The 1,103,571-nt window shown below is 41.5% G+C and overlaps 2 protein-coding genes across 11 annotated transcripts; one reads left to right on the forward strand and one right to left on the reverse strand.

The window, feature by feature from the left end:
• Positions 1-222,021: 222,021 nt before the first annotated feature.
• PPFIA2 (PPFI scaffold protein A2) lies at positions 222,022-841,910 on the forward strand. 6 transcript variants are annotated; one of them, XM_073327633.2, is made up of 34 exons: positions 390,753-391,184; positions 393,064-393,141; positions 393,867-393,970; positions 511,903-511,965; positions 576,347-576,448; positions 599,912-600,076; positions 620,149-620,223; positions 676,273-676,389; positions 711,632-711,853; positions 718,682-718,828; positions 721,916-722,050; positions 732,655-732,741; positions 733,162-733,245; positions 733,642-733,773; positions 736,833-736,895; positions 739,987-740,078; positions 746,804-746,939; positions 747,593-747,813; positions 759,938-760,175; positions 764,409-764,438; positions 766,978-767,108; positions 770,341-770,495; positions 779,725-779,818; positions 805,292-805,373; positions 810,410-810,610; positions 813,983-814,045; positions 815,899-815,928; positions 825,610-825,785; positions 826,553-826,650; positions 832,165-832,340; positions 832,427-832,495; positions 834,819-834,978; positions 836,263-836,354; positions 840,215-841,910. In XM_073327633.2, exons 4-33 carry the CDS (start codon positions 511,903-511,905, stop codon positions 836,319-836,321), a joined length of 3,603 nt encoding a protein of 1,200 aa, XP_073183734.1. In that variant the 5' UTR covers positions 390,753-391,184; positions 393,064-393,141; positions 393,867-393,970; the 3' UTR covers positions 836,322-836,354; positions 840,215-841,910. The 6 variants fall into 6 exon arrangements, with proteins under 6 accessions (XP_073183726.1, XP_073183727.1, XP_073183729.1 ...); XM_073327625.1 differs by lacking the exons at positions 390,753-391,184; positions 393,064-393,141; positions 393,867-393,970 and adding exons at positions 222,022-222,263; positions 229,387-229,637; XM_073327632.2 differs by lacking the exon at positions 393,064-393,141.
• Positions 841,911-843,520: 1,610 nt separating this feature from the next.
• Positions 843,521-973,164, reverse strand: ACSS3 (acyl-CoA synthetase short chain family member 3). Of its 5 annotated transcripts, XM_073327637.1 has the most exons (16): positions 972,804-973,164; positions 957,810-957,954; positions 945,496-945,684; positions 937,040-937,174; positions 936,616-936,756; positions 933,269-933,349; positions 933,087-933,182; positions 920,991-921,142; positions 906,000-906,103; positions 878,961-879,056; positions 871,412-871,475; positions 858,266-858,347; positions 857,129-857,251; positions 848,926-849,025; positions 848,655-848,830; positions 843,521-848,371 (listed from the first exon to the last, which is right to left on the reverse strand). In XM_073327637.1, the coding sequence occupies exons 1-16, from the start codon at positions 973,079-973,081 to the stop codon at positions 848,297-848,299; spliced, it is 2,037 nt and encodes a 678-aa protein (XP_073183738.1). In that variant the 5' UTR covers positions 973,082-973,164; the 3' UTR covers positions 843,521-848,296. The 5 variants fall into 5 exon arrangements, 4 of the variants coding, with proteins under 4 accessions (XP_073183738.1, XP_073183739.1, XP_073183741.1 ...); XM_073327638.1 differs by lacking the exon at positions 933,087-933,182; XM_073327639.1 differs by lacking the exons at positions 843,521-848,371; positions 848,926-849,025 and having other exon boundaries at positions 848,759-848,830.
• Between the last annotated feature and the right edge of the window lie 130,407 nt (positions 973,165-1,103,571).

The following is a 1,103,571-nucleotide window of genomic DNA, read 5'->3' on the forward strand; positions in this document are numbered from 1 at the left end:
AAATTTTTTGTAGCTTTCATTTGAAAAAAAAATCGCTGTTCTTTCCTATAAGATCGCCATGGTTTGTTTCAAAATGGCATCTTAATTTTGTTGGCTTCAGGCTGTTGTTTGCTAACGTTACTGCACACACTACGCATTGAAGCCTACTTTCTTCATTAACTGCAGTGGAAGTGAAACCACAATCCAAATATGCTTCATCATATTTTCTTATTTTTGCAGATTTTTTCTCTGTATCAGCTTTAGCCATTTTAGCTTCTGGCTTTCTTTTTGGAACACTCCTACCTTTTGGCAATAAGTATGAATCAATGTTCCTTCTAATTTTTTATATCCATGTGCAGAATGAATTTTATTATGTGCACCAATATGGAGGTGATATATGTCAGGGGTGAGGCCAAGGGGTTCGGAGTGTGGGAGGGGGCTCAGGTCTGGGGCAGAGGGTTGGGGTGTCAGGATGTGAGGGCTCGGGCTGGGGGGTGTGGGCTTTGGGGTGGGCCTGGGGATGAGGGGGTCAGAGTGTGGGAGGGGGCTTAAGGGTTGGGACAGAGCATTGGGTGCTGGGGAGGAGGGTGGTGAGGACTTCAGCTGGGGGTAAGGCCAGGAATGAGGAGTTTGGGGTGCAGGCTGCCCTGGGGCTGGGGCCAGAGGACTCCCCCCAGACCTCTCCCTGCTGGCAGCAGCAAGCTCCGGGGGAGGTGTAGAGGCCTGCGGCAGCCCTGCATGCCCCAACTTGCTCCCCGTCCCAGTCCCCGCCCACCCCCTACCTCTCTCCTCCCAGGCCCCTGTGGCTGCGTGGCCCTTTATAGCCTGCGGCCGAACACCTTAGAGGGAACTTAGGTACCAATCCATTTTTCACCACAGAATGATATGAAAAAATATCAAAGTCACCAGCAGAATAAACACTGCACAACTGCTTGTGGTAAGGACGGCATATGATACTAAACTGGAAGGCGCAGGGGCGGATTAGGGTTTTTGGGGACCCCTACCCATCCCTTCTGCCTCAAGTCCCCCCTGATCCCCTCCAGTGCTCTTGCCGGGAAGCAGAATTGGGTCATGGGGGCTTGCTCCATCCACCCAGAGCTCCAGCTGGGTTGTGGGGTCAGGGGCTCATCCTGCTCCACCTCCCTGGAACATTCCTCCATGCCCCCCAGGGGGGCACACCTCATCGTTTGAAAACCCCTGGTCTAGGGCACAGGTGAGACTGATACTAGAATACACAGTTTTGGTGTTCACATTAAAAAAAATGTTTGAAAACTGGAGAGCGTGCAGAAAAGAGTCATGACAACGATTCAAGGGCTGGAAGAAATGGCTTATAGTAGGAGAATTCAGAGTTCAATCTGTTTAGCTTATCAAAAAATGAGTGAGGGGTGACTTGATTACAGCGCATAAGTGTACTCTCATTCATGGGCAGAAAATACTGAGCAGCAAATGACTCTTGAAGCTAGCAGAGAAAGGAACAACAAGAACCAGTGGGCTGGAAGCTGTAACTAGATAAATTCAAATTAGAAATGAGGCAAACATTTTTTACATTCTGGGTGATTAACAATTGGAACAAATCATCAAGGGAAGTGATGGATTCTCTGTCTCTTGAAGTCTTCAGATCAAGACTGGATGCCTTTCTGGATGATAAACGTTAGCCAAACACAAGTTATTGGGCTCAGTACATGGGTAATTGAATGAAATGTAATGGCTTGTGATATACAGGAAGCCAGGGCTTGGCTACACTTGCAAGTTAGAGCGCATTAAAGCAGCCCCAGGAGCCCTAACTCACAACCCAGCCACACTGGCAAGGCACGTAGAGTGCCTGGATTCTGCAGCTGGAGCGCTCCTGGTAATCCACCTCCCCGAGAAACATAAAGCTTGCTGCTCCCCACCTGAAACGCCTGGGTGTCAGTGTGGACGACGTGTTGCATTACTGTGCTGTGATTGGCCTCCGGAAATGTCCCATAATCCCCTGAAGTCAAGTGGCCACTCTTGTCATTGTTTTGAACTCGGCTGCAGGCATGCAGATATCCCCTTTCAAAGCTCAGTTTCTGACAGCCGGCTGCTTATCTGCTCCATGACAAAGCAACCCATTACTGTGGAATGTTGCTGTTGTGAGTGTGTGAGAGAGAGGCGGTGGGAGGAGGGGGGTCTGCTGCTGTCTGAACTTACAAGACAGCCTGCTGACAAACTCTCTGCCCCCCCAAAAACACTCTCTCTCCCCCCACATACACCCAACACACTCTTGTCACACTCCACCCCCCCATTTGAAAAGCACGTTGCAGCCACTTGCACACTGGGGTAGCTACCACAATGCACTGCTCTCTGTGGCCTTACAAGAGCTGCTAATATGGCCACGCCTGTGCGCTTGCAGCTGACAGTGTAAACACACAGCAGCGTTTTCCCTGCTGCCGTCTCCGAAGGCGGGTTTAACTCCCAGTGCTCTACATCTGCAAGAGTAGCCAAGCCCTTAGATGAGATGATTTAATGGCTCCTTCTGGACTTAAACTTTGTGAATCTTAAACTCTATAACGTTTTTCTAATTGCTACATCTATTACATGGCATCACTCTTGCAATGCCACTTGTGGCTATTCTGCCACTCTTACTGCTGTGCAGTGAGAAGGTTTCTGCACACTGATCCCTAACAGAGAAGCACCATGTAAATCACCCCAGCCCTGTACCAGCATCTTTATGGATGGATCAGAACATAAAGGAATTGCTGGATGGGATCAGATCAGTGGTCCATCTAGTCTAGTATCCTGCCTCTGTCAGTGGCCAGGAACTTCTGCCTCAGAAAAAAAAAATGTGTTCACTGAAGTAGGACAATGCCAAAAAAATCTTCAAGTTCATCACTGTCTGAGGTAAAGTTTCCTTCTAACTTCCATAAATGAGAGATTTGTTTGTGCCCTGGATCATGAGGAATCTTCAGACTCGTGGCTACTAAGGCAGGAGAAAAGACTGGGAAGGAAGGAATGAAACAGAATGATTAAGGCAGGGGGAGGGCAAATGGCAATACTGTAGAGTTAGGGCATAGGGAAATAGGTTGAAGGGAAAAGAGAAGGGGTCCAGGTGGTGACTGAGCCAGTGGAAACCCAATAACTGTAATAGGTGAAAGGGACAGATCATTTTGGGGCCAAAGAATCATAGTTGGAGCTGAGGTGGGGGTGGGGAGCGGAGAGTCAAAGCAGAGTAAAGGTGGGAAACAGAGCCAGAAGAGAAGAAATAAAAGGGAATGAGCAAATAAATGCACAGAAAGGGGAGAGAGAATGAACAGGGCTGAAAAGTGGGAAATGGAAGCAGAGAGAAGATTTTGAAAGAATGGGGAGGAAAAGAAAAGAGAATACACGCAAAACCATTCACTTCTAAAAGTTAGTAAATTCTCAATATTTATTTTTATGAACAATGCATTTTAGGGTATGTAGGACCTTGAAAACAAGTTTGAATTTTGAAGCATGGCACAATGAAAAGTCAGTGAAATGCCTTGAAAAGGGAGGAATAACAAGGTCAAGCCAATAGGTGGGGAATAATTTTGACAGCAATATTTAGACCATATTAATTTTGAGATCCTTATAGACATATATATTGAGATCAGTATAGACATCCATCTAATAGTGCCAAGGATAGTCAAGCAATGGTGGCTACTCCCCACCATCACAAACTATGTCTGCTGAGAAGGGGGGAATGCTGTTAAATGCAGTAAATTTATGCATGAATATTCCCAGGATCAAACTCTTGGCATGCTTTAAGTGCTTTTATAGCTGTCTGTGGCTGATCAGATTTTTCACCAGTGTGCATATTCCAGTACTAGAAAATCTGTGAAATCATTGCTGCATATAAAACAGAAGGCACTGCTGGTTCTAGTCAGCAGCCAAATGGACTTGAGGGATTTATTTAATATTCTGTGTGCATATTCTTAAAACATCAGTGCATATTTTAGACACTTCACTACACTTCTGTGCGTCACTTCATATTTTTAGTTTTTGTTCTGAAGTGCAAATACATGAGACACCACTGAAAAAACCTGTGGTTGCCACTGTACTAGTTCTCTAGCTTCTTTTGATTCATCATAATAGCTCATCATGGCAATTGTTTCTCTATATGCGTATGCATTCACTTTGTGGTGAAGGTTGCTGAGTGAGGCTTGCATACTTGGTCTCATTGTATGTCTGTATACACATAGAACTTGAAAGGCAGTATGAAACCATTAGCATGAATGGCAGTATGAAACCATTAGCTATAGGAGACACCCATACAGTGTTCTACCATCTTAGTTAACCACAAAAAGAACGGGAGTACTTGTGGCACATTAGAGACTAACAAATTTATTTGAGCATAAGCTTTCGTGGGCTACAGTCCACTTCATCGGATGCATAGAATAGAACATATAGTAAGAATATATATACAAACACACACACACACACACAGAGAACAGCAACTTTTTCCATTTCAAAGCAACTTTAGAACAACCTCTATTGGAACTTGTTACAAAACAAGGACACACCCTGTAACTCTGACAATCTCTAAAACACATACACAAGCAGGTATACTTCCTTACATTGGTACTTAATTTCAGAAAGTGGTCAATTGACCGATCTGGGTCATCACCCAAGAGGAAGTCTGTATGTTACTTGTCACCAAATCTTTTCTCAGCAATCAGCTTTCTGCTTAATTAGCACTGACCACAGGAGTTGACCCTGCAAATGTAACCCTGGTGCCTAATAGGGAGATATCTCTTTCAGAGATCTATCTGAGGGGTGATGGGTAGGAGTGAGTTGTGTCTGGGTCATTGTTGCTAGGCAGATGCATCACCTGAACCTATTCTCTTTTTCCTTAGCACACCACATCCAGAAGTTTCTGGAATTGGCTGTGGTAATTTTGGGTATGCTCAATAGGTTTCCTGTAGCTGGACTCAGACTCCATGAAGACAAGCAGTCAGGGCAGCTGCTTTACAAAAGCCACTTGCACTGTGTGAGTTGGGAGAAGCTGAGCCCAAGAGCAGAAAGCAGGCTTTTTCCCTAACTCTGAAACATTTTGCAGCAGGTTAGTGATATTGTTAACCCTCCAGCAGGGAAGCCCTGGCAGTCTTAATTATAGAAAGGGGAAATTGGGAGGGAAAAATAATTTCTTTTAATTGTATACTTCAAATGTTTGATTTTAGCCAGACTGTTTTAATTAAATTGCCTCAACTAGTCTGATTCACCAACTGTTCTTTAAATGTGATAATGGGGAAAGAATAATTTATTTTGCTATTCTCAATTTTGTATTTTTTTTGTAACAGATTTACACACACACACACATATATATATATATATATATATATATATATATATATATATATATATATATATATATATATATATATATATGCAACCTTTACTAGAGGGGCCTCTGAACTTTATTGGGACTGTTCCAGGGAAAAGCTTATGTGTTGCAATCTAGCCTTAGAGACTACAACTCCCATGATGCCTTGGGGAAAGAGGTTCACAATCTGCAACTACAACAACTTGCTACTCAGGGAATGGAGCCATCCCAATGCACTGGACTTGAACAGATGAAATGTTAAAGTTTGGGACACTTTCTTGATGGGGGGAAGAAGGGGAGGAAATGACACAGTCCAGGAGAAACTCATAAAATATATGCATACCTATCTGTCATTATCTTGCATGTTGAAAAATCCAATAGGGCTTGAACTCTTTAGCCTTGTTAATTTGACATGCCACTTGATCATTTTTGTAAGAACTTACTATATAGAGCATTAGTTCAAATAATCTGTACTCTTATACTGCTCCCTATCTTTCACAATGTACCTTGAACATATCCACTTGTTTTGGTTAACCCTTGCATCTGCAATAAACAGATTATTTAAAAATAAATCTGCAAAAGGTCTATATATTCATCTACTGTGAATTCCTGTGAAACTCTATTCTTATTTTTATTCTTATTTTAATTAAGAATGAATTATCATACATATTGGAGATGGAAAAAAGCCTATTAGGTTATATGGTCTCTGATCCTACAGAGCTGAAGTCAGTGGCAGTTTTGTCACTGAATCGAACGCTTTCGACAATAGTGAGTACATATTCACATAGTGCTCCATTGGGGGTACTGATGTGAGTGAGTTCTCACTAGTGTGTGAAAGGGTTGCACAATCTAGTCCAATATGAACAAGATCAAGGCTCCTATCCAGTTCCCTGCTGATGCAAGTGTGTTTTGTACTATACATTTAGTTCATGCTGAACGTTTGTTTGTTTTTTTTAAGGCACCACAAGAAAATTAGAATGGAATGTTGCTAATACACCAGAGGGTGAAATTCACCGCTGTGCAGAGGGCTAGCATGAAGTCACTTACATGGTGCATAGGCTTTGTGCCACCCCTCTCCATAGGGTTGAAATTCATCATCTAGTGACTAGGTGACGTATTTTAAATGATTGAAGTTTGTGACTTAGCAGACTGTGACAGCATGTTGAAAGCTGGCAGGTGAGCCATCTGATCACTTGGGCACCAGTCAGTTCCTGAAGAAGGCTGACTGGGGATATGCCCCTCATTAGCTGATCAGAGTGGGAGGGCTGATGAATCAATTGGTCATCAGCTGAAGGTATAAAAGAAGACACAGGAAGGAAATACAGGGGAGGATTTAGGTAAAGTAACCTTAGTATGCACCCAGTTTGTAAAGAGGGGGAGACAACTGTTTCTCCCTAGCCCTGTGGGAAAGGGCTAAAAGGCAAGAAACACTATACATATTTTGCTACACAAGACTCTATTGATGCTGGTAATGGGCCTATAAATAACTCATATGAAGTTTCAGAGTAATAGTCGTGTTAGTCTGTATTCGCAAAAAGAAAAGGAGTAACTTGTGGCACCTTAGAGACTTGGTTAGTCTCTAAGGTGCCACAAGTACTCCTTTTCTTCATATAAAGTTACTACTTACTGGACAGAGTCTGAATTGTTTCTGGGGCATCAGAGCATGGGGATGAAGTGTACCCTGTTACACAAACCAACCTAAGGACAACACAGTACTATCTGTGCTGCAATCATTACTCCAGTAAGTGAAGTTTAGTGTCTATTGTAATAATTTGCAACGTATTAGTAAATACCTGAAATATTAGGGTTCTGACTTATCTTACGCTATTTGCATCAATACATTTCCCAGTGGTTTGATATGTAAATTGTGGTTTTGCTCCATGGTTACATATACCAAAAGCCCCTAAAATGTTCCTATTTTAAACCCATAAACTACAAAACAAGTTTATCACAGATGCATATTATGAAATCTTATAACACTAGGTCAAGCATTAAGGCCTCATGCTAACCGATTGGAAGCCTTATATCTTACAAAGCCTACTTCAACTAATTTTATATTTGTTTCCCTTATTTACATTACAGCCTTAATTATATCTACTGTCAGTGTGTTAGCTTTCCCCATCATATAGATTATAGTTTGGTTTTAGATGTCTCCCGAGACCTGATCAGGGATGAAGAGTCCACAGCTCTTAGTTTGCATTCTAACTTGTTAACTGGGGAGAGGGCACCCTTTCTGAATGCACGTTATTGAGTGTTTGGATTAGAAAAGGGTCTGTGACTAAGGTTCAGGTATTATGGGTCCTGCAAAACCTGAACATCTCTTATGTGGTGCAGCATGTGCACCTTCAATTCAAAGTGAGAACAAATAGCACTTTATGGGATCAGCAAATTTGACTCAGGCCTGACTATGCAAACCCTTACTCATGCAACTAGCCCATTTAATAGAAGGGAACTGCATTATTTGTATGAATAAGGGTTTGGATCAAGCCCTTAAATCCTAGTTTATTTAAAAAACAAACAAAATAACTGTGTACCCAGGATGCCCAATTTTTATAAGCAATCTTCACACCAATGGAAAAATAAAAGAGGCAAGCAATAAACCATTTTTGATAAATGGGGTATCTAATGGAAATGGCAGAAGACTGTTAGGTATGCTATTATCACCCATTGAAATCTAGTCTAAAAAGTCTGTTAGGGTTGCCAACTTTCTAATCTCACAAAGCTGAACACTGTTGCCCCGCCCCTTCCCTGAGTCCTCACCTCCACTCACTCCATCCTCTCCTTCCCTTCATCGCTTGTTCTCTCCCACCCTCACTCACTTTCACTGGGCTGGGGAAGGGGGAGGGAGTTGGGGGCAGGTGGGAGTTCTGACCCAGGGCAGGGGGTTGGGGTGCAGGAGGGGATTTGGGGTGCCTACTCCAGGCAGCTCCCGGAAGTGGACAGCACATCTGGCTCCTAGGCAGAGGGGCCAAGGACTCTGTGCTGCCCAAAGGTGCTGGCCCTGCAGATCCCATTGGCTGTGGCTCCCAGCCAATGGGAGCTGTGGAGCTGGCACTCAGGGCTGCCCCCTGCGCTTAGGAGCCGGACATGCCGGCACTACAAGGAGCCATGCGGAGCCAGGGAAGGCAGGGAGCCCGCCTTAGCCCTGATGTGCTGCCAACCAGACTTGAGCCGCCAGAGTCCCTTTTCGACCGGGCGTTCTGGTCAAAAACCAACCTTAAGTCCAGTGCCAAGTCTTTTTACACAATAGCTTTCCATGACAGCAACAATTGCTTAAGGCAATGAAAGCATGTTACTGTGAGATGGTGAAGCAGGTCCTGCGCTTATCCTGAGGCCATTAACTCTAGGGAACTGTTAACAGACAAAGGAGCAATACATCTGGTATGTGGTTTAGAAGCTCTGTGTGCTACAGTAGAAGAGTATACCTTTATAGTACTTTCCCCCCCTTTCTTTTCTTCTGCTTGGTATGCTTGTATATTTCAAGAATTTAACCTCATGTTTACATGCATAATTTTGGGATTGGATACATATATCTGACAGGGGCTCTCAACCTTTAGAATTTTGCCCCACCTTTGGAATTTTTTTTTTATTGGAGTCCCTCCCAAAATTTTTGAGTGAGTTTGGCATTGCAACCTGATGCTTGGCCTGGAATACTTTTACCATAATTACTGAATTATTTTAGCCTCACTGCAATGCCCCCCTCCCCTGAAAGTTTGACAACGCTCCCTCCCACCACCCGGGTTGAGAACTTCTGATTTATGAAGTCCAGGGTTTATGGCTCAAAGTTTCACTGAGCCTTGACCTGACTTCTAAAACTATAGGCAAAATTTTGTGTTTCCACATCCCAACTGCATTTATTATGCAAAAATTCACTTTTATTGTGTGAATTTCACTTATGTGTACAAATTGGATAGTTATACAATTAGTTTACCTTATTTGTTTGTTGAAAATTTGGCCCTATTTTTGTACACTTCTGCTGCTTTTAACCTACATATGGGAATCTGGGAGGCACTGTGGTTTAGTAAATGGGGAACTGGGCTGCAAGTAGGATTTCTGGGTTATTCTCCTGGCTCAGCACTGACCAACTTGCTCAAGATCACAACAAGCATATTCCACAAGTGCCAGCACAGAGAGTGTATATGCATGTAACATTAGGGCCCAATCCTGCAATGCACTGAGCCTTTTCTAAGAGATGCACTTAGCAACTTGCAGGATTGAGCCCATACGTATACATGAATTCCAACACACACAATTTTACTGAATTATAACTTTCTAGTAGTTTTACTACACTTATTCACATTCTGATGTATTGAAAGGATCCTTTCATAATAATTAACTTTGCTTTTCATCCAGAGATTTCAAAACACGTTACAAAGAAAAGTAAGTATTGTCACCCCCCCGTTTACACATATGTGCTGGCATTTGTGGAATATGCTGGCAATCTGATTTCTGATAAACACTGTTATTTCAAATTAAAATACGTTACATTAAATAGACATTGCTAATGAATTTTCCATGTAAAATATTCCAAAGCTCTGAACAGTGTAATCCTGACTATCATATATCCTGAAATATTCAATTGCATTCAGAACATATTTTAATATGACATACTCAGAACCACAGTTTTACAAGATTTTTAAAAAACAGGCTTTTGCCTTTGCTGTAAAGAAAATTTTTCAGAACCTGAAATTTGTTTGAAGGTCAATAGTTTCACAGTCTAGGAGGAGGCTTGTTGTCCATTGTTAAACAACCTAATACATGATTCAGGTCTCGCTCTTCAGAAGTAGAATAGAGAATGGGCTGGGGTTTACAAATCTCCAGTAGTTCTCAACTAAATAACAAGGGTGTCTGTCAAATAGACAATCAAAATTGAATAACATAAAATTTCAGAACCAATCCATTGTGTGGCAGAATATTGTGAGAATAAAGTATGAATATTAGCAAGGTTATGTGATGTTTCAGCCAACAAGATGCACTGCAGTGTTTCTGAACTGCTTGATGTTGTGTTATAATTACTTTTGGCCAACCCATAAGGACTGAATTATAATGTAATAATTTAAACAAAAGTAAAGCCAGAATTAAACAACAACAACAACAAAACAGATTACCAAACCAGTGATGCATTTGTCAGATACACAAATATAGAGCTAAACCAAGCAGAAATGGCAAAGGACAGACTGCACTGTAAATCTTCTTGTAAATCTGAAAGGCTTTTCTTCTCTGCTTGATTTTTCTTCTAATTCAAAAGTGTCTAGATTCCCACTTAGATGTAGGAGGGCAACTGATGAAGTGGTCTGCCTGAATAGCTGCGAATCAGTGAGAACCTTACTGTGAAATCACTTTACAGCAATGAAAATCTTTCCTATGTAATCACAAAATACTAAAAAAAGTAAAATCTTTTTGTCTCTGCCTCATCAACTCAATTTTCAATTCTCATCTGCAAATTTATTCCTTTTCCTTTGCTGTCATGCCCCCATCCACCCAATGTTTTATTTCTCTGGGGTAAATAGCTACAAACTTCCAATATTAATTCTATAAACCATTTTGGGATCTGTTTTGCATGAAAGGTGCAACAAAAAGAGTTTTTGTTAAGTAAAAACCACAGGGCAAAAGAAATGAGGAACTTCTAAACCCATGATGGATTAGAAGAGTTTTACTAATGTTGGGATTGGTACAATTATCTGACAGTGCAGAGTCCCTTTTAAAATACTCCTTTAGGATTGACTTTTGTAGCAGAAATTCAGAGAACTTTAAGATTGACATTGGCAAATACTTGGAGCTGCTTTTGAAACACTGCAATGCCATTTTCCTTCTCTTCCTTGTCCCTTGTAACAAAGGAAGAGCAGAGGATTCCTAATAACAGAAAATGATTGCCAGGAGAGAATAACCGTGTTAATTCTCGAGGAAGAAAGCAGGGGAATTGGACTACTGCAGTGTGTGATTGAACAGTAGCACAGTCAAATGACTTCAGCAGGTAATTCCCAATTACATTGAGTGTATTCACTGATTTACAAAGTCCAGAGTGCAATGGTAGTGGGGAAACCAAAGATTCATACTTAGAGCCAAAATAAGGAGAGGGAAATGAAACACTGGAGATCTCTTTTAAAACAAAGTTTGATGTCAATTTGCCTCTGGTCCATCATATCTGACCTTAAAAAATGTTGTTTATCAGAGAGTGGTTCAGCTGCTTTTGGAAGTTGAGGCCTTGCTGACTGAGAAATTAGAAAGGCTGTACTCTAATCTATTTTGCTGTTGGAGGCCAGCACTGAGCTGTTTGTCAGGTTAAGTATTTTCCATGCCAGGATGCAGCTGACTAGGGAAAAACTGTAAAATTCTCCCACACTTTTCTACAGGCGGGGGTCATTGTAGCAGATCTCTTACTACTGAGGATAAGCAGGGAAGTGAGGGTACGTCTACTACATGCTTGTGGCTTCTGCCCTGCTCCCTATGCTGCTTGCCTATGTGCTGCTTTGGTCCCTGCAGAAGTGATTGCTGAATGGGCGTGGGAAAGTTCCCTACAATGCGGGAAGAAACAAAGCAGCTCTGCCAAGGAACTTTCAGCAGAGGATTGCTGACTACCTCCAGGAAACTTTCCTAAAGATCTCTCTGGAGGATTCCCATGAGATCTCCGTGTGCATCAACACCCTGTTCCAATGCACTGATTAGCTGCACAGGGAAATGTCCAGCCTTGTACATTTTTATAGCCTGAATCCACCTCCGCACTATACAAACCACAGCCACTTACCACGCATCTCCTCTCCTGCTTCTTGCTCACCAGAAAGCAACTGCTGAGACTGGCTAGACACCTGCGGAGTGATGAACAGTTCTTGGCTGCCTGCCCCACTGTGCAACCCCGCCAGGAGCTCCACATAATTGTCTAACTCTACTTCTTTATCAATGACTTCATCCTCCAACTTAGGTCATCTTTCTGCTGTCTCCAGCCTGCCAAAGTATCCACAGGTTTCTTGGCAGTGTAGGTGGGGTTGCCACAGAGGATAGCATCCAGCTCCTTATAGAACTGGCAGGTCTTAGGTGCAATGCCGGAACAACGGTTTGTCTCCCTCGCCTTATGGTACTCCTGCCTCAGCTCCTTTATCTTCACTCTGCACTGCAGTGTGTCCCGATCATAGCCCTTTTCGCACAAGCCTCGAGAAATCTGCCCATAGGTATCAAAATTCCTATGGCTCATGCACAGCTGGGACTGCACAGTCTCCTCTCCTTATATACTGAGCAAATCCAGCAGTTGTGCAGTGGACCAAGAGGGAGAGTATTTGCTGCGATAAGCCACCATGGTCACCTGGGAAGATACAATGAGACCTCTCAACAGAAAATGGAATTTCAAAAATTTCCAGGGCTTCTAAGGGGGAGGAGTAGATGGTTGTTTACCTGGCTGCAGGGCAGTGGAGTTCAAACTGCTGACCAGAGTGGTCAGGATGGGCATTGTGGGACACCTCCCGGTAGCCAATTAAAGCAATAAAATCAAGCATGGTGTCTACACTGGCACTTTGTTGACAAAAAATGTGCACAAAAAGTCTTATGTGTCTTGTCAGGGTGGTTTTATTTTGTCACCAAAACTGGACATTTTTGCTGCCAAAAATCACATTGCAAGGTGTACACATTCACTGTTTGTTTTGTGGACAAAAGCTGCCTTTTGTTGACAAAACTCTGTAATGTAGACAAGGCCTTACTGGCTAAATCTTTCAGTTAGGATCCCTTCGCCAGTCTAATGCTGCTTCCTTTGTTCTTCAAGTGTTGTGGATGCCATGGGTAGAGAGAAAAAGAGAGCTCATTTGGGGCATCTCCTCTCCCTTCGTGTCTTTGAGAATCATCTCCAGGTGAGGTTCAGGAGACAAAGTCCCTGTCAAGGTTCCTCCCCCACTCTGAACTCTAGGGTACAGATGTGGGGACCTGCATGAAAAACCTCCTAAGCTTATCTTTACCAGCTTAGGTCAAAACTTCCCCAAGGTACAAAATATTCCACCCGTTGTCCTTGGACTGGCCGCTACCACCACCAAACTAATACTGGTTACTGGGGAAGAGCTGTTTGGACGCGTCCTTCCCCCCAAAATACTTCCCAAAACCTTGCACCCCACTTCCTGGACAAGGTTTGGTAAAAAGCCTCACCAATTTGCCTAGGTGACTACAGACCCAGACCCTTGGATCTTAAGAACAATGAACAATCCTCCCAACACTTGCACCCCACCGTTCCTGGGAAATGTTGGATAAAAAGCCTCACCAATTTGCATAGGTGACCACAGACCCAAACCCTTGGATCTGAGAACAATGAAAAAGCATTCAGTTTCTTACAAGAAGACTTTTAATAAAAATAGAAGTAAATAGAAATGAAGAAATCCCCCCTGTAAAATCAGGATGGTAGATATCTTACAGGGTAATTAGATTCAAAAACATAGAGAACCCCTCTAGGCAAAACCTTAAGTGACAAAAAAGATACACAGACAGAAATAGTTATTCTATTCAGCACAATTCTTTTCTCAGCCATTTAAAGAAATCATAATCTAACACATACCTAGCTAGATTACTTACTAAAAGTTCTAAGACTCCATTCCTGGTCTATCCCCGGCAGAAACCAGCATAGAGACAGACACACAGACCCTTTGTTTCTCTCCCTCCTCCCAGCTTTTGAAAGTATCTTGTCTCCTCATTGGTCATTTTGGTCAGGTGCCAGCGAGGTTACCTTTAGCTTCTTAACCCTTTACAGGTGAGAGGAGCTTTCCCCTGGCCAGGAGGGATTTCAAAGGGGTTTACCCTTCCCTTTATATTTATGACAGTCCCCCTGCTGTCTTTGTCAAGATACAGATTTTCTCCCACATCCTCTTTCCTGCCAAAGAATGGCCAGTTAACCAGATGATAGTCCATTTAATTTTGTTGACACCTAGCTGAGGTGTTGGCTAGCCTTTTGTCTCGTGGGAACTGGTTTGTGACTGTGCTCCAGACTTGGAACATGGCTCAGTAATATCATACAGTATAATCTTATATCTTTACATACAGTGTGGCCACACACTTTACCAGGACCATAATGATCAGCAAATTGAGTTTTCAAATGATACCTCATAAGGCATACTTTGTATGAAATTTATCATAGTCCTGTAAAAGGGGATACGGACGCTCACACACAGCTCAAAGCTCTTACCCACAGCATTAGCTGTTAGGCCTTGGGAAAGAATAGCACCAGACCTGTGTACGGAACAGGGACATACTGTATACTGTAGCCACTATTTCCTATGACTAACATCTACAAATCTAGGACTTTTCTTGTTCTGGCATTCCAGGACAAGTCTTTTCTTGTTCTGGCATTCCAGAAGAAATGTTTATTGACAATCGACTAAAGTTTGCCATCTCTGAAATCTAAGTTTCTAAGGGCATGACTTTTCAGAAGTATTGAGTACCCCCAACTCGAAAAAGAGTCAGTAAGAGCACCCTTTATAATCAAGCCATTGGTATCTAAAGATGGGCATCCAAAACTAAGGCATGTAAAATTCAAGGCTACTTTTAGAAATCTAACCCTTAGAAAGGTTAAGGGTCAAATTTCCTCCTGTAATATGGGACTGCTTATGTTTACTGACTTATTAACTAAATGTTTGTAAAGTACTACGTAAGTGCAAATATAAGGTTTAAGATTCAGTCAGAGGCACAAATGAAACTAGCACTCAAGGTCTCCTTGCTTTCAGCGTGGAGCTTATTTCACTACAATGGGGTCTTAGTCCATAACGAGAGATCATAGATATTACAGTAATACAAATAGACTGACTTTTGAAGGGCCACCACTTTCGTCTCTTCCTGGAGTAGCTTTTTCAAAATTCTTATGTGTGCTTTGTCACATGATAATGACACTAATTTTTATGTGTGCGAAACTTCATATGAAAAGGATCTCTCAAATTTTCAGATGGCTTGTTGATGCTCTATTCTTTTAGGAGTAATCAGTTGTTTTGTGTAAATCATGCAAAAACTGGTGGGGGGAAAATCATTTTGTTTTTCAAAAAAAAGTCCCATTACCACTCTTTCAGGGATTGAGGAGCCACAAAATCTTGCTGGGGTTCTACAGGGCCGCCACCAGTGATGGCTGCAGCAGGGATTATTAGCATAAAATAGTTAACTAGCTCGGTGCTAAGTAGTTATGTATTCTGCTGACCTTTAATTAATTGACCCTGGTTATCTGACTCACTTTGTATTTAACCCCAATAGCTAACAAATTGGCACCCCAGATGGGATATGAATAGCCCATATCAATCAAGCCCCTTAACAGAGACTGCAGCTTGGTTAGCAGTAATAGGTGATAGCAGTATAGAGACAAGACTCTGATGGCTAACAGTCTAGGGTGTACAGCATATGCTAGCAGCAAGGCTGTGTAATTGTTTAAAGACCGATTGTAGCAGAACACTTTTATAGGTGAAACCTCTACAATGCTGATAGAAAATAAAGAACCACTCAAGCATTTTTTAAATGTAATATATAATGGAATATGGATGTGCTTCATTTTTGCTGGACACCACACAAAAAGGATCTATGGAGTTATATTTATAAGGGGTATAGGCAAGATAAGACAAAGGTAAGAAAGGAAAGGAGAATCAAAAGCAGTTCAGGGGCTTCCATATGGCCTGCATGGCCCTTAATAATAAGGTAGTACAGATGAGTAAGTAAATAAAATAATTAAAGGAAAGATTAAAACTAGAAGAACAAAATAAATAATTTTTTAAAAGTATTAAGTGTAAGTACCCTCAAATCTCTTGCTCATAATTTGGAAGAAATAAAAGAGATACTAGGAAGATATCAAAATAGATGTAAACAGGAGAAAGGTGAAAAGTAAGGAAGGCAAAGACAGGCTGAGGTCCTATCTTTGCCTGCCTCCCCATCCTCACTACCTCAGTTTTTCCAGCCTTGACCTCCCTCCTCTAATACATTCAATTTTTACAGACCGTTCCAGTCCTTTCTCTGTTTGACCCATCTCTCTTCCTCTCTCTCTCCTGTACCCCCTCACTTGGCTCAATATGCTGAACTTGCTGCTGTGGCTTGTGCATTGTAATGGTTCACTCCTTCTACACTCCCCTTTCTTTTTATCTGTGATTCTGCACGGGTTTGTAATGCCCTTATGGAATTCCTTCCTTTCTGGCATTCTCATAATTTTACTTCTGCAGGCTCCCCACTAGCTTATGCATCCCTACTATTTTATTGTCTTTTTTACCTGTGCCCTCCACTTCCTTCATTTTGAAGGTTAAAAATCATAGTGAAATGGAGCACATTTAGAATGAAAAGTCTGTAGCTCACTCTCTTACTAAACAGGTGCCCAATGGGAGGTGGGGAGGCGGCATGATAGACTGTCCTCACATAAGATTCTGAGCACTGCAGAGACCATACCTGATTTGCAAGCACTGCAGAAGCAGAATGCAGTGTTGTCAGAAGCAATAAAACAGGTGCAGGCAGGGAAGGAATTGTCACAGGACTTGCTGTCACAGGACTTGCCCTTAAAAACCTTGTAAACCAAAATTAACCTTAGCAAGGGAGAGTTGCTTAGTCACGGATAGAGGGAATAAGGAAGCAGTATGGGTGGTGCCAGAGCAAATTTTGTAAAGATCTGATTTATATTTGGTAAATGGTATTCTCTCAGGAGGATATCAAGGGGAACTGATAAAACCATGCAAAAATTGAAAACTAGGCTGGTGGCCGGGTCTAAGAAATGTGAAAGGTACTGTGACAATTGCTTAATCTGTGCAACAAACTAAGTTTCAAAAGGTGAATAAAACGCTTCTGTTAATTCAAAGTGCACAGACTGAAGACACTCCCTTTGCTGTATCTCTACAGATATTGGACCGTGGCACCACCATATTTGATAATTGGGCAGTTGTCCATTCTCTGGGTTATTTGGAAGGAGACCTCTACCAGAACCATCTGGAGCTACCATAACTATTGGTATTTCATCTAGCAATCAGATCTGGAGGACACCACATGTGGCCTGCTGCTCTACAAACGAATATTGGCATTTGTGTCAGTGTGACATCCTTGGGCACCACAATTTGTGTCTGGCCATCCTAGCCTGCAATGTGTTGGCACGAGGGGGCTGCAAGCCCCGAATGGATCTTTAATGGCTTCCAGTGGAGCAGATTACTGTCATACCAGTGAAAAAGGTCCACAGTAATTAACTTGCATACACTGCAGTTTATTCAAGAAGGAATTACACAAGTGGTAAAGGGTTACATTAAGCACATAACTCCCATGTTAGACATTAAAGAACTATAAATTAAGAGCTATACATTCCTCTTAGTGAGTCTCTCTTTCACAAACATACACAAACAGGTCCTGTGCTAGCCTCACACAGTTCCTGCTTGGCAAACAGAGAAGGTGGTTACCAATTCTATGGATGATTTTTTCTCTCCAGGTCTAGTCTCCTCAACCGTCTGGTCTGTCTCTGATTCCCTTGCGGCAAGGCCTTGACTGCCTGGAAACCCCTCTGGCTCACAGTCCTACTTGAGCAGAGTTTTGGCTACTCTGTCTAGTTGCGATACTTATTTAAGTGTTAATTAAGGAATCTCCCCAACAGTAATTGAATTTGCTTGATTTTTATACTCTTTTTCCTCAAAGGAGTCACATGTTTGAAAAGCATGCCCAGTGGGCGTGTGGCTACTAACTTTTACTTAATTAATACTTTAGGAGGAGACTGCAGAGTGGTGCCAACTGAACATTACCCTACATTCACTCCCTTATCAATCTTTCACTTCAGCCGCCTGTGTGATGTCCTTCAACAGGGTCGAGATGCCTTGGTCAGCCCATGCTCCACTCGCGATGTTCTACACATGTTGTTTGCTTTCAAGTGGACATATTTGCTGACTCAAAGATCAGTATTGATCATACATGCAGCATGGAGCCAGTCAGTTTCACCTCTGCTATCTACCTGATGCTAAGAGAAGGATTTTGCTCCCAGAATCCTCTTTTGCAGTTCAGTCATGTCAAGTCATGTTCTCACCATTCATTCAGTATGGCCACACCAATTCGGCACCATCCCAACAAGATGGCTCAACAAGAAAAGTGAAATAGCTGCTACTGCCTGGTGAAGCTTAGCAAGTGGCGATGCCCAGCAGTAAGGGTGACCTGCAAAATAAATGGATAGTAAAATATAGTAACTAATTATAAAAAAGTCACTACTCCAGATTTGTTTCCTCATACATGCAGCATTATGGGTTTAAACCATGATTATGCCCATTCCAATTTACCGCAATTCATTCATTATTCAAAGTAAGCTCAGTCACCAGGATGAAGTTGACAAATGCATACCAGTTTTTAACTTACACAGTGATCCACTAGCCTTTACATTTTTAAAAAAATTATTAGATCTAAAGAACACCCATTCAGATTAGCAATGACCCACACAAAACAAAACAAAAAGTTCTCGATGGCATCAGGCATGACGGTGACTTAGAAATACTTATTTCTAATACATGAATGGAGGTTACTTTTAAGCGTGTGATTGTTTTACACATAGTATTGATTTTGCTTGTGTTGTCACTTATGCATTTTGCTCAAACAGATGTTGCACTTTGGATGCTTGCATAGAGCTACGTACAGTAGATTCTGTTTCATAGCCATACTGATACTAGCAAATTTCACTTAATGGCAACATTTTGCTGGGAACCAGTCCCATCCCATTAACATCAATGGAATGTGCCTTGTGGGGCTGCAGCCAGAAAAGCCTGCCTGCAGCCAATGCTCAGTCCATCCTAAATGCTTCAGTCTGGGGTGCACCCTAGCAAACCTGCCTGCATATTGGAGATAAGGGGCGGGACTGGGAGGGGAGGCTGTGGGCAAGGCAGCAGCAGGGAAGAGGGCTGCAGTCCAGATGTTGGGGCTGCATGGTATCTCTCCCTGCACTCTCCTCGCTGTGCCCTGGTGGAGAACTACACACAAGGAAGGAAACACTGGGACATGAGCCCCAAACTCCCCAGAGCAGGGAGAGGTAAGGTGCAACCCCATAGGCTCACAGCACCCTTGCTTTCCATAGAAAGCCCTGGCATCCAGGCTGCAGTCCCCCTTCCCACCGCTGCCCTGGTTGCAGGCAGGTTTGCAGGGCTGCAGCCAGTGAAGGCATGTCCCAGCACTTCCTTCCCTGGCTGCTGCCTTGCAAACCTGTTTTCTACTTATTAGTAACTGCTAGATAATGACAACTTTTTGCTGGCAACTGAGGGATTGCTAATAAGCTTAATCTGCTGTATATGCATTTTTCACAGGTGCCACCCTGATGCTGTGATCAAGGTGAAAAAGGGGGAACTAGTAGTTAAATTGTCTGTTCTTTGAATATGCAGAATTTGTCAGAAGCAAGATGTATGTTTTGTTTAAATCAACTCACTAGGACAGGGATTCTCAAACTGGGGGTCGGGACCTCTCAGGGGGTCGTGAGGTTATTCCATAGGGGGTTGCAAGCTGTCAGCCTCCACCCCAAACCCTGCTTTGCCACCAGCATTTATAATGGAGTTAAATATATAAAAACATGTTTTTAATTTATGAGGGGGGTTGCACTCAGAGGCTTGCTGCGTGAACGGGGTCACCAGTAAAAAAAAGTTTGAGAACCACTGCACTAGTACATCAGAGCAAACGGAGCTGATGCGGGAAGTGACCACAATTTGTGTGGCAAGACAGAAGATCAAACTCCAGAAACACTGCCCAAAAAGCATCAAGAAAATTGACAACAAAAGGCTAGCAGACAAAATATTACAGCAGTGATTTTTCAAAATGAATTGATTCCAGGGCTTACATCCACAACAAGAAGTCAACATTAACATGACCTGGCCCTTCCTGTGTCTCAGTATCACAGATGCGGCAATAACTGCAGTTTGGTTTCCAGAGTAACAAATCTATAGTCTGGGTGAGTGAGGATATGTGAAAGAATGGAAACCTGTGACCTCAGAATGGAAAAAGATGTGTGAAAGAAAGGAAAGGATGTGTGAAAGAAAGGAAACCTGTGACCTCAGAGCACCCAAATGCAAAATGGTAAGGGTTTTCCTGGTATGTAACAGTAAAACTCAGCTAGCCTGATTAGCTCATTACACCTCACACACTTTTATTTAAAAGGTGTCATGTAATATATCATTTGAAAACTAATAACGCACTGGTCATTAATCACTGTGAAATGTCTGTAACAACACTAATGGTGAAGCTATGGATACTCTGCTATATTTTGGAGACTAAACAAAGGAGGCAACATTTTTCCCCAGAGAAAAGGGAAGACAAACACCAGTGTCAATGGTGAACTGAGTCAGGTGTGACCAGAGACATGGACAATGGACTATTCATTTGCAGGAGATTGCAGGAAGGGCATTTGCATTGTAAAATCACAGGAGACTGTGAAATCAATATGGCTTCAGCTCTCTGGGGTACTCAGCAAGAAGAGTGAAGCTGAGCCCCCAGGAGGGCTTCCTGACTCTGAAGTCCAAGATAAACTTTGGGGAATATAAGGAACTGTTTAAAGACTTTGAGGGTATCCATCTCTTAAGTGAACAAAGAAACCAGCATTTTGATGTTGTAAGGGTGGATCCTGGCTGGAACAGCCAGTCAAGCTGGAGAAATTGTTGTGAATAGGGAAACCATGCTGAACAAGAATAATAGCTGATTAAGTTTTAGTCTTAGGAGAGTGTTTTGCTTTTGTTTAACCATTTCTATCTTTATTCCTTCTTCTTGGTATCACTTAGCCTATGTTTTCCTGTTAATAAACTTGTTTTTACTATAAACTAGTTCAGTGCTGTGCTTTAAATAAGTGTTAAATTGAGCTGAAATGTATTGACTTGTTAAAAGGCGCAGTGAATGTAAATTGATAGGGGCTGTGTACTGCTGAGACACAACTCTGAGGAGCTCGGGGGCTGGAGTTCATTGTTACCTGCAAGGCAAGGTTATGACTTGTAGATTCAAGGAGTTTGCTGGTAAGGAAGACAGACTGGTATATCAGGAAGCTGACAGTCTAATCACCAGCATAGCTCACTCTTGCTGAGGCAGAGAGGTAACACCCAGAGCTGTGAGCCATTGTCCTGAGTAGCATGTGACACCAGCCAAGGCCAATATTTTTCTCAAAAACACCTACAGAAAAAGCAATAGCAAAAAATCTGTATAAAACACAGGACAAAGCAGTAAAAAGCAGTGCAAGAAGAGATGAGGAGAAAAATGGATAAGATCACCAAAGGAGCTGAAGCAGCTGCTGCAAGAGGTAATAGAACTTTGTTGAGTAAATAGCTTTTTATTAACTGGCACGTTTACATCAGCTGGCAAGCCTGTTACAGATAAACAAGGAAAGGCCTTAGTAACAGAATGAGTAATGATCCGCAGAGTATTTTCAACACTCCTAGAAACTACTGACTAAATTAGACACACACTACTAGATGTGACATCTCTTATCACAAACAAAAGTGAGAGACACAATAAAGCTAACCTATGAAAGCTGCAGTTGCAAGCCGCTAGGAAAATGATTAAGGTTGTGATGAGACCATTGATGTAATCCCCAAACTTTTCAGATTATGGGACCAGGAAGAGCCTCTCGAACAATGAAAAAATGGCATATATCAAAATACCAGAGATGTGACCTAAGCAACTGCAATGAGCTGGGGAGCTGTTACACTCCTTTCAGTACTTGTGGCACCTTAGAGACTAACCAATTTATTTGAGCATAAGCTTTCGTGAGCTACAGCTCACTTCATCAAAGTGAGCTGTAGCTCACAAAAGCTTATGCTCAAATAAATTGGTTAGTCTCTAAGGTGCCACAAGTCCTCCTTTTCTTTTTCTGAATACAGACTAACACGGCTGTTACTCTGGAACTCTTTTCAGTGTTAGGCAAAATCTTCTGCAGTATCATCTTAGCTTTACCTTAAAAGCTTTCTTTATTCTACCTAAGTGAAGAGCAGGCTGAATTTCAACCTGGAAGATCATGTCGAAGAGGTTTTCAACCTAAGCATAATAATCAAAGACAGCATCAAATGCATAAGCGCCGATTCTGTCAGTGTGCCAGGGCTCGAGAACCCACAGAAAAAAATTAGTGGGTACTTAGCACCTAACCATAACCAGCTCCCTCCCTCCTTTCCAGTGCCCGCTCCTGCAATCAGCTGTTCTGTGGCATGTAGGAGGTGCTGCGAGGAGGGGGAGGAGCACAGATATTCAGGGAGGGGGTGGAACTGAGTAGGAAGAAGTAGAGTAGGGGGCAGGAAGAGGCGGGGTGGGGTGGGGCTTTGGGGAAAGGGGTGGAATGGGGGCAGGGCGTGGGGCTGAGCTGGGGTTGAGCAACCCCAAGGAAAGAAGGAAGCCGACACCTGTGATGAAAGGGCAAAATCTACTCTTCATAATCTTAGTAGATTTTTAAGAAAGCATTTGACAGCCTCCATGATTTATTCTTGAACATCTTGAAGTGTTACGGAATACCAACAAAAATAATCCTCAAGGCTTTATATCTAGGTGCAGCTTGACAATTAAAGTAATGCCTACCTGGGCAAATGGTTTAACAAACACTGGTGTCCAAGAAGGATATATTCGCTCACCTCTCCTGTTTGGCATTGCCATTGATTTATGTTAGGAGTATAGATGGCTATAACAGGCATCACAGGGTTTAACAGTATACAAAATTTTTAGATTTGCTGATGACATAGCTCTTCTAAGTGATAGTTCAACGTGCAAGCAAAGACCAAAAAAAAAGATTGTCCAGCATTGCAAAAAAGGGGTTAATAATTAGTTATGAAAAAAACAAATCTAATGAGAACCCAAGCAACTCCTAACTTGAGCATTATGTTAGAAGCAGAGGAATAAAAGAGGTGAGACAATTCACATACTTTAGAAGTAATATGCAAGCTAATGGGGGTTATCTGGAGGGAATAATTTCATGACTTAGAAAGAGACAGGTGCATCCACCACTTAAACAAGATTTAGTAATTGAAAATCTACAACTGAAAGACTAAACAACAAATCTTTTCACTCACTGTTGTTTCCACTTTAATATAGGGATGTGAAAGCTGGAAATCCACCAAATGTATAGACATTTAAATGCCTTCCAAGTATTTAATACAATGAATTTATAATAAATGCCAAGATTCATCAGAGTTCAACAACCCTTGTCTCCAAAGTTATGCAGAAGAGAAAATGGATGTTTCTGGTGTCACACCGACAGACCCCGGCCGTCAGTGGGCAAGATTGAATGGGGGCCCTCTGGAGCTTAGTGCATGAGCCTCTACCACATGAGCTAAAAGCCAACTGGCTTCTAGCTAAGGCTGTAGAGCAGACTCATATTCTCTCTCTCTCTCTCTCTCTCTCTGCGCCACTAGATGGGACAGAACACCACACCCAGGAGTGTGTAGGTTACACTGGGACATAATAACGAAGCCAGAATGTCTGCCTTGGCAGGCATGCCATTAGGCAGCTGGAGGAACACTGTAAAAGAGGCCAACCAAAAGAATCCTTCAGTTGGACAGTACTTAGAGAAGGAAAACTTATGGGACTTAACAACAGAGAACATGCAAAGAGTGGCCCAGGACAGATAGGGATGGTGAAGCCTTATTCATGCCCTAAGGGACAATTGGTATAGAAAGGATTCAAATACCATACAAAATGTAACTGGGAAGATCATGAACTTACCCTGTCAATCTGACCATTTCTCTCTCTTCTTTGAATCCTACCACTGGCTCTTTCTTCCCCACTGCATCAAGTTCAAACGTTGTCTCCACCTTGAAGGCATTGGATAAATCTACCCCTCCCTATTGATGCAGCCTTTTATAGCATTGTTCCCTTGCACAATCAGTTCTGTCACAACCATCTCCATGATTTCTTCCATATGACTCCTGCAACTGCTTGCACTCTCTCAACCCTCCTAACAGCCTCTCCCAGCTATTTTTATATCCTTCAATTCCTGTCCTTCCTTACTGCCCCTTGGCTTCAGAAGATTTTCTTCTGTTCATTGAGGGCTCCAATTCAGCATAATCTTTAAGGATATTCTTAGATTTAATCACATGCTTAAGGTCCGCTGAAGTCAGTGCCCATGTTTCAAAGAGAGTTTAAAATTAAGCATGTGCTTAAGGGTTTTGCTTAATCATGGCCACACACCCTTTCTTATAACACACTTATAGAATGCAGGCCTTCATCTGTGATTTCTCCCAGAATATCTGTACTGCTTCAGAATTGTTCCAGAGTATCGTATCTGAACTACATAGCTTGGAACTACATAGCTACATATGTATCTGAACTACGTAGCTGATTGGATCCTGATGCTGCAAACATGCATGTGTGAACTCAACTCAGGTCAATGAAGTTACTGATGTGGATGGGTATTTGGAGGATTGGGTCCTTAGATTGTAAAATCAGAGGGGTAGGAACCAGGCCTTTTTTGTTGTTGTTTTTTTTAACAGAGGTGAGTACACTATGAACTTTCAGTAAGTATAGGACTTCTTGTATTGGCAAAAAGAACATAACATTAGGACAGTTTCCTGGATGCAGCTGTCAAGGCAAAGCAGTATGCAGTTGTCCATCTTGATTAACTCAGTTGCTTCTTAAAGCTTGAGGAAAAGGATGTTTTTGAGATTTTGATATAGTCTGTGGAATTCATCACCTGACGTGTGGTTTTGTGAGGGACCAGTAGGAAGCAGAAGTCTTTATAGATCTTGGCAACTACAGAAGCTAGTTTTCCCCGCTTTGGTAAAAACGATATTTCCCCCTGCCAATTTATAATAGTAATAATGACATGACATCCATCTGGTGTCAGCACAATTTAAATTGGACTCCACATTTGGCCTGGCTGACTTGAGTTCCGCGGACACCAGCAGTGATAAGTGGCATGTTAGGGTTACTGGTTTCCCGGTGATATCTGTACTACTGATTTGTGTCCAACAGCAGAGCTGTGTGATGAAACCAGATGAGGGTCACAATCTTAAAAGTAAGGTTCTCAAAACTGAGTCTGGGCTGGTTTATAGTGAGGAATGTAAGCCATGTGACAGTCAGTGGGTTTTCCTAAATTTGATAAATTCTGTCTGGTTTCATGTCAGTTTTTGTTGAATTTCCTTTGAATTTTTAGTCCCTGAAAAACAAAGTTGGAAAATAAGTTGACATTAAACATGGGCCTCTGCTGTTTGTACAATTCTACTCAATAGTCTAAGACCTGAGGAAATGTGTAGGAAATAACTTTAGTTCCTGTGGTGAGGGCCCATGTTCATTAAATGGATCCCATAGCTTCGTATATGAGCCTGAGATAATCTTGTTTTTTTCCACAGTAGGCTGAGATCCCTTCCACAATCTTTAGGGAGTCAGGAATTAACTCCAGAAATGGTTGCTTTGCTCAGCAATAAACGCTTTTATCTGGGCAGAGGCAAAATTTCAGTGTAAGGGACTGTTTAGGCGCACCTAGGAGGACTCTCAAATACCTTTCTCCATTTCAATGTACTGAGTCTCTCGACTGTCTAGACATACAGATTAATACTCTCTAGCCCCATTAAGAGTCCAAACAGCCTGCAATTCCAGTCTCTTAGGCCCAGATCCACAATGGAATTTAGCAGGACTGTAGCATAGCTATAGTGGTGCAGTTGTACCATGGCCCAAGAAGCTATGGGTGCCCAATCAGGAGAGGCCACTCTACCATAGGCACCATTGTAATTATGTTCTAATTTTCCAAGATGGTAAAGATAAGCGAAATTTCCAATTTTTGGGGAAAGGAGCCCCAATCTATTCTTGCTCCAAGGCCCTCTAGGGCCTTGCTAGGTCCTTGGTATTTAAGCTCCTAATTTCCATTGACTTCAACTGAAGTCAGTGGAAGTTAGGAGCCTACATACCTAGTATGAGTTTGGGCCTTAGTCCTGAAACAGGATACCTTCTGCCCTATGTGGTGCAAGCTTGAACAGGTGAGTATCAGTCTCTGCTGGGTTGCCTGGTGTCCACATCTGCGGTTGCCATGCTGGTCAGGGCTCCTCTGCTGCATCTGGGTTGCTCTTCCAAAGAGGCTGCAAATGTGCCGCAACCTGCTCCCTCTGGCTATTCCCCTAACCCCGGTGATATTCAGGCCTCCTCCAAATGATGGTCTTAAGCACATATCCTTGCGTAAGCTGGATGGCTCCTCTCTCCAGCCTCATTGCCGTGCCAGCCAATTGGCTGAGAACCAACCAGGTGACCTGTAACCACCCTGTCTCCAAGAGCTCTGCAGGGCAGAGTTCTTGCACTGAAGTGGCATTCCAATCCTCTCATGATAAGTGAGCTGGCAGAAAAAAAATTCTTCCCAGTTCATTAGCCATCTGTGGATCTGGGGTCAGCTCCCCGCTCTGCCTGCTTCCTAATCAATCCAAGGCTTGTGGGGATAGGGCTGGTCCTTTGATACTGAGGCCCTGTGCATGCAGGACTCCACAGTTCTGACATCTTACAACTTAGACACTAACACTCCACTTCATTTCGGCTCCAGAAAAACTACCCCCAATAGACAGAATTTCATGGACTGATAGTGAGAGAGAGAGAGACACCCCCTCACACCCACATCTGTGGGCAAAGTTGCTTTCAAATACCATGAAGAAAATATTGACAAATCTCCTAACACTTCTCCCATAAGAATTGTTTCTTGCTTGTATGAATATATTGTAATAGTTTGGCTGCATGTTGCTATTCCCAGAAGACTGCCCAAATATCTGCCCATTTAACCTCTTCTCCATCATATCCTGTTCCTTGCACATTCTTTGGGTCACAGTTTCCTTGAGCTGCTTCTCATGTTTGTTGCATGTCTCCTTTTCACTGTTTGTCTTTCCTCCAAAGCAGCAGCAGCAGCAGCTCTTCTGCTGCCGTTTCCTTGGCTTAGAACCAATTCCCATTTCCTGCCAAGTGCCATAGATCCTCCAAAGTGCTTGTTCTGCACTTGTAATTTTGCTACTTAATATAAAAGAGCAGAATTTGCTCTGGAGCTCTTCTATAAATAGAATAGAATTTTTCCAAGGTCTCACACTAATTTGCCAAACTGATTGTATCCCTGTTAATTGACTTGAATCATAAAATGACACTGTCTCCTCTTCTACTAGAACTATAATCTATTAGTTTTTGTATAGTTATTTATATTCTGAAGGGGGAACATATTTTCTTTTTATACACTAACACCCAATATTCTGTTCCCTTCCTCTTATGTTCAAACCTAATTAAAGATGTGAAATAAACCAACAAAAAGTCTGGATACTGGAACTTTAAGCCTGATAGAGCTGACCTTAAATCCTTTTTTAAAAAGGGGAAAAAATCTGTTTGTCAGATACCCTCAGAATACCTTAATAAAAACAGAGGTGTGTGTGAACTCTGAACTGTCTAAACAAAATAACTTGCTCACTTCTACACTGCTCCCAACACAAATATCCCAAAGAAAGTAATTTAAATTACGGATTAGCGTCCTGAACAATTTTAATCTAACAACAGATCCATTTTAGATATATAAGTGTGGGAAAATGATAAAGCTTCACATTTAGCAGTAAGGCTTTTAAAAATAATGTAATTTAAGATCTCAACTCACAATACTATAGGGCTAGTAACTGATATGGTAATTTTGCTATTCTGGGAGAAGGTGAGTGGGGAGAGAAAATGTATAAAATATTTGTTGCAAAAATAGTTGATTGCCATTGTGCTTTAAATAAACGTACTGAAAACTGTGCAGACACCTAGGGTCAGATTTTCAAAAGGCTTAGTCTCCCTCTTGAAAAATGGTACTTCTGCTTGTAATATTTGCAATTGCATAATTGAATTCTAACTGAAATTTGCACCCCAGACTAAATACATGTACAAATCAGAGTAACTATTTTTAATGACCTATTTTTGTTTGCAGATCTGGTAGATCCTCATTGCTTCAACAACTGCCCTGGATGGTTAAGGCACTAGTCTGTGAGTCAGGAGCCCTGGGTTTGATATGTAGCACTGGCATAGACTTCCTTTGGAACATTAGGTAAGACACTTAGGCTGGAATTTTCAAATGATTAGACATGCTTAAGACAACTGGTGTGCTCTCCAGCTGGGACTTGGCACATGTTTAGGTGCTTAGGTGATTTTTGGAATCTGTCTGCAGTTGTGCTGGTGTCTCACTTGTTTGGGTGCTTGTTTGAGTGAACCGAGAAGACAGGGACAAAAGCTATGCAGGAACTCTGGAGTTAGCATACTTTCCATCAGTGCTTCGCATGCCACAGTGCATTCAATACCTTGGAGAGCTCCTAGGAGAGACAATGTTGCCTTCTGGAGTAGGAAACCCACCCAGGGAGGATGACCGACCCACCCAGGGAGGACGACCGACCAACCTGAGGTTAGTTTAATGGTGTTTGTAGCAAGATTCCCTTGGTTTTGCAATGACTCCTTTGTCCTCTGTAGATCAGCCATACCAATACTGTTCCAAAAAGTAGTCTGGTTTAATATGGAGTGAATAGAAAAGACCATTAATATCCAGACCGTACAGATTTGCACAAGACCACATGTATTCATGACAATGGTAGAAGGCATATCCTAGCTAGTATTTTGCACCTCTCTCAGGAGACATATCTTCTAAAGAACTTGGTTCTTCACTCATCATAAATCTTCTAGCAAGTCTGAGAGCATCCTTATGCAGTGCTTGAACAGTCAGAGAGCATTTGGTCTTCTCAAAAAGAGCTTCAGGAGTCTCTGCATCAGAGTGGGGGCAATATGCCCCCAAAATGTTTAACAAGCTGTTCCTGGTAAGTTGCATGGTTCAATATCTTTTGCTTAGGGAGGCTGGTACTAATGATGATATGAACCCAACAAATCAGAGCGCTCAGGAAAAAGGGAATGAAGGGCCTCAATAGCGAAACACAATGAACAGGATTTAGGAGGTGGTAGTAGACCTGGGGTGAAAAAGTCAGTCACTTTTACTGAGCCTAAGAGAATAGGGTGATAGCAAATGCTTTTTCAGGTAATGATGGGGAAGAAATGAACAGGAAAAATAGTCATATTCTGATAGATAAGATGTTTTAAATGTGCATATGTATTACAATAATAAACTCACAGCAATAGGTGCTGGTATTTTCAAGATGATAATGTTATTTAGAAAATATTGCTGGGAGGGAAGAAGGAGAGTAGGAGGGGGAAGGTATCAAGCCCCCTGATTTGAAAAGGGCTCACTACAGATAAGTAGATATTAAGCATTTTTATACAATTTACACACATGATAAATGCAGAGAAGTCTGGTGGCTTGTCTAAGGTAACACAGCAAGTTAGTAGGACAGCAAGGAGCAGAGCCTCTTCTAAGATTTGGACCACAAAAACTGGGTTCCACCACTGCACAATCTAAACCATAAGGGAAGACGGCTAGCATTATAAAATACTGTAGTTACAGCATTATGAACAATGTCTGTAATACTGGTTTAAAAATGTAACCAAATAAACCATGAAAAAATTAAACATATCAGGCCAAACTTTAGGTAGTGTAAATTAGAGCATCAGGGGGTAGCCATGTTAGTCTGTATCCACAAAAACAATAAGGAGTCCAGTGGCACCTTAAAGACTAACAGATTTATTTGAGCATAAGCTTTTGTGGGTAAAAACCCCATTTCTTCAGACTCCATGCATCTGAAGAAGTGGGATTTTTACCCATGAAAGCTTATGCTCAAATAAATCTGTTAGTCTTTAACGTGCCATCGGACTCCTTGTTGTTTAAATTAGAGTAGTGTCGTTACCAACAAACATAAATTGAAGTACCGGACTTCAGAGCAAGTAACTGAGGCTTTGAACATTGGAATGAAGTCATTAGAAATCCCATGCTGGAATGCAATTTACAATGCCGCTTTTGCAATGTAAGCTGGATAATGTATTAAATGACTAAAGATTTCCATGGCTTATAGAATGGAGATTAATTTTCACTTATAATTATGCATCAAATATGGGCATGAAGAAACATCCCTGATTATTAAACTATTATAAAAAGAATAAACGTTATTGGTGAGTGAGGTTTATGTTAAGAGACTATAGTAGCACCCAGTAACATTTCTCCCTCATCTTCTATGCCCTGGAGATAGAGGTGCCAAAAAGCATATCACCTGCCTCCTGGTGGAGAATATCACCCCTCTTACAGATCCAGTGGAGATCCAGCCCCTTCTCCCTGGATCCAATCAATGCTGACAGCTGCAGGGTCCTGTTGGATGAACTCCCTTTGGTCAGTGCAGGTGACTGGGACTGGTTAGAGCAACCTCTGACTCTGGCGGAATTTTCAGAAGCCCTCCATCTGATGCTTACTAACAAATCTCTGGTCATATGCGAGATGGCTGTGATGTTCTACCGCACATTCTGGGACATGCTTGACCCAGACCTTGCCACTGTCTGGGCCAAGACATTTGTGGGGGCGGGAGGGGGGGAGCAATGTGCTCCTCCTCTGCTTTCCCTGATGCCTAAAAAGGGAAAATCTCTGTCCTAAGGAATCGGTACCCACTTTCACTCCTCAGCACAGACTACAACATTATAGCAAAAGCCATCATGCTGCAGCTGAAGTCATTGCTTGTGGACATGATCCATCCTGACCAGACCTATACCATCCTGGGCCTGACCATCTTTGATAACCTCTATTTGGTCCAAGATCTACTCCGTCTAGTGTGTAGGAATGCTTTTTCACTCATCCTTCTGTCCCTGGACCAGAAAAAGGCATTTTACAGAATGGATTGTGGGTCTCTCATGGGCACTCTGTAGGCGTTTGACTTCAGGCCTGGCTTCATGGGGTTTCTCTAGGTTCTGTATACCTCTGTGAAGTGTCTGGTCAAGCTCAGCTGGGCCTTGACTGAACCTGTCACCTTCGGTTGAGGGGAACATAAAAGCTGCCTGCTGTCCAGCCAGTTCTATACCATCGCTATCAAGCCCTTTGTCCATCTCCTTGGCAAGAGGAAGACAGGGTTGTTGCTTTGGGAGCTGGACTTGCGGGTGGTCCTGTTGGCATATGCCAATGACATGCTTCTCGTGGGCCAGGTCCTGGGAGACCTGGCATGGGTGGAGGCTTACAAGCCATCTATTTGGCAATCTCCTCTATGCAGGTCAACTGGGTCAAGAGTTCTGGCCTGATGGTTAGGGATAGGTGACAGGCAAGCTCCGTCCCACCTGCATTCTGTGCCAACCAGTAGGGCACAGATTCACTGCTCTATCTGGGTGTGTACCTTTCTGCCACTGATTCCTCCCACTGCAGAATTCGATTTATGTAGAGGTCAGGGTGTCTGACTGGCTGCAGAGGTGGATGGGAGAACTCCTGTGCCTTTTCCCTCAGGGTAGGGGGTAGTACTCAACCAGCTGGTCCTGTTTGTGCTCTGTCACTGATTCAACACCCCGAACCCACACCTGGGAATTCTGGTCAGCCTCCAGAAGATGATCCTGGACTTTTTCTGGCCAGGACTTCAGTGTGTTTCTATGGGTGTCCTGAGCCTCCTCTGCAGGGTGGACAGGGCCTGGCTTAAATCTACAGTCAGGTCCATGCCTTTGGTCTTTAGCCCTGCATAGACTCCTTTACAGTGAAGTATGCTGGTACACACCTTCCTCTGCTACCTCTGAGGGCTCCAATATGACTGGCAGCTCTTTTGTCTCCACCTGAGAGCCCCCCCCAGAGCTCTTTCTGAGTTGCTGGTCTTTTACCAGGACCTCCTCAGTACCCTGGAAGCTAGTTTCAGTGACGAGGTCCTTAGCGGCTGCTGAGGGGAGGACATCCTTACAGAACCCTTGCTACACAATGCACACTTTAGTGTGCAGGTCGTGTACACTGCCTTGGTGATCCAGAGGATGATTCTGGCTGGTGCCACCAGAATTGGAGACCTCCTGGACTATGATCAGGGGGACTGAGTGAAGTCTGTGGTGCTCCTGTGTGTCCCCTGTTGTGTGATCCAGGAAGTGTGGGCAGCTTTGCCTCCTGTTTCTCTCACTTTTCTCAAACAAGTCCTGCAGAAGGTGCTCCCTGTCCACTCCTCACTCCAGCCCTCCAGAACTCGTCACTGGGCCTCTGTACTGGGAGCCTCCATCTCCAAACAGCATCCAGAGAACATCTGTACATGCTCATATTTCATACCATGCTCTTCCTCACCCTCATGTCCCACCCCTACATCAAGTAGCAGGACCTGTTGCCATCTAAGGAGGGTGAGAAACTGCAGCAGGCCAATCTGTACTCTACTGTGTTTCCACAGCCTGCCAGGGATATTAGTTGGTGGCTCCTCAATGGAGCCATAAATACAGGCACATGCTTGGCACAGTTCATGAAGTCCCCTGACACCTGTTCCTTTTGTGACAAGAGGGACTCTGTGCATGTCTATGTGGGGTGTGTCAGGTTGAAGCCCCTCTGCTGCCTCCTCCAGAACTTGTTAATAGGGTTCTGACTGTGCTTCTCCCCACACTTCTTCATTGATGCATACCCCAACTGTGGCTTCACAAAGACCTCCTTCTCAACCTCCTCCTGGTGCTGGCCAAGATGGCCATTCATCATACCTGGAGGAGGAAGATGGAAAGTGGAGGGGTTGCTCTGTGACCGTGGATCCTATTTCCAGTCTTTCATCACACCTCAGGACAGAGTTCCACTAGGTAGAAGCCACCGACTTCTTAGATGAGCAATGGCAACTGTTGGGGGTTTTCTGCTCAGTGTCCCCCGCTGGATCCCTGGATTAACTTTCACTCCTATCTGTTTTTCATTTGTTGTCCCCAGTATTCACTTGTGGCCTAGGTTCAATGGCTCCTCCCCCTTGGTGGAGGGAGATGAGCCTCTAGCATTGGGTAGGCCTCACTCCCCTTGTCTCAATACCCACAAAGAATACACACCTTCCAACTTTTGCAACAAATGAGGCATGGAGCCTATAGAAAAGAGCTTCCTTCACTACACAACTCTGATTCATCCCCAGAGCAGGTTCATTCTGTGCACTGAATAAGACAAGATTCCTGTGGGAAAATGAGTTTGTGATCATGTAATTAAGGACTGTATCATACTGCATAAACACAAGAAAACTGAACTAAAGTTGCAATAGCAACCGTTTGAGTGCTCATCTTTGCTATCTTAACATTCTTTTAAGGTATTTTTAAATGTAATATCCTATGTTTTTAAAAAAACTTTAAAACTGAAAAAATAGATATTTCATCATGTGGAACCATATCGACCTCTGACATATGATCCAGCTGCAGGTTTGGGACCTTTAGAACCCCAGTACAGTCCTCTACCACTTGAGCTAACAAAGCAACTGGTAGCAATAGAAGGCTGTTATTTTCTATGTGGCCCTGTTGCTAGAGGCATTTGCTAGTGGGTTTCACATCTATTGTTAGACAGCTCAGGAATGTTGAGAATCAGGAATTATGGGTTCAATTCCAGGTTCTGTAGCAAGTACTTACAGATTTGCTCTAGTACTTACAGATTTTCTGCCCCAGTTTCTCCTCTTATTCTTCAGCTCCTGCCCCTTTCGTCTACCTGAACCCTGCCCATACCCCTAGCCTTACTCCTACCCCAACTCTTATCCTGTTCCCTCCATCCCCCTTCCCCTGCCTATGTTTTGCCACCATTCTTTGGCTCCTGTCCTCCCCTGTTCCCAACTCCTGCCCCTCTCTCCTACCTAGATCTTATCCTCCACATCTTCTGTCCCAGTGCTCTGGTTATGTAAGAACATAAAGGTGGCCATACTGGGTCAGACCAGTGGTCTACCTAACCCAGTATCCTATTTTCTGACAGTGGCCAATGCCAGATGCTTCTAATGGATTGAACAGAAATGGGGAATCATCAAATGATCCAGTACCAGCATTTGGCAGTCATCGGCATAGGGACACCCAAAGCAAGGGATTGCATCCCTTACTTTGTTGGATGATACCCATTGATGGATCTATCCTCTAGGAATTTATATAATTTTTTTTTTAATCCAGTTATAGTTTCAGCCTTCACAACATTCCCTGGCAATGAGTTCCACAGGTTGACTAGGCATTGGGTGAAGAAATACTTCCTTTTGTTTGTTTTAATCCTGCCACCTATTAATTTCACTGGGTGACCCCAGGTTCTTGTGTTATATGAAGGAGTAAATATTACTTCCTTATTCACTTTCTGCACACCATTCATGATTGAGGGATGGAAGAAATGCAGCTGGCCCGATGTTCAGCTCCTGTTGGTTTAAATAAGAGAGGCAAGTGTTCAATGTCTCTGAGAATGAGGCCCCATATGTGTAACAACCTGATGAGTTTCATTGCATTAGTGAAGGGTTCATGTAGAGTTCATACACCTGAAAACATTCAGGGCACACCCTGACTGTTGTGTAGGAGCGGTGCACACAGTGCTCCGTCCAAGGACATGGACCATGGGAAGTCGCTCAGAGGACATGAACTGTGGGAAGCTTCCTTGGACTGGGCTCAAGGCCTGAGAACAAGGATTGTAGTAGATAGAGGCTGGTAAATAAGAATATTAATCAAAGTCATATTATTTCCTTTGTTGATGCCTTTTGCGGTCGGAGTATGTAATGCGCAGGGGGGAGAGAAATAAAAGAGAGGTGGAAAAGCTGACAGGGGCAATCCCGTCAGCAAACCAGCCTGCTTGCTTGCCTAAAGCCGTGTCCTGTCTTGTATTGAACCGCAACAACTGGCGCCCAAACGTGGGGCCCTCAGCACTCACCTCGCCCGGCAAGGGTTTCAGACGTGTCACTCATCCGCTTCGCGGATCCCGGTGAGTATTTTTCATTGTGGTAAGTATGGGAAGCTCCCTCTCTGCTTTGCAAGTGCAACACCACAGTGAGCTACAGTATTTGCTGCATAAGGCTCAGCATGACTGCCCCACTCGAGAACTCACTCTCCTGCTACAGGAGGTGAGTGCCCAATGCCCGTGGTACCCTGAAGCTGGAACCCTTAAGCTAGCGGACTGGGAGCGGTTGGGCCAGACATTGCACAAAGAGCCTCGGGCGCCCGTGCAGGCTCTACATGCCTGGCACCTCTGCCGCGACGCGATACAGCGTGTCGCCTCGGACAGGCCCTCCCTCGCGAGGCTGGTGCTCTCGCCACTCCCGTCCGCTCCTGCAGCCATCCCCCCTCCTGGCGATGCGACACAGCGTGTCGCCTCGGAAAGGCCCTCTCCCGCGCCAACAGAGGGGCTGCCGATCCCGCCACCCCTGTCCACTCCTGCAGCCATCCCTCCCCCTGCTTCGCCCCCAGTGCCTCTATTACCACCGCCTCCTGGCCTTCCCCACCGGAGCCAGTGTGTGATCACCATCCCCCCGTGGGGCCCCATGCTCCGGGGCACCCCGGGGAGTCGTCCGCGTCTGCTCAGGGGCTTTCGCTGGTGCAACAAATGGTTCACGCAGCGAAAACTCGCTCAGATATTACAGCGGAGGAGCTGGCTGATCTGGTCTCAGTTTGTCCGGTGACCTGGCAGGATGATGGCCAGGGCAACCAGGTTGCAAACTGAGTCAGTTTGCCTTACTCGGTGATCAGAGAGGTAAAGAAAGTGATTCGTGAGTTCGGCCTGACTAGCACGTATGTACGTGGTCTTATTGAAGGGCTAGGTACTGGGTACACCCTGGTCCCTGAAGACCCAGGAAAGCGCTATTGCGCATGATGCTGACACCCAGTCAGTATGTTATTTGGCTTAGTGAGTATCGGCAGATGGCGGAACGCCAAGCCCAGGTATATAGAGAGCAAGGTAGCATTTATGAGCACTTGGCAGGGGAGGGCCAGTTTGCTACCGTTCAGATGCAGTCTCAACTCCCTCCGGCCGTCTTCCCCATTATTTCCACCTGCGCCCAGCATGCTTTCCGGAAGCAGATTCAGGCAAGCCTACCAAAAGCTTTGCCAGTATCCGTCAGGGTGCATCAGAGTCCTTTATGGATTTTACCAACAGATTGCAGGAGGCTATCCTCCGACAGGTGGATAGCCCTGCAGCAGCTCAGGAGATCCTGTTAAAGATGGCGGTTGAAAATGCGAACGAGGACTGCCGCTGTGCTCTCCAGGTGGCACAAGCCTCTGGAATTCTAGAGCTGTCAGACATGCTGCGGGCGTGCCAAAACATCAGAACCCAAGCACATATAGTTGGAGTTCTGGCTGCCGCCCTGCGGGAAAGCGGGAAGGAGGGGAAGCGTGGTTACTGCTGTGGTAAGGAGGGTCACTTTCAGCGGGAGTGCCGCTCCTCGGCGGCGCCCGCTCGCCCCTCAAAGAAGTGCCCCAAGTGTCGGAAGGGTTATCACTGGGCTAATCAGTGTCGTAGCGGGTCGGGAAACCGCACAACGGGTTCCCCCCGAACCCAGGGCCAAACGGGAGTGTTTCCCGCTCAGACAACTGTTCCTCTGCTTTAAAATCCGTAGACTCCATGAGGGCGGCGACTGCCGGAAGTGCAGGGCTTGATTTCATTATGCAGGAGGACGCTGATTTTCGGTTGCCAGGGGAGGTTTGCGCCATACCTACCCAGGTGACGGGACTTCTCCCTGACAGATTTGTGGGTCTGGTTCTCCCTCGCTCACACGCTGGGAAACAGGGTTTTTTTGTCAACCCAGGGGTCATTGACGCCGATTACACCGGCGTTATTAAGGTCCAGGTGTGGACCCATCTTCCGCAGTCGCTCCCGCGTGGACGGTCAATTGCACAATTGATTTTAGTCCCTTATCAGGTGCCTGCCGCAGAGGATCGAGCCCGGGGCGGGAACGGCTTTGGATCAACGCTGTCTCAGTTGCCGTCTCACAACATGTCCTCTCCACTTGTTGCTCTAACAATGTCGGTCCGCCCCTCGAAACCTCAGTTAACACTTCTCTTAAATAATGTTCCTTTTACAGGACTGGTGGACACTGGAGCTGACGTTACGGTGATTCGTGATCCGGAGTGGCCGGTCAGTTGGCCAACAGTTCCTTCTAAAGAGTTGTGGGGGATCGGGGGTAGCAAACCCGGGCGCCAAAGTTTGTCTTGGGTCACGGTCTCTAAACCGGGAGGCCGTGCCCTTGCTACGATCCGTCCTTTTGTGCTCCCTGTCCACCTCAATATTTGGGGCCGTGACTTACTTACAAAGCTGGACACCACCCTCGATATTAATATCTAATGGCCCAAAGCCCTCCCGCACACACCTTGCCGTCCGCATTACCCTTGGTGTGGCAATCCTTAGAGCCCGTATGGATTGACCAGTGGCCCCTCCCTCTAGAGAAGCTAAGAGCACTTCAGTCACTTGTGCAGCAACATTTGCAAGCACAGCGCTTGGAACGCTCCACTAGTCCCTGGAACACCCCGGTGTTCGTTATTAAGAAAAAATCGGGTGCATGGCGGCTGTTACATGATTTAAGGGAAATAAATAAACGCATCCAACCCATGGGCCCCTTGCAGTTTGGGTTGCCGAACCCGAATTTAATTCCTCAAACCGATCAGCTTTTTGTGTTAGATTTAAAAGATTGTTTCTTCACCATCCCCCTCTGCCCACAAGATTGCGAAAAATTTGCGTTTACGGTGCCAGAATATAATAATCTGTGACCCTCTCACAGGTATCAGTGGAAGGTCTTGCCCCAGGGAATGCAAAATAGTCCAACCTTGTGTCAACTTTTTGTGGATCGGGCCCTCACCCCTTTTCGTGCCCGATACCCCACACTAAAAGTCTACCATTATATGGATGACATTTTGCTTAGTGGTCCCCAGGTCACGGCACAACAGCTTGAATATTTGTCCCAGATTCTCGGCCAAAATGGCCTGTTAGTGGCACCAGAAAAAATCCAACGCTCTTATCCCTACCAAGACCTCGGGCATAAGGTTTTACAAACCTATGCTGCCCCTGTTAAATTACAACAGATTTTGGGTCATTTAAATTGGATTCGACCCTACTTCTGTCTCCCCACATCAATGCTACAGCCGTTGTTCGAGCTCCTACGTGGAGCTTGGGCACCGGGCGCAGTTATTGCCATCACTGAGAAGCACATTGCCTGCATTCGACAGATCAATGCAGTGTTGAGTCAGCAGTTTGTGGATAGACTCACGGAGGTCCGTCCCCTGCGGTTGGTTCTCCTTGCCACCCCCATACGCCCACGGCGTACAGACACAGCCGTCTCTATCATAGAGTGGATGTATTTGTCTTCCACTCCTCCTCGGAACATTTATCCTCATTTAGACACCCTGTCCGACCTTGTTCGTAAAGCCCGCCACCGTGCAGTGCAACTCACGGGCACTGATCTAGTTGCCATTGTGTTCCCCTTATCACGTAGTGAATCTGATTCCTTGTACCACACCTCCTTAGCCTGGCAGGTTGCTCTTTGTGATTATGTGGGAGAGATCTCTTATAATCCCCCAAAAGATCCCCGATTGGTGATTATCCAACAGGTGTCCCTAATTGTGCATCGTCTTAGCCGCTCTCGACCTATTGTTTCAGCTATCACTCTTTTTACTGATGGCTCTCCACGTCGAGGTGTTGTCACCTATCAATTTGGTGATCCCCCCTCGTTGGCATTCTCGTTTTACGCTGCCTCAGCGTTCCGCGCAGCACTCAGAACTGGCTGCTGTTATTTTGGCCTTTCAACTTTTCGCTGATTGTCCCTTTAATTTGATCATGGACACGCATTATGTTTATCAGGTAATTGATCATTTACCCCTTGCCCTTATTACCCCTCAGGTCGATGCGGACCTTCTTCGCCTGTTTTTGTCCTTACAGTATCTCATCACCACTCGTAATTTCCCTTATTTTGTTGCTCATATTCGCAGTCATACCCCTCTGCCTGGGCTACAAACTGAAGGCAATGCGCGCGCCGACCGCGCGTTACGTGGTCAGGTAAATTCCCTTTTTTCTGACCCCATTGAAAGCCATTCCTTTTTTCATCAGTCTGCCTCTGTTTTGGCCCAACAGTTTCACATTCCTGCTGATCATGCACGTTCTATTGTTCGTTCCTGCCCACACTGTGCTGCTGCTGCCCCTACCTTTTCTTATGCCATTAACCCCAGAGGTACCGCAGCGAATCAGCTGTGGCAAATGGATGTCACTCACGTGCCACAATTCCGCCCCTATTTGTTTTTACATGTTTCCATTGATACCTATTCAGGATTCCTCTGGGCTACCCCACAGCGTGGGGAAGCCACTCCCAAAGTTATTCAACATTTGCTAGCCTGTTTTGCTGTTATGGGTCGCCCGAGCCAGATAAAAATAGATAATGCCCCAGCCTATTGCTCCACAGCCCTCTTCATCTTTTGTGCCCAATGGGACGTCTGTCTCAAACACGGGATCCCTTATAATTCCACAGGCCAAGCTATTGTTGAATGTGCAAATTGCACACTAAAAACCTTGCTCGACAAACAATTAAAACAAGGGGAGCTGCGTCTCTGAACCTTAGGAGACATTCAGCAACAATTGTGTATCCTTTTGTTTATTTTAAATAATTTAATGCTGAACGCAGATCAGCAGACCCCCGCGGATCGGCATTTTCACAAATCCGAGGTACTGGAAAGACCGCGTGTCTATTACCATCAGCTGCCCGATCCGCAATGGCTGGGCCCAGTACCTCTAATCACTTGGGGTCGGGGATATGCTGCTGTGTCTCTCCCTGCAGGACCATTGTGGGTTCTGGCCCGGTGTGTGCGACCGGCACTGAAACAGCATGGCGTGGCACCAGGGGCTATCGAACCCCATACCGGAGTTTCAGCTGACCCTGGAGGAGAGCGCGATGCCTCCCGGGTTGACAACGGCGGGATGGAAACGGAGGAGGCGTAGCGTCCCAAGCCAGCCCGTGACATGGGGAGCAGTAAAAGCATTGGTCGCCGCGGCTCAACGAAGACTGGCAGCAAACCAACAGCCAGAGACTCCTGAGACTCTGTTTGTGGCAATTCTTGCCCAAATTACTGCTAATTCTGTATTGATTGTATGCCTTTTGTGCCTGCTATTTCCTGTAGGAGTTGGTTCAGGAGCGCTTTCTCCGTTACAGGCCCGAATGACATATAACCTATGGGAAAGATTGGCTTCAATAGCAAATGTTACCCACTTTTGTTTATCTGATTTTGTAGCAGCTGAAGAATTGTTAGGTACGTGCCTTATTCCAGTATGTCATCACCCTGAGGAAATTGGGAATGAGATGATGCTTGCTGCTTACGCGAACCTCTCTTCCCAGGACTCTAGCATGGCTAATTGGGGCCCAGCCAATTACACTTTACCTTCTTAAGCTCATTTTTTGCTGTTGCTGTGTGCAATGTATTTCCTTTTTGTTAAGGCTTTGTCGAGAACCGCCCTGGCATGCTCCACGAGTTATGACCTCGTCTGTCCGGGAGTTAATTGGCTTGCAAAAGCAAATTGATGGCTACCATGAGATGGCCGAGCACAAATAAACAAAAAAGGGGGGATGAAAGGTTCATGTAGAGTTCATGCACCTGAAAACATTCAGGGCACACCCTGACTGTTGTGTAGGAGCGGTGCACACACTGCTCCGTCCAAGGACATGGACCATGGGAAGTCGCTCAGAGGACATGAACTGTGGGAAGCTTCCTTGGACTGGGCTCAAGGCCTGAGAACAAGGATTGTAGTAGATAGAGGCTGGTAAATAAGAATATTAATCAAAGTCATATTATTTCCTTTGTTGATGCCTTTTGCGATCGGAGTATGTAATGCGCAGGGGGGAGAGAAATAAAAGAGAGGTGGAAAAGCTGACAGGGGCAATCCCGTCAGCAAACCAGCCTGCTTGCTCGCCTAAAGCCGTGTCCTGTCTTGTATTGAACTGCAACACATTAGCACAAGTGGCCAACCTTACACAGCACTGGCATTAGTATCAACTTCCTAGAAGACAGTTCTTTTGCCCATCCTGCTAGCAAGAGTATTTACAACATAAGCAGCCTTCAAGAACAGACGATTCAGCTGCAAAAGTGGAAAAAATGAGGACAGCACAAAACAAAGGGAGTTAGTTTCTTGACTCTCTCTAAACCAAGTTAGTAATATGGCCAAGATCCTCAATACAGAACCAGGCAAAGGTCATAATTTGAGAGTTCAAGGGTTACACACCATCTGCAGTGATGGCAGATGCTGTAGCGCTAACTCACTTTCCCTGAACAGAACATCTGTAATAGGTACTGCCCTCTGTTGGATTAATTTAGATGGAATAAATGGGCCAAAGGGGACTACAGCCTAGTCACTCCCCAACATTAAATAATGTTAAACAACATTTGGGGTTTGATAGACAGAGACCTCAGCCTGCTTACTACCATGGCAAACACATAAACGTCTTTTTTAACCTTTTATTAAAAATACAGACAAGAAGGAAAAGCAATTAGAGCATTTGAAATGTAAGGTATTAAATAAGACTTTCATTTTAAAAAACATCCCTTGTTCCCTTTCACTGGAGAGAGTTTTTAGAAGGAAAAAAAAAACATTGACAGTCTTTTAGATGATATCAAAGATGGTAATAATCATCCTTTTTGGGGCAAAGACAGGAGATAACTGAGATGGGCTAGAGCTGTCATTGTTGCTGTTGTTATTAAAGTCTGATCTCGTTTCCTAGAAGATATCACAAAACAAACACACAAAAGGGAAAAGAAAAGAACAGCAAAGATAGAAAATGCAGTTTCTATGTCTCTTGTTGATTTTTACTTGCAACATTACTGCTGGAGAAACAAGTACAGCACACGGTTTTACCAGCCACTCTGAGGCCCGGCAATCTTGTATCAGCATCTACTGATTAGGGCATTGCTTTGGGCTGCCTCTTTCTAGTCACAGGCTTATAACAGTATTGTAAAATATACAGTTTTGGCCAGCTAAGCCAGACTCTTATTAGACAGAAGGAAAAAGGAGAGAGATAGGAAAAAGAAGAAATAAGGTAGAGAAGGAAAAGTACACACTTTGGGGGGAACGGCAGTGGGGGAGAGAGAGAGAGGGAGGGAGAAAAAGTTTTGCATCCTAGATGGTATATGGGATTAAGCTAGAGCTGGCAATATCATATGTGTCCAATCTCCCTCGCCAGGCTGATCAGGACAAATTTCAGGATTAGGATGATGAAGATCTGGGGTCCCAGGAGACAGTGAATGTGGTAGCCATGATGGTGAAGCTCACTTCCCCCCCCAAAAAAAAATCTTTTTAAGTACCCCAAAAGGGAATGATGGGCAGAATAGCCCATCCCCTCATTATTTTGTTTACCAAGCATGATCTTAACACAGTCCTTTAATTATATCACAAGGCCTTTTTGTTTGGACTAATTCAGTTTTTGTCTTCCTTTCCTAACTTGTCCATCAACATTTGTTATTATAGGTTATTATGACATCTTATGACCTGTCATGTACTGGACCTCATAATTAGGGTAAATTTGTAGGCCCAGTTATCACACCTCCCGGCAGGGGGACTGCCCAGCAGCCCAGTCATGGTGTGTGAGAGAGGAAACGTGATGAGGCTCAGCTGCGGCCCACTACTGCATTAGGTGGTTGTAGCATGATGAGTGGGAACTGGAGAAAGAGGGTCAGGTGGCTGGAGGGACCGAGTTTGATGTGACATCAGGGTGCTTAGGTGTGCAACCTGCAGCATATTTCTGCACAGACCTCTCAGCAGGTAATACTGGCCTCTATGAATGGTTAACAAAGATCTTTTTCCTGAAATGCTGCCTGCTTGTTGCACTGCCTGTTGCTAATGAAACAGCTGTTACTCAGGGTCTACTGAGCCTGCTGAAATCAAGCACAAGAGAAGATAGAACATTTAAGTGTTGTCAGCACATATGATTTTATAGTTAGCCTTGCAATATTGGGTGTTTTTCTTTGAGCTCTATAGCCCCCAGCATCATGTGACTGCAGTAAAATCTCAGCTTTGATTTTTTTATAGTAAGGTTCTAGCCCTCCCGGCTGTAGAGAAAAGCTTTAAAATGTGAGCCCTGAATGTTTAAATTCTAGCAGACAAATAAAAAGAACTGTGTAAAATCTCATGATTTTTGAGTGCTCAAGGTTGCTATTGTTCTTTGAGTTTGGAGAGATGTTATAATTAGAACTGCCCTGGAACAAGGGGACAAAGAGGCTTTGAGTACACCTTTTATCTATCTTTATTGTATTCCAATGGCAAGACCCCTGCCCCCGCCCTCTTTTTTCTTTTTTCATTTACCTGTGAAAAAGCAGTGTTTTGGGGTTCTAGCTAGAAAAACCCTGTTTGGATTTGCCCTTTGAACCAGCCACACAAGTTTCCAGTTTGAGGGTGTTTCTCCAGCAATCAGCCCAAACTCCCCTACCTTGTTGAAACCATCACACAAAGCGCACACAAGTGAATTGACAAGAGGCTTCCACTATCCTCATTATTCACTGAGGAGAAGAAAATACAGCCATGTATAAAATGTACATAAACTGTTAGGGTGTAAGCTAAAATGGCCCTCGGCAGCTTTTTTACTTTCCTTGTTTGCTGATTTATCATACTTTACAAGAAATGTATGTGTTTCAAAGAGCAACTCAGAACACAAAAGATAATTGTTTCCAATTCCTATTGCACCCTCGCCACTCCTTAGTCCTACAATTTGGTGTGTAATGTGGAGGTAGCCATTAATTTATAAGAAAAAAAGTTAGTTAATTGCAAAGACATATAGTCTAGATGCACATGTTAAATTCCATGTTGTTACACAGATGCAAAAAATCACGCACGGAAGGGGCTTTCATGTTTCAAAGGGTTGGTCTATTGCTGTTAAAACCTTAAATTGTCCTTTTACGTTCTCTTTTGGAATAAGCTTTTTTTTCCTCACTGTTCACCAGTTGCCATTATATTGCTATACAAAATGATAGGTGATGATCTTAAAATGCAATTAACAACATCCCTTGTATTGGTAAAACAAAGCTTTGCAGCCTTTTAATGAATTTTAATGAGATGGACTCCCCCTGGTGCAGTAAAGCATCTAACACTGAACTGTGGGGTTAATATGCACTCCACTCGAAAAAGCTTTTGTCCCCTCTACTTCTGATCTGCTGTGCATTTCCATCTTATCCACTCACACAAATTTGCTGTTCTTATTGGAAGTTGTCATTTATTTTATCAAAATACGGCTTCGAATGTAGCTTTTCATCTCAATAAAAATAATTTCTGGAAGAATAAGCAGGATAAATGAAGAGGAATTCAATTACTCGTTCACAGGCCCATTTAGTGAAGATTCTGTTTTTGTCTCTCACAAAAAGAAAAGAAAATTTACACCAACGGAAAGGAGCACACTGCTTTGATAGTAGTACTGCCTCAACCTAGTTGCCAGAGCTGCACATTTCCTAAACATTACTTTACACAGACCATTTTTTTGAGGGGGAGAAATGAAATAATTATGAGATTTTACTATGAAAACATCCTAAATAATGTGTCTTCCTGAGTGTTCCAAACAGATTATTTTTCAGTTTGTTCATGGCACAAAGATGAAGGGCCAATGAAACTAAGCCAATTTACACATGCTGGGGATCTGGCCCTAGATTAATGGATTAAAAACATTGTAGCAAGGCCCACCAGTTTGTACTGCTTCTAAGAACATTTTACAGGCATAGAATTCTTCAAAGCCTGATGTGCTATTTATTATTTATACTCTAGTCTACTCCTGAGTTTAATAAAATGGTTTAAAAAAATACAAAGAAAAACTGACAGTATGAGTCTTGAGAAAATACGGATAATTTTAGGGCCCTAAAATATTCTATTTCCCAGATTCCATGTTGATTCTTCTTTTGGGTGTGGCATGCCAATCCCCCATTAAAACTTTGTATTTTTATTTTTCTAGGTAGGCGCATTAATGGAAGCAATTTGTTACACGCTAATGTGTGTTTTAGAGTAAGAAATATTATTAAAGTAAGTTATCACTTCTTAAACAACTGCTTATTTTGGAGCAAGCAGGATTATTAAAGTAATTTATCATGAGCTGAACTGCTTATTTTGAAGCAAGAGACATTAAAGTTGGTTTTCATTGTTTAAACTCTTTATAGGCCACAGAACCCATGGGATAATTTCAAGGAAGTGCTGAACTAGTGTTACCAGTTGTTTGGTTTCTTGGTGTTTACATTTTCTTCGCCACCATTCAGAAGTCAGTCAAAAGGCTAACAAACCGGGGTTGGTATTCATATTTATCATCATTCTAAGCTGCAGCATTCCTCTTTTTGCTATCTATTTGTACATTGTCCAAGTAAACACACCACATTCCAGGAAAAATGAGCTTTTCTGTCAAAAGCTTAAGTCAGTGCTGCACCTGGAATGGTTGATGGGTTGGACTGGAAAAGAGTGAGAAAGTACTGTAAGTGCATCCTGTACCGGTAGCATTTCATCTCCTTAATTGGCTGAAAAACAAAATGACCTGTTTTCCCAGCCAGGATATTCTGTACGGCAGCCGATCAGTATCTAATTGCGTACAATGTTGTATAATGAACACTTACATTTAAACAACATAAGAAAAAGAAAGTACCGTGGACTTGCAGTTCTTTGTCATTATTTTGCACATAGAATTATCCATTGGTGTCCAGGAAGTTGCTGCCTTTAGATTTCATATATAGAAAATTGCAGCCCATAAGCATAGCAAAGCTAGACCTCCTGATAATGTGATTTGTTTTTTTAATGAAAATTTATGTAAACTGTCACATGGTCAGACACAGGAAGTAAGCAATGTAAAGCAAATTCCAGAAAAGTAACAGGATCTATGGTTTTTAAAATGATATTGAAAAAAATATAAAACTTCAGCTCCTTTCATCTTGATGCAAATAGATACAAGATGACAAATGTGTCAAAAGGGTTTTATTTTCTTATGACAAAACTCTTCCTATCTGGCTCTTGCCTCTGTCCTCTGAGCTATCACATAGACTTATTTTGACCATGTCCAAAATTTTCAAATATATGGGCCTAAATTAGGGACCTAAATCCTTATTTAGGCACCTAAATAAGTGGTCTGAATGTAAGACATGCTGATCATTCATATCTCCCACTGGTACTGTGCATGCTCAGCACTTTTGAAAATTTTGACCTATGGGCCAGTATCAAGCAATTTCATAGATCTATTAGATTTTAAGGCCAGAAGGAACAACTACGGTAATCTGACTTGATGAATAACACAGAATTTCACCCAGCAATCGCTAATACTAGAGTGTTTTGGTCCACTAAAGATACCATACTGCAGTCAATGATACTGTGTAGTTGTGGAAATGGGAGTGGCTCTGCCGAGTATGGTTAGAGCCACTTAAGTCTCCCGCCTGGTTCCCATTGTCCCTTTATCCTAAATGAAGTAAATGTACAACAATGCTCACAAAGTCTCTAATACCAACAGCTGGTAGCTTCATGTTCAGGCTACTTGATAACATTCCTATCACTTCTACTTCCTACACCAGATCCTGGTATGGTGGCTCTGATTCTCCTCTCTCACCAGTTTCATAGCAGTTTGCTTCCATTGATTTCAGTGCAGTTATTCTTGACTTATGCCAACGTAAGAGAGGGGAGAATCAAGAGCAGTAGTTCATTAAACACTTAATAATGTTGACTGAAAAAACAAACTGGAACATATTAAATAGAATGGGAACATCACATCTGAAACACCTTGAACTTTGGATCTGAGCTTTCCCACAGTTTGTGGTTCGGGCCCCTGTCTGATGAATTAACTTCTTCAGCCTAGTTGTATCATTCAGCAAGTTTTAGATGTACACTTTGGCACTTGTAGTAGGAAGAAAGCCTGAAACATAAGCCCGTGTATTAGAGGCCTGGTATGAGCCCAGAGACCTAAACTAAAGTAATGGTCAAAGCTTTGCTGCTATAAAGCAAAGTTAAGTTGTGTGCAGAAGGCAGGGCCTGCTCACAGAATCTGGCAAGAACAGGGCTAATATTGCAGAAACACACATTCCTAAGCAGTGCTAGGCACAAGAATACACACATGAACACATTCCAGAAGGATGGTACCAAAACACTCTGATACCAGCACACTCCCCAAAGATAACTGGAACACACTGACCCATCTTAAAGATAAGATCAGAATGACAGCATAATGGATAGAGATGTTTTGATTGAACCAACATGTACAAGGTAATGGGTGGCCCCTGGATACGTCAGAGGTTGGCACCTGGCCACCTCAGAGGGACAATATATAACTTGTTTGTATTGGTGTATAAAGAGGTATCTCAGAGGGAGTGTCTTTGGCCAGCTTAGGGGGGAATGGAAAGTCCCGCCATTCACTGAGCTCCATCCATTGTCACGAGCATACATGTCTTAGTATCCTTGTAGAGTCTGCCAAATGCTATTACCGTGCTTCATCAACAATAAACTTGGCTGGGCACCTTTGTACCTTCACGGATCTTGTGGTCCTTGGGTGGTTCACTCAAGGTCTGCTGTGGCAGCTGTCTGTGCAGAGCTGGGACGGCATGCAGAGGGAACACACACACACAGCCAAACATCTAACAACAGCACTTTAGGGTCATTTTGTAACATCTGGCAGCACTACAGCATTAAGGATCTGTCAGCACTTTCTTTTAAATTCTCCTTCTGGAGGGTTCATAATTTACTTGTAATAATTTGTTTCATGATGGTTCCTGCAATATACATTCTTGCCTTAGATACAGATATTGGTCAAAATCTGCTGTAAACCAATCTAGTAACTTTGTGCTAATCAGAGACTCACTATTTTAAAAGTGTTAGCACTGGACAAGTTTGGATTGTCACCTGCCTGCCCTAGGTACATTGTGTTCAGTGCTTAATTAACCATTAATGCAATTGTGAGAGATAGCTGCTAGTTTTAAACAGCTTGCCTTAACAGAGATGTAACTATCTGCTAAATTGTATTTCCCATTTCCTTCACTAATATTTTTACATTCACTTAAAAAAACATACAGCACTTAGATTCAGCCTTTGAGGTACAATGTTGCACAGGCAGAAGCAGAGACAGAGGTCATGGGTAGAATTAAACAAAAATTGGAAAAGGTGACATATTCCAACCTCCCCGCCGTCCTGGGTTTTGTGAGACTCTCCCAGTTTGCCCCCACATCCCCTTATCCTAAATGAAGTGAACATTTCCTGCATACAAGGCTGGGAGGAGAAGGGGCAGTTTGCCCCACCCCATGCCCTTCGTTTGAGAGGATCCCCAAAGTGAGTAGTGTTGCAACCTGGCACATAGGTTTGGACTGTCTGCCACTTTGTCTCCATCTATAGAGGGGCGCATGGGCCAAAGCTTAGTGGCACTTCATTCCACATTAGCCACTTGAAAACTCGGGAGGTATGCTCCTTGTCTTCAGGGGCTGGTCACATTGTGCTACTTATTTAAAGCTAGATTGGAAGGTCATTGCTGAGGGCCTTGCAATGGCTCATTTGCGCAACTGCACTGTGTGGGGCACAGGATCCATTTACTCCTGCTTCTGCTGGGGGAAAACAGGAGGCCAAACAGAGGGTAAGGAGTGTAGTGGTTGTGGAGCATCCATTCCATTATCTGTGATGGTCTTTTAGAGTGTCAAGTATATGGGCCCAGTAATGTGACTCCATTCCAGGTTTTGGTTTTGACTAGAGAGTGCAGTTAGCTACCAACAGATAAACTGTGTGCTGTGTTCTGTGAGCTGCAGGATTAAACCAGGGCTCTGTGGACTTTTGTTTCAAAACTATATACTGCATCTGTGTGATTCATTCCAGAAGTTCCTAACCAGTTAGGGCACAAGAAGGAGGAGCCTGGGTTTGTGGGGGAGCCCTCTGCACGGACGTGTGGAGCAGAGGGTGGTGCACTCTGCAAGGAATCTCCTGTAACCCTAACAGAGAGAGCAGATTGCACACGCTCTCCTCCATGCAGATTAGCTAAAGAGAGATGGAGTTTTCCTGAGGTACAATCTATCTGAGGCTTCTCTTGGGAGGGCACAAGTCTGCACCACCCCTACGTGGAGCAATGCATCAATGTCACAGTCTAACTCCTATTGTATATATCACCCTTGGTCACAGCTGACTGGAAAAGAAGTACAACTTCCCTTCCAAGAGAACTTGTCATTTTTATACCTGGTGCAGTAAATGACCATCAGAAAGGATGGAAAAGAAGTAAAAGCTTTATGATAATAACTTGGGCAGGAACCCACTTACAGTGTAGGTCAAATTTCTCCCTCCTCCTGTGCTGAGGAGCATTTGGGAACTGTGCAGTCTGCTTGGAGTATGGTGTTGCAGAGAAGAAAAGAGATCCACCTTCAGTAGCAGCATTGTAGCTGTTACTTGGTTGCCTGGTGCCCCACCCTCTACCACAAAGGCAGAATCTGAGAGTCCATTCCGCTTCCCTCCACTACTATCATATGCAGCAGATGGGGCACTAGCGAGTATTGTTTGGAGACATTTGTTCTCCAGTCCTGGTGGTGGGGGTGGGGTTGGATCCTGTCTGTCTGACTGACAGTTAGGGTCTGGGACCCAAAACTCTGAAACAGCTGTCACCTGGGAAGGACCAGCTGTCTTGATAAATTGTCATAAAATCCCATGATATGGGTAGGCTATGTTGTCAATTTCTGATTTATTGGCTTTTTACTTTCTAAAAAGAAAGTGTGATATGCTATATCCTTATCCAATGAAGAAACACTTGCAGATTTGGAACTTTATGTACACATGACAAAGTTGTTTGAAAACACTTTGAATATCCATCAAAATGACTTTAAAAATTGTCTAAAGTCATGAAACAATTAAGTCTTCAATATGGCTTCAAGATTTGTTAAGAAACTCCTATCCAATTCCATTGTAGGATGATTACAAACCAAACTGAACTTTTTCCATCATAAAAGGGTTAAAGCTAGTCTCCTATTTTGTAAGCAAAAATGATTTTATTTTCAGAAGAACTGAGTGCCCCCAAATCCCAATGAATTCATTTGGATCCATAAAGGCACAGCACCTTTGAAAAACCAGGTCAAAACCATAGTAACATTCTCCATTTTAGATTCTGTAGCTGATCAGTGAGCATTTGTGCACCTTTTTAAATTCCAGCAATAAACAACAAAAGTGCAAAGTGCTTTCAGCTGTCACATATTACTGGGTTTATAAAACCCACTTCATACATTTCTAATAATTGCTTCAGGCTTTTGCAAATTTCAAGTTTTCTACAGCATGGTCATTCCTTCTTATATGACCTCAGTCACAGAACTCTGTAGCAATCTAATTAGAATTATCATCTAATTATGCAGAGATAGCAGTCACTGTATGTTAAAGTGGGCTTGTCTTTCCAGTGGAAAGTCTGATCTAAATGGCTGATTATATTTTCAGAATGAGCTACATGTCCCTGTTAATAATAATAATACCAATTTGCAGGGGTGGATTCTAGGAGTTCATCTTGAGGATAAGGAAGGGGGTGGCAGAGGAAAGGGAATAAGAAATTTTCTAGGAGGTGCTAACAAAATGTCCATAGAAAGCAGAAATGTTTATATATAAACTATATACATAATAATTTGTCCATATTCTTTTCAAGCACTATACAAACATTGATGGCTGAGCCTTATAACGCTCCTTTGAAGTGTAAGAATAGGCTCATGTAACTAGTATGGTTGACCATACTAATTCTTTCAGGAAGGAAGAATAGCTGTCTGTTGCAACTTTGTGGTTGATAACCCCAAATATACAGACAGATCTAACGGCATGAGGAAGGATGTTTGTCTTTTGTCTATGGGCAAAATATTTCCCCCATAGAATCAGTAAAAACCTTAGCCTGGATTTGTGTCCTGAAAAATAAGGGTTTGAATATGTTTCCATACTCCTAGTGTTTTATAATGTACATATCAAGAGGTGAAGCAATTTTAATAATCTAGGTCTGGCTATAACTTTAACACCCACTAGAAGATCATGTGCACTCTTTGGAAACTTAATGCTGACCAGGAGTCCATAATTTGAAGAATACACTTTTTACAGTGGTGATTTTTATAATGTGGAACAAAAGGATGAGACACTATACTGGGTGTGACTTCTTGTTGATAGGATGTTAGTTCCTGAGATTTCAGAATCGTTGTTGAGGATTGATAGTTTTGACAGCTGGAATGGAAAATATTTGCACCTATTTCTTGGGTAGTTTGTCAGTGGATCAGATTGTATTTGAATAGATCTTAGACCAGCGATACCCCCCTTATGGCTCTATCCTGTGCATGGACTGAATGCCACCTCATCCAAAACTAACCAAACACCCTTTCTGCTGGGAAAGCAGCAGCTCTTTTAGGAGATAAGCTATAGGGAAGTTTTCAAATATCAGAGGAGTAAAGGCACATATCAATTTGAAGTGGCTCTTTTATGTCACAAGATTGTTGGTACAGAGTAAATATAAGTATTTGTTGACTGTGCAAAGTAATGTGAGAGACTAACTCATTAGCATGTCTTATTCTTTCTGTGCAAACTGTTGTAGCACAGAGACACAAAGGAGACAATCATAGGATATTGGGAAAGGATTATAAAAATATTTTGTGCTAGCACTGTGTGATGTTCTATGTCCTGCTCTTGGTTAAATAAATTCATAGTACAGGATGTTGCAAAAATGACCATTTATTGACAGAAAACAAACATGAATATTCTAATGAACAAATAATCTACAGATAACCTTCAAGAACCACGGAGTTTCACAACCCTGCTGTGCTGTTCAGAAGAGGTAAAGAACAGTTCCTTACCCTGTTAACTATGGTTCTTTGAGAGGATTGTCTGCATGAATCCTTGTAGTAGGTGATCGGCGTGCCACAGGCATGTAAGGTTAGAACTTTCTGGCCACTTCCTGGCTGTTCCCTGCACATTTAAAGAAATAGTGCATCTATCTTCTTCTTCCTCCCTTCCAGTGTCTACTAACATCACTCACCAGTTCTGGCTCACTTAGGTTATAAATTCTTCTGGACACAGATCACATCTTCACTTATTAGGTTCCATGCCCATTGATAATGGTTGTAACAGCATTAGCACCCATCTCTCACAGGCACCCCCTTTCTAGTTGGGTGTGAACCTGCTTTTCTTTTTGTTCTTACAATGGGGTGGCACCCACCTCTTGCAAATGCCCCCGGCTGATGGTTCTTTCAGTGACTCAGCCCTCTGGTCAAGTCAGACATGGTGTGTCCCCCCTTTCAGGGTGTACAGTCTCTAGTTCCTTCTCACAGCCCTGGTATGGAGCCATAGCACCAAGGCTTCCCCCCAGGGGCACTGCCTTCTTTAACAGCCCAACAGGGGCCCATCTCGATACCCTCAGTTGGTGCCCTTTTGGCAACTCTCCCTAGGCTCAGTTTTTAACCAGACCACCAGGGCCCATCACAGTATTCACGCCCCATTTGTCTAGGTTCTGGGCTCAACATGCCCACACTGACCAGTCCATGATCCTGCTGCTCATCCAGGCACCCACTACTCCTTCCTCAACCTCCAAGCAGCAACTGGGTGGTCTGCTGCTGCTGCTTCCATTTATAGGGCCCTTCTGACCCCTGATTGGCTGCTTCTGGAGCCCCTCTAATTGGTTGCTCCTCTGCAGCCACTCTAGGCTGCCTGAAGGACTTCTCCTCTGCTCTTTTCTGGGACAGGGTGAGGCAGGGCTCCAAAGCCTCCAGCAGGGGGCCTCTGGACCTAGTCCATACCATCACAGTGATATAAAAATAATATGATGGAAAAAACCTGCACAGGAACTACAATGAATAGATATGAAATTATTAAATTTGGTTTGGTTTTCTAAAGTAAAACTGATATATAGACAAACAAGAATTAATTGTTTTGCTTTTGCACTTTCATACTATAGAATTGTCAAAATATGAGTAAAGTACACAGAGAGAGTAAGCCCTGCCCCCAAAGGCTTACAATCTATATATGATATTTAGATATAATCTATAGATCTATGTACATACAGCATCTAGCATAAAGGGTCTCTACCCCAATCAGGCCACTGGACACATTAATAAGTATTACATGACTATCTTGTGAGGTTTACAACAACAAGAGGGTAACACCAACAACTGGTGTTCTCAGTTGCTTGTAACTACCCAGGTCACCTTCTGTAGGAATGTAGTGGGATCAAAAGAGGTCTCAGTTCAGAGCCTCCTGCTACAATCTCCTTTCAACTTGTCTTTCTGGTACGTGTTTGTTCAGCACCTAGCACAGTGGAGCTCTGATCCGGGCATCGGGCACTAGTATAATGCAAACAATAACTTCAGTGCCCTTTAGCAGCTAGTAGTAAGTAACTGTGTTGATGTAGGCAAACACAGTAGCCATGACAGACTTAGCAACACTTTATGCACACAGCCTTGGACACTACTGAGAGAGGTAATTCTACACCTTGGGTACTATTATGTTAATTTAGTAGTATCCAGGAAACCAAGTCAAGGATCAGGGCTCTATTGTGGTAAGCACTGTACAAAACAAAGTAACAAAAAAGTCAGTTCCTGCCCCAGAAAGTTTACAATCTGGGTGTCAAAGAGAATATAATGGGCTGATGAAACAGACAAACAGCATAAGGGTGAGTGGGAGGATGAAGTAACAGTAACATAGAAGTCTCATATTTCCTTCTGAAGAATTATTGTCTCTATATATTATAAAGTAGTTTTGACATATGTACAAACTGATAATAGATTCACTGTATTATGTATGAGTTGGGGAGATTATATTGCTATAGCAAAGGTCATGTGCTACTGTTTAAACTCATCAAACCATGCATCTAGAAGAAAACTAAATTGCTTGCTTAAATGAATCATGTAAAATAACGGAGTAGAAGGAATTCTGTAGGATTGGGGAATCTTATCAGGCATTATGCAGCCTTGCTTGTTTCTGCAACATGGCTCCAGTCTCATTCAAAGAGTTGGATTTCATTTTTTCCGGTTGCACTGTACTTTAAAGGGATACTGTCAAGGTTTACAGGCCCAAAATGTGCTCCCATCCCGAAAAAAAAAATCTGCTTTTAAAATGTCCTCCTGATAGGTTTTTACTACTAACCTTAAAATAGTTATAAAATGCCAATGTAGTGAGAGAGGAGGGTGGGGGGATGATGATGAAAGATTCTATATAACACTCTCTCTGTGGTTCTTTCACTCCACTTAACTCCTTTTTCATAGGTCAGAGCTATTATTGCTTCCCCCCATTCATTCTGAACTTCCTCTTGTTTGTAAATCTTGTTGAATAGCTTGGGCATCACCTGCTTGCAGCAGTTCTGTGGTTCTGTTGTCACTTCCTTTTTCTTTTTCAAGCGTTCTCTCAAGATCTTTGCTACTTCTTCTAAGAATCCTGACCTCTGCTGTCCTTCATTTGTGCTGAGAAACTTCTCCAGGACCACTTCATTTACTGTGTTCTGTACATTCTACAGCTCTTCAAAATATTCTTTCCATTGCTTATTCTTCTTTGTTCATCCTCAATTATTTGCCTGCACTTGTCTTTCAGTTCTGACATCTTCAACAACTCCTGAGTCAGATTTCTGTTAACATATTCTTCTGCTTCTTTACATTATTTGCCTATTTAATTGTTTCTATCTCTCTTTGTTTTTTCTTTTATCTCTCTGGTCAACCTATTGTACTCAGCTCTTAAAGATTTCATTTTATTTTCCGTCATCTTCCTACACTTGTCACGCACTTCATCCGTTTTCCATCTTGGTTTCTTCATTTTGGCCTTGTAGCCCACTTGTGCAGCCACTCTCGTAATCCCATTTTTTATACTTCAACGTTCATTTCTTCTTTCACCAGAGACCTGATGTTTTTCTGCACAGCTTCTCTCTATTCTTTCTCATGGCTGACTCTTTCTATTTTTCCATGTCCTAGATCTTAGTTCTTGGCATTCTTTCAGTTGCTTTCATCCTCGACCTCTTTGACACTAGTATTAACTTATTCAATTCAATATTGGCCTCAAATGATCTGCACAACAACACACTTGATTTCCATATGCGGTTCACAAGTATGAACCTTTCATGTTCTTCATTTGCCATCAGGTGATATGCAAGAACTACAGAGGAATCAGCTTCTTGGGTGTGCCAGGAAAAGCATTCTCCAAGACGTTGCAGAGGAGAATGAAGAGATACATGGAAGGGGAAAGGCCGGATTTCAGCCAGGATGAAGTGCAATAGATCAGCTATTAGAGATAGAAGGCTATCGGAAAAGTACATAGAACTCAAATGAACCTGCTTACAACAGCTTTAGAGACTTCAAAAGACTTTTGACAGCATTTGGCAAAAAGGGCTATAGAAAGCTTTGAGAATGTATGGGATCCCTGAGAAATTGATCAAGCTGACTGACAAAATCTACAGCAAGCCAGTGAGTGTGGTCCGAGTAGACAAGAAGCTGACAGCATAGTGAAAGTAAGACAAGGATGCATGCTAACACCAGATTCGTTCAAATGGGTACTGGCAACAGTAACTGCTGTAGCACAGAGAGATGAAATGGGAGGAGTCATATTATGTGGCTGGAGAGCAAGTAATCTTAGATTTGTTCAAGACAGAAAGTGGTGAAAAGGCTTCATTCAGCTTCAGCATTGCTGTTGAACTGAGGTACAGAAATTGAAGAATAAGATGAATTACACTTCCCTTCTTCCTGCACCTCAGCTTAAGTCTTTGCAGAGGCATAGAACAAAGTTCTGTCTTTCCTGGACTCTTCAGAAATCATTATTCAGAGTTAAGCCTCAGAGCTATTATATGTAAAAGCCTGAGAAATAGATGTTGATAGTTCCCAGTCAGTTTCAAAGAGAGAATATCATGTGATTTCTTAGTAAAACAAACATTTAATTCACAAGAAAACTTTGAAAATAGTCTAAAACCAGGGTTCCCAAACTCTTAGACAGAGGCTCCCTTACAGATGTTTTAAAACTTCATGGATCCTCGCAACCAAATACTGTTTTTTATTTGTTTTTTTTTTTTTTTTTTTTGCTGACTCAGCACATTAGCTTCGAGAGGGACACTAGAGTTTGATTTGGTTTGTAAATTTATTCAACTATATATAGTTTGTTTAATTATACAGTCCAATTAATCCATGTTTTTCAAACTGTAATTTGAAAATACAGGTTTTTTGACATGGGCAGACACAGCCTAAGATTTTAATAAGAAGAATGGGCCTGTATCAAACTGCAAAGTTGTACAATGTTTGTTTGAATCTGATACTGCCAGATGTAAGTTGTTTTTCAAGATTAAATGATTTCTATGTTCAGTTTTCACAGAAATCATTGCTGAAAACTCATCATCACAGAGGTAACTGGAAGTGAATGGAAGCTGCATTTTCATATGTTCATCACTGAGTTCTTCATACTTTCCTTTAACTGAAATCCAGAATTCATGTTTTGTTCAATTTGAAAATGTGGTCTTCAGCGTGTGGTCACTTGACAAGTCAAGAAATTTTCTTGAACCAAAATACTGAGTCAGCTGTTACTGAGAACAGGTTTTGAATCCAGTGAGTATCTGGAGATTCATCTTCAATTCCAGGAAAATATTCTTTAAAATAGGAACGCAGTCCAGACAAATTAGTTAATATTTGGTCTTTAATAGCATTTAGATCACTTTCACTCTGTTCTTTTAATAAATTTGACACACATAGTCCAGTTAAGACCTCTATCAATACAAATTTATCAAGGATCTTGCATATTTCCCCACCAGTTGTTTGGGTTGGGATTTCTTTGCAAAATAAGAGTTCTTCAACTGTCATACCCACTTTGACAAATCTCACAGAACACAGAAGCTGAGCCATGTTGGCTATGTCTGTGGATTCATCAAGCTGCAGTGCAAAATGTAGCAACTGCTCCAGGACATTTTCTGCAAGGTCATCAATGTATCGATGTATTGTACTACTTGATATAGGAATGGTTTTCAGGGCTATGGCTGCTTGTTCAACAACCATAATTCTACGCATTTCTACTTCCCACAGCAATTGACAGATCTCACCAATGTGTGTGCTTGCTTGCATTTTGCAATTTGCATGGCCACAACATAAAATCCTGCTCAGGCTTTTTGAGGAACAGTTGTGTCTTTAGACATGACCTTTTTCTCTGCTTTAGTTCCTGTTTCCAAAGGAAACATTGTGGCACAGATTCTAGGTGTGTGGTTTCTAAACCTCACTGTAGCTTCCCTGGCCTCACACTTTCATTTACTGACACTTGAAAACAAATGGCACATTGTGGCTGTGGACTTTCCACAGTAATACTGAGACATGAAAATCCAAACATAATGTAACTACCATCCTATTGTCTCATTTGCTTCTTTTCCTCTTTAACTTTATTAAAATCATCATCCTCTATCTGCTAATGCTGGTGCTGCTAGCCCCAGGAGCCTCTCTGTGCTCTCTGTTCCAGGAGGGACTTTCACCAGAGAAATTTCACCAGCAGGGAGTCTGTCTGCTGAAGGCCCCCTGCAGGACCAGAGGGCACAGAGAGGTTCCCAGTAGCAGAAGCATCAGATGCAGACCCATAGATAAGACACAGGTGATTTTTAAGTCCAGTTCAATAGTTTCTTAATTTGAAAATAACAATTTTCCCCAAATGCTTGTGGCTCCTCCATGAACACTTTTTGGGTCCCCAAGGGAGCCCTGGTTTGGGAAGCACTATTCTAAAACATTGTAAATAGCATTTAGAATATTTTGAGCAACTGTTACACAAAAGCTATTAGACAGTAAATCTATTGGTATTCCTTATACAGACTTTCCTACTTTATTTCTAAGTACATTCAAATATAAAGTTTCAATTTTCTATACTTTAGCACAGACATCAAAACACATTCCCCTCTGACCTTCTTTCAGAGATGGCTTTTCAGTCTTTGTACTGCGATCACAGTCTGGGGTGTGTGTCACCTGGACCCTTCAGAGCTTGAGGAGAATGGCAGCCTCTCAGTCCTTTCAAACACTTCATAGTACCCTGTCAGCAAACAAACAATGTTGGAATCGCCACAGCTGTCGCCATTCCAGTCCTTGGGTTAATATATCTGAATGGTCTTCTCAGTTGCTGGTGAAACAGAAATCTGTAGCCTGTATCCAAAGTGATACAGATATTGGGATCAACATTTAAAATATCCATTCCCTGGAGCTCTGTAAGGCTCTCACTTTACATGGAACCGTATTATCCCCCTACGCTCAGCTGAGGGTATGTCTATATGTATAGACATACCCTATATGTCTGTATCAGTACAGCTGCACTGCTACAGCACATCTCGTGAAGGCGCTCTATGACAACGGGAGAACGCTCTTCCGTCAGCATAGAAACCCCACCCCTGCTAGCGACAGAAGCTATGTTGGTGGGAGAAGCTCTCCTGCCGACATTACGCAGTACAAGTGTAAGCAGTGTCAGGATGAGCTCCACCCTGACATCTGGAGGTGAGGTGTGGCAAGTTGTGGAAAAGAACTTCAGGAGCCGATCTCATTTGCATAGGCACACCCACCACACCTAGAATGAGACCATAGCTGCCCAAATGGTCACTTTGGCTGCTGTGGGATCCCCAGTGTCTCTGTTATTGGGGCAGGAAGAATAAATTGTTATTACCCTGATTATGGGAACTGTGCTTGGAACTGTACGTGGCCTTTTGTTATGCTGGAGGGACTCACCATCAACTAAGGAGCACTTGCTAGGCAAGGGTCATGGGTTCCAAAACTGTGTGAATGGAGAGAGGCTGGGGACAAGTATTAATACTTGGTGGCATGGGCCCCTGGGTGAGGGCCTTACATGCTAATTGCACTTCCTCCTCTCTCCACTGTGGAATATCAGAGCTAATTTTGATTTCATTAGAAGTCTAGTTATAGGCTGCTGAGCTCACTTTGGGCTGACAGTGCACCAGCACTGGGGCTCCCCTACTACAAGCTGAATTCACCTAAGAGCTGAAATCACTGAGTGTTGTGTTAAGTAGTGGGGGAGCCTGAAGATATATTGTGGAGCAGTTTGCGGGACGGCTGGTGAAGCAGTTCAACACGGAGCAGTTTGTGGATGGCAGGAGCTGCTTGTGGGCCGTGGAGCTGAGCGAAGGAGTTCATGGGGCGGCTGGTGGAGCGGAGCGCAGCTGAGCGAAGGAGTTCGTGGGGAGGCTGGCAGAGCGGAGCGCAGCTGAGCGAAGGAGTTCGTGGGGCGGCTGGCGGAGCGGAGCGCCGCTATGGAGCTATGGGGCAGTCAGCTTCAGATCATGTAAGGTGCCTCTTACCCCCGTCCCATTTCCACCCAGATTGGGAGGTAAAGCTCTGCAGATAAACTTTCGAACTCTGGGGCTGCCCTGACCAGGGACAGAGACTTTTGGGGCATTGGACTTTTGGGACTTTGGGTGATTTGGGGTTGCTGGACTCAAGAACCAAAGGGAAAAGGGCATGCCCCAATTTGCTTGGGGTGGGTTTTTTTTGCTCATGGGTTGTGTTATGAATCCTGTTGGTGGTGTTTCCCCAACATAATGCCACATTGTTTCTCTCTGTTATTAAAAGGCTTTTGCTACACTCAGACTATGTGCTTGCGAGAGGGGAAGTATTGCCTCTTGGAGGCGCCCAGCGGAGGTGGTATATATTTGTCCCAGGTCACTGGGTGGGGGCTCGAGCCGGTTTGCATTGTGTTATTGGAATGGATCCCCTAGATATTGAACCCGGCCCTTGTTGCTGCCAACTCTGACGGGCAGAAGTGTTACACAAGCAAGTGCTTGTGTTGCTCGGGGTGGGGGTGTTGGAATATTCACACCCCTGAGCGACATAAATTTTGCCGACATAGGTTGTAGTCTAGCCTAAGTCAAGAGAGAATGTACAAACTCTCACCTCACTCAGTGCTTCCCCATTATCTCTCTTTAACTGAGGGCAGGTCTACACTACTGCTTAAGTTGATCTAACTTATGTTGCTCAGGCATGTGAAAAAGCCCCCTGCCCATACCCCCCAAGTGATGCAAGTTACAGTGATCTAAGCACTGTCCACACTGACATAGCTTCCTACTCTCATGGAGGGAGAGTAATTATGCCGACGGAAGCACACTCTTCAGCAGATGCTGTGCAGCTGCACCAAAGTAGCCTTTCTAGTGTGGATCTGCCCTCAGACAGAATCTCAGTTTAAAGCAGTTAGCTTATAGTTAAATATCAGTTCCACAGGCTCTGTGGACTCTAGGGGGTAACAAAATGCCTTAAGAATTATTTTGGAGATCTTCTATGGCCTGTGTTATATAAGAGGTCAGACTAGATGATCACAATGGTCTCTTCTGGCCTTGGAATTTATGAATCTATGCAAATATGTCCCCCCCCCCCCAGCTTTCTCTCTAATTCCATAAAATGCACCATGATGGACCAAATATTATCTGAATGGAGGGGCTTCCCTAGTAAATAAAGCTGGAATAACACTAATCTGTATCCCAAGTGTTACAGGTATTGGGACCCAGCCCTCACAGCAAACCCATCTTTTGGTCCTACATGGATCACCTGCTGAGTCCATGTAGACCAGAGGTGTATTTAGTTTCTGTTTTTTGTAACTCTTACTCTTACCCAGTTGTGCTCTGATTGGTTCAGCTATCACAAGGTGATTAGGGTTCTGACCTGCCCAGTAGAGCGCCCATAGTGAAAACTTCCTGTAGAGCCTCAGAAGAGCTAATGAGCATATCTAGTATCTGCCACACCCTATTTCTAGATGTTTCTGGGCCTTTCTAGCTGAGTTGCAGAGACAGAGTATTCCAGCTCAAATCCATGTCTCCTTCCCTCAGTTTATTTCCTTTCTTGGGGCAAAAAAAGGTCAAATACTGCAGTGTAAATCATGTGGGTTACACCAGTGTCTAAGCTAGGCAACCATTCAACCAATTCAGTGGACTGGCTTCATTGCAAGCAACCACATTATGCTGTCTTTCTCATTCTTCCTGTTTTGGAATGGGTGGCAGTGGCTTTATACTTATGAAATTCATGCCCTCTCTGGACTTCAGAGATCAGGAACCTCACCAGCAACATTCCTCTGTTGTTTCATTAGACCACAGCAAGAAGGAAGAGTACAGGGAATGCATGATCTGAGCATTCACTATCCTGAAACCACACATCCTGGACTGCCATCTTGCCTCAGTGGCAGTCCAGGATGTGTGGAATTTGAGTTTAAGACTGTCATGGGCCTCTTTTTTGAAGTACTGATAGTGAAAAACTTGTTAGGGCTTTAAAAATCTTTTGGGGATGGATTGTGATCCTACCCATGCAAATAGGAAAGGAGAAGTAAGGTACTCCATACATCCCTGTGCACACGGCTGGGACCTAGGGTCTGGTTGTGCAGGAGTAAGTACATTCTGCTTGTTCCCGAGCATAATGTGTGGTCAGGGAGTGGGCCAGGAAAGGTGGGGAGTGGATGGAGCCAAGGTTCCACCTCCCCAATGCACTGTACTGCACAGATGAGCTAGTGCAGAATGTTTTCTAAGTCAAATAGTGTAGGCCAATAGCAAATTACTACCTCTCCAGTCTGGAGTAATAAGGAATCAGAGTGGAATTGTGCTTCAGAGGACAATACCTCCCAGGACTACTCTTCAGGTGATGCTGCTTACACATTGCCTTTTGTTCAGGACAGCCCAAAGATAAAATTTAGCCCTTTAAGGATATCAGAGCAATTGTTCCAGAAGTAATTACAGCTGAAACTACAGTTCCATATAGAATGCTTAATAGAAGGAATTTGTTAATTTAGTGTGGTACATATAGAAAATGAATCCTAATCACATTTAACTTGCACATTAATAATGGTGTCTCACTCTAATTCTCATTTCTTTTGTTTCACTGTGTAGCGGGCCTGTTCTCCCTCCCCCGTCCCTCCTCACTACTTTGCATCATTCTGAGTTGGAAGCAGAGGTGTAAATAACTAAACAAGGTGAAAGACCATGAGAATCAAGTCTAAAATGATCCTAAGTGTGGAAACTTAAAAAACAGAACTGGTTGGGAATTTTCTATTGAAACATTATTTGAACAGAAAATACTGTTTCTGCAGGAAAAAATTAAATTTTGATTAAAAACAAAAAAAAAAATTCATTTCAGGTTCTTCCTGAATTGAAACATTTAATTTTTTAAAACCACTATCAGGTCAGTTTGATATCTGGCTGTGCTGCTGTGTTGCCTCATGAGAGTTGTAGTTCAGGGGCCTAATTTTATGGGCTGTATGTAGGCTGGTTCCCTACCTGGCTGGACTACATTTCACATGATACATCCCTTTGGTTGAACCACTGTGGTGTATCACGAGAGTCCCATCCAAAAAAGGTACCCAAAGTGTGACTAGATGACACTCAGTGACAGTTTAGATAGACACAATTTAATATCAAACCAAACTGAAACTAATTTCAATTTGGTTCAAAAACCAAAACAAAATGTTTCAACCCAGGAATTTTCATTTTGATTGAAAATGTGAAAGCAAAACATTTTGACATATCTGAATTGAAATCGTTCTGTTCTGAGAAAAAATTAATTATTTCAACCTTTTATATTGATTAGTGATGAAAACAAATGTTGAAATATCATAAATTATCGCTGGACAGATATTCAAATTTTCAACTATTTCTAGTAATAAGTAAATAATTTTTTCACCTGCAGTTATGAAATAGGAGGTTAAGACCCAATGTGATGTTAAAAGAAGCATTTTATCATTGTGTCATTGTTTCATATTCCTACTGAGCAAACTCCCAGACCAAAGTTACCATGACAATATCTCTAAAGAATCCATAAGTATGTCATTGGAAGAATCAGAATGGTTCCTCTGTTTACATTCTGCCTTATTTGTTTTCTAAAATGTAATCTCAGTGTTTATATTATACCTCACTTCGTTATTGAAGCAAAGGACTATGTAGAAGCCACTGAAAAATTATTTGCTTTTTCTAATAGTTTTCATTTTTTAGGGAATATATTTTTTCCTAAAATTATGATATAATAAATATATTATATGTTTTTGTAAGCTATTTTGGAGTGTTTTTAAAGGAAATTAATAATATTTTATTATTTAGAAGTCTAATTCAGAGAAGCCAAAGCATTTCAGAATTAAGAATTCCATTCTTTATTTAATTTCAGCTTAGGCCCCATTTAAGTACTGCTGATGTTTAGATGTATGTGTGATTTTATACCAAGAAATAAAAAAACAAAACAAAAAAATGAATTAAGGATAGACAAAGAGCCTTGAGTTTGATTTTTTTTTCTTTGACAGGTTTCAGAGTAACAGCCGTGTTAGTCTGTATTCGCAAAAAGAAAAGGAGTACTTGTGGCACCTTAGAGACTAACCAATTTATTAGAGCATAAGCTTTCGTGAGCTACAGCTCACTTCATCAGATGCATATCGTGGAAACTGCAGCAGACTTTATATATACACAGAGAATATGAACCATATTGGTTCATATTCTCTGTGTATATATAAAGTATGGTTCATATTCTCTGTGTATATATAAAGTCTGCTGCAGTTTCCACGATATGCATCTGATGAAGTGAGCTGTAGCTCACGAAAGCTTATGCTCTAATAAATTGGTTAGTCTCTAAGGTGCCACAAGTACTCCTTTTCTTTTTTCTTTGAGTAACTTCAGTCTGGGGAGGACCTGCCTATTATTTTGTGTGTTTAATGGGCATTTTTTTCCATTGTAATTTTTAGCACTGGGGGCAACAGAATGGAATCACAGTAGTATCATTTAGATATCACTGTGAAATGGAATCGACTGTAGTATAGTCAGGATGAAATTGATAGTAATTAGAATTCAGTATTTGCATACTCTCACCTGTATATTTCACCAATAACTTTCCGAGACAGAAGACAATCAACGTTTTCATTTGTTTTATTAAAACCTGTCTTGTTTTTTTTCTTCTTAATGTCATGACAAAGTGTAATGAGAATTGTTACAGTTTACAAGTGTCTGCTTCCCAAAGCTTATTTTAAATTGGATGCACTAAGAATGTATTTGCTGCTTTAATGGCAAGTCAGTGCGGTATTTGAACCTTCCTTTTTTTAGTAGTTTCATATTTTTTCTCTGCACATTCTAATCAGATTTCTAATTACCACTTACAGTTACAGTATTACTTCCTTGACTTTTGAAAACACAGCTTTCTAGAAAGAAACAGTGGGGGTGAAATCCTGGTCCCATTGAAGTCAATGGAATTTTTGCCTTTGACTTCAAGGAAATTAGGATTTCACCCAGTGAGACTTATACCTGCATATCATTATTGCTGATGGTGGAATGGGTAGCATGGGGATGAAGGGGAAGGGTGGAAGACAGATGTTTCTGAGGTATGTTAGAAACAATGTTTGCAATAACAGCTGCCAACCTACTACTGTGTGCTATGCTCATAGGCGCCAACTCTGGGGCTGGAGCACCCACAGGAAAAAAAATAGTGGGTGCTCAGCATCCACCGGCAGCTCTGTGGATCAGATCCTCCCCCTCAGAGCTCCCCATCCGCCGGCGGGTCCCAGTCATCACCTCTTCCCCCTCTCTTCCAGCGCCTCCTGTCCGCCGCGATCAGCTGTTCAGCGGCATTCAGGAGGCTCGGGGGGGGGGGAAGGAGTGGGGTCAGGAAGAGGCGGGGGAGGGGCGGAATGGGGTGGGAGCAGAGTGAGAAGAGGTGAGAAAGGGGTGGAGTGTGAGCAGAGCCTGGGGCGGAGCTGGGATTGAGTACCCCCTGGGAATTGGGGAAGTCAGCACCTCTGGCTACGTGGTCTATTCTTATGAAGACCTCAAAGGAAGTAGCTCTTGAGAATCAAAGTGTAAAATGCTAGCTTCACTGAAATTAGTGGCAAAACTCTTTACTGGGACCAGGGTTTCACCTATAGAGAGCTGTGCTTGGAGCTAAATATCTAATTTGATAGTAAGAAAATAGGTTTGGAAACATGCTTTACTTTGAAAAAGGTAAGAATTTCTTATTCTGATGAAGGAAAGGCCTTATAAAACCTAAACAATATGTGTCTTACTTTGTGTGTATACTCATATACAATAAATACAACTGTTCCTAAACAACTTAAGACTATAAATCTATATATTTGAATTAGTCAATATTTGAGCCAGATTGATGGTGCAGATTCATTGACTGTTTGCATGGAATTTACAATGCATACAAAGATGAGTCATTTAAAGGTCCTCCTTGTTTTGAAACATTTCCAAGATGATTGTAGAATATTTTTGAAATGTGCATAAATGTGCAAATGTGTGTTTTCTGAGGGGACATTAGTAAGTTTTGTTTCCATTGTTTTATCTGACAAGCGTGTTCTATTTTTCATGATTTTATCTCCTCTTGATAAAGTGACAGTTTTGAAATTGATTGTTTTCTTTGCAAAAGATGTGGCAAATAAATTATTAGTGAATTTGCACTCTGCACAGTGAGAGAGATGATTGTATTAAAATGGAAACAACTAGGTCCTTGTCCATAACATTTTAAATGCATTTCTTAAACAGAGCAACTGTCTGACTTTCTGCATCAATCAATCTAAAAGAAGACAACTTTCTGAATATTATTATGCTCAGTCAGTTAGATTATAGGCAGAGAATTAGCCTCAAGATAATCCTTATAATTCAAATAAAATTATCTGAAGGGTGAATTTGGTAACTACTGTGTGACAGGGTGTACTGGGCCCTTTGAGGCCACCTGCTTGTGGCTCTACATTCCTACCACATCCTGGCTCCAAGAAAGAAGCAGCTAAGGTGGGTCCTTCAGGCCTGCCTAGAGAGGCTGCATAGGAGCAAACAATCAGAACCCAGCAGGCTCAGATAAAAGGAGTCGCAGGACCTGAGCAGGTCAGCTCTTGGCTGGGACTAGAGAAGCAAGGAAGGGTGCTTCTTGCTTGTCACAGGAGCTCAAGAAGAGAACCAGAAGATGAGTTCTGGTGGTACTTGCATTCAGCGAGGAGGAAGAGAATCTGAAATTTTCAGCACAAGGTAAGGGTGAAGAGAAAGGGGCTATATGGGAAGAGGGCTAGGGAATAGCAAGAGCAACTGTTGCTGCTGTGTGTAGGTTCCATGGACTGGGACCTGCACTGGTGGGCGGGCACAGGTCTCCCCACTGGTCTACTAGTGAAGTGGTTGAAGAAAGGGAAAAGGCTCTGTTGGGAAGCCCAAGTGAAAGGCAGGACTTCAAGGGGCCCAGAGGTGGTGATGAAAACACTGGTGAGGGGAGACAGCATGTCAAACTATTTGTTACCCTGGAAGGGGTTCATCCATTTTAGACTGTGTGACCTGGCTGGAGGGCTAAGCCACTGAAGACCCATTGAGCAAGATCAACAAATTACAGGGGGCGTCAAGACCAGGAAAGATGGCAGTATCACACCCATTGTATTATTTTGTTATGTTGATTATGCCTTCCTTCACCTAACTCAAAAGAATTGCAGAGTGGCTGTCATATTGAACTATTGTTTTGGATATGTTTGGTATCTCATTAGTGGTCACTTTTTCAGGTACTGCTAAGTTATGGTGCTGTTACAAACTGGACTGACGGGAAAGGCCACCTTGCCATGTACATGGTTTGCTGTGGTGTGACAAAAAAGGCAGCTTTAAACTCCACTTTTGGTTTGAAAGATTTCATATTGTACTATCAATCACAACGTTTCTAATAGATTTTATTGCAAATATACCATACCATTTACTAATAAGAGTAAATTATAATACTGTCTTTCATAACTAGAGATGAATCCCATATCAAAAAACTGGATCCAAACACCCTGGAACTTTGAGAAAGTTTAAATTCAAATCAGATGTTCTGTATAGGTGTCAGAGTAACAGCCGTGTTAGTCTATATTCGCGAAAAGAAAAGGATGAAGTGAGCTGTAGCTCACAAAAGCTTATGCTCAAATAAATTGGTTAGTCTCTGAGGTGCCACAAGTACTCCTTGTATAGGTGTCAACTCCAGTAATCACTTTGTAAGTCTTAGTTCTTTTGCACAGAAACACTGCTGGTACATTAGCTCAGCTCACAGAAATGAGCAAGTGAGTTTAGCAAACCACCCAAATTCTTCTTAATGCCAATTTTCTTTCTAGTGCTCTAGAGAGATATGTAAAATGTCAGTGTGCAGTGTAAATATTTTCAATAGTTTGATATTTGTTTTGCTTTTAAAATAGCATCCTGCTCTTCTGTCAGTCCTCCTGTTGCACTAAATTATAGTTAATACAAGGGTGGGTCAACTCATATATAAAGTGTAGAAAATAGAGACCCTGGAAGTCTATACAAATTCCTTTATATCTTTTGGAGTAGGATTCCTAAAAGGAGTATTGAAATCATAAGCTCATTTAGTGACTCAGATTATGTGAATGGATGTTCAATGTCATGATCTGTTTATATGTCTGAAAAATCTAGTATTTACTACAAGAAAAAGGACAACTATCTCTTTAAAAGTGGATTTATGTTTGTCAAAGTAAGTAATAAAACTCTCACTTATTCTTAATAACACAGAATACACATTTAACTACTTATAATTGTAGAGGGACAAATAATAATCAGCAAATGGCCATTACATTGTTATGCAAAGATTTTATACAAAAACATTTATCAGTGCTTTTTCAGAAAAGATCATCTCCAGAAGACCACTTAGATGGGCAGATAGGAAATAGATATCTTAAACCATTTGTCTAGCTGGGACAGTGACAATTGTTTACTGCATACTTTGTCTCCAACAATGTGGGAAGCTTATCCTCACTGCTCAGCTTATTGGTTAAATTCAAACCATGCAGTAAAAATGCTCATCTCTTTGGAGAGCCAACGTACAAACCACTGAACTGAAAGAAAAGCTGAGTGGGTGATGAAGGGAGGATGGAATCTGTCTTGACGTTGAAGGCACAGCTCAGTGATTAAAATCAAGGCACACACAATGCAATTCAGATTCAGGAGGGATATATGGAAAGGCCACCTGTGCGATCTCCCAGGCATGCACCCGATCAGTCCCCCAGCAGAACTTAGAGTGCCTGAGGACAGCTGTAACTTGTATCAGTTGCTTCAGTTGCCTCAAGGGGACAATAGGGTAACAGGATAGAAGTACCTAGACCAGTATGACTGCAGGGAGAGAGGTGGCCTTGGAGCTATCATGTCAGCTCTACACCTTATATTAGGGTGAGCTGTTGGCTTTATGGACTGTTTGTGCCTGTGGGGCAGCACAGCATGGCCAACACAACATTCAAAATCTGGGCCAAGAAGTGTTTCTTTTGCAAAGCTCGTGTCTGTCTGCAATTAGGGGAATGACTGCACCTTACCTGGAATGTCTCAGACAGTGTAGATCATGTCATGATCAGTGTATCCAGTGGTGGCTCACTGGAAGGCATTCAGGCTTGTACTATGGGAACATGGTGTTGGCTAAAGGAGTAGCCCCTGTGCAGAAACCCTCTGTAGAAGCTGCAAAGCCAGCTATGCTGGCTCTATGCTCTACCTGCCGCAGCAGGTCTCAGCTAATGGGTATGTTGGCTGGGGACAGAAGTGCCTGGGTGTGAAGGTGATTCTGTGCCACTGCAGTGCTTTCATGGCCAGCTTTAAGATCAGATATGTGCAGCGTGATTTGGTATTTTCTCTTCATAGGAAGAAGTTAGTGTTGCTTGAAAGGCCTGCTCCTCTATGGTTTGTGTGTGAGATGTCAATAGATCATGCGTCTCCCTTTGGGTGTGCTTTCTTTTAAAATTATCTATCTACAAAAGATAAACTGTGTGTCTCTTCAGGAGAGGACATACACAGCCCCTTTCTTTCTAATTTCAGCCTCCCTCCGCAATGATTGATTAACGAAACAACCTAAATAAATAACTCACTGATACTGGTCCAATATTACCGGAATCTCTGAAAAATGATGGATGGGGTGAAATCGAGGATTCAGTAACTTGAAGGCATTTCACCCATTAATCATTTTTATTCTCATTACTACTTTGAAAGGACGGTGCAAATAAATTCTTAGGAAGTACAAAGCTGCACCTAGCACCCGACTTGCACATTAATAGCTTTACCTCTTCAGTAGGTACTACTGAGGCATATTAAACCACATACTCTGGATTTCAGCCCTGTGCAGTGACCCTTTAAAGAGCCTGTGCACCATTTCAGTCCCACTTGTCTTTTGAACCTCAGAATAGCTAACTCAAAATTTCAAGCACCAGTAAGTTATGAAGCCATACCATGTATACTTTTATAAAGACATAGTTTTAACAATCTCTTTAAAACTATGCAACCACAAATTAATCATTAAGGGACAGTCGTGCTGCCCTCACATTTTTAACTTCAGAAGGTCTAAGACATGACTACAGGCTGCAGTATCACTTTAAAATAGCAAATGTCATTTATCTGAAAATGTTAATTAAAAAAAGAATCATTCCTAGGTTGAGAGGAAGGGAGGGATTCTTGGAGGGATTTTTTCCCCTCGTTAAATAATTATAACAGTGCAAATGTGCCATTATAATATTTTCAAATAATACACGTCAATTTTACATTCAGGATTATTTCAAAAACAATCATACAAAATGCCAAGTTTGAGGAAAAAACCCAAACAGTACATCCATATAAAGATGAGACCATGCCTATAAAAAGAGCCAAAGCAAAGAACAGTTGTCCATTGAAATGGACAGATTAAAGAAGAGAAAGTTAATGCTAAATTTGGACTTCTTATTAATGTTTATGAAACCACACAAGGGAACTGTGAACTAGGGACTGGACCAAATTAATCCTAATTGTGTTTTGTTGTCATTTGACCACTTAAATGGCTAATCCTCCTGTAGCAAGGCTGGGTTTTTTAGATAATGTATATAGCTCAACCATTCTTTTTCTAACTACTAGAATGTTCTGTATGTTTTGGACTGGTTAACATTTTGTTTGCTTTAGAAAATATTAAGTTACAGTATTCAACTGCAGTCACATAAATGGGATAGACTTATTAGAAATGTTAATCAAAACACAACACCCATCTTGCTTCCTTGTAAATATAACACCAATACTTTGGGCCACGTGTTTTAAAAGGATAAGCCAAAATCCACAAATCACCTCCATTTGTGTGTGCAGATTATTTAAATTCACATGCAAATAGATATTTTCCAACACATATCCAAATGTGGATGCATAGAGACCTGGGCCTCTATATTTCAAAACACTGGCCTTTTGTCTGTTTGCTTATTATATTGATGTTATTATATTGGTCACTGGAGGGCTTCCATGTTGTTCCATGGATGAACAAAAATTGAATTTAGATATTCATTACTTCATACTAGCTTGTACCATCACTGAAAATGCCACAAAATTGTATTTAAATTACTCAGTTTTGCTTTAACATAAAAATAAAACTTTTCCTAGCTTTTCAATATGAATTTCTCTATAAATAGGACTACAAAATAGAATTTATGTGCAGGCCAATACCATAAAACAGACTGTCTCAAGTTACAGTGCTTGGTATTTCCAGGGGAATATGTAAATTTTCCATCAAGTATGGACCAGAGTAGACAGTCCCTGTTCTTTTCTAACCTTCTGAATCAGTATGGTGATTCGTCTGCACGTGTAGCAAATGTTACCAACACAGGGTAAAAGTTTCTAAAGTTCCTAAGTAGCCTAGGAGTCCAAGTCTCATTGACATTCAAGATGCCTTTTAGGTGACTCACTTTCCAAACATTTCTTTAGTCAGTTCTACACCTCTTGAGATGGAGAAGGCGCTACCTTCTTCCATTATTTGCTCCAGGTGAGAGTGAACTGTAGCAGAAAAGCAACAGCTCAGCTACATACTCACCTGCTGACAGAGGTCTCCCCTCTTCAATGCTGTGTAGTAAAGGGCTACAAATCTATGGGAGTAGAGTATGGTGATATGAGGTTGAGCTGAGACCATGGTGATATGCAAAGAGTTAATTTGATGGAGTATTCTACTACCTAACCCTTGGCTTTCAGAGTGGAAATATGCTTGATAGCTACTGTATCTTAGAGCAGCAGCAACTCACTCCCTTTCATCCCTTTTAATTCTCTTTGGAGTTGGGAGAGGCACACCCCAGGACTGGAGTACATGCTTGCCAGTGGCAGCTGAGTTGTTAAAGAAGCCAGAAAAGTTGGCAGAGGTCCGTGTCCTACCTACATGGGGATAGCCTGGGACCCAAGGATTTATTTCCTGCATTTACCATGGTCAAGGATCCATGAGATTTGCAGGCCACTCCCATAGCCATCATCAGCCCCCAACCCTTCCTCTCCGACAGGAGAATCCAGATGGAAGTGCAAGTTCAAACATACAGATATTTTGCTGTTTCTACACTCCTGTAGGTTTTTCTATGAGATGGTAACATGTTGTCCATAGGTCTCTGACTGGAGGTAGCTTGGTATCTCAGCTTCCACCTGTCTCCTTTCTAGCTCAGGGAGGGGAGGTGAACATCTTCCATTAGTGTCCAAACTAGAAATCTTTTTCTCCTTATATTTCTGCCTCTGTGGCTACTCTAAACATTTTTTCCCTTTTTGGCAAATATTTGCAGTGAGGGTAAAAAAACCCATTTGCGTTAAAGGAAAGCTCTAACACTGCCACTGATTGTTCCTTTGAAAAGTGGCATTGAACGATGTATGTCCTTCTGTCCCCCTTCATGTATTTGGTTGTTTTCATTCTTTAAATTTATTATTAATATTGTGCAGGGTATTTTAGGTGCCAGTGTTGATCAGTACAAATCCTGGAGGGATGTACATTGGAACTGGCAAAGAAGGAATGACTGGCATCAAGTTTAAATATTTATTGTCAAGGTTGGGTTTTTTTTGTCATGTCATTCACTGTGAAACTAATTCTAAAAATGCCATCTAACACCTTCAAGGTATGAAAGGTTTGTGACAACATATTTCAAATGCAGATTATCAATAGTCACTAAAAACTTAACATTTTTGCTTTTGATCTGTACAGATTCAACGTAGGGAATAAAACAGTAATTTTTGTGATGGGGCAAATCATGCTGTCTCAACCCAGATAAAACTCCCAAGGAAGTCTCATGGGAGTTTTGCTAAAAAAAGCTTCAGAATTTGGCCCATAGGCGAAGCAACTAGGGCCGGTTTTGCACTGGTTAGTTCTGTAGGGGCTGAAGGAGGTATTTCTTCCATAGCTGCAAAGCACCACCTCTCACAGTATGATTCTCAAAGTCAGAAATCCATCAGTGCTGCATCTTTGCATCACCTACCCCATTTTTTTTTCTGGAATTGGTCACAGCATGCAGTATAGCATTTTGCCTACCCTTAGCTCCTATGGTAGAGGGACGTCAATGATATAAGGTTCCTTCAAGGCCATGGAGGATGGGACAGAATTTGCACTACAGCTGATAAGGTAATGTATGCTATCCCCGTGAAATGTCCTTGAGCACCACATATGTATAATATTTCCTTCTTCATATATAGATTTTTCCACAGAAATATTTGCATACCACCTGCTCTCAAGTATATATGGTCAGTTCTCTTTAAAATCATATGTGGCTTGTAAAAAATAAAATAAAAAAATAACACTCTGCTTGATTGACCCTAAATAATCCTCCCGCCATTACTAATGTCTTAATTTTATATATGCTAGTAAGTGAGATGCTAAAGTGCATTGTCTCTGGTTTTAGCAAAGTATTGTCAGTTTGCACACTTTATTCACCCAAGCCATTTTAAATAAACTATTATCTGAATGTTTACATGCTTATCCATGAGAGGTTATAAAAAGGGCATTTACATTTTTTTGCCTAATAATACCTGTCTCTCCTCTATTTTAAGAATTACATTGTTCTGTTTCACTGTGCTCTCATTCAAGTTAAGTTACATGCAGTCCTGCCTTATCTGTATTTAATACATTGTGAGGATATAAAGTATTCGGCAGTGACCCTTAACAGAGGGATGGAGAATAAATTAATGAATGCCTCAGTTTCTGCAGTAAATTCATTCTTTGGTACCCACTGTCTCCTTGATAAGAGAGAGAATTTGAAAGGGAAAATTTTTGAATGACCTTGTGCTTTTGTTCTGGCACACAAGTTATTGGCTGAGTTCCACTGTAAAGAAACAGGTTGTGGTATTCCTACTACCTGACCCCATTAAGTGCTCACTGCAGTTTGGTATAAAGGCTTGTATGGGGAAAGGGGAGCGAGAACAATTTGACAAAATTCAGCATTTATTCATGTAGTCACAGTTAAATTGGTTTAAAATAAAATAGTTGAGTAGAGTGTGGTGCTGCTGAAGAGGGCTGACTTGTCCGTTTTAAGTACCCTCTTTGAAATCAAAGCAAAGTTATTGTGTTTCAGAAATGCACATGTCAGGAGGTTTCCTGTACAAATAGAGTGAGGGAATGGAAGTTGCCTTTCCTAGTAAAAATGATTGGCATAAACAAGTTGCTATTGTAAGGAATCCTGGGGAAGTCAGTGGGTTCTATTCTCCTTTCATTGCCTTAATACTAACTTCTATTAGTACTAATGAATTATCTATTTTAGTGCCTTGCTTCAAATGGCTAATACTTCATGTGAATGGAAGTTAAATGCATAAATCTTTTCTGCACCGAAATAATAGATTGTAAGATCTGTGGGGCAGGAACTGTTTCTTACAGCCCCTAGCAAAGCAGGACTCCAATCCTGATTGGTGCCTCTGAGTGCTACTGTAATATAAATAATAAAGACCAGATTCCAACACCTTTGCTCTCATACTGAGTAGTTTTTTTACTCCACAAGTAATCCTATTGGATCAGATAGTGTTCTGCCTATGCTGTCATGAAGGAGCACAAAGGGAGTAAGACATACTTCCTCGGGACAGACCTTAGGATTGGGGCAAGGGAGAAAGCAGATTCTGTGTGCCCACTACTCCCATCCCTAGCAAATGAGTGGGAATGGGTGGAGTTTTGGCCCTGTCCCACCTATATGCTGTTCAACATAGGTGAGCTAGTGCAAAGGAGACTAACACAGTCCTGATCTTGGCCACTAGCAGATTAAACACCCCTGGAGCAAACTGGGTGTAGAGACACAATTCTTTCCCTTTTCTGCTCCTGGAATTTATAGAAGACAGACTTCATATGCAAAAGCAATCTCCTGGTTTACAATGAGATTTATTGAACAGTACCTCACTCTGTAAAGTGTTGTAATTTGATCCTGTATAATTAAAAATAATAATAATAATAATAATAAATTAATTAATGTGCCTTACTGTTGTGCACCTTTACAACACGGTTGGCTGTAATCTTAGACAAAGGCATTTTATTACATTTGTCATGTTAGATAATAGCAATTTGAAATTTTACTTAAGGATAATTCATTTAATATGCCTATATTATTATCATTTAAAATGTCTAGTTGGCAGCCAGTATCAAGCAGAGTGCCCCAGGGGTCTGTCCTGGGAGTGGTTTTCTTCAACATCTTTATTAATGATCAGGATGATGGGATGGCTTGCACCCTCAGCAAGTTTGCGGATGACACTAAGCTGGGGGGAGAGGTAGATACACTGTAGGGTAGGGATCGGGTCCAGAGTGACCTAGAAAAATTGGAGGACTGGGCCAAAAGAAATCTGATGAAGTTCAACAAGGACAAGTGCAGAGTCCTGCACTTAGGACAGAAGAATCCCATGCACTGCTACAGGCTTGGGACCGACTGGCTAAGCGGCAGTTCTGCAGAAAAGGACCCGGGGATTACAGTGGAGAGGAAGCTGGATATGAGTAAAAGTGTGCCCTTATTGCCAAGAAGGCTAACAGCATATTGGGCTGCATTTGTAGGAGGATTGCCAGCATATCGAGGGAAGTGATTATTCCCCTCTATTTGGCACTGATGAGGCCACATCTGGAGTATTTTGTCCAGTTTTGCATCCAGTCCCTGCGGCCCACGCTGCTTCCCACAGCTCCCATTGGCTGGAAACAGTGAACCGTGGCCACTGGGAGCTGCGGGAGCCCGTGCCTGCAGATGGTCAATGTAAACAAACTGTCTTGCGGCCTGCCAGTGGATTACCATGATGGGCTGCGTGCAGCCCGCGGGTCACAGGTTGCCCACCACTGAGTGAGGCTGTTCTCAGTGGTGGCAGATGACAGAACAAGTAGCAATGTTCTCAAGTTGCAGTGCGGGAGGTCTAGATTGGATATTAAGGAAAACTATTTTACTAGGAGGGTGGTAAAGCACTGGAATGGGTTACCTAGGGAAATGGTGGAATCTCCAAGCTCTGGCTGGGATGATTTAGTTGGTGTTGGTCCTGCTTTGAGCAGGGAGTTCGACTAGATGACCTCCTGAGGTCTCTTCCAACCCTAATCTTCTATGATTCTATTGTAATTATGATTTAATGTAGGTGATTAGCCTAGTGCATTTAAATGATCATTGAAGTTGTTTCTGTTTAAGTAATGCTAAACATTGCAGTGCTCGTCATCATGGGATGTCTGACTGTTCTAGCAGGCTGATGAGTTTGTGCCCTTCAAAAACAGAGACTGGTTGGTAATGTGCTGACAGAATGATACTAGATTTAATACTGAAATAATGTATATGTGCCTAAGGACATCCTTTTTTTGTTTCATATAGTATCTTATAAGCATAACAGGCAATAGGGTTATGATTCTAGAATAAACTGTTCTCTCATATACCAACTGTAGTAACGCTGGACAAGAGAGACCCTTAGGAGAGAGTAGACATGTATTTTTATTTATTTTTTCAAATATATCTGTTGCATAACAAACAAAAACCCTATGTTAAAAGATTTTAAGGTGGCAGAACCAAGCACATAGATGTTAGAAAATGCCAGAATTAAGGTTGCCTTAATTGCATGGTCAGCTTCAATTCTGGCATTTCCTAACTTTGAGTGCTTAACTTTGCAACCTTAACATTCTTTTAACATACTTTTTAAAAAGTGTAATTTCCTATTTAAAAAAAACACACACCCCCCACGAAATTCCAACACATGAATATTGACCTCCAACTCAGGTCATCAGCAGGCTTTGAATCTTTAGATCTACAGCACAGACAACTACTGTTTGAGCTAATAGAGTAACTGGTAGCAGTAGTAGGCTGTTATCCTCTCTGTGAAGCAGTCACTAGAAGGAGCTGAGACACACACTTTGCAAGTGAGTTTCACAGATATTTGCTGATAGCAAAGGAATTAGAGACTACATTCCTGAGTTAATTTCTAAGTTCTGGAGGGGAGTGGGCTCTAGTAGTTACAGACCTTTCTTTCCCTGTGCCCCCCAGCTTTTCTTCACCGCTTTCTCCTCTTATCCACCGACCTCATCCTTTGCTCCTATCCACCCCTCCCACGCCAACCTCCCTGGCTCCTGCCCCCTTCTACTTCTCTGCAACGCTTACCCCCTGGGTTCTGCCCCCTCCTCTTCTGTGCCTATCTATCCTCTACCCCACCCCTCAACTACTCTATCCATCTCCCTCTGAATCTATATACTCTCCCAACCACCTCTGCTCCCACCCACCTCCTGGCTCCTAAACCCTCTCTCCCCATCTTCTATTCTCCTCCATACCTCTGCCTTCCTCCTCTTCATCCTTCCTGCCTGGATACCATCAGGGGATGCATTGAGATTACAAGAGAAACTGTATCCTTACTCTCTGTTCCTATATCCGGCACCACAGAGGGCCCTGGCAGCAGGGATGAACAATTGCATAGAAAGTCCTACTAAGCCCTGCAGGTCTGGGCTGAGACATGCTCAATACAGAAGGAATCTTTGGAGAATTTAGCTGCCAAACTCTTCTGAATGTGTTTGAACTGAGATTTTTCAAAGGCTTATAACTTGGTCACTTTCTTGGTCACATTCAAAGTGATTTTCATAAGGATAGTGAAAAGGCACATTCCTGACTCTAGGAAATTGTCCTGCCAAATTTCAAGTCACCAAAGTATGGGGTCACTACAACTACTCAGTGAAATGGTTGTAAGACATTTTTGAACATAGACAAAACAATCTCATTCCTGGAAATGGCTGAACCATTTTGGCTGAGACTTTCCCACAACTTTCAGCCTGAGGCAGACACCTGGCACGGAAAATTTTCATCCCAAACTGTGAAAGTTTGGCAAATTTATAAGTGACTGAAACAAGAGTGCTTTAATGGAAAGTGTCAGTGTGACCCGGGGAGTCCCTCAGTGCCAACTGGAAGAGGGTGCTCTATACCATGACCCACATCAGGCCTGACCCACTCATTGCCCCAACATACTGTTGACATAATCTGTATCTAAAAGGTTTCATGTAAATTATTATATGCAAATTGACAACATGCTGGTCCTGAAAATTATGGTGATGCATGTATAGAATGAGTTCAAAATGTATACTGGAAAGATCTTAAAATGTATTTGGCAGGCAGTGCATAAAGCCCAGCCAGCCCTAGACAAAGCAATGTGTATTTATTTGGTCACAGAAGACAGTGAAAAGTACATTTACATATAAAGTAAATAAAGTAATCAAGCTAGCAAGTCGTGGAGATAACCACTTAATGATCATGATGGAGTCTGACTCTTGAAACAGAGCTAATGAACCTTCTCTCGATAAATAGAGGCTATGAACTTTGGGGTAATGTAAGGGGGCACAAAGAGACATTCAAGTCATCCCTCACCTGAGAGATCAAAGAAGCCAGCACTTTGTATCTGTGAAAGACTGGTCCCCCTGCTAAAACAGAATGGAGCATGCTGCCAATTTGATGTGAGTAAGAAAATATGTTAGGCAAAGATATATCTTGCTAAAATTAAATTTTAGACACTAGAAAGTATGTTATTTTTTGTTTTGTTTGTAACCCTTTCCTCTCTCTTTCACTCTTATTTGAAATCATGTAAATCTGTTCTTTGTTAATAAATTTATTCTTAGTTTTACTACAAACCACCTCAGCGCTGTGTATTAAGGTGGAGTTTATACCCTAGCTGGACTAACAAGCTGTTGCATGTGCAGGCTCTTTGGAAGCAGTGAACTTGGTGTTATGTCTCTGAGTATCCAGGGAGAAGGACTGGACACTGGCGGGGAGATGGTTTTGGGGAGACTTGAGACTGGAAAGGTTGTTGGGGGTCATCCGGCAAGGAGTAAGTAGGCTTGTGGAAGCCAGGGAGCTGTGGGGATGCTGCTGGTGTCAAGGCTCTGAACCAAAGCTGCATAGCACAGAGGGATACAAGTCAGGCAGCAACAGAGCCCCTCACTGGTCTAGGTGAACCCCCAAAGTGTCAGACAACCTTAACTTTAGGCAGCACTACTACCTCTAAAAACATACCTGTTTAAATCTAAAAAGAAATATTAACATTTCTAAAACAATTCCCCATCTATCCTCCAAAAACAAACAAAAAACAAACAGAGCTTTTTACCTACCCCTCCCCCACTTAACCTAGTCCTTCACAAAAAAATATATGGCTGAACTGCTCTTCTTCCTAATCAGTTGTATTAGTATATTTTAAAATATATACTATAGATATATCAATATATTCATTTCTTTGGGAAAGTGATGAGGATTAATCTGTAATCATGTAATCACATTAATGGAGTAATGATGCTCAGAATTTTTGTAATGGTGATTGCTTCCTTGCTTGAACTGTTGGCCCCTTAAACAAATGAAAAGATATGAGGTCAACCTATTTGCCTCCCAAAAGTGTACCTCCCACAAATTGTAACTGATGTCATGCCACTTTCCTGGAGGCTGATATGTTTCTATTGTATCTTGGGACAAACTAGTTCTAGAACACACAAGAAGAGAGGCTATTCTTGACGATATCATGAAGGCATAGGCTCAAGAAATAACTACAGGTGAGTCACAGGGTAAGAATGAGCACAATATAAATATGTTCAACGTTCTCTAGGGATTGTCCCAAAAACCAATCATTGTGACACCAAACTTCCACAAAATGGGACTTTTTAAAACCTGAATCAAGAATGAGGTGCCACTTAGTCTCCAGTCTGAAACTGAGAAACTCTGGGGCACTGATTACAAAGTTCCCGATCATATTTCTAATTGAAATTTAGAGCACCTAAAATTCCCATTTTATGGAGTATAAAAGTTTTCTTTCGAAGTCCAAGCTTCCCAAATACTGATGAGCTACCCTAACATTCAAATACAGGTATCTCCCAGGTGTCACATTATAATCACAGCATAATGCAAAATAGGCTAAATTAGCCGGCTAGTTTACTTAATGGTAATCCATTATTCTTGTGCCTAATTCAACTTCAGTAACTAAAACATTGTTAGTGTTTGGCATCTTTCAAATGTTTTGCCTGTTGAGCTCTTTGCCTGCCTCGTTTCCCTACCATTGATTTACAGTTATAGAGTAGAAACTCACTAAACAGCACTTTGCTGAACCTGTAAATTGCACAAATACAACAAAAAATGATCTCTCCCTACTTTTCATCAAAGATTTAATAGCTGAGTCCTGTAGTGAGATTTCAAGTAACCAAGAATTCATGCAGAACATTTCCTAGTCTATGATGCATTATTATTAGAAGTAATTTAAATTGCATTTCACAATTAAATGTGCAAAATATTTTGTGCTACATTACTCCTGCTTTATGTCTGTGTACTTGGTAATCTATAAAATTCAATTATTTAAAATAAGTCTTTAATGCAAAATAATGAAATACTACTGCTTTATAAAACACTTCAGGATAATTTACACTCCTGTTTTTCAAAAGTCCTAAATTTCAGAATCCAAACAACTTCCCTTCTTCAGTACCCTGTACACATAACATTAAGGAAGTTCCATTAGTATAGAAACTATTTGCCAATGTGAAATGAGAGCTCTTCTTTGGAAAAAAACAGTCTGGAAATGCTCCAATAGTTTAATTGACTGAAGATCTATAACAAAATGTGAGCAACATAGTATATTCAAAGTACAACTTCCTGGGTGCCAAGAGAGTGTCTCTAGTTGTTTAAAATCAAGACAAAAGTGTCATTATGTCTTGTTATAAACTGAGATCCTAGATAATTTCTCAAAAGCTGCAAAATTCACCAAAGATCCCATTGTATGTAGAGCTTCTGGCCTATTATACGTTTTGTAGAAATCCTATTGAATGCAAGGGACCTGATTCTCATTTATACTAAAGGTACTTTGGTAATGTGAAGGGGCTGTAAAATGAATGTAAATGTAATTTGTTTAAAGTTTAAAGCCCATTTAGGCTGCCAGAGTTATGTAAAGCTCCTTTAGTGTAAATGAGAATTGGGCTCAAGATCATCAAACTATTTAACCTCCTTTGAATAGTTACTGCACTCCATCTATACCAATTGAATTTCAGCTAATGTTCCATAGCAGAAGAGTTCCAGTCTTTTCCTGTGCATTAACTGATAGCCTATTTAAATCATCATTTTGCCAACATGTATCTTACTATGTGGACATTTCATCAGCTAAGGAATACCACATGCATGAAGTAAATGTGGTAAAATCCTTTAACACGACATTCCTTACTAATTAAATGTCTCTCTTTTATAGGTATTTTATGGAGAGCTTATATACTAAGTCTGTCTATCTCTATGTTTCTAGAGAGACACAAGGTAGGTGAGGTAATATCTTTTATTTGACCAACTTCTGCTGGTGGAAGGGACTGACTTCTTATTTTCACAGAGCTCTCCATCAGGTCTGAATTGGAGAAGGTAACCAGAGTGTCTGAGATAAATACAAGATGGGACAGATTGTTAAGTGTAAGGGTTCACCCATGCTGTAGAAGACCACTCAAACTTAAATGGATACTTAAAGATTAGCACGCAATAGGGAGTGTCCAAATTGTTGTAATGAACCATAAAACCAGAGTGTCTGTTAAGTCCATCAGTTTTAGTGTTCAGTACAGTTATGAATTTAAGTTCCTTGGCTCATCTTTTGAAGGTGTTATACAGCCTTTGAGGATGAAACTGAGATATCAGATATGGTGTGATTGCTTTGTGAAAAGTGTTTTCCCATGGGTAATAGGGTGTTTTTATCTAATCATTTTTCTGTGTAAGTTCATTCAAGAACATAGTGATTGTCTGGTTTCACCCACATAATTGTTGTTGGGACATTTGATGCACTAAATGAGGTACACCATGTGTTTTGATTGGCATGTGTCGGATTAATGAATCCTGAAAGGTGTGTTGTGTGGGTTTCAATTATTGTAGCAGTGGGGACGTCTCTGCAGGTTTTGCATCTGTTGTTCTGTCAGGGTGTGGTGCTGCTTTAAGTTGGTGTGTCCTGTGTGGAGCTTGCTTCTGATGATGAACTTGGCAAGACATAGACACCTAAATCCCAGTTTTAGAGTCAACTGCAATCAACAATAGCCCTGCTTAGCTGCTGTCTAACCCTGTAGTCACCTGCATTCACTTAACACCTCAGTGTTCACTGTGAAAGTTCCCTAGGTCCCTATGTTTCTCCCTCTGGGTATGCGAACTGCTACCTTACTCTAGGCATCTGGATGCCTATCTTGTGTGATCCATGATCAGGTAGAAGATAGGTGCTCCTTCACCTCTCTTGCCTGCAGGCTCCAATTAAGTAGGTGTGTTCAGAGGCTGCCTACCAGATTGGGTCCTGTTCAAAATTTGGACCTCTCAGGAGAGTGCCCTAACCACTAGGCTAAGGAATGTTTTGAGGTGGAGCTCTTTCAGTCTCTCCTGTTGAAGCTATTGCATTTATATAAATAGAGTATTTGGAACAGGAGGACTGAACCTTAGGTCATCCACCTCCTAAACTGGTGCCTTAGTCACCACAGTCAGTCTCTCTCTCTCTTTCTCCCTCCCTCTGTCATTCCTTCTCCCTCCAATACTTTTTCAGTATTGAATCCAAAGTGGAACAGTTTCAACAGGAGAGACTGAGAGAGCCCCACATCAGACTACCCCATAGCTCGGTGGTTAGAGTTAGCTTCTATAAGGTATGGGAGACCCATTTTCAAATCCTTTCTCCCCCTCAGGCAAAGGGAGGAACTAACCCTGGGTTGCCCACATCCTAGGTGAGTGCTCTTGCACTGGCTAAAAATTATAAGGTCACCACCTCTTCTTCCTTTGGTGGGGAGTGAGACAGACACCTAGTTCATTCTCACAAGAAGTGACTCAGGCACCTAACCCACCTGACTCCTGGAGAAGGGTTCCCAGTTATGGATTGCTAGCAGAGGAAAGCACTTCCCCGCAGCCTGGACTTAGGCACCTATCTCTAGGAGAGGAAAGGGGCTTAGGACACATTCCCTGTCATTGGTCTCTCCCATTGGCTAGTTTATGCAGCTCCCCACCTGTGCTGGCTTTTGTGAATCACATCCTAGATGTTTGTGGATTGCAGTGTGGTTCCTGTGATTTTCTAGGCATCTGAAAGATAGGCGTTATAATGTTCAGTGTTGCTATGCCTAAATCCCTTTGTGGATCAGGCCTCAGTGACCAAAAGTATAGAGAATAAATAGCTTTTTAACAATTTTTCTTAATTTCATCAGCAAGTCCAAACTAGATACGGTAGCAGTAATATAAGTTTTAAACTGAGAATAAGATCTTTCCCCCTCTCCAATACACTTGAGTAGTTGTACAACAAATAAAAATATAATAAAATAACATTAAAACATATATGTATAAAGATGTCCAGTTTCCATGGGAATGGAGAATGCCCACTGCAAAGACTGTCTGGCATGATTGTAGAGGACTGAGAAATCACTCTTCTCCCAGCCCTAATTTGATTACACAGTCTTAGGGTCCAGTACGGTCAAGGGGGGAAAAAAGCTAAGTGGGAAGACTGTGTAATTAAATTAGGGCTGGGAGAAGAGTGATTTCTCAGTCCTCTACAATCATGCCAGACAGTCTTTGCAGTGGGCATTCTCCATTCCCATGGAAACTGGATGTCTTTGCTGTGAGTCTGAGCTCAGGACCATCTCTTAGAAAGATCTCCCCAGATTTCTCTGCCTCCATGTAGCACATGGGGCAGATAGTGGAGGTTACTTGGTAGCAGAAGTTTCACAGTGTTTTAAATAGATTTTTAATGTCTGTAAGTTTCTTCATTGGCTTTGAAGTTTCTTCTCAAAACTGCTAAACTTATATATGTATTTTGAGAAGGGTTAGCAGGACAGCACCGCTTCTCTCTCAGAAATGGCAGACACAGCCAGCACGTCACAGGAACCCAGCAGCTGGCCAGAATGTAGGTGAATTCCACATGGAGAAATGAGTAGGCCACAAGAACCCAGCGTGTGGACAAGGTACAGGCCAAGACAGTTAAACAGGCTGCATGGAAGTTCTCTTCACTGAGACCAGAATCACTAGTATGGAAATAGGAGAAAGTTTTCAAAGCCCCCAACTGGTAGGCATGGGACCTGTATTCCCACAGCTCATAGAGCAACCAGGAAAATTTCACTGGAGCCTGCTGGATCTCAGAGGAAGGCAAGGTCCTCCTGCAGCAACCAGGAGGGAGAAATTCTTGTTCTCATACCAGCACATAGGCAAGGCATATGCTAAGATGGCTGAGAAGGCTACAGTGCACCCCCTCTCCTCAGAAGCTGTTTTATCTGTGAGGCCCCAGCTGCTATGAAAGGTGCCAACTCCTGTGACCGTTCTCATACCAACAAATTATTTGTCTTCAGTGGCTCTGGCTGACTCCTCATTCTGCCCAGTCAGTCCCCACTTAGTCTGGACTCAGCAGTAGGAAGCATGGGGTGAAGTGATTCAGAGCCCTTTCTTGGGAAATGAGCCTACCTCCTTCACTCCTTCCAGCCCCTAGAGATCCCACGGATGGTCATAAAGAGGCTGTTTTCCTTAGGGAGATGTGCTGAGTACATGCCCACAGGCTGTCCTATTAATTTCCCTGATCACACACTCACCCCCTCACAGGGCCCCTACCCTCTTCTCAGGGGTTTGGCCCAGGGCCTGGTGAAGGAAATTGGTCACAATCAGCTCTTAAAGGGGCTACTCAATGTTTGAAGACCTCTCACATGAGACTCTCCCTCTAGATCCTCTAAACAGAAGGATGCAGCTTTGCTGCTGTAGCGCTTTGGTGAAGATGCTACTGTGCTGAGGGGAGAGCTTCTCCTGTCAGAGTAGTTAATCCACCTGCGCGAGAGGCGGTAGCTAAGGCTACAGGAGAAGCTCTACCGTCGACATAGCACTGTCTACACCAAGGCTTAGTCAGTATAACTACGAAGCTCAGGGCTGTGGATTTTTCACACCATTGAGCAATGTAGTTATACTGATACAAATGTGTCGTGTATACCTGGCCTAAAGCTGAGGTATACTCTGGTATGCTCAGACTCTCAGACAAGCTTCCCAGAATTAACCACAAATGTTCTTATGTTTTTAGAAAATGAAACACCAAAAAAACCCAACCAAAACACTCTGCAAAATTGAAGAAGAGCTGTGTAACTCTTCTTCACCAGCTTTAGGAGGGGGTAATTAAGGTGGAATGTGAATTCTCTATCGAGACCTACTGGTACCTAAGGACTAAAGGTTCTTCATCATTCTGCCTATGGTTAAGTCTGCTGCAGCCTCCTTAGTAAAGGACATAGTCACATCAGCTGTGGGACTATTCCTGCCCAACCCAAACAGGAAAATAGGATCATCACTTAGACTAAATCTGGATACAGCAGCCTCAGTGCAATCTCCCAAGGTGCAGGTTTATGCATGACTGAAAGGTCATTGTGTGCATGCAAAAACCCACCATCAACAAAAAACCCTGAAAACTAGATTTTTCTGAGCAGCTTTTTCAGGACTAATGCTTCCTCTGACTTTGATATGGCCACAGTGATGATATTCACTTTCTCATTAACCCTCAAGTCTTGGTTCTCAGACCTGATTTAGAAGCAACCGTAATCTCCTCTCAAATTCCCAAAATACACACACACAAAATATTGTGCAACAATGATCTATCCTAATCCAAAATCCATTGCTGCCTAACCCATCAGCTGGGAAGCTGAGAGGAAGGAACTTTAGTCACTCATTCTGAGAAGGTCATCGCATCTTGGAGGAAATTTTGGACCACGTGAGGTTTAGATATTAGTATTACAAGGGACCAACTGTGATGCTGGCAGACCATGTGCCAGCTCATGCCAAAGCCTCAGGCCTCATTGAATGCTTACAAATGCATAGCCTTTGTACTTTGTACAAGCCTCTGTACTAATACACTTTTGTATTTGTACAGATCAAAGTGACTGTTAAATGTATAAGAGTGCATTTGGTGTTTAAACTTCAAGAAGACTAACGGGATGTTACTTGCATTGTTTTCACTTACCTGTATCCCATTATAATGTAGTAGCAAACATTTACATTGTGTATACACTGTAACTAAATAACCCATCAAAGAAGGAAGAAGCCTTGTGGAATGCAAATGAAGAACTTTAACAGAAAAGTACTAATTTCAAAGCAAGTGGTCATTGTGTGCGATGATCGGAGTTCAGGTTTCAGAGTAACAGCCGTGTTAGTCTGTATTCGCAAAAAGAAAAGGAGTACTTGTGGCACCTTAGAGACTAACCAATTTATTTGAGCATGAGCTTTCGTGAGCTACAGCTCACTTCATCGGATGCATACCGTGGAAACTGCAGCAGACTTTATATATACACAGAGAATATGAAACAATACCTCCTCCCACCCCACTGTCCTGCTGGTAATAGCTTATCTAAAGTGATCATCAGGTTGGGCCATTTCCAGCAAAAATCCAGGTTTTCTCACCCTCCACCCCACCACACACAAATTCACTCAGACTCTAAATGCATTCCTCACTCTCAGTCATCAAAGGAAGAGCCTACGTGGGTAGTGACCCTGTCAGCTTGTTTTAAGTGAGAAGAAGCTATAAGTAGGGATTGATGGAGGAATCTTACTTCTCTGGACTGTTTGAATTCTAACAGAGTGAACCATAGGTGCCAACTTTTCCTGGCACCGGTGGGTGCTCAACCCCCCACGTCCAACCCTGCACCAACTCCACCCCATGCCCCGTCCCCATTCCAGCCCCTTCCCCAAAGTCCCTGCCCCAACTCTGCCCCCTCCCTGCCCCTATTGGACTCCTTCCCCAAATCCCCGCCCGGCCCTGCCTCTTCCCTGAGCACGCCATATTCCCCTTCTTCCCCACTCCCTCCCACCACTTGCCGCCGCAAAACAGCTGTGTTGCGGTGTCAAGCACTGGGAGGGAGTGGAGAACGTGGCGCGCTCAGGGGAGGAGGCGGAGTGGAGGAGGAGGTGAGCTGGGGCGGGGAGCTGCTGCACCCACCAATTTTTCCCTGTGGGTGCTCCAGTCCCGGGGCACCCACAGAGTCGGTGTCTATGGGGTGAACATAAGAACAGCCATACTGGCTCCGACTAATGGTCCATTTAGCCTAGTATCCTGTCTTCCAACAGTGGCCAATGCTAGGTGCTTCAGAGGGAATGAATAGAACAGGTAACTGTCAAGTGATTCATCCCTTGTTGCCCATTCCCAGCTTCTGAGAGACTTTTGGTAAACTGGCAGATTACTACATCTCTGCTATCATTTGGAATTATAGGCTATGACTTGCCTGTACATATATTTTACCTGCTTTAACCTTTCAATAACTCTCATTTCCTTTCCTTAGCCAATAAACTTTTAGTCAGTTTACTATAGAATTGGCTGCCAGCATTGTCTTTGGTGTAAATACTAGGGTGCCAATTGCTCTGGGGTAAATGACTGGGCTCTTGGGACTAGGAGCAACCTCATATGGTGTGATTTTTGGTGTAAATGACTTTTTATCGCAAAGTCCAGTTTGTCTGGGTGGCAATATAGCCTGGAGAGTCTAAGGGGTTTGTCTGTGATTTCATGGTAAGACTGGTAGAGCGATCCAGGCATTCACATTTGTTACAGGCTTGGTGAAATCTAATTCTGGAACACACTACCAATTTGGGGTGTCTGGTCTGTTTTCTGATAGTCTGCCCTGAGATAGACACTCATGATCGTGAGCCACTTCAGAGAGTGTGACATCAAGATCAGGGCAAATTCAGCTGGAACAAAGGACATTCGAGTATTGTTACAAGATGACCTGACATGGGACTCAAGGTTAATGCTTTTTGGAAAGACAATTCAGCAACTGCAGGCATACTGCACTGTAAGAAGCCCATGCAATTCTCTTATCACCACCATGCACCAGATTCCTGAGTATTACCAGTCCTCTGACAATATGCAGATTCCTGACATGATCTTGATCTGTATACTACAACCTCTCAGTTTCACAGTTAGTAGATCTCTTTGTCTTAACACTGAAAGTATCTTGCCTCCTGCCACCTGTTTGTCTAAGGGTGTTTTGGAGTGCTCTTAATGAAACTTGAATTACATGTTCTATCAAACATAGTAGTTCTGTGAACTAACCAGGCCTCGGCTCTCAAAGTCAACACAGTCATTCTCATATAATAGGAAGTGGTCTTGTTATGGTTCTGGATAATAACATCCTAAGAACTGCTCCCTTCACACCCCTTCCCTCACATCAAACTATCCCATATCTCACTGGTTAAGGCACTCACCGGGGAGATGTTAGATCCCAGTTCAAATCCCTCCTCCCCTTTAGGTGGAGAGGTGTCCCACATCCCTTGTGAGTACCCTAACCATTGGGCTAAAAGTTATAAGGGAGGCCTCCTCCTCCTCCATCTTTGGCTGGCTTAGGCGAGGAGCAGCCTAGCCTTCTGGTTTTGTTTTTTTGTGTGAATCCCATCCTGAAATACCCATCTCCCCCAATTCATTGTATAGGAAGCCTTGGCTTTGTGAATCCCATTGATTTTCTAGGTGCCTAAAACATAGGTGTGGTGACCCTAGAGTTTTTTTGTGAATCTAGTCCTTAATGTTTTTCAGCTTTGGAAATGATCATTCTGAGGAGTTCTCCCTGGGAATGGGCCTAAGCCCCGGCTCAGAACAAAGATCTGGGCTGACCAAACTTATATGGAGATGGGGAATGTCCACTGTAAAAACTGTCTGACAGGGAGGATATTCGACTGAAAATTCACAAGTAAGAGAGAACTTTCCCTATCTCTCAAAAAATATTGCAAAGTAGGGAAATGTGAATGTCATAGTATTGGGGTATCAGCTTTTGTGGGTCTGGATATTGACTAAAATATCCAGCAAGTATCAGAGCAAATTTTAAAAATGAATTTGCTTCTTATGTCTCTTTAATATTCACTTTCCACACACCTTTGGGGTAACACATTTCATTCACACTGTCATAAATAAAGGGAAGGGTAAACCCCTTTGAAATCCCTCCTGGCCAGGGGAAAGCTCCTCTCACCTGTAAAGGGTTAAGAAGCTAAAGGTAACCTCGCTGGCACCTGACCAAAATGACCAATGAGGAGACAAGATACTTTCAAAAGCTGGGAGGAGGGAGAGAAACAAAGGGTCTGTGTCTGTCTATATTCTGGTCTTTACCGGGGATAGACCAGGAATGGAGTCTAAGAACTTTTAGTAAGTAATCTAGCTAGGTATGTGTTAGATTATGATTTCTTTAAATGGCTGAGAAAAGAATTGTGCTGAATAGAATAACTATTTCTGTCTGTGTATCTTTTTTGTCACTTAAGGTTTTGCCTAGAGGGGTTCTCTATGTTTTTGAATCTAATTACCCTGCAAGATATCTACCATCCTGATTTTACAGGGGGGATTTCTTTATTTCTATTTACTTCTATTTTTATTAAAAGTCTTCTTGTAAGAAACTGAATGCTTTTTCATTGTTCTCAGATCCAAGGGTTTGGGTCTGTGGTCATCTATGCAAATTGGTGAGGCTTTTTATCCAACATTTCCCAGAAAAGGGGGGGTGCAAGTGTTGGGAGGATTGTTCATTGTTCTTAAGATCCAAGGGTCTGGGTCTGTAGTCACCTAGGCAAATTGGTGAGGCTTTTTACCAAACCTTGTCCAGGAAGTGGGGTGCAAGGTTTTGGGAAGTATTTTGGGGGGAAAGACGCGTCCAAACAGCTCTTCCCCAGTAACCAGTATTAGTTTGGTGGTGGTAGCGGCCAATCCAAGGACAACGGGTGGAATATTTTGTACGTTGGGGAAGTTTTGACCTAAGCTGGTAAAGATAAGCTTAGGAGGTTTTTCATGCAGGTCCCCACATCTGTACCCTAGAGTTCAGAGTAGGGGAGGAACCTTGACACACACTAATGCTCATGGACAGTGAAGTTTTAGTTTCCACACTAAGGTATTCTAACTGGAAAAGGTACATTTATATGGGATAGAATGTTCCTTGACACAGCAGATAACGCTTCTCAAAAACCCTCACCAGAGACCTGGAACAGAAGCAATTTAACAAGCCAGAAAAGGAGCTTGGTCAATATTCATTGCAAAATTCAGGTTAGAAAACAAAGCCCGTTTGAATTCTGCCAGCACCTAAACTCTATTTTGTTTTCACTCCTGTAACTTAACATTTTTAAAAAATAAATTTAAAACTCCTCCCCAGGTATGCATTTGTAAGCCCAGTGTAGTTTTACAGCTGCGCTCTAAGCCCATAAAATAGGTGTTTAAATGCTGACATAGCCTTATTCAAGGGCACACAAACAGTGCAACTACAATACTTCACTTAGTAAATGTTGAGTCTACTTGTGTTTTCAGAATAATGTGCATGATCATCTTATACGAATGAAACTGGATCCCAATGTTTTCTTAAAACAAGGAGAACTTTAGTGGGATAAGATCTTCAATTAAAGATGTTTCTAAATGTGCCAGTTAATGTTAAAAGTAAACAGTGGGGCAGTAGCTACAGAATTCTTTGGAATATCTAGAACCTCAGCAGGACCAGAAGTAAACTAATAATGGCTAAGATGAGTTTTGGTGTCAGCTGAAGATAGAATAAGAATTTCAATTTCCATTACGTTCCCAGCTTCTCAGGGAACCTAATCAGCTGTAGCTCATGAACGGTTATGCTCAAATAAATGTGTTAGTCTCTAAGGTGCCACAAGTACTCCTTTTCTTTTTGCGGATACAGACTAACACGGCTTCTACTCTGTAATCTAAGTTTAGCATTGATAAAAGTATCAAAATAACAGATCCCTAGTTTAAATTCTCATATAGGGCAATGCTGTATGGGCATTGTCAAGTGCCTAACTGACTGCTTCGTGGAGCAGTTAGTCCTGGAATCCACAAGGGGGGAGGCAATTCTTGATTAAATCCTAAATGGAGTACAGGATCTGGTCCAAGAAGTGAATATACCCGAAACGCTCAGTAATAGCTACCATAATGTAATTAAATGTAACATCTTTGTAGGGGGTATGTGATGGGGCATGCATGCCCCACACTGGGACTGCGGGAGATTAATTCCTCTCTTTGGGCTTAGGAGGCAATGCCCTCTTGACTCTGCTGTGCTTGCTCTGGCTGAAGGCCAGGTATAAAAGGGAGCAGCCCAGTTCATTTGTGGCTGACTGCTGGAGAGGAAGGAGGTGTGTTGCAGGCTCCTGCTGAAGGACTGCCAGCATTTCACTATGTGGAGGCCAGCCAGATGGCAGCAACCCCTGACCCCCAGGCTCCAGACGCCACAGAGGGAGGAGAAACAAGGGGAACCACGAGACCACAAGCTGTGGAGAAGCGGATAGGACCTAACCCAGGGAGTCTTTGCGGGGAGATGGTGGGAGAACTGGAGACTTAGCTTTGTGCATTTTGGCTGGATCCCTGCTGAGCTGGTAGCAGGCAACCACAGACAGGGCCCTGGCTTGGGACCCAGTGGAGAGAGAGGGCCCGAGTCCCCCTGTCCTGGCTGCCACCCATCTGGGGGTGGTGGCCTGCCTCACCAGCTCTATTGACTCTGGCCACTCTGATCATTCAGGCAGCTCTACTGACTGGCCCCTAGGCCACACAGCCCTGATTGTGAGGGCAACCTTATTGACTCTCTCTATTGACTCTGGTTGCTAGGCTTAACAGCCCTGATAGAGAGGGTGGCAATAGGGACTCTGACTGCCAGACCACCCCACCAGGATAGAGAGGGTGAGTAGACTGATTTTGGCTGTTAGGCCACATTAATCGGAGATCTGGAGGGGTTGTGCAGACTCGCCCATGGGCCTATGATGACCCATGCCCCATCCCAAAAGGGAACAAGGTGTGCATGATCTGCGACGGGGAAGAAATACCAAAGAAGCCCACCACAGTAGCATTTAACTTCAAAAAGGGGAGCTACACAAAAATGAGTAAGCTAGTTAAATGGAAATTAAAAGGAACTGACACAAGAGTGAAATGCCTGCAAGCTGCATGAAAATGTTTAAAATACACCATAATTAGGGCCCTAACAAATTCATGGCCATGAAAAATGCATCACAGACCATGAAATCTGGTCTTCCCCATGAAATCTGCCCCCACCGCTCCCAGCCATGGGGGAGGGGTCACTATACAGGGAGCAACCGCCGAGCTTCTTGCAGCTGGGGGAGGCTCACAGAGGTGGGTCTCACCTGGCCCTGGGAACAGCCCCTGCAAGAGAAGAGGATGTTCCATCCCTCCCTAGGCAATAACATGACTTTCCCACCCCCAACCCTCTTTTGGGTCAGGACCCCCATGGTTATAACACCCTGAAATTTCAGATGTAAATATCTAAAACTGAAATTGACAATTTTTTAAATCCTATGACCATGCAATTGACCAAAATGGACCTTGAATTTGGTGGGGCCCTAGTCTTTTGTGACTGATTCAACTGAGTTTTCACCACTATCAGCAAATTGCTTAAAGTTAGATTTGGTTTACTATACCCAATTAATCTAATGATCACCTGCTAAAAATGCAGATCCACCCCCATTCTTTGGAAAAAACCCAGGCTTTCATCTAAAAAACAAAACAAAACTGGAAGTCCAAGATGCAGACCTAGTGTTATTACCTCACTCTTTCTCAATCCATTCATCAGTTTCCACAAGTACTGACACTGTGTTTCCATCTTTATAAAAGAGTTATGCTGTTGAAAAAAGGGGTAGGATTTGGGAGGCTACATAGAGGCCTCTAAGAATCAGTTTTCATAGAGCAAGTGCCCTCATTAAATTGTATCACTTACACAAACCTTTACAGATGAGGTTAAAAAATAATTATACTAAATGATGGAAATGTTTCCCACATCTTCCATGAGCCAAAAATTCTTTTTCCTGGACCACTTTTTTTCTTGTTTACCTTCCTTTTGAGGATTACCAGTTTTTCCATTCAAAAGCCTCTGTTTTTGTATATAACAACACAATATGGGGACAAGTACGAAAGCAAAGCCAATTGCCGGTTTGCATTATTGTAGAATCCTGCAACCTCTATAGCAGGGATCAGCAACCTTTGGCACGCGGCCCATCAGGGAAATCCACTGGCAGGCCGGGACAGTTTGTTTACCTGCAGCGTCCGCAGGTTCGGCTGATAACAGCTCCCACTAGCCGTTGTTCGCCGTTCCAGGCCACTGGGGGCTGCGGGAAGTGGCAGCCAGCACATCCCTCAGCCCACGTCACTTAGCCCCCATTGGCCTGGAACGGCAAACTACAGCCAGCGGGAGCTGCGATCAGCCAAACTGGCGTAAACAAACCGTCCTGGCCGCCAGTGGATTTCCCTGACGGGCCGCATGCCAAAGGTTGCCGATCCCTGCTCTATAGGGACTAGACTCTCTAAAGGGAAGAGTGGTTACTATTCTGTCATAAACATGAAAGCAGAATTGCTTTTCTGCTTGGTTTAGGAGTAGCAGCCGTGTTAGTCTGTATCCATAAAAAGAAAAGGAGGACTTGTGGCACCTTAGAGACTAACAAATTTATTTGAGCATACGCTTTCATGAAAAATAAAAAAAACCAAACCCTTCTGCTCTGTGTTTTCAGGACTCTGATCAATAGTTTCAAAATATGGCTGCTTAAAGTTAGTCTTCTAAATCCATATTTAGGCACCCAAATAAATGACTTGATTTTCTAACATACTCAGCACCTGGTGGCTCCCATAGAAGTTAATGTCCACTGCCACGTGCTCAGCATTTTTGAAAATCAGGACACAGACGTAGGTGCCTAAGTGTGGATTTACGGCCTAATATTAGGCAGCCATTTTTTGAAAATTTTGGCCTTTATACCCACTGTTGTTGCTTTTGTCTCCGTTTACGTTTAACTCAGACGACTTTCAATTTTACAACTGGTTTTGGTCCATTTTGTATTCATTTAGCTCTTATGATAGTAAGTGAATGCGGATGAACCAAGCTCCAAGGGTGGTCAGACTTTTTGCAGACTTTATCCATGCTCTGTCACTCCAACTCAGTCCTAGACTTCTCTGCCACCAAGACACTAAATCATGTCCAGTTTGTGTGGTGATTGGATGGGGACACGAGCCCGATCTCCAGCTATTTCTTAAATATATGTTCATTTAATATATTTAAATATATCTTAATGTGTTTAACTATCTTTAAAATCTAATAAAATTGTGGTCTTTAAGTGTGCAATTCACAAAGATGCTTAGTCACCTAAACCCAGATTTAGGTGCCTAAATTTGATTTTTAGGTGCCTACGTCCCCACTGTGATCCACAAAACTCTCGCTGAACCCTGTAGGCCTAAACTCACTCAGAGACTGATTTTCAAAGTAAAAATTCCGTAGGCACCTCGCTTTTGGGCTGTGGGCACTAACATTGCTGCCTCACTCTAGGTGTCCATCTACCATCTACCAAAGTCGCAGAGCGATTCACAAACCAGGGGTTCAGCTGCCTAACTTGTCCAAGACTCAGAGGCCTGATCAGGGAGGCATGGTCAGCAGGAGCCTACTGTACTGGGCCCTATTAATCCAGGAGGAGGAGGTGGTGGTGTGCTAACCTCTGAGCTATGGGATATTCTGATGTGGGGCTCCTTCAGTCTCTCCTGTTTAGGCTGTTGCACTCTGGATAAAGACAGAGAATGAGATAAAGGAGAGAATGATTGGATTTGCCCTAGGGTCTACTGGCCTGGTGCCCTAACTACTAGACTGCAGAGATGTTCTATCTCTCCTACACGCACGCATGTGCACTCTGCCTCTCTCCTGGGAGGCAGGAGATCCCTGTTCAAATCCTTTCTCTACCTCTGCCAGAGAGGGATGGAAAATTGATCCCGGCTCTCCCACAATCCAAGTCAGAAACGAGCCAGTGGATCAAAATTTATAAGGTGGGCACCACCACCTCTCATTTTCTGCAGAGTGAGGCAGGCACCTAACTCATTCCCACAGAAAACTATGTAGACACTCAAGCTGAAGAGGGGGCTCTCATTCACGGATCGCAAACCTCACTGCAGCTGAGACTTAGATGCCTATCTCTGAGAAGGGGTCGGGTCTTAGTATATTGGTGTCTCCCATTGGCTTACTTAGGCAGGGAGCTGCCTAGCATTCTGGATTTTGTGGATTACATCCTAAAGCTCCTTTCTCTCCCATTCATTTCATAGGGCGCCTCAGCAACTTACTTGCGGATCACAGTGTTGTTGCTGTGATTTTTTTTTTTTTTTAGGTTTTTAGTTTGGTGCTGTGTTGCTCAGCATTGCAATGCCTAAATCCTTTCCTGGATTATTCTCTAGGACCCCAGTCCTGCAATGAGAGCCACATGGAAAGGCCCCCTTTGATTTGATTTAATTTAATTTAATCTGTCCCCCTCCTAAAGAATACAGAATCATTGCCTGCTCTGGAGTTTTATCCAGTCTAATTTTAAATATCCCAAGTGATATATGCTACCCAGCTTTAACCTTACCAATTTATCATTCTCCATTCTTAGGAGTAGATTCACGAATAGCCCACTCTGCAGGCTGTTTAACAATATGTGTAAATATAAAATCCTGAGCTAGTTCTGGAAACATGCAGTGTTGCTGCGCTCCCAAATTTTTGCGGTGCAACCATTTCAGTCTATGGCAGAGTAATTATAAACCTACTGTATTATTCTTACACACTTTGTGATGCTGTGTATAAGAAAGGTGACCATTTATATCACCATTATTACCACTGTTACATGATTACCATAAATTTTGTACAAAGTATGAAATTTAGGGTATCAATAGAAAAGTTATGAATGCTAAGTATGATTATCTTTATATGTATGTATCATCTTTGTATCTGAAGTTATGAATATTGGCTATACACTTGAATCTTAAACGTGTTGTATTCCTGGGTAACACTCCCCACCCAACCCCACCCCACCTCCCCAGATAGATTTATATTAGGGCTAGACAGTTATATGCTGGTAGCCCATGAAGGACACTATACTCTCGCAATAGGCCATTGAAGAATCTCATTTCACCCAGCAGGCCTTTCCTGTGGATGCCTCAGACAGCGAGGAGCCAATGGCCATGCACTGTGAATCAGCAAAACATGTAGGGGCGTATGATATGCTCATGTGACCCTGGACTCCATCTTGGGCCACTAACTTTCCATACACAGGGGCTGTGGGCTTTGTTTGGGACAGTAAATTTCCATGCACATGGTGAAGGATATAAAACACCGGAGACATCTCCATTTTGCCTCTTTCTTGCTCTAATTCTCTTGACTGTGGATTTACAACTAAAAGGAGTATCTTGCATTATGGACTGAGGACCTGCCAATCATTTGGAAGTTACCGGAAAGACTTTTGCAAGCCAGCAGTCTATTCCATCACTACTACAAACTTAAGACAAACAGTCCTTCAGTTATCAGAGTAGCAGCCGTGTTAGTCTGTATCCACAAAAAGAAAAGGAGTACTTGTGGCACCTTAGAGACTAATAAATTTATTTGAGCATAAGCTTTCGTGAGCTACAGCTCACTTCATTGGATGCATGTAGTGGAAAATACAGAGAGGAGATTTTATATACACAGAGAAGCTGAAACAATGGGTGTTACCACACAGACTGTAACAAGAGTGATCAGCTAACGTGAGCTATTACCAGCAGGAGAGCGGGGGGTGGGGGGACCTTTTGTAGTGATAATCAAGGTGGGCCATTCCCAGCAGTTGACAAGAACTTGCGAGGAACAGTGGCTTGGGGGCGGAGGGGGAGGGAAATAAACATGGGGAAATAGTTTTACTTTGTGTAATGACACATCCATTCCCAGTCTTTATTCAAGCCTCATTTAATGGTGTCCAGTTTGCAAATTAATTCCAATTCAGCAGTCTCTTGTTGGAGTCTGTTTTTGAAGTTTTTTTGTTGAACAATTGCCACTTTTAGGTCTGTAATCGAGTGACCAAAGAGATTGAAGTGTTCTCCAACTGGTTTTTGAATGTTATAATTTTTGATGTCTGATTTGTGTCCATTTATTCTTTTATGTAGAGACTGTCCAGTTTGGCCAATGTACATGGCAGAGGGGCATTGCTGGTACATGATGGCATATATCACATTGGTATATATCACATATTTAAACTTTAAATATGAGTCTTCACTTAGTTTACTAAGGATTGGCTGACATGGTGTATTTGGGTAAGATTTCAGATACATATTGACCTGAGGATAAATGTCTGATCCTTTGGGATTAGTGAAAACCTCACATACGGTGAAATGGGTTTTCAGTAACCTCTATTAGAGCTGTTTGTCTGGATGGGAGCCAAGGGCTGGAATTCCTATAGGGGACTGTATTTGGCTTCTGGTTAACTGGCATGATACTGTGGAAGCTCTTTTGTTACTGGCTTGGTGAATCTAATTATAGAATAAATCACCCATTCTTAAGGATAGTCTGCCCTGATTCTTGCAGTCTGCTCTGACTGTGGCATTCTCAGTATGGCACCCAGTCACACTTTACACCTGGAAAAATATTCTACCAATCATTATATAGTCTACATACTGCCCGGTAAATGGCAAAAATTATTTGGAAAACATTAATATTCCTAATGTCTATCCAAATGAGATTTGCTGTGTCTCCTGAAAATTTCAGACTCTAAACATGCAATAAAAGAAATAAAAATAAGCAATCTGTAATTTCTAAAAGCAAACTAGGTTGAGTTTACAATCTTGTGAAGTGTGTAATTCAGGTTATCTATAAACATTTATTAGCCAGACATCTAGCAGATAAGTTCTTTCTTCTTTCAAAATCTAGCATATATCTTAGATATCTTTTAGCACACAGTCTTTATTCAGATCCTCTGAGAACATTTTAAAGTTTTCTGCTTAGAATGGTGAAAGTGATGAGTTTATTTTGGAAATCTCTTATCTGACACAGGTCATGGTTTTTGGATCTGGGTCTGGAAATTGATAATGTTTTGATTTGCTCAGATCTAAACTACAGTTATGATCTTGGAAGGGTTTTAAAAGCACAGTGGTATGAAGACTGCCCTGATATGATCCTGCTATGAAAATTAGAGTTAGACAGGGGGAAAAAATCAACTGTTTAATAAATGACTTACTTGGGATCAGACTACTGGTAGCTAAATTCATTAAGAAGTTAGGGGGAAATTAGCCATCTAATAGTAATACCTAGTTTTTAATGAAGGTTTATATATTTAGATCATCTGGCTTTGAAAATTGTTTCACACCCGTAATTATTTTTAGGACAGGAAGCGAATATCCTGAAAATCACAAGTACACTAAAATTGATTGTTAGCCTAATTTGTCTGAATGAGACTACATCTTTATTGAAAACCTCATCTACCTTGCTTACAGTGCTAAGCTCAGACAAGTAATAAAAATAACCTCCATTTATTCAGCACCTTTTATCTTAAAGGATCCTAGATTTTTGGTAGACTGCTCATATAGGGCCAGATTCTAATATGCTTACCAGTCTTGAACAGTACCTTTAAAGCCCATTTATGGAGTACGGTGCTCCTCAGTATGAGTAAGTGTCTCTGGATCTGGGCCATGTTGATCATTCACCTGTCCCTAGAAAGCAATCCTTCTGGGATGGAACATGGCAATCATTTTGTGCCAACCTCATGGCACAAGAGAGAACCTGAAGAGAAACATCTACATAGTGCTTTGGAGGATAGGATTAAAAAATGATCTGCACAAACTGGAGAAATGAGCTGAAGTAAATTGGATGGAACTCAATAAGGACAAATACAAAGTACTTTACTTAGGAAGGAACAATCAGTTGCACACCCACAAAATGGGAAATGACTGCCTAGGAAGGAGTGCTGTAGAAAGGGATCTGGGGGTCATAGTGGATCACAAGCTAAATATGAGTCGACAGTATAATGCTGTTGCAAAAAAAGCAAACATCATCCTGGGATGTATTAGCACGAGTATTGTAAGCACTGTTTAGGCCTCAACTGGAGTATTGTGTCCAGTTCTGGGTGCCACTTTTCAGGAAAGATGTGGAGAATTTGGAGAAAGTCCAGAGAAGAGCAACAAAAATGATTAAAGATCTAGAAAACATGACCTATGAGGGAAGATTGAAAAAACTGGGTTTGTTTAATCTGGAGAAGAGAAGACTGAGAGGGGACATGATAACAGTTTTCAAGTACCTAAAAAGGTTGTTAGAAGGAGGAGGGTGAAAAATTGTTTCCGTGAACCTCTACAGATAGGACAAGAAGCAATGGGCTTAAACTGCAGCAAGAGAGGTTCAGCTTGGACATTAGGACATCATTTTGTGCCAACCTCATGGCACAAGAGAGGACCTGAAGAGAAACATCTACATAGTGCTTTGGAGGATAGGATTAAAATTCAAAATGATCTGGACAAACTGGAGAAATGATCTAAAGTAAACAGGATGAAATTCAATGAGGACAAATGCAAAGTACTATACTTAGGAAGGAACAATCATTTGCGTACATACAAAATGAGAAATGACTGCCCGGAAAGGAGTACTGTGGAAAGGGATCTCGGGATTATAGTGGATCACAAGCTAAATATGAGTCAACAGTGTAAGTAACACTGTTGCAAAAAAAGCGAACATCATTCTGGGATGTATTAGCAGGAGTGTTGTAAGCAAGACACGAGAAGTAATTCTTCTGCTCTACTCTGTGTTGATAAGGTCTCAGTGGAGTATTGTGTCCAGTTCTGGGTGCAACATTTTGGGAAGAATGTGGACAAATTAGAAAGGGTTCAGAGGAGGACAGCAAAAATTATTAAAGGTCTAGAAAAACTTAGGAAAAACTTCCGAACTGTCAGGGTAGTTAAGCACTGGAAAAAACTGCATAGGGAGGTTGTAGAATCTCTGTCACTGGAGATTTTTAAGAACATTCTCTTTTATCATCAGCTTATTTTAAATACCCCCTCTGTGCTCCCTGGTGTGACTGAACATTTGCAGTTGTCTGTGTGGAACATCTTGGAGGATAGGGGCCTAATACATGAAGTGAAGAAGAATCTCATATCCAGTTGAAACTAGAGGCAATCTAGGAATGGTGAATAATACTGAAACTTTTCATAATTAGTATAAGTGGTCAGAACCTGGACTTTACATCTCATCCAAAAGAATCTAAAATATAGTCAGACTACTGTAGAATTCCAGTGTAGATATTAGACTGTTCTAACATTGCTTCTCAATACTAGAAATAAGAGTACAATTAAATGAATACAAATGTTCTGTTTTCAGAGGCAGTGGCAATGATTTACTGCTCTTCACATAATTCCCCTCTTCTTGGCTCCATACTGAGGTTCTTTGCACTGAAAAGGCTCTTAACAGCTAGTGGAATACCACAAGTCCATCACAGCTGTCGTGGTTGCTGTTCATCGTATTTACATATTGAATAGCCACACACATGGAGGTGACCAGCAGAGAGAAAACATTTTATATATCGTTTTCTGGTCCTGTCAGAACAACAACAAATCTGAAATTGCTAGGCAGGGTGTAAAGCTCGGGGTAAGGCTGAATGTGACAGGGGAACAGTTTCAGAGTTGGTTAAGAACCAGCAAGGTCTGCATTGGCTATTTTCCCCTCAAGATTTATTTGTAATTGATTTTGTTTTTTACAGAGTTGCATGTTCTTTAAACAATTTAATTGCTTGTGTCAATTTTATTGTTTAGGCTACGGATGTTTCAGTGTGCAATCATGGCCAGTAAAGCCAAATAATTCAGAATAATTGGTCATACTATAATTAGATTTGATTGTGTGTTCTTGTGTTTAATAAAATGTTCCAGATACACATTAAGTTTATTTGCTTGATACAAGTAATTGGGATGGGACTGCAGGTGCTTGGGTAAAAGGAAAGAAAGGTTTGTCTGGTTTTATTGCAGACGCTGTGGTGTGGTGGTGAGGTACTCACGTGAAGGGCTGGGGACTTAAGATACAGCTACACAGCAAGTGGCAAAGTCTCAGAGCCCCAGTCGACAGACTTGGGCTCAGGGGGCTTGTCATAAATATAAAGGGAAGGGTAAACCCCTTTGAAATCCCTCCTGTCCAGGGGAAAGCTCCTCTCACCTGTAAAGGGTTAAGAAGCTAAAGGTAACCTCACTGGCACCTGACCAAAATGACCAAATGAGGAGACAAGATACTTTCAAAAGCTGGGAGGAGGGAGAGAAACAAAGGGTCTGTGTCTGTCTATATGCTGGTCTTTACCGGGGATAGACCAGGAATGGAGTCTAAGAACTTTTAGTAAGTAATCTAGCTAGGTATGTGTTAGATTATGATTTCTTTAAATGGCTGAGAAAAGAATTGTGCTGAATAGAATAACTATTTCTGTCTGTGTATCTTTTTTGTAACTTAAGGTTTTGCCTAGAGGGGTTCTCTATGTTTTTGAATCTAATTACCCTGCAAGATATCTACCATCCTGATTTTACAGGGGGGATTTCTTTATTTCTATTTACTTCTATTTTTATTAAAAGTCTTCTTGTAAGAAACTGAATGCTTTTTCATTGTTCTCAGATCCAAGGGTTTGGGTCTGTGGTCATCTATGCAAATTGGTGAGGCTTTTTATCCAACATTTCCCAGGAAACGGGGGGTGCAAGTGTTGGGAGGATTGTTCATTGTTCTTAAGATCCAAGGGTCTGGGTCTGTAGTCACCTAGGCAAATTGGTGAGGCTTTTTACCAAACCTTGTCCAGGAAGTGGGGTGCAAAGTTTTGGGAAGTATTTTGGGGGGAAGGACGCGTCCAAACAGCTCTTCCCCAGTAACCAGTATTAGTTTGGTGGTGGTAGCGGCCAGTCCAAGGACAACGGGTGGAATATTTTGTACGTTGGGGAAGTTTTGACCTAAGCTGGTAAAGATAAGCTTAGGAGGTTTTTCATGCAGGTCCCCACATCTGTACCCTAGAGTTCAGAGTGGGGGAGGAACCTTGACAGGGCTCATGCTACAGAACTAAAAATAGCAATGTAGATGTTACAGCTTGGGTTCTGAAGCCTAGGGAGGGAGCTGGGCTTCACAGCCTGAGCCACACTTCTACACAGCTGTTTTTAGCATTGTAGCATGAGCCCCAGTCTGTTGACCTGGGCTCTGAGACTTGCTGCTGAAGTCTGTTTAGATGTACCCCTAAGGTCCAGTCCTTCTGGTCCAAAGTTTCCCTAATAATTTGTCCACAATGGAACAGCTTAAACAGGAGATTTTGAGAGGAACCTTCCATCAGAATATCCCATAGCTCAGTGGTTAGAGTACTCTCCTGAGAGGTGATAAACCCCTTGTGATGGGGTATACCAGACCCTTTGAGGCCCCCTTTTGGAGGCCTCATGGCCCTGCCACACCCCATTGCAAGGGGTCTATAATCTCTCAGGAGAGTACTCTAACCACTGAGCTATGGGATATTCTGATGTAAGGTTCCCCAGAAAAGGGCAGTGGAGAGGGTCCTTCAAGCTGCCTAGAGTGGCTGTGTGGGACACTGCCTATCAAGGCCCAGCAGCCTAGTATAAGAAGAGTTGCAGGACCATAGGCAGGTCAGTTCCTTACTAGAGTTGGAGGAGTGTGACTGGCTGATGGATGGAGCTGCAGAGCCTCAGACAGGGCAGTGTTGCCAGAAGCTGGGGAAAGCGAGAAGGAGGTGTGAGGTGGTTGCTGGGACTCAATTAGAACAAGGCCCTGGGGTAAGGGTGATGATGATGTGGGGCTTGGGTAAGTCGCCCAAGGAATTAGAGCAGCAGTGTGACACAGATAAAGGGACACAGTGGATGGCTGCTATCTATGGGGTCCCTGGGTTGGGACCTGGATTAGTGGGCAGGCCTAGATTCCCTCCACCCCCTCATTAGCCACTAGGGGAAGTGACCTGAATGTTGAGGCACCCCAGAGGGGAAACCGAATGGTGGTGGCCCAAATGGAGAGCTGTGACCAGAAAGGATATGACAGGCTGAAGATGCTCCCTTCAGGGAGGGCGCCCTGGGCCACTGCTCTATCCTGGAGCGGGGAAGAGTGCAGGCACATTTACTCAGCCAAGGGGATGCTTGTCAGAGGTGTGTGTGCCCTGTTACACCCCTGTTCTAATCCTTTCTCCAGGCAGCGAGGAGAATTGAACCTGCGTCTCCTGTGTTCCAGCTGAGTGTTCTAACCACTGGGCTAGAAGGAGCACCTGGGTGTCACTACCTCATGCTGGTTTTTTGTTGTTGTTGTGGCATTAGGCAGGTGCCTAACTCATTCCTGAAGAAACAGGTTAGACAACTAAGCAGCCTGACTCCAGGAGAGGGTTCCCATTCGTTGGTCACTAGCAGAGCTAGGTGCCTCCCTGCAGCTGTAGCTTGGGCACCTATCTCTGTGACAATGGAAGGGTTGAGGACACCCCCCACCCCGTCATTGGCATCTCCCATGCGCTAGCTTAGGTGGCTCCCTGCCTACTGTGCTGGCTTTTGTGGATCACAGCCTAAGGCACCTTCTTTCCCTGTTCATTTTACAGGGAGCCTAGGCACCTAACTCAGGCCTTGTGGATCTCAGTGTTGTTCCTGTGATTTTTCTAGACACCTAAAAGTTAAGCACTGCAAAGCTGAGAGGTGCAATGCCTAAGACACTGTGGATCTGAGCCCTGGTGGGATTTTCAAAAGCACCTAGACAGGTGCCTAGCTGCCATTGATTTAAATAGGAGTTAGGCACTCTTGAAAATCTCACTAGGGGCCTATCTGCATCTTTAGGTGCCTAATTACCTTTGAAAATCTGCCCTAGGGTCCCAGTCTTGCGAAGATTGAAATGTGTGCTTAACTTTATTCATATGAGTGACCCCTTTTAAGCCAATAGGACTATTCAAATACATTAAGGTAAGCATGTGTGTAAGTCTTAGCACCATTGTAGCTCAGAGGATCATTGGGTCGCCTAAAAGTTGCTGTCAGTTTAATATATTCCCTAATTTTAAAACAATATACCTGAGTAAGTGGACACTCCTACCAAAAATAAAATACACCCCCCCTTTCTTCCCACAATTTCTCAAGCAGAGATCAGTGGGGATACTGAATGGGTGTGTGCACACACACACTATTTCACTGGTCAGATATAGGTATTATTTTCACCAATACATTATATGAAAGTCATTCTCTTGTATTGTACGTCAGACAGAAGTTGTTGGGACTTGTACCCCTAGTTTCTGCCAGTTAATTTGAACCCTGCAATGTGTATAGGTAGTACAAATTTCTTATTACCTTGGACTTGTCTACATTGTATTTGAAGGTCCATCACTCTGCTCATTCGACTAGCTTTGTTAGGTCTCTCTAGAATGCCTCATGGTCTTCTCCATTTTGTGAAGCACAGCTGTGGGAGGAATATTCTTTCAGTCTGAAAGGTACATAAGACTGAATCCTGCAGAGACCTCAAATATAGGCAAAGACTGATTTTTGGCATGGAGGTAGAAACATTGTGTAAGTATCCTGCTGAAAAATTCCTGACTTTCTACTGTGAGAAACCCATCATAGTAATTTGGGAAGGACACCTGCTAAGCAACTGGGATTGCATGAAACATCTGTGCTCACTGATTGCCCCTGGCTCCTGGCACCTATTGGGTCTCTACTGTCAGTCAGGGGAAAAGAGATGCACCACTTTACAAAATGACTCCGATCTATCTGGCTAGCCCCATTATTTTCAAACTATGCCCTCAGTGACAACTGGTGTGATAGGTTGGCTTGGGACTCCAAAAGGGTCCTTTATGGTCTGATAAACCTTAGCCCCAGAATAAAATAAGGTTGTTAAGCCTAAATGGGATGGGATTCAGGGGAAAAGAGGGCCTAACGGTGTTCTTTGCATAGCTCAGAAAACTTGGTTTAGACCTGAATCTCTCTGGGAGTCTGACTCACGACAGCAAAGGCAGCGGTGCTACATTACCTGTAGAGAGGTTTATAACTAAGAAGGCAGTCTCTAACGTCTCTTTTCTTTTCTCTAGGAGGCTTAGGGGAATATGCTTGGCATAGTTAGAATCCCCTTATTGTAAGTTTTTTTTAATTTACATTTGGAATTGTTTGTGCAGACAGGAAGCTCTTTGGGGTAATGACTGTCATTTTTTGTTTTGTGTTTATACAGCACCTAGCACAATGAGGTGCAGGTCCATCCCTGGGGCTCATGGGCACTACCACAAATAATAATAATGATAGCAAGTTCTGAGGGACTGAACAGAGAATTTGAATCTGACTGCTTTGTTTGAGGTTATCTGAGGCTAATAAATGGGGCCTCTCAAAAGAAGCTTTGATTTTGCTTTCAGCAGAATTGCCTCCGGCTGTTTTTGTTGGACAACTGAAATCGGGGCAAGGCCATACCTATGCAACTTGCTTTCAGCTAATAGGGTCTCCCAAGTGTCACAGAGGACATCATATAAGGAGAAGGGAGTTGTCTCTTTCTGCCAGAGCTTGTACTCTTCTTCAGCTGGAGTGTCCCTGAGCAAAGATCAGTCTGTCCTTTATCTTTCTGGGTTACGACAACTGGATTTGCCAATGAGCGTCCAACTGAAAACAGATTTCTAGCTCCATCCTAGTTCAAAATCCAAACTCAGACACTCCAATCCAGCATCTGCTATGATGATGATATGTGGAGATGATCAGTTGCCCCCTATAAACTTCTTTCCTTCCTTTTTCCTGTCTTCAGCCCATTTCCTTTGCACTGGAAGTTGGGGGAACAAGGTGGAATCTAATGGGGCTTTTCCTTCTCCAAAACACTTCTTTTTTTTTTCTGTAATACACTGTAGCAAAGGACAGGTACAAGAAAGTCCAGTATGCTAGGGTATTTTGTGTAACTTGTAATTAATATTAGCAAAATTGTTAGCTTTGTAAGTGGGCATGATTTTTTTTATATTGAGTTGGAAACTCTATTTGGAAATAGACACTTACATTTTCTTGCAAGGACCAATAACCAGGGTAACTACAGAACTTAGAAGGATTTATCTCCTATAAATAGATGCAGGAAGGAAAGGAGTGGTACTTCACAAGGATGATTCTTATCTATATATTTGGTAAATGGTGATAATTTTGTGATGGTGGAAGGTACCATACTGGCAGCTCTTGAAGACTTGAATCCTACTTATCCTCAGAGTAAATACAGCACAGGGAGTGGCGGAACAAGCTTCCTGCAAACACATTGCTCCACCAATGTGCCTAAATCCTGTGCTGCAAAGACTTCCTCTAAGGAGAGAGGTCAAATGAATCCTTTTCTCTCTGCTGAAGTTGCAAACAAGAGGTGATAATTAGTACCAACTCAAGCTGGTAGGGGAAAGTGGTGGGGTTTTTTTTGTTTTTATCCTAGTAAATATATAGAACTATTCCTGTTTTTTTTTTTCAAAATTAAAAAAAGTCAAATTCAGCTTTATCAAAAATTTTAAGTTGTCCAAAAAAATTGGCCCACTACAGAGCTGGCGGAAAACCCCCAAAATATTTGACCTTTTTTTTGTTGGAAATTTTTGTGAACTTTTTTTAATTCAAATTTGATTTTTGCTTCAATGAAAATTTTTGTGGAAACATGGTGCTGCAAAACTGCAGGAAAGCATATACCTTCCCATCTCTGACATTTCCCCCTAGATAAACTATTAAGAGCTGTTGCATCTTTGAGGCTGTAAGTAGAAAAAAAAGTACACTATAGTCACTGGCACATCTTTACATGCCATCTATTGTATGGCTTGTCAGATCAGTTATACCTGCCTTGTGAAAATGGTGAGCTCTGCAAGACTATTGCGAACAACATGTGACCCGTTTGATACTTAATCAATGTGGAGAAGTGGTGTGCCCTACTAGACAGAGCATTGGACTAGGATTCAGGACACCTTGGTACTATTCCCAGTTCTGCCACTCACCTGCTAGATGACCTGTGGCAAGTCACTTCACCTCTTTGTGCCACAGTTTCCCCATCTGTAAAATGGGGGTCAATGATACGGGTCCCTTTTTATGTGCTTTGACATCTATTAACCCAAAGTGCGATATAAGAGCTAGGTGTTGCTACCTATTAATCTTCACGTTGATATGTTCTCTATTTGTCAAAGTGGGTGGTTCCAAAGAGACCGTCAGCTGCTGTGTAACTACTTTTAAAGTGGATGTTTTTCTCTTTAGGATCCTACTTGCTTTCTGTACATTGACATGTCTCCAGTTTTGCCCATATAAGAATGTCAGGATATAGTTGTGCTAATTTTTTCTTGCTGTCCATGTAGCTAGTAAATTTGAGAGCCTGGAATACTTTAAGACTTTTTGCTTTTGCAACTGGCAAGAGGTGGGTGGTTCTATTCTGGCCTCCAGAAATCAAAAGTAAGAATACGCCATTTACTCCCACATGCCTTTCACTACATGCCCACTTACAGGAAGTCAGTGCTACTGCTAACAGCAATCCAAGATGTTGGTGCACCCAAGATGCAAATAGTTATGCTTGAAGTTCTGTTTCTACAAAGAGAAAATAATAAGGTATGTGAGTACCATAAAATGAAGTAATCTCATGTTAAAAATCTACTTCAGGCTATAATTAACAAGACATGTTTCTGTAAGATCGACCATATCTTTTTCCCTATGATGGTAGTGATTTTTAGGAGGGTTTTATTATTCCAAACAAAATGTAAATTTTGGATTACACTTTAAGATGGAAAATCTACTTTTGAAAAGTAGAAGTTCTGTATGCTGACTCTGCATTGTTGAGTTATTCCAACTGTCTGATTTCCTTTAACAACAAAAAAGGCAACAGACTTGAAATCCAAGGTTGGCGTCTTTGCTAATTCTGGTGTTATCTATTTCTTTCAATGTATACAATGCACCTACCACCCATTGCTGGTCATACCCAGTTTGAAAAGCTCATGTATGAATAGTTTAAAATGACTATTTTTAACGGAGCTAAATGAATTGCACATGCACACTTAAGAAAAAAAACCCCTCTTTATTGGACTCACACCTTGAGGAAAAGATGGAAAATGACTCATGGCAGAAAGCAGTTCTAGATTCAAAGGGCCTTCTACTGAAAATATCATGGCCTCAGTCCCCAGGACCACACCTCTGCTGAGCTTGACTGTCCATTAAGAGTTTTAAAAGTCAAAGTCAGCATCTTGAGTTGCACCTCAATGAACTGGAAGCCAGTGTAGTCTCTAGTATAATGTGTTCCATGTGTGAAATATTACTAAGTGGGGAGACACATCTGACATTAGCTGAAATCTGAATGGTCTTCACATGTGCTCTTAACTAGGAGAAGATTTTTTGATAACCCAGAGCCCAGTAACATGTATTCCAGCTGCTGGCGGTGGTTTAAACCAATTATGCTTATTACTGAAAGCAGCTAAAAGGAGGACTTTCTGAAACCTTAAAGGAGTGAACATGACCCTATGCCCTCCTGACTTGTGTGTGTGTGTGTGTGTGTGTGTGTGTGTGTGTGTGTGTGTGTGTGTGTGTGTGGGTGGGTGGGTGGGTGGGTGGGTGTGTGTGTGTGTGTGTGTGTGTTTAAGCATGTGGTTTTTGCAAGATTGAAAGTCTGGTAATAGTTAACTATTGCTATACAGCTGGTTAACTGATGGAAAATTCCCTGCCTAGCAGGCTGGAAATCTCCACACTTAATTTAGCTTCTGCTTACCAGTGTTGGGGTGTGTATGTATTGGGGCTTTTTATGAACAAGCTATGTAATACTAACAAATTGGATGTAAAAAAGGAAGAAATCTGAGATCGATGGACTCTTGAATGCTTGGACATCTCAAGTTCCCCGGCAGACGGCCGGCTGGCCACTGGACATTTGCAGTTATTCACTTGAGGCCTCCTCAAGACCCTGAGTAAATAGGGATTTTTTTGGAGCGTTTTACTAACCTGTTGTGGACATGTAGAAGTACTTGAGATGACAAGTATAGCTTTAAGTGAGAGCACTCTTGTATCATACTGTTTGTGCAAGCCATCTATCACGCGGACGGCCATGTCTCCATTAGGGTAGCCAACCCTCCCAGTTTTCCCGGTAGTCTCCTGGAATCGTGCTCTACCTCCTGGAAGCTACTGCAGCCAAGCCAGGAGATTTTAGGTGCTAACAGTCTGGGATGGCAGTGGGGCTAAGGCAGCTTCCCTACCTGCCTTAGCACCACACCGCCCCTGGAAGCAGCTGGCACGGCCCCTGAGGGTGGGGGTAGGGGGTCTCCACGCACTGCCCATGCTCCAAGTACTGACTCTTCAGCTCCCATTGACCAGGAACTGTGGCTGGTGGGAGCTGCAGGGGCAGTGCCTGTGGGCAGGGACAGCCATGTGTGGAGATGCCTCTGCCGCCCCACCCCAGGAGCCACTGCCAGAGGAATGTGCCAGTTGCTTTTGGGAGCTACCCTAGGTAAGCACCACCCCCTCTTACTCCCTCCTGCACCCCAGCCCAGAGCCCACAACACCTTTTGCACCCCAACCCCCTGCCCCAGCCTGGTAAAAGTGCGTGAGGGTGGGGGAGAGGAAGTGATGTATGGAGTGAGGGATGGAGTTAGCTAGGGCAGGGCCTTGGAGAAGGGTTGGGACAGTGGTGTGTCCTTGGGGCAGGGCAAGGGTGTTTGGGTTTGTGCAACTAGACAGTTGGCAACCCCTGGTCTCCACTGATTTATTTCGTGACACCAGCTCACACAGAGTAAAGTTACCAAGAGCTTTGGGTTTAAAGAACCCCAGGTAACAAGACAAAAATGGAAATAAGCATTTTTGGCTACTGCTGCTGTTTGGGCATCGAGAAGGAACTAGGGTTCTGTTATATCTGGACCTAGCAGAGAAGGGGATGCAGACATAGAAGAGCCCATTTAAGCACAGCTAGCTGTCACGGAAACTTTTGTATTGTTCCTGCAGCAAAACTGAAACAACCCAAAAGTGAGGCTTTGTGCTGCGGAAGGGAACAGTGCTCAAACATTTAAAGGGTCAGGACATCACAGGATCCAACAGTAATTCTAGGCTGCAACTTCTTTATCAAAAGGTAATCATAACTCCTCCACCGTCTCCTCTGAATGCTTCTCCAACATTATTTTTCTTTTAAATCTGGATTGAGTTGCAGCCAGCTACTTCTTGGCCAGCCACTGGGAAATCACACAAGTAAGGCCTGATAAAACAGGGAAACTGAGCTGACTATTAGTAGCATGCTGGTGGCATTGGAACTCAGACCCTCACTACAGTGTTATTTATATATTAAATAAGAGGGCTGACAAAATAGAAATACACTTGAGAGAGAGAGACCTCTTGAGTCAGAAGAGCAATTACACAGCACTACCCACTGGGCTCTCTCCAAAAAGAGCAAACTGAACTACCCCATTGCTACTCTATCTGTCTCTGCCAAAGATGGCAGATGTGCCATCTCTGTTCCATGACCAACAACACCAAAGACAGCTGATAAGTCTAAGATGATCAGCATGGTCATTCAACCTTTTCTCATTATCAGGAAATCATTGACTAATGAAATTGGCACAGGCACTATCCAATACCTATGTCTAAAATCAGATTGAAAGAAGCCATTATTTGTGGATAGTAAGTGGACATAAAGATGTGGGAGGGTGTGCTGCTTGTACCAGACACGTCTCACAAAATAGACCTTCTCTGAATAGCAACTCTCACATACAGCAAACTTCTGAAGCACATCTTTAAGAGGTGCTTGTTTGGGACCACTGTCACTTTCCCCTCTTTTGATTAAGAATATGTTGATTGTTGTAACACTAAAAGCGAAGTGTCTTCCCCCCCCCACACACACACACCAAAACAACTTCACTAATTGTATAATTCTGCTTATACAAGATGAATTTGCTTATTAGGATCTTAAATAATAAATTCTGCCTCAATGCATATGGAGTTTTACTATCTGAGTTCACTAAAATCAGGTTCTTCTGTGTTTACCTCTGAAACCTTTTTTTAAAGGTGCAGTTGTCTCAGAAGGTTTCAAGTGAAGTGGAATACAATGGGAGTGCTCCCTTTTCATTGTGCTGCAGTGAATGGCTTGGTGAATGTTGTTCAGATGTTACTGGAGTATGAGCAACAGAACAAAAATGAAGGAAAGCACAGAATGCTACTCCAAGCCACTTCTATGTTGAAGTTGCAAATGGCCACTTAGAATGTTCCAAATAAATGGCATGACTAATTTTTTTTTTTTTTTGGTGCATGGTAATCTTCCTTCCCTGGGGACTTGTCTTTGAGGAGATGGGAAGGCTTGTGTTCTACAATGCTGGGATGAATCTTAACTCCTGCTAGGAACACCCAAGCTGGATAGACCAAAGGGTAGGGACTAAATGAGAAGCAGCCCACTGGTGCTTTAAGTAGGGGGTTAAGCAATAGGTCAAGAAGCTTATCTTCAACTCATTACCAGATGCAGCATACTTCCCTGCCCCCATCACTTCCAGTAATCTCCTTTTGTGGTGGGGAGTTGGAGTAATGGAGATTGGCAGGGAGTAAATGGAACCATCTCCACTCTGGCCCTACTCTGCCCACTTGCTCAAAAGAGGCAAGGTGTATTGGGTATGCAGCCACCACTGTTCTCCCTGTATTTGTACTCAAAATCTAGTAAGTCCTATGTGGCCTTATGCCCCCTTCCTCCCTTGTGTAGCTGTGTAAAGTCACAATCCAGCTATTTAATTAAATAGGGCATAAATCCAATCCAAGCTATGTAATGATACAGGAAATGAGAAATACTTAGATACAACTCCTGGCACCCTCGCTATTCTAAGCCATGATTTCATGTTGAGAGAGAAATGCTTTCAATATGTTTAGCAGCTCAAAATATTACAGACTTTGATAGCCATTGCTTCTAAATGGCTATTGTTATGACCTATGGTCAAAGAATTTTTTTTTCTTGTGCTTTCCTTTACACTTCTACTACAATACTAGGTTTTCCAAAGTTCCCATTTCTCTGGTTAAGGTAACATCTACTGTGTCCAGAGGTTAGTGCACCTTGGAAGTCTGTACAAGTAGTTTCTTTTGATCATTTCAATTAGGAGAACTGTCAGAATAATTCTTTGCACTTAAGGGACTGTGTTTTAACATCATGGCATTTACAACTATTGTACTTAATGTAAACCTCAATTGCTTTCTGGAGTTTTAATGAAGTCTTTGACCAGAATATGCAACAACAATGTTTGGGCAAATATTCATTTTCCTAATCTTTATTTGCTGTTTCCTTAACTTTGAATTTTCTTGACAACTTGCTATGACCTTGTATAAGGGTGTATTTATTTATTATTATTATTATTTATGATCACTTTAATCTACACTCTTTTGTTAGCTTCACTTTCAGGGGAAGGGGCAAGTTAGATGTAAAAAACTTATGTCTATGTAGTGTTTCATCCCAGTGGATTTTGAAGTGCTTTATAATTGTTGGGTTAAATGAAGCCTGCAGTGAAATGGAATTACATTCAGAGTGGAGGACAACAGTCAGGGATAACGCTACATAACAGAGGTGACAGGAGAAATTATTTACAAGATAGTTTGCTTTTTTAACGTTCTTTACTGTAAAGCAAACAAGAATTATTTTAATAGAGATCCTCACTTTATATAAATCAGTATTTCTGATTTAAGAAGCTGGCCTCTTTTCTCCTTGAAATTCTTCCATAGAGTACTTTATTTGTATGCTGTGGAAACATAAAACACTGATTTCATCGTGCCTGAATCTGACTTGAATCTGTGTAAGTAGGGATTCTAGGTTTCAAGTCTGAAGTTTATTATAGGTGGAGTAGGTAGTGATGCCTATTAAAGTAGTCCCACACTTTTTTCATTATACTACATGGTTTTGATTTTCTCTAACATTGCCAGATTTTAAGTTTGTGATACATTTTCCATGTCAGGTGTCTGTTCTGGACTGAATTTTTTGGAAACTTTCAGTAAAATGGGTCAGCCATTCCCAAAGACAATCTCTCCTTGCTTGCACTATTCTCATAGCTGGTTCCCAGGCAGAGTGGTGGTCGAGGAGGAGGAATAGGCTTAACTTGAATACAGATGGTAAGGAATAGGAGAGGGGAGGGTGAAGAGATGTAGGGCAGTTGAGAGGATTGGAAGGATAGGAGCATGATCCAGGATCAACAAGGGGAGACAGGAGCAAAGGAAGATGGGGAGGATAGGAGCAGGGATGGGGTAAGGCAGGAGATATGTGGGAGGGGAAGATAAGAGCAGAAGGGGGGGAAAACACAGTGACAAGAGCAGGAGCTAGATGTGGACGGCACAGTTACAGGGTGTAACTGTGTGCCTCTGTGGGTCACAACTGAGAATACCAAATTCAGGACAAACTGCTGAGGAATAACACCCCAAAACTGGAGCTTATTCTCCCATGAGATATATCAAACCAGCAACAAAAGTAAACTTCTGTTTCACCACAGAGGCTAACAAGAAGTCATAAAAGCAGTTTCCTTAGGTTTCCAGTCTTTGTAATACCACTGAAAACACTAGACTTATCCCTGGTCTACACTATGCCGTTGGCCTACACTAGAAGTTGAAGTCGAATTTAGCAGCATTAAATCAATTTAAACCACTTTCCTCAAATAAAAGGTTCTTCTGATACCAAAGGACCAGCCACACACCCAGGTCAATATACAATTCATATCTTACCCCACAACCACGCTGTTGCCAATCCTTTAGTATCTAAAGCATGGGTCAGCAACCTTTGGCACGCAGTCTGCCAAGGTAAGCCCCATGGCAGGCCAGGCTGGTTTGTTTACCTGCTGCATCCACAGGTTCGGCTGACTGCAGCTCCCACTGGCCATGATTCACTGCTCTAGGCCAATGGGGGCTGCGGGAAGTGGCAGCCAGCACATCCCTTGGCCCGCGCCACTTCCTGCAGCCCTCATTGTCCTGGAGCAGGCTACATATGTGGGCCTGTAGGTATGAGCTTGCCCTGTGCAGATTTTTCTATACAGTGCAAGAGTTTTATTTTGGGTTTACCTCCCAAAAGAGGTGTGCACATGAGTGTTGGGGGGGGGGGTCTTCTCACACAGAATTGACTTCAGTCTGGGTCTGCAGTGGGGTGTGGCCCTACCTGTGTGTGTGTGTGTGTGTGCGCTGTAAGAGGCCGGAAAGCCTAATTCAGCAAAGCAGGGAGAGGAGCCAAGGTTCGTTGAGCAGGAGAGATTCAGTGAAATTCCAGTACTTCAGGTGGCATCCCAGAAGGGGGGCTCAGCCCATCACAGTGTGGTCCTCAAGGAATCTCTCCTGTCATATGGACATCAAAGAGCTAAGGGCTGCCCGCCTCACCTGTCAGGCCACCTTACCTCATACCAAGGAGTAAAGCCTGTTTGTTTTCACAGACAATGCTACAATGATGTTTTATTTCAACAGGCAAGGGGAAGCTCACTCTCTCCTGCTTTGTCAGGCAGCAATTCTGCAATGGAACTTTTGCATAGCCAATTCAATCAACCTCAAGGCCTCTTACCTTCCAGGGGTGCAAAATGAGCTAGAAGACTGCCTCAGCAGGTCATTTATGAGTCACCACAAGTGGTCTCTGCAGGCTGCGCTCACAGTGTAGGGCCAATACAGTGAATGTATCAATAACGTCTCCCACACCACTCCCAAGAGAAGGAGGCGGGTGGTGGTGGTTGGGGACTCTCTCCTCAGGGGAACTGAGTCATCTACCTGCCACCCCGACCGGGAAAACCGAGAAGTCTGCTGCTTGCCAGGAGCTAGGATTCACGATGTGATGGAGAGACTGCTGAGACTCATCAAGCCCTCGGATCGCTACCCCTTCCTGCTTCTCCATGTGGGCACCCATGATACTACCAAGAATGACCTTGAGCGGATCACTGCAGACTACATGGCTCTGGGAAGAAGGATAAAGGACTTTGAGGCGCAAGTGGTGTTCTTGTCCATCCTCCCCGTAGAAGGAAAAGGCCTGGGTAGAGAACGTTGAATCGTGGAAGTCAACGAATGGCTATGCAGGTGGTGTAGGCTTTGGATTCTTTGACCATGGGATGGTGATCCAAGAAGGAGGAGTGCTAGGCAGAGATGGGCTCCACCTAACAAAGACAAGGAAGAGCATCTTCGCAAGCAGGCTGGCTAACCTAGTGAGGAGGGCTTTAAACTAGGTTCACTGGGGGAAGGAGACCAAAGCCCTGAGGTAAGTGGGGAACATGGGATACCGGGAAGAAGCATGAGAAGGAGAGCACGAGAGGGGAGGGCTCCTGCCTCATACTTAGAAAGCAGGACAAACAGCAAGTTATCTCAAGTGCCTATACACAAATGCAGGAAGCCTGGGAAACCAGCAGGGAGAACTGGAAGTCCTGGCACAGTCAAGGAATTATGATGTGATTTGAATAACAGAGACTTGGTGGGATAACTCACATGACTGGAGTACTGTCATGGATGGATATAAACTGTTCAGGAAGGACAGGCAGGGCAGAAAAGGTGGGGGGGGTTGCATTGTATGTAAGAGAGCAGTATGACTGCTCAGAGCTCCGGTATGAAACTGCAGAAAAACCTGAGAGTCTCTGGATTAATTTTAGAAGTGTGAGCAACAAGGGTGATGTCGTGGTGGGAGTCTGCTACAGACCACCAGACCATAGGGATGAGGTGGACGAGGCTTTGTTCTGGCAACTAACGGAAGTTACTAGATCGCAGGCCTTGGTTCTCATGGGAAACTTCAATCACTCTGATATCTGCTGGGAGAGCAATACAGCAGTGCACAGACTATCCAGGAAGTTTTTGGAAAGTGTAGGGGAGAATTTCCTGGTGCAAGTGCTGGAGGAACCAGCCAGGGGCAGAGCGCTTCTTGACCTGCTGCTCACAAACCGGGAAGAATTAGTAGGGGAAGCAGAAGTGGATGGGAACCTGGGAGGCAGTGACCATGAGATGGTTGAGTTCAGAATCCTGACACAGGGAAGAAAGGAGAGCAGCAGAATACGGACCCTAGACTTCAGAAAAGCAGACTTTGACAACCACAGGGAACTGATGGGCAGGATCTCCTGGGAGAATAACATGAGGGGGAAAGGAGTCCATGAGAGCTGGCTGTATTTTAAAGAATCCTGTCAAGGTTCCTCCCCTACTCTGAACTCTAGGGTACAGATGTGGGGACCTGCATGAAATCCTCCTAAGCTTACTTTTACCAGCTTAGGCTAAAACTTCCCCAAGGTACAAATTAATTTTATCCTTTGTCCTTGGAATATCCAGTGCCACCACCAAACTCTAACTGGTTTGGGAAACGCAGTTTGGACACATCTTTCCTCCCAAAATCCTCCCAACCCTTGCACCCCACTTCCTAGGAAAGGTTTGGTAAAAATCCTCACCAATTTGCGTAGGTGACCACAGACCCAAACCCTTGGATCTGAGAACAATGAAAAAGCATTCAGTTTTCTTACAAGAAGACTTTTAATAGAAATAGAAGTAGATAGAAGTAAAGGAATCACCCCTGTAAAATCAGGATGGCAGATACCTTACAGGGTAATTAGATTCAAAACCTAGAGAATCTCTCTAGGCAAAACCTTAAGTTACAAAAAAGACACACAGACAGAAATAGTCATTCTGTTCAGCACAATTCTTTTCTCAGCCATTTAAAGAAATCATAATCTAACACATACCTAGCTAGATTACTTACTAAAGTTCTAAGACTCCATTCCTGGTGTATCCCCGGCAAAGCAGCATACCAACAGACACAGACCCTTTGTTTTTCTCCCTCCTCCCAGCTTTTGAAAGTATCTTGTCTCCTCATTGGTCATTTTGGTCAGGTGCCAGCGAGGTTACCTTTAGCTTCTTAACCCTTTACAGGTGAGAGGATTTTTCCTCTGGCCAGGAGGGATTTTAAAGGGGTTTACCCTTCCCTTTACATTTATGACAAATCCTTATTGAGGTTATAGGGGCAAACCATCCCGATGTGTAGAAAGAATGGTAAATATGGCAGGCGACCAGCTTGGCTTAACAGTGAAATCCTTGCTGATCTTAAACACAAAAAAGAAGCTTATAAGAAGTGGAAGATTGGACAAATGACCAGGGAAGAGTATAAAAATATTGCTCGGGCATGCAGGAGTGAAATCAGGAAGGCCAAATAACACCTGGAGTTGCAGCTAGCAAGAGATGTTAAGAGTAACAAGAAGGGTTTCTTCAGGTATGTTAGCAACAAGAAGAAAGTCAAGGAAAGTGTGGGTCCCTTACTGAATGAGGGAGGCAACCTAGTGACAGAGGATGTGGAAAAAGCTAAAGTACTCAATGCTTTTTTTGCCTCTGTCTTCACGAACAAGGTCAGCTCCCAGACTACTGCACTGGGCAGCACAGCATGGGGAGGAGGTGACCAGCCCTCTGTGGAGAAAGAAGTGGTTTGGGACTATTTAGAAAAGCTGGACGAGCACAAGTCCATGGGGCCAGATGCGCTGCATCCGAGAGTGCTAAAGGAGTTGGCGGATGTGATTGCAGAGCCATTGGCCATTATCTTTGAAAACTCATGGTGACTGGGGGAGGTCCCAGACTGGAAAAAGGCTAATGTAGTGCCCATCTTTAAAAAAGGGAAGAAGGAGGATCCTGGGAACTACAGGCCAGTCAGCCTCACCTCAGTCCCTGGAAAAATCATGTAGCAGGTCCTCAAGGAATCAATTCTGAAGCACTTAGAGGAGAAGAAAGCGATCAGAAACAGTCAGCATGGATTCACCAAGGGCAAGTCATGCCCAACTAATCTAATTGCCTTCTATGACAAGATAACTGGCTCTGTGGATGAGGGGAAAGCAGTGGACATGTTCCTTGACTTTAGCAAAGCTTTTGACATGGTCTCCCACACTATTCTTGCCAGCAAGTTAAAGAAATATGGACTGGATGAATGGACTATAAGGTGAATAGAAAGCTGGCTAAATTGTTGGGCTCAACAGGTAATGATCAATGGCTCCATGTCTAGTTGGCAGCTGGTATCAAGTGGAGTGCCCCAAGGGTTGGTCCTTGGGCCGGTTTTGTTCAATATCTTCATTAATGATCTGGAGGATGGTGCGGATTGCATTCTCAGCAAGTTTGCACCATGACACTAAACTGGGAGGAGAGGTAGATACACTGTAGGGTAGGGACAGGATACAGAGGGACCCTGACAAATTAGAGGATTGGGCCAAAAGAAATCTGATGAGGTTCAACAAGGACAAGTGCAGAGTCCTGCACGTAGGACAGAAGAATCCCATGCACCGCTACAGACTCGGGACCGAATGTCTCGGCAGCAGTTCTGCAGAAAAGGACCTAGGGGTTACAGTGGACGAGAAGCTGGATATGAGTCAACAGTGTGCTGTTGCCAAGAAAGCCAATGGTATTTTGGGATGTATAAGTAAGGGCATTGCCAGCAGATTGAGGGACGTGATCGTTCCCCTCTATTCGACATTGGTGAGGCCACATCTGGAGTACTGTGTCCAGTTTTGGGCCCCACACTACAAGAGGGATATGGAAAAATTGGAAAGCATCCAGCGGAGGGCAACAAAAATTAGGGGACTGGAACACATGACTTATGAGGAGAGGCTGAGGGAACTGGGATAGTCTGCAGAAGAGAAGATTGAGGGGGGATTTGATAGCTGCTTTCAACTATCTGAAAGGGCGTTCCAAAGTGGATGCATCTAGACTGTTCTCAGTGGTAGCAGATGACAGAACAAGGAATAATGGTCTCAAGTTGCAGTGGGGGAGGTTTAGGTTGGATATTAGGAAAAACTTTTTCACTAGGAGGATGTGAAACACTGAAATGCGTTACTTAGGGAGGTGGTGGAATCTCCTTCCTTTGAAGTTTTTAAGGTCAGGCTTGACAAAGCCCTGGCTGGGATGATTTAGTTGGGGATCGGTCCTGCTTTGAGTAGGGGGTTGGGCTAGCTGACCTCCTGAGGTCCCTTCCAACCCTGATATTCTATGATTGGTCAATTGTCTATATATGTAATATGGATGAATAGAGAGTGTCTCCAGAAATCATACTTCCTCTGTTTGTAATAAGGGCTGGGAGGTGTCTTAGCATATGATACTCTTTTGGTGGTTTTCATTAATCATTTCTGAACACAATTGGTTAAGGTCAGAGAACAGATTTTGGTGGAAAATGGTGTGTGTTTGTATGTGTGTGTGTACTGTTTCCAAATCTTTGGAGTTATCTGGCAAGGAGTTATCTGCTAGCTAGGTTGCCCCACTGTGATTCTGTCTGACCAACAGAGCTTCAGTGTTTATGATTTCATTTCCATAATAAATATTGTTTAAATACTTACTAATGATTCCAGAATTGGATAGCTCGAACCAGGCAGGTAGTAGAAGGAACCTGCAAAGGAGTACTATTGCTTAGGAAGGGAAAGGCCAAGTAGTGCCCACCAGTGTCTCTGCCCAGATGTAGCCAGACACATTTTCCAAAAGTGGGGGACTCCTCACTCCTATTTGCAAACAAGGCCAACATAAATATCATCTGTTTTGCTCCCTACAAGGCCACCGTCACAGCTCAATCACAGATGCTTTCCTGCCCTGGTCAAGCATGTTTTACTACGCTTTCTCCTGAGTCCGATTCCTGCACTGAATGCTGGTTCTACTTGATCTTAGCAAGGCTGAGTTATTAATAGTCCCAGAATGGCTTTGCCAATATTGGTTCTCCACTCTTCTGGACCTGGTGGTGGCAACTCCAATTTTACTTTTACACCTGGATTTGATCTCCCAAGATCATGGTCAGCTGCTCTATCCTCTGAGCCCTTCTCTTAACAGCCTGGAAGTTCCATGGCTAAATCCCAGGCAGGAATGTTCCTCGGAGCAAGTTCACCATGTCTTGCTGAATAGTGCAAAGCTTTTCACTGAAGCTGGCTACCTGTCAAAATGGAGATGTTTTTCTATCTGGGCTCTTCAAACAAGAGTCTCACCAGTGCAGCCCTCTATGTAACACAGTTTAGTATATCTATTGCACCTAAAACAGCATGGGTTTCTTCTATCAATTTCTTCTATCACAGTCCCACTGGCAGTAATATCAGCTTTCTATCTTCATGTAGATAGCAGTCTGTATTCTCGAATGACATGACAATCAGGTTATGAAGGTCCTGAAAAGGTTAAACCCTTAAATAGAGAACCTATTTCCCTTTGGGACTTGAACCTACTTTTGCCAAAGCTTATGGGACCCTCATTTGAGCCTCTAGCAACATGCTCCTTAGTACACCTTTCTCCAAAGGTGTCTATCCTGCAGGGCCAGCCAACAACATTTTGGCACCTGAGGCAGGGAGCTCAAATGACGCCCCCATGTCCTCTCGCTTGGGCGAAAACTTTGAAAGGTCTCAATTCTGCCTTCTTCCTGTTCTACTCCTCTCATGGTATTGCTCTGCTACCTACCCCAATAAAGGAGAACTAAAAACTTAAATGCCTTGTTCAAACATTTTAAGTAACACTTACCTTTGCTGTTCAGGCATTTGAAAGTTAACTTTTCTTGTCTGCATAATAAACACCGGCATTTTTATCTGTTTGAATAATCAAAGTGGTGCTTTCCATGCCTTCTTGGTTGCAAAGATTTGAACTGATTCCTGAAGGTCAACAGCCTGAGCCAACTCATGCTCTATTGAGATGGTTGCAAGGCCGACCAACCTCTCCTGTGTCATTGTGGAGCGCAGATGTGTTTTTATTAACTTCAGCTTGGAGAAGCTGGATTCTCCACTGGCAACTGTTACAGGAAGTGTTAGAAGTATGTGCAGAGCAACAAAAGCAATTGGAAAGAGGGTGGTCATTTTATTTGTGCACATATATTCCAGAACAGCCTTTGGAGTTGATCCTGCTGAAATGTATCTTGAAAGGGCTTTCAGTTCATCACCTAAATCACTCGCATCAATATCACATGTCATGTTTCAACACTGTCTCTAGTGTCCTGCGTTGCTGGTCTAGGTCTTCAGGTATAGTGAGGAGTTTTGGAATATCATACAACATCCCAAATATACTGCTGTGTTCCTTGAGCTGCATGAAACATTCTTCAACTGACGGTATTGCACAATCTAGCACCTGGTTAAAGAATTCAACTTTGAATTGTTGTTTGGGGTCTCTTATGGGTTTATTCCGTGCCTCATAATCAAAATGTCATTGTCTTTGGTGACTCTTGTATTCTTGAATGGGTGGGAAAATAGCTTCAGTGGGAAAATAGCTTCAGTGTGAAGTTCCTCTGCCAACTTCTGTGCACTCTTCAGAACGTTTTGAAACCCCTCATCTGACCAGTAAGACTGTAGGTATGACTTTGCTTTGTCCAGTTGTTCCATTGCTCCAGATATATCAAGGTCAACACCTTGGAGTCTCTTGCTTACGACATTTATTTCAAACTGTATGTCATGCCACAACACTAAGCCACACAGAAATGTGAAGTTATGTATGTTTCTGATTCCTGTAGGATTCATGCAAGGTTCATGCACTTGGCAACATTCAGGGCACACCCGGAGTGTTGTGTAGGAGCAGTGCACACACGGCTCCTCTCAAGGGCATGAACCTTGGAATCTCGCCCAGATGACTTGAACCGTGGGAAGCCTCCCAGGACTGGGCTCAAGGCCCAAGAGCAAGGAATGCAGTAGATAGAAATTGGTAAATAAGAATATTAAACAAAGCCAGTGTATTCCTTTTATCTGTTGAAGTATGTAATGCGCAGGAGGAGGGAGAGAAAAAAAAGAGAGGGTGGAAAGCTGACAGGCATACCAGCCCGTCAGCAGACCAGCCTGCTTGCTTGCTTAAAGCCTTGTTCTGTCTTGTATTTGAACCGCAACAGATTCCATTTCCCTCTGCCACTGTTCTCCCATGAACAGTTCCTGTCATAGCCTTATCCTCCATAATAGCGACGATGGCATCATCTATCATTCCAATTTGGTGTGTGTTAGGCTTTATCACCTCCATTCGACTTTCCCATCATGTGGCACTCAGTGGTTTCAGTGTCAGAGGATGTCCAGATGTTGCTTCAAAATTTGCCATCAATGAGTTGATGCAGAGAAAAATATATAGATGCTTTGAATTACATTAAAAAATTCAGCAGCCTCGCTAGAAGCTGATGCTGCATCATTGACCACCAAGTTCAATGAATGAGAACTTCGTGGAACAAAAAAATCTCGAGGGCTTAACTCTCAGATCCGTGTTTGCACTCCTCTGTTCTTTCCTCTCATGTTGGCACCATTATCGTAGCCCTGACCTCTCATGTCTGCTATTGCAATTCCCATATCTTCCAGCTTTTAAAGAAGCACATTTGTCATACCAGCTCCTGTAGTATCATCAATGTCAATAAATTCTAGAAAATGCTCTCTGACAGTCACCATTGCAGGGACATTTTCACTACGTTCTGTTACAAAACGCACCATTAAAGTCATTTGTTCCATATGGCTGATGTCAGGTGTGCAGTCCAGAATAACAGAGTAATATCTTGCTGACTTCAGATCTGCCACAATCTTCTGTTTGACTTTTGTTGCCAGTAACTGTTTGATCTCATTTTGAATTGTTTTTCCAAGATGGTGGTGTGTGTACATTTCTTGGGCGGTGACCCTTCTTAGATGCTCCTGGAGTACAGCATTAAACTCAGCCATCAGCTCCACAATTTTAAGGAAGTTTCCATTTTTTGGCACATACAGCTGATCTGAAGTACAACGCAGTGCTAGGTTTTGGGTAGCAAGCAAGCATTCTCACAATGGCAATGAGCCTTTTCAGAACATTTTGCCAGTAAAGAGACTCTGATGCAATCTTCTCTTGATGCTGATCATCTATGGTTGCATTTAACCTTAATCTCATCTCAAGCTCTTTCCACGTATGGAATGCTCTCTGGTGATTTGCTGCCTTCTCATGGCATGCCAGATTTCTAGCCAGATTTTTTCCAGTCCTTTGTTCCTGTAGAACCCAATGTGGCTGGAACATTAGACTGGCAGAGTTTGCAACAAAAACAGTATGCAGCATTCTGGGTTTTTGAGTACATAAACCATGGCCTCTCCACTTTGTCACCATTGGGGATTTCACGCCAGTAATGTGTTGGATGGAAACTTCTATTTTCATTGTCTTTGGGGAACATGAAGTTTTTCACTTGCTGTGGCCCATGCAGCACAAGGAAGTCCTTCAGGCTACTGCTCAAGTGGGTCCACAGTCCTGGATCATCTAGACTTAAGGAACTAAACTCAGCAGCAGCTGTTTCTTGTGCCTCCACCACACTCTTCTCTGATCTACACTTTTCTTCAGGAATGAGCATAGTTACATCCATTTGAGATGGAGATATGGATGCTGCAGTAGCTGCCAGGTCACCTGCACTTTGACTAACTGGACGATCAGGCATCTCCTCACCACTCACATCCTCACTGGAGCCGGAAGGCTCACCATGAACATTTGTGTCTATGTATCTCAGGAGAGCTCCTTCGTGCTTTGATAGAAAAGCTTCCTTTGCTTTCTTTCTTTTTCTAAATGCTGCCCCAGAGGGGAGTTTTCTTCCTTTACTCATGACTGTTCTGTGCCAGCTTTTGTGGCTCTCAACACTCAATTGAAGGGGACAAATAAGCAGACTGGTAGCAGGGCCTGAGTGAGGGAAGATATCAGCGTCTTAAGGGCCTAACTGGCTCCTACTACTTCAGTTGACTGCCTGTTCTCCTCAAATGGGTTCAGGGAAGCAGCAGGAAACAGGAAGATCCCTGAGAAGCTGGTGTTAATCAGTCCAGGCTCCTGGGGTGCTAGAGAAGTACATTAGAGGCTCCTCCTCCTCTCTCTCCCTGTGGCTCCTGCTTTCTGTTATTCCCTCTCACCTTTTCTCCTGCCTGCCTGTTATGTCCCTTGTACCCTCATTCCTCCAGCATAGCACTCCACCATCTCTGTGCATCTAGAGTAGAGAGAATACATATGCACCAGCAGCAGACCCAATTTTCTACACTCTGGGTCCTAGTGCCCCCCCCACAGTCTGGCATCTGAGGTGGCTGGCTCAGTTCGCCTCATGGTAAGGCCAGCCCTGCTTTCCTGGTGGCTATCACTTCAGCCAGGAGGGTGGCTGACCTGCATACTCTGACATCCAGGCCACCTTATACTTTTTTAATGCCCTCATCTAAGATTTCTCTCAAGTGGTATCAAATTTCATATTAACCGGTCAATGTACTCACCTGCATTTCTATCAAACCCCCACACCAATAGAGAAGAGCAACTGCTTCATACCTTAGATGTTAGAAAGGCAGTGGCTTTCTATACAGATGGGACTAATTTTTTTTTTTTGGTCAATTCAACTGCTCATGGGTATAGCAGACAGAATAATAGGTTCGTTTCTTCACAAATTTTGTCTTGGATTAACTTCCTGTCTTCATGTTTGTTATGATCTGGCAGGCATTTCCCTGCCAGGCAAACTGACGGCATGTTCCACAAGATCACAAACAGCCTCAGCAGCGTTCCTGGCACAGGTCCCTATCCAAGACATATGTAGAGCAGCAACCTGGTCTTCAGTTCACACCTTCCCATCTCATTATTCCATCATTCAATACTCTGGAGATATTCTAAATTTGAATGAGTTGAACTCTAATCTGTGTGTATATGAACTCTGATTCCTCTTCCTACATTACTGCACGAGGCACCATGAGTGCAGTGCATTTGTGCAATCACTCAAAAAAGAAAAAATGGTTCCTAACTTTTTTGTAATTCATCTTTGAGATGTTTTACACATTTCAATTCCATGACCTCCCCTCCATCCATCTGCATTGGAGTCATCTGCCAAGAAGGAACTGAGGGGTCCAGGCTCAGCTGGACCCTTTACACTGGTGCACAGTGACGTGAGGAAGTACAGAGGGCACTCAAGCCACCCCAATGGGTATCACTGAAGGAAAAATTTCTGACGACTGTGCACGTGGTGTGTGCACACCAAGAGTGGATGGACATGTGCAACACAGCTTGAAGAACAACAGGTACAAAAAGTTAGTAACCATTTTTTATATGGCCACACTTTTAATGCAGGACCCCTGCCTCATTTTTTTCTTCACTCGTGTCTGCAGGACCCTTGCCTCATCTGCTGCATAAAATTGAAAGGGGGTGCTGAATAAGGCAAGGGCTAGGGTAGTTTTTTTTGGGATGTAACATTTATGTAGTTTAGTCTTACTTTCTGCTGACCAGGATGATGCTGGTCACCTGCAAATGTGACTGTTGCACAATTAATATGACAAACCACCTTATACTTTCAACTGGATGTCTGCAAACCTGGGAATACAGAAAACAGATTTTTTTTCCCCCTCTGTGTATAAGGGCAAGTGACCTATTAATCATTGAGGAGATCAGCATCTGACATAATGACCAAAAATTGAGACAGTCAAGTTAAGGTCCCTGGAATTAGTTTTGGCTCTGATAAATGCCATCAGAACTTGAGTAATGTGTGACAGATTAAGTCAGTGATTTATTAATTATCTGTGTTAGACTGAAAATATTTCATGTAGGATTGTCTCCACACATGTCCTTCAGGAATTATTTTTTCGCAGTTGCTTATTTGTCTTTGCTTATAGGCTGGCTTCAGAAGCATTTACCTTTAAACCTGGGGGGAAACGATGAATTCATGTTTGGCTTTCTCTTGAATAAGATCAAAGCCTATGTACCTTTTTAAAATTTATCTGGCATATTTCTCAGCATTTTGTGCATTAGCTCTTTAGAGGTGAGATCACTTCATGCACAGGAAGAGCCGATTCAAACATACATTTCACACATTAATGGGAGTTACTTTCATAAATTCCCAGTAGGCTGATGAGAGATGAAACCTGTCTATTGCACATCCTGTACAAAGCATTCTTCGAAACATTCATTCAATTCCTTAGGTAATTGCTTCCATTTGTTACCAACCATCTGCATGTACCAATATTTATCCCACAGGAATTCTAACTTCCTGGCACAATGATGAAAGTTAATTTAGTCAATGAACATAATGGATGTACCCTATTAATATATTGCATCATTTTCCAATAGCATGGGATCTGTCTATGCATACAGTATTTTCAAACAACATTAGTCATAGGAAAATATTGTCTAGTGCAGAGGTTCCCATGCTGTGGCCCATAAACCACTGGTGGTCTACCAAACACTTGCTGGTGATCCTTGGAGAGCTGGCTGAGCACATGGTTCTCGCTCTTTCGCCACATTTTCAGTCACAACATTTCATTAAAAGACAGATAAATGTATTAAATGCATGGCTAATATTCCTGTTCTCTGTAAGAAACTGCTGTGGCTGCATTATCTGGTCAGTGCAGGAGCAGGAAGTAGGGGCAGGGGCAAAAAGTGGCTTCATGCTCTCATTATGGTCTCCTGGGAATTCTGTGAGGGACTGGGCAGCTGCTCTAAATAATGCCCAACTATCCATGGCCCTACGTGCTGTTCTGGCAGCCAGAGATCTGTCAGAGAGACTCCCTGCCAATACTCACTTATCTGGGTGCTGAGAGGAGAACATGGCACATGAGCAGTTATGTGAGACCTATGCCACCTAGAAATTCTAATATACAAGGGGAATCCTTGGGTAGCTGATTAGGCTATCTTTCCGGCTGTGTTGCATTGGTGGAGCAGTTGCTGGAATGGGTCCCAGGATAAGACCCATGGAATTTACATCCATATTTACATTAAAGTGTTAGGAAATATTTCACATATCTAAATGCAGTAAAGCTATCAGGAGAGGTAGTCTTCTGAGTCTCATTGACTTTATCAGGAATAGTTTATTTGGAACTAGCAGAATGAATACATTATAAAAGAGGTCTGTATGAACTGCCTACACAAGCCTTAGCATGCATGTGGCCTGATTTTTCCTCTCATTTACACTGGTTTTACTCCAGTGTAACTCCTTCAAGTTTCTCTTGATTTACATCAGTAGAAGTGAAAGGAGAATTTTAAGTGCACCCACATTGGCTTATAAATTTTGTGCCTTGCCTTTCTGTTGAAAATGAGGTCCCGTCTTTTAAAGACATCTGACATATACATTTTTGTACTGGTAATTTATTTAGTCAGAATTCTCTCACACCTAGCTCAGGCAATTGCACAGAGAGCCTAAGGCCAACTGAATCCTGATAGCTACTAGACATCAGTAAATAACAGAGGCCAGAGGTTTAGGGTGAGTTACTGTAACTGATATATTTATTTACAGGGCTCACTCTAAGGTGAAATGTACATAATTCAATAAGACTTGGGAAGTACTGTAGACTGCAGAAAGGAGGTTATTGCTGAAGTAACATGAGCTATCTGGCTGGAGTCTGGATGAAGTCTCACATCAGTGTCAACATACAAGGATTTAGTGAACACTATAAATGAACACATACATGGCAGATCATACCCATGCCAATGCTCCAGGATCCAGCCAAGCTGGGACGCACCTGGCCTCCCAGACGGAGGTCTCGGCAGGAGGGGATGGACCGGAGGACACCCCCCACCCCTGCGTCGCCAGAGTGGAGAACACGACGTTGAGGGTAGGAAGTGACCCAGGGGAAGTTTAGAGACAAGCGGCGTTAAAGCTGCACTGACACCCGGCGTGTTGTGGGCAGATCCCCGCTGAGCTAACTGCAAGGGGGAACCCTGCCAATAGGCAAGCCCGGGGTCAGGACCTGGTGGAGAGGGAGGGCCCAGATCCCCCTACCACTCCGACATTGGGATACACTTCACCGCCTGAGGGGGCGAGTTATACGGACTCTGGCCGCTGGGCCACGCTGCCTGGATATGCTGGGCGAGCATGGGGAAACCGGCCATTGGGCCACATTGGAATGCCCTTAAGGGGACGGGCGTGGGAACTTAAGAGTGGCAAGGCCCCGACACCCCATTCACCCCCGCCAGAAAGCGGCGCTGTGGTGTTGGACCTGTCACAATGCCTCACAACCATATAGAGGTGTGGTTAGCACAACTGCCTGATAGACCTTTAGCTTAGTGCTTATTTTGACACCCTGATCTTTCCAGAGGTAGTGTGGCAACATTCCAAATGCAGAGCTGCCCTTGGCTATGAGATGGTTAATTTCATGATCACTTGCTGCACTCTGCAAAAGTAGGTAACAAAACTTCTCCATGGACTCGAGGAACACTGTCGATCTTAATAGTTGGTGGACATGTGCATACCCTAGCACAGCATGGTACAGTATTTCAGTTTTCTTTAGGCTAATTGTGAAACCAAAATAATTGATTGCACAAGAGAAGTGATCAGTTATAAATTGAATGTCATTGATCAAATGAGCAACTCGTGCACAGTCATCAGCAAATAAAAGTGCCTTAAGTAAATCTGCCACTTCTGTGTGATCACAGAAGCATTGCAGATTAAGCAACTTCCCATTGGTGCAGAACTGAATAAATGCTTCTTGGTCAGTGTTGTGAAATGCATCCATAAGCAGAGCTGAAAGAGTGTGGGAGCCAGCACACAGCCCTATTTGGTGCCATTAGTGACCGGAAAGGGGTCTGATATCTTGCAGTTTCCCACCACTCTGGCCATCATACAATTGTGGCAAGACCGAATGACAGAAATATATTTTGCAGGGCATCCAAAGATCAACACAAGCTTACAGAGTCCCTCATGCTTTAAAGACTCAGAAACCTTGGCTAAACCAACAAACCATATAAAGGCTGTGGTTTTGCTCTCAACATTTTCTCTGAAGCTGATGGGCTGTGAAGACCAGCTGTATAGTGCCCCGTCCAGACCAAAATCTACCTTGAGACTTAGGGAAGATGGTTTCCACAAAATAGATATTAAGTCCATTCAATATAACCCATGCAAGGATTTTTCCAGGAACAGAGAGTAGGGACACAGCACTGTGATTATCACAGTTTGCCCTAATACCCTTACATTTATAAAGTGAACAATGCTAGTATCCTTGAAATCCTGTGGCACCGACTCTTGCTCCTAGATAATGCAGAAGAGCCTTGTAAGATGTCTTGCAATATGGTGGACATACTGCTTGTAAATCTCTGCTGGATTGCTATCCAGTCCAGGTGCTTTCCCTTATGACATCTGCTTGACTGCTGTTGTGGTCTTGTGTAAGGAAGGGGCTAATGCAAGCTCTTTTAGTGGGTGTTGGGGAACAGCACTGATTGCTTCCTCAGAGATGTTCAAAGGGTGGTTGAGAAGCAAACTGAAATGTTCCATCAAGCAAGTATTTCTTTTTTGTTAGTTAAGAGTTGATTGCCATCCCGTATGAATAGAAGGATTATCCTGTTGCACCTGGGGCCATACACAGCACAGAAATCAGCAAAAAAGCTTTTAAGGAATTTGTGGTGTGCTGCCAGTTGTAACTCTACCACTTTCTTTTCCCACCACTGGTTTTTCATTTGCCAAAGTCCGATCTGAACCATCTGTTTTGCTAGATGATATGCAGCCCTCCTAGCTGCCAAATCCTTATCCTCTAAGTAGGCTTGATGGATAGCATGTGGTGAGTTCAAGAGCTGATATCAGCTTTTTTCTCCATTGTCTGTCAGGGCCGTCCTTACCCATACGTAAAGCACATAGCTGCGTAGGGCACCAGGAAATTTGTGCCCTGCGCAGCTGCATTCTGCTCCAGCCCTGCTCCAGCTCTTCCCCAGGGCCCCTGCCCGAGCCCCACCTCTTTCTGCCCCCACTCCCCTGAGCTCTGCAACAGGGCTGGGCCTGCACTCACCAGCAGCGGGAAGTGCAGACCCGGCCCCAGCCGTGCTGGGGGGTAGTTTTCCCCGCCCCCTAAGCCAGCCCCTCTGCTCTTCCCCCCCCCGCAGAGGCCTGCCCCTCCCCTTCCCCTCCTGCACCCTCGCAGGGGTGCTGCATAGGGCCTCAGAATAGCTAGGTATTGCCCTGCTGTCTGTTACCTGTGTTTGGAGTGGGTGTTTACGGAGAGAAGGTTTTCTACTGATGGTAGGCACAGAATGGTCTCTCCCCCTGCCCTGTGCTCAGTCCAACAGGTGCTCTAGTGTGATATGTTCTAAACTTCACTCACTTTTATTTGTATTTTGAAATATTGGTTAAAACTTTCTCCTCTCTCCCCCCCCCCCCTCCCCCAGTGGCTTTTAGTGTTCCCTAGCATTGGGCTGTCAGTGTAATACTAACACCCGTGCTACCTCAGGCTTAACCCCTCTGCCCCTTTACATGCAGTATATTGAATTTCCACAGATTGCAGGGTTCAGCTATTTTTGCCTCTTGAAAAATAAGAGGTCTTTTTCACAGTACTTCTGTGCCATTATTTGACATTCAAATGAAGCTTAATAAACCAAACACAGACTGCAAAGTAACGTTTAAATTCTGTGAATCTGAGTTCCCCTTTGCACTTTGGGTGGCTCTGTGTTATCCTGGATTTTTATGCTTTTTGGTATGAACCATTTTGTAGTAAAGCGAATAGGAAAAAATCTTAAATTGCAATGAGAATAGCAAAGAATGCAGGCAGTGCCATTCTATAGGTCTCAGTTTAGCTTTCTTAGTGCTGTTTATATTGATACCATACCTATGTTTGTGTCAGGATTTTAGCATTTTTTACCCATTACCCCATTTTTTCTTCAAGACAAATTTCATTTAGGCCCCAATCCACATGTTTAATTGAATTGCTGGATTGGAGCCAGAGCATTCAGCTGTTTGCAGGATCAATCCCCAACATGTCTCCACTGTAACCAAATTAGGGTTGCAGTTATAATATTGAAGTATTGTTGTTTGATGAAGAGAATTGCTCTTAGAGAACTATTGTTTTAGGTTCACTTTTCTACAAGGCGGCACCTCTGGCCTTTGGTTTTCCTGCTCCTATCCTCTCTGTCCTTGTGGCTGTCACGACCTTGAGTCCAATATGCAGCTTCCCATCCTTTAAATATAAAGTAAAAATGGTGCAATGTATTAAAAGCTGTAATCTCCTCAACGGAGCATTTGTTGTTTGGTGATGCCATGCTGTTTACATAGAGAAATGAAATGGCATCTTCCTCATTATCCTCCTTCTCTCACTTATTTTATACCCATTGTTTCATGTTCTCTATGTGTATAAGTCTCCCCACTGTATTTTCCACTGAATGCATCTGATGAAGTGGGCTGTAGTTCATGAAAGCTTATGCTCAAATAAATTTGTTAGTCTCTAAGGTGCCACAAGTCCTCCTTTTCTTTTTGCGAATACAGACTAACACAGTTGCTACTCTGAAACCTGTTATTTTATACTTGTTAGTATTCATTTTTATTCCAAAAAATAAATAGCAGAAAAGGTGGAAAATTGCTCAGTATTGTGAATGATTCATACATCTATTTATATTAGGCAACATGGTTTCTCTCTCTCTCTAAAGATTCATAACCCTCTTTTCCTATTCTGGCCTCTCTCAATCTCTCAGAGCTATAATCAGTAATTCACCGACAGCTGTGCTGTCTTTTAACTTTCACTTATTATTTAAAATCTTAGTCCTTGACATATTTTTTTTATCTTAACTTACACTGGCATTTTATCAGTAAAATTTACTATCTAGAGCAACCATAGTGAAGCATTATTGAAAACCACAGACCCACTAATCATGACAGGAAAAAATGGGTTGTGAAACATGTGTTTGAGAGAGACACAACCTACAAGCTTTAGAGTACAGCATGGACCTACATCCATATTCTCTAATAGCCTGGTAAACTCATATATCATGCTTTCTCCCTTGGAATGATGTTTTAAATACCAAACAGATTTAAAGTATTTTGTGGTCTTCTCTGGACACAGACTTTCTGGTGGTTTGGCCTGAAGTCTGTAAGGGGGAAAAAACGGGGGCATAGAGCCATCCACTTTAATTGAGCTATGCAACTTACAGAAGCTGAGGGCTGTACCATACTTAATCACACAACCACCAGGGGTACCTTCCTGCCAGCTTTCAGGTAGGGAAATGAGGTATTAGTTGTGAATGTTTAGATCCACCATTAGGGGGCTTAGATAGAGTTGCCAGGAACGCCTGGTCAGAAAGGGACTCTGGTGGCTCTGGTCAGCAGTGCTGACCAGCCTGTTAAAAGTCCAGTTGGCGGTGCAGCAGGGCTAAGGCAGGCTCTCTGCCCTGGCTCTACACAGCTCCAGGAAGCAGCCAGCATGTCCCTGCAGCCCCTGGGCACTGGGATGGCCAGGGAGGCTCTGTGCATTGTCCCTGTCCCAAATGCCAGCTCCACAGCTCCCATTGGCCAGGAACCATGGCCAATGGGAGCTGTGGGAGCAGAGCCTGCGTGGACGGGCAGCGCACAGAGCCATCTGGTCACGCCTCCACCTAGGGGTCGCAGGGACATGGTGGTCACTTCCAGGAGCTGCCTAAGATAAGCACTGCCTGGAGCCTGCACCCCAATCCCCTGCCACAGCGCTGAGCCCCCTCACGCACCCTAACTCTCTCCCAGAGAAAAGGAGTACTTGTGGCACATTAAAGACTAACCAATTTATTTGAGCATGAGCTTTCGTGAGCTACAGCTTACACACTAACACGGCTGTTACTCTGAAATCTCTCCCAGAGGTTGCACCCTGTCCTGCATTCCGAACCCATTGGCTCCACCCCACAGCTCAGAGACCCCTCCTACACCCCAAACCCCTCATCCCCAGCCCCACCCCACCACCCATACCCCCAGCCAGAGCCTTCGCCCCTTCCTGCACTTCAACCCTCTGCCTCAGACTTGAGCTCTCTCACACACTGAAACTCCTTCCCAGAGCCTGCACCCCCACCCATACTCCAAACCCTTCAGCCCGGAGCCTCCTCCTGCATCCCACACTCCTCATCCCTGGCCCCAGCCCAGTGAAAATGAGCGAATGAGTGAGGGTGGTGGAGAGGGAGAGGGATGGAGTGAGCGGGGGCGGAGCCTTGGAGAAGGGGCAGGACGGGGAAGGGCCTCGGGGGAGGGGCAGGAGTGAGACAAGGGTGTTCGGTTTTCTGTAACCAGAAAGTTCGCAACCCTAGCCTTAGAGCAAAGAGGCAGACTGTGTAAACAAGAAATAAAGGCAGTCTTGCACCCCCCCTTCTCCTCCCTCTCCATTCACTGTGTTCTAGGTTTCTGTAATCTCTAAAGGGAGGGCAGCAATGTTTCCCTCCTCCCCGCAACTTTGAGACTGTGGCTAAGGGGAGGGGAGGGAGGCCATGAGAGAGAGGCCATGAGAGATCAGTCCCAGCCCCATAAGTGTGTGAAGCAGCAGTAGGCTTTGTACTTCCTCCTCTTCACTTTGTGGGACCTCCCTAATTGCTTATGAGCTAATGTGTGGAGAAGCAGAGACAGTTGAGAGAATTGGATGAAAGATTGCTCTCCTCTTCCTGGCTCCTCTCACAGGAAGGGGAAGGAAAAATATGTCCCCTCCCTGCCTCCACATCCTCCCCAAGGCCTAAAGTACATGGGAGGAGGCAGAGGAGACCTCTGGAGATAGAAAAGTACTTTTTGAGAGTACCCTTATTTTGGAGAATGCCCCCAAAGGGGACAGGGATGCAGACCACAGATGGGGGTGACAGAGCACTGAGGGCCATGGAGATACAAAACATGGGAGATAATGCAGAACATGGCAGGAAGTAGGACATAGTACTGGGGGAGTGCCACAGAGGGCCCAGAATGTGCTGGGTGGACATGGAGCCCTGGGAAAGACAGAGCCCTATTCAAACACATGAATGTATGCTTCTGTGCATGTGGATGCACTTGTCTGGCATAAATATAGACCATGCTGCTACTAAGGAGCTTTGGGAAGGGGAACTGAGCTCCAGTGTGCAGCCAGTTCTTCATCCCTTGCCATGTTTAGGGCAAAATATGAGTCCACTGGTGTTATTTCTGCCCCCAACATTTTTCTGTGGTTGCCTCTACGGGCCCATACTCTTTTCCCCTCAGCTCCTTATACAGATGCTTGGACCATGTAATATTTTGTCTGAAGAGAACTCTCAGTGAATCACACAATTAATTTTGATAATGGACTATAGTATTTTCCAAAGTATTAACCAATGTGGAATATTTCCAAAAGACAGTTCTTCTGAATTATATGCTAAACCTTTGAAGAAATAGTGTTTTTAATAGTATTAGTTGGTAGTAAGTAAGGCTTATAAATAAAATTGAAATATGAATTGCTGATTGCAGTACTGAAAGATTAGAAGCTGTGGGTTATTATTTGATTGACTACTATAAGTGGCAGCCATGAGCCTGTCAAAACACATAGCTTGGATTATTACTTAATTCAATAATTCTAAGGCAGGGTTCCAGAGAAATAATAATATGGGTTATGTAATTACAGACTATTCTAATGCCCTGCCACAAGGGACAGTGTTAAGGCTACAGAAATAAACTTACCTTGATCATTTCCTAACTCTTGAGTGCAATCTTAACATTATTTTAATACCACTTTTAAAATGGAATTTCCTAAGGGTCTTTCAAGCTTCCATACTGGATGAGACCAGTGGTCCATCTAATTGACCATGCTGTCTCCAACAGCAACCAGTTGCTGCAGAGGAAGGAGCAAGAAGCCCCTCAAAAGGCAGTTATGGGATATCAAGAAGCCCCAGGAAAAGATCAGACCTCTTCCAAAACTCAGTCTTTCAGTAGTTTTACATACCTTGTTTAGTCTGCTGAAAGTCTATATCTGTCTAATGAAAATGTTGGAGTTATGGAAGTATGATAAAATAATGCAATATTTGGAACAATAAATAAATATCCTGTTACTTCTCTTTACTAACAGTGCTTTGCATCTTGTGGCATTTCAGCCAGATCTACATGACTTTCTGGCAGAACCAATGGAGAACTGTAGTACTGAGATGGATATAGTGAATGCTGAATATGGACTATATTCCAGGCTGTTTATAAATTGCATCCTCATGACTCAAGTCTTCTAACTGAGGATGGATTGACAAATTCTTCTTAAAGAGAAAAATACTATTTTTTCTTCTAAAACATAGTACTTTTAACCATTAGTGAGGGTCTCTTCTATTGGCTGCTATGTGCCAATTTGCCTAACTAGATTATATACTTCCAGTTTATTTTGACCAAAAGAGATCTCAGAATAGGTCTGTAATAAAAGAGCAGCACATTTGCAACTTAATGCTATTTGTTCATTTTTACACAGGGAAACTTCTTTAGTCTTCTTAGTTAGTTGTTTTCTATTACTTATTAATAGAATAATAACTTGTTGAAATTAGACTTTTTATGTACAGGGAGGAAGTATATTGCTTAAGATTTATATTTTACTTAATGAGTCATTACTTTCATTCCTGAACATAGGCTACAAATTAAAGATCTACAGTATATATTTTACATTCTGTTGGAGATAGATAAGGGTACTGTGGAAAAATAGTATGTGATCATGTAATTAATGTCATCATAATGCATATGCACAAGAAAGCAGAGCTGTGTTGTACAGGCAATCTTAATTCTGGCATTTCCTAACTTTGTGTGTGTTTGCAACCATAATAATCTTCTAAAATACATTGTGTTTGAGTGCATAATTTCCTAGGCTTTTAAAAAAGCAAACAGAAATAACAGACATTCCATCTTGTAGTATCATATGGATACCCACATGAATCATCAGAAGGATTGGAACTTTTGGATCCAATGCACAGAGCTCTGACACTTGAATTAACAAATAGTAGTTATAGCAGTAGTAGGTTGTTATCCTCTGTATGGACCAGCACTAAAAGGGGTGAGACACTGTGTCAGTGGGTTTCACAGATACTTGTTAGCTGCAGAGGAATGGTGAGACTCAGAAATCTTTGGTTGAATTCCAGGTTCTGGCATGGGAGGGGCAGTGTTCTCTAATGAGCACAGACTCTTCTGCCTGTTACCCCTTCTGCCCCTTTCCCTGCAATCCATTCTTGCCCTAGTCCTGCCTCTTTTCCATCCCTGGCTCCTGGTCCTAGTGCCATTCTCCTTGACCATCCAGTCCTAGTCTCACCCCCTAAACTCCTCATCCCAGTCCCCACCTCTCAGTTCCCTTACTCAGCCATTTCAAGTTCACCCCATCCCCCAGTTCCTTGTCCCCAGTTTCCTTGCCCAGCCAGCCACCAGTTCCCCCTCCTAATTCCTCATCGATTCTCTCTGCCCACCCCCTTGGCCTCCATTTTCCCTCCTCTTCACTCATGTTTCCCAAGGCCACTGGCACACAGTTCCAGTCTCCCACCCTGGGCTCTCTTCCTTGTCCCTCCCCAGACTCAGTCCCTTGTTCAGTCTCTGTGTCCCCCTCCACCAGTTGTCCTATTCTCCTTATTTCACCAGTCCCAGTGTCCCCCTTATGCCTACTACTAGTCCAAGTCGTCTCCTCCCTTGGTTCCTTGTTCCAATCTATTCCCCCATCCTTCACAGGTGTGGCTCTTGTCTCCTTTGCATTCGAATGAAGCAAATTCCTTCTTGCTGCCTGGGCATCAGAAGGGTGGTCACTGAGAGCAAAAGAAACACTCTCCATGCTCTCAGGTCTGGTGCCCCACTTTGGCCCATTCTGTGGCAACCTAGACCTCAGTTGCAGAGAAAGTCTTGGTCAACTGCAGGCTGGATCATGCCTATTGTATATGGAATCTTCAAGGAATTGAGTGCAAAGCTGTGGCAGTCCTCTAGTGAGCATGTATGAGCTGTGATAGTTCAAAGGCTTATGACATGGACAAATGTAGGCAGATTTTCACAGAGATGGCAAAAGGTGCATCCCTGGAAAAGAGGACATATTTCAAGTCTCTGCTCCAAGTCATGGAGGTGCTAGAGCTTCTCAAAGAAAAGGTCATGAGAATTTTGTAAGATGGGCAAAAGAATGTATTTTTTCCCTACCTTCAATCTTGGAAATAGCTGGATGGTTTGGATTGAAATTTTTCAAACACTATGGCAGACGCTCGGCATGGAAAATTTCAACCCCTGTGGTTCAAGTTTGGCAAAGTTATAAGCAACTAAAATGGGATCTGATAAAGGGAAGTACAGGGCAACCTTAATCATAGGCAGTGCTACCAGCCCTCCCTATAAATAAGCTTCTAAAGAGTTGTTGTAAAGTTACAGACACACATAACACACAACACACACAATGGGGATTCTCTGCTGGCATAACCCTGTTCGACTTCAGCGGGATTACACCTGTAGAGAATTTAGCTTATGGTCTCTGGCTCAAATGGTTTACAATCTTAGGGTCTGAAACAGTAAGCACTTGTTACCGGGCATAGTGCTTACTGTGATAGCCCCATTGACTTGAACAAGACTTCTCTTTGTAGTAAGCACTATACTGCACTGTTTGTTTGCAGGATCAGGTCCTAAAGAATACCACCTGGGAGTGTTTCAGCATCAGAATAGTCACTGCTCTGCCATATCACTAATGAGATCTTTCCATTAGTTTTCTTATCAAGAATACCATTCAGTAAGAAGACTATAGCTCCTGGCATTCCTTAAGACATTATAATTCTTAGTCCCAAGTGGGGCAAAGGTAAGTCAAACGGTATGAAATCTAAATGATCTGAGTACGGCTTACATTTGCCTTTTGTCAAGCAACACTGAGCAAATTTAATGTATGTTCATTGTCAGCTAACTGTTCCTTTTTTTCCTCCCAACATGTCTATTATGCCTATTTTGTGTGTGTACCATATTTACACTGATAGCTTGCTTGGATGTGACTATGGAGGATTGCTCCTGCTAAATAAACAAGGCAAAAAAATTACAGTATTGCCTGTCAGAGTTATTTGGCCTACGTTTTATTATAATTGGATGCTGACAGGATGCTGCCAGTAGTGAACCAAATTTGTTGTAAAAAATTAACTTTCATAAGAATATCTGAAATTAACTTGGAGCCATTTAGAGCTATTCAACTTGTCCAACACCTTTTTTTCTCCTGCAAGTGTGACAAAAGTTTGCAGAGGGAAATATCGTGCTCTCATTTTTTTAGGAATTTTTGCCTTTTTCTTGGCAAAATGACATTTTTTCATCTGTCTGAACTGCCTTTGTTTCACAAAGATCAATGGAGAAATTAGAGGCAATATAAAGTATTTGCTAAGGGTGAAAAATCTCTTCAATCAGCCTTCATTGGCTGCCTGTTGTGCACCATAACGGAGACCCAGACTTAGAAGTGATCCTACCAATCTGCTCCTTTCCTATCCACTCCTGAGTTGGCTGAGCCCAAATGAATCAGATTTGGGGCATTCGTACTTGCAGGTGCCGTAGCTTGTCTGTCCGTTGGACATATTCTCCATTTGGAATCATGAATGAAAGGAAGCATTGGTAGCATAATAATAATTAATCATTTATATGTTTATTTATATGTTTCACTGTTTCTTGAGTCTTGTATTAAAATAGATAAGATCTTCAGGGCAGGGACTGTTTCTTACTTAGCATTTCTGCAATGCCTAACACAACAGGCCTTAGTCCTGATCTGGGCACTTTTGTAATAGAATTACACATGGGGAGGGGAAACCCCAATGTTAAAAATGTTCTATAGGATGCAAGTTAAGCATTCAAAAGTTAGGAAAAGCTAGATTAACGGTTGAACATGCCACCTTAAGTCTGCCCCCTTGTGCAGCTTCTATTTCCCCACCAGCACCGCCCTGGTATTCCCAGTGCAGTTAGTGGTGGTGGTGGTGGCAGTGTTGAGCTTTAGCAGCAAGGTGCACCTGGCCTCGGAATCATCGGCGCCGACTCTGTGGGTTCTCCAGAGCAGGGGCACCCACAGGAAAAAATAGCGGGTACTCAGCCCCCACCAGCCGCAGCTGTTTGGTGGGGCGCTGCCAATCTGCTGTTTGGCAACTGGGGGAGCAGCACAGGGAGGGCAGAGAGCAGCGAGCGGCAGGTGGCAGGGGCCTCAGGAAGGGGCGGAGCGGCAGTGGGAAGAGGCCCAGTGAGGGCGGAGCCTCAGGGGAAGGGGTGGAGTGGGGGCTGGGGCCTCCGGGCAGAGCAAAGGTGGAGCACCTCCAGGGAAAAATAAGTCCATGCCTATGCTCAGAATGTTTAGTGTTTTGGGCGGGCTGGCAAAATTTCTCATGAACACAAATGAGAGAAGGGAAATGGCTGTTTCGACTAGTTCATATCTCAGCTGAATCTAAATGAAATTTCAGTGGACAAAGAAAAGTTGTTGTAGTCCAAATGGCTTCCTCCTGCTGAATAATCAGACTTGTTGCAAACACTGGAAATGTGAGAATTCCTCAAAGAAAAGATCACAAGAATCCTTTATAGTGGAAAGTGTTAGGCAATCTAAATATAGGGGTCACTAATATTTAATCACTCCAACTTCCCTTTTTATAAAATAATCTGAGAGCTGGGGGAGAGAGAGCGGGGCCTGGTCTACACAGAAAAGTTATATTGGCATAGCTACATCAGTCAGGATGTGAAAAAAGCCACGCCTCTGACTGATGTAGTTATGTCAACATAACCCCCATAGTAGACACAGCTTTGTCAACAGAGCAGGACTTCTGTCAACAGGTAACTTTGTATGGGGAGGTGGTGTTCCTACACTGATGGAAATACTTCTTCTGTTAGTGTACGCTATGCCTACTCTACAAGGATATGCCGACATAGTTATGCCTGTGTAGTCTCTATAGTATATCTATGTCCATATATAGATATAACATATTGAACCAGAAAAGCCTGATGCAGATAGGAGAAAGATATAAATGGATTTGGAGTAGTAAAAACTGGAATCCTGGAATAAAACAACTAAATTAACTAAAACAAAAACACACAACTAAAACACTGATCCACAAAACAATACTGGTGGTTTAGATTTTAAGAGTACTATGTCTGATTCTGCAACTATGCTGACTGATTTATGTTCTTTATAAGGTCACCTGAAGATACAGTATGCATACGTTTGTCAATATGATGCCTTGTGAGGACACTGAAATATATGAGTTCACCTTTGTTTCAGACAGAAGGAAGCAATCTGACAATGTTTTAGGTAAGCCCAAATAATTTGAGGAAGACAATAATGCATTTCCAACGAACAAAAAACCAGGCATTTGATGCATTCATATTTATTAATGTAACATTAATGGTCAAGCTTTTTATAAATGATGAGTGATTTTCAAGAACTGCTGAGTAGCCACCTCCAGAAAATCAGGCACTTTTAAGGAGTCTCAACTTGGGCACCCCAAAATCACAGTACCTAAAGTCACTTGTCATTTTTTTTAAAACCTTGACCCATAGCTACAATTTTTCACCAGGGTTCTCAGAGATTTGGAGACCATAAAGAGGCTCCAAGTTTAGGCTGCTTTAAATCAGTGGTTTTCAAACTGTGGGTTGTGACCCAGTACTGGGTTGTGGAATATACGGCACTGGCTCCGGTCAGCACCGCCAACCGGGCAGTTAAAAGTCCCATCAGCGGTGCTGCCTGGCTGAGGCAGGCTAGTCCCTACCTGTTCTGACACCACGCTGCGCCCCGGAAGCGGCCAGCAGTAGGTCTGGCTCCTATGCCGGGGGACTCCATGCACTGCCCCCACCCAAAGCACCAGCTCTGCACTCCCATTGGCTGGGAGCTGGGGAGGGAGGTGTGGTAACTGTAGGCAAGAGCTGCACACAGCTGTTTGCACACCTCCGTCTAGGAGCCGGACCTGCTGTTGGCCACTTTCGGGGCGTAGTGTGGTCTGCGGTGCCAGGACAGGCAGAAAGCCTGCCTCTGCACCCCGGCTGCATCGCTGACTGGGAGCTGCCAGAGGTAGGCCTGCTCCCCAACACCATGCCCCAATCTGCTGCCCCAGGCCTGATCTCCCCTCCTCAAACCCAGAGCCCCTTCCTGCACCCCAAACCTCTCATCACTTGCCCCACTCCAGCACCTGCACCCCCAGCCCAGAGCCCTCCCAGACCCCCAAGCCCCTGCCCCAGCCCTGAGCCCCCCAAACCTGGAGCCCCCTCCTGCATCCCAAACCCCTCATCCCCAGCCCCAGCCCAGAGCCTGCATCCCCAGTCCAGAGCCCTCCCCCCCTCCTGCACCCTAACCCTCTGCCCCAGCCCTGAGCCCTTCCCATACCCCAAACCACTCATCCCCAGCTCCACTGTGTCACGGGCATCAACAATGTTCAACTGCATTGCCAGAAAAAAAGTTTGAAAACCACTGCTTTAAACCTTCAATACTGAATATCCCATATAATGACCACCATCTTATTGGCCATGGCTGACTTGGGAAACTTCGTTGTTGTTGTTTGTAATATCCAGACCTAAATAGAATAGGATTCCTTTTTGAACCAAGTAGTTTACCTCATTATTCAGCCAGAATATTGAATGTATTATTGCAGTCTCCCCTTAGTTGCTTAATACTCTGTCGTTAAGCACTCCCATCCCAGTTTTGCAGTCTGATCTTCAACTGGTATATATCCACATAGCTCCACCTGGTCTCCTCATTCCAACATTTTAAACTCAAAGTGTATAGATAAGTAGCCCATCCCAAATTATTGAATTTGAACTTCAAAATTCATAAGAGTTAACCAGTCACAACTAAGATATAATTCTGTTCCAAACCTGCAAGGGATTATTATGAAAAGGAAGTCCAAAAATCACAATTTGTTAGCAAATACCTTGACCGTTTCCTTCCACGAATGTATGTTCACCAAAACACCATTTTTTGTAGTTTCACTTTGGCACCCCATATTTTCACTTTTGTATGAACCTTGGTAGAGTAATGATGATGTCATCTATATGTCAGATGCCTGTGTGGAGTTATACTGTTGCTGTGGTGATGGTTGTTGGAAGCAAACTAGCAGAGGGTGAATGATCATTATTGGTAGAAGTGCTTTTTGTGTCTTCTAGCATGTCTCTGGTGGTTAGCCTCTACAGCTTGCTGAAATAAAACCTGATACCTTTTGGCTGTTCTTGGATAATGTAGTGGATATTGTATAAGTGAACAGGTGTGAAAGTAAAAATCCTGGGCTTGATTCTGATCTCACGCTGGTTTTATGCCAGTGTAACTCCATTAAGGGAGGTTGGTCTTGTGGTTGATACAATAGATAATAAACAACAATAATAATTAACTAAGCATTGGGTTGGAACTCAAATGATCTGGGTTAAATTCCCAGCTTTGACTTCCCATATAACCTTGGACAAGTCATTTAATTCTCCTGTGCCTCAGTTTCTCATCTATAAAACAGGAATAATATCTGAGGATAAATTCATTACATTTTGTGAAATGCCGAGATACTACAGCAGAGTAGGTAGATGAGTGTGTAGATGAATATACACTTCATAAGTGAGATCAGAATCAAGCCCTTTGTGTGATCTCTCAGATGAAACAACTTAAATGTTGAACATTAATATGATGTTATATAAATGGATACCTGCCAAAGATCTAATAGGTAAAATGGAAATAATCTGGTATATGATGGACTTGGGAAGGGTGGAATTATACCATCATTGCAATATCTTTGTGATGGGTGGCCTCAAACGTTAAAATGGGGATTAGACATACTGTATACATTGATCACTGGTGGAAGAAAAAGGAGAGGCAAATACAGTAGTTTTGAACCCCCTTTTATCAACTGCTGGGATGGTGGCTTGCTTATAGGTGGTAGAGAGGATGAGAAAAGAAACCTAGAAGCCACAGAAAGAAGTTGTCTTTCTTGGCTACACAAGGTCCCCACAGCTGTGTAAATAGATTACATGTTCTGCTATCACATATGCTGAATATTGTAATTGAAAGCTTTACTGGATCTTGTATACATATTGAACTAGATTGTGGCTTTTAAGCCACAGCCCTATGTAGGGCCACACTGCTCCAGGAGGAGGACAGAAGGACTTAGATAAACACAACCTCTCTGGGCCTGCTTTTGAGCTTGGATGACAAATCTGCTCTCTCCATTAAAATGGAGCAGATTGCTTCCCCTTGGTGCACCAGCCTCACTCTGTGGGAGAATGCAAAGATGAGGGAAATAGGGGATGGTGGGAAATTGGGCCCTGACCCCCTTTCCCTCTTCACAATTCTCCTTTTTCTCTTCTGAGCCCTGTGAAGAGGAGTAGGACCATGCATTCCCCAGAGTACAAGGTTGGTTACTGTGAGCTGCACAGCTGACAAGGAGAAAGGTAGCTGACTTCTTGCTGGTCCAGTGGTTGCTCACAATCTGGGCCATAACTAAGGCAAGTGTAACTCAGAAATCAGGAAGTTTTATTGTCTGTCTTGTGCTGAACAGCAATAGCTGCTTGGTGGCAGAGGACATGGTAGGATCCAATCAACTTTTTTGCTACTGTCAAGAGACCCTGATTAATGACTTTGCTTATTTTCTATAGCTTCTAGGATTTTTTTTCTTCTGTTGACATTCTGTCTCATAGCAAACCTTAATTTTTATCAGATATTTCATTGTGTGAAAAAGGGATGACGTTTCACATTTTCTCAGATTCACTTCAGTGAAGAATATAATTGTGTGATCTTTGTATCAAGGGGACATTTAAAATAATTTTAACTGATCTGAATGAAATAGTTTTCCCAGACATTATTATTATTTATTTAGCAAAGCACTTTTTGCAAAGCAACAAACTGCTATACTGAAGCATAATAAAACATTAAATGGGTATGATCAAAATTGGTAAGATACAAAAATGAACTGATTGAAAAGAGACTAATTTGTTTCAAGTGTCTAGAGCATTAGTTGAGTGTTTAAATAAAAGGGAGCAGTATCTGTCAAAGCCATTTGGTTTGAAAAACCAGCAGCAGTGGTTGTGGTGATTGCTGAACAAGTAACCTCAGCAAATAATATCAACAAATTCAGTCACTTTTTCTCGTTGCAGAATGGCTATGAACAGATCAGGATTTTCTCACATTTATTTAAAACTTACTGTGTTTTGCAAGTTATTTGTAGACAGGGGCCCTGAACGATTTGTATAGTGGGGGTGCTGAGAACCATTGACCCAAACTGTAAACCCTCAGTGATGGAAACCACTTCAAGCCAGGAGCTGCTGCCATATCCCCAATACCCCTAGTTCCAGCACCTATGTTCGTAAAAGGGAAGGAAGAAGGCTTACTCTCTGGGTCAATTTTGATCAGTTTGCTGCAGGTATCTGACATTCATTATTTGAAATTTGAGCTGTTCTGGTTGGTGGGGGTGATCATGTAAGTCACATGATGTTGTTTCTGTTCTCAGAATGGATAAGCATGATCATGAAGAGCATAATCCTGCCAGTTTTTCCACATGGGCAGACCCTTGCTCCCATAAAAAGTCCTACTGAAGTCCACCTGCATGGAACAACTTTCAGGATCATTAAGAGGCAGACTTGAGGAAGCTAAGGAAGATGTAAATATCTCTGAGAGAGGGAGCAGGCTATGGAAATGTAGCAGATAAACAGGTTTAGGGAATTAAAAAACAAACGCTTTTTCCTTGATGGTTCACACAGCCCTTGCCTGAGCAATCTTTTCTAGAAATGGTAGGCTACTGACAGGTTCACTGGCTAGGTACAGAGTTTTAATATACGCTTCATAAACAGGAGTGCCCCCTTTTAATTGCACAAATTTATCCATGATCCATTTAATTGTTCGAAAAATCTATTGTGGGAGTCGTTCTATTGATTTCAATAGGGTTTAGCTCAAGCTTATAATGGAGAGGCTTTCCAAACTCTCTTCTACACCTTTGCAGAATGGGGCAAAGATTGTACAGTAGTCCCAGAAACCTTGAGTCCCATTTGTACTCCCTTTGCCTTCACCATCCCACAGCTCTCTGACAGGTCAGCTTCAGAGGAAACATGCTTCCAGGTAATTCCCAGGCAGCAACTTCTTAACACGGCCTGGGGCCACCTCAGGTTGCATTAACTTTTCAATGAATTTTCCAGAGGCCTTGTAATGAATGATGTGCATCCTTTCTCCATCCTTGCATGCTCCCATTCCTGGTCACAGATCCATATCCCTGCAGAGGGGACATGCCACCATCTCTGCCCTATGGCCTGGCAGGTTGCATTGAGTTTGGTTTCTTTCCATTCACAGTAGTAGAAGTGAGAATATGGCCCTGAATATAATAAGCATTGTAAAAAGCTTTTTCATGTTCGTCTATAAAATGACAAGCTAATGAGAAGATTAAGAAAAAGAAATAAAATATGGTAACAAAGTAAAGAAATCTTTAAAAATATCTTTAGTTATCAGAATTGTTTTATATAGATTGTTAGGACAGCAAACACACCTAAAATAAAACTAGCTATTTTCCCATTGATTTTTTCTTTTAATGGCAAGATTCTGTTAAGTCCCAAGTCTGATTTCTGTACTTCCCAGTTTCTCTCATGGATTATTTTTGGCCATTGCCACCATAGGAGGATACATCATTAAGTATAAACCTGTTTTATTTCCTCCCCTGGATATCATTGGTAAATATTAGCTACACTCACTGAGCTGTAACTGAATTTACTGACAGTGAAATGATTCTTTTTGAAGACATGTTTATGTTAGGTGACAGCTGGAGGGTTAGTAATAAATATTACTGGTTACCAAACACAGTTTATCAGTCAAACCTACCTCATATTTTAAACTGTATTTTATTTTGTTTCCAGTTGTTTTGTTTACATTGTCCTGTGTTTCCGAACTATGGCAAATGGACTGAGAGGGCTTGTTCACAGATAGCATCAGAGCTATTACCAGGTAAGAGCGCAAGGTGAACATTTTCAGCATAGTGAAAATCTTCAGGGAATTAAGTGCATTGAGCTTGTTGTAAATGGAAGCTGCTCACTAATGATGAGGGCCCCAATTCAGCACAGCTCTTAAACCATCTGCTTAACTTTAAGCCTGTGCTTAAAGCCCATTGAAGTCAATGCATTGCTTCATAGTTCTTGCTAGTTGCACAGCATCCTCTTTTACCTATAAATGCCAACCCCTTGGAGCATGGGTGGTGGAACCAGGAGAGAATGGGGTCATAACATACCTGCAATGGAAATACTATGGAAACTCTACCCTTATGTAAACTTGCACATGTGGTGGGAGGGGGCAGAGGTGAGAGCAAGACCCAGGGGGGCTAGAGTGGCCATGGTGGCACCCGGGATCAGATCAGTGAGCAGGTAGGAACCATTGGCTCTCCCCAATCTGAAGCCAGCTCAAATAGCCTCCACCTCAAGTAGCTCTCCTCATTGCCCCTCTTATACTTCTGCCCCACATCCCATTCACAGTGAGCTTCTGCCCCACCCCACCACCCCCCTTGCAAAAGCAAATCCCTGATTCCTCAGACTAAAAATGGTAATAAGCTTTCCCATCCCAGCCCTGTCTCCTATGTTCTGAGATACATTTGCCATCTGTCCAGAAAAGAAAAACTGTTAGTCATTAAGCAATTTTTTTTTAATGACCAAGCCACTCAGCAGTGTCTGGTGAGAGGCAGGTACAACCCAAGATACCCATTAATTTTCCAAAAGAAAGGGGTCAAAGAACTATGTATCCTTCAGAGCTACAAGATTCAGTCTAGCATAATTTTGCAACTGCTTTTCAATATCTACCAGCTGTCTAAATATATGTCCATACAGAGGCAAGCTCAAAGAAGCAGTTATCCTCAAAGATGCACTGTAATTTAAAAAAGGGACAAAATAATTCAGTAAATAGCAGGGTATATCTCATATTTATTCCAAAACAAAAATGACAGAAAATCCATTTAAGGATTCAGAGTCAAAACACTGAACTGACCTGTCAGATCATTAATAAAACACAGTGCTTAAATGCCAGGAAATAAATTCATTAGAAAATTTGCATTGTCCTCATAATAAAAAAGACTATTCTTATAAACTGTAAATAATGCGTGTTTCAATATAACCTTAACTCTGACCCAAAATGAACACTATTCTTTCACAAGCAATTTCAAAAGATAAAGGAAACACTAAGCCTTTTTGAATATTACATGTTCAGATTAATGACACACAGAGTATGCTATTATGTCTCCTTAATTTATAAGTTATGTTTGGGGGGTGAAAAAAACAGTAAAAGCAATTAACCTTGGAATAAATAACCAAGGGAAGTGGTCATGGCAACATCACCACTGATATTGAAGTCAATGACATTAGTGGGAATGATTTAATGAGCAGCTGTGCAAAATGTAGGTCATTCTACATAGTACAGATGATTGGATTTTTTTAACCCTAGTATCTATGAAGGTATGAAACTGAAGGCTTCAGTTTCTATGGCTGTCATTCTGTCACTTTTCACTTCCTGGAAGGACCCTCCTCTGTTGGCCGTCTTCCCTGCTTAACGTGGGTGCAGGGCTGTTGCTGCTGCTAAAGGGAGAAGTGTGGATTTCTCTCTCCACCCTACCATGATCTTGCCACCCTGTACTGTCCTTTACTTCATTTTCCCTTCCCTTTTTTATTTGATCTTCTTCTTTTGTTGTTGTAGTTATTTTTTGTGCTGTTTGTCCCTTCCCTGTTATGTTTTTTACTTCCTCCTTTCCCTTCCCTTTTCCAATCCAGACCTCTCCTTGTCCATCTCCTCTCCCAGTCTCTACCTACAGTGAAGAACGTGGGAGATACTATGTTATTTTTATGAATACCATGTGCACCTCTGTTTGATAGTTGTTGTGCTGTCTGATACACGGGTTCAAAAGGTTAACTCCTATAGGAGCTCTCACCATGTTCACAGGAAGGCAGCCAATGACTTTAGATAAGTACCAGTTACTGGTACTTAATGGACAATACAGGTGTTCAATTACTTCAATGTTTTGCCTCTGATCAAGCTGAACCTCTAGCTTCTGACAGGGAAGGGGGCCTTTAGGTGGAAAACCTGGACCAAAAACCTAAGCTCATGGGACACAGTGTCTGCAGGAAAGTAGGCGGAATACCAGTCCCCAGAAGTAGGGGTACCTGGATGAGTTGTGCCTGCCTAACCTTTGAGGGAAGCGCTAAGCTTTAGATAAAAAAAGATGTACATAAGCTTCTTTGTTGTTATGTTCCTTTGGATAACTAAGCAATACTTTGTCTTGAATAAGCTGTTCTTCTGGTCATAGCTCCTGAAAGGAAGTCTCTTGCAGGTGCCAAACCCAGTTGGATCTGCTGAGGAAACATCATCAGTAGTCATGGATGCTGCATCCTGCAGACCTGATCTGTGAGTGGGAGCATCACAGAATTCATTCTGAGAGGAATGGAGGTGCAGGGCCTGTCACTTGAAAAGGTGCACTCAGGAAAGACCAGAGATGGGTTGAGGTACAGCTAACTCTCTAACTGTGACATCTGCCTAGGGAGATCTTTTAACCTTTAGAGGACAGGTTGCCCCAATCCCGTCTCCCCTTTTCCTTGTCACATTTATATTTCCATTTCCTCCTTCCCTCTACCCATTTTTGCATATCCCAGAACACGTGTTGTACAATCCCCATCTACATGCACAGCTCTGGAGGTTCCTTCAGTGCACTGGAGGTTGGTTCTAGTGGGTGTCACCAGTCAGAGAGCTCCTGGACTATAGCTGGCAGGGTTGGATGGACCCTCCAATGCTCACCCTGTGCATGGGGCTGCTCCCCCACATGTTCCTCTCTGTGTGCTTGAGGAGGTGAAGACTATCCAGTTCCTTGCAGATCCTGGGAAGGAGTCCTCTGAAGCTTGATATTAGGTCCCTATCCTATGAGCTCTCCTAGTTGCTTGCAATGAATTCACATAGGCCAGCTTTCATTCCATGTTGCTTACAAAGCCTGCTTGGGACATAAGTGGGTGCCACCTTCACATAGCTGTGAGGATGGGCATATTGTTGGCATGGTTTACAGTCTCGTACCACCTGCCATTTCGGCAGTGACTCGGAGAGGAAACCATGGAGCATGCTTCATTCCTTAAATCACACATGCGGGCAGGGTTCCTTTAAGCATTGTCCACTGATTTCTTAGAGTCTGTCTCCAAACAGTGGGCATTATCCAGGGTTCTCTGCTCAGTGGCCTCCTCTGATTCCCTCATTCTGACCCTATGACCTGCACTCCTGTTCTCGCATACTTTGCCCCCCATGATTAATTGATCCTTGTTCCTCTATAGCTTGCCTCTCCCTGCCCTTTGTCAAGGGAGGAGCCCCTTTGGCCCCACCCATCCCTACAGGGATCAGATAGTTGGGCAACTTCATGAGCAGTCAGTTCACATTATATTAAAAAAATACAAACAAACAGACAAAAACCCTATTGTTACCAGAATACCAGGATTATCGAGGAGAACGATGTGCCCTACTGAAATTACAAATGGATGATTTAGAGCGAGCAGCCTACTTTTACAAAAGAAACCTGTTACATCATATTCATTTATTTTGTAGTTCATGACAATAATCAGTTCTGCACCCTTGTTAGATATGTGACAAAAGCGCTCAAGAAGATGAAAATTACTCTGCAGTTCACCAGCATGAAAAGCCATCTGGGCTAGTTGTCTTCCAGACTATCTTCCTGCTGTGCTAACTCCACCCACAAATTATAACTCACTAATAAGGAACATGGTGGGGCCGTGAAAGTGACTTAAAAAAAAAAGCCCCATTAATCACAGTAGCAGCCAAGATACATTGAATGTGAAAGTTAAAGTTTAAACTTGTAGGGTCAGATTCTGCCAAGCTACTCACACTGAGTAGTCCCTTACTGCATGAGGAAAGAAATGCAACTTCTCCCAGAGGGAGGCACTACTTAACATGAATAATGGGGGCAGAATCTGGGCCATCCTCAGGTGAATTATATTTTAGTCTGCTGGACGGGTGCCTGTTGGCATGTTTACAAATTGAAATAAATAAACTATAACCAATTAGTTATTAAAAGTGCAGTCAGACTTATCTGATGCCATTTACCTCCTCTATGGCTGTATTGTGACTATTCTGAAGATTAAATAACAGATGTGAAGGAAACATTTAGTTTTTTGCCAGATCATTTTTCAGTAACCAATAATTCCTTACTTTAGTGCTCATTTAATGGTCTCACCTTCTTTTTTTTGTCCAATAAAGTTAATGAATCTCTTATTGCTTTTCTAAATAGCCTTAGCTAAATTATTCATTTTTCCTGTTTGTGAATACATTCTTTACATCCTATAAAAATTAAGAATGCTACAATATTTTGATTGCTGTGACTAAAGAGCTTTGATTTTACTGGCAATTAACTTTAACTGCTTATCACTTGTTCACACTGGTCTTGAAGGTCGGTTCAGTTTTGTGTGGCAGGAAACACTCCTCTTGAATCAACTCTGCTATCACTTTACCATTTAAATGCCTGCTAATGAATGTTGCCAGTTCATTTAACTTCAGTTAACCCTCAAATTTAACCTTTTAAAGAAATTTAATTAAATCTCTTTGTGCACCCCAATTTTTTCCACTGGTTAAAATTGAGAACTGTATTGAACTGTGATCACTATTTCCCAAATCATCCTCACTAGGTGTTTTATTTAGCATATCTTCACTGGCTCATATTTAGTCCAAAATGGCTAGTTGACTCAAAGACATAACTAATTTTAGAAAATAGATTATCTACAATACAACTTCTATTCTGTTCTTACTGAGCTGTGATAAACTTCTAACTGTGACTCCTAGCCTGCTAGGATTAACTATCTTTAGTGTCTCTTATAAGATTTCAGCAGCTTTCTTTAGTAAAGATTTCCTATAAAAACACTTGACCTTTGCCCCTTAATACTTCAATCCAAATTGCCTCAACAATTCCTCTTATTTAAACAACAACAAAAACCCCAAACCACCCCTATCCCTCAGCTGTAATTTATCATCACTATCATAGACTGCAACTTCACCCTCTTCCTCCTGTGTCTCATTAATATTTTCAAATATCTAACCTAACTCTACCCATCATCCACCTAATTTAGTAATTTCTACAGGGTGAAGAAATCCTGCACTGGTACACTAGTAGGAGGAAAGGGTGTAGGTATCCTGGATTCATCCTCAGGAATGAGGTAAAAAAGAGGTGTGCCTTCTAGCGATGTTACTGGGTGACCTCAGTAGCAGTCAGACCTGTAACTGATAGCAGAAATTAACAGCATAGCTTTTGTATTCCCAATCCCAAGGGGATGAATAGAATTAAAAAAAAAAACACTTAAGAATGTTTCTTAATTTTTGGCTTCCACAAATAGTGAAAACTGTATATGGCACTTGAGAGGAAATCACTTACCACCAATTCCCTTCAAAAAGCAAGAAGTCTGCTCTTTCACTTATAATTGCCCGTTAGAGAAAATAAATTGGAGTACAGACAAAACATTTGCTCCAATGAATTACAATAGCATTTGATAGCAGTTACAACCTTCAGATAAGTCAGGTTTGGTCAGGTAGGTCACCTACAGTATATATTTCACAGAGTCTTTTGCCGCAACTGTAAAGTAATTTAATTTATTTTTGAGAGGAAAAAAGCAATTTGATCTATCTAAACTGATATAATCCCTGATGGGAGAAATGCTTAATAGGTTTATCAGTTACCTAGGGTAGCAGATGATGGGGATAGAATAAATAGGAATCACATTTACAGTTGAGTTCACCTTTGGTGCATGTACTTTTGTTTAGTTTATTTAAGTTTTATATATCTTTCTACAGATGTTACTCAATGCAATATAATGAAGATAAACTCTCTGGCACTGATTGAGTCTCATTTCTTTTAAGGCCCCTTTAAACTGCTAGAGAAGTGTAAATGGATATTAATGAGAATCAGTCCCTTTATCTTAAAATTAAGGGTTTGGTGGGTAGGTTTTTTTAAAATTTACATTTATAAAGCATATTTCCTGCCAAAATGCTTTTCAGCCTGTATAACACACCACTGCTGAAATACATAACAGCTGGAGAGGAAAACAGGAGACACATGGAGCATAATATAACTTCAGTAAAAGAAGAAAAAGTTTTGGGCAAGGAAATTGGTGTAAACCATTAATCTTAGGAAAGGGCTTATGAGATCTTTGCAATTCACATAGTAAAGACAGGGCTGCAGCTTTAAGGCCTCATAAAAGACCAAAATATATTAAATTGCATGCCAGTTTAGTCTGTCACCTCAGAAGGAGTAAGGGCTAAGTCAGTCCTGTCAGGATTTGAACCTATAGTTCAAGGGAGTGTGGTGATCCTTAGACTGCTGCTTTATCACTTTATCTAATATGGCTGGATAAATCATTTTATCAGACCAAATAACAAACATTGATATACTCTTGCATCTAAATCCTTAAACATAAAAAGAGTTTTCAGGCAGAGTCCTCAATCGATAGAGGATTTTTTCTTAGAGTGCTGTGTATAAAAAAAAGTTCATATTATTGTGTAGCTATCTTTTTGCATATCTACCTTTATATCTATCCATCCATTCATCTGTCCAATTCAATCCAAATCCTAGTAACTGGGTCAGTTTTTTGCAGTGGCTTCTTGGTGAAGTAGAAAATGAAAAAGCAGACAACATTCTCCCCCCCCCCCCCAAAAAAAACCCAAAACAAAACACAAACCAACCAATGAAACACCATTCAATCATATTTGGTTTTGGTGCATAAATATTTTACTTGGTGAGGGAACTGGGTTTTTCACCAGCTTTCTCAACCTAAAGCATTTTTTAAATTTTTTCATTTTCTCCCATTCACTGGAGGGAATCAAACTGGTTAACCCTAGCATTCCAGTACAAATATAATATAAAAGTTGTCAATATTTTGAATGTATAGATGAATGTGAGCAAACACTTTTATGCTCAGAAATGATGATCAAACAATTAATATTCTAATAAATATATGAGAAATGCTGAAGTCTCTTTCTGCTCTGTACTGTGCCTCAGAAAGGAGAAAGTAATGTTACACTTTTACTTAATCCACACTGGAATAGCTATATGGAAGTGACAGCAGTTCTCTTTGCTTTTGCATTTGCTTTTTAAGGATTTCTTTCATCTATGACATGGCATTAAATTCTTTGGACCAAGAAATATAGGTCCTGATTCTCCATAGCCCTGTACTTTGTGTAGTCATTTACACCAAGGTGAGGTGATTGCACAGTGGATGTAAAATGCTGCCAAATCAGAATGGTACCATTTAACACCCATTTTGCCCTGGTGTAAATGTGAGTCAGACCTATAGGAGGCAGAATGTGCCTCAAAATTCTCTTTACAGAGTACCCTAGGAAGCATTCCTCAAGTTGGAGAAGGTTTGGGAGCCTGGAAATTTTGCAGGGAGACAGGCCTTCCAGGCTCAGAGATCCACAAAGTTTATGACAAAGGGACTCCTCCTCAGCTCTGCAAAGGTTAAAGCTATCCTGTATATACTACTGCTCCTTTCAGCTGCCCCCCGCCATCCCTATGGCTCCAGTTTGCTAAGCAACGCTCTAATTGATTGCAGTGGGTCTTACAGAATTGATCAGTAATGTCCACATTTCTAATTTGTTACCATTTCCCTCTCTTAGGGCTCTTTCCTTTGACAACCTAATGAAAGGAAAGCAGTAGCTAGGAGACAATTATAAGCAGCAGCACATTAGGCAAGTCTGCATATTTTCCCCTTTGTGAATAGTATGTTTTGAGTTCACAAATGTTCCCCTCTGACTCCAATACATGTAAATGAGGAATATTGATGACAGTGTAAACCCTTTCCAGCTGAAACTCGCTCCAGCTGAAAAGATATTGATGTGATGCCAAAATTTTAACACATTACTCTTAAATTGTTCTACCTTAATCTGTGATGCTGTTGTTCATCATTGTACTGTGATAATGCCTAGCTGCCTTACTCATGGATCTGGGACACATACTAGGCATAAAAGAAACGTGTAACAAAGAGATCCCACCTTGAAGAGCTTACAATCTAAGTAGCACAATCTGTGACCAGCAATATATATGACATCCCCTCAGTAAAAATACTCTTCCTCTGTCTGTTAAAAAAATACATGCCACTGAGTGGTCAGGTAGGGAGTGGGTCCCCTTTGCTTTTTGCAGGGGGCAGGTCTCCTCTAACTAAAGGTGGTCTACCCTACCTGATGCAGTGTTGCTAACCTTTGAATCACAAGTAATGTGATTTTGGCCCCTTGCTCAAGCCAGTCTCCAGCCATAAAACTCCCACTCTCATACAATTTCCATCCTGGCATGGGGGAAATCCCCCAGAATTGGCTGCCCTCCCCACTTCTCTGCCTCCTGGGTATGACTCAGGCACAGCTCTCATTCCACACATACCCCAAACTCCTCTCTGCTCCTGAAGGAGGGTAGGGAAGGGGGAGAGGTCAACATCATTCTCACAAGAGGAGGGGGGGAGGAGGAAAATGTCCAGCAGTTCAGGGTGGCACTGCTCCCTCCTCCCCATCTGTGAAAAATGGCTCAGGAGGACTCCACTCTCTTCTCCTCCCCTTTCCGTTCCTGCACCACAAGGCTTTGGAAGAAGAGGTGAAGAATGCAATGAAATGTATTCCACACAGGCCTGGAAAGGGGTAGAAGAGGACCTTATTGCAGCTGCTCTCTGGGCCTGGAGAGAGGGGAAATGGTCTGGGATGTCCCTCTGCTTTCCCTCTCCCAGATATTGTCTGCTCCCCAACACCATCTTTCTCTCTCCCTCAGTGTCTGCTTCAGTTATTTTCTAGCCTTCCTCTACTATCCCTAGACACAGAGAATGGTGTAAAAGGCCACCCAGACTACCTCCTCTGTCCTTAAAGTCAGCCCTAAAATCTTCTGACATGGGAGGAACTGAGAAACACACCTTGTTGGTCCATTCCCAGACCATTTTAAATAAGCTATCTTTCACTAATATAATGCATTCAGAAATGGGTAGCTGGTCATTAGGGACTAATAGGGCTAAAACCCACTAATAATGTCATGGTAGTGTGACTGATGTTCTACAGGGTGCAGAACTGCCCATTTCCATTGGAGGACTACTGGTGCAGCTGGTGAGCCCTTAACCCCACCACTACCCACTGAATAGAAGAAACCTGCTCCTCTAGCCTCTTCTCTACCTGAGCCAGGAGAAAGCCTTATCTCATCCCACCCTCTCTCTTCAGTAGTATCGTCATACCCCAAAATATGAGATTTTAAAATAAATCTCATGATTTTGAGACCAATTTGTCCTTTGGGGGGGGGGGTCCTGTCTTTTGATTTTTGAACTCCCTCTGCCCCTCCCAGTGTATGGAACAGTTACAGTGACAACAGCAGTTACAACTCTCCCAGATGTAGAGTAAAGTGATTCTCACCCCTGCTGCAGGAGCTCTTACCATGTGCCTGATGGTACAGAGCTTCCAACCTCAAAATTCTAATAATTCTATGCCCCCTTTGGCCCATCTCTCAGCCCAGCAATTAATTATACACCTTCCCAACCCCACTTCTGCAGCTCCAGAGGTTCTTCACCTTCCCAGCCAGCACAAACAGAGGATTGGGCTTATTAGACCCAGTTGGGGAGGATTCCGAGACTGATTAGTTGACTGGGTGGGTGACTCAAAAAGAGGATCTAAGTTCAGTCAAATGGGGAGTTGCTTTAAACCAGGGAGTATCTTAAAACAGGAGGGAACTTTTAGTGTACTGTAGCAGGGTCCATAAGGAGAGTTAGTACATGGCAGGCTAGTGCAAGGTACATTTACCCCACATCTGCTGCAAATTAAGTGATTGAGTAGTTAAGCCCTGAGAGGAAGAACTCAGCTAGGACACAAGCTGCAAGGAGGAGTGCTATGAAACCCTGAACCCAAGGGGACAGTCTACAGAACAGCCTGGGCAGGACTAGAAACAGAGCCTCAAGAAGGAGTGTGAAACCCCTGAACTGGAAAGAGGCTTGGGAAGTCAAAACTAAAAGCACAAAGCCCCCCAGAAATGAGGGCCATGAAGACCTTGAACTGGTGGGGAGAGTTACAAGCTAGAAAAGCTACAGCTTGAAACATACAGCCCCAGGAAGAGGGCCTGGGAAACCCTAATTCTAAAAAATGCACCCTTTGTGGGCAGAGCTAGTTAATCTGATTAGATTAGCCCCAAAGGAGGGGGCATATTAGTCTTAAAGACTCTGGGTATAAGTGGGCTATTCTCACAATGAATGAGGGAGAGTGAGGCAGGGTTCCTGCCGGGCCATCCCTTGCCATGAGAGGGTGTATGCAATATTCCTACAATATGCTATTTTAGTATTTTATATTATAATTTATATAGGACTGTATGTGTACATAATAAAATCAAAGCCAAATAAAAGCACAAAGGGTTGTGATGATATAAAATCAGTTATGGAATCTGTTTTATAATGAAACTGTGTTATCGGCAGTGCAGGTAGTGACAGCTATAGTTTAGGTTGCATAACACTTTCCATTATAAGACCCTCTTTTTCAGTTGCTTATAATTTTGCCTAACTTTAGACCATTCAGGCTAACGTTTTCCAGGCTACGTCTCTGCCTATGGCTGATTTTTTTTAAAGTTCCAGCTTAAAATAGATCAGCCATTTCTCAGAGATTAGTGGGAATATGGTGTTTTTCCCAGATTAAAAAAAATACTTACAACTGTTTTGTAGAGATGTTACAGTGCCTCTGTGTTTTAGAGCAAAGGTTTGAAGTTTGGCAGGGGGCACCCTTGTTTCTGGGAATACGCCTACTACATCTTTGTAAAATTTTTCTTAAATTTGCCTAAGTTATAAGACTCTGAAAAAAACACAGTTTGCACATGCTCAGTAAAGATTTGTTAGTATTTGACAGCTAAAGATTCCATCCCCTCTTGACTACCTTGTGCCAACTGGACTGTTCATATGCCATCCCTGGTGAGTGACTGAGCATGCTCCATCCCAGCACTGCAGGACTGAGCTGCTCCTGGGTACTGCACACCACTGTGGCACCAGAACTGAGAACAAAGAGAGTGTTCTTAATGGTTCCCCTTCTCACATTCAGAAGAAAGAGGGAGAAGCCTTACCTGAATGAAGGATGGAGAGCAAGGGAGTGGGGGGAAGAGATTCAGGGCAGGAGGACAGAGGTAGGAGTTCAGGAAGGAAGAGTGATAGGAGTAGGAGCTGGGATGGGGGAAAAGAAGCAGGAAGCATTGGCAACAAAGGGATAGTTGGGAACAAGTAGGGGGCAGATGCAGAAGTGGAAAGAGGGGCAGGAGCATGGAAGAATAGGAACAGAGAGGGAAGGGACCGGATGGAAGAGAAGATAAATATAGGAGCAGGGAGTGGTGAGGACAGGATTTGGAGCAGAAGGAGAAACAGGCAGGGAATGGGAACAGGAGCAGAGGGAGGAGGGCAATGGGGGAATAATGGTGTGGGAACAGGGACAGGATCTGGGGAGATAGAAACAGAGGGGACAGTGAGTAGAATCCTGAGGTCTGATTTACAGAAGTGCTGAATAGAAGCTTTGCTTAGGCCCTTAGGGTCTCAAATTGGGCTCCAAATGTAGTACTTTGGTAATTTCTATCTTGATCTATGTGTCTTATTTGCTATGTTGAAATGGAGGTAATATATCATTTTACCTCACAGCCTGATGGTGAAGGTAAATTCATTCAGGTTTTTCAAGAACTAAGTTATGATGGTGAGACCTGCATAGAAAAGCCCATGAGGAAATGAATAATTCCATATGCAGTGCTGGCAGGGCTGATTCTAGAGGCAGATGAGCAGGGTGGCCACCCTAATTGCTAACTTCCAGGTGGCCCCATACCTCTTCACCTTGCTTGACCTCCTCCACACACCTGCAGCCACTCATGGGAGATGGGGTGGAGGCAGCACTGAAAACATTTTCCTCGTCCGGCAAATCAGCTGGGGCTGCTCTTGAGTGCAGGGTTTGGATGGTGCCCAGTAATTATGCATACAGCCATACTTAGAATGATGAGGATAAAAAGAAACATTGAGCTTCCCATTCAGTCAGGACCACCTATCCTATGAACTGAACGAGGCAGGGGTCCTGTGCTAAAAATTGTATGTGATCATGATAAAAGAGTGTATCACAGTGTATAAAACATAATAGGTCCAATTAAGCAACTTTTGAAAGCTGGATTTTGCCATTTTAACATTTTCTTAATTCATTTTTGGGGGGTGGAATAGGGATGCAGAATATTGTTACTAAATGCTGCAGTGTTCAAACAACAAGTGTGTGTCCAGCTTATATTTTTTTTAAAATAAAACTACTTCCTTTTGGGTCTGGGTCTGTTCCCATTGCAGTCAATGGCAAAACTCCTACTGATTTAAATTAAGCTCTTTATGGGGCTCCCCAGTGCATTGTGGTTTATATGGTTATCAGGACCACCTGATTAAAAATGCAAGTTTTGAATTGTGCTGTTTTCAGTACATTATACCTTATGGAGGGGTTTTTGTTTGTTTGTTTTTACTAGTTATGTCCTTTCTGAATATAAGTGGCAGGTTTTTTCTTTAAAAATATTGTGTTTTGTTATCTTGTACTATGATGATGATCATGCCTATGGCATACTTTGCAGCTTCAGCCTAAAGAAGAAGAAGAATATTAGAGAAATATTAGCTTGTTTTCTTATTATTTTTCTGAGCATATAAAGCACAATGCTAAATACAGATTTTAAACCATTTATGTTGTCAAATTCAAGTGAATTAATAAAGCTCTCAATTTTTGCTTGTCTGGCTCGTCAATATATTCATGATCCTTCATTGTATGTATAGGTTCACACCCTGATTTTTATGCACATGACTAACTTTAAGCATTCGAACAGTACAATTTACGATACATAAAAAAAGTAAAACATTCAAAGCAAAATGAACTAGTTAGCTGCATCATTAATACCTTTCTAGAGATGCTTATAACTACTGCCAGATATTGTTGTCTGACAAACATTAAACAGAAGAAGTGATGATTAAACCATCCATAAATGTGACACCAAGTCATAATTCAAACAGTTGCACCACGTTGATGGATTGGTTAGGGTTTTTGATGGATTGGTTAGGAGGTTTTTTTTTAATGAAAAGCTAACTTCTTATTGGTATTGCTAGGGCCAAATTTATCCTTGATGTTAGTGGATGAAACTCCACTGAAGCAAATTGCGTTATGACTGATCATGTTGTCCAGTGAATAACAAAAGAAAATTTACTTATAGTTATATTCTAAAGATTAATAAGGGATTATGTATACCGATCTGCACAAGTGCTTACATTTAAGCATATGAATAGTCCCATGGAAGTTACTTACAGAGAGTCAGTCAGAATTTGGCCTAAGTGTTTTCCCTTCTGTATAAAGTTTGTGATTTGGTTGGTAATATGTAAAAGAACAGTAGTTTGAGGAGGAATGGAAGCAACCTAATATGACTGCCCTCAAAACATCCTACTATAGCAGTTCTAGACACTACAGGAGATGACTGTGGAAGTGATATCTCAGTTACACAATATATAACATTATGAAATGTCCTAAAAGGAGGCATGATTAAAAAGGAAACTAAAGCTTTCATAGGAAGTAGAAACATGAATCAAATATGTCAAAGTAAGATGATCACAGAAGCATTAAAGGTCTTAGTGTTCAGCACTGGTTTAAGGATTTCTCTGTTGTTACTGACACAGTCATCCCTCCAGCCCCAAATTCAAAGTGAGGGGGTAGAGTTGAGAGCTATCCAGACATATGAAACTGCATGTGCAACTAATACACATTATTAAAAGCTTGACTCTTTGACATTCTGTTTTCGATTAAATTCATTAAACCAATTCAGTGAAATTCAAAATTCTGATAAATAATTGTTTTACATTTTCTCATTAATTGAAAATGAATAGAAAACCCCCTCATCTACCCGCTTATCTTCTATGAATTTGTCCTGTCATGTTTTCTAGTAAAAAAAGTAAAAATAAAAATCAGTAAGTCATCTCTGACGCAAACTTTGCTATAACAATCTTGCTAACGGTACAAACTATTGCTGCAGTTCTGAGAACATGCTAGCTTTTTAGGTAGATCAACAAACCTTTCCACTCCATGCTGCTTTGATAGGGCTCCTCATCATATTTGAGATCTAGGTAAGAAGAAAAAAACAATGAGAACATAAGAAAGGCCATACTGGATCAGACCAAAGGTCCATCCAGCCCAGTATCCTGTCTACCGACAGTGGCCAATGCCAGGTGCCCCAGAGGAAGTGAACCTAACAGGTAATGATCTCGTGATCTCTCTCCTGTCATCCTTCTCCACCCTCTGACAAACAGAGGCTAGGGACACCATTCCTTACCCATCCTGGCTAATAGCCATTAATGGACTTAACCTCCATGAATTTATCCAGTTCTCTTTTAAATCCTGTTATAGTCCTAGCCTTCACAACCTCCTCAGGCAAGGAGTTCCACAGGTTGACTGTGCACTGAGTGAAGAACTTCCTTTTATTTGTTTTAAACTTGCTACCCATTACTTTCATTTGGTGGCCCCTTGTTCTTATATTATGGGAAAAAGTAAATAACTTTTCCTTATTCACGTTCTTCACACCACTCATGATTTTATATACCTCTATCATATCCCCCCTTAGTCTCCTCTTTTCCAAGCTGAAAAGTCCTAGCCTCTTTAATCTCTCTTCATATGGAACCCATTCCAAACCCCTAATCATTTTAGTTGCCCTTCTTTGAACCTTTTCTAATGCCAGTATATCTTTTTTGAGATGAGGAGACCACATCTGTACGTAGCATTCAAGATGTGGGCATACCATGGATTTATATAAGGGAAATAAGATATTCTCTGTTTTATTCTTTATCCCTTTTTTAATGATTCCTAACATCATGTTAGCATTTTTGACTGCGGCTGCACACTGCATGGACATCTTCAGAGAACTATCCACGATGACTCCAAGATCCCTTTTCTGATTAGTTGTAGCTAAATTAGCCCCCAGCGTATTGTATGTATAGTTGAGATTATTTTTCCCAATGTGCATTACTTTACATTTATCCATATTAAATTTCATTTGCCATTTTGTTGCCCAATCACTTAGTTTTGTGAGATCTTTTTGAAGTTCATAGAATCATAGAATCATAGAATATCAGGGTTGGAAGGGACCCCAGAAGGTCATCTAGTCCAACCCCCTGCTCAAAGCAGGACCAATTCCCAGTTAAATCATCCCAGCCAGGGCTTTGTCAAGCCTGACCTTAAAAACCTCTAAGGAAGGAGATTCTACCACCTCCCTAGGTAATGCATTCCAGTGTTTCACCACCCTCTTAGTGAAAAAGTTTTTCCTAATATCCAATCTAAACCTTCCCCACTGCAACTTGAGACCATTACTCCTCGTTCTGTCATCTGCTACCATTGAGAACAGTCTAGAGCCATCCTCTTTGGAACCCCCTTTCAGGTAGTTGAAAGCAGCTATCAAATCCCCCCTCATTCTTCTCTTCTGCAGGCTAAACAATCCCAGCTCCCTCAGCCTCTCCTCATAACTCATGTGTTCCAGTCCCCTAATCATTTTTGTTGCCCTTCGCTGGACTCTCTCCAATTTATCCACATCCTTCTTGAAGTGTGGGGCCCAAAACTGGACACAGTACTCCAGATGAGGCCTCACCAATGTCGAATAGAGGGGAACGATCACGTCCCTCGATCTGCTCGCTATGCCCCTACTTATACATCCCAAAATGCCATTGGCCTTCTTGGCAACAAGGGCACACTGCTGACTCATATCCAGCTTCTCGTCCACTGTCACCCCTAGGTCCTTTTCCGCAGAACTGCTGCCTAGCCATTCGGTCCCTAGTCTGTAGCTGTGCATTGGGTTCTTCCATCCTAAGTGCAGGACCCTGCACTTATCCTTATTGAACCTCATCAGATTTATTTTGGCCCAATCCTCCAATTTGTCTAGGTCTTTCTGTATCCTATCCCTCCCCTCCAGCGTATCTACCACTCCTCCCAGTTTAGTATCATCCGCAAATTTGCTGAGAGTGCAATCCACACCATCCTCCAGATCATTTATGAAGATATTGAACAAAACCGGCCCCAGGACCGACCCTTGGGGTACTCCACTTGATACCGGCTGCCAACTAGATATGGAGCCATTGATCACTACCCGTTGAGCCTGACAATCTAGCCAGCTTTCTACCCACCTTGTAGTGCATTCATCCAGCCCATACTTCCTTAACTTGCTGACAAGAATTCTTGTCAAGAAGTTCTTCACGTCGGCTTTGGTCTTAACTATCTTGAGCAGTTTAGTATCATCTGCAAACTCTGCCACCTCACTGTTTACCCCTTTCTCCAGACTGCTTATGAATAAGTTCAATAGGATTGGTCCTAGGTTTGACCCTTGGGGAATACCACTAGTTACCCCTCTCCATTCTGAAAATTTACCATTTATTCCTACCCTTTGTTCCCTGTCTTTTAACCAGTTCTCAATCCATGAAAAGATCTTCCCTCTTATCCCATGACAACTTAATTTACGTAAGAGCCTTTGGTGAGGGACCTTGTCAAAGGCTTTCTGGAAATCTAAGTACACTATGTCCACTGGATCCCCCTTGTCCACATATTTGTTGACCCCCTCAAAGAACTCTAATAGATTAGTAAGACATGATCTCCCTTTACAAAATCTTGTTGACTTTTGTGCAACAATTTATGTTCTCCTATGTGTTTCATAATTTTATTCTTTACTATTGTTTGAACTAATTTGCCCGGTACTGATGTTAGACTTACCGGTCTGTAACGGCCATGATCACCTCTAGAGCCCTTCTTAAATATTGGCGTTACATTAGCTATCTTCCAGTCATTGGGTACAGTAGCTGATTTAAAGGACAGGTTACAAACTATAGTTAATAGTTCTGCAATTTCACATCTGAGTTCTTTCAGAACTTCTGGGTGAATGCCATCTGGTCCCGGTGACTTGTTACTGTTAAGTTCCTCAATTAATTCCAAAACCTCCTCTAGTGACACTTCAATCTGTGACAATTCCTCAGATTTTTCACCTACAAAAGACGGCTCAGGTTTTGGAATCTCCCTAACATCCTCAGCCGTGAAGACTGAAGCAAAGAATTCATTTAGTTTCTCTGCGATGACTTTATCGTCTTTAAGTGCTCCTTTTGTATCTCGATCGTCCAGGGGCCCCACTGGTTGTTTAGTAGGCTTCCTGATTCTGATGTACTTAAAAAACATTTTGTTATTACCTTTTGAGTTTTTGGCTAGCTGTTCTTCCATCTCCTTTTTGGCTTTTCTTATTACATTTTTACATTTAATTTGGCAGTGTTTATGCTCCTTTCTATTTACCTCACTAGGATTTGACTTTCACTTTTTAAAAGATGCCTTTTTATCTCTCACTGCTTCTTTTACATGGTTGTTAAGCCATGGTGGCTCTTTTTTATTTCTTTTACTGTGTTTTTTAGTTTGGGGTATACATTTAAGGTGAGCCTCTATTATGGTGTCTTTGAAAAGTGCCCATGCAGCTTGCGGGGATTTCACTCTAGTCACTGTACCTTTTAATTTCTGTTTAACTAACCTCCTCATTTTTGCATAGTTCCCCTTTCTGAAATTAAATACCACAGTGTTGGGCTGTTGAAGTGTTCTTCCCACCATAGGAATGTTAAATGTTATTATATTATGGTCACTATTTCCAAGCAGACCTGTTATAGTTACCTCTTGGACCAGATCCTGTGGTCCACTCAGGACTAGATCGAGAGTTGCCTTTCCCCTTGTGGGTTCCTCTACCAGCTGTTCCAAGAAGCAGTCATTTAAAGTATCGAAAAATTTTGTCTCTGCATTTCATCCTGAGGTGACATGTACCCAGTCAATGTGGGAATAATTGAAATTCCACACTATTAATGAGTTTTTTATTTTGATAGCCTCTCTAATCTCCCTTAGTATTTCATCTTCACGATCATTATCCTGGTCAGATGGTCGATAATAGATCCCTACTGTTATATTCTTATTAGAGCATGGAATTACTATCCATAGAGATTCTATGGAACATGTGGATTCATTTTAGATTTTTTATTTCATTTGATTCTACATTTTCTTTCACATATAGTGCCACTACACCCCCCCCCCCCCAAAATGTTCTGTCCTTCCGATATATTTTGTACCCCTATGGAATTTCTGAGAATGCCACCATAGAGGTCCTGGATTTTAGTCTCTTTCCTAGCAGCCTAAATTTGGCCTCCAGGACATCTCTCCTACCCTTTCCTCCGTCATTGGTACCTACATGTACCACGACCACCAGCTCCTCCCCAGCATTGCACATAAGTCTATCTAGATGCCTCAAGGGATCTGCAACCTTCGCACCAGGCAGGGAAGTCACTATATGGTTCTCCCGGTCATCACAAACCCAGCTATCTATGTTTCTAATGATCGAATCTCCCATTACTAACACCTGCCTAATAAATGCCTAATTCTATTTTTTTTTAAAGTACAGCTGCTGGGCTGGATTAACGTATTCAAATAAAAAATAACTACCTCTATGGCTCCAGAGGGGAGTTTTTGATTGTGACTTCAACAAGACAAAATAATTCCTAGTGGGAGGGGAATGGAGAGGGATGATACAGGATGTATTCCAAAGCCTATTGAAATCAATGAGATCCTTTCCATTCTCTTCTTTGGCCTTTAGGGTCAGGCACATAAAGGAGTATTTAATCTTCTTCCTCTTGTTTTGTCTATGCAGTATGTACCAAAAATAGTTTACATACGCTGGCCAACTTCCCCCCACCTCACCCTCTGAGAGCAGACCTCTACAAATACAGTCTGGAGATCTGACCAGGGATCTACCAGATATATTTTAAACTCTTAGCACTAAATGCCAAGTGTGGAACTCTTTTCTCATTTTATGGTAACTGTGACAGAATACACCCCTGTGTTCACGCTCCACATACTACTGTAATAATGTTTGTACAAGGTATTGTGACACCTCTCGCTTGCCCTCAAAGGGTTAATGTAGATTGAGAAGGGGGTTAATTAATCTGAAAGGCCACAGCAGAGGTAAATCAAATGACTAAGTAATCCCCTGACTGAGTGCGGGAGCCCAGCTGAGGCATAAGAGCCAGGCTGGGTTTATAAAGACAGGAAAGTAGGAGTAAAGAGCAGGAAAGAGTTATTGGGAGAAATCTATAGTTATTCTGTGGGAGAAAGGAGGAGTCTTCTAGTGCTACAGAGCCAAGTTACTTCTTGGAAGGAAGGAGTTGTGAGGCTGGCAAACTCAGAAGGAAAAAAACAATGATAAGGAAAAGGCTTAAGGAAAAGGTAGTAAGGTCCAGGAGAGAACAGACCTTAGCTGCTGATTAGAGAGTCCCTGAGCTGGCAGTTGGAGTAAAGAGTGGGCCCAGGTTCCGCTGCTAACCATTGGGGAAATGGCACTGTAGGGTAATGAATGTGAAGCTTGCCTAAGACTGAGGAGAAAATCCTTTGATCCCTTGGAAGGGGAAAATGTGTATAGTGACTTGGCTGAGTCCTGAAGAGGCAGTAGTAACTCATGGAGCAAGGGGGGGCCTGCAGGGGGAGGGAGAGAGAGAGTGAGCAACTGTGGAAAAGGGTGTTGACCTCATAAAGCTAATCCCCAGAATGGCTAGGCAGTGGGGCCATCTATCCGTGAGTCCAGCACCATTCACAGGTATGACTTGTGAGGTATCATTTAAACTCAAATTACTGATCAATAATATCAGTGCATGTTGTGACATTATGCATATAAGCTGAAATCCTGACTGAAGCATGTTTTCCAGATAAAACTGGGGAGCAACTAAACCAGTTCCTCCAAGACAAAGGGCAAGCTGCTGCCTCAGCCAGGGGTCAATAAGGCTGATATACCATTAGCTGCTAAATTGACGATTTTCAAACTTTTGAGCTGAGCTGCTCCTCTTTAAGTTAAAATTTTTGGTTATGCCCCCAGGTGGGGGATGGGAGTGGTGGCCAGGGGCTCCTGCTATCATCCCCTTTCCCTAGCAGGGACTGGTGGCACTGCTCCAAATGTTCCTACATCCCCCCCCGGAAGGGTGTGCCCCACAATTTGAAAATCTCTGCTAAATGGCCATCCTTTGGCAGGGAAAGGAGCTGGAAGAAAAATCTCTATATCTTAGCAAAGAAATAGCATGGCGTTTTCTTTCTTATCCAGCCTGCCTTTTGCCTTGCTCCCAGTTGGAAATGCTTCTGAAAGTGGGGACAGGGCTATAAAAAGAAGTGGGTAGACCCTGCCACCCTCCCACCCCCCATTCTCTGCACCTGAAAAGACAAAAGGCAATATATGTTGGACGTTGGGGGAGGGGTCCTGACCTGAAGAATAACACCATTTCATAACTGAAGAGAGATTACTCATAAATGGGCAAAAACTGATACTTCCCCTAGCCATCTACATCGTCACAGACCCCCACTCCCCTCCAAAAAGCCATGGCCACAACCATTCATCTGGAAAAAACCCCAATCAAGAAAATCCAAAGGCATGATGAAGCCTATTTAAGAAATTAAATGTAACATGTTACTGATTGCTATATATAAATTTGAGAGAAGCACAGTAGCTTAAGTTGCTCATGATGTAACTGAGTAAACTCTCCATATGCCAAAAATGCTAAAGTATTCATAGAGGATCAGTTGAACTTAAATCTTCTTTTGCAAAGAAATGTGGACCCATAAAGTGCATTGGAGATGTCATGGTTTTGAGAGACAAATACAATGCACTGACTCGTGCAGTGTTTAATTCATCTTTTAAATCCCCTTTAATATAAATAGTTCAAAACAAACAGTTTTGTATTCCTGAAGGCTATTGCTGTCCTATATATTTTGAGCACTACCTATTATATCTCTAGGGTCTTGTGCCTCACCTTTCATAATGGTAGTTGAGTTCTGTCTTCTAATTCCTTAATGAACATATGCTTTTTATGGTTAAGCTCCTAAGGGGCTGGTATAAATTACATAGTTTTACTGACTTGGAGGAGGATCTGAGAATCTTCCTGGTTTTCTAGTTCAAAAAATAATTCTCATGCTGAAGAAATATTCAAAAAAGTGCCAAAGTACCACAGTGTGTGAGATTTCAAATGACATTGCAATACCACTCCTTATACTAGGAGAATAAAATATTGATCCAAGATCTACAAAGCTTTAAAAAAAAAGCACAAATAAAATAAGGGTTTTTACATGATGTGGAGTAGAGAAGAGAAAAATGTGTGTTGACTTTTCAGAGAGCTGAACCAATTTATTTCAATTTTCCTACTTGCTCTTCTACAATTTAAGGTTCTCACCTTGCAATAATCCTCAAAATAGGAGGATCCCAGAGTCCTCCCTCCTATCTGTGTGTTGTTGCCTTTTAGATTCCATAAAGGTGAACTGCGAAGATTAGAGCTAAAAAATTCAAACATCTTAGTAAGATCTCAAAGAGGGGGAAAATTGAATAACACTGCATTATAACAAAATCGGAAAGAATTACAATCTTAGGGAAGGAAGCAATTTTACCCCACCATGGTTTTGTCTAGTGAATATTTCCACAGGAAGAAAAGATGCAGGACTGAGGAGTCTATAGGACTAGAAAGAAAGATGCTGCCAAACAGCTCTCTCACTGAGGTGGGGATCTAATTACAAAGCAACAAGCTCAGAAAATGTCAGCTGAACCAGAAAGCTGGGCACAGAAAGTAGAGGGAAAAGACACCAAGGGAAGATTCCAAACAAAGAGTTAAGTGGACAGATCAGTGGGGTCCCGTGAAAGTGGGGCAGACAACCAGTGAATACCAAAGATTAGTAAGTGCAAGTAGAAGTTTACCATGCCATGTTGTGAGAAATCAGCAGGGTGGCAGCACACCGACATCATAGTTAAGCTTAGACAGGACACCTGGCTGTCACTGAGATTAGACCAGATCTGGTGAAAGAGGAAAAAACAGACCAGACCCCATTCTTAAACAAAGATCTCTCTGCTACAACCCACCCTGGCTGAATAATTATGAATTGGCTGGAAAGTGATCTGAGTAAAGCCAACCCTTACAAAACATAAGCAACTCAGCTGGAGGTCAGGTGGGGGCCCCATATTGGTGAGGTAATTGCTAATGATTTTCTAATGGACTGGTACTTTTTCCAATGATTGTTCAGTGAGATCTACAAGGGATGAACCATCTATAACTTTGGGACCAGTCAGAAGATCAGTGAAGAATATCTATAAATTTTGGTAAATATCTAGGGAAAGACTTGTCAAATGATTTATTCTGTTTACCTCAGGCTATTTTCCAAATTAAACTGTCTGCTTCAATGGAACTTTTGCTGAGGTGTTTCTCTGTATTCTTTGTTTGGCTTCAAGGTGAGAATCATTGCTGTGTTTAGGGAGGGGGCGATCAGGCCACTATTATACGGTTATTTTTGTCACACATGGATAAGAAATGTGACCAGTTTACAGAGAGGGTTAATCCATATTTGAAAGTCAGTGGATAATCTGGAGCAGGAGTTTAACATAACCCACAAAGCACCAAGACATTACCAGGTGTCAAGTGTACATATTTTTGTTAAGAACCAAAGTGAGCTTTTGAAAAATCAAGTAGTGTTGTACAATGAATAGATAGTGGGATTGTCAGAGCTGGCACTGGAAAGAGACATCAGGTTGCTAGATTGTATGATTTCAAAAAACAATCCATTGTGTACATATATCTCTCACAAAGGCCTTCATTCTGCAATGAGATCCATGGCCACGCAGAGTCCCATTAAAGTCAATACAGCTAAATGCTTTCACAAAGATCTGCCTTTTTCAGGCACAAGGTTCTTTCCTAACCATATTAAAAATACAGTGCTTGTTCAGATCTCAGAGTTGGGAGACTGGGGGAGGGGTGGGGGAGTATAGTTAAATTGAAATATTCCACTATCTCAGCTATGAAATCTCTTTGGACCTAGACCACACAATGAAATGAACCTTTGGGCTTTTTGTTGACAGCAGCAAAGGTTGTGTAACAAATGGAGTGTGATGAAAACAGCAGAGAACAGTTAATGAATAGAACGGCAGCAGCAGTGAGACCGAGGGCCTGTCTACATGAGACAGTTGCAGCAGGATAACTTAAGGTGCAACTATAAACTGATGTTTTTAAAACAATGCAGTGTAAACATTCTTAGGTTGATTTGAGAGTAGCTTATTTTGGTTTAAATAATGTCATTAGGAACAGACTTAACTTTAGTGACATAAGTCATTCATTCTGAAATCAGAGCTATTTGCACTGGTTTAGTTATATTGATGATAAAGCCAATGCAAGTTTCTCATTGAGATGAGAAACAAAGGTAAAGCTTTGAAGGACAAGAAAGAGTTGCTGAGTCAAGGGAGGTGACTGTGTAAACAAGCGGTCTGAACACACCCATTTTTGTAACAGTTTTTCTTAACATTAATCAGTATTATTGGAGTTGCTTAAAATTACTTGGCAATTAGTGATAAAATTCACTGGTGGCTCTGTGAAAATAATTACCAAAACAATTAGTCTCAACTAGGGCTGTCAAGCAATTAAAACAATTAATTGCCCTGTTAAACAATAATAGACTGCCATTTATTTAAACATTTTTGGATGTTTTCTACATTTTCAAATATATTGATTTCAGTTACAACACAGAACACAAAGTGTACAGTGCTCACTGTATTTTTTATTACAAATATTTGCATTGTAAAAAACAAATATTTTTCAATTCGCCTTATACAAGTACTGTAGTGAAATCTCTTATCATGAAAGTTAAACTTAGAAATATAGAATTATGTATAAAAAAACCTGCATTCAAAAATAAAACAATGTAAAACTTTAGTCTACAAGTCCACTCAGTCCTACTTCTTGTTCAGCCAGTCAGACAGACAGACAAGTTTGTTTACATTTCCAGGAGATATTGCTGCCCACTTCTTGTATACAATCTCATCTGAAAGTGAGAACAGGCATTTGCATGGTGCTGTTGTAGCTGACATCACAAGATATTTATGTGCCAGATGCAGTAAAGATTCATATGTCTCTTCATGCTTCTACAGCCATTTCAGAGGATATGCCTCCATGCTGATGAGGCGTTCTTCTCAATAATGGTCCAAAGCAGTGCGGACCAACGCATGTTGGTTTTCATCATCTGAGTCAGATGCCACTAGTAGAAGGTTGATTTTCTGTTTTGGTGGTTCAGGTTCTGTAATTTCCGCGTCAGAGTGTTGCTTTTTTGAGACTTCTGAAAGCATGCTCCACACCTCATCCCTCTCAGATTTTGGAAGGCACTTTAACCTTGGGTTGAGTGCTGTAGCTACCTTTAGAAATTTCACATTAGTACCCTCTTTGCATTTTGTCAAATCTGTAGTGAAAGTGTTCGTTTTAAGAACATGTGCTGGGTCATCATTGGAGACTGCTATAACAAATATATATATGGCAGACTGCAGGTAAAACAGCAGACCTACTATTCTCCCCCAAAGAGTTCAGTCAAAAATGTAATTAACATTTTATTTTTTAACAAGCATCATCAACATGGAAGCATGTCCTCTGGAATGGTGGCCGAAGCATGAAGGGGAGCATACAGATGGTTAGCATATGGCATCCTTGCAATGCCAGTTACAGAGGTGCCATGTGAATGCCTGTTCTCACTTTCAGGTGACGTAAATACAAAGCCAGCAGCATTATCACCCATAAATGTAAACAAAATTGTTTGTCTTAGCGATTGGTTGAACAAGAAATGGGACTGAGTGGACGTGTAGGCTCTAAAGTTTTACAGTGTTTTGTTTGAGGGCAGTTATGTAACAAAACAAAAAATCTACGTTTGTAAGTTGCACTTTCATGATAAAGAGATTGCACTACAGTACTTGTATAAGGTGAACTGAAAAATACAATTTTTAAAATAATTTTTACAGTACAAATATTTGTAATAAAAATAATAAGGTGAGCACTGTGCACTTTGTATTCTGGATTGTAATTGAAATCAATATATTTGAAAATGTAGAAAAAATCCAAAAACATTTAATAAATTTCAATTGGTATTCTATTGTTTAACAGTGCGATTTAAAAGTGCAATTAATCGCGATTAATTTTTTTTAGTTAATCGTGATTAATCGACAGCCCTAGTTTCAACACTTGGTAGTGTGATACAAATCAAAGTTAGGATGGCCTTTCTTGAAACATATTTATTAACACTGACCATGTTACTCATGAGCTTTTAACTCTCTAAAAAGGAACTTGAGACAAGAGATCTCAACTCAAAGATGCACAGTTTGTAGTTGTAGATCATGGTTTTCTGAAATCCATTTGATTGAGAGCTGATCTAGGAAAACAGGCGTGTGAGCACACTGTTTTTTTGCACATCTCTCCATTCAAGGGAATGGATAGCAACTGAAACTTGTCAGAAGTGGGAAAAGGGAGAAGAAAGGTCCCGTTCCTGGCCCAGGGATCCCAAAAGGGTATGCCTCTGGAGAGGGTGTAACATTCAGTAGCAGTCATGAAACTAGAGCTGGGTGACTTTTTTGGCCAAAAATTTTTAGCCAAACAGATTCTACTCAAACAAATTTCACAAATTTGTGAAAATTTCAAATTAATTTTCTTTTAAATCTGAAAAAAATAACATTTTGTTCTAACATTTTCTAAATAAAATGTCTTGATTTTTCAATTCAAAATAACTTTGTTTGAAATTTACTTCATTTTATACAATTAAAAGGTAAAAATACATAATTAAAAAGTTTCATTTTGGGGGCAAAGAAAGCATTGCTTGGGACCCGAAACAAAATAATTGTATACTTATCAGTTAACCCTAAACTTTTTAAAATTGTGTTGATGTGAATTTTTTGTAAAATCAGCAAACCGAAAAGTCCATTATGGCACAGACCAGACCTTACACATCTAAGTAGCTTTGTGGATCTGGGTCTGAGGCTATGTCCACACTACCATGGTAAGTCAACCTATACTACGCAACTCCAGCTACATGAATAACGTAGCTGGAGTCAATGTACCTTAGGTCGAGTTACCGCAGGGTCTACGCTGTGAGGGGTCAACAGGAGAAAATGACCCTCATTCCTTGAGGTAGCCTTTCACAACAGCACTGATTTACACTGATGGGGTTAGGGCAGGAACCATGGTTCTGGGCACAAGTCGGGAGTTAGGATCCAAGGATCCATGATGGGACTTCACAATCAGACAGAACTGCAGTTGCCATGGAGATTAGGGAGCAGGAAGGGACATTCATAGGACAAGAGCTACCCCTTGATTCTACCAAGGGGATGAGCAGAAGGAAAAAGAGAAAATGCCTCAGGGCTCTGAGGTGGCAGTGTAGGAGAAGGAAGAGACTTTAGGGCTCAAGGAAGCTGAAGAGGAAGATGCTCCTGGGCATGGGACCAGAAGTCAGGCAGGCAGAATGCAGGTATCTCACATGTTTTGTATGTGGGAGTTATTGACAGGAAGGGATGCTGTGCAGATAAGCAAAATGAATTAACAAGATTCTAATTTAGTGAGGGGGAGGGATGTTTAGAGGGTACATTGCAGTTTCATTTCTTTCCTGCTTCCTAAATAGCAACAGCAGATCAGAACTAAAGCCTTTTTCCTCCCAGAGGAACCCGAAACTTCACCCTGGCTTTCCCTGGGCAGGACCCCTATTGCCATACTTATACACATGCCCCCCCAAAGCCCACTTCTTGATGACAGAGAAAGGGACAAAAAGAGTAATATCATTGTCATTTTTATTTGTGGGATGTGCTCAGCCATGTAAGAAACAAGATAGATATATTTTTGCAGTGAAAAGGATGGATTAGTATACACAGTTCTAAACATCTGGGCAATGCCCCTTCTGATTATGAAACTATGTATAATAGTCACTACAGGTTGAGGAGAAAAATTAAAATGCATTGTACAAGATTTTGCATCAGCATTGCAATTTCTCTCATTTTGCTTGTTTGTCTAAAAACCATGCGTGTGTGTGGGAGGGGCGGGGGGTTGCTGTTGCAACTCTTTCTCCATCTATCAGAGTAGGATGATAGTAGCATTAAATTCCTATCCTTAACTTGTAGGCTCCCCTTTTTAGACATAATTCTTTTTACTCATTCTAGCTGTTAGGCCCTCATTTTGTAAACTCTTACGTATATACTTAACTTTTTCTTTACTACTGTGAGTAGTGTCCCCTCAAAGTCAAGCCTATGTGAAAATGTTCACAGGATCGTAGCCTTTCTGTGTGCATCTAAGCCTTTCTAGGGAGAGTTATATCAGCATTTCAAAAAAGTCAATATATTTGATTTTTCAGATAAGTTTCAGGTAAGCTACAAATCTTGCACAGTAAAGGTGCTGCTTCAGTCTGAGATAAGCTCCTACCCTGCTGCATCAGTCCTCTGCAAAAGGGAAAACAAGGATAAAAAATTTAGGTTATGCATCCTCCTTCTCTTTTTACTTTAAACACCCTCAGCCAGCAACAGACTAAAATTGGTCCTCTGTTATTTACTTGCAACTTCATCTAAATCACTCTGGGAACAATTAGAACCTCGATGATCAAGATTGTCACTGGGTGTAAGGTGCAGTGCCAAGGTCAGTCAGGGCTCCTCACTTTTCATGAGAGAGAGCTGAAAGCCACAATTAGGATGGTCATAGGTTACATACAGTACCAGACGTTTCTGTTAAAACACACACACACATCCCACACCAAAAAACAGTCCATACATTTATTTTTAAAGCTCTTTTAAATGACTCAGCTCCTGTATTCCATGTAGCTCTTTCTATAGTCCCCCATTACTGTAGTATCTGGTAGCTTCACAATATTCCTGTGAAATAGAGAAGTATTTTGCAGATGGGAAGCTGAGACCCAAAGAGATTAAGGACTGGATCCACAAAGGTACTTTGTTTCCTACTCCCCAGATTTAGGCACCACTACAACCCCCAAAAATCTGCTTGGCTGCTGCCTGACCCTGTAGGCACTTAAACTCACTCCTCACCTAAGTTTTCAGGGTAAAAATTCACCGGATACATAGGTGTGGGAATCAAGGATGCGGGGGGTGCTGCAGTGCCCCCAGGTTTTGCGCAGGGTCACAGCGCTGCCAGACTCATGCCCGGGGTCCCAGCTGCAGGACCCGTGCCCAGGCCTCTGCTCCCGCCCCCAGCTATGGTCCCAGCCTCAGCTCCCTTACCTCTGTCTTCATCCTCCTCCCCATCCCAGAGCCATGTCCTGGCCCCAGGTCTGGGGAGAGGGGGCACAGAGAGGGATATGGTGAGGTGCAAAGTAAAAAGTTTGGGGACCACTGGCTTTTAGCACGCCCACTGTAAAAAGTGTTCCAGCACCACTAACTGGATACCTATGGTTCAGACATGCACACACCAGTGCTTCTCTATAAGCAGCTGGATGCTTATCTCCCTCATAAGCCCTAGTGCAGGGGTCTTCAACCTCTGGCATGCGGCCCGTCAGTAAAATCCACTAGCGGGCTGGGATGCTAAATCCACATCCCTCAGCTAGCGCCGCTTCCCGCTGCCCCCATTGGCCTGGAATGGCGAACCATGGCCTGTGGGAGCTGCGATCAGCCAAACCTGCAGAAGCTGCAGGTAAACAAACCATCCCGGCCTGCCAGTGGATTTCCCTGATGGGCTGCGTGCTAAAGGTTGCCGATCCATGCCCTAGAACAATCCATGAAGTGGGGGAAGTCTGGTATTCCTCGTAACTCACGAGCAGGGCCTGGTCCTATAAGTGTGCTTAGAGGCCACTTAACTCCAGACAAAACAGCTGGAGAGAGGGAACAAGGAGACCCTCCCCTATAATCTTTAGCTCAATAGTTAGGGTACTAAGTTAGGATGTAGGAGACCCCCAGTTCAATTTCTCCCTTCTCCCTGAGGAGGAGTTGGGATCTGAACAATGCTCTGCTACTTCACAGGTGAGTGCCCTGGGCTGTAGGATATCCCTCGACTTCTCCTGTTGAAGTTTTTCCACTTTAAATAAATGAATAATTAAATATTGGAGCAGAGGAAATGTGAGAAACTCTAGCCCAATGGTTAGATCACTCACCTAAGTGGCATATCCCTCTTCAAATCCCTTCCCCTCATTTGGTGTGGGGGGGGGAAGGACTTGAATCAGGGGTTTCTCACATTCCATCTGAGTACCCTACTCCCTGGGATAAATGTTACAAGGGAGCACCTTCTCTCAGCCATTTTGTGTGGCATTAAGGGCCTCTCACCCCAGATTAGGCCCTGCATGCAAGTTAAGCAGAGGAACACCTATTTTCCCCCACTTCATTGATAGCTAGCAGACACAGGTTCCTAAGGAGGCACCCATCTCTGCAAGAGGGAAGGGGCTTAAGATACACTCCTCTCATCAGTATCTCCCATTGGCTAGCTTAGGCAGGTCCTTTCCTAGCATGCAGGGTTTTGTGAATCACGTTATAGAATGTCTCTTCCCCTTCATTGTACAGGGGAACTTAGGGTGGCTTATGGATCACAGTGTTGTTCCTGTGATTTTCAAGGCATTGCACCACTCAGCATCACAATGCTTGCTGTGGAGCTGGGCCAACGTGATTAGCCAAAGGTTGCACAAGAAGTTAGTGGTAGAGGTAAGAATTGAAGTCATATCTCCTTTAGCACAAGGCTATCCTTCCTTCCCCTGCTTCTCCACTTCAAGAGGGACAGATTTCAATTATATGACTCAATGATTTTTCATGCCACACAAACATATACACATATTTACCTCTATGGTTAGCTTCACAATCTCATTAATTTGTGCTGTTTTAATTATTAGCTTGTACTAATGCCCCAGTTGTGAAAAGTTGTCATCCTCCTGCAATTGGTCAAACAGATAAAATGCACGTAAAAGACCTTTTGGTGGAAAAATAAACTAAAATAGGACAAATCTGCAAAGCACTCTCTCAACCACAGATCTAACTTGGTATAATAATTTCACATGCTTTGCATGTTGTGCTATGTTTATACTATGCAATCTGTTGTAAAGTTTGCATAAAATATTTAAAATAAAAAGTTTAAGGATTAAAATTGGTATAAGGAAGTAGCTCTTTGCTAATTATTAACTAATATGCACTAAACCCAGAAAAGTAGTATTCACCAGAGTCAGGTAGACATGTGGGCACTTTGATTAGAATCAATTCAACCCAACTCTTTATCTACCACGGTGTGGTGGGGTGGGTCAAAGCCTGAACACATTGTCTTTGAAGTTAGAGGACGTTAGTCTTCAGGCTTAAATTAATGAGCACTAAATTAATTTAAAGAGAAACATGATTTAATGTACAAACAGGGTAATGAGAAACAGGATAAAGAAGCATTGAGCATAAAAATATAAAATCGAATTAAGACAAAAAATATCTGCTGAAGCCGAATACACAAGATATTAGTCAGTGAAGCTCAGGCAATATCATGCCATGTTTACCTCAGGCCTGATGCAACACTCTTTGAAGGTAATGGACCCAGATTTTTTTGACTTCAGTGGAGCTGAATGAGGCCCAAAGAGCCCTCTGGACTTCTTTCATTTCACCATGCAGCTTTCCAAGTAGTTTCATTCACTAAAGGCCCTGTTGGTGGCTGAAAAAGGGACAAATCAGTATGTGTTAAGAGGAGGAGGCTGTGTGGCCCTATGAAATTTCACTTCTCTACTCTCCTTTCTGAAGATTCCAGCAGGTTGTGGAAAGTCCTTGGGGTTGGTTGAACACTGTTTATGCACTATGAGCCCCTTGTCTGGTATTTTGAAGTCAAGGAAGCTTGGGGAAGGTCAAACTGGGTCCAGAGCTTCTTGGGTACCAGGAAACACGTGAGAAGAGCATTAATGATATGGTTGAACAGCTATTCAGTTTGCAGGGCCACATGCAGGCTTTCCTACTGAAATGTAAGTCCTGAAGTCATTTAGTAATGGCTAAGATTAAGGGACAGATCAATGCATTGGAAAAGGAACTTGGCCTCTTGCAGGATAAAAAATCAGTGCGAGCTCTTAAGAGATCAGCAGTTAAGGATGCAACTCCAGCACCTGCATGGGCAGGTTGTGTCTACAGTGCTCCAGGTGCAGAAGGAGTTTACAGCTGAACAAAATAGAAAATACCAGACACCCTCTGACTGGGAAGAACTGGTCGTGGTGGTGGCTGACACTCAAGCTCGGAGAGCCATGGCCATAGGAGAGGAGCAATGCTCAGAGTCCCAAATAACTGAACTCAAGGAGGAGCACAGCAATAGCACAAATGGGGAACAACTGAACCACAACAGCAAACTGGTAGGAGAGTTAATCAAGTACAAACTTAAGGGCCAACTTACAGGTGATGGACCTCATCATGCTAAGTACAGAACTTCTTCTTTGGAGGTGAGGATAGCACAGTTTGAATGGCAGTAGGATGTGTAGTCCAAGATGTGCCAGGCAGCCAAGGTGGAAAACAAACTAGTCCTTCTGGACAAATACCCAAGATCTGAAATGGAAAGAGTATGAACAAGCCCTACTATTCCTGATGGAAGGACTCTGGAAAAAGCAGCCAGACAGGATTAAAATAGCTGCCAGACATCATCAACCAGCTGAGACTGAAGGTGCAAGACACCATAGATGGACAGCACATCCTGAAGAAAAAAGGCAGCGCTGCACTGAAGGTTTTGAACAGCAGCTGCACCTGGAGTGTGACTGAGCAGACAAGGTTCAGGAAAGACTGGAGGAGATCCTGAGCAACAGCAAGATCTGGATACCTACCCCTTCCAGGGCTAGTAGCTGAGATCAGAAGTGGAGGTGAAATGGAAGATGGAGAAAGAGGAGAAGAGGCTGCAAAAGGAGCAACTGCAGAGTTTGGAGACAGCAAAGCATACGGAGAACTTTCTGCTTCAGGAAGAGCTGAACAAGCTCTCCAAGAAACTAAAGAAGCAGCAAGAGAGTTGCTTGGGGCTACAGATGGAAAAGCACAGCAGGACTAAAAGTGACGAGATTAAGCAGAGGAAGGATGAGGACCTGAAATCAACAGCCACCCTCTGGAACAAGTTAAGGAATAGAAAGGATTAACAAGGGTGGGCCAGGAGAGGGTTGAGCTGCGTGTCTACAAGCATGTACAGTGAAATGGAGAACAGTCAAAATTTACCAAGGGACTTGCATCCCTGTGTATGGTAAGAGTTAAAGCATCTTGGAGAATTGTGCAAGGAGACAGGTTCACCTCCCCGTGAAAGACTTGATGTTGACTGTCCCAAATACAGGTGCGGTGTCCACAATAGAAGCTGCAATAATGGTGGCAGCCTCTCCAACCTCTAATGGAAATGAGAGTTAGAAGATGGGGTCACATGGCTGACAGGGTCAAGGCAGAAATCATGGCACTGCTCAACACTTACAGGGCCAAAAAGCAGCAGTTTTGCAGGTGTGAGAGGAAATACACTCCTCAAGGGACTGGATCTTTGTGTAAGCCATAAAATGAGGGCAAGAATTGGGCAAGAATTAGCCCATCTGAAGAGGATAGAAGACCAAGAACAGCAGCACTTGCTGTTACAGAAAGGTCTGAGGGTGCAGCAAAACCCACAACAGAAATAGGTAGAAACTAAGGCCACTTATACAGCCCTGAGAGGAGAGGGCATGAGATCCCTGCTCTCTTTGGTTGAGAAGCATCAAATGGAACTTCTGCTTTGCAAGAAGCCAGGCAGCAAGCCCTGAAAGAAAAGTACGAATGCCTGAAAGAGAAGCCAGGGTTCTAGCCTCTAGCCCTCAGTCCAGACTGAGCTCCTGGAGTATATGAGATATATATTTCAAGTGCAGATCCAGGGCATGCAAAAGGAACTCAGAGAGAGATCAGTTACCCTTTGTGAAAAGCCAGCTGAAAGGAGAGTGGAAGAAATTACAGAATGAAAAAAAACAGACTGGTACAGTTTGGAGGAAGAAATGAGGCTCCTCTCTCCAACCAAAGATTTGAAAACAGCAGCACAAGACCTTAATTAAAGGAGCATTAAAAAGAAGTCTAACCTAAAGGTAAAGATGATTCCCCTCAGGACAGGAGGATAAAAACAGTTCTCCAATGGATAACATCCCACACACAGTGGTATAGGTCGAAGAGGGTCAGAAATGGGCTCTCATAAGTTCTTTACTCAAGACTTTAGGAGGAAAATGATGTAGTTGATAACACTTAGAAATCATTATGGGGAATTAGGCAAGTGAAAGGATGTGTATGCGAGTGTGGAAGACTGTGCCCAAAGAGACTGAGAGGCAGCCAGATGCAGGTTTGCCAATGGCGAGAGCCCAGCGCTGTCAATCACCTCTGATCTGGTCAGAGGACCAGACTCAGAAGGTATGATTCCTGCAAAGAAGTGGATACCAATGTCCCTTAAATGTGAAATGAACATCTTTCTCATATAGTTTCTTTATTGCCTTGGGTTTCCAATCTACAGTGATCTTATCAATCTGCTATATTTTCTTTACTATTAATTGTAAGTGGGCAACAAACACTGACTAAATTTGTATGTATTACAGATTGGCATCACCTCTTAGCCATGTTCCCACTTTTTAACCTCTTTAACATTTGCAGGACTTACTGTTGTTGATGATTTTAGAAAAACAATCAGAACTGATCATTGCTAGATAGACGCTAAAAGTTACAGGGTCATGTAGGTACAGATAATCTAGCTGTTATACTGTATGGCCCTGTTGTAATCAGTATGGATTCAGTTGACAATTCTGTGAAAACCTAGCAGCTTCTTCTTTCCTTTCATCTGACCCAGCCTACACTGGCTTAAAATGTTTTGTTTCATCTGCCATTAAAATTAATACAAACTGAGAATTATGACTTAAGTATAATTTTCTCATTTCAATAGGGCATATTTCATGCTGCAGGTTGGTGAAGTCAGTGTATTTTACCATTTCCCTAGCAGTACTGAATTATCAATTGACAACTATAGATTCATAGTTGATGTAAGGGTATCAGGTGTCCTTTACTGGTCTTTCTTTCACAGACCTGCAGTGCTTCCTAAAATCATTTAAAGCCAACTCTGAGCCATTCTGCAGCATTATCTGCTTCCAAACTCCATATTAGATAACACAGACACTGTCATCATTATCTTAGATATTGGTATGATACTATCCTACTCTTTGAGGAGTGGTTTGATTTAGGTGCAGGCAGGAAACACAGATCCCCAGGGAGTGGTGCTGATACAGATGCCTGAGGAGTGGTGGTGGCTCTGCGTTTCCCTATGAATGTACCATTCCTCTGTTCATACCCTGAGACCAACAAGAAAATCAAGTTTCCCACATAGGGCAAAATCATACACTAGATTAAATTGTCATTGTTTGAGAGAAAAATTGCCGTTAAGCGTTTACAACTTCATGTTAGCCCTGAAGATCCATCTTTTCCAAGGCTTTTCTATCCATAATATTTATATGGCCCCATCACCACAGTATATGAGTACCTCAGTCTTTAATGTGTGTATCCTCACAACACCATTTGACAGAGGGAAGTGCTATTATTCTCATTTTACAGATGAGGAACTGAGGCACACAGACACTAAGGCCCAGATTTTTGGCATTTTTCCACTCAATGTGGTAAGAATGAAGTCTCATTTTCAAAAGTGATTTAAGCACTTGGGCCCAGATCCTCAAAAGGTATTTATGCACCATTGATTTAAGACTTGGAGCCTCAATCTCATTGAAAATAAATGGGATTTAAGGCTTGTCTACATGCAGAGCCGACTAGGCATAAGCAGACTAAACAATTGCTTAGGGCCCTGAGCAGCTCAAGTGGCCCCCATTCACTTTTTATTATAAAAATGTGGCTGTTTTAGTGTTGTGGTGGCAGGGAGGTCCAAAAATATTCCTACTTAGGGCTCCCAATAGGCTAGAACTGGCTCTGTCTACATGGTACAATAGTTTGCACTAGAGTGTTGTAAATTCCAGTGCGCACACAAACTGGCCTGTGTGGACCCAGTTGGTGCCACTAAAAGTTCCCCAGTGCGTATTCATGTAGTCCTGTTTTAATGGGCTACATTAATCCACACTAGGGAACTTTTCAGGATCCACACTGCCCACTTAGTATGCGTAACACACTAGTGCACACTGGGATTTCCTAAGAGCCTTTGTCACATTTGAAAATGACTTGGGGCTTACCTACACTGAAAATTTACATCAGCATAGCTACATCTCTCAGAAGTGAGAAAAATCGACACCCATGAGAGGCGTAACTATGCCTATCTAACCCCCAGTGTAGACAGTGCCAGGTCGATGTAAGGATTCCCTCCCATTGCTGTAGTGAGTGTCTACACTGAAGTCTTACAATGGCTCAGTGCAGCTACAGCTGCAATGCTGTAAGTGTAGACATGCCCTCAGGCATTGCAATCCTAAGCAGAGCAACCTCTAGCCATTGGACAATCCTTCCTCCTCTTTGTAGCTTAAGTCCTTTTGTACGCCATAGCTTTACTGCTGTGTCCCAGAAACTAGTTAGTTACCTCATCTTAGCTACCTTATTTTTAAAATAATGTTTCTAAGTTTTGACTTAAACTGTGACTAGATTAAAACATTAAAGCACACCATGCCTTGCCTTTTCCTTTGCTTTCATTAACACAATACATTTAGTGATCCATAGGATTATACTTCTTACCATTTCTCTCTTGGTTTGTCATTTAATCTTTTCTAATCATGATTCATACATTGCAAGATATTAATCAATATTTATGTATATCCTGTGTGTGTCCTTATAAGGAAAGAGAAGAATATTGCCTGCAACAGTTCTGAATCATTCTGTAGGCAAAGGATTTGTAAAATTGTCATATTCCTTTTCAGTCATTTGGAATCCTGATACAAAGGAAATATTTGATTTATTTCATTTGATCTTGGCATTCATTCCACCCACTACAAACAGAATCATTTACTTTATGCTTACCAATAAGCCACAGATAGTTAAAGGCATAGTTTAGCTTTTTGCCTGAGCAACAGAAGCTTTTACATTCAATGTCTGCCAGCTTTTATCTTACAATGACAATGATGTGTCACTAAAGGGGCCTATGCTACAGTTTTGAGGGCTATATAGTACCTGGATAGATCTATTTTATGATATAGACTCCAACTAAAATGTTTTCTACCTTGTTACCTAGCATTATCAGCTTAACAATATACTGAATTGACTAGTCATTTTCTGGATTCCGAATGAAACTGCTAATGGGCATAATGAGCATCTTTCAACCAGTTCATCTCATATACATAGTATATACAGCATGAACTAATTTGTGGATTTAAGTCACTTGAGCTTTTTCCACCTTTACAGCAGCTGTTAAAAATTGCATTTGTTTCAGTTCTGACACTAATAAAATAATAATAATAATAAATACCCGTAGGATCTAATAAAATAATACCCGTAGGATCTTATAAGAGGGATAAGGCAAAATGCTGTGTTTATTGTAAATACATCAGTTAGCATATGCTTTTCAATCTCTCTCTCTCTCTCTCTCTCACACACACACACACACACACACACACACACACACTATGCACACAGTCCTGCCAGTTAATGTTTATAGTTACCAGTCCAGAGTCTGGATCAATCTAGTGGCCAGCCAGATTGGTCGCAGAGGGGAGCAGAGTTCTGTCAGTCGTAATCCGATGCTCCTGGAGTGTGGCAAGATGAACCCAAAGTCTCATGGCCAAGCACCCTGTTCTTATAATCATTTTCTCTGTTGAAGTCTATGGATTTTGCTGTGTCAGTTTCTGACCCGTTACTCCTTGATTGGTGTTAACATTTCAAAACACCTTTGAGAGGGTCATCCTTTCCTGGTTTTGATTTAATCAATTGTATTTCGGGGTGCCAGCCTTCCCCTCAGGGTCGTCAGTCTGCCCTTCCTTCATTATGGATGCCCATTGATGATTTTCTGGTGTCCTTAACTCTCTTCACTCTTTCTTCCTTGACCATCTGGCTATAACAATGGCCTTCACACCTTATCTTTTCCTGATGCATGCATTTCTCATTCACACAGTCTCTCACAGAGAAGACGGAAATTAATCTTCACTAAATCTTGTGGTCAAAAACAGTTTACATTGTGCTCAGGCCTCCAACATTCCTTTAATCTAATTAACATAAAGAAAAGGAGTACTTGTGGCACTTTAGAGACTAACAAATTTATTTGAGCATAAGCTTTCATGAGCTACAGCTCACTTCATCGGATGCAGCAGGAGAGCGGGGGGGAAAAACCTTTTGTAGTGATAATCAAGGTGTGCCATTACCAGCAGTTGACAAGAACGTCTGAGGAACGGTGGGGGGTGGAATAAACATGGGGAAATAGTTTTACTTTGTGTAATGACCCATCCACTCCCAGTCTCTATTCAAGCCTAAGTTAATTGTATACAGTTTGCAAATTAAGTCCAATTCAGCAGTCTCTTGTTGGAGTCTGTTTCTGAAGTTTTTTTGTTGAAGAATTGCAACTTTTAAGTCTGTAATCAAGTGACCAAAGAGATTGAAGTGTTCTCCAACTGGTTTTGAATGTTGTTATTCTTGACGTCTGATTTGTGTCCATTTATTCTTTTACGTAGAGACTGTCCAGTTTGACCAATGTACATGGCAGAGGGGCACTGCTGGCACATGATGGCAAAAGGTCCCATCGTCCCCCCTCCCCCCCAGCTCTCCTTCTGATAATAGCTCACCTTACCTGATCACTCTTGTTACAGTGTGTATGGTAACACCCATTGTTTCATGTTCTGTGTATATAAAATCTTCCCACTGTATTTTCCACTGAATGCATCCGATGAAGTGAGCTGTAGCTCACGAAAGCTTATGCTCAAATAAATTTGTTAGTCTCTAAGGTGCCACAAGTACTCCTTTTCTTTTTGCGGATACAGACTAACACGGCTGTTACTCTGAAACCTAATTAACATAGACACAATACAAAATTCTGTCTCTTATTAATTAAACTTTGTAACAGGTCCTAATTGTAATGCATATGGGAAAACAGAATCTCATAGTCCCAGAGGGTCATTTCTTTCTGCTATTCAAATGGGGAGTGCTAGCAGGATGAAATCAAGACATACATTAATTCTTATAGTACAAATATAAAATCCTACTCCTACAACTGCAATCACAGAGCATCTGAGACAAGTATTAAATGCATGTAATATTCTCTTCTAGTACTGAGTCCGCATCCTGCTCTGTTTTATCTTGTGACTGTCAAGAGAGAAAACATGTAAGTTGGGGTTTTGAAGCTGTGATAAGCATATTTTGGTTTTGCCCTATGTACTGGCGGTGATACACCCACACAGTTTGGCTCATTACCTTACTCATGACTAATTCTTTTCTGCAGGAAAAAAATGACACAACATAACAAATTAGTCAACTAGAGCTCAGAGTAGCAGTCGTGTTAGTCTGTATTCGCAAAAAGAAAAGGAGGACTTGTGGCACCTTAGGGGCTAACAAATTTATTTGAGCATAAGCTTTCATGAGCATATGCATCCGATGAAGTGAGCTGTAGCTCATGAAAGCTTATGCTCAAATAAATTTGTTAGTCTCTAAGGTGCCACAAGTACTCCTTTTCTTCTTTCAACTAGAGCTGTAACTGAAAGAAAGTATAGCACATTAAAGACTTATTTTCAATGCCAGATAAAGCCACTTGATTCTTACTACCAGCATATGACAAAGTTGGCAAATATTCTGTGGTGTCGTAGAAGCATAAAATATTCACAAGTCTTTGATGCCTTATTTGTCAGAGTAAGTTGTAAAAAATATTGTCTGTTTCAGAGTGGAAAGTAGAACAGTGTGAAACTTGAAGGGTTTGTTCATGTGGGTTTGCAACCCCAAATGTTTATTCAGTGAATCCACAAATAAAGTAAAAAGGCTTCAGGTTTCATTATGAAAGTTTTGTGCAGATCAAGTGAAAAGTACCGAGTAACAAACAAAATTATTGAGACAAATGCCTGTTGTTCTTTCCAAACCTTAAAGCTCTTAGGGCTACACTTATGGGTAAATCGGTACTGCTGAGATCTACGTTGAGGGTGTGGAGTGAGCAGGTCTGGTGAAGACCCCGCTAAGTCGATGGCAGAGCGCTCTCCCATTGACTTGGGTATTCCAGGCCCCAAGAAGAGTAAGAGCGTCTCCTGTCAACACAACATGGTGTCAACACCCCAATAAGTCAATCTAAGCTGCATCAACTTCAGTTACTTTATTCACGTAACTGAAGTAGCATAATGTAGGTCAATTTATGGTGGTAATATAAACAAGGCCTAAGAAGTGAATTTGCCCCACTATTTTTAGTCATAATACTTCCTTAAACTAAAATATTTCTGATTTTCTCTCTCTCTCTCTCTTATATATATACACACACAGAGTTCTCAAACTGATCTGTCTCTGCCCATAGAGCTAAGGTCAAGAGAGATGAAAGCTTATTTCCCCCCTTCATTCTAAGTTCAGTTTAATTCCTGTGCAAAGCTGTTTCCAAAAATCCACTCTTGGACCCATATATCCACAAATGAGACAACCATGCCCCCTTTCTCTTCCACCCCTCACCCCACACACTTACTTTCTATCATTCTGTTTCTTCACCGGTAAATTACATAATTTCCCCATGCAGCAGAATTGTATATAATAAAAGAATAGCTGGGCTTGGAAAACTGATTGTATAAAATGGCATCTTCCTCTCAACAGAACTTCAACTTTTGTATATTTGGGGTCTTAACCACTTACTGTGGTGACTTTTCTTTTTTACTTTTGTTAGTCCAGCAGAGTCAAATACAGCTAAAACTGAGCTAGCTGGCTTCTAGGCTTTGTACATGTTCCACAGAATTATTAACTAAGGCTTTTGTTTAACTACAATTTGTTATTAAGTTAACTTAGTTTGCTGGTGCAAACCTTTGTGTGGTCATACTTATATAGGTTTACCACTGCCTTTTATTGATTTATTGCTTTAATTAAAAAAAAAAGTTAGTTAAACCAATGTTCCAATTGCAAAATCTGGTGATGAACGATGAATCAGGAAGAAAACACTGCTTGCCTGTCAGTGCTATGGAAGAATGGGCAGCAGTGGCAGTCAGAACCACTGCCTTTTTTGCATGTGAGCAATGCTTGTTGGATATGGACATCAGTGAGAGAAGATGCTCATGGAGTCCATTATGCCCTTTTAAGGAGGCACTTGTGAGAGGATTGCCACTCTTCAATAATTCATGAACCATTGATTCCATATGGACACCTAGATCAAGCCTTTGTTTGCCCACTGGAACCAGTTTACTTTTGCATTCTGGAATGTCATTTGCCACTCCAGCAAGTAGGTACCTTGCCAGGGCAGTATTACTTTTGACTAACTGACATATTCATGAGAATGTATTAGTTCTATTGTACTCTGAAATAACTACTCTATGTCCATCTTTTCAATCTTGTAGATTCAGTTTTCCCCTTGAGGGAGTTATAGCTAGCTGTATTTTGGCCTTTCCAGAAACTGTTTACTCACGCCACAGGTGGATTATGTTAATTTCCTGTGGACCCCCTACCAAATTTTTCTCTGAGTATGAGGTCAGACATGTCTCTAGCCCACTCGACCCAGGAAAATCTAGTAGTCTTAAAAGCCTTCTGCACTTGATGTAGCTTGTTCTATAGGACATTAGGTCTGCTAGGCTTGTCTAGAAGTATTTGTTTCTTTTAAAGATTAGCACCTTTACACCTGCGTCTGACCCAACAGACACTCACTCCATCTCCCTGTTGCTACACTGAGTATCTCACAGTAACAATGTCACACTCCCAAATGATCAAAGCCTGTTACAAAATCTTCCTTTTGTGTAGGCAGAGACTTAAACTGCTCCAGTCTGGTGTCCAGATATTTCATTTATTCTAGGTTGGAGAATATAAAGGAGCCTGAAGATTTCAGTCAGAAAATGATATTTGTTGCTCTCTTCTCCATATGTGAAAAAATGTACCTTATCTGATCATAGATTTTCTTTTAGGGCTACTTTTCTATTAATTAAGTTTCACTTTCTGTTGATTTATTCTGTGGCAAGGTGGTCTGGTGCCAAAATGGGGATATGCATGCCATCTAGCTCCTCATTGCAATTTGGGAACCCCTTTGCTGCAAAACCATCCACTATGTCCTGCACATTGCTATGAAGGACTGTGACTCTGGGCAGGAGGCGATTAATGGCCCGGCACACTTGCATCACAGCAGCCCCCATGGCGGATTTCCCAACTCCAAACTGATTACTGACTGATCGGTAGCATGTTGGAGTTGCAAGTTTCCACAATGCAATCGCCATTTGCCAACCACCTTGAATTGTTTCTTTCTATGTTCCACAGCAATCTAGCCTCCAAGGAATTTGTCATATTCTCCACAGCGCCTCTTGTGGCTATGCAAACACTGCAGGAGCAGGCAGCCCATGCTCGCAACACTCATTGTAATAATGCAGAGTTGTGCAGGATTCATGCTTCTGTCACAGATGGTGGACAGTGAGTTGCATAGGGGGATAGCTCCCATGGTACACTATTCTCTGCATTGATACAAACACTCCTAGTGAGGATGCACACCACCAATACAAGGAGCGTAGTGTGGACACCCACACGCAATGTAATAACTGCAGTGGCTGAACAGTGACATAAGTTAGGTCAGCATAATTCTGTAGTATAGACGTGGCCCCACTTTGTAATGAATTAAGCTAAACAGGAACTTTTGTTGCAAAATAGTAGTGTCCACACCTGGTGTTGTTCAGGAACAGTGATTGCTTTTTAAATGTACACCCTGCCTTAATCCACAGCAACTTTCAAGGACTTGTCCACCTTTGAAACACTACAGTGGCACAGCTGCAACGCAGTGGCATTTCAGTGTAGATACGACCTATGTCAATGGGAGGGATTCTCCTGTCAGTGTATGTAATCCACCTTCCTGAGGGATCAGCTCTTGACCGTTTATAGGAGTTCCATACAGGCACTGATAGACCAGTGGTTTGCTCCAGTACGGCAAATCTTCTGTTCTTATGTGAAAAACTTCTTTAGCCTCTGTGTTGTACATCAGTAAACTATTACTCTGCTGCTTAAACTTCAGCCTGATATTTTTGTTTGTTTATAATAATTCTCTCAGGATAGCTAGACAGCATTTTATTATGGGAAAATAGAACAGCATTTTCTGTTTTGACCAGGCAATGCTTGAATGTGACATGAATATCAATGTTCACCAACCAGCCCCTACCCACGGGGGGAGGGGGAAGGGGAAGGAAGGTTGGGAGGCAGGGGGAGGGGAGATAAAACAAAAACCTGTTATGAAGAGTTCTGCTACTTAAAAGCTAAATTCTGATACTCTTACTCACACTGAGTAGTTCATTACTCCACAGTTAGATCATGACTTTCAAGCCATGACTAATCACAGATTACCATACTACTCAATGTGAATGAGGGTGTCCAGATCTGACCCTAAAAGTGCCAATGTGGAATACAAGCGCATGTAGATACAATTCAAGACCTGTTGCTGTGAGGTTAAAAAACTAGCTGTGAGGTTAACGAATTCTTTGTCCCGCAAAATCTGAATGTGAGGCACTAGGATTTTCCATTGCAGCTGGTGTTATGAGGCAGAAGATAGTTAATTTTGTTTTGAAAAGAGACAATCTTTCATGCAGTATTTGTTGATCAGTTTTGACTACGCTTATTCTTGCTGAGTAGTAATTTATTTCATGAGTAGACCCATTGATTTCAGATCTGGCTATTAATCCTGGATCTAAGGTGGAAAACTGTCTAGGTATTTGTTCTGATTTGGCTTTGAATTATGACAAGGATGCATGAAGAATGATAACTGACGCGTTTTCACAAAGAAGTAGTGATGCCATGTCCGGGTGTTTGGTTTTGCTCCTCTTCCACTAAATGAGAGTCATAGGGACATATTTAGACATTTGAACTCAGAAAACTTTCTTTTTCAACATACAGAGGAAGTGTTGGTGCTTTAGAATGCTGAACATGTGCCCACAGTGAAGGACACAACAAATTGAGCAGAAACAACTTATTTTAATTGTAACCATGGTTTCATCAGTGAGTACTTCTTTTGTTAGCAGATCATTTTAAAGGGCGGCGGGGGGAGCCTTTCTTTATGATACCAAGATTGATTTGAATCCAACATGACAGAAAGTTGAAGGAAGATATGATACTTAATATAAATACCATAATATACTTCCTTATTTCCAAGAGATTTTTGAATTACTGAAAAATCCACAATTGAAAGCATTAATTGGCTAACTGGGTTATTGTATTCTTTGGTGTAAAACTGAAATTATAAAGAGTGACACATTGTGAAATGCTAAAGTAACATGACATACTGATATTTATCTAGTATAACTCATTAGCAATTAAATTCTTAAGATTGATATCACCTTGAGGTTTTTTGACCTAATGAGTATTTGTGGATGAATTTGATGACTCCACAATAACCTAGACTCTGAAAAGACACTTTAAGTGTAACCCTTCTGCCCGTCAGAGTTGGCAGCAACAAGGGCCAGGTTCAATATCTAGGGGATTCATTCCAATAACACAATGCAAACTGGCTCGAGCCCCCACCCAGTGACCTGGGACAAATATATACCACCCCCGCTGGGCGCCTCCAAGAGGCAATACTTCCCCTCTCGCAAGCACATAGTCTGAGTGTAGCAAAAGCCTTTTAATAACAGAGAGAAACAATGTGGCATTATGTTGGGGAAACACCACCAACAGGATTCATAACACAACCCATGAGCAAAAAAAAACCCACCCCAAGCAAATTGGGGCATGCCCTTTTCCCTTTGGTTCTTGAGTCCAGCAACCCCAAATCACCCAAAGTCCCAAAAGTCCAATGCCCCAAAAGTCTCTGTCCCTGGTCAGAGCAGCCCCAGAGTTTGAAAGTTTATCTGCGGAGCTTTACCTCCCAACCTGGGTGGAAATGGGACGGGGGTAAGAGGCACCTTACATGATCTGAAGCTGACCGCCCCATAGCGGCGCTCCGCTCCACCAGCCGCCCCACAAATTCCTTCGCTCAGCTGCACTCCACTCCACCAGCCGCCCCACGAACTCCTTCGCTCAGCTGCGCTCCGCTCCGCCAGCCGCCCCACGAACTCCTTCGCTCAGCTCCACGGCCCACAAGCAGCTCCTGCCATCCACACACTGCTCCGCGGCAAACTGCTTCACCAGCCGTCCCGCAAACTGCTCCACAATATATCTTCAGGCTCCCCCACTACTTAACACAACACTCAGTGATTTCAGCTCTTAGGTGAATTCAGCCTGTAGTAGGGGAGCCCCAGTGCTGGTGCACTGTCAGCCCAAAGTGAGCTCAGCAGCCTATAACTAGATTTCTAATGAAATCAAAATTAGCTCTGATATTCCACAGTGGAGAGAGGAGGAAGTGCAATTAGCATGTAGGGCCCTCACCAAGGGGCCCATGCCACCAAGTATTAATACTTGTCCCCAGCCTCTCTCTATTCACACAGTTTTGGAACCCATGACCCTTCCCTAGCGAGTGCTACTTAGTTGATGGTGAATCCCTCCATCATAACAAAAGGCCACGTACAGTTCCAAGCACAGTTCCCATAATCAGGGTAATAACAATTTATTCTTCCTGCCCCAATAACAGAGACACTGGGGATCCCACAGCAGCCAAAGTGACCATTTGGGCAGCTATGGTCTCATTCTAGGCGGGGTGGGTGTGCCTATGCAAATGAGATTGGCCCCTGAAGTTCTTTTCCACAACTTGCCACACCTCACCACCAGATGTCAGGGTGGAGCTCATCCTGACACTGCTTACATCAGTAAATATGAATAAATAAATAGCTTCCCAGATATTTCTCTCTGAGAGCATGACTTACTTGAAATTTTATACAAAATATGGAGAACTACAGATTCTAAGACCCAAAGCTGGCTAACTGCTTTAGATATGTCAATTGTGAGTATTGAGGTGACAGAGAATGAAAGATACAAACCAGTGGGGGAAACTTGTCAGAAACCAAATAAATGCAGATTAATTCCAGACCCTTTCCAGAAGGCAGCTTTAGTGGAAGAGAATTTTTTCATAAGCACATCAAATACTCAATACAAGAGAACTAGCATTAGTACAATATTAAGATTCAAGATCAAGCACTCCATAGTTTGTCTTTACATTACGAATTTCTGAAGACACCATATTTACTATTGTACATTTTAGGTGTTTTATGGTATACTTAAAGGAATACCTTATTGTATTGCTATTATCAACCAAAATAAGGAATAGAAATATGAATGTGTGTAATGGGGTCATCTACCAATGTGATATATGCCATCATGTGCAAGCAATACCCCTCTGCCATGTACATTGGTCAAACTGGACAGTCTCTACATAAAAGAATAAATGGACGCAAATCAGACGTCAAGAATTATAACATTCAAAAACCAGTTGGAGAACACTTCAATCTCTCTGGTCACTCGATTACAGACCTAAAAGTTGCAATTCTTCAACAAAAAAACTTCAAAAACAGACTCCAACGAGAGACTGCTGAATTGGACGTAATTTGCAAACTGGATACAATTAGCTTAGGCTTGAATAGAGACTGGGAGTGAATGGGTCATTATACAAAGTAAAACTATTTCCCCATGTTTATTCCACCCCCCACCATTCCTCAGACGTTCTTGTCAACTGCTGGAAATGGCCCACCTTGATTATCACTACAAAATGTTTTTTTTCCCCCCTGCTCTCCTGCTGGTAATAGCTCACCTTAAGTGATCACTCTTGTTACAATGTGTATGGTAACACCCATTGTTTCATGTTCTCTATGTATATAAATCTCCCCACTGTATTTTCCACTGAATGCATCCGATGAAGTGAGCTGTAGCTCAAGAAAGCTTATGCTCAAATAAATTTGTTAGTCTCTAAGGTGCCACAAGTCCTCCTTTTCTTTTTGCTTTGCATATAGTGGCCCAAATTCTGCTCCCAGTTACATAGGAACAATCCTACACTACAGGAGTTGCATTGAAATCAGAAGGTAACCTAGTATTTTAGTTTTGTTCTTAGCCAACAATGCAATCCTCCCACAAACAACAGTCATCCTCAGACGCTAAGGGTCAGATCCTCAGCTGCTGTATAGTGTCATCAAATTATGACATCAAATAGGTGTGTTTTTATTGAGCTCCTGCAGAGATCAATTCTTGGCCCTACACTATTTAATATTTTGATCAATAACCTGGAAGAAAACAAAATCATTACTGATAATGTTTGCAGATACCCCCAAAAATGGGGGGAGTGGTTAATAACGAAGAGGACAGATCACTGATACTGGGCTCAAGCAAGTAATATGCATTTTAATATGGGAAAATGAAAACACAACAAAATCTAGCCACTCTTATAAGATGGGCGACTAGCTTGGTAAGCAGTGACTGAAAAATACTTGGTAGTCACGGTGGCTATTCAGCAGAACATGAGCTCCCAGTGCAATGATGTAGCCAAAGGGGCTAATGCTATCTTTTGGTATTTGGCATTGGTGCAGTTGCTACTGGAATACTGTGTCCAGTTCTGGTGCCCATAATTCAAGAAGAATGTTGATAAATTGAAAAGCATTCAGAGAAGAGCCATGAGAATGATTAAAAGATTGGAAAACATAGCTTATAGTGATTGAGTCTAACAGAGAAAGTTAAGGGTCACTTGATCACAGTTTGTATGTACCTATGTGGGGAACAAATATTTGCTGTCCAGCCTAGCAGACAAAGTTTTATTTAAAATAAATAAATAAATCAGTGGCTGGAAGTTGAAGCGAGAAAAACTGAGACCAGAAATGAGGTGTACATTTTTAACAGTGAAGGTAATTATCCATTGAAAAAGATTTCCAAGGGTTTGTTGGGATTTCCAAGATTGCGAAGGGTTGTAGTGGATTATCCATCACTGGTAATTTTAACATCAAGATTGGATGTTTTTTTTCTGGGAAATATGTTCTAATTCAAACAAGAATTAATTCAGGGACCTTCTTCTATGGCTTGTTATGCAGGAGTTCAGACCAGATGACCACAGTGGTCCCTTCTGATTGTAGAATCTATGAATTTAAGACAATTGAGCTATGGCAATTTACCCCAGCTGAAGATTTGTGCCAACTGGCAAAATCCTATGCCTGCCTCATCAGCTACACAGGGATAGTGCCTTATTAATATTGTCACCTGATCAGAAACATGCATTTTGATATGATATTCAATCTTACAGAACATATGAAATCTGATGTCTGTTCTATTTGACATGACAAATATAAAAAAAAAACCCTTGAATATAAGTGTCTAAATTTGGATTTTTTTCACTTGCTATCTATAAGACTAGAACTAGAGATGTCATAAACACAGATCTTTCAAAATTTGCATGTGAAGCTGAGACATCTAAGCATAAATACTTACCACAGTAAATATCTAGCATGCTGTCCTGAATTTAATCTTGCAACTTTTTAAAATTTAATTGGGAATATGGACTATACTGCTATAGTAAGATATACTAAAATAAATCTGCTCATTTGAAATAATCCATCCTGAGGGACTATTATTTAGGGAGATTGCTAAAAAGGTATAGAGCAGGAATCAGGAACTATACTAAGGGAAGGAGTCAAAGGTAATCAATTTCTATATCAAAATCAACAATGCTTGTTTTCCCCAAGCATAAGAAGAGCCACATCACAAGTGAGCGCAAGGGGCTGTAGGAAGCTATGGGGTTAGATGCCTTTTAGGACTATCCTATGCTTCTTTATATGCCAATCTTTAGATTTGACTAGGAGGGAGAAATTATTTAATCTTGCACTATTGCTTCTTGTGCTGTACTTTTTTGTGGACTAATAGGAATTAGGTTTCTAGGAGGATCAAACCAGCATATTTCACCAACAGTACATCAATAAAAAATGAACAAGGTAAGTAATGGTTCGTCTTGGTATGCCATGCCTGTATGAAAGGTATGGCAGCAACCATCCAGCTAATCTGATTATTCAAAAATTGTCTCATCCCTGGAAGGGGATCTGCAGGGAGCCAGGCTGCAGAGACAAACAGATGATTTAAATGAGTCTCAGAATGACTGGTTTGTTGCCAATAATGTGTCTCTTGATTTCAGTAATCGGCCATCCTCTGCATCATGGAGGTGATGTTTAAGAATGCATAGTTGCTTTGCCTTTTGGCTGGATTAGCTGCTGCAGAATTTACTGTTTGGATGGGGAAGACAGGCCAAATGTTTAACTATTTCCCATGCTATTTTTAGGTTTCTTCCAGATTTGTCAGAGTCCCCCTGTTGATTTATAGAAGGTTTCTGTCAATAAATCTTGATTTATCCTCCATTCCTCCTTCAGGTTTTCAGAACAAATCTCTTCAGATGGTTTTCCATCACTAAACTTATCTCTGACACTAACTGCTCTTTTTCTCACACAAAACATTAAAAGAACAGGAAAAAACAAATGAAGTGACCTGCCTCTTGAAAAATATTCTCCCACAAACAGCATTATTTTTCTCCTTGTTCTCTCCTCCCTCCCCTTGTAGTCAGCAGGGCTGGATAAGGCATAGGCATCATAAGACCATGTCCCAGGTCCTAGAGTCTTGTGATTGCATCAGAATTTGAATTTACTTTCTTTTAAAGTGTCTACCTGTTATGGTTGCAAAGAAAAGTTTTAAAATGTGACCGTAGCACAGTAGCCTCTTAATGCCTCCCAAGCACACTCTCGTGGCTTGGGTTGCCTCTCTGGCCATCTCACTGCAATTAATCCTTCATTTGGGCCCCCTTTAAGAACTCACTAAGTCTCCAGTGACCTTTTAAACTCAATCCTTTAATATGCTTTTTACCAGTTCTCCTCCAGCTGGCAACAGAGTCTGTCAAAAATAGGACTCAAAAGTCCAGAACAAACAAACATTTTTTCAGATCACCTTCCTTTCTTGAACTCCAACTCACAGGGGTTATCTGGCCAGAGCTCTGCAGGAGCCATATTTGCTCCTCCTAGCTGAGAGGGCAGGGGGGGGCCCTCCTGTGTCTGAGGATGGGGCTTACTGCCACTTCAGGTGAGAGATATAGCCCCTGCTGTTGCTTCTGCCTCTGTGGGAGGGTTGGGGCTCTCTGCCACTGCTGATCTAAGCAAGGAGTGGGGGCACAGAGGCAGAACCATGGGGGTCCCTTGCTTTAGAATGTGTTGGGCACTGGATTCCCCTAATGCAACCTTGGTCATCCATTGTTTGTTAGAGGTGGCTGAAACACAGGCTTTCCATTTCACAGGAAATTTCAACACTATTAAATCTGGTTTCATTCCAATTCAGACCAAACCAATTTTTTTCAAAATTTCCCCATGAACCTCAAATTCCATGATATTTTTATTTTGAAAACACCAATGCACGTTGATTCTAAATGAAATATATTCCCCAGGACTTCAGCAGCTGCTGACTGCCATTCATATGGTTCCCCAGCGTCCTGGGGCGCAAGCTGACCCAGGAATTTGGAAGCACTGGGGTCCCCAGCCCTGGGGCGGTTCATATGATGGGGCTGTCCTCCAGCGATAGACCTGGAAGCCCAGGCTCCCAAGCAGCCTGCCAGGCAACGTGGAGGGGTTCTGTTGGAACCCCTGTCTGTGATTCAACAAAAATTTATTGAACCCAAGACATTTCTTTAAAAACATGGTATTTTCTAACGAAACTGTTTTGTCAGAAAATTTGTGACCAAATTCTGGAGAAGTCATTTTCTTTGTTATCCATCTAATTTTGATTGTGAGCTCTTTTGGGCAAGGGATTGTATATTCCTACATGTATTTTAAGCAACGTGCATCCCTCTGATGTTAGATAAATAATCACGTGGCTTCAGTTTATCATCTTTGTGTTGACAACTTGCAAATATATTTCTTGGCATCTGACCTCTCCCCCTAGGTTCAAACTTGCATCTCTGGCTTGGCCAGTATGATGAACACCAAACTCATCATTCTTCTTCCTCTCTTTTTGTCTCCTCTTTTACTTTTGGCCATTTCACCATCTTCCCTAGCATGATGCAATTTTGGGGTGCTCTCTTACATCTTGCCTTGCTCTGCCCTCTCCTCCTCCACGTCCCTTCTGAAATGACTTGTCTTTAGAATTTTAGAAGACAAGAGTCAAGGTTACTGTGACAGAGTGCTGGGCAACAATGTGTTAATGTCCACAGTGAATCTCATAGATTTTAAGACCACATGGGACCATCATAATCATCTAGTCTGACCTTCTTGCATGTTGCAAGTCACAGAACCTCACCCACCCACTCCTGCTGGTCAACAATGGCTGAGCCAGCTCTCTGGTCATGGCAGCTCCAATTAAACATTGCAGAACAGACCTTGTTAAGAAGAGTTTTGCCTAAAGGGTGGGTGGAGGAGACCTGGAAGGCTAATTAAACCATAAGGCAGAGGCTACAAAAAGGCAAAGGAAGGAAGTAGGAGGGGGAAAGCAGGCAGTGAGAGGGAGAGAGAGAGAGAGAGAGATTGCTCTTTCCTGCTTGCCTCAGGAGCTGAGGGCTCCCTAAGACTGTAGGAGTAGGGCTGTATATTGTACAAGGGTGGTGGAACCAACATTGTAAATAAACTGCACTGTGGGTTTTACCAGCATAAAGGTTTCTGAGAAGTTTGTGGAGTAGAGCAGAAGCTGGAGTGAGAGGCCTCTGCCACAGTTATGTATGGTCTTTTTGGTAGAGACGGGGGAGTCCTGGTGTGTTGCTTGTAAACCAGGTGCCAGCTCCTGCCAAGCCTGTAGGTGTCAGCTGAGCAGTGACAAATTCATAGCTGGAAACCCAGCTCACCTATGTGTTACTATTGTTCAGGAGTTAGACTTGTAAGGATTGTTTGGACTCTATAAAATGCTTGTAAGTTGCTGCATGCATTAATCTTGTAATGTCTATTCCATGCTACAAGTAAAATATGTTTGTTTTATAATTGTAAAAATACCTTCTCTGAACTTGTGAGCTGTCATAAATATAAAGGGAAGGGTAAACCCCTTTGAAATCCCTCCTGGCCAGGGGAAAGCTCCTCTCACCTGTAAAGGGTTAAGAAGCTAAAGGTAACCTCGCTGGCACCTGACCAAAATGACCAATGAGGAGACAAGATACTTTCAAAAGCTGGGAGGAGGGAGAGAAACAAAAGGTCTGTGTCTGTCTGTAGTCGTCTTGGCCGGGGACAGAACAGGAATGGAGCCTTAGAACTTTTAGTAAGTAATCTAGCTAGGTATGTGTTAGATTATGATTTCCTTAAATGGCTGAGAAAAGAATTGTGCTGAATAGAATAACTATTTCTGTCTGTGTATCTTTTTTGTAACTTAAGGTTTTGCCTAGAGGGGTTCTCTATGTTTTTGAATCTAATTACCCTGTAAGATATCTACCATCCTGATTTTACAGGGGGGATTTCTTTATTTCTATTTACTTCTATTTTTTATTAAAAGTCTTCTTGTAAAACACTGAATGCTTTTTCATTGCTCTCAGATCCAAGGGTTTGGGTCTGTGGTCACCTATGCAAATTGGTGAGGCTTTTTACCAAACCTTGTCCAGGAAGTGGGGTGCAAGGTTTTGGGAAGTATTTTGGGGGGAAGGACGCGTCCAAACAGCTCTTCCCCAGTAACCAGTATTAGTTTGGTGGTGGTAGCGGCCAGTCCAAGGACAACGGGTGGAATATTTTGTACCTTGGGGAAGTTTTGACCTAAGCTGGTGAAGATAAGCTTAGGAGGTTTGTCATGCAGGTCCCCACATCTGTACCCTAGAGTTCAGAGTGGGGGAGGAACCTTGACATGGTGGCACAGTGGTGGGATTAACCTGAAATCATTTTGAGATCCAGTTGAGATTTTTTGAACTAGAAATACAGATTTTAAAAAGGAATTTTTAGGAAGTCCAGAAAGCAGCTTTGAAACTGAAAGCAGCTTGGTTTCTCTCTGCTTTGTGGCTAAGCAGAGACAAAAGGGGATTATCTTGTGAATTGCAGGTTTTCTTTGCCTGGAGGCAGGGTACTTAACTCCTGCAGGGAAATTCACAGTCTTCCAACCCAGAGGTTTTTTTTTCTTTTCTTCCTAAAAGTAAATGGGCGGGGGGGGGGGGGTGTGCTCTACCCATTTGCCTGGAGACAAAAGTGGCAGGGTTTTTTTTAGGATTTTGATTTTTTTTTTGTTTTACAAGGAGCACAGGTTTGAAAAGGAATTTTTTTTTTCTTTGGGCTGGGTAAGCAGGTTTCCAAGTAGTTGGAGGTTTTTTACTTTAATTTGGGCCCAGAGCAGAGACAAGGGAATTGTCTTTTTCTGTAGGCTGACAATCACTATCAGAGAATAGGTATTCTATTCCAGCACAGCAAAATTTTACAGCCAAGTTTTGTTTGTTTATTTCTAAACCTCGGGTGTAAAGTTAGTTAAAAACAGAGAGGTTAGAATGACCAAATCCTCAGCTCGACTACAGCTGGAATTAGCCAAATTTCAGGCTGAGGAAAAACAAAGGGAACATGAAAGACAGATAGAACTCATGCGGCTGGAGAAGGAGGTACAGGAGGCTGCCCACAAGAGGGAAATGGAGGCAAGGAAGCATGTGGAGGAGGAGAAGGAAAAAGAGAGGAAGCATGTGGAGGAGGAGAAGGAAAAAGAGAGGAAGCATGTGGAGGAGGAGAAGGAAAAAGAGAGGAAGCATGTGGAGGAGATGGAGAGGATAAAGGCCCAGCAGAATATACCAACAAACCCTAGCAATCCTTCTCCAGGTACCACTTCCCATCCCAGAAAGGAAAGTTCCCCACCTACAAGGCAGGTGATGATACTGAGGCCTTCTTAGAAAACTTCGAAAGGGCCTGCCTTGGGTACAACATCTCTACTGACCAATACATGGTAGAGCTGAGGCCGCAGCTCAGTGGACCCTTAGCTGAGGTGGCAGCTGAAATGCCTAAAGAACATATGAACAAGTATGAACTGTTTAAATCCAAGGTGAGAGTCAGAATGGGGATAACACCCGAGCAGTCTCGTCGGAGGTTCAGAGCCCTAAGGTGGAAACCAGACATGTCATTTACCCGACATGCCTACCACATTGTGAAACATTGGGATGCCTGGATATCAGGAGCAAGTGTTGAATCTCCAGTAAATTTGCCCTTCCTAATGCAAATGGAACAATTCTTAGAGGGTGTTCCTGAGGAAATAGAAAGATACATCCTAGATGGGAAACCCAAAACTGTAATCGAGGCAGGAGAGATTGGAGCCAGATGGGTGGAGGTGGCAGAGAAGAAGAAACCTGGTCGCAGTTGGAGCGGAGACCAGAAGGGACCACCCCAGACCACACCCTATTACCGGGGGCCGCCCAAAGCCCCACCTACCTCCCAAAGAACCCTCCAGACCCCTTATCGTCCCACCACCCCGTTCTCCAGCAACCCTCCTCGCCCCAGTGACCCGTCAGCTGGACGATGTTTTAAGTGTAACGAGCTGGGGCATGTAAAGGCCAACTGCCCCAAGAACCCCAACAGATTACAGTTCATTGCACCGGAATCACACCAGAGGTCCACAGGCCCAGATACCTCCCAGATACCCTTGGAGCGGAGGGAAACTGTGAGTGTGGGCGGGAAGAAGGTCACCGCGTGGAGGGACACTGGAGCACAAGTGTCAGCTATCCATGCTTCCTTAGTGGACCCCAATTTAATCAACCCAGAGATCCAAGTGACGATTCAACCCTTCAAGTCCAACTCTTTCAATTTGCCTACAGCCAAGTTGCCTATCCAGTACAAGGGCTGGTCAGGAATGTGGACTTTTGCAGTCTATGATGATTATCCCATCCCCATGCTGTTGGGGGAAGACTTGGCCAATCATGTGAAGCAGGCCAAGAGGGTGGGAACGGTCACCCGCAGCCAGGCTAAACAAGCCGTGAGGCCTAGCTCTGTTCCGGAAACTTCTATCAGGACCCGGTCAGAGGTGATGGACCCGGACCCCAGGCCAATGTCTGCAACAGCAGTAGTGGATCCAGTCCCAGAGACCCAGACGGAACCAGTCCCAGAACCGGAACCAGCCGAACAACCAACACCAGACCCCGTGTCAGCACTGAATCCAGTACTTGCAACCTCAACACCAGAGGGCCCCACTGAACCTGAACTGGCAGCAGCCGATAACCCTACACAAGAGGCTCAGCCGGAGCCTGAATCCCAACATAGTGCACCAGCGGAGAGTGGTTCACAGTCAACAGAAACAGCTCCATCCCCTATATCGCTTCCAGAGGGACCAAGCCTATGTCCCCAATCCAATGAGGAACTGATGTCTCCAGCATCAAGGGAACAGTTCCAGACCGAACAGGAAGCAGATGAAAGCCTCCAGAGAGCTTGGACGGCGGCACGGAGCAACCCACCGCCTCTCAGCTCTTCTAATCGATCCAGGTTTGTTGTAGAAAGAGGACTTTTATACAAGGAAACTCTTTCTGGTGGACACCAGGAAGACTGGCATCCTCAGAGACAGTTGGTAGTTCCAACTAAATACCGGGCCAAGCTCTTGAGCTTAGCCCACGATCACCCTAGTGGCCATGCTGGGGTGAACAGGACCAAAGACCGTTTGGGGGGGTCATTCCACTGGGAGGGAATGGGCAAGGATGTTTCTACCTATGTCCAGTCTTGTGAGGTGTGCCAAAGAGTGGGAAAACCCCAAGACCAGGTCAAAGCCCCTCTTCAGCCACTCCCCATCATTGAAGTTCCATTTCAGCGAGTAGCTGTGGATATTCTGGGTCCTTTTCCGAAAAAGACACCCAGAGGAAAGCAGTACATACTGACTTTCATGGATTTTGCCACCCGATGGCCGGAAGCAGTAGCTCTAAGCAACACCAGGGCTAAAAGTGTGTGCCAGGCACTAGCAGACATTTTTGCCAGGGTAGGTTGGCCCTCCGACATCCTCACAGATGCAGGGACTAATTTCCTGGCAGGAACTATGAAAAACCTTTGGGAAGCTCATGGGGTAAATCACTTGGTTGCCACTCCTTACCATCATCAAACAAATGGCATGGTGGAGAAGTTTAATGGAACTTTGGGGGCCATGATACGTAAATTCGTAAATGAGCACTCCAATGATTGGGACCTAGTATTGCAGCAGTTGCTCTTTGCCTACAGAGCTGTACCACATCCCAGTTTAGGGTTTTCCCCATTTGAACTTGTATATGGCCGTAAAGTTAAGGGGCCATTGCAGTTGGTGAAGCAGCAATGGGAGGGATTTACACCTTCTCCAGGAACTAACATTCTGGACTTTGTAACCAACCTACAAAACACCCTCCGAACCTCTTTAGCCCTTGCTAGAGAAAACTTACAGGATGCTCAAAAAGAGCAAAAAGCCTGGTATGATAAACATGCCAGAGAGCGTTCCTTCAAAGTAGGAGACCAGGTCATGGTCTTAAAGGTGCTCCAGGCCCATAAAATGGAAGCATCATGGGAAGGGCCATTCACGGTCCAGGAACGCCTGGGAGCTGTTAATTATCTCATAGCATTCCCCACCTCCAACCGAAAGCCTAAGGTGTACCATATTAATTCTCTAAAGCCCTTTTATTCCAGAGAATTAAAGGTTTGTCAGTTTACAGCCCAGGGAGGAGACGACGCTGAGTGGCCTGAAGGGGTTTACTACGAAGGGAAATGTGCTGGTGGTGTGGAAGAGGTGAACCTCTCCATGACCGTTGGGCGTATGCAGCGACAGCAGATCCAGGAGCTGTGCACTAGCTACGCGCCAACGTTCTCAGCCACCCCAGGACTGACTGAACGGGCATACCACTCCATTGACACAGGTAATGCTCACCCAATTAGGGTCCAACCTTACCGGATGTCTCCTCAAGCTAAAACTGCTATAGAACGGGAGATCCAGGATATGTTACAGATGGGTGTAATCCGCCCCTCTGAAAGTGCATGGGCATCTCCAGTGGTTCTAGTTCCCAAACCAGATGGGGAAATACGTTTTTGCGTGGACTACCGTAAGCTAAATGCTGTAACTCGCCCAGACAACTATCCAATGCCATGCACAGATGAACTACTAGAGAAACTGGGACGGGCCCAGTTCATCTCTACCTTGGACTTAACCAAGGGGTACTGGCAGGTACCGCTAGATGAATCTGCCAAGGAAAGGTCAGCCTTCATCACACATCTCGGGCTGTATGAATTTAATGTACTCCCTTTCGGGCTGCGAAATGCACCCGCCACTTTTCAAAGACTTGTAGATGGTCTCCTAGCGGGATTAGGAGAATATGCAGTCGCCTACCTTGACGACATGGCCATATTTTCGGATTCCTGGGCAGACCACCTGGAACATCTACAAAAAGTCCTTGAGCGCATCAGGGAGGCAGGACTAACTGTTAAGGCTAAGAAGTGTCAAATAGGCCTAAACAGAGTGACTTACCTTGGACACCAGGTGGGTCAAGGAACTATCAGCCCCCTACAGGCCAAAGTGGATGCTATCCAAAAGTGGCCTGTCCCAAAGTCAAAGAAACAGGTTCAATCCTTCTTAGGCTTGGCCGGTTATTACAGACGATTTGTACCGCACTACAGCCAAATCGCTGCTCCACTGACAGACCTAACCAAAAAGAAACAGCCAAATGCTGTTCAGTGGACCGGAAAGTGTCAGAAGGCCTTTAACAAGCTTAAAGCGACACTCATGTCTGACCCTGTACTAAGGGCCCCAGACTTTGACAAACCGTTCCTAGTAACCACAGATGCATCCGAGCGTGGTGTGGGAGCAGTTTTAATGCAGAAAGGACCTGATCAAGAATTCCACCCTGTAGTGTTTCTCAGCAAAAAACTGTGTGAGAGGGAAAGCAACTGGTCAGACAGTGAAAAAGAATGTTACGCCATTGTCTACGCTCTGGAAAAGCTACGCCCATATGTTTGGGGACAGCGTTTCCACCTGCAAACCGACCATGCTGCACTAAAGTGGCTTCACACCGTCAAAGAAACTAACAAAAAACTTCTTCGGTGGAGTTTAGCTCTCCAAGATTTTGATTTTGACATCCAACACATCTCAGGAGCTTCTAACAAAGTGGCTGATGCACTCTCCCGTGAAAGTTTCCCAGAATCAACTGGTTAAAATCGTCCTTGAGATGTGCAAAATATTGTTAGTCTTTATGTACTTGGTAGTATATTTAGAGATGCATGTGTCTTATTAACTCTGTTTTCCTAGAGCTCCAGGAAGAAATCCCAGCCAGTGTTTCACCCTAGCTGAGATTTGGGGGCGTGTCATAAATATAAAGGGAAGGGTAAACCCCTTTGAAATCCCTCCTGGCCAGGGGAAAGCTCCTCTCACCTGTAAAGGGTTAAGAAGCTAAAGGTAACCTCGCTGGCACCTGACCAAAATGACCAATGAGGAGACAAGATACTTTCAAAAGCTGGGAGGAGGGAGAGAAACAAAGGGTCTGTGTCTGTCTGTAGTCGTCTTGGCCGGGGACAGAACAGGAATGGAGCCTTAGAACTTTTAGTAAGTAATCTAGCTAGGTATGTGTTAGATTATGATTTCCTTAAATGGCTGAGAAAAGAATTGTGCTGAATAGAATAACTATTTCTGTCTGTGTATCTTTTTTGTAACTTAAGGTTTTGCCTAGAGGGGTTCTCTATGTTTTTGAATCTAATTACCCTGTAAGATATCTACCATCCTGATTTTACAGGGGGGATTTCTTTATTTCTATTTACTTCTATTTTTTATTAAAAGTCTTCTTGTAAAACACTGAATGCTTTTTCATTGCTCTCAGATCCAAGGGTTTGGGTCTGTGGTCACCTATGCAAATTGGTGAGGCTTTTTACCAAACCTTGTCCAGGAAGTGGGGTGCAAGGTTTTGGGAAGTATTTTGGGGGGAAGGACGCGTCCAAACAGCTCTTCCCCAGTAACCAGTATTAGTTTGGTGGTGGTAGCGGCCAGTCCAAGGATAACGGGTGTAATATTTTGTACCTTGGGGAAGTTTTGACCTAAGCTGGTAAAGATAAGCTTAGGAGGTTTTCCATGCAGGTCCCCACATCTGTACCCTAGAGTTCAGAGTGGGGGAGGAACCTTGACATGAGCTTAGATGGGAAGAGTGACTCCCCTTTCCCAACCAGGAGTATTATCAAATTTAAGTGGGCCGTTGAAGGACAAAAGCTCTGTTGATTGCCCCATCTACCCATGGAGAAGTGTATGCAAAAGGTCTCATCCCCGCAGTTTGAATGCTGGATGAGGAAAATAAAAATACTTGACAGGAAGATTTTTCCTCTCTTTGCTCTTGCAAGGGCCAGAGCTAAGAAACAAGAAGCAGAGATCCCATGGGTTGACTTGCGTTAAACCCTGAAAAGATAGTCAATGCTGACAAATTATTATGTTGCTGTCACCTTTTGGAACCATAGACTGAACTCATTTGTGCATACAAATTGCCTGCTCTAACCTGTAAATATCTCTCTCATTTCATTTTCCAAGTTAATGAATCCTTAATTAGCTTACTATAGGATTGGCTTAAGAGATCTAAAGTACAAATTGATCTGGGGTAAGTGACTGGTCTCTGGACTGGGGCAATCTGAATTTTTGGTGTAAGTGACCACTTATCCATAAGTCCAGCTTGCCTGGGTGGCAAGATACACTGGAGAGTCTAAGAGGACTGTCTGTGACTCCCTTGTAAGACTGTTACAGTGATCCAAAGGAGTTCATATTTGTTACTGGATTGGTGAAATCTAACAATAGAATGCACCACCAGTTAGGGGTATCCGACATGCTTTTGGCACTCTGTCATGAACCACCCCAGGCAGTATGACACCTCGAATTTCCAGAAGCCCTGGAATAGTGAAGGTGCCTGGCTTTGCCTCATTTCTTTAGGTGTGAAATATACACCCCTGCAGAGGGCCCTCCCCTGAGCTTTATAGATGGGGGTCAGAGGGCAGAACACTCACGCACTTTATACTCCAACTCCTAAATAGGTTTGTATAGAGGCACACCTTGGAGCCAGGCTGAGCAGGCCAGTTAGGGGGCCAGTGGAAGGAGGGTGCAGTGGAGCTTCATGGATTGTGGAGCGGATTTCATATATTTCCCCAGACAAAGCTCTTTTATTCGTACAATTTACCTTACATGCACCCTCACTTTGAAATAAAGTTATAACCACATAGTCTTCAGTCTCATTTCTTAGCTTCTTTCTCCCTTCTGTGGTTAATTATTTAAAGGATTCAGCTTTTGTGTACAGTCAGTATGGTATTTATTTTTACAAATAAAGTGTGTTAAATTGGCAGACAAGTGAGGTTTTAAAATATGGACCATCTGTTAAGTGTTATTTTGTTAGCGGCTATCAAATTCATTTTTCTTACCTCATAATCCCACTTTTTATACATATCTAGTACTTCACACAAAAGTGATAAAACTAAGGAATGAAGGATTTTATTGTGTTTTACAGAGCTGGGAGAGAATGATGATTAACAAATGCTAGTAACTGTAATGTAAGAGTCGAGGTATCCAGATATTGAATCTCATCCAGAAAAGGGAATGCTAAACAATTTTAATGAATGATTCTTAAGGAAGGTTAAACAGGGCAAAATTTCATCCCATTGAAGTCAATGGGAGATTTACCATTGATTTAAATGAGCCCAGGATTTCACCCATAGCTCATGGGCCAACACATGCCATCTATAAACTCCATATTGCTGTATATCTTTATTTAAACAGCACAGGTTCCAGTAAGCTGGAAAATGTACATGCTTACTTTTTAATTTGTTATTAAGCTAAGTATCTTATAACCATTTAGATGGCAAATATTTTATTGAAAAGATGTTTAAACCAGAGAGAGAAAAAATATTTGTCAAGTCTTTCCCCTGTCTGTTCAGCTATTTATTGTTCACGTAGACCAGTGGTTCCCAAACTTGTTCTGCCGCTTGTGCAGGGAAAGCCCCTGGCGGGCTGGGCCAGTTTGTTTACCGGCCGCGTCCACAGGTTCAGCCAATCATAGGTCCCAGTGGCCGCAGTTTGCTGCTCCAGGCCAATGGGAGCTGCTGGAAGCAGCGTGGGCTGAGGGACGTACTGGTCGCCGCTTCCAGCAGCTCCCATTAGCCTGGAGCAGCAAACTGCGGCCACTGGGAGCCCCAATCAGCTGAACCTGTGGACGCGGCAGGTAAACAAACCGGCCCAGCCCACCAGGGGCTTTTCTTGCGCAAGCAGCGAAACAAGTTTGGGAACTACTGATGTAGATCGTACCTGTTAAATTTGTCCCTTTTAAAAAAAACAAAAAAAACAAAAAAATGGTGGTAATGGGGCAGGTTCCTGCCGTGGAATGTCGATTCTGGGCCTGGGAAACAAGCATAGACTGGTGGGACCACATAGTGTTGCAGGTCTGGGATGATTCCCAGTGGCTGCAAAACTTTCACATGTGGAAGGGCACTTTCATGGAACTTTGTGACTTGCTTTCCCCTGCCCTGACGCGCAAGAATACCAAGATGAGAGCAGCCCTCACAGTTGAGAAGGAAGTGGCGATAGCCCTCTGGAAGCTTACAACACCAGACAGCTACTGGTCAGTCGGGAATCAATTTGGAGTGGGTAGATCTACTCTGGGGGCTGCTGTGATCCAAGTAGCCAACGCAATCACTGAACTGCTGCTATCAAGGGGAGTGACTCTGGGAAATGTGCAGGTCATAGTGGATGGCTTTGCTGCAATGGGGTTCCGTAACTGTGGTGGGGTGATAGATGGAACACATCTCCCTATCAGCCGTCCTTTGCAAACACAGGATTTGGGGCATTAGCCAAGAGCACTGACTATTTAGTAACATTAAAGGAAAATATATATCAAACCACAGTCGGGAGCCAGACTTGTAATGGCCACAGTGCTGAATAGTTATTATCTGAATCAGTCTGAAAATTAGCAGGGCCACAAGCTGCCAAGAGGCTGTGGCTTGATTCTGCTTCTGTTGCTGTTATGGGCAGCCGTGTGCTAAAGAGCTTGTATGAGACCTTGCCTGGGCCTTCAGTGGGGTTAGAAGCTGCAACCTTTAGTACTAACTAAGCTAACTGAGCATCGCTTGCTTGAGGTAAAGAAGCAGCCCCTGTCACATGTAGGGAGGTGGTGGAATCTCCTTCCTTAGAAGTTTATAAGGTCAGGCTTGACAAAGCCCTGGCTGGGATGATTTAATTGGGTATGGGTCCTGCTTTTGAGCAGGGGGTTGGACTAGATGACCTCCTGAGGTCCCTTCCAACCCTGATAGTCTATGATTCTATGATTCTATGATTCTATGTCTATGATTCTATCTTGGGACCGGACCACCTTAGCAGCCAGTATGTAAACCGCAAGGGGTACTTTTCAATGGTGTTGCAAGCACTGGTGGATCACAAGGGACCTTTCACCCATATCAATGTGGGTTGGCCAGGAAAAGTGCATGATATTTGCATCTTCAGGAACTCTGGTCTGTTTGAACAGCTGCAGGAAGGAACTTACTTCCCAGACCAGAAAATTTCCACTAGGGATGTTGAAATGCCTATAGTTATCCTTGGGGACCCAACCAAACCTTAATGCCCTGGCTCATGAAGCTACACACAGGCATCCTGGACAGTAGTCAGGAGCTGTTCAACTATAGGCTGAGCAAGTGCAGAATGGTGGTAGAATGTGCCTTTGGATGTTTAAAAGCTCACTGGTGCTGTTTGCTGACTAGGTCAGACCTCAGCACAACCAACATTCCCATTGTTATTGCTGCTTGCTCCACAATATCTGTGAGAGTAAGGGGGAGACATTTATGGCGGGGTGGGAAGTTGAGGCAAATCACCTGGCAGACGATTACGCACAGCCAGACACCAGGGCGATTAGAAGAGCACAGCTGGGTGCCCTGCGCATCAGAGAAGCTTTGAAAACTAGTTTCATAACTGGCCAGGCTATGGTGTGACAGTTCTGTTTGTTTCTCCTTGATGAAAACCCGCCCCTTTGGTTGACTCTACTTCCCTGTAAGCCAACCAACCTCCCCCCTTCGATCACCACTTTCAGAGGCAATAAAGTTATTATTGTTTCAAAATCATGCACTTTACTAATTCATCACACAAATAGGGGGAAAACTCACAAGGTAGCCCAGGAGGGGGGGATAAGGAGGGAAGCACTGGGTGGGGTGGTGGATGAGGGGAGGAGGGAAGGATAAGGCCGCACTACAGTTCAAAACCTATTGAATACCAGCCTTCTGTTGCTTGGGTAATCCTCTGGGGTGGAGTGGCTGGGTGCCTGTAGTGTCGTTGCCCCTCCACACCCACGTTCTTGGGCGTCTGGGTGAGGAGGATATGGAACTTGCGGAGGAGGGCAGGCGGTTATACAGGGGCTGCAGCGGCGGTCTGTGCTGTTACTGCCTTTCTTGCAGCTCCACCAGACACCTGAGCATGTCAGTTTGCTCCCCCATTAGCCTCATCATTGAATCCTGCCACCTCTCATCATGCTCCTCCCTCCTCTCATCGTGTTCATTTAACGCTTTCCTGGACTCTGGCATTGTTTGCCTCCATGCATTCTGCTGAGCTCTTTCAGTGCAGGAGGACTGCATGAGCTCTGAGAACATGTCATCACGATTGCAGGGTTCTTTTGCCTTCTAATCTGCACTAGCCTCTGGGATGGAGATGATAGGGGGAAAGCAGAAACATTTGCAGCTTCAGGAGGAAAAAAGAGAGAGTAGTATTTAAAAAGATACATTTTAGTGAACAAAGGGAAGACAATTTCACACTGAATCAAGCGATTCACATTACATAGCACATGTGCTTTTAGTACAAGGTCGCATTTTGCCTCTTACATTGAGTGCCTGCCGGTTTGGTGTGAGAGATCACACACGCTCGGTTGGGCAACAGAATTCGGCTTGCAGGCAGCGATGGTAAGGCAAAAGGTTTTGGCTTCTTCAGCCTTCATAACATGTGGGAATGGTTTCAAACAGCAGCACCCTCATTTCCCATACCAAGCAAAGTCCATTGAGTTGGCCATTTAAAAGGAGGGACTGTGGCTTTAGGATTCACGTGCAGCACAACCCAACCCCCCCCCAATTCTCTGGGATGATCACTTCACCCCAACCTCACTGCATGGCTAGTGTCAGGGAAGATCCCTGTCAGCCAAACGCGAAAAGCTCAGCATGAACAGGCCTCCCCCCACCACGTGGCTAACAGCGGGGATGATTTCTTTTCAGCCAAAGGAAAACAGCCCAGCAGGAACGGGCACCTCTGAATGTCCCCTTGGCATGGTAAAGTGTCCTACCATGGAGGACAGAATAAGGCTGCACTCTCCAGAAACCTTCTGCAAAGGCTTTTAGAGTACCTCCAGGAGAGCTACATGGAGACGTCCCTGGAAGATTTCCGTTCCATCCCCAGACACGTTAACAGACTTTTCCAGTAGCTGTACTGGCTGCGAATGCATCCCAAGTCTTCAGGGAAAATTACTCATTAAACATGCTTGCTTTTAAATCCTGTATTATATTTACAAAGGTACATTCCCCAGAGGTGCCTTCTCTGGCTTCCTGGTCCGGGAGCCTGCCTTGGGAGGGTTGAGAGGGTATTGGCTCCAGGGTGATGAACAGTTCCTGGCTGTCGGGGAGAAAGGATTCTCCGCTTGCCTGCTGTGCACTATCCTCAACCTCCTCCTCCTCCTCATCTTCCTCATCCACAAAATCCTCATCCCTGTTGCGTGAGACTCCCCCTTTGCAGGTGTCCATGGACAGGGGTAGGGTAGTGGTAAGCCCTTCCCCCCCTAGAATTGCATGCAGCTCATCATAGAAGTGGCATATATGGGGCTCTGACCCGGAGTGACTGTTTGCCTCCTTTGTTTTTTGATAGGCTTGCCTGAGCTGCTTAATTTTCATGTGGCACAGTTATGTGTCGCTGTTGTAGCCTCTGTCCATCATGCCCTTGGAGATTTTGGCATATATATTGGCATTTCGTCTTTTGGAACGGCGTTCTGCCTGCATGGATTCTCCTCCCCATACAACGATCAGATCCAGTACTTCCCATTCGGTCCATGCTGGAGCTCTTTTGCGATTCTGGGACTCCATGGTCACCTGTGCTGATGAGCTCTGCATGGTCACCTCTTCTGATCAGCTCGCCATACTGGCCAAACAGGAAATGAAATTCAAAAGTTCCCAGGGCTTTTCCTGTCTACCTGGCCGGTGCATCTAAGTTGAGAGTGCTGTCCAGAGCGGTCACAATGGAGCACTCTGGGATAGCTCCCGGAGGTCAATTTTAGCGCTAAACCCCTTACTGGGGAGGAGTACAAAAATTGATTTTAAGAGCCCTTTAAGTGGACAAAACAGGCTTGGTCATGTGGACCATGTGGGTGCAGGGTTAAATCGACCTAACACTGCTAAATTCAACCTAAACTCGTAGTGTAGACCAGGGCTCAGATGACTAAAGTCCAGCATGATCCTCAGACCTAATGAAGAGATTTAGGGCAAACAACGTTTGTCCTGCCACCAGGGGTGGAAGCGATAGGTGCGCTCTGAGCATGTCTAACTCCACACAAAATACTCAAGGGGATAGAGGTCTCCATTATAACCTTTAGCCCCCAATGAAAAGGGATTTGCATGGGCAGCATGTGAACCACTGGTTGGGGGAGGCTAGCCCCTAACCCCACCCCTTCCACCTGAGGACCTGCCACACGCCCCAGAGCCCCACCAACTGTGGCTCCCAGCCCATGTCCCAGGCTGGTTAGTGCCTGAAGTTTCCCCCCTCAGCCTCACAGCACACAGAGGCACTGCTGCAGGCCAGGAACACGATGCAGCATTGCCAGATGTCTGGTTTTCGACCAGAACACCCAGTTGAAAAGGGACTCTGGCGGCTCCTATCTATGACCAGGCCATTAAAAGTCCAGTCAGCAGTGCTAGGGGCTAAGGCAGGTTAGTCCCTACCTGTCCTGGCACTGCACTGTGCCCAGGAAGTGGCCAGAAGGTCTGTCTCCTAGGCAGGGGTACCACGGGGCTCTGTGCACTGTCCCCACCCCCAGCACTGGCTCTGCACTCCCATTGGCCAGAAACCACGGCCAGTGGGAGCTGGGGTGGTGGTGCCTGTGGGTGAGAGCAGCACATGCAGCCTCTTGATCCCCCACCCCACTGCCTAGAAGCCGGACCTGCTGGCCACTTCCAGGGTGCAGAGCCAGGACAGGCAGGGAGCCTGCCTTAGCCCCCCTGCGCTGCTGACTGGGAGCTGCCCGAGGTAAGCCCATGCCCCTAACTCCCTGCCCCAGCCCTGAGCCCCTCCATACCCAGAGCCCCCTCCTGCACCTCAACCCCTCATCCCCAGCCCCACCCTAGAGCCTGGACCCCCAGCCTACAGGCCATACCTCCTCCTGCACCCCAATGCCCTGCCTCAATGCACAGCACCCTCCCACACTCTGAATCCCTCAGCCCCAGCCTGAAGCCCCTTCCTGCACCCCAAACCCCTGATCCCCAGTTGGAGGCCTCACCCACACCCCAACTCCCTGCCCCAACCTGGAGTCCCCTTCCATACCCTGAACGCCTCATTCCTGGCCCCATCCCAGAGCCTGCACCCCCAGTTAGAGCCCTCACCCGCTCCTGCTCACCTGCCCCAGCCCAGGGAAAGTGAATGAGCGTGTGGGAGAGTGAGCCCCTGATGGAGGGGGAATGTAGTGCATGGGGTGCGAGGCCTTGGGAAAGGGCAGGGCTAGGGTGTTCGTTTTGAGCAATTAGAAGTTGGCAACCCTAGAGTCAGGAGGGAGAGCACGTGGCAATGCTGCTGCAGCCCTCCCAGCCTCAGAGCCCCAGAGCACAGGGAGGGAGAGCGTGCGGTGGTTGCCACAGCCCCACAACCCTGGAAAGGTGGGCGGCGCGGCCCCAGCCCCTGAAGCCCAGCAGCACCACCGAAGCAGGGCCCTGGGGGTGGAGTGTGGGCGGGGCCAAGCCTGGCTGTTTGGGAAGGCACAGCCTCTCCCAGCCTCCCCTCCCCACCGCCCCTGGGGATTTGAATGGGGTACTCTCAGTTCTCAGGTGAGTGCTCTAACTACTGGGCTACTGTTAAGGTTGCACAGGCACTTGATATCACTAAATAAAAGGATAAGCAAAATATAAGGATGCAACAGACAGTAGTATGGAGTATGTTCTATGCCTGCTTATCACTGGCTTGCTTCATAGATTGCTTTGTTATAAAAATATATACCACAAAGTATACAATGAGAGTAATAATACTGAGTTAACATTGTCAGTGTAATCTTAGTTTTTTGTATTTCTTCACATTTAGTGATACTTAGGATCTCACAAGTGGCCCCATGGTGAAGGTAGTGGTGTTTCCCAGAACTGGACAAAAATGGGGAAGCCTGACCAGTCTGTGTTGGTGGGGAGCTCGGTGAGGGAAGTACTTGAAGGCTGGCATTCCTGTAGGAAACTGTGGGGTATGGTGGTTGTCCTAGTTGTGAAGTCTCTCTCTCTCTCTCTCTGGCTACAAGATAGTAAATGGTGTGTTCTGTTAAATGGCTTAAGTTCTCAGTTTCTTGCTTCTGAGGTTTTGTGCCAGGTATATATATGTGCAGCAGCCTCAACTGATACACAACATAGTGTTTTGTCTATAAATAAACACATGCCTACACGAGCTTTCATACGAAAGGTGAATGGGTATTTCTGCTGCCCCAGTGCCTGCCCAGCAGCATGTACTGTCCCTCAACATGTGCCCTTTTTGTTGGTATGGTTGTAGGTCTGATTGTGAACCCAAGCTTATACCATATAGAGGTATGGTTTATATACCAGAATTCCTGCTTCCCCTTCTCCATCCCCCTCACATTTTTGTTAATTTAGAAGACAACTCTGTAGATACTGGTCACTTCGAAGAATTTTTTCCTTCCCAGTCCTCTTTTTCCACCAGTCTGTTCTGTGACCATCAATGAAAAGCTCTCTGGAATGAGTAGAATAACTACCTTTCTCTTTAAAAAAGGAGTACTTGTGGCCGGGGGGAAGGGGGGACAACGGGACCTTTTGTAGTGATAATCAAGGTGGGCCATCTCCAGCAGTTGACAAGAACATGTGAGGAACAGTGGCGGCGGGGGAGGGGGAGGGGAATAAACATGGGGAAATAACAGAAACAACAGCCTGGACTTCGACATAGAGTGCTTCCGCTGACGTGCACGGGCTGAAATTGTGGAAGAGCAGCATCACTTGCCCCATAACCTCAGCCGTGCAGAACACAATACCATCCACAGCCTCAGAAACAACTCTGACATCATAATCAAAAAGGCTGACAAAGGAGGTGCTGTTGTCATCATGAATAGGTCAGAATATGAACAAGAGGCTGTTAGGCAGCTCTCCAACACCACTTTCTACAAGCCATTACCCTCTGATCCCACTGAGGGTCACCAAAAGAAACTACACCTTTTGCTCAAAAAACTCCCTGAAAAAACACAAGAACAAATCCGCACAGACACACCCCTGGAACCCAGACCTGGGTATTCTATCTGCTACCCAAGATCCATAAACCTGGAAATTCTGGACGCCCCATCATCTCAGGCATTGGCACCCTGACAGCAAGATTGTCTGGCTATGTAGACTCCCTCCTCAGGCCCTACACTACCAGCACTCCCAGCTACTTTCGAGACACCACTGACTTCCTGAGGAAACTTCAATCCATCGGTGATCTTCCTGATAACACCATCCTGGCCACTATGGATGTAGAAGCCCTCTACACCAACATTCCGCTCAAAGATGGACTACAAGCCGTCAGGAACAGTATCCCTGATAATGTCACGACAAACCTGGTGGCCGAACTTTGTGACTTTGTCCTCACCCATAACTATTTCACATTTGGGGACAATGTATACCTTCAAATCAGCGGCACTGCTATGGGTACCCGCATGGCCCCACAGTATGCCAACATTTTTATGGCTGACTTAGAACAACGCTTCCTCAGCTCTCGTCCCCTAATGCCTCTACTCTACTTGCGCTACATTTATGACATCTTCATCATCTGGACCCAAGGAAAAGAAGCCCTTGAGGAATTCCACCATGATTTCAACAATTTCCATCCCAGCATCAACCTCAGCCTGGACCAGTCCACACAAGAGATCCACTTCCTGGACACTACGGTGCTAATAAGCGATGGTCACATAAACATCACCCTATACCAGAAACCTATTGACCGCTATTCCTACCTACATGCCTCCAGCTTTCATCCAGACCACACCACACAATCCATTGTCTACAGCCAAGCTCTACAATACAAATGCATTTGCTCCAACCCCTCAGACAGAGACAAACACCTACAAGATCTCTATCAAGCATTCTTAGAACTACAATATCCACCTGCTGAAGTGAAGAAACAGATTGACAGAGACAGAAAAGTACCCAGAAGTCACCTACTACAGGACAGGCCCAACAAAGAAAATAACAGAACGCCACTAGCCATCACCTTCAGTCTCCAACTCACACCTCTCCAACGCATCATCAAGGATCTACAACCTATCCTGAAGGACAACCCATCACTCTCACAGATCTTGGGAGACAGGCCAGTCCTTGCTTACAGACAGCCCCCCAACCTGAAGCAAATACTCACCAGCAACCACACAACAGAACCACTAACCCAGGAACCTATCCTTGCAACAAAGCCTGTTGCCAACTGTGTCCACATATCTATTCAGGGGACACCATCATAGGGCCTAATCACATCAGCCACACTATCAGAGGCTCGTTCATCTGCACATCTACCAATGTGATATATGCCATCATCTGTCAGCAATGCCCCTCTGCCATGTACATTTGCCAAACTGGACAGTCTCTACATAAAAGAATAAATGGACACAAATCAGAGGTCAAGAATTATAACATTCAAAAACCAGTTGGAGAACACTTCAATCTCTTTGGTCACTCGATTACAGACCTAAAAGTTGCAATTCTTCAACGAAAAAACTTCAAAAACAGACTCCCGCGAGAGACTGCTGAATTGGAATTAATTTGCAAACTGGATAAAATTAACTTAGGCTTAAATAAAGACTGTTAGTGGATGGATCATTACACAAAGTAAAACTATTTCCCCATGTTTATTTCCCCCCCTCTACTGTTCCTCACACGTTCTTATCAACTGCTGGAAATGGTCCACCTTGATTATCACTACAAAAGGTCCCGTTGTCATCCCTTCCCCCCCGGCTCTCCTGCTGGTAATAGCTCACCTTACCTGATCACTCTTGTTACAGTGTGTATGGTAACACCCATTGTTTCATGTTCTCTGTGAATATAAAATCTCCCCACTGTATTTTCCACTGCATGCATACGATGAAGTGAGCTGTAGCTCACGAAAGCTTATGCTCAAATAAATTTGTTAGTCTCTAAGGTGCCACTAGTACTCCTTTTCTTTTTGCAGATACAGACTAACATGGCTGCTACTCTGAAACCTTCTCTTTAAGACCCTGATCCTACACATCTTACTGTAGGATCAGCTTGAAATGGTCCTATAATTGTTTTTTCTTGTTTCAAGGCTGAATTTTTCTTTTGAAAGATATTAATGCCAGAAGCCCAGCATTCATCTAACACTCCCACCTTCCAAACACACCAGTGTGTGAGTGCAGTGAAGGGGATAAAGAAACAGATTTAAACTTCAAGTCTCCAAGGGATTTATTGTGAAGATTAAGTGGTGGGGAGGGGGTGAAATGTTTTAAATATCATGAGACATTGATTCTTGGTTGCAGTTGCTCACTTCCTCTGTTGGGAGTCTACAGAAGCTGCATTGCTTAACCTTCCAGAGAGGGAGCACATGGGTGCTTTATATCCTCATATTGCTCAGTGATGACTACTTTCAATGCTGAAATGTTGACCCCTCTGTCATGTGCTAGATCTGGCTGGACAATATAGAATTTTAGGGTTTTCCTCAGAACATACAAATATGCTAGCAGGTCAGACCAAGAGTCTACCTAGCTTAGTAGCCTGCCTTGAACAAAGGCCAGTACTAGGTGCTTAACAGGAAGGTGCAGGAAACACAAAATGAGCAATTGTTTCATAATTTATCCATATGAGATAGTTTCACCTATCTTCATGCAATTTGTTAGTTACTCTAATACATGACCCTGACCCTTCATTTTTTGTTCTAATTGGAACAGAGTGGAATTCTGTTACTCCTGCTTTGCTGCAGTTTTTAACAGAGTGTCTTAAGAGTAGACTAAATTAAACTTTTCATTCACTTATTACTCCCAGTAGTTACAAGCAACACTAATGAATAATATTAGAGACAGTAACAAAGGAAAGGAACACTTTCAGGCAAACAGAAAACATAGCATTGCAAACTGTACTTGCTGATCACGTAAGAGACACTTCAGTATGCCAACTTTTACATAATGGTGACTCCGGTAACTTGGAACTTTCCAGGAGATACTTGGTGCTCAGAACCTTTAAAATAGGTTTCAGTAAAAGCACCTTTGAGAAGTTCCACAAGAACCAGAAAATAGATAAACCAGAACTCCCTTAGCTTTTAGTGCTCACTCCCCAGGATTGACTTGCTTGAAATCTTGTCCTCTCCTAGTTCTCCTCCTGTCTAATTGCTCCTTTAGCATGCCATGTGGAGGATTGTGGAGGATTCTTATTCCCACTTGAATTTTCCTTGGGTTCTATAGAGTTCTGTCTCTGATCCCCTCCTCACACTACACTCTCTCTGGGCAATCTTCTTTGCAAACACATATTCAGCTATTATCCCTGTGCTGATGATTCACAGTTACCTCTTCACTACAGATCTGTCTCTTGTACAAACTAAAATCTCAGCCTGTTTTTGATATCTTTGTGGCTATCCAGCTGTCATCTTTAACTCAAAAAGGGCTCTCAATCTTCTTTCCCCCTTCCCCTCCTACTCCTTTCTCAGTTACTGTGGACCACCATCTTTCCTATCACTTAAATCCATAATCTGGGTACCATCTTTGACTCAGCACTCTACCTAGATGCTCACATCTAGGCTCTCTCTAAATCTTGTTGAAAGTTTGTGTGATATCCAAGATATGGCCTTTCTTATTTATACAAACAGGATAAATCCTCATCATTTTGAGTACTGTAACAACTTCTTCTCTGGCTCTGGCAAAGGCAATCTTGCCCCACTTACAGCGATTCAAAACACAGCTCCAGAGATCACTTTCCTGGCTCGTTGCTTTGACCATGTGAACCTTCTCTTTGCATCCTTCTGCTGGCTCCCCCTTTTCCGTCACATCAAACATAAATTACATGTCTTTATTTTCAAGTCCCTTCTTGGCTTATCCTCATGCTCCCTATCTCACCTCACACACTGACAACGTCAACTCTCACCTCCATTCTGCCAATAGAGCCAGCCTTCATTGCCCACTTGATTAAATTTTCATACAAGCACCCTTGTGCTTTCTCCCATGCTTACCTTCACACATGGGAGGAACTCTACCCATGATGTTTACAAATAACAGTTAGCTAATGTGCTGAAAGCCCTGCTAACATGCTGATCAGTATTGTCTCAGGCTATGTCTACACTACATCATTTACAGCGGTAAAGCTGTACTATTCTGGTGCTTCTGATGAAGGCATTCTAAGTCGACAGGAGCACTTCTTCTCTCTGCACTGGTTCTTAGGTCAGTATAACTTGCATCACTCAGGGGTGTGGATTATTCACACCCCTAAGCAACATAAGTTATACAGAAGTAATTTTGTAGTGTAGACCTAGCCTGAGTGTGTTCTCCTTTGTCTTTCTGTATCCACTTATCTTGTACTTTTAGATTCAAACTTTGAGGAGCAGGGAGCATCTTTTTGCTATGTTCTCCAAAAAAAAAAAAAACCCCGTCAACCGACCCCCACAACAGTTATCCAGAGATGAGCCATATACGATAATGCAAGAACATAGAACTTACTTTTGTGGTGAGATTTTTTTGAGTGTTTGATCCTTTTTTCATTGACACTTGGAACGGATTTGGTTTGCATGCTGCAAATTTACATAACTTTGCCACACAAGTGTGCATCTGAGATCTGGTCATTGTGCCTAGACTTAGAATGTGCTCCACACAGGAAAGAATGGCTCAAGGGAATTTGTTAATGGGATACAGTCTTTTTTCCTTTCTGTGTTTTCAGTCAAACTCAGCCCAGGGGAAGCTTGTGTTGCATAGCTAAATGGAGTGTCTCTGTCTTCAGCAACTTTTAAATAAAACCTGTTAATAGTGAAAACTCACACTGTGGAAGTGGTCTTGAGTTTCTGAAGGAGTCCCTGTTAGTGCAGGAAACAATCTTGTGGGATGGCCAAGCAGTACCACTACCTGGGGAGACTCACGTATACGAGTTTAGCTGGATTCTCCAGAGACCAACAGACAAAAAAAAAAGGACTTTTGGATAAATAGCCTGACTTCAATCTGACTGTGGGCCTTCTTTTTTTTTTTTTCAAGGGTGGGGGGCAATCCTTCTTGGGAGGGATTGGAAGGGTTTGGCTTCTGAGGTCCCATAAAACTAGTAAGCTTTAAGCATGCTTATAGGTACTTGTTTTTATATGTTTTTTTCTCTATATTGTTTTCAACTTAAGAATAACTGTGCTTTCTTATAAAGAGCTATGTGGTAACTCATTGTTCATAGCCTTTGAAAAGAAAGCAAAGCACAGCTGTTGACCTATTTAGGCAGTCTGGCTTGCTGGCAGAATCACAGTGTAAGCAGGGATCTGTGCAGTCTTGAAAAACCCTGCTGAGGCGGGAGAGAGATGTAGGTCCCTATCCAAGAGAGGTGAAGGTTGAGGATGGAGTAGGTGCCCTCATGGGACACAGAGGAATACAGTGCAGTTGCCATGAACTGACACTAAGGGGAAACTTCTTTACTATACAGTAACCTCAGTATCGTAAATTATTCTGAAGCCACTTACTCCTTGGTGAAGTTGGCAGCAGAGATCTGGGGCAGCAAGTCAAGAAGAGCAGTCTCACAAGTAGCAATAATAGTTTTCCACTTTTAAAACAGAAATTCAGCACAGAAAGAGGAGGAGGGAAGGAGGTTGATGGGATGGAGGGGAGAGAGACTTTATGAATTATTCCACAATATATTTATAAATCATATGAATGGGAAAGAGGGCTGTGTATTGGTTAGAGCATAGGAAAGAATGGCTTGACCTCTCCAAGGGCATGTGAGTCAGCAGGAATTCCATTTTCCTCCTGTGCCTGCAGTTGTTTGCCTCACAGAAGTGTTATAAGGTTTAATTAATATTTAAATACATTGGGACCCTCACATTTAATCCAGATGCAAAGGACCATTTTATACGATGCTCACTCGCTATTAAGAATTGTAAGTCACAGGATGACTGCTTTCTGTATGGGGAAATGGGGACCCAGCCCCAACTGTGACTAATCAGCTATGTTACAGCTGCGGCTAGGGGTCAGGAGCTAGCTGGAAGAGCACTTAGTTCTTATAAAGGCTGGCAAGAGCTCAGGTGAGCTGGAAAATAGTGGATGGCCTGCTGGTGGAGTTGGGAACTGCAGGGAGCATAAAGTATCAAGTATTGGAGGACTCCTGTGGGAATCCCTGGGCCAGGGCATGGACCCAGAAAGGCTGAGAGAGGTGAGGGGAAAGCCTCTAGGGATTATAGCCTATGTTGGTCAGAAGAACTATTCCATCTTGGTATTTTGCATAATCTTTCATTTAAACCAGTAAATTATGCCTCAAGGCAAATGCTGAAACAGATTGGCATGGCATCAATCCTTCCTGCTCACCAGCCCACTGGCTTACAGACTAGTACTTGTCATTTTTTCTTTGTGCCTGTTTTATAATGGTCTTGTCAGGACCTTCCTTAGCTATTCATATTTCACCGTTCACTTACATATGGGTAGCAATAGAACAAGCAAATGTGGAGGCCAAATCTTCTACTGAATCTCTGAGAACCTTTACTACAGTTCTGAGTCTGGTATAAGAATCTGAATAGAATAGATAGCACTGGCTCAGGGTGCGTTTTGTGCTCCTTCTCACAAAGATGAATGATGTTTCCAAAGAAGCTTAAAAATAAAATTCACTTTCTGAAATGTTTCTTGGCCCCTTGTAAAATGGAAGTTCCCTATTGATGTCAAATGAGCAATCTAGAAATCATGGACCAAGCCTTTTCTTAACTTGATATATGAAAGTTAAGCTAAAGCTTGGTCCCCAATTTCTAGATTGCTGGTTAGGCACCAATAGGAGGAACTTAGAAAACCATGATTATAAATCATTTTCAGTAGTGTATTATCCTGCTATTCAGTGGTTCCCAACCTCTTAATTGTAAGAGCTCCATACCTTCAGGATGGATTAGCACATAGGTGCCCCAAGTTTCTTTGCACCATATCACTCCAGTTTTTCCTCTTATTTTCTGCTATTCTGTTTGTTCTGTTTGTGTGTGTCTCATTTCCCCTGCCCCTGACTTTTCTCCCTCCTGGTAGGTGTAAACCCCCACTCACCAGAAGACTCTGCTTGTGTATGTCAGTGTATGTCAGTGTGGGGTGGGTGGGAGGGAGAGGGCTTCTATTGGTACTCACACCAGAGTTTTGAGACTGGGTAGAAATGTTCATGTTACCTAAAGATCATTTACAAATATTTTTAGCTGTTCGTATTAAGTAACCCCATAGATTGCTGTGACTGAAAGGCCCAAATCCTTGAAGGTATTTAGGTGCCTAACTCCCAGGGCCAAAAAGACTAAATGGTTTCCCTCCTGTATCCCCGTTCCCCCTCTCCCCTAACTTGTTTATTTTTCACATTTGCCAGTGTTTGGGATAGTCCTGCTAGCATGGTGACCTCACACTCATGTAATTCTGTGCAACTCTGTAGTCGCCCCATGCAATGGACCTTGACAGAGCAATCAGGTTAGTGTGCCCCACTTCAGGAAGCCTGTGAAGGGAACAGAGGTGAAGCCAGAAGGGTTTCTTTCTAACCCCCTGAAGCTGTGATGAGGAGACTCCTCAAACCTCAGAGGGAAGGGGTTGTGGGAGCTGGCTCCTACACACTGAACCTCACTGGGGTTGTGTGGTAAATGAGCCCAGGGTAGTGGGTTAGTCTTTATTCTTGAGGAGGCCACGGGGACTGATGTGCAGATAAAGGTGGAAGCTCCCCTGAGGTTGGGAAGTCACTGAAGGAAGGGGGGTTACCTGTTTCATAAATAGTCTTCACTCAGTTGGCAGAGCCATAAAGGAGGGCAGGAAAAGGGTATGGGAAGAAAGCAGTGGTGAGTATGTTCTGTGTCCCTCTGCAGAGTCAGAGGGCAGCAGAGTCAAGGGAGAGGACTGGCGAGGAGTGATCTCCCTTCTCCAGATCATTCTGCATGAGGGTGCAGAGAAGGTCACACCCTGGACCCCTGCGTGAGACCTTGAGCAGGAGGCATCTTCATTGCCTGGGCCTCTGTGTCATAGGGTTAGGAAGGACTGGGAGCTGGTGGAGGGAGGTTAAGGGAAATGGAGTAAAAGAACGATTATTTTATTTAGTTTTATTGCTCTGGGAGCAGTGATGATGGGGAGTGGGGTAGATTTGCTCTGCTGTCGGTGTGGGGAGGGGATGTAGGAAAGAAGAGTCTTTATTAGTTGGACCCTTTTGTGGGACCAAGGAGCAGCGGTTACAGGAAGGAAGGTGACAAGCAGAGACTCTGACTTTGAGTTCCCGGGGAGTGCTTGAGCCCTGCTCCGCCCCTTCCCCCAAGGCCCCACCCTGCCCCACCTCTTCCTGCCCCTTGCTTCTTCTCCTCTCCCCCAGCCTCCTGCCCACTGCTGAATAGCTGATCACTGGAAAGCAGGACGCACTGGGTAGGAGCTGATTGGTGGGGACCACCGGAGGGTGCTGAGCACCCACTATTTTTTGTAGTGGGTGCTCCAGCCCTGGAGCACCCATGGAGTCAGTGCCTATGGTGACAAGGGAGAAGAGCATCACAGCTGCTCTGGGAAATGAAGCCTAGAAGATCCAGGAGAGTGGGAGATCTTCATCTTCTGGACCCATGAGTACTGCCACAGTTGCTCAGGGCAGGGGATGATCACAAGCCAAGAATGGCCATACTGGGTCAGCCCAATGGTCCATCCATCTTGGTGTCCTATCTCCCAACAGTGGCCAATGCCAGGTGCTTCAAAGGGAATGAATAGAACAGGCAATCACTGAGTGATCTATCCTCTGTCATCCAGTCCCAGCTTCTGGCAGTGAGAGGCTAAGGACAGCCAGAGCCTGGCGTTGCATCCCTGATGATCTTGGCTAATAGCCTTTGATGGGCCTATCTTCCATGAATGTCTCTAATCCTTTTTTTAACCCAATTATAGTCTTGGCCTTCCCCGGCAATGAGTTTCACAGGTTGACTGTGCGTAGTGTGAAGAAATACTTCCTGTTGTTTGTTGTAAACCTGCTGCCTATTCATTTCATTGGGTGACCTTGCTTTTTGTGTTATGTGAAGGGGTAAATAACACTTCCTTATTCACTTTTTCCTCACCATTCATGATTTTATAGACCTCAGTCATATCCCCCCCCCCGAGTCCTTTTACTCTCTCCTCATGTGGAAGCTGTCTCATACCCCAGTCATTTTTGTTGCCCTTCTTTGTACTTTTTCCAATTCTAATATAACTTTTTGGAGATGGGACCAAGAGAACTGCACACAGTATTCAAGGTGGGGGCATACCATGGATTTAGTTAGTGGTATTATATTTTCTGTCTTATTATCTATCCCTTTCCTGATGGTTTCTAGCATTCTGTTAGCCTTTTTGACTGCCATGCACTTTGAACAGATGTTTTCAGAGAACTAGCTACAATGACTCCAAGCCCTTTCTTGGGTGGTAACAGCTAATTTAGATCCTAAGGTTTTATATGTACAGAAAGAGGTGGGGCAGCAAAAGGTCCCTGCCTCCCCACACACCTTGGGAGCAGGGACACCCTTAACTAGACAAACAGGGGAGGGCAATCAGGTTAGACTGTCCGACTGAAAGGTGTGTTACAAGATCAGAGGCTGGCATGTTTTAGAAATTCATCCATGTTCAATAGCACACACCGTAACATCCCGTCAAACTCCTAAGCCAGCAGAAGAGAGCAGAGGGATAGCTCACTGGTTTGCGCATTAGCCTGCTAAACCCAGGGTTGTGAGTTCAATCCTTGAGGGTGCCATTTAGGGATCTCCAGCAAAAAATTAGGGATTGGTCCTGCTTGGAGCAAGGGGGTTGGACTAGATGACCTCCTGAGGTCTCTTCCAACCCTGATATTCTATGATTCCCGCTTCGCTTCTTTCCTTGCTCTCCCGGGCTCTACACTGTCTCTGTGGATGGGCGGGTGTTGGAGAATTAACACCGTGCGAGCAGCTGCAGCTGGGGACCCGTGTGTGCGTGAGGCAGGGAGAGCAGACGTGATTACTTCAGAATTTATTTAAGGGCTGGTGGAAACCACTGCAGCAGCTTCCAGGGGAAGCCCCAGCTGAGGAGGAAGAGAAAACCAACTCCTCCCCCCAGCTCCCTCCTCCTTACCTGGCACCCTGTGTCATCAATGCAGGCGCACCCTGCCCTCCCGATTTGGGAAGACGTGGCTTTGCTATAGGGAGTATTTCTGAACACACAATACGGTTTTAATTGCATGGCTGCGCCAGTCAGATCAGACCCGATATTGTCGCTGCTTTGTCCTGGCCGGATTATCGTATCGGATCCATGTTATTACGCTACGGATCCGATTAGAGGAGATGTAGGAGCATGTGCCTGACCTCTCCAAATGATAGCTTAGGGCTGTCCCAGGGCTTGAACCACAGGCGCCCCTCGAGCCCGGACGCCACCCGCATTTGGGAACAATCCCGCCAGTGTCCGGAGCTCTGGGAGGCGGCGCGGAGAAGGGGCGCCCGCCGCTTCCATTCACAGCTCGGGCCCTCCACCCGCAGCGCACCTGAGCGCCGGGCAGCCCGGCCCCACAGACCGCTATCGGCGTGCGACTCTCGTGCGGGTCCTGAAACGCCCCTTCCCCGGGCGTTTCCTTGGTTCTGCTCCACGGGCAGCAGGGCAGCTCCATCGCGGGGACCGCAGCAGTTACTTCTGCTTCACCCCGGCGCCTGGGGGGCTGTACAGCAGGAGTGGGGCTAGGGCCAGCAAGTTTCTTTCTAATAGGGCGTTTTCTTATTACTTCTCCCCCGTGTGTACCGCCTTAATTACACGCGCGGGGGCTGCTGAGCCTGGGGGAGGGCGGGCTGTGAAGAAATGGGGATTTCAGACCACACTCCGTCAAGTTTTGAATAAAAACAAAAGAGACGTCCCCCCCCCCCCCCATCCTCCCCCTCTAATCCCCGGCCTCCAGCTGTAAAGATGCTGCTGCTGCTTGAAAGGGGCTGCTGGAGCTTTAAGAGCCGCCTCCCCCCTCTCTTCCTCCTAACAATGGTCTGAACCAAGCTCTGCTTCCCAAAGCAAAATTTGTAATATGCCATTTTTCCCATGGACGCTTTCCCTTTTGGCTGCTGACGAAGTGGCCGAAGAAAATGCCGAGGTGCCATGCAGATATTCCTGTCCGGCGACGGGCGCTGGGGCTTCGGTTTTCTCTGAGCAACGCCTGTGTCATCGTTGCTAGGAAGATGCTCCAGGACTGCCCAGCTGTGTGAGCCCCCATCAAAGCCGGGAGAGACTGCGGTTGTCATTGATCAACGGAATAAGCAGACGCCGAAGTAAAAGCCACTAGGTACTGAAACCTGCATATCTGAGCTCCTCCATCCCTCCTTGACCCCAGCCCCCTAAGGCGAGATGTGATACACATGAAAATTCTTCCTCTCTGCTGCTTGCTTCTAGTATGCCTTGTCTTATTTAAATGTGGCTCTGTACTGGTCTTTGGGAGATGGGGGAATTTCATTGTAAAAAACCATGAAGTCAACTTCTTCTTGGGTGGGGGTTGCTGGAGTGATGTGATGCAGAATAGGTGATTGGAACAGGTTATATGTTAATGTACTGTGTTGCTTACCCCTGTGGGTGAAAGGAGTGAGAAATGCTTCTGTTAAAGGTGATTTCACAGTTTGGTGAAGATTCTGGGAGAGAATGAGTTAACTAGGAGGAGGAATATGCATGTAATGCAACTCAGACAATGGCAAGGATTTTCCATATGGAATTACACTGTGCGGGTTAAGTGAGGTGTTGTTGAAAGCATCTGAAAATAAATCATTGCAGTATAGGAACTGGTTGTACTAGTCGCTGTGTCTATTTCTTTTAGTTGTAAACCGCAAAATGTAAAAAATGGTTCAGTAAAAGGATGGAGTGTAGGGTAAGTCTTCAAAGCTGATGTCACTGCAGACAGATTCAGATCAGAGCATTCTGTAGTTGAATTTCTCCTTAGGGTATTGCTAAGGGGAAAAGTAACTTGAAATTGACTCCTAAACCTGGATGCAAAATTAATATCTGGGTATACCAAAGTCAAGGGGTTTAAGACTGAGGTTAGGTACAAAGGTGATGGGATAAAATTAGAAACACTTCCTAGAAGCTGGAAGTCTTCAGGGTGAACTAAATGAATGTTCTTCTAATAAGAGCTTTTGTCAAACTACAGATAGGTATAATTTCTGATTCCCACACCCAAATTCTCCCCAAGTGAAAGGAGTAGTGGTGGCAAACCAAGTCCCAGACCACATGATTTACTCCTGAAGTGAAAATTGTTGTGGTGGTTATACAACTTCTTTTTATAATTGAGACACCAGAGGGACTCAAGTTGGGTGGGGTCGAGTCAGAAGAAAGATGAGAACTTTTTCCTCCCTTACTGCACACATCATATATGTATTTCAAATACCTTGTCTTCTGAGAATCATTCAAAATAAAGCAAATTTTAAATATGCTCTTACAGTCCAGGTGTGAACGTGATTATCTGCATCTGTGAGCATAAGAAATATAAAAAGAAAAAAAATAATCATAATCGTTATTTGGGGTGATCTTGAAAAAGAGCCTTATATAACTGTACCCACAGGATGGTGATGAACTATACAATTTGTTTCAATTCATGTCCAGTCACTTCATCTGTAATTATAAACTCAGGTCTGCAACCCCAAGACGTCTACGCAACTGTTCTTGGTGAGGACGTGTTGCAGGTAGCTAGGTAGATAACTTGACAGATCTGTAATGCAGTGACACTGAACTGTTTTTAGGAACAGACTACTTTTGAGCAAAGTCTATTTTTAATTGTCAATTACAATCTCTGGTGACCACTGGGGAAAAATGTACAGGATTTCACTTAATATTCCAAGCCTTGGTCAAATAATACTCACTTTGATCTGGCTAATACAGGCTGACATGTCAGATACTTTTTGCTTACACATCCCTGTTTGAAGGTACCTGGTATCAATCTGAAACTTTGCACATTTCAGTGATTTCTCCTATCATCTTCAAGGAGCCTGATCCAGCGACCACTGAAGTCACTGAAAATATTAGCATTGATTTCAGTGGGGTTTGGATCAGGTTCTAGTCAGATGATGGGAAACCACTGAAATGTGCAAACCTTCAGATTGGCATCATGCTATTTCACCATTCACTATTACAGATAGAAAACATTCCAGTTCAAAACATTAAAAATAGGGTTTTTTTAGTTATTTGCAAGTAAAAAACAGATTGAAATTGAAAACTCCTTTAAAGGAGCCTAGTAGTCAATCAGTTCACATTATAACAGTGACTACAGGTGATTGTTTTACAGGACATGAGGGCTCCTGGCCTGGCCTCCCTTAAAAAAAACCCCTAAAACTTGTGGTACTCTCCCCCCCTTTATTCTTTCCTCTATCAATTTTTAAGGTACTCACGAGGCACCTACCACCTTCATAGCTAAGCCTTCTGCTCTTGTCTATCCATATTAAATATCCACAATATTAAACAAGCCCAGTGGAAATTAAAGGTGCACCTTAAATCCTCACATGCCACTTGGATACCGTACCTCAGTTTTCACACTTTGCGTGCCTCCTAGGTTCTCTTGTACCATAACCCTGTGCATGCTCCCTTTTATTCAAATAATATGTCACGCTTAGATCTCTAGTCTGCCTAACTTTTTTTTAACCTTCTTGAAAGAAAAAAGACTGTTCTGTCTCCATCAGACCCCAATTTTTGAGATTGTTTATGGTGAAGGATTCAAGTCACCAAATAATCCTGCTGATAATCATTCAGGATCTCAATCCTTACTCATTTACTTCAATAGGCATTTTCCTAAGTATTGCTAGCAGAATTGAGGCCTTAGTGGGTTTCACTATCAGGAACCAAGTTGCTGAGTCCACTCTGTGTTCCCCAAGGGAGTTGTTTCCAGAAAAAAAAAACAATGATTGTTTTTTTTTCTGGTGAGAATAGAAATGAACATTAATCTTTGTTATTCATTAATGCTAAATTAGGAAATTGACAAAGCAGAAAAAACTCACCAGTGGTAGGTTCAGAACTATATATTGAAGGATAACTTCCCCAAACATCTGAATCTCATAGTGCTTTGCAACATGTTTAAAGTTTAATTTTAATCTAGAGTGTCTTTATCACCTATATTCTAAACAATTCAGTGACTATTGTGATTAATGAGAAAGTATTATTGTTTGTTTTTTTTTCTTTTGATGATCCCTTCCACAAATCCTAGTAGAGATTGGCTTTGCTAGAAAGACATACTTATTCAATACGTAGCTTTTCACCAGCCTAGAGTCTTGTTTTAAATTTCTATTGTTACAATTCCTTTGTGTTTGGTGGTAAAACAATCTTAAATCTTCCTTCACATTTTTCTTTTATGTGAGATTCTTGGAATGACAAGCAAAGCAGGAAAATAACTATCAACATTATACTTTCAGCTATGAAAGGCAGTTCTTAAAAAAATTTAGATTTCAGATGCCCTGTGTGAGAATCCACTTTCTACCAAAAGAGGGTGTAATCCTGGCTTGTTCTTCTGAGGCTCATGTTCTTAAAATGAATAACTGCTTACATTTTCAAAAGTAACCAGGTTTTCAGACACAATTGCTCAGCACTTTTATGAAAATCAGGCCCTGTTTAAGTTGTCTCAAATTGAATACTCAGAAATAGAGATGCCCAAAATCACAAGTTGCTTCTGAAAATTTAGGCTACGTTTTTAATAAACAGTACTTTAAACGCCAAAATATGCTATGAAAAGAGGGTTTTCTTTAGCTTTACTAAAATGCTTCCACAGTGGTTGGTGGTCCAAATCCTTCTGCTTTACTCATGGAACTAGTCCCATGGAAGGCAAAGGGATTACTTGCATGAGTGAAGTGAGTAGTATTTGGCCCACAGCCTTTATTTTTTTCTTAACTTTCTTTAAATTTCCTTTGAGTTCTGTATCTCTACATTTAAATTCAATTATGGCATCCTATGACCAGTGAGTAGCTCCTTTGAAGTTAATCGATCCTCCTTCTCCACAGGCAGTTGAAAATAATTGTTTAGCTGCAGTTGAGTCTCCTAAGGCATTCGAAAACTGATTTTGATACAGCCCAACTTCACTAGTCTGTCTGGAGATTGGCTGGGAAGGTCTTTTGCCAAGGCAGAATTATTATGGTTTAAGGCGAATCCAGCTAAGGTGTTCTAAGATGATATGAAACTTCAAAAATAAGGGATTTGACACTTTAAAAATGTAGTGGCTGTGTTTTTGGTTTTATGTCTCCTCCCCACGTCCCTTCCAGTTCAAAACCAGCTTCTTAGACAAGTCCTTTCTAAGATGAGTGACTGTTTGGCAGAGGTAGCCATGGTAATTGCTTCATTACTTAAGGAAGCAATGTCTTAGGATACACAGATCTTAGCACTCCACATAGCACCATGCACACACAGGCCTAGTAGAGACATGGGAATATGTGCATAGACAATTTGTATTTTCAGGTCCACAATCCAGTGTGCACACAGCGCTGTATGAGGAATTGAAGGGTGTTGGTTTAAAAACAATGGAATGGAATGGAGAATTGGTTCTAAGATTTTTATACACATCCTTGGGTCTATGTAGTTGCACATATTTAATACATGGGATCTGGATTACAAATTAGTATCTGATGCTCCATGTACACCTTAAAAAGCATGTAGTCTTTGGATGTGAACTTATTGACTGCTGAAGTTCCACCAAAAGTTAGCTCTACAGTTTGGGCTTCCTAATTCCTATCTAAGTTATGTTGGGGGCATCTCCCGCCATCAGAGCAGCCCAGGAGCAGGAGAGCACAAAGGTGGCTTAAAGACCATAGGCTCTCCCTCCACCTAGGCGGAGACTTGTTGCACCTCTTAGAAGTTCAGCACAAACTTCACACTGTTTTCTCCCTCTGTCTTTGTGGCCCATAGACTCCTGCACATTTTGTAAGCTCTGTAGGTCTTCCCTTTAGACTTTGGGTCTGATCAAAATCACATTGAAGTCAATGGGAGTCCTTCAATTGACTTTGATGGACTTTGGATTTGGCCTTTTTGTGGGGTCTCTAGGTGTTTCTTTGGCATGGCACTTCAATTTGGGGATTCCATAAGGAATTCTGAACAGTTGGGTTACAGTTTAAAAATGCATAAGGAAATAGAGGAATAAAACTGTTAAACTAGAGGTAAGGTTGTAAATAAGTTACATTCTTAATAACAAGGATAATTAATCATTGGAACAACTTACCTGTGGATGTGGTGGGTCCCCTATCTCTTAAGCCTTTAAGTCAACAGTGGATATCTTTCTGTACAAGATATACAATAGTTCAACTGGAATTTATGGTTTGTGTTAATCAGAAGATCAGACTGGATGGTGATAATAGGTCTTTTTTGTCTTAAAATCTATGAGTCTACAAAATACCTGAGTTAATTATGGTATAGAACCCTTGAGGTTTCTCAGATAGCCAAAAACACGTGGTAAGCTGGAAATTCAAGGTTAAAGCTACCCATTAAAAAGAAAAACAAAAGCAAGTAACAACAAAACACAAAGACCGACCTAAAAATCTTAGAAATGCACGGATGGGTACTTAAATAACCTTTACTCTGCCGCTTCTTATAGCCCCACAAAATCTGAAGAGAACCCTATGACTGAATGCCAGAGACCCTCAACAAAGAAAATACTAGCCAACCTACATGGTAGTGGTCCATAACCAATATTGAGATAGTAATATGTTCCCTGTTTACTCTGCTCACCACTCTACATCTGCTAAGAAGAAACTGAAACTGAAATCTACTAGAGTCTGTGTAAATGCTTAGAATATAGGCAAGACCAGTTCTCCTGAGAAAGCTGGATCACTGTCCCCAGTAAATCTTTGTGTTTTTGTTTGCAAGAGTGGCTTAGCTGTCTTTACCCCCCTGCCACTTGAAACAACATTGGGCTGACTTTAAGGTAGATGTGGCTGGTACAGAACATTTCAGTCCCTTAAATTCTATTAGGAAAAATATACCAGATTTAAGAAGTCTTAAATCCTTGCCAAAACAGAGAATATGCAGAGCTAATCCAAACAAGTATCGAGAGTGTGAAATGGTGAAGATTTTGTGTGTTGGCAGGCTTGTAATGGAAGTGCCTGAAATTTATATCTTATGTGCAAGGCTTCCAGAAGCTCTAGTCTACACAAGATCTATAGACAAACTGAAAAAACGTTTTAAACCTGCAGCTAGTGACAAACTCCATAGGCACACTGGCTGGTATATAAGACCTCCAAGATTTAGGCTCCAAGACTAATCCTTAGACCCAAATCTAACTTACATCTGCTATATATAAAAGGAATATAATTTAGTAGTGATGGAAGGGCAAAGTTAAGGTTGCTGGTGGCGACCTTATTTGCAGACTTCCATAAAAGTAAATGTTTATGTGGCTTTTGAGAACTGCGATGTCCTGGTTGTTTCTTTGTGTGTTGTACCCAGCATCCACTATCTTAAGGTTCAGGATTCCACATGTGTCTAAATCTAGGTTGTGAGATGGACATGAGAGGCATTTTAGTGGAAATGTTGAGCCAAGTGAGACTAATTGGTTGGATTTTTTTTTGTTTTTTTTTCCCCTGAAGCCACTCTTTGTGTGGTGGCCTATGTGAACACATTGGCTTCACGCAATTGTGGCCCTGTTCCTAGTGGCTTAATTTGGACAAAGGATCACAAGGATAGTAATTAGCAGTTAGCCTCTCGTCTTTCACATCTTACTCAGAGAGATTACCTTAAAGTAATTCCCCCGAGGGAAGGAATAACTAGGTAGAAAGATAAATTAACCTTGCATTATTAAGGCAGCATGCTACTAGATCAATGGTCAGTCTGGAGTCTGCTGTAGAAAAGCCTGCAGTAGGACCAAACTCTGCAATTAGTGGCAGCTATTGGCGTCAATACAAACCAGCGGAAAATGATAGCGGGCAAAGGAAGGATAAAACGAACTAAACCAAAAAGAAAAGGAGGACTTGTGGCACCTTAGAGACTAACAAATTTATTTGAGCATAAGCTTTCGTGAGCTTCAGCTCACTTCATCGGATGCATCCAATGCTTATGCTCAAATTTCCGATGAAGTGAGTGTAGCTCACGAAAGCTTATGCTCAAATAAATTTGTTAGTCTCTAAGGTGCCACAAGTACTCCTTTTCTTTTTGCAAATACAGACTAACACGGCTGCTACTCTGAAACCAAAAAGGAAACTTTTGACATGATTTTTTTGTGCCAAGCCATTAATACGAATTAAATAACTCTTCCCCTTATATAGGAAGTGCATTCAACATTTTTGCAATGTTGAATGATCAGTTACTTTGTCAGCCATGTGACTGGTGAAAAAGTGAAGTTGAGATGTGAATCAATGCAATAATGTGCTAGCAGTTTCTGTGACTATATTAAATTCCTCATATAAAGTTCTCCTAAATGTTTTTCTACCTAAGATTTTTTCCCTTAACTTCTTATTTTAAAGAAATGATGTGTGAAGTGATGCCAACGATAAATGAGGACACCCCAATGAGTCAACGGGGGTCCCAGAGTAGCGGGTCGGACTCGGATTCTCACTTTGAACAACTGATGGTGAACATGCTAGATGAAAGGGACCGCCTCCTTGACACCCTTCGGGAGACTCAGGAAAGTCTGTCGCTTGCACAGCAACGCCTTCAGGATGTCATCTACGACAGAGACTCCCTTCAGCGACAGCTCAATTCAGCCCTGCCACAGGTATGTTGCTTGTAAAAGTCTTCCTCGTAACCTTAACCAGAAAATTGATGAAAGTGATTTTAATATTAATTGACAGCACCTATTTATTCCTTAAGGAACCAGTCCTGTTCTTATTAAGATCTATTGCAAAACTCCCATTAGATTCAATAATATATGGTCTGGCCCTTAAGCCTCGGTATTGTATCATAGAAGAGATTGGGGGTTTTGTTACTGATTTCAAGGAGAACAGGATCAAGGCTCCTAACCGCTCATACTTTTGGCTGTTGCTCTAATGTCCCTGACAATTTAGGGTTTATTGAAATTAAATCTGTGATGGTGGAAGTAGAACAACATATAAACTGACAGATGGTGATATCACAAGTTCACTACAGTCAAGTCCAGAAAGGCACACTTTGCTACAGATAGGACTTGCTTTCTAATATTACCACAAGTAGAGCTACCATATTAGTTTACAATTAGTGTAAGTAAATTGCACCACACAATCTGTGTGACGTGATTGAAAATGGAATATAAAAAAATAGGCATTTTACTCTCTTTTTTTTTCCCTCCTGTTTTTAAAATAAACCTTAATGATTTTTTTTTTACTGTGACATTTTTCAAAAACTTAAAACATTGTTTGCTTTGGTTAAAACAAGGTAACATTTGTAATCAATGAAAAAACAAAACAAGTTAAAAAAACCAAAACCAAAACTCACCCTGAGCCAAGATCTACAAATTACATCCTGCCCTGGGGTTTGGAATATGACACATGGTAAAGATGGGTTTTCTCCATACACCTTTCTGGTCTCTTACTTTTGGTTGGCTAAAGATGTGCTTGGAACTTGAGAGTCCGGAGAGCAAAGCTCTGCCCATAATTATTGCTGATGGGTGGGAAGGACGGGCGGCAGAGAGATTTAGATATGAGATTGGGAGAAGAAGGTGGTGTGGATGGGTAAAGGAGAAAGGTAATGAGGAGCCAGTGTTGGCAGCTGTTGAGAATAGTGGGAGAGAGAATTCAGTTCAATGGTGGGTGAAGTTGATTAAGGATGTACTACTGGTGGAGGGGCTTGCAATTACAGATGAGGGCCGTGAAAGTAGGACAGGGACTGTGCAATCAGTTGAAAAGTAGCGTAGGGGGTCTCCAATGTCAGCACCGATCTGGGGGAATAAGAGCTATTCAGATGCTGCTGGTGGCGGTCAAACATTGGAATGGCAGCTGAGGGCCGGAACAGTAATGATGACCACTGCTCCCATTATAGTAGAGGAAATTCTGTAGTCTAGAGGAAATTAAACTCATCTTCACTCCCACAAGTTATGTCTCCTGATAAAAGCATGTGGAAAGGTGCAGATCAGGGTAGGACCTATACTAGGGGCATATACTCTGTAGCTATGAACCTACAACAGCACTGCAGAGCATTTGGTAAGTAATGCAGGTTAGAGGGGCTGTACGCTATCTTTGTATTAGGTATCGCTACACTGTAGAAGTACTGGGAGAACTTAGTCCTAAAGATCCTGTATTCATGACTCAGTCCTTACCCTTACTGAAGCCTGGCAATCTAAATTATTAGGGAAACAATAGTGAATAGGAAAGTGATATACATCCTACAGGAAACTAAAGTAATATGACACAAATAATCTTTTACCTGATCTTGTGCATGAAGTGATGCTAATCTCTAGTAACTCCATTATATTAAATGGAAAAAGAAAAGGAGTACTTGTGGCACCTTAGAGACAATGAGGATACAGACTAACACGGCTGCTACTCTGAAACCTGTCATTATATTAAATGTTAATTTTTAATACTTTATTAGATTTATACAAAACATAAAGATATGTATAAGATGACTTGTCAGATCATTTAATCTATTATGTGACAATACAAATGTTGATTCCTGGAAACGCCATATAATCCCCAAAATTCCATAAGAAAGTGTACCATATAATGTATAAGGCACTTTTTTGCTTATATTTTGAAAGAAAACCAGATGGTTTTTCATCAGCTAAGTCATCTAGGTGTTTGTGTATGTAACTAAGTTTTGTGTAGCGAATTACGTTTATAAATATGGAGCACCATGCTCTCAGTGTCATTAAAAAGAAGAAAATCTCAAACAAAAGTATACAAAATGTGTTCCATGCTTGTACTATCTAGCTCCCTTTTTTGAAGTTGAAAAATCCTGAGTTGTGTGTTTCTGATGGGTTGTTTGGAGGGATTTTTTTAAATGAATGGCAGGCTAGTATTTTTAACTGTTTGACCTAATCTCATTGTGCATTGGGAGAATCTTGGTTCTTTTAAAGATAGAGAAGAAAATTTATTATAATCTCCAAAATAATTAAGATTTGTATATTGTGTGGCACTTGTGAATCTTGCAAATGTGACATTTGCATAGACCATTCAGTTTTTGAATGATTTGCAACCTATAAAGTACTAACCATATTTTATTTATAATATTTAGTATTTACATAATACTTTCTATCTACAAAGTGCTGTACAACCAGTCTTGTACATGTAAAAACTTTTTTTCCAGTTTACTACTTCTGGGCATAAATACATTAGTGAAATCTTGTGTCAAAACAACACCTTCTCCCCTCCCCCACCACAATTTCATCATAAGGATAGACTATATTTCAAAATTTGCCTAATTGGAGACAATAATTGATTTAAAGTAGATTTGAAACTGTTCACTTTGATTTGAAATGTTAAATGATTACATTTAGGATATTGAAATGTATAAATATGAATAGGAGCTACAGTACAGCGCTAAGTGAATATAACTTATTACTGAACAGTGTATTCTACCACAACTGTTTCTGTCACCTACGAAGTGTATATGTATTATAGCGATTTCACTGTCAGGCTATTTCAAAATATAAGTATAGGAGATGAGATCCCGGCCCTGTTGAGGTCAATAGGCATTTTATCATTGACTTCATTAGGGTTAGGATATCACTCAAGATGAGAGAGAGAATTAGGCCTTGTCTACACTATGGGGGTAAAGTGATCTAAGTTAAGCAATTCCAGCTATGAAAATAATGTAGCTGGAGTCAACATAGCTTAGGTCGACTTACTGTGGTGTCTACACCGTGCTGCATTGACGGGAGACGCTGTTCCATCAACTTCCCTTACTCTTCTTGTTCCAGTGGAATACTGGAGTTGACGGGAGAGCAATCTGCAGTCGATTTAGCGGGTCTTCACTAGACCCACTAAATCAATCTCTGGTGCATGGATCACCATAGCATCCATCCCCAGTACGTGTAGACGTGTCCTTAGTGGGCTCTATTGAGAAATGGTTTCTACAGTCTTAGACCCTGATCTTGCAAACACTCTTCTTATTAATTATTATTATTTATTAAATGTATTTATTATGGTAGTGTCTAAGGGCCAACCAAAAATGGGAGCCCATTGTGCTGGGCACTGCATGCACACACATGGTAGTACACCAGTGGTTCTCAACCAGGGGTATACGTACCCTGGAGGTACACTGAGGTCTTCCAGGAGGTACATCGACTCATCTAGATATTTGCTTAGTTTTACAACAGGCTACAGAAAAAGCATTAGCAAAGTCAGTACAAACTAAAATTTTCATACAGACAATGACTTGTTTATACTGCTCTATATACTACACACTTAAATGTAAGTGTAGTATGTATATTCCAATTGATTTATTTTATAATTATATGGTAGAAATGAGAAAGTAAGTGATTTTTTTCAGTAATAGTGTGCTGTGACACTTTTGTATTTTTATGTCTGTAAGCAAGTAGTTTTTAAGTGAGGTATAACTTGGTAGTATGCAAGACAAATCAGACTCTTGAAAGGGGTACAGTAGTCTGGAAAGGTTGAGAACCACTGTAGTAGATGGTCCTTGCCCCAAAGATCTTACAATCTAAATAGACAAGACAGTCTGGGGGAGGGATAGAATACACAAGCAGATTGAACAATGTGATAGCAACAAATGGCATGCTCCACAATATTTTATTTTATTTTTGGAAGGGGAGGGAGTTAGGAGGGGATGAATTAAATGGAAATAAAAGGGAGATGGGCAGGGGCCAGGGCAGGAGAGAAAAAGGTAAGAAGAGCAGGTGTGGAAGTTGGAGTATGCAGCTGATCAGTACAGGGCAGAGAGAGTCTGTTCAAAACTGTATGAAGTTCTCTGAACGTCCAAAAGTCCCTGCTTTGGCTACTTTTGCTTGTACTGGCTGGAGTCTCTGGCGGGCTCCTCTGCGTTTTCTCCTTATCCTGATCCTGCAAACACTTATACACAATCTTAACTTTACTACCCTGAGTGGTCACGTTAGTTTCAATGGGACTATGCACAGTAATAAGATTGTGTACATGTATGAACACTAAAACAAACAGGATTACTTGAAGTAGTAAACTTAAGCGTGTGTATAAGTATTTGCACAATGGGGCATTAATTTGCAGCCTCCACTGGTCTTCCAATATTCAGAATCGTGCTGAATAGTGGACATGTTTGCTGGGCAAGGAATTCCAGAGGCTGCCTGGAAAGTGCTCGAACTGAACTCTGAGGGAATTGCACTTGGGTCGACACTTGGGCTGTGTGTCACTTATAGCCAGTACTCTGGGTCACAGTGTATGAATCTTTCAGGAAAAAAAACGTCAGATACAACAGGACTGGACTGTGCCAAGGAGTTAAATTATCTATCTTACAATATTTAATATTCCACTTTTGCTTTGGGATGAATTAAGTTTTTTGCATATAGCTTACTCAGAAAGATCAACAATTATCAAAAGAGTCAAGTTACAAAAGGAAAAGGTTAATAAAGAGTAAATTGCAATTTCTATTCTGAAACTTTTTTTCAGTTATTCCTTTTTGGGCTGAAAGCTTCCAAACTCTTTCTCTATTTAATGATAAATCATTTGGAAATTTGGCCAATATTGTTTAATCTGTGAATGTGAACACTATATACATGGATCCAATTTCAGGATTGGGGTTTCAGTCTTCAACTTTATTGATGTCCATTTGAGTTCCCTCTCTCCACAACCCCCATTTTCTTTCTGATGCATTTTAAGGATTCCCCAGTTAAGCTTCCATCTGTCATATCTGACTATAACACTTGCATGGTAATACATTATTAAAGTTTACACTGGAAATATATTTTTACAATGTGTAAAATGTTTATTAGCACAGAATATTAAAGCAGCTCATTATCAAAAATCTCTGGGCTTCGTTGCACACTAGTTATGTATCACAAAGAAGCAGATATGGTAGAGAAAATACATTATTTGACAGTAGCTCAGCTTCCATTTATTATCAAGTTAAATAATAATCCTCAAGACATTTTTTATTACAGCCGATATGATGTTTCTTTGTAGTATCACCAAAGAATATATTGTTGCTCCACTAAAAAAATACAGTAGGGTACCCTGCAAATATCATATAGCTCCGTGAGTGTGAGTGTGTGTTAAAAAAAATTAATTAATTTTCTGTGTTTATTTAATACATCATATAGTATAGAGAATAAACAGAGGAATTTACCCAGTAGTCTAGTGGTGCCACACTGTACCGCAACACAACCAAGTTTAAGACTGATCCCAGGCCAGCAGCAGCTGGGAATGCTATGAAAACAGTAGGGATTACCTCCCATCAGCCTGGAAAAATCCCTCTTGCTCAAAAGAGTTATTAATGGACTCCGGGGGGCGGGGAGTTGCATCCAACTCTTCTTAATTGGGAAAAGGAACCACCCTCCAAAAAAAAAAAAGTCTGAGTGTGTGTGGACAGAAAGTAAATTAAGCATTTTTTAGGGAAACAATGAGGATGTGTTAGTGTCTACAATAACCTTCAGAATTGCTGGGCATGTCATTGCTCTACGGTGGGGCATGATTTAGCCAAACACACAACTATAATGCACTTTAACCTTAAGACCTCTAAGGTGTTTTTATTTTGAGGGTGATGACGGTGGTACATGAGCTTGTGCAACTCAGCATACTACAAGTGGCAGAAAATACTTCATAATGGATGGATGGGAGAGAAAGGAAACACGCTCGTCTTCCAGCATTTGTAGTCCCCTATTTTTAATTTATTAAATACTTTAAATATCTTCCCTTTTTAAATACTTGGACTTGGTGGCACTCCTGACTTACACTCCTCCACCCACATTGTTTTACAGAACCACTTCCAGGATTAGCTCACCTGATCTAGCATTTTTTCACAGCACGTTAGTTGTAGCTAAACTGGGCAACAGAGAATGCTGCAATAACCAAGTGAAAAGTGGCGATACCAGTTAACCTTCTTAACATGGAGCCACCTTTCTGAAGATTTTAAACTACCTGCCTCATGCTTTTAGTTTCTATTAAACAGCTCCAGTGTAAGTGCTTACACTGACTTCAATGGGGTTATCCACGACACCAGTATTACTCATCTGCTTCCTCGCAGGCACTGAGACTATTCCCTGTAGCAAGCTCTGCGTTTGGTAACAAATGTTTATATTCAGAGGAAATTACCTCTTAATAACGGCCCGATCTCTCAGTCAAAGGCCTTTTCCACACACAGTGAAAGGACATGGCCTGGGTTAACACAGGATGTAGGAAACTATAGAACATCTTAAATCTTCAAAATGAGGACCACATATTACTGTAGTAAATGATTATGCTGGTATTTCTATTTCGCATCTCTCTCTGAGTTCCCCTTTTTATTATACTGCAATGTAATATGTAAGTGACTATGGAGCTTAAATTAGATATTGAATAAGTACAGCAGGCGTCTAAATGAAAGAAGGGATTGTGGCTACACTCCTCATTTAAGAAGATGTCAGAGTTAATAAAAACATCTGTCACATGTTCTAAAAATCACCAAATCTGGACTACAGCACAGCAAAATGTGAGTGAATTCCCTGCACAATACCGAAGAGAAACCCCCGACAATGGATTGTGGATTTTTTTTTAAATTTTTTTTTGGGGTGGTTTGAAAGTCCAAAAGCTCATGGAGAATTTCTTCTTACTCTTCTCTCACTCTGTGGAAGAAGGGGCTTCTGGTCTGAGCATTCCCTTATCCTCCAGGACTGTTTAAGGAGCTTGGAGGATAAGGGGATGCTCAGACCAGAAGCCCCTTCTTCCACAGAGTGAGAGAAGAAGAAATTCTCCATGAGCTTTTGGACTTTCAAACCACCCAAAAAAAAAATCCACAATCCGTTGTTGGGGGTTTCTGTTCTGTATTGTGCAGGGGAATTCACTCACATTTTGATGTGCTGTAGTCCAGGTTTGGTGATTATTTTAGAACATTTGCATTTCAGGGGAAGCCCTGCAGGTCTCCCAAATTTGGCAGCTGTGCTGCTTGTCTGGGCTCAGACACCGTTGCTTACAAGGGTCTTCAAAATGCTAGCCTGAGAGCTTTTATGTGCCAAAAGTGCAAAACAAAAAATGTACAATGAACAGAGTTTTCATGGGATGGGGATTCTGAATATACTTTACTTGGAAACAGTAAACGTTAAATTGACAGTATCCCTTTAATTGAACCAATGTGTTCCAGTGGATAGGGCACTGACCTGGAAGTCAGGAAGCCAGGCTTAAATTCCTGGCTCTCCCATTGACCTGCTGCCTCATTCACCTCTTCTACCTCTGTCTCTCTGTCACTGGCCCACTGTGGATAAATACTCAAACAGTCATTGAGAGAGAGAGACTCTGAAGTCAAGTGGTAGGGCACCCATGTGGGCGGTGGGGCACCCTGGCCCCCAGAGTACAACACCTTTGACAGGAGATTGAGGGAGCCCCACATTGGAATATCATGTAGTTCAGTGGTTACAGCACCCTTTTGAGAGGTGGGAGACCCAAGTTCTAATCTATTCTTCCCCTCTGGCAGAAAGGGGGGAATTGATTATGGGTCTTCCATATCCCAGGCAAGTGTTCTAACCGCTGCGCTAAAAGTTATGAGGTGGGCACCATCACCACCCCGTCCTTTCCCACTCATTGTATAGGGAGCCTAGGCACCTAATTCAGCTTTGTTGATCACTGTATTATTCCTGTGATTTTTTTTTTCTAGGCACCTAAAAGTTGGGTGCTTTGATTCTCAGCATTGCAGCAGTAAGTCCTTTCTTGGAGTCCACCCTAACTGCCTGGGAGTTTGGAAGGAATTTCTCAAACAATGTGTTGTAGGATTGCACTGTCCCTTGAAGTGTTTGGTCAAGGATAGACAAAAGGGCAGGATAGACAAAATACTGGACTAGATGGACTATTGGTCTTAGCTGAATACCTGATTCCAGTGTTAATAAGGTTTGTAATAATCTTGGTAAGATACTACATGGCAGATCTTATTTAGCATCATTTTTTCCATATGGTGTGTAAATAACTGATGGATTTTTGAGACACCAATCTTTAATGGATAGAAAAGCTGATGGCCCCTGCTCATATAGTAAGACACTTACAGCAAACCCAATTTCTTTCAAACAAGTGCATATTGTACATTAGCAATACACTTGCTCCGTGGCTTAATTAGAAATTAATCTCATTTTATATTGCCAGAAACACACACAACACTGGACTAGCCCCTTTGGAGTGCTGGGATGGTAAATTTGAGCAGCACTCTAGAGGGCAGTTTTTAATTTGTGACAGTTGCCAATGGCCCCAAGAGGCTCAGGTGGCTCCCAGGATTGTTAGGGTGCAGGTTTTTCCAACCATACTCCTACCTCTACAGCTGGGAGGGAAAGTGGGTGGCACCAAACCCACTATGCCAGCTATCTGCTACTAGAAAATCCCCATGGTTTGGGGGTGATCTTTCCATGGCTAGCTATAATAGCTTTAGTATTGCTCTGCATTAGTGGTAAGACATAAAATAGCCATGATGTTTGGGGCAAATCTGGTCCTATATTCATAAATATTGTTGACTACTTAAATTTACAGCAACTTTCTGTCTTTTTTAAAAAAAAACCAAAAACACCTGTTAGTCTCTCTTTAAAATAAACATTAAGAAAAAAAAAATCTGGCTGAGTAATATACGTCCAGCAGCTTTCTAGGCCCTGATACTGGTATCTTGGCATAGAGAACAGAGTTTAAGTAATTAGCAACATTCTAGCTGTAATCAGTGCTTTTATTCCCTTGATGAAAAAAGACAATTCTATGTACTCCTAGAACTAAAAAATCAAAAGTGAAACTAATGAATTGCTTCTTTAAACCAGTATTTATTGGCTACTAAAGGGTGTGTTCAGCATAAGGACTCTTGGACTTTTCACTGATAAAAATGAGTAAGATTAGTAAAATAGAATTATTCTGTTAATTGCCTTCAGTTGTCTGTTTAAGGAGACATGTACAATACACAGTAGCCCGGATCCTATACGCCTTGCACAAATATAGAATATTACCTAAAATGGTTGTAAATTATTGTCATCAGGATAAATAAGTGGACACTTTTAATTTGGCAGCATTTTGCGCTCGCTTTGCTGAGCTGTAAGTGATCACACAGTGTACAAGGTAGTAGAGAGTCTAGCCCAGTAAATGCATGTATAACACTGTCAGTATTACTTTACTAGAAGAAAGCACATTTAGAAAAATCAGACTTAAATTGGACATAGATCTTTAGAGTTGCTGAAAGGGGTCCAAAGATCTATTTCTCTACTATAATATTTATGACATGGTGGAGCATAATTTGGTCTGATTATAAGATTGATGCTAGTTCTAAGATCATATTTACTTATCTAAATGTAACTTTTTAATGAAAATAAGCTTATACCTGCTATAAAAAGGAAGTGATACAATTCTGAAAAATGCTACTTTCTCATCCTGCACATAGAACTCCATGGGTTCTGTGCAGGTGTCTAGCCACATATTGTAACTCACAGGATTCAGGATCAGGACTACAGACTGCAGTGCCAACTCATCACAATGTTAAAGATCATTCCATCAAAGGAAAGTCACACGCTGGTTTTTTTAACATGACATTTGAGTGCAAACAGTGTGTCAGATGCTGTACAAACATGAAAGAAGCAAGGTTCCGTTCTTCAAGAGACACAGAGATTCCAAATCCTGAAGTACTACAGACTCTTTATTTCTTAAATCAAAGTTATAAAGATTTGTGGAAGAAGTATGTGTTAAGAGTGATTGGGTTAAAGAGGGGCAGAATGTTTGGTGTGAAAGGAAAGGGAGTGAGCTCCTGCCATAAAGGGAGCATGGGAATAGGGCATGAAGACTAAAGTGGTTTAGTTGGGCAGCTGGAACATATTTCTGGAAAGCTATTTGCATTCTGTAGCTTGTTCTGCTATAGTTAAAGGGAGTAGATCAAATTATTTAAAATGTCTGAAGTGTAGTTCTGTACTTGTAATATGAGAGCAGACTCAGCGTGAGTCTGTGGTGAGGCCCAGTGAAGGCATCTTGAAAGACTTCCCATTGACTACGGTGGGCTTTGGATCAAAGCCCCATCTAGAAAATTGTACAGACCACTCTAAACTTTGAGCAGAACTTTTAAACTGCACCTGTTGCAAGATGAAAATGTGGTCTGACATTTTGTTGTTAGTTATGGCTCTTTCAAGCTTTGGAAAAGTAAAAAGTTTAAGTTATTAGTGACTGAAAAGATGGCTTCTTAATGGCATTCTGAACACCCCTGAACGCTGATGGAGACTGAAATCTGACTCCAGATCCAGATGGCTGCTTGGGACTGTCTCTAGTTTATAATGGAAGTGTGTTTTTCATCTCCGTCATGTTGTATTTGTTAGTGAGTGCTGTAATATTTTCACTATAGTGAACTGGCTTCGTGCATAAAAATACCTTGCCTAAGATACAGTATTGAGCAAGCTGCTCTTTTGGGATCATGAGTAAGGATGAACACAGATGGGTAAGACCTATCATTATGTTTAAATGATTTAGTTTTGATGCAAACTGATGGCAGAGAATAGAGATGCTGACACAAGTCTGAAAAACCTACCATGACAACTTTGTTTTGGTGTTGTTGTGAAATGAAATATATTACTATTTGAACATGGCAGAATGTGGCCTGCACCTGTTGACTAGAATCTTATTATTTATGTTGCCCTGGTGGTTTCATTGAGACTATTCAAGAAATAAAGATCTATCTTTATCAATATAAATTCATAGATAGTGGAAGTTGTCATAGCTTCATTGACTTCAATAGAGCTATAATTTGCACCAGCTGATGTGTCCCATTGAGCATCAGAATATGCCCCAGAGTATAGAGAATACATGTAGTTGTTCTCACAAATAGATTCATTCAAATAGTCCATGCTCAACACTGGTTCTGATGTGTTCTAGTGTGATGATGTTGGATCTTTGCCATTTGTTTACAAAGGTCTAGATTTTGATCTCAGGATTTTACGCAGTGTAAATCCACTGTCATCAGGATTACACTGTTTTTTCACTGGTGTAACCAAGATTTGACTCTGCACCAAAGTCTTTCTTTGTTTTACTGTGCACAGATTTTTTAAAATACACTTTAAAAAATTGAACTCAGAATTGACCTCTTCACAGTATAATGGTCAAAAATGATATATTGTAAAGACTTCTGTCTGCCTGACATCACACACCTTGTTTTTCTAGTACTGCAATATTTATCATGGAAGATTATTTTAAAATAATGTCCATTTTTCACGTATAGATACACAAGTTATTTCTAGTGTAGTGGATCACAGTGTTAAAAGGATTATACGCCGGTTTCTCTTCGAACTAGATAAATATTTTGCTATTTACTAGTGCACTTCAAACTTCAGTAATAAATATACTGATAATTGTTAATGCAACTGAAGGAATTTCGTTAATGTCTTATCAGATTAGATAAACTTATTTGGAAATGTTGACTTGTATAGGGGAGAGAAGGGAAAATTCAGGGGGGGAAAATATAATGGCCTTGCTTTATTGATCAATATTAAGCTGTAATAGGGTTCTGTTTAGGGAAGTTTGTTGGTAGCTTTGCAGTTTCTTCCAGTACCAACAAACAGTTAAAGCTTCTCTGATTGGGAATAGGAGGGTATAAAAAGAAAAGGAATGTTAAAGTTAATGATGACGCAAGGTCATACTTTTGAGGGCCTGCCATTCCGCACAAACTCCATCCTCCCTACCCAGCCCTCAGTTTATTGTTGCTAGTTGCAGAACTTGTGCCCTTAATACAATAAAATATATCCCCTAAGAATGGAAAAAGTAAACAGAAGCTCAAAACTAGGAAAGAGCCCCAGCTAGACAGCTTTTCATAGAAGGTTGGAAATCTCCATGACAGGAATTTCAGGTATAATTGTTTGGAATAGTACAGCACCAAGTTCCATATTGAAAATCACTCTTTGAGATCTTGTGATGAATGCAGATTTATCTTTCACTGACTATACAGAAGGCAGACAACACCCATGTCCTACTATGCGGTTAAATGGATTACCAGAAATTTTTGAATGGTGAATTGCCACTCTTTTCTCTTGAGAGACAAGCTGAGTGGAGTAATATCTTTTATTGGGCCAACTTCTGTTGGTGAGAGAGACAAGCTTTTGAGCTACACAGAGGTCTTCTGGTGGTCTTACCCACGTTGTGTCTCTAATATCCGGGGGCCAACATGGCTACAACACTGCATAGAACTTTTTTTTTCTTGTAAGAACACATCAATTTTTAGGATAATAAAATTATAGAATATTAGTTTTCTCTTACACTGATGTGCAACAGGAGGATTTTCTGTTTCAGTTTCAGAAGATAAAATGGATACATGTGAATTTCTACAAAGTTATTTAAAAATGAATCCCACAAGCTGCTAGGATATCATGTTCCATTTAACTAATCTAAGGTTGAAGGCCAAATCTTTCAATCTTGGGTGCCTATTATTAGACACCATACCCATATCTATTACCTAGAGCTTGATCCAATTCCTATTGAAGTCAATGGGAAGAACTTCCATGGGGTTCAGCGAACACTTATTTGGGCCCCTAAATAGAAGAGCTTGATTTTCAGATGTGCTGAGGATCTGCAGCTCCCAGTGAAATCTGTGTTTTACAATAAATAATTTCAGTTGATATTTCTCACGTGTGTCTAATCCCCCCAATCCCCCCCCTAAAAAAACCCACCATCTACACGCAAGCCAACCATTGTACAATATTAGGGGCCATACACTGCGTTTGGAGCTAAAGAACTATATATTGCTCTTAAATTATCATCTTCTATTTACGTTTAATAGAGTAAAACAAAGTTAAGTACATTTTTATATAGGTGTGCAGATAGGTTTGCCAACCATCCTGGGTGGGGGAAAGCGAGCAATGGAGGGAGGTGGGATTGAGTGAGTGGGGGGCGTGGCTCTGGAAGGGATGGGGTAGGTGCGTGGTCTTGTTTTAGGGGCGGGGCAGGGGACAGGGCAAGGGTGTTTGGGTTTCTGTAATTAGATGGTTGGCAACCCTATGTGCAGACTATAGGAAACCTAGACTGTATGGAAACAAAGGGGGCATGGCTTAAGAGTGGACACTAAAGTATTCTTAACATAGGTTGAAAGTAGGAAATAACAATGAAATTTTGTTTGTGGTCATGCCCGAGGAAATAGAAGGTACAGTCAGAAGCAGTAACCTTCTTTATTTTTTTTCCAGAATCGTATATTCATAGATTTTATTTGCTTTTATATGACACAAGAAAAGTTGGTTGCCCAGTATTAAATATAAACTTGGCTATTGCTAATGTCTCCTGGTTAACATTATCTGTCAAAATGCAGACTAGCTGTAACATTATAATAACTAGGATTATGCTTTATTTTGCTTTCTGTTAGTTTTACTGTCTCTCCTATTGCATGTTCCCAACAGAGAGCTATGATATGTACAGCTGAATTCTTTTAAAGTAATATTATTTTTAAAGCACAAACCCATTGATCTTCTCTCTTCTTTATAATTTTTGGCTATATTTGGTAATTACTGGAAATATTCATAGGCAAAGAAAGCTTTTCTCTTAGAGCCTATCTCTCTTCCTAAAATATTTGATCATGTAAAGCTAGTGCTGTGTCTGTGGTATCTTAATCATTTTCTCGATAAAAGACTGATGTCACAAACAGAACTATGGCTCCCTTGCAGCATCTAGCAGAAGAAAAAGCTGGGCTGTAAGTAAGAAAGCTTTGAAATATTAATATTTAGGGGAGTAGGATGATCATGTGGTGATTGCCTGAAACCAGCAGTAAGAACTGCATGCATCAGTCTCGCTTTCTAATTCTGCTTCATAAACATCACTATCAGTTATTTTAGTTTGAACCAGACACATCAACTGGTACATAAACTATTGATGGTTCATCATCTCAATGCTCATAAAGACACATGACTGAAAATGAGATAAAAATAAATTGGGCTAGTCAATAGAATAGAGATGGAGTCCAAATGCTTACAAAGGAGACCACTGCCACTAAAATTTGTAGACAAAATAACTTTCATATTAGCTATAGCTGGTGGTGAGAAATGGAAAAAATATAAGCAAGTTTAGAAGGCATAACTGTAAAATCTGATAAATTCTCTGCTTGCTTTAAAGAATCTGAGCGATATAGTTCCACAATCAAAGACGCCACAGGAATATGTCAAGAGAATAATGCAAGGAGATAAAAATCTAACTTACTGACTTAAGTGATGTTGTAGCCATGTCAGTCTCAAGATATTTGAGAGACAAGGCAGGTGAGGTAATATCTTTTATTGGACCAACTTCTGCTAGTGAAAGCTCATCTCTCTCATCAACAGAAGTTGGGCCAAAAAAGATATTACTTCACCCACCTTGTGTCTCTAACTTCTTGAAAACATATAAGCCCTCACTAACTATGGAAAACATTTAGGGACAGCTCTTAAAGAGGCCTCCATCCAGCTTCTATGTTTACACCCACAATCAGTTGTTCATAAGCATAAATAATATTTAGGGCTGGGATTTTCCAAAGCTCTCTTCCTTGACTCAACACTGCTCCTATTGGAGTCCGTAGTAGTTTTGCAATTCACTTTGCCTAACTCTGCTACTAATGCAGAGTGGTTTGCCCCACCTAAATACCTGCCTGCCTCATTGCACCCCGAGACTCCCCTAGATATGGGGAATGTAAGCCAGGTGGTTTTGCACTTCCAGACTGGTACAAAACTTCTGCAGTTTAGCCAAGAATCTGTCTCAAGATTTCAAAAACAATGGGCTGTAAGTTTTAATTGAATCTTTTATCAGTTTTAAACACAATTTTCTGTTTGCATTTCCAGGATCTTGCCAAGATCTCTTAGCTATTTTTTCATTCATGATTTTTCTGAATACTGAATATGTATGAATTTGTTAGGAATCTATAGTCCACTTGGCACTAAGTCACAGAAGAAATCATAGTCCATCTCTCAGAACCTGCAGTCAAAACAGCTAGAAGATTTAAAATAATCTATGAGATTAGAAGAAGGTTCTGTTTTACATGTGCGATAGCATTTTTATTGATGTGGTTTAGTTTGTGGGGTTCCCAGTTGAAGTGAATATTGAGGAGGGATTTGAAAGAGGATGGATATCTGGTATGCTGGGATAGGAAGGAAATTCCAGATATAGGAAGGATCAAAAGCAATGAGAAAATGGGACAAAGAAGAAGTGAGGTGGGATTCATTGTGGGGGAAACAGAGGAGCAGTACAAAATGACAATAGTTGTAGGCTGGAGCATGTACATGTATTGTTCTACCATCCTGACCACACCTTAATACCATGATGTGGAAGGTAAAAGGCAGTCCGTGTAGGAATTTAGGACCTGGTCCATTTCCCGATGAAGTCAATTGGATACTGCTATTGTTGTTAGTCATCTTTGATAATGTCCTGATGACCTGAAAGAGAATACATGGCACAATTGTTTGAATGTAAAGGTTCTTCAGTTAACATGAACTGATTTTGAAACTCTCCTACCCACTGGTCCACACACACACACACCTCGGTTAGTGGACAAAGCACCTGATCCAAAGCCCATGCAAGTCAATGGGACTTGCATCAGGACTTAACTGGGGAATAGTCATTGGGCTTTGAATCAGGCTCTAATTGTGGTTGTTACATATACAAGTCTCCTAGATAAGTGGAAAATTAAAAGTGAAACAGCAGAATGTTTACAGCTCTTGATCAACTAGCTGAATCACTTAACTAAACATTTCCTGCTAAAAAAGGAAATGGCCATCTTTCCTTCCATGTTGTGGGCAAGCTATAAACTGTTATGTTTCACTGGTAAGTTGAGCACTGGTTGGTTTTTCACTATGGGAAGTTGTGACATAATGCAGCTTTATGGTGGCATCTATCAGAAGGATGTTGGGAGATGCATTCTAAAGAAGGGGGGATTATATTTCAAAATGCAAGAAAATATATTTAGAAAGTAGTAATCCATAGGTTTTCATGCCAGGCTCTAGGGAGTATCTTTCCTTTCAATTGTATGAAATGCTGTTTGTGCCTCCTGTAAACCAACATAAAAACCCTATGGCAATAAAAATATTAAAACATGCATTAAATAATTTTAACACGGTATGGATGGAAAATTAAATACTACATTTGAAGTGGTTGCACTTTTCCTTTATCTGTTATATGCTTGCCTAAATTCAGTAGGTTTTCTTTTTTTCTCTTATTGAGGCATAATGATAATTTCAAGTGGAACCTGAATTATTTAAACTTTTTGTACTACTACTAGAGAACTGTACAGTTCATCAATTTTGTGTGATGATTCCATTGATACATATTTTGAAAAGCTATTCATATTCACAATAGTGAGTAAGATATGCTATCACGTAATAGTATGTACAGTCTAATACCTCAATATATGTTTTTGACCATCTCATTTGTAAATTTACAATATTATACTTCTCAGTGAATGGAAATGTTTTGTTGTTGTCATACGACTATGTAGCTTTTAGGGCCAAGTACTCAACCAGCTTCCATTAATGAACGCAAAATGCTTGTAGGCAACTTGATGTACCTACACAAGCTCACATTTGTGCATCCATATTGGCATTTCCATGCACAGATCAGGTAACTAGAAATGGAATCACCTGCTTTGCATGTGCAAACATAGGTTCCTTTGCCTACAATAGACTTTCTCAATCTACATCCTCTCCTGACTCCTCCTCTGGGTGTTCTGTGGCTTGGCCCTCTGGTCAAGTCACACAAAGGTCTAAACTCCTTCCCAAGTAGCATGAACAAGTCCATATAAAGATTCAAACAAGTCATCAGATTAATAGCCCTTCTGCTCCTCTCAGGCTTCACTATTGTTCCCTTGTTGTATCCTGCCTGTTAAGTCCTAGTCCAAGGCTTCTCTCTGTCAGAGACACCTGTCTCTGTAGTCTCTCCCCCTCAACTGAGCTCTGTCTATTTATATGGCTTAGCTGTGCCTTCTCTGTCCAGGAGTCAATTAGTCCCCCGCAGGAGCAGAGCATGACTGAGTCCTTTCGCTTGCTTTGCAAGTGTTGGGCTTTAAGCCCCACCAGACTCCTACACTCGATTCTTTTAGTACAGTATTGGCAGAAAGTAATATTACTGAAGTGCCTTGAGGAGCCAATGCCCATTGAAATCAATGGAAGGACACCAATTAACTCCATTGTGGTTGGATCAGGGCCTATATTTCAAATCTTTGAGTGAGCTTAGATAACTTGGAATATATGTCCTGATGAAATAATATCGTTATGTGCAGGTTTTCTGCTGTCACCCTTTCTTCGTTACTGGATGGTTTCACTGTCTGTTTTCCAGAGTACTTCATGAATCATTATACTACTTGACTAGCTTGAGAGGAAAATATATTATTCATCTTTAAATAAAAAAAAATCCTTTAAAATAAGTCACCACACAAAAAGAATTCTCTCTCTTCTATGTACGATCAATTCATAGGCTAACAAATGATGATGAGCTTATACTTGTAAAGTGCTATGGATACATTTTATCAATGCAGGTGGCAAGAGAATAAACTTTATAGAGCGTAACTATCCCTTTTTTCCTAAAAAAACCCTTTGTCTTGAAGTAAAGTAGAATGGGAATTAATGTCAGCTATGAACTCTCTGGATCTGTGCCCAGTGAAATGATTTCACAGAAGAATGCTGAAGTTCTCTGTTTGTTTCTTTGGAAAATGGCAGACCTCCTCCGGTGTAGATCTGTTTGACTCATAGCACTGACCTAACCCAAGTTACAGAGTGCACACTCTTGCTGTTCCCAAAATAATAAAGCAGTCCTGTATCAACATGTAACTGGAAGAGTCAACTAATGGCTCTTTCCTTTCCTCCTCTTTGAACTGCAGCCTAGAGCTAAATCCCTTTGGCAAACAGCTCTACAGGAATTTAGCCTCCAAATTCAATAAATTACATGGTGTAAAAATTTAAACTCGTATCATTTACTTAACAGAATAAAATTCCTTAGTGTAATTTTCTCTTGAAAGGAAAATCTTTTCTGATCTCAAGGAATCCTAGTTGAAAACAGTTTTCCCTTCATAGCCCTGGTCTACACTAGGACTTTAAGTCAAATTTAGCAGCGTTAAGTCGATGTAAATCTGCACACGTCCACACGATGAAGCCCTTTTTTTCGACTTAAAGGGCTCTTAAAATCGAATTCCTTACTCCAGCCCGACAAGTGGATTAGCGCTTAAATCGGCCTTGCAGGGTCGAATTTGGGGTACTGTGGGCACAATTCGACAGTATTGGCCTCCGGGAGCTACCCCAGAGTGCTCCATTGTGACCGCTCTGGACAGCACTCTCAACTCAAATGCACTGTCCAGGTAGACAGGAAAAGAACCGCGAACTTTTGAATCTCATTTCCGGAGACTGCAGGAACTGTGGGATAGCTACCCACAGTGCAACACTCCGGAAGCCTCAGTACTGTGGAAGCACTTAATGCACTTAGAGCATTTTCTGTGGGGATACACACACTCGAATATATAAAAATGATTTCTAAAAAAACGACTTCTATAAATTCGACCTAATTTCGTAGTGTAGACATACCCATAGTCTTCAAACCCAAGTTTCCCACTTTTAGATTAAACCCGCTTTAGAGTGGAGGATTTTTTAAAAATCTGTTAATTGCAAAACTCTGCCTCTTGCAGGTGAAGAAAAAGACTCATGTCTGAGTACACATTTCCCTTATAGAGATTGGAAACAACTCGCCCACAGCCAGGTGATTAAAGCACTTGGCTACCATAGAGATGTTTTTGCTATCATGATGATGTGCAGTATAAGAATCAGAATGATAGAGCACTTGTTATCTCACTGGCTAAATATTTGCGATTTTGTTGTTGTTGTTGTTCAATGTTTTGCATTTTCTTCTGTTGTAAAGTATGTGGATTGCATTCACTGTCCTCCCATTTTATACCACATTGTCATTCGCCACCCCATTCCCCTTCTCATGAATCATGTGCCCATGCTCACCAGAGGGTGCTCATCTGGTTGCAAGCCTGTATACCATATACTGAGGCAGTTCATAGAGCAGTCCTCCTTGGAGATACTCATCTGCGTCATTGTCTGACGACATTTCAGACACCTTTCTCAATTTTCTGGGGCTGGAGCATGCAAACAATTTCCAATCCATAGATCTTATCTTTTACCAGAACTTCCTGTCTTGACCTTCCTTCTCCTCACTGTTGCTCATGCTGACAGTGGCTGATCACTTGGTATTGGTGGTTTTTGTTTGTTTGTTTTTTAAAACCTGTTTTTCTTGCTCTCCTTCTTAGCCTGCCTCCCAACTGGTGACATCCAGGCTTCCAAAGAAACCCATCCGATATGCAAATGGATAGGCATACCGATATTTGTATATATATATATATTTTTTTACAAATGCCTGTGAACTTCTGCAAATATGCAACTTTCTATGTTAATAGGTTCATTCTCAAAAAAATAAACGAGGCCTCTACAAATATTAGTGTAACTAGATGCTGGTTGTCTGAGTGCTTACAGAAAACTGAATGTAACTAAGTGTACATGTTAGCATATACACTTTGAAAAGGAGAGTGGGTTACATTTATGAGGAAAATGTGTGCAAAATAAGGTTATAACACAAACAATTCCATTGTTCAGACTCTGAATGCAAAACAAGCCATCTACATCACATTACGTAGGGGCCTTTTGAATTTTTTTTTCTCTATAAAACAAGTGTCCTTGAGGAGTAGAATAGTGTTGTTGTTTTTTTCTCCCCCATGAGTCAATAAATGACTCATGAATGGTCATCGTACAGCTTCCTTCAAAGGTGACGTATTTTATTTGGCATGTGTAGTGTTTCTATTTTTGAAGAGCTGCAAGAGAAGTCAAAGTGGGTAAGTTTGGAATACTGACACACAAGGTCTATTTCAGTGGACTGTTAAATAGCCAGTTTGAAAGAAATTATATTCCAAATGCCAAAGAAAGACCACAAATATTTCTATGCAACATGAAGGATAAATCCCTTTCTAATGGGGTTTTGTGACTGAATGCACCCCTGTATTCACACCCTGCACATTATTGTACTAATCTTTATACAGAATATGCCTTGTGCGGTATCATTTGAAAACTAGTAACTTGCTGGTCAATAATATCATGGTGGAATGTGTGTGGCAATGTTCTATGTGAAGTTATGAACACAGGTTAAAATTATAACTGAAATGTCTGGGGAGGGGCAAACCTATTCCTCAGCGACAAAGAGCAAGCTGGCACCTCTAGCCAGGTGTCATCAAAGTTGATGGGCAGTCACCTGTCAAGTGGACATTCTTTGGCAGTAAAGGGGGATAGGAACAGATCCATCTGCATTTTAGCAAATAACAGTATGGAACCTCTTTCACCATGAAACTCCATGTCTCCATCCTTACAGTGGGAATCTAGGGGTAACCCTCAGGAATATTCATTTCAAAGGATGACTGAGTATAAAAGTGAGGGGCAAAAACACCCCTGAATCGATCTATCTTTCTCTCTCCCCAGAAGACATAGGAACAAGCCTTTGGACTTTGGCAGGGGTTCAGACATGAAAATTTGATCTGCCATTTTGCTGGGAACATGTGGAAAGAATATTTTACCTTGAACCAAGGCTAGTTAGGTCTTAGCTGCTAAAAAGCATTTTTATCTTGTAACCATTTCTGACTTTAATACCTTATACTCAAATAGAATCTCTTTGTAGTTAAATAAAATTGTTTTATTTTTAATACAAACTAATCCAGTGTTGTTTAAATTGAGTTGTTTGGTAACTCCTAATAAAGTAGTCACCTGTTGTATATTGACCCCTTACAGGGGCAACAGACTACCAATATCTGAACTGTCCAGGAGAAGGCTGGACAGTGTAGAACACATGTTTTGGGGAAAATTCAGGACTGGAGTGTGTTGGGATCACCCTGCTGGAAGCTAGTGTGCAGCTATTGCGTTGCTGACAGGCTGCTGGGGTCAGAACTGCAGCTATAAACAGACACTCAGACTGTGCCCTGCATGCTAATAGGCTGTTTGTGCGTGGCTCAGGTTGGGAGATACAGCAGCAGAGCATTGTGAGGCACCCAAGGTTGCAGGACACAGTCCCTCACTGGTCTTGACTGCACCCTGGAATGTGACTGATTAGACTCCCATTAGTCACATAAGACACAGAGGTTGGTAATATGGGACTTTTGGTCACCTGGGGCCTGATAATGCTTTCATGCATGCTGGTGTGCATTCATTTCATGCATTAACAATCTATGGAATTATATGCTGTTTAAGATGAAATAATTGAAAGGAAAATTAGGCCCTTTAGGACTGTCTGTCTGTCTAAACTCTGCTTTGAAATTGCAACTCGGGCTGGTCCTTGGGCTCTGAAGCTTGCGGAGAGGGTTGGGTGTCAGACCCCTGAGCTCCAGCCGAAGCCGCAACTTCAAAGTACTGTCTACGCAGCTACTTTTAGCACACTAGCATGAGCCCCAAGTCTGACAATGCAGGCTGTGAGGCTCATTGACATGGACAGTGTTGACATACCCTTAAGTTTTCCCACTGTCGGTGCCCAGTGCAGACTGGCCAGTAGCTATTTTACTCCTATCATCTGGTCTGAATAACACTGTGGTTAAAATGCCAGTGGCTGCCAGTGTCCTTGCCTATGCTAATTCTTCCGCCATTGCCGATGCAGGTGGAGCTGAGCCAGCAGTAGTAATGGTGAAGAAATTTGAAATTTTTCCAAGAAAGACTTCCTTTGTTTTACAGCTAGCACTAGCGTGAGTGTGGTGGGACCCTAAAGGCCTTATGCTTTGAATAGTACGAGAAATGCTATTATTGAACTGCACTTAGTGAGGTTACTTTCAAAAAACAAAAGGGGAGAGGGGTAGCATCAGGGTTTGAGTCTGTTAGGTTACATGCCAGCACTTGCCTTTCCATGCTTACAAGTGAACCTAATGGCATCATGCCAGCCAATGAGATTCCATCTTTAGCAATGACTTTTAAGAGGAAATGTCATGTGAGCTCTTTCTTTTATGGCATAAAATATGAATGTTCTGAATATGTCGGAATACCTGTATGCACATCTTTCTCCTACCTTAGTAAACAACTTATAGTAATAAGTTTACCTTTAATTAAAAATGTCTCTTACAGATATTTCTCCTCTTCCCACCCCCATCTCCAAAAGGCCTACTGGCTGAAAATGTTGCAAGTTTTGTATGGTTTCGTTTTAGGTATTTTTTTATAGTACCCCAAAGTGATGACAATCTGGCAATATCTATTTTGATCCCCTGAAAACAAGTATATCTATACATAGAAAAATATATAATTTATCAGAATGGCCCCAATTCTGTAAAGCACATTAAGTTCAATTAACTTTTAGATCTGAATAGGGATAGAACTGTTCACTTGCTTAAACTTAAGTGCATGATTCTGATGTGGACATGCACACAGCAAACTGATACTTGAATCTTGCTTTATTGAGGAACTGTATGGCTGGGAGGCATGCATGTAATCCTATATTGGCAACTATTTAAGTGCTTATGCTTTGTCCCCTTGGTGCTATTAGTATTACCCATTGAAAGTGGCGGTTCTCTAACTAGCATGTTCCTTGTAAGCCTGCTGGTTTGGAAAGCTGGCTGGCGTACTTTGCTGCTCTCCAAGGTCAGAGGGTCTAGACTGCAGCTACTTTGAAGCCTATTGCCTTTAGGCCTTTCTCCAGGTGGGGAAAATCTTTTTTACTATGCTTAGAGGTGTAGGCCTTTCACAAGTTATTGTACACCTCTCTGCTAATGTGAAACTGACTTTACTTAAAAATAATAGTAATAAGTCTACACTCCCTACCATCTTTTTCGGGGGTGGGGAAAGGGGGGGGAGGGCGGTTGGTGTAATTCATTCATCTTTTTTCTCATTTGTTAACCCTGCAGTTGTGCTCAGCACTAGTAGGAACAGAAATGCAGAGTCCCTGTCATGAAATGTTTACAGTTGAAGTACGACAGATATAGACACGCTGACAATAACATATGGGTTGTTCTCTACTACAAATTCCTGCCTTTGGGCAATTTTGTACATAGTGTAAATTTTGTTAACTAATTTAGGAGAGTTCAGAGGGTCTAAAACGCAGGTTGTCATATTAAACTCAACTTCATGGTATGATTTTGGGTGTAACAACATTCAGTACTTTTGGAGCATGGAAATTAAAATGTGATACTTCCACAGGGTAACTTACTCTGATTTTTCTAAATGGTAAAATGTTTGTCATGATAAAGCATTCACATTTGAAATAACTGCATTCTTCTATTTAGTTGCTCCCAGAGGAAGATTACCAAAGAACTAATATTCCTGTTTTAAGAAAATTATTTTAAAATGACACAACAGATCTTTAAGCCTCCATGAGCCCTTTATCCAAGGATATCAAAGCACTTTGCAAAAATTAATCTGCACTTGCTCAACATCACTGAAGATGACTGAGGCAAGGGGATATCTCACTTCAGCTGAGCTTCTCCCTGATTTGCACATCATCCCCACTGACAGAGGCCAGTGTTGTAGTAAAACCTATGGCAGCCTGCAGGGGCTGGAGTTTTGGGGGCACTGATCATAGAATCAGAGGGTTAGAGGGGACCACAAGGATCATCTAGTCTAATCCACAAAACTTTGCTCTGAACTTGAACCTGGGTCTTTCACGTCCCAGGCCAATGCTCTATATACATACCAACATGTCACTTCATGATTAACTACTAACCAGTGTAAGTTTTTAAAACCTGCAGGTACTGATGCACTTTCCAAGCCACCCTTCTGCTGTTTCTATACTCGGAGGTTGGGGACCCTGCAGCACAGCATCTTTGCATCGGGGTACCTTATACATCCCAAGGGATATTAATCAAATTTTGACTATCCAGAGTTTTGGCTATTTAGTAAATGGGTTGTAGTATAATCAAAAAGTAGAGCATTGTCGTATGACCTTCCTTTAGTTTAATTTTTTTTAGTTATAGAATTTATCCTGAGTTTTCTTCTGGTACTTACAATGACAATGCACAGAACTAATTTACCAGAGATGTGCAAAGAAGGAAGGATTTTTAAGCTGGTAGCTGTGATCTTTAATGAGCACTTATTCATGATTTATCATATATCATATCATAGGTAAGTCAGTCTCAGTTAGCTGCATGACTCAACTGAGGCTCCTGAAAAACTTATCTCACCACTGTGAATGCTCAGAGGCTTATTGCAGGTACTGACATAATCAGTTCTATGTTAGCATTATATTGTCTCGTTACTATAGTCACTCCTCCACCGGTAACTTCAATTCTATCCATACAACAGCTTTCATAGTAGAATAAAATTGACGTAACTGAATGTTTCACCACTGCTCAGAATGTTCTGAACAGAAGCAGTGAAACTGTTCATATTTTTGTTAATCTTGTTTGGATCACTTGGTGATTTGCCTGTTCTATTCATTCCCTCTGGGGCACCTCACTGGCCACTGTCGGAAGACAGGATACTGGGCTAAATGGACCTTTGGTCTGACCCAGTATGGCTGTTCTTATGTTCTTAATTTCGTTCTGCTACTTCTTAGCAAAGTAATGAGCAGCAGCAGAGCCACTAGAGCTGTCCACTTGCAGACTCAGGAATGCCACCCTGAATTAGCTCACATTTGGAAAGTTATCTGCAACACTGAGATCTTGAAGCTTAATTTTGTTTGTAAATACAAGCTTGGTTTCAGCAGATATGGATGAGGTAGGCTTTCCTATTCATCACTGATAAGCAGGCAAGAGCCATTTTCAAGTGCTGTGTTCAGTACAATTTAAAAGATTAATTCTATTGTAACAAATGGGGAAAAAATTTAAAGGAGTTTGTTGATGAAGATTCCCAGCTAATCTGACTTTCAGAATGTGATCTGTATCTTTCATAATACAGAGATTAGTGTCGAGATAAAGACATTAAAAATGTACTCTTTAAATCCATCCTGCAGCTGAAGGCATGTGACATGTTTATAATTTCTTTACAGTATTTAATATTGGACAATCTGAAATTTAGCCCATTCATTAAAAAAACCACCCTCTTTCCAACTCACTTTCCCCTTCCCCTATGAAACCAAAGCCACTATGTCATTTGCATAGGAAGCACTACCCGTGCCAGTGAAGTTACTGGAAATAGACATAAAGTAGGTGTGATGGGTAACTGTTAGGTTGCAACCTTTATTTAAATATTACAGTATCCATTAAACTTGAAATTACTGGGGCTCCACAATATGCCAAACCCTAGGACACCAAATGTGCCTAGTGTACTGTGACTCAGAGGCAAGCCCTTGCAGGTGCATCAGCACCTAGTCCCTGTAGGCGCAGACCCTGCTAGGTCCAATAGCCATGTGTCTGAGTGGTCAAGTGAAAGGTGGGCTGGCGGGAAAGAGAGAGGTTACAGTACTATAGGTTTAGAGGCTTCAACAGTTGTAGTTCAAAGTGAGCGATCATTGTAAATGTCTGAGTTCCTGGGGCAGTCCAGTCGAGTTTCAGAGCTAGTGCCTGGGGTGCCCTCTCCAACCTAGTCTTTATCAAAGCAAATAGGTGCTTACAGGTTTCCAGGCCAGGTTCAGTCAGTGTCTCTCATTGGGGCCCTCTGCACTGGCTCCCTGCCCAGCTGCTGCTGCTCCCCCATAAGTCCCACACAGACCTCCACCAAGCTGTAATGTCTGGTAGTCACAGCCTGTTCCATACATGGCTCTGCATGTGGTTCCTGCTGAGGTTTCCTGCTTCCAGCTTTCCTGCAGCTCCTTAATGGCCATGTCCTCTTCCCAAACAGAGCCTGCCACTTCCTGGTTTAGGAATTTTCCCCCTACCTGGCCAGGAGGCAGTGGATGTGCAGTGGAGAAGGAGCTGATGGGAGTTGTAGTCCTCTGCTTAGCAGATCCATCACAAACTAAAACTGTTGGCCATCAATAAAATTATCTCAAACCCTTTTTTCCAATCATGGCTTAGCTAGCACACACAACAAGGTACTGCCCTGTGCTGCTGCATTTGAGTTCAAACAAGAAATGTCAAAAATCACCCAACTTGCTCTTTAGAAAGTGGAATGCTTTAACCGTGTGTATGACATTGCGCATACCTGCTTTTAGTCACTGTCTTACCCTTGGCTCCATACTCAGTTTTGGGGTGAAATATAAAGTTCATTTATACAGCAAATTTCAGTGGACTCTGCCAAAGAACACCAGTAATTGGCTTGAAGAGTTCAAGGAAGAAAATGTACCTTGATCCAAAACTGGAAATCTGACCAGAATATTGGACAAGTGAATCCATCCTCCTTAAACAAGATTGAATTACTTTGTAACCTCTCTTTCTTGATGATGATAATCCACCATGCATGCCGATTAAATGCTTGACCATTTCTCCTGACTTACCCTTTTCTGTCACAGTCCATCTGACAGGGCTTCACCATCCTCTGCCATTTTAAACCAAAACTAGATGCTATCTGGAAGTAGCGAATGGAGCTGATTAAAAGGTCTATCCCTGTCCATCTTACTAGTTTGTTTCTCTCATTCTAGTTCATTTCCCTTCAAGATTCTTGGAATTTGTAGCAGATTCAGATGCCACTCCATAGAATACAGGGTAAAATGCAGTGGATCCCAGAGCATTCAGCATATGCCATGCCAACAAAGATGCATATTCCTGTTTACTTAAGCCCAAATTGCACACCAGTCCTCCATAGCAGTTACATGCTTCTGTGGTCAGTGGGTGATGCTTTTATCTCATCTCCTGTTCTCCCACCTCTCCCCTTTGAAGAACATTAATCTGTAATGAAAAAATAATAAAATGTGGACATATGGAGAAGAAAAAAAGAAATCTCTGCTGGCCCATGACACAATACAATCTGATTAAACCCAAGGAACCCTGAATGCCAGCAGCCTGAATTTCCCAGATACCTAAACCAAGCAGAATTACTAAGGCACTCTGTGGGATTTTCAGAGTGTCTATCTGCATGTTGAGGTGCTTAAATGCCTTTAAAAATCTGGCTCCAGAGTGAAGACCCAGCTGGAACAGCTTTATGTGGAAGCAGAGACCAGTTTTACAAATATATGGACACACTCAAAAAGACTACTGACAAGGCTGATCAGTAAAGCACCTATTTGAGCTGATGTATTCCAGAATACATGACAAGGGCTTGAGGGTCTGCATGAAAATGTATACAGCTTTGGCCCTCATCAACCAGTTTGTAGACTACAAAATCTTTGCATCGATCTGGGAAGCCAGCAGAGCACATACAGAAAGGTGCAATCATATTATGGAAGAGGACATCTTCTGCTGAAACATGCTAATAAAATGAAAGCATGCACTGAAGTGTCCTGGCTCCACTAGAATGGTGGCAAAACTGTTGGCCATCTGCTGGCTTCCACTACCAAGGCTAGTAACCTGTCCTGGAAATCAGGCAAAATATAGGCAATTCTGTGTATGGGCTTAGCTGTACAATAGCAGGGATGGCATATATGAAAAATGCAGCCATCCATTCCTCGAGCCATTGGTGAGCTTATGTTGTTTGGCTTTAACCTTGTCCATGTCCCTCACTCTTCCCCCGCCTACGTATGAGAAACTGCCACTCAGTGCTATAGTACTACTTTTGTAGTATATTTTTCCTTTTATATTTTCTTCTTCCTGAATTTCATTATTCATTACGAAACACCAACTATTTTCATGTACACCACCCAAGCAAAGGGTGCTCATGGCAGGAAACCATGCACATCCACAGGCAAAACCTAAAGGAAAAATCTGGGACAAGCCGGCAGTGCCATCAGAAACAGAGTATGAATTTGATAGGATAACAAGCCCTTCATCGTGTTTGGGCTAGTAGAAGATAAAACACACAATAGAAGAGAAAGGGAGGAAGAAGACACCCATTCCCCTACGTTTTAGCATATCATGCTCATATATGTTAGGACACTTTTTTAGGGAAAAGGGGGAATTCACCTGCAAACTGAATCCCCATGATGCCAAAATTCATTGAAAAATGAGGCCAAAAAGGTCACCAGAGCGTCTGTTTAAATTCACAGGATAAACCCCCAACACACCCCGCACGCCCCCAAGCTTACCAGTGAAATTTATCTAAGTAGAGGTGAAAAAAGTTTTGCTGACCTGAGAAGGAGGTGAAGATATGCTGCTTGGGATTCCACCCTGTGAGAGCAAGGAAAGCCCTGCATATTGAAGATGACCTCAAACAACAGAGTCAACAGAGAGAGGTCATGGTCTACAGTTTCTTATTCAGGCCTTCCTGCTTAGGCAAGCAGGGAAAGAATGTCTCCAGATATCCCTTCTTTAGGCCCCTTGCTGAGGAGTTGCAGGTAGGCACCTGAAATGTGGGTGCTGAGGGGGAGGGGAATGAACAGTGTTGTGGCTAAGGCACTGGCCTGGGATTCAGAAAATGTGGGTGTGATGGGTTTGGTCACAGAGACCCCCTTGGGACTGCCACCTGATATGCTGAAATAATCTCTGAGCCCGTTTCCCCTGCCATTTTGGGACTTCCAGAACCCTGTCTTGTTGAGCCAGACACGCTAGCCTGCTGCAACACAGACCCAGGGTCTGGTCCATGCTCCCAAAGCTGCAGACTTTAGGCAAAACTGCTTAGCAGGTTTCCTATCTCCAGAACCCAGACACCCAGCTCCCAATGGTATCCAAGCACCAAATAATTTGGTTTTACTCTGTATAAAGCTTATACAGGGTAAATTCATAATTGTCCACCCTCTATAACACTGATAGAGAGAGATGCATAGCTGTTTGCTCCCCGAGGTATTAATCACTTACTCTGGGCAAACAAAAGTGATTTTATTAAGTATGAAAAGTAGGATTTAAGTGGTTTCAATTAATAACAGACAGAACAAAGTAAGTCACCACGCAAAATAAAGCAAAAACACGCAAGTCTAAGCCTAATACATAAAGAAACTGATTACAGGTAATATCTCACCCTCAGAGATTTTCCAGTAAGCTTCTTTCACAGACTAGACTCCTTCCTAGTCTGGGCCCAATCCTTTCCCTGGTACAGTCTTTGTTAGTTCCAGCAGACATCTCAGGTGGTAAGCAGGGGTTTTCTCATGACTGGCAGCCCCTTTGGCCTGCTCCACCCCCTTTTATAGCTTTGGCACAAGGCAGGAATCTTTTGTCTGTGCTTGTCCCCACCCACTCTTCATCAATGGAAAAGTACCAGGATTAAGATGGATTCTAGTATCACGTGACATGGTCACATGTCACTGTAAGACCCCTAGTCTCCATTCTTCCTGGGTTGGGCCATACATACACAGGGAGGTTTGCAGGTAAATAAACCATTTACAACCAATTGTCCTGGTCAATGGGAGCCATCAAGATTTTAAACCACCATTAATGGTCCACACTTTGCATGACTACAACAGGACCTCAGAGTTATACTTCATATTTCTAGCTTCAGATAGAAGAATGATACATACATACAAATAGGAGGAATATATTCAGTAGGTTATAACCTTTGTTGTGATACCTTACAAGAGACCTTTTGCATAAAGCATATTCCAGTTACATCATATTCACACTCATAAGCATATTTCCATAAAACATGTGGAGTGCAATGCCACAGTGTGAATGATTCTAGGATCTGCCCCTGGCTTCCTTTGTGACCTTGGATCAATTGGCAAATTTTATAATGTCTCAGTTCTCCATCTGTAAATTATGTGTTGGGGGATATTATTTCATTGCATTTTCTTCTCATTGTCCCTTGGAGACTAAGCCTAAGTGTGACAGATGTATAGTTACATTGCTTAATGTGCTCCTGGAAAGGGTCAGATACTATAGTGATGAGCATGGTCTAAGAATCTGAATAGAATAGTGGTTCCAACTGTGTCAGTTTCCCCTGGAGCTCAGTAAAACATATTTTCTATGTGGGCAGGGGCACATATTACAATAGGCCCCTTTTTTGTGAGATCTTAACACTGAGCTCTATTCATCTGTGGAATAGTGTTCTAAGAGACTAGTAGAAGCTCCATTCACTTGGGACATTTAAAATTAGAGTGGCCAAAGCACTCGAAAAATATACTGTAGGGAATAATTTTGCACTGGCAGTTGGAATGGACTATGTGGATCTTCTCATCTCAAATATAAATTGTATTCACAAGTACTAAAGTTTTACTTTGAAAGAAATTATTAGAGGGGTTTTAACATTTTTACAGATAAGAGAAGAATGCTGTGAATGGCAGTCTGTGCTAACCGAAACACAAATATATATTTAACTGAACACTCTACAAGACTAAAAGAATGTTCAGTGTCAGTTCTGGGTGACATATGTGAAATTTAATCTCCCAATTTATGCCAGAGGCAAATGAACATTTGTAGGTTTTAGACTCTGGGTTTTACTCATGAGACTGCTCACAAACTATGATTTGTATCTCATTGCTTCTATTCCAATTCCAGCAGCTGCCTTGGTTTGTTTGTGGAAAATAGATTCCCATATAGAAATTGCATAGCTGAATGTTTTGAAAGATGTACAGTGTATTTTGGAACATTCAGTTTTGTAGTTAAGTATGAATATCTATCTTGCCCAACATTGATAATCTTCAGGCATTGGAGTTGTGATGTTTGTATTATAGATTGACGTTAAATATTATAATTTCAGTTCATAATCTGAATCAAGTAAAATGTATTTTACAAATGATTCCAAGTGATGCAATTTAAAAAAAAAGTACATAGACATTTTTATGCAATATACAATTTCTAGCTTACACAGTATGGATTCAATTGTGCCCAATACTATGCAGGTTCACACAGACATGGAGGATGGGGCACAATAAGTAGTCACATCTTTTATGTCCCTTCATAGGGCAAGGCAAAATCAGCCTTTGTAGTCTCTTTATAACCTTAGGGTTTCTCAAGCAAATTCTTCTTGTACTGAAATTTTCTCAGCCAATTTTTTTTTTTGTAAAGTTTGACTTGGAAGAATTTGTGTCAAGTGTGGGTTATTCATGTATTGGTGGAAGGGCAGAAAAAAGACTCTTTATATGTTCTCTGAAGAAAATGTGTGCCCCTACAACTCAAATAGCTGAATCTAGAAAATTCAAACCTAACTTGTTCTGTAGATCTCATTGAGATTTAAAATAAAGTTGGAAGAAAACTTCAGTTTACTAGTTTTTAAATTTATAAATGTTTGAAAGTGGGGCTTTCACAGGAATACAGTGGAACACTTTTATCCTTCTTTTGTTGAATATTTCTTGATTACATACAAGTAAACTTAAAAATTTATCAGCCACTTTACTTCCTAATTCACCACTCATCAGTTTGGCATGGAAAACTGGGAGAGCATGCAACTCACTTAAAAAAAAAAAAGTCATTTTAAGGATATGCTAGTTGGGCAGACCTGCCAAGTGGGAGGTTTGTCATACATTGCTGCAGAACTAGTAGAAGGTCTGTCTGTGTATAAGATGAGAGGAAGAACACAGACTTTCCACTGCACAATAGCCTAGGGTATTGTGCACTGAACTACAAACCAGGAGAACATGAATTCCAATCCCAATCCTCCACTGTCTCCTGTTAATCCTTATTTTCCAAATTCTCAGGACTGTGCCTTCAGGGAGGGTCCTATCTTTCATCTATGTATGGATAAGTTAACAGGAGTTTCATGAGATTACTTCAGGCAGAGGCGGAAATAAAATAAATGTTTCTAATGTAACAGCCTCTGATCTCATCCATTTTGCCACCCTGCCTTTCGGATTTAAAATAAATGTCACTGTTTTTCACTTGCCTTTTGACACCTCCCCTCCGCCCTGACGCCTTTGGGGAAATACATGATTGTCTTAGGATCTAGATAAATTCATGGAGGACAGGTCCATCAATGGCTATTAGCCAGGATGGGCAGGGATGTTGTCCACAGTCTCCGTTTGCCAGAAGCTGGGAATTGGCAACAAGGGGTGGGTCACTTGATGATTACTTGTTCTGTTCATTCCCTCTGGGGCACCTGGCATTGGCTACTGTTGGAAGACAGGATACTGGGCTAGATGGACCTTTGGTCTGACACAATATGGTCATTCTTGTGATAAAAATTCAACCTTCCAGTTCACTCATTGCTGGGGACTTTACTTACCTTCTCCTGTCCCCTGAGGTGTGGAGCTGTGTGTGTATACATACAGACAGAAAGAACTCTTATTTACTGCATACCAGCAGTAAATCCACTTTTTTTTAAGCTAACATTTATGGTGATGTTCAAACTATTTGCAAATATGCACATTGGTTCATACCATTTGTTCAAAATGTCATACATGGAGCCACACCAAATTTGGCAGCTATGGTCAAAGATATATTTGTTAGCTATTTGCCAAACTTTATAAATATATCAGCTAATCTGATTTTAATCTCATTTGCAGTTTTAAATCTTAGAGAGATTTACAAAGCAAGTGAAGCTTGTTTCTGGCACTATTTTTGAGTGTTTATCTATGAATGAGTTAGGTTTAGGCCAGCTATATCATAGTTACTAGGGCCAGATCCCTGTTGAGTTTGGGCCAAATTCCTCCCTATCTTAACTCCACAGGGATGAATTAGGCCCTTCATTCCCAGAGGGGAGGGAGACTTTCGTTTGGGAAACTTTTAGTATAGGCTCAAGATCAAAGAAGTTACAACTTCACTAATCTGCAAACTGATGAGATTAAGATCAAGAATTTAAAGTAGGAGTGGTATTAGATTAATGGGACCTGGATTTCAGGGTCCTCCACAAGATTTCTCTTGAGCATTTTTCCGAGCCATGTCCGGTTAAAAGGAGCTAATGGTGGTCTTAGAGTAGCTGTATGTTCCTTGTGTGGTGACATGTGCAGCTGCAGACATTGCTTTCTCTTTCTGTCTGAATTCCTCAGGATTTAACTACCTGCCTGTCACAACTATTGTCTGCTATATCAGCAAATAGCTTCTTGTTGGCCTCTGCAACATGGGTTGGGTTGCATAACAGACATCTTGTCAATCGCTGTCCCAGCCTACCCACTCGCTGTGCCTGGGGTTTACACATCTAATTTTGTGCCTTGTACATTGCTGAATCATATTTTGGATTCACTCCCTTGCACACGACTAACTTTCATGTGTGGGATTTATTCACAGTGCTTTTTGTGCTTTTACTGTTGAATTTGTCACAACATGCACTTGTGACACAAAGGACTGTTTTTTTAGATGATGGAAATTAAATGAGAGGCTCGTTGTGTTAAGTTTTAGAGTAGCAGCCATGTTAGTCTGTATCCGCAAAAAGAAAAGGAGGATTTGTGGCACCTTAGAGACTAACAAATTTATTTGAGCATAAACTTTCGTGAGCTACAGCTCACTTCATCGGATGCATTCTGTGAAAAATACAGTGGGGAGATTTATATACACAGAGAACATGAAACAATGAGTGTTAACATACACACCATAACCAGAGTGATCAGGTAAGGTGAGCTATTACCAGCAGGAGAGCAAGGTGGGAAAAAACCTTTTGTAGTGATAATCAAGGTGGGCCATTTAACTTAGGCTTGAATAAAGACTGGGAGTGGATGGGTCATTACACAAAGTAGAACTATTTCCCCATGTTTATTCCCTCCCTTGCTCCCCCCACCCGCCACTGTTCCTCAGAGGTTCTTATCAACTGCTGGAAATGGCCCACCTTGATTATCACTACAAAAGGTTCCTTCCCCACCCCCCACCCCGCTCTCCTGCTGGTAATAGCTCACCTTACCTGATCACTCTCATTACAGTGTGTATGGAACAACCCATTGTTTCATGTTCTCTGTATATATAAATCTCCCCACTGTATTTTCCACTGAATGCATCCAATGAAGTGATCTATACCTCACGAAAGCTTATGCGCAAATAAATTTGTTAGTCTCTAAGGTGCCACGAGTACTCCTTTTCATTGTGTTAAGAATGCCTCTTCTGGAATTCTACCATCAGAAATGCCAAAGGATTGTGAATCTGGAACTAAGCACATTCAGGAATTTTGAAGAAGCCCAAAATGCATCAATTAAGCATTTCACCTACACTTACATCATTTTTCAGAGATTAAGTATGTGTAGATGTGACAGTTGAATTTTTCTCTTAAACCTTTTATTGATTATCAGTCAAAATCACATTCATCATGTTCTCTTTGCTCTTCCATGAGGATGAAGTTATTGAGAAAGGTAGACTTTTAAAAAAAAAATCTGGAAGAATCCACCTTTTTAAAAATTAGGTAGCAAACACACAATTTATCCACTTCATACTAAAATGTTGCATAGATATATTCCCCTTTTCTGTTTTAATTTTGTATCTGAACTATAACCATTGCAAGCACTTTGCACATTTTAAATGGTACTTCCTGCTGAGGCCCAATTAAACTGAAAGAAAATTATGGAAATGAATCAGATATGTTCAAGTTATCGCACAAAGGGCATGCATAATAGCCTTTCTGACTAGCAGATCACTGTTAAGGCTGATCATAGAAAAACTGCTATTTTTTTGTCCTTGCAGATTGTAATCACAAAGCTAAATTTAAAACAATTAGTAAAACAGTGGCAGGTCAGTTTCTGAACTGCAGTCATGGTCCTACTGGAGTAGTGGGTTAAAGCAGCCCAGACAATATCTATAATATTTTTTTCTGTTTGCCTCTACATCTATAGTAGCTACTTTGCCTTTCCATTTCCACTGCTACAACTTTGCCTAAATCCCCTTCATATCTCCTCAGCTACTGTAAATTGATAACTTTGACCCTAACCATATTCAGCCTCTCTTTAGAACCCTTCCCTGGCTTCCCATCACTATCTGCATAAAATCTAACCTCCTCATCCTCGCTTTCTTGGTGTTCCACAACTTAACACCCCAATCTCTCTGCTCTATCGCCTTTCACTCTCCCCTCTCCTGCTCCATAAACTTCACAATTACCCACCCTCTTCATATGCTCCTCTGGCACTCTTCGTGTCTTCTTTCACACAGTCCACTAAATACTGAACCTTCCCTGGCTCTGCTATGCTTGGACCCTGATCAGGTCCCTGATTAAAACAGATTTCTTCCAGGAGCCTATAATGTCAGTTCCCCCATCCAACTCAAAGAAATTCAAAGAAATGTTACAAAAACTGATGGAAAGTAGATCCAGACAAAAACCATGGAACTAACTAGATGCATGCTGAGTTTCGCTGTTCCATCATGGCAATTACTGTTACATCCTATTCCCAACCTACATCTGAACATAATCTAGTCATATTTTTGGGACAGGTACTACTTCTCCTTACTATCTGTAAAACGCTCGCAGTGGAAACACTTGGTGCATTTTTACCATATAATTAGGAGGTGTTGGAGGGGAGGCCAGCATCATAGGTTAGAGGTAAGGGTTTGTATAACATTTTACTGGTATTCAACAAGATCCAAGTCTAAGATTTATATTCTACAGCTGTTCTATACAATAATTTGCTAAATATGTTTATATGGTAGCAGTAGACAGCAATGATTAATGCAACAGCTTTGGGGAGAAATTTACTACTAGAATTGTTACAAAATTATCACATTAATGAATTAACATCATATTAGTAAAGTGTTACATTTGCATGGTGTTTCATTTGATACTTTTGGAGTACAGTTCAAAACTGACACAAAGATGGGCCTTCATAAAACAAGTTGACATGTTTTCCATTATCATGGAATTAATAAAAAGAACAGGAGTACTTGTGGCACCTTAGAGACTACCATTTATTATTTATACTTCTTACTATATGTTCCATTCTATGCATCCAATGAAGTGAGCTGTAGCCCACGAAAGCTTATGCTCTAATACATTTGTTAGTCTCTAAGGTGCCACAAGTACTCCTGTTCTTTTTGTGGATACAGACTAACATGGCTGCTACTCTGAAACATGGAATTAATAGGTCTTCCTGCATTAACTGTTAGTGGCCTTCAATACTTTTTGTGTGTAAGCAAAAAAAAATTAACATTTGAATCTTAACAAGAAATTCCGGTAGAGTCTCACTAACTTGCTCGCTCCAAAGAAATATCCAATGGTCTTAAACAAAGAGTTAATAGCAGAGAGTTTTAGCAAGGTCCTGTAATAAGACATCACTGCTTTTACCAAACAGGGAGCATTACCAGTGTATTATGAAACATTATCATTAATAATTAAAAGTAAGCTTCTTGAAGTTCAGATTTTGCTATGTTTACGTTTTTCACTTAAATAAGTTTTGCAAAGTTTAGTAATTCCGATTTTAATTTAAAAAATAATATCCTCTCCTTGGGTTTATAAACAGTGTGTGACTTTTTTATATTCCTGGATACATAATGTTTTGAGCTATTGCCCAGTAAATTAACAGAAGTCCATTTTTGAAGACAAGTAGGGAGAAGTGTCTTGTGGAATAATACATTATAAAGACTGGAAAAATACCGTATAAAGTGTCCTTTTTACTGAAGTTTAAAGTGTATTTACAATGCTTTAACACACACAAATCTCTCCTTTCTAAACATTTTAACTTGGTGCGATACAGGTTTAAAGTGACTGTGCTAATAATAAAAATGTCACTTCTGAAAATTAATAAAAATTTCCATTTAGAGCTTAGTGATTATGTTTGTTAAGACTGTCTAGCTGATTTAAGTTGTTAAGGTACAGGATGCTATTAAATGGCAACCTCATGCATTTTAATAGCTATGTAATTCTGAATAATTTGAAGGAGAGTGTTAAACATGTTTATGATATTGTTTAAAGATGCTTTTAACACAGTAGGTACTTCATACTCAATTCATGGAGGTTACCAAATATAAATTGGAAAGCCGAGTATAGGTTAAATCATTTGAGAGGCTTGGTAATTAGCCTAGTTAGCAAGCTCACAAAACAATCACTTCTCCACATCAATGCAGTTAAATAAGCGTATATCTGTAGGGTGAACTCCTGTCCTGGTTGGATGCTTATCCTTTTCGGGGCACTCCCCATTCCTCAGCAAATGTTATGGATTGAAACTAGGGTTCTGGGTTCTGACTTCAACATAGCTGGACATTATTTTCCCCTCATTTTCTTCATGTTCTGGGCTCTCTACTGTCTCATGACCTCCCTCTAACCCGCCCTCCAGTTTCCTGTTCCCTACATATTTTCAAGATTCTGGGACTTCTGTGCCCTCATAGGGGCCCTACTGGCTCTGTGCTTGGCCTGCTGTGCTGCCTGCTCTTCACTGACCCTTTGGAGCACACTCCAAAGCACCCTGCTTTGGAACAGATTTTGGAGTTTGGCCCAGGACACACTGGGGGAAGAAGGTGAGGCATTTGTTGAAGCCTGGAGGAATGTAGTAGCTATGGAGGAACACTGTAATCCCCGACTCTGACTCGCCTTTGGTGATACATGTCTCTTTAGTTATAGTTATACCTCCGGATTTTCTTTGCAACATATCTCACAAAACATATCCCTCAGAGCTCTCCCTCCTTTTTAGTAGTTAGCTGAAAGTGACTTACCAGCTGCAAAGGCTCCAGAGTAGCACATTCCCCATCCTTGCAAGCTGGTGAAAGGAGGGGTAGGTGTCCCTGATCTGATTTGAAAAATCTGGCCATCCTATGTACTGAGGAAGTTCAGCACACCTTGAGAAATTATAGTTTTGTTTTAATACTTTCATAATAAGGAGTACAATATTGGTATAAAATGTAGATCTCTAAAGTAACATACCATCTGCTATTTTAATATAGAATGGTCAACAGAATGTAACTGGTTGAAAACATGTCCATTCATTTGGCCTCTCAGGCTGCTGAAAACTGATGCTGAACTGCATATAAAAGAGGTCAAGGAAAGACCAAAGTATGTTATGCTGGCTGTTCATCTCCTCTAGGCAGAGTTATGCAAACACATATAACTTTGCATTCTGTTCTGTATGGAGTTATTTCAAGTAGAACTTCTGCCTTTTCTACTGTCTAATTTTGACCTGGCTGGTAGTGTAGATGACTCACTTTGGGGCTAACTGGAATAAAAAATTAAAGTTAAATCACAAGCTAAATTCTGAAGACATTGATCTACAATCAGTATTACATTTTCCTGCTTTTGTGGGCTTGTTGAAATCTTCTCCACAAAAGTTTCTGATAGTAGAGGGCTCTGTAGTCTAGGCAACAAAGACATAATAAAATACAATAGCTGAAAGTTGAAGCTAGGCTCATTTGAACTGGAAATAAGATGGAGTGAATACATTTTTAACAGTGAAAATGATTAACCATGAGAACAACTTACCAAAGGATATAGTGGATTCTTCATCATTTGATGTCAAATGACTTTTTTTTTATCCTAAAAGAGAACTTCAACCTTTTAAGCCTTTTTCAACAGGTATTTTTAGTAAAATTAGAACCTTACTGACTCAAGACATGGGGAAAATAAAGAAACCAGAGAATGGGTCTAGTAAAAATGTGAAATTGTGCATCATCTATGTAGATACGATCTTCCAAATAGAAGATAAGTAATAAGCTGTACTAGGGGGAGAAGACAGATAGAGAAAAGGGAAAGGGGTGGAGGCTTAAGGCACCCCATAGCTAGGAGGATAGGAGAAAAGTGTAAAACCAGTGCCAGAAATGAAAACAGGAATCTTGGACATAAAACAGACATAAGTTGGCATCTGAGGACTGCTCAAATGAGCATTTTTTCCATTAGCCGATATTATCAGTACTTCTGAGGTGGTAAAGAGAGAGACCCAGTGGAGATGTAGAGTCTGGGGGCACTAGGTGGGACAAAGGTAGAGAGAAAATGACTATTAATGTTAGAATTCAGTTCAGTGATTAGGTGCATTTGGCTTCTAATGAAATGGAATTATTGATGTCTGTCATGTAACTTGGAAAGGAATGGGTAGGTGGCAAGTGATTAAAAGAACTAGTTTACCAATGTTGAAGTCAGTCGATACGATCTGCTGTTACATCTTAAAGTACAGTAAAAAATGTTCTCTTGAAAACAATTCCATACAAAATAATGTAATACCAAGTAAAAGTATTCAGCTAGTATCTTAGAAACAGGATCAGTAAAACACATGGTAGCCTTGTAAATGATTCTTTGCTCATTTATGATGCTACCCTGTGGAGCAAAAGTACATGACAAATTTCTGTAGTGTTCACAAAATATAATATACATATCTAGTGCTTCTTAAAATCACAAAACCTTGAACTCTTATGGGTTTTTCATGACTTTTTATGTAACTTGCTCTATAGACGGAAGATCTTTGGAAGGAATTATTTGTTGCAAGCAGATGTTACAATATTAAAATTAATCATTAACATTTCTCAGCACACAGTGGATCACTAACTTGGTAGGCTGAGATGGGGAAAGGATATGTGGAAACCACAAAGGGAACGGACACCAAAAGGGTTGAATTAGCTCTAATAAAGTCATACTGGTACAGAAAAGCACAACATGAAAAATGAAATGTGCAAAATAACTAGTTCCTTTGCAGGTGACAGTTATACATCTGATTACACAAGTTCTAACTGATCTTGCTTTGCACAACTACCTGGTCTGTTAAAGGGTGTCTGGGAGTGTTACACATTCCAACACTGTTGAGCATGTATATTTTTTTCATGTTCTGCTTTTTCTGTTAACCGGTTATGAATCATGTATTTTGGGATAATGACGTAAAAGCCAATTTGGCATTACAGCTTTAGGAACCATATGGGGAACTAGGGTAGCCCTTGATGGGTACATGCATTTGATGGGGAGTGCTGTCTGTAGTGTATTCTGCATGTTCAGTGGATCAACATCTACTAGATGTGGCTAGCCTCATGGGGTTGACATGAACCAAGGCAAAGCAATTGTTTTTGTAAAAACCAACAGGGACAGACTGTAAAATTGAAACCAGTAGCAGTTTTCTGGGGTACTTGAATGGTGTATAGTGAATGCAGCATGTGTGATTGTCTAGCTTGTCTACTCTTGAAATGCTACAGCAGCACAGCTTCAGTGTAGACACTACCTACGCCGACTGGAGGAGATTTTCTATTGACATAAGCAATCCACCTCCCGGGGGGCAGTAGTTAGGCTGACAGAAGAATTCTTGCATTCACATAGCGCTGTCTACAATGGGGATTAGGTTGGTTTAACTATGCTACTCAAGAGTATGGATTTTTCACCTCCTTGAGCAACGTAGTTAAGATGACTTCATATATAAACAGTATGATGGGAAATATTTAGTGTGTATCTATATCTGTATCTGTATCTATCTATCTATATAAAATGCTCACAGCAGAATGACTGACCAAGTATTTTTATCAACTACAATTGCTTAATAAGATAGTAAAAGCATCATGATTGGTTAATAACTTAGATTGGTTAATAATTAAATCAAACAGTGTTTTAAAGAGCCACAGGAGACACAGAACAGCCACTTGTAAAGAGCCACTTGCAGCTTGTGAGCCTCAGTCTGAGTATCACTGTGGTAGAGTGTGGCTATGTCTCTATAGTATTCTGGCAGTGTTATACAATAAACCTCCAGAGCTCAGAACAGACTCATTTTAAAAACTTAAATAAATTTTGGGGCTAGATTGAGCCTTTTGGTTCAGCACTGCATATGGAGTGAAAAGTAGCTGCTTTACTCCAGGAGACTCAACCAGAGTTGCAAATCCTAGGCACCTATCTTGTACCAAGTAGATATGGAGCTGCTGCAGTCACTGCCTGCCCACTTGCTAATGATCAGTTCTATTACCCTCCACCCCGGCATCATGCCTAGGAATGATCCAAACAAGTCCTGTGAAGTGGTCTGTGTGCTGTCCTGTGCATCCACCCAGAACCAGAGCACAGTGTAGCCTTAAATAGATGAGCCAAAATTGTCCTGTTTAGAAGAGCCATGAAAAGGTCAATTAAAAATGAAATGGTTGGTGATAGTTTAGATATTGTATTTAAAGCATGTGATCTCCTTAGCTATTATGTTTTTGGCAAATAAAAGGGTCTCCAATACAGCATTGACTCAGTCATTGAAAAACAGCAAAGAAGTGAGTGAAATCAAAGAAATATACAGGTGCTCAAATGAAATTACCTGCTCGGTGATTTATTTTTCAGCCTTACTGTGTCATTTTTTTTATTGACCTACTATTTTTGATCCACAGTGCTGTAATGTTGTCACCAGATCCTCATGCACAGCTATATTTGGTCTTTTTTCAAGCCCTCTCAAGGTTTGAGAAAAGGGAAGCAATGGATATTTTCCAGACATTGAAAACTAGATGATATTTTTGTCTGTGAGACACTTCTTTTCAAAAAGAAAATCAACCTTCTATAAAATAATCATTATGGACTGGTCTAATTTTTAGGGGGGAAAAAGTCAGCAGTAGGTCATAGACTAAAATAATAGATTCATTAAAATCAGAAGTCAGTGGCCATGGTTTCTGCCCCAAAGTCACTTTTTGTTGTTTACAGTGCACATGTGTGTATTATTATTTATACGATGTTGACATCCAAAGATCCCAATCAGTACTGGGGGTCCTGTACAGTCATGAAAGAAGTCTCCATCCAAAAGAATTTAAAATCCTGATCCAAAGAGGATCCTGCACCCACAGGAGTCTCCTTGATCATGCAGAGTCCACATTAGCACATCTGACTATTGGAGTACAGGGACTGAGACTAAAAAGCACATCGAAGTCAGGAGTAAGTAATAAAACATAACAGCAAGATGTTCAGGGAATGATTGGAACACATTGGGCTATTTCCTTTTTTTAACCATATAGAGTAATAGAAGCTACCCCCAACATGCCTCTGCTAATACTAGCCTGGTAAACCCTAGCCTGTACATCACCACTACTAAACCAGTTAATACGGGGTTTGAGCAGCGTCAAATGGCTTTTGAGTATTGTTTTACCTATTTGCCATTTTCTCCTTCTAACTTCTATGCAACTACATGTCATCCATATAAACTTTAGGCCCTGCAGAATCTCACTCAGTTTGCTTTGGCTGGGCTCACCTCATATGTCGTGTTTGCTCCCTTGTCACATTACTGCCTAAGAAACTGAGTGATCCCAAGAGGTCTTTTTTTGCTTCCTTATTCCCATGGTAGTATTTTCTTTGCTGCCTCTTGCACCATACTTCCACAGTTTTCTTATTACATGACTTGTATTTTCACTTGCTCAGATTGCCATGCCAGCTGTTCCACACATTCCAGATTTTGCTCAGATATTAACTGTAATTTTTCTAAAACTTCCTCAATGATTTTCCTTACATATACCAAAGTCACAATGCCCTCTACTTATAATAGCTTCCACATTTCTCTGGGCCTCTGCACTGTAAGGTTAAAGCATGCCCTGTTTGTGTGTTGCAGGCCTTGTGAGAATACTGTGCTTGTCAAACCTCTAAAGAACAAAGACACAGTGATTCTCATATCCTTCCTTCGTGAAGGCAAGTCACTCATAAATAATTTCAGCTTCTCTCCTTGATGCATAGAATAATGAACTCACCAGTACTTTGCATTCTGTATGTTAAGCTTTGTTGTGATTCGCAATATGGTGACGTGTTCCTTCCACTGCAACCATTTATGGGCTTATTAAACTGAATATCTTGTGCAGAGTTGAATCTGACCTATTTTCCTTCCTCTCATGTATGTTGGTTCAAAATGGGTTAACTCCCCGATGCCACTGTCATGAGACAATGATCAAGAATCATAGAAATAGTCACTTTCTTCGAACGGTGAACAAGGAACTTCATTAGAATAACAAAAACAGTATCCAGGATAATGCTATTCTATATTTCTCTCTCTGCTCCACTGTAGAGCTTCTGCCTGTATAGTCTTCTTTAGCTCCTTTCCTGCCTAGTTTCTTGATACAGATTTAAAGAAATAGAGTGTGAAGTTTTGCGTACTATTTACTTTTCATAATTATGAAAATCTCTTTTACCGTAAAGTCTCCTTTGTCAATGGGAATAAGCTTACTTCCCTCAAATTTAGATTTAAACCTGCCATTATCTTTGATGCTCTACATGGCATTCTTTGTAAGATAATACTATCCATCTTGGAGCTCTGTGTCTAGCACATACATGCAGTGTTCCAGATGGGATCTAAAAATACTCTGTGTAGTAACCGTATTGCCTCTTTAGTATTTCTTTACAAATTAATACTAATGAGAGAGGTTAAAGCTTTGCAATCAACCTGAGACTTGTGAATTGTTTGTTTATCCCTTTCCAGTGGTAGCTTAAATGTTGATTTTTGTGATGCAGTATTTGAAATGCAGTTCTATAAAAGCAATCACTAAATGTTCAGAACATAGTTAATCAGAAACAGTTTACTGTACCCTTAAATTTCCCTGCAAAGTTCAAACAGATTTTTCAGATGAATGCTATATTATTTTTGGTTTAATAGAAAATATATGTCATATGATAGAGTCCCTAACACTGTCTTGTATACTAAAATACTATCTTGGTACGCAGCTTAACTAGCTCTGTGGCAACAATATCTCTGTATAATGTTAAACTGCTAGGGTTGATGATATAAGGAATGTACAAGGCTAATGGGGTTAAAGAAAAAGAAACCAAAAGTCTTAAACAATATGGTCAATAAACCCTTTCCTGTTTGTGTTTCAAAATTGAGGTCTTTTTGACAAAAGAATCAATAGAAAATAATATTGCATGAACTCATTTATAAGCTGAATAATAAATGTAACACATTTGATACAATTTTAATTTGTCTAAAAGAAAATAATCCTGGAGTTGTTCTTCTTTATCAGTTTAAATTTTCTTGTGTAAAATATTTTAAATCCTTGCAGCAACTGATACGCCAGTTTTCTATAATTCAGGCTGTAGGTAACTGTGTGTGGCTTTAAGTGTTGTAGCAAAGAAGGCAACTTTCATATAAAAAGTAGGTCATTCATAACTTTCCTCCATTTCACAATGAAAGAATTGGAAAATGCAGTTTCTGATGGTTATATTAAAGTCGCTCTGTAATATGTGCTCTGAGAGTATTGTGCTTGACCGCAACTGAGCGTGGTAAGTTGCTGCATAGTTAATATCTGGTTGTGGAAGTTGAAATTAAGACACATGTAGGACGAAATATGCTGAAACTAAATCACAGGTTCTACAATGCTGCCAACTAATATACAGAAATCTGGTGGAGGAGAGGCTAAAGAAACCTCATCTTAAATGCTTCTGAATCTTAGAACTGTGTGAGGTCTGGATGTTGATAGCATTTTCTGTATCTCCCCATTGTTGTGTGCAACAGGCTACTAGATTTCAGAGCTTTGAATTAGAATATTTTATGAAGATTTTAACCGTTTGGTACTTTATGGATGTAAAACTAGACAGAGGTTTTTCTCCCACCTCCCCCTCCCCCCCCCCCCCCCCCCCCGCCTCCATCTCTGTCTGGAGGTGCTGAACACCTGAAACTCCCTCTAACTTAAACTGAAGATGAATTTTCAGCACCTCTGATAATCAGCCTCTTAACTCTCCACCATCCCTTCAGAACATAAACATAAATAACGTGTGTGTGTGTGTGTAAGAGAGAGAGAGAGAGAGAGTGTATAGGCCATTGAAAGTAACCTGCAAAAAATACATTTTAAAAAAAGAAGCCATGACTGGTCTTCTCTGAAGAAACTCAAGTTTTCCAGACACCATAGAGTCTTTCAGGCTGGACAAGTCCTGAATTTTAACAAAGAAGACCACTCATGTTTTTCCTTTTAGGACATAGGACTGAAAGGGACTCCTGGGTCACAGATTCCAACCACCTGCTATCCCAGGCAACCCCATTTTATAAACACATTCAGAAACTTTTGCAAGCCATCTTTTAATATGGGACAGAAATCAATGGGATTTAGGTTCTTAACATGCTTAGGCACTTTTGAATCCCACTAGACATCTTGTCTGCATCTTTAGGCAGTGAAATACCTTTGTAACTCTAGCCCTAAATTCACCCAAATTGAAACTTTTATGTAAGAAGGCTATGCCTTAATCTTTTACAGAGAGTACTGCTTTGCAATGTTTATTTTATCTATCCACTCTGAGCAGGATAGTTTGAAATAGGTAAGAAAGTGTTTTATTTGCATATTCTATGTTATCTGTGAATAATCAACTGAAAATGAGCTGCCAGTGTGTCACTGTGGCCAATGTAAGCCTTGGATGTGTAAGCAGGGGAAATGCAAGTAGCAGTAGGGAGTTTATATTACTTCTATTTGTCATTGTGTGACTGATAATGGAATACTGTGTCCACTTCTGGTGTCAACAAGTCAAGAAAGATGTTGATAAATTAGAGAGAGTTCAAAGAAGAGCCATGAGAATGATCAAAGGATTGGAAAGCATGGCTAATAGTGATAGACTCTTGGAGCTCAATCTATTTAGCTTAATAAAGAGAATGTTAAGGGGTTACTTGATCACAGTGTATATGTACCTACATGGGGAACAACATTTTGATAATGGGCTCTTCAATCTAGCAAAAAAAGGTAGAACAAGATCCGATGGCTGAAAGCTGAAGTGTGACAAATTCAGACTGAAAATAAGACCCATGTTTTTTAACAGTGAAGGAACAGTTTACCAAGGGTTGTGGTGGACTCTTCATGGACCATTTTAAAATTAAGACTGGATGTTTTTCTAAAAGAAATGGTCTACTTCAAACAGAAATTGATTCTTGGCTTGTCCAATGCAGGAGGTCAGGCTAGTGTCCCTTCTGTGAAACAAAACTTTATCTTATTAGTTTGTAGATCTGGTATAAGTGTATAAAGCAGGCACCATCTACATTTGCATGAAGTGGAGAATAAAAAAAAAAGGTTACAATTTTGTATGTAGTAATAAATCTTTGAATGCATTTCATATTGAATCCTACTTTGTCTTTAAATAGCAAACATTGTCACCCATAAACATATCAAGAGTTCCAGCAACTGTACACCGCATACTATAAAATGAACAGCACTGTAGATTTATTAGAACAGGCAAAATTTAAATACCTTAGACACTATATTAACCAGAAACTTTATAAAAGAAAAAATTGAACTATTGTAAAGGAGACCATTTCCTTCCAACAGTCTTTCTCTCTGTTGCAGCTTTCTTCTCTGCTTCCTATTGAGTATTTAGAAAAAGACTCAGATTGGGCCTGATCCTGTCAGATGCTGAGCCCACCTACTGCAAGATACTACATGGTCCTCAGTGCTCTTTCATATAAAGTGAGCTGAGGGTGCACACTCTCAAGATTAGGGCCGATCTGAGGTTTTCACTGAGTGTTTGTGTCTCCTCCTCTCTTTCTCCCATCCCCCACCCCTACCAAAAGGTGGTTTGTTCAGCGTTTACATCTGACTACATGTCTTTTATCCTGATTTTGGTACCAAACAGGATTGTTGTGGCTACCTCTTCTTCAGCCATGAATGTGTTTAATTACGTGTGTGTGTGTGTGTAGTTTTTTTTTTCTCCTAGCCTGGATCAAGAAAACGTACAGTGTGTTCTTTTATTTAACCCAAAGTCTAGCAATATCTGAGTTACACACTTGTTGTTGTTCTTACTATCACAAATGACTAAAGTTCTTTCCCTACTTCTCCAGTAGCTTCTTTCTTGGCTGAGGAGAGGAGCAGGGTCAGCAGACTGCGTTCCATGTTTTATGATTCTCAACCCTAAAACAAAAGGCTCAGCATACAGAAGAAAAGGAAACAGATCAAATAGGTCAATACTACTGAGACTGGAGTTTAACAGATTTACTACCTTGTGCTCTGGTGCCACAGAGATTGTAATAAGGCAGTTTAGGGATCAGAAGCGTGTCTTTTCCTCTCCCTGTGAAAATACACCCAAATTTGGCTTACTGATAAGCCTCTGAAAGTCAAGTGGTCAGTAGATTTATTAGAGGCTGGCATCAAAATTCTCAGAACATGCCATTTCCAACTAATATGCTTCACAACCTGCCCCTCCCCAGAGGTCCATGCCAGCTACGCTGAGCATATTCTATCCCTTTAGTACTCACTGAGCGTCCTCCAGTGCAGAGCTTTCCTGCAACTGCTCCTCTTGGCAACTGGGGACAGCTGTGTCATTGGGCACCAGTGACAGAGAACAGGGAGACTATCTCCGGTGCTCTCAATTCCCACCCCCTGCTGGCATCCAGATAGTGTGGAGGATGACAAGGAAACAGTCTAGCTTGAATGGAGAGGGGTCAGGAGCAGAAGAGGAACAGGGATAAGCTGTAGGGGATAGGAGTGAGCAATCGGGAGATGGGGTTAGGTGACTGGACAGAAGGGGGCAGGCACTAGATTCCACTCTTCAGAAGAACATGGATTTGAACCCAGGATTCCTGAGTCACAACATTCTCCTGCTGTCATAAGATAGATGTGAAACCTATTGAGGCAGTGAGTGTATAACTCCCCACTAATGACTCCCCCCCACAGGATAACAGCTACGACTACCTGTCAGTCTATTAACTCAAGTGATAGAAAAGCTCTGGATCTAAAAGTCCTGACCCAGCAGATGACCCATGTTGGGGTCAGTATGTTTTTTCATGATGGATGTTCTTCACTTTGCTTTTTTTAAAAATATGGTATTTTGTGCGTCTTTTCCTCTGTTAAAAGAACATATTTGAAATAATATGTGATCACGCAATTCTAATGATAATGCACATATGCTTGAGGACTGAATTAAGTATACACGGGCAGCCTTAATTCTGGCATTTTCTTTCTTTTTTTTTTTTTTAGTGGTTGCCTATCTCATCAAATGTAGTTGGTTCTTTTATACATAACATAATACATTCAGTGCTTATGACAATGAGACCCCGATCCTTGATTGAGTCCTAGAGGTGCTGCTGTGATCAGAGTAACAGACGTTTAGTTTTGAACAATTATCCCATTTTAGAGATAATGTTTCTACAGGTGGGGAGGGACATAAAGAATAGGTTATATGTTGTTCTGAATTTCTCTCTTGGGTTATTACTTGACATAGTTGCTTGTTTCACACAGGGAAAAAAAATCCACCATCCTCACAATACTCAGATGACACACATTGTAAAATCGCACATTGGCACTTGGGTTATTCTTCTGAAATTAATGCATTGACACAATATTTGCATATGTAATAAAAATCTACAGTAAATAAAGGTTACGTATTTTCTTATGGGCGCTATACTACATTGCAAGGCAGAAAGTTAGGACTTGTGCATTGGAGAGGGAGAGAGGGAGAGAGAGAATGTTCTGCAGTATTTGGACCTAATACTGTGCAATGCTGAGTGCTTTCTTGTAGAGGTACCCTCAGCCCCCATTGGTCTCTTTCTCTACAATACTCCAACCTGTCATAGGTTATCATTCATATTGTAGCTCAGTTTAGCATTGCTCCTCTATCCCTAACACATTATAGACTGGAGAAGCAATGACCTTGGAAATCTACTTTTAATGTAATAATTTTTAAACAGGTGATGTAAATTGACATATGGTGGGAGGGCAGATTATGAATTCCCTGAGTAACAAAAGGTATCCAGAAGTATTTCTTATACAGATGCTTGAATATAAATTTAACTGCCATATTATTCTGCTACCATGGGGACTATATCTGTTGCATATGGGGTGACCTATTTTTTTAATTAAAAGGGTCCTTTTAATGAGTCTGGCAGACTTATATAAAAATTAAGATCACAAAGAACAAATGTATGGTTAGGTTAAACTCCTAATTTATATTATGGCTTAAATGTCAGTCTTGTGGCAAAACGTTATTGAATTGTTTCAAAAGATACTGAGCAGTGTCAGAAGCACAGAGAAGACCAATGGATACGGCACTGGACTGGGGCTCTGGAGGCCTGAATTCCATTCTCAGCTTTCCCACTAGCCCACGGTGTGGCCTTGCTTAAGACACTTCACTTCTCTGTGCTTCCTTCTTTCAGTATCTTTTGAGATCTACAGTTGAAAAGTTTCAGAGTAACAGCCGTGTTAGTCTGTATTCGCAAAAAGAAAAGGAGGACTTGTGGCACCTTAGAGACTAACCAATTTATTAGAGCATAAGCTTTCGTGAGCTACAGCTCACTTCTTCAGATGCATATCGTGGAAACTGCAGCAGGCTTTATATATACACAGAGAATATGAAACAATACCTATTCCCACCCCACTGTCCTGCTGGTAATAGCTTATCTAAAGTGATTTCCAGCACAAATCCAGGTTTTCTCACCCTCCACCCCCCCACACAAATTCACTCTCCTGCTGGTGATAGCCCATCCAAAGTGATAACTCTTTACACAATGTGCATGACAATTAAGCTGGGCTATTTCCTGCATAAATCCAGGTTCTCACATCCCCCCCACCCCCATACACACACAAACTCACTCTCCTGCTGGTAATAGCTCATCCAAACTGACCACTCTTCAAGTTAAAATCCAAGTTAAACCAGAACATCTGGGGGGGGGGGTAGGAAAAAACAAGAGGAAACAGGCTACCTTGCATAATGACTTAGCCACTCCAAGTCTCTATTTAAGCCTAAATTAATAGTATCCAATTTGCAAATGAATTCCAATTCAGCAGTTTCTCGCTGGAGTCTGGATTTGAAGTTTTTTTGTTTTAAGACAGCGACCTTCATGTCTGTGATCGCGTGACCAGAGAGATTGAAGTGTTCTCCGACTGGTTTATGAATGTTATAATTCTTGACATCTGATTTGTGTCCATTTATTCTTTTACGTAGAGACTGTCCAGTTTGACCAATGTACATGGCAGAGGGGCATTGCTGGCACATGATGGCATATATCACATTGGTGGATGTGCAGGTGAACGAGCCTCTGATAGTGTGGCTGATGTTATTAGGCCCTGTGATGGTGTCCCCTGAATAGATATGTGGGCACAGTTGGCAACGGGCTTTGTTGCAAGGATAAGTTCCTGGGTTAGTGGTTCTGTTGTGTGGTATGTGGTTGTTGGTGAGTATTTGCTTCAGGTTGCGGGGCTGTCTGTAGGCAAGGACTGGCCTGTCTCCCAAGATTTGTGAGAGTGTTGGGTCATCCTTTAGGATAGGTTGTAGATCCTTAATAATGCGTTGGAGGGGTTTTAGTTGGGGGCTGAAGGTGACGGCTAGTGGCGTTCTGTTATTTTCTTTGTTAGGCCTGTCCTGTAGTAGGTAACTTCTGGGAACTCTTCTGGCTCTATCAATCTGTTTCTTTACTTCTGCAGGTGGGTATTGTAGTTGTAAGAAAGCTTGACAGAGATCTTGTAGGTGTTTGTCTCTGTCTGAGGGGTTGGAGCAAATGCGGTTGTATCGCAGAGCTTGGCTGTAGACGATGGATCGTGTGGTGTGGTCAGGGTGAAAGCTGGAGGCGTGCAGGTAGGAATAGCGGTCAGTAGGTTTCCGGTATAGGGTGGTGTTTATGTGACCATTGTTTATTAGCACTGTAGTGTCCAGGAAGTGGATCTCTTGTGTGGACTGGACCAGGCTGAGGTTGGTGGTGGGATGGAAATTGTTGAAATCATGGTGGAATTCCTCAAGGGCTTCTTTTCCATGGGTCCAGATGATGAAGATGTCATCAATATAGCGCAAGTAGAGTAGGGGCTTTAGGGGACGAGAGCTGAGGAAGCGTTGTTCTAAATCAGCCATAAAAATGTTGGCATACTGTGGGGCCATGCGGGTACCCATAGCAGTGCCGCTGATCTGAAGGTATACATTGTCCCCAAATGTGAAGTAGTTATGGGTAAGGACAAAGTCACAAAGTTCAGCCACCAGGTTAGCCGTGACATTATCGGGGATAGTGTTCTTGACGGCTTGTAGTCCATCTTTGTGTGGAATGTTGGTGTAGAGGGCTTCTACATCCATAGTGGCCAGGATGGTGTTATCAGGAAGATCACCGATGGATTGTAGTTTCCTCAGGAAGTCAGTGGTGTCTCGAAGGTAGCTGGGAGTGCTGGTAGCGTAGGGCCTGAGGAGGGAGTCTACATAGCCAGACAATCCTGCTGTCAGGGTGCCAATGCCTGAGATGATGGGGCGCCCAGGATTTCCAGGTTTATGGATCTTGGGTAGTAGATAGAATATCCCAGGTCGGGGTTCCAGGGGTGTGTCTGTGCGGATTTGATCTTGTGCTTTTTCAGGAAGTTTCTTGAGCAAATGCTGTAGTTGCTTTTGGTAACTCTCAGTGGGATCAGAGGGTAATGGCTTGTAGAAACTCGTGTTGGAGAGCTGCCGAGCAGCCTCTTGTTCATATTCCGACCTATTCATGACGACAACAGCACCTCCTTTGTCAGCCTTTTTGATTATGATGTCAGAGTTGTTTCTGAGGCTGTGGATGGCATTGCGTTCCGCATGGCTGAGGTTATGGGGCAAGTGATGCTGCTTTTCCACAATTTCAGCCCGTGCACGTCGGCGGAAGCACTCTATGTAGAAGTCCAGTCTGCTGTTTCGACCTTCAGGAGGAGTTGAAAAGCTCTCTCTAAGAGTCAGGTATTATTATTTGATGATCTTGCCCTGTAAAGGGGATGAGTAACAAACAGTACATCTGCCAAAGTGCAGGCATATATAAGGGGAGTGAAAAGCAACATCTCCTTACATTTTCCCAAGCCGGTAGCTGCCCCACAATTCCTGGGGCTCTTAATCTAGCACAGAAAAGCATAACAAGAACCAACATCTGGAAATTAAAATCTGACGAATTTAGGTTAGAAATAAGGCACAGTTATTTAATAGTGAAGGGAGGTGGTGGATTGTCCATTTCTTGGGATCTTTCAGATAAAGACTGGAAGCTTTGGGCTCAGTACAGGAATACGAGGGGTGAAATTCTATGATCTGTGTTATACAGAAAGACAATGTGTCCCTTCTGGCCTTAAATCCATGATTGGCTTTCTGCAGTATCAGGAGGTGTGGCTGAGTGGTGGGGATGTGGAGTAGCAAAGATAGCTCCAGAACCTTACACTACAGTTGCTACAGTTTAGCCCATAAATAGGGCCTTACCAAATTCACGGCCATGAAAAACGCGTCACAGACCATGAAATCTGGTCTCCCCTAGTGAAATCTGGTCTTTGGTGTGCTTTTACCCTATACTGTACAGATTTCCTGGGGGAGACCAGCGTTTCTCAAATTGGGGATACTGACCCAAAAGGGAGTTGCAGGGTGTGTGTGTGTCATAATGTTATTTTAGTGGGGGTTGCGGTATTGCCACCCTTACTTCTGTGCTGCCTTCAGAGCTGGGTGGCCAGAGAATGGCGGCTGTTGGCCAGGTGCCCAGCTCTGAAGGCAGCAGCGCAGAAGTAAGAGTGGCAATACCTTTCCAGGCCGCCCTTACTTCTGTGCTGCTGCTGGCAGTGGCTCTGCCTTCAGAGCTGGGCTATTGGCCAGCAGCTGCCGCTCTCCAGCTGCCCAGCTCTGAAAGCAACGCCTCAGCCAGCAGCAGTGCAGAAGTAAAGATAGCAGTACCGCAACCCACTCTACAATATCCTTGTGACCACACCGCCCCACTCCTTTTTGGCTCAGGACCCTACAATTACAACATCATGAAATTTCAGATTTAAATAGCTGAAATCATGAAATTTATGATTTTTAAAATCCTATGACCATGAAATGGACCAAAATGGACTGTGTATTTAGTAGGGCTCTACTCATAAATTAAAATTGGCTGAGTCAGTATTAACATTCAGATCTCTCTGCTCAGCATATTTTTGGCTTCCTTAAATTGCTCTGACAACAACTCCAGAAACCTGTGAGATCCCAGCTGCCTATAATCCTGCTGAATCAGAGCTGACATAGCAAACTGAACCAGTTATTTGCCAGCCCACCTATATGATTTGGCTCCCCCCATCTAGGAGCAATGCTGTTTGCACTGATTTTTTGCCCCACACTAAAGCTTACGGGGATTTTTAGTCCTGGTCATTCCCCATCTCTGGGATGCCAAATCACTTTTGTTAATGTACTCCCAATCTCAGCTCAGTTCTATTAATGCAACAGGGAATTGTATTGGATTATGAAATATGTACAGCAATCCCAATAACCCACAGTAACATTGGATTAATCCATAACATTGCAAGATATACTGACTTTCAAGCAGAATTGTTCCATACCTCACTGTGGTCTGCTTCACCAAGTATGTTTTTCGTGACACAGTAATAAACGTACCTTAGCCCTGTCTACACTAAAGGCTTAGTATTTACACAATCACATCATTGCTGCCAAACAGTGACCGTTTGTGATTAGCCCAGTTTCCAAACCTTTCTCCTCTTCCCCCACCTCCCCACTCTTCCTGCCCTCCACTGATATACTATACAAGTCATAAAAGTCTGCCTTAGGCCATTCACATCTTACTTGGCATGGGGTCCTAACATAACCTAGGGCAGTACCTGTCAAATGCTGTACAAAATGGAAGAATACTGACAGATAATGTTAAATCACTCTGTAGAGCTGTGGTCCAAGGAGTTCCTATGGAACATTCATTGCTAATGAACTCTAGGGCATTGAAGATTTGAGTGGCTTTTTCTTCAGGCTGCAACTGACCTGGTCCATTAATATCTGTAAACCTAATTGAGCTTCTCTCTTGGAAAATACTTTATAATGTCTCATTTCTAATATGTGTATGCATGCATTCACTGATTGTCTTATCCCATTTCTCCTGTTTGTTCTATCATTTACTGGTATATCACAACTATATTTTGTACTCTCCTCTCTGCAGTCAGAAAAAAAATGCACTGGCTGCACAATATTTATCCAAGTGTAAGAACAGGCAGATATTAATGTCAGTTTTGCCTAAATATAGGCTTGGACATTAACAGTCTGATGTAATTCCTGTCTTTGGATATACAAATATCAAATAAATATACAAGTCTTCATGTGGAATGGACAGTAGAATAAAGCAAAATCTTTTTGAGGGTGTGTTAAGCTGTCTGGCATACAAAAGAATTCTTGAAACCAATCATCGTCAAATTGCAATACGGGACTTTGTTTTGGGAGGCAGCAAGAATAGTGACATCACATTAAGATTTTTTTTTTTTAAATGGAAGGAAAGGTGCTTATCAGTGAGAAATTCTCCAGGAACAATTCAGCCTCTTAAGAATATCCCCAGTGTTAGTGTCTGCTCCTTAGGCATAACTATAACACATTTCTGCAGCAATGCTTCCCCGTACATTATCTCTTCTATGCCTGAAGCATACTATACCTTTTTGTACCTTAGTAATGTGCCTGAAAGCACACCCACCGATATCTCTCACAGAAGTAGTAAAGAGATTGTCAGCATTGTGAATTGCTCAATTTAATGTGGGGAGAAGGAGGTTTAGGGGGAGATAGGACAACAAATCTTGCCAGCTGTGGAGGTGACCATTCCTGTTGGGTCTAACCTGACTTGATGCCCACTAGTAACTGAAACTGATTGGTTGCAGTGATGTCCACCTTTTCAAGGTGGGTCACAGCAGCCTAAGGCGGATTTTTCATTTCTATATAATATTCTGCCTGTACTTTTATATCTACATAAACTTTTTAAAATGTATGCCCCCTTCCTGAAAAGTCAAATGGAAAATTATAACCTCTCTGTAGAATTTGATGGAGAATTCTATAGGTTTCTTCAAAAACCTAAAAAAAGTATATAACTTTCTGATTCTATAAAATTCTATTATTTTCATCCCCATTATTTACATTTTATATGACATTTCCATTAGATTAAAGAAGCATACTTGAAAAGAGTCAATTTCTTTTTAAAGGGCTCATTTTGAACCCAGAAATTTTCCATGATGTAAGCAAGTACATTGCTACAAGCTCAAATGGACACTTCTAGGTCAGGAAGAAGGATAATAACTGTGAGGGGTGACCTGATATCCCAACACATAATGCATTTTCTTAAGGTGCGATTCTCCCCCCCTCCCCCGCTTATTAAGAAAACAATAAGCAATTCATAGAATGAGCTATACTTCCAAAGACCCATCTAATATCAGTTGAGTGGGCTGGATTTTACATATACTTCTATCCACTGAGTTATTCACAATTTAACCTTACCAAAAAAAAGGGGGGAAAATTAAATCACATGGCAAGGAAAAGAGTGGGGCTGGGAGAGAAGGAAAGGCAGAAAGGAGGACATATTATGGCCATATAGTCTAGAAGAGGATCACAAATATCCTGACATTCGAGGTCCAAAGACCGGCTGTGAGGGGTCTGTGAATATGCTGTGACTTATGGGCGGAAATCACAAGTCTTCAACCCTAGTGACTAGTTTGCATCAGTTACGTTTTCAAGGCTACAGTATCAGGGAAAAAATCTACGCATTTTTCCTTTTCTCTTGAAAACTCAGATTCTCCTACAACATTTCTAAATTCCTCAAATTAGGGGAGGCCCATAGCTGTGAGCTTTGCAAGCCCACAAAGACTAGCTCTGCCCTGGGGGCCCACATAAGCACTAACTGCCCTAGTGTAAATGAGGAAGGGATGGATCAATGCTTCCTCTTCCCTCAACATTTGTCAGCAGAGCTGACTGGTCACACAGCCCTTGTAAGTCCCACAGAATTTAAAAGGGATGAAACTACTATGAATTTACAGAATTTTTATCAGGTTCTATAGAAAGGACACTCAAAACCTTTGGCTCAGCACAGAACTCAGAGCCCAGGAGGTACCACTTCCATGTTTCCTTTAAGATATCTTTAAGCTAGCTTTGCGCCCTTGGGATACTGGGCTACTCTAGATGCTAGAGAGTATCCCAGCGTAATTTAGACAGGAACCCAGGGCCTGAAGGTGGTTGTTCACTGCAAAGTTAACGCAAGGTAAAATATGAATGTTGCCTCTAACCTGACTCCTAATCACACGCACACTCTCTAGCTCAAGTTAAGTGGAGCTTTTAACACTGAACTAGCTGGCCCATCAGGAGTGTGGGTTGAAGCTCAAGCATCAGTAGCATTTAAGCTAGTAATGCTGTGGGGAGTCAGCTACTTGGCACCACTACTACAAACACTCTGTGTTGCTGATGCAATCACTCTGTGCAGCTTGAGTGCTGTTTTGCTCTATCACTTGAGCTACAGAGACAAGGTGGGTGAAGTAATATCTTATACTGGACCAACTTCTGTTGGTGAGAGAGACAACAATCTAAACCCACTAACAACCCCCCACCCCCGCCCCCGGCTGCTTCCTTCCCCTTCCTTTCCTCCCTATGACTTGAGGATGTTAACGGCCACTTCACCTTCAGTGGTCCCTTGAAATATGTTAACTGCTTATGCTAAACAATCTGTATTTAGCTGGGACAATCTGACTATGTTTCCCAGACCTGAAGAAGAGCTGGGTGTATGCTCCAAAGCTTGTCTCTCACCAACAGAAGTGAGTCCAACAAAAGATATTACCTCACCCACCTTGTTTCTCTAATATCCTGAGACCAACACTCATAGGTGCCGACTCCATGGGTGCTCAGGGGCTGGAACACCCACAGCAAAAAATAGTGGGTGCTCAGTTATACTGTTGGCTTTCACAACATCCCATGGTAACGAGCTCCACAGGTTGACTCTGCATTGTGTGAGGAAGTACTTCCTCATGTTTGTTTTAAACCTGTTGCTTATTGATTTCATTGAGTGACCCTTAGTTATTGTTGTTTGAAGAGGTAAATAACACATCCCTATTCGCTTTCCCCACACCACACATGACTTTATAGACCCCGATCATATCCCCTCTTAGTCATCTCTTTGTTTAAGCTGAACAGTCCCAGTCTTTCCAATCTCTCCTCATATGGAAGCTGTTCCATACCGCGAATCATTTTTGTTGCTTTTCTCTGTACTACTCCAAAAAGATATGTTAGAATTGGAAATGTGGGTGACCAGAACTGCATGTAGTATTCAAGGTGTGGACATACCATGGATTTATACAGTGGCATTATGGTATTTTGTGTCTTATTATCTATCCCTTTCCTAATGATTCCTAACACTGTTAGCTTTTTTGATGCTGCTGTACACTGAGTGGATGTTTTCAGAGAACTATCCACGATGACGCCAAGATCTCTTTCTTGTGGTTACTGAAAATTTAGAACCCATAATTGTAAAAATAGAGTGTAGCCACAGCAGTATGAGTGGTGGGACAAGCTAGCTGCCCTGAGTCTGTACCCATCCAAAACTGTCACTTGGGGCAGGTGGCCCATCCCGCTGTTCATGCTGCTGCAGCTACTCTCTCTTTTTAGCATGCTGGCTTGATAAGAGCTAGTACAGGTACGTCTCCTCTAGGGGATTCACTCCTCCAGATCCAAGTGTAGACATACCCTAAAAAGTCCCCAAACCCCAGGCACAAATATTTTAACAGTTATAAGAAAAGATCAAACCAACAGGTCCAAATCCAGCCCCTAGGGCAGTCCAAAACACTGTCACCCCACCTACAGGCTTCTGCCATGTGTCCTCTTGCTGTGGCTACTGCTTACTACCTCCCAGCAGTAGGGTGCATCTCTTCCCAGCTCTCAGCCTTTCAGTCCCATTTCTTCAGATGTCTGCCATTTGTCCTTCCCTTCACTGCCAGGGGTGCTGGAACAATTTTTACTGTGGAGGTGCTGAGAACGATTGAACCAAACTTTAAACCCTGTGTATGATGGGAACCACTTCAAGCCAGAGGATGTGGCAGCCCCTCCAGCACTTATGTCCACAGTTACTTCCCAAGTGCTGCCTCCAGCTTTCTGTTCCTGCAGCTGTGTAGCCTCCAGCTCTTTCCAAAATCTGGTCTGTTCTGACCTCAGGACATTACTTTCTTTTCATGTAAACTGGGGATTATGGAGCCCTCTACTGGCTGGATGTTGAACTGGGTAACAGCATCCTCTAAGGCTAGACCCCTTCCCTACATCTCAGTTGAGGTGAAGGAAATATAGCTAATGGTGAGCCAATAGGTTTATTACAGTACTGCTTCCAGATGTCATTCTCTGTCCATTTTATGTAGGAAGAGAGTGTTCTGTACAACTTGAATTCACAGTCTCCTTATTTGGTGCTGTGTAAAAATCCTGACACTATAGAGAGAGACTGAAATGGGCCAATAGGATGACAAAGAAAACAAAATGATCAATGTACTATGAAAATTCTATTTCTTTATGGAAAAAAATCTTCTGTGCTCTGAATTAATCAGTACATAGCTTTCTACATGACCTCTCATTATTGAATGAGTGGGTTTAATCAGCCACTTCCCTCAGTTAAATGCCTGGCCCCATTTGTGAAAAATCCTCTTGGGGGGGAGGGGTTGCAGTGGCTTGTGTAAGGAGATGATTCAGAGCATCTCTCACGCAGACACCTGTGGAGCCCTGGCTACAAGTTAAAGATGTCCTTCCCTTGAGAACTTCCTGGCAAGAGCAGTAGCGATAACTCTGGAGCACAACCCTCATGTTGTTGTAGAGTTGTTGCATTCCTCTGTGCCTGTGGGATTGAATCAAACCCACTCTCTTCACATTATTATTTATAGGAGTGAGATTCTCACACATGCTCTATCAGTTGCAGACTGTCAAGGGGCTCTAAAAGGCCCAGAGTGGGCTGGGGGGAGAATTCCCCCTGCACAGCAACTGAGGAAGGCAGCCTGAGACTGCCTTCAAAGGATTCCTTTGCAAACCCCAGGGCACAGGTCATGCCGGGGTGGGGCTAGAGGCGGGAGAGGTGGAATTGCAGTGGGAATCACTGTGGCGATTCTGGGCAGCCTGAGACAAGCTGCTGTATTTTAGTTATGCTGAAGGCCACTCTGACCACTGCAGCAGCACTGTATCAGGAAGGTGCAATCATGGTTTACAGCCCTGACAACGCCCTGGGCTGTGCCTCTAGAGGCCTAGTACAGAATTACATCTTGTATTCTGTCCCCTCCACTCTTTGGTACGAATGCTATCGGAGGTAATCTTATGAGTTTTTGAGCACCAGCAACTCCCATTTCGCAATGGCTGCACTGGCTACTAGGGCAGTTGAAGGTGCTCAGCATTTTTAAAACATGGGCATTAAATGGTAGTGGCTCAAAACATGCATTCACTTTGTATCTTAATGCTTTCACATCCCAGAACACCGTGTACAAGAGCTGTGTGGAGAAAGACAATTCTGTTTCACAGAGGATTTTGATATTTCATAGTTTGGCTTTCATAACCACCAGGAACGAAAATTTAAATTTTCAAAGTTCTCTAGGAAAGGGAATAAAGCCCAGATTCTGAGGCAGTGAACTGTAGAAACCCCTGGGTCCCTGGCCCCAGGATAATCCACACACTGTGCTGCCCTGGACATGTAAACCTTGGGAGCCTGGGCTCTCAGTGAGGCAGGTGAGTGAGATGGCAGGAAACCAGGCATCAGGGCACCACCATGAAATCTTTTGATTTCGCCACAATGTTTCATTAGAATTTGTCCAACCAGCCCTTCTGGTTACCCATGACATACCCAAATATAATTAATTTTTTCCCCCAAACAATTTGTTTTGGTAATATACCAATAAGATGAAATCATTTGATCTGTCTTCATTTCTAACATAAATATCTTTTATAGGCCAGTTCTTGTTAACAACTTCACTTCCAGCATCTATTTGCTGAATGTCTAGACACCTCTCCTGCTGTATACGTGGCTTGGTATCTTAGAACTCGCAGTCATTGTGGGGTAATTAAGTCTTTTCTTCTGATTCATTAAAACAAAAGAAATGATCTCCAAAGATCTTCCTAAATAATAGGTATCACAAATCTACATACGTCAGTGTCCAACTAGCTTTCCTTTTTTTTCCTTTTCGGCCTTTTCCAATTTAATAGACTCAGTAAATCACCTCCAGTTTTATTTGCCCCAAAGTGTGAATAAAAGAAAACTGAGTAGACATACATTTTTCTTTTAGTGGACTACATATTTCAGAACAGGTGAAAGTACCTACTGAAAAAAAGCACATTGTATTAGAAGAGCAAAAAGGAGTGGATTATGGAACAAAACTACTTATCTGTGCTATACGTTTTGAGAACTGTGAAAATTGTCATCAGAAGTTACAGCTGACAGAGACCTACCTTATGTTCTCCATTTCTTTTTACCTAGACAGCTTTTCTTTTATTGAAAATATAAATTGGTATTGTCATCTGTAGAAACAGTTTGTATAGTTGCACTCGGCACTTGATGTGTATGCAGAAAGATCAGTCATGTTTTTTTTCTCTGCAGTATAGTGAAATGTGCTATTGGAAGTTTAAAAGCCTTACTTGGATGCCATAGATATGTGTTAGGCAAGCATCTGTGAAGTGATGAAGTTGTGCAGAGGAAATGTTAGAACAGTGAAATAGTTGGCAGAGATGTTTGGTAATATAAGGAATTCTTAAATCTGATGGAGTGTTTTTAAACTCCTGATGATGGTTATACACTTAATAAATTTGTGTGTGAACTTAGTACTATTAAAAGACTCTCCTCGCTGTCTCAAGCAAGATATAACATAGGAAGGTGCTAATGTGAGGTTCCCTCATAGCTCTGACCATAACTGCCTATTCTATTTCAGTTCTAGCCCTTTCTTGAGATGTGGCTGCCAGTGGTACAAAATTGTGCAGTGTTTTTATATTTTTATGATCTGTAGACTTTCTTATTATTGTAAATGGTCATGATACATGGGTGTCACGTTGTCTCGTGAAATGGAGATTGAAGGATGGTAAATATCAATTTTGTATGTAAAGTTTCAGTACAACATCCAGTGCTTGTGGGATTTTCCTTTTCAAAAGGTAGCTAGTACACGAAAAATATGAACATGGTGCTAAAATTGGCACATGCACCCTCTCTTCTTTACCCTCACTATCACCCCAAGAGATGGTGGGTTTAATTGTATTGTATCAAAATGTGTGTGCGTATGTATATGAATATTTAATAAAGAAGGATAAAGATGAAAATATATTGTAACATAAACCTGACATGTATAAATAATGGTAAATGGCTTTGACTAGTAAAGGATGGAACCTGGGTCTCTTCAGCTCTTTTAGCACTAAATCAGACTGACTGCTGTTGGAATATAACACCCTTCTTCAATCCACTGACAGAACACTTCCCTTGGATGGGGATAGAGTTGCCAGGTGTCCAGTTTGAAAACGGAACGCCTGGTCGTAAAGGGATTCTGGCAGCTCCAGTCAGCACCGCTGACCGGGATGTTAAAAGTCTGGCTGGCCGGAGCGGGGCTGGCAGGCTCCCTGCCCAGCTCCATGCATCCTGGGAAGTGGCCGGCATGTCCCTCCCCACCCTAGGCGGAGGGGCAGCCAGGGAGCTCCATGTGCTGCCTCCGCCCGCAGGTGCCACTCCGAGTGCCAGCTCCACAACTCCCATTGGCCAGGATCAGCAGAAGGGGCAGGCAGGGCCAGGGCAAGAGTGTTTGATTTTCTGCAATTAGAAAGTTGGCAACCCTAGATGGGGAGGAGAGAGGGGTAATTTTCAAAGTGGCATGTCCTCTCTTTCTTGGATTCTTTTCCCAAAAAGACATAGCTCCTGGTAGGGAACAGCTGGAAGTAAGTTACTCAAACAGCGTTAAAGTATTTTGCATATAATAAACTCCTTGAGGCAAAATAGCTCTCCTTTTCTGCATCTTGTACAGTGTTAATGCTGGTGTGACTTAGCTAATCATTAGTTACAAAACAAAAGAATCAGGAATCAGAATGAAAATACAACTAGAAGGAATAGCAATGTTGGACAGTGTGTATACTCTGTTTGCATTCTTAGATGGGGCAAATATTCTGAATCTGGCCTGCAAATTTAGTTTTAGGGCAACTCGGTTTGCAAGAAGTAAAATATCTGTGTTGCCAGCTTCCTTTTTTTAAGTCCTAACTAATGTGATTACCTCATACATATAGTTCATAAAGTTTAAGATCTTGTTTTTTATGCTGGGTTGACTAACTCAGAGGTGGTATACTAGTATAAATCCAATACATAATAACAGCAGATATTTGAGTTAGTTACTATCTGTTTATTTTTAATATTTTTGAAATCTAAAAATATAATAAACCACAGATTTTAGGACTGTTTAGGATCCAATAGCCTATAGTGATTTTAAGCAAGTTGGCCTTTCAAACACATGTTGGGCTGAATCTACTATGTCAAATTATTGCTTTAGCTCAGGGGAAATGCTGGCCTTTAATGGAAAAAAATGTCATTAACAGAATGCTGGCTTTTTAATCACTGTTCATAGCCAATATAAAATCTGCCCCAACCAGAAGAAACATTTGTCTTTAGTGATGTTCTTTTAAAACAGAAAAAAACATTTTAAATGGCTGCTTTTTGGCTTTTATTCAGAGCACCTAATTTTCCACTCTATTGTCGCAGCTTTATGCTGTTGTAACAGTGGCATTAGGCCAACGTAAAACTGATATAACAGAAGAGGAGAATCAGGCTTTGAGACTATATTGAACTTACAGGCCTTAAAATACAACAGGAAAATGAAAGCATTGTTGAGTCCAAAGAGTGTTTCACTGAAGCACTGGAATAAGGGGAAGAAAAGATGTCATGTGAAGCTTGCACACACTGAATTGTGTGTTGTTTGCTGAATTGGAGAGAGAGAACACTATGAAATAATGCCAGGTCACTGAAGTAAACTGTCAAACATTCTGAAAATGAAGACAATATTTTATTAAGGTTGTCTCCTTCTAAAGATATATATGATTTTCACTTTCTATCATATATCAGATGCCATTATCTCTTTGTGTACTCTGGTAAATCTGGTATTTTCTATGTAAAGGGAAGATGATTACAAGAAGGCTACAGTTCATAAGCAATGTGGAGGGCTTACAGAGCTTTTCTTCCTTTTCTCTCTCTCTCTCTCTCTGTGTGTGTGTTTGTGTGTGTGTGTGTGAGAGAGAGAGAGAGAGAGAGAGAAAGAGAGAGAGAGAGATCCAAAACACGTAAGATCTACTATACAAAGTTATCTGAAAGAAAAGATCAGCCTTCTAAAGCTGCAATCTCTATTAAAAAAAAAGCCAACTCAGAAAGTAACAGGGCCATTTATATTGCCAAGTTAATTAAAAGACAAATAGGATTACTGTCTCCTCAACATGCCACCAATCATAGTGTTTATGAAGTTTCAAGTGGAAATATATGAAGTCTCCTGCAGCATACAAGGCCCAGAAGCTTTTGCATCCTGGCTTTTTATTGGCTCAATTTATCCAATGGAACTAAAACAGCTTGCAATGAGGGTTATACTTTTTTCTTGGCCTGGAAAAATCATGGAGCAGGTCCTCAAGGAATCCATTTTGAAGCACTTGGAGGAAAGGAAGGTGATCAGGAACAGTCAACATGGATTCACGAAGGGCAAGTCATGCCTGACCAACCTGATTGCCTTCTATGATGAGATAACTGGCTCTGTGGATATGGGGACAGCAGTGACTTTGACTTTAGCAAAGTTTTTGATACGGTCTCCCACACTATTCTTGCCAGCAAGTTAAAGAAGTATGGATTGGATGAATGGATTATAAGGCGGATAGAAAGCTGGCTAGATTGTCGGGATCAACGGCTTGATGTCTAGTTGGCAGCCAGTATCAAGCGGAGTGCCCCAGGGTTCGGTCCTGGGGCCAGTTTTGTTCAACATCTTCATCAATGATCTGGAGGATGGGATGGATTGCACCCTCAGCAAGTTCGCTGATGACACTAAGCTGGGGAGAGAGGTAGGTATGCTGTGGAGGGGAGGGATAGGGTCCAGAGTGACCTAGACAAATTGGAGGATTGGACCAAAAGAAATCTGATGAGGTTCAACAAGGACAAGTGCAGAGTCCTGCACTTAGGACGGAAGAATCCCTTGAACTGCTATAGGCTGGGGATTGACTGGCTAAGCAGCAGTTCTGCAGAAAAGGACCCAGGGATTACAGTGGACAAGAAGCTGGATATGAGTCAAGAGTGTGCCCTTGTTTCCAAGAAGGCTACAGGCATATTGGGCTGGATTAGTAGGAGTGCTGCCAACAGATGGAGGGAAGTAATTATTCCCCTCTATTCAGCACTGGTGAGACCACATCTGGATTATTGTGTCCAGTTTTGCACCCTCCCCCCCCCACACACAAAGGATGTGGACAAATTGGAGAGAGTCCAGCGGAGAGCAACAAAAAAAAAATTAGGGGGCTGGGGCACATGATTTATGAGAGGCGGAGGGAACTGGGCTTATTTAGTCTGCAGAAGAGAAGAGTGAGGGGAGATTTGATAGCAGCCTTCAACTACCTAAGGGGGGTTCCAAAGAGGATGGAGCTAGGCTGTTCTCAGTGGTGGAAGATGACAGAACAAGGAGCAATAGTCTCAAGTTGCAGTGGGGGAGGTTTAGGTTGGATATTAGGAAAAACTGTTTCACTAGGTTACCTAGGAGGTGGTGGAATCTCCATCCTTAGAGGCCCAGCTTGACAAAGCCCTGGTTGGGATGATTTAGTTGGGGTTGATCCTGCTTTGAGCAGGAAGTTGGACTAGATGACCTCCTGAGGTCTCTTCCAACCCTAATCTTCTATGATTCTAGTTTTTACAAGGTATACTCTTCTTTGTACTACTTTAATTTATTCCAGGGTTTTCTTTTCCTGCTTTCCCTTAGTTTTGCATTTGGTTTCCTTTTTTAAGGAATAAGAAAATCCTATGATAAACAGGCTTGGAAGTTCACACTTTATTGGTATAAGTAGTATAAGGAGGCTTGGAGGAAGGCTGGTCCGGTGGTAGCTAGCCTAGACCTAAGACAACCAGGCTCAATTCCCTGTTTAATTACGGAGTTCCTGTGTGATCTTGGGTATGTCACTTAGTCTCTCTGTGCCCTCAATGGCCCACCTGTAAAATGGGAATAATAGCACTTACCTTCCTTACAGCATTGCTCTTATGACAACTACATTACAGACCATGGTAATTGAGGCCATATAAGTAGGGCACTACCAAATTCATCGCCGTGAAGAACGTGTCACGGACTGTGAAATCAGACTTCCCCCATGAAATCTAACTATTGGAGGGGAGGGGCAGGGCTGGGGGTGCCCCAGCTGGGGGCTCCTTCCATGTCCCTGGCTCCAGCTGCTAGTCCCCTCTGGGCTGGGGAGGACGGCACTTTCTCTTCCCCTGCACAGCCGCTCTCGGGGTGGGGGAGATCAGACCCACCTCTGGGTACCTCCAACGGCTGCAGGAAGCTCTGGGGCTGGGCAGCAGCCATGGAGCTTCCTGAAGCTGCAGGAGGTTGCCAAAGGTGGAGGTGGGTCTGATCTCCCGCATGCTGCTGGTAGCACCCTGCAGCCAGGGGAGGTACCAGAGGTGGGTCTGAGCTTCCCCTGCCCCACCTCCAACAGTGGCTGTGCAGAGGAAAAGCAAGTCCTGTCCCTCCCCGGCCCAGACAGGACTCGCAGCTAGGAACCCCTGGTTGGGGCGCTCCCAGAAGCACAGGAGAGATCAGATCCATCTCCACCTCCAGCAACCTCCTGCAGCTGCAGGAAGCTCCAGGTCTTCTGCCTTCATAGCCCATAGCTCTGAAGGCCATGCAGAAGTGAGGGTGGGAATCCCGTGACTCCCGTACAACAGCTTTACAACACCCCCACAACTCCTTTTTGGGTCAAGACATTGATGTTAGGGGAAAGGGATGGCAGTTGGCACCTAGAGGAGATGTTCAGGATCTAGCAAGATCTGGCTTTTCTTCCTCCTGATATTCTTTGGCTGCAGATATTTTTTTACAAACTTTTCTAGCATGATGTCAGCTTATCCGTTTTCAGTGGAATACCTTCATCTTCGCAATGGGAAAGCAAGAAATACATATTGGCCTTTGCTCCCTCCTTCATCCGCTTAGGAATTCTTAATTCAAAATAACTGAAGGGACTATGATCAAACTAAACTAAAAACAATACATTTTGGCTGGAGAGAGCAAATGTGGAAATGTCAATGACAAATGTGAGTATCTCCCAACATTAGGGCATGTGACAATGTGTGGAGTTGGGAGGAAGGGTGTTTTAATGCGTGCTGGCTGAATACTATTTTTCAGCTACATTATTTGACAAATGGTGCTGGTACTCGTTGAATAATTTGAATACCTTTTGGTGTATTTGACCATCTCCATAGCTAGTTGGATGCTATTTGTTAAATAAATTATTCAGTGAATAATGGCAATATATGTTGAATAATTTATTTTACTACTTTTCCAGTATTCCAGTAGTTTTACTTATTTATAAAACCTTTTTATTAAACACCTTAACTGTAGCAGAAGCTACCAAGACCCTATCAGAATGCTTAGAATTTATAACTCTTTGTATCTTCAAAGCACTTTACAAGCCTAACTATTCTTCACAATCCCAAGAAGGGAAAGTTAAGTATTATCCTGATTTTACAGAAGAGAAAGTAGGGAGATTAAATGGGCTGATGAAAGCTACACAGTGAGTCATTTTAGACCCAAGGGTACTTTATACTCAGGCCCTTGTTCTAACCACTAAGATTAGAGAGATTTCAGTTAATGAAAACAGGAAGTTATTGTTCCAGGTGTAGTGTTTACTTTGAAATACCACTTGGCACTGCCATCTTCTGGCAGAGGTAAGCAACACGATAGTGCACTGAACTGATGTATGGTAGGGCATAAACAAATATTATATGGAACAGAGAAGCGAGCAATATAATCTGTGAATTAAGAGTAAATAGATTTGGATAGATGGATAATTTAAAAATAACTGCTCTCCTTTAAATGAAGAGTGCATGTCAGATCTGCCCTGCTCCATGCCTCTTCTCCCTCTGTGCTGTTGTGTTTGAATTTAATAATAATTTGAGATTGTCATATAATAGGCTTAAATGAAAGCATTTAATCAAAGTTGATCAATCAGAGATTAGTACAGCACTAGACAGAAGTCAGAAAGGATAGATACATTACCACCCTTGGTATAAGGTAAAGAGCTGGCCTCTGTGTCCCTCTCCTCTGTAACTTGGGGGATACTGGTAATTTGCACTCCCAACACAACTTCCAAAACCTCTGTTTTTTTTTTATAGGGTGTGAGACAAAGAAACCCCATTTTGGAAGGAAAAATACTTTCCCATGGTTAAACTTACCATGTTCTGCTTTCCTAATTAGTGATGGAATTGCTTTTATGGTTCTCAGTTTACCTACATGATGAGATAAAAGGGATCTCTAATCCGGTCATTGTTACTAATGACTGAAAACCCAACAGTTCTCAATCAGTTAAAAACATCTTTCAGTAGGTCATTGTTTCATCCATTACAGAACCCACCAATAATAACAATTATTCCTTATTGATCATAGAATCATGGAATATCAGGCAGGGTTGGAAGGGACCTCAGAAGGTCATCTAGTCCAACCCCCTGCTCAAAGCAGGACCAATCCCCAACTAAATCATCCCAGCCAGGGCTTTGTCAAGCCTGACCTTAAAAATATCTAAGGAAGGAGATTCCACCACTTCCCTAGGTAACGCATTCCAGTGTTTCACCACCCTCCTAGTGAAAAAGCTTTTCCTAATATCCAACCTAAACCTCCCCCACTGCAACTTGAGACCATTACTCCTTGTTCTGTCATCAGCTCCCACTAAGAACAGTCTAGATCCATCCTCTTTGGAACCACCTCTCAGGTAGTTGAAAGCAGCTATCAAATCCCGCCTCATTCTTCTCTTCCGCAGACTAAACAATCCCAGTTCCTCAGCGTCTCCTCATACATCATGTGCTCCAGTCCCCTAATAATTTTTGTTGCCCTCCGCTGGACTCTTTCCAATTTTTCCACATCCTTCTTGTAGGGTGGGGCCCAAAACTGGACACAGTACTCCAGATGAGGCCTCACCAATGTCGAATAGAGGGGAACGATCACGTCCCTCGATCTGCTGGCAATGCCCCTACTTATACAGCCCAAAATGCCATTGGCCTTCTTGGCAACAAGAGCACACTGTTGACTCATATCCAGCTTCTCATCCACTGTAACCCCTAGGTCCTTTTCTGCAGAACTGCTGCAGAAACTGTGCTCCAGAACTGTGGCATTGATCACCCAGTCCATTACAGAAAACATCTGTCATAACAAATATTCCTTATCAATTACCCAGTTTTGTTTATAACATACTTCTGTAGACACTTTTAATACTTTGAGGGGTTCTTTTCCCTGGACATACACAGACTTGAAGGTGCTGAGGATAATTAGATATAGCCCAACACTCAATCATATAAAATTCATGAATACAGATCACTCACAGATTAAGAACCAGCGTTGTGGGCCTAAGAATTCAAACATGCTCTTCACTAATAGCATAAAGATTTTGGAAGAACAGTTAATATGTGAATGAATTTAACGTATTAATAAAAGAGGACTAAAATAATTAATATGTACTAACAGGTATTACAAGTGCCAAAGGGCCTACTGGGTTGCTCTGTTGTGTAGGACAGGAGATGAATGCTTTGGCTGTTTTTGCCTCTTTCTTCCAGCTGTGCAGAGATGTTTATTTTTGCTCTACGGGATGGAGGAAATTACTTTTTCTTTGGATCAGTTGATGTGCAATTGGCTATCTCTGGTTGGAGCATCCTGCTGGTTGACTGGCAATTCCTTGAATGGAAGAGGGTGATTGCCTGAATGAAAAACAGTTTATGAGCCAGAGGAAGCTGGTTCTGAAAAGTTTTTAAAACCCTTTTTACCAAGATATCTGAAAGCCCCAGGAAGAAAAGGGCCTCGAGGCCCTACTACCTGGACAGAGGGCATGGCTCTGCTCCCCCGTCAAGTGGGGGGCATGGTCAGTGGCATTTCCTCTACCCTCTCCTCAAATATGGACACACGAACACAGGCAAAGGAGGCCTTCCTTCATGTCACCTAGTTCTTAGCTATCTAGACTGGGCCTGCTTGGTTGCAAGGAATTGTGTGGGCTGCTATAGCTCATCTTGAACAGTCAGCATGGATTCACCAAGGGAAGGTCATGCCTGACTAATCTAATTGCCTTCTATGATGAGATTATTGGTTCTGTGGATGAAGGGAAAGCAGTGGAAGTATTGTTTCTTGACTTTAGCAAAGCTTTTGACATGGTCTCCCACAGTATTCTTGTCAGCAAGTTAAAGAAGTATGGGCTGGATGAATGCACTATAAGGTGGGTAGAAAGTTGGCTAGATTGTCGGGGTCAACGAGTAGTGATCAATGGCTCCATGTCTAGTTGGCAGCCGGTGTCAAGTGGAGTGCCCCAGGGGTCGGTCCTGGGGCCGGTTTTGTTTAATATCTTCATAAATGATCTGGAGGATGGTGTGGATTGCACTCTCAGCAAATTTGCAGATGATATTAAACTGGGCGGAGTGGCAGATACGCTGGAGGGCAGGGATAGGATACAGAGGGACCTAGACAAATTGGAGGATTGGGCCAAAAGAAATCTGATGAGGTTGACTAAGGATAAGTGCAGGGTCCTGCACTTAGGACGGAAGAACCCAATGCACAGCTACAGACTAGGGACCGAATGGCTAGGCAGCAGTTCTGCGGAAAAGTACCTAGGGGTGACAGTGGATATGAGTCAGCAGTGTGCCCTTGTTGCCAAGAAGGCCAATGTCATTTTGGGATGTATAAGTAGGGGCATAGCCAGCAGATCGAGGGACGTGATCGTTCCCCTCTATTCGACATTGGTGAGGCCTCATCTGGAGTACTGTGTCCAGTTTTGGGCCCCACACTACAAGAAGGACGTGGATAAATTGGAGAGAGTCCAGCGAAGGGCAACAAAAATGATTAGGGGTCTGGAACAAATGACTTATGAGGAAAGGCTGAGGGAACTGGAATTGTTTAGTCTGCAGAAGAGAAGAATGAGGGGGGATTTGATAGCTGCTTTCAACTACCTGAGAGGTGGTTCCAGAGAGGCTGGTTCTAGACTATTCTCAGTGGTAGAAGAGGACAGGATAAGGAGTAATGGTCTCAAGTTGCAGTGGGGGAGGTTTAGGTTGTATATTAGAAAAAACTTTTTCACTAGGAGGGTGGTGAAACACTGGAATGCGTTACCTAGGGAGGTGGTAGAATCTCCTTCCTTAGAAGTTTTTAAGGTCAGGCTTGACAAAGCCCTGGCTGGGATGATTTAATTGGGGATTGGTCCTGCTTTGAGCAGGGGGTTGGACTAGATGACCTCCTGAGGTCCCTTCCAACCCTGATATTCTATGATTCTATGATCTGTTCATGGTTTCAGGAGGATCCCAGGGCAACTGCTTCTCTTCCTTCGCAGGCAAGTAGAATTCACAGGTGACTAAGAAGAGGAAGAAATATGCCATTAATAGAAGATAGGAATGGTGCATCTGGGGTCCTGGGGTGAGTTGGGGGCTCTTAAAACTGGGACTGGAGAGCTTGCTTTAGGTCTCAGTGAAGCCCAACAGACACAACAGCCAGCCAGGACGTCTGGGTGTGGGGGGCTCAGTGGGGAGGTCTGGGTGCTGGGGAAGTGGGGCTTGATGGGGTGGGGGACCAGGTGCAGCTGGTTGGGGATCAGTGGTGTGGGGCTCTGGGTGTGGGGGGCTCGTCAGAGTGATCCAGGTGCAAGGGAGGTAGGGCTTGTCAGGGTGAGGGCCTGTTTAATGGGGGAGCCCCAGCTGTGGTGAGGGGTTGCTTCATGCTGGGATCCCACTTCCCGCAGCGATTCCCCTACCGCCTTTTCTTCTCCATCCCTCTCCCCTCACTCCCACATTCCCCTCCCCTGCCCTATTCCACCCCCTTCCTTCCCCACTGCCTTTTTCCCCCATCCTCCCTTACTCAGCTCCACTGCAGGCATTCACTGTTGCACAAAAAACAGGAAGGCTCCCATCACACAGAAGGGGAGTTTGACTGGCACTAAGACCCAGGAGGCCGTGTTCAGCTGCAGAGTCAGTGGAGCCAAGAGAAAGCCTCCTTCAGCTGTGTAGCTCTGCACTTGCAGAAATGAGGAGGGGGAAGTGGCATGTAACCCAGTGTGCCCCCTCCTGCCTCATCTCTGTTTGGAGAAGGCAATCACCCACCCCAATCTGTGCCCATGATAGTTATCTCCTGTGCCTTCCCTGCCATCTTCTGTCCAACTCGTAGGTGTTGCTGTTGAACAAATCAAGATTTCCTCTTCCTGGTGGTATGTACAAAATAAATCTTTGCCATACATGTAACACTTCTGTCTTCCGTACATTCTTTCATATAAGGGGCAGAAAATTCCCTAAATCTTTTCATACTCCACCAGGCACGTACTGTTACAGAAAATTGCACGTCTATCTACTGAAAACTCTGATTTGCTTCTAGAGTTTCTGAATGTTTGTATGCCTAAAGCAGTATGTGACACTTTTATTTATGTCCACACACACACACAGACACACACACCCTGAGTACCACCTGGGAAATACAATGTTTGGATACTTAAATTAATATTTTGTTGTCTAAAAAGTTATTTTTTAAATATAAATTGTGCCAAGATGTGTGGTTTTTGTTAGCCATTCCTTGGCATAATAGTTGAGACTTCTGCTAAGGTTAGAAGCCTTAAATATCTAAAATAGACTTTACTTGTCAATCATATAGTCAGACAACTGTAGATAGTGCTGGTTTGGAATAGACAATTTAATAACATATTTTGCTTGATTTTTAAAATTTTTTTAGTAGAACAACACAATCTCTCTATCACCACCAGTAAGGATTATAATAATTTGAGTGAGTAGCTTAGTTTTCTTTTCTAAATTTAATGTAAATTTTTCATTTGCTACACCTATATAAATGTAATTTTATCTACTCATTTTTATGAATGTCCTTTTCTCCTATGTTTGTTTAGTAACAATTATTTTGCTGTCTCGTCATATACTTGTACACCTGATTATATTAGATTCTGGTGTTTCACTGTCAGGCTAACATTCTTTATTTTGTTCCTAAAACCTTATTTCTTCCTGAGTAATAGTTTTGGCTTCACTTTTTATTTCTGGAGTCAATTGTTCACAGCTATGTTTCCCTACAGTGTGTATTAATCCTTATAATGGAGTTAATTTCCAGAGCCCAGTTTTCAAATATGGGTACCTTAATAAGATTTTCAGCATCTAAATATGGGATATAAGGTTAGGAACAAGTCCATTTAGATGCCTGATTTGTATGTGAAAGGTGCCTACCCTGTAGAACTTATATCTGAAACATATTTAAGACCATTTTCCCCAAATTTCTGTTTCCATTATCAATGTAGTTGCTTGCTGACCAGATAGGAAATGGTTCTTTCATAAGCAGTTACCAATAAGTATTATTTTTCAATATGAAATATAAATATTTTTAGAAATACGTATAAACCATATGTATTTAATATTTGGGCCTGATTTTAGAGATGCTGAGTTTCTACAGCTCCCGGGAGTTCAGGATGTTTACCCCACATATAAGTTGAAAGGGGTAACGTGCCTGAGAGGCCAATTAACTTGCCTACTTGCACCTGGAGGGGGAGACCAGGCCTAATTACAAATAAAAGCCCACCTGGGCGAGAGCAGGGCTCATTCCCATAAAGAACTGTGTGAGCACAGTTGGCAGGGGAGGAGATACAGAGGAGAGGAGGTGCAGAGAGTTCCCTCTGTCTGGGAAGCAGCCTGAAAGAAGGCTGAGAAGCAGAGCAGAGAGGCCACTCCCAAGATGAGCTGGAAGCCTGTACGGTGACAGGGCCCTGAGGACCTGTAGCCTGCCTGAGCCCCTGAGTGAGGGGAGGAGTGTGCTAGCCCTTGGACAGTGGGATTACTGAAAGCACAGGAGCCTGAGAGAAATCATGGGGGGAAACTGTAGTGGATGAGGTGCACTTGTGAGAAAGTGGCAGCCAGCTGAGTCCAGTCAGGCTGATGGTTTTGTTTTGTTTCTGTTTCTGTTAGACTTTGGTAAAGGACTCTGTGGCTGAAGGGCCAGAACATGCCCATGGCCAGGGTAGACCAAAGGATAGGAGAGGGAAAGTTAGGCAAAAGTTGCTGCAGCCAGCCTAGAGGGGGTATGTTGAGGTGACTATTTTGCTACACTGAAAATCAATGTCAATGGTAATATTCCCATTGGTTTCAATAGTCTTTTGGATCAGTCCCCTAAACCACCAAAAGAACCAATCCTTAATATATGTACTGTTCCCCTATAAATATTAAAATATTTCATCAAAGGGGGAGCCTAATGCTTGTGAGCTGAGCCTCTCTGAGGTGTGAAAAATAAAGTATATTTGCCTTTCGGTATGCAGAAGATTGGAAATGGTCTACTGTTCCATGTTAGCCAAATAGACAACAAACTAAATTTTATTTTTAAAAGATTTAAATCCCCTCTTAAATGGGGTAAAGTTGGTGACATTTTAAAGGAGAAAGGTAAGCATCAGACTCACTCTTCAGAACATGTTAAAAGGAAAAATTTGAAGTTGTTAGAATATTTGTTGGATTTGTGGATGCCCTGTATCTTTTGGTTTTCTGATATTAATGTGGCTAATGAACTGTTGATTCAGAAGGTGCAGTATCTGGAAGGAGTTTACTGCAAAACCAATATTCTGTGGGGTATATAGTAAACTCTGTAGGAGACAGCAATATTTGAAATCCATTTATATCCCAGTTTCCTGAGAGAGAGAAAAAACCTTTTGGTGTAGCTCATCTAGAACGCAAATGTTTAGGGTCAATTAATAAAGAATATGGTAATGAATATATTTAATTGAGACTATGTAGGTAAGGTAATAACTTTTACTGGACCAACTTCTGTCTTGGGACAACTTGGGACAACAAAGATCAACTGTATATAACATTTGATAGACAGGGCAAGGTCTAGGTGCACTGGTGCTCTAAGGGAAAAATTCTGTCTTGGGACAGAAGTTGGTCCATTAAAACATATTACCTCTCCTACTTTGTGTGTCTCATATCCTTGGGTCAACACATCTACTACAACACTGCAAACAAGTATTTGATGGAGGTATAATCACTTGGCATTTGTTTGGGACAGTTCATTTTCAAAGATCTGTCCGGGGCTCTATTGGAACCACACAGGTTAGCTCTTCCCCTCTGTCTGGCAATGTCACTCTGATCACAGTACCCCTGGACACTCTATCAGACTCAAACTGAGGCAGGGCACAGGGCTATTTCTAAGACCAGGGATGACTTTTGTTGTAAGGACAAAGGCTTAATCCAACAATGACAGTCCCAGCAAAGATTTATCCATGACCAAAAACAGCTCCAGGTGGTTTAATATCCTTTTCTCAGGATTTGGTTAGTCCTGCTCCCAGTAAAGCCTCTATGAATTCAACAGCCTAGCCCAATGTACAGCTTAGAATGCTTGTTATGTCTGAATGCCTGTGGCATCCTCACTGATATAAACCTGCTAAAGCTCTCTTTTCATTAAAGGGAAATTGTGCAATTCCTTGTAGTAGCAGTAGCATACACTGTAAATGCATTAAACTTTCTATTGCATTGTCTCTTTTACAAAGATCAAATTTGTATATAACATTTGATAGACAGGGCAAGGTCTAGGTGCACTGGTGCTCTAAGGGAAAAAAAGGTTTTGAGGCAGTTTGCATAGGGTATATGTCTCCTTCATCTGAACTCCGGCCTTTCATCTCTGATTAACAACTAATGGTGGTATACAAGATTCAGGACCCAGGTTGCTTCCTCGTTTTCACCCTCTTCTGGTGATGAGCTCTGAAGCATGGTATCTGTGGGGCCTGTAGCTGGGTCCCCCATGGTGGAAGAGACTTTGTGAAAAAGCTGACAGATGCTGGAACTTCATATGCAGGAAGAATAATTCTGGAGTTACTAGTAGTTTGACACTGTAGACAGCCATAGATCTAATTCCCCATTCCCTAAAAGCTATGGTAGGGAATGAGCACCTACAACCAATAGTAGCACTTAAAAAAAGCAATAAAGTGTTTCAGTTTTGATTTATACATAATACAGTACATGTATAATAGATAATACTTAGTCCTGGCATGAGTGTAGGAGACTGAACTAGATGACCTCTCAAGGTCCCTACCAGTCCTATTATTCTAAAGCCTATAGGCACTCTTTCTGGTGCATAAATAAAGTGTTTTTCACGGTATTTTAAGAAGAGAGAGGATTTGGAAGTGTGGAAAAGCAGGAGGGAAGAGATTAGGGATATCACAGAATCTTAGAAATGTAGGGCAGGAAGGGACCTTGAGAAGTCATCAAACCCAGCCCCCTGTGCTGTGCTAGAACCAAGTAAACCTAGACCATCCCTGACAGCTGCCTGTCCAACCAGTTTTTAAAAATTTCCAGTGATGGGGATTCCATAACCTCCCTTGGATGCCTATTCCAGAACATAACTACCTTTATAATTAGATTTTTCCTAATTCTAATTTCAATCTCCCTTGCTGCAGATTACTTCTTGTCTGACCTTCAGTGGACATGAGGACAATAATCAATTGTTCTCCTTTAGAACAGCTCTTAACATAATTGAGTACTGTATTCAGGTCCACCCTCCCCTCTGTCCTCTTTTCTCAAGATTAAACGGGCCCAGTTTGTTTAACCTTTCCTAAATGGTCAGGTTTTCTAAACCCTTTATCATTTTTGTTGCTCTCCTCTGCACTCTCTCCAGTTTGTCCACATCTTTCCTAAGGCCTCCACCTGAGGCCTCACCAATGCAGAGTAAAGCAGGGCAATGACCTCCCATGTCTGCCATATGACACTCCTGTTAATACACCCCAGAATGAGCCTTTTTCGGTAACTGCATCACATTGTTGACTCATATTCAATTTGTTATGCCCTATAACCCCAGATCCTGTTCAGCAGTACCTCTGCCTAGCCAGTTATTCCCCATTTTGTAGTTGTGCAAATGATCAAAGGGAGAGGAGGAGGGAAGAGGATGCTAAGTGAGAACCCACTCATGTAAAGATGGATCGTTTTCCTTCACTGACATTGTAGTTAACATACTAATTAATCTGCGTTTAACAGAGTGGGTCACCAACTAAATTGATTCCTGAAACCAGAAAATATAACCCAAGCAGTGGGTTCGGTGAATTACTGGAATTAATTATCCAGTAATCTATTAAAGCATTACAACAGGTATAAATTGTTGTAATTCAAAAAATACATGGCAAAGGCAAGCTAAGTCAACATGCTTCCTATGGTAAAAGCAAGTACATTCACAAAAAATGTAATACATAAATAGCTGTCTTTGTATAACACTGTTTTACATGAAATGACAGTTTGTAGTAACATGTTTGATGTACAAAAAAATAATCCCACTGCCAAGACTTTATTTTTAGGCTGAGATTTGACACTTTAAAAAAAATGGCTTTCCCCTTTAGGGTTGATTCTTTTATTCATAGTACTATTTTCTTTTTTTATGTTTCTAGTTACTCTTAAAATAAAGTATCTGCATCCATCAAATAACTAAAACCAAGTTGTATGTATTATTGAGAAGAAAAGAAGTGTTTTACCTCGGGCTTCTACAATGAGTAATTGAGACGTTTGTAAAATCCAACTGGTTTCTTGGCAGCAACTCTAATGCCTGTTGTTCTCCTGGCATAAACATTTTTGGTTTGGGCGTATTATAAACTGTAAAATAAAACCCAAGATGGCATAGGGTATCCATTTCAAAATATCAGTCTATCACTCTTCATGTCCAACAATCTAAAATTGTTCTTTCCTCAGCAGAAAGCAAGCAGAAAAAGCAATCTAGGGCCCAATTCTCCTCGCCTTTACTCTCATTTTGCACTCCAGAACAAATGGCTAAGGAGAATCAGGTCACTGGAGCCATCTCTTTTGATTTTCTTCAGCTGGCATAGTTCTCCTTTTCTATTCAGATTCCCAGTCCTTGTGAAAACTTCAGCAGATACAGGATTTTTTTTTTTTTTACAAGTGGAATGGAAAAGAAAAATGAAGGCTGTGAAAAGGTTTGTGTGATAGCATTCCTCCTTGCTGTCAGCAACATCTGGTTAGCCTACCTCCAATTCTGCCCTATGTAAGTGGGGGAATAGTCCCACTACTGTGGGGAACTTTCCTGGCTTCTGCACTACGCTGGTGAAGTGGGCTAGTGAAAGGATCTGAGTCCTCGCTCCCACTTCCTTTACCCAGTGGCCTCCCTGCCCTTGACAACTCCCCTTCCACACTCCTGTTGGGCAGAGTCCTCATAACCCCAACAAGACTGGGCCCAGAATTCCTGGGGGGCTCGACCCCCAACCCTGCTGTGGTCACCTAGGACAGGAGCTAGGGTGTGCCTGCTCCAGGGTACTCTCTCTGCACTGGGCACTTCTCTGATCCACTGACCATTACATACAATTTAAAGCAAATTCAAATTATTTAATCAACAATTAATTTTAAAAAGAATAAGGAAAAATGGGAAAGGTTAAAGGAAACACATCACCCCGCTCTGTGGCAGGGAACTTCACAAACGTGTCTCTGGAATGTCAGGGCAGTTCAGTCTGTTCCTTAAAAAAAAAAGGAGGACTTGTAGCACCTTAGAGACTAACAAATTTATTTGAGCATCCGATGAAGTGAGCTGTAGCTCACGAAAGCTTATGCTCAAATAAATTTGTTAGTCTCTAAGGTGCCACAAGTACTCCTTTTCTTTTTGCGGATACAGACTAACACGGCTGCTACTCTGAAACCAGTCTGTTCCTTGTAAGTCCCAGGCCTTCTTCTCAGGCCCTGGCTGTGCTGTAGGGATGCTGTGGGTTGGACACTTGCTCTGGTAGTGGCCACACGCTCTCAGGCTCTAAGTGGTGGGACCCTTCTTCCCAGTGTCTCCTGCGCCCTGTCAGGGTTACGATCCAAGCCTGGCCTGCAGAGCCTCTTGGCTGAGGCGTCTCCCTATGCTGGGCCCACTGCCCAGGGTCCCCCTCGCTCTCTCCAGCTGCTCACTGCACCCAGCTCCGGACTGCTCCAGCCCCAGCTCCACCACTCTGTCTCTGCACTGCTGCTGCTGCTCTGCCTCCAGCTCCCTGGGCTGCTTCTTTGGCCCCTCTGCCTCTGGTTGCTGCAGCTCTGCTCCCAGGACAGGTCTGCTCTGCAGGCTGCTTCTGTGACTCTGCTCCCAGCACTGACCTGCTTCCTGGGCTGCTTTTCTGGCCCCTCTGCCTCTGGTTGCTGCAGCTCTGCTCCCAGGACAGGTCTGCTCTGCAGGCTGCTTCTGTGACTCTGCTCCCAGCACTGACCTGCTTTGTGGGCTGCTTTTCTGGCCCCTCTGGCTCTGGTTGCTGCAGCTCTGCTCCCAGGACAGGGTCTGCTCTCTCTGGATCTGGCCCAGCTCTGCTCCCCAGCTCAGCTTGGGCCCCTGCTTTCTCCTTAGCTCGGCCCTACTCTGTCTGACCCAGGCAATTCCAGCTCACACGAAGGACGGACCTCCCTGGCCTCCTGACTCCCTGATTAGCCTGCCCACCCTGTCATTCAGGCTGACCTGGAGCATTGGCTGCTCCCCATTGTTCCTGGGAACTATCAGTCTCAGGGTCCTGATTTCCCATAGACCCTTCCCCTTTTAGTACTGGGAGCTAGCCAACCGAAACACCCCAACTGAATGTTAGTAAGGGGGCAACAGTCCCCTTACACCTAGATGCTAGCAGGTAAACTGTTCTGAACCTAAAGCTCTTGCAAAGACCACTGCAGAGGAAGGATTACCCCTTTCAGACATTAAAAAATTGAAACAGAGCACAGCTGAAAGCTGTCTTCGAACTGGCTGCCAAGAATGCCATGAGATAGACATGGAAAAGTGACTACACAAGAGTATTAGAACTCTTTAAGCTATGTGCATTGATTAAAACTAACCCACACATATTTATAGCTCTCTTTCAGCAGCTACCTAGAAGAAGATAAGGACAAGATTTAAAATGCAGAATATGCAATTCCCTTTTTATGCATTTGCCACAACATGCTCCCAAGTCTTGGAGACTGGGAGTATAAGGAGCTCAGATCACTGTTATTACTTCCATGTCTCCGAAGGAGAGACATTTCTGTCCCTGAATAGGGGAAGGAATAGATGGAAACTGCCTGGTTTCCCTCTTTCCCTTATTTTCCTCTGCACATTTTCTACACAAATTTGACAATGAAAATAATTACCAGAGTTGTTGCCTTTTGAATTCATGTTGTTTACATGTGCCAAGACTCAGAGGCTCTTAGCGAGATTAAGCAAGGCAATTATTTCAACATAATCTGTCATGCTAAAGTGCGAGAAAGCATTAAGATTTCAACTTGAATTAGAGATGTTGTTAGATTAATCTCATCTGGGTTGCTACTCTATTCAGTATCACAGGGTATGAGGGAAATGCAATACAAGCGCATAACATGAGAATTAAAAGGAAAAGCTGCACACCATGCAGACCGTTGTTGGAGGTAATATGGTCAGAAGGGCACTTTATTGTACATTTTGTAGAATTCTGAGAAATTTTACCCCCAATTGGATACTGGTGACCCATTATGTGAGAGATCACTGAATTATTCCTCATCACTTGGTGCAAGTGAGTTGATTTGCTAAGGTATGAGAAATGCCTGACCCAGTAAAATACCAATTGAACTAACTATTGCTTTTGGCATACTGAGTAATCCTAAAGATCTGGTTGGGACAATCCAGACCTGCCTTCACTACTGAATGGGTTTGATGGGTGTGGCAAAGCACTGAAATGTGGCTGGACTCTGCTTATTTTTCTTGCTCTCCTTTTTTTTTTTTTTTTCTTTCTTTACTCTTTCTTATTTTACCATCTGGGTGAAGTTCTCAGTCTCCCATGTGTACTATATGGTAGAATTAAATACTACAGTACTTTAAAATTGACATTAAGGGCAGCATGAGTTTTGCCAAGTAGGGCCTTCAAGATTGGAGTCAGTGTTTGTGAACAAAAAATGCTCACCATTTGACAGGGGAGAGGGAATAATATAAAGGAGGCTAGTCCTACATTTGTTAAGTCAAGATTACTGCTGATTACCTAACACATTTTATAAGGCATGGAAATCATTTATAACAAGATTAAACTCATGAGGGGCTATTTTGTAATGTTTCTTATTGTATTATGTTTGAAAGGTAAATAGGAATAATAAAAATGTAGGTCTGGAAAGGACCTCGAGAAATCAAGTCCTGCCTCCTGCACTGAGGCAGAATAAATTAAACCTAGACTATCCCTGATAGGTGTTTTCCAGCATGTTTTTTGAAACCTCCAATGATGTGGGTTCCACAACTTTCCTTGGAAGCCTGTTCCAAATCTTAACTACCCTTATTGTTGGAAAGTTTTTTTTTCTAATATCTAATCTGGATCTCATTTGCTGCAGATTAATCTAATTACTCCTTGTCCTATCTTCAGTGCACAAGGAGAACAACTGGTCACCTCCTCTTCAGAACAGCCCTTAACATATTAGAAGACTGCTGTCAAGTTCTCCCCTCAGTCATCTTTTCTCAAGATTAAACATACCAAGTTTTTTAACCTTTCCTCATAGGTCAGGTTTTTCTAACCTTTTTACCATTTGTGTTGCTCTCCCCTGGACTCTCTTCAATTTGTCCATATCTTTCCTAAAGATTATGAAGCAGAACTGAAAAGTATGTGTAGAAATGAGATTAAATAATTGACCGTGCAATTTTAACTATCATGTGCTGTGTCTGAAATGCATTATATTTTGTATTATTACCTTTTTCACACTATTAAATACAGTAAGATAATTGCACTTTTTAAACCATTGGAAGCATAATAATTCAGGGTAGTTAGAAAAACAATGTTAGAGTTAAAAGGAAATATTCAACAAATACAAGGAGGATGGCTAATAAACAGGAAGAACTGGAAGTATCGGAACAACAAAGTAAAAGAAGAGTCAGAGGAAGTTAAATCCTAGTGAGGAAAATAGAAAGGAGCATAGACTCTGGCAAATGAGGTATAAAAATATAATTAGGAAGGCCAAAAAAGAATTTGAAGAACAGCTGGCCAATAACTCGAAAAATAATAGCAAAATTTAAGTACATCAGAAGCAGGAAGCCTGCTAAACAACCAGTGGGGCCACAGGACAATCGAGATGCTAAAGGAGCATTCAAGGACAATAAGGTCATTGCAGAGAATCTAAATGAATTCTTTGCATCGGTCTTCATGGTTGAGGATGTGAGGGAGATTCCCAAACATGAACCTTTCTTTTTAGGTGACAAATCTGAGGAACTGTCCCAGATTGAGGTGTCATTAGAGGAGGTTTTGGACCAAACTGATAAACTAAACAGTAATAAGTCACCAGGACCAGATGGTATTCAGCCAAGAGTTCTGAAGGAGCTCAAATGTGAAATTGCAGGACTACTAACTGTGGTCATAACCTAACATTTACATCAGCTTCTGTACTAAATGACTGGAATATAGCTAATGTGACACCAATTTTTAAAAAGGGATCCAGAGGTGACCCTGGCAATTACAGGCTGGTAAGCCTGACTTCAGTACTAAGCACGCTGGTTGAAACTATAGTAAAGAACAAAATTGTCAGACACATAGATGAACATAATTTGTTGGGTAATAGTCAACATGGTTTTTGTAAAGGGAAATCATGCTTCACTAATACACTAGAATTCTTTGAGGGCATCAACAAGCATGTGGACAAGGGGATCCAGTGGATGTAGTGTACTTAGATTTTCAGAAAGCCTTTGACAAGGTCCCTCACTAAAGGCTCTTAAGCAAAGTAAGCAGTCATGGGTTAAGAGGGAAGGTTCTCTCATGGATTGGTAACTGGTTAAAAGATAGGAAACAAAGGGTAGAAATAAATGGTCTGTTTTCAGAGTGGAGAGAGGTGAACAGTGGTGTCCCGCAGGGGTCTGTACTGGACCCAGTCCTATTTAACACATCCATAAATGATCTGGATAAAGGGGTAAACAGTGGGGTGGCAAAATTTGCAGATGATACAAAATTACTCAAGTTAAGTGCCAGGCAGCCTGCAAAGAGCTACAAGTGGCAGATGAAATTCAGTGTTGATAAATGCAAAGTAATGCACATTGGTAAACATAATCCCAACTGTACATATAAAATGATGGGGGTCTAAATTAGCTGTTACCACTCAAGAAAGAGATCTTGGAGTCATTGTGGGTAGTTCTCTGAGAACATACACTCAATGTGCAGCAGCAGTCAAAAAAGTAAACAGAATGTTGGGAATCATTAAGAAAGGGATAGATAATAAGAAAATATCATATTGCCTTTATATAATCCATGGTACACCCACATCTTGAATACTGTGTGAAGATGTGGTCACCTCATCTTAAAAAAGATATATTAGAATTGGAAAAGGTTCAGAAAAGGGCAACAAAAATTATTAGGGGTATGTAATGGCTGTCGTATGAGGAGAGATTAATAAAACTGGGACTTTTCAGCTTGGAAAAGAGATGACTAAGTGGGGATATGACAGAGGTGTGAAATCATGGCAGGTGTGAAGAAAGCAAATAAGGAAGTGTTATTTACTCCTTCTTATAACACAAGAACTAGGGGCCACCAAATGAAATGAATAGGCAGCAGGTTTAAAACAAATAAAAGGAAGTATTTTTTCACACAACACGCAGTCAACCTGTGGAACTCCTTTCCAGAGGATGTTTTGTTAAGGCCAAGACTATAACAGGGTTCAAAAAAGAACTAGATAAATTCATGGAGGATAGGTCCATCGATGGCTATTAGCCAGGATGGAGAGGGATGGTGTCCCTAGCCTTTGTTTGCCAGAAGCTGGGAATGGGTGACGGGATGGATCACTTGATGGTTACTTGTTCTGTTTATTCTCTCTGGGGCACCTGGCTTCAGCCACTGTCAGAAGACAGGATGCTGGGCTAGATGGACTTTTGGTCTGACCCAGTATTGCCGTTCTTCTAAGCTAAATTAATAATTAATTGGCATCACAGAGACTTGGTGGGATAAGTCTCATGCCTGAAATATTGGTATATATTATTCAGGTAGGACAGGCAGAGTAAAAAAGGAGGAAATGTTTCATTATATATTAAGAATATATACATTTGTTCTGAGGTCCAGAAGGAGTGGGAAGCAGACCTGTTGAGAGTCTACGCTACACATAAAATAAAAGGTTTAAAAAATTGAGTGACATCATAATAGGAGTCTACTATAGACCACCAAATCAGAAAGAGAAGGGGAATGAGACATCTCTAGAACAAATAATAGAAATATCCAAAATACAAGACCTGTTGAAAAAGTGATACGGCAAAACCCAAAATTTCCAATAAGTTCTTAGAACATACTGGGGACAACTCTCCCCCCCCCACCATCCCCAAAGTGGAGGAAGTAACCAGAGAACAGCCATTTCAGACTTGATTTTGACCATCAAAGAGTAATTGGTAGTGTATCTGAAGTTGGGAAGCAATTTGAGAGAATGTGATAGATTTCATGATTCTAGGGAAGAGAAGTGAAAGCAGCAGAATTAGGAAAATGGACGTCAAAGAAAGCGGACTTTAACAAACTTAGAGAACTGCTAAGTAAGATCCCATGTGAAGAAAATATAAGGGAAAAAGGAGTTCAGGCAGTTTCTCAAAGGGACAGTATTAAGGGCACAATTGCAAACTATCCCAATGCAACAGAAAGATAAGAATAGTAAGAGGCCAATGTAGCTCCATCAGGAGCTCCTTAATGATAAGAAAAGAATCCCACAGAAAGTGGAAACATGGACAAATTGCTAAGGAGAATTATAAAACAATAGCACAAGCATTTAGGAACAAAATACACCATGAATAAAGAAAGATGAAGGAAAATATAGGTCCTCTACTTAGCAGGGAAAGAGAGATAATAACTGATGACATCAAGAAAGATGAGGTATCTAATGCCTGTTTTGCTTCAGTCTTCACAAAAAGAGTTAATAGTAACCACATACTCAACACAGGTAACAGTAATAGAAAAGAGGAAGGATTGCAAAAAAGAGAGAGAACGCAGGTTAAATAATATTTAGATAAGTTTGATGTATTCAAGTTATCAGGCCCTAATGAAATTCATCCTAGGATACATGAATAACTAGCTGAAGCAATCTCAGAACTGTTAGCAATTATCTTTGAGAACTTCTGGAGGATGGGTGAGGTCCCAGGAGACTTGAAGGGCAAACATAATGCCTATCTTTAAGAATTATAGGGAATTATAGTTCAGTCAGCCTAACTTTGGTACCTGGAAAGGTACTGGAACAAATTATTAATCAATCAGTTGGTAAGCACCAGGAGGATAACAGAGTTATAAGCAATAGCCGGAATGGATTTATCATGACATACCAATCTAATTTCCTTCTGTTGTAGGGTTATTGGCATAGTGAATAGGGGGAAGCAGTGGATGTGAGATATCTTGATTTTAGTAAGACTTTTGAAACACACACAACATTCTCATAGGCAATTTAGAGAAATGTAGTTAAGATGGAATTACTATAAGGTGGGTGCACAACTGGTTGAAAGCACATACTCAGAGTAGTTCTCAATGGTTTGCTGTCCAGCTGGGAGGGTGTATCTAGTGGGTCCTGCAAAGATCAGTCTTGGATCCAGTACTTTTCAATATTTTCATTAATGAGTTGGATAATAGGATGGAAAGTAGAGCAAGACCGTTACCTCCCATATCTTACATATGGCCCTCCTGTTGACACACCCCAGAATGCTATTAGCCATTTTCTCAGTTACATCGCATTGTTGACTCATTTGATTTTTGATCCACTATAACTCCCAGATCCTTTTCAGCAGTGCTACCACTTTTTATGCTTATAAAATTTGCAGATGACACCAAACTGGGAGGGGTTGCAAGCACTTTAGAGGATAGGATTAGAATTGAAAACAACCTTGACAAATTGGAGAATTGGTCTGAATGCAACAAGATGAAATTTGATAAAGACAAGTGCAAACTACTTCACTTAGGAAAGAAAAATCAAATGCGCAACTACAAAATGGGAAATTACTGGCTAGGAGATAGTACTGTTGAAAAGATCTGACAGTTATTGTGGTTCTCAAACTGAATGAGTCAGCAATGTGATGCAGCTGCAAAAGTATAATATTCTGGGTGTATTAACAGGAATATTGTATGTAAGAGGGAGGAGGTAATTCATAAATCATAAAATCGTAGGATTGGAAGAGACCTTGAGAGGTCTTCTTATCCAGTCCCCTGCACTCATGGCAGGACTAAGTATTATCCAGACTATCCCTGACAGGTGTTTGTCTAACCTGCTCTTAAAAATCTCCAATGATGGAGATTCCACGACCTCCCTTGGCAATTTACTCTCCAATGCTTAACCACCCTGACAGTGAAGAAGTTTTTCCTAATGTTCAATCTAAACCACCCTTGCTTCAATTTAAGCCCATTGCTTCTTGTCCTATCCTCAGAGGTTAAGGAGAACAATTTTTCTCACTCCTGCTTGTATAACAACCTGTTATCATGTACACTCTGTCTTCTCTTTTCCAGACTAAACAAACCCAATTTTTTCAATCTTCCCTCATAGGTCATGTTTTCTAGACCTTTAATAATTTTTGTTGCTCTTCTCTGGATTTTTTCCATGTTGTCCACATCTTTTCTGAAATGTGGCACCCAGAACTGGACACAATACTCCAGTTGAGGCCTAATCAGCACGGAGTAGAGTGGAAAAATTACTTCTCGTGTCTTGCTTACAACACTCCTGCTAATACATCCCAGAATGTTTGCTTTTTTTGCAACAGTGTTACACTGATGACTCACATTTAGCTTGTGGTCCACTATGACCCCCAGATGCCTTTCTGCTGTACTCAATCATAAGACTCATTTCCCATTTTGTATGTGTGCAACTGATTGTTCCTTCCTAAGTGGAGTACTTTGCATTTGTCCTTATTGAATTTCATCCTAGTTTCTTCAGACCATTTCTTCAGTTTGTCCAGATCATTTTGAATTTTAATCCTATCTTCCAAAGCACTTGCAACCCCTCCTAGCTTGGTATCATCTGTAAACTTTGTAAGTGTACTCCCTATGTATTATTTAAATCAGGGATCGGCAACCTTTGGCACACGGCCTGTCAGGGAAATCCGCTGGCGGGCTGGGACGGTTTACCTGCAGTCTCTGCAGGTTCCCCCAATCACAGCTCCCACTGAGCAGTGGTTCACCATTCCAATGGGGGCCAATGGGGGCTGCAGGAGGCAGTGGTCAGTATATCCCTCGGCCCCCACTGCTTCCCGCAGCCCCCACTGGCCTGGAACAGCGAATTGTGGCCAGTGGGAGCTGTGATCAGCTGAATCTTGGACATAGGCGCTGACTTCTGCTGGCGCCAGTGGGTGCTCAACCCCCCCCCCCGCTCCTGGCCCCGCTCTGACTCCGCCCCTTCCCCAACCCCATTTTAAACCTTTCCCCAAAGTCCCTGCCCCAACTCCGCCCCCTCCCTGCCCCTATTCCAACCTCTTCCCCAAATTCCCACCCTGGCCCCGACTCTTCCCCGCCTCCTCCCCGAGCACGCTGTGTTCCTGCTCCTTCCCCTCCCTCCCAGAGCTTGTCACACCACAAAACAGCTGTTTTGCGGTGGCAAGCACTGGTAGAAGAAGCGGGGACGCAGCGCGCTCAGGAGAGGAGACGGAGGTGAGGTGGGGCAGGTTTTGGGGGCAGAGCAGGAAGGGGACCAATTTTTCCCCATGGGTGCTCCAGCCCTGGAGCACCCGAGTCGGCGCCTATGTCTGCGGATGCTGCAGGAAACAAACTGTCCTGCCCCACCTTGGGGGAGAATTGTATGTCCCCTGTCTGTTTTACCCATATTCTGCCATATATTTCATGTTATAGCAGTCTCGGATGATGACCCAGCACATGTTGCTCATTTTAAGAGCACTTTCACTGCAGACTTCACAAAACGCAAAGAAGGTACCAATGTGAGATTTCTAAAGATAGCTACAGCACTCGACCCAAGGTTTATGAATCTGAAGTGCCTTCCACAATCTGAGAGGGATGAGGTGTGGAGCATGCTTTCAGAAGTCTTAAAAGAGCAACACTCTGATGTGGAAACTACGGAAACCGAACCACCAAAAAAGAAAATCAAGCTTCTGCTGGTGGCATCTGACTCAGATGATGAAAACAAACATGTGTCGGTCTGCACTGCTTTAGATTGTTATCAAGCAGAACCCATCATCAGCATGTACACTGGAATGGTGGTTGAAGCATGAAGGGGCATTCAGATGTTTAGTGCATCTGGCACATAAATATCTTGTGACGCCGGCTACATCAATGCCATGATAATGCCTGTTCCCACTTTCAGGTGACACTGTAAACAAGAAGAGGGCAGCATTATCTCCTGCAAATGTAAACAAACTTGTTTGTCTTAGCGATTGGCTGAACAAGTAGTAGGACTGAGTGGACTTGCAGGATCAAAAATTTTACTTTGTTTTATTTTTGAATGCAGCTTTTTTGTACATAATTCTACATTTGTAAGTTGAACTTTCATGATAAAGAGATTACACTACAGTACTTGTATTTAGTGAATTGAAAAATACTCTTTCTTTGGGTTTTTTTCATTGCAAAAACTTGTAATCAAAAATATATATAAAGTGATCACTGTACACTTTGTAATTGAAATCAATATATTTGAAAATGAGAAAACATCAAAAATATATAAATGGTATTCTATTATTAGTGCGATTAATCGCGATTAACAGTGTGATTAATCGCGATTAATTTTTTAATTGCTTGACAGCCCTAATTTTTCTCGCTGACCAGGTCAGTGGAGTCACAGTAATGGGCCACCACAGGGATCTGTGCTAGCACTGATCATGTTTAATAGGTACTCCAGCGACCTTCCCCAGACATTATCAGGCAAATTAGTCTATTCTGATATTGCTCTGACCACACAGGCACAGAATTTACCTACTGTCATCTTTTGAGGTACAATTCAGATCAGTGAAAGGTTATCTCACCATTTGTATTATAACCCTAAATGCCCCAAAATGCCTCTACTACTTTTGGCTCCTTGCCTGGGACATACGCTCAGCCAGCATACACTTTGTGTTCTATATGCTGTACAGCTCTGATTCAACCACGCTGTAATCCAACAACCTGCCAGTAGTTATCACAGGCACGCTTTTTTGTCTTTACCAGACTTGGGTAATGTGAGCTGGTGACCCCAAACACTCCCAGTCCCAAGCTTCTCCATGTGTTCCGATATGTCCAGCCACTTTGCTTTCAATATTCTTGTGCTCACCCTTTTACATGAGTCCAGTTCCCACCTCCCCAGGTAACTATAGATGACAGAATCATAATTATCTTACATAGGGTCTGCTCAGATCTTCTAATAGAACCATAGAAGATGAGGGTTGGAAGAGACCTCAGGAGGTCATCTAGTCCAACCCCTGTTGGTCAAAGCAGGACCAACAACAACTAAATTCTCAATCAACTAAATCAACTAATACAAGGTAAGCAATGAAGAAAGATGTGCAACTTTAAGTGGGTCTTGTCACCATTGACATTGCGTTGCACCATTGACATTGCATTGCAGCCGAGAGTGCTAAAGGAGTTGGCGGATGTGATTGTAGAGCCATTGGCCATTATCTTTGAAAACTCATGGCGTTCGGGGGAAGTCCCGGACAACTGGAAAAAGGCTAATGTAGTGCCCATCTTTAAAAAAGGGAAGAAGGAGGATCCTGGGAACTACAGGCCAGTCAGCCTCACCTCAGTCCCTGGAAAAATCATAAAGCAGGTCCTCAAGGAATCAATTCTGAAGTACTTAGAGGAGAGGAAAGTGATCAGGAACAGTCAGCATGGATTCACCAAGGGCAAGTCATGCCTGACTAATTTAATTGCCTTCTATGACGAGATAACTTGTTCTGTGGATGAAGGGAAAGCAGTGGACGTGTTGTTCCTTACTTTAACAAAGCTTTTGACACTGTCTCCCACAGTATTCTTGCCAGCAAGTTAAAGAAGTATGGGCTGGATGAATGGACTATAAGGTGGATAGAAAGCTGGCTAGATTGTCGGGCTCAAAGGGTAGTGATCAATGGCTCCGTGTCTAGTTGGCAGCCGGTATCAAGTGGAGTGCCCCAAGGATCGGTCCTCGGGCCAGTTTTGTTCAATATCTTCATAAATGATCTGGAGGATGGTGTGGATTACACCCTCAGCAAGTTTGCAGATGACACTAAACTGAGAGGAGTGGTAGATACGCTGGAGGGTAGGGATAGGATACAGAGGGAACCTAGACAAATTGGAGGATTGGGCCAAAAGAAATCTAATGAGGTTCAACAAGGACAAGTGCAGAGTCCTGCACTTAGGACGGAAGAATCCAATGCACCGCTACAGACTAGGGACCGAATGGCTAGGGAGCAGTTCTGCGGAAAAGGACCTAGGGATTACAGTGGACGAGAAGCTGGATATGAGTCAACAGTGTGCCCTTGCTGCCAAGAAGGCCAATGGCATTTTGGGCAGTATAAGTAGGGGCATTACCAGCAGATCGAGGGACGTGATCGTTCCCCTTGATTCGACATTGGTGAGGCCTCATCTGGAGTACTGTGTCCAGTTTTGGGCCCCACACTACAAGAAGGATGTGGAAAAATTGGAGAGAGTCCAGCGGAGGGCAACAAAAATTATTAGGGGACTGGAACACATGAGTTATGAGGAGAGGCTGAGAGAACTGGGGATGTTTAGTCTATAGAAGAGAAGAATGAGGGGGGATTTGATAGCTGCTTTCAACTACCTGAAAGGGGGTTCCAAAGAGGATGGCTCTAGACTGTTCTCAGTGGTAGCAGATGACAGAACAAGGAGTAATGGTCTCAAGTTGCGGTGGGGGAGATTTAGATTGGATATTAGGAAAAACTTTTTCATTAGGAGGGTGGTGAAACACTGGAATGCGTTACCTAGGGAGGTGGTGGAATCTCCTTCCTTAGAAGTTTTTAAGGTCAGGCTTGACAAAGGCCCGGCTGGGATGATTTAATTGGGGATCGGTCCTTCTTTGAGAAGGGGGTTGGACTAGATGACCTCCTGAGGTCCCTTCCAACCCTGATATTCTATGATTCTATGATTGAGGGATTTAGGAGCACTATTAGTGCTAAAAATAATTACATAGCTGTTTGGGGAATTAGGGTGTTTCTCAAGGATTCCTCTTTGTTTCTTCACTAACAAGTCACTTTCCTTTATGGTAAAAAACAAGCTCACACATCAGTTTTTGTAACTCAGAATTCATAATAGCCCTCTTAAATATTGATATTTTGTATTAGTGCTAGAAAAATCCATTCACTTACCTACTACGGACAAGCTTTATCTGGCAAACTAAGGGACCTAAGATATGATTATGAAAATTCAAAGCTTTCATTAAAACAATATTTCTAGTAAGGGTAATGTTCTAAATTTGAACTGACGTGTCTTCAGAAAGGGATAGCTCCTGTATCTCTGCAGCAGCTCATAGTATCTCCAGGCAGCATCAGTGAAATTAACAGGACTCTGGTAACTTTGCTGCTGTTGTTATTCACAAGTAAAATTAGGAACTATATTTCTAAAGCTTTCTACAAATGTTTATACAAATTTGATTGCACTCTGTTTATCTCTCATGTTCACTTTCAACAAACATTCTAGAAAACAAATTACATGGCATGGATGTTGACCAAAATAATTAATTTTAGGCGAAAGTGAATTTCTGAGGATGCATACCAAAAACCATTTTTGAAGAGTTGCACTTATCCAGTCAAGGAACAGAAACACACTATGTAATCTGTGTCTGATCCAAACAGCTTGAAAGTCAACCATTCCAAACAACCTGCTTGCGAAGCATCTAAAGATGGAGAATTACTCTTTGAAATTATTTGGTGACTCATCTTTTGAAAAAAGCAATCAGAAAAAAATTGTGAAATTTGACAGGCTTTTTTTTCAAATGAATTATTCGCCTCGCTCTATTCAGAAGCCTGTGGGAAGCAGAGAAGCTGACAAGGGACATATCAATTTAGCTCTCCTTTTTGGAAAAGCTATGAACTCAGCAAGAGCTATTCATAGAGGAAGACCCAAAAACAGAGGTGGGAGGAGTTGTAGTTTAGCGCCCTCTTAGTGCCTCTCTCCCACTCCCTCCCCACATACAGCCACATGAAGCAGCCAAGAGGTTGAGGGAGGAGGAAAGTAGCAAAGAAGTTCCTTCTCCTTCCCCTCTTCCACCACGTCACAACAATTCAACATTATGAGGTAAAGACAGAATAATGGAGAACACCCCCTTCCTTGTAGAGCCTTATAGGTTCTGGTGGGAGAGGAGAGACATATAGAAAGGAGTATTATTTTACCCTGCCAGAAGCCATGTGGTGTAGGGGGATGGTTTCAAGTTTAATGAACCTCAGAGTCACGAACTGAACAATCAACCACACACCTCATCTGGAACCAGAAGTATGCAATCAGGGAGTAGCAGAGATAATATTTTTTTTAAAAAAGCCAGTACAGTACTGCGTTAAATGTAAACTACTAAAAGAAGGGGGAAAGCAGTATTTTTCTTCTGCATAGTAAAGTGTCAAAGCCTTATCAAATCAATGTTAAGTTGTAAACTTTTGAATGAACAACCATAACGTTTTGTTCAGAGTTATGAACGTTTCAGAGTTATGAACCTCCATTCCTGAGGTGTTCGTAATTCTGAGGCTCTACTGTACCTACTAACCAGAACCTGATATGAAAGATGGATCAACCCAGACACCATCAAGAGACAGTGCTCCAGTAGCAGTTCCGGCATCCTCCCACCTCCTAGCAGTTGGAGATAGGGTGTGCTTCTCAAGTCATAACCTGAACCCTTTAACTTTTGTATCAGGTTTTCTCTACGAGGTCAAGACATCCAGCTAGTCGGTATCTGAAGTTTTCTCAAGCTCTGTTTATATCCTACTGATCAGCTTTTGAAAGCTCATTGTAGAAAACTCAAAAAACTAGGTTAAAGCTTTCAGTGCTTTCTTTAGTGTAAAGCAAAGATTTGGGGAAAGGCACCAAAGATTGTTAGGCACCCAGTTCCCATCGAATGAAAGTTGGGTGCCTAACTCACCTGTGAAAATTTCCTCCTTTATTATTAAATTTCCTCCTTTTACTATTACCCTGTTCTAAACCTATCTTGTAAAAATAGTTGATTTTTATTTAAGGAGATATTTTCTGGTGCTTTTAAAAATAATCTTCCTGTGTTGTCTTTTTAGGGCTTCTAGAAGCAGAATTGCTTAAATGATTTGGTTAAAAAAACCACCTAATTTTATTGCATCCACAGTTCAGATGTCTTTTTTTTCCCCCCGTCTTCAAAAGTGCCACTTCTGCAAAGATGTAAATTCTCTATGACAAAACTTGTTTGATAAGGTTCCATTCAGTTCAAGGAATGCAGTTTTAAAGCCATTAACATACCATAGCTTCTGGGGTGGATAAGAAGGGTCTTAGATTAAAAAAAAAAGGCAATTATAGTTTTCACCATATGCAGTACATGGACAGAGTTTAAATGTGTGAGCAGATGTGCATGAAAATCAAGTATGCACATAAATTAATATCCATGTTTACTGACTAACACAGGAAACACTAATGGCTATAAATCTCTAGAGGTTTGGAGAAGCCCTCCTAAATTTAGAATCTTATCTGAACATTATTTTACACATATACTGTAATGATCCCAGGTCAGCTACATACACAGACACATTTGTCAGCGAGACCAACACACAATGTTGGGAAAAGGGTGGGTTGATTTAAGTCTAGGTGAGCTGATTCACTGACTAGATTCTTCCCTGCATTTTGTGTCACTGCAATGGTGGGAAATGGTCCTAAAACTGCTGTAACTAACCAGGGCTGGCCTTACCATTAGGCGAACTGAGGCGGCTGCCTCAGCTGCCAGACTGTGGGGGATGAGGGGGCGCCACTAGGACCCAGAGTGTAGAAAATTGTGTCTGCTGCTGGTGCATATGTATTCTCTCTGCTCTAGATGCACAGAGATGCTGTGCTGGAGGAAGGAGGGCACAAGAGACATAACAGACAGGCAGGAGAAAAGGTGAGAGGGAATAACAGAAAGCAGCAGGAGCTGCAGGGAGAGAGAGGAGGAGGAGCCTCTTAGATACCTCTCTAGCACCCCCAGGAGCCTGGACTGATTAACACCAGCTTCTCAGGGAGCTTCCTGTTTCCTGCTGCTTCCCTGAACCCATTTGAGGAGAACAGACAGTCAACTGAAGTAGTAGGAGCCAGTTAGGCCCTTAAGACACCGATATCTTCCCTCACTCTGCTACCAGTCTGCTTATTTGTCCCATTCAATTGAGTGTTGAGAGCCACAAAAGCTGACACAGAACAACAGTCATGAATGAAAGAAGAAAACGCCCCTCTGGGGCAGCATTCAGAAAAAGAAAGAAAGCAAAGGAAGCTTTTCTATCTAAGCAGGAAGGAGCTCTCCTGAGATACATAGACACAAATGTTCATGGTGAGCCTTCCGGCCCCAGTGAGGATGTGAGTGGTGAGGAGATACCTGATCGTCCAGTTAGAGTGCAGGTGACCTGGCAGCTACTGCAGCATCCATATCTCCATCTCAAATGGATGTAACTATGCCCATTCCTGAAGAAATGTGTAGATCAGAGAAGAGTGTGGTGGAGGTGCAAGAAACAGCTGCTGCTGAGTTTAGTTCCTTAAGTCTAGATGATCCAGGACTGTGGACCCACTTGAGCAGTAGCCTGAGGGACTTCCTTGTACTGCATGGGCCACAGCAAGTAAAAAACTTCATTCCCCAAAGACAATGAAAATAGAAGTTTCCATCCAACACATTACTGGCATGAAATCCCCAATGGTGACAAAGTGGAGATGCCATGGCTTATGTACTCAAAAACCCCAGAATACTGCATACTGTTTTTGTTGCAAACTCTGCCAGTCTAATGTTCCAGCCACATTGGGTTCAAAGGACTGGAAAAATCTAGCATGCCATGAGAAGGCAGCAAATCACCAGAGAGCATTCCATAGGTGGAAAGAGCTTGAGATGAGACTAAGGTTAAAGGCCACCTTTGATGATCAGCATCAAGAGAAGATTGCATCAGAGTCTCTTTACTGGCAAAATGTTCTGAAAAGGCTCATTGCCATTGTGAGAATGCTTGCTTGCTACCCAAAACCTAGCACTGCGTGGTACTTCAGATCAGCTGTATGTGCTAAAAAATGGAATCTTCCTTAAAATTGTGGAGCTGATGGCTGAGTTTGATACTGTACTCCAGGAACATCTAAGAAGAGTCACCATCCAAGAAATGTACACACACCACTACCTTGGAAAAACCATTCAAAATGAGATCATACAGTTACTGGCAACAAAAGTCAAACAGAAGATTGTGGCAGATCTGAAGTCAGCAAGATATTACTCTGTTATTCTGGACTGCACACCTGACATCCTCCATATGGAACAAATGACTTTAATGGTGCATTTTGTAACAACAACAGAAGCTAGTGAAAATGTCCCTGCAATGGTGACTGTCAGAGAGCATTTTCTTTAATTTATTGACATTGATGATACTACAGGAGCTGGTATGACAAATGTGCTTCTTTAAAAGCTGGAAGATATGGGAATTGCGATAACGGACATGAGAGGTCAGGGCTACGATAATGGGGCCAACATGAGAGGAAAGAACAGAGGAGTGCAGACACGGATCTGAGAGTTAAACCCTCGATCTTTTTTTGTCCCATGCAGTTCTCATTCATTGAACTTGGTGGTCAGTGATGCAGCATCAGCTTCTAGTGAGGCTGCTGAATTTTTTAATGTAATTCAAAGCATCTATGCATCTATAACTCTGCATCAACTCATCGATGGCAAATTTTGAAGCAACATCTGGGAATATCCTCTCTGACACTGAAACCACTGAGTGCCACACGATGGGAAAGTCGAGTGGAGGCGATAAAGCCTATCAAACAGCAAATTGGGACAATAGATGATGCCATCGTTGCCATTATGGAGGATAATGCTATGACAGAAACTGTTCGTGGGAGAACAGTGGCAGAGGAAAATGGAATCACCAGAAACATACATAAGTTCACATTTCTGTGTGGCTTAGTGTTGTGGCATGACATACTGTTTGAAATAAATGTTGTAAGCAAGAGACTCCAAGGTGTTGACCTTGATATATCTGGAGCAATGGAACAACTGGATAAAGCAAAGTCATACCTATAGTCTTGCCGGTCAGATGAGGGGTTTCAAAACGTTCTGAAGAGTGCACAGAAGTTGGCAGAGGAACTTCACACTGAAGCTATTTTCCCACCCATTCAAGAATACAAGAGTCACCGAAGAAGACAACATTTTGATTACGAGGCACGGGATAAACCCATAAGAGACCCCAAACAACAATTCAAAATTGAATTCTTTAACCAGATGCTAGATTGTGCAATACAGTCAGTTGAAGAACATTTCATGCAGCTCAAGGAACACAGCAGTATATTTGGGATGTTGTATGATATTCCGAAACTCCTCACTGTACCTGAAGAAGACCCACACCATCAATGCAGGGCACTAGAGACAGTGTTGACACATGATGACATGCGTGATATTGATGCGAGTGATTTAGGTGATGAACTGAAAGCCCTTTGAAGATACATTTCAGCAGGATCAACTCCAAAGGCTGTTCTGGAATATATGTGCACAAATAAGATGACCACCCTCTTTCCAAATGCTTTTGATGCTCTGTGCATACTTCTAACACTTCCTGTAACAGCTGCCAGTGGAGAACGCAGCTTCTCCAAGCTGAAGTTAATAAAAACACATCTGCGCTCCACAATGACACAGGAGAGGCTGGTCGGCCTTGCAACCATCTCAATAGAGCATGAGCTGGCCCAGGCTGTGGACCTTCAGGAAGCAGTTCAAATCTTTGCAACCAAGAAGGCATGGAAAGCACCACTTTGATTATTCAAACAGATAAAAATGCCGGTGTTTACTATGCAGACAAGAAAAGTTATATTTGCTGTTCAGGTGCTTGAAAGTTAAGTGTTACTTAAAAGTTTTTGAACAAGGCATTTTAAGTTGTTAGTTCTCCTTTATTGGGGTAGGTAGCAGAGCAGTACCATGAGAGGAGTAGAACAGGAAGAAGGCAGAATTGAGACCTTTCAAAGTTTTGGCCCAAGTGAGGGGACATGGGGGCGTCATTTGAGCTCCCAGCCTCAGGTGCCAAAATGTTGTGGGCTGGCCCTGTAACTAACCACTGGAAGATCACCCAGCGTAAGAGGATCTTTGTGTGCCATAGCATTTATTTAATGATTCCTATGCTTCCCTGCAGTGATCTCCAACTACTATCACCATCCTTTGGGATACTAGCAGCTGGTACAAGTTAGAGCAGTCTTTAGGAAAACAGGAAACCAAATTGGCACATAGCAGTCCCAGGATGTGGGGGAGTAGAGATGTGGCCTATGGCCACCTTTGCAGCTCAATCCTGAGCTGTTCTGCAAGCATGTTAGACCTTCATGTGCTCCTCAGCCAAAGCCAAAGAGTTGGACCACAGGTTTTAATCACAGTTTTAAATAGTTAAACTAATTAAATCTATTAATTGCATATTTTTAGGCTTTAGTTTCTCCAGGAAAGATTTGTTCTCATAGGATGGTGATGGAGTCCAAATAATATATCTATTGGATGTAATAAAGCATAGGCTCCTTACCAGTCTAATAATACTTTTTGATAATAAGTTTTTGCATTATTCAAGACAATGGCTTGATTTAAGAAATTACATTTCTTCAAAATCTTCATTTGAATGTTCATTTAAGAAACAGAGAATGCTTTCTAGTTCATCAGAAACATAAAAGTCCTCAATAATCATCCCTTTCCCTGCCATGCAGCTTCCTGGTAAGAGTTGGATACACATTTCCCTCTGAACAGAAATGAAAATTCATTTCTACTGGCACATGACCTATTACAGCCTTATAGAATCTTGATCTATGCATAAACATATTTATATGGACATCTCCACTATAGTCACGGAGCACATAATTTAATACAAACAATTTGAAATGATTTGAGAAAGGGCTAACATGACCTTTTTGCAAAAACAATTCTATTTCTAAATCAAAAAAATTAAGAACGGCTTAAAGCCTGCTGATATCTGCAGTTAACAATTAAGTTGTTAGCTGTAAGTCCAGAACAAGCCATGTTACTAAAAAATCATTCGCAATTATGAAATATTATAATGTTTCTCTAGAAAAAGGAGTTAGATGACTTTGTTTACTCTCTTATTTCTGTTTTTTACTTGTAAAGTGTTCTGCATTATATGTTAGTTAGGCTTTCCTGCTTAAGCCAAAATCTTTTAAAACTTTCTTAAAGTTGTTATGGCTGCCAATTTATTGCAGTTAACTTACACTATTAACTCAAAAAAATTAATCATGATTAAAAAAATTAATTGCGATTAATCACAGTTTGCACTATTAAACAATAGAATACCAATTGAAATGTATTAAATATTTTTGGTTGCTTTTCTACATTTTCAAATATATTGATTTCAATTACAACACAGAATATAAAGTGTACAGAGCTCACTTTATATTATTATTTTTATTACATATATTTTCACTGTAAAAATGATAAACAAAAGTAATAGTATTTTTCATTGCACCTCATACAAGTGCTGCAGTGCAATCTCTTTTTCATGAAAGTGCAACTTACAAATGTGGATTTTTTGTTGTTGTTACATAACTGCATTCAAAGCCAAAACAAGGTAAAACTTCAGAGCCTACAAGTCCTACTTCTTGTTCAGCCAATTGCTAAGACAAACAAATTTGTTTACATTTACAGGAGATAATGCTGCCCTCTTATTTACAATGTCACCAGAAAGTGAGAATAGGCATTTGCATGGCACTTTTGTAGCCAGCATTGCAAGGTATTTATGTGCCAGATATGCTAAACACTTGTATGCCCCTTCATGTTTCGACCACCATTCCAGGAGACATGCTTCCATACTGATGACACTCGTTTTAAAAAAAGATGCATTAATTAAATTTGTGACTGATCTCCTTGGGGGAGAATTGTATGTCCCCTGCTCTGTTTTACCCACATTCTGCCATACATTTCATGTTATAGGAGTCTCGGATGATGACCCAGCACATGTTGTATTTTAAGAACACTTTCACTGCAGATTTGACAAAACACAAAGAAGGTACGAATGTGAGATTTCTAAAGACAGCCACAGCGCTCGACCCAAGATTTAAGAATCTGAAGTGCCTTCCACAATCTGAGAGGTACGAGGTGTGGAGCATGCTTTCAGAAGTCTTAAAAGAGCAACACTCTGATGTGCAAACTATGGAAACCAAACCACCAAAAAAGAAAATCAACCTTTTGCTGGTGGCATCTAAGTCAGATGATGAAAATGAACATGTGTTGGTTTGCACTGCTTTGGATCATTACTGAGTGGAACCCGTCATCAGCATGGACACATATCCTCTGTAATGGTGGTTGAAGCATGAAAGGACATATGAATCTTTAGTACATCTGGCATGTAAATATCTTGCGATGCCGGCTACAACAGTGCCATGTAAATGTCTGTTCTCACTTTCAGGTGACATTGTAAACAAGAAGAGGGCAGTATTATCTCCTGAAAATGTAAACACACTTGTTTTTCTGAGTGATTGGCTGAACAAGTAGTAGGACTGAGTGGACTTGTAGGCTCTAAAGTTGTACACTGTTTTATTTTTGAATGCAGTTATATTTTGTACATAATCCTACATTTGTAAGTAACTTTCACGATAAAGAGATTGCACTACAATACTTGTATTAGGTGAATTGAAAAATACTATTTCTTTTGCTTTTTACAGTGCAAATATTTGTAATCAAAATAAATATAAGTGAGCACTGTACACTTTGCATTCTGTGTTGTAATTGAAATCAATATATTTGAAAATGTAGAAAACACCCAAAAATATTTAAATGATATTCTGTTATTATTTAAAAGCATGATTAATTGTGATTAATTTTTAAAATCACTTGACAACCCTAATTATTATCCCGGGAGGATGAAGATAAAATTCATTCCTAAAGCACGATTGCACATTGCTATAAATGGAAGATAAGACTGTGTCTGTAGGTTATAGGCCCAAGTTGGGGGACAATGCACAGCTACACTGCCGCAAGGAGAGAAGCAGGAGGTATTGTGTGTTAGGTGGGACAATAAGAGCTATCCACCAAGCAATGGAAATGTATATATTGCACTATGCCTTAAAAGGAGGCCACAGTCTGTTTCAGGAGGGGAGGCAGAGCAATTGTTCTGCCTTTTTACAGTCTATCCCTTTTGGAATGGCCAACATGAGGTGTTCTTTAAGGGAGCAGTCATTGTCGTAAGGAGAGCACAGGAACTGCATTTGTGCTAGCCCCTATGTAGGCTACTTTTAATGAATTCGTAAAATGTCTCGGAATACTTCTTTTTATACAGTTTTAAATTGCATAGTAATGGCCATACAGAACCCTCTGTCTGTCCATTGTTAGTGGAACAGTGGCTATGAGCATCTCTGGGGAATTCTCAATATAACTGCTTAGATTTTTTTTGACATTTTAATCATCATGGGCTCATTGCTGCTTTGCTGCCTTATAACGTCTGTGAATTGGATTATAAATACATCTCATCCAATTCACTGTTTGTACTGGATTTTTTTTTCCTGTATCAGAGTTGTATTTCTTTAATTGAAATGGGAACCAAGTTGCACAATGATGTAAGATACTTTTTTTCTCCTCACTGCTTCTATTGTGCAATGTAGAGTGAGTGAATTAAATTAGTTAAGGTTTTCTAACATTACTGGTTAGGTCACAAGTGATTTTTTTTGGACAGTTGTGTGCTTAACATGACTTTAAAATAAGGATTGTGTGTCAACACAATATTTTTCTGAAATTTAACTCTTAATGGACTTTCATATAACTGGCTATCAGAGTATTTACCTAGAATGTGTATGGTTTATACCATGTCCAGAGAAAGACTGTATACCTATCCTTGTCCTAATATAATTTAAAAGCTTTTAAATGTAACCTCAGCACAGGGTGTAACTGATTTGGATAATATGCTTGTGTGTAAACTGCTAATTGATAAAGAATTAGTTTATCAGTAGATGTGGCAATCTTTTAAGGATTCGTTCCTTATTACTATAGTAATGCGGTAAAAGAAGTATCCACCAGATTCTGATACTCTTATGGTAAACAATACCTTACTCCATGAGTAGTCCCATTCAAGTCAATGTGACTACATATAGAATAAGATGCTACTAAACTGGCAATTAACTAGTGATTTTTGAAGGCCTCAAGTTTTGAGTGCCCTAGTTGAGACTACCTAAAAGGGGTCTGATTTTCAGAAAGTGCTGAACACTTTCCCGTAGAAAACCAGGCCATACAAGATTTATCAAGCGGGGCATCCAAAATTATCTGTCACTTTTGAAAATTTAGTCTTAGGCCAGTTGTATTTCGCTGGCTAAATCTAGACTTTGTTGCCTAATAATATGCATGCAAGTTAGAAATTTTGGCTTTAAATTCTGTGATATAAATCGTGTGCTTGTGATATAAGGAACAAAGTAGTCAAGAAATTAAAAATGAATCAACATTTGACATTAATATTAAATACCCCTAATAACTGTCACATTACAGTATTTATTTAAACTTTTCCCCTATCTTAACATGTTTCTTTGGTTTGCAAAAATGTGTACATGGCATATGTCTTTTCTATTTACCTTTTTTTCTGAAACAGTTTTAGCAGAGAGCACTCTATAAGTAGTGACTATTATTAATCTTGGCATTATTCTGAAATCATTTGTTAAACCCCCTCATCTACATTTTGCATGGTGATTATATTGAAAGTCAATGAAGTGTACAGTTTTGCAACAGACAAAGTGGAAGCTTTTGCAATTCTATATATTTTTGCTTCCAGATTCTTTGTTTTAATCTATACAATGCTGAAATTTACTTCATTTTTAAGACCAAGAGTATGTTGCTCTATTCAAGTGAAATTCCTCGGGACTACAAAACGTAGTTTTCACTTATTATACAGACTTATCCCACAGGGAGATTAAATAGTGAATAGACAAATAATAATTTTGATCATTTAATATTCCAAATGCTTTACAAACATCCATCTAATGCTCACAATACTCCTTGGAAATAGGTAAGTAAGTACTGGCAACTATCCCATTTTAAGATGGAGAAACTGAGAGAACAATGGTTAAGTGACTTGCCAAGGTCACTTATGGAGTCAGTGGCAGAGCCATGATTAGAACTCAGGCATTATTGTAATCGTACAAACATGCAATGCTCTTCTGTCCCTCTCTAGTTAATACTCATCTCAGACTTTTTCCAGAATTCTATGAAGCCCCAACATATCCATAATCTAACCATGCAAAGATATGTAATGGAAGTCATTTTTAAAGGTAGTTAAACTCAACACTGAATTAATGGCAGTACATTCCTTTTAATGACAGGAGTATAAGTGCCAAACAACAACTATTTCAATGTTCTCAGCTGGGAATCGTGCCCTCAGCACCCATGCTTGACGTACAAACATGGTCTCTTGGCTGCCTACATTTTTGCCCATCTGTTTGGGTGGCCTGGTGCCTGTTCACAAATAGGTCAACACCTCGCCATGGGGTATGTGTGCCAGACAACAATGGGTCTAGATGAAGAGACTGCATAACTGTGAAAGTTGCTTCTCTTCTACAGGAAGTCCCTCCTTTAGCACTGCATTGAATCATTGGTTCCTCAAGTCTGTATATACATCTTCAGATACCACAAAACCATACCTGAACAAAGGGCAAAGTGGCCTAGTGTTATGGGAATGCAGGCAGGGAGGGAGAGATCTTTCATGCTTTCACTGTCTCACATGCACTCTGATTATTTGTACAGAATTCTTACCACTGTAATTTGAGGGATTCCATGAAACCTGTGAAAGGATGTACTAGAACTTATGGTACCAGAGTGGAAGTGGGTAGAAAAAAAAGGATTTTAGGCCACAAAAGAAAAATACATGAGGCTGTGGAGGGGTTAAGGAGTGGGCTATTGCAATGCTTAGTTACCTATTACCCCAAGAAGACCATGCACTGCAAGTGAGTTTTGGTAGGAAGGGAAACCCTTTTAAAATTTTAAATTCAAGGAACGAATAAAATTTTGTAAATTCTTATTTTAACGGAATTGGTTAATCCAGCCCTGACAGCAATCTAATTTATACTAGATGTGTAAAAAGGAAATGTGTGTATGTGTGTGTGTGTGTATTTTTATGGAGCCTGATACATTTTAAATAAATCCTCAAGCCATGCCTGTTTTCTTATATGTCTTGCAAAGTATAAGTTTGAAATATTACATTTATATTATTTCTTAGTACAGATGTATTTATTCCTTCCCTTTATTCAATTCAGGAATTCTTTGGTTTGACTAATGTTTTACTTGCTGAACTTAGTATTCTGCTTGAGTGTATTTAACAAATCAATTTAAAGATCATTTTTACTGTCATTTCAACCAGTTTAACTGTTCTACCAATAATAAATACACAAATAGTGAAAACTGATGGTCAGATTCTCAGCTGATATAAATCAACATCGCTATATTGATTTCCAGAGTGCTATGTAGTTTTACATCAGCTGAGGATTTGGTCTGAAATTTTCTTTCTATAGTTAATCTATTGCAGAGGTATCTCATATAGACTAGAATCCCATTGTTTGAATTTGTTCATAGAGAATATCCAAATGAACTTACTCAGTTGACTGCAAGCAAACAGGAAAAGACTTATAACTGCTAGAGTTCAGACACTGAAGAAAACTGTATGTATGTTACATTGTACTATTCCCACAAAACAAATGATAGAATAAGTGCCATCTAGTGTACAAAGCCTAGGAATGCCTATTCCTTAAAATGTATGAAGAATTCTGCTACATTCTTGTTTCAGAAAGTATATTATTAGGCAGATTTATTTTAGAGTGTTGAAGGTCATTGATGTAGCGTTTATGCCAACACAGTATCATGGTTTATTATTTAATTGTAAAAACTCAGGATACTTTAATCAGTAACATTTGTATTACATTTGGTTTGTATGCTATTAAAATGGCAGATAGTAATGAACTTTGAAGAGAGATTTTTCAGTTTTTTACAATACGCATGAAGCAGACATTGAAAATCATGGCTACCACTATACAAAGTAAATATATATATATATATCGGTAGCACTATGGATTATGTGCCAATCAGTCAGTGAATTATCAGAAACAAAATGTTAATCATGTGGCCAGTATTGCATTATAGGCTAAAATAGGAAAGTGCAGGGGGTCTTGATGACTCCTGCATTTCTCAATGGGATATGTCATTGCTGGCAATATACTGTCATTATTTTCATTTTCATTGTATCCATTAGTGCTCAAAATGGGCCAACCACTTTCAAACAAAAGGTGTATTCTCTACCCTGAAGAGTTTGTGTTCTAGCCAACACAAAACAGAGGCAGAGGGTAGAGAAAAGGAGAACGAAAGGTTCTCTGCTAGTGATTGGTCACATCCTAATTTATTGTACTTTTAAGAAAAGTATATAGCTAATTCCAGATTACTCTACAGACAGATCATTATAATATCATTATACCTCAAGGTAGAGGTCCATCTTCAGGAAAAATGGAATGAAATTGAGGTGGGCCAGCTTGAGAAGTCTGTTCCATGAGGAACATGTACAGTGGCCTTCGGAGACCAAGAGGCAGGTGTTCCGCATGAAATATAGTCTGGTTTTGGACAAATAGTTTCAATTCTGGTTCTTCCTGCCAAAGGTGAATGGTGGGAGCCAGGGCGCACGCAGCAGTGCCTGAGCTGAATTTTCATTTGGCTCAGGCACGCATTCAGAAGTCATTCAGTGTATCCAGAGCAGATGTATGCGGAGAAGCTCGGGGGTCCTGGAAGGAACTAACCCAGCAGCAATCCTTAGTCCTACTTTTGAAATGAGCAGTTCATGCTGCTTCATATGCCTCCTGCCAGATACCAGTATGCATGCCTTTGTGGGGTGGGCCACATAATCAACCCAGCCAATCACATCCCTTGGAGCAGAGTTTCACTAGCAGGCACATTTGGTGGCTCCAAAGTCTAATGGTCCAGGGAGAAGTCGGTGTCGACTTAACCTTCAAATGGGTAAAATGGCTTTGGACAAAAGTGCCTGCCAGAGGTCCTTTACTGTTAGATCTCTGCTTCAGAGCATTGCACAAAACAGTGCTTAAAAAGATGGGTGTTTTAGAAGTGAAAAAAAGGGTTCAGTGGCCAAAAAATTCCACACATTCTGCACACCTCTGGGACAGCTTCTACTAGTTGAGGTCTGGCACAGTTTAGCAGCCAGAATTGCCCCTCAGGGAATGAGCAGGAGAAAGTTAAAAAGGACGGAAAAAACCTGAAGAAGACTTTGGGCAAGGAATATCAGTGGTAGACATGTGCGTGGCCCACAAAATTGTCTTATATATGGAAGGCTTTGTTATCAATGTGCTGGTTAAGTCACTATGGTAGAGTATGCAAAGGGGTATAAGTAGTATCTGAAAATGTAATGCGAAGGCAAGGGATAAACTCTTGCGTGTGAACTCCATGTGGAAGGTCTGTTCACACTAGCTGACAAACTAATGTGTTACAATGTGTTGAGCACACCTGAGGCAATTCCAGAGAACAAACTTCTTGCCAAGCTTGGAGATTCACTTGTAGCATCTGAATGGTCCTAGATACACTTAAAAAGAGTTGAGAGAGAGAGAGAGAGAGAATGCTAGAACTTTATGAAAGGTTGTTTTACCCTTTACAGAAGTGACATCCCACTTCCTAGGCAGGACAGCATATGCAGTATTGGTGCTAGTCCACAACAAAGAAACAGTAAGGGTAACAAACTTTTCACCCAAGAAGGCTTAATTGCTATATACAACAAAACCATGGAAATCTCAGGGATAACAAGAGAGAACCCCAAATAATACCATTGTCCACAGGAGCCATAAAATACCTTTCATTGTGCGACACAGGATTAAGGACACCTATCACCTGCTTGAAAAGTAAGAGTTATAACCATTATTGACTGGCTCACAGACTAGGTTAATAGGAAATATGATGTAATGTGTTTGTTCCACAGCAACTGAATTCAACAGTACATGGCCTGCACAAGCATTACATGTCACAGGATGCTGTGAGATATATAGCAAACAAGCGGCAACAGAGGCCAATTAGCCATAAATTGCACCAGTTGGGGGAGCTAAGGGGTCAATGATACTAATTGAGAATATCACTCACCTGGGCAGGAACAGGCAGGGCTTCTATAAAGCCTAGGATCTGAGGATGGAGGGGACTGCAGTAAGGTAAACCTGTTGTCACGTTCCCTGATATAAGGGGGAGAGCCTGAAAAGGGAATCATAGAATCATAGAATATCAGGGTTGGAAGGGACCCCTGAAGGTCATCTAGTCCAACCCCCTGCTCGAAGCAGGACCAATTCCCAGTTAAATCATCCCAGCCAGGGCTTTGTCAAGCCTGACCTTAAAAACCTCTAAGGAAGGAGATTCTACCTCTACCTCTACCTCCCTAGGTAACGCATTCCAGTGTTTCACCACCCTCTTAGTGAAAAAGTTTTTCCTAATATCCAATCTAAACCTCCCCCACTGCAACTTGAGACCATTACTCCTCGTTCTGTCATCTGCTACCATTGAGAACAGTCTAGAGCCATCCTCTTTGGAACCCCCTTTCAGGTAGTTGAAAGCAGCTATCAAATCCCCCCTCATTCTTCTCTTCTGCAGGCTAAACAATCCCACCTCCCTCAGCCTCTCCTCATAAGTCATGTGTTCTAGACCCCTAATAATTTTTGTTGCCCTTCGCTGGACTCTCTCCAATTTATCCACATCCTTCTTGTAGTGTGGGGCCCAAAACTGGACACAGTACTCCAGATGAGGCCTCACCAATGTCGAATAGAGGGGAACGATCACATCCCTCGATCTGCTCGCTATGCCCCTACTTATACATCCTAAAATGCCATTGGCCTTCTTGGCAACAAGGGCACACTGTTGACTCATATCCAGCTTCTCGTCCACTGTCACCCCTAGGTCCTTTTCCGCAGAACTGCTGCCTAGCCATTCGGTCCCTAGTCTGTAGCGGTGCATTGGATTCTTCCATCCTAAGTGCAGGACCCTGCACTTATCCTTATTGAACCTCATCAGATTTCTTTTGGCCCAATCCTCCAATTTGTCTAGGTCCTTCTGTATCCTATCCCTCCCCTCCAGCATATCTACCACTCCTCCCAGTTTAGTATCATCCGCAAATTTGCTGAGAGTGCAATCCACACCATCCTCCAGATCATTTATGAAGATATTGAACAAAACCGGCCCCAGGACCGACCCTTGGGGCACTCCACTTGATACCGGCTGCCAACTAGACATGGAGCCATTGATCACTACCCGTCGAGCCCGACAATCTAGCCAGCTTTCTACCCACCTTATAGTGCATTCATCCAGCCCATACTTCCTTAACTTGCTGACAAGAATACTGTGGGAGACCGTGTCAAAAGCTTTGCTAAAGTCAAGAAACAATACATCCACTGCTTTCCCTTCATCCACAGAACCAGTAATCTCATCATAAAAGGCAATTAGATTAGTCAGGCATGACCTTCCCTTGGTGAATCCATGCTGGCTGTTCCTGATCACTTTCCTCTCATGCAAGTGCTTCAGGATTGATTCTTTGAGGACCTGCTCCATGATTTTTCCAGGGACTGAGGTGAGGCTGACTGGCCTGTAGTTCCCTGGATCCTCCTTCTTCCCTTTTTTAAAGATTGGCACTACATTAGCCTTTTTCCAGTCATCCGGGACTTCCCCCGTTCGCCATGAGTTTTCAAAGATAATGGCCAATGGCTCTGCAATCACAGCCGCCAATTCCTTCAGCACTCTCGGATGCAACTCTTCCGGCCCCATGGACTTGTGCACGTCCAGCTTTTCTAAATAGTCCCTAACCACCTCTATCTCCACAGAGGGCTGGCCATCTCTTCCCCATTTTGTGATGCCCAGCGCAGCAGTCTGGGAGCTGACCTTGTTAGTGAAAACAGAGGCAAAAAAAGCATTGAGTACATTAGCTTTTTCCACATCCTCTGTCACTAGGTTGCCTCCCTCATTCAGTAAGGGGCCCACACTTTCCTTGGCTTTCTTCTTGTTGCCAACATACCTGAAGAAACCCTTCTTGTTACTCTTGACATCTCTGGCTAGCTGCAGCTCCAGGTGCGATTTGGCCCTCCTGATATCATTCCTACATGCCCGAGCAATATTTTTATACTCTTCCCTGGTCATATGTCCAACCTTCCACTTCTTGTAAGCTTCTTTTTTATGTTTAAGATCCGCTAGGATTTCACCATTAAGCCAAGCTGGTCGCCTGCCATATTTACTATTCTTTCGACTCATCGGGATGGTTTGTCCCTGTAACCTCAACAGGGATTCCTTGAAATACAGCCAGCTCTCCTGGACTCCTTTCCCCTTCAAGTTAGTCCCCCAGGGGATCCTGGCCATCCGTTCCCTGAGGGAGTCAAAGTCTGCTTTCCTGAAGTCCAGGGTCCGTATCCTGCTGCTTACCTTTCTTCCCTGCGTCAGGATCCTGAACTCAACCAACTCATGGTCAATGCCTCCCAGATTCCCATCCATTTTTGCTTCCCCCACTAATTCTACCCGGTTTGTGAGCAGCAGGTCAAGAAAAGCGTCCCCCCCAGTTGGCTCCTCTAGCACTTGCGCCAGGAAATTGTCCCCTACGCTTTCCAAAAACTTCCTGGATTGTCTATGCACCGCTGTATTGCTCTCCCAGCAGATATCAGGAAAATTAAAGTCACCCATGAGAATCAGGGCATGCGATCTAGTAGCTTCCGTGAGCTTCCGGAAGAAAGCCTCATCTACCTCATCCCCCTGGTCCGGTGGTCTATAGCAGACTCCCACCACTACATCACTCTTGTTGCACACACTTCTAAACTTAATCCAGAGACACTCAGGTTTTTCTACAGTTTCGTACCGTAGCTCTGAGCAGTCATACTGCTCCCTTACATACAGTGCTACTCCCCCACCTTTTCTGCCCTGCCTGTCCTTCCTGAACAGTTTATAACCATCCATGACAGTACTCCAGTCATGTGAGTTATCCCACCAAGTCTCTGTTATTCCAATCACGTCATAGTTCTTTGACATCACCAGGACCTCCAGTTCTCCCTGCTTGTTACCAAGGCTTTGTGCATTTGTATATAAGCACTTGAGATAACCTGTTGATCGCCCCTCATTCCCAGTATGAGGCAGGAGCCCTCCCCTCACAGACATTCCTGCCTGTGCTTCCTCCCGGTATCCCGCTTTCCCACTTACCTCAGGGCTTTGGTCTCCTTCCCCCGGTGAACCTAGTTTAAAGCCCTCCTCACTAGGTTAGCCAGCCTGCTGGCAAAGATGCTCTTCCCTCTCTTCGTAAGACAGAGCCCGTCTCTGCCCAGCACTCCTCCTTCATGGAACACCATCCCATGGTCAAAGAATCCAAAGCCTTCTCTCCGACACCACCTGCGTAGCCATTCGTTGACTTCCCCGATTCGACGGTCCCTACCCAGGCCTTTTCCTTCCACGGGGAGGATGGACGAGAACACCACTTGCGCCTCCAACTCCTTTATCCTTCTTCCCAGAGCCACGTAGTCCGCAGTGATCCGCTCAAGGTCATTTTTGGCAGTATCATTGGTGCCCACATGGAGAAGCAGGAAGGGGTAGCGATCCGAGGGCTTGATGAGTCTCGGCAGTCTCTCCGTCACATCGCGAATCTTAGCCCCTGGCAAGCAGCAGACTTCTCGGTTTTCCCAGTCAGGGCGGCAGATAGATGACTCAGTCCCCCGGAGGAGAGAGTCCCCGACCACCACCACCCGCCTTCTCCTCTTGGGAGTGGTGGTCGTGGAACCCCCAACCTCAGGACATCGCATCTCATGCCTTCCAACCAGCGGAGTCTCCTTCTGCTTTCTCGCCCCAGACATATCATCTGGTCCACTCTCCGCAACGGTACCTGTGGAGAGAACATGAAAGCGGTTAGTTACCTGTGTCTGTGTTACTGGAACCCGGACATTCTGCTTACCTCTTCTGGAGGTCACATGTTGCCAAGCTTCTTCACTGGCCTCTTGGCTCCTCTGTGCAACCTGCTCTATATCTTTAGAGCTTTGTGCCCCTAGAAGCCTATCCTGAGTTTTGTCCAGAAAATCCTCAGTTTCTCGTATGCAACGCAGGGTCGTTATCTGTTGCTCCAGACCTTCAATCTTCTCTTCCAATATGGAGACCAGCTTGCACTTTGTACAGACAAAGTCGCTTCTGTCCTGTGGAAGAAAGACAAACATGGCACATCCAGTGCAGGTCACAACAGCTGAACCCCCCCCTTCCATATCACCTTCCTACTATGAGCTTCCTCAGAGCAGTTTGCAAGACGTAAGCCTCACTGGGCTCACTCCAGGCCAACTCCCAGGCAAACTCCTGCTGTGTGCTGCTCTGCTGTCCCCCGCTGCTCAGCTGGTTCGCGAAGCTCTGGCTATTTTTAAACAGCCAGGCTTCCCTGACGCAAACAAACAGACACCCTAATGCCCGCCCCCTGCAGGCTAGCAGCCAATCAGACACTCACTCAGGCTCTCACACTGCCTTCCCAGCAAACACACGCTCGGATACTTCCTCAGCAAGCAAACAAACACACACTCGGATACTTACCAGTCCCAGGCAAACTCCTGCTGTGTGCTGCTCTGCTGTCCCCCGCTGCTCAGCTGGTTCGCCGCTGCTCAGCTGGAAGGGAGGGAGCAGTAAAGTCAGAGAGTATAGACCTGAACTGCTGGTTTGAGGGTCCCTGGACTGGAACATGGAATAAAGGGCAGGCCCACGTTCCACTACTTGACATTGCAGGAATGGTGCAGCTGGCGCAGTGGATCTGGAGAGTGCCTGAGACTGAGGATGCTTGTGACTTGGCTGCTAAGCCATGAAGGAGAGGTGCTGCAGCTCCTGACTAGCAAGAGAGGGGCCACAGAGGGAGTGACTGAGGCAACAGGCTGAGCAACCGCAAGAGGAGGTGCAGACATTAGAATCGTAGAATATCAGGGTTGGAAGGGACCTCAGGAGGTCATCTAGTCCAACCCCCTGCTCAAAGAAGGACCAATCCCCAACTAAATCATCTCTTCTGCAGACTAAACAATCCCAGTTCCCTCAGCCTCTCCTCATAAGTCATGTATTTCAGTCCCCTAATCATTTTTGTTGCCCTCCGCTGGACGCTTTCCAATATTTTCACATCCTTCTTGTAGTGGGCCCAAAACTGGACACAGTACTCCAGATGAGGCCTCACCAATGTCGAATAGAGGGGAACGATCACGTCCCTCGATCTGCTGGCAATGCCCCTACTTATACTGCCCAAAATGGCATTGGCCGCCTTGGCAACAAGGGCACACTGTTGACTCATATCCAGCTTCTCATCCACTGTAACCCTTAGGTCCTTTTCTGCAAAACTGCTGCCTAGCCATTCGGTCCCTAGTCTGTAGCAATGCATAGGATTCTTCCGTCCGAAGTGCAGGACTCTGCACTTGTCCTTGTTGAACCTCATCAGATTTCTTTTGGCCCAATCCTCTAATTTGTCTAGGTCCCTCTGTATCCTATCCCTACCCTCCAGTGTATCTACCTCTCCTGCCAGTTTAGTGTCATCTGCAAACTTGTCATCTGGATCTCCACACCATCCTCCAGATCATTAATGAAGATATTGAACAAAAACGTTCCCATGACCAACCCTTGGGGCCAGGTCCGGCTCTAGGTTTTTTGCCACCACAAGCAAAAAATTTGCCGCCCCAAGCTCCAAAACCACAACTGCCCAAGCCAAAAAAAAAAAAAAAAGGCTGGCCGGAATGCCGCCCCTGGAATTGTGCCACCCCAAGCACGTGCTTGCTTTGCTGGTGCCTAGAGCCGGTCCTGCTTTGGGCACTCCACTTGATACCGGCTGCCAACTAGACATGGAGCCATTGATCACTACCCGTTGAGCCCGACAATCTAGCCAGCTTTCTATCCACCTTATAGTCCATTCATCCAGCCCCATACTTCTTTAACTTGCTGGCAAGAATATTGTGGGAGACCGTGTCCAAACCTTTGCTAAAGTCAAGGAACAGCACATCCACTGCTTTCCCCTAAACCACAGAGTCAGTTATCTCATCATAGAAGGAAATTAGATGAATCAGGCATGACCTTCCCTTGGTGAATCCATGCGGAGTGTTCCTGATCACTTTCCTCTTCTCTAAGTACTTCAGAATTGATTCTTTGAGGACCTGCTCCATGATTTTTCCAGAGACTGAGGTGAGGCTGACTGGCCTGTAGTTCCCCAGATCCTCTTCTTTCCCTTTTTTAAAGATGGGCACTACATCAGCCTTTTTCCAGTCATCCGGGACCTCCCCCGGTCGCCATTGGTAAGCTAATTCCCCAGATGAGCCATGAGGAGGCACCACTGAGTGTGAGTCGCAGATCCTGTTACGCTCTTTAATGGCTTTTCCAAGAAAATGGATGCACAGAGCATATGGCCTAACTTGTGCCACATTGTGCTGAATAGTATTTCCCTCCAACAGAAATACCACTGAAATCAATGCAGCTACTTGCAGAATAAGGCACTCTACTCAAAGGCACAGACTGCAACTTAGGTGCACAACTCCCATTGAAAGTCAATGGGAGCTGGGTGCCTCCCTGCCTTTTGTTCCTCTGGAAATCTCCCTCAAGATCAATAAGGCTGGCAAAATTTGGCCCTCTACTTTAAAAAAAAAACACTGAACACGTTTGTGAGATTTCATCCACTGCATTCATAGTTTGTACATAGCATTGCCAAGAAAAATATTATCTCCATAACAATAATGCATTTGATTCTGTCAGGCCATAATATCCAATGAATTACAACTATATAGAAGACAATTCAGAGCCAAAAATCCCAAGTTATGTTCAGACACCAATTATAACAAGAAAAGAGTTTGGATTTTTCTGTTTTTCTTTTTGTGGGAGGGATAACTATTACTGGTTTACTATTATGGCAGTATTGCATTCAATATTGAAATAAAGGTTATTCTAATATAACTCAAGCTTGTGATGTGCAGGAAAGGCAAGTTTTAATTTAAATGCATTATTAAAGATAATTTAATAAGAGTAATGGATAAAGTAGTAGAATTATTTGCTCTTGAATTAAAAGTTGTTTTCACTGGATGTTGAATTTCATAATGAAATATGGATATGGCTCATTTTGAGGTGAAACAACACCTCTGAAGAAACTTGAAAATATCTGCCAATGAGTCATTTATGATGATACAGGTTATTGTAGATAACAGACAAGAGGATGATTGTTCTTTTGTTGCAGAGGAAAATTATGGTCCTGTCCTGACATGTTTATCACTGTCAGGCTGAATCACCCTGGATTCATTGTATGGCTAATGATAAACCTGCTAGACTGTTACCTAAATCTCATGAAACTCATGCAAGTCAGGTTATTGGAGCTGTAAATCCAAAGGACATGGCATATGGTGTCTGGCTTTCCTTGACTAGCAGACTAAGTTCATCAGAGATGTATGTTAAACGTCAGATGCAAGTTTGTCAGAAAATTGTTCTAAGGGGCGCAGTAACTTGCACTGTCAGTATACAACAGGTGAGTAATGTGAGTAACCTTCATGTTGAGGGGACAACAGGAAGGCCTAAGAAAATCAACTGAGAGCAATGTGTAAATTAAAACATGTCCTCCTTCTTAATCTTGAATGCTTCTGTTAGTTGGCTTTCGTTGTAAACCCCCTGGAGCTGTATATTATTTCAATTTTGCACACAAGGTGAATCCCAATTTCCCAATATACCACTTTACTATATACACCCATTTGCAAACCAGTTTACATCACTCCTCAATTTGAAACAGTGTCTGCAAATTGGTATTCTGTTCATTAATCCTCCTGCCTGAAAGGTCAAATGTTATGTGATTTTAACCCCTGTTAAGGGCCATAAAGTAGCAGTTCTAGTCACTATCCTGATATGGATGAGTTTGCATCTGTCAGATCTTCTCTTCTAAACCATGTAAAGTGTGTGTGTGTTTTCTATCTTCCTAGAGGCATTTTAGCAGTTAAATCAAGTAGTTTCAGGTGTGTTTTCTTAATTTGTAAACTATCTAGATTCCTAGATTAAGGCCAGATGGGACTACTATGTTTGAGTCTGACCTCCTTTATAACATAGGACATCACATGTCACCCAGAGATTCCTGTATTTACCTTGTGATTGAGCTAGAGCAGTGGTGGGCAACCTGCGGTGCACGGACCGCATGTGGCCCTTCAGGGTAATCTGCTGACAGGCCACCAGACAGTTTGTTTACTTTTGCACGGCCGCCCACAGCTCCCAGTGGCCACGGTTCGCCATTCCCAGCCAATGGGAGCTGCAGGAAGGTGCGGGTGTTAGGGAAAAAGGGTTCCCCTCCCGTCTAGGGTTAGGAGGGTAGCCTTCCCTGGACTTCTGTATTAGCCAAACAAAACACAGAGTCTTGGCTCTTTGATAAAGTGAGGCACTTTATTGCTAGCAAATACGACAGCTGAAGGGCTCACCAATTCCTTTTCAGAGGAAAATGGTGAAGCCCCGAACAAAGAACAGGGATGAGCTTTTATAGCTTGGTTCAACATACATTGTGATATCTCTTCCAGTTCGAACCGGTTAACCCAGTCTGTTTGAAGTTCTGGGGTAGGTAAGAGCATGGAGGCTTATCTGTATAAGGAATTCTCTCCCCAAAAGCAGGGAGTGCAGGTTACACACAGTTCACATTCTTTCTATCCATAAACAAAGTAGAAAGGACAGATAAGCATAGAAAAAAGACAGCAGCGTAGCTTTACATGATTATAGGGTCGCTTTCTGGGGTTTTTTTCCCTATCAGTTCCCCCCTTTGAGCCTGAAGATAATTATCTTACATGGCTCATTATTCATTGTTTAACATGTTCATATGTTTCTCATCTTGGTTAACACCACCCTTCTTTACATATAGTATCTTTGCTGGACTCATGGTTTTGGTACATACCCGGTGGAAGAGGGCACAACAACTGGACGCACAGCAGACCAGCAGACCCACAATCATAAGGAATCCCAATCCATACACAAACAAGGTTTTTAGCCATCCAAAGTTAGGCAACCAGCTGGTGAGCCAGCCCCACAAGTCAAAGCCCACACTGGGAGAAATAGAGGCCTGCTTATGAAAGAAGGCTGACACGTTTGCAATTATGTTAGTATCTGTGACTATGCGTCCGCTTTGATTTACATAAAGGCAGCATGTGGCATTGAGAAATGTGCACACCCCTCCCTGTGCACTTAAAAGCTGATCCAGGGCCAACCTATTTTGCATACTGGAGCGAGCTAGTGAGCTTATTTCTTCTTGCAAAGCTTGGATTGCATCTCGAGTGGCGTTAGTAAATATTTCCATTTCGGCTGACATATTTTTTAGCGCGTATTCAAGTTGGCCCACCCCCACCCACGGAAAAAGAATACGGAAGGCGCGCATACCTGTACTGCCTTCCTCGACAATGGGATTATAACTGGTATCTCGACGGGTTCGTCGGGTTGTGTCTCTGATTTCTATTAAGTCTCTACGATGCATCCCTCCTGGCCAGGCAAAGGCCACCGTGCATCTTCCCAACCACCTTGGGGGCAAGGTCTTTCCTGCCCAAGTGCCACATACCCACCATAAGTGATGATCTCCTAATACTATGCTATAGTTGCCTTTATTGCCCCCTGAGTTCTGAGATACTTCCTGCAATCGTCCCACCAGGGATGCAGCATCATCAGGATTGGGTCCTATTCCCCCCCATTTCCATAATGTAAGGCCGGCAAATTGAGTCGCATTTTCTCTGAGAATGTACCCCACATAGCCTCCAGCACGGGCATAGTTGGCTACCTCAGTACCATTGGGATACAGCAAAAGAGTAAAAAGAAAGGGAGGACTTGTGGCACCTTAGAGACTAACCAATTTATTAGAGCATAAGCTTTCGTGAGCTACAGCTCACTTCCTCAGATGCATATCGTGGAAACTGCAGCAGGCTTTATATATACACAGAGAATATGAAACAATACCTATTCCCACCCCACTGTCCTGCTGGTAATAGCTTATCTAAAGTGATTTCCAGCACAAATCCAGGTTTTCTCACCCTCCACCCCCCCACACAAATTCACTCTCCTGCTGGTGATAGCCCATCCAAAGTGACAACTCTTTACACAATGTGCATGACAATCAAGCTGGGCTATTTCCTGCACAAATCCAGGTTCTCACATCCCCCCCACCCCCATACACACACAAACTCACTCTCCTGCTGGTAATAGCTCATCCAAACTGACCACTCTTCAAGTTAAAATCCAAGTTAAACCAGAACATCTGTGGGGGGGGGGTAGGAAAAAACAAGAGGAAACAGGCTACCTTGCATAATGACTTAGCCACTCCAAGTCTCTATTTAAGCCTAAATTAATAGTATCCAATTTGCAAATGAATTCCAATTCAGCAGTTTCTCGCTGGAGTCTGGATTTGAAGTTTTTTTGTTTTAAGATAGCGACCTTCATGTCTGTGATCGCGTGACCAGAGAGATTGAAGTGTTCTCCGACTGGTTTATGAATGTTATAATTCTTGACATCTGATTTGTGTCCATTTATTCTTTTACGTAGAGACTGTCCAGTTTGACCAATGTACATGGCAGAGGGGCATTGCTGGCACATGATGGCATAGATCACATTGGTGGATGTGCAGGTGAACGAGCCTCTGATAGTGTGGCTGATGTTATTAGGCCCTGTGATGGTGTCCCCTGAATAGATATGTGGGCACAGTTGGCAACGGGCTTTGTTGCAAGGATAAGTTCCTGGGTTAGTGGTTCTGTTGTGTGGTATGTGGTTGTTGGTGAGTATTTGCTTCAGGTTGCGGGGCTGTCTGTAGGCAAGGACTGGCCTGTCTCCCAAGATTTGTGAGAGTGTTGGGTCATCCTTTAGGATAGGTTGTAGATCCTTAATAATGCGTTGGAGGGGTTTTAGTTGGGGGCTGAAGGTGACGGCTAGTGGCGTTCTGTTATTTTCTTTGTTAGGCCTGTCCTGTAGTAGGTAACTTCTGGGAACTCTTCTGGCTCTATCAATCTGTTTCTTTACTTCTGCAGGTGGGTATTGTAGTTGTAAGAAAGCTTGACAGAGATCTTGTAGGTGTTTGTCTCTGTCTGAGGGGTTGGAGCAAATGCGGTTGTATCGCAGAGCTTGGCTGTAGACGACTTCACATTTGGGGACAATGTATACCTTCAGATCAGCGGCACTGCTATGGGTACCCGCATGGCCCCACAGTATGCCAACATTTTTATGGCTGATTTAGAACAACGCTTCCTCAGCTCTCGTCCCCTAAAGCCCCTACTCTACTTGCGCTATATTGATGACATCTTCATCATCTGGACCCATGGAAAAGAAGCCCTTGAGGAATTCCACCATGATTTCAACAATTTCCATCCCACCACCAACCTCAGCCTGGTCCAGTCCACACAAGAGATCCACTTCCTGGACACTACAGTGCTAATAAACAATGGTCACATAAACACCACCCTATACCGGAAACCTACTGACCGCTATTCCTACCTGCACGCCTCCAGCTTTCACCCTGACCACACCACATGATCCATCGTCTACAGCCAAGCTCTGCGATACAACCGCATTTGCTCCAACCCCTCAGACAGAGACAAACACCTACAAGATCTCTGTCAAGCTTTCTTACAACTACAATACCCACCTGCAGAAGTAAAGAAACAGATTGATAGAGCCAGAAGAGTTCCCAGAAGTTACCTACTACAGGACAGGCCTAACAAAGAAAATAACAGAACGCCACTAGCCGTCACCTTCAGCCCCCAACTAAAACCCCTCCAACGCATTATTAAGGATCTACAACCTATCCTAAAGGATGACCCAACACTCTCACAAATCTTGGGAGACAGGCCAGTCCTTGCCTACAGACAGCCCCGCAACCTGAAGCAAATACTCACCAACAACCACATACCACACAACAGAACCACTAACCCAGGAACTTATCCTTGCAACAAAGCCCGTTGCCAACTGTGCCCACATATCTACTCAGGGGACACCATCACAGGGCCTAATAACATCAGCCACACTATCAGAGGCTCGTTCACCTGCACATCCACCAATGTGATATATGCCATCATGTGCCAGCAATGCCCCTCTGCCATGTACATTGGTCAAACTGGACAGTCTCTACGTAAAAGAATAAATGGACACAAATCAGATGTCAAGAATTATAACATTCATAAACCAGTCGGAGAACACTTCAATCTCTCTGGTCACGCGATCACAGACATGAAGGTCGCTATCTTAAAACAAAAAAACTTCAAATCCAGACTCCAGCGAGAAACTGCTGAATTGGAATTCATTTGCAAATTGGATACTATTAATTTAGGCTTAAATAGAGACTTGGAGTGGCTAAGTCATTATGCAAGGTAGCCTGTTTCCTCTTGTTTTTTCCTACCCCCCCCCCCCAGATGTTCTGGTTTAACTTGGATTTTAACTTGAAGAGTGGTCAGTTTGGATGAGCTATTACCAGCAGGAGAGTGAGTTTGTGTGTGTATGGGGGTGGGGGGGATGTGAGAACCTGGATTTGTGCAGGAAATAGCCCAGCTTGATTGTCATGCACATTGTGTAAAGAGTTGTCACTTTGGATGGGCTATCACCAGCAGGAGAGTGAATTTGTGTGGGGGGGTGGAGGGTGAGAAAACCTGGATTTGTGCTGGAAATCACTTTAGATAAGCTATTACCAGCAGGACAGTGGGGTGGGAATAGGTATTGTTTCATATTCTCTGTGTATATATAAAGCCTGCTGCAGTTTCCACGATATGCATCTGAGGAAGTGAGCTGTAGCTCACGAAAGCTTATGCTCTAATAAATTGGTTAGTCTCTAAGGTGCCACAAGTCCTCCTTTTCTTTTTGCGAATACAGACTAACACGGCTGTTACTCTGAAACCAGCAAAAGAGTAGTACTTGCATTGTTTCCCAAAATTAGAATTTTCTCACAGTGGGTTTTCGGGTATTTTCCCAGAGTAGTTTTGCCTCGGGTGCGTAGCGACCTTTTTTCTACGCACAAGGGGGCCTTAACGAGCAAGTCTGGGTGATGGTTCGGGATCCAGGTCCTAAAATCTATGGGTCCCCTTCCCCTTTTTCCCTTTTGGCCATACCACGCCAAACCATTTTGCCAAGAATTGAGGAGCGCTGGAACCAGCAAAATGGGGAACCCTTGCAGTGAATGGGAAGAGAAGTGGGAACACACCCAACAGTCACTAACATTCCATGCGTTGGTTAAATTTTGGGCTAATTGTAGAAACGTATTTTTATCCCAACCCCCCAGGGCAGAGGTCCAGGTTAACGCCCATAGCCATACATACATTATAAACACTACCAGCTACTAACAACTCTAAAAAAAATAATATTAATACAATATTTGTAACAGTATACTAATACTCCAGAGTTCTGTAACTGCTTCTGATTCCGCTGATTGACCGGTACCCAGTTCATGTAGAAGCGGCGGTCGTGATGGGAGTCGTTGGGGATGTTGGAGCAGGAACCTTTTTACAGTGGCTGCAGTGCACCCATCTATCGATGCCCTCGACCTTCACTGCAGTTGGAGTAGTCAGAAGGACTTGGGCCGGGGCCGACCACCTTGGTTCCAGGCAATGCTTCCTTCGATGGATTTTAACACAGACAAAGTCTCCTGGAAAAAGAGAGTGCGCACAAGTATCAAGCGGTAAAGGTTGGGCATCTTTTACTCTGGCCCATGCATCACTCAAGGCATATTGCAACATGCGACAATAACCCGCCAACTTATCTTGCCCAGCCATTAATGAAGTTTTTGCTGGGGCAAACCCGTCTACACTGGTTAGAGGAATCGGCAAGGGTCGGCCAAATAGAATTTCGAACGGTGTCAACGAATGCTTCCTATGGGATGTATTACGAAGATTGGTTAACACTATGGGTAACACTTCAGGCCACTTTAATCCAGTCTGCTTGCATAGCTTTGCCAATTGGGTTTTTATCAGCCCATTCACCCTTTATACTTTTCCTGAACTTTGTGGATGATAGGGGGTATGCAAGGCTTGTTTTATGCCGAGGGCCTTTGCTAAGTGTTGAATAATTTGGGAAGTGAAATGGGGGCCTTGGTCACTTTCCAAACGAGTCATTATCCCGAAGCGGGGCACTGTCTCCTTGAGGAGACACTTCGCTACAGATACTGCATCTGCCCTTCGAGTGGGGAAAGCCTCAACCCACCCTGAAAAAAGATCAACCAGGACAAGCAAGTGTTTTAGTCCTGTCACTGGTGGTAAGTCCATGAAGTCCATCTGGACCATAGCAAATGGGTACTCAGGCAGTTTGCAATGTCCCATAGCTTGTGGTTTGACTGCTCCTTGGTGATTGTACCGTTGACACAATTCACACTGTGCAGTGACGGTCTTCGCAGCTGCATGGACCCCCGGAGCAAAAAACAACTTCTCCATTTGAGCCACTAATCCCCCCTTTCCCAGGTGCGAGGCCAGGTGGAGTGCCTGGGAAACCTGAGGGAGGAGTTGTCTTGGGAGAACCGGACGACCGTCCGGGCTGACGTAGAGGTTGTCCTCATTTAGGTGGCATCCAATGGATTTCCAACAGCTAACTTCGGCCGGGGGCGTCGTCTGCTGGGCAGAGAGCAAAACGGCTGGCGTCACTGGTTGCAGTAGCAGGGGTGCCAAAAAAGGAAAAGGGGCTGGAGCCCCACAGAGGGCAGCATGACGGGCCGCTGAATCGGCTGCAGCATTTCCCTTGGAAACCTCATCCGAGGCGCGGGAGTGGCCCTTACAGTGTGTAACCGAAACAGCTGCAGGAAGTTGAATAGCCTCTAACAAGGCAGAAATCAAGGCAACATGGGAGATCTGAGAGCCACTGGAGGTAAGGAACCCACGATGCTTCCAAAGTTGTCCAGTAGAGTGGCATACCGAAAAGGCATATTTGGAGTCAGTATAGATGGCCACAGTTTTGTTTTCAGCTAATTGACAGGCCCTAACAAGCGCCACGAGTTCTGCTGCTTGCGCTGACTTTTGTGTAGGTAAGGCATGCGCTTCAAGCGTTGCCATCAGGGTAACAATTGCATAGCCAACTCGTAAGGCCCCAAACTCGTCCCGACAGGCGGAACCATCACAAAATAATTGGAGGTCAGGATTCTGCAATGGAATATCAGAGAAGTCAGGACGAGGCGTGGAGATCAAATCCACCACGTGGAGGCAATTATGAGGTTCCACATCCTCAGGCAGAGGCAAAAGGGTTGCAGGATTCAGGACTTCGCAGCGGCGTAGGGTAACAGCCTGATTGGCGAGCAAGGCCAATTCGTACATGGTCAGTCTGGCTGCTGTGAGGTGCTGCGTGGATCCACGATTAAGAAGTGCTGCAACGGCATGAGGCACTTGAACTAGAAGAGGGTGGCCCAAGGTAAGCCCCGAAGCTTTCTCGACCAACACAGCGACAGCCGCAACAGCGCGGAGACAGGGCGGAAGACCCTGAGCCACTGGGTCAAGAAGGACCAAAAAATAAGCCACCGGTCGCTGGCCAGGCCCAAAGGGCTGAGTTAGCACACCAGACGCCGTGCCAGATTGTTCATGGCAAAATAAGGTGAAAGGCTTTGCGTAATCCAGTCTGCCCAGGGCTGGTGCAGAAGTTAATGCTTGTTTGAGGGCGGTAAGGGCGTTGTTGTGTAGAGTCGTCCATGGTAAGGGTTCGGGAACGGAATCCAGCAGCAAATCGGTGAGGGGGTGCACTAACTCCGCATAAGCCGGAATCCAGGCTCTACAATAGCCACTTGCACCCAGTAACTGGCGGAGTTGCTTTTTAGTGGTAGGCCTTGGCATACTCAGAACGCTTTCAATCCTGTCCTGAGTAAGTGCAGTAGAAGCATATGAAATACGATGCCCCAAATATTCCACCTCGGGTTGGGCAAACTGTAGCTTGGAGAGTGCCACCTTGTGACCTTTTTCGGCCAATACAAAAAGAAGGATTCGAGTGTCCTGTACACAGGCAGCCTTGGCTGTAGATCACAATAACAGATCATCAACGTATTGAATCAAAGTAGAACCCATAGTCAACGAAATAGAGTCCAGATCTCACTTTAAATACTGGCTGAAGATGGTAGGGCTCTCCCTGTAGCCCTGAGGGAGGCGGGTCCATACGTATTGACATCCGTCAAAGGTAAAGGCAAATAGGAACTGTGAGTCTGGGTGCACAGGGATGCTGAAAAATGCTGAAGACAGATCAATCACAGTAAAATAAGTAGCCCCTGGGGGAATAGCAGTTAAAATAGTTGCTGGATTGGGAACAACCGGAGCTCTCGGGATCACAATAGCATTAATCAGTCGGAGGTCATGCACAAAACGGTAAACCGGTTTGCCATCGGGGCCAGGCTTGGGTTTCTTAACAGGAAGAATAGGTGTATTGCAAGGGCTGGTAGCCTCCTTAATGATTCCTTGAGTTAAAAGCTGTTGTAGGACTGGCCGAATGCCCTCTATGGCCTCTTTAGGCAATGGATATTGCATTTTTCGGGGCAGAGGGATATCTGTACGGTAATTGATATACACCGGTTCTGCTGACTTTAAAAGTCCAGTTTCAGTGGACACCGAGGCCCACAATGCTTCAGGAATATCAGATAACTCAGCAGGGACAAAGGGGGCGGTGGGTGTAGTGGCTAACAATGCCATTACCGTAGCTTCAGGGACCGAAGTAGGGACTGAGAGATATAGCCCCTCCGGGCTGCAAGTTATAGTTGCTCGTAGTTTACATAACAGATCTCTACCTAATAAATTTGCAGGACAGGAAGTTGCAATTAAAAAGCTATGATCCTCTGATAACGGGCCAAGCTGGACCGTTTGCTCCGCAGTTAGAGGAAGGGCGCACACGGTGCCACCAACGCCTATAGCTTTTACGGTTGCAGAAGTGGTAGGAAGGGTGGGGTCCTGTAGAGTACTTCTATCTGCCCCGGTGTCAATTAACATTGAATAAGTTTTTCCTCCCACCACAACTGGAAGCTCCGGGTGGTTTGCATCCAACTGCACTGTCCAAGAAGCGGAGGGGGTTCCTGGCGAGGGGGACGAAGCATTGTGGGCGGCTAGCTTTCAATCAGTACTTCCTTTTTCTCCCCCCCCTTCCTGTTCCCTCTGGTAGGCTTGCATAAGAGGGTCAGCTGGCTGGAGGGGGTAATTTGGGCACTGGGCAGCCCAGTGTCCTTTTTGTCGGCACCGCCGGCACTCATCTGGCCCTGCCCTCCCGGGCCGTGGCTGGAAGTTCTGACCTTGTGGTCCCCATCCCTGGGTAGAGCTGCCTCCTCTTCCGCCTCGTCCCCGAAAGCCTCCCCTCCTGCGGCTTGCATCCCGTCCCCGAGAGCCGTCTTGGAAACCTTGCAACTGCAGATTAAGGAGCTTTTCGGACCTCCTAGTGTCTAATTCCTTCCTATTCCTCCAGGCATGGGCTGCTAACCCCACCACCTCCTCCAGCGTTTTGTTTTCATAAGCTGGTTGACTACACACATACTTCCAAGCAAATGGTAATAAATTTTTTACATACTGGCCGATCACTTGTGTTTTCGCTACAGGGGAGGTTGGATCTAAGCCGCCGTGGTTTTTCAAAACCTTACAAAGGCGGTGGAAGAATTCCCCTGGGTGCTCATCGTGCTTTTGAACACATGCATCTACCTTTCCCCAATCATACACAGGCTTAGACATATCCTCTAATGCTTCTAAGATTCGCTTTCTCATTTTATCCCACTCTTGAATGGTCTCTGGAACATCCCAATCCATTTCAGGTTTCTCTTGCAGATAAGCCGCCCTGCCTTGCACCGTCTCTCTAGCTTTCTTATACACCGTTTCCTTCTCACCCTCGCTTAGCACTTGATTTAAAATCATTTCCACATCGTCATAATTACAATTATACATTGTGAAAATACCCTTTAACTTTTTAATACATTCTTCCGGACACTGTCGAAATGAGGGAAAAGTAGATGACCAATTCATTAGATCCGTGCTGGTAAAAGGGACATACACCATCTGTGTCCCCCCCCTACCGCTCGGCAGTTGTCGCATAGGCATTTGGACTGCACTAGCTATTGCAGCTCCAAGAACTTTTGCCTTAGGGGTGCCTAGAGAACCATGAGACCGGGTCTTTGCAGGGGTTGCATCACTGGGGTGTCGCGGATCAGGACGTGTCAACCCCCTGGTAGAGGTGCCAGCCTCCGGATCGCCCCCCCGCTCTGCATTAATTGTGGGGGTATCGGTAGCTAGTGGGAGAGTGGAACCGCTCCTTTCCCCGGTTGGGGGAGTGGGTGCATCAGGGTCAGGCTGCGGTACCCCACCCCATAGCCAGCTACATTCTTCCAATGGTATAGGATCCCCCGCTTCTTTCAATGGGAGTTGGGGATAAATAGACTTTGACGTTTTTAGCTTCTGGTCAGCATGACTAGATTCTGGATTGTATGGTGGGGGCCACATGGCTTTAAGTTTTTCTACCTCAGCACGTAAACTAGTATTTACACTGGCACTTTTGCGCCGTTCGGCCTCCCTTATCCATACATCAGAATACTTAAGTTGCCACGGTTGTAAATCATACAATACTTTTCGTAATTGAACAATGTTATGTAACTCAAATGTTCCTTCCCCCGGCCAGCGATTTCCTGGTTCCGGGTCATCTTGCGTCATTCCCACCCAGGGACCTTGACACAAAAATATAAACTTATACAAAGCTTTGTTGCCATCCGATTGTAAGGCCTTGATATCCCTATCATAATGTTTTAACATATAGCCCAGAGGCGTAGAAGGATCAACAGTTCTACTGGACCCCCCCCCCCATCTTTTCCCAAAGACGGGACCCCCGGCTGTTGTCTAGACAATCACAAAGGAAAAATTCAGAACTCACCAAGTTCCCACCGGCTGGTGTTCACCAATAGGTCCGGACCCTAGTGCCTTCGGGATGCCTTATTTCGCCGAAGCGGTGGGTGGAAGCGAGACGGGAAGCCTTCAGGGTTAAAGCAACCCGGGTGCCGTCAAGAAGGATTCAGAGTCCCGACCGTCCACCGGTCCGGAGAAGAGGCGATCCCGGACGAGCCCCCAAATTGTTAGGGAAAAAGGGTTCCCCTCCCATCTAGGGTTAGGAGGGTAGCCTTCCCTGGACTTCTGTATTAGCCAAACAAAACACAGAGTCTTGGCTCTTTGATAAAGTGAGGCACTTTATTGCTAGCAAATACGACAGCTGAAGGGCTCACCAATTCCTTTTCAGAGGAAAATGGTGAAGCCCCGAACAAAGAACAGGGATGAGCTTTTATAGTTTGGTTCAACATACATTGTGATATCTCTTCCAGTTCGAACCAGTTAACCCAGTCTGTTTGAAGTTCTGGGGTAGGTAAGAGCATGGAGGCTTATCTGTATAAGGAATTCTCTCCCCAAAAGCAGGGAGTGCAGGTTACACACAGTTCACATTCTTTCTATCCATAAACAAAGTAGAAAGGACAGATAAGCATAGAAAAAAGACAGCAGCGTAGCTTTACATGATTATAGGGTCGCTTTCTGGGGGTTTTTTCCCTATCACGGGCATCCGCCCGCAGATTACCATGATGGGCCACAGGTTGCCCACCACTGAGCTAGAGCCTATCCTATACAAAGACATCCAATCTTGATTTTTAAGACTTCTTGTGACAGAAAATGTACTACATTCCTGGGTAATCTATTTCAGGGATTAATTCTCATCACTGTTTAAAAATCTGAATCTTTTTTCTAGCCTTAAATGGGTTGCAGGGTGCAACATTTCTAATATCTAATCTGGTGCACCCAGGCTTTGTGGCACCAAGGACCATATTAACAAGGTGCCTGTGTACTTCAGTTTATTTGCATGTACATTTTACATAATTTGTACAAAAATAAATACATATGTCCACAATACTTTCTATTGTTCTTATATGTACCTTGATAGATGCACAGAAACTGAGTTAAGTTCCCTTAGTGATAAGGGGGGAAAAAAAGTCAAGGCATTTGCAGAGTCATCAGAGAGCACAAACAGGTTCAGATTTCCAGCCATTAGTCTCCATGAGTCTTGCTGCTATTTCTAAAATACAGGGAAACAAGGGATGACTATTTATTTATTTGTCAGACAGAATAGCACTTAGCAAACAAATAAAATGGCAGTATTCTGTCTCAGAGGGCTTACAGTTGAAATGAATGACAACGAATGGCATTAAACAATGAGAAGGGGACTGGATACAGAATGATAATTGCTGCAGAAGTGAAAGATCAGGAGATGTGCTTAACATTATAGACACACTTTTTTTTTTGCATTTTTAATCTACATTAATTAAAAGTATTATGTTTACGTCGAGGCCCAGCAGGAAGAGGTCAGTGATGGTAGAGTGACCAAAAGCAGGAAGTCTTGAAGAAGAATTTGAAGGCAGTTTCATAGGATCAGTGAGGATGATCCAGGCTAGTGGATGTCATTAGAAAAGGCACAGAGTTTCTTTTGGGGAAAGGAAACAAGGTATACTGTGTCAGCAGACTGTAGGTCATGACTCATGAATGGTTGGAGACAGATAGGAGCTAATAAGCAGGGCAGAGCAGTGAATCACTTTGAAAGTGGGGAGTTTGTGATACAGAAGGAGATCAGAGAAGGCTTTAAGAGTTCCATTGTTGAAATTCAAGAGCCACACTTCTGAGGACTGTATTTGATTGTGGGGGATGTACTTTTGGGCATCATTTTGATCTGGTACTTCATGTTCATCCACATTTGACATTTTGTTGAACACCAACACTTATAATCTTCCAGTTTTGAACAATGCATAAAATTCTACTTTTCAAATATCCCCTTTTAAATAGGGCTGTCGATTAATCGCAGTTAACTCACGCGAATAACTCAAAAAAATTAATCACGGTTAAAAAATTAATCGTGGTTAATCACAGTTTTAATCGCACTGTGTAACAATAGAATACCAATTTAAATTTTTTAGATATTTTTGATGTTTTTCCATATTTTTAAATATATTGATTTCAATTACAACACAGAATACAAAGTGTACTTTATATATACTTTTATATATAAAGTGCTCACTTTATATGATTTTTTATTACAAATATTTGCACTGTAAAAATGATAAACAAGAGAAACAGTATTTTTCAATTCAACTCATCCAAGTACTGTAGTGCAATCTCTTTATCGTGTAAATGCAATTTACAAATGTAGATTTTTCTTGTTACATAACTGCACTCAAAAACAAAACAATGTAAAACTTTAGAGTTTACAAATCCACTCAGTCCTACTTCTTGTTCATCCAATCGTTAAGACAAACACGTTTCTTTACATTTCAAAAGCTAATGCTGCCCGCTTCTTATTTACAATGTAATCTGAAAATGAGAACAGGCATTCGCATGGCATTTTGTAACTGGCATTGCAAGGTATTTATGTGCCAGATACGCTAAAGATTTGTATGCATCTTCATGCTTCGGCCACCATTCCAGAGGGTATGCTTCCATGCTGATGATGTTTTTTTAATTGTGCGATTAATTGCAATTAATTTTTTTAATCACTTGACAGGCCTAATTTTAAATTAAATTTATGGAATGATTCATTTATTAAGTGATCTGCCTCACAGAAGTTCTAATTTTCTTCAAACTTGTTGTGACTTTATAGCAATAGAAGTAAATGGAAAACAAATGCCTTTCTAAAGGCATTATTGATTATTGCTGTTGGCAGTTTTCCAAAAGTCCTGTAATGTACACCGCGACATGCTTATCAAAAAGCAGTAACTCTGTGACAAACTCAAATCTTTTCATAACATTTCCATTTTTAACACATATTATGAATTACTGTAATTCTTTTTCTGCCAATGCTTGTTCAAGATTTTAAACAAATTTGCGTGGTTGTATATTCTTCCCACAAAACTTCTAGTAAATGAGTTTATTAGCAGGAATGTTAATTGAAGCTGGGAATTTTAAGCAAATATGGCTTATTTGTGAATAGAGAATTTTGTAATCATTGTGAACACAGATAAGAAATTGGATTCTAAGTTATATTAGAAGGTGTCAGTAATCCCATAATCTGTTCCCCTCAAAGAGTCATGCATCCAGCAGTACAACTGCCCATGAGCGCAGGGACTGTGTGTATATTGCATCCATCCACACATATTGTGCTCATAAAAACAACTCTGGCCCAACATATCCACACTGACTTTTTTTGAACCATCAGCTGCTTCTTCTACTTGGAAGGCTCTCACATATAGGGTCCCGCAGAAGTCAATTTTATCATCTTTCCTGATCCACAGTGCATAGAAGGGCTAATGAGGAGACATGAGCTACAGTCTCTTGAGCATGCTGACAACAACCAATTTTAAGTCTCCATTCTGACCTGGCCAGTTCAAGTGGAATGAATGGCCCAGTAGTCATTGATACTGGCACATGGGTGTGAGCTAGGTAGCTGCGGAAATATTCAGAGTGATCTAAATGAGCACTGGTTAAAAATGCAAGTGACTAATCTATTCTAGCACTCTCAACATTACTAGCACTAATAGAGAGAGTTTTACTGGTGAGAGATTACCCCCAAAACTGTAAGTGTAGGTAAGGCTTTTTTCGCACTAGTGGTTTTTCAATAATATTTTGTAGAGCACAAATAGCATGGATTGTAGATGGACCTATGCAGAAACCACACTACTTGTCTCTCATTTTTGGGCTGAGACAGTATTTCAGTCATAAGAACATAAGAACGGCCGTCCTGGGTCAGACCAGTGGTCCACGTAGCCCAGTATCCTGTCTTCCAAAAGTGGTGGGTGTCAAATGCTTTAGAGGGAATGAACAGAACAGGGCAATTAACGAGCGGTCCATCCCCCGTCATCCAGTCCAGCTTCTGGCAGTCAGAGGTTTAGAGAAATGCAGAGCATAGGGTTGAACCCCTGACCATCTTGGCTATTAGCCGTGACAGACCTATGCTCCATGAATTTATTCAATTCTATTTTTGAACCCTGTCATGGGGCAAGTGCACCCCGTCCCTTCGTGGGACGGGGTGGGGGTAATGATGGCCCCACGGCTGAGTCTATACAATCATCCCTTGTCTTGGAATAGCTTGGCCTAGGGGTAAAAGTCAATATGGTTGCCCTCTCTCAGGGCTTTGTGGCCTCGCGGTCAGAGCCAATAGGACTGACCTGTTCAGCAGAGCTGTGTGGTCTAGTGGCCTAAGTCCGTAAGGTTGCCCTGTTCAGCAAGGCTGTGTGTGAGTAGGGCTCCCCTGTTCAGCAGGGCTTCGTGGCCCAGTGGCCCGAATCAGTATAATGGCCGAGTCAGTAGGGCTGTTTGGCCTGGCAGCCAGTAAGGGAAGTGGGCCATCACCTGTGTGTGTGTGTGGGGGGGGGAAGTGTGGTGGCTGGGGAGGGGGACCCAGGCCCTCCCTGCTCCACCGGGTCCCAGCTCAGGGGCCTGTCAGTGGCAAGTATGCCTGCCACTGGGTCAGCAAGGAACAAGTATGCCTGCCACTGGGTCAGCAGGGAATCTGCCTGAAACACACAGACCCCACGTGGCACAATACTTCCTACCCTGAGCTACTTCCTACCCTGTTCCTGATGCAGCAGCCCCAGCGTCTCCGAGGTCTCTGGGCTCCTCGGTTAGCGCAGCTCCCAGCAGTTCCAACATTTCTTGGGCATCCTCTGGAGACTCAGCATCCCTGGCTTCCGCCGTCTGTGGCTTGGGCAGTTCCCAGGCTGGAGCCTGCAGTGTGAAAGAATAAGCCAATCTGTTCCCTTTTATATCAAGTCTCCAGCTGGAGCATGCCCAGCAGTGCCGCAGGGGCATGGCCTCCTTGGCCCAGAGGGTAGAGTTAACTTTTGTGGTACTAGTGTCAGGCAAGTGTGCCCCATCACAAACCCACTTAACTCTTTGGCCTTCACAACATTCCTGCCTATGAGATCCATAGGTTGACTATGCGTTGCCTGAAGTACTTCCTTTTTGTTTTGTTTTGTTAAATCCACTGCCTATTAATTTCATTGGGTGACCTCTGGTTCCTACGCTACGTGAAGTGCTATGTAACACTTCCCTATTCACTCTCTCCACACCATTCATGATTTTATAGACCTCCATCATATCCCCGCCCCCTTTGTTGTCTCTTTTCCAAGCTGAATCATACCAGTCTTTCTAATCTCCCCTCATAGGGAAGCTGTTCCATGCCCCTAATCATTTTTGTTGCCCTTCTTTTTCCCAATTCGAATGTCTTTTGTGAGATGAGGTGACCAGAAATGTATGCCCACACACTGAATACTGCGTAACATGGCATTCTATAGTGGCATTATGATAGTTACTGTCTTCTTATCTATGCATTTCCTAATGGTTTCCAACATTCTGTTAACCTTTTTGACTGTCAATGCACACTAAGCAGATGTTTGCAGAGAACTATCCACTCCAAGATCTCTTTCTTGAGTAGTAACAGCTATTTTAGATATACATACAAAATGATGGTAATTTGGGATTATGTTTTCCAACGTGCTTGACTTTACATTTAACAACAGTGAATTTCATCTGCCATTCTGTTGCCCACTCACTCACCCAATTCTGTAAGATTCCTTTGTAACTCTTTGCAGTCAGCTCTTAACTACATTGAGTAATTTTGTAGTATCTGAAAACTTTTCTGTCTCACTGTTTACCCTTTTCCAGATCATTTAGGAATATGTTGAACAGCACTGGTCCCAATACAGAACCTTGGAGGACCCCACTATATTTACCTCTCTCCACTGTGAAGACTGACCCTTTATTCCTACCCTTTTCAGAGTAGCATGCAGAAGAAGATATAATTTTACAGTAGGTTTATAGAACTGAGATTGAAGGAAGTAGAGCATGAGGCCAACAATGAATGAGGTTGGAAGACATAATTTTGAGGGATTTAAGAAGCTTAAATCCTCTCATAGTGACTCTTGCTGAAGGAAAAAGACTTGCAATGGATCACTGCAGGTGGAAGTCCATTCTACGCCACCACAGCTGCATCATAACCATTTGCTGCTCAGTTTTGTTTGTTTGTTTGTTTTTTAAAGAAAAGACTTGGAGTCTGGATCTTCTTGACTGGGCAGTTATTTTCTGTTCTTTTTGCTTGCTTGCAGTTTAGATTCTTATTTTTGTTTATTTAATGTTTTGTACAACACTTAGCGCTATGGACTGGTGCTCAATAAATCTAAATAAATATTTAACAAAATTGAATAAAAAATGTTTAACGAGAAATATGAAATAATACTGTCCATACAATATTAACTATGCAAACAGCTACTTGTATTAAGAGCCAAAACATTTCACACTAAATGCCATTTCTCTTTAGCGTGGATCACAGACTCTCCCAATATGATCATCATTTCAATTTTCTGCTATGAACATATTTTAGTTCAACTTTGGAAAATCCTCTGGCACCCACTTAAGGCAGAGTCTCTGCAATTTTGCTGCAGATTAAAGTAGAAATCGCCACATATTCCCTGTTTGCATGGTGAAAACAATCTTTCTAAGCAAATAATTGAAAAGCTTTTGGTAGACCCTCTGGTCTCATATTTATTTAAATTTTGTAGATATTAGTAGCTTTACTATCCTGATTCTCTAAAACTTGTGGCACATTTTAACCACATTTCAACCACTACTCTATTTATAACTTAAATGGTGGTACAATATCTACCACCATTTAAGTTATAAATAGAGTAGTGGTTGAAAAGGGAAAATATGCAATAAGAAAAAAAGTTTATCAGCTTTTCCCTCCTACTTCCTTGCTCTTCTCCTTGTGCACGCAGCAAGGGAAAAGCGCAGAAATCACAGCTCTCTCTCTGTTCTGATATTTGTCAGTTACACTCTGCTGTTACTCACACAGGGAGCAGAGTAGCAGAGGAGGTGACCACAGAGAACACATCAGTGGTATGAAGCCAGAGAGAGCAGAGCAGTCAGGGAAACCCAATCAGTAAGTAGTTTGGGAAGAAAGGGAGAATCAACTAACCATAGATCAAGAAGAGGGAATATGAAGCACAAAAATGGGTAACAGAGAACAAGGAACAAAAGAGAAAAGGGAGTGAATTTTAAAAAAAACAACACAGGAGAGAAAAAGGAAATCTTGTGATCAGAGAATGAGACGAAACTAATGCCACATACACCAGGCTTTTATTATCTCAAGGATAACGTGCACTATATAATACCCCATTACGCACCATAGGCCATATGCTGTAGGGAAGTCTGAAAATGAATGTAAATTTCAAAGCCATCAGATCAGCAGCACATCAGAAAGGGTATTGCCTCCCACTGCCTCTGCTGATGGAGCAGATGAGGCCATGATTAGTGTCCTCTTGCTGACGGCATATGTGACTGTTTAAAAGGAAATGGCGACTATGGAGGGTAGGAGTGGAACATTTTGTGTCACGCCGTGGGTGTGGCAGAGGCAGCTATCGTTTAGTTTTATTTCAGATGGGCTGTAGGTGTATATCCTGGCATTTCAAGAGTTAGAAGTTAGTATCTGGAGGTGGGTTCTGTTGTGTGCTATGTTTTTCTTTTACTCCTGCTGCACTGTCCTTTTTTGTGTTATTGGGAGTTTGATGTCGTGAGAGAAACCTTCTGTTCAACTGCAAGCTCAGTTGGCTGCTTCTCAAAAAGTAAAGAACTCTGCACTGAGAGGAAAAGACCACAAGGCCATTTGTTGGGGGGAAGACCCACTCTAGGAGAGAGAGAGAGGCTGTACCACTGCAAGTATGCAGATGATGGGCTGTGCCTTGAACTATAGCTGGACAAACTTGTTTACTCAAACTGTGTGTGTCTGTTTGTTTTAGGTTCTCAGACTGTGGTCTGTGGGCTCCATTCAGGTGGTCTGCGGATAGTTCCCTCTAAGGTGCATGCCTGAGTGGCTGCACACGAGAGAATGAAGGGCCACCCACGTAATTAGCAGAGACGCGCAGGTGTGGCTCCACTAATTACGTGCCTGGACCCTGGAGAAGATGCACATGTAAGGTGGGGTGGTGGCCTTTGGGGAATAGGGGGTAGATGGGAGGGGACAGTAGGGTGAGAAGAGGGTGTGGGGGGAATTTGGGACTTGCTGGGCTGCGGCGGCCAGAGAAAGAGGCGACTTCCCCAGCTCCAGGGCTGCAGCTTCCAGAGAGAGATGGCCGTCCTTCCCAGCCTCAGATCTGTGGCTGCTGTGGTGGGGGAGGGACCCCCCTCCTTCCCAGCCCCAGCTCAGGGGCTGTCGTGGCAGGGGGGAGAGGGCACATCCATCGCATTAGAGAGGTAAGACTACTGATATTAAAACATGAGATTTGTGCTTTTATTTGTAGAACAAAAAATGTTAATTATTAAGATTTTTTTATAGAGCACTTTTATCCAAAGCACTTTACAATAGTTAGCTAATGGTACAAACAACATTTGGAAAGATCATTAAGTGGCCCGCCGAGACCCTCAGCAATTTTCAAGTGGTCCATGAAAAAAAAAGTTTGAGAACCACTGTTTTAGGTTTTGGGGGGGGGGAGGGGTTGTTTCTTTGTTGATTTTTTACAAACAAGGATGTAATGAAAACAAGTTTCCATAGTAAATGTCTGTTTTCAACTTTCTGTGGGTCCCAGTCCCACCTCACAGTTTGAAAACCACTGTGACTCACTGTGTTATCTTGGAAAAGTCACTTACCTTCTCTATACTTCAGTTTGCCCATATGTACAATGACTATATCCAGATACCTTTTAAGGTATTTTGAGAGCTTCAGGTTCTACAAAAAGTGCAAATTTAACAAGTCTGTTTTTTTTATTGAACATTAAGGGAGATTTGAACAGGTACAATGAATTTACAGAAAATAAGGTTATTAATCCATAATTGTTCTAGAATACATGCTTTATCATAAAAATTGAACTGCACACACCCTAGGATTAGTAATCAAACAAAAGCATAAAGCTTAGAATTTAACTATTGGTTCACACAAACAAATACCACAGAGAGGATATCAAATGCTCTTGCAAAACACATAATAAGCTAGAAAACAGAAGGTACGTACGACACCAGTATTGTATTTGAATACACTGAGCTGGATTTTTTTCTACCAAACCTAAATCCAAAAGTTCTACATTTTAATTATACTTTTAAAATAAGTCTTATGTGCCTCATGGATTTCCTTTTGTTAAATAATCAGATAAATACTAATGAATTTATTACTGTGGCAGTAGCTAATGAAGATACATTGTAATGTTGTTCTTTACAATTTTTATTTGTAGAACAAAAGGTCGAATTCTTTATATTTAATCTTCGGTGAAGCTACTCAGATAAGTCATGTTTGATTCGAACCTCTCTGCTCTTCTGTTGTGACAGAGTGGCTTGCACTTGGAGTTCAAGTAGGATTTGTAAGAAAGAGCACCACCTTGTGGCTATATAGGCTGATTGTCAGATGTGCTGATCATCCAGATCTCTGAAGTCAATATGAGCTGAGTCTATGCAGCATCTCTGAAAATCTGACCAGTAATCTGTACTGTTGTAGTTTTAACACTGAGTCAGTGAAATAAAATTAAAAGAGGAAGATGAGGAACATTTCTTATGTTTTTTGATTAGTGCACATGGAGACTGACATTTAAATCACAACAAAAATGCAGAAAGTTCCCTGATTAGTCAAAACTGGCCTATACAATAGGGATATTTTTATATACTACTTTCTGTGATAAAAATAGAGGCTAGATTTGAGACTGGCCTTGCATAAATGTGGAAGAGAGACAGAGAGCAAGAAACCCTCCAACCTGCCTTTGTAGTTCTGCACAGAGAGTAGCTGGAGAATGGGCTTTGAGCTTCCTGAAGCTAGCGCCACCAAGAGAGAGGCAGTAATCTCCCCATGGAAGACAACCTGGGGCAAAAGCTACTGCCATTTCTCTGCTTACCCAATATGGTAGAGCCAGCCTGCAAAGTCCATGATGTGCTCTTTTACAGAGTATAACAGGAGGCACTCTGGCTTGCAGTCCAAGAAGTACTGTAAGCCATAACTGAGTTATGTTAACACCTTTCATCCATATATTGCATCTAAATTAATACAACAGTACTGTGCCCTGTGTGAGGCATAATCTCTTTAGAAACTCCAGCCAAGGGTGGTTTGCCTCTGCACTCATTCTTCCCAGCCATACTTTTGCCCACAATAGTCAACTTCCAGTGTTGATATACTCAGACTCATCATTCTGATTTAAAAACAAAAAGAAAAGAAAGAAACATAAAATATCAGGTATGTGACCAATTTTTTGCTAGCTAATCAATTGTTGTATGCCCCTTACTAAAAATAAAATTCCCTTAAAAGTCAACTATTCAAAAGCCAGCTTGTTTGTAAGAGCATCTTAGCTTTTTAAAGTCCTTTATTTTTATGGATAAACTGAAGCATGGTTGATGGCATATGCAGGAGGCCTTATTGTGGAGCCGAATAGAACTGTTACTTAAAATAGACCTTGTATTGTGTGCCGCACTCAACAGTGAGCAATTGTCACAGTAGTACTGCAGCATCCATCAGGCAATCTCATGGCATCAACATCAGTCATTCTGGTATAATAACAATAAAGCCACTGTCACAGGAGCAATGCTTTGAAAATAAACTCAGATTTGTTTCTGAATTTACCTAACAACAAGAAGCTGTGACAATGTTCCATTCCACTGACATCTGTTAATGATGTAACCCTTCTGGCAGGTGTGGTCATTCAGTTTTCTAGGGATTTCCCTAAAGACTTAACACTGGGTTGAGAAATCTGGGAAACTATAAATACCTCCATGGGTGCCCAAATGAGTAAATCTTCCCCACTTGTAAGCACTAAGTCCAGGAGTGACAACAAAGAGAACTTTATTTGGTGGGAGGGGTTGGAAGACAACAGAATTAATTTGGGGAAAAACCGTAATTAACCAGTTAAATGAGGTGAGGTCATCTGTGAGGTCTTCACAGGACCACTCCCCGTCCTCCTTAGGCCCTTGTACGTGGCTGATGTATTCTGGCCACTTCATTCCTCCCCCGTTCCTCTCTCACCGTTTGCTCTCCTGGACTGAGGAAGTCCCACAATTCTAGCAGGCCAGTCTCCCTGGGCTGCTCTGGAGCTTCTACTGCCTAACTCAGCTGGAGTAATTGCGGCTTTAATTACTGGGTAGGGAGCCCTGGGCTAGAGACCCTTGGGTAGGCAGCTGCTCTCTGCCATTTCAGCTGTTGCCTAGCTCTGCCGCTGCCTTGCGCCGTCTGGCTGCTGGAAGGTGCCGCTGGCACCATTCTGTGCCATCCGTTGCCTTGGCGCTGCTGCCACTGCTGCTCTTTCTGTCCACCGCCAACAACCCGCTGCAGCTGCCTTGGAACTGCCAGCCGTCGGCACTGTCCACGTCAGTGGTCTCAGCTCAGCTCCTAGGAAGGGATCGGTGCTATATAGGACCCTTGACAGCGTCCTCCCCACCAAAGAGGCACTCTCATAGAATATCAGGGTTAGAAGGGACCTCAGGAGGTCATATAGTCCAATGTCCTGCTCAAAGCAGGACCAATCCCCAATATTTGCCCCAGATCCCTAAATGGCCCCCTCAAGGATTGAACTCACAACCCTGGGTTTAGCAGGTCAATGCTCAAACCATGGAGCTATCCCTCCCCACCAACAAATGGCAGGAGCCTCACTCCCCCACTCCCTTTCTTCCTCCCTTAGGTCTGTCGAGGAGCAACTGTGCCTGAGAGCAGCCTCGGTCAGGGTGACTCCAGAACATTTCCTGTCTTGCATTGCCCAACCTGATCCATTGCCCCAAAACTCAACATTTAAGTGAATTTTAATCAAAATTTCCCAAGCCATCATAGAACAGAAATGTAAATGAAGTCTTGTACACTGTCATCTCCTTTTTTTTCTCCAAAAGATGTGGGCAGAGGTCCCTCCCCAGTGGACCCCTGCCCATCTGTGCTGCTCTTCTCCCATTTCACCAACAGATGGCAGCAGTGAGGTCCCTTTTCTCTAATGCTTCAGGCCACAGGGCTTACAATTAATGAAGAATTGTTCTCTCAGAGTTCACTTATAGGAAAATTGAACTGAGTTGGACTTCGTGCTCCTAATTCTCATGTATACTAATGCTAATATGGCAGTATAAAGAAGACTTAAAGTGGGAGTACATATAACCACTTTAAGGCTCCTTTTATACTTCCAGAGTTGCATAGAGTGGCCTTAGCATATGTCTACACAGCAAAAGCTCTGCATAGACTAACCTCCCCAAACTGACTTGATATGACCCATTGGTGTGTATATATATAAATCAGTGATTTTGAATTAGCATATTAATCCCTTATACTAATATTAACACCAACTACTCGCATGACTAAAGTTACTTACAGGTGTAAGTGTTTGCAGGATTATTTGCTTAGAGCTTTATGACTGAATAACAGAGCTTTTCTCCAAATCTATATTACATTATCCAGGGTTTAACAAAAGAATAATCCAAAATGAATTCCTATGTGCTTCTTGCTCTGAACTTGTTGGCAAACATTTTTATGAGTGTGTTAAAGATTGTTTACACCTTACTTTACTGCCTTTACAAAGCAATGCCTTGAACAAAATGTATAACACATTTAGTTTTGGTAACTACTGTTTTGTTAATCTCAGACTACCACTGATTTTTACTCCCTTTCCTACTGTCTTGAATTTCTGTTAGAAATGCTTTTATTTTTAAACAACAAAGAATACAAAGTTTATATTTAATTTTAGAAAATGCTGTAGGGGTCAATCCGTCAGTCTTTTTGTGGGCAAACTAAATTGACTTGAAGCAGAATTTTCATCACATCAGGACCCTGCGGGCATTGTAAGGCAGAACTGTAACATTAATATAGGTCTTCGAAAAGAAAAGAATAATGGGTATAGAACTCAATATTTTGTTTTATTTATTTTTTACAATAAAGACAAAACATTTTAACAAAGATGTCTACAGAATTAATACCAATATATTTCTGTAAGAAAATTGTTAAACTATCTAGTATGTATTTGTAAAGTATTATGCTTGCTAGAGTTACCACTATTTGACTTTTAGTTAATAATTATCCAAAAAGAGGCCAACAGTGAGTAAACTGAGGCTTAAATATAATATAAAACTGTGCTTATTGGTGTTAAACCTTGGGCAAATTTACACATCTTTTCCTTCACTTGCAATTATGGGTTGAATCCTTCTGCAAAGAGTTCTATTACAGATGCAAGTGAATGCCTGAAAAATTGTTTGATTTCTTTGCCAAGCAAGGAAATATTTACCTGGGGAATAAAAAATATATGTTGGAAGAGAAATTTCATCATTATTGATACAGAAGCCCTTCTTGGTCTTCAGATGGTCCTGATAGTGCTTTCTTATAGGAATGCTCAGCTCTAACCAAAGAGTATTTCAGGGAAAACACATTCAGAGTAATTGGGGAGAAATGCAACAACTGTGTATTTGAAACAGCCCAGCATCAGCATGTTAGAATATATTCACAGAAAAAAACAAAACAAAAAAAGTATGATTTTTATTTTTGCTGTTCTAATTTCATATTTTTGCCTCTAGATGGCAGTCATTGAAAATGATTTGCACAAAGGCATAGGAGCTATTCCAATGTTGCATATTTTTGCGTTCATTACAACAAGCACAGTAATATTTAAGGGAAGACCTCTATGTGTATATGTATATTTTTGTAATGAACACAAATACACACACACACACACGCACATTTGCATATATGTATAATAAAAGGTTAACAGAGTTATTTCATTTTTGTTACGGAGACCTTTGAAATGACAGGCAGGTATTCCCCAAAGAATAATGTACCAACAGGGGTATTTGTCCTTGGAAAATATACTGTTTTCATCTGTAATGATGATCTGGACATGGATTTCTGTGCTTAACTTCAAGAAGTCGTGCTTGAAAATCTTGGCCCTAATACATAAACTGTTAATCTGGGAATTTTAATCAATGGGACTTTTCACAGGAGTACAGTTATGCATGGGAGTCACTGCAGTATAATTATTCATGAAGTTCAACTTTACATTTTCTTATATCAAGACTTTAGCATTTATGATGCACAACCTGTAAGAACAAACTCTAGACTTCTTCATGTGTAGCACTTGTTTTCCCCTTTTGAATGGATTCCAATCATGTGTAAATTGCAATAATTAATGTGTAAACTGCAATAATCAATTAATCCACCATGAGACAATGTGACTCAAACTCACCATGAGTTACACTCTGTCTTGCATTAGGATCCATATTGTGTCACTGTGGGATTTTTTAATTACTTGTTTTGTTGATTAGTCAAATTCTCCTTTGACTTTAATATATAGTAGTTCTGTATAAAAATCAGCTGTACAATATGACTGCTCTGATGATAAACTTTGCTCTATAAAAATAGATTTAGATCTCTAAAAACCTGCTACAAAAACTCTAAATAACTTAAGAAAAAATATTATATTTTACCAATTTAATATGGCAACTTTAAAGGGAAAACCAGGCCTGTGTATCAGAATTAATTGGTGTCCAACTCATGTCAAAGTACTATTTAAGTTTGTACAGTTACATTTAGATATTAATAGATCAAGTTTCCTCTTGACATTTAATGAGTAACTCCTGTTAGGATTCAGAGAATTTATATATGTAAATCTTTTCTCCCCCAGGCATTAAAAGGAGAATAGGTTTCTAGAGCATCAATCTCAATGCAGCTATTCTAACTTCTAAAGATTTGGTGCCAGATTCTAAATTTAAATCTCTCAAAACATCCGCTAATGCACACACACTGCATGACTATATATTTTTAGATGTATATTAGCTGTGTGCTGCATGTCTGAGATTAGAAAGTGGGCTTAACGTTTTAAATAGGATATGGATATACTTAAAGAAAAGCCTACTTAATGAGTATGGCCACTTTCTAATCTCAGTGATATGGTATGCTCTGCCTATTTACTATAGGTGGAAAAGTGTGATACTGATGAGAGAATAGTCAGGCCTTAAATCCAGCTTTCACCAGTAAATTGCTAATACAGTGATAAATATTTTAAAATCACCAGTTGAAAATTAGTGGTTTTGTTCAAGTATGCTGTTCAAAATCTTTATTTAAAATTTAAAACCCAATATATACACTCTTAATTGGCCTTCTGTAGGATGGTTCACAGATTATTTTTGCAAGAATAATAGGATAACCAGATTTGCTCTCTTTGTACTTGCAATTGTAAATCCAGTGGGGGATAATTAATTTTGTTTAAGTAAGATCCATAATGTAATGATCAGGCTGTATCTTTGAATAAAGTGTATTCCTTTCGAAATGTTGCCTGTGTTTCTTCACTAGAGAGTTTTTAAAGCCTCTTTGGCACGACATTTTCATCAGCGAGAGGAGAGATTTAAAAATGCCTGAGGTGGTGACAACCTAAATAAGGAATATGTAACATACACAGTCATATGTAAGTAATCTTTAGATTATTTGTGACACACAATTATACCAGCAATACAATAGAAAGATAAGCCTGACACTCTCAGGCCATGTCTACCCTGCAAAATCGTGTCGACCTATCAGGTTGGCATACAGTTGCAGCAGTTATTAAATCACTTGTGTGGGTGCGTGTGCACACACATACTTGGCTCTTTGTGTCGGCAGCGCAAGTCCTCACCAGGAGCGCTTGTATCGATGCAGAATGCAGTGCACCAGGCTCTGTCGCATCTAGTGGCGCCACTTGGAGATTAATGAGTCTGCCATAGCCTTAACTAAGAGCCACGTGGCTTTTAGCTCTTGCAATAGAGGCTCATACACTAAGCTTCAGAAGTCCCAGGTTCGATCCCACCTGCCAACGACGGGGGTCTGTCGATGTTACACTTGCAATGTCTGATGAGGCTGACACGAGTTGTGCAGGGGGGTGACTGAGAGCATGGGATCAACTTCCCTTAATACCTGGTACCAAGTAGCAGGGGGTAGCCGTGTTAGTCTGTATCCACAAAAACAAGGAGTCCGGTGGCACCTTAAAGACTAACAGATTTATTTGGGCATAAGCTTTCATGTATAAAAAACCCACTTCTTCATGCGTGCATGCATCTGGAGAAGTGGGGTTTTTATCCATGAAAGCTTATACTCAGATAAATCTGTTAGTCTTTAAGATGCCACTGGACTCCTCGTTGTTTCCCTTAATACAGTGTTCTCCATCCCATAATTTCATCTGCAGCCCATAATATTTTGTGCCTTCCTGTCAAAGTCCCATAAATCCACTTGTCCCTCTTGGCTGTCCGCCATCTATGACAGAAGCCTATGCAGCTCTGCACTATTGTCATGAGTATTGCAAGCACAAGAACTGGATCCTGCAGTATTTGCAGAGCCACAAGAGGAGCCATGCAGAACATGACAATTCCTTGGAGGCTACATTGCTTTCTTTAGGACATAGAAAGAAACAATTCCAGGTTGTTGGTGGTGTTAATGAAATAGTTGGAGATGGTGGAGCACAGGTGATGGGCTGGAGAAACAAGCATTGACTGGTGGGATCACATTGTAACACAGGTTTGAGATGACAAGAAGTGGCTTCAGAGCTTTCGGAGGCTGAAGGCCACATTTCTGGATCTGTGTGCCAACCTGCCCCTGCCCTCCAGTGTAGGGACATCAAAATGAGAGCTGCACTGACAGTTGAGAAGCGAATGGCGATTGCTCTGTGGAAACTTGCAAAGCCAGACTGTTACTGGGCAGTCAGGAATAATTTTGGAGTCAGGAAATCCATTGCAGGGGCCATTGTCATGCAAGTATGCAGGGCCATTAATCACCTCCTGCTGCACAGGAATGTGACTCTGGGTAATGTGCAAGACATACTGGATGATTTTGCAGCAATGGAGCTCCCAAACTGCAGTGAGGCAATAGATGGCACCACAACTCACTGGGAGTTTGAACTTTGAACACACAAAGTGCTATATAATGCTACATGCTCTGAAAAATCGGTTCTCAGCTGTCTGACCAAAAATTAGTGGATACTTTTGAGCTTAGTGTGTCTGTGCCTTAGGTCCCATCTGTAAAATAGGGATAGTATCCCCCCCCCCCGCCATTTCATGTGTGTTGTGAAAATAATTTCACTAATATTTATGAAGGACTAAGATATTATGTTGGTGATTTCCATAGAAAAGCCCACTGGAAATTAATAATTCTGTCTTCAGAGCAGTGTTTGATCAGTGTGTAGTAAATAGGGCATACGGCCACACATTGAACAATGAGGGTGATGGGTAGTTTTTCAATAATGTTGGGCTTTTTTGTTCTTTTTTTTAAGTGAGCACCATCCATCCCGTGCACTGAATGAGGCTGGAGTTCTGTGGACAAAATAGTATGTGGTCATTAAATTAAAGCACCATATCATAATGCATTTGCCCTTGGGAGCCAAATGGAGATTACAATGACAATTGTAATTCTTTCATTTCCTAACATTCGAGTGCTTGACTTTGCACTTAACATTTTTAATGTAGTTATTTATATGTAATATATAAAAATGTTGACAATATCTAAAAACATTTTCTAGGGACAATATCCAAGCTGGGACTCTAAAAGGAACTATGCCCCAAACACTGGAGTAGTTCACTCTGATGAATTTTGGGTAACTTAAAATGTTTATCATCAGGGCCTCAAAACTTTTATACAGCTTACAAGATGTTCTTAAAGCTCTCTCCTACCAAGAGAGTGGCCTGATCCAAGTTCCACTCAGCCACTGGTAATCTTTCCAGAATTAGTTGGCTTCAGCCCCCAAAAGTCCATGATTTCTCCATATATTACATCATGACATTGTTGGGATTCTCTCTGAGACCTACCTGTGGATGATTAATCTATAAATGATTGACTTTTGACAATTGTCACAATGATAGAATGTTTCAAAAGTTTAAGAGTATTTAAGAAACAAATAAAACCATTGATAGGAGAGCCCCAAAGACTTCGATTTCAGAAAAGTATCCAGAAGTTCATATGTATATCTGAAACTATGGAAGTTCCTAAACTTTAATCATTCAACCAACCTTTGTCCCAAATTATATTTCTAGTGCCAAACATATTCTGAAAGGTATCATTAAGAATCAGACTATGCCAAACAGTGTTTTGAATGTACACGTTGGAGCTTTTTGTATACAAAAGAATCTGCTAAAACCATGCTAACACATGTAGTTCACTGTTTAATTTGTCACTGCTGAATTCTCAGCAAACATTTAATTCCTTTGTGGAATTTAATTCCAAGTACAAATGTTCTTCTTCAACTTGTTGGACTTAATATGAAATCTGAGTCTATCATCTGTCTTTCCACTCCCTCTGCCACAATGTTTTTTGTACTCTGTGAATAATACTATCTGCTGTCTTCCTCTGATATCTTGTTAAATCTTGTGGAACACCGTAGATTTTATAACTACTATCTTGTCCCATAACTGTGTCTGTATGTCACCACAAAACGACCCTTTCATGTAAACATATCTTCATATGATGCAATTTAGTGTGCTTACATCTAGTTCAGGTTTTTTATCAGAGTCACTCTTTATGGAATGCACCCTTTAAACTCCCTTTTAGCTAGGCCATGCACTTCACCTGTGCATAATTCCTCAGTGAAGATTTTATTGTTTTGTCTTTGCATCTCAGTGACTGTTCATGCTTTCTCAGAAGTGAAATTTGCACTCACTGTAAGATTTCAATTTCACCTTTGAGCTTTGTATTTCCTATGAACCAATCTATTTCAGTATCTATTGTTAATACATTCACTTCTGATCCTGTCTCGTAGGTCATTTGTGTGTATTTTTATTAGCCAGGCTTTTGCACGTCTCTCTTTATGGTGTTTGTGAACAGCTCTTCCCCTTCACTTGAAGAATCTCTGCATTCTATTTATAACTCATAGATTTTACTGCTTTGTCTGCACATTGTTGCAAAATAGTTGGCTTTATTGTTGTCTACATATATGCTTGAATGCTGGATATTTTCTGTGCTCTAGCTAGTTCCTGTTGTTCTTTGTTTTGTAGGATTTTTTCCTTTTACATTTTTATTTTCTGTAGTTTTTTTCCTTACTTGAAAATACCACACAATTAAACATTACATCCTCTGTATCCAGAGGTGTAGTTTGACTTACATATTTTGTGGGAGGAGGGGAGTTCCAGCCAGGCCAACATGGCCGTGGGAGGGGGCAAATTCCGTGCCTGTCCAAGGCTTGTCGTTTGGGGGGGTAACAACTCCCCATTCCTCCCCAAACTACTCCCTATATGTACCTTACTGTCTTGCATTGCTATTTGTTCTGCTGCATGGCATATGAACATTACTTTTCAGGTGTCAGGTCCATGTCCCTGAGTATCCTTTCACATAACTTTTTCATTGCTCCAGGGAGTCTCTCTTTGAATAGTCCCAATTCATGGAATGGCATTTTTCATAGATTTCAAGGTCAGAAAAGATCTTTGTGATGATCTAGTCTGACCTGTTGTCTAAAATAGGACCTATGTCACTTTCCTCAAAGGTTCCTTTGAGGAACTTTTCTCAAAATAATTCCTGGAGCATATCTAATTTGAAGTCTTTGACACTTTTGTTTCACCTTCTTTCTGGATCCTTATTTGGAAAATATATTTTTCATAATTAACATTTTTTCTAGGATGCTATTCCTCAAAACTTTTCATTGCTTCCTTACTGCTTTCTTCCCCTTTCTTTCTCCTCTCCCAATGTATGAAGGACATTGTATATATCTAGTGATTCTGAGCAGCCATTAAAAAGATTAAATTACCATTAAAAAGAAATGCAATTTTTGGCTCATCTTTCATTCCATTAGCCCCCATGGCTTTCATATACAGTTCAAATTGCTGTTTAATCTATTTCAAAGTATCCTAAGCATTCCCCATAATTTGTACAGCTGGTAGGGGATTTATATATTGCAGATACACAGCCTTCACAGCAGCCATTTCCATTTTATGTTTTTCCTTGTTTTCAGCACTTTTCAACAAGCATTGCAATATTGTTGTTCCTTTTGTGTGATCTCCAGAACACTGCCTTCCACTCCTTGTATAATGTATTATTTTAATATTAGCTGAAGTATAGCTCTGAGTAAGCTCAAAAGTTTGTGTCTTTCACCAACAGAAGTTGGTCCAGTAAAAGATATTACCTAATTCATCTTATCGCTCAAATATCCTGGGACCAAGCCGGCAACAACAGTACTGCATACAATAATATCTAAAGCAGGTTAAAGGATTATTTACTAATTTAAAACAGCAACAATGGGGGAAAACACCATAAACAGTATCGATACTCTTCAGTCTAGCCTGATTGTATTCTCTCACTGCCTGCAACTGGTTACTCTGTTTGAAGCCTTGTTTAGACGAGGGCCTGGTCTACACTAGGGAATTAGGTTGCTATAACTATGTCACTGAGGGATGTGAACAATCTTCACCCCTGGGGAATGTAGTTAAACTGACATAACCCTCAGAGTAGACAGCGCTAAGTCAACAGGAGAATTCTCCCGTCCACATACCTACTGCCCCTCTCCGGGAGGTGGAGAATCTACAGGTGAGAGAACCCCTTCCAACAGGCTAGGTAGTGTCTTCACTGATGTGCTACAGGGGTGCAGCTGTGCCTCTGTAGTGTTTTAGGTGTAGATAAATCCTAGGAGTAAAGGTGCTGTTTGTCTATTGAGTTAGCTAGTATAACTTGATTGAAAACCCCACTTAACACCAATGTAAACACAGCTTAACTTTAACTCAATCAGTTTAGTACATGCAAGTACAATTGTTTTGTCTTGAACAGAGTTGTAGAAGGCGTTAATTAGATTGAGTTAGGTAACTTCTATCACACCTTTAAATCTCAATCTAAACAATACCAAGTGTGACCAGAAGTATAGCAGTACCTGTCCTGCAGTGTGTGTCATCATTTTCAATCTCCTGCTGAAGTCTAGCTCTTTTTAACCCACTGACATTTCGCCCCAGGGTGTCTCACCTTCCACTCTTACTCTGCCACTTGTGTCAGACCTTTTCTACTCATCCTTGTCTCCTACTCTGAGGTCCCCACCCCACCCCCTATGGCTTTTCTCTCTCTACTGCTAAGGTGTCAGAAGTAGCTGATATTAAGGATGGTAGTGGGACAGACTGAGGCCACCGGCAGAGGTGGTTGTCTCTGCCTATGGAAACTATCATGAGAAACGATGAAGAATATCAGCTGAGAAGGAAACCTATGCCACTCTCATCAGCATCAAAATAAGTGTCCCAGAGTGGCAAGAGGAGAGAAATTACAGCCAGTTTCCTTCTCATTCAAACCTATTCAGAACTTAGGGCAGAAATCCAGTGGCAAGTATGATATGCTTACAAAACTGGCACAAATTCATTGATGAATAAAATTGCAAATTGGGCTGTTATTGACAGCTGTGATTCTGATCTTCACAATTGTTAAGAAGTCCATGACTATTTTTCTCAGACTTTTAATATTTTTATATCTGGTAAAGGTAGATTGTTATATCTGAAATATCTCTTTGCTATTTGTGATTTTTAGGGAAATTATTAATAACAAAAACATGATTTTATATTTGTGAAGGTTTTTATAAAGCGTTGTTGCAGCTCACTGGTTAATATGTGAACACTTCAAAGACACTTGAGCCAATAAAATACTTTGTTTGACTTAAATAGAAACCATGTTCATCTGTTCAGATTGTATTCTAAAGCAGTGAGTCTGTCATGAAAAATAATCAGAGATGAGTCATTGTACATGATTATTAAATTCACAAGTTTTATTTTAAATTGCTGACTCATCTATGACTTACTGGCTTTGTATGTAGGTTTGACTATATTTTGCCAATGAATACACAATCTCTTCCTCTTTCCCAATAAATTTCTATCTAACCTATCTAACCAATCTTATCTGTTTTTTAACTTAACCAGTGTTTAAAAGATTTGAGCTATGTCTTTATTACATCTAAATTTGCATGTTACACCTGAGTGCTCAGAGGTGCAGTATAGTTCCCTGCTAACAAAACCACAGAATACCACAGATACCTCTATTTACTACTCTAGGAGATTTGGGATTCTTAGTAAGTGGATGAGAGGGCTACCTAGCTGGATGTGCTGAAGAAGAAACAAGCAAATTCTCTCTATGCCAAGATGAAGGGGTTTAGAGATTGGGAATGGAAATGATTTAGACGCAAAAAGGGGAGATCTTGAGAGGATTGAGGCGCTGTTTAATTTAGAGGAGAGACAAATGATTATGGAAATGTATATAAAATAATGAATAGTATAGAGAAGTTAGAGCAGGTGCTCCTGTTTATTCTCTCAAAATACAAAGGCTTGTCAATGAAAGTGAAAGACAACAAATTTAAAATGGATGCAAGGAAACAGATTTTTACACAATGCATATTTGGTCTGTGGATCTTTTCGCCACAAGGCATTGTGGAGCATTGTTAAGACTGAGAACTTAGTAGGAATCAGAAAAGGACTGGACATTTATAGAAATAATAAGAATAAACAGAGTTACAGCAGAGAGGATAAAAATTGGCACAAATCAACTGCTAACTGACCAGGGTTAGGGAGCAACTCTCCTTATGCATAGGTTATTTCATAATTCTCCACTAGGAAAATCATGAAATTCCCTAACTAAGAAGGGTCATAATTGTACTTCGATTGCTATATGCCAGTTATGCATTTATCATTCCTCACTAAAACTAAGAGTAATCCCGTCATCTCATGATTCAAACAGCCAGTGAAGGCATGAATTGCTCTACAGTTAGTTCAGCACTATCTATGAGTATAAGCCAAGCCATTAATATTGCCAGTACCTGACAGTAAGCAAAATCCCAAGCTTCTTGGTATGGTAGTTATCTGGCTATTTAATATACAGCACTTGTCTGTGTTTATATAGAAATAATATAGATCGTATGTGTGTGTTGTCTGCTACATGAACTGAGCACAGGACTGGGTTTTAGAACTAGAGACTTCCCTGCTGTGACATGGACTTGCTCGGTGGCCTTGAAGAGGTCTGTTCATTTGTTGGTGTTTCAGTGTCTGCAGTTATAAAACAGATATAGTAATACCGGCTTCACAGCAGTGGTGTCAGGTTATGTTAGTTTCTTATTCTCACATCTGCCTGTTGCAATCTAGGATATTAATCTTGTGAATGATTATAATGGAAGATTTAAAATGCTGAAGCAAATTTATTATTATGGATGTGCCTCGTCGCTTCATTTGTTTTAGGCAAATGCAAAATTTTGTTTAAGCCTTGCATTTCAGTTGGTTGGTTTGTTTGAGGGCTTTTTTTTTTTCTTTATTGAAAACTGTACTGCAACTCATTTTCTTATTTGTTTTACAGAATCAGTGGGATGGCTATTTCAATGAATACATTGTCCTGTATGCTCAATAATGTATCCCTTTCATTTTGTCTTAGATTATAACATTATCTTCTCTTTTTATGGCTTATTTTTGAGAGCTTGTTTACCTGTTGTAGTTCAAACTTTTGGGTGCTGATGCTAGTCCCTGTATGGATCCTTGCAATGCTTCAATTGCACAGAGGCTAGAAAGCTGTCCTAGGTGAGTAACTAAGTATTGTCCCAGTGTAGAGGGATCTTTGTTTGGTGTAGATCCAGATATGCTGGTGTGAGAGAGGATGTGGCTGGCATAATTTAAAGCAGCCCTGAGGCTATTCAAAAGTACATTGAGGACAGCATTGGTGGAAAATTAGTCTCAGGGTCATCAACCATAAATATCTCCATTACAGCTCCCCTCAACCCTAGTCCTGGTACTTCAGAAATAACCACAATCTTTATCCCTCTCATTGGCAGATGCATAGCTCATAAGTGTCCATAAAATATTATCCCACGCCTAGGGTCTGATATTGAGACTGCCTCAATATCATGAACCTCTTCTTCCCCGTGAGTATTTTTATGGGTGTTGACTGCAGACCTTCCACTCTTTTTTAACACTAGGGTTTGACCTAGTTATCTGGGCCAGTGCAGACCTGAATTACTTGGGCCTGAGATGCTAATGAACCCCTCATGTAAGAAAGGGCCAGGATTTGGTCCACTCTTGAGAGCAATTCCATACCAGTATCACAGTATGTAGGTTTGACTATATTTTGCCCATGAGCCATTTATGCTGACATTAAGTTCAAGTGAATTTTCAAGTGCCATGACCTCCAATAAAAGGTCTTTGTAGAGCAGAGTTACATTCCTGTCTTTCTACCAGGCTGTTACAATTGATATTATAACACTTACTAGAACATGAGAAACATTTAGTAGGTATTGATCTGTGTTAATTTCCATTCTGTATCTAGGGAATGAGATTGAACCATCTGTTTGTTCAATTGTAAGACTGTTCAAGAATGTACATTTTCCACCTGTATATGTGAATGGCATTTTTTGTAGTAAGATGGTTAGAGGATAATGATGCTCAGTCACTCATGCTGTGCATATCGAAGAAAAAATAGTCTTCCTTTTATTAATCCAGACAAAATGCTGAATGAAATGGAATGAAAATCAAAACATTATCTTAAAATATCCCATAATTACTCCTTTTACATGGTTAAAAAAGAACAAAGGCAACTATTGTGTGAACTAAGCCTTACAAAATGGACAGCTAAAAAATCTTTTCTCTATGTATATTTTCATTGAGTCACGTTTTGAAGTGATTCTATCCAATAGTTAGGAAAATTAGTGAGGTTTTTTGGTTTGTTTTGGGATTTTTTTTGGCCCTGGCTTACAGGTCTTCTGTCATTATTCCCTCAAAGACCTTAAAAAAGGATCATTGACAATCAGTACTGGGGTGGGGGGTGAAGAAATGGCACAACATATTAGAATCTAGAATACTTAGAATATTTAGGTTCCTTTTCAATTCCCAACTTCCAGCTCAGAAAAAATTAACTTCCTACTATACTTGTGTCATAATTTCCTCCCCAGAAAAATATAACATTTGCTGGCTCTGCTGCTTAATAGTTATACATTGGGTTGGCTAGTTCTGTATTTTTATAAGCACTTGTAAGGGAAAATGAAAGTCTGCTGAGTCAAGAGCCGGAACAGCCATTTGCCCTGGGGAGAGCTTTGCCTCTACTTGTCATAGAATCCCATATCTTTGTGGTGTTGGAGGAAAAATGATTTTACAGAATATTAGTACACAAACACTTTCGCTGCAGTTTTGAAAGGGAGAGTGATATTGAAAGGCTAAGGACAACCAGTGAGTAAATAGGATACTTTCTGAAGGTACGGTACATCAGTTCTTCATGACTGCTAACCATTTCTTTAACATTGTGTACACTATGGAAAATGGCATCATTTACTAGATAATATATAAATATTACTTTATACTAAAAAAAATGTACTGATGGGTTGATTGCTTATCTCAACCCTAAATATTAAATTGTAATGCAAGTTTTTGTAGTTTTGCATTGTCTTTAAAAGAGTAAGTGTATTAAGAATGACAAGTCTGAGATTTTTCAAAACTGGTCAATAATTATAGGTGCTTCATTTATTTTATTGAGACCCCTTGAGGCCTAATTTTCAAAGCTGCTGAGCATACGACTCCTACATAAACCAGTGGTAGGTACAGGTGCTGTGCACCTCAGAAAATTAGATGCAAACCATCTTCAGTTATACATGCAAAAAATGAAGGCACCCAAAATTAATGAGCACTTTTGAAAGGTTGGCAGTAAATTATATATATATATTTTAATCTTTTATCTCTTTGTTTTTAACAGTCTTGTGTCAGGTTCCAATTGCTACAAAAACAATAATTATACGCAAATTCAGAATTATTGCTCTAATTATCTACTCAGCTGGTTTCATGCAGTAAAAGCTACTAGAGTAAATCTACTTTTCAGATTTTTATTAGACCATTAGTAGTATTCAGCTTCTTGAGCAATGTGAAGCAGAACATAATTATCCAGTTTTACAAGTTGTTATCCTGGAAATTCATGTTTCTCCAAATTATATTCACTTCTATGTAAATATGATTACCCAGTGTACTTGTCATTATCAAAAACATTTTATGAATTCTTACTCAAATAAGAAAACAAACAGGCTTTCTCTTTCAAAGGTTGACTCATATCCGTAGTCCTTACTCAAGTGAGTACTTCCAGCTTGTCACTGGGATTACTCACATGAGTAAAGGTTCACGGGATTGTATCCAAAGTTGAAATGAATCAGAGGACAACAAAATGCCAGGTAGCAACCTTCACTGCTCATATTATAATAATAGCTATCTTCCAGATGGAGCAGAGCGAGAAGAGAAATGACTAAGACAATTGTCCTTGCACGAGCCTTCCTGCCAGTTTGTACCTCAGAGGCTTACTTTTGCTTCCCTTACTCACGCTGAATAGTAATTTCAACTATTCTGTAAATATTTCTACTGAAGTTAGTGGAAATATTTGTGGAACAAGATACTCCTCACCATAAGAAAGGGTGGCAGAACTATGCCCTTTTTAATACTGTTATCTGGGGTTCTTTCCTGTTGAATGAGAGAAACCTTTTGCAAGGAAGGGGTCAAAAATTTTGGGGGCAAATGAAAATGTTCATTTTCAAATCTATGCCCAGTTTTCCCCTTGCCTTCATCAACCTTTCTGTTGCCCCTGTTATTCTACGGACATTGTTCACATTGGCAGTTCAGTGCATTGTCTTGGTGCTTCTCACGTCTCCTACCCTAAATAACTCTGCTCCTTTTCTCAGGTCATTGTTCCTGAAAGATTCACTATGATTTGGTGGGCCAAGAAAACTCATTCACCTTCAGATCCCTCCTTTAACCTTACTTGTTTCTGTCAACCTTCCATTGCTGGCCTCTGCTCTTGCACTTTTTCCAAACATCATGTACAAAATATTGCAACATATTAACTTATCTTTCTTTAAATCAACTAACTAGATAGATGGACTACAACCATCTTCTTTCAATGTCTTTCACTGTTCCTCAGCCTTCCTCTCATCCTTGGTTTATTGTAATCCCTTGCAGTGTTATGTGTAATTTAGATTCTAGAGTCCTTGGGCAAGTTGTCATTTTGAATTTGCCTATAAAGTGCCAGGCACATCAGTGCCACGGTGTATATTATAAATAATAATTATAATAGTAATTTAAAAGATGTAATTATCATGTAAAACACATCTAAGTGATATGATGCAGGGTGAGATAGCAAGCTGACTGGTTTTATTACTTTTTCACTACCATTTGGGAAGACAGTATTTTATCTTTCTACTGGTTTTGATCCACCAATATTTAATTTAAAGATTACTATAATTTTATTGTGGGTAGTAGTAAATGTATGTTTCAAAACTTAATTTAGTTTACAAATACTCAGATTTTACACTTATTTGTGCTTTTTCATCCTAGAGGATCTTAGGGTTCTTCAGAAAATATATGTCTAGGCACCATAGAAATGCAATCACTTCTGCTGTCAAATGTGACAGCCAGTAGACAAATTGAAAATGCCCATCTTATACAACCCTCATCAACTTAGTATGTGTGTTCTGGATAACTGAAGCCCAACAGTGGGAATGAAGGAAAATTAGATATATTTTAAAACTAGGTAGATATTAGACTAGACTGTTGACTAGATGAGAGATACATCTCTAATTTATCACATCCCTCTCCCCTTCTATTCACTTCCTTCTTTCAGTCTCATATTCAGTCCTACTTCTTTTCTACCCCCTATGCCCGAACTCCCCTTCCCTCCATATTCCCATCCATCTTCTTTTAATTCTCTTGAAAACATTTAGAGCATTAGAGGCTCTGTGAATAACTGAAAGACACTAATCCTTACTCATAACTCTGCTGAAAAAATATTTAGGATTTTTTCTGTATAGGTGTTATTTAGTGCATTAATATCAAATGGCCTTCATACTACTTTCATAACTATGTTGGGGGTTTTTTAACAGTCACTCACTAAGTTGCCGTCACCATCCAACATCTCCAGAATATGATACAAATAGTAACACCATCTTCTCAGTCTCCTAGTGAGTTTCAGTGTGCAATTTTGGTTTATTTAGGACCAAATTGTACTTAGGAGATGGGTATCCATGTTGGAATTAGTTAGGAACTGCGATGTCCCATGGTGAGTACAGCTGTTGGAATGCTTTGTATGGTCCTGGCCAGTGTAGAGAAGACAAAAGACATAGCCCCATCTACTTCTCAAGTCCTTACTCACAGTTCTGGGCAGGCTAGCCCCCAGAGAAGCATTAGCATAGAGCTGTCCCAGTTGTGTTTGGCTGCCAGCTACAGAGCGGCACAAAAAGAGGAGATTTCTTGTGTCCATCTTCCTCTTGAGCACCTATACAAGAGTCAAACAGAGCTCTGAAGGGTAGGAATCTTGTATTTCCTTTAAACTTGTCAATGTCATCAAACTTCAGTTTGAATTTTTAAGCTCAAGTGGGATATATGTTGAATTTATTTGCTTCCACACTGTGTCTGATTCTTGTCAATTGAGGAACTATACACTAGCTAGGCTCTGCAAATTGATATTTAGGTCAGTTCCTGCATTCATAAACTCATTCATGTATTTGAATTGGTGATTCTAAACTTGTTAATTTATGGTGGGGTTTTTGTTGTGCCAAGATTCTGTTTAGTGTAAGAAAAATGGACTGTGGCCATTGCCATCTAGAATGTGTATTAAATGTGTATCATGAAAGCTTGAATTTGATGGGCTGATGAAGGCTCTGACTGCGTGGGTATTCGGAATAATTGCAACAGTTAATGAAATGAAGCACATGTTTCATAAAGCACTAAGAATAAGCAATTATTCTCAGTACACTCACTTTCAAGGTGTTTGAAGGCATGGACTTGCGAGTCTTTATGCTTCAAAGTGCAGCTAACATACAGTATGCAAGGATCTGATATAACTGCACATTTTGTTCAGCTATTACAACTGGATTTATTTTTGTAATCCAATTGTCTTCAGAATTACACAGATACTTAGTTTCAGTTATCTATGAGTGGGTCAAAATAGGGTTTACAATGGAATGCCAGCTTCACGGTGTATTGTGGAGGTACCAGCACTTCCTTGTAATATAAAGAGCCATACAGCAACATTTAACTACAGCAGTATAAAAACATTTTAAATTGCCGAAATAAAGGAGTTTATCTAATGGAAAATATCCATGGCCATTTAGACCATGGATGCTAGCTCATGGCTGACATATCGAGAAGGCTGACATATCCAGAAGAAGAGCTGGCCTGTTTCATAGGGTCCTTGCTTCTAAAAAAAAATCCTTGCACACCTGGAAATGGCAGAGTTGCTTGGTGGAAAGGAGCAAATGACTCCCCTAGGCCGATTCACATTTTTCTAGATCTCTTCTTGTCCCTTCACCTCGTTGGGGTTTGTGAAAGTTCCTACAACCTTGGGCCTGGAATAACCTCATGCAGGAAAGAACAGATCTTGGGCCCAAGTGTGTGTTAAATATTTTTAATATATTCAGTGGGGGTGCATTTCTTATCTCTGATGAGAAAATTCAGCAGCTCTACACCTCATTGCCATTATTTGGAAAATACAACATATCCCCTGGCTGGTGTGATGGAGAAATAGAAATGTTTGTCTTGTTGGATCTTCTTATTTCTGGTCTCCATTTTTTAGAATGGTCACTCAAGTAGACTTTATCATCGGAGCAAACAGCCTCTTTCAAATACTTTCCTGGGCTATTGGGTATTTAGTCACCTACATCAGTGCATCCTCAATATCTATCCCGTGAGGTTGATTTCCATAGAGTGCAGGGCAATTGAATAAACCATGCTTCTGGGAATAGGGGACGGTCACATAATCCCTGTACTGCTACTTTGAGGGAAAAATACTCCTTTACAAAAGTGTACAGTTTAATTGCAGATCTTCCATAAAGCAGCTAGGGATATAAATTTGGGCTAGGAAGAACCCACATTTCTTTTCAAAAAATCCACCAAAATAGTTATGAAAATACTCTAATATCAAGGCCATTTGATATTAATGCACTAAATAACACCTATACAAAAAAAAATCTAAATATTTTTTTCAGCAGAGCTGTGAATAAGGATTACTGTCTTTCAATTATTCATGGTCAGAGCCTCTAGCTCTCTAAATGTTTTAGAGACTTTAGTTTTTGTAGCACTCACAGTTAATATCAGTGTTTTGAGAATACTTAAATGAATAAAGGTGCATTTTAAAGCAGTGCATGGAGATTAGGCACACAATTCACTCTTAACATTGACAGGAGTCTCTGCGCATCTTTCTTGAAGGTGTGCTTACAGAATGCTAGATTTTAAAAAGATGATCTTGAAGGGGTTTTTCACAACTTCACAAAGCAGAAGTGATGTGGTTAATGTTTAACATGAAAGCTATCTGGAAAATGTGCAATGAGTCTCACCATTTCACTGCCTTTGGTAAAAGAAACAAATGTGTTGTGTGGATTGTGAACCTTGGAAAGCACGGGGATGAAAAGACAAAAGAAATTTAAATATTTGGAGAAAATATTGATAACATAATGGCTCATATCAACTATGCATGCAAATTGATACTTTGGAGTTGATCCTGCTACCATTGGCTTGGATGATACTTGGCTTGGGTTCGTATAGTTTAAAAAAAATGGATTGCTTTTTCAAAGTTCCTCAGCTTGACAGGTAAATTCACACCAGTCCTCCATTACTTTGATGTTAATTATTTGCCTTGTTGGCCTTTCACCCCTGACGTGATCTTGGAACTCCTTACATAAAGGCTTTTGTATTAACATTTGTATGATAGGATAAGATAAGTTGCTTAAGGAAACACTACTATACAAGTACATAAGAATGGCCATACTGGGTCAGACCAAAGGTCCATCCAGCCCAGTATCCTGTGTACCAACTGTGGCCAATGCCAGGTGCTCCAGAGGGAGTGAACCTAACAGGTAATGATCAAGTGATCTCTCTCCTGCTATCCATCTCCACCCTCTGACAAACAGAGGCTAGGGACACCATTCCTTACCCATCCTGGCTAATAGCCATTAATGGACTTAACCTCCATGAATTTATCCAGTTCTCTTTTAAACCCTGTTATAGTCCTAGCCTTCACAACCTCCTCAGGCAAGGAGTTCCACAGGTTGACTGTGCGCAATGTGAAGAAGAACTTCCTTTTATTTGTTTTAAATCTGCTGCCCATTAATTTCATTTGGTGACCCCTAGTTCTTATATTATGGGAACAAGTAAATAGCTTTTCCTTATTCACTTTCTCCACACCACTCATGATTTTATATACCTCTATCATAGCCCCCTTAGTCTCCTCTTTTCCAAGCTGAAAAGTCCTAGCCTCTTTAATCTCTCCTCATATGGGACCCGTTCCAAACCCCTAATCATTTTAGTTGCCCTTCTTTGAACCTTTTCTAATGCCAGTGTATCTTTTTTGAGATGAGGAGACCACATCTGTACACAGTATTCAAGATGTGGGCGTACCATGGATTTATATAAGGGCAATAAGATATTCTCCGTCTTATTTTCTATCCCTTTTTTAACATCCTGATTCCTAACATCATGTTAGCATTTTTGACTGCGGCTGCACACTGCATGGACATCTTCACAGAACTATCCACGATGACTCCAAGATCTCTATCCTGATTAGTTGTAGCTAAATTAGCCTCCAGCATATTGTATGTATAGTTGAGATTATTTTTTCCAATGTGCATTACTTTACATTTATCCACATTAAATTTCATTTGCCATTTTGTTGCCCAATCACTTAGTTTTGTGAGATCTTTTTGAAGTTCTTCACGTCTGCTTTGGTCTTAACTATCTTGAGCAGTTTAGTATCATCTGCAAACTTTGCCACCTCACTGTTTACCCCTTTCTCCAGATCATTTATGAATAAGTTGAATAGGATTGGTCCCAGCACTGACCCTTGGGAACACCACTAGTTACCCCTCTCCATTCTGAAAATTTACCATTTATTCCTACCCTTTGTTCCCTGTCTTTTAACCAGTTCTCAATCCATGAAAAGATCTTCCCTCTTATCCCATGACAACTTAATTTAAGTAGGGGAAATAGTTGTTTAAAATATTTTTGGAAATAGACTTGGCTATAAGCAAGAGGTCTAGTGAGGCCTGGCAGTTAGCATGGCCATTATTATAAGGTAGGATGAGTGTTTGACTTAGGTAATAAGGTTATAAGGGCTTTTTGCAATGTGTGCAGTGGGGATAAACACATAAACTACAAAAGAACAAAATATGGTTGAAATAGGGGATTTTTGGAATTTGTAACCATGAGGTTAACTGCATTAGCGTGTTGGAAATATCGGGAAATGTATTGATGCAAACAGCTTATGTCAGCAATAAGGCCCAAGTTATGGTTCCACAAAATGCCACTCATGGACAGTGGGCCAGGAGGTAATTCAAATATAGTCACTAGACAGGTGTGGGTCTAACTGCTAGCGGGTTCATCAGGATGATAAGATAGAGACAGCCTAGATCATCACATCCCATTTATGATGATCCCTGCTTACAGTTTCCTTCTATCTTTGTTTCCAACAGTCTCCATGGTGTTGTGAGTATGCTAGTATTGGGGACTGTTACTTTCTGTATATCTATTGTCTGTATGCTAATGCTTATGTTTGGAATTATTTGGATGTTAATTACAGTTTTTAAGTTTCTGTGTGTGGCTCAACAATCTCATACTTCATAATAAATTTTACATTGCTGCCTGGTAAAGAACCTGTTATCAGTGACTTGTGCAATTTGCACTCCAAATTAATCAAAGGCTACAAAATGTATGAAATAAATACTTAGAAAATTAAAGGGTGTGCATATGCAAAAATGTAAGGCATCAATGGAGAAGCTTTTTTATTAATTGCCAAATGTGGGTAGCTTGTTAAACATGTTAGCTCTTGTATGGCATATTCCTTGCCAGAATAGGTAGAGAACAGCAATGGAAAAACAGATGTTTTGAGTTAAGATTTAAATCACTAGTTTTTTATCAAATTAGACCTGTAATTATCCAGAAACATGCACTTTGTATCACATGTTGCTATCATTTTAACCCTTAACATAGGAAACCATTTAGAAGAAACTGCCTTTTGTCGATAAAAACAATGTTCTTTGTTTTATTCTTTGTCTAATGCATAGTCCTGTGTTTCATTGCAAAATGGTGTTTTGAAGATGAGGTTTTCTTTAACATAAAAATTAAGTTGCAGTTAAATCTAGTGTGACATATACTCATAGCAATGCACAAAACGAGGTATTATTTTGGATCCTTAAAAAGGCCATTACTGTCCTTCTGCCAGCCTGGGACTAAGATGCTGCAGCTTCAAGACTGATCAGGGGAGATCTGGATGGACAACCCTGACTGATCAGTGCAGTGGGGAACAATCTCCATCATAGTCAACTGAAATTCATCAGAGTGGGAAATAAGCAGGGGTCCCCAGGTTTTGGTTAGAGGAAGAAAGGGATAAGTCAGGCAGCTTTCTAGGCCATGAGGAATAGGTGGTAACAAGGGGAAGCTTCAGGAATCCAGCCTTCGGAGGGGAAGACCTAAGTTAGACTTGCAGACTGTCAATGTAGATACAGGAGTCCCAACAAGAAAAGTCCTTAGAGGCTTTCTTGCAGCATCCTCTGAGAAACCTGTTAAGAGTCAGGAGGAGCCAGGGACCTGACTTAGGACTTGTTTAGATTGTCCAAAGGTGAAAAGCTTCAGCTTCAGCCCAGAAACCAGGGAGGAAAAGACTCTTGGCATGGGCATAAAAATTCTGTGGAAGAAAGCTATTGACGTTACCTCAATTTTTCACTTCTGGGGGAGGGCCTTTCTCCAAAATGTTTTGCTGGCTGTAAAGATAAACAGCAGAGGAGACAGAGAGTAGAGTTTGAATCGGCTTTGCACGACAGTGCTCAGTACTCTCCACATATGCCAGCCGATTAGTGGGAGGGTGATATTTCAGTGAACTCTCTGAAGTCTGCTCTAGCACAGTATAGAAGCCAGTCAAAGGAAGAACGCCAGCAAGACACTAAAGTAAGCATTGTGGAGGTGACTTTGACTTTCTTGTTTGTTTTTAAGGGGTTACAAGAAAGAATGTTTTTGACTGTACTGAAAGAAGCTGACCCTCTGGAGCTGTGGGGAATGTTTCTGTCTCTCCCCCACCCCTAACCTTCAGTGCAAAATTATCCCACTACCCTAAAGTTTAATGGTGCTTGTAATGGTAGGGTTTGAACACAAGGAGCTCCAACTCTCAGAATTGGGAGGATGATCATCAGTGGAGAGACACTTGATCTCAACAGATATGGCCTATAAAGGAAGAGTTTATAGTCTGTGAAGGACTTCTGTTATTAGAGTGTGCTCCCTCCAGAGGAGTTGATTGATCAATGGTGTTCAAGCGGGTCTAGGTCTCAAAAAGGTTACCTCACTATTTGCCAGAAATGTCGTAAGTGTTATTTGCCTAACCATTGTTTAGTGCATCTTTTATTGAATTCCACGACCTGCTAATTTGGATTTTTTTTACTTTATCTTTGTCAGACCACAAATGAAAATTCCTTTTCTTTTAATGACATTTGCATGTGAGATCCATTCCCGGCCAGATCCAATAAGATATGAGGGCTGGTATCCAGCGTTTGTCAGGCCCACAAAGGAATGCTGCTACTTAAAGAATGTTACTGTTCTAAAGGTTTGGGATGTCATAGCCCTGGCTACCAAATTTCAGTGCACCAGTATTTGTTGAGGAGTAGCTTTTTAAACTTTGGCTTGGTTTATGAAAAAGTGATGTAGATTCGCAAAGTGTAGTTCAAAAAGTGGTCAACAAAATAAACGATTCATATAAACTAGCCTGAGACAAAATAGTAGTTATTTTTTAAAGCTGAGTTTTGAAACATGCATTTTGTTCTGTCAGGGAGATCCTGGGTGGAGATCAAACTTAGGTTTTTTCCTGCTGAGATTGGGGTGAGGGGATGGAATATATAGCCCTTTGGTACCCCTCTGGCACAGTTAGAGTTTTGGAACTCTACTTAGACTTCGATAAGGCATTTGACTGAGTACTGCATAGCATTCTGATTTTAAAAAATACCATCATAAAAATCGAAGTAGCACATCTTAAATGGATTCAAAACTGGCTAATTGATTGAGCTCAAAAAGTAGTTGTAAATGAAGAATTATCTACCATAGGGCTGTTTCCAGTGGCATCCCTCTGTTCAATATAACAGTTATCTGGAAGAAACGATAAAATCATTACTGTTAAAATTTGCAGATGAAACAAAGATTACTGGAGTAGTAGATATGAAGGACAGATCAGTTCTACAGAGTTATCTGGCTGACTTTGTGAGGTGGGCTCATTTGAACAACACTTTAAAATACTCAAATGCAATCTCATACATCCAGGTACAAAGAATGTAGGTCACACTTAAAGGGTGAGGGACTGTATTTTAGAAAAGCAATGATGCTAGGAAAGCAAGGTCATGCGGGTTATGGTAGATAACCAGCTGAAAATAAGCTCCCAGTGCAATGTTGTAGCTAAGAGAGCAAATACGATCCTTGGATTTACAAACAGGGGAATACTGAACAGAAGTAGGGCAGTGCCAAGACCACTGGATAGGGCATTAGTGAAACTGCTACGAGAGCACTGTGTTTGGTTCTCATGCCAGACTTTAAAAGGATGTTGACAAATTGATCAAGGTTCAGAAATGAGCTACAAGAATTACTTGGAGTCTGAAAACCTGCCTCACAGTCAAAGACTAAAGTAACTCAATCTATTTAGTTGCTCCAAGGGAAATTTGAGAGGTGAGTGGATCATGGTATAGAAGTAGCTTGGTGGGAAGAAGATCTCTGATAGTAAAGGGAGCTTTACTGTAGCAGAAATACACATAATGAGATCCAGTGGCTGGAAACTGACACTCTACAAATTCAGACTAGAAATAAAATGCAATTTATTTAAGAGTGGGGATAATTATCCATTGGAACAATTTATCAACAGGATGCGGTCTTGAAGTATTTAGATCAAGATTGTGGATGTCTCTCTAAAAGGTATGCTCTATCTTAAACAGAAGATATAGACTTTTGGAATTACTAGGTGAAATTCTATGGCCTATGTATGCAGGAGGTCAGATTTATACAATCATACTAGTCCCTTTAGTCTTCAAATCTACACAAAATGCTGTTTATTCATGAAACTGTGGGGAAATAGCAGCAGATGTTTGTTTGGATGATTATAAAGCAACAAAATAGTAGCTCAGAATGAAAGTTTCCCTACTGAGATTACCAAAGATCTGGAGTTTCTACTTTTGCCAGCTGAGTGACCCAAATGCATAACCCCATGCCTAGTCCTTCTTTCCAGAATAAAGGGGGAAAAATAGACTGTACAGCTTCTATACTCTATTTCTTAAGCAAAGACTTATGAGTAGCTTTTGCAAGCTTCAGTACAAGAATGGGTCGAAATAACAATTCTAGTTTAATTATGGCCACTTCTGAGTAGAGTTAAAAGGGAGTCGTTGGAAAGACTTGGAACAAAGGGGGAATTTGGTTTACAAAATATCGTTATGGGACGCATCATACCATAATGTGGACAGCAGCAGAGGTCAGCATGCAAATTTAAAGAAAAGGGCATCTGTGTATATGTGGGAATATATGCCCTCTATTAACCATTATAAAAGCAGAGGAACTATATTATATTGAGTTGCTTTAAAACATTAAGATTATTCAGAATGAAATGCAGAAAGAGAATAAGAACCAAGCTGGCAGCCTGGCAGCTTCTTAGTTTTTTGACAGATTCCATTTTTAAATTTGTATTTCTTAAGCTCTTTCTCATTTTTAAAATTTTGTATAAAGGTAACATGCTTGATAGAACATAAAGGCTCTATCTTTCTAGCTGTGTTCTATTTTCCATCCTTTCCTCAAACCCCACCTTTGAATTATGTGTAAATGGAACATTTCTTTTTTCTGTTAAAAGGTGCCAGGTCATTTGAATATAATCTTTTATTGCCTTCCTGTCGCCTGAATAATCGGTGTGTGAACAAGTAACATAATGAATCCTTGTTGCCTGTTCAGCATAGATGTTTGCAAGTATCATTTTGTGATCTTAAAAAAAAGGAATGGATTTATTCTTAAGAAATATCTCCAAGAAATGTCTATACAGTGTATGTTCACCTGTAGATCAGTTTTACAATCAATAGTTCGTGTTATGAATTATGAAAATGAGATGTCGTCGTTTCTGTAGAACGGCTTTGAGAAAAACGTGAAGACTGAGGAAAAATGTAAAATAATTTCACCCTTATAATTAGTATTGCTTTTGAAGCCATTTCTAAAGATAAGGGACAAATAATGGGAAAAGAAGTCTGTGTTGCATTAACCGTTAATTAAACTGACTTTATTTCTGTATCCCTGTCTTTCATTATGTTCTCAGTCTATAGGAGATAAGCCACAAATTTGTTTGGACATTTTTTTTTTTCACATGAAGAGCAACACGTTTTTTTTTTTTTCAGCTGGGTAAAAAGACAATGCAAAAATCATATATAAATGTTTAAAATAAAACAATGGTCAGCAAAAAGTAAGAATTAATATGGTTGTTAATAACTGAAATGATAAAATAATCACTGTTATCAAACATAGCTATAAACAGAATCTCAGACATGCTCCAGGTTAGTCAGAAGAGGTCCTCTGCATTACACTGTGCTTGCTTGCTTGAAATGAAACTGTGTTATTGGTTAACTGGGATGCTTAGCATAATCACTTTGCTAGGCTGTGGTGGAGGGAGGTGATTATCACTGGGAACAGATGGGCAGGTCCAAAGCATTGCCAGATTCTGCCCAAGCTCCGTTTACTGTAGTTCTAGCTTTCGTTTCTTCAACAATTCTCATTTTTATTCGTCCTGCATGTTCTAAAGAACTAGCTGCACTCAAAGGTCAGTGACTGAAGACCTTACAGTACAGCTCACAAATGTAGGAGTGGGGAATTCAAAATGCTGTCACTCTGTATGTGAATGGATGAAGCAGATTTCATTTCATACAGTTGCCTCCCTAAATATATGAAGGATTTATCTGTAAGCTTAGCACTCTACTCTGCGTCTGTATCTCCTTGTGGATTGTATTGTGTCTGTGATCAGAAATGATTTTCTCAGATATGAACACTGTCTCTGGCTCCCCTAAGGTGCATCCTCCTAATGGGACCCGATTTTATACTTTTCAGGTAAGTGTATTTAATAACATCGGTTATCTGGAAGTTAAAATGTAGGTAAACTTTGAATAAGAGTAAGCTAAATAGGATAAGAAACCTGTGTGTTAATTGCTGTTTATTTGGGGAAGAAGAGATGTAAGAAATTAGTATTGTCACAAATCAGTTTACTTACTTTGTCTGTAATTGAAGGTGGAGTTGCATTGGGTATGTTTTTATTATTGAATATTTTCAGTAATATTATCCTTCTCAGGTTCAGTGGATTTTGTAATTTCGTAGCCAGAGCTGCATTAGTGTTCGCATTTAGTAAATAATAGACACTTTCTTGGCATCATCACAAATTTCAAATTGTAAAATTCAAAAGTATTTTTGAAACTTTATGTAATGTACCCATCCTGATAGAGACATGTTTTTAATATTCTAAATGTAGGTTAATGCTGTCTGGCCTTCAATGTGATTCATTTGGAGAGTAGTAATATGTGAGCAATAGACAGCGCTGCAGGAATCTATTGTTAGGACTATTAAGGGTTTCAGTGTGCAGCCAACTTTCACCTTATGCAGGTGAATAGTCTTCTGTGCTATAGCTAAAGGTAAGAAATTACTGACAAAACTGTGATATGTTTGATGTAAAAATCTCTTATCCCTAACCTATTTCAAAAAAATGAAATCTTTAATGCCTTCAATCTAGAAAACTAGGTAATCCCACATTAAGGCTCGACAAAAGTGCACCCTACAGCACTCTGGCCCTGAATAACAATTCAAACCCATCATGACTTAAACTGACTATCTCTTTCAGCTCAGCTTTAAAACAAATATCTCCATGCTTAAATATGTGTATCAGTCTTCATTTGGCAATTACTATTCAGGATTCGAGAATAGCACCTTAAATGTATAACAAACTGAGTACATTCCCAGAACAATCAATATGATGATACAAAGTTTATACTAAAATACTTAGCACCCGATGCATTTATTACATCTATTGAACTTGAAAGAACTTCTGTATACATTTTTTAGTTCATATTCCTTTCCTCTATTAAGTTATTATTTTTAATCATGCCATCCTTACACTGATATCTACTGATAGTTGAGGGCTGTGCTGAAACAGTGTGTGTCTACCTCACAGCAGATATCTGCTGATCCTGGCAATGATTCAGAGACATGAGTGCCCCAGGGCTGTTTTTCTGCAGAATGACTACTTTTTCCACACACTGAGATCTAAACATTCTTTACAGTCTCCTGCAGCTGGGATCTTTTACACAACTCTTGGCATCAGGTATTCTTTCTGAGCCTCTTAAACTGAAAGGGTCAGTATAGTCAACATGCTCAGTCATGGCTGTTTCATCATGTGTTATTTTTTGACCATAGAGCCTCTGATAGCAACTTGATAGAAGGCTGTTTTATGTAGGTTTATGTTATGGTTAGAATAAATACCCAGGCTATAGCATTCATTTTCACATGAACAAAAATGTCTCTCAAGAACTACTTTATTTATCCATAGGATTTTGGGGTGAGATTGCATAATCTAAAGGAAGAAATTAACTAATTAGGGATGCTAAGTGAGCAATATAACACTGACTGATCTTGGAAAATGAAACTGCTATTAACAGGATAGGTTGTCTGTGTACTAATGCATCTGGGTGCCATTGGGAGACCATTTTTTTAAAAAAAGACCCCAAATTATATCTTTCTTCCTATAGTATAGTTAGTATACTATAGTATAGTATATAGTTCCTATATTTTCTTGCCATGTGCTTTGAACCTGATGTTATATAGTGAAAACAATATGTATAGTTTTAAAAAGTAAATAAAAAAATAAAATATATGTAAAGCACCCCCTCTCTTCTTCAAATCTCACCTCAGAGCCCACTCACTTCTTTCGCTTTGGTTCTAGCTTTGACTTCCATTCCTGTGCTGTCTACTCTTTTCCTCCTGTCCTACTTCAACCTGTATTTTAAAAAGATAAGAATTGGTAAGATTTGCTTAATAATGAATCTGTGTTTGTTTAATCCCTAGTCCCACCTTTTGTTACCTTCTCTTTTTTCCCCCCTGTTAGCTACATATTTTTATACTTGTCTAATTTAGATAGTAAAGTCTTTGAGACCATCTCTTATTGTAATATTTGTAAAGTGCCATACAAAGTTAAGGCACTATATAAGGGCTCTGGAAACTCGTATACATGTACTTAGTTTTAGGAACATGAATAGTACTGCTGAAGGCATTGGGATTACAGACATGCTTAAAGTTAAACCCACGAGGAAAAGTTTGCAGCACCAGTCCTAAACTGTGGTTATTAATAACAGAGCTGTTAAAATAGCTTCACTGACTCAGAATCTCAGCACGTAATATTATCCGTATATTCCTACAACTGTATTAAAAGAAACGAAGCCTGTGCACAAATCATATATTTGTTAAATACTTTTAAACTGAAATTCTTAGGAAATAAGACATATTTAGACACTGCAGGCCAATGAGTCATAGTTGCCTTGTATAAATGTAGCTAGCATAGCTCAGCCATTGGGCAGAGCCAAAACCACTAGAGATCTGTGTAAAAGATTTTGGGGAAAACATTTACCAGATTTTTAATTAAATGCTATGAATGATCAACTTAATTTAATACGGGTTAAAATACAGAGGGCTGAGTTATGCTTTTTCTTCATTTAATACTCAGATGTCTTTCAATTTTTGCTAAAATAGCACTTCAGGAAAGATGAAGGATAAGACTTGGAATCAACTTCTCCTCAACAACTGAAATGTTTAAATACGCATCAAAGGAGAGGAGATTATGAAGTGTGCCATAAGTATGCAAATTCACATAAATTTTTTGCATGATTTATTTTAAGCAGGTTATGCTAATGTAGACATTTTCTCTCAAATGAATTGCAGTGTTTATGAAATTAAATTTCCATATGTAACATGAACTGGAATGAACAAACTTAGCCTTTATTTATTTATTTATTTCAAAAAGTCATATTTATGGCATATCATACACTTGATGTCCTGGTCACCCAGTGTTCAGGAAAAGTATTACACAGGTATTAGAAAACAGTATTTAGACATCCATGGACTCTTTAGAGACCCTGAAAATATCGGTCACTATATTCTTCAACTCAGGAGAATCATCTTGAACTTCTGATAGTGTTAAATTTTGATCTGGGCTGCTGTATTTGCTGAACTGCTTGTTATCATCAAAACAAGTCTCTGGGCTTTGATCCTTAGAGTATACTCGATCAAAGCAATTAAAACAGAAGACTACTCTGAGATGAGGTTATATAAAGGAGTTACATAAATGCTGTATGACAGTAACAATTAATTGGGATTATACCATTTTAATAAAGATTTATTTTAATAAAAACAAATAAAATGCAGATTTTTAGGCTTCTGTATATCAATGAATCATTATTTCACCTTATTTGCGTGGGCATGAATATATTTAGCTTCTTTTATGTAAAACTTGGTATACTTGTGTAGCTGTGTAAAACAAGGCAGATATTCCTTTTTCTTTTCTTTTTAATTTTTCTTTTGCCTTGTATAGGAAGATACCCTTGCTGCTGCTGTACATGGATGATTTAATTTGCCATCAGTCCTTGAAATAAGAATTTATCTTTAATGTAACTTATAAATGTCAAAGTCCAAATATTACTAACATTAAATTCCTCTTTGGCTGGTATATGCATTCCACTGTCTGCACAATGTATTGAATTTCATTGTAATACAATGATTATGTGCATAATGTGATGATGGGGGTCAGCATGGCTTAAGCAAGGTAGTATTTCTAACTATGTTTTTCATCATGCAATAGGATGCACCTTATGAGATGCAAAATTATATTTTACCCAAGTTTTAAAAAATATTCTGGAGGGATATCTCAAAAGTAGCTGAACTTTCAAACTTCAAATTTGCTTTGTAAATAGGGCACAAAGCTTCTGTGCTTTGCTAAGCTGAAAAAACACTGGTTGTAAAAAATGTATGTATATGTCAATGTATATTCACTATATGCAGTCAAAATTCTTGCCTTTTTGTGAAATCGGAAGTCTTTGCTAAGAAATTGTCCAATCTAAATTTTCATAACTTTAAAACTATGGAATCTTTTATCTTTGGACTTGTCTTGAAGTTTGTCTCAACAAAATCTATCAACAAACCAAATATGAGATCTTTATGTTTGGTATCTTTGCATAAGAAAAATGATTTCCATAATGATGGTACCATCAGAAATACTTATTAAAAATTGTCTTGTAATTTTCAGTTATTAAGGTAATATCATGTCATGTTAAGTACAATTCTGAGTGCTGGCCAGAGAGTATTTGAACCACCCCAAGTGGAATTTACGAAATAATTCTGCACTAGAGAGAGAAACCTTCCTTGAGTTCTCCAGTGCACAGAGCTATGCATGTCTGCTAGATACATCTAGGTCCTTAGCCTTCAAATCAGTACTGTGTAGCAATGAATTATTAACACATTAAAACTATCTCATGAAATGAAGAACTTAGTTTTTATTTTTATTTTATTTGTATGTGAAGTGTTATGGTGACAAAAAAGTCATAATACTTATTAGTAAACAATACTTATATATAACCTATCACTAAAATCCTATTGTGCTTTTATAGTCTGAACTAAAAACAAGTAAGCAAGAATGACAAAAATATATTGGTAGATACTGTGGACATGTGGCTAAGGTTATATGAAAAATATTATTATTTAAGGAATGGTATGTGATTTCTAGATGGCAATAGCTGAAGTGAGGAAAGTTAAAGCCGTATATTTATCCTGACATTACATTTCATTTTTATTATCATTATTAATTATTCTTCTTATTATCATTATGAGTGCTTCACTCACCATCCTTAAAGTTCTCCTTAATACACATTTTGTGTGTGGAAAAAGTAGTAAATGACTCAAAATGCTCCTTCTGTAACAGAGGACTTACCTATCTTTGAGCAGGAGGTTCCTGCTTTGAGCAGGGGGTTAGACTAGATGACCTCTTGAGGTCCCTTCCAACCCTGATATTCTATGATTCTATGATCTTATTAAAATTTGTAATGGCTTTCACTTACTATGAACCACTTTTCACCTTAGGTTATATGTGTGGGTGTGTGTATGTGTATACATACACACATATATAACCTAAGGTTGTATTCAAAATATATTTATTAAACCCTCAGTTTTCTTTTATTACTTAAAGTACTTATATAAATGCCTTACACAATCACTTGACATCAGAGGCAAGGTCTTGAAACATTTTTAGTACCATTGAAAAATCCTCTGTGTTTGCATAGTATGTTGTATTGTAGTGATAGGGCCTCATTCTCCTTTGCTCTGCACATTGTATCATTTGTACCAGTGCAAAGTGCGTTTAAAATGCTACTAAATCTGATCAGTAGACTTTGTGAAAAAGTGAATAACTACACAATGTGCAAGACATGAGAAAATCAGAGGATGTTGTCTACTCTGAGGTGTCCATGGACTGGTCTACAGAAGGTTTCTAGAGCTGATTTCCCTCTGCTCCTTTGTGTACTACCCTTGACCTGAATGTACAGGCAGTTCCTCCAGGGAGTCTGTTCTTCTCTGAATGTTATACCTTGTCATAAATATAAAGGGAAGGGTAAACCCCTTTAAAATCCCTCCTGGCCAGAGGAAAAATCCTCTCACCTGTAAAGGGTTAAGAAGCTAAAGGTAACCTCGCTGGCACCTGACCAAAATGACCAATGAGGAGACAAGATACTTTCAAAAGCTGGGAGGATGGAGAAAAACAAAGGGTCTGGGTCTGTCTGTGTGATGCTTTTGCCGGGGACAGAACAGGAATGGAGTCTTAGAACTTAGTAAGTAATCTAGCTAGGTATGTGTTAGATTATGATTTCTTTAAATGGCTGAGAAAATAGCTGTGCTGAATAGAATGAATATTTCTGTCTGTGTGTCTTTTTTGTAACTTAAGGTTTTGCCAACACATTCTCTATGTTTTGAATCTAATTACCCTGTAAGGTATTCACCATCCTGATTTTACAGAGGTGATTCTTTTTTACTTCTGTTAAAAGTCTTCTTGTAAGGAAACTGAATGCTTTTTCATTGTTCTAAGATCCAAGGGTTTGGTTCTGTGGTCACCTATGCAAATTGATAAGGATTTTTACCAAACCTTCCCCAGGAAGTGGGGTGCAAGGGTTGGGAGGATTTTGGGGGGAAAAGATGTTTCCAAACTACGTTTTTTCAGGAACCCAGATAAAGTTTGGTGGTGGCAGTGGAAGTCCAAGGGCAAAGGGTAAAATAGTTTGTACCTTGGGGAAGTTTTAACCTAAGCTGGTAAAAGTAAGCTTAGGAGGTTTTCATGCAGGTCCCCACATATGTACCCTAGAGTTCAGAGTGGGGAAGGAACCTTGACATACCGAAATAAATATCTTCCTTATTACTGAACCCTGGATCATTTCTCCTTACTGATACAACAATGCTCTTAATTCGACAAGTTCAGTCATATTTGTGATTTTCATGTTGTGCGTTAAAATCCTAAGGGCATGTTCAATGTGAAAGTCACAAGTCCATAGCATCCTGGTGACTGTTGGATAGCTTAGTGCTCTTAAATATGAAATAAAAGTCCTGTTGTACCAAGTGCCAAGGGAGTGACTGCTTTGGTTTGCAGAAGTTTGTGGTGCAGATGAGTGGGGCTCCTACTGGACTTGAAAACTGCCTGAAACCCAGTTAGTAAATGCAAGCAGTACCAGTGGCAGCAAAGCTGCTGCATAGCTGTGGGGCATTTTCAAAGAGATACAGCATTTGAACTATGTCAAGGAGAGGATAACAGTGATGGACTAGTCAGAATTTAAGTTATATCCTGAAGCTGAATGTAGCAAAGTAATTTAGAAATCTGGGCAGAGTCACAGCAAGGACACAATCATGAAGTGATTTGCCTTGTAATTAAAATGCAAATATTCAATAGCAATATAAGTGGCTTTTGTATGACCTGGAAGGTAGAAGATTTATGGTGGGGCAAATATGTTTGCAGGCTTTTTTTTAACCCACAACAGCTGACAAATAGTTGGGGGTGGAAGACTGTTTCAAGTTATAATTCTTAAAGGATGCCCCTTGCAGTCATTTATCACTTCCTTTTGTGGTCTGTATTCTTTTTTATTATTCTTCTGCAGAGAACAAAAGCCAGACATTTCTGCTGAAATAAGGACATGTTAAACACAGTGTTGTCATGCTTATATATAATTTCTCCCCATGTGAGTCTCCCTGGAAAAGAAGATAGAAATAAAGTGTTTTCTGCATACAAACAATTACGCAAACGGAGACAAAACCATATAGAATTCTGAATGAATAATGTATAAACGTTTTTATACATTGAAACGAAGTATGAAAAAGAAACTTAGACTGTTAGCAGAAGTTTGGTTTTCTTCACAATGGGCCAGATCCTCAGCTGTTGTAAATCACTGATATCAAAGCAGCTGTGCCATTTTATACAAGCTGAGGATCAGACACTTTGATTCCAATAAGAATAATCAATGTTGGCTTGAACCCAGTGACATTTTATTAGTATTTTTAACAATACCATAGAATTAGTATAATAATACAGTGGTATTGAAGGCTATATTTAGTTAACCCTCAAATTTCTTTACCATTTTTTCAGTGGAGCTGCTTTGCCCCCTGCAGAACTTGTAGAAGACATGGCACTCAGACCAAGCATTCCTCTGAGGTCCGTGACATATAGTCACAGAGGATAGCCATGAAAAAGTCCTGTGCCTGTACCCTGGTTTTTGGCTCTCTTCTTGCTTCTTGTCAAGAATGGTGCAGCCAGAATCTGCCTCTCCAGCTGCTGCTCCCATTCTATTTAAAAATCAATGGCACTATCTGGCTACAAATTATCATTGTATCTTTTCCAGTCATTCAATAAAATGGTCTAAATCTTTTTATGGGACTTGCTGCTCTGTATGCAATGCACTAGGAAACTTGACTGACTAACAGACCGAAGAATGCTGAACATTCAGTGACATATACTGATTACTTTGGACAATCCAAGAGAATAGCTAATGTATGATCAATTATAGATCAAATTTGCATATTCCTATGGCCTGAAACATATACCCCTAGCAAGGAAGAAACGGCAAGCATCATGATTCTAAACTAATGAGATGATTTTATGGTTAAGAATGGAGACTGGAAAACACAGTAGTATTTTTGCTTTAGTAAGTAGTTAAAAGGCACATGTGTGTATGGAAATCTCCCAGTTGAAGGGATTTATTCTATTAGATTGTTTTATATCTTTCATCCTTAGATTGCTTTATCTTAAATCCCACTATGTACTTTGGCAGCAAGAAACAGTAAGAAAGAAAGGTGTGCAAGGATTATCAGCTCTGAAATTCAGTCAGAGGAGACGGATCATTTTGAGTCGGAATTCAATAGCCAAACAAACTTTACATTTTGTTTTTGCTTATTTTGCCAGAATAGCTTTATCCACACACCACAACACTTTTCAAGCTGAGTAGTAACCAACAGGAGCTGTCAGTGTAGTTTCCTGCAGATAATTGCTGGGATCCAAACAGAGAGACTGTTAACGGCCAGGTTGTCGCCCACTCTGCATGCCTGCGCTGGGGCATAAGGAGGCATAAAGCACCCCCTTATTCCTCTGCCCCAGCAGCACAAGGAGGAAAGCAGGCTTTGCAGAGCTATTATTCTCTCCTCCCAGGCAGGTGGGGCAAGAGGGGGAAGTGAGCAGTAGGAGAAGCCTTGGCATTGTCTCCATTCCTCCTAACATGTTAGGCCCTGCATCTGCGCCAGGGTGCATACATGGTTCCAGATGTTGGGCTATAGTTAAGGTACATCCCTCCTGAAGTTAGCTGGCAACTGGGAGGCTAACTGTGACTTGAAATGGGCATTTGTTTTCATTTATGAGAATTTGAGGAAGGAAAGAAAGAAAGAGACCTGGAGCAAGGGAGTGCTAATGTTCTGCAGAAAACATTGGGACTTGAATGCGGCAGTACTGTCCCAATTTGTGTCATTTTGGTAATGTTTGCTCACTCCACTCAGCTGATGGTAAGATGTATTCCAGTGGTGTGGGAACCAGGGCAGGACTTGGGTAATAAACCATCCTTATGGGAGAAAATTAGAGAGCACATGGAGGAGAAATATAGGCTCAGTGTAATGTTTGTTAAAGGGCAAAGCATAACCCATTGGAGTGAGAAATGCAGATCAGATGAGTTTCTATGGATCTCGGCACTGAATGTCTCATGTAAATTGTCAGGATAATTTGTGGGGAAGTAGCTCCTCTTCCTTGATGGATAATTTTAGCCATCTTGCTATGAATGCTATTGAACCTTTTCCCTCACCATCTAGAGGAAGAATACTAAAGGAGAATTAACATTACTATTCCTTTGTATGTTTCATATGTCTTGAACACTTGCCTCAGCTCTGCGGTGTGCTACTGCTTCTCCAGACTATATTTCAGCCTGAAGCAAATGGAGGCCAGTACCATCTCTTGGGATCTCTGGTAGAGCTTTTTGGGTTGGTATGAATTTGGTTTAGAAGACTTTGTCCAAGTGCAAGCTGCAGAATTTTTTCCACAGAGCTCCAGTTTAAGAATTTTTTTTCAGCAAGGTGATTGTGATGAGAGAACATGGTTCTATTGTCTGGTAATCTTGAGGAATCAACTGTAAAGACTTAAATGGGATGCTAGAATCACTAATTCTGTTCCTCACTAGTGGGAATACTGAATCTCCATATATTTGAAGAAAAATAGTGTTCTGGTGTCCAGTCTAGAGGATAAAACAAACATATACAAAACACTCCTAACCATGCATTTTAAAAAAAAAAGGTACATGGAATTTACATGTACTTACTTTGCTTATATAATGCTCTTTTCTGTCTCGTGTATGTAGGCTGAAAGCTGTTCAGGTCAGAGGGACAGTTTCTTACTTGGGCATTTGTACAGCATCAAGCACAATGAGGCCTTGATAGCCTGTGATCCTCTATGCATTACAATAATAAGAATGATAACTGGAGTTGGGTGATGTATTTTTAGGTAGAGCTGGTGGAAACTCAGAATTTCTGGTTCCTGGAAAATTTCAAAATTTGGGTTTGGTCTGAACTGGAACAGAAACAGATATTTTTGAAATTTCCCACAAATCAGAATTACTGAAAAAAATAGTTTTGGATTTCTGAAATCTTATTTTGAATTTTATTTTTTCATTTTTTCATTTTTCATTCATTCATAACTTGTCAGTGGTAGAAGTAGTGCATATTATATGTCTAAATATAATATAATAGATGAAATATTTCTCCTCTTTTTATTTTAAAACTGTGAAGGGCAGCTGCTAGTTAGTACTGTGAAAGATTATTTAGAAAGTGTTATATTTTCTAGATCAGTGTCTGTGTTGTAAACCCAGTTTGATACTTTGACATAAAATAATAGACTATCTTAACTATTATGAAATGTAAAAATATAAAAATGAAAATAAAAATATTGACACAATTTGGGAATTCTGAAAAACAATTATTTTTTATTTTAATTTTTTTCCCTGATAGAATGTTTGTCAAAATTACATATTTTCTGAAATGTTTGAATTTGTCAAAAGCAGCATTTTTCATCAATAAGTGTTTTGACAAAAAAAATTAAACTCTAATCTTGAGGCATAACAGAAATGTATCCTTTTTCTTTTAGCTGTTTCAGGGAGAGGTTTGCTATCCAGAGATCTCTCTAACTGGAACAGAAATTGAGCACATGCAGAGTGGTTTCCAGAAACCTTTAAATGTTTGGTGGTTGTTCACCTGTCTGGTGATGAAAAAGAAGTCTTGTAATGAGTGATTCACGTCTTCTGAATTGCCTTAGTTCAGATTTAAATACTGGGTTTTTTCACTGGTGGTTGGTTTGTGAATGTGTTGGTTTTTAGTAATTTGTGTTTGTAGAAAAATTTATAGGTTTCATTAAAGGCTACATGTTTCTCAAATAGTGGGATGGTGTTTTCATATTTGCAGATTATAATATTCAAAATAGACACTTTAATGAATATAGTAAATTCTCTTCTTTTTCATCTGTTCTTGTCTAATTCAATATCAGGTGGGTAGTTATTTTAAAGAATGTTAGTGGAGGGTTTATGGGGATGTGATGCTTTTGAAACATTCAGTTGGTATTGTGATTTGCTAAAATATGCAAATAAATGAGAAAAACAGATTCACTATTTCCACTTGAGAAAATAGAATTATTAATTCATGGATATCAAAGCTATCTGTTTTTAGTTGTACACTAAAATGAATTGTACAGAATCAAGTAAAAAAGACTTCTGCTCCCATTAAATTTACTTCTTTCAAGTGATAAATCGAATAAAGGATGAGCGAAATATGACTGTTTCTTGTAAAAGAAAATATTTTAACTCTAGGTACTTTGTACCTCTTGCAATGTCACAGTATAAAACATTGAATTTAGTCACAATTTCAGGTACTGTGAAGATGCTTCTGCTTGTGTTACTTTGGAACAAAGTCAATAATTATGAAGTGTCCATGGTACTGAAAATGTACTGTTGATGCAGAGTTAGCTCAGTAAACTATTCAACAACAACAAAAATGTAAATACAAAGTGAAGATGTCATGTCCGACAGTATCTGAAACACCAGCAGTATATTGTGTGTGTAAGAAGTGTGTGACTTGCAGTTTGGCTCATTGATCATTTTAATAAGAAATTATTCCCAAAGTATTTTTAAACCTTGTATGTGAAAATGTTATCTATTTTTGGCAGCCTCTCTGGTTTTAGGATTAAGCAAATAGGGAAGTGCTAATAAGCATGAGCTAAATGAGGAAGCAAAATAAAAATGGTTCATTTATACTTGGTAATGTTGTAACTCCTTGCTTTTCATTGAGTCACTGAAATGCCTTGTCTCCACCACTGTCACTCATACAATGAGTAGGCAGACAGGCAATTATTTAAAATTAATAACTGAATGCCTGCTTCACCTTGCTTAAATCTAGAATCTCAGATTGGCTCAGTGGACAGTTTTGGTTTATCTCATTAGATCAGAAGGTACACACTGCTTCTATAGGCCGAAAGCCTTGGACAGCTTGGCTGGCACTGTCATGATCTGTGGTAACACATACACAGACACCTGGTAAACTATAGGTAGTATAGAGAATAAAATCCATGACTTTCTTTAAAAGTACTTGAACAAAAGGAACAACTTCAGTAGCTGTCAACAGTAACATCCCATGAGTCTTTGATGAAGGCCTGACTGCAGTAGTAGCTTGAGGACAAGAATACTGTAATTCAGTCTGGGGACACACAGTTTCAGATGGTGTGTAATACAGATTCAGTCATGTTCTGGGTAAAATGAGCTAAAGAGATAATATTAAACTAAGACTTTGCCGCCTCCACCAGCTCCCCATTTGCTATCAGATAGGAATCTCTCTTTCCTGTAACTATCACAGAAGCTATGATCATTTGGTACATATGGCCAACAGATCCCAGATATAAATATGAGGTAGCTGGGGAAAAGCCTTGATTCTAGATCAACATCCGCAAGAAAATCAGAATTAATTCTATTTTCACCAGCTTCAGATCATGGTATAAAACTCACTATCTTTGAAGCAATTCCTCAAAGAAAGAAAACCTGAAGCAGAAGAGCACACGTCAAAGGACTCCAAAGCAGAAGCCAATAACTAAACCAAAGTGTTTATCCATTGTGGACAGATCTTGCAGGGGAACATAATTTGCTCCTCCTTTTATTTTTACTGGTACTGTCTTTCCATGCCCATGCCAAGCTTCTCGAAGGATGGAGAGCAATCCTAGAGATTAGTGAGAATTCCTAGTGTCATGATGTTAGCCTCATCACTCAGAAGGTTGAATTCCTTCTAAAGTCTGGATTACTAGATGGGAGTGTGATGAGTTCCCCCCGGGGTGTCACCTGGAAATGGGGTACCACTGAGCCCCACTGACCCACCAGCCTGGGCTCCCTTTCACACTGTATTGCTGTGACAAGCTACAAAGCCTTCCAGTCTGCACTTTCACCAGCATACATACAGGTAGGGACACAGCCAGCTGCAGTTACAAGTAGGCTCTCTGACCAGCCCCTGAATGGCAAAGCTACTCCCAGCTCCTTAGGCATGCCCCCCCTCTGGAGTATAAACCCAAAATTATACTGTCTTGTGCTGCACAGGAACTGTACAGCATAAGCTCATAAAATTCACCTCCTCCCTCAATGTGGAGAGGAATATGCAACAGCTTTTCTCCCTGAGTTATGATTGCCACACACTGGTTTAGATAAAGCAAAAATGAGTTTATTAACTACAAAAGATAGATTTTAAGGGATTATAAATGATAGCAAACAGATCAAAGCAGATTGCCTACCAAATAAACAAATAATATACTAAATAGATGGGTTATGAATAGCAGATTCTCATCATAGGAGAATAATACAAGCAAGCTACAGATTCTTAAGGGGCAAGCTGCACTTGCTTACAGCTTGGCATCCCCAGGTATTCCATTCACAGGTTAAAAATCCCTTTAGCCTGGAACCATCACTTCCCCCAGTTCAGTCTTTGTTCCTCAGGTGTTTCCAGGTGTGTTGTTGTAGGAAGAGTGAGGACCCATCATGATGTCATTTTCTCCATTTTATATTTTCTTTCCACTTGCTGGAAAGCTCTTTTGCTGTGACCTGGGTCAAACAGTTCCCACTGTGTAGAGCTATCTAGGAGAAGTTTCTATGGCACACAGTTCTTGGGGTAATCCTTGTGCTGGTGTGCCTTTCCTCAATAAGCCATTAACATTGGCCTTTTTACTGTTGTACCTGAAAGGCTGCTTGTGGGCGTTTTCAACCTCACAACATGTTTCAGTAATACATATCTAAACAAACTTCATAATTTCAAATACAATGATAGCACGTGCAATCCAATGAGATATTAATGTCTAGCAGATAGAGACTTCTACAATAATACCTCACAAGGAATACTTTGTGCAAAACATATCCTAATTATATCACTGTGAAGAATATGGGGTGCAGTGTCACAGGGAGTTCCAATAGGGGTATCTTTTTTTAAAATGATAATTATGTAGGCATCAGTTGTGGCTCCATAGCTAAAGCTGAACTGAGTTTTGGACTTAAGAGGATAAGTATGATTAGTATTTGATATAGCTCTCTTCATCCATAGAGCTTGGTATACTTTTACAGAGGTCAGTAAATACTATTACATCCATTTTGCTGTGAGGAAAAAGACACAGACACAGACACACACACACACATAGAAGAAGTGTTACCCAGTGAATTAGCTGTGTCATACAACTCAGGTCTCAAATGGTGCAGAACCCAAATCTTTTTACATTCAGTCCTGTACTCCATCAACTGAACTATGCTGTCTTCTAGCAGGCCAATTGGCCTCATCATTGAAACACAAGAACTACCCCTGCTTGTCCCCAGTCTAGACTGACTGCCACATTTGGAACACTCCTAGCCTCTTTAAACAGAGAAGAGGAGCCTGAGTTCAGTGATCAAAACTCAGCTTTTCACATGGTAGAGCATGACATAATCACCAGGCAGCTGATTCCAATTTAGTATTCAGTTTTTTAGAAAAAGTAGTAAGAATTATTAGGTGATTTTCTCTTTTAATGATGCAGTGAAATGCTTTTGAAATGAATAAATACAAACAATTATCTGTCTGCTTTGAATTAGCAGAATACATGTAGCAGCTTTGCCATGATTACATACATCATTTTCAAAGTGAAGTGAAGGGTTTAATATTCCTTATCAATATGAGGTTCAGGTTTCTGGAGAGTTTTAATTCCTTGCCACCAAGCCCCCAAAGCTGAGCAGGAAGTTGCGTAACTTACAGCATTTTAGGTGTTTGTGATGACATGAAATCCTGGAGGTGAAGGTGAGTAATTTTAAAATATATTTGGCTTTAAATGTATTAAATATTTATTTCTATTCATTTATTCTGGTAAAGATACAGAATCTTAATTAAAAAAAATAATTCTAAAATACCCTTTAAGTTCACTTTTAAGATCTAACCATAAATTGATTCCTTAGATACACAAAAAGCTATCCTCTCATTTTACTTATATGATATTGTAATTAAATATTCTCAGCCTCAATCTAAAATCTCCAGATAATAACTTTTACCCTGTTGTCCTTTAGGGCATTTCCTTGTCACAGATTTTTTTTAATACTTCAGATTTAAAGTATTGCTGCATACTCTGTGACAGATGTAAAATACATTTGTTATCAGTTATCACTTTGAAAGTCAGATAATAAATGAGCAAATTAAAATAATATCTTTATATCATATACCAAAATAATCTGGGTCAGGTTTTTTTATAATAATTTTCCAAATATGGAATATGATGCAATAATCTTGAAGGGCTAGATTAATGTTTTACTCTAAATCCTGAGTAAGGGCCATGTGTAATTGTGCCTGGAGGAGGCCTGGGAAGGAATTGCAACTCAGAGTTTCTCACAATTCCTTCCCTGCTTTCTTGATTCTAGGGACGGAAGTACTTTTCTGCATCCCTTTACAGACTTCAGCTAAGTTGCCTTCTCACGCTGGCTTTACTCTACTGGCTAGCACATTGTAACAGTGAGGGAGTAAAGACAAGGCTCAGCCAACTTCCTGTCCCTTGTGAAGGAAGAGAGGCTCCACAAAAACTGCTGATCTCCCCAACACCTGGAGTTGTGATTTGGGCAGGCTGCATGCAGCCGTGTGGCCTGTGCCCTGTTACTCCCCAGAAAGTCATGTTGGACTCAGTGACAATTTAGCCCCGAATTAATTGTGTAATCCTCTAAATGTAACATCTGCAGGAGTAGTCAGTATTTTTATGTTGTTTTGCTGAGCATCTCATTAGATCACATAATTTAAATACCCATTGCTATTTAAGTAGACAGTGTCAACTTAATAAATCAGACTTTAGTTAGGTAAAACATTTTTGCCTAATATTGTTCAAACTGAAAGAGATTAGAATAAAAATATTTCTTTTTTTTCCATTTTGCAGCAGTTTGTGTGTTGTCAGTTTCACTGTTTCCCTGTATAGACAGCGAAGCCCTATTCCACACTGCAATCCTCTAGAGTAGACTCCCCTGCAGAGTCTAATTAGTGTCAATGGGAATCTACAGAGGTCTGTGTTTAACAGATCCAGTTGTAGGATCTAGAGCTCCTTTTGTTTGTGTGGCTCTCTCATGTTATAAATAAAAAAAAGAGGAAAAATGGAAGTTAAAACCATAAAAATGGGCGAGGACAGTTGTATCACTTGCACGTGAAACAGCTTTTAGCTAGTTTTGTTTTGTTTTTTTAAACTGACTAAATTTCAAGTTGTATGCAGTGGTGTTGTAGCCATGTTGGTCCTAGGATTTTAGGGACATAAGATGAATCCGCTCCAGACCTGAAGCAGAGCTCTGTGTGAGCATGAAAGCTTGTCTCTCTGACCAACAAAAGTTGGTTCAATGAAAGATATTACCTCAGCCTCCTTGTCTCTCTAAATTTCAGATTAACAATTTCCCTTTAGATCATTTATCTTAAATTCTGAAGAATCATCAATTCATAGTTTTTCAACCAATAGTTCTGTATCACAGGTCAACAAAACTTGTGTTTTATTGCCAGTTGGAAGTGGTCCATGAATCTGTTTATGGCTAATTATTAGTGCACTTTAACATCTGTAGGGGAGGGCAAACTCAGAAGGGCACAATAAATTCTGTACTGAAAAGATTGCATCTCTGTTTAGTAGTTTTTTGATTAAAGTCTCAAGGGAGAGATTTCAAAGGCACAAAGGACAGTGAGGCACTGATCCTCCCTGGAAATTGTGCCATTGAAAAGCTATCCCTTAATTATACTAATTAAGGTCCCAATCCTGCAGAAATTTAAATGGATGGTTAACTTTACTCCCTGTGACAACTCCAATTGCCTTCAGCACCTGTTCAACTGGGGCCTATGTGCGTTCTAGAGTTGCCTACTATGTACATAGGTTGTAGTAAAAATGACATGCCAACATGTTTTTTGTTGTTAAATGATCTGAGAAGCAGTTGGCATTTTATCAACTGTAGAGTCTCATTTTGTTAAGAGAAGTCAAGTGGCTCTTGTAAGCATATCTGTAGCTCTGAAAAATAGTGTACCTAGCAGCATACTGTAGCATCATAGTTATCTAAAAGACTTTTCTGCTTTCATTAGTGTTTAGGATGCTAAGCTAATTGATTTTTTGTCAATGGAGGATTAATCCAAATATATGCAGTTGCTCTGAAGGGTATTTGATGTTGTGCATAACTTGTCTTTTATATTTAAAGGTAAATCATATGAAATAAATGAGAACTGTTATCACATAAAATATGAATAGACAGTTTAGAAAATGTTCTGACATTTATTTCTGAAATATTTCACTTCTTGATAAGGTTTCATCCACCAAAATTTGAGGTGAGGTGGGGCTGCCTGGGCCCAAAGTAGCTCTTTAACCTCTTCCTTTCCAGTGCAGTGTTGTGTACCCCTTTACAGTATTACAACATGGAAAATAGCAATGTAGAGTTTGGTGTAAATGGCTGAAAATGTTCTTGAAGAATATACCAGTTTTTTTCAGTAGTTGTTATGACTATTTTTGTATAGTTAACAAGGTAAGTTGCATCTTTGATCTCACCTATTTGTCTTGCACAACATCTGAAAAGATGAGAGAGCTATCTCAGACATTTTCCCCACTACATTCACATGTTTTACAAGTAAGCTCAGCATTTGAAGTTGCTTAATAGATTCTGAAGGACACAGCCCTGGAGACTTGTATATTTTCAAAGCAAAAGTTCTTAAGTACTTGTATTGAAAGGGTAACAATTTTCTGGAAATGAAAGTGTTTTCTGTTGAAGAATTATCAATTAGAGTAAACCAGACTTTTTGTTTTAAATAAAACTTCTCTAATGAAAATGATTGTCGAAAATTTAATGACATTTAATTGTAACAGATTTCAAGAATGAGGATACTTTTCTGATAAAGCACCAGCTCTCTGATGTGTGGGTCATCATGAGTCCACGGAAAGACCAATTAGTTGGTTTTTATTAATTGATTTAATTGGCTGCTATACAGTTCCTTCTAATGGCACTTTAGCTATGTATTTAAAATGTTGAATGAGTAAATTTTCTTATGGTGTTTTAATTTTCAAAGAATTTTGGGCAGCTTGGTTTCTGTTGAAAATCCTGTAGCAAGTTTGAGATGAAACAGGTATATATAACAGACCTAATCACTCTGGTAGTTTAATAACCCAGCTTCCCATTAGGAATTTCTTCTGTAATGATACTATTTCTTCAAGAAAAATAAGTCAGAAAAAGCAGAAGAAATTGTAGCTCATGATGGAAATATTACCCTCCCCTGCGCAAAATACATAAATAAATAAATAAACAAACAAAACTTCCTGAGAAGAGAACTTCTAGTGAAATTTCCCAAATTAATTCTGAATTCTAGAAAAAGGAAAGAAAGTGTTAAATAACCTGGTCAGAGATAGAGAAATTGTGAAAATTGAGACTTCTGCCTATAAAGCAAATCCAACAACTTTATGTAGAAGGATATCTAATGACCCTAAATTGGTTTGCTGAAATGCTAGAAGCGCCTGCTAAAATATGCTGTAAAAAAGGTTATTAGTGAGAAAAATATTGAAAAATAGATTAAATACAGCTTTCCAGGGCATTAAAGATGTTGATTCTGTCCTCTCAATGAACTGAGTGAAAGCGAAAAAGGAGTTGCTCATCCTTACAAAGAAGCAAATAATTTTTTCAGATGTCTAACTGAAATATCACAGAGTGGGGGCTATTAGCAAAGATCTAGTTAGTGTCTTCTACAGGTAGAACTCTACCTTCACTAATCTTATACATTTTAGAAAAGCTGAGTGGACAAGAAAGTTGCAAATCCATTGACAGCAGTGGAAGTTAGCTCACTTATGCAAGAGGTGAATTTGGCACTATGCTTGTTAAACACTTCTGGTTTTGGAATATGACCCAGATATTTTAAATATTGGTCCAGAGGAATCAAGTTTTGAATTTTCAGGTGAGAAGCGGCATACGTTTGGAACAACAAACAAAAAGTTTTGCAGCCTAAAGGGAGAATGAAGGAAAATAAAACTTAATGTGGTTTCCACTTTTTGCCTTTAATGCGCACAAATTCAGTGTTCTAAGAAAAATATTTTTATTTTTAGTAGTTACAGATAGTGGTAGTTACAGATTGTGAAATAGGAATTTTTAAGCCAGAAATTAAGTTTGAAGGGTTCATAGAAAACAGAATTATGATGCCCTTTTCCAGAAAGATCTCAAAACACTTCAGTAAAGTGCTGGCAGCACTGGCTTAGAATCATAGAATCATAGAATCATAGAATATCAGGGTTGGAAGGGACCCCAGAAGGTCATCTAGTCCAACCCCCTGCTCGAAGCAGGACCAATTCCCAGTTAAATCATCCCAGCCAGGGCTTTGTCAAGCCTGACCTTAAAAACCTCTAAGGAAGGAGATTCTACCACCTCCCTAGGTAACGCATTCCAGTGTTTCACCACCCTCTTAGTGAAAAAGTTTTTCCTAATATCCAATCTAAACCTCCCCCACTGCAACTTGAGACCATTACTCCTCGTTCTGTCATCTGCTACCATTGAGAACAGTCTAGAGCCATCCTCTTTGGACCCCCCTTTCAGGTAGTTGAAAGCAGCTATCAAATCCCCCCTCATTCTTCTCTTCTGCAGGCTAAACAATCCCAGCTCCCTCAGCCTCTCCTCATAACTCATGTGTTCCAGTCCCCTAATAATTTTTGTTGCCCTTCGCTGGACTCTCTCCAATTTATCCACATCCTTCTTGAAGTGTGGGGCCCAAAACTGGACACAGTACTCCAGATGAGGCCTCACCAATGTCGAATAGAGGGGAATGATCACGTCCCTCGATCTGCTCGCTATGCCCCTACTTATACATCCCAAAATGCCATTGGCCTTCTTGGCAACAAGGGCACACTGCTGACTCATATCCAGCTTCTCGTCCACTGTTACCCCTAGGTCCTTTTCTGCAGAACTGCTGCCTAGCCATTCGGTCCCTAGTCTGTAGCTGTACATTGGGTTCTTCCGTCCTAAGTGCAGGACCCTGCACTTATCCTTATTGAACCTCATCAGATTTCTTTTGGCCCAATCCTCCAATTTGTCTAGGTCCTTCTGTATCCTATCCCTCCCCTCCAGCGTATCTACCACTCCTCCCAGTTTAGTATCATCCGCAAATTTGCTGAGAGTGCAATCCACACCATCCTCCAGATCATTTATGAAGATATTGAACAAAACCGGCCCCAGGACCGACCCTTGGGGCACTCCACTTGATACTGGCTGCCAACTAGACATGGAGCCATTGATCACTACCCGTTGAGCCCGACAATCTAGCCAGCTTTCTACCCACCTTATAGTGCATTCATCCAGCCCATACTTCCTTAACTTGCTGACAAGAATACCGTGGGAGACCGTGTCAAAAGCTTTGCTAAAGTCTAGAAACAATACATCCACTGCTTTCCCTTCATCCACAGAACCAGTAATCTCATCATAAAAGGCGATTAAATTAGTCAGGCATGACCTTCCCTTGGTGAATTCATGCTGGCTGTTCCTGATCACTTTCCTCTCATGCAAGTGCTTCAGGATTGATTCTTTGAGGACCTGCTCCATGATTTTTCCAGGGACTGAGGTGAGGCTGACTGGCCTGTAGTTCCCAGGATCCTCCTTCTTCCCTTTTTTAATGATTGGCACTACATTAGCCTTTTTCCAGTCACCCGGGACTTCCCCGGTTCGCCACGAGTTTTCAAAGATAATGGCCAATGGCTCTGCAATCACAGCCGCCAATTCCTTCAGCACTCTCGGATGCAACTCGTCCGGCCCCATGGACTTGTGCACATCCAGCTTTTCTAAATAGTCCCTAACCACCTCTTTCTCCACAGAGGGCTGGCCATCTCTTCCCCATTTTGTGATGCCCAGCGCAGCAGTCTGGGAGCTGACCTTGTTAGTGAAAACAGAGGCAAAAAAAGCATTGAGTACATTAGCTTTTTCCACATCCTCTGTCACTAGGTTGCCTCCCTCATTCAGTAAGGGGCCCACACTTTCCTTGGCTTTCTTCTTGTTGCCAACATACCTGAAGAAACCCTTCTTGTTACTCTTGACATCTCTGGCTAGCTGCAGCTCCAGTTGCGATTTGGCCCTCCTGATATCATTCCTACATGCCCGAGCAATATTTTTATACTCTTCTCTGGTCATAAGTCCAACCTTCCACTTCTTGTAAGCTTCTTTTTTATGTTTAAGATCCGCTAGGATTTCACCATTAAGCCAAGCTGGTCGCCTGCCATATTTACTATTCTTTCGACTCATCGGGATGGTTTGTCCCTGTAACCTCAACAGGGATTCCTTGAAATACAGCCAGCTCTCCTGGACTCCTTTCCCCTTCAAGTTAGTCCCCCAGGGGATCCTGGCCATCCGTTCCCTGAGGGAGTCGAAGTCTGCTTTCCTGAAGTCCAGGGTCTTCATTAGGCTCTGAAGAAGGGTAACCCCCAGGCAAGAGGACTGAGGAGGCTGACTGGCTAGCTTGCTCCTGTCATTGGCCCTGGAAGAAGGGAGACTTCCACAGGGAAAAAGCCATGAGAGTCCACACTCTGTAAGAGAGTGGGAAAGAACTGTAAGCTGAGTGCAAGAGGACTAAAGATTCTTGCAGAAGAGAAGAGAGCCTGAGCAGAGGGTGACATCCAACTAAAGACTGGAACAGATGGCCCCTCTTTTGAGTCTGGGTTAGAACTTTGATGCCGCAAAGGCATAGTGGGAACTGGCCAGAGGGCCAAGTCACCAGCATGCCAGAACACCCAAGTCCCAAGGAGGAGAGTGAGTCACTGAAACACTGTGTGATGCCTCAACGGGGTGCTCCAGGACAAGTTTATGATAGGACCCCTTCAGCTTTAAAAGTCCTAGAAAGTCAGAAAATTGTGCATAATGGAGAGTTGGGGGATCTCCGATTTTTATAGTATAGTGGTTGTTTTGTCAATTAACAAAAAAAGAGTTTGTGTGTTTGGAATATTAGAGGTATTTGTCAACTGAATCCTTATGTAAAACAGCCGACAGAGAACATGGCTTGTGTCATATATTTCCATTCTCCAGTGTAGTATGACAAAGACTTGTTGAATATTTTAGAAGAGGTATTATTTTTGTTATATGCCATTAGTGATATTCCCGCACCAGAAATTTGGGGGGTAACATGGGAAATAATTTCACAGAAATGTTGTGTGTCAGTGAAAGTTGGTTTACAGAAAGTAAAAAGCAAGGAAATGAAAAGTTAAGGCAACCGACAGAATGTTCTCTGAACTCCTTCACCCAGAGTCTCACACTTCATTAACAGCCACACCCAAGGCATCACTGAGAATGCACAGCAACCTTAACTCAGCCCCAGTCTTTCAGCATCCTCTTTTTTCAACTCGGAGTGTATGAGGTTTCACAGAACTGTGCTGAAAGGATTGTGGGGAGGTCTGGCACATTTGGGTGGAGGAAAAGAGTGGAGTGGATATTGCTGCCTGGAAGAGGTCCTATCAGCACAAAGAAAGAATTAGTCAATGCATTAACTTCAGTCTCTGTGAGAATGTGGCAGCTGCTTAGATGTCTTTGCTGGGGAAGGCAGAGTTTTTACTTGTGTGAGGTGCTTGGAAACTGGGGGCGGTGGGGGTGCAGATAAAGACCTAGACAGACAATTAGGTGTTTCATAATCTCATTGAGATAAGGTGTCATAACAGCTTCTCACACTTACAACTAAAGATAATTTGGTCGTGTCTTCTCTGGTCTGTTATCCTCTAATTACCCAAAATTGTCAGCCTAGGTTTCCAACTAGCTTCCTACTATTCTTATCTGAGGAGGCATATGTCACATTCAGTGGCCGCTGAACCAATACAGCTTTAATCCTATGCAATTCTGTGAAGGATAAACTCCATGGCATTTGGATGTGGGTGTGGTCTACATGTGTGTCTAAGGGCCGTCTACCCTATGGCGGGGATCGATCTAAGTTATGCAACTTCAGTTATGTGAATAACGTAGCTGAAGTTGACATACTTAGATCTACTTACTGTGGTGTCTTCACTGCAGTGTGTTGACGGGAGACGCTCTCCCGTTGATTCCCCTTGCACTTCTTGTTGAGGTGGAGTACCCGTAGTTGACGCTAGAGCAATTGGCAGTCGATTTATTGTGTCTATACTAAACATGTTAAATCGACCCCTGCTGGATCGATCACTGCCCATTGATCCTGCAGGTAGTGTAGGCAAGCCCTTCCATTTGCACTCGGTTTACACTACCCTTCATTTCATAAACAATAAGCATTTTAAAACTGTTGTATATGAACAATAAAATAGTTTACCAACATCCTTGCCATATTGTACAGTTGTATGGATTATCTACTTATCCATATAACTGAACAGTATGTAAATATATAGAGAACATATATTACATTAAACACAGGGCCAGAATTTTAAAGCTGCAGGTAAGTACTTAGTGGGATTTCCAAAAGCTCTTAGATAACTAACTTTCATTGGTTTCTATGGGAGTTAAGCACCTTAGTGCTTAGTGAGATTTTTTTCAAGAACACCTATCTGCATCTTTTGGCATCTAAATAGCTTAAAAATCCAGCCCACAATGTTTTGTTATATATAGGATGAGTGTTGCAACTTACAGAGCATACTCCCAAGCCTGGCTGCAAATCATACCCTGGATAGATGTAATTGCCTAAAAGCAGTGCTGCCTGATCTTGTCTGATTTCACAAGCTAAATGGGGTCAGGTCTGGTCAGTGCTGGGAACAGAGGCCTCAAGGAAGTTCCAGAATACCATAATAAATGGTGTGGGCGATACAGGAGGTTGGCATTCTTCCCTTTGAGCAGTATTGAACCAACAGTTTAGCACTGTGTTCTCCAATAGGGGAGGAATATCAAATCACTTATTTGATGTGCTATGAAAGTTCTGTGTCAAAACAAAAAATGCAACTTGTTTGCCCAGCACATTTCTGTTGACAGATAACATAACAGCCTATGCCTAGGCCAGGGGCAAGGACCTGTGGGAAAAGATACAGGACATGTTCTTCAAACTGTGTCACCAGTTGGAAACTTCACAGCAGGGTCCCTTTGCCAGCTGTTTCTGATATTGTTGTGTAGGCCATCAGTGGAAAGAGAGGCATTCTTGAGTTTCTAGACCATTTCTGTACCTCCTTTTCCCTTCCAGTACTTTATATTAAAAAAAAAACTGGCAAAAATTATGGCCATAGAGATGCCTCTTGGTCCTTCTCCCTTTATCATCCAGGCCATGTTTTCCCTTGATAATAGAGTATCTGCTAATCTTTGTCCTGGGTCCTGGGGAAGCTGGGAAAAGAGACCCCACAAATAGAAATTGAGAATTCCCGTGTGAAGATTCCCCTTGTCAGAGAATCCTTCCAAAACAAAGGATTTCAGAAAAAGACTATTAGACTCCTACTTTCAGTTTGAGAGAGGGGGTGGGGGGCGGAAGGCTACTAATCAATCATCCATCAAAGTTTGAGCTGTGTTCTTGAGCTAAATCAGAACCAAGAGGAGAAAGGTTCACTTTCAAGGGCTAGATCCCTAATCAGTGAATAGACAAAAGGGTTGCATTAGGCAGGTCTACTGTCAGCACTGAGATCTGATACACCAGGCTTAGCTTTTCCTTTTTTCCTTCATGTAACCAAACCAAAGGAATATGGCATGCTGGTGAAGGCTGTCTCCCTTCTAAACCCATCAAGACCAAATATATTTCCTTTCTGCATTCCAGTGTTTGTTAAACCATCATTGATAGTTCCTTCTTCAGCCTAAGAAATTACACATCCCTTAACACATCTGCTAGCTTTTTGCTGGTCAGATAAAAGGTCAGAGCTAGGCATTTTGAAGACCAACAACCTTTGAATGAGGAAAAAAAATCAAAGAGCAATTAATTTGGCTCGCTGGAGAGTGGATATTAAACAAGAAGTACTGTTTCCCCCTTCTGTTCTAGATCATCTTGGACAAGAAAGATCTAAAGAGATATTGAAAACTCTTGTGATGGAAGTACTGGTAGAGATATCTTTTTGTGGCAACTGTAAATCCTGAATAACCAGTGTCAGATCCAAGTCAAATATTGGATTACATCTCATTTAAAAAAAAATCAGATGTAGATGTTTCCAAGGTTGTGACCCTCATTCAGGGGGGAAGCTGCTCCAGTTCCAATTAGCAATTCTTCTGATTATAGTCACAATTCTTTCTGCAGCCCACTTAAAAAGTACAAGAGAGATTCCCCAGATGACAATTGATTGTGAGTCTCAGGTACCATATTACAATAAGGTGTTACTTCCTAAAGAAAAATAGTGTGGCTTTATTTCCTGAATTATAACCGATTACCTTTTGACTTTGAGAATGGGCAATTCCGTTTGTTTAAGTAGATTAGACCATTAGGACTAATTTCTGCCCTCAAATTTGTGGAAATTCAGTGTGAGGAGGAGTTTTCCCTTCTGTTTTTTCTAAATAACTGGGTTACATTCCTCCTTCACAAGTGGAATAAATGGCCTTTTGGATTTTTCCTCAATTCGTCTTCAAAAGACCTAACTGTGGCCTTATCTGACCTGCTGAAAGCTAACTGAAATGCTAACTTGGCAGCTAAATCTGTTATGCTGGACAAAGTGTGTACATATGAGTGTGCACATACACTATGTGTGCATTTATGGTTCCTATCCTTACATAAATGTACCTGTTACTTATGAAGTGAAGGTAGGCTTCCACTTTTTTTCTTTTCCCTTAGAGAGGGTTTCTTAGAGAAGGACCCAAAATTTGGATTAGAAGTCTGTGACCGTAAGAGTCCCTTTATGCCAACTAGCAAAGGGTACACCCAACACTGTTAAAATATTTAGCCAAACAGTATTTTGTCATGTGATAATTGGATGACACACTGGTCATTAATATTATTGCTTGATGTATGTATGGTTAGTGTGTAAAGGGTTATGTGTATACTGATAACATGTTCCTAAAATATGGCCAGACCAACCAATCTGAGTAAAGTGGTTAAACAGGTTTGTCTTAGATAAAGGAATGTGGATTTGCCAGTCTGCTAGGGTTAAGATGTGTAAGCCAGAGATAATGGAAGTACATTTGCATCTAAGTTAAACCAGATAATCAAACAACTAGAAAGAGCTAATTCAGAAGAGGACAAGGAAGACATCATAGCATCTGCACACCAGCAGAGGTGAGGAGCTTTATTTGGGTTTCCTTTTCAAATAATATATTTTCAAGGTGTTTCTGGACTATAAAAAGAAGTGAGAGAACTCCATAGTTATCCATCACTTAAGGGACAGGAGATGCCAGCAGTCTTAGAATCTGTGAAAGGTGGATCCTTCAGCCATGTTGTTGAAGATGATGCTGAGAACATCAAGATGATGCTGTAGGTGAGAAATTGCCAGGATTGTAAATTGTTGCCTTTTTAAGACATTGGAAAGTGTATGTTTACTTTTGTTTCCTTTGTAACCATATTCGTCTCTCTTTCTCTTACTTAGTATCATATAAATCTGTTAATTATTAATAATCATATGCTTAGTTTTATTATAAGCCATCTCCGTGCTGTGTATTAAGTTAATGAGTGTGTCCTCAGTGAGCCAAGAGACTGATATGAGTATTGTCTCTTTGGAGACAGCAGACATGATTTCTGTGAGTATCCCATGAGAGGGCCTGGGAGCTACAGACTGATATCTCTGTCGAACTCGGGAATTGGGGTTCACTGAGTGTTATCTGCAGAGAAGGGTTTTGACTGGCAGAGTCTTGAGGAGTTGGCTGGTAAGGCAGACAGACTGGTGTGGCAGGGAACCCTCAGTTTCAACTCCAGCAAAATTCTTGCTTGCTAAGACAGAAATGTAAAACAGGCGTAGGGTTTTGGGCTCTCTAAGGAAAGTGTCACAAAGCCAGACTAATATATAAATTTATTCTATTTCTAGTATACAGTGGTGTCTTCTCTGAGGATTACTCTGGCCAATATGTGCTTTAAACTTGGACCTTCAGTGTTGGAAGGTTGTTAGCTACAAGAGAACTTGAATGGCAGCATATTTAATTGCTGTTTGTTTCATGTTTTTATCATCTAGAGAAGTCTGTTCTTGCTGAATATTTAGTAAATGTTTTTGATTAGTTATTTATTAAAGGGATTTTTCAAAGAGAAGAGAATATTTTAAAAATGTATGTTCTGGGAATGACTTGTTATCTGGTTCAAAAACAGGGGTAGGTGAGCCTTATTGATATGGTACTCCAATGGCAAGGTTTGAAGTGATAATCTGCTCTCTTTCACTGAACATATTGGAGGGTAAGATGAATATTCTGAGGTGGAAAAATGACTTTGCTCTTCTCAAATAACAAAGTTGCCTGTTCTAAATATCAAATGTTATTTGTTTAATCTAAATGAGATTGAGGAGGCCCATGAAAGGTAACAAATGTAGTAATTTAGTCTTTTAAATCTATATTTATTTAAGGAATACATCTAAAAATATAATTTACTCATTTTAATTTGTAGCATAACTGTCTGTGCTTCCAAATGTGATCATTACTTCTGAGAGAGCAATTTTTTGTTCTGATTCTCTGTTTCTTGTATTGCTAAAGGAGATTTCTGACTGTCTGTTCAATATTCCAGATCATTTTGATGTATTCCTATCTGACAAAAAATTGAGACCCATAGAGCCAACTAGAATGAATTAGAGTCAAAACCTACACATCAGAAGATTAATCTTGACATAATAAACTAAGAATAGTATAGTATTTTGCTAGGAACCATGTGTGACAGCTATGGCAGTTTCCTGCAATATCCTTGAAAGACTTTATTGTATTAATTTTGTGTATGATTGCGGGCCAGGATTGTATGTAACCTCTCTAGGAGGAAAATGTGACCGATATTACAATACCATGCAACATCTTAGGAATCCTTGGTTTTAAATCAGGGATCGGCAACCTTTGGCACACGGCTAGTCAGGAAAATCCGCTGGCGGGACAGAACAGTTTGTTTATCTGCAGTGTCCACAGGTACAGCCGATCGCAGCTCCCAGGGGCCGCACTTCACTGTTCCAGGCCAATGGGGGCTGTGGGAAGTGGCGCGGGCTGAGGGACGTGCTGGCCACCACTTTCCACAGCTCCCATTGGCCTGGAACATGGAACCTGTGGACGCTGAAGGTAAACAAACCATCCCAACCCGCCAGCGGATTTCCCTGACGGGCTGCATGCCAAAGGTTGCCAATCCCTATTTTAAATGAATGATTTATGTAGGAACTAATAGCAGTGAGTGATGATGAGAGCATGGCTGCTGGAGGGCCCACACTCAGACTGCTCAATCAAGGCAAACTGCAAAGAATGGGCAGATGATCCCCCAAAACTGGTGGTTTATTCTCATAATTAGCTTCACCAAGTCAGTCACAAACCAGCTTCCGTAATACCTTCCTGGTTACCAAGAAGCCAAAAATACAGCTCCCCTAAATCAATCCAGCCTTGGGCTCCCACCCAGAAAGCCAAGTCAAATAGAAGGTTACTTAAAATGTTATTCACCATATATAAAGTTCTACCAATCCAAAGAGATCGGATACGTTACCCACCAGGTCAATGAACATTTCAGATTTTACCCAAATACAGGCCTACGGCCAATCTTTATTAACTAATCAAAGCTTTATTTAGAAAAGAAAAGAACGGAAAGAGTTACTGTGGTTAAAAAATCGTTATACATACAGGTATGAATAAAGTTCTTAGGTCAATTTCATAAGAGGTGGTAAGAATGCTGATTTATAAAAGTCCTTCCAGAATCAATTCAATAAGTTATAGTCCAATAGGCAGTCCAGGTGTAGAGTTTGTTCAAATTCTTCCATCAGAAATTGCAGGGATATTCCAGCATAGGCCTGGAGACCTTAGGTTATGGCTTGAACTTCCTCTGACAAAGTTTAAGCAGATCTGAGATACCAAGGATCAGGCCTGAAGCTTCCTTTATAGTCCTCTAGGAAGCTAATAGCCTCTTGACAGCAGACATCACAGCAGGGGCCTTCCTGGATGAAGACTAGGCAGTGTATATTGTTGCTTTGAAGTAAATCTCCTTTTCCTAGGCACACACCAGTAACTAGTTGCATTCATTAGTATAAGGTAATTAACCATTCAAGCAGTTCATAGGTAGTTTATGCCAAACTTCAAAGAGAAATATAGGCAATGATATTGTTACACCACAAGTTTCATTTAAATGTTAATATTCCTTTTTGATCTCTGAATCAATAGAATATAGGAACAGAAGTTTATCAGAAGTGTATCATCTACAAGCTAATTAGGTCACATTGCTAAACTTCTAATAGATGTAGGTTAACACAGTCAAATACATTTAGTATCTATTTCTAATTCTCTGACAATACAGGTTTACATTTCAAAGAATTTAGTCTACTTATTATGGCTTTGATAACTATCTACATTTCAATAATTCTGTAATATGTTCTTAAAAGTTGATTTTGGGTCACTTAGCCTGCTGGTTGCGTAACCCTTACTGGTTCAGTGTCAAAGGTGATTAAAGCAAATCAGTCAGGTTGTTGTAATCCGTCAGGGAAGAACTACTGCCTGGACAGGCTCACATATACTACTTCAAACTGGATTCTCTAGAGACTACCCAGCCAAGAAAGGACCTTTTTAATAGATAGCCTGAGTTTAAACTGACTCAGGGCCGCCTTTCCAATCTAGGAAACAGATACGACCTTCTGTGCGGAGCTAAAGGAAGAAGGAGGCATGCCTCGGGGACCTACTTCACCATGGGATGTTTGCTACTTCCCACCACCCAACACAGATGTAATGAGGTTAAGTGGTGTCCGTATAAAATAAGTAAGAACTACTAATTATTTCTCAAGAAAGGCTTTTAATGATTTTCGACTATAATAACAGCATAAACAAAACAAGAAAAGGAAAACCAAAGACCAGCACTGAATAAGAATTAATACAAAAGGCAGATTATATTGAAGACAAGCGCAAGTACATGTAATATTGTGGACCATTTGTGAGTTTCTGAACAGTGACTCTACATATGCTGGTCCTGGTAGGTCATAATAAAAGCCCAGAAGACAAGCATAAGTAAAACTATTATTCACCAGCTCTATATTATTGGTGACAAACTATGTCAAAGGCAACATAAAGCTGATGAACAACAGCACTACATGCATCCGCTCGGACTACTTAAAAGACAAGCAGAAATATATGCAAAGCTATTATGCAGCAGCTACCGTTGATTTTATGCTACAGTACCAATACAACTATGATCAATTCAGCTCAAGTGACCAGACTTCTTTATTCCATAGACTTACCCTGCATTCGTCCAAAAATACGTTACGCTTCAGTTGGCCGCTTTTCGCACTGGCCAGGTACAAACAGTCGAGAAGTGCACGTCCCTTCGGTTCAGGGGGTCTGGGTCAGGTTTACTGAAACAGTCCCGTGCCTTCGTTCTTTTTATCTGGTCTGACAGCCGTGTTTTAGAACAGACCAACCAATCAGGGTGGGCCACATTGTTTATGTGGTTGCCCTAGTTGTATAATTGATGCATATTTAATTTTTATGTTCAATTGTTAGTTGTTTGTATAATTTAGGCCTATTCATTTTCTGTAGCCAGTTAGATCTTGAATGTGCGTAATTTGGGGTTGATAAGTACATAGGAGTCAGCATAAATTGTTATCTGGTTGCAGCGCATCCCTGACCACAAGCCACAAGCTTAAGCTTTGTTTTTGCAAGGCTTACATTTTGAAGTATACAGACGTTTGAGGCCTAACATTTGCAATACTTCTATTTTGTTCAAGCTTGACAAGACAGTCAATTTATTTACATCATCCCGAGGCCTACATTTCCGGCTTGGGTACAATAACATTCACTTGTGTATATCCCGCTATAACAGGGGGTAGATAGCAAATACAAGCAACCAGTGAGACCCCAACAATAACTATGGCAACTCAAGCTAATAATCCCAAAAGAATATGTGGCCCCACTCCTCAACAGTATGTAACAATCTTTCAGTCAATCACCTGGTGTGCCGCTTCTTTTGCAACTTGCCTAATTAGACAGACAAATTTTCCTATCCCTTCCAACCATGGAATTATAACTGAATTTTCAGATTTTGAGAAGAGGGAGGAATTACCAGGGTTAGTTTCTCGTGACGGTTTTGTGAGACATTAAGGAGTGCCAACATAACATTGCCCAGTTGAATTATTACTAAGTCATTTTCAGAGAATTTTTTGAACAATCTCTTCTAATTTGGACACCCATAGGAGCGTAGGCAGGTGCACCTAAAGCTTGACAGAGTCTAGTGCACCAAGGACCCATGTAGAGTTGATGATGGTGCCTAATTGTAAGTGATAACAGTAAGACCGATTGGTGCAAACTATGCTTTTGGTTGGCTGAAATACAACTGACTGACTGCGCATTGATCATATAGTTGATAACTACAAAAATGATGTTTCAGTGAATTTTTGTGGAATACCCACACACCTATCTTCTATTATTGCTTCCTCAGAATAGGTGTTGTTAACGAAAGATTTTTTAAGGTGGAGCCATCCCTCACGCATCATACATTTTACTTGAGCAGTACAATGTTTTTTAATACTTACAGGGCCACAAATGGAACTGAATAATGGTCCTTTTCTAAAAGCTTCTTCCCAAGCAGAAGCATTTCTGCAAGGGTCCTTTTTAACAGCAATAGATAAAACAAGATCAATATTTGTTTTTCACTGTAGAATTCCAGGGTGTATTATGGACCCTTTCAGAATTAATGAGGTCAGAGCTTTGGGCCCCCAAACACCCCTTATAAAGGTAAGAACTGTCTACACCAATGTACCAATTCTCTCCTCCATGATTTAGTTGTGCATGGGATAAGGAGAATGCCAATGCCTCGACCTCGGCCAGTTGAGCCGAAGGATTCATTTGAAGTCTATGAGTTTTCATTGAGGCACATTTTAGGCAGTTATACCCAACTGCCCCTCCATGCTGTGGTGTGCCATCGATCCATAACCATACTTTTTCCATGTTATATTCTGGAATACACCATTGTTTTTGCAAAAACTGGTGATTGCTTCAGATCCATTTTACAGGCAGTGGGCAAAACTGGGTTTCTAGAGACAATGCCATTTTTATTACTGCCTCTGGCATGTCCTGATGCATCCACTGAAACTCAGAACCTACTGAAAAAGGATTATATGAAAACACAGACCAAATGAACAAGTTTACCACAAATCTCTGAAGAATGGGGTAAATCTGACTAAGAATAGTTAATGTTTTGTCTGTGGAGGACTGGGCATACTGATAAGAATGAAAGGTACCAATGGTAAAGGAAGAATGCTTTTCTTGTTTGAATTCCACCCACCAATATTCATGCCCAGTATTTACATACACCTACACCCTTTTGGAAGTGTCTAGGTAGGTAAGAGAAGGTTCCTTAAAGAAGTGGACCTTCCATTTTTGCCATATTGTTTGTATAAGCGACCAATCAGGGTTTTTTCCCCTACTTAGAAGGTAGACCTGCTTGAAAAATGTATTCCAGGAGGGAGACCAGAGGCTAGTTTGAACCACTAATCCAGCAGCCCTTTGGAAGTCCTTTCAGGAACGGATAGAAGTAAGTTTGTCTATTGCTTCCATTACATCTGAATTCAAGGTAATATCTATGGCACCTCATATCCACCCCAAAAATGTTTGCCTAAGGGCGGGGTCCTTTACCTTCTCCTTTTTGTTTTACCAACCCTGATTTGTAAGATGTTGCAGCAAGGCATTTAACACAATACTGCAATTTTTTGGGGTGGAATCAAAGACCAAGATATCATCCAAATAACTAACTCAATTATCATAATTGAAGGAGGCCATTGATTGTGCCATCATTTGTGTAGCCCATGCAGGGAAATTACAAAATCCCTGAGGGGCAACTTGGAATTTATATTTTTTCCCATTCCACATGAAGGCAGTCAGTCCCTGAGGATCTAGGATTGGAATTTGAAAGAACATACCTTTAATGACAGATTTCAGAGTAGCAGCCGTGTTAGTCTGTATTCGCAAAAAGAAAAGGAGTACTTGTGGCACCTTAGAGACTAACCAATTTATTTGAGCATAAGTTTTCATGAGCTACAGCTCACTTCATCCGATGCATTCTTTTCTTCCAGGGGTTGTCATGCAATTTAGCAAGAAGGTTAAATTGAATTTCAGTTCGATTGGCAATAACCCCTTTTTCTGTTTGAACAGCAGCATTAATTCATCTATAATCTATTACCAATCACCCTTTTCCGGGTTCCTTTTTAGCCACAATCCAAACAGGTGATGCATATGGTGAGACTGTCTCCTCAATCCACCCATTAGTTAAAGTTTGGTCAACTAATTCATTACCCAAGGTTATTTGCTGACACAACAATGGGTACCGCTTTTGAGGTTCCACCTGTACATTTGGTTTCAACTGGACTACAGAGGGAGTCTGTTCTAGCATGGGGAGTGTAATGTAGGTAGTCAAAAAAGATTTAGCAGGAGGAATTTTTCCAATATTATCATTTCCTAAAATATGAAAGGAGTTACATTCCATAGGTACTAGGATAATAGGACAACTACTGCCTTCTATTGAAAGATTTGAGACAAAACCTTTTTTAGTTCCCCCGATTCTCTGTAACCAAACTTCAGGAAGGCCCTTTTTGTTAATGGTTTTGACAAAATAAACAGATTTTGCAGCACCCATATCGAGTAACCAATTTTCCTGCTTTCCATTGGTATCTAATTTTAACACAGGGAGACTTTTGTTAAGATTTGTTGAAATGACTTTGCTCGTCTCCCTGTTCGAGCCAGCATTTCCCTATTCATTTTTCTTTTTACCCTGCACAACAAATCCGTGGTGTTCAGCCAATTTTACTAGCTCAGGATCAGGCAGCCAGGCCTCTGGAAGCTTATTCAGGTTTCGTAAAAAGGCAAAGGCTGCCCTTGCAACCCCAGAGTGCTCCTGTCTAAGGTTTATGGAGGGATTTGATTTTAAAGGTTTGGGGTGATTAGTTACATTTTCTTGGTCCCATTGAATTTGGTGGGAGGACAGAGCCTCCAAGGTGAGTCCACCTAACCCTAAAACAACAGATTCCAGCCACAGATTTTTGCGCTTAATTTTGTCTGACAGATAGTTAGCCACACGTCAAGTGGTAGCTGGAGTCACTACCCTGGCTTGTGTTTCTATAAAAGTGTCATTTCGCCACCCAGTGGTACCATCAACGTTATCTCTTATACTGAGAAGTGTATTTAAAAAAATGTACCCATACATTGACTCTCAGTCTCGGATTTCCTCCTTGTTTGGCTTAGTTCTCTTTCCCTGGGTATTAGTCCAAGCCATTGCCAAGGCCATGACAGGAACCGAGGTTGGTTTCTGGCCTACTTTTACTCTCCAGTTGCCTCCGGTTAGTCCCCCGGTGGACTGGTAAGTCAACACCAAGGGGGCATCCAGCATAGTGAGAAAATCATCACTATGTTCCTTATATAATCACATTATCCGTTTCCAAATAGGTTCACCACCTTTCCTAGACACTCTGGCCCACAAGTCTCTGAGCTCAACAGGAGTGAAGGTCCTACATTCAGTGATTATAGTGGTCTGTTGACCATCATTTTTGGATTTGGTAGCAATTACAGGATATAGAGGTACACGTGGAGCAGAGGGAACTGCCTCGGCGAACTGTAGGGAGGAGGTGGACTCCTTCCTCAAATTTGACAGGAGGAGGGGACAGGGCACAATGAGGTTGAAGCAGCAAGTGAATGGTTTTTCGCTGTTTAATTATAGTGGAACTTAAACACGCCAAGCAGTCCAACACAGACTGACATAATCCCTTCTTCTTTATTTTATTTTTATCCCACAATAATTCTTTTAGGACCAAGGGTTGAAGAAGTTGGTCCATACATTGAAGATTCTCAGGGACAGTTGCCTTTACTTTGCAAACCTTCCCTAGACCTTCCAATAGCATGTGGGCAGAACCATCGGCAGGAATTTTACCTTGTTCATTAAAATTAACACAGGTGGTAGGGCGAATTTCCCAGGGTGCCAAGGTTCCTGTCTTATGCAAGCAATCAAGCCTCATGTTGGAAGTTTGACCCTCCATTGCTACAGTTTCTCGAGGCATTTTGGTAAGATCGAAATTATAGTCAATTTGAATATTTATTGGTACATTTCCATGATTTTCATTGTAATGGAAAGCAATATGTTCCACTAAAAGCCCAGTTGGGGTGTTTGCTGTATTCATAACCTACCCATGTACGGGCATTGCCGATCAGGGCCTGCAGGGACCGATAATGCATCTCCTTTATGGGCTTTATCCATTTTTACTGGAGGAAAATTACTGTCCTTCTATGGTGAAATTGGTTAATTTGTGTGGAATATAAATTCTCAAATTTGGAGGCAAAGACTTCTACAAGGAGCGATAGGGGTACTGGATCTGGAGAACCTAGGTATTTTTGGATTTGTTCCCTTCCGGATCTGGGAGGGGGAAGTTCCTAGCAATATCCCGCAATATAAGTTAATATAGGATGGTCTCCTATGAATGCTCACTTACCAGTATTACGATATAATGTTACCAAGCAATAATTCGGCATTTATACCGCCATCCTCTCAAAGGCAGGAGTTTGACCTTCTGAGGTTAGTTCTACTAATGGAAGAACCAGATCGTCAAGTTGCCTATGAGGATACTCTCTCTACCGGGAACCAAAACAGCCCTTAAGAAGACAACAAATTACTCAAACAAAAAACAAAGACCAGAGAAGAAACAGGCGGCAATAATTCCTGGGTCAGATCCTGAACTCAGTTAGAGAATGTGGATTCACAGTGAAAAGACCAGTCTCACCACAAGACAATTCTTATAACCCATGGGAACACTGTCATTATCACCATAAATCAAAGAGAAGAATACCAATGCACAGTGACAAGATCAACCCCAGCACAAGACAATTTTTATAACCTGTACTGACGCTAACATTTTCACCGTAGATTAAAAGAGACGGCGCAGTAAATTATGACACTGGAGGGGTGAAATCCTCCTTAATGAAGTAGCAAGAAGGTATGGTAGTAGCACCAAGAAGGTGCTGTCAGGTAGAAGGTGTGAGGTAGAAATACAAGAGGTTTGCTAACTGTGACCTGGGGGTTTAAAACAGATGAGTTGACAACGTAAAAAGAACCAGACTGACAGAACCACATGTTTGGAAACATTGACTGCTGTCTTTTGCTTTTGAGATCAAGGCCCAGTACCGAAATTTAAAATGTGAACCACGTCCTTGTATCCTGTAGTGTGTATCACCGGAGTCTTTTACTGCAGCTTGGCAGACAAGTATCTGACAGGGCACCCGAATAAAAAATATACCGCAGAGTCTTTAGAGGCTTACGGGTCTCAGAGCAGATGGGTTAAGTGTCTGACTGCATCCCCTTATCCCAAAAATATACTGCAGTCTTTAGAGGCTTACGGGCCTCAGGGCAGACCGTTTAAGTGTCTGACTGCATCCCCTTATCCCAGATTATATCATCCCACTGCTGACACCATGCGGAGATAAAGGAAGAAGGAGGCACGCCTCGGGGCCCTATTTCACCCTGGGGTGTTCACTACTTCCCAGCACAGATGTAATGAGGATAAGTGGTGTCCATATAAAATAAGTAAGAACTACTAATTATTCTCAAGAAAGGCTTTTAATGATTTGCGACTATAATAACAGCATAAACAAAACAAGAAAAGGAAAACCAAATACCAGCACTGAGTAAGAATTAATACAAAAGACAGATTATATTAAAGACAAGCGCAAATACATGCAAAGCTATTATGCAGCAGCCATCTACTATTGATTTTATGCTACAGTATTGATACAACTATGATCAATTCAGCTTGAGCGACCAGACTTCTTTACTCCATAGACTTACCCTGCATTCGTCCGAAAATACGTTACCCGTCAGTCGGCCGCTTTCCGCACTGGCCAGGTACAGACAGTCGAGAAGTGCACGTCCCTTCGGTTCAGGGGGTGTGGGTCAGGTTTACTGAAACACACACACACACACACAGTCCTGTACCTTTGTTCTTTTTATCTGGTCTGACGGCCGTGTTTTAGAACAGACCAACCAATCAGGGTGGGCCACATTGTTTACGTGGTTGCCCTAGTTGTATAATTGATGCATATTTCATTTTTATGTCCAGTTGTTAGTTGTTCATATAATTTAGGCCTATTTATTTTCTGTAGCCAATTAGATCTTGAATGTGCGTAATTTGGGGTTGATAAGTACATAGTAGTCAGCATAAATTGTTATCTGGTTGCAGCGCATCCCTGACCACAAGCCACAAGCTTAAGCTTTGTTTTTGCAAAGCTTACATTTTGAAGCATATGGACGTTTGAGGCCTAACATTTGCAATACTTCTATTTTGTTCAAGCTTGACAAGACAGTTGCTCAATTTATTCACTCTGTCTAATTCATGAGGGACCCAATCCTTAAGGATGGATTGGAAGGACTTGACCTGCTAGAGGCCCCTAAGACTGTTGGGTGACCCTTGGAAGGCTTTTTAGCATAAGTGTAGATTTTTATTGTTTTTAGTATGTTTTTCTGTAATGCTTTCACATTGAGAAATAAATATGTTTGCTTAGAAGGAGCTGTGTGTGGGCAATACATTGGTCATAGCCTTCAGAGAGAAAGCAAAGTAGAGGCACTGGCCTGCTTAGTCAGTCTGGCTTGCTGGGGATATCGCAGTGTAACCCAGAGAGCTGTGCTGCAGCCTTAAAATCTCAGTCAGGTGGGACAAAAAGACAGGTCTTTGCCCAAGAGAGGTGATGGCTGAGGAGCTCGGAGCCTAAAGTGGGATGCTCTCAGTGGATCACTGAGGAAGAATACAAGTTCATTTACCCAGAACTGTGACACCATGTATTGAACTTAAGTCTGTCCTATGAATTGTACTCAATATAATTATTTGGTCAAAAATCCAGGTAATACAGAGGTAAATTTTAATAAGTTTAGAGATTTCAGTGGCTATGGGGAAATTGATTTAATTTTTCTGGGTTTTGTGTAATTAATGTTGACAGGAGACATGGACTTCAGGTTAAAAGGGGCTTTCTGCTTGGTTTGAGGAACAGATCTTACACATAATGTTGCTAATGTATAATGACATTCTTAGCGTCCACAGATTATACAGAAAGGTACATCTTTAGAATTCAGTTCATGCTTTATGGAATAAAATGATAATACAGAAGGGATTGTATTTTTCTAGTGTATGATGTACTGTAGAAAGATATACGAAAACTGGGCAATATATATATAAAATTCAAAACTATAACAATAACTATCATTAATTGAACATACAATATCACGTATATCAGGTTGAATGTTCCTGAATCTGCTTGACGACAGCTACTTGTCTCTGTGACTCTGATATGATATTGAAGCTTGATATAAGAGGATGCTGATAAATTCCACAAAGTGTTTATCAGTTAAAATCAAAATGTAAATCGGGTCTGATAAGTTGTGTGTCAATTTTCATTTCAAATTCTTATTCTGGGATTATGAGTCCAACAAAAAGTCGGTTTATGGCTGAACAGGAAGTAGAATGAGCATATAAAATATATTATTTTAAACTTTTTTGAGGCATGAGTGAAGGATGTAAGGCTGATCTGTAATTCATTAATACTGTATGTGACCTGGTTATTAAGATAATTGCTGTGTAGCTATATGGGGGTTTTAGAATGTTTACGGCATGCATATGTTGATTTAGTTTACCAGGAAGACTACTAGGAAACTAGCAGAAAGGCAATACAATAGCTCTATATAAATACCCTCCTGGTAAACATTTGAAGGGGGCTTAGAAACAATGCCTGAGCTATTTTAAACTGTAGATATACTACTTCCAGGAGCCAGCAAAGTAACAAGATTCATTTTGCTAAGGCTGGGAACTAACAGCTCTAAAAGGACACTAAACAGTTAAAAGGTTTCTCTAGCCGAATGGGGGTGGCGGAGTGGGACAGGGACTGCTGGGTATCAGACTGACACCCAGGCTCCAGAGGTAAGGAGTCTGGACTGATATCTTGCTCATCTCAAAGGAGGTGGCCTTTGTGGTTGGCGGAGACAGAGAGCGGTGAAAGTAATCAGCTAAAAGGAAGAGGAATGTTTGAAAAATAGAACGGAAAACATTTATAAAACTGAAGTGAATTGGTTTACTACAGATTTGTGTAGATGACAGCTGGAAGAAATTTCAGAAATATAATGTGACACTAGGACTGTGAAGTTCTTTAAAATCTTGTATATTTCTCCTTTGAGGAAGGTAGCATTTTTTTCTTTTTTTGCAAACAGATTATTTAGGATTAAATCCAGCTCAAATTTACCTACACAAATGCTGCTTCCCAGAGGGTTTGAGCCTCCTAAATCATGAAGCCATTTGATGATGCAGCTGTACCATAAAAGGGTGTTTTCCCACATAAGCAATGCAAGTCCCATGATCTCAAATTTAGGTGTTATATTCAGCTGTGCTCCTTCCCTAAAACCTGACTTTTGTGTGTTGCAACTGGACTCCTGGGGGAGTGATATCAGGGTGCTCAATGCATTCCCTGACTTCCTATCAGGGGAGTGGGTTTTTCCCCTGCTGACTGTCTCAACCAAGAAGGATATTTCAAAGGGACAGTATAGTCTGTAGAGATGCTTCTCTGACTGACAGTTCCATTCTGGCTAGGAAGAAGTGTCCAAGTTAGCTAACAATTCCAGTTCTCATTCTCTCTACTTGATTGTTCAGAAAACCATTGCTCAGTGCTCCTTTCTGATTAACAGAATAGGTGGTTCTCCAGGCCACCTCAACACCAGGCAATAAATAAATAAGCATTGTTGTATGTTCCCATCACTTTGGCTTGGGTCTTATGTAGGGAGAATAGTCTTCTGCAGACCAAAGTAACTCTCATGAGAAGAGGCCACAGCAGAGGGAATAGAAGGCCAAATCAGGAGAGGAAATTGTCTTGGGCAGGAGGCAAAGAATTCATTTACTTGACCTTTTCTCCAACTACTAAACCAATTTTTAATTCCTGGGTGAAAAGGCAGCTTCATTCCACTTCCCTCACTGCCCCCTCGCTCCCAGCCCTTTTGATCTTGTACAACAGGCCTTCCTGTCTCATCCATAGGCATGATAAGGCTTTTTATTAGTTGGCTGGACAACTTGATGAACAACAACCTATATCAACCTTTGCAAGCTAGTAGAGTATGTCCATTTCCTCAGTGGAGTTTTCAAAGAAATAAAAGAAAATTGTTTTGAAATTAAACATTAACGCTAGACAACTGAACTCAAGTAAAACGCAATTATGATCTGTACTAGCAAAGCAGGTATTGAAGTAGAAAGAGTTTGACCATAGAGCTGCTAATTCAACAAACATTATTTCTTGGAGCCTCTGGCAAAACAGATAGAACTACATGCATGTCAAGTTACTAATTAAACACCATTGCAATTTTTGATTCATATTTGCTTCTGTTTGGCCTTCTCTTTCTTCGTTCAGCACAGTGATACGTAATTTTCTCTCGCTTCCTCACCCCCATTTTCTATGCAAAATTCATTCCTTGCGGAAAGGCTAGGGTATTCTACAATAAGTGGTTCTGAGGTATTCTGCTGGTGTGAGGAACTTCACTTTACCCAAGCTGTAGAATGGCAGCTGAGCTCACTGCACTATTTGGAGTTCTACACTCCGTAACTGGACTATCTCTATTGGAGAGAGGATTGGATGATGCAGACCCTGGCAGTCCTCTTGCAGCCTGTCAATGCTTTCCCACACAGTCCGCCCACTGCTGTGCAGTGCCTGCAGAACTCACTAAGAATAATCCCAAATATAAAACAAGAAAACATATTTCTACAGGCAGTTGAGAAGAGTGTGTAAGAAGATCCCTTCGGCCTTCCAATAATTCCTCTATATAAAACCTAACCCTAGAACCACATCAGTATCTTCAGTGAATACAGTTTATTATGAATTATTGCTTTTGGGATCAACATTAATTGCACAGAGAAATTATTCGTTTTCTGATATGTGATTGAGTCTCCTCCCTTTCCCTTTTCCTAATTGCTGTCAGCTGTGATAAAAAACTGTTAAAGGTGCATGAATTGGTGAAAATTCTAGTACTATAACTTTTTCCATGGATGGCTTTTTCACATGTCAATTTGTGAGATGTTTGCACATACTTTTGATTCAAGGTTTGAATAATTAACAACAAAAAAATAAGCATCTATCCCAAACAGAAACTATATACTACAGCTTCTTGTGCTTTATTTTGTTTCCTTTCAGATTATTGGACTAGAATATTTACATATTTAAGATAGACAGAATAAATGTATGGTTTCTCTTTATTTCTGTAACCCAAATGGCTCTTACTCTCATTAATGGAAAAAGAGGTTGGAGAAGATTATTTCCAGGGTTGATGGATTGAGGATTATCTTTGTTTAGTAAGGTATAAAAAATACACTGGTTTCTGGTGTGCACAAATGTTGCATTAGAATTTAACTGTAATATTACTATATGTATTCACTTCAAATATTGAATATGCTGCATTCTTTTCATGCTCTGGATAAGTGATTTCCAGTCTGTTATATTCACAGTGTTCAAAAAACAATCAACAGAGAATTGCACCATTTTAAATTATTTTAAATCTGAAGCTAAGTAGTTTCCTTTCTCTGAGCATGAGAACAACTTAAGACCATGATGTCGGGGTGGGGGTAGGGGGAGAGGTAGAGATGCATTTATTTATCGGAAGATATGTGATGGGCTCTCCCTGCAGTCTAGTTCCCACCTTACACCTTGCCAAAGGATGATATCACTAAAAGGAGAAAGCTTTATAAACAATAATCCATAGACATCTATCAATAAAGCTTGGCTTTCTCTGTTTTTAACACGTACAAAATAATATACAGGTGGAAAAGAAGAATTTACAAATCCCTGTCATATTTTATTATGAATGTAAAAAATCTCATAGATTTTTCAGCTGCCATCTTTTTTTCCCCTTTAAAGCATGCCTTATCAACAAACTACATCACATCCTCTTTATGGGCTACCTGTGACCTGAAGTATCAGAAACAACATCCCTTTTTTTTGTCATAGAAATTGAAACAGATAAAATACCCAACTGAAGACATAAAAAAAACCCCTTCGTTTTCTATAATGGTAAACCTGCAGAATTGGAGTTAAGAATAATTTGAGAGTAGAGAACCATCCAGGGAGATATTCAGGCTACAGTATATCCTTTGTTTGTTGCTTTCCCCTTCCTCCCCCCTCCCAACTGCCAAATCAGCATGGGTGGATGTAGCAATAGAATTCTTTGAGTGTATTACAATGAACAAGAAGAAGGAACTATCTTTTCCTCTCTTGCTGCATGCCACTGATAGTAGAATATTTTTGTCCAAAAATGAAAACTGCCTTTGGTTAAATGAGTTTTTCAAAACATATTTTTGTACTTACATATCAAATTAAGGACCTATCTTGAGGATGAGCTGATCAGCTAACAGATAAGGTAGGTTATTTGTGATATGATTTTATTGGCACTGCTTATCAGTTTACACATGGTAGAAAAATATATTATTATCTCTGTAGTGCCTAGGAGCCCTAGTCTTTGTTGTATGGAACCTGATTTCAATATACTGGATGTTTGGAGCAGCAAAAGGACATGGGTGGTTAAATGTGGTACATTTTGACAGACAAGGTGGGTGAGGTATTATCTTTGATTGGACCAACTTCTGTTGGTGAGAGAGTTCTTCTTCAGGTCTGGGAAATGTACTCTGAGCATCACAGCAAAATGTAAACTGGAACAGATCGTTTAGCATAAGTGGTTAGCACATATTGTAAGGGACCATTCAAGGCAGGGTGGCCAGTTAACACCTTTGCAGTCATAGAGCAAACAAAGGGGGGCTAGGGGGTAGTAGATGGTTGTAATAAGCCATAAATCCAGTGTCTCTGTTCAGTCCACATTTTTTAGTGCCTAGCAGAGTTATGAATTTAAGCTCCCAGGCTTGTCTTTTGAAAGTATTGTGCAGTTTCCTTTGTCTCTCTAATGTCCTGGGATCAACACACCTACAACTACATTGCATGCAACAAGCTAAATGTTGACAGTGCAACAGAGAGTTTAGCTTTACGTCTATATTGAAGTGTGGACAGTACAACTGATACTTTTTAAGGTACATCTACACTTACAGCAGCCTATAGAGTACAGACACTACATGCCAGTTATAAATAGTAGTGTAGATGATGATACACATGACTTTGGCAAGTAGAGTGCCCTACACACCTGAACCTGAGAATATACCCTCCACAGCTCTCTATATGCCCAAGCAGTACCTCCCACGTCTGCACTGCTATTTAGTACTCACTAATAATAGCAGTGTAGTGTCATGGCTGTGTGTCCTGCAGCCCTGCCGTGAGCCTGGGAGCAGCCAGAGGCATGGCCTGCCAGCTCAGCACTGGGACACGTTTACCAGGTCTCTGCATCGCTGTGCGCTGGGCCTGTTTTTCCAGCAGGGAGGCTGCATGGATGAGCCAGCGCGCTGATCTTCTATGATTCTATGCTGTCTCCCTACTGCCAGAGCCTTTCCCCACGCCCAGAGAAAGGCTCCAGCAGCAGGGAAAGGCTCTGGCCGCAGAGAGACAGCAGGGAAAGAAGCTGCCGGAGCCTTTCCCTACTGCCACATGCAGCTACTCATCACAGTGACAAAGGTGTATGAAGCCTGTCTTTCACATGTAGGGCTTGTACTCTACATGCCACTATCATTCCAGACAAAGCCTTAGTTATTTCTATCGTAAAAGAGTGCTGTGACAAGTCAGCCTCTTGTTGAGGAGATGCAGTACATACCACAACATTTGAAAATATAAAAATCTTCCAGCCTCCTCTTCAGTTAACTTGTTGAACAAATTCTTCCATTTGTTCCACATTTGAGGCACTCAAGATCTATAGTGATTGGAGGGATATAAGAACTTAGTTGTTGTCATGATGGATTTGGCATGTTTGCAGCATCCCATTTCAGGAGAGGATACAGATCATCCATTTCTGTTCTATTATTGCTAAGGATACTGATGCACACATTTGGTCTTTCAGTACTTTGTTGATCTTATATAGGATTGTGGCTAGATGGCCAGTGGATTAAGACTGGAGTTTTCAAAAGATCCTAAGGGAGTTAAACGCCCAAATCCTAACTCCCATGTGTGCCTTTTGAAAATCATCCTATAATATATTAGGCTTTTATTTATGGATACTATGGCTCAAATGTGCTTTAGGTCACAATTGAAAGGAATTTCATAGCTTCACTCTGTCCAGATGAATTGGAGAGGTGAGCCATTCTTGAGCAGTATTGTAATAGGGGAGACACTGGAAGGTTTTATGGCCTAATCTGAAACTCATTCAAGTCAATGGGAGTTTTTCTATTGATTTTAATGGGCTTTGGCTCAGGCTCTTAATTATCTTTCCAGAGCAATACTGAATATGGAAAGCCAGCTATATGTCTTACTTTTAAAATAGTGTACTTGAAAATGTACTCATAAATGTGTACATATTAATAGGACTTGTGTTTCTGTTGGGTACTAATTTCCTTCACTTCAAAAATCCAGATCAGGTTTTTTCAAAGAAATTTGAAAAAAAATTGTTAATTAGTGGATTGTTCTAAAATCTTAGAATGTCAGAAAGTAGTATGATTTTAAAAGAAAAAAATTGAACAAAAATTAAGATTAATTCAAATAGCAGACCTTTCCATGGAGTGTCTGAAAACATAACAAAATATTTTTGGTTTTTATATAATACCCCATGTATAATGAATTTAGCTGGAATCATCAACAAGAGATGACTTCAGACCTTAAAGCTATCATTTCTGAATTTGGGACTGAAGGGTTACAATTTATTACCTCTTAGTAATTTACAAATAGGATTGCTTCAACCAAGTGCAATATATTTGGCAGGACTTGAACTTTATGGTAGTGAATTAGATGAGGTTGAATTGAATCCTGCTCAGAGGGAAAGGCCATCAGTCACACTTACCTCTAAGTACTCCTCTACAGTCTTTGGAACTGATTTTCTTCTCCTGAAGTCAATAGCAAAATGTTGCTTCAGTCTCTTCTAACTTTCTCTCTTTATATTACTACTTCACTCCCTCTCCCCACTTCCCTGTAATGTGCTCCGTGGAACAGTGGTAGTTTGAGAAGTACAGGATCTCTAGACTTGCCTAGTGAAATATTTTTAAATGGACACTAGTGAAAAGAAGGTAGAAGAGATGTTGGAACCTTTTTAAGGTCTCAACAGGATCCAGCAACATAAGCTTGGCAGAGATTTTTTTGTCTGGCACTTGACATTGCAGTTAAATTAAAAATTGAATGAGGACGGGGTAGAAAAGACTAGGTGATGTTTTAAAGAAGCTGAATTTACTCCACATTTTGAATCCAAAATCTAGGTGGATAGGGTTCCTTCCCGTTAAAACAGGTTTGAAAAACGGAAACACTGTGGAATCATTTTAGAGAAGGGATAGTGTCTCAGGCATAATTCCATCATTTTGGGCAGTAACCTGCTACTGGCAGATTACTATTCCCCCCACCGTCACCCACTGGCTCTACTACGCTGGCCAACATGCTGGGAAATTGCAAGGCTCTGGCCATTCCCTGTCCCTCTCTGACCATTTGCACCTGCTTGAATGAGGAAGAAGTAGTGGGTTGGGTGTTCAGCACTGTTTACCCTCCACATGTGGACCCAAAGCCTACAGGGACTTCTCCTCCCGTACCCCAATACTCCTGTATGGACGTTGTCCCAGCTACACTTTGGTCCCTTTTATTGAACATTAGCAGTGCTGTATATGAATGCCATATAGGCAAGAAGCAAGAGTTCCTGGCATAAGAATCTTATAGCTGAAATGCTTCAGACAACAGATTAGACGTGCTGAGTCCAGTGTGGAATTACACCAGAGGTGAATTTGGTTCACACTGCGTTTCACTGGAAGGCCAGATGACTGTCTTATTATAAAAAGTTGTGCTGTTTCTAAAAGTATCCATTTATTTGGAGGCTACTCTCCCTATCACTTCTGTCTGTCACTTCCCAGTGCCTGACTTGGCATTTACTGAGATACCACCTCGGGCCTGATTTAAAGTCCATTTATGTCAAAGGAAAGATCCCCATTGATTACAATGAGTTTTGCACCAGGCCCCTACTGCTGTGACTGAAAAGAGGCACTTGTTTGAAAAGGACAGTCTTTCTGCCTCTCCCCATGCCTATTTGTTCTTGCATTTCTTTCTCCTTCACTTTCTGGACCTCTCTCTCTTCACCCATTCCCCTCCCCTCCCAGATTCTCTCTATTGGCTACTATTGCAGTAATTTAAATACGAGATATTTTGTTGGCTTTGCCATTTTTGATTACACTGCACTATTTGATAACTGATAAAGAGAGAGGCTCAGTGTTCAGGTCAACATTTTAATGTATGTGAATACATTCAAACACGGCTTTGAGTATGATTGATGAGCCAGATAGGGCAGTTTTCAACACACTAATGCTGTTAACGTTTTCTTCCATCTCTGTTACCTGGAAGAATGATTATAATATGAAATTATTTTAAGTAACTTTAAAACTTATAAAACACACCATTCTCCTGGAATGCTACTGTACATTATTATTTCATGTGGCAATGTTTAAGTCACTAATGATTTTTGTTAGTTATGTTCTGCTGGTTAGTAAGCCTGAAGTATATAATAGTAAAATTAAACAGTACTAACACGTAACACACATAGAGTCTTATGGTTTTTGAGGCAGTGTAAAAAAAATCATTAATAATAATAAAGGGCAAAACCTTAGGTACTTACTTAGACAAACTGCCATTAACTTCAAGGATGGGTTTGTGATTAAGACAGTGGATTGGGATTCTGAAGACCTGGGTTCAGTTCGTGGTTGCTCTGTATGACCTTGGGTAAACCACTTAACCTCTTTCTCTCCCCTTTCTTTATCTTGTCTATTTGGATTGCAAATGCTTTGGGGCCAGGTCTTATAGCTTGTGGACTTCTCAATAGGTTTTAAGGTCTTTGTTTTGACCTATAAATCCCTAAATGGCTTGGGACAAGCCTCCCTGAGAAACCTCTTCTCCCTCTGTAATGCCATGCCACAGCTGCAGTCAGCAGAGGTGCACACGGTAGATCCCTCATCAGCTGGCAGGGTATTCTTGTGACTGTTCTCAGGGTACTCGGGATTGTGAATCACCCTGCTACCCCCAGCCTCCAGTGTGAGGTGGTCTTGCTCTGTAACACTACCAAACTGTTAGCCACTCAAGCACTCTCATCTGGGCGATGCCAACCCTTCCTTTCTAACAATAGGTGCACCCTTGTCCCTGGCTTTCTTTTGAGACCTCACATGACGTTCTTTGGTGAACGAGGATGTACATGAAATTTCTGTAACCCTTTGCCAGTTGCCATTAAGTGGTTCTTGGGTCACAGTTTTCAATAGGCCCCAGGGCTCTGGAGTGCCCTTCTGCCTCTGGTCCAAAGTAGCCTGGATTTGGTGACTTTTAGGACAAAATGCAGGGCTGGTTTATTTCACCTGCTCTTGGAAGGAGATGGAGGTTTTGTCCAATGTATGAGGGTGGTATATTCGAGCCGCTGCTGCAGCTGGGATGATATGATTGTAATGCATTTTATTTAGTAATTTTAAATAGTGTCCGGGTGCTCAAAGTTTGTGGACGAAGGGTGTTTGTTTATTATACATCGAAATAAATGTGCTTGGGCAGTGTCTACCACTATGGATCCTCAATCTCATTTGGGGCCCCTAGGCACTGTCACAATAAAAATAACTATCGTAGTTTGCCTAAATATTGAATAACATTAAATTGGGTCTTCTGGACTTGGTCCAATGGACAGCTTTTATATTATTTAGGAAGGAAGTTTTAAATTCAAGATAAGAAAGTTTTAAAGTGAGTCTAGACAAAGTTAGTCTTTGGATATGCAAATCTACCTGTTTGAGTTTTAAGAAGTTTCTTTCTTATATTATACAACACCATAGGAGCATTAGCGGGGTTTGGTGCTTTATAAATAAAATTTTATTAATGTTATTTCCTTAAATAGTGTCCCTGGATATTCGTTTGAAACATGGGGAAGGGGGGAAGGAACCAGAAAACTTGACATGTTTCTAGCATCTAAGCATATGTGATTTGACATGTGAAGCAGTATATCTGATATGTCTCCTGAGTTGACAAATTGTCAATGGAATCAGTCTAATAAAAATCATGAATGTAATGGCTTTGGGGATAATTAACTGGAGGAATGTTAAAACAAAAATCTGTTTTTGGCAGTCTTAGGATATCGGGGTTTAGGGTATGGCTTGCTTTCCCCTGGGCGTTCACTAATTGTTCTATCCATGTAATACTTGTCTACTGTGCAAGAACAGCTGTCCCTGTGGGATCTTTCCTCTAGGAAGGCAAAGCTTACCACTGTGTAGGCTGCTGTTAAGGGTGATGTATGGATCAGTGTGAAAGAGGTGTGTTTTAAATGATGAATTATCATACCACCACTCCAATTACCTGGAGTAGACTGTCTGAGAATGCTTATGAACTGGGGTTTCCTGTATAAGAACAAAATGTTCTATTACCTCTCCAGCTCTGATTGTTTAAGTTGCAAATTCACTAACTTACTTTTAAAAATTTGCATGCAGAATTATAAAGAAAATCAAACTAGCAAATGAGTGCCTATCACTTTGTTACTACTTGTCACATGACATTTCATCAGGGGTATCTTATTTTACTATAGCCGTGCTCTGTTGCATTCTATATCCCTGTGCATGTCTCTTTAGAGATGTTTTTTTGACAGCATGTCACATCACGCAAAGACTTATCAGATTCATACCAGTTACGTTTATGGGGATATTTTAGTTTTACCTTTTCACCACCAAATTATACATGTAATAAGGGGGTGAAGACATGTAATGAGATCTACAGAGAGACAAGTGATTCCATGCAAATACATTGGTTTATTTGTTGAAAACCTGTTTCTGCTAAGACATTTCTTGCTTAGTAGAGATAAATTTAATAAGTATGATGAGCATCAGCTTTAAGAGTCTGAAACTGGACCAACAGAATAATCCTATGATTACTCTGAGATAATTATTAATCCTTTTTGTGGAATTTAATTTTTGCTGTTTTTCTTTCTCAAGAGCAATAGAGTTGAGTTTATAAATGGGAGTTAATAGTTTTTTCTGAAAAGTTATGTTGCAAATGTACCATTGTTATGAAATAGGATATTACATAAACAGAGTAATATAATATTTCTCTGAATTCTGCAATTGTTTTACAAAGGCAGCATATAGTCAGTTACACCAGTAGTGCCATTTATCATTAACTCACTGCTTGTGAAGTCAAGGATATAAATAATAGAGAATAATTAAGACTGTCAAAGGGATGCTATCAATCCTTTAAATCTATAAAGCCATCACTATAAAATGCAAATCTCATTCTGTGCTCAGTTAAAAACTGATGCTTTATTTTTGTTCTTCAAATTTGGTGTGCATTAATGTACTTAACGGCACTGATAGTGTTTATATAGTGTAGACAAGTGCTGTGCAAGCTTCCCCGGTCAGTATTACCAAGGCCACCTTATTTTTTATCTGTAACACCCTAGTACCCAATCGCGAGCACCAGGGAATTGGTTTTCATCTAGTCCCTTCTCTTTGACTTGTCTGACTTGTGTGACGTCTACCAGGAGTTAAAACTCTCAGGATCACTGGAACACAAAAGTCTTCCCATTGCATCAAGGTACAGTCCCCAGGGGAGGAGAGCCCAGTATTTATACCAGATTATATGGTCGGGTTTTAATGTGAATAAATATCCAGAAAGAATTCATACTAAAATGCTCCTTTTTGTAGGATTCATTTGGGGACCTGGCCCAGATGAGTGCAACCTGGCATGGGAGAAGAAATGCAAAGTTCTTTTTTGAGGTTTCCTCAATATATTATTGATTGTGAGAGGTGCCTTCATTGCTGGTGAGCTTTAGGTTGATGCAGACAAAGGGCTATTCTTACACTGCATAGGAACGGGACCATGACCTAAGACTAGATTGGATGGTCTATCTCATAATGCCTGCATCATCAGGAGGGGCTGGAGCTAATTATGTTTTTCCTTTCTGACAAGAGCTTAAAAGGCTTTGCATGAGAAACAACTCTGTGGGGAATGATCATCTCCAAAGTACCTGAGAGACGTACCTGAGCGAAAGAAGACCATAGGGCACAAAATTGGAAGGTCTTGAAATGTAAAGGGTGTTTGTGGTAAACAAACTACTGTACTCAAAAATTATCTGAACTATCCATATTTAAAACCACAGTAACTAGCTAAGAGATTTGGTTTAAGAAAACATAACCAAGTGGAGAATTATTCCAGCAAAGGTTCCTACTCCCGCAGCTAGTTGTGTAAATTGAGGGAGTTGATGGATGCATGTCCTCTTATAACTTTGCTTCCACGTGGTCACTTTCTTGAGAGAGCAGCTGTGTAGTCCCAACAGCAACCGCTTTTCTCAAAGGTACTTGAAATTCAGCAGTGGCCGAGAGGAAGCATCCCACACTCTTGAAGTACAATTACTAGTAAGAAGTCTGTCTTTTCCTCTGCACTCTCCTCTCTCTCCATGGAAATGTCATCTGGTATGAGGTCAGAGGCTGCTCAAAACAATCTGCTGTCCAAGACAGAACATCAGCATGCCTCTGCCTTCCTACTACCCATTTACAGCAGCTTGCTCCCCCATCGATAGGCTTCCCTGGAAGGACTCGCACTGAGCTCCAAGGAGTCAGCAGCCCACCCCCACCCCACATTAGGGGTCTATACTCAAAAGCACCATAAACTGGGACTCAAGGCTAGGGACTTCATCTGCCCCCCATTTGGGCTCTGTTGCCCCATCCCAAGCAGGCACCCTGGGTTGCAGGGGGAGCTGCACCAGTACAGAGGGGTGGGGGCATGGGCCCCAACTTCATCTGTTTCCGCGGTGTGTTAAACCCCTTCTCTGCCCCCGGCCTCATCCCCTGCTCCGCCTCTTTGTGCCCCTTCCCCCTGCCTCTTCTTGCTCCTGCTCATCCCGCTCCCCACCAGCACCTCCTGCCCACGTAGAACAGCTGATCATGGCATTGGGAGGGACGGGGAGAAGCTGATTGGCGGGGCTGCCGGTGGATGCTGAGCACCCACTTTTTTTTTCTGTGGGTGCTCCAGCCCCAGAGTACCCAGCGTCAATGCCTATGGGTGGGGGTCCCTGACATGAGGCTGCAGGAGTTATGCAATACATGGGTAGAACGGGTGCGGGAGGGAATAATACAGCAGTACTGGAGTCTGGATCTGTGGTAGGGATGGAGGTCAGGACCTGGGGGGAGATGGGGTGGGGTTCAGGATGCAGTAGGTGGCAAATGGGGTGGGGGCGGACTAGGACATTGTAGAGCAGATGGGTGGGTGGGCTAGGAAAAAAGGGCACAAGGAGAAGACTATGGGGCAGGATGCTGGAGAAGGGAGCTGATGGCAGAGGACCCCAGGGGCAGATGCGGGGTAGGACACAGTGGGCCAGACTGTGGTGGGTAATAGGGTTGAGGAGGAGGTCAGACCCTGGGGAGGGTCTGGGGGCAGATGAGGTGGGAGGATGATGGGATAGGACAATGTGGGGAGATGGGGACAGGAAGGCGAGGGCGGGAGGTTAGGACACAGAAGGAAATGGATGCCAAGACCCTGTAGAAGCAGAAGGGCTAGGATACAGGGAGATGGGGGAAAGGTAGAGGAGGTATATAGGGATTGGGGGTCAGGAGCAGATGGGGTGGCAGGGGATGCTAACTTACCTAGTCACCGCCTACCATTAGGACCCCTTGTCCTCAGGCTTGTCCAGGGAGAGGTTGCCAGAGCTGGACCAGGCTGTTTGGCCCTCCAGCCATATGATTCACATCAAGGCCTCTACCTGTGTGTAAATGCGCGCAGGGTATATGCCGTGTACACCCCACTGAAGCACACTAGCAGTTCATTAACACGCTTTGATATAGTCCCATTTGAGAGAAGACTAGATCAAAGTGCATTAATGAACTGTTAATGTGTGTCAGGGTGCGCGCACACAGTTAGTCCATGGCAGGCTAGCATGGAGTAGATTCCCACTCCAAACTAACTGTTCATATAGAAATCCGCTTTCCTAGGACGCTGTGCACCATAGGCAGCAGCTTAGCTTATCTAGAGCAATCTCTACATGAGATTGTAAGCAGAGTAAATCAGCATGCCTTGTGGCTGGGAAAGGTTCACGAAACTTTGTCTTTGCATAAACATTGTATGGTTCGATGCTGGTTGGAAATTTTTGAATTAGGAAACTTCTACAATATTTTTCTCAAAATGTCGTCCTAAATATGAATAAAAATGCATTAAAATCCTGTCCTGTTTTTCAGAGTGTGTTATGGTTCATGCAAAAAAATCAAAATTTGAATGTTTTGTTAAAACTATCCAGTTTTGATAAGGGAAATAGTTCTTCCTTCAAATTTCATCCTATTTTCCACAAAGCTCTATTCAGTACTTTTCCATAAGGAATAAGGGTACCTGTGAAGTTTTTCTGTAAGCTGATACTAGCAAGTTAGTAGTGAATTTCAAGGTGTTTGAGTCTCCAACAAATTGCTCCAGATTTGGACAATGTCTTGCAAGTTGAGCAGGCAAGGTTTAGGGAGGACACAGCACCTGTAATCAGGTTTTGGCTTTGACCACCTTTATTGAAAATGGTATTCAACAAAATCTAAAGATGAGAGCCGTCATCTTGTATTTGACTGCCTCCCGTGACACAGTTTGGCACAGAGGCCTTTTGTTTAAACTCTCTCAAGTTGCTCCGCATTGGGTGGTCAAAGTAGTAGAGCTCTTTCTCCAGAACAAGTGGTTTAGCGTACACATGGGCAACTGCTGTAGCTCTTGGAAGAGTCAGATCAAGGACTTCCCTCGAGACTCAGTTATTTCTCCCATACTGTTCAATGTGTACATCAACGACCTTCCAGCTACACTGTCATGCAAGTTTATCTATGCTGATGAAATCTGCTGCAGCTCCAAGCTGTCCTTCTCAGAAATTGACAAGGTCTTGAACAAAGATATGAAGCTCATGGCAGACCATTGTAGTCGATGACACCTGCAGCCAAGCTTTTCTAAGACTGTTTCTAGTGTATTCCATCCATATAATGCAAGCACAAGCGACAATTAAATGTTTTCCTCAATGGCCAACACCTGCAGCATGATCCAAACTCAGTTCACCTCAGTGTGACATTGGCTAGGTCATTAATGTACCACAACCACTTGAGGAAGACTCAACTTCAGACTATGTCGCATATCATTGTTGAGTGCTCACCAATTTATTTCGGTGAGATACTGGCTCTCCATCTGGCTTATGATAACACCATTAAATGGCTGGGCACATTGTGCATACACCGATGATGATGATGACTAGCAAGCTCATTTTCATTTCATGACTTCACACTGCACTCACTCAGACAGATGAATGAAGTGAGTGACGCCGGATTCACTCAGCATTTCCTGCATGTAGATCATGCCCTGTACGTTTATGATAAGGTGGATTTTTTTACATTACAGAATTAAATGACTAAATCCAATGTTGTGTTGCTAATCAGGAATTTAATTTAAAAGGCCATTTTAGGCCTAAGGGAGTTGGCAGTGACCAATTAAATGAAAAGCATGTCTAATACTAAATGGCTAACAAAACCAGAAACATAATTAGCATGGATAACTGGAAATAACAGGATTAGGAATGAAACACGATCCTACAGTTCACTGTACACACATTCTGTGGTGGGCTCACACATAGTGAATTGCAGGAGTGGGGCCTGAAAAAAGAACGGGTAAGCTTGGGCAGAGGGTGGGGGTCTGCTATGTAATTAAACACCGATCTCTTTTTTAGTCTTAAAGGTATTTCTGAAAAATCATCTACTGATCTTTATTTTATTTTTAAAATTCAGCTAGGATTTTTTCTACTTTGTGATTGCTTATCCTAAGAAAGAACAACATGAAATTATACAATATCTAGCTTCCTTATCTGATTACAGATAACAAAAGCTTAATGTAATCATTGGCAACTTTACACAATGTGGGTCGTTTATTAGTATAATACCAATAATAAAAATAGGGTGATTTACCTTTGTGGGGGGAGGAGGGAGGTAACGAGAAATGTATGCTTATACTTTCCGAAATGAAATGTGTATATTTTAAATAGGCATATTTATGGTTTGTTTGAGTCCCATATTTTTACCTTTTGAAGTATTTAAGTTTCTGTTCTAATAGTTTACCTAAAACTACTGTAGGAGCGAGTGTAAATTTTCTTAGGGCCCAATCCTTCTCTGCGTACTCAGGGGAAACTGCTTTTGAAGTCATCATACGGATTGTAGGATCAGGTCCAATATATTTACTTACTTCCTGCATGGCCATAATTAAATCTCAATCCTGCAGGGCTTCTCTGCAGGTCAGAATTTATTATAGTGTTAAAAAATGCATAGTGGTTGTCAGCTTATAGAATCAGTATACTTCAGACATCAAAGAACTTGGTTTAAGAATTTGTATTCTCAAGGATATTTTACTACTAAAATCACATACATGGTGTGCTTAGGTTTTTGTGGTTGTGTTGTTCTTTTGGCTAGTGCAAAATATATGAAAAGTATTTGTGATTAAACAGAACCCTTCTCTTTCATGATCAGACCTCTCTTCATGTTCTCCCAGCTGTTACCATCTCAGACACAGAATTGTTGTGATCATACCCGCCATAACAGATGTAATCTGACACATACAGTAGGTAGGATGGTGATTTATGTGTCAAGAATATAGCTACCAAATCAAGCTGTCTGATTCTTATTGTTCAGAGTTGTAGTAAGCTCTCTATTTTATTAACTTAATTTTAGGGCTATGGAAATAAAATGAGACATACTTGGAGTTCAGAATTCACTCAGAGAAATATTCCTTTTGAAAAGCTTCTTTGTTCCTTGAACATGGCATCGCATTCTTGTCAGTCACAACACACCACAATAGTACAATTAAGAACTGCAGCAGCAAGCCCTCCCGCCCCCTCAAAATAGTGCCTTCAACAATCCAATGATGTGGAAAAAGTTACTGCATTCAAGAAAGAACACCAGGAAGTTCAGAGAGACAGGATCCTGGAAGAACGGGGATTGACAAAGCTATGGAAGCTCACATGAGTCCTGATACTGCACCGTAGGTCAGTTGGAGTTTTGCTACTGACTTCAATGAGAGCAGGATCAAGCCCATGGAGCAGCTGTCAGGAGTAACAGCAACTCTTGTGTGACGAAGTGGGACTGTTCTTAATGTTTCCTCTGAACATTGTGGGGGTGCCTCAGTTTCCCCTATGCAGTTCTTAAGTATCTAGGTGGTGGGATAAGGGTGTATGATCGTTGCAGAGCCCTAGAGGGCAGGTGTGTGCAGGGGTCTGGACACAGAGAATGGCCAACACCCTGTTTCCTGGCAACTGATGGCCTGGGCCCTTCCCCGCTACAAGGTGAGAGCTAAAGGGTTGGAGAACAAACGATTCAGCTGACCTCCTGGCCCGGGAAAGGGACAAAGCCCAGAGGAGGAGGGGCTGGAGAGAGTTTTCAGTTTGGGGCTGGTTGGGGACATGGAGTGAAGTGTAGACATGGTTGTCTGGCTCACTGCCCCCCAAAATGGACCCAGCTGAGGGGTCCTGTTCTCTGCGCCTACAAGCTCTGGTTTAGACCATGTTCCTGTCATGTAATAAATTTTCTGTTTTACTGGCTGGCTGAGAGTCATGTCTGACTGCGAAGTTGGGGTGCAGGACCCTCTGGCTTCCCCAGGAGCCCGCCGGGGCGGACTCGCTGTGGGAAGCACACGGAGGGGCAGAGGATGCTGAACGCACCGAGGTCAGACCCAGGAAGGTGGAAGTTGTGTGAGCTGTGTGTCCTGAAGACAGTCTGCCCACAGAAAGGAGACTTCCCCAGAGTCCTGACTGGCTTCGTAGGGAGCAGTTCCAGAGCATCGCCCGGGGACTCCGTGACACCTTAAAAGTGGAATTAGGTGTAGTCTGGAGAGAGACAGCCATTAGAGTAGTGCTGTGGGATCCATCAAACATTTCCAGATCAATCCAGGAAGAAGTCTTGGATCTTGTTCTTGTTCTTTGTTGTTTCTGTTAGTTCTTCCCATGGCACAGATGAGAACTCATTTTCTGAGGGAAAAGTCTCCTTTAGTTTGTCTCTCAAGGCTTCACACAGCAGCCTTCTCTGTCCTAGAAAAGTCCACTGTGCTGTTTCCTTCATGAAAACTTAATCACAGCTTGGAATCCTTAAAACCTTTGTTCAAGCCCCATGCTCAATATCACTTCTGCACAAAACATACTTTTCTTCAAGGAGGCTTATAAGCATTAGTCCTTTCTTAAATTACACTTAATATGTGCACATCACTCATAGTATTTGCATAGATAAGTATTTGCACTGGCTTTACCCCTTCCCTTCCCTTGTTCATTTCCTCTCCATGACATCCTGAGTAGGGAGGCTTTCCTGAACTGGGGCCCATATTTGTTATCTCCTTCTGTTATTTTTGTCTTTATGTATATTGTATGCACTTCTGGGCAGAGTTTCCATTTTTCTTTGTTTTCTAATGTGCTGTGTCCATTTATAGTGCTATATAAATAACAAATAATAGTGATTATCTCTGCCACAAGGCTCTTAGAGCTGAGAACACTCTCTGACATCCCAATAACGCACATCACACACAGAGAAAACTAGTCCTTAGTACAGATTCTGCATTGTTTCCAAAACAACATAATTTCTTGTGAGCAGTGAATAAAATTATTCCTCCGTCATTCTCTTAAAAAAAGGAGTGAGACTACTACGTAGTTCCAAAATATGAGATGAAAAGAAATAATAAATATGGGCTTGTTTTTTATTTGCCTTCTAGTTTCTGAGTTTCCGAGAAACTTATTTTAATATTGGTAACTATTTACTGTAAATTTGCATGCTATCCAGACCAGACAAACCCGATTTAATTGCAGCAGGACTAACCTGAGCCCAATACAGCACACCTATTTGTAGGTGCATTTCTACCAGAATATTACTGTTTGACTAATATATATGGCAGTGCTCCCAAACATAGTACGACACTGATGCTTGGGAAGTTTTCTTGGAATCCACCATGTAATCAAAGGAGACAGGGGTGGTATCTATTTGTGGGAGAATTCATCCCTCCGTTGACACCCAACATAAGGAGGCCTCAAAAAGAGGATTTAAGGGGTTCATAGCCATTCTGCTGGTCCTCTGCACAGAGACGAATCATTTGCATTTGGTATAGGGATCACTTCCTGATGAGCCACAGTGTTTTGAGTGGTCTGAGGCAGAGGTGTTGCTTGAAGTATCAACTGCTGTGTCTTTCAGGGACTGCAGCTGCCACTAAAGAGGAAGAATATAGCTGTAATCCAATTTACAACCCCACTTCTGCTAAATTTAAATGGAAAGTTCTTTATGGCTTTGGTAATATAGTTTTATCAGGCAATGTTTTACTTTATCTAAATATGTTAAAGAAGACTAAAAGGTAGCAAAAGACAAGGGAACAGTTGCAAAAAAAGTATAATGCAAGATTGAGGGAAGAATTATTTGCAGGATAAATTAACATTCTCATAATATCTGTATAATCTGGGTAGCTGTCATGGTTACAGGGCAAACCTTACCACCTCTAATCTCCCCCTCCCCCCCCCAAAAAACCACAAAAAAACTGGGAAGCAACTAATTAATTACAATACAGAAGGGGCTGGCACCATCTCCCCTTAAAGAAGCCAGTCACCCTGTGACACTTGGCTTCCTGCACCTCACTCTGGACAGAACCACTGATCCCAACCACACTGAGATGGGATCTCTGGGCTGTAGCCCTCCTTTTTCCCATCTGTGTTAACCTGGCAGGCCCAACTACGTTTGGCACCTTATAAGCCCTCTCAGTCCAGGGACTTGTGGCCAGTGAGCTGATTAAAGTGGCTCAAAAACAAATTCTTCACATCATTGTCTATTCATTTCCCCCATAGAGCAAAGGGAAAAACAATAAAAGGCTTATATTCATAGGTTTGTATTTCTTTCCTTAATCTTTCCTTGGCGACTTTCATAAATTTCCCTCAGCCTAGCTAACCCCATTTCTGGTTGAGGGAAATATACGGTTCTGCTCGCAGAATGCTCTCTCTGTGTTTCTCCTTGCCAGTCTGTCAGCTCTTGCTTACACTCCCTGAGAAGCCTCTGGCCATGCACTCAACCCCCATGCTTTTGTAGGCCCAGAGTCTTCTAATGTTTGTTGTCCTTTTTTTAATCCTAATGTTAGCCTTGGGAAAACAGCCATGTCACCTGGGTTGGGGCTGAGGAGTCACCTCTTCATGGCTATATAACTGGCTATTGTGTTTGAGTGTCAGGATGCTTCTAATCTAGGGCATTGTTTTATCTTTCTTGCTTGATTTCCCTAACAACCCCTTTTGATCTAACTCCACAGTGAGTAACCCATCATAACAAATATTTAAACTGTAAAAATGATAAACAAAAGAAATCGTATTTTTCAATTCACCTCATACAAGTACTGTAGTGCAATCTTTTTGTCGTGAAAGGGCAACTTACAAATGTAGATTTTTTTTGTTACATAACTGCACTCAAAAACAAAACAATGTAAAACTTCAGAGCCTACAAGTCCACTCAGTCCTACTTCCTGTTCAGCCAATCGCTAAGACAAACAAGTTTGTTAACATTTACAGGAGAAATGCTGCCCTCTTCTTATTTACAGTGTCACCAGAAAGTGAGAACAGGCGTTCACATAGCACTTTTGTAGCCAGCGTTGCAAGGGATTTACATGCCAGATATGCTAAACATTCATATGCCCCTTCATGCTTTGGCCACCATTCAAGAGGACATGCTTCCATGCTGATGACGCTTGTTAAAAAAATAATGCGTTAATTAAATTTGTGACACAATTCTCTCCCAAGGAATTCAATGTCTCCTGCTCTGTTTTACCCGCATTCTGCCATATATTTCATGTTATAGCAGCCTCGGATGATGACCCAGCACATGTTGTTCATTTTAAGAACAGTTTCACTGCAGATTTCACAAAACGCAAAGAAGGTACCAATATGAGATTTCTAAAGGTAGCTAGAGCATTCGACCCAAGGTTTATGAATCTGAAGTGCCTTCCAAAATCTGAGAGGGATGGGGTGTGGAGCATGCTTTCAGAAGTCTTAAAAGAGCAACATTCCAGTGCAGAAACTACAGAACCCAAATCACCAAAAAAAGAAAATCAACCTTCTGCTTGTGGCATCTGACTCAGATAATGAAAATGAACATGCGTTGGTCCGCACTCTTTTGGATTGTTATCGAGCAGAACCAGTCATTAGCATGGACACATGTTCTCTGGATGGTGGTTGAAGCATGAAGAGACATATGAATCTTTAGTGCATCTGGCACGTAAATATCTTGCGACGCTGGATACAACAGTGCCATGAGAATGCCTGTTCTCACTTTCAGGTAACATTGTAAACAAGAAGCGGGCAGTATTATCTCCTGGAAATGTAAACAAACTTGTTTGTCTGAGCAATTGGCTGAACAAGAAGTAGGACTGAGTGGACTTGCAGGCTCTAAAATTTTACATTGTTTTATTTTTGAATGCAGGTTTTGCTTTGTTTTTTACACAATTCTACATTTGTAAGTTCAACTTTCATGATAAAGAGATTGCACTGTAGTACCTGTATTAGGTGAATTGAAAAAATATTATTTCTTTTGTTTTTTTATAGTGCTAATACTTGTAAACAAAAATAAATATAAAGTGAGCACTGTACACTTTGTATTCTGTGTTGTAATTGAAATCAATATATTTGAAAATGTAGAAAACATCCAAAAATATTTAAATAAATGGTATTCTATTATTGTTTAACAGTGCGATTAATCGCGGTTAACTTTTTTAATCGCTTGACAGCCCTATTTATTATGTATGACCCACTTCAAACTTCTCATTGTGCTGTTAGAAATGGATCGGGGGTTTTTAAATCAGCGAATACATGGTATAAATTCTTCAAAGCACTTAGTCACGTGCTTGTCTTTATGAACCTGAGGAGTCCCATGGAAGTCAGTGGGATTATCCTCATCCTTGAATTAAGCATGTGTTCTAGTGATTTGCAGAATCAGGGACAGGGGGTTCAGCACCTTGCAGGATTGAGTCCACAAAAAGTGCCCGAAGAGGAATGAGTCTAATTTGTTCTACATTATTGGAAACATTCTGAACCATTCTATCTTGAGAAATAATACCTTTTATATTCTGATAGCTTAGAATACCCTCAACTAAGTTTAGACATGTATGTAATTGACATAATAGTTTTTTTTCTGTTTAGGTTTTGCCTGAGGTATTTAGAACTATTTAACTGTTAAATTCACTTCAGTACACAAAAGAAAGGAAATTCTGATTGTGAGAAATAAAGACAGAAATAAACACAAGAAACTTTGGATAGACATAAGGATTGATATAGAGGAAAATGAAATTAACACATATAAAATAAGAGATTAGAATAAATCAAATAAATGAAAGATTAAAAATTCACAAGTTGTACTTTACTGTTTATTTCTAATGAAATAGCTAAAAGGAAGCAAAGACTGTTACTCCACACATGTTGTCCAGCTTTGCATAGCCCTTAGAGTCTACATTTGCCTTTCAAATCTATATTTAGCACTTAGAGCAGAGGTGGGCAAACTACAGCCCGCGGGCCACATCCGGCCCACAGGACCGTCCTGCCCGGCCCTAGAGCTCCTGGCTGAGGAAGCTAGCCCCCGACCTCTCCTCTGCTGTCCCCCACTCGTCCCCATCCCCCACCCCACACAGCCTCAGCTCACTGCGCCGCCGGTGCTCTGCCCCACTGCTCCTGCCGAGTAGTGCAGCAGCGTGGCTGGCTCCGGCCAGGCAGTGGGACTGCGAGCTCCTGCTGCTCTGAACTTCATGGTAAGGGGGTGGGGAGCGGGGGGTTGGATAAGGGGCAGGGGGTCCTGGGGAGCATAGGGATAGGGAACAGGGGGCAGTTGGATAGGCGTGGGGGGCCTGTCAGGGGGCAGGGGTGTGGATAGGGGGCGGGGCAGTTAGGGGACAGGGAGCGGGGGGGGGGGGGTTGGATGGGTCAGCGGTTCTGAGGGGGGCAGTCAGGGAACGGGAAGTGGGAGGGGGCAGATAGGGAGCCGGGGCCAGGCTGTTTGGGGAGGCACAGCCTTCCCTACCCAGCCCTCCATACAGTTTCAAAACCCGGATGTGACCCTCGGGCCAAAAAGTTTGGCCACCCTATCTTAGAGTCTACATCTTATAAGCCCTTCCCTCTACCCAGGGGCACAATTCTGATCCCTGAGAAAAACCACCACACCTCTACTTGGGATTAGAGTAGATCTGGGTTTTTGGGTCTTGCTGAGGGCATTGTGCTAGTTACCTTTTTGGAACTGGAAGAAAATTTTCCCTCACTGCCACATTGGCCAAGGCAATGTGGGTTTTGACATCAGTGGGAGCTAAGCACTTGATGCTGATGAAAATCCCACCAGGCACATATCTGCATCTTCAGGCACCTACATACTTTTGAGAATCTAGTCCTTAGAGGCTTTTAATACGTCTCTGAAGCCTCTATGTGTTAAACAGCCCAGTGGTCTGATAAGCATTTTACTTTTCTTACTGGAAGAATAGAGTATAATTATTTTGAGTAAAATAAATAAAATTCTTGTTTACCTTTGGACAGTAAGATTATCTTTATCTATGGTAGGATAGTGCTTTGAATGAGCTTTTTGCTGCTTGTGATGAGGTTTCTAAGCCCCAAGTCTTTAAACCTACTGTGTGATGAGATTCAGTGGGGATTTTTAGGTTGACTAAACTGATTATTACCACAGTGAGCAAGTCACAAACAATTGAAAAGGTTAGATATGTGCTTCAGACAAATACACTTCAGGTTATCTTGATTTGAAAGCTGCGCTGAGCAGAATGGTTATGAAAAACTATGAAGAAAGTGATAACAAAAAACTTCCTTTATAGCTTAACCAGGAGTTTAACTAAAATGTAAGGTATTAAATTTAACCTAATTATCCACTGTAAACAGCCCTTTTCACTTAATACCCATGGATTTTCCATAGTCACCCAACTGATTGCAATAAAATTGTTACTATATTTTATTATAATGATGGGTGATATTAATCTAGTAACTCCTAAATGATTGGGATTATTTTGTAATGAAAATTTCCCCTCAAATATAGAAATAAATCATCTACAAATTTAAAATAAGTACTGACAACATTACACTGTTGTACTGTAAAAATAGTCTTTGTGAACATTAGGAAGATTGTCATAGAATCACATTGTAAAACCCTAATTTAATTTTAAATTAGATGTAATATTGAGCTTTATTGTAAATTTGTTGGTCGATACCATTACAAGATAAATATAACCATCCATAGTACTTTGTTCAGACCTTGTAGTATTCTACCGGGGTTTTTTTTTCCCCCTTAAATTTTCGTAGGGTTTGGATTTAGATTAGCAGTTCTTTAGTGATGACCCTTGTCCAAAATGCGATTATATTTTCTGGAGAACAGGGGAAGATATGGAAGTGCAAACCAGTACTTACACAGATGTAAAGCCTTCTCTCAAACAAACCCAAAAGAACAGATCTGTTTCGCAATTCAAGAGAAAATCCTCCTGCCACAGTGGAAAAATAAATATATCTGTTTTTCCTGCTGAGCTTTTAAAGGAGCTGAAATAAACACTACTGTGTTTATCCTGGACAGCTTCACTGCAGATCATCAGTTTTTTATTTCTTTTTTTTTTTTTTTGAATACTCAGAACTTCATTTCAGGACACAGAGTCAGCCAAACTAACAAGAAATAGGGAACAATATAAGGCTGCCCGCAATGAGGCCTTCTCAACATGCCACTACCTGTACACAGTCAGTCAGTAGGGAATATCTAACAATTAAGGTATGTTATCCAAGCTATATTTATAATTAATATGGTTCTTTTGTGTGTGTAGTGGTTACACAGAAAATAGCTATCAAATGAATGCCTCTCCCAAAAAGCACACTTGATTAGAAGCACTCAGCTTCATCTACAGTAGACTGCAAAAACAGTGCCAGATTAATGACTTTGGGGGCCATGTGTGCTATGGAAAATGGGGGGCTTCCTACCTTCCCTGTCCCATGCTCACCCTGAAATGGCTCCTGTCCTGCAGGGATGGCCCAGCTCCCCACTCCAGCCCACTGGCTCCTGCCACAGCATGCAGGAGGGGCCCTCCCTCTAACCCCATCCAGGCCCTGGGTTGTTTTTGTGTGGGGGTTATTCTGACCCCTGTGGTTGGGGGACCCACATGAGATGGGTACCCTGTGTAAGTGCACCAAGTGCACATTTGTTAATCCAGGCCTGAGAAACTGAACAACATATCTGCATGTGGTCAGTATCTAGTGTTGCAGGGCCAATACAGGGGACATGACCTGGGGAAAACTGGGTACCTTCTACCCACAAATCAGTGCTGCAGTTGCTAACCTCCAAATCCACTTTAATTACTTTCCTACTGCCAGGTGTTCAATTTACTAAGCAACATGCCAGAGCAATCTGTGGCCTCGCTTCTCTGTTGCACTGAGTTTCTGCTCAGCGCAATGTGGCAAGGGACTGCCAAGGAGCTGATTGTGACTCCATGATTCTCTGGGTTGATTTGTGCCATGGTGTGGACTAGAGAAGCCTGGAGGCCACCACTCTAGCCAACATCAGCTGGCAATGGTCCCCAGGATTAGGACACAGGATGGTCCGGTCATGTTCCTCATATGGCCTTCCCTGCAGGTGGTATGCCCCTATATTAGGGCAGAGCTTTATAAAGGGGCCAGAAAGCAAAAGAAACTGGCCCACTGTCTCTCCCTGGCTGGCCTTTTGTTGTCTGTGACAAAACACCTCTTTCTGGGTGGGAATGGGTTTGCAAACTCCTGGGGATGAAGAGGACTCACTTCTATTTTCTATTGAGTAAAATAATCATAGATTGCCTGGTTAGGCAAAAAAATGTTTTTATACTTAATATGCAGAGCAATTCATTGCTGATGCTTTGGGAATAATTTAAAAATACATTGTGTAATATCTAGACTTGTTCATGCAAAGTGGACAGCGACCATGTACTCCTTTTCTTTATGCTACTAGGTAATTCAATCATCAGGGTGAACTCTTTTTGCGAAGGAATGATGAAAAGGTAGCACACAGCAGCCAGCACTTCATTTTTTTATTCAGCAATCTGTCGGCCTCTGAAGCCTAAATATACAGAGCTATTCATGCAAAACCCTCTCATAATCATATTTTATTAATATCAAAAGAAAAACTTTGAACTGATCATAGAAGCCTTTGCACTGCTGTGTGTACTTTAGAAGTCGCCTCTGATAGATGATGCACAATGTTGGGATATGACAAATGCAAACCGTCATGTTTACTGTGATTTTAAGTGATTGTATCTTTGTAAAGTAAGTTCCTTTGGTCAAGTATGGGTATGGCTGGTAAAATCCAAAAGAAAGTTGTCCAGTAACATCTGTTTTTCAATTGGTATCCCTTTTAGCATTGACTAGTGAAAACCTAATGTTTGTTAAATGTCACAGAAGGCCCCCGGGTCTCGAGGAGACATGCCAGATTGGGCAAGAGCCGAAACCCAGGAGCAGCTGCTCAACGTCATGGGCTTCCTATGTGAATTGTTAATCTTTCTAGCAGAAAACCATAGTAGAATTAATTTGGTTCCTACCCCCTTCATAGAGTTAATGGCAACCACAGCTCCTACTGCCAGAGTGAAGGGTGATGTAAAGAGTAGCTCAGAGAGGCAGGCCCTTCCCATTAATGATGCATAATCTACAGGATTGAGAAGAGTATTCCTGTAGATATTTATGCTCTGCAGGGTTTTCATGCACCTTCTGTGAGATCATAAACCATCTCCCCACAAGGGGAGAATGAATTGCTAACTGCACACGTTCAGTCTTGTGAAGTTCTTCAGTACTCTTCTCCCCCTATTAACTTTTCGTTGCGTTGTGATAATGAGCCTAAATGGTGCAAACAAAAAGACAGGTTAAAAATAAATAAATAACTAAATAAAAAAGGCAGAGAAAAGGAAAATGGATAAGTACAGAGATGTGGTTCTACAGCTACCCTTTGCATCTTTCTGTTTTCCTCTGCACCCTACCTATCCATTCCATTTTGAAAGATATCACCAACTTCAGAGTTATTCCCCTTCTTAAATATAGGGATTTTTTATTTCAAAGTGGTGAATATTATGAAATGGAAGACATTACGTAAATTTCTGAAGGGAGGTGTGGCTGTTGAACATGCATACCTAGTTAAAATTAAAAAGTCAATAGTTACAAATGGTTCCCACAACATGGTATCTGAGAGATCCCCACTATTTCCCTATAGCTATACCTTAGCAGCGGATATTTATGAACTGTGTTATGATGACTCAAAGAAGCCCCTAGAAGAAAAAAATGTCTTTCTTGGAGACCGTCTGCATCCATTTGCTTTAAGAGGAAGGGTCTTTAGCTATACAATGGCATACAAGCAATTGGGGGGCCTATTACAGGAGTGGGTTGGGGAGGTTCTGGTGCAGACTAGTTGAGCATGATGCTCCCTTCTGGCCTTAAAGTCTAGGAGTCTATGAGAAGTGCACTTTTAGAGGTCAGTTCTGCAAAGTGCCAAGAACTCTGACCCAAATTTAGTAAAACATTTTCACACACGCTTAATTTTACGTATGTGAATAGTCCCATTGAAGTCAAGTGTTTTGCTGGGCCAGGGCCATAGTGTTCAGCATCTTGCAAGAGCACATGAAAGTAAGGCTGTTTTTCTAAAATATTCTGGAATAGGGTTATTTCAATCAAATTCAAATAGGGACGGTTTGGCCAATTGTCTCTCAGTGATGGTTAGAGCTCGAGAAGAAAGATTGCAGACTTCAGTGGGGGTAATTTTTGCCTGGAATTAATAGTATATCAATGGGAATCTTCAATTCAAATTGCCATATGACAAAGGGGTTCTGTGGGCACCAGAGACTGAGGTATTCTAGCCATTTTGCCAGTTTTGTCTTTACTATGGCTTGGATTTTATCCCTACAATATTTAAAACTGAATCCCTGCATATAGCACAAATTTGGTCACTGGCATTTTTAATGAAATAATATGACAATTTAACACGCATTTTTTATTTAATCTTTTGTATTCTTACATTCCTATTACTCTCTGAAGTTTATAACTTCCAATCAAGATAGATTCTTGAACTTCTACACTTTATGAACTGTGCAACATATCTAATTCCAACAACATCCCAGAAGGTAGTTGTAACAGGAATTTTGATTAAGTTAATGCATCATGATTAGCTTTTATGAATGATACTCTTTAAAACTTTAAGATAATTGTGAACATAAATTACATTTAGAAAGAGCACATAGCCTCTGATAGTGAAATGAATAATATGTTTACTTGTCCTGAAGCTTTCTTACAGTGCACTGACATAAAGACAGTTTCTAATAGGTTTAATACTGTTAGTCTTTTAATTCTTACAACTGTGTTCCACAGTTTTTTTTTCCATGGTAAATCTCCTTTGAGGCTGGAGATTAATAAGAGCCTCTTAGGCACCTCTTGATGATATAATGAAATAATCTTTCTGCTTAAATCGCTATTAAAGATTAATGTGATAATATAATCATGCTTTTGACCTTCATCTTATCAAATGTACATATAATAGATATTTTGTTTGCCACCATTTAAGTGTATCAGTTTTTTCTAGGGTGAGGTAGTTACGTGCACTCCTGTAGTTTGCTGCTTGCTTTGGGTAGAGACTCATCAGTGGTGACTGGAAGATGATGGTGTAAGCACCAAATCAGTTCAGTTACTGTGTATAGTGCTACAGCATCGCGAGTGGCTTAAAAAAAAAAGTCCAATTCTTGAGCCACAATCCTTGCCACAGATAACACAGGTGTAAAACACAAGGCCAGAAGATAAAGCTGGCATACTACTAGCACTTGAGGCCTTGTTCGCTTTCCTCGTCACTCTCATCACTTCTCTCTTAACCATGTCTTTGGCATCCTGGTCAACACAGCCCTCCAGTGTAGCCTGTTGTTAGCTGCATCTTCCAGACTTGTGGTATCACGGTTGAAACTTTTTAAATCCTTCTTGCAAATGTCCTTAAACTTGAGCCTACATCTGCCATATGGGCTTGGAGCATTTGCAGGTTCTGCACACAGGAGATCTTATGAAACGCATCTATCATCCATCCGGTACAGATGACCATGCTAAAGGAGATACCCCAGTATCAAAGTAAACATTAATATTACCTAAAAATGTTGTCATTGGAAATACACAGGGTGTATTAGCTAAACCAAAGAAGAAAAATTTTGGTTAAAGGTAAAATTCAGTTAGAAATCTATTCATATGAAACAAGCAAACAAAAGATAAATAATGTTATTGGCATAAAATTCAAAATGAAGATGACCTCCATCCTGAACTCATCCCATTTTGCTTGTGTTGATATCACAAAAGGTACATACATATATGTGCTTGGAACTCTTGGTTGGCACAGATTTTTAATTTCTATACTTTTGTTAGTCTGGAACACACACTTTACATTATTTGAATGTAACTTTTGGTGGTATTCTTATAAATGGCACATGCTATTGCATACTTTAGAGCTCCTGATCTTGAATGGTTACTTTGCAATGTATTGTATAGTGTGATGGGTTGGACCTCCTGGGATGTCACCTGGTGTGCTGGCACGCCACTGAGTCAGACTATTCTGCCAGCCTGGGCCCCCTTTTACCTGGTCTTACTGGGCTCGGCTCCTCAGCCTTTTCCAGCCAAGCACACAGGCAGGGCTACATCGAGCTGCACAGAGAGACAGAGATCCGCTCTGGGAAGGCTCAACTTAAGGGGTTTGCCACAGCACCCAGATGTCCACCTGTCCTTGGATTACAAACTCAAAATTATATGAAATTCGCCTCTTCCCTCAATGTGGTTGAGGATATGCACAATTTCTCCCCCACCCACCCGGTTAGAAATCACATAAACTGGGTTAGATTGTAAGCCAGAAATAAATGTATTAACTATAACAGGTGCATTTTAAGTAGTTAAGGAGGTAGCAGATAGAACAAGGCAGATTGCTAAGAAAATAAAACAGAGCACGCAAAGTAAGCTTAATACACTAAAGAAATTGGTTACATGTAAGTCTTACCCTAAATGTGGTTCTAATAATCTTCTTCACAGGCCAGACGCCCTTTCAGCCTGGGTCCAGTTCTTTCCCCCAGTTCAGTGTTAGTTGTTTCCAGCAGTCATCTTGGGTGGGGTAGCAGGGGAGAACTGATGACCTGGATTACCTCACTCCCCACCCTTAAATAGGATTTGCATAAGGTGGGAGTCTTGTTTCCTAGTTTGACCCCGCCCCCAAAGCTTTTTGTGGAAAAGTACAGAATTCAAGATGGGTTCCAGTATCAGGTGACATGGTCACATGCCTCTGTAGGGCTCCTGTAGCCATTCGTCACAGGCTGACCCACAGGTTCACAAGAAGACTAAGCTCTTTTACAGTTCATTGTCTCTTGCTGATGGGCCATCAGCACTGTTGGGCTTTTTCATAGTTGTACCTCAAGTGTTAGCAGGGGGCGTCATCCAAAGTAACATAGTTGATATATAGATACATAGTCAATATTCCTATTTTCAGATACAGAAATGATACATGCATACAAATAGGATAATCATATTCAGTAAATTATAACCTTTCCAATGATACCTTACAAGAGTTATCTTGCATAAAGCATATCTTAGTTATGTCATATTCCTACCACAAGCATATTTTCATAAAGAATATGGAGTATAATGTCACACTATAGTACATCTGTTTTTTTCTTTTGAGTTATTTTATTGTAAGCAAAAAAATCCTTTGTTTGCTACATGTACATTATTTGTATGTCTGTGCAGAGTTTTCTGAGTTAATGAGTTAGGAACCTAAACAAATCTTGAACCATTTTTGTAAACCTACTGGAATCTTACCAGTTTGCTAAGCCCATGGTGCAAAGTCCTACAGGCTGAGTTCTTTGACTGGGTTTTATGTCCTAGCTATAGGTTTATGGAAAACCATAATAATTGATTTGCTGACACTAATGTAATTCTAGTGGCTTAGTGGGAAGATGCTATAATTGGTAAGCACAAAGTCAGATTTTATTTACTCTTGTAAAAACATACTTCTCTTAGTCTATTAATACGTGCCATGTTTGTGCCAGTTACATAACAATCTAAACGGTCTGATATTTGTCAACTTTTTTGGAGATATAGAGGAAGATAAGGTCACAGTGGTTGGAGATTTGTTCAGTTATATGATGGCTCCAAGTATGACTGAGGAGAGAAGATGAAGTGCTACTCTTGCTCCTCCCTTATGTGCAGTGACACATGAAGCAGCTACAGTTTGGAGGCTTGTACTTTGGGAGTGCAAGGCAAGGTCAGCTACCAGTGCCTCCAGGTCTTATTACGCCACAGAATATGGTGGCAAAGCTGTCTTAGTGTGTGCACAGCATACCTGTATAACACACAGATGCAGTCCTGCTGTGCCACCACCCAGATAGGTTCCCTCTGGTGGGGTTATACAGCTGCAGTGAGAGCTGATGACCAGTGCCTTCCCTAGCACTCAAGAGACATTGTATCTTCAGACCTGCCACCTTTGAGAACTTCTACCAGTATAATAACCTCAAAGTAAAATGCATATGCTCCAATACATCTGTTAGTCTATAAGGTGCCACAGGACTCTTAACCTCAAAGTAGTTGCTCCTGTGCAAATTCTAATGTAGACATACTTCACTGTACCCGTGTGACTTACCAGATTGTTACACCAGTATAATGCCTACTTGCACCAATGTACATGCCAGTTCATTAGTTATTTGCATTGGGGTAATCACTTTGATTTAATTACAGTAGGGGAAATATTCCAAAATTTGAACCAATGTAAAGAGTTGTGTAGACTGGCATGTTTCCTCCCTTTGCAGCACTTGGTAACTGAAAATACTCTCCCTTCCCTTTGCACTCCCGGGTACAAGTTGTATGTAATCATTTATATTATGTGTATCTCACTTTAATTAGTATAGAATACTCATTGCTAGAAAGATCATGCTATGGAAACTAAAGAAAGACACTTATTTGTTTGTACTATTTCATCTTAATAACCTTATTACTACTGTAGCCAAATATTAGGCTAGTGATTTTAACTTCTCCCTTATTTCAACTGCTGTGTTACTAATGTACTAATGGAATAGTTACTGTTTAGTTATGATCTAGCCTGAAAGCAACAGTTATGGGCAAGCTGATTTCAAAAGTATTTTTTAAAAGAGGAGAATATATTTAAACAAGTATATGTAAATTAATAGGTATCCAACAGTTTTTCTTCACTTTATTTACACACACAATGTGGCCAAACTAAAGCTTAAAAGTCCCAGAGATTTGGTACTGCTTCCTAAGAGGCTCAAGATAGAATGTGGATGTGGAGCTCTAAGTAGCCCAGCCTGGACTGAAGATCCATTTGGACTGTGTAGCAATGTAAGAAGGTTTTCTTTTTACTTCCTGTACACCTTTGCATGTACGTGCAGTCCAACTCAGAATCTAGCTTTTAATTATGAATGTAGGTATTATGCAATTAGAGGCCAACTATGAGTTGTGACATGCAGGTGTCATGATGAACCTGTAAAGAACTTGGTTTGGTCGTGGCACTCTTTCGTTGATGCTTACTAGCTAGTTCAGAGATATCATTTACTTCCATCCATGAAGAAAGTAAAAAAAAAAAAAAAGGATAGGAATCTAGGATAATAAAGAAAGGGTTGGAACTGTGTACACATGAGGGTAATAATAGAATTATCATAGCAGTTCTCTTCCTGTGACAGGGGTGTATGAGTGTGTATATATAGATTAAATCTCCCAAATGGATATATCTGGGTTGAAACAGATGGGAGAGTGGGCACTCTGTACCAGCTGTATGGAGGCAGGCATGATGCAGCCAGCTTGTAGCTCAGCTTTTATTTGTTCATCTTGTTCCCCCAAGGAAAAGCTACCTTTCTTATCCATGTATTTGTAAATTGCCATCTGTGGCCAATAGCTACTTTTCACAAAGATTTTCTTTACATTTTCATTGTTATGGATCCTGTAGTGGTATGGTGGTTGTCCCTCCCTCTCTGGGTCAGAGGGAGGCCACACTGCCTCACTAAGCCATTGTGGTCTTTGCCTAGTATGAGGGGAATTAGCATTAGGCATTAGCATCCCAACCGGTCTAACAGGCTAAGCAGTCAACCGTCTATAGCCCTCAGGCCCTTCAAGCCGAGGCTGCGTGCACCTTAGTCTATGGTCTCTGGGCTCTTGTGGCAGGGGCAGAGGCAACACAGGCATCAAGTAGCTCCAGGCCCTTCAGCTGGGGGGCGGGGGCGGGGGGGCAAACACAGTAGTTGATTAGCTCTGGCCTCTGGAGGTAAAGGCAGAGCAAAACCCACAATCAATTAGCTCTGGGCTCTAGTTGCAGGGCAAGAGCACACCCAGGAGTCAATCTGCTCTGGTCTCTGGGTGCAGAGACGGGGCAAAGCCAGGAGTCAATTAGCCCTGATCTCTTGATGCAGAGACTGAGCAAATTACAGTAGTTAATGAGCTCGGTCTCTTGTTGCAGAGACAGAGCAAACCCCAGGGGTCAGGCGTCCCAGCTCCGGTGGACAACTGATGACCCCAGGCCACTGAACCTGGCGAGGGGAGGCTGCCACCCAGGTTGTGTGGGAGGCAGATGAGGCCCAGGCCCACTCTACTACCCCAACCCAGGGCCCTTACTGTGGTGGAATGGTCCGCCACTGGGTCAGCGGGGATCCCAACTGCAACACATGGACTGTGGCTCAGGCAGAGCTACAGCTAGACTGAGTCCAGCTGTCCCTGGGCCACTTCCTCCCCTGCCCTCAGGGTGTACCTGGATCAGCGGGGAGTTCTCCATCTCCTCTGGCTAGGTAGCCAGTGGCAGGTTCATGGCAGAAGCCGGTTCCCTGGCAGGCAGAGAGCTGCTGGGCTCAGCAGCAGGGTCAGTGGCCGGGAGCGAGCAGGATCTGTTTGCCTCCCTCAGTATCACAGCCCCAATTGAGCAGGAGGCCCCGCCCTTTATGCTTCCTGTCCCAGTGATGTACTTCTGGCAGGAGGGGCGAGGCAGACCACAGGGGGAGGCCCCACTGCCTCACTACAGATCCATAATAGACAAGTGCATTATTCTGTTGTTCAACTCCATCCACAGTACTCACTACAAATGAGTAAAAATAATATACAAAATAAGGTTAAATTTACAATCCAGAATGTCTGCAATGTTTAATAAACTTGGTGCCAGATTTTGACGCCTTCCCATCCCTTGCATAGGTTCTTCAGGGGGAGTAGCAAAAAGGCAGGATGGGACAAGTAGGGGGGGGCTGGATGGTTGTAGAAGAGAGCTCATACTGCATTTCTCCCAGTGTGGTAGAGCTGCCAGTGCAGAATGTACTCCCAAAGAGCCTGACTGAATTGTACAGAATTGCTCTTGGTACCCTTGCTGGAGTCTTCAACATGTTACAGTGTGTCTTTAATGCACAATATAACCCTTGACTAATACTTATTCAGAGCACACACACGCACACACTGTTCAAGATGTGGGGGGGAGGGATAGCTCAGTGGTTTGACCATTGGCCTGCTGAACCCAAGGTTGTGAGTTCAATCCTTGAGGGGGCCATTTAGGTATCTGGGGCAGAAATTGGGGATTGGTCTTGCTTTGGGCAGTGGGTTGCACGAGATGACCTCCTGAGGTCCCTTCCAACTCTGATATTCTATGATAATATACAAATTCATCTCTGTCTTCAAGGATCTTTTTGATGTGTGTTTTGGTTTGAAGGCTCCTTCAAACAGCCTAGAGCCATGGCAAGAAGAGTTCACATAATAACAATTCAGTAAAGCATCATTCTTATACAGAAACTTCATCCTGTACTAGGGTTGGGGGAAGTAGTAGTGACCTCTGTATTAAACTCGCTGAACTATTTTCCATTATATGGTTTTTTCTAAATATTTCTCTTTTTCAAGAACTCTGCCAGGTTTTGCATAAAACTTGACATATGTCAGGAATTTTAGATTTGACTGAGTCCTAAACAGCTAAATATTGTCATTTCCCATCTGTGTAGTGCTCAGTAGAGCTTCTTAGAGGCTTGTTGCTAAAATCCCTCAACAATAAATCACCGCTGTCCTGGCATCTCACCTAAGCATGCCACACAAAGTTGAAAATTGGACATGACACAGACAAATAGGATTCTCTTGGTGGCAACAGCTGCTGCTGCTTTTCCCCACCAAAATACTCTTTGCCAAAGATAAAAGTGCAGTGGGCCGTGAACCAGGAAACTGTAAAATCTCACTTCTTCTACTGGCTGGTGTTAATTCTCTCCTCTGTTCCTTACAGCCCTTGTTACAGGGTAAGGCCTCACACCCACTGAGAGTTATGGTGACTGAGAATAGAAGTCATACTTCTGATATAGCAGGCCCAATTCTTAGCCACTCAGCAACACTGCCACTAAGAAGGAATCAGCACAGCAATCTGTTTGACTATGCTGTCTGAAAAATCCATATGTAACCCACTGCTTTAGTGTGTTATGCATCTTCCTTTTGTGGTACAGCAAACGAGCAAGCAGTACTGCTGGTGTTGAGAGGGAATGAAAGATCAGAGATATGATTCGGTATCAAAACTCAGAATGCATGCAGTAAGCCTGTGATCCATAGTGTTTCTGATGTTTTCACCTGCAGTAGTGTAGTCTGCGTGGGATTTATTGCAACATGTCCTCAGTCCCAACAGACTAACATGCAGAATAGCGTAGGATGATATGACTCAGCTTGCCTGATCTCTTGCTAGAGATCTTTCCCTAGAACCTGATGTGTGCACGCTTAACACTAGCAAAATTGCAGATGTTCGTAAGCTGTTAATTAACAGTAAAATTGATCCCCTGGTGCTCAAGCTAATCATCACAGCACTTCCCCTCTCCCTGGGATCTATCATTGGACAGAATTGGATAAATCTAAACTCTGAGTGTCTGGCTGTTCTGCTCTATGCTTTTCCTCTGTAAATGCTGGTTCTATGTTCAAATGAAGGATTTTTAATAAATATATAGCCAGATCATTTTTATCCAAGTACATTATGTTGCTGTAAAGGATTATTAGCATCAATGGTCTCATTAGGTTTATGACATGTGAATTTCACAAACGATATACCAGTACCACAGGGGGTGCTCTGGTCTTAAGAGGAGACAGCTTGAACCAAACTTAATATTGACTGACTTTCATCTTTGACATATTTCTTACACTAAGTATTGCCAAACTTTCTATGTAAATAGACTTGTCAGAATTCAATTTTTATTTTTTTTATAACGTTGGCAGATAATTGTTTATTTTAAGCATTTTTTATTTTTATTGATTTAAATTTTAACAGTTGTAGGAAATTATGGGGAAGCGTGAGACAATAATTATTTAATTACAATAGACATTGATTCAGAAAGCTAAAGCTTTAGAATCGTTAAAGCACAAATTGTCAACATTACATCTCAAAATATACAAAGTAAATATCCTTAAACCCAACTCCAAGTCCTCAAGCAGCATTTTTATCATTTTACCTATTTGTAAATTTTAGTTATTATTGGTGGAAATATTTTTTTTCATCTGTTGTATGTGTTTTTGTATGGTGAAATAGACATTTATCAATATATATCTAATTCTTCCAACTCTATATAAATATTGGTTTATTCTCTTTCAAGTAACAAGCATTTATTGCGCTGTGTATCTCTTTATGTGGGGATGAGAAAAGGAATCATCCCCCACTTGAGGAGCTCCTCTGCAAAAGTTACTCTAGTTCAACAGCAGAGCAGCCCTCTGCAGTCCTCTCCCACAGCTGGTCAGGACCAGAGCTGGATTAAGGCATAAACACTGTAGAATCCATCTCCTACAGTCACATGATGATGCCAATCTAAGCTTTCCACTGTACAGAAAAAGTGTTTCTAGCCCTTATTGCTTCAAAGAAAAGTTTGAAAGCATAATCTGGGTGTTATGATGAAGGGAATGTCTGAACAGAGCCAAAAGCAACACGTCAAGCAGGCATTGTTCCATTCATCTGAATGAGATGTTAACTCTAAAAACCATGCACTGGAGGATTCCTACCAACACTCTCCCTGCACAGGGCTCTATGATGGAGGCCCTCATTGTCAACAACACATCATGGCTCTGTTGTGGTGCTTCCCTGTTCCTATGGGTGGGGGCTGAGTCCTCCCTCTTATGGCATGGACTTCAGCAAACCTGAAGAACAGGGAGTGGTGGTCCAGATGAAGATACTGTCTGACCAAGAAAAATCTTCAACTTGTCATGCATTTGACAGCTCTGTTACAGATTTTCGCAGCCCAAGTGAGATGTCATGGGCTACAATTGCTACTGCAAGCTGCAGGAGAAGCAACCATGAAACTCCAGTCTTGCCACTTACAGCAGTAGTGGCAAGAGCAGCAGCAAGAGCAAGTGGAGACACTGGGGAAAGAGGTAAGGGACCCAACACTGTCCTTGGGCCCCCCCACAGCTAAATCCCAGCTTCTCTTGGTTCCAGTCAATTGTACCTTGTCCCCAGATACCAATCCTCCTCTCCCCAGACACTCCCACCCATTGTCCAGGTACACCCACTACTCTAGGATCCTTCAGCACTCACCTCTCTACCTTGAATACCCAAAATATATCAGAGGGATAAATACCAGGGAGGGAGAGGAATTATTTAAGCTCAGTACCAATGTGGACACAAGAACAAATGGATATAAACTGGCCATCAGGAAGTTTAGACTTGAAATTAGACGAAGGTTTCTAACCATCAGAGGAGTGAAGTTCTGGAACAGCCTTCAAAGGGAAGCAGTGGGGGCAAAAGACCTATCTAGCTTCAAGATTAAGCGCAATAAGTTTTCTGGAGGAGATGGTATGATGGGATAACATGATTTTGGCAATTAATTGATCTTTAACTATTCATGGTAAATAGGCCCAATGGCCTGTGATGGGATGTTACATGGAGTGAGATCTGAGTTACTACAGAGAATTCTTTCCTGGGTATCTGGCTGGTGAATCTTGCCACATGCTCAGGGTTCAGCTGATCACCATATTTGGGGTCAGGAAGGAATTTTCCTCCAGGGTAGATTGGAAGAGGCCCTGGGGGTTTTTTGCCTTCCTCTGCAGCCTGGGGCACGGGTCACTTGCTGGAGGATTCTCTGCACCTTGAAGTCTTTAAACCATGATTTGAGGACTTCAATAGCTCAGACATAGGTGAGAGGTTTATTGAAGGAGTGGGTGGGTGAGATTCTGTGGCCTGCACTGTGCAGGAGGTCAGACTAGATGATCATAATGGTCCCTTCTGACCTTAATATCTATGAAAAATCTATGAAAATTAGCTAACAAAAGATGGAATACATGTGATGCTTCATTGAGAGGGACAAGATGCCAGTAAATCTTGATGATGTAGAGTTAAAGTCTGTGCCACAATTTAAATACCTCAGTTCAGTGTTGAACCTTGATGATAATTGTTAGGGGGCTTATTCCTTCACCCACTTACTTCCCTGGTCCTTCTTGCATGAACAGAGAGCAACAATACCCAAAGTCCAAAGGTGCAAACAATTCAATGTTTATTGGGGTGAACTTCCAGCAAGCATGATTCCAGTTTCCTTCCTTAGTATCCTCCTTCCCAGCTCTGACACCACAGAGCCTTACACCTGTGTCCCTGTTCCCATTCCTACCCTTAGCCAAACATGATTCCAACTTCCTTACTCCCATTCCCTGTTCCCATTTCCCCTCTTTAGCAAAACATGATTCCAATCTCCGCACCCCCATTCCCTGTTCCCATCTCCCCCACTCGCCCACCCACCCACACACCCACTCACTTCCTCATTGACTACAGATTATATAGTAAAACTTGAGTTCTGCTTAGCTATACCTTAACCAATCATTTTCCTGAAATTTAACTAACCAATCCTAACATATTGTAACATGATTATGTAACCAGTTATATCCCACCAGCTTAATTAGTTTACACCCAGCAAAATTAATTATACAGCACATAGGAACAATCACAGAACCAGAGAGATTATACAGACAAACAATAGCAAAGTGGGAACTATAATGACAAAACAATACAGAAGTGAGGATTTCACATCCCAGTATTGATAAGTGAGTTCTTGCCAGACAGGATGCTATCAAACTAAGTTTCCTTTTACATTTTCTAGGCACTTCCCTTTCTCTGGAGGTGATAGGCACTATCAGGACAGGATTGTATTCCTAACAGCCCAATAGCATCGTATTTCAATGTGACTAGTTTGGAATGTGAGGATGTGACTGGTCGCTTCCTAGCTTATGGCTGCCTCTGCTGCTCAGCCAAAGGCCTTAGCCTAAGAACAGGGCCTCGGACTGTGACAGTAAGAGAAGGCCCTTACACCAGCAGACAGTGATTTTGATTCTTTCTTTTATACCTCTAGAACTAGCCAAGTGATAAGAATACACCTAAATTCTTGAAGTACAGGCCTTTGCAGACAGGCCTGAATATCTATATCCTAACAATAATGTGGATGCAAATGGTAGGAGCCATCTGACGAATACTTGGTGTAAATGGAGGGATTTGGCAGGAATTTTCTATGATAAGACTATGCAAAGTAAACTAAGAAGCAACATGTATAAGTATTATGTATAATCCATACTATGTATGGATCAGCATGCTGGCCAATGAAGAAGAGAGAACTACTACTTCACACTGCCAAAATGAGATTGCTCAAGTGGAAGCTGGGTAAGATGAGAGCTGATAAGCTATGCAGTGAAATGGTACGAACCAGGATGCAGATAGCCCCCATCATGGAAAAGCTGAGTGAGTATTGATTGAGATGGCTGAGTCATGTGAGATGGCAAGACATGGAATATGTTGGCCAGAGAGAACAAGAGCTAGCTGTCATGGGATAAAGACCACAAGGAAGACCTAGACAAAGATGGTTTGAGACACTGAAAGAGGACATGAAGAAGGTTGGTGGAAGCTTGGAAGATGCACTTGAGAAGAACCCTTGGAGACTAACAAGAGCCTCTGACACTGATTGACAGGACAATGCAAATGCAAAGAAGATGATGATATGGTATTAAAATACAGGGAATGATCAGGTCTATTGCTCCCATTTTTTTCAGCATACAGAGGGATTCTCTGCACAGGTATCCTTTCCCAATGTGGAGAAATGGGATAAGCCGTTGCCCCAGCACTGTTTCCCCCCTACCCTCTGAGACTCTGGGTAGAGCCCTTCTCCAGCCAAAGGATATTTGGTGGGGGGAAGAGAGTAAGAGGGAATTGTAGGGCAGAGTGATGCACATTTCTCCATTAGATACTCGCAGAAGAATTGTTGGAAAGTTAATGCAGCCTGAGTAGTGGCGTCCCAGGGTGGCATCAGTTTGCGGAAGTCTTGCCAGTATAGCTCCTATGGAAGTTCAGGCAGCTCGGATGGAGGAACCCAGAGAGAGCACCATCTGTTCCACCATGCAAATGGCTTTGGTTTCCTGCAGAACTATGGGGTGGAATTGTTGCCTATTCTGTAGCGTGGAACCCCCCCCCCCATAATTACAAGGATTGAGGGGAAGTTCTATTGTTGGAATTTTGGGAAGGGAGATGAAAGGGGCCAATAGGAACAGTGTATTATTAACTAACCTTAGTTTGACATAGCCATAATTTTGGATCTGGAATAATGATTACATTTACAATTGAAAATGACCAATTCAAAGTGTTGCTGCTCAGAAAAGGGATTGTGTGAAATGGCAACTTCCAACTCACCCAAGTAGCTCCAGTGGACACTCTGAGTCACTTATATATACCTTAGTGTCAAAAATGTTTTGTTTTTCAATTTTTCATTACTCTTTAGAGCTATAGAGACAACTGGGCTCTGGGGAAGAAAGGGTGGATTGTATTGCAGCTGGCATATAATCAACATTATTATTAACTAAACTCTAGTTGCAAACTCTTTATTGTTGTTCCTTGACCCAGTAGTAATCCAGCTTGACTTTTAGATTCTGGTTTCATTCTGAAGGGCTGGAAGCTAGAAAAGTTATGGAAACTGAGCAGATGTGATGTGGATGTCACCGAGAAACAATAAACCCTACGATTCTCTTTTTTTTTAATCAAAGCATTTTAAAGTAGATTCACATTTAAGTATATTTTAATGCTAGTTATGGTAAAAACTGTTGTCGTGGTATTGTATAGATTTTTATTTATCATGTGTCTTCATTAATTAGAAGTCAGTCTAGGAAAAATGCCAGTATCCAAAGTTTTTGAAGAAAACAGCATTTAAAGTAGCTTCTATAAGCTACTCTTTGCTGGCAGTATCATAGCTGTTAGTTTCTCTCTTAACTGGTTTTCATGTGTAATGTGAATGAAGCTTATGAAAATGCTACTTGGTTACAACAGGTAAGATCTGGAAAAGTGTCAAACATACAATGTATATTGCCTAATTTAATTGATTTGAGTAATTCTCAGCATTTTATAAGCTTTGCAACTGGGACTGAAAATGTTTTATTTAATGCTGATATAGTTTCACAATCAATGCAGAACTATCTTTAGAAAAAACCCATTTATAATAATTGTTCTTTCAAATATTAAAACAGTAACGGAAACATACTAGGCTTTAATCTAGTTTTTCTAACCGTTTACTGGTTTTATGGAACAGCTGAGAGAGAGAGAATCTGATAACATGGTCTTTCCATTATTTTAGTATTTTAGCTGGTATTTGAATCTCTATTAATATATTTTCTAGTGTGGTCAAAATAAAATTGGGTAAAAAAATGAAGGAAGATTTTCCCTGGTAGTCCTTGGTCACACTCTTATTTTGTTTGTTTGTTGATAGAGATATTAAATTTGTATTTCTTAGTAGCTCATCCCTTAAAATCTGATGGAATTGAAAGACTTAAGTGGTTACCAAAGAAGGATGGTGGGATAATACATTGTTATTAAATATCAAAACCTAAATCTGTGTCATTTGGTATCAGCCTAAGAGGGTTAAGTAGGTTGCCAGTAGCACTATTCAATTAAAAAATGGCTTATATGCTGTAGGTCTATTGTTGAAGTCTCCTTGTCTGACTTAATTCCTCACTATTCTATTACAAATTCTTGTAGCAGCATCTGGACATGGTTTTATGTTAGTCAAGCAGATGCACACAGAATTCTAATATGTGCATAGAGATACCCTTTTAACAATATAAAGACTTAACCTATATTTACAACTGGGATTTTCATGACTGTTTATTCAGTGAGGTATTAATGACCACCATTTTGCTATATTCCTAATTATTTTATTTGTTCTCCATATTTCTTCAAGAAAACTAAAAGTACAACAATAGAGTTAATGTGCCAGGGATACCTATCTCTTTAGATTAGTAAATATATTATGAACCCCAGCTCAAACACAAACTCTGGACAAGTACTCTGAACGATTTCTCGTTTAGCACACTCCGTTACTCTCGAGTTTTTTGTCTGATGTAATTGTCTCAGGATTGCACTAAGAAATCAGCAAACTACTAGAATGAGATGCTTTTAAAAAAATTGGGAAAATAAGTGAAAGTTGATTATCAAGATGGCTTTCTCATCCCTTTGAAATGGTACAAAGGATGGGAGACAGAGGCCAGGAACTGGCTCATGGTATTCTACAGATACCATTATTATTCCTTATCATTTGTATTTGGGTAACATCTGCAGGGGTTCAGACCCCGTTGTGTTAGGTATCATACGCCAATGAAGGGAGGGTCCCATAGCATTTATGATCTAAGAATGAGAGGAAGCTGGTGGAGGCAATAAACAGCTGAGGGGAGAACAGGGTAACACAACAGCATAATAAGCAATCGTCACCGCCACAAGCTGCCTAGGCATTGCCATTTTATGTGTGAGTTTTAAAAGAAATTTGATAATGGACAATGTATAGTGCAGGGGTGGGCAAACTTTTTGGCCATAGGGCACATCGGGTACAGAAACTGTACCCCCTGGAACTCCCACCCCCATCCAATCCCCCCCCCCCCCCGCTCCCCACCCCTGACTGCCCCCTGGGACTCCTGCATCCTATCCAAACACCCCTGCTCTCTGCCCCTGACCATCCCCCCGGAACACCTGTCCCTTATCCAATCCCCCCTGCTCCCCACCCCCGGAATCCTGCCCCATCCAATCTCCCCTGCTCCCCACCCTTGACCGCCCCCCTGGGGTTCCCCAGTCCCCTATCCAACCATCCCTGCTCTCCCCACTCCACATTACCTGTGGGGTGGGGGAAGGGGGGCTCAGTCCTTTCCCTGTGTGTTTCCCCTGCTCGTTTGGTTGCTCTCCCTGGCGGTCGGGCAGGGCTTGCTCCCTGTCTGGGCTTGGCTGCTGGGGACAGGGGCCAAGCATGCTGGAGGTGGAGGGGGGGCCTGGCTTGCTCTGCCCCTGTCCCCAGAAGCAGGGCCCAGGCCCCTTGACTGTCCCCCCTGCAACCCCCCCTGCTCCTCACCTTCCCCCCCCGAACTCCACCTGACCACGCCACCCTGGAGCACCAGGTCTGGCCTATAGCCGTGCCACCCAGCCAGAGCTGCAGCCACGCTGCCCAAGTGCTGGGAGAACTGTGACTGCGAGGGAGGGAGGGAAGGGAGCAGAAGGGGAGGGGCTGGGGCTAGCCTCCGTCCCACTCACCACGCTGCCAGGGAGTTGGGCTGGCTCCTCTGCAAGCCTGTCCTGACCCTGCTCCGTGGGAGGAGCTCGGGGGCCAGAGGAAAGGGTCCTGTGGGCCGTATGTGGCCTGCGGGCCGTAGTTTGTCCCCCTTTGGTATAGCTGCTTTGCAGATGTGTATGATGAACTTCTCCCACATGTAAGAGGTAGCATGGGAAAAAGCATGAAGGTTTATACAGGAAAGTTGGATTGACAGTTGATGACAGTTGACATTGTTGTCAGTATGAGAAAGAGGCAGAGGGAGATACCATGATAATAAATCAAGAGTATGGGTGCTACATGAATACCTAGCTAAATAGGTCCCACACTAGATGTGGGAAAAATGCCCCTTTGCTGGTGGATATTCTTGTTGAATTTTGGAACCCAATGTGGCAGTAACTTCTGGACTCAAGAACTGAGGGGAAAGGAGTGGTCCTGACGCTTGGGGTGGTGTCACCATTTGTCCTGGTGCTGTGTACACATCAAATCATAGGGATGCTGTTGGGTTAAAATGACAGTTTAGTTTTAAAAACAAATTTCCTTATCAATGTTATTAATACCTTAAAAATCTAATTTAATGTTTATACCATTTATACTGTTTACTCTTTGCTTTTCTCTAAGTTTGAAAAAGTGAAAACAAATCAGCCAGCTTCTGGTCACTTCCAGTTTTTGGTTCTCATGTCTTAGCATAATGCAGTGCTTGGATTGCAGAAGCACTACTTTTGAAGTACTTTTAAATCTGTTTAAATTTTTGGAGGGGCAAAGGGTGGGAAACAGGCATGAATGTTCTTTATTTCCCCGTTTGTTATTCAGACATGGGTTGTACAATGAATATTTGGAATGATATGATTTTCCATTGGATTCTCCAGGTGATTCCATATTGACAAGGTGGGTGAGGTAATACCGTTTATTGGTCCAACTTCTGTTGGTGAAAGAGAGAAGCTTTGAAGCCTATAAAAGCTCTTCTTCCAGTCTGCAGAAGAAGAGTTCTGTGTAAGCTAAAAAGCTGGTCTCTTTCACCAGCATAAGTTGATCCAATAAAAGATACTACCTTTCCTGCCTTGTTTTCCTGTTGAGTGTTGTTGACGCTTTCCCTCATTTGATACTCGCAGTGGATTTCCCTGACGGGCTGCGTGCCAAAGGTGCCGACCCCTGGTCTAGATAATACTTAGTCCTGCCTTGAGCGCAGGGAACTGGACTAGATGACCTCTCGAGGTCCCTTCCAGTCCTATGAGTCTATGATTCTACTATAACAGGCAGCTGGCCAGCTATAATCACCTGTGTTCAGAACCTGCCCCCTGCTGCTCTGCTTCTGCATCACGATTCTATGGAGCTCTATTCCAACGGACCTTGCCTTAATCCGTCTGCTTTTGTTTTTAAGGCTTTATTATGAGGTTATACCAGCTATAAAGATTTTGTACTTCCTGTGGTAGTTGTAACGTAATTCTCAATACATACATCACTATGGCACATGCAGTTGCTGTCCTCCATGGAATTTTTTTGTAATCCCTTTTACATAGGGATTGTTCTGTACTATATGTAGAATATGTTACTATTGTAGAACCTAGGGATACTAATCACAGATTAAGGCGCCATTGTTCTAGGCACCACATAAACTTTCACTAAAAAGACACCCTTTGACACCAGGACTATGTCTATGCTACATCTGGGAGCAAGCCTCCCAGCCCAGGTAAATAGACTTGCACTAGCTCAGCTTGAGAGTTTCCTCTTAGTTTTTAGGAAAAGATAAAGTGGCAGTCGTGTCTAATTGTTCTCATGCTAAAATGTCTATCTATGGCATGATAGCAGGTCACATAAAGGCTATGATTAGACTAGAAATTAATAGGTCTGAAAGTAGTTGATGACAGTTTTCCATTTGCCTGAGCTGAATTATGTTGCTGAATGTACTGTGTCTCAGTTTAGACACTACAGTGTACCTTAGAGACTAACCAATTTATTTGAGCATGAGCTTTCGTGAGCTACAGCTCACTTCATCGGATGCATACCGTGGAAACTGCAGCAGACTTTATATATACACAGAGAATATGAAACAATACCTCCTCCCACCCCACTGTCCTGCTGGTAATAGCTTATCTAAAGTGATCATCAGGTGGGCCATTTCCTGCACAAATCCAGGTTTTCTCACCCTCCACCCCCCAACACAAATTCACTCTCCTGCTGGTGATAGCCCATCCAAAGTGACAACTCTTTACACAATGTGCATGATAATCAAGTCTGGCTATTTCCTGCACAAATCCAGGTTTTCTCACATCCCCCCCACCCCCATACACACACAAACTCACTCTCCTGCTGGTAATAGCTCATCCAAACTGACCACTCTCCAAGTTTAAACCCAAGTTAAACCAGAACATCTGGGGGGGGGGGGGCGGTAGGAAAAAACAAGAGGAAACAGGCTACCTTGCATAATGACTTAGCCACTCCCAGTCTCTATTTAAGCCTAAGTTAATTGTATCCAATTTGCAAATGAATTCCAATTCAGCAATTTCTCGCTGGAGTCTGGATTTGAAGTTTTTTTGTTTTAAGATAGCGACCTTCATGTCTGTGATTGCGTGACCAGAGAGATTGAAGTGTTCTCCGACTGGTTTATGAATGTTATAATTCTTGACATCTGATTTGTGTCCATTTATTCTTTTACGTAGAGACTGTCCAGTTTGACCAATGTACATGGCAGAGGGGCATTGCTGGCACATGATGGCATATATCACATTGGTGGATGTGCAGGTGAACGAGCCTCTGATAGTGTGGCTGATGTTATTAGGCCCTGTGATGGTGTCCCCTGAATAGATATGTGGGCACAGTTGGCAACGGGCTTTGTTGCAAGGATAAGTTCCTGGGTTAGTGGTTCTGTTGTGTGGTATGTGGTTGTTGGTGAGTATTTGCTTCAGGTTGCGGGGCTGTCTGTAGGCAAGGACTGGCCTGTCTCCCAAGATTTGTGAGAGTGTTGGGTCATCCTTTAGGATAGGTTGTAGATCCTTAATAATGCGTTGGAGGGGTTTTAGTTGGGGGCTGAAGGTGACGGCTAGTGGCGTTCTGTTATTATCTTTGTTAGGCCTGTCCTGTAGTAGGTAACTTCTGGGAACTCTTCTGGCTCTATCAATCTGTTTCTTTACTTCTGCAGGTGGGTATTGTAGTTGTAAGAAAGCTTGACAGAGATCTTGTAGGTGTTTGTCTCTGTCTGAGGGGTTGGAGCAAATGCGGTTGTATCGCAGAGCTTGGCTGTAGACGATGGATCGTGTGGTGTGGTCAGGGTGAAAGCTGGAGGCATGCAGGTAGGAATAGCGGTCAGTAGGTTTCCGGTATAGGGTGGTGTTTATGTGACCATTGTTTATTAGCACTGTAGTGTCCAGGAAGTGGATCTCTTATGTGGACTGGACCAGGCTGAGGTTGGTGGTGGGATGGAAATTGTTGAAATCATGGTGGAATTCCTCAAGGGCTTCTTTTCCATGGGTCCAGATGATGAAGATGTCATCAATATAGCGCAAGTAGAGTAGGGGCTTTAGGGGACGAGAGCTGAGGAAGCGTTGTTCTAAATCAGCCATAAAAATGTTGGCATACTGTGGGGCCATGCGGGTACCCATAGCAGTGCCGCTGATCTGAAGGTATACATTGTCCCCAAATGTGAAATAGTTATGGGTAAGGACAAAGTCACAAAGTTCAGCCACCAGGTTAGCTGTGACATTATCGGGGATAGTGTTCTTGACGGCTTGTAGTCCATCTTTGTGTGGAATGTTGGTGTAGAGGGCTTCTACATCCATAGTGGCCAGGATGGTGTTATCAGGAAGATCACCGATGGATTGAAGTTTCCTCAGGAAGTCAGTGGTGTCTCGAAGGTAGCTGGGAGTGCTGGTAGCGTAGGGCCTGAGGAGGGAGTCTACATAGCCAGACAATCCTGCTGTCAGGGTGCCAATGCTATCTTAAAACAAAAAAACTTCAAATCCAGACTCCAGCGAGAAACTGCTGAATTGGAATTCATTTGCAAATTGGATACTATTAATTTAGGCTTAAATAGAGACTGGGAGTGGCTAAGTCATTATGCAAGGTAGCCTGTTTCCTCTTGTTTTTTCCTATCCCCCCCCCCAGATGTTCTGGTTTAACTTGGATTTAAACTTGGAGAGTGGTCAGTTTGGATGAGCTATTACCAGCAGGAGAGTGAGTTTGTGTGTGTATGGGGGTGGGGGGGATGTGAGAAAACCTGGATTTGTGCAGGAAATAGCCAGACTTGATTATTATGCACATTGTGTAAAGAGTTGTCACTTTGGATGGGCTATCACCAGCAGGAGAGTGAATTTGTGTGGGGGGGTGGAGGGTGAGAAAACCTGGATTTGTGCAGGAAATGGCCCACCTGATGATCACTTTAGATAAGCTATTACCAGCAGGACAGTGGGGTGGGAGGAGGTATTGTTTCATATTCTCTGTGTATATATAAAGTCTGCTGCAGTTTCCACGGTATGCATCCGATGAAGTGAGCTGTAGCTCACGAAAGCTCATGCTCAAATAAATTGGTTAGTCTCTAAGGTGCCACAAGTACTCCTTTTCTTTTTGCGAATACAGACTAACACGGCTGTTACTCTGAATACTACAGTGTGTTGATCTACGGTACATATTGTTATTGAAGGCTTATTCTGAGTCTTTTTGACACTCCTGCTCCATCAGTTTTGGCAGGTGTTTTTCAAAAGAATCTCTCAAAACTCTTCTACCTGAGCTTCTCTTTGTATCTTGTTCATCAATGCACTTGAGACAACTTATTTTATACTCAACAATTTTATACTCAACATCAGATTTCAGGGTTCAGACATTTAGAAGAAGGTAAAGTGTATAAAGGTAATTACTAATCAATGCTAACTAGAAAGCCTACGTTTGGGCTGTCTGGCTGCAAAAGTGGAGATAAAGATTAATGGAAGAGGGGACATCACGTTATGATAAAAGCTGGTAATACACCTTAAACTATTAAGGGTCTTCGTATTTCAGTGCTCAGAACTATTGTTATCTATCTTCATGCTGATCCTGGGTATTCAGAATGAGTGGGATTTTGTTGATTGTGGAGATTTATGTTGATTTTGTTTTTCTAATGATAATCCTAGAAGTCCTGTTTACTATGGATATTTTTTCTAGTTTCTAAAGATTTATTTTGTAGCACTTCCAAAACTTTACCTTTAACACTAAACTTGTATTTGATGTAACTAAAGTATTATGGTTCATAAGTAAGCAGCACGGCTTTGAGAGCTTTTAGCGTGCATCTTACACTTTTTAATGTGGTTCAAGTACTTGATTCACTTTAACTTTAAAGTGGTTGGCCTGATTGCCTTATTCACATTTTCAGTTGGGTGCATTTTGAGGGCATTTTGTTAAGCAAGTGAAGAGAAGGGAGATTGTTTTATTTCACACAATGTGCAGGGGGCTAGTGTTCGTTTTTCATGTAGCTTCAGGGCACAGAGATATTTTTATATGCATGGAATTTTTTGTATTAAAATGTGTATGTTCTTCCCATTGCTGTATGATATGGAACACTGGTGAACCATCTGGGCATTCTTCAACACTTAAATTCAACCAGACCTTGATCAGTTTAAATAGTTAACCATAATATTAGACCATATTGATGGAAAGTATTGTTAATCTGGATCTCTGATTGGATTAGCTGCCAAATTTTATACTTGTAATCTTTTTGATTATGTGGGCTGTAGTTAATTTTACCACAAACGTATCTCAAAGGCAACACTGGAAACATTAGGGAACAAAAGCTCTCAACTAGACCCCCAGGGATTCTGGGACCATGGAACTCACTGCAAAATTATGCTCCAGAATTTCAGCTTTCATTTTTTAAAAAGTTATTCTTTTAGCCTTTATAATTGTGATGGTAACTCTGAGAATGTGAGCCAGTGCCAATCTGAGCCTGCAAAGAGTTTGAAACAATGGATATGAGGTGTGAACTGCCCCATCTATGTAATTCAGGGCCTGCAATTGTGCAGCTGTGGAAACTGGAAATTTTCTAAAATGCCACAGAATTCCCTGCTCTGCTGAGATCTACCTACATATGCCTCTTGCTACTCATCTTTTTCTACAGGGTGAATTAATTGGATTAATGTGTGTGCTCCTTTCACCATTCTTTAGAACTAGATGTGAGAGGAGATCAGAGAGCCACGGCTGGAGTCCAGTTTTCAGCAGGGAGTGGAGGAGAGCCAGAAGTGGAGGCCGATTAGTTAAGCTATCTTCAGAATAGGGTAGCAGCTGAAGCATGGGGAGCAGCTGAGAAGATGAACTGCTGGAGCTCATTACAAGCACCCCACTTCCCTGGCAAATGCAATCTGTGCCCTAAAAAGATCAAAATATACTGACCTCTGTATATTTAGAGCTTGGTGGTTTTATTAATTATTATTGTTGTTGTTATACTTTATGAGCAAGATGTGGGTTAATCGAACTCATTAATCTGGAAACAGTTACTTAGCCATCCCAACTATCTTACTTGGCTAACACATCTGATATTACATGCTTACCACTCAGCCCTCTCATGACACTTACAAATAGATGGGTGAAGAACATCTCATATCGACTCACTTCAACCAGTTCTTTCAAATTACAGACATAAAATCATTTAAACAAGTGACCTAACAATACAAACTTGAAAAGTCAGATTTTCATCACTATCTCCAGCTGCAATACCATCTCCACACAAGATCTAGTTGAGAAAATATACGTGAGCTGAAGACCAAATTTGAAGCTAAATTGATACAGTTTAGACAAAATGGAAGAGCTAACAGATTTCTAAGTTTCACAGGGCAGGGTGAGGCAGGAAGAGCTGAGGGTCTGGTTACCCTGTTCTAATTTATTCAGGTTCTTATACCATGCCCATCACTGTGGTATCTGAGTATCCAAACTACTCCAAAGCTTTACAGGACAGATGAATCAAGGAGCCTGAAATGGAAGGAACTTGCAGGAGCACAAGAGATCCACAGGTCTGGTGAATGGGAACCAAGGAGTTTGTGAACCTACGGAATTCCACAGCCCCACAGAGAAGTATGAGCTTGGGCTAGCTGGGGCCTTCCAGAGCTATGAAGCTTCTCCAGGCTCTGCAAGGCAGGCAGAGAGATGCTGATGGGAACCAAGTCCCAAGTTGGCTCTATATTTGTTTCTTTAAAAAGGAAACTGAGAAACAAACAACCCCCCCCCAATTATTATCTTTGATTTATCAACACTGCAGCAGTTAACATTAAAGTTGAAATGTATGTAAATCTTGGAACATTATATTTTAAAAAAATCTCTAAGCATTTAAAAATCTGGAAACAAAGGGAAGAGAGATAAGCATTTGAATGTCCTCATAGCTGATAAATATCACACTGCATACTCTATTTCATAAGTGTGATCACTTTCATCCTCAAGCCCTATATTTCAAATGGAGGTGCGGACCTGTTTGGAAATTCAACCTGTGGTCCACAGACCCCTACCATAGAAGTCTTAGATGGAAAAACTGACTGAACTGTTACTCGCAAAAATCTAGGGCACCCCGCCTATACCCTACCGAGGGCTGAAGTTGTGATCTGGTTATTTTAGGAACCCCCCCTTTCCCTACCGAAGGCTCAGGGTATAAAGCACAAAACCTTACCACAGAGCTCAGGGGAAAACCTGGTCAATTTAAGTACGTGCCCTTTCCCAGGGCTCTATGGCTCTGCAGAACTTTTTCCCAGTGAAAGAGCCTTACACAACTGTGCTCTAAACATCTATTTATTTAGCAACACACACAGGATATATATACCAAGCAAATCTATTATGCTCACCACTCCCAATATACAGACAAACTTCACCTGATGGCCAGTCAGGATCCACTCATCTGGTGGTTCTGGTGATGCCCCTGCATGTCACGGTCTTGCAGAAGGGCCAGAGTTCTAGCAGCCGGATGCTGAACTGCAGTCCAGAAATGGTTCCCAAAGAGCACTGTTTTTCATTTACGTTATATAGATTAAAACTAGCTACCTCCTTTAACATCACTAAACCTATCACATTATCCCACATCCCTAGGTAACAAAATTTAACCAATCACACACTGGTACCTATGTGTAAAGGGACTGTTGCCCCCTTACTAACATTCAGTGGGGGTGTTTTGGTTGGCTAGCTCCCAGTACTAAAAGGGGAAGGGTCTATGGGAAACCAGGACCCTGAGACTGACAGTCCCCAGGAACAATGGGGAGAGGCCAGTGTTCCACGTCTACCTGAATGACAGGGTGAGCAGGCTAATCAGGGAGTCAGGAAACCAGGGGGGGTCCCATCCTCCGTGTGAGCTGGATTTGCCTGGGTCAGACAGAGTGGGGCTGAGCTAAGGAGAAAGCAGGGGCCCAAGCTGAACTGGGGAGCAGAGCTGGGCCAGATCCAGAGAGAGAAGACCCTGTCCTGGGAGCAGAGCTGCAGCCCCAAAGCCAGAGGCACAGCCCACAGAGAGCAGACTTGCCCTGGGAGCAGAGCTGCAGCAACCAGAGCCAGAGAGGCCAGAAAAGCAGCCCAGGAAGCAGGTCAGTGCTGGGAGCAGAGTCACAGAAGCAGCCTGCAGAGCAGACCTGTCCTGGGAGCAGAGCTGCAGCAAGCAGAGCCAGAGGGGCCCAAGAAGCAGCCCAGGGAGCTGGAGGCAGAGCAGCAGCAGCAGTGCAGAGACAGAGTGGTGGAGCTGGGGCTGGAGCAGTCCGGAGCTGGGTGCAGTAAAGAGCTGGGGAGACCGAGGGGGACCCTGGGCAGCAGGCCCAGCACAGGGAGACGCCTCAGCCAAGACGCTCTGCAGGCCAGGCTTGGATCGTAACCCCGACAGGGCGGGGGCGACACTGGGAAGAAGGGTTCTGCCACTTAGCGCCTGAGAGCGTGTGGCCACCACCAGAGCAAGTGTCCAACCCACAGCATCCCTACAGCACAGCCAGGGCCTGAGGAGGAGGCCTGGGACTTACAAGGAACAGACTGAACTGCCCTGACATTCCAGAGACACTGTTTGTGATGTTCCCTGCCACAGAGCGGGGTGATGTGTTTCCTTTAACCTTTCCCATTTTTCCTTATTCTTTTTAAAATTAATTGTTGATTAAATAACTTGCATTTGCTTTAACTTGTATGTAATGGTCAGTGGGTCAGAGAAGTGCCCAGTGCAGAGAGAGTACCCCAGAGTGGGGACACCCTAGCTCCTGTCCTAGGTGACCACAGCAGGGTTAGGGGTCGAGCCCCGCAGGAATCCTGGGCCCAGCCTTGTTGGGGTTATGAGGACTCTGCCCAACAGGAGAGTGGAAGGGGAGTCCTCAAGGGCAGGGAGGCCACTGAGTAAAGGAAGTGGGAGCGAGGATTCAGATCCTTTCGCTAGCCCACTTCACCGGGGTAGTGCAGAAGCCAGGAAGGTTCCCCATAATAGCGGGACTATTCTCCCACTTACATATGTTTCCTCCTCCCTGCTCAAGTCTTTCTTATATTTTATATCTCATGCCCAAATTGTAACTTATTTATGACCTTCTTTGTTTGTGCAGTTGGTCAGCATAAATTCACTCTTCGGAGCTTATCTTATCTATTTTATCATTTACTGGGGCTTTCTGTATCCTCCCTAAACTTCCCAGTGCCTGGCTGTCTCTCTGTTACAACCCTTGCTGTTATAACTCTTGGTAGGCACATTCCTGAGGTGGGGCTGCCTTAGCAGCTGAGCATTATTTTTATTAATTTTAGTGGTGACATCTCTGAGTTTCACCTCAGGCTAACCAAGGCTAGTTTAGTATGGGGCTGAGCTAAGTCCCAGGCCTACAGAACAGTATTCACCTATACATGTTGCATGTGCTCGGCCCAGCATGTGATGCGGTGTGAGAAAGGGCACTAAACTGTGGGCTTATACGGTAATGGCATCAATTCTGGCTTTTGACCAGTAGCTGGGGATATTTACATACTTTTGATCAGAAAAAACGGAATGCCTTTTCTGGGATCTGAAAATTTATTTTCAGTCACCTTTTGCAAACCCTTTAGACATAGTCTGTGGACCCCCAGGCATCCCCAGCCCACAGGCTGAAAACCACTGCTTTAGGAGAAATGGGTTGAGGAGAAGAAAAATCTAACGCTTTGATGAACACAGGGATAAATGCACGAGGCAGAAACATAATATCTTAACCCTTTCTTGAAAGAGAATGACCCTGAAAAACCAACACATTTGAGATTTTTCCCTTGCATTCCAGTATCATGGGAACATTTTGTTATTGCTTTTTATTATGCACACTATTTAATTTTGCAGTGTCCAACAGAATCAAGATATTTGAAAAACAGGATAAATGAAAAAATAATTTGCTAGACAATACCCCACATCTATGCTGGCTTGTTCTATAAATCCATGTGAGCACACAAGATTGTTTCACATTGAAAAACACATTAGAACTGACTAAATGGGTCTGACTTTGATCTTAGTATCTCTACTTTTACATTGGCACAACTCCATTGACTTCAAAGGAGTTATTTCTGATTTTTACCAGTGAAACTGAGAAAAAAATCAGGTCCCATTTCTTCATAACCTTATATCTTCTGTAGCTCTAAAGTAATCTGATCAAAATGACAATGTAAAAGCCCAATCGTACAAAATCCTAATTAGGTGAGAAGTTTGTACTCATGCAAAAAGTGCCATTCACTTCTTTGGAACTGTTTGTGTGAGGAAGCGTTTTGAGGATTGAGCCCCACACAAAGACAGCGTTTTTTCTTTATTTTAATTATGAAGGACATTGTGAAACTATAGTATTGCAATATTATAGGTAATCTGGATCTTATACTGAACTCTTCTAAATGTATGTTCCAAAGAATGCAAGTGAAAATGAATGTGATGCAAACCCACAGTTAATTGGGTCAGCTCCTTTCACACAAATTTGATCGCATGATATTGAGATTTCAGCTTTGAGTTATGATCTATAATAAGAGATGTTTAAAAAATTCTAATAAACACTTGTTAAAACAAGAGTGCTTAATTACTGGAAATTAATTTACCAGATAATGGGAACTTGCAGGTAACCTGATGTTGTTGTCTCAACACAAGATACAGTATTCCTCATCTTGATTTTAATAATATAAAAATCAGGTTGGTTATGACCTCTCATATAAATAGGTCTCATATAAAATTATTTATTAGAATATAGAGAAATTATAAATTTCAGTCATCAGAAAGTTACCTGAAATATTCATAACGTGCACACTTTCGGATCAGATAGATGTTCAACAACAAATGTTAGTTATATTAATGATAAAAACTGCCAAGTTTCTGATTTGTAAATTATTAGCCATGTGTTCCACCAGTGTTAATTATGTATTCCTCTGATGTGCACATATGCATATGTTACTAAAGTTCACCATATCTAGGGAGAATGTGAATAAATATACATGTGGTAATATTCTTCATAGGCTTAAAACACTTGTTTTCTGTGGATCGTTTGCTAATATTGTAGTAAGAGAATATATCATATTTACAAACATTATTTTGTCAGTATTCCATACTGTGGATAATATAGGAAGGGTGATCTTTTTGGTAGTCAGGTTTATCTAGATTTTTCTTTTGTGACATTCTGTGACAATTTAAAGTGTTCCTAATTCCAAAATAGTGTTCATGAATATTTATTTATCTTAATTAATATCCAAAGTGCAGGTGATTCTGCACTTTTTTAAAAAAAATGTCATGTGTAACCAGTTTCAGTTTTTTTATTGCATACTGGTAGATGTACTATCTCTCCCTCTCTCTCTGTCATGTACTCACACTCACACAAACACAGTAGCATATATGGTTAGGGCAGTAGTCCTGCAAAACTGTACACTCCTGAGGGAACCTTAGTCACATAAAATGTTCCATTGTAGTTAACTCTGTAGGTTAAAATCAGTGGGACTACTCTCATGAGTAAGACTTTGCAGGATTTGTACTTATTCAACCTTTAAAAGTGTTCATCATCTTGTCTCTGATGGAGTGGCAAGTCCCTTCAGAGTCACTTGAATATGTCACTTAATCTCTTTGCCTCAATTTTTCCTAGTGGAGAAATGGGAATGACAATACTTACCTACTTTGCAGGCATCTTCTGAGGATTGAGTGATATATTTAATCATTTTTTGAACTTGAATTACATTTAAAATAAATAGCAACAATTAAGTATAGGGACAAAAATTTATCAATCATAGTTTGCCAACACGATTTTTGTGGGGCCTAACCAGTTTATTTTAACATTATTTAAAGATGAAAAGTGCTACATAGATACTAATGATTATTATTTGTTTGAAATCCTACCAGTTTGGGCTGTAATGCTTTCAGATCTCAGATCCTGAGAGGACCAAGACTGCTTTATAGTACTGCAAAACAAATACATTATGTTGCAGGAAGTGGTGATTTTATAGGTGGTACATGTATCTGAGTCAGTTCCAAGTGCTGGGGAACGCATTGTCTGTGGGATTCTCCATTTTTTAACTGAGAAATAAACTCAAGGTACTGACCCCTTTTCAATATCCCATGGCACTTTACACAAGAGCAACAATGTCTTCAACTGATGTCCTGGCAAAATTCTAGTTTGAGTTCTTAGATTCTCCAGTGTAAGTTGCAGAATAAAAACAATAATGCTTAGCATTTAGGGCTTTTCATCTACAGATTTCAAAGTGCTTTGCCAAGGTGTATATAATTATTAGAGCTGGGGATTTCAATTTAGCAGGAAATTTCGATATTTCAAAGCTTGGTTTTGTTCCAAGTTGGAATGAAACCAAATTTTTTTAAAGTTCTTATGAACTGGAAATCCTCAAAAATTATAATTTCAGAAACACTGATACATGGTGTTTCTGACATGAAATGTGCTCTCCAGGACCTGACAGCTGCTAATTGAAATTGGCATTTTTGCCATTTTCACTCTTGCTGTTCATTCTACATCTGCCACTCCCAGGGTGGTATTCAGTAGCAATGGTGAAACTGACAAGAATGTCAATTTCAGTCAGCAGCTGCCAGGACTCCCAGGATCTGTGGCTCCAAGGCAGCTCTGCCATGCAGACTGCCCCAGGACTAGGGACATTAGGGCTTCCAAATTCCTGGGCCAGCCACACAATTGGGCAACCGTGGTGCCACCTGGTCAGGGAGTCTGGAAGAAATGGCTGGGGTTCCCAGCCGGGGCAGTCTGCATAGCAGTGCTAAGCCAGAGCCACTGACCCTGAAAACCCATCCTAGAACCTCCATGTTCCCAGCTGTGTACCAAGGAGCCTGGTATGGCCGGGCTGCCCCAGAACCATGGGGTAGTCAACATAAGAAGGCTGCTGCCCTAGATCCATGGACCACTGAAGCCTGGGCTCCCTGGCAGCATTCCAGGCAGGTTTTCATCGGAACGCTGCTGGTGATTCAACAAAAGTTTGCTGAACCCAAACCTTTTTTGTGACACGTTTCAGGCTCAATGAACTGGCATTTTAAATTTCTGACCAGCTTTAATCATTAGTCCCATTTTATAGACTGGGAAACTGAGTTGCAAAGAATATAAGTGATATGCTGTAAGTCTCGAGGCAATTTGATGGAAGAGTCTAGAACCTGGGTCTGCTGATGTAACGCCGTCAGACCCCGGTCATCAGCGGGCAGGATCAAACCTGGCAGCTAAATGCATGAGCCTCTATCACATGAGCTAAAAAACACATGGCAGTTAGCTTAGGCTGTAGCAGACTCATTCATCTCTAAGTGGTCTTGGTGCTACTAGATGGGACAGAGCACCACACCCAGGAGGTGTGTGGGTTACATACTTTCCCTAGCTGAGAAAGTGTGTCCCAAGCTTCAGAGACTTCCCAGTTGATATCCCGGACAATCCCCAACTTGTAATGCCGACAGACCCCAGTCATCGGTGGGTAGGATCGAATGTGGGACCTCTGAACCAAAATGCATGAGTCTCTGCTGCATGAGCTAAAAGCCACATGCCTATTAGCTAAAGCTGTAGCAGACTTATTAATCTCGAAGTGGTCTCGGTGCCACTAGATGGGACAGAGCACCATATCCAGGAGATGTGTGTGTTACACTGGCTCGCAGCTTGGATCCTAATTGCTAGATCATACTGACTTCCTCTTCATTTCATTGTCTAAAGTACTGATTGATATGTCATGTTTCATGCCAGAGTGAGCTGCATCTGAACTGGGGATGAACTAATCCCTTAGTATAATAGTACTTAAATATCAGCTGGTAAAGGGCATTATAACCTTTTCTGTTTGATGAGGACCAGTTAAGTCAAAGCTGAGGACTCCTGCAAAGCCATTTAATTGTACTCCTGATTCAACTTGTAATCTCCTTTCTCTCTCATCATCCCCAACACTTTCCCCCAAACTATTTCTGTCGTACCTTTTGGGGATGTTTGGTCCCATGGAGGGAGAGGTAATAGGGAATATATCCAGACATGGTGTTCATTTCATGTTTCTGTAGAGAACTAGGGGAATAATGAATGGCAGTTTCCTGTTAAACAGAACAAAGGGAAGAACATGCAATGTGTTTCTTTGTCAGGGCCATGATGAAGGGGGAGCTATCCCAATTCCCTGTGGACTCAAACTATCATCACAGAGCTGTGTCAGAGCACAGCATCTATTTGTGCTGTGGAGCCTGAATAACAAATATCAGACTAGCATTTCTCCTGTCTCTGTTGGGGACATTGGGACTCAGTGTCCTAAGGTTCTCCAGGTTGCAGATCTGGCAACTCTTTCATGTTATGCAGAAATTGCAAATACATTATTTTCTCTTTTCCAATGTACACAAATCATTTCCTGAAAATAAGTTCTTGATTTGAGAATATATCTGATTAAAAAATAATGGCTCTGAATTGCATTTCAGTGGCAGATATATTAACCATCATGTTACATATTCTTCTAATACTTAGAATAGCACCAGTAAGTAACACCAATAATGGATAGTGCCCTTTCAGGTTTCTAAATCATTGTGAATCAGTGTCTTGTTTTAATCTGGCATCAGGGATGATGCAGTCTGTACTAAATTTAGTACTTCTACTTCCATTTGCAGTTGAAATATGGCCAAGTCCCATGTTAATGCTGGACAGGGAAAAAAATTGCTTCCAAGCATTCTAGGATAACATGGCTACACTAAAAAACACGAGCATAAATACTAATTATTGTCATTAATACTATGCGTTATGTTTTCTGTTCAAATTATTACTAATGTACTAATGCTAATGTGGTATAGGAATTTTTAAAGCCTTTGTGTGGTGCAGCTGTATTTCTTTTTCTATTCCAAGAGTGATATTATCCATTTAAAGCGTATTAAATTTAGGAAAACATTACAGTAGGTTAAAAGAGGCATTCCTTTCTTATTTAAATTGTTGTCAGATCCTCATGGAGTGATTTTCTATTCCTAGTCTAATCACCATAATATTTTATTTTGCAGAGCAGGTTCTGGATTCACTTATATGCTTTTGTTTATGTCCACAATTTATGAAGTATTCAAAAAAGATTGTATGTATCTGAAGGGTTTTATGCAGCACGTCATGTTGCTGTGTGGGTGAACAGAATCCTGATTCTACAGGGGAAAATAATATAGCTAGTGTTTTACCCGTTAGCACTCTTTGTTGCTGATTCTTTGGATGCTTAGATAAGTGTTGCTATGGAAATGCTTTAAATTCCCAGTGTATTTTTTTCCATAGCAGCCAGTGAAATTTGTTAGGTTCAATTTTTGGATGTTAGTTGACAACTATGCCCTATTTTTTAGTTTATATTGATAAAGTCCACTTTAGGGCCAAACCATAACCAGGGATAGCCCATGTAATTTGGCCGTGCGCCAAGGTCTGCTGCAGGCACTGGGGTAAAGAATCCTCCCTCACCCAAACCAATCTGTGGCCAGTACTACAATCCCCAGGCTTCAGCCGTCTCCAGAGACCCTGTGCTATACCACAGGGAGAAAGCTAGATGGACTTGCCTGGTTAGTTTTCCCTCTTTTCCTCTGTGCATAATTTATTTTTGGTTTTTTTTGTTTTTGTTCTTTAATGGACTTCCTGCTGAGGCACAAGCACTTCACCCTGTTTGTGCAACAGCCCCAAGATATCACAGACCTTTCAGAGGGACACAACCATTCCTTCTCACTCTTGTTAAAGAGATATCACGATGGATAAAAATAATGGACACAGCCTGCTTTGTCCACCAGTCTGAGTCTGGAAAAGTTATTATTCAAAGAGTCAAGGGTCTATTACACCTAGAGATGGGTCTGACTTGTATAGAGACATTTGAGGGATATGGGAGCTTGTCTCATCCTACTAGGGAGGAGCAAAATGCACGTTCCAGATCCAAATTTTCCCAAAGTCTTTGGGTTTTGCACCTATGATTGCAGCTCACCCTGTCGCTGGTGATAAACTGGTGCATATACTTATTAAAAACTAGGATAAAAATAAATAACCACATTTTTATCTCTGTACACTTTGGTTTGATTAGGAAAGCCTGGAGAAAGGCAATCCTGAGCCTTCTGTCATTCTCCAGAAATATTTAATTGTTCATTTATATAAATCCAAACACTTCAGCTATTTTCATTACAATTTTTATTTTATTACTTTAGTTCCATTAACAACAGTTTTAATAAAAACTCTTGTATACAACAGCCAGATTATGAACTTGTATTACCTGACTCTGTTATTGCAGGACTTGATCTTACAAACAGTTCTTTGGGTGGACCCTGAGCCTGCACAGACATGATTAGATGATTGTGTATCCTACTTAGTAGTGTATGATTATGGAACAGGTTAAACCAAAGGCCTCCCATGTTTGTCTTTTCCTTTCTCACTTTCTTGAGGCTATCAAGTTACCATTATACTGTATATTCGGTTTTTCTCTCTGGCCACAATAATGGTTCCTTTTGGATCCTCTTGCTTCAAGCCATCCATGCTTTGAGAGTTTCTGCTCTAAAAAGTTTGTAAAAGGAAGAGGAGTACTTGTGGCACCTTAGAGACTAACCAATTTATTTGAGCATAAGCTCTTGTTCTTGTTAACTGCTGGAAATGGCCCACCTTGATTATCACTACAAAAGGTTTTCTTCCCCCTCTCCCTGCCCCCGATAACACCCATTTTTTCATGTTTTGTGTGTATATAAATCTCCTCACTGTATTTTCCAATGAATGCATCAGATGAAGTGACCTGTAGCTCACGACAAATAAATTGGTTAGTCTCTAAGGTGCCACAAGTACTCCTTTTCTTTTTGTGAATACAGACTAACATGGCTGCTACTCTGAAACCTAAAAAGTTTGTGTATCTTTTACTGGTCTGGGGCCTAGAATCCTGATGTACTCTTCTGAAATTGAATCTTCTAGTTTGCCAGCAACACATGACTGTCATTTTGTATGAGTAATGGTTTTCTTGGTTTTGATGGCAAAACAATATACCTTGAAATTTCCCAAGCTGAGCAGATAGTTTCCTACCAAACCTAGAGAAGAGGATTAAAATTTACCTTTTTGAAAATGAGAAAGTATATTTAGAGAGAAGATATTCCATTTGAGATTAAAGATAATTTTATAGAATAGTTTGGCTGCAACCTATTTGATTTTATATACATGTTTAAATAGAAAGGAAGAAAACTTTAATTTAATAGAAAATGCTGTCATTTTTTCTTTAAGAAGAGTTTAAGATAAGTCTCACTTTTCTTTAGTGAGACTATCCAGAATAGTCCTCCTTAGTAGCTTTACATATGATTAAAATTTGACTTTCAGTGAAGTGCATTGCAATCTTTTACCACTGATGATTGACAGAAAGTAATATAGCTTTAGTCTTGGTTTTCTTTATCAGCAATGCTCTTTGGGGATCCTGTATGTATTTTTGCCGAACATCTATCATAGCTGGTGTTTTAATTTATTACAAATGGAAAGATTTGTTTACATTTGAGAAACTGAATGCTCTTTTTAAGCAGAGTAAATGTACATGTTGATGTGACTGCGGCCCTTAGATGTTCTTTAAAAAGAAATGAGAGCTTTTTAGCTGCTCTTCCGTATCGCGGGTGCATATGTTCTTTCAATGGATCTTTTCTGTGGCACACTATAGGGGAAAATAGCAGCCCAATTCCCCCATCAAAGCTGATTTAAAGAGGGATCATCTTCTTTCTAGTACTAAAATTATGCTCTGTGTTATAGTCTTCTGGAAAGGAAATGAGAGAGACGAGGGTTCTGGGGCTGCTTCCCCGCACTCACAGTATGCTGCTTCTTGTAAGGGAAGAAGTGCTTGCTGCTCTGCTCCTCCCACTGCCTCTGTTTTTGGGTAGTCTCCTCTCTAGGTGTGCCTCTCTAGCTGCTGCTTACAGCTTTCTCAAGCCACATGAGTGTGAACTCGGAGTGATTCTTGACATCTGGCGCTTGCCCAAAGGATTCCGAATATCAGCGAAGAACCTGACCGAAGTCTTGTCAGGTTCACACTGCGGCTGCTTGGCAGAACCACAAGCAACAGCAGTTGCTAGAACTGTCTGTGGCATCACAAGCACAACATTGCATCTTTTTATAGTCCCTTCACATTTGGAAGGTTATTTCTGCAATGATAAGCCCTAGGAATTTTTAAGTCAAATTTTAATTCTACAGAACTCAGGAAAAGGGAGTGAGGCGAGGTATTGAGACTTGGTGGTTCCTATCTGCTCCCAGCCCATCCCCACCTCTCTAGGTCCCCCGCTCCCGTCTCCTCGGCCCCATCCTTTGCTCCAACACCTCTGGGTCCCATTCTTGCCTCTGCACCTCCCTGCCGGGCATGTGCTAGTTTGGGGAGCAGGAGGCAGAGCTTCCACAATATGTCCCTGTGGGGGCACTAGTCCCTCTCTCCCCCGTTCCTCCTCCCTGACAGAAATAAGTGGCTTAGGCTCCTATATTCATCAGGGAAAGTGAGTAGATTATCAATTGTGTGTGTGTGTGTCTCTGTGTGTGTATATCTATATATATCTATTAGGGCTGTCAATCGATTAAAAAAATTAATTGCAATTAATCGCACTGTTACACAATTATGGAATACCATTTATTTGAATATTTTTGGATGTTTTCTACATTTCCAAATATATTGATTTCAATTACAACACAGAATACAAAGTGTACAGTGCTCACTTTATATTTATTTTTATTACAATTATTTGCACTGTAAAAAACTGAAGAAATAGTATTTTTCAATTCACCTAATACAAGTACTGTAGTGCAATCTCTCTTTATCATGAAAGTTGAACTTACAAATGTAGAATTATGTACCAAAAATAATTGCATTCAAAAACAAATCAATGTAAAACTTTAGAGCCTACAAGACCACTCAGTCCTACATGTTGTTCAGTCAATCGCTAGGACAAACAAGATTGTTTACATTTACAGGAGATGATGCTGCCTGCTTCTTGTTTACAATGTCACCTAAACGTGAGAACAGGCGTTCACATGGCACTGTTGTAGCCAGTGTTGCAAGATATTTAGTGCCAGATGCGCTAAAGATTCATATGTCCCTTCATGCTTCAGTCACCATTCCAGAAGACGTGTCAATTCTGATGATGGGTTCTGCTAGATAACGATCCAAACCAGTGCGGACTGACACATGTTCATTTTCATCATCTCAATCAGATGCCACCTTCAGAAAATTGATTTTCTCTTTTAGTGGTTCAGGTTCTGTAGTTTCTGCATCAGAGTGTTGGTCTTTTAAGACTTTTGGAAACATGCTCCACACATTGACCTTCTCAGATTTTGGAAGGGACTTCAGATTCTTAAACCCTTGGGTTCAGTGCTGTAGCTATCTTTAGAAATCACACATTGGTACCTTCTTTGTTTTGTCAAATCTGCAGTGAAAGTGTTCTTAAAATGAGCAACATGTGCTGGGTCATCATCCAAGACTGCTATAACATGAAATATATGGCAGACTGTGGGTAAAACAAAGCAGGAGACTTACAATTCTTCCCCAAGGAGTTCAGTCACTAATTTAATTAACACGTTATTTTTTTTAATGAGCATCATCAGCATAGAAGCATGTCCTATGGAATAGTGGCCAAAGCACGAAGGGGCATATGAATGGTTAGCATATCTGGCATGTAAATACCTTGCACTTTTGTAGCTGGCATTGCCATTGAAATGCATGTTCTCACTTTCAGATGACATTGTAAATAAGAAGCAGGCAGCATTTTCTCCTGTAAATGTAAACAAACTTGTGTCTCTTAGCGTGACTGAATAAGTAGGACTAAGTGGACTTGTAGGCTCTAAAGTTTTACATTGTTTTGGTTTTGAGTTCAGTTATGTAACAACCAAAATCTACATTTGCAAGTTGCACTTTCACCATAAAGAGATCACACTACAGTACTTGTGAATTGAAAAACACTATTTCTTTTGTTTATCATTTTTACAGTGCAAATATTTGTAATAATAATATAAAGTGGCATTGTCAACTTCGCATACTGTGTTGTAATCAAAATGAATATACTTTAAAATGTAGAAAAACATCCAAAATATTTAATACATTTCAATTTGTATTCTAATGTTGAACACTGTGACTAAGCTGCGATTAATCGCGATTATTTTTTTTCAAGTTAATCACATGAGTTAACTGTGATTCATTGACAGCCCTAATATCTCTATCTAGATATATGCACTTTCCGGACGCAGTAACCTGTTAGTTGCTATCCTTAAATGTAATGCTGTGCAGCAAGGATATGCCACTGGGGATGGAATAAGGACATACCGTTACTATACACACGTTCCTTCGCCTACTGTCCTCCTTCCACCTCCCCACCCCCAAACAAAAATCAAATAGAACTACATACCTATGTTTGCACAGTGCACAGCCAACATAATGGAGCCTAGTCCTGGGAAGTAGCATAATGTAAATAATTACTACCAATAGTAATCGCTATAGGAAAATAGCCAAGAACATAACAATCCTCCTGAATATCAAGGATCTGGGAATTCTGAAGCACACTCATGACAATTTCTTCCAACAAGATTAAGAGAATTTTGTTAGCGTTTCTTCTTATTTTTCCAACAATATTTTTCTGTAGAATCCATTTGTTGGTTGCAGAATTCTAAAAACTCTGAAAACCTGCTACCTGTGTATGTACCTGTATAATTTTATTATAATAAAACACAACATACACACACAGACCCAATTAGAATCTGCTGTTAACTTCTCTGCCCTCTCCCATCATCCTATATTGTCCTCCTAGATTTTGCGGTTTGTGAGAGGTCACAGTACCGAAGAAAAGAAAAGTCAAAGTGGAAGCACTTCCCTCTCTCTTCTCCTGGTTATCTGAGGGGTTCAAGAACCTAAGTTACAGGAAAGGTTATGGGTCTAGGAGCATGAGGCAGCTGTAGCGATTCCATCAGGACCAGCTGTTTTATACAGGAAGGAGAAGGGAAAGAGGCTACCTTGATCACAGGAGAAAACAAGCTGGGTTGTTCAGAAGCCTAGAGTTTAGAGGTTTTCTGTTTGTTTTAAAAACTATAGTTTATATCAAAAAATAGCTTGATTTTAGGACTTTGTGGAGCAGTTGTGTGCCCCTGTGATACGCTTATACCAATATTTCTGCACAGTATCAGATTTCAGGTTTGCATCTCAAGAGCATGGAATTACTGTTGTTTGGACTTATTAGCCATTGGCATTAGAGAGAACTTTGAATGGATTTGCTTAGGAGGAGGAAATTGACTCGTAAAAAAAGAAAACAAAAATCAAGATTTCTAGTCACTGGTGAGCTTCTCAAAGGACCCTATCCTTCACCACATATAACATTTTGTCAATTGTTCAGCAGTACTCCTGGATTCATCTCCGATGCTGAGCACTCACATAGCAGCTTCTACAACTAACACTTTCTGCCAGCTGTGGTTGGCTAGGAGACTCCTTCCCATCCTGGTGGATGATGACCTTGTTTTGGTTATACATGCCTTTGTCACCTCCTGCCTGGACTACAGCAATGCAATATACGGGGCACGAAGCCAAGAGCCTCTCGGAATCTCCAACAAATACAGAGCAGTGGAGCATGTCTCCTCAGTAATATGGGCTTTCACGAGCACATTGTATCTGTTCCCTGATATCTGTGCTGACTTCCCATAGGATATAGACTCATATTTAAGATCTTCATCCTTATCTGCAAGGTACTCAGTGCTTAGACCGAGCAAATCTAAGAGATCTCCTAGATCTCTGGAATGAAGAGAGTGGCTGACCACCCTATTCCTCCGGCACAATGGAGCTTTGCCATAAAGGTGAATCTCATCTGGGCAGGAGACAGAGCTTTCTTGGGAGCCAGTCCAAGACTGTGGAATGAACTCCCTCAGGAACCAAGGACTGTCAACAGACCTCGCCATCTTTTGTTCCAAGGGCAAGATGCACTTCTTCAACCTTGCCTTGTCTAACAGAAACACACAACAGCATGTACATTTAAATAAAAACCCGACCAAAATAAAACACTATGGAGTACACACAATTCACTCACTGGGGAAAGGATGAGGGATAGAAAAAGCCATCTGTGATGCATGCTAATCATGTCATATATTGCACGACTGTAAAGTACTCAAATACTGCAGTGATGAGTGGTATGCAAATCAGTGTAGAATTGAATATGAAATTCATTTTGCTGTATCTAGTGTTTAGGTCAGTGAAATCAGCAAATTTTGTTGCTACCATCTTTAATCAAAGTCCTTATTTCACTTGGGTCATCAGGCAATGAAATGGTGGACATACTAACTATTCTTTTCTCTTCCAATTTCCTTCTTCTCTGTAGCATCAAAGTTTTAAATGAGACTTTTCCCTGCCTCTCTCACCCAAACTAAGAAACAAGCTCAGGATTAGATTCTGTTCTTCATGACTACTCAAAGTTAATAAGAATGTCACAGGAGAACTCAAATGAGTAGATTTATTTTTTTGTAAGGGACGCAATTGATTTATATATCTATGCTCAGGAAAAGGTGGGGACGTATGTCTAATGTGGATTAAATCCTTCTTGCCCAATATATTGCTGAAAAATCAACATTTTCCATCTGTGCAAAAATACCACCCTTGCAGTGCTCTCAGGGTCACAGAGACCTAGGATTTTATCTGCTGATTAAGTGGTAATTGTACACATCAAAGCTACACTAGGGCAGTTTAAAACAATGCTCCCAATTTTTGCAAGATTTTTTTTTAACATGGACGTTCCAGTGTTGGATGTGTTTATGCCTTACACACCTGTCAAGTTTCTAAGATATTTGCCTAAAGTGTGTTTTTTCCACAAGCCCTGTGTATGGGGCAGTACGTAACTGTGTTGCCCTGGAAGTAGACTGGGAAGCAGATTTTGACTCCATTTCCCCCTGCTCCAGGTGGGAACATATTCTGCTTCAGCCCTATACCTGCAGAGCTGTGCTGCCCAATGCATTGTGGGAGAGGAAGAGTCAAAGCTCCATCCATTGCCTGCCTTTTTCCAATCACATGCACAGCCGGTGAGGAGTTGATCTCCTCTAGGTGCTGCTACTGCTACCCATGGAAATGAGTTTGAGTATGGAGAGGTGCTTTATGCTCAGACCCCTTTGCAAGGGCATAGGCTAGGCCACACTATGGCTTCAAATGATGAGATGCAATAAAAGATTTTAGTAATTTTGAATCAAAAAGTTAGACAGCATTACTTTGACATTGAGTCATATTTCCCATGACTGTAAAGGCAAGACAGAAGTGCAGAGGAAAGTAAGATTGTCAATTAAATGCTGTGCACCCCCTTAGAATTATTTCAGTAAAATAACCAGCTATTTCTTTTATATTTATAGGTTACTCCTGTAGTTAATTGTAGCTGGATTATTAATGTTTATTATTTGTAATAGGATAGTGATGGGAATCCAAACAGCCATGAGGCTTTTGTTTTGCTAGGTTCTGTACAAAATGTTGTAGATGTGGTCTGTGTCCCAAAGAGCTTCAGAGGGTTTTTTTGAGTCAAGGAAGAGATCCAGGCTAGAGGAGTACATCATTTTCTTCTGCGATAAGAGTAATACAGGTAGTTTATGTCATATATGTATACTTTTCAACTCTACCATCTACATAGGGTTTTCGTTATTGGGGAATTTCTTTCCACTCTCCTATAGGCTTTCTCTTACCTCCCCTAAGAAGGGCTACTGCTCCATAACAAAATTTCAAAGAGAAACTTAGGCCTTTTTTACATTGGGAATTTGCCACAATTTCAGCCATTAGCATAATTGCACCAGTGCAAGCCACAAACGGAGGCAAACAAGACATGAGTTGCACTGGCGAAGCTTATTCTGGATTAAAACAGGGGTATTGTTTCATACTTGAGTGGAATGTAGAAAACACATGAATACTAGTAGGTGCTTTTTCAGGTGGTGTGTAATGGAATCTTATGTTCAAGGACTGAGGTGAGAGGGAAATTTGTGGGATTTGGGATTTGTAGAGTGCAGTAAACTGTGAAGTGATATGATTTGTTAAGGGTGGAGTTACAAATTAGAGGAAATGGGGTTTGATGAGTATATTTATTATAAGGCATTAGCATCCTACTCTGCCTGAAGGGGAGTTTAGGACTATCCAGAAATTACTCTTATCAATGCATACCCCTACTTTACTAGTCAGTTCCTCTCATTAACCATTTGTGTCAGGTGGAGCGGGCATTCTGAACGTTGGAGTGACGGAGTAATAGCAGTAAGTACAGTAGCTCTTTCAGACTGGAAGGCCAATGACAAGGGGTGAAGAAAGAGAGAGATTAACAAAATTGCAGTTGAGTGAAGAAAAGCAGGAGGATAAATCAGACTCTCCATCCAAATCTGTACATATATCCCTCAAGCCTCTTGAACCTGACAGCTTTGTATTATGTGAAGATATCCTTCATTGCTTGTACTGCACATGAAAATTAGTTTGTTCATGGGTTATACAGTATTGCATGATTTCTAAATAAATGTATTATGAAAGAAAGAAAACTCACTACTCTGTATATATCTGCTGGTATGCATGGTGACGTTTTGATTCCATTGAGTAGAGAGCTAGCTAACCATTTCACTGTACTTTATTTCCTCTAAGTGGTTAATGCAAGAGAAATGGAGAGGCTGAAAATACTCAGTTTAAAATAGAAAACTCTATTGAGCTCTAAATTAATGGAGGTTGTTTTGTTATATCATAATGGTCTTTATTTTGAAGATTGAGGATAAATTAATGTTAGATTAAAGCTATTACTAAAATTTAGCCATCTGTGATTAAAGGTATAATGAAAAAAATAAGAAACTGATGTGGACAATCTTGCATATTTAATTATTTTCAGATTTTTTAAATTTGCAGATTGTCAAAGCAGTGTATTGTAATTTTAGCTCATTTTTAAATACTTTGTCTGAGTGAGAATCATTGTATTGATTCATATACAATTCAATTATAATAGATGATATAGCTGCAGTTCAGTTACGTAAGAGTATTTTCTTTATATGTATTTTTAAATTATGTTAAGGGAAAACAGAGCATATGTATAGCTTCCTTTTTAGAGTGTATAAATCCAAATAAATATACAAACCAGAAACATTTATTTTCTCCAAAATAGGAATTAGTTTTAAGAGTAAATTAGCTTGCTCTGGAGAGCAACATTTACATATTTTTAGAAGTGACATTTAACTATTTTCTATTTAATTCTGTGCAAGAAGTGAATATCTTGCTCTCAAGGAGCACGTTTCTGTAAAATAGTCTTAGATAATGGCATAAAACCTTCCTGTTTCCTGTATGATTGGAAGCTTTACATAAGCATGGTCCCGATAGTAAATTCTGAGGTGTTTATTGATCTCACACGGTCATGGGACTTGATCATTCTGATGATTGTGACACTATAGTAGCCTCATACTCTGGCATAATTGAACAGTATGCTAACAAGCATATTTAAATGCAGTAGCAGATGTTAAATTTAGATAGGCTGTACACGCAAGTCACTATTCAGAATCTTAGGTAAAGTTCTAATTGTTATGCTTCACTGTACCTCCAGTCCTTTGCTACAGTGATTTAGTCATGAAGCCAGACAGCATATCACTTAATAATGAAATATGAATAGTGTTTGGCATCCTCTGAAAGAAAGAAAGAGAAATCCATGATAACAGATAGCAATTACTTTTAACCTGTAAAATCCTTAACAATTGTCTTTCTAGTTCTTGGAAACATTTAACTTGCTTTGTGCATTGTTTTTAGTTTTGAAGTTACTGGAAACATATATAAAAGGCCTAATTTAGGTATTTTGCCACGTTTCCCCTGAAACTTCATGCAAAATGACGCTGTAGAAACATCATTGTGAGTTCATATCCTCCTTATTTGCAGCCCCATGTGCAGCTTAGTCCCACCAGTCAATGTCAAATGGATCAGGGAGTGCACATGCAAAATGGCTACGTCCCTTAACACAGGACAACCTACTTTGCCTCCTGGCCAGCTTTACTTCTGCTTTTCCATACAGAGCTCACTTGTGCCTTCCTGGAGCTCTTCAACAACACAGGGAACACACCTGCTGCTGCACAGGGTATAACCTTTTTTCCTCCAGTGTTCCCATTCTGGTACTCAGGCCAGTGCATGGTAGGCTTGGCCCCACCTCCCCTCCATTCCCTTGAGAGTACTGTACACCCTTGGATAGTAAGGAGGGAGCAGGCCCTGCACTCCTTCATGAAGGTATGCTCAGCAGTTTCCGCCTCCTCTCCCACCCTCATCCTTCTTCCAGCAGACCAGTGAGCAGTTTGTCACACAACATGCAGCTGCTCTTCTGCTCTGCTGAAAGAAACTATGGTAAGTTCAAGCATGCTTAGAGACAATCCAGATTTAACATTTTATTATAAAATAAACAAAACAGACATTTCATTTATTCTTCCTACACTGGGATTCATTATTACCTGATGATACAAATTAAAAATTAGAAGTAATGTATTAGTCTAAGATATGGTAAAGAGGGAGACCATTTGAAATTTAAACAGGGCCTTCTTCGCTTTATTGCAGTATGCTGACTGATGCGTATTTAGTTCACCCGGACGATTTAAACATAGCCTTTGTGGCTTTGTTCTCTGAACTAATAGTGTAATTTTGGACAAAAATTATAGGAAGAAAGCTCCATGTCCTAGTGCAAAAGACTCACTAGATGTTTTGTTAAATGAGAGCGTTCAGAGTCCTCTCTTCTGATTGTCTTCACGAGAGAACAGTCACATTCTACCTGAGCCATGTTCTCTTCTTGGGCTTGTTCTCCTTCGCAAGGTCCACCAGAAGGCTCGCAAAGTCAATAAAGGACTCCAGAGCATGACATATTCACCCTCCATTTTTTTTGAAGGACAACTAGAGATCCTCTCTTAAGTGTAGACTCAGATGCAAGTTCATTATGCAGAGTTACAGTGTGGATTGGAACCGAGAAAATGAGTTTGTGTATATTTGGTTGAGGCACTGAAAAAGTGTTTAGTGTGATTTCTACAAGTCCAGATTTGCAAATGAATGAACATAACATTTTAAATGTTCCCACCATTTCCAATTTTCCTCACATGTTATCACATGAGTTTTTGCTTTGTTTCTACATTTTTTACTGGAAAGTTCTTGTAGTTTGTAAAGGCTTTGTTTTATTATAAATTTTGGCAGTTTCTTGTTTCTTCCTTACCGAGCAAAAAGTAACATTGCTTTGCAGACTAGCAGCATATTCAGAATACATTCTTTTAAAACCATTAATGTTTTTATTACTTCATTAGTCAGGGAAATATATTCTTAAATTTATATTTGGGATCATCACAGATAGAAATCTTGGGCTATTTTAAAGGATATATCAACTTAAATGGTGCTATTGTAATTATTCAGCTAAGACTTGATTTGCTATAAATTAGATATATTTGTTAATGAAGTAATCACAAAATATTTTGCTGTGTAACTATGAAATATTGTTTTAATTATGGTTCCCAACATTTATATTATAAAGTATTTCCAAAATGATTAATCAGGTCAAGCTCTGTTAATATGACAATTTAAAAAGTATTACTAAGACATATTTTAAATGCTTACTTAACCAAGTATAACCTCAGAATACATTATGACATAACTGAAGTGATATTGTAGCAAGAGTTTTGCTTATAGTACGGTATCTATCTACCTACCTATTTCAGTAGGCATACAGCCCCAATCCTGCGGACACATATGCACGTGCATAATTCTATGCAGAAGAGTAGTTGAATTTCACTTAGTGGGAAGACTCACATGTCTGAAGTCAAGCACGTGCAGAAATGCTAGTGCTCCATCACTGAAATATTTGAGTGCCTATGTATTTAAAGAAAGACCCAAAAAATGGTGGTTTTGCTGCTTATCATTAGCATCCAAGTATATAAGTATAATTAATTTAAATAGAATTATATTTTCTTTTAATTCTGGTAATTAAATGAGATTTCCATAGCTTTAATTTACATGGAATAAAGAATTTTTAGATACTGCTGACATGGTAACACAAAGCTCACACTATGGGATCAGTCATTCATTAGCCCTATTTACTATGCAGTTTGACTAGACTAAGTGTTAATTGGATGACAAATTATGATAGAAAAAAACAATCATTCTATTAATGATTTATTTGTGGAGAAAAGAGAAATAAAAATGATTTCTATTTGGTTTAATGATATAACAACAGAAATCAAAGTATGCACAGAACCAGCTGACAACTACAGATAAGATGCCTCTCACAAAGGCAACTTTGATATACTAAGGTCAGTCAGTAGGAAGATACAGCAATATAAATCACTTGATTCAGTGAATGAAGGTTATTTCTGATCTTTTGTGCATGTAATAATAAAACCCACCAAAATATCAGACAGCTTCAAATTTGGATTCTAGCATAATTGCCAATGAAATATAGATAATATTCCATTAATTAGATGGCATCAGTGACTTAGTAAGTGGGCCAAATTCTGTCCTCCAATATATTTGTGCCTCTCCATTAAAATATAAGGGACTGAGGTGGGATTGTGCATATTTTACTGAGAGCAGAATTTATCATATCATTTATGTGTTGAATTTCATGGCAAGGACAGAATTTGGGTCACAGTTTTACTATATACACCAGAAGTACAATTTACTGAGATCTGAATGTGAATTATGAAATATTCACCAATTTATTTTGCATTGTAAGCTTGAGAAAATCATGAAGGTGTATAATTTGCTAAGTTGTACAATGGATATGTACCAACGTGCTGGGTTTAGTTTAAAAAACACAGTAAATACTAACATTTTCCTTCATCTGATGCACTTGAGGAGGGGGAACGGGTTCGGGGTCCCCTTCAACAGGCAAAGGAGAGGAGGTGCCTTCAACACGACTGTTCCCACTGAGTCTGTAGGATGAATGTGAACGAAGAAGAATCATGTATATGGTCTTATGTATGGCACCAGATTGGAAGTTGGGAGATCGGAGATCAGTTCTTGGCTCTGTCACCAGACTTCCTCTGTTGTATAGGTCAAGTCACATAGGCACCTATCCTTCAAACACTTAGACATGCACTTAACTTTAAGCCTGCAAATACTCCCATTGACTTAGTGGGACTACTCTCCCGCTTAAAGTTAAGCATGTACATAACTGTAGGGCCTTAATCTCTGAGTTTCAGTTGCTCACCTGGGGATGCTGATACTTACTTTCTGTGTGCTTTGTGTATCTTCTGTAGTTTGTAAAATCTTCAGGGAAGGGGCCCTCTCTCTCTCTCTCTCTCTCTCTCTCTCTCTCTCCCCTACAATATGTATGTACAGAATATAGCATAGTGGAACCTTGATTTTGGTTGGCGCTTCTGGGTACTACTGTAATACAAATAATGATAACTAATATTTACTCCGAACAGTTCTTTTATCAAACAGAACACACGGGTAAAATAACTTCTACAGAAAAGTATTTGCCCAGTGGTTTTGTGAACTGCAGACTTTAAACATAGTCATCCTCAGAGGACTCTGTATTGGTATCTGAGTATCACATTTCCCTTAGGTTTAGAATAGACAGTAAGTGCCTTTTTTAAGATGTCACTGTGTAATAACCATTGGTAGGTGCTGAATTTTTATGATTGAAATTAGTATACTAGGAATATCACAGGTTTCTGCTAAATCTATAGAAGCATGGCCTTCAGTTTTACTAAGGAATAACCTATTTTATTCCATTGTGTCCAGTCAATGATTCACTTTTTAAGACTGTCTTGACCTCTCATTTGTGTATGTATATGCACATGTGTGCACATGCATGTATAATTTCACCCACACATTTTTCTCGTCACAGACACACTGTACAAATCAAAGTTCTCAGTTCCATTGCTTAACAGACCCCAGTAAGCAAAAAACAATTTGTGCCCACAAAGTCATTTGTAGACCTAAGTGTATGTCTGCACTACAGTGTAAGCCTGGGCTCAGGCTCAAGCCAAACCCCCCCACTTCTATCTATACACAATTGTGTCTGACTCAGGCCCACAGGTCTTCTGGGCCGGACCCATGACCTGGCAAGGTCAGGGGGGTTCCAAGGCTGAGTCATACTGGGACTTGGGACCAAACTCCATCATATTGCTGTGTGTGGAAGTAGCTCGGGCCTGGGTTCCCCAGGCTCAGGTCTGGACAGCCTGCCAGTGCTATCCCACAATCCCCTGGACTGGTGTTCCTTGTCATTCCAAGACTAGCCAATCGACTCCCAGTGAATGGAAGCAACCCCCCCCCCATCCCCCTAGTTCAGTACAACTTCTTGATGTTTAACCCTTCCATTTTATTCTGACCATTGAGCTGCAAACAGAGTGAGCCTACTCATGAATTTGCAATGGCCACCAACAAGAAGTCCCCAGCCAAGTGCACTGCTATCTGGGTCACAGGATCACAAGCAGATTTTGGTAAATCTCTGGTGCAAGGCAAGCAAAACATTCAAATTCAGTAAAAATGCCAGGAGTGACCATGTGTACTAGGAAATAGCAAAGGAGCTGGCTGCATTGGGGATTCACCAGTCTGGTGACCAGTGCAGGGAGAAGATTTAATAGGCTCAAAAGCAACTGTTGTAAAGCCAGGGATGAGAACCGCACCTCTGAGAACTTTGGCATCATCCTGCCTCTTTTATGAAGAGTTTCACTGGGTGTTGGGTACTGTGTCGAGCACTGAGCCACCAATGGTTCATGAAAGCCTGGTCAGCCATGATGTCAACCTGCTGACCCCTGAATCTAATATCAGACTGGAGAGGATCCAACAGGCACCAGATCAAGCTAGTGAAGTAACTCGGGTGCTCACACCAGTCCTTGAGGAGGCTTTGCTGCCGGAGCATGTCCTGGGTCTATACTCTGAGGAGCTGGAGATGACTCCCTTGAGGAGCAGCAGAAGTAGAAGAGGCAGAAGAAACCCCAGAACTTGGTGTTTGGCTCCATGTTTGTTTGTTGTTAATATATGAATTGGAGGGATTTCTGGTTTATAAACCAATACAATTGTTATTATAAGCCACGGGTAGCAGCATGAATCTCCTAATGGTGGAATGCATGCCAGCACCTTGGCATCACCCCTTCACCTGCACCAAACCATGTGAAATTCAAAATGGATCCTGGGAAGCACAAACAAAAGTTAAACAAACATTTACATTTAATTTTTTACTTGCTACTTGCTCATTCTAACGTAAATGTGCTGGGGCGTTAAAAGTAAGAATCTTATATTGCTTTTCCTTTAGTACACTGCTCCATACAAATTTGCCATGCCACAGCATAATGAGCTATCTGTAAACGGTAAACAATACAGGGAAGGAAGAATGAAATGTAATCCATGGGTGACTAAATCAATGTCCAAAATGTGACTGGGGGTTGTATGCAGTTCAGAAATATTCCAGGTGAGAGGGAGTGGCTGTGTAGTTCTTTGGGAGTCTGTATTATCATGTGTGTTTGCATGGAGTCCATAGATAGATATAGTCAGACCAGGCAGTATCGGAAACTGTAGGAACGCAGTAATCTGTGTGGACACCAACACAGTGCCCTGTTGATTCTACAATGAATTTTCATCCAGTCCCAGGTGCTGATAGCTGTGAAATTTTTCCCATAGTAGAAACTCCAGATAGGCAGGCACATTTTGGGGAAGTGTGTGTTTTTCAGGCCCACTTCTGTAGGCCACCAGCCCACTCCACTCAGATGTTGCTCAGTTACCAAGTACATTTTAACTCACCATTGTTTGTGCTCTCTTTTCACTCTGATTAATTCAGTTGTGTCCACAGAGCTTCTGTGATCTGAAGCTTTCCTCTTACAGTATATTGAAGCACAGTTTTAGAAAGTATTTTTTGGCCTTGAGATTTCACAAAGCACATTTCTCTGGAGAGGCATTAAACCTTTGTTGAAGTACTGAGACAATAGTCTCTCTCTCGCTAATGGCCACTAGAGTACAGGCTCCTGCTTTACCCACTCCATGTCCTGATCCCTCCATGGTCATGTACTGCAGACCAGGAACAATTTGCACAGTTCCACAGTTGGGTGGCCCATGCATCCAGGACCTACAAATAGCTGGACAGGGCAAAGGTACCCCTTTGGCCTCCACCTCTGTGCAGCAGCATCAAGTGCATGCTACATATGGAAAAAGGGGAAAGGAGAACAGGGGGTCCAGGGACAGGCAAAAGGAGGTGATTTATTTGTTGGTACTGGTTTCACTACTGATACTACTCAATGTGTGTGTTTTGCACTTTCTTTTATTACTGGTTTTATTGACAGTTTATTACTCGTGGTTTGATGTTCTAATGGCCACTGGGTTGCCCAGCAATGCTTTAATATTGTGTTTTGTAATATAACCTTGTTCAGAAATTAACGGCTTTTATTTTATTTGAACTTTCCTTAAGAAAGTTTTTATTTGTTTATTAAGGAAGTAATAAACTGCATCACATCATATTATGAGTATTTTGAATACTGAAGATAAACATACAGCAAGGAAGTTTTTCTCCAAACATAATTTTGCAGGATATCTGTTTACATCAATCCATAATGAAAATCCACAGTTCTTGCCACACAGTGCACCGCCCCTTACCCCCACTTCATAAGCAGTCATGTCATCCATAACTAAAATCCCCCCATTCATTGTGTACAGTGACTACCTCATTTTGTGTTAACATTTCTATACAAACCCATTCATAAACATACTATTCTCCCTCCTCCATTGGGCTATGCAAGTCCCTAATGTGAGAACACAGAGCATCCCTGATTTGTGTTGCCTGGGGGCATCTTGTACCAGCTGTGACAGGTGCACTTTCTGGCTGAGTGTACCTGTTCAGTAATCCATTACTGTCATTCAGGGCCAAAAGGCTCACCTTTGGGGTCTCAAAGATTGTGAAGAGCTCAGTAAGCCACAATAATGTGGACAGCATTTATGACACTGAAATCCAAATGTGTCTGTATCAGCACCCGTGGGATTTCAATATGCCAAACGCATATTCAACCACCATTCTACACCTACTGAGAGTTTAATTAAAATGTCCTCTGCCAGGGCCTCTGAGATCAGGTTACGGTTTCATAAGCCAAGGCCAAAGGAGGTGTGTGTGTGTGTGTGGGGGGGGGTCTCCTAGAATAATAGTGGGGACAATAATTCCATTTATGACAATGTCATTTGGTGAGAATAGTGTCTTGACCTGACCATGAGGGTGGACCCTTGATCAGCAGAAAATCCTGGCATCTTGATTTTTTTCAGCACAGCCCACATTGGGATCCATAAATCAGCTTCTGTAATCCAGGGACTGCTTTACAGTGGAGTAGTATCTTTTGCAGTTTATGCACTCATGCTTCTTGAGGAGGGCAAACAAGGGCACGTGAGACCCATCAGTGGTGCCAATGCAGTTTAGAAACACCAATCTCCCAAAACAAGCAGTTACTTCAGGGATATTGTTTATGGCCACCTACTTCTGGGTAAATCACTTTCCTGATTTCACCTCCACCACCACTTTACTCTCAGTTAACTTTCCAACACAAAACTGGTTAACAATGGACATGTAGCAGTCTTGGGAAGCCATGATGCTGGAGGGTTGAGGCAAACTGCTGGAGCCACTGCTGCTCATCCCAGGTCCTCATGATGATGGATCCCACCAGTCTATGCTTGTAGCCTTGCTCCAAAGGCTCAGGTCTATGAAAGGTGCATCAGTGGCTACACCAAGAGTCGTGAGCGGCGTCAGCCAGTTCAAGTCTGCCATGTCTGTTTTATCATCCTCCTCCTCCTCCTCTGTAAGGTGCCTTTGGGAGGTCAGAAAAACTGCCAAAATGTCCACCAATGTCTCATGGATGCTCTACCTGTTTCCTGAAACAAGAGTGAAAGCCCAAGCAAGGCAAGTTCTTCAAACGGTGATTCCTCCCTGTCGCTGGCTCCGGCTGCCGAGATCATGCAGACCCAAAAGATGGTTTGGCAGGTTGTGTTGGCAGGCTGTGACAACTTCCTGCAATGTGGGGTTGGCAAGCAAGTTTTCCCACATTGCACCACAAACAAAGGGCTAGATTGGCTACAGCTGGAGAGGGCACTAGGAAGCCTGGCTTGACTCGAGTCTGCATAAGGCACTGCAGATGCCTGAGCACTGGTGTGAGACCTTCGTTCAGAAATTCTAAACTTAGGACATTCAAGCCAGGCCTTGCAAACACTGAGCTAGTGAGCTAGAGTTCCAGTGACCCTGGGTTTACATTGCAGTATAGACACACCCTAAGAGGCAGTCAGCCAAACATCAACATGTGTGTGTTGGGACTGCAAAGCAAGGACTTGTTTCCATAGCTGTGCATGTATCTATTTGCCTTTTCTTTTATCCCAGATTTCTCCTGTTGAAGACTGATTCGTTCATGAATTTGAATCAGTTTCAGTTAGTGATGTGACTATGCTGGTTGCATCATTTCTTCAATGTAGGAGGTGTCATGTTCCAAAAATGGGTATAATGGAAATATCACTTCCTTTTGTGCGAGTCCTGGGATAGGGTTAAAATGGGAATATTGTGGTAAATAGAGGCCATGCCACTGCACTTCAGATTTTGAATGAGCAGAAGCAGTGGAAATTACTTTCTAAACCAGGCCACCTGTAACACAGAGTTCTTTATTTTATTTTTATTTTACAGAAATTTTATGCTGTAGCTGTTGTGGGAGGGGGAAAAAACACGATTGGCCTTCATTGAAGTGTTTACAAAGTATCTGCCATCTGGAACAGTTCCAAAAGGTAGTCAGTTGGTCTGTCTCTTTTGGGACGTGGAGTGTTTCTTGCTCTGAAGAGTTTTCTGTTAGTTTATCAGATATGAACTGGATTAGCAGTCTCTGGGATCTGTGATCCATGACAAATGTAGGTGAAACAGCAAACATAAGGCCTTCTGTTTGGGTTTTGACCAAATCCACTTACTAATTGGCAGTCTTTGGGGAGCTTTGGGGTATGAACTATGATTTAGTACCTATATCCCTCTTGGTTACCAAAACCCTTATCAGGAAACATCAGGTCTTCTATTTGGTGGAGATTTTCATCATTTCATCAAGATTCTGCCATCATTTTAACAACTGATTGGTAGGCTCTGAGTTCCTGAGTCCTCAGATTCTACACTGGTTTCATTGATCTACTAACCCTATTAAGTGTCCATATTGATTCTTTTAGAACTGTCAGCAGACTTTGATGCCACTGACCGTGAAAACTGCCTTTTTTGTGGATAGAGATTGGTGGAGTTGAATTTGGATGAGTCCATACCTTCCTTTAGAACAGGACCTTGAATTAGTTACTGTATGACTCCTTATATAGTAAGTAGGACTAGAGGCTTCTATTCTGTCACCACTCCTTCAACAGAGAGATGGTAAAGTGAGTCGGACTGTAGAGCCACTCATATGTGATGATATTGCTCTCTGTTTCATCTGATCTAAATAATGTGGTTGCTCAACTTTCCTAGTATCAAACAGGTGTAGGGGCTGGGACAAAAACACAGATAAAAGTCTAGTGGAAAAAAACACAGGAAATTGTGGAAGTGATAGCTACCAACTCAGGGAACAATCCTGCTGATTGTTTCTATAGTTTGCAACCTAGGGGACCTGTTGGCTCTTCAGCTGCTTCCGGTAGTCCAGATTGCAGCATTAGCCAGGAACATTTATTTACACCAGCACTTATATAGCAGGTTTGAAAGCACTCTTATCTGATATGCTGAGCACAGTCCTCCATGCAATTTGTTACCTCAGATCAGTTGTCTGTACTGCACTCTACTATACCTGGGGCAACACTGAGAAGAACCCTTAGAAATTTCAGAAAGTGCAGAATATGGCCATCTATTTAATTGTAGGGTTTTTCACAAATGGAAATTCTTTCACTTGTGCTGTAAAGTCTGCCCTACCCTACAATTAATATCTACTTTCAAGTCAAATTGTGGTTTTGATATATAAACTGCTTTATAATTTGGAGCCTGGATTAACTTAGTGTGGATGTGGTTCACAGTTCATGTTTGGAATCTGACAGTCCCAGTATTTTTATGCGTTGGGGCTTCATCTCTGAAATCACTTCTCCAAATTGAACCTGTTGTCCTTTTTTGTCATTTTGCAGTGCTGGTTCATTTATTGCTTTTTCTGAGGAGGTGAATCAAAGTGTAATAGATTTCAATTGTAATAGGAAGTGTTGTGAATATTAGTCATAATAGGTACCACTAAGTACTTGCTATAATATTAAATATGTGGTAAAAAGGTTTTATCAGCATGAGTTTGGTAGGGCTGTGTTACTTATTAAATCCATGAATGTGTTATGCAGGGTATCTAAAATGATAGCCAGCAAAATCTTTATGCCAGATCAATATGTATTTTATAGATCCCACTTATTTTACAAAAATTTGGAAATATTTTTAAGTTTTAAAATATGTATTGGATTTTGTTTTTCATTTCTGTCCTAAAACTTGGCAATGACCATGAGACCAGCTGCTCAGGAAATTACCAGGGATAGAAGCAAGTGCCTTATAGCATTGAAAAATCAGTGGTCACTTATTTACAATTATGTAAAGTTTTCCATGCTATCCCTGAAGCGTCCAAAGATATTAAATCTTAAACCTGCCACAGGTTAAAACTGACTATACATATCCCACGCAATGTTCTTTGGGCTATAAAATTCACATTTTGGAAGGAGAAAAATGGGAAAAAAACTCAAAGGCTCTTTAAAACAAATGTGTCTGAAGCTCATCAGAGGTAAGAACTATCAGAATTCTACATCCCAGAGATGACAGCTTAGTGGGCCAAAGGGCAGATGCAGCAGTCAAAAGTGTATGGTAAACCCAGCTTTTCACAAGATATCACCATCACGTCTATAGAGTGCATATATATAACTATGAATAAATGCATACATACAAATATATATACAATCTCAGGTTCAGGATTTTCAATAATTGTATTTTGCTTTATTTTAGATATTTATGTGTAAACACTGAAGCTCATTTTTAAATAGGAATTGGACTAATTTTTTAAGCAAGCTCTGAAAGTGGTGATATTATATAAAGCATTCATTCATTGTTTAAATTGTATGTTTCCTTGTGTTGAGATACTGCTATTTAAAGCCTATATCATGCTGATATCATATAGACTGTGTTTTTCTTTTAAAATTCCAGAATAGTGGTTTTGTTAAAGAACCACGTACACATTACCTGTGAATTGATTGTGAACTTGTTATGCACAGAAACATTCTTGTTGAATGTAGCTAATTTATATCTAGAGACATTCTGTAAATTTCTAAACAAAAACCAACCAAACTAAAAGAAATTTGACCAAAGCACTGTAAACATTTCTTGGAATAATGTATCAATTTAGAAAGAAACAATAAATAACAAGAATCTGAAGAATGGAAATCTCATAGAAGTAAACAATAGTCCTTTCAGTGTGTGTGAACAGATTCTGTTTGTGTGGAGATCCAAGTTTTAAATGTTGTTTCCGTCAGTAGCATAATCCTTTTAAGAAATACAAAAACTAAAAATCTTTTAAGTCTTTTTATATTATTACAAAGCACATTTGAAGTGCATTGACAATATTTTGATAATAGGTGAAAATGCATAAAAGCATAACCTGTGCATATGCCTGGTTACTACTTGACTAAACTATTGAAAAGCATGAATTCAATTCCTCATTCCATAAATAATAAAGTAGTTATAAAACTAATGTTGACAGATAGTGCAGGTGTATCTTTCCTACTTTCTTGTTATGCTATAGATAAATACTGTAGCAAGAAAATATAGACGTTTGTTGATATGAACACCAGCTTTACAGAGTGAGAGGTAAACACTGGCTTAATTAAGTTAGGTCAGTATTTATTTCAAGAGACAAAAAATTTTGACCATAATAAACATGAAATCAGTATACTGTGTGTATTGTTACATATAGGATCAACATTTGATCAAACATTTGGAAATCTTTACTTTATGGTGATACTTTCTCAATGTATAATTTTTTTCTTTTAAATTAACATTCAGTACTGATGAAACCAAAAATTTAAAAACACAAGCTATTTATTTCCTCTGATGTATTTATTAAGGTCTGAAGGAATGTCAGCCAGTCAGATTGCCATTCAGAGTTTCTCCGAAGAAAAATATTTTATGCATCAACTACTGCTGAAAGAGAAACATACAGTTATGAAAAATAGTCACAAAATGACCACTATTCCTAAAGATATTCTTCATATATAGACTATGCATGAGATTTCAATGAGTTTTAACTATATAAGAAGTTAAAGACTCCATTATTAAGATCATTCAAGGCAATAGAAAGGTGTGAGATAGAATGCTAAATTTCTTAATGGAAAAAATTAATTAATTTTTACCGTCAATTTGTCAGAAAAAATCTCTAAAGTCAGAGAATGTGTTTTAATTTTGGGGAGGATATCCTGCATTCAGATATAACAAAGAGGTTGAATTCTTACTTTAAGTGGAAAACTCAACTTATCCCTAACCATAGAGCTGTGACTGGCACCTCCATAATTAACTGTTTGACACTGCTTCAGACTTTTGCATTCATTTCTATGGAGGTAAATAATAGAAACTTGCTGACTCATCACAAGACTGCTTTTAGCCAGCCATGATTTTCACACTGTATGTAACAATACTTTCGATTTTTTTGCAAGTTTTGGTTGAACCCGATGAACATTGCATTAGGTCATCTTGTATGAATGAAAATTTAAAATATTCATGTGTTTAGCATGGTATAATTTGAATATACTGTACACTTCAAAAATTCTATTCAATTGAGTGGACTCTCTGTTGCCCCCTTTTTCAGATGACGGTTGCTGCTGGTACGAGCATTGAGAATAACATTCAAAGGACCATATCCTGCCCTAATGTATGTTCCACATATCTTGGATTTGTGTGTAATTTCAATGCAAAACCTCATTACATGAATTTGATATTTTGCCTTCCTCAAGAATCTCATGTATCTCAGGGTCACCACATATTATACTACAAGTGGAGGTTTCAGCCTATCAAAATGATGAATTCCTGTCATTTTTTCCTGTATGATTTGACAGCTCAGCTAAATAAAGGCTAGGATGATATATTCACAGCTCCTTCCAAGTTTACCTTGCTTCTCTCCCATCTGAATATTCCTGTCAGATGAAATCAGTAAAATAGCAATTAGCAAAATGAGAAAAGTAAGATGAGGGCACTTTTATTCTATTTTACATTGTACTGTATTGGACTTTAAAAATATCTCATACTAAATTTGGAAGGAAACTTTATTTTCTCTGTATTGTGTGACTTAAAATGAAGGTGAGGGAGGAGTCACTAGTGATGGAAGGATAGAATAAGAAACCTTTGTTTTTGTTAAAAAGAAACTATTGATTCACTTGTAGTATAATAGCTAATTTATCTTTTGCAAAAAGCCTGTTCTATAAGTGGGAACTCAGTGGCCCAAAGCCTGTCCTCTGATATGCAGAACATTAGTGGGAATTCAGCACATACTCTAAGGGCAGACTTTGGCTCTGGGTCCTACATTATGTCTTGAATACCTTGTATATTGAGCATTACTTTCTCTTGATAAAGATCACATTTTTTGTGGGGGAGGAGGCTATTGATCCTGAAATTCAAGACTTATTATTGCATAAAATGTAATCCAGGTAAGTATGATCGAGTTAGACCATACTGATAATTAAGCATCACATGAATATTATTATTACTATTTTTGATATTGTCAAGATGAAACAGCACGGGGATACTGAACCATTCCCATCTCTCAAAAAACAAACAAACACAAACACAAAACCTAGTTTACTGCAGAAACTTTCCATTTTTCAAGGAGCATAGAAGTTTCCAATTTTCTGTAATGGATTAAACTGATTGGTATCCTGCTTCTAGCTATTTGGATGGATCACCAGTATGTATTTCTGGGCATCTATTTCAATGGGCCAGTGAAAACACTGCTTGATTAAGAACTGCTCTCTTGAATTCTAGTTACAGTTTTATCTGATGAGGCTAAAGACCATTTCAGGGTATGAAATATCCATGTAGAGGTTAGTCAGGAGGAATGGGAGAAGATGCCATGGATATACAATGCAAGATTTATTTCCAAATGGGGGATCCTCTCTCCATAACCAACCTGACTTTAACTCCTTCAAGACAAGATCAGTCTGCTGATTTGAAGAGGTAATCACTTTCCCATCATTCAGATGTCATCTATAGATAAATCTTGAATTAGAGGACTTGAACCACAGGCTTGGCAGTGTACAATAATGTTTCAAACTCATACACAAAGACTAGTACTATCACTTCAAAGAAGCATAGGAAGGGTAATTTAAACATTAAAAATAATTGATAAAGAGGTCTTTAAAACTTAGGAGGACTTAAAGTATACTTCCTCCAGAAAGAAGTCAAAGATACAGGCCATCCTACAGCAACCTTGTACTCTTTGGGTGAAATCCTGCACTAATGAAAGCAATGGGAGTTCTTTTATTGTCTTCAGTGGGTTTAGAATCCTCAAGAAAGGATGAGAGGCCTCAATGATAAGCCAAAATCACAAATTCACCCCACTCCTCATTTTCTGTCTTCTCTGACAGCAAATTTTTCTCCTCCAAAAAGAAACAAAAAGGAAGTTTATGAATCCTCAGAAGACACTGAGGTTCAAACATAAGAATTGTATATACCCAAATATTTAAAGAATTGGAATATTCTCATAACTCAGTGAATAAGAAGAATTTTAGTGACTATTTCCCAAAGGTGAAATAGAGGACAAAGTATTTCTTATTACAATAACACTAATAAATCTTACAACAGGGTTGGGAGACTCTGGGCTTTAATAATCGCTTCTGAAGTCTCTTCACAAGTTAGAAAGAATTCCCAAGTCTAGTTTTCAAGAAAGAGAGCTAGTGCCCATTGTGGATTCCATCTTTATTGTAAACCTATAAAAAAGTCTTTCATATTGAAAGTTAATGTTTAGAACACAGATCCCATGGATAGAAAATAATCACACATGCACTCTCACAAGGTATAAAACTTCCAGCTTACGTTCTTAATGTGATGATTCACTCATGCCTTACTTCTGGACTCACTGTAAAGTGGCTTTAAGATCTAATTTTAGATTCTGACTATAGAAAGAAGTACAGTAAATCCAAAATTCCTGTAGACCTAATTGCTCTAGCTGCTGACTTTCACTTTTTCAGTGCTGATGCAGCTACATATGCTCTTTATGGTCCTATTTAGAATGTCACTTTAATGAGTAGGTGGAAATGCCCTGTGGTTCAAATTCTGGTCAGGTGATTTTGCCTGTAACTTAAATTAAATGGCTCTTCTCTTCAAGGTACCATAAGCTTTTAAAAGATAATTTGGATGCTACCATAAAAGGGATTAATGCAAAGACAGTTGTTATCTTTGACAGATACCTCAAAATAGGGAAGAAATACCTAATGAAAGAACCCCATATAGGTTTTGTGGTATGACAAGATATACAAATCAAGTCTATTCCAGAATTTCTCCTGCTTGATAGAACCAAGGCAGAGTAACTTCCACATAAGTTTAGAGAAAATTGCTTTTATTTCTAATGGTCTTTTCCCATTAAAACTACCTTTAGGGATCTGACACTCTTCCTGTGTCACAGAATAGGAATAAATCAGCAAAGACAAAATTATTATATTTACACCTCTACTCCTATAGAACGCGACCTGATATAACACAAATTTGGATATAACGCGGTAAAGTAGCGCTCCGGGGGGGCGGGTCTGCGTGCTCCGGTGGATCAAAGCAAGTTCGATATAACACGGTTTTACCTATAACGTGGTTAGATTTTTTGGCTCCCAAGGACAGCGTTATATCAGGGTAAAGGTGTATTATCTCAAATAGTTGCTACTTAGAATGTTGGAAGATTGCTTCTATCTAGACTTAGCAAAATAATATCTCATATCTCAAAAATTGGTAAACATATAATAAATCTTTTAGCGCTTGATCCTGCAAATATATATATATTTGAGCAACGTCAAATATATATATACTTATATATTTGAGCAACGTCAATATATATATACTTATATATTTGAGCAACGTCATGCACATACATTTGAGCAACTTCATTCACATGAACAGTCATACTGAACTCCATGGGACTTCTCACATGAGGAAAGTTACTGGGGACAAAGGACCAGATACACAGTCATGTCAAGAAAAATATTCTATATTTCATAGTTTACTGGAAATCAGGATGGGGTTTTGACCAGTTATTGACTTCAGATAGCTAAAAATTCCTAGAATACAAAATAATCTCACTTCTGTTGACAATTAAGATGCATATCTGCTTATACTATACCTACTGTCTAGCTGAAAGCCATCAATACTTCACTATGTTTGTTGTAGGAAATTGACATTGTCATGATTCACATTACCTTTTGGTCTAGCCTAGCTCCATGATGTATTATAACAGTAATTCTCCCAGATCCACAGAATTATAAAAGTAAAGTTTCCATCTAATTTCTTATAAAGATAAACTAATAAAAGCTATTTCTTTCTGTATCTGTTCAAGAAGTGAATCTAGTAGTCTCCACTTCATCAAATATAGGTGTTTTAGTGAATTTAGAACTCCCTAACTCCCTCCCTGTAGCTCTGTGATTAGGCACTTAATTTAACACAAAAAGATATCCCTTGTTTCCTAGTCAATAAAGGATAAACTGATCTTTATAATCTGATCTTTCCAAAACTAACGTAAAACTTCATCAGATGATGTTCTTCACCTAAATTATGATATCATGCCTATGGACAAAATTGCACACTCGTCCTCTGATATATATCAGGGCTCAATAGCCTTAGCATCTGGAATTTTTGGCCCATAAGAAAGATTAAACATCATGCTAACCAATTACTGCCATGATGCCTGGTCACCAAGAACTTGATAAAACTGATATCATCCAAAACTGTCCACATCCACCTAATAATGGCTTTGAGAAATGCATTATCAACATCTGTCCACTATGAAGAGCAGCCATTTACTACAATTGTTTTTGTCCCAGGAAAGAGTCAGTTTTTAATTTGCCTTTTATCTTTAGTTTTTTCTTTAATATTACTATTTGTAACAGATCTCATTTAAAATTTTATTTTTAGAAATCCTAATTAATTATCATTTATTAGTTGGTTTGTCTTTATCTAGTATTCTGTTAATTTTTCAAAAACCATCTAGCAGGTTAACGAGGCATGACATTCTCTTTATGTGTTAGTCTACCTTTAATTACACATTTGGTCAGTTTCCTCAGACTGAGCTGAGGTTCACTGGTCTGAAATTCTTCTGATCACTTCACGTTCCTTTTCTGGAGATTTGCACTGTGTGAATAATTTTCCAGTCAGGAACAGGTTTTGATTTTGTTTTTTTCCTCCTTGTTAGTATCTCTGCTATTTCACACTTCCTTGAGAACTCATGGATGAATTTCATCCAGTTCTGATGATTTACTGCACTAAAGATTTTCAGAATTCTTCATAAATTCTTCCAGGGAAGCTTCAGATTTTAGAACTTATATTTAACAAAAAGTCCTGGCATTTCCAAAACAAGCCCACAGATGCACAGATACAAAATAATATTAACCAACACTTAAACGTCTCTAAAGTTTACAAGATCTAGAACAAGGAGGAGGTTTTAACGCTGGCACAAATCTCCCCAAAGAAAGATTAGACCTTTTGTTTTGGAAGGACCTCTTTTGTGATAAGTAGTACTCCTTGGGTCAAGGTAATGTACCAATAATGGCGATTACAAAAGCAGACCCAACCCCAATTTTGAGTACTTTTTGCAGCTCAATCCAAGCCAAAAACTTTGCACATCTCTGTCCCATACACAGAAGGTTACCTAACAGTTGGTACTTACTTTCTATCAATACCAACCTGAGGTGAATATAAGCTAGAGAAGTGGAAAGTCTGCAATGCATGCTGTCAACACATAAACCATCCCGTCTCCTGATAATTACGAAATGTGTAACACTTCAGTGTTGTTCAAATACAGTGTTTAAAGCTTGTTTATGAGTTATACACCACTGCCTTTCATATGATGATACATTGTTTTTCTCCTTAGGTTCGAAGAAATTTTCAGTGCCAACAATTTTTATACAGGTGTATATACAAAAAAGAAAAAATATCCAAGCCACACATTTTGTATTGTATTTAACTCCAAACCCAAAACCAGCATACACTGTGAAATATTTAGAACTCCAAATTAAGTATTAATGATTGGTTTAAGATTGCTGACCCTAAGTTTAATTATCTGGTACCTTTTCATATAGTGACAGGACTACATTAATCTGAAATTCTCTCTAGTTTCTTCTAAATGCTGTGGGAAGCACAGGTTTACACGTTTGGTCCCAGGAGAATTGAAAACGGTGTATGAGTGCTTTAATATTTTTATTTGCTCTATTGTGATCCATCTTCCTCAATAGGATGCCCTCCAAAACTCGAAATTTCAAGTAGTTAAGAATACATTAGCTCAGCATTTTAATTACTTTAAATTAATTAAATATATTTCTCCAGGGCTTATATTCTTGGTAAGATAGAGCCATAGTATACTTTAGTTTACTCTTCTGACCCCTAACCTGATATTTAAAAATATTAAAGAGCGATTAAAATATGTGGATAGGATAGGTTGAGTATTATCAAACTACACAAAAACACTTTTACAGACTAAACTGAATACAGTAGACAGTGCATGTGATGTATTAAGTTTTGCTAATGTAAACATGTAAATAGAGCTCTTTTTGACCTTCAACACTACCTGAGTATTATATTGCTATTAGTAACAAATGTAAGAGGATATTTTAAATATAAAAGGTAATAGTACATTGACCGCAACACATGCAAAACTTAACATAAAACTGAAAATCATAAAGGAACGTTGCCATCTGTTCTCACTTCAAGTGCTCAGAAATTATGTTTAATATCATGGTGAAGTTACCAACATTACATGCACAAAAGGTAAAATCTAGATTGTATGTAGATAATTGGTCTTTGAAGTATGCATCTTCACCGTCTTCCATTACAGTCCCCAATTTACCTTTTGTCTCACACAGAGTTACTGTTCTCTTTTTCATTATTGTAAATAATTACATCAGAGAAGTTGAATTAATAAATTGATATTATAAATAATAAAATGCTATTTATAACTTGTACACTCCCCCTCAATCAGTGTTGAACATCTACCCAAGTAGGATAAGTGTTGTTATGCTGCCTTTCATATGAAAGGTAAAACCAAGGCCTCGTTCATTTATTTTTGCAAGAATAGTGTGCTAGCCTGTCTGTTTGGCTAAAGCCCAACTGAGTAATTACATTTTGCCTACCTAAAATTCCTTTCTAGTTTAATTTGCATACAGCATTCTTTCCACCCTGAATTGCTGGGAAGAGTTGCTGTACACAGTTCAAAAGTTGTTGTTTTCTGACCCACAGGAGGATGAACGTCTGTGATGGATAAAGTGATCTCTGTGTGTGTGTATATATATATATATATATATATATATATATATATATACTGTGTATAGTTGCCAAGAGTTTTGGCATGCTTGGATAAACGTACACATTTTAAATTAATACTGGTAAATATACAATGCATTGAGACTGAACACTCTATTCTACTTTGCAAACAATCATCTATATATAGTTGTTCAGATGCTAGGATAGCAGTGATCTAGTAGTCAGAACGGGCTGAGAGTCAGTGATCTAGGTCCTATTTCAGACTCTGTCATTAATCTGCTGTGTGACCCTGAGCCTTTGCAAATTGGGATATTAACACTCATTTTTATAGCTCTTTGATATTCTCAAATAAAGATTGCTATATAGATACAAAGTATTAATTTTTAGTGTCTTCCTGTAAAAAATAACTTCTTTTTTAAATCACAAAAGTCATAAACTATTATATAAATTGCAGATTTGTTTATGGTGAAATGGGTGACAAGTATTCCAAACAATATTAATAATTGCCATATTTCTTTGCTTAGTGGGAATTTTGATAACTCATTCCAGTTCATTGTTATTTTTTTCAAATACAAACCCCTTCTTATTTTCTTCAAAATATATATTATAAGAACAGCAGGTTGAAATGAAATTATGAAAACTATCAAGAATAATGGATAACAGATTATCCACATTTCTTTTACCTAGAGGGATTTCCTCAGCAATATATTGAAAACCTCACATTTTATACCAGCAGAGCTGGAAATACAGGTTCACATATCAGCATAGTAGGTCAGTTCTTCATCCTTCTCAGGAAGATACATTTAGTAGTATGCAGTGAAGTCCATTTTATTCCTTTGGACATACAGTCCATATAACAATTCTGTAATAAAGTAGCAAATTGCTCATACGTTCTTGAGCAAAACTTCCCTTGTGTCCTTTAAAACACTTAGCTGCCACTTTCTGGCCCATAGGTAATCTTAATTGTACTGTATGGTGTGTGTGAAACTCTTTGGGATCCTTTAGGAAGATTATAATATGAGAGAGAGAAAAAAAATTGGTTTGGCAAAATTCTGGCACCTCCAGATATGGTGGTACTTGGTTTTCCTTGACTAAGATTGATAATTTAATACCCATGTTTCCTTGATTTCTTTTTCTAGGCCAAATCCTGCAACTCCCACTGACTTTTGTGAGGTTGCTCATGTGAATAAAGTGAGCAGGACTTGAGCCAAAATGTATCTACATTTATTTTCGAACTATTTTGAAGCGCTTGGAGTTCTGACTTTTGTTAGGAAATAGATGAGGGCGTATGTGATAGAGTGATAGCGAACCATGCCGTAAACAAATAAAATAACATCTGATGGGCTCATTCTAACTGGCATTAAGAAAGCTGTCTGAAGGTAAAGGAACTGGAAAAAAATAATATACTAAAAGCTGCTTTGTTATTCATGGCAGTTTGGCCTGTCACTACTCTCTTTAGTGGGCTTTTCAACTGCATTTCAGCAAAATATTTTGTCTTGGTTCAGAGGACAAAGTACTTCTATATTTTTCTCTGGGTAGGGATATGTAATTGTATGAAGGTCATTGCTCACAACTTGTTTAAAACCTCTGCAAGGTCAGCACAGTACATATTGTTAACAAATGTACACAATTCTCTTTATCCCCGCATAGTTGTATTCCTTTTTGCGGGGGGGAGGGGGGAGAGGTTCAGCTCATTTGGCACAGATTTCAGTTTCATGACTTCAAAATATCACAGTTGCATTGATAGGAAAGTCACATTCATGGTGTAAAAATAAATGTGAATATATAAACAACATTAACCAGAAAACGATAAAAAGGATCCAGAGAATGTGATGGAGATTCTGTTACTTATAATTTTGTAGAAAATTTTGAAGTTAGACTACTTGTGAGGCGTTCTCTAATGAGCTATCTAACATTCCTCTGAATATTGGGGAATTCATGTTTTTTGCCATTTTAGCTACAAAAAGTAGTTGTTTCTATTTCTCTGCAACAAAATAAATGCTGTTTTAAAATGTATTTCCAGACAGTATTGAATAATTTGATCTATACTGAGAGTAGGATTGCGGTTTGTCTGGGGAAAGTGAGAAGAAAGAATTTGATATGGGGCAGCCGGCAGCCATTTTGTGCCAAGAATGGAAGATGTTTCCTAACCTATAGCCCTGGGTCTTTGTTTTGGGAATATGTGTATATTTTGCTGCAAAAATAATATATTATTAGCCTTGAAAAGTTTTGTCAGATAGGTGAACAGGTTAAAGGCTTTCTCCCAGTGTTCAGACTATGATTGCAGCTGAAGGCTTAATTGTCTGGCACAGATGAGTCTTGAGTGTGATTGGTCTGGTTTCTCAAGCATTTCTGGGATATATGATTTATACCTTAGGCCTTTTTTGGTCTGGTTGTAAAGGGCATATTTAAATAAGTAAACTCATCTTCAGTTTCTTTCACAGAACTACAATAAACCTATAAGCATTATTATGCCATGTTCTGTTTCACAAACTAAAAGGGAATTTTTTTTTATTAAAACTCCAATTATGTCCTCTTGCTAAGGAGAACATGTCCATTATTGGACCCAGTGTTGCTATTTGCTGAGAGCCCTCAGCTCCCATTTAGGCCATGATCCAGCATAGCACTTACGTCTGTCCATAAGATTGGGAGGTACAGGGAGGTTTTGTTCTGCAGTTCAGGCCGCATATCAAATAATTGAAGGCAAATGTTACTACGTAACACAAATGGAAAAAAAGATTTAGTCTTTTGTGTAGCCCATAGGTCACTTCATGACATTCTTGAGATTAATTTTCATAAGTAATTTGTGATTTAACGTTTCCCTTTACAGTTTATTCATGTATTTTGTAATTTATTTGGGAATTTTAGTTCCCAAGCATATGTTGTTTCATTAAGAGTAGTCTGTTTGTAAAATGCATGTGAATTTTTAACAGACAATAAAGTCAATATATTTTGGGGGTCAATCTTCAGTTTTGGCCTAACTCTGCTCCATGCAGGACCTGCAGCTGGTGTGGCAAAGATGGCTATACATCTCTTTCATTCCTCACCTCCCGGTCCTGGGGCCAGGTGAAGGCTAGTTTAGCCCTGATACAATTTAGGGCAGCCTCAGAGTTTCTGGAAGTTATGCGCATCTGCAATGGCTCTAAAGGGTACAAAAGTCCTTTGGCAACACCGTTCCCCCCAACATGATCTCTGTACTGAGGCAGGTGTTGTGAGGCAGGTGACATAGGGACAGTTACACTAGCTCTATGCAAGTAGTGGATTTAGCTAAGCTAGGGGCTAAGCGGACCACTTAAGTCTGTTTAGAGTTTGGTTTCCACTGTCAGAGCAGCACAAAGCAGAATTAACAAGGGACAGACTCTTGTCTTATTTTTGAAATTATTTATTTATTGAAAAAATATCATTATAATAGCCAATTTGTCCTAGTGAAACTTTTTTTATCCTAATAAAAATTAATCAGTAATACACACAAAGTATGTGTGTGAGAGATTGTGTATGTATAGGATATATTTCTCTCACACACACTCACACACAAAATGTAAATCTGCAAGAAGATTTCAAATGGGAATACATTCCCATTTTTGTCATCTGTACAGTAAACCAAAAATAAGAGTGCTATATTTCCTTTAGTAAATTGCCAAGTCCAATATATAAAAAAAATCATTTTGTGTGGTGATGAATCATGTGATAGTATCTGGGGAATCTTTGAACTAGCAATGGCATCTCATCAAGGCTCTCGGAAAGTAATAGTTCTTTTAAGTAGAATGACCTAAATAATACCATTTTTTGAGATCAGGTATTGAAGACCAACAGAGAAGAGTATAAACTATAGAAAATCCTTATAAATATGATTGAACTACAAAAGATTGCTCTGTTGTTCTGGAAGCTATCTTTTTATATGTAGTAGTTTTAGTGGAAAGTAGATATCAGGATGCATCTGTGAGTTTTGTTGTACAGTTAGTTATATCGATGTGTGAGTATTTGTGGAAGAGAAACATGAAGAAAAGTCTTGAGAATCCTTGAACTCCCAATACCTACAGAATATAAAGAGCACACAATGAGCAAATGGAATGACATTGGACCCCTTTGTATGTTTGTTTTTTATTAAAATCTAAATCAATATTTTCAAAATGTAGAAGAACAGAAAATTACTAATTTGTCTACACACAAAAACTAGTTCACTGCAGACTATTTAGTTTGATAGGCTTGATTTTTTTTAACAAAACCTATTATTTTTTGAAAATAAAGATTTTCCTTTAAAAGATTGCTCCAACACAAACTGACGTCTGGCATATAAGTGGACTTGTTGATCACATTGTAATGAAAATGTGTTTAACTACTGACAAGGGCCATTATTGAATTTACGATAGACATAATATTTTATGCAGAGGAACACTTGTAAGCACGGTTCATTTCCCAACTTTCTAGCAAACCCACACTGTCTTCTTTGGGTTGTATACAGATATTTATAATCAGATCATATAAAATTCATCTAATTCTCTGTGCTGATAAATTTCAGAATTGAAATCAATTTGAACAGTAACTCACGATTTGGTATCCTGCATCTACCAGTTGTATTACTAAACAGTTCAAAAGGAATGAAAGTTCAGAGTGAGAATCATATCTGGTATTGTTACGTGCCTTTTAATTTGGGGTTTATTGTGCACAGCCAACAGTCATTGTATAGTAGGGTTAGTTCTGTTATTACTACAAATTATTCAAAGTTTATTCCAGGCAACTTCTAAGAGGAACCAACTCAAAAAGCAGTGTGCTAACAAAGAATCATAATCTTGACTTGTAAGAATATTTTTAGCCATTTAGATGAAGATAAGGATAGTCAAGCTATTACCATGTTTCATTCTGCATATGAAACATTAATTGAATAGTCTGAAATAAAAATAACTTAAAGGTATACGACACAACCTCTATTTGGACTGAAAGGAAGAAAAGCTTACTTTGTTCTTAAAAAACAACATCAACCATGGTCCTCTATGGGTCCAACCTTTAACTGAACTCTTTGGGCTTTTTCCCTGAGTAAAGATTCCAAAATTTGCATATGTGTTAATTTTTCTGTGGTCTGTACTTGATACTCAGAAAGAGAAAGGACCAAATTCTGCCCCAACTTACCCTCTATGAAACCCAACTGAAATCCAGTACAAAAGCCACTCAAACATTTGGCACTCTGCCTACATGCACAAATGGCCCTCTGTAGATTATATCCTGACAGACATCACAAATCTCAGTGGACTACTTACATTTCATGTGAAAGCAAATGCATCTTTTGTGTCATATGTGCTTTATTATAGACACGTTCTCAGCGGCATTCTCTCATTTAGGTATTGTAGTTTGCTGCCATAAATCTTGTTTCAGGAGTGTTAGCGTTATCTACATTTTACCATCTCAGCCTTATACCATCTTTCTGTGTCACTGGTGATGTCCAGTAGTTTAAACTAAATGCATACTTCATTAGACCCTTTTAAAAACGTGTTTGGGGCCACAAGTTTAGGGCTAGATTTTGCCATTTATTTTCATGTTGATCAAGCTCCCTCTGCTGGACACCCACCAGGCTGATGAGTTTGAGTCCTGCAGGCTCAACCCATGTATGCTCTTAAGCTTCCCTTGGTTTGAGGTAGGCTGCAACATTGTTTCTTTTCTTGGCCTCTCTAGCACACTTCCTGGACAAGGATCTCTATTTGTTACTGCTGTATGCAAATAGTACCAATGCTGAGGCCCTCAGTCTTTCCAGTATCTTAAGCAAACCCTCTCTCAGAGCTCTGAACTTGCTTTGTGAAACTTTCCAAACACAGTTTCTCTTTACTTTAGACAATACAAAAGGTATACAGATCCAGACAAAAGTAATAAATTTCCTGCACTCTTTTTCCTGCCTCCATTTCCTCACCACTCTGGAACATTCTCTCGGCTTAGGTCACAGTCTTCTGGGATGTCCAGGATACTTCTCCTGCAGCTCGTTGCTTCTTTTCTGAATTATAAAGTTTTTCCTTCTCTACCCGCTCAAATGCCTTTGACTTTGGCTGGCATTTTTCCTGCATTGCCCGGACCAGTCTGGTAATGCTCACAGCAAAGCCCACAAACCTGGTCCTACATTAACTCCAAGGGGATGTGAAGTTTAGAATGGAATCCCAGAGCAGGGGGAAGGTCTGATAAACCCTCCAGGTGTACGGGAGCCAAAGACTTAAGCTGCATGCTTCTGTCCAACCAACCAGCCACAGAGCCCCCTTCCTAAGGCCCATGAAGAGAGTGAGTGTCTACAAGGAGGGAAAGGTGGGTGCATTCCTTAAGGGAACCAATTATTTTCTTTTTCTTGCTGACAAAACTGCCTCATCTCTGAGGCTGTTGAGAGGCATTTTTCTCCCATACTTCTCCTACTCCTCAAAGTCCCCACATTATAGGGCCCTCATTCTTTCATGGCATGGCTTATTGTCTCTCTCTCTCTCTTGAGTCCCTCGTAGGTCACCAGACAGAGAGAGAGAGAGGAAACTTCCTCTTCCGGTAAACTGTGTGTGCCTTCACAGTATTTCGTGTCCATGCTGGTCAGGGACCATTAAATTTGTTCCCCAGAAGAACAATGGACAGTTTTGTTGTTATACCACAAGGCCACTAGCACAGAGTTGTATATGGTATTCATAAGCATTTCATTTATTTTTTTAATCAGTAAAACTCTCGTCAATTGGTATATACTTAACATGATGAAAAATAGGCAATATTTAAAAAAAAGTAATTATATGCCATCCATTATAATTATGATAACCAGCAACCTGATCCTTACTAATCCTTTAGCCCATTCAGAAATCTGCTTTGCCATTCTCTACTCATCCAGAAATTGTACGTGTAAAATTCTAATTTTATCTGGAATGATATATCTTGTGCTTTTATTTAAAACAAACAAGCAATAATATTGTAATTTTTTAAATATCTGTCATGTTATTCAGAAGGAAAAATAGCTGAAATGAATTTAGAAAATCATTTTTGATTAAGCAGCAATAAAGTACTGTGATTTGATTAGAATTACTGAGTAAAGTAGATATTAATGTATTTTTAACCTTTGTAATGCTTGATATATTCTTAACTTTTACACTCACTGGGATCAGGATTTCACCTGTAGAAGTCTGTGGTAAAACTCCTCTTGGCTTCATAAATGTGAAGATTTAGCCCATTCAGCATAATGCAGCTTTGTTTATTGATACTCTTTCTTGGCTAAAGGCTTTTTGTTTGTTTGTTTATATATATAGGTATGTGTGTGAATATGCTGATATTTCAGTTAAATATAAATACTTGATTACACAACTTGAATTTTCATTTTGATTTAAAAGAATTACTATCTTTAATTTGTAACTTGATCAGTACATTAAATTGCAGGTTTACTGCACTTTTACAAATTATACCATTAATTTTGAGTTGATTACATGTAAATTTTAATAACTTTTAAAAAGTGTCTAGGTGTTCCTTAACTGCCAGCATGTTAAATAGGCATTAGAAGTATCACATATGGGGAAAAACATGTTTTGAAATTAATAACCTTGCCCCAGCCCCTCCCCTACCAAAGATGATGACATTTTTGAGTGTCTTAAAACAGAGGTCAAATTTGCATAAAACCAACAAATCAGATCATTGCTCATCCAGTATATAGCTGCATTTGCATCTATCCGTTTCTGGGAGAGTACAAGATTCATCAGTTTCCATAGTAGTACAGTCTCCTTCCAGTGCCCCACATCTGGCAGACCTATCTCCATGTGATCCAGAAATTGTACTGGGAAAGAGGGCAGCTCCTGGGCAGGCCAAGTGGAGGGGAGAGTGATCTGGAGATGAGATGAAGGAGAAAGAAGCACATTGCCTCTTTTCTGGTTTCTTTATACCCCTCCAAAAGAGCTATGGGACCAGGAACCTGGGATGGGGGAGGGGATGCTGCCAATAGCTAGATTGGTATGGCAGCATCTCCGAGATGAAGGAGGCAACTCCCAGAATCCACCAAGTTTGGGAATTGTCCCTATAGGCTTTTGTGGAGAGGAGCAAACCCTTCAGCACTGACTGGAAAATTTGGGGCAATATTTACATGGTTCTCCAAAAGTCCCCTCTCAAAGTTTTTCATATAGGACGGGGCCCCATATCGGTGCAGGGGTATTACATTTAGCACATTCCATTGCAGAATTGGGGCCAAAAAGTGTATAAAAATTGCAGACACTTATACAAAGGCTCACTTCCTGGGAAGGGGAAATCATGCCAATGGTACAAGAAGAGTTTGATCAGAAACTATAGGAGTGAGCAGGAGAATAAACAGATAAAGTTTTGCAAATAAGAAAATTAATTGAGGGATGTTTAAAATTCTAATTAAAAGAGATAATTGTACTTATTTAAGATACTTTAAGGTAATTACTTTGTAATTAATCAATAGCTGTTATTTCCTCATAAAATAGCACACATACTATTATCTACAGTAACTCCTCACTTAATGTTGGTTATGTTCTTGAAAAATGTGACTTTAAGTGAAACGATGTTAAGCAAATCCAAGTTTTCCATAAGAATTAATGTAAATGTTGGGGGGGTAGGTTCCAGGGAAATTTTTTTGCCATACAAAAGACATTATACATGTATACAGTATATGTTTTTTAAATAATTTTAAACAAACAGTGTAATACTGTACTCAGCAATGATGATTGTGAAGCTTGGTTGAGGTGATGGAGTCAGAGGGTGAAAGAGGGTGGATCATCCAGCTGCTTCTCTTGCTCTTCTTTCCAAAGCGCCAAGGGGTGCTCAAACTTCGATGCTGCCCCAGGCCTGCTCCCACTCCACCCTTTCCCCCAGGGCCCCACCCCGCCTCTTTCTGCCCCCGTTCCACCTCTGCCCTGCCTCTTCCTGCCTCCAGTTCACTGCCTCTCGCCAAGCACGCCACGTCCTCACTCCTTCCCCACCCCCCACCAGCCTCCTGAATGCCGCAAAACAGCTGATTGCTGCAGGCGGGAGGTGCAGGGAGGGAGGGGGGAGTTGCTGATCTGCGGGGCGGCTTGTGGGCAGGAGGTGCTAGCAGTGGTGGATTTCAGTCCACAAATTTAATTAATGCATTATTTTTTTAACGAGCTCCTTGGGGCATATTTTGTAGCTGATGGGGCTTGCCGGCCCACCCTGGTTACAAGCCCCCACATCCAAACAACATCATAAGCAAACATTGCATAACTTTAAATGAGTATTTTCTGTAATAGATCAGCGATGTAACAGCGAAACAACGTTAAGCGGGACGACGTTAAGTGAGGAGTTACCGTACTTTTGTTGTTAAACTTATCACATACACAAAAATAAATATCCTATTTATAAAAAGAAACTAGGACAATTTGGGCCCTCATTTTGCAATATAATCTGCTAAGTGGACCCCTGCAGAGCCCCATTGTAGGGATGATCATTTGCTCATTAAATTGTACTGTCAGGGCCTTAGTTTGGAAAGAGTAAGAGAGAGAGAGAAGTCCCAAGAAATAGAGCACAATAGTCACTGTCTCTGTATGTACTACCAAACATCATGTCTGCCTATTAGCATTAATTACTTTAAAATGTGATTACACCACTATGTGTCTAAAGCACAATACACAAGAATGGCAGGTAATTCATAGGGGGGACCGAGGGTGAGACTCTGCTGTGCCTCCCTGAGGAATGAACTACAGTGATTTTTAAGACACCTTTGGGCCCTAATAATTCTGACCTGCTCCATGGGCCAGAGCAGCCCCTGGAGTAATGTAGACAGTTGTGGAGGCTTTCTTTACAGAACAGCAGCCTCACAAAGCTGTCCTATAGATAGCAGTGCAGCTCAGAATCATTGCAATTCTGCAGCTGTGTCCTGACACACCCCTCTCACCCCGAGTCCCACCTCTGGCACACACCTTACACCAAGGTTTATGACGTGATCCTCAGAAAATAGACTATGGTTGTCTTCCTCAAATCCTGCACCTGGGGAATTCTCCCCCAATCAGGTTTGGGACTATGTGAGCCCCTTTACAATGCTCTAGCCCCCATATGTTAAGTAAAGGGAACAGAGCAAGGATGAGAATCCATTTGGTGGTACTTGTACCATCCTGTATATGTGGTACCAAAATATCAAATAACATCAGATAACCATTCTTGATAAAGAATATGATTAGCCATAATATTCTGCATAGTGCATAGCACAGGACTCTTTGCTGGATTCATCAGGTTGCACAAAAGTATGACTGAGAGCATATGAAATTAATCTCTCATATGCCAGCTGCAGACAAGTAAAATTACAGCCCACTGGAAATTAATATGTAGACAAGGCTTAGAAAAATTGTTTCAGAGTTTTTGGGAAATATTAATAATACTATAATTTCAAATGTTATGGAGGTGGATTCCACAGAACATGGCTTTCATTCCATGAATGTACTGAGGACAATCCATCCCAACCCAACCAACAAGCCCTTTGCAATTCTGAAACCACCAAGCTGTTTGCTTTTCTTTGAGAAATGTTCATTCGAAATATAAATTAATGCCTGGGCATCTTTTTGGATATTAGTAATTCTTCTTATATAACTGGAAATAGAACCCTGTCACATTTGGGCAAGGAGAATACAGACTCTTCAATCTGAATGAGAGAACCATTTGCTCTACATTATTGTTTGGTGTAAGTGACACTGGCCAGAATCAGAGTAGAATATAGCCCTGTGTATTCACTTTCTGAAAATGATGTCGACAAGGCTATGTAGACAAGATTCTAGTGGTATAAAAAATATAGCTCACAGTCTTTGCAGTCAAGCTTCAGGGGGATAGTGAGAACCAAAACTGGGGAATCTGAAGCACAGTTCAGGGTAGCTGCCCATAGAAATTGGAGACCAAATTTGGGGAAATGGAGATACGACCCAGGGTGGCCGTGGAGGGGACCCCGGCTAAGATCTGGGAAGCTGAAGCACACTCCAGTGTGACCACAGCTAAGACTCCAGGGGAAATTAGCAAAATTGAGGCACCGTGTCCAAGATACAAGTGCAGCAACTGGGAGGCTGCAGACTACAACAGAGAATAGAACGTGGCCCTGGGACACCTCAGTCTAGGGACCCTGACTCCCGACACACACTGAGGCAGGGCAGAGGGAGGAAGCTGTCTCTGTGAAAGGAACATAGCATTAACCCCAAAGAAGGGAGATAGTTAACTCATATACACCCTGCCCAGGAACACAGACAAACCTCTTGGAAGTCATGCCATAGCAAGAAGTAAGAAGAGCACGAATCCCTTCCCCATCTAACCATGGGTAATGGATGCCAACGTGTAACAGTTTACCGAAGACCAGCTTTGCATGTAGTGGGCCACCAGGATACACTTTTGTTTGTAGCAAAAATGGATTCAAAAGAAGATACAAGCCTGTTGACTTCTTTGCACATTGGCTGGCAAGATAGGAGTATTGTAGCAACCAAAGTACAGAAAACACCTACCTCCCACTAGGCTTATTTGTCTAGAGACAAGTTAGAAGCAGACATATATCTCTATTCCTTTTAACAAACTGGCAGGATCATGGGAGTTAGGCAGGAGGACTGAGACATCCAAGATTACTTTGCATGAACCACACAGGGATGGCTATCTTCAGTTTCACACCCCAGGTGGTGACCTTAAAATGGGTGTTTTACACCTGGCTGTTGGCAGGACTGTTGGCAGATCAATTTATTGAGGGAAAATTAAGTGATGGGTTTTTTGGGAGGTGTTGGACAATCCCTTAGTTCAATTAGGATTTTCTTGAAGGGAGGCTGGGGTGCCAGAGTCAGATCTGAAAGCTGAGAAGTGCTCATTGGATCTGGGAAGGGATGGGAACATAACCCTGGGCGAACCATATCCCATCTTGGTGGCAGTGATTATCTGCAGCAATGAAGTTGGGGCAAGGGAGGTAAGGAAAAATGGGACTGGGACCAGAAACAGGGAAGAGACAGGACAGGGGACAGGGCAGAAGAGGTTAAACTTGGGGGAAAGAGGCAGAAGACACTCCTATGCAGAGACTGGGCTGGAACCCAAGATTCCTGAGTCTCAGTATTCATCAGCTATCAACAAATATCTATGAAACCCACTGGCAAAGTGTATCCCTCTACTGCTTGTCATCTGGATGAGAACCTACTGCTATCAGTTACTCCATTAGCTCAAGTGGCAGAGTTGTGTGCAGTGGATCTAAAGGTTCCAATTCTGCAGACAAACGAAGTGGGAGCCAATATTATGCCACAAGAAGGAATTTCTGTTTTTTCTACTTGCTTTTTTAGGGAATTATGTGCAAAAAATATATTAAAAGAAAATGATTAAGGTTGCAAAGTCAAGCACTCGAAAGTTAGAAGATGCCAGAATTAAGGTTGCCAGTGCAATCTTAATTCAATGTGCATTATGATACAGTCTGTCATTATAGCGACCAGCTTGGCTTAACAGTGAAATCCTTGCTGATCTTAAACACAAAAAAGAAGCTTAAAAGAAGCGGAAGATTGGACAAATGACCAAGGAGGAGTATAAAAATATTGCTCGGGGATGCAGGAGTGTAATCAGGAAGGCCAAATCCCACCTGGAGTTGCAGCTAGCAAGAGGTGTTAAGAGTAACAAGAAGAAAGTCAAGGAAAGTGTGGGCCCCTTACTGAATGAGGGAGGCAACCTAGTGACAAAGGATGTGGAAAAAGCTAATGTACTCAATGCTTTTTTTGCCTCTGTCTTCACGAACAAGGTCAGCTCCCAGACTACTGCACTGGGCAGCACAGCATGGGGAGGAGGTGACCAGCCCTCTGTGGAGAAAGAAGTGGTTCGGGATTATTTAGAAAATCTGGATGAGCACAAGTCCATGGGGCCGGATGTGCTGCATACGAGAGTGCTAAAGGAGTTGGCGAATGTGATTGCAGAGCCATTGGCCATTATCTTTGAAACTCATGGCTATAGGGGGAAATCCCGGATGACTGGAAAAAGGCTAATGTAGTGCCAATCTTTAAAAAAGGGAAGAAGGAGGATCCTGGGAACTACAGGCCAGTCAGCCTCACCTCAGTCCCTGAAAAAATCATGGAGCAGGTCCTCAAGGGATCAATTCTGAAGCACTTAGAGGAGAATAAAGTGATCAGGAACAGACAGCATGGATTCACCAAGGGCAAGTCGTGCCTGACTAATCTAATTGCCTTCTATGATCAGATAACTGGCTCTGTGGATGAGGGGAAAGCGGTGGATGTGTTGTTCCTTGACTTTAGCAAAGCTTTTGACATGGTCTCCCATAGTATTCTTGCCAGCAAGTTAAAGAAGTATGGGCTGGATGAATGCATTATAAGGTGGGTAGAAAGCTGGCTAGATTGTCGGCCTCAACGGGTAGTGATCAATGGCTCCATGTCTAGTTGGCAGCCGGTATCAAGTGGAGTGCCCCAAGGGTCGGTCCTGGGGCCGGTTTTGTTCAATATCTTCATAAATGATCTGGAGGATGGTGTGGATTGCACCATCAGCAAGTTTGCAGATGACACTAAACTGGGAGGAGAGTTAGATACGCTGGAGGGTAGGGATAGGATACAGTGGGCCCTAGACAAATTAGAGGATTGGGCCAAAAGAAATCTGATGAGGTTCAACAAGGACAAGTGCAGAGTCCTGCACTTAGGTCGGAAGAATCCCATGCACCGCTACAGACTAGGGACCAAATGGCTAGGCAGCAGTTGTGCAGAAAAGGACCTAGGGGTTACAGTGGACGAGAAGCTAGCTATGAGTCAACAGTGTGCCCTTGTTGCCAAGAAGGTGATTGGCATTTTGGGATTTATAGTGGCATTTCCAGCAGATCGAGGGACGTGATCGTTCCCCTCTATTCGACATTGGTGAGGCCTCATGTGGAGTACTGTGTGAAGTTTTGGGCCCCACACTACAAGAAGGATGTGGAAAAATTGGAAAGAGTCCAGCAGAGGGCAACAAAAATGATTAGGGGACTGGAACACATGACTTATGAGGAGAGGCTGAGGGAACTGGGATTGTTTAGTCTACAGAAGAGAAGAATGAGGGGGGATTTGATAGCTGCTTTCAACTACCTGAAAGGGGGTTCCAAAGAGGATGGATCTAGACTGTTCTCAGTGGTAGCTAATGACAGAACAAGGAGTAATGGTCTCAAGTTACAGTGGGGGAGGTTTAGGTTGGATATTAGGAAAAACTTTTTCACTAGAAGGTGGTAAAACACTGGAATGTGTTACCTAGGGAGGTGGTGGAATCTCCTTCCTTAGATATTTTTAAGGTCAGGCTTGACAAAGCCCTGGCTGGGATGATTTAGTTGGGGATTGGTCCTGCTTTGAGCAAGGGGTTGTACTAGATGACCTCCTGAGGTCCCTTCCAACCCTGATATTCTATGATTCTATGATTTTTCCACAAGACCTGTGCCTCTTTCTAAATGAGTCCTGTGGACAAAATAGTATGTGATCATTAATTAAAGGCTATACCATAATGCATATGCACAAGGAAGCTGAATTAAGGTTGCACAGCCAACCTTAATTCTGGCATTTCCTAACTTGGGTGCTTGACTTTGCAACGTTAATAATATTCTTTTAACATGGTTTTATATATGTGTGAATGTATATATATATATGTGTGTGTGTGTGTGTGTGCATATACATATTGAAATTAGAGTACTGGGATCTAAGATTAAGCTTTAACACCCAATAATTTAGGTTTGCTGAATTACCAATAATTGTGCCACACCAAAAAAAAAAAAAAAAAACAGTCACAGAAGGGATGATTCTAGATGTCAGTATTTCTTCAGTATATGATGAAAGCTTTTTTTTCAAATTAGAGTAAGCAGAAATAATTTGAAAGCATTTCAGTGTTTGCAAGTGAAATTTTAGAGAAAATGCACGTGCAAAAGATTGTTTTAATTTCCTTCTCAAGAATGTTTTTGGCATGCAAATACATAATGCTTTATAAAACAGTGATCACATTCAATCCAAGGACAGGAATTAAACTCAATTTCTGTTTCCCAAAGGAAATTCATCCTTTCAAATAGAGACTCTATACTGCAAGAATACTGTATTGTATATCTCCTAAGTAAACAATATTAGTTTTAAACTGATCTGATTAGCTGTGTTGATGGCCCCCTTCTGTTAATAAAAATACTGTACTGCCAGTCTTGATAATACATTGTGAAGTAGTTTACACTTAAAAACAAAGAATTGCAGACACTGAACTTTAAGGGGGAAAGAACCATGAGTCAAAGACAAGATGAGGGCAAATATTGCGGGAACTAAGGCTTTGACTTTTGTTGTGTTTTGGTTTTTTTAATGGGATCTGTGTGCCGACAAGCAAATAAAGCAACCTAAGAACAAAGCAATAGACAAAATCTAAGGACTGGTGGAGTCCCTGATGGAAAAGATTTCATTAAACTAGTGCGATTTGTACAAGGAAAAACTCTTGCCCTACCTGGGTTTCACGTCAACAAAGATCTTGCATGTGGAAGCATGCTACTGATTTCCATCAAAATATAATAAAGTATGTATTGCTAATGAAGCATGGGGTGTCTACTTTTACTGATACATGGGCTGTGGAGAGAATTCTTGTGACAGCCCAGAAATAGAAAAGATTGTTACGGATGAATGTGTTTTTGTTTCGTCTGTTTCTGCCTACCCTCTGAGTAGTGAATGATAATTAGACATAGCTGTTCTGAGTAGTGTGACCTCTGTTCAAAAACTCCTGGGAAAGATTACTGAGAGAAAAAAAGAAAACTAGATGCAAACTCTGAAAATGAACCATCTATGAAAGACAAAGCTGACTGATGTGCTCCTTCTTCTTAATTCTTGATTTATGATCTGTTTAGTAATTGCCCATATAAGTATTTAATCTTTCTGTGAAACACACATTGCTCTCTCTGATCATGCCATCCATGTCACAAATGGTGTTCAGATTTTATCACCCTGACTTCCTGATTTTTACGTATACTACCGTTTTCTACTGTTCTGGTAAAGGACATTTCAGGTCTGATCCAGCAAAGCATTTAAGTATGTGTTCAGTTTTAAGCACATGCTGAATGCCTCAATACAGGAAAACATTCTTATCTAAAAAGACACTTATGGATGCTCCAATTTTATGTAGTTAAAGAACTCTTCTGGACTAGAGGGTTCCTTTCTGAATTTATATTTTGAAAGTAATATAACATTAATTTAGAAAAATGAATAGCAAGAGCTTACAGGAAGTGGAATGTAAAGATTTTACTTGAAGTTTAAAATAAAACATTTCCCTTTTTTGATGATATACCATTACTACTGCATGCACAAACACTTTCTGTATTTCTGATTGACTTTATTGCCATTCTGATTTGGTCATCCTATTCCTGGGTCCTCAGAAACTCAAAACCTAGTATGAGACCGAAAGGTCTTGGTAATTTTTTCAAACATAAATTCAAAGAATTTTCGAAAATGTAGATTTGCCTTTAAAATGTGTTTGATCTTTTTGCAGCACATGTAACAGTCAGCCTGTCTGTGACAAATATTTTCTCAGATGGTTTAGAAACAAATAATACAATATTTTATATAGAATCACAACTTTCATCTGAAATGTTTCATCACAAAACATTTTATACCAGAAATGGGCAACAGGCAGCCTGGGGGCTGCATCCATCCTGCCAGATCATTTTATTTGACCTGCCCACAGGCAGGGTCACAGCTACAGAATTTTTTAAAAAAGGAAAAGATTTAGTCACACCCTTGAGGGGCGCAGAATTTGGTAAAGCTGCTGCTGCCTCATATTGTTCTGCTCGGCTTCACTTTGCCCAGGCTCTGACTCCACCCAACTCCAGTTCCTGCCTGCCCATTGGTTGATTGTTTGGAAGCTGAGAACCAATCAGGTTCTGGCCAGCACCCCTCCATCATTGGGCAGGAGCAGGGCACAATTCTGCCAGTGGGGAGGGAGTAACCACAACTGGGTGGTGTAATGGTGGAGCCCTTTCCCTACTAGCATGATAGAAAGGTCGCTGGGACAAATCTGAGTGGTGTTGTGACCAGCCCATGGGCTCCTGGTTCTTGGTTCTGCCCCACGTGGCAGAACCTGTGTCCACGGGGGAGCAGAGCGAAGGCCGAGACTGGGAACAGCAGAGAAAAAAAATTAAGAAACAATGTTATGATATTTTCATTTATTAATCTCCTGCTCTTTTGCACACTGAAAAAAAAGGTTAGTGAAAGATTTATGTTTAAACTGTTTATTATTAATTATTATTATATCACTATTTTTAAATAAGTGACATTTGTATTTAAGAACACTTTATTTTTGCACTATCAATACAAAATAATTGTATGTTAACATGGTGTATTGTAGCAAACATTTCTGAGTTTATGGCTCTGCTCTGACAAATATTATGAGACACACCACAGTGGGGACTCACTGTAGTGGGATTCTCCTCTTGGACTCCTCAGCATGTTTTATCTGGGGAGGACAAATTGTATCTCTGTGGCATATAGGGGAAAGCCTTTTATCTTTTATTTATGATTTAGTTGTTGTTGGTCCTGCTTTGAGCAGGGGGTTGGACTAGATGACCTCCTGAGGTCTCTCCCAACCCTAATCTTCTATGATTCTAAGATGAATGTTAAAAAATTGTGTTTAAAGTTTAACAGGGCAAAACTCTCTTCCTTTTTTCCATACTGCCTCCTAGCCCACCCGTGCACCCTCACCACTCCTTCCTTTCCTTTCTTTCCCTACCATGGGCGGTCCTCCCTCCACCTCAAACATGAACAATCCTTTTATCTTCTCCTGGTCATCTGCATGGCCTTCAACTCCCTCACCGTTTTCTCCTAACACCACCTTTGCTTTCTCTTTATGAACTCCTTTCCTATGAAGCCTCTTTAGTGCCCAAAGTTCCTCTGTAGCTCTACCCACTGTTCCTCTCTCCTGGACTCCATTGTCCACTGCACCAGGTATTTATTCCCCACTTCCTCCTGTTCCCTCCAGTACCCTCTCCTGTTGTACATTCAAGTGTTATGAACAATCTTTTCAGGGACCCAAAATAAAGTTTGCCCTGAAAAATATAAATATTGCATCGTTCTTTAGGATGACTCCTTCTATACTCTGAAAATTATTTTGGTCAGCATGGTCACACAAAGGTGAATGTGTATTATTCCTGAGCTGGTGTTGTAGGCAGGGAATTTGACTAGATGCAAGATGAATTAGGACTTGCTGTTGTGTTGGATTGATAGGGTGTATGGAAAGGAGTTGGTGGGGAAAATCAGGAATTATGGGAAGTTCTGTGATAGTATCTAGTTGTGGGAAGAACTGGAATTTGTATCAGGAGGGAAAGCAAAGATAGTAAAATTGATAGAGAGGTTTTTGGAATGGAATAACATGACACAAATAGAACATCTGGCATTTCACAAACATATGTGAGAAGATGTAACAAGTTGCATAAATTGTGAAAAAAAAACTTCACTTGATTTCAAAATGGATTGAAGTTATAAGAATGGCCTAATTCTCTGCAGATGCAAATGAACTCCTCTCCATTGACTGATGAAGTTTTTGCCTATTTGCACCAAGAGAAAATTTGACCCTTGATCTCTTTAAACTGCTACTTTTGAAAAAGTGAAGAAAAATAGTAGTTGTTTAAAGCATTTGCCCCACACTCCTTTGATAGGTCTCTCTCTTCTTACCCCCATTCAAAAGCAATTTGAAATTTCTCATAAGCTTAAACAATTGTGCTGTTCAGTCCAATATAATTATTGAAGCTTTATTAGGAATTGTTACTGTTGTTAAATTAGTTTTCCTTTTCATGAGCAAATATCTTCACATTGTATGCTACAGTTTTTTATTTAAGCAATAAACAGTGCCGCTTACATTCAATATATAAATAGACAAAAATCTAGAAAGAGTAAATTACTTTCTCAGCTGGTTTAATTTTAAAATGTTAAGTTTTGGCAAGAATAAATATTTAGTTTGATTAAGAGAATTCAGCATCTGTTTTGAGATAGTACGGTTACACGGTTAAAGTATTTCTTCTGAAAAGATAGTAAATGATGTTTGTGTTTTTCAAGGTTGATGGTTTGATTCGTATGTCTGGGCATTTATCTCTTGGTCCTATTTTGAGTTCATGTGTGACATTTTTCGTGTCAGATTTTCAAATAATATAAACAAAAATGTAGCATGATGTATCATAAACTATATGAAATGGTAGTCTCTCATTAATTTTCTCTACTCAACCCCGTACATTGGTTTTATCTCAAAAACCATCCCCAAATAGGATGAGAAAGCAGAAAAAGATTAGGACTAGGGATACCACATTGTATTTATTTATTATTTCTAAATATAGATAAACAATGGGACGTGTATGTCGTAGCACTCACCACATTGTTTAAACAAGCACAGCTGCACTCACATAGATCATATTAGGCCACACTGACACCATTTCTGCTTACGCGGGAATAAACTACATGGGGACTGGAAACCACAGTGAGTTTCAACTTGCTGTTTCCTGTGAATTCTTCAATCAATAGGATGAGAGAGGTGGGTTCATCTCCCAAACAGTGTCATTATTTTATTCTTCTCTTGAATCTATTGATAACTGAGATCCACTGGAAGTGAAGGACCACTTCACAGGGCCCTTTATGTCAGATGACTGGAACATGGGCAATCATGCCAAGTAGTTGGACCAGGAGTCAGGCCTAGTGATTAGAACAGGAGTCAGGAATCTGAGCCCAGGGTCAGAGGTCAAATACCAAAGCCAAGGGTCAAAGCCAAAATCAGAGGTTAGGAACCAGTGTCAAAGGTGAGAACTGGGTTACCTGGATTGAGGTGAAGCAGGAGCAAGGCAGGGGCAGGGCTGAGAACAAGCAAGTACAGGCCACATGCTTTGAACAACTGCATAATTGCTGCTGCTGCTGGGTTTAAGAGCCAGTCTGCTGATTCTTCCAGCCAATCAGGTGGCATAGCCAATCAGGCAGCCCACTGCAGGCCAGCTGTACTCTTTAGGTGGCCTGGAGACTGGCTCTGCTACAGGGCCTGCCTCCTGACATGTACTTCCACACTACTGTCTGGCTCCATTAGCTCCTCTTCAAAGACAGCATAGCTCCCCCAGTCACCTTTGATCCCTTGCAGGAGGACAATGGGAGTCCAAACTGTGCAGGGGGCAGCAGTGTAAGTAAATGCAAACATCTGCAGTAACTTGCTTTGACCTGCAGTTCATTTATGGAGAGTCTGGCAGACACCCTCCTTGTCCTTTCAATCTCTGCAGAGTTGGGACCTTGCAGAGATTCTGTGGAACTATGTTTGTGAGGAAAGGGAGAGTAATAATGAAGGTGGCTTTCCTTCCAATTTCAACAATTCCCCCTCACATCCCAGCTGTGCCAAATTCCACTGTGGGCCAGTCTCAGAGGTAAGGTGGGGGGCAAAGGCAGTATTTTAAGTAAAATATTTTCATAATGATGAACTATTCTTGAACAATTTCTCCAGTGTATTAGTCACTGACCTGTTTTTCTTCCATGTCAGTTACCTATCTTTCTGTCAACATATACAGATGTTGAGCAGTGGAAGGAAAATTCCACTATTAGTTCAAATCAGAGTTCTCTGTCTGTATTTGTGTCCCAGAAGCATAATGAAGTTTTAATATCTTGTTTCACACTCTCACACCGTGTTAATATGAATTCTGATGGTTAGAGCCTACCTGATGTTAACGTTCTTAAGACCAGTTTTCACAAGAGTGAAATCCAAAATTTTAACAAGTGTATACTGTTACTTAATTGTTCAAAACAAGAAGCGTGACACACAACCACAGGTCCAAGGAACCCACAGACAAGTAAACACATACAAGAACAAAAGAAAAATAAAGAGAAGGGAGAGGGGAAAAGGATGAGGGGGTGTGATGTAGTAGTTTTTCAAACCAAATCTATCTCAAATCCTCCCTGTTGACTTAATCTTGTGAAATCAGTGAGAGGTAAAGTGTTCAGCAGTTGGGCCTTGTTCTAAATATCTAACATTCTCATTCCATAGACTTACCTGACACTCATCTGACCAGGGAGTCCAAGAATTATCATACTCCCAACCATTTCGTATTTCTAAACTTGTTGGAGGTAGTCTCTATCTCCTCTAGATGGTAGTTTAAAGCTATACCTTTTTTCTGACTTACGAGCAATGTTCCTTCTAATTTTTGACAGGCCGTGTGCGCAAAAAATTTCTTCTGTGCAAATTGTTGTGCTTCTTTGCAAATTTTTGTGCGTGCGGTGTTTTACCATGTGCGCAGGGTTTAGGATCTGTGCGCACGCACATGCTCACAGCTTAGTGGGAACAATGCTTACCAGTCCCTCCTGCTTATTCCTCCTGAAGAATTTGTAAGGGAGCAACTCTCTATAATGGAAAGAATGAGGAAATGCCACTTCTTAGATTGCTTTGCACAATAATCTTGCATGACTAATCTCTAGTATAACAAGGCAATATACCAGATGGAGCATGACTGGTAAAACACACACACACACGGAGAATATAAAAACAAGGAAAGCAAAAGGATTGTGCTAGTGTGTGCTGGCATGAGTCTGTACTTACTCCTAGTCTTTAACATCAGTGGAAATCATCTTTCTGCTATCCATTTAGAAGGTGTGAAAAATTTGTTAGCAAAAAAATCTCAGATCGGCCAGGATTCCCATAAATGGCCCCAGAGGGCCTCTATAACATGGTCCATTTTTATTTCTTGAGCAGGCAAGAACATGGAGTTGGATGCTTTCCTACTGCATTATAGAAAAGGGCAGGTAGATGCTTGTCTGCCATATGCTATAAACCCCCAAATCTTGAGAAAGATATGACAAATCAGGAGATTTTAGTTGCACTAGATGAGTCACTCAACTATGGTATTCACAGCTGCTAGCTTTGTCCATGCAGCCTTTCCCATTAGTGCCAGATCTCAACTCAAAAGGAGGGCAGAATTCCCTATCTCGATATTGTGTGTCTTCTCTTGAAAGTTCTAATACACCTTTTAATTTTTCAGAAAGTTAAGGAAGGAACTTGGAGTCCAGAAAGCCTTCTGTTAGCAAGACATGCTTTAAAATTGCAACATTTTCTTCATCTAATAATAAACTCACTCCTCAGTTACAAGGTTCCTAATAACCTTATATTTATTGCACCACTTTGCCAAACTGTAAACTCTTGGAACTTGGATTATAGTCTTACCAGTTTGATGGATCTGGTGCCTCAGGAGAATGTCCTTTATATTGTTTTTCCCCCGCTCTTGTAGAAGCTTCCTTGACGCAGGTAACATTGGCCACCAGGACCTACTGACTCCTATGGCTGATCTAAAATTGAATTACACAAATAATATAGTGATTTTTAAAAAGTAATTTCATCCCAGCATTTAGAAGGGTTAAGGGAAAAGCTTGCTGCAAAATCTTTGTTGCTATTAGAAATGTGTCTAATGTTAAAATATATCAAGTTGCCACTTGGAACTTCATTTGCACCTTCACTAATCATTATTTTCTTGATTCTGGAACTAGGTCAGATGCTCAGTTCAACACAGTCCTTCTTCATTTCCTGTTTTAATTACACACTCATTATCCCCCTTCTGGGTTGTAAAACTGCTGATTAGTCTCCTGTAGGGGGTCTCTACAGAGGCAAATTATGATGAAGAAAGGAAACTTACTTACTAGTATTGGAGTTTTCTAAATATATTGCCTCTGCAGATCCACACGGGCCTCTTTTTTTTTTTCCTTCAGAGTTCACTGAGTGAAGCTTTGGGGTGGAGAGAAACTGAAGATAGGTAGCAGAATGTGGCCTTTTATAATCTGTGTTTCTGGAATGTTTGGGTCCCAGAGATCCCCAAAGTCCCCCAAATTGCTGTATTATTTCTAACAGTTCCATGGCTTTAGAGTGTGGCATAATGTGGCTCAGAGAAAATGCCTTCAGAGAATTTAAATTACTTATAACTAAGCATCCTCTCTACAATGTGGCCTTAGGCCATATTAATAGATCGTAGAGACATAGAATATCAGGGTTGGAAGGGACCTCAGGAAGTCATCTAGTCTAACCCCCTGCTCAAAGCAGGACCGATCCCCAATTAAATCATCCCAGCCAGGGCTTTGTCAAGCCTGACCTTAAAAGCTTCTAAGGAAGGAGATTCCACCACCTCCCTAGGTAACACATTCCAGTGTTTCACCACCCTCCTAGTGAAAAAGTTTTTCCTGATATCCAACCTAAATTTTCCCCACTGCAACTTGAGACCATTACTCCTTGTCCTGTCATCCGCTACCACTGAGAATAGTCTAGATCCATCCTCTTTAGAACCCCCTTTCATGTAGTTGAAAGCAGCTATCAAATCCCCCCTCATTCTTCTCTTCTAGACTAAACAATCCCACTTCCCTCAGCCTCTCCTCATAAGTCATGTGTTCCAGTCCCCTAATCATTTCTGTTGCCCTCTGGTGGACTCTCTCCAATTTTTCCACATCCTTCTTGTACTGTGGGGCCCAAAACTGCACACAGTACTCCAGATGAGGCCTCACCACTGTCAAATAGAGGGGAACGATCACGTTCCTCAATCTGCTGGAAATGCCCCTACTTATACATCCCCAAATGCCATTGGCCTTCTTGGCAACAAGGGCACACTGTTGACTCATATCTAGCTTCTCGTCCACTGTAACCCCTAGGTCCTTTTCTGCACAACTGCTTCCTAGCCATTCAGTCCCTAGTCTGTAGCGGTGCATTGGATTCTTCTGTCCTAAGTGCAGGACTCTGCACTTGTCCTTGTTGAACCTCAGATTTCTTTTGGCCCAATCTTCCAATTTGTCTAGGTCCCTCTGTATCCTATCCCTATCCTCCAGTGTATCTACCACTCCTCCTAGTTTAGTGTCGTCTGCAAACTTGCTGAGGGTGCAATCCACACCATCCTCCAGATCATTTATGAAGATATTGAACAAAACTGGCCCGATGACCAACCCTTGGGGCACTCCGCTTGATACTGGCTGCCAACTAGACATGGAGCCATTGATCACTACTTGTTGTGCCCAACAATCTAGCCAACTTTCTACCCACCTTATAATGCATTCATCCAGCACATACTACTTTAACTTGCTGGCAAGAATACTGTGGGAGACAGTGTGAAGAGCTTTGCTAAAGTCAAGGAACAACACGTCCAAGGAACAACACGTCCACTGCTTTTCCCTCATCCACGGAGCCAGTTATCTGATCATAGAAGGCAATTAGATTAGTCAGGCATGACTTGCCCTTGGCGAATCCATGCTGACTGTTCCTGATCACTTCTTCTCCTCTAAGTGCTTCAGAATTGATTCTTTGAGGACCTGCTCCATGATTTTTCCAGGGACTGAGGTGAGGCTGACTGGCCTGTAGTTCCCAGGATCCTCCTTCCCTTTTTTAAGGATGGGCACTTCCTTTTAAGGAAGGTCCGGGACTTCCCCGAATTGCCATGAGTTTTCAAAGATAATGCATAGATTCTAAGGAAAGAGTGGATCATTGTGATCTATCTAGTCTGACTGCCTGTATAGCCCAGGTCATAGAACTTCTCCAAAGTAATTCCTAGAGCAGATCTTTCAGAAAAATCCAATCTTGATTTAAAAATAGTCAATGATGGAGAATCCACAATGACACTTGGTAAATTCTTCCAATGATTAATTACTCACCATTAGAAATGTATGCCTTATTTCCAGTCTCAATTGATCAAGTTTCAACTTCTGGCCATTGGAACGTCTTATACCTTTCTCTGCTAGATTGAAGAGCCCATTATTAAATATGTGTTAATTATATCTATAAAACTGTAATCAAGTCACCCCGTAACCTTCTCTTTATTAAGGTAAATAGATTGAGCGCCTTCAGTCTGTCTCTAAGGCATGTTTTCTAATTCTTTAGACATGCTTGTGATTCTTCTCATAAACCTCTCCAATTTATCAACATGCTCCTTTAATTGTGGGCACCCAAACTGGACACAGTATTCCAGCAGTGGTAGCACCAGTGCCAAGTATAGAAGTAAAATAATTTCTCTACTCCTACTCAAGATTCTCCTGTTTATGCATGCTAGGATCACACTGGGAGTTCATGTTCAGCTGATTATCAATCGCGACAACCAAATCTTTTTCCAAGTGACTACTTCCCTAGATTGAGTCCCCCAACCTGTAAGTATGGCCTACATTTGTTTTTCCTAGATGTATAAATTTACATTCAGCCATATTAAAACACATATTGTTTGCTTGCACCCAGTTTAGCAACCGATCCAGATGACTCTGAATCAGTAAACTCTCCTCTTCCTTATTTACAACATGTCCAGTCTTTGTGCCATCTGAAAACTTTATCAGTACTAATTTTATGCTTTCTTCCAGGTCATTGATAAAAATGTTAAATAGCATAGGTCCAAGAACCAGTCTCTGAGGACCCCAATGGAAACAGTCCCTCTCAATGAGAATTCCCTCAATGAGAATTTACAATTACATGAAGACGTATCAGTTACCTAGCTTTTAATTCATGTAATCCGTGCCATGTTAATTTTATATTCTATTTTTTTAATCAAAATGTTACGTGGCATCAAGCCAAATGCCTTAGAGAAGTGTAAGTATATTACATCAACACTGTTACCTTTATCAACCAAACTTGTACTCTTATAAAAAAAAATCAAATGAAGTTAGTTTGACGGGATCTATTTTCCATGAACTCATGTTGATTCCCATTAGTTACATTACTCTCCTTTAGCTCACTATTAATCGAGTCCCATGTCAGTCACTCCATTATCTTGTCGGGGATTGATGTCAGGCTCACAGATCTATAATTACCTGCATCATCCTGTTTACCCTTTTTTAAAAATGGCACAACATTAGCGTCTTTCTAGACTTCTGGAACTTCCCCCATGCTCCAAGACTTATTGAAAATCAACATTAATGGTCCAGCAAGTTTATCAGCTTGCTCTTTTAAATCTCTTGGATGGAAGTTACCTGGACCTGTTGATTTAAAAATGTTTAACTGTTTCCCTTGTGTAATTTGGTGGTCTGTAGCAGACACCAACCAGTACCCCATCATGTGCTTTATCTGTTAGGACATTGAACCATAAGTATTCACTATCATTTTTTTCCAAGTTATCAGTGACTCAGAAACAAGTAATACCATTTTTGAAAGACTGCCACTCTCTGCCCCCCATTTTGCCCACTTGATCCTTCCTAAATAGGTAGTAACCATTGCTTTTAATAGTGACAAGTTTCAGAGTAGAGCTGTGTTAGTCTGTATCTGCAAAAAGAACAGAAATACTTGTGGCACCTTAGAGACTGACAAATTTATTAGAGCATAAGCTTTTGTGTGCTACAGCCCACTTCATCGGATGCATAGAATGGAACCTATAGTAAGATATATACATTATATATACACATACATACAGATAAGTTGGAAGTTACTATACAAACTGTGAGAGGCTAATTAGTTAATTTGAGTTATTATCAGCAGGAGAAAAAAGCTTTTGTAGTGATAATCAAGATGGCCCATTTAGACAGTTGACAAGGTGTGAGGATACTTAACTTAAGGAAATTGATGCAATATGTGTAATGACCCATCCACTCCCAGTCTCTATTCAAACCCAAGTTAATGGTATCTAGTTTGCATATTAATTCAAGCTCAGCAGTTTCTTGTTGGAGTCTGTTTTTGAAGCTTTTCTGTTGCAAAATTGCCACCCTTAAATCTTTTACTGAGTGGCCAGAGAGGTTGCAGTGTTCTCCTACCGGTTTTTGAATGTTATGAGTCCTGATTTCAGATTTGTGTCCATTTATTCCTTTGCGTAAAGACTGTCCAGTTAGGCCAATGTACATGGCAGAGGGCATTGCTGGCACATGATGGCATATATCACATTGGTAGCTCTGGACCCATGGAAAAGCAGCCGTATATGAATTCCACCATGATTTCAACAATTTCCATCCCACCATCAACCTCAGTCTAGACCAGTTTACACAAGTGGTCCATTTCCTGGACACTACTGTGCTAATAAGCGATGGTCACATAAACATCACCCTATACCAGAAACCTACTGACCGCTATACTTACCTACATGCTTCCAGCTTCCATCCAGGATACACCACACGATCCATTTGTCTACAGCCAAGTTCTAAGATACAACTGCATTTTCTCCAATCCCTCAAACAGAGACAAACACCTACAAGATCTCTATCAAGCATTCTTAGAACTACAATACCCAGCTGCGGAAGTGAAAAAACAGATTGACAGAGCCAGAAGAGTACCCAGAATTCACCTACTACAGGACAGGCCCAACAAAGAAAATAACAGAACGCCACCAGCTGTCACCTTCAGCCCCCAACTAAAACCTCTCCAGCACATCAAAGATTTACAACCTATTCTGAAAAATGATCCCTCACTCACAGATCTTGGGAGACCAGTCCTCTCTTACAAACTGCCCCTCAACCTGAAGCAAATACTCACCAGCAACCACACAACAAAAACACTAACCCAGGAACCTATCCTTGCAACAAAGCCCGATGCAAACTCTGTCCACATATTTATTCATTCAAGTGACACCATCATAGGACCTAATCACATTAGTCGCACCATCAGGGGCTCGTTCACCTGCACATCTACCAATGTGATATATGTGATTGGAGCTTTGTGGGTAAGCTTGATTTTAGTACAGGTTGGGCTGAGCTGCCATCTGCACATGTGGACTGTACATCTCTCCCTTCCATTGGGCCTACTGGATCTTGAGAGGTATCTTCCATAGTTTACACATTGAGAATCTGATGTTAATTTGAAACTTCTAGCTGTGTGGAATTCTTCCTCCTTCTCTTCTCTCTCATGGTCACAATCTTCCTATTCTCATCTGTCTCCAACCTCTTACCTCTGGTGATTATGAACTGCCAGGCCTCCTCTCCAACTTTCTCACTGATTCCTTTGTGGTTTGCTCCATTTTTCTTTTAGTCTGGGGTACTGGTGTTTCCCCAATCTAGTTGCCGAGGTATTCAGCTTGCAGTAGCATTTCAACTTGCTCTTCCAATCTAAGAATCTTTTCATCCAGCACAGCCACCACTTCATGCATGGGAAATCCCTTTGGTCTTCAGGCAGGAAGGAGAACATGGCACATCCATGTCGGGTACCACTACTGTTCCATCTTGGGCCTGGTCTACGCTGGCGGGAGGGATCTATCTAAGTTACTCAACTTCAGCTACGTGAATAACATAGCTGAAGTCGACATACTTAGATCTATTCACCACAGTGTCTTCACTATAGTGAGTCGACTGCTGACACTCCCCCGTTGACTCTGCCTGTGCCTCTCGCTCCGGTGGAGTACAGAAGTCGAAGGGAGAGCGCTCAGGGTGCAGGCGGGGGCTAAACTAGACGCAATAAATCGACCCCACTGGATCGATTGCTGCCCGCCGATCCGGCAGGTAGTATAAACATACCCTTGATATCACATGTAGTGCTAAACCTAGAAGGAATGCCGCTCTCGCTCCATTTCCAAATTCCCTCTGAAACCCCCTTATTAACGGCTCTAGAATTCACCTATCAAGTAACTTTTTATACCAAATCTTCTCTGTTTAGCTCAGCTCTGCATCTTGTCATGGAATGATTAGCCACTCAGACTTCAAACAGCTGGGCTGATCAAAGCTCCCAGGGCTAGAGCCTCATGGCCTTTAGCAACGCACCAATCAAAGCTCCAAGGGTTTACTCAGGGGCCCAAGGTCCAGCTATGCAGCCTCTACACTGAGAGCAAACACACCACTCACCAAGTCCTGCTACCTCCAAGTACAGAGTCTATAGCTGGAACTAATTTCTCTGAAACTCCTTTGTGTTTTGCCTCTGTTCATGGCTCTTGAGTTTGCCTAGCAAGGTATATAAAGGTATTTAGGCACCTAAAAATGCAGATAGGCACCTTATAGGATTCACAAAAGTGCCTAATCAGGTTAGGCACCTAATTCATGTAGGTACTTCTGCTTATTTCACCTACACTCCTTTATAAATCTGTCCCCTTGTGCCTTTTGCTTGCAGGATTGAGCTCTAACAATAATTGTTTCTTTCAAGTGTATAGTAAACCTATGCAGTGAAATGTCCTTTGGAAATTGTTTTGTCACTAAAATTTGAAAACATACAAATGGTAGCAATAATTCTAATTAATTAAAAACATGGTTTTGTACTATCTGCATTGCTGGGATTGATAAGATTGTACTGGTTATAGTAAAGTAACTGCTAAATCTGATCCTCACTCTAGGTAACTGTTAGATTGTTCTGCAACAAGATGAAATATATTTATTTTTCTTTAGAAAAATACAAATACAGTGTGCCTGAGTGAGTCACCACTGCTTTGCACTAGTTTTATGGCTGTGTAACTCTATGGATCTCACCTACATGGAGGTTTGAACTGTGAAAACAGGGGAAATTAATAGGAAAAGAAGCAAGTTGATGGGAGATGTAAAAAACAAAAACACAAAGCTGATAAGAAGTGTGGCTTAATTGGTAGAAAACCAAGGCAACAGATTAGCCTGATGGGTCTTTCTATTTCTTTGATATTTGATCCATGTTTCTCAACATAATTGCCTCAAGAATAAATGCAAGAAATGAACTGAAAGAGAGGAATTTATGCAATCACTTCTGTTCTCACTTTCTGTACTCACAAAGAACAATCAGTCAGAGGCTCATTTCAGTCGGCATGACTGGCATTAGTGATATGGTTGGCAGGCGTCTGGTTTTCGATCAGAATGCCTAGTTGACAAGGGATCCTGGTGGCTCTGGTCAGCAGCACTGACTAGACCATTAAAAGTCCAGTTGGTGGTACAGTGGGGCTAAGGCAGGCTCCCTGCCTGCCCTGGCTCTGCAAAACTCCCAGAAATGGCCAGCATGTCCCTGCAGCCCCTTGGTGCGGGGATAGCCAGGGAGACTCCATGTGCTGCCCCCATCCTGAGCTGTGGAGGTGGTCCTACGGACGGGGGCAGCGAAATGCAGAGATCCCTGGCTGCCCCTGCACCTAGAGGCCGCACGGAGATACTGGCCACTTCTGGAGGCTGCCTGAGGTAAGTGCTGCCTGGAGCCCATACCTCTTCCTACACCCCAACCCACTATCCCAACCCTGAGCCCCCTCCTGCACCCAAACTCCCTCCCAGAGTCCAAACCCCGCACCCCCTCATAGAATCATAGAATATCAGGGTTGGAAGGGACCTCAGGAGGTCATCTAGTCCAACCCCCTGCTCAAAAGCAGGACCAATCCCCAATTAAATCATCCCAGCCAGGGCTTTGTCAAGCCTGACCTTAAAAACTTCTAAGGAAGGAGATTCTACCACCTCCCTAGGTAACGCATTCCAGTGTTTCACCACCCTCCGAGTGAAAAAGTTTTTCCTAATATCCAACCTAAACCTCCCCCACTGCAACTTGAGACCATTACTCCTTGTCCTGTCCTCATCTACCACTGAGAATAGTCTAGAACCATCCTCTCTGGAACCACCTCTCAGGTAGTTGAAAGCAGCTATCAAATCCCCCCTCATTCTTCTCTTCTGCAGACTAAACAATCCCAGTTCCCTCAGCCTCTCCTCATAAGTCATGTGTTCCAGACCCCTAATCATTTTTGTTGCCCTTCGCTGGACTCTCTCCCACACTCCAATCCGCTGCCCCAGTCCTGAGCCCCCTCCCACACCCAAACTCCCACTCAGAGCCCACACCCTCTCCTATACCTCACCCGAGAGCCTGTACCTCCAGCTAGAGCCCTCACCCCAACCACCTGCCGCAGCTCAATGAAAATGAGTGAGTGAGCAGGGGTGGGGGAGAGTGAGCGATGGGGGGTGGGAAATGGAGTGAGCAGGGGCGGTCAGAAAGGGGGCAGGGCAGGGACTGAGTAAAGGGTGTTCAGTTTTCTGCAATCAGAAAGTTGGCAACCCTAATTGGTTGGAGAATGCAGTACTGTTGCCAAGCTGTTCATTTTTTACATGAGAAATCAGAACTGTTAGTATATATTCTCCCGATTATCAGGGAACCCATACACCAATGGATATTATACTCTGCTTCAGACATTCTTCATTGCTATGCTTTTATGACATATTACAGTCTTCCCTTACTTACTTGTTTCATATAGAATCATAGAAATGTAGTAATGGAAGGGACCTCAATAGGCCATCTAGTCCAGTCCCCTGCATTTAGGCAGGACTAGGTGTTCTCTAGATCAGGGGTTCTTACAACAAATTTTTTGGTGGCCTCAGAGTGCGGCCACCAACTCTTGCTGGAGGCCTCACTGACAACTTTTCCTAAAATAATTAACTTTAGGAAAAATAAATATGCACACATACATGGCCAAATCATTGTAATTTATTGATGTAGGGCTTTTTTAGACTAAGTAATACAAATAATATACAGTGGTGTCTATTCTTTACTGTACCTAAAGAGACTAGAAATACAAATACAGTGTTTTGCATGTTCTTGTCTTTTGGTTGTTGTTGCTGCTTTTGCTTTTTTGGTTGCTTTTTTTTAAAAAAAACTTGTTAGCTAGTAAATGTGCTGCTGTGAAAAGTGATATTTGTATGTGTGTTAATATCACTTTTCACAGCACATATACTCAGCCCCAGCAAGCCCTGGGACAAATTAAGCCCTGGATGGGGAGATATGCAGGGAGGCCATGAGGACCAAGGATGATGGAGTGAGTGATGAGCCTGGAACCAGAGCCTGCTATCGTGTGGATGGAGTCTGAAGCCCCATGGCCAAAGCCTGCCTACCCACCCTCAGGAAAGTGGGGCATTCACCAGCTCCCTGCATCTCCAGTGTTTGTGTCTCTGGAGGGTGGCATGGCCAAACCCCCACTGGTGGCCCTGGGAGAGGGGCCACTTCTTCTTTCTCCCTCCCCCAATCAGCCCAGGAGGATATGGCCGCAAGAAAAGCCCATGGTGGCCACATTTGAGAAATGCGGATCTAGATCATCCCCGTGTTTGTCTAACCCAGTTCTCTACCTTTCCAGAATTTGGTACCCCTTTCAGAAGTAAGACTTATCTTGTGTATCCCAAGTTTCATCTCACTTAAAAACTACTTGCTTACAAAATCAGTCATAAAAATACAAAAGTATCACAGCACGCTATTACTGAAAAATCACTTACTTTCTCATGTTTACCATACAATTATAAAATTAATTGATTGGAATATAAATATTGTGCTTACATTTCAGTATGATACTTGAGGCTGTTTTTCCACTTGTGAACCTTGTCTGAAGCCCAAGCCCCCAACCTGGGGCTGAAGCATAACTTAACTTTGCATGGCCCCCGTGGTATAGAGCCTTGGGCAATTGCCCTGCTTGCCCCCCTAATGCCGACCCTGAACTTGCAATCTCCTTAAACGCATTCCAGGACCCCCCCACCAGGGGCTGCAACCCCCAGGTTGAGAAACAATCTTCATCATGAGTTGAGTACCCCCTGGCCCCCTGGAAAACCTCTGAGTACCCTCAGGGATACACTTACCCCTTGTTGAGAACCATTGGTCTAACCTGTTAAAAATCTCCAGATATGCAGATATCTAGGTAATTTGTTCCAATGCTTAGCTACCCTTACAGTTAGCAAGTTTTTTCCTAATGTATAACCTAAATCTTGCTTGCTGTAGTTTAAGTCCTTTACGTCTTGTCCTGTCCTCAGTGGATAAGGAGAACAATTTATCACCCTCCTTTTTATAACAGTCTTGTGTGTATTGAAGACTTATCATGTCCCGCCTCAGTCTTCTGTTCTTCAGACTAAACCTCTAAAGCTCTTTTATGTTTGGGAGGGATGCACTCAGCTTGGTGATGCATTTTCCAAGAGAGTCACGAAGGACAGGACCATACTTCAAAATCTCCTTTTTAGCAGATTCTGGGGGTTCAGGTTTCAGTCCCCTGAAAAGGAGTCTCCTTGCCTAAATGGCTGTTCATCAGTTCACGAGTCTCAAATAGAAGCCTAAATCAGCTCAGGTTAGGCCTATGAGGACATCTAGAAAGGATCTGATCATATGGGTTCCTCCAGCGGCTAACGAGCTGCAGTCTTGAGATGGTGCTGAAGGGAGAACCTCCCATGATTTAAAGGGTTCGAGGAATCAACACAGGAAGAAGGATAAAGAGGCACTTGGCAAGGGATTCAGCCACTGGATCCAATAGATCCTACAATTAGGTGGTGATCTTGGATTTTAGGATTCCTCAAAAAAGAAAGGGTCACCGTACATTACAGGCTGATCCAACTTTTTTGCATTGGGGTACATTTCAGATCCACCTGGCCATGCCACCAAGTCCCCTAAAAAGTCAGAAGGAGGAAGTGTTTGATTATTTGCATCTGTCCTCCATGCCTTGCATGGATTATTCCCTGACTGGATTAGGGAGGTAGGTTCTATAGGCATTTTCCCCTGCATCTTTAATCCCAGTGTCATGAGAGTCTCTATTCTGAGATTAGCTGGTATCATCGCTGTATCCATAGAGTTTTCTATTCAAACTGGAGCCAAATTCAGTTCTGTGGAGTTCCTGAAGTTAAAAAAAAACAAAACAAAACACCACACCATTTCTACCCCTTTCACATGCTGCTTTTCCTAAGGGGCCTGACAGTGCTGCTGGGTCTTTTTTGAGCTTAGTTGTGTTCTTGGACAAATCCCTTGGTCTCTTTTGAAAATCCCAGTCTGTATCTCATTTGGAGGGTTGGCCCTGTAGTTATCTCCCTCTACCCTTCAAGTATCTCCAATAAACATTGGTGATAAGAAACATATATCACTAGCTCCTATGATATAGGATCCCAATAAGGATACTCAGCTACCCCTGGAGGAGGGAGGGCAGGGCCTGAAGTGTCTCCCCACTCAGGTCCATGTCTTCCGCCTCCAGGCCCTGCAGAGGCTCCTTTATGGTGCAGGTAGTCCGGCATGGAGCATATTGGCACACACCTTCCTGCGCCGCTTCCAAGGGCTCCGATATGACCGGCAGCTCCTTTATCTCCATCCAAGGGGTCTTCCGCGAGACCTCTCCGGGCTGCCGGTCTTCTACCAGGACCTCCTCCGAACCTGGAAACTGTTCACAGTGACCAGGTCCATGGCGGCCTCCGTGGGGGAAGATCTCCTCGCGGAGCCCCTGCTACACAACCCCCAGCTCCGTGTGCAGGTGGCGGAGTCCCCCTCGGTGCACCAGAGGTTGGTCCTGGCAGAAGTCACCGGAGTTGGAGACCTCCTGGACTACGACCGGGGAGACTGGCTGGATCCCCTGACGCTCGCTCAGAGCATGGGGCTCTCCAGACCTCATACTGCCCTGCACGTACTTCAGGAGGTGAGGACCGCTTTGCCGCCCGCTGCTCGGGTTTACCTCAACCGGGTCCTGCGAGAGGGCGCGCCCCGCCCACCCTCCACCCAGGCTCTCCGGACCTTCTCATCGGGCCCCTGCCCCGTGGACCCGACCGACCCCCCCGCCCCTTCACTGTGAGCCGGCTACACGAGCTGCAGCCGGTCCGGTTCCAGACCACGCCAAAACAACATCTCTACACACTCGTGCTCCACACCCTTCATGTCCTCACCCTCGCGTCCCGCCCTGACACAAAGTGGCGGGACCTCCTGCCACCTCTAGAGGGTGAGGAGCCCCGGTGGGCCAGCCTCTATTCCACCTTAGTCCCGAGGCCCGCCGGGGATATCAGTTGGCAGCTCCTTCACGGGGCCGTGAGCACGGGCGTGTACTTGGCGCGGTTCACCCCAATCCCGAACACCTGCCCCTTTTGCGGTGTGAGGGAAACCCTGGCGCACGTCTATCTGGAGTGTGCCAGGTTGCAGCCCCTATTCCGGCTCCTCACAAATATTTTGTTAAGGTTTTGGTTGCACTTTTCTTCTCACCTCCTTATCTATGCACTCCCTGTCCGTGGCCCCACTAAGTCATGGGACCTCCTGATCAACCTCCTCCTGGACCTGGCTAAAGTGGCCATCTATAAAACCAGGGTGAGGAGGTTGGCCGATGGAGTCTCCTACAACTGCGGGGCCTATTTCCGATCCTCTGTCCGTTCACGCCTCTGGGCAGAGTTCCTCTGGGCAGCGTCCACTGACTCCCTTGGTGCCTTTGAGGAGTGGTGGGCACTGTCCGGGGTTCTCTGCTCGGTGTCCCCGTCCAGTTCCCTTTGTTTGACCCTTTGACCACACTCCCGTCCCTGTTGTTCATTAGTTGTCCCCCGTAATTATTTGGTTTCCCAGGTCCTGTGGATCTGCACCTTAGACTGGGGGGGATCCTTTAGCAATGGGCGAGCCTCGCCCGCCCACTTCCTGGATCCCAATAAGGGCTACTCTGCTACCCCTGGAGGAGGGAGGGCAGGGCCTGAAGTGTCTCCGCACTCAGGTCCATGTCTTCCGCCTCCAGGCCCTGCAGAGGCTGCTTTATGGTGCAGGTAGTCCGGCATGGAGCATATTGGCGCACGCCTTCCTGCGCGGCTTCCGAGGGCTACGATATGACCGGCAGCTCCTTTATCGCCATCCAAGAGGTCTTCCGCGAGACCTCTCCGGGCTGCCAGTCTTCTACCAGGACCTCCTCCGAACCTGGAAACTGTTCACAGTGACCAGATCCGTGGCGGCCTCCGTGGGGGAAGATCTCCTCGCGGAGCCCCTGCTACACAACCCCCAGCTCCGTGTGCAGGTGGCGGAGTCCCCCTCGGTGCACCAGAGGTTGGTCCTGGCAGAAGTCACCGGAGTCGGAGACCTCCTGGACTACGACCGGGGAGACTGGCTGGATCCCCTGACGCTCGCTTAGCGCATGGGGCTCTCCAGACCTCGCACTCCCCTGCGTATACTTCAGGAGGTGAGGGCCGCTTTGCCGCCCGCTGCTCGGGTTTACCTCAACCGGGTCCTGTGAGTGGGCTTCGCCCGCCCACTTCCTGGATCCCAATAGGGCTACTCTGCTGTACCCAACTGGCCTGGGTCAATCACAATATGTAAAAATTAAAATATATATTTAAAAGTATGTAAAGTTTTAATGGAGGCACATGGGTCTTGTGTCAAAGGCTGGAAAATATTTAGTACATATGGTATGGTTTTACAGGTACTGTGTAATAACAGGCAAATAAAATTTCTTGAATCTCAGCATGATCTTTAGAAGAAAAACAAATCAAATTGAATGGACTCCCTAAGGCAAAAGAGAACATGTAAATTTATGTAAAGCTCAGCATGATAAGGAAAAGAAAATATTTTTAGATATTTTTTATTTGAGCAGTTATAGGATGTTTTTGTGATGCAAAGTAGAGGACTGCTCTTTTTCCCCTCCCTTTTACTTTTGCAAAATGACTTAGTTCAGCTTTTACAATATTTGACTCTTTCCTTTTCAGAACATCTTTGGTTATGATTTAACTGGGATGATTTAACTGGGAATTGGTCCTGCTTCGAGCAGGGGGTTGGACTAGATGACCTTCTGGGGTCCCTTCCAACCCTGATATTCTATGATTCTATGATTCTATGATTGTAATGGAAAAATATACTACTGTCTTCCAAAAGGTCTAAAGTTGGGAAATGAACACAGTCAATGTTGTCATACTGTTTAACTTGTTTAATTCAGTTATTGTTGGCCTTGGAGACAGATTGGAATCAACAACAGTTTTAACCACGAGTTGTACCACTTTCTAATGCCATTTGCTGTTGTGATATGAGCATTTGCATCAGTACTCATGAAATTATCGAAACTCAGAGGATTGTTCTCACAGTCATTATTTCGTGTAACATGTTTAAAATGTGAACTGAAGATTCCAAATCTTAAGAGTAGATAACACATGTAGCTGTACACAGCATTAAAAATACATCAAATTCAGAATACAATACATACTACTTAGAGTTCTTATATAGTCAGGAAATCTGATGCTCTCAGGACCTCAAAACTTAGGTGGAGTGTTTAGTTTACAAGGTTAATTTCATCCATAAACCCTCCCCATATCCATTTATTTCAATTAATAAAGCTGTTTATTTGAAAGGGGCAGATAGTCATTTCATAGAACTCTTAATATAAATCTCTTCTACTATTCCTCACTTTCACTTCTATTGTCCAAGCTTCTTACATTTTTGTGCAACAAAACACAAAAATCCCTTTGTTAAAGAACATAAACAGCAATGTTAAGTAAGAGTGATGATTACCTGTACAGATATCTCTAAAATATTTAGTAAATTAATATGTGATGGCTACATACCTTACTTACTCTAAGCACTCAGCTTCTCTTGCTGTGAGAGAGAGTCATGTTTGCAGATCAAGGTACTGCATGGCTCTAAATATATGAAAAAATATAAATACTGTGAATGCAATACAGATTATCTTTCAGGGCTTGCAAATCAAATTGTTCACTAACCAGGAGCAAACAGAAAACATTTTCTAATGAGTAGGGAGACCCTAACAGATCAATTTCTTCAGAATATAAGTTCTCATGTACAAAAATACTTTCTAGCTCTTATGATTGTGAAGTTAACCTTCCATATATGAGTTCAGTGTGACAATGCAATGCTGTCCTCCATGTCTATAGGCAAAGGGTAATATTTTTCAAAAGTGTCTGTGTCCCATTGACTTTCAAAGTCACAAAATCAACGGAATTTAGGAACCTAAGTCATTTAGGCACGTTTGAAAATTTTACCCAGACAGCTTTAGTTACGCTGGTAACTTTCTGCTGTACATTTTCCCCAGCAGTTGCAAAGTGAAATTAACAAAACTGTTGTTAGTTTCATGCCCACTGTTGAGAAATAACTATGTCAATTTCCATCTGCAACTGCTTGGGAAAGTATAAGAACCCTGTCCCCAAAATGGAATTTCCAGAACTGTACAGAAAAGTAAGAGGAATTCATTTAATTTGTGGTGGTAATGATGGGAAGCTTGGGAAAGAGAGTTCTAGAAGACTACAATTCCTACAGAGGTAGAGTAAAAACTGTCGTGTTTTTGTGGGTGTATGGTGGTGGTTCTAGTGATGACATGTGTGTGTAAGTGGAAGAGAAAAGGATATGGATTATTAAGTTTCATTTTTCTTGGGTTTGTTTTAGGTTTGTTTGTAACAGACTTACCTCAACTGACACAGGAGGTAATTTTTGTGTGTGTATTAATAGCTCACAGATTTAGAAACACCATTGGTTTTTACTCAGTCACTGTGAAAATATCAGGGCTGTTCATTAGCTCTCAAGTTGTCATGTGTTGCATTTCATGTAGTGTCCTTGTGGCTGCAATATGAAATATCAATGGACCAGGTCACTTTTAAGAACTGTGAACTGACTTTCTAGTAAATAGCCAGATTCTTCCCTCATTTACACTGGCGAAATTCCAATTCATTTCAATTAGAGGAGTACCAGCACAAATAAGGACAGAATTTGGTCATAAGCTTTGAATGTGGTTTGAACTATTCAACATATCAGCTGTTTGTTCTTGACCCATGGGCTTTGAACACCTCCAAGTTCATCATAAGTGCCCAAATTTCCGCACATTTCTGACTGCATACTGTGATTTCCGCTTTGCGTTAGCATCACAAATATAAGTATCCAATTTAGGAAAAATAGGATGTTGTCTCATTTAGCAACATTAAATGATAGTAAAATAGTTATAGAGACAATCTGGAAAAGATTTATGTTGCTGGTGGTGATGCATTTCACGCTGGTTAGCAATTATGGGTTGCAGAGACAGGTGTTTGCATTTATGCTAGATTTCTGATGTTTGGATTTGTTTGGATGTTTGCATGTAATTTTCAGAAACACCTGTTTCTAGAAATATCCTGTTAGGAAATATGCTCAGGAGAAGAATTAACATAAAAAACACACTTGGAGCTTTTGCTCAGTTGTTTTTATATTTCCTGAATATCATTGTGTATACCATATGGGGGTGAGGTGGGATTAGGAATATGCAAAGCATTGCTTAGCATTTTATAATAAAATAAAAATAAGAGATGAAAGCTTGTTCAGTATTTCTATATCATGAATCGGATGTGCGTCTATTGGCACATGGGGGGAAAATTAGTGTCTATGCGTTTAACAAAATAGAGTTAAAACAAATAGGCTTTGTTATAAATCTGACTTGATTTGTGGGAAATGGTAGTATTATTGTGTTTTCCATGCCCATCTGCTATTGACCACTGTAAATGTTAGGTAATATAGAAGGTCTGTTCTGAAATTATAGTGCAAGTCAAGCAACTAATGGGATCTAAGTAGAATAGTTAAAAGCATATTCACAGTGTGTATATATATATATATATATATTATATATATATATATATGTATGTTTTTCCCTAAAAAGTTCCTTTGGGGAAAATCTTATTTCCCAGCTCTTCTCTTTGTGTGTCCCTGTTTGACCTGGTGGGACCTGAATCTGGTTCTGAAATCAGATTTCCTTAGTGACCAAGCAATGTAATTCCACTAGGCCACCAAATATGCACTGTTTTGCTAACCATTACTGTACACACACATATATAATTATAATTATTTGGAATGGATATATAAAATAAGACAGATGTAATATGGAATTGATAGTATTGTACTTGCCTGGTGAATTTCAGGCAAAGACCCTGTGTTCCTCAATGGTTTGGAGGCAGCCGGGGCCTGTTTGAAGTTGAACTTTCGCTTAGAAAGCTAAATAAGGATCAACAGAGCTCCCGGTTTAGCTTTGTACATGAAAGTTAAACTTCAGATAGTCCTGGACATCTCTGAAGTGCAGTTGAGGCGGCAGCTGGAATTACTTCCAGAGGAGAGTTGGGAAGGAGGAGAAGAATCTTCAGACTTCTTGCATCTCTGCGGTTAAAAACTGTCATATGTCATTTTAAACATAATTGAAAGTAGTGAGAAAATGTATTTGCTATCTTCAATCCCGCAATTTCATTTTTATCCATTTTATTAACATATTTGAAATATGGGCAGTGCTAATAGCATGCTATATAGGTACCTAATAAAATTAATGTCATGGGGATATAGTAATCTATAAAATAGTGTTCATTGGTAGTTTACACCTTGGTAGGCTGCAAATATTAGAGGGTGACATGATCACACATACACACTTGAGAGCAGTGCTGTCATAGCATTCAACAGAAGACAAGGGTGCACGTACACTGCATAGATAGTCACATAAGTAGCATTATTTTACATATTATTATATAGATACTGGAGGTCTTATTTTCATGTAAATTTCCCGTTTGTTGAGTGTCATCACCTTGGCACTGCAGAGCTCTTGATAAGCAGTAATTTGTTTCCTGTAAATTGAACTACTTCTCATAGTCAGTGAATGCTGGATGTGTGGTAGGTATAATTTATTACTTATTGTCTACTTGCATCATTTATATATCAAAGAGGTTCTTTTATAGAAAATCGTGATTTAGTGTCCAAGTCAACTTCCATTGAAATCAGTGGGAATTTTTCCATTAGTTTTTGGTGGATTAAAATAAAATCCTTTTAGATTACAGACCATGTCATTAATTAAAATTAACATAAACTGCAAAACTATTTTTATCTTTCTTCTCAAAGGAAAAGTTACTACCTTTAATTCATTACACTCTCAGGGTTGGAAGATTAATTGTTTTATTATAGCTATTTAGCATTCTTATTACAAGTTTTGAAAAACTTTGGTAATTTTACTACATGGCTGACTTTGAAACCAGAGTATGTCAAACTTTTAGTGCTCTGTAGTAGGTCCATACAGTCAGATACTGAACGGCAAGCTACTGCACTGTATTTTCAGACACTGGTTTATTGCACACTAACTCGCAGTGTAGACAAGCCCTTTGTTTTTTATTGGATTCTGATGTAATTGAAAAGTGTTTATTCCCATTTCTCTACGTTTAATTTTTGGTGTATATCAGTGGTGGGCAACCTGCGGCCCATCCGTATAATCCACTGGTGGGCTGCCAGATCATTTGTTTACATTTGTATGGCCGCCCGCAGCTCCCAGTTCACCGTTCCCGGCCAATGGGAGCTGCAGCATGTGACAATTTTAACCCTGGACTTCCTCTTTCAAATAAGCTACTTTGGTAGTTGGCGGATACTAAATTGACAATATAGAATAACTAACAGAAAAGTCAAAAGACCAAATCAATAGCAAAAGTTATATACAGTAAAATCAGTTTGAGTTACATATAAGTATTGGTATAAACATTTGTACAGACAGACAGTTCATATCTTTTATTTCTCATCAAATAAAAAGTAAATCAAGGTTTCTGAATTAGCTACAAATTTAGATGACTAGAAATAGATATATGGAAATAGAGTAATAAATACATGAATATATGAATGCAGACATATACATTAATATTCATCTCTAATAAGAAGAAACTAAAAAATCACATCAGTGAATTTCTACATATGGACAACATCTTAGAAATTTTTAGCTAAGAGTTTAACTCTTTACTTCCTTCAACCAACTTTTGTTAATTAGCCCCAGAACCAGAAACACTTCCTTACTCAGGCAGCACAGGGCATGGATCAGCATTCACCTTGCACTCCTGTCAGTGCATGGCCCGGGCTGGGCAAGCTAATGATCCAACCAGCAGGTCAAATTCGGTGAGGAATCCTGGTCATGTGCCACCTAAGGCACATTGTGCATATGCTAAGAAGACTCAGACAACTGAGGACTGTATCAGAGTAAAGGTGAAATCCTGCTCACCCTAGTCATACAGGAAAATCTCCACTGAAGGTGTGGTCTGGTCTTGTGTGCGAGGTCAGTTTAGGTGGTCTTAATAGTACAGTTTGAAAATTTTCATTGGAAACTTTTTTCTGATGAAAAATGGTCTTGTTTGGAAAAAACTATTTAGACAAAGATTATAATTTGTTACAATTCAGTTTTAGTTATTGGACAAGAGTGTTTTGTTTTGAACCATACCTGTCTCCTTCTCCTGCTTAGTATCACTTAAATCTCCGTTCTTTTTTAATAAAGTTATTCTTAGTTTTCCTATAAACCATCTAATACGTGTTATATTGAAGTATGGGTCTTCAGCTAACCTAACAGGCTGGTGTGTGCACTGTCCTTTGGAGACAGCAAATTTAATAATTTCTGTGAGTGTCCAGTGAGAGGGACTAGAAGTTGCAGAGAGAGGTCTCTGGGGAGCTCCAAGACTGGGGTTCACTGACTGTTACCTGCTAGGCAAGGTTAAGACTGGCAGAGTCTTGAGGAGTTTGCTGGTGAGATGGACAGACTGGTGTGGCAGAGAGCAGACACATGGTTTAAACCCCAGCAAACCTCTTTCGTGCTGAGGCAGGGAAGTAATATAGTGGCTTACCGTTCTGGGTGTCCTGACCAAAGATTGTGGAGGTTAAAGAGAAGAATAAGGAGGAGAAGAGAGTGGGTAATGAGACACATCAGGAGATGGGATAGTGTGACTGAGGCAAGAGGAGGGTTTACTGGTGGAGAGCAGATAAGAACCTCTGTATCTGTGATCAGGGAGAAGGAGAAGTAAATTGTTGGAGGGTAAGCCAAAGGATGGTGGAAAGTCAGGATGCAGAGAGAGAGGTGAGCAGGGGAGAGTTTGAGGAGTGAGTCAAGGGTGGCAAAAAGGCCCCTGGGATTGTGGATGTGAATTATGATGGATTGAGTGTGAGTTGGGTCTTAGTTGAGTTGTACATTCCTAGGATTAGGTCCATTGAGGCTTGCAGTCTCTCTCCACACACCCTGTATTTCAGGATACATTTTAGTTAATTCCTCAGGGCCGTGTACTGTCCTAAATCTACATGTGTAATGAGAGTTGCATATGTGCACTGAAGGCAATATGTGTCCCTGCAATCTGTGAAGGTCTTTCCAGTGCTGCACTGTATGGTAGAGATAGATCTATATTTATCCTCTATTTAGGTCTTGCTTTTATTTTCTTTTTGTAAGACTGTGGTAGCTGATAAACTTAAAATTCTATTTTCTGATTAACATTTTAGGTTAATTTTTGTTGCCTCTTGTTAATCCAGTTCAGCATTTTATTGTTTGTGTTCTGTGTATGCTGTTTTATGATCATTTCATGTCTTGAATAATACACTAGTCAGTTAGAATGAAGTTAATCCTCTTTTAAATTTGTCCACATTCCCTCTTAGATTCTCTTCTTTAATAAAGCATACATAATCTCTAGTCTGAAACTGTATCTGCCAGCCTTTCCGCGTAGTATATTTGCCTTTTAATTTTCCATAATTAGAGATATTTTCTGCTATGTTTAAATACAAAAGTACTATTCTTTTCATTGAGAGAGCCATGCAAGGATCAATGCCAGGATACGATCCTTAGCAATATCTACAGAAATAGTTTTTCAGTCTTCTAGTATCTGCCAAATGATTATGAAAAGTAGTTTTGTGTCGTATACGAACAGAGCATAGGCATTTTTTTCTGCTTATCGGTAAGCAGTTGGTGACAGAAGTTTGATATATTCACTCAGGTTTACCTTTGTTGTATAGTTCTTTTACTACCTCTCTTGAATGAATGACCAACAGTGTATGATTCTCCACAATCCAAGTCACCAACAATTTAACCTCATTTCTCAACAGCGTGCCGCAGTGATGTCAGTTATTAATATTTCTGCAAAGTATAGTGTACTGTGCTTACTGGAAAATTATGAAGTATTATAAATCAGTAAAATACATAAACCAATTCTTATAAAGTCATGTCATACAACATCTATAATGTTATGTTTACTTCAAAATTCCCCGCATTTTGATTCACAAAATGTTCTGCTCTATTACATTTGTAATGTTAACCAGATTGATGTTTTATCATATTTCAGTATTGGTGCTAGGGACATTTAACCTGTGATTTCATTTCATTTTTATACCTTTGTGCCTCAGTCTTCCAATCTGTACAATTGAGTAAGGATACTTACTTGTAAAGGCTTAAGGACTAAATTATATTATTGTTAATAGCTACTGTAGTAACCCTGCATTACGTACATGAAAGATAATTATGTTGTTCTACATAGAAGTATCTAAAATACAATGAACCCTGGTTAACATGAACAAATTAACACAAGATAATGTGCAATCTTCAGAATATTCATTTTAAAAAAGAAACCTTATTTGCATTTAATTAAATGAATTGCAAAGGAGAACTTTAGTTTATTATAATTGGAATTGCCAGGTCATAATCATCCAAAAAGAAATAAAATGTGTAGGTTGTTTTGAGAACCTTTAACATTTACTTTCTTGCGGATGGAGGCTGTCAAATCCTTTGAAGGCTTAAGCTTTATAGCTTGACATTAATGATGACAAATAAGGAACATTTATTTATAGTGTCTTACTGCCTTGTGTTTTAGGTAATTTGTTCAAGCTTTTGTGCCTTGTGTCCCTACATCTGCTATCATAATATGAAAATGTTTTGTTTTAGTAGATTCAGTCTACTTTTAATATGTGATTCTTCAAAGTTGCAATTCTTCAACAAAAAACCTTCAAAAACAGACTCCAACGAGAGACTGCTGAATTGGAATTAATTTGCAAACTGGATACAGTTAACTTAGGCTTGAATAAAGACTGTGAGTGGATGGGTCATTACACAAAGTAAAACTATTCCCCTCCTCCCCCACTGTTCCTCAGACGTTCTTGTCAACTGCTGGAAATGGCCCACCTTGATTATCACTACAAAAGGTTCCCCCCACCCACTCTCCTGCTGGTAATAGCTCATCTTAAGTGATCACTCTCATTACAGTGTGTATGGTAACACCCATTGTTTCATGTTCTCTATGTATATAAATCTCCCCACTGTATTTTCCACTGAATGCATCTGATGAAGTGAGCTGTAGCTCACGAAAGCTTATGCTCAAATAAATTTGTTAGTCTCTAAGGTGCCACAAGTACTCCTTTTCTTTTTGCGGATACAGACTAATGCAGCTGCTACTCTGAAACCTGTCACAGAACTTAAACGATTTTAGAAACAAGTTAAAAGCATGAGGCCCATCATATCTTGCCCATTTTCTCCACCCCTTTGTCTCTCTCATCAATTTGAATGTGCAATTTCCATTAGTTTTAATGAAATAAGTGCTTATTGAGAGGACATTATGCTTCAGAATGTATTGGTTGTGATTAATGGTGGATATCCAACATCTGATGTATTGCCACAGTGTTAGATTATTTAAAAATCAAGGCAAGTGGGAAAAATTATAAAGACAGCAGTTGGGATAAATCTTTAGTAATTTTCCATAAACGGTCAGTTGTCAGAAAATGGGACAAACATGTCCATTTTTAATATTGGTGAAGCTTTCTCTAGCTAATATCCCTCATATTAGCATTCTCATTATAACCATCTCTTTTTATGAGTTTATAGTTCAGCTGTCAGAAGTAAAAACTCATTACTTCTGACAGCTGAGCTATAAACTCATAAAAAGGGGTGTTTAGCTGGAAATTGTAGTGCTTAGCTCATGTTCTCATAAAGATATGCTGAGCTGAAATTTACATACAGTACACCGTCTAATCCCTGGAACACTTTTGTTTAAAAAAAAAAAAACAAAAAATAAAACCAAACAGAACAAATTTCAAGAAATTCTTCCATTTGTTTGTACTGGATACAGATGAGGATTATTGGATTACGGATGAAAATAAATAGTTTTATAATATTGGGGGGTTGCTGTACCAAAGATAAGTTCAGTATTTAGAATACAATTTTGCTGTCTAGTTAGAATGTAATAAAATGCATTGTAATGACTCAACGGACAGCGAGTATGTGTTCTAATGCTCCCTAGTGAATAGAAATCAGATCTGTTTAAGTGTTTATGATTATACTGTTCCTTAAGAACTGGTCCACAGAAGATGTAAATTAAACAAATACTTTTACTGCAATTGGTTGAAGTGAAAGCCACCCTGGCAGTTTGCGCTTGTGTCTTCTGAACAGAAGGTCCCAGGTTCTCTCCCCACAGATGAGTATGAAGTCCTATGAGACAAGAAAATAAGAGCAATAAATTGAATCATTATAACAAGTTTGAAAAACAGATGCTGTCAGGGTGAAATTCCCTTTATCTGCATAAAGCTTGAGGAATTGGGGTTCATGTGGTTAAAGTGTGTGTGTAGTAGGTTGGAGGAGGGGGGCATTAGGGTGGCAAAACTCACCTCAACCTGTAATTAAAGTATGAGGCTGCAGTAATGATGCCAACTCCTTTGAACTTCCCTGCTGTACTAGCCTATGGGCTAAACATGATCATAACCATCTGCACCACAGGTTAGGATCTCTAGATTGTGTGCTCCCTCCCCATACTACCCACCTATGTGCTGGCTTTTGTGAGGCCACTGTAGAAATCCTTCAACAGCTGGTGCATCGCACAGATTTTCCTAAACTAAGCCCTGGTCTACACTAGGACTTTAGGTCGAATTTAGCAGCATGTGGACGGGTGCAGGTTTACATTGATTTAACGCTGCACGCTTCAAGGAAATCGATTTTAAGGGCCCTTACTCCACCCCTGACAAGTGGATTAGCGCTTAAATCGGCCTTGCTGGGTCGAATTTGGGGTACTGTGGACACAATTCGACGGTATTGGCCTCCGGGAGCTATCCCAGAGTGCTCCACTGTGACCAATCTGGACAGCACTCTCAATTCAGATGCACTGGCCAGGTAGACAGGAAAGAACTGCGAACTTTTGAATCTCATTTGCTCTAGAAAAAAGGCGCGAAACGATTGTCTGCTGCTGCTTTCACGAAGGGAGGGAACAGGGGCCTGACGATATGTACCCAGAACCACCCGAGACAATGTTTTAGCCCCATCAGGCATTGGGATCTCAACCCAGAATTCCAATGGGCAGCAGAGACTGCGAGAATTGTGGGATAGCTACCCACAGTGCAACGCTCCGGAAGTTGACGCTTGCCTCGGTACTGTGGAAGCACTCTGCCGAGTTAATGCACTTAATGCACTTAGAACATTTTCTGTGGGGACACACACACTCGAATATATAAAAACAATTTCTAAAAAAACGACTTCTATAAATTCGACCTAATTTCGTAGTGTAGACATACCCTAAGTAAAAAGAAAAGGAGTACCTGTGGCACCTTAGAGACTAAACAATTTATTTGAGCATAAGCTTTCGTGAGCTACAGCTCACTTCATCGGATGCATACTATGGAAAATACAGAAGATGTTCTTATACATACAAACCATGAAAAAATGGGTGTTTACCACTACAAAAGGTTTTCTCTCCCCCCATCCCACTCTCCTGCTGGTAATAGCTTATCTAAAGTGATCACTCTCCTTACAATGTGTATGATAATCAAGGTGGGCCATTTCCAGCACAAATCCAGGGTTTAACAAGAACGGGGGGAGGGGGGAGGAAAAAACAAGGGCAAATAGGTTACCTTGCATAATGACTTAGCCACTCCCAGTCTGTATTCAAGCCTAAGTTAATTGTATCCAATTTGCAAATGAATTCCAATTCAACAGTCTCTCGCTGGAGTCTGGTTTTGAAGTTTTTCTGTTGTAATATCGCAACTTTCATGTCTGTAATCGCGAATACAGACTAACACAGCTGTTACTCTGAAACCTAAACTAAGTAGTTACTCTGCTGTCAGCCCTCAAGGGGCTTAATTGTGGAGGATCTTGCGTGGTCCCCCTTCACACTTGTTTGAATTTCACTCATTCTGCATGGTTTTATTTCCTGTTTTTAAAAAATGGATGTCCCTGGTAACATTGTAATCTCTCCATTCTCACAAAAGAACACAAGTTTGATTGTACATGTCCAGCACTGCAATATCTTACTATATGGTCAAATATACATATTGTTATTCTTGTATTAGTAATTAGAATATCGTCTTGTAAGACATCAAAGACTACAGTGAGAAGCTTCATAGAGGGAAGCTTTAATCTTTAAAGTTTGTCAGTATAATAATATTACCAGAAGCTGATGTCATTTTAAAAGCAAACAAACCCCCAAACCATACAAAACAAAAACTGAAACACTTTTAATGAATTCAGGTGTTTCAAAGGTCAACAATGCACTGATCTTTCTGAATGCAGAAAGACTGTTGGTAAATGGGGTTATTAATCTCTGCTTTAGAGGAGTTTTTGAAGAATTTTGAGCAGTGCTAGAGAGACACTTGAGGCACGTGAAGCATAAACATAGGAAACATTTATGTTTTCCAATATTAGGCCATAGGTGATGTTTTGAGAGGTATTTACATGGTTTCTCCTTTTGCATCTGTTGGAAAATACAAAAGAATGTCAAAATCTTTTTAAAGATTTTATTCACCATGACTTTTAAAAAACATAATTTTGAGGGTTTGGGACCCCTTTATTTAATTTTATTTATTTATTTATTTATTTAACAAAAACAACAGTTAACAAATCACTCCAATATTGAAATGACAAAACGGTTTAAATGAAGCCATGCCCTTCGTGCGAACGAAATAAACCCAAATTATACGCACCTAAACGCAATGGAGGTTCTCCATGATGTTAGTTGTATATATAGTCCCAGTTCCACCCTCTTCTGCCTTGTTGTTGTCTTGGGTTTGGGTATCATTCAGTACGCTGTTGCCCAAGTTATTCTTGTGTTATGTGAAGGAGTAAATCACTTCCCTATTCATTTTCTCCACAACATTCATGATTTTATAGACCTCTATCATCCCCTCTTAGTCATCTCTTTTTCAAGCTGAACTGTCCCAGTCTTTTTAATCTCTCCTCATATGGAAGCTGTTCCATACCCCTAATAATTTTTGTTGCCCTTCTCTGTACCTTTTCCAATATTTTTAAGCTGGGGTGACCAGAACTGCATGCAGTATTCAAGGTGTGGGCGTACCATGGATCTCAGTTAATACATGAAGGTATTAATGCCTATTCTCTTAAACGGCTGGACTTTGGGAAGAACCTAAATACATGAGATCAGAAAAAGATTGACATTTTCACTATTTAAGGGATCAATTGATACCATATCAGTATAAAAATGTAACTAAATACCAAATCTTGAATCAAGAGAAATTTTCATTTGGTAAAATAGTATCCCACCAACCTTGAGCATTGACAAGATTGAAACATTTCATTTCCATGTTGATCCTTTTAAACATTTGTCTTTTTTTAAACGTTTTGAAATGAAAAGTCATTTCAAAGTGAAAAATGGTGATGTGGTGACATTTTATGAATTTACGTACGTTTTGCCAAATTGATCGTTTCTAAAAAAAACACCAAAATTTTTTAAAAAAATCAAAATATTTTGTTTCAGCATTTTTTTAGAATAATACATTTTAATTATTCAGATTGAAATGACTTGCCATTTCAATTTTTTTAAAAAAAATCAAATGTTTAAAAATGATCATAATGGAAATTAAATGCTTCAATCTTGTCACAACAAATACTTTTTTTTGACTCAAAACAATTTTTTTTCAGCTTGTCAAAGTTGTCATTTAACCAAAAAATCCATTATTTGTCCATCCTGGGTATACTACAAGCTTGAAGGGAAGTGCTATAGGTGCTCCCAGCACTAGAATCTAGAAACTAAAAGGTAAAATACACCACGTGAATTTCCTTTAGCGGTTATGCTAAACAAACAAAGCAGTTCTTAGCCCAGCCACTAGAGGCAATCTACAACAGAGATTTAGAGGTCATAAATTCTTGGTGAATCCTCTTCACACTCTCCTCCTGCCTGCAGATCACTGCCCTGTGACCATCTCCTGCAGTTATGCCAGCTCTTAAGCTGCGTTCCTCCTTCACTGCCAGTGCTTAGGCAAAAACCTCCAGCCTTCTGTTCCTTCTTGCATGCATCTTTTGGCTTTCTGCTGAGCTTGGTCCCCTCTGATCTCAGGTTGTACTTCTGTTTCCTGTACTGGAGGAATTATAGATCTACTCTAGCAGCTGGGAGTTAACTGGGAGTTAACACAGTGCCCAGTAATGAGCAAGTAGCTTCAGTTTTCATTTTGCTTTTTATTTTGTAAAACATTTAGGTATTCTGGTCTGTCTTGGGTCCGGTACTATTCAATGTTTATATTAATGATTTAGATGATGAAGTGGAGAGTTTGCTTATAAAATTTGCAAATACCTTTCAAGCTAGGAGGGGTTACTAGCTCTTTGGAGGACAGAATCGGAATGCAAAATGATCTTGATTGGAGAATTGGTCTGAGATCAATACAATGAAATTTAATAAAGACAAGTGCAAAGTGCTACACTTCAGGAAGAAAAAAATCAAATGTACAAATACAGTTGGAGTATAATGGCTAGGCAGTAGTGCTGCAGAAAAGGATGTGGGATTGTAGTGGGTCACAAATTGAATATGAGAGTCAACAGTGAGATGCTGTTGCCAAAAAAAGGCAAATGTCATTCTAAAATGTTGTAACAGGAGTGTCACACGTAGGATGTGGGGGGTAATTGGTCCATCTGTCTCACCTACTTGGCACTGGTGAAGCCTCAGCTGGAGTTCTGTGTCCAGTTTTGTGCACTACACTTTAAGTAAGATGTGGACAAATTGGAGAAAGTCCGGAGAAGAGCAATAAAAGTGATGAGGTTTAGAAAACATGACCTATGAGGAAAGGTTGAAAGAATTGGGTGTATTCTGTCTGGAGAAGACAAGGCTGAGGGGAGATATGATTACAGTCTTCAAATATGTTAAGGGCTGTCATAAAAATGATCAATTGTTCTCCATGTGCACTGTGGGAAGGACAAGAAGTAATTGGCTTAGTTTGCAGTCAGGGAGATTTAGGTTGGCTATTAGGAAAAACTTTCTCACACAGACAGTTAAGCACTGGAACAAGTTATCTAGGGAGGCTGTAGGATGATCATCACTGGAGGTTTTTAGAAACAGGTTAGAGAAACACCTGCTAAGGATGGTCTAGGTATACTTAATCCTGACTCGGCCTGGGGGGATGAACTTGATGACTGCTTGATGTCCCTTTCAGCCCTACATTTCTATATTTTTTATGATTCTGAATGGTTCTCAACTACATCTGAATTTAGAACTTTTTTAAAGATCTGCCAGCTCTTCAAAGATATGCACACGTAAGTGAAAATCTAACATTTTGATTTGACTATTTTTTCAGTCACATTGTGTCTATTGGCAGAAAGAAAAGGAGTACTAGTGTCACCTTAGAAACTAACCAATTTATTTGAGCATAAGCTTTCGTGAGCTACAGCTCACTTCATCGAATGCATTATTATATAATCAGATGTCTGTTATATCTCAAGTGAGCTATTGGGAGCGGGGAAATATTCAGCAGAGTAAATAGACTAATAACCTCCTGCAGTATGTTTATTCAGACTTCAAAATAATTGCAGTTTCTTATATTTTAAGTCATTAGCAATTTTTCTTTATTAGTCTTTTCATATTATAATATAAAAATAGTGCAAACATCTGAGTAATTTCCATATAGTTTTAATCCTGTTTAGTTCCTAATCGGCTTCAGAGCCCAACAACTTCTGTATCAACTTTAAGAGTGCAGTTGTGCTTGTCAAATTGTATTAGTTATGCGGCAGATTCTACCTTCCGGGGTCCTAAACTATGACTGACCATGCAACATTTCTGCTACAAACAGTAATTTTAGATGACAGTATTCTTTTGGTTCCTGTACATCTAGGAGGCAAATATAAGAGGAGAGGTCATTGGCATCACATGCTATTACATAACTGGGTAAAACAAAAACATGTATTTCTTTGCTTTCAACTTGAGCTTTCATACTCTGGAGATATTTACATGTACATTACTCAGACGACATCACAGACTTAATGATACACTTTAAAAGAATTTCAGCATTTACGCATGTTTTTCTGAAGCATGAATTCACAAGCAGCTTGTTGTGAAGTTTTAGGTGTTGTTAAGTTACCAATCAAAAACCAAATATGACAAAAATAATTTGATTGTAAAGACCAAAATCAAATTCACTGTTACAGTGAGACATTCTCTGTAGAAGTCTTAGAAGGATTTTCTTCTTGGAATTTACATAGTGTCACCTTTCAATTCAGAGAAGTCAAAGCTCTTGACAATTGGGTGCTATCTATTATTTCAGATAAAAGGGAAACTTGACCACTGAATGTTCTTCAGCTCTTAATGAACAAAGAGGTAACTGCCTTTTGTAAATATCAGAACCACAAAGATATCAACAACATAGAGGAAATTCAGAGAACAACAAAACCAAAATAATTAAGGGGCTTGAACGTATCGACTTCTGGAAAAGATCTAGAAAGCTGTATATAGATATCTTGGCCCAATGAGGACTACTCAATACTATGAATATAGTCTATAGCTTTTTGATGGCTGTAAATGATGACGTATAAGCAGGGGTGGAAGTAATATTAAACACTTACTGGTACGGGGGTCTGCCTCTGGGGCCCCAGAAAGGGGGGGCCGGGCTGGGGTCAGCCTCCCCAAGCCAGCCCATCTGCGCCGCCTGGCCTGCACCGCCCAGGGCTCCAGCGGTGATTTGAAAGGGCCCAGGGTTCTGGCCGCTTTTGCGATAGCATGTGGGAGCCCCAGGCCCTTTTAAATCACCAGCCCTAGGGCAGCTGCTCCTTTTGCCCACCCCTGTCAGGGAGGGTGGGGGCAAAAGGGGCAACGATGTTAAAGTGTTGCTCTGGGTGCATGGGCCGGTACCGGCTTCTTACTGGTACGCTGTACCGGCCTACTTTCACCTTGGCGTGTAAGATAATTCTGGTGATCCCTAGACATATAACTGAGGGCTAGCCTACACTGGCAACACTAAAGTGCTGCCATGGCAGCGCTTTAAGATGGCTTTTGTAGTCACAGCAGAGAGCTCTCCCAACGCTCTAAAAAAAATGGATGGCTCCCAGCGCTGGTGCACTGTTTACACTGGCACTGAAACTTGCTGCAGTCAGGGGGGTGTTTTTTCACACCCCTGAGCGAGAAAGTTGCAACGCTGTATATTGCCAGTGTAGTCAACCCATTAGAGTAATGACTTGAAATTAAGCAATGGGAAACTTAGGCTGATGACCAGGGTAAGTTCTGTAAAACCATAAGAGAGTCTCCCAAATGAAGTAGTGGAAACTCTGTTGCATAATTATTTAAAACTGGACAGCCAGAGCACTGGGGACATAGTGCAGGGACAGTCTTGCATTTGGTATAGTGATGAACAGATTACCTGATAAGTCCATATCTAACTGATACATATAGACATTAAATCTAAAGAACAAAAAGTTTATCATCAGACTGTATCTCTGCCTTACTGTAGCTAATCACTATGAATCCTCCTAAATCATTAGGTGACACGTGTAATCCTTGACATCAGCTGACACCCTTCCCAGCATCCAAGCATATGCCAACAGCCTAAAGCATTTAAGTTCCAAACAAAAAGAGCTTACATCTGGTTATTAATAAAGCTGAGTTTTCTGTACCATAGTACAGCCCCTAAGTCAGCAGTAACTACAGGATTTTAGATGGCAGTCACTTGACTTATTTGTTCATTAAAGACTGTCTAGGAATTGGAGGATGGAAAATGAAATATGCTAAAATATTACCTTTAACATCTATTCATGAGTTTTTGAAAGCATAACATTTATAGCTAAAATAGATAAATCTATCAGAACATTAGAATATAGTTAGAAATCTCTCATGCACTGTGATATGAGTACACAAAATATATAGCAAGGCTATCAGTAGGATTTGAGATTGGAGGACTGTAACTTTTATTTTCCAGAAGCAGGTATAGAAAGAGCATATATGTGTTTTGAATATCTAATTTAAACTGACTTTTATTTCTTTATATTAATGTTAAATATAATATCCCTTGGTATATGGTTTAAATGACATCACTTAACTATATGCAGTGTTGTTGTTGGACCCACAATATTAGAGACACAAGGTGGGTGAGATAATATCTTTTATTGGATCAACTTCAACTGGTGAGAGAGAGAAACTTTTGAGCTTACACAGAGCTCTTCTTCAGGTCTGGAAAACACACTCACTACTAAATACAAGGTGGAACAGATTGTTTAGTGTTAAGTAGGTAAATATTTCAAGGGACCATTCAAGGTGAAGTGCCCCATTAACACACCTCCTCTCCCTTGCCTCCATATGACTGGAGGGAACAGCTGGGGAGGGTTAGTGGGTTACAGATTGTTGTAATAAGTCATAAATTCAGTGTCTCTTTTTAGTTCATGCTTTTTAGTGTCTACCAAAGTTATGAATTTAAGCTTCCAGGCTCGTCTTTTGAAAGTGTTATGCAGGTTTCCTTTGAGGATGAGGACTGACAGGTCAGATAAAATGATTGCTTTGTGAAAAGTGTTCACCCACAGGTGATGTGATGTTTTTGTCTTTTATCATTTTCCTGTGTATAAGAGAGCTCTAGTCAGATTGTCATTTTCCGATAGTATATCAAACCTACAATAAGCTGCGTAGACAAAAGTATAACACTTTTTAAGCACTGTGGCCAAATTTTAAAAAGCAACATAGTCACTTAAGCGCTTAAATTCCACTTTCAAAAGTAACTTAGGAGCTTAAGTCTCATAGTCCATCTATTGATAGATTATAAATACTATATAAAATATACCAAAAGAGCTTAAACTTCTGAAATCAGAATAGAAAAAAATACAATGTTCATGAAACATAGTCTACAGAAAAATGTGTTTGAATAGTATTTGAAATTAACTTCTTTGCATTTCACCTTGTCTGAATTACAAAGCTGAAGAATTCATGGGATGCCTTACAATATGGTTTCTGAAAGCTGTTTATTTACCACAGAAATATTGGAAGGCCATAGAAATTACAGAGAGACTGGAGTGTTTTGTTATTTTATTTTTGTTGTAAATCCCACTAATTCCTTTGTTCCTCTTTGCTTCAAAAAAGAGCCTTTCCCTATTGCATAATATGCTGATATAACTACACAGCAGCAATAGTAGCAGCATAACTAGGGCCATTTATCACTGCGTGAAGTAATTAATGTAAAGAACAAAAGAGACTACAACATGATAATTCAATTAAACACAGAAAGCGTTAAAATACTACCTCTGAGGCATATGCCTATTAAATCCAAGAACCCTTTTTATCTTTCTTGTACTGCACATAGCATATTGACTGCCTTGAGAAGAATCCTATACATCTACATATTCAGTTTGGTTACTGGGAATGACAATATTGCAATAAAATGAATGCACCATTTAATGTGTACAGTATGTACATATCTGGCACTGGTTTAGAATAACAGACTAATGGTCAATCCCAGAGAGTTCAATGGGACTTTTGTCAGAATGACAACTGGAGACTCCTCTATTAGACTGTTACTCTTTGAGAAATTTTAGAAAATGGTATTATATGAAAGGCTTCTGTCAGGGGGTACCCACATCCCATCCGTCTCTGGGGGAGGATTGGGGAATCAGAGTTGTGATACCTCTGCGGTTGCAGTCTACCAGATGGTTCTTAGACTGACAGCAGTACAGCCTGTGGGTCAGAGTCAATATGGCTGCCCTTGGGGTTCAGGGCTGTATGGCCTAATGGCCAAAGTCAATATGGCTGCCTTTGACATTCAGGGCCTGATGTACAGATACAGGGTCAAACACCAAAGGGGGAGTGGTGGCCAGGGTAGGGGAACCCAGGCCCACCCAACTCCACCGGTTCCCGGCCCAGAGCCCGTCAGCGGCGAGTGCGTTGGCCACCCAATCAGTGGGGATCCTACTGCAACACGCTGAGCTTACATGGGTGGGAGATACAACTCACTCTGCCTCCCTGGGCCACTTCCTACCGTGTCTTCTGAACCTATAGGCCAGATATTATTGGGATCTCTAGGTTCCCTGGTGCAGGTAGCTCACTGAAACTCTAACTACTCCCGCCAGCGAACTGTAGGTAGCAGGTATCTGGATTGGTCCCTGGGATCTCTCATTCCTGCAGTCAGGGGCTGTAGCAGCGCCTTGCCTGGGGCCTCCAGCAAGCGTGCTTCCTCCTCAGTGGCCAGCCCAGATTGAGCTGAGCTGCTCTCCTTTATTGTAGCACAGCAGTTGGAGCATGCCCAGCACGGTCTGAGGGGTAGGACTTGCTCCGCCCATAGTGTGGGGTATGCACACCCCGTCACAGCTTCACATATGATATAGTCTAAATCCAGTTTTACCTTCAGTCTTGATTTCAGTGGGAGTCCTTTATGACTAAAGACTGCAAGACTGGCCCCAAAATAATATTCTGCTGACATGCTGATGATTTAATTTGAACCGAAAATGTCAAATAGAAATATTAAAGCTTTTAGTATTACACAACATGTGTAACATGTGACAATAAGACACTAATACATACATGCCTTTCTCCCATGCTGTAAGCTACAGTTGCCATAAGCAGAGGTTCATGAGTTTCATACTTCATATTTCATAGAGGGGGCCTGTCAACAAGATGTTTTTGGTAGGGGTCTAGTCATTGAAATTCATTCCCTTTATTGGTCCAAGTGTGTTTACCTTCACAGGAAGGGTGTTGGGCAGGGGTGAAAGTAACTTAAAAGGACTTACCAGTACTCCGGAGTACTGAGCCAAGATTTAAAGGTCCCAGGGCTGCGGCTGGAAGCCCCCGGGCCTTTAAATCACCCCTGGAGCTACCAGCTGCAGACACAGCTGGGAGCTTAGGAGCGATTTAAAGGGCTCCGGGCTCCGTCCGCCGCTACCACCGCAGAGCTCCAGGACCTTTAAATCACTGCCGGAGCCCTGCTGCCGCTACCCCAGGGGCTCTGGCAGTGGGACTCAGGCAGCCCTTTACAGGGCCCAGGGCTCCCCGCAGTGACGGGAGCCCCGGGCCCTTTAAAGCATTGCTGGAGCCTTGCCACCGCTACCCCAGGGGCTCTGGCAGCAGGGCTCGGGTGGTGCTTTAAAGGGCCAGGGCTCCATCCGCTGCGGGGAGCCCGGGGCCCTTTAAAGCACCAGCCCGGGGAAGCCGGTCCGGTCTGACATGGCGTACTGGCTCTTGCCGGTACGCTGTACCGGACCGTACCAGCTTACTTTCACTTCTGGTGTTGGGGGTGTTATAAGCTTGTATATGAGGGTAGAGGACTTCAGTTTAGTGTGGGGGTGCTTGGGTGGTGATGGTGGCCTTTGGTATACAGGAGGTCAGACTAGGTGATCGAGGGGTCCCTCAGAGCCATAAACTCTAGGACTCTTATCACTTTTTTTGTTTTAGTTCATGGATGCTGGAACTAGGGATGTAGGGGTGCTGCAGCACTCCCTGACTTGAAGTGGTTTCCATTATATACAGGGTTTACAGTTTGGTTCAATGCCTCTCAGCACCCCACTATAAAAATTCTTCCAGCACCCCTGTTTTAGTTGGTAATTTCAGGTTTGAAGGTAAAAAAGATACTGTCAGCTTCACTGATTGGCAATTGTAATTTTAACCATGTCTCAGTGTTCTGAATGGGTGCTTTTCATCAGCTGTGGCCAGGGTTTTTGTAGAAAAAGTGTCTCTGTGGTATTTTTATTGTTTTTTTTAAATCAGTTAAAACCTAAACAAATCAAAAGTAGAATATTACCAACCTCACAGGAAAGTTATGCACCTTAGGCTCTGATTCTGGAAAGCACTTTAGTGTACACTTAAGTTCATTTCTTTTTATGTCAGTTTTTAATCACCTGCTTAACTTAAAGCACCTGCTAAAGTCCTATTAATTCAATGGGACTTTAGCTGGTGCTTAAAGTTAAATAAATGCTTAAATACTGTCCTGAATAGGATGCTTTCTTGAACTGGTACCTTAAAATGCTAACATGGTAGAGGTTTTTGAGATCATTGGATGGACAGTGCTATAGAAGCAGCTTATTGTTGTTATTGATTATGGTATTGCAATTAATTTGCTTCCCAATCTCTAATCAAAATAATTTGACGTGTTCAGAAATAATTTGCTAAACTGTAGGCCAGATCCTCAGCTATTTCAACTGGCCAAGCTCTGAAGCTGACTTTGACCCTATGACTTTCTAGAATCCTTTAGTTACACATAGTTATGAATTATGTACCAGTAAATACATATTATTATAGACGATAATACTTATCTATGCTATTTTAATTTTTAAAAGTCCAGAAAGGCTGCAGTATAAAGTTACTTAAATATTAAATCCTAAATGTTACAATGCAGATTAATTTTGGGAATACACTCCAAAATGTACATTTAAAATAATCTTTGTGTTTATTTCCTTTTTATAGGAATTTGCTGCACTGACAAAAGAGTTAAATGTGTGTAGGGAGCAACTGCTTGAAAAAGAAGAAGAGATTTCAGAACTGAAGGCTGAAAGAAACAACACAAGAGTAAGTATATAGTAGAATTTTTATACGTGTATGCTTTTAGGACTAACTTTGTATGAAGCAGAAGGAATACAACTGTGTGCCTACACCTGTTAATTTCCTTTAATAATAATCATAATCCTGACATAAGCATATCAAGTTTGTAATAACTTGTTTATTTTGTGTAACAAGATAAGTTTACTACAATTCTTCTACAAGAAAGTGTGATATATTTTATGTGAGGGAAACAAACCATTATAATTTTGACCATAATGTGCTTAATACACTTTAACCTGATATTGTGGCCCCATGAAGTTGATGGACGTTTTGCTGTTGACTTCAGCAAGGCCAGGATTTCACAGTCCTGTAAAACTTGAGGGCCACATTCTCCTCATACTTACTTGAATGCAGAATTTGACTGATAGTGTACATTGGTTTGTATTGTAATCAGGTTTGAAAACATAAAGAAATCACCCGTTTAGATCTAAAATACTGTAGCTCTTGAATAATTAGTGCCAATTTTAAATGGGGGCATATCTGTAATGTGTAGATAGGTGCATATATATTCATATCCATTAAAAATGCTGCGTGCTGATGCATATGGTGAATTTGATGCTGTTCATAAGTTTCTAATGGAAAGAATCACTCAAGAAAAGCTAATGGTCAATAATAGGCATTTACTAAATGAGAAATGCCATCTTCAGGGCTCAGCAGGAGCTAAATCAAGCTCTGACATCGACACCACTTTTGCAAACCATGAAACTTAGGCAATCTGTTCCTGTGCTAGGTGAAGAGAAATCAACAAGAGATTTATTAGGGCAACTAATACACCAGTGAATAAAGGTTATAGAACGTGATGGCCTTGCTAGAGGGTACATTTGAAATCCTGGCAGCTAAAGTTAATAAACTTACCAATGTGTTATGGAATGGAGAAGCAGTTAGACATGGAAGATGAAGACCTAAGAGATGGGAAAAATACACTATATAGTAAATGCAGATAAACTAATGTACTCATCCAAACCAAGGCTATGGAAAGAAGAATGGAACAACTTGACAATCAAGTCAGAGACACAAGGTGGGTGAGGTAGTATCTTTTATTGGACCAATTGAACTTTTCACCCATATTGTCTCTCTAATATCATGGGACCAACACAACTACAACTGCAGACATTCAAGAATGTTTGAGATATCTGCAACTGTGAAACAAACACAAGTCTTATCCTGATGAATCTGCATTAGAATTACAGTAACTTTAACTCCCATAAACCTAAACATCAAAGTGTACTTTTTAGCACTATTGTGCATGTGCTATAAGTGACTTTGTAAAAATGACATTTGTTACATATTTATTTCCTCTCCATGATCTTGGTACCATATTAATTGAATTCAGTTTTTATTTTTTTATGTCAGCATTGCAAGGTCAACCTGGTATCTGCAAGAACAATCAGTGTTGAGAGTTCTTTGTTGAATAAATAATGCGTGTCACAAACTGGCTGGTACCATACTGTACAGTCACCAATCTTTTGCAAGTGGACCCATGTGCTTCCAAGGCCACTGGGCTTGGGTAGAGTCTAGTCACTGTTTCTAGTGCTAGGACTATAGGGCAGACTCATACCTCTTGTTAGACATACTTCTTTGGGATGTGGAGTACCACCACTCAGCTCCCCTTTATCCTGAAATTAGTGTCTGAGACCTCCTGAGCCACTTTCCCTCTCCCCCTGTCGCATATACAAACTCCCCAAGAGCTCTGCCTAGGCTCTGGGCACTCTGAGATTCTAGTTTAGTCCCTGTAGGGACAAAGAGGCAGGAAAGCAAAGAACACAGGCTTATCAAAGGAATTTCTTAACCACAGAATCTTTACTCTTAAAGCACTCAAGAGTTACAGATCTTTGAAAATAAAACCAAAGACCTGAGAAACACCCTTCATTGGTCTGATCTCACCCCTTCTGTGACTCTGAGGTTTGTCAGTGTTTCAGGCTTGGCAGAGACCCTCCTGTTCTAACCTTCCTGCAAGACCTCCCTAAAGGTGAGAATGGTCAGCCCTCTCACCCAGAGAAGCACTGCGCCCTTAAGTAAACTCTCTGTCTCTTAGCCATGTGCTTCACTGGGATGCTACAGCCCCCTCCCCCAGTCATGCTTACCTTACCTGCAGGCCTCTGCATAGAAAAAACATTGTTCCATGTGGATGAGAGACAATCAAAGTTGCTGGCTCCAGATCAGTCTTGGTGCCTTCAATGAAGTTTCAAACACCTTTCTGGACAGGGTACTGTCTGTAATTCAGTACAATAAGCCACCCTCAGGCAAGTTTACAGATGTGTTCAGCATGTTACTCCAAAATAGAATTCACAATCTGATACAGACATGTGTTGTTCTCAGAATATAATGCTGCGAAAACAGCCTACTAAACAAACAAAAGTATTCTAATAAACTAATAATATAGCAAGAGCCAAGATATAGTGTGGCATTTGGAAGAGGAAACCAAGCCAAAATAAGTGAGACCAACTGACTCTCCCCTTGTTTGAACCCAGCCCCCTCACTACATTTGATACAACCATAGGCAGGCTTACCTAGCTTCTCCAGATGCTTTCGCTCTCAGAAGTCTTTATGCCCATGACAGATATTGCAACCACATGCAGTATCTTTATGGACCATATTGTATTAAGCGTATGAATGGTGGTCCAGGGATTGTATGCAGTTCCAGGGCGGGGAGATTGCCACAGCTCCTCCAGGCAGTAAGAACAGTGGATGAGAGGGTGAATTATAGGTTATAACCACTTCCAGAGAGGTGCCACCCCTGGGAGAGGTTTGCATATACTGGTTCAAACTGGATTTTCCAGAGACCAACAGACAAAGAAAGGGCTTTTGGTATAAAAAGACTGTATTTAAACTGACTCAGGGTCTTCTTTCTGATCCAGCAAACAGGCAGGATCTTCTGTCCAAGGGGGGCAACCCTTGCGGAAGGGTTGGAAAGACTTTGGCCTGCCAGGGCCCCATAAGACTGATGGGTGACTCCTGGTATGTTTAGTATGGCGTTTTATATCTGTGTATGATTTTTGTTATGTTTTCTCTGGAGTGCTTTTACCTTAAGAATAAATGTGCTTACTGAAAAAGGGCTGTGTGGTAACTTATAACTGCTGGCAGTACACTGTTCACAGAGAAAGCAAAGCACGGGCTCTGTCCTTTAGTCATACTGGCTTTCTGGGGATGTCTCAGTGTAGCCAGAGAGCTGTGCAGCCTTAAAACCCTGGACAGGATGGGGAGAGGCAAGGGTCTCCACCGGGGAGAGGTAATGGTTGCAAGCTAGAAACCTTAAGTGTGTGCCCGCAATGCACCATAGAGGAGGAATACAGGTGCAGTTATCCTGAAACTGTGACAATCTCTTCCTCTTTTGAAGAATAGAGCCTCTTAAAATGCCCTGATACTCTGATTTTCAGAAACAAGTCTAGCCCAAATTCTTCACATGCTGCTGAGAGAAAAGGAAGGAGGAACTCCTGCCCGTATGCTCATTGGCATTCCATTCTATGGAAACCTTAAACTTAGGCACAAAGAAAGCAGGGTCTCAGCTCCCTGCCTCAGCCAGAGCCCCCCAGGAAAATGTCTATTCCTTCTCACAGTGTTTCTTAAGTGCTGCCCTGCAGTGTGTTTCTTCCCTGGGATGAGATACTCACCTTTGGCCTTATCCATGTGTTTTCTGTTTCTTACATTATCATAAGATACAATAGAAATTAGGGCTGTCAATTGCAGTTCATACCTGTGATTAACTGAAAGTAAAATTAATGTGTAATTTTCTTTAATGTGTTAATTGCATACCTGGGGGGGGGCAGGGCGACAGATAGGGGGCTAAAGCCTCAGCCCATACCTAGATGCGGGGTGGGGCTGGAGCAGCCCAGTTCCAGAGGTGGCAGTAGGAGATGTGTGTGTGCGGGTGGTGGTGGGGGGGCAGGGGTTGGAGGAGCCCCAGCCAGCAGCTTCCCGGGGAGGCACAGGGGGGCTGGAGCCGCACACCCTGAACCCCGAGAGGGGCTAGATCCCTAAGCCCCATGCTGGGCTGAAGCTCAAAGCCCAAAGGGGCTAAAGCCCCATTCCAGGCTGAAGCCCAGAGCCCCACACCCCGAGAGGTGCTGAAGCCCACACAATGCACCCTGAGGGGGGCTGAAGCCCCATGCCGGACTGAAGCCCCGAGCCCAATGCCCTGAGGGGGGCTGAAGCCCGGAGCCCCCAGCCCTCATCCTATATTTGAAAATATAGAAAACCCCCAAAATATTTAAATAAATGGTATTTTAATATTGTTTAACAGTGCAATCAAAAGTGCAATTAATTGTGATTAATTTTTAATCACTTGACAGCCCTAGTAGAATTATCTTTCATTTCAGAACATAGTTTGCAATTCTTTCAACATGTGAGGCAAAATAGAACAGTACTGGACCACCTGTATCTATATTGCCTGGCTCTGCACTGATGACAGCAAGACAAATATGTTTTTGACAGTAAAATCGTTTCATGTGACTTTGAAAAAGTAGAAAGAGTAGAAATTTCTATAGTAACTTTTGTATTGAGCAGAGGCGCTGACTTTCTAATGTGCCAGGGGGTGCTTGACCCCCCCCCAAGCTGTGCCCCAGGCCCTGCCCCCATTCCTCCCTGCCACTGCCCTGATCCCACTCCACTCCAGCCCCTCCTGTACCCCATTCTGCCCCCTCCCATGAGTGCATCTCACTCTCATTCCTTCCCCTCCCCACAGTGTGTCCTGCATGCCACGGAACAGCTGGTGTGCGGCGGGCGGGAAACACTGGAAGGGAGGGGGAGGCACTGATCAGTGGAGCTGTTGGTGGGCAGAAGGTGCTGGGAGTTGGAGGAGGAGAGCTGGCTGCTGGTGCATGCTCAGCAACCACCATTTTTTCCCCATGGGTGTTCCAGCCCCGGAGCACCCAAGGAATAGGTGCCTATGCTACTGTCTAATTTCAGTTTTGAAAGAATAACCAGCCCTACAGTATATGGAAAGGTATTCTAGGATCTCTTCTAGAGCTGGAACACAGACCAATGTGGTACATTAATTGTGATAATCTCAAATATCAGGGAATATCAAAGGAGGCCAAAACTAAAAATGAACATATATGTTATGTTAAAATGAGGACATTCTTTTCTTTTCTGACCTGAGCCAGTTGATAATTCTTAGTTAAATTATCCCTTCTTTTCCCAACAAAGTTGCAGTTTGTAATCAGAATGAATGTAAATGCAGGTGGGGGTAAGGATACAGTAAAGTATCTGCCTAAATTAACAGTTCAGTAAGCAAACTTTTTATATTGTTTCTGAAAACTGCTGAAGAATATACTGTAGTAAACTTGATAACATTTTTTAGTTACTTAATGCTAATGGGTAAGGTCCTTGTTTAAAATAGAAATTAAAAGTAAAATTCCATTTGTCTTCTTCTATATTCTGTAAATATAATCGTTTGGAGGAGAAAAGCAGGACTCAGAAGTCCAAGGTAATAGATTTAAGAGAGAAAACACATTTCATGTGAGTTCAGTGTTTTGGAAAGTGCTGGCTGACAGCCCTGGAGAATGATGGTCCCTGTACATAGAACATTTGCAGAACAAGAAGTGACAGTGTAAGCTTCCTCAAACTGACCTGCTGATCTGGAAGACCAGCCAGAGCAAGACGATAGCTCAATCTCTTTGCCTGTTTAATCTTTTGAGGCTGTGAACAAAGGTACCAGTTACTGTGAAATGTGGTGGCTTTTTTGTGATTTAGATGGGAACTAGACATCAAGCACATGTCATAGAAGGCACTAAACATCCATTAGATGGTAACACACTTCTGTCACTAGTGATCTAGCTGGATAATTGCTAGCACTCTAGAGGTGAAAGGCTATATGTTTCTTTACAGATCCTTCCACCTACCTAGTTACCCAGAAGTCATACATATTTAAGGGAAAACAATTTGAAATATCTCTGAAATATCTTTAGAAAATTGAAAACGCCTGCCCTAATGTACTCGCATGCTTGAGAATACTGTTGTACTGAGCCTAAACTATGCTTTATCAATGCAGACGTTATGTTTAAGCACTGTATAATACTCTGGTCTTAATTTTTTAGGGAATTGCTATTCAGAATTTACAAATAATTAAAATATTAAAAATGGATTATAAACCATGAAAAATGTGCTTTCCTATTGAAACACATTTCTCTTTGTCATATGTAAAAAGTACAAAATGTATATTATATGAGTATATTTATAAAACATATATTTCGTTATTTTACAATAAGTTAGCTCTACATTAAGCTACACAAATAGAATTGAAAGCTACTCTAAAATTCCAGTAATTAGCATGTTACAAATCATGAAGCAGCTTGTTTTGAGATAATTCTTTGTTCATCCACAATGTATAAAAACAAAACCAAGCATTCCTTCCATCTCTCCAGAGGAAGGTGAAGGAAATTATGTATTGGAACAATTCAGGGAGGCTTTAATTACTAATTAGTTAGAACAGTACAAAAAAAACAAAAAAAACAAAAAAACAGGAACATTTGCTCTTTCATAACTGTGTAACCCAGCATCATACATGTTGAATCTTCCATACATTTATTGCATCATTTAAAAAGTACACTGAAAGCTAGATGCTCACAGTGTAAGTTTGAATAACTATCTTTGATTTCAGTGGAAATAAACCATTCTACACACATTCTACACCAATTGAGGATCTGACCCTAAGTATCTAGATCCAAAATTAGTGGTATAAAAACAAGCATCCTACAACAAAAGAACAAAATGATTAGGGTTTTTTTTTTAAACTTTAACTGACAATGTAGTACATTTGGATTTAGTCATTCTCTTGCATTGTGTTAGTGCAGGAATGCCTGAAAGTAAACCCTATTAGAAACTGACCAATTACTCCTTATGGTGCACTCTCTGTGCAATACTAGATCTAATTTTAAGATCCTGATCTTCAAGATCCTCACTAGACAGGCTGTGTCAGGGGCCATCTCTCTTTATGATCATGAACTTCTTGACAACACCAGTCATCAGGAGCTTATGGAGTCAACAGCACTGAAATGGGAGGCTCTTAGGAGCAGGAGGCTGGACCACAGTGATGTTTGGCCTGGGTCTGATAATCTCCCTTTCTCTAGATATTAGTAAAATCATGGATCTCACTATGTGCAGTTTTCAGAGTAGCAGCCATGTTAGTCTGTATCCGCAAAAAAGAAAAGGAGTACTTGTGGCACTTTAGAGACTAACAGATTTGAGCATAAGCTCTTGTGAGCCACAGCTCACTTCATCAGATTTGTCACAATCCACAAAGTATGTATATAAGGGAGGAATGGAGAATGCAGTCTTTTAGGCCGTGTAATTATGTAATCTTCATTAACCCTCAAACACAAATGATGGATGCATTATAAACTTGTACATGTAGCACCAGGTTAAGAAGGCCTCCTGTCATAAATATAAAGGGAAGGGTAAACCCCTTTAAAATCCCTCCTGGCCAGAGGAAAAATCCTCTCACCTGTAAAGGGTTAAGAAGCTAAAGGTAACCTCGCTGGCACCTGACCAAAATGACCAATGAGGAGACAAGATACTTTCAAAAGCTGGGAGGAGAGAGAGAAACAAAGGGTCTGGGTCTGTCTATATGGTGCTTTTGCTGGGGATAGACCAGAAATGGAGTCTTAGAACTTTTAGTAAGTAATCTAGCTAAGTATGCATTAGATTATGATTTCTTTAAATGGCTGAGAAAAGAATTGTGCTGAATAGAATGACTATTTCTGTCTGTGTGTCTTTTTTGTAACTTAAGGTTTTGCCTAGAGGGATTCTCTAGGTTTTGAATCTAATTACCCTGTAAGGTACCTACCATACTGATTTTACAGGGGTGATTCCTATACTCCTATTTACTTCTATTTCTATTAAAAATCTTCTTGTAAGAAAACTGAATGCTTTTTCATTGTTCTTAGATCCAAGGGTTTGGGTCTGTGGTCACCTATGCAAATTGGTGAGGATTTTTACCAAACCTTTCCCAGGAAGTGGGGTGCAAGGGTTGGGAGGATTTTGGGGGGAAAGATGTGTCCAAACTATGTTTCCCAGTAAACCCAGTTAGAGTTTGGTGGTGGCAGTGGTTATTCCAAGGACAAAGGATAAAATTAATTTGTACCTTGGGGAAGTTTTAACCTAAGCTGGTAAAAGTAAGCTTAGGAGGTTTTCATGCAGGTCCCCACATCTGTACCCTAGAGTTCAGAGTGGGGGAGGAACCTTGACACCTTCATTGAAAGGAGAAGAGGAGGGGGCGTGGGTTGCTCATCTTGTGTCTACCTGCCACTACTATGATCCCTGCAGCCCGTGGCAGGTGGAGATGGTCTTTTGTCCCATATAATGAGATTGGAAGCACCTCTGTGACTGTTTGACATTATGATTTTATAGTGAGCTCAGCAGCCTCATTGCTTGGCCAGCCACACATGCTGCGCTCTTGCTGTTTTCTGCCTCTTGTTTGCAAATCACACTAATGTGATCAGTATAATGGGATGTGTGAGATAATGACTATATACTACATAACACAGAACTATATTAAACTAAAACACAAGAGGAAAGAGACAATCAAGCAATCCCAGACCTAAAAATCCCTTAGTAACCACCCTTTGGTGGTGGTTCTTTTTCCCCCTGTTCTACTACCAAAAGTAAGAATCTGTGTTACATATCACAGACTGACAATAGATATTCAGGGGTCTGTTAATAAAATTAGCTCAGATGCTCTAGAGGCAATCCCATCAATTAGAGGCCAGTAGGCCTAATTTCAGTACCAGGTAAACTGGTGGAAACTATAGTAAAGAAAAGAATTATCAATATATAGATGAACGTAATTTGTGTGGGAAGAGTCAACATGGTTTTTGTAAAGGAAAATCATGCTTCACCAATCTACTAGACTTCTTTGAGGGGGTCAACAAGCATGTGGACAAAGGGATCCAGTGGATATGGTGTACTTAGATTTTCAGAAAGCCTTTGACAAGGTCTCTCACCAAAGGCTCTTAAGCAGAGTAAACTGTCATCGGATAAAGGAAGGTCCTCTCATGGATCAGTAACTGGTTAAAAGATAGGAATTAAATGGTCAGTTTTCAGAATAGAGAGAGGTAAACACTGGAGTCCTCCAAGGTCTGTACTGGGATGGGACCAGTACAGTTCAGAATGTTCATAAATGATCTGAAAAAAGGGATAAACAGTGAGGTGGCAAAACTTGCAGATACAAAACTACTCAAGATAGTTCAGTCCAAAGCAGCCTGCGAAGAGTTACAAAGGGATCTCACAAAACTGGGTGTCTGGGCAACAAAATGGCAGATGAAATTCAATATTGAGATATGCAAAGTAATGCACATAATCCCAACTATACATATAAAATGATGGGGTCTAAATTAGCTGTTATCACTCAAGAAAGAGATCATGGAGTCATTGTGGATCGTTCTCTGAAAACATCCACTCAATCTGCAGCGGCAGTCAAAAAAAGCTAACAGAATGTTAGGATCAATTAGGAAAGGAATAGATAATAAGACAGAAAAGGTCATAATGCCACTATATAAATCCAGGATACTCCCACATCTTGAATACTGCGTGCAGATGTGGTTTTCCCATCTCAAAAAAGATATATTGGAATAGGTAAAGGTACAGAAAAGGGCAAGAAAAATTATTAGGAGGTTGGAACAGCTTCCATAAACTGAGAGATTATTAAGAGTGGGAGGAGAAGCTCAGAGTTCCTGATTTAGATCTTATCTACATTTCGTTTTTGTATCATTGGTCTGGAAGTATTTCTTCACCCAACGCAAGTCAACCTGTGGAACTCTTTGCCAGAGGATGTTATGAAGGCCAAGACTAGAACAGGGTTAAAAAAGAACTAGATAAATTCATGGAGGATAGGTCCATCAACAGCTATTAGACAGTATGAGCAGGGATGATGTCCCTAGCCTCCGTTTGCCAGCTGAGAATGGGCGGCAGGGGTTGGATCACTTGATGATTACCTGTTCTGTTCAATCCCTCTGGGGCACCTGGCATTGGCCACTGTTGGAAGACACAATACTGGACTAGATGGACCTTTGTTCTGACTCAGTACGACTGTTCTTCTTGTAACTTATTTTTAAGATTAGATTGTTACAAACTTGTTTGCATCTTTTCTGAATATTAAGATATAGCTACAAGTATGTTATAGCCAGGTGTTTGAGAATATAATATAGCTGTGGACATTTTAGTTGTGTTATAAAATGTTCAGCCTGGTTAAAGAAATTGTGTGAGGTTTCTGTTTTCTGTCACCAAGGTCAAGAAAACGTCAGGAAGATAAAACCTCTTTAGTCATAATACCATGTTTATTATCCCTAAAGGTGTGTTACACAAACTCAGATAAGCTGCATTTTAAACTTTACCTTGTTTTAACTTTATACTATTTCACAGAATTGTAGAATATCAGGGTTGGAAGGGATCTCAGGAGGTCATCTAGTCCAACCCCCTGCTCAAAGCAGGACCAATCCCCAACTAAATCATCCCAGCCAGGGCTTTGTCAAGCCTGACCTTAAAAACTTCTACGGAAGGAGATTCCACCACCTCCCTAGGTAACGAATTCCAGTGTTTCACTACCCTCCTAGTGAAAGTTTTTCTTAATATCCAACCTAAATCTCCCCCACTGCAACTTGAGACCATTACTCCTCGTTCTATCATCTGCTACCACTGAGAACAGTCTAGAGCCATCCTCTTTGGAACCCCCTTTCAGGTAGTTGAAAGCAGCTATCAAATCCCCCTTCATTCTTCTCTTCCACAGACGAAACAATCCCGTTCCCTCAGCCTCTCCCCATAAGTCATGTGTTCCAGGCCCCTAATCATTTTTGTTGCCCTCCGCTGGAGGCTTTCCCATTTTTTCACATCCTTCTTGTAGTGTGGGGCCCAAAACTTCACACAGTACTCCACATGAGGCCTCACCAATGTCGAATTGAGGGGAACGATCACGTCCCTCGATCTGCTGGCAATGCCCCTACTTATACATCCCCAAATGCCATTGGCCTTCTTGGCAACAAGGGCACACTGTTGACTCATATCCAGCTTCTCGTCCACTGTAACCCCTAGGTCCTTTTCTGCACAACTGCTGCCTAGCCATTCGGTCCCTAGTCTGTAGCTGTGTATGGGATTCTTCTGTCCTAAGTGCAGGACGCTGCACTTGTCCTTATTGAACCTCATCAGATTTCTTTTGGCCCAATCCTCTAATTTGTCTAGGGCCCTCTGTATCCTATCCCTACCCTCCAGTGTATCTACCTCTCCTCCCAGTTTAGTGTCATCTGCAAATTTGCTGAGGGTGCAATCCACACCATCCTCTGGATCTTAATGAAGATATTGAAGAAAACCGGCCCAAGGACCGACCCCTGGGGCACTCCACTTGATACTGGCTGCCAACTAGACATGGAGCCATTGATCACTACTCGTTGAGCTCAACAATGTAGCTAGCTTTCTATTCACCTTATAGTCCATTCATCCAGCCCATACTTCTTTAACTTGCTGGCATTAATACTGTAGGAGACGGTGTCAAAAGCTTTGCTAACGTCAAGTAACACCACGTCCACTGCTTTTCCCTCATCCACAGAGCCAGTTATCTTGTCATAGAAAGCAATTAGATAGGCATGACTTGCCCTTGGTGAATCCATGCTGACTGTTCCTGATCACTTTATTCTCCTCTAAGTGCTTCAGAATTGATCCCTTGAGGACCTGCTCCATGATTTTTTCAGGGACTGAGGTGAGGCTGACTGGCCTGTAGTTCCCAGGATCCTCCTTCTTCCCTTTTTAAAAGATGGGCACTACATTAGCCTTTTTCCAGTCGTCCAGGACTTCCCCCGATCGCCATGAGTTTTCAAAGATAATGGCCAATGGCTCTGCAATCACATCTGCCAACTCCTTTAGCACTCTCGGATGCAGCACATCCAGCCCCATGGACTTGTGCTTGTCCAGCTTTTCTAAATAATCCCGAACCACTTCTTTCTCCACAGAGGGCTGGTCACCTCCTCCCCATGCTGTGCTGCCCAGTGCAGTAGTCTGGGAACTGACCTTGTTCGTGAAGACAGAGGCAAAAAAAGCATTGAGTACTTCAGCTTTTTCCACATCCTGTGTCATTAGGTGGCCTCCCTCATTCAGTAAGGAGCGCACACTTTCCTTGACTTTCTTCTTGTTGCTAACATACCTGAAGAAACCCTTCTTGTTACTCTCTTGCTAGCTGCAACTCCAGGTGTGATTTGGCCTTCCTGATTTTGCTCGGGCATGCCCGAGCAATATTTTTACACTCTTCCCTGGTCATTTGTGCAATCTTCCACTTCTTGTAAGCTTCTTTTTTGTGTTTAAGATCAGCAAGGTTTTCACTGTTAAGCCAAGCTGGTCGCCTGCCATACTTACTATTCTTTCTACACATCGGGATGGTTTGTCCCTGTAACCTCAATAAGGATTCTTTAAAATACAGCCAGCTCTCCTGGACTCCTTTCCCCCTCCTGTTTTTTTCCCAGGGGATCCTGCCCATCAATTCCCTGTGGTTGTCAAAGTCTGCTTTTCTGAAGTCCAGGGTCCGTATTCTGCTGCTCTCCTTTCTTCCCTGTGTCAGGATCCTGAACTCGACCATCTCATGGTCACTGCCTCCCAGGTTCCCATCCACTTCTGCTTCCCCTACTAATCCTTCCCGGTTTGTGAGCAGCAGGTCAAGAAGAGCTCTGCCCCTAGCTGGTTCCTCCAGCACTTGCACCAGGAAATTGTCCCCTGCACTTTCCAAAAACTTCCTGGATTCTCTGTGCACTGCTGTATTGCTCTCCCAGCAGATATCAGGGTGATTGAAGTCCCCCAAGAGAACCAGGGCCTGTGATCTAGTAACTTCCATTAGTTGCTGGAAGAAAGCTTCCTCCAGCTCATCCCTCTGGTCCGGTGGTCATGGTGGGAGTCTGCTATAGACATCACCCTTGTTGCTCACACTTCTAAACTTAATCCAGAGACTCTCAGGTTTTTCTGCAGTTTCATACCGGAGCTCTGAGCAGTCATATTGCTCTCTTATACACAATGCAACTCCCCCACCTTTTCTGCCCTGCCTGTCCTTCCTGAACAGTTTATATCCATCCATGACAGTACTCCAGTCATGCGAGTTATCCCACCAAGTCTCTGTTATTCCAATCACATCATCTTTCCTTGACTGTGCCAGGACTTCCAGTTCTTCCTGCTTGTTTCCCAGGCTTCTTGCATTTGTGTATAGGCACTTGAGAACTTCCTGTTTGTCCTGCTTTCTTAGTATGAGGCAGGAACCCTCCCCTCTCGCGCTCTCCTGCTCATGCTTCCTCCCAGTATCCCACGTCTCCACTTACCTCAGGGCTTTGGTCTCCTTCCCCCGGTGAACCTAGTTGTTTAAAGCCCTCCTCACTAGGTTAGCCAGTCTGCTTGAAGAGAGGGAAAAGCATCTTCGTGTTAGGTGGAACCCTTCTCTGCCTAGCACTCCTCCTTCTTGGAACACCATCCCATGGTCAAAGAATCCAAAGCTTTCTCTCAGACACCACCTGCGTAACCATATGCTGACTTCCACGATTCGACGGTCTCTACCCAGGCCTTTTCCTTCCACGGGGAGGATGGATGAGAACACCACTTGTGCCTCAAACTCCTTTATCCATCTTCCCAGAGCCACATAGCATGCTCAAGGTCATTCTTGGCAGTATCATTGGTGCCCACATGGGGAAGCAGGAAGGGGTAGCGATCCGAGGGCTTGATGAGTCTCAGCAGCCTCTCCGTCACATCATGAATCCTAGCTCCTGGCAAGCAACGGACTTCTCGGTTTTCCCAGTCAGGGCGGCAGGAGTTGTAGTGACTACTCAGAGAAGCCGGCAAGATGTAAGCCTCAGTGGGCACCCCCCAGGCAAACTCTCTCTGTTAGCCTCTCTGCTGTTCGCCACTCAGCTGGTTTGCAGCTGACTGGCTTTTTATAACAGTCAGGCCCACTCAAGGCCCACTCACCTGGAACAAAGAACTCCCAATTCACACTTTTCAAACAACCACTCAAGCACACGGTCAAACTGTCTCCACAACAGACACTCAGATACTCACCAACACAGCCTCCCTAATGCAGCCCTTAGCATACCTCCTCTCAGACAGATCCCAGGCAAACTCCCTCTGTTAGTCTCTCTGCTGTTTGCCGCTCAGCTGGTTCACATTTCCTTCTGTGCTATGTTTAAAATATGTATTGGTTATTGAAATTTGTGCTTTGGAATCAAAGTTAATTTCTATGGCAGACAGATAACTCTAAGGATCTTGGGTCAAGAGACAAACCCATAAGAATGTCTTTTCTAGACCAGAACACCTCCCTCATGTATAAATACCAGATACAGATTACCTTATCTCAAAAAGACACACCATTTAAAACATTCATGTTTTTTTTAAGAGACTTGACTGTGAAAATGAATATAGTGTTGTGTTTTCAGAGCAATAAATCTAAGTAAACCCACACAAAGAATCCATTTCACAGGTATTGTCCCAAAAGACCATTCTTGTCTGCCACATTGTTCAATATAGTCTTTTAGACATCCTGATCCACAATAATTTATACATTACATTTAATACAATGGACTCCAAAGATACCTTAACTTAATTCAATTTTTTTCAAGGTTATAGCAGGAAATTGCCATATCTATCACAGTAGTATTCCTTGGTAAACTTTGTAATGTGTTGGTCTTCCATCCTAATAGGTTTGTACCAAGAAAGCCACCGAAACCAAACCAGTACTAATAGGGGTGGTTGTTGGCTTCCACTATGAATTCCACTATGAATATCATTGCTGATCTTGTCTTGTCACCTAATATGGAGCAATTGACGAAGATAATTGAAAATGTCAGTTTTCCACTTTTCAGCCTCTCTCAGCACCCATGTTTCACTGCCCATATTACAGATCTTCACAGAGGACACAGAAGGGCTCAAAACATTGCACAGTTGCCTGCTATATGAGCGTCTACATCTTTTGAGCATCTTCCAGGACTGCCTAGGACGCTTCCCAAGTATTTGAAAATTGCCATGTACACAACATCAATAGATACATGGCATGGTTTCCTATTTCCACATGAGTTTGGCCAGGCTGTGTTCTGTCACCATCGTTGAATATTGGCATTGATCGGCTGATGGAAAAGCTTCAGGGGGCAGCTGGTGGTGGTGTTTAGCAGAACACCATTCTGCTTCAATATCTCCAATATGCAGATGACATTGTCTAGTTGGCTCTGTTTAGTGAATGGCTGATGGCCAATCTGGTCTGATTATGAATCCATATACAACTATCTCCCTGGTCATTGCCGTCAACAAGCCTGCAACTCCAGACTACAACCAGTTTAGTATTAACCTGCCCAGAAGGGACATCAAGGAGATGGTAACTAATTTATATACTATACTACAACAATAAGATCAGAACTCATTGTATTAGCTTTTTATGATGCTTTCAAAGAGTATATACCTCAGTATCTTTAGGTTAATGGTCTTTCCTGGCCAATATCAAACAAGTAGTCATCTGCAACTAAAGATTAAGGGCTGGTATTTTCATAAAAAAAACTTTTGCTATATGTTAGGCCTTTGTGATTTACTATAAAATAATCATATTTAGGACAATTTCAGTAGGATTCAGATATTTAGAAAATGCTGGGACACACATTGATAAAATGATTATTTGAATATAAATGTAACAACATAGGGTAGGAAGTACCTAAGTGATTCAGAAGAGCAAGTCTCATTGACTAACTTTCAATAGGAATTGCACTCCTAAATCACAAAGTTGCTTTCGAAAATCTGGTCCCACCCATATTAAACACATTTGCCAAATCAAATAAAAAAGCAAGATGCATGAGGAGTTGCTTCAGGCAGAGAGTGTGTGTTTTAGTGCTATTTAATCTAACCAATTACATAGCTGCCAGCTTTTCAGAACAAAAGCTGTTGAAAATATACGTGAAATGCTTTGTACAATTCTTCTTGAGCAGAAGGATGGGGAAATGTACTCTTTCCTGATTTAATGTGAATAGTTAAACTAGTATTAGATCATTGCTTTGAAACAATCAACCAACCTCACTTTAATAAAATTAATAAAATTAATAAATAACTTTATTTTCTTTCTTTCCCTGAACTCTACTTTCTCTTGAGATATCTTTCCTTCTGTCTTATTCAGGATCCATGTTTCTTCAAGGTGTATTTTTTCATCCTCTTCACCCCATCCATTTTCCTCCACCACTATTTTTTTCCCTACATTTCCTTTACTTCTAGTTTTCTATACCTCTGCCCACTTTCCCCCAGTTTTTCTCTCTTGATTTCCCCCTTGAGTCCTCCGTCTCTCATCCCGTTGCTCAAAGTGTGTATTATTCTGTTGCTGTTTTGACAATTTTCTAAAATGGCCTATTGGAATTAAAGAGAAATATTCTGTAAATAAATATTAGAGAGATTTTTTTAATTTACTAAAGCCCAGCTCCTGCAAAGCCTACAACCTGTGAGTAACCCCATTGATTTTAGTGTACTGACTAAAGCCTCAAACCTTCAAAACACATTCACGTGTTCAAATTTATGCAGTTAATGGGCCAGCTCATAGTGCATAAAACAACTGTACATTTGGCTAAGCTCAGTCCACTTGTCATTGCTGACATATGTAAATGAGTAGGTTTCCTGGTTAAGGCCCTAATTCAGCTAACTTTACGCATGTATTTCTGTTCCATGAAAATCGAGCACATGCATCAGTGCCTTGCTGATAATGTCTTAATTGTCTACACAATATATGAAGAAAATTATGGAAATCCTAGAAATGCCCTCTCCATACATGTGGCTTTTGTTTTTATTAAACTTTTAAAAAGGTGTTCAATTCATTCTTAAACAGGTGGGGTTGGGATTTGTTTGTTTGTTTTTTAAAAACAGCAAAGACATCTTTTCACTTTGTGGTCACCAGAACTCAGGATTTTTAAACACACCATGGTAATTCAACTTGCTTGCTAACACTGTGGGGTTTAAAGTGTAGCTCTACCAGCAATAGATAATAATGAATTCCATCCTGGGGAATCTTATGACACACAAATCATAAGAGTACAGTTCATTTGTACATTTTTTAATTCATTATAATGCATTGGAAAAAAATGGTTTTTCCAATAGAAAAATCTTAGCAACAATTTGATACTTTGCCTGGATAAATTCAGACAGTTTGCTGCAGAACTCTATTTTCTTTTTCTTTCTTTTTTTTTTTTTTTTTTGCCATGCAGCTATCCCAATGGCAGTTCTAATGTCGGCACAGCATGACACAGTGTGAAAGAGCAGGCTGTCTGCAGCACCTCATGACACTGATTAAAGTGAACCATTAATTATCATTTTTAAAAAATTCAAAAGCTGTTCTTAACAGACCTGGTATGCTGTGATTCTAAGACCACCTCTTTTGCAAAACTGTTGTGACATCAAATTTTACTGGATTCTGCTGACATGTGCTTCAGGAATGTAATCGTATAGATCTTCATGTATGGTATTGTTTGAATGAAGTAACAAGATATCTAGGGTTGCCAACTTTCTACTCGCACAAAACCGAACACCCTTGCCCCGCCTCTGCCCTGCTCCTCCGAGGCCCCGCCCATGCCATGCCCCTTATCAGAGGCCCCGCCCCCACTCACTCCATCCCCCCTATTCCTCTGTCGCTCGCTCTCCTCACCTTCCCTCATTTTAATTAGGCTGGCTAAGGGGGTTGAGGGCTCCAGCTGAGGGCACATGCTCTGGGTTAGGGCCAGGGATGATGGGTTTGGAGTGCAAGAGGGGGCCCTGGACTGGGAGTGGGGGTGGAGCTGAGGTGTGTTTGGAGTATGGGAGGGGGCTCTGGGCTGGGGGTGCCATTTCTGGCATGAAGCTGTAAAAGTGGGGTTCAGGGTGTGGGAGGGCACTCTGGGCTGGGGCTGAGGGGTTTGGGCATGGGAAAGGGTGAGGGGTGCAGGCTCCAGGCGGCGCTAACCTCAAGCAGCTCCCAGAAGCAGCAGCATGTCCCCCTTCTGGCTCCTCTGCGGCAACATGGCCACCTGGTTCTCTGCACTGCCTCATTGCAGGCACCGCCCCTGCACCTCCCATTGGTTCCCTGGCTGCACCTATGCATTGGAGCCGGAGTGGGGACATGCCACTGCTTCTGGGAGCTATGCGGAGCCATGGCAGACAGGGAAGCTACCTTAGCCTTGCTGCGCTGCTGACCACACTTTTTACCTCCCAGACAGCAGTGCTGACTGGAGCTGCCAGGCTCCCTTTTCAACTGGGTGTTCCAGCTGAAAACCGGACACCCAGCAACCCTACAGGTATCATTGTGCACAATGGAACATGGGATAAATTTTCCTGAGCCTTCATTGATTCACAATAAAATATGTGTTACAGATATGGCATGTTTTCTGATTAAGGAGACATCTGGGGAAGATACGATGTGGTTAACTGGTTTGATTCTCACCACACACTAATATTGAAAATATTATTAGAAACAAAAGGCTTCTGTTCACATTGTTGTATATTTCTGCTTTGAAAATTGATTATACTTAGTTGAAAATTTGTGGCCACGTTTTCAAAAGACCTCAGAAAACAGCTTACATCATCAAGTAATCAAGAGCTGTCCTCCCATTTAGGCTCCTACATGAAGTGGCCTGCTCCATGGTTGGTGGCAGACCATTTTTAAAATGGGCACGTCATGCAGCTGCCTAAGTTGGAGCTGAGCTTTCTTAAAAATGTGGCCTCCAGTTGTGGGCACTGAGCTCTTTTGAAAATGTGGCCTTTGATTTTAAGCTTTTTGTTAATGGATTAACATATTTTGTTTTTACTGCCATACAAATGTTCACATGAAATAAAACAAAACACTGAATGCTTGTTTACTTCCTAAAGCTACAAGAAAGGGAAAAAATGGATATGGAGAAAAAATTAAGCTTTTACATTTGCTCTACAGTATTCTCAGGGAAAACTCAGACAAGCTGATGGGTTCACCCCCCCCCCCCAACTAGTTTTCGTTACCTATTATCAAATATGGCTAATAATCGTATGAAAGTTCAGCTTTTTGAAGTGTTAGAAGAGTGAACAATATTAAAGATGGTTGACATTTTGAATTGTTGAATGTACTTGAAATGGAACTCGTATAATTGGTTTGATTACAAATCTGAATATCCACTTTAACAGCCATGGAAAAAAACGCTGCAGTCTGAGCTCTGAACCAGGAAGTATATAATTCTTATACATTAGACTCTATTTTTGCAATTTAGGGCCATTATAAAAGATTTTAAGCAGAGGATCATTAACATGACAATTTGCTACACCTCTGCTGCCTACCTGGATATGTAGCAGTTGGTTCAAAACATATTCCTTAAGAAGAAATCAACAAGTAGCCATTTATAAATGTAAATGGAGCTTCAGATTTGTCTCTAACTGAAAATCAAAAGACAAAAACACCTGATATATTGAAGGAAAAGAAAAGTGGTCAAGAAACAATGTAGAGCTCGCACTCCAGTTTAGATTCTCTCTTCACTTGTTCAGGTGACTATAGGTTTCTAGTGGAACAACAGAGGTTCACAACATAGGAAGAAGTGGGCCAGCTGGCTGAAGATTAGTATTGGAATTTTTCAGGAATATAAACCTAGAGGTGAAAAATCTAGGCCCACTGTGAAATTTAGCCATGTGGTCATGCTAAAACACTTTGCAGAACCACCATACCCCAGAAAAAGCTGAGGCGCATTCTTGTGCCTAGGGATAAATAGAACAGGCAATCCTTACAGTATCCTGAAGACAAATACTATAATTTACCTCCCCTAATCATACCCTAAATATCCCTTGCCCCCCATGAACATCTACAATATCTATCTTAGGTAGATATGTGGTCCCTATTGCCATGGTATCTGAGCACTTTGCACTCCTTTTCAATATTTATATTCACATCCCCTTTTTTACAGATAGGAAACTGAGGCACTAAGCTGCTAAATGACTTGCCCAGGGCCACACAGGAAGTCTGTAGTGGAGCAGAAAATTGAACCCCCATTCTACCCATGGTCCAGGCTAGTACTCTAACCATTGGATGATCCTTTGGGGGTGTCATTTAATAAGGCCTTCAAGTCAGTCAACTTAACCCTGCCATAATCATCATCTTCATAAATTGTGCGAGGGGGGGAAATATGGGACTCTCAGTAGGGAGTCGATTTCTATTGAAAAGCATAATTAAACTCCCTGTTAAGCCACCAGAGAATGTGCACATGTCCTCTTGAGCATTCATGTGACTAGCAGTCTGGAAAATGGCAGTGTTCAGAGTGAATTTCCAGAAAAATGAACAACTATTAGCTGAAACCCTTCCATAAGCAATGCAGTAAGAACAGATGTTGAATGTTTGCAAGGAGTATATAATTCCCCATGGTTCTGTCAACACTTGCCTATGATGTCAGTTTATTTCTCTTTATATGACAAAATATGCAAAAGAATATTTTTCACAGGTACATTAATTTAACAGATTTTATGATTAAGTGTGAGGGTATTTGAATAGTTATCGGTCTCTTAAATGTCATTTTCTATTCATTCAAATACTAGGGGGTTGGGTCGTTGTTGTTTTTGGTTTTTTACTATTATACATATTTAATCTTTAATGTTACCTTTAAGTTAAGGTTCTAGTTAACTAAATATTTGTGTAATAACTGTGAAATGTAGGGTCTGCCTGACCAACCTGATTGCCTTCTATGATGAGATAACTGGTTCTGTGGTTATGGGGAAAGCGGTAGATGGGATATATCGTGACCTTAGCAAAGCTTTTGATATGGTCTCCCACAGTATTCTTGCCAGCAAGTTAAAAAGGTATGGATTGGATGTATGGACTATAAAGGTGGATCGAAAGCTGGCTAGATTGTCAAGCTTGATGTCTAGTTAGCAACCGGTATCAAGCAGAGTGTCCTAGGGGTCGGTCCTGGGGCTGGTTTTGTTCAAAATCTTTATCAAGGATTTGGATGATGGGATGAATTGCACCCTCAGCAAGTTCGCAGATGACACAAAGCTCGGGGGAGAGGCAGAGACACCTGGAGTATTGCGTCTCATTTTGGTGTCCCCCCCCCCCCCCGCAGAAGGGACAAATTGGAGAGAATCCAGCGGACGGCAACGAAAATGATTAGGGGGTTGGGGCACATGATTTACACGGAGAAGCTGAGGGAACTGGGGTTATTTAGTCTGCATAAGAAAAGAGTGAGGGGGTGATCTGATTGCAGCCTTCAACTACCTGAAGGGGGGTTCCAAAGAGGAACTAGGCTGTTCTCAGTGGTGGAGCTAGGCTGTCCTCAGTGGTGGCAGATGACAGAATAAGGAGTAATGGTCTCAAGTTGCAGTGGGGGCAGGGGTGGGGGGGATATCTAGGTTGGATATTGGGAAACAATTTCACTAGGAGGGTGGTGAAGCACTGGAATGGGTTACCTAGGGAGGTGGTAGATCTCCATCCGTAAAGGTTTTTTAAGGCCCTTGCTTGACAAAGCCCTGGCTGGGATGATTTAGTTGGGGTTGGTCCTGCTTTGAGCAGGAGGTTGGACTAGATACCTCCTGAGGTCTCTTCCAATCCTAATCTTCTATGATTGGGTCAGATTGTTGAGACTCCAGTAAAGTGGTGCAGCAATGAAGAGTCACTGGCCTAGGAAGAAGCATGGCCTGGAGATGCTCTAATTTAGGCCCACATTTAAGAAAGCAGTGCTTTAGCGTGGCCCCTCATCAACCTTTGCTGGGTGGGGCTCCAAACCCATTTGCATCTTAAAGCTGCTTGCCAAAGCTGTCACAAAAAGCCTGCATTTGCCTTCCCTCAACTTGTGTTACATCAGCCAGGGACCCAGTATAGCAGTGGTGGGCAACCTGTGGTCCATCAGGGTAATTCGCTTGTGGGCCGAGAGACAGTTTGTTTACATTGACCGTCAGCAGGCACAGGTGCCTGTAGCTCCCACTGGCTGTGGTTCGCCATTTCCAGTCAATGGGAGCTGTGGGAAGCGGTGGCCAGCAACTCCCTGCGACCTGCACTGCTTTCTGCGGAGCCCATTGGCTGGGAACAGTGAACCACAGCCACTGGGAGCTGTGGGCGGCCATGCCTTCAGACAATCAATGTAAACAAACTGTCTTGTGGCCCACCAGCGAATTACCTTGATGGGCTGCGTGCGGCCCACGGGTTGCCCACCATTGCAGTGGAACAAGCTCATGCACGTCTTTTCATGTGGATTGCTTTTGTTAATCTGCTCTCTTAATTCCAGAATGGCAAAACATGTTCTTTTTCTTCAGCTGTGTGGTATTGCTAAAGTTCTTTATATATTAACCTCATGTAATCTTACATATGTGTTTGGTAAATGGTTGTAAACTACTGGCAGGATGCAAGCAGGACGTGTTTTTAAAGTACAGTAATGGTAAACATGAGTCATTCCCCTTTTATTAAGGATACCATAAATTCAGTATAGTTACATTGCCATTATAGTTCAATTATGCTTATGAGTTAGTGATAACAGGTATGACAAAAGCATAAGACTGCAAAGTTAACTACATGACTGAGAATAAATATATGCAAACATATATGTAGTAAATAGATGTGTTCTAATAGTAGATGTATAAAGAACCACATCAAAGGAGTAATAAGTAAATCAGTCATGTAACTTTTAAGCTTTCAGTTATATGAATTAGATATAATTGCATATTGAAAAGGAATACTATTGTGATTACTGTAATTAAAGTATTCTTATTATACAGTATGACTCTTGAAGGTAGCCATTCTCTTTTAATATAAATAAAACTAACCACTTGCATGCTCAGATCCTACCACGATAACACTGGTATACCTTATATTGAAAATCTATTTTTAAATCACCAAAAAGAGGTCTGTAAAAATATTATTCTAGTATTTTCTTCAGCTGAATGTAGGCTAGAAATCAAAGAATGTATTTAGCAACATTTGTGGACATTTCACATTCCATAACTAAACAGTGAATATTTTAGAGCTTGCCATATTAACATGCACCATTAGCTATGCAACATGCATTTAGAATAAATACAGTGTTTTAAAACTTTAATGAAAATACATTGCTTGTTTTTGCATTCTCTGTTAATGCAGTTTTAGTAGAAATGAAACAAATTACAATTAGGTGACTGATTTTCAGGCATTAATTATAGACTGCACTAGTTGGTTAGCTATATTAGTTGTTTTTGTTATTAACATTCCATTAATTACTGTGACTAAAAAAAAATCAATTAAATACATTAAGTGGATTTTAGACAGGCAACAATAAATCTAAGAGCAATTTTGTTGTTTTCAAATGTGCACAGCAGTTTAAGAAGATCTGAATAAAATTCATTTTCTTGTGTGTTCTGACTTGGAGTCAGGGAATGCTGGCAGTATCTTTAAGAGAGTCCTCAGCTAGGGAGGTTGCCAAGCCCATGTCATTTGGTAGTGTGCAGTTTGTAATTGTAATGCTTCTGACCTTTAGGTACAAATGAATGATGTCCCTTTATGTTTAAACCCAACAGCTGTTACTGGAGCATTTGGAGTGCCTTGTTTCAAGACATGAAAGGTCTCTGAGGATGACGGTAGTGAAACGGCAAGCACAGTCCCCCTCAGGAGTTTCAAGTGAAGTTGAAGTTCTCAAAGCACTGAAATCTTTGTTTGAGCACCATAAGGCTTTGGATGAAAAGGTACAGTATGGAAAGAAGCTTACTCAGCAGGTTATCTCCTTGCTTTACCACACTTACGATACAGCAGAGCAGCAGTATTGTTTCTCAGTTCTTGGAGTGTACTGTACATACTGAGAGTAGCATATCCAAAGAAAATCTTTGACAAGGCATGACTAACAACTGAAACGTTCATATTTCATTTCTTAGCTTCATTCTGGGGGCGGTTAGTAAGGATTTTACATAAAAATTAGATCATAACTTATTTGTGGCCACTAGTAATTTGTTATAAAACAGTCCATGAAAGTTACATCACTGGCATAAACACCTCTCTCCATTTAGCATGGAGCAAACATATCTCTCACACATGGAGATGCTAGTCTATGTTGTGTATTTCAAGAAGCAAGTGATTACTGAGAAAATATGGGCATCTCAAATTGCAATTCCCTGCAGAGGAATTGTGAATAAAGAGGTAGCAACATCAGTTCTCTCTCCTAACTAGACATTAGTACTTGACTTTTTAAAAAAAGCTTACTACGTGTAATAAAGGTTTTGATCTGGAATGTAGCACTCTGAATGCCAGGGAATTTTTATAGTATTCATTGTACAGATTTCTTAAATGTAATTGTACACCTGTTTTTGTGTAAGTCCCGCAAGAGTTTGAAAATACTCACCACAAATTAATATTTGAGGAGCAGTAGTCCACAAAACTTTATGAATACATTAGTTATATTCAAAGAATAGAATGTTTTTTCATTGTTATTAGAAGTGTCGAACATTGCAGGTTAGGTCTCTTCATATTGGATTTGACTAGCAGGTGTTATGTTACGTGAAAGTCACCTGCACATATTTAAAGTCTAGCCTAAAGTGTATCTGTGTTTAGCAAGCAAGGAGTGATATTTTTTTAAGGTAAACATTTTTAACATGAATTTTAAGGAAGTTTATATAGATGTATTGGTGTATGTATGTATATCAATATGTAGTAGCTTCTCTTAGCTGTTAGGTTTAGTGAGCTTTTGACTAGCATAATTTGCATAAACAAGTATTGTCAGTAATATCCTTTGGAGATTAGTAGGGTTTATGATATTTAAAAGGCTGAAAAAAATATAAGCAGAGGATTTCTGCCACATAGTAGTTTTTAGCATTTAGTTGAATAATAAACAAGTCCTGAGAACTGCCATAGTTTACCACCATATATACTATTTACAGAAATTCAGCAAACACATATGTCAGAGATTTTATGAGGTTAATATATAAAGAGCTTTAGCAATATGATGCAACTGAAGAAAAAAAGGGGGGGGGGGCTTATTTTGGGTTTAAATTGCAGCACGGGTGGTGTCAAGGTTCCTTCCCCACTCTGAACTCTAGGGTACAAATGTGGGGACCTGCATGAAAACCTCCTAAACTTACTTTTACCAGCTTAGGTTAAAACTTCCCCAAGGTACAAACTATTTTTTACCCTCTGCCCTTGGACTTCCACTGTCACCACCAAACTTCATCTGGGTTCCTGAGAAAACATAGTTTGGACACATCTTTCCCCCCAAAATCCTCCCAACCCTTGCACCCCACTTCCTGGGGAAGGTTTGGTAAAAATCCTCACCAATTTGCATAGGTGACCACAGACCCAAACCCTTGGATCTTAGAACAATGAAAAAGCATTCAGTTTCCTTACAAGAAGACTTTTAATAGAAGTAAAAAAGAATCCCCCCTGTAAAATCAGGATGGTAAATACCTTACAGGGTAATTAGATTCAAAACATAGAGAATCCCTCTAAGCAAAACCTTAAGTTACAAAAGACACACAGACAGGAATATTCATTCTATTCAGCACAGCTATTTTCTCAGCCATTTAAAGAAATCATAATCTAACACATATCTAGCTAGATTACTTACTAAGTTCTAAGACTCCATTCCTATTCTGTCCCTGGCAAAAGCATCACACAGACAGACTCTTTGTTTCTCTCCCTCCTCCCAGCTTTTGAAAGTATCTTGTCTCTTCATTGGTCATTTTGGTCAGGTGCCAGCGAGGTTACCTTTAGCTTCTTAACCCTTTACAGGTGAGAGGAGTTTTCCTCTGGCCAGGAGGGATTTTAAAGGGGTTTAACCTTCCCTTTATTTTTATGGCAGGTGGTTTAAGTTGGACATTAGGAAAAACTTCTTAACTGTCAGAGTAGGATAAGCACTGGAATAAATTGCCTAGGGAGGTTGTGGAATCTCTATCGTTGGAGATTTTTAAGAGCAGGTTAGACAAACACCCATCTGGGGTGGTCTAGATAACACTTAGTCCTGCCTTTAGTGCAAGGAACTGGACTAGAAGACTTCTCAAGGGCTCTTCCAGTCCTACAATTCTATGATTCCAGACCCTATCCCTAGAAGCTAGAACTATCCCCTTTCCAAGGGTATAATGCTTCTAATTCCACCTAGTCAGGGCTGCAAGTTAACTGAATTTAAGGTCATGGCATTTTAATGTATAGAAAAGGCGTGACTTGCCTATAGCTGAATCTTACCAATTTTGGGCCTTGGACAGGTCTAATTGGGGGTGGAGGGGAGAATTTCACATTTGGGGTAGAGAAAAAGGAAAGTTTTGTAACAGACTTTTTTTATTATTATTATTATTTTTTTAAAAGAATGGTGGCTGCTTGAAGCTATTCAGAGCAGAGTTATGGAACATTTGGATTTGTCTACATGGGACATTAGTGTGTGGTAACCCAGAGTGTAAATCTACACCGTGTAAATCTACAGCCCACTAGCTTGCCATGCAATAACATCCTGTGTTGACCCTGCTATACTGCACTAACAGTTTGACATCACACTGTGATATACTCCCATTTCAGAAGTCCTGCAGAACATTTAGTGCACTGTAGCAGGGTTCACTGGGTGAGTTAGTGTGCAGCAAACTAGTGATCTGTAAATTCAAACCCTGATTTGTCACACATTAACTTGCCTTGCAGAGAAGCCCTTAGAATAGTTTAGGAGAGAACAGATTGAAAAATGGTATTACTGTACTGTGGGAAATTCTGATATTTTGACAGTTGTTTTAATCCCAAATAGGATGAAAAGTTGAAATATCAAAACTTTTCACAGAATGAAAATGTCAGAAAAATTCACTTTGGAACTGTTTCATTTCAACATCAAAACAAAACATTTAAACATTCTTAAAAATGAAACGTTTCATTTCAATTTGTTGACCTAAGATGAAATTTTTTGTCCCGTGATGAACCATGGTTGCTCAGCCACAGATTGAGATTGTGGTGAATCATTGGAGATTTAGTCTGGCTCAGAAGCTGGGTCCATAAGAGAGAATGGTGGCATGAGGTTTCCTCAGTTACAACTCCCATGGGGTACTATTGTAGCTCAGAGGGATGCATAATGTTAACCTGAAACAAAAGGTTTCATTTTGTTTTTCCTGGCAGAAAATTCTGCTGAAAGCTGTCTTTTCCCATGGAAAATTCAGATTTAGATAAAACCTTATTTTACAATTTACAGCAGCTCTGATTAGGAGGAGGTAGATTAGAAGGTAAAGAGGCAGTGAGGGAGCCAAAGGTATATGAAAAATGTATCACATGGGTTTTTTCACATGGGTATTACCTCCATATATGTTGGTTGTATGTGCAGGTCTCTATCTATAGATATAGACCGATATAAAATACCAAGCCAGTTTCTCTGGTTTGGCCAAGGTATGCTTGGTAAAACATTAAAGGGAGAGTATAAAGGTGACAATAAGCTACTTCTACCATGTGCCCCGTATCCTGTATTGTCCTATTACCATATTTCTTGCCAAAGAAAGTTAGAGCTGAAGGCCATTCTGTCTTCCACTGGCTGCCCACAGCTCCAAATGGCTTTTACAACACTTAGATATGTGTGTAACATCCCAGCTCAAGTAATCTGTGATTGAACCTGTACACCTGTATCTAAAATCATGAGCCTCTATCGTTTGAGGTGAAGGGCTAAGCTAATTATTTCTAAGGCAATAGGAGACCTATAAACCTCCATCTGTGTTCTAACCACTAGCACAGTTTTGTTATGGGTTACAGAGGGACGGACCAGCCATACCCTTTTTTCCCCCTCCACACTCCCTGCAATGGAGCAACACAAACCAGCTGGGCAATACCAGCGAATATGGCCCAGTCTCGCCTCTTCAATATATAGTCTTGTGCAACAGAGGGGAGAATCTGACCTTTGGACATTCAAATTGGTTTTATTTTGCAGGGAGAATGTTGGCCAGAAAACACAAAGTTATTCCAAATGCTTTTGAGAAAGTATGACAGGGTCTTTGCCCAAGGAGACTGGCCTTAGTTTTCTGACCAAAAATCCTAACCAGATGTGTGTATTCTGCCTAATTGAAAATTTTCCTTTGTAATATCAACTCTCACACTAACTTACAACACTAAAATACTGTTGTATCGTGTTTCAACAGATTCTGTCACAGTAGTGTGGTTGTGTTTCACTGGTGGGGGCAATGATTCCTACCTACACAGTATAACAGCCACTGCAGTGGAGTCATTGCTGTAATGGGATTTGATGCAAAGCCACACAGTATTTTAAGAAGGGAAAGTGGGGGGGGGCGGCAATTAAAATTGAAAAAGGAGATTTTTTTTCCAGCTAGACATACTATAAATATCTAAGTAGAAATTCTGGGTCGGGCATCAAGGCTGATAACACCCTTTTGTGGAAGTTGCCTTGGGATAACTACAAGTGGTCAGGGTCTGAGTTTTGCTTGTCATCTCAGAGGCGGCAATTGCAACAACACAGTATCCCCATGCATCATGCTGGGGCTTTAACTTCACTTACTCAGAGAGAACAATGCTAATGCCATTGTCATTGCTACTGACCATGTCCCCAAGAACAGCTGACGCAGCATCTGGCTATTACTTCGAGGGTCTCCATTCCACGTAGTGTACTCACTAAAGGCCTGATACTGCTATACTGAACTCAATAAGCAAATCCTAGTAGCTATAATGGGAGCAAGATTTGGCTCCAATGCCTACTCTGCTGGGCTTTTTAGATCCAACAAGGTTTAGACAAAAAAAGGTCAGTCAGTTTGACCACATTATAAAACAGATGAGAAGAACATGCAAGAGTGGGGATCTAATCGCTGTCATTGAAAATTACCTTGTTTAAGTGCTTTATAAAAAATACCACTCATTGGGAAAATGGATTATGTGAGTCTTAAAATATTATTGGTCACACATACATTATATTAATAACATTATTCAAAAGTCTTCTGAAATCAGTCTTCTGTAGTCCTGATGTATTTTCTGGGAAGCTTAAGTACATCACATCTTTAAGCATTCCTGTGGGTGAGTTACTTGAAGAAGACTTTGCAACAAACTCCATTTGCACTATATACAAAATTTTTTTTGTTTTTCTCTCTTTGTTTTGTCACGGCATATATCAATTTTCTTTCCCTTCTCTATATATCTAACTGTGTTATAATTGTTAAATTTTAGGTTCTTAACCTAAAAGTTGGAGTTTTACTGCCAATTCTGGATTCTCTTGGTGTCAAAAGCTACACAATGTCCTCAGTGCAGTCAAAATACCACAGAATCCTTGTTCTTCCACAGAAACAACCATGAAGAGCTTGTTGATTTAATAGAATGTGTTTACATCTCATTTTTTGTAAAGAAGAGATCCCGAAGTGTTTTACAATAAGGTGTTACATACTATTCATTCTGTGACCTTTTGAGCAAAGATGTCCTCTGAAAACCTGGGGCTAGTTTATCATTTTCCATGCAGGACCTGCAGAAGAGGAAAATTTTGTCACAAAAATCGACTGGTTTTGGGCTGCATATATTCTTGCATTACAAGCCCTGTATAGAGACAGAACAGTAAAAGGGTAGATAGGCCATGGCGGTTTTTTTAGCCCTGTAGGTCACCAATCAGACAAAGAGTTGAAGTGACTCTAAATGCCCTCCATTCCCCAATGGCAGCTTGACATGTTCATGAGCTCTGCTGCCAGTTAGGTCCCAAACATGGGTTCTCACTTCTGTGTTCTCAGCAGGGATTTCTGTGTCATGGGAAGGGAGTAACATTAGTCACAACAATAGTCATGCCTTGAAGCTACATTCCTAGGAATCATGCAGTTTACAGAGGATATTCCTCAGGCTACCCATTCCACTTCAGAAATGCTAAACTGACTACATTTATCACATCCTTTGGGAGATTTTGCTTTCAAAGATTACCTTCTGGGATTACCAGTGCACCTGAAATTTTCCAAAGGAAGATGGCAAAACACAAATGGAGTTGTAGTCTTAGTGGATGATATTATGATGTATGGGTTTTCCATGGAAGAAACCCTCAATGAAGGTCTAATCTTAGTCAGTCAGTCTGGACTGAAGCTACAAGAAAAACGTGCATTTTCTGCTTATCCCAAAATCAAGTTTTTGTGACAGACAGTAAACAATGACAGAATCAGTCCTAGCCCTGAGAAGGTAAAAGCAATTTGAGAATTGAATACATCAATGAATGTACTAGAACTGAGACATCTGCTGGGGATGGTAAATGGCCTTGATTGATCCAAGACCTTTCTATAGTGACAAAACCACTGAGTGAACTATTAAAGTCTGACAGAAATTGCCTTCAAAAAAGGTAAAAGAAATTATCTCATCTCAGTACCTCCAGTTCTCAAGTACTATGATGTGAACAAACCCACAACGGTCAGTGCAGATGCAAGCAGCTAGAGGTGATGTGTGTATGGGGGAGGGAGGGAAATACAGGGTCATGTGCCCACCCCCCAACACTTTGCTTGTATTCAGCATGCTCACATTGACTTAGCATGCTCAGAAACACTGCTGAAGTCGCCTGCCCTCACTATACCCCTCCCTCCCACTCTCAGCAGGCACAGGTCATTTCTTCAAGCAGCTATGGCCTGTGTGATTTATTACTGTAGCAACATGGAACTCAGTGGAAGCCAGTTGCATTTTGCTCTCACATTCACAGAAGCAGAAAGACATGCACAGATTGAAAAGGAGTACCTGAAAAGCATATGGGCATGTGAGAACTTTCACAGATATCTTTGTGGACTGGATTAGTTTATGCTGAATACAGACCATAATCTGTTTATAACCCTCATCAATGGAAAAGACAAGGATCAAGCATTGCTGATATGCAGTCATCCATTGATAAGGTTAGTAATTGAACCCAATTGCTAAATTCCTGGAAAAAAATCGGATAGTAGCAGACACTCTGTCTTGGAGCCCAAGCCCATCACACTCAACTATCCATGAGTTCCAAATGAGTAAATGGATGCTATGAACACATACAGACCAGTGCCAGAAAAGACTACACCAGCTACAACAAGCAACCTTAACAGACACACAACTTCAAGAAGTTCTAAGTTATGTGAGGGCCAGCTGCCCAGAGTATCTAAAAGGACACCAAGGAAGCGATAAGAGACTACTTTGCAGTATGTGGACAATTAAGCAAGTCAAATGGACTCATGATTAAAAGGCAATTGCATCGTAATTCCAAACTAAATAAGAGGAGAAATCCTAAACCTCATCCATGAAGGACATCAAGGACTAACTAAATGCCAACCAGTCAGTGTGGTGGCCAGGCATCGGCAAGGATATAAAGAATATGCTATCTGCATGTGAAGATTGCAGAATTAACAGACTGACACAACACAAAGACCCTTTAATAACACCTTTACCAGACAGACCTTGGAAAAGACAAGCTGCTGATTTATGTGAATTCAAGGGACATCGTTACCTGGTTGTAGTGGACTATTTTTCCAGGTATACAGAAATAATTTACTTGAAAGACATAACCTGTTGTAGCGTTATCAAGAAACGGAAGTGCACTTTTGCACGTTTTGGTATTCCTTAACAACTAATGATGGACAATGGACCACAATTCACAGCAGTGGACTTTAAGACACTCCAAATGAGATATGATTTTGATCATATTACTAGCAGCACACATTATCCACAAATGAACAGGGAGGCTGATAGAGCTCTACAGATAGCCAAGAAAATCCTACAGCAGGATGATCCATTCCTTGCTCTTCTGAGCTACAGATCAACATTGATAACAGCTACTGGATATAGTCCAGCACAGTTCCTGGTGGGAAAACTCAGAACTACAGTTCTGACTTCGGAAAAGGACCTCTCTCTAAAGTGGCCATCCATGAGGAGATTAGCCAAATCAGATTTAAAAAAAAAGCAAAAAAAGAGTTTACAAATCTTTTTACAAGAGATGTCACTAGTTAGAGAACTTCTGGGTTTATGACCTGGTGACCATGTTTGCATCAAACTGGATGGGGGAAAGAAGGATGGAAAACTCCAGATGTTGTAATGAAAAAAAAATTGCTCACGTCATGTGCTCGAATCCAGCAGAGAGTTCAACAGAAACCCTCAACATCTACAGTTTGTTCGTCAAAAAAAAAAAAAAAAAAAAAGCAAACTTTACAGATGGCAGACAGAACATCTTCAGAACATAAGAATGGGCATACTGGGTCAGACCAATGGCTCATCTAGCCCAGTAGCCTGTCTTCTCAAAGTCAGGTGCTTTAGAGGGAATGAACAGAACAGGCAATCATCGAGTGATCCATCCCCTGCCGTCCATTCCCAGCTTCTGGCAGTTGGAGGCTAGCGACACCTAGATCATGGGGTTGCATCCCTGACCATATTGGCTAATAACTTCATGTAGGATAGGTCCATTGATGGCTATCTAATTCTTTTTTGAACTTCAGCGTTTTGGCCTTCACATCTGCTAGCAATGAGTTCTACAGTTTGACTGTGCAGTGTCTGAATAAGTACTAACTTTCATTTGTTTTAAACCTGCTGCCTATTAATTTCATTGGGTGATCTCTGGTTTGTGTTGTGAGAAGGCATAAACACTTCCTTATTCACTTTTTTCATGCCGTTCCCGATTTTATAGACCTTTCTCAGGTCCACCGTAGTTGTCTCTTTACTAAGATGAAAAGTCTCAGTCTTTTTAATCTCTCTCCTCATACGGAAGCTGTTCCATACCCCTTCATCATTTTTGCCCTTCTCTGTACCTTTTCCAGTTCTATTGTATCTCTTTTGAGATGGGGCAATCAGAACTCTATAGAGTATTCAAGGTGTGGGCATAGCATGGATTTATATAGTGGCATTATGATATTTTCTGTCTTATCTATTCCTCTCCTAACTGATCCTAACATTGTTAGCTTTTTTGACTGCTACTGCATATTGAACAGATGTTTTCAGAGAACTGTCCACAGAAACTCCAAAAAATCGTTCTCTTAAGTGGTAACAGCTAATTTAGATCCCATTATTTTGTATGTACAGTTGGGATTATATTTTCCAAGATGCATTACTTTGCATTTATCACCACTGTATGCCATCTGCCATTTTCTAGCCCAGTCATCCAGTTTTGCGAGATCCTTTTCTAACTCTTCATAGTCAGTTTTGTATTTAATTATCCTGAGTAATTTTGTTTCATCTGCAAACTTTGCCCCTCACCATTTACTCCTTTCCCCAGATTTATGAATATGTTGAACAGCACTGGTCCCAGTACAGATTCATAGGGGACCCCACTATTTACTTCTCTCAACTGAAAACTGACCATTTATTCCTGCCCTTTGCTTCCCATCTTTTAAACCAGTTACTGATCCATTAAAGACCCTCCCTTTCATCCCATGACTGCCTAGTTTGCTTAAGAGCCTTTGGTGAGGGATCCTTGTGAAAGCTTACTGAAAATCCAAGTACACTGAATGCACTGGATCTCTCTTGTCCCCATTTTTTTTGGCCCCCTCAGAGAATTCTAGTGGATTGGCGAGGCATGATTTCCCTTTACAAAAGCTGTGTTGATTCTTCAACACATTGTGTTCATCTAGGTATCTGATAATTCTGTTCTTCACTGTAGTTTCAACCAACCAATTTGCCTAGTACCAAAGTAAGGCTCACTGCCCTGCAATTGCCAGGATCACATTTGGAGCCTTTTTTTTTTAAAAAATGGCATTACATTAGCTTATCCCCCAGTTATCTGGCACAGAGGCTGACTTAAGTGATTTACTTACAACAGTTAGTAGTTCTGCAGTTTCATATTTGAGCTCCTTCAGAACTCTTGGGTGAATACCATCTGGTTGTGGTGACTTATTGTTTAATTTTTCAGTTTGTTCCAAAACCTCCTCTATGGACACCTCAATCTGGGATAGTTCCTCAGATTTGTCATATAAAAAGAATGATGGGCAATCTCCCTCACACCACCTATGCAAATAATTCATTTAGCTTCTCCACAACAGCCTTGTCTTCCTTGAGCATTCCTTTAGCACCTCAATCATCCAGTGGCTACACTGATTGTTTGGCAGGCTTTCCGCTTCCAATACAGGTTCAAAAATTTGCTGTTAATTTTTGTCTTTAGTAGTTGCTTTTCAAATTCTTTTTGGCCTGCCCAATTAGGCCTGTCTTTACACTTGACTTGCCAGAGTTTGTTCTTTTCTATATTGCTCAATAGCATTTGAGTTCCAATTTTTAAAATATGTCTTTTTGTTTCTAACAGCCTCTTTTACTCTGTTAGCTAGTCTGGGTGGCACTTTTTGGTCCTCTTACTGTTTTTTTTCTTTGGGGCGGTGCGGGGGAAGGAGGATACATAGAATGAGCATCTATTATGGTATTTTAAAAAAAATTCCATGCAGTTTTCAGGCATTTTACTCTTGTGACTGTTCCGCTTAATTTCAATAATAATAAGACGACGACTCCAATATTCCAAAACTGACCAGAGACCATTGTTGTAACAACTTGGTTATCTGGCTGTCCACTAGGTACATGTTTGGGTCGTGTAATGATAAAACCAGTATGATTCAGAAACACTTAACAGACTGGTATGTAGTGAACTTTAAGCATAGCATGATTTTGTAAATGTTGGCAATGTAAAACATAAAGGAAGAGATGTAATAGAATGCTAAACTGTATTATACTATTCAGCCACTAGGTGGCAGCATGTGTAATGTACCTAACCTGAGCTGGCAATAACTACAGGAATGTAAAAAGAAAAGGAGTACTAGTGGCACCTTAGAGACTAACTAATTTGTTTGAGCATGAGCTTTCGTGAGCTACAGCTCACTTCATCGGATGCATTCAGTGGAAAAATACAGTGAGGAGATTCATATACACCGAGAACATGAAACAATGGGTGTTATCATACACACTGTAAGGAGAGTGATCACTTAAGATGAGCTATTACCAGCAGGAGAGCGGGGGGAGGGGTGGGGAGAAAACCTTTTGTAGTGATAACAAGGTGGGTCATTTCCAGCAGTTAACAGGAATGTCCCAGGAGCGGTGGGGGGAAATAGACATGGGGAAATAGTTTTACTTTGTGTAATGACATATTCACTCCCAGTCTCTATTCAAGCCCAAGATTAATTGTATCCAGTTTGCAAATTAATTCCAATTCAGCAGTCTCTCGTTGGAGTCTGTTTTTGAAGTCTTTTTGTTGTAATATTGCGACCTTTAGGTCTGTAATTGAGTGACCAGAGTGATTGAAGTCTTCTCTGACTATGTTTATGTATGTTATAATTCTTGACATCTGATTTGTGTCCATTTATTCTTTTACGTAGAGACTGTCTAGTTTGACCAATGTACATGGCAGAGGGACATTGCTGGCACATATCACATTGGTAGATGTGCAGGTGAACGAGCCTCTGATAGTGTGGCTGATGTGATTAGGCCCTATGATGGTGTCCCCTGAATAGATATGTGGGCACAGTTGGCAACGGGCTTTGTTGCAAGGATAGGTTCCTGGGTTAGTGGGGGCTCAAGGTGATGGCTAGTGGCGTTCTGTTATTATCTTTGTTGGGCCTGTCCTGTAGTAGGTGACTTCTGGCTCTGTCAATTTGTTTCTTCACTTCAGCAGGTGGGTATTGTAGTTGTAAGAATGCTTGATAGAGATCTTGTAGGGGTTTGTCTCTGTCTGAGGGGTTGGAGCAAATGTGGTTGTATCGTAGAGCTTGCCTGTAGATGATGGATCGTGTGGTGTGGTCTGGGTGAAAGCTGGAGGCATGTAGCATGTTTATTCCTCCCCCCACAACTCCTTGGAGGTTCCTGTTAACTGGTGGAAATGGCCCACCTTGATTATCACTACAAAAGGTTTTCTCCCCACCCCTCCCCCTGCTCTCCTGCTGGTAATTGCTCATCTTAAGTGATCACTCTCCTTACAGTGTGTATGATAACACCCATTTTTTCATTTTCTGTGTGTATATGAATCTCCTCACTGTATTTTTCCACTGAATGCATCTGATGAAGTGGACTGTAGCTCACGAAAGCTCGTGCTCAAATAAATTGGTTAGTCTCTAAGGTGCCACTAGTACTTCTTTTCTTTTTGCAAATACAGACTAACATGGCCGCTACTCTGAAACCTGTCATACAGGAGTGTATTAACAGGTCTTAAAAAATCCACATCTCCTGTCTCTCCCTCTGGGGTAGAAGTTCTGTAACCAGTCCATATCTGGTACATGATACCTATCTGCTTGAAAAATGTGCTGTCTGAGCTTTAATATCCACCCAAATATCCAGACTCTGTGTAACATTTCATCTGAAGGATGACATTGGTAGTGCAGCACCTTGCTAAATACAGCACTGGATTGTTAGAACCTAGTACAGATCCAGTCCTGAAGTCAGATTTGAATCTACTTCCACGTGGCTCATAGAGGAGAGCAATACTTATAGAATTATTCTGATGTTTCAAACCACACCTAACACATCCACAGAATAGGAGTAATTTAAGATGTCTTTTCATATTAAGAAGCAAAATGTTTAACTTGTTTAATTCTGAATAAATTCAGAATCCAAAACATGGTGCTATAGGAGTCTCAAGATTTATATTGTCTCTTGTAGACAAACAAATCATACATAACTTCACCACACAAGAGCTCAGACCTTTCTGCTTGGGGTATAGAAGGAAGTGACATTTCAAGCTACTTTCCAATCTATTGTATATCATGTCAAAGTGTAGTCTGTGTTATTTTATGTATATGTATAAAATGAAAATCAGGAATAGCTAGAAATAGAAAATGGGCAAAAGTCATGAAACTAGTGCATATATTTGAGCAACCTCAAAATTAGTTCTTAGCCATATCAGATGATGTCAGTGACTATTGAGATTTTTTTTTTTTTACACGAACACCAGGTAGCAAGACAAACAGTAATTTGTGTAGATAACTGGAATAAAACACTAACCCAAGACAGAGCATGTTTTTTATCTGTCTTGACTGTCTTTTCTTTTAAACATCTCAGTTTGTGATAAAGAAATAAAATTATATGTTAATCTGTTACAGTATTTTCCTGTAGTCTGCACACAGATCAGCAGCCACCAGTTACCTATCTGGGAGTCTTGCTTGCACTATGGAATGGTAGTATCAGCTTCATAGTCAAGGTTGAAGTTAGCTTCCCATTATAAGTCACCATAAAATTCCCACAAAAGAAATCAAATTTCAAATGCCACATCTTATCTCTGGAGAGAACTTCAGATAGTTTGGAAAAATCTGAAAAGGAGTATTTAAAGTTATAATGTTGCCTTAACTTGAATCTGAATCAGCCCCCAAGATTCAGGGATGGGAAGGTAAAGGAAAGTTGCCTATGCTTCCACCCTCTCAGAGGTGTCAGAGCATTTAAGAAGTCTTCTCTTGTTGTCTCTGAAAAAAAATTCCTCTTTTTTTGTCTGATTGTATCTCCAAATCGGTTGGTAAAAAAACTCCAGAGTTTTTGGGTTGGCCTTATTGAGAAATGCCTTTTAGTGTTTTTGAGGAGGTCAAGAAAGGCAGGAACTAAGCAAATTACAAACATATGTGGAGTACTAGAGGCTATAAAACAGAAAGGAGATACAGGAAGGCCATGGGAGGGCCACTGAGAGGAAGAGGAAGTGCTGTCTCTCCCTTCAGTAATCCCTGCAAGGAAATGGCTTCTGGAAGAAGCTCCCAGACTGGGAAGTAACAAAGAAATTAACAATCTTGTTCATGCAGAAGGACTTTGCTGTTTAGTGACATAATAAGATCTGTCAAAGCAAGTTTCCCCTCCTGCAGGCTTTATGTAGCAACTGGATTTAAACTTTTGGTACTAATTTTTTTTTAAAAAGTAAATTTAAAAGGAAAAGAAAGGTTTTAAACCTTAACTTTTTAAAGAAAGTTTTCTGACTTAATTTTGAGGTAAAGTTGCCCCATAAACAAGAACAGCAACAGAAGTTTTTATGGTCTCAATTACGGTTGTCAGAGATTATTAATTCCCTTAACATAAGTACTGGGCAGATACAACAGAAAAGTATATATAGATATTCTTGCAGATTAAAAGAACCAATTTTCTTCAACACGAGTTACAATCTTTTAATTAAGAAACAGGCAGGTAAGTGGAGTTTTAGTCACACAAATATTCATAGAAAAAATCATCAAATACTATCATGAATAAATGATTTTAAAGCTCTTTGTGGGCTGGGAATTAGAAAGGGAAGAAGGGAGGATTTGGCAGAAGAGGGGAAATAAGTGAGAAGCAGTTACCAGGAGATACAGTAGGATAGGCAGTGTGTAATCACCTACAGGAATGTGCCACAGGGTTGAGACTCACCACCACAGCACCTCCTGTTGTTCACTCTGGGAATTAGCTCAGTTCATGTAGCACACCCTCTGCCAGGGTGTCCCGTCCATCTCTCGCCCTAGATTGGCATCTCAACCCGCATTGCTCCCAGCTTGCGGCATCCTCTTCAGGACACTGCCCTCCAGCAGTGCCCACTGCTCCAGTCTCACCCCCTTCCCAGGGTTTGGTGTTATCAGCAGTCCTTGTCTTCGCCCCAGCCACAATGCTCAACCACACCCCAAAGTCTAACCCCCTTTTGGCAGGGGCCTGGTGCAGTCTGTGATGGCCACTCCCAATGGCCAGGGGAAGTACAATGCAGGGGGGTAAGCCCACCCTCTACTCTGCATCCCAACCCAGGGACCCTTTGGCAGCAGCCTTCCTGCCTGCCATCCTTCTTTCCCTTCATCCATCTTTCTCCCTGGGCTATTTCCCCTTTGTACCAGCTAGGCCCTTTTTCTCAGGGCCTGCAGCCCAGCAGATACCGGGCAGTTCCCTTCTGCTCCCCTGCACCACGCGTTAGTCTCCTCACACAGAGGAGCAGACCTTCACCCACCAAAGGCCTGGAAGAGTCTACCTACTCTCTTCCTGGGCAGCCTTTATATAGGGCCTAGCCTAGCCCTGATTGGCTGGCTGTAATACTGGCCCTGACTGGCTCTCTAACAGGCCCTCCCTGATTGGCTGCCGCCTTGCACAGCTGCTCTGGCCTGTTGTAGCCCAATCTGGCATGGGTGTGGGGCACCTCTCCACCACAGAATGCCAGCAAGAGATTAACCATGTGACACTGAAAGATCAATGATGAGCCTGGTTCTTTTTGTGGCACTTCAAAGCCAGTGGTGTGGCTGGTCATCTGGCTCTGTGGTTGTGCAGTCAGGAAGAAAGGAAACGGAATACCTTTTCTGCACCATTTGTGGCATTGCATAGGAGAAGTGTCGCCTAGAGGTGTATCCTCTGCTATGTTCTGATTGGCCACCACACATTACAAGGACTAGTCTTAATTCTCTGTACTTCACAAACCTTATTTAGTGAAGCCTCACACCAGTGCCCTAGAAAGTGGGCAAGTATTGTTACAGTTTATAGACTGGACAGCAGAGGCACATTTCTGATATTTCACAAAACCCTGTGGTTCTTCTCCAGAATATTGCTTGACATTTCTGTGCTTGGCTGCACCATATATAAACGGGACTGATATAATGTGAAGCCCTTTGAGGTCTAGAGATGAGAAAGCATTATGATAGTGCCAGTTATCCGTATTATGCACATTTACCAGATGTAAAAATTAAAAACCATTTAAAAATAGACGAGGTAAGAATATCCTGAGTCTTTGTCCACTCATTTGTCTCCTAACAAGATGACACTTAGAATGCCAATCTTTCTAGACCATTCAGAAACTAGATTAGGGTGTGCTTTTGTTGTTGTTTTTTATTTTTTCTTTGTTTTTCAAATAAATTTGGGGGGATGCCAACATAGGATTTATTATAAGAAGTTTGTTGTAAACTTTTTAGGTGGCTCTGGCCATTGTCCCATATGTAAGCGGGGGAATAGTCCCGCTATTGTGGGGAACTTTCTTGGCTTCTGCACTACCCTGGTGAAGTGGGCTAGCAAAAGGATCCGAGTCCTCGCTCCCACTTCCTTTACCCAGTGGCCTCCCGGCCCTTGAGGACTCCCCTTCCACTCTCCTGTCTGGCAGAGTCCTCATAACCCCAACAAGGCTGGACCCAGGATTCCTGGGGAGCTCGACCCCCAACCCTGCTGTGCTCACCTAGGACAGGAGCTAGGGTGTCCCCACTCTGGGGTACTCTCTCTGCACTGGGCACTTCTCTGACCCACTGACCATTACATACAAGTTAAAGCAAATGCAAGTTATTTAATCAACAATTAATTTTAAAAAGAATAAGGGAAAATGGGAAAGGTTAAAGGAAACACATCACCCCACTCTGTGGCAGGGAACATCACAAACAGTGTCTCTGGAATGTCCGGGCAGTTCACAGTTTGTTCCCTGTAAGTCCCAGGCCTTCTTCTCAGGCCCTGGCTGTGCTGTAGGGATGCTGTGGGTTGGACACTTGCTCTGGTGGTGGCCACACGCTCTCAGGCGCTAAGTGGTAGGACCCTTCTTCTCAGTGTCGCCCCCGCCCTGTTGGGGTTACAATCCAAGCCTGGCCTGCAGAGCCTCATGGCTGAGGTGTCTCCCTGTGCTGGGCCTGCTGCCCAGGGTCCCTCTCGCTCTCCCCAGCTGCTCACCGCACCCAGCTCCGGACTGCTCCAGCCCCAGCTCCACCACTCAGTCTCTGCACTGCTGCTGCTGCTGCTCTGCCTCCAGCTCCCTGGGCTGCTTCTTGGGCCCCTGGTTGCTACAGCTCTGCTCCCAGGACAGGTCTGCTCTGCAGGCTGCTTCTGTGACTCTGCTCCCAGCACTGACCTGCTTCCTGGGCTGCTTTTCTGACCCCTCTGGCTCTGGTTGCTGCAGCTCTCCTCCCAGGGCAAGTCTGCTCTCTGTGGGCTGTGCCTCTGGCTTTGAGGCTGCAGCTCTGCTCCCAGGACAGGGTCTGCTCTCTCTGGATCTAGCACAGCTCTGCTCCCCAGCTCAGCTTGGGCCCCTGCTTTCTCCTTAGCTCGGCCCCACTCTGTCTGACCCAGGCAAATCCAGCTCACACAGAGGACGGGACCACCCTGGCCTCCTGACTCCCTGATTAGCCTGCCCACCCTGTCACTGAGGCTGACTTGGAGCATTGGCTTCTCCCCATTGTTCCTGGGGACTGTCAGTCTCAGGGTCCTGATTCCTCATCGACCCTTCCCCCTTTTTAGTATTGGGAACTAGCAACTAAAACACCCCCACTGAATGTTAGTAAGGGGGCAACAGTCCCATTACACATAGTTAGACTTTAATGTTTGTTCTGCATAATTTATAGGTTTCAGGGAAACATCACTAAATGGGCTAAATATTGTTTATGATAGAAGCTTACTGTTGAGTTTCTATATAGAATATACCAGTGTGCTATTTATCGTCAGAGCACATCAGCACAACACTGTCCTTCCTCAATTTTCCATTGAAATCAGTGGAAGGTTGACTAAGGAAGGAATACAAACTGAGTCAGGAAATAACCAAGATTAGTAGGTTAAACTTTTATCTTGTTGGTCTAGAGCCAGATCTGGGGACTGCAGCTTCTATGACACACAACATTCAGGAGCTCTGAGCATCATAACTGCATCAGAGACTAGTTTGCATTTTGAAAGGGAAGTTTCTCTCAATTCAAGACATCTGTGCAATGTTTTCATGGCTGCCCAAGGTTCTCCCTCCTCTCACTGTTGGAGTCACAGACTACTGTCAGCCTAACTGGCTGACATGTATTGGCAGTTCCACGTAGGGGAATGATTATAACATCGGAATTGGGGGTGGAGAGTGGGATTATCCCTGGGCAGTTTAGCAAGCAGGTATAGAAAGAATGAATAGGCTTTTCTGTTGAAACAGAACTGTCCTCAGTCAATGTAATGGTTGCTTAGGTTGGGAGAACAAACTAGAGCCAGGAGGCTTAAGATTCTGGAGTGGGTCAGAAAGACAGTGGACCGACCCTATACTCTTTGGGGATTATCTATTGATTGATTGATTGATTTATGGAAGGAAGGAAATGAAACCCTTTTCAGTTTAATTACTCTCCCTCCAACTGACAGCCCTACCTTTGCTACTGCCATATGGTTTAGGGTGAGAAACTGGCATGTGAACAGAGTGGCTCATAGCGTGGCATGTAGCTTATTCATGCTAATTCCCTGCCTGCTCTCACTGGGTGGCTGTGCTCTCACAAACCATGTGGTTCCTCACATTCATCCATTGAGCCCAGGGCCTACTATCCCCAGGATTAGTCAGCCTAGTGTGCAGCAACATATGTGGCTTTCTGGGCTTTATTATGCCTCACAGTTCCATATAAACAAGGGTCAGGATTGGGTCCTATAGTATTGCACTGTACAGAATTTAAGAGGTAAATTTTCAGATTCCAGCTGTGTATGTGGCCCAAGTGGGTTTTGTACATTCAAATTCTAACACTATTCAAAATCCACATGCAACTGTTAGAATTTTGTTAAAGCATACAAACAGGTGTTTACACCTGTAGAGTGAATGTGCTTGTATGTGTTTTAATTTTGTGTTTCTGTGAGTGGCAGTCCTATGAAGTCTTATGAAAATGTACACCTAAATATGAATAATATTTAGAAGTTACTACTGTAGATATTTTAGGTCATTTGAATAAATTATATGACGATACATAGCATGTTCTTACTGCAGTTAAACTTGTTCTTGCTTTTTACTAAAACAGTATGCTAATATATATTTTATTCAAATTAACTAAAACAAATAGTGTTGTGCAAGCAACAACTGGTTTAAGATATACACTAGGTTTACATGATCTTTTATTTAATCTAAGCCAGAATAAATTGCTTTCTTTCTTCCAGAAGGTTTTCTTTACCTGTCAATTAATATAACTTGAATAACTTTCCATGATGCTATTATTTTCTGCAAGTGTATTTGCTGTCTTGACTAAGTTAATTTCAAAATTTGATTTAAAGAAGAATAAGACAAAATAAGTGTACACGTTGCAGCATAGTGTTGGACATAAGTAACTTCAATAGTGTACTAATATGTACAGTTTGAAGTGTTAGCTATTTGTTATTAGTTCTTGTGAATGCTGTTGTGTTAGGTATGTATTATAAGCATTTGCAAAATTCCACTTTCATCAGTAAGGACAGCAGGAGTCAAAAGACAATTATTTTCCCCAAAGTTCTTAATTGATTAGCATTTCTTTCATCATTACCTTTGGATATGAAATAAGTGTTCAAACAAGTAGAAGTTTATATGCCTTCAGTTTTATAGAATAAGATACATCACTTTCTTGTTTACACTATGACCTTTTATGTGTAATATAGACAGTATTAAGGGAAGCCCAAAAAATAGATAATAATGTCTTCTCTCATATATAATAAACTCTCATTTATTGCAAACACAGCATTAGATTTTTGTGTATAGGAAATATATCTTGTAGATTCTTAATAACTTTTTGCAAAGATAAAATAAAGTGAATGACTTTACTAACAAAGATTAACTTGGTCAGTTACAAATAGTGCTGCACATAACTTTTTCAATGAATTTGGTAAATTAAATTAGTATTAGCAGTTATTCTTCACACAATGGACTTGAATGTGTTTTCAGGAGTTCTTTTCCATACCTTTCCTCTGGAACTGTTCCAATAAATTCTTATATTTAGTGTCTTGTGTACTTGTAGAAGGTTGCATTTACTGTACATTTCATAGATTAAAAGGAAATTCTATAGTAGCAACGTTAGGCTTTAAAGATTATAACCTAATGCTCACATATGTGGCTTCACTCTTCTCAGAGTCAGGTTTAAAAGGCCTTCTTAGTTAATGTCTCTTTCATGACTGTTCAGGACACAATACACATACCTGCAAACAGACCTGCAGATTGTACTGTAGTGTTTATGGCAGATTATATAAACCTGAAAGACTGATAGAAATCACGTTACTGCACATATTTTGGTTTTTCTTCTAGGTAAGGGAACGACTGAGGGTTTCTTTAGAAAGAGTCTCTGCACTGGAAGAAGAACTAGCTGCTGCTAACCAGGAGGTAACATAAAACACTTTCTCCTCGTTTGAGGTGCAATTTTTCTAACATTCTGTCCCTTGTGTTTCCCACCACTATTATTGAAACTGTCACAAAACAATAAATTACATTCTGTATAGGCCTATTGTAAGCGGTTGTCATATTAATAAAATCTTCTGATTTCTGCTTTATTCAGATCTGTCATCGTGAGCAGACTAAAAAAACAAGGGCTAGTGACAGGTGCAAAACTTTTCTTTCCTTTACTAGATATGGAAAAGCCATGAGGCAATAGATATGTGTCAGAAATTGTAAGCAATACAACAACACAGTTGCTAAATTGGAGTTCATATCAGATATTGCTATATAACTAGGGACCTGCAAACTCAACAGTAAGTACAATATTATAATTTAAATATACCCTGGGAATGGCTTACAGAGAGAAAACTTAAAGCCGCTACATAACCTATCATAATAGGATATTTTCTCTGTGTATGCATTAACATATAGGGGTTTTTCTAATCCTGTGCTTATTACTCAAGAATGAGGATTGCAGGCTTGGCTCAGATCTTGTACAATCCTTAGTTAATAATTAATATTGATATGTATAGGTCCTCATCCAAATCCATAAAGTTTAATAGAAGTCTTTCTGTTGACATCTACTGTCTTAGGACCAGGCTTGTAGTTAATCATCTCAGTATCTAGTTGTTTTGGGGAGATTAGTTATACTCTGTGTTTGCCAGTCAGACACAAGGGAATTCTATTGAAATGATAGCTTGGAAGCCTAAGAAAAAGCACTGTAGTTCTTGGTTTGCCTTCCGAGCCTGGTAAATATGCAAAATAACATATGTACTTGTAATTGTTCTTGCTTTACAATCTACAAATCAGTAATAAGTATATTAAATACAATAGAATTTTAGCTATTTGGACAGCAAGTATCCAAACCTTTCTAACAAGTTGCAGCTCTGTTTCCCATGTTTTGACTCCATTCTTTCTCACTGAATCCTGCTTATATGAATTATTTGAACAATTTTGGTGTCACCCATTATCATCATATCTCTGACTTCATCACACTAGCATCTGGGCACCTTACAAGGTGTTTACATTTACACATTCAAGTTTACATTTAAACATTCAAGAGTTTGGTGAGAGAGACCAAACATAGAGCTCCCTGGATGCTTGTGGCTTTATTTTTCAGCTAGCACACCAGAACTGAATCAATGTAGAAGGCATAGGCAAACAAGGGGGGTTCCAAAGAGGATGGAGCCAGGCTGTTCTCAGAGGTGGTAGATGACAGAAGAAGGAGCAACCATCTCAAGTTGCAGTGAGGGAGGTCTTGATTGGATATTAGGAAAAACTGTTTCACTAGTTGAATGGTGAAGCACTGGAATGGATTACCTAGGGAGGTAGTGGAATCTCCATTGTTAGAGGTGTTTAAGGCCCGGCTTGACAAAGCCCTGGCTGGGATGATTTAGTTGGGATTGGTCCTGCTTTGAGCAGGGGGTTGGACTAGATGACCTCCTGAGGTCTCTTCCAACTCTAATCTTCTATGATTCTAAGTACATCTTGCAGCTCTTTCTAACAGTGGCCAGGTTTGTACTTAATTATCTTTCCACAAGAGGTAAATTACAGACACGCTTGGGTTTGCTACTGAGAATGATCTTCAGTCATAGTCCCAGCTGGATAATTGTGATCCACTGTAAAGGACAAAATATAGAATCAGTTGCTTCTGATACTTATTTATACCTTGGCCAATAAACACTCTACTGTACCAAGAAGGTGGCTCTTACATCTCTGGACAAAATCAGTTTCAGGGCTAGAATATAGGCAACTGACCATCCAGTAGTGAAATTTCATCTGGGCAGTTCTTAGAAACCTCTCTTCTAAAGCAAGATCAGTCTGAGCAGTAATAGGCATCAGATGGGGATGGGGAAGGAAAAAGAATGCTGGGATAATAAATATACAGATTAAAATGAATTGAAAGTGAGGATATCTGGAGTACTGTGTCCAGTTTTAAGCCCCACACTACAAGAAGGATGTGGAAAAATTGGAAAGAGTCAAGCAGAGGGTAACAAAAATGATTAGGGGACTGGAACACATGACTTACGAGGAGAGGCTGAGGGAACTCGGATTGTCTAGTCTGCGGAAGAGGAGAATGAGGGGGGATTTGATAGCTGCTTTGGAACCTGAAAGGGGGTTCCAAAGAGGATGGATCTAGACTGTTCTCAGTGGTAGCTCATGACAGAACAAGGAGTAATGGTCTCAAGTTGCAGTGGGGGAGGTTTAGGTTGGATATTAGGAAAAAACTTTTTCACTAGGAGGGTGGTGAAACACTGGAATGCGTTACCTAGGGAGGTGGTGGAATCTCCTTCCTTAGATATTTTTAAGGTCAGGCTTGACAAAGCCCTGGCTGGGATGATTTAGTTGGGGATTGGTCCTGCTTTTAGCAGGGGGTTGGACTAGATGACCTCCTGAGGTCCCTTCCAACCCTGATATTCTATTCTATATTGGAAAGGCTTTCTTGCCTGCCATCCTTAGAAATGTTATACAAACTTACTGTGTTAATAATGCTGAAAACATTTAGAAGGACATTAATCAACAAAGCCTGTCAAGATCATTCACACAACATGAATACTGGTATTTCAGTTTCTGCCTGCTGTAGCTCAAAACTGAAAATGTATTAAAAAGAACTTGGCAAGGAGATATACAGAAGGGAATTGATGAATTACATTCAAAAAATCAGTGCATTTTGAACAGGAGTTCAGCTAATGTTCACAGTTATTTAATTAAGCCCAAAAATGGATTAGACATCATCATTATATAGGGGCTGATTTAACACCACGATCTCCAGTGAATGTACCCAGCCAGTGTTCATCTGAAAGACATAAATTGGATGTAGTGTATGTGAAAAGAAATGGGGCAAGTTTCCAAGGCAATTGGGTTCAGGGCTTTCAGTAATTTCTATATTGCTGTCACTCTGTGTCTGTTCTTCTAAAACACTCACTACTAACGGGCAATGTTCCTCCCTTGATAATTCGTATTATTTTTCTCCATATCCATGTTGTTTTCATTGTAGCAACACACTCCATAGTCAGGACTAATATAGATACCTAAATGATGGCAATAGGTTGATACCCTGATTAAAATGTTGTATCACTAGGGGAAAGACACACAGAAGATCCAGGTTTAGTAAACCACAGGAATACGTTGATATGTGCCTAGGTCATGGCTGACCTGACAAAAGTGCCCAAACCTACAGAACTACAAGGAATCACATAAGAAATTCAGAGAGGTTAGGCACTTAATGAGACAGATACTCCAAACAATAAACACCTACAGACTTACACTGGGAAAAGATAAATAAGAGCCTGTACTCCTAAATGGGCCTTGTAGCCTAATTCCTAAATAACCAGCATTAATAAACATAATGACAGATGTGAGAAATGTAGGTAACATTGTGAACACAGGCAAAACCTGTTTGGTTTCAGCTTTGGTTATAAACCAGAAACTTATGCAATAATTTAAAGCTGGCAGCAAACAAAAACCTGTAAAGATGAAACTACAGGGAGAGTTGAGATAGGCAAAATATAATTACCCAAATTGGAATTTGATCCAAGTTTTCACCTCTCAGGGGCAACTTCTTTTACTGGGGGGAGATAAAGCTAAAAAATAAAATAATAGCCGTTGAATAACACCTTAATGAATAGTTTTGTACCACAACTAAATTTGTCCATTTAATAAAGTGAGATAAACAAAATTCTGTTTCAAAATCAGTGTTTCGTATATTTGTTAATGGAAACCCTAATTTTTGGGGTTCTAATGTCCCCTAAAACGCAGTTGTCGACATCCACACTACTTTTCCAGAAAGAGCTGTGGGCGCACAAGTGGCCTTAAGCCTCCTTTATGTCACCAGAATGCTGGAATAGTGACCTATGGAGAAGAATCTCCCCTACTAAATCAGAAACATCACTTCCTACTGAGCCTGTGTTTTTCTTGGTCTACTGCCTGGACACTATCTAATTAGATCGCTACTTGTGATATTTCCCTAACTGGGTTTGACTTTACATATTCTGATGGTAAAGACAGTATTTTAATTCTTAGATGCCCGAGGAAAAGTGCTCAGCTGTACTTTTCAAAACCACGTATATCCTCAAATGGTACATTACTATTCTGTTTCCTCAGAGTTAGGAGTTCCTAAAAAGAGCAAATATATGATTTCTTTGCCTCAAATGAATCCTCAAATGAATGTACTATAGAAATGATGCAGGTTTTATAAAATGAAGAAATTTTTGAAGGTTTAAAAAGAAAAATCAAAGTAGGTTTTTTTGTTTGTTTTGTGTTATTTTTTAAATCAAGAAAGATATAACATACCTTAAATTATCACACGACCCACCATATTAAATATAATATGCCTAGTGAAGAATTTCCCAAACTAGGTTACATTAGCTGTCGTGTTCACTGAGCAGTCCACCTTTCATATTCTTTATGACTTGCATTTTATATCGTCCATATTCGCACCTATGATGCTTAAGTTTCATAGTCACTTTCTATTGAAGCGTTGTTTACAAACAATAAAAATTAAGTTTTAAAGACTCAATCCTACAAGGGGTTGAGCAGCTCCAATATGTTCTGAATGCCTTCAACTCCCTTACAAATCAGTGAGTGCACTCAGCACCTTACAAAATCAAGGCCTAACAACACTTTGGGGAACTGCCTTGTTTTTGACAACTAGAAACAAAATGGTGGCGAAAGTCGCTGAGGGGCAGCATTCTTAATTCCCGTTAATTTCCCCATGAAGAATATTACTGCAGTAGGTTTTTAAATTTGAGTTCAGCTATTGTATGTAATCCAACAATTACATACAATAGCCACCATTAAAATGCTAGCATTTTCCTACAATTATCATACAGTTGTATCTGGGTTACCACATTTTTCTTTAATGTTTATAATAGGAGATATATGTGCTCACATTTGGCAAGTGTTGACTTTTCATATTTTTTTCTGTAACTGTTACATATATGCTAGCTTTTTGCAATAGTTGGCGAGGGGGTTTGGTCATAATAGTTAAAAGTACTGTGCATACTCACATAGGTATTCATTTACACACCACACCACTCAAGTGTGTCAGTGGTGTTGCATTTCCAGGAGCCACACTTCTACCTATTCCAAAGGCCCCAGATGTGATTAAAGAACTGTGTGGGAGATGATTGTAATTAGCAATTGATTTCTGCTGCTAGTCCTCCAGCTCACAATAGGTGGTGCATCCAACACTGAAGTTTGGTAGTCTACTAATCTCTGCCTGGGAACATTTGTCAGATAGGATAGAAACTTGTTCAAATACCAGCCAGTTCCTGACAGCCACTAGTTCCTGACAACCAGTTCCTTGCCCACTAATCTGAGTGGGACTTGCCCTTTTTTCTTTTTTTCTTTTTTGATAAGAGCTGGAATATAAAATTGCCTGCCTGTCTCTCTGTTCTGTAGCATTCTGAGCTGTATTATTGAGACTGCTGGCAGGGCAGCCTGCCCTCATAACCCCCACCTTTTGATGTTCTGTTACTAATATTATGAAATTCAGACTTCATTAAGAGCTTGATTAAATTACGGACATCTCCAGCAAACTGAAACAGATGCTTAATTAAGCTCTATTTATCTCAGAGAAAAAGGCAGGCGGTGAACACTTGGCCCTAGGTGCTTGCTGTCCACGTTAGAAAATCTCCGGGAGCCAGATCAGACTTGGGGCATATTTAAGAGACTCCAGCAGCCTCTGAAGGATGCAAATTCAGAGTGCCTGGAAATATGATGCAGCTTCATGTGGTTGTAACATGCTTCTCACATCCCCTTCTTGCACCACTGCTCCATGGAAAGGACAATTCTTGTCACTTCCATCAAATTAGAGTTCACTTCATCCCAGAACTATCTGAAGTCTCAACAAGCACTATTTCATCTAGAAACTACCTCTAAACCCTTTCCCCTACTCTTGTCCTTACCACCAAGCCTGGTAATTCACTGGCTCAGTATACTGGAATCAACCCTGGTTGTGGAATTTGTTGCTTACTTGCAAGATGTGGAACACAAATTCCCCCCGCCCCTTCCTAGCTGTGTTACGCCATAAGCGTTCCACATCTGTAAACGCCCACATATTGGCAACATCATATGGGGCCCTCCAAGACCCTTTTATTTTAGTTCAAAAACAAGCTCTTACATTTTCCTGGATCAAATGAGTAGAAAACCACATAGAGATCATTCAGATTTCATAGAATGTTTTATCTCAGAGGAAAGATCATTCTTCTTGGGGAACACTAATGAGACCCCTGTGACCTCTGTAGAACATTGATACAAGTGCATCACCAGAGAGAGCATAGGTTCATCAGTCACTGCACCTCCAAACCCTTTATCTCAGCATTTGTTCCAAATGCCAAACACTAATGCATTATCTCCATTAACTGAGAGTCTGCTTTGACCTGGGTATCTTTAAAGTCCCTATCAGTACTGTTCCTGTTCGAGGTAATTTTTAATGGACACTTGTGATTGTCTCCAAAATTGGAGCCTTACATTTCCTGTGTCTTTTCCAGGCACTCCATCCTCCTCTGCTGAATTCTACTCATCCTTTCCAAGATAAAATTAAGAAGCAGGGTTATTCATCTCCCACTTCCAGAGCTCTCAGTGAAGTTGCAAGAAGGCTGGACCATAGGCATTTACTTCATACAACCGCATGCTTGTGTGACCTCTGTCCTCCTCTTTGGCCTTTGCTAAATGGACATCAGTAAATGTCTAATATTTGCTGGAATTCACTTTAAATTAAAACACACAGTAAAAGTTACAAAAATACATTACTGAACTCCTCTTTCTTACAGGTGGGATTAGCCTTCACCATTAGGAGTTTATATAGAGAGAGGAAGATAAAAATTGCTATAATGGATCAAACCTGAGGTCCATCTATTCTGACATGCTGTAGGTGGCCAATACCAGATGCTTCAAAGGAATGTGCAAGAAACCATTTTGTCAACACTTCCTAAAGAAAAGTTTTCTCTTAACCCAGAGTGGTTAGTGATGAGCTTATGATGCATCCCTTATTTATCTTATAGTTAATCATTATTATAGCACCCATGGAATCAGTCATCAGTAATTTTAGCACTTAATTTTAGAGATCACAGGAAAAGGTTGATTTGGGGTTTGATTCTTTTTAGCCTATTCCATGAACTCCAGAAAATGCAGTCACTTGGTGTTAGCTCACCTATGCAGTCACAAAGGGCCAAAACCACAAATGAAATTCTTTGTTTCTTCTGTACAAGGTGGGCCAAGAAATGGAGAAATCATATGGGGGCATTCCGCAATTATGGAAAATTTTGGCCCCACTTATTAAGGATAATGCAGCACAGCATAGTCTATGCCAGTATTATTACCTGTAAATATTTAATGTAGTATGTATTTTTAAAAGGATAACCTTATCCATCTATAGAGTGTTGTGTTTACACACAGTTCTACATACGTATATTCAAAGCTACGTGTTTGAAAGGTTCACAGCAGCTTGGCGTATAAACGCAGTTAGTTGCATTACTCTCTTGATAACATGGGGCTTGTGCATTAACGCACCATGGAAAATACACCCCATCATGCAAAACGATTGTTTTGGGTAAGAATATTATTTGGATAAACAGTTTTGCTAAGAAAAATGTTTATTAGTTGAACATGTGTTATATGTGATACTTATTTCAAACCCAACCTGAAACAAAGAGAATAAACTGGAATCTCTAGGGGAAATTCAGTGGCTTGTGTCATGCAAAAGGCCAGGCTAGATGATCATAACGGTCCCTTCCAGCCTTAAAATGTATTAACTCTATAAGGAACATTTTGGTGTAAAAACCATAATATCCTTTACATATAAATATTACTCACCCCATTGTCTTTTCTCTGGATGATGAAAAAAGAAGTTACTGTCTCATATAGTCTCCATTATGTGTTATATTTATCCATTATTTTAAAAATTCTAAAATCATGGGTTATACAATTCTAATTCCGGAGAGAGCTCCTCCACAGTTAAGGTTGTGTTCTGTGTCCATTACAAAGCACTTTTGTCCATTACGATGTCTACTACTAGCACCACCATTACACCTGTAAAGAGATCTATCATCTTTCACCATGATTTCCATAACTTTCTACCATAAGCAATTAACATTTCTCAGAGAAACATTATGAGAGGGAAAAAAGGCCATATGCCTTTCTCAGTGGTGGCAAATACAGGTTTCTGAACATTCTTTCAGTGTGCAGAACCATGGTACAAAATTTCATTGAGACATCTCATCTCTTCTGTTGACTTCCCAGAATACATTGAGCCTGTTTCTGTGGCTGACCGCAAAATATTGCTGACAAGATTGTGGGATCTGGCAGAAGTAAATGGGTTATTCAGCGACTCCACTCTTTCTTTTCTGAACAGTTCAGAGTGGTATTGTGTAGCTGCTCAGCTACCCTGCTGGTCTGCTCTCACTTGGAGTCCAGCAAGGTTCTACTCTGTCATCCCTACACTTCAGACCATGGCCACTTGTGACATATTTTGAAAGCTTTAAGGCTACAGTGCCATCAGTTCTCTGGTAACATTGAAATCTACATCACTTTCTCATCAGAGCTGAACAGCCTCCTAAGTATTTAAAAATAGGAATAACAATAGCAATCCTGCTTTCTGCCTAGTCTGCAGGAGAAATTGCTTGGGGTGGGGGTTAGGATAAGAGAGAATGGATGTGTGGCATGCTTGTGTGTGTGTGTGTGTGTGTAACTTGCTTTTGGGGAAACCTTAGCTGAAGAGATGGGGTTTACATTTCATTATGAATGCAATGAGATTAATAGTCATTCTTACCTCTTCTGGTAGCATTTGTGTTTTCTGTTGTAGGCATGTCAGCATCTTGTGCTTATTTTGTTATGTAATCAGATTCCACACAGGCAGACAAATAAAAATATCATTAAACAAATAAATATTCCAAGATACAATTTTTAAATTGATCAGCCTGCTCCAAGACATTTCTAGCTACTGTTTTGGTCCTTAAGAGAAGCAATCAGTTTCTGTGAACTAAGTTGTGCCTTAAATCCTCTATGAATATCCCTGTTTGTCCAATGCCAACATTTTTCTTATTTCTTGGGGTCATCTCTCTGATATTTCCACTCCATTCTACCTACTTTTGAACCTATATTTTCTAATAGATTTTATTGTTTAAAAGATTTGTAAGGAGTTTGAATCATCCTGGCACTGATTTATTTTTGAAGAGCAGAAGATATTTACTTAGCTTCACTGCTGCTGTTTACAAAACAGCATGAGATCTCCTATTAAAACTCTAGATTTTCTGCTATCATGGCTCTGTATGTACCAATGAGCAGACATAAGTTGCTCTTAAGGTATTATCAGTAGAATTTTTGTTTCCCATGGCACTGTTAATTGCACCTTTTTAACAAAAGGAAATACAAGAATCTTAAGACACACATGAAGAAAGGAAACAAAGAGCAAAAAGCTATAAAAAATTGCTGTTTGCTAGTTCTACTATTTTTTTTTTACCATTCCCTGCTGTGCAACCAGGAAGCAACTGTTATAAAAGATATATTAAAATGGCTCCCTGCTGAGTTTTAGATGTTTGACGTCTATTTTGCAAATCTCTTCAATCTACCTCTATTCTGTTTGGCTGAAACATTTGTCTTGATGAAACCTTGATCCCCCATGAGTAGAAACATTTTTAATGCCTTGCTTTTGTCTCTGTATTCATGATAACTGCAGGTTAAAAAATGCCAAGTTTTCCTACCCTCTTTCTCTGTTAACACAAGGATTACCACTGAAACAGGCACTTTGATCAAAAAAGAGCATAAACCTGACCCATTATTTTTTCTTACAAAAGTGTGTTCAAACATTTCCTAGGGCTCACTATTTGATGGTTTGAACAATCCACATGCCAGTATTTCAATGTAATAGATAGATTATATCTTTCTTTTGTTCTCTGATCCATGTGCGTATTTTAGGAAACATGTACGTGCCAAATTATCGATTGCTTGACAATCATATATGGCTTCTCCCCCTCAAGGATTTACGGTATCACTATATATACAAAGATCATCTGCCTCCCTTGTTGCTCTGACCATGTCCTCTCCCCCTTCCCCTCCCATTTGAATCCCTTCACTGGCTACCTCCTCATCAGGCACAAGGTTCTTGTTTAATTTTTATGGCTCTTTGCAACTTAGCCTTCACCCCTAGTAAATTAGTGTGACATCGACCCCAATCTTATCTCTGTCACTGTTCCCAGATGTACCATCAATCAGTCAGCTTCTCACTCAAACACATCTCTGTTTTCCCCCACACTGCCTCTTATGCCAGGGAAAACTCCCCAATAAAATCTGTATAGAGACACTATCTTATCTTCCTTCAGATCCCTCCTTAAAATTCATCTCTATCATGATGCCTATAAAATCCTGCCTGCTGATCATAGTAAGGCCGGTGAGGAGATCTGACTGTTCCTTCTCCTCTGGCCTTTCCTTACTCCCTACTTCTGTCCCAATTTGAAAAGGAAAACACATAAACAGCATAAGTAATCAACAAAGCTGTGCCAGTTCTTCACCGTATTAATTTGCCTGTATGTTATATACTCATCAGCCTTGCTCTGTTTGTGTGCTTTAGATTCTAAGTCCTTGGAGGGAAGAATTGTCCCTTTTCCACATTTGTTCAGCAGAGCCCAGGACAGTGGGGACCTGATCCTGACTGTGGTCTTTGAGTGCTGCAGTGACAGAAATATTTACTGCTCCCTCTAATAATAATCTGTTTCCACATTGATATTTAAGTAAATTTAAACCAGGACTTGAGTTGTGCTGGAATACTCCAGAATGCCATTCTGGCACCTTTTTGAGAGCCAGAAATGTGTTCGGGCACTTTCGATGCTATCATTTCTGATAGGGGGGCCTGGGTCACAGGCTGGGTCACATATGCTGGTGCCCTCTGCCATTCCCCTCCCCACCAGCCCAGAGCTCCCTGCTTTGGTACAGTCCCCGCTAATTGCAAGCACAGCTGAGCTGGGAAGTATGCTGGGGGTGAGCGTTGCTCCCTTCACCCCACGCTTAGCTGGGGGAAAGGGAGGCTGCTCTGCCCAGTGTCAGGATGTGCCAGGGATTTGTCTGGAGAGCTGCACCGCTGATGGATCAGCCAGCACTAGCAAGGAGGCTCTGGCGGTGTCGGAGCATGGCATAGCCCCTGGCAACAGTTCCAAGGCACACAGTAAAAGGAGGTACAGTGTGGAACCTGCTGCCATGGGACTTACACGTCTCTCCAGACCCATGGGAAGCTGCCCCAGTTTGCATTACCATCACTTCTGAGCGATAGTGCCAGAAGTATGTTTTGGCATGTCTTTTTTTAGGACTCAAGCACTGACCTGAACTACTTTTTTGTTACACAGTGATTGCCCTTTAATTGTGAATCTTGTGACTAGCAATTTCCTGCAATAGCTAAGCATGTATATTACTGTGGGTTAGGGATTGTATGTAATTCAGTGTGGGAGGGTGACCACAGCTCCTCCAGAATTAAGAACAGTGCAGGGTGATTAGGCAAATTCACTCAGGTTGTAACACTTTCAGAGTCTAGGTACCCTCACCTGGAGAGGCTCACATTTATGGGTTCAAACTGGATTCCCCAGACAAAGAAAGGACTTTTGGATAAAAAGCCTGAGTTTAAACTGACTCAGGGTCATCTTTCTGACCCAGCAAACAGACAGAACCTTCTGTCCAAGGGGGGTCGCCAAATCATAGGGAACTGTTGGAAGGACTGACACCAGCCAGAGTCTGAGATTACAACTGGGGTGATCTCTGGTAAGCTTTCTAGCATGTGTGTATCATTTTTAATATGTTTTCTCTGTAATGCTTTCACTTAAGAATATGTGTGCTTGCTTAGAAAGAGCTATGTGGAAACTCATAACTGCTGGGAATTACGTTGTTCATAGAATTTGAAAAGTAAGCAAATTGCAGATGCTGGCCTGGCTAAGCAGTCCCGCTTGCTGAAAGTATCAATGTCAGCAGAGATCTGTGCAGCCTGGAAATGCCCCGGCTAGGAGGGAGAGAGACATGGGTCTCCATCTAAGAAAGGTGATGGCTAGGGAGCCGGAAGCCTGGGGTGGGGTGGGAGAGGATCTTCTATTTTTAATTTGCAGGAATGAAAAGAAATTGGCTATCTGAGGTGCTTGCAATATATTGTGGTATTATTTATCAAAAATTTTATTTAAAAATGGCTAAACAATTCTGGCATTATTTAATGTTATAATGTATGTGATCATGCAAAAAATCATTGATGCTGATCATCTACTGAGAAGACCTACTGCTGCCAAGTGATAACCCAGTTTTTAATTAATTTAACAAGAATGTAGTACTGGGATTTTTATGACCATGATTGTTAATTATTAATATTTTAGTCTACATATAAATTGTATGTGTTGCATTTGAGTAAAAGGTTTAAGCCAGTAGTTTATCAATATTAAATAAGCAAAAGCAACCTTAATTTTTAATAGGCTCACATATAATAATAGGTGTTGTAATTAAGCTGTGAGCCATCTGATTTGTATTTTCATATTATGAAAATATTCTTTAAACTTTAACTTTATACTTTAACTTAATAAGACTTGGATTTCCATTGATCTGCAGAAATACCAGCTTGTTTTCTGGTTTATGACCTGTGGCTGTGAAGCCTTGCGTAATTTCCCCCCACATTTTTGTGTCAGGAGTTTGTGTCCTATTGTAATAATTGGGATTACAAATTTACTCTCATTGTAATCTCAACTGTAAAAAGTATGTAAAAGTTTGTAAGATGATAGAATAACCTATAATAACAAATGTTGATGGAAAGAGGTCAAGTTGTTTTCAATAATGAATGTTATAAATAGGTGCAAGAGAACCAGACAGAGACTAAATTACTACAAACAAAAAAAAAAAAAAAGGCCATGTTGATATGATTCAAGGACTATGTTAAAATCATGTTTGGTAAAAACAGAAAATGTGGAGCCATAAATTAATGAACCAACATTGGTGTGTTGGATATTAGGCCTAATTGGTGAACAAAATAATGAGGATATGGGGTATTCCACTCCTCACTCCCTTTTTGATTCCTTAAAAAAAGAGATTTGGGGAAGAAAAGAGGGAAGAACAGATGGAGGCTACTGAAGCAAGCTTCACCAACATGGTTGTCACTCCCACCATCTCCTGGGATCCTGGACCTTCTTTGTTCTGATCCTGAGAGTTGTCTTGACCTAGCTGGGCCAAAGAGAGGGATCCAGATGACATTGCCATACCTAGCAGCTCCAGCTGAATTCCATACACCACTTGGGCAGAAATAGGATTGGACTTCAACAACAGTATCATCAAGAGCTGCAGCCCATTTCAACTAACTTTTTCTCTTTCCCCCCCAAAATACAGTTATTACCGTCTTTCATACCATCTAAAAAACTGTCAACTAAGGAGACTTTTTTTCCAAAACTTTCTCCCGCTAAAGGGAAGAAGGGATGTTGTTAAAGTGAAAGCCTTATCAGTGCTTTACATTTCAAATGTTTTAACTGTTTCTCCTTTCTTTCTGTGTCTTTAATAAAAGGCTAAAAAGGATTTTTAATTATGTGCTTTCCATGGTACTAAGCAGACTGATGTCTCTGTATATCAAACCCTGAACCTTGTTTGCAAGTGTTTAATGTTGGGCAGTGACTGGGTTATGTTAACACCTTTGGCTCATTTATTCCATGTAAATTAATACAACAGTCTCCTCCAGCCTCTTTCTCCTACCCATATATGGACATGTCTACACCACAAACTTAAGTTGACTTAAGTTATGTCAATGTACAGTCACCGCTGTATTTAAACCGCTGGTGTATGTCCACACTACGCTTCTTGTGTCAGTGAAGCACGTCCACATCGCATTGATACAGAGAGCAGTGCACCATGGGTAGCTATCCATTGTGCAGCTGGCCACCATCTGCCACAGGATGTTCTGGGAAGGGTTTGCAATAAATACCTTATGGGGGCAGGCTCAGTTTCCCATGATGCAGCTTTCTCTGTCCCATCATTCCATGGGCTTCCTAGTACGTTTCATGCTGCTTTTCAACAGTCCCTGAAAACTGCCTGCCTGCCTGCCGTCTCTGTCAGAAAGTATGAATCCTGCACTGCTCTCCAGTATTGTGATGAGTGTTATGAACACAACACGCCCGACCCTGCAATATTTCATGAGCTGTGACGATGATGATGATGATGATATGGTGTCTGCCCAGCTGTATGCCATGGACAGAAACAATTCAAGATTACTGTTGGCATTCATAGAGCAGCTGCACACAGTGGCCCATCAGTTCTGGGCTCAAGAAACAAGCACTGAGTGATGGGATTGCATTATTATGCAGGTATGGGATGACAACCAGTGGCTGCAGAACTTTCGGATGTGAAGGCCACATTCCTGGAACTGTGTGTGGAGCTTGCCCCTAGCCCTCCGGCACACGGGCACCAAAATGAGAGCTGCACTAATGGTGGAGAAGCAAGAGGTGATGGCTGTGTGGAAGCTGGCAACGATAGATTGCTACCGATCAGTTGTGAATCAGTTTGGAGTGGGGAAATCCACCATGGGGGCTGCAGTGATGCAAGTGTGCAGGGCCAATAATCACCTCCTGCTATAAAGGACTGTGACTCTGGGCAATATGCGTAAAATAGTGGATGGGTTTGCAGCAATGGGATTCCCTAACTGTGGTGGGGTGATAGTTAGCATGCATATCCCCATTTTGGCCCCAAACCACCTTACAACAGAGTAAATCAGCAGAAAGGGCTACTTTTCTATGGTATTGCAAACGCTAGTGGACGATTGTGGTCATTTCACCACCATCAATGTGGGCTGGTCAGGGAAGGTACATGACACATGTATCTTTAGGAACACAGACATGTACAGAACGCTGCAATCAGGGTCTTTCTTTCAAGACCAGAGGATTACCACGGCAGATGAGGAAATGCCAATAGTGATCCTGGGAAACCCAGCCTACTTCTGTGGCTCATGCAATCTTACACCAGCCACCTTGACAGCAGCAAGGAGCACTTCAACAATAGGCTCAGCAGGTGCAGAATGACGGTTGAATGTGCCTTTAAAGGGGCACTGTCTCCTCAGCAGGTTAGACCTCAGTGAGGAAAATATTCCCATAGTTATAGCTGCCTGCTGTGCCCTCCATAATATATGTGAATCAAAGGGGGAGACATTTTCCCAGGGGTGGAGCGAGGAAGTGGAGCAGCTGTCTTCTTCTTTTGAGCAGGGCTGTAAGAAAGGCTCAATGGGGAGCCATTTGGTCAGGGAGGCTTTGAAGGAGGATTTTAACAATGGGCCACTGTAATGTGTGTTGCTGTAATGTGTTTAGCCAGGCTTTTTTTTGTGTGTGTGTACCATGGCATGAACCTTGGAACGATTACTATGTGTGTGCTACTATAACACTGCAAATGCACCTATTGGTACCGTCTCTGAATGTTAGCAGTAGTCGCCATATATTAGAGAATAATAAGATTGACTTTCCATAAGTACATTTTTATTCCACATCCATGCAGATATATTTATGTATTGGTAACCTAAACTTCATACATACAGAGAAAAGTATCTTTAAAGGGGAAGCACATTTGCAAGTGAGGCTCTCAGAGCTGGATGTATGTCCAGCTATTGTTCTACAAATTGTCCCACGGGATGGAGTGTCCGGGATAATGCAGACGCCCCCGAGCAAATGAGGAATGTGGGCAGGGGCAGTGAGGGGAGGTGCAGGAAGGCAGTTCCGTATGGGCTGCAGGGGGAAGCATGCATGGATGTGTTCAGCCTGAAGTTCAGTCAGGAACCACAATATGTCTGTTTACTCCCTGAGCAGCGCTATTATCTGTTCCTGCCCCTGTTTCCTATCCTGACTATCCCGGCACAATCTGTCACTGACTACCTCCCTCCATGCTGTCTGCTCACAATCCAAAGCACCAGACGACTGCAGCACCTCCTTGAGCATGTCTGCTTTACTCCTCCAGTTCCTTTTCCTTATCTGAGTGAGGTGCTCCACCAGTGTGCAGGAGATGGTCAAGGGCTCATCTGCATCTGCTAAAGAAACAATAGACAGAGATACCATTGTCAGTGAGCTTACACCCTTGATCCAACCAAGTGTCAAGCACATCTATCTCAGTTACCCTTGGCACTCACACAGTGTGGTGGTATCCCCAGCCATGGTGAGTATGGCTCGGGAGGCAAGGAGGTGAGTTGAGACAAAGCAGGGGGTAGCCATGGGGTATCAGTACCAGTGCCTAGGGCTACTGTACTGAATACTGGCACCATTTTCCACAGGCAGGGGTGATTGCAGCTGATATCTCACTCCTGAGGTTAACCAAGGCTGCAAGGGTCCAGCTCCTGCATGTGTGTGGCTGAAGACAGGGACCATGTGCTACTGGCTTGTGTGCTGATATGGTGCCTGCTGAAGTAATTGCTGAGTGGTGTGGCAAAGTTTCCTACCACAGGCAAAGAAACAAAGCAGCCCTTCCAAGAAAAATCCTTCGGTAGAGGATTGTGGAGTACCTCCAGGAAAGGTTCCTAGAGATCTCTCTGGAGGATTCACAGGACATCCCAGTGTGCATAAACAAACTTTTCCGCAAGGCCCTCTCTGCCTGGCTGTACAGGGGAATGAGAAGCAGATAGAAACTGTTCCTGCATTGGTTATTTCACTATTTCTTGTAGCCTGATTAAAAAAAGCAGTACATGACCAGAGGTGTCCCTGCAGTATTGATGCAGAGTAATTATCAGAGGTTCCCTCCTCTGCATCATGCTTGCCAGAGCTGGACTGCTGGAACTGGCTAGACTGCTCAGGAGTCAAAAAGAGGTCCTGGCTCACCACACAACCAGACCTCCCTGTCACCTGTCCCCCATCCTCCTCTGCCTCCTCTTCCTCGTCCAGCATGCCATCTTCTGGGTTTATTTCAGTGGCCAGTGACCCCCAGCTCCTCCCAAATATCCACAGGGCTCTTGACAGTAGAAGTGGGGTCACCGCTGAAGATGGTGGCTCCTTGTAACTCCTTGTAGAAGCAGCACGTCTGCAGCTTTGCACCAGAACAGCTATTTGCCTCCCTTGACTTCTGATACGCCTGCCTCAGCTCCTTGATTTTTACACAGCATTGCTATGTGTCCCTGTCATAGCCCTTCTCTACCATGTTGTGAGTGATCTGGCCATTGATATGAAAGTTCATGTGGCTGGGGCAGAGCGGTGACTGCACAACCTCCTCTCCCCACAGATCCAGGAGATCCACCACCTCCCACGTACTCCAGGCAGGAGGACATTTGCTGCATGGATCTGGCGTGGTCAGCTGGGCAGTTGCTCTCCACACCAAGCAAAGAGGAAGAGCAATTTCAAAATTTCCCAGGGCTTCAGAGGAGGAGGGCCGTTCACCTGTGTATCTGGCTGCAGGGCAGTGGAGTTCAAAACTGTGACCAGAGTGGTCACGGTGGGCATTGTGGGACAGCTCCTGGAGTCCACTTAGGGTGACATAAGCACCCTACACTGACACTGCATCACTCTAATTCCATCGCAGAAAGCTCTATGCCTCTTGTCCAGACGTTTTTATTAGGTCGGTGTAGCAGGTGAGTTAAAGCATTGCAGTGTGTACACTTCCATAGTTAGGTTGGCGTAAGCTGCCTTACGTCAACTTAACTTTGCAGTGTAGACTTGCCCTAAAATACTCTAAGTCTGACCCCCAAAACTCTCATTATCCCAGCAGATCTCAGAGTATTCCTTGGATTCACATTTACAACGATTCGGCAAGGTGCTTAACATGCATAAATTGACTTCACTGGGACTACTTGTGTTCCTAAAGATACACACATTTAAATACCTTGCTGAATCAGGGCCTGAAATACCAAAGCCCATTAGAAGATAGAAGTGCATGGCCATCTATAGAGAAGCACTGTGTCTCTGAAGTGACTGTTAAGCACTATGCTGCTCTCACCATGATTGTGCTTCCCTAATTAGTAATCCTTTCTGGCTTTGTCAAAAAGTTAGGAAACTCTCAGTTCATATTAACTTGTAAGTCGATTTATCACTGGGTGCCAGGGAAAACAATGTACATGAGCGCTCCACTGGTCCATCTAGAGGCGCTGACCCTCTACTTCCACATGTGTAGGGCAAGATCCATGTGTCACACTGGTCTGGAATGGCTCACGAACATGAGTGCCAACCTCAGGGCAGACTGTTCAGGAACAGGGCGCAAACCCCATACTGGTTGTGTGTTCTATTATTAGAGTTCACCAACCTTGTAAGAAGTGTAAACTCCTAAAGCAATATAACAGCCTTAACAAGGAGTCACAGACAGCACCCCCTTGGGTATTCCAGTCTATCTTGCCACCCACGTAAGCTTGTCTTTGTGATAGATGGTTCCTTATACCAAAAATCACAACACTATTCAGGTTACTCCCAGTCCCAAAGAACCAGTCACTTATCCCAGGTCAAGCACACCCCAGATCTCTCACCAAAGACTAACTAATTAACTAATAAGATTAACTAATGGTTTATTAACTAAGAAAAGAAATAAGTTATTTACAAGCTTAAAGCAGATAAACATACACAAATGAGGTACCATCTTAAGTTCAAAAGGTAATAGAAGCTTCTATAAGAAGCAAGCTTTTATGTCCTTTAGGGCTAACCCAAGCTCAGAAACTTGGGAATCTCTTGCTTATGTTTAGGAATATTTGCCTCTCAGAGTCCAGACAGCCAAAAAAAAATCTCCTAAAAAGGCATTGCTAGTTCTTTCTAGTCCTCTCCTTGTTAGTGCACTGAATACTGGCACCGTTTTTCCACAGTATAAGCTGCCTTGTGTGGACCTAAAAATGTAATGTAGACCAGGCCTTAGATGCATGAATTTTCTACTCTCTCTGATTCAAGATGTGATGAGATGAACTTGTGCATGTACCCTCTTCAAGGGCATGAGGGAAGCAATCAACAAAGTCTTTTGTCCACAATGGCTTGTGTGATGTCTGTGGACCATGTGTTGGGGAGGAGATAACATCTCTTGTGGTAAATTAGCATGTCACACGTGGTAATGCTTCTCCCTTACTGCAGGAGATTTACAGTTTTAGGCCAGGTCTACACTACCCACCTATATCAGTAAAACTACATAACTCAGGGGTGTGAAAAACCCAAATCCCCGAGTGATGTAGTTATATTGACCTAACTCCCTGTGCGGCCAGTGCTGTCAACGGGAGATAGCTACCTTGGGAAGGTGGATTAACTATGCCAACAGGAGAAGCTCTCCCATCAGTGTAGGAGCATCTGCACTAAAGCATTAGAGTGCACAGCTGTACTGGGGCAGTTGTCCCGATGCAGCATTTTAAATGTATTCCTGCCCTTAGCAAACATTTTTTAGTTACAGAGCAAACATTTAAACATTACCTTATAATATACATGGGATACAGATATTATAAATTGGATTAATACATGAAACATCCTACAAGCATTCCATAAAGTTTAAAAATGAAACACATTCTCATAATTTTAATATCTATTTTAAAAATACTAACACAGAGGTAAGCCATACTGGTTTCCAGCTATTCATTTGTCAATATTCTGTGAGGCCTGGGGCCTTGGCATGAGCTGGCACTGAGATTGCCAGCTTCACACTGTGCATGGGTTGTCTTCGTGCATGGGATTAGTACCTCAATAGACAGAGAAGAGGAAATGACTGGCACACTCCTACTGATTTTTAATAAGGAAATAAAATGGATTTATCTCATAAATATTTGTTTGTTTCTTTGGTGGTGGTAGGATTGTTAAAAGTTAAATATAAAGCGAGTATAAAGTGTCCCTATTAGGGTTGCCAACTTTCTAATTGCAGAAAACTGAACACCCTTGCCCCGCCTCCTACCCTACCCCTTCCCCAGGTCTCACCCCTTTTCCGAAGCCCCACTCCCCCACTCACTCCATCCTCCCTCCCTCCATTGCTAGCTCTCCCCCACCCTCACTCACTCATTTTCACCGGGCTGGGGTAGGGTGCTGGGGGGAGGGGTGTGAGGGCTCTGGCTGGAGGTGCAGGCTCTGGGATGGGGCCAGGGATGATAGGTTTGAGGTGCAGGAGGGGGTTCCAGGTTGGGGCAGGCGGTTGGGGTGAGGGGGAGGGCAGGGGGTTGGAGTGTGGGAGGGAGTTCGGATTCGGGAGGGGGTTCTGGGCTGGGGCAGGGGATGGGGCATGGGAGGGAGTTCGGGGTGTGGGCTCCGGGCGGCGCTGATCTCGGGTGGCACTGACCTCAGGTGGCATATCCCTATGGCTCCTACGCAGAGGGGAGGCCAGGGGGCTCCATGTGCTGCTCCTGCCCGCAGGTGCCACCCCTGCAGCTTCCATTGGCCATGGTTCCTGGCCAGAGGGAGCTACAGAAATAGTTCTAGGAGTGGCGCCTGTGGGTGGGGGCAACAGGCTGATCCCCCCTGGCTATCCCTCCACCTAGAAGCCAGAGGGACATGTTGCTGCTTCCTGGGAACTGCATGGAGCTGGCCATGGAGCCTGCCTGCCCTGCTGGTGCTGCAGCTAACCGGACTTTGGAGCCGTCAGGGTCCCTTTTCGATGCCTGGCAACCCTAGTCCCTTTTAGCTTTCTTTACAAAATTTTAGAAGTTTTAGAAGCTTTAGAAGCTTTCATTCATTGTACACTCCAAAGTGCCTCTCATTTCAGTAGGAATTTTGGGTGTTCAAGGAATGCAAAATCAGGTTCTTAAATGAGTAAAAAGGTGTGATTTGCAGTTGTCATTAAGGCAGCCTATATGAGTTATTAATTAGATGAAGCATTCATGTCAGCAGATTTTAAAACCAAGTTTCACTTTTTTATCATACTGGCTCATACCATATGTTTTGGGGTGGGGAGGGGGAAAGAGAATATATTCATTATCTATATCACTTTAGCTTGGGTCAATAAACTTAGTAAGATTTGTTTTTAGGTTTGATGTGTGCAAAAATAGATTTGACTTGGAACCACATTTATTATCCTAAGTGACATTTTGTTTAAGAAAGTAATTATTGAGAATTGTTTATTAATCTTTATTAATTAATGTATTGTATATTATATTGAATAATTGCAGTTTCTGCAGTATAGAAGTTTGTGCAAGCTTGTTCAACTTTTGTTCAGTACAAGCCATAGCAGTTGATCTAGCTTCTTTAGTCTTGCATCTGCAGAGCTGATTTTGGGCTATTTTAATTGATTCAGACCCATGGTTACAAAAGAAAAAAATATATAGTCACAAAAATGTTTATCCTTCCTTTGCAGCAGCAAAGTAGCATTGCATTAAAAGAGACTTTTAGGAATAATAGCACAGTATAAACACTGTTGTTGTTTTTTAAAAAAATCCACTTAAAAAGCCTTATTTATCTTTAAAAATATATGTAAAATGAAACCCCTAAGATCACAACTTTTTCCTTTGTTTTCAGTGGGGAAATATCTATCTTTGTGAACTAGGATTGGGCCCTAAAATAGTTGTGCTGAAAAATATGAAGGATCTGACTAACAGCAAAAAATGAGATTTAGTTTTAAGGTTGGGATATAACCTTTAATTCACTCCACTGTGCCTTGATTTTGACATGTTATACGTCAAAAGGTTAAGAAGAGAGTCCTTGATTTTGTGCATGTAAGTCAGAGCTTTGATATTCTTTAACTGTAGTTTTAGGGTAAGGTTCATTTCCTCTCAGGATTTTCACCCTGTTATACCATATCTCATTCTTAATATGATGTCTTTTAATGTATTGTAACCATTCATATCAAAGATGATGATTTTAATACAGATATGGTATATTGAAAAATGTAATGAGAAAAATATCCCTGCACATATGGAGTAGTTGGTTTTCAGAAATAATGATGTGCAGTTAAAACAAATTAAAATATGAGCTCTAGGGTACATTATGCATAGAAGAACTAAAAATTCTATTTTTAAAAGGAAAGTCATTTTTTCATTGGAAAAAGTGCTAAAAACATCAGAGACAAAAATGGAGGATGTATACCTTTAAAAAGCCAATATTTTTAGCCTATTGGGTATTTTAAAGCAAAAATCTATACCTCTAAAAGGATAATTATAAATAAAATGCTTACACATAGCTAAGAGCTGTATATAGTGCTAACGGTACATCATTTTAACATGGAAATCCAGTTTGCTTGGCACTGCAGATATTCTTTATTTAAATAACTCATATATTGTAGAACATTCCAGCCAATAATAATGTTTCTGTAACAGGTATTTCGTTGACTATTAGAAGGGCAAAGTCATCTACCGTGCCACCAAGTACTGTCTCTGCACCATGACCTCTATGAAAGGCACCCAGGACAATTAACAGGTCATATCAGAGACTGATTTTGCCACCATCTTATTTATCTTGTTAAGAAAAGGGAGGGTGTATATTTGTCTGTCTAAATCTCCACCATCATGCAACAATTTCCTTAGTATTTGTTGTTATTATTATGTTATCATCATCCATATTACCATAGAACTTAGAAGCCCTAGTCATAGACTAGGACCCCCTTGTGCTAGGTGCTACAGAAACACAGAATAAAAAGACGGTCCCTGCGCCAAAGATTTTACAGTCCAAGTATGAGATAAGAGACACCTGGTGGATAGAGACAGACACGGGAGGACAAGGAAACAGTGAGACCATATTGGTCAACATGATAGGCAGTGGTTTCAGCACACCAATGGCCAAATTGTTGTCAAGTTTTTTGGGGGGCATCTTGGCAAAGAAGAATTGTAAGAATAATTTGAAGAAGGATAATGAAGTAGCTTTGTATGTTTTAGAATGGGTGGAAGATTCCTCTAGTCAAGACAGTTGACCATCTTTGCTAGTAGAGATCCCAAGTAGCATCTGCTCTGTTACCAACCAGGCAGGACAAGGGTGAGATTGGTTCTGTTTGCAGTCAGTTCTTCTTTGTATCCAATTGTGTTGTAGGACTTAATTCTTCAAGGAGACTGTTGTGTTTCTGGTCCTTCTGTCAACTTGTTGATTTTGGTGGCCTATAACATAATTTTAGATGTAGGTGACCTTCTCTGTGATAGTAATAAATGCCTCAGCATAAGTTTATTTCCAGCTCATACAGTAAGATGTATTTATCAATTGGGTCACTGGGAAACTGCCCTTTACTTACCTTATAAACAATTGCATTAGGGGGTCTTTTGGTAATAACAAAGAGATCTCATTTGAACAAAACCAAAACCCCTTCCTGAATGCTCTGTTGAAGATTACATATAAAATATCAGTGTTGGGACTGGACGATTGGTTGTCAACAACTAAATCTTGGGACCTGTTGTAATTTTAGTTGTCTATAGAATGGAGTTAGTCAAGAAGATATTGGATAAAGGTTTATTTCAAGGGAGGGAGCTAATAGAAGAAAAAACATTAAAATAGGGCTCCAAAACTGAAGACAAAGTCAGTTGTTTTGCAATCGGAGAGCAAAACTAGTTATACAGTGTGATGCAGTTTCATCTGTTTTACAAACCAGGCAAAGAGTCAGAATATTAATATTATATATATAGTATATTTTATTATACTAGTTAGCAGTTGGACAAAACTTGCATATTTTTGTTTACTTTGCTCAAGTCTTTTGAACCCGTAAATATATATTTAAAAGCAGCCTTGCAAACATTTTTGAAAATACTGACAGATATTCCTTTCCACATTAGTAACTGCCCTTTACTTTCCACATTAGTTTAACTGACTCTGTTCCATTTACAAGGTGTTACTGGTGTATTGTAGAAATAAACGGTGCACATTGTAGACTGCATTCTCTTTTGTACAGTGACATTTTAATTCTGGATCAGAGTTCATAATAAAGGGTGGTAGATTAATAAAGCTCTTTGCCCTATTACCAGTTGAAACTGTAAAGCATACAATTAAGTTATGAAATAAAGAAATTGCTACATTCAGGACCTGTAAGGCATTTGCAGTTTAAAAGAATAGGCTGACTGAGAGGTTTTAATAATAACACAGCATGTCACTATAGTATGTGTCAATCTGACTCCTTTTTTTAGCTCTGTGGACCAGCAGAGGCTGGTTAGTGTGCTCAGCCCCTGGGGGTATGGAGCACAGTAACACTGTCACCGCTAGACGCGACTTTCAAATTAACATAACAGAACATTGATTTACAATATTTGTCAATAGTTATCATTAGAGAAAGTCACAAAAGGGAAAAAATCACAAAAATCCATTAATTTTTTTTTGTTTTTATTGATACTTTGTTTCTACAGAGGAGTTCTGACCAGCTCCACTTTTCATTGCCATTATCATTCATTATTTGTATTACATAGTACCTAGGGACCCCAACCAAGGTCATGGCCCCATTGTACTGGGCACTGCACAAATACAGAATACAAGACAGTCCATATACTGAAGAGTTTATAATCTAAATAGACAAGGCAGACAAAGGAAGTATTTTTATCTCCATTTCACAGATGGAGAACTGATGTCAGAATGAGAGAGTAGCTTGCTCAGGCAACACAAGAATTCTGAGGTAGAGGCAGGAATTGAATCCTTGTATTCTGAGTACCAGGCAAGGGCATTAAGCACAAGACAACCTTTTCTCTCCAAGCCATCCTTCTTCTGTCATGTCCATGTGATCAGGTTGGTGTTCTTGAGACAGCACTGCTGTATCTTAACTGAAGACCTTCGGAGAGTCTGAATGTGTATCCTCTTTCTTCACGAGCTAACAAATACTAGTATCATAGTAATAAGGCGCCTCCTGCTGGCTATTCAGGACAGACGTTAGCTAAAGTCTAAGCTCAATTCAGTTAAACTAGATGGAGACGAAATACCTATAACACAACTGTCAATTATTTAGTTTCACTGTGCCCACCTCCACCTATTCCTCCAATGTTTCTACAAAAGCCCCCCCCCCCCCCTCCAGGGCTGGTAATAGATCACTCTTGTTACAGTCTGTATGGTAACACCCATTGTTTCATATTCTCTGAGTATATAAAATCTCCCCACTGTATTTTCCACTACATGCGTCCGATGAAGTGAGCTGTAGCTCACGAAAGCTTATGCTCTAATAAATTTGTTAGTCTCTAAGGTGCCACAAGTACTCCTTTTCTTTTTGCGGATACAGACTAACACGGCTGCTACTCTGAATCCTCCAGTGTTGTTACCTAAGTTCTCCCCAATTAGGGGGATTTCAGACTGATGTGAATTTTGCCAGAAGTAGTAGAGGTAAACAGCAATACAAATATATGGTCAAGAACATCAAACAGTGGAAGAGAAAAAAGTATATATGACATATACAAATGGTAAAAATATATATTATTTCCTCATTACTTTTATAGTCTGTTTTCTAAACTTGTATCAACAGTATTTGCATAAAGTAGATTTTTGACGTGGTATTTTCAGGATTGATTTGAAGGGGCATCCATTAAATTCAGTTAAGTAAATCTTTCTGTAAAGAACACTGGCCTAATATCAAATCAGTCAGTATACTGGTGAATACATAATATTCCACAGGGTGTCATAGATAGCCTCATGAAGAACAGTCCTTGCTAGAGCTGGCAATCATTATTTTGGCTTAGTTTAAACAGATTTTTTCAAAATACCCCTGAAAGATCCCTTCCTCTGAACTGTTTGCTTTGGGGGCATGGGGTTTGAGCAGTTGAAAAAGAAGAGAAGACAAGCCGTTAGGAAAAATGCTCTTTATTCTTTTTTCTTCCTCAATAGAGCCCAAAATGAATTGTTATGGTGGGGACAGCATTCCCCATATTCCAAAGCTTTTTTTTGTCAGTCTGAAAGGGCTTTTTTTCTTCTTACCTTTTGTTCTGTTAGGTGCTGCTAGTGACACTCACAATGCTGTACAATCCATAGTTATTGTAACTTCTACCTGTGGTGAAAATATTTTGATAGCTTTTTCAAAGCTCAGAGTCCATATTTTTCATAATAAATATAACCTCTTGAAAAGGTCAGAATCTGCACTGCTGAATGGGAAGACTGGGGCATTTCAGCATTAAAGCCATCTTCAGATAGATTAGTTTCAATCCATTGTATTTTGGAAGATTTGAGTAGTGAGAGTGGAATTATGGTATGTTTGGATTCTTAAATCAGAGTGTTCATTCTAAATAGTTTGGGGTGCCTTGCAGTAGCTGCCCTATTACAATCAAATAGCACGCAGATTGTCAGGTATCATTAACACAGCATCAGTTTGCATTACAGTCATCGAGGCACTTAGGGGTTTTAGTTTATTTTTGTTAAAGACCTGGAAGGGAAGATTTTAGTGTGCAGTTAGCCTGGTGTTTTTCACCTTTTCTTAAGCTTCAGGCATTGGTCAGTTTCAGAGTCAAAAGTATTATGAGGCAGAAGAGTCCCAGAGCCCAGGCTCCAGCCTAGGGTTGCCAGGTGTCCAGTTTTCAACTGGAACACCGGTTGAAAAGAGACTGTGGCGACTCTGGTCAGCACTGCTGACCGGGCCATTAAAAGTCTGGTTGGCGTGGGGCTGGAAGACTCCCTACCCAGCTTCACATGGATCCCAGGAAGCGGCCAGCATGTTCCTCCAGCTCCTAGGCACAGGGGTGGCCTTGGGGGCTCTGTGCGCTGCCCCCGCCCCAAGCACTGGCTCTGCAGTTCCCATTGGCCAGGAACCGCAGCCAATGGGAGCTGTGGGGATGGTGCCTGTGGGCAGGGGCAGCGCACAGAGCCCCCTGGCTGCCTAGGAAGTGGAGGGACATAATGCCACTTCCTGGAAGCCGCCTGAGGTAAGTGCCACCCAGAGCCTCCACCCTCACCCCATCCCGCACCCCAAACCCCTGCCCCAGCCTGGAGCTCCCTCCTGCACTCCGAACCCCTTGGCCCCACCCTCCAGTCTGGAGCCCCTTCCTGCACCCCAAATACCTTATCCCAGGCCCCAAACCAGAGCCCGCACCCGCAGCCAGAGCCTCACCCCCCTACTACACCCCAACCTCCTGCCCCAGCCTAGAGCCTCCTCCCACATGCTGAACCATTTGTTTCTGGCCACAGCCCGCACCCCTAGACAGAGCCCAACCCTCTGCCCCAATGCAGTGAAAATGAGTGAGTGAGTGAGGGTGGGGGAGAGTGAGCGACGGAGGGAAGAGTGATGGAACGACCAGGGGAGGGGCCTCAGAGAAGGGGTGGGGCTTCAGAGAAGGGGTGGAGCAGTGGCAGGGCCTCGGGGAAGGGGCAGGGCAAGGGTGTTCAATTTTCTGCAATTACAAGGTTGGCAACCCTACTCCAGCGTGAGCCGGAATGTCTGCACTGCAGTTAAACACCCCTGCAGCCCGAGCCCTGCACACCCAAGATAGCTAGCACAGGCCAACTGTGGGTGTCTAACTGCAGTGTAGACATTTCCTGGGTGACTTCTGCCCAGTCCCAAGCTCTTTGCAACTTTGCTCTTGCCCTTTGTGGTCCTTCTTAAGTTTCTCTGGCTTACTGGGAGTTCACTGTACTCTCCATTGGGTCAGGATTAATGGCTCCTGGCTGGGAGTTCTCTGTGTGGCTCCAGGAGACCCTCCAACAGTCTCCTGTGAAGGGCACTTCTGCTCCTTTCTCCCCCAGCTGACTGCATTTTCTTCCTTTTTAAAGGTCTCCTCCCTACCATCTATGACTGATGGGTAGGGATATCCCTGCCCCCAGGGCCTCTCTGGAACCTTCCTCTCCAGTGTGGGCTCTATAGACCCCATTATAAAAATCCATTCATATATTTTTGAGAAATGCAGGGTGGGAAAAAACGGTTTTACTTGAAAAAATCTTTTAAGACCCTCTCTGTGAATTCATAACAAAGAACTGCCTGAACTTTACAAGAATAGCTACTGCTGAGGAGTACTCTCTAAGCTAATTAGAAAGAGAAATATAACATTTATATATATATATATATATATATATATATATATATATAGGTAACTATATATGTTATAAAAAGAAAAGGAGTACTTGTGGCACCTTAGAGACTAACAAATTTATTAGAGCATAAGCTTTTGTGAGCTATAGCTCACTTCATCGGATGCCGTGAGCTGTAGCTCACGAAAGCTTATGCTCTAATAAATTTGTTAGTCTCTAAATTGCCACAAATACCCCTTTTCTTTTTACGGATACAGACTAACGCGGCTGCTACTCTGAAACCTGTATATATGTTATATATAACTATATATGTTACTAAGTCAATATATAACACAACTGTTTTGATCCATGCTCAAAATTTAAGGGACTGTCACATGGTGAATCTTAAAGGTTCTGTTCTTTCTCAAAAACTAAAATCCATCATTTTAAGTCCTTTTTATGTTTTCTAAGATTATTTCACTAATCTTTCAAAAAATGTAATTCTATTAGCATCAATTTTTGATTAATTGAACATATTTGAACTTGATTGAGACAATCTCTTCTAACAGAAATAGACTTGAGTTAGAAGATCAGAATTTCAGCAGAAACACAAGTTCAAATGTATAACAGCAAACTAGATGTGTTGATAGATTTTCTCCTTTTTGCGTAATATATACTCATGACTAATCAGATATGAAAAGAGTAAAATCACACTAGAGGATAAAAATAATTATTAATCAGTAGACCTTAATATGAATTGTTCCAAAAACACAAAATTTACAACCAAAATAGATTTTCAGTTCCATTTGTGATGCATAATTTTGACCTTTTGAGTTTTTTATTTTAATGTTTAATGTTTTTGATAGCAGGAGTTAATTGTTATCCTGATCCATCAAATGGAGATAATAATACTTCCTATCTCCCACCTTTTGTCTTATTTATTTATATTGTAAACTCTTTGGGGCAAAAACGATTTCTTATAATGTATTTTTACAGTGCCTAGCGTGATGGGGCCCTGATCTTGATCATGGCCTCTAGGTGCTACTGGAAAATAAATAACAATATCTGATTATTCAACTTCAACTTCAAATAACAAGTGCCCACCCATCATTCACTGTTGTTCTATAGGGTACAAGTGACTTTAAATACAGTAAGAAGAAGGATGGTGTAGTTAAGATACTGAAATGAACTCAGGAAATCTGGGTTAATGTCCAGCTTTGCAGTAGACTTTGTGCATGATTTTGGAGTCTCTGTGCCTCAGTTCTTCATCTGTGAAATGGGGATGATAATACTTCTCTACCACATAGGGGCAAATCATTAAAGATTGTAGCCTGTTCTGGCTCTGTGATAATACAGGCCATAAAAATGCCTATATAGGTAAAGAGAGAAAGGGTTTAAATTAAGAAAGTACTAATAATTTGCCAAAACTGATTGTATTTCAAATTGTCATTAAATTTGACATTGAACCAAAGTATAATCTTGTTTGTACATATTGGACATAAAGATGGCAGCTTCCTTCACAGGTAATTAAGTGACAGTCTAGGCTGGTTACAATACAAAAGTCTGAATGATGTCCTCTGGCCTGCCAATGAGTTTGTACGGCCTTTTAGGATCCTTCTGGATCGGACGAGTTGTGTACATTTTCTGCTGGTAATTATCATTAATGCAAAGAAAGTCACTGTTTCTAGAATTATGTTCATGTTATAGGATAGTTGTATAGAAATATGATTGTGTTTATTATACTTGTAGTAGAAGAGATTGGATCAGCCACTGTTTGCATATAATTCTCAAATTCTTATTAGCATTTAATTACTGTATTGATTAGGAAATTTGTGCACTCATCATTCTTATTGAATGCAAGTAAATAAAACAGAACTGTACCGCTAGACCATCTGATTTGCTCCCAAACTCAATATACTTGGAGCAAAGTTCTGCTGGTGACTAAAAATTTGACTGGACAAGTTGAAATTAAAGTGTATCCTGAAGGCCAGCTGAAAAGAATTCTAGGCAAAACCCATGAGGACGGTGGAGGAGTGTTTAATATCTGTATGTGTCTGTTCCCTTCTACAATTTGATGATTTTTGACAGAGGAAGCAAGAGGGAAGATAATTGGTGTTCTTGTGGTAGAAGTCTGGCATCAAAGATGACTGAACTTTAAAAGAAAAATATTTGATGGCCTTATGTTGTAGGTGTGCAAAGACAAAGAGAAAACTCTTTTCAGAGTAGCAGCCGTGTTAGTCTGTATTCGCAAAAAGAAAAGGAGTACTTGTGGCACCTTAGAGACTAACAAATTTATTTAAGCATAAGCTTTCATGAGCTACAGCACTTCATCGGATGCATCAAGTACTCCTTTTCTTTTTGAGAAAACTCTTTGTCTCCATCATGGCATCTGCATGCCAAATGGCGGATTTCTCTCAAACAACAGGTTTATTTCAAATAGTGAATAGTCTGCTTAATTCAGACTGTCTTCTGCCAAGGGCTGATTTAAGTGAAATGTAAAACTGTCTTGTTTGACTGGGAAAATACTCAGATGTAGGGCTTGTGTAGGTGAGCAGTTACTGTTGAGGTGCAAGTCGACAGAATGCTAAAGTGCTGTGCATTAACTAGTTGTCCATGGGAACCCTGCTCCTGTGCACCAAAATTTCCTTAGTGGGGCTTGAGTAGGTCAATGTGCACAAGGGACCTTTTAATGTGTATTAGCAGGGTCCATGTGTACAGTTAGAGCGCACAGGGTCCATGTGTACAGTTAGAGCGCTAATGCACTGTAGAGGTATATCCCAGCTTCTTGTGCACTAATTGTTCATCTAACCAAGCCCAAAGGTGAAGCTTTTACATCCATGGAAGTGAAGTAGGAACCTGAGGGGATGAGAACTATAATTTCTCTGCAGGTGGTGTTTGCTATGATTCTGTATGTGGTAGGAGAACTTTGTTCTACAACCTGTGCTTTGAACTTTGTCCCTCATTCTGGTGAAGGCTAATAGGGAATACTAGATCCTTTGCTGATGGAGATTGTCAATACTTTCTTTAAGAAAGGCAGACATGCCCTGTACAAGTCTGGGGAAAGCACATGGAAGAATATGGTAAGGACTGTATCAGCCTGTTTGGTAGAAGAGGTGTGTCTCCTATTTATCAGACATATTAGCTGTTTAGGCATCTTGCTAGACTCTCAATTGCTGCTGTTTAATATAGCAGCAGTCTTATTTTTCCACTTGCTTCTGGTCTGCAGTTTGTGACCCTTTCTCTTCGATACGTCTCTCTTTATTATCAGATGCCTTTGTTACTTCAAGCTTAGACTCTTGCAGTGAAACTGAAGCTGGTTGATGGCGTGCTTACTAGATTGTTTCAGAGTAGCAGCCGTGTTAGTCTGTATTCGCAAAAAGAAAAGGAGTACTTCTGGTACCTTAGAGACTAACAAATTTATTAGAGCATAAGCTTTCGTGAGCTACAGCTCACTTCATCTGAATGCATCCGATTAAGTGAGCTGTAGCTCACGAAAGCTTATGCTCAAATAAATTTGTTAGTCTCTAAGGTGCCACAAGTCCTCCTTTTCTTTTTACTAGATTGTGTATCTCAGCAGAGGTATGTGACTTCATTTGTTGGTTCCCAGGTGGAATTTAAGGTGATGATTGTGTGGTGTAAGTATCTTGAGACCTGACTATCTGAGAGAGCACCTTTCACCCCATGCAGTATTGCTGCGGATGAGATCAGCAGCACTGCTTGAACCGGAGCTCGCTTGGTATAAAAGAGGGAGCTGCCGGCAAGGCATCGTCCAGAAAGCACCCTTGACTTTAGAATTCCCTCTCCACACCTCCATCATCCAAAAGAACCCAAGTTTGTTGGTCTTTCAGGAATGCTGCAAAGCCCATCTACCCAAATAGGCATTTGGGGAGGGTTGAGGTTTGGCAGGGTTTTATTTGGCAAGATTAAGGTTTTGTGAGAGCTGAGATGGAAAAATATCAGTGTGGTGGCCAGGCTTCACTTATGCAGAGAATAGTTGTTCGTTTGCTATTGCTGTCTGTATGGGTTTGGATGCTTTGATGGGTTTCATTTTTAATGTTTGTCAAGGGCAGCTAACACATGGGATAGGCATTATTTTATGGTTTTAGATATTGAAATTCAAATACGTGTGTGTGTGTGTTAGATATAGCTGAAAATATTACTTCTCATTTCACATTTGCTTAGATGCTAAGTAAAATTAGATTTTATGTGTTTATTAGCAACACTTTGTTAAAGAGGGAATTTGTCCAGGGAAGCAGTTTTTATGCTAAAAATGGCTAATCTCCATGCCAGAACAAATTAAAAATCTTCATTAATGTATTTGTCTTTAGGCAAAATTTCATCACTCACTCACTCACTCAAAAATTTTGCCATTATGCTGTAAAAATGGAACAAATTTTTTCCATACAAGTTTATGGTTTTAGTGGCTGCTTAAAGCCATTGCATTATAAAGGCTTTATGGAGTGCAACGCCCTGGACAGTCTGTAGTACAAATTAATCAGTAATTTACACGGTGATGTGAATGGATTAGAAAATGGATGCAGGGAAGGGTGTAAGTGGTAAAACACTGTAATTGCACCAATTTGGCATTCATTGGATGTGTGAAATAAGTGGCATTTACCCACAGAACAGAGGAGGGGTGTAAACAGGAAACAGAATAGATGTGTGTGTCGCCAGGTAACAGACCTACTAGTTACTTTTTCAGCTAAATTTTTTCTCTCTTCGGTATGCATATTATACACATTTTGAATACCCACTGAATTCCAGATTGACATAGAATTAAGTTACCATTCACACCAAAATGTAATTCATGATGAATTTGGTCCCAAGTATTTTGTTGAGACAGATGAATTCCTTTGAAAGTCAAAGTAGTCAAATGCATCCTGCATAGGTTTGCCTGCCTGCTGATAATTTTTATATTTATGAGAAAACTGATCAATGGCTTTGTGCTTTTCAGTGTTCAGAAAGGAGAGAAATAATAGGAGTTTGTTTGGCTGTTTTAATGTTGGTGGTCTTTTGTAACTGTATGCAACCCTGTATTGGCAAGAAAATGGCTTTCTCTTACCCACCCAGTCCTGAGTGAACCCATAGAATAGCTGTAGTTTGAGTTCTCACATCTATAGCTAAAATGTATCCAAACAAATCTATAGTCTAGCTAATCTGAGATTTGGATTTAGAAGAGGCTCAGAATCAAAGCAGAATCTTATTTAACCTGCAAGAAACTCATGTTTAAAATGACATTAAAACACAGATGATTTGTTGTAGTCACTTAGTCCCTCTCATAAGGAGCTTTCAGTGGACTTCATAGGTGGCCCCCGCATCTCAGTGGAAGAAAATTCCTAGAAGAAGAATCGACTAGTGGTTAGGTACTAGCCTGTGACTTGAGAGACCTCCGTTACAGTTCCTGCTTTGCCAGATTTCCTGTGTGACCTTGGGCAAGTTACTTAGCCTCTCTGTGCCTCATCTCCACATCAGAAACATGGGAATAATTGTACAGCCCTACTTCACAGGGGTGTTGTGAGGATAAATACATTAATGCCTATGAAATGCTCAGATACTATGATAATGGGCCCCATAAAGGTAATATAGATATGTAAAGCACACCCTGCGGGATTAGGGCTATAGTTGGCATTGAGGTACTGTATTGAAGTAACTGCAGACTGATTCTTTGAACCACAAGTCACAAAATATAACAAACTCTTAGGAGCATACTGCTGAAATTGAGTCTGGTTGGGTAAGTCTGATTCCTAGAATTGTTCATTGCAATGAAACTAAAAGACTGCCAGTGGGATTCTAATTACATGTTGAAGGCCTCTTTTGAATGGGATGTATGAGATGGCTGCCTCTTACTCCGGGAAAAAGAGAAGACAAAGAAAATGAACACCTGCTATTATTTTATTTATTTAAGCCCTGTTTCTGCAATTTACAATATGCAGATGGGCTGCTGCACACAAGCTGTGCCCCACCAAATTCAAATAACTTTAACACCCACTGTATGGTAGGTGCTTTCTAAACCCTGCCCTGAAGAGCATATAAATCTTACATATTTTGTGTTCTATTTCGGTCTGGTATAATATTAAGGGTTTCAAAACATGAAAGTTGCTTGGGTTTTTTAGGGGGGAGGTTGGTTGTTTTTTGTTTGCAATGCTTCTTGAAGTGCTGGTCCATATAAAAATAGAATATTTCCATAGAATCATAGAATATCAGGGTTGGAAGGGACCTCAGGAGGTCATCTAGTCCAACCCCCTGCTCAAAGCATTTTTCCATGTGCCTGAGATCAGAGATTTCTAGCAAGAAGTGTCCATTGGTCCGCATATGTACAGCTGTTCTGCTTATGCTCTGAACTGAGGACTGGACTGATGCCTCTCCAGTTCCTTCTTACCCCTACATGGCCTGAGTTGGAATCCTCTGTGTCCACAACTTCCTTCATCCTTTTTCACTCTGTAAATATATACATTGTAAGTAGTTCTTAGTATTTTTAGTAGCTCATATTGGTATTTTAGTATTTAGTATAATTAGTATAGTTTAGTTTTTCCCCATCTTGGGGAGTTTTTGCCCCACAGACAATGACTATGCCCAGAGTCCAAGGTTCACGAATTACAACTCCTGCCCCCAGTCCTTCTCAGTGACCGATGAACACCAGAGCTGCCTTTACTGCCTTGGCAAGACTCACATCTCCGCTAGGTGCAGGATCCTTGCCTCCCCAAACTTTTGAGAGTCGAGAGCTCTGACTAAGAAAGCATCTCATGGAGACATACAAGAGTCAGATCAGGGCCCTGTACACTGGACTCAGTTGATGGGCAGTGCCCCTCTAAGCATGAGCTCAGGAGCTGAGACTACAACTACTAAGCCCAAAGAAGGCCTTCCCAGGTTTTACACAAGAGCAAAGGTGTTGGTCATATCTTCCTCCTCCTCTTCCTCATTATCATCATCACCATCAGTGGGTGTCATCCTGGCATCTCCCAAGACACACAGGTCAGGCAACATCTTTTATAAAATGTTACACTGATGCCCACTAGGGTTCATACATATTTATGAAGGTTTCAACTCTTTGTCTTTATTTGAACTTCCACACATTTTTGGAGTGTCCCATTTTTCGTAGGCTGACTTGTTTGTTTCCCTTATGCTCATTAACATTCAAATCACTCAGTCACCATAACAACATTGCTGACACCTATGTCTGCAAAATTCCCAGAAATACTCTAACCACGTTTAACTGACACCTTGCAAAATTTATTTCCCTAAATATCAGCAAACACCTCTTCTACTATAACTGTTTCATCTTGTGACATAGGATCACTCATTGGTTAGCTACTCATGTCAGTCCATCTTTACGTCTGAGGCTTTGTTTGGCTAAGCTAAATATATTACAGGCCTGAGGCCTGTAGGCTCTGTGTTACAACATTAATGAATACTTATTTCGCCTCTTTTTCCTAACTATGCCTGATGTCTTTTATTGACTACAAGGAGCACGCTCACAAGCACAAGGACAGATCCTCTTCAAAACCTGCTCCTAGAAGATAAGAGCCCTCGCCTACTCTCTCCAAGTTGGGTGAGTCCTCACACATGGTCCTAAGGATGTAGGCTTGCTTAAACCTCCTCAGCTTGAGGATGGCATGAAGGAGTACAGATCCATCAGTACTGATTTCAGTTCCAATGCATAAACCAAGGGATCAGCATCTACTGGCGCAGTCTAAGAGCTCCAGACTAGACTCTGTGCTGGTTGCAACCCATCCCCAAAAGTAACTGATGTACACCATAATCAGGGAAGTGCTGGCTTCACTGGTCCCAACCACCAGTACATCTCACACTCTGGGACTGTCTGAGACCTACATTTCCCTAGAGGTTATTTTCACCCTGCGCTATCCCCAATCTCCTCTCCTTTGGGGTACAGTCTTATTCAGGAATATCAACACACTGGAAGGGGGAACTAACTCGAAGACACAGGGTTGTTCCCCAATTCCCTCTACAGGCCAGACCTCTTGACCACTGGTACCAATGGCTCTGCAGGTCAAACAGGAGGCTGCCTTCTCATTAACTGAGTTGGAGAATCCAGATGAATCACCACCTCCATGTAAGGAGGCTAGTCCAGGCAGAAGCTCTAGAATATCTGGGTTTTGTCCTCCACCCAGATATGTCTATCCAGGAGAGTGATATTACCCAATGCCATGGGGTTCTCTCTCCACCAATTGACACTACCTTTTGGCATTATTGGGGTCCCTGGGATCCCTGTGCTAGACACCCCGGATCCATGTATGAATCCTGCCTACCCTCTCCTAGACAACACCAACAAGCTCTGTCAGGGTATGAGAGATAAGAAATTGAGGACCAATGGTTCCAATAAGTGTCTCCCCCTCCTTGCAATATGAAGCAATTGTCCCATCTTCACCTTCCCCACCTGATGACCACAGACAGTATCCTACAGAGGATGCTGATTGAACTCCAGATCCAACCTGAGGAGGAAAAGGATTCCTAGCAAAGGCTTCTGGACATTCTGTAGCCTTCATTGTAGATCCACCTTGCAGCAATCAGTTCCTTCCATCCTCCAGTTGAGGACTATCCTGTTTTTACTCATCCAACAGTTTTTTTAAAGGGCTTCATTAGGACTTACTCACTGGTGGTGAAACCAATGCCACAATGTATTTACTAGACCGCCCTTTGAATCACTTGCCACCTGCTCCATATCCTACATCTATTTGGATATCACCTTTCTAGTCACCATCACATCAGCTAGAAGGGTGAATGAACTGGGAGCACTCCTGGCAGATCCGCCATATCTCCTTATGAGGAATAGAATGGTTTTCCTTTGCCTCCACCTGAAATTCATCCCTAAGGTAATTTCTGAATGTGACTTGAATTGATCTATCCACTTATTGGTATTCTTCCCAAAGCTTCATGCTTCCAATGGAGAAAGAATACTTCACTCTCTCGATGTCCCACAGGCAATTAGAAAGATGCCTATTTGTTGCTTTTGTGGAGCAACCAAAAGCACAAACACTATTTGCTCAGAGACTCTCTAAGTGGATCTCTGGCTGCATCGTTCTTTGTTATCAACTGGCATATATTCCTCCCCAAGGTGGGATAAGAACCCACTCCACTAGAGCACAAGCAGCTTCTAAAGCATCTCTTCGAGGTGTGTCTATACTGGACGTAGGCAGGGTGGCTATTTGGAGCTCTATCCATGCTTTTATGAAATATTATGCACTAGTCCAGATCTCTTCTGCAGATACAGCCATGGAGACAGTAGAAGTATAGACATTTGTACCAAGTGAATCCCTGTACCACCTTCCTGTTTAACTACTGCTTACCAATCACCTACATGTGGAATACACATAGGGACCAGCACTCAAAGGAGAAATGGAGGTTACTTAGCTGTAACTGGAGGTTCTTTGAGATGTGTGGTTCCTATCTGTCTTCCACTACATACCCTTCATCCCCTCTGCAGCAGATCATGACTGGATTTGCAGTAAGAAGTTGCTGGAGAGGCATCGGTCTGCACTGCCCTTACACCCTCAGTTTGGAGCACAAGGAGAAATGTGCAGGTTCGGCCCAATGGACCTGCTAGAAATTGCCGATCTCAGGAGCACAGTGCGCATGCATACCCACTTGTATAATACAGATAGAGACCACATGTCTTGAAGAACCTCCAATTACAAGTAACCTCTATTTTTGACTCTGATTACCAAAAGAACAGATTTGTTTTTTCAATCAGAGTTTTTGCAGGTATGTATGCCAAGATGTGTTTTTGCTCAAAAACAAACAAACAAAAAGCTAGTGCATTGTTATGACATGTTATTGTATAATGATTGCAAGGACTGTTACTTGGAAACTTGATACATAAAGAGAAGTATGTACACGTTGCAAGCCCTAAGTCTAAAACAGAACATTTATCAGATAAATTATTTAGTACTGATATGTATTTACAAGTTAATTTTTTGCAACGTAAGTGAAACATCTGCAAGAACCTAGAACCATTAAACAAATGTATATTGTCCAAATAATGGATCTAGGAAGGCCTTGGCAAGATATAAATTAAATAGAGTGTTCATGGACTGAGCCTATGTGTGTTGATATTTTCTAAATAAAAGGGAATTCTACTACCAAAAGGTATATTTATGTTTTGATAAAGGTCTAAACCCAAAATCAAAATCAGGAGGAAATTAACTGAATCCTCAAAGGCCCGTTACTCACTCTTGCCTCTAAAGTATGTGTCATATAATGCTAGACACAGTTTAAAGATTCATATTGTGGCTAGCCACAGCAGAATGAAGGAGGGCACAGAACGTCCACTGGAAATCTTAATTCTGTTTTTCAGCAGATTTAAATCAGACCTTTAACACTACTTAAATATACTCTATTGTATTTGAATAGAACAGTATGGCATCTATGCCAAATCTCCCTGCTCTCTGAAAGACACAATTTGTCTCAACAAGGTTTGGCTACAAAGTGCAGGATGCAAAACTGACACAGTATAATCACAACAAATTTTATTTAGCATGAGCATCTGTGTAGAAGGAAACACTTTGTTGCTAATGAGGGATAAAAAAAGAAAAGTCTGACTTAGAATTGTTAATTGCAATGAAATAAAAATAAACTTGTCAGTGGGATTCTAATTAGATGTTGAGGGTCTCTACTTAAATGTTGAGGATATGATGATTTGTTAGAGAAACAGGTGGAGTGGTTAAAAGTGGGGGGATTTTGAAAAAAAAAGGAAGGGTTACTTCAATAGCTTTATGGCAGAAAGCAATTGTATTACACTAAAACAATAAAATCTTGCAGTGATCCTGTTTCTTAACAGTTTTCGGAGACCAGCTGGCATAATACATTTGTGTTTAGAGCCTTTGTTTAAAAACTAAACATATACTTGCATTGTTTCAAAAATTGCTGTGAGTAAAAGGTTAATTTAATAAAAGCAAAATAGAAAAAATAAAAAAGGTCAAGTCTAAAAGGCTTCTCTAATGCTTTAAATATTTGACAAACTCCTCTGAGGATAGAACTTGACCTCTTTATATTTTTAGTATGCTGTGTTTATTACTTTAATTAAATTTCTTCTGTACACTGTATGCATCTAATTTAATGGAAAGCAAATTTGAATCTAGATCAGTAGACTGATTAAATGTAATACTTTACTGTAGATTATTTTAAATGTAATTTAAATTGCAGGAACATTAAGGAAAGTCAGTAGAAAAATGAATGCTGTAGCTATTTTACTAATTACAGTAGCACTTGATTTAGCCTAGGTAGAAGGCTAAATATGATAATCAGCACATACCATTTTTTAAGTCAAATCATAATGCGGACATTGAATATGCACTGCATAGCTATTCAGTTTGTCTAAATGGGATTTGTTTGATTTCTGTTCTATAAAATAAATATATGACAAAAAGAAACTGCTGGTTTTATAATGAGAAAAAAAGTGAAAATGTGAGGATGCTGAATATATTCAGTACCAAAATTTAAAGAATATTTTACAAAAAGGTAACTTTGGAACCGATTTTCATGTCATATTCCCAGAAACTTATGCACATGACAGTCTATGGGAAGGTACCTACCAGAATCTGAGTTTGTTTTAATGTTGCTTGTACAGCACATTGCTTGGCCTGTTCTGCAGGGATTTGTGCCTCTTTTCCACTGAGACAGAATTTGGCCCATTATTGTCAATACATTAAATTACAATGCAGAAATAATGCCTCAAGAGTCAAGATTTCAAATCAAGATTGTGTGTGAGGATGGGGAGGGTAATCAGAAGACCATATTTATAATTTACAGTAACTGAATGATATACAATAGTAATAAAAATGATTATACTTTGCACTTATAAAACAGTTTACATCTGAGAATGTCAAAAAAAATTATAACACCCCTGTGATGGGCATGGAAGTAGTATTCCCAGCCTACAGGTATACAGTCTGTGATTTACCCAATGTGGCAGCATCAGTAAATACATTCAGATCTCCTAACTCTGTCTCCTCTGCTTTAGCCTCAAAATATACTTCTCTTTTAGGTCTGTACAGTACAATCCTGTAGTACCAATGGACCAATATTTGTCACAATTTCTATTTTAATTTTTTTTCTCCCCCACAGCTAGGGTGACCATATAGAAAGTATGAAAAATCAGGATGGGGGTGAGGAGTAATAGGCACCTATATAAGACAAACCACGAATATCAGGACTGTCCCTATAAAATCAGGATATCAGGTCATCCTACCCGCAACCCAGAGGGGTTTCTCCTGAACATTATTTGAACAGGTATCACAATTGACCGCCCTGCACCTTAAGGCAGGGGTGTGTTTGGCTGGCTGGCCAGTGCTTTATGGATGGAGGGGAAGGGGGAAGATGAAAACAGCTGCAAAAAGGGGCAGCGTGGTTGCTAACTCATCCCCTGGGAATGCAGGGTTTAAAAAGGGAAGCTTGATGCCTCAAGCCTTCCTTTTGGCACTGACCAAGGCTGAATCAAAACCCACCTTTCTTCCCTTTTAGGTGGTAAAATATCAGGTTTGGTCAACACCTACTGTGGGCATTACACTAGCTGCTCCTTTTTTACGGGGGCTGGGAAGGAATTTTTCCCTTACCACCACATTGGCTTGAGTGCAGTTGGGGTTTTTTTTGCCTCCCCCACAGCCGGTTTTAGGAAGGGCTTTGTTCATGCATGGCATGATGGGCGGTAGACCATATGTCTCAACTCATTATTTAACTATAGGGCAGATGTCCAGTGCAGGTACTCCATTGGAAAGGTATACAGAGACCCGATAAACGGCTTGGAAAAGGACTTAAAAAGAGGTGTTCATTAAAGGAACGCACAGGGGATGGTTGGGGATTCCTATGATTGGTGCTATAGGGAGCCAACGCCCCATCCTTATAGCCCACCTTAACCCTCCTCTGAGGTGGTGGGGGTGGTGTTTAAGGTCCCGGCAACAGACTTGTTGGAAGGACCTGGATGGAAAAAGAGTGGGAGCTGGTGGACGCCCCCAACCCCAGGTGTGGTAAGGTCCCGGCAATGGATTTACTGGAGGGACCTGGATGGAAAAAAAGGGGGAGCTGGTAAAAGCCCCCTGGGTAATTATGGAATAAAAATGGGATTACTTGCACTGTACACTGTTATCTGCCAGGTAGTCCCAGACATCTAACAATAAAGTTGCAGCCCATTAAACCTATGTCAAATGTCTCCTGTCCTTTCAGGATAGCCAGACAATGTGATATGTGCTAAAACTCTGGCGGATTTCTTTGGTATTATGTTGCTTCTGTACTGTTGTCTTAACAGATTTGTAGTTAACTTTGTCAGTAAAATAAGAAATTAGGATCAGTTTTGTACTTTTGCCTTGGGGTATAAGATGCCAGTTGTCTTTTGTTTAGCACATTCGCTCAGAGAAAACACAACATTTAGACACAAAGCGAAAATCAGCCAAAGTGTCACATATCTCCTTGGGCAAAACTATCATAAGTTCAAGAATGCTGGTGCTCTGACTGAAGGTCTGGCTGTAAGCCAATCACTATTCATATGAAATCTAATAAAAGACATACTGTAGACACTCAGACATGTTTACAGCAGTGAAGAGACAAGACCAAAGTACTGTAGATGTAAGAAAGCTTTTTTAATGACATTAAGCTGTATGGTCTAATAATTGCATATTTAAAAATAGGTCTAAATAGGTAGCTATTCATAGGGAAGGGTAATAAACCAGGAGTATGTGTATTTAGTCCGAATTTCCTGGTGTGTTTGCCTTCTGTAACATTGCTGTTATAGTACAGTGTATTATGTATTCATAATACAGCTAGTATCTGAAGCTTAAAACCATAATGAGTTAACAAAGAGCCACATGAATTGGTGAAAACAGAAGAGAGCTGATTAAATTAGTGTGGTTTGGAATTAGTGCAGATATTGTAGCTGCTTTTGCTCTTCCATCTCTACACAAATTTTTATTTGTCAGTGCTGTAAGAGAAAACAGAGAATATACGTACTTGATTGAAAATGTTATTTCCTCCTTAAAATTACTGTGTTTTACAATCAGGTCAAAGAAGGGATATGTGCTATGTTATTGTGCCAGTAGTTTGTGCAAGCTCACTTGGTTTTCATCCTTTTCAATCTGCACAATATAAATGTTACCATTCCTTTGTGCTGATTATTCCTTTTCCTTATTAAAGTCATCCAGCACAGTTAGGAAGCCCTTGTTAGTATATTGTAAATCTATTGTTTGTTTAAATTTATTTCTGTAGAGTTGTGGGTTTTGGTGTCCTTGTATGGAGGACATATCTGGATAATCATGAGATTAACTACTTTTCCTGATAAATAGATGGAAATTATGCTTTTGTTCACCGTTTCACAGTCTAGCATAATTTTTGCTCTGTCTTCTTGTAATGAGACTGCTGCTGTCTTGTCATACTGTCAACATCCTTTCCTACAGTGCTGTTTTATACATTGAAGTGAACCCTTTGCCTGTGTAATAGTCTTTGAAAGTTCTTGTGGTCATTCTGTAATGACGTATTCATGGAATGAGACTTGAGGATTAAAAACTAAATGAATATGATCAATCCATAGTAATCTAAAATGTAATCTTCTTGAAAACTGGTGTAACTTGATGGGTATGTCCTCTTCATTCCAAATGTATATTTGGACCTGTATTCAGATATATTTCCTGGTTCATTATGCAAACATAAAACAGCTGCAAATTTTGGATCTGGATATGAATTTCTTCAAACTGCAAGGTTATCTAAATCTGTAGTTAAGGTTCAGGCCCATCCAGTATACAATATAATATAGTTTCATATAACGTATTTAATACAAAAGTGTCATAATGCTTCATGACTGATTACAATCTGTAAGAAGACCAAGGTTCTGAAAATCAGAAATTGAATTGGGTGAATAATTTATACCAAATGAGTTATCTGATGAATTTTATTCATTTTTCCCTTTATGGTTTATCTACAGACTGTGATTTTTCTTAAATTTATTTGTTCAAAATTATTCACTGAATAATTTCTGCGAATAATTCTTGGTGTAAAAAAAAATTATGAGCAGTTCCTTGTGAGTATTTGCACTAATTGGACACATAATATGTTCTCTAATTAGATAAGCATATTATTTTGTGCATTTCCACTCTCAAATTTCAAATGAGTTTTCCTTCATTATTCTGCAGATTTTGTAAAATTTAACATTTGTGGACATTCCTGCCAGATATTTGAACAAAAGAGGGAGGATTGTGGTTAGGAAACTTCATTGGTGAAACCCTGGCCTCATTGAAGTCAGTGGGAGTTTTGCATTGACATCCATGGAGCCAGGATTTCACTCAGTGTATTTAACTAAACAAAGACAACAAATAAACTTGAAGTTAAACTTGAAGCCTGTCATCATCTGATCTCATTACTTGTTTGTTGCATCCCTTTGTCTTTTCTTCAAACTGCAAGTCTTTGTCTCTTTTGGATTGTATGCTCTTTCAGGGCAGAGACTGTTGGACATTACTGCAATAGAAATAATAATAACAGTAAACCCCGTCCCTAAAATATACATGTCAAAGGAACTATATTAAAATATATTCATAGAAAATGTTTTGTGATAATCACCCATCTCTAATTTGCAGTCATATTTGGTACTGGATTCTGAAGTGGACAAATAGCCAGTTCAGATTTTGGAGTGAATGTATGGGGTAAGGGGGGGCATGATGGGGCTGTGTTCCTGATTCAGGAGATAGCTATATGTGACATTCTTAGAAAACCCCCTGAACCAGTGAGGGCTTCTGTCACTGCCTGCCCTCTAACTTTGGGGGGCCTTTATGCTGTGCAGCTATGGTTTAGAGATCTGACCCTAGTAGTGAACCCACAAGCATAAGCTCTCACCAACCTTGTTACTCCTTGCAGCATGACACCAACAACCCTTCCAGTCCAGAGTCTCCCCACATCTTTCTTCAATTCTTAGATACTCAGACTTTTCCCCTCTGGTTTGTCACCACCAAAGGTGTGAAACCAGCCCCCCAGACACCAGCTTGCTTTGGCACATACACACTCCATACAGTTACATAAAAACCACAGATTGAAAGATGAAACAGTAAGGGGGAAGCAAACATATACAAACTACATGGAAAATAAACATAAAAACACAACCTAAGGTTTTACACTTTCATTTTCAATAAAATCCCTTTTCTAATACAAGTTATCTATTGCTTTAACACAGTTTCTCTGCATACTCCCTAGCTATTGGAGGGATCCAGTGTTCATGGACATCTTCCTGCTATGACACTGTCCCTCAAGGTATGGATAAAAAAATCTCAGTCCCAAACCCAAAGGTTATTTCCCTTTTTCTCTCTCTTAGTCCATGGTGACTCAGTTTATTCAGAGTGGGAAAATTCCCTCTTGACTAGATAGCTTGGATGTTTCATTGTCTTCCCATTAACTCCATGGTCCATCATTGTCTTTTCCAGGGCTGCACAATGGATAATAGAATATCAGGATTGGAAGGGACCTCAGGAGGTCATCTAGTCCAACCGCCTGCCCAAAGCAGGACCAATCCCCAATTTTTGCCCCAGATCCCTAAATGGCCCCCTCAAGGATTGAACTCACAACCCTGGGTTTAATAGGCTAATGCTCAAACCACTGAGCTATCTCTCCCCCAGTAGCACTATCTGTGGTGTTTAATGTGTCATAGTCAGAGAGCGTACAATGCTTACTTGAAGCCAGTTTTGCGTAAACACCTGGTTTGGGGAAGTGCCTCTCCCCACTTAACTGCTCACCATCCTGCTGTGAGCTGGAGTTGAAATTGCAGTGTAGATTATGAGCACGGTTTTCGATATACACAGATAACCCAAACTCATAACCACAGTCTGTATGTGTATCTCATAATGACAATCAAGTTCAGAACATTACAAGCTTTCATAAAAGGCCTTACTCGATATATTTTTATAATACAATAATACAGTATGCAACCATTTGGTTTAACTACTCATTCTAGGGATTTAAACAGTCTGTTCTCTCCTTGGGGTGTCTGAACCCTGATTGTCACACTATCACAATTTATAGTGGTTGAAATTTAGAAGGTTGGGCCTTAGGGAAACCATAAAGAAGGGACTTTATAGCCAAAACAAGGAAATTGAAGCATGAATAAGGATATTTTCAGAAGAGCGGTTGAGATAGAGCAATGTTTTTGAGATTGTAGGGTTTGCCTATGTAGAGCCCTGTAAATCTGGGGATATCTGCTTTATATCTGCAGATATCTGCAGAACATGTTTGCGGATCGCGGATGGATGAGGATCCAAATTTTATATCTAGAGCCCTACAAATCTCTGGGTATCTGCTTTGTGTCCACGGACTATGCCTGTGGATTACGGATCGGATGCGGATACATATTTTGCATCCCCACAGGGCTCTATGCCTGTGTACAGACCTGTCAGATAGGGGAGGCAAAAGCAAAATTCCCAGCAGCAGAAGTGAATGTCTAAGTAGTTCTTGTTCTTAATGTCAAGTTCTGTTTATTTGCAAATTTCCAGGATACTTAGTTTGGGTATATTGTACTGAATGGACTTATGTCATAGTGAGGAATTACAAAGTTGAGACAGCTAAAAAATTAGAGTGAAGTTGATCTATACAACATCTGCATAAAAATGTGACACAAGGCAGAATTCAGAGGGGAAATAACAAATATAGAATGAAGTACAAGGGGAAAGAAGGGGGCCAAAGGAGGAGGCCTAATACTAAACCTTGATGGGACACCGCATTGGTGTGAACACCTTAGAGTTCCAATATTAGAAAATTGTCCATTGTAAGTCACAAATAAGAGTCTGCACATGTGAGAGAGAAACTTGGAGATCAAGATGCCTGAGTCATCAGACATTGTGTCAATGTGATCCTAAGAGCCCCATAGTGCCTACTGGCAAAGGGCTCACTGTCACGTAACAGCAATTTCTATCAGGCGTGATAAACTCACTACACTTAACACATGGCTGCCAGAGAATTTATCTATAAAAAAAAACATTGTGTAAGAAGTCAAATGAAAGCTTATATCGTACTGGTCATCATAAGCATTGCAAGATGTATTTATGGGCATTATTCAAGAGTATGTACATACTAAAAATATGTTTAAACTATGTAAGCAGACAAAGGAATGTTGATTTACCTGTCTGCCTGGTCTCTGATGTAAATCAGCATTGTGTAAGTCAACACATAGCAAACTTCATTTGCATATTAACTCCACAGGAAAGGCAAGGTAACCGAAGAATGAGAGAGACAATGTGGCATCAGCATGCTGAAGGATAAAGCAGGGGAGAAGAACTTTGGGGGTACACTTCAAAGGGATATATTTCAAAGGTTTTCTTGGCTGTGAGGAGGAGGAAAGGGAACCCTATGGTAGACCATCACCGAGGGAGCAAAAAGGACAGTGCTTTTTATACCCATGAAAGCTGGATCCTGGCCAGAGGGCTGGAGACACTGGGAGGTTGTTTTATGTGAGAAACTTAACTTAGACAAAGATTTCAGCCCTGCTAAAGTTATGTTTAGTCTCCTAGAAGCATGTTATACTTTTGTTTTGTTTGTAACTACATCTGTTTTGATTACCCTCATTCAGTATCACTTGAATCTCTGTATTAATAAACTTTGCTTTGTTTTATCATAAGCAGATTTCAATGTTGTAACATTAACCAGTGTGAATTATTTGTTGAATCAAGTAAGCTGGTGTCTTTGGAGATAGTGGACTTGATAATTATTCTGAGACAATGACAATGTTCAGTGACAGGGGCTGGATACCACAGCCCCTTCAATGGGGCACGGAAACAGAGGTGCATCAAGTGTTACCTGCAAGGCAAAATAATGGGTGATAGAGTCCTGAGAAGTTTGTCTGGGGGCTAACAGACTGGGGTGACAGGGAGCTATCACTCAGTTTAGCTTCAGCATTTCTCTCTTTTCCTAAGGCACAGTGGTAACAAGATCACCCACAGTTCTGGGTGCCCCGAGAAAATGTCCTAGTCAAGATAGCAAATATATAAAGGAAATGTATTTAATTTTTGAACACTTGTATTTCCCCAAACCTTGCCTGTCTGATTTGCTACAAACTTTCCAGAAAATTTCTACCCTGATATAGGATCACATCTGTGACATTTCAGGTAGATTGATTTAGTTTGGCAAAGTTGGTTGGGAGCCAATCTTGGGCATGTGTTGGAAAGCTATCTTCAACCCTAACCATGAGGAGACTAGCAGTTCTATAACTTTACATTCAGAATTAGAGTCGCACTGAAATATCTAGCTATGACCTAGGTTGAAAGCTTTATGAGTGTGCTAAGGAGGAAACTAATGTCAGCAAGAGCAACTCAGGGAAAGAGTTTGAGAGCTAGACTTCTAATCTGTAGCTCAGAAGATAGGGAAAGAGAGAGAAAAAAAAAGACATCGATGTATTTTATGTCCCAAATATTTTATTTAATTTATTTATCTTTTTAAAGAGAGAGTTCAGTGGGAAGAATACTATTAATTCTTTCAGTCAGAAGTACTTTTCAAGGCTAACTTGTATGTAGGTGAAATAAAATGTAGCTAATCTCCATTGTTAATGTAGTTATATATTTGTTCAGTTGGGTATCATAAATCGAAAAGCACAAATATAAAGACATAGACATGCTCTTCCTTTTCTATATGTTTCATATTCAGTGTTACAAGAATGAATTTGATCTACAATAGACAGTGAATGACTAATTTAAATTCTTGCTCTTATCAGTTGCTGTTTCTGTGGTGACCATTGTACTTTGAGAAGAATGGACTCAATGTACTTCATCTTCACCTTATTTGAACAGACCCTGTAGTGGCCATATACTTTTGCAACCAAAGACGCCCCCAGAAATTTTTGACATGCTACATCCTGTCAATCCCTGTGATGCCATCCCCACTGCAGCCACTGGCCCCACCACTTCACCTGCCAAGTCTGCGCCATGCTGAGCCCTCACTTTCCAGCCTGCCCCACCCAGGTGCAGAGTCACTCCATATCCCTGAGAAGGGGGAACATGGGCCGTTCAAAGCGAGGCGAGACTGGGTAGGCCACTGGGGTGGGGGTGGGGATGGGGGGAAACGTAGTGCAGGAACCAGTCCCATGGCAGCAGCAAGGAGGAGCAACGCTGGCTGCCCGAGCATCCACTCAAGTTTGGCCCCATGGCCCCTCATCATACACCTTCCCCAGCTGTCCACCATGGAACTGCCCAGGAAAAGTCCCCTGGAAAACTTTTTCAGCCAGTATGCTGCTCTTCTCAGGTCTCTCCATTACTGAGAACAGGTTGCGTCTTATAGCTCCCTTCAGACCTGGTTCTCAAGCAGCAATACCACTCACTCAATTTTGGCCCTGCTACCTCCCCTCTGTCATTATGACAGAGGGATCTGGGGGCCAAACCTGAGTGGTGCTGCCACCCCTCCCCATGCACCAGGTTGCAATGCCACTCAGTTTTGGCCCCAACACTCCCTGTCACACCAGTGAGCCGTTGGGACCAAAACTGAGTGGACAGTGGGATGACCAGCACTGTTCCTCATGGCCATTGCCAATGGTACACACCGTGCGTAACGTATGTATGGCTGCAGGTACCACTGGTTGCAGTTACATGTGTGAAATTGTATGCAGATTATTTAGAATTAATTAGCATATTTGCAAATAATTTGCATATAACTGGTTTTCAAAAGAAATTGTGTAGATTTAGTGGTGCTGAATGGCTTTGGTTTGACAGCCCTGGTACATGAAGTCCTCTGTTAACATACAAGGCAGCAGCAGAACATGATTCCCAGGACTCTGCTCTGCGAGTGTGTGTGAACCCTGATGTGGGAGAGTGACGGGGTGAGGGTGGGTTTACAATAGGAATAATAGTTTTCATGTCCCATTAAGTTACTGGCCTCTTTCTGAGCCTGCCAATTAGTGATGGTGTATGTGATGTAGGAACTGGAACTGAAACCCATCATACTCATCTTATAGTGGGCCACCAAAACATGCATTAGAGGAGAATAATTTTTAATTCCTGTTGATCTGGGCTAGATTCAAACTGATGTATAGGTGTTAAGCTCTGTACTTGATATATCAGTGCCCTGAGGCTTCCAATAAATGCTAATGTTACAAGTCCAAGAATTAGGCTTGTTTACTTGTATGGTGAGTTTCTTAAATCACATTCTGTCCATCTTGGAGCTTGCACAAGGTAGGATCCTCCACTGTCTATATTATGTAGACTTAACTTTTTATAATATATATAGATATAGCTATCAAAGTCCTGCAAAAACTAAACTCTGGTGTGTGCCACAGCAGAGAGGTAAGATACGGTACAGAAAAGGGGAAAGAAACATAACATTAGTATAGTGCTTTCTCTAAGCTTGTTATATTGGCACACCATGATACTCCCTTTACAGAGTCATTGTTACAGTAGAACCATAGTTATATTTTCATGTCCCTTTATATAAATAAGAATTTTACCTTCTATATTTTAGAAAGTTGGGGGAGGGGGAAAATGAACAGGATGAAAACTCATTTCTGCTAATACTAAGAGCATGTGCAGAGTACAATAAGGAAGCTGCAGGAATTCTCTGTATTTTTCACATGTATTTTTAATAACTACTGTACTTCTTCTGTTGATAATTCTGTCTCACTTTGTAAGCCCCTGTATCACCACGAGGAGGAATCCCAATTTCCAGCATAGTTAAAGTGGTAAAACTTTTAAATATAGACAGTTATATTGGTTCAAAAGAGTTTTTACTAGTATAGCTTTTCCTGTTCAACCAAGCTGAACAATCCAAACTGGTACAAAGCGCTGTATACCATCTTTTACCAGCATAACTATATTGATAAAAACCTACTTCTGAATGGTTCCTGCTGCAGCACAGGGAGCCCTCTGTAGCCCCACTGTCATGGGTATGAATGGGTGGGGCCAAAGCAGAGGGCCTGGGCGAGGACTGCAAGGAGGATGAGGAGAATGGGACACCAGCCCTGGGGGAGGCCACCACACTGGCCAGTGGCTCTTCCTCCTCCTCGCAGTTCTGGCCTGGGGTTTCTTCTCTATTATTCAAGTCCACGCATTATCCAAATCCCTTCCTTTTTCAGCAGCACGAAATACATATTACCTCACCTCCTTACATTATACTTTATATTTTCATATAAGTACTTTGGGTCAAAATCTGCATTTCAGTTTGTCTTTGTACTGAAATCAATGAGTCACACCAAAAGACATAATTTGGAACTCAGTATGTAGTGAATCCATTTGTCTCATAACCCAAAAGTGTGACTTTCCCTATAAAATTTATATTTGAGATTAATTATTTAAACTGTTGTCTGTTTGAGCCCTTCATGTGTGTTATGCTGATTCTGAAGTTACCACATGCACTCGGAAGTTAATTGTAGGTTAAAAAATGAAAGTTAGAAAATTATGCTTTAAGATTGAAGTGTGGTTCTGTCCTGTAAAACACTCTGTAAAAGTAACAGTGTCTGGTCCCAAAGTGTACCTTCTCTCAGTGATTTTCAGATCCAATGTGTTCAATTTACAAATAAATAGATTACTTTTTCTAGTTTCCATTCACATAACTTTAACCTGGAATCTGAAAGCTTTAAGTGTGAAAGGGGGTCAATTATGAATTTGCCAGGGTGCCAGTTAGATTTTAAAGCTGAAATCTTAAAAAGTAGTTTTGCCAATATATAATAGAATCCAAAGGATAACCCATTTTTATTGAGTCCAGGGAGCATTTGTTTACTAGTTTAATGCTGGGTTCTTTTAGATAGATAGGTAAAAATCAACAGTTCACCACTCAAAGGTAGACAACCAACTGTGACTACTATAAACACACAACAGACTTGCAATAATCACAGGCTAGAGCTGAGGCTTAGCCGTTATATCAAAGAACAGTGCAAGTTACTAAGATTTCTTATTACATTTATTTGTGATCAACAATTCTCAATTCTTTAGGACCCAGCATATTTATCACACTTAGAAGGGTGCACTTGTCTTTACACCGCTTTGAAGAGTGCAGTTATATCTCTAACTAGTTTGGTACAAAAGGGACAAGTTTAGAATATTAAAAGCAATTGCTTAAAACAATTCTTTTCAATCTCTCTTAGGCCAATTTGCTTGGACTTATGAAGGAGTTAAAATCTAACATATGATTATTGGAGGTCTCACTGGATGGTAAAGAGGACAAGGAGTACTTGTGGCACCTTAGAGACTAATTTATTTGGGCATAAGCTTTCATGGGCTAAAACCCACTTCAGCGGATGCATGCAGTGGAAAATACAGTAGGAAGATATATATATACACACAGAGAACATGAAAAAAATGGGTGTTGCCATACCAACTATAAGGAGACTAATCTATTAAGTTGGGCTATTATCAGCAGGAGAAAAAACACTTTTATAGTGATAATCAGGATGGCCCATTTCCAACAGTTGACAAGAAGGTGTGAGTAACAGTAGGGGAAAAATTAGCTTGGGGAAGTAGTTTTTACTTTATGTAATGACCCATCCACTCCCAATCTTTATTCAAGCCTAAATTAATGGTGTCCAGTTTGCAAATTAATTCCAATTCAGCAGTCTCTCGTTGAAGTCTGTTTTTGAAGTCTTTTTGTTGTAATATTGCCACTTTTAGGTCTGTAATCGAGTGATCAAAGAGATTGAAGTGTTCTCCAACTGGTTTTTGAATGTTATAATTCTTGACCTCTGATTTGTGTCCATTTATTCTTTTATGTAGAGACTGTCCAGTTTGGCCAATGTACATGGCAGATGGGTATTGCTGGCACATGATGGCATATATCACATTGGTAGATGTGCAGATGAACGAGCCTCTGATAGTGTGGCTGATGTGATTAGGCCCTATGATGGTGTCCCCTGAATAGATACATGGACACAGTTGGCAATGGGCTTTGTTGCAAGGATAGGTTCCTGGTTAGTGGTTTTGTTGTGTGGTTGCTGGTGAGTATTTGCTTCAGGTTGGGGAGCTGTCTGTAAGCAAGGACTGGCCTGTCTCCCAAGATCTGTGAGAGTGAGGGATCGTCCTTCAGGATAGGTTGTAGATCCTTGATGCGCTGGAGAGGTTTTAGTTGGGGACTGAAGGTGACGGCTGTTGGCGTTCTGTTACTTTTTGTTAGGCCTGTCCTGGAGTAGATGACTTCTGGGTATTATTCTGGCTCTGTCAATCTGTTTCTTCACTTCAGCAGGTGGGTATTGTAGTTTTAAGAAAGCTTGATAGAGATCTTATAGGTGTTTGTCTCTGTCTGAGGGATTGGAGCAAATGCGGTTGTATCTTAGAGCTTGGCTGTAGACAATGGATTGTGTGATGTGGTCTGGATGAAAGCTGGAGGCATGTAGGCAAGTATAGCGGTCAGTAGATTTCCGGTATAGGGTGGTGTTTATGTGACCATCGCTCATTAGTACTGTAGTGTCCAGGAAGTGGATCTCTTGTGTAGATGGGCAACCACACACCACACAACAAAAACACCCAAATAAATTTGTTAGTCTCTAAGGTTCCACAAGTACGCCTCCTCCTCTTTTTTTTTTTTTTTGCTGATACAGACTAACACGGCTACCACTCTGAAACCTGTCACTGGACAGTGTAGATTCATCAAGATAACCTACAGTTATTTATATTAAAGAATAGATGGGGAAATACAATCTGAAGAAGTGGAGTTTTTACCCATGAAAGCTTATGCCCAAATAAATCTGTTAGTCTTTAAGGTGCCACCAGACTCCTTGTTGTTTTTTTTCAGAGTAATAGCCGTGTTAGTCTGTATTCGCAAAAAAGGAAAGGAGTACTAGTGGCACCTTAGAGACTATTTATTTGAGCTCAAATAAATTGGTTAGTCTAAGGTGCCACTAGTACTCCTTTTCTTGTTGTTTTTGTGGATACAGACTAATACGGCTACCCCCTGAATCTTTTAAATGAAATCTCACCACTTCTTATCACTTACTCTGGGATGGGGAAAGTCCTTTCCACATGGCTAGTCCAGGCTTTGGTCGCACTTAGTATTTTTCAGCTTCTTGTGTTGGGTTCACTCAAGGAACTTGAGCACATGGTGACTTCAGTGCTAGTACTCATTAGAGGGAGTCACCCTCTGATTCCTATTGGACATGTGCCAAGTGGGTGCTCAAATTTCAGTTTTTTGTTTCTCTGCTGCTTCCACTGGTATCCAGTAGATGGCGATGACATAACAAATTTCCTTAATGCTTTTCTTTTTGGAGGTTTTTTAAATTTCTTTTCGAAGATTGTATTTCATTATTTGCCCCTACTATCAGTTGGAATCCCCCTCCCCTTTTAAGCAATTGCTCTTAATATCCTAAAGTTATACCCTGGTTTATATCTTTTAACATTTCTCCTTCCTTGTGCCAGACAATTCCTATTACTTCTAGAATACAGCAATTATTTACAATGAAATCCAAAAAAATCCTTATAATCTTCTAAATTTGGAAGACATAGTACATAGTCCTTGATTATACATAAGCATGTCATATTATTTAGGATTTATAGTAGAACAAGAGACATTTTCCACATATAGAAGTATACAGATCTGACTCATAAGGCAAACAAATGTTCAGATTCTAATCTGGGTTGAAAGACAAATTATTCATGGTATAATTGATTGACAAGGAAACAATGTGTGGTTTTTAAGTGGGGGTAAAATCATGTGTCTTGCATTTCTTGGGGTAACTGTTTGCCCAATTTGACCTTCAATATTAAAGCCACATTGCTAGTTTTTTTTTAATGTGCAGCTTTCCCACCCATTTCTTTTCCTGATCCACTTATCGTGCAATGGGCCGCTTTGGATAGGAAAGCAGAGTATGACTCTTGCTTGGTAAGCTAAAGTTCTTTTTAGCTAGCTTGAGTAGGAGAAACAGATTTTATCCATAAGTATATTTTGAGAGATAATTAACAATACCCTTATTTAGCCATTTTCGTTTCTATAGTTGGAAGGGAATGCCTAACCTTGGTTGATCTATGAGCCCATAGACAAAGTGTCTCACATGATGTGAGCCATTTTCTTATTGTCTTCTTAGGTGGATCCTATTTTGGGCTAAACAGAGATGAAGGGCTTTCCTTATTTTTGAGGGCCAGAAGGAATCATTATTTATTAATCATTCAAGGCATATCTGTGTCATATCTCCTGTACAAAATCAAACTGGGCTCTTTCCATCCTGTGCATCATGAAATGAATGAAGGGAATGAAAATTCAATAAAGACAAGTGAAAAGTACTTAAGAAGGAAAAATAAAAATCCAGAGTTATAGTTCATCACAAATTGAATATAAGCCAACAATGTGATGGAGTTGCAAAAAAAAAAAAAAAAAGCAAATATTCTGGGATATATTAATAGGCTTGTCATATTTAAGACCTAAGAAGTAATTTTTCTGATCTGCTCTGCACTGGTGAGCTTCAGCTGAAGTATTGTGTCCAGTTTTGGGCACCACACTTTAAGAAAGATGTGAACAAACTAGAGAGAATCCAGAGATAGCAACAAAAATGATAAAAGGTTTAGAAAACCTGACCTCTGAGGAAAGATTAAAAATATCAGGCATGTTTAATCTTGAGAAAAGAAGACTGAAGGGGAAAATGATAACAGTGTTCAGATATGAGAAGGGTTGTCTAGTGGGGCAAGACTCACTGGTGCGCACCTCCTGCTGGCCATCCGGGGAATTAGCTCTTCACCCGCACTGGAACACCATCTATACGCCAGTGTCTCACCTGCCACTGTCCCTCCCAGACCGTGGTGCCTTTTTCTCTGGGTTCTGCCCCAGCAGGACCCCCACTCTGGGTCTCCACTCCCAGGGAACCCCCAACCCTCTAGACCCACCTTGCCTCAGTGGCTATTGCCAGTCATCAGCTAGCCCCTGTTCACTGGGGAAGACTGCAGTGTAATGGCCACTCATCACAGGCAAGGGGGAAGGACCTGCTGTCTTTGCTTATCCCCAGGCTGCCCCTCTGCAGGCCTTCACCAAGGCCTGCAACCTGGGGGCTTATCAGGCTGGAGCTTCCCAGCTCCCTTTGCCCTTCCCCAGCGCTGCTCTACTCAGGCACCCTGTTCCCAGACAGCTAGCCATTCCCACTCCAGGCCTAGAGTGGGACTCCTCAGCTTCTGGCCCACAGCCCTCTTATAAGGGCCAGCTGGGCCCTAATTGGCTCTTATAAGGGCCACAGCTGTGGCTGCTTCCCCATAGCTTCCCACAGCTGTTCTCACTCCATTTCCCAGCCACAGCCCTCTCCAGGGCAGCTTTTAACCCCTGTTCTGTGGGAGTGGGGCCCCACTAGAGGCTGTTTTAAAGAGGACTGTATTTATTGTTTTCCATGTCTGCTGAAAGTAGGCAAGAAGTAATGAGCTTAATCTGCAGCCAGGGAGATTTAGGTTAGATATTAGGGAAATCTTTCAAGCTTTCAGGATAGTTAAGTACCGGAATGGGCTTCCAAGGGAGGCTGTGGAATCCCCATTGTTTTTAATAAATGATTAGAAAAACACCTGAAAAGTCAGTCTTGCTTCATGTCCTACATTTCTATGATTCTATGATTATCTTCAGTAACAAAGATTCTGTAAGTGGAACTTAATTAACAATTCTGATGACCATATGCAAGCCAGAAGGGAATCCAGCTTCCTCTCAAAAAACTGCGTTTGCCTTTTAGTCCTAACAAGAGTTGAAATAGGCTAAAAATAAAAACAATTAAAAGACAAGCAAATGTAATTTAACTAGGAAAGTAATGAATTCAAACAGGATGCATATTTGTTGAGTAAGATGTTGCCATTTTTTGCATAGTTGATTTTCTCATCATAAACTACACTTTACAAATATATGTCATAAAGGCTGAATGTTATGAAATTCACACTTAGAACGGACACTTTATTTTACATAATGGCTTGTTTCTTCTTGGCCTTTTGGCCAGGTTTTCCTGTAGTGTCAGCTTTATATTTGTTGATTCCTTTACGAAGGATTGTATCCTGTCCATGTAGGGAAGTGAACTCAGTGACCTATTAGATCTTTCAGATTTCTAACCAATTATAAATGAAAAATGCCCCATCACTAGGTGAGGTTAAATATGAGTGAGCAAGCCTTAAAATTGCATTTGTTACTATTTATTGATTTATGTCATATGTTCAATATTATTTAAACATCATTTTTATAAGTTTGTGCCCTAATAATTTTTATGATTTATTAATGATGTTAGTATTTTTATAAATCCCTTACAAATGTATGCCCCAAATCCACAGTTGAAGCCAAGTAGATGGCTCCTTGTGTCTGCAAGGATTGGATCAAGACCTTAATACATTTCATGCTAACCTGCTTAGTGATTTCTATGACGTTAACCATTTATTTCTCTTCTCATTCGCAGATTGTAGCTTTACGTGAACAAAATGCACACATTCAAAGGAAAATGGCATCTGGAGAAGGGCCTGCTGAATCAGAACATATTGAAGGAATGGAGCCAGGGCAAAAGGTTCATGAAAAGGTATAAAACAATAGTTTTTTTTTCCCCAGTAAGTCAAGGTAAAGAGAAATATTGAAACTAAAACTAACATAATAATCAGATTCAGATACTGGGCCCAGTTCTGGTCCATCAAGCAAACCCAGGTTGTTGGACCATAGCTGTAGAAAGTCCCCACCAGATGCCAGAGAAGGCTGGCACATCCCAGAACATGAACAGAACACTTGGGCCTCCTCCAGTGTGACTTTTATGTAGTCCTATCTGGAAATTAAAGTTTTTCCCTATAAGTGGAAACTCGGGGAAGGACAATGATGGTAAAGTACACCATGAATCACTCTCTACTGGAAATTGCAGAAGACTCCATTAAAATCATTAAATGGGTCTCTGGGAGAACCAGTAGATCTATGAACTAGTAAATCAATAGACCCATTGCTCTGTTCCAGAATCTCATTTTTTCCTGCAGCTAATAGGAAGAAATGTGTAAAATGTGTGCGGATCTTCTCCTACTTCAGACTTTCTGTTGGAATGCTTGCCTTACTTTCCACTTTCAAACCTTCCCTTATTACTTTCAAATGATGCACACTATCACCCCAAAAAACTACTAAATAATACCAGTAGTGCTTAGCACTGTCTCATGTTTTACATGTTCAAAATGCTTTATAAACAGTAAATTAATTCCCATGACATGCATGGGAAGTCAGTAGGTATGCATTACTGTCCTCATGTCTCAGATGGAGAAATTGGTGCAGTTAAAGTGAGTGTTTTGCCCAATGCCTCACAGGTGGCTTATATGAAAGCCAGTTTAGATCTTACGTTCTCAGTCCTTTGCTCAGGCCACCGGTGCTTGCCTCTCTCTGATGCTCAGTGAAGTCTTCTCAAAATTCTGTTTATTATATAGAGATTGATATTTAAAAGGAACTCATCAAATCTCCATTTTTGTGATTGTCCACAGGACTTAGACGTCTAGACACCTAATTGTGGTTGCAAGTATTGGTCTTAGAAAAATTAGAGGCTGCTTGTCAATATAAGGACTGCAGTCTTAAGGCATATTTGAATTCACTATTTAATGACTGGCTGAGTTGAGTCCTCAAAGCCCTATGACAGTTCCCACAGCAACTGTAATTCCTTTGTAGACCGTGAAATACAATCTCACATAATAGTTTCTGATAAACACATACTATAGTCCATTATGATTCCAATTATTCATTATTGTTTCGTAATTATAATTACATGAGAGGATCTCACCCTCTAAGTTGTAATGCCTAGTTGAGTTACCAGCAGATTTCTGTAGGATTATGAAACTATCATAATCATAATAGGGACAAACCATCCCAATGAGTCGAAAGAATAGTAAATATGGCAGGCGACCAGCCTGGCTTAATGGTGAAATCCTAGCGGATCTTAAACATAAAAAAGAAGCTTACAAGAAGTGGAAGGTTGGACTTATGACCAGGGAAGAGTATAAAAATATTGCTCGGGCATGTAGGAATGATATCAGGAGGGCCAAATCGCACCTGGAGCTGCAGCTAGCCAGAGATGTTAAGAGTAACAAGAAGGGTTTCTTCAGGTATGTTGGCAACAAGAAGAAAGCCAAGGAATGTGTGGGCCCCTTACTGAATGAGGGAGGCAACCTAGTGACAGAGGATGTGGAAAAAGCTAATGTACTCAATGCTTTTTTTGCCTCTGTTTTCACTAACAAGGTCAGCTCCCAGACTGCTGCGCTGGGCATCACAAAATGGGGAAGAGATGGCCAGCCCTCTGTGGAGATAGAGGTGGTTAGGGACTATTTAGAAAAGCTGGACGTGCACAAGTCCATGGGGCCGGACGAGTTGCATCCGAGAGTGCTGAAGGAATTGGCGGCTGTGATTGCAGAGCCATTGGCCATTATCTTTGAAAACTCGTGGCGAACCGGGGAAGTCCCGGATGACTGGAAAAAGGCTAATGTAGTGCCAATCTTTAAAAAAGGGAAGAAGGAGGATCCTGGGAACTACAGGCCAGTCAGCCTCACCTCAGTCCCTGGAAAAATCATGGAGCAGGTCCTCAAAGAATCAATACTGAAGCACTTGCATGAGAGGAAAGTGATCAGGAACAGCCAGCATGAATTCACCAAGGGAAGGTCATGCCTGACTAATCTAATCGCCTTTTATGATGAGATTACTGGTTCTGTGGATGAAGGGAAAGCAGTGGATGTATTGTTTCTAGACTTTAGCAAAGCTTTTGACACGGTCTCCCACAGTATTCTTGTCAGCAAGTTAAGGAAGTATGGGCTGGATGAATGCACTATAAGGTGGGTAGAAAGCTGGCTAGATTGTCGGGCTCAACGGGTAGTGATCAATGGGTCCATGTCTAGTTGGCAGCCGGTATCAAGTGGAGTGCCCCAAGGGTCGGTCCTGGGGCCGGTTTTGTTCAATATCTTCATAAATGATCTGGAGGATGGTGTGGATTGCACTCTCAGCAAATTTGCGGATGATACTAAACTGGGAGGAGTGGTATATACGCTGGAGGGGAGGGATAGGATACAGAAGGACCTAGACAAATTGGAGGATTGGGCCAAAAGAAATCTGATGAGGTTCAATAAGGATAAGTGCAGGGTCCTGCACTTATGACGGAAGAACCCAATGCACAGCTACAGACTAGGGACTGAATGGCTAGGCAGCAGTTCTGCGGAAAAGGACCTAGGGGTGACAGTGGACGAGAAGCTGGATATGAGTCAGCAGTGTGCCCTTGTTGCCAAGAAGGCCAATGGCATTTTGGGATGTATAAGTAGGGGCATAGCGAGCAGATCGAGGGACGTGATCGTTCCCCTCTATTTGACATTGGTGAGGCCTCATGTGGAGTACTGTGTGAAGTTTTGGGCCCCACACTTCAAGAAGGATGTGGATAAATTGGAGAGAGTCCAGCGAAGGGCAACAAAAATGATTAGGCGACTGGAACACATGAGTTATGAGGAGAGGCTGAGGGAGCTGGGATTGTTTAGCCTGCAGAAGAGAAGAATGAGGGGGGATTTGATAGCTGCTTTCAACTACCTGAAAGGGGGTTCCAAAGAGGATGGCTCTAGACTGTTCTCAATGGTAGCAGATGACAGAGTGAGGAGTAATGGTCTCAAGTTGCAGTGGGGGAGGTTTAGATTGGATATTAGGAAAAACTTTTTCACTAAGAGGGTGGTGAAACACTGGAATGCGTTACCTAGGGAGGTGGTAGAATCTCCTTCCTTAGAGGTTTTTAAGGTCAGGCTTGACAAAGCCCTGGCTGGGATGATTTAACTGGGAATTGGTCCTGCTTCGAGCAGGGGGTTGGACTAGATGACCTTCTGGGGTCCCTTCCAACCCTGATATTCTATGATTCATCATTCCTCAGTAACACCAGTAGTGCCCCTGGGAACCTGTCCTTGATAATTCTATCGCTAAATTGAAGGGAAGTTTGTGGTGATTTGAGTTCTCTGCTTCTGGTGGAGTTCACCCCTCTACGCAATCTATGCCTGAGAACACACATTCTGGGCCTCGTAAACACAGTTGTGAAGAGTACATTTTTTTCCTTTGCACCAAGCATTATTAATTTTCAAAATAATTTCTGAGGGACATCCTAGTACTCCTCTAAAAGATATTTATCCTCCTCTGATCCTCGTCCATATCAATTATGCAAACTGAAGACCATTCTAGTCTATCCATTTACAAAGAACAAGGTATAAGATTTTGCAGTTTGTGCACACTATATAAGATTATCTACCTAAAAGCTATGGTTATGAGGAAATATTTTTGTTTAAATGAAAAACAGATGAATAGTTCCTCTGCTTTTTTGAAAGTACAGCCGGTGCGGTGCATAGGATATTGCACAGGAGGAGGGTGGGAGGCAGAGTTTGTCGTAAGCCTGTTTTGGTATTGTTGGTACATCATTATTGACTGTATACTTACCAGAGGTTCCTTCCCATGCATCAGGCTCACCTGTGCTCAACTGTCAGGACTGGCTGGACTGCGCTAAAGTCAAACATATCCTGGCTTGCTAAGCAGCTGGATCCCCCAGTCACCTGTCTCTATACTCCTCCTCGTCTTCCTCGTCCACCTCCTCCTCCTCACTGTTCATGTTGGGAGCCTGTGACTTGGGCTCCTCTATTCACTCTTGAGGTTGTGGGGGAATCTCTGGCAAGGATGGCATGCCACTTTTTGTAAAAGCAGGAGGTCTGCAGCTCCACACAAGATCGATTGTTGGCCTCCATTGCCTTCTGGTCCACCTGCCACAGCTTCTGGGCTTTCACACGGCACGCTGCTGATGCCTCTTGTAGCCCTTCTCCTGAGCAATCTGCTAGTAGATGTCAATGTTTCTACAGCTGGGTCTACACAGCCTCTTCTCCCCACACTCCCAGGAGATCCAACACCTCCTATGTACTCCAGGCTGGAGCGCCTCTGCAGTGTGTAGTTAGCATGGTCCGCTGAGCAATTGCACACAACAGTGTAGAGCTGCTAGGTGTGCTTGCCAAGCCGGCAACCAGGAAAAGGAATTTCAAAAATGTGCAGTGCTTTAAAGGGGAGGGGAGGCTTCCTGTACACCTGGCCTCTAGGCAGTGGAGTTCACAACAGTGACCAGAGCAGTCCCTATGGGACATTGTGGGACAATTCCTGGAGGCCAGCCACAGTCAATATGAGTAACGTACCATCTATGCTGATGGACTACATCGATCTAACTACATCAACCTTGACTCTATACTTCTTGGGGAGGTGGTGTTATTAAGTCAGTGTAGCTGGGCCATTACATAGGTGGGAGTTAAATTTAAGTGTAGACGCATCCACAGCTAGGTCAATGTAAGCTGCCTTGTGTCACCCTAACTGTGTAGTGTGGACCAGGCCTTAGTGAGATCACAACTGGAATACTATGTCCAGTTCTCATGTCCACACTTTAAAAAAGGATGTTGAAATATTGGAAAGGATTCAGAAAAGACCTACAAGAATGATTTGAGGTCTGGAAAAAAAGCCTTATACTGAGAGCCTTAAGAAGCTCAGTCTATTTAGTTTATCCAGAAGAAGGTTTAGGTTTATCCAATTACAGTCTACAGGTACCTATTTGGGAAATAGATTTCTGATAGTAGATGACTCTTTAATCTAATAGAAAAAGACATAACTAGATCCACTGGTTGGTAGCTCAAGCTAGACATATTCAGACTAGAAACATATTTTAACAGTGAGGGCAATTAACCTCTGGAGCAACTTACCCAAAGATATGCTGAATTCTCCATCACTTGACATTTTTAAAGCAAGATTGGATATTTTTCTAAAAGATATATAATAGCTCAAGCAAAAATAACAGGCTTGATGCAAAGTGCATGAGATTCTTTGGCTTGTGTTATGTATGAGGTCAGACTAGATGATCATTATGGTCACTTCTGGCCTGAAAGTCTATAAATCTATATACTCCTACTCAATAAATAGCCAAACTATGATTTTCAAGTTTTGTAGGCAATGGGTATTATAAATAGGGCTGTTAATTGCACTGTTAAACAATAATAGAATACATTTATTTAAATATTTTTGGATATTTTCTACATTTTCAAATATATTGATTTCAGTTATAACACAAAATACAAAAAGTACTTTAGATTTATTTTTATTAGAAATATTTACACTGTAAAAAAACAAAAGAAATAGTATTTTTCAATTCCCCCATTACAAGTACTGTAGTGCAATCTCTTTATCATGAAAGTTGAACTTACAAATGTAGAATTATGTACAAAAAACCGCTGCATTCAAAAATAAAACAATGTAAACCTTTAGAGCCTACAAGTCCACTCAGTCCTACTTCATGTTCAGCCAATCACTTAGACAAACAAGTTTGTTTACATTTGCAGGAGATAATGCTGCCTGCTTCTTGTTTACAATGTCACCTGAAAGTGAGAACTGGCAAGATATTTATGTGCCAGATGTGCTAAAGATTCATCTGTCCCTTCATGCTTCAACCACCATTGCAGAGGATATGTGTCCATGATGATGATAGGTTCTGCTTGATAATGATCCAAAACACTGCGGACCAATTCATGTTCATTTTCATCATCTGAGTCAAACGCCACCAGCAGAAGGTTGATTTTCTTTTTTGGTGGTTCAGGTTCTGTAGTTTCCGTATTGGAGTGTTGCTCTTTTAAGACACCTGAAAGCATGCTCCACACCTCATCCCTCTCAGGTTTTGGAAGGCACTTCAGATTCTTAAACCTTATGTCAAGTGCTGTATCTATCTTTAGAAATCTCACATTGGTACCTTCTTTGCGTTTTGTTAAATCTGCAGTGAAAGTGTTCTTAAGATGAACAACGTGCTTGGTCATCATCCGAAACTGCTATAACATGAAATATATGGCAGAATGTGGGTAAAATAGAGCAGGAAGCATACAATTCTCTCCCTCCGCCCCCCCCCCCCCCCCCCGAGGAGTTCAGTCACGAATTTAATTAAAGCATTATTTTTTTTTAATGCGCATCATCAGCATGGAACCTCTGGAATGGTGGCCGAAACATGAAGGGGCATACAAATATTTACCATATCTGGCACGTAAATACCTTGCAATGCAGGCTACAAAAGTGACATCTGGAACGTCTGTTCTCACTTTCAGATGACATTGTAAATAAGAAGCAGGCAGCATTATCTCCAGTAAATGTAAACAAATGTGTTTGTCTTAGCAGTTGGCCGAACAAGAAGTAGGACTGAGTGGACTTGTAGGTGCTAAAGTTTTACGTTGTTTTATTATTGAATGCAGTTAGGTAACAAAAAAAATCTACACTTGTAAGTTGCACTTTCACGACAAAGAGATTTCACTACAGTACTTGTATGAGGTGAATTGAAAAATAATGTTTCTTTTGTTTATCGCTTTTACAGTGTAAATATTTGTAATAAAAAGAATAATATAAAGTGAGCACTGGACACTTGGTATTCTGTGTTGTAATTGAAGTCAATATATTTGAAAATGTAGAAAAACATCTAAAAATATGTTTAAAATTTCAATTGAGATTCTATTGTTTAACAGAGCGATTAATCGCAATTAATTTTTTATCACGACTAATTTTTTTGAGTTAATCGCATGAGTTAACTGTGATTTATCAACAGCCCTAATTATAATTATTCAGAGCAGTTGGTCCTTAGAATGGGACTTAGAAGTATTTTAGTTATCCTTTATCATAGATCCAGCCACCACAGCAGTTGGCAAGAATAACAATTAAATAAATATTTTGAAGCTTAACATGAATACTGGATTGCTTGACATAAAAACAAAGGAAAAACACTTAGAGATATAGTTGGAATTTTGTGTAATCAGATTACAAATATAGGAACATGTATAGTATGGTGCAGGGATCGGCAACCTTTGGCAAGCGGCCTGTCAGGAAAGCTGCTGGCGGGCCGGGCCAGTTTGTTTACCTGCAGCGTCCGCAGGTTCGGCCGATCGCAACTCCCACTGTCCGAGGTTCACCGTTCCAGGACAATGGGGGCTGCGGAAAGTGGCGCGGGCTGAGGGATATGCTGGCCACTGCTTCCCACAGCCACCATAGGTCTGGAACAGTGAACCACGGCCAGTGGGAGCTGCAATTGATCGAACCAGAGGATGCTGCAGATAAACAAACCATCCCGGCCTGCCAGCAGCTTTCCCTGACGGGTCACGTGCCAAAGGTTGCCGATCCTTGGTATAGTGCATGATTTTCAACTGCAGAACAACCTGTGGAGTAACAGTAACTGGCTGTAACAGTAGTTTTACAAGAGTATAAAACACTCTATCTGTCCTATTTACTGACAACTAGATCTGCAATTCATATGTGTTAAGCCCAAACTGATTTTGGAAAACTTCAAAGTGCAACAACAGATCAATGTCTAACTTGCAGAACTAACAAAGGAAGACCATTTTTTGAAATGGTGAAGATGCGCTTCATTGATAGAGGAGCATGTGCTTGGCAACATAATTAGTTCACCTCAATGAGAGACAGAAGCTATGGTGGTGGGAGAGCGGTTCCTGCGACTATAGCATGGTGTAGAATCATAGCATCATAGAATATTAGGGTTGGAAGTGACCTCAGGAGGTCATCTAGTCCAACACCCTGCTCAAAGCAGGACCAACACAAACTAAATCATCCCAGCCAAGGCTTAGTCAAGCCAGGCCTTAAAAACCTCTAAAGATGGAGATTCCACCACCTCCCTAGGTAATGCATTCCAGTGCTTCACCACCCTCCGAGTGAAATAGTGTTTCCTAATATCCAGTCTAGACCTCCCCCACTGCAACTTGAGACCATTGCTTCTTGTTCTGTCATCTGCCACCACTGAGAACAGCCTAGCTCCATCCTCTTTGGAACCCCCCTTCAGGAAATTGAAGGCTGCTACTAAATTCCCCCTCACTCTTCTCTTTTGCAGACTAAATAACCACAGTTCCCTCAGCCTCTCCTCGTATGTCATGTGCCCCAGCCCCCTAATCATTTTTGTTGCCCTCTGCTGGACTCTCTCCAATTTGTCCACATCTCTTCTGTAGTGGGGGGACCAAAAGTGGATGCAGTACTCCAGATGTGGCCTCACTAGTGCCGAATAGAGGGGAATAAATCACTTCCCTCAATCTGCTGGCAATGCTCCTACTAATACAGTCCACTATAGAATCATAGAATATCAGGGTTGGAAGGGACCTCAGGAGGTCATCTAGTCCAACCCCCTGCTCAAAGCAGGACCAATCCCCAACTAAATCATCCCAGTCAGGGCTTTGTCAAGTCTGACCTTAAAAACTTCTATGGAAGGAGATTCCACCACCTCCCTAGGTAACACATTCCAGTGTTTCACCACCCTCCTAGTGAAAAAGTTTTTCCTAATAACCAACCTAAACCTCCCCCACTGCAACTTGAGACCATTACTCCTCGTTCTATCATCTGCTACCACTGAGAACAGTCTAGAGCCATCCTCTTTGGAACCCCCTTTCAGGTAGTTGAAAGCAGCTGTCAAATCCCCCCTCATTCTTCTCTTCCGCAGACTAAACAATCCCAGTTCCCTCAGCCTCTCCTCATAACTCATGTATGCCAGGCCCCGAATAATTTTTGTTGCCCTCCACTGGACGCTTTCGAGTTTTTTCACGTCCTTCTTGTAGTGTGGGGCCCAAAACTGGACACAGTACTCCAGATGAAGCCTCACCAATGGCGAATCGAGGGGAACGATCACGTCCCTCGATCTGCTGGCAATGCCCCTACTTACACATCCCCAAATGCCATTGGCCTTCTTGGCAACAAGGGCACACTGTTAACTCATATCCAGCTTCTTGTCCACTGTAACCCCTAGGTCGTTTTCTGCACAACTGCTGCCTAGCCATTCGGTCCCTAGTCTGTAGCAATACATGGGATTCTTCTGTCCTAAGTGCAGGACCCTACACTTGTCCTTGTTGAACCTCATCAGATTTCTTTTTGGCCCAATCCTCTAATTTGTCTAGGGCCCTCTGTATCCTATCCCTCCCTCCAGCTTATCTACCTCTCCTCCCAGTTTAGTGTCATCTGCAAACTTGCTGAGGGTGCAATCCACACCATCCTCTGGATCTTAATGAAGATATTGAACAAAACCGGCCCAAGGACTAACCTCTGGGGTACTCCACTTGATACTGGCTGCCAACTAGACATGGAGCCATTGATCACTACCCGTTGAGCCCGACAATGTAGCCAGCTTTCTATTCACCTTATAGCCCATTCATCCAGCCCATACTTCTTTAACTTGCTGTCATTAATACTGTGGGAGACCGTGTCAAAAGCTTTGCTAAAGTCAAGGAACAACATGTCCACTGCTTTCCCCTCATCCACAGAGCCAGTTATCTCGTCATAGAAGGCAATTAGATGAGTCAGGCATGACTTGCCCTTGGTGAATCCATGCTGACTGTTCCTGATCACTTTCCTCTCCTCTAAGTGCTTCAGAATTGATTCCTTGAGGACCTGCTCCATGATTTTTCCAGGGACTGAGGTGAGGCTGACTGGCCTGTAGTTCCCAGGATTCTCCTTCCCTTTTTTAAAGATGGGCACTGCATTAGCCTTTTTCCAGTCGTCTGGGACCTCCCCCGATTGCCATGAGTTTTCAAAGATAATGGCCAATGGCTCTGCAATCACATCCGCCAACTCCTTTAGCACTCTCGGGATGCAGCGCGTCCGGCCCCATGGACCTGTGGTCGTCCAGCTTTTCTAAATAATCCCGAACCACTTCTTTCTCCACAGAGGGCTGGTCACCTCCTCCCCGTGCTGTGCTGCCCAGTGCAGTATTCTGGGAGCTGACCTTGTTTCTGAAGACGGAGGCAAAAAAAGCATTGAGTACTTCAGCTTTTTCCACATCCTCTGTCACTAGGTTGCCTCCCACATTCAGTAAGGGGCCCACACTTTCCTTTACTTTCTTCTTGTTGCTAACATACCTGAAGAAACCCTTCTTGTTACTCTTAACACCTCTTGCTAGCTGCAACTCCAGGTGTGATTTGGCCTTCCTGATTTCACTCCTGCATGCCCGAGCAATATTTTTATACTGTTCCCTGGTCATTTGTCCAATCTTCCACTTCTTAATAAGCTTCTTTTTTGTGTTTAAGATCAGCAAGGATTTCACTGTTAAGCCAAGCTGGTTGCCTGCCATATTTACTATTCTTTCTAGACATCGGGATGGTTTGTCCCTGTAACCTCAATAAGGATTCTTTAAAATACAGCCAGCTCTCCTGGACTCTTTCCCCCCTTGTGTTATTCTCCCAGGGGATCCTGCCCATCAGTTCCCTGAGGTTGTCAAAGTCTGCTTTTCTGAAGTCCAGGGTCCGTATTCTGCTGCTCTCCTTTCTTCCCTGTGTCAAGATCCTGAACTCGACCATCTCATGGTCACTGCCTCCCAGGTTCCCATCCACTTTTGCTTCCCCTACTAATTCTTCCCAGTTTGTGAGCAGCAGGTCAAGAAGAGCTCTGCCCTAGTTGGGTCCTCCAGCACTTGCACCAGGAAATTGTCCCCTACACTTTCCAAAAACTTCCTGGATTGTCTGTGCACCGCTGTGTTGCTCTCCCAGCAGATATCAGGGTGATTGAAGTCTCCCATGAGAACCAGGGCCTGCGATCTGGTAACTTCTGTCAGTTGCTGGAAGAAAGCCTCGTCCACCTCATTCCCCTGGTCTGGTGGTCTATAGCAGACTCCCACCACAGCATCACACTTGTTGCTCACACTTCTAAACTTAATCCAGAGACTCTCAGGTTTTTCTGCAGTTTCATACCGGAGCTCTGAGAAGTCATACTGCTCCCTTACATACAATGCAACTCCCCCACCTTTTCTGCCCTGCCTGTCCTTCCTGAACAGTTTTTTTCCATCCATGACAGTACTCCAGTCACGTGAGTTATCCCACCAAGTCTCTGTTATTCCAATTCACTATGCCATTGGCCTTCTTGGCAACAAGGGCACGCTGATGACTCATATCCAGCTTCTCATCCACTGTAATTCCCAGGTCCTTTTGTGCAGAACTGCTGCTTAGACAAGTCGGTCCCCAGCCTGTAGCTGTGCATGGGATTCTTCCTTCCTAAGTGCAGAACCTCATCAGATGGTCCTTGTTGAACCTCATCAGATTTCTTTTGGCCCAATCCTCCAGTTTGTTTAGGTCACTGTGGACCCTATCCCTACCCTCCATCATATCTACCTCTCCCTCCCAGGTTAGTGTCATCTGCAAACTTGATGAGGTGCAATTAATCCCATCATCCAGAGCATTGATAAAGTTGTTGAACAAAACCAGCCCCAGAACCGACTCCTGGGGCTCTCTGCTTGATATTGGCTGCCAACTAGACAATGAGCCATTGCTCACTACCCGTTAAGCCCGACAATCTAGCCAGCTTTCTATCCACCTTATTGTCCATTCATCCAATCCACACTTTTTTAATTTGCTGGCAAGAATACCATGGGAGACCATATCAGAATCTTTGCTAAAGTCAAGATATATCACATCCACCACTTTCCTCGTATCAATAGAGCCAGTTATCTCATCATAGAAGGCAATCAGGTTGTTCAGGAATGACTTAGAATATCAGGGTTGGAAGGGACTTCAGGAGGTCATCTCGTCTGACCCCCTGCTCAAAGCAGGACCAATCCCCAATTTTTGCCCCAAATGGCCTCCTCAAGGATTGAACTCACAACCCTGGGTTTAGCAGGCCAATGCTCAAACCGCTGAGCTATCCCTCCCCCCTTGGTGAATCCACGTTGACTGTTCCTGATCACCTTCCTCTCCTTCAAGTGCTTCAAAATGGATTCCTTGAAGACCTGCTCCATGATTTTGCCAGGGACTGAAGTGAGGCTGACAGGTCTGTAGTTCCCTGGGTTCTCTATTTTCCCTTTTTAAAATATGGGCACTATATTTGCCTTTTTTCCAGTCATCCAGGACCTCCCCTGGTCGCCATGAATTTTCAAAAGATAATGGCCAATGGCTCTGAAATCACATCAGCCAACTCCCTCAGCATCCTTGGATACATTAGATCTGGACCCATGGACTTGTGCATGTCCAGCTTTTCTAAATAGTCTTTAACCTGTTATTTCACAACTGAGGGCTGCTCACCTGTTCCCCATACTGTGCTGCCCAGTGCAGCAGTCTGGGAGCTGCCTTTGCTTAACTTTAAGGTTTTATTTAAGTGCCATTGAAGTCAATGGGAGTCAAACTAGTGGAAACTTAATCATGTGCTAAGTACTATGCTGAATCAGGGCCTTTGTTCCCAGAAGATGCACTGCTTTTATTTTAACACTTTATTGCTTGAGGTCTTGTCCACTTCTGAGCACTAATGCAATATGAAACTTGAACATCAGTGCCAGTGAGCTAAATATTACCATTTCATACATTAGTATGTATCCACAGCCTTCTAACCAGCAGGCCTGTTCTATAAGGGCATGTCTACTATAAGGGCAAGGTGCCGCTGCAGCATGTCTGGTGAAGACACTCTATGCCGATGGGAGAGAACTCTCTCGTTGGCATAATGAAACCACCTTCGCGAATGGCAGAAGTGATATCAGTGGAAAAAGTTCTCCCGCTGACATAGCGTTGTGCACACAAGTGCTTATGTCGGCGTAACTTATGTCGCTCAGTGGGATGGTTTATTCACACCAGTGAGTGACAAATTGTGCCAACATAAGATTCCTGAAGGGAAACAAGCTATTCTAGTATAATCACAGTTATACCAGTGTAGCTTAATGCACGCTAGGGACTTGTACAACTATTACTACAGTGGTATAGTTAAAGCGCTATAACTTCTTTATGTAGACAAGCCCTATTCACCTGAGATAAACAGTATGCCAACTTTTTCAGAGCAAATCAGTGCTGTAGATATTTTTTGTATTCACTGAACAACTATGGACAAGTGCTTACTCAAACTATATCTGGTGTTCACATTTAATTTAAGTTGAGGAGTAGAATTTTTCCCTTTAGCCAGACATCCCCACATTTCAGCAGTTTAATCAGCGGCAAATAACATCTGCATTTCAAAATCAGTGAGAAAACTGTCCAGCTGCTTATGGACTCTTATACCTTATTCCAAGTATATTAATCCTAGTAAAAAAAACATGTTCTTTCATAGCAGTGGGAATAAAATATGTTTTGCCAAAACAAACTCAAGGAGTGGACCAACAATGCTCTCAGTATTTGTATATCAAATAAAATTAAAAGGAATTTTTTGGATTAATATAATAAATTCAAGAGCTTTCTTTAACACGTTGACAGCAGCATCTGCCTTATTTTTGGACTTTCCTAACACCACTTGTGTTGCTCCTGGCTACCACGTGGTTTTGATTCCACATGGGGATTCTACTGCTCGGAAAACTACATTAAGGTCATGTTTACACTAGGACTTATGTCAACAAAAGTTTTGTCGTTCAGGACTGTGAATAAAACACCACCCTCAGTGATATACGTTTTGCCGGCATAAGTGCTTGTGTGCACAACACTATGTCAGTGGGAGGCTCACTCTCCCACCAACATGACTACCGCCACTCGTTGAGCTGTTTTTATTATATCAACAGGAGAGCTCTCTCCCATTGGCATAATGTGGTTACACAAGCACTGTTACAGCCGCACAGCTGTAAGCTTGTAAGTGTAGACATGGCCTCAGAATTCTTTGTCTCCACATTTTAGTCAGCCAACTTATTTCATATCTGCTCCTTTGCTGTGTGTTGCCAGCTATGGTGTTTTGACTTCAGCTAGCAGCATAACAGAATAGCAGAGAATGGAGTGAAAGCAGGGCATATGGAGTCCTTATCTGGAGGACAAGAAGAGCAGTTCATGAAGGGGACATATAGGGAGTTACCACTGACCTTCAAGGGTTGATTGTAACTTGGAGAAAGTTTGCTTCGAGGTGTTTTGTCATTATTTTGCTATTTATTGCGTGCAATCAGTACGCTTGATGTATAAAACATAGTGGGAGGCATGAACCTTGCCTCAAAGAGTTCACATTCTAAATTAGACAGATAATACACTTCAGACACAAAATAGAGTTGATAATCAGATGGAGGGTTCGTCTCAAAGCAGTGCAGATGTCTTCTTGAATTTTAAAATTAACTACTTCCTTTGGTGGATTAATACTGTTAAGCTTCATTGAAGAAGTATGTGTCTGAGGAGGATTTAAATGGCGAGACTGATTGTTTGGCACACATGTAGAGGTAAGGAGTTCCAAGTGTAAAGGAAGAAGGCTACAGAAGCGAAACCAATAATTCTTGGCCAGTCCTCAAAATTCTACCTTAAAGAATCTTTCGTAAGATATCATGTGTGTGTTTTAGTGAAGGGTAGGGACTATGTGTGTATGTATGGTGCATATTTGATGGTGTGGTTATGGAGGTTTTTATTGGCAAGAGATTGGGATGGACGTATTACTCACAAGTGGCGCATTCACTATATAAATAAACTTTTCAGTCAGATCCCTTTTGTTTCCCAAGAAATCAACTCTTTCCCCCATCTCTTTCCCCTTTCCCTATCCCACAGAAATCTATATATACTGTATACCCCACACCCCAGTAAAATAATGTCTCTTTCTTACTATCTGGGCTAGGGAGCCTGGAGTTTAGATTTCAAACTAAATGATGGCTAACAGCTTGGATAGCTGAGCTTCACTGGATGATATGGTGCAAGAGAGAGGCCCTAAGCTTATTACTTCTCTTGCTGAACTGGTGAGACTACTAGAGAGGAGCAGTTGGTCAGAGCAGGTAGGTTTTGTTGCTTGTGGGACTTTGTTTTGTGAGTTGAGCAGGTCTTGCTTTGGGGAATCAGAAGGTGCTGTTCTATCTCTTCTGAATAAGCTTTCAGAAATGACTTCAACACATAGCCAGTAGTGAGAGGGGGAGAAGTACTCTGGTGAAGGTAAGCAGTCTGGGAGTGGGATGGAATAGTCTGGTCCAGTAGCTCAAAGATGGGACCAGCAATGGGGGAAAATGCCCATCTATCAAGCAACCCATTTTATTTCTGAAAGGAGCATTTAGGAGCATAGTAAGGCGGAAGCTCACAGGTATCAGAAGGAAAAACAGCAGATTGGAGCTGAGAGGTGGACAGAGGTAGTTACCTGAAGCCTTGAAGGTGAGGATAAAAAACTTGAGCTTAATATAGAAGGTGAGAGGAAAATAAAGGAGTGGTTTGAAGAGAGAAGTGAAACAGAGTATTGGGAAAGGAAGATGATTTTAGCAACTGTGTTTGTGATCTTGAAAGAAAAGAAAAAGGTTCAGATAGAAGAAGGTTAATTTGTCAGAATGTGAATAGATTATTGAAGTTGTGAGAGAATTCTTAGAAACTGGAGAGAGGAGGAGAACTGTTGCTGAATGCGGTTCCAGTACAGTGAAGACAGAAGGCCTCCATTCATAAGGAGACGAACAGTCTCCAAGAAGTGTTTGAGACACATCAGGTATAGTGCTACTATTTTGGGGTATAGTCTTTTTCAAAGTTCTGTTTTATACTGTGATTTACTGGTTCTGCTCTTATTGTTTTTGTCCACAGTACAGTTATCACTTCCATTTGCGCTGCTATATTGCCTATACTTTGCAGCTGTTCATCTGGATTAACATCATATACTTCTTTTTAGATCTGTCTTTCTTGTGCTTCAGATACTCAGGCTGATTAAGGACTCCAGCATTCCGTACTACAATTAGAATGGCGGTTATACAATGGTCTTGAAAAGATGGTGTGATGGTAAAGCACAAGGGTGGGAGTCAGGAGACTTGTGTTCTATTCCATCTTTGCCACAGACTTCCAGTATGATATTGTGTAAGTCTCCTAGGCTCAATTTTTTAAAAATGAGCTCTAATTTTGGGCTTCCTTATTTGAACCCCTAGGGACTGACTTTTAGAGGTGCTGAGAGCCCACAGCTCCAGTTGAATTCAGTGGGACTTCCAGATGCTCATTCTCAGTACCCCTGAAAAACAAAAATAAAAACCAAGTAGGTATATCCATTTGGGCACCCAAAAATTGAAATACCCACAAATACATGCAGGGCTTTGGCGCGGAGCCTGGAGCTGGAACGCGGAGCAATGGAGCTGCAGGTTTTTGCCCGGAGCTGGAGCGGAACCAGAGCACAGAAAACCTTGACTGCTCCACTGCTCCAGGTTTTTTTTTTTCATTTTCAATCCAAAATGAATGATATTTAGCAAGAAAGTCCTAAAGGTGCCAAAAAGTTTCAGATTGTATAGCGATTGATATTAGCATCTACTTTACCACTTTTATTCTCGCTTCTGCCAAAATCAAGATTTAATGTACAGATACAAAATTACAAAGTTTTTTGGAGATATGTTTTATTAAAGAATCAGATAATTATCAGACATCCGGCAACACTGCTGACTGCTCCCACCCTTGTGCCAAGGTTAGGCAAGTACGTGCTCGCGTAAGTTAGTTAGATAGTTAGATTAGTATGTGTTGATACTTCTTTTGTAAGGGTTGATCAACAAGACACGCTGAGTGCTGTGATTACGGAAAAGTGTGATGCAGATGCAACATTTAAGATATCACAAACAGGAATATTGAAAAAAATAATGTTTTTGTTTATTGATATATTAAGATATCCCAAGAGATATTAACCAATTAAGTTCATTTCTCACACAGGCTGCCGTTACCGGTACATTTGTTCATTTGTACATGCTCTCGTATCACTCTGATGGACTTATTTTATATGTCATCTGTTCAACGGTCTTTTGGTATCATTGTTTGTAATTTTAAATTTACTGAAAAAGTCGTGTGTACCAGGCATATAAATATACAGTAAACATTTTTGCATAAATTAAGAGTGATTTTTGTGATATATCCAGAGTGATTGGAAAATGTCCAACACAACTTTGAGGGTGAATTCTTAGGTCATTTTAAGAAAAAACATTTCTGTGAACATGTGTCCTAAAATTCTTCCTAAGGGAACTACAGTCCCTTCAAGGAGGTGATGAAAAGTTAATTTCTGATTAATATCTCAAAACCGTTTTAATATAAAATAATGAAATTATGTCTGTGTCTTAGCATTAGTATGTGCTACCATATTACATTATCCAAAATTATTTAAACCATAGGTGCCCTGAACTGGTGGCTGGTCATTTTTATTTCATATTTCAAGAAAGGCTTGTTGTTGACTGCCCCTGGCTATGAGCGGTAATATTATATTCCCTAATAAGTTAATAATTATGGTTATTGTTTATTATTACATTTAAAATTTATGGTTCCAAAGTTGAAAAATAAGTAATAAGTAAAATTGTTTGTATCATTCTAAGCATCTAAGCAGATTAAAATTTTTAAACAGTTTTCTCGGAAACGGTTAATTATACAAAATAAATTAAGAGTACCATTTTAATGCATGTTTTAACATTAAATCATATTCCAGGGTTGTATCTGTTAAATAGTCGAAGATTTAAAAAATATTAAATAAAATTGGCCCAGTCCCCCCAGTTCACAATGCCTGTAGTTTAAATAATTTTATTTGAATGATGTTGTATGATAGAACGTTGGAAATAAACTTTAACAGGAAAGCAGATTAAAATTGCAAGCACAGTCCTTTTAGTAAAGAGAGCAAATTTTCGGAAATGTGTTTTTCCTACATCAGGCTGGAAACATTATACAAAATAGAACCTGTTTTTTGCTCTATCTTGTATAATCTATTCAAGCTGATGAAGCAAAAACATATTTCTGAAAATTTGCTCTCTTTACTAAAAGGACTGTGCTTGCAATTTGAATCTGCTTTCCCGTTAAAGTTTATTTTCAACCTTGTAATGTGTAGCCTCGTTACTTCCCAACAGTTAATGTTGTAGAACAGCAATAGCACATACTGACGCTACGGCATATACCAAATGTCATTGATATATCTATATTACAGCGTTTTTGAGATATTAATTAAAAACTTGGAAAATATTTTGAATATTTTACCGCAAAATTTCATAAGAAAAACTAACTTGAAATTTATAAACAAAAATTTATATTAATTATGTATATTAAAATACTTCTTACTTCATTAAAACTGCAAGAAACATGTTAAAATATTAATATATACTTTAATAATAATTTTGTGTAAAAAGAAAATGTGATCATTTTTGTCCAGAAAATCCAAAATAAATTCGAAGTACCTTAAGTGGTTAAGATATCACAAGCAGGTACATTATAAAAAAAGTAATGCTTTTGTTCACTGCTTTTCGAAGTTCATAACAAGAAACATTTGGACGCCGTAGCAGCACAAGAAGATTTGGCCATGGCTTCAACAAAAAAAATCAAATCTTTCCCCCATGATTGCTGGCTGATTTATGGGAAAGGATCTCAACAACGTCTTTACTTTTGAATTTGAAAAGCCCAAAATTTGGGCTTTTGGGAAAAGCAAAGAAGAAATCGGCAATGTGCAAGGTGGAAAAGGAAGTGAATGGCGAGCTCAAACCATGCAACTTCAAGACAAGTGAAGCAAGTGCCATGAAAAGTTTCAACATTTGGCGGCATGTAAAACGTAACCATCCTGAAAACTATGCGGCTCTGGTTACAAAAAAGGACCAGGAAGTTGAGGCAAAACACAAAGCTAATGCGGCTAAATGACGTTCATCTGGCTCTTTGAAAACTCCTGGAGAAAAGATTTTTTGCGGAGCGTCATCTGAAAAGAAACCCAAAATTGAGCAAACAAAACTTGACTCATATTTGAAGTCCTCAAAGGTTAGAGTCACCATGGATACCAATACTTTCTGTGAAGGGCTGATGGAAATGGTTTGCTTGAGTTCAACACCGCTCACTACCTTCAGGTTAAAGAACAAAGAATTCCAAAAAATTTCAGGTGAAATGGGTGGGCAGCTTGACGTTTCGATGGGGCACGATGCGATTCATCATTTAGTTGTCAGCACAGCGGATTCTGGTCGTGAAGAGCTCAAGAAAGCTTTGGAGCAAAAATTGTGCTACCTAAAAATGGATGCAGCAACCCGTGGAAACAGAAATTTCCTTGCAATCAATGCTCAGTACTACAAAGAAGGAAAAGATAAAGCTGTGGTAAAAATCTTGGACATAATTGACACTGAAGGGCATCACAATTCTTCGTACGTGAAAAGTCAAATAAAAGTTATTTTAGAAAAAATTGGGATCAGTGAAATGCAAGTGCTGAGCATTTGCATTGACAATGCAGCAAACGTGATGTGTGCCATCAAAAATTTCAGTGAGGACAATGAAACCATTTCTACCTCTGAGAACAGGGATGTGAACAGAACTGAAGCTATTTTGCCTGATGAAGGAACTAAAGGAATGGATGAAATCGAACTCAACATGGATGCTGCTGCGCAATGGGTTAATGACCCTACCCTCATATTTCCAACATGGCTTCATGAGGACCACTCAAAAGTCCAGCTGATACGGTGTGGTATTCACACTCTTCAGTTGGCAATCTGGGATGGACTGAACAAAGAACATGCGAAGAAATTTCTGGCAAAAATTTGACAAGTCATTGTCAAACTACGAACCTCAAGTATTCAAAGTGTTCAGCTTGATCTACATGGGGTAACTCAATCATTGGATACTGTGACTCGCTGGGGTTCAATATTTGCGATGATTGATCAGCTTCTCATTTTTCAATCTTACTGTGAACAAGTGGCTGCTGCTGGAACAAGAGAACTCAAGTTAACAAAAGCTGAATGGGATGAAGTGAAGAACCTGTGAGACCTCTTTGCAAAGCCAGACCAAACAACAGTGAATCTTCAAGCTGTCGATGTAACCCTGGGAGTTTTAATGAAGGAATGGTGAAAACTGTCAAAATTCTTGCAAGAATATGGTGGACAAATTGTGGAAGGAATTCTATCCTCCATGCAGAAACGCAACAAGAAGCTTTTTGACAATATTCATTTCCTTGCTGGAGTTTATATTGACCCACGATATCAGATTCAAAGGCAAAGGAAGGGCTCCTTGATATTGCTCAACGACTCAAAAAACAAAATCTGTTGCTATATTTGAACTCAGTGAAAGAGGTTGAAGAAAACAAAACACAACAAAAGGAGTCATCAACAATCAAATTTGCAGTTTCGGAAAGTTCACATCCTTCAGAAATAGCAGGCTGTTTTCAAACTTCTGTCTCCACTCTGAACTTGTTCGAGCATCCATCCCTGAGATGTCTTCAACCATCACAGGGAAATGGAGATAATTCAAGCACCAATTCTTCAGAAGATGACGCCTTCAAAAAGGAATTGGATAAACAAGAAAGACGGCGGCGAGTTTCTGCAATTCATAATTGCAATGAAGCATTATTTGAGAGAAACTTTTGAGAAGATTGTGAGGCAATGGAGTCTATTGGTAGGCTAAAAGTTAAGTCTGTTTTTGAGGCCATTCAGAGCTACCCACACTGCATTCAGGCTGCCTATAGAATTGCTTCGAGCATGCCAACAACTCAAGCTAGTGTAGATCGACTGTTTTCAGTTTTAAAGTTAATTTTAAATGATTTGCGGCAGGCTATGAAATACGACTTGATTTCTGCAATAATTTTTTACAGAATGAATTATGAATGATTCTAGTTTGTATCATTGTTGATGACATTTAAATTGTTTTAAAAGTCTGAATAAAAATAATGTTTTTTCAAAATTACAGTATGCACTTTTTTATGTAGTTAAAAATTAATTTGAGTTGGAGTGTGGAGCGGAGCTGGAGCAGAGCTGGAGCAGTCACTATTGGTGCCAGAGTGGAGCTGGAGTGGAGCAATTCAAAAATTTGATTGCTCCAAATCCCTGAATACGTGACACTTTGAAAACTTGGGCATTAACTTCTCTGTGCTTCATATTCACCATAGTTTCTTCCTGTAAAATGGGGTTTATTAATCTATGTCACATGGAGCTTGTGAGGTTTGTTTAATTAATGCTTGTAACATGCTTTGTGGTTCTTAGCTTGTGCTATATAAGTAAAATTCATCATTATTATTTATTTTGCCCTTGATTTCCTAAACGGCTCCTGCTATGTTCTTATTAAGGAAGAGTGTCGTACACTCCTCTGAGTGTATTGATCAGTCTGTTTTAAAGCTATAATTGTGTGATCTTTACTATTTGTGTAGCAACCATCTCACAAGGTTCATTGCTGAAAGCTAAATATCTGTCATGTATGCTTTATCCTGTTTGTGATTGCTTTATTGATCAAGGGCTGGATTTTTCCTTTTTAAAAAAAAAACATACTGTGAGCTTGGCCCAAAGCACTGGGCGGTGTTATCAGAATTTTTTTTTCTGATTTAGGAGTTAATTTGCTCTATTGTGATGAAAGCAGTGAAGTGATGTTTAACACCTCATTTGGTGGCACATTTTCTAATTCTCCTATGCCTTCTTTTCACAAAACGGATGTTTTCATTAGGACTCTCTAATATATATGTTTTCCTTCAAACAGACAGGGCAGTGGCCATTAATTTAGTCCACCACTTTGACCACACTAGTAACTATCAACTTTGTTATTTTGTGAGGCAATATTAAATTTTACCTTTGCCAATTTCATCCTACATTTAGGGTACGTCTTCACTACCCTCTGAGGCGGTGGATAGTGATCGATCTATCGGGGATCTATTTATCGCGTCTCGTCTAGACGCCATAAATCGATTCCCAAATCGATGCCTGTACTCCACCTCGGCAGGAGGAGTAAGCGGAGTCGACGGGGAGTCTCCGTGGTCAACTCGCTGCTGTGAGGACGGCCAGGTAACTCAAACTAAGATCCTTCGACTTCAGCTACGTGAATAGCGTAGCGGAAGTTGCATATCTTAGTTCAACACCCCACCACCAGTGTAGCCCAGGCCTTAGTCTAAAGAGAGGTGATTGGCATAATATGACTTCATGTGATAGTATTTATTTCATTTCCCTTCAGATACCTGTACTGAATAATTAAGAGTGGTTCCTTTGTTGTATGATGACCTGTGAAGTATGTCTCTTTTGGCTTTCCTTGTAAGTTCTGTTGGTGATGTTCTGACTTTTTTGATCACTCTTCAGGTAGAAGGGATCATCTGTGTAACTACCATTGCTGAGGGTAATTTGTGTTTTTTCTTAAGACTAAGGCCAACATTTTCAAACTCCAGTGCCTAAAATTAGTTATTTTAGGGACATTTTCCCCAACTCTTCTGGAACGTTTTACCTTCCCACCCTACCCCTCTGCTTCATTTTTTACATTTGCACACTGGATAGAAGTATGAGTCTCAAATATGTGATAGGTTTTGTAATGAGTTCTAATGAGCACATCATTACTTCCACAATAAATGTTTGGGAACTCCTCTGCAGAAGGCAAGCACAATGTAAGATACACACTGAAGAGGATGATTGTTACACCTCAGCAGTCATAGTCAGCAGCTCTCTGAAAGGCTGACCTAAATGGCACTTTCACTCTCATTTTAAATAGCAGTAACTACCACCTTTTTTGAGGATAATCAACTATGGAGGAAGAGTTTTGCTTCATTCAATAGTGCAATCCTGTTGCCCTGGGTCAAGATGTTACCCCTGAAGGATGAGGAATGGAGGCAGGACGTTCTTGGGCTCAGCCAGCTAGAGCCAGATGTTCCTAGTATGAGTCACAGATCTCTAGCCTCCCTGATCTACTGCAGCAACAGTAGTTTCGAGATCATGCCCCATGCTCTTTATTGCTGCGCTGCCTTTTCCCCTCCTGTTATTTCTTTGTTCCAGTCTGAATCCCTCTATTTTTCCTTAGTGAAAACTAAACCCTAGGATGTGTATTGCCAGAGACGGGCTGTGAGCCTATCACCTGCACTGGCACATTGAACAGTCACTAACCGTTCACTGCCCTAGGTAGCACCTTTTCTGTTATCACAGGACAGCAGACTGTTTTCCTAACTGAAACACCCCAGCTGTTCGGAATGGTGCTGGTGACACATCCCTGAAAATTGACACGACTGGCAAACGTTACAGCTCCCTCCTGGTCAGCAGTATCTTTATTTCCATTGTTACTAGATTGTCATTTACAGCCATGTTCCTCCACCACCAAAAAATCCTCAGGAACAACAAGTGGGTATTCTGTAACCATAGAAGGTAGAAGAGTTAAAGAATTCATGAAGTTCACTAGAGACATTGTTTTACCAATCTACTTAATTTTAAAGCCCCTCAGAGACTATGTTCATGGGTGTTAGTATAAAACCCTAGGATTAGAAAATGTTTCTACGAATCTGCTCATCTACGATCCAGCTCTCAGATCTGGTGGTAATGTATGGCTATTAGTGACTTATTTCTGTCTAATTTCATGTATGACTGAATTTCCTTGACCTTTTTTCTCATATTATTTTATAGTGCTATATGATTTTAGTGTACGTTCTCATCCATGATATATAACAATGCATATTTCTTTAATATTTTATTTCATAACTTTGGTGAATCTTTTAAATTTGAAACAACTTGGTTAAAATTATTTACAGTATTTTATTCATTTCAAAAGGCCATGCCATTTACTTTGCTATCCAGTACTTCTCTACTTTCTCTTCAGTTGAGAAGTCACAAAACCCAGAGGCCAAGCTTTGGAATATGCTATTCTAGCAGCAACATCTGGCTCTTTGGCAGTCTCTCTTAGGCAGTAGTTTTTTCTGCTTTGGAGATGCTTCTGGGTTTGTCATATATGTCAACAGCAAAAGGGCTGCCAGGGCTTTCTTCACATATTATTTCCTTTTCTTTGGCCTGCTGTCCTATTTGGACAAAAATAAATGTTTTAACCTTTCCTGAATAAATCCGTGAATGTTTCCATAATTGATTTCCTGATGAACCCAAATCTGTTACCATGTTCTCACTTCTTCTGCACTTGTGCCCACCTTTCTGCTGGCAAAAAGCTCCCAAACTGACATTTCTCTGGGGTCTTCTTGTAACCGTGTCAGTCCCAGGATATTAGAGAGACAGGTTGTGTGAGGTAATATAGTTTATTAGACCTCATCCATCTATTTCTCTGGGGATTGCATACGTTTCATTTGTGTTTCTTGTTCATGTGTGTCCACATAAAGCATTTTCTGTAAAATTGACATTCCCATAGCAAACAACTGGAGTTCGCTTTTTTTTCCATAAACTTCTGAATGGTCACCTTCATATTGGATTATACGTGGCAAGTCAAGAAAAAGCTGTTGTATCAGTACCTGTAAATTCATTAGCACAGATGTATAAATATTTACTACAAATCTTTGAAGCAGGTACATTAATAAATGTCTGACCCGTGCATCCTTAATATCAGTGCGACTCTGATATAACTCTAGTATAAAAATGCATCGGTTATTTTCTGGTTGTAAGCTATAGGTTGGATATAGTCAGCATAATTAGCATAGATATTGGTTCAACCATTAGGATGCCTCTTTGGGAAAAATTTGTCCCCAAGAACCAAGATGGTATAATGTAACCAGAGAAAATAGCAATGACTTTATTTTAGATTTATTGGTGAAGAGTGTCCTCAGGTTCAGCCCCCTGTGTTGAGGCAGGACCAAATCAATCTAGACAATCCCTGACAGGTGTTTGTCCAATCTGTTCTTAAAAATCTCCAATAATGGGGCTTCTACAACCTCCCTTGGAAGCCTATTCTTTAGTTAGAAAGTTTTCCCTAATTTCTGAACAAAATCTCCCTTGTTGCAGGTGAAGCCTGTTTTTTCTTGTCCTACCTTCAGAAGACATGGAGAATAGTTGATCACAGTGCTCTTTAAAACAGCCCTTAACATATTTTAGCACTGTTAACAGGTTCCCCTTCAGTCTTATTTTCTCGAGACAAAACATGCCCAGTTTTTTTTAACTTTCCTCAAAGGTCAAGTTTTCTAACCCTTTTATCATTTTTGTGGCTCTCCTCTGCACTCTCTCCAGTTTGTCCACATCTTTCCTAAAGTGTGGTGCTCAGAATTGGACTCAGTACTCCAGCTGAGGCCTCACCAGTGCCTAGTAGAGCGGGACAGTTACCTCCCTTGTCTTACATACAACACTCCTGGCAATACATCCTCAAATGATATTTGCCTTTTTCACAACTGCATCACATTGTTGACTCATATTCAATTTATGATCCAGCATAACCCCCAGTTTCTTTTCAACAATACTACCACGTAGTCAGTTATTTCCCATTTTGTAGTTGTGCATTTGATTTTTTCCTTCCTAAGTGAAGCACTTTGTCTTCACTTATGAAGTGAAGGCTTGTGAAGCCTAGCAAAAACAAGGCTGCCCGAAAACAACATGGTGAAGAGCTGTGGAAGCTGAGCTGAAAAACTTGGGGCACAGCTGGTAAACCATTGAAAGACTTGCCAGAAACAGACAGGAGCGGAGGAGCTTCGTCACTGCCCTAAACACCAGAGGTGTAATGGGAACATGATGATGATGATGATGATGATGAAGAAGAAGTGAAGTACTTTGCACTTGTCTTCATTGAATTTCATCTTGTTGATTGCAGACCAATTCTCCAATTTGTCAAGATCCTTTTGAATTCTAATCCAGTCCTCCAAAGGGCTTGCAACCCCTCCCAGCTTAGTGTCATCTGGAAATTTTATAAGCATATTCTTCTCTCCATTATCCAAGTCATTAATAAAAATATTGAATAGTACCAGACCCAGGACTGATCCCTGACGGACCTCACTAGATATGCCCTCCCAGTTTGGCAGCAAATCATAAACCACCTTATAGTAATTTCGTCTAGACTGCATTTCCCTAGTTTGTGTGTGAGAATACCATGTGGGACTGTGTCAAAAGGCTTATTAAAATCAAGATATATTACATCTACTGCTTCCCCCCATCCTGGAGGCAGTAACCATGTCAAGGAAGGTTTCAGAGTAGCAGCCGTGTTAGTCTGTATCCTCAAAAAGAACAGTACTCCTGTTCTTCATGTCAAGGAAGGAAATTAGGTTGGTTTGGCATGATTTGTTTTTGACAAATCCATGCTGGGTATTTGTCATCCGATGAAGTTGGATGTAGCCCACAAAAGCTTATGCTCAAATAAATTTGTTAGTCTCTAAGATGCCACAAGTACTCCTGTTCTTCTTACAACCCTATTATCCTCTAGGTGCTTACAAATTGATTGTTTAATAGTTTGTTCCAGTGTCTTTCCAGATAGCAAAGTTAGGCTGACTGATATATAATTCCCCAGGTCCTGTTTGTTCCCCTTTTTAAAGATAGGTACTTTGTTTGCCCTTTTCCAGTCCTCTGGGACCTAACCCGTTCTTCAGGAGTTCTCAAAGATAATTGCTAATGGTTCTGAGATTGCTTCAGCTAGTTCCTTAAGTACCCTAGGGTGAATTTCATCAGGCCGTGCCGATTTGAATACTTCTAATTTATCTAAATATTTTTTAGCCTGTTCTTTCCCTATTTTGGCTTGTGTTCCTTCCCCCTTGTTGTTAGTATTAATTGTGTTGAGTATCTGGTCACCATTAACTTTTTTAGTGAGACTGAAGCAAAATAGGCATAAAGCACTTCAGCATTTGTCACGGTGAAACGTGTTTTCTTCATATTTCTGTGTTTTCCTCATATCTTGTCTTTTACAAAATTAAAAAGGAATACGTTCACCATCACTAACTTGGACAATTTTATATTTAATTTGGTAACTACTGTAGTCTGCAAAAAGAAAAGGAGTACTTGTGGCACCTTAGAGACTAACCAATTTATCTGAGCATAAGCTTTCGTGAGCTACAGCTCACTTCATCGGATGCATACTGTGGAAAGTTTAGAAGATCTTATTATATACACACAAAGCATGAAAAAATACCTCCTCCCACCCCACTCTCCTGCTGGTAATAGCTTATGTAAAGTGATCACTCTCCTTACAATGTGTATGATAATCAAGTTGGGCCATTTCCAGCACAAATCCAGGTTTTCTCACCCCCCCACACACACACAAACTCACTCTCCTGCTGGTAATAGCTTATCCAAAGTGACCACTCTCCTTACATTGTGTATGATAATCAAGGTGGGCCATTTCCAACACAAATCCAGGTTTTCTCATATACACCCCCCCACACACACAAACTCACTCTCCTGCTGGTAATAGCTTATCCAAAGTGACCACTCTCCTTACATTGTGTATGATAATCAAGGTGGGCCATTTCCAGCACAAATCCAGGGTTTAACAAGAACGTCTGGGGGGGGTGTAGGAAAAAACAAGGGGAAATAGGCTACCTTGCATAATGACTAAGCCACTCCCAGCCTCTATTCAAGCCTAAGTTAATTGTATCCAATTTGCAAATGAATTCCAATTCAGCAGTTTCTCGCTGGAGTCTGGATTTGAAGTTTTTTTGTTGTAAAATAGCAACCTTGGCCCACCTTGATTATCATACACAATTTAAGGAGAGTGGTCACTTTGGATAAGCTATTACCAGCAGGAGAGTGAGTTTGTTTGGGGGAGGGTGTGAGAAAACCTGGATTTGTGTTGGAAATGGCCCAACTTGATTATCATACACATTGTAAGGAGAGTGATCACTTTACATAAGCTATTACCAGCAGGAGAGTGGGGTGGAAGGAGGTATTTTTTCATGCTTTGTGTGTATATAATAAGATCTTCTAAACTTTCCACAGTATGCATCCGATGAAGTGAGCTGTAGCTCACGAAAGCTTATGTTCAAATAAATTGGTTAGTCTCTAAGGTGCCACAAGTACTCCTTTTCTTTTTGCAAATACAGACTAACACGGCTGTTACTCTGAATACTGTAGTCCGCTGTCCTTACTGTTTTAAGTTGTTACATTGTGCCATCTCTGTAACACAGCTTTCCCTTCAGCAGTACTATTGGATTAGACTGAAGTGTGGATATGAAACGTATTGAAAGAGGTTAAGGTATTCAGTGTGGGTCTTGTCTTGTACCTATTCCTGGTCTTGCTTTTATCTTCATTCCTCCCTTCTAATAGCCCAGTAGGCAGATACTTTTCTCATGCTGTTGTATGGGGGGGAAGGGACGGTCTGAGGGAATTTTACTGTGGTTCCATGTGTTTATCCTCCTTCCCACTGTTGAATTTGTTATATATTTCTTATATATGTTGCCTATACAAACAGCAGATTGCATTGCTGCTGTGCTTTTGATCTAGAGAGAGAGAGAGAAAAAAATCCCACACTAATGATGTTGGTTTTCTTTTCATGCTATTCAGCTTTAGGGAATATGGGCATTACATTCCCCTCCTCCTCCTCCCATACACCACTAGCAATTTGAAGATATTTTCTCTGGATCTTTTTTCTTGTTTAATCCCTGTTGCCCTCCATGGCACTTGCTCCCACAGGGTATTTTTGAACTTTGATTTTCTCTGTGGTATGCCTCGTCTGTTGTAACTAATACTATCTCTGCCATCAGATTTGCTTGATAATTCTTTCATCTCTGTTCTGTTTCTCCTCCTGGCTACTATTGCTATATTTGGACAGCTATAAAAGCTTTTTTGTGAGGAGACACTATCTCTGCACCACTTTATATGGAGTGTGATTTTGGTTTCTCAGTCACTGCCATGAGTTTGCTTTTGCTTTTTTATTTTTAATATAATGATGTTAAATTAACTTTTGCTGATTCTCTTTGTCCCTGTGGTCCTATAATACTATGTAATATGAAATGAATATCATTAACTTATGGCTGCCAAGCCCAATTTGAGAGAGACTCAGCTTTTTACAAATTCCATAGATCCATGTATTATCTGAGTTGGAAATGAAGATTACAGGGCTGCTTGCTTCTTTCTCACTTTGTTTCCATCCTCTGAATCAAAGCTGCTTCATGTTGAGCTGCACCCAGTGCCCGATGTTTCCTCCAGATTGGATGGGATTCTGTGCACTCCGCTCAGCTTTCTACGTTGATGTTGAACAACTTCATATCATTTTTACACATACTTTGGTACTGCCATAAAGGGTGACCTCGCTTTCTGGAGCTGTCACGAATCTCTCTGTATAAATATTTTTGGGGATACGGTCTCCTCCCGTTCTTCTGACATAACCAAGCTATCGCAAATCTCCCCTTCTTAATAGTGATTTCTAAATGTGTCAGTCCTGTGCACTCCAGCACCTCTGTGTTTGGTATTTTGTCTTTGCACTTTATTTTCAGGACCTTGTGCAGGCATCTCATATGGAAGCTGTTCAGTCTGCTGAAGTGCCTAGCATATGTAGTCCACATTTCTGAAACATAAAGTAGGGATGACAGCACACAAGTCTTGCAGATTCACATTTTCACCTTAGTCAACAGTTTGCTGTTATTCCATGCACACTTCTCTAATGGCCAGAAATTCTGATTCTGTTAGACAGTTCAATCTGAAGGTCAAGCTTCCTGCTGATCATAGAACCCAAAAAGCAAAAGCTGTCAATGACACCAAAAGATTTACCCTCCAGAGTAATGGGAAGCATTGGTTCTTCCACCCTTTGGTACATGATCACAGTCTTCTTGAAGCTAATTGTCTACCAAAACCTGTTAAATGATGCAGAAAAACTGCCCAAGAGATTTTGCTGAGAAGATTTACTGTGGGCAACTGTAGAGAGGTTAGCTGGGGCTAGTCTCTCTCTGGAGTGGCAGGGACCCCCCACTGTCTCACTAAGTTCAGGAGGAGGCCTGTCAGTGAATTAGTCTGGCCGCAGGGTCTTCCTCTGTGAGGAAAGAAATAAACACAGTTAGTCGTAAGCCCAGGCCCTAGGTCAGGGCGGGGCAATGGTGAGTCAGGTGCTGAGGCCCTCAGGGGCTGAGCAATAACAATATATAAACAGTGAGCCCAGGCCCTACGTCTGAAGGCCTGTGAGAGGGGGAGATTGCCACCTGCAAGTTGGGTGGCAGGGGGGACGCAGGCACTCCCACTCCACTGCGTCCCAGTCCGGGGCCCTAGCAGCAACAGAAGACCCACTGCTGTGTCATGGGGGATGTTGGCCGCAACACACTGACATGGGTTCTGGCAGTGTCGCAGACCCAGGCTACTTCCAGACTCCCCCTCTTGAGGTACCTGGATCAGAGTGGTGTCCTCAGGGGGGTCCTGCACCATGGGTTCCTCAGGATAGGTGGCACAGGGCAGGCTCGGCAACTTTCCGGGTAGCTGGCCTGGGACAGGCTCGGCAACTCCTCCAGGTAGATGGCCTGGGACAGGCTCGGCCAGCCCTTGGGTCCACCGCAGGTCGCTGGGGTTTCCCAACCAGGAGGTAGGCTGGAGACGTCTGACCTCCACAGTGGCTGGTCTCCCACTGAGCTCTGGGGTTGGGTCTTTATACTTCCTGTGCCACACCTGACCGTCTGGTGGGCGGGCTCAGGGCTTCCTGGCTCCTCCCACTCTGGTGTCCGGAGGGGCTCGTCTCTCCCTGGGGCAGCAGAGACCCACACTACCTCACTACAGCAACCATGGCTGCATCAGGCACAAATAGGAAATCTCTCAAAACCCAGCTCTTTCACCTTGGTTTTCACTCTAAACCTTGTGATGTAAACCATCTAGCAGGGAATTAGTCCGGTTCGAAGATAATGCCATCATTACTGTCTTTAAATGCATGAAGAATCAGGAAAGAAAAGTAGATGTTAAAGAGCACAAGAGCCTATGATACACCCCTGTTTAACACCAGTATAAATGCTGGAGGCAAAGTGGGTTTTGGGGTGGAGGCTGATAGCTTATGACCCCCTATGCAATAACCTTACAACCCCCTGAGGGGTCCCGACCCCCAGTTTGAGAGCCCCTGCTGCATACAATACATATAATTTGAAGTACAAAAGGTTTTCAGGACCTAAAATACATTTTAAAACAGAGGTTCTCAAACTTTAGCAACCTGAGGACTCCCAGTTTGATTTAAAATTTTTGTGGACCCCCAAGCCCCACTGCTCAACCCTTGCCCCGCCCCTTCCCGAGGCCATGCCCCTAGTCCACCCCCTTCCCTGATGCCACGCCCCACTCACTCCATCCCCCCTCCTTCCATCTCCCCCACCCTCACTCACTTTCACCAGGCTGGGGCAGGGGGTTGGGTTGCAGGAGGGGGTGCGGGCTCTGGGAGGGAGTTTGGGTGCAGGAGGGGGTGAAAGGTATGGGTTCTGGGAGGGAATTTGGGTGTGGGAGGGGGTGTGGGGTGAGGGCTCTGGGCTGGGAGTTTGGGTGTTGGAGGGATTTTGGGTGCTTGAGGGGGCTCACGGCTGGGGCAGGAGGATGGGGTGCAGCTGTGGGAGGGAGTTTGGGTGCAGGAGGGGGTGCGGGCTCTGAGAGGGAGTTTGGGTGCAGACTCTGGGCTGGGGTTTGGGGTGCGGGAGAGGGTGAGGGGGGTGGCGCTACCTTGGGCGGCTCCCAAAAGTGACCGGCACATCCCTCTGGCAGCAGCTCCTAGGCAGTGGGCCAGGGGTCTCCGTGCACTGCTCTCGACCAATGGCTGCAGTTCGCAGCCAATGGGAGCTGCAGAGTTGGCGCTTGGGCCTGGGGCAGCGCATGGAGACCCTCCGGCCCTGCCCCCGGCCTCAGGAACATGCTGACCACTTCTGGGACTGGCGCAGACCCAGGGTCCCCACTCCTCCCCCTCTCTCCCAGCATCTCCTTCCCGCTGGGGCACAGCTGTTGTGAAGGAGGCACTGGGAGGGAGGGGGAGGATGGAGATGAGGTAGGGGGGGGAAGGAGTTAATCAGTGGGGCTCGCAGCCCCTCTGGAGTACACTGGGGGACCCCCAAGGATCTACTTACCTCAGTTTGAGAAATGCTGTTTTTAAATATTATTTAAATTAACTTTCCTGGAACCTGCACCTCTGCTTAGGATGGAAACAGGGTCTTTGGAGATTTCTTTTGGCTCTCTTTCCATTTTTCCCTACCTTGCACCTCCTATTTGCCTGTCTGTCTGTCTCATGTTCATCATGTTCATCATGTCCTCTGAGCTCATAGCTCCTATCTTCTCTTGATTTGATCTCAGTTTCCTTTTGCTCTCACACCTCAGACTTCACCTGGTTTCTGTGTTTGGCTTTCAGTCTTTCCTTTGTTAATCTCTACTAACATCACTTCTGCTATTCTGTTTCCTCCCATCTCCACAATGACCTATGGATCTTCATATCTGAGCCAATAGTGAAGAAAAATATTAAGAAGTCTGACTCACTTGTTCTGGGATCCAAGACAGAAGTCTTCCATTGACTTCAATGGGTGCTGGATCAAACCCTACAAAGGTCCTAAAATATCTGGTCACTGGTCATTGGCTCTCTTCTCTTCTCTTGGTTGACTTGACAACCAAATGTTGCTCTCCTTTGGGTGAGGGACAGAGTGAAACTACAGTGTGTTCTAAGTCTCTTGTAAATGACAGATGGCTTGAAATGTACTGGTACATAGCAATCAAAATGTTCCTTTAACACATTCCAGTTGTACGGTCAAGTTAATGAAAAATACCTTATTGAAACTGCCATAAAACTGATCTAAGTACATGTTACACCACTCAAACTAGACATGATTTATTCATATTGGTATTAAGAAAGGTATTGATTTTTAGCCAAGAGAGACCCTCCTCCCCATGTGTGTGTGTTGTTGTTGTTGTTCTTGTTGTCTGTATGATAGTGGAGAGAGAACCAGAGGGATGGAGAACATGTAGCATGGTGAGAGGGGAAAGTAAATACCCATTCCTGTTATTTCAGTGTTGCATGTGGTTTCTAAAAGAAAACAATGATTAATGGCACTAGATGTGTTTCTTTGAATGTCAACTTATTGAAATAAAAGAGAACATGAATATGTTGGTTTTCGACTAACTGCATTCAGCAAATTCTTACCAGAGCTGAACAACAGGAAAAAGTATCTTGCAAGCCAGTTTTGATCAAGACATATAACCTTTTACGATGATGACTCAACTTAACCATGAAATATCTGGGAGTTATCAATGGGGTTTAGGCACTTACCTACCTTTAAAAATCTATCCCTTAGTCATCTACTTCAACATTTTTAGATCATTGATTTCTTTATTTCTATTTTTAAAATTATTGTAATCTCTCAAAGAAAAATGGTGCAATTATTCTTTTCACTTTCACAATTATTTTTCACAGAAACTGCTGGTGAATGTACACTTGTTAGTAATTAAAGTTTACTGATGATGAAGTTGTTATGTTTTTGGTCACGTAAATCAAGTGACCGGATGGTGTTCATGTTTCATATTAGATGGTTGCTTAGTTATATTTTAGCTTCAATTCATATGAATCCATTTAGGGAATAATATGGCAAGGTAAACACATGATAAAGTTTGTCCATCTGTCTATGACTTACTCCATCTGTCAAAATTGCTGAAATTACTGAATAAAAAATAAGGCCCTAAAAGTAACATTATAATAACTATGAGTGGAGAAATTACTTAAAGTTCATACACTGGAACAAAAGACAGTGGTAATGTGTTTAACATTGTGGCCAGGTAGTATTTTTATTTTCATATGCAGGTTGCAGCATATGAATGGTAACCGTATGCAAACGCTGTAATTAAAATCATTCTGTCCAACAAAATCAAATGGAAATAAGATTTTCAACTTCTACGATTGTCATTAGTCAGTAGTGTCCCAAAGTAGATCAACTGTGTTTCAGTAATTAACATACAGTTTAAGCATTACACAAATCACTAGGAAAGTAATTTTGGAGCTGAGCTGTTTTAATCTAATGAATCTTTAGTGTAAAATAATCTTATTCAGTCATCCACAGAAATGCAGATGGTCTTAGTATAACTATATGGTCTGGGTTTATTTGATAGCTGAGTTGAGCAAGAATATAATTAAAATCATTAAACAAAGTGATTTTCTTTGAATTTGTAAATAGACACAACTGTATAAATATGTAGTGATGCTGGTAATGCAGAAGCAGCAATGGGCAGAAGTATGGATTCTATCCAGGGCAGAGCCAGACATACACCATGTATGCAGTAGTGTACACTTGGCTCTTCAGTGGACAATGGACAACATCCTTGAAGACCAACACCACTGTGCTCCACTCGGACAGCATGGGACAATGTAAAGTGGCTTTTATAGCGCTGCTCTATTGAACTCCAGCAACTTGCAGCAACCCATTAGCTGTTTCTCTCCCCCACTTCTCTTTGTGGAGACACTTAGCAGCTACTTCATTGTTTCCCTTCCCACTGAAGCTGGGTTGCAGAAATATGAAGCAGCCAACCCTAGCTGGGTAGAGGGGTGGAAAGAGATGCTGAATAGAGACTTCAAGGAAGATGAACACTGAGGAGGAAGAGACACTGGGAGTGAGACTTCAAGAGAGGACAAAAAGTAGCAGAATCAGCCTGCAGAATGATATTTCTCAACTCCACCCAAACATAATAGATATCTGTCCACCATAAGCATACCATTCTGTTAGGGGTTGGAGATTAGGGAGATGATTCTTGGGAGCCATCCCAAACTTCATTGATTAATTTTATATACAGGGTGGAGCCTTGTTGTTTGTTCTGTGCATACTTTCAACATTACAGTTGTCCAGACAAACGGGCCGTTGGAGGGCTGCTGTGCATCTGCAGATTTTGTGTGCTCTCTGGTGAATTTTAGCAATGTGATCTGGCTGACTGAGTAGAGGGTTGGGAGGCAGGGACTTCAGAGATCTGAAGTTCCACATGTCCTTCAGGTGTCAATGCCAAACACAGTTGATCGTTCATGTTTACGTTTCTTCCCTTATCATTTGTATATACAAGACTAAAGTCTTAACATTCCATCTCTCCTGATGGAGATTCCTTGCTCTGAAGGTTGAATTCTATTGAATAGCGCCAATTTCCTCTAAAAAGACCCAGTACATAAATAACCACAATTTATACACCCAGTTACTCTAAAACACAACTAATGCACAGTTTAACAGGGCACATACCTTCTATTTCCTTTGTTTACTAGCATCCCTGAATCTCATGTTATTTACACTTAAAATGCCTGTAATATTTTGTCTTTTAATTGCTGACAGATTTGTTTAAAAAATGCTTCAGGCAGTTTCTACATTATATGATAAATAATGGATGAATACTGTTGTTTCTCTCCCTGCAGCGCCTATCAAATGGCTCTATAGACTCAAACGATGAAGCCAGTCAAGTTGTGGAACTACAGGAACTGCTCGAAAAGCAAAATTATGAAATGGCACAAATGAAGGAACGTTTGGCTGCACTATCTTCCCGAGTGGGGGAGGTAGAGCAGGAAGCAGAGACTGCCAGGAAGGATCTAATTAAAACAGAAGAAATGAACAGTAAATATCAAAGGGACATTAGAGAGGTAAGATGGTTCACCACACGTTCACCTCAAACTTTTCAACAAGCTGTGCATAGGGTATTTGACGTGAGCCAAGCTGGGTAACTCAACATGGCAATCAAGATTAGCACTGACAGAAATCTTGGAAGTATGTTACACAAAGTTTAATCTTTAAAAAACAAAAAGCACCCAAAATTATTACAAATCTTTTTACAAAATATCATTCACAAAAACAGAAGTGTGTGTCTCCTCTCAATAAATCTATGTTTCCTCCTCTACAAATTCCCATACATGTCGGACATCACCGCCACTGAAATATTCGCCCCTGCTCCTTATCTCCTCTCCTCATATATTTGTGACCCTCTCTTTTATAGCCTTCCAGATGATATCATGTCTCCAGGCTCAGATTTGCACTGAATCTGCTGCGTATCTTCTTAAAAATATACAAAAAGGAAAAATCACTTTACTTCCCACCCTCAAGCACAAACAACTGTTTGTCCATTCAATTCAGAATCTGTCAAAATTGCTTTCTCTGTTTTCAAAATCCTTCATGGAATTTTCTTCCTATCTCATAGTCCTTTTCTCTCTCTTTCCCCACATGTTCTTGCCACTCTTCATACAAGAGACTGCTCCTTTGCATCTCCAGCTCCATGACACAGCCTTTCTGTGTTTCTCAATCTCTATTAAAATCTCAAATTAAAACATGTTTTATACAGTTTAAGAAATTATATTGTCTCATTATGCCACTCTGATATCTCCCTATGTCCTTGTCCCCAACTGCTTCCTTTCCTCATCTGTGCTCTCTGACATTCCCTTTCTCAACTTCTTTCTCCCCTCTCCAGTGAAACATTCATGGTCTTCTGGACATCTTGAGTCCCATCTGCCAGCTTCCTTTCTAGCTGTAACAATGTGCCAATGTTCAAACACACATGCTTCAACCTACAGCCTGTCCTTTTTACTCCAAAACCCAAACATTAATTTACAGAAATAGAATCAAATTGGACTAAACTATCAAAAGCCAACTTTGCTAATATATATTTTTTCCAAACAGATATAAAGGTAACTGCTTGTGTGATCTAATTGGACAGCAGAAGAAACACTTTCCAATGCAGTGACTGAAGTATGCAGTGATAAATAGAGTAGACTGGTTTGTTACACTTAGGATAAGGGTTCTTTCCTCTCTTCCACCTATGTGGAAAGTAGAAATATCAAAAGATGTTTTAACTAAATTCATTATTTATGTAAGAAAAAAATATAACTTTATTTTCTTCTAACAATCAAGAAAAGGATATTCTAGTTGTTTGGTTTAACCTTTGTTTTAGGTCCAGATTATGCCACCTTTACTTAGGTTGCATAGTACCTTACACTTTAAGTAATCCCACTTATTTCAGTGAGACAACTTAGAAAGTAAAGTATACACAACATGAAGAGTAGCAGAATATATTTATTAATAAGTAATCTCAATGTGCCAAGATAATGCATCAACATTTAAATGCTTCTAAAAACTAGACAAGATTTTGAAGCTAAAACAATTCTCTGCAGGCAGTGAAATTCATTGACATATATTTCTGAGTCTAATAGAAACCTTAAAATGAAATCCTGACCAAACAGAAATCAATGGCAAACCCCCATTGACTTTAACGGGGTCAAGATTTCACCCTTAGTCTTCCAATAATTATGCGTATTGCATATTAATTATATATTGCATAATCTTCCAGTTATATATATATATTGCATTGAGAGGAGACTATACCACAACTTATCAGTGTATTTAGGACTTATTTTTTATTCCTGATTCATACATGTTAATTCTGTACAGTTAGTCATTTTCTGGGTAGTTCATCGTATTTGTGGCTCGCCATTTCACTTTGAAATAGGGAGAGATGAACTCCAAGGTAACATGTTAAAATGTTTCTGTCGTTTCACAGTAGCACAGAATCTGTTGTATGTCACCATTGTACTCCTCTGATTGAGTAACATATTGGGCCAAATCCTAAAGTGTTTACTCATTTTGACTCCGTCCTTAGTCAGGCCAAAACTCTCATTAACCTCAGAGGGAATTTTGCCTGAGTAAGGCCTGAATAAAACATTGCTAAGAGCTTCAGAATTTGACCATTTAGATCCCCGATACTCTGTTTACTGATGCAATTATCATATATCGGGGGTAGCCATGTTAGTCTGTATCCATAAAAACAACAAGGAGTCCGGTGGCACCTTAAAGACTTAACAGATTTATTTGGGCATAAGCTTTTGTGGTTAAAAAACCACTTCTTCAGATGCATCCCTGGGGTCAGCCACATTGGCCACTGCAGAAGTCACGAAGGTCGTGGAAAGTCACGGAATCCATGACTTCCGTGACCTTTGTGTCAGACATGGAGCCCTAATTATTATGCATACACACAAAAAATCGGGGGGAAGCAAATGGAGGTTGTATATGCAACCTGAATTCTGTCATTTCCTAGCTTTTGAGTGTCTGACTTTGCAACCTTGATAATGCTTTAATTTGGGGATTTTGTGTAAATAATTCTTGTAAACATTTATCCATTGCGATGACAATGTGAGTAACAATGTATTGTAAGAAACTATTCTCACCAGAGTCTCTAATGGACCGCTTCCTAGTCAAAGCTTAGAACCAGTACTCCATCCTCATCCTCCTTGACACATCAGCCACTTTGACACAGTCAATCATGCTCTCCTTCTTGTCCTCATGTGGCTTCCATGATTCTGTCCTCTTCAGGTTCTCTTCGTACCTCTCTAATTGCTTCTTAAATATGTCCTCCAGAGGATCCTTCTCATGTCCCCTGTTCAACTTTCTGTGGGGTTCCATAGGGCTCCACCTTTGGACATCTAGCTCTCAGCTCAAACTCAATATGGCTAAAACAGAATTCTTAATTTTTTCACCCCAGCTCCCATAATGCCCCACGCTTAGGAGGAGCTCCCCGTAAACATCCACAAAGCTATCTCATTATCCTCCTTGAAATCGTTCCTTAACACTTTTCTTTGCCATGATGCCTACAAAATATTTGTCAACCATCAGGCTGCTGATGTTCTGTGACCACAGCTTATCATTCTGACAAGTGTTGTTTCATTGTTTCCTTGTACTCCCCATCTATCTGTCTGTATCCATCTGTTGTCTTCTGTCTCAAGGCTGTCCCTTTGTTCTTTGGGTTCTTGGTCTGTGATTAGGGCTCCTAGGCACGACTGTAGTATAAGTAATAATAATAATAATTAATAATAAATAATAATAAGATACAGGTAACGCAGTCACAATCCGAAGAAAAAATTAAAAAGTGCTACATCTGGAAGTTTCTTATTGGAAAATCTTGCATCTCATGCTGGTGAATTCACTATTGGCATAACCAAGAGAGATAAGAGCCATGTGGTTTGAGAGACATTTTCCCATTCACTGTAAATTACAGGATTTTTTATACTTCAAGTCAGTATGTAAGAAAACTACTGGAACATATATATATATATATTTCATTTTAGTGTATCCAAGGTATACACAGGCCTTCTACCTGTGATATAATTGAACCTTTCTATTGTTTCCTTCCTTTTCTGATTGCTGTTTACTGTGAGTATTTATAGAAACTGTTTTAGCATTCATAGTTGATAGAGAGAAGCTGTTTCTTTTTGACTTTTGAACATCTAGCATAAATGTAGACGTTGTACCTGCAGCTTGAAAATCAGTTCTGTTATGTGAATCAGTGAAGCCAATGAATAAAAGGCAAAACCAAATATCAAGGGATTCCACTCTTTAGTGGTCAACATATTTTGCTTCAAAGGGAATAACTGTTTTGAAATACAAAATGTGGAACATTATTACTCTATCCCACTACTTCCTGCATCAGCATTGCCCTTCTCACCCTGTATTATCCGTTTGCTCCTCTCTTTAGATGACAAGAAAGCAATCTCTTCACAGGCCCCTTTATGCTTTGCTTCGAAAATGCCATCAGTTGTCAGTGGGTAGTAAGAGAAAGGAAGCAGCTGTCGGAGGTGCCTTAAAGAAGTGCTCAGTGTGAGGGTTGGCATGAGCGGGCAACATCCCAGTGAACCTGCAGGGAAAATTATTTCAGCAGCAGCTTTTTCCTTCTTGCAAGGCTTCTCTTCCAGTATTGCCAACCCTGAGCATTTAAAACTCTTGAGTCAGCCTCCCCAAAATCATCAGACTGACTTAGAAATCATGGTATTTTAAAAAAATTTTGTACAGCTTCGTTCTTTTTATTTGTCGTCTTGTTTTTCCCTGCTTTTATGCTTCATATTTTCATGTTTTTCTCAGCAAACATAAGGACTAGAAACTTATTTTTTAAAAAAACCTTCAGATTCTCAAGTATTTACACAACTGCAGTAGCTGGGACTTGAGGAAAAGAACAAATATCACAAAGATATCAATAAAATCAGAATTGTTGACATCTGAGTCTTCTGCCCTAACTGGGTTGCCCACAACAGGTCCCTTTGTCTCCCCAGGATATTCCTGGCAAACACAATAGCCCTGTTAGAGTTGGTCAAAATGTTTGAATCAGAAAAACAGTTCATGGTACAACAACTATATTTACAACTAAATTAAATTTTGGTGAAATATGATGTTTTGTCAAAGTCAAAACCTTGCATGAAATGAGCTAGAGCAATGGCTAGGGTGCTGGCCCACGATGTGGGCGACCCAGTTTCAAGGCTCCCTCATTCAAAGCAATCTGAGATTAAAACTCTCTTCTACCTAATTTACAGCAGAGTTTTCCATTCCCACTCAGGCAGAGAAGGGACTTCAACTTGTCACTCCCACATCCCATGCTGGTTCCCTAATGGCCACCCACATACACACCCAAATGCAGAACAAAAACAAATTTCAAAACCACAAAATTTGCCACAAAATGGAATTGTCATCTTCTAGTCAGCTCTAGTCCTGACTCCTTTCTATGTCCCCTCCACACTTCCCCATCTTTGAGGAGGAGCATCAGAGGCTATTTTTTCTCCACCCAAATGGCTCTTTAAGGAAGTCACCTGCTACAGACTACTGCCTATTCAAACCTGAAAGGATCTTCGCAAGAGTACAGTCTACTCCCGACTTTCTGAATAGCATGGGGGGGGGCACGCTGATTTTGTTCCAATAATCAAGAGGGTGGGAGCCGTTCAATTGGTAGGATGGCCGTCCCTGCTGCCGGGGGGCTCATCCTCCTCCTCGCAGACCTGTCCAGGAGTCTCTGCTCTGCCCACTCACTCTCTCTCTTGTGACAGCGGGACTGCAGAGGGCTCCTAGGGCTGCTGCAGGGCCAGTGACACCTGATCTCAGCAGACGCAAGGTGCTGGTGGGACGCTGCAGGCCTGGTGGGGCAGAGCAGAGTCTTGGCCAGCAGTCTGTGCTCCGGGGACAAGGAAGGAATTCAGATAATGCAGAGGTCTGGATAATAGGGTTTTGGATAAACGGGAGTGTACTGTATTATTTATTTATTTGTTTATTCAGTTATTATTTCACTTACATTGCAGTTTCACCTAGATGCCTTAGCCAGGGTCAGCGCTCCATTGTGCTAGGCACTGTATAATACAGTAAGTTATAGTCCATGTCCCAAAGATTTTACAGTACATGCATCAGAAAGCAGCTGAAATAGCAAACATCCTGGTTTAGCTACCAGTCATTGGCTTTACTGAGTACAGGAGATGAGTCTACCTTAATCACTGTGGTTACAGAACAATAGCTACACAGATCCTGAGGTTTTCTTGTAACTGCATGTTAGGGTTTGTGGCATGTTTCTCATTCCTTGTACTCAATCACACCTCTCTTTTTTTTCAATAATCGCAGTTGTTTGGTATGTGTGGGCTGCAGCCTGTCTTTCAGAAGACCTTTTTAGGAGTGCCCCCCCCAAGGAAATTGTTGTAGTCCTGGCTCCAGGCCCCTTCTGCTGGACTCTGATTGTGGGAGGCTCACTGGGATGGTATATTCCCTACCTTCCCTTTCTCTGTATACATCAGAGAGGAGACAAGGAGACAAGCCTGTGGGTGGGAGATGTGTCTCGTGGTAGAAAGAGCTTGACTATAGAAGAAATGAGGTTCCATTTGGAGATTTGAATTCATTCAACTCAAACCTTCATGTAAATATGCAGGGATTAGCTCAATGCCAGCCTTTATGAACTTAATCTACAGGACTCCATTTCCAAACAATATCTCTACTGATTCTGAAGGGTTCATGCAGCCTTAGTATTTCTGACCTCCCACCCACACTCTTCTCCTGGCAAATTAAAGAATTAGGTTTGATTGATAACACTAAATACTCACAGTAGGAAAGGGTTTGGATTCACAGTGAGTCAAGTTAGCCAGTTCTGGATCCCGGTGCTCTGGATTTCCGTATTGGCCTTTATCACCTCCTCTTGTAATAGATTTACAATATATTAAAGCACATAAGCTTTCTTGATCAGCGGCATATAACTTTTATAGTACTGCTATAGATGTTAAGATTTGATGTATGAAGTGGATTCTTTTCCTTTGTCTTCATGTCAGCAGTTATTTAAAAAGTAAGCAAGCTGATGTTGGGTTCTTTGTTATATGTATCACACATACCAAAATACAGATAACTAGGAAAAAAAAGACAAGTTGAGAAATCTTCAGTTTTCCCTGAATGTTTTTCTGAACTATATATTTAACTATGTTATTGGGTGGCATTAAATTCTGCTATAGACATTTTTAGGTGGTTTATTTATATGAAGACATATTAATCCATAGGGGAAAAAATGCTCCCTACAGAAAATTGGAAAATCACTTCCTCTGCATATTTTTTGCAGCTCTGTCTACTGTTAACATGAACATTAAGCAGACATCTAAACTAAATGACATTTGAAATACATGTGTTTTTTTTCATTTTAGGCTATGGCACAGAAAGAAGATATGGAAGAAAGAATCACTACCCTTGAGAAGCGGTATCTCAGTGCACAGAGGGAATCCACCTCCATACATGACATGAATGATAAACTGGAAAATGAACTGGCAAATAAGGAGGCCATTTTGCGTCAGGTTCAGTATCTGCGGAGCAGCTCTCTTCATGCAGATTTAAAGTTAACATGAAAGAAAAAAAAAATGAGTCCTGAAGTTGTGGTAGGAGGTTTCTATTAAAGTAGGCCAAGTTTCTCATTCTAAATCAACCATAACAGAGCATGGACAAAATTGCCTTTAAGAAAATCAGTCAGGTCAAAGTCTGTAAGGTTCACATTAGCTACCAGAATCATAAATATATTGTCCACTCAGCTCCAATTTGTCCACTCAGCTCTGTGAGGTATCTGTGCTGAGTTATGTATCCCTGTGGTGTCTGCACCAGTGCACATCAAATCACATGAGCTAAGCAAACAATGATCAGTTTGTTCCCCATGTTTACTTGGATATCATTGGTCACATAAATGTGAATAAAAATGATATATTTTAAAAGAAAGATTATTCCACCAAATACTGGTCATTTGCAGAAAATGGGTTTTAATAAATGAAAATATTTTAATAATGCATGAATTACACAGATAATTGTGTCATCCATGTATCTTCTTTTTAAAAAGGTTTACAAGGATGAGATAGTTTTCTTTTATGTCATATTTTCTTTCTGCGATTGTTGCAAAACCTCAAGTTCACAGTTGAAATAGGGGACTCCAAAGCCCATCATTTAGAACTTATTCAAATTTATGGATTCTAGAGCTAAAAAAAAGCTTTTAGAATCCTTAGGGTTTGTTTATCCTATAGGAAGGGAAGTTTTCTAGTAGTTCAGTCAGGAGACTGGAAGTCAGAACTTACAGGTTCTATTCCTGATTCTTTCGCTGGCTCAGTACAACCTTGAGTTAGTTGGTTTTAACCTCACAGGCACAGGATTTAAATTTCTGTAAAATTTGTGTAGATACCTCACTGGGGTGCTGTGAGGCATTATTAATTATTATATTTCAATATTTGTTGTCATCAGGTGCTATACAGGAGAGTGGGCACAAGTACTTTTGAGTACCAGAACCCTCAAATTGCTTCTAGTTGTAGTCTGTCAAACTCAAAGTGATTTGAGTTTGACACTCTGTCAAACTCAAAGTGATTTGAGTTTGACAGAATAATCCTAGTTATGTGCCAACTAGGTCATTTGTGATTAAGTTTGTGAAACAACAAAACTTTGGCTCTGATTCTCCTTTGTGGCTGAAATACACACTGCATAGGGTGGTTGGGAAGGGGTGGGGGCAAAAATGGCATTGCCTTCCAGTATAAATTAGAGCAGCCTCAGAGTTGCTCTTACATATGCTTCAGCAGATGAAAGTCAGTTGGTGCAGTGAAGCTCTGCCCCAACCCTTGTTCTCCTGGGAATTCCCAGCACATCAGATTCTGTAATGGTGGCTGGCTTAGAATCACAGAGGGTTAGGGTTGGAAGGGACCTCAGGAGATCATCTAGTCCAACCCCCTGCTTGAAGCATGGCCAATCCCCAATTTTTGCTCCAGATCCCTAAATGGCCCCCTCAAGGATTGAACTCACTACCCTGGGTTTAGCAGGCCAATGCTCAAACCACTGAGCTATCTCTCTCCCAGAACTATTCAACTAGCCATGCTAGGGTGGGAAATGAGGTACAAGAGAGATCTGCTACCTTTAAGGCACATTTACACAGCCGTAGTGCTATAAACAGGCCATAGGGCAACAGAGAATCAAGTCCTTTGTCTGACCAATGGATCAGGTGAATGGAGGACATTGCTTATAGTTTCAGGTAAGGATTACAATATGGATAGAAAACTGTAATGCAGAACCATGTATATTGTTTAAATTTTGGAGAAGTGAGTTTCTTTCTCTCCGTTAATAGACAACAAAGGTTTATTCTTTAATTTTTCAAATGTCTTATCCGTAAACAGTATATAATGCAAAAGAAAAAAAAGAGCTCCCCCCATCATAAGGCACTTTGAGAATACCTTGATAACTAAATTGTCCTCTAATTGAGTGAAACCCCATTAAAATAAAAATATTTATGTTAATTAATGAGAATGAAAAGATCAAAACAAAAACTTTTTGGGTTCTATTTTGAAAGTTGCTTGAAGACTGTCATTAATTTTCCTCTTTAACCGTAACAACAATAGATGAAAGCGCAAGATACCTATATCAGCTGTTAGTTTTTTATTAGCAATTTAAGTAGTTTTACAATATGCATAAATTGCCTACAGAAAATAGTAAGTACTGATAATTGTGCTACATAAAAGCAGGCTTAGAATACATTTGCAGCATTGCAACATCAACAAAATACATTTTAAACCTTATTACCAGTCAGAGGATTAAAATACCACTACAAAAGATTACAATATTTACAGCATGCTCTTGTTAGTCCCACCCTAAATTCATTGGAAGGGGACAATTAATACTAAGTGAAATCATATTCATTTTGTATGTTTCATAGGGCAGGAAATGCCCTACTTATCAAAAGAAAACTGAAAGGCCCACCCTTTTTTCCCCTCTCTGTACTTCTCTTTCATTGATTATCAAAGGTTCAGTAATTCCATTTACATAAAACAAGATTTAACTGTAAATTCACAACAAAAAATTAACTGTGCAGCATTAAGCAAATAGCTGACAGGAACTAATAATAGATGTCCTTGGATGCGTAACCAGTGCTGATTTCATCATCACACTAGTGGTATGTTATTGGCATCAATTTGTTTCAACAATTTTTTAGCAAATGTATCCTTCTAAAACATGTATTTCTCCCCAGTCTCTTACGCTCTCAGTTTTGCAGTAGAGACGATGTTTGTATCTGTGACTTTCAAAACTCTGATTTTACTGGCACAAGCGCTGTCTGTTTTCCCTTGGCTGGCACTTATAGCGCACAGATCAGAGGGAAAGGAATGTTTCTTCATCTTCATACTTTACAGATTGCAACTTCTTTACTTGGCCTTGATATGATCTCCTTAGTCCTCATATCAGTCATAGAGTAAAAGGCCCACACAGTTCCATACTTGGATTAATCCTTTTCACAAACTCTCTTGCAAGCTGGAGAGTATCTGTGTCTGAACCCAGTTGGAGTGCCCGCTTCAGAAAGGCCCCCAATAATTGCAGTCATTTCTTAATTCTACCTTTTTATATTTTCTGTTTTCATCTCTGGGTTTCAGATGGAAGAAAAAAACAGACAGCTGCAAGAACGTCTTGAGCTCGCTGAACAGAAGCTGCAACAGACAATGCGGAAGGCTGAGACCTTGCCTGAAGTGGAGGCTGAACTGGCTCAGAGAATTGCAGCACTGACGAAGGTACTGCACTGAGAAATAGGTTCATTTCAGAAATGTTTGGTTTAACTTTGGTTTAATACATTCTGTATTCCTCCCTACAACAACCATAACAAAAAAGGACTTCATTTCAACCTCATAAGAAATGCGGGGAAAATATGCTGTGTAGATGCACGGTAAGCAAATGTTAATTATGTAACATAAGTAATATTACCCTGGCTTTATTAATGCCATTGATATAATTTGATATATCACATGCGTTGACTGTATTTCGCACAGTCTTTATTGGCAGGTGCAGTAACTACTCTTACTTTAGATTACATTATATTTAAAAAGATGTCATGGATTTCCAACAAATTTGTTAACCCATTTAGCTTTCAAATAAATAAACATTTCCCCTTTAACTCAAAAAAATCAAGCTAGTAAATCATTTTTCCATAATGTTATTTACACCACATTAATTAGGAGAGACACAATAATCATTTTCACCACAATAAATGACACAAAATTACAAAAATTTTCTTACTGGCTTTTGGGATTAGTGGTGTGTGACATAAACAAAGCCATCTTGAATATTGATTTTCTTTAATTGATTCTTTGTGGACTACAATTGATAAATCACAAGGAAAAATATAAAGCCCTAAAAGGACCAAAGACAGTCTGGTTTCTCTGTTAACAATTTATTGTACAACAGCTTTCGTGAAGAAAAACAATAAGACAAAAGTATGTTTTAAATTATGCAAAATTCATGTATTGCTCTCTACCACATTTTGCAGATGTGCATGCTGTTAATGCTATAGTGTAATTCAAAGTATTTTCAACTTCATTAGGACATGTTGTAATTCTCATAAAATCTTTAATCCTTCATATTTATAGTCGGATGAAAATGAAAAACTCCATACAGCATAGTATGTTACACATCATTTTGGTTTATTTGAATTTTCCTTTCTCTGTCACTACAGAACACTGTACTAATTTTATTTGGCAACTAATTTTCATATTTTAACAGAATTCTAAAAAAGACTTTTTATTTGTCCCTTTTTATCGGGTCTTTATCAGATTTTGTTCAATATCTCCATAAATGATCTGGAGGATGGTGTGGATTGCACCCTCAGCAAATTTGCAGATGACACTAAACTGGCAGGACAGGTAGATACGCTGGAGGGTAGGGATAGGATACAGAGGGACCTAGACAAATTGGAGGATTGGGCCAAAAGAAATCTGATGAAGTTCAACAAGGACAAGTGCAGAGTCCTGCACTTAGGACGGGAGAATCCAATGCACCGCTACAGACTAGGGACCGAATGGTTTGGCAGCAGTTCTGCAGAAAAGGACCTAGGGGTTACAGTGGACGAGAAGCTGGATATGAGTTAACAGTGTGCCCTTGTTGCCAAGAAGGCCAATGGCATTTTGGGATGTATAAGTAGGGGCATTGCCAGCAGATCGAGGGACGTGATCGTTCCCCTCGATTCGCCATTGGTGAGGCCTCATCTGGAGTATTGTGTCCAGTTTTGGGCCCCACACTACAAGAAGGATGTGGAAAAATTGGAAAGAGTCCAGCAGAGGGCAACAAAAATGATTAGGGGACTGGAACACATGAGTTATGAGGAGAGGCTGAGGGAACTGGGGATGTTTAGTCTACGGAAGAGAAGAATGAGGGGGGATTTAATAGCTGCTTTCAACTACCTGAAAGGGGGTTCCAAAGAGGATGGCTCTAGACTGTTCTCAGTGGTGGCAGATGACAGAACAAGGAGTAATGGTCTCAAGTTGCAGTGGGGGAGATTTAGGTTGGATATTAGGAAAAACTTTTTCACTAGGAGGGTGGTGAAACACTGGAATGCGTTACTTAGGGAGGTGGTGGAATCTCCTTCCTTAGAAGTTTTTAAGGTCAGGCTTGACAAAGCCCTGGCTGGGATGATTTAGTTGGGGATCGGTCCTGCTTTGAGCAGGGGGTTGGACTAGATGACCTCCTGAGGTCCCTTCCAACCCTAATATTCTATGATTCTATGATTCAGTGCCTGGGTGGCTTATAGGGTTACCCTGACCATTGTGTAATTTAGTCAAGAAGGAAATAGAATACAATTTCTTTTACCTCATTAAGACAAAATCAGTATTCAATAATCAAGATTTTGTGCTGTCCACTTTAGGCATATGGTTTGGGAATCTGAAAGGGAACTGGGAAATGCTGGAAAAAAAGAAGATTCAAAAGGAAGCTGTGTAAAATAACGAACAAACGTTACAGCATTTTGTAAAAATTATGGTGCACGTGACCGAGGCACCCTTCTCCACTTTAAGTTTTCCACCTGTGATTTATTCGGCAGATGACCTGACATTTTAATGCCCTTAGCAGAATATTGCTTTATATTTAAGATGAAATTTTCTTTTATAAATTCTCCAGTATTTTAGGCATCAGTAGTTTTTCTTCATCCTCAAGCATGTCTTTTGTTGCTACCATTTTTTTTCCTGAACGAACACTTAATGTTGTGAGAAGAATATCTCATCTCAGTCATGCAGGATATTCAGTATACTTCAGTACAATATAGTCATTATTCTGATCATAAACATACTAAGACATACATTTTTGTGTGCCTTTTTCACAATTTTTTATTTGGTGTGATTAGAGGACCATGAACAGAATGGACGTTTCATCCAAAATGGCCTTCATCCAAGTTTTTTGTCCAGAGAGAAACTCTTCAAAGATATTTGGACTAAGTAATCTAAATAAGAGTTTCACTGTTCCAGGGGCTTGATAGTGGCCATCATTCTGTTGTATCGAACACTGGCAATGCATGAAGTTGGAGAAATTGCAGGCCGGTAAGCTGCAAGTAGGATGATGAGCAAAGTCAGATTGATAGTCCACTACTGGCCAGGGGTCAGAGTGCAGGCAGATATCAAGATAGATCACAGGAATAGGTGCCCAGGGCAGTGGTGGATTTAGAGTTAGTGGAGCCCTGTGCACAGCTTCATTTTTGCCCTCCGCCCTCCCCCGTAAGGACCCAGCCAAGAAAAAGAACATTCTCTCTTATCTCCCCCACCCCCACATTTTTCATTCTTTTTTTCCTTCCTCCTCCTCCTATATTATAAGTAATAGGAAGAGATATCATTGCTCTCTATAAATATATCAGAGGGATAAATACCAGGGAGGGAGAGGAATTATTTAAGCTCAGTACCAATGTGGACACAAGAATAAATGGATATAAACTGGCTAGCAGGAAGTTTAGACTTGAAATTAGGCAAAGATTTCTAACCATCAGAGGAGTGAAGTTCTGGAACAGCCTTCCAAGGGGAGCAGTGGGGGCAAAAGACTTATCTGGCTTCAAGACTAAGCTCGATAAGTTTATGGAGGGGATGGTATGTGGGATAGCCTAATTTTGGCAGTTAATTGATCCTTGACTATTAGCGGTAAATATGCCCAATGGCCTGTGATGGGATGTTAGACAGGGTGGGATCTGAGTTACTACAGAGAATTCTTTCCTGGGTGTTTGGTTGGTGAATCATAGAATCATAGAATATCAGGGTTGGAAGGGACCTCAGGAGGTCATCTAGTCCAACCCCCTGCTCAAAGCAGGACCAATCCCCAATTAAATCATCCCAGCCAGGGCTTTGTCAAGCCTGACCTTAAAAACTTCTAAGGAAGGAGATTCCACCACCTCCCTAGGTAACACATTCCAGTGTTTCACCACCCTCCTAGTGAAAAAGATTTTCCTAATATCCAACCTAAATCACCCCCACTGCAACTTGAAACCATTACTCCTTGTTCTGTCATCTGCTACTACTGAGAACAGTCTAGAGCCATTCTCTTTGGAACCCCTTTCAGGTAGTTGAAAGCAGCTATCAAATCCCCCCTCATTCTTCTCTTCCATAGACTAAACATCCCCAGTTCCCTCAGCCTCTCCTCATAAGTCATGTGTTCCAGTCCCCTAATCATTTTTGTTGCCCTCTGCTGGACTCTTTCCAATTTTTCCACATCCTTCTTGTAGTGTGGGGCCCAAAACTGGACACAATACTCCAGATGAGGCCTCACCAATGGCGAATCGAGGGGAACGATCACGTCCCTCGATCTGCTGGCAATGCCCCTACTTATACATCCCAAAATGCCATTGGCCTCCTTGGCAACAAGGGCACACTGTTAACTCATATCCAACTTCTCGTCCACTGTAACCCCTAGGTCCTTTTCTGCAGAACTGCTGCCGAACCATTCGGTCCGTAGTCTGTAGCGGTGCATTGGATTCTCCCGTCCTAAGTGCAGGACTCTGCACTTGTCCTTTTTGAACTTCATCAGATTTCTTTTGGCCCAATCCTCCAATTTGTCTAGGTCCCTCTGTATCCTATCCCTACCCTCCAGCGTATTTAACTGTCCTGTCAGTTTAGTGTCATCTGCAAACTTGCTGAGGGTGCAATCCATACCATCCTCCAGATCATTTATGAAGATATTGAACAAAACCGGCCCCAGGACCGACCCTTGGGGTACTCCACTTGATACCGGCTGCGAACTAGACATGGAGCCATTGATCACTACCCATTGAGCCCGACAATCTAGCCAGCTTTCTATCCACCTTATAGTCCATTCATCCAGCCCATACTTCTTTAACTTGCTGGCAAGAATACTGTGGGAGACAGTGTCAAAAGCTTTGCTAAAGTCAAGGAACAACACGTCCACTGCTTTCCCTTCATCCACAGAGCCAGTTATCTCGTCATAGAAGGCAATTAGATTAGTCAGGCATGACTTGCCCTTGGTGAATCCATGCTGACTGTTCCTGATCACTTTCCTCTCCTCTAAGTGCTTCAGAATTGATTCCTTGAGGACCTGCTCCATGATTTTTCCAGAGACTGAGGTGAGGCTGACTGGCCTGTAGTTCCCAGGATTCTCCTTCTTCCCTTTTTTAAAGATGGGCACTACATTACAGTTCCTGGCCAATAGGAGCTGCAGAGTCGGCGCTCGGGGTAGGGGCAGCCCGCAGAGACACACACACACCCAGGAGCCGCAGGGACATGCTTGCTGCTTCCAGGAGTGGCACGCAGGGAGGGAGGCAGAGCGGACAGGGAGCTGCCTTACCCCTGCTGCTGGCATGTCTCTGTGAGCCTCTTGCGGGGAAAGGGGCAGCAGGTCTCCATGTGCTGCCCAGGGTGTGCAGAGACGTGCCAGCAGCTGGCTGCTTCCAGGAGTGGCATGGGGCCACCGGCCATGGAATGCAGGCAACTTGCCTGTCTGAGCCCTGCTGTGCTGCCGGCCGGGACTCAGGGGCAGGTTGGCAGATGAGATTTGTCCTGCATTTTGGGGGCCACTGCATTGTTTGTTTCACGGTAAATCCGCTCCTGGCCCAGGGGCCTTCTGGGATGGATTGGAGGACCATCATATCTCAGTTGTTGTGATTTCCTTTTTTCACTGCAGTTATCTCAGGGTAGCCACATGTGTTAACAACTGTCTCAGGATCTGCCCTATGGGAAAAATCTATGATAGACCCCAAGTTAAATCTGCTGTGAAGACAAAGCTTTAGTCTCTTGAATATCTGCACAAACCTTTATAGAAGACTCCATGATCCTCCCCTCCAACATGATCCCTTCTTCCTCATATGTGATATTTATTTTTTGGAGGTGATGCAGGCTGACTGGAATTCAACATCTTCAAGGGAGTAGTCTGTCAGATATGTTTCCCTCTCTGGTATTTTCAGGGAGTGGTCTGGGGATCCCAGTCTTAATCCAGTCTGGGATAGTCATCATCCCCGTTCCTCCACCCAGCCACATCAGGCGGTAATGTATTGTATTGAGGCAGCAGTTGTAAACAGCATACTCAACGAGTTGAGAGATGAAGAAAAATAAAGTGAAAGTTACAGGGACAGGTGAGAGCAAAGTTTTTAATGGATGTGAGAAATTAGTATGCATTAAGAAGAGAAGGAGCCTGAAGAGAGTGAAAGGCTGAGGAAAAGTGTGAAGGAGAGGACAAGGGAGGCAGGAGGAGAGAGGTCACTGAGGCAGGGGGATGGTTTAGAGTACAAGAGAAATATCACTGTTTGGGACAGGAGAGGAGGTGGAGGGAGAAGGGGAGATCAGGTTAGATTTAATCAACTTTATTTTTGAAGAGCTTGACAAGATCCTCTGTGAAGAGAGAGAGGTGCGGGAGCTTAGGTGGTTTTATGGCAAAAGACAGTTGGGATCAATATTTGTGGAGTAGTAGTTCAGCTTGATGAAGAAAATGGCAGAACTGAAAGAGAGAAGGAATTTGGGTGTCTGTGTGGTCATGGGACTTTCAGCAGAGGCACTTAGCAGAGAATATAAAAGTTGGGGATAAGGCTAGGATTGGGAGTTGTTGGTAGAGACCTTGTGGTGGGAGAAATAGATGAAAAAGGCAGACCTGAGAGAGAAAGCAGAGTGGAGAGAGTCACTGCCTGAGTGAATGGAAGAGGAATTTGGAGAATGAGAATGGTTGAAAAGACCCCCCCACACACACATGTCCCTCTCTGCCACCCCCCCACAGCCCCACCACCACAACTGCACTGCATCCCAACACACACAGACCTCCCCCACTGCCCAGCACCTCCCCATAGGCCCCTCCACTGCCTAGCAACCTAAAACACACAAACCTCCCACACTGCCGAGCGCCTCCTGTCCCCTCAAGGCTGAGTGCCCCCCCCCACGACCCCGTAGAGACCTACTCCCCCATGCCCTGCCCCCGGCCACACTAGCTGGCCCCACTGGGAGGTGATTGTGTCTGCTGGGCTGAGCCGGCACCACAGCCAGAGCTGGCCCCAGGGTGGGGATCACTCCGGCCCCTTGGGAGCAGTGCAATCTGTTAGGCTGGAGCAGGAGTGGGGTCTGCTCAGAGTGGGCTCCCTCAGGACCCACAAGCCTGGCAGGATCTGGCCAAGACCCCTGTGTTGCTCCCTTCCCCACACCCCAACTGGCTGAGACCAGCCCGACCTCTGCACCGGTCCCAGGCAGCTCAGCCCCTGGGAACAGGCAGGGCCCTGCAGGTGGTGGGCAGCAGACACCGCTCGGAGCTGGAGCCATGCTGGGGAGCAGGGCAGATCCTTGGGATGCAACCCTTGAGAGCCTGCCAGGCCTGGCTGCACTCACTGGCCCCGCAGCCAGCAACCCTGCCCAGCCCACATGGCAGAGCCCAGCTTCTGGGTGGCACCGGCGAGCTCCCAACAAGCGAGCAGAACCTGCTGGCTGGGAGCTGATGACGCAGCAAGGCCTGGGTGCTGGACTGCCCCAGGCAAGGAGCCAGACCCGGCTGTGTGGATAGGTTAGGGGGAGTCTGTAATAGGCCCCTTCCCAGTGTGAGCCTGGCGCCATTGGCACTATTGTAAACCCAGTACTGAGTTGCTTAACAAATCTATTTATACCCCAGTATTCTGGATACATATTTTCAATAATTGTCGCTGAATACCGCTCCAGGTATTTTACTGAGCCTCCTGAAGAGAATAACAGAAAATAATTACTTATGTCTTTTATGCAAAATATCTAGACTTCTGTGTCAAGGGTTGCACTGGAGTGTGCTGAAATTTCATGAGCTGTTCAACACTATTCATAGTACATTCTTTTTAAATTTAGCCACTGTTTGTGTTAGGACTTAACCCATGATCAACTATGGAACATGCATGTGGTGTTCAAAATTCAACCACATTATTGTGATCAACATTTTTTACTTGCTACCCTGAGAAAACTTTAAAAGTTTGGCATTTGATTATGATGTCGTATTTGAGCAAAGTCAATACAAAATAGCAGCCAAAAAATTAGCGTAATCCCTTTGGTTGCTAGTATGTTTTCCGATGCACTTTTAAATCTTAAAAGTTGCACTTTTAAAGCATGTTTAAATCTCAGTTGGACTGGAGACATTTATTGCAATATCACTAGAGCTTTAAGTGTCCTTAGTTGAATTATAGGTCTGCAAATAAACAATGTACACAGTACACATCCTCATCTAGAATTTATTAATTCTGCCTCTGCTTTAACCAGACCCGTAACAGAAGTTAGTTTCCAATGTCCCAAATAGAATATAATTAAAGGAGCAAAATTTGAGGAACAGAAAAAGAAGCCAAAAAGAAGTTGAAAGAGAACCAATATGCCTGAACATTAAAATATATACATATATATTTGGAACTATGACATTGGTCTTTATTCTCATTTACATTAAATTATGTTCATTTTAGACTACTAGAGCAGTGTAAAGAGGCTATGGCGTAAATGAAAATCAGGCTCATTGCCTTTTCTAACAGAAAATATCATATCAAATACCTTGATGACTGGAGCTCAGGTTATTTAAGCAAGTATATAACTTTAAGCATATGAGTAATCTCACTGAAATGAATATGTCTGCTTACACCTATGCTTAAGTACCTTGCTGAATCAGAGGTGTGGATTCTAACATGCATGACAGTCATCATAGGGACTGGATAATCAGGTACTTATAAAGAGGCTGTGTGCATTTTGGTAAGAAATATTAATAGAGTTTTTCCTATAATGATAAATACTTTGATATTCTACCCTGTTTGTTTTATTAGTGCCTCAGACCAATTGTGCAGTTAAAGAATGATCCATTGTATGATTCTGTATGAAAATCCTTCCTAAAATTTAAAATATAGACGTGAGCAGCACATTTGAATGAAACAGCTGCCCAGACTTCTCTATCAAGAGTGTGCTATACAAGGCAGAACCACTTATCAGAAGTCTTGAGTGAGGTGCTCTTCAAAGCTAGAAGTAATGTGCCTGAACATATAAGGATCTTGCATGTGCATACAATTATTTATGTGAAAGTATTTAGAAAAATTAAATTTAACTTTGCACTCAGCCATTAAACCTCACAGTAGTTTAATTTTCTAGGAATGATGCTTCCAGGAAGTTCTCTGTGACCCTGAAAGTAAAAGGTTTAAATAATCTGTAATTCCCTAATCCTGTGTTTCTGCTACCCCTCAATCAGTGATTCAGAGCTCTGAGAACTTTTTTCAAGTCCTATTACTGAGTCATATTCATCCAATAACGGAAGAGAAACTATATCATATGACTTACGTGATGAAATACAACTAATTTATAAAGCTCAAATTTATAACATTGAGTACTGAATACTCAATATCAAACTGATTGTGATTGGTCCATATAGTAATAAATAAAAATATTTATTACTAGTTTCAAATAATGACTAATCCAAAGAAATCACAATCTGTTTGCAGATAATCCACAATCAGAAAAAGAGGCTAAATTAATCAAAGAATTATCCAGGACATTTACATTTAGGCTTTACATTTTACAAGTGAATAAACTTCATAAATACTTTGCAGTTGAAAATTATGTTAACTAAATAACATTGTATTCAAAAAACCCAGTGGTTAGGTATAAAACTTCATATATCAGTGTATGTGTATATTCATACTGTTCATAATAGGAATGAATCCATACTGACAGTTGCAATTTATATTTATAAAACTGAACATCAGTCTAATTTTGTGTCAATGACTCTTTAGTTCTGATAATACCATTGAAGTGATTTTAAATTATGGTGTACTAATGGTAATTACTTTGATAGGTATACTTAACTGTTATTTTGCTAAATCATTTATAGATGACAATTTCACTAACCAAGTATTACTTTATTAATAATGTTAGATGTGTTGAGAGTTTGCTCATCTGGTGATCCAGAATTCACCTCTTGAGAGAATGGCTACTCAGAGCATTTGGCAATTAGGAGCTCACAAAGACCAGGCATTGGTAGCACCATGCTATCTGTGCTCCTTATGCATGTCTCTTGTTTCCATAGCAACATATTCAACATAACATTCAGTTTTACAATGATACCGTAGACTTCCTTGGTAAGAGGGAACATGGAGACCCATATTTTAGAACAAATGACTTATTCAGCTGTTCTTTCAGAAAAGCGTTGAATCTTTGGATGGACTACCATATTTCATCTTCAGTACCTATACTGTTTTAAATTACTTTTTATCAAATTAATGCATTTTTATTTATAGGTTCTTCTCTTAACTATGACCTTGATCTTGCAAAGGGATCACCTTTGAAAAGTTTGGGAACTATATTGTTTTACTAGAATAAAAAGGGGTTACTTGATCTATTCTAAAATAGAATCCTAAAACTTGAGCCTTATTTTATATGGTTAATTCTTCGTGTTTTGTAGTAATGATGGAATCTGGCATAATATTGCACAGTTACTGTAAATGACTAATCCATTAATTTAGTATATTCTACAACATATGTGCATTGTTTTCATTCCTATAAAGTGGTAGCAAGAATTTTAAAGAACTTTCTGACATTGGCCTCTCAACATCATATTCTGGTGTTTAGTTCACCATAATTCCAACTACTACATTAGACCGTATTAGCCAGAGTTGCTTTGATTTCACTCTGTAGTAACATTTCATCAGCCAGCCATCACTAACCTTGAACTTCCATATCTAGGTTGATAGCTTTTTTAGCATTCCATTATTTTTAGTTGATCCACATCAACTGCATCACATCCACCAACTATCAGTGTAGTTTATTCCACATAAAATTCAAAGTATTAAATTTTCAGTCACACTTTTTGTTTAAGCATTCTGTGCTGTGTTCTTTTCAGTGTCAGTGTCTTTAGTTCTGATTTTTCAATTTTGTCCCTCTCCTTTTCCTTAACTTGTTAGTCTGATCCAACCTCTTCTACCTCATCTGATGATTATCAATATGTTATGGAAGCTAAGCTACAAGAAATGATCTCCATACGTAGGAAGGTAGTCCTACTGGACTTTACTTTCTATTGCTAAATAGAATCCATCTGATTTGTTTTCATTTTTTTTATTATTATTATTTTATTGATAATCAACCATCGTGCAGTTCAGTGCTTCAGGAGCTTACAATTTTACGATGGCAGGTTTGTGTTCAAACCATGCACAGTCTGCATGTTACATTTGGCTGATTTCATTGCTCATAAATAACTCCAATATTTTGCTGATGCTTGGATGTAACAGGCCTTTGTAGCTGACACATTTCAAGCAATGCTGTTCAGCTGCCTGTTTAAATAAAGTTTATTTTTTGAAAACTAAGTTTGCAGTTAGTAGTAGCTTGCTTTATATTTTGTTTAAACTTTGCTGACATAAAGATTTGCAAAGCAATTTAAATTTCAGACCGAGTCTTCGTATTTTTTTTTACAGGCCGAAGAAAGACATGGTAACATTGAAGAACGTATGAGACACTTGGAAGCTCAACTTGAAGAAAAGAATCAGGAACTGCAAAGAGTATGTGTATTGCAGACACTTTATTTTCTGTGCTTAGCATTTGAAATATAGGGCCAAATTCTGCCCTCAGTTACATGCCTACAACTTCATTAATTGAAGAATAATGCTTTTGTGAGTCTGAGAGCAGAATCTGTGCTGTATTTTTTCATCAACTTAGTCAACTGATTTAAATTTCGTTTTAGTTGGCTATAAACAGTCTGCTGATACAGAAGTTTCTAATAAACCTTGATCAGGAGTTAATGTGTATTGATCAATAGATGAACTTAAAGTATAATTTCTTCTGTTGCTGGATATTTTAATGAAGATGTCTTCAATCACCATAAAATCTGCGTATTTTAATAGGGCATTAATTAACCTGGAAACTTATCATTGTGTTTCCTTTGTTCTGTACTGAAGGCAAGACAAAGAGAGAAAATGAATGAGGAGCACAACAAAAGATTATCAGATACTGTAGACAGACTTTTGACAGAATCCAACGAGCGCCTGCAACTACACTTAAAAGAGAGAATGGCAGCACTTGAGGAAAAGGTAAAGTGTAAAGGGCAGTATAAACTTAAACTGAATAAGGTTACTACTGGTATATATTTTATCTGGATATAAATGTGATGCTGATTCTATGATGCACAGGCAAATGTGAACCTAATAGCTACAAATCTAATCAAATTTTTAGCATCAAGCAAAATATTAGATATTTGTACCGTGGTAGAGTTTTTATAATACTGTGGATAATATATAACTTATACAGCTTTTACATGTTCAAATCGAGGTACATACTTTTGTGAAAGAACCCTCCAAATGCCATTGTGAGGTGGATATTATCTCAATTTTTACTGATGGGGAACCAGAGGTGGAGGGCTCACCCAAGCTTGCCCACAGCCACAACATGTGGCAGAACCCGGGTTAAAATTCAGGAGTTCCCAAGCCCTAGATCTGTTCTCATTCCTGAATTGCATCCTGCCTCTTCTGTGCAGTTAAAAGTTTACATAACAGATATATGCTCATTTATTCCCAGATAAATGTTTTGTTCAGGGTAGGAGTGAGATGTATAGGTAAATCAGTGACCAGAGAAAGAATCAATTATGGCAGTTCATAGAATCATAGAATATCAGGGTTGGAAGGGACTTCAGGAGGTCATCTAGTCCAATCCCCTGCTCAAAGCAGGACCAATCCCCAATTAAATCATCCCAGCCAGGGCTTTATCAAGCCTGACCTTAAAAACTTCTAAGGAAGGAGATTCTACCACCTCCCTAGGTAACGCATTCCAGTGTTTCACCACCCTCCTAGTGAAAAAGTTTTTCCTAATATCCAACCTAAACCTCCCCCACTGCAACTTGAGACCATTACTCCTTGTCCTGTCATCTTCTACCAGTCTAGAACCATCCTCTTTGGAACCACCTCTCAGGTAGTTGAAAGCAGCTATCAAATCCCCCCTCATTCTTCTCTTCTGAAGACTAAACAATCCCAGTTCCCTCAGCCTCTCCTCATAAGTCATGTGTTCCAGACCCTTAATCATTTTTGTTGCCCTTCGCTGGACTCTCTCCAGTTTTTCCACATCCTTCTTGTAGTGTGGGGCCCAAAACTGGACACAGTATTCCAGATGAGGCCTCACCAATGGCGAATCGAGGGGGACGATCACGTCCCTCGATCTGCTGGCAATGCCCCTACTTATACATCCCAAAATGCCATTGGCCTTCTTGGCAACAAGGGCACACTGTTAACTCATATCCAGCTTCTCGTCCACTGTCACCCCTAGGTCCTTTTCCGCAGAACTGCTGCCTAGCCATTCGGTCCCTAGTCTGTAGCGGTGCATTGGATTCTTCCATCCTAAGTGCAATACTCTGCACTTGTCCTTGTTGAACCTCATCAGATTTCTTTTGGCCCAATCCTCCAATTTGTCTAGGTCCCTCTTCCTACCTGCCACCGTACCTACTACTCCTCCTAGTTTGGTGTCATCTGCAAATTTGCTGAGAGTGCAATCCACACCATCCTCCAGATCATTTATGAAGATATTGAACAAACTCCACTTGATACCGGCTGCCATCTAGACATGGAGCCATTGATCACTACCCGTTGAGCCCGACAATCTAGCCAACTTTCTATCCACCTTATAGTGCATTCATCCAGCCCATACTTTTTTAACTTGCTGACAAGAATACTGTGGGAGACCATGTCAAAAGCTTTGCTAAAGTCAAGAAACAATACATCCACTGCTTTCCCTTCATCCACAGAACCAGTAATCTCATCATAGAAGGCGATTAGATTAGTCAGGCATGACCTTCCCTTGGTGAATCCATGCTGACTGTTCCTGATCACTTTCCTCTCGTGTAAGTGCTTCAGGATTGATTCCTTGAGGACCTGCTCCATGATTTTTCCGGGGACTGAGGTGAAGCTGACTGGCCTGTAGTCCCCAGGATCCTCCTTCTTCCCTTTTTTAAAGATGGGCACTACATTAGCCTTTTTCCAGTCGTTCGGGACTTCCCCCGATCGCCATGAGTTTTCAAAGATAATGGCCAATGGCTCTGCAATCACAGCCGCCAACTCCTTTAGCACTCTCAGATGCAACACATCCGGCCCTATGGACTTGTGCAGGTCCAGCTTTTCTAAATAGTCCCTAACCAGTTGTTCTTCAGTGGATTCCACTAATCCCTTCCTTATCTTAAAGAGAAATAAAAAATAGGTGTGTTTAACACTTGCTTGAGGAGGGAAGGCTGGAAGATGATTAATGTGATGATATTGTAGACTCAGCTTGAGGATTTGTGACACAAACATTCAGAAACATTCTCCATTTGCTCCTGTCTTATCTATTGCTTGGCTCTGAATGCATCCTTGAGATGTTTCCTGGGATTATTGGGGAGCAAATCCATGTTTGGCCCTCTGAATTTGAGTAATTCCACTTTAGCCATGCCAATTCCACTCTTCTTCATACATAGACAAAGACTGAAATGTATTTCACTCACACAAAGCCACTGGCTCAGGGACTCTTTCTGAAGTCCCAAGTCCCCCCTGCATCATTGATATGCTGGTTTCTGGGTCCCCATCGCTTCCATCCCATAACATGACAATGGGGTTTACATTGTGCAAAGTTGCTCTGGCCCTCGACACCATGAGGAATTTCACTCTAAACATCAGATTCCTTTGTGTAAGAGAAAACTCACTAAAGTCTCCTTAAATAGTTGAAGAAAATGATCTATTCCTTGGAAATCCTCATTCAAATACACCTCCAGCCAAATTTCTCCAAGGCGACATGTACACCTGCAGATTTTTCTGCTCCTGAGGCAGAATACTGTAGAAAGTAGAGAATATGCCCATCACAGAGAGAACCTGTGGGGAAAAGAAAGTGTAAAATCTCAGATTAAGATATTAGAAAAGTGTCTTCTGTCCTTGAAAGAAAATATATGGATTGTTTATAGGGTTCTTGATCTGACCTCTACACATTCCAAAAGTATTAACAGATTCATATTGAAAATTCTGTGGAGAACAAGGTAGATCAGTTCACTTAATTTAGTTAACTTGATCAGATGGCAGCTTCTGGTACTGGATGTTTCCTCCTGTTTTATTTACATTTCAAATGTCTTTTTCTCTCCTAGAACGTTCTAATTCAGGAATCTGAAAGTTTCAGGAAGAACCTGGAAGAGTCTTTACATGACAAGGTACTATATAACTCTCCTATTTTATCTGTAATCTCATTGTTTTACTTTAGAAAAATCATTCGATATTATTTGAATATGAGAAAATATGTTTGTAGTGTACTTAACTTCTCAAACTGGCATCTGGAAATTGATCAAATAGCAGTAAAACACTCCCAAGGATCCTGGAGTAGATGGTTCTTTACCCACCCAGTTGCTTAAGCTAGAAATTGATGCTATATAAAAATGCTCCTAGAAATATAGTTTATGGTTGAAATCCTGGCCCCACTGAAGTGAATTGACTTCAGTGAGGTCAGGATTTCACCATACAAATTGTAGTTCTTAAAAAGACAGGTTTAACAGAGATTTTCATGTAAATGGTTATACGTCTTTAGTTAAGAATATAATTATTTCATTTGATGCATTTACTCTAACAGGTGCAGTGAAATTATACTAACCATAGCTGAAAGGTGCCTTTTTGAGTTCAGGGCAATTTAACCACAAAACATTGATTTAGTGAATCAGTCAAATTAATTATAAATGTTTATTCCAAACACAAGTTTTTAGTTTTATTTTAAAGATATACTTGCCTTAAAGGCAGTAGAACACAAAAATACATCCATCTTTAGATTTATACGTAAAGCATTTTTGCAGTGTGTCCAATTAAATTAAAATACATAGTGTAGAATGGAAAAAAATACAGCTGCACTTGTTCCTAAGGGGAAAGTAACTATTACCATATGACACTCAAAACAAACATGAAGTGAGGAAAATGGCAAGAGAAAATATCTGTTTAAATCTGTTGTTATTTTACTCATCCATAAAGTAATTTTGTAGAGAGGAAGGGAGGTGTTGTGGTTAAGGCACTGAACTAGAGCTCAAGAGATTGTGATTCAATTCCTGACTGCTACAAATTTGCTGTGTGACCTTGGGCAAGTACTTAATGTTTCTGTGCCTCAGTTCCCAATGCGTAAAATTGAGATAATAAACCTTGCTTTCAGCCACTATTTGTACTGTCCAGACTGTGAGCTCTTTGGAGAAAGAACTGTCTATTATGTATGTGTACAGCTCCTTGCAAAATGGGGCCACTAGGTACTAGCATAATGTAAATAATAATGATATTATTACCTCTATATGTAATACACTACTACAAAAATATGTAAAATAGCTGTTGTCACTTAATTTTGGGCTAGGAATGTGGCAGCTGTATAGGAATCACTTCTTGGATTTTCAAATAAATCAAACTTCTCCTTCCCATTACCCCAAATGTAAAATTGCACCTATTTTGGTGAAATTGGGACTATAATTTAGTCTGGGTTAAATTACAGTAAAATGTCAGAGGTCCTCTCAGGGGCACATGAAAGGTCTTAGTGTTGCTACCACTGGTGCAGCTGAACTGATGGTGTATTTTATGGGTCCCATTTTTTTGCCAGTGTAGGCAAGCTGTAATTGTGCCAATGTTATCCCAAGTTGAACTGCATTGGCTTAATAAAGTCATGTTAGAGATGAATATGGGTAATTCTTTTTCAGTTTGGGTTCTAGCCTGAATATTCATATTACTTATTGATATATATGAACAATCAGTTATATATTCTGAAATTAACTTTTTACAAATCTGCTTGAAGATTTGAAAAAAATTATGTATTTATTTATGTATTTATTCTGAGGGAATGTGGGAGGAATAGGGAAGAAAAGAGGAAAAAAGAGAGATTCTTAGTTCAGTGGGTAAGCCCCACAGCAATGCTCAGTGCATTTACCATAGAAGTGTTCCCTTCACAAATGATCACATTTTTATTTCTTACTTTCTAAACTACAAAATAAAATTCCTTGAATGATTTATTTAATTTTGGCAAAAGAAATGCTAATACATTTACAGTGGTCAAGTAAATTTAGTCTAATAGACATGGCATTAATTAAATGCAGTTATTAAGAATTAATTAGCAAGTGATTTATATCACCAAATCACTTCTATATTTCTCTTCAATTTAAAAAATACTACTAAAAGAGTTATTGGATGTCTCGTAGCAGAAGTCCCTTTCCTTCTCCTTTCAGGAAACATTTTGAAACATTGAAAATGACAGTGTTAATTATATTTCCTTGCTTTGTTTTTGTTTTTGTTTTTTATATTTACAATTTTTATTAATTTTCCAATTCCTTGCTTTGTTTTGATTATTTTTAGAAATCCATTATTATGACAGAAGAAAGCTGAATTTTTTTGTGTTAAAAAAACCAAAACTATACAAACCTACTTCTTTTATCTAGCAACTGTTGTAACTAGGTGTGTTCAAAAATTGGCCCTTAATATCCCAGGTTTGAGAGGTGCAAAATGGTGATTAGCATCCTTCATGTCTGCTGGCATCGCTGGAAATGGAGGTTTCTGAGCACCTCCTAGGAGGTCTCATCAGCTCACAAGATTGAGCCTTAAGACCCCCATTCAGCAAGGCACTTAAACATCTGCCTATCTTTAAAGAAGCGTAAAGCTAGGCAGGTACTTAGGTATGTACTCGCTGAATTGGAGCCATAAGTCAGTGGGACTTAACTACGTGCTTAAAGTTAAGTACTTAAGGGCTAAAGAGAGATGGACTTAAGATGGGTTTGAGTACTTTCCTGAATCATGGTCTTACCTGGTTTTCAAGTTATTCATTACTTACTTAGTTGGTAATAGTCATTTCTAGCAATGGCAGCAGCATCTGCCACCATTCCACATTTTTTTGGGGAAGTTCATTCCTCAGCATTTTTTCTTATCAGCCTAATTTTGCTATTAGTGCTTCTTTCATGTCATCACCCATGGTAAATGGTGTTTACTTTGCCTTTTCAGCCCTAAACTACTTGTTTTTTAGTTTCTTCTTCTTTCTAACACAATTTGCATGAAAAAAATGTAATTTTCAGACATGAGCCCTTCACAAAGTCCCTTCCAGCTTATGAGGAAATAGTAAGGAGTAGTAAGCAGCCTTCTCTCAATGCACATACATTATTAACAGTAATGGCATTTACATGGGTTCATCAAAAGGAGACTATGCCTGAATTTACTTCCTATTTTAGAAGTCAGTAACTAATTTTTTTACAGTTTTATAGTCAGTACATCTCCTCTCAAAAACATTTCTCCTTTTTTCAGGAAAGATTGTCAGAAGAAATTGACAAACTGAGATCTGAACTTGACCAGTTGAAAATGAGGGCTGGCTCTCTGATTGAACCTACATTGTCAAGGTAACTTAAAAAAGATCATAAGATAATTGAACTTCAAGATAACATGTAAAGATTGTTCAAGACTTTATAACAAGGTTGTGTTTTCAATAGACATTAAAAACATTGTTTTTAAAAGTTAGCTATTCAATGGTTACTATTGTCCCTTTTGATTGTTTTTCATAGTATAGCTGGGGACTTACATAAGTGAGTATGTATTACCATATTTCTAAGGTCAGAATCAAGTATTCTGTTTTAAACTATGTTATACTTCTAAAATTATACTAAAATACTTTAATAATTTCCAGGAAAGCCTAAAAATAGAATTCCAGTTTCCAGGTTTCACACCAGAATTGATTAACAAATTTAGAGTCATACTCCAACAATCATATCTAACTGTTATTTTTCCCTTAAGTGAGAGTTAACAAGGTTTTGCTTAGTGCATAGAGTAAGGCTCCGATCCATCAGCTTATTGTGCAGGAAAAGTTCAGCAAGGTTCCTCACAGGCACAATGATCTGTCTGCCAAAGTTTGTTGAAGGATCAGGAACTAACTAATAATGAGACTTGAGCTTTTTGAATACAAATCTTGTCTGCTACTGATAGCTGAAGATAAATTATTTGGGAAAGCTGTTGCAATGGTTATAGAATAATAGAACAATTTTCCTTTCTGTCCAACGATGTCCTTTAAAATAAAATTCACACCTCTGTTTTTCCTCCCTTCATTTCATGACTAGCAAGCTTAATATGTTAAAGTTTAGGATTTGTCAACCAAAACACATGGTACAAAACTAAACTGAGAAAACTCTAATCTGAATCAAGTTCTTTTTCCTTGAATGCTGTTATACTTGCCTGAATAAGCTACTATACACCCTCATGTTTCTGAGAGAGATTGCTCAATGCTTGTTTAAAACTCTTTTTTTAAATTTTCTTATACCTTTTATTTTATATTATTTATGCTGTGTTTGTTTGAGAAATATAAATTAATGTACTGGACTCAAGCTTGTTAACTGTTATAATGGTTTCTCACTTTGTTCTTTTGAAACTTGAGTTATATGGACATACACACAGACACGCACACGTTTTATATAGTGCCTTTCTCATGAGGATCTCGGAGTGCTTTATAGACATTAAACCATAATTCAGCCTAGAAACACCCCTATGAAACTGGTAAGTATAACCCCCATTTCAGAGACGGGGAAACTGCTACACAAGCAGTGTAGAACAGAGCAACAGTGTTTAATTGCAACATAAGCTCTGTGTCAAGCTGTATGAAGCACTTCATTGTGACACTGATGCTTTTTCTAGAGTGAAGACCACATATCTGCTTAAATGGAGAGAGCTGCTGGACAGATCTCAGCACCTGGCACAATGGTTACTTCCCCGGGTGTAGCTGCTTACCTGCCACCTCTCACCATCATGGAGGAATAGCAGTCTTATTTTCTTGTCATTCACTGCCTCGCTTTCTTCTCTGAACACATCCTCATAACCTGTGCTTAGGTGCTGTTTGAGCTCCATGAGCTGCCTTACAGCTGTGCCCTGGGAATTCAGCCGAGCACTCTAAAATTGTTTACATCCCGATCCCTATTCCCACACTTACAAAGCTGCTGCTGCTGGAATTCTTCACTGAGTGTGAGTAATACAGTGAATTCCTGATGATGAGGAATTCATCCTGATGCCACTTGTACTTGAATTCCTCCACCTCTCAGGAATGGAGGGAGGAGAACTCATCCCAAAACTACCTCTTCATTATAAGAGTCTGGTCTTTCAACAAGGAGGATACAGCATGGGCTTATGTGGCATTATGAGGCTGGGCAGTAGATGAATGTCTACTGGCTGGAGACTGGAATCTGGGCTGCCTCCCGCTGTCTGCCATCCCACTGCAGAGCTGGCAGGCATTGTGTATACTCCCTGACCTAATTCAGAACAGGTTTCACATTTTTCAGACACACACCGAACGGATGCAGTCACATCCCACTACTGTAAGTCATGCACTCAGGCTTAATTTAGAGGGTCCTAATTGTGCACGTGTCTTCCAGGCGCAAGTTTTCCATCAAACCATAAGGATTTTCAAGATCCTCCAAAAAGAGACTACACAAAAATTCACCCTGAATACCCTGATGGGTGTGTGCAAAACAGCCCACAGTATGTTTGCAGTGTATTATCTTGAATTTTTCAATTTACATTAGGAATATGAAGCTTTTGAAATTAACAATTACTATTTGTAGTTTGTACTCTGGAAGAATTAATAAGGCATTCTTATAGTTTGTAATCAGTACTTTTATTTCAAAGTTGTATGCTCAATTCAAATTTAATTTTAAACATAAATATGTTTGGGAAATGGAATGCAAATCACATCATTGATTTAATTTTCAAATTTTCCTTGCATTATGTTTAGAATAACCATTTCTGGCTTAACACACTAAGAAGTTAAAGTTAGCTCATTTAAAGCTAAAATCAAAATAACAAGGATTTTTTATTATAAGAATATCCACACAGGTTATAACATAGCTTTTCCAGGTTGTCACTAATATTTACCAGCTCAAGCACAAAATCTACTTGCCCACCCTTCACAATTATGATTTATGAAGGAAAAAAATAAGAGACTTGGCATTTATGACTATAGGGATCTGACATACGCTGTACCTAGGAAGTAAACCCTAAGACATATTTTCTAACATATGTCTCTGGAATTGTTTATGTCTCTGATCTCATACTTCAGAGTATATGGTATCTGTCTTCCTTTTTGTTTTGCTGTATAGTATTTATTGTTGGTTAAAGGTACCATATTGGCAACTTTGGACAATAAAACCTTGATTTGTTGTTCACAGAATTGGCACAGTACATGTAATAAATGGCACTATCACTCTTTACAGAACATGGTGTATGTGCCAATGAGTTCTTTGATAGCTGCTGAGTTCGATGCGCGAGTAACAGTCCTGTCCACAGGTAGGGCACACTCACACATTAGCAGTGCTTTGAATCCAAGCAGCAGATTCTTTCCTCCTCAGATGCCGGTCATCACAAATCTTGATCCAGTCTGCCTTGCAACACTTCACTCCATCTACAAGCAGTCTCCGCCAACCAGAGCGGCATTCTTCACTCCTTTCCCAATCATTCAGAGAGATTCCAAAGGATACGTAAGTCATCTTTACAAGCATCCCAAAATCTACGCAGTGCTCTGCCTCTTTCTAGATCCTTCGTGAGCTTCTGAGTACAACACACTCTTCAGGAGCCTGTAATCTGGTATTCATTTGACATGTCCAAGCCACCTGAGTCTTTTCTTACTAATCAATGTTCCCATGAATGACATATCAGCACGATTTAACACTTCCACATTTGTTACCTTGTCTTGCCATCTTATTCGAAGAATTTTACACAAGCATCTGGTATAAAAGCTGTTTAATCTTTTGGTATGCGTGGCATAAGTCATCCATGTTTCTGAGCCATATAGAAGAGTGGATAAAACACATCTCTCATAAATATGGATTTTCACTTTAGTTGACAATTTGTTATTGTTCCAGGCTCTGTCTTGCTAAGTTCCTGGCCGATTTGCCAATTCTACTAGTGAGCTCAGCAAGAAGATCTACATTGCTGGTAACAGTAGAGCTAAGGTAGCAAAATTGGTCAATGCCATCCAAACAAATACCATCTAAGATGATATCTGGAACTGGTTTTGAAGAGCCTTGGTGCATGATAATAGTCTTCTTCAAGCTTATTGCTAGCCCAAAGATTTTGCATGAATCAGAGAACTTGGTAATAAAATGTTGTAGGGCATCAACACTGAGCCACAAGGGCTGCATCATCTACAAACAACAGGTCTCCTTCACCTTTGCCTTGGCTCTGAACCTTGCAGTGCTAAACAAACCTCCATCATGTCTCATGCTAAGACAGACACCCTGTGGAGCATCACAGGATGCATGTTGAAGCTGGCATGAGAAGTAAATATTAAACAATGTAGGAGCCAGTACGCAACCCTGCTTCACTCCATTGTTGATGTTAAATAAGTCCAGCTCTTGGTTTTCATACATTATAGTTGCCTTCATGCCATCGTGTAAGGATTTCACAAGGTTTAGCAATGTATGTGGAGGACCAAGCTTCTTCAGACCAACTAACCGTGTCAAAGGCTTTTGTTAAATCTATAAAAGTTGTGTACAGTGGAATATGCTTCTCTCTGCACTTTTCCTGCAGTTGTCTTCCATAGAAGACCATGTCTATGCTGGACCTTTGCGAGCAGAGGCCACATTGGCTCTCAGGATAGATTTTTCTCAGCTAAAGTTTGAAGTCTAGGTAAAAGAATACAGCTTAAGATTTTTCTCACAATGTTAAGAAGAGATATAGCTCTGTGGCTTTTACAGTCACTTCTGTCTCCTTTGTTTTTGTAGAGTTGGATGAAACAAGCATCTTTAAAATCTTGAGGAACAGTTTCTTCCTTCCAACAGAGTAGTAATACCTCGTGCAATCTTAGCCTTGTAGCAAACAAGCTTCCGCACATCACACAGCCAATGTGCCTTTTTCCTGCTAGAGAAGGACCTGTCTCTAAATGTAAGAGGACAGTCCTGTGTCCATGTCAGTCCTGTCTCTTATCTCTCTGGAGAAACTGCTAATAACTGCAGTTGTGTTTTTTGTGGTGAGGGCAGCTACCTACTAGGAATTCCAACTGAGATCACCCAGACTCTGATTCTGCACTCCATGCACACTGGAGATGCAGTTAAAGGTCTTATGTCACTGAATAGCCATCAGGTGGCTACATTTTAACAATACCAATTGCTCTCACTTTCCTACTAATGTGGTGTTGCTAAAATTTAGGCTAATGCCTCATTCTTCTAGGCAACAATTTATTTTAGTTCAAAATAAGTGATCCTGTGTTGAAAATGAACATCTGTTGAAATCTATTTATAGAATACATAGATGGAATGGGGAAGGGGGATTGCATTAATATTCTTCTGATAGTATTACATATTTTAGCATAAATGTGATTTTCTAAATGATTGCCTTCATTTTGGAAATCAGTTATACCTTTACTTAGACAGCTTTCATCTCTAAAGATTAAAGCCATTATTTTCTTGGGCAACATTCTTCCATTGAGCTGAAGTGAATATTTTTAGGGATAAAAATCCTATTTTGTTTCTTGAAAACTGATTATTAACCTTGCTGTGAACCTTTTAAGCAAGATGGTCAGAAGCTGATTGTAAGCTTTTTTTTTTCCAGTTTGAAAGGAATTAAAACTTAAATATGGAGGCATATTTTTCATGTGCATTCTAGATAGAATAACTTTCTTGACTACTACAGAAATGCAAGTAGTCAGATAACATTCTCCTTTCACTGTTGTTATTTATAAAAAATATATTACTTTTTTAAAAATCCTTCTGTGTAGGAGTAACAACTTACTTTTCTTAACCATTCTCTTTTTTCCATTCAAGTTAGTACAATGAGAGATGACAGATGCAATAATATATTTACCACATGCTAAAACAAACACAAAGATGATCTACCCTTTCCCCCTAACTACTGTGTGTCTTGTCTGTGTGTCAGTCTTCAGACTGCCAGTTCCAGAGAGCACAGACCATTTCTTCCTATCTGCCTGGAAGGCTACTAGCACAACTTTAGGAGCTACCATAAACAACCAAACAAGTAATAATAATGTGTTGTACTTTGATACTGATGAAGTATCATCACTACAATATTTGTAACATTACATTTCATTTCTCTAATGTTATCATGCCAAGTGCATCCTTTTGCTAAGGTCAAAATGTGGCCAAATCTTCATGACTGTTCAAGAATACTCAGAGAGTACATGGAGCCTTCACTCCCCTTATTTCCCACCAGGAGCAGCAACTGTGATGGGTCTGGGAGATACAAGCACTGCCCTAGGTTAGTTCCGTCATGGGCACTAAGCTCCTGAAAGGAATCAAGGATGGGGAACATAGTCTTTGTCCTCCCCCCGCCAGTCACTCACTCACCCACCAGCCAGCAAAACTGATGTGCGGCAGGAAGGGAATGCTGCATTGCTTCAATGAGTGGCAGTGTTCCCATTTTAGCATGCGCGCACCCAGAGAAAAACTAGGAAGAATTCTGACTGTCAGTCACAATTCTTCCACTGTCATCCTGGAGCTTAGCCCATCCTCATCCCCAGCCCTGCAATGCAGCCAATGGTTTAAAAGCCAGAGTCATGCCCCAAACGCACTAGTGGAAGCCAAGCTTCTTAGACTGTATCAGTTGTATTAGTTTAATCTATTAACATAGTACCAGATATGTAGCATTCCAATCATAACCATAAATCATTGGTAAGTTGACTAACATTATCATAATGTAGAGCATGTCTTAATAAGCAGATTGATTCATCTTCCTTTTCATTCATGATCACATAACATTGTTATGGCAACAATTGCTTACATAGAAAAGTAATACTACAAAAGCGTTTAGGGTGGGATATGCAAAAATGCTTAATGTTGACCCGACTCTGCTGATGGACTTCATTGGAGCTCTGCCAATTCACACCAGCTGCGGATCTGGCCTGTTGTGGTTTGTTATTTAATTTTTTAATATAAAAAGGGTCAAGATTCATTTCCTTTATTACTCCCCAATATGTTTAGAAAATGTTCACTAAATTGTATCCCCAATGTAATTTCTCTTGCAAGGCTTAATGAATTAATGTCAGTAAAGCTCTGAGACCCTAGAATGAAAGGCACTGTATTATCATTCCTGTTATTTGAATTTACCTACTGTCTGTGCCTCAATCCTTTTTCAGATCTCACCTTGACACATCAGCAGAACTGAGGTATTCTGTGGGTTCCTTGGTTGATAGCCAATCCGACTACAGATCAACTAAAGTGATAAGGCGACCCAGAAGAGGTCGTATGGAGGTCCGGAGAGATGAACCCAAGGTTAGCCATTTAATTGTTTTCACTTGTGCAACACTGCAAGCTTTTTTGCATGCAGTGTTACAATGTGTTCCTAAACAATGACAGCATTAAACACTGGCATACATACTGCACCCCAAAAGTGCTTTAACTAACTAGTTTGCAGACAGCTTATAGGATATCTTCTTTTCATTGCACGTGGTATTAATAGCTCATGTTAACAATTAAATCCCCATAGTGGGATATGACAGTCTACCTCATTGTTTTGTAGAAGATACTCGAGGGGGTTACAAATTGTGTAGTTTTCTCAGCAAACAATGGGATTTTTCCATACCAATCTACAAGTACATCCACTGCTGTATAGCAGCCAACACTAATAGCACAGAGGGAGATATTCAAGTTCAGTGGGAGTTGGAAACCTAACTGGAAACCTTTGAAAATCTCTTCCTTAGTTAATGCTGAACTGCAGTAGAAACCATAGGAAAGAACTTTACAGCATCTTTATTCCTATCAAATAAATCTATCATTCTTAATGTTGTTACAAATAAGAAAGGGATTAATAATCACAGAGCCAGTATTTTAAAATGTTAACGCTTCATCTTTTCCATTTTCCAGCAAGCTAATTTTGAAATAGTTTCTCAGACAGCACGATATGCATTTTGTAAATTCTTGCTTAGGTGAAATCTCTTGGGGATCATGAGTGGAACAGAACTCAGCAGATTGGAGTCTTGAGCAGCCACCCATTTGAAAGTGACACCGAAATGTCTGATATTGATGACGATGATAGAGAAACTATTTTTAGCTCCATGGATCTTCTGTCACCAAGTGGGCATTCAGATGCCCAGACTCTGGCCATGATGCTTCAGGAGCAACTAGATGCAATCAACAAAGAAATAAGGTACCTAATATCAACCAACTGCAATGTGTTTTCTGGCCATAGATCAATCTTCCCCGTGGTGCTCAGGATCAGTTTCCACAGACTGCAGTCGGAGCCCCACTCATGCATTCCAGGGCAGTAACTGGGGAATGTACGTGTTTATGTATAAGAATATGTACTATAGTGGAAGTAATGATAACAATTTCCTTTCTTAAACATGGAGCTTGTGAAGAACATTCCAGGGGGAAGAGAAATAGCTAGCTCTTTAGAAGAAGCTATGTTAGGGTACACTAAGACAGGGAAGCTCTCTGATTGACCTTTATTCACAGGCCTTCTTTTCAAGATTTTTACGTGCCCATCCTACATAACTCCATTCTACCATTAATTAACTGTTATCCTGAAGATTTGAATTCAGTGATGTGCATGGTTCCTGCTGTTAGTAACATCTGTAATGCACCTCATGTGGGTCTGGGTTACAAAGAATGGTATGAAAGCAGGAAGGAATTCAGTCTGAGGTTCATATCCCAAACTGAGTTATGAGGCTCGAAGACAAGGAAAAAGAAACCTCAATCTATTAAACTGCACTAATTTCATCTGGAATTATTGAGAGGCAATAAACCACTGAACCCAAGGATGCTATTTTAATCGCCACTTTTCATAGCAGAACCACAGTTTACCTGTTTTATCAAAAAAGGTAGGTTTAAAAAGATTGTGTGATAAATATATCATGTTTTCTTTAGAACATCCATTTATTACCTCCCAGTTCCAAGGAAATAGATGAAAGAGATGTCATTAGTGCATCAATGTCCAGGTCATACCCATAGGTACTGTGCTATTTAGTAATCAGATGGAGAATAGTTTGAAATATCTCGTTTACCTTGTGCTAGTTTTTCCTCAAGTCTTTCTCTTTGTGTAAGGTAGCCTAGTGTAAGATATACTCTTGAGCATGTTTTAAAATGACATTACAAACTTTTCCATTCTGGGGTGGGTTGAGGCCACTTATTTTTCACTGTAGATTTATAACTGAGTATTTGGGACTCCCAACATATATCCATTTGATTCATAGGGAATTTTGCTACAATTTTCTAAAATCTGTTTCACAGCAGTTCTGTCAAGAGAAAAGGCCAAAGGAAAAGTTTGCGATTGGACGGTTTAATCTTGCTAAAATAGCATATTCCGAACATAGGGAAAACAAGGAATTTTATTCATGTTTTCTTTTATTACAAGGAATAAGGACCCTGACTATTCAGAAGGTTATAGGTTAAACAAATATCTTTATTTTAAAAAAATTAAAATGTTGACCTTTTAAGATATCTGATATAGTGGGGGTTTGGAGAAGAGAACATATCTGTAGGTAATGTAGATAGATAGGATTTATGTCATGCTGAATCAGATCATTGATCCATCTAGTGTAGCATCTTGCCTCTGGCAATAACTAGTACCTAATGCTTTAGAGGAAAGCAAAAAAGAGAGAAAAAAACGTAACACATTTAGTTATTTTTACAGTATTGTAGATTGACTGAGAGAAGAAAATTCTTTATTCTCCCCTCCACCCCAACACACACATACAGATTATCAGCCGATGACCTGAAGCATAAATGACTCTCATCAAAAATTTGGTTTGTAAAGATACCCACATAACTAATGGTCACATTAGTTACTTTCATATTCCCTTTTGTAAATTTCAGGGAAAGTTATTCAGTCAGGAGAGTCCACCAAGAAATGATCACCCTCTTAAGAACATAAGAATGGCCATACTGGGTCAGACCAAGGGTCCATCTAGCCCAGTATCCTGTCTTCTGACAGTGGCCAGTGCCAGGTGCCCCAGAGGAAATGAACAGAACAGGTAATCATCAAGTGATCCATTTCCTGTCGCTCATTCCCAGCTTCTGGCAAACAGAGGCTAGGGACACCATTCCTGCCCATCCTGGCTAATAGCCATTGGTGGACCTATCCTCCATGAATTTATCTAGTTCTTTTTTGAACCCTGTTATGGTCTTAGCCTTCGCAACATCCTCTGGCAAGGAGTTCCACAAGTTGACTGTGTGTTGTGTGAAGAAATACTTCCTTTTATTTGTTTTAAACCTGCTGCCTATTCATTTCATTTCATGACCCCTAGTTCTTGTGTTATGAGAAGTAATAAACAACACTTCCTTATCTACTTTCTCTATACCAGTCATGATTTTATAGACCTCAATCCTATCTCCCCTTAGCTGTCTCTTTTCCAAGCTCAAAAGTCCCAGTCTTATTAATCTCTCCTCATACGGAAGCCGTTCCATACTCCTGATCATTTTTGTTGCCCTTTTCTGAACGTTTTCCAATTCCAATATATCTTTTTTGAGATGGGGTGACCACATCTGCACACAGTATTCAAGATGTGGGAGTACCATGGATTTATATAGCAGCAACATGATATTTTCTGTCCTATTATCTATTCCTTTCTTAATTATTCCCAGCATTCTGTTTGCTTTTTTGACAGCCACTGCACAATGAGTGAATGTTTTCAGAGAACTATCCACAATGACTCCAAGATCTCTTTCTTGAGTGGTAACAGCTAATTTAGACCCCATCATTTTATATGTATAGTTGGGATTATGCTTTCCAATGTGCATGACTTTGCATTTATCAACATTAAATTTCATCTGCCATTTTGTTGCCCAGTCACCCAGTTTTGAGAGATCTTTTGTAGCTCTTTGCAGTCTGCCTGGGTCTTAACTGTCTTTAATAATTTTGTATCATCCGCAAATTTTGCCACCTGACTGTTTACCCTTTTTTCCAGATCATTTATGAATATGTTGAATAGGACTGGTCCCAGAACAGACCCCTGGGGGACACCATTATTTACTTCTCTCCACTCTGAAAACTGACCATTTATACCTACCCTTTGTTTCCTATCTTTTAACCAGTTACTAATCCATGAGAGGACCTTCCCTTTTATCCCGTGGCAGCTTACTTTGCGTAAGAGCTTTTGGTGAGGGACCTTATCAAAGGCTTTCTTAAAATCTAAGCACACTACATCCACTGGATCCCCTTGGTCCATGTGCTTGTTGACCCCCTCAAAGAATTCTAGTAGATTGGTGAGGCATGATTTCCCTTTACTAAAACCATGTTGACTGTTTCTCAACAAATTATTTTCATCTATATGTCTGACAATATTGTTCTTTATTATAGTTTCAACCAGTTTGCTCGGTACTGAAGTCAGGCTTACAGGTCTGTAATTACCAGGATCACCTCTGGAGCCCTTTTTAAAAATTGGCATCACATTAGCTATCCTCCAGTCATCTGGTACAGAAGCTGATTTAAATGATAGGTTACAGACTACAGTTAGTAGTTCTGCAATTTCACATTTCAGTTCCTTCAGAACTCTTGGGTGAATACCATCTGGTCCTGGGGACTTATTGCTCTTTAATTTATCAATTTGTTCCAAAACCTCCTTTAATGAGACCTCAATCTGGGACAGTTCCTCAGATCTGTCACCTAAAAAGAATGGCTCAGGTTTGGGAGTCTCCCTCACATCCCCAGCCGTGAAGACCGATGCAAAGAATTCATTTAGTTTCTCCTCAATGGCCTTATTGTCCTTGACTGCTCCTTTAGCACCGCGATCAGCCAGTGGCCCCACTGGTTGTTTAGCAGGCTTCCTGCTTTTGATATACTTTAAAAAAAAACTGCTATTACTTTTTGAGTCTTTGGCTAACTGTTCCTCAAATTCTTTTTTGGCCTTCCTAATTGTATTTTTACACTTCATTTGCCAGTGTTTATGCTCCTTTCTATTTTCCTCACTAGGATCTAACTTCCACTTTTTAAAGTATGCCTTTTTGCCTCTCATTGCTTCTTTTACTTTGTTGTTTAGCCACGGTGGCTCTTTTTTGGTTCTCTTACTATGTTTTTTAATTTGGGGTATACATTTAAGTTGAGCCTCTATTATGGTGTCTTTAAAAAGTTTCCATGCAGCTTGCAGATATTTCACTTTTGGCACTGTACCCTTTAATTTCTGTTTAACTAACCTCATTTTTGTGTAGTTACCCTTTCTGAAATTAAATGCTACAGTGTTGGGCTGCTGTGGTGTTTTTCCTGCCACAGGGATATTAAATTTAATTATATTATGGTCACTATTACCAAGCGGTCCAGCTATATTCACCTCTTGGACCAGATCCTGTGCTCCACTTAGGGCTAAATCAAGAATTGCCTCTCCTCTGGTGGGTCCAGGACCAGCTGCTCCAAGAAACAGTCTTTTAAGATGTCAAGAAACTTTATCTCTGCATCCCATCCTGAGGTGACATGTACCCAGTCAATATGGGGATAATTTAAATCCCCCATTATTATTATTGAGTTTTTTATTTTAACAGTCTCTCTAATCTCCCTGAGCATTTCACAATCACTATCACCATCCTGGTCAGGTGGTCAGTAATATCCCTACCGCTATATTCTTAGATAAGATGTTTTCTATTCATGCAATATGTCTTATGTAAGAGGGTGATCATCTGTTTTATCCAAACTGATCTAAAATTTAGATTTATTAAGAACATGAAAAAGATTATTTTAATTCCCAGCATATGATCTATATTCAATCTTTCATCAGATCTCAGTTCAGAAAATACTGTAGACCTTTTATGGCAATTCTTAAATGGATTTTAGGCAAGAAGATTGATCTCAGCAAGGGACCTTTTAGCTTCTTTTATACTTTAGGCATTATGGCTCCTTTCATTATAATGTCTCTATTTTCACATTTGACTCCAAATCCTGAGCCCCACATCTTTCAGATTCCCATATTACTGCAATTCAGAACTTGATATTTTTCACCCTGTGAATATATATTTATGGGTCATAGGAAAGTAAATGGAAGCAATATGTAGTTTTAAAACTATGATTAAAGAACACAGTGGATGCAACGTAGGGCAGTGTTTGGGCCTTGTTCATGAACATCAGATTGGTTGACAGGAAGAGAGTCATTTTACCATGAGAATGAGTAAATGACACATCCCGTTTTCAGGTGAAACTAAATGCAACAGCTTTCATAGATAAATATTTCTTACTCAGTAGTTTGTGGGGCTAAAACAGACAATTTGGTTTGCATGTTTCCTCCTGTTCCATTAGTATGGATTATTTTTAAAAGACCTTTCTAAAGGTCCTATGGATTCATTTGGGTTCAAATTCATATTCATACCTTTGCCACAGAAAATCAGATAGAGCCATACATTTCCTATTATGTGGTGGAAGAAGCCACTGCATAGTTAAGGATGACGCTAGTTTCTCATTATAAATTCAATTTTTCAAGAATCCCTGGCATATCTTTCCCATAAAAAAACCAACCCTCCTAAAATTTCACAAACCATAACTTATGCCAGGGTAGGTGTTTTTTTCCCTGACTAGTTTTAGGGGGAACGGGGGGAATAGAAACGTGAGTTTTATAATTCTGGTGATTAAAAAGGTTCTTTGTCAGATGTTTTTGGGAAATAATTTTCAAATTTATTTTTGGCTTGACTTACAAACTGCACATTTGTTTTGTTTCATTGGCCACATTTGAGGGAAAGTACCCCTTAGTTTTGGTTTTCTGGAGAGGGAGAGCAAATGAAGGAATTACAAGGACATATCAAATACAGATCCAGTGAATGGGCATACTTATGCCCCACTAAGGTAGGCAGCAAAGGGATTAAATGGGGGCTCAGAGTAAGGATGTAAAGGAGAGGCAATGGGGAGGAAGCTCCCTCTTTTCCTCTCTTCCCAGCCCAGGGAGGAAATAGGCATAGGAAGCTCCCAGGCTCAGACAAGGAACACTGGAACAGAGAAACTGACAGTCTTGTTCACACAGAGTAACTATTCCATTTTCAAGAGACATCATAAATGGATGTTTGACTTTCCCTCCACCTGAAACCAGCCATTCCTTTGTCTGTCTCTTTTTATGGACAAGGCTGCGATAGGCCCTCTCTCTGATTGGCCAGAGCGAGGAACACTGTGAAGAGGCGTTTATGCCTTAAAGTGGCAGGACACAGTATTTTGTTTCTTGGTTGCATTGTGTTATACTACAACATTACTGTTGGATGATGTGGGACTTAACATGTTTGCTGATAGACACAATAATTAATGTAGTCAAAAAGACAAGCTGGCAAACTTACATAAGCCTAAATACAGTGGGCTCAGTTCTCCACTGTGCCCAGCATGCGCTCAGATGCAATGCAGAAGAGGGATGAGAGGAGCTGATCTTAGTTTTCTGGCCACATTGTAAATTTTAAAATATTGGTGGGAACTTTAATGTAAGCTGCTGGCAGAAGATCTTTCAATAACAGAGCATCATGCTTTGCCATGCTTCCTCTCCTCCCTTCTGCAGACATGGTCCCCTCCCTTCTCCTGACTCAGGCCCTGCCTCCCCTACCTATCTCATGCGCTCCCGCTTCCCCCTACTCTTTTCTAAGCAACACTAAATGAATTTGGCAGACAAGAGACTCCAGCCCAACGTAACCAACACATTTCATAACACCACTGGGGATTTACTTACATCTACTTACCAAGATGAGACAAATTGATAGAACTTTAATATAATTTAATGTACCATGGGACTATGTTCCTTTTGAAGTCTCTTCAACAGGTGTAGTAAATGACATGAAAAACAACTATGTAGATGTAACAGCAAAGTTTCCTCACAAATGAACACAAAGAGGGCAAAGTTCAGTTTGGGTGGGTGTATAAGTTGGGGTAGAGTTATGATGAGAGATGAAAGATTGTGTGATAGCAGGAAATTGTGATGGCAGGGATCCATTAACTGGTTATTTGCAGATTTTTTTTATTTCTCCTTTTTTCCCATAAAAGTTATAGATTTTTAAGACATATAACGTAGTTTTGAGTGTCTACACTTTTTATTCCCCCTGTGTCTGGTGAAATGAGTTTGATGATAAAAGAGAGAGAGAGAAAGAGAATTTTTGTTTGAAATTTCTCAGGTTTTCTTTTAGTGGCAAATTCATATCCCATGTAGAAGGTAAAATAGTACAACAGACGTTCAACAGTGTGTGCTTCTTTTTCTATTAGCTCCTTTTTGTGTTCTCTACTGATACAGTATCCCTGAAGTCTTGACATGATTTTACATTTTACCCAAAAATACAATGTCTCTCCAAATTCCATGGATTATTTTGAGTTATATCTGGAGACCATTCACTTAGCACACATGAAGTGGAACTGCATTAGATGTGTTCTACACAATAAAACAAAACGAGTAGGGTAAATTTTAGGGTTGTCAATTAGTTGCTGTTAACTCATGCGATTAACTCAAAAAATTAATCACAATTTTAAAAATTAATCATGATTAATCGCACTGTTAAACAATAAAATACCAATTTAAATTTATTAAATAATGTTGGATGTTTATTCTACTTTTTCAAATATATTGATTTCTATTACAACACAGAATACAAAGTGTACAGTGCTCACTTTATATTATTATTTTGGATTACAAATATTTGCACTGCAAAAATGATAAACAAAATAAATAGTATTTTTCAGTTCATCTCATACAAGTACTGTAGTGCAATCTCTTTATCGCAAAAGTGTAACTGTCAAATGTAGATTGTTTTTGTTACATAACTGCAGTCAAAAACAAAACAATGTAAAACTTTAGAGCCTACAAGTCCACTCAGTCCTACTTCTTGTTCAGCCAGTCGCTAAGACAAACAAGTTTGTTTAGATTTACGGGAGATACTGCTGACTGCTTCTTATTTACAATGTCACCTGAAAGTGAGAACAGGCATTCGCAAGGCAGTTTTGTAGCTGGCATTGCAAGATATTTATGTGCCAGAAATGCTAAACATTCATATGGCCCTTTGTGCTTCGGCCACCATTCCAGAGGACATGCTTCCATGCTGATGATGCTCGTTAAAAAATAATGCTTTAATTAAATTTGTGACGGAACTCCTTGGGGGAGAACACTATGTCTCCTGTTTTACCCGCATTCTGACATGTATTTCATGTTATAGCAGTCTCAGATGATGACCCAGCACATGTTTGTTTTAAGAACACTTTCACAGCAGTTTTGACAAAACGCAAAGAAGGTACCAATGTGAGATTTCTAAACATAGCTACAGCACTCGACCCAAGGTTTAAGAATCTGAAGTTCTGTCCAAAATCTGAGAGGGACAAGGTGTGGAGCATGCTTTCAGAAGTCTTAAAAGAGCAACACTCCAGTGAGGAAACTACAGAACCTTAACCACCAAAAAAAGAAAATCAACCTTCTGCTGGTGGCATCTGACTCAGATGATGAAAATGAACATGAGTTGGTACATTCTGCTTTGGATTGTTATCGAGCAGAACCCATCATAAACATGGACACATGTCCCCTGGAATGGTGGTTGAAGCATGAAGGGACATACGAATCTTTAGTGCATCTGATACATAAATATCTTGTGACGCCAGCTACAACAGTGCCATACAAATGCCTGTTGTCACTTTGAGGTGACACTGTCAACAAGAAGTGGGCAGCATTATCTCCTACAAATGTAGGAGCGATTGGCTGAAGTAGGACTGAGTGGACTTGTAGGTTCTAAAGTTTTACATTGTTTTGTTTTTGATTGCAGTTTTTTTGTACATAATTCTACATTTGTAAGTTCAAATTTCATTATAAAGAGATTGCAGTACAGTACTTCTATTAGTTGAATTGAAAAATAATATTTCTTTTGTTTTTTACAATGCAAATATTTGTAATAAAAATAAATATAAAGTGAGCACTGTACACTTTGTATTCTGTGTTGTAACTCATGCGATTAATCACGATTAATTTATTTAATCACTTGACAGCCCTAGTAAATTTGCTTTTTAAATATCAAATAAAGGATTTCCTTTCAGAAGATTCTGACAATAGCTTTTGCATTTTGGAGGTAGCTAGTTACTGTATAGATCATCCAAAAAAGATTGTTTCCCATTTCCAAATAAGACATGCTCCAGTAAAGCATTATTACTAACATGCACAAGAGAAGGGAAGACCACACTGTAGACATCTGTGAGGCAGCATGTTTGTTTCTATTTCAAAACTTAAGGAGCTGCTACTGACTTATTTGATCCCACCTTTGTATCTTGCACAATTATTTCATCTGCTCTTTCTGCCTCTAGATATACTAATACCTCTTCCTTTCCTCATTTATGAAAATATGTAATTGTTTTGACCATGTGTGACTGAGAGGGCAGATGAGGATGAAGAAAGGACAAAGTACTCATAAATGAGTGCCTTTTTGTACATTATATAGTGAAATTCATTCAGAAACAGATGGGCCCTGTAGCGAGTCATCTCCTTTTTTATACACTGTCCAGAGAAAACGTAGTCTCTGGGACAGTTACTGTCCCCTGCTCTGGCTACTTTGTGACTTTCTGGTGTCACACAGAAGCTGTACAGTTGACAGATCTAGTTCTCTGAGGATTCTCCTGCCTAGAGAAAACCTTGGGTGCATAGAGTCACTATGCCCACTGCAAGGTCCTATCTGGGGATCTCTTGTCTGACAGAATAGCCTCTTGGGTCCTAGTTAGTTGACCATCAGCCTCAGAGCTGCTCTAATTTACCCTGGGGATGAGATTGAGGGATCTGTTGGGAGTTCATGTGGGTGCAGGCCACATGCTAGCACATTTATTTATTAGATCAGGGCCTCCAGTACAGCAATTTGGATTTGTTTGGAGCATCTGCCCTGATAATACTGAGGAAATCATTTTGGTGGGAAGGAGATGGCATTAAATACAAGAAAGTAACCAAACCACTATGAGGAAATAAGTAAAGAAGCTTTTCTGAGAATGTTAAGTGAAACACAATGGTGAATGCTAAGTTGTGTCTCCCATTTATTCTTTGTCATGTTTCTCTGCTGGTGAGGACTATCTGCCTTCCTGCCTTACAGTTCTTTTGATCTTACTCCCTGACAGCAGGCAAAGTTATCCTCAAGAGCCATGCTGAAGTTCTTTGGGATCCCTTTGAGTGGAAACTAGTGGAAATTGTCAGAGGTCCTGCACATTGCAGATTGAGGTCTATATGGAATAGCACAGTAATAGGAGTGACAGCTCTCTTGTTCTTTTTACTCAACATAGTGTGACAGGGTCAGGCCAGATGGCTACAGGAGCGTGATAGAAGGCAGATATATTAGCCCCAGGTTAAGTAGGTTCCTTTTCCCTGGGTAAGGTAACAGGGAAGGTTTCAGAACAATCAGGAACTTTCTGGAAATAATTAAGGCATTCAGGCTGATTAGAACACCTGCAGCCAATCAAGAAGCTGCTAGAATCAATTAAGGCAGGCTAATCAGGGCACCTGGGTTTAAAAAGGAGCTCACTTCAGTTTGTGGTGTGTGCGAGGAGCTGGGAGCAAGAGGCGCAAGAAGCTGAGAGTGAGAAGGCATAGTACAGGAAGACTGAGAAGTACAAGCATTGTCAGACATCAGGAGGGAGGTCCTGTGGTGAGAATAAAGAAAGTGTTGGGAGGAGGCCATGGGGAAGTAGCCCAGAGCATTGTAGCTGTCACGCAGCTGTTACAGGAGCCACTGTAGACAGCTACAATCCACAGGGCCCTGGGCTGGAACCCAGAGTAGAGGGCAGGCTGGGGTTCCCCCCATCCCTCCATCCCCCCAACTCCCTACTTGATACCGGAGGAGTTGAACTGGATTGTGAGTTCCATGAGAGGGGAAGGTCTCTGGCCTGTTCCCCGATCCACTAGATGGATCGGCACAGTCTGTGGGGACTGTTCTTCTTCCTTTCCCCATGCTGGCCAGTGATGAGGCTAACTGAGTGAACAGCAGATTTGAGCCACGAAAGTGGCCAAATTGAGGGCTGCCGTGAACTTCTGAGGCGAGAAAATTCACCAATAAGTGCAGGACCCACTAAGGCAGAGGAAGAACTTTGTCACAATAGTTAAAGAAACACTAGACATATAGTGCTACTGACATACAAGATAGCCAATGTATGTTGCCTTCGGCAACTCACGCCACAAGAAAGGCCATAGGGTATCCTTAGCAGGGTGGAATCCAGAATTAGCACTAAAAGTTCATTATAATGCTATGAATTAGTCATATTGGTTTTAGAATATCCATGGGAAAATGCTACCAACTATAGACAGTAGAAGCAGTATAAATAACAGAGCATAAATCCTAAAATGTAAAGCTTAAATATATAAAACAAGTTAGTGTTAGATGCAGTGGGGGTAAATTCACACATCCTCGTTTGATTTCCTGTTGGAGCAGCACCCAGATTCATAGATTCATAGATATTTAGGACTTCCTGCACAACGCAGGCCACAGAATTTCACCCACCACTTCTGCAAAAAACCTCACACCTATATCTGTGCTATTGAAGTCCTCAAATCATAGTTTAAAGGCTTCAAGGAGCAGAGAATCCTCCAGCAAGTGACCCGTGCCCCATGCTACAGAGGAAGGAGAAAAACCTCCATGGCCTCTTCCAATCTGCCCTCGAGGAAAATTCCTTCCCGACCCCAAATATGGCGATCAGCTAAACCCTGAGCATATGGGCAAGATTCATCAGCCAGATACTACAGAAAATTCTTTCCTGGGTAACTCAGATCCCACCCCATCTAATATCCCATCACAGTCCATTTACCATGAATATTTAAATACCAAAACCATGTTATCCCATCATACCATCTCCTCCATAAACTTATCGAGCTTAATCTTAAAGCAAGATAGATCTTTTGCCCCCACTGCTTCCCTTGGAAGGCTATTCCAAAACTTCACTACTCTGATAGAATATGGGCCCAATAGGTTTTGCAGGTGCGGATTCTAATACTTGCAAATGTTAGAGTTTATCAAGTCTGCACATATTTTTGTACCTGCAAAGTGTATGCAGAAGTATGGGTGCCTGTATTTTGCAAACTCACTAATGGTGCTGTAGTAGGGGACCCTTGAAATTTTACCCAAACTGTTTTTATAGTTAAATTGTTGTATATATTAGCAGCCTCAACTATGAATGGATAGTTATGAGGCAGTATTCTTAATACAGTTTTGTTCCTCTAACATTTATCAAACTTTTTGGGGTTTACCCACATCTATGCACATAAAACTTCTGCAAAGGCAAGTTCATACTCAACTATTCAAAGAAGCGAAGTTGCTGTTAGAGCCAGAAACACACCTTATGTAGCTGACAATGATCAGAATATTATCATATGCTTTCTTCACTCCATAAGGTTAATCCAAGAAGAAAAAGAATCAACAGAACTGCGTGCTGAAGAAATAGAGAACAGAGTGGCCAGCGTCAGTCTAGAAGGCTTGAATCTGGCTAGAGTTCACCCAGGTACATCCATCACTGGATCAGTGACAGCTTCATCACTTGCAAGTTCTTCTCCTCCCAGTGGGCACTCAACCCCTAAACTCACACCTCGCAGTCCAGCTAGAGAAATGGATCGCATGGGGGTCATGACACTGGTAAGGAAATGTGTGATGGCAGTTTTGAGCATGATATTTATTAAAATAAACTGATCAAATTGTTATCACTGTTTGCCTAGCCCTTACCAAGCTTCGCCTACTCCCCTGTAGAATTTGTTTGTCCATATTTTGTTGTCTCTCTATGTGCACAAGAGCAAATTATGCCAAACCATAGAAAAGATAGGGAGTATAATAAAAAGACCTGGTGGCTTAACCACGATCTTCAATGACCTGAAACTCAAAAAAGGGTCATACAAAAAAGAGGAAACTAGATCAAATTACAAAGGATATATATACAAAACCCACAAGGACAATATTACAAAGGCCAAGGCACAAAACAAGATTAAACAACCTAGGAACATAAAGGTAACAAGAAAACATTTTACAAATACATTGGCAGCAAGAGGAAGACCAAGAACAGGGTAGGGCCATTACTCAATGAGACGGGAAAGACAATAACAGAAAACATCATATTGGCCTAAGTGTTAAATTTCTTTTTTGTTTCAGTTGTCACCAAAAAGGTTAGCAGTGATCGGACAACTAACATAGTGAACATCAGTGTAAATGGGGTAGGATCTGAGGCTAAAATAGGAAAAGAACAGGTTAAGAATTACTTGGACAAGGAAGATGTCTTCAAATCAGCAGGGCCTGATGAAATACATCCTTAAAGAATTGGGTGAAGAGATCTCTAAGCCATTAGTGATTATCTTTGAGAACGTGTGGAGGATAGAACAGATCCCAGAAAGCTGGAAAAGGGCAAGTGTAGTACCTATCTAAGATGGGGGAATAAGGACAACCAAGGGAATTACAGACCAGTCAGCTTAACTTCAATACCCAAAAAGATAATGGAGCAAATAATCAATCAATTTGCAAGCACCCAGAAGATAATAAGGTGATAAGTAACAATCAGCATGGATTTGTCAAGAACAAATCATGTCAAACCAACCTAATATCCTCCTCTGACAGGATAACAAGCCTTGTGGATAGGAGGGTAGCAAAAAATATGATATATACACCTCTACCCTGATATAACATGGTCATCGGGAGCCAAAAAATCTTACTGCGTTATAGGTGAAACTGCGTTATATCAACCTTGTTTTGGCCTCGAGCATTTCCATTATTAATAGTCAGCAGGCACCCCGGGACTCCCACGCCGTATCCAATGCCCCCATTCCCTGTCCCCTGACCACCGCGCCCCCAGAACCTCCGAACCATCCAACCCTCCTGCTCCCTGTCCCCTGACCGCCCCCTGAGACCCTCTGCCCCTTATCCAACCCCTTGGCCCCGGCCCGGCGCCTTTAACACGCCACTCAGAGCAGGATGTTGGAGCCAGACACACAGATGCACTGATCCGCCGGAGTGCACAGCCCCGACCCCTGGAGTGCTGCTTTACCGTGTTATATCTGAATTCATGTTATATCGGGTCGCGTTATATTGGGGTAGAGGTGTATATCAATGTTAGTAAGGCTTTTGATACTGTCTCACATGACCTTCTCATAAACAAACTAGGAAAACATAGCCAAGACAAACCTACTGTAAGGTGGGTACACAACTGGTTGGAGAACTGTACTCAAAGAGTAGTCATCAATGGTTCACAGTGAAGATGGAAAAGCATATTGAGTGGAGTCCTCAGGCATCTGTCCTGGGTATGGTTCTGTGCAGTATCTTCATTAAAGATTTCAATAATGGCATAGAGAGAACACATAAAGTTTTGCAGATGATACTAAGCTGGGAGGGGTTGCAAGTGTTTTGGAGGACAGGATTAAAATAATCTTGACAAACTGGAGAAATGATCTGAAATAAATAGGATGAAATTTAGGAAGGACAAATGCAAAGTACTTAGGAAGGAATAATCAATTACAAAACTGAAAATGGCTGCCTAGGAAGGAATACTGCAGAAGAGAATCTGGGGGCTTATATTGGATCACAGACTGAATATGAGTCAACAATGTAACACTGTTGCAAAAAAGCAAACGTCATTCTGGGATGTATTAGCAAGAGTGTTGTAAGCAAGACACAAAATAATTCTTCCACTCTACTCAGCACTGATTAGGACTCAGCTGGAGTACTGTGTCCAGTTCTGGGCCCCACACTTCAGGAAAGATGTGGACAGATTGGAGAAAGTCCAGAGAAGAGCAACAAAAATTATTAAAGGTCTAGAAAACATGACCTATGAGGAAAGATTGAAAAAATTGGGTTTGTTTAGTCTGGAAAAGAGAAGACTGATGGGGGACATAACAGTCTTCAAGTACATGAAAGGTTGGTATAACAAGGAGGGTGATAAATTGTTCTCTTGATCCACTGAGGACAGGACAAGAAGTAATGGGCTTAAATTGCAGCAAGGGAGATTTAGGTTAGATGCTAGGAAAAACTACTTAACTGTCAGGGTAGTTAGGCACTGGAACAAATTACCTAAGAAGGTTGTGGAATCTCCATCATTGGAGGTTTTTAAGAACAGGCTAGACAAACATCTCTCAGGGATCATCTAAATAATACTTTGTCCTGCCTGAGTGCAGGGGACTGGACTAGATGACCTATTGATCTCCCTTCCAATCCTTTGTTTCTATGATTTTATATATGGGTTGTAAGGTTTTTGGAGGAAAGACTAAGTTGTGTTGGGTTTTTATTGTCTCTGAACAGTGCCTAGCAGAGTGGGGCCCTTTTCTCTGATTAGGGCCATTGAGTACCAATGTAATAGAAATAATAATTAATAACAATTATTAAAAAGTATTAGAAACCAATTTACATGGGATTTTTATTATAAGTAATGAAGTTTCAAATAATCCATTTAATAAAACATAACTTGAGGCAGAGTTGAAGGCTGTTAATCCTAGGTCAGATTTAAATCTCGAGCAAATGCCTTACAAGGGCATTATTGATAGTAAAACCTTTTAAAACTTATTTTTAAAGGTGTTTAGGTGATCTTTTTCTGTTTTATACAAGTGGCACATTGTGTTTCTCTGTATATGCTTTTCAAGGCCAGTTGTATGGGATGACTTGTTTTCCCACATTCCATTGAACCTGTATTATTTTTAAACTGCATATCATGTGTCTGAATATTCCTTAAACCACCTGTATTCCACCAATGAGCATGAAATTGATATTGAACATTTCAAAACATTTATTTTGAAACTAAACTAAATGAGTGGGGAAAGTGCTCTGAAAAGGGTTGTCCAAAAGATTCACATTTCGGTTCTAATGAAACCTGCAAACAAAAGTCCAGCAGACAAAGGAGCAGAAGCATTTCCGTCCTACAAGACTTAGCCAGGTAATTATGGAATCCACTGGAAGTCTCTAGCAAATAATACACTGAGCATTTTACAATGCTACTGCCCCTGCTCTCAATATATAATTATTTCAGCAGGTATGGTTTGCCTGTTCCTGCTGCCTGGGGATGGACAGGACAGACTGACAAACTCTCTTTGGGTGGAAGGGTTAATTTGGGAGATCCTCTTGGAAGTTTAGATTCTATAGTACACAAACTTCCAAATAAACCTATCGGGATTGGCTAGATGCCAATAACTGCAGCCAGATTTCACAGGACAGGTCCATGTAAACTTGTAAAAAACAAACTCTGCAGGATTTGTTGTGCTCTAGCTGTATATCACAGAGTGACACATTTGTCTAAAGTAGAAGTGTTAAGTGGTTGAACAATGTATGTTCTAGTAGACTTCCACTGTGACATAATGTCTGCGGTAAAGAGGATTGGCGTTTTTGATGAATTGTTGAAAATATCAGGTACACAAAAATATTCATTCAGATTATCGTAACAGGAGGGAAATTTCCCTCTACTGCAGTTTGTGTGATGTTTTGCTCTCATATCTGTTTTTCAGTAAAATGTTTAAAAAGTTTGAAACACTAGAGAGTTGCAAGAAAGCATTATCCTTTTATTATTGATGACTCCTTTGGGAGGATTTATGGAATATATGGGGGGAAAGGATCTAAAAATGAAAATTTTATATCATGTCTGAAAACTTTATATGAAAATGAAAGGGACTTGTGGGACTGGCAAATTATTTGCAGGAAAGCAGGGCTTTGTGGTGGGTTCTCTAAATTACTGCACTCAGAAGGTATTTCTAAATTATGCCAAGGGCATCTGGAGAATATGAATGGCTATCTTTGTCATTATTTCTATAAGTCAGGATAAATATATATGTGAAGTCTGAGTTTTCTTTGGTCAAATAAAGTTTACTAATCATTCTTTTTTGTTGTGGCTTTTTTCATCAACCGAAGCCAAGTGATCTAAGGAAACATCGACGAAAGGTATGACGCTTGATATGTTAATGGTACAATAGCTGTATTAAACATGTTTTTTTTCATTTCTTCATGCCTTTTACTTATGAAACTTGTATGTCGTTTTTATCTAAACAATTGAAAAAATGCATTTTCATTTTTATTCCAACTTGAAAAAGCTTGTGAGTGAAAATCTACAATTAATTCAGTGTTAGGAGTTACGTTTCTCAGGTGACTTCATCTGGTAATACATCCTTTAGTGCAACCATTAAGAAACACACCATCATAAACCAAGCTTAGTTATATTCTGAGTACTTTCACAGAACATTCTGTTCACTCTTCTTACTGATGGAGCAGCCATAAACTTTAAGGTTGAGTTTTGTCTGTGCTGGTACAATGTGCAGTTATGCATATAACTGGGACAGAATGTCATAATTCTGTTGGTATGAGAGAGATTAGCAAAGCCATCAAAAACTGTGACAAAATTCCATTTCCTTCACACTTATTATCTAGAAATTTGACCCCTTCATAAACAAGCTGTGGAAACAATTGGCTTGATCCTGCACAGTCTTAACTCATGAGTATCAGGAATCAGGGTTTGCAGCAGAGCTAGTCTCCAGGCAGCCTCACAAGTATAGCTGGCCTGTCTGATTAGCCACGCTGCCTGATTGGCTGCAGAGGTCAGCAGGCTGGCTCTTACACCAAAAGCAGCAACAGCTCACTGGCTTCACAATGTTCATGCCCACCACTGTGACTAGTCTTGTGTTACCATGTTCCTACTGCTCCTGCCTTGCACTCAGCTTTGGTCCTGCCCAATGATGAGCTGCCAAAATCTTAACAACCGGTTCCCTATAAAAAGTTCTGATTTAAGGGATGTGCCCCAGTATGTATTTTTTGTACCAACAGGGTTACCATACGTCCGTATTTTCCTGGGAGGAATTTTTAAATTTTAAAAATTCCTCCCAGACAGCAATTTAAGAACCAAAAAGCCTGACCTGTTCAGGAAAATACGGATGTATGTGAACCCTGCCTAAAGTTCTTTTTTAAAAAGATGGGCCTGAACTAGAAATGAGCTCCATTTCACATGTGTGGGTCCCCGCCACTCCCTGGGGCTGTGCTAGGGTGACCAGATGTCCTGATTTTATAGGGACAGTCCAGATTTTGGGGTCTTTTTCTTATATAGGCTCCTATTACCCCCCACCCCCTGTCCAGATTTTTCACACTTGCTGTCTGGTCACCCTAGGGTGTGCACATGTGTGGGTCCCAGCTGCTCCCTGCCCCCGTCATTGAAGCAGGTGTGCAGGGTTACTGCCCTGGGAACTGCAGGGCACCAGTGGACGTGGGGCCAGCTGCAGACAGGGGTGTGGGGCAGGGCTAGCTGGAGGCAGGGGGTGCAGGGCTGGCTGAGGGCAGGGCAGGGGGTGCAGAGCTGGCTGGAGACAGGAGGGTGCGGGGTTGGCTGGAGGCAAGGGGGTGTGGGGCTGGCTGGAGACAGAGCAGGGGCTGACTGGAAGTAGGGGCTGGCTGCAGGCAGGGCAAGGGGCGTGCAGGGCTGGCTGGAGGCAGGGGCTGGCTGCGGGCAGGGGGTGCGGGGGTGGCTGGAGACAGGAGCTGACTGTGGGCAAGGTGGTGGGTACTCATGGGGAGAGCGGCTCGGAGCAGCCCGAGCAGCAGGACGCAGCCCAGGCCCAGCAGAGCAGCTGGGGACCCACCAGTCAGCATCGGGAGCTCCAGGGCCAGGGGAGCAGCAGCAGCAACAGGGCTCGTGCCCAGGGCCAGGCGGCAGCCCACATGGCTCCCGCTGCACAGCGCCCCCGGCAGCCGGAGGAGGAATTACATCACTTCCCGGCCGGAGCCCATCAAAGCCTCAGTTCCCCTTGTGGGGAAGCGGGTTAACAACTGGTTCTAAAACTGCTTCAAAATTTAACAACCGGTTCGCGCGAACTGGTGCAAACCGGCTCCAGCTCACCACTGGTCCTGCCCTTGCCTTGAACCCCTCCTCACCTGATACCCAGCTCGCTCTAGATCCTGTCCTCTGGCTTGATCCTGGGCGCTGGTATCCAGTTCCTGCCTTCGAGTTTGACCCTTGGCTTTGACTCCTGACTATGGCTCTGACCCTAGCCACTAGGCCTGATGCCTGCTCCAACCACTAGGCATGACACCTGCTCTGTCCACTAGGCTAGACCAAACTTGTGAACGAGAATCAGAAATACATTTGAATACATGAGTAGTCCCATTGAGTTCAATTGGACTACTTGTGCGTAAACTTATTTGTACGCTGAGGTCTTTACAGGATCAAGCCTATTCTGCAAAATAGGAACAGTCAGCTTCTCTAAGTATGATTTCTTTCATTTATAATATAAATTTTAAGTTGGCACAGTTAGAACATTTGGTCTGTTTCCTCGGACTTTCATGGGTTTTTTACATAATCCTAACATTTGTTCATTTGCTCAGATAATTTCAGTTGATTCCAAACCTGATCATTTGACAAATACTTGAAATACTTGCTGAAATTTCCAGAAGTCTTGAAAAGCTGATGCATACTCTCACTTATATATTTGACTGGTAGATTGCAGTGGTAGAAGAAGATGGACGTGAAGATAAAGCCACAATAAAATGTGAAACCTCTCCTCCTCCAACACCCAGAGCCATCAGGATGACTCATACCCTTCCTTCTTCATACCACAATGATGCCAGAAGGTAAGAAGCTCATAACATGAGTCAGAAATTCACAAATTGACCACGTTATATCCTTCTGAAATTATATGATTCTTCTGATTTCCCTGTACATCCTGACTTTTTTTTTGAGATTGTATGTCCTGCAACTCAGAAAATGTCCTTTTCTTTGTCTTTTCTACAATTCCAAGCACTACACCAGTGCTAAAAAACAAATAATAATAGGGTCTGTTTCTCTCTTATGTCATGTCTTTGGTCTAACTTTAAGTTATAACTACTTTAGAACAGGAACCTTAATATTCACCTGAAAGAGTGCTGTTAAATGATGATAATCCTGATGAATGGAGAAGACAAGGACAAGGGGAATTCAGGGCAAGAAGTGCCTCTGAATAAATGAATCCTGTATTTTGCAGGAGGCCAAGAGACAGCACTGATGTGGATATAGGGGATGGGTAAACTGAGAATCCAGAGAAGAGGGGCGAGTAGATTCATTAAGACCAGGTCAACACACTAGAAACTTTTACCAGTGTTGTAATATCAGCTGGGGTCTGATTTTTAATAACATTTTTGTGCTAGGCAAAAGCCCTAATGTAGATACAGTTATACCAGCATAAACATTTTGCCAGAATAGTTTATTTAACTTGGGGAAGCAATATAAGCCATACCAGTAAAAGCACTTTTTTTGCCAGTATACACTGTGTCCATACTAGGATTTGGAACCATATAACTGTATCAGCAAACTTTTTCTAGTGTAAACCTGACCTAAGAAAGAGAAAATATTTCAGGACTGGAAATATTTGCTGTAAATTAATTTTCCCTAGGTTCACCCGTTTGAAAAAAATAGTGAAAATGAATTTTGAAACAATCATTTCTAGTGATAGCTATGCAGCATTGCTCCCTAACATGAAAGATATAAGTATGTGACCAACATGTCTTGCACAGGTTGTACAGTAATTATACAAGAAAAAAATACATATTCAAAGAGGTAAAATAAAATCACTGAAAGAGGAGAAACAGCTGTGAAAAGAGAAGAAATAAGGGAACACAAAAAGAATCACAGAATATGATTTTAAAAAATGGAAATGTGCCACTAGGTAAACACAGAAAGCAGGTACAAAGTTTTAAGAACTCAAAAATATAGGTGAAAAGAAATTTGTTAATTTCATTAGTTGATGAAACAAGACCCCATTTTACATTCATTAACAAAGTGATATTGCACATGTTGGAGATTGTTTTCATATATTATCACTGTGAGGGATCAGAGAAACTGACATCAGGCACAGCAGGGGTTAAAGAAAACCACACCACTGTACCTGCAGCTAGGGTGAGCAGATGTCCTGATTTTATAGGGACAGTCCTGATTTTTGGATCTTGTTCTTATATAGGCTCTTATTACCCCCCGACCCCTGTCCCAATTTTTCACATTTGCTGTCTGGTCACCCTACCTGCAGCCAATCCCAGGCCTAGAGGGGGATTAAAGAAGGGAGCCTGGCTCAGTTAGGAGTTGACTGGCGAGGAGGCAGCCTGCCTGAAGGGATGGATCAACGACCTGCCAGCCAGTGCAGCCACTTGAGGCAAGTAAGGGCTCCCCTGCCTAGGGGAGGCTGCAGATAAGCCCCAGAACCTGGGACAACTGACTAGGCAAGCTCCCAATAAACTGGACTAGCGGCGTCATGTCCCAAACTGAAGAGCCTTGTAGGAAGTAGCCCAGGAAAGCTGGTCTTGACTCCCTACCAGGAGGGAGACCCATCTCCCCTGCTTAGGGTGATCTTCACAGGGCCCTGGGCTGGGATCTGGTAGAGAGGGAAGGCCCGGGTCCCCCTACCATCCCCTCTGGCCTTACAGACCAAAGACCAGCGATCTAGCCACTAGGCAGCCTGGCCACAGAAGACCCGATTACAGTTACACAGTGCCTACTCAAGATGGTGAGAGATGGGGCTCAGCATGAGTGATAGAAATTTCACATGGAGGGAGATTGAAGTTTTGCCACTGAGTTCAGTGGGACCAGAATTTCACCCAGAAAAATAAAATTAAATAATCCAATCCATTTTCCTACCAGTGCAAGATTGTTGTTTCCTATCATACATTCACTAGTGTTTGTCCAGTCTAACTTCAAATGTACCAAATTTTGAGGATTCCAAAAGTGCTCTCAGGAGATTTTATAATTTTTTCCTGATACACAGCATATATTTTTCTATTCTTAATTTTATCCCTATCAAACTTAATTATAAAATCACCTGTGCCACTAACTACTTCTTCCCCTTGGTGTTTACATCCTTGAAATGTAGATAGTTGTATCATCCTGCCTGTTGTGTTCTACTTAGAAGCTGACCAATGTTATTTGATACAAACCCTAATTAATTATAGTGGATTATTCGAGGATGACAGATAACCAACTCTTTTACTCGCATGCCTGTGTCTTGGCCAAGTGGAATGCGGTTAGTCATTGAAGGGTGTAATAAATATATAATATAGAGTACACACCATTTAAAATGCAAATAGTTGTCAACTATTATTACATTGTGTAATCCAAAGCTGAACACAGGAAATAACTGCATTATCTGAGATAATACTGAATGGCAATTACTGGTAAATGTGGACTCCCAGTAGCAAATGCTGAATACAGTATATCCATATAGAATATATAGTAATCTGTTTTGCAAAAATTCCTTTTTAAAGTTAAATCCATGAAGTAGCCTGTAATGTCAATATGTCTGCTTTAGAGTTTTATAAATGCTCAAAATCTTAATTGCTTTGATTTAAATATATAGTCAATAATGTATGCTGTATTTGGTTAATGAGTGAAACAAACAGAAATAATCTGATTGAAGTTTACTTTCTGTAATTGTCTAATTACACAATGTAAATGAGATAAAAACTTTGTCATTGATATATTTTTCTTTACAAATAACTCTTCAAATTTCAGTTGGGAAACCATATATTGCTGTGTTTCATACATTTTCCTGGCATCATTTTTGGCAAAACAAATTTAAAAGACTCTTTACGTTTTATTTCCTCTTTGCCATTTTTTGTGGGTTTGCTTCAGCTTGATTGAGACGAGAACATTAGACATTGTACTATTCTATATGTTGCTAAGCTGTACAGGAGAGAAAACATCAATAATTGTATTAATTGTTCTAATTATGAAGAGGCTCTTATTAGATTCTAGATAATCTGTTTGCACAGCTGCTCAGGAGAAAATGAAACCTAGCCAGGAGAATAATATGTTGCCTAGCTCTTCTTTTCTATTTTACAGTAGTTTGCCTGCTTCACTAGAGGCAGAAAGTATTGGTCTCGGCAGTGCGAGTAGCAGCCAGGACTCCCTACACAAAGCTCCCAAGAAGAAAGGAATCAAGTCTTCAATAGGACGTTTGTTCGGTAAAAAAGAGAAGGCTCGACTTGGACAGCTCAGTAAGCAATTAGTTATACCAGGCCTAGGTCATTGGTCCACTGTCATTTTTGTGTATATGTTTTTGCTTCTTTTTTGTTTTCCAAATGGCATATTCCTCTTTTGCACTGGCAGAACCTTTCCATTAAATTTCACTATAGTAATGAGCATATTTATCAGGAATTTGGTATAATCTAAATTATAGGAAATCTATTACGCTAACAAGCTTCATTTTTTCCTGAGAGTTAGCATCTTCAATGGGACTACTCACATGTTTAAAATTAAGGACATGCTTAAATACTTTGTTATATTAGGGCAAAATTGCTAACAACATACCCTTAACTAATGAAAATAGAAGGGTAATAGTTTCTGTTCCTACAGTAAGGAGCTTGTCTTAATAATGCAATCTGGGAGTTTCTCAAAACTCAATGTAACAACCCTTCAGTTTTCCAGTCTCTCACTGGATAGCAGTTCCTGGCTGTTTTGGTCATACCTTGGCTGTCCTCTTGCTGTTGGTCACATTTCCCACTGAAACTCCCCGTTCTCTTTCTACAGTTCATGCATTTTTCCTCAGCTCTGGTCTTCATTTAATTCATTTAATGGTTCTAAATCTGCCTCTAAGTCTGACTGGCTTCCATTATGCTTCTTAGCGGACAAACTTTACAGAGCAGAAACAGAGAAAAAACAGTGTTTTCAGAAAATAGGTACTTCAGTCCAGATTGACACTAATTTGACACTAATTTGAAAAAATCTTATTATAATGTCCTTTAGGCTACTGCTCAGAAGACATATCAGTGAGAATGTGATGTTATATAGCATCCAGATAGCTATGAGAGCCTAAAAGAGATGTGATAGTTTGACGTGGTTCCTGTTGCAACATACAGCAGTGGTAGAGTCATAACAACCATTATAATTCATATTAAAAAGCTTCCTATTATTGTCAGTTTACGTTACACTAGTTCAGGATATATTTTCAGGTGTAACTTCATACTCACCATTTTGCTATAGCTGAGGATATAATCATGAAATCTTTAGTCATTTAAAATCTTATTGACAACCATTTGAGTTTTGTCTTGGTAAGGACTTCATAAAATCTTTTGTCCAAGTTATAACTTAGAAAATATCACTCTTCTTTAGATGGTATCACTTATGTTTAGGGAGGAAGGATGGTCTAGTGGTAAGGGCCCTATCTTAGCACATATAAGACCTAGGTTCAATTCCCTGCTCTATCACAGGCTTCCTGTGTGACCTTAGGCAAGTTACTCAGCCTTTTTGTGCCTCAGTTCCCTATAGGTAAAATAGGGATAATAGCACTTTCCTATCTCTCAGGGGGTTGTGAGCATAAGTGCGTTAAAGATTGTGAAGTATTCAGAAACTACAGTAATGGGAACCAGACAAGTCCATGAGAGAGATTTTAAAACATTTCACCAATTTGAAATGTATCTGGCTAACTTGAGTGCCTGACGTTAGAAGCCTAAATCCATATTGAAATCTGCTCCTGATATATCACAATCAACAACCACAGAACTAAGGTTCCACATAAGAAAATAGGTTGATATTAGGGTCAATCCATCAGTATAAAATCAAAGAATTCAGAATTTTTGTTCTATATCCCTCTCGTTATGGACACCTATCTTCCACTCTTTGCCTGCTAAAACCCTGTGTTCTTGAAAAAGGACTGATTTTTAATCATAATTTAGGCTTCACTTGCTTTATCACTGGGGAAGAATGAAAATCTGATTTATTCAATCATCTGTAGTTTAGTGCATTTCAAAATCAATTAAATGGGTCTCTCACGTCAATCTGCATGTTCCCATCTGCACTGATTGAGAAATTTATATCTTTCGACTGGGTTATTAATTCCCATTTACATTCCATGAGACAAATTTTATTGATACTGGCAAATCATATATAATATTGTATTAATTTACAGTAACTCAGAGCCCAGAGGAGAAAGATAAAATAAATGTATAAAATAAATGGTGTTCCATGCTGCTTTTTACAGCGCAGAATGGAAAATTCCTGTAAAGATTGTCTCAGAAGCAACAGAAGATGACAGTAAATTACTGTCTTAATGATACCTAAAAATGTTAATGCTATATATGCGTAATCTGATCAAACACATTTATAATCCCCAAGCACCAACTCATGAAGTTTAGTGAATATTTGCAACAAATGATTATCTGGCTATGCCAGAAGGAGAGCAGGAGACACTGGATGTGGTTTTAATTAGGCTGCAACTTTATTCTTAAAATATGTGGATGTACCCCGCAAATAAAATTGTACAGTGTAGGTAGTTCCAGTCTCATTTCCCTATGTTTGGGGGCTGCCGTCATCCTTCTCCTTTTCCATCCTGGTCTAGCCATCCTGCTGCTGGGACCCCCAACATGTCCTTTCTATGAGGTTTAAAGGAGAGAGCGTTGACTCTCTGCTGTACAATTTGTGTTTGCTCGAACCCCCTTTTTCACTCCTTTAAAGTATGCCTCCTTTAAATCCTTTACCAATCCACTTTTATCTGATCCGTATCCCCTGACATCCATCACAGGTTTACATAATGAGTTGTGACATTATAACCTAACCACCGTTTCCTAAACTAATAGATCCCCAACTCACTGTGGGGAAGGTGAAAAACATACATTTTAAATAAACATAGCCAGGATCAATGAAACATACTATTACATATGGTAACCAAAAACAAGAAGCAAAAACATTTTTAGAAGCTATTAAGGGTGATCACTGTGCTACTGAAATACAGAGCAGTTTGTTTCCTCTTTAATTTGTAACCAAGGCAGATAAAAGAAGGAAATGAAGTCTTTTGTGGCAGGCAGCTTTTATATGCTTATGCTGGTATACAGCTAGTATTTTAAAGGTGATACAAGATAGTAACAAAAACACACAAAAAAATACAAATTTTTACAGTATTGGTTGAATTAGCTCCATAATAACTATAATTATATAGTTATAACTGTATTACAAGTTACATTAACATTAGGATGCTATGTCGTGAGACTTATACATCATTGTACCTCTGATGGCTAAAATCAGATTTTTAATGTGTTGTCACAAATTAACTTGACAAAAGGGAATAAAATAAGTCCTTATTTAACTTCTTTCTTCCAGGTTTCACTAATGTTGATGTGACCTGTGCAAGTACAAATTTACTATTACAAATATTCATTTTTTCCTGTTATTTAGAAGATACTTTCCCTTTTCTTCAATAAACAACAGACAGCGATAAATAGATCTAATTGACTAGCCTCAGCAAAAAAGTTGATTCTTTTTTATATATTTGTGCGTGCAGTCATAAGCATGTGTGTGCGTGTACACATATGCAAACTAGCACACAGAGTGAGTGCACTTAAAAAGATCATCTCAGTGCCAAAGATGTTTCTGGTTCCAGCAACTTTAAGTATACTTAATATTTCTGGACCCAGTAAAACAGCTATATGTATATACAGTCTCACAATCTCTCATTTGAGTTATGTTGATAAAAAACAATATTGGAACATCAGGAGTTTTACCACTGAATTTAATTGGGCCAAGATTTCACCTAGATAATTTCCTTGTACCAAATTTCTTGTATGTATGCAAGAGTACTGGTTTTCCAGTGCTAAATCTGTTACTCTTGTGAGTTATTATTCTTTCAATGTCTGCTAAATTATTTGCATTACTATCCAAAGTCTAACACATTCCTTAACATATTTATACTTCTTTAAAGATTTTGGGGGGGGACTTCGCATCTTTTGTTAACTCATCTGACTTTATCATCTTGTGCATCTTCTCACATTTTTTTGGAATATCATGCTAAACTTTCTTTTTGTGTTTCTTCTCCTGTTATATTTTAGCTATATCTGTCCCTAATACAAACCATACATTACAGTGATTTTTAGATCCCGATTATATAAGCTGATCTGTGTGTGTGCAAGTGTGTGGATCAGTTTGCAAGACTGGAGTGTTATAAAGCACTTATCTCATTCACATATACATTTAAGACTATGGCTGCCATAAACCCAGGTTTGCCATCCTTTCTTGGTTATTCAAACAGCACAACTGTATTTTGTAAAAATATATTATACTAAGAATGTTTTTCATTCTGTAAAAGTTACTGTACTCACACTACCTATATCTAAAGCAACTTAATCCGCACAAAGGAGTGTAAGTGATATATTTACAAGGGTCAGAAGGAAACATATGATAAAGTATTCTATAAAACGTCTATCAAAGGACACTAACAATAAAGCAATGTATAAGGTGATTTTTGTGTGTATGTGTGATCAGATGCATGGCTGCCATCTTGGAAGTTATGTGGCTAATGCCCTGTTTACAATACTGACAATGTAACCTTGCCCTGTAGACAGTTATAACAGTAGAATGATTTATATTTTAAAAGGAAGACTTTTAAAAGGTACTTGTTCTTCAACACCAGCAAACTGATGCACAATAGATTTTTGCTCTCACTTGACTGAGCTGCATGTAAAAGTGGCTTGCAGATTTGAGGGTTATATTTCCTCTATGTGATACCCTATATCCATTTGTTTCTGATTTTTTTTTTAGAAAAATTAGTTGCTTAAAGTAACTAATATTGTAAATTCTATTATGTTGTCTGAGATAATGCCAGTGTCTAATATGTACTAATTCTGGGCCATACTGTGACTACAGTCTTGCACTAGGGAGTCGCCATGGAGCAGTAGTTCTCAACCAGGGGTTCATGTACCCCTGGGGGTACTCAGAGGTCTTCCAGGGGGTACATCAACTCGTCTAGATATTTGCCTAGTTTTACAACAGGCTACATAAAAAGCACTAGCAAAGTCAGTACAAACTAAAATTTCATACAGACAATGATTTGCTTATACTGCTCTATTTACTATACACTGAAATGTAAGTACAATATTTATATTCCAATTGATTTATTTTATAATGATATGGTAAAAATGAGACAGTGAGTAATTTTTCAGTAATAGCATGCTGTGACAATATATTTTTATATTGTATTTTTATGTCTGATTTTGTAAGCAAGTAGGTTTTAAGAGAGGTGAAACTTGGGGGTACACACGACCAATCAGACTCCTGAAAAGGGTACAGTAGTCTGGAAAGGTTGAGAACCACTGCCATAGAGTAGCAGATGTAAGGTGTCCTCTTCCTCCTTTGCCCCATTTACCTACATCATGGGCAGTAGTGTGGGAGGGGAAGCAGTCTCCACAGAGCTACTACATCCACCTCCCCACATGCAGGTGAGAAGTGAGCAGAGACAGCAGGTTGGGCACTATATACTGCTGTTCACTCTCTTCCCCGAGCAGCAGGGAAAATAAGCAGAGTCATAGTATCCCTCCTCAGATGCTCTTGGAACACCACAACAACATACTTCCCTTTTTCAGGGCAGATCATATAGTCACAATCTAGCCCTCAGTTTTTAATATGGTTTGACATGAGATAGATAGATAGACATAAGAACGGCCATACTGGGTCAGACCAAAAGTTCATCAAGCCCAGTATCCTGTCCTCTGGCAGCGGCCAATGGTAGGTGTCCAAAGGGAATGAACAGACAGGTTATCATCAAGTGATCCATGCCCTGTCACCCAATCCCAGCTTCTGGCAAAAAGAGGCTAGGGACACCATTTCTGCCCATCCTGGCTAATAGCCACTGATGGACCTATCTTCCATTAATCTATCTAGCTCTTTTTTGAACCCCAATATAGTATTGGCCTTCACAACACCCTCTAGCAAGGAGTTCTAGAGGCTGACACTGCATTGCATGAAAAAATATTTTCTTGTGTTTGTTTGAAACCTGCTACCTATTAACTTAATTTGGTGGCCCCTTGTTCTTGTATTATGAGAAGGAGTAAATAACACTTCCTTATTTACTTTCTCTGTACCACTCATGATTTTATAGACCTCTATCATATCCCCCCTTAGTCACCTCTTTTCCAAGCTGAAAAGTCCCAGTCTTATTAATCTCTCCTCATACAGAAGCCATTCTATACCCCTAATCATTTTTGTTGCTCTTTTCTGAACCTTTTCCAATTCCAATATATCTTTTTTGAGATGGGGTGACCACAGTATTCAAGCTGTGGGCATACCATGGATTTATATAGAGGCAATGTGATATTTTCTGTCTTATTATCTATCCCTTTCTTAATTATTCCCAATATTCTGTTTGCTTTTTTGGCTGCCGCTACACATTGAGTGGATGATTTCAGACAACTATCCACAATGACTCCAAGATCTCTTTGTTGAGTGGTAACAACGAATTTAGACCCCATCATTGTATATGTATAGTTAGGATTATGTTTTCCAATGTGCATTACTTTGCATTTGTCAACATTAAATTTCATTGGCCATTTTGTTGCCCAGTCACACAGTTCTGAGAGATCCTTTTGTAGCTCTTTGCAGTCTGCCTGGGACTTAACTATCTTGAGTAGTTTTGTATCATCTGCAAATTTTGCCACCTCACTGTTTACCCCTTTTTCCAGATTGTTTCTGAATAAGTTAAGTAGGACTGGACCCAGTACAGATCCCTGATCTGTCTGTCTATCTGTCAGTCACAGTTAATGCATGTGATTAATGCAAAACAAATTAACTAAATTTTAAAAGTTGTGATGTTTTCATTGCATCATTAAACAATAATAGAATAGCAATTTAAATTTATTATAAATATTTTTGGATGTTTTTCTACATTTTCAAATATATTGATTTCAATTACAACATAGAATACAAAGTGTACAGAGCTCACTTTATATTATTTTGATTACAAATATTCACACTGTAAAACAGATAAAACAAAAGTAATAGTATTTTTCAATGCACCTCATATAATTCCACTGTATTCTACTTCTTGTTCACTCAGACAAACAAGTTTGTTTACATTTACAGGAGATAATGCTGCCTGCTTTTTATTTACAATGTCATCTGAAATTGAGTACAGTACAGGCATCCGCATGGCATTGTTGTAGCTGGTGTTGCAAGGACTTTACATGCTGGATAAGTTAAACATTCATATGCCCCTTCCTGCTTTGACTTGTAGGGTCTGAAGTTTTACACTGTTTTGTTTTTGAGTGAAGTTATGTAAAAAAAAAACAATCTACATTTGGAAGTTGTGCTTTCATGGTAAAGAAACTGCACTACAGTACTTGTGTGAGGTGACTAGAAAAAGTGCTATTTCTCTTATTTTATCCTTTTTACAGTGCAAATATTTCTGATAAAAATAATATAAAGTGAGCTCTGTACACTTTGTATTCTGTGTTGTAATTGAAATCAATATATTTGAAAATGTAGAAAAACATCCAAAAATATGTATAATACGTTTAAATCAGTATTCCATTATTGTTTAACAGTATGATTAAAATTGTGATTAATCACAACTATTTTTTTAATCTCACAATTATTTTTTTAATAATTTGACAGCCCTACTAGCTATCTATCCTCAAGAAAGGATGGTTGGTCCAGTGGCTAAGGTACTAAACTGGGACTTACAAGACTCAGGTTGAGTTCCCTGCTTCACCACAGGCTTCCTTTGCAACCTGGGGCAAGTCACTAAGGATATGTCTGCACTTTGAGCGGGAGGGGTAATTTCCAGCTCAAGGAGACACACCTGTGCTATCTTGCATATGTACCTAGTATCTTGCATATGTATCTTGTATCTTGGACAAGTACATACTTGGGGAGGGGAAAGGGCCTCCATGGCCACAGTGAGCTGTAGCTCACGAAAACTTATGCTCAATTAAATTAGTTAGTCTCTAAGGTGCCACAAGTACTCCTTTATTATTTTTAGTGTGATAGCTAAATGAAAGCTAGCACGGGTATGTCTCCTTGAGCTAGGGCCTGTCCTGTAAAACATATTCATGAGTGAACTGGAAAAAAGAGGTGAATAGTGAATTGGCAAAGATTGCAGACAATACAAAATCATTCAAGATAGTGAAGGCCAAAGCAGACTGTGAGGAGTTACAGAGGGATCTCTCAAAACTGGGTGGCTGCGCAACAAAATGGCAGATGAAATTCAACATTGATAAGTGCAAAGTAACGGACATTGGAAAAAATAATCCCAACCATATATATCTAATGATTGGTTCTAAATTGAAATTGAAATTCTAAGAGATCTTGAAGTCACTTTGATAGTTCTCTGTAAACTTCTGCTCAATGTGCACCAGTTGTCAAAAAAGCTAACAGTACTTTCTGAACTATTAAGAAAGGGATAGAAAATAAGACAGAAAATATCATAATGCCGCTATATAAATACATGGACCAATGCATTGAATACTGTGCCCAGTCCTGGTTGGCCCATCTCAAAAGGACATAGTAGAACTGGAAAAGGTTCAGAGAAGGGCAACAAGGATGATCACGGGTGTGGAACAGATTCCATATGAGGAGAGACTAAAAAGATTAGGGCTGTTCATCTTAGAAAAGAGATGACTTAGCGGGGATATGATAGAGGTCTATAAAATCATGAATGGCATAGAAAAAGTGAATAAAGAAGGGTTATTTACTCTTTCACATAATATAAAAACTGTGAATTATCCAGTGAAATTAATAGGCCTCAGGTTTAATGCAAACAGGAGGAAGTACTTTTTTCACATAGCTAACCTATTGAATTCATTGCCATGGTATGTTGTGATGGCCCTATATATATATGTAAAGTGGATACAACGTTCAAGTAGGATAGGTTCTTCAATGACTATTAGCCAAGGTGGTCAGGGATACAACACCAGGATCAGGGTGATCCTCAACCTCTGACTACCTGAAGCTGGGAGAGGAAGACAGGACTGGATCATTCCATAACTGCCCTGTTATGTACATTCCTCCTGAAGCTCTGGTTCAGGCCACTGTCAGAGACAGGATACCAGGCAAGATGGACCATGGTCTGAGCCAGTCTCGCAGCTCTTATGTTCTTAATTACACCTCCAGCTCGAAGTACTGACACACCTGTATTCTCCCTTTGCCTCGGTCCCCCGTCTGTGAAATGGGAATAATAGTATTTCCCTCACAGACAGGGGTGTTTTGAGGTTAAAAAGCATTACTCAGACCTTTCCAGGTAGTGAGAAGGATATATAAAGACTTTGTCAAGTTTTGGTCAGATTTGTTCCTTAATTCTCTCATTATAAATGGGTAGTAGGTACCTATTTGTCAGCAACCAGTAGACTTAAACAGAGAAAAATAAATAAGTAAAATAAAAATTGGGTTGGGTTGGGTTGAAGAGGGGAATAATCAGAAAAGATCTATGAGGAAATATGTTCCTTTTTGCTTACTGTTTCAACACAGGAGGTTTTATGGAAACAGAGGCTGCCGCCCAGGACTCTCTGGGGTTAGGCAAACTGGGAACTCAAGCAGAAAAAGACCGAAGACTAAAGAAAAAGTAGGTTATTTGTTCATTTTATTTTCATCACACCTTGTTCATATTTTGATTTTGTGTGTTGTCTTAGGTGTGCACATAATTGAAAGCATGACCAAACAAATGACTGTATTTGTCTGACACTGTAGCAGTTGACCATTATGTGAGTTTTCCCAGGATTATTGTTTTTAAAAACTCCACATAAAATAACAGAAATATGTGGTAATAAAGTACACTTTATAAAGGTAGAATAAGTTATCATTCACAAAAAAACCATGAGTTTAAAAGAAAGGAACATTTTTTAGTTTGACATTACAGTTTAATTACTATGTCCTGTGCTAATTGCAGTTTTTAAAACTACACATGAAATTAAAGAAACATCTTACCAGCTCTTTTTGCATGGATTATCCAAAAGATAAAGAAGAGGCAAGACTGTTTGCATTATCCATTGAGCATATAATTATTTCAATCTATTATAAAATACAATTCCCCAGAGACATTGGTAACTTTGCTTTCTCTTACATCTGTCAGAAAATGACAACCTAGCTTTTTGTTCACATAAATTATAAAATAATTACATGCCTTCCCCCACTGCACTTAGTTGTAAAACTGATACACTCTGAGTCATAATAGCTGCAAGAAAGTAAGTAGGCCCATTTGAACCCCCCCCCCCCCCCCGCTCCTCCTTGCAATCTATTCAGTCTCGTAATTCCAGTGTTATTAGAGGACATCTGAGGAGAAAAAGGACAATCACTCTTTGAAAACATTTTTTTTAAAACAAGCTTATTCCTGTTCTTTAATTACTGTTCGAGTGTCAATATTTTACTTTCTAAGACTCTTTTTGATCTTTCATATTTACAGTATGCTCATGTATCTCAGTCTTCTGCTGATCTTTTACATAGTTTGATGGATCCTTTGCATAGTATTCTGTCCTTCTGATGAGGAAATTCCAGGGATGTTTTTCAGCCTCGCTGAGTGGTTTTATGTATAGTATGTATTTTAACTATATACTTTTTACCACATGCAGTCATGGTACATGCAATCATTATCGTTAATGTACAAATATGAGTGTTCAGTTTAAATGGGTCCTAATTTTACAATCTGTGAATAAGGTAAAGAAGCATTCCTTCAGCATCCTCTCCCAACAGACAAGAGACCTTGGTCACCAAACTAAGGATACTGTTCTTAAGAATACTACAACAGATCAATCTTTCCTCTGCATCTGGAATTTTTTATCTCTAAATCAATTATCAATCACCATTCTGTTATATATTTTATGGAAATTAAACACTTTTTATGGAATTATATTGTAAAAATATCAAGAGTTTATCCTTAATTCTACAAAATTTCTTAAGAGCTGTTGAACCCACCACTGGGAACAGACCATATTGGGTGCCATTAGAAATTCAGCATTCACCATGCTACTCATGTATCTTCCAATACTGCGAATAGAAGATACCACAATACTGCAACCAGTATTGGTTGAAATGGCAAATGTTGATATTTTAAAGGCTACCACAGTGCCCACAAAAATATTTCAAAATATGTCAACTTCTCTTATTCTGTTAGGTTAGTATTTATTAACAGAATGTAAAAGTTTTAATATATATACAATGGACAACACAGAAAATTCAGCTTTACATGTTAATTGCATCACACAAATACAATACCTGGAAAAGTCTTGGATTCGGATACAATGGAGAATATACAAAATAATCTATTCCCAGACCTCTTAGTCTAATCTCCCACAGCCAGACTTTCTCGTGCTGTTAGCTTTTCAAAGTTTTCTCTTCTTCTGTGTCTGTCCTTGGCTTCTTGTGGACTAGACATAACCAAATCATGCCCTTACATGGTCTCATTTAGGAATCTTTTCTTTGTGATTATGACTCATCCACTCAGAGTATAATCTTGGGATAGTATTTCAGGTGCATATTTTTTCCAGATAGTCCAAGATATTAGAATATAAAAGTGGCAATTGTATGCACTTACCCTTAATCAGACAAAAGCATTGTCTGTAGCCTGAAGGCCTTTGTTCCATCACTTTAGACCTTTAAGAGTGGTCAATCTTTGTAGCTTTTGGTTTCTGAACTGTTAAAAGTAGTGTTCAGAATACCCCTCGGTTACTTGCAGAGACAAGTTTGGATTTGCTTTGAGTTGGTTCTTTCACTGAGGTCCTTAATTCATTCAATATATAATTGTATGTCTAAGACTAATACAGAAAATTAAGAATGTAGGTCACAGGTATTTATGCAATTATGGACATTACTGGGACAGGGACCTGTGAAATGGATGGTACAAAATTCATATGTTATCAGATCTGCTTTAGAAAGATTAAGGCTTTTAATGTGAATGAGACCTTGAAGTGTATTAGAAGTTAAAATGGTCCAATACTTCATTTTTAAAGCTTTAAGCAGAAAGGTTTGTCTCAGTATGTCAGACACCTTTCTTGCCCCCATTTAATAATGCATATCTCCCTCCTTGCATAAATGGAGAGAGGTCTTCTTAGCTGAGAGATGAATACCAATTTTGGTAATATAAGTGAGAGAGAGATTTAGTGTCTCACATTAATGATAGTAGAAACATACTGTACTGACAGGACCTTGTCCATAAACAATGAGGTATCTTTATAAAAGGTAACTGAGAGAGTTTAACTTTATTAGACTGTCTTGTTTTCTAGTGGCACAGCAACTAAGTTTGAGATCAAGCCTTTTGCTTGACTCCTTGCTTCTGTTGATCAGGGTCTGTGAACACTGCAAAGAAAGCAAGCTCAGACCCTGAAGGGGAAGAAGCTTTGTAGTGATCCCTGCCACTTAGCTGGAAGGTCAGATATGAGAAAAAAGGCAAAGAAGCATTGTCTAGTAATTACCATACAGGACTGGGAGTAGGAGATCTGGATTCTATGCTGTCTTTGCCACAAACTTGCTATGTGACCTTAGACAAGTCACCTAAATGATCTGTGCCCCAGTTTCCCCTTCAATAAAATGGGAATAAAATGCTTTAATGAACAGAAGAATATGGACCACCGCCTTCTACTGGATGACATCAGATTTGCTCATTCTTAAGCCCTACCAATATATTGCTTGCAGCTCAGACACTGCTCCTTCAACTCAGGTGGCAGGAGACTGTGGTTTTAGAGTGGGAGAATATGTTTTCTCCATGATGTTGCAGCAAAGTTATAAGTAGCCAAAGTGTGACCACAGATTGGTTACAATATGAGTTAGCTTTGAGATAATGATAATAATTATTTTAAATTATTTAAACTTAAGCCACAATATTTCAGAGGAACACTCTCTCAGGGGAAAAATGCCTTAAATTTAGAACTCTTACACATTTTACATTCTGGATTATAATTCTAATTAAATTTACATTACGCTATTTTAGCTCTCTAGCCCTGACTATTTCAATATGCAAAATAAATTTTTGAACAATATCTTTTGCTCTAAGTTTCCTGAGAGAGTGCTACACTTCTACATTTCAAATACCACTCTTGTGATTATAGTGTAATCAACATAGTATTGCACTTCAAAGTTTGCCTACTTCCTGCTTAGAGGATTCTATTTGGCTATTAATGATATATTTCTATGTATTTTAAGTAACTACTTACACACCATTAAAGTGAAATGAAAACCCTTACTCAGTGATAGGCAAGACTTTTGTAGGCCTCCCTAAAGAGCCAATTTTCATCCTAGGAATTTAGTTATTACAGTTAGTCATCAGCTGTGAATCCTTATCCTAAAACTTCAAGGACACAGGAAACTAGCTCTTCAGAATTTGTTAATTTGATCCCACCATGATGCTAAAATTGATCCAATAATACAGCCGTTAGTTAGCTGAATCATCTACACATTCATAAAGTTATGTATTTTTTCAGTGAAACCTGACCACAAAAGACACATGATGTAATAAGACACATTAATTTAAGTATTTTAGAGGTGTATTATTTGTAACTTAAATGTGGTCTAGTGTTCAGAGCATGGAAGTGAATTTCAGGACTCCTCTGGGTTTATTCTTATTCTACCAGGGATTTACTGTGCAGTTTTTGCAAATCTACCTCTTACACCTAATTATAACCTTAAAAATCTGTCAGAAGGATTAATAAATTTATGTAGAGAGCTTTAAGAACTTGTGATGAAAGGTACTATAGAACTGCAAACTGTTATTATCTAAAAGAAACTTGATTAAGAATAAAGAAATAGGTTTATTCTTACATTTGTTAAGATTTGTTTGCATTGGTATTGTAGCCATGTTGGTCCCAGGATATGAGAGAGACAAGGTAGGTGAGGTAATATCTTTTATAGGACCAACTTCTGTTGGCAGAATCTACAGGCTTCCGAGCTACACTGAGCTCTTTATCAGGTCTGGGGAAGGAAGCAGAGTGTTTGAACTAAATACAAGTTGGGACAGATTGTTAAGCAGAAAGAGTAACACAGTTTGGAGGAAAAAAGAAAAGCAGTACTTGTGGCACCTTAGAGACTAACCAATTTATTTGAGCATGAGCTTTCGTGAGCTACAGCTCACTTCATCGGATGCATACCGTGGAAACTGCAGCAGACTTTATATATACACAGAGAATATGAAACAATACCTCCTCCCACCCCACTGTCCTGCTGGTAATAGCTTATCTAAAGTGATCATCAGGTGGGCCATTTCCAGCACAAATCCAGGTTTTCTCACCCTCCACCCCCCCACACAAATTCACTCTCCTGCTGGTGATAGCCCATCCAAAGTGACAACTCTTTACACAATGTGCATGATAATCAAGTCTGGCTATTTCCTGCACAAATCTAGGTTTTCTCACATCCCCCCCACCCCCATACACACACAAACTCACTCTCCTGCTGGTAATAGCTCATCCAAACTGACCACTCTCCAAGTTTAAATCCAAGTTAAACCAGAACATCTTTAGGGGACTGGAACACATGAGTTATGAGGAGAGGCTGAGGGAGCTGGGATTGTTTAGCCTGCAGAAGAGAAGAATGAGGGGGGATTTGATAGCTGCTTTCAACTACCTGAAAGGGAGTTCCAAAGAGGATGGCTCTAGACTGTTCTCAATGGTAGCAGATGACAGAACGAGGAGTAATGGTCTCAAGTTGCAGTGGGGGAGGTTTAGATTGGATATTAGGAAAAACTTTTTCACTAAGAGGGTGGTGAAACACTGGAATGCGTTACCTAGGGAGGTGGTAGAATCTCCTTCCTTAGAGGTTTTTAAGGTCAGGCTTGACAAAGCCCTGGCTGGGATGATTTAACTGGGAATTGGTCCTGCTTTGAGCAGGGGGTTGGACTAGATGACCTTCTGGGGTCCCTTCCAACCCTGATATTCTATGATTCTATGATTCTATGATCTGGGGGGGGGGGGGTAGGAAAAAACAAGAGGAAACAGGCTACCTTGCATAATGACTTAGCCACTCCCAGTCTCTATTTAAGCCTAAATTAATAGTATCCAATTTGCAAATGAATTCCAATTCAGCAGTTTCTCGCTGGAGTCTGGTTTCATATTCTCTGTGTATATATAAAGTCTGCTGCAGTTTCCACGGTATGCATCCGATGAAGTGAGCTGTAGCTCACGAAAGCTCATGCTCAAATAAATTGGTTAGTCTCTAAGGTGCCACAAGTACTCCTTTTCTTTTTGCGAATACAGACTAACACGGCTGTTACTCTGAAACCTGACAGTTTGGAGGCTGGCACTTGAAGTGAAGTGGGCAATTAGGGGTTAGATTGTTATGCTTAAAAGATTTGAAGTGGGCAATTAAGGTCAGCAGGCAGTGTGGTGTGTTACAGATTGTTGTAATGAGCCATAAAAGCAGTGTCCCTGTTAAGTCCATGGTTTTTGGTGTCAAGCAGAGTTATGAATTTAAGTTTCCAGGTTTGCTTTTTAAAGGTGTTGTGTGGGTTTCCTTTTGAGGACAAGTATTGAAAAATCAGCTATAGAGAGATCACTTTATGAAAAGCGTTTCTCCACACGGGATACGGTGTTTTTGTTTTTTATCATTTTTCTCTGTGAATTCATTCAAGATTATCTGGTTTCACGTGCATAGTTGTTACTGGGGCATTTGTTGCACTGGATGAAATACACCAGATGTTGTGATAAGCATGTGTAGAACCCATAAATCTTGAAAGGTATGTTGTGGGGGTATTGATCATCATAGCAGTGGAGATTTGTCTACAGATTTTGCATCTGTTCTGGCAGGGCCTGGTGCTGCTTTGAGTTGGCCTGTCCTGGTCTGTGGGAAGTTTGCTTCTGATGATGAGCTTGTTCAGGCTGGAGGATTGTTTGAAGGTCAGAAGAGGGGGTTCAGGAAAGATTTCTTGCAGGATGTAGTCCCCATCAAATACGGGTTGTAACTGTTTGACGATACCTCACATGGATTCCATGGGGTGGTAGGTGACAACTAGAGGTGTGTGGTCAGGGTTTTTTTTTTTCCTGTACTGAAGCAGGTTCTCCCAGATATTTGGATGGCCCTTTACATGATGGTATCTACTTCTCTGGTGGAGTGTCCTTGTTTAGTGAAGGCATTTTTAAGTGTGTTTAGGTGTGTATCCAGGACTTTCTGTTCAGAGCAAATTCTGTGGTATGTGAGTTGTAAATAACAGATCTTTTGGTGTGTCTGGGGTGGTCACTGGATCTGTGGAGGTAAGTTTGGTGATTGGTGGGTTTCTCATATATAGTTGTTTGTAGGGTTCCATTTTTAAGCTAATTGTGATATCCATGAAGTTGATGCTGGTGTTGAGTATTCTGTAGAGATTTTGATGAATGAGTGTGGTTATTGAAATTCTGATGGAAATCTGTGGGGGAGTTTAGATCTTCTGTCCAGACTCCAGAGGATGAAAACATCATCAGTGTATCTCAGGCATATCACTCGTTTTGTTAAGACTGTGCATTCTTACATTTTGTCTGATATATGGTATAGAGAAGATAAACAATGCTGAAATATGGCCTAGAGAATTGCATTATTTGCTATCAATATAAACTAGCCTGATAACCCACGTTAGCTTATCACACACAAAACTTGCCAACACTTATTTTTCTCAGGCTTCCCTCTTCCTCCCAGCCTGTTTACTTTGCGCCTAAGCTGTTGAAGGAGGGTGTAGCCAATGTGTTGCAGTCCTTAAAGAACATATCTAGCAGTATAATTCAGCAGACATGAGTGTCCCAGTAGCTGACACATCTTTTCATAGCATTTAATGCCAGAAGGGTATGTTAAATCATCTAGTCTGACATCCTGTTAATCACCAGCCATTACAATTCACCCCGTGTCCATGTACTGAGTCAAATAACTTGTGTTTGGCTAAATAAGGTGACCAGATAGCAGTGTGAAAAATCAGGACAGGGGGTGGGCGGTTATTGGCGACTATATAAGAAAAAAACCCAAATATTAGGACTGTCCCTATAAAATCGGGACATTTGGTCACCCTATGGCTAGAGAATATATTTCCAGAAAGGCATCCATTCTTGCTTTGAAGGCATCGAGAAAGGGAGACTCCATGACTTCATTAGATAGTTTGTTGCAATGGTTAGTCACCCTCACTGGTAAAAATGTATGATTAATTTCTAATTTGAATTTATCTTGCTTAGGTTTTAGCCATTGGATCTTATTATGCCTTTTTCTGCTAGATTAAAGAACTCCTAGTACCTGGTATATTTTCTCTGTGAAGGTACACTGTTATCCAGTCACCTCTCAACCTTGTTTGTTTTTGTTTTTTGTTATCAACTAAACATCAGTTTAAAAGTCATCTAATAAATTCTCCTTGAAGATTTCCCAATGTTTATTCACATATTTCAGCCTAATATTTTTCTCCCAGTCACTCATAATTTCCTTATCTTGAGAAAATTAGCCCTTTTGAAACACCATGTGTGTATATTACTGGTTAGGACTACTCTCTGCCTATATTGAATCTAATCAGGTCATGATCACTGGTCCCTAGGCAACTATCAACTTCCAGTCCAGTGATTTTATATTTATCCATCATAATGGAGTCCAAAATAGAGTTACCTCATGTTGCGTATAATATCATTTGTCTAAATATTATCTTTCATTTTGTTGGTTTAACTACTGCCTGCATGAAACTTCAGGCATATGTCTCCCAAACTGAAGTCCGCCATGATAACACAACCTTTTTTGTCTACATGTTGCAGACAGGTGCTTAAGAAGTAACTCATTTTCTTCTGGTTTGATTTCGTGATCGACCACCCCCACCCCAATGGTATCACTTCCTGGGCTTTGTTTGTTAGTACATTGATCCATATGCATTCAAGATCCTGCACTTCTGAGTTATCAACAACTCTAAAACAGGTTGTGGTGTCTTTAATGTAGAGAGCAGCCTCTTCCTTCTCCCCCACCCAACATACCTTTTTTACCTATCTTCCGTAAAAGTTTATAAACAGATTTTAGCATTGCAATCACACAAATTATCCCACCAGGCAGGTCCATCCCTAGGCGGGTGTGGGGGCCAGGACATTAGAAACTCGGTGCCTATCTGCTAGGGGGTGCTCCACCCTGCCTCTGCTCAGGCCCCGCCCCCACTCCACCCCTTCCCCCAAGGTCCCACCCCCACTCTGCCTCTTCCCACCCCGCCTCTTCCCGGCTCAGTTCCTCCCCCTCCCCCAAGCATTCTGCACCCTTGCTCCTCCCCCTCCCCTAGCACCTTCTGACGCTGCGAAACATCTGATCTGTGGCAGGCAGTAGGCGCTGAGAGGGAGCAGGAGGTTCTGCCTGCCCGCCTGCCGCTCGCCTCGCCATTAGCCTCCTCAGCCTGCTTGCCCACCCACCTCACCTGTCCACCTGTGGGACCCCCCCCCAAAGCATGGAGCCCGGGGCAGTCACCCCAATTCACATACTCAAAGGACGGCTCTGCCACCAGGTTTCAGTAATGACAATTATATTGAATTAATACTACAGTCATCTACGGTCAAATTTCAAATGTTGCCACTTTATCTGCATTTCCACAATATGGCATTACAAAAAACAAATAACTATCTATTTTCATGCACCAATTGGTGTAAACGTGTAAGCAGTCAACCATTATCTACATGTATCTGGCAGGCACATTAGTGCACAACATTTCTTCCAAACATAAATTAGAGACTTAACTTTGGAAATGTATATTTTAAAATAGAAAAACCTGTCAAATATAAAGTAGTATTACAATTCTTGTTGAAATGTATAATTAGCTATAAAAATAAAAAACTTGTTATAGTAAAAAAAAGTTCCTCCACCTACACTGACTTGTAACTCCATGCTTCCAACTTATCTGTGCACTCTCTAGTGCATAAAGAGCCATTTAATTTGCCCCTGTGGAGAAGGCTAGCATAAGGCATGGTTTAAGTAGGCTGATCTTCCATACTGAGGTGGATGTCAGCTCATATGCACTGCTATCATAGCCTCAAACAGTCTCATCTGTTACTCCTTCAGCAGATCCTATGGCTGAATTATTCCCCACATTACCAAAGTTGTCTGTATAAATCAACCACCTCTTCCGCAGAGCGCACTGATAGGATTCCAACTCTGAAGATCACAAATTTCTTGTGCTCTGTGCTGCATCTGTCAATATCAGTCTTTGGTTAGAAGCCACAATATTACCTGCAGGCAGAGGTGTCCTCACAACAATCAGTCCACCCTAACTAAATTTTGTTGTACTGTCCTAGTTCTTAGTCTAACAAGAACACCAGGGTGAGTCAAGGTCAGAGCTGACAGCTTTAACTTTTCTTCTGCTTTTGTTTGGCTTGAATCTGAATGACAATATTCTTGTTCTGATTTTTTTAATTGTTTTTTAAACAGTAATCTAAACCTTCAGTCTATACACCATGTCCCCAACATAGGCAAGAACATTAAAGTTCAGATTTACCAAGGAGAATGGATATAGAAAATACTCCATACTGTGGATGTGTTTTTGGAACCCTTATTCTAGTTAATTACACAAACCACAATTTTGCTTTGTATTTGCAAAATGCAAGTTTCTGCTTTTAACGCAGGAAGCCAAAAAAAGAAAATAAAAGCTTTGATCATGCAGAGACTTATGCACATGTTTACACATATGCATAAGTGCTTGCAAGATCAAGGACTGACTGGTCCACCCTACAAAACTCCCTATATTCAGAGAAACTCTGTGTTTGCTATATCAGATACCTATATCTGTTCATAAATCTTCATTATTTCACTCACAATTTTTTAGCTTTTAATCTAGAAGTGCTGCTTGGTTGAGTCTAGACACAAACTAATCATAATTTATTACAGAAATAAACATGTCAAGAAAGAACAATTCCCATGTTAAATAGAAGGGAGACTTTTGTTATTTAGCTTCATTTTTATTTGCCTAGTTACATTCCTAATAGTGCTATGTTCCTTTCCTTTCCTTTTGCTGATTTACTCTTGTTTAATTTCTTGAAAAATTGGGAGAGGATGTAGAAAAGAACCACAGAAATGATTTCAGGGCTGGAGAAAATGCCTTGCACTAAGACACTTAAGGAGCTCAAAAAGAAGATGGAGAAGTGAGTTGATTACAGTGTATAAGTGCCGTAATGAGGAAAAATACTGGGTACTAAAGGTCTCTGTAATCTCGTGGAGGAAGGCACAACCAGAGCAAATAGCTAGGCGCTGAAACCAGACTAATTCAAATTAGAATTAAGGTAAAAAATGTTAACAGAGACAGTGACTAACCATAGGAACAAACTACCAACAGAAGTAGTGGATTCTCCATTTCTTGAGGTCTTCAGATGAAGACTAGATGCCTTTCTGGAAGTTATGCTTTAATCAACCACAAGGCATTGGGCTCAAAACAGAGGTAACTGGGTGAAAATAAATTGCCTTTGATATACAAGAGGTCAGACTAGATGATCTGTTGCTCTCAGCTATACACATATACAACTCCTGTAACTTCAGTGGGGTTTCATATGTGTGACTGAGAGGAGAATTTGATTTAGTACATTCTTAAGTAGAAAAACTTTGCCCGCTGCAGTATAAAAGTGCCTTTTCCTAATGATGTTGTTAATTACATGCATTTTTTTAAATTAATCAAAATTGCGTTAATTAAGCTCTTTGTAATTGCCATCCATCTAACTGTTCTCATATTTGTAACATTTATAAAAACCTGTTATCCTCTAAGTGTGCGTTCTTGTTGTACATTAGTCCTTAAGAATAATTTTTATCTCATGCCGTATTATTTTTAATTGTCCTTCATTTAATTTCTTTCCTTTGTATCTGCACTCATGACGAATCATTTGATGTAAGAGCTCCCAAGGCTTTTTTTCCCTTTTAGCAAACAAAAGATGCATTCAGCATGTCTTGTTGCCATAAAAAAGTGCATTCTGTGTCCCCAGTCTGACTAGGACGGGGTGGACAAACTTTTTGGCCCAAGGGCCACTAGGTATGGAAATTCTATGATGGGCCATGAATGCTCATGAAATCAGGGGTGGGGTGTGGGGGGGAGAGGGAGAAGGTTCTGGCTGGGGGTGTGGACTCTGGGGAGGGACCAGAAATTAGGAGTTCAGGGTGGGGGAGGGGGTTCCAGGCTGGCGTGGGGAGCTGGGGAGGTGTGGGCTTTGGGATAGGGCTGGGGATGAGGTGTTTGGGGTATAGGAGGGTGCTCTGGGCTCGGACCAAGGGGTTCAGAGGGCAGGAGGGAGATCAGGGCAGGGGGTTTGGGCATGGGAGGGTGAGGGCTCCAGTTGGGGGTGCAGGCTCTGGGGTGGGGCAGGGGATGAGGGGTTGAAGGTGCAGGAGGGTGCTCTGGGCAGGGGATGAGGGGGTTGGAGGGCAGCAGGGGGATCAGAACTGGGACAGGGGGTTGGGGCATGGGGGTTTGGCTCGGGGTACAGGCTCCAGGCCATACTTACCTCATGCGGTAAGAAGCAGCAGCATGTCCCCCTGTGACAGATTTATGTTACCAATTTGCCTGGGGCGTCAGGTGATCAGGCTGAGACCGCAGGATCTTTAGGGAGGAGATGACAGAACACACCACATAACTGAGCTTTAAAGCTTTATTGATAAAATAATAAAATAACAGCAGAGAGCGATGGATGCGTCCCACGTTACTTAGAGGAAGGAAGAAAGTGTTAGTGCCTCAAGCCCTAACCCACTTTCATACTCACACACGCTTTACCCGAGGCTGGCCAAGCCTGGGTGTAACGTAAGCAGAAGAGGGGGAAGGGTGGACAGGAGTTCTGTCCTAGGCCCAGGTTGTCCAGGGTCTTCAACGATCTCCGAATTACTCCAACTCTCAGGAGGGTTTTAAGGTCTGGGTTTCTTTGGGGGTGTTCCATTCTGCAACCTCTGTTCCTGGTGTTCTTTGTGCCAGTCCAAAGCGGCTTTCTGTGGATTTCTTCACTTTTCCAAAACACAACGGTTCCAAGGATGCAAAGCTCTGCTCCCTGCCCCTCGTTGTCTTGGCTGTGTTCTTTGTCTTTGCAGCCCTGGTTTTTTCATGGTTGGTTGTGGCTGGGTGAGAGATAAACTTCTTGTCTAGTGCCGTGACCTTGGACTGGGGCCAGCGTCTTATCATTGGACTGAGCTTGCTAGCTGCAGTTTTGAGTTAACCCATTCTCTGCTCTCTTTCTCCTTCCCCCTTTGGCCTCTTGCAGCCTGCAAAAGAATTTTTCACTCTTCACTTACACCTTTGATCCTCCCCAAAATGCTTTGCAATCCTTGCAACAGTGTTAGCAACATGCAGTGCTGATTTGCCTTCCCCAGAAGAACCCCTGAGGTTGTGACACTCCCTCAGACTCCCACGCGGAGGCATGGCCAGACGGCTCTGCTGCGCTGTGCCCCTGCAGCTCCCATTGGCTGTGAGGATGGGGCAGTGTGCAGAGCAGAGCCCTCTGACTGGCCCTACACGTAGGAGCCTGAGCAGGGACTTGGAGCTGCTTCCGGGAGCTGCACGGAGCTGTACCCTGCTGCCCGGCTGGAGCGAGGTAGCGGGGCAAGCAGCAGACCTCACTCCCCAGCGGGAGCTCAAGGGCCAGATTAAAACAGCTGGTGGGCCAGATGCGGCCCGCCGTCTATAGTTTGCCCACGCCTGGGCTAGGAGAACCCAAAGTCAGTGGGGCATTGCATTCATGAACCCATACTGTTCTCCTTGTAGGATCAGGGCCTAATTTTTGTTTTGTGTAAATAAGAACTGCTTTTTCCTTTCAAGTTAATTCCATTGCAAAACATATTTTCTCTCCATTTATTGAAGTATCTTTCTGAAACACTCAGTAAAGGCCTCTACCAATATTTCCCCTTAATTTTGTTAATATGTGATGCTACTACATTAGATATTGGGGGGGGAACCATCTCTCTCCTGTACCCAAAATAGTAACTGGGTGGGAGGGATAGCTCAGAGGTTTGAGCATTGGCCTCTAAACCCAGGGGTGTGAGTTCAATCCTTGAGGGGGCCATTTAGGGATCTGGGGCAAAAACTGAGGCTTGGTCCTGCTTTGAGCAGGGGGGTTGGACTAGATGACCTCCTGAGGTCCCTTCCAGCCCTGATATTCTATGATTCTATGAATTGCTTTCATTAAGATACTGTACTCTTAAAAATGTAATGATATTGAAGAGAGACTATGGGTGAAGTAATATCTTTTATTGGACCAGCTTCTGTTGGTTACAGGGACAAGCTTTCAAACTTACACAGAGCTCCTCTTCAGGTCTTGGAAATGTGTCAGAGGGAATGTCTATAAGGCAATTAAAATCCCGCAGCTGGCCCAAGCCAGCTGACTCAGGATCAGGGGGCTCGGGCTAAGAGTCTGTTTAATGGCAATGTAGATGTTCAGATTGAGCTGCAGCCCAAGCTCTGGGACTCTCCCACCTCACAGGGTTCTGCAGCCTGGGTTCCAATCCGAGCCCAAATGTCGACATCACAATTAAACAGTCCTTTAGCCCTAGCCCATGAGCCTGAGTCAGCTGGGACAGGACGGCCGTGGATTTTTTAATTGCAGTGTAGATGTACCCAGAGTGCAGGGCTGTGACCAGAGCAGGATGAATGGAGCAGCCACCCAGGGCGCAAAGCCGTGGGTGGTGGGAAAATGGGGTGCAGTGGGGGTTGGTGGGGCCAGCCCCATGCGGAGACTAGGGAGAGGGGCATGCAGGGTTATTGCCTCCCACCAACACAAAATTGTGTACTGGTCCCAGTGCTCCAGTGCCTATCAGAATCACTCCCCCCTCAGCAGCGATGCATATGGGATCTGCCCGCCAAAGCTGAGTCCACTCAGAGCACGGTGGGAGGGGAGAGCAGTCAAGTTCTATATTCCTGTCAAATTCCAATGAAAGAGTACATAATTTCATTCTTCCTATGTATGGAAAACTGTTTCCCTTTGATTTTAAATACAGGGTTTGTGAACAATAAACACGGGACCCAGAGATTCCTCTTGCCAAATGTTTGAATCCTTTCTCCCTATACAGTATAAGGAGGCTTACCTCACCTAACAGGTTTCAGAGTAGCAGCTGTGTTAGTCTGTATCCGCAAAAAGAAAAGGAGGACTTGTGACACCTTAGAGATTAACAAATTTGTTAGTCTCTAAGGTGCCACAAGTACTCCTTTTCTCAACTAACAGCTAATTCTGAGTCAGACACAAGTAGGAAAAGCAAAACAAGGCCTCAACCCTGCAATCTGATCTCTGCTGATAGGACTTTGCACTCATGCAGCATCCCAATGATTTCAGTGGAAAGACCCTCATGGATGTAAGTGTGTACTCGTGGATCCAACTGTGTCTTAAATCCTGATTCTGCAATCAATGGGACACCATACAGACACAAAGGTCCGGCCATGTCAGTCCCTTTATAGGATGGGAGCCTATGGGAATAAGGAAGATAGAGACAAAAGACAGCAGGAAACAACCCTCCCCCACCCAAAAAAAATCTGATGATATTTCCAACAAGCTGAAATATGATCAAGGAAGATCCTTGTCTTCCTTCTGTGATCGTTCCCCTCTATTTGACATTGGTGAGGCCTCATCTGGAGTACTGTGTCCAGTTTTGGGCCCCACACTACAAGAAGGATGTGGAAAAATTGGAAAGAGTCCAGCAGAGGGTAACAAAAATTATTAGGGGACTGGAACCCATGACTTTTGAGGAGAGGCTGAGGGAACTGGGATTGTTTAGTCTACGGAAGAGAAGAATGAGGGGGGATTTGATAGCTGCTTTCAACTACCTGAAAGGGGGTTCCAAAGAGGATGGATCTAGACTGTTCTCAGTGGTAGCTCATGACAGAACAAGGAGTAATGGTCTCAAGTTGCAGCGGGGGAGGTTTAGGTTGGATATTAGGAAAAACTTTTTCACTAGGAGGGTGGTGAAACACTGGAATGCGTTACCTAGGGAGGTGGTGGAATCTCCTTCCTTAGATATTTTTAAGGTCAGGCTTGACAAAGCCCTGGCTGGGATTATTTCGTTGGGGATTGGTCCTGTTTTGAGCAGGCAGTTGGACTAGATGACCTCCTGAGGTCCCTTCCAACCCTGATATTCTATGATTCATTAAAATGGGGATAAAAAGTTATTTTAGGAAAATTAGAGAGCTAACATTTAAGGACCCAGAGTTTCTGTAGAGTAGGATGGCATGAGAAAGCCAATTTATCTTTCTTTATTCTCTGTCTGGCTCAGGGGGCAGGTTAGAGCAGCCTGACACTCGTCTAGCCTCCCCTAGCATAGGGAATGTGCTATGCTGACTTTGGATGCTGGGAACTTCACCCCTGTAGGGTTATCTCCAGCTAGAGATTTAAGGTCAGTCCTCACAGAGTAGATCAATGCAGAAAATCTTCTCCCAAATGTTACAATTCATGACTCTACTTTCAAGTCTAATGGTGTGTCCATTAATTTAAGAGTTGTACAAATATGTATTTATTTCTCTATTTCCGTCACCCACTTTAGTCCTCCTCCCCATCTGTCTGTCCTCTGGCCCCAAAACTCTCCATACCTCACTCTTTTGTCATTTACTCCCACTTTCTTCCCATTTTTCTCCTTCTCTTGCCCATCCTCTCTCTCCACCACACACACACACACACACACTGGAAACAAAAACTTTATTTCTTGGCCTCTTCCCCCTTCCTGATTACTGTGTGTTTTGTCCGACCTCATCGCCAGCTGCCCAGGCTCAATCAGAGCACGGGTTCATCAGGCCAGACTTTTCTTCACTTATATTTTCCAAGCAGTTTTACAGCACACCTTTCTTTTGACCCGTGTAAGGATTTTTTCAAAATACAGTATTGTAAGATTGCTTAGATGTTATTCAGGCATGTGACACGGGATCTCCCTTTCTTTACTGAATGACAATCATAAGATACAGATGGTACGCTGGGGAAATTATATTACCAATGGTGGCATCCAGACTCTGTAATAGACACCTTTAGAAATTATGTTGGCGGCACATGGTTAGCTCCTGGGTTTTCTGAATGTTTAGCAGACTTATTGGCTAGTGGGCAATGTCATTCATCCAGAAACTATTTTTATTACCCTGCTTTTAATTCTGTGTAACTTTAAACGCTTGTGTCAACAGGAAAATAAACTCAAATTTCTGGTGTGATTGGTGAACAGTCCTTTTAGTGATATTTCTCTGTCCATGTTTTTTGAAGAATCGTAGCTGTTTTACAACCATACACAACTCAGCAAGCTCTTTTATATAGTGTCGTTATGAACTGGAAGTAAAATTCCATTACCTTAGTAAGGGGTCAGATGCTGCTATCCTTATACTGAGTAACACCTTACATAGAATGTAAAACTGCTTAAATCAGTATGACAACTCGTCTCACACCAATCAGACTAGTCACAGAGTTACATACTACTCAGCATGAGTAAGGATAGCACAATCCAGCCCTAAGTGATGCTGACATTTCCTGTAATGTTTCAGAAAACACAACTTAGGCCATTTTATTTTGGGGGCTTTTTGATGTAATAGGCAAGAAAGCAAATCCTGGTTCACCCTTTGCTGTGTATTTTCTGTGTGTGTGGTTGGAGATTCTTCCGTGGTAATTTGCTTAGTGGCTAAATCCACATTGTTTGTATATAAATGTGTTTGTGTGAAAAACACTAATCAAAATATACATAACATTCCATTGCACAAAAGGTTATGAATGATGAAAGCTGGGACAACTTGCATTTGTTTGTGAATAGTATCCAACATGTGCTGTGTTGTCAGATCTTCTGGCTCTAACATTTATTGTAGGTCTGTTGTGCTAAGAGGTTTCTAATAAGTAACAGACGCCAATTTAATTATAACCTGCTATTATCTCAGTTTAAAAATCATACGGGAGCGTGTATCTTTTTAAATAAATTAGTGGAAGGTCTGTTTCATAGTGAGATTTGCCATATTTGTGATTGTGCTCTTATTTTATCTGTCCTGATTTTTTTAATGGATTGACATATATTCATTAATGTTTGTATGCTTTTCTTTTTCATTCATCTCTCTTCATCTCATGAAAAGCACATCTGGGTAAGTTAAATCACATTGGCTGCTGAACATGTTCATTTTCAGCACCATGTTTTCTTTTCTTTTTTTCTTTTCCTTTTTCAATTATATAACCAGACCTATGCAGAGCACTAACCCCAAGCCAAATGTTCAGGGTATTCTAAAACTTTATAATAATTGAACGCACAATATTTCTCTTTTCTTCACAAATTCAGGACTTGATCCTGAAGCCCTTACTCTTATGAGTCTACACTGGGGATAATGCCAGTCAGTTCTTAAAATAGATTCGCTTCTTGGGTCTACATGCTCTGTATATAGAACAACAATATTTTCATTTTATGCTTATATAATTTCATGCTTATTTTTCTTTTTCACCAATTCATTTGTTTTAAAAGTATGGAAATTTGTTTTAATTGGCTTTCCTGATTTAAGCTTTAAAATCCTCATCTCCTCCTCTTAGATCAATTGAACAAGATTTTTGCTTTTCCTGAAACAAACTATTTATGATGCTTATAAAAGAAAATTCTATGCAGAGTACACAAACTCTTAAATATGTAGGAACTGTGGGTCTTTTAAGATTGGAAGACCAGAAATAAACTTGTAGAGGACAGGAGTTACAATTTTAATTTAAAATGTATTACTATGAAATGCTGCTACAAAACCTGATTTAATAAAATTTAATTAACCTGGAAGCTCCAAGGGTCTCTAATAATATCTAGTAAACTTTATACTAGATTGCAAGGTGATCTATTAGGCAAGTCTGTTTGGTTCATTACTGTTTTTATTATATTTTAATAGTAATGCTCTGCTGCTCTAATTTAAAGTTATCGTCTTTATTTTTTATGGCTATTCAGCATTCCAGAATATGCCTCTGTTTGCATAATGTATGCTTTCAGAAAAGCAATAATGCCCTTCTGCTTACAGAACATGCACTAATATACAGCAATTACAGCAATATTTAAAAATTCTGTCCATAACTATGTTACTTATGCTCATATTAAATGAATAATAAAACTTCCCTTGCTTTTTGTATTTAAACCCTTTTTATTTATTGCTTCAATCATTACTTACATTTACCTGTTTCAATATTTCAATTATTCTCCCCTGAAAACTCTTTTAAAGTTAACTGGAAAAAGTTTTGCAAAGACATGAAGAATTAACCTTGCCCACCATTCCCAGTCCACCTATTATATAAAGTAATACATATATATATATGCATATACATAGAAAAGATGACTACATTATTTAAAGTCAGGGTCAGCCTAAGGGCAAGAGTTTGAAGAACTAACTTAATTTTTAATTAAGGATTGTATTTAAAACACATACAGACCCTTTTAAAAGAGATTATATATGTATATGGCAATGACAAGTTTGCTTCTAGTTCCTTTTAAATCAATAGTGGCTAAGAAATACCAATACAGAGAAATGAAAAATTCCTTCTGCTAATAGCATCTGTCCAAAGCCTGGATAGCTCAGTGGTTTGAGCATTGGCCTGCTAAACCCAGGGTTGTGGGTTCAATCCTTGAGGGGGCCATTTGGGTCAAAAATTGGGGATTGGTCCTGCTTTGAGCAGGGGGTTGGACTAGATGACCTCCTGAGGTCCCTTCCAACCCTGATATTCTATGATTCTATGAGTTCAATGGAAAGACTCTTGCCTGATTCCAAAGGGCTTTGAATCCAAGACACTAGTTCCTGGACATTTGTCTGTTTCAATTATTTGAATATTATTTTTCCATAGAGAATCAATTGTGTTTACACCTTGGTTTGAAGTCCTCAAGTTGCTCACATTGAATGGCATCTTCTATCTATCTTAATTTACAGAAATCTAGTATGTATAAAGGCTGGTTGTAATTTGGGAAATATTTCTACTTAAAAAATACAATAATTAACCATTCCATTTACATTACTTAGTGTTAAATAATAATAAAGGAAATAATGACAATAAAGGGAATCTGTTGCATTTTGTCTTCAACGTAACATTTTGACTTGCAGGCAATATCTTTATTAGAAAACTTTTATGCACAACATTTCATGGGAATTAGCTTCTCTGTCTACAAGCCAGTGTTTCTAAGTGAGAACTACTAGTACCATACTATTAAAATGTTGTTACTTCTTATTTTAACATGCCTCATTATGAACTTGCCTCACATTTGCTATTGAATTTTAATTAAGAGCCATTATAATTGGTATTACTGAGAACTGTACATGTGAAATCAACTGGAACTATCTAATCACACTATTATTTTACAGAAGTATGGAGCTGTGTGTTGAAATTCAAGCTTCATCATGGAAGTGTTTAGACTATGTATTATAGTTCCTGCACATGAAGTTAGGTGTCAGTCATTTTGAGCAGCTATTTACTGTTCACCTCATTAGGTGAGCCTCGCTTTTGTGACAGTTGTAAACAAGATCAAGCTAGAGATTTTGTTTTTAATTCAGATTTTAATATTTTCCTACAGAGAGGTCAATGAGTGATTCTCAACCTTTTTTCATTTTTGGTTCCTAAAAAAATATAAATGGAGTTGTGGATCCCTTTGGAAATCTTAGACTTAGTCTGCTGACCCCCGAGAAGACTGCAGACCACAGGGTGAAGAGCACTGTTATTTGGCAACAACAACCTTTTGTGGACCCCCTCTATGGACCAGAGGTTGAAAACCACTGCCCTAACTCTCAGGTTGTCCAGAACATTCATAGTCAGCACGGATCTCTTCGGTTTTATCTCTCCCCTGACAGCACAACTCCCATATTGTCCACTCTGGCCACCGCTCCCTTTAGAGGAGTTTCAAAGTGCTGAATGGCAACCCTAATATAATGATGTTGAGTGGGTTACCATAATCGTATGCTAAACAGTCCCACGGGGCTCTGGGGAGGATCAGAATAGGGAGAACAGCCCAGCACAATAGTGCCCCTCTGAAGTAGTTTCCTTGGGATTAGGGAAGAGAGGTCAATGTTGGAGGGAACCAGCACTTCCATGTCACCACCATTCTGTGCCAGCCAGCCCAGACACACCTGACTGTGCCCCTCTCTAATTGCACCAATGGTGAGGATACCCAGTTGTATTATGTCCTCTTTCTAAACTGTTAGATTAACAGAAGAGTCATCCTAGCTTTGGACAGAGGCTAACTAAAGTCCACTTTCATATAATTTCCTTAGCTTGCAACGCCTATCTAGGGCAGTAGAAGATAGTTAACGATGCAATAATAAAATATTTGGATAATGGCAAAGAGGGCACACTTATAAAATTTGTGGACAATATCAACTTGAAAGGGTTGGAAGAGCTTTGGAGGACAGGATTAGAATTCAAAATTATCTTGACAAACTGTCAAAATGGTCTGAAATACATAGGGTGAAATTCAGTAAGGACAACTGCAAAGAACTACACTTAGGAAGGAATAATCAGCTGCACAAATACAAAATGGGAAATGACTACCTAGGAAGGAGTACTGCTGAAGGGGATCTGGGGGTTGTAGTGGATCACAAATTAAATATGAGTCAGCAGTGTAATACAGTTGCAAAACAACAAATGTCCTTCTGTGATGTATTCATAGGGGTGTTGTAAGCAAGACATGAGAAGTAGTTCTTCCGCTTTGCTCAGCATTGATAAGCCTCAACTGGCGTACTGTGTCCTTTGGGAAAGATGTGGACAAATTTGAGTAGGTCCAGAGGAGAGCAATAAACATGGATTAAAGGCCTAGAAAAAATGACCTACAAGGAAGGATTGAAAAAACTGGGTTTGTTTTGTGTGAAGAAGAGAAGACTGAGAGGGGACATGATAACAGTCTTCAAATACATAAAAGGATGTTATAAAGAGCAGGGTGATAAATTGTTCTCCTTATCCACTGAGGACAGGAAGTAATGGGCATAAATTGCAGCAAGGGAGATTTAGGTTAGATACTAGGAAAAACTACCCAACCATGAGGCTCATTAAGCACGGGAACAAATTACCTAAGGAGGTTGTGGAAATCTTTGGTTAGACAAACTCTTCTCAGCAATGCTGTAAATAATACTTAGTCCTTTGTCAGTGCAGGGGACTGGACTAGATGACCTGTCAAGGTCCCAGACCTATATTCATATTACAGTTACTCCCACAGTTACTCCCTTAAATAAAGGGGATTTTATTCTTAAATAATATCTAAAAATATTGATTCATTTTGTAATCATTCCAGTGCTTGCAAACCCTTTTAGAGAATATCTGCAAACTACCTCTTACAGTAAAGTCTAATTAATGTCAATTCTCCTTACCATATTGGTTGCATATGTTGCCAAAAATTAGATAGGAAAGCAAGGAAAGTCCTGTATCTGCCTAAAGATACAAACGAAGTGACACAGTGTATAGTGCTTTCTCTGACATCTGCCAGCTCCTCCCCAGCTTTCAGGTTAGGGAGGGGAACACTACATTTCGCCCCACCAACTGTAAGCCCCAGCAGAGGGAAACAGTCTGAGGCTGTTATTAATGCAGCTGAGCACACTCTCTGCTCCTCCCCTAATGATCAGTCTCTTAGCTAGGCAGGGAGGAGGCAGCTGCAGTTGTAGCTTCCTGTAACCAGGGTCCTCTCTGTCCATCTGCGTAGCAAGCAGTAGGCTACCCTCTGGAGCCACAGGCCCCTTCCTCTCAGTCACTAATTTGGGGGTTTTACTTAGGATAACTTCATGGCCTCATAAACTACTTTTATGAAGTGTAGTGGATAATTTTTTCTCCAAAAATGGCTTCGAAATTTATAGCTGTTATTACCCTGGTGTTAGAAAAACTACACACAATTTTAGCCATTTCCACATTGCTGTAATGAAAAATTACAGATTCATTTGAAAATTATCTGATTCTTTTTGCAAGGAGTTTATACTGTAAAATAAACTAGCATATTCTCCAGTGAAAACCCCTTTAATGAGATTCAGAGATTGTAAAGCCATCAGCTAGTGTGACCTCCTGTAAAACACAATTTTGGTTCTAGCATCTTGATTTTAATTTTTTTAAAACTTGACTTTGAAATAGCCAAGGAATTTTCGTTTGAAAATTTGTTGCAGACCTTACAATCGCAGCAGAAGAGTCATATTATTCATAAGTACTGGAAGTTGCTATTTTAGTCATATTAACTTTATTCATTATATTTACTTTTTATCAAAATTATACATAGTTTATTAATTAACTTGCTTCATACATTCATTTTTGTAACCCATTCTAACAAAGTGTGGATCTTTGTCCCCCTCTAGTGGCTGATTCATATAATAGGATAAAAGTCTGCTACAGCTATCACCTAAGAAATTACTGCCTTTAGATGGAGTAATAGAGGCTCTGTTTTTAGTTCTGCAGATCCAAGGTTCAAGCTCTGTGACATAACTTATAATTTCATATTATATAATATAAAATCATATATATTTTTAAACTACAGGTTTTTGGTTTTTTTTAAATGGGAAATTCAACTTAAATAAAATTTGCACTTCATGATTTGTAGGCAAAACTATAATGGAAAAGGAAATTATTATGTGAGCTTTTAAATATAAATTTAAATCCTTCTAAAAAATTAAATAAATAAAAATCTCTTTAAGATCCCAAATCATTAAGTGAGGCTTTGGTCTTGTGCTGACACTCTGCCCAAGGATTAATTTCACCCTAGTACAATATTTGACTGAATAATAGATTTTAAAATTACAATTAAAATTATTTATAATAATTTTCCTCCCTCACCTGCTGTGCCTTCCAAGAACCTCAGGATTATGTGTGATGTCACTGATAGCAGTAGCCAGCAGTAAGAGAAATTCATGTTTTGGCCTGTTCTGTTCAGCCAAAAGCAGCGTCCAGAGCTGCTCTCCCACAAGTACTGCCACAAGTCTGGCTGACCATGCAACTATAGAGGCTCTTCACTACTCCAAGGGAGAACATCTCCCTCAGAAGCAGCAGCATAATGCTCAGCTAAGAGCCCAAACCTGACTCCAGTCTGATTACCGTATGGCAACTGAGCTCATGGGAATCACACCAGAGATATACTGAACATGCTCAATACTTTCTCTGATATTCCAGGCTGGAGGAAGTCAGTTGTTCAGGGGAAAGGCATTGTAAAGGGGCCCTGGAGCCTAAAGATTATGTCTCCTTTGCTGGCACTTCAATTCCAGAGTTCAGCCATGGGTTTGAAAAGAGATCTAACAAGCCCAAATTTGCCTCCTGGACTGAAGTTCCCCCCAACTCACATACTGCTGAGCACTGAGGAAGCTCACACTGATGATGGGGAGATGGGTGGTTGAGTGATCTCGTACTCCAATTATTGGGTAGAACCTGTGCAACAGCAGTGTGGTAGAGAGGGGCACTCCATCCTCTTTGAGAAATTGGAGCAGGAAACCCTTACTAACACCATCCTTACACACCAAGCAGTTAACTGACTTTTTTACTGATAGTTTTGGACTCCTTGGCCCAGCTCCCCAGGTCTCCTTGGCCTAGCTGGGATTCAGGAAGAGGACATGGATAGCAAGTGGCAGTTATATAACCAGTTTCCTACGAGCAGCTGCAAAACTCCCTGCAGCAGGGGATAGTGTGTGTGGTGAGAGGGAAGCTTAGATGATTTTGGTTGAAAAGTGTTGTCAGATGTCAGTGTGTTAACTACAGATATAGGAGAAATACAGAAACCTGAGGCAGTTGTAGGGCCAGATTTTCAAAAATGGACTCTTCTTATGGATGCAAAATAATTTAGGGAATTTAGGTATCTAAGCGGCTGATTTCACCTATAAACTCTGACCTTTGGGTATCTAAAAATCTTGCATTGTACCTGAAAGTTGTCATTTAGGAAATTAAACAGTTCCATAGAACTGAAGGTATAAATTTGGAAAGGACAGTGGCAAAAGTAGTTTGTGTTCTTCACTGCTGGACAACTTGATTCAAATCAAAATTAGATTATCAGGACAAAGGGGTGTGCAGGTCTTAATCAGTCTTTCTCCTCTTCTACTAGAGCCAAATCCTGAAACTCTCACTCACTAGCATCTAACTGCAAGAGTGGTCTCATTGATTACAGTGGAGCAGTTTACAGAGTAAGAGAATACTCACTAGGAGCACAAGTAACAGAATCGGACCCTTCATGGTTTGGGAACCCCAAGTTTATTTCTTTAAAAAAACAGAGTAATTCTCTCGCCTTTATCTCTGCTTCATTGTGCCACAGTTTTTCAAGATCACTATGTGAAGGGCTCCTAAGGCAAAGAAGCGTTGTTGAGGGATCTCTGAATCACATAGGCAGCCAAGAATAAAGGACAAGGAAGCAAAATCAATATTATAACTCTACATTGCCTTTCTTATGAGGTGTTGTCAGCAAATTTTAATGTTACATTAACATAGTCCTCATCTATTTGTTTCCGTTACTGCTGAGAACCTGCCTTCTGTGCTCCTCTCAGTGGGAGGCAGACAGAAATACTTTGGTTAATAAGAAACTGGTTTTAGAGGGGCTACGTGATCAATTCTGTGCCCCTGAAATATCCTGTCATTCCTTTCGCCTGTGCAAAAGGATTTTTTCATGTGCTTGATCAAATTATTTAATATGGGTGAAATGTAAAGCTAGCATTTTCCGGGTATTTTAATCAATTTAAAATGTATATAATCTGTACGATATTCAATACCGTTATATTAAATGTGATGTTACACTCTTTGTTTTAAAAGCTGCAAAAGCCAAATTCTTACTGTGGATTGACGTGTTCCACAGTCTTTGAAGTCCAGGGGAGATGGCAGGTGCAGAATTTGGATCTATAGCTGGCCAACTTTGTAATGATTCACATATCGTCTATAAATTATCACAATGCCTATCCAATGAATTGTGTCAAAACATGTAACAACATTGTGTAATAGATGTCTGCTCTATGGTTTATTTCCATATGCAATCCAGAAATGTTGAAAATTAAAATACAAAAGTATTTCCTTTACATGTTAGGCATTATCAAAGGAGTCCTGGAACAGAAAGAGAAAAAAGTTTGCGATAGAGAAAGGAATATGTTCAAAAAAGGAAAGGAACTGCTTTTACTTAGGCTTAAATACTTTAACGAGGTTATCGATATAAATGAGGAGAGTTATTGTGCTGCATTAGCCTTGGAAGTATAAGTGCATCTCTGCTGTCCCAGGTACTGCCACCTAGTTAACACTGTATGATGCATTTTTAGGCATGAACTTCTGGAAGAAGCTCGGAGAAAGGGATTGCCTTTTGCACAGTGGGACGGGCCTACAGTGGTTGCGTGGCTGGAGGTAAGTGTTAAGAGGAGAACTTGGAAACATGGATCTTATTCACAGAACTTCTGTATTTATGTTACTCTCCCAAACTCTGAGAGACAGTACTTGGAAAGAACGTTTGAATGTTTCCTTTTCTTACTTTCTATTAGCTGTAGCATCGTTGCCAGCTGCAGGTGGGTAAAGTGTGAGGGGCTGAGACAGAAGCTGCTGAGAGGGAGATAGAGGCAAGATGGAAAGAATGGGGGCAAAAAAGGTTTATTACCTCTGGAGAATGCTACCCTAGAGAAACTGCAGTTGAACACTGGGTTCCTGAGTCTCAATATTCCTCTGCTGTCAGCGAATGTCTAGGAAACCCACTGGATGAGTGTGTCTGTCTCTCTTATTTCCCCCAGTGGCAGACATGTGTAGACTGTAGAGGATCATACCCTCACAAATAGTATGTGGTCATATAATTTAAAGACTTTTCATAATGCATAAGTACAAGGAGGGCAAATTAAGGCAACCTTAATATTGGCATTTCCTAAATTTTCATTGCTTGACTGTCATCTTAGTGTTCTTTAAACATAGCTATTTGGTGTGTAATTTTTGTATGTATAGCTTGGATAAATCTTAAGAACTGTGAGGTTCCTTAACCAATGCTTAACCAAGTGTCTCAATCTTGATCTGCATGTTCCTTGCTTGGAACAAAGCGGTATAGGCTTCTCAGAGATGCTATTTGTGTCACACTAAGTGGTTGTTTCTGATGTAGATAAATGTCTGCTACAGAGCTGATTAAGACCTGCACACTCCTTTTTACCCATTAATATAAGTTAAACTTGAATCAAGTTGCACAGAAGTAAACAACTCGAACTTGGGCCACTCTCCTTTCCAAATTGCTGTCTTCTGTTCTAAGGAACTGTTTAAGTTCAAACTAAGTGGAGTGTTTGGCTTGGAGAGAGTCTGAAAAGGAGAAAAATCTAATTTATTTAAAGATTACATGTATAGAAAACATGAGAGAAGATGCATTATGAAGCTATGCATAATTTTTTCATAGTCCTTTGGCTAAGATCAGTTGTGTTGGCAGTTCTATATCTGGGGCCTGGACTCAATCTGCGTACATGTCCCTATTAAACTTCACATGGCAATTTAATCTGGGTTTAGACAGTGCTTTAAGACTCAGTCCTGTATGTGTGGTGTGGGGGACTTCAAGGCAGGGACTGTGCATCAAAATGAGACCCCGTCTCTCCCTAAGCTTCTTGATATACCATATTTCAGCACAGCCTGCTCCCCGCAGTGCTCTTTTGTAGACCAGTGTATGGTGAAGAGACAGGGATCCATTTCCTCCCAGACTCTCCCCATCCTCTTTGTAGCACCCTATTCCTTAGGGGACATATGGAGGATCTGACTGAACTCCCTGGGGCACTGGAACTGTGATGGTAGCTGCCCATTATGTGGGCCATCTGAGGTATGAGCTATTTGCCCTCCCCCCACCCTCTGTGTACCTGTTCCAATCTGTCTCTTCAGAATGTCTTCATTTTAAAAAACAATGAGTCATATGGCTTTTTCAAATCACTGAACTGCAGCCAGAAGTGTTAGTACTCTTGAAGTGTGGTTTAGGCCTCCATATTGCTGAGAATTTTTATTAATCCTCAACAAGGTTTAGTGCTACGTAACTGGTCCCCTGACAGACTATGATGATGAGCAAGTTACAGTGGTACCAGTGACGAGCCATCATAAAATTTCACTCCTACTGCGGAAAAGGACAGTATGAAACTCAGTGACATCCAAGAGTAAAGTCTGTGACTGTCTATTTTTGTGCAAAATTTCCAGTTTTTACTTGTTGATTTTTAATATGGTAAAAATAAGAGCTTTCATAAGATTTGAGAACAGTTCGGTGATATTTTCATTCGTTTTGAAAAATCCTGCATTAGTGGATGTTGTGATGCTTGACAGAATATCATATTAGGTCTACATCTGAAGCAAATACTGGAGGGAGAGGAGGAATCTTGCCATTTTGCTTTTTCATATCGCCTATTCTAATGGAACATGCCAAGTAATCCTTACAGATAGCTGCCTCCCTGGATCATCCTTTGAAGCATCAGCAGTTTTAGTGGCATATAGGTATTGTAGTTCAGTGCACTACAGATTGGTACCAGGGACAACGCTGCCCAAAAGGATGCAAAAGGGCACTCCATCAGCCTCAGGGAGTTGGAGGAAATTCCAAAAGGATAAGATGTTGTACCCAAGTCTGCACCTATGGAAAAATAAGTTCTCTCCATACTGAGCATTTTTTAACTCTTTGTAGATCCTGGGGTTCCCCCATCGTATGAAATTTATCACACGGTACACATTTCCAACTTGATGATTTAGGTCTAATGTTGAGTATTTCATCGCACTGTAGAAGATTGTTAAATCAGACACACTTCTACCTGTCCAGGTGCATGTGGATTAACCAATGCCATGTTTTAAAAAGTTTCCATGCCTACAATTTCTCTCTTGGTAAAACAGCTTCTAATACCCAAAAACACTGGAGAGGATTTAGACTTACATTTTCAAAATTATATGTTAATTTTGAATGTTCAACTAGAGACAAATAGAACATGATTTTTCAGAGGTATGGAGCCTGTGAAGCTCTCATTTCTGTCAGATAGAGCTGCAGAGGCTTAGCACCTGTGAAAATATTTCTAGTTCAAACAGGAATTGTTCTAGGGCAAACAGGAATTATTTTAGGGAAGTTCTATGGCCTGTGTTAGGCAAGAGATCAGACTAATTCACAGTGGACACTTCTGGCCTTGGAATCTATTAATCTATGAAAAATCAAGACCTGGTATCCTGAACTGGACACCCGAGATTAGTGAACACTCTTGAAAATGTAAGCCTTAATTGGTACGGTATTATGGGTGCTCAGCAGGCGTTCAGTTCCATGCTGATGGGTGTGGTATAGGAAACAGAATAAAAAATAATGTTTGTACACTACCAGTAGCTAACTCTTTAATTTGACATGTGCTTTCTGACACCTTATATTTGAAAAGTACATCATATTTCATTTTAATATAGAAAAGTGTACTAAATATCTATCATGAAATGTGTGTGTGTGTGTGTACACACATTTGTAGAAGTAAAAAGCCCCTGAATGTCCTATAAGGCAATAAACAAAGCATAGTTGTCAGGTTTTAGTTGTTGTTTTGTTAAACTTTGGGACAAATTTGGAAACATGGGAGTCTATGACTAGACTGGAAAATATGTGCATGCAAAATATGTTGCCTATGGAATACCTGATTTTGGACATGCAAAAGGGCCTTTGCACACATGAATTGGTGAGTATTTGTAGCCTCTTACAAATTATGTGCTATGGAAAGTTAAGCTCATGCATATTTTTAGGACAAGGGCTTTAGTGTGTGTATAATTTCTGTGGCATAATTTAGGTATTTTTCAAAATTTGGCCTTTCAGTTCATTTCTGAAAACACATGCAAAATACAAACTAGATACCATTAACTTGGGTTTGAATAGAGACTGGGAGTAGCTGGGTCATTCCACATATTGAATCTATTTCCTTAAGTTAAGTATCCGCACACCTTCTTGTCAACTGTCTAAATGGGCCATCTTGATTATCACTACAAAAGTTTTTTTCTCCTGATGATAAGAGCTCATCTTAACTAATTAGCCTCTCACAGTTTGTATGGTAACTTCCAACTTATCTGTATCTTACTATATGTTCCATTCTATGCATCCGATGAAGTGGGCTGTAGCCCATGAAAGCTTATACTCTAATAAATTTGTTAGTCTCTAAGGTACCACAAGTACTCCTGTTCTTCATGCAATAACAGGGACTTTAATGAACAATGGCTGTCATTAGCCTTCAATAATTAATCATATGGTATTTTGGGGGGGGGTGTTTATAGAAATGATGTAAAACATTAGAAAAGAAAACATTTGACCAATTGAAAACAAACCATGCCCCCATTTTAAAAAGCTATAGTGGGCCTCAATTTTTAGATGTCCAACTTGTGACACCTTAATGAGGCCTGATTTTCAGAAAGTGCTGAGCATCTGTGCTCTGCAATCAGGCCCCTTTAACTTTCTCAAGTTGGGCACCCAAAATCACTAATCACTTCTGAAAATGTTGGCGAGTTATGTCTTTTGGTCCTGCTTCTGCACATTTCATTAGAATTGAATGTATTGCATACTGTGACAAGGAGCTGCCGGGTTCAAGGGGAGTTGGAGAGACAGTGTTTTGGGGCGTTCACATATGTATATATTGCAGATGGAATTCTTTCCTGTGGATGAGAAGATCTGGGTGTTCTTGCAATCATAATAAGGTGACACAGCAGGCACTGTGTTTTTGCGTACCTAGAAGAATGCAAAACAGTTGAGCACAGTTCAGTCATATGGTCAGTCTGTGCTCATAAGAGGGTCAGGAAAAGAATAGTAGGAGTGTTGCAGGCAGGGATTGTGAGTGGCTCTGAAAACACTTTGCGTATGTCTACACTCCGAGCTGGAGGTGTAAATTGCAGCTCAAGAAAACATGCCTGTGCTCGCACTCATTGATCTACCACACTCAAAACAGGGTGTAGCAGCCACGGCTCAAGGGGCTAGCCACCCTGAGCACAACCCATCCAAGATGCTCAGTAAGTCCTCAGGGCAGCTAGCCCTATCCATGGCTCACGCTGTTGTGGGTATACTCAATGTAAAAGCACACTAGCTCTCATTGAGCTACGGCAGGTTTGTCTCCTCGAGCTGGAAGTGTAGACATACCCTAAGAAACATGCCTGTGTTCGACATTCCTGTTATGGTTATGGAACACTAGAGCGCTAACGTGACATCTCCAGTCGTGCCCAGATCCAGCATTCCGAAGCCATTTCACGACGTCAAAATCACTTGTCGATCACACTTACTGCCTGTGCAATGCCTGAATCTGCATGCACAGAAGGGCCTTTCACAAACTGGTGATTTGAGTGCTTGAGCATTACCATAGTAAATTCACATGGCAGATGTCTTAATAACTAAATCATGTATGAAATCTCAGAAATTGAGTTCTAGTGTCTTAAACTGGTGACTTTTTTCTCAACAGCTGTGGTTGGGAATGCCTGCATGGTATGTTGCTGCTTGCCGTGCAAATGTGAAGAGTGGAGCCATAATGTCTGCTTTGTCTGATACTGAGATTCAAAGAGAAATTGGAATCAGCAACCCTCTCCATCGCTTAAAGCTCCGACTAGCAATCCAGGAGATGGTATCACTTACAAGTCCATCAGCTCCTCCCACTTCTAGAACAGTGAGTCACATTCAGCTAACTTTCTTTCTCACACTTAACACCATGTCAGAATCCAGAGAAAAAGTTGTATAGTGCAAACCAAATCAAAATCAGTCTGAATTGTCCTGAAGAGAGTGGAAGTGCCTTTCATTGCTTGTTGATCACAGATAATTTTCTGTAATAAATACATTTTTTTAACATTGTGCTTCTGATTAACCTTGAAATTACCTCAGTGATCGATATGACAAGGGCAAACCTCAAAATGCTCACATGTACTATGCATAGATACCTAATGTTTGGAAACTTACTTGTACTTTTGCAGGTATTTTATTTCCCCCCTTTCTCCAAGTCCTTGCCCGAAATGAACCAGATACTTTTCCTGCCCTGGCTCTTTCCTCCCACAGAACTCTCTTGACACTCCCTCTTTCTACCTTTTTCAGTTAGCCCCCAGCCTGGATCTGCTGTATCCTCCTGCTTATCTTTCCTCCCTAAGAGAAGCAGCAAGAGCATGTGGCTATGTAGTGAGAAGAGGGAAGAGAATAGAGAGTGTTTTATTTTCTGTGTATAATGGTGTGGGTGATGGGAGGAGAGAGAGAAGGCAGGAGAAGAGTGCATCTAGGAGAGAGAATGAAAGTGATGGGAAGAAGCATGTATGAAAGAGAACAAAGGCGAGAAGTGGAAGTGTATTTGAGAGGGTGAGAATACACTTATATACAGAGAACAAAGGGGCCATGCTGGTGAGGAAAGAAATAAAGAGTGGGAGTTAGGAAGGGAGAGAATCATGAGACAGATGGTGAAGGCTAAGAAATAGATGACTGGAAGTAAGGTGAGAAAGCTGGGCCTAGAAAGAGATATTGGAGGTCAGAGAAAGAGAAAAGGGGCTTGGACAGATGGGAATTGTGCAGAAGAGGTGAAGGGAAAAGTCTGAGAAGTGGAGACCCTGAAGGAAAAAAGGGTAGAAAGAAAGTCAAGAGAGGAAAACAGTAGGTAGCAGGAAAAAGAGATGAAGCAAATGAATCAAAGTGAGACAAAAGGAGAGAACAGAAAGAAGTGGAAAAGAAATGGAAAAATCTAAGACAACGCTCAAATTTAAGGATAGTACATTATATTAAGAGTGGTTATCTCCCTATGTTGTGTAGTATTGTCCTGTCAGAAAAGGAGAAGCTGATTGAAAATGAAGGAGCCCTGGGGCAGCATGCTGCCTGGGAAGGGGGGACATTAGAATACTAACACTTTCACTTTTCCATTTGGGTACTGAGCCTTGGTTTGGATCAGCATCCAAAAGTCTGGATGCTTATTCAAACCCCTGTATACAAACCTCTTGAGTCTGCAAAGTAAGTTTTGACATTTCTAGAGACTAAGCTATTTTGTAGCCTCTGGTACATGTTAATTTTAGTGAGATGCAAATCCAAGCACAGGTTTTTTTATCTAAAATGTTTCAGGTCTATAAGTGGAAGCTGGGCTGAAATATGGGGACAGAGTTAAGGTGATTTTTAAATGTGCAGTGTAATATATTACACTTGTTCTTTCACTGAAGAGATTGTTTGAACAGTGAGGATATTTGAATATTTCTCTACCTTCTCTTAACTTCCATATTCTTAACTTCTTAATTTCCATATTTTAAATGCTCAATGATAATGAACGTGTTGCACATAAATTTTAAATGTATTGCTGAGTAACATAATATAAGGAAACAATGGCAGACACAGATCTGAGCAGATGAATTTTATCTGTCATAGTGAAATGTATCTTGAACAAACAATAGTTGTAAGTCGCTGCATGATCAGGTGGCTATAAGACTATTTACAGCACTGTTCAAGTTGGTGCTGTCATGAGGTCATATACAATTCTGCACCACTTGATCTGTACAATCAGTTTTTCTACAGTGTGCCCATCCTGGTGATTTTTCATCCCTATGATCTAATGTTTAAACATCTTTTAGAGCTTTATGTATGCATTCAAAATATGTCAGCTCTTTCAGTAACTGCTAAGGGCCAAATTCTGTTACTCTTACTTTGAGGAGGACCTTATTCCTCCAGTGAGCTGATTTCTGCTACTCAAAGTGCTCCTCCTGGAAGTGGTACTACCGAAGGTACTACTATCAGTAACCTGGCCCTAAGAATCTGGCATATGTTCTCAAAATCTGATGGCTTTCCTCATTTAAGGATGAATCTTGCTCTCATTGAAGACAATAGCCAAAAAACATAATGACTTAGGGTAAATATTCAAACAAACACACCTAGGTACCATTTTCAAAAGTGGCTTAGGCACTGAGAAGTCTGAGTTTCATTGAAAGTCAAATTTTACCCTAAACATCTCAGTTTCTCTATTCCCATTGCTCAGGCACCTTTAAAAGCTATAGTTACACAGCTCAAGAAAAGCATTGACGTTTACCAGATGAGCTGTCACATATTCAGGCTAGAAATATTAGGATAGATTGTGCCTTTTGCACTTAGCCCTGAGGGATGGGTGACATGCAGCTGCACTATGAGTCATAAGTCCCCTGTCCTCTCTCTTTCTCAAGAAGGAAGTTAATTTACTGCAGCCTTTGCCCTTGTGTGCTCAGCCAGCTCTTGCACCCCCTTACTTCCCTGGTTGGTCACCCAGGGGCAAGTCAGAATCTAACCCTTATTAAAAACAATGGAATGAGGGGGAAAAGAGAACATTTTTAAAAGAAATTCTTCAAGAATGTTTGACATACAGAACTGTGGGAAAAGGGATCTTATGTTATATTACAATGCAACTACAGTATGTGTGCAGAATTTTTAGGCTGGAAATTCATCACCAAATGAGAACTCTCCTCGGGATTCAGTTACCACATAAAAGCTTACATTCACTCTTTGTGTGATATACTTGCTTTAACTAAAAAGAAAAGGAATACTTGTAGCACCTTAGAGACTAACCAATTTATTTGAGCATAAGCTTTCGTGAGCTACAGCTCACTTCATTCATGAGCTACAGCTCACTTCATCGGATGAAGTGAGCTGTAGCTCACGAAAGCTTATGCTCAAATAAATTGGTTAGTCTCTAAGGTGCGACAAGTACTCCTTTTCTTTTTGCGAATACAGACTAACACGGCTGTTACTCTGAAACTTGCTTTAACTGTTATTCTTTCCTTTGTAATGGTATTCAGAGAATTTCCACCACATTAGGAGTAAGACATTTCATCCACCAGTTCTGGTTAATAAACAGGTATCTGTTAAGATCTTAGTGAAGAAAGATGTAAAGCAAGTTGTCTAAAGTTCTCTCTAGTTGCAGCTCAATTGAGGCAAGAACATGGTTGTGCTGATTGTGATGCTATACGCTGTTAACTTACAGTGGTGCTGCCTTTCTTCTTTAACACTGCTTACCTAATGTGGATTCTACCTGCTTCCCTGTGGGCCTTGTTAACAGCCCTCAGGCAATGTTTGGGTGACCCATGAAGAAATGGAAAATCTTGCAGCTCCAGCCAAAACGGTTAGTCTTTCCAATTTTATTTAAACAACAATGATATTTGTTTTAATGCCAAGAACACAACTGAAGTATATGTAGTTGTTACAATTGTTGCATCACCTGTAGACTGTTTCTGAAATATACAATTAGAAAAAACGTGATAACAGTTCCCTAAAAAATAAAATATCAAATGTATTACAGTCACAGAGACTATATTAACTTGCATACAGTACTGAAGTTTCACTGTACAGCTGTAGTTCTATTTTCTGAAACATTAATTTAAATAGAAGGACTTGTGGCACCTTAAACAACAATGCAAAATGTTGCATCCGATGAAGTGGGCTGTAGCTCACAAAAGCTTATGCTCAAATAAATTGGTTAGTCTCTAAGGTGCCACAAGTCCTCCTGTTCTTTTTGTGGATGCAGACTAACACAGCTGCTACTCTGAAACCCGTCATTAATTTGAATGTCACACTGTGTTGAATATGAAGGAAGAGTGTTTAATGTAAAGGAAACTGTCAATTTGAAATCTAGTCTGTGAAAAATGAGTCTATAGCAGTTTCAGTACTGCACCTGCCCATAAGCCTCCTTGCAAGGATCACTTTAAATAGAAGTTTGCGATAATGATGACACTGAGAGATGTTAATCTAGAGGAAGCCTAAAGAGTATGTAACTGGGACAAAAATGCTTTAGCCAGAATTCTCTCTTTGAAAACCAGACCAAGCTGTTCACATTTCTGGGACTTAGGGTGGCTATTGTGCCATTGTGTTTTTGGCAAACATCTTACTGATTTTCGTAGAGACTTAAAATATATAGCAATATGTATCCCCCAGTCAATGGCTCAGATTTTTTTCATTCCTCCAAACCTTAGGGTTAGAATTATATTTTTGTTTTCAAAGGTAAGGTTTTTCTATGCCAGCATGAGACCATGCTTGTAAGCCATTAACTAAGCTTAAAAAAAAGATGTATGAAACCCTTATCCTCAGTTCAGAATAATTGATGGTTAGCCCAGCCCATAAATAGCAAGGGAGGTGCTAAATCTACAGTTTAATGCAGCAAAGGTGGATTTGCTATACATTTTCATTTGCTATAATGTTTTACATATTCACTATAAATTTCAGGGAGCAATTTCTTTGCCAATTATTTTTTACAACCGAGCTGCCTCTGAACTTTATCATTATTGGTAAAGAAAACACTAACACAATAAAAACACCTTTAGCACCAACAAATAGAGCTAGCCCTGGAAAACTGACCAGGAAAAAACAACATACTTTTTGTACAAGAAAGTGGGTAGCTTTATTGCAATGTGTTGTACGAAATGTTACTGTTAACAGAATTGAATGAAACTGTTACCTTGCCCTTTGAGAATGTGCAAATCAAAGGGCAAAGCTTTACAAGTATATAATGAATCAGGGCAAAATTTCAACCATTCTGCTTGTAAACATAGCTTTACATTATGAATGTTTTGAGACTTTGCTGGACAAAACAGTGGGTTACCCCTAATTTACAATATTTTGAGGCAAAATGGCAACATTTTGACTTTAATAGCTGCTTTTGAGAAAACCACCAAGGGAGTTTGAGATGAACTTGTAAAATTTCACAAAACTATGAAGATTTTTTTTATATCTTTAATATTTTCTTGATTTGTCAGCACTAAGTTTTTTTATTCAACCTTAATTACAATGGTGTCACTTTTGTAGCATAGCTAAGCAGTTTGCCATTGACACTAGGTCAAATGCATTATCAGCATATTAAGTTGTACATTTTTCTTTGTACTAGAATTATTAACATTTGCATTATAATCACCTTTTGCTTCTTGACTTGTGTTTGTTGTATTTTTTACCTGCTTTTCTAATGGCTCCTTCCTGATAATACAGAAAGAATCTGAGGAAGGCAGCTGGGCCCAGGTATGAATCTTTTGACTTTATACTTTTGGGGTGGAAGACTACTAATAATTTAATTAACATAGTAATAGAAAACCTTGTAACATTTTATCAGCTATTGTATGAGTCTAATGCTGTGATTTCCTCCTGCTGATTTAAGTCTAATGAATATCTTTTACATTTTTAATTCAAAAAAATCTTTTCTAGACAGGTTTGTTACATAAAACATAAATACCATATTTGTAGCAAATATTTTCCTTTATATAAATTGCTACGATCTTTTGTAACCAGATATTTTAAGGAGACTCAACACAATCCTTTATTTTGTGCATATACACTTAGCACACCTATCCATTATATGCACTAGTATGATTTGCTTTTGCCCTTTGGGATGATGAGGAAGTAAAACACAACACACTCGTAAGTAGATTAATGGCAGTGGCTGCAAATGCCTTGTTACCCTGCAGTCCCTAATGCTTATAAAGAATGAGGGCGTCTGCTATATGACTTCGACACCAGCAAGATGCAGCTCCCAACCATACTGGTATTGGTTTGAGACATGTTTGCTCACGAGGGATGGGGGATGTACATGCAGGCCCGCTGACGGGGGAGGGCAAAGGGGGCAATTGCCCAGCAACCCTGGTAGCGGTGGCCAGGAGCCCCAGGCCTTGTTAAGTTGCCTGGGCATGCGCAGGATGGTACTGGCAGTGGCGAAGGCAGCCAGGCAGGCATGTGGAAGCCCTGGCCGTGCCGGAAGAACGTGCTTAGCAACTCACTGGGCACCAGCAGTGCAATCGGCAGCTCAGGACCATTACGCGTTCTGCCTTGGGGCCCGGAATTGCTGTCGGTGGGCCTGTGTACACGTTCTCAGTAGTAAGGCCCTGTATGCCTCATGTCCTTCCCACACTGTCCTTAGCATAACTTTTCCTAAACACATGCCCAAGTTTGGGGCAATTAGGTCACAACAAACTGTGTTTATGTGCTGCTTATCTAGATGGGATATTAATGTCAGGCTACAGTGAAGGGTCCAGGCATGGTCCCTGTTCCTACTGGCAATGTCTTTCAAACCCTGCCAGCACAGAAAAGAGACCTCTCTTGTTCTAGCCACCACTGTCCACCATAGTGGAAGGTCATCTAAGTCACAGAAATGGCATGCTCCCCCTTCATGATGAAACAAGCAGGGGACTATGGGGGAGAAAGGGTGATAGGTCAGCTGGAGACATCCTGATACCATCCTGTGGTTGGTTCATAGTAAACTTGGATCCTCATTTATATGTCTGTGCAGCAGGGGTAACTGAAGGTACAATCAAGTCCCTGCACAATTTTTGTATACATTTTTGGAGGCTCTTTGTGAGTTGTCGTTTATAGAATAGGGGATCAGATTTTTAAAGGTATTTAGGCACCTAACTCCCATTGATTTCAATGGGAGTTTGGTGCCTAAATATCTCTAAAAATCTGGACCTAGATGCTCTGCATATAAAGTCTACAACAGGGATCGGCAACCTTTGGCACACGGCCCATCAGGGAAATCTGCTGGTTGGCCACGACAGTTTGTTTACCTGCAGCGTCCACAGGTTTGGCCAATCGCAGCTCCCACTGGCTGCAGTGCACCGTTCCAGGCCAATGGGGGCTGCAGGAAGCGGCGCGCGCCGAGGGATGACACAGCTATCAAGGAAATTGTGCTAGTTCTTGGAGCTGAACCATTAATGTAGAAACTTTTCAGTGTATGACACAGTTTCAAAGATTTTTATTATTATTACTATTATTTTCTTTGAAAACCACACCATATGCTACCGAGTCCTTTTAAATCATTGATCACCATATTGTGGGATTGGAAGGGACCTCAGTAGGTCATCTAGTCCAGTCTCCTGCGCTGAGGAAGGACTAAGTATTAGCTAGGTCATCCCTGACAGTTGTTTGTCTGCTCTGTTCTTAAAAACCTCCAAGGACAGTGATTCCACAACCTCCCTAAGTGACTTGTTCCAGTGCATAACTGCCCATATATTCAGGAAATTTTTCCTAATGTCTGAACTAAATCTCCCTTCCTTCAGTTTAAGCCCATTACTTCTTGTTGTGTCCTCAGTGGATAAGGAGGACAATTTATAACCCTCCTCTTTTTATAATAACATTACATACTTGAAGACTGTTATCATGTCCCTTCTCAGTCTTCTCTTCTCCAGACTAAACAAATGTAGTCTTCCTTCATTGGTCATGTTTTCTAGACCTTTAATATTGTTTGTTGTTCCCGTCTGGGTTTTCTCCAATTTGTCCACATCTTTCCCAAAGTGTGATGCCCAGAACTGGACACAATACTCCAGTTGAGGCCTTATCAGTACTGAGTGGAAGAATTACTTCTCATGTCTTACTTACACAGTGGTGCAAGTAGATTTTAATTCTTATCAGTACACATAGGTAACTCATGGGAGGGGGACAATAGCTAACAGGGGGCATGTGACCTCCCATGCTCTCTCTATCCCCTCGCCATCCCATGTTACCTGAGGGGGACTTCGTTCTCCCACTACACCAGATATAGATATCTGAACTGCAGGGATCCCGGGAACCGCAGGGCAAAAGAAGCACATGTGGGCCCACACTGGCAGCTCTTCCAGCGCAGCTATACCGCCCCCAGCCCCAGCTCTGACCACCAGCGGGGATGTACAGACCCCAGACAGGTGACCCAGCTGCTTGGAAGGGCTGCTGGCAGTACATTTGCACCGCAGGAGCTGCCAGTGTGGGACCACCCATGCTCCTTTCGCCACTGTGGTTCCCAGGAGCCTTGCAGTTCTAAAAATGGGTCTTTCTGGTACAACATACCAGCTATAAATATCATAATGGTATGGTGTACCTGACCGTACCTGCTTACTTTCACCACTGTACTTAAAACACACCTGCTAATACATCCCGAAGGATATTCATTTTTTTCAACAGTGTTATACAGTTGACATAGTCAGTCTGTGATCCACTATAACCCAAGTTTCTTTTCTGCAGTACTTCTTCCTAGGCAGTTGTTTCCCATTTTGTATTTGTGCAATTGATTATTCCTTCCGAAGAGGGGTACTTTGTGTTTGTCCTTATTGAATTTCATCCTGTTTACTTCAAATCATTTCTTCGGTTTGTCCAGATCATTTTGAATTCTAATCCTGTCCCCCAGCGTGCTTTCAATCCCTTCTAGCTTGGTATTGCCTACAAGCTTTCTAAATGTACTCTCTCTACCATTATCCAAATCATTTATGAAGAGATTGAATAGAACTGGATCCACTTTTAGCTAACAGACCTCTTAAGACCTGGCTGCAGTATGCTTACCTGACTCCAAAGGGGGAAATCATCACACACACACACACTCACACAAAATAACAGGATTATTATTATTAGAAGCTTTATTATTATTTAGTTGGGGATTTGTCCTGCTTTGTACAGGGGGTTGGACTAGATGACCTCCTGAGGTCCCTTCCAACCCTGATATTCTATGATTAGAAAATGGAGAGACAATCCAAGGTAAAATGATATAAATCACAGATTTTAATCTACAAGCAGCCTTGCCTAGTTAGGGCACAAGCTTCAGAGAATCAAATATTTAAATTCTTAGACTTCTGTATCTGTCCAGCTGCTGTCAGGTCTCTCTCTCCCTTTTGGCATCCCTTTTTCTCTCAGCATCTGACACATCCCTTCCTATATACTCAGTTCACTCTTATGATTGGGTGTCAGCCCCTGCATCATCATTGTAGCTATTATACCTATGAACTTTAGGGGCCAAACTGAAAAAATTAGTGGTACTCTTTCAAACTATACTTACAAACCAAGCTCTACTCACTTGATATGGCACAGATCTTCATAATATACTAGTCCTTCTCCTTTCAGACCCAGAATCAGCCATGAGATAGTTCACAATAGCAATATTTTAATAATTATCATTTTGCATCTGCATAATCACCCTCTGTGGCAGGCATCAACTCACTGGCACGGCACCTCCTGCTGGTCATCTCAGGAATTAGTTCTTTCCAGCCCAGAGCGCCCTCTGCAGGCCAGAGTCTTGCCCCTGCTGGCCCCCATGTCCCTCCCGGACCCCGGTGCCCTCCTCACCAGGGATCTGCCCCAGCAGTAACCCACAATCTGGGTCTCCCCACCGAGGGGATCCCGCAACCCTCTACCCCGACCTTGCCTCTGTGGCCACTGCCAGTCACCATCTAGCCCCTGCTCCCTGCGGCAGACTGCAGCCTATGCACCACTCATCATCAGCAAGGGGGGTTGGACCAGCTGCCTCTGCCTATCTCTGGGGTGCCCCTCTGCAGCCCCAGTACCCTTTCATAGGACTTTGACTAAGCCTGCAGCCTGGGGTTTTGCTAGGCTGGAGCTCCCCAGCTCCCTCTGCCCTTCCGCAGCACTGCTCCACCCTAGGTATCCATCTCAGCTCCCTGGCAGCCAGGTCTTTCTCTCTCAAGAAGCTAAAGAGAGACCCTTGCTTCTGGCCCACAGCCCTCTTATAAGGATCAGCTGGACCCTGATTAAACTGACCCTGATTAAGGTTTCTCAATCAGCCTGCTTTTCCCATTTACAGCCCTTTCCCAGGCTGCTTTAACCCCTTCAGGGCAGGAGCAGAGTAGTCACCCTGCTACACCCTCATTGAAATTAATACCATAGTTCAGAGCTATTGTTCCAGGCTGGTTGCAGACTGGTTGCAAACATTCATACATCATTTACACTTGGGTTACATTTTGCAGGTTTTCTTCATAAATGAAATGTCTAGAGACTTTCTTAAAAGAAGCTGAGACTCTAGAGAACACGATCACAGCTCCGGGAAGGTGTGTGTATATTGGACTGCCACATATCCCCTCCCAAATTCAAACATGATCAGCAGCTTGTCAATGAGAATTGTTCATGTCCAGTATTTTGAAATTATCATGGTCTCTGCTCTATTGTTTAATATCCATTAATTGTTTTCCAATCAACTCCAGGTACTTAACACCTTGATAAAGGGTACTCTGGACACTTCCTAAATACTTACACCAGGCTACAAAATTTGTGGTTTACAATTAGCCTGACAAGCAATTGACTCAAGGTGAAAAAAAACTCTAGTGAGGACAAGCCCTTGATGTGCCCATAATTATATCTGTATACTGTGATGGGTTGGACCTCCCCTTCCAGGGTATCACCTGACGTGCTGGGGTCCCACTGAGCCCCCCCATTCCACCAGCCTGGGCTCCCTCACCCTGTTCCGCTGTGCCAGGCCCTCAAGCCTTCTCCAGCACACACAGGTAGGAACACACCCAGCTGCAAATGGTCACAGAGACACTGAGATCAGCTCTGTGTCAGAAGAATCAGCTCGGGGACCTCTCAAGTGCACACCTCCTTTGGGATACAAACCCAAAATGATACTGTCTTGCGCTGTATTGACATCTATATAGCCAAGCTCATAAATTCGCCCCCTCCCTCAAAGTGGAGGAAGATATGCACAGCTTTTTGCTCCCCGCAACCCCTGTTATGAGTTCCATAAACTGGGTTTTAGAAAACAAAAACAAGTTTATTAACTACAAACGGTAAATGTTAAATGACTATAAGAGATAGCAAACAGAAAAAAGCAGATTACTGAGCAAATTAAAAAAAACACGCAAACTAGGCTGCATACATTGAAGAAATTGGCTACAAATTGTAATTTCTCACCCTAAATGTTTCAAAGAGATTGCAGAGATTTTTGAAGGTAAACTGCACTGCTTGCAGCTTAGATCTCCAGGAATTCCTCTTACAGGCTGATCTGTCTCATGTGGACTCAGTCCCCTGCCCTCCCTTCTTAGCCTTTGTTTCTTCAGGTGTTTTCAGCAGACTTCCTTCTTGGGCGGAGAGGCAGTGGAGAAGCACCTAGATTACCTCCCTCCCCAGCCTTGAATAGGATTTACATATGGCAGGAATCTTTTGTTTCCTAGTCCATGCCCTTCCAGTGGAAAAATACCAGCTCAAGATGGGACCCTGTACCAGGTGACATGATCACATGACCTTGTAGTGTCAAAGCAGCATCCCAGGAAGCTTCTCAGGAAGGTCGGAGATTAGTATCTTCAAAGTTCTTTTGTCCTTCTTAATGTCCTATCCAGGCTGATTGCCTACTGTCTGGCAGGCATTCCCCCAAGTATACACACAGGTATATTGACTATGTAGCAATTACAACTAACTTCAGATACAGAAATGATACATGCATACAAATTGGATAATCACATTCAGTAAATCGTAACCTTTCCAATGATACCTCACATGACCGATCTTGCATAAAATATATATAGTTATGCCATATTCATATAATAATTTCTACGAAGAATATGGGGCATAATGTCACATATACAACTTGGTTAGGAAGTCTTTTTCCACGTGTGTAACTGTTCAAGTCCCCCTCTGTCTTCTTAACCCAAGGTTAGGTTAGCATTCTCTCCCTATGCCAAAGGATTAGCTTCCCTGTTTTAAAATGTTTTTGAATTCTAATTAAGCTCTCACTGTCCTGAGTTCAAGTGTTAAACCAAATGTGATATTCAATAACTCCCACTTACTAATTAATTAAATACAGGGCTTTTTTCTTTGATGATAACTGACAGATGCTAATTCGACATTCCCTTCTCCCCCATCCCAAGGTTCATAGAATACACATACATTTTGATCCCATGCCACCACCTCCAGTTCACTCCTTTACATACAAGCCATTTGGGAGCAGCACAGAGCCTTTCCCCATGTCATGCAAGAGGTGCAAAGACAACACACAGCATGACTGCTCCCCCTGCATGCCCACTCCCCCATAGAGTGGGGCAGAAGGCTTTGCATCAGACCTCTATACCAGAGGTGAACGTGCAGCTTCCCTGAGCAAGCTCAGCATGGATACACCCTTCATTATATTTTACACTTGAAAGAGCAACCGCTTTACATTTACAGGAAATTCAATTAACTTTTTCCAAGTTAATGGTGTAAATAAAGCAGCTAGAGGCAAAGGAAATGTTTCCATTTGATTCATGTGAATGTGTGGATTTCAGAGAAAAAAACTGTCCAACTATAAAGAGGGTGACAGCAAAGTACTGCTGTAGATGTCAGCAGCTAAGGGAAGACTATTTATATGGAAAGGTATACATATATATATACACACATACTGTGTAATAGCACGAAACACAGTGTTCCACTGTACATCCATGTTTGTTTTTAGGTATTTACTTTGTGCACATTAGACTCTTTTGAGAAACAAATATTGGTGTTTGAATATTCTTCACTTGAGTGAAGCTAAAATTGGGTTTCAAAGTTTACAACTACATTGCCCACTGAGCGAAACTGTAACGTCATATGGCTGTTCTACCAATTTGATAATAACATCAAAAGTTAAATCATCTTGATTGCTTGTGGTTTTTCTCAAGGATAAACAAGCCTGGCATTTTAAACTAAACAGTTGCATTGTTGTGCAAAAATTGCCATTTGAATGTGTAGCTCACAACTAGATGCCAAGCACATAGATAATGTAAGCAGTGAAGTAAATCATTTCTACAGTTATATTTGTCAGAATCCAATTTTGTGCCACATAATTTTAATGTACATGAGTGTTAAACTTCTAAGTTGTATATTCATTACTAATTATGTTTATTGTGATTATCCATTACAGATATTTTATAAGCAGTATTTTATAGGCAGACTTTTTTTTTTTATTTTCTTGCTGTGTATAGTTTCCAGTTCTGAAAACCAACACACTTTACAAAACAAGGGGAACACACACAAAAAGAAACAATATACCTGCATGCCTTTTGCAGACTAATCTTTATTTGGCTGTAAAAGACATGCAATTTTATCCATTAATACATATGTAGGCATCATTTCTACCTCTAATAAAAATTAGCCAAAATATCATTTCAGTATTTGAAGGAACAGAGCTTTTAACACCTAATTCCTCTAATTCAGTTTTATCAATAGCCTTCTGTTAGCTATAACAATAATATTGCTAATAAAGAACAAGTGCAGGGAATTATTTTTTCCAAATTCTAGTTTCTTGTAGTAGGCTTCTGTAAGCCCATTTCTGCTCTTCACAACTCCAGATGATTGATTTATTATTTGTTTATATTGAAATAGTGACTAGTCACCCCAGTCAGGGATCACAGCCCTCTTTTGTTCTTCACTATATACACATAACTAAAAGACAGTTTCTGACCCAAAAAGTTTGTTACCATCTAAATATAAGACAAGAAACTATTGAACCACAAGCAATGGTCACAAAAATGTGTTTTATTATGAGAAGTGAGAGATTCTAAAAAAATAATAAAGTAAAAATGTCCTGCAATTTTTAGGTTAACTTCAATGGGATTGCACAGAGCATTAGTACAGGCAGAATCTCTCTTTTTCTAAAATATAGATTGTATACTTCAGATAAACCATACAAAAGTAGTTCAATGTGTATTTACATTACAGTCTGTAATGGCGTTCACTCACCACTGTGGCACCTCCTGCTGGCTGTCCTGGGGATTAGCTCAGTTCACTAGTGCGCCCTCCTCTGGTGGTGCCTCCCCGCCACCACTCCTGCTCTAGGACCCACATCTCTCCAAGGACCACAGTGTCCTCATGGCCCCAGCATCCTCTTTGCTTCAGGGCCTCAGCCTGAAAACCCAGCAGCCAGCCAGAAGCCGTGTCTCGCTTCCCCAGTCCCTGCTAGCAGCATTGCTCTGTCCAGGGTCCTGGCAGTTCTCTCAGCCCTCCAGGGAGAACTGCCTTCCTCTGTCCTGAAGCTCCCTTTTTATATAGGCCTGCTTGGCTGCCTCCTGCACAGCCTCCCGAGGGCTCTGTTAAACCCTTAGAGCTCAGTATGGGGCAGGCACCCCATTACACAAACACACTTTTGTTTTCTACTAGAATCTCACAACACAGAAAGTATTCCTGGATTGTAGTGTTTTTTTGGAATTCTCCAAAGATTGTTTTTTCTTTTTAGTCAAGGATTCACGTATTGATAGTCCCACAAGGTGCATTTCATTTGTGCTGGTCAAACTTTAAAACATATTGTTAGTGCATTTGGCTACTTGCTGTTACTGGTGCTGGAAGCAGAGGCAGGCATGCAGGCTTGGCCAAGAACCATTTAAAAATAACCACTGTTTCAGAGGGACTACAAATGTATAATGCTAATTGCTTGTTGAAATAAGATGTAGAAAGCTGTGGATTAAATCCTGGCCCCACTGAAACAACAACAGAACTTCCATTCACTTTAATGCTGCCTGGATTTCACCCTAAAGGTTTATTTTATCGCTTGTGTTAATTCAGGGAAGGATTTTTAAAAGCACATAGGTGCATTAGGAGAACAAATCCCTTTGAAATTCAATAGGATTGTTCTCCTAACTCACGTAGGTGCTTGTAAAAAAAATTCCCTCAATCTAAGTGTCTGATTTTCTTGATTTTGCTATGATGTGAACTTTCAAATGCATTATTTCTTATTGCAATTAGAATTTCCATTTCAAAAAGGTGGTAGACATGATATTGATAGATCATATTTGTATTTAACAAAAATATTTTATGTATATAGAGAGCCAATAGTGTTTTAGTTACATATTTGAGGCCCAAATGGTAGTATTGTCAGAATTACTATGGAAAGCAGTGTGAATTTCCTAGACGGTGAACTCCTATTTGAAATGGCACAGCAGATGGATAGGCTGCCTTCATTCTGGGGCATTGACACAAATAGGTTAAAATGTGAAGTCTCCTATTTTTCTATAGACCCTTGCTTATGGTGATATGAACCATGAATGGATTGGTAATGAATGGCTCCCCAGTCTGGGTTTACCTCAGTACCGAAGTTACTTTATGGAGTGCCTGGTAGACGCAAGGATGTTAGATCATCTGACGAAGAAAGATCTCCGCGTACATTTAAAAATGGTGGATAGCTTTCATCGGTATGTTTGTACAAAGGCTGCTCAAAATGAGCACATGGATGTAATATTATGCTCAGTGCAGCATAAGCTAACAAAGCTTTAGTTTTAAGGTTGTTCCAACTTTAGACAACCACATGAAAATATAAACAATCAGCACCAATAAACTATGTGAAAATGAAAGAGGTTCCTTTTGACATAGTAACTGTAAGCGTGATTAGTTATGGAATGCAATTCCATGGTGCACAGAGTAGCCTTAATATATAAATGTAACTAACAATACATAAATTGTAAAAAAAATATATTAAAAGGCACAGCATCAGAAGATGGTAGACAAGAAACATGATGATAAAGAAAATGTTTAAACTCCTTCAGATTACAGTGGAAAAAACAAGTGGGCAGTAGGTTCATCTACCAAAGGAGGCAGCCATTCCTGCAAGGATGCATTCTTTACTGTCTGATTTGACAATAAACACCTCTTCCTGCCTACATCCTGATTCAAAAAAGTACTTAAGTTCACATAGTTTGTTGGCCTGTTTTGGATACATTTTTAACGTTAAATGTATTTCTGCTAGATAACTTAGTTAAACCCCATTCATTTTTGTTTGTGCCCATTTCATTTTTTAGTCTGTTACGTTTTTTGGCTCTTTGCCCCTATGATTTGATACATGAGCATACTGAACTACCATTTATAAAATGTAGTAAATACTTCAAATACATTCACATCCACAATGCTATTTTTGTTTAAATGTCTTATGTTAATCTGTAAATGTTTCTCTCTCAAATAACAGAACAAGTTTGCAGTATGGTATCATGTGCTTAAAGAGGCTGAATTATGACAGAAAAGAACTGGAAAGAAGAAGAGAAGTGAGTCAGCATGAAATAAAAGGTAAGTGTCAGGGAATGGGTATTGTGATTTTTTTTTCTTTGTGAGACTTCAAACTATAGGTTTCAATTCAACAAAGGATTTAAGCATGTGCTTAACTTTAAGCATAAATTTGAGTCCATGCCTATTCAGCAAAGCACTTAAGCATTTGCTTACAGTTAAGCACATGCTTGAGTACTTTGTTGAACTGAAGCCTATACTCTGAAGTCTCATCCCTGAATGGTTGTTGCAAGTATATGTTGGTGTGTTTGTGTTTGGCCAAATTGGATTGTAAGCTCTTCGGGGCATGCAGCAGGGTGGCGACTCAACCCTGCAGCGCCACCTGCTGGTCATCTTGGGAAATAGCTCACCAGCTGTCGGAGTGCTCTCCGCAGGCCGCTGGTCCCTGTGTCCCTCCCGGACCCCGGTGCCCCTTTCCTCGGGGTTCTGCCCCCTTGCAGTGCCCCGCAGTCTCGCTGGGTCTCCCCAGGGAACCCCCAACTCCCTATCCCCACCTTGCCTCAGTATATGACTACTGCCAGTCACCATCTAGCCCCTGTTCACTGGAGCGGACTGCAGTATAATTGCCACTCATCAGCAGCAAGGAGGGTTTGGACCTTCTGCCTCTGCCTACCCTTGGGCTGCCCCCTGCAATCCCAGTACTTGTTTGGCCTTACACTAGGCCTGCAGACTGTGGGGTTTCCAGGCCGGAGCTCCCCAGCTCCTCTTGTCTTCCCCCAGCCCTGCTCCAGTCTAGGTACCCTACTCAGCTCACAGCAGCCAGGTCCCTCCCTCTTAAAAGGCTATATATATATAGAGAGAGTCTCTATGCCCCTTGCCTACTGCCCTCTTATAAGGGCCAGCTGGGCCTGATTGGGGCATGGCCCCAGCTGTGCCTTTTTCCACATGGGCTGCTTGCCCCAGCCACAGCCATCCCCTGGGCTGTTTTTAAGCCCTTCAGGGCAGGAGCAGGTGACCATCCCGTTACAGGGCAGGGACTGTGGGCCAGATCCCACTACAGTCCCTTTGCACCAGTCTGCCAATAGAAACTGGCCATAAAACTGGAAAGTCCAACTGCCTGAGAATGTCACCAGTGCTGGTCAATGGGAGCTGTTGGGTGCAGCACGTTTGAAAATCTGGCCAATACCTAAGCATGAATTTAGGAGCCTAACTTCAGCCTTTAGAAAATCATTGCTTTTGTTTCCTAATTTTAAAGCAGCTCATATTTAAATAAAATTATATGGATGGATTTCCATCAAGTCAGGTCTTTAAGATCTGAAAAGGCAACTGTTTCAGTTTACAACTTGCCGTTTCACTTTGTGTCAGGCCTTGATCCATAATGTTAGTTCCCAAAGAACAAGGTTTATTGTATGATGTAATAGCTAGTTAAACAGTATTTTCCTACACAAGGCTTCCTAGAGAGCATGCAAGCTCAAGGTATAGGTCTTGTACTTCAGAGTGAGGCTTTCTTTCCTGTTATCAGAAGTGAATCCTTTGATTCCTTTAAGCATTGCCAGTATTAAAGGAAACTAGAACATTTTCAGTTAACTCTTTTCAAGTGCAACTTTCTTTGGAAGAATTGACAACACAAGAACTAGTGGGACAGAATTAATTGTAATATCTGAATTGTGCTCGCCTCAGCAGAGATGGTGGCATACTCTAGTGCAAAAGACTTACATTGGTAATGAGGACTTACGGTCAAATTCCCTGCTGTGCCCAGTATTTGCTGGGTGTACCTGGAGAAGCACATGAAGTAACTGGTTACTGGTGCTGGTTCTGTGCTAGTCCCGACCCCATCATAGGTTACAGCAGGCTCAGGCTGTTCCAATCTGTGCTGGTTGGACATTCTCCCCAATGGAACGTTTTACAGCCAAGGATGGCTGGAACACTGTATTTCAGTCACTCCCCCATCCAAACCCTGGAATGCTCCCTGTGGCAGGGACTGCAGGATGGGTAGTGAGGGGAAAAAATGGTTACTAACCTTTCTGTAACTTGCTCTTCGAGGTGTGTTGCATATTTCCATTCCAGTGTAGGTGTGCATGCCTACCGGAATTTTTTCCCCTAGTGGTATCCGTTGTGTCAGCTCCAATACCTTCTGCTGCCCCGTGCTCATAGCACCAGTATAAAGGGCCCTGCCGACGCTGCTCCCCTTCCGTTTCTTCTTACTAACTGCCTCCGATAATAGGGGATGGAGGGTGGGTTTTGGAATGGACATATGCAACACATCTTGAAGGAAAACAGTTACAGAGAGGTTAGTAACTGTTTTTTCTTCTCTGAGTGCTTGCACATGTCCAGTCCAATGTAGGTGACTAACAAGTAGTTGTACAGGAAGTGAGTTCAGAGTTCAAGCACAGGCTGGCTGCAAGACTGGGTAGCCAAAGTTGGCATCGTCTCTAGCCTGTTGGGTGATGACACAGTGTGTTGAGAACATGTGCACCAACGACCAGGTTGCTGCTCTGCAGATATCCTGAATAGCAATTTGCGCTAGGAAGGTGGCTGATGAGGCATGAGATGTTGTACAATGAGCAGTCAGATTAGCTGCAGGGCGAGATGCCCATGAGTTCATAGCACGCTCGGATACATGAAGTCAACCAGGATGAAATTCTCCAAGCAGAGGTAGGTAGGTCCTTCATTCTCTCCGCTACCGCTGTGAACGGCTAAGTAGCTCTGCAGAATGATATGGTCCTCTATATGTAGAAAGCCAGGGCCTGTCTAACATCCAGTGTAGGCACTGTTTCTCTCTGTTTGCATGTGGTTTAGGGTAGATTACTGGCAGGAAGATTGCTTGCCTGCAGTGGAATTGTGAGATCACCTTTCGGAGGAACAATGGGTGTGGGCACAGCTGGACATTATCCTTGAAGAAGACCATATATGGTGGCTCCAATGTGAGGGCCTGGATCTCTGCAACGCTTCTGGCTGAAGTGATGGCCACTAAGAAGACCACTTTCCAGAAGAGGTGTAACAACAAGCACATTGCTAGCAGCTCAAACGGTGGATCCGTAAGCTTTGACAAGACAAGATTCAGATCCCAGGGAGGAATGGGTTCTCTGACCTGGGAATACACCCTATCCAGGCCTTTGAGAAAACTGATCACCATCCTGTGTGAAAAAACAGATTGGTTGTCAATCTTGGGAGGGAAAGTTGAGATAGCCGCTAGGTGAACCGGGACTGAAGAGAGCGCCAGACCTTGTTGTTTCAGCAGAAGAAGGTACGCAGGGAGGACTGTGTAGGTGGAATTCCCCATTGGGAGGACCAGATGGAGAACCACTTCCATTTTGCAAGGTAGGTGGCCCTGGTGGAGGACTTTCTACTGCCCAGTAGGACTCTATGGACCTGCTCCAAGCAAGTTGCTCCTCAGGATTCAGCCTGGAGCTTCCAGGCTGACAGATTAAAAGAACTGAGGTTCAGGTGGAGCAGCCAACCATGGTCTCAGGAGTCTGGGTGTACCGGAAGGCATAGTGGGGCCTCTACCAAAAGGCTTAAGAGGTTGGTGAACCAATGTTGCCTGGGCCACAACAAGGCTATGAGAATGACCCACTCTCAGTCCCGCTTGATCTTCATCAGAACCTTGTGAATCAGTCATGCAGGAGGAAATGTATACTACAGGTAATTTGTCCAAGACAACAGAAATGCATCTGTGGAAGACCCCGGGCTGGAGCCTCACAGGGAGCAGAACTGATGGCATTTCCTGTTGTTGTGGGTAGCAAACAGGTCTATAAGGGAAGTCCCCCACCGTTGGAAGATATCCCTTGCGATGTCTGGTTGAAGGGACCACTCATGGTGAGAGGAGAAAGACCTGCTGAGGTGATCTGCCAGCTGGTTCTGCATTCCTGGAAGATAGTACACTTCTAGACTGATGGAATGAGCAATGGAGAGCTCCCATAGTCAGATTGCTTCCTGACTCGGGGGTAGAACACTCACTGCCCTGTCTGTTCATGTAGAATATGGCCATCTTATTGTCTGTGAGACCCAAAACAACCTTGTTTGTAATAGCAGGTAGAAATGCCTGGCAGGATAGGTGGACTGTCCTGAGCTCTGGAGGAAAGGCTCTTCTTGGGACCAGAGGCCTGAGGGCCCCTTGGTGGACTCCCCAGCCAAGGGCTGATGCATCAGATACTAGAGACATCAACAGTTTTGGATGCCTCTGCGCTTCATTAGTGGTGTCATCCACCTCCCAGTGCCAGGGCATGCCTTGGTCACTGGGCTTCACGCCCTGCACTTCCTGTGATAAGTCTATGCCTTTGAGTGACCCGCACTCGAGTTGTCTCAAGTGACTGGGGGAATCGCAAGGAAAGACCATTGCCAAATCTGCAGGGACTTCAAACACCGCACCAAAAAGGACTGCAAAGCGAGACTGAAGTTATTAAAAAACTACCCACCAACTACCAAATTACAGTAACTAAAGAAGTAGAAAAGCCACTAGTAGAAAACTGCCTGAGCAATGAGGCGTTCCAGCAACCTTCACAGGCGGTAAAAAGGAACTGAAGGGAAGCGGGGTCAGCAGGGCTCTTTATACCAGTGCTATGGGCATGCGGACCCGGAGAGTGCTGGAGCCAACCCAACAGATACCACTGGGGAAAAAATTCCAGAAATTGTGCTTGGGGCACGCACACACCTTCATGGGAAGGTGCAAGCACTCAAAGAACAATTACACTGGCCTAAACCAGCGGAGGATCCCTCCTCACAGAAGAATTCCAGACTAGCAGTTTTCCAGCCTCCTTGTGGTGGTGGTGCAACAAACAGAGGCAGGAGCCAGGGAGGGAATCTGGTCTTTTTGCTTTCCATTTAAATTAACTTTATTGCTGTTTGATGACTTCATTGGCTCATGGTTATTTACACCTGAGACTTAAGATGTTAAGGAGATCATTAAAAAGCAGTCTTCGATTTGTGTTTGATTAGAGATGCAAAACATCACACATGCAAGTAAAATAATAAATATTAAGAACGTGGGACAAATAGCTCTCTTTCTAATGTGGAGGGTTTTTTTGACTCAGTCCTCAAATAAGACCTCCTCTCTCTTTTACTTGTCCATAGCTTTCTAATTAGCACAGATCTTAATGGATCAGCTTTCAGAAGTGAGAAGAGCTGGTTACTAAAAATGTCAACACAAGCCTCTGGCCCATTAGAAAACTACAGATTTTGACCTCTATGTACAGGTCTCACTCTAAAAATGGTCACTTCAGCTGATGTTTAATCCCACTCCACCTTCCCTTGAGGTTGAACCTCAGGGGACTGATTTTATTTCTCCCAGGAATCTGTAAAATCTTTTCTCAAAATTGTAAAGCCCTTTGCTGACACTACTGTGTTTGCTGAGGGTTGTCATGTGGTATGTTTAAACAAGTGGGAATGGAGACACCAGTAATCAACTTTCTGGACTCTGTATCAACGATGAAACCACTGAGGTTATTTTAATCATGTTTTAGTATTCCTTGTATGGAAAGTGGTGCGGTAGGTTAACTACCATATAGATACATGTATCTGTATGCTTATGAAAGTTCAATTAACAATAAGCTGATACTATACTGTGTGTGTTTGTAGACGTATTGGTCTGGAGCAATGAGCGAGTCATACGCTGGATACAGGCTATTGGACTACGAGAATATGCAAATAACGTCTTAGAAAGTGGTGTGCATGGGTCACTTATAGCCCTGGATGAAAACTTTGATTACAGCAGTTTAGCTTTATTATTACAGATTCCAACACAAAACACCCAGGCAAGTCCTTTCCTGACTTTTACTTTGTCTGGATTTTATTTTTGCTCATTTTCAATTATTTTAATTATTTAATTTGCTATATATAGGCACGGCAAATCCTTGAGAGAGAATACAACAATCTTTTAGCACTAGGAACTGAGAGACGACTTGATGAAGTAAGTAATTTAATTTATGTCTTTACAAAATTGAAAGCCACACACTAAGTTCAGGAGGACACGGCCACACACACACAATTAAAAGAATGTTATTAAGGCTACGAAGTCAAACAGTCAAAAATTAGGAAATGCCAAAATTAAGGTTGCCTGTGCAACCTTCCTGCTGCCCATTGTGTATATGCATTATGATAGTTAATTAGATGACCACGTAACTATATTTTCCCCACAGGACTCCTGCCTCAGGCTGTACAATGCTCAGAGAATGAGGCAACAGTTCAATATTTATTTTCATCATCAATGAGAGCATTGTCCCATACTTAGACTGCACACCATCCAAATCCTGCATTAAACAGGCAATTATTAAGTTCCTTATAGGCTTTTCCTATGGCACTTGTCACCAGAGTAGGAGTGTACCTCACACACACACACACTAATGAATTTATCTTCACCATGGTCCTGTAAGATAGGGAGGCTTTTTTAAAGATGGAGCTGTAAGAAACAGAGAGATTCAGGTCTTAACGTTTCCTTCACCTTTCTTTCTTGTACTAGCAGAGAAAGGCTAAGATGACATAATTAGAAGGGCAAAGGGAGCTGGAGCCCCCACGTAGGAGGCAAATAATTGAGTGGAGTGGGTCGGCCAGGAGTTATAGGGCCCTACCAAATTCACGGTCTATTTTGGTCAATTTCACAGTCATAAGATTTTTAAAACTGTAAATTTCAGGGTTTTAGATATTTAAATCTGAAATTTCATGGTGTTGTAACTGTGGGGGGTCCTGACCCAAAAGGTGCCGGGATGCTCACAAAGCTATTGTCAGGGAGTCATGGTATTGCCACCCTCACTTCTGCGCTGCTGCTGGTGGTCGCATTGCCATCAGAGCTGGGATCCCAGCCAGCAGCCACAGAGCTTCCTGGCAGGCAGCTCTGATCTGTCCCCAAGAGTGGCCCGTGCAGGGAAAGAGGAAGGCCTGTACTTCCCCAGCCTGTCCAGGACTAGCAGCCGGAGTCCGGCACACAATAGGAACCCCAAGCCAGGGCGTCCCCAGCCCTGACCCTCCCCAGCTCCAAGAGTTAAAGGGCCCTTGGGTTGGCTGTGTGTGTGTGTGAGGGGTGACCACGGCAGCCCCTTGACTATGTGATCCTGGGCAGTCACCCATTTGCCCCCCCATAAGGCCAGCCCTGCCCCCCCCAAAAGCGATGACCATGCCACCTTCACTTCTGAGCTGGGCCCACAGTCCACTCCTGGGCCCACAGTCGCCGCTCTCCAACTACCCAGCTCTGTGAAATCTGGTCTCCCCTACAGTAGCCAGATTTCACAGTCCCTGACATGTTTTTCATGACCATGAATTTGGTTGGGCCCTAGTTATATACCATCTCTGACTGACAGATCTTTGCCTCCTGATCAGGGAAGACAAAACTCCACTTGATAGACTAAAAGCAGTAGGATGTATGAAAAATACTTTCAGAACCATACTTTGTTCCTTAAAGCAAGTTGTGAGAAAATACTGATAGTTGAACTGGTTTAGAATTGGATTTCACTATTCATTTTTTACCCAATATTAATCTATTCAAGAACCACTTATTGAAATTTCGTAAGTCATTTATAAATTGCTGACTTAATATAGCTCTCTCTAGCTTTGGTACACATATGTTGTTTTCATTAATATTAATGCAAATTGGCACAGATACCCTAAGAGAAGAACCCACACTATTAGTTTTTTCTTTTATCAGACTCAGTATTTCTAGCAAGGATTTTCTGCATGTGGTTACAAACACATGGTACAAATTTTCACATAAACTGAAATTATTTAAAAATAAATTCCAGTATATGACAGGTGACTGGAATTTATGTTGAAAAATAAATTTCATGTCTGATTTCACTGTTTAGGAGTTTGGAGTTACATATATATAACTGACCACAGAAGAACTGAATGATTGGATTTAAAAACTATCTTTTATTCCTCCTCATCTGATTAATCTATTACTTTATCTCCTGCCTTTGAATTCAATAGAGAGCCTAGGTGGAGATACTTTATCCCTCATTGATTTTTCAGAATGTTCTACATCAGCAGACAACAAAAAGAACTGATAGTGTATCATGCAAAAGATTCAAGAAAAAACCCTCTAATCCAGTATTTCCAAGTTTCTAAAGCAGTTGCTCTTATAAGAATGTCTCACATACACTTCCTTCTTATTGGATGACATGAAACATGTAGTAATCTATTTTCTAGAAAATAAACTTAACAGGTGGAGAAGAAGCACCCATCCAGAGAACTAATCATGAATTTAATTTAGTTTTATCAAACACAAACATTTGTATTGGCAGAGCGATGACAAGAACTTCAGACGTGGCCCTTCCTGGCGAAGACAGTTTCCTCCACGTGAGGTCCATGGAATCAGCATGATGCCTGGCTCTTCAGAAACACTTCCAGCTGGATTCAGATTAACTACAACATCAGGGCAGTCACGGAAAATGACAACAGATGGTATGAAGTGCTTTGGTACTTAACTTGAACTTGGGCAATTAGCACTAAGCCTGGAACTGAACAAGTTTAGTACAGTCACAGGTACAATAGAGGTTTAATCAGGGCTCAAATGGGGAAGGGAAATGCAGTGACATGGTAACCCCCATCTTTTTCAAGCTGTGTTCCAGAATGTCAGTTTTCAGTATTTCTTTTATTTTCAAATCTGACCCCTCGGCTTAACGATGAACTAACCGTGGCTGCTAGCAGTTAAATATCAAGACCCTGGGTAGGTAGTGTAAACAGAAGTCAAAGGCCACATTGCAGGTATTGACAATGTTATCGCGTACCAGTCTTAATTTTCCCTCTAACCCTTCTACACAGAAGAAGAAACACTGTGCACTCATTTCACCACAGAATAGTATTTCATTCTTGATAGAAGCATTATCAAACACTAATAGTCTCAGTCTTCAAAATAATTGGTATATTGGTGGTAGTTATTTTTTGCAGCTGTTTAAAGAATTTGGTTTAAAAATATATCCCTCTACATTCCATGTATGAGAAGCTTATCTTTTTTAAAAACATCTTATATCGTAGCACAAATGGCATACGTTACTAACCACATCACTAATTCCATTGACTGCACTGCTCATATTCATGCTTTTTTCTCTATTCTATACTTTTTAGCAATAGTGCAAAGTCATAGGGCAGGCGGGATCAATTTCAAAGGTGGTTTCCAGCTATGAATAAAGGTACTATCTAAGTAGGTACTTACATAACCCTAATCACCACTGGATCTGAACACCGCACCATCGTTAATGGATTTTATCCTCCTAGAACTACTGTGAGGTTGGAAAGTATTATTCCCATTTTACAGCTAGGGAACTAAAGCACAGAGTAGAATAAGTGACTTCCCAAGTCACATAGGGCAGCGTGTCTGTTGCTGACATGACAGTTGAGCTCAGGGCTACCTGACGCACAATTCTGTGTCCATTAAGCCAGGCTCTGGGACTATACTTGCCACCTTCCTGTGATATGAACATTAAAGTGAAATGTACACCTGTGATGCTGTATTAACAACAATAATGGCATCAGTAAGTTGGAAAACCTATTCTTTTTCCTGAAGCAGTCAGATTTTCAACAGTGTCTCAGACATCTAGCAACTCTAAATGAGCTTTATAGACCAGACCAAACCCAGAAGGTTGGACAGAATGAGCTACACAGTAATTTAACAGTCACACTTTCAGGGAGGGGAAAATATATTAATTTTCTTCGTTATTCTAAAGAGGGTTTTTTTCCAATTTGCAGTTGCTTCATCACGATTGCAGAGGTTAGACAGCTCTACAGTTCGCACATACTCATGTTGACAAGGCTAGCAAAGAAGCCAGCACTGAATTGCTGTGAGTATTCACAAAAAGCCATCATGGAGGCTGTATAAATGTACACTATACCCCGTATTCACTGACATTACTGAAATGAAAGCCAAGATGGGGTCCATTCCCCCAGGCAGGTCTAGTTTATCAAAGTGAGTGGGGCTCAGTCTGGGGGAGGCCAGCCTCTTACTCCACCTCCCATCTCAAACAGCGACTTCTTCCTCTCTTTCATGGGCAACTCTTCTAATAAACTGGTCAAACCTGCCGAGAGATAAGGATGCTGTTTAAGACGGATAGCTTGTGATGATGCTGACCAAGAAAATGTGTTGAGACATCGAGGTGAATTTCTAGTGAGAGCTCAGGAGGAACCTGTGGTCATGGTACATATTAGTACCAGTGACATAGGGAAGGGCAGGGTCTTGGAACCTACATTCAGCTAATTAGGAGAAAGGAACAGTCAGGCCTTGACGATAGCTTTCTCTAATATGCTTCTGGTTCTCAAAGAAGAGAAAGTTTGACAGAGGAATTTCAGGGTCTTGCTGTATGGATGAGATGATGGTGTAAAAAGGAGGAATTTACATGCATATATGACACTGGGGAACTTCACTTTAGAGAAGAGCCTAATGAAAGAGAACAGTTACACTAGATTTACTTAAGAAAAAGAAGTCAGAGCTATAAACCTGCTTTAGGACATCATTTGGGTGGTGGTTGGCATGAGTTAGAACAAATCATCTCCCGTGGATAAGGTCTTCCAACATTATCCGTTATGAAAGTTCTTATACATTCTGCAAAGCACCTGATATTCGTCACAGGCAAAGACAGGATACTGGACTAGATATACACAGGGGTCAGGTCGGATGTAGTGGTTCTTATTACTTAAATATCTCATCATTTGTCATCTACACACGTACTAGTTGTACAAATACACTTTTGAACAAAATACAGCCGTGTGAAAATATATAGTTTGTTACCAAATCATCCCTCTTACAAAAATAAGAACATGATGAGCACTTCCATTAATATGCCACCATTTCATGCTAATTTTACTTAAATAACAGTTTTCCTTTCCATTTTAAGTTTCAGCAGATAATCATAGGCATTTATAAAGCACCTGTCACCACAGTATTCAGCTGCCTCTTTCTATTTTCATGTATAGCAAGAGAGAGAGAGAGAGAGAATAAAAATACACAATCGTGTATTAAACCATGAGTTTGGATTACAGCATTACTCACAAATGAGATGCATAGGTTTCCCCAAATGAGTTCAAAGAAACTTTATACCACACAACCATTGTTTTATATATGCCATGTGTGTTACTGAAACATTAAGAATTTTTTTGTAGCCCGTCACCTGTAAAGCCAGGTGATGTAGGTACCTGAATATTTTTGAGGAGCTGGGCTTAACTCTCACTGATTTCAATAGGAGTTAGGCAAATTCTGGGTCCCTTAGAGAAGCTGAAAATCTCCCCTTTCCAATGGTATAAAGCTTTCTTTTCTAGCCATGCAGGGTAGTAAAATAAATTCACATCATTTTTATATAAAGAAAAACCGTTACAGCTTCAGCAGTGAGTCTGGCACATCCTGCACCTCAGGCAGGTAAATAGTTATATGGAGGATGAGAAGGAAGCATTTCTGTCAGGTTGATTTTTTTTAAAATGGCAATTGAAGGGCTTAGAATGTTGTAAGTCCAGGGAAATCATGAGCAATCCACTACCAAAGGAAGGGGCAGATTCTCTATCTCTTAATGTGTTCAGATCAAGACTTTCTTTTTTGGCTTTAGCCAAACACATCTTGGGGCTTAATACAGGGGGAACTGGATGAAACTTAATGGCCAGAGACATAGAGGAGATCAACCTACCTGTTCCCTGCTGGACTCAGATCTGAATTTTCCTTAAGTGATTCAGAGTTTGGTTTTCAAACCTTGTGACATAGCTGGTGAATAGTTTCTGGCACAATTGGCTGCTACTGGCTCATGACACTGGAAAGAGGACAATACAGCCCATCTCTACCCAGAGAACAATGTCTGAGTCATTTAGGGCCCAGTGCTACTTCATGACAAAACTCTCAATCAGTTCAATGGGAGTGGGCATTAATAATGTATTGCTTTGAGCTTGAAAGGCATAATGTAGAAAGCAAAAATCATAATTTAAAAAATGTTGTAATGGCATGCAACTAAATTACCCAAATATTGTGAGCCTCCCATGGATGTAATTTCAGTGACATTCCCCAAAGAGTTTCTTTCAAGTTACAATGAATACATGAATGGCAGGGATTGCAAATACTGAAAAATATGTTAATTTACAATTATCCAATTGGTCTGTTACTGCTGGAGCGCTGTTATTGCCCAAGAACCCAAAAGCTAAACACAGATAAGCAGCAGCAAAAAATTACTGGAGCTGTACTGTGTTGTATTTTAAACAAAATACATTTATAGAATGGTATAAAAATATGTTTAATATACTCTACAGGAATATTACTACTACCTTGAGTATGAGTGATGTCTATTGGGTCCAAGCCTTTGACCAGTCTTTTGCAATTACATCTTTATTACAAGTCATCTTTCTAGTGAGAAGAATCAATCATTTCTTCCTTTAATTTCCAGTTGCCCATCCCTAACATGTGAATGACTAAAATGTTATTAATGTAATACTGGTTTTATTAATTTCCAGTCCACTTTGTATAGCGGGAATATGCTACAGTAATTATTCAGATGGTCTCCCTCACTGTTTTTATATGCAACTGCAAAAATTTCAAGGAAGCTAGAAAATTATCTTAATAAACATTTATACAAAAGCAAATGTGATAACTACAAACAAGCTATATAAAACAAAAGGCAATGATTCAGTTGCACCATACTGTTTGCTAGTTAGTAGTATATTTATCTTGTAAGGTTAATTAGTCTACATAAAAGGGGCGACATCCACAGTTGTACTGACCAAGCAGAGTACCCGAATCCAAGCTAATCATATCTGAGGTGATATACAGTTGGTTCAAAGAGGGTAGAAATGAGAGTTCCAGCAACATGAGGAAAATGGGAACACTATACTCGGGTGAACCAAGCTTCCTTTGGACCAAAGAGTTTCCTCAAGGGAAGGGGATGAGTGCCATTTGGACAAAAGGAAAGACTTCAGCAACTCCAGATGAAGGGGAGACCTGGAAACTAGATTCTCAGAGGCTCCAAAGAATAAGCTTGACTAGGTCAGGATCTTTTTTCTCAAGTAATCCACAATTCTGGATTCTTGGAATATTTTTTCTCTTTGGTCCCAAAAGAGAAGGAACTTGAATTAGGGGAAGGAGCACTGAGGTGCAGGCTTTAAGCTTCCAGGCACAATAAGGCAAAAGAACTGTAGGTTCTGCAGTGGATGGACAAAGACTCCATACATAACAGCTTTTGCTTATTTACTTCCTGGTACAAGTAGGTGGCGCCCTAATGCTGTCTGTCCTTGATGATCTACAGGATGGAGGGCATAAAAAGTAGTGGACGAAGAGTAAAGATTTGAAATGTACACAACTCTTTTATACTGGAAGGCCTCCTATGGCCTTCAAAATTATAATATGCTAAAGCTATAACTTATTGTAATATTTGCTTGAATTTCAGTATTTGAAAAATAATTTCTACATGTTAGTAAACGATTAAACAATGTAAAGAATTACAGCTACATTCCATTCACATACACAGAAAGAAAGAGATGTAAGATTTACAATAAATGAAAGTTTACTCTCTCTCTCTCTCTCTCTCTCTCTCTCTCAAGTTCAAGTTTTAGCAAAACATGAAATACAGTATGAAGTGTTATGATATTTCCAGTGGTCTCACTATAAAGCAGGTCTGGGTAAAAAGGATATAAATCAAGAATCTTGCTAATTAATGTTTTTTATTTTTGTCTTTAGATATCATCTCTTTCTTCTACTTTACCTGAAGTGCACTACCACTATTTTGGGGAAAAGGAGCAGTAAAGGTCTCTTCAAGAACAGGGTAATAGGGAAGAGAACACAAAGTTTTATTAAGCTAAAAAAATGTGATGTTCTTTTCATGTATTAAGTTATTGGTTAGTTTAATACAAGAGTAATAAAATACCTAAATCATTTTAAAAACAAAAAAACCAAAGCATCTCTCTCATCATAAATTTGGCAGTAGTGCACAACCAAGGGTTTTATCCAGTGGAGCCACTCATTTTTACATTGTTCATCAGTTTTATTGTAATATACCAGCCATCTACGTATTTACTGTGTATTTCTTTTAAAATGTGTATGTAAAGGGATATAAATATGATTTTTTTAAAATAAAATCTATGGTACATGGGGTCTCAGTGCAGACACTTGACAACACAGTGTCAACAATACTGTTTGTATCTTTCCATTCCACCATTTTTACAGTTTTTTGATTGTAACAGTCAAATTAATATGTTTAGCAGAGTTAGATGCTTCAACCCGTTCCTACTTAAAGATCTGTCAATATTTAAAGCTGAACACCTGCCTCTGATGATGTATAAAAGGATGATTTAAACTGGAACTGGAGCCAAAATGGACCTATAAAGTCAAGCAGAAACATCAGATACTTGTAATACCTGTAGAAAAGCACTGTGATGGCTCTCCTTTTAAAAACAAAAACAACAAAACTGTTTACAAGAGTCAAAAGCAATTACCGAAAAATTATGTATTAAAAAAAAACAAACGTTCTCCTGTGTTACCTGTGGAACAAGAGCCATCTTTTTGTTCCAAGATCTTCAGATGCCAGCCAGCGTGGGATGTAAAAATCTGAACACTGCAAAGAATCTGATGTTCAAGTTTTCTATTAAAAAATGCCAAACTCCACCATTTCTTCATTGTAACAGGGCATTAGACAAATTCCTGTCTAACGTTATGCTTTTAGCCAAGATGGCCTTGCTGAGACTTCTTGGAAGTCAGTTTTATCAGAGGAAATAACTGAAAGACAGAATGGTAATATATAGTGTATAAAAGTTTAGAAGAGCAATTATTACCTACTGTGGCTTTATTTGGTGGTGTTAGTGTTGTTTATTCTCTGTTTATATGGGAAGTTTCAAAGTAAGACCAATTTAATAATGTCATTGACCTATTTGCTAATTTTCTGCTGCTTGATACTATCTCAAGATCTGTCTTTTAGTTATTTCTTTTAGCATTTTGATCTGCAATGTTTGCACGTACCTAAACATTTGTTTTATTGTCTATTTTCATTTGACAGATTTCAGTCAATCAAATGGTGACAGATTTTTCTCCCCCCTTGTCAATAAAAATGTTCAGTGCTATTTGTGTTTAATATCTATAAGGCTGGATATATGGTAGCATGGAAAAGCAGTTTGGATGACTGGCACATCTCAAAGCATAAGAAATTTTTCCCAGGCAGAGACTGTTATCAACATGAGCTTAATATTGAGTCTGCCACTAGAGGGAGAACTACACTTGCTTATTTGTAGGATATGGTGAATTTGATCAAATGTCAAGACAATAAAGCTAAAGACATTACTTCAAATTCCTCAGGCTTAACTAGCTTTCATGTTAATGTTTTCCCCCCTTTTGATTGTTTTAGTGAAAAAATGTAAATAAGTAAAAACAGTGCAAACTCCAACATTTTCAGTAGTTCTTGTCTCTTTTGAGCAAACCCCTCATTACGTTCCAGTCCAGTATTTATTGTTTTGTTTGCAGTTTTCACATAGTCTCAGCCCAAACCAGGAGCAACACAAAGGAGAAATCCCTGTGAACTGAACAAGAAGTTACATGCCTGTAGAAGACAGACTAACCCCTAAATCTCTTATTTCTACTCTGGAAGATCAGAGAAGGAAAAACCTATAAATGCTTAAAGCTGGATGTGAACAGTTCTGTTCCAGAGCCTCTGTCTAATTATTTCCCCCTGCTCCTGAGTTAGATTGCCATTCTCAACAAAAGAAAAACATGCAATTGTGGTAGCCATTCAAACCCATTCTCAGGTATCCTTACCAAGTGTCCAGGGTTTTAGGGAGTTCTTTGGCTGGTATGCTGTTAAAATTCACAAAGATGTGTCTACCTTATGTATGATTTAGATTCTGGAACATTTATCTCAGCCAACCTAAGATGGCCATGGTTGATGTCACAACATCATTTTACACTCCTTTAGCACACAGACAAAACACTATAGTGGGCTCAAACATACCAGCTTTCAAAGTTTTGTTCAAGTCTATTCACATTCTTAAAAAAAAAAAACCACCAGTTAAAATCACTGCTTTCCTATTTTCAGGGTACTTAAACTCTTGATAAATTGGTTATTAGCCAGCACCCATGCTGTGCAAGAAGCGACATTGTGCTTGGAGGAGGACATTACCCCTATACAAAGGGCCATCATAAGGCCTGAGTGACATGCATGGTTGTGCATTTCATAGACCATCAAACAGTACCATAAATAAAATACAGTCTGAAATCATAACTTCATGGCCAAACAATTACTTTTGCCTTTTGTATCACCAGTAAAACCCCAGAAACACATTTATACACAATTTAATTTTTTACCGCACTAGTGAAAATTATCAGTTTGGCATCTCTGATCTCCTATTTATCTCTACACTAATTCACCACCAAGGGTAGTGGTGCAAGTATAACGCATATGAACCTTGGCCTAAAAGGAACATCCAAATAGAAGCAATTTCATTTAAAGGGCCCATTCCATTCTCAGATATACCAACTGTAACAGTGGTTTGTGTCATTAAAGACTCTTTTCAATGCAGAATTATAACCCCAGCTCTATTCACATAGGACACTACAAATCTAGATAATGACTTTTGGTCAGTAGAAACCTGAGCAATAATTGAACTAAAAAACAAAACAAAGACAAAAAATCCTTTTAGCACTTTCTGGAGCCATCTAGTCCTGTTTAATAAAGAAAGCTCTTCAACTACTAGGAAGTCTACAAAGATGGTTTCATTCAGTTCTAAGTGCTGTACATACCCATGTTAAGAGACAGTCCTACTTGAAAAAGCATAAAATAGTCACAACAAAGACTGGGGTGTATTATCCTATTTTAGAGGTGTGGAAACAGGCACAGAGAGAGCTTGTGACTTGCCCAAGGTCATGAAGCAAGTCTCTAGAGGCCTAGGCTAGTGCCTTAACCCCAAGGCATCTTCCTCTCTATAATTACTTTTTCCCTTCATGGACATTTTTATGGCATTCTATTTACAAAGGAAAAAAGAATAACCCAAAAGACTATAATTTACTTTTAAATGTTCATCAATTTTATTACATAGGAAAGCAGCTAGCATACAACTCTACAGTCCACAGGATAAGACACCTGCATCCAAACTAATGCCTCATAAAGTAGTTCTGGTTTGAGTAAAGTACAAACAAAACCAGCTTGCTATACTGAATTTTTCATATTCACAAAAAATATTTGACATCTGATTTGGTATCATTTTCCACACCGATCTAAACAAAATGCAAGGCAGTGGTGAATAAGGCTTTTGGTTTATATTTACAGCTGCCATATCTGTTGTTATTTAGCTTTTCTGCAATTTTATACCTCAGAGCTTAACACTACTCTTCAGAGGGGGAAAATTCTGAAGTTGGAGCTTTTGATTCACTCCATATTAGGCAGTACACTTTAAGTTAACATTAGTTAGCTAACGAAGCGAAGTAGACAGACAGCATTGCAGCATTCATAGGGACATCTCAGTCTTCCCTCCAAAGCTACACATACATGCATAGAGATCATCTTAGATGCCTACAAAGAGACAGCAAATGCAGTAGAAGGAGAACGTTGCAAAAATGTCATTTTTATAGCCAAACTGAGGAAATTAAGGAGCTGATCCTGCAAACAGACAGGTGAGTAACTTTACTGAATTCAACAGTACTACTCGCATGAGCACACTTACTCACATCCCTAAGTGTCTCACGAGAGAAAATTTAAAACCTGTGCAGAGAGCCTATCCCCTATGTAAGTCCCCCTCAACCCTTATTTTGAGGTCTTAAGTAGTGGCTAGTCCTGCTGCTGGGCCATGCCATTCAATTCATGCACCTGAATTGAACAGGAGAACAGGATCGTTAATTTATTCATCCTGGTGGGTAAAGCATAAAATTAACTAAGGACTCAATTATTATGTAACTCTACTCATTCTATCTGATAGTGTAGTGGTTTCTTCCATCATATTTGGTCCCAGTCTCACTATTTCATTGCTTCGGTCCTAGGTTTTCAGTGCAAGGCAAGAACTTTCTGGAATATTTTACAGTTACCAGCTATGGCTCCAGTCCTGCAAACTGTTCTGCAAAGGCAGAGCTCCACACTCACCCAGAACAGTTTGCAGGAGCCAGGCCCAAGAGAGCATTCAAATGGGAGTCACCTTTATTTTTTTTAATATATGTGTGTATATATATATATATCTATAACACCCTCCCAGCCATTATGATCAGTCTGCTGTTTTATCTGGTTCCAGTACTGTGTCACTTAACAGCCTCCTACCTTTACTCATTAGTTGATGGCTATCCTCCTGGATGTCTTCTTTTTTTAAGGAGATACTGCCCATAGCAAAAAATAAGGCATAGTCTTATAAATCCCTATAGATACTCTTAGGGTATCTATAAATCCCTATAGAAACAAAATATATCCCTCAGGTATGGACCGATCTGGAAAAATAACTGGAGATCCCTAAACTATCTTCACTAAGGGGCTCTCCCATAGCAGAGCTTCACTAAGTGAGTCTCTCATTCATTATAGCAACTTTTATTGCTTCGTGTCATTTCCTATGGCAGGAAATGCTGACTTTGTTTTGAATTTGTTTGTTTTTTAAGATCTGTTGTACGAATTTTGTGAATACTTATTTAAAAATAACAAAGACTATTAATTTCATTATGCACTAAAAACTACCACTTGAAACCTAGAACACACTCAAATGTACAGGCTCTCTCCTGTGACTGGCTTGGCAGCTGCAGACTCCAATGACCTCATAAAGGCATAGGGGTGCTCAAACAACTCTCCGGGATATTTAGCACCTTGCGAGAATGACTGCACCACAACTAAGGTGGGGCAGAGTTTGTCTGAGGCTTACCCAGGAAAGACAGCTCTGCTTTATGGTGGGTGGGAGGGGGCGGAGGGGAGGAAGGAGGTCAGAAACAGCTGTTAAAAAGGTGCTCAGTGGCTCTTTGTTTGTCATCAATTAGCCAGTGATGGTCAGCCATAATCAGATGTTCACAGATTTTAAGGCTGGAAGGGACTATTATGATTATCTACAATCACCTCCTGCATAACACAGACCATAGAACCTCACCCAGTAATTTCTGCATCAATCCCATAATTTTTGTAGGAGCTAGAGATATATTTTAGAAAGATATCCAGTCCTAATTTAGTCTTTGTCTTTCCTTCCTTCTTTTCCCTCTATTTGTGACATTACTTTAAAGTAAAGATACACATGAAAAGCATCAGGCAAATTAGCATGCTCCACCACCAAGACAATGGCCAAAAAGCCATAAGTCTACAATAAAGGAAGATAAAAACTTTGGCTAAAAGCTCATCCTAGTTCAGTGGCAAAGCGAAGACAGCAATTAGGAATAAAAAAATCAGCATACAACAAATGGAAAAAGGGAAGGAATAGCAATTGATATAAATAAGAATGTGTGAAGTGTAGAAAATGGATAAGGGAAGCTAAACACATCAGGGGAAATCCATGGCTGCTAGGGCTAAGGATAATAAGAAGGAATTTTTAAAGTATATTAGGAATAAAAGAAATCCTAGCAATGGTATAGGCCCATTACTAGGCAGAGATGGTAAAATTGTTAATACTGCTGAAGAAAGGGCAGAAGTTTTCAATAAATATCTGCATTTTATATTTGAACTGAAGCAAGATTATACGCTTGTATTGTCCAGTCCATTAGTAACCAAGAGGATATTAAGCAACATCTACTAGTGATTAACATTTTCAATTCAGTAGGCCTGGATAACTTTCAAAAAACTTCCAGAAGAGTGGAGAAATGTGCCAATATTCAAGAAGGACAAGTGAGATGACCTGGGTAAATATAGGCCAGTTAGCCAGAAATCAATGCTGGGTGAACTAAAGGAAAAGCTGCCACCGGATTCAACAGATAAAGAATTGAAGGATAGGAATGTAATTAATGTTAGGCAACATGGTTTATGGAATTAGGTCTTGCCAAACAAACCTGATTTCATTTTGAAAAGCTTACAAGTTTGGTTGACAAATGTAACAGCACAGATGTAATATACATATTTGTAAGTGATTTTGACAAAGTATCACGCAACATTCTGATTAAAAGAATTAGCAGTATACGATTATCAATAAAGCACAGTGAAACGAATTAAGAACTGGCTAAAAAATGTCTTTGTCAAAAAGTAATTGCCAATGGGGAATAAGCATCAAATGGAGATATTTCTAGTGGGAATCCACTGGGATTGGTATGATGCTTGATGCAATTCAACATTTTCATCAGTGAACTGAAAGTAAATATAAAAATCACTAGGGATCCAATTTGCAGATGACATAGATTGCCCAGTCCTCATCATTATTTACCATTTCACCAGTCATGCAGAGCAATCTGGATAATTTGGTAACCGGGGACTATGCAAACAAAATGCATCCAAATACAGGCAAATGCAAAGTTATACATCTAAAAACAAGTACTCCTGGGGGAATTCTGTGCTACTGTGTGCGCACATATTTAATGAGCCCCACAGATTTCTAATTTTTCAAGCAGAAAAAGCTTCTGCCAAAATACTGCTGCAGTTCTGCCGTTTGCCCACCAAAGTTGCAGGGAGAGGCAGACGGGCTCATAAGGGCTAGGGGGAGGACTGGGGCAGGGGCTGAATGGGAGTGGAGGCATGGGGCCATGGCGGGAGGGAGGTGCAGAGCCATATGGCGACAAGGGGAGGTGGAGCAGAGCTACATAGTGATGGGGAGTGGCTGGGTGAGGGCGGGAGACTCATGGAGACAGGGGTCCATGTGCCTGACTGAATGGGAGAGGCTAGGAGTAAGCCAGGGTCTGCATGGGGGAAGCTCCTTAACAATCCCTCCCTGCCCCCTCCCAAAAATACCTGTTCCATACTTTACTCACCCATACCAAACAGCCCTCCAAGTTCACACCCAGCCTCCTTCCCAGCAATTTACCTCCCTCTCCCTCAGCTCCTCAGTTACCCCTGACTCCCCCAAGCCTTTGCTCTGCTTCTGAGGGATACGGGAAATACAGTTCTGTATTGTAGTTTAAATGAATTATTACTCAGAGTTCTGCATTAATATGCCTAGTAAGGAATCTATTTGTCATAAAACATTTCCTGAATCTTTTTTTGTTGTCTGTATTGTTACAGACATACTTGCTGACAGGTATTTTGAAATAAATGATCAAAAATAATTGAAACTGGTGTGATTATATTGTGTTATTTTGACAAATAAAATATGCAGAATTTTGCAGAATTTTAAAATATTGTGCGTAGAATTTTAATTTTTTTGGCACAGAATTCCACCAGGAGTAGAACAAGGAACACGGGCCATACCTACAGAATGGGAGGCTGTATCCTGGAAAGGATTTAGGGTTCATAGTAGAGCAAATCAACATAAGCTCCCAGTGCGATGCTGTGGCAAAAGGTGCTAATGCGATCTTTGTTACTGGGTAAAATTAAAAACCCGTGTAATATGGTAGTCAGACTATATGATCTGACGGTCCCCTCTGGCCTTGAACTCTATGAATTTATGAACCCTCTTTACAGGGCTCTGTTAAAACTCTCTACTGTAAGTATCTACTTCTTATCTGTCTAAACCTCCAGTATAATACAAATGACAAACACTGCCAAAACTCAGAATGTTTCGCTGTCCATGATGATGACGACATGACAGAGAAAGCAGCAACAGTTCTGTAGTAATAAAATTAGCGCCAGGTTATTTCAGACATCTAAAATATGTTCTATAACTGCGTTACCAAATAGAAAATTTCTTCATGTATTCCGGACGTTTGGAAGTTTACTGTTAAAAGACACTGTCTGATGGATAAAAATCACATTATTTTTTTTTTCTTCAGTTCTTCTTCTAAGTGTTTAAACACATCAGGATCCTCAACGGTTGGAGTTATCTGAGAGGGAAGAACATACATAAACATATGATAGAGAACTGCCATATACCACATACAGTAAGGAGCAATCGGTTCAATAACTCCTCTAATGCTAATTTTTCTAAAGTAATCAAGAAGAAAGCATTTATAAAGACTGTGAAGATAAAATATACCAGGCAAAAATAAAATGACATTACAATATCAGATATTGTGAACCAATAGCAAAATACATTAAAGAAACAAAAGATAAAGTCACTTCTGCTGATGTGCTAGCATCCCTTGTTAAAGAGCACCTAGAGCTTACCTGATATGGTTTGCCATTGACAAGAGCAGAAAGAGAAGAACGTGGTATTTTGCCGGAACGTGTCTTTGGTATCTGTTTCACAAATACCGCCTTTCGGAAAGCTGCCACCGGGCCAATGCTTTCTCGAACGTACTTAACAATTTCTTCCAAAACTTTCTCCTCCTCTATCTTTATACCTGGTGAGGAATTTCAGATGCTGTAACTACTTTACAACATTATACAAATCTTAGGGACACAATACACGAGTCTATGAACAGTAATGAGCTCTCACCATTTCTTAATACACATAGCGCTAATGGGACAAGACCTTTTAAGGCATCCTCTTGGCCAACAACAGCACAATCAGCCACAGCTCCATGGGAAAGAACAGACTGAGGGAAAAAACAAAACAAAACAAAACCTCAAATAGCTGAGTATATATTCTACTGTAATTAATATGCAGGTTGCATTGACAATCTAGTGTTTGGATGGAAATAAGAACAACCCCTAGGTAACACAACATACAATTGAAAAGATAATAAAATATCCTCTTTATAGCAATATTAAAATGACAATTTTAACACATTCCACAAGATCTTAGCTGGAAAAATGTTATCTTAATATAATATTATGATCGATGTTTCACACAGTTATGCAGGGAGGAAAGAGCAAGTGAGTGCTGGTACATTCTTGGGTGTCTGATCTATCACAATTCAGATATGTAATCTACCTGTAATCTTTTCAATCATACGGAAAGCAGGGACTTGAAACTAAAGAGCCTCTTCAACCATAACTATGAAAAAAACTGTATAATGAAACTCTATGAACCCTGATTGTTCCAGAAGGAGGAAGTGCTATTGGTAGGTGGGGGAGCAGAGAGAAGGGAAGAGAGCAACGGGGGTGTGTGTGTGTGCGCGCGTGCGTGTCCGTCCAGACAGAAGGGCTGCAGCAAGCAGGCCCTCACAGAGTGAAACAGTCAATAACCTGTCTGAAGCCTGGGAGGGGACAGAGTGGCTGATCGGTGATGCCCCAGAACAGGAGCCAGGGGGAGCACTGTGCCAGGGAGGAATTGCCTGAGAAGGACAGACCAGAGCTAGATCCAGTATCACTGCTGCCCAAAGCTGCATGGGGCTGTGGGCCTTATAAAACTTTGCACTGGAAATAATGAGGGAGGCTGTTAGCTAGTTAAGTGAGGAGGCGGTCACTCTGTGTGGCTTTGCAGAGAGAGGCAGAAGGCGGCACAGGAAGGGTTTGTTGGGGGAAGTTTACTGGTGCCAAAGAAGACCAGGAGCACCCAAGACTCACCATTGGACTGGAACTTTGCCCAGGACTCCTGAACTCTGTGTGCAGACACATTGCTCGGTGTCTCTCCTTTCAGACTATGGTACTAATAGGCCTGTGGGGCCTTGAGTTGAATGCAACCCTGTTTTACCACTCCCCCTCTATTTCCCCGTTGTTTTTTTCCTTTCATTCCCTTTCTTATATTCATTGTACTTTCCGTGTGTGTGTGTGTGTGTGTAAACGTACGTACGTACGTACATACTCTGGGGGGTATGGAACAGGTGCCTCTGGGTGGAAGGGACTTTCCCTGCTGCACTCCTGCACGCTTCTCTTGGCCAGAGCTGCCTGCAGAGCAGACACCATCTTGGCCACGAGGGGGCTAAAGTTACATAAGTAATTTATCTGAAATTTTACTTTCTGCCAATCCAAACCAGCAACAATAAACCCACAAGTTATTACTGCTTCACATTTGTCTGTCAGGTTGAAGTATCAAATTAACATATACAAAAATGTGTCTCTTTCCCTCCTAGTCACATCTCCTGCTTAGGGAACTTTCCTAACCGTACAAAAGAAAACATCACGATGGCCTGTATAATTTCCCCATTATTCATTGGTGACCTCTTAAAGAGGAAAAAGGGAGACTGAAATTGAGGAGAAGAGTCCTCATTGGTGGATCACAATCAGAGAAAAATTAATCTGCCATCTTTAGGGACTTTTAGGTGGATGAAGACTGTTTGCGGGTGTACTAGGTGCTGTGCAAACACATATGAAGGCAAAATTCCTGCCTCAAAAAGCCTGCATGGAGCAACACTATGGAGTGCTGTAAGAATTCGCTCACGAGCACGAACCTACACATGCATATTGCAACTGAAGGAAGCTGAAATGAATGAATGGACAGACCTTCATCTACTATCTTTCAGATATCTCTGAGACTCCTCTCCCTTTCGTCTCATAATGTAGTCAAAACCCAGGTAAAATGAGACCTCAGTTTACCTGGGCAAGAAACACTTCAGCTTTGCAAAATAGATATCCTGACTATTGCCCTTTAGATACTCTGTTTTGCTCTTCATATATAATTAGGGATCCAGGTGTCCAACATGATTATAAAAACTATAGGATAGGCATCCTTGATTTCCCTCCTAAGAAACTCTTTGGATCCACAGGTGTTAGTGGTCCAACTCTTAATCAAACCCTTCCTGTAGGAATTATAGTAGTGATAATATCCATTAATGCTCTCCCCATTGGCTGATAAAATAGTATGCAAAACGTACCCAAAATTCACCATGAGTTAACATTGTCCCAAGCCACTGTTTTTTTTTGGTTTTTTTTTTACAAAGAGTTAAAGTAACAAGGCCAAAAGGATAAGTCATTAGCATGAGCCAACACTTCCTTAAAGAAATAGCCTATTGCAAAAACAAAGTTTCACTCCCACGCTATTGACGGACAGTAATCTAAATCCAATAATACATGCCTCGGGTTGCAGGGCAACTGTCATAAAGCATGTGAAACCTCCTCATACAAATCCACTGATCATTTCTTTGCTTCCTAGTTTATATGTTCAATTGACACTATTTTTGCAGCACACATGTACATGATATCAATATGCTGAAGCAGTCTATACTTTTAAGGTAGCTGTGATTATATATGCATATTTTGCCCTAACTGGCACAGAATTAAGATAATTATCCTGTTATTAATGGAATTAAGTTATTTACAATAATATGAAAAGCAGAGTGCAGAGAAGATACAGTAAGTGTCAGTTTTTAAATAATCTCACAAGCACAATGTACCATGTAATATTTTGTTATTGAAAACTTTATCTGTTAAACCTTCAAAACGTATACTGTTTGGTTCTTTATGAGGGAAGAAATTATTTGCAGGCTAAGCAAATTGCTCTGCTCTGTAACATTTATGTGATCTGAACAATCCACAGGAGTCCATAGATCTGGAATCAAGCCAGTTGAATGCCCCAACCCTTTGTGGATGCATTGGTGACTAACATCTGAATGGGAAATATTGGAGTCAAAGGCACCCGCAACAGACATTGCTTGGTTCTAGCCACCAATGAAGGGATGATCATTCTGTGGATGTTTGGATGGTAAACTGACCTGATCCAGGACTGAAGAGGTCTCACCCTCAGTCTGGCAAAGGGTGTGATATGAGTACTTGAGACCAATCTCAGGCTTGAAAATAAATATGCGAGATAAATTCTGGAACTTCTCCTGAGGCAGGTATGTATGCCAAGGAATTGTATGGACTGAGAGTGAACTTCAGAACCAAGTTTAAGAACAGATGTAGATTCGAACTTACTGAGTCCGAGATCTGTTGAGTTGATCCTCCCTGATTAGAGGTGCTAAGATCAAGAGACAGGTAAACATAAATCCCTCAATGATGAAGATGGGTGGATACTAACAATAGACATTTTGTAAACACTTGCAATGCAGTTGAGAGTCTGAACGGAAAGGCCTGGAATTGATGACGATCACCTAGAACTTGGAAACGAAAACATTTCTTGTGCAAGTGATGTATTGCAACATGAAAACATGCCTCTTGCAAATCGAGTGCACTGAACCAATCCATGGGATATAAAGAAGGTATGATGGATGTGAGAGTCACCATGCAGAATTCTGTGTTGGTGATGACAGTGTTGAGGAGCCCGAGGTCTACTATGGAGCACCTAGTCTAGTATACCTTTTTGGTATAAGAAAGTATGGGGAATAAAATCCCTTTCCCCCAAAGGCTAAAGGAACCAACAACATTTCCACTAACTCCAGTAGTGACAGTTTTTCTTGATGCATGAGACTTGTCCCCAAAAAGGTATGAGGAAGGTGCATGAGGGGAAAATGGTATGGAATTGGAGGGTGTATCCTGTCTGGATGACCCAAAAATGCAATGTTATTGAAGTCCAAGCACTCTTGAAAAAAGAAAGGCAGTTACCAAAAGGGGGAAGGGAAGGGTACCAATCCACACAGTCTAGTGCAGTAACCTCCACTGAAGTATCAAAATTGTTGCTTCTGAGAATGAGATGGTTGAGTAGAGAATGAAGAAGACAGTCTTCTCTTTTAGAATCTCTGTCTCTTTTTAAACTGATCTTGCTGCTTCTGATAATAAAATTAGGATAAAACAAAATACATGGTTGAGATCTCTGCCTTGAAGAGAACAGTCACTTATATTGCTTTCCTCTTAAAACGTGAGGTGTGAAGCCTCAGTAACCTGAGTGTGGCTCTAGAATCCTTTACAGAACGTAATGTTTCAGGTTGAATATATCCTTTCCCTTGATGGGTAAGTCTTGAACTGCCTTTTTAACCTCGTTAGGCAGTTAGGCAGTGATGCAGATAAAGGTGAGTGTCCCTTCTCATGGAAATTCCAGTGAAGACTGATCTAGCTCCTGTGTCTGCAGAGTCTAAAACTGCTTGCAAAGCGCTTTCTGCAATAAATCAATTTAATTTCATCCTTCAGATGTGGAGGTAACTCTTTAAAAAAATCTGCAATTTTGTCCCATTGTATATAACTGTATTTGGCTAGCATAGCTAAGTAGTTTACAATCCTGACCTGAAGAGATATCACTGAATAATTCTTATGACCAAACAGATCCAATTTCTTTGCCTCTTTTTCTCATGAGGTGGTCTTCATTAGCTGCAGTACCTACTAGAGATGATGGTGCCAAGGTAAGTGACATAATATCTTTTATCAGACCAACTTTTGTTGGTGAAAGGTACAGGCTTTCGAACAACACACAGCTCTTCTTCAGGGCTGGGGAAGGAAGGAGAGATGATGGCGGCAGATGCGAATAAAAATACTCTAACCCTTTAAGGGGACCTTAATTCTTTTGTTCAGTTCTCTTTCAGATTGCTGAGATGCTGGAGTAGTCTATAATTCCTTTTGCAGGTTTAAGAATTCCCTCATTAAAAGGAAGGGCTATTCTGCCCTGACTGTTGGGTTCCAAAATGTCAAATTTCCATTAATGGAAGTCTTTGTCTATCATTTAATGGCACCCCCTGAAGATTCCTTTGCCTGCTCAGTCAGGAGTGTTAGTTGACATAGCTGCTTTTTGTATTTATCAAGGAAAATACAAGTAAGTGGATAAAGAATAGAATAGACATAACTTGAGACAACCACTACAAAAGTGAACACACACAAAAGGAAAAGGTAAAATCTTAATTAAACCCTTGGGAGTAGGATATAAAAATAAAGTCAAAGCAGAGGAAAAATCATGAAAAATTCAGTGCACCTCAGAAAAACATAAACACACCGATACAACATAGGGAAACCCATACAAAAAAACACAGTTGTAACCCTGCCCTTGACGTTGTGGTCCCAGCTCCTGCCGAAGGTTCGGAGTAAACAGTTACCTTTCCTTAAGTTCTCAGCTTCCCATTTTTTGCCTATGGACTAAGGCCTTCTAAAGCCACTGCTTCCAGTGCAGTCTTTCAGGCCCCTCACCTGACATTGGACCAGGTACCCTCCGTGGAGTTCCAAAAGTTTATAGATAATTCTGAATAAGAGTGAAGGGTTCCATATTCATAAGAACCAGACAAGAGCTTTAAAAAATGGTAGAACGTTTTAAAAAAATAAAATAAAAGTTTAACAAGCGTGCAAAATAGAAATATAGAAAATAGAAACAGCCAAAAGTAATTGAAAAACTGTAAAAATAAGAAACAAGAAAAAAATATTTAAAAAGAGGCAGTGTTTCTAGAATGGTAGTTACTGAAACAGGATGTATTCCTGTTTTCTACAGCAGCAGCAGCCGCCAGACAGTCAGGAGGGGACTAGTCATGCTAAATCCCTGTAGTATTAATCCCTTGCTTCAGAGAAAAGGCAAGCAATTCCAGCTGAAACACACACACCACAAGATGGAAGATGAAATTAACACAAATACGTAACAACTACTCATTGAGCGACAGGATAAATGGTAACTTCTGTAGCTTCACAGAGCCCTGATGATACTTATAGGAAACCCTGGTGAAATAAACAACTCTTATTGGAACATGATGAAGTTGAAATTTATAGTCAAAATCTGCAGAAAAACTTGCTAAACGACATGTAGCTATAATGGAAATGGAGATAAATATGCATACTTGACAAGGTGACTGTCATTTAATTAAAGGAAGATTCACTGAGCTTCTAATTCTGTATTTACTGATCTTACTGAAGACTTAATTGTGTTGTTGTTAATGTTTGCTCATTTAAATAGCAGTTTGCTCTGTAAACTACTTACAGTCTAGCTTTTTTTAGCTTGGTTTAAAAGGTGAATTGAAAAACTAAACATTTTCTTGTGATTAAGTGTATATTGTTTTCAGGGGAACAAAATTACAAAACAGTAGGGGAGAAGACTGAGAAAAACAAGTGACTTAAATTAAAGAAAAGAAGAAAGCTCACATGGTACACAGAAATAAAGTAGTACAATACTAAACATTGGGTAATTCACAACACCAGCCATTTTATCAGCTTCAGATCCAGCCTGAAAGATAAGGAACAATGCCTGAATAATTTGTTTAACGATACAGAAGTAAAAGACCAGTGGCAAGATTTTGTGCTGTACATATTCAAGTCATCTTTGTGCCTCCTAATCCTGGGTTGCTTTAGGGGCCAGTGTGGTCCCTTGAATAACTTAACATTGAGGGACAGCCTAAATTAGCACAATCCCTGAAGTGCTATGCTGTTGCACCTCCCCCCACTGCCTCCTGGTTTAGACATACCCCCTATGCCAGGGGCTTGACGCATGGGTCTCATATGGCAGCATAAATTACCTTGTGCAAAGTCCATATCGGGGGGCGGGGGGTGTTGATTAGATCCTCCCCACCTAAATCTGGTGTTGTGACAGCCCTTTCACTAAAGGGCCACACCGGAGGGAAGAATCCCTTCCCAGATGGTGTGCTCATTACAGGATTGTGGGGTGGGAGGGGAAGGTGGCTTTACATGACATTTACATTCTCCCAATTCTGAGCCAATGTACACTTGTCTACCACTCTTACGTTAGAGTAGCTCTAATTTAAAACAGATTATTCATAGGCCTAAAAGGACATTCCAGTATCTTGGGAGCACCAGGGAGCAGGGATCCCCTAGTAATGTCCCTGGAGGATGAGATGACATGGTGCAGAGCTGTTAATACCACTGTACTCCACCCAGAGATTCCCCTTATATAATGCAAATGCTTAGGAAGGTGGATCCATGGGGTTTATGTGCTGCTTTTGTGCAACCCAAATGGCTTCTGCAGCCAGAGAGACCAAAAATCTGTCCTCTGGCTTTTTTCCAAGTTTTCTACTCTTTAAAATCCAAAATGTTATATAAAATATGCAGGTCAACCCACAGATTGCAAACAGATATTTTGTAAAGCAAAATATTGCAAAATTAGTTCTCCTTTGACTTAACTGCTAAGTTCAGAGTCTAGAGAAAAGTACAGCAACATGCCTAATACCAAATAAGGAGGATTTTCTTGTACTCCCTGCATGGCTTCCTTTACTTGCAAGATCTTCAGGGAAATCCAAGATCTTCTGGCAATTACAGTAGATCTGGACAGGTCAGTGAATCAGGAAATGAGTCTAAAATGCTATTTTAAAATGCATAGTTTTAACTTGTGGAGTTACCTGTATATTACATTCGTGAGCTAGGATGTGAGGGTGGAATTTTCGGAGCATTTAGAGTTGGCTTAGCTCTGCTCTGACTGAAGCCAATAATAAAACTCCTAATGATTTCAACGGGAGCAGAGTTTAAGCCAACACTGAGCCCTTTTTGAAATCCACCCTAAAACTACTTTTAAAAAACTTTCCAAAAGTTTTAATCTTAGAAACACCTGCACCCCCAAAGAATCAAAACCAACACGTACACAACTGAAAAAAAAATAAAACGTATTTTTGATGAGGTTTTCAGTCTCTGTGAACACATCTACACAGCGAGCAGCAGCCTGTGGCAGTGAGTCTTAGAGCCTGGCTTGACACACTTAGGCTCAACAGGACTTGTGCTCCGTCACTAAAAACAGTTGTGTAGGCTCGTGCTGGACCTTTGGCTCTGAAGCCCACCCCCATCTTCGGCTTCAGAGCCCGAGTCACAATCTCTGCATAGTTATTTTAAGCACCTTAGTGTGAGCCCAGCAAACCCGAGTCTGTCAACCTGGGCTCCAAGACTCACTTCCACAGGCTCCCACTCAATGTGTGGACGTACCCTGTGATGCCAGCTTTCTTTGTACCCATTTTCACTGTTAAGTTTGTGCTCACCTCCTCAATTGCACCTGCAGAAATTCTATGACCTGCAACATTGATCACGTCGTCAACTCGAGACATGACATATAAGTAGCCATCTTCGTCCATGTACCCAGCATCCATGGTATCATAGTATCCCTGAAAATAAAACCACAAGAAATAAATTGATATTAATACTAGGGTCATCAGCTCAGCAATGTTCTACCAGCAAAATGGATGAGTGACTCACTCAAAATGAAAAAAGTTACTGGCCTGTTTAATATAGTCACCTCCCACCTAAAGTTTATGCGTGTGGTGTAAAAATAGGATCACATCAACTTTACAGCTGAAAAATCTTTATAAACTGCAGTTCCTTCTTTTCCCAATTATAATTTTTTCATTATATGTATTTTATTCTGAAACACTTTATTCACTGTTCTGATTTCATAATACAGATTGGGTTCCCCTCCCCAAGCGAGCTTGGTGGGGTCAGCAGGAACAGCATATGCCCTGCAAGTCCACTCACCTTTTCAGCCTGTTCTCCGCTCACTCAGAACCCCTGGAAGATGGGGCTCTCCTGAGCCCAGGGGAAGAGCAGCGTTGTCTCTAAAGGTTGGGGCAGCAAAACTGAACTCAAATTCTCATGATATTCCTGTTTCTATTGGAAATATCTTGACCCAGAAGCATGATAGCAACACCTTGCCAGACCACAGAATGACAACTTGTCCACACATAAATCTGTTCCCTCCGCTATTTCCACCCTTGGACTGAATCTTCCTTCTTGGTCATGCATAGGAAACACACACACACACCCCTCCCTGTGTATGGAGGAGATCAGCTTATGTACAATCTCTTCCATGTATGGATCTGATGGGGGAAACATAATTTATTCATCTATGTACAGATTCCCCTCCCTAAAGTCATGCTCCACTCCTGCATATGTTACTCCACACAGAAGACAAACTGTATTTTTTAGATTTTCTTTAAGAGTGACTACATTCTAATATTATGCACAATGAAAGGTTTAACTTTAAAAGTTTTTAATCTTACACAAAGATACATATCAAAGCTCTCTCATCAAAAGAAGAAATGACAGAATCCTAACTACTAACTAAGGTCATTCAATGCCACAGCATTACTGGTAGTTTATATAGTTCCTTTTGCAATTCTTACTTGAAATTTTTGGAAATATAACTCCTTGAATATTTCCTGATTTTTCCAGAGACCCAAGAAGGCTCCAGGAGGCAAAGGCAACCTTACATTAAAAAGGAAAAAAGTGCAGTAGTTAGAATAATAAGATACAAACTCAAAAACTTCAATGATGCATAGTATAATAGATAATCACAATGTGATAGAACTGAATTCATATCTCAGAGTCAGGTATCTCAGAGTCAGGTAAACATATGAGGATTATGCAATTGGAAGACTGTTCCCTTAACACCTATATTACTTAGTGACAGATGATTCTGAAAATTATGTATTTCATAAACTACTGATAAATCACATTCATATAGTTCTAAACTTGAAGATACAGCTAGCGGATACATTCTATAGAAAACTAGGGCCTCCAACTTTTAGCAAAATAAAGTTTGCCGTAGTAAATGTGAAAGAAGTGCTATAAATATCTGTCATCATCATTCAGTTTAAAAGATTGCCCAAGATAAAGCAACTGGCACAAATACATCTAGACTATATGGACTATAAGGTGGATAGAAAGCTGGCTAGATCATCAGGCTCAACAGGTAGTGACCAATGGCTCCATGTCTAGCTGGCAGCCGGTATCAAGCAGAGTGCCCCAAGGTTCGGTCCTGGGGTCGGTTTTGTTCAATATTTTCATTAATGATCTGGGAAGATGGCGTGGATTACACCCTCAGCAAGTTTGCAGATGACACTAAACTGGGAGGAGTAGTAGATACACCGGAAGGTAGGGATAGGATACAGAGGGACCTAGACAAATTAGAGGATTGGGCCAAAAGAAATCTGATGAGGTTCAACAAGGACAAGTGCAGAGTCCTGCACTTAGGACGGAAGAATCCCATGCACTGCTACAGACTAGGGACCGAATGGCTAGGCAGCAGTTCTGCAGAAAAGGACCTAAGGGTTACAGTGGACGAGAAGCTGGATATGAGTCAACAGTGTGCCCTTGTTGCCAAGAAGGCCAATGGCATTTGGGGCTGTATAAGTAGGAGCATTGCCAGCAGACCGAGGGACGTGATCATTCCCCTCTATTCGGCATTGGTGAGGCCTCATCTGGAGTACTGTGTCCAGTTTTGGGCTCCACACTACAAGAAGGATGTGGAAAATTTGGAAAACGTCCAGCGGAGGGCAACAAAAATGATTAGGGGGCTGGAGCACATGATTTATGAGGAGAGGTTGAGGGAACTGGGATTATTTAGTCTGCGGAAAAGAAGAATGAAGGGGGATTTGATAGCTGCTTTCAACTACCTGAAAGGGGGTTCCAAAGAGGATGGATCTAGACTGTTCTCAGTGGTAGCAGATGACAGAACAAGGAATAATGGTCTTAAGTTGCAATCAGGGAGGTTTAGGTTGGTTATTAGGAAAAACTTTTTCACTAGGAGGGTGGTGAAGCACTGGAATGGGTTATCTAGGGAGGTGGTGGGATCTCCTTCCTTTGAGGTTTTTAAGGTCAGGTTTGATAAAGTCTTGGCTGGGATGATTTAGTTGGGGATTGGTCCTGCTTTGAGCAGGGGGTTGGACTAGATGACCACCTGAGGTCCCTTCCAACCCTGATATTCTATGATTCTATATTCTGCATGGATACAGACATTTTGTAATACATAAATACACACAAGATCAGACCCTCAGTTTGTGTAAATTGTCCTAGCACCATTGACTTCAAAGTCATGAGGATCTGGATCACAGCATTTTCAGGTGGTTATACTTATTTTAATTGTACAAAAACGAAGTGAAATTATGCAAATTAAACTGCAGTAATTATTGGGGGGGGAGGAAGGTAGAAAAAGGTAAAAACCTATATTTTCAAATATAAAATAAGTTGGGTTTAATTCATAGAAGAAAATAGAAATGACAAAAGTTGAAATGCACCATCAGCTGAGTTCTCAATATGTGCTCCTTTCTGCCACTTTAGTCAGCATCTGAATGTGATGAAGATGGGAGAAGGAGCATTCCACATACATAATACCTGTCAGATGGGAAGAAGCTGCAAAGCTTCCTGGGCTGACGCAGGTGATTTTAATTCCACAGTGTTGACTGTCAATAAAAAGTTCAAGAAAACTGAGTTTAACCGTAAAAGATATAATTTCAAAGGGGGATGAACTGGGATTCTATAAAGGTTAACTCTGAATGCAGGGTGGGGGAGAGAGAGAGAGAGCGCAAGAGGAGAGAGACAGCGTGCATGCATATATTAGAGCAATTCAATAATGTGCCATAAAAGGTCTCCTGGTATGAATTTGGGATGAATGTATTACTCCCAAGTAATACCTCATACATGAGATCTTCACTTTCACCCTGGCAGTCACCAAATACTGACAAACGCCACTATGATTCATAACACTATCCAAAGGACAATACCTCCAGCACTGAAACATTCCCCAGTAGCGTAGCAGTGTCCATACAGATAAAATATAAACTGTATGTGGGACTTTAGCCCACAGGAAATGGTGTTAGCAAGTCAACCACATCTACACTACAAGATTTACTTTTATCAACACAGAAGGACAATTTTTCTTTTTTCTATAGAAAGTATTAACAGAATAAGCCATGGCAAAACAAGCTAAATCATCACTGTTCTTCCTAAGTTGATGGGCCTCTCAGGGTCAGACTCAGCTATCCTCCACGTGATTCACTTTAAGAGGACCAGAAGGATGTATTTGGCAACAGAATGTGGTCAGAGTTTCAGCTGATGGGACACTTCCCAGTAAAGTGTATGAACATCCATGGGGTATCTAGCCACTCCCCATATCGCCCATTTTTATGGGTTTATTGGACAGCTTTAGGTGCATATCCGACCTGCTTGTCATAGGGCCATGGTTGGAACCAGGTGGAGCAGGGAGGGACCAGGGTTCCCCTACCGCCGACCCTAAAGACTCTCACCATCAGGTGATACAGCCACAGACTCTTGCCACTAAGCAATACAGCTGGATGCAGACCCAACCCCCCACCAACAGAAGTTCAAACTGCAACAACAGAGGATAGCGTACTGGTATTCTACCAGGAATTACACGATACAAAAGGTATTCAGATTCCCCACCCCGGCCTTCTCCACCAACTCATCCAACTGCAGCAAAAGTCAAGATGGGGGTTGGGAGGACAGAATAAAAACCCACAATACAAATACCCTTACAATCTTTAAAGCTCTTTAAAAAGGGAAACTTGTTAAGAAAGCTCACTGTTGGCTTTACCAAGTCAGGCAACGACACTTTAAAAGGTCCCCTACAGTATAGGCATTAATGACAAGAACCTAGAATAAAAGATGATACAGGATACAGAAATAGCTATACATGAATATATAACAAATATAGTTCAGCTTAACTGCCACAAAATCACCAAATTCACCAATGAGTACTCTTCCTCTTCCACTTTTGGGGCAAACAGTCAGGTGCTTCAAAATATTTTGTTGAGTGCTGATATTTGGAAAAAAACGATTACTAACCTGTTCAGTAACTGTTGTTCTGGACATGTTGCACATGTCCAATCCAACCTTGGTGCCTGTCTGCCCAGCGCATAGCCAATGGAAACTTTTCCCCTCAGTAGTACCCACTGAGTAGCTTGAGTTCCTCCTGCTGACACACACCACTGCATGCAGGTATAAAGGACAGAGCGGCTCCCTGTTCCCCCTCAGTTTCATCTTGCCAGATCTCCGACATAGAGGGTTAGGAGGACAGGTCATGATTGGAGAACAACTTGCTCAACCCTAGCATTGTCTCTCGAGTCCTGAACAACACCACAATGGGAAGCAAATGTGTTGATTGAGGACCAGGTTGTCAATCTACAAATGTGGCTTCAGGCAGAATGCAGGTAAGTACATTGGCTGGCTGATATGGAAAGATGATACCACCTTTGGGAAAACCTCAGATGAGGCTGCCAGTAAACCTTGTTCTTAAAGAAGACTGTATAGAGAGGCCCATCCATTAAGTCAAGCAGCTCTCCTATTCTTCTGGCCAAGGTGATGGCAACCAAAAATGCCATTTTCACTCATTGATGTAGCCAAAGGCTCAAACAGAGGGACCCATAAGTCTTAAAGGCGCTAAATTTAGATTGCTTGGGAGAAGGTGGTCTTGCAACCAAGGATACAATTTGACTAGCCCTTTCAAAAACCCTATAAACATGTTGTTAGAGAAAACAGACCAATTATCTACTTTGGGGTGGAATGCTTACTCCTGGGGGAGTTCTGCACCACTGTGCAATGCAGAATTTGCACAGAAGTAATGTTCTGCACAGAATTTCATTTCTTCCCACAGAACTGGTGCTGCAGAGCTGCTGCTAGGGACTGCTGGACCTGACAAAGCCCGCCTCCCCAAATCGCAATGCACCACTGCAAGAGGCGTAGGCGGGCTGCAGTTCCCAGCATGCCCTGAACAAAGGAGATGGCATGTGGGCCAGGGCTGCACAATAAGCAGAGTGCCCGGAACACAGGGTCACATGCCCCCCCAGATTTCTGCCAGAGTTTGCTGACCCTGCTCAGTCACGTGGAGTGTTCAGGTCCCCTCCCTGAGCAACAGCTGCTGGAGCTGGCAAGCTGCACCCTTCAGGGAGAGGCAGAAGCAACAGCTGAAAGCTGCAGGGAGGGGCCACTGCTTTCCAGGAGGGTTAAGGGGGGGCCCCTTCCCAGAAGGGGGCGTGACTCGACCTGTTCCAGGAGGCAACCAAATCTTTAAATTTTGCCTCCCCCATGAGCAGATACAGGTCATTTCTGCCCAGTAGGACAATAACGAAAGCTGTGTGGAGTGGTGCCTGAACCTGGGCTCTGGAGGGAGGGGGTGCGGGTGTCTGGCCCCACAGCTGAACTCTGGGGGGAAAAAGGGGGTGCAGGTGTATGGGCTGGGGGGCCCTGTGCAGCCAACTCCAGCACCCCCCAAATATCCCCTTCAGCATCCCTCAAATGTACTCCTGCACCTCCCTCTCACCCCGGCAGCGTTCTCTATTTGGGAACTTGAAATATAGTAATCTATGGGGACACGGTGAAAAAAACCAGAATTGACTAGAAGACTGGAGGGGCAGAGTTTTCCCCGAAGATGTGCCCAGCTGGCATGTGTGAAACACCTAGACTGAGGTGCCCGACAAAAGCATAACAGAGAAACAGGAACTGGGTTGTTGTAAGGGTTTCTTTAATTTTCTACTCATGGGGGAATCGTTTTGTTCTCTGTATTGTTACAGACATACTTGCTGACAGGTATTTTGAAATAAATTACCAAAATAATTGAAACTGGCACGATTGTATTGTGTTATTTTGACAAATAAAATATTCAGAATTTTGCAGCATTTTAAAATATTGTACGCAGAGTTTTTAATTTTTTTGGTGCCAAATTTTTTATTTTTTGGCGCAGAATTCCCTCAGGAGTAAATGCTGGAAAGCTGCCTGATATACCTTCACAGAACTAGCAGTCAAACCTCAGTGTTTTAGGTACAATAAGCTATCTAGTAGCTGTTGAACTGAAGAAAGGAACGGTGATGCTGCCTGCCTGATCACAGTAGTAAGAATGCGTTGTTCAGGGAACCCAGGCTGTGATCTTGTAGGGAACAGAACTGCTGATACTTTCTGTTGATCCTTCTCGCAAATAGGTTTATTTGCGGAAACCCCCATCAATGGAAGATGTATCTGACTAGATGTGGACAACGAGACCAATTGTGGTGTCTTGTAAATGATCTGCTCAGGTGATCTGCCAGATTGTTTTGGACCCTGGTAGATAAGAAGCTTCTAGACCTATTGAGTTGGCAGTGCAAAGCTCACAAAGCAGCGTAGCCTCTTGACAGAGCGGGCTACTCCCTGCTTGCTGAGATAGAACATTGCTGCTGTGTTCTCTGTGAGGACTAAAAGGATGTTTCCCTTGATCTGTAGCAGAAAAACTTGACAGGCCAATCTAACAGTTTTCAACTTTCTGACATTGATGTGGAAAGCCAAGTCCTCTGCGGACCTAAACTCTGAGTCTGCAGAGAACCCAGATGGGTCCTCCAGCCAAAGGCAGACACATTGATCACGAACATGAGCATCATCTGCAGGGAGGCAAAAGGACTCCTACACATACATTAGTTGGAATTGTCCATCAAGCTAGGGAGGTGAGGGCATCAGAGGGCACCTTCACTACCGAGTCCAGATGGTGACAGCACGCTGAGTAGCCAACCCTGTAGAATTACGAGGTGCAGTCTAGCATATTGAACCACATAGGTGCACAAGGCCACATGCCCCAGGAGCCTCAAACGGTTTCATGCAGTTGTGACTGGGTGAGCTTTGCAATCTAAAACAATAGACAGTCATCTGAAACCCCAAGTTCAGATCATATCTGTCTACTGCTATGCCACAATGGTGCCACTTTGGCACCAGAGAGGGCATCATCAAGTCCAGCACCAGGAGTCTACTGTACTGATTTAGGAGAAATGCTTGGATTTCAGATGTACTCTACTCAAATCTTTCTCACTCCTCTTTTCAGGTTTTGAGGGTGGATATCTTCCCCTGGTTGGCGCCTCTTTGTTGCTAGGCACAATTGAAGGAGATGAGTGCTGGGACTCTGACAACGTTGGAGACGTACTTTCACTGAAGCTGCAGCACTCAGCACCAAGTTGGAGCAGGTCACCTCAAGCATAGTCCGAGTGCCACCTCCATCAGCAGGAACTTCAGCCTAGCCTTCCTATCCTTGTTTGTTTTAGGCTTCAATTTACAGCAAATCTGGCACTGGTCTTTCACATGTGCTTTGCCCTGGCACTTAAGACAACTACTGTGCAGGTCACTCACAAGCATAGGTTTTGAGCAACAAGAGGCATTCCTCAGTGCTGGGGGTAGAACCCCAAAACATGGAAAACAATAAAAAAATTTGAACATAAATAAATTTATTAACCAACTACAATTATACTTTGTACACAGAGCAGAGAGAATTTCTGGTAATGAACAGGGGTTCCAATGACTGTTGTGGGAGTTAAGAAGGAACTGAAAGGGGCGTGGGAACAGCTCTGCCCTTTATACCTGCATGCAGCAGTGATCAGAGCAGAAGATGCTCAAGCCACCCAATGGGTACCGTTAAGGGGAAAAGTTTCTGATGGCCATGTGTCAAAAAGTGTCCATTTTCTGACTGAAATTGAGCTTTTTAAATTTATGGGAGGAAAAGAGGTAGGAAGTTAGGGCACTGGCTTGGGATTTGGGAGAGCCAGGTTCAAGTGTTTGCTCTGCATGAACCAAAGTGGAGTTTTTCCATCCCAGATCACACATAATCAGGGAGAACAGGGACTTGAACCTGGCTCTCCCACATCTCCAGCCAAATGTCCTAACCACCCAGTTACGGTCTCAGTCAGTCATGCTTTCCTTCCCCTCCTCTCCAGATTTCCCGACAAAAACTTAGTTGAAACAGATATGTCTGCACAAAACATTTTGACTTTGAGCACATCTCAAAGAAATTTAATTTAGCCAAAAATGTTCCAACCAGTTCTAATGCAGACCAATGTTAAACTTCCAGTATGTTACTTACCAGCCCTCCAAAGGATGTTTGACCTAGCACTGCTCTCCTAGCTTGTAAGTCAGAAAGGGGTACCTGGCTGACCAAAAGGACAGTAACCCCAAGTATTTCCTGTAAAACAGCCAAGAAATGCAACAGGCATGTGCCATGGGAGCAGACACAATGGAAACTGAAGATGATGAGAAAGCAGAAAACAAGATAAGAGAAAAGCAGTCAATATTTAGAGTGGCTTTAAGCTGAGGTCCCTGTATCTAAAATCTCCTTTGGGGAGTGGAGTGGAGTGGAAGGTATAAAAAAGGGTGTGCATTTTAAAGTGACTTTTAGTGTTTATGAAACACTGAAGAGACAAAGGAGTTTGCTGTCAAGTGTTATCAAAGAGAAGACACAGCAAGAAAAACAACAATGATTCTCTTGCCTATGGAGTCTTTCAATACATGTTCCTCATCTGAGCTGTGGCCATTCTGGGACAGAATCCAAGGGTATGTCTACACTATGAAATTAGGTCGAATTTATAGAAGCCGGTTTTGTAGAAAGCGGTTTTATACAGTTGATTGTGTGTGTCCCCACACAAGAGCTCTAAGTGCATGTAGTTGGCAGAGTGTATCCACAGTACCGAGGCAACTGTCGACTTCCAGAGTGTTGCACCGTGGGTGGCTATCCCACAGTTCCCGCAGTCTCCGCTGCCCATCTGAATTCTGGGTAGAAATCCCAGTGCCTGATGGGGCTAAAACATTGTCGCGGGTGGTTCTGGGTACATATCGTCAGGCCCCCATTCCCTCCCTCCCTCCGTGAAAGCAGGGGCAGACAATCGTTTTGCGCCTTTTTTCTTGAGTTACCTGTGCAGACGCCATACCACGGCAAGCATGGAGCCCGCTCAGCAAACCGTCACTGTATGTCTCCTGGGTGCTGGCAGATGTGGTACTGCATTGCTACACAGCAGCAGTTAATTGCCTTTTGACAGCAGACAGTGCAGTATGACTGGTAGCCATCATCGACGTAGTCCTGGGTACTCTTTTAATCGGGCGCCTGGGCAAACATGGGAGTGACTCAGCCAGGTCATTTCCCTTTTAAGTTTTGTCTCGTGGCGATTCAGTCCTACCGGCAGTGCACTGTCTTTTAACCTCCAGCCAGCAGAAGATGGCGGCTAGTCGTCATACTGCACCGTTATCTGCTGAGCACCCAGGAGATGATGACAGCTAGCGGTCGTACTGCACAGTCTGCTGCCAGCAAGATGTATAAAGATAGATGAAGTGGCTCAAAACAAGAAATAGACCAGATTTGTTTTGTATTCATTTTCTCCTCCTTCCCTCTGTGAAATCAATGGCCTGCCAAACCCAGTTTTGAGTTCTATCCTTGAGGTTTTGAGTTCTATCCTTGAGGGGGCCATTCAGTTTCTCGCAAAGCCACCCCCTTTGTTGATTTTAATTCCCTGTAAGCCATGTTGTCAGTTGCTCCTCCCTCCATCAGGGCAACGGCAGACAATCGTTCCGCGATTTTTTTCTGTGCAGACGCGATACCATGGCAAGCATGGAGCCCGCTCAGATCACTTTGGCAATTAGGAGCACATTAAACACTACGCGCATTATCCAGCAGTATATGCAGCACCGGAACCTGGCGAAGCGATACTGGACGAGTAGGCGACATCAGCGCGGTAATGTGAGTGATGAGGACATGGACACAGACTTCTCTCAAAGCAGGGGCCCTGGCAATGTGGGCATCATGGTGCTAATGGGCCAAGTTCATGCAGTGGAATGCCAATTCTGGGCTCCGGAAACAAGCACAGACTGGTGGGACCGCATAGTGTTGCGGGTCTGGAACGATTCCCAGTGGTTGCGAAACTTTTGCATGCGTAAGGGCACTTTTATGGAACTTTGTGACTTGCTTTCCCCTGCCCTGAGGCACAAGAATACCAAGATGAAAGCAGCCCTCACAGTTGAGAAGCGAGTGGCGATAGCCCTGTGGAAGCTTGCAATGCCAGACAGCTATCGGTCAGTCGGGAATCAATTTGGAGTGGGCAAATCTACTGTGGGGGCTGCTGTGATGCAAGTAGCCAACACAATCAAAGATCTGCTGATATCAAGGGTAGTGACCCTGGGAAATGTGCAGGTCATAGTGGATGGCTTTGCTGCAATGGGATTCCCTAACTGTGGTGGGGCCATAGACGGAACCCATATCCCTATCTTGGCACCGGAGCACCAAGCCGCCGAGTACATAAACCGCAAGGGGTACTTTTCAATAGTGCTGCAAGCACTGGTGGATCACAAGGGACGTTTCACCAACATCAACGTGGGATGGCCAGGAAAGGTACATGACGCTCGCATCTTCAGGAACTCTGGACTGTTTCAAAAGCTGCAAGAAGGGACTTTATTCCCAGACCAGAAAATAACCGTTGGGGACGTTGAAATGCCTATATGTATCCTTGGGGACCCAGCCTACCCCTTAATGCCCTGGCTCATGAAGCCGTACACAGGCAGCCTGGACAGTAGTCAGGAGCTGTTCAACTACAGGCTGAGCAAGTGCAGAATGGGGGCAGAATGTGCATTTGGATGTTTAAAGGTGCGCTGGCGCAGTTTACTGACTCGCTTAGACCTCAGCGAAACCAATATTCCCACTGTTATTACTGCTTGCTGTGCGCTCCACAATATCTGTGAGAGTAAGGGGGAGACATTTATGATGGGGTGGGAGGTTGAGGCAAATCGCCTGGCTGCTGGTTTTGCACAGCCAGACACCAGGGCGGTTAGAAGAGCACAGGAGGGCGCGGTGCGCATCAGAGAAGCTTTGAAAACCAGTTTCATGACTGGCCAGGCTACGGTGTGAAAGTTCTGTTTGTTTCTCCATGATGAAACCCATCACCCCTTGGTTCACTCTACTTCCCTGTAAGCTAACCACCCTCCCCTCCTCCCTTCGATCAACGCTGTCAGAGGCAATAAAGTCATTGTTGCTTCACATTCATGCATTCTTTATTCATTCATCACACAAATAGGGGGATAACTACTAAGGTAGCCCGGGAGGGGTGGTGAAGAGAAGCAGCAGGAGGGGTGATGGAGGAGGGAAGGACAAGGCCACACAGCACTTTAAAAGTTTAAAACTTTAAAAACTTATTGAATGCCAGCCTTCTGTTGCTTGGGCAATCCTCTGGGGTTGAGTGGTTGGGTGGCCAGAGGCCCCCCCACCGCGTTCTTGGGCGTCTGGGTGAGGAGGCTATGGAACTTGGGAAGGAGGGCGGTTGGTTACACAGGGGCTGTAGCGGCGGTCTGTGCTCCTGCTGCCTTTCCTGCAGCTCAACCATATGCTGGAGCATATTGGTTTGATCCTCCAGCAGCCTCAGCATTGAATCCTGCCTCCTCTCATCACGCTGCTGCCACATTTGAGCTTCAGCCCTCTCTTCAGCCCGCCACTTACTCTCTTCAGCGCGCCACCTCTCCTCCCAGTCATATTGTGCTTTCCTGCACTCTGACATTGTCTGCCTCCACGCAGTAGTCTGTGCCATGTCAGTGTGGGAGGACACAATGAGCTCAGAGAACATTTCATCACGAGTGTGTTTTTTTCGCCTTCTAATCTTCACTAGCCTCTGGGAAGGAGAAGATCCTGTGATCATTGAAACACATGCAGCTGGTGGAGAAAAAAAAAAGAGGCAGTAGTATTTAAAAAGACACATTTTCTAGAACAATGGCTACACTCTTTCATGGTAAACCTTGCTGTTAACATTACATACACAGCACATGTGCTTTCATTCCAAGGTCGTATTTTGCCTCCCCCCAGCACGTGGCTAGCCCCTCACAAGCTAACAGCAGGGAACATTTCTGTTCAGCCACAGGCAAACAGCCCAGCAGGAACGGGCACCTCTGCATGTCCCCTTAAGAAAAGCACCCTATTTCAACCAGGTGACCATGAATGATATCACTCTCCTGAGGATAACACAGAGAGATAAAGAACGGATATTGTTTGAATGCCAGCAAACATACACTGCAATGCTTTGTTATACAATTATTCCCGAGTACGTGTTACTGGCCTGGTTTGGTAAAGTGTCCTACCATGGTGGGTGGAATAAGGCTGCCCTCCCCAGAAACCTTTTGCAAAGGCTTTGGGAGTACATCCAGGAGAGCTGCAAATGCCAGGGCAAATTAATCATTAAACATGCTTGCTTTTAAACCATGTATAGTATTTTAAAAGGTACACTCACCAGAGGTCCCTTCTCCGCCTGGCAGGTCCGGGGGGGACTGCCTCCAGATCCAGGGCAAGAAACAGTTCCTGGCTGTCGGGAAAACCGGTTTCTCTGCTTGCTTGCTGTGAGCTATCTACATCTTCACCATCATCATCTTCCTCGTCCCCAAAACCTGCTTCTGTGTTGCCTCCATCTCCATTGAAGGAGTCAAACAACACAGCTGGGGTCATGGTGGCTGAACCCCCTAAAATGGCATGCAGCTCATCATAGAAGCAGCATGTTTGGGGCTCTGACCCAGAGTGGCCATTTGCCTCTCTGGGTTTCTGGTAGGCTTGCCTCAGCTCCTTAAGTTTCATGCGGCATTGCTTTGGGTCCCTGTTATGGCCTCTGTCCTTCATGCCCTGGGAGATTTTGACAAACGTTTTGGCATTACGAAAACTGCAAAGGAGTTCTGATAGCACGGATTCCTCTCCCCATACAGCGATCAGATCCCATACCTCCCGTTCGGTCCATGCTGGAGCTCTTTTGCGATTCTGGGACTCCATCATGGTCACCTCTGCTGATGAGCTCTGGCCAGCGTGGCAAGCTGCAGGTGACCATGCAAACAGGAAATTAAAATTCAAAAGTTCGCGGGCCTTTTCCTGTCTACCTGGCCAGTGCATTTAAGTTGAGAGTGCTGTCCAGAGCGGTCACAATAGCGCACTCTAGGATAGCTCCCGGAGGCCAATACCATCTAATTGCATCCACTGTACCCCAAATTCAACCCGGCAAGGCCGATTTAAGCGCTAATCTACTTGTCAGAGGTGGATTAAGGAAATCGATTTTAAGAGCCCTTTAAGTCGAAAAAAAGGGCTTCACCGTGTGGACGGGTGCAGGTTTATATCGATTTAACGCTGCTAAATTCGACCTAAACTCCTAATGTAGACCAGGGCTAAGTAACCTTTTCCATACAAACCACACTTTCAGATAACAGAAGGGCTCTTGCTTTAGTAGGATGAGGAAACAATCATTCTAAACCTAACAATTTGCAAATGCTGCTTTAGGTTGAGCCAGCTAGACAATGAAGCAGCAAGCAGTCATTGCTTTATCCTCCTAGAAATCAAGCATGTAATTCTGTGATGCTGAAGACCTCCACGGAATCAGGAGGAAGTCGGAGACATGGCAGTGTTCTCTTGCATCACAGGAATTAGACTTGTTCTTATGCTGGCAAATAAGAAACATGGCAAAGAAGGCTGCCATTAAGGGAAAAAAAGCAGTATAGAGGGTTTTTTTAAGCCTTTTGTACCAGGTGAGTTGAGTGCTCCCATATTAGTGTTGCAGGGTAAAGTGAGAGATTCCTAAAAATCAACATCAGAGACAGCCATGCTCTTCTACTCTCATCTTCCTTACTTTATGTGCCACTGCTATTTAGGTCTTTCCCAAAAAATAATAGTTTGCCCTTCTCAACAGTTTTCATGGAAGGCAGCTCCCCTTAATTATAAGACACCTTGTAAGTTTTGACTTGCTTACTTTACCACAATATTTCCTAAAGTCTTGGCCTTCACTGGTTGCTTGTTGTCATCCAGAACCATCACTGCAAAGTAAAGAAAGAGATCATTTTTTCCCTTGCAAATGGTACTTTTCAGATAGACAAGGACAATTTCTAAAAAGCTTGTCTACCTGGGGAGTTAGTGCAAGGCAAGCCAGGGTGAGAATCTACAATGCACTAACCGGCTAGGTAGACCCTGATACAGAGCACTATGGAACATCTAGTGTGCAGTAACAGAGTCTACACAGGAAGCTAGTACGTAGTAGATTCATACCCTGGCTTGCAGCACACTAATTCACTCAGTCTATAAACCTTAATTTGATGAATGCCCATTTATGTCACACTCAGTTTCGAGCAGGAACAGACAACAAAAGGAATTATAGAATTTCTGGGTACCAAAATAGAGGAGTTAAAGATTGCTATTAGCATCCCCACCACAAATACCCTACGCCTTAAACTAACGACACACAAACTGAGAGGGAGAAGCACCTGGTTTGAATGAAAAAGAACCAACCCCAAACTAAAAATTAAAAGAAAAAAATCTCCAGACAGCGAAATCTGAATCTTCAGTTAAGAAAAGCCCTTTCAGAAGTAGGGCAGTGAGCCCACGAAAAAGAGCCCACAAGAAATATTAGTAAGTGATAACTAAGATTATTAGAGATTGACCTAAAACTCTCTGTTTTTCAAATGCACAAGATCTGTCTCTGATTTGTCAGACTCTGCATAGTGAAACCACCATCCCAACAGGGAAGGATTGTGTTTTTCATACTACAGAGAGGTGAGGTGAAGTGACTTCTGATTTGCCCAAACTCACACAGTGGCATAGCTGGGAACAGAATCCAGAGACCAACTCCAGTGCCCTTTTCAATGGTCCACACAACCTTTGTTACAATCTTCAGTAATTCGGTTATATTTCAATAGAGGACATTTAGGTTTCAATGGACAGAGCCTGGCACCTCCTCTTGGATACAGTCTTTATCTTGGAAATCTATTAGAATCAAATCCTTGCTGCCTGGGAACAAAGGAAGGATGACAAATAACTTGTTGTCCAGGGCTGTGGTACCCTTATCTGTACTAACTACTCAGAGGCATGGCTTATAATAGCTAGAGATACCTCATTAAGAATGGTTGATGCATGTGAACAGCAAGTGGAGGTAGGGAGGAGAGGCATAGTAAGCCTTTTAAATCATAAGCTTTTTGAGTGTGGCCAAGCAGAGGAGGTAACTAACAGATACGGCAATTTCCTGCAATATCCTTAAAAAACCTTATTGAATTAAGTTTATTTGGAGTCCATTATATTAAACACAAAGGTAATGTATTATTGTGAGCCCTGGGAAATGTTATGAACTTCAAAGGACAATGGGCCAGACAAGAATGGACTTTTGGACAGTGTCAAGTGGTTTGCCTGGGGAATCTCAAAGGGGAGGTTGAATGCAGCCTTTCGAAGCAATGCCATGAGGAGGAAATCATTGTCTACTGCTTACCCACTCCCAGAATCTGAAGATCAAAGATCCAAGATATCTAAAGAAAGGACTCACCATTTTATGGGGATGCTTGTTCTGAACTACAGGTGTTTTAAGCACAGGAAAATCCCTTGGCGGGGTTTGAAGGACTGACTCCTACCAGTCTTTGCTGAAGTTGGGGTGATCTCTGTCAAGCTTATTAGCACGCATGTAGACTCTTTTATTGTTTTTAATATTTTCTCTGTAATGCTTTTCACTTGAATAAATGTGCTTGATTAGGAAGAGCTGTGCAGTAATTTATACGTATGGGCAATTATGATGTTTACGGCCTCTGAAAAGAAAGCAAAGAGTAAACGCTGGCCTATTCAGGCAGTCTGGCTTGCCAGGAATAACACAATGTAGGTAGGGAACTACGCAGCCTGGAAAACCCTGACCACGACTGGAGGGAACAAGATGTGGGTCTCTGCCCAAGAGAGGTGACAGCTGAGGAACAGGGAGCCTAAAAGTGGGTGCCCTTGCTGGAGCCCATAGGGGAATACAAGGTTGACCTGACCTGCAACAGTAACATCCAGCTAGGTCTATCCTGCTACAACAACCTTGTACAATATTGGACAATATGAAAGAAAGTTGAGGTGAGAGAGGAGATACCCACATCTGCCAACAGACCTCTGAAGTATCATTGGGCTTACCTAATACACAGACTCCAAGACTGCTGCAATTTGATCTTTGCTGTCTGAAACCACTCCTTCAGAAAGGACAGTGATTTTAACACCTGCATAGCCTGTCACAGACAATGGGTCAGAGGCTTGGCATCAGGACAGATACAGACCCAAGAATTCGAAGGGTTAATTAGACAGTCAAAAGGTAAGCTCAAAAGGTTCTGGGAAGGATGAATAGGAACTCAGAAGTCATCCTGTGCCCTCTATTTGAGGGAGGGCAAGTTTGGGATGCTAACAAGAAGCTTCCATTCTCCTGGGCAATGAATACAAATTCTGTAAACACTATTTGTTTCTTGTACCTGTTCAAGTAACGTAAGAAAATCCATCAAGCTAGACTTGGAGAACTTGGACTCATATAGTAGAAGGAGATAGTCTTACTCATACCACAATTTCAACAACTTACTTTTTTTTGATACATTAGAGTCCTCAGTTTAATATAATTTATTTATCAAGGCGCTAACATCAGTTTTTCATATTAGATTTTGTTTCCTGAAAGCTATGTACTTAGGTTTCCAAGATTTTTAGATTTTTTTTTTTAAAAGAACAGTAGTTTAGGGGTATTCCTGAATTACATGGCTACCAACCTATATTCAGGGTATTTACCGCCCTCAAATTCAGGACTTGCTGTATTTTGTCATAGAATCATAGAATATCAGGGTTGGAAGGGGCCCCTGAAGGTCATCTAGTCCTACCCCCTGCTCGAAGCAGGACCAATTCCCAGTTAAATCATCCCAGCCAGGGCTTTGTCAAGCCTGACCTTAAAAACCTCTAAGGAAGGAGATTCTACCACCTCCCTAGGTAACGCATTCCAGTGTTTCACCACCCTCTTAGTGAAAAAGTTTTTCCTAATATCCAATCTAAACCTCCCCCACTGCAACTTGAGACCATTACTCCTCGTTCTGTCATCTGCTACCATTGAGAACAGTCTAGAGCCATCCTCTTTGGAACCCCCTTTCAGGTAGTTGAAAGCAGCTATCAAATCCCCCCTCATTCTTCTCTTCTGCAGGCTAAACAATCCCAGCTCCCTCAGCCTCTCCTCATAAGTCATGTGTTCTAGACCCCTAATCATTTTTGTTGCCCTTCGCTGGACTCTCTCCAATTTATCCACATCCTTCTTGTAGTGTGGGGCCCAAAACTTCACACAGTACTCCAGATGAGGCCTCACCAATGTCGAATAGAGGGGAACGATCACGTCCCTCGATCTGCTCGCTATGCCCCTACTTATACATCCCAAAATGCCATTGGCTTTCTTGGCAACAAGGGCACACTGCTGACCCATATCCAGCTTCTCGTCCACTGTCACCCCTAGGTCCTTTTCCGCAGAACTGCTGCCTAGCCATTCAGTCCCTAGTCTGTAGCTGTGCATTGGATTCTTCCATCCTAAGTGCAGGACCCTGCACTTATCCTTATTGAACCTCATCAGATTTCTTTTGGCCCAATCCTCCAATTTGTCTAGGTCCTTCTGTATCCTATCCCTCCCCTCCAGCGTATCTACCACTCCTCCCAGTTTAGTATCATCCGCAAATTTGCTGAGAGTGCAATCCACACCATCCTCCAGATCATTTATGAAGATATTGAACAAAACCGGCCCCAGGACCGACCCTTGGGGCACTCCACTTGATACCGGCTGCCAACTAGACATGGAGCCATTGATCACTACCCGTTGAGCCCGACAATCTAGCCAGCTTTCTACCCACCTTATAGTGCATTCATCCAGCCCATACTTCCTTAACTTGCTGACAAGAATACTGTGGGAGACCGTGTCAAAAGCTTTGCTAAAGTCAAGATACAATACATCCACTGCTTTCCCTTCATCCACAGAACCAGTAATCTCATCATAAAAGGCAATTAGATTAGTCAGGCATGACCTTCCCTTGGTGAATCCATGCTGTCTTGGATCAATAACAAACAAACTTATAGACTAAGGGACCAATACCAAATAGCAGGTCAGATCTCAGAAAATGTCAGAGCTAGAAATGAATGAGGTATATTATTAAAAAATTAATTCAGGTTTTAAATTAGTTTTCCAGTAGTATGCAGCATTCATAGCCTGGCCTCGTCACCCAACACTGAATCTTGAATCGTTTACCCCAATGTAAAGCTGGAGTCACTTCACACAATTTACTTTACTCTGTATTTACAATGGTATAACAGGAAAGAATTTGGCCATTTGGGGGGAAAAGGCATTTCTTCCAATTTTACTTCCCCAAATCCAATTTAAATGTATCATGACTTCAGCAACCATTGTCCAGAGAACTACTAATGCAATTTTATACCATCAAAAAGCACACAGCCCATCTTTTATATGGCATAAAACATTTATCTCAAACTAGTAGCTAAAGTAGCAGCAGCTAGAGTCATAACACAACTGAAGTGAGGAAAAGTGAGATAGTAATCAGAAGTGATTTCAAGGTCCTGTATTTCATTAATAGCAGGGTTACAGGATTTGTAAACTTTTCCAGTAAGTGGTCCTGAACCATTTGTTAGAAAGGAAATGTGACTGTTCCCTTACAGAATATACCTGAGCGTGTGACCATTTTGTCGTCCATTTTAAAGTACAGTAGAACCTCAGAGTTATGAACATCTCAGAAATGGAGGTTGTTCACAACTCTGAACAAAACGTTATGGTTGTTCTTTTAAAAGTTTACAACTGAATATTGACTTAATGCAGCTTTGAAACTTTCCTATGCAGAAGCAATATGCTGCTTTCCCTTTATTTTTTTTTAGTAGTTTACATTTAACGTAGTACTGTGCTGTATTTGGGTTTTTTTGGTTTTCTGGTTTGGGTCTCTGCTGCTGCCTGATTGCATACTTCCAGTTCCAAATGAGGTGTCTGGTTAACTGATCAGTTCGTAACTCTGATATTCGTAAGTCTGAGGTTCTACTGTAATTCCCTCTGATCCATTTAGAACAAAGCTTTTAAATACTCTAACATCAGGTTTTGCAGAGTTCATTTAAAATCTCTGTATATGTGCTTCCCACATATTCTTGCTAAGCCTGACTACCAGAGCTTTATGAACAGGTTTCATGCAATTAAATTCTGCAATTGTTCCCTGATTATTAGAGCTGTGGTCAAACTTTAAGCCTTTTCTCTAACTTCCTCTTTCATTCATTGTTTGTCTTCATACAATAACTACTAGTGCCAAAGTCTAGGGCAGCTGAAAAGGTTTTTTTTTTATGTTCATATTCACTTCTACTTGTTAGAAGAAAAGTCAGCCAACCGCTCCTTCCCAAGAATGTGAGCACTCCTCCTGTAGATGGCTTGACCTAAAAAAAAAATCTAATTATGTGTCCTTCTTGAAGTAATTCCTGAACACTCTGGGTCATAATCAGAGGTATAAATCCCATGTATAAAAATATTTTAGAATTCTTAATCTCATGGCTGCGCACTCTGCATGCAAACACCTTCCAAATAACAAAAGCTCTCACTTTTTATGCCCTATGCTGGTTCACAGCCTACAGTTTTGTACAGCTAGAAATAAAAATGCAACACAAGTACTGTTAGGATATAATGACAGGTTTCAGAGTAGCAGCCATAAAAAGGAGTACTTGTGGCACCTTAGAGACTAACAAATTTATTAGAGCATAAGCTTTCATGAGCTATCTGATAAAGTGAGCTGTAGCTCACAAAAGTTTATGCTCTAATGAATTTGTTAGTCTCTAAGGTACCACAAGTACTCCTTTTCTTGTTAGGATATAGATATTCAGGCCTGCCTGTACAGGCCTATACTCTAAGAATTTAGGTGTATTCTTATCACTTAGCTAGTTACGGAGATATAAAAGAAAGAATCAAAATCACTGTCTGCCAGTGTAAAAGCCTTCTCTCACTGTGACAGTCTGAGGCCCTGTTCTTAGGCTAAGATCTTTGGCTAAGCAGGAGAAGCAGCCATAAGCTATTGGGCTGTTAGGAATACAATCCTGTCCTGATAATGCCTATCACCTCCAGAGAAAGGGAAGTGCCTAGAAAATGTAAAAGGAAACTTAGTTTGATAGCATCCTGTCTGGCAAGAACTCACTTATCGATAGCTGGGATGTGAAATCCTCATTTCTGTGTTGTTCTATCATTGTAGTCCCCATTTCCCTATTGTTTGTCTGTATAATCTCTGTCTGGTTCTGTGATTGTTTCTGTCTGCTGTATAATTAATTTTGCTGCGTGTAAACTAATTAACGTGGTGGGATATAATTTGTTAAATAATCATGTTACAATATATTAGGATTGGTTAGTCAAATTTCAGGAAAATGATTGGTTAAGGTATAGCTAAGCAGAACTCAAGTTTTACTATATAGTCTGCAGTCAGTCAGGAAGTAAGGGGGGTGATGGGAACAGGGAATGGGGGTGGGGAAATTGGAATCATGTTTTGCTAAGGGGGGGAATGGGAACAGGGACACAGGTAAGGCTCTGTGGTGTCAGAGCTGGGAAGGAGGACACTGTGGTAGGAAACTGGAATCATGCTTGCTTGAAGTTCACCCCAATAAACATTGAATTTTTTGTAAAATTTGGACTTCGGGTATTGTTGCTCTCTGTTCATGTTTGAAGCTCTGAGCATTTCATAATATCCATTGCTCGTTTGTATGCAGGCATTCCAAACCTTCAGACTCAACAGTACAATGACAACTGCAGTAGCCAATTCCTTGTGCACTTTCAAATCTCACTGTATGCCAGAGAAATTTTGGGTGCACAAGGAATGCGTCAGACTAACAACTGAAAGATGGAAAGGAATTTTTGCTAACAGGGCAGACTGCTAAGGATCTGACCTTGTGAGTTTTTGAGCACTTCCTGAAAAATTCAAGCATCTTCAAGGGATACAGGATAAATTAAAACCCACATGATTAAGTGGTTGCTGTAATTTTAATCGTACTGGATACTGGAGCCTGATTGTAAGAACTGATGCCTCTGCACCTGAAATGGGTCAAAAAGTTGCATGTGTGCATGTGAGAGAGAGAGAGAGAAAATGGCTTTAAGTCAATCCTGAGGGCACTGGGCTGGTTCCAGGGGGCAACATGGAATAGCATCAGGTCTGCTCTAAACTGTGCCAATTGGTAACATACACAATTGGATCTCCTGGATGTGTCAGCTCTGAAATCATGTTTTCTTCCCCAGCCAAACTGGGGAGGAAGGAAAAATAAAGAAATGTTGGTGAGGAACTACTATGTTGACCCAACGTCACATGGACATTCACCCAGTTAAGTAGCCAGTTAAGCCAGAGAGGTGCAAAACTGATGGAGGAGAGGCCAATTTTGGCCCTAGATAACTGCAATCTTAAGGCCCGATCTTGTGAGGTGCTGAGCTCTCACTCAGAAGTGCAAGCAACCTCCTCTCCTTATTGATATACACTGCACACTCTTACCATTGTATCCTGGCACTGGTTTTCCTGCCTGTCCTGGTGGAGGAGTTGTTGAGTTTCCCAAACCAATGCAGGAAGCAGTAATTGCAGACCCAGTTTCTGTTATGTAATAGAAGGAAAATTTGTCAGTTAAGGCTTGTACTTAGTGACATTAAGTACTTAGTGGTGCCAAGCTTTGTTTCTAGTTCAGCACATCAAAAATACATTCCCAGATGAGCAATGAAAGAAAGATTCATATAGAATATGGAATGAATGCAAATTTTCACCACAGAAATCAGAGTGTACCAAAAGGCCACGTTTCCATTCAATAACAGATAATGAAAAAAAAAATCTGTATTGCACTAAGAAAAAAGGAACCTGGAGCTTATTCTGCTGTGGACCTAGGAGAGTCAGAGAACAATAAATTACACATTTGCAAGAAACCTATAGACGATAGGACTGCTACATAAGATTATTTTATATATGTATTTTAAGAGTTGTCCCATCAACCAGAATCAAGAGGAACAATCTCTAGAAAACACACCAGCCTTGTCTTATTATTATTCTTCCTCTCTGTTTAGACTGTCCTAGTGCTTTCTGTGTAAGGTGGTTGCACGTAGCTTTAGTAGGCCAAGCTGACCACACACACCGGCATTCCTCCATTTCACTCCATGAGCTCCCAGGGTGCCATCCTCCCATCCCCCTTTATTTCAGGGATTCCCTGTAACTTACCCCACCCACTCCCTCATGCCTGGGGCTCTATGTGTCCCCATCCCTCCCTCCCCTCCATGCAAATGGCTCTGTGAGCCCTCATCCCCCGTCCATGTCAGAAACTCTGTGATCCCCCCACCCATTTCCCCTCATGGCAGGGACTCTGTGTACACCCTCATTTCCCCTATACCAGGGTCCCCCAAATTACCTCCCACCATGGATTCGGTTTCATTCCCTCCCTTATACCAGTATTCTTCCATTCCAAGAGCTCCCATCCCTCATTTCCTTTTCCTCATCATTTTTATTTCCATCTTTGAGATAAGTAATTCAGGGTGTCAACATGTTAAACTACTGGAAGGATGAGCAGAAATGAGATGGGATGGGATATTGTTATACTGGAAGATATTAATGGGTGCCTTCAACCAGTTTGATTTATAGACAATTGTAGAGAAAGTGGAAGCTGCTGTTGTCCTAAACAGATGGCAGGGGTTCTATGTTCCCCATTTTCCTCCTTTCAGTTTTCCAATTTCCCTTGTATATCAGTACACTGATGCCTAGAATATTCCCTGGAATTGGTCAGATGTGGTATTTAAAATTTATGGTGTTACATACAGACAGAGGAATGCAGTTTTGCAAAGCCTTCGCAAGGTCAACAGAATTCTATTTTGGGGCTGAGAAATTCTATCCCTTGAGATGCTCAGAAAACAGACAAATGCAATATTTCCCAATTTCATAATGCTGGGCAGGAAGACCAGAGAGTAGTCTCGTATGAAGCAATGGATCACTACTTTATCTGGAACTACTGCAAATAGTTCAGGAATATCTATTTTATAACTCCTGGGGTTTTCATGGAGATACCAGTTTGGGAACTATTTGCAGCTACACAGTGAAGAGGAAAGGAAAAATAAAGTAATATAAAAAAATGCCGTAGTAGTAGTATAAAGTAAGTATGACTGTGCTGCAGTCATGAGGTTCTAGATTAAAGCTAGCTCAGTTACAGTCACACAAGTTGCAATCAAATCCCATGTTTCAATGTAGATGTAACTTAAGTTTCTGAAGTTACTAGAAAGAAACTTCCTGGGAGTGCTGCGAGCAGGGGAGTCATTCATTCAGTATTGCCAGCCCCAAGCATTCAACAAATCATGAGTCAAACCCTCAAAAGCATGAGATTTGACAAGCAACACACTGAGGTGTTTTTTCTTTTTACTTGCTTTCTGGCTTGTGAATCTTTAGTGCTCAGATATTCAAGCTTATCTCCACACCCAGGATGGCTAGGAATTTACTTTCACTAAAATGAAAGCTGAGGTTCTGATGTGCTCATATAACTCCAGGGTCTGTGAGGAGGGTTAATGAAAATAATTACAATATTCACAATAAAACTGTGAGGGTTGTCTGTGTTTATAGGAGTATTGCTCTACAGCAGCCTTACTTCCTTCTGGAAGGAAGCTAAGTCTGTATTCTTGCTACAGAGGCTTTTCATGTTGGCAGATTCTTACAAGAGTTAACCAGTCAGTGGTGACAATACAGAAAATTTAATAGGGTCCTTATTCAGTCTACTGGCTTTACCAAGTACGCAGGGCCCAAAATGGGCTGGTGTGTAGTAGTTTTGGCCAGTGACACTGATGGCCTTACTGGAATTTCAACTCATCCATTTTTCAAGCTAAGCAAGCCAGTGCAGAACCAGACATGGCCCTTGAACTTGCCCAGCAAGAGAAGCATGCCAAGTTACGAAAAAAATCCCACCTTAAGGCAGCCGGTCTCAGATGATGGCTGCAGGAGGCAGATAAGAGCTACGCTTAGAAGAGCCACAGAGGTCACAGATAGAACAGGGGAAAGGCAGTGGACGCAGCTGCTGGCAGCTTGAACTGGAACCTCAGGGATCTCCAGTGGGAGGAGGCTGAAATTGGCCTGACCAGGAGCCTTGAGGGTTAAAGGGAAAGTAGAAAAGAGAAAAACAAATGGAGACAACTAACTGAGGGAGAAGAGATTGGGAGAAAGTAAGACTGAGGGTTGCACCTAGGCTGAGAGAAAAATCTGTGTGGGGGCGGGGCAGGCACAGATTCACAGTAGAAAACAGAAAGGGGGGAGAAAATGGTTCAGAGTTATAATGACAAAAGGAGGAAAGAAAGAGTAGAATAAATGATGTGTGAAAACTAGAAAAAACAATAAGGATACAGTTTCAGAGTAACAGCCATGTTAGTCTGTATTCGCAAAAAGAAAAGGAGTACTTGTGGCACCTTAGAGACTAACCAATTTATTTGAGCATAAGCTTTCGTGAGCTACAGCTCACTTCATCGGATGCATACTGTGGAAAATGAAGTGAAGTGAGCTGTAGCTCACGAAAGCTTATGCTCAAATAAATTCCACAGTATGCATCCGATGAAGTGAGCTGTAGCTCACGAAAGCTTATGCTCAAATAAATTGGCTAGTCTCTAAGGTGCCACAAGTACTCCTTTTCTTTTTAAGGATACAGTGTTGCTGTACCTCTGAGCCATAGATTAGATAAAAAAGTGAGGGTTATGGCAAAGATTAATAACATCACAATATGGGCCTATTTCCTTCAGAGAGAGAGAGAGACTCTTATTTTGCAGGCAGAAAAAGGGCAAGGGGTTCCTGCTTCCCTATGATGTAAAAGAAAGGAGCCGCGTCCCATTTAACAACACGTGTGAGGATATTTGCCAGGGTTCTCTTGTAGTAGAAGCAGGGAGGCAGTAGCAGAAGGTAACGGAGCTACAGAAACAGAAACCCTGAAAGATGTTATTCAGCAGGTTTGAAACTGAATCTTCCCCAAAACACTGATATCGGGCTATTATGGACCCTGACCTTTTCTTCCCCATTCATTTTTTTTAAACAGAATGAAGTTATATTGAAAATGAAGGGCAGATACACTTAAATACACCAAATTTCTACATAGTCTGCATTTCCATGGGGTGGGGGGGGGGAAGGAATCAGAAAGCAAGGGGGAGGGGAGAATCTTCCAGCTGATTGCAGGAGTTGCAGGGAGGAGGCTGCCAAACCTACTGCAACAGGTCTGTTGAGAAAGGACTGGTCTACACTACTAAATTATGCCAGCATAACCATGTCATGTAGGAGTGTGAAAAAATTCACACCTTCTAGGCCAGTAGTGGGCCTGCGAACAGTCAATGTAAACAAAAAGAAAAGGAGGCCTTGTGGCACCTTCGAGACTAACCAATTTATTTGAGCATGAGCTGTAGCTCACGAAAGCTTATGCTCAAATAAATTGGTTAGTCTCTCAGGTGCCACAAGTACTCCTTTTCTTTTTGCGAATACAGACTAACATGGCTGCTACTTTGAAACCTGTCAATGTAAACATCGTCTCGCAGCCCGCCAGCAGATTACCCTGATGGGCCACAGGTTGCTCGCCACTGCTGTAGGCAGTCTAGCTATGCCAGCGGAATGGAGTAGTGTAGAGGCAACTAGGCCCACCGAAGAGCCTGCTTAGCTAAAATCATTCAGGGTTGATGTGCTGCTACTGCAGCGGCAGAACTCCTTGAGTCAGCACGAGCACTGTCTACACTAGCAGTCTATGCCAGCATAGCTTTACTGAAATAGACTCTTGCAGTGCAGACATGGCCAAAAGTGGTATGTGGCTTTGGCTTTGAGATCAGAGCTGAGAAGAGGAAATCATAGGCTACAGTCAGTCTCCTTTCAGATGACCTGGACTGATCATTTGTTTGTGGACATCACTTGTCAGTGTATTTAAAATTTAAACTTCTGACAAGCTGATGCCCAACTACCTGCTGCTGCAGTAGGTGGTACTGAGGAAAAAGCTCCCCTTCCAAACACCACTCTTCAGCCTGTTAACATTCTCCCTGTGAGGTCCTCCAGCTTATCCTCTCTGCTTCAGTATACTCCGAACAACTGCTACTGTATACAGTTCCTTTCTCTCGTGCCTCCTGTTCCCTTAGATGAGGTCACATTCACTGCTGAGGAGTCAGGTGCAACTCCATTAACTTCAGCTTAGACCAGTGATGGATATAGGCCCAGGCACCAAACAAATGTGTGTGGGGGGGGGAGATGACACAGGAGGAAAGTAGGAGGATAGCCATAGGCAGCTAGGAACTTAGGGCTGGGAAATCCAGGGCCCCAGACAGTATCCCACCCTTATAACACAACAGCCATCACAAATCTCCTTTTAGGGCAACCTGGGCCTCCTCCATTCCCCCGCATCTTCAGGAAACCTGGGGTTTGTTCCAGAAGAGAGGATTCAGCATTTACCCACCTAAGCAAAGGACTTTGTGAGAGTCAGATTAGCTCTGCTGACATCATCCCAATGCAGCCAAGAGAGCCACAAACATAATGACCCCTGCTATGATAATGGTGGAAAACCTCCCCACACCCATGTTGGATTCCCAAATCAGGGAGGACATGTAGGACTGATCTAGGTTGCAGGAAGAATATACTCAGTGTCAGGTCTGGGACTGGGAAGCGGGGAAGAGTCTGGTCATGGAGATTCTGGAAAATTCTTGATTTTAGAACTTATTTTGTCTTTATTCTACTCCTAGAAGTTGGCATGAGACTGCTAAACTCAGTTCACATGGGCTGCAAAGTAGCTGTGTCACTGAAAATTGTTATGGTATCTATCAACCTAAGCCACATTTGAACTTGTAACAATCAGACATCGCCAAAAGGCTGAATGTCTCATTATGAGTTTTATGAAACCATCCAATACATGACTTTATCGCTGTTTTAATGCGATGTTCTGGATGTGACAGTCTGTAATTCAGCAAACCAATTTATATTTCTTACTCACAACACTGTCAAGTACAGAAATATTAATAAATTCTACCATTAGTATCATTGTAGACAGCAGTTTGTGAACTCCAGCCAATTTCTGTTTATACACAAGTTGACAGGAATAGGGAATGCCTTTGACAAGGCAAATTACTACAGCTGCAAAGCAATGATTCTGTCAAAAAAATGGAATGAGCATAGAACATTACAGTAACCTAATCCACAGATATGATTAGTGTGCACTAGGAACTGACATAAATTTGTCACTGCAGTCCTCCTGTTCAAAGGTCTTGGAGAGAGGGGAGATTTGTGAAGTTTTCAAGGATAAGTTAGGATCCACTTGGTGCTTTTTATGCACTATCTACAGAACTAACAATGTGAACTAAAAGTGAACCATGCTATTATATTGATTTATATTTCTGCACTTACTTGCTACACAATAAAAAATATAAAAAGACTGAACTGTGTTCCATCTCTTCTAAATAAGGAATATATATTTCTAATACAGAAAATATGCAATTTCAGTAGCAGCTACTTTGTGATACTGTCTTGATAGTTACAACCATGAATGTAACATTTTTAGTATCTACCCTACCACAGAGTCAAATGCTGGTCCCTGATGTGCATACATGGTTCACATGAGACAGTGGGAACCTAACAAACAGCCCTGTATCTTGGCCCAATTAGCCCTGTATCCTGTCTTTCAACAGTGGCCAGTGCCAAAGGGAATGAAGACAACAGCAAGTTTGCACATGACACTAAACTGGGAGGAGAGGTAGATAAGCTGGGATAGGATACAGAGGGACCTAGACAGATTAGAGGATTGGGCCAAAAGAAATCTGATGCGGTTCAACAAGGACAAGTGCAGAGTCCTGCACTTAGGATGGAAGAATCCCATGCACTGCTACAGACTAGGGACCGAATGGCTAGGCAGCAGTTCTGCAGAAAAGGACCTAAGGGTTACAGTGGACGAGAAGCTGGATATGAGTCAACAGTGTGCCCTTGTTGCCAAGAAGGCCAATGGCATTTGGGGCTGTATAAGTAGGGACATTGCCAGCAGATCGAGGGATGTGATCATTCCCCTCTATTCGACATTGGTGAGGCCTCACCTGGAGTACTGTGTCCAGTTTTGGGCCCCACACTTCAAGAAGGATGTGGATAAATTGGAGAGAGTCCGGCGAAGCGCAACAAAAATGATTAGGGGACTGGAACACATGAGTTATGAGGAGAGGCTGAGGGAGCTGGGATTGTTTATCCTGCAGAAGAGAAGAATGAGGGGGGATTTGGTAGCTGCTTTCAACTACCTGAAAGGGGGTTCCAAAGAGGATGGATTTAGACTGTTCTCAGTGGTACCAGATGACAGAGCAAGGAATAATGGTCTCAAGTTGCAGTGCGGGAGGTTTAGATTTGATATTAGGAAAAACTTTTTCACCAGGAGGGTGGTGAAGCACTGGAATGTGTTACCTAGGGAGATGGTGGAATCTCCTTCCTTTGAGGTTTTTAAGATCAGGCTTCACAAAGCTCTGCTGGGATGATTTAGTTGGGGATTGGTTCTGCTTTGTGCAGGGGGTTGGACTATATGACCTCCTGAGGTCCCTTCCAACCCTGATATTCTATGATTCTAAGGCAACTATTATCCAGTCCCAGCTTCTAGAAGTCAGAGGTTTAAAAAGACAGACCATGAGGCTGTTTTCCTTGACTATTTTGGCTAATAGCCTTTGATGGATCTAACCCCCATAAACCTATCTACTTTTTTGAACCCAGTTATACTTTTGGCCTTCACAACATCCCCTCGCAACTAGTTTCATGGATTGCCTATATATTGTGTAAAGAACTTTCTGTGTGTTTGTTTTAAACTTGCTGGCTATTAAATTAATTGGGTGACATCTGGTTCTTGTGTTATGTTAAGGGATAAACAACACGTCTGTATTCACTGTCTCGACATCATTCATGATTGTACACCCCTATAACCTCCCCCCTTAATTATATCTTTCCTAAAATGAATAGCCCCAGTCTTTTTAATCTCTCCTCATGAGGAAGCTGTTTCATACCCCTCATCATTTTTGTTATCTTTCTCTGCACCTTTTCCAATTCTAACATATATTTTTTGAGATGGAACAACCAGATCTCCACACAGTATTCAAGGTGTGGGCGTAACATGCATTTATATAGTGATATTGCAATAGTTACAGTCTTATTATCTATCCCTTTCCTAATGGTACCTCACATTATTAGCTTTTTTGACGGCTGCCGCACATTGAGATGTTTTCAGAGAATTATCCACAGTGACTCCAAGATCTCTTTCTTGAGTGGTAGCAGCTGATGTAGACCCCATCATTTTGTATGTGTAACTGAGATTATTTTTTCCAATATACATAACTTTTGTATTCATCAACATTGAATTACACCTGTCATTTTTTTGCCCTCTCACACAATTTTGTGAGATATCTTTGTCACTTCTCACAGTCAGCTTTGGACTTATCTTGACTACTGTTGATTCATTTGCAAATGTTGCTACCTCACAGTTTACCCCTTTTTCCAGAGAACTGATGAATATAGTGAATGGCACAGGTTCCAATACAGATCCTTGGGCAATCTCAGTATTTACCACTTTCCACTGTTCCTTTATTCCTACTCTTTGTTTCCTTTTAACCAGTTATTGATCCATGAGAGGACTTTCCCTCTTATCCCATGATTGCCTACTTTCCTTATGAGCTTTTCGTGAGGGACCTTGTCAAAGGCTTTCTGAAAGTACACTATACCCAATGGATCGCTCTTGTCCACATGCTTGCTGACATTCTTAAAGAATTCTAATACATTGGGGAGGCATGATTTCCCTTTACAAAAACTGTACTGACTCTTTCCCACCATATTGTGTTCATGTCTGTGATAATTCTGTTCTTTATTATAATTTCAACCAATTTGCCTTGTACTAAAATTAGGGTTACTGGCCTATATAATTGCCAGGATCACCTCTGTAGGCTTTAAAAAAAAAAAACATCAGTGTTACATTAGCTATCCTCATTAGCTATTAGTCATCTACTACAGAGGCTGATTTAAGTGACAGGTTACATACCACAGTTTGTAGTTCTGTAATTTCATATTTGAGTTTCTTCAGAATTCTTAAGTGAATACCATCTGATCCTAGGGACTTATTACAGTTTAATTTATCAATCTGTTCCAAAACCAATTTTTTCACATAACGTAAAGTCAACCTGTGGAACTCCTTGCCAGAGGATGTTGTGAAGGCCAAGACTATAACAGGGTTGAAAAAATAACTAGGTAAGTTCATGAAAGACATGTCCATCAATGGCTATTAGCCAGGATTGGCAGGGATGGTTTTCCTAGCCCCTGTTTGCCAGAAACTGGGAATGGGCGACAGGAGATGGATCACCTGTCTGTTCATTCCCTTTCAGGCACCTGGCATACTGGCGGACAGGATACTGGGCTAGACAGACCTTTGGTCTGACCCAGTATGGCCATTCTTACGTTAACCTCCTCTATTGACACTTCAATCTTGCACAGTTCCTCAGACCTGTCACCTAAAAGAATGGTTCAGGTGTGGGAATCTCCCTCACATCCTCTGCAGTGACAACCGATGCAAAGTATTCATGTAGAGCTTGTCTACGCTATCACTTTTGTCAGTACAACTTATGTCACACAGGAGTGTGAAAAAACACACCCCTGTACAACGTAAGTTACACCAATGGAAGCACCGGGGTGGACAGCGCTATGTCAGTGGGAGATCTTCTCCTGCCAACATAACTACCGCTGCTCATGGAGGAGGTTTTATTATGTGAAAAGGAGAGCGCTCTCACATCGGCATAGAGAGGCTACATGAGCGACCTTACACAGCACAGCTGCATTGGTACAGCTGTGCCACTGTTAGTTCACTAGCGTAGACATGGCCTTAGCTTCCCCATAACAGTTTTCTCTTCCTTCAGTGCTCCTTTAGCACCTTGACTGCACTGTGGCCCCACTGATTGTTTGGCAGGCTTCCTGCATCGGATGCACTTTAAAAAAAAAATTGCTGTTTGTATGTTTTGTTGGTTGCTCTTCAAATTCTTTTTTGACCTGCCTTATTATGCTTTTACACTTGCCAGAATTTATGTTTCTTTTCATTTTCCTCTGTAGGGTTTGGCTTCCAATTTTTAAAGGATGCCTTTCTCCCCTGTAAACACCTCTTTTACTCTGCTGTTTAGTCATAGTGGGAGTTTTTTGCAGTTTTCAAATAGTTTCCATGCAGCTTGCAGGCATTTCAGTTGTGAAAGGGGAGGGAAAATTAGGGAAACAGTAACAAAGACATACATTCATATAGGTCATTTACTAACCTGTGACTAGCCACTTTACCACCAGGAAAACAGCTAGTGAACAATTACACTTAGGAAAAGTTATTTACAGTTTGGTGCCTACCACTGTGAGAAGTTCTTCATCCCATCCTCTGCCCCTCCTCACACTGCTCAGTGGGTCAGCAAATGAAGTAAAATTTACTGGCAAAGATTCAATTTTCTGAAAGGCTAAACTCCATCCTAGCATACTGAACAGGGTGTTGCCGCAAGGAAGACCAACAAGATTAAGTGCAGCAAGAGAGAAACAAACACAGAAGAATTTGGAGGAACATAACACCTTGAAAGATCCTTTTCCTGTCAGAAAGCCAGTCTGGAATTAAACACAATTTACTCATTAGACACTATTAAAGGAGGTGAGGTAAGGACATACTTTCATTCTTACCTCTGAATTTCTTTTCTATTTATGTTTCTTTGAACTATGATAATTGTGTCAAAGGCAATTTTATATTTAATTCCAGACTATTTATGAGATTTGGTATACACAGATCAAAGGATTTTGAAAGCTGCTAGTTATATCCTTTTTTCTCCACTTATGTCCTCTTATTTATTAGATATGCAAAGTGCCAACATGGTGCTAGGTGCCAATGGTCTGCCAAAATAGGATTACATCCACTACAAAGTCAGAAAGAGTAAGCAGCAAGATTCTGACCTTATAGGAAGAGTCACCATAAATACTACATTTTAGGCAATACTCAAGTTGATTGTTCATTTGATTTTAAATCATCTTTCTGATGGAGACTCCTTTCATTAGTTTGTCGTGATCTTTTTAAAATTTCTTTAAAAAGAAATATCATAAAGGTAGGACAAAGTTTTTCCAACATACACAGAATATCCAGCAGTGAGACTAAAACCCAACCAGAAAAAGATAGCCCTTTTCCCCTTTCTGCTCTGGTATCCTGTAGTCAGTGAAAGAGAGACTGCCATACACGAAGTGATTTTGTCTGAAGACAACCTGGAAAACTTTTGATAGTGAGAATTATTTGACTCTTGCCAAGTGGAGAGTCTGCATTCACCATGCTGCCCATTATTCAGAATGGATCTACTTGCCAGAGAAATAGAACAGAAATGTTGTCATCTTCAGGCTGGATTATGGCAATGCACTCTACTTTGGACTATGTTTGAAAGGCACCATGAAGTTTCAGCTATGTACAATGTGGATGACTGGCTTTTAAGTGGGTTAGGCTAAGAGGAGCACACAACTCTTGTGCTCCGCCCTGATTTCCTATCTATTTCCAGGTGCACTTCAAGGAGATGATTCTCTATAAACCAGCAAAGGAATAGGATAACTTGGTCACCTCAGTCCAGACTGTTGCAATGTACCTGCCCTAGTACTACCTTTAAAGAACCCTAGGAAGGTTCAGCTAGTGCAGAATGTGGCCACATGGCATTTAAGTAGCTTAGGTTGACATGACACCAGATCTCTATGCTAAGGCTCTACCAGGGCTCCACACTGTTTTTTATCCTACCTTGAGTCTACAAAGAAAAGTGAAAAACCTTTACAGAAGCACAGCATTAGGCTCATGAACAGAAGTTTTGCTCATTCCAAGTTTTTTCCCACACAAAACTGAAACTTTTAGAGTAACAGCCATGTTAGTCTGTATTCGCAAAAAGAAAAGGAGTACTTGTGGCACCTTAGAGACTAACCAATTTTTTTGAGCATGAGCTTTCGTGAGCTGCAGCTCACGAAAGCTCATGCTCAAAAAAATTGGTTAGTCTCTAAGGTGCCACAAGTACTCCTTTTCTTTTTGCAAAACTGAAACTGGAATTTGACCTGCCTTCATTGGGATGAACTGTATGTGACACCTTAAAAGGCACCCGATTTATTTGCAAAGATTATCCTGATTATCGCCATTCAGAAACTGAAACATAGAAATTTTAACCTATAAAACAAAGAAAAGATGCAGAGGAAAGGTGATGTATAACGTAGAATGGAAAAGAGGAAAGATACAAAACAAGAACGAGCAGAAACAACAAACAATGCAGGGGCTAAAGACAGAGAAACTGGAAAGTCTTCAGTACCAAAGAGATTCCTTGATACAAATACACTCTCACAGTACAGTACAGTCCCCTGCACAAAGTCTGTGTGTAATATTCCTGCTGGCTATGGCCACATTTGCTGGTCATTGTCTACTCCTACTCAGAGCTCTGTAGTATCATTATTAATTTGTATCATGGTAGCATGCAGAGGTCTTAGTAAGAATCAGCTCCACCTCCCCCTTGTGCTAGTTGCTGTACAGTCACAGAGTAAATTGCTTAAAGTATAAAGTATTTTTATACATCCTAAAAAAATACTTAAAGATAAGACAGATGGGACAAAGGGATTGTGACATGACATAACCCATACGGGTGGCTGCCATTGTTTCCTTTATAAGAGTAAGGATGACCTTGAAGTTAAAGTGCTAAATTGGAACCTTCTGTCACAGATTCCCAGTGTGATCTTCAAGCCTTAGTTAAGATGAGGATACTATTACTTCCTCTTTCCCAATTTTGGTTCATCTAGTCTATTTAGTCCCATTAAGGAAAGCACTTAACTTATAAGCCCTGTGTTTAAATCTTACTGAAGTCAATCGGACTTAAGCACATGCTTAAGTGCTTTCCTGAACAGAGATGCTTTTCTGAATCAGAACCTCAGATTGCAAACTCCCTGAGACACAAGCTGTCTTTCTGAACTCATCTATACACAGTTTTTGTACTGATTTAACTATATCTGTTTCTAAACCAATAGTTAAACTCAGTATAACCCCCTAGTGGGTACGCAATTATTTGAATATGAGAGTATTTATAGCATCATTGTTTAGTTTGGTAAATAAGCTACACCAATACAAGCACTTATAAATTGGTATAACTGCACCCACACTCGGAGATGCACCAATTTAACTATAATAACTTTTAAACCAATATACTTAAATCAGTATAAACGCTGTAGACAAACAAGCCCTTATTATGTGCTTTTACAATACGTAGTACAAAGGGGCCTCAGTTTGACTATGGCTTTCTGGTACTACCATAATAAAAATAAACTTGATCTTGGACTCTGGAGCCACAACCAGCGTTTCTGTAACAACTGGTAACTCTGATAACACTACTTCTGTCACTTCTTGCAAGTATACAAAATCCAGAGGAAGTCACAAGACCAGTTAAAATATTTAAAAGATGATTTTGTCTGGAGAAACAGTGCTGGTTTCTTTATAAAATTATAAAAACTCAAGTCCATTCAGAGAATTTGTGTTTCTTTTTTAAATGTAGTTACATAAGAAAACAACTCCTTTTTCTTCCTATCGCCTCAGTAGTCACCGCACACCTGCTTTCATGAACATCTGTTTCATTTGTAAAAACCACTCTCTCATGGTAATATAGTTGTTCTATTCAAGTCAATCATAAAAATACATAATTCAAGATCTTTGCCCAACTCTCTCAGTCTAGTGTGTAAACACTATAATGTAAAAGCTTTGTTATCAGCATGTTGGGGGGAATGGGGGGGTGCCAGTTAATCAAAAATTCCGGTTAACTAAGAGTTATACTTACCAATGGAATACCAAATTTCAAAGAATTAGAATACAATAAAATGAATAAAGTATAAAATAGTAAACAGGTACTCACCAATCCAGTAGTAGCACGGCACTGCAGAGCGGTTGGTTTCTTGAAACACTTATGTGTATACAGGTAAAAGTTTTCTACACAGTAGGTTATCTTATGACACTATATATCGCTATGGGCAGTGCATGGCCTACACCCAGATCACTAAAAATACACTTAACACTAAAACTATACTGAACATAATTCAGAAGGCACTTCAGGATCTTGTAGTGCCTCAGGGTCATCATTACCAACATCAATTATCACTGTAGATGTAGAAGGTGGTGTAGGAGATAGGGTCATTACAGATTCAGCCCAATGACACCCTGGAAGCTGCTTTTTTGAATAAATCCCTGATATGAGCTTGCTTTCTTGTCTTTTGCCTCAAGGGCAGAATGTGCAATTGCATAACCTCCTGGGCATTATACTAGTCCTGATTACTAGACTGAAGATTTATATTAGGAGATATCAGAAATGCCAGTTAACAGAGCTTTCTGGTTGATAAAGTGTCGGATAACACAGCTTTTTCTGTATATTTATATACTGTATTGTGCACAACATACACACACACCTGCCCGCCTCTGGGGTTTCAAAGAACACCCAAACCTGGCAAACTTCGGAAGTGTGGCTGCAATTAACTGAACTTATTGGGAAACACTCATTAGCTTAACTGGAATTTGGTTGCCTATGACAAGGGTTGAAATGGAAGTCCAGTGATCTTGTAGTGCTCCAAGTTAGTCACAGTGCAGCTGAAGTTTATAGAGGGAATTTGCAAGTGTACCACTTTCCTCTGCCTCAGAGTATTAGTTGATATAGTATATTTGTTAAATAGACAAGAGCAGAGTGATTACTGAGATATTCAGACATAAGGAGTAGGCAATGCTTTCGGTCTTAGTTTGAAGATTTCAGATACTAGGACTAAAGATTTAAAGAGGCATAAAATAATGCAATGCATATGTATTTTCATGCTTTAATTGAAACCCATTTTTTTATTCTCTTCTGGTTGTAATACTATAACTGATACATGATGAAATACTTAATAGACAGAAATGGATGTGATAAAAAGTAATTACACATCTCAGTGCTAACCATTTACTGTTTAATCATTCTGAGAAAGCTTTATACATTTTACGCAGAGTTATACTGTAACGATGGAAGAGGATGATTAGATTATTACTGTGTAATTTAGGCAAATGTATCTGCAGCAGGGATTAACATTTTATAAATTGTTTCTCTCCCTCTCTCTCTCTTCAGGAAAATCTTCATCAAGGCTGCCTTAAATCTTGCAAAGGGTTACTCTTCCCATAAACTAGATTCACAGAGCTTAACTCTGGAATTGCTATTCTCAAATCATCAGTAAAATTGTCTACTTGACACTAATGAGGACTCTGTTCTATGAACTGGGGGGGGTGGTGGAAACAGTTGCCAAGCAACAAAAATGACATCATCAACCTGTAACATTTTCACACAAATATACAAACTGGGGGCGCTGTCACAGCCGCTTTCACTCACACAGCTGAGACTGCATTAGACTTAACTCACTGTTTCTTACACAAACGCCCCCCTCCTGCCCCTAAATTCTCCTATCTAATGCATGCTAAAAATAGCTCAGAGATGAGCTCCATGACTGAAGATCATTTTACAATTCCTTTGTTTCCAACCATCAAAACTGCATAAAGGAAATTTTAAAAGGGGTGGACATTTATAATGCTTTATTCTTACTACTGTAGGTCCCTTCACTGCATGTGGAATAACAGCTGGAAATTACTTAGATTAAACAGCACAGAGAAACTAAAATCAGACCAAAACAAAAAAGCTTAAAATATGCTAAACTGATATAGAATGTCAGGATAGGTGACAAATTGGATACAATAAATTAGAATGCAGAATTATAGAGAAGCGGAGGTGACCACTGTAAGGAAACCAGTAAACCTGTGCAATTTAGAGAGCACAAGCTGTTTGTGCTTTAATTTACTGGAGCAGACCCTAATACTGGCTCTCTGAACCCATAGGCAAACCTTTATCATTTCTAAAAATAAAAACAAAGGGATTAGAAGCTTTTTCAAGACACAGCTTTCCTTCCCTCGGTCACAGAACCTGCACCATCTTTGCTGCCTGGAGCACTTCCCATGATGCAGAGGAGGACTGATCATCTGTCAAATGCATATTTGAAGTAATTCATATGGGATCACCTCGGAGGAAAATATAGAAGCCAAATCCAGCAAGATGATGAGATGGATCAGAGTGAGTAGCACTGAACAGCTACCCAGGGCAAATTTAGGTAGCTGTAACAATTTTATTCCAACTAAGATGATCGTTTTAAAGAACAAACATAATTAAAGCAAACATTCTTGAGTGCCCACTGCAGAATGTGGAAATGAATTAAAATTTTTCTACAGGAAAATAATCCTCAAATCTGAGTACATTAATGAAGCAGATGCCAGCTAAGTGTCTGGATTAGAATCTTCTGCATCCGGAGAAAAGCCTCAGATATCCCATGAGGATACAAGATTAGAGTAGGAATGTAGACGATGGTGACTCCGAATGACTACAGGTAGCAGAAAGATCAGGCCTAGTGGCCAGTTTAAGTAAAGCACATCACCAGCCAAAATGTGAAGGATATGCTAGACTTCATTAATAAGGTGATAGATATACTATTACCATTATATAAATCAATGGTTACCATACAATAAAAATTACAAGGGCTATCAATCCTTAGACCTCAGGGGAAAAACTGGTCACCAGATGGAATCAGGAAGAGCTCCCCAGTCACGACACAATGTTTGCATAAATAGATAGGAAAAAAACCAAAAATTTTAAAAGTTACAGTGTTCCTTTCTCTGAAATATTTTGATTGGCCACAGTAGAGGATGGGATACCCAGCTAGCCAGACTATTAGTTAGATACGGTCATGGCAATGACTATTGTCCCTATGAAAAACTGCTTAAAGTAAAGAGGCCACAGATAATGTTGTGTACTTCTAAGTGGATGAGGTTAGACTACTAACCCCTTCAAAAATAACTTCTTAAGTAAGATAGTAACTTACCTGTCCTATCCCCTATATGAAAGTCGGAGACAAGTCCAGATTTTGCAAAACATGAAGTTCAGTGACCCAAGCATTTCACTGCTATGGTATTTTCTGCAGAATTCACCCCCTTCTTCCAGAGTTTTGCTGCAGAATCTCAGCTTCCAATTTAAAAAGAAAAGTCTTTTTTGCTGCAGAGAAAAATCTCAAAAGTATGAATAGACTGTAAACTGAAACAATAGCTCTGAGACATGTGTCTTGCTTCACTTATCACAGTCAGGACCCTGTAGGCTTCATAATTTCACAACTGCATAATTTGGCATTTTCTGAAGATTCTATGAAATTCACAATTTTACTGCAATCAGAAACCCAACATTATTTTGTCTCCCTGTCCTGATGGGACCTGTTGTCAGCTGCCTCTTGCTCTGCAAGAGAGGGAATTAATTGGATTACAATGCATACTCCCTGTACTGTTCAATGGATCTAGGTAGCAGTGGTTGGAAAGAGAGAACTGGAATCCAGTGCCATCATCCCTGACACATATGGAGAGAAGACGGATCTGAGACAGGTCACATGGGCATTATGGGAGTTGAAGCCTATGGAGTATGTATAGGGTATGTATGGAAAATAGGGCTGTCAAGTGATTAAAAAAATTAATCATGATTAATCGCACGGTTAAACAATATAATACCATTTATTTAAATATTCTGGATGTTTTCTACATTTTCAAATATATTGTTTTCAATTACACCACAGAATACAAAGTGTACAGTGCTCAATTTATATTACAAATATTTGTACTGTAAAAACCAAAAGAAATACTATTTTTCAATTCAACTAACATAAGGACTGTAGTGCAATCTCTTTATCATGAAAGCTGAACTTACAAATGCAGAATTTTGTACATGTGACAGGGTGCGACTCTGTTCATGGGCCCATGTCATTCCCAGGACCGCGGCGTCCTCTTCATGACATTGTCCTCCAGCCGGGCCACACTCCATGTTCCCCTCTTCCGGGGGAACTGCAGTCCACTGTCTGGCCACTTCCTTCAGTCGCAAGCGCAGTCTACTGTTTAGCCGCTTCTTGAATGGTGAGGAGAGGGACCCGGGCCCGCCCACTATTCCGGGTCCTGGCTCAGGGACCTTATAGATAGCAGCCACTTACTGCATCCCCTCTGACTCCTCCATGGATCTCCCTGGGCCACTTCTCCAAGGCCCCAGCACCTTCTTTACCCTAGCCTCAGGGCCTCAGCCTGCAGCACCAGCCTATAGCACTGCTATGTCCAGGGTACTTGCTGTCCTCAGCCTGCAAGGTAGCCAGTCTACCTCTCTCCTCAAGCTCCAGGGAAAGACACCCTCTGCTCTGCCCTGCAGCTCTTCTTATATGAGCCTGCTGGGCCATGGCTGGCTGCTCCTCTAAGACCCTTTCTAATTGGCTGCCTCCGGCGCAGCCTCCCTATGGCTGCTTTTAACCCCTTTTCTGCTAGTGTGGGGCAGCTGCCCCATCACAGTACAAAAAAAACTGCATTAAAAAACAAAACAATGTAAAACTTTGGAGCCTACAAGTCCACTCAGTCCTACTTATTGTTCAGCCAATCACTCAAACAAGTTTGTTTACATTTTCAGGAGATAATACTGCCCGCTTCTTGTTTACAAGGTCACCTGAAAGTATGAACAGGCGTTTGCATGGCACTGTTGTAGCCGGTGTCTCAAGATATTTACATGCGCTAAAGATTCATATGTCCCTTCATGTTTCAACCACCACTCCAAAGGACATGCATCCATGCGGATGACAGATTCTGCTCAATAACTATCCAAAGCAGTGCAGACTGACGCATGTTCATTTTCATCAACTGAGTCAGATGCCACCACATCGGAGTGTTACTCTTTTAAAGACTTCTGAAAGCATGCTCCACACCGCGCCCCTCTCAGATTTTGGAAGGCACTTCTGATTCTTAAACCTTGGGTCGAGTGCTGTAGGTATCTTTATCTCACATTAGTACCTTCTTTGTGTTTTGTCAAATCTGCAGTGAAAGTGTTCTTAAAATGACAGGTTTCAGAGTAGCAGCTGTGTTAGTTTGTATTCGCAAAAAGAAAGGGAGTAAGTGCTCTTGTTCTTAAAATGAACAATATGTGCTGGATCATCATCCAAGACCGCTGTAACATGAAATATATGGCAGAATGTAGGTAAAACAGAGCAAGGGACATACAATTCTCTCCCAAGGAGTTCAGCCATAAATTTAATTCATAATTTTTTTTTAAACGAGCATCATCAGCCTGGAAGCATGTCCTCTGGAATGGTGGCTGAAGCATGACGGGCCATACGAATGTTTAGCATATCTGGCACGTAAATACCTTGCAATGTCAGCTACAAAAGTGCCATGCCAACACCTGTTCTCACTTTCTGGTGACATTGTAAATAAGAAGTGGGCAGCATTTATCTCCCATAAATATAAACAAACTTGTTTGTCTTAGCGATTGGCTGAACAAGAAGTTGGACTGAGTGGATTTGTAGGCTCTAAAGTTTTACACTTTTGTTTTTGAGTGCAGTTATGTAACAACAAAAAAATCTACATTTGTAAATTGCACTTTCATAATAAAGAGATTGCACTACAGTACTTGTATGAGGTGAATTGAAAAATACGATTTCTTTTGTTTATCATTTTTCAGTGCAAATATTTGTAATCAAAAATAATATAAAGAGAGCATTGTACACCTTGTATTCTGTGTTGTAATCAATATATTTGAAAATGCAGAAAAACATCCAAAATATTTAATAAATTCAATTGGTATTCTATGGTTTAACAGTGCAAACTGCGATTAATCGCAATTAATTTTTTGAGTTAGTCGTGTGAGTTAACTGCAATTAATTGACAGCCACAATGGAGAACATAATAAAAACGTATCCTCTCAAATTATCAGAGCCAAAAACACTCAGTAACAATTTTTGTATCAATGAGTACTGTCAGCTATGAACGATAGCTCAGATTGCCAAGCTCTTTGGGACAGTCTCTTTGTTATATATTTATACCGTGCCTAGGACAATGGGGTCCTGGTCTACAACTAGGGATCCTAGGTACTACCACAATACAAATAATAAACAACAATAGTAATTATAATAATAGTTATCTGTGTTTGAGAGAAGACAGGGAGGGGAATGAAGAATGTTTCATGGTGACAGAGTAAATTAAATTTTGCCATGGCATTTATCGGGTTGCTGACAGTGAATTTGGTCTCATGTTACAGAGTACTCAAGACCCTGATTATGTTATACAAACAGCCACCTTTTGAGCAGCCATACTGTGCCAAACACCATGGTATCTATCTTGATACCTAATGCTCAAGCTGCTTTTACATACTCCATTTATGGCAGCTTATTTCCACAAAAGCTCAGTTAAAGGATTTGTACAATTCTCTTTCAAAGTATGACTAAGTGACTTTCAAAGTAACTAAGTTGCAGACACCCCAGAGCAGACATCACATTTGTAGTTAGAGAGATTTCTTTAAGAGACTGTATCACAGAACTGGAAGGGACCTCGAGAGGTCATCTAGTCCAGTCCCCTGCACTCAAGGCAGGACTACGTATTATCTAGACCATCCCTGACAGGCGTTTGTCCAACCTGCTCTTAAAAATCCATAATGATGGAAATTCCAAAACCTCCCTGGGCAATTTATTCCAGTGCTTAACCACTCTGACAGTGAGGATTTTTTTCCTAATGTCCAACCTAAACCGCCCTTGCTGCAATTTAAACCCATGGCTTCTTGTCCTATCCTCAGAAGTTAAGAACAACATTTTTTCTCCCTCCTTCTTGCAGCCACCATTTATGTACTTGAAAACTTATGTCCCCTCTCAGTCTTCTCTTCTCCAGACTAAACAAACCCAATTTTTTCAATCTTCCCTCATAGGTCATGTTTTCGAGACCTTTAATCATTTTTGTTGCCCTTCTCTGGACTTTCTCCGATTTGTCCACATCTTTCCTGAAATATGGTGCCCAGAACTGGAAACAATACTCCAGCTGAGGCCTAATCAGCATGGAGTAGAGCAGAAGAATTACTTCTCGTGTCTTGCTTACAATACTCCTGCTAATACATCCCAGAATGATGTTTGCTTTTTTTGCAACAGCATTACACTGTTGACTCATATTTGATCCACTATGACCCCCAAATCCCTTTCCGCAGTACTCCTTACTAGCCAGTCATTTCCGATTTTGTGTGCACGCAACTGGTTGTTCCTTCCTAAGTGGAGTACTTATTGAATTTCATCCTATTTACTTCAGACCATTTCTCCAGTTTGTCCAGAACATTTTGAATTTTAATCCTATCTTTCAAACCACTTGCAACCCCTCCTAGCTTGGTATCATCCACAAACGTTATAAGTGTACTCTATGCCATTATCTAAATTATTGATGAAGATATTGAACAGAACTGGACCCAGAACCGATCCCTGCAAGACCCCATTCATTATGCCCTTCCAGCATGACGGTGAACCACTGATAACTACTCTCTGGGAACGATTTTCCAACCAGTTATGCACCCACCTTATAGTAGCTCCATCTAGGTTGTATTTCCCTATTTCGTTTATGAGAAGGTCATGCAAGACAGTATTAAAAGCCTTACTAAAGTCAAGATATACCACATCTACCGCTTTCCCCCATCCACAAGACTTGTTACACTGTCAGAGAAAGCTATCAGGTTGGTTTGACATGACTTGTTCTTGACAAAGCCATGCTGACTTATTTATCACCTTATTATCTTTGAGGTGTTTGCAAACTGATTGCTTAATTATTTGCTCCATTGTCTTTCCGGGTACAGAAGTTAAGCCGACTGGTCTGTAATTCCCCGGATTGTCCTTATTTCCCTTTTTATAGATGGGCACTATATATGCCCTTTTCCAGTCTTCTGGAATGTCTCCCCTCTTCCATGACTTTTCAAAGATAGGGGCTCATATATCTCCTCAGTCAGATATCTCCTGGTCTTGTATCTACAAGGCAAATGAGCCTTACTTCTTACACTTAATAGAAAGTGAAGGAAATCTTATTTGTTAACCTTTTTTTGAAGACAGAAAAAATTATTGGACAATTTCACTTCATATCTTTGTTCTACAAGCATTGAACAGCTAAACGCAGAGGAAGCTCTCTAATGCAAACTTTCACAACCATCACCTCTTCAATTACAGCAATGAAGAGGTGATGGGGTGACAATAGTATTTCTCTACTAAAGTCCAAGTTCCAGTTCTAATGGGAGTAATCCATTCTCAATATTTCCTCATGTATCCATACTAAAGAAAATGGGGACCTCCTTGGAAAACTGGACACACCAAGTATAATCCCTGAATTTTAAAAGATTTAGGATACTTTTGTCAAAGTACCTCACATGATATTTATTTGGAATGCTTAACTAGAAAAACCTGGCAGAGGCAAATTATATTCCCTTAAAACACCAATGCGCGCACACAATGGCTGGCCCTAAACATATTTTTCTATTACCCATCACTCACTCACACAAACAGAGCAAAACCATATGTAAGCATGACAGGAAACTTTTTTCTTTGAGCACAGGAACTTAGAGTTCTAACCATGAATCTGTAATGACTTGCTGTGTGGCTTGGGACAAGTCATCTCTCTTCCTCAATTTCCACATCTGTGAAAGTGGGATAACACTTTACCTACCTCACAGGCGTGTTATGAGAATTAATTAGCTCACGTTTGAACAACCATTTTGAAGATGAAAAGTGCTATTTAAATGCAAAGTATTATTTTTCTATAAATATGCAAAAACCAAGCACCTGCACTAATAAAACCAAAACAAAATTATCCCTTCTCTATACACAGATGAACACAATGTTCAGATGCACTACTCCCATCCATAGGCAGGTCTCTCAAACCTCCCCTACTCCAAACACATACAATCATGTCTTCTAAGATATGCAAACTATATATTTAATGTTTGTGTTTATAAAACATGTATATATTTTGTCATAAGACTTTCTATAAAAGAAATTAAAACAAAAAATGTATTATTGATTAAATGACCCTACCCCTAGATATCATCTTCCCTGGCTCCATTCTAATAGGTCATCATGGTTTACAGGTGAGCAGACACAAATAAAGTGAGAGGAAAAGATGTCTAGAGTACCAAATGACAGAAGTAGGCTTGATCTGACCAATAGCACTCCAACAATTTTAGAGCCTTTTTGCAGTGGCTGTGCATGAGGCAAACAGGCGTTTATTTTTTAGCATTGGCTTACTCCTGATCAGCAGAGTTGTTTCAAGTAATGGACAGCTTTGGTTATTCCAACTGAAGTGAGTACCTCCCATTGCGAGGAAATTGCATGTTACTTTGAAGAGAAAATTGATTGGCCTGAAATATCCACTTCAGCAGATGCAGAGCCATTAAGACTTTTCTGGCTAAGTTTAGGACAATGATGCTCCCTGAGATACTAGAGTCTTTTTGCGGATACAGACTAACACAGCTACTACTCTAGAGACGTTAGGAATATTTTGTGCTACAATCCACGCTTTGCAACCAAGTGCTTCTTTTCTGAGCAAGGCAAGCCGGGAAGAACAGCATCCCCAGCTGTTGGAGACTGCCAATGACCTAGGTGGGACAGGTTGCTGATTTCTGTAAAGGAAGTTGTTGTGAGGCCATCACTTGATGCTGATGATAATAGCCAGATTTTTCCCAAGATTGCAATTTTCCATTTTTGGTTAAGGTTACTATTGCAAAACAATTCTCAGAACATTTTGACATACAAAAATCTTCCTGACCCCTGTCCATCTGGGTACAGACTGTGGAGTATTCTGGGTGCCTTGCTAGATATTCTGCTGATAAAGATCAAGTGTCCATATTGATACTGAAGACTAACAGATTTAACTGGGCATAAGCTTTCTTGGGTCAAAAAACACTTCGACCCACGAAAGCTCATGCTCAAATAAATCTGTTTGTCTTTAAGGTGCCACCAGATTCCTTGTTGTTTTTGTGGATACAGACTAACACGGCTACCCCTCTGATACATATGTCAGATCTATCGGCTCTCGTAAATATCATTGGCCATGAAGCACTGTTGACTTGCCCTATTTCCTTCCATTAGGGTTCACAGGCTTCATTCCTATCTTCTAAAGAGCTTTCAGATGGTCATCACTGGCAAGAATTATAGCTGGCCATACAATTGAGAGTGTGTTTCTCTATCATTTATTACTCAAGTTTGCAGTCTATGGGTACTGATGTAACCCCAAGTGCTGTTAGATGATCACACAGCGGTGGTAGTCAGGACAACATTTTTTCATCTGCATCTGGCCCGGAAGGCATAACTAGTTCTTTCAGATGCGGCCTTGCTATTATGGTATCACGTTGTCACTTTAACTACATTATACTACAGCAATGTGCTGTACATGGAACTTCACCTTAAATCATCTGGGAAACTAAAGTTAGTGCAGAATGTGACAGCTGTGAGCACACCATACTTACAGGATTGGGTATTCTATCCTGGGAAGTAGTGACACTGGAAAAAAATGTGAGAATCTTGGTGGATAATTAGTTGAATATGAGCTCCTAGAGTGATAATGTGGTCAAAAGAACTAATGTGACCCTGGCACATGTAAACAGGGGAATATTGAGTAGGAGTAGAGAAGTAATTTTACCTCTCTATTTTGCACTGGTGTGACTGATGCTGGAATACAGTGTCCAGTTTGGTGCCCACAATTCAAGAAGGATGTTAATAAATTGGAGAGGGTTCAGAAAAGAGCCACAACAACGATTAAAGGATTAGAAACACACAGCTTATAGTAACAGACTCAAAGACCTCAATCTATTTAGTTAACAAAGAGAAGGTTGAGAGGTAACTTGATTATAGTCTATAAGTACCTACATGGGGGACAAATATTTGATAATGGGCTCTTCATTAGAAAGGTACAATTGCAATCCAACGGCTGGAAGCTAAAACTAGACAAATTCAGACTGGAAATAAAAGCCGTACATTTTTAATAGTTAGTAATTAATCATTGGATGAATTTACTAAGGGTTATAGTAGATTCTCCATCACTGCATTTTAAAATCAAGATTGGACGTATTTTTCTAAAAGGTATGCACTCGGAATTATTTTGGGGAAGTTCCCTGGCCTGTGTCATACAGGAAATCAGACTAGATGATCACAATGGTTCCTTCTGGCCTTTGAATCTGTGACTCTGTGACTCTGCTCTGATCTGCATGTTGGTTTGCAGGTAGAGAGCAAGGCTTTGGTATCGACTTGTGACGCCCTAATTGGCTGGGGACATGCCTCTGAGAGATTTCCTCTCACTCTATGCCAGATTGTCAGTAATTCATAACTATTAAATTCTGTACCTCTGTAATACTTTTATAAAATGTACTTTGATTCACAGGACCAAAAGAACTGTCTTAACACCTGCTTAAATTACAGCAGTCATCCAGCTTTATCTAGCATGAACTGTCTTGCTCCAAAGCTCAAAATTTTCAGATGTAATTGAATGGATCTCTACAGGGTAGGTACAATTTAATGCACTGAAGACTTATTTAGTATATGAATCAATAATCTTTCACAACAATGGAAATCCACTTAATAAAATGTTCCTCAAAGTGAAAACAGACAACATAGGATCATCACAAGATTTCTCTACATTAAAAAAAAAAAAAAAACATATGAAACACAGTCTCTTCCTAGGATTGACATATGTTTGTTCTCAGACATCAGGGAGCCTTTTCGTTAAGCCTGGGTGCACGAGCTGCACCGAACAGCGCAAGTTATATTCAAACCTATCAGAAGTGAAAATGGATTATATTATTTATGAATCTATCCTTCAGTATTACTAAAGTTGCACAGGAGGAAAAAACAAGTTCTCTCTCCATGTTGTAACACTTTTATTTTTATCAACTAATAGACACAAGGATTAAGTAACAGGCAACACCACTATCTTACGAATATCTCACATAAGTGCTGAAATGTCTATAAAGATAAGCCGCACTTTAAGCCTACTAGACTGATTTTAGTGCATATGGTAAATCAGATCAGATCAGAACTATGGAAGCTCCTCTATTCCAGGCAATTGTATCCTTAAACCACATTTTTCTGCCTCATGTCCATTCCATATGCCACCCATCATAGAGCAGGCAAAAGACATTCTGCCTCATACAAAGATCTATGAAATTCTATAATCAAACAATGATGCACAGAAACTGAAAGGAATATTCTTGGCACAAAGAGATCCAAAAAAAAAAACCCCAAGCATAAGGCTTCTCCAATGTGATTAGTTTATGTAACACATGAAGCCCATTCTGATATAAGTTCCTCCTCTACCTTGGTGGGTCTTGCGCTTATTGCCAGATTTGCTCGCCTCAGAGATTCACAGCAGCCCTGTTTGGCCCTTTTAGTGAATCCACAGTCCAGGTCAACTCCTCCTGTGTCTGATCAGGAGTTGGGAGGTTTGGGGGGAACCGGGGCTGGGTCCACCCTCTACTCTGGGTTCTAGCCCAGGGCCCTGTGGAATGCAGCTGTCTAGAGTGCCTCCTGGAACAGCTGTGCAACAGCAACAACTCCCCGGGCTACTTCCCCATGGCCTCCTCCCAACGCCTTCTTTATCCTCACCATAGGACCTTCCTCCTGGTGTCTGATAATGCTTGCACTCCTCAGTTCTCCCAGCAGTACGCCTTCTCACTCTCAGCACCTAGTGCCTCTTGCTCCCAGATCCTCACACGCACACCACAAATTGAAGTTAGCTCCTTTTTAAACCCAGGTACCCTGATTAGCCTGCCTCTCTTAATTGATTCTAGCAGCTTCTTGATTGGCTGCAGGTGTTCTAATCAGCCTGTCTGCCTTAATTGTTTCCAGAAAGTTCCGGATTGTTCTGGAACCTTCCCTGTTACTTAACCTGGAGCTAATATATCTGCCTTCTATCACTTTCCTGTAGCCATCTGGCCTGACCCGTCACAATTTTACATACATACACATTATATACACACACACACACACACACACACAGTATATATATATATAGAGAGAGAGAGAGAGAGAGATAAAAAAACTGAGACACCCACATCATTCAGAGTTATGGTAAAGAGCTGTTCAGTCTAACTGCCAGAAGCAAGCTGTCTGTCACCAGAATTTGTGACACACAGTTACACACACACTGGTGCTTTTGATTCTCCCAGTGTGATCTAAGGGCTCGATCCAGCTCCCACTGAAGTCAATGGTAGTCATTTAATGGGTGCTGGATCAAGTCCAAATGGAACATAACCAAAAACTGAGGAGCCTATTGTGTGCCATATTTTTTCATACATAAAATACACTGAAGAGTGTATAAAATAAATCTAAAAGCTTCTCTAATAGATCAAGATTTGTGTGAGGTGATAACACATGTACATATATAATATCGTTACAGATGGAAATATAGTGATGATAATAATGATGTTAAATCTTTTAAATGCAGGTATCAGAAAACACTATATTGTGTTTCCCACATTATTTTAAACACACAGTTTGCTAAACACATACTGCTTTCCGTCCCCAAGCAAACATAAATAGGAAGTCACATGGATGGAAGAATCCACCTGTAGTGATTGCTTTGCAGAAAACAGGAATCAAGTCTGTAAAGCTTGGTGAGAGGGAGAATTTCAAACAATATTGCAAAGTGCTCACCAGTTTGCCACCAGTGATCCAACACTGGGACCTTGAAGACTTTTTTGGACCATTCTAATGTCTCCACATCACAGCGTTCACCAGCTACAAATAATGTTCGGAACCTAAATAAAATGGTAAAAATTTTAGATGTTAATGCTTGATAAGGAAAGGTAAAACAGAAAAGGAATATATTTCTCTATAAACTTTAGAAACGTGTGTTCTATGTCCAAGATGTTGAAGGATGGAAAGTGTGTCTCTGTTCCAGCCTACTGAATGGAAATTGCATACCTATGGATATTAATGTATACTTCTTAATACAATATTTTAAAATAGCCTCCTTTTTAAAATGTGATGGCCTTGGGACACCAAGACTAGCTCAACAATTCAAGAAGAGTAAACAAATATAAAAATGTATTACATTTAAAAACAGGTACAGTATAGTGTGTACAGTGTCAATACCTACAAAACGAATACAATCTACCAGAAAGGAGCTCTCATTGTGAGCCCAGACATTGCTGAGGTTTTCATAAGGGTAGAAAGAAGAGGAGACCGATGGATGGTAGAATGTTGAAGATAGAGAGTAGGCCTGTGTGTGTTAGGTCAGCATATGCTACTAAACAAGGTAGAACTATGCAAGAGACGGAGAGCTTTAGAAATGATCTGGCAGAGTTAGTGGTCATGGTTGAGAGTAACTCCTTGTTAGTGGTGACTAAAACTGCCATGCAGGTGAAGGGTGCCCAGCAGACGAGTGGTGGGTAAACCTAGCTTTGGTAAAAGAAAGGCAGAAGGAAAGAAATGGGTTGAGCACTGTTTGTTTAATGGGTTCTCAGTGGCGAATACATGGTTCAAAAAAGAGAATCCCACCTGATGACATGCTACAGTGGAAAAAGCATGCCCCGGGTAGACTATATTTTGATAAGAAAAGAACATATGAAAATGGTGCAAGACAAAAAAGGTTATACTGAGAGATTATGTGGCAGAACAACAAAGTATTAACAGCTAAAAGAATTGCAGCCTGAGAAACCAGGAAAAAAAGATGATGCTGAGGAAGCAATTGCATTGGTGGTTATATAAATAGAGATATGGGGAGGAGGGGAGAGAAAGTTCACTTTTCCTCCACTTTTATGGGGGGAGGGGGGAAGGAAGGCTTTCATACTTTGCCACGAACAATGAAGTCAGTGGAGGGAGAATGAAGGAATTTTAAAGAATGTTTCATCAAAGCAGCAGAGGTAACATGTGGCAGAACGAGTGGTAAGATGGGGTGCTTTCAGAGAGAACAAGCTGGTGGTAGAAGTCTGATGTAAAAGAGAAGTTAAAAAGAAAGAATGAATAATTCAGAGTTTGAGGAAGCAGCTAGTGATCATGAGAATAAAAAATGCAAGCAAAAATTGAGGCTAAAAAGGCAGTTGAGGTAAGAATGGAGGCAGAAGAGGAATGATACTGAAAGCTGAAGGAAGATGGTGGCAGGAAATTGGTTTTGCGGCTGGCCAAATAGAGAAACAATGAAGCATGAGATATGAAGAATTCTTTATGTGAGAAGAATAGGAATTGTGTGGTGAGCAACTCTACGGAGATGGTAGAGGTATGGAAAACATATTTTCATAGGCTGTTCCATTTGCAGCTTTTGCTTATCACTTAAGCACCAACAATTATGGGGAAGTCTCAAAAGATACTTATCTCTACAGAGGAGGCAGAAGCAGCACTGAATAAGAGAAAGATTGGTAAAGCAATTGGTGAACATAAAAATTGTTGATATGATCAAGGTCACTGGAGATACTGGACTAACATGGTTTCACAGGTATGTGATTTATTAGACCAAGGTAGGATACCAGATGACTGAAGAATGGGATTGATTGTGCCTCTCTGAAAGGATAAGGATGATACAAATTATCCAAACACCTACTGGGGCATCATCCTGTTAAGTCAGCTTCTCAAAGCCCTTGAGAGAATTCTGGAAGCAAAGTCTGAGATGCAAGATATAGGAAACTATAGAAACGGAGCAACATGGTGTTAGGAAGGGAAGGAGTACTATAAACACAATATCTGCCATGAGACTGAAATCTGAAAGAATGATAAATGGAGGATTTAATTGCTATGCAGTACTGACTAATCCTGAGAAAAGCATATATGTCTTGGTTCCTTGGGAGCTGGTGTTTGGAATATTGAGACGGATAGGAAAGGGACTTCAAGAAGCGGAGATGACAAAGGAGCTGTACCAAGGATCATGAGCTAAGGTGGTAACTATACATGGAATTTCAGAGAGTTCTGAGGTGATGTGGGAGACAAAGCAGTGTGCTGAGTCCACTTCTCTTCCAGTTATGAAGTTCATTAGTAGAAGCAGCAAGACTGCAGAGCCACAGAGAAAACTAACGTGCGCTGTCCCTTTTGGCTGATAGCTAAGGGCATTAATTCACTACCCGCCACATCGGCAGGTAGTGATCGCTCTATCGGAGATCGATTTATCGCGTCTCATCTAAACATGATAAATCGATTCCTGAATCGACGCCTGATTCCCACCTCAGCAGGAGGAGTAAGCGGAGTCGACGGGGGAACCGCCACGGTCGACTCGCCGCTATGAGGATGGCCAGGTAAGTCGAACTGAGATACTTCGACTTCAGCTATGCAAATAGCATAGCTGAAGTTGCGTATCTTAGTTCAAAAGCCCCCCCCCACCCACCCCTGTGTAGCCCAGGCCAAAGAGGAATTGGTGAATATGGTATTAGAGAGTGGGCATCTGTATTTGAAGGCAAACACAAAGAACACTGAAGTTATGCAAGTAGGGAAGGTGGAAGCAGAGCAGTTCACTGAGTGGTTGACAGAGTGGTTGACATTCCAGGAGAAAAACAATCAGAAGAAAGAATTTGTGTACTTGGGAAGTACATTTAGTGCCTTCGGAGAGAGAACTGGAGAAGTGAAAACAAGAAACTAATGTGCATGGGCGGCTGTGAAAACGGTGACAGAAGTACTGTGGGATGGGCAACTAAGTAACTAACTGAAACCAAAGTGTATGCTGCATGTTTGTCCCACCTGCTGTATGGTTTGGAAATGGTGGGTCTTACAGAGATGGAAGAAAAGGAGATATACGTAGTAGACAATAATATACTGAGGTGAATAGCTAGCATGCAGAGGGTAGACAGAGTGTACAGGGAAGAAAGCAGGAGGAAGATTAACTTGGGACACTCAGTGACAGACAGGCTGGCTCGTTTGAGGTGAGCTGGACATATGATAAGAATGGGAGAATGACGACAAGCAAAGAAAAAATGGGAGGAAGTGAACAGCAAGAAAGGAAGACAGGATATGATGGAAAGACCCTGTCAAGAGAAGCCTGAAGAGAAAAGGCCTGGACCGCCAAGCTTACAAACCTGTACCATGGACTGCAAGGAATGGCAAAGAAACGTGGGCACCTCTGACCCTGTGTAAACAGGAAAAGGAGTCAAGAAATGATGGGAAGATACCGAAAAGGAGCAGAAAAAAGTATCAGACAATAAAACAAATTACACAGAAATTAAGATGTTTTATGGCAAGACCAGTAGTCTCTCTCTAGTTAAAGCTGTAAACAGTGTTCCATTTTAAGGTTGATTTTCAATAGTTTTCTAACCTTAACTGAACCGTCATTTGAAAATGGGATTTCTAGCAACTACTGAAGCTAACCCCTTTCCCAGAAGTACAACCAACGTACATGAATAATCTTAAAGCAAATATTCTAAGTCATATATGAAATAAAAATAATACTTTCAAAATTTGTAAATTCTGAGAGACATAGGGGAGAGAGAGAGAGAAAGAGAGAGATTGCCCGAAAAGCAACCTGTAAATTTCAGAGGCAAACAACAACAGAGACGATATATATAGCATTTGAAACCCTGTTGAAGATTTCATACTCTAAGAGTTTACAAATCATTTAGATTTCCAAATAGTACAATAAAGGTAGCACACTTATTATAGCCACCTCTTTGCTGAACAATATGCTGCATGCACATTAAACACTCAATTGATGCTGTATATACTTGGCATCATAGCATGTGTTAGAATTCTATTCATCTGGAGGGATGTTCTCTAGCAAACTGCAGCAGAAACAGAGGCATCTTTTGGCAGCAGCAATAGGTGCAATTTGCATTTGTATTATTAATTATTATTATTATTATTAAATTAAATAGTGCTCTATAACCACGTATTAAACCCACAAAATCTTTTAACATCATCTTTTATCATATGCTTTGTCACAAGTTGTCATGAAGCACTACAAATGCATTTCACTCCCCCTTTGGTATGGTAAGGTCTTGAAGGTGAACTGAAGTGCTTTTTAAGTAGGCCCCTACAACACAAAAATATTATTTAGGATCTAGAACTCAGAACATACTAGCAGATTACAGGTCTTATGCAAACTCTTACACAGTAACTTTACTCACATGAGTAGTCCCACTGTTATATCACATACATTTCTCATTTCCGAATAATTTACACACCACTTTTCATATGCCTGTTTTTATACCCAGTACCTGCCCACAGACACTTAGGAGGACGGAGTCAATAAGAAAAAGATCTCAATATAAAAGCATGGTAATTGAAAGAAGAATAATCCACCACTATCCATTTCATCCATGTCCAGGAAAAAATACTAAATAATAAGCAACCCTTTTTGAGGAGCAACAGAAAACTTTGAACTTGGGTCCAATGAGAGATACATAACTGTACTTACATGAGTAGCCACATTGACCTCAAGAGGATATTTGTGTGAATAAAATTACACACATACATGTGTGCAGGACTGGGCCCATAAACATCACAAATACATAAAATATTTGAAAGTTTGTTTATCTTTTACTAATTTGGTGAACGTGTATTCAGAGTTCTCCATTTCTCCTGAAAAAATTTTGGCTGATTGTTTTTTTTTGAGGGAGTGAGCAAGAGAGTGTGTGATGTTCATCATGCATGATCCTCTGATGTAGAGTATTATAATCAAATAATGAAGTCACATGAACATTATGCTTCACGTTTGAAGAATATGGTTTTGTGTCAAACAGTGTACTATTTTCATAGACATTCCCTTACAAAAAATTGAGAAATAATTATATAAATTAATGAGCACTAAGTTTGTTTGGCATTATAATTCTTTATTAGTCATCGTTCAGTGAGTTTCATTGTAACACACAGGACAAAATGTCTTGTGTATGGCAACCCTTCCATTATTGTCAATGATAACAACCCAAGAGAGAAAGGAGGTTGAGATGATTCATAATAGTATTCCTTTCTCTGCAGCATTAGCAGGATCCTGCTGTGAGGAAGCTTATAGCAATGTTCCATCCGAATAGATTTAGAATAAAAACTTAATTCCTTCACAAATTAAACTGAGCTCACCAAATGAGATGCTATTCTTCAATATTTTTTTATTCCAGGTCAGTGGTGCACTCTAATTGTTTGCAAAAGGAAACATCTCAGGAGGCAAGATTCCAAAGAATAACCAAAGCTGTATTAACTAAAACAATTAATCTTAATTGTATTAATACTATTGGCTGTAACTGTGATTTCCTCTCCATGGACCTGACTCTTTGGCTCCATTCACAGCACAGCTCTATATGCTAGGCAATTTTCTAGTAGTAGTCAAAAGTTAATAGGATGGGAGAAAACAAAACAAAAACAGCTTGTGCAGTTTTAAAGAGATCACTGATTATCAATTAGGGGTCAGTAAATTAGGATCAGAGTCCATCCTCTGAATTAACAATGACTTGAGAGAGTACTTCACATAGCAGTTCAAGATGGAGAACGATGACTACAACTGCCACAAGGATAAGAGTCAAGTCCAGTGTATATACCGTATATCATTTTGCTGCCACGAAAAAAGCAACCTTTGGCAAGTCGAAGCAGGCAAACAGAGGACAGATAAGGAAGTTTCTAAGTTTGTTCAAAAGAGGCAAGCAATACAAGACAGCATGAATGGGTTAGAGTAGAAACAGACCAAATGTTTCAAACTTGGAAACCTATAGTTAGGCACCTAACTCTATATTTTGGTACCCAAGAGCTAAGGAGAGGTGCAGAGTCACATCATCTCCGAAACCTAAACATGGGCACCTAAATTTATCACCTAAATCCAGCCTACATTTATTCTGTCTAACTTCATCCATGCACCTTGGGGGGGTTTATAATGAATTAAAACAAATCTCACAGTGAAAACATTAAAAAAATATTAAACTGTGAAACTGTGAAAACATTAAAAAAAAACTAAGGGCTTGTTCACCTGAGCTAGCCCACCTTGAATTAGAGTAGTTGGTTTTCAACATGTGGTCCACGGACCCCTGGGGGTCCATAGATTATGTCTAAGTGGTCCATGAAAGGCTGTCATTACCACAGAACAGTAGTTTTCAACCTGTGATCTGTGGATCCCTGGGGGTCTGCAGACCACATCTAAGATTTCCAAAGAGGTCCACACCTCCATTTGAAATTTTTTAGGGGACAACAAATGAAAAAAAAAGTTTAAAACCACTGAATTAGATCGACCACACTCAAACTAAAACAGACTGATTTGATTAGCAGCACAGAGCGATTCAATTAGCAGCTGATGATTTGTTATACCTCTAACTGCTGCATAACCGGAGCCTCAAGCATTCCCACCCAACCCCTTGCATCCTTCCCTGAATGGGCCAGATAGCTTGAACTTAAAACACCACATAGCTTGAGCTAGAGACTTGTGTGTGTGTGCACAGGAGTCAGGTTAGGGGCAAAACTCAAGTTATAGCTTGAGCTAACAATGCAGTGAGGACAAGCTCTTAAGTGTCACATAATTATCCCCATTTTACAGATCAGGACATAAATGCACAGAGAAAACTTTAAAAAGGCTTGCCTAAAGTTAGAGGGACAAGGTGAGTGAGGTATCTTTTACTGTACCAACTTTTGTTGGTGAGAGAGACAAGCTTTAGAGCTACACAGAGCTCTTCTTCATGTCTGGGAAAAGTGCTAAGTGTCACAGCTAAATAGACTAACAAGCAAAAGAAATATGGAATTAATTATTTTCTCCTCCTGAAGAGTAAATCAAAAGAGAGGTGTGTAAGTGACACAGAACACTATATATGTATAGATATGAAAAAAGTCCTGGTATGAACAATTTAATATTTTGAATCGCACTGAAAACTTAATGGTTACAATCTGTCAATGCATTTATCACTGCAGTCCTGCTCCTTGAACTTGATGTTCATGAAATCTTGTGACCTCTGTGTTACGTGAACATGTCCTAAACTATTGTCTCTGAAACCTGGATTCCTGACATTATAAATCAATGTAATTAAGCTTTTAAGATTTCAATCCAAAATGCACTGAAGAAGAATTAAGCTACATAAAGCTTTGGATCAGTGCATGTAGGATCCAATCTTGGAAGACAGATACTCATGTAAGTACAGTGCCAGTACAAAAGAAAACATACCTCTCTAGGGGTGTATCGGGAAGGGCCATACGGAAACAGTTGAACACATCAGCCATTACATCCCCAGCTCACTGCAGGAGACTTCACAAGAACCCTCATAAATTGAGGCAAAGGATTCTAATGGGAACAGAGCTATGTGATCTACAATTGCACAGATCTAGTAGGGCATAGGAACTGCCATGCTGGATCAGATCAGTTGTCCATTATATTTGAATCTTGGTAAATTCGTGGCCTCAATGACTTCCTGTAGCAGTGAGTTACACAGTCTAATTCCATGGTGTTTGGAAAAGTATTTACCCTTATTAGTCTGAATTTGCCATTTTTTAAACACCAGATCAGTAACTTCTATTCTTCCTGTCTCATAACACAAGAGCATCATTTTATATACTTCTATATACCCCTCATCTTTGTCTCTCATCAAAGGTAAATAACGCCTAACACCTCTGTTACACGTGGGTATATTTAGGGTGACCAGATGTCCCAATTTTATAGGGACAGTCCCGATATTCAGGGCTTTGTCTTATATAGGTGCCTATTACCCCCAACTCTCATCCCAATTTTTCACACTTGCTAGCTGGTCACCCTACTAGTATTCCATGCCCACAGCCTGACACAGGGGCTGTGTTGCAGCTCCATGTCTCATACCTCAAGTTGTGAGGGTAGATTTCCCCTGCACAAAGCCACAATAACTTGAACTTTATGCAGATAAAATTAAATTTCACTATGCACTCCTTGAAGTTATATTTAAAATAGATCATTCTATGGTCCAATAGCCCTATAGTTACCATACTGTTCAGAAGCATCAGTTTACAGGCCAGAGTACCACGAGGGAGAAGTAATAATCTTTATATTACCTCTAAACCTTACTGCTGACCAATATATGCAGGCTAGCATATATATTAATAATATATATTATTTGCACCATAAATTTTATAATATATACATTAATATGCATTAAGTACAAATATTACTCCTTTTCTATAATCCTAAATTGGCCTACTCCTTTTCTATAATTCTATACCAAATATCCCATAACATCTTGCATTAGCTGAAGTAAGTTTTGGATTAAGTAGATAGGAAAGGTGTCAGGATCAGGATTTATGAGTATTTTACCATAGCAACAGGTAGGGAGTTATTCTCACAGGCCAGTACTGGAATATCCCAAAGGAAGAAGACAATATATATGATTGTTCTACCATGGTACAAACCTAGAAGGTACCTTCACAGTCCAATACCAGGAATGCTAGTATTCAGAACAAAGATAAGGAAAGGAACAGAACAACAAGGAAAGGAACTGGGACAAACTGATGGGTTTGATGACATGTAAAGAAATGTGTAACTTGCAAAATCATCATAAAAATATTACCAATTGAAATGTGTAACTTTGGGAGTACACCTTCTGCACGAGGTGAATGTAACATCGCTACGCAAGATGGCTTCCCAGAGACGAGTATCCTATAGATCCCTTTTCTTGAATTATATTATTATTGGATTGTAGCAATAAACCTGACTGACATTGATTATGTGGTCTCTTGAATATATTTCATAACAAACCAAAGCTTGGTTAAGCAACTGACTATACAATTTATCATCATCAAACACTATCTTTACAACTGAAAGACAGTGCCTTGACTAGCTCCAAGTGATTTCCCCCTCTCCCCTTCCAATGAAGACAGATTTTTTTTTTAAAAAAAAAATCCAGGTGACCATCTCTTGAAGGTATCATGACATCTGTGAGATGGCATGAGTCGTATTTGCTGAGGAGAAGAAGATGTATAGCTCTTCCAAAAGGTGTCTCATACACGTTCAGAGATTCTGCTCTTGATCACATATCATTAGCCAAACTGTTAGCTAGGTTCCAGATGCACAATCTTTATTATTGCTGATGTCAGAGCCAGAAAGAACAGGTTGACTATCACATTCCAGAGGGAATTTTTAGGACTGGAACTTAAAGGCTTTGTCTCTATTTGTGAGCTGACCAAATCTGATGCAGAAGTCACAGAGATAATCACAGATTGGCAACATCCAGATTCCAATTTTACAGTTATATTTTACTGTTTAACTGCACTTTAATCAAAAAGACTTAAATATCTCTTTGCTAAAAATAAATTATACATATGTTATAGGCGGGGCAGGTTGCACTGCCTATTAAGATTGCCCAACAGTTCTCATTAAAAGACATTGTTTTCACTTGCTTATAATTTATCAAACTGTAACTAATTCGGTTGTGATTTTTTACACCAGCTGTCTGCCTCAGACTGATTTTTAAGTTTCAAACAAAACTGTTCAGCCCTTTCCAAGAACAAGGCTAGAGAAAAATACATTGTTTCTGCACATTACAAAATTCCGGCAACTTTTTCTTTGGAAAACTCTAGTTCCCCCTATGCTTTCTAGCAGGGACTTGAAATTTGGCAGGGTGTGGCCTTTGTAACAGGGATGTGCCTTTTGCCATCCCAGTGAAAATCCAGTCAAATTTGGCCAAGTTCTAAGTCTTTGAAAAAAATCACTATTTGCACATACTCAGTAGAGACTCCGATTTTACCAGCTAAAATCTCCAGAATCCATCTTCACTGAGCATGCTCATCCCTCTCACAGTTCTTAATGCTCACCAGACTCTGCATGCCATCCCCACAGAGCAACTGAGCATACTCCATCCCCTCACATCTCCCATGTGTGAATGCACTGTGCATGCACCATCCCCACAGAGCAACAGAACATGCTTCAGTCAAAGGTGACGGGGCAAAAACAGATTTTCCCTGTAATTGTTGCTTCTAGCTGCTCCAGGACGGCAAGCACTGGAACTGAGAGCAGAGAGCCTGTCTCTCATGCGCTCTCAATGATCCACCTGCTGGCACCTAGGCAGGCTGGAGGAGGAAGCCCCCTAATTCAAATGCTGAAGGGACAAAAGCTGGGCCACGGGGAAGGAATGGAGCAGATCAGGACAAAGACTAGAGAGACCAAGAGAATTGGAAGGGGGTGGAATGGGACTGGGTAGTGTGGAGACAGAGGCAGGTAGGCTGGGACTGTCTGAGCAGTGAGGCTGGAACTTGCTGGGCAAGGACACTGGGACTGGGGACACAGATCACATGAGGAGCTGGACGACAGGGAGATTGCAAGTAGTGGGTAAAGAGACTGGGACTAGGAACCAGTGGATGGAAGAGAAAGCTGACAAGGAACTGGGATGCATACAGAGAAATGGGAGGAGTCTTGTGAGGGAGACTGGGAGTCAGTTGAGGGAGGAAGGAGAGAGAGAGTTAGGATGAGTAGCTGGAAGGAGGGCACTAGGACTGGCTGAGCGAGGAGACTGAAATTGGATGAGGGAATGGAATTCTGGGAGTGGAGTAGATTGGTATTCAAACATGAGCACAGAGTGGAAGATTAGGACTGGGATCAGAAGTCTGAGGAATAGAGAGTTGAAAAGCAAGGAGAATGGAACTGGGACAAGGAGCCAAGGGTGAGGAGACATGACTGGGACGGTTAGGAAATACCAGAATTAAGGTTGCATAAATAACCTTAATTTGCCCTCTTGTGCGTATGCATTATGATACAATCTTTAATTACATGATCACATACAATTTTTTCATAGGTTTCAGAGTAACAGCCGTGTTAGTCTGTATTCGCAAAAAGAAAAGGAGTACTTGTGGCACCTTAGAGACTAACCAATTTATTTGAGCATAAGCTTTCGTGAGCTACAGCTCACTTCATCGGATGCATACTGTGGAAACTGCAGAAGACATTATATACACAGAGACCATGAAACAATACCTCCTCCCACCCCACTCTCCTGCTGGTAATAGTTCATCCAAAGTGACCACTCTCTCTACAATGTGTATGATAATCAAGGTGGGCCATTTCCAGCACAAATCCAGGTTTTCTCACCCCCCACCCCCATACACACACAAACTCACTCTCCTGCTGGCAATAGCTCATCCAAACTGACCACTCTCCTTACAATGTGTATGATAATCAAGGTGGGCCATTTCCAGCATAAATCCAAGTTAAACCAGAACATCGGGGGGGGGGGGGAATAGGAAAAAACAAGGGGAAATAGGCTACCTTACATAATGACTTAGCCACTCCCAGTCTCTATTTAAGCCTAAATTAATAGTATCCAATTTGCAAATGAATTCCAATTCAGCAGTTTCTCGCTGGAGTCTGGATTTGAAGTTTTTTTGTTTTAAGATAGCGACCTTCATGTCTGTAATTGCGTGACCAGAGAGATTGAAGTGTTCTCCGACTGGTTTATGAATGTTATAATTCTTGACATCTGATTTGTGTCCATTTATTCTTTTACGTAGAGACTGTCCAGTTTGACCAATGTACATGACAGAGGGGCATTGCTGGCACATGATGGCATATATCACATTGGTGGATGTGCAGGTGAACGAGCCTCTGATAGTGTGGCTGATGTTCGCCCCTACTCTACTTGCGCTATATTGATGACATCTTCATCATCTGGACCCATGGAAAAGAAGCCCTTGAGGAATTCCACCTTGATTTCAACAATTTCCATCCCACCATCAACCTCAGCCTGGTCCAGTCCACACAAGAGATCCACTTCCTGGACACTACAGTGCTAATAAACAATGGTCACATAAACACCACCCTATACCGGAAACCTACTGACCGCTATTCCTACCTACATGCCTCCAGCTTTCACCCTGACCACACCACACGATCCATCGTCTACAGCCAAGCTCTGCGATACAACCGCATTTGCTCCAACCCCTCAGACAGAGACAAACACCTACAAGATCTCTATCAAGCATTCTTACCACTACAATACCCACCTGCGGAAGTGAAGAAACAGATTGATAGAGCCAGAAGAGTTCCCAGAAGTCACCTACTACAGGACAGGCCTAACTAAGAAAATAACAGAACGCCACTAGCCGTCACCTTCAGCCCCCAACTAAAACCCCTCCAACGCATTATTAAGGATCTACAACCTATCCTGAAGGATGACCCAACACTCTCTCAAATCCTGGGAGACAGGCCAGTCCTTGCCTACAGACAGCCCCGCAACCTGAAGCAAATACTCACCAACAACCACATACCACACAACAGAACCACTAACCCAGGAACCTATCCTTGCAACAAAGCCCGTTGCCAACTGTGCCCACATATCTATTCAGGGGACACCATCACAGGGCCTAATAACATCAGCCACACTATCAGAGGCTCGTTCACCTGCACATCCACCAATGTGATATATGTTATCATGTGCCAGCAATGCCCCTCTGCCATGTACATTGGTCAAACTGGACAGTCTCTACATAAAAGAATAAATGGACACAAATCAGATGTCAAGAATTATAACATGCATAAACCAGTCGGAGAACACTTCAATCTCTCTGGTCACGCAATTACAGACATGAAGGTCGCTATCTTAAAACAAAAAGACTTCAAATCCAGACTCCAGCGAGAAACTGCTGAATTGGAATTCATTTGCAAATTGGATACTATTAATTTAGGCTTAAATAGAGACTGGGAGTGGCTAAGTCATTATGCAAGGTAGTCTATTTCCCCTTGTTTTTTCTTACACCTCTCCTCCCCCGCAGACGTTCTGGTTAAACTTGGATTTATGCTGGAAATGGCCCACCTTGATTATCATACACATTGTAAGGAGAGTGGTCAGTTTGGATGAGCTATTGCCAGCAGAAGAGTGAGTCTGTGTGTGGGGGAGGGGGGGTGAGAAAACCTGGATTTGTGTTGGAAATAGCCCACCTTTAGATAAGCTATTACCAGCAGGAGAGTGGGGTGGGAGGAGGTACTGTTTAATGGTCTCTGTGTATATAATGTCTTCTGCAGTTTCCACAGTATGCATCCGATGAAGTGAGCTGTAGCTCACGAAAGCTTATGCTCAAATAAATTGGTTAGTCTCTAAGGTGCCACAAGTACTCCTTTTCTTTTTGCGAATTTTTTCATAGGAGCCCTGCTTCATTAAGTGCACAAGATGGACTGTGCTCTCTAGGGATCAATCAAGGCTGTGTAGTAAAGGAAACTTGTCAGTAGGACCCCTGCTTCATTGGTTGCAGAAGTTGGAAGGTTACCTATAAGTAAGGCTACGTTTATGTCACAGAGGTCTTGGAAGTCATGGAATCTGTGATATTTTCTGCTTCGGCCCCGGGGCTGTGGGACTCTGGAGCTGGCAGCCAGTGGGGCCCTGGCAGGGTTCCAGGGACAGGAGCGACAGGCAACAGGGGGCCCCCTGCAAGGTTACAGAAACAGGTGACAGACTCCTGAGGGGGCCCTCCTCGGGGTTCCAGTGATGGGCGACAGCCTTGTGCGGATAATGGGGGGGGGGGACATGGGAGGGGAAGAGGGATGCCTCAAGTGAGAGGCTGGGAGTGTCCTATTTTCTCTTTGGGAAATATGGTCACCCTGCAGCTCCCAACCGCTATGAGTGTGGGGGGTGGGGCCTGCAGCTTCCAGCTGCTGAGGGGGAACGGGCCCCACAGCTCCCAGCCACCACGGTGGTGTGAGAAACCAGGGAGCCGCAGCAGCAAAAGTCACAGGCAGGTCACGGCTTGTGAATTTTTTTTTTTTATTGCCCGTGACCTGTCCATGACTTTTGCTAAAAATAACCACGACAAAGTCTTAACCTTACCTATAAGTGAATGAGGAAGAGGATTGGAGGAAGAGAAAGGAAAGTCTCATGGTTAAGGCATGGTTAATGTTTTTCTGGAGAACTAGATTCTATCCCTCCCTCTGCCACAGAGTTCCTATATGGTGTTAGGCAAGTTATGTAAAACAAAGTTTTCACAGGTGGTCATAACTGTGTTTTCCTTAATTTCTGGGTGCCCAACTTGAGACTTCAATTTGAAGAAGTACTGCGCACTCACAGCTGCAACTGAATTCAGTGCGAGCTGTACTTTGAACATGAGAGCTCCATATAATGCTAAGAATGCTGAAAAATCAGGTTTCAGGTTGCTCAGATTGCGCACCCAAAATTAGGGTAAACTTTTGACTTTAATCTCTCTGTATCTTAGCTCCCCAACTGCAAAATGGGAAAAGTATCACCTCCTCACTGCACAGAGATCATGTGAAGATACTTAGCATCTGCATGAATCACAAACACTATACTAATGAGCACCACAGAAAAGCCCATGGGGAAATTAATAATTCTGTCTTTAGAGCAGGCTTTGAATAGTGTGGAGTAAATAAGGCCTAGGACAACACAATGAACACAAGGACAAAACAACACACTGAATAGCTGCTCATTAAGTGAGCACTGTCCATGCTGTGCACTAAATGATGCCAGGGTCTTCTGGAAAAAACAGTATGTGATGACATAAATAAAGACCAGGAGGTTGCACAGGCAACTTTGAGGCATTCCTTATTTTTTTGAGTGCCTAACTTTGCAACCTTAATATTATTTTAATGTAGATTTTGTGTAATATATGTAGATTATTATATAAACACACACACACTTTCACACATGCTCTATATACATTTACACATATATAAATAAAATACAGTTCGTATTTTATATATTTATGTTCTACTGCTTAAGTGTTCAAAGCTCTAGACATTATACTCTCCTCAGTCTATCAAGTTTATTTCTATAACAAACGATTTCCAATTTATCCTTAGTTCACCTTGTCAAACAGTACTGTTTTCCCAAATCTGCCTCAGGGTCCTGCTGACGGATTGCTCTAATTGCAGTTGGTGCAGTAAAAAAGGCAGCCACTCCATGCTCTGCTAGCACACGGAAGTAAGCACCAGCATCTGGCGTTCCCACAGGCTTCCCCTATGGAGAGATTAATATAAAATGTCATAGGATAAAAATATTTCATAATTCCTTGACAGCTCACAACTTGAACACATAACAATAGCAATCAACACATCAACAACTGTATTTCAAAAACACTTTTGAAATACCTTTGTCGATATACAATGAGATTATTCATTTGCTATACCATTAATATCACAAGCTGGAGTCTTGTTTCAGAGTAAACTCAAAAGCTTCTGAGCTCAATCTCCAACTGTGCCCAATAAGTGCTAGCTACAGCTAGGAAAAGTTGGGGGAGGGATGTGTGTTAAAAGAAGAGCCGCAGAAGAGCGGTTTCTACACTGGAGACAGAGAGTCAATTCTGCACCAACCCTGGTCCTGGAACAGTGTAGAACAGCTTCAGAGTCCTAACGGGCTGCATGGGTGGCACGTAATGGAGGCTGGGGGAGGCTAAGCCACCTCAAACCTCTGCTAATGCTCCCCACTACAACCCCAGCCACGTTGGGGGCTTGGGGCTCCTCTGGCCCCAGAGGGCAAGAGCAGGGGGTGGAGTGGGGGCAGGACCTCAGACCGAAGGAGGGGGCCTTGGGCAGAAGGGGTGGGGCAGGGGACTAGCCTCCCCAAACTGGGGGTTCACATGCCGCCCATGATGGACTGGTTCAGCACTCCAGCCACATTCCCTTTCTCCAAATTACATTGTCAGTGCAGAGGCACAGAAGGTGGTTGTGATATTTTGGGGTTCACCCAGAGCAGTAAGGGGTTCTGCGACTGCCTACCCAGTCACTTTGGGGTGTCTTAATGCTGTCCTGCTATGGCTCAGATATGACACCAGCAGCCTGCCCACAAGCACAAGGCCATACCCTGACCTCCATCAACCTAGTTACTCCTTGCAGGGTGATACCAACAGCCTTCAAGTCCCAAGTCTCCCCAAACTGTCCTCCCCAAATTCTGAAGTACCAGACACTAGGACTGTTCCCCTCTGGTTTGTCACCCCAAAGGCATGAAACTAGCCCCCCAGTTATCAGTTCACTGTTGCACTCACATGTCACACCGTTTGCACAACAGAGACCCACTAGGGGTAAAAGGTGTATTTAACAGAAAAACCACAGATTTAAAGATAAAATAGTAAGGAAAAGCAAACATAGACAAGTTCCACAGAAAATATACAAAGACACCTTCAGGCTTTGCACTTCCACATTCGATAAAATCTCTTTTCTAGAATAAGTTACCTTTTCTCTTTGAAAAGTTTCCCAGCATGTCCCTAGCCATAGTGGGGAATCCAGCGTTGACAGACAGCCTCCTGCCTTTGAGGCTATCCTTCAAATTCAAGATGGATTTCACTTCAGATCAGGGGTGGTCAATAGACGGACCATGGGCAAAATCTGGACAGTCAGATGCTTTTGGACCCAAAAAATCTTTTTATTTACTTAGTATTATCGTTATTGGTATTATTTTCTCTGGAGTCTGGACCTTGACTATACCTTGACCAAGAAATTTGGACTTTGACAAAAAAAAATAGTTGACTACGCCTGCTTCAAACCCCTTCCATTTTAAAAGGGTTGGCAGGTTTTTTTCCCCTTCAGTCACTACTGCTATACAAAGTGGGGAAATACCCAATTGTCTCAATGTCTTTCCATTAACATTAATGGTCTACTATTGTCGTTTCCTAGGCTGGACAATTCATCGCCACTTGAAACTGGTTTTGGGTAAAGAACTGGCTTGGGTTCTCTCCCATCTTGGCTGCTCCTCCGCCCCATTGTGAGGCGATGATAAAACTGCAGTACCGATCAGGAGCACAGTTTTCTCTGTACTTAAACACCTAGATTCATAACCACAGCCTGTATACATAGCTCATAGTGACCAAGTCCAGAACATGACAAGCTTTCAAAAAAGACCCCACTCAATTCACTTTTCTAGTACAACTATACAGTATGTAACCAGTTGGTTCCAACTGCTCATTTTGGAGGTTCAAACCTTCTGTTTTCCCCCTGGGGTGTCTGGACATAGATTGTCACAGTGGTAACGTAGAATTCCATTATGCTGGCTCTTTGCTACCCAGGATTCCCCTCACCTTGCAAAAATCCCCAGCTGGCTGCTCATACTGGCTTTCTGGCCCCTTCATGCCCCTACAGCAGCACAAAAAAAAGCTGGAGAGGGGGGCAAGAATCTGGCCCTTTGTATTTTGGTGTGCTACAATAGCAGCTTTTTCCTAAGCACTGACTTTCCATATCTCAAAACATGCCAGGGGAATAGTAAACAACAGTAACCAGATGTGACAGATTGCCCGGCATGGCTAGGGATAAAAAGCAGCAATCATTTTCTACAGTGCTGTAAATAAGGAAACCGGGTGGCAAGCGATCTTCTAATAAAAATTTTATTGCTCCTGATTGCTGCAGTGAGAGAAGGTCACCATACCTGTTTATTTTAAATGATAAAGAGATTAAGTAAAAACAGAGGGACTTTTAGGCAAAGCTCTACAGGCTATTGCCAGAGCCTTTTCACTAGAAAGATCACATTTAGAAGAAGAACTTTCTGTATCACACAGGGTTTATAGCCAAGTCAGGATACAGCTTTCATACTGAAAATGCCACTAGCATAAACATTGGACAAGAAGCCACAAGCCCAGAGCAAGCGTTTCATAGTTGCAAATGTCACCATATTGCTGCACTACAGCACTCAAACAAATGCACATTACAAACTCAAATCTCCATCTGGTATAAATGAGAATTTAGAGTGCGTTACATATATGTGTACATATTGTGATTGCATTTATGTAGACAATCAAGTCAACTGTGTTAGTCTAAGTGTCTTAACCATTCAACAGCTGAGAGAAGAGCATTATGCAAGTCTATGATGAAGTCCAAGCAGTCCTTGTTAATGGATGCAGGCTACAAATGTGACTTACATCTTTTAACTGGCCACAGAAGCAAAGGGGAAGTCACAAGGACCCCACTTACAGTCATTAGCAGCACATCTGATTACTCTACATCTGAAGTGATTGAGTTTTACCCAGAGATAATGTGGAAGGTCAAAACCAGGGGGCTGGACTGTTGGATAGTTCATGAGATAAGAACAAGTTTCAAACATGCCTGTCACCTAGTATGCCACCCGAAGATGATATCAAGATTCTTAGGGGAACTGTCCAAACAGGATGTGTGTGAGCTGTGACTGTGGGCTTGGTAGACTAAACACATCTTTAAACAAGGGTAGATGTGGTGCACCTTACAGTGCATATTCTGCAAAGCGACTTGTTGCCCCATGTCAGGAGGGTTGAGGCTGAACATGACTGGAAGCCAGGACAGGTCAGTCAGTTTCATGGTATCTGTTATTAAACACTTGGTTCCATTTAACTGAGTGTCTACCAATCCCATGTGAGAAGAGCTAAGCCACACCAGGGAGCAACACTATTACAGAATAGCACAAGGCAAGCTCAGAGTTTCTTAATTGCCTCCCCAGGAACCAGCTAGTTTGCTGATCAGGTTGTTTCTTGTCTTTTATTTACAGTGTGATCTTAGTAAGGTTTTGCTTGAAAACTCAAGTTACGGTCCAGTGTAACAGCTAGATACACAGACTGAGTCATGGTCTAGCCTGTGTCCACTCATGAAGACGTTAAGCTGTTTGTTGGCCTTTGTGTGGTGTAGATGCAAGCAGCTAGAAACTGTTCTTTTTCTTTTAGTACTAGGTGTGACACTCTGCACCCCATAGTCATCATAGTAGTATGATTAATGATATGATGACATAATTCTGATGCATCTTGGACAAAATGTGTCATGTGAGGTGTCATTGGAAAAGTTATGATTTGCTGAATATAATTATCCTACTTGTATGCATGTACCATTTTTGTATCTGGAGTTATGAATATTGACTATGTATCTGTATTTCAAATGTGGTTGCACCTGGCTGACACCCACAAACCAAGATGCTTCCAGTCTAGACAGCCAATTGTGAAGAGTCTATTCAAGATAATGGGCCATTAAGGAAAACAATGGGCCTCAGGAGAAGCTTGTCCCCCACCTTACCGGGGAGTGCTTCAGTCTGCCTATGAATAATGGATGCTATGACTCAGTGAAGCATGCAAGGGCATGTGACTAGACCATATGATACTGAACTCCATTTTGGTACCTATATTTTTCCACAAACTCGGCTGGCAACTTGGCTTGGAACAAAGGTGTTCCCTCCATAGGGAAGAAACTATAAAAGGGGGAAGTGACTTCACCAATCGGCCTCACTCAACACCTGGAAACACTTTAGAAACAACGACTGAACTGACGGAAGTGCTCGCCCCAGGTTGGTAGAGAGGATTCCTGCCTGTGTATAAAACATCGACAAACTGATTTTACTCTCTAACAGGGTCAGACCCTGTTTGATTCAAATCCTGTGTACTGCATAAGATTTAGATTATGTTTTGTTTATTTCTTAAGTAATCCTCTTTGATCTGTTTGCTATCACTTATCACTTAAAATCTATCTTTATGTAGTTAATAAATCTATTATATTCTTTACCTAAAACAGTGTGGTTTGAGTGAAGTGAAAAATATCAGCTCAGTTAACAAAGGCTTTGTGCATGTCCTCTCCACATCAAGAGAGGGGCGGACTGAGTAATAAATTCATACTGGTTGAGCTTCTGACCATAGCAGGACAGTACAGCTCTGGGGTCATCGGCTGCGGGTATTATGTCTGGAGCCTCTCTATTGTTGGTTCATGCAGTGACTGGCCAGAGCATTCATGAACACAGCTGGGTATGGTCCCTGCCTGTGGATGTTGGTGAGAGTGCAAGCTTGGAGGGCTTTGCAGCTTGTCACAATGTCACTGTGTGAGAGGGAACCCAGACTGGTAAGGCAGGGAGATCAGTGGTACCCCAGTTCTAGTTTGCACCCTGGGGGAGGACCCCTCACACCAGGTTTATGTCTCTACTTTTTACAATAATGAGTCACCTCTTTCATATCTGCACTCAGACAGGAGCACTGGAATCTATGTAAAAGGGTGGGGGGGCCTCAGCGCTGGCATAGTGGCCCCAACTCTCCCCTGAGGTCCCACTCCTCCTCTTACCCCTGAGGCTCTGTCCCCTGGCCAGGCCAGAAACTGGAACCAGGCTATAGTAAGAGCTGCCTACCAAGGGCATCCGGGCTGCTGTGAGGAGCCCCAGACCCTTCACCTGCCCTTGGTAGGGGGCCAGGGGGCCCAAGAGCAGACCCTGGCCCATGTCCCCACCTCCACGTCCCCACCAGCCCAGAGCAGATGGAGGGCCCGGGGCTCCCCACAGTGGCTTGGGTTCCCTGGGTGGCTCTTACCAGGGCCTGGCTCCCAGCCTGACCAGGGCCTCAGGGGGAAGAGGAGAAGCGGGGGCAGAGCCCCATGATGATTGAGGGCTGAGGCCCACCTCAGCACCTCCCCCCCTCCCCCACACACACACACCAGAAGACACTGGGGCTGCCGTAAAGCACAGCCCCTGAAAAGTGAGGGAGCCATGGCCCTCCTAACTCCCCCCTGGTTCTGGCACCCCTGCATTCAGAACTTCTAGGTGACAAATCCTGGTCCTGTACTGACAAGCAGATGACACCTGTGTAATTAAAACAACTGGCACTAGTATTAGGAAGTTGTAGGATAAATATAAAATTAAAGAATAAAAATTAGCTTATTGGTTAAGGAACTATATATGTGTTTAAAGAAAGGCCCTGACTAGCAAGTAGAAGGAAGGCCATGAAAATAATGAGTTATAAGGCCAAAAGGAATGAAGTAGGGAGAATGTCTGATTTAAAGATTAAATAATGAGATAAGGGGAAGTTTCTAAAAAGAAGACCTCTAACCGATGTGGGTGACTGCAGATGGTTTTAAATCAAATAAAGAGAATCTGTCTTAAAATGAGCTAACACAGATCTTACCACCCCACATACCTGTCTTATCCCCTATGTGAACCCAGGTGCAAGGGGAAAATAGTTGAACAGCAAGAAGGAAGGGAGGAAAGTGCTAGACAGGGGATACCGGTCTAACACTCAGCTCTTGCCACACAGTCTGATAGCTTTTCAGGCAAGATGCCACCGAATTTCCTCTGGGAACTCCCCACTATCCGTTCTTTTCCATCTTATCAATTTCTCTATATCAGTATCTTCCTGCTGACCTCTTCTGTCTCTCTGAGCATGAGGACCCTGCTCTCTTCTGTTTCCCTTCCCCAAGTGCCACTCCCTCCTTGGGCATTCCCTCCAAAAATGGTCAGGGCTATCAGAATGCCAGCATCCATCCGCTTCCTCACTTTGATCCTACATCCATCATGATCTGGGCTGATATTTCCATGGTAATTTGCACTGGGCCTGAATCTTCACAGCCTCCTTAAAATGATCCACTTCACCCCATAATTCTAACACTCCCAACACTGTCTACATGACCCATGACTCATACAATGAGGTCTTGTCCCCACTTCTCTTCTTCCAGAGAATGGATATACATCCTAGCACCAGTACCTTGAAAACTAAAACTTCCAGTCTCCTCACCAGTTCCATCTCTATAGATAGCCTGATAGTTTCATCTAATCTTTGGGACGTCCCCATCCAGAGCTGTAGTTGCATCTCCCCACTAAAAGCGTAACTGACTAACTGATCTCAAGCTAGAGCATCTTGCATCTCAGAGCCTGTTTATGGCAAAGTGTTCACAACCACTTTCCTCTGGCTTCTTCCCATAGTTGAGGAAAGCTGCCCAATCTCAGTCAGTGCATGCTGTAGGCTCCATAGAATGTGTAAGGGCATCTGTTAGACACTTATAGGCCTGTCAAACCTTACTGCTAAATCCTCATCCTCCGTGTCTTTCCCTATGAGCAACAGGCTCAGGAACTTCAGCTTATTGGACTCAGCTCACTCAGTAAGACTGGTTGCCATTTTGAACTGTGCATGCCAATCACTCCACTTTTGTTGCTCTCCACTATAAGGGGTTGGGTTAAATACAAGCCATGCTGTCCTTCTTGGAGGTGGCATAGAATCATAGAAGATTAGGGTTGGAAGAGATCTCAGGAGGTCATCTAATCCGACCCCTTGCTAAAAGTAGGACCAACACCAACAAAATCATCCCAGCCAGGGCTTTGTCAAGCCAGGCCTTAAAAACTTCTAAGGATGGAGATTCCACCACCTCCCTAGGTAACCCATTCCACTGCTTCACCACCCTCCTAGTGAAATAATTTTTCCTAACATCCAACCTAGACCTCCTCAAGTGCAACTTGAGACCATTTCTCCTTGTTCTGTCATCTTTCACCACTGAGAACAGCCTAGCTCCATCCCCTTTGGAACTCCCCTTCAGATACTTGAAGACTTATCAAATCCCCCCTCACTCTTCTCTTCTGCAGACTAAATAAGCCCAGTTCCCGCAGCCTCTCCTCAAAAGTCATGTGCCCCAGCCCCCTAATCATTTTCATTACCCTCGCTGGACTCTCTCCAATTTGTCCAAATCCTTTCTGTAGTGGGGGGCTCAAAACTGGATGCAATACTCCAGATGTGGCCTCACCAGTGCCGAATAGAGAGGAATAATCACTTCCCTCAATCTGCTGGCAATGCTCCTACTAACGCATATTTGACCCTTCCACCAGGAGTACCCCCTCCTTCCCAGTCACTCATTTTCTTCCCTTCAAATGCTAACAAAAAGAAACCTCTCTACAATTAACAACAGTTTATCTTTTAAATAATAGCCCAGATCGCAGACTTCCACTTGCCTCACTTGCAGGATAATCACCACAATCCAACTGTGGCATCAATTTGTGCTAACCACCCCATACTTTGTGCTGCACACAGGTGCTGGTTGATGTCCTAGGGTAGGAACATCTTCATAAATTTGTTTAGGGATGAAATGACAACCTGCTTGTGGTCTCTCCTCCTATGTGTGTAAGCACAACAAATGTCATTAAATTGATGATCAAATGTCCCGAAAAGGCCTACAGGTCAGCAAAGCAATGGCAAAAATGGCACCTTCCAAGTCAAACCATACAATGGCCCCTCACTGCATATAATGCAGTTAAATATCAAGGGTTTATCCAGCACAAAATGCAACTACCTCACGAAGATCCTATGAACTGAGAAAATTGACCGGAGGAAATGTAAATTGAGTGAAAAAGTCATCGCTCCAAGATCAACAGATAGATCCCTATCTTAGCAGTCTTCCATCCAAAACAAGGCCTGGTAACATATACCAAAGATGATGTGAAGAACTCTATACAGCTACTCCCTAACACAACCCCTAATTCCATCGCCATCCAGGTCATCAACTTGACGGTAGTGAATGTCGATAAACCCCTGTCAAGGTTCCTTCCCCACTCTGAACTCTAGGGTACAGATGTGGGGACCTGCATGAAAGACCCCCTTAAGTTTATTCTTACCAGCTTAGGTTAAAAACTTCCTCCAAGGTACAAACTTTGCCTTGTCCTTGAACAGTATACTGCCACCACCAAGCGCTTTAAATAAAGAACAGGGAAAGAGACCTTTGGAGATCTCTTCCCCCAAAATATCCCCCCAAGCCCTACACTCCCTTTCCTGGGGAAGGCTTGATAAAAATCCTCACCAATTTGTACAGGTGAACATAGACCCAAACCCTTGGATCTTAAGAATAATGAAAAATCAATCAGGTTCTTAAAAGAAGAATTTTAATTGAAGAAAAAGTAAAAGAATCGCCTCTGTAAAATCAGGATGGTAAATACCTTACCTTACAGATTCAAAACATAGAGAATCCCCCCAGGCAAAACCTTAAGCTACAAAAAGACACAAAAACAGGAATATACATTCCCTCCAGCACAGCTTATTTTACCAGCCATTAAACAAAAGGAAATCAAACGCATTTTCTAGCTAGATTACTTACTAACTTAACAGGAGTTGGAAGGCTGCAGATCTGATCTGTTCCCGGCAAAAACAACACACAGACAGAACCCTTTATTCCTGCCCCCCCTCTTCCAGATTTGAAAGTATCTTGTCCCCTCATTGGTCATTTTGGGTCAGGTGCCAGCGAGGTTACCTTAGCTTCTTAACCCTTTAGAGGTGAAAGGGTTTTGCCTTTGGCCAGAAGGCATTTTATAGCACTGTATACAGAAAGGTGGTTACCCTTCCCTTTATATTTATGACAACTCCCATTAACGAACTTGCCCTCTCGCAGTGCTGCCACCTTCAAGCCACCCCACCATCACGTAGGCGACTTCAACAACCACCACAATTTGTGGGGCTATGATACCAACGATTGCGCGGGAGAAAAACTGTCGTCACGGGCAGTGGCAGAAGACCTTTGTCTGCTCTACAACACTAAGGAGCATGGCACTTTTAGCACACTGACAAAAATGCTATACGCCTGACCTTTGCTTTGTAAGAGAACAGCAGCCACCTTTTGCCATCAACAAGGATAGTATTTGACAACTTTCCCAAAAGCCAACACAGACCCCTGGTAATTCAGGTCAGTCTCCAGATCCTGCTATTTCGAAGCCTCAGTGGAACTTTTGGAAAGCTGTATCCCTCCGACCTCTGCCAATTATCATCACCACATTAGCCTAATAACAGCTGCCAAAGCCAATATTCCCAGGTGATACAGAAAGGCTTTCACCACCTGCTGGACACTAGACAGCAAAGAACTGCTTTGGCAGTATAAGGCAAAAGGAAAACTGGATACAGCAAAAGCCTTGGGCCTTTCCCTGCAGCCATATTAGCAGCCATGAGTTGAGAAGCAGAAAGTCACATCATCACATTCCTTCTAAAGTATACCAAAACAAGGTAATATCGGGCTGGTAAAAAGGCACCCCTCCTAATAGTGCCCACCATCACCAGATAAGCAAGGAATCTCTTAAGATGTTTAAAGAAAACTTTGCTTGAGAGCATTCTGTCTGGCAAGGAATCACTTATCAATAGTTCTGATTATAAAACCCAAACTTCCATTGTTTTGCCTTTATGGTCCCTACTTTTCTATTGTTTATCTGTATGGTCTCTGTCTGGTTCTTTGATTGTTTCCATCTGTTGTATAATTAATTTTGCTCGGTATAAATCTACTATGGTGGTGGGGTATGATTAGTTAAATAATTGTTTCATAATGGGCTAGGATTGTTGAAAATTACCTTTTTATTGTACTTTGGTTAAGCTACAGCTAAGCAGGACTCAAGTTTCACTATATAAAACTGGGATCCAAAAGGAAGTTCTTTGGAACCAACTCCAGGACACAACCCCAAGATCAGAGCTGCCAGACTTCAACACTCTGCCAATCACATCGTGCAGAGTCCTTGGATGACCCGATCCCGACTGGCCAGCCGGAAAAGCTCATATACCTTATTGGGAGTAGTGAGCATTGTATGCTTAGCATGTGCATTCTGTTTTGGTGATTGTTAATAAATAGACGTTAAGGATATTACTGTGTAAGTCTCTTTCACTGGTAAAAACATCCTGCAAACCCACAGAAGAGTACGCCCTGAGCCCTAGGAATTGGGTAGGTGCCTTTCCCCCAGAGCCCTAGGAACTGGGAAAGGGTGGGGGTGCCTAAGTCAACCAGGTGCCTTGAGCCCTAGGAACTGGGTAAAAGTGGGTGCCCTAGAGTGCGTGGGTATCAGTGTCTGATTTTAATAAGGGAACAACTTTTACCACATACTAAGCCTACATGTAGCTAATGTTTGGCAGAAGAAGATGATGGTTTTAACACAGTTAAATATAACATGAAGAAACGTAAATAATGTGATGATAGTTACATTATATTTGAATTTTCATGTCTCCGTATTACCGAGGAAAGTCCATAGCCAAAACATGTCACTTGTTTTCAGGTGTTAGTAAATGAAAGCATGAGGCCAGGGAAACTAGAGAGACATTTAACACCCAGAATTTGAAAAACAAGAGCAGCAATTTTTCTTTTGGAAACAAGAATTAAAGCTTGGGGGAGCAGCAGGAGTGAGAGAAGTTATGTGTAAAGAAGCAACTCTTCCTCAAAAATGCTTTAAATGATCTTGTGTTGTGGCCAGGTGAATTGCAAAAGGTAAACCTGCACACACCATTTACCAGACAATTCAAATTCCAGAAGCAATAGACGTGTAGAATTATGACTGGGGAATAAGTAGCCATGGTACCGATAACCATTTTTATGTCAAATAATACCATCCATCGACACAATGGTTATCTTGCAGAAAACATCCAGAAGCAGTTGACAAAACAAGTTAAGAGGCAATATTGTGCACTGCAGCTTGATGAATTCAAACATAGCTAACATGGCTCAGCTTCTGTCACACATGAGATTTGTCAAAGCGGGTATAACAGCTGAAGACTTATTTTGCAAAGAAATCCTAAACTGAACAACTACGGAGGAAATTTTCAAGATCCTTGATTAATTCATACTTGTTGAAGGTCTTAACTAGGCTATATGTGCTGGGCCGTGCACTGACGGGGCAGGACCATGATCCGAAAGAAGAGTGGGATATGCAGAACAAGTAAACCATCTGAACTATAGTGTCCTGAACTCTTGAATCTAGTATCCTAAGTCAATTAAAGAAAAAAAAATAAACACTGTATTTGGTTGTAGAGACCACCAAGTTTTAAACCATCTGTATGGGAGCCATAGCACTAAAAAGTTTGGGAACCACAGTGTTAAACAACCAGAGCCAATCCTCCATTATCTCCATGGTTACAAAAGCGTTTCCTCCAAAGCAGTCATTCTTTGCTGGCCCAAGATAACAAAAATCCCAAATTTCTTCCCAAACGTATGTTTATTTCATGATAGCGCACTATTGCCCATGATCATGCAAAGACCCACAAGCATGTAACTTTAATGCAAAAACATATGTATTTAACTTTATACATGTATGTAGTCCTGTTGCCTTCAGTGGAGTTACGTATACCAGTGTTTCTCAAACTGGGGTCCGTGGAGGTCCCAGATGGTATCCAGGGGGTCCACAGACCCCGCTGATCAACTCCTCTCCCTCCCTCCCAGTGCCTCCTTCATGCTGGGGAACACCTACTGTGTCTCTTTCAATCATTTACCTCATACAAAACAGTTGTATTCCCATGCAGGAGAGGTGCATAACAAACGTAGGAATGGCCAACTACCCAGCCTAAGTCAGAAGCTGCCCACCATACCTAAAATAAAATAAAAATTAAATTCAGTTTAAAAAAAAGTTCCAAAAAGTTTTAATACATGCAACTAAAATTTAAATAGCACTTACCTCTCCAGGTCTGAGTCCATATATAGTGGACATTGTCCAGTTCAACATAACCGCATAGCCACCTGTTGGTCTAACAACACCCTAAGTGAGAAGTAATTTAAAATTAAGATCACTTAAAAGGCAAACACACATTAAATCTCCTTCTATTAAAAAAATCTCATTACTATAAATTAGCTAGAATATTTAAAGTTGTCTAACTTGAACTTTGACATCCCTGCCATATCAGAATAATATAACAGCCCAATCCTATAAATATTTGCTCATACAAGTAGTCCCATTGAAGAAAGGCCAAGTACGGATTAAAATTAACTTTTGTATTATTACCTGGAGAATTAGTTCAAAAAAGATAGAACAAAATATTAGATCTGCTGCCAATTATTTACAGAACACAACCATCACCCAGCTAAAATCCTCTATTCAAAATCAGTTTTCCACACATTTACAAACAAAAAAGTTATAAAACATTTAATTCAAGTATGTACAGAAATTAATCCTCTCCTTCTCTTCAGTAACAGAAACATAAGCACCATGCTATGGAATAATATATATTTATTTTGCTGTCAACAGCATCTTGCACAGTCAGTTATGTTGAGAACTAGAGCTGATTGAGAATTTTCCGACCAAACAGGCTTTCACTGGAAAACGCTGATTCGTTGAGCCCAGAATGTTTCACAAAAACATACAGAGTCTGACTAGCTAGCTGCTATTTCACCAGTGTTGTACAGTATAGGGCGGAAGAATCACAATCAATTTCATACACTAGTGGCAGAGTCCTGGAGAGCCGATTTCATTTTGGAAACATCATGTACTGAAGTTTCCAAAGTAAAAATTTTAAATAGAATGTGTGGGTTGCAGGAAATTTTGAAAAACAAGGGTTTTATTCCGGTCTGAATCAGAACTAAATCAAATTTCAAAAAGTGGAGATTACAAGTTTTGGCCAACTCTATTGACATCTAAAAGTTGCTTCTGGGATGCAGTTAGCACAACAGTCGCTAGAAATTTTGGAAGAGTTGGGATCACAGGACCTATGTGCACCTACTTATGTAAGAAGAAAAGGAGTACTTGTGGCACCTTAGAGACTAACCAATTTATTAGAGCATAAGCTTTCGTGAGCTACAGCTCACTTCATCAGATGCATATCATGGAAACTGCAGCAGACTTTATATATACACAGAGAATATGAACCAATACCTCCTCCCACCCCACTGTCCTGCTGGTAATAGCTTATCTAAAGTGATCATCAGGTGGGCCATTTCCAGCACAAATCCAGGTTTTCTCACCCTCCACCCCCCCACACAAATTCACTCTCCTGCTGGTGATAGCCCATCCAAAGTGACAACTCTTTACACAATGTGCATGACAATCAAGTTGGGCTATTTCCTGCACATAAAGTCTGCTGCAGTTTCCACGATATGCATCTGATGAAGTGAGCTGTAGCTCACGAAAGCTTATGCTCTAATAAATTGGTTAGTCTCTAAGGTGCCACAAGTACTCCTTTTCTTTTTGCGAATACAGACTAACACGGCTGTTACTCTGAAACCTGTACTTATGTAAGCTTAGCTGTAATACCCCACAATAACTTTGTTATTTCATCTAAGTACTTTATTAAAGTTCTCAAAAGAAGCAACATGCGTTTGACTCCTCTGTGCTTTGATTAACTGGATTGCTATTTGCTTGTGAAAAGCTCCTTCTCACTGAGGATAGGTAGGGTTCCTAGCCCTTTTAATTGGATTTCACCTCAAGATGAATAGGCACCTGGGAATCCCTTTCCCCTCTCTCAGCCTATGTCCTTTCATGCCAGTCATTGCCTCTATTTTAAGATTTTCTGTTCTGTTCTCTGCCCCCATTTCTCCCTCTTATTTGGTTTTCTTCTTGTTCTGCAATTGTATTTTTAGCTATTTATCTCGGGTTCTGCTCACTCAGTATTTTCCTCCACCTACTAGGCCATCCATTACATATTCCACTGACCTCACCCAGCCACCAGCACTATACAGCTCTCTTTCCAGCTTGTTAAGATATAGAGAAGATCCTTCCAGTGCCAGAAGGGGGCAAATGAAAGGGATGGAAAAGCATATAGCTGGTGCCTCTGGACCCAGATTTCTCACTGACATGCCCTTACCCTACTTCCACCCATCTCGCACTCCCTAGAGTCAGTAAACCAAAAACAATTTAGAGTTAAGTGTTAGGATATTAAGCATCTGTTTTTCACAAAGATATAATGGGCTTTCCACTGAGACAGAGTCTTTTTAGATGCTTCCTCCACCCTCCCCGTGAACCTCTGTGGGCTCTCCCACGAACCCTTGTGAGGGGAGACCTATTCACTGTGTTTGAGAAGACACTTAAATCTGCATCATATGTGATTAAATGGAGTATTGCTTCAGATATTTTATTGAAGAAATACTCCTTTCCTTTGCGGTAAGGAAGTTCTAACACAAACCCTATGGGCTACTGCTTTAGTAGTGTACAGTTTTAGACTGATTTGAGCAATAGTCAGCCAATGGGCAAAGGTGAAACAGGTTTGACATTTAATCTTAAAATAATGAGGGAAAGCAGACAAAATGTAACATTTTCATTAATGTCTTAGATATCTTAAGTTTTTGACTAAAGTTCCTCGGGCTTGCGGGGGGAGGAGAGTTGGAAAAATATACAAATTAACACAAGAAAAAAATGTTAATATAGCAATAAAACTAGCCCAAGAAAGAAGTTTGGGGCATTCTGTGTTCTACTCAGCATATCAGAATTCTTCTAAAGATATATAACTGACTGAATTTGAAAAGCTAAAGTCTTCAAAGCATATGCTGCCTTAGTTGTCTAACCTTATTCAATCTCAACTTCCATCTTTATATGCTTTTTTTTTTTAATGAAAGAACTATTCAACATTACACCCGGATTCCAGTTAAAATTCATGGAGTATTATCTGATCCTCCTTTATTCAGTATAAAACAAACAAACAAGTGATCACAAAGTAAACACTGTTGACCAACCTATCACTAAATTATTATACAACATATCACACTGCTAATACAGAATGTGCATACATAGAGAAGAAATATGTCCCTTCTCCTAAAGAATTTATATTAAACAAACGTTTAGATTAGAATTCAGTTTATTTTATGTCATTCACATTCAGATCCACTATTATGATTTATTGGAAGACAATGAACTTTAAATCTTAAAAAGTTAAAGTAATGAAATGCGAGCAAATGAAATCAAAGCAGTTTTAACAATGCTTATCATTCATTGCAGTGAGCTTTGGCAAATATTTTCAGCCTTTTAATTAAATGCTCTCTGATATGGAACGGAAAATAGTTTGGTCACAGATATTTATACTAAAGATAGTACCCTACCTTGGGCAAGCCAGTCGTTCCTGATGTATAAAGAATGTAAAGTGGATGATCTGAACGAACAGCAACACAATCATGAGGCTTGGCTTTTGCTATTTCTTCATCCCAATCAAGGTCACGACCTGAGACTAGAGGAACAGTTCCCTATACACCAAGAAACAGAAATATTCAATGAAATTTAACCAGATGGAATAAAAGACACTGGCTCAAGAGATATGCAGCATCCAGTCTCCCATATGGATACCTTGAACAAAGCTAGTATACCTAATCTCTCAGACACAGAAGCTCTACTAGCTAATTAAAAGTTATTTAAATCTCATGACACGAAAGATCTCAATTAAAATGCACAGCAAAACATATTTGATTAAAAAAGAAAAAAAAAGAAGATACATAAAAAGTTAATAAACAAGAACAACTATAAATTTACCAAGTGAGGTCGACTGTATATGAGAACTTTCTGAGGTTGGTGCTGTATCATTTCCAGTGCTCTTTCTAGAAGCGGCATGTATTCCACTCTCCTTCCTGGTTCTATCCCAAAAGTTGCAGTTACAACAAGTTTGGGCTAAAGTAAAGAGGATCATAGTACATTAAAAAATGTTTTCCATAAAATTATTCAGTAAATAAAGCCCTTACACACAAATACACACATTTACTTCATTTCTAAGAGAACATTGTACTCTTCACACACAAGTTTCTGTACTTTTTTAAATGATTGTTTGGATGACATACTCCTCATTTGCACTGGAAGTGAGAACATTAGACTGCCCAATTTAAAGTCAGGGCACCTGTTTAATTTAAAGTCAAGGCAACAATATACAAAATGTTTTGACATAACTTCCAAGACCCTGCCTTCAAAAATTAAGTAAACCAAATTTCTATTAGTCCTATTCCAAGAAGTAAAAATCAACTAATAGTCAGACTCATCTTATTTAGAACAGAACCAATCTTCTCTCCTCTGCAAAACTGCAAGCACAACAAGAGTGCTCTTAGTTTATTTTGTACAATCTCACAATCTGACCAAGCTAGTTTGTTAATTGTGTATATTACCAGAAATCTCATGATGGAGGCAGTGGCCCCAATTCCAGTTACAGATGAGTTGAGCTTTGAACTTAGAATGGGAACTGAATAGCTTTCTTATGTATGAATAATACAGTGTACCATCTCCAAATTTGTTACTAAAGGAAATTCATTAATTGTTTTGAGTTCAAAAAGATTTTTAAAATCTTTTTGATGAGCTTTTAAAAAAAAAATAATAAGTTTAGCCTTTGTCCTCTCTCTCTTTTTGACCAGAATAACCTCATCAACAGAATAAGATAGAATCTTCAAACTTTCCATATAGTTCAGCTTAACTGAAGTCATGTGGAGGCTACATTTGAATAAATTAGTTTGTAATTAATCTAAAATACTAACAACTATGGTCTCCCATTGTTATGTTTATAGACTAGTCAGGGTTAATTTTGCTTAAGTTGCTTTTTAAGGGGTCCCTTCTCCAGCCACTCTGTATGCTGCAAATCTATTCTCAGACAAGATCAAGTTAATTGGAGTGAAACTCATGCTAGGCAAGATGAATACTTTCTCCAGAGTATAGGGGCATTGATTGGGAGCATCATAGATGGCTCCTCCATGCCTGGCCCCCTACCCTTTCCTATCTTTGTTAGATAGGAACAAAGATATCCCCGCTAACCCTGCCATGCTTCCTTCACATCTCTGCTCACAACCTCCTCACATACAGCCATCTCCCCATTACCTTTAGCTCTCCAGCCCTGCTTTCTGGTGTTGAGGTGGGAGGGATATGCACAGGTCTGATGAATAAGGAAGGATGTGGATAGGAAAGTGGGCTGTATTAGGAAAAACAGTGCTACGACAGTGGGGGAGGTAGGATAGGGTAGGGCAGAGCAAAGTTCCACAGCATCAAATTCGCCTTTAAGAGCTCCCCTTGCAATCCTGCCTCAGTGAGCAGTGGAGCAAAAGCAGCAGTGCCATAGGGAACTGTTCAAGTAGAGACTCATCTCCCCAGCCCAGACCCAATGTCCCCAACATGCAAGACCTCTTCCTCCTCTAGCCTCTCCATGCATTCCTGCTCTCCCTCCTCTACACCAACACTGCCACAACCCCTGGACCTCCTACATGCCCAAAGAATCCTCTTCCCTCTGAAATCCCCATTCACTACCTTCAGCATAGGCTACACACATTCCTGCTTGTCCCCAATGCATCCCATCTTGCCTTCCTGCTGTCCAATTTGACTCTGGACTTTCACAGATAATCAAGATTTTAAAAACTGAATAAGATCAATTTTCTTACAAAAAGTCAAAATTTGAAAGTTTCATATCCTTCAAGCTTACCTATATGCTGATACTTTAATTTTTTTAAATATGTAGGCAATGTGTCATGTATGTGTTTGTAACATATATTACACAAACGGCAGTGTTCAGACAGACAGGGCATCAGCAGACACCAGTGCTTTAACCATCCTGTCATCCATATCTTCTCTCAGCCAGATGAAATTAAACAAACAATGATTGAAGTCCAGCCTCTGTTCTACCATATTTCAAAGGCTTCAATTTTCTTCTTGTCCGCAGCATTAGATTCCCAGAATTCACATCCATAAAGTGCTATGAAAAAAATAAAAAGCTTATTTTTTCATAACAACTTATGGATGGGATTCCTGGGAAATAATGCTGCTGACAAGCAGAAAACTGAAGCCTTTAAGATATGGTCCTAACAAAGACACTTGTGTATCTCCTGGATGGAAGAGAACAAATGCTTGTTTTTGAAATATTGCTGAAGAGAAGTTGAATCTGATCTCAGAAATCAACAGGCACAAACTTATGAACTTTGGTCACATCAGGCATAGAAATAGAAAGAATGCAAGGAAGTTATTATGGAAGGAATGGTGGTAGGTCATCGCAGTAGGGGATGACCAGCAAGGAGATGGATGGATGGAAGGATGGATGGATGGATGGTGTATGGCAGATCATTGGGAAGTCAACTGCTGAGAGTGCAGTTAGAATGCCTTAAGAAGGCTTCTGAAAATTCTGTGATGTCACCAGTATTCAGACATAAATAAATGGACTTTACAACGGCTTCTACTATCTGAGCTAAACTAAGCACTTTAAGCATTGCAAACTCTTACGATTTTATCACAAGACTTGTGATTATTTGTTGTTCTGGAGTAAAGTGGTCACATGAGCATGTCAGCTTTAATTTTTTTTAGTAAGTTTCTAGCCCTCATGGATGTAGAGAACAGCATGAAAACATGAACGGAGCATGATCTAAAGGATTAGAAAACAGAACACCAATGAACAGAATCCTCACATTAAGAAGCTCATGATTTTGTGGATCTGACTCGTAATTTGAGACTGGCAATACTACATGCCCTCTGTTGCTTCTGCTAGTGGAGAGGCATTGGTGGTAGTGCAATGGCGACAAATTTTAAGGGCTGCGGGGGGCAGGGGGCAGGAGGGAAGACTAATGTTTACATAGTTTTACTAGCCGGACTAGCTGCCACTGTGTGGGCATATAATCCATATGAGATTGCAACTCCTCTTTAGTTCTGTCAGGTATTCTGTAACATTCTACATAAAAGCAGATAAATCATACTTAAGGCTATGATTTTTTCATGGAGATTGCAGAAGTCACAGAATCCGTAACTTCCAGAGATCTCCATGACTTCAGCCCATGGCTGCTGGGAGCTGCAGGGTCCCCTCCACCACCGGTGGTGGCCGGGAGTTGTGAGGTACCATACTGCCTGAGGTGGTGGGGGCCCCCTGCAGCTCCAAGCCACCACAGGCAACAGGGACCCGCCCCATAGCTCCTGGCTGCCGCAGGCAGCATGGGGACCCCACAGCTCCCAGCCACCATGGGTGGTGGGGGTATCCCAGAGTTCCTGGCCACCGCGAGTGGTGGGGACCTCCTGGAGCTCCGAGCCAGGGCCCCCGCAGCTGCCCAGCAGCTGCAGACAGTATGGGGACTCTGTACCTCCCCACTTTGTCAAGGATGTTTTTAGTAAGAGTCACAGACAGGCCACAGGCTTCAATTAATTTTTCTTTATTGCCCATGACCTGTCTGGACTTTTACTAAAAATATCCATGACAAAATCTTAGCCTTAATCATACTGTAAGAGTGGTTAATAAAGCTGTATACAGTTGCTTTTTAAATCTACGGAAGAGTGGACTTTTTAAAAAAACATGTATTACAAAAATAAATAGTTCTTTAAACATAAGATTGGACTGCCATTATTCTGAGGCAACCATGTCTCTTAAGTTCCAGGCTCATCATCTTAGTGTCGAATCACACCAATGGTCCGATCGTTTCATGATAATAATCAGGAGTAGCCAATTATAGACGTATCTGTGTGCAAGAACAGTATCTTATTCAGAATAAATCGGGCACCTTATTTTTGTTTTTTCCCCCACCAAAAACCTCTGAAAAATGTCTGGGTTTTGAAAAATCCAATATCTGTATTTTTCCCGGTTTCTACTCGGACTTTGTCCCTGCTTGAATTCTCTGGACGCAGCTCCCTGCTCAGAGACCCCACAGACCTCCTCAGCATGCCTGCGCAGGGAAGGTTAAATTGCCCCGTTGGTGGCTGCTGCCGCTGCACAGTGAGGGAGTGAGACAGACAGGCAGGGAGCCTGCTAAGACAATCAACTGCTGCACAGATAGGAGTACTGGACCCCCTCCTGACCAGCTCCCCCAAGAATGTAAGGCACCTCCCTCCCCCAAGATAAAAACAGCCATACTGGGTCAGACCAAAGGTCCATCTAGCCCAGTATCCAGTCTTCTGATAAGGGCCAATGCCAGATGCTTCAGAGGAAATGAATGGAAGAGGCAATTACCTACTGATCCATGCCGAGTCATCCACTCCCAGCTTCTGGCAGTCAGAAGCTAGGGACACCTAAAGCATGGGGTTGCATCCGTGACCATTTTGGCTAATAACCATTGATGGCCCTATCCTCCACTAACTTATCTAATGCTTTTTTTAACCTTGTTATAGTGGCTAGCAACAAGTTCCACAGTTTGATTGTGCATTATGTGAAGAAGTAAATTGCCTTTGTTTATTTTAGACCATAAGTGCCCCTGTGAATAGCTGGGCCTGGAAACCCCCTCCCCGTGCCTGCTCCTTCCCATGACTGCCCAGGCACTCCCTTTCCCTGTAATAGCCCTTGTGAGTAGGTAGGCCCGGGAATGCATCACCACCTGGAGGGGAGCCCCAGACCACAGAATCTCTTCCACTTCACTTGCCAGACAGAGCCTGCTCCTGCCCAGAAACAGGTCACTCCAAACCCCCTGTGGCCTGGTGGAGTAGAGCTGAGGAGCTCATGATGCAAGGAGGAGAGCAGTGGCAGCCCCCCCGCTGCTGATAGGTGGGTGTATCAGTGTCAGGCAACCAGCAGGAGGGCAGTACTAGCCTAGTGGTTGGAAAAAGTTTCAGGCCTAGTGGTCAGGCATCAGGACCAATGTTAGAACCTGAGACTAGGGTCAGAGGCAGAGGCTGGAGCCACGTGTCAAACCAGAGGTCAGGAGCTGGAGGAAGCAGGAGAGCAGGTAAAGAAGGGTTCAAGGTAGTGGCAGGACAGAGGCAAGGCTGAATGCAAGGCAGGAAGATAATACAGAAGCAGTCACATGGGCAGACAGCAAACTGCTAGTGGCCTAAAAGCTAGCCTACTGGCCTCTCCAGCCAATAAGGAAATGGGGCCAGTCAGGCAGCCTGATGCAGCCCAGCTGTACTGATGAGGTTGCCTAGAGACTATCTCTGCTGCAGGCCCTGATTGCTGACATTCAGTGACTGGGATCTGCTCTCTACTGGCACCCGGCCCCTGTGCCCCCAGCTGTGACAGGAATGATGATGATTTTGGGATAGAGGTTTTGTTCAAGTACTATTTTTGGTCTGTTCTTTCTGGTGTTCATCAGGTGATAGCAACCCATTTTCAGGGGAAGCTTCTCAGACACAGTTAAGATCCCATTTCATGCTAAAATTTGTTGAAAATGAAAAACTGCATCTGAATGTCTACACTGCAATTAAACAGTCTCTTAGTCTGAGTCAGCTGACAGCTGACAGGCTATATTGCAACGTAGACATACCGCAAGAGGCTTCAGTGACTTAAAGAACAACATCTGTAAACTGCACATCCGACCACGTCATATTTGAAGTGTCCTTGCAGTTTTCCTTTTAAATTTTTCGAAGTATTAAAATAAGATGCCGAAAAAATTGTGTTTCGATCTAACAGTCATTTAATGGACATTAGAAAAAAGTATCTGTTACTTCAGCGTAGTGAACTATATATATATGCTCCACTTCAAGTGAGATGAGGTTACAAAAAATGCCTGTATTTCCATTCCATATCACTTCATCTCAATTCACTTATGTATATAGCACAGTCAATACCTGACAAGACTAACAATCTTCATGCTCTATACAGCATTCCCAGAGCTATTTAAAATTCAAGACAAATTAAGGCAAACTGGTATTATATTCATACTTTTCTATATCCAATAGAAAGTTCTTGTTATTACTTATATTTGGGGTTGTCATAAATATAAAGGGAAGGATAAACCCCTTTGAAATCCCTCCTGGCCAGGGGAAAGCTCCTCTCACCTGTAAAGGGTTAAGAAGCTAAAGGTAACCTCGCTGGCACCTGACCAAAATGACCAATGAGGAGACAAGATACTTTCAAAAGCTGGGAGGAGGGAGAGAAACAAAGGGTCTGTGTGTCTGTCTATAGTCTGTCTTTGTCGGGGATAGACCAGGAATGGAGTCTTAGAACTTTTAGTAAGTAATCTAGCTAGGCATGTGTTAGATTATGATTTCTTTAAATGGCTGAGAAAAGAATTGTGCTGAATAGAATAACTATTTCTGTCTGTGTATCTTTTTTGTAACTTAAGGTTTTGCCTAGAGGGGTTCTCTATGTTTTTGAATCTAATTACCCTGTAAGATATCTACCATCCTGATTTTACAGGGGGGATTTCTTTATTTCTATTTACTTCTATTTTTATTAAAAGTCTTCTTGTAAGAAAACTCAATGCTTTTTCATTGTTCTCAGATCCAAGGGTTTGGGTCTGTGGTCACCTATGCAAATTGGTGCGGCTTTTTATCCAACATTTCCCAGGAAAGGGGGGGTGCAAGTGTTGGGAGGATTGTTCATTGTTCTTAAGATCCAAGGGTCTGGGTCTGTAGTCACCTAGGCAAATTGGTGAGGCTTTTTACCAAACCTTGTCCAGGAAGTGGGGTGCAAGGTTTTGGGAAGTATTTTGGGGGGAAAGACGCATCCAAACAGCTCTTCCCCAGTAACCAGTATTAGTTTGGTGGTGGTAGCGGCCAGTCCAAGGACAACGGGTGGAATATTTTGTACCTTGGGGAAGTTTTGACCTAAGCTGGTGAAGATAAGCTTAGGAGGTTTGTCATGCAGGTCCCCACATCTGTACCCTAGAGTTCAGAGTGGGGGAGGAACCTTGACAGGGGTCTTTTGACAAGAGCTAAATTGTGACCTTTCTTCCAAAAGAACTTCTCACAGTTCGATCTCTCTGTTCCAAAGATGCAACTCCTTCTAGCATATCATACCAACATCAGGTTTGGTACCTCAATGTTCAATAAACACAAATTATAGTACTAACTGGGGCAATTGCTAAAGAATATCTTACTAACTTTGAGTTCAGCACAGTGCCATCAATTACACAATTATTTAAATGCATATGCTTTAAAATAGTCCTAATATAATTTGTATTACATTTTTAAAAAGCTGTACAGAGCTCTGAAATCTGGTCAAATCTTGAAATTTCAGTATAAATGTGGCTCACCTCATCTTGCCCTCTCATTTCATTACACACCACTTTGTTCAATATGCAAGCTAGCTAAAGCATTCATCAAGAGAATACAACATCGTTCAATTAGATTCACCTTTCAAATTTAAAACAAATGACAGCATAATCTAGCACAAAACCCAGGGCATGCAGCTCCTAGTTCTATGCCTGATTTGCCACAGACTTGCTGTGTGGCCTTGGATAAACCACTTAACCTCCCTTTCTGTGTTTTCTCCTCTGTAAAACAGGGATAATTATATACGGTGTTCTCTTTCTGTCTCTGAGAGAAGGACCATTAGGATTAATTATCTAATATTTGGAAACTACTATGAAAATGAAAAATGCTAGCTCTGTGCTATTATGTAAATTGACCTTAAGGTTTTGCACTCTTACTTGGTTCTTTTCACCACATGATTTTGCTAATCAGTAGCATCTGAGGCTTAAAATTCATTCCTCTAGCTTGCTGAAAAAGCAGAAATAAAATTTCAAGAAATTGCTGTGATTTCCCTTTCTCTTTTCCAACTGTAATTCCCACAAAATAAATCATCAGAATTTAAAAAACATTTTGAGCAGCACTATTCATTTCTAATAGAAATTGCTAGGTATTACTTACAGTATATAGTGTCAGACATGCATAATACTTTATAAACACACAGTGTACTTGAACATAAGCTGCAGCTGAATAGCTCACAGCATAATATGCGCAGATGGAAAACAAACAAAAAGGAGAGTACAAGGCCAGTTTGCAGAATCTTAGACAATTAAGGGAAGGCTGGATGAAAAGTGGGTTTCAAGCCAAGATGTTGGAGAGGAGAATGGTTGCCACACAGGAGGATGTTTGTTCTAAGCATAGAGAGCAGCATGACAAAAAGTCATACATTTACAGGTCAAAAAGTTAAAACTCAATATCTGTTATAAAAATATAACACTCTGCATAAGGATCTGTCTGCGTTTTGATACTACGTACAGTCAACAAAACAGGGCTATTTACCATAAAAGGGGAAATATAACAATCACTGGAAAAAGCAATTTATCAATTATTTTTTATAATTTACCATGGGCTTTGTTTTTCTAAACGTTTACCTTTGCATGATCAATGCGACTAGAAAGCTCTTTAGATGCAAATCCACCAAAAATGAGGCTATGTATGGCTCCTATTCTTGCGCATGCCAGCATGGTATATACTGTCTGTGGAATCATGGGCATGTAGATGACAACACAATCTCCTTTCTTCACACCGTATTTCACCATAACATCAGCTAACTTGGAGACCTGTATAAGCAACGTTTTCAAGTTAACGATAAATAAATGTATAAAGCAAGCACCTCAATAAACAGATTAATTGCTTTTCCAATTTAGGTGGCATCTCACAAAAAAGAACACAGTCAATATCTAGACAATAACTGGACAACATACTTGACCATTTTATCATTGATCTTGACATAAATTAGTGGTACAGTTAACTTAAAAATTAATGCTGCTTTTCACTTTAAGCCACAGGAATGCTACACAAAATTAAAGATCCAGTATAAGGTCAATGAATTTAGTCCAGATGAGAAGAAAAATAGAGAATACAGCATGATCTTCTGTAAAGATGAAAAAAAATGATCAAAATATATTCGCATTTTGGCTTTACAAAGTAGAGAAACCAAGAGAAAAGATTTTTTCAAATACTCGAGCCATTTCATTTAATTAGCTACTCATATTGCTAGTACAATTAACTAAAAAAATTCTATGTAAGACATACAAAATAAGAACATTTGCAGGCCAGGTTTATTTTACTAAACTAAACAAATATGAAAAAAGCCAGGAAAGTATCCGAATTGTTCATAATCCAAGTTTCATTAAAACATAGCAAAGTGGGGCACAAGTCAATAGAGAAGATACCAAATATTTTCCCAATTTTCTGTATTCTCTAATTTCTAAGTCCTCTGGGTAAGAGTTCTTCCACATTGTGCCTGCCCAAACGTCCTTGTGATCCATTTAATTTCAGAGATTACTTTCTCCTCCCACCTCCAGATTATTTAGGCATGTAGACAGGTTTAACGGACTGAGCATGAGACTGAAACTCATGCCCTCCTAAAATCTAATTCTGACCCTGCCAATGACTTGTATGGTCATGAGCAAATTATTTACCCTCGTGAGGCACACAGTTAGTACAGAGAGGTTATAGTAAGGATTTATTAATGTTTACACAATTCTTTGTATAAAAACCCCCACTAAGTGCTAGGTATTCATATCCCCAGGTACAAAGATCATTGAAGATATGTATGCCAAAAACTCTCATGATCACCTATCAGTGCCATTACCAAGTTCCTAATTAATATAATATGCTAACCAGGAACAGGTAGGTATCTTTATCTTGGTTTATTGATTTTTATTTTATTTTTTTGGTTAACTTCAGTGGTTAATCTTGAAAGGAATGTCTCCATCATTCTAGAAATAACTAACTCCACACCATTAATACACTGTGAAAATCTGAGATGCACTACTGAAGAGCAATGCAGTCGTTGGCACTGATAAATGTATGACAACTGGTAAGAACATAATGGCCATATTGGGTCAGACCAATGGTCCATCTAGCCCAGTATCTTGTTTTCCGATCAGAGCCAGTGCCTGATGCTTCAAACAGAACAGAGCAATTATCTAATGATCCATCCCCTGTCATCCAGTCCCAGCAGTCAGAGGTTTAGGGACAGCCACAGCATGAGGCTGAGTCCCCTAATCATCGTGGCTAATAAGTTCATGGAAGATAGAGCCATTTATGGACCTATCTAATTCTTTTTGGAAACCAGTTATACTTTCGGCCTTCACAATATCCCCTGTGATGAGTACTACAGGTTGACTGTGTATTGTGTGAAATACTTCCTTTTTGTTTTAAACCTGCTGCCTATTAATTTCACTGGCTGATCCTTGGTTCTTGAGCCTTGCAAAGGGATAAATATCACTACCCTATTCACTTTCTCTACAGCATTCATGATTGTATAGACCTCTATCATATTCTCCCCACCCCTGCCTTAGTCATCTCTTTTCAAAGTTGAACAGTCCCAGCCTCTTTTTTAATCTCTCCTCACGGAAGTGGTTACATACCCCTAATCATTTTTATTGCCCTTCTTTGTACCTTTTCCAATTCTAATATTTTTTTGAGGTGGGGAGACCAGAACTGCCTGTAGTATTCAAGGTGTGGATGTACCATAGATTTACATAGAGGTCTTAAATATTTTTCTGTCTTATTATCGATCCCTCTCCTAATGATTCCTAACACTAGCAGCTTTTTTTGACTGCTACCACACATTTTCAGAGAACTACCCATGATGACTCCAAGATCCTTCTTGAGCGGTAACTGCTAATTTAGTTGTGATTATGTTTTCTAATGTGCAGTATTTTGCATTTACCAACTCTGAATTTCACCTGCCATTTTGCTAGCAAAATAATCTAGTATTCACAGAAGATTTTAGGTGGGACTCATGGGAAAAGTAATTATAGGTGGAGTTGTCTAATACTTTCCATTACCTATAGCGTTTTCAGTTGCTTACAACTCTGCCAAACAAGGATAATACCACCAACTCACCTCACAGGAGTTTTGTGAAGATTAATCCTTGTCATCAACCCCAGAGAAGCACTCATTCTCTGGGAATGAGCACTATAAAGCAGCCCAAGAGGCAATTAATGACATTTAATTAATAATTCTGTATTCAAGGCAGGGTTTGGTGGTGTGGCCATACATAAATATGGGGCTACACGCTGAATGAGAGGTTTCAGAGTAGCAGCCGTGTTAATCTCTATTCGCAAAAAGAAAAGGAGTACTAGTGGCACCTTAGAGACTAACCAATTTATTTGAGCATAAGTTGTATCCGATGAAGTGAGCTTTAGCTCAGGAAAGCTTATGCTCAAATAAATTGGTTAGTCTCTAAGGTGCCACTAATACTCCTTTTCTTTTTACACTGAATGAGGAGAATAAAGAAAAAAAGTCAGCTAATTATCCATTCAGTAAGCACAACGCATCCTGAAGTATGGATTCTGTGCACAATAAAGCCTGTGATCTTGTCATTAAATACTACTGTAATGCACACACAACCTTAATTCCAGCATTTCCTACCTTTTGTGTGCTTGACTTTTCAAGCTTATAAGTCTTCCAAAATAGATTTTTATGTGTAAAAAAATTACAATCTAGGTGGTTTGGGACCTTTATTGGAGCATTGTAAAGCACAAACCTATCATGAGGAGAAGGGGGCATGTTGTAGCAGGAATCCCACCATATTTGCTACATGTACCCAGTTATGTCTGTTCTGCACCCTCCAGAGAGAGGACTGTCACTGAAGGCAGTAGACTAGTATAGTACCTGTATGCCTCAGCCATACTATGGCTGGTCCCTGAGCTGGTGCACAGTAGCACAACTGCGAAGACACTCTTTGCACCCTCTCTCTCATCCCCCACAAACACAGCCAGAATTTAGGTCACAATATCCACAGAAGCATTTTACTTGATTGCAGAAGCCTAGAAAAATGCAGAATACTATGGAGAAGGCTTATTTGGCTCTGAAGATTGATACGGCAATCCTGAAACATTCAAGCAATCACTCTTTTAAAAAGAAAAAAATAACTGGGTAAAATGACATTCACTTGTTAAAAGTTCTGAAGTTTTCCCTTATGGTACAGTATTTTGTCATTTATGGTTTATATTAAGTCAGTATACTTATCACTCCAAATTTTATAGCTACTATTTTCCTCCCTCCACCCTATTTATCTGCTTTTCTTAGGATTTTAAGATTGATCTACTGCTTTAATGCATTTGACATTTTACTAATAAAAATAACTGGGGACTAAGGATGCAATCCAGGTAGGTGCGTAAGTACCTAATCCCCATTTTTAGGCACGACTGTGATCCACAAATCTTCTGCCTCAGCTGCCACCTGACCCTGTAGGCACCTAAACTCACAGGGTACCTAAGTTTTTTCCTCTGGCCATTTGTACTGCAGCCTCACTCTAGTCACCCAGCCACCTAAAACTTGCCTGAGCATGTACATTACAGCCTCATGATAAGAATATTGCCTGACTAAGCTTCATAGCAATTCACAACCTGGGAAAAATAGGCATTCATCCTCTGTGACATTATCTGATTAAAATGTGACCATGCAAAATCATTGTTGCTACCACTGTTATATAATTGCAACGAATCTTATACAAAGTGTGATGGGTGGCCAGAAAGGGTTAAGCATCCTGCAGGATAAATGACCCAGATTCAACCTTTAGAGACACATTAGAAAAGTATGTAAATGGTAATTAGTGCCAGTCTATGGTAGATAGGCAAGAACTTTGAAGTGCAAACATGTATTGTTAGAGAATTAGAGGTGATACTAATTGTATGTGTTTACTTATATCTTGTTAGATAGTAGCCATGTAAAAGACAGTTCCTGTCTGTCACTATAGCTATTGATTCAGAGATCAAAAGGGAATATTAATATTTAGATTAATCTTGTGTGCAATAATGTCATTGTCTGTATGTCTCTTTAAAGTTTGTGAAAGACTGCCTAATGCAGGGGTGGGCAAAGTTTTTGGCTTGAGGGCCACATCCAGGAATAGAAATTGTATGGCAGGCCAGGAAAGCTCACAAAATTGGAGTTGGGGTATTGGAGGGGGTGAGGGCTCTGGTTTGGGGTGTGGGCTCTGGGGTGGGGATGAGGCATTTGGGGTACAGGAGGGTGCTCTGGGCTGGGATCAAGGTGTTTGGAAAAAGGGGGGTGGAGGAAGAGGCTCAGGTGTGCAGGCTCCAAGCAGCACTTACCTCAAGGGGCTCCCGGAAGCAGTGGCATGTCCCTTCTCTGGCTCCTACAGAGAGGCGGGGCCAGGCAGCTCTGCACACTGCCCAATCTGCAGGCACTGCCCCTGCAGCTCCCATTGGAGCACCGGAGGGGGGCCATTGAAGCACATAGGAGCCGGAGCTGGGCCATGCCATGGCTTCCAAGAGCCACGTGGTGCAGCCCCTGACCCAGCACCAGAGCAGGGAAAACCCCAGACCCCACTCCCAAGTAGGAGCTTGTGGGCGAATTTGATCCAGACCATAGGCCCTAGTTTGCCCATCCCAGGCCTAATGGATAAATTGCCTTAAGTTAATTTGTGTAGCTAATTACCAGTGATGCTTAGGAAATAGGTCTACTTCAAAATCTCCATAATTGCCTATTGTTCGCCAAAGGACTCCAACCTGTCAAAGGAAGCCTGGAACTGGATAAAGATGCTCCCCGTCCTTTTTATCTCAGATTTGTTTGCTGCTCGAAGCAAGGGAAGCTTAAATTGTAAGAATGAGATCTCTGGTCCTAATCCAGATTCACCCTGAATATGAACATTGGACTATAACGTATGGACCAATTCTGAAAACTCTTAGCAACTACAAAGCTCACCATCTCTATTATGAATCTAATCTTAGAACTGTACTCATATCTGTATGTATACTGATCTTTTAACCAATACTCACTTTTCTTTTTTAATAAATTTTAGCTTAGTTAATAAAAATTGGCTGTAAGTATATATTTCGGTAAATCTGAAATATTCATTAACCTGGGAAGTAATGTGTCCAATTCTTTGGGATTGGTAGAACCTTCTTATACAATGAATAAGATGTTCAGTAATCCTAGTCATATTTGACTTGGGTGTCTGGGTGGAGGCCTAAGGCTGGGTTACTTTAAGGGAACTATGTTGTTGGCTTCTGGGTAACCAAAGAGGTATTCTAGAAGTGGTTTTGTGCTCATTTAGAAAATCTAAGTATTGGAATATCCACCAGCTTTGGGGATTGTCTGCCCCATTCTTTGCAGTTCACCCTCATTGAGTGACCTCAGTTGACTCCCCGGGACTCCGGTCACACCCTCCTGGAAGTGGTGAAATACTGGTTTTGTCAGGATCCTCTGTGGGCTAGTCGCTCCTTTCTTGGGGGGCGGGAGAGGGGGGGCTGGGAAGGAATTTTTCCCTCACTGCCAGATTGGCCAAGGCAAAGTTGGAGTTTTATGCCTTCCCCACAGTGGATTCTGGGGGCCTTAGTGAGGTGAACATGAAATTGAAATTAGGCTATGATGTTGCAACCCATGGTGGATATTCAGAGCAGGTACACCATAGGGAAGGCACAGAGTGATCAGATAAAATGGACCGGTAAAGGATTTAAAGGCAGTATTCTTTAAAGGAGCAGAAACAGGGAGGAGGGGGCTGAGGGTTACTATGACTGGTATTTCAGGGGACCAATCCCCTTGAACCCTCATTTGAGTTGGGAGGGGAGAGATTGTGAGGCCACAGCAGCAGGTTGGCTAGGGGCCAGGGCTCAGGGAAGCCCCCGGGTATATATTTAAATTATGGAATTACCTGCAACTTATTTGCTGGGTACCCTCAGACATTTAAAAATAAAGTTAGGACCTAATTAAAACCACATCCAATCTCTCCTGTCCTTCAGGCATAGCCAGACGGACAATGGAGTTCAGATGATGTCCTAAGATTAGGAAATAAAACCTGAACAGAGGCAGCAAGTTTTACATTTCTTAAAGGCATCACTCGATTTTTACATCAAGACAGCAACACTATGAATAAGGCCAGTTTCTAGTGGCATATTTTTTTTCCTTACATCTTCCTATCAGTACCTTAATACTGGGCAGATATTTTTGACTTAGCTTCCAACACCCATGAGATAAAGCTTCTTGTCTTCATTTCCTTCTAATCTTTCCTTCATTTCCATCCCTCACTCTTTTTGATTCGAGATTCTCAATCTCAGTATAAAAATATTCTACTGTTTAATTCATTAATCTTTCCATAGTGAGGCTCTTACCAAATCTTTTTACTAGACTCTAAAATCTTTAGTCTATGGTGCTGGCATCTCTCACTTTAACGACAAGTCACCTTCCAAAATAGGCTTTAAGGGGCTTCCACAGGTTACTGCATCTTGCTACTGCTTGGCTGAGACTGAGCCACGCTGTTCCACCTTGTTTTATTAGTTGAAGCTCACCTGCATCACAGCAGTAATTGTACTGCTCTTTGTTTTTTGTTTTGCACTACCATTACAATAATAAAAAGTGTCCACTAGCAGATGATCTGCTGGTTTTGAGACTGCTTTAACAGCATCCTTCACTGCAAGATGTGCAATATGGGAAACACAAGGCAGAAAGTACACAGACAAGTGTTGGAAATAGAGGTGCTGGCACACACCCTGGCTTGAAGTGGTTTCCATTATTTACAATGTTTACTGTTTGGTTCAGTGGCTCTCATCACCCCCACTCTAAGAATTGTTCTAGCACCCCTGTACATGGAACTTGACTGCTGTTTTATCCAACTTTAAAACAGTGGTTTTTTTCCTATCATGAAAAGGTCAGAAAATTACAAATGCTGACCTACTTTTTTGCCAAGCCATTTCAGAATATGGATTACCAATTGCATTTGAAGATCATTTAAAAAAAAAAACCCATAACACACAACCACCACTCATCAACCTGGTGTTTCCCAATTCAAACATTGCAAAAGAATTTCCCGGTGGGTGAACAAAAGCCACTACAATAATAAAAGCACTTTCCAGCCACCATTCCGAATCAGTTGGGGAAAACAAGCCCAAACACTTTAATGGTAAATGACAGTAATGATGTTTGCAATGACAAGGAGGTTTGCATTAAACTAGGTACTTTCATCAGACTCTTAAAGTTATGAAAACAGACCTCTTGGCCATGGAAATATCTAACATAGTAAATGCAGAAAACCTGGTAAGTGCAATAAATTCTGGTTTTTTGCTAACCACCACATTCCATGGGAGAACGTTACTGGTTTCTCTTCTGACTATACCAATGTCATGATAGGAAAAAACTCTGTTTTAAGTCAGATAAAACAGCAGTGGTAATTTTTTCATATAACTTAACAGATAAAATTCTTCAGGCATTGGGACTGCTACACCTGCCTAAATAACTGGATTATGATGAAGATACAATTCTTAATCTACTGACATGATTTCCATCTGCAATGAAATCTGAGGGTGAAAAACAAACAATTGTGTATGAGTGGAACAAGTATCAAGTAGGTTCTGAACTGCCTGATTTTCAGCCAGAGATCACAAAACTGAATGAATGGAAGGGGCGGGGAGCAAGTCCTGGATCTTAACAAAATGGGAACACAAGAAAAGTGGTATCCAACTCTTTCGAAATTGATTGCTACGCTTCTGATTCTTCCTTATGATCAGGCTAGCATGGAGTGTGTTTTCTCCCTAACGCAGAGAAACCACCATTTTTTATCTAGAATGTGGAGCAAAGTCTTATCTATTTTACCTGTAACAAAAACAAATGTTCTGGCCTGCTATGAACTGAAACCTTCCCTACAACTACCGGAAATTGCTAAACACACAGCACTCCAGCAGATGTCGTCATCCCAATTGCTGTCATCGTAACCTTAAACTGAGAAGCATAGCAGCATAGTGATGATAACAGGTAGGATTTTTTTCAAGTTTTCAAGGCATTTTCAGATGCAGTAATATTGTTTTTGTAACGAGCTCTGACCTGTTAGAAATTAAATAAGCACCTAATGAGGTTTATAAGATGTGTGTGTGTGTGTGTGTGTGTGTGAGCACGCGCACCCACCCACATACACACACAGGACCCTCGCTAGAACACGTGCCTATATAGCGCAAATTTGCATATAACACGGCCATGAATCCCAAATTTAATTACTTTAATTGGAATTCATTTTACACACGGTCCCCATGTTAACCCGGTACCAGGCATGGATCCCAAATCCTGCGTCCTAGCGAGGGTCCGGTGTATATTTATGATTTATATACCAAATCTCTTGATTTTTAAGACAGTGAGGTTGGTAACACTGCATAATGGGTTAAAATGGGGAAAGGATTTGTTTTCCATTATAAGTTTGTTATGAAGATATTGTCCTTTGTAAGAAATGTAACAGGAGTAAAATATAATGTAAAATTAAACAAAAAACAAAAAGATATCATGCATAAAACAGAATATTTCAGGGAAATCAGGTAATATATAACACCCAACTCAACATTTTCACAAGGCTTAGCAGTAGACTTTAATATACCACAGTTTATAAATACACTTAATCTGACATTCTCTCCTTCACATGATAGAAGAGCATGAAAATGTGTAAATTAGAACACATGCATGAGCTGTACGGAATCCAAAGACAGTATTTAGACAGGACTCTACTACAGGTAGCATTCCATGACCTGCTGACTTCAGAGTGAGTTTGGTTACATACTCTGACTGGTTAACTAGTGCTCCCTGTTAACTGGGTTTGTTAGAAAAAGAGGAAACAATGTGGGGAGAGGATGTTTAAGTTAATTTGTGCAGCTCTCTAATTCTTTAAAACACTCTTTTTCTCGCCCAAAACTCTAATTAGACCTGGACAGAATACACAGCCACAAACCTAGGAAACTGAACATCTATTTCAGGTTCAAATAGGTAAAGAGCTGCATTTCAAATGATTTTTCAAAGTAAATTACTGCAAAGGGGGGCACTGGACAGGATTTACACAGGGATATTACATCGTTAAGATAGCTATTTAAACACAAACTAGACATACTTTATCAATAAATGTTGAAGTACATGAATAGCTATGTCACAACACTATAGTTAACCTTTAAATCCTCTGTTGACTGAAAGTTCTTGAAAGTCAATCAATAAAAATGAAGGGTTTCTGTAGATCTCATTACAGCGTTAGAGAAGTGCTGTGATGTGTATCAATGTTTGCAACTACACGGTTTTTCCTTTCCTAAAGCCAGTAAAACAAAACTCAAACTGGACTATTTTAATGTGAGTACATTACACATCTGTAAACATATTCACACATTTCAGAACACTACACACAATTATGCTGTAAATATCTTTTTTTCCCCCATGGAACAATTTCACTATAACAGTGACCTGAATTGCATCTTGGACACTGCAATCATTAAAGACAATGTGGGTGTCTCATTCTACCTCAATGAAGTTTACTTTAGAGTTCAGTACAGGTAAAGATAATTGAACAAAACAAAATGGCTAAAACTAGTACTGGTACAAGAAATCCAGTTTGATTACCAACTGCCGTATAAAAATCTGCTATAGAATTTATTAGACACTAGCATCCACACTGTCAAAGTGTTTTACTCACTTAAATAAATGTACCATAACATTTAAAACCCTTACAATAGAGGTTTTATCAGAGGCTGATTGGCCAAGGCCAGGATGCTATGCTACAGATACAGGCCACAGTGGACATGAATCCTCCCAAATATCCTCCCTTCAGATCCTCAACCAGCCTCTTTTCTAGGGTAGACACAGCCTTTTCTCACTATCTGGTAAGTGGGCTGTATTTTTAATAAAGAGAGAATTCAAATTTGTTCCCAGCTAGGCAAAAATATAGGCCACTTGTTAGACACGGCAGGATTCTTTCAGCACTCCAAGCACTCACAGGCCATCCATCTCAGGTTCAAAAACAAACACACACCTTTTTAAAAACAGAAAGAACCTACTGCCACGGTACAAGCTAGAGATTACTCATACCTACTATGATGAATTGGAGTTATGTCTGTAAACTTATAAATTCGGATAATATTGTGAAGGTGTTGTCGAGCTGTCTGGAGTGGCTCACGACTGTGATTGCCAACCTCAGGGCAGATAGTCAAGAAGCAGGGAACAAACCCCAAATCGGTTGTGAGTTCTATACTTAGAGCTCACCAAGTAACAAGTGTTAACTCAAGCACTATAGCAGCCTAACCATGGAGTCATAACATTGGGTGCTCCAGTCTATCTTGCCATGGCAAGCTTGCTTTTGTGATAGGTGGTCCCTTATACCAAAAAAAAAGAAAAAAAGAAGAGTTCAGGTTACTCCCAGTCCGAAAGGGCAGTCACTTACCCCATGTCAATTTCACCTTAGACCTCACACTAAAGACAACACTTGTAGCCAATCCTATAATAAACTAGAGTTATTTACAAGGTTGAAGCAGATAAACATTAACTCATTTATGTGTATCAGTCTTAGGTTTCAAACAGTAATAGAAACTGCTCTATTTGTTCTTTAGGGCTAACCCAAGCTAAGCAGCTTGGGGATCCCTTGCTTATGCTAAGAAACATTATCCTCTCCAAATTTCAAGAAGCATATGGATACAGATCCTTCAGATCAGGGATTTTTATTCCCTTTCCCCAGTGTTCAAACTGTGATGGAATAAGAGGTTGTGTCCATTCCCTCTTCATGGGTGCGTGGGGAGCAATTAACAAAGTCTGATGTTCCGTAATGATTTGTGCAGTGTCTGTGGGCCTTCTGTTTTGGGCAGGAGATGACACCTCCAGCAGTAAACTAGCATTTCACACTTGTTAATGCTTCTCTGACTGTGGCGGTTTCCAGTTTCCTAGCAACCACTTTTATAGTTACAAAGCAAATACTTACATATTACCTGATAATACAATACAGATAGTATAAGTGAGATTAATGCATGCAGCAACTCACAAGGATTTCATAAAATGCAAATAGTAAAAAATACTCTATAAATCTAATACCCATTTTAACAATAGCAACACACAGGTGAGCCACACTGGTTTCCAGCTATGCATTTGTCAGTGTTCAGTGAGGCCTAGGGCCCTTGGCATGAGCTAGCACCTGGTCTGCCAGTGTCAGTTGTTTTATGAAAAACACCTGAGTCATGAGTGCTATATTTTTATATATATATATATATATATATATATATATACACATATATATATACACATATATATATACACATACATACATACATACATATACACACACACACACACACACACACACACACACACACACACACACCATTGATGACAGGCCCTGTAGCTGGTATGCAGCAGACAGATACAATGTTCACTGATTTACTAGGTAAACACATTAGAAAACCTTCACACTTCCATGATGATCTAGAATTTGGTGGATGAGGCACATATTTTAGGAGTTCTGTCCTTTTAATATTTAAAATCTAATTATGATGTTTTGTTGGTGTATTGGTCAAGATATATGCTTTTCTTTTCATAAGCTTATTGCTAGCCCTACTAGAAGAGTAGTTTTGTTGATGACAGTAAGTTACTTTAAAGAAATTTACCAATACCGTTTTTCTTTTTCAAGCTGGACTATGGAAGTGGGTGGGGAGAAGGAAATCTAAGATATTGACAAAAAAGGACAGCAGCTGTTTTGCCTAAATAACCAGTGCAGGAGAGAAACAATGCACTATTAGGTACAATTAGTGAGGTTTATAAATCAGAACATAACACAACAAAAAGAAAAAAATGCAGTTGGAAAGGCAAGATAATCATATGGCTAGGTTATTTCTAATTCACACATTTCTGTAACATCCACGTGCCACGTAATGGGACATTATTTCCTATCTGTTTGTACAAAACAGGATTCTATCATCAATTATACCTGTTCAAGAACTTCTCTGTAAGTGATAGCCTGTTTAGTGTTTGTCACAGGACTATCATAGATAATAGCAATCTTGTCTGCATGTCCACTCTCAACATGACGATCTACAGCATTATAACAAATATTCAGCTCTCCATCCACAAACCTGAAAGAGAAAAAGTACAATGTTAGATAACAGTCTTTCCAAAGTAACTAGACTAATTTCTGGGGAGAAGAGATAACATTCAGTCAGATAACTGATGAAACATTGTCTTCAAATCAGAAGGCCCCTGCTTCTGAAGTTCTGATTACTTCTATTGCCAACTTATGTTGGTATAACTATGTTTCTCAGGGGTGTGGAAAATCCACACCACGAGCAACATAGTTATACCGACCTAACCCCCAGTGTTGACAGCATATGTTGGTGGGAGGTCTTCTCCCATCGAAATAGCTTCCGCCGCTCAGGGAACAGGAGTATCTACGCTGATGGGAGAAGCTCTCCTGTTGGCGTAGGTAGCATCTTCACCAAGCGCTACAGCAGCAGCTCTGTAAGTGTAGACAAGCCCCAAGTCAAAAAGGATTTGCTCAAAAATGGGTAAATAAGCCTATTCACTGTACTTTAACTTCATAAAGACCAGAAATCTGCAAAATGAGAGTTATGATCTCTTCAATAGCCAGATATTTACAGAGAACTGTTGATTAAAAACAGTTTCACAGACTTGGAATTTGTTTTTGTTGTAATTTTACATAGAGATTATTCAAATCTAGTATAATGCTGAAATACAAAAATATACAAAAGTGTGTATTCAAAAAGGACACTTAAGTTGAAAAATAGACAATATAAAAAAAAGTGTACTTCAAAAGAGGAGCTTTGAATTTCAGTCCTATTCCCCTGCCTGCCATCTCCCCAGCCATGGTCCCCTTTGTGGGACTTGGCTTGTATATCCCTCTCCCAATCTGTGCATATACCCCAATACAAGAGTGAAAGACGAACAGCTAAACCGAGCAGAAAGAAAGCATTTATGAACCCTGTGATCCCAGGAGGATGCTCTAAACAGTACCAGGGTGAAACTGCCCCATAGGAAGAGAGAGGCTTAAAGTGGCATACCTTTACCACAACACCCTTGGCTGGGTACTGCACTGGACACAACTCAAACTCAACAATTAGGTCCATTTTGAGCAAGGGACGGGGGGGGGGGGGGGGACAACAAGTAAATAAATAAATAAATAAATAAATAAAGATTAGGGTCCCTTTTTTCATCTCAATAAAGAGACTGATTTAAATATTTGCATGTATGTAGCATCTTTCATCACAGGTTCACAACTATTAAACCTAATCTGGTTGGTAATGACCTGGAGTTACCACCTAAGGGCTGTTCAGTTTCCTACCTGAAACAAGTTTGATTTTAATTTTGTTCCTTATGCATTCCACAGAAAAGCAGCATCAGAATTGGCACCCTATTCTATTCCTGGCAAATTCAATAAGGAAAAAAGGACAGAGTGGGTATAGAGACTGAAATACCATTTCTAGGGGTAAAGGGTTCCTCCAAATTAGCATAAATGTTGTTACCAGAGTAATGTCAGGTAGTCTGTGAATAATGGACTTCTGTCTCCAGATTTATCAGACCAACAGCTTTCACACATATAAACTAACCCCTCCTTAGTCCTAAACGAGTCTGCCTTTCCATCTGCAAGACAAGCCATCTAGTTTTTAGGACTGCAGATGTTCTTAACCCAATTCTAATGTATCATCTTACAATAAGGGTACATTTTTAAACACAATATTAAATGAGAGTTAAAGCTAAAGCTAAAATAAACAAAAATATGTTTGTACCCTTTTTTAAAAGGCTGTTTTTTCTGATGTGATTATATTACAAGAGACTGAATCCAGACTTGGAGCTCCAACTTCCCAGCTCTCAACTGATGTTTAACCTGACTGTTGACAACTTTCCTTGTTGCTTTTGATAAGAGTTTAAGTTATACCAAACAGCTGAGAGCAAAGCAAACAAGATACTTTCACTTTCTGCTCCTTTTGCATCAGCAAAATGCTACAGTGTATGGATTTTAAACCCTGAAGAAATGTTTACTTACAAATAATGTTAGTTCATTTTTTAAAATTTCACAAAAAAATTTCAAATTAAAGTTGTGGAAAGCCTTTTATTTAAAAATTTTAAAACCCTTTGTTTTAGAACTAGCCAGCTTCTATTCAAATTTATCTACTTTAATACATTTACTTTTTCAAAAAATGTATATATTATATACATCTGTTCTGATTCTTGACGAGTTCAGCACAAACTTAAGCTATGCCTACACTACAGGCCTTACAGTGGCATACCCGTATCGCTGCAACTGCACCACTCCTATGGAATCCCTGTCATTCCCTCCCCTGGAAGCCTATTCCAGTGCTTAACTATCCTTATAGTTAGAAAGTTTCTTCCTAATATCTAACCTATATCTCCCTTGATGCAAATTAAGCTGATTACTTCTTGTACTACCTTCAGTAGACCTGGAGAACAAATTTATCACTGTCCTCTTTATAACAGCCCTTAATATATTTAAAGACTCTCATCAGATATCCCCAGAATCTTTTTTCCCTGAAGATTAAAAATGCCTGGTTTGGTTTTGTTTTGTAAACCTTGCCACATAGGTCAGATTCTCTAAACCTTTTATCATTTTTGTTGCTCTCTTCTAGACTCTCTCTAGTTTGTCCACATCTTTCTTAAAGTGTGGCTCCCCATATCCCACAGTATTCCAGCTAAGGCCTCAGCAGTGCTAAGTAGAGCAGGTCATGTGTAGTTAGGAACAATTGCTCTGAAGTTTTCAAGCAAGCATCTTCCTCATCCTCCAACATATCCTTTGATGTCCCATGTAGTTACTGCTAGATTCTTTTTTGGCAATTGCCACTGCACCATATTTTTTCTCCCTATCTTTTCCCACAATAGTGAAAAAATCAAGTGTTCTTCCGAGTTTCTTAAAAGTTGTTTAAGAGAAGCCATACTTCATGATTAGGGTTCCGTGTTGGTCATGGAAGTCGCACAAGTCACGGATTCCATGATCTCTACGACTTCTGCAGAGGCCAGTGTGGCTGACGCCAGGGCCAGCTGCACCAGCCGCTGCTGGAGCTGCCCCAAGCAGCTGGCCCTGGAGACCACTCGAGCAGTGGCCCATATGGCTGGCCCTGAGGACCGCCCGAGCAGCGGTGACTAAATGGTAGCCTTAGTCATGGTGTACAATTATTACTAATTTTAGAAACTCATGACCCTATGAATCATTCATGCATCAAGATCTAAAATTCTCACCAACTAATGTAACAATAGTATTATTCAACATGATTTAATACCCAGCTCAGGAGTTGACCACTTGTATATATAAAATTTTAAAAATAATAAAAAGAAGCTCCAATAAAGAGCAGTTTCTCTTGGGGCAACTAACTCTTTTAGAGCATATGAAAAACTAATAACTCAAATTAAATGCTATGTCTGAACTGTTGTATTTCCTCTTGCACTGAAATGTCTGTAAGCTTTATGTAAGAGGTTTTTTTGGCATCATTAAACTTAGGTGTTATTCACTCATTTAATGTTTTTGGCTTCTGTCATAAATATAAGGGGAAGGGTAATCACCTTTCTGTATACAGAACTATAAAATCCCTCCTGGCCAGAGGCAAAACCCTTTCACCTGTAAAGCGTTAAGAAGCTAGGATAACCTCGCTGGCACCGGACCAAAGTGACCAATGAGGAGACAAGTTACTTTCAAAGTTGGAAGTGAGGAGGAAAACAAAGGGTCTGTCTGTCTGTGTGATGCTTTTGCTGGGACCAGGTCAGGAATGCTCTTCAGAACTTCTGTTAAGTTAGTAAGTAATCTAGCTAGAAATGTGTTCGATTTCCTTTTGTTTAAATGGCTGGTAAATAAGCTGTGCTGAATGGAATGTATATTCCTGTTCTTGTGTCTTTTTGTAACTTAAGGTTTTGCCTAGAGGGTGTCTCTATGTTTTGAATCTGATTACCCTGTAAGGTATTTACCATATTGATTTTACAGAGGCGATTCTTTTACCTTTTCTTTAATTAAAATTCTTCTTTTAAGATCCTGATTGCTTTTTCATTGTTCTTAAGATCCCAGGGTTTGGGTCTGTGTTCACCTATGCAAATTGGGGAGGATTTTTATCAAGCCTTCCCCAGGAAAGGGGGTGTAGGGCTTAGATGTCTCCAAGCGGGCTCTTTCCCTGTTCTTTGTTTAACACGCTTGGTAGTGGCAGCATACGGTTCAAGGACAAGGCAAAGTTTGTACCTTGGAGGGAGTTTTTAACCTAAGCTGGTAAGAATAAGCTTAGGGGGTCTTTCATGCAGGTCCCCACATCTGTACCCTAGAGTTCAGAGTGGGGAAGGAACCTTGACAGCTTCTGTGAAAGCTTTCTGAAAGAAATACTTCCCAATCTGGTCTTCTGTTTTTGCTAGGTTATGAAAACTTCTTTAAATTTTAAACTAATGATGCCCTTCTTCTCAAGTAGGTTCACTGTGATCATTTCAAAAAAACCTTTACGCTTGATGAAACAAAAAAGAAAAAAAATCTTATTTCGTGCAAGTCTAAATTCCATTTTCTAAATAAAATATTGAAGAGAAGGTAATGGTTTCCCATCCATAAGTCCATTACACTAAGCAGCTCTTCTGTGAGAAAAGAGCAAGTCCCATTAGACTTTTCACTTTATCAGACAGAGACTGCTGTCAGCATCTGAGAGAGATAAGGACTGACTTTGCTTGCTCTCAGTAATTTTCAGTACATCAAATCAGAGTATCTTCAGACTTCTAGAGAAGCTGACCCATTTATCAAGCTCCAGAGGCTATTTCATTCAAAACTTCCAGAATGAAAACCTCACTGAATGCTGATTTGTTACCATTCACGATGATTCTTTCATCCTTTGCATGATGGTATATTAAGCTTTTTAAATGGCTAATTGTTGTGTATTTGGTTGTTGTGGTAATAGCACCTTGTTGTTGCTATGGCAACTGAGTTACATTATTAGGGGCTAGCCCAGCCAGTTTTGGCTGGTTTGATTAGTTCAATGTGTGAAAATAAATGGCTGCTTTCATGGCTCACAGCTCTCTGTGTCTCAAGTGATTTTCTTTCTAAAACTGCTGCCCCCAAGGATGCAACAAAGTGGCGACGAGGATGGGATCCCTGTGGTGCCCCAGCAACAGAAGGAAGTAGAAGTCAAGGTAAAAGAAAAAGAAAAAAACCTACCCAAAATCTTTTAGCTGTTGGAAGGGGGTGAGAACTGGTTTGTTTGCACTGACTGTAAAACCTGAAACTAAAACCATGGCTACACTTACAGGGCCACTGGAATCTTTTGAGGAGAATATAGTGCAATGGCATGTGTATACTGAGCGTTTTGAGCTTTTTGTTATTGCAAATGACATTACAGACGAGAAGAAGGTGCCAATATTCTTAAGTGTTGTGGGGGCTAAAACCTACTCCCTGCTACGCAGCTTACTACACCCTGTTAAGCCTGAGACCAAATCTTACAGTGACATTGTGGAAATCCTGGGATCCCACTTTTCCCAGAAACCACTCGTAATTGCTGAAACATATAGGTTCCACAAAAGAGACCAAAAAGAAGATGAAACAGTTGTACAATTTGTGGCAATTTTAAAAAGGCTACGAGAACACTGAATTTAAGGAGATACTAAATGATGCCCTGCGTGACAGGTTAGCGTGTGGCCTGTACAGTGAAGCTATATGGAAGCACCTATTGACAGAGGCTCAGCTTACGTTACAGAAAGCTGTTGATATTGCAGTCTCCATGGAACCGGCTACAAAGGAGGCCCAATACATCAGTGCATCCCCTAGGGTGCATAAAGTGTCATAAGAACCTACCCACAAAACTGTGCAGAGTCAGGAATGTTACCGTTGTGGTAAGCAGGGTCACCAGGCATCAGAATGCTGGTGTAAGGACCTGGTGTGTTGACACTGTGGCAAAAACAGACACATTGAGTGTGCCTGTAAACAAAAGAAAGAGAGACCTGTGGTCTGGCCGACTAAAATGGGGAACCTGCATACCCTAGAGCAGGCTCAGGATGACCAAGGTGACACCTCATCGCAAGAAGAAGTGCCACTGGACGTTTTGTCTTTGGCCGTGGGCTCACATGAATACTGGGTAACCCCGTTGGTGGATGGCAAACCTATACGCGTGGAACTGGACACCGATGCAGCCATCTCGCTGGTCTCAGAGACTGTGTATAAAGAAAAGCTACAGCATCTTCCACTTAAGACAACAAAACCTGTTCTGAAGACGTACACAGGAGAAGCTGTGCCCATGTTGGGCACTACTGATGTTAAAGTGGAGCTCAATGAACAGGCTGCTAAATTGCCACTGTTCGTGGTGAGAGGTAATTACCCAGCCTTAATGGGTAGGTCTTGGCTTGGGAAGATTCAGCTGAACTGCGCAGAAGTGCACTGAATGACTAAAGAAGAAACCAGTCTGACCGCTATACTAAGGAAACATGCTGCTGTTTTTGGAGAGGATGTGGGAAGTATGAAGGGATTCACTGACATTGAACATTAAACCTGACAGTCAACCAAAATATCTGAAAGCCCGAACTGTGCCATATGCCATCAGCCCAAAAGTTGAAGCAGACCTGGAGTGTCTGGTCACCAATGGAGTCCTAATACCAGTTACCCATAGGCCACTCCTATCGTTCCAGTAGGAAAGAAAGATGGCTCCCTCCGGATTTGGGGTGATTTTAAAGTCACTGTCAACCTGGTGTTGTATGCAGAACAATACCCACTTCCCCGCATCGATGACCTCTTCGTGGGCCGGGCTGGGGGACAAAAGTTCAGTAAGATTGATCTGAGTCAAGCGTATTTACAGATGCACATCCATGAAAAGTCCCAAGAGTTGTTAACCATTGTGACTCATAAGGGGCTTTATCGATACTGTCGCCTATCCTTTGGAAGGACATCTGCTCCGGCCCTGTTCCAGAGGGCTATGGACCAGATTTTGTGTGGCTTGCCAGGAATTCAGTGCTATCTGGACGACATCCTGGTCACTGGAAGGATTGAAGAGAATAACTTAAAGAATTTAGAGGCTACCCTACTGAAAGACTGAAAGAGTATGGCCTACGAGTCCGCAAAGACAAGTGTGAATTCTTCCAGCCCTCTGTTGAATATTTGGGACACATCATTGATGCTGTGGGTATTCATAAGGCCCCTGAAAAAGTTAAGGCTATTGTGGAGGCTCCCCCACCTCAAAATGTTAGCCAGCTGCGCTCATTTCTAGGACTATTGAACTATTATGGAAAGTTCATCTCAGTTAGCCACACTGCTAAAACCACTTCACGAACTTCTTGGGCAGAACAAGACCTGGAAGTGTTCTGAAGCCTGTAATGTTGCATTTAACAAAACTAAGGATGCACTGCTAAATTCTGAAGTTCTAACGCACTTTGATCCATCCTTACCCCTACAGTTGACCTGCGATGCCTCCCCTTATGGAGTGGGAGCAGTTGTGTCACACATTATGCCTTCGGGAGAAGGGAGACCTATTGCTTTTGCTTCAGGCACTCTAAGCAAAGCAGAAACTATGCCCAAATCGAACATGAGGCATTGGGAATCGTTTTTGGAATTCGGAAGTTTCATCAGTACCTGTTTGGGTGGAAGTTTACTCTTCTTACAGACCATCAACCTCTGATGTCAATTTTTGGACCATACACAGGTATTCCCCCATTAACTGCTAATTGTATGCAACGTTGGGCATTGTTACTTTCAGCGCACACATATGAAATCAGATATCATAAATCCATTCTGCACGGCAATGCAGATGGTCTCGCAAGGTTGCCTTTGCCAGTCAAACATCAAGATACTTCCCAAAAGGAAATCTTCTAATTTGAACACAGAGAATACACCCATCACTGCTATTCAGATAAAGAAGGCAACTCGCATTGACCCAGTATTGTCCCAAGTTATGGGCCTAGTGATGCAAAAAATCTCGACGAACCTCTCCAGTCTCACCCGACCTGGTTACCTACATGTCCAGGAGGACGGAGTTATCGATCCAATCTGATTGTTTGTTGTCGGGGAGATGTCATTATCCCACCACCACTGAGATCACAGATGTTAGAACAGCTACATTCTGGTCACTGTGGAATAGTGCGCATGAAGGAAATTGCGCAAAGCTATTTTTCATGGCCTGGATTGGACAGTGCTATTGAAAAGAAGGCAAGAGCTTGTATGTCATGTCAGAAATGCACCCCAGTGGGTGCCCCTACACCCATGGGTGGCCTGAAAACACATGGCAATGTATTCACGTTGACTTCGCTGGCCCCCTTGAAGGGAGCATGTTCTTGGTGGTGGTAGATGCCCATTCTAAATGGCCAGAAGTCTCTATAATGCAGTCCACTACTGCAGAGAGTACTATCCAAAAAACTACAGGAACTCTTTAATTGTTTCGGTCTGCCAGCAGCTGAGATAACCCCTTGCCCGGAACAAGCTGATACCACCTCCTCACCCGTTCACGCTACGAACCCTGAGCCCATTGTTAGGCCTGCGCCCAAGGTACTTTCAGGTGCAACACCACCCAAAGTTCGCCATAATCCACCTAGAGACAGAAGACCTCCTCAATGGCTGGATCTTTAGCGAGGGCGAACCCACGGTTATGGGGCAAAATAATCCCCAGGGTTTAGCCAGGAATGGAGGCAGTCTACCCTCCTTCTCTAGTTTAGTGTTTGTTTTATTTAGGGAATGTTCTTATTAAGGGGGGGGGGAATATGTTGTGTATCTTGTTGTTGCTATGGCAACTCAGTTACATTATTAGGGGATAGCCCAGCCAATTTTGGCTGGTTTGGTTAGTTCAGTGTGTGAAAATAAATGGCTGCTTTCATGGCTCTCAGCTCTCTGTGTCTCAAGTGATTTCTTCCTAAAACTGCTGTCCCCCAGGATACAGCACTAATGACTGCCTTTCACTGCATCAGCAAGAAAGTTAATGGTTGCTGCAAGTAAGTTTAAAAAAAAAAAATTGTTTACCAGTAGCCTATCTCAGAAATATTCTGCAATTCTAGTATCTTTTAGGAAGAGGAGGTTACTTACATATAACTGGAGGTTCTTCGAGAAGTGTGGTCCTATCTGTATTAGTCACTCCCCCAAAGAGTTCCTGTTAGGATATAGATATTCAGGCCTGTCTGTAAAGGCCTATACTCTAAGAATTTAGGTGTATTCTTATCACTTGGCTAATTATAGAGGTATAAAAGAAAGAATCAAAATCACTATCTGCTGGTGTAAGGGCCTTCTCTTACTGTGACAGTCTGAGGCCCTGTTCTTAGGCTAAGGCCTTTGGCTAAGCAGCAGAGGCAGCCATAAGCTGGGAAGCGAATGGTCACATCCTCACATTCCAAACTAGTCACATTGAAATAAGGTGCTATTGGGCTGTTAGGCACTATCAGGACAGGATTGTATTCCTATCACCTCCAGAGAAATGGAAGTGCCTAGAAAATGTAAAAGGAAACTTAGTTTGATAGCATCCTGTCTGGCAAGAACTCACTTATCAATACTGGGATGTGAAATCCTCACTTCTGTATTGTTTTGTCATTATAGTTCCCACTTTGCTATTGTTTGTCTGTATAATCTCTGTCTGGTTCTGTAATTGTTCCTGTCTGCTGTATAATTAATTTTGCTGGGTGTAAACTAATTAAGGTGGTGGGATATAATTGGTTACATAATCATGTTACAATATGTTAGGATTGGTTAGTTAAATTTCAGGAAAATGATTGGTTAAGGTATAACTAAGCAGAACTCAAGTTTTACTATATAATCTGTAGTCAATGAGGAAGTGAGTGGGTGTAGGTGGGTGGGAGGGAGGGAGAGAGATGAGAACAGGGAATGGGGGTAAGAAAATCGGAATCATGTTTGGCTAAGGGTAGGAATGGGAACAGGGACACAGGTGTAAGGCTCTGTGGTGTCAGAGCTGGGAAGGAGGATACTAAGGAAGGAAACTGGAATCATGCTTGCTGGAAGTTCACCCCAATAAACATCGAATTGTTTGCACCTTTGGACTTTGGGTATTGTTGCTCTCTGTTCATGCGAGAAGGACCAGGGAAGTAAGTGGGTGAAGGAATAAGCCCCCTAACAGTTCCCTTCTACCTCTGCTCTTGATCATGGTGGACAACACCACCATCTTACCAGATCTGACACTCTGACCCATAACCTGAGCATCACCTTTGACTCAGCCCTTTCTCTAGATCCTTGCATCCAGGCTGTCATAAATATAAAGGGAAGGGTACCCACCTTTCTGTATACCGTACTATAAAATCCCTCCTGGCCAGAGGCAATTATCTGTTACCTGAAAAGGGTTAAGAAGCTCAGCTAACCTGGCTGGCACATGACCCAAAGAACCAATAAGGGGACAGGATACTTTCAAATCTTGGGGGAAGGAAGGCTTTTGTTTTGTGCTCTTTGTTTATGTGATTGTTCTCTCTTGGGACTGAGAGAGGCCAATCAGAAATCCATCTTCTCCAACTCATCCTAATCCAAGTCTCCAATATTGCAACCAATATAGATAATCCAGGCAAGGCAGATTAGTTTATCTTTTGTTTTATGTGAATTTTCCCTGTGTTAAGAGGGAGGTTTATTCCTGTTTTCTGTAACTTTAAGGTTTTGCCCAGAGGGGGATCCTCTGTGTTTTGAATCTGAACACCCTGTATTTTCCATCCTGATTTTACAGAGATGATTTTTACCTCTCTCTCTTTTAATAACATCCTTCTTTTAAGAACCTGACTGATTTTTCCATGGTTCCAAGATCCAGGGGTTTGGGTCTTTGATGATTTTGTAACCAATTGGTTAGGATATTAGGATATTATTCTCAAGCCTCCCCAGAAAAGGAGGTGTGTAGGGCTTGGGGGGATATTTGGGGGGGGGAAGACGTCTCCACGTGGTCTCTTTCCCTGTTCTTTGTTTAAAACGCTTGGTGGGGGCAGCATACTGTTCAATGACAAGGCAAAGTTTGTACCTTGGGGAAGTTTTAACCTAAGCTGGTAAGAATAAGGTTAGGGGGTCTTTCATGTGGGTCCCCACATCTGTACCCTAGAGTTCAGAGTGGGGAAGGAACCCTGACACAGGCTATGTCTGTCTAAATTTTGCCAAATTCTCTCTGCATAATATCCATCCACAAAGCTAAAACTCCTGCCATTTCGCATGTCGATTATTGCAACATCTTTTGTTTACCTTATAAGACAAATACAATCTTGCCACACTCTTATCCATTCAGAATGCTGCTGCACAGATCCATTGCTTTGATCACATTATTCCTCTTTGTAGCCCTCCATTGTCCCCCTCCCCCCCCCACTTCTTTATCAGATCAAATACAAGCTACTTGTCTTCAGTTTCAAAGGCCTTTCACTGCCTATCATCTCCCTATCATCACTACTGAAATGTTGACTCCTGCTTTTGATCTACCAATGGCACCAGCCTCCATTGCTTACTTGTTAAATTTTCAAACAAGCACTTCTGTGCTTTCTCCCATGCTACCCCTCATGGAAGAGTGTCCCATAAACATTTTCAAAGCTACCTCATGATCCCCCTTCAAATCCCACCTTAAAACTCTCCTTTGCCGCGATGCCTACAAAACCATGACAATGGTCAAGCAGCTGGTGGGATCAGACAATAGCTTATCACAATAGCTGTTCTCAATGGTAGCAGATGACAGAACGAGGAGTAATGGTCTCAAGTTGCAGTGGGGGAGGTTTAGATTGGATATTAGGAAAAACTTTTTCACTAAGAGGGTGGTGAAACACTGGAATGCGTTACCTAGGGAGGTGGTAGAATCTCCTTCCTTAGAGGTTTTTAAGGTCAGGCTTGACAAAGCCCTGGCTGGGATGATTTAACTGGGAATTGGTCCTGCTTTGAGCAGGGGGTTGGACTAGATGACCTTCTGGGGTCCCTTCCAACCCTGATATTCTATGATTCTATGATTCATAGACAATATTGTCTCATTGTTTTCTTATACTCCCTCCCACCCACCCACCCACATCTCCTGCCTCTTGTCTTAAACATAGATTGTCCCTGCCCCAAAGTGCTTACAGTCTTCTGTGTTTATACAGTACCTAACACAATGGAGTCCTGGGCCATAACTGGGGCTCTTAGGTGCTACAGTAAGACAAATAATCAACAAGTAATAATATATAGGCACACTCACTCTCTGTTTCAGATAAGCATGAACATATGAACTTGGATTAAAAAAATAACAGTTGTGGAGCATATGAAGGTAAAGAAACTCCTTTGTTAGAGAGTTTAGACATGAGAGGTCTATAGACTTGTACTTGATTTCATTAATGTGTTTTATTAACTAAAATGGAGCACTAGATACTTGACATCAATACAACTCCAGTCGGAAAGAGGGTCCGATTCTGATCCTGCACTGCCTTGCACCTTTGTGTAGTTCTTTACTCCTATGCAAAGTGGTACAAAACACTATCATTCTGATTTAGTAGCAGTTTACATCCACTTTGTACAGGGAAGAATAAGGTATAAAGCCAGAAGGGACTTTATATCATTTAGTCTGACCTCCTGTATAACACTGGCCATAGAATTTCACTGAGTTACCCACACGCTGAGTCCAATAACTTGTGTTGGACTTGTGGTAGCAAGTCAAAATGCCTTACAAAAGTCCAAGGCAGTTACCTTTCTCAGCCAAACTTATCCCAAAGAATTAAATCAGGTTTGTTTGACAAAACCTATTTTCCATAGAACCATGCTGACATTAATTATATTCCTATCCTTTAGTTCTTTATTGACTGAATCCAGTACCAGCTTCCATTATTTTGCCCATGGGTGATGTCAGGCTAAATGGCCTATAATTAGTCAGGACATTCTACTTCAGAGGTGGGCAAACTATGGCCTGCGGGCCACATCTGGCCCACGGGACAGTCCTGCCCGGCCCCTGAGCTCCTGGCCCGGGAGGCTAGCCCCTTCCCTGCTGTTCTCCCCCTCCCCTGCAGCCACGCCGCTGCATAGACAGCGCTCTGGGAGGCGCGGCTGCGCGCTCATGCAGGGCAGCGCATCTGGCTCCGGCTGGGCGGCACGGCTCCAGACATGCTGCTCTGAGCGGCATGGTAAGGGGGCTGGAGCCGGAGGGCTGGATATGGGGCAAGGGGTCCCGGGGGACAATCAGGGGACAGTTGGATAGGGCAGAGGTTCGGGGGGGGCAGGTTGATGGGGTTAGGGCAGTCAGGGAACAGGGGGGTGGTGGATGGGGGTGAGATATTCTGAGGGGGGCAGTCAGTGGGATGGGTCAGATAGGGGGCGGGGTCCGGGCTGTTGGGGGGCACAGCCTTCCCTACCCAGTCCTCCCTACAGTTTCGCACCCCAATGTGGCCCTCGAGCCAAAAAGTTTGCCCACCCCTGTTCTACTTGCTCTTTTTTAATACTGGCATGACATTAGTATTCTTTCAGTCTTCTGAAACTTCCCCTGTATTCCAAGATTTATTAAAAATTAATATCAGTGTATGACAGATCTCCTTAGCTATCTGTTTTAGGACTCTTAGGTGTAAGTTATCCAGGCCTGCTTATTTAAAAACATTTATCCCTAGTAGATTGTTTAACATCCTCCTTAGTTATTTTATTACAGTGGAGAGATGCAGAACAAATAATGCTTATATTGTCACGACAAATTATTGTATTACAGCTAAATTAGTGGAAATGATTTAGAACTCTGACAGATCACATGCTTGATCATAATTTTTAAACTAAAGTATCTAAACAGTGAGTTTAATTGAAGTTCCCTTATGAAAGCAAAAAAAGACATTGGGCATAGACTTACTAAACACACAGCTGGGACACTGCTCCAGTGGTTTTTTGATGTATATTGTACTCAGTTTTTCTAGGGGAAAGCAATGGAAATGCTTGTTCTAATATCCTGCCCCCACAGTACCAAAAAAAAAGGATGTTCAATAGTGAAGCCATCTTTGGAAAGGCATTGAATATAACAAATTATCTTGCAATTTACTTTAACTGATTGATATCAATTATGTTGCTGCATTAATCTATTGCCAAAATATAAAACTTTTGGTCAAAAGTCACCATAATAAAATAGGTTTCAGAGGAACAGCCGTGTTAGTCTGTATTCGCAAAAAGAAAAGGAGTACTTGTGGCACCTTAAATTGGTTAGTCTCTAAGGTGCCACAAGTACTCCTTTTCTTTTTGCATAATAAAATAGGTCTTCTTTCCAGAGTACAAACTTTTCACAAACTGCATATCAATTTAGCAGACTAATGTATTCTCTTTTAGAACATATAATAATAATAAATAAATGTAACAAGATTTTAATGTATCTAAAAATCTCTTGCAGTAATTGGATTTTAGTTTAGTGTAAGTAGCATGCACTCTCTCAGTGAACGGTGCAATGTTTTACCTGTAATCTCATGTTATATACATCCTCTGCCATAAACTGTATAGCAAACATTTATTCTTTACACTGTGATCTACTTTTGCTGTGATGCTACAGAAACAGCCAACAGAACACACATCGATTCGGCTTCCTTATCCATATTTTAACATTGGTGAAACGTGCCCATTTTCCCACTTAAAAGGGTCCATATCGTCTAGTCAAAACAGAGACATTTGTTATGGCAGGTATACCAGGCATGCTCCTGGTGAGGATGCAGGAAAGAAGAACACAGATGTGCACCAGTGACCCCATTAAAGGCTGAGGGCATGTTCTCCCTCCAACACACCTGACCCGCATTATGCATTAGAGGCATTCTCTTCTCCTCCCCACCACCACACACAAGTCAACCCCTGTCCCTTACTATAGGCTAGAGACACTGCTTCTCCCACACTCAATCCCCATGAAAGGTTTGGGACATTCCCTGCTCCTCCTCCTCTCCACACACCCGACCCTCTCTTGCGTCCCTCCAGCCCCCCGCTGCAGGCTGGGAGGGACACTGGGCTTCCTCCCGCTGTCTCTAGCCCTTCTCTGCTCGACCGCCGCCCTGTCACCCACTGCTCCGAGGGCGCCCCCGGAGGCGGGGTGTCGCTCACCAGGAGGCGACCAGCGGGTTGCTCCTGTCCACGATTTTCACCCAGGGCTTGTGCCACTGGATGCGCCCGGCGGCTTCTCCCCACAACTTCTCGGGCTCCGCCACGGCAGCCCTGAACGCTTGCTCGTACGCGCCCTCGGGGGCGGCCTGGCCGGCGCAGAAGCAGCGCCGGGCGGCGGGAGCGCTCGCTGCGCCGCGCGGGGCTGCCCCGCTCAGCCAGCCATTGCCCCAGACCCGGCTGCAGGCGAGGAGCCGTATCGCCCTGCGCTGGAGGTCCATGGTGGTGCCGCTCAGCTGACCGGTCCCGTCCCGTGCGGCTGGGGAGCGGCTCCCTCTAGCCCGACTGAAGGGCCACGTGGAAGCCGCTCGAAAAAGCCGAGCTGGATCCCCTGCCTGCTGCAGGCGCCGCTCTCCGCTGCGGAGCGCTTCCCGGGCCACAGGTCTGCAGGCGCTAAAGTGCCGAGTCCAGCCCGGGCTTTGCGCCTGCCGCTTGGCCGCCCTTGTTGATGGCTGGGGGCCAGGGGAGTTCGGTTGCACAAGCTTGACCGCCCCGATTTCGGCCACGGTCCCTGCGCCGCGCCGCGCCGCTCGGGGTGTGGGCCAGGCAAAACAGACTTTCCTGCTTATACGGCAGTGGTAATAGAGCCCTACGCAGCTACACGTTTGTATCCGCGCAGCCGGGGCGCTAACTGTTGGCACAGCTCCTCTTAAGACGCCCTTATCCATAGCACCTGAGGGCATTTGACATAGATCCGAGCAGCCAACGCGTCCCTCAAAGCAGGGAGCATGCACCCAATGCGTGCAACCCCTTTTACCTCCAACACCTAAGGCCCGCAGGGGAGGCTACATCCCACCACAACCAACAGCCTGGGCTTCCAAAGCCTGGGGTTAGCCAGACCTGCCAACTTTGTGAGAACACAAGGCAGAGGAATACACCAATCTACATCTGCACCAATGTACCTCTCCCCGCCGCCCACCCCACCATTACTTTCAATAAATCACAAATATTCCCTCTCCCTCCCTCCCCCCCCCCAAAAAGAATAATCAAAACCTACTGTTCAACTGTATAGGCTTATTATGAGGATTAAGAAGAATGAATTAAGTGGGTGCACAGGGAGCAAACTGAAAAAAGGAAGAGGAGAGGGTCACCTTATTGTAGGGTTATTTTTAACACTTACATGATTTGTATAAGTACTGGGTGTTTGGTTGCACTTATACCATACTTCCCAACATTTTTAGCAGCTAACGCAGGGCAGGTCCTGTCCCTGGAGGGGCAAGGTTGTGTGCTGTCACTGGGATTGGGAGGTGGGTGCTGCCCCCACAAAGGGGGGAGTTGCAGAGTGACCCTGTACTCATCCCACAGCAGTAGTTCCCGTCACTTATGGCAGGCTGGGCTCGGCCCCCCACTCTGGGCTTAGTGACTTGGCACCTTGGGTATGGGCTCACTGCATCACTCAGGTTTGACCTGGGCCCCTGATGGGAGAGTTGTGGGCAGCCAGGCTAAAGGTGAATGCATTAATTCCAATTTGAATCAGTCCTTTCCCCTTATCTGGCTAGAAGGAAGGGGATGTGCAGTGGGGAAAGTCTTGAACCAGAAAGTGGACACTGCCATGCTCTGTTCAGTAAAGCCAGAGCTGCACGGCTAGCCAGGAGCTACAGTGAAGCTAGAGCCTAAAAAGATTCCCAGAAACCATATACAGAGCCCTGCGTGGAAAAGGCTGTGACTGCTGGACATCACAGCTGGGTGCAGGCCTATATGGCACTTACAAAGAAGCAACAGCAGGCGGGCAGGGAGGCAGTGCAAAGAAGCCCCAAACAGGGACACTGAGCCTGGTTTGGAAACTTATACATTCCTATTTGCTTGGAATAGAGCTACATTGGAGAGGGTACCCCAGGAACTATCCCTGAAGATCCCTAATTCTCAACTGGACTGCTCCAGGGACCCAAACATTTACAGCTATGGCTCACTTTGAACTGTAAAAGTTTAAGCCTCTGAACCTAAGATATGTGCAACCTTTCCCTTTCCTACCAGCCCTAGTAAAATACCTTTTCTTGTAGCCACATGTCTGACTGGTTACTGGCACCTACCAAGGCCAGCACCCTGAAGACCTTGCTTCTGAAGCACCAACAGTACTTGCCTTTGAGCCGTGGTATGCTACTGGCACATTATGGGTTTGGTGTACTCCATTACTGAGCAGCTGCAGTAATTACAAACTAAAAACATCTCCCCCACCCCTTGTTTTGAAAGATTCTACTGGTTTGAGAGATATTCCCGTGCCTAAAATGAGGACTACCACTAGTATCAGCAAGGCCTCTGAGAATGGAAGAAATGTCTTAAGCTCAGCTACTTCACAGTGTTTTGAATTTCTTTTTACATCTCTGGCCATGCCAGAGGACTTTTCTAAGTTTCAGAGGGTCCTTTTTAGAGTACTATAAAATGTGAACCTGCTAAAAGAATATGCTAGACTCCTGAATTTTGCAGAGGTATATATCCTTTATGGAATCAATTATTTTACTGTTCTAATGGCTCTATCTATAATGTTAAAAAAAAGAAAAAAAAGGAGGAGGGGAGATTGTTCATAGAGTCACATTATAAAAAGACATTATATAAGAGACAGCAGCAAAATGTAATTTTCTGTGACTGTGAAGCGGCTGGGATGAGAATCAGCACCTCCAAATTGGAGGTCATGGTCCTCTCTCAGAGGAAAGTGGATTGTTCTCTCTAGGTGAAGGGGGAGCAGCTGCCCTTAGTGAAAGAGTTCAAGTATCTAGGGGTCTTGTTCACAAGTGATGGCAAGTGGGAGCAGGAGATTGACCAGTGGATTGGTGTGGCGGTAACAGTGATGTGGGTGCTGTATCAATCTGTGGTGGTGAAGCAGGTTCCTCACCTATGGTCATGAATTTTGGGAAATGACCAAAAGGACAAAACTGTGGGTACAAGCGGCAGAAATGAGGTTTCTCCACAGCGTGGCTGGGTGTACTCTCCAAAATAGTGGGAGGGGCTCGGCTATTCAGGGGAGCCTTGAAGGAGAACTGCTACTCCTCTGGATCAAGAGGAGCCAGCCGAGGTGGTTTGGGCACCTGATAAGAATGCCCTCTGGGAGGCTTCCTTTGAAACTCTACCAGGCATGTCCCACTGGGAGGAGACCCCGAGGCCGACCCGGGACACTCTGGATAAATTATATCTCCCACCTGGCCTGGGAAGGCTTGGGAATCCCTCAGGAGGAGCTGGAACCTGTTGCAGAGGAAAAGGAGGTCTGTTCCACTCTACTGTCCATACTGTCACCATGATCCTCACCAGAAACAGTGGCATAAAGGAAATAGAACAAGAAGAAAAAAATTACAACTCAAAGTAAGTATATCTGTGTGTCAACAAATCAGAATAGCCACAAATATTGTAACATTCACTGTTAACTTGGGGGTTACGCTAGGTGATTATTATTGATATGTTCCAAGTTTAGTCATTCAACAAGTTACATAACCGGTAAATGACTAAACTGATCAAAGGAAATAGTCTATTTACCCACTACAAGAGGAAAAACATTAACTCAAATTCTCAGTCAGGACCGAATAAGGTGAGCAGGATTTGACCAATAAATGGTCTCATTTTGGCCCAACCCCCTCTCACTTTATCCCATCCTCCTCCCCCAAAAACAACTACCACTCTTCAGACATCAAGAATGGTGGCTTCTATTTCTGAGACAAACAAAACCACATTATCATGAGTAATGCCAAGAGGCCCCAATATGCTAGGCCCCATATATAACAAAGAAGCTTACAATGCAAGTAAAGATTGTTCGGTAGACATTCTAAAAGAACTACACACATTTAAGGTCCCGCCCTGTAGCCTGTGAAAGGACTGGAGAATGCCACCAAAGCAAAGGAATCAGAATGGCATTTCTGAGACACCAAGAGGCTGCCCCTTGGAACGCTGTGCCACCTGCACCATGTTGCTGATACTCTTTCTCAGCTATGGAGAGGGGGGCTGAAGAAATAGGCAGGGATGGAAGGATTGTCTGTACAGATCCTCTGGCCAATATGCTTCAAGGAAGAGGAGCAAAGGGGTTGTGAATATGACTGCAGTCCTGAGATTGGTATAGCATTTATGGATTTGCTCGTGGTGCATCAGAGGAAGAATTCCATTTCCTCCCAGTGTTCACGGAGAGTGCTTGCACACAGCCAGTATACTCAGTTGGGGCCTGATCTTGCTCCCTTTTAAGACAACAGGAATTTTGTTATTGATTTCAATGAGAACAGGATTGGGCCAGTAAACAAATTTGGTTCTCAGGCACCAAGGAAAGCTTTTGAGTTGGCTGGGCATAGCACTGTTAGTACATAGGTATGTGTACAGACAGCTTAAACGCTCATCCATGCTCTCTTCATCTCACTTCTCAATTTCTGCAACATCCTTTTTTCTGGCTTTGACAAATGCTTTCTTGCATCACTGGCATCCATTCAGAATGCTGCTGCAAAGATCATTTTCCTAGCATGTCACTTTGATCATGTCACCCTCTCCTTTGAATCCCCTCATGGCTCCCTCTTCTCTATCATATGAATCTATTTGTCTTCACTTTCAAGACCCTTCACAACGTATCCCCACTTTACCTGTTGTCTCTACATTCTCATCAAAAGGTCAACTCCCATCCCTGATCAGCCCATGACACCAGCCTCCATCGCCCCCGAATTAAATTTTCAAACAAAGCACTTTTGTGCTTTCTCCCAAGCTGCCCCTCATGCTTGGGAAAAGCTCCCCATAAACACCCACAAAACTAACTTACTATCCTCATTCAAACCCTCCTTCAAATATCCTTTGCTGTGAAGGCCACAAAAAAATTGACAACAGTTAGGCTGCTCGTGTGCTCAGACCACTGCCTAACAAGCTGACCAGTGTTGTCTCATTCCCTTGTACTCTCTCATCTTTCTGTATTCGTCTGTTGTCTCTTGTCTTATACTTAGATTGCAAGCCCTTTGGGACAGGAACAGTCTTTTTGTTCTGTGTTTGTACAGCACCTGACATAGTGGGGTCCTGTTCCATGACTAGGGCTCTAAGGTGCTATGGTAATACAAATAATAAATAATCATAACAAAGAATAATATATTTGTACACGCACAGTCTCAGATAAGCATGAACAGGAACCGTCTTCTGTGTTTGTATAGCACATAGCATAATAGGATCTTGGTCTATGACTGGCGCTCCTCAGTGCTACAATAATAATTAATAATAAATCACAGGTTGTCTTGAACACAACCATGTGATATGTGGGCAGCACAGTTGAGTTCTGCAAGTTCACTTTTGGAGAAGTCTCTCTGAGGGCCTGTCTGCCCCAGAGAATTTAAGTATTGCTACAGACAGATGAGATGCCTGAAACACTTGTTACCTCATGTTCACACAAAAAATTGCTCTTTGTGTTACATAATCATTGCTAGTGCTATAGCAGTTGCCCTTCCTGTGGGCAATTCTTGACAATGCTTTCAGTCTACACCAGTTTACTGCACGTTGCTACCATACCAACATGGATGAGAACGACAGGCTTTATATCTGTGCTGTTTAAGATTGTTCTCCCCACTCAGACTACAATGGTCTTGTACATAATTCAGTGACAGTTTTGCACCCTATCCCCTAATTATTCATCTTCAAAGCACTTAAAGATTTATTCATTTTAATCCGTGTTTTAAAAAAAAAATAATGCCATGTTTACTATGAAAAACACAGTATTATGCTTCAGGGACATCATTATTCATTTTTTCCTTGATATTATACACATTCAGGCTAAAAGAAAGCAGTTAATGGCTTTTAAATTGAATTTAGCAATACAGTCTTAAATCTGCCTGTCCTGCTCTCTGAAGAGATAGATATTAAATGCAATGGACAAACTTTCATATGTTTATTTTGATTAAGTTTGACAGCTCCTGACAATGTGTGAACAGACCAGATCAAGACTACGTTGCCAGAGCAGATGATTTATCAGACTCAAACGAAGATTTATTTTAAAGTTCTATAAGATTGGAAGGTTAGACTATTGGAATAGATATAATTCAATGGCAAAGAACTATGTGAACTCAGAGTTAAGGTTGCTTGGTGGTATGTCATCCCCTTGAAGATTGTTGAGGAAAACTCAAAATTCTAAAAACCAGGAAACACACAGTTAATGCTGCCCGCGCGACCTTAACTCTGCCTGCTTTCAGCAATGCCCAAACATACCCCATTAACACATATACCTTTAGTCTGCCAACCCCACAGTTGCTGAAATGTACAAGCTCTTCACCTCCTTTTACAGCCCTCTCACTCACAGGATTCTGTCCAGTGCTATTGCATGGCTACACTGCTATTTATACTCACATTAGCTTGATGAGAGCTAGTGTAAGTATGAGTACCTGAGCAGGGGAATCACACCCCTAGATTCAGAGTAGAGACATAAACCCAGTGTCCCACCTCTCACTCCCTACGCCTCCCGCACCTGAGCCCTCAGTCTCTCTCCCCTCCCCTACCATGCATCCCCATTTAACCCCTTCCCCATAACCTCCCTTCCCTTTCTAAAGCCCCATGCCCTTCTCATCCTATTCCCCCATTCCACCGCCCCCTAATATCTCTCCCATCCCAAGAAGCATTCACATGTCTAATTTTTCTCCAAATACTTTGATTACATTTCTCCAAAAATAAAACTGACCCCCCACACGCCATGCATAGGTGCTGACTCCATGAGTACTCCAGTCCTGGAGCACCCATGGAAAAATAATTGTGGGTGCTCAGCACCCACCGGCAGACCTCCCAGTCAGATCCTCCCCCTCCCCCCAGTGCCTCTCACCTGCCCCATGGACCTCACTGATCAGCTCCTCCCCCTCCCTCCCAACACCTTCCGCCCGCCAGTGATCAGCTGTTCAGTGGCATGCAGGAGGCATTGGGGGGAGGGAGCCAGAAGAGGCGGAGACGGTACTAAGGTGGGGGCTTGAGGGAAGGAGTGGAGTGGAGCTTGGGGCAGAGCAGGGGTCGAGCACCCTCTGGCAACTAAGAAAGATGGCATCTATGCCCATGACTCACAAATTTTATCAACCTCCACCTCCTCCATCCAAACTCCTTTTGTTTTAGGAGGGCCTGTGATTAACTTGTTTCAAGCTCCTTGAAATCTTATTATGGGGTGAGTTAAAATGCCATTGAGATTGGTAAGTGAAAATTTACCACTAAGTTAATATATCTGTAAGCATAAGATCCCAGCTAAGACAAACAGAGTGTGTGAACTTGCCCAGGAGCTTTGGCTTATTATTGTTTTGGACAGGAGAGAGACAAAAGACTGAAAAAAAACAAGAACAAAGAGAGAAGCAGAGGCAAAAAGCAAGAAGGCCAAGCAGTAGCCTATGATCACAGTGTGACCCTGGGGAAAAGCTAGAGAGAAGCTTTTAAGTTGTTGGCTAAAGAGATTTGGGGCTGTAAACTAAGAAACTGCTCGTTTTGTTCTTGTTCATCCTCCATTTAGACAAGGGGGACTAAGTATATTACTTGTAAATAAACAAGATTGTATCAAAGAAAATACCAGACTCCATCAGTTTCTTCAGCTGGGCCCCAATCTTTGGCTAGTCACTTGGGTCAAAAAGGAGCAACATTATCCTTAGTTATGTTAATTGAAGGGTGACTTCACAGCTGTCAGTCTCAACAAGGGCTTTGATTCATCCACTCATTAGTACCTCTCAGGGCATGTCTACGCTCTGAAATTAGGATTTTATAAAAGTTGATCTTTGGACAGCGATTTCATACAGTCGATTGTGTATGTCCCCACTAAGCGCAGTAGGTCAGCGGAGTACATCCTCAACACCCTGGCTAGCATCGACTCACAGAGTGGTGCACAGTGGGTAGCTATCCCACAGTCCTCGCTGCCCATTGGAATTCTGGGTTAAGCTCCCAGTGCTGATGGGGCAAAAATATTATCGCGAGTGGTTTTGGGTACATGTCGTCATTCTCTCCTCTCTCCCTCCTTGAAAGCAACAGCAAACAATCATTTTGCGCCTTTTTTCCTGGGTCATCCATGCCGACACCATAGAATGGCAAGCATGGAGCTGCTCAGCTGTGCACTGCTGTTGTGAGCATTGTAAACACCTCGTGTATTATCCTGCAGTATGTGCAAAGCCTGGCTAGGAGCTGCCAGCATGAAGACGATTGTGAGGAGGACATGGACACAGACAATCCTGAAAGCATGGGATGTGGCAATTGGGATATCATGGTGGCATTGGGGCAGGTTGATACAGTGGAATACCGTTTCTGGGCCTGAAAAACAAGCACAGACCGGTGGGACCGCATAGTGTTGTAGGTATGGGATGATTCCCAATGGCTGTGAAACTTTTTCATGCATAAGGCCGCTTTCATGGAACTTTGTGAGTTGCTTTCCCCGGCCCTGAAGCAGAGGAATACCAAGGTGAAACCTGCCCTGACAGTTGAGAAGCAAGTGGGGATAGCCCTGTGGAAGCTTGCAATGCCTGACTGCTACCGGTCACTTGGGAATCAGTTCAGAGTGGGCAAACTTACTGTGGGGAGCTGCTCTGATCCAAGTAGCCAAGGCAATCAATAACCTTCTGCTAACAAGGATAGCGACTCTGGGAAATGTGCAGATCATAGTGGATGGCTTTGCTGCAATGGGGTTCCCTAACTGTGGTGAGGCGATAGATGGAACACATATCCCTATCTTCGCACCGGACAACCTTGCCAAACAGTACAGAAACCACAAGGGGTACTTCTCAATGGTGCTGCAAGCACTGGTGGACCACAAGGGACGTTTCACCGACATCAACGTGGGATGGTCGGGATGACTCTCATCTTTCGGAACTCCGGGCTGTTGGAAAAGCTGCAAGAAGGGACTTTCTTCCCAGACCAGAAAATTACCGTTGGGGATGTTGAAATGCCAATCATTATCCTTGGGGACGCAGCCTACCCATGGCAAAGCCGTACACAGGCAGCCTGGATAGTAGTAAGGAGCAGTTCAACTATAGGCTGAGCAAGTGCAGAAAGGTGGTAGAATGTGCCTTTGGATGTTTAAAAGCTCACTGGTGCTGTTTGCTGAGTAGGTTAGACCTCAGCGCAGCCAATATTCCCATTGTTATTGCTGGTTGCTGTGTGCTCCATAATATCTGAGAGAGTAAGGGGGAGATGTTTATGGCGGGTTGGGAGGTTGAGGCAAATCGCCTGGCAGCCAATTTTGAACAGCCAGACGTCAGGGCGATTAGAAAAGCACAGCTAGGCCTGCTGCGTATCAGAGAGGCTTTGAAAAACAGTTTCATGATCAAGCTACAGTGTGACAGTTGAGTGTGTTTGTCCTTGATGCAAAACTGCCCCCTTTGTTGAATGTACTTCCCTGTAAGCCAGTTCCCCTCCCCCCTTTGACCACAGCTGGCAAAGGAAATAAAGTCCCTATTGTTTTGAATCTATTCATTATTTATTTTTTAAAAAATTGAGATCACTGACAAGCTAGCCTGAATGGGATGGGGGAGGAGGAAAGGACAAGGCCACATTGCTTATTGTAGCCACACTACAAATCAAAGCTGTTTGAATGACAGCCTTCCGTTGCTTGGGCCATCCTCTGGAGTGGAGTGGCTGGGTGCCCAGAGCCTCTCTCCCTGCATCCTTGGGCGTCTGGGTGAAGAGGATATGGAACTTGGCGAGGAGGGCAGGCGTTTATACAATGGATGCAGTGGGTGTCTGTGCTCTAGTTGCCTTTCCTGCAGCTCCACCAGATGCCTGATCATGTCCGTTTGCCCCCCCCATTAGCCTCAGCATCTCCTCCTGCGTGTTCTGATCATGCTCCCTGAATGCTTTCCTGGCCTCTGCCACCGAATGCCTCCACACATTCAGCTGTGTCCTATCAGTGTGGGAGGACTGCATGAGCTTGGAAAACATGTCATCGTGAGAGTGTTTTTTTTTCACCTTCTAATGTGCGATAACCTCAGGGATGGAGTTGATACGGGAAGCATAGAAACATTTGCACCTGCAGGCGGGATAAAAAGGGAGAGTACAATTTAAGAAGATACATTTCTGAGAACAAAAGGGAGATTCTTTCACAGTGAAGCAAGCAATTCACAGCAGACAGCACATGTGTTTTAGGTACAAGGTCACATTTTGCCTTTTATATTGAGCGCCTGCCGGTAGGGTGACACATCACACACAGCTGGGCAACAGAATTTAGTTTCCAGGCAGCCATGGTAAGCCAAAGGGTACGTGGTGTTGGCTTCTTCCGCCTTCATAACATGTGGGAATGGTTTCAAACTGCAGCGCCCTTCTTTCCCATAGCAAGCAATAGTGGTTGGGTTTGCCGTTTAAAAGGAGGGGCTGTGGTTTGGGGGTGGATGTGCAGCACATCCCTCCCCGCACCGCATGGCTATTCTCTGGGATGGTCCCTTTTAGCCAAGCACAAACAGCCCAGCGTGAACGGGGTCCTTTTACTGTTCCCTTACAAAAATTCCCCTATTTCAACCAGGTGACATTGAATGACATCACTCTCCTGATGTTGACACAGAAAGATAAAGACCTAATGTTGAATGAATGCGACCAAAACCCAGGACCATTTGCTGCCATGCTTTGTGCTGCAGTGATTCCAGAATACTTTCCACTGGCTTCGTCTGGTAAAGTGTCCTACCGTGGAGGATGAAATAAGGCAGCCCTCCCCAGAAACCTTCTGCAAAGGCTTTCAGACTACCTCCAGGCGAACTTCATGGAGATGTCCCTGGAGGATTCTCGCTCCATCCCCAGACACGTTAACAGACTTTTCCAGTAGCTATACTGGCCGCAAATGCATCCCAATTCACAGAAAATCAAACATTAAACACAATTGCTTTTAACCCCTCTAGCGTAGTTACAAATGTGCTCTCACCAGAGATGCCTTCTCCACCTTCAGGGTCCAGGAACCCGCCTTGGGAGGGTATTGGCTCCAGGGTGATGAGAAGGTCCTAGCTGCCGGAGAGAACGGATTCTCCGCTTCCCTGCTGCGCATTCTCCTCCTCCTCCTTATCCACAAAATCCCTAGAAGCGGCATGTATGGGGCTCTGACCTGGAGCAACCATTTGCATCCTTTTGTCTTTTGGTAGGCTTTCCTGAGCTCCTTAACTTTCACGCGGCACTTCTGTGTGTCCCTGGTGTAGCCTCCCTCCAACGTGCTCTGTGTGATTTTGGCATATATATCAGCATTTCTTCTGCTGGTTTGGAGCTCTGCCTGCACAGATTCTTCTCCTCATACAGCAATCAGATCCAGTGTCCCCCGTTCGCTCCATGCTGGAGCTCGTTTGAGATTCTGGGACTGCATGGTGACCTGTTCTGTTGAGCTCTCCATGCTGACCAAACAGGAAATGAAATTCAAAAGTTCCCAGGGCTTTTCCTGTGTATCTGGCTAGTGCATCGGAGTTGAAAGTGCTGTGCAGAGCGTTCACATTGGAGCACTCTGGGCTAGCTCCCAGAGGCCAATACCATCAAATTGCACAATGCTGTGTCTGCACTACCCCAAATTCGACCCAGGAAGGTTGATTTTAGTACTACTCCCCTCATTGAGGAGGAGTACAGCAGTCGATTTTAAGAACCCTTTAGGTTAGCAGAATGGGGTTGGTTGTGTAGCTGAATTGCTTATAAAATTGACCTAATGCAGCTAAATTCAACCTAACCTCACAGGGTAGACCAGACCTCAGTGTAACAGTCCAAGGCAGTAGAAAGAAAAGGAGTACTTGTGGCACCTTAGAGACTAACCAATTTATTTGAGCATGAGCTTTTGTGAGCTACAGCTCACTTGCATCCGATGAAGTGAGCTGTAGCTCACGAAAGCTCATGCTCAAATAAATTGGTTAGTCTCTAAGGTGCCACAAGTACTCCTTTTCTTTTTGCGAATACAGACTAACACAGCTGTTACTCTGAAACAAGGCAGTAGAAGTAAACCATTTTGGGTGGGAGGCTGTCACTTGGAAACTCCTTGGTCAAATGACACCACATTTGAATCACTAATGCTACCCCACACCTCCAGGATGCATGTCAAATTTCAAAGCAATCCAAATAAACATTTGGATTTTAGCACACTTAGAAGAATCAAGCTTAAATGGCAGGAATAGAAACCCTGTAGCCACTTTTCTGTATTGGCTCATGCAAACTCTAAAAAAAAGGTACATTTTCTTAAATACTATTCTAAGTATGAGTCCCCCTAAAGTTTAGTGGGTGACATGCACTATCATGGGTAAAACCCAACAGATTGTGACTTCCGACCCACAGCACATCAATAGTTTAATTTCTACCTCTGCACAAGAAAAGAGCCTCACCTAGAAACTTTTTGAAAAATGACTATTTTTTTCCGATCATATATCTCTGCAACCCCCATCTCATATTACCCCAACCTTGGGTAACTCAGCCTACCCTGACCCTCCTGAGGACAGGTACATCAAGTTTCAAAGGAATCCAACTAAGCATAACTATTTCAGTTTACTTAGAAAGTTTGACCTTCAAAGAGAAGTTGTGACACAAGCATAACTATAGTGGTGCTGCCATACCTGCATAGGGGCATAGACTCATCCTCTACATAGTGTATTTCTCCTTTGTGTGTTTTTTTCAAGGCAGTAATGCTTTGTTGCATCATGTGACAATTACTGACATGATGTGGCTATTCTTTTTCTTACATCGTTCTATATGGTGCTTTGATTTAAATTACTTTGAAAAGGAGATGTGACTCTTCTATCTCCTCGCTCTTCCCTTGTACTCTGTTTTTGGTGGTCTCTTTCTCCAGTGGAGGATTTTCTAAAAAGATATTGTGGAGATTTCAAAGTAACTGAATCTGTTTTACAGGTTTGGGCTTTTGTGTGTGTGTTTTTCGTCCTGACTTTTCCCTTTGATTTCATATTTATTATGTTGAATGGAAATATTTAGTCCTCAGAAAAAGTTTTGGGGAAACAGTCTTAGTTGATGCACCTGCGTAGTTAATGCAAAACAATATATTTACTGAGAGGCTGTGACCTCTTCTTATACCAAGATTGCAATCAACTTCCATTGTAAAACCATGTTTTTAACTCCCTGTGACACTGGCATGAAAAATAGGTTACTATTGAGAGGTTATTTTAAAAACTTGTTGGGGATAACTGGAGGCCCATTTGTGCTACCCCTCCCACTGATTTCAGTGGGCATTATGAATCCCAGCCTGTTCTCATTTATGTCAATGACCTATTTTGCCATTGACTTCACTAGCAGTAGGAAAGAGCGTGTGAGCACACTGCCCTCCAATAAGTCTGGTAGCATTTCCCATGTCATTTGTTTAACTTTTTTTTATTATTATTATTATTATTATTAAAGGCCCAGGTGTTCTTCCTTCCCTGTGCATCAGCAAACAGAGCTAGCTGACTGTGGAGAAAAAAAAATTGTGACACTCTCGCTATTCCCCCTCTGTATTCGTGAACTTTAGGAGGCAACACTTCTTACAGTCAATCCTGAGCCAGAGAAGTTATGCACTGCCCCCTACCATAGGTTTGTGCCTTAATGACACAATCTGGTCCTAAAACAATCAAAGCTTCAGTTCGGTAGCCAAAAAATACCAGAACATTTAAACACCAACATTCTGTAATTAACAAATTGTGCAGTCTTATGCACTGACAATGTACATGGCAGAGGGGCATTGCTGGCACATGATGGCATATATCACATTGGTGGATGTGCAGGTGAGCGAGCCTCTGATAGTGTGGCTGATGTTATTAGGCCCTGTGATGGTGTCCCCTGAATAGATATGTGGGCACAGTCGGCAATGGGCTTTGTTGCAAGGATAGGTTCCTGGGTTAGTGGTTCTTTTGTGTGGTATGTGGTTGTTGGTGAGTATATGCCAGCATGTGCCAGCAATGCCCCTCTGCCATGTTCATTGGTCAAACTGGACAGTCTCTATGTAAAAGAATAAATGGACACAAATCAGATGTCAAGAATTATAACATTCATAAACCAGTCGGAGAACACTTCAATCTCTCTGGTCACGCGATTACAGACATGAAAGTTGCGATATTACAACAGAAAAACTTCAAAACCAGGCTCCAGCGAGAGACTGTTGAATTGGAATTCATTTGCAAATTGGATACAATTAACTTAGGCTTGAATAGAGACTGGGAGTGGCTAAGTCATTATGCAAGGTAACCTATTTCCCCTTGTTTTTTCCTACCCCCCCCCCCCCCGGACGTTCTTGTTAAACCCTGGATTTGTGCTGGAAATGGCCCAACTTGATTATCATACACATTGTAAGGAGAGTGGTCACTTTAGATAAGCTATTACCAGCAGGAGAGTGGGGTGGGGGGAGGTATTTTTTCATGCTTTGTGTGTATATAAAAAGATCTTCTACACTTTCCACAGTATGCATCTGATGAAGTGAGCTGTAGCTCACGAAAGCTTATGCTCAAATAAATTGGTTAGTCTCTAAGGTGCCACAGGCACTCAAGAAAGATCTTGGAGTCATTGTGGATAGTTCTCGGAAAACATCTGCTCAATGTGCAGCAGCAGTCAAAAAAGCTAACAGAATGTTGGGAATCATTAAGAAAGGGATAGATAATAAGACAGAAAATATCATATTGCCTCTATATAAATCCATAGTACACCCACATCTTGAATAGTCCATGCAGATGTGGTGACCCCATCTCAAAAAAGATATATTGGAATTGGAAAAGGTTCAGAAAAGGGGAACAAAAAATATTAGGGATATAGAATGGCTTCCATATGAAGAAAGATTAATAAGACTGGGACTTTTCAGCTTGGAAAAGAGATGACTAAGGGGGGTATATGACAGAGGTCTATAAAATCATGACTGGTGTGGATGATTACCCGTTCTGTTCATTCCTCTGGGGCACCTGGCACTGGCCACTGTTGGAAGACCCAGTATGGTCTGACCCAGTATGGCCATTCTTATGTTCTTATGACACGGAGTATCATGGGGCTTGAAAAGCCCCAGTAGGTGTTTAATTTGCTGAGGCTCCTTAGAGTCTGGAAGAACACTTCTGGGCCTGCTTCTCATGTGATCACTCCACTCTGCCTATAGTACCAGCAGAACGGTGAAATAATCAATTGTCAGAATGAGCAGCACTTCAGGAGTGAACCTCACCGTACTAGGTTCTGAATGGACATCCTCTTACAAATGGTACAGTGGAGATGGAGGAGAAGCTCAGAGTATCACAGGAAAATGAGACCGATCACTATACTATAGAGTGGAAGCAAATTAAATTCCTACTTTAGCTACAGTCCTAAAATCTGTTTCCTAAAGGAATGTTAGTAATGAGTAACTATGGAAGATCATATTCATTAAACAAACTGCTTGCAGCCCATACTGATATCTCAAGGGGTAGGGGTTAAAACCATTAACTTGAGCTTAATTTACAAAACACCATCAGAGATGATTCCTCGGTTGCTGAAATTTATCTCTAAAGATTTTTTCCAGCAAGATTTGAAAGACAAAACTAATGAGTTTAACATTTCCATTTTATTTCCTGAAATTCACACATGATGGAGGATTTTCAAATAATGTGGACTGGGTGTGTTCAGAAATTCTCATCTTAGCTATAGATTCCATTAAAATACACACATGCACACTCAAGGCTTTATAACTTGGCAAAGAACAACAAACTATGTTAAATTATTGTCTAAAGTTAGGCTTCAAATAATATTGTTTTTTCAAACAATAGAAAACATTTTCCTCCAACATTTTCCTTTAACATAAAAAAGGGAAAGAAAAATTCACACCTTTGAAAAAAGTTTAAAAAATATTCTTATTTTGTAATTTTTTGTTACTCTTTTTACAACTTTAAATAAAATATTGTAAAGTTTATTTTGCCGCCTCCTATTCTTGGAATTTTCTAATCCCGATTTGCCAGGTACCCATATCTCCTAATTCAAATCACTTCTGAAGACTCACTTCTGCCACAAAGCCCACTACTGAAACAAAAATAACCTTGCTTTGATTCTACCAGTGCATCCTGTCTTTCTTGGTCTGACTTGTAGATTGACAGCTCATTAGGGCAGGTACAGTCTTACATAGTGCTGGGCATACTATCAGTGATAGACAAATAATAGTAATACGTTTGAGTTCAGTGGGTGGTAGTCCATGTAATCCAGTGAAGTTTCTGTCAGAACCTGTTCTTTTATTTATTTCCTTCAGAGGTAATGGAAATGGAACTGGTAGGCTGAGTGCTTAATTTGTAATGAAAGAGGTGCCGGGGCTCAAGCAATTTTTTTACTTTCATAACTGAGGGACAAGCCCAGAGGTGCCAGGTTTATGAACTGCCAAGCTTAGAGGTGCCGGGGCTCAGCCCTGGATAGCCTGAGTCTTAAAATGAGTACAAGCGTTCCAGTTTCCTGTCAACTAAATCCAGAATAAAAAGCAAATCACATTTATATCCAAAATCCAGGAGGCATCTCACACACAGAATTTAAAACAATACTTTTGATAATTTGAAACAAATTACATTAAAATGGAACCCTTCAGGAGGAATTTTTGTCTATTCTATGTGAACATTAAAGATCTTGTGGTATGTTCTGGAATATTAAGGGCTGGCCATAGACAAAAATTTATTTTACTCACCACAGTTATCTGTCTGCTGTACTCCTGCCCAAAGATGGCTACATGTCAGTGGTGTTATATGTATTTCATCTGTGCAGCGCATATAGATCCTTTGGGGGTGAAGAGCAACATTATTCTATGTAATAAGGTTCCAGAAATGTCACTCTGCAGCCTATAATGTTTGTTGAGTCAAAGTAAAGTAATGGAAACAGCTACAAACACGGTTGAGAGCTCTGTTTAGAATTCACCAGGTTTAACCATTACTGGGATTCATTGTCTGTTACTTTCTAATTTTTAAGTTGTCAGCCTTTTGATTTTTAAATCATACCTGGCTGTATGAATTACACCTGTGCAACAGCACGGACTTTCCACTACTAGTATAAATTATTAGTGCTGTTATTTGATTCCTCTGAAGGGTTTCTTTGCAATGCAAGAAAATTTCTTCACAAGCACATTTCCCAAACTGAAGTCCTGTTTCAAACACATTTAGCTTTATACGTGCAAATAGCCCTGCTCATGTAACATTCTGCTGAATCTGAACCAAAATTTTGATTATTATCCTCCCTTCTGGCAACTCTTCTTGTATATTTAAAAAGGAAAGAAACAAACCCACAGAGGATTATGTTTTAAAAAATATTCTAAATTGAAAATTAAGAGCATATAAAAGCACAGCAGTTCAATGATAAAACAAAGTATGTGAAATGATACCCAGTATTTAGGAACAATATATAAAAATCAGTCAAGCATAGTTTTCATAGAGGACAAATAAAATTGTAACCTTTGCTTTGAATTCTTTGCTTTTGTGGAGTTAACCTATAACCTTACCCTAACTATAAAATAGCTCTTTGTGAAGTAATGTCACAAAAATTGCCAATGAACATTGATCTTTATGTAGTTCATGTCCCAGGCTGTGAAGGTTCATGCAATTACAGAGTATTGATTATTTGGCTCTACAAGAGTAAAATCTGTTTAATCAAAAACTATCCTTGCTTGTTTGCTGTGCATTTGCAATAGGACCGGCTCTAGGCACCAGCAAAGCAAGCACGTGCTTGGGGTGGCACAATTCCAGGGGCGGCATTCCAGCCATCGGTTTTGGGGTTTTTTTTTTTGCTTGGGCAGTTGCACTCTCAGAGCGGCAAATTTTTTGCTTGGGGCGGCAAAAAACCTAGAGCCAACCCTGATTTGCAACTGTTTTTTCCAGATTGCTGCGTCCGAGCTGTGACATGCACATGCATTGCTTTTACCAAATGTGCAGTGCTTCATATATATTTTCTTAGTGGGAACCAAAAGAACTCTAAACACTGATGTTCCTATTGACATTCCTTAAAAAGTAACTTTCAAAAAATAACTTGGCCATTGTTACTTTTTTTTTTCTTAGTTTCTTATAACTGAGAAACCTTAAGCCCTAGATATTATAAATACAATATCATTACTGGAAACAAAAGGAATAAAAACACAGAAAATTTAAACTGGTCTTTACTAATATTACTGACCAGCAGGCATCATTACAGGGGTGTTTGTTTTTCTGAAATTGGTAAAAACAAACCTACCCCATAAATAAAACAGCACAACTCAAAGAGATTATGAGCAGGATAAACTGAAAATAAAATCTGAGCGATTTCTTCTAACTATCCCTTGTTCCTGGTAGTTCACCTTGAGACTTGAAGTACATGGACATTAGCTTTTATGGATCAGTTCCATAGTTAAAGTTGCAACCATTCTAAACTCTATTTTCAACCCTCTCCTTCAATAATAAAACAGCAAAACTCCCTTTTGCCTGAGCATTTCCACACTTACTCTAGGTTTAAAGAATAGGCTTTACCCCCAGTGTTTAGGGGTTTGTGTGAGGATTATCCATTATGTTAGCATTATAAAAAATTATAATATAATTAAGTAAAAAAATTTACATTTCAGATTTTTGGAAACAATACCAATACCTACAGACTAATCCTGTACTGCTTTCATACACACAGTTCCCTTTGTCTTTTCGGAGAGTTTTGGGTGCACAAGAATTGCAGGATGAGACACCTAATATTTTAGGAGTACCTGTAATTCTTACATGATGTCAAGTATCAGGGGGTAGCCGTGTTAGTCTGTATCCACAAAAACAACAAGGAGTCTGGTGGCACCTTAAAGATGAACAGATTTATTTGGGCATAAGCTTTCGTGGGTAAAACAAACTGTTAGTCTTTAAGGTGCCACCAGACTCCTTGTTGTTTTTGTAATTCTTAGTTTGGTGTATGTCACCATAGCTCTGCCAAAGTTAGTGGAGCTATGCCAAATGAAGCCAGCTGAGCACCTGGCCCTCAGAACATTATCCTTCATGTTCTCCAAAATCTTTCAGGAGAAAGTCTGTCTTAAAATTAATATGTTAGTTTGCTGGCTTACTGGTTACAAATGTGACTGTGGTGATGAAATATAAGAGTGATTCAGCAGTGAGCTGGTTTAGATATCAGCTTCCATTTCTTAAATAGCCTTTTTCCTTCTTAAATTACCCTTCAAAATATAAACTACTTGATGAGGCTGCAACAACAACAACAACCAGCTTTTTCTAATCATCTGTTCTTGCTGCTCCCCCAGAGTTACACCCTTGCTACCTACTCCTTTCCAAGCCACTGCTGAATGGAGTTCCTACTGGTAGCAGATGTCTTCACCACCTCCACCCCACTCTATCACGACATACAATGTAGAACTGACATTCAGACATTGAAGCAGGTGGCATCATCATGCACAATTTTATTTCATTTGCAGAATTATCTACCAAGTTTTAAATTCAAAATTCTTCTGATTTTCAGATGAATTCTTCAGCTGCAGGATAATTTTTTTTAAATGTCAGTGAAAGCTCAGCCATGTGGTGAAGACATCTCTATATATGTGCTAAGTTTGGTCCTTAGCTCCTCAGGCCAGAAGGGAGCAATATGACAGCACAATGTTCAGTCTGAGGGGCAAAAGAATCACGTCACTAAATTGACCCTTTCTGACAGTCCCAATAGCATCACTCTCAAGCCGTGAAAGTAGCTGTGCCCAGTCCTGTTCAAGAATTTTCCCCCAAGCCAGATTGGCTGAGACCCTGGGGATTTTTCACCTTCCTCTGCAGCATGGGGTCACTGGCAGGTGTAAACGAGTGTAAATGGTGAATAACTTGAAGTCCTTAAACCATGATATGAGGATTTCAGTAATTCAGCCATAGGTTAGGGGGTCCATTTCAGGAATGAGCGAGTAGCCTGTAATGTGCGGGAAGTCAGACTAGATGATCACGATGGTCCCTTCTGACCTTCAAGTCTATGAGCCTGAAGGTAAGCTTGTCACATAGACCTCTGCAGATGTAAAGGGGAAAAATGGGTGTGGATTACAGAAGACACTCAAATAATTTCAGAATGTGCAATTCCTTAAGGCTACGTCTACACTATGAGCTAGGAGTATGATTGCACAGATATGCTTGTGTTAGCTCTTGTCTGAGCTAGCAAGCTAAAAATAGCCATACAGCCATTAGTAGCATAGGCAGTGGCAGCACATGCTAGGCACCCCAAGTATGAACCTGTGGGTTTCCACTAGGGGTAGCTAGCACAGTGCTCTTGCACATGATACCACAGCTACACTATTATTTTCAGTGTGCTAGCTCACATGAGAGCTAGCACAAGTAAGTCTACATGAGCTGGGAACTACAGCCCTAGCTCACAGTGGAGATGTAGCCCTACATGGTTAAGAAAAATTAGCACCAGTCTTTCATAGAATATCAGGGTTGGAAGGGACCCCAGAAGGTCATCTAGTCCAACCCCCTGCTCGAAGCAGGACCAATTCCCAGTTAAATCATCCCAGCCAGGGCTTTGTCAAGCCTGACCTTAAAAACCTCTAAGGAAGGAGATTCCACCACCTCCCTAGGTAAAACATTCCAGTGTTTCACCACCCTCCTAGTGAAAAAGTTTTTCCTAATAGCCAACCTAAACCTCTCCCACTGCAACTTGAGACCATTACTCCTCGTTCTGTCATCTGCTACCACTGAGAACAGTCTAGATCCATCCTCTTTGGAACCCCCATTTAGGTAGTTGAAAGCAGCTATCAAATCCCCCCTCATTCTTCTCTTCTGCAGACTAAACAAGCCCAGTTCCCTCAGCCTCTCCTCATAAATCATGTGTTCCAGACCCCTAATCATTTTTGTTGCCCTTCGCTGGACGTTTTCCAATTTTTCCACATCCTTCTTGTAGTGTGGGGCCCAAAACTGGACACAGTACTCCAGATGAGGCCTCACCAAATAGAGGGGAACGATCACGTCCCTTGATCTGCTGGCAGTGCCCCTACTTATACATCCCAAAATGCCATTGGCCTTCTTGGCAACAAGGGCACACTGTTGACTCATATCCAGCTTCTCGTCCACTGTAACCCCTAGGTCCTTTTCTGCAGAACTGCTGCCCAGCCATTCGGTCCCTAATCTGTAGTGGTGAATGGGATTCTTCTGTCCTAAGTGCAGGACTCTGCACTTGTCTTTGTTGAACCTCATCAGGTTTCTTTTGGCCCAATCCTCTAATTTGTCTAGGGTCCTCTGTATCCTATCCCTACCCTCCAGCGTATCTACCCCTTCTCCCAGTTTAGTGGCATCTGCAAACTTGCTGAGGGTGAAATCCATGCCATCCTCCAGATCATTTATGAAGATATTGAATAAAACGGGCCCCAGGACCGACCCTTGGGGCACTCCACTTGATACAGGCTGCCAACTAGACATGGAGTCATTGATCACTACCTGTTGAGCCCGACAATCTAGCCAGCTTTCTATCCACCTTATAGTCCATTCATCCAGCCCATACTTCTTTAACTTGCTGGCAAGAATACTGTGGGAGACCAGGTCAAAAGGTTTGCTAAAGTCAAGGAACAACATGACCACTGCTTTCCCCTCATCCACAGAGCCAGTTATCTAGTCATAGAAGGCAATTAGATTAGTCAGGCATGACTTGCCCTTGGTGAATCCATGCTGACTGTTCCTGATCACTTTCCTCTCCTCTAAGTGCTTCAGAATTGATTCCTTGAGGACCGGCTCCATGATTTTTCCAGGGACTGAGATGAGGCTGTTTGGCCTGTAGTTCCCAGGATCCTCCTTCTTCCCTTTTTAAAAGGATGGGCACTACATTAGCCTTTTTCCAGTCGTCCAGGACCTCCCCCAATCACCATGAGTTTTCAAAGTTAATGGCCAATGGCTCTGCAATCACATCCGCCAACTCCTTTAGCACTCTCGGATGCAGCACATCCGGCCTCATGGACTTGTGCACGTCCAGCTTTTCTAAATAATCCCGAACCACTATTTCTCCACCGAGGGCTGGTCACCTCATCCCCATGCTGTGCTGCCCAGTGCAGTAGTCTGGGAGCTGACCTTGTTCGTGAAGACAGAGGCAAAAAAAGCATTGAGTACATTAGCTTTTTCCACATCCTGTGTCATTAGGTGGCCTCCCTCATTCAGTAAGGGGCCCACACTTTCCTTGAATTTCTTCTTGTTGCTAACATACCTGAAGAAACCCTTCTTGTTAGTTACTCTTAACATCTCTTGCTAGTTGCAACTCCAGGTGTGATTTGGCCTTCCTGATTTCACTCCTGCATGCCCAAGCAATATTTAACTCTCAAAGTGTTAAAATTACTCTGTTTTATATAGAGATGAGCTGGAAGCCAAAGCATATGTCCAGATACCCTGAAACTTGAGATAAATGCAGATCAATACAAATTTCCATGGCTCAGACTTCTTCTGTGGATCTGAATTAGAATGTCAGGCCACTAAACTTTAATCTGAGGAAAGCATGGTTCCAGAACCAAATTTCATGGATCAGGACCCTGATATATAGGGTGAAGTTGTTATACCAATAAATTAAAAATCAGCAGGATCTTATTAAAGGGAAAAAGGCAAAATACCACATTTATTGTGAATACAGAAAGAATCATAGTAAGCAGTTAGTTATAGTTATAACATTCCATTCAATCTCATATTTATTCATTCATTCATACAAACACACACACACACCGGTTCTGCAAGGTTGTTATCATAGTTACCAGCCTTAGAGTTGCTAGTGCCAAGGCACTGGCCAGGTGGCCTAAACATGAGGAGGGAGCAGGGCCTTGTCAGATGCTCATCTGATGCTCCTGGAAGTTGGTTTGCAGAATCAGACCCCAGAGTTCTCACTTTTCAGAGTCTATTTTTATAGGAATTTCTTCCTATGCCATTCTATGGGAATTGCTTCATCATGCTGTTCCTGAATCAATCAGCAGATAGCACATTCCTGACGGCTCCGTGCGGCTAGATGTTATCTTGTTCTTTGGTTCTCCCATTCTTGAGGCTGTTGGGTGGATTCCAGTCTGCCCTCCGGGGGTCCTCTGGTTATTTCTACTTAGAATCATAGAATCATAGAATATCAGGGTTGGAAGGGACCCCAGAAGGTCATCTAGTCCAACCCCCTGCTCGAAGCAGGACCAATTCCCAGTTAAATCATCCCAGCCAGGGCTTTGTCAAGCCTGACCTTAAAAACCTCTAAGGAAGGAGATTCTACCACCTCCCTAGGTAACGCATTCCAGTGTTTCACCACCCTCTGAGTGAAAAAGTTTTTCCTAATATCCAATCTAAACCTCCCCCACTGCAACTTGAGACCATTACTCCTCGTTCTGTCATCTACTACCATTGAGAACAGTCTAGAGCCATCCTCTTTGGAACCCCCTTTCAGGTAGTTGAAAGCAGCTATCAAATCCCCCCTCATTCTTCTCTTCTGCAGGCTAAACAATCCCAGCTCCCTCAGCCTCTCCTCATAACTCATGTGTTCCAGTCCCCTAATAATTTTTGTTGCCCTTCGCTGGACTCTCTCCAATTTATCCACATCCTTCTTGAAGTGTGGGGCCCAAAACTGGACACAGTACTCCAGATGAGGCCTCACCAATGTCGAATAGAGGGGAACGATCACGTCCCTCGATCTGCTCGCTATGCCCCTACTTATACATCCCAAAATGCCATTGGCCTTCTTGGCAACAAGGGCACACTGCTGACTCATATCCAGCTTCTCGTCCACTGTCACCCCTAGGTCCTTTTCCACAGAACTGCTGCCTAGCCATTCGGTCCCTACTCTGTAGCTGTGCATTGGGTTCTTTTGTCCTAAGTGCAGGACCCTGCACTTATCCTTATTGAACCTCATCAGATTTCTTTTGGCCCAATCCTCCAATTTGTCTAGGTCTTTCTGTATCCTATCCCTGCCCTCCAGTGTATCTACCACTCCTCCCAGTTTAGTATCATCCGCAAATTTGCTGAGAGTGCAATCCACACCATCCTCCAGATCATTTATGAAGATATTGAACAAAACCGGCCCCAGGACCGACCCTTGGGGTACTCCACTTGATACCGACTGCCAACTAGATATGGAGCCATTGACCACTACCCGTTGAGCCCGACAATCTAGCCAGCTTTCTACCCACCTTGTAGTGCATTCATCCAGCCCATACTTCCTTAACTTGCTGACAAGAATACTGTGGGAGACTGTGTCAAAAGCTTTGCTAAAGTCAAGAAACAATACATCCACTGCTTTCCCTTCATCCACAGAACCAGTAATCTCATCATAAAAGGCGATTAGATTAGTCAGGCATGACCTTCCCTTGGTGAATCCATGCTGGCTGTTCCTGATCACTTTCCTCTCATGCAAGTGCTTCAGGATTGATTCTTTGAGGACCTGCTCCATGATTTTTCCAGGGACTGAAGTGAGGCTGACTGGCCTGTAGTTTCCAGGATCCTCCTTCTTCCCTTTTTTAAAGATTGGCACTACATTAGCCTTTTTCCAGTCATCCGGGACTTCCCCAGTTCGCCACGAGTTTTCAAAGATAATGGCCAATGGCTCTGCAATCACAGCCGCCAATTCCTTCAGCACTCTCGGATGCAACTCGTCCGGCCCCATGGACTTGCGCACGTCCAGCTTTTCTAAATAGTCCCTAACCACCTCTATCTCCACAGAGGGCTGGCCATCTCTTCCCCATTTTGTGATGCCCAGCGCAGCAGTCTGGGAGCTGACCTTGTTAGTGAAAACAGAGGCAAAAAAAGCATTGAGTACATTAGCTTTTTCCACATCCTCTGTCACTAGGTTGCCTCCCTCATTCAGTAAGGGGCCCACACATTCCTTGGCTTTCTTCTTGTTGCCAACATACCTGAAGAAACCCTTCTTGTTACTCTTGACATCTCTGGCTTGACGCCTTCTTCAGCCGATGGACACTGGATTCTTAGGCTGGCACCTCCCTGATCATTCAGTTATTATCCACACCAAGCATCCATCCACATACATCCTCTATCTCTATTTTAATCACAATTGTTAATACAACAAAAGGGCGGGGAGTCTCTGGGTGCTGTTTCTGTTGTTAGAGTATTGCTTCGAGTCTCTCTCTGTGAATTGCTTTGAGAACAGACTCTGTCTTGGAATGTACTAACACAATTAGCAGCTTGCAAGTTTCACACAGAGAGGGAGAGAAACAGTACCAAAAACCAAGAGACCTCTTAATTAGTAATACCCTGGAATTTAAACTCTGGGGAATCAAACTCATTTGTGATTTTAATACAGAACTTCTTTAATATGATCCAACATAATCCTGGTCCCATTGAAGTCAATGGGAGTTTTGTCATGGACTTCCATGGAGTCAGGATTTCACCTATAGGCTTAGGGCTGTATTCTGTGCTGGTTTGATTTTCATTGGACCAGGATTTCACCCTATCTATCAGGGTCCTGATCCATGAAATTTGGTTCTGGAACCATGCTTTCCTCAGATTAAAGTTTAGGGACCTGACATTCTAATTCAGATCCACAGGAGAAGTCCGAGCCATGGAAATTTGTATTTATAACAAAGAAAAATGGTCATTTATAACAAAGAAAAATGTATGCAACGTGTTACCAAAACAGAATGATAGCATCTTACACTCACTTTGCATACGTGCAAAGACTGCACAAAGTACAAGGTAGTGCCCTTCAACTTAATTCTCTGGAACTGAGAAAAAAAAGCCTAGAGTCAATTTCTGTCAACTCAGTGTCATAGCAGTAGCACTGGATTTGGCAGAAATCCAGATCCAGCACCTGCTCATTTGCCTTATCACAGATATCCTACTTTATCCTTTGCTGAGCACTCTGGACCTTGGTCAAAGTAATTACACTACTTTGTTCAAATAATGACTGATCGTACCTAGTGCACATTTTTATACTCACATTCTATTTTTAGTCTAAAATGGTGGATGTCTTCTAGGTACATGTTTCAGATTATGTTTGCAATTTACTAGGCCTTCAGGATTCATGCTGGCTGCTAGTGGTACGAGTGCTCCTGAAACAGCAGCAATTATAATACATTTAACAGACATTCATTTGACTTTTGCTCAGAGGTCCATCATATGTAATTGGAAAGATAAGTGCAAATTAAATTTTACTGTTTAGTTTAATAGTTTGTCTCATTCAGATACTGGAGAAGGCTGTAGCAGAAACAGAACTTCTAAAAGTTTGGACCATTTCAGCTTGTTTAGAGGATTCTTCAGTAGCCATATCGTTGTTATTCTGGTCTTTATGCTGAATGTATTCATGCCTTTTTTGTAGCGTTTGGTGGTATATCTATTTTGACTGTGTGAGAATTTCTTGGTCTTGTTTTATTTCTGTAGATAAAAGTTAATTACAGACCCTTGTAATAATTGGCATTAATTCTCAGATGCACATAATTCCTTGAATGATATTCAAAAAGAAAAAGAAATGCTTTTTTTCTGAGGGCAACCACACCAAAGTCATATGAAGAAACATTCTACGATATGTCAAAGCAAAAATACATACCGAATAGTCTCTCTTGTGACAAAGTAGAAATGCCAGATGGCATCTTCTATGAACTACAGTCCCCAAAGAAGAAGACACATTTTCCTCAGATAACATTTGAAGAAGAAAAAAAAAATGAACTTGATGGGCTCTATTTTCCCAGCACCCATATTTGCTCACTTTTTATACCATGTCTTGGCTTCTTCGTCTCTTATTCATCTTGGATTTTAGTTTACTTTAGTATAGATAAATCTGAAATGTAAAAGATAAATGCCGACTCCTCTCATTTTCATAGCAACGTAGAAGTGATAGGGTTGCCAGGCCCCCGGTTTTCAACCGGAACGCCCGGTCGAAAAGGGACCCTGATGCCTCCAGGCAGCACCACTGACTGGGCCATCAAAAGTCTGGTCAGCGGTGCTGTGGGTCTAAGGCAGGCTTGTCCCTTCCTGTCCTGGCACCAGGCTGTGCCCTGGAAGTGGCCAGCGGGTCTCACTCCTAGGCGGGTTGGGGGCACGGGGCTCTGTGCACGGCCCCCACCCCAAGCACCAGCTCTGCACTCCCATTGGCCAGGACCCAGGGCCAATATGAGCTGGGGGGCAGTGCCTGCAGGCGAGAGTAGCACGCAGAGCCATCTGCCTGCTCCCCCCGGCCTAGGAGCTGGGCCTGCTGGCCGCTTCCGGGGTACAGCCCAGAGCCAGGACAAGCAGGTAACCTTCCTTAGTCCCACTGCACTGCTGATCAAGAGCTGCCCAAGGTAAGCCCGTGCCCCGACCCCCTGACTTAACCCGCAGCCCCCTCCCGCACTCCAAATCCCTCAGCCCCAGCCTGGAGCCCCTTCCTGCACACCAAATCCCTCATCCCCAACCCCACCCCAGAGACCACACCCCCAGTTAGAGCCCTCACCCCCTCCCCAAGCCCAGTGAAAGTGAGTTAGGGTTGGGGACAGCAAGCCACCGGAGGGATGGGGAATGCTGGGGGGGTGCGCCCCGGGGAAGGGGTGGGGCTATGGTGTTCATTTTTGTGCGATTTGAAAGTTGGCAACCCTAAGAAGCAGATAAACTAACAGGAATAAAATAAAAAACATGCAAATCTCAGCCTCACTACAACCACCACCACTCCATTCTACTACTCCTCCCCTCCCTCCCCCCCAGACTATAAGCCAGCTTCACCATAGTCAAATTTCAAAAGGCTCAGTGTGAATAACTAACTATGAAGGCCCCACCAGGCCATGCACAACCTGAGCTGGTGTTATCTTCCTTTGGGAAAGGACTGGTTGTGAAGCATAGAGTTATTATTGCAAATTGGTCAACCTAAAGGCTGGCCAGCTGGTATCTTTCACCGCTTTCATCTTTTGCCCTTAAAAGTTAAAGAACCCACATTTCTTATTGAAAGAAATGATCAACACATAAGTCAACTTTCCTTCAAAAGCAGTTATGAGAAGTCTGTGGACTATCAGTAAGTGGGTCACAGAGGAGCCTCTCTTGGTGACCCCAGTATTCCTCTGAGTCCAGACCCTGACATCTGGGGAAGAATAGCAGACCCACACAAGTTTATAGTTTTATATTTTATTAACTAAACTGTTAAGCAAAAGCACAGAATAAACTACATATTAAAACATCCCCCAAAAGGTTGTTATAAAATCAAATGTAATCAGGTGGATTAAACAATATCAATAAACCAACCCTCCTCATAAGATCTATGTAATAATTTAGAAAGACAGCAGTCTTGTTTAACTATCAACCTGTAAAGTGATAGGGCATTGTCAATCTCAATGAACAGCAACAGACTTATGTTCCCTCCAAATGGCTGATAAAGTGAGGGTCAAATTACTTCCAGATTGAAGCTAAAAATTGTGATTACAGCTCTGATACCAATTAAGGCAACCAGCCTGCCCAAGTTATTGGTGGTTATATAATAACCTATCTCCCCATCCCCGAACATAGGGTAACATGAAACATTCCAACTTGATTGAAGAGAACACAGCTGGTTACACTAAATATTCAAATGGAAAATATGGGTTAAAATAATGATTTCCTAGGATTACACAAAACATGTCTAAGCCATAAAATGTGTGTCATAGAGCAGCCTCACCTGAGGCATCCCCCTGCAGTAAGCCACCGCATGACAGGCACAACACAGGCACCCTGCCTCAGTTTCCCCTCTCAGATAACCAAATAAGTTTGATTCAGGTTCTTCTCTCTCAATATTACACCTCCTCCTTGGGGCTGGTTTATTATTAAAACCTTGTACAAAATAGTTCACAACAAGAGTCCCAACATAAAATCAATTCATTACCACAAATGCAAATAGTAATTAAGATCACCCAATATCTCACCCCTGATACTACACATACCACACCCCAGCACCCTTTGACCATGCCTGGGCTCTCTGCCCATCCTCTTCTGTCCCTCTGGCCCTAGATAACCACCCCAGCCCTTCCAACTGGAATAAAACCCCACTCTTCCCAATGGGAACACACAGCTGGGAGCATCCCTGCCAGTTGGGCATTCCTTGCTCCCTCTGGCCCCCTCAGTTCCTCTGGGTCCAGCTCTCCACTGCTCCCTTCCCTTCAGCTCTCTCCAGCCCTTAGCTTAGGGTGACCAGAAGTCCCAATATTAGGGTCTTTCTCTTACATATGCAAACATACTCCTCCCCGACAAAAAACGTGTCTCGATTTTTCACATTTGCTATCTGGTCACCCCACCTTGGCTCCCTCCAGCTGTCCAGCTAAAAGCCAACAGACAATTCCCTCTTCTGCTCCCTGGCCATCAGCCCTCCAGCCCTGGCTCTCTGGTTTGGGGACTCCAACCAGCAAACCTCTCTTGCTGCTTTCCTGTCTCCAGCCTTCACCCCAGGACCACCTATGACTCCTGACTTTGGCACCTCTCACATCCTGCCCTTTTTCTGACTGATCCAGGCTTTAACTCACTGGGTCTTGCCTCCCCGAGGCCCAGGTGCCTGCTGTTAAGCCCAATTAATTGGCCAAATTGGAGTGTACTGATAAGGCCCGGGTGCACTGACACTATTCCCTTTCAAAGGGTCAACATCACCCTGTAACAATACGCAAGCATGATCTTTTAGACAGTAAGTTGCTTAACCTAGGGCTATTTTAAGGTATTTGGGGAGCTATTTTATAGATGCCGTTCTCCAATAAACTCTGTGGGTTCCACACACTTCTGCTCTCACTCACTACCAATTATCTACTGGAATTAAAAAAATGTGCAAGAATGCTAGAGTAGAGAAGTGCCTCTATCACTAAAAATTGGAGAGGAACAAAACTAAGAGGTTGCTACTTATGCAGGAATTTTGCCACAACTCCTATTTCATCCAGGTTTAGGAAGCTGGTATGTCACTGAAAAGATTAGCCAGTCGTATTATGAGCTCATATGTTTTAACATTGATGGTATTACTGGCTGGCTAGAAGTTACTCACTTGTAGGACGTTGCAAGGACAAGTCTATACTACAGTGCTATATAGGCGCAGCTGGAGCCAAAGATGCGCTATGCCGTCAGGAGGAGCTCTCCTGTTGGCAGAATTACTCCACCTCGGCAAGAAGCGGTGTTGGTGTGGACAGCACAAAACTTGCGTTGCTCAGGAGGAGACCTTTTTCACACCCTGAAGTACATAAGTTATATCGACTTAAGCTGTAGTATAGACCTGCCCTCAGTTACTTGCTAAGGCCTAGTCTAGACTACAAAGTTAGATCAATGTAAGTTGTCTTGCATCAACTTGTTTGTGCATGTAGCTACACTCAAATTTGTGTCTGGCTGATATAAGAGCCCCATTATGGCGAAGTAGTAAAACTACCTCCCTCATGGTCAACCTACACAGTTCAATGCAGTTCAAGTGTAGACACTGCATGACCTGTGTCGACCCTAACCGTCCTCCTGCAGCTGTCCCAAAATGCCCCATTCCCTGCAACAATGACCACTCGTGTCACAATTGTAAACTCCACTGCCAGTGGTCACAGAGACTGGAAGCCACTTAACGTCCTCTCCTCCCCTCTCCCAAGTGTTTTTGGGATACCTTTTCCTGATTGCGCCCACCTTGGTGTGCACACCTGGCACAGCCTCACCTTGGTGTGCACAGCCTGCTACTGCCCAGCCAACTCTACCAGCTCCCCACACTAGATGTGCTCCTGCCTGGAGTAGACAGGAGGTATTAGTCTCCTGGCCCTGTGGGGAGAAGGGGTTGTGCAAGCCCAACTACAGGCAGAAACCTGGACATCTATAAACAGATGGCATGGGGATGCAAGCAAGAGAGTGTGACAGAACAGCAACAATGCCGCGTGAGAGTGAAGCAGGAATACCACAAGGCCAACAATTGATCGGGTGCTGAGCTGCAGACCTGCTACTTTTACAATGAGCTGCATACCATACTTGGCAGAACCCCCAGCCCCCTGTGGGCCACTGTGGACACCACAGAGGAGCACAAGACAGAGACTCCTGCCATGAACAGCAAGGAGGAAGGGAAAGATGCAGTGTGAAGGCCCCAGCCATGCCACGAGCCAGAACCTGTTTAAGTTTCCATCACAGTCTAGCCAGTCCCACTAGCCGAGCATGGATGAGCCCAATGCAGGTGTCAAGGTTCCTCCCCCACTCTGAACGCTAGGGTACAGATGAGGGGACCTGCATGAAAACCTCCTAAGCTTATCTTTACCAGCTTAGGTCAAAAAGTTCCCCAAGGTACAAAATATTCCACCCTTTGTCCTTGGATTGGCCTCTACCACCACCAAACAAATACTGGTTACTGGGGAAGAGCTGTTTGGAAATGTCTTTCCCCCCAGATACTTCCCAAAACCTTGCACCCCACTTCCTGGACAAGATTTGGTAAAAAGCCTCACCAATTTGCCTAGGTGACTACAGACCCAAACCCTTGGATCTGAGAACAATGAAAAAGCATTCCGTTTTCTTACAAGACGACTTTTAATAGAAATAGGAGTAAATAGAAGTAAAGAAATCCCCTCTGTAAAATCAGGATAGTAGATACCTTACAGGGTAATTAGATTCAAAACATAGAGAATCCCTCTAGGCAAAAACTTAAGTTACAAAAAAGATACACAGACAGAAATAGTTATTCTATTCAGCACAATTCTTTTCTCAGCCATTTAAAGAAATCATAATCTAACATGTACCTAGCTAGATTACTTACTAAAAGTTCTAAGACTCCATTCCTGGTCTATCCCTGGCAAAGGCAGCATAAAGACAGACCCACAGACCCTTTGTTTCTCTCCGTCCTCCCAGCTTTTGAAAGTATCTTGTCTCCTCATTGGTCATTTTGGTCAGGTGCCAGCGAGGTTACCTTTAGCTTCTTAACCCTTTACAGGTGAGAGGAGTTTTCCTCTGGCCAGAAGGGATTTTAAAGATCCCTTTATATTTATGACAGCAGGGGAAAAAAACTTGGGTAAGCATGTGCATGCATTTTTCCTTGCCTTGTTTAAATTTAAAGATGGCACCCACCCCATCCCCAAGTAAACAAAACACAGGGATAGCTTTTTTTTCATTTTTTTTTTTTACTCATAAGAGAAGAGATAGCAGTACAACAAAGAGAGGAAGAGTTAACATCTGCTTTTCATTCACTTGTTGGGTTAGGCAAGGGCCAGAGGGCATGCCTAGCAGTTTGCTTATGTACACAGGGATGTCCCTTGTATCCTCCTAAGAGATCTCAATTAAACTTTCATGAAAATGCTCTGTAATCCTCTGACAGTTTCTAGGCACAGCAGCCTTTCTTTGTGGTAGGACTCTTTTCCATTCCACTACAGAGTGAGTTCAGTAGGCACCATTGCAGTAAACAGACTAGCAGCATAGGGACCTGGGTGGTTTCGGGATGCCAATAGCAACTGTGCTTTCTGTGCCTTTCTTATGCTAAGGAATGAGATGTCAGCTAAAACCACCATAACAGGTGGAAAATAGTGCCAATATTCAGTGCCATCAGCCCATACTCATGCCCACAGAATAGGGACCAACATTTTATTGTTTCATACAAATGAAATTCTGCCCTCCACACACTTCATTCCTGGTGGGCCAACCATCATGAAACCAAAGATTTCTATGCTACTTTGAAAGTCATATGTGATCCTACTGTGCCTTTGAATAGTGTGGCTGGCCTAACACTGATAAAGAAGAAATCCTTCAACGGTGGTGACAGCATTTCAGCAATCTCCTGAACACACTGTCCCATGTCAGAGATGCGGCACTAATGAGAGTGGTGGATCAGCCAACTTGTAATGACTACATAGACACAGCTCCGTCCCTCAGCAAAGTCAGCCTGCAATGAGTGCCATGAAGAACAGCAGAAATATTCAAGTATGGAGGCGAAACCTTGCTGAGGTGACTGCATGGACTCCTTCTCAATATATGGCATACTGGAGGTGTACCGCAAGACTTCAAAAATACCACCACTGTCTTCATACACAAGAGGAAGGGTGAAGAGTTCAACTGTGGCAACTATCATGGTATCTCATTACTCTACATCAGTGGTTTTCAAACTGCGGGTCACGACCCAGTACTGGGTCGCGGAATGTAGGGCACTGGGTCACAGCGGCTCTGGTCAGCACCGCCGACTGGGCCATTAAAAGTCCCATCGGTGGTGCTGCTCGGCTAAGGCAGGCTAGTCCCTACTTGTTCTGACACGGCGCTGCACCCCAGAAGCGGCCAGCAGCAGGTCCAGCTCCTGGGGGGCGGGGGGGCACAGGGCTCCGCATGCTGCTCCCACCCCAAGCACCGGCTCTGCACTGCCAATGGGAGCTGGGTGGGGCGATGCCTGCGGGCGAGAGCCACGCAGAGCCGCTTGTACGCTTCTGCCTATGAGCCAGACCTGCTGCTGGCTGCTTCTGGGGCGCAGCGCGGTCCGCAGTGCCACTATAAGCAGGAAGCCTGCCTTAGCACCCCCGCTGTGCCGCTGACCGGGAACCACCTGAAGTAAGCCTGTGCCCCAATCCCCTGCCTCAGCCCTGAGCCCCCCACAAACCCAGCATCCCCCCTGCACCCCAAACCCCTCATCCCCACCCCAGAGCCTGCACCCCAAACCCAGAGCCCCTCCCACACCCCAACCCCCTGCCCTAGCCCAGAACCCCCTCCCACACTGAACCCCTCATTTCTGGCCCCACCGCGCGGCCCTCAGCCCCACACCCCAACCCTCTGCCCCAACCCTGAGCCCCCCCCACACCCCAAACCCATCATCTCCAGCTCCGTTAGGTCACGGGCATCAACAATTTTCTTCAACTGGGTTGCCAGAAGAAAAGTTTGTAAACCACTGCTCTACATCACTGGACAGGTTCTAGCCAGAGTACTCTTAGATTGTCTGCTATGCAATATAACTAATCACATGCTATTAGAGTCACTATGTGGTTTCAGGCCAACACAAGGAATGGCAGACATTATATCACAGCTCGTCAGATGCAGGAGAAATGCACAGAACAGTAATGGTCCTTTACACTGTCTTCATCAACCTGACTAAAGCAGTTGACACCATCAGTAGACCTGGACTTTGGTTGTCCAGAAAAATTCACCAACACTCTGAGGCTACTTCACGATGGAATGCTCAAACAAGTCATTGTAGATGGTGTTCTGTCTGACTCATTTCCTATCACTAATGGTATTAAGCAACTAATTGGTCCAATCCTGTTCAATTTCTTTTATGCAGCAGTGCTCAATGATGCTACAAGAGACCTGAGTGCCATTATCAGGATACATTTCTGATCCTCTGGAAAATTAGTCAACCTGAACAGACTATGATCTAAGGTCTTTGAGGCAATTGTACATGAGCTGCTGTATGCTGGTGACTGTGCTCTACAGGCATCATGAAGGGGTATAATTGATTATGGAGAGATTCAAAGAGTATGCAAAAAGGTTCAGGCTGACAATAAATCTGAAAAAGACAGAAATCATGTCTCAACCTGCACCAGGAAAACCCTATACAAAATCACGAGTCACCATCAGCAACACACAGCTGGATGTTATTACAAACTTCTGCTATCTTACCAGCACATTGTCAAATGATGCAACTATAGACAAGGAGCTGACAAGTTGCATCAACAAAAGCAGTTCATCATTCGGCAGACTCACAGGCAGAATCTGGCAGCAAGATGATATTAAGCTTCAAACCAAGCTACAAGTTTATAAAGCAGTTGTGCTATCCAGTTCGTTGTATAGGTGCAAGACCTGAATCTGCTACAAGCATCACATCAAGCTTCTAGATAATTTATCACATCTGTGTGCCATACTCCACGTCATAGCAAGATAAAGTTACCACTTATGAGTTCTGGAATGCAGCCACACCACAGGAATTGAAGCCAAGCTCATTGCATAACAGTTATGCTGGACTGGTCATGTGGTGGGGATGGATGATTCCAGAGCACCCAAATGGTTGCTGTATAGTGAGGTGAAAGTGGGTAATTGCACACACAGCTGCCTGAAGAAGCGCTTCGAAGACACACTGAAGCATAACTTGAAACAGTGCAACATTGACTGCTGCTTGCCAGCATGATCTTGCTGTTGCTGATGACTCCCAGCTGTCAATGTCAATGATGAGGTTACTCAGTTAGAGATTAATTACCATATGGATCTTTAGGCGCAGAGGCTGAGCTGTAAATAGCGGCAGATTCAGCAAGCACAGTCTGTAATCCCTTCCTCGATACTGAGTTACATATGCACTCCATGCGGAAAGAGCTACCACTCGCAAATCAGCATTTTTAGCCTGTCACATTTACAAGATGGAATACCATTGCCAGTGTCATCTTTGGTCATAAAGGACAACAACAAGTAATGCGGCATTGCAAGCTTCCAGAGTGTGATGAACACTCACTTCTCCACTGTCAATGCAGCTCTCATTTTGGTGTCCTTGAGCTGGAAGGCTGGGGTGAGCTCAGCAAACAGATCCAGGAACATGGTCTTTCACATCCGAAAGTTTTGCAGCCGCTGCTCATCCTCCCAAATCTGCATTATGATCTGATCCCACTAGTCAGTGCTTGTTTCTCAGGCCCAGAAGCAGCACTTCACTATCTGCAGCTGCTCCGTGAATGCCACCAGTCATCTTGAATAGTTTTTCACTATGTCCTTCAGTAAACTGTCCAAGAAATTGTCATGTCGCCCTTTGTTGCTCTACTTCCTGCAAGTCTGCAAATACGGGAGAATTGTGTGTCCATTATTTGCAGTGTTCATGACAATAGTGTGCAGAGCTCTGTGGGCTCTATGCTCTTGTCAGAGATGGTAGACACTGAAAACTGTGTGGATTTGTGGGATTTTTTTTAAAAAAAGGATAAAAAATTATGGGATATGGATAGTATCATGGGATGGAGTAAGTTGCATGCTGGGAACTTGAACCCTATCTCCCAGAGATCCCTACGTGACTCATTTCTACCCCACGCACATTGCAAAAAGTTCCCAAAAGGCATCACCCAGGATGTCAGAGTGTGGCACATGGGGATACCTACCTGTAGTTCACCACACTTTGCAATGACACAAGCTTTCATAGTGTGTATGCACAGTGCCAACACGAGCAGCCAAGTACACCCGTACATGAGTGATATCAACTTTAGCAGCTGTATGCCAGTGCAGTTTGCATCAATCAAAGTTTTTAGTGTAGACACGGCCTCAGAATGATGTTCATAAGTTGGAGAGGGTTCAGAGAAGAGCCATGAGAATAATTAAAAGATTAGAAAATATTCCTTACAGTGATAGACTCAAGGAGCTCAAATTTATTTAGCTTACCAAAAAGAAGGTTAAGGGTGACTTGATTACAGCCTATAAATATCTACATGGGGAACAAATATTTGATAATGGGCTCTTCAATCTAGCAGACAAAAGTATAATAAGATCAAATCATTGGCAGTTGAAACTAGACAAGTTCACACTAGAAATAAGGCATAAAATTCTAACAGTGAGGGTAATTAACCATTTGAACAGTTTACCAAAGTTTGTGGTGGATTCTCCATCACTGACAATTTTAAAAATCTAGACCTTTTTTAAAGATATGCTTTAGTTCAAATAGGAATTATTGTGGGGGAAGTTCCATGGCTTGTTTTACAAAGGAAGTCAGCCTAGATGATCACAGTGGTCCCTCCTGGCCTGTAAATCTGTGCAAGGTGTTGAATCTTAGATGCTGTTTGTTGCTGGACTCCTAGCCCTTGGTGACCAGCCAGGAGAGCAGAGGGAGTGAAGGCCTCTTTTGTCAGGCATGGTTGCATCACATGTCCAAAGGCCAGAAACCAGCAGCTGCAGTAGCAGCCATGACAGCAGCAAACAATGGATTTAAACCAATGGCCAGAAGCAAGCAAACTTGCTTCTTCTTTTCCTTCAGTTGTTGAAGAGGGTGGCCTGGCTGGTTCCTCCCCCTTGGAACTGCACGTTAGGAGTCTTTTGGCAAATCATACATAATATTCCTTCCAAAGTCACTGGCCTCACTCAGTCAGTTCAACCTTTATGCACCATTCCAGCAATCTGAAGCACAAAAAGTCCATGGATCCAAAATTATATCCAGTCAATCAGTCAGCAGGTCCATAGGTATTTTGAGACATTTGAGGTCCTGGATCAGTCCACAGCCATTATTTCAACCATCCAACGAAAGCAATTTTAAAAATGCAAATTTAGCAAAGAGATGAAGTGGAAAGCATAGGAAGTCACCAACCATACATTTCATTGTACCATGCACATAAGGAACAATTCCTTATGTTTCATCACATAGATGCCTACAAATTCACTTTTATACTTTAGTATTCAGTTGCTCAACTTTGAACAGTATTTTTGACACACAAGTCTCTAACTCAGAATAAAAAGTCTTTTCCTGCTCCTTTTTCTGCCCCAAACACTATATCAGGGTGCAACACAGAGCCACTCCTGACCACTATCCATTATTTCATAGAATCATAGAATCATAGAATATCAGGGTTGGAAGGGACCCCAGAAGGTCATCTAGTCCAACCCCCTGCTCGAAGCAGGACCAATTCCCAGTTAAATCATCCCAGCCAGGGCTTTGTCAAGCCTGACCTTAAAAACCTCTAAGGAAGGAGATTCTACCACCTCCCTAGGTAACGCATTCCAGTGTTTCACCACCCTCCTAGTGAAAAAGTTTTTCCTAATATCCAATCTAAACCTCCCCCACTGCAACTTGAGACCATTACTCCTTGTTCTGTCATCTGCTACCATTGAGAACAGTCTAGAGCCATCCTCTTTGGAACCCCCTTTCAGGTAGTTGAAAGCAGCTATCAAATCCCCCCTCATTCTTCTCTTCTGCATGCTAAACAATCCCAGCTCCCTCAGCCTCTCCTCATAAGTCATGTGTTCTAGACCCCTAATCATTTTTGTTGCCCTTCGCTGGACTCTCTCCAATTTATCCACATCCTTCTTGAAGTGTGGGGCCCAAAACTGGACACAGTACTCCAGATGAGGCCTCACCAGTGTCGAATAGAGGGGAACGATCACGTCCCTCGATCTGCTCGCTATGCCCCTACTTATACATCCCAAAATGCCATTGGCTTTCTTGGCAACAAGGGCACACTGCTGACTCATATCCAGCTTCTCGTCCACTGTCACCCCTAGGTCCTTTTCCGCAGAACTGCTGCCTAGCCATTCGGTCCCTAGTCTGTAGCTGTGCATTGGGTTCTTTCGTCCTAAGTGCAGGACCCTACACTTATCCTTATTGAACCTCATCAGATTTCTTTTGGCCCAATCCTCCAATTTGTCTAGGTCCTTCTGTATCCTATCCCTCCCCTCCAGCGTATCCACCACTCCTCCCAGTTTAGTATCATCCGCAAATTTGCTGAGAGTGCAATCCACACCATCCTCCAGATCATTTATGAAGATATTGAACAAAACCGGCCCCAGGACCGACCCCTGGGGCACTCCACTTGACACCGGCTGCCAACTAGACATGGAGCCATTGATCACTACCCGTTGAGCCCGACAATCTAGCCAGCTTTCTACCCACCTTATAGTGCATTCATCCAGCCCATACTTCCTTAACTTGCTGACAAGAATACTGTGGGAGACCGTGTCAAAAGCTTTGCTAAAGTCTAGAAACAATACATCCACTGCTTTCCCTTCATCCACAGAACCAGTAATCTCATCATAAAAGGCGATTAGATTAGTCAGGTATGACCTTCCCTTGGTGAATCCATGCTGGCTGTTCCTGATCACTTTCCTCTCATGCAAGTGCTTCAGGATTGATTCTTTGAGGACCTGCTCCATGATTTTTCCAGGGACTGAGGTGAGGCTGACTGGCCTGTAGTTCCCAGGATCCTCTTTCTTCCCTTTTTTAAAGATTGGCACTACATTAACCTTTTTCCAGTCATCCGGGACTTCCCCGGTTCGCCACGAGTTTTCAAAGATAATGGCCAATGGCTCTGCAATCACAGCCGCCAATTCCTTCAGCACTCTCGGATGCAACTCGTCCGGCCCCATGGACTTGTGCACGTCCAGCTTTTCTAAATAGTCCCTAACCACCTCTATCTCCACAGAGGGCTGGCCATCTCTTCCCCATTTTGTGATGCCCAGCGCAGCAGTCTGGGAGCTGACCTTGTTAGTGAAAACAGAGGCAAAAAAAGCATTGAGTACATTAGCTTTTTCCACATCCTCTGTCACTAGGTTGCCTCCCTCATTCAGTAAGGGGCCCACACATTCCTTGGCTTTCTTCTTGTTGCCAACATACCTGAAGAAACCCTTCTTGTTATTCTTGACATCTCTGGCTAGCTGCAGCTCCAGGTGCGATTTGGCCCTCCTGATATCATTCCTACATGCCCGAGCAATATTTTTATACTCTTCCCTGGTCATATGTCCAACCTTCCACTTCTTGTAAGCTTCTTTTTTATGTTTAAGATCCGCTAGGATTTCACCATTAAGCCAAGCTGGTCGCCTGCCATATTTACTATTCTTTCGACTCATCGGGATGGTTTGTCCCTGTAACCTCAACAGGGATTCCTTGAAATACAGCCAGCTCTCCTGGACTCCTTTCCCCTTCAAGTTAGTCCCCCAGGGGATCCTGGCCATCCGTTCCCTGAGGGAGTCGAAGTCTGCTTTCCTGAAGTCCGGGGTCCGTATCCTGCTGCTTACCTTTCTTCCCTGCGTCAGGATCCTGAACTCAACCAACTCATGGTCACTGCCTCCCAGATTCCCATCCACTTTTGCTTCCCACACTAATTCTACCCGGTTTGTGAGCAGCAGGTCAAGAAAAGTGCCCCCCCTAGTTGGCTCCTCCAGCACTTGCGCCAGGAAATTGTCCCCTACGCTTTCCAAAAACTTCCTGGATTGTCTATGCACCGCTGTATTGCTCTCCCAGCAGATATCAGGAAAATTAAAGTCACCCATGAGAATCAGGGCATGCGATCTAGTAGCTCCGTGAGCTGCCAGAAGAAAGCCTCATCTACCTCATCCCCCTGATCCGGTGGTCTATAGCAGACTCCCACCACTACATCACTCTTGTTGCACACACTTCTAAACTTAATCCAGAGACACTCAGGTTTTTCTGCAGTTTCGTACCGGAGCTCTGAGCAGTCATACTGCTCCCTTACATACAGTGCTACTCCCCCACCTTTTCTGCCCTGCCTGTCCTGTCTGAATGGTTTAGAGAGTGTACAGAAAATGAATCTACTTCCTCTGAGTCAAAATGGCTGTTGCTAACCCAATTGATCAAATTGCTCATTCATTCAGGGAACTGGAACCAATACCATCCGACTTTGGTGATCAACTAAAATCAGCCAACTCAGTTCAAAATCAGAGACAGTAACTCAAAAACAATTGAAAAAGAAATTGGTGATATTCTCCAGGGTACAGTATGGACTGTTGAACAGCTGTGTCCCCTCAGTTTTCCACCCTGGGGTGCCTTTTACACTGCTTCTCTGTGAGAGCAACCACTCCTGGCTGGCTCACAGACAGCCTCCAGCATGTAAATTATCCCCCACCTACATTGCAAGAGTGCTTCAGCCAACCAGCCTGTCACCCTTGAATTACACTGCAGAGTGATACCAGCAAATTCCCAGTCCCAGACTTGTCCCCAGAAATATGAGTCTTGTACTGCCCAGTAGTCCCCTAGACAATACAAGCTCATAGAAAGTCTGTCATTTCAATAATAGAAAATAATATGAACAAACCCTGTTATCTCAAATGAAGTTTCCCAAACACTTCAGTCCAAACACACTGGCTTAGATAAAACGATAAAACAAGCATATTAACTACAGAAAGATAGATTTAATTGATTACAAGTAATGAGGCATAAAAGTCAGTATTGGTTACAAAGAAATAAAAGGTAAGATGCAAACTAATACCTAACTTAACAAGCTAAATAAATTCAAAGCAAAGGTTTGTCTCACCACATGCTTTTACTGGCTGAACTCCTTCAGTCAGGCTCCCTCCCCCAGTTCAGCATTCCTTCAGGTATCACTGATGCTGTGAACAGGAAGGAAGGAGAGAGGTGATTTAGAGCCTCTGTTCCTCATTTTTATATCTTTTCCATCTCTTTGAGAATCATCTCCAGCTGGAGTTCTGGTGACAGCCAGTCTGTTTACATGGGAACCCTGAACTGTTCCATTGCCAATATGTAAAATTCTCACTCACATCCTTCTTCCTACCAAAGAATGGCCACTTAACCAGGTGATAGTCCATTTGATTTTGTTGACACCTGGCTGAGGTGTTGGAAAGCCTTTTGTCTCTGGAGAATTGGTCTTAAGCTGTTTCCTCAGACTTGAAACATGCCTTATAGAGTATAATCTTATAACTTTACATACAATGCTGCCACACATATTTTATGAGGACAATAATATTCAGCAGGTAAAGAGTTTTCAAAGGATACCTCACATGGCATACTTGGTACAAAATTTATCATAGTTTTGTAAAAAGGTTGAACATAACAGTACAGACGGTCACTCACCCCCTCTTCACAGAAATATGTTTTACATGCATTTTCAAAGAATTTAGAATTATTGAAAAATTGCCTGCAGTTTTGGAACATTTTGCAAACATGAAAGGAGGTTTATTTCAATGGAGAAAAATTGTTACTAATGTTTTGTCCAGCTTCAATGAAGATGTGAAATCATAAAAAGCAGTTCTGTTCTTGCCATGTCAGCTTTTTAATGAGAGGAAGAATTCTTACGTTATTATAAGACTTCATAAACAGTCATAAACCAATCATGGTTTCCTCAGTTATGTCTTTATGTCATAATGATCAGCTAGTGTCAGACAATTATAAAAAAAATGGCTGCACCATTGTGCCCTACTACAGCTTCAGTTTTTCTTTTGTACTAAGAAGCTATCCAAACTCTGTTACATTTCACGTCAAAGATTTGGCAATGAAAGCAAAGAGATGTTCATTCCACTTCCTATATCACTCACATCTCTGAAGTCCATCCATCCCCAAATTCCAGAAAATAGCATTGTTTATGAACAAACTTTTTCTAGTCAGTTAGTCAAAAGGTTGATTCTGATCATTAATATGGCCTTCTGTTTCCCTAGTTATCTGGTCTTCTCTTCTGAAATAAGCATTTATTTTGGTATTGTTTTCCAGCGATTAGATAGGTTTTTGAACATCTAAAGACTGTCTGATTGGTTTTCATTAAACTTGTGTTTATACTATTCTTTAGGGTGTTTCAATGGTCAGGTCTAATCCATTTTTGCCTTTTAAGCTTGATTGCAGGCAATTGCAGTTTCTGAGTTGGGGGGTTATTTTTTGGAGCTCCTTTTCTTGCTAGAGTGTAAATTATCATTTTTGTTCAGAGACAGATTAAAAGCCTTGGTATTTTTCTCTGTACTTCACTTTCCATGAGTTCTGAATTAATTGCACATTTGACATGCCAGAGTATTGTTAGGTGACTTGTAGATGTCTTGATTGCCAAGTTCTTCCTATATAATAACTTGTACTTAGAATGCCTTCCATCTGAGGACTCTGAACAACTCTACAAATGTATTTATCCTCACAATACCACCGTGAGACAGGTATTAGGTATTAGAACCGCATTTTACAGATGAGAAAACTGAAGCACAAAATGGTGGAAGCCTTTGGGTTTGTCTATACAGACAGTTGGTGTGCGATACGTGGGGTGTAAATCCACAGTGCACTTGCTTGACACACTACTGTCTGTGTAGACACTGCTATCATGCACTAAAAGTTCCCTAGTGTGCTTTGATCTACTCCCATTTCAAACTGCAGTAGGTCAAAATACACTACAGAACTTTTAGTGCACAGTAGAAGGGTTCACGCTGCAGGCTACTCCACTGTAGAGTTACACCCCAGCTTGCGCTGCACTACTATACGTATAGACAATTAATCCCACTGGAGTAATTCCTATTTACACCATTGTAAATGAAAGCAGAATCAGGCCCTCTGTGCTTTGGTCAAGGTCAAACAGGAAGTCTGTGGAAGATCCAGCAATAGAACCAAAGCTTCTCAGGACTGTCCTCTAACACTAGTATAATAACTCCACTGATGTCAGTGGAGTTACTCCTGATTTAAACAAGCGCGAGGAGAGAGTCTGGCTCCCAGCCATTTATTTAAAACAACACGTCTATGATTTGTGTCTGATCCTTCATTGTCTTGCACCTAATGTAGTCATTTAGATTCTAATTCAGAAAAATACCTTAGCAGCAACATTCAGTCAATGGGACTAATTGCCCAACTTTAAAAAAGGGAAGAAGGAGAATCCGGGGAACTACAGACCGGTCAGCCTCACCTCAGTCCCCGGAAAAATCATGGAGCAGATCCTCAAGGAATCCATTTTGAAGCACTTGGAGGAGAGGAAGGTGATCAGGAACAGTCAACATGGATTCACGAAGGGCAAGTCATGCCTGACCAACCTGACTGCCTTCTATGGTGAGATAACTGGCTCTGTGGATATGCGGAAAGTTGTGGACATAATAGATCTTGACTGTAGCAAAACTTTTGATACGGTCTCCCACAGTATTCTTGCCAGTAAGTTAAAGAAGTATGGGCTGGATGAATGGACTATAAGGTGAATAGAAACCTGGCTAGATCAACAGGCTCAATGGCTAGTGATCAACAGCTCCATGTCTAGTTGGCAGCCAGTATCAAGCTGCCAACCAGGGTCAGTCCTGGGGCCGGTTTTGTTCGACATCTTCATTAATGATCTGGTTGATGGGATGGATTGCACCCTCAGCAAATTCGCGGATGACACGAAGCTCGGGGGAGAGGCAGGTACACTGGAGGGTAGGGATAGGGTCCAGAGTGACCTAGACAAATTGGAGGATGGGCCAAAAGAAATCTGATGAGGTTCAACAAGGACAAGTGCAGAGTCCTGCACTTAGGACGTAAGAATCCCATGCACTGCTACAGGCTGGGGACCGACTGACTAAGCGGCATTTCTGCAGAAAAGGACTTGGGGATTACAGTGGACAAGAAGCTGGATATGAGTCAACAGTGAAGGATAACGGCATACTGGGCTGCATTAATAGCAGTATTGCCAGTGGATCAAGGGAAGTGATTATTCCCCTCTATCCGGCACTGGTGAAGCCACATCTGGAGTATTGCATCCAGTTTTGGGCCCCCCACTACAGAAAGGTTGTGGACAAATTGGAGAGAGTCCAGCGGAAGGCAACGGAAATTGTTAGGGGGCTGGGGCTCATAACTTATGAGGAGAGTCTGAGGGAACTGGGCTTATTTAGTCTGCAGAAGAGAAGAGTGAGGTGGGATTTGATAGCAGCCTTCAACTACCCGAAGGGGGGTTCCAAAGAGGATGGAGCTAGGCTGTTCTCAGTGGTGGCAGATGACAGAACAAGGAGCAATGGTCTCAAGTTGCAGCGGGGGAGGTCTATGTTGGATATTAGGAAAAACTATTTCACTAGGAGGGTAGTGAAGCACTGGAATGGGTTACCTTGGGAGGTGGTGGAATCTCCATCCTTAGAGGTTTTTAAAGCCCAGATTGACAAAGCCCTGATTTAGTTGGGGTTGGTCCTGCTTTGAACAGGTGGTTGGATTAGATGACCTCCTGAGGTCTCTTCCAACCCTAATCTTCTGTGATTCTATGTGTGCCTAAGTACGCTGCTGAATAGAGGTGGCCCTAGGCACATGCTTAGATACTTTACTGAATTGAGGGGTCTAACAGCCAGTGGCTTGCTGTGACATTTCTGGTCAGGCATGCAATTCTACACTTACATGCAAAATGGCATTCCCCCATGTGGCATGACCTCACATGTACAGTGCATGCAATGTCATGCTGTGCAGAGGATTCCATTTTGTTCTGTTACATGGCGTCTTCCATGTATGTTCAGAGGCTGGATAGAATTGTCCTGTGGGCACAGCCAGTCATGGGGCATGCAATGCATGCTTGCATACACAGATGGCATGCAATGCCTACAGCTTTGTAAAACTGTATCAGTTCAGAATTTGCCCCTCATGTACACATATATTAGCATTTGACATTGCACAAGTGTATATGTTTAAATAAAGTGCAAGGCAGTGGAGAATCAAACCCCTTAAATTTATAGTTGTCTCCCTCTTAAGGACAGTGAGGTAGAGCTGAAATATTCAATAGCCCATTACCCACCTGTTGCCGGCATCCAGTGCCGAGAGGCTGAACAACAGCTTGAGTTGGTTCGTTACCCGGTGTGCTGCACCCAATAATCACAACGGGGTGGAGAAGCAGAAAAGTTTATTTGAAGCTTCAAAAAGGTACAGGGAGATTTGAATCTCAAATCCTGTACCACAGAGCAGGAAGTTACACAGGCTTTTATACATCCTTTTTCCCAGCATACTTATCCAATAGCAAGCTGCTCCAAGTATCCATATAGCCAGCCAATCCAGTTCCCAGCTAGTTCCCTGATTCTCTGTATCATTTGTTAAACTATACATAAAGCTGCTTTATTCAGCATTGTTCTTCCATATCTCCCCTGTTTGGCCTTGCTTAGTTTCAGGCAGTCTGACTCTGCAACATACTGTTGCAGATTCTCAGCATAACTGCTGTGTGTGCCTCCAGGCGGGGGGGCCAAGGACACTTGGGCCTAGCACGCAGAGCTGCTGCGCGTGCCTCCAGGCAGGGGGCGGGGGGCAAGGACACCGGGGCCTAGTGCGAGGGGGCTTCATCGACACTCGTGGTCTTCCATCCCCTCGAGTTACCTAGTGGCCATGCCCCAGTGTTCCCAACAACTCCCCCCTTTGAGAACACTCAACAGCCTTGGCTCACTTGGGCTACTTATTTCTTTACAATAGGACTTTGCATAAGCACTTTGTGATAGCCCTGAAGAGAATGACTTATTAACTTTTGCAAAAGGGCCCTGACACATGATACCGCACAGCATAATACCAGTAATACAAGCAATACAGGAAAGAGAAATTTCAATAGCAGGCTAAATAAACCACCAAGCCAAGACGACAAACCCCAGCCTGAAAACAAGGTTTGCAACCAATCGTTCTCTGAGGCAGTATTGGCAACCTGTGCTCCGGCTCGGGCATGGGCCTCAGCCTGTACCACCTTTTCATAGATCTCATAACTGCTATCATTTACATATACACAACATCGGGGCCCGATGAGGGCACAAACCCCTCTTTGGGATGCCAAGAGATAGTCCAAAGCCAGTCTGTTTTGGAGGGAAAACGTCCTGAGCTGCTGTACCTCTTTATTTAATGTTTTTACTGCTGACCCTAAATCACTAACCGAGTCCTCTAACTCTAAGGCCACTTTCTCAAGTACCATCTGCAGCCTTACAGTATAGCGACCTATGCATGCCAGGGCTGGCCCGGTAAACAGTGGCGCTATTCCCAGTACAGAGCACCCTACCAGCTTCTCGGTTGTGAGGGGATTCTTCATAATGCCCTCCAATGCCTTAGTCAGTCGCCGCAGGGTCTTTTCTCGTGATTCAACAGAGGTGTCTTGGGCATTTCTAATCTTTCCTTTGGGCAATGTGGCAGTTATGGAAAGATGAGGAACTCCATGAGCTATATAACAGCTACCTGTCCAGTTGGCTGGCAGCACCATGTAAGCCTTTCGGCCACATACAAAATAGTGACCCTGTAGGCCCCAGTAAGGACTGTTTCTTAAGGGGATTCCTGGGATATTTAAGGCTGCTTTTCCAAACAGTTCATATGCCCCTAGGGGGGCATCCCATCCTCCTGATTGGGTACAAGTGGGGACATTTCTAATTGTGCCGTTCAAATTACACTCGCCATAGGGACCACTACAAACCCACCATTGGCTTGCTACATTGGAGATATTAACTGGATGGCAAGTTACATTTCCAAACCCCTTTTTTGTGGTAAGATTATTTATAAGTGTTTCCCTAAAAGGGGAGGAACCAATACACCCACACCGTTGGCCTCCCCTGTTGGTCTTTATCCAATACCCATCAGCCCACTGTGTAATAACACAGGAGCTCTTTCCCACAGGATGCCCATAGGGATCAGATTGGTTTCGGGTAAAACATAAGACTCCCTCAGTGAGTACTGCAACTGAATACTCCTGGTCCTGATAGGTGGCTTGCTGTAAAGAGGTCTTGTTCCAGAACGGTGAGTTTGTTCTTTCCTGCTCTTTGGTGGTGGCTAATTCTGCTAGGGTCAAGGGCAGCATGTCAAGGGACATTCCCGTTTTGGGGGATAGTGGAGTTGGAGCACATACCCAGCAATCAGTCTGGTTTGTTATATTAGCAACATGGTGCGCAAGCAAAACAAAGGAGTTATGCTCCCGATATGCACAGTTTGGAAATACCAATACAAAGAATAACAATGTTACCCAATTAATTATTACCAGAGTCTTCCCAACCCAAGGTCTCCAATACCTGGGTGGGCCCATTTTAGCATTAAGGTGCCCGCTATTTGTGTCTTTTAAACAGTAGCTTTAGCCCGAGATCGTCACTAGATGAGGAGTCAGCAGGTTGGACGGTCCACTGTTCTGCTGACGAGGGGGCAGGTACTGCCTTCAGACGAGAGTGATGGATCCAGTTCTTGTGGCCCTCGATCTTTGCCGCTGTATGGGAGGTCAGCAGGACGGTATAGGGTCCTTTCCACTTTTCCTGGAGAGGCTCGTCTTTCCAGGTACGAACAAACACGGAGTCACCGGGCTTTAAGGAGTGGAAGGGAGAGTCCAAGGGGAGAGGCTGGGAATCCTTGGTATATCTGTGAAGAGACAAGAGAACAGCAGACAGGGAACACATATACTGTGACAAAAAAACATTACCCAACTCCCATTCCCCTGACAGAACCGGGGTGCCATTCATAGGCCATGCCCTTCCAAACATAATTTCAAAGGGACTGAGCCCTAATCTACCCTTTGGGAGAACACGGATACGGAGTAGGACGAGGGGCAAAGCATCAGGCCATCGCAGTGAGGCTTCTTGGCACACTTTTGAGAGATGCCGTTTAAGGGTCTGATTGGTACGCTCCACTACCCCACTGGCTTGCGGTCTCCAGGGCGTATGGAGTTTCCAGGGGATCTGTGAGGCATGTGAGATGCTTTGAATGATTTTTGACCTGAAGTGTGTCCCATTGTCAGATTCCATCCACAGGGGGAGTCCAAAGCGAGGAATGAGCTCCTTAACAAACGTGAGGGCCACTGTCCTGGCAGTGCAGTTACGGCATGGGAAGGCTTCTGGCCATCCGCTGAACCGATCCACTATAACAAGGAGATATTTGAACCCTTGGGTCCGGGGAAACTCAGTAAAGTCTATTTGCCACACTTGTCCGGGGCCCGGAGTGGGTTCCAGGGCAGCTGGTGGCACAGGATGTCCCGGTCGGGGGTTATTCTTTTGGCAGACTAAGCAGTCCGCTTGTACCTGGGCAGCCAGGGGTTGGAGTCCGGAAGTGATAAAGTATTTTCCCATTAGCTGGATAAGTGCTTCCCTGCCAGCATGAGTGGTTTGATGTAGTTTCTGCAGCACCGGCTGGATTAGGCCCTTTGGTAAGAGGACCTTCCCTTCTGGGGAATGGAGCCATCCCTCCTTTTCCCGGAGACCGAGTTTGTCAGTTAGCTGTCTCTCCTCCCCAGAGTACTGAGGGGTTGGAAGCTCCCCTACTGATGGGATAAGGGCATGCATATGGGCGTTCTCAGCCTGAGGGGATGGCAGGGTGGCAGCATGTTTAGCCTCTCTATCTGCCCGGACGTTACCTCTGGCCACATCTTGATCTTCCTTTTGATGGGCTTTACAGTGTACCACCACCACTTCCGAGGGAAGTTGTACGCCTTCTAGGAGCCGGAGGATTTGGGGCCCGTACTTGACTGGGGAGCCTTGGGCTGTCAGCATTCCCCTTTGCTTCCATAGGCCAGCATGAGTATGTAGCACCCCAAAAGCATACTTTGAATCGTTAAAAATGTTGACCCGCTTTCCTTTTGACAGTTCAAGTGCACGGGTCAGGGCTATTAGTTTGGCAAGCTGGGCAGAGGTCCCAGCAGGCAAACCTTCAGCTTCCACAGTGTCATGGAGGGTCACAATAGCATAACCCGCCCTCCTTTGCCCATCTATTACAGTACTGCTACCATCAGTGTACCACTCATAATCTGCATTTGGGAGAGGTACATCCTTTAAATCCAGACGGCTGGAGTACTGGGCATCTATGATCTCTAAACAATCATGTTTCTGTTCCTCTGTTTCTGGCAAGAGAGTGGCTGAGTTAAGGGAGGGGCAAGGCTGTAAGGTGACTTCAGAGTTCTCTAACAGCTTAGCCTGGTACCGAGCAATCCGAGCCTGGGTGAGCCAAAGCCCTCCCTTTGCATTCAATAAGGCTCGGACCATATGGGGAGTATAGATTTGCATAACCCCTCCCAATGTTAGCTTCTCGGCTTCCTCAAGCAATAGGGCAGTAGCTGTGACCGCCCGTAAACATGCCGGCCAACCCTTTGCAACCTGATCCAATTGCTTAGAAAAATAAGCCACAGGACGCTTCCATGCTCCTAACAGCTGTGTAAGCACTCCTAGGGCCACCCCCCTTCGTTCATGTACATACAACTGAAACTGCTTAGAGAGATCTGGCAGGCCCAGAGCCGAGGCTTCCATCAATTTTCTTTTCAGGATTTTAAATGCCCTGTCAGCCTCTGGAGTCCAATAGAAGGGGTCATGATCCGCTCCTTTTACACAGTCATACAGGGGTTTAGCCCACAGTCCAAACTCTGGGATCCATATCCTGCAAAAGCCTGCCATACCCAGAAATGCCCTGAGCCGTTTACGGTTACTTGGGGTAGGAACTTGACAGATAGCTTCCTTTCTTTCGCTTGAAAGCTGACGCTCCCCTTGCCGTATGTGAAACCCGAGGTACCGTACCTCTGGGAGAGCAATTTGAGCCTTACTCCGTGCTACACGATATCCCCGGAGTCCAATAAAATTCAGGAGGCTCACGGTGGCTTTAAGGCAGGGTTTTTGGCCCACAGTGGCAATTAACAAATCATCTACATACTGCAGAAGGAGAGCCTCCTCATTATCCCACTCCTGTAGGTCCCTGGCCAGAGCCTGGCCAAAAAGGGTGGGAGAGTTTTTAAATCCCTGTGCCAACACTGTCCAGCAAAGTTGCTTTTTAACCCTTTTTCGGTCCTCCCACTCGAAGGAGAAGATCTCCTGTGATGGGGTGGCAACTGGGATGGTAAAGAAAGCATCTTTCAGATCAAGGACTGAAAAATGGGTATACTGTCCCCCTATAGAAGCCAATAAGGTGTACGGGTTAGGGACAAGAGGGTGCAGAGTCTTAACCCGTTCATTGACTGCCCTTAGGTCCTGTACCAGCTGATACGTGCCATCAGGCTTCTGTACGGGCAGAATGGGAGTGTTCCAGGCTGACTGACATTCCCGGAGAATACCATACATTAGGAATCGATCTATAGTTTCCTGTAAACCTTCTCTGGCTTCCCTCTTGATTGGATACTGTTTTACTTGCACTGGGCCTTTCCCTGGTATGAGCTGAATAGTAATAGGGGTCTGGTGGGTGGCCTTTCCTGGAATCCCTAATGCCCACACGAGGGGGTACACCTGGTCTTCCCACGGACTCCATTCTGGGGCTTGCATGGCTGAGGGCTCAACTGCAAGGGTCATGATCCAGGCATTCTCAGGGGGTAAGGTAAGGGTTATTTCGTCCTCAGTAAAATGCAGGGTGGCACCGAGGCGACAAAGTAGATCCCGTCCCAGCAGAGGTGTTGGACACTCAGGGAGGTATACCAGCTTGTGGGATATAGTCCTGTCTCCCAAAGCACATTCCGCTGGGGCATACACTGGGCACTTGGTGTCCCTGCCTGTGGCTCCCACCACAGTAAGGGAATCTGCTACTGGCAACTGAAGAGGCTGATTTACGGCAGTTCGGGCCGCTCCAGAGTCCACTAAAAAATCTATTTCTGAGCTTCCCACCCGCATCTTTACTCGGGGTTCCAGGGGTAGGGTGGTCCGTCTCCCCTGACACCCCTATTCCTGCTCCACCATCGCCATCATAGGGGCACCTCCCTTTTCTTTCCTCTTTGGGCACTCATTTTTCCAGTGTCCCTCCTGTTGACACAGGGCACACTGGTTGCGACCCAGTCGTCTCTCCTGCAGGCCCGGATGGTCGCGTCCACGGCCCCTTCCTCCCCGGCCACTTCTCTTAGTGCCGGCCTGTACCGCTGTTACCATCAATCTCACTTGCTTTCTCTCCTTCTCTGTCTCTCTCAGACTATAAGCTCGGTTTGCAGTCTCTAAAATTTGTGCCATGGTCATACCCATTAAATCCTCCTTTTTTGGTAACTTTCTCTTAATATCAGGGGCTGCTCTGCTCGTAAAAATTCCCTTAATAATTGACTCAGTTGCCTGATCATCGGGGTCTGCATTAGTGTTCTGTCGAATGGTGTCCCGAATATGCTGTAGAAAGGCCCCTGGGCTTTCTTTTAAATCCTGCATTACTTCATATGGCTTTGCCCAATTATTATGTCGGACAGCCGAGTGACGGAGTCCATGTAAAAGCAACACCTTATAGGAGGTAAGGCGGGTCATATCCCCAGGATCATTTGGATCCCACCTGGGGTCTGCTCGGGGGACTTGTGCATCCGGGTCAGGGACATTAATACGACCCCGGTCGTACCGTCTCTGCGCCTCCTCCCTGGCCTTGGACACAACCTGTTGTCTTTCAACCTCAGACAATAGGGTTCGCAGGAGGACGTTACAATCATCCCAGTCCGGCTTGTGACTACTGAGGCACCCCTCAAAGACTGATATAAACCTGCTTGGGTTGGTGGAAAACTCTCCTGCCTGTGCTTTGAAAGCAGCCAAATCCACAGGATTAATGGGCACATGAGTATAAACCTGCATAGTTGTGGCAGGACGCCTGTCTGATCCAGACCGGGCGACTTTAGTTTCGGTGATTAAGGGGTATAGGCCAACCATTGGGGACTTACAAGGTGTGGGTGTAGGGGCCGAAGGGGACACCGGCTCTGCCATTACAGTGGGGGTGGGGGTCTGGGGACTAACATTAGCTGCTACCGAACCAGTTGGAGTCAGATTACAGCGCTGTAAAATATCTGGTCGAGTACATAAAGTCAGAAACAAATGCGCATACATATGTTCATTCCATTTCCTTGTTCTCTGACAGTACAGGAGTAACTGAAGGATCGTGTTGTAATTAATTGACCCTCCTGGTCGCCACCACTCCTGGTCCTCTAGTTGATATTGAGGCCAGTCAACTGTACAGAATCGTTTTAATTGGCTCTTAGTCATCGGATCCGCACCAAATACCTTCCAGTTTGCTAGAATGCACTCTAGGGGCGTACACCGTGCCCTAACCTCTGAGCTCTGTCCCTGTCCCATACCTACAGGGTAACTCTGGGCGTCCCCAGGTTCCAACAGAGCATATAATCCGGATTTTAAAAGGTTCCTACCTTATCCAAGGGACCGGTTCTTCACCGTGGCCTGCAGCTGCTCCTCCCCCACGTCTAAGGGACCGGTTCTTCACCGCCGTCCACAACTGCTTCTCCACTATATGAGTGCGTTGCACCGTTGTGCCCTCCGGGGTCGATCAAATCACATCTCCTCCGAGGCCCCCGATGAACTCACCGGTGCGCGCTGGGCGTTGGTTCTCGCCGCAATCCTCGACCTCCAGGAGAGGTCCGGGCAAGGCTAAATTGCAGCCTCGAGCCCACCCAGGGATGCCAAAAGCTGTTGCCGGCACCCAGTGCCGAGAGGCTGAACAATAAACTTGAGTTGGTTCGTTACCCGGTGTGCTGCACCCAATAATCACAACGGGGTGGAGAAGCAGAAAAGTTTATTTGAAGCTTCAAAAAGGTACAGGGAGATTTGAATCTCAAATCCTGTACCACAGAGCAGGAAGTTACACAGGCTTTTATACATCCTTTTTCCCAGCATACTTATCCAATAGCAAGCTGCTCCAAGTATCCATATAGCCAGCCAATCCAGTTCCCAGCTAGTTCCCTGATTCTCTGTATCATTTGTTAAACTATACATAAAGCTGCTTTATTCAGCATTGTTCTTCCATATCTCCCCTGTTTGGCCTTGCTTAGTTTCAGGCAGTCTGACTCTGCAACATACTGTTGCAGATTCTCAGCATAACTGCTGTGTGTGCCTCCAGGCGGGGGGGCCAAGGACACTTGGGCCTAGCACGCAGAGCTGCTGCGCGTGCCTCCAGGCAGGGGGCGGGGGGCAAGGACACCGGGGCCTAGTGCGAGGGGGCTTCATCGACACTCGTGGTCTTCCATCCCCTCGAGTTACCTAGTGGCCATGCCCCAGTGTTCCCAACACACCAATTGAGTTATCTATTTTCACTGAACTCTAAGATGTTTTAGAGTTAGAGTCTAATAAACACTATACAAGAGAAACACATATTCTTTGTCAAAATTGTCTGAGTTTCACTTTAGGGGTCATTTGTGCTCTGTAGGTGTTTTTTTGAATTGTATATTAATTTCATACTTCTTGTAACAGACACTTGCGTATTTATATCAACATTCTGCTTACCCCTTAGATTATTCATGCCTGAGTGGATAGTCTGCTCCAGGGACACAAGGCTTAATGAGTGCCAAGGGGATAACATAGCAGAAACAGGAAAAAATATAAAAACAAACACCTGAATACTAACACAAGCCACTTGCTAAAACCTGTCTCCTCAGTTTATGATGGTAGATGGTCCCTCCCCAATATGCTTCAGTTTTGAATCAGAATACTTTTATTCCCAACTATGCTATAATTCTGTTGGGGACACTGGGCATGGCCACTAGGTAACTCGAGGGGATGGAAGACCATGAGTGTCGATGAAGCCCCCTCGCACTAGGCCCAAGTGTCCTTGGCCCCCCCTGCCTGGAGGCACACACAGCAGTTATGCTGAGAATCTGCAACAGTATGTTGCAGAGTCAGACTGCCTGAAACTAAGCAAGGCCAAACAGGGGAGATATGGAAGAACAATGCTGAATAAAGCAGCTTTATGTATAGTTTAACAAATGATACAGAGAACAAGGGAACTAGCTGATAACTGGATTGGCTGGCTATATGGATACTTAGGGCAGCTTGCTATTGGATAAGTATGCTGGGAAAAAGGATGTATAAAAGCCTGTGTAACTTCCTGCTCTGTGTACAGGATTTGAGATTCTAATCTCCCTGTACCTTTTTGAAGCTTCAAATAAACTTTTCTGCTTCTCCACCCCGTTGTGATTATTGAGTGAAGCACACCAGGTAACGAACCCCTGCTGTTGTGTTGCCTCTCGGCACTGGGTGCCGGCAACAGCTTTTGGCGTCCCTGGGTGGGCGACGAGGCTGCTATTTAGCCTTGCCCGGACCCCTCCTGGAGGTCGAGGATTGCAGCGAGAACCGACGCCCAGCGTGCACCGGTGAGTTCATCGCGGGCCTCGGAGGAGACATGATTTGATCGACCCCGGAGGGCACAATGGTGCAACGCACTCATATAGTGGAGAAGCAGCTGTGGGCGACGGTGAGGAACCGGTCCCTTGGACATAGGGGAGGAGCAGCTGCAGGCGACGGTGAGGAACCAATCCCTTGGATAAGGTAGGAACCTTTTGAAATCCGGATTGTATGCTCTGTTGGAACCTGGGGACGCCCAGAGTTACCCTGTAGGTATGGGACAGGGACAGAGCTCGGGGGTTAGGGCACAGTGTGCGCCCCTAGAATGCATTCTAGCAAACTGGAAGGTATTTGGTGCAGATCCAATGACTAAGAGTCAATTAAAACGATTCTGTAAAGTTGACTGGCCTCAATATCAACTAGAGGACCAGGAGTGGTGGCCACCAGGAGGGTCAATTAATTACAACACGATCCTCCAATTAGTTTTGTTTTGTCAGTGAATGGGTAAATGGAATAAACATTTGTATGCACAAGCATTTATGGCTTTAAGAGACAGAACAGAGCTGTAATTCTGCAGAACTGTAATTTGACCCTGACTGGTTCAGTAGTAGCTAATGTTAGTCCCCAGATCCCCACCCCCACTGTAATGGCAGAGCCGGTGTCCCCTTCGGCAACAACACCCCCACCTTATAAGGGTAGGATGCCTCAGGTTACAGAGATTGCCCCCTCGGTGGGACTCTGTCCTTTGATTACCGAGACTGTTGTGGCTTGCCCGGGGCAGACGGATGTCAGGCTACCACCATGAAAGTTTACACCCATGTGCCATTCAATCCAATAGACTTAGCAGCTTTTAAAACATAGGCTGGGGAATTCTCCACAAACCCAAGCAGGTTTATTTCAGTCTTTGAGGGGTGCCTCAATAGTCACAAGCCGGATTGGGACAACTGTAATATCCTCCTGAGAACTCTGTTGTCTGAGGTAGAGCGGAATCAGGTTACAGCTAAGGCAAGGGGAGCGTCAGCTTTCAAACGAAAGAAAGGAAGCTATCTGTCAAGTCCCTACCGCAAGCACTCATAAGCAGCTCAGGGCATTTCTGGGTATGGCAGGCTTTTGCAGGATATGGATCCCAGAGTTTGGACTGTGGGCTAAACCCCTGTACAACTGTGTAAAAGGAGCAGATCATGACCCCTTCTATTGGACCCCAGAGGCTACAGGGCATTTAAAATCCTGAAAAGGAAGTTGATGGAAGCCCCGGCTCTGGATCTGCCAGATCTCTCTAAGCCGTTTCAGTTGTATGTACATGAACAAAATGGGGTGGCCCTAGGAGTGCTCACACAGCTGTTAGGAGCATGGAAACGTCCCGTGGCTTATTTTTCTAAGCAATTGGATCAGGTTGCAAAGGGTTGGCCGGCATGTTTACGGGCGGTCGCAGCTACTGCCCTAGTGCTTAAGGAAGCTGAGAAGCTAACATTGAGAGGGGTATGCAAATCTATACTCCCCATATGGTCCGAGCCTTATTGGATGTAAAGAGAGGGCTTTGGCTCACCCAGGCTCGGATTGCTCGGTACCAGGCTAAGCTGTTAGAGAACTCTGAAGTCACCTTACAGCCTTGCCCCTCCCTTAACCCAGCCACTCTCTTGCCAGAAACAGAGGAACAGAAACATGACTGTTTAGAGATCATAGATGCCCAGTACTCCAGCCGTCCGGATTTAAAGGATGTACCCCTCCCAAATGCAGATTATGAGTGGTACACTGATGGTAGCAGTACTGTAATAGATGGGCAAAGGAGGGCGGGTTATGCTGTTGTGACCCTCCATGACACTGTGGAAGCTGAAGGTTTGCCGGCTGGGACCTCTGCCCAGCTTGCCAAACTAATAGCCCTGACCCGTGCACTTGAACTGTCAAAAGGAAAGCGGGTCAACATTTTTACTGATTCAAAGTATGCTTTTGATGTGCTGCATGCTCATGCTGGCCTATGGAAGCAAAGAGGAATGCTGACAGCCCAAGGCTCCCCAGTCAAGTACGGGCCCCAAATCCTCCGGCTCCTAGAAGCCGTACAACTTCCCTCGGAAGTGGTGGTGGTACACTGTAAAGCCCATCAAAAGGAAGATCAAGATGTGGCCAGAGGTAACGTCCGGGCAGATAGAGAGGCTAAACATGCTGCCACCCTGCCATCCCCTCAGACTGAGAACGCCCATATGCATGCCCTTATCCCATCAGTAGGGGAACTTCCAACCCCTCAGTTCTCTGGGGAGGAGAGTCAGCTAACTGACAAACTCGGTCTCCGGGAAAAGGAGGGATGGCTCCATTCCCCAGAAGGGAAGGTCCTCTTACCAAAGGGCCTGATCCGGCCGGTGCTGCAGAAACTACATCAAAACCACTCATGCTGGCAGGGAAGCACTTATCCAGCTAATGGGAAAATACTTTATCACTTCCGGATTCCGACCCCTGGCTGCCCAGGTACAAGCGGACTGCTTAGTCTGCCAAAAGAATAACCCCCGACCGGGACATCCTGTGCCACCAGCTGCCCTGGAGCCCACTCCGGGCCCCGGACAAGTGTGGCAAATAGATTTTACTGAGTTTCCCCGACCCAAGGGTTCAAATATCTCCTCGTCTAAGTGAGTCAGTTCAGCGGATGGCCAGAAGCCTTCCCATGCCATAATTGCACTGCCAGAACAGTGGCCCTTAAGTTTGTTAAGGAGCTCATTCCTCGCTTTGGACTCCCCCTGTGGATGGAATCTGACAACGGGACACATTTCACGTCAAAAATCATTCAAAGCATCTCACATGCCTCACAGATCCCCTGGAAACTCCATACGCCCTGGAGACCGCAAGCCAGTGGTGTAGTGGAGCGTACCAATCAGACCCTTAAATGGCATCTCTCAAAAGTGTGCCAAGAAGCCTCACTGCGATGGCCTGATGCTTTGCCCCTCATCCTACTCCGTATCCGTGTTCTCCCAAAGGGTAGATTAGGGCTTAGTCCCTTTGAAATTATGTTTGGAAGGGCATGGCCTATGAATGGCACCCCGGTTCTGTCAGGGGAATGGGAGTTGGGTAGTGTTTTTTTGTCACAGTATATGTGTTCCCTGTCTGCTGTTCTCTTGTCTCTTCACAGGTATACAAAGGATTCCCAGCCTCTCCCCTTGGACTCTCCCTTCCACTCCTTAAAGCCCGGTGACTCCGTGCTTGTTCGTACCTGGAAAGACGAGCCTCTCCAGGAAAAGTGGAAAGGACCCTATACCGACCTGCTGATCTCCCATAGAGTTGCAAAGGTCAAGAGACACAAGAACTGGATCCATCACTATCGTCTGAAGGCAGTACCTGCCCCCTCGTCAGCAGAACAGTGGACCGTCCAACTTGCTGACTCCTCATCTAGTGACGATCTTGGGCTAAAGCTACTGTTTAAAAGACACAAATAGCGGGCACCTTAATGCTAAAATGGGCCCACCCAGGTACTAGAGACCCTGGGTTGGGAAGACTCTGGTGATAATTAATTGGGTAACATTGTTATTCTCTGTATTGGTATTTCCAAACGGTGCATATCAGGAGCATAACTCCTTTGTTTTGCTTTCGCACCATGTTGCTAATTTAACAAACCAGACTGATTGCTGGGTATGTGCTCCAACTCCACTGTCCCCCAAAACGGGAATGACCCTTGACATACTGCCCTTGACCCTAGCAGAATTAGCCGCCACCAAAGAGCAGGAAAGAATGGACTCGCCGTTCTGAAATAAGACCTCTTTACAGCAAGCCACCTATCAGGACCAGGAGTATTCAGTTGCAGTACTCACTGAGGGAGTATTATCTTTTACCCGAAACCAGTCTGATCACTATGGGCATCCTGTGGGAAAAAGCTCCTGTGTTATTACACAGTGGGCTGATGGGTATTGGATAAAGACCAAAAGGGGAGGCCAGCAGTGTGGGTGTAATGGTTCCTCCCCTTTTAGGGAAACTCTTACAAATAATCTTACCACAAAAGAAAGGTTTGGAAATATAACTTGCCGTCCAGTTAATATCTCCAATGTAGCAAGCCAATGGTGGGTTTGTAGTGGTCCCTATGGCAAGTGTAATTTGAACGGCACAATTAGAAATGCCCCCACTTGTACCTGTCACGGTTCCTCCCCCACTCTGAACTCTAGGGTACAGATGTGGGGACCTGCATGAAAAACCTCCTAAGCTTATCTTTACCAGCTTAGGTCAAAACTTCCCCAAGGTACAAAATATTACCCCCGTTATCCTTGGACTGGCCGCTACCACCACCAAACTAATACTGGTTACTGGGGAAGAGCTGTTTGGACGCGTCCTTCCCCCCAAAATACTTCCCAAAACCTTGCACCCCACTTCCTGGACAAGGTTTGGTAAAAAGCCTCACCAATTTGCCTAGGTGACTACAGACCCAGACCCTTGGATCTGAGAACAATGAACAATCCTCCCAACACTTGCACCCCCCCTTTCCTGGGAAATGTTGGATAAAAAGCCTCACCAATTTGCATAGGTGACCACAGACCCAAACCCTTGGATCTGAGAACAATGAAAAAGCATTCAGTGTTTTACAAGAAGACTTTTAATAAAAAATAGAAGTAAATAGAAATAAAGAAATCCCCCCTGTAAAATCAGGATGGTAGATATCTTACAGAGTAATTAGATTCAAAAACGTAGAGAACCCCTCTAGGCAAAACCTTAAGTTACAAAAAAGATACACAGACAGAAATAGTTATTCTATTCAGCACAATTCTTTTCTCAGCCATTTAAAGAAATCATAATCTAACACATACCTAGCTAGGTTACTTACTAAAAGTTCTAAGACTCCATTCCTGTTCTGTCCCCGGCCAAGACGACTACAGACAGACACAGACCCTTTGTTTCTCTCCGTCCTCCCAGCTTTTGAAAGTATCTTGTCTCCTCATTGGTCATTTTGGTCAGGTGCCAGCGAGGTTACCTTTAGCTTCTTAACCCTTTACAGGTGAGAGGAGCTTTCCCCTGGCCAGGAGGGATTTCAAAGGGGTTTACCCTTCCCTTTATATTTATGACAGTACCCAATCAGGAGGATGGGATGCCCCCTTAGGGGCATATGAACTGTTCAGAAAAACAGCCAAAGCAGCCTTAAATATCCCAGGAATCCCCTTAAGAAACAGTCCTTACTGGGGCCTACAGGGTCACTATTTTGTATGTCGCCGAAAGGCTTACAAGGTGCTGCCAGCCAACTGGACAGGTAGCTATTATATAGCTCATGGAGTTCCTCATCTGTCAGTAACTGCCACACTGCCCAAAGGAAAGATTAGAAATGCCCAAGACACCTCTGTTGAGTCACGAGAAAAGACCCTGCTGCGACTGACTACGGCATTGGAGGGCAATATGAAGAATTGCCTCACAACCGAGAAGCTTGTAGGGTGCTCTGCACTGGAAATAGCGCCACTGTTTGCCGGGCCAGCCATGGCATGCATAGGCCGCTATACTGTAAGGCTGCAAATGGTACTTGAGAAAGTGGCCTTAGAGTTAGAGGACTCAGTTAGCGATTTAGGGTCAGCAGTAAAAACATGAAATAAAAAGGTACAGCAACTCAGGATGTTTTCCCTCCAAAACAGGCTGGCTTTGGACTATCTCTTGACATCCCAAGGAGGGGTTTGTGCCCTCGTCGGGCCCCGATGTTGTGTATATGTAAATGATAGCAGTTATGAAATCTATGAAAAGGTGGTACAGGCTGAGGCCCATGCCCGAGTCGGAGCACAGGTTGCCTATACTGCCTCAGAGAGCGATTGGTTGCAAACCTTGTTTTCAGGCTGGGGTTTGTCATTTTGGCTTGGTGGTTTATTTAGCCTGTTATTGAAATTTCTCTTTCCTGTATTGCTTGTATTAATGGTATTATGCTGTGCAGTATCATGTGTCAGGGCTCTTTTGCAAAAGTTAATAAGTCATTCTCTTCAGGGCTATCACAAAGTGCTTATGCAAAGTCCTATTGTAAAGAAATAAGTAGCCCAAAGGAGAAAACTCAGAGCCAAGGCTGTTGAGTGTTCTCAAAGGAGGGAGTTGTTGGGGACACTGGGCATGGCCACTAGGTAACTCGAGGGGATGGAAGACTACGAGTGTCGATGAAGCCCCCTTGCACTAGGCCCAAGTGTCCTTGCCCACCCCCCACCCCCCCGCCTGGAGGCACTCACAACAGTTATGCTGAGGATCTGCAACAATATGTTGCAGAGTCAGACTGCCTGAAACTAAACAAGGCCAAACAGGGCAGATATCGAAGAACAATGCTGAATAAAGCAGCTTTATGTATAGTTTAACAAATGATACAGAGAACAAGGGAACTAGCTGATAACTGGATTGGCTGGCTATATGGATACTTAGGGCAGCTTGCTATTGGATAAGTATGCTGAAAAAAGGATGTATCAAAGCCTGTGTAACTTCCTGCTCTGTGTACAGGATTTGAGATTCTAATCTCCCTGTACCTTTTTGAAGCTTCAAATAAACTTTTCTGCTTCTCCACCCCATTGTGATTATTGAGTGAAGCATACCGGGTAACGAACCCCTGCTGTTGTTTTGCCTCTCAGCACTGGGTGCCGGCAACAATTCCTTATATATTTTTTCTCTCCAAATGCATTTCACTGTCACAAAACATTTAAGTTAAGCATGCTCTGGAAAAGATAGAGGTTAGACTGTACTGAACTCAGTATTGTGTAACATCTGCATGAGTTATCAGGTTGTTATATGTCACATTACAGCTCTGTCAGAATGCAGATGTTTTTGCCATTATGATTGTTTTTATAAAGGAAATGTACCACTCTGAAAATTCAATATCTCAGTATTCATTCCCTGTATGTGCTTCCTCCACTCCTGCAGCACTGAATGTCTCTAGAAAAAAAAAAAACCCTGTAAGGGAAGGGTTATTTTGACTTCCTCTACTGTTAATTTGTTCTCTCGTCCTTTGATTCTGCCATCTACCTTGTTGTTGCAGGTTTACTTCCCCCCTACTTAACTGATTCCTTTGTCAATATATACAACTACTACTACCACTAATATTAATAATAATTCTAAGGAAGCAGTTACTCTGAAAAAGCATGAGGCTCTTGAGTAATTAATGGTTCATTTTACAGACACTATTTCCAAATTAGAAGACCTTCCACTAGGTGAAATTTTCTATTCATAGAAAGGAGCCTTTTTGCAGTGAGCTGAAGGGGCAGTTTAGAATTGGGGCTCTGGCCCAGTCAGAAAAATGTGGGGGTGGGGGAAAGCCAACTGTAAAAATAAATATTCCTCCATCGCAAATCTATGTGTCACCCACAGCTGGTGGTTTAATAGAAACAGTGTCATAGAAATGTAAGGGTGGAAAGGACTTCAAGAGGCCAGCTAGTCCATTCCCCTGCACTGAGGCAGGATTAAGTACACCGAGTCCATCCCTGACAGGTGTTTGTCTAACCTGTTCTTGAAAATCTCCAAGGGATTTCCACAGCCTTCCTAGGTAACCTGTTCCAGTGCTTACCTATCCTAATAGTTAGAAAACTTTAACACCAAATATGCAACCTAAATCTCCCTGGCTGCAAACTGAGCTGATTACCTCATGTCTTACCACTGGTAGATGTGGAGAACAATTAATCCCCTTCCTCTTGATAAAAGCTGTTGTGCTTTTAACATTGTCTCTTTTAGAAACTTGCAGCTCTCCGGAGCTACTTTTCCCTTAGATATCCTTCCCATAGGATCATATCTATGAAGTCTTTGAGTTTTCTGAAGTCTGTTTTTTTTTAAAGTCTTTATTCTGCTGCTCTCACTTCTTCTTTCCTTAGAATCATTAGTTTAACACCTTCATTCCAAACATTTTTGTCCATGTCTTAGGGGGAGATCAGTGAAAGTTCAGAGGTAGGTTCAGGTGTGTCTTTGATGTATGATTGGGCAGGTAGTGATAGAGAGGCAATCCAGAGACAACTGTGGAACTGGAGAAACATTTGTGAGGAAGCAGGAAGACGAGAGGAGGAAGCACTAGCTCCTAGCTGTGAGGCACATACAGGATGGGGTGTGCAACTTTTGCTGTCTCATTCCCGCCTTCTCCCACCCTACAACAGCTCTCCAAGGGCTCGTGGATTCATGCGTTCGGAGGGGGCTGGGGCAGACACTTTTTTCACAGCATTTGCATACCAATCCTGCAGAAATTCCTCTCAAAAGTTACTATAAAGAAATTCAGTCAGTTATCTTTTTGAATCCTTGTACACACTGTGTAATCTGCTGCCCTCTGCACCCTTCCTTGAAATTCTAGGGAAGTTCCTGATGCCATATAGACAGAGGGAGCAGAGGCCCCAGAGACATAGTTTAGCAGCAGAAAAGCACCGCATGGATGACCCTGTTCACCATCTCATCCACTGGAGGTCCAGATGGATCTTGGGGGAACCATGTAACTTGTGAGCAGGAAACCTAATCTGTTATACGATGATCCACCCCCGAAATGCCTCCTGAAACAATCTAGGGAATTTCAATGAGAAGAAGCTTGGAAAGAGGCAGAGGAAGGAACAAAGAATTCCTCATGGAAGTTCATCCCATAATGCCATTGCAGGACTGTACGATTTGGTATCTGCAAACTGTGATGCAGGGCTCACCCACAAGGTCCACTCATCCCAGGGGATTGCTAGGAGACCAAAGCCATCCATACAGAAATCCTATGTCTCTACAATGGCTTTGTACTCCTGAGCCCCCCATTGCTTCCAAGGAACAGTCTTGGGGGAGGGGGTAGTTCCTGCACTGCAGATGTGTCCTGCAAAATAGGTGTTAAAAACTCAGGGCCAACTACTGTTCCTGGGAAGTCTTGATGGGACTAGTGGGAGAATGATGTGTGTTCCCCACAGATGCCTCTTACTCCCTAGTCTCAGTCCACATCCCTCCTTCCTTTGTGGATCCTGTGGAAAGCCCTTCAAGGGTTTCTGAGGAAGAGGAGATGTTAAGGTAGAGATTTGGGCCCCACACTACAAGAAGGATGTGGATAAATTGGAGAGAGTCCAACGAAGGGCAACAAAAATGATTAGGGGTCTAGAACACATGACTTATGAGGAGAGGCTGAGGGAGCTGGGATTGTTTAGCCTGCAGAAGAGAAGAATGAGGGGGCATTTGATAGCTGCTTTCAACTACCTGAAAGGGGGTTCCAAAGAGGATGGCTCTAGACTGTTCTCAATGGTAGCAGATGACAGAACGAGGAGTAATGGTCTCAAGTTGCAGTGGGGGAGGTTTAGGTTGGATATTAGGAAAAACTTTTTCACTAAGAGGGTGGTGAAACACTGGAATGCGTTACCTAGGGAGGTGGTAGAATCTCCTTCCTTAGAGGTTTTTAAGGTCAGGCTTGACAAAGCCCTGGCTGGGATGATTTAGTTGGGGATTGGTCCTGCTTCAAGCAGGGGGTTGGACTACATGACCTTCAGGGGTCCCTTCCAACCCTGATATTCTATGATTCTATGATTCTATGATTGGAAGACTGTCAATCTACACATGAGCACAGAGATGCTCACACCGAGGGTCTCCTCTGCACATGGATCTTGGAGCATGATCTGGCCCAGTGTTTCCTGTCTGCTCTTCTATGCAGGTTTTTCCCGAGGTAGGGAATGAGCTTCTCCCTTGTAATTAAGGCTTGGTAGAACAAATGCAAGTCTATAATTAAGTCATTCAACACCTCTCTCACTTCTCTGGTCTTGATTTTAATGCCAATTTTAAATTCCCAATGCTTTCTTATTGTTTGCACCTGCATATGTTGCTATATCAAACTGTTCTGCATGTTATTATAAAGTAACGTTATGGCATCACCAAGAAGGAATGGGCTTTCAGTTGACATATTAACTAATATTTTGCTGATTTATATACTGAATTATGAATGCAATCAACAAATAACTTATGTTACAGATATACAATTGTAAGCCAGTGGGCAGATTCACCAGCCAGGCTAATTCAACTAAAGCTCAAACTTTTGAGTCAAGTTTCATGTCCTTTTTCTGTTAAATGACAGAAAATGCAAAAGGCTCAATAATACAATATTCACAACTGAGACATTCCTGATTTCCACAACTTTGGAGGACCAATCCTCTTCTGCTAGGCAGCCATTCCTGGCTTCTATAGAGAGCTCCTCCCAGGTTCTTCCCTGACACTGGGGGTCTCCTATGTGGGAGGCAGGAAATCTTATTCTGGTTTCCTGCAGATCATATGAATGCTCCTACTTATGTGCCCCATGACTACAGCAGACTGTTTTAAAGAGGCCACAGGCTATAACAGGTGCACAGGTACATACACATGGACCCCAGGCACCAGTGACCTGTTATAGCAGTATCTATGGCTAAATATATTTGGGGCAATAATGACACTTAATTGTTGGCTAAGTAAATATATCAGTGTTGTGTTATAGAATGCAAATAAGTTTCCCCCTCCCGCACCAATAAAAATGGGATAGCTCAATCAATGTGGGGATGACATTAGAGGGGCCTGGAAAACTAGGGATACACAAAAAGTAGGAGAAACTATCTTTTACAAGGCAACACAGGTACTAAGTAAACTGATAATATCTCAGTAATTATGTTTCAACTTGAACAATCACGTGTATGTGCAGACACAGATTTAACATGAATTTATCCATTGCAACTGTTGAAACATTCTCAAAATTCCTTTAGAATAATTTTAGAGATTTGCTCTACCTATGTAATCACTCATTTCTTAATTTGTGCAGCCTTCAAAGAAATCTTTTCTATCACAGCACACACAGTTCTGAAAGTTTGATAAGGAACCCTATTTGTTAATACAAGTCTGAAGGAGGATTAAAACAAAGATACCGTTTCTTTGGCTGAAATACTAAAGTGCATTCCTTTTGTTCCTCCCAAGAGTGGCTAGGTGACAGCTAAAGCTACCTTGGCAGTTTTCAAAAAGTAAAGGAGACTCCTGATGTCCTACTCGGTATTCCCTCTCTTCATAAAAGAACGGATATAATGTTCAAGAGCTATTGTTAAGCACATCACTGGCCAGATTGGTGCAGGGGCTGGGCACAATGTGCCAGGTGGAGATAGGGGCACTGAAGATATAATTTAAGTGGTTAAATGTACTAATACCAAGTTGTTTTCTGAATGTCCTTTCTAGTAGTAGACAAGAGACATAAAAGCTACTTATCCTATTTTTGAATGTGAAAGGTGAGACCATGTCCTCTCTATTTGTAGGGTTTTCTATTGTTCCTTTTTCAATTAATATAAAACAAAGAATAAATATTAGCCTATTTAACTACTAATGTAGGAGCACTATAAAAGGAACTTGAGAACAAATAAGAGATTTCTTCCCTAATATTAACATATCATTCACTTATCTCATGTTTGCTAATACTATGCAGCCTTCATAGCAACAGGCTATGGGAAACAGAGAATTTGACAGCAACCTCATTACTGATATCTTTCGGGGGAGGAGGAAATTTATTTTAATAGTGGAAAAGTCAGCTGGAGAGGTAAAGACTGAAACAAAAGGTAAGTTATACACTGCTAATTTTAACAGAGGAAGAAAAGAAAGTAGCAGATAGATGCTGAAGAGAGGAACTGCAATGTTTTCTCTGAAAACTTAGGCAGCTAAGCCTGAGAATTCAATAATTTAGGGAAAGAGCAAGTGAACAGATTATCAGACCAGCGTCCACAGAAGTAGTAGGCAAAATGGGGGTCCTAGCATCAGGAAACATAGGACATCTCTGGGTCCTGCTGCTGCAGTCAGAACTAGCATTTCCAAAGCAGATGGGACCAGAGCTCTCTCCCTCCCATCCCTGCCCCTACTACCCCTCAGAACTCGCTGCCAAGTGGATACTGTACATTCACCAAAAGGTGCTATAACATCTACTCTCCTCAGAATTATTGCTCACAATGCATCCCAGCTCTCCAGGAGGCATTGTGCTGGCGTTCAGCTAGATATCTATATGCCACATTCCACCCCAACATTTGCCTATACAGTCATGGTACCAATAGCATCTGATATATTTGTGACATGGCATTCCATATGCTTTATGAAAATATGCTAATGATATGAATGACATAATTGAGATATACTTTATGCCAGATGGCTCATGTGAGATATCATTGGAAAGGTTATGATTTATTGAATGTGATTATCCAATTTTGTAGGCCTGTATCATTTCTGTATTTGAAGTTAGGAATATTGACTCTGTAGCTGTATTTCAACTATGCTACGTTGGGTGAGGCCTACTGCTAACAAGTCAGGTACAACAATGGAAAAGCCAGACAGAAGGGATGGCCCATCAGCAAGTACAATGGATTGTGAAAAGCTTGGCCTTTCTGTGGCCGCTCCATACTGCCCCTGACTCATGGACACTGTAATCCTATACAGTCAGGTGGTCTTGTCACCCAATACTAAAACATTACCTGGGACTTCTTGTAACTTTCCACTGTAAGGGAATGGGGGATCAAACTAGGGAAACAAAGAACTCCCACCTTATGCAAATCCTATTTAAGGGTAGGGAATGAGATAATCCAGGTCATCAGTTCTCCGCTGCTACCCCACCCAAGATGACTGCTGGAAACAACTAAGACTGAACAGTGGGAAAGAACTGGGCCCTGGTTGGAAGGGTGTCTGGCCTGTGAAGAAGATTATTAGAACCACATTTAGGGTGAGAACTCACATGTAATCAGTTTCTTTAGTGTATTAAGCTTAGTGTCCGTGCTCTGTTTTCTTTTCTTAGTAATCTGCCTTGTTCTGTCTGCTACCTCCTTAAACTACTTAAAATACACCTGTTAGAGTTAATAAATTTATTTCTGGTTTATAATACAACCCAGTTTATGTGATTTCTAATGCGGGGGGGAGAAATTGTGCATACCCTCTTCCACACTGAGGGAAGAGGTGAATATATTTTTGGGTCTGTACTCCATGGGGGCCATCTGAGTGCTGGAGCAAGTCTCTTAAGATGAGTCTTCCCAGAGGTGATCTGCAGCTGGGTATGGCCCTGCCTGCATGCTTGGCTGGAAAAGGCTGGGGAGCCTAGCCCAGCAAGACCAGGTAAAAGGGGCCCAGGCTGGCAGAATAGTCTGACTCTGTGGCATCCCAGCACACCAGGTGACATCCCAGGTCCAGCCCATCATAGTGGCATAGTCAAGCAGGATAATGAGCCCAGCTTATTGCCCTGAAACACTGGTGGTGATTTTAAGTGAGTTTTAAGTGTGGTGGCTAGAGAATAGACAAAGTGGTTACTAGTTTGTTATTTTTGGTTGCTTATTTCGGGAAAGGGAAGTAGGGACAGAAAAGTAGGAAAATGAGTGAAAGTGAAGCTACCAAAAAGTTGGAGTTCCACAGGCTGCAAGTAAAAGAAAATGAGAGGATACATAAGAGATAGATGGAATTAAAACATAAGCAGCCAGGCAGAAGTTAACTCACGAGAGAGCGATGGAACTGAGACAGCTAGAGGCTGGGGAAGCCCAAGAATGGAGAAAGCTGGAGGCTGACAAAGAAATGGAGGCACAAGCAGCCAGACAAAAAGCAGACCACGAGAAGGCCATGGAGATCCATAGGCTAGCCTTTGAGGAGAAGGAAAAAGAGACAACATGAACTGACTGTAATGGAGTGGAGGAGACAGAACCCCACACACACCAGGGGGCTCCACCTCTCCAAAAACCCACAAGTAGGAGAGGTTGTGCCGACCACATTGCCAAATATTTCATCACCTTTAAGAGACTGTGTATGCTCCATGCAATTCCTGAGGATGAAAAGATGACTACTTTGGTTGCCAAATTGACTGGGAGAGCTCTGGATATATTCAATAAGATGCCCATGGGTGATGCTTCCAATTATGGTAAATTTAAGGACTTGGTTTTGAAACAGTTTCAGATAACACCTGAAATTTACGGAGTAAAATTTAGAAGCCTTAAGAGAGGAGCTGGGTTAAGTAATGTGGCTTATGTGAACCAAATGAGAGATTTACTGGGTAAGTGGGTGAAGGGAAAAGGTAATACAAGCTTTGAAGGAATGTGTGATTTGGTTGCTCAGGAACAGTTCCTGAATATATCTAGTGGTGATGTGAAACAGTGTTTATGGGATAAGAGGATAGAAACAGTCGATGAACTTGCTTCTTATGCTGACAAATTTGAGCAATCCCAAACACCTAGTAGGAATAAGTCACAGGCAGAGGTGTTAAAGTTTGGTGGGAAGCAAGGTCCCCATTTTACCCCTGGAAAGAAGGAGGATGGATGCGAGGCAGGACTCTCACCTCCCCAAGTTCACTCCTCCAGTCCTTGTCCCGAATTCCTGTAAAAACAGAAGAGCCCAGATGGTGCTACCATTGTAATTCCACTCAGGAGGAATAAATGAGGAATAAATGCCCTGTGCTGAGTGGGAACAGGCAGCCGGCAACTCATGGAAATGCTGCTACCCAGAGCACAGAGAAACCTCAGGCAGTTTTCACTTATCACACAGGATTTGTAAAGGTTGTCACTGCACAGCCAGGCAGTAAGCACATGGGCTGTCAGAGTAATTGGCAGAGAATTCCCTGCATGGAGGGATACTGGTGCAGAAATTTCTGTGGTCAGGAGAGAGACATCCTGCCAGGACAGATGGCAGAGTTTTTAATAGAATCTGAGAATATCAGGGTTGGAAGGGATCTCAGGAGGTCATCTAGTCCAACTGCTGCTCAAAGCAGGACCAACACCAACTAAATCATCCCAGCCAGGGCTTTGTCAAGCTTGACCTTAAAAACCTCTAAGGAAGGAGATTCCACCACCTCCCTAGGTAACCCATTCCAGTGCTTCACCACCCTCCTAGTGAAAAAGCTTTTCCTAATATCCAACCTAAACCTCCCCCACTGCAACTTGAGACCATTACTCCTCGTTCTGTCATCTGCTATCATTGAGAACAGTCTAGAGCCATCCTCTTTGGAACCCCCTTTCAGGTAGTTGAAGGCTGCTATCAAATCCCCCGTCATTCTTCTCTTCTGCAGACTAAACAATCCCAGTTCCCTCAGCCTCTCCTCATAAGTCATGTGCTCCAGCCCCCTAATCATTTTTGTTGCCCTCTGCTGGACGTTTTCCAATATTTCCACATCCTTCTTGTAGTGTGGAGCCCAAAACTGGACACAGTACTCCAGATGAGGCGTCACCAATGATGAATAGAGGAGAATGAGCATGTCCCTCGATCTGCTGGCAATGCTCCTACTTATACAGCCCAAAATGCTGTTAGCCTTCTTGGCAACAAGGGCACGCTGTTGACTCATATCCAGCTTCTTGTCCACTGTAACCCCTAGTCCTTTTCCTTTTGTTAGTAGGGGGTCACAAAGTCCTTGTGCCTTTTGTTAAGCTGCACATAGAAACTGAGGATTTTCAAGCTGAGCTGACTGTGGCGGCTGTCCCACAGAATCCCACACAAATTAGTTTGGGTAATGACTTTTTTGATGTGGATAGGCCTGTCCCTGGGTCTGTCAGCAGTTAGGAGAAGCCTTGTGCTGAAGTCCCAGTGGGAAGGAGCAAAGCTACAGAACTGCTGAGGAAATTGGAGAGTGTCTCTTTAATTCTTGTCCAGGAGTGCAAAGCAATTTGCCACAAGGGGTGGGGGTGGATAAAGCCAGCTTCTGTCCTGTGGTCATCCCCTCAGGGGAGAGGGATATTTTGCCTGATGGTAAGGAGTCTGCCCAGATTGCTGGCTGCTAGGAAGTTGCAGCTAAGCAAGGAATAAACCCTGCTCTAGGATGCATGGGGAAATGTGTCTTGGAGGGGGGCCTTCAGGTGGAAGTTGGGGTCTGAGAAACTGCTGCAGGGGATGAGGATTCAATGGGCTCTGTGACTGGGAGCCAGCCCAATTCAAAGAGGGAGAAGGTACAGAGCTCACCAGGGAAGGATCTGTCATGGCTGGGAGCCTACAGTTGAACAGGGGACAGGTTACCCTGATGGGAGCCCCGAAAAAGAAGTTAAGAAGGAATGTGGGGGAGCACAGGAGTGTCTCCCCACTCATTACCGGGAAGAGTTTCCCCAGGAGAAAGTTGCTGGATCTGCATCTGTAATCCCGGGCACCTCACCGGTGGCTCAGGTTTTAAGCGGGAGCTGTGTATCTGACCCCCCCGGAGGGGAGCAGCCACACAGCTGACCTTTTGGGGACAGAGAGAGGGGCAACAGAGGGTATCCCCATCCAGGACCCACGTTTGCAAAATGTTTTTCCTGCTGTACTTGGGGAAACTAACTCTGTCTCTTTAAGGCAGGGAGGGGATTCTTCCAATCATCCTGGTTTCTGTGAACATACTAATGAACCACCTGAGGAAGGGGCAGCAACAGCCACTTCCTGGGCAGGTAAACTCTTTCCCACACCTGAGCTTCAGACACTGAGTGATGGGGGTTATCAACACAAAGGGATCTCAGGAGAGGGGGTAGATTCTTTGCATCGGCTTAACCCTGGAGAGGAAATGCAACTCCACAGTGGGTGGGTCAGTAACATACAAGGTCTCCTTACATTCTTTCCATGCCAAAACCCCATAGAAATACCTGAAGCAAGAACCTTTACTGAGGGGATGAGAAATGCAGTAAATACTAACAAAACTGAACTGTTTAGACAGAAGGCATGGTACGATAATCATACTTGGAAATGCCTCCCTGTCATGAATTTGCTGGCAATTTTATGTCTCTTACTACACACTCTGTGGGTTAAAACAAAGAATTGGATACTGGTGGTAAATAGTTTAAAAATATGTAACATGTATGATTTTTGGAAAAAACTTTGGTACAGACTGGGAGTGGTAACAAGAAAGTCCTATAAGAGTAAATGTATACTAGCTCATTTTAAAACAAAATGACTTATGTGTAGCTCACCTTTTAAATATTTATGGTTTACAAACTTTTTCAAACATTAGTATATGAAACTTCATAATGGAAGAGGAGGAAAAAGAGGGACTTTTTCTCTCTTTTTTTTGTTTTATATGGAAATACCTTACTGAAGTATATGCAAATAAAAACAAATATAATCAAAATGCTCCCTACAATAAAATGAAGAGTTATCACAAATACCACACATTAAGATTTACATTAAAAAACCCACAAACCCAAACTTTCAAATGAGACGTGTCAAATGAAAATCTAAAGTTGTGTGGTTTGTTATTTGCATTTTAAAAGCATGGAAATTTTGGAGATACTATGTTTCTAATTTTAAATTCATACAGCTTTTTAAAGAATTGAGTGGCCTGCTGCTTTGATATTGCTGCTATTTAGTAAAAAATTATCTTGACAAGAGAGTCGACTCCTTGAAACTCATGGTTTTGTATTTTCTGAAATTAACGGTATAATTATATTTTTGAAAGAGATTTCAAATTTTCTTTGATGTAACAAAAAAGTCTTTCAGCTTAAGTTAGTGTAAAAGTGAAATAATCTATAAAGAGGAAAAAAGACCTTGTTTAATTCAACAAGTGTCCTGCATTATCTGTAAAAGCGGCGAAGAGTCCTGTTGCACCTTATAGACTAACAGACGTATTGGAGCATAAGTTTTCGTGGGTGAATACCCACTTTGTCGGATGCATTATCTGGGAAGGGTTATACCAAGAAAAATAATATGACATAGAAATGTGTTCTAGTGTTTCAAATCATTATGGGGGGAGGGATGGACATCAATGGAAACTGGGTTAATTTTGCTTAAACAGTAGGACAGAAGTTTAAGCAAATTTTACTTCATGCTCCTGTGCATTATATTTTTCTGCTGCTAACCTGTTCATCCTAAATATACATTTTTCCCAGGCCCCACCCTGCCCACATTCCTTCCCTGAGATGAATGCATCCCAGAAAAGCTAAGTTACATAAGTGATCAATATTAGAACAATCAGGTACACTGCCAACAGGTAGCCTGGTAAGCATTTGAAGTGGTGCCTCCTCCAAGTGAAAGATTCAAATCACTTATGTTCACTGTCAGGTCTTATCTGATGCCTAAGAGACACTGTCAACCTCTGAATGGACCATGCAGCTGTAGTACAGACACAATGTTTGCCTAGCTGGTAGTTTGAAACATACGTAGGCAAGACTGCATAGATCTGAGAGTTTTAGAAAAACATGGATGAGAGAAGTTAAGTTGATTTGTGATTTTCTGACTGAATTAATATGCCTTTTACTTTTGGGGGGATATGTAAGCAACAACAAAAGTTGACTCGCCTGATTGCTGCTAGACTCAGTTCCCGGTCGTGTAACTCTATTGCACTGAGTCTGAGTAGCTGTTCTGGCAAAATGTATGATATTTTTATTATGAAAAAAACTATAAAATAAAACACAGGAAACAATCAATATTTTGCTATTTGTCTTCTCTTCATTAAATATGCAGATTTTAACATACAAGTAGCTAAACCTTGTTATCACTTACTGTACTAAATTTATATGTAATTCTAGTTTGTACCCTGTTTATTAATTTGATGATTTTACAAGGAATCTGCTTAACATATAAATTGTCCCCAGGGGAGAAGAGTTGGGAGAGGGAAGATGCCACAAGAATTTCCCCAACAACATTCTGGCAGGAAGGATTTGCAACTCTGCAGAACGACCCACAGGTCTGTCTCAGAATCCATTAATCTGATGAGTTCTGCAGAAGGTCAGGACAATCCTTCCAGAAGACCTGTGCTGCTGTGCCAATTTGGAGATCCTACTGCCCCCTTCTGCTCCCTGGTAGGATGGGTACAATGGCACTGGGCTATCAATCAGGGCCTTGGCTTGCCACTACCACATTTCCTCAGATGGGTAGGCAGTATTCTAAGCACAGGAGGATGCTGTATTATCTTTCCTTGGGAAATACTACAGGTCCATCGCCAACTACCAACCCATGGGCCTACCCACTCCACCTGCATGGATCCTAGCATTACAGAAGGCTTCCTCTGGCCTTTCAAAAAGGGGACATAATATTGCCTCCATAGTGTCTGACTGTCTCTCTTCCATGTGGTAAAAAATCCATTTGGGGGAGGGAAAGGAGGTCCTCTTAGCATGTGGATCTGAGGGCGATGAGCTCAGTCCATTTTATTATATGATACTTATGACCAATGCTTCTACTGTATTAGACTGAAAACTGCAAAGCTTTGTACTGTCTGTTTTTTCTTTTCCTTTAATGACACAGAAGTAAAACTAAAATAAAATACTCAACTGAAGAAGGAAAGAATTCTCATTCTCTCTGAATCTTGAGCTACAGTAAGTTTCTTCCATTTTTCGGTTTATTTTAGTTATGCCCAGAGGCTCAGACAAGATTAATTTTGGGATTGTGCTGACCAGGAGAAGCACATGTGAATTGCCTACTGAGTGCAAAAGTGGCAGATCTCGTGAGACAACTAAATAGACTTATGTGCACTGGTGGTGAGGATCTGGTGGTCATTGTACATGTAGGTACCAATTACATACGGAAAAGTAGGACAGAAGTTCTGGAGCCCAAATTTAGGTTGCTAGGGAAGAGATTAAAGTCCAGGACCTCTACGGTAGCAGTCTCAGAAATGACTCCTAGACTTTAAGGCTAAAAGGGACCATCAAGTTCATCTAGTCTGACTTCCTGCACACTGCAGGCCACTGAACCTCACCTACCTACCTCCTGTAATAGACCCATAACCTCTGGCTGAGTTACTGAACTCCTCAAATTATGGTTTAAAGGCTTCAAGTTACAGAGAATCCATCATTTATTCTAGTTTAAACCAGCAAGCGACCCGTACCCCCATGCTTCAGGGGAACATGAAAAACACCCCAGGTCTCTGCCAATCTGATATGTGGAAAAATTCCTTCCCAACCCAAAATTTGGTGTTGGACTCTGAGCATGTTGGCAAGACTCACCAGTCAGATACCTGGGAAAGAATTCTTTGTAGTAGCTCAGAGTCCTCCCCATCAAGTGCCCCATTTCAAGCTGTTGGGAATATCTGCTGTTAGCAGTCGCAGATGGGCCACATGCCATTGTAGGCAGTCTCGTCATTCCATCCCCCCCATAAACTCATCAATTTCAGTCTTGAAATCAGTTAGGTTTTTGCCTCCACTGAATCCTTTAGAAGGCTATTCCAGAACCTCACTCCTCTGATTGTTAGGAATCTTTGTCTAATTTCAAATCTAAACTTGATGGCCAGTTTATATCCATTTGTTCTTGCGCCAACATTGGTGCTTAACTTAAATAATTCTTCTCCCTCCTGGGTATTTCTCTCTCTGATATATTTATAGAGAGCAATCATATATCCCCTCAGTCTGTGTTTGTTTAGGCTAAACAAGCCAAACTTCTTGAGTCTCCTCTTGCAAATTAGGTTTTCCATTCCTCTGATCATCCCAATAGCCCGTCTCTGCACCTGTTTCAGGTTGAATTAATCTTTCTTAAACAAGGGACATGAGAATTGCACACACTATTTGAAAAGAGGTCTCACCTGTACCTTATATAACAGCAATAACACTTCCCTATCTCGCCTCACCTGATGCATCCTAGGATTGCAGAAGCCTGTTTTATGGCTGCATCACATTGGCAGCTCAGTCATCCTGTGATCAGTTAATACACCCAGGTCTTCCTCCTCCTCTGTCACTGACCTTGCACTTTTCACTATTACATTTCACCCCCTTTCTATTTCTCAAGTATTCAAGGTCCTCCAGATTTTCGGTCCTGATATTCCAGTCCTCCTCCATATTGGCTGTGCCTCTCAATTTTGTGTCATCCACAAATTTTATTAACACACTCCCACTTTTTATGCTAAGGTCATGAATGAAAATGTTAAATAAGATTGGTCCCAAGCCTGATCCCTGAGGAATTCCATTCATACCCTCCCTTCAGCCTGAAAGTTCACCCTTCAGAATGATCTGCTGTAGTTTCCCCTTTAATCAGTTCCTCGTCCACTTGTCAATTCTCATATTAATCCCCCGTCTTCTCCAATTTAACTAATAATTTCCCATATGGAACTGTATCAAATGCTTTACTGAAATCCAGGTTGATGAGAACTGATTTTTTAGACAAAGGAAATGCAGTTTATCTCCTCAAAGAAAGAGATCAGATTGATCTATCTACTTTTGTAAAACCATTTTGTATTTTATTCCAATTAACATTTATCTCTACATTCTCAACTTCTTTCTCTTTCAAAATGTGTTCCAAGATCTCGCATACAATTGAGTTAAACTAATAGGCCTAAAAGGTAGTTTCCTTTCTTAAAAATAGGTACCATATTAGCAATTCTTCAGTCATAGGGTATGACCCCCCACGTTTATGGATTCATTAAAAATCCTTGCTATTGGTCTTATAATTTCTTATAACTGAGGCAAAATATTTATTTAGGTGTTGGGCCCTGCGTACATTATCTTTCATCTCCATCCCATCCTCGGTGCTTAGCAGTCCCACTTCTTTCCTTTTTTTTTTGTTTTTCTTTATAGGTCTATAGAACGTCTTACTATTGGTTTTAATTTCCTTTGCAAGGTCCAACTCTGCTTTGCTTTTCGCGTTTCTCACTTTTCCCCTATACTTTCTGACATCTAAGAGGTAGCTTTCCTTGCTGATCCATCCCTTCTTCCATTCCTTGTAGGCTTTCTGCTTTCTCTTAATAACCTGTTTGAAATGCTTGCTCATCCAGTTTGGTTTGCAACCCTTCCCTACAAATTTTTTCCCCTTTCTTGGGTTGCAGGCTTTGGATAGCTTCTGCATCTTTCACTTAAAGTAATTCCAAGCCTCTTCCACATTCAGATCTTTGAGTTCTTCAGCCCAGTCCACTTCCCTAACTAATTCCCTTAATTTTTTTAAATTTGCCCTTTTGAAATCAAGGACCCTAGTTGTAAACCTATTCTTGTTTATCCTTCCCTTTAGTTGAAACTGAATTAGCTCATGATCACTCGAACCAAGGCTGTCCTCTACAAACAGTAATTCTATGAGGTCCTCACTACTTACCAATACAAAATCTAAAATGGCATCACCTTTTGTTGGTTCGGTGACTATTTGGTGAAGAAATCTGTCAGCTATCACATCCAGGAATATCTACCTACCATTATTAGTAGCACTTGTCCACCAATTAAAGTCTGGGAAATTAAAGTCTTTGTCATGGGATTCACACACCGCTAACAACACCTCCTGCTGGCCATCCTGGAAATTAGCTCTACCAGGCTTGCACTCCCTCTCTAGTGGTGTCTTCCCCTGTCCTGTCTTGCTCTGCAGCCCTGGTCACTCTTGGATCTGCAGTCTTCTCTACATGGCTTGGCCTTCTTGCCAGGTCACTAAGGTCCTCCTCTTCTGGGGAATTCAAAGTCCTTCCAGACCCGCTGTCTGGCTGGCATCTCCAAAGTCTTTGCCCCTTCCCAGTGGCTGTAGGGGAACCCAGGCCCACCATCTACACTGGGTTCCAGCCCAGGGACCCTTCAACAAGCAGCAACAGTCTCTGCTCAGTCTGACCCCCTTGCTGCTGTTTCCCTGGGCTTCTTCCTATTCATCTGGCTTCCCCACTCTTCGGGCTTGCCAGCCTCCTAACTCCCCTCACTCAGGGAGTAACTGCAGCCTACTTCCCTGCCTTGCTGCTCACTGCTCCTGGGCTTCCTGTTCCTGCTCAGCTGAGCCTACTTCTAATTAGTGGCATTCTCCCTGGTTCCTCCTCCAGGTGTACCTGGTGGAATTAACTGGTCTGTCTGGCCACCTTAACCCCTTTCAACTTTGTGTGGGGTGAACGCCCCATCACATAGACTCCCCCTCAAGTCTATAACCCTTGGGGTGTGGATTTCTCCTGCCCTACATTTGCTGTAATTGAGCCCTCAGGTCACCTCTCTGCTGTTCTGCTTCCTCCACCAGGAGATGCAAATTATGCTGGTCCTCCATGGCATCCCTAAGCTTTATCCTTTTGGAACTCCAGGTCTTCTTCAGCTATTTGCAGGGCTTGCTCTGCTGCTACTAGCTTCCCCTGGTGCTCCTTCACTTGCCCCACAGGATCCCCCAGCTCCCTTTCCCACAGGGTGAGTTCCCACCACTATCCAATTCCCTTCAGTGTTCATACCTCAGTCTCACTGTGCATTTTCTGTTGCAGTTGTTTTATATGCTAGCCACTGCTGGATGCATGTGTTAATTCCCTGCCAGTTCCATGATCATCACTGCCACATCTACCCTGGTGGTCTCTGGCATATTCCAGTCCCCAGACACCCCGCCCTTTTTTTCCTACCTCTCTGGGGCCGGTCCTTTCCCCTTTGCTACCCTGCTCTTTCTTTCGCAGCACCCGAAACAAACCCATTGTCTTCTCATTTCAGTAGGCCGCACTTCAGCCTTCTCTTCTTTGGTCACCCCTCCTGGGTTAGCTTTCACTCTGCAGCTCATATATGGGCATCTTCTTGTTAGGTGTGTAGGCTCACTGCAGGTAAAACACTGCCTCTCCTGTTCTCCCTGCAGGATGGGCTCTTTTGGGCTTCCTTCTTTTTCTGCCTTCTGGGTGAGGCTTCTTGTCCCTGTACAGGTAGGGGCACTCTCTTTTTAGGAGTGACTGTCACCTCCAGTCATAGCACTCCCTTTGTTGGGTCTCTGGCCCTGGTACCTATCTTCCCCTCTTATTCTTTGCAGCCTCTGCCAGTTTCCTCCCATAGGAGCTTAAATAAATACTGTTGCTGTTCAGCCAGCTGTATCAAATAATTTTGCAGGTACACCGGGGCCTCCCCTTGTCTCTGCTGGTTCTCCAGCACCTGCCTCAGCAGAGCCTGGATCCATTCCTGCTGTTTGTCAGTCCCCTTCTGCAGGGGTGCCAACTCTGGAGACCAGCCTGGGAGGATATAAGTGCCCTCTGCAAATAAAGCTTCCGCATACTGTGGCTCCATTGTCTCTCTACTTTTTTTTCTGCCCAGCTGTGGCCTTTTTGCACTCCCCTTGTATAAGGGTGACCACCTTATGCTGTCCTTTTTTCTTAAACTCCCCTTGTATCAGGGCAACCACATGCCCATGCTCTCCACCAATTTTCACGGGGTTCAGTCACTGTTCGCAGTACCTTCTGCTGGCTGTCTTCCAAAGTCTATAATATCTGGTTTCATTTCCTGTACCAGTAGTTCTAGTTCCTCCCTTTTGTTACCCACGCTCCTTGCATTGGTTTACAAACATCTTAGTTGATTCTGCTTGGCTTCATCCAGATTCCTTGCCTGATTAGGTACTGTCATTCTACTGTCAGTATTGCCTACCTGGCTGTAATTACTATGATTGATCCTGGCACTTTCTTCTACTCTCTGTTGTTCCTTTCTCCATTGCTGAATACTCTCTTACTTGATTTTCCTCCAGCTCAATGTTAAAATCAGGCATGGAGACTACATGAGTATTTCCCAACCGCCTACCCTGAATTCCTAGTTTAAAGCTCTTTTAATCAGTTGTGCCAACCTCCATACCAAAAGTCTACTTCCCTCCCTATTCAGGTGGAGTCCATCCCATGAGACCAGTCTTCTGTCCGTGAATGCCTCCCAGTGGTTCCACTTTCCAGGAGACAGGCAGAAATGCAGGGTCTCAATGCACGGATGAGACAATGATATTTGGAAGAGGGATTTAGGTTTATTAGGGAAAGGAGGACCCTATGCAGGTAGGATGGGCTCCACCTAAACCAAAATGGAACCAAATTGTTGGCATGTAAAATTAAAAAGGTCTTAGAGGAGTTTTTAAACTAAGGGTTGGGGAAAAGCTGACATGTGCAGAGGAACACACAGTTCAGACAGACACATCCCTTAGCGGATGATTTTTTAAAGGGGATTCTCTATATCCCAGTAGAGAGAAGAGATAGAAGTTGATAAAGTGCACGTAGGAACAGAAGAGAAACAGTCAAATGCAAAAGAGTTCCATTCAATTACATCACCAAAAGACAACCTAAATATTGACCAATTTTATAAGTGCTGGTATACAAATTCAAGAAGTCTAAATACTAAGATGGGTGAACTTGAGTATTATATGGTATTATATGAGGATATTTATATCATAGGCATCACATAAACTTGGTGGAATGAAGATAATCAGACACAGTAATATCAGGGTAGAAAATATAGAGGAATGATGGAGGTGGTCATGTTGGTAGGGGAGCGGCACTATATGTGAAAGAAAGTATAGTACCAAATATAGTAAAAATACTGAATGACTCAAACTGTACCATAGAATCTCTATGGATAGCAATTCCATGCTTGAATAATAAGAGTATAGCAGTAGGAATATACTACCCTACCACCTGACCAGGATGGTGACAATGATTGTGAAATGCTCAGGGTGATTAGAGAGGCTACAGAAGCAGAAAATCAAACAATAAAGGGGGTTTCAACTATCTCCATATTGACTGGGAACATGTCACCTCAGGATGTGATGCAGAGATAAGATTTCTAGACAGCATTAATGACTACTTCTTAGAACAGCTAGTCCTGGAACCCACAAGAGGAGAGGCAATTCTTGATTTAGCCCTAAGTGGCACACAGGATCTGGTCCAAAAAGTGAATATAGCTGAACCGATTGGTAATAGCGACCATATGTAATTACATTTGTAGGGTGGGAAATACTAAAGAAACTCACCACAGTAGCATTTAACTTCAAAAAGGGGAACTATACAAAAATGAGGAGGCTAGTTAAACAAAAATTAAAAGGAACAGTCACAAGGGTGAAATACCTGCAAGCTGCATGGAAATTTTGTTAAAATACCATAATAGAGACTCAAACTAAATAAAGGGTCTGTTTTCACCATGGAGAGAGGTAAACTGTGGGATCCCCTACAGATCTGTACTGGGACCAGCGCTGTTCAACATATTCATAAATGATCTGGAAAAAGGGGTAAACCGTGAGGTGACCAAGTTTGCCGACAATACACAGTTACTCAAGATAGTTAAGACCAAATCTGACTGCAAAGAGTTATAAAGGGATCTGTCAAGGGGTTCTCACTCACCACAGGCGGCGCCTCCTCCTGGCTGCTTTGTGGAATAGCTCTTTGTGATGGTGCACACTCATTTCTTATGAGCACCTCCTGTCAGCTGAGCGCAATCCTACACTCTTTCCCTTCTCTGCTCCCAGCACCCCCTGTCAACTCTTGTCCTAATCAGGTGGGTCTTCAGTGGCTCCATCTTCCAGTTAAGTCACTCAGTTAATAGGTGAACGGATGGATGAACCCCTTCAAAGGTCAAGTGTCCACCAGGGCCTCTCCCTGTGCCCCTCTTAGTGTCTTTAGTCCTGTCTCTTGGCTCAGTTCTCAGATCCTTCTGGGCAAGCTTTAAGTCCATGCCTGCCCTGATACAGAGCAGTGCCCCCAGGGCTTTCTCACTGGAGATTCTTTGCTTTTATCAGTTCTTATTGCCCCACCTCTCCAGCCAGCTCACTCGTTCAAGTTCAGTCCCCTTCCAGAACAAAGTCCAACAAATGGTTGACCCTCTGCAGGGTCTTCAACCCCGAGTCCTTTAAATTCCAGCCCTGTGCTTGGGCTTCTAAATTAAACTTGTCCCCTTCTTGGGGCTTTGGCCAATTTTCCAGTGGGGGGATCGTGGTCCAGCCACTGTGGTCCAGCCCTGAAATTCCTAACCCAGGGACCCTACAAATAGCCGCCGCATGCTGCTTCCTTTAATAGCTCCTGCTGCATTCCCTGGGTCATTTCCCCTGTAGCTCCTTCTCTTCACCCTGATCTCAGGCTGAAGTTCTCAAATCTTCTTCCTCCTTGCTGAATACAAGTACCTCCAGAATCTTCCTTCTGGTTCTCTTCTTGAGCTCCTGTGACCAGCGATGAGCACCCATCCTTGCTCCTCTGGTCCCAGCCCGGAACTGATTAACTGAACCTGCTGAGCTCTGATTGGCTGCTTTTCTAGCAGGCTTGGAGGACCCACCTTCACTGCTCCTTTCCCGGGGCAGGGTGTGGTGGGACTCTGAGGCCTCCTTCACACTCTTCCAGGTCCCGCCATCTCTCCACCTGTTGTCCTCTCTCTCACTCTGCAGCCCCTCTCTGTTGCTTCTGTTTGTGACTCAGCCCTCTGGCCAGGTCATTTTGTGGTTTCCCCTTCCAGGTCCAGAGTCTCACTAGACCTGATGTCGAGGCAATGCCACTCCATTAGTGGCTGGTAGGGGAACCCTGGCCCAGCCATTACTTTGGATTCCAGCTCAGGGACCTTACAACACGCAGCCAAGGTCTGTTCAGTTACCAACCTTGCTGCTTACTGCCTTTGCTGCTTCCTACTTACCTCCCATTGGCCTCCTCTCTTTGGGCTACGCTCTTCCCTCAGGGACAGAGTCCCAGCGTCCTGCTCTTTTCCTGGGTTCCCGCCTTCCCTCTCTAATGCACTGAGGATGGCTGCAGACTTCCTCACTGCAGCCCTTCCTGTTGCCGGCTTCATACTAGTACAGCCCATCTTGCTCAGGTGAACTTCATCTTCCTGTTGGGAGTTACTCCTACAACCTAATCCCCTCACGTGGGGGTCTAATTGACTAATTGACTCTTTCTGAGCTTCTTTAACCCTTTCAGAATTGTAGGCTGAACACCCCATCAAAGATCTCACAAAACTAGGTGACTGGGCAACAAAATGGTAGATGAAATTCAATGTTGATGAATGCTTGAGTAATGCATATTGGAAAACAAAATTACAACTATACTTATAAAATGAGGGGGGTATAAATTAGCTATTACTACTCAAGAGAGATCTTGGAGTCATTGTGGATAGCTCTCTGAAAACATCTGCTCAATGTGCAGCAGCAGTCAAAAATGCTAACCGAATGTTAGGAACCATTAGGAAAGAGATAGATAAGAAGACAGAAAATATCATATTGCCACTAAATACATCCATCGTACGTCCACACCTTGAATACTGTGTGCAGTTCTGGTCACCCCACCTCAAAAAGGATATATTAGAATTGGAACAGGTACGGAGAAGGGCAACAAAAATGATTAAGGGTATGGAACAGCTTTGATGTGAGGAAAGATTAAATAAAGCTGAGGGGAGATGACTAAATGGCGGGGGGAGAGGAATATGATAGAGGTGTATAAAGTCATTCATGGTGTGGAGAAAGTGAAAGTTATTTACACAAGAACAAGGAGTCACCCAATGAAATTAATAGGCAGCGGATTTAAAACAAACTTAAGGAAGTGCTTTTTCACCCAACGCACAGTCAACCTGTGGAATTCATAGTCAAGAGATGTTGTGTAGGCCAAAAGTATAACTGGGTTCAAAAAAATTAGATAAGTGCCTGGAGGATAAGTCCATCAATGGCTATTAGCCAAGATGGTCAGGGATGCAACCCCATGTTCTGGGTGTCTCTAAATCTCTGAGTGCCAGAAGCTGGGACTGGATGACAGGGGATGGATCACTTGATAAATTACCCTGTTCTGTTCATTCCCTCGGAAGCATCTGTCACTAGCCACTGCTGGAAGAGAGGATACTGGGCTAGATGCAAGAGTGCAATTAGGAGGTTCAGGGGAGGGCCGAAGTCGTCACCCCACCGAGTTTCATACAGGAGATGTGCAAGCTTCCAGGTGGAGCTCTTAACTACATCCCAGCATTAGTGTGAAATGTAAGTTCTGCAGAGGAGACGTGCCCCTGAGGCAGGGAGTCAGTATTATTAGCCTGTAAAAGAGGAATCCCTCTGTGGAGCGGGAGAGGGAGGAGGGGTTGTTTTAGAGAGAAGGGGCTGGGGTGGGGGGACTCAGAAAAAATACAGCAAAGCACTGAACCTAGGTTACATTCAGAAAAGGGGGAGGTTTGGGGGCATAGGTGAAAAGAAGGGGTCAAACCCAGGGAAGGGCTAGCAATGTATAGAGAAGTTCCCACTCTCTGTGGTACTTATGTGGCCCCATCACCATGGTATCTGAGGTTGCACCTATTTCTTCTCCCAGCCCTTCGGTGAGGTAGAGCAATGCTGTTATCCCCATTGTACAGATAGGGCACTGAGCACACACAGACTAAAGGCCAGATTTTCAAAGGTTTTTAGGCACCTAGTGAGATTTTCAAATGCACTTAGAATGTTTGGTGCTTTGTAAACCCAACTAGATATCTAGCTGCATCTTTGAGTGCCTAAAAACTTTTGAAATTCTGTCCTTAAAACACTGACCTGGGGTCAGACAGGAAGTCCATGGAGGGAGTAGAACCCAGGTCTTTTAGAGCTAGCTCCCTATCCAGCACACCAGCCATTCTCTCTCTGCTGGATGCTGCAAAAAAAGAGGACTCTGATAGATGGGAGCATGGTCACTGTGATGTTTATATCTGTAAGTGGAGGCACTGATGGCAATAGAAGTTTTAGTTGATTAAGGACTACAAGATTTGACCCTCCAACTTTCTTTCAAAAGGAAGAGCTGTCCAGAGCTCCGTGTTTGTTTATTTTCCTTTCCTGCCTGCAGTGGCCCTGATATACCTCAGAAGTCTCCGGTTTTTTCTCAGCTTTAAAAAATAGAATTTTCTTGGTGTTTGGTTTTAAATAGGTTCCATCAGAACTGCAACTCAACCGCTGTGCTGTTGTGTTTAAGAGCCTTCTGGAAAGTAACTAGCCTTTAAACAGAAGTAAAAGCAGTGTTGCCAACTCTTACGATTTTGTCATGAGTCTCATGATAATTGTTTTCCTTAAAGCCCCAGCTCCTGGAGTAAAGTGGATAGGTGATGATTTCAGCCTTCATTCTTAAAGAAAAATGAAGTTTCTAGTCCTTGTTCTTGTGGCTGTGGAGAAAGCTTCAAAATGTGACCCCAGTGCACCCTAAAGGCTCAAAAAGCAGAAGGCAAATAAAAAGAAACCCCAATCTGTTATTTTTACATAATCTTGTGATTTTAAAGCAATCTCATGATTTTTCGTGAGCGTGATTCATGATTTTTGAACATTTGGGATTGGCACTACTGTGAAAGTGACTTGAAATTGTCAGTTTCATTCCTGTTTAAAGTTAGTTTCTAGTCTATTATTCCTAGTGAGGTAACAGCTGTAGACCCCAGCCAGGTGCAGTATAAACTTATGGGGCCTTGCCTTAGTAGGATGTTTCCAAAGGTAAATGATCTATTCCAGGTGTGGTGAACTGCAAAATTGTGATAGAAAGTAATCTAGATTTTTCTACATTTGTTTCAATTGTTGTATTCAAGAGTTAGTAACAAAGAATATACATTAAAATCTTAAACCTAACCAGTGTTACTTAAGTGACTTGACACAAGATGTGAGAACATGTTAGTATTAGAGCTGAGTGGGTCTAATATTTATTAAATCCTCTTTTTTATATAGGAATTAGATACAGTACTCCTATCAGCTAATTTCTAAGTTATCTGCAAAAAAAACCCCTAGAGTTTTCAGGTGCCTAAGTAGCCCTTCGAATCACGGTTAAAGTTGCCCCCCACCCTCCACCAAAATCTGAAATGGCGCCCCTGGCTAGATGGACCATTGGCCTGACCCAGTATGGCCATTCTTATGGTCTTATGTTAATTTGTCTTTAAATGAGCAATTGAGGTGCAAAAGTTGTTTCTTTGGTTTTAGTTCTTCCTATAGTTTTCTTATTTAGCTTGACACTGTAGCAAATACATTAATGAGGCACTGAATACTTTCAATTCGGCACAATACAAGGGCTATGTCAGCAAATGGAAAAGTTAATGGAAGATTTTTTTTTTTTAGTGACTTATGTGGTGCTGCCTAAGTGGTAAACATTATAGATACTGAGTTATTCTGGTTAGTCAAGATGAGAGAAAACAGAGGAACACTTTACTAGATAACCTGGTAGTATAATGACAGATGAAATTCAGTGTTGTTGGATGCAAGGTAACGTAGCCTGAATGGAAAAAAATCTGAACCATTCATAAACTGCGGGGTTCTAACTGATCTGTAATCACTTAGAAGAGACACCTGAGCAAAGCAAACAAAATGTTAGGATATATTTTTGAAAAGACAGAACATATTATGCCATTATATAAACCTATGAGTACTTCCTCATCTGGAATACTGGGATGGATTAAGAAACAGGCAACAAAAATGATAAGAGGTGTAGAGAGACTTCCAAGCTATGAAAGACTGAAAATAATGAGACTGTGTAGTTTAGACTGGAGAAAAATAAGAGAGGACATTTTAAAGATATAAAAATGAAAGATATGGAGAAGGTAAATCCAGGAACTCCTATTTATCTTCTCCCAACACAAGAACAAGGAGACAGTGATGAAATCAAAAGGAGAAACCTTTTATAATTTTTAAATGAAGTAATTAACTGTAAGCTCTTCGGGGCATGGAAGACCTTATATTTTCATAAGTGGGGCCAAACCCAATGCCGTTAAAGAGCATCCCACCCTGCAACAGACAGATCATTTCATAATCGTACACTATGGACTTTTCTATTTTCCTCTGATCATCTGGTATTGGCCACTGTCAGAAAAAGGATACCAGACTAAATGGATCATTAGTCTGATACGGAAACATTATTCCTATGTTCCTATGGCACCTTTATGTCAGTCTCAGCACCTCCTATCCAGCTGCAGAATTCCAGGATTCTTGGATTTTCAGAATTCCATGAGTACTGAATGATTTACAGCTCATGGTTATATAGGTTACCCCTTCAGCATATTTAAATATACCAGATAGGTAGACTGTAGAGCCAGGAATACAGTATTAGAAAAATAATGTAATTACAATACAATAAGAGTGCTCATTATGAAGTAATTACAGTACTGGGCCTTTATAAGAAGAATAGTCAGCCCAGTGTTTCTGCTGTATTATGGGTGTGAACCTGGGCAGAGGCCTGTGAGGCACTGATACATGCAACGTTCTGCTGTCGTTCAGTACTAGCTATTCTGTAAAGCTATTTTAGTACAAAGGAGGCTGGCAACATTCGTGTTGACTCCAGAAAGGCTTCTACAAGCAAATGCTGAACTGTGCTCTCTGCGAATATTCAGATTCACATCTTCTTGCGTCAGTTACAAAAATAACTTTTTTACTCCCATGTGTGCTGCAGAGCCAATGTAGCCATAAGGCAGTGAGTCGGATTATATTCCATTTTGTGCATTATCAACACAAAAGTTTACTTAATTCTAATCACTTACATCTGTGCAATGTTGACTGCAATGGCTTTGCACAGGAGTCATTGAAACTATAAACTGAGGACAGTGATGTTTCATTAGTCTAACTGATGGCATAATTGGCCAGCAGAATCTTTATTACTGGTGATAATGTTTGAGAAGGAAAGTCCTCAGGACCTAGATGGAGTTTGCAGGGCAGGCATTTAGAAAGGCCATCTTTTTGTTTGTATAGTGTGTACTTTTGACATGGAAACTAAGACAATAAATATGCAGCTTCACAATGTTTCTCTTACAGAGTCACTTTTCAGAGTACTTCACACTTTTGGGTTATATGCAAACACTTGGGGACATGGAGGATGGGAGGTCTCCAGATAATTTTTTCTGTCCTGTTTCTATCCTGTTCTGGACTCATTTCATTCTTGCTCCCTTCCTCAGAACCATGACTTTGTTATTGTTGCATTTCTTTAAAGGTGAATATATCCAGTTCTGCAGTATTTTGCAGAAGTCAGTTTCTTACAGCTTCATCCTCACGATGCACATTGATATACCAATAAACCAGCACTAGCTGTACAATTGCAAGGAAGGCGTGAATAGCAAAAGTGCGACAGCAGTGAAAGCTGTCACAGCAGAAGAATCCCTTTGATCAGCTCCTGTGTTTCTCGAAACATTTGAAAATTGCCTGTTCTGGTGCACAGCTATTCAGGGGGCTAGTCAATTCATTGAAATTAGCTTCACACTCATGCACAATATACCATTCCTTAGGTGACTATTTATAATCTTTGCTTAAAAAAATAAGTAGGGAGGGAGCCGGGGGTCTGATTCAGCCACTGTGTTCACATTGGGATAGTACTACTCTACAAGTAGTCCCATTGAATCCAAAGTATTGGAAGAATGTTTTGTATAAATGGGGTTAATATTGTTCACCCTCTCTTTTCTGACTCAAAAATACATGAGCGGAATCTAGTCAAAGCTGCTGAAAGATTCACCTTTGCACAGAGACAAGCCCTGGAACATTTCATCCCAAAAGGCTAATGTTTCACCAAGCTATGATAATCAGTGTTTGTAGCGGAAACTGTTTGGCAACCGTACCATCACAGTTGCTGCCTCAATAATACACAAAAAAGCACTTCTTACTTGGAGTTATTAAAATACAACACACAAGGGAAAAATAGGGCAAGACTAGCTTTAAATCTGAGTGCCTAGAACACCATAAGCAAGAGTTCTGTTTACAAACCACCAGTGTTCAGAGTTGGAGTACAAGAAAATGTGATTGTAATAGAAATTTTCTATCCTTAAAACACAGTTATTCATGGTTCATATTTGTGGGTTTTTTCCATGAATCACTTTGGAGATACTTAAACAAGTGTATGTCTAACACAGTGTCCATGAAAGAGGAATAGCTGAGAAAGAGCTATATGTATTGGATGGCAGCAAAAGGATGGTGATGTGCGCTCAGATTAGTAAAAGAGAGGTCTGCAGGAATCACAGAAACAGACACAATGATTAACACAACCCCTGCTTTTCTGCCCTTCAGTTCTCTATTATTAAATCATAACACATGTTTATTGTGTGCAGAGAACACGTGCTTTTATAGGAGATGGTGAAGCTATCATTGTGGACTATTAAATAATAACATCTAGCTCTTTTCATCAACAGACCTCTAAGTGCTTTACCAAGGAGCTCTTTGTATCATTTTCCCCATTTTACAGATTGGGAAACTTGCCCAAGATCACACAATGAGCCAGTGGCAGAACAGGGAATAAAACCTAATCTCAATCCAGGGCTTTGCCCACTAGACCACGCTGCCTTTCATCTGAACTGCCCAGCTCACAGAGGACTCATGAATGAAAACTACTCACTCACCTGTGAGCAGGGTCTCTCACATTCTGCAAGTCTCAAATTTCCTCAGTAAATGCCTCCCCGGTGCAAGAGTCTCTCATACCACTAACCGGACAGGGTGCACCCTGATTTCCACTCCGCCTCCACCAATCTCAGGAGTCAATTGCAGCTGCCAATGCATTGCCAGCAGTGACTAAAGTCTTGATTTTCTCCCACCCTCTCTCCCTCTGACAAAAGTCTTAACCCTCAGACTTTGCACCTGACAAACCATGTGGATTTCTTCTCCATCCCCGAAGTTGACAGCTACTACAATGTGCTAGTGTAGGTGTAAATCAAGGAATATGATCAAATCCACTCACTGGATTGTCTTAAATTTAAATAACGACTTTGTTCAAAGTCTGAGGCTTAGCATTAGGGAATTGAACCTGCACTAGAAACTGATTCACAAGACACACAGCTTCCTGTGGGAGACGCTAACAGTGAAACACAGAAGATTGTCTCTCCGAGAAACACTACAGCTGTCAAAGTTGGCATTGATATGTATATAATGGAAGACACTGCACAGCTTGTTGCACACAGCATCACGTGATGAGTGTGGGCAGATGTGTAGTAAGGAGAGAAAAACTAGGTTTGCTACACAATGTGAAAATTTTGCAGCCAAACTTCCAAAAGCAACCTTTCCAAAATGGGTCCTCAATTTTGTACAGGCAAAGCTACTCACTTCAGCACACTTCAATCTCTCTGGTCACGCAATCACAGACATGAAGGTCGCTATCTTACAACAAAAAAACTTCAAATCCAGACTCCAGCGAGAAACTGCTGAATTGGAATTCATTTGCAAATTGGATACTGTTAATTTAGGCTTAAATAGAGACTGGGAGTGGCTAAGTCATTATGCAAGGTAGCCTATTTCCCCTTGCTTTTTCCTACCCGCCCCCCCCCCCCCAGACGTTCTGGTTAAACTTGGAGAGTGGTCAGTTTGGATGAGCTATTGCCAGCAGGAGAGTGAGTTTATGTGTGTGTGTGTGTGTGCCCCCGGGGGTGGGGGTGAGAAAGCCTGGATTTGTGCTGGAAATGACCCACCTTGATTACCATGCACATTGTAGGGAGAGTGGTCACTTTGGATGGGCTATTACCAGCAGGAGAGTGAGTTTGGGGGGGGGGGCAGAGGGTGAGAAAACCTGGATTTGTGCTGGAAATGGCCCAACTTAATGATCACTTTAGATAAGCTATTACCAGCAGGAGAGTGAGTTTGTGTGTGTGGTTTTTGGAGGGGGGTGAGGGAGTGAGAGAACCTGGATTTGTGCAGGAAATGGCCCACCTTGATTATCATACACATTGTGAAGAGAGTGGTCACTTTGGATGGGCTATTACCAGCAGGAGAGTGAGTTTGGGGGGGGGGCAGAGGGTGAGAAAACCTGGATTTGTGCTGGAAATGGCCCAACTTAATGATCACTTTAGATAAGCTATTACCAGCAGGAGAGTGAGTTTGTGTGTGTGGTTTTTGGAGGGGGGTGAGGGAGTGAGAGAACCTGGATTTGTGCAGGAAATGACCCACCTTGATTATCATACACATTGTGAAGAGAGTGGTCACTTTGGATGGGCTATTACCAGCAGGAGAGTGAGTTTGTGTGTGGGGGACGGCGGGTGAGAAAACCTGGATTTGTGCTGGAAATGGCCCAACTTGATGATCACTTTAGATAAGCTATTACCAGCAGGACAGTGGGGTGGGAGGGGGTATTGTTTCATGGTCTCTGTGCGTATATAATGTCTACTGCAGTTTCCACAGTATGCATCCGATGAAGTGAGCTGTAGCTCACGAAAGCTCATGCTCAAATAAATTGGTTAGTCTCTAAGGTGCCACAAGTACTCCTTTTCTTTTTGCAAAGACAGACTAACACGGCTGTTACTCTGAAACCTGAGTACTGAAGATGTGATGCTGCCTGGGTTTACTCAGGGTTGTTACCACCTGCCCTTACTGTGAGGAAGCTTTGTTTGTGCCTGCTGTGGGTGGGTCAGCTCCCCAACTCCTGTGGCCAAGGGCCACACAAGCACTTCCTTCTAGACCTATGCAGGCTCCACTTGCTCTCTATGGGTTAACGATAGCCACACTCATAGGCACAGACTCCGTGGGTGTCCAGGGCTGCCCCCCAAGCAGCTCCCCCCAATCAGCTCCTCCCCCTCCCTCCCAGTGCCTTCCGCCCACCACGGATCAGCTGTTCCACAGCATGCAGGAGGTGTTGGGGGGAGGGGAAGGAGCAAGGGTGAGGTGCACTCGGGGGAGGGGGCAGAACAGGGCTAGAAGAGGTGGGGTGGAGGCAGAGCGGGGATGGAGTGGAGCGTGGTGGAGGCACGGCAGGTGTGGGATCTTGGGGGAAGGGGTGGAGTGGGGGCAGGGCTTGGGGCAGAGGTAGGGGTCGAGCACCCCCCGGCACATTAGAAAGTTGGCACTTCTGGCCACACTCCAACGCCCGAGTGTCTCCCTGGAGCGTTCAGCAGCCATTCACAGATTCGTTGCTCCCATAGAAGCACTACACACCAGCTTACTAGTTACAATTGGATCACTGCTCCGCTTGGCACACAGCACTTAGATGTGTGTACAATGAAAACAAGTAAAAGTTTATTTAACAAAGTGTAGAGAATTAAGAGCTAGCAAGTAGAAGTATTGGAAAGAAATGGTTACATATAAAATCAAATCGTAACACACATTCTTGAACATAAGATTTCTTATCTAGATACTTTCATGTCTTTAGAGCAATGTTCACCCAAAATTCTTTGAGCACTTTACAGCCAGTCTCAGCCATGATCGTCCATTCATAAGGCAAGTCATGTCTGCTTGCTTCCTCAGCAAAAGATCCCGGGTGTTTCTTGGTACCCTTAGATCTTTCAGGACAATCCTTTGGGGTTTTTGTCCCCATAAACAGGACACTCTTTGCTGATTGTATTTTTTTTTCCCCTGCGGCTTCCCTATCTTGTTGATTTTGCAACCTTTTGGTTAGCATCAAGCTCAATATGCAAATAGACCTCCACTGTGAAATATACAGTATACATATGGCCAGACAGGGACATATGCATCTGTTATCACCTGCCTGAAAGGAACATTCCTAAAATATTCCTCCTGCAGACCCACCCTAATCCCAAGTATTGAATTTTCAGTATAGCTACATAACTTCTTAATTATTTATCTGTACATACATTTCACAATGATTATGATGAACAACTGGCTACTGGCTCTCAGTAGAGTCCTTACATGCCACCTTTTGGGGAACTATTATGCATATATCTGACCCTGTGAACCCCTGCAAAGTCCTCTGCCAGTTAGCTCCAAGAGGTCCCTGGTCACAATATCTGTTCAGCTAAACTCTTTGTGCTCAGAAAACTGGAGGTGAAAAGTTACAGGCAGAAATTTAGAAATTTAGAAATTTCCCCTTTGAAAATTTGGCTCATAAGGTTTAGCTCTGCTGAGATAAGAAAACCTCTTTCATTGTTTCCATTATTCAAGCTTCCTCCTTTTCCCATGACCCTAGTTTAGGCCCGTCTTCTATATCATCCCTCAACAGCTCACAACTCCCTCTCTGTGACCAGCCCATAGCACTCCTCCAACCCCATCCTGGATATGTTTCTAAGGAGTCCGGCAGGTACAGCAGCTTTGCCCTGGAAACTACTGCCTTGAAATTTCATGCAATTTAGTATGGAATATGCTCTGGACTGAAGTACCTCTGACCAGGGAAGAAGTTGTACTGTAGACAATTAGAAAGCAATGATCCTCAAATAAAATGCTTTCATAGTTTTTTCAATGAAAAGAAAATTGTGGGAAGAAGTCATGAGAATGGGTGAAGGGACACATGGGACTGATGGAACATCAGGGAACAAAGGGAAACAGTTTGGGTGAATTTTACAAATTAATAGTTGAGGAGCCTGTTTGATGTCACAGGAACAGAACTGGAGGCAGGATATCTGAATCATTCCAGGTGATCTATCATTGTGAGTTCTTCAGGGCAGAGACGCCATCTTCATCTGTTGATCAAAATGCCATTTACATCTGTGACACTACAAGTAGTTTTGTTTTTTCCAAACAAAAATACTCAAATCTATATATCTGCTATATTGTACATTTTTGGAAATGTTGCAATGTACACAGTGGTTATGTGCCTCTTCTTATTGTTTATGACTTTGAGTACCATATAATTGCAAGATTATTATCAACCAGACTCAATCATTAAGAATATATCTAATTCTCACCTTTATTAATGTAAGTGATTTTAAAAAGCATGCACACATCACTTTTCTGAACAACCTGGAATAGACCTGAGATCCTAATTTCCCCTCGTTAGTGTCACTGCAGAGGGCTTTCAAAGCCCTTTGTGCAGAAATGGTCAGATAAGGCCTCATACTGTTTAGATTTACCTAAAAATATTCAATAGTATTTTCACACTGTGGGAAAAAAGGACCCAGTTTTGTCTTAGAAATCAATATAGTCATGTCAGACTATAGTGTCTGCTAGGGAAAGAGACACTATTTAAAGGTGGCATTATTCTTCTGAGAATCAATGCCAGAATATAAATGATTACTATTTCAACTACTAGTTTTTCACTTTTCAGTTATTAGATTTGCCATAACATTGTAAAAACAAGGATTGGAACTCTACTTCACAAAATGTAAAAGTCATAATCTTTGAATCCTCTTCTGTGTTGACCTTCCAAATCTACTCATTACTCTAAGAATCTAGAGTCTGCTATTATCCTCATTTACATATGATTCAAGCACAAGGTGGAGGGACTATTTGTATAAAATGCAGGGTGAGTGGGATTTGTACAGACTTTCTCTTCAGTCCATAATAATGTTCTGGTACTCCAGACATTAGAGTTCTTTCCATCAAAAACACAATAAGTGCAGTGTTACATGAATATTCTGATATTTGAATATTCTGTCAGATTAGCCTACTTATAATTCAAATATTTGAATTTCTTAAATATTGTATGCAATGATAAGGACCATGTTAAAGGCTCAGATTTTTACAGTATCAAACTGCTAGGAGGTTATCCTAGCAGACTGCTAAGGAGAGCAAGTTTATGTTAAAAACACGCTTAAATTCATATTCATTCTCTTAAAACAGAAATTTCAAACAGAATAATATCTGTGAAAGAGAATCTCAGTCCTTTCCCAGAAGGCAATATGCTGTGGAAATGTTATCAAGAGTGCTGGAAAAAGACATTGACTAAAAAATGACATTTATTCATCTTGAAATTAAAAGATAATGAAACCCTTTCTTCCCAAAGATCAGTATTTCAATGTCAAGCATCTGCAATTACCATAAAATCTTCTTTTAAAGAACTCAAAGTCTGCTTCTCATGATGTAAACCTACAAGATTTTATAACTCTATTAGGGCCCTTCTGTTCTTTCAAGAAAGGAAAATAGGTGTGGAATGCATTAAAATGAGGGATGTCCTCAATGAGGGGTGGTTGAAAAGGTGTGGCAATTTCAGAATTGTGTTGCTACCAGCAAAGCTTCCTGTTGTGATCTTTGGAAAACTTTCAGACTGCAACCAATGCTTAATATGCAGACTCACTCTTGTCCATGTTTGGCCTCTGCTATACTGAGTTATTATAATTCATTGTTGACTGGTCTTTTGTGTTCTTTCTAAATTGCCTCTAGCTTCTGCAGAAGTCTGTAGCCAGAATTTTATTAATAAGAACTAAACTATGTGGCAAGGCACCTCCTTCACCTCACCAGACACAGCGCTTCCCCCTCTGGCACTGGGTGGAGGAGGGTTGGCTGGGAGTAAATCAGTTCCATTCCAGAGAGATTTTTTTCCTCACTCAGGTTTTATTTTTCACTGTTTAAAAGGTGGGCTTCAGCATAGACCCAAGCAGCACTCTTCAGCCACACCAAAGAAACCAATTCATAACACCAAAAGGAAACACCTTTCCCTGTCCCCTCTCTGGGGCTGTTGCCTTGTTATGCTGGCTCCAGGGTGCCAGTCCTTCCCCAAACAGGCAGTTAGCTCAATTGCTTCCCCTATATGGTGGGGAGCAGCCTTTCACCCAGAAAAAGAAGACTTTTCTCCCTGCTTCCGCAAGCCCTGCTGCAGCTTGTCTCTCCTCCGTCTCTCTTGTCAGAAGAGGGATTTTTGAAGGTCACAGGCAGCCCTTAATTGGACTCAGGTGTCCCTAGTTGACCTGAGGTGACCTCTTTTCAGATCATAGGGAAAAGGGCCTTTAACATTCTAGGCTGGCATACCTGCCTTCCTCCACTTTCTTACATACCTGGGCAGAGTTCCTCTGAGCGGCAGCCGCTAGCTCCCTTGACACCTTCAAGGAGCAGTGGGTGCTGTCCAAGGTTCTCTGCTTGGTGTCCCCTTCAGATTCCCTATTTTTGACCCTTTGACCCTTACACCTGTCCTTGTTATTTTTTCTGTTGTCCCCCATACTTATTTGTGTCCTGGGCTCAGTGGATCCATCCCATAGGCTGGGGGAGGGTCCTTTAGCCATGGGTGGGCTTACACCAGCCCACTTCCCAGAACCCAACAGGTCTACCCTCTTACAGCTGTGCGATCTGACTTTGTCACACCTGTCTCATCATATCATACTGAATGTATATAGAAGAGCTCTCATACCTTGTTACTTAGTAACATGTAAATTTACCTCAAATGATTCAACACTTAAGTTTGGCTTCATTTTTTAACATCCTTGGGCAAGAATATAATCTCTAGTGCTTTATCATTTAGCTAGCATGCTTCTACTGTTGAATGCAGAATATTTTGCTCTTGTGCATCAGATATCTAGGACGCTTTGGCTGCTTTTAAGAATAGAATTTACAACTTTGGCTTTTCCTACAATTATTTTTATTGGTTTCATGCAATACTGTAAAATGCCTGAAGTGCCATCAGAAAATGCTGTCGGTCTATATTTTCTTACTTTTCACTGGCTTTTGAGTCACTTATGCTGCATAAAAGCTGCTTTCATTTGATCGCTGTGAGTGAGCATGTGGACCTCATTTGAAACTCTGTTTTGATGCTATTTTCTGGAGCCGTCTGTGTATTTCTCATCCAATTTGTCTTTTGGATGTGTCCTTGTCATCCAGTTGCAAAAGAGGCAGCTAAGCAAAGGTTTGCAGCACTCCAGATTCTTAGAGCAGAATTAGTGATGTGTCAATGATCCACTAACTCTATCCATTTTAAATTCACACTTTTGATAGAACTTTGGACTATCATAGAAACTCCATACCAAATCAGAGGTGCTTCTGAGACACTGCAAGATTTACTAATAAATCAACTATTTATCAGTCTCTGAAAAACTTAAATTATTTAAGCTGTAGTTCATTGCTCTTTCAGCTTTTTGCTAGAGTGTTGTTTTGTGTCTTATATCCCACAGCCCACATTGGTAGCAATAAGGGATACATGTGGGCCACATAGCAATGGAAATCTCTGCAAGCATTCTGGATGATTCAGCTAGAATTCCTCTGTGAGCATGCACATTGGAGTAGGAATATCCACATCTGGTGAGAAAATGACAATGTAACCTAGTGTTAGATTTCTATCATTGTTGTGCTCAAGAAGCCAAGAACTGAGACTGGCTAGCCACTGCAAAGCAGTATAAGGTTATGGGATGCCATCCATCCTGATCTTCCTACGGTATATACATGAGGACATGTGCCTGTTTCCCACAAAGAAAATTCAGCTGACAGTAGAGAAGTATACAGAGGCTCTCCTTGTGGGAGTGGTGGCTTCTCTTGCCTATCCCATGGTCTTGGGCCATGACTGGAAGTTCTTTGGCAAACTCTTGCAAGTGTGGAAGAAAGACCTGGCGAGGGCGGATGACTAGGCTTCTGAGACCAGAGAAGAAGCCGGGTCCATGGAACTGGCTGACACAGGTGTGCGAAAAGATCTGGGGGAGGGTACTTCACAGCTTGCACAAGGGCCCCTGAAAGACTAGCAGAACCAACAAACTCAAAGCCCCATGGGTACAGAATGGTTGACCCAGCACAAGAATTTCATAGGGGAAGAGAAGAGAGATCCCACCTTGAGCTGGGCATATGAACAGCTGGCTGCTGTCAAGGGGAGGTAGTCAACCCACAGAGGGTAAGACAGTGGTCACACTTTGAGCTGGGAGAGGAGTGCCTCTACTGGCTGGTATGGGGTACCCCCAGATCAACAAAATCCAGGCCCAACTCCTGGTACCCCAGCCCTTTTGGAAGGAATTATTCCAGCTTGAACACTCAGTACCATGTGCCAGCCACCTGGGGAGGGAGAAAATCCTGGAGAGAATTACCTGCCAGTTCTATTAGCCAGACATCCATAAGAAGGGATTACTGCATGTCCTGCCTCGTGGGTCAGCTGAAAGGACCAAGAACAATCCAAGGTCCCCTTCCCCCAATACCCATACTGATAGTAGACACCCCCTTTGAAAGAATAGGTATGGATTTGATGGGGCTCCTAGAGAAGAGCACGAACACACATTGATGATTGTAAATTATGCAACGCAGTACCCCAAGGCAATTCCTCTTCCTACAACCAAAGCAGCGACCATAGCTATGGAAGCCATGAAGATCTTCATGAGGGTGGGGATCCCCAAGGAAATAATAACAGAACAGAGGATGAACTCCATGTCACAACTGATGAAGAATTTGTGTGAGCTGCTGAAAATCAAACCTCTGAAAACCTCTGGCTACCACCCTAACTAAATGAGCTAGTCAAACCCTTCAATGGAACCCTAAGGGGTGCTAAGAAAGTTCATGGCTGAAGACCCTCACCACTGGAATCGCGTGTTACTGACCCTCCTATCTGTAGTGTGCAAGGTTTCCCAGGCCTCGACAGGGTTCTCCCCCTTCAAGCTGTTGTATGGGAAGCAACTCCAGAGCGTGCTAGACCTAGTGTGGGAAACCTAGAGGAACAAGAGCCCAGAGGCATCACGGTAGTACAGTATGTTCTCCAGCTATCAGAGGACCTGAAGATAATAGGAGCTTTTGCAAAGGAAAACGTCTTAAGGGCCCAAGAATGTCACAAGCAAGCCTATGAAAATGGTGCCCATCTATGTGAATTCCACCCCAGTGACAGAGTACTGCTGCTACTGCCTGGCTTGGAGTCAAAGTTAGTGGCTAGATGCCGAGGGCCCCTTGAGGTATGCTGGGTTGGAGCAGCGGATTCTGAGATTTGACAACCCAGGAAGAGGAAGGAGACCCAGATTTATCACATAATCCTTCTTAAGGCCTGGTGGGACTGTGACAGCGTGTTCATAGCACCCTTCCCAACTCCCCCAATCCCCCAGGCTCCATTATCCCAGGACTCAGACACAATTCCCCCGGGGGAAAGTCTGCATCTGGCCCAACAGGGTCAGAACCATGGCTGATTTGTCACTACAAGAGAGCCCTGGAGCAAGGTCCATGAAAGCCACCATCCCCTGCCCAGGCAATACATCATACATCAGTAGCTACAGGTTATGTTGAGCCTGGGGGTGGTAGAGGAATCTCACAGCAGGTGGTGGAGTTCCATTGTCCTGGTGCTCAAGATAGATGGGATGACTTGGATTTGTATCCACTTTAGGAAGGGGAATGCAATATGGTGTTCAAGAACCAGGTGATGGAAGAACCCAGGTTCTCCTACCTCCGTACCTTCAAGCAGGGCTTCTGCCACAGAGTCTAACCACTAGATAGGGCTCCTGCCACAGACTCTGACTGCTAGGCAAGGAGGCTTACCCCACACACAGGGGGATATGAGACCAGCTGTAGCAGGGCAGCACAGCTGCATGGTTCCTGTGGCGTGCATGTTTGCATGGGGACTGGGTGGGCAGGAAACTCGTAGCATTTCACCAAACACATCAAGGGCACTGAACTCTTATCTAGCGAGATCAATGGGATTGAGCTGGTGTGCGTGCGTGCGTGTGTGTGTGTGTGAATGCCTTCTCATTTGCACAAGATGGAAGACAAGCAGAGAGAGGGGAGTGTGACAGGGTCCCTGGTGTGCAGCCTAGAACTGGGGTACCGCTGAGCACTCTGTCCCACCAACCTGGGCTCCCTCTCAGACTGTGATGATGTGACAAGCTGTCAACCTCTGGCAGGTACTGCACTTACACAGACATCCACAGGTAGGAACACACCCAACTGAGTTACATGAATGCTTCTCTCAGCCACTCATGAACTACCAATAGGGAGGCTCCAGCCAATTCCTCCCAGATCCCCAGCCTTGCACCCCAGAGCTGGACTGTCTTGCCCTGGCCAGAAGCCTCACCAGTGTAAGTTTATTACCCAGTATGCCCCTCCCTCAATATGGAGAGAACATGCACAAGCCTTTGTAACTGAGCTGAGATTTTCCAAGCACTTCAACCAAAACACACTGTTTTATGTAAAGTATAAAACAGATTTATTAACTACAGAAAGATAGATTTTTAATCATTATAAGGGTAGGCAAAAAAGAAAAGTTACCAAAGAAAATAAAAGAAAAACACACAATCTAAATCTTAAACCTTTTTAAACTAGGCGGTATTTAGATCAGCAATTTTCTCACCCCACTGGATGTTACAGTTCTTAATACACAGGCTTCCCCTTAAGCCTGGACCAGTCTCCTCAAGTGAAGTTGTCATCTTCTCAGCATTCCTGCAGCTTCCAGCATAGGTGGGGGAGGAGAAAAGCCAAGACATGCTGCGACTGTTCCTTATTTTATACCCTAAGTCCATGTGCCTAGAAGACACTTGCCCAGACATATCGTGGTGGGCATTGCTGAGTCACAGTGATCGACTAAACCCTTATTGTGTGGACTTGGGCAACTGTCATTGAATTGTAAATCCCTTGATCACAACTCCTCTGCTGATTAATGGTCATGGAGCACCTTCTTGAGTGTGGGTCCTTTGTATGTCATTAGAAAACTTACAGTATATTTTAGTAACAATCATACAGCAAAATCTCATAACTTTATACACACTAATTATATACATATTTAGATAGAACAACGGGTTTCAGCAGATCATGACCTGTCATATGCTACTTTACATGGCATGCTTTGTATGAAATATCACAATCAGATGTGAATGATGAATATGGGGATTACAGGGAGCCATTCTGCGGAAGACATGGGTGTGGCACCATGAATGAAAATGGAGAGAGGCTTGTTGATTTCTGTAATATGAATGACCTAGTAATCGGCAGAACCCTATTTCAACATCGTGAAATTCACAAGCTGACATGGTGTTTTCCAAATGGCAGAGATAAGAACCAGGTTGACCATATCATGATCAATATCAAATGGTGACGCTCACTGACAGATGGGAAAGTGAGAAGGGGTGCAAATGTTGGCAGTGACCACCAACTTGTGACAGCCTCCATCAAGCCAAAACTGAGAAGTGTGGATCCACCAAAAAAGGGATATAGACATTATGACATGGATAAGCTAAAGTCCCCTGAAATACAGAAAGCCTTCATTCTGCAGGTAAAGAATAGGTTTCAAGCACTTGCAGACCTTGATGAAGAGGAGGGGAATGCAGATGAGGAGATCAACAAGAAGTGGACAAAGTAACAGTAATTTATAAACAGAGCAGTGAAGCCTGTCTAGGCTACAGGCAGAAAAGAAGGAAGGAGTGGATTGCACTCAGCACATGGAATGCCATAGAAACCAGACAAGCTCCAAAGAGAAAGGTTTTAGACACAAAATCCCAGAAGCTAAGGGACAAATACCGTGAGCAATATAGCAAGGCACACCGGGAGTCAAACGCCTTGTGAGAGCAGACACACGACATTATATTGATAATCTGGCAAAACAAGCAGAGGATGCAGCAGCTCGTGGTGAACAAGGAACCATCTACAAAATGACGCGGCTTATCAGTGGTAAATGGCAGACACCAACAAACACTCATCAGGGACAAACAAGGCCACCTACTAACAACCAAAAAAGAACAAGAAATGCTCTGGACAGAGCATTTCAAAGAATTGCTGAACAGGGAGCCACCTAAAGAGGAAACAAACATACAGGAGGCAGAAGAAAATCTTGATATCAACAGACAGACACCCCAACTAAGGAAGAAATCATTCAAGACATCAAACCCTTAAAATATGGGAAAGCTCCTGGCAAGGATAACTTGAATGCAGAATTGTTCAAGGTAAATCTTGAGTTAGCAGCATCTGTCCTGGCCCCTCTATTTACATCAGTCTGGGAAAGGGGAAAAGTGCCAGATGAGTGGACCATTGGGATTATAGTGAAGATACCAAAGAAAGGAACTCTCAGTGATTGTAATAACTGGCCTGGATCACACTTTTATCTGTGCCAAGCAAAGTATTGTGTAAAATCATAGTCCAGCATATATCAGAGGCAGTCGATAGAGTTCTCAGAAAAGAGCAAGCTTGTTTTCAGAAAGGGTGTGGATGCACAGACCAGATCTTCACTCTATGAAACATAATAGAAGAATGCTTAGAATGGCAACAGCAACTCTACATAAATTTCAAAGACTTTGAGAAGGCTTTTCATAGCATTCACAGGACCAGTCTATGGCACATTCTGCGGGCATATGGAATCCCTTTCTGTATAATCAACATTATCAAAAGCTTTTATTTCAACATTATATGCAGTGTTGATCACAGTGAGCTCAGTTTTGAAATTAAAATAGGAGTACGTCAGGGGTGTGTCATGTCTGCAATCCTCATCAGCATTGCCATCAACTGTGTAATGCAGCATACAACAGAAGACATGCCAAAAAGCATTAAATGGACACCCTTCTCATCTCTTGAAAACTGGACTTCGCAGATGATCTTGCTCTCCTATCACATTCCCAACACCATATACAAGAAAAAACAACTTGACTCAATGCATTCAGCCAGCAAATTGGACTGAAAATTAACTGCAATAAGACAGATATCATGACCATCACCAGTACAGATAGAGGATTATGTTCTCATCAATGTAGAAATATTCACATACTTGGCAGCACCATCAGCCAGGATGGTAGAATAAGCCAAGACATCCAGAACAAAATCAATAAAGCCAGGAACACCTTCAGGAGCTTAAATACAGTCTGGACATCATCAACATACAAAACCAAACCAAACTCAAGATTTATCAGAGCTGTGTACTTTCAACATTACTTTATAGTGCAGAATTCTGGGGAATGAGAAAGTATGACATGACTATTTTCAATCCGTACAACCTGCCTCAGAAAAATCCTTCGTATCTTTTGGCCCAGAACAATCTGAAACCAAGATCTCTTGACACAGTGCAGCCAAGAGGATATGAGCACCATCACTGCCAGGAGACACTGGAGATTGATCAGCCATGTGCTTTGGAGGGAAACTGAATCCATCACCAGAGTAGCAATAAGATGGACATCTGAAGGCAAGCGAAAACAAGGCTGCCTGAAAACAACATGGCGAAGAGCTGTGGAAGCCGAGCTGAAAAACCTGGGGCACAGCTGGGGAACCATTAAAAGACTTTCCAGAAACAGACAGGAGTGGAGGAGCTTCATCACTGCCCTAAACACCAGAGGCATAATGGGAACATGATGATGATTCTGAGGTACAGTGTGTCACAGGGAGCAAACACCATGCTCCCCAGATGGAAGTATAAGGAAACTCTCCAAATGGAAGCTCACATTGTTCTTTTTGCCTGTGTGTTTTCTTTCTCTATTGTTTTTACATGGTCCATGATTAGGGCTGTGATTTTATCATGGAGTTCAACCTGAAATCGGGGAGGAAGGTACTATTCAACCTGAGTAAGGATGCCAGAATCTAGCATTCAGTAAGAATAACCTGAGCACCCGATGAAGTGAGCTGTAGCTCACGAAAGCTTATGCTCAAATAAATTGGTTAGTCTCTAAGGTGCCACTAGTACTCCTTTTCTTTTTGCGAATACAGAGTAACACGGCTGCTACTCTGAAACCTGAGCAAGAGAATAACAAAAAGAGCCACACATGAGTAATTACATTGTTATAGGCAGTTGTTGTGTAGTCAATCATACTCGTCACATGATTTTGTTGTTTTTAAACTTGGTGAAGGAAAAATCCCTCATCAACCCAGATAAATTTAATGTGGTGGTTTGTTTTGTTTGTGGGGAAGGGGGGCGCAATAGTGGCAAAGCAGCATTTTTGATGAGCTCCTGCTGGGTGTTAGCCTCCTGTACTGCTTATATTTTAAATTGGTGGCTCTGTGTTCTCAATTAGATTCAGTTGTTCACCTTCCCAGCCACCCACCCACCCAAACAGGGAAATCCCAAAATATCAGAAATCATGATTATGAATCAAAATCATGACTTGAAAGTCATGGAATCTGTCACTCCAGAACAAAAGAGCAGCTCTACTTGCATGGTTATATATTTTCCTTTTACTGCTCAGTGTTGCTCTATTAAGTAAATATTAACTATGATCTTTGGCTTAGAAATGCTTCATTTTACATTATCCAGGATTCACCAAATTATCCTTGGATCTGCAACGAAGAGGAATATATTTATGCAGGGTTCCATTTATTCATAGTGTTTAACAGATATATTGTACATATTGACACAGATCAGGAATCTGGATTATTAAATTATGGCCCATCAATGAAGGTCTTTGAAAGAGCACAACGGGGTTAAATTTTTTTTATTTTTCTTACTATGCCAATTTCACTCTCAGGGTATTGCAGGGGCTGGTGCTGATCAACATCACTGCTGTTAATCACTGGGTGTTGTGCTCATCCCATAAAGCAGTACCAAAGCCCACACTAGACATGAAGACCACTTCTGACAAACTGGTCTGTCTGACAAACTGCTTAGTATTATTTTGTATTTCTAGACTAATACAAATAGATTGCCATTTTTAAAGGCTCCCTATTTCTCTGAACCAATCTGTCAGTCATACAGCACTCACTAAGACCATGCTTAATATTCACCTCATATTTAAGGAGGCAGTTTTAATGTTCGGTAGTATTAGGGTTCTAAATTTTGTACGGGCTACGTACTACGGTGCTTGTGACACAGCCCCCCTGTGCTCATAGGATATGTCTACACGGCAAAGAAAAACCTGCTGCTGGCCCATGCCAGCTGACTTGGGATATGGGCTGTTTCATTGCTGTGTAGACTTCTGTTCTCGGGCTGGAGCCCAAGCTCTGGGATCCTCCCACCCTGCAGTTTTGCAGTTTACCTCACTTTATGAAATGAGAAATGAAATATGGAAGAGGGATCTTTATGGTGAACTCTGCTATGAAAATCTACAATGTCATGACAAATCTTTCATTTGGACTGAAATCATCTACATGGATAAACATTGTATAACCCGTCAGATGTCTTGCTCTTTACAGTTTGCATATTTAAAAAATGCAATTAAAAACAGAGATTGTCAGTTAAAGGGCACAACTTGGTCTAAATGCGCCAGCTTGGTAGTGCTCTCAGGCTCTGCTAATCAAGGGAGTGAGGGGCAGACTGTGGGATCAAACTGAGCTTCTTATACAGCAGCCCAGAGAATCACTGGTAAGCAAGAGCCTTGAAAAACCTGTTCAGAAAAGGTTTGATGAGATTTACATTTCCTCTGCACAAAGGAGTGAATTCTAGCATCATGCATGATGGACTAGATATGTAAATCTCTTTAATAACAAAGATTGATAGATGTCTCATTCAGTATGCACAGTGCAGCAAAATTATCTCACAATGACTGCTTGGTGTGTCACTGACTACTAGGCGCCATGATGACTTGAGCGAAATACACCATCTTCTAGTTATAGCTAAAGGTTAGATGACAAATCAATTAATTAGATGGCTGTGTGAAGAATATACTTTTTATTATAAATATTATGATGTGACAAGTTCATCGTCCTCTCCTGACTTTATTTGTGGTTTTAACTTGGTTCAAAAGAAAGTAACACTGCACCAGACATCATGTATTTCCCCCCTACCATTATTCTCCTATGTAAATGACATATAAATGCCCTTTGAAACTCTCTGTTATTCAGGGGTTCTCAAACTTCATTGCACGGTGACCCCCGTTCTGACAACAAACATTACTATGCAACCCCAGGAGGGGGGACCGAAGCCTGAACCCTCCTGAGCTCCACCGCCCCAGGCAGGGGGTGCAAAGCCAAAGCCTGAGGGCTTCAGCCCTAGGCAGAGGGCCTGTAACCTGAGCCCTGCCGCCCAGAGCTGAAGTCAAATCCTGAGCCCCGCTACCCATGGCTGAAGCCCTCAGGCTTGGGCCTCAGGTGGTGGGGCTCGGGCTTTGGCCTCATCCCCCAGCAAGTCTAAGCCAGCCCTGGAAACCCCATTAAAACAAGGTTGTGACCCACTCTGGGGTCTCAACCCACAGTTTGAGAACCACTGCTCTACATGTTAAATCAAAAGGCACTTAAGCAGTTAATTTTTAGCTACTGTTATTGACTGTAGACCTTGTTCAGATTGACCTTTTCCTCTAAAAGTCTTCAGTACATCACTTTTTAAATTTTTTGCAGTGTTTGGCAAAAACATCAATACTCCTCCCTCAGTGCCCGATGCCACAAGGCCTGTTGAAGACTCCCTGTCAGTGTCAGAGCAGTTGCCTCATATATTCTAAAATCAGGATTGCAACATTTTAATCTTATTTTGGCCAACACAAGCTCTACTGCTGAGAACTCCATTTGGTTGTTTAAGTTGGAAGATACTTTAAGCAGAAAGAGAAACTGCAGGCCATTGATCCCTGCTAATTGTAATTTTCTAGTGAATCTGCATCTTACAGGTTGCCTGCTGCCTAGGAATTATGGGCCAGATTTTCAAATATGCTCAGCACTCCAGGACTCACTCAAGGAGATGAAAGTAGCCAACGGGTGCTGAACTCTCCCTCCGCTCCCTCCATCTGCTCCTATGACTGGGAAAATGCCTCGTTTAAAATTTGTGAAGCAAACATGCAAAATGCAAAACTACAAGAAAATATTGTTTAATTAGATAAAAAACAGTTGTGAAACAATTGGATGCTTTAAACATGATATTCACCTGGTACAGAGCATCTATGCAAAGCCCTCTGCCTCCCTTAAGTTCCAGGTAATAAGGTTTTATTTCTGCCTGGGTGTGAACTTCACCTAAGGACCCAACCAATTCCCAGAACTTTCAATTTCAGTGAGAACTGATTAGGCCCTAAAACCATAAGTGCTCTCCTGAAATCACACAGAGTCCTGTTAACTCTTTGTGGGTTCTGCACAGGTGCAGGGATCCACCTAATACAGTTCACAGGTTCCTTCCCATCACTCATTAATAGCAACACAGGAATTGAACATAAGAATGGCCATACTGGGTAAGGCCAATGGTCCATCTAGCACAGTATCCTGTCTTCCAACAGGGGCCAATGCCATGTGCTTCAGAAAGAATGAACTGGCAATCACCAAATGATACGTCCCCCATCGTCCGTTCCCAGCCCAGTCAGAGGCTAGGGACAGCCAGAGCATGGGATTGTATCCCTGGCCATCTTTGCTAATAGCCACTGATGGACCTATCCTCCATGAACCCATCTAGGTCTTTTTTGAACTCTGTCAGTTTTGGGATTCACAACATTCCCTGGCAATGATTTCCACAGGTTGACTGCTCCTTGTGTTTGTTTTACTGCTGACTATTAATTTCATTGGGTAACCTTAGTTCTTATGTTATATGAAGGAGTAAATAACGCTACCTTGTTCACTTTCTCCAAACCAGTCATGATTTTATAGACCTCTATCATATCCCCCCTTAGACATCTTTTTTCCAAGCTGAAAAGTCCCAGTCTTTTGAATCTCTCCTCATATGGAAGCTGTTCCATACCCTTAATCATTTTTGTTGTCCTTCTCTGTACCTTTTCCAATTCTAATATATCTTTGTTGAGATGAGAGTACCAGAATTGCATGCAGTATTCAAGGTGTGGACGTATCGTGGGTTTATATAGTGGCATTATGATATTTGTCTTCTTATCCCTTTCCTAATGGTTCCTAACATTCTTTTAGCTTTTTTTTTACTGCCACTCCACATTGATCGGATGTTTTCAGAGAACTATCCACTATGACTCCAAGATCTCTTTCTTGAGTGGTAACAGCTAATTCGTTATTTTCTCTGTTTGTTCTTTGTTACCCTTGGAAAATTCTTTTAAAGTCTTTGCTGAATAATTCATCATTATATTTTTTAGTGTAGTCAGACACCTTTACACTGCCACTTTGAAGTCACCTGACAGGTGTCTATGGTCCTTGCAACAACTTTCTTATCTTGAAAAGTAACTTTATGATTCTATCCTTTGATCTTGCAAGACACACACACACACACACACGTAACATTTTTCCTGACTCTCCTTTTTTTCTTTATTTCTATTTTCTCATGACGTTTTTCATACTGGATTTCAAAATTTCATAAAGGATTTTATTCATCCTCCACTGATGACCAAGCCTCCTCAAACATGTCCTTTCTCCAGCCACACCTTTCTCATTTTTTGCCTGGTGTTCTTGAAAGTAGAGAAGCAGGCGTGCAAGAGGCATGAGACATTTTTCCATTGAGTGCAGAGGACCATGCCTAATACATAACCGTACTTGAGTCTACATATAGCCTCTTCTCACAAATGCACTATTCCATGAAAAAATGCTTCATTCCTTGCTGTGCACCAAGGCAGGAGTTGGAGGATAAAGGTGTAAACAAACAAGTACAACATGTATTCCTCTTGGGTACACGGAAAGCAGTAGCCTTTTCTGTGAAGTGCTAGCAAAGGATGCTGGTTCTATCATCTTCCTTGCTCAAGAGCTACAAGCTTCTGACCAATCATGAGTTGCTAACAACTTTTGGACACTTCCAACCTGGTTTGGACAGGAACTGATGGCGCAGAGGTGAGAAATTATATTCCATTATTAGCCCACTCCACTGTCCAGTTTCCTAAGGCAAATATTTTTAGAACTGAATATAAAAGAATTGCATGTATTTCAGCTTAGAACTATGCAAATATTGCATGTATAATTATATCTTGTATCTTGCTGTCTGTGGTTTTCAGCTGTTATTTTGTTTCTTTTGCTGAGATTTGTTTATAGGAATAAAGAATTAATATGTTTGACTATGATAATTTACTTGTCAATTTAGTTATATTGATTTTTAGAATGTGTAAGATTACTTTTGTTTTTGTCCTCTTAATTGCCTGTAATCAATCAGAAAACTATCTCCGTATGTTTGTTATTTTGTTTTGATTATATTTCTAATAAAACCCCTAATTTTTCAGCAGTAGAAATGAAATATGTTAGGAAAAGGTAGGGATAGGGCTGGATTCAAGCTTAAGCAGATGCATCATCCAGAAGCTCTCTGCCATGGGTTCCTTAATCTTTAAAATTCAACTAATTGCAGATAATCTTTTGACAAGGGGAAAAAAACCACCTAGAGAAACAAATAAAAAAATCCAAGAGTTGACAACCTGATACTCTTGGGATTAAAAAACATAAGAACATAAGTATAATGTTATGGCATGGATAGGAATGATAAACAAAACTTCATTGCATGATGTAGTATCATTTCTTGGAACAAAATTGTGACATTTTGTTTATGTACAAAGGATGAGAACTTCACAGTTTGTCATAATTTGGAGGAACCTATAAACCACTCAATTGTCATGACAAGTGATAAGCTATCTACATTGAAATCCTCCATTTCCACCACTGAGAACAAATTGAAGAGAATAATTTGAACTCTACAGTTTGTCTTACTGAAAGCTGGGTTGAAACCACCAAGCAGGGAAAAATAAAATCACAAGGCTAAGAAAGGGTGAATTCTTACTATTAACAGGAAGTCAAAAATGTTATGGCCCCTGAAAGAAGAGTGGAACCACGAGAAAGCCAAGCTCAGCCCCTGAAAGTTTGTATATTTTGCTTACCTCGGAAAGAAAGCACTGACTAGATCACATTCATAGAAAAACTACAGTTTGATGCTTTTGATTTAGATCCCAAAGAGACTCCAGCTTATATTATGAAATTTATCACATCAGGGTATGTCTACACTGCCCAGGCTCGGACTCAGATTTGAGCCCAAGCCCCCTTTTGTCCAAATCAGTCTGACATGGGTCAGCAAGCACTCAGGACCCAGGTCCTTGGACCCTGCTACTGGGGTGGGTCAAAGCCTGAGTCCCACTGTGACTTGTGTCCAAGCCCTGTCGTTTTGCAGTGTGGATGCAGCTCAAGCCTCAGACCTGAGTCAGAAGTTCTGCGTAGTGTAGTATGGATGTGTTAGAATGGCTGTGAGACCCATGTCCAGCAATTGTAAGCCCAGGTTTACAATGCAGTGTAGGCTTGGAAACACTGAGTCTACCAGTCTGGGTCCCACAGATCTGGGTTTACAATGCAGTGTAGACAGAACCCAAGAGGCCCAGTTATTCCTCTATGCAAGAGATTTAGATACACAGAAAAGGGCGGCACTCTAAATTTCATTAGCAGATATCCATAACTAAGACAGGATTTTACATGTGATCACATTAAAAATATCAAACAAAATGGTTCTAAGCTATTATTCTTTTTTGATGGTGGTACAAATATATAATTAAATAGAAAAGAATTAAATACACTGGAACCTTGATTTTGCAACCACCAATCTTATGACGAACAAGTGTCCCATTCTTTCACATTCTGATGCCTTCCGTGCACTGGCCTGCATTCACTGCTTTGCAGTAGTTTGAAGGATGCAGTGCACCCTACTGCAACTCAGGCACTGTATCTATTGTAATTCTGAGATGTTCAATCCTTAATCCCCAATTAGTTTGTAAAATAAGGCTTTTACAGTAAAACAATTCTTTCTATTGAACGTAGAAACAATTTTGCTATACCCTGTGAAACTGTGGGACATGGAATCAGCTTTGAACCTTTCTGGGAGAGAGTATGTGTGGCAGGGAATCAAAGAAACCCAGGTTGAGAATTCTCATCTGGAAACTGATGAGCGGGAGGACATTTTTAAGAAAACATGAAAGGGAGCATGGTTTTCATTTATTCTAAGGCAATTTATATCTTTATACTAATTCTGGCAGTGTAAATGGGCCTTAATGTGGTTGTAAATCATACACTTATAGAAATGTAGGAAGGAACACTGAGAGTATGTCTACACTGCAATGTAAGATCAGGGTTAGTGGCACTCAAGTCAGCTGACCCATGTTAGGGAATCCTGGGCTTGAGCATCTACATTGTATTTTAACCCAAGGTTAAGAATTTTCCGGCCCCTACTCAATCCTAGGGCTCTGGCATCCACACTGCAGTGTACAGACCCAAGTCAAAGTAAGTATATCCCAGAGTCTTTAGTGCACCCCCCACCAAAATGTGGCCTCTCTAGCCCTAGGAACGTGGTGCACTATGGGAAAACTTTACTGCCTGCCCTGCACATGACCAGGAAGTAGCTTTTCAAAAGACTCGATGGTTTGCTCTCCACTGCAAACCCAGCAGGTTTTTCTGACAGCATGCTTGCAGATTGGTGATCAGAACAGAATGATGGATTGATGCTGACCTGAGCTGCTGCCGTTTGCCAAGGGAGGGTGGCTTCTGTTTTCAGTAGAATGGATTGCAGATTGTTGGGATAGAGAGGACTAAGGAAGTTGTCCCATGGAATTGTAGGATACTTCCAGTTGACTCCTGGGACCTGAATCAAGTGGGGTGTGGTTACACTGCAAAGCAATAGGGCTCAGACCCTGGGTCCTGGCTTGACTTGAGCTCAGACCCTCCAGCCCTGCAGGGTCCTGGGACCGTGGTTCCAAACCATGGGTTAGTGCAATTGCAGTGTAAACGCAAGGAGCTGGGGTAGCCTTGAGCCTGGGCTCAAGCATGGACTTACATTGCAGTACAAGCATACCCCAAGAGATCATCTAGTCCATATCCTAGCACCCGCACTAAGGGACAATTCCTGATGGGTGTTTGTCTAAACTGTTCTTAAAAACCGCTAATGATGGGATTCCACAACCTTTCTTGGAAGCCTATTGCAGTGCTAAACTATCATTATAGATAGAAAGCTTTTCCTAATATCTGACCTAAATTTTCCTTGCTGTAGATTAAGCCCATTACATCTTGCCCTATCTTCAGCGGACATGGAGAACAATTGAGCACTGTCCTCTTTGTAACAGTCTTCACATATGTTAAGGGTGTTATCTGGTCTCCCTTCAGTCTTCTTTTCTTAAGACTAAACGTGCCCAGTTTTCTTAACTTTTCCTCATAGGTCAGATTTTCCAAACTGTTTATCATTTTTGTTGCTCTCCTCTGGCCTTTCCAGTTTGTCCACATCTTTCTTAATGTGTGGCTCCCAAAACTGGACATGGTACTCCAGATCAGACCTCACCAGTACCGAGTAGAGCAGGACAATTTCCTCCCATGCCTGACATATTACACTCCTGTTAAAACATCCTAGAATTACATTACCCTTTTTTGCAACAGCATCCCATTGTTGACTCATATTCAATTTGTTATCCATTATAACTCCCAGATCCTTTTCAGCAGTACTACTGCATAGCTAATTATTCCCCATTTTGTAGTTGTGCATTTGATTCTTCTTTTGTAAGTGTAGTACATTACACTTGTTGGTTTCAGACCAATTCTCCAATTTATCAAGGTTATTTTGAATTCTAATTCTGTTTTCCAAAGTGCTTGCAATCCCTCCCAGCTTAGTGTCATCCACACTTTTTATAAGCATATTCTCCACTCCATTATTCAGGTCATTCATGAAAATATTAAAGAATACCAGACCCAAGACAGACCTCTGTGGGACCCCATTAAATACATCTTCCCAGTTTGACAGTGAACCATTGATAACTACTCTGAGTATGGTTTTTCAACCAGTTGTGCATCCTCCTTATAGTAATTTAATCAAGACCCTATTTCCCTAGTTTGCTTTATGAGAGTGTAATGTGGGACTATGTCAAAAGCCTTATGAAAAATCTAGATATATTATGTCTACTGCTTCCCCCACTACGTCAGTAACCCTGTCAAAGAAGGAAACTAGATTGGTGTATGTGGCATGATTTGTTCTTGTTAAATCCATGTTGGCTATTACTTATAACCTATTATATTCTAAGTGCTTACAAACTGCTTGTTTCCTGTTCTAATATCCTTCCAAGTATCAAAGTTAGGCTGACTGGGGTCTATAATTCCCTAGGTCCCCTTTTAAAAAAAATTAATTGGTACTATATTTGCCCTTCTGCTATCTTCTGGGCTCTCAACCATCCTCCACAAGTTCTCAAAGATAATTGCTAATGGTTCCAAGATTGCTTCAGCTAGTTCCTGAAGTACCCTAAGGTAAATTTCATCAGGCTTGCTGACTTGAATACATCTAACTTATCTAAATATTCTTTAACCTGTTATTTCCCTATTCTGGCCTGTGTTTCTTCCCCTTGTTGTTAAAATTAATTGTTTTAAGCCTCTGGTCACAATTTACCTTTTTAGTGAAGACTGAAGCAAAATAGATATTAAACAATTCAGTCCTCTTAGTATCATCCATTATTAGCTCTCCTTCCCTGCTAAGTAGAGGACCTAAACTTTCCTTTGTCTGTCTCTTGTGCCTAATGTGTTTATAGAACCTCTTCTTATTTCCTTTTATGTTCCTTGCTAGGTGTAACTCATTTTGTAACTCATTACCGGTAAGTCCCATTTAAAGTGTCAGAGCAGTGTAAAGCCTAAATGAGAATCAGGACCAGAGTCTTTAGATAGATCAGTACAGGATCTGGCCGACTGAAAGTCAGTATCACTCCCATCGGTGGAGTTACACCAGTTTACACCTCCTGAAGATCTGGCTCATTGAGCATAACTCATAATTTACTGTATTTAGTATTAAATTCCCTTCTGCAGCAAACCCTCCCCTTTCTCCCCACAGCCTGAGTAGCCAGGCTTGGCAGGTATGAATAAAAGGTATCCACCTAATAGATTCCCTCACCTTGACACAGTGACGACAAAGGCTTTCTTCACTTGAATTATGTTGCTTTATTTTTTAAGTATCCACGTTGGTATGAAATTCATAAAAACTGATCTCCTGAGAAACAATTTACAAACAGGAAAAGGGACTAAATTTGATGTATAAATTGCATGAAATTAATAATTTGGCCACTTCTACTCATTATGTCATCCTCAGCCAATGGAAGGGTAATCACGTGTCACTGCATCAGTGCAGAGCAATTACTAAAGGATTTGGGACATGTAGTGCCATACTCCTAGATTGCACCTCAATAACCAAAAGACAGATAGCTTAATTTATCTGCAGTGCAACTCTCTGGAAGCCAACAGATTTGCACCAAGGATGAATTTCATCTGAAGAATAGGAATGTAGCTCTCAGTAGTATTTCTGTAGCTGCATACTGCACTATAGGTATATCTGATTGCCCTCCCCATTACTAGTTAGCTCAAAGAACTTTGGACCTGTTAATTACAGCAGACTGGAGAAGGGACTGGGACTAGCGCAGATTCCTTAGCAAAACAACTCCTCTTCTACTGTGACTTCAAGTGCCAAAATCTACTGGAGTATACCAATGACTGGGGTGCTTGGCACTGAGTGGGAAACAGACTTGGAGCTTGTCTTAGGCCAAAGTGAGACATTTGTGTGGTTGGCAGGGAAGAGGATGACTACCTCACAGAAGTACATGGATGGATGGGCAGGTTGCAATGGGAGAGTCCAATTCTCTGTGTGTTACCTGTGTGTTAGGTAATAAGAGGAAAGGTGGAAACTACATCTGTAGATAGATGGATGGGCAGGATCATGGGGTGGGGGGGAGGTCAGACTGAGAGGATGGATGGCTTTATGCTTCAAGGGGAATCTCTCCACACATAAGATGGCAGGGTATCAACATGGGAAAACTTGTGATCAGGAGCTGGGAAAATTCTATTGTTTAGGGACTCAGATTCTGACTGGGGGAATAGAAGGAGAGTGAGACTTTAGAAGGGCAAATGGTTGAGGAAAAGGGGAGGAATTGTAGCATCCTGGAGTTAAAAAGAAGAAACATATGGCTTCAGTTTGAATGGCTATGAAAAATGAAAATAACATATTTAAATAATGAGGGGGGAGGCGCAGTGTCATAAGCAGTGCAAGTGTGACAAAGCCCTTTGCTATCACTTATAATTGATTAGGATGGAGAAGCTGTGTTGATACAAGAGCAAATTAAAATTGGGTGGAGTGGCAAACATCCTTTCCCTGGAAAATTTTGAAACATCCTGCATTTTAGAAGATTTTAGGTCATTTCAGAAGAGATACTCTATGCACAATCTTCATCTTTTATCTGGCTTTTCCCCAGAGGAGACAAAGTAGTAGCCCTCTCTCCCTGCAGTCAGCTCTCCTTCCCTCTCCCGCAGGTATTGTTCTTTGGAGCAGGCTGTGAGGCGAGAGGCAGAAAGGCCAGCTCTCCTACAGTGACAGAAGATAAGGCAACATGAGAAACAATTACGGTTACCCGGGGTTCTTTCAACCCAAAGCTCTTGGTAATATTTACTCTGTGCGAGGTAGTGTCAGGAAATAAATCAGGGGAGACCCGGCCATCCAACTGATAGATGGCTAGCACAAACAGGACAATGCAAAAGTGCTTTCACTTAAAGCTAAACTTTACTTAGTCTCAAGCACTTACACACATCCACAAGAGGTTAGTAAAACACCCCCAACCCTTGATAATTACCAAAGCTGAGTCTGGCTCTCGAGTGGCACAGCGGCAGGCTTCTGGTGGCCAAATCTTCCGTCTGCCGATGGGGACTGCAAGATGTATCCAGAGGGAGAGTCCAAAAAGAGTCCAGCTACCTCACACTTTTCCCCCCTTACTTATACATTAGACATGTCCCTTAAAGCAAACTTGTTACAAGCAGTTTCAGTGGTCCAGCAAAAGGTTCCTTCTGATTATTGATTAACCAGTTGTGGGTTTTTCCAGAGTTTGCAGCCTTGAGGCCCCAATAGACATTCCTGGGGCACATCCTGCTCTTCTAAAATGCATGTCTCAGCCACTTCAACACAATTCTTATCAGGAAGGACGCAGGGTCAACCTGCCCTCTCTGTGGCACCCAAAGACCCCCCTCCCCTCCTGCCTTGGTTAAGCTAAGCCTGCTGACTTGGCTGCTTTTAGCAATAAGCCATAGTGGTTTCAGGCACTTTACTGGTTTGCCAAAGTCTCCCCGTACATGACCACCACCATTTCCCCAGAAAATTCTTGGATCCTGCCAAATTCCAAGACACTAATAAAACAACAACAAAACAAACAAAAAACTCCCCAATCATGACACTAAGGAGACTATAAATCAGGGAAACATTCCAATTGCTCCCCAACTCATGCTATAGACACCTATCACCGAAATGTGTCCCCTTCTAACCCATTGCACACATGGATTCCCATGGTTGTCCGACAACTTGCAACAGAAAAAGCAGAAAAGAAGAAAACCCCAACACATCAGCAGTGGGAAACACAGTCTGAAACAGACAGACTCAGACACAAAGAACTTCTACAAATCTATGGCAGTGTCATGAAGGAGGTAATGAGATCCTACTATTGTGCAATAGAGGTAGAGGCAAATTCACTACACCGTAATTTATGGGCTATAAATTGTAGTTAAAAAGAAGTGCTTTTTCCTCACTGATGACACCCATGGCAAATAGTCCAGTTCTTAATTCAGTCATGAATCAGAGAGTTTTTAAGACTGGGAGACTGGCCTGACTCCAACAATTTTAGCCCATTCCATCTGTTAACTGCCATTATCCTGCACCCCTGCCAGTCACGCTTCAGAGACCAAGGAGACCCAGGTTCAATTCCCTGCCCCACAACAGACTTCCTGTGCCAGTCACTTAATCTCTCTGTGCCTCAATTCCTCATCTGTACAGAAAAGGGCTGACTGCAGTTCCCAGCCTCACACGGGTGCTGTGAATGAAAACATATTAGATTATGAAGCACTCAGATTCTACAGTAATGGGCCATATAATAGTCTCCTGTGTCTCTCTGGAGTGCAGGAGCCAAGTTCAGAAGCAGGATAACACCCCCGCTGGTTTAGCTCAGTAGCTTTGTTTACTGCTAATATGTAAACTGAGGTAAAACCTCATTCCTTTGTCCAGGACAGACCTGTTTATCATCTTTACCTAGGGCCGGCTGTCTTGTCTTAAACATGTCCTAGTAACATCATACAGAGGGAAGTCATAACTTCACATATAACGTTAACACATGCATTTTACAATGATATTAATAACCTTCATGTTATTAGCTTTCATATGGTACCACACAAGTCATATTTTGCACAAATATTACTGCAGTAGACTGTAAAGTATGAATATGGGATGCTTTGGCTCACAACATCTCACAAGAAGTATTGATAAGTTTCAAGCTTTCAGTAGAGACCTCACATGCTATCCTTTCTGGCTAAATACTATGACACTGATTTATTGGGTGTAGTGAGTTTGTCAGGTCTGAGACAGGAGTTGCTTGTAATGAACAGTGAATTCTTTGCCATTTGGCACAAATGGGCCTGTGTCATTGGGACACACTCCAGTACTGTAGTGGTGGAATAAGAAGACAGATAGGCCTGGCTTGTCATAAATGAGGATGACATCCAAGAGAGACAGTTTAAGTCCCAGAGTCCTAAATAATTTGGGATTTTTCCTCCCCTTCTGGATTTGCTGGTGGTGTAATTTTTTAAAAAGCTGCTCTGTTTACAGTTATATAGGAAGGCTATGTCCTTACCCTCCCATGCATTTTTGAAGCCATACTTTTATTGTTTTTTTTTTATGAATCTCAGGAGTTGTATTAGACCCAAAATTGCAGAAAAGCACAGACAAGTGTAAAGATGCTGTCTGGCCTAGATGCTGACCAGTCCAAAGAAGCAGGCTGATGTTCATCATTACTCAAATCTCTGGCCACCTGCTCTCTGTGGCTGTATGATATTTATATTCTGTACATGGTCTAAATCACAAGGCTAGCTTTACATGTCAGATAATCCCACTCCCTGAAATGGCCTCATTCATATTCACAGAATCATAGAATATCAGGGTTGGAAGGGACCTCAGGAGGTCATCTAGTCCAATCCCCTGCTCAAAGCAGGACCAATCCCCAACTAAATCATCCCAGCCAGGGCTTTGTCAAGACTGACCTTAAAAACCTCAAAGGAAGGAGATTCCACCACCTCCCTAGGTAACGCATTCCAGTGCTTCACCACCCTCCTAGTGAAAAAGTTTTTCCTAATATCCAACCTAAACCTTCCCCACTGCAACTTGAGACCATTACTCCTTGTTCTGTCATCTGCTACCAACTGAGAACAGTCTAGATCCATCCTCTTTGGAACCCCCTTTCAGGTAGTTGAAAGCAGCTATCAAATCCCTCCCCTCATTCTTCTCTTCTGCAGACTAAACAACCCCAGTTCCCTCAGCCTCTCCTCATAAGTCATGTGTTCCAGCCCCCTAATCATTTTTGTTGCCCTTCACTGGATGTTTTCCAATTTTTCCACATCCTTCTTGTAGTGTGGGGCCCAAAACTGGACACAGTACAACAAGTGAGACCTCACCAATGTCAAATAGAGGGGAACGATCACATCCCTCTATCTGCTGGCAATGCCCCGACTTATACAGCCCAAAATGCCATTAGCCTTCTTGGCAACAAGGGCACACTGTTGACTCATATCCACCTTCTCGTCCACTGTAACCCCTAGGTCCTTTTCTGCAGAACTGCTGCCTAGCCATTCGGTCCCTAGTCTGTAGCAGTGAATATTATGAAATGCCTTTATAGTAAAAATAAATAAAACCAAAACAGAAAAGCCTTTCCTTTTCTAAGTGTTAACCTTCTAAAAATTTGTTCACTCTTTGTTATGCTGTTCTTTATGCTTTAAAATAAGACACCAGTGAATACAGTTTAGTGACAGCTGCATCCTGAAATCACACACTCCACTGGTGGGAAATATTTAGATTCCCATTTTAAGATCAACTGATGCTTGACTCAAATGGCCCCAGTTATTGCCAAATTGTATTTTTATTGACTTAGGTATGAAAGAAATAATTATTCTTTCATAACGTTTCTAACTCTCAATGAGGCAAAACTAAAAGTGCCTGTTAGTACCAGGATATTTTGCTTTTGTGCTGGTGAAAAATGAAGCAGTGTCTTTAGAATGCTTCACAGCTGGTGATTAGGGCCCCATCCAGGGAGATTCTGAATACCTGCAACTCTGCTCAGCCCATCCCAGGATCAAGCCCCAAGATTGCTAAAAAGCCATGCAGTTTTGAACAGCTAGTCACAATAGTTTCTATATTCAAATATTTACCAAACCATTGGTTTTACAAACACATCCTCTTTTCCCCAATTCTCTTGTATTTCCTCAGTTCTTTTCCCATTCCTGAGACTTTAATAGCCTAAGGCATTAGTAATAACAGGGGCAACATCAGCTCTATAATCTGTTGAAGGTAATAATAAATAAATAAATTATGTCCTCACTTCCTAGAGAGTACCTGCAATGTTAGGATTAAAAGATAGGGTTAATTTCTTGATAAATAATATTTCAACTAGCTAGCCTGTAAAATAATTGCTTTAGTGTTTACTTTAACCACATTGCACCAATCTGTATTTTCCCCCAGAAAAAAAAAGTGACTTTACATGATGTTGGTTCGAAACTCTGGGATTCAGTCCTATAAAATGCTGAGCGCTCTCAATGCCCACTCAACTTCAGAAGGAGTCGGAAGTGCCCAGCATCCTGCAGAACTGGATTCTTACTTTTTACCTGCTAACACTTCTCAGTATAACTCACTTGGAAAGTGCATGTGCAGTTCACTTAATGTTAACATTTCTGTTCAAATTGCACGGCAGTTTTGCTATTTTAATCCTGATAATTATAACTGAAAAGTGTTTCTAGACCTACTTTCTTGGGATTTGAATCCTAAATGCCACACATACATTGCTAGACAGCATTTTTCCCTTAGTAATTAACAACAAAAATCCTCTTTATAGACCAAACTTGCAGCTCTCTCACAAATACTCCATTGAAACCAGTAAAAGAGACAGTAACAAGTAGCAATAGGATTGTGCATATAACCAATAAGGGCTACAGTATCTGGCCCAGTAGGTGCACGGAATGCAGAATTTTATTTGTACTTGCTTCACTTATGTTCCTTGAGAAATAATGTAATGGCCACCAAGGAAATTGGAAAAAACATCACAGAATTATATAGTTAGCAGTAGCAGATAAAGTGTTACAATGATAAACAGTCAGACTTAATACAGTGAGGCAAATGACATTAATTTTGTCACAAATAAATAAATTACAAAAATGAGTTGTTTTATTCAAAGCCTTCATTTTTAATCTAGACTAATCTAGATTTTAATTAGAACATCCTGCCTCTTCACACTCCAGGCTGCATTTCTAAGGGTATGCCTACACAGCAACTAGGGGCCCGCAACTGGCCTGTGCTAGCTGACTTGGGCTCACGGGGCTTGGGCTGCTGCGGGGCTGTTTCATTGCTGTGTAGACATTCAGGCTCATGCTGGAGCCTGGGCTCTAGGACCCTGCAGGGTGAGAGGGTACCAGAGCCTAGGCTCCAGCCAGAACGCTGAACTCTACACAGCAATGAAACAGCCGTGCAGCCCAAGCCCCGTGAGCCCAAGTCAGCTAGCACAGGCCAGCTGCAGGTTTTATTTTGATCAGTAGACATACCTTGAGAAGCTAAGGAGCCTCTGATGATTAATCTGAGCACTGCCACTTAACTCTTTTTTCTCCCACCCTAGAGACCAGTGCCTTTAACTTAGCCGGGCTTCTGTCTGTTCCAAATCCCTAAAAGATAGTAGACTCTTTCAAAGGTAAACATCTTAGATATCCAAGTTTAGATGCTTAAAAAGTGAAACAAAGTACTACAAACAACAGGAGAATATATCTGCTGAATAGTGTCGGTTCAAAACTAGGTATTTTATGATGGCAATCTTATGTGAAATGAGCAGCGTTAGAATGTAATGCAGTTTAGCCATCTGTGCTAGAGGGGAAGCAATCACCATTTGAAACAAACAATAATATACTTATTTAGTATTTATCTTGTTTAAGCAGCAGAAACATTTCTGCTTTTGTCACAATGCAATTCCATTAGAATTTCATTTCTCCAGCACAGAGCGAGTGCTATTCTTTAGTTAAAAAGTTGATTTTAACCCTTTTGTGCTAAACTAGAACTAAGTAGCCAGTAACTAACATAACTGGGAAGTCAGCAATTCAGAGCATATGCAGCTTGCCTCTGTGGCAGCTTGGAATGGACCCTGTACATCCTCCAGGTACATTGGCTGGTATGCAGCTGGGGAATGTGAAAGCATCCTGCAAGTGCATTGTGGCAACTGTGTTTTGTCCACCAGATATGATGTGTGGTACCCAAACAGCTAATATTAGCAGAAAAAGGTTAACTGCTGATGGAAACTGCCAATGGAAATGATGGAAAAGGCTAACTGCTGATGGAAAGTTGGAAAGGGATTACATAGGGAGAACTCCGCATTTTGGTTTTAGGACATCTCCTGTTCATTACATATGTATATATCATTCAATGTATGATACAAAGACATCCTTCAGCCTGATAGACAAAGATATACAAATATATTGTAAATAAGGCCCTGAGCTTTACTCCATTTAATTCAGGTGAGCAGGAAGGGCATTTAGCTCTCCAGTGGGACTGAAGTGTATAGTATGAAAATTAGGAAGATGAAGGTAAGTTAAACTAAAAAGATTGAGTACATTTGGCCAGATGGCTGTTTCCTATACAAAAGATTTTTTCTTCTGCCTGTGAATTCACTTGATAATTGGAGAATGCAGCAAAGCAGCATGGCAAGAAGCTAAGGGAGGCAAATGACAGTAATTGAATCAGCAAAACTTAAATGCAAATAGGTCTGTGGGAGTCTCCTGTGTATTTGGAGGAAACTTAGAAAGAGTTTTCAGGTGTGGCGGAAAGTTTAAGCAACTGATTCAACATCAATAGAAACTGCATGAAAATATCACAGAAATCACTTGGAAAATGTAAGAATGAGGGCCTGCTTGTAAATTTAGAGCTGTGCCTTCTGATGGAAGAGGTACCACTCAGCCATTATTCCCCCTGCCAATTACGGGGAAGCCAACAGTGCACTGGCAGCTCCACCCGACATGGGATAACAAGTGACTTATACTCCTCATTGTGACCAGCCAGAAAAGGAGTACCCACAGAGGCAGACAGCAGGAAGCAGAGGCTGCACATCCCTAGGGGCCTTTGTCCCATACAGGGGTACAAGGGAAGGAGACTTCTTGCGTCCTTTCCCCCTTGTATACTCAAACAGAGCAGAATACAGTTCAATATATAATGTGTTAACCTATTGGAGAGGGAAGTCTCTGCATATTCAACGTCCATTTCAATAGTTAACAAATTGGGGTATTTTCATCTACAACAGCAGCAGAGATAAGCTTGGAGGCTCAGTGTTTGATTACAGTTGTTAATATAATCAGACTGCTGTGTCAGTGAGCCCAGCTCATCATCAACCCCAACAATGGCAGGTGAAAATCAAACACCTTCAGAAGAGCTGTATGAACGAGTCTGACTCCCAGCAATGTTTAGATCTGTTTAGGAAAAGCCTTCAACAGAGAAAAACTGTTGACATCATTAGAGCAGAAAGAAAATTGAGAATTTGTTCTTTACCCTCGAACAGAATATGGGTCAACTTGAAGGCAAATTTGATGGCTTTGAATATGAGTGCAGAGCAGATTTACCAGAATGGTGTCATCTGAGGGCCCTGAGCAGATGGATGACAGCAGGTGCTGGAGAGTGTTGTTAATTTAATGCCAAGAGAAAATGTTCTTTTAAAATGTAAAAATAAGTTATCAGAAAAATCACTTGTAAAGCTGGTCATTGCAGGCTTCTCAGAAGGCCTAGACAATGAGAATATTATGTTTTTTTCCAGGACTGTCAATTAATCGCAGTTAACTCATGCGATTAACTTTTTACAAATTAACTCAGTTACAAAAATTAGTCATGATTAATCGCAGTTTTAATTGCACTGTTAATAATAGAACACCAATTTAAATTTATTATAAATATTTTTGGATGTTTTTCTTCATTTTCAAATATATTGATTTCAATTACAATACAAAATACAAGTGTACAGTGCTCAATTTATATTATTATTTTTATTACAAATATTTGCATTGTAAAAAAGATAAACAAAGGAAATAGTGTTTTTCAATTCACCTCATACACGTGCTGTAATGCAATCACTTTACTGTGAAAGTGCAACTTACAAATGTAGATTTTTTGTTGTTGTTACATAACTGCACTCTAAAACAAAATAATGTAAAACTTTAGAGCCTACAAGTCCACTCAGGCCTACTTCTTGTTCAGACAATTGCTGAGACAAACATTTTTACAGTTTGCATTTACGGGAGATAATGCTGCCTGCTTCTTATTTACAATGTCACCTGAAAGTGAGAACAGGCGAAGCTGATGACACTCGTTTAAAAAAAGGTGTTAATTGAATTTGTGGCTGAACTCCTTGAGGGAGAATTGTATGTCTCCTGCTCCATAGTTTTACCCACATTCTGCCATATATTTCATATTTTGGCAGTCTCGGATGCTGTCTCAGCATATGTTGTTCAGTTTAAGAACACTTTCATTGCAGATCTGACAAAATGCAAAGAATATACCAATATGTGATTTCTAAAGATAGCTACAGCACTCAACCCAAAGTTTAAGAATCTGAAGTGCCTTCCAACATCAGAGAGGGATGAGGTGTGGAATATGCTGTCAGACTTCTTAAAAGTGCAACACTCTGATTCAGAAACTACAGAACTTGAACCACCAAAAAAAAAAATCAACCTTCTGTTGGTGGCATCTGACTCTGTCAAGGTTCCTCCCACACTCTGAACTCTAGGGTACAGATGTGGGGACCTGCATGAAAAACCTCCTAAGCTTATCTTTACCAGCTTAGGTCAAAACTTCCCCAAGGTACAAAATATTCCACCCGTTGTCTTTGGACTGGCCGCTACCACCACCAAACTAATACTGGTTACTGGGGAAGAGCTGTTTGGATGCGTCTTTCCCCCCAAAATACTTCCCAAAACCTTGCACCCCACTTCCTGGACAAGGTTTGGTAAAAAGCCTCACCAATTTGCCTAGGTGACTACAGACCCAGACCCTTGGATCTTAAGAACAATGAACAATCCTCCCAACACTTGCACCCCCCCTTTCCTGGGAAATGTTGGATAAAAAGCCTCACCAATTTGCATAGGTGACCACAGACCCAAACCCTTGGATCTGAGAACAATGAAAAAGCATTCAGTTTTCTTACAAGAAGACTTTTAATAAAAATAGAAGTAAACAGAAATAAAGAAATCCCCCCTGTAAAATCAGGATGGTAGATATCTTACAGGGTAATTAGATTCAAAAACATAGAGAACCCCTCTAGGCAAAACCTTAAGTTACAAAAAAGATACACACACAGAAATAGTTATTCTATTCAGCACAATTCTTTTCTCAGCCATTTAAAGAAATCATAATCTAACATGTACCTAGCTAGATTACTTACTAAAAGTTCTAAGACTCCATTCCTGGTCTATCCCCGACAAAGACAGACTATAGACAGACACACAGACCCTTTGTTTCTCTCCCTCCTCCCAGCTTTTGAAAGTATCTTGTCCCCTCATTGGTCATTTTGGTCAGGTGCCAGCGCGGTTACCTTTAGCTTCTTAACCCTTTACAGGTGAGAGGAGCTTTCCCCTGGCCAGGAGGGATTTCAAAGGGGTTTACCCTTCCCTTTATATTTATGACAGACTCAGATGATGAAAATGAACACGTGTCGGTCTGCACTGCTTTGGATTGTTATTGAGCAGAACCCCGCAGCAGAATGGAAGCATGTCCTCTGGAATGGTGGTCAAAACATGTAGGGGCATACGTTTAGCATATCTGGCAGGTAAATACCTTGCAACGCCGGCTACAACAGTTTCATACGATTCTCACTTTCACATGACATTGTAAATAAGAAGCGGGCAGCATTGTCTCCCGTAAATATAAGTTACACTTTCACAAAAAAGAGATTGCACTACAGTATTTGTATGAGGTGAACTGAAAAATACTATTTCTTTTGTTTATCTTTTTTAGTGTAAATATTAGTAATCAAAAATAATAATATAAATTGAGCACTGTACACTTTGTATTCTGTATTGTAATTGAAATAAATATATTTGAAAATTTAGAAAACATCCAAAAATATTTAAATAAATGGTATTCTATTATTAACAGTGCAATTAAAACTATGATTAATCGTGATTTTTTTAATCTCATGATTAATCAGGATTATTTTTTTAATTGTTTGACAGCCCTGGTCTTTTCATATAATTTTAATTAGATAATGAACTAATTCAGACATTAATCTTGAAAACACGTACGCATGTGCCTTTTGCTCACAGGAGTAGCTCCATGGAGGTCAGAGGGAATACCGTGTGAATAAAGTTAGTATGTGCCTAGGTGTTTGTAGGATCGGAGTCTAAAAGACTCTCAGGCCCATAAAAAGTAAGACTTCAAACTCTGCCTCCAGACAAATGAGTTCCCCAAATGATTGCACCCATGAGTATCCTTACAGATCTGGAACTCATACGCACACTTTTTCTAGAATACTTTAAAGAACGGTCTTGCCATTAGGACACATGAGGAAATAGAATACCTTGGAAAATAAGGAACTTGATCTGCGCTGTAGTGGCCAGATGTCATTTGATTGATCACACTGGCACACAGGTTAGCACTGAAATGATGTAGGCCTGTAGTACAGCAGTGACTATTGAACTGTTTCTCAAGAGCAAGATAACTCAAATACATTCCCTCTTGGTTCTCTTTCCCTGTGAAGACAAAGTATTACTCAGAACAAACCTCATTAGTAGATCTGACATTCTGATCTCCTTCAGTGCTTTAATATTTGTGAGCATATGGCTGGAAAACACAGAACAGTCTCACTACCATCATAAGCCATCTTTTGAAAACTAAAATAAACTTGTTTCTTAATTTATAGAAATTAGGGCTAGGACAAATACACTGCTAAATTTGAGTTCAATCACATCATTGCTTTGTTGCTGTTTTTTAAAACTCAAACTAGGAAACTAAGTTATTTGTGTGAATTCATTATGTATTTGATAATTTCAGTTAATACTGACAGCCTACTTCTACATCTGGGTCTGTAATCAAATCAGGCTTTGCAAACTGCTTGCCTTTGCTCACATCCCAATCAAAAACTACAAAAGCATTCAAGATTACAATAGCAATTTGATCATATTCTCATTTTTACTGATCAGGAAAAAAAGAATTCATAGCATACACTAAAATTAGAATCAACTACAGTAACTTCTTGAAATCAGGTTTCTACCCATTTGAACAGGCACCCTGCAAGTTACTAATAGCAACATAACCTGTTTTCCCTCCCCCTTCGCCCCATCTGTATATAGATGCAGTAAATACAAGGCCAATAGTGAGCAATGTCTTTTGTAGCTGACAAATTATGATACAACAATTTAGTTAATGGTAGCATAAGAGTGGCCACACTGGGCAGACCAATGATCCTTCTAGTCCAGTATTTGGTCTTCTGACAGTGGCCAGAGCCAGATGCTTCAGAAGGAATGAACAGACCAGGAAATATTATTGAGTGATCCATCCTGGTGTCAAGTCCCAACTTCTGGCAGTCAGAGGCTTAGGGTCACCCATAGCATGCAGCTGAATCCCTGATCAACTTGGCAAATAGCTACCAATGAACCTATCCTCCATGAACTTATCTAATTCTTTTTTGAACCAACTTACAATTTTGACCTTCACAACATCCCCTGGCAATAAGTTCTACAGGTTGACAATGCATTGTTTGAAGAAGTACTTCCTTACGTTTGTTTTAAACTTGCTATTAATTTCATTGGGTAACCTTGGTTCTTATGTTATATGAAGGAGTAAATAACACTACCTTATTCACTTTCTCCACACCATTCACGATTTTATAGACATCTATCTTGTCCCCCCAGTCGTCTCTTTTCCAAACTGAATCATACCAGTCTTTTTTAATCTCTCCTCATGTGGAAGCTGTTCCATACTCCTAATAATTTTTGTTGCCCTTCTCTGTAGCTTTTCCGATTCTAATATATCTTTGTTGAGATGGGGTGACTGTAGCTGCTTGCAGTACTCAAGGTATGGGTGTACCATGAATTTATGTAGTGGCATTATGATATTTGCTGTCTTATTATCTATCCCTTTATTAAAGATTCCAAACATTCTGTTAACTTTTTTTGACTAGTACAACACATTGATCAGATGTTTTCAAAGAACTATCCACAATCACTCCAAAAATCTCTTTCTTGAGTGGTAACAGATAATTTAGATGCATCATTTGTATGTATAGTTGAGATTATTTTTTCCAATGTGCATTATTTTGCCCTTATCAACATTGAATTTCATCTGCCCTTTTGTTGCCCAGTCACCCAGTTTTGTAAGATTCTTTTGTCACTATTCGCCATCTTCTTTGGATTTAACTATCTTGCATAATTTTGTATCATTTGCAAACTTTGCTACCTCCTTATTAACTTCCTTTTCCAGATCATTTATAAATATGTTGAACATCACTGGTCCCAATACAGATCCTTGGGGACTCCACTATTTACCTCTTTCCATTCTGAAAACTTGACTATTTATTCCTACCCTTTGTTTCCTATCTGTTAACCAGTTACTGATCCATGAGAGGACCTTCCCTCTTATCCCATGACTGCTTACTTTGCTTAAGAACCTTTGGTGAGAGACCTTGTCAAAGGCTTTCTGAAAGTCCAAGTACACAATATCCACTGGATCATCCTCGCCCACACGCTTGTTGACAACCTCAAGAATTCTAATAGATTGATGAAGCATGATTTCCCTTTACAAAAGTCATATTGATTCTTCCCCTAAGTATCATATTCATCTATGTGTCTCATAATTCTGTTCTTTATTATAGTTTTAACCAATTTGCTGAGTAGAGAAGTTAGACTTACCACCTTGTAGTTGCCAGGATTGCCTCTGGATCTTTCTTAAAAAATCAGCATTACATTAAGTATCCTCCAGTCATCTGGTACAGAGACTGATTTAAGTGACAGGTGACATTCCTCAGTTAGCAGTTCTGCAATTTCATATCTGAGTTACTTCAGAACTCTTGAGTGAACACCATCCTGGTCCTGGTACCTTAATTTATCAATTTGTTCTAAAACTTCCCCTACTAACACCTCAGTCTGGCACAGTGCGTCAGATTTGTCACATAAAAAGAATGGCCCACGTGTGGGAATTTTCCTCACAACGTCTGCAGTGAAGACTGATGCAAACAATTCAACATCAGTGGCTTCCTTGAGTGCTCCTTTAGCACCTCGATTGTCCAGAGGCCTCACTGATTGTTTGGCAGGCTTCTGATGTACTTAAAAAAAATTTGCTGTTAGCTTTTGTGTCTTTTGCTAGTTGCTCTTCAAATTCTTTTTTGGCCTGCCTAATTATACTTTTACACTTGACTTACCAAAGTTTATGCTCCTTTCTATTTTCCTCACTAGGATTTGACTTCTAATTTATAAAGGATGCCTTTTTGCCTTTAAACAACCTCTTTTACTGTGTTGTTTAGTCATGGTGGCATTTTTTTGCTCTTCTTACTGTTTTTATTTCATTTGGAATATATGTTTATTTTGAGCCTCTATTATGGTGTTTTAAATAGTTTCCATGCAGCTTGCAGGTATTTCACTCATGTGACCATTCCTTTTAATTTCTGTTTAACTATCTTACTCATTTTTGTATAGTTCCCCTTTTTTAAGTTAAATGCTACCATGGTGGGTTTCTTTGGTATTTTCCCCCTATAAGGATGTTAAATTTAATTACATTACAGTTGCCATTTCTGAGGGGTTCCGCTTTATTCACCTATTGGACAAGATCCTGTGTTCCACTTAGGACTAAATCAAGAATTGCCTCTCCCCTTGTGAGTTCAAGGACTAACTGATCCAAGAAGCAATCATTTATGGTTTCTAGAAATTTTATCTCCACATCCCGTCCTTATACATACACAGTCAATATGGGCATAGTTGAGAGCTCGCCACATTATTATTGGGTTTTCTGGTTTTGTAGCCTCTCTAATCTCCCTGAGCATTTCACAATCACCATCAACCATCCTAGTCAGGTGGTTGGTGTATATTTCTACTGCTATCCTCTTATTATTCAAGCATGAAATTTCTATCCATAAAGATTCTATGGTACAGTTTGAGTCATTCAAGATTTTTACTATATTTGTCTCTGTGCTTTCTTTCACATATAGGGCCACTCCCTCACTAGCACAACCTACTTTGTCATTCCTATATATTTTGTATGCTGCTATTACCAGGTCCCGTCGATTATCATCATTCCACCAAGTTTCTGTGATGCCTATTATATCAATGTCTTCACTTAATACCAGGCACTCAAGTTCACCCATCTTAGTAATTTAGACTTCTTGTATTGGTATACAAGCACTTATAAAATCTGTCAGTATTTAGTTGTCTGCCTTCATGTGTTGTAGTTGAATGGGACTCTTTTTCATTTGACTTTTTCTCTTCAGTTCCTGAGTCAACTGTAGTTTTAATATTTTTAAAAGTAAGGTGGTATAGACTGTGTGCACAAATTGTACACCCTATGCTTGAAACAGTCATAAAAATAACTAATTCAACATAATTACTTTCAAAAATGTCAGTATTTCAGCTTATATACAACATATCCAAAGTTGACAATATAACATTATGGATTAAGGGCTTGCTCCCACACCTGAACTGAAGTCAACAGTAAAGCTCCCAGAGCACAAGAGCTCAGTCCTATTCTCACTGTAGCCAATGGGAATTTAGCATTAAAAAAGCACCATTTGTTAAGTTGAAGCTGGTTTGGAGCTTTTAGAAGAACAGTTTTTTGAAACTATGTCATATGTTTTGCAATATTAGAACATAAAAGTGGCCCCAGATTGTAACAATTGTAGCACCAGTGCAGCTGTCGAGCACTACCTCCCCAGTTCCCAATCCATCTGAAATATTGCTTAACAGTGGATGGCTGTCCTGGAGCAGAATGCGCTGCACATGCTGGTAATATAATATATGGTGTATAATTATTACCAAAAGCACCAAGTTGTATCTTGTTATTTTAGAATCCTAAAAAAATCCCGCTGGAAGAAGGACGCAATTCTCTGCCTAATAAGCAAATTGTGCCATAAACCATCGGATATCCAAATTCCAAGTCCTTTATAGAAACACCAAGGAGTTGCTCTGACTGATTAAATAAAGAGAAAGAGGGCCCTTTCCCCTACTCAAACTATATACCAGAATTCATTCCAAAGCAAATTTTAATGATCAGGTTATAAAGAAGAAAGAAATTAACAGGCCCTTCATTCTAATTGTGCTAGCATCTTTGCTTATATTTGCATTGAAATACTATGGTGGGTGTGACTGAAACCAATATCAGCAAGAAAATGTAATGCAAAGGCAGATAATGCGCTTTTAATCCCAAAGGATCCATTTTACAAACTCCACACATGATCTTGCAAACCCCTGTGTGCACAGAACTTCCACTGAAGCTAATAGGAGTTCCATGCAGAGCCTAGTGCTAGCATGACGAGGCTCCAATGAAGAGAAGCCACCACTACAGCTGACCCTGCTGTAAATATACAGTGAATTTCAGTCTCCAGAGCTGTCAAGTTGTTACCGTTTGAGAGCACTGGAAGCATGCAGAACATTTTCTTTGTTTTATAAAAAGAAGAAGAGGAGATTAAAGCCTGTGTTATATTGTGAAACAATCAATTTATCCATAGCTGAAATTCCTGGGATGGAACACATGGTAATATTACAGAACATGGCATGAAATGAAGAGTACAATAGCCAACTGAAACTACATGGGGAATTTAGGTAGGCAGAATGTAACAGCCCAAAGCAAAGTTTGTTCAGAAATAGGACACTAAATCTAAAAGTGAGGATGTCATCTAGTGCCTCAGCAACAACACTCCCTACGGGAAAGCCAAGATCTGTGGACATCTCCATTCAAGTACTGATCAGGCTTAATCCTGCATGGCATGGGACATCTGACCTGTTCATCCAGGAACAGACATAAAAGGGCACTCAACCAGGCACAAAGTTGGCCTACTGATTTTTCCCATAGAAAGCACCTCTCCCCTAATATGCAAAAAGAAAAGGGGTACTTGTGGCACCTTAGAGACTAACCGATTTATTTGAGCATAAGCTTTCGTGAGCTACAGCTCACTTCATCGGATGCATACTGTGGAAAATACAGAAGATGTTTTTATACACACAGACCATGGAAAAATGGGTGTTTATCACTACAAAAGGTTTTCTCTCCCCCCACCCCACTCTCCTGCTGGTAATAGCTTATCTAAACTGATCTTCTGTATCTTCCACAGTATGCATCCGATGAAGTGAGCTGTAGCTCACGAAAGCTTATGCTCAAATAAATTGGTTAGTCTCTAAGGTGCCACAAGTACTCCTTTTCTTTTTGCGAATACAGACTAACACAGCTGTTAATCTGAAATCTCCCCTAATATGGTTGCTCTTAAACCTGAGGACTACTACTATTTATTTGAAGAGCTGGGTCTTAATAACTTATCTACGTGGCATGTCTATTACACATGTATAAACAGGCCACCAAATTTTATATTTGTTTTTTGTTTAAAAAATGTCTGTTTTTAATTTGTCAGTTTAAAAAAGAGTCTGAAGAATTCTGAAAACCTACAAGAAAAACAACTTGATTACTTAATTAGCTTGGCAGTGTGCTTTTAATATTATTTAAACATACTTCCCATAATAGGTTTTTTAAAAGTGTCATAATAGTTTGAGAGTTGTCACATTAGGCTGTTATAGCTCCAAATGTGTACATTCTTTTCAATTTAAGACTATGAATCCCATATATAATAATGTGACTGCTTAAAAGGAGATGTTACACTTTATGTCAATCCAGCTGCTATGCAAATACATACAATCTACATAATAAAAAACCTTATGTTAATTTAGGTTAAGATAATTGACTGCCTGCCAGTAACTGATTTTTAAATTTCAGCATTTTAGCCAATTAAAACATTTTCTTGTCAACACAGCCAAACTGATTTAACTACTGTGTTTACTACTCAGAAGAGGACTTTTAGTTATTAACTCATCTTTCTGAGGATAAAATGTGTCTTAAATTTATTCTCCTACACTCACCTAATTATAAAACACACCAAATGGTGGTAAAAATATTCCAGCAATAGTTTCTTTATTGCTCCAATTGTGGATTCAGTTTTTCATGCTTGAGCTCACAACACTTTACTTTTCAGAGTAACAGCCGTGTTAGTCTGTATTCGCAAAAAGAAAAGGAGTACTTGTGGCACCTTAGAGACTAACCAATTTATTAGAGCATAAGCTTTCGTGAGCTACAGCTCACTTCATCACTGTAACTTTGTTGTAACACAATTTCTTTTGTATAGCATTTCCTATATATTTTAAAGGGAAAATGTAGGAACAGAAATTCCACTATGTTTAAGTACGTACCGGACAACAGCAAAATGCACATATTGCACAGAAGAGCCTTGCCTCATTTCATGCAAACCTTTCTCCACCTCATCTTTCATAGGTCAGGCTGCAGCAGTACTTTGGCTCTCTGTCATCACCCATATACACCTTCACTCCTCAGGAGGAAGGTGGCTGGACTCCCTTTGGTTTACCTAGTATATGCATGCACAGAACTGTTAGGAAGCCATTAAGCGATCACAATAGAAATATCCATGAGCCTGCACTGTCCTCTTTACAAATCTTTCCAACTTTCACAAATCACAGCCAAACATCCTCAGATGACCAAAAGGCACATCTATGACTTGGGGACACTCTCGCTGCCAAATGCCCAATATCTACCTCAAGCCACTGAGGCATGAAGGGTGATTTTTTTAAAAAAAAAGTTGCCAAACATTTTTTATATTGTAAGAGAATGGCTGAACCCTTTGTATTCAAAGATTTCAAAAATGTGTACTCTGGGACTGACATCTAACCTGGCAAACTTCAGTCCAGTGGGTAAAAACTGCAAAAGGATAACCTGCTGAAAGTGACCACTGAGAATGAAAATGCCTGTGCAACCAAACTAAGGATAGGCTTGTGTGTAGAGCACTGGACTAGGACTCAGGAGACCTTGCTTTTTTCCCTGCTTTGTGAACAACCTCCATGTGACCTTCAGCATGTTATTCTCTGTGCCTTAGTTCCCCATTTTACAGATAAGGATGGTGCTGGAGCCACACAAGTACCCG

This window comes from Lepidochelys kempii, chromosome 1 (assembly GCF_965140285.1).
Source record: "Lepidochelys kempii isolate rLepKem1 chromosome 1, rLepKem1.hap1, whole genome shotgun sequence".
Lineage (NCBI taxonomy): Eukaryota > Metazoa > Chordata > Testudines > Cheloniidae > Lepidochelys > Lepidochelys kempii.

What these genes read in the sequence shown, in the direction of transcription:
- PPFIA2 (XM_073327625.1), top strand. Translation starts at nt 229,389, where the DNA reads ATGATGTGTGAAGTGATGCCAACGATAAATGAGGACACCCCAATGAGT. An exon ending in ATCAAAGGGACATTAGAGAG is followed by an intron (nt 711,854 to 718,681) that starts GTAAGATGGTTC and finishes TTTTCATTTTAG; the next exon opens with GCTATGGCACAGAAAGAAGA. An exon ending in GAATTGCAGCACTGACGAAG is followed by an intron (nt 722,051 to 732,654) that starts GTACTGCACTGA and finishes TTAACTTGTTAG; the next exon opens with TCTGATCCAACCTCTTCTAC.
- ACSS3 (XM_073327637.1), bottom strand. Translation starts at nt 973,081, where the DNA reads ATGGACCTCCAGCGCAGGGCGATACGGCTCCTCGCCTGCAGCCGGGTC. An exon ending in GGATCACTGGTGGCAAACTG is followed by an intron (nt 879,057 to 905,999) that starts GTGAGCACTTTG and finishes ATTACATAACAG; the next exon opens with AAACTGGGTCTGCAATTACT. An exon ending in GCTATGTGTATTAAGAAATG is followed by an intron (nt 848,831 to 848,925) that starts GTGAGAGCTCAT and finishes ATTCCTCACCAG; the next exon opens with GTATAAAGATAGAGGAGGAG.